Source organism: Penicillium soppii, assembly GCF_028829465.1.
Source record: "Penicillium soppii strain IBT 18220 chromosome Unknown utg000005l, whole genome shotgun sequence".
Lineage (NCBI taxonomy): Eukaryota > Fungi > Ascomycota > Eurotiomycetes > Eurotiales > Aspergillaceae > Penicillium > Penicillium soppii.
Genome location: NW_026643235.1, coordinates 3,179,133 through 4,051,552, shown reverse-complemented (window position 1 = coordinate 4,051,552; position 872,420 = coordinate 3,179,133). Strand labels below are relative to the sequence as shown.

The 872,420-nt window shown below is 48.2% G+C and overlaps 365 protein-coding genes across 365 annotated transcripts; 180 read left to right on the top strand and 185 right to left on the bottom strand.

Annotated features, from left to right (window-relative positions):
* Positions 1-820: 820 nt before the first annotated feature.
* N7529_007007 (ubiquinol--cytochrome-c reductase catalytic subunit CYT1) lies at positions 821-2,101 on the top strand (the record flags this gene model as incomplete). The annotated part of the gene is made up of 5 exons (XM_057242534.1): positions 821-889; positions 987-1,144; positions 1,260-1,322; positions 1,381-1,778; positions 1,833-2,101. 5 exons carry the CDS (start codon positions 821-823, stop codon positions 2,099-2,101), a joined length of 957 nt encoding a protein of 318 aa, XP_057097893.1.
* Positions 2,102-2,460: 359 nt separating this feature from the next.
* Positions 2,461-3,660, bottom strand: N7529_007006 (uncharacterized protein; the record flags this gene model as incomplete). Its single annotated transcript, XM_057242533.1, has 1 exon — positions 2,461-3,660. One exon carries the CDS (start codon positions 3,658-3,660, stop codon positions 2,461-2,463), a length of 1,200 nt encoding a protein of 399 aa, XP_057097892.1.
* Positions 3,661-4,440: 780 nt separating this feature from the next.
* On the top strand, positions 4,441-8,502 carry N7529_007005 (3-deoxy-7-phosphoheptulonate synthase; the record flags this gene model as incomplete). The annotated part of the gene is made up of 4 exons (XM_057242532.1): positions 4,441-6,633; positions 6,683-6,862; positions 7,276-8,296; positions 8,351-8,502. 4 exons carry the CDS (start codon positions 4,441-4,443, stop codon positions 8,500-8,502), a joined length of 3,546 nt encoding a protein of 1,181 aa, XP_057097891.1.
* Positions 8,503-8,911: 409 nt separating this feature from the next.
* N7529_007004 (uncharacterized protein) lies at positions 8,912-10,496 on the bottom strand (the record flags this gene model as incomplete). Its single annotated transcript, XM_057242531.1, has 2 exons — positions 8,912-9,823; positions 9,879-10,496. The coding sequence occupies 2 exons, from the start codon at positions 10,494-10,496 to the stop codon at positions 8,912-8,914; spliced, it is 1,530 nt and encodes a 509-aa protein (XP_057097890.1).
* Positions 10,497-11,421: 925 nt separating this feature from the next.
* Positions 11,422-13,164, bottom strand: N7529_007003 (uncharacterized protein; the record flags this gene model as incomplete). The annotated part of the gene is made up of 1 exon (XM_057242530.1): positions 11,422-13,164. One exon carries the CDS (start codon positions 13,162-13,164, stop codon positions 11,422-11,424), a length of 1,743 nt encoding a protein of 580 aa, XP_057097889.1.
* Positions 13,165-15,535: 2,371 nt separating this feature from the next.
* N7529_007002 (putative DUF221 domain protein) lies at positions 15,536-18,190 on the bottom strand (the record flags this gene model as incomplete). Its single annotated transcript, XM_057242529.1, has 4 exons — positions 15,536-16,521; positions 16,578-17,736; positions 17,801-17,965; positions 18,026-18,190. The coding sequence occupies 4 exons, from the start codon at positions 18,188-18,190 to the stop codon at positions 15,536-15,538; spliced, it is 2,475 nt and encodes an 824-aa protein (XP_057097888.1).
* A 726-nt stretch (positions 18,191-18,916) lies between these two features.
* N7529_007001 (Copper amine oxidase N2-terminal) lies at positions 18,917-19,532 on the top strand (the record flags this gene model as incomplete). The annotated part of the gene is made up of 2 exons (XM_057242528.1): positions 18,917-18,992; positions 19,093-19,532. The coding sequence occupies 2 exons, from the start codon at positions 18,917-18,919 to the stop codon at positions 19,530-19,532; spliced, it is 516 nt and encodes a 171-aa protein (XP_057097887.1).
* On the bottom strand, positions 19,519-20,403 carry N7529_007000 (uncharacterized protein; the record flags this gene model as incomplete). Its single annotated transcript, XM_057242527.1, has 1 exon — positions 19,519-20,403. The coding sequence occupies one exon, from the start codon at positions 20,401-20,403 to the stop codon at positions 19,519-19,521; it is 885 nt and encodes a 294-aa protein (XP_057097886.1).
* Positions 20,404-24,238: 3,835 nt separating this feature from the next.
* N7529_006999 (uncharacterized protein) lies at positions 24,239-24,727 on the bottom strand (the record flags this gene model as incomplete). Its single annotated transcript, XM_057242526.1, has 1 exon — positions 24,239-24,727. The coding sequence occupies one exon, from the start codon at positions 24,725-24,727 to the stop codon at positions 24,239-24,241; it is 489 nt and encodes a 162-aa protein (XP_057097885.1).
* Positions 24,728-24,749: 22 nt separating this feature from the next.
* N7529_006998 (uncharacterized protein) lies at positions 24,750-25,172 on the bottom strand (the record flags this gene model as incomplete). Its single annotated transcript, XM_057242525.1, has 1 exon — positions 24,750-25,172. One exon carries the CDS (start codon positions 25,170-25,172, stop codon positions 24,750-24,752), a length of 423 nt encoding a protein of 140 aa, XP_057097884.1.
* Positions 25,173-25,856: 684 nt separating this feature from the next.
* On the top strand, positions 25,857-29,711 carry N7529_006997 (tetratricopeptide repeat protein; the record flags this gene model as incomplete). The annotated part of the gene is made up of 3 exons (XM_057242524.1): positions 25,857-26,016; positions 26,075-26,225; positions 26,273-29,711. 3 exons carry the CDS (start codon positions 25,857-25,859, stop codon positions 29,709-29,711), a joined length of 3,750 nt encoding a protein of 1,249 aa, XP_057097883.1.
* A 909-nt stretch (positions 29,712-30,620) lies between these two features.
* Positions 30,621-35,336, bottom strand: N7529_006996 (putative glycogen debranching enzyme Gdb1; the record flags this gene model as incomplete). The annotated part of the gene is made up of 3 exons (XM_057242523.1): positions 30,621-30,689; positions 30,743-35,060; positions 35,119-35,336. The coding sequence occupies 3 exons, from the start codon at positions 35,334-35,336 to the stop codon at positions 30,621-30,623; spliced, it is 4,605 nt and encodes a 1,534-aa protein (XP_057097882.1).
* Positions 35,337-36,352: 1,016 nt separating this feature from the next.
* Positions 36,353-37,707, bottom strand: N7529_006995 (glycerol-3-phosphate dehydrogenase family protein; the record flags this gene model as incomplete). Its single annotated transcript, XM_057242522.1, has 3 exons — positions 36,353-36,408; positions 36,464-37,587; positions 37,646-37,707. 3 exons carry the CDS (start codon positions 37,705-37,707, stop codon positions 36,353-36,355), a joined length of 1,242 nt encoding a protein of 413 aa, XP_057097881.1.
* Positions 37,708-38,313: 606 nt separating this feature from the next.
* Positions 38,314-38,802, top strand: N7529_006994 (FAM207/SLX9 family protein; the record flags this gene model as incomplete). The annotated part of the gene is made up of 1 exon (XM_057242521.1): positions 38,314-38,802. One exon carries the CDS (start codon positions 38,314-38,316, stop codon positions 38,800-38,802), a length of 489 nt encoding a protein of 162 aa, XP_057097880.1.
* A 417-nt stretch (positions 38,803-39,219) lies between these two features.
* Positions 39,220-41,041, bottom strand: N7529_006993 (FAD-dependent oxidoreductase; the record flags this gene model as incomplete). The annotated part of the gene is made up of 2 exons (XM_057242520.1): positions 39,220-40,203; positions 40,259-41,041. The coding sequence occupies 2 exons, from the start codon at positions 41,039-41,041 to the stop codon at positions 39,220-39,222; spliced, it is 1,767 nt and encodes a 588-aa protein (XP_057097879.1).
* A 573-nt stretch (positions 41,042-41,614) lies between these two features.
* N7529_006992 (putative ATP-dependent Clp protease) lies at positions 41,615-43,484 on the top strand (the record flags this gene model as incomplete). The annotated part of the gene is made up of 2 exons (XM_057242519.1): positions 41,615-42,044; positions 42,106-43,484. 2 exons carry the CDS (start codon positions 41,615-41,617, stop codon positions 43,482-43,484), a joined length of 1,809 nt encoding a protein of 602 aa, XP_057097878.1.
* Positions 43,485-43,975: 491 nt separating this feature from the next.
* Positions 43,976-46,457, bottom strand: N7529_006991 (uncharacterized protein; the record flags this gene model as incomplete). Its single annotated transcript, XM_057242518.1, has 4 exons — positions 43,976-44,444; positions 44,500-44,858; positions 44,909-45,796; positions 45,849-46,457. 4 exons carry the CDS (start codon positions 46,455-46,457, stop codon positions 43,976-43,978), a joined length of 2,325 nt encoding a protein of 774 aa, XP_057097877.1.
* Positions 46,458-46,600: 143 nt separating this feature from the next.
* Positions 46,601-46,870, top strand: N7529_006990 (uncharacterized protein; the record flags this gene model as incomplete). Its single annotated transcript, XM_057242517.1, has 1 exon — positions 46,601-46,870. The coding sequence occupies one exon, from the start codon at positions 46,601-46,603 to the stop codon at positions 46,868-46,870; it is 270 nt and encodes an 89-aa protein (XP_057097876.1).
* Positions 46,871-48,778: 1,908 nt separating this feature from the next.
* Positions 48,779-49,692, top strand: N7529_006989 (Rab family GTPase; the record flags this gene model as incomplete). The annotated part of the gene is made up of 5 exons (XM_057242516.1): positions 48,779-48,799; positions 48,869-48,881; positions 48,990-49,379; positions 49,432-49,512; positions 49,562-49,692. 5 exons carry the CDS (start codon positions 48,779-48,781, stop codon positions 49,690-49,692), a joined length of 636 nt encoding a protein of 211 aa, XP_057097875.1.
* Positions 49,693-50,456: 764 nt separating this feature from the next.
* Positions 50,457-51,548, bottom strand: N7529_006988 (F-box protein; the record flags this gene model as incomplete). The annotated part of the gene is made up of 1 exon (XM_057242515.1): positions 50,457-51,548. One exon carries the CDS (start codon positions 51,546-51,548, stop codon positions 50,457-50,459), a length of 1,092 nt encoding a protein of 363 aa, XP_057097874.1.
* Positions 51,549-52,234: 686 nt separating this feature from the next.
* N7529_006987 (ribosome biogenesis protein BRX1) lies at positions 52,235-53,386 on the bottom strand (the record flags this gene model as incomplete). The annotated part of the gene is made up of 2 exons (XM_057242514.1): positions 52,235-53,084; positions 53,154-53,386. 2 exons carry the CDS (start codon positions 53,384-53,386, stop codon positions 52,235-52,237), a joined length of 1,083 nt encoding a protein of 360 aa, XP_057097873.1.
* A 279-nt stretch (positions 53,387-53,665) lies between these two features.
* Positions 53,666-54,947, bottom strand: N7529_006986 (ketohexokinase; the record flags this gene model as incomplete). The annotated part of the gene is made up of 6 exons (XM_057242513.1): positions 53,666-53,831; positions 53,884-53,988; positions 54,048-54,109; positions 54,168-54,326; positions 54,392-54,794; positions 54,835-54,947. Coding segments are annotated over 6 exons (1,008 nt in total), but the record flags the coding sequence as incomplete, so codon positions are not given.
* Positions 54,948-55,846: 899 nt separating this feature from the next.
* Positions 55,847-57,445, top strand: N7529_006985 (uncharacterized protein; the record flags this gene model as incomplete). Its single annotated transcript, XM_057242512.1, has 2 exons — positions 55,847-55,933; positions 55,988-57,445. 2 exons carry the CDS (start codon positions 55,847-55,849, stop codon positions 57,443-57,445), a joined length of 1,545 nt encoding a protein of 514 aa, XP_057097871.1.
* A 681-nt stretch (positions 57,446-58,126) lies between these two features.
* N7529_006984 (uncharacterized protein) lies at positions 58,127-59,039 on the bottom strand (the record flags this gene model as incomplete). Its single annotated transcript, XM_057242511.1, has 3 exons — positions 58,127-58,451; positions 58,511-58,691; positions 58,886-59,039. The coding sequence occupies 3 exons, from the start codon at positions 59,037-59,039 to the stop codon at positions 58,127-58,129; spliced, it is 660 nt and encodes a 219-aa protein (XP_057097870.1).
* Positions 59,040-59,862: 823 nt separating this feature from the next.
* On the bottom strand, positions 59,863-60,323 carry N7529_006983 (uncharacterized protein; the record flags this gene model as incomplete). The annotated part of the gene is made up of 2 exons (XM_057242510.1): positions 59,863-60,035; positions 60,239-60,323. 2 exons carry the CDS (start codon positions 60,321-60,323, stop codon positions 59,863-59,865), a joined length of 258 nt encoding a protein of 85 aa, XP_057097869.1.
* Positions 60,324-60,845: 522 nt separating this feature from the next.
* abp2 (putative ARS binding protein Abp2) lies at positions 60,846-63,205 on the bottom strand (the record flags this gene model as incomplete). Its single annotated transcript, XM_057242509.1, has 2 exons — positions 60,846-62,498; positions 62,549-63,205. The coding sequence occupies 2 exons, from the start codon at positions 63,203-63,205 to the stop codon at positions 60,846-60,848; spliced, it is 2,310 nt and encodes a 769-aa protein (XP_057097868.1).
* A 614-nt stretch (positions 63,206-63,819) lies between these two features.
* Positions 63,820-65,895, top strand: N7529_006981 (uncharacterized protein; the record flags this gene model as incomplete). The annotated part of the gene is made up of 1 exon (XM_057242508.1): positions 63,820-65,895. The coding sequence occupies one exon, from the start codon at positions 63,820-63,822 to the stop codon at positions 65,893-65,895; it is 2,076 nt and encodes a 691-aa protein (XP_057097867.1).
* A 470-nt stretch (positions 65,896-66,365) lies between these two features.
* N7529_006980 (WW domain-containing protein) lies at positions 66,366-67,895 on the top strand (the record flags this gene model as incomplete). The annotated part of the gene is made up of 4 exons (XM_057242507.1): positions 66,366-66,433; positions 66,482-66,716; positions 66,779-66,919; positions 66,978-67,895. The coding sequence occupies 4 exons, from the start codon at positions 66,366-66,368 to the stop codon at positions 67,893-67,895; spliced, it is 1,362 nt and encodes a 453-aa protein (XP_057097866.1).
* Positions 67,896-68,359: 464 nt separating this feature from the next.
* N7529_006979 (uncharacterized protein) lies at positions 68,360-68,870 on the bottom strand (the record flags this gene model as incomplete). The annotated part of the gene is made up of 3 exons (XM_057242506.1): positions 68,360-68,562; positions 68,620-68,683; positions 68,826-68,870. 3 exons carry the CDS (start codon positions 68,868-68,870, stop codon positions 68,360-68,362), a joined length of 312 nt encoding a protein of 103 aa, XP_057097865.1.
* Positions 68,871-69,397: 527 nt separating this feature from the next.
* On the bottom strand, positions 69,398-69,646 carry N7529_006978 (uncharacterized protein; the record flags this gene model as incomplete). The annotated part of the gene is made up of 1 exon (XM_057242505.1): positions 69,398-69,646. The coding sequence occupies one exon, from the start codon at positions 69,644-69,646 to the stop codon at positions 69,398-69,400; it is 249 nt and encodes an 82-aa protein (XP_057097864.1).
* A 410-nt stretch (positions 69,647-70,056) lies between these two features.
* On the top strand, positions 70,057-70,471 carry N7529_006977 (uncharacterized protein; the record flags this gene model as incomplete). Its single annotated transcript, XM_057242504.1, has 2 exons — positions 70,057-70,070; positions 70,219-70,471. 2 exons carry the CDS (start codon positions 70,057-70,059, stop codon positions 70,469-70,471), a joined length of 267 nt encoding a protein of 88 aa, XP_057097863.1.
* A 554-nt stretch (positions 70,472-71,025) lies between these two features.
* On the bottom strand, positions 71,026-71,967 carry N7529_006976 (uncharacterized protein; the record flags this gene model as incomplete). The annotated part of the gene is made up of 3 exons (XM_057242503.1): positions 71,026-71,501; positions 71,568-71,634; positions 71,929-71,967. 3 exons carry the CDS (start codon positions 71,965-71,967, stop codon positions 71,026-71,028), a joined length of 582 nt encoding a protein of 193 aa, XP_057097862.1.
* A 2,194-nt stretch (positions 71,968-74,161) lies between these two features.
* On the top strand, positions 74,162-75,857 carry N7529_006975 (uncharacterized protein; the record flags this gene model as incomplete). Its single annotated transcript, XM_057242502.1, has 2 exons — positions 74,162-74,221; positions 74,583-75,857. The coding sequence occupies 2 exons, from the start codon at positions 74,162-74,164 to the stop codon at positions 75,855-75,857; spliced, it is 1,335 nt and encodes a 444-aa protein (XP_057097861.1).
* Positions 75,858-76,460: 603 nt separating this feature from the next.
* Positions 76,461-77,480, bottom strand: N7529_006974 (uncharacterized protein; the record flags this gene model as incomplete). Its single annotated transcript, XM_057242501.1, has 1 exon — positions 76,461-77,480. The coding sequence occupies one exon, from the start codon at positions 77,478-77,480 to the stop codon at positions 76,461-76,463; it is 1,020 nt and encodes a 339-aa protein (XP_057097860.1).
* A 673-nt stretch (positions 77,481-78,153) lies between these two features.
* Positions 78,154-79,422, top strand: N7529_006973 (uncharacterized protein; the record flags this gene model as incomplete). Its single annotated transcript, XM_057242500.1, has 3 exons — positions 78,154-78,344; positions 78,415-78,714; positions 78,780-79,422. Coding segments are annotated over 3 exons (1,134 nt in total), but the record flags the coding sequence as incomplete, so codon positions are not given.
* A 1,320-nt stretch (positions 79,423-80,742) lies between these two features.
* Positions 80,743-82,991, bottom strand: N7529_006972 (uncharacterized protein; the record flags this gene model as incomplete). The annotated part of the gene is made up of 3 exons (XM_057242499.1): positions 80,743-82,284; positions 82,399-82,876; positions 82,987-82,991. The coding sequence occupies 3 exons, from the start codon at positions 82,989-82,991 to the stop codon at positions 80,743-80,745; spliced, it is 2,025 nt and encodes a 674-aa protein (XP_057097858.1).
* A 1,253-nt stretch (positions 82,992-84,244) lies between these two features.
* N7529_006971 (uncharacterized protein) lies at positions 84,245-85,977 on the top strand (the record flags this gene model as incomplete). Its single annotated transcript, XM_057242498.1, has 4 exons — positions 84,245-84,493; positions 84,573-85,067; positions 85,118-85,791; positions 85,845-85,977. The coding sequence occupies 4 exons, from the start codon at positions 84,245-84,247 to the stop codon at positions 85,975-85,977; spliced, it is 1,551 nt and encodes a 516-aa protein (XP_057097857.1).
* Positions 85,978-87,293: 1,316 nt separating this feature from the next.
* On the bottom strand, positions 87,294-88,408 carry N7529_006970 (fumarylacetoacetate hydrolase family protein; the record flags this gene model as incomplete). Its single annotated transcript, XM_057242497.1, has 5 exons — positions 87,294-87,498; positions 87,566-87,662; positions 87,721-88,036; positions 88,089-88,327; positions 88,381-88,408. The coding sequence occupies 5 exons, from the start codon at positions 88,406-88,408 to the stop codon at positions 87,294-87,296; spliced, it is 885 nt and encodes a 294-aa protein (XP_057097856.1).
* A 197-nt stretch (positions 88,409-88,605) lies between these two features.
* Positions 88,606-89,061, top strand: N7529_006969 (uncharacterized protein; the record flags this gene model as incomplete). Its single annotated transcript, XM_057242496.1, has 3 exons — positions 88,606-88,738; positions 88,786-88,835; positions 88,888-89,061. The coding sequence occupies 3 exons, from the start codon at positions 88,606-88,608 to the stop codon at positions 89,059-89,061; spliced, it is 357 nt and encodes a 118-aa protein (XP_057097855.1).
* Positions 89,062-89,155: 94 nt separating this feature from the next.
* N7529_006968 (ferric reductase family protein) lies at positions 89,156-91,159 on the bottom strand (the record flags this gene model as incomplete). Its single annotated transcript, XM_057242495.1, is given in 6 exon segments — positions 89,156-89,697; positions 89,747-90,331; positions 90,385-90,648; positions 90,659-90,677; positions 90,807-90,933; positions 90,984-91,159. 6 exon segments carry the CDS (start codon positions 91,157-91,159, stop codon positions 89,156-89,158), a joined length of 1,713 nt encoding a protein of 570 aa, XP_057097854.1.
* Positions 91,160-92,569: 1,410 nt separating this feature from the next.
* On the bottom strand, positions 92,570-93,947 carry N7529_006967 (epoxide hydrolase family protein; the record flags this gene model as incomplete). The annotated part of the gene is made up of 4 exons (XM_057242494.1): positions 92,570-93,270; positions 93,319-93,516; positions 93,569-93,625; positions 93,677-93,947. The coding sequence occupies 4 exons, from the start codon at positions 93,945-93,947 to the stop codon at positions 92,570-92,572; spliced, it is 1,227 nt and encodes a 408-aa protein (XP_057097853.1).
* Positions 93,948-94,262: 315 nt separating this feature from the next.
* N7529_006966 (MFS transporter) lies at positions 94,263-95,657 on the bottom strand (the record flags this gene model as incomplete). Its single annotated transcript, XM_057242493.1, has 1 exon — positions 94,263-95,657. The coding sequence occupies one exon, from the start codon at positions 95,655-95,657 to the stop codon at positions 94,263-94,265; it is 1,395 nt and encodes a 464-aa protein (XP_057097852.1).
* A 443-nt stretch (positions 95,658-96,100) lies between these two features.
* Positions 96,101-97,621, top strand: N7529_006965 (Zn(II)2Cys6 transcription factor; the record flags this gene model as incomplete). The annotated part of the gene is made up of 1 exon (XM_057242492.1): positions 96,101-97,621. One exon carries the CDS (start codon positions 96,101-96,103, stop codon positions 97,619-97,621), a length of 1,521 nt encoding a protein of 506 aa, XP_057097851.1.
* Positions 97,622-98,545: 924 nt separating this feature from the next.
* On the top strand, positions 98,546-99,739 carry N7529_006964 (uncharacterized protein; the record flags this gene model as incomplete). Its single annotated transcript, XM_057242491.1, has 6 exons — positions 98,546-98,733; positions 98,783-98,822; positions 98,877-99,001; positions 99,110-99,305; positions 99,355-99,658; positions 99,717-99,739. 6 exons carry the CDS (start codon positions 98,546-98,548, stop codon positions 99,737-99,739), a joined length of 876 nt encoding a protein of 291 aa, XP_057097850.1.
* A 301-nt stretch (positions 99,740-100,040) lies between these two features.
* Positions 100,041-103,577, bottom strand: N7529_006963 (uncharacterized protein; the record flags this gene model as incomplete). The annotated part of the gene is made up of 1 exon (XM_057242490.1): positions 100,041-103,577. The coding sequence occupies one exon, from the start codon at positions 103,575-103,577 to the stop codon at positions 100,041-100,043; it is 3,537 nt and encodes a 1,178-aa protein (XP_057097849.1).
* A 499-nt stretch (positions 103,578-104,076) lies between these two features.
* rvb2 (RuvB family ATP-dependent DNA helicase reptin) lies at positions 104,077-105,591 on the top strand (the record flags this gene model as incomplete). The annotated part of the gene is made up of 3 exons (XM_057242489.1): positions 104,077-104,085; positions 104,136-104,582; positions 104,638-105,591. 3 exons carry the CDS (start codon positions 104,077-104,079, stop codon positions 105,589-105,591), a joined length of 1,410 nt encoding a protein of 469 aa, XP_057097848.1.
* Positions 105,592-105,808: 217 nt separating this feature from the next.
* On the bottom strand, positions 105,809-107,140 carry N7529_006961 (GYF domain-containing protein; the record flags this gene model as incomplete). The annotated part of the gene is made up of 1 exon (XM_057242488.1): positions 105,809-107,140. One exon carries the CDS (start codon positions 107,138-107,140, stop codon positions 105,809-105,811), a length of 1,332 nt encoding a protein of 443 aa, XP_057097847.1.
* Positions 107,141-107,377: 237 nt separating this feature from the next.
* On the top strand, positions 107,378-108,688 carry N7529_006960 (polyubiquitin-binding protein UFD1; the record flags this gene model as incomplete). Its single annotated transcript, XM_057242487.1, has 3 exons — positions 107,378-107,380; positions 107,437-107,754; positions 107,819-108,688. 3 exons carry the CDS (start codon positions 107,378-107,380, stop codon positions 108,686-108,688), a joined length of 1,191 nt encoding a protein of 396 aa, XP_057097846.1.
* A 551-nt stretch (positions 108,689-109,239) lies between these two features.
* N7529_006959 (uncharacterized protein) lies at positions 109,240-109,767 on the bottom strand (the record flags this gene model as incomplete). Its single annotated transcript, XM_057242486.1, has 1 exon — positions 109,240-109,767. One exon carries the CDS (start codon positions 109,765-109,767, stop codon positions 109,240-109,242), a length of 528 nt encoding a protein of 175 aa, XP_057097845.1.
* A 552-nt stretch (positions 109,768-110,319) lies between these two features.
* On the top strand, positions 110,320-111,171 carry N7529_006958 (TMEM53 family protein; the record flags this gene model as incomplete). The annotated part of the gene is made up of 1 exon (XM_057242485.1): positions 110,320-111,171. One exon carries the CDS (start codon positions 110,320-110,322, stop codon positions 111,169-111,171), a length of 852 nt encoding a protein of 283 aa, XP_057097844.1.
* A 688-nt stretch (positions 111,172-111,859) lies between these two features.
* Positions 111,860-113,895, top strand: N7529_006957 (DUF4246 domain-containing protein; the record flags this gene model as incomplete). The annotated part of the gene is made up of 3 exons (XM_057242484.1): positions 111,860-112,050; positions 112,099-112,180; positions 112,234-113,895. The coding sequence occupies 3 exons, from the start codon at positions 111,860-111,862 to the stop codon at positions 113,893-113,895; spliced, it is 1,935 nt and encodes a 644-aa protein (XP_057097843.1).
* A 284-nt stretch (positions 113,896-114,179) lies between these two features.
* Positions 114,180-117,931, bottom strand: N7529_006956 (DNA-directed RNA polymerase III core subunit RET1; the record flags this gene model as incomplete). Its single annotated transcript, XM_057242483.1, has 3 exons — positions 114,180-116,988; positions 117,044-117,801; positions 117,875-117,931. The coding sequence occupies 3 exons, from the start codon at positions 117,929-117,931 to the stop codon at positions 114,180-114,182; spliced, it is 3,624 nt and encodes a 1,207-aa protein (XP_057097842.1).
* Positions 117,932-121,608: 3,677 nt separating this feature from the next.
* N7529_006955 (uncharacterized protein) lies at positions 121,609-125,743 on the top strand (the record flags this gene model as incomplete). The annotated part of the gene is made up of 5 exons (XM_057242482.1): positions 121,609-121,896; positions 122,780-123,210; positions 123,281-123,536; positions 123,589-124,552; positions 124,620-125,743. The coding sequence occupies 5 exons, from the start codon at positions 121,609-121,611 to the stop codon at positions 125,741-125,743; spliced, it is 3,063 nt and encodes a 1,020-aa protein (XP_057097841.1).
* Positions 125,744-126,737: 994 nt separating this feature from the next.
* On the top strand, positions 126,738-128,525 carry N7529_006954 (origin of replication complex subunit 5 family protein; the record flags this gene model as incomplete). Its single annotated transcript, XM_057242481.1, has 3 exons — positions 126,738-126,850; positions 126,967-127,327; positions 127,398-128,525. 3 exons carry the CDS (start codon positions 126,738-126,740, stop codon positions 128,523-128,525), a joined length of 1,602 nt encoding a protein of 533 aa, XP_057097840.1.
* On the bottom strand, positions 128,358-130,883 carry N7529_006953 (uncharacterized protein; the record flags this gene model as incomplete). Its single annotated transcript, XM_057242480.1, has 11 exons — positions 128,358-128,508; positions 128,852-129,065; positions 129,135-129,267; positions 129,331-129,719; positions 129,775-129,866; positions 129,915-129,952; positions 130,017-130,104; positions 130,153-130,183; positions 130,234-130,516; positions 130,567-130,670; positions 130,850-130,883. The coding sequence occupies 11 exons, from the start codon at positions 130,881-130,883 to the stop codon at positions 128,358-128,360; spliced, it is 1,557 nt and encodes a 518-aa protein (XP_057097839.1).
* A 1,292-nt stretch (positions 130,884-132,175) lies between these two features.
* Positions 132,176-135,654, top strand: N7529_006952 (plasma-membrane proton-efflux P-type ATPase; the record flags this gene model as incomplete). Its single annotated transcript, XM_057242479.1, has 4 exons — positions 132,176-133,072; positions 133,154-133,384; positions 133,445-135,548; positions 135,608-135,654. The coding sequence occupies 4 exons, from the start codon at positions 132,176-132,178 to the stop codon at positions 135,652-135,654; spliced, it is 3,279 nt and encodes a 1,092-aa protein (XP_057097838.1).
* A 1,161-nt stretch (positions 135,655-136,815) lies between these two features.
* N7529_006951 (T6SS phospholipase effector Tle1-like catalytic domain-containing protein) lies at positions 136,816-138,661 on the bottom strand (the record flags this gene model as incomplete). The annotated part of the gene is made up of 2 exons (XM_057242478.1): positions 136,816-137,900; positions 137,953-138,661. The coding sequence occupies 2 exons, from the start codon at positions 138,659-138,661 to the stop codon at positions 136,816-136,818; spliced, it is 1,794 nt and encodes a 597-aa protein (XP_057097837.1).
* Positions 138,662-139,224: 563 nt separating this feature from the next.
* N7529_006950 (uncharacterized protein) lies at positions 139,225-140,287 on the bottom strand (the record flags this gene model as incomplete). Its single annotated transcript, XM_057242477.1, has 2 exons — positions 139,225-139,679; positions 139,747-140,287. The coding sequence occupies 2 exons, from the start codon at positions 140,285-140,287 to the stop codon at positions 139,225-139,227; spliced, it is 996 nt and encodes a 331-aa protein (XP_057097836.1).
* A 3,052-nt stretch (positions 140,288-143,339) lies between these two features.
* On the bottom strand, positions 143,340-144,728 carry N7529_006949 (MCT family MFS transporter; the record flags this gene model as incomplete). The annotated part of the gene is made up of 3 exons (XM_057242476.1): positions 143,340-144,302; positions 144,354-144,495; positions 144,547-144,728. The coding sequence occupies 3 exons, from the start codon at positions 144,726-144,728 to the stop codon at positions 143,340-143,342; spliced, it is 1,287 nt and encodes a 428-aa protein (XP_057097835.1).
* Positions 144,729-146,702: 1,974 nt separating this feature from the next.
* Positions 146,703-146,989, top strand: N7529_006948 (uncharacterized protein; the record flags this gene model as incomplete). The annotated part of the gene is made up of 2 exons (XM_057242475.1): positions 146,703-146,768; positions 146,816-146,989. The coding sequence occupies 2 exons, from the start codon at positions 146,703-146,705 to the stop codon at positions 146,987-146,989; spliced, it is 240 nt and encodes a 79-aa protein (XP_057097834.1).
* A 61-nt stretch (positions 146,990-147,050) lies between these two features.
* N7529_006947 (Zn(II)2Cys6 transcription factor domain-containing protein) lies at positions 147,051-147,437 on the bottom strand (the record flags this gene model as incomplete). Its single annotated transcript, XM_057242474.1, has 1 exon — positions 147,051-147,437. One exon carries the CDS (start codon positions 147,435-147,437, stop codon positions 147,051-147,053), a length of 387 nt encoding a protein of 128 aa, XP_057097833.1.
* A 678-nt stretch (positions 147,438-148,115) lies between these two features.
* N7529_006946 (EF hand domain protein) lies at positions 148,116-152,344 on the bottom strand (the record flags this gene model as incomplete). Its single annotated transcript, XM_057242473.1, has 6 exons — positions 148,116-148,145; positions 148,195-151,514; positions 151,579-151,764; positions 151,822-151,945; positions 152,011-152,264; positions 152,332-152,344. 6 exons carry the CDS (start codon positions 152,342-152,344, stop codon positions 148,116-148,118), a joined length of 3,927 nt encoding a protein of 1,308 aa, XP_057097832.1.
* Positions 152,345-153,785: 1,441 nt separating this feature from the next.
* On the bottom strand, positions 153,786-155,584 carry N7529_006945 (tubulin alpha chain; the record flags this gene model as incomplete). The annotated part of the gene is made up of 6 exons (XM_057242472.1): positions 153,786-154,014; positions 154,087-155,041; positions 155,150-155,225; positions 155,333-155,359; positions 155,431-155,471; positions 155,560-155,584. The coding sequence occupies 6 exons, from the start codon at positions 155,582-155,584 to the stop codon at positions 153,786-153,788; spliced, it is 1,353 nt and encodes a 450-aa protein (XP_057097831.1).
* Positions 155,585-156,376: 792 nt separating this feature from the next.
* N7529_006944 (uncharacterized protein) lies at positions 156,377-157,227 on the top strand (the record flags this gene model as incomplete). Its single annotated transcript, XM_057242471.1, has 2 exons — positions 156,377-156,676; positions 156,760-157,227. The coding sequence occupies 2 exons, from the start codon at positions 156,377-156,379 to the stop codon at positions 157,225-157,227; spliced, it is 768 nt and encodes a 255-aa protein (XP_057097830.1).
* A 788-nt stretch (positions 157,228-158,015) lies between these two features.
* Positions 158,016-160,922, bottom strand: erdS (aspartyl-tRNA synthetase, cytoplasmic; the record flags this gene model as incomplete). Its single annotated transcript, XM_057242470.1, has 1 exon — positions 158,016-160,922. One exon carries the CDS (start codon positions 160,920-160,922, stop codon positions 158,016-158,018), a length of 2,907 nt encoding a protein of 968 aa, XP_057097829.1.
* Positions 160,923-161,549: 627 nt separating this feature from the next.
* N7529_006942 (alpha/beta hydrolase) lies at positions 161,550-162,563 on the top strand (the record flags this gene model as incomplete). Its single annotated transcript, XM_057242469.1, has 1 exon — positions 161,550-162,563. The coding sequence occupies one exon, from the start codon at positions 161,550-161,552 to the stop codon at positions 162,561-162,563; it is 1,014 nt and encodes a 337-aa protein (XP_057097828.1).
* Positions 162,564-165,443: 2,880 nt separating this feature from the next.
* On the top strand, positions 165,444-166,889 carry N7529_006941 (uncharacterized protein; the record flags this gene model as incomplete). Its single annotated transcript, XM_057242468.1, is given in 6 exon segments — positions 165,444-165,531; positions 165,545-165,609; positions 165,679-165,721; positions 165,751-166,134; positions 166,161-166,501; positions 166,548-166,889. 6 exon segments carry the CDS (start codon positions 165,444-165,446, stop codon positions 166,887-166,889), a joined length of 1,263 nt encoding a protein of 420 aa, XP_057097827.1.
* Positions 166,890-168,194: 1,305 nt separating this feature from the next.
* Positions 168,195-169,112, top strand: N7529_006940 (glycosyltransferase family 32 protein; the record flags this gene model as incomplete). The annotated part of the gene is made up of 1 exon (XM_057242467.1): positions 168,195-169,112. The coding sequence occupies one exon, from the start codon at positions 168,195-168,197 to the stop codon at positions 169,110-169,112; it is 918 nt and encodes a 305-aa protein (XP_057097826.1).
* Positions 169,113-169,445: 333 nt separating this feature from the next.
* N7529_006939 (rDNA-binding RNA polymerase I transcriptional factor) lies at positions 169,446-171,518 on the bottom strand (the record flags this gene model as incomplete). The annotated part of the gene is made up of 1 exon (XM_057242466.1): positions 169,446-171,518. One exon carries the CDS (start codon positions 171,516-171,518, stop codon positions 169,446-169,448), a length of 2,073 nt encoding a protein of 690 aa, XP_057097825.1.
* An 811-nt stretch (positions 171,519-172,329) lies between these two features.
* Positions 172,330-173,094, bottom strand: N7529_006938 (uncharacterized protein; the record flags this gene model as incomplete). Its single annotated transcript, XM_057242465.1, has 1 exon — positions 172,330-173,094. One exon carries the CDS (start codon positions 173,092-173,094, stop codon positions 172,330-172,332), a length of 765 nt encoding a protein of 254 aa, XP_057097824.1.
* A 1,608-nt stretch (positions 173,095-174,702) lies between these two features.
* Positions 174,703-175,343, bottom strand: N7529_006937 (uncharacterized protein; the record flags this gene model as incomplete). Its single annotated transcript, XM_057242464.1, has 2 exons — positions 174,703-175,234; positions 175,306-175,343. 2 exons carry the CDS (start codon positions 175,341-175,343, stop codon positions 174,703-174,705), a joined length of 570 nt encoding a protein of 189 aa, XP_057097823.1.
* A 657-nt stretch (positions 175,344-176,000) lies between these two features.
* Positions 176,001-177,004, bottom strand: N7529_006936 (uncharacterized protein; the record flags this gene model as incomplete). Its single annotated transcript, XM_057242463.1, has 4 exons — positions 176,001-176,293; positions 176,354-176,421; positions 176,469-176,671; positions 176,717-177,004. 4 exons carry the CDS (start codon positions 177,002-177,004, stop codon positions 176,001-176,003), a joined length of 852 nt encoding a protein of 283 aa, XP_057097822.1.
* A 4,046-nt stretch (positions 177,005-181,050) lies between these two features.
* On the top strand, positions 181,051-182,122 carry N7529_006935 (uncharacterized protein; the record flags this gene model as incomplete). Its single annotated transcript, XM_057242462.1, has 3 exons — positions 181,051-181,488; positions 181,544-181,946; positions 181,998-182,122. The coding sequence occupies 3 exons, from the start codon at positions 181,051-181,053 to the stop codon at positions 182,120-182,122; spliced, it is 966 nt and encodes a 321-aa protein (XP_057097821.1).
* Positions 182,123-182,363: 241 nt separating this feature from the next.
* N7529_006934 (CeGAL family transcription factor) lies at positions 182,364-184,499 on the top strand (the record flags this gene model as incomplete). Its single annotated transcript, XM_057242461.1, has 1 exon — positions 182,364-184,499. The coding sequence occupies one exon, from the start codon at positions 182,364-182,366 to the stop codon at positions 184,497-184,499; it is 2,136 nt and encodes a 711-aa protein (XP_057097820.1).
* A 66-nt stretch (positions 184,500-184,565) lies between these two features.
* On the bottom strand, positions 184,566-185,504 carry N7529_006933 (uncharacterized protein; the record flags this gene model as incomplete). The annotated part of the gene is made up of 1 exon (XM_057242460.1): positions 184,566-185,504. The coding sequence occupies one exon, from the start codon at positions 185,502-185,504 to the stop codon at positions 184,566-184,568; it is 939 nt and encodes a 312-aa protein (XP_057097819.1).
* A 459-nt stretch (positions 185,505-185,963) lies between these two features.
* N7529_006932 (putative tartrate dehydrogenase) lies at positions 185,964-187,154 on the top strand (the record flags this gene model as incomplete). Its single annotated transcript, XM_057242459.1, has 3 exons — positions 185,964-186,204; positions 186,254-186,744; positions 186,804-187,154. 3 exons carry the CDS (start codon positions 185,964-185,966, stop codon positions 187,152-187,154), a joined length of 1,083 nt encoding a protein of 360 aa, XP_057097818.1.
* A 728-nt stretch (positions 187,155-187,882) lies between these two features.
* N7529_006931 (sugar porter family MFS transporter) lies at positions 187,883-189,460 on the top strand (the record flags this gene model as incomplete). The annotated part of the gene is made up of 1 exon (XM_057242458.1): positions 187,883-189,460. The coding sequence occupies one exon, from the start codon at positions 187,883-187,885 to the stop codon at positions 189,458-189,460; it is 1,578 nt and encodes a 525-aa protein (XP_057097817.1).
* Positions 189,461-190,981: 1,521 nt separating this feature from the next.
* Positions 190,982-192,269, top strand: N7529_006930 (type I glyceraldehyde-3-phosphate dehydrogenase; the record flags this gene model as incomplete). The annotated part of the gene is made up of 5 exons (XM_057242457.1): positions 190,982-191,069; positions 191,127-191,696; positions 191,749-191,863; positions 191,914-192,121; positions 192,174-192,269. 5 exons carry the CDS (start codon positions 190,982-190,984, stop codon positions 192,267-192,269), a joined length of 1,077 nt encoding a protein of 358 aa, XP_057097816.1.
* A 603-nt stretch (positions 192,270-192,872) lies between these two features.
* N7529_006929 (rRNA-processing protein PWP1) lies at positions 192,873-194,534 on the bottom strand (the record flags this gene model as incomplete). Its single annotated transcript, XM_057242456.1, has 2 exons — positions 192,873-194,235; positions 194,287-194,534. 2 exons carry the CDS (start codon positions 194,532-194,534, stop codon positions 192,873-192,875), a joined length of 1,611 nt encoding a protein of 536 aa, XP_057097815.1.
* Positions 194,535-194,761: 227 nt separating this feature from the next.
* On the top strand, positions 194,762-195,125 carry N7529_006928 (COX assembly mitochondrial protein; the record flags this gene model as incomplete). The annotated part of the gene is made up of 2 exons (XM_057242455.1): positions 194,762-194,795; positions 194,857-195,125. 2 exons carry the CDS (start codon positions 194,762-194,764, stop codon positions 195,123-195,125), a joined length of 303 nt encoding a protein of 100 aa, XP_057097814.1.
* Positions 195,126-195,619: 494 nt separating this feature from the next.
* On the bottom strand, positions 195,620-196,667 carry N7529_006927 (rRNA-binding ribosome biosynthesis protein UTP23; the record flags this gene model as incomplete). Its single annotated transcript, XM_057242454.1, has 3 exons — positions 195,620-196,386; positions 196,439-196,528; positions 196,580-196,667. The coding sequence occupies 3 exons, from the start codon at positions 196,665-196,667 to the stop codon at positions 195,620-195,622; spliced, it is 945 nt and encodes a 314-aa protein (XP_057097813.1).
* An 811-nt stretch (positions 196,668-197,478) lies between these two features.
* Positions 197,479-198,720, bottom strand: N7529_006926 (uncharacterized protein; the record flags this gene model as incomplete). Its single annotated transcript, XM_057242453.1, has 2 exons — positions 197,479-198,193; positions 198,248-198,720. The coding sequence occupies 2 exons, from the start codon at positions 198,718-198,720 to the stop codon at positions 197,479-197,481; spliced, it is 1,188 nt and encodes a 395-aa protein (XP_057097812.1).
* Positions 198,721-199,656: 936 nt separating this feature from the next.
* Positions 199,657-200,722, bottom strand: N7529_006925 (uncharacterized protein; the record flags this gene model as incomplete). Its single annotated transcript, XM_057242452.1, has 3 exons — positions 199,657-199,686; positions 199,737-200,524; positions 200,581-200,722. The coding sequence occupies 3 exons, from the start codon at positions 200,720-200,722 to the stop codon at positions 199,657-199,659; spliced, it is 960 nt and encodes a 319-aa protein (XP_057097811.1).
* Positions 200,723-202,274: 1,552 nt separating this feature from the next.
* Positions 202,275-204,648, bottom strand: N7529_006924 (uncharacterized protein; the record flags this gene model as incomplete). The annotated part of the gene is made up of 3 exons (XM_057242451.1): positions 202,275-203,609; positions 203,673-203,897; positions 203,974-204,648. 3 exons carry the CDS (start codon positions 204,646-204,648, stop codon positions 202,275-202,277), a joined length of 2,235 nt encoding a protein of 744 aa, XP_057097810.1.
* Positions 204,649-205,611: 963 nt separating this feature from the next.
* On the bottom strand, positions 205,612-206,895 carry N7529_006923 (actin-related protein 2/3 complex subunit 2; the record flags this gene model as incomplete). The annotated part of the gene is made up of 6 exons (XM_057242450.1): positions 205,612-205,691; positions 205,745-205,793; positions 205,855-205,955; positions 206,011-206,149; positions 206,216-206,744; positions 206,834-206,895. 6 exons carry the CDS (start codon positions 206,893-206,895, stop codon positions 205,612-205,614), a joined length of 960 nt encoding a protein of 319 aa, XP_057097809.1.
* Positions 206,896-207,066: 171 nt separating this feature from the next.
* N7529_006922 (snoRNA-binding rRNA-processing protein DIP2) lies at positions 207,067-210,058 on the top strand (the record flags this gene model as incomplete). The annotated part of the gene is made up of 3 exons (XM_057242449.1): positions 207,067-207,083; positions 207,142-207,393; positions 207,457-210,058. 3 exons carry the CDS (start codon positions 207,067-207,069, stop codon positions 210,056-210,058), a joined length of 2,871 nt encoding a protein of 956 aa, XP_057097808.1.
* Positions 210,059-210,962: 904 nt separating this feature from the next.
* Positions 210,963-212,330, bottom strand: N7529_006921 (metalloendopeptidase WSS1; the record flags this gene model as incomplete). The annotated part of the gene is made up of 2 exons (XM_057242448.1): positions 210,963-211,998; positions 212,047-212,330. 2 exons carry the CDS (start codon positions 212,328-212,330, stop codon positions 210,963-210,965), a joined length of 1,320 nt encoding a protein of 439 aa, XP_057097807.1.
* A 762-nt stretch (positions 212,331-213,092) lies between these two features.
* N7529_006920 (DUF1776 domain-containing protein) lies at positions 213,093-214,631 on the top strand (the record flags this gene model as incomplete). Its single annotated transcript, XM_057242447.1, has 4 exons — positions 213,093-213,125; positions 213,183-213,519; positions 213,580-213,743; positions 213,795-214,631. 4 exons carry the CDS (start codon positions 213,093-213,095, stop codon positions 214,629-214,631), a joined length of 1,371 nt encoding a protein of 456 aa, XP_057097806.1.
* A 2,398-nt stretch (positions 214,632-217,029) lies between these two features.
* Positions 217,030-217,981, bottom strand: N7529_006919 (uncharacterized protein; the record flags this gene model as incomplete). The annotated part of the gene is made up of 2 exons (XM_057242446.1): positions 217,030-217,422; positions 217,544-217,981. 2 exons carry the CDS (start codon positions 217,979-217,981, stop codon positions 217,030-217,032), a joined length of 831 nt encoding a protein of 276 aa, XP_057097805.1.
* A 1,823-nt stretch (positions 217,982-219,804) lies between these two features.
* On the top strand, positions 219,805-222,106 carry N7529_006918 (tetratricopeptide repeat protein; the record flags this gene model as incomplete). Its single annotated transcript, XM_057242445.1, has 2 exons — positions 219,805-221,894; positions 221,947-222,106. 2 exons carry the CDS (start codon positions 219,805-219,807, stop codon positions 222,104-222,106), a joined length of 2,250 nt encoding a protein of 749 aa, XP_057097804.1.
* A 1,660-nt stretch (positions 222,107-223,766) lies between these two features.
* N7529_006917 (DUF3712 domain-containing protein) lies at positions 223,767-224,954 on the top strand (the record flags this gene model as incomplete). Its single annotated transcript, XM_057242444.1, has 4 exons — positions 223,767-223,924; positions 223,979-224,397; positions 224,450-224,571; positions 224,622-224,954. The coding sequence occupies 4 exons, from the start codon at positions 223,767-223,769 to the stop codon at positions 224,952-224,954; spliced, it is 1,032 nt and encodes a 343-aa protein (XP_057097803.1).
* Positions 224,955-227,140: 2,186 nt separating this feature from the next.
* On the bottom strand, positions 227,141-228,151 carry N7529_006916 (uncharacterized protein; the record flags this gene model as incomplete). Its single annotated transcript, XM_057242443.1, has 1 exon — positions 227,141-228,151. One exon carries the CDS (start codon positions 228,149-228,151, stop codon positions 227,141-227,143), a length of 1,011 nt encoding a protein of 336 aa, XP_057097802.1.
* Positions 228,152-229,343: 1,192 nt separating this feature from the next.
* On the bottom strand, positions 229,344-230,284 carry N7529_006915 (uncharacterized protein; the record flags this gene model as incomplete). The annotated part of the gene is made up of 2 exons (XM_057242442.1): positions 229,344-230,161; positions 230,218-230,284. 2 exons carry the CDS (start codon positions 230,282-230,284, stop codon positions 229,344-229,346), a joined length of 885 nt encoding a protein of 294 aa, XP_057097801.1.
* A 434-nt stretch (positions 230,285-230,718) lies between these two features.
* On the bottom strand, positions 230,719-231,415 carry N7529_006914 (sulfotransferase family protein; the record flags this gene model as incomplete). Its single annotated transcript, XM_057242441.1, has 2 exons — positions 230,719-231,016; positions 231,075-231,415. The coding sequence occupies 2 exons, from the start codon at positions 231,413-231,415 to the stop codon at positions 230,719-230,721; spliced, it is 639 nt and encodes a 212-aa protein (XP_057097800.1).
* Positions 231,416-232,679: 1,264 nt separating this feature from the next.
* N7529_006913 (uncharacterized protein) lies at positions 232,680-233,123 on the bottom strand (the record flags this gene model as incomplete). Its single annotated transcript, XM_057242440.1, has 1 exon — positions 232,680-233,123. The coding sequence occupies one exon, from the start codon at positions 233,121-233,123 to the stop codon at positions 232,680-232,682; it is 444 nt and encodes a 147-aa protein (XP_057097799.1).
* Positions 233,124-234,119: 996 nt separating this feature from the next.
* N7529_006912 (uncharacterized protein) lies at positions 234,120-235,136 on the bottom strand (the record flags this gene model as incomplete). The annotated part of the gene is made up of 1 exon (XM_057242439.1): positions 234,120-235,136. The coding sequence occupies one exon, from the start codon at positions 235,134-235,136 to the stop codon at positions 234,120-234,122; it is 1,017 nt and encodes a 338-aa protein (XP_057097798.1).
* A 421-nt stretch (positions 235,137-235,557) lies between these two features.
* On the top strand, positions 235,558-236,899 carry N7529_006911 (glycosyltransferase family 2 protein; the record flags this gene model as incomplete). Its single annotated transcript, XM_057242438.1, has 5 exons — positions 235,558-235,699; positions 235,753-236,000; positions 236,060-236,374; positions 236,463-236,657; positions 236,711-236,899. 5 exons carry the CDS (start codon positions 235,558-235,560, stop codon positions 236,897-236,899), a joined length of 1,089 nt encoding a protein of 362 aa, XP_057097797.1.
* Positions 236,900-236,917: 18 nt separating this feature from the next.
* Positions 236,918-237,106, bottom strand: N7529_006910 (uncharacterized protein; the record flags this gene model as incomplete). Its single annotated transcript, XM_057242437.1, has 1 exon — positions 236,918-237,106. One exon carries the CDS (start codon positions 237,104-237,106, stop codon positions 236,918-236,920), a length of 189 nt encoding a protein of 62 aa, XP_057097796.1.
* A 952-nt stretch (positions 237,107-238,058) lies between these two features.
* Positions 238,059-238,406, bottom strand: N7529_006909 (uncharacterized protein; the record flags this gene model as incomplete). The annotated part of the gene is made up of 1 exon (XM_057242436.1): positions 238,059-238,406. One exon carries the CDS (start codon positions 238,404-238,406, stop codon positions 238,059-238,061), a length of 348 nt encoding a protein of 115 aa, XP_057097795.1.
* A 1,559-nt stretch (positions 238,407-239,965) lies between these two features.
* Positions 239,966-241,336, bottom strand: N7529_006908 (uncharacterized protein; the record flags this gene model as incomplete). Its single annotated transcript, XM_057242435.1, has 1 exon — positions 239,966-241,336. The coding sequence occupies one exon, from the start codon at positions 241,334-241,336 to the stop codon at positions 239,966-239,968; it is 1,371 nt and encodes a 456-aa protein (XP_057097794.1).
* A 497-nt stretch (positions 241,337-241,833) lies between these two features.
* On the bottom strand, positions 241,834-243,312 carry N7529_006907 (uncharacterized protein; the record flags this gene model as incomplete). The annotated part of the gene is made up of 1 exon (XM_057242434.1): positions 241,834-243,312. The coding sequence occupies one exon, from the start codon at positions 243,310-243,312 to the stop codon at positions 241,834-241,836; it is 1,479 nt and encodes a 492-aa protein (XP_057097793.1).
* Positions 243,313-244,609: 1,297 nt separating this feature from the next.
* Positions 244,610-246,931, bottom strand: N7529_006906 (putative DNA helicase; the record flags this gene model as incomplete). The annotated part of the gene is made up of 4 exons (XM_057242433.1): positions 244,610-244,694; positions 244,755-244,815; positions 244,901-246,336; positions 246,387-246,931. The coding sequence occupies 4 exons, from the start codon at positions 246,929-246,931 to the stop codon at positions 244,610-244,612; spliced, it is 2,127 nt and encodes a 708-aa protein (XP_057097792.1).
* A 485-nt stretch (positions 246,932-247,416) lies between these two features.
* Positions 247,417-248,682, bottom strand: N7529_006905 (endonuclease III domain-containing protein; the record flags this gene model as incomplete). The annotated part of the gene is made up of 1 exon (XM_057242432.1): positions 247,417-248,682. The coding sequence occupies one exon, from the start codon at positions 248,680-248,682 to the stop codon at positions 247,417-247,419; it is 1,266 nt and encodes a 421-aa protein (XP_057097791.1).
* Positions 248,683-248,850: 168 nt separating this feature from the next.
* On the top strand, positions 248,851-249,452 carry pex4 (putative ubiquitin conjugating enzyme (UbcJ); the record flags this gene model as incomplete). Its single annotated transcript, XM_057242431.1, has 2 exons — positions 248,851-249,016; positions 249,112-249,452. 2 exons carry the CDS (start codon positions 248,851-248,853, stop codon positions 249,450-249,452), a joined length of 507 nt encoding a protein of 168 aa, XP_057097790.1.
* A 495-nt stretch (positions 249,453-249,947) lies between these two features.
* N7529_006903 (putative GPI anchored cell wall protein (Dan4)) lies at positions 249,948-250,865 on the bottom strand (the record flags this gene model as incomplete). Its single annotated transcript, XM_057242430.1, has 1 exon — positions 249,948-250,865. The coding sequence occupies one exon, from the start codon at positions 250,863-250,865 to the stop codon at positions 249,948-249,950; it is 918 nt and encodes a 305-aa protein (XP_057097789.1).
* Positions 250,866-251,666: 801 nt separating this feature from the next.
* N7529_006902 (tyrosinase family protein) lies at positions 251,667-252,932 on the bottom strand (the record flags this gene model as incomplete). The annotated part of the gene is made up of 4 exons (XM_057242429.1): positions 251,667-252,372; positions 252,419-252,541; positions 252,606-252,731; positions 252,787-252,932. The coding sequence occupies 4 exons, from the start codon at positions 252,930-252,932 to the stop codon at positions 251,667-251,669; spliced, it is 1,101 nt and encodes a 366-aa protein (XP_057097788.1).
* A 2,057-nt stretch (positions 252,933-254,989) lies between these two features.
* On the bottom strand, positions 254,990-255,577 carry N7529_006901 (YbhB/YbcL family Raf kinase inhibitor-like protein; the record flags this gene model as incomplete). The annotated part of the gene is made up of 1 exon (XM_057242428.1): positions 254,990-255,577. The coding sequence occupies one exon, from the start codon at positions 255,575-255,577 to the stop codon at positions 254,990-254,992; it is 588 nt and encodes a 195-aa protein (XP_057097787.1).
* A 683-nt stretch (positions 255,578-256,260) lies between these two features.
* N7529_006900 (sterol desaturase family protein) lies at positions 256,261-257,022 on the top strand (the record flags this gene model as incomplete). The annotated part of the gene is made up of 1 exon (XM_057242427.1): positions 256,261-257,022. The coding sequence occupies one exon, from the start codon at positions 256,261-256,263 to the stop codon at positions 257,020-257,022; it is 762 nt and encodes a 253-aa protein (XP_057097786.1).
* Positions 257,023-257,448: 426 nt separating this feature from the next.
* Positions 257,449-259,551, top strand: N7529_006899 (sodium:solute symporter family protein; the record flags this gene model as incomplete). The annotated part of the gene is made up of 1 exon (XM_057242426.1): positions 257,449-259,551. The coding sequence occupies one exon, from the start codon at positions 257,449-257,451 to the stop codon at positions 259,549-259,551; it is 2,103 nt and encodes a 700-aa protein (XP_057097785.1).
* A 1,074-nt stretch (positions 259,552-260,625) lies between these two features.
* gel1 (1,3-beta-glucanosyltransferase gel1) lies at positions 260,626-262,005 on the top strand (the record flags this gene model as incomplete). The annotated part of the gene is made up of 1 exon (XM_057242425.1): positions 260,626-262,005. The coding sequence occupies one exon, from the start codon at positions 260,626-260,628 to the stop codon at positions 262,003-262,005; it is 1,380 nt and encodes a 459-aa protein (XP_057097784.1).
* A 909-nt stretch (positions 262,006-262,914) lies between these two features.
* Positions 262,915-264,263, bottom strand: N7529_006897 (uncharacterized protein; the record flags this gene model as incomplete). The annotated part of the gene is made up of 2 exons (XM_057242424.1): positions 262,915-263,542; positions 263,596-264,263. The coding sequence occupies 2 exons, from the start codon at positions 264,261-264,263 to the stop codon at positions 262,915-262,917; spliced, it is 1,296 nt and encodes a 431-aa protein (XP_057097783.1).
* A 2,703-nt stretch (positions 264,264-266,966) lies between these two features.
* Positions 266,967-268,825, bottom strand: N7529_006896 (uncharacterized protein; the record flags this gene model as incomplete). The annotated part of the gene is made up of 8 exons (XM_057242423.1): positions 266,967-267,223; positions 267,276-267,305; positions 267,358-267,472; positions 267,536-267,623; positions 267,679-267,943; positions 267,991-268,345; positions 268,402-268,490; positions 268,567-268,825. The coding sequence occupies 8 exons, from the start codon at positions 268,823-268,825 to the stop codon at positions 266,967-266,969; spliced, it is 1,458 nt and encodes a 485-aa protein (XP_057097782.1).
* A 436-nt stretch (positions 268,826-269,261) lies between these two features.
* Positions 269,262-270,934, top strand: N7529_006895 (putative exo-polygalacturonase; the record flags this gene model as incomplete). The annotated part of the gene is made up of 6 exons (XM_057242422.1): positions 269,262-269,522; positions 269,566-269,870; positions 269,937-270,016; positions 270,072-270,313; positions 270,394-270,463; positions 270,573-270,934. The coding sequence occupies 6 exons, from the start codon at positions 269,262-269,264 to the stop codon at positions 270,932-270,934; spliced, it is 1,320 nt and encodes a 439-aa protein (XP_057097781.1).
* Positions 270,935-271,117: 183 nt separating this feature from the next.
* On the bottom strand, positions 271,118-272,083 carry N7529_006894 (GPR1/FUN34/yaaH; the record flags this gene model as incomplete). Its single annotated transcript, XM_057242421.1, has 5 exons — positions 271,118-271,409; positions 271,464-271,509; positions 271,567-271,677; positions 271,739-271,934; positions 272,000-272,083. The coding sequence occupies 5 exons, from the start codon at positions 272,081-272,083 to the stop codon at positions 271,118-271,120; spliced, it is 729 nt and encodes a 242-aa protein (XP_057097780.1).
* Positions 272,084-273,044: 961 nt separating this feature from the next.
* Positions 273,045-273,332, bottom strand: N7529_006893 (uncharacterized protein; the record flags this gene model as incomplete). Its single annotated transcript, XM_057242420.1, has 1 exon — positions 273,045-273,332. One exon carries the CDS (start codon positions 273,330-273,332, stop codon positions 273,045-273,047), a length of 288 nt encoding a protein of 95 aa, XP_057097779.1.
* A 953-nt stretch (positions 273,333-274,285) lies between these two features.
* On the top strand, positions 274,286-276,154 carry N7529_006892 (serine hydrolase domain-containing protein; the record flags this gene model as incomplete). The annotated part of the gene is made up of 4 exons (XM_057242419.1): positions 274,286-274,766; positions 274,817-274,951; positions 275,015-275,270; positions 275,332-276,154. The coding sequence occupies 4 exons, from the start codon at positions 274,286-274,288 to the stop codon at positions 276,152-276,154; spliced, it is 1,695 nt and encodes a 564-aa protein (XP_057097778.1).
* Positions 276,155-278,712: 2,558 nt separating this feature from the next.
* N7529_006891 (acyl carrier protein) lies at positions 278,713-279,492 on the bottom strand (the record flags this gene model as incomplete). Its single annotated transcript, XM_057242418.1, has 1 exon — positions 278,713-279,492. The coding sequence occupies one exon, from the start codon at positions 279,490-279,492 to the stop codon at positions 278,713-278,715; it is 780 nt and encodes a 259-aa protein (XP_057097777.1).
* A 116-nt stretch (positions 279,493-279,608) lies between these two features.
* On the bottom strand, positions 279,609-285,734 carry N7529_006890 (ketoacyl-synt-domain-containing protein; the record flags this gene model as incomplete). Its single annotated transcript, XM_057242417.1, has 2 exons — positions 279,609-285,518; positions 285,582-285,734. The coding sequence occupies 2 exons, from the start codon at positions 285,732-285,734 to the stop codon at positions 279,609-279,611; spliced, it is 6,063 nt and encodes a 2,020-aa protein (XP_057097776.1).
* A 1,811-nt stretch (positions 285,735-287,545) lies between these two features.
* Positions 287,546-288,643, bottom strand: N7529_006889 (uncharacterized protein; the record flags this gene model as incomplete). The annotated part of the gene is made up of 5 exons (XM_057242416.1): positions 287,546-287,791; positions 287,852-287,929; positions 287,989-288,406; positions 288,453-288,555; positions 288,604-288,643. 5 exons carry the CDS (start codon positions 288,641-288,643, stop codon positions 287,546-287,548), a joined length of 885 nt encoding a protein of 294 aa, XP_057097775.1.
* Positions 288,644-289,193: 550 nt separating this feature from the next.
* N7529_006888 (dTDP-D-glucose 4-6-dehydratase-like protein) lies at positions 289,194-289,781 on the top strand (the record flags this gene model as incomplete). Its single annotated transcript, XM_057242415.1, has 2 exons — positions 289,194-289,372; positions 289,424-289,781. 2 exons carry the CDS (start codon positions 289,194-289,196, stop codon positions 289,779-289,781), a joined length of 537 nt encoding a protein of 178 aa, XP_057097774.1.
* Positions 289,782-289,830: 49 nt separating this feature from the next.
* N7529_006887 (dTDP-D-glucose 4-6-dehydratase-like protein) lies at positions 289,831-290,578 on the top strand (the record flags this gene model as incomplete). The annotated part of the gene is made up of 2 exons (XM_057242414.1): positions 289,831-289,963; positions 290,025-290,578. The coding sequence occupies 2 exons, from the start codon at positions 289,831-289,833 to the stop codon at positions 290,576-290,578; spliced, it is 687 nt and encodes a 228-aa protein (XP_057097773.1).
* A 1,403-nt stretch (positions 290,579-291,981) lies between these two features.
* N7529_006886 (Major facilitator superfamily domain general substrate transporter) lies at positions 291,982-293,707 on the top strand (the record flags this gene model as incomplete). The annotated part of the gene is made up of 3 exons (XM_057242413.1): positions 291,982-292,387; positions 292,443-293,326; positions 293,381-293,707. 3 exons carry the CDS (start codon positions 291,982-291,984, stop codon positions 293,705-293,707), a joined length of 1,617 nt encoding a protein of 538 aa, XP_057097772.1.
* A 687-nt stretch (positions 293,708-294,394) lies between these two features.
* Positions 294,395-295,915, top strand: N7529_006885 (uncharacterized protein; the record flags this gene model as incomplete). The annotated part of the gene is made up of 1 exon (XM_057242412.1): positions 294,395-295,915. One exon carries the CDS (start codon positions 294,395-294,397, stop codon positions 295,913-295,915), a length of 1,521 nt encoding a protein of 506 aa, XP_057097771.1.
* A 1,952-nt stretch (positions 295,916-297,867) lies between these two features.
* Positions 297,868-298,191, top strand: N7529_006884 (SANT/Myb-like DNA-binding domain-containing protein; the record flags this gene model as incomplete). Its single annotated transcript, XM_057242411.1, has 1 exon — positions 297,868-298,191. One exon carries the CDS (start codon positions 297,868-297,870, stop codon positions 298,189-298,191), a length of 324 nt encoding a protein of 107 aa, XP_057097770.1.
* N7529_006883 (uncharacterized protein) lies at positions 298,171-298,599 on the bottom strand (the record flags this gene model as incomplete). Its single annotated transcript, XM_057242410.1, has 1 exon — positions 298,171-298,599. The coding sequence occupies one exon, from the start codon at positions 298,597-298,599 to the stop codon at positions 298,171-298,173; it is 429 nt and encodes a 142-aa protein (XP_057097769.1).
* A 1,703-nt stretch (positions 298,600-300,302) lies between these two features.
* N7529_006882 (uncharacterized protein) lies at positions 300,303-300,743 on the bottom strand (the record flags this gene model as incomplete). Its single annotated transcript, XM_057242409.1, has 1 exon — positions 300,303-300,743. One exon carries the CDS (start codon positions 300,741-300,743, stop codon positions 300,303-300,305), a length of 441 nt encoding a protein of 146 aa, XP_057097768.1.
* An 817-nt stretch (positions 300,744-301,560) lies between these two features.
* On the top strand, positions 301,561-302,664 carry N7529_006881 (isopenicillin N synthase family dioxygenase; the record flags this gene model as incomplete). Its single annotated transcript, XM_057242408.1, has 2 exons — positions 301,561-301,832; positions 301,893-302,664. 2 exons carry the CDS (start codon positions 301,561-301,563, stop codon positions 302,662-302,664), a joined length of 1,044 nt encoding a protein of 347 aa, XP_057097767.1.
* Positions 302,665-302,940: 276 nt separating this feature from the next.
* On the bottom strand, positions 302,941-304,563 carry N7529_006880 (ATP-grasp fold subdomain 1; the record flags this gene model as incomplete). The annotated part of the gene is made up of 1 exon (XM_057242407.1): positions 302,941-304,563. One exon carries the CDS (start codon positions 304,561-304,563, stop codon positions 302,941-302,943), a length of 1,623 nt encoding a protein of 540 aa, XP_057097766.1.
* Positions 304,564-304,964: 401 nt separating this feature from the next.
* On the bottom strand, positions 304,965-306,185 carry N7529_006879 (4-diphosphocytidyl-2C-methyl-D-erythritol synthase; the record flags this gene model as incomplete). Its single annotated transcript, XM_057242406.1, has 1 exon — positions 304,965-306,185. The coding sequence occupies one exon, from the start codon at positions 306,183-306,185 to the stop codon at positions 304,965-304,967; it is 1,221 nt and encodes a 406-aa protein (XP_057097765.1).
* Positions 306,186-306,415: 230 nt separating this feature from the next.
* On the top strand, positions 306,416-307,354 carry N7529_006878 (Ribosomal protein S5 domain 2-type fold subgroup; the record flags this gene model as incomplete). Its single annotated transcript, XM_057242405.1, has 1 exon — positions 306,416-307,354. The coding sequence occupies one exon, from the start codon at positions 306,416-306,418 to the stop codon at positions 307,352-307,354; it is 939 nt and encodes a 312-aa protein (XP_057097764.1).
* Positions 307,355-307,459: 105 nt separating this feature from the next.
* On the bottom strand, positions 307,460-308,291 carry N7529_006877 (putative EF-hand calcium-binding domain protein; the record flags this gene model as incomplete). Its single annotated transcript, XM_057242404.1, has 2 exons — positions 307,460-308,181; positions 308,231-308,291. The coding sequence occupies 2 exons, from the start codon at positions 308,289-308,291 to the stop codon at positions 307,460-307,462; spliced, it is 783 nt and encodes a 260-aa protein (XP_057097763.1).
* An 870-nt stretch (positions 308,292-309,161) lies between these two features.
* On the top strand, positions 309,162-310,199 carry N7529_006876 (zinc-binding alcohol dehydrogenase family protein; the record flags this gene model as incomplete). The annotated part of the gene is made up of 1 exon (XM_057242403.1): positions 309,162-310,199. One exon carries the CDS (start codon positions 309,162-309,164, stop codon positions 310,197-310,199), a length of 1,038 nt encoding a protein of 345 aa, XP_057097762.1.
* An 849-nt stretch (positions 310,200-311,048) lies between these two features.
* N7529_006875 (putative short-chain dehydrogenase/oxidoreductase) lies at positions 311,049-311,912 on the top strand (the record flags this gene model as incomplete). The annotated part of the gene is made up of 2 exons (XM_057242402.1): positions 311,049-311,246; positions 311,304-311,912. The coding sequence occupies 2 exons, from the start codon at positions 311,049-311,051 to the stop codon at positions 311,910-311,912; spliced, it is 807 nt and encodes a 268-aa protein (XP_057097761.1).
* Positions 311,913-312,019: 107 nt separating this feature from the next.
* Positions 312,020-313,069, bottom strand: N7529_006874 (Zn(II)2Cys6 transcription factor domain-containing protein; the record flags this gene model as incomplete). Its single annotated transcript, XM_057242401.1, has 1 exon — positions 312,020-313,069. The coding sequence occupies one exon, from the start codon at positions 313,067-313,069 to the stop codon at positions 312,020-312,022; it is 1,050 nt and encodes a 349-aa protein (XP_057097760.1).
* Positions 313,070-314,335: 1,266 nt separating this feature from the next.
* On the top strand, positions 314,336-315,570 carry N7529_006873 (uncharacterized protein; the record flags this gene model as incomplete). The annotated part of the gene is made up of 2 exons (XM_057242400.1): positions 314,336-314,706; positions 315,279-315,570. The coding sequence occupies 2 exons, from the start codon at positions 314,336-314,338 to the stop codon at positions 315,568-315,570; spliced, it is 663 nt and encodes a 220-aa protein (XP_057097759.1).
* Positions 315,571-315,638: 68 nt separating this feature from the next.
* On the bottom strand, positions 315,639-316,601 carry N7529_006872 (threonine ammonia-lyase; the record flags this gene model as incomplete). Its single annotated transcript, XM_057242399.1, has 1 exon — positions 315,639-316,601. One exon carries the CDS (start codon positions 316,599-316,601, stop codon positions 315,639-315,641), a length of 963 nt encoding a protein of 320 aa, XP_057097758.1.
* A 592-nt stretch (positions 316,602-317,193) lies between these two features.
* On the top strand, positions 317,194-319,127 carry N7529_006871 (gamma-glutamyltransferase family protein; the record flags this gene model as incomplete). The annotated part of the gene is made up of 4 exons (XM_057242398.1): positions 317,194-317,325; positions 317,395-317,413; positions 317,476-317,825; positions 317,889-319,127. 4 exons carry the CDS (start codon positions 317,194-317,196, stop codon positions 319,125-319,127), a joined length of 1,740 nt encoding a protein of 579 aa, XP_057097757.1.
* An 866-nt stretch (positions 319,128-319,993) lies between these two features.
* N7529_006870 (putative isopropanol dehydrogenase) lies at positions 319,994-321,118 on the top strand (the record flags this gene model as incomplete). Its single annotated transcript, XM_057242397.1, has 1 exon — positions 319,994-321,118. The coding sequence occupies one exon, from the start codon at positions 319,994-319,996 to the stop codon at positions 321,116-321,118; it is 1,125 nt and encodes a 374-aa protein (XP_057097756.1).
* Positions 321,119-321,890: 772 nt separating this feature from the next.
* N7529_006869 (zinc-binding alcohol dehydrogenase family protein) lies at positions 321,891-322,991 on the bottom strand (the record flags this gene model as incomplete). The annotated part of the gene is made up of 1 exon (XM_057242396.1): positions 321,891-322,991. One exon carries the CDS (start codon positions 322,989-322,991, stop codon positions 321,891-321,893), a length of 1,101 nt encoding a protein of 366 aa, XP_057097755.1.
* A 1,327-nt stretch (positions 322,992-324,318) lies between these two features.
* Positions 324,319-326,172, bottom strand: N7529_006868 (putative NAD+ kinase Utr1; the record flags this gene model as incomplete). The annotated part of the gene is made up of 1 exon (XM_057242395.1): positions 324,319-326,172. The coding sequence occupies one exon, from the start codon at positions 326,170-326,172 to the stop codon at positions 324,319-324,321; it is 1,854 nt and encodes a 617-aa protein (XP_057097754.1).
* Positions 326,173-327,222: 1,050 nt separating this feature from the next.
* N7529_006867 (putative exosome complex subunit Rrp46) lies at positions 327,223-328,029 on the bottom strand (the record flags this gene model as incomplete). The annotated part of the gene is made up of 2 exons (XM_057242394.1): positions 327,223-327,630; positions 327,694-328,029. The coding sequence occupies 2 exons, from the start codon at positions 328,027-328,029 to the stop codon at positions 327,223-327,225; spliced, it is 744 nt and encodes a 247-aa protein (XP_057097753.1).
* Positions 328,030-329,138: 1,109 nt separating this feature from the next.
* On the top strand, positions 329,139-332,552 carry N7529_006866 (putative potassium/sodium P-type ATPase; the record flags this gene model as incomplete). The annotated part of the gene is made up of 5 exons (XM_057242393.1): positions 329,139-329,389; positions 329,448-329,574; positions 329,625-329,719; positions 329,779-331,669; positions 331,722-332,552. 5 exons carry the CDS (start codon positions 329,139-329,141, stop codon positions 332,550-332,552), a joined length of 3,195 nt encoding a protein of 1,064 aa, XP_057097752.1.
* Positions 332,553-332,831: 279 nt separating this feature from the next.
* Positions 332,832-334,570, bottom strand: N7529_006865 (Kelch-type beta propeller; the record flags this gene model as incomplete). The annotated part of the gene is made up of 6 exons (XM_057242392.1): positions 332,832-333,299; positions 333,353-333,560; positions 333,614-333,801; positions 333,858-334,135; positions 334,194-334,460; positions 334,522-334,570. The coding sequence occupies 6 exons, from the start codon at positions 334,568-334,570 to the stop codon at positions 332,832-332,834; spliced, it is 1,458 nt and encodes a 485-aa protein (XP_057097751.1).
* Positions 334,571-335,480: 910 nt separating this feature from the next.
* N7529_006864 (uncharacterized protein) lies at positions 335,481-336,197 on the bottom strand (the record flags this gene model as incomplete). The annotated part of the gene is made up of 1 exon (XM_057242391.1): positions 335,481-336,197. The coding sequence occupies one exon, from the start codon at positions 336,195-336,197 to the stop codon at positions 335,481-335,483; it is 717 nt and encodes a 238-aa protein (XP_057097750.1).
* Positions 336,198-337,677: 1,480 nt separating this feature from the next.
* N7529_006863 (GAF domain-containing protein) lies at positions 337,678-338,452 on the bottom strand (the record flags this gene model as incomplete). The annotated part of the gene is made up of 4 exons (XM_057242390.1): positions 337,678-337,788; positions 337,837-338,233; positions 338,291-338,400; positions 338,450-338,452. 4 exons carry the CDS (start codon positions 338,450-338,452, stop codon positions 337,678-337,680), a joined length of 621 nt encoding a protein of 206 aa, XP_057097749.1.
* A 501-nt stretch (positions 338,453-338,953) lies between these two features.
* Positions 338,954-339,521, bottom strand: N7529_006862 (uncharacterized protein; the record flags this gene model as incomplete). The annotated part of the gene is made up of 2 exons (XM_057242389.1): positions 338,954-339,279; positions 339,326-339,521. 2 exons carry the CDS (start codon positions 339,519-339,521, stop codon positions 338,954-338,956), a joined length of 522 nt encoding a protein of 173 aa, XP_057097748.1.
* Positions 339,522-341,196: 1,675 nt separating this feature from the next.
* On the bottom strand, positions 341,197-343,042 carry N7529_006861 (uncharacterized protein; the record flags this gene model as incomplete). The annotated part of the gene is made up of 2 exons (XM_057242388.1): positions 341,197-342,817; positions 343,035-343,042. The coding sequence occupies 2 exons, from the start codon at positions 343,040-343,042 to the stop codon at positions 341,197-341,199; spliced, it is 1,629 nt and encodes a 542-aa protein (XP_057097747.1).
* A 955-nt stretch (positions 343,043-343,997) lies between these two features.
* Positions 343,998-346,077, bottom strand: N7529_006860 (uncharacterized protein; the record flags this gene model as incomplete). The annotated part of the gene is made up of 2 exons (XM_057242387.1): positions 343,998-345,712; positions 345,771-346,077. 2 exons carry the CDS (start codon positions 346,075-346,077, stop codon positions 343,998-344,000), a joined length of 2,022 nt encoding a protein of 673 aa, XP_057097746.1.
* A 1,440-nt stretch (positions 346,078-347,517) lies between these two features.
* N7529_006859 (uncharacterized protein) lies at positions 347,518-347,934 on the top strand (the record flags this gene model as incomplete). The annotated part of the gene is made up of 3 exons (XM_057242386.1): positions 347,518-347,574; positions 347,668-347,806; positions 347,840-347,934. The coding sequence occupies 3 exons, from the start codon at positions 347,518-347,520 to the stop codon at positions 347,932-347,934; spliced, it is 291 nt and encodes a 96-aa protein (XP_057097745.1).
* Positions 347,935-348,626: 692 nt separating this feature from the next.
* Positions 348,627-349,330, bottom strand: N7529_006858 (uncharacterized protein; the record flags this gene model as incomplete). Its single annotated transcript, XM_057242385.1, has 4 exons — positions 348,627-348,713; positions 348,803-348,911; positions 348,946-349,257; positions 349,293-349,330. The coding sequence occupies 4 exons, from the start codon at positions 349,328-349,330 to the stop codon at positions 348,627-348,629; spliced, it is 546 nt and encodes a 181-aa protein (XP_057097744.1).
* Positions 349,331-350,426: 1,096 nt separating this feature from the next.
* Positions 350,427-351,608, bottom strand: N7529_006857 (glycosyltransferase family 32 protein; the record flags this gene model as incomplete). Its single annotated transcript, XM_057242384.1, has 1 exon — positions 350,427-351,608. The coding sequence occupies one exon, from the start codon at positions 351,606-351,608 to the stop codon at positions 350,427-350,429; it is 1,182 nt and encodes a 393-aa protein (XP_057097743.1).
* A 715-nt stretch (positions 351,609-352,323) lies between these two features.
* On the top strand, positions 352,324-353,840 carry N7529_006856 (acyltransferase family protein; the record flags this gene model as incomplete). Its single annotated transcript, XM_057242383.1, has 2 exons — positions 352,324-352,765; positions 352,942-353,840. 2 exons carry the CDS (start codon positions 352,324-352,326, stop codon positions 353,838-353,840), a joined length of 1,341 nt encoding a protein of 446 aa, XP_057097742.1.
* A 503-nt stretch (positions 353,841-354,343) lies between these two features.
* Positions 354,344-355,690, top strand: N7529_006855 (uncharacterized protein; the record flags this gene model as incomplete). Its single annotated transcript, XM_057242382.1, has 1 exon — positions 354,344-355,690. One exon carries the CDS (start codon positions 354,344-354,346, stop codon positions 355,688-355,690), a length of 1,347 nt encoding a protein of 448 aa, XP_057097741.1.
* A 1,150-nt stretch (positions 355,691-356,840) lies between these two features.
* On the bottom strand, positions 356,841-357,506 carry N7529_006854 (CFEM domain-containing protein; the record flags this gene model as incomplete). The annotated part of the gene is made up of 3 exons (XM_057242381.1): positions 356,841-357,154; positions 357,208-357,346; positions 357,426-357,506. 3 exons carry the CDS (start codon positions 357,504-357,506, stop codon positions 356,841-356,843), a joined length of 534 nt encoding a protein of 177 aa, XP_057097740.1.
* Positions 357,507-359,956: 2,450 nt separating this feature from the next.
* N7529_006853 (uncharacterized protein) lies at positions 359,957-360,375 on the top strand (the record flags this gene model as incomplete). Its single annotated transcript, XM_057242380.1, has 3 exons — positions 359,957-360,001; positions 360,063-360,146; positions 360,259-360,375. 3 exons carry the CDS (start codon positions 359,957-359,959, stop codon positions 360,373-360,375), a joined length of 246 nt encoding a protein of 81 aa, XP_057097739.1.
* A 1,818-nt stretch (positions 360,376-362,193) lies between these two features.
* On the bottom strand, positions 362,194-363,987 carry N7529_006852 (putative GABA permease; the record flags this gene model as incomplete). The annotated part of the gene is made up of 5 exons (XM_057242379.1): positions 362,194-362,564; positions 362,615-363,457; positions 363,505-363,737; positions 363,786-363,846; positions 363,903-363,987. The coding sequence occupies 5 exons, from the start codon at positions 363,985-363,987 to the stop codon at positions 362,194-362,196; spliced, it is 1,593 nt and encodes a 530-aa protein (XP_057097738.1).
* Positions 363,988-365,803: 1,816 nt separating this feature from the next.
* On the top strand, positions 365,804-366,652 carry N7529_006851 (SDR family NAD(P)-dependent oxidoreductase; the record flags this gene model as incomplete). The annotated part of the gene is made up of 2 exons (XM_057242378.1): positions 365,804-366,269; positions 366,333-366,652. The coding sequence occupies 2 exons, from the start codon at positions 365,804-365,806 to the stop codon at positions 366,650-366,652; spliced, it is 786 nt and encodes a 261-aa protein (XP_057097737.1).
* Positions 366,653-366,777: 125 nt separating this feature from the next.
* On the bottom strand, positions 366,778-367,242 carry N7529_006850 (GFA family protein; the record flags this gene model as incomplete). The annotated part of the gene is made up of 1 exon (XM_057242377.1): positions 366,778-367,242. The coding sequence occupies one exon, from the start codon at positions 367,240-367,242 to the stop codon at positions 366,778-366,780; it is 465 nt and encodes a 154-aa protein (XP_057097736.1).
* Positions 367,243-368,020: 778 nt separating this feature from the next.
* N7529_006849 (uncharacterized protein) lies at positions 368,021-368,872 on the top strand (the record flags this gene model as incomplete). Its single annotated transcript, XM_057242376.1, has 3 exons — positions 368,021-368,192; positions 368,275-368,635; positions 368,689-368,872. The coding sequence occupies 3 exons, from the start codon at positions 368,021-368,023 to the stop codon at positions 368,870-368,872; spliced, it is 717 nt and encodes a 238-aa protein (XP_057097735.1).
* Positions 368,873-369,164: 292 nt separating this feature from the next.
* On the top strand, positions 369,165-370,860 carry N7529_006848 (uncharacterized protein; the record flags this gene model as incomplete). The annotated part of the gene is made up of 4 exons (XM_057242375.1): positions 369,165-369,428; positions 369,494-369,774; positions 369,824-370,442; positions 370,504-370,860. The coding sequence occupies 4 exons, from the start codon at positions 369,165-369,167 to the stop codon at positions 370,858-370,860; spliced, it is 1,521 nt and encodes a 506-aa protein (XP_057097734.1).
* Positions 370,861-372,376: 1,516 nt separating this feature from the next.
* Positions 372,377-374,260, top strand: N7529_006847 (uncharacterized protein; the record flags this gene model as incomplete). The annotated part of the gene is made up of 2 exons (XM_057242374.1): positions 372,377-372,407; positions 373,362-374,260. The coding sequence occupies 2 exons, from the start codon at positions 372,377-372,379 to the stop codon at positions 374,258-374,260; spliced, it is 930 nt and encodes a 309-aa protein (XP_057097733.1).
* Positions 374,261-375,175: 915 nt separating this feature from the next.
* N7529_006846 (uncharacterized protein) lies at positions 375,176-376,463 on the top strand (the record flags this gene model as incomplete). The annotated part of the gene is made up of 5 exons (XM_057242373.1): positions 375,176-375,326; positions 375,434-375,443; positions 375,495-375,650; positions 375,717-375,990; positions 376,044-376,463. 5 exons carry the CDS (start codon positions 375,176-375,178, stop codon positions 376,461-376,463), a joined length of 1,011 nt encoding a protein of 336 aa, XP_057097732.1.
* A 552-nt stretch (positions 376,464-377,015) lies between these two features.
* On the top strand, positions 377,016-378,210 carry N7529_006845 (mannosyltransferase complex subunit MNN9; the record flags this gene model as incomplete). The annotated part of the gene is made up of 2 exons (XM_057242372.1): positions 377,016-378,128; positions 378,190-378,210. The coding sequence occupies 2 exons, from the start codon at positions 377,016-377,018 to the stop codon at positions 378,208-378,210; spliced, it is 1,134 nt and encodes a 377-aa protein (XP_057097731.1).
* Positions 378,211-378,501: 291 nt separating this feature from the next.
* On the bottom strand, positions 378,502-380,071 carry N7529_006844 (Zn(2+) transporter YKE4; the record flags this gene model as incomplete). The annotated part of the gene is made up of 4 exons (XM_057242371.1): positions 378,502-378,589; positions 378,765-379,680; positions 379,735-379,885; positions 379,937-380,071. The coding sequence occupies 4 exons, from the start codon at positions 380,069-380,071 to the stop codon at positions 378,502-378,504; spliced, it is 1,290 nt and encodes a 429-aa protein (XP_057097730.1).
* Positions 380,072-380,298: 227 nt separating this feature from the next.
* Positions 380,299-380,911, top strand: N7529_006843 (nucleolar protein 16; the record flags this gene model as incomplete). The annotated part of the gene is made up of 2 exons (XM_057242370.1): positions 380,299-380,426; positions 380,476-380,911. 2 exons carry the CDS (start codon positions 380,299-380,301, stop codon positions 380,909-380,911), a joined length of 564 nt encoding a protein of 187 aa, XP_057097729.1.
* A 333-nt stretch (positions 380,912-381,244) lies between these two features.
* Positions 381,245-382,898, bottom strand: N7529_006842 (PEX28-32 family peroxisomal membrane protein; the record flags this gene model as incomplete). Its single annotated transcript, XM_057242369.1, has 3 exons — positions 381,245-382,526; positions 382,579-382,713; positions 382,765-382,898. The coding sequence occupies 3 exons, from the start codon at positions 382,896-382,898 to the stop codon at positions 381,245-381,247; spliced, it is 1,551 nt and encodes a 516-aa protein (XP_057097728.1).
* A 663-nt stretch (positions 382,899-383,561) lies between these two features.
* Positions 383,562-387,888, top strand: N7529_006841 (putative protein kinase; the record flags this gene model as incomplete). Its single annotated transcript, XM_057242368.1, has 4 exons — positions 383,562-383,658; positions 383,713-383,905; positions 383,962-384,779; positions 384,821-387,888. The coding sequence occupies 4 exons, from the start codon at positions 383,562-383,564 to the stop codon at positions 387,886-387,888; spliced, it is 4,176 nt and encodes a 1,391-aa protein (XP_057097727.1).
* A 726-nt stretch (positions 387,889-388,614) lies between these two features.
* N7529_006840 (endoplasmic reticulum-Golgi intermediate compartment family protein) lies at positions 388,615-389,949 on the top strand (the record flags this gene model as incomplete). The annotated part of the gene is made up of 3 exons (XM_057242367.1): positions 388,615-388,702; positions 388,777-389,364; positions 389,441-389,949. 3 exons carry the CDS (start codon positions 388,615-388,617, stop codon positions 389,947-389,949), a joined length of 1,185 nt encoding a protein of 394 aa, XP_057097726.1.
* Positions 389,950-390,121: 172 nt separating this feature from the next.
* N7529_006839 (uncharacterized protein) lies at positions 390,122-392,235 on the bottom strand (the record flags this gene model as incomplete). Its single annotated transcript, XM_057242366.1, has 3 exons — positions 390,122-391,333; positions 391,386-392,114; positions 392,179-392,235. The coding sequence occupies 3 exons, from the start codon at positions 392,233-392,235 to the stop codon at positions 390,122-390,124; spliced, it is 1,998 nt and encodes a 665-aa protein (XP_057097725.1).
* A 557-nt stretch (positions 392,236-392,792) lies between these two features.
* Positions 392,793-393,461, top strand: N7529_006838 (CinA family protein; the record flags this gene model as incomplete). Its single annotated transcript, XM_057242365.1, has 3 exons — positions 392,793-392,888; positions 392,985-393,250; positions 393,299-393,461. The coding sequence occupies 3 exons, from the start codon at positions 392,793-392,795 to the stop codon at positions 393,459-393,461; spliced, it is 525 nt and encodes a 174-aa protein (XP_057097724.1).
* Positions 393,462-396,375: 2,914 nt separating this feature from the next.
* On the top strand, positions 396,376-399,402 carry N7529_006837 (non-ribosomal peptide synthetase; the record flags this gene model as incomplete). The annotated part of the gene is made up of 1 exon (XM_057242364.1): positions 396,376-399,402. The coding sequence occupies one exon, from the start codon at positions 396,376-396,378 to the stop codon at positions 399,400-399,402; it is 3,027 nt and encodes a 1,008-aa protein (XP_057097723.1).
* Positions 399,403-400,514: 1,112 nt separating this feature from the next.
* Positions 400,515-401,581, bottom strand: N7529_006836 (RNA polymerase III-inhibiting protein MAF1; the record flags this gene model as incomplete). The annotated part of the gene is made up of 2 exons (XM_057242363.1): positions 400,515-401,495; positions 401,576-401,581. The coding sequence occupies 2 exons, from the start codon at positions 401,579-401,581 to the stop codon at positions 400,515-400,517; spliced, it is 987 nt and encodes a 328-aa protein (XP_057097722.1).
* A 452-nt stretch (positions 401,582-402,033) lies between these two features.
* N7529_006835 (AP-1 complex subunit sigma) lies at positions 402,034-403,022 on the bottom strand (the record flags this gene model as incomplete). Its single annotated transcript, XM_057242362.1, has 5 exons — positions 402,034-402,078; positions 402,388-402,662; positions 402,736-402,853; positions 402,920-402,953; positions 403,012-403,022. The coding sequence occupies 5 exons, from the start codon at positions 403,020-403,022 to the stop codon at positions 402,034-402,036; spliced, it is 483 nt and encodes a 160-aa protein (XP_057097721.1).
* Positions 403,023-403,935: 913 nt separating this feature from the next.
* N7529_006834 (MARVEL domain-containing protein) lies at positions 403,936-404,665 on the bottom strand (the record flags this gene model as incomplete). The annotated part of the gene is made up of 3 exons (XM_057242361.1): positions 403,936-404,157; positions 404,256-404,522; positions 404,624-404,665. The coding sequence occupies 3 exons, from the start codon at positions 404,663-404,665 to the stop codon at positions 403,936-403,938; spliced, it is 531 nt and encodes a 176-aa protein (XP_057097720.1).
* Positions 404,666-405,594: 929 nt separating this feature from the next.
* Positions 405,595-407,842, bottom strand: N7529_006833 (PPN1 endopolyphosphatase family protein; the record flags this gene model as incomplete). The annotated part of the gene is made up of 4 exons (XM_057242360.1): positions 405,595-405,646; positions 405,721-406,450; positions 406,501-407,672; positions 407,721-407,842. The coding sequence occupies 4 exons, from the start codon at positions 407,840-407,842 to the stop codon at positions 405,595-405,597; spliced, it is 2,076 nt and encodes a 691-aa protein (XP_057097719.1).
* A 4,973-nt stretch (positions 407,843-412,815) lies between these two features.
* Positions 412,816-414,192, bottom strand: N7529_006832 (FAD-dependent oxidoreductase; the record flags this gene model as incomplete). Its single annotated transcript, XM_057242359.1, has 1 exon — positions 412,816-414,192. The coding sequence occupies one exon, from the start codon at positions 414,190-414,192 to the stop codon at positions 412,816-412,818; it is 1,377 nt and encodes a 458-aa protein (XP_057097718.1).
* A 2,241-nt stretch (positions 414,193-416,433) lies between these two features.
* Positions 416,434-417,704, bottom strand: N7529_006831 (isopenicillin N synthase family dioxygenase; the record flags this gene model as incomplete). The annotated part of the gene is made up of 3 exons (XM_057242358.1): positions 416,434-417,207; positions 417,265-417,333; positions 417,399-417,704. 3 exons carry the CDS (start codon positions 417,702-417,704, stop codon positions 416,434-416,436), a joined length of 1,149 nt encoding a protein of 382 aa, XP_057097717.1.
* Positions 417,705-419,499: 1,795 nt separating this feature from the next.
* N7529_006830 (ankyrin repeat containing protein) lies at positions 419,500-419,964 on the bottom strand (the record flags this gene model as incomplete). The annotated part of the gene is made up of 1 exon (XM_057242357.1): positions 419,500-419,964. One exon carries the CDS (start codon positions 419,962-419,964, stop codon positions 419,500-419,502), a length of 465 nt encoding a protein of 154 aa, XP_057097716.1.
* A 2,054-nt stretch (positions 419,965-422,018) lies between these two features.
* On the bottom strand, positions 422,019-423,909 carry N7529_006829 (Major facilitator superfamily domain general substrate transporter; the record flags this gene model as incomplete). The annotated part of the gene is made up of 8 exons (XM_057242356.1): positions 422,019-422,418; positions 422,488-422,618; positions 422,667-423,042; positions 423,099-423,219; positions 423,285-423,382; positions 423,436-423,518; positions 423,572-423,708; positions 423,777-423,909. 8 exons carry the CDS (start codon positions 423,907-423,909, stop codon positions 422,019-422,021), a joined length of 1,479 nt encoding a protein of 492 aa, XP_057097715.1.
* A 1,040-nt stretch (positions 423,910-424,949) lies between these two features.
* Positions 424,950-425,543, top strand: N7529_006828 (uncharacterized protein; the record flags this gene model as incomplete). Its single annotated transcript, XM_057242355.1, has 1 exon — positions 424,950-425,543. The coding sequence occupies one exon, from the start codon at positions 424,950-424,952 to the stop codon at positions 425,541-425,543; it is 594 nt and encodes a 197-aa protein (XP_057097714.1).
* Positions 425,544-425,564: 21 nt separating this feature from the next.
* Positions 425,565-426,068, top strand: N7529_006827 (iron-containing redox enzyme family protein; the record flags this gene model as incomplete). Its single annotated transcript, XM_057242354.1, has 1 exon — positions 425,565-426,068. The coding sequence occupies one exon, from the start codon at positions 425,565-425,567 to the stop codon at positions 426,066-426,068; it is 504 nt and encodes a 167-aa protein (XP_057097713.1).
* Positions 426,069-426,098: 30 nt separating this feature from the next.
* On the top strand, positions 426,099-427,202 carry N7529_006826 (uncharacterized protein; the record flags this gene model as incomplete). The annotated part of the gene is made up of 1 exon (XM_057242353.1): positions 426,099-427,202. One exon carries the CDS (start codon positions 426,099-426,101, stop codon positions 427,200-427,202), a length of 1,104 nt encoding a protein of 367 aa, XP_057097712.1.
* Positions 427,203-431,115: 3,913 nt separating this feature from the next.
* N7529_006825 (Dyp-type peroxidase) lies at positions 431,116-433,196 on the top strand (the record flags this gene model as incomplete). Its single annotated transcript, XM_057242352.1, has 8 exons — positions 431,116-431,159; positions 431,214-431,679; positions 431,743-432,032; positions 432,084-432,182; positions 432,250-432,375; positions 432,432-432,511; positions 432,578-432,883; positions 432,940-433,196. The coding sequence occupies 8 exons, from the start codon at positions 431,116-431,118 to the stop codon at positions 433,194-433,196; spliced, it is 1,668 nt and encodes a 555-aa protein (XP_057097711.1).
* A 2,765-nt stretch (positions 433,197-435,961) lies between these two features.
* On the top strand, positions 435,962-437,992 carry N7529_006824 (uncharacterized protein; the record flags this gene model as incomplete). Its single annotated transcript, XM_057242351.1, has 1 exon — positions 435,962-437,992. One exon carries the CDS (start codon positions 435,962-435,964, stop codon positions 437,990-437,992), a length of 2,031 nt encoding a protein of 676 aa, XP_057097710.1.
* Positions 437,993-440,320: 2,328 nt separating this feature from the next.
* N7529_006823 (Phenolic acid decarboxylase bacterial) lies at positions 440,321-440,995 on the top strand (the record flags this gene model as incomplete). The annotated part of the gene is made up of 2 exons (XM_057242350.1): positions 440,321-440,330; positions 440,400-440,995. The coding sequence occupies 2 exons, from the start codon at positions 440,321-440,323 to the stop codon at positions 440,993-440,995; spliced, it is 606 nt and encodes a 201-aa protein (XP_057097709.1).
* A 372-nt stretch (positions 440,996-441,367) lies between these two features.
* N7529_006822 (uncharacterized protein) lies at positions 441,368-442,200 on the bottom strand (the record flags this gene model as incomplete). The annotated part of the gene is made up of 2 exons (XM_057242349.1): positions 441,368-441,618; positions 441,669-442,200. 2 exons carry the CDS (start codon positions 442,198-442,200, stop codon positions 441,368-441,370), a joined length of 783 nt encoding a protein of 260 aa, XP_057097708.1.
* Positions 442,201-443,807: 1,607 nt separating this feature from the next.
* N7529_006821 (uncharacterized protein) lies at positions 443,808-444,467 on the bottom strand (the record flags this gene model as incomplete). Its single annotated transcript, XM_057242348.1, has 1 exon — positions 443,808-444,467. One exon carries the CDS (start codon positions 444,465-444,467, stop codon positions 443,808-443,810), a length of 660 nt encoding a protein of 219 aa, XP_057097707.1.
* Positions 444,468-445,234: 767 nt separating this feature from the next.
* On the bottom strand, positions 445,235-446,020 carry N7529_006820 (MSF1 domain protein; the record flags this gene model as incomplete). Its single annotated transcript, XM_057242347.1, has 1 exon — positions 445,235-446,020. The coding sequence occupies one exon, from the start codon at positions 446,018-446,020 to the stop codon at positions 445,235-445,237; it is 786 nt and encodes a 261-aa protein (XP_057097706.1).
* A 714-nt stretch (positions 446,021-446,734) lies between these two features.
* Positions 446,735-447,766, top strand: N7529_006819 (zinc finger MYND domain-containing protein; the record flags this gene model as incomplete). The annotated part of the gene is made up of 1 exon (XM_057242346.1): positions 446,735-447,766. One exon carries the CDS (start codon positions 446,735-446,737, stop codon positions 447,764-447,766), a length of 1,032 nt encoding a protein of 343 aa, XP_057097705.1.
* Positions 447,767-448,000: 234 nt separating this feature from the next.
* On the top strand, positions 448,001-449,530 carry N7529_006818 (uncharacterized protein; the record flags this gene model as incomplete). The annotated part of the gene is made up of 3 exons (XM_057242345.1): positions 448,001-448,025; positions 448,098-448,365; positions 448,411-449,530. 3 exons carry the CDS (start codon positions 448,001-448,003, stop codon positions 449,528-449,530), a joined length of 1,413 nt encoding a protein of 470 aa, XP_057097704.1.
* Positions 449,531-451,977: 2,447 nt separating this feature from the next.
* Positions 451,978-453,507, top strand: N7529_006817 (sulfatase family protein; the record flags this gene model as incomplete). The annotated part of the gene is made up of 1 exon (XM_057242344.1): positions 451,978-453,507. One exon carries the CDS (start codon positions 451,978-451,980, stop codon positions 453,505-453,507), a length of 1,530 nt encoding a protein of 509 aa, XP_057097703.1.
* Positions 453,508-455,089: 1,582 nt separating this feature from the next.
* N7529_006816 (myo-inositol transporter) lies at positions 455,090-456,785 on the top strand (the record flags this gene model as incomplete). Its single annotated transcript, XM_057242343.1, has 2 exons — positions 455,090-455,458; positions 455,502-456,785. 2 exons carry the CDS (start codon positions 455,090-455,092, stop codon positions 456,783-456,785), a joined length of 1,653 nt encoding a protein of 550 aa, XP_057097702.1.
* A 525-nt stretch (positions 456,786-457,310) lies between these two features.
* Positions 457,311-458,197, bottom strand: N7529_006815 (Dimeric alpha-beta barrel; the record flags this gene model as incomplete). The annotated part of the gene is made up of 2 exons (XM_057242342.1): positions 457,311-457,857; positions 457,896-458,197. The coding sequence occupies 2 exons, from the start codon at positions 458,195-458,197 to the stop codon at positions 457,311-457,313; spliced, it is 849 nt and encodes a 282-aa protein (XP_057097701.1).
* Positions 458,198-459,686: 1,489 nt separating this feature from the next.
* Positions 459,687-460,151, bottom strand: N7529_006814 (uncharacterized protein; the record flags this gene model as incomplete). Its single annotated transcript, XM_057242341.1, has 1 exon — positions 459,687-460,151. One exon carries the CDS (start codon positions 460,149-460,151, stop codon positions 459,687-459,689), a length of 465 nt encoding a protein of 154 aa, XP_057097700.1.
* Positions 460,152-463,701: 3,550 nt separating this feature from the next.
* N7529_006813 (FHA domain protein) lies at positions 463,702-466,519 on the bottom strand (the record flags this gene model as incomplete). The annotated part of the gene is made up of 3 exons (XM_057242340.1): positions 463,702-466,191; positions 466,242-466,447; positions 466,504-466,519. The coding sequence occupies 3 exons, from the start codon at positions 466,517-466,519 to the stop codon at positions 463,702-463,704; spliced, it is 2,712 nt and encodes a 903-aa protein (XP_057097699.1).
* Positions 466,520-467,755: 1,236 nt separating this feature from the next.
* Positions 467,756-469,726, bottom strand: tom70 (putative mitochondrial outer membrane translocase receptor (TOM70); the record flags this gene model as incomplete). Its single annotated transcript, XM_057242339.1, has 3 exons — positions 467,756-469,252; positions 469,297-469,376; positions 469,429-469,726. 3 exons carry the CDS (start codon positions 469,724-469,726, stop codon positions 467,756-467,758), a joined length of 1,875 nt encoding a protein of 624 aa, XP_057097698.1.
* A 364-nt stretch (positions 469,727-470,090) lies between these two features.
* On the top strand, positions 470,091-470,864 carry N7529_006811 (Aminotransferase class IV; the record flags this gene model as incomplete). Its single annotated transcript, XM_057242338.1, has 1 exon — positions 470,091-470,864. The coding sequence occupies one exon, from the start codon at positions 470,091-470,093 to the stop codon at positions 470,862-470,864; it is 774 nt and encodes a 257-aa protein (XP_057097697.1).
* Positions 470,865-471,006: 142 nt separating this feature from the next.
* Positions 471,007-472,354, bottom strand: N7529_006810 (tryptophan--tRNA ligase WRS1; the record flags this gene model as incomplete). Its single annotated transcript, XM_057242337.1, has 2 exons — positions 471,007-471,922; positions 471,969-472,354. The coding sequence occupies 2 exons, from the start codon at positions 472,352-472,354 to the stop codon at positions 471,007-471,009; spliced, it is 1,302 nt and encodes a 433-aa protein (XP_057097696.1).
* Positions 472,355-472,952: 598 nt separating this feature from the next.
* Positions 472,953-473,714, bottom strand: N7529_006809 (ankyrin repeat domain-containing protein; the record flags this gene model as incomplete). Its single annotated transcript, XM_057242336.1, has 1 exon — positions 472,953-473,714. The coding sequence occupies one exon, from the start codon at positions 473,712-473,714 to the stop codon at positions 472,953-472,955; it is 762 nt and encodes a 253-aa protein (XP_057097695.1).
* Positions 473,715-474,716: 1,002 nt separating this feature from the next.
* On the top strand, positions 474,717-476,326 carry N7529_006808 (uncharacterized protein; the record flags this gene model as incomplete). Its single annotated transcript, XM_057242335.1, has 5 exons — positions 474,717-475,125; positions 475,188-475,370; positions 475,424-475,946; positions 476,018-476,276; positions 476,300-476,326. The coding sequence occupies 5 exons, from the start codon at positions 474,717-474,719 to the stop codon at positions 476,324-476,326; spliced, it is 1,401 nt and encodes a 466-aa protein (XP_057097694.1).
* A 15-nt stretch (positions 476,327-476,341) lies between these two features.
* Positions 476,342-476,721, top strand: N7529_006807 (uncharacterized protein; the record flags this gene model as incomplete). The annotated part of the gene is made up of 2 exons (XM_057242334.1): positions 476,342-476,477; positions 476,531-476,721. The coding sequence occupies 2 exons, from the start codon at positions 476,342-476,344 to the stop codon at positions 476,719-476,721; spliced, it is 327 nt and encodes a 108-aa protein (XP_057097693.1).
* Positions 476,722-477,052: 331 nt separating this feature from the next.
* Positions 477,053-477,830, top strand: N7529_006806 (uncharacterized protein; the record flags this gene model as incomplete). Its single annotated transcript, XM_057242333.1, has 2 exons — positions 477,053-477,211; positions 477,270-477,830. 2 exons carry the CDS (start codon positions 477,053-477,055, stop codon positions 477,828-477,830), a joined length of 720 nt encoding a protein of 239 aa, XP_057097692.1.
* A 459-nt stretch (positions 477,831-478,289) lies between these two features.
* On the bottom strand, positions 478,290-482,889 carry N7529_006805 (putative ABC multidrug transporter; the record flags this gene model as incomplete). The annotated part of the gene is made up of 4 exons (XM_057242332.1): positions 478,290-479,736; positions 479,791-482,123; positions 482,187-482,245; positions 482,295-482,889. The coding sequence occupies 4 exons, from the start codon at positions 482,887-482,889 to the stop codon at positions 478,290-478,292; spliced, it is 4,434 nt and encodes a 1,477-aa protein (XP_057097691.1).
* Positions 482,890-485,326: 2,437 nt separating this feature from the next.
* On the top strand, positions 485,327-486,646 carry N7529_006804 (putative sulfate/molybdate transporter; the record flags this gene model as incomplete). Its single annotated transcript, XM_057242331.1, has 1 exon — positions 485,327-486,646. The coding sequence occupies one exon, from the start codon at positions 485,327-485,329 to the stop codon at positions 486,644-486,646; it is 1,320 nt and encodes a 439-aa protein (XP_057097690.1).
* A 113-nt stretch (positions 486,647-486,759) lies between these two features.
* N7529_006803 (uncharacterized protein) lies at positions 486,760-487,395 on the bottom strand (the record flags this gene model as incomplete). Its single annotated transcript, XM_057242330.1, has 1 exon — positions 486,760-487,395. One exon carries the CDS (start codon positions 487,393-487,395, stop codon positions 486,760-486,762), a length of 636 nt encoding a protein of 211 aa, XP_057097689.1.
* Positions 487,396-487,907: 512 nt separating this feature from the next.
* N7529_006802 (phytanoyl-CoA dioxygenase family protein) lies at positions 487,908-488,837 on the top strand (the record flags this gene model as incomplete). The annotated part of the gene is made up of 1 exon (XM_057242329.1): positions 487,908-488,837. One exon carries the CDS (start codon positions 487,908-487,910, stop codon positions 488,835-488,837), a length of 930 nt encoding a protein of 309 aa, XP_057097688.1.
* A 154-nt stretch (positions 488,838-488,991) lies between these two features.
* Positions 488,992-490,620, bottom strand: N7529_006801 (snoRNA-binding rRNA-processing protein UTP15; the record flags this gene model as incomplete). The annotated part of the gene is made up of 1 exon (XM_057242328.1): positions 488,992-490,620. One exon carries the CDS (start codon positions 490,618-490,620, stop codon positions 488,992-488,994), a length of 1,629 nt encoding a protein of 542 aa, XP_057097687.1.
* A 1,606-nt stretch (positions 490,621-492,226) lies between these two features.
* N7529_006800 (uncharacterized protein) lies at positions 492,227-494,878 on the top strand (the record flags this gene model as incomplete). The annotated part of the gene is made up of 2 exons (XM_057242327.1): positions 492,227-492,444; positions 492,499-494,878. 2 exons carry the CDS (start codon positions 492,227-492,229, stop codon positions 494,876-494,878), a joined length of 2,598 nt encoding a protein of 865 aa, XP_057097686.1.
* A 1,813-nt stretch (positions 494,879-496,691) lies between these two features.
* On the top strand, positions 496,692-498,701 carry N7529_006799 (putative pathogenicity factor; the record flags this gene model as incomplete). Its single annotated transcript, XM_057242326.1, has 1 exon — positions 496,692-498,701. One exon carries the CDS (start codon positions 496,692-496,694, stop codon positions 498,699-498,701), a length of 2,010 nt encoding a protein of 669 aa, XP_057097685.1.
* A 585-nt stretch (positions 498,702-499,286) lies between these two features.
* On the bottom strand, positions 499,287-500,458 carry N7529_006798 (terpene synthase family protein; the record flags this gene model as incomplete). Its single annotated transcript, XM_057242325.1, has 4 exons — positions 499,287-499,686; positions 499,749-499,999; positions 500,050-500,078; positions 500,140-500,458. The coding sequence occupies 4 exons, from the start codon at positions 500,456-500,458 to the stop codon at positions 499,287-499,289; spliced, it is 999 nt and encodes a 332-aa protein (XP_057097684.1).
* Positions 500,459-502,171: 1,713 nt separating this feature from the next.
* Positions 502,172-504,713, bottom strand: N7529_006797 (serine/threonine-protein kinase; the record flags this gene model as incomplete). The annotated part of the gene is made up of 4 exons (XM_057242324.1): positions 502,172-502,737; positions 502,796-503,389; positions 503,442-504,274; positions 504,334-504,713. 4 exons carry the CDS (start codon positions 504,711-504,713, stop codon positions 502,172-502,174), a joined length of 2,373 nt encoding a protein of 790 aa, XP_057097683.1.
* A 2,757-nt stretch (positions 504,714-507,470) lies between these two features.
* On the bottom strand, positions 507,471-508,364 carry N7529_006796 (uncharacterized protein; the record flags this gene model as incomplete). Its single annotated transcript, XM_057242323.1, has 3 exons — positions 507,471-507,679; positions 507,731-508,187; positions 508,251-508,364. 3 exons carry the CDS (start codon positions 508,362-508,364, stop codon positions 507,471-507,473), a joined length of 780 nt encoding a protein of 259 aa, XP_057097682.1.
* A 1,105-nt stretch (positions 508,365-509,469) lies between these two features.
* On the top strand, positions 509,470-510,259 carry N7529_006795 (uncharacterized protein; the record flags this gene model as incomplete). Its single annotated transcript, XM_057242322.1, has 3 exons — positions 509,470-509,602; positions 509,806-509,948; positions 510,041-510,259. The coding sequence occupies 3 exons, from the start codon at positions 509,470-509,472 to the stop codon at positions 510,257-510,259; spliced, it is 495 nt and encodes a 164-aa protein (XP_057097681.1).
* Positions 510,260-512,221: 1,962 nt separating this feature from the next.
* On the top strand, positions 512,222-514,309 carry N7529_006794 (uncharacterized protein; the record flags this gene model as incomplete). Its single annotated transcript, XM_057242321.1, has 2 exons — positions 512,222-512,950; positions 512,999-514,309. 2 exons carry the CDS (start codon positions 512,222-512,224, stop codon positions 514,307-514,309), a joined length of 2,040 nt encoding a protein of 679 aa, XP_057097680.1.
* Positions 514,310-514,921: 612 nt separating this feature from the next.
* N7529_006793 (histidine phosphatase family protein) lies at positions 514,922-515,974 on the top strand (the record flags this gene model as incomplete). Its single annotated transcript, XM_057242320.1, has 4 exons — positions 514,922-515,011; positions 515,063-515,272; positions 515,321-515,563; positions 515,621-515,974. 4 exons carry the CDS (start codon positions 514,922-514,924, stop codon positions 515,972-515,974), a joined length of 897 nt encoding a protein of 298 aa, XP_057097679.1.
* A 341-nt stretch (positions 515,975-516,315) lies between these two features.
* On the bottom strand, positions 516,316-517,365 carry N7529_006792 (mitochondrial 54S ribosomal protein uL22m; the record flags this gene model as incomplete). Its single annotated transcript, XM_057242319.1, has 2 exons — positions 516,316-517,280; positions 517,332-517,365. 2 exons carry the CDS (start codon positions 517,363-517,365, stop codon positions 516,316-516,318), a joined length of 999 nt encoding a protein of 332 aa, XP_057097678.1.
* A 681-nt stretch (positions 517,366-518,046) lies between these two features.
* Positions 518,047-521,954, top strand: N7529_006791 (U6 snRNP complex subunit PRP24; the record flags this gene model as incomplete). The annotated part of the gene is made up of 3 exons (XM_057242318.1): positions 518,047-520,563; positions 520,618-520,845; positions 520,899-521,954. 3 exons carry the CDS (start codon positions 518,047-518,049, stop codon positions 521,952-521,954), a joined length of 3,801 nt encoding a protein of 1,266 aa, XP_057097677.1.
* A 735-nt stretch (positions 521,955-522,689) lies between these two features.
* On the top strand, positions 522,690-523,485 carry N7529_006790 (uncharacterized protein; the record flags this gene model as incomplete). The annotated part of the gene is made up of 4 exons (XM_057242317.1): positions 522,690-522,789; positions 522,840-522,901; positions 522,958-523,248; positions 523,297-523,485. 4 exons carry the CDS (start codon positions 522,690-522,692, stop codon positions 523,483-523,485), a joined length of 642 nt encoding a protein of 213 aa, XP_057097676.1.
* Positions 523,486-523,881: 396 nt separating this feature from the next.
* On the bottom strand, positions 523,882-525,215 carry N7529_006789 (DUF3500 domain-containing protein; the record flags this gene model as incomplete). Its single annotated transcript, XM_057242316.1, has 2 exons — positions 523,882-524,957; positions 525,008-525,215. The coding sequence occupies 2 exons, from the start codon at positions 525,213-525,215 to the stop codon at positions 523,882-523,884; spliced, it is 1,284 nt and encodes a 427-aa protein (XP_057097675.1).
* A 673-nt stretch (positions 525,216-525,888) lies between these two features.
* Positions 525,889-526,973, top strand: N7529_006788 (cupin domain-containing protein; the record flags this gene model as incomplete). Its single annotated transcript, XM_057242315.1, has 2 exons — positions 525,889-526,191; positions 526,239-526,973. 2 exons carry the CDS (start codon positions 525,889-525,891, stop codon positions 526,971-526,973), a joined length of 1,038 nt encoding a protein of 345 aa, XP_057097674.1.
* Positions 526,974-527,284: 311 nt separating this feature from the next.
* On the top strand, positions 527,285-529,733 carry N7529_006787 (Zn(II)2Cys6 transcription factor; the record flags this gene model as incomplete). The annotated part of the gene is made up of 10 exons (XM_057242314.1): positions 527,285-527,432; positions 527,485-527,548; positions 527,596-528,346; positions 528,392-528,425; positions 528,475-528,592; positions 528,647-528,667; positions 528,713-529,047; positions 529,093-529,267; positions 529,317-529,593; positions 529,638-529,733. The coding sequence occupies 10 exons, from the start codon at positions 527,285-527,287 to the stop codon at positions 529,731-529,733; spliced, it is 2,019 nt and encodes a 672-aa protein (XP_057097673.1).
* A 67-nt stretch (positions 529,734-529,800) lies between these two features.
* N7529_006786 (putative monooxygenase) lies at positions 529,801-531,305 on the bottom strand (the record flags this gene model as incomplete). The annotated part of the gene is made up of 5 exons (XM_057242313.1): positions 529,801-529,924; positions 529,971-530,074; positions 530,119-530,413; positions 530,461-531,251; positions 531,303-531,305. 5 exons carry the CDS (start codon positions 531,303-531,305, stop codon positions 529,801-529,803), a joined length of 1,317 nt encoding a protein of 438 aa, XP_057097672.1.
* A 973-nt stretch (positions 531,306-532,278) lies between these two features.
* N7529_006785 (putative MFS transporter) lies at positions 532,279-533,980 on the top strand (the record flags this gene model as incomplete). The annotated part of the gene is made up of 6 exons (XM_057242312.1): positions 532,279-532,296; positions 532,338-532,436; positions 532,484-532,736; positions 532,785-532,826; positions 532,874-533,345; positions 533,395-533,980. 6 exons carry the CDS (start codon positions 532,279-532,281, stop codon positions 533,978-533,980), a joined length of 1,470 nt encoding a protein of 489 aa, XP_057097671.1.
* Positions 533,981-534,488: 508 nt separating this feature from the next.
* Positions 534,489-535,658, top strand: N7529_006784 (Glycosyl transferase family 8; the record flags this gene model as incomplete). The annotated part of the gene is made up of 3 exons (XM_057242311.1): positions 534,489-534,572; positions 534,604-534,723; positions 534,921-535,658. 3 exons carry the CDS (start codon positions 534,489-534,491, stop codon positions 535,656-535,658), a joined length of 942 nt encoding a protein of 313 aa, XP_057097670.1.
* Positions 535,659-536,197: 539 nt separating this feature from the next.
* On the bottom strand, positions 536,198-537,015 carry N7529_006783 (uncharacterized protein; the record flags this gene model as incomplete). Its single annotated transcript, XM_057242310.1, has 2 exons — positions 536,198-536,364; positions 536,415-537,015. 2 exons carry the CDS (start codon positions 537,013-537,015, stop codon positions 536,198-536,200), a joined length of 768 nt encoding a protein of 255 aa, XP_057097669.1.
* A 1,610-nt stretch (positions 537,016-538,625) lies between these two features.
* chsA (chitin synthase I) lies at positions 538,626-541,470 on the bottom strand (the record flags this gene model as incomplete). The annotated part of the gene is made up of 3 exons (XM_057242309.1): positions 538,626-538,640; positions 538,695-539,210; positions 539,257-541,470. 3 exons carry the CDS (start codon positions 541,468-541,470, stop codon positions 538,626-538,628), a joined length of 2,745 nt encoding a protein of 914 aa, XP_057097668.1.
* Positions 541,471-542,799: 1,329 nt separating this feature from the next.
* Positions 542,800-543,459, top strand: ltpA (tyrosine protein phosphatase LTP1; the record flags this gene model as incomplete). The annotated part of the gene is made up of 2 exons (XM_057242308.1): positions 542,800-542,857; positions 542,906-543,459. The coding sequence occupies 2 exons, from the start codon at positions 542,800-542,802 to the stop codon at positions 543,457-543,459; spliced, it is 612 nt and encodes a 203-aa protein (XP_057097667.1).
* Positions 543,460-543,833: 374 nt separating this feature from the next.
* On the bottom strand, positions 543,834-544,559 carry N7529_006780 (demethoxyubiquinone hydroxylase family protein; the record flags this gene model as incomplete). Its single annotated transcript, XM_057242307.1, has 1 exon — positions 543,834-544,559. The coding sequence occupies one exon, from the start codon at positions 544,557-544,559 to the stop codon at positions 543,834-543,836; it is 726 nt and encodes a 241-aa protein (XP_057097666.1).
* Positions 544,560-544,967: 408 nt separating this feature from the next.
* Positions 544,968-546,876, top strand: N7529_006779 (RNA polymerase-associated protein; the record flags this gene model as incomplete). The annotated part of the gene is made up of 3 exons (XM_057242306.1): positions 544,968-545,176; positions 545,225-546,110; positions 546,157-546,876. The coding sequence occupies 3 exons, from the start codon at positions 544,968-544,970 to the stop codon at positions 546,874-546,876; spliced, it is 1,815 nt and encodes a 604-aa protein (XP_057097665.1).
* A 504-nt stretch (positions 546,877-547,380) lies between these two features.
* On the top strand, positions 547,381-551,271 carry N7529_006778 (uncharacterized protein; the record flags this gene model as incomplete). The annotated part of the gene is made up of 2 exons (XM_057242305.1): positions 547,381-550,178; positions 550,227-551,271. The coding sequence occupies 2 exons, from the start codon at positions 547,381-547,383 to the stop codon at positions 551,269-551,271; spliced, it is 3,843 nt and encodes a 1,280-aa protein (XP_057097664.1).
* An 894-nt stretch (positions 551,272-552,165) lies between these two features.
* On the bottom strand, positions 552,166-552,966 carry N7529_006777 (uncharacterized protein; the record flags this gene model as incomplete). The annotated part of the gene is made up of 4 exons (XM_057242304.1): positions 552,166-552,215; positions 552,259-552,567; positions 552,630-552,864; positions 552,919-552,966. Coding segments are annotated over 4 exons (642 nt in total), but the record flags the coding sequence as incomplete, so codon positions are not given.
* Positions 552,967-553,698: 732 nt separating this feature from the next.
* Positions 553,699-554,842, bottom strand: N7529_006776 (3-hydroxyacyl-CoA dehydrogenase family protein; the record flags this gene model as incomplete). Its single annotated transcript, XM_057242303.1, has 6 exons — positions 553,699-553,987; positions 554,043-554,169; positions 554,224-554,244; positions 554,297-554,462; positions 554,513-554,698; positions 554,765-554,842. The coding sequence occupies 6 exons, from the start codon at positions 554,840-554,842 to the stop codon at positions 553,699-553,701; spliced, it is 867 nt and encodes a 288-aa protein (XP_057097662.1).
* Positions 554,843-555,841: 999 nt separating this feature from the next.
* Positions 555,842-556,840, bottom strand: N7529_006775 (uncharacterized protein; the record flags this gene model as incomplete). The annotated part of the gene is made up of 1 exon (XM_057242302.1): positions 555,842-556,840. One exon carries the CDS (start codon positions 556,838-556,840, stop codon positions 555,842-555,844), a length of 999 nt encoding a protein of 332 aa, XP_057097661.1.
* A 903-nt stretch (positions 556,841-557,743) lies between these two features.
* N7529_006774 (uncharacterized protein) lies at positions 557,744-558,556 on the top strand (the record flags this gene model as incomplete). Its single annotated transcript, XM_057242301.1, has 1 exon — positions 557,744-558,556. One exon carries the CDS (start codon positions 557,744-557,746, stop codon positions 558,554-558,556), a length of 813 nt encoding a protein of 270 aa, XP_057097660.1.
* Positions 558,557-560,560: 2,004 nt separating this feature from the next.
* Positions 560,561-562,250, top strand: N7529_006773 (CAZyme family AA3; the record flags this gene model as incomplete). The annotated part of the gene is made up of 2 exons (XM_057242300.1): positions 560,561-562,090; positions 562,146-562,250. 2 exons carry the CDS (start codon positions 560,561-560,563, stop codon positions 562,248-562,250), a joined length of 1,635 nt encoding a protein of 544 aa, XP_057097659.1.
* Positions 562,251-563,463: 1,213 nt separating this feature from the next.
* N7529_006772 (uncharacterized protein) lies at positions 563,464-563,727 on the top strand (the record flags this gene model as incomplete). The annotated part of the gene is made up of 1 exon (XM_057242299.1): positions 563,464-563,727. The coding sequence occupies one exon, from the start codon at positions 563,464-563,466 to the stop codon at positions 563,725-563,727; it is 264 nt and encodes an 87-aa protein (XP_057097658.1).
* Positions 563,728-564,593: 866 nt separating this feature from the next.
* On the bottom strand, positions 564,594-566,892 carry N7529_006771 (uncharacterized protein; the record flags this gene model as incomplete). The annotated part of the gene is made up of 5 exons (XM_057242298.1): positions 564,594-565,005; positions 565,077-565,533; positions 565,603-566,392; positions 566,473-566,655; positions 566,740-566,892. The coding sequence occupies 5 exons, from the start codon at positions 566,890-566,892 to the stop codon at positions 564,594-564,596; spliced, it is 1,995 nt and encodes a 664-aa protein (XP_057097657.1).
* A 326-nt stretch (positions 566,893-567,218) lies between these two features.
* N7529_006770 (NRPS-like enzyme) lies at positions 567,219-570,100 on the top strand (the record flags this gene model as incomplete). The annotated part of the gene is made up of 2 exons (XM_057242297.1): positions 567,219-569,128; positions 569,188-570,100. 2 exons carry the CDS (start codon positions 567,219-567,221, stop codon positions 570,098-570,100), a joined length of 2,823 nt encoding a protein of 940 aa, XP_057097656.1.
* A 2,095-nt stretch (positions 570,101-572,195) lies between these two features.
* Positions 572,196-573,275, top strand: N7529_006769 (uncharacterized protein; the record flags this gene model as incomplete). The annotated part of the gene is made up of 1 exon (XM_057242296.1): positions 572,196-573,275. One exon carries the CDS (start codon positions 572,196-572,198, stop codon positions 573,273-573,275), a length of 1,080 nt encoding a protein of 359 aa, XP_057097655.1.
* A 298-nt stretch (positions 573,276-573,573) lies between these two features.
* On the bottom strand, positions 573,574-575,426 carry N7529_006768 (uncharacterized protein; the record flags this gene model as incomplete). The annotated part of the gene is made up of 2 exons (XM_057242295.1): positions 573,574-574,862; positions 574,937-575,426. The coding sequence occupies 2 exons, from the start codon at positions 575,424-575,426 to the stop codon at positions 573,574-573,576; spliced, it is 1,779 nt and encodes a 592-aa protein (XP_057097654.1).
* A 1,578-nt stretch (positions 575,427-577,004) lies between these two features.
* Positions 577,005-577,370, top strand: N7529_006767 (uncharacterized protein; the record flags this gene model as incomplete). The annotated part of the gene is made up of 1 exon (XM_057242294.1): positions 577,005-577,370. The coding sequence occupies one exon, from the start codon at positions 577,005-577,007 to the stop codon at positions 577,368-577,370; it is 366 nt and encodes a 121-aa protein (XP_057097653.1).
* Positions 577,371-578,553: 1,183 nt separating this feature from the next.
* N7529_006766 (putative monooxygenase) lies at positions 578,554-579,942 on the top strand (the record flags this gene model as incomplete). Its single annotated transcript, XM_057242293.1, has 2 exons — positions 578,554-578,800; positions 578,855-579,942. The coding sequence occupies 2 exons, from the start codon at positions 578,554-578,556 to the stop codon at positions 579,940-579,942; spliced, it is 1,335 nt and encodes a 444-aa protein (XP_057097652.1).
* A 355-nt stretch (positions 579,943-580,297) lies between these two features.
* N7529_006765 (GMC family oxidoreductase) lies at positions 580,298-582,157 on the bottom strand (the record flags this gene model as incomplete). Its single annotated transcript, XM_057242292.1, has 2 exons — positions 580,298-581,899; positions 581,951-582,157. The coding sequence occupies 2 exons, from the start codon at positions 582,155-582,157 to the stop codon at positions 580,298-580,300; spliced, it is 1,809 nt and encodes a 602-aa protein (XP_057097651.1).
* A 1,107-nt stretch (positions 582,158-583,264) lies between these two features.
* Positions 583,265-584,769, top strand: N7529_006764 (uncharacterized protein; the record flags this gene model as incomplete). Its single annotated transcript, XM_057242291.1, has 2 exons — positions 583,265-583,279; positions 583,333-584,769. The coding sequence occupies 2 exons, from the start codon at positions 583,265-583,267 to the stop codon at positions 584,767-584,769; spliced, it is 1,452 nt and encodes a 483-aa protein (XP_057097650.1).
* Positions 584,770-585,068: 299 nt separating this feature from the next.
* On the bottom strand, positions 585,069-587,776 carry N7529_006763 (MIF4G domain-containing protein; the record flags this gene model as incomplete). The annotated part of the gene is made up of 2 exons (XM_057242290.1): positions 585,069-586,249; positions 586,306-587,776. The coding sequence occupies 2 exons, from the start codon at positions 587,774-587,776 to the stop codon at positions 585,069-585,071; spliced, it is 2,652 nt and encodes an 883-aa protein (XP_057097649.1).
* Positions 587,777-588,023: 247 nt separating this feature from the next.
* On the top strand, positions 588,024-588,531 carry N7529_006762 (signal recognition particle 14 kDa protein; the record flags this gene model as incomplete). The annotated part of the gene is made up of 2 exons (XM_057242289.1): positions 588,024-588,050; positions 588,157-588,531. The coding sequence occupies 2 exons, from the start codon at positions 588,024-588,026 to the stop codon at positions 588,529-588,531; spliced, it is 402 nt and encodes a 133-aa protein (XP_057097648.1).
* Positions 588,532-589,235: 704 nt separating this feature from the next.
* On the bottom strand, positions 589,236-591,410 carry N7529_006761 (uncharacterized protein; the record flags this gene model as incomplete). The annotated part of the gene is made up of 1 exon (XM_057242288.1): positions 589,236-591,410. One exon carries the CDS (start codon positions 591,408-591,410, stop codon positions 589,236-589,238), a length of 2,175 nt encoding a protein of 724 aa, XP_057097647.1.
* A 321-nt stretch (positions 591,411-591,731) lies between these two features.
* On the top strand, positions 591,732-593,228 carry usgS (transmembrane protein UsgS; the record flags this gene model as incomplete). The annotated part of the gene is made up of 4 exons (XM_057242287.1): positions 591,732-591,789; positions 592,039-592,145; positions 592,199-592,822; positions 592,872-593,228. 4 exons carry the CDS (start codon positions 591,732-591,734, stop codon positions 593,226-593,228), a joined length of 1,146 nt encoding a protein of 381 aa, XP_057097646.1.
* Positions 593,229-593,657: 429 nt separating this feature from the next.
* N7529_006759 (acetamidase/formamidase family protein) lies at positions 593,658-595,101 on the top strand (the record flags this gene model as incomplete). Its single annotated transcript, XM_057242286.1, has 5 exons — positions 593,658-593,732; positions 593,783-593,801; positions 593,851-594,139; positions 594,195-594,471; positions 594,523-595,101. The coding sequence occupies 5 exons, from the start codon at positions 593,658-593,660 to the stop codon at positions 595,099-595,101; spliced, it is 1,239 nt and encodes a 412-aa protein (XP_057097645.1).
* Positions 595,102-595,183: 82 nt separating this feature from the next.
* Positions 595,184-596,574, bottom strand: N7529_006758 (NAD(P)/FAD-dependent oxidoreductase; the record flags this gene model as incomplete). The annotated part of the gene is made up of 2 exons (XM_057242285.1): positions 595,184-596,313; positions 596,382-596,574. The coding sequence occupies 2 exons, from the start codon at positions 596,572-596,574 to the stop codon at positions 595,184-595,186; spliced, it is 1,323 nt and encodes a 440-aa protein (XP_057097644.1).
* Positions 596,575-599,234: 2,660 nt separating this feature from the next.
* On the bottom strand, positions 599,235-600,608 carry N7529_006757 (peptidylprolyl isomerase; the record flags this gene model as incomplete). Its single annotated transcript, XM_057242284.1, has 5 exons — positions 599,235-600,175; positions 600,239-600,325; positions 600,375-600,384; positions 600,441-600,505; positions 600,596-600,608. 5 exons carry the CDS (start codon positions 600,606-600,608, stop codon positions 599,235-599,237), a joined length of 1,116 nt encoding a protein of 371 aa, XP_057097643.1.
* A 318-nt stretch (positions 600,609-600,926) lies between these two features.
* Positions 600,927-601,742, bottom strand: N7529_006756 (D-aminoacyl-tRNA deacylase; the record flags this gene model as incomplete). The annotated part of the gene is made up of 5 exons (XM_057242283.1): positions 600,927-601,055; positions 601,123-601,349; positions 601,414-601,456; positions 601,508-601,686; positions 601,736-601,742. The coding sequence occupies 5 exons, from the start codon at positions 601,740-601,742 to the stop codon at positions 600,927-600,929; spliced, it is 585 nt and encodes a 194-aa protein (XP_057097642.1).
* Positions 601,743-602,245: 503 nt separating this feature from the next.
* N7529_006755 (CNOT2/3/5 family protein) lies at positions 602,246-604,192 on the top strand (the record flags this gene model as incomplete). The annotated part of the gene is made up of 4 exons (XM_057242282.1): positions 602,246-602,500; positions 602,577-603,600; positions 603,631-604,063; positions 604,132-604,192. The coding sequence occupies 4 exons, from the start codon at positions 602,246-602,248 to the stop codon at positions 604,190-604,192; spliced, it is 1,773 nt and encodes a 590-aa protein (XP_057097641.1).
* Positions 604,193-606,133: 1,941 nt separating this feature from the next.
* N7529_006754 (uncharacterized protein) lies at positions 606,134-606,969 on the top strand (the record flags this gene model as incomplete). The annotated part of the gene is made up of 3 exons (XM_057242281.1): positions 606,134-606,154; positions 606,228-606,673; positions 606,729-606,969. The coding sequence occupies 3 exons, from the start codon at positions 606,134-606,136 to the stop codon at positions 606,967-606,969; spliced, it is 708 nt and encodes a 235-aa protein (XP_057097640.1).
* A 1,908-nt stretch (positions 606,970-608,877) lies between these two features.
* N7529_006753 (uncharacterized protein) lies at positions 608,878-609,318 on the bottom strand (the record flags this gene model as incomplete). Its single annotated transcript, XM_057242280.1, has 2 exons — positions 608,878-608,960; positions 609,003-609,318. The coding sequence occupies 2 exons, from the start codon at positions 609,316-609,318 to the stop codon at positions 608,878-608,880; spliced, it is 399 nt and encodes a 132-aa protein (XP_057097639.1).
* A 1,915-nt stretch (positions 609,319-611,233) lies between these two features.
* On the bottom strand, positions 611,234-614,098 carry N7529_006752 (LysM peptidoglycan-binding domain-containing protein; the record flags this gene model as incomplete). Its single annotated transcript, XM_057242279.1, has 10 exons — positions 611,234-611,311; positions 611,368-611,625; positions 611,674-611,943; positions 612,001-612,194; positions 612,256-612,387; positions 612,497-612,897; positions 612,949-613,008; positions 613,063-613,122; positions 613,227-613,517; positions 613,620-614,098. The coding sequence occupies 10 exons, from the start codon at positions 614,096-614,098 to the stop codon at positions 611,234-611,236; spliced, it is 2,223 nt and encodes a 740-aa protein (XP_057097638.1).
* Positions 614,099-614,842: 744 nt separating this feature from the next.
* On the top strand, positions 614,843-615,814 carry N7529_006751 (uncharacterized protein; the record flags this gene model as incomplete). The annotated part of the gene is made up of 3 exons (XM_057242278.1): positions 614,843-614,884; positions 614,940-615,032; positions 615,089-615,814. 3 exons carry the CDS (start codon positions 614,843-614,845, stop codon positions 615,812-615,814), a joined length of 861 nt encoding a protein of 286 aa, XP_057097637.1.
* Positions 615,815-617,326: 1,512 nt separating this feature from the next.
* N7529_006750 (uncharacterized protein) lies at positions 617,327-621,581 on the top strand (the record flags this gene model as incomplete). Its single annotated transcript, XM_057242277.1, has 2 exons — positions 617,327-621,071; positions 621,157-621,581. The coding sequence occupies 2 exons, from the start codon at positions 617,327-617,329 to the stop codon at positions 621,579-621,581; spliced, it is 4,170 nt and encodes a 1,389-aa protein (XP_057097636.1).
* A 1,530-nt stretch (positions 621,582-623,111) lies between these two features.
* On the top strand, positions 623,112-623,424 carry N7529_006749 (uncharacterized protein; the record flags this gene model as incomplete). The annotated part of the gene is made up of 3 exons (XM_057242276.1): positions 623,112-623,142; positions 623,184-623,280; positions 623,340-623,424. The coding sequence occupies 3 exons, from the start codon at positions 623,112-623,114 to the stop codon at positions 623,422-623,424; spliced, it is 213 nt and encodes a 70-aa protein (XP_057097635.1).
* Positions 623,425-623,849: 425 nt separating this feature from the next.
* On the bottom strand, positions 623,850-624,362 carry N7529_006748 (MGMT family protein; the record flags this gene model as incomplete). The annotated part of the gene is made up of 1 exon (XM_057242275.1): positions 623,850-624,362. The coding sequence occupies one exon, from the start codon at positions 624,360-624,362 to the stop codon at positions 623,850-623,852; it is 513 nt and encodes a 170-aa protein (XP_057097634.1).
* Positions 624,363-624,991: 629 nt separating this feature from the next.
* On the bottom strand, positions 624,992-626,921 carry N7529_006747 (uncharacterized protein; the record flags this gene model as incomplete). Its single annotated transcript, XM_057242274.1, has 5 exons — positions 624,992-625,348; positions 625,416-625,742; positions 625,796-626,270; positions 626,317-626,470; positions 626,525-626,921. 5 exons carry the CDS (start codon positions 626,919-626,921, stop codon positions 624,992-624,994), a joined length of 1,710 nt encoding a protein of 569 aa, XP_057097633.1.
* A 1,510-nt stretch (positions 626,922-628,431) lies between these two features.
* Positions 628,432-630,029, top strand: N7529_006746 (MFS transporter; the record flags this gene model as incomplete). Its single annotated transcript, XM_057242273.1, has 2 exons — positions 628,432-628,692; positions 628,749-630,029. 2 exons carry the CDS (start codon positions 628,432-628,434, stop codon positions 630,027-630,029), a joined length of 1,542 nt encoding a protein of 513 aa, XP_057097632.1.
* Positions 630,030-630,186: 157 nt separating this feature from the next.
* N7529_006745 (Nitroreductase-like protein) lies at positions 630,187-630,977 on the bottom strand (the record flags this gene model as incomplete). Its single annotated transcript, XM_057242272.1, has 4 exons — positions 630,187-630,389; positions 630,444-630,479; positions 630,533-630,611; positions 630,681-630,977. 4 exons carry the CDS (start codon positions 630,975-630,977, stop codon positions 630,187-630,189), a joined length of 615 nt encoding a protein of 204 aa, XP_057097631.1.
* Positions 630,978-632,347: 1,370 nt separating this feature from the next.
* N7529_006744 (dihydrolipoyl dehydrogenase) lies at positions 632,348-634,104 on the top strand (the record flags this gene model as incomplete). Its single annotated transcript, XM_057242271.1, has 4 exons — positions 632,348-632,471; positions 632,563-632,642; positions 632,727-633,209; positions 633,265-634,104. 4 exons carry the CDS (start codon positions 632,348-632,350, stop codon positions 634,102-634,104), a joined length of 1,527 nt encoding a protein of 508 aa, XP_057097630.1.
* Positions 634,105-634,475: 371 nt separating this feature from the next.
* On the bottom strand, positions 634,476-635,736 carry N7529_006743 (asparaginase ahrA; the record flags this gene model as incomplete). The annotated part of the gene is made up of 3 exons (XM_057242270.1): positions 634,476-634,748; positions 634,816-635,516; positions 635,571-635,736. The coding sequence occupies 3 exons, from the start codon at positions 635,734-635,736 to the stop codon at positions 634,476-634,478; spliced, it is 1,140 nt and encodes a 379-aa protein (XP_057097629.1).
* A 1,399-nt stretch (positions 635,737-637,135) lies between these two features.
* N7529_006742 (uncharacterized protein) lies at positions 637,136-637,448 on the bottom strand (the record flags this gene model as incomplete). The annotated part of the gene is made up of 2 exons (XM_057242269.1): positions 637,136-637,327; positions 637,407-637,448. The coding sequence occupies 2 exons, from the start codon at positions 637,446-637,448 to the stop codon at positions 637,136-637,138; spliced, it is 234 nt and encodes a 77-aa protein (XP_057097628.1).
* Positions 637,449-639,659: 2,211 nt separating this feature from the next.
* N7529_006741 (F-box domain protein) lies at positions 639,660-640,598 on the top strand (the record flags this gene model as incomplete). Its single annotated transcript, XM_057242268.1, has 1 exon — positions 639,660-640,598. One exon carries the CDS (start codon positions 639,660-639,662, stop codon positions 640,596-640,598), a length of 939 nt encoding a protein of 312 aa, XP_057097627.1.
* Positions 640,599-645,369: 4,771 nt separating this feature from the next.
* N7529_006740 (RTA1 domain-containing protein) lies at positions 645,370-646,255 on the bottom strand (the record flags this gene model as incomplete). Its single annotated transcript, XM_057242267.1, has 2 exons — positions 645,370-645,797; positions 645,853-646,255. The coding sequence occupies 2 exons, from the start codon at positions 646,253-646,255 to the stop codon at positions 645,370-645,372; spliced, it is 831 nt and encodes a 276-aa protein (XP_057097626.1).
* Positions 646,256-651,595: 5,340 nt separating this feature from the next.
* Positions 651,596-653,888, top strand: N7529_006739 (amino acid transporter; the record flags this gene model as incomplete). The annotated part of the gene is made up of 9 exons (XM_057242266.1): positions 651,596-651,848; positions 651,901-651,968; positions 652,027-652,198; positions 652,255-652,350; positions 652,401-652,663; positions 652,722-652,815; positions 652,878-653,189; positions 653,266-653,518; positions 653,591-653,888. 9 exons carry the CDS (start codon positions 651,596-651,598, stop codon positions 653,886-653,888), a joined length of 1,809 nt encoding a protein of 602 aa, XP_057097625.1.
* A 1,786-nt stretch (positions 653,889-655,674) lies between these two features.
* Positions 655,675-656,613, top strand: N7529_006738 (alpha/beta hydrolase; the record flags this gene model as incomplete). Its single annotated transcript, XM_057242265.1, has 1 exon — positions 655,675-656,613. One exon carries the CDS (start codon positions 655,675-655,677, stop codon positions 656,611-656,613), a length of 939 nt encoding a protein of 312 aa, XP_057097624.1.
* An 85-nt stretch (positions 656,614-656,698) lies between these two features.
* Positions 656,699-657,344, top strand: N7529_006737 (Magnesium transporter NIPA; the record flags this gene model as incomplete). Its single annotated transcript, XM_057242264.1, has 4 exons — positions 656,699-656,704; positions 656,754-656,867; positions 656,915-657,091; positions 657,195-657,344. 4 exons carry the CDS (start codon positions 656,699-656,701, stop codon positions 657,342-657,344), a joined length of 447 nt encoding a protein of 148 aa, XP_057097623.1.
* A 2,262-nt stretch (positions 657,345-659,606) lies between these two features.
* On the top strand, positions 659,607-660,416 carry N7529_006736 (uncharacterized protein; the record flags this gene model as incomplete). The annotated part of the gene is made up of 1 exon (XM_057242263.1): positions 659,607-660,416. The coding sequence occupies one exon, from the start codon at positions 659,607-659,609 to the stop codon at positions 660,414-660,416; it is 810 nt and encodes a 269-aa protein (XP_057097622.1).
* A 289-nt stretch (positions 660,417-660,705) lies between these two features.
* On the bottom strand, positions 660,706-662,973 carry N7529_006735 (phosphoribomutase PRM15; the record flags this gene model as incomplete). The annotated part of the gene is made up of 10 exons (XM_057242262.1): positions 660,706-660,866; positions 660,920-661,596; positions 661,649-661,938; positions 661,985-662,165; positions 662,222-662,231; positions 662,281-662,299; positions 662,358-662,677; positions 662,736-662,814; positions 662,865-662,909; positions 662,965-662,973. The coding sequence occupies 10 exons, from the start codon at positions 662,971-662,973 to the stop codon at positions 660,706-660,708; spliced, it is 1,791 nt and encodes a 596-aa protein (XP_057097621.1).
* Positions 662,974-663,264: 291 nt separating this feature from the next.
* Positions 663,265-665,014, top strand: N7529_006734 (fatty acid desaturase; the record flags this gene model as incomplete). The annotated part of the gene is made up of 2 exons (XM_057242261.1): positions 663,265-663,467; positions 663,532-665,014. 2 exons carry the CDS (start codon positions 663,265-663,267, stop codon positions 665,012-665,014), a joined length of 1,686 nt encoding a protein of 561 aa, XP_057097620.1.
* A 256-nt stretch (positions 665,015-665,270) lies between these two features.
* On the bottom strand, positions 665,271-667,388 carry N7529_006733 (ASCC2 family CUE domain-containing protein; the record flags this gene model as incomplete). The annotated part of the gene is made up of 1 exon (XM_057242260.1): positions 665,271-667,388. The coding sequence occupies one exon, from the start codon at positions 667,386-667,388 to the stop codon at positions 665,271-665,273; it is 2,118 nt and encodes a 705-aa protein (XP_057097619.1).
* Positions 667,389-667,790: 402 nt separating this feature from the next.
* S10a (40S ribosomal protein uS10) lies at positions 667,791-668,333 on the top strand (the record flags this gene model as incomplete). The annotated part of the gene is made up of 3 exons (XM_057242259.1): positions 667,791-667,832; positions 667,950-668,173; positions 668,249-668,333. The coding sequence occupies 3 exons, from the start codon at positions 667,791-667,793 to the stop codon at positions 668,331-668,333; spliced, it is 351 nt and encodes a 116-aa protein (XP_057097618.1).
* Positions 668,334-668,749: 416 nt separating this feature from the next.
* N7529_006731 (FG-nucleoporin nup42) lies at positions 668,750-670,773 on the bottom strand (the record flags this gene model as incomplete). The annotated part of the gene is made up of 3 exons (XM_057242258.1): positions 668,750-670,199; positions 670,576-670,672; positions 670,728-670,773. The coding sequence occupies 3 exons, from the start codon at positions 670,771-670,773 to the stop codon at positions 668,750-668,752; spliced, it is 1,593 nt and encodes a 530-aa protein (XP_057097617.1).
* A 623-nt stretch (positions 670,774-671,396) lies between these two features.
* On the bottom strand, positions 671,397-672,433 carry N7529_006730 (ELYS family protein; the record flags this gene model as incomplete). Its single annotated transcript, XM_057242257.1, has 3 exons — positions 671,397-671,936; positions 671,994-672,223; positions 672,283-672,433. 3 exons carry the CDS (start codon positions 672,431-672,433, stop codon positions 671,397-671,399), a joined length of 921 nt encoding a protein of 306 aa, XP_057097616.1.
* A 252-nt stretch (positions 672,434-672,685) lies between these two features.
* smc4 (condensin subunit SMC4) lies at positions 672,686-677,219 on the top strand (the record flags this gene model as incomplete). The annotated part of the gene is made up of 4 exons (XM_057242256.1): positions 672,686-676,132; positions 676,184-676,936; positions 676,994-677,071; positions 677,124-677,219. The coding sequence occupies 4 exons, from the start codon at positions 672,686-672,688 to the stop codon at positions 677,217-677,219; spliced, it is 4,374 nt and encodes a 1,457-aa protein (XP_057097615.1).
* An 850-nt stretch (positions 677,220-678,069) lies between these two features.
* Positions 678,070-680,342, top strand: N7529_006728 (uncharacterized protein; the record flags this gene model as incomplete). Its single annotated transcript, XM_057242255.1, has 7 exons — positions 678,070-678,471; positions 678,529-678,675; positions 678,733-678,841; positions 678,903-679,418; positions 679,468-679,558; positions 679,614-680,155; positions 680,224-680,342. The coding sequence occupies 7 exons, from the start codon at positions 678,070-678,072 to the stop codon at positions 680,340-680,342; spliced, it is 1,926 nt and encodes a 641-aa protein (XP_057097614.1).
* A 29-nt stretch (positions 680,343-680,371) lies between these two features.
* Positions 680,372-681,016, top strand: N7529_006727 (uncharacterized protein; the record flags this gene model as incomplete). The annotated part of the gene is made up of 3 exons (XM_057242254.1): positions 680,372-680,430; positions 680,485-680,577; positions 680,638-681,016. The coding sequence occupies 3 exons, from the start codon at positions 680,372-680,374 to the stop codon at positions 681,014-681,016; spliced, it is 531 nt and encodes a 176-aa protein (XP_057097613.1).
* A 790-nt stretch (positions 681,017-681,806) lies between these two features.
* N7529_006726 (uncharacterized protein) lies at positions 681,807-682,163 on the top strand (the record flags this gene model as incomplete). The annotated part of the gene is made up of 1 exon (XM_057242253.1): positions 681,807-682,163. One exon carries the CDS (start codon positions 681,807-681,809, stop codon positions 682,161-682,163), a length of 357 nt encoding a protein of 118 aa, XP_057097612.1.
* Positions 682,164-683,822: 1,659 nt separating this feature from the next.
* N7529_006725 (glycoside hydrolase family 16 protein) lies at positions 683,823-684,986 on the top strand (the record flags this gene model as incomplete). Its single annotated transcript, XM_057242252.1, has 2 exons — positions 683,823-684,622; positions 684,674-684,986. 2 exons carry the CDS (start codon positions 683,823-683,825, stop codon positions 684,984-684,986), a joined length of 1,113 nt encoding a protein of 370 aa, XP_057097611.1.
* A 1,309-nt stretch (positions 684,987-686,295) lies between these two features.
* Positions 686,296-689,845, top strand: N7529_006724 (bifunctional cytochrome P450/NADPH--P450 reductase; the record flags this gene model as incomplete). The annotated part of the gene is made up of 4 exons (XM_057242251.1): positions 686,296-686,416; positions 686,489-686,734; positions 686,804-687,244; positions 687,300-689,845. The coding sequence occupies 4 exons, from the start codon at positions 686,296-686,298 to the stop codon at positions 689,843-689,845; spliced, it is 3,354 nt and encodes a 1,117-aa protein (XP_057097610.1).
* Positions 689,846-690,519: 674 nt separating this feature from the next.
* Positions 690,520-692,116, top strand: N7529_006723 (uncharacterized protein; the record flags this gene model as incomplete). The annotated part of the gene is made up of 4 exons (XM_057242250.1): positions 690,520-690,653; positions 690,701-691,292; positions 691,346-691,717; positions 691,781-692,116. 4 exons carry the CDS (start codon positions 690,520-690,522, stop codon positions 692,114-692,116), a joined length of 1,434 nt encoding a protein of 477 aa, XP_057097609.1.
* A 534-nt stretch (positions 692,117-692,650) lies between these two features.
* N7529_006722 (uncharacterized protein) lies at positions 692,651-693,043 on the top strand (the record flags this gene model as incomplete). The annotated part of the gene is made up of 1 exon (XM_057242249.1): positions 692,651-693,043. One exon carries the CDS (start codon positions 692,651-692,653, stop codon positions 693,041-693,043), a length of 393 nt encoding a protein of 130 aa, XP_057097608.1.
* Positions 693,044-693,847: 804 nt separating this feature from the next.
* Positions 693,848-694,691, top strand: N7529_006721 (SDR family NAD(P)-dependent oxidoreductase; the record flags this gene model as incomplete). Its single annotated transcript, XM_057242248.1, has 2 exons — positions 693,848-694,431; positions 694,502-694,691. 2 exons carry the CDS (start codon positions 693,848-693,850, stop codon positions 694,689-694,691), a joined length of 774 nt encoding a protein of 257 aa, XP_057097607.1.
* A 215-nt stretch (positions 694,692-694,906) lies between these two features.
* N7529_006720 (uncharacterized protein) lies at positions 694,907-696,183 on the bottom strand (the record flags this gene model as incomplete). The annotated part of the gene is made up of 3 exons (XM_057242247.1): positions 694,907-694,932; positions 694,990-695,125; positions 695,179-696,183. The coding sequence occupies 3 exons, from the start codon at positions 696,181-696,183 to the stop codon at positions 694,907-694,909; spliced, it is 1,167 nt and encodes a 388-aa protein (XP_057097606.1).
* Positions 696,184-697,415: 1,232 nt separating this feature from the next.
* N7529_006719 (putative C6 transcription factor) lies at positions 697,416-700,080 on the bottom strand (the record flags this gene model as incomplete). The annotated part of the gene is made up of 4 exons (XM_057242246.1): positions 697,416-697,490; positions 697,552-697,967; positions 698,022-699,300; positions 699,370-700,080. The coding sequence occupies 4 exons, from the start codon at positions 700,078-700,080 to the stop codon at positions 697,416-697,418; spliced, it is 2,481 nt and encodes an 826-aa protein (XP_057097605.1).
* Positions 700,081-701,694: 1,614 nt separating this feature from the next.
* N7529_006718 (sucrase/ferredoxin-like domain-containing protein) lies at positions 701,695-702,624 on the top strand (the record flags this gene model as incomplete). Its single annotated transcript, XM_057242245.1, has 2 exons — positions 701,695-701,982; positions 702,031-702,624. 2 exons carry the CDS (start codon positions 701,695-701,697, stop codon positions 702,622-702,624), a joined length of 882 nt encoding a protein of 293 aa, XP_057097604.1.
* Positions 702,625-703,355: 731 nt separating this feature from the next.
* N7529_006717 (histidine phosphatase family protein) lies at positions 703,356-704,284 on the top strand (the record flags this gene model as incomplete). Its single annotated transcript, XM_057242244.1, has 4 exons — positions 703,356-703,391; positions 703,446-703,790; positions 703,848-704,007; positions 704,061-704,284. The coding sequence occupies 4 exons, from the start codon at positions 703,356-703,358 to the stop codon at positions 704,282-704,284; spliced, it is 765 nt and encodes a 254-aa protein (XP_057097603.1).
* A 103-nt stretch (positions 704,285-704,387) lies between these two features.
* Positions 704,388-705,991, bottom strand: N7529_006716 (Peptidase S12 Pab87-related C-terminal; the record flags this gene model as incomplete). The annotated part of the gene is made up of 2 exons (XM_057242243.1): positions 704,388-705,821; positions 705,869-705,991. The coding sequence occupies 2 exons, from the start codon at positions 705,989-705,991 to the stop codon at positions 704,388-704,390; spliced, it is 1,557 nt and encodes a 518-aa protein (XP_057097602.1).
* A 486-nt stretch (positions 705,992-706,477) lies between these two features.
* Positions 706,478-706,879, bottom strand: N7529_006715 (YjgF-like protein; the record flags this gene model as incomplete). Its single annotated transcript, XM_057242242.1, has 1 exon — positions 706,478-706,879. One exon carries the CDS (start codon positions 706,877-706,879, stop codon positions 706,478-706,480), a length of 402 nt encoding a protein of 133 aa, XP_057097601.1.
* A 2,220-nt stretch (positions 706,880-709,099) lies between these two features.
* N7529_006714 (NAD(P)/FAD-dependent oxidoreductase) lies at positions 709,100-710,638 on the bottom strand (the record flags this gene model as incomplete). Its single annotated transcript, XM_057242241.1, has 4 exons — positions 709,100-709,368; positions 709,436-710,006; positions 710,062-710,351; positions 710,389-710,638. 4 exons carry the CDS (start codon positions 710,636-710,638, stop codon positions 709,100-709,102), a joined length of 1,380 nt encoding a protein of 459 aa, XP_057097600.1.
* Positions 710,639-711,101: 463 nt separating this feature from the next.
* Positions 711,102-712,685, top strand: N7529_006713 (uncharacterized protein; the record flags this gene model as incomplete). Its single annotated transcript, XM_057242240.1, has 1 exon — positions 711,102-712,685. The coding sequence occupies one exon, from the start codon at positions 711,102-711,104 to the stop codon at positions 712,683-712,685; it is 1,584 nt and encodes a 527-aa protein (XP_057097599.1).
* Positions 712,686-712,954: 269 nt separating this feature from the next.
* Positions 712,955-714,681, top strand: sld2 (the record flags this gene model as incomplete). Its single annotated transcript, XM_057242239.1, has 2 exons — positions 712,955-713,099; positions 713,183-714,681. 2 exons carry the CDS (start codon positions 712,955-712,957, stop codon positions 714,679-714,681), a joined length of 1,644 nt encoding a protein of 547 aa, XP_057097598.1.
* A 206-nt stretch (positions 714,682-714,887) lies between these two features.
* N7529_006711 (RING finger domain protein) lies at positions 714,888-715,977 on the bottom strand (the record flags this gene model as incomplete). The annotated part of the gene is made up of 2 exons (XM_057242238.1): positions 714,888-715,720; positions 715,773-715,977. The coding sequence occupies 2 exons, from the start codon at positions 715,975-715,977 to the stop codon at positions 714,888-714,890; spliced, it is 1,038 nt and encodes a 345-aa protein (XP_057097597.1).
* Positions 715,978-716,154: 177 nt separating this feature from the next.
* On the top strand, positions 716,155-718,133 carry N7529_006710 (rRNA 2'-O-methyltransferase fibrillarin-like protein; the record flags this gene model as incomplete). Its single annotated transcript, XM_057242237.1, has 5 exons — positions 716,155-716,314; positions 716,374-716,421; positions 716,482-716,663; positions 716,719-716,987; positions 717,050-718,133. The coding sequence occupies 5 exons, from the start codon at positions 716,155-716,157 to the stop codon at positions 718,131-718,133; spliced, it is 1,743 nt and encodes a 580-aa protein (XP_057097596.1).
* A 1,598-nt stretch (positions 718,134-719,731) lies between these two features.
* Positions 719,732-720,706, bottom strand: N7529_006709 (Fig1 domain-containing protein; the record flags this gene model as incomplete). The annotated part of the gene is made up of 4 exons (XM_057242236.1): positions 719,732-720,110; positions 720,158-720,485; positions 720,541-720,609; positions 720,676-720,706. 4 exons carry the CDS (start codon positions 720,704-720,706, stop codon positions 719,732-719,734), a joined length of 807 nt encoding a protein of 268 aa, XP_057097595.1.
* A 924-nt stretch (positions 720,707-721,630) lies between these two features.
* N7529_006708 (putative exonuclease) lies at positions 721,631-723,938 on the bottom strand (the record flags this gene model as incomplete). The annotated part of the gene is made up of 3 exons (XM_057242235.1): positions 721,631-723,668; positions 723,728-723,875; positions 723,926-723,938. 3 exons carry the CDS (start codon positions 723,936-723,938, stop codon positions 721,631-721,633), a joined length of 2,199 nt encoding a protein of 732 aa, XP_057097594.1.
* Positions 723,939-724,235: 297 nt separating this feature from the next.
* N7529_006707 (translation machinery-associated protein 16) lies at positions 724,236-724,881 on the top strand (the record flags this gene model as incomplete). Its single annotated transcript, XM_057242234.1, has 3 exons — positions 724,236-724,410; positions 724,462-724,546; positions 724,599-724,881. The coding sequence occupies 3 exons, from the start codon at positions 724,236-724,238 to the stop codon at positions 724,879-724,881; spliced, it is 543 nt and encodes a 180-aa protein (XP_057097593.1).
* A 498-nt stretch (positions 724,882-725,379) lies between these two features.
* N7529_006706 (MAM33 family protein) lies at positions 725,380-726,488 on the top strand (the record flags this gene model as incomplete). Its single annotated transcript, XM_057242233.1, has 4 exons — positions 725,380-725,560; positions 725,662-725,842; positions 725,923-726,398; positions 726,463-726,488. 4 exons carry the CDS (start codon positions 725,380-725,382, stop codon positions 726,486-726,488), a joined length of 864 nt encoding a protein of 287 aa, XP_057097592.1.
* A 4,435-nt stretch (positions 726,489-730,923) lies between these two features.
* Positions 730,924-732,555, bottom strand: N7529_006705 (DNA primase subunit PRI1; the record flags this gene model as incomplete). Its single annotated transcript, XM_057242232.1, has 3 exons — positions 730,924-732,058; positions 732,118-732,312; positions 732,371-732,555. 3 exons carry the CDS (start codon positions 732,553-732,555, stop codon positions 730,924-730,926), a joined length of 1,515 nt encoding a protein of 504 aa, XP_057097591.1.
* A 1,459-nt stretch (positions 732,556-734,014) lies between these two features.
* On the top strand, positions 734,015-735,249 carry cspA (putative cell surface protein; the record flags this gene model as incomplete). The annotated part of the gene is made up of 2 exons (XM_057242231.1): positions 734,015-734,501; positions 734,558-735,249. 2 exons carry the CDS (start codon positions 734,015-734,017, stop codon positions 735,247-735,249), a joined length of 1,179 nt encoding a protein of 392 aa, XP_057097590.1.
* A 474-nt stretch (positions 735,250-735,723) lies between these two features.
* N7529_006703 (NAD(P)-dependent alcohol dehydrogenase) lies at positions 735,724-736,936 on the bottom strand (the record flags this gene model as incomplete). The annotated part of the gene is made up of 3 exons (XM_057242230.1): positions 735,724-736,017; positions 736,083-736,691; positions 736,763-736,936. The coding sequence occupies 3 exons, from the start codon at positions 736,934-736,936 to the stop codon at positions 735,724-735,726; spliced, it is 1,077 nt and encodes a 358-aa protein (XP_057097589.1).
* An 855-nt stretch (positions 736,937-737,791) lies between these two features.
* Positions 737,792-740,379, bottom strand: N7529_006702 (putative AP-1 adaptor complex subunit beta; the record flags this gene model as incomplete). The annotated part of the gene is made up of 7 exons (XM_057242229.1): positions 737,792-738,224; positions 738,273-738,634; positions 738,689-739,257; positions 739,308-739,945; positions 740,007-740,138; positions 740,211-740,231; positions 740,303-740,379. 7 exons carry the CDS (start codon positions 740,377-740,379, stop codon positions 737,792-737,794), a joined length of 2,232 nt encoding a protein of 743 aa, XP_057097588.1.
* A 783-nt stretch (positions 740,380-741,162) lies between these two features.
* N7529_006701 (putative transcriptional regulator) lies at positions 741,163-742,329 on the bottom strand (the record flags this gene model as incomplete). The annotated part of the gene is made up of 2 exons (XM_057242228.1): positions 741,163-742,005; positions 742,075-742,329. 2 exons carry the CDS (start codon positions 742,327-742,329, stop codon positions 741,163-741,165), a joined length of 1,098 nt encoding a protein of 365 aa, XP_057097587.1.
* A 1,015-nt stretch (positions 742,330-743,344) lies between these two features.
* Positions 743,345-744,100, top strand: N7529_006700 (flavin-linked sulfhydryl oxidase; the record flags this gene model as incomplete). The annotated part of the gene is made up of 2 exons (XM_057242227.1): positions 743,345-743,508; positions 743,584-744,100. The coding sequence occupies 2 exons, from the start codon at positions 743,345-743,347 to the stop codon at positions 744,098-744,100; spliced, it is 681 nt and encodes a 226-aa protein (XP_057097586.1).
* A 473-nt stretch (positions 744,101-744,573) lies between these two features.
* On the bottom strand, positions 744,574-748,462 carry N7529_006699 (coatomer subunit alpha; the record flags this gene model as incomplete). Its single annotated transcript, XM_057242226.1, has 5 exons — positions 744,574-744,828; positions 744,888-747,874; positions 747,932-748,251; positions 748,306-748,355; positions 748,433-748,462. 5 exons carry the CDS (start codon positions 748,460-748,462, stop codon positions 744,574-744,576), a joined length of 3,642 nt encoding a protein of 1,213 aa, XP_057097585.1.
* Positions 748,463-749,093: 631 nt separating this feature from the next.
* On the top strand, positions 749,094-749,768 carry N7529_006698 (uncharacterized protein; the record flags this gene model as incomplete). The annotated part of the gene is made up of 1 exon (XM_057242225.1): positions 749,094-749,768. One exon carries the CDS (start codon positions 749,094-749,096, stop codon positions 749,766-749,768), a length of 675 nt encoding a protein of 224 aa, XP_057097584.1.
* A 186-nt stretch (positions 749,769-749,954) lies between these two features.
* On the top strand, positions 749,955-751,263 carry N7529_006697 (uncharacterized protein; the record flags this gene model as incomplete). The annotated part of the gene is made up of 3 exons (XM_057242224.1): positions 749,955-750,859; positions 750,916-751,130; positions 751,187-751,263. The coding sequence occupies 3 exons, from the start codon at positions 749,955-749,957 to the stop codon at positions 751,261-751,263; spliced, it is 1,197 nt and encodes a 398-aa protein (XP_057097583.1).
* Positions 751,264-751,661: 398 nt separating this feature from the next.
* Positions 751,662-753,313, top strand: N7529_006696 (esterase-like/phytase family protein; the record flags this gene model as incomplete). The annotated part of the gene is made up of 4 exons (XM_057242223.1): positions 751,662-751,924; positions 751,975-752,177; positions 752,231-753,172; positions 753,225-753,313. 4 exons carry the CDS (start codon positions 751,662-751,664, stop codon positions 753,311-753,313), a joined length of 1,497 nt encoding a protein of 498 aa, XP_057097582.1.
* Positions 753,314-753,629: 316 nt separating this feature from the next.
* On the bottom strand, positions 753,630-754,997 carry N7529_006695 (putative tubulin-specific chaperone c; the record flags this gene model as incomplete). The annotated part of the gene is made up of 4 exons (XM_057242222.1): positions 753,630-753,836; positions 753,898-754,608; positions 754,661-754,821; positions 754,886-754,997. 4 exons carry the CDS (start codon positions 754,995-754,997, stop codon positions 753,630-753,632), a joined length of 1,191 nt encoding a protein of 396 aa, XP_057097581.1.
* Positions 754,998-756,283: 1,286 nt separating this feature from the next.
* On the top strand, positions 756,284-758,382 carry N7529_006694 (S53 family peptidase; the record flags this gene model as incomplete). Its single annotated transcript, XM_057242221.1, has 3 exons — positions 756,284-757,779; positions 757,830-757,981; positions 758,258-758,382. The coding sequence occupies 3 exons, from the start codon at positions 756,284-756,286 to the stop codon at positions 758,380-758,382; spliced, it is 1,773 nt and encodes a 590-aa protein (XP_057097580.1).
* A 50-nt stretch (positions 758,383-758,432) lies between these two features.
* Positions 758,433-759,335, top strand: rpnL (proteasome regulatory particle lid subunit rpnL; the record flags this gene model as incomplete). The annotated part of the gene is made up of 2 exons (XM_057242220.1): positions 758,433-758,999; positions 759,066-759,335. The coding sequence occupies 2 exons, from the start codon at positions 758,433-758,435 to the stop codon at positions 759,333-759,335; spliced, it is 837 nt and encodes a 278-aa protein (XP_057097579.1).
* A 260-nt stretch (positions 759,336-759,595) lies between these two features.
* Positions 759,596-760,888, bottom strand: N7529_006692 (uncharacterized protein; the record flags this gene model as incomplete). Its single annotated transcript, XM_057242219.1, has 2 exons — positions 759,596-760,631; positions 760,683-760,888. 2 exons carry the CDS (start codon positions 760,886-760,888, stop codon positions 759,596-759,598), a joined length of 1,242 nt encoding a protein of 413 aa, XP_057097578.1.
* Positions 760,889-762,106: 1,218 nt separating this feature from the next.
* On the top strand, positions 762,107-763,780 carry N7529_006691 (MFS transporter; the record flags this gene model as incomplete). The annotated part of the gene is made up of 5 exons (XM_057242218.1): positions 762,107-762,191; positions 762,250-762,495; positions 762,554-763,402; positions 763,467-763,640; positions 763,695-763,780. 5 exons carry the CDS (start codon positions 762,107-762,109, stop codon positions 763,778-763,780), a joined length of 1,440 nt encoding a protein of 479 aa, XP_057097577.1.
* A 177-nt stretch (positions 763,781-763,957) lies between these two features.
* N7529_006690 (isopenicillin N synthase family dioxygenase) lies at positions 763,958-765,449 on the top strand (the record flags this gene model as incomplete). Its single annotated transcript, XM_057242217.1, has 7 exons — positions 763,958-763,961; positions 764,109-764,269; positions 764,327-764,434; positions 764,495-764,914; positions 764,974-765,110; positions 765,161-765,332; positions 765,402-765,449. The coding sequence occupies 7 exons, from the start codon at positions 763,958-763,960 to the stop codon at positions 765,447-765,449; spliced, it is 1,050 nt and encodes a 349-aa protein (XP_057097576.1).
* Positions 765,450-765,974: 525 nt separating this feature from the next.
* Positions 765,975-766,933, top strand: N7529_006689 (DUF1917 domain-containing protein; the record flags this gene model as incomplete). Its single annotated transcript, XM_057242216.1, has 2 exons — positions 765,975-766,029; positions 766,083-766,933. 2 exons carry the CDS (start codon positions 765,975-765,977, stop codon positions 766,931-766,933), a joined length of 906 nt encoding a protein of 301 aa, XP_057097575.1.
* Positions 766,934-767,323: 390 nt separating this feature from the next.
* Positions 767,324-768,321, bottom strand: N7529_006688 (COG1/VPS51 family protein; the record flags this gene model as incomplete). Its single annotated transcript, XM_057242215.1, has 2 exons — positions 767,324-768,009; positions 768,072-768,321. 2 exons carry the CDS (start codon positions 768,319-768,321, stop codon positions 767,324-767,326), a joined length of 936 nt encoding a protein of 311 aa, XP_057097574.1.
* Positions 768,322-768,373: 52 nt separating this feature from the next.
* Positions 768,374-769,099, top strand: N7529_006687 (OB fold domain-containing protein; the record flags this gene model as incomplete). Its single annotated transcript, XM_057242214.1, has 1 exon — positions 768,374-769,099. One exon carries the CDS (start codon positions 768,374-768,376, stop codon positions 769,097-769,099), a length of 726 nt encoding a protein of 241 aa, XP_057097573.1.
* A 202-nt stretch (positions 769,100-769,301) lies between these two features.
* N7529_006686 (SKI complex subunit tetratricopeptide repeat protein SKI3) lies at positions 769,302-773,688 on the bottom strand (the record flags this gene model as incomplete). Its single annotated transcript, XM_057242213.1, has 3 exons — positions 769,302-773,262; positions 773,319-773,519; positions 773,573-773,688. 3 exons carry the CDS (start codon positions 773,686-773,688, stop codon positions 769,302-769,304), a joined length of 4,278 nt encoding a protein of 1,425 aa, XP_057097572.1.
* Positions 773,689-774,120: 432 nt separating this feature from the next.
* On the top strand, positions 774,121-776,400 carry N7529_006685 (sterylglucosidase 1; the record flags this gene model as incomplete). The annotated part of the gene is made up of 1 exon (XM_057242212.1): positions 774,121-776,400. One exon carries the CDS (start codon positions 774,121-774,123, stop codon positions 776,398-776,400), a length of 2,280 nt encoding a protein of 759 aa, XP_057097571.1.
* A 761-nt stretch (positions 776,401-777,161) lies between these two features.
* On the top strand, positions 777,162-781,325 carry N7529_006684 (karyopherin MSN5; the record flags this gene model as incomplete). Its single annotated transcript, XM_057242211.1, has 8 exons — positions 777,162-778,653; positions 778,712-778,836; positions 778,889-778,960; positions 779,016-779,240; positions 779,296-779,399; positions 779,459-779,717; positions 779,774-779,916; positions 779,972-781,325. 8 exons carry the CDS (start codon positions 777,162-777,164, stop codon positions 781,323-781,325), a joined length of 3,774 nt encoding a protein of 1,257 aa, XP_057097570.1.
* An 848-nt stretch (positions 781,326-782,173) lies between these two features.
* N7529_006683 (putative NADH-ubiquinone oxidoreductase subunit GRIM-19) lies at positions 782,174-782,836 on the bottom strand (the record flags this gene model as incomplete). The annotated part of the gene is made up of 4 exons (XM_057242210.1): positions 782,174-782,222; positions 782,295-782,447; positions 782,584-782,690; positions 782,786-782,836. 4 exons carry the CDS (start codon positions 782,834-782,836, stop codon positions 782,174-782,176), a joined length of 360 nt encoding a protein of 119 aa, XP_057097569.1.
* A 212-nt stretch (positions 782,837-783,048) lies between these two features.
* Positions 783,049-784,281, top strand: trm10 (tRNA (guanine(9)-N(1))-methyltransferase; the record flags this gene model as incomplete). The annotated part of the gene is made up of 1 exon (XM_057242209.1): positions 783,049-784,281. The coding sequence occupies one exon, from the start codon at positions 783,049-783,051 to the stop codon at positions 784,279-784,281; it is 1,233 nt and encodes a 410-aa protein (XP_057097568.1).
* A 1,197-nt stretch (positions 784,282-785,478) lies between these two features.
* On the top strand, positions 785,479-788,036 carry N7529_006681 (uncharacterized protein; the record flags this gene model as incomplete). The annotated part of the gene is made up of 3 exons (XM_057242208.1): positions 785,479-785,497; positions 785,589-787,159; positions 787,218-788,036. 3 exons carry the CDS (start codon positions 785,479-785,481, stop codon positions 788,034-788,036), a joined length of 2,409 nt encoding a protein of 802 aa, XP_057097567.1.
* A 1,105-nt stretch (positions 788,037-789,141) lies between these two features.
* Positions 789,142-789,957, bottom strand: N7529_006680 (SDR family NAD(P)-dependent oxidoreductase; the record flags this gene model as incomplete). Its single annotated transcript, XM_057242207.1, has 2 exons — positions 789,142-789,331; positions 789,386-789,957. 2 exons carry the CDS (start codon positions 789,955-789,957, stop codon positions 789,142-789,144), a joined length of 762 nt encoding a protein of 253 aa, XP_057097566.1.
* Positions 789,958-790,931: 974 nt separating this feature from the next.
* N7529_006679 (uncharacterized protein) lies at positions 790,932-791,549 on the bottom strand (the record flags this gene model as incomplete). Its single annotated transcript, XM_057242206.1, has 1 exon — positions 790,932-791,549. One exon carries the CDS (start codon positions 791,547-791,549, stop codon positions 790,932-790,934), a length of 618 nt encoding a protein of 205 aa, XP_057097565.1.
* Positions 791,550-792,479: 930 nt separating this feature from the next.
* Positions 792,480-795,897, bottom strand: N7529_006678 (uncharacterized protein; the record flags this gene model as incomplete). The annotated part of the gene is made up of 5 exons (XM_057242205.1): positions 792,480-794,326; positions 795,049-795,083; positions 795,139-795,185; positions 795,260-795,282; positions 795,339-795,897. The coding sequence occupies 5 exons, from the start codon at positions 795,895-795,897 to the stop codon at positions 792,480-792,482; spliced, it is 2,511 nt and encodes an 836-aa protein (XP_057097564.1).
* An 878-nt stretch (positions 795,898-796,775) lies between these two features.
* N7529_006677 (uncharacterized protein) lies at positions 796,776-800,102 on the bottom strand (the record flags this gene model as incomplete). Its single annotated transcript, XM_057242204.1, has 1 exon — positions 796,776-800,102. The coding sequence occupies one exon, from the start codon at positions 800,100-800,102 to the stop codon at positions 796,776-796,778; it is 3,327 nt and encodes a 1,108-aa protein (XP_057097563.1).
* A 1,365-nt stretch (positions 800,103-801,467) lies between these two features.
* On the bottom strand, positions 801,468-802,304 carry N7529_006676 (uncharacterized protein; the record flags this gene model as incomplete). The annotated part of the gene is made up of 1 exon (XM_057242203.1): positions 801,468-802,304. The coding sequence occupies one exon, from the start codon at positions 802,302-802,304 to the stop codon at positions 801,468-801,470; it is 837 nt and encodes a 278-aa protein (XP_057097562.1).
* Positions 802,305-803,438: 1,134 nt separating this feature from the next.
* Positions 803,439-805,760, bottom strand: N7529_006675 (uncharacterized protein; the record flags this gene model as incomplete). Its single annotated transcript, XM_057242202.1, has 3 exons — positions 803,439-805,098; positions 805,330-805,346; positions 805,404-805,760. The coding sequence occupies 3 exons, from the start codon at positions 805,758-805,760 to the stop codon at positions 803,439-803,441; spliced, it is 2,034 nt and encodes a 677-aa protein (XP_057097561.1).
* Positions 805,761-806,119: 359 nt separating this feature from the next.
* N7529_006674 (epoxide hydrolase family protein) lies at positions 806,120-807,519 on the top strand (the record flags this gene model as incomplete). Its single annotated transcript, XM_057242201.1, has 3 exons — positions 806,120-806,771; positions 806,837-807,023; positions 807,081-807,519. The coding sequence occupies 3 exons, from the start codon at positions 806,120-806,122 to the stop codon at positions 807,517-807,519; spliced, it is 1,278 nt and encodes a 425-aa protein (XP_057097560.1).
* Positions 807,520-808,515: 996 nt separating this feature from the next.
* Positions 808,516-809,695, bottom strand: N7529_006673 (putative oxidative stress response protein Oxr1; the record flags this gene model as incomplete). Its single annotated transcript, XM_057242200.1, has 2 exons — positions 808,516-808,660; positions 808,713-809,695. 2 exons carry the CDS (start codon positions 809,693-809,695, stop codon positions 808,516-808,518), a joined length of 1,128 nt encoding a protein of 375 aa, XP_057097559.1.
* Positions 809,696-810,219: 524 nt separating this feature from the next.
* Positions 810,220-811,898, bottom strand: N7529_006672 (putative endosome-associated ubiquitin isopeptidase (AmsH); the record flags this gene model as incomplete). The annotated part of the gene is made up of 2 exons (XM_057242199.1): positions 810,220-811,683; positions 811,755-811,898. 2 exons carry the CDS (start codon positions 811,896-811,898, stop codon positions 810,220-810,222), a joined length of 1,608 nt encoding a protein of 535 aa, XP_057097558.1.
* Positions 811,899-812,221: 323 nt separating this feature from the next.
* Positions 812,222-814,134, top strand: N7529_006671 (uncharacterized protein; the record flags this gene model as incomplete). The annotated part of the gene is made up of 2 exons (XM_057242198.1): positions 812,222-812,348; positions 812,408-814,134. The coding sequence occupies 2 exons, from the start codon at positions 812,222-812,224 to the stop codon at positions 814,132-814,134; spliced, it is 1,854 nt and encodes a 617-aa protein (XP_057097557.1).
* Positions 814,135-815,402: 1,268 nt separating this feature from the next.
* Positions 815,403-816,533, top strand: N7529_006670 (protein kinase domain-containing protein; the record flags this gene model as incomplete). The annotated part of the gene is made up of 1 exon (XM_057242197.1): positions 815,403-816,533. One exon carries the CDS (start codon positions 815,403-815,405, stop codon positions 816,531-816,533), a length of 1,131 nt encoding a protein of 376 aa, XP_057097556.1.
* Positions 816,534-816,814: 281 nt separating this feature from the next.
* N7529_006669 (SRPBCC domain-containing protein) lies at positions 816,815-817,477 on the bottom strand (the record flags this gene model as incomplete). Its single annotated transcript, XM_057242196.1, has 1 exon — positions 816,815-817,477. One exon carries the CDS (start codon positions 817,475-817,477, stop codon positions 816,815-816,817), a length of 663 nt encoding a protein of 220 aa, XP_057097555.1.
* Positions 817,478-818,070: 593 nt separating this feature from the next.
* N7529_006668 (uncharacterized protein) lies at positions 818,071-819,285 on the top strand (the record flags this gene model as incomplete). Its single annotated transcript, XM_057242195.1, has 1 exon — positions 818,071-819,285. The coding sequence occupies one exon, from the start codon at positions 818,071-818,073 to the stop codon at positions 819,283-819,285; it is 1,215 nt and encodes a 404-aa protein (XP_057097554.1).
* An 863-nt stretch (positions 819,286-820,148) lies between these two features.
* N7529_006667 (Zn(II)2Cys6 transcription factor) lies at positions 820,149-821,393 on the top strand (the record flags this gene model as incomplete). Its single annotated transcript, XM_057242194.1, has 1 exon — positions 820,149-821,393. The coding sequence occupies one exon, from the start codon at positions 820,149-820,151 to the stop codon at positions 821,391-821,393; it is 1,245 nt and encodes a 414-aa protein (XP_057097553.1).
* Positions 821,394-821,526: 133 nt separating this feature from the next.
* N7529_006666 (Amidase) lies at positions 821,527-822,729 on the top strand (the record flags this gene model as incomplete). The annotated part of the gene is made up of 3 exons (XM_057242193.1): positions 821,527-821,971; positions 822,048-822,384; positions 822,450-822,729. 3 exons carry the CDS (start codon positions 821,527-821,529, stop codon positions 822,727-822,729), a joined length of 1,062 nt encoding a protein of 353 aa, XP_057097552.1.
* A 2,683-nt stretch (positions 822,730-825,412) lies between these two features.
* N7529_006665 (basic helix-loop-helix domain-containing protein) lies at positions 825,413-826,809 on the top strand (the record flags this gene model as incomplete). The annotated part of the gene is made up of 3 exons (XM_057242192.1): positions 825,413-825,760; positions 825,874-826,339; positions 826,394-826,809. The coding sequence occupies 3 exons, from the start codon at positions 825,413-825,415 to the stop codon at positions 826,807-826,809; spliced, it is 1,230 nt and encodes a 409-aa protein (XP_057097551.1).
* A 308-nt stretch (positions 826,810-827,117) lies between these two features.
* Positions 827,118-828,692, bottom strand: N7529_006664 (uncharacterized protein; the record flags this gene model as incomplete). Its single annotated transcript, XM_057242191.1, has 6 exons — positions 827,118-827,680; positions 827,743-827,810; positions 827,864-828,246; positions 828,303-828,370; positions 828,429-828,465; positions 828,546-828,692. The coding sequence occupies 6 exons, from the start codon at positions 828,690-828,692 to the stop codon at positions 827,118-827,120; spliced, it is 1,266 nt and encodes a 421-aa protein (XP_057097550.1).
* Positions 828,693-829,908: 1,216 nt separating this feature from the next.
* Positions 829,909-831,865, bottom strand: N7529_006663 (NADP-dependent isocitrate dehydrogenase; the record flags this gene model as incomplete). The annotated part of the gene is made up of 6 exons (XM_057242190.1): positions 829,909-830,333; positions 830,389-830,885; positions 830,939-830,975; positions 831,025-831,208; positions 831,339-831,374; positions 831,590-831,865. The coding sequence occupies 6 exons, from the start codon at positions 831,863-831,865 to the stop codon at positions 829,909-829,911; spliced, it is 1,455 nt and encodes a 484-aa protein (XP_057097549.1).
* An 882-nt stretch (positions 831,866-832,747) lies between these two features.
* Positions 832,748-835,824, bottom strand: N7529_006662 (C-1-tetrahydrofolate synthase; the record flags this gene model as incomplete). The annotated part of the gene is made up of 4 exons (XM_057242189.1): positions 832,748-832,856; positions 832,933-835,460; positions 835,521-835,558; positions 835,701-835,824. 4 exons carry the CDS (start codon positions 835,822-835,824, stop codon positions 832,748-832,750), a joined length of 2,799 nt encoding a protein of 932 aa, XP_057097548.1.
* Positions 835,825-837,251: 1,427 nt separating this feature from the next.
* Positions 837,252-838,458, top strand: tif34 (translation initiation factor eIF3 subunit i; the record flags this gene model as incomplete). The annotated part of the gene is made up of 4 exons (XM_057242188.1): positions 837,252-837,278; positions 837,344-837,850; positions 837,922-838,038; positions 838,087-838,458. The coding sequence occupies 4 exons, from the start codon at positions 837,252-837,254 to the stop codon at positions 838,456-838,458; spliced, it is 1,023 nt and encodes a 340-aa protein (XP_057097547.1).
* A 791-nt stretch (positions 838,459-839,249) lies between these two features.
* mbf1 (multiprotein-bridging factor 1) lies at positions 839,250-839,785 on the bottom strand (the record flags this gene model as incomplete). The annotated part of the gene is made up of 2 exons (XM_057242187.1): positions 839,250-839,558; positions 839,627-839,785. 2 exons carry the CDS (start codon positions 839,783-839,785, stop codon positions 839,250-839,252), a joined length of 468 nt encoding a protein of 155 aa, XP_057097546.1.
* Positions 839,786-841,550: 1,765 nt separating this feature from the next.
* On the bottom strand, positions 841,551-841,951 carry N7529_006659 (uncharacterized protein; the record flags this gene model as incomplete). The annotated part of the gene is made up of 2 exons (XM_057242186.1): positions 841,551-841,661; positions 841,709-841,951. The coding sequence occupies 2 exons, from the start codon at positions 841,949-841,951 to the stop codon at positions 841,551-841,553; spliced, it is 354 nt and encodes a 117-aa protein (XP_057097545.1).
* A 2,186-nt stretch (positions 841,952-844,137) lies between these two features.
* On the top strand, positions 844,138-845,110 carry N7529_006658 (SH3 domain-containing protein; the record flags this gene model as incomplete). The annotated part of the gene is made up of 4 exons (XM_057242185.1): positions 844,138-844,200; positions 844,262-844,703; positions 844,757-844,996; positions 845,055-845,110. 4 exons carry the CDS (start codon positions 844,138-844,140, stop codon positions 845,108-845,110), a joined length of 801 nt encoding a protein of 266 aa, XP_057097544.1.
* Positions 845,111-846,311: 1,201 nt separating this feature from the next.
* N7529_006657 (uncharacterized protein) lies at positions 846,312-847,386 on the top strand (the record flags this gene model as incomplete). The annotated part of the gene is made up of 4 exons (XM_057242184.1): positions 846,312-846,407; positions 846,463-846,808; positions 846,836-846,979; positions 847,040-847,386. 4 exons carry the CDS (start codon positions 846,312-846,314, stop codon positions 847,384-847,386), a joined length of 933 nt encoding a protein of 310 aa, XP_057097543.1.
* A 27-nt stretch (positions 847,387-847,413) lies between these two features.
* On the top strand, positions 847,414-848,151 carry N7529_006656 (uncharacterized protein; the record flags this gene model as incomplete). The annotated part of the gene is made up of 1 exon (XM_057242183.1): positions 847,414-848,151. One exon carries the CDS (start codon positions 847,414-847,416, stop codon positions 848,149-848,151), a length of 738 nt encoding a protein of 245 aa, XP_057097542.1.
* A 24-nt stretch (positions 848,152-848,175) lies between these two features.
* Positions 848,176-848,694, top strand: N7529_006655 (uncharacterized protein; the record flags this gene model as incomplete). The annotated part of the gene is made up of 1 exon (XM_057242182.1): positions 848,176-848,694. One exon carries the CDS (start codon positions 848,176-848,178, stop codon positions 848,692-848,694), a length of 519 nt encoding a protein of 172 aa, XP_057097541.1.
* A 33-nt stretch (positions 848,695-848,727) lies between these two features.
* N7529_006654 (uncharacterized protein) lies at positions 848,728-849,405 on the top strand (the record flags this gene model as incomplete). The annotated part of the gene is made up of 1 exon (XM_057242181.1): positions 848,728-849,405. One exon carries the CDS (start codon positions 848,728-848,730, stop codon positions 849,403-849,405), a length of 678 nt encoding a protein of 225 aa, XP_057097540.1.
* Positions 849,406-850,402: 997 nt separating this feature from the next.
* Positions 850,403-851,774, top strand: N7529_006653 (AIM24 family protein; the record flags this gene model as incomplete). The annotated part of the gene is made up of 4 exons (XM_057242180.1): positions 850,403-850,409; positions 850,540-851,043; positions 851,129-851,499; positions 851,556-851,774. The coding sequence occupies 4 exons, from the start codon at positions 850,403-850,405 to the stop codon at positions 851,772-851,774; spliced, it is 1,101 nt and encodes a 366-aa protein (XP_057097539.1).
* A 369-nt stretch (positions 851,775-852,143) lies between these two features.
* N7529_006652 (eukaryotic translation initiation factor 2 subunit beta) lies at positions 852,144-852,402 on the bottom strand (the record flags this gene model as incomplete). The annotated part of the gene is made up of 2 exons (XM_057242179.1): positions 852,144-852,279; positions 852,350-852,402. 2 exons carry the CDS (start codon positions 852,400-852,402, stop codon positions 852,144-852,146), a joined length of 189 nt encoding a protein of 62 aa, XP_057097538.1.
* A 4-nt stretch (positions 852,403-852,406) lies between these two features.
* N7529_006651 (uncharacterized protein) lies at positions 852,407-852,921 on the bottom strand (the record flags this gene model as incomplete). The annotated part of the gene is made up of 3 exons (XM_057242178.1): positions 852,407-852,500; positions 852,528-852,711; positions 852,738-852,921. 3 exons carry the CDS (start codon positions 852,919-852,921, stop codon positions 852,407-852,409), a joined length of 462 nt encoding a protein of 153 aa, XP_057097537.1.
* Positions 852,922-853,169: 248 nt separating this feature from the next.
* On the top strand, positions 853,170-853,615 carry N7529_006650 (uncharacterized protein; the record flags this gene model as incomplete). The annotated part of the gene is made up of 2 exons (XM_057242177.1): positions 853,170-853,443; positions 853,512-853,615. 2 exons carry the CDS (start codon positions 853,170-853,172, stop codon positions 853,613-853,615), a joined length of 378 nt encoding a protein of 125 aa, XP_057097536.1.
* Positions 853,616-855,025: 1,410 nt separating this feature from the next.
* N7529_006649 (uncharacterized protein) lies at positions 855,026-857,283 on the bottom strand (the record flags this gene model as incomplete). Its single annotated transcript, XM_057242176.1, has 3 exons — positions 855,026-856,747; positions 856,795-857,150; positions 857,208-857,283. 3 exons carry the CDS (start codon positions 857,281-857,283, stop codon positions 855,026-855,028), a joined length of 2,154 nt encoding a protein of 717 aa, XP_057097535.1.
* A 1,497-nt stretch (positions 857,284-858,780) lies between these two features.
* On the top strand, positions 858,781-859,611 carry N7529_006648 (RNA recognition motif domain-containing protein; the record flags this gene model as incomplete). Its single annotated transcript, XM_057242175.1, has 5 exons — positions 858,781-858,918; positions 858,980-859,086; positions 859,157-859,401; positions 859,440-859,499; positions 859,556-859,611. 5 exons carry the CDS (start codon positions 858,781-858,783, stop codon positions 859,609-859,611), a joined length of 606 nt encoding a protein of 201 aa, XP_057097534.1.
* Positions 859,612-860,214: 603 nt separating this feature from the next.
* N7529_006647 (gamma-glutamylcyclotransferase) lies at positions 860,215-861,380 on the bottom strand (the record flags this gene model as incomplete). The annotated part of the gene is made up of 6 exons (XM_057242174.1): positions 860,215-860,754; positions 860,807-860,891; positions 860,955-860,959; positions 861,046-861,095; positions 861,187-861,218; positions 861,286-861,380. 6 exons carry the CDS (start codon positions 861,378-861,380, stop codon positions 860,215-860,217), a joined length of 807 nt encoding a protein of 268 aa, XP_057097533.1.
* Positions 861,381-862,729: 1,349 nt separating this feature from the next.
* Positions 862,730-863,797, top strand: N7529_006646 (putative short-chain dehydrogenase/reductase family protein; the record flags this gene model as incomplete). Its single annotated transcript, XM_057242173.1, has 3 exons — positions 862,730-862,736; positions 862,787-863,609; positions 863,662-863,797. The coding sequence occupies 3 exons, from the start codon at positions 862,730-862,732 to the stop codon at positions 863,795-863,797; spliced, it is 966 nt and encodes a 321-aa protein (XP_057097532.1).
* Positions 863,798-864,447: 650 nt separating this feature from the next.
* Positions 864,448-865,593, top strand: N7529_006645 (EF-hand domain-containing protein; the record flags this gene model as incomplete). The annotated part of the gene is made up of 2 exons (XM_057242172.1): positions 864,448-864,488; positions 864,690-865,593. 2 exons carry the CDS (start codon positions 864,448-864,450, stop codon positions 865,591-865,593), a joined length of 945 nt encoding a protein of 314 aa, XP_057097531.1.
* A 1,234-nt stretch (positions 865,594-866,827) lies between these two features.
* N7529_006644 (uncharacterized protein) lies at positions 866,828-867,436 on the bottom strand (the record flags this gene model as incomplete). The annotated part of the gene is made up of 3 exons (XM_057242171.1): positions 866,828-867,001; positions 867,051-867,255; positions 867,324-867,436. Coding segments are annotated over 3 exons (492 nt in total), but the record flags the coding sequence as incomplete, so codon positions are not given.
* A 924-nt stretch (positions 867,437-868,360) lies between these two features.
* N7529_006643 (MDR family MFS transporter) lies at positions 868,361-870,346 on the top strand (the record flags this gene model as incomplete). The annotated part of the gene is made up of 3 exons (XM_057242170.1): positions 868,361-868,609; positions 868,707-868,736; positions 868,808-870,346. The coding sequence occupies 3 exons, from the start codon at positions 868,361-868,363 to the stop codon at positions 870,344-870,346; spliced, it is 1,818 nt and encodes a 605-aa protein (XP_057097529.1).
* Between the last annotated feature and the right edge of the window lie 2,074 nt (positions 870,347-872,420).

The following is an 872,420-nucleotide window of genomic DNA, read 5'->3' as shown; positions in this document are numbered from 1 at the left end:
TCTTGATATTGGACATGTAAGCATGGAGGTTGCCAATATATATATACATCAGGAGCTAGGATCTATTTTGAATGAACAATTCAATTTCTCCATTCCTATCAAGCTTGAATTGTCGTGTAACGTATTCATAGGACCTTATATATGTAGGTGTGTCTAAATGTGACAGACTATAAGTATGCAATTGGGAAGTAAAACGCTGGTAACGGCTACTAACTATAGCAATAACTTTTGTCCTGAGCTATGAGCTACGAGCTGCCAAGTAGTAGCTGCCACCTACGTGGACCCAGGGGGTATCCCGAGACAGAATTCAAGTACAAACTGAGGAAGAGACTACATGTACAATAGTTTAAAGAATATTGTGATTTGGAGAGCCTCTTTGCACTAGAACAGTTCTGTTGTTCCGGTGATGCGTGGTCTTTTTTCGGTGAATCCCGGAAGCGAACAGCCGGTCAAGAAAAAACCAAGGAGAACCCACGATACTAAAACATGGAGGTAGATATCATATCAGATTGACCGATTAAAATCAGATATAAAGAATATAGAATATAGAACAGCAGTAGTTAAGCAGACATGAATACAAGAGTGAACTTGTTCCGAAAATCAGTTTTCTAGCGCAGTGCGGTGGCCGCCCAGGAGCCGCCCAGCCAATCAGAACGAAGGGGTAATCATCAACGAAGAAACTTGCAACTTCGACGTCCAACCTCCAAGAGCACCTCTCTCCTGTTCCATCCTCCCCTTCCCCACTCACCCCTCTCTCGCTTTGGCGATTCAGCACCCAATTCCCATCCATTCTCAATTGCTTGGAGGGTTATATTTCGTCATGCTGGGACGTTCGATTCTGCGCGCGTCCAACCGGACCTTTGCACGCCAATCCCTCGGGAAGTCCACGGTACGACAACTCCAATTGACCTTTAAGGAATAGGCCAATCGATTCAACTAGCATCACTTGCTTTATATCAAAGGGATTTGTTACTAATTATCAACAGCGTGCTTCTTCCACTGCCGCCGGTGCCGAGGCCGCCAGCTCCCCCTTCTACCTCACACTCACTGCCGGCCTCGCAACCGCTGCCGCCGCCGGTTCCACCGCATGGTACTACCACCTCTACGGCCAAGAGGCCTTCGCCATGACACCCGCTGAGGAGGGGTGAGTCAAACTGCCCATGGAAGATCGTCACAAACTCGCGGTTCCCGCGCACCGGGCCGAGCATTGTGCGACCAAATTGGAAAGGATTGAAGCTAACAGACGGGATTTTCTTCAGATTGCACGCCACTCAGTACCCCTGGGTTCACGAGCGATTCAACAAGACCTTTGACCACGCTGCGTGAGTGACCACCCCTAAAAGTCACATTTTTGCTCACGCCGTATTAACCCCATTCAAGCCTTCGCCGTGGTTTCCAGGTCTACCGTGAAGTTTGCGCTTCTTGCCACTCCCTTACCCGTGTCCCATGGCGCTCAATGGTCGGAACCATGCACACCGTCGATGAGATGAAGGCCATGGCCGAGGATAACGAGTACGACACCGAGCCCAACAGCGAGGGTATCATCGAGAAGCGCCCCGGAAAGCTCTCCGACTACATTCCCGCTCCCTACCCCAACGACGAGGCTGCCCGTGCTGCCAACGCCGGTGCCCTGCCCCCCGATCTGAGCCTGATCATCAAGGGCCGTCACGGTGGCTGCAACTACGTCTTCAACTTGCTCACTGGTTACCCCGATGAGGCCCCCGCTGGTGCCAACGTCGCCGAGGGCATGAACTTCAACCCCTACTTCCCCGGTACCGGTATGTGACGACAAATTTCCATATTGACATCCAGAATCTCTAACCGAGCAACAGGTATTGCTATGGGCCGTGTCCTGTTCGACGGTGTCGTCGAGTACGAGGACGGCACCCCCGCCACCACCTCACAGATGGCCAAGGATGTCGTCGAGTTCCTCAACTGGTCCGCCGAGCCCGAGATGGACGACCGCAAGAAGATGGGTGTCAAGGCTGTTGCCCTTCTGACCGGTCTCTTCGCCATCTCCGTCTGGGTCAAGCGCTACAAGTGGGCCCCTCTCAAGACCCGGAAGATCGTGTACAGCCCCCCCATCGGTCCCCGTCGTTAAAGTTGCAGCATGACCCTTTGTTTTTGAGTGGGAAAATATGAGAGGTCCACGGGGCCGCATGGCTGGGGAATATTCATACCACAACCCCGGCTAGGCCCCGAAAAGGCCTCTTTGTTTCCATCTGTGTCTATCTATTGGTCGCTGTCTCTGTGTTTTGTTAGAACGCTCCCCGAACACCTGTATCTGTATCCTAGATATATTCTTTTTTTCATTTCCTTTCGAAAACTGTGTGCTTCGAGGAGTCATCTGAATTTAATTTCCTTTGTGATTATGACGGAGACTTCTACATGTGTAAGGCTTTGTATGTGACTGCCGATATTTATGTACATGTACGCATCAGGGCATCAAATCTATGGACATCAGGCCGGGATATCATCCAGAGTTCGCTCACCATCCCCAAAGACCCCAACAAAGAAACAATCATAGCTAGTCCACATCCCCGAGAACAAAGCATTAGCCAGCGCCACCAGCCACGCAGGGCTCCGACCATCAGGCCCAGCAAAGATCTTCGACAGGGCCAAAGTCAACAGCACCCAAGGAACCCACAAAACCAAGAAAAGCACCTTCCCAACCTTCTGCCGCGTACTCGTAATATGGTAAGTTCTAATCTGCGCCAAATACTCCCGATAAGAAACCGGAAGATCATGCTCCTCAGCACCATCCTTAATTAACCCAAGATAGCGCGCCGAAGGCTGCGCATAGTCAGGATCAGGTCGGAAATGCAAGCAAACAGTATGCCACCACGACAGTTTCGGCTTGGTGATCTGCGCGCCAGTCTTTTGCGACTGAGAGCGAAGCCGGGCATCATCTGCAGCTGGCGAGAGCAGCGTGCGCGCTTTGAAGGCCGGCGTGGAGGGGTATTCGGGGACAGGGTCGGAGGAATTGTACGAGTCCGGGAAGGCGTGGCAGTCAATGACGCCATCGCGGTATCCGCGGCCGCCGCCTTCTGTAGCGATGATTTTGGCGTAGTCTGCGAGCGTGACTTCGTACACGACGCCGACGAGAGGCTTGCTCCATCGGCGCTTGTGATACCGCGGGATAGCGGATCCCATCAGATTTGCCTTCTCGGATAGCTCCTCGCTGTCGGAGTGGTGTGCTTCGTCGTGCGTCGGGGAAACATCTCTGTATTGTGTACCTGCGAAGCAGGGCTCTGCGTACGGGATCCCGGGAAGATCGAAGGTGAGTCTGAGTTCTGGGACGAAGACGCCGACTTGCGAGAGCGGTTTGATCCCGCGCATTCCGCGGAATGTCTTGGATGTCAGATTTGATCCATAGGCGAGGTACAGGACTGTTTTGTCTGTTTCCTTAACTGCATGGCCGTGTTCCTGCTGCGTAGAGATCTTCTCCGCAAGGTGTTCATCGCTATCGAGGGAAACAGCCAAGCTGGAGGCTCTGCGACGGCTAACGGGTGTTATTGGAACGGGGGTGGAATCGAATTCGACTTTTTGTTTCGCGAGAGGACCAGGGAGAAGATTTCGTAGTTTGCTTAGAGATTCAAATGCGCTGAATCGGCACCGAGAGACTGGAGCCGCCTCGTCGGGTATTGAGGGGTTTGCCATATTGAAGAAATATAACGCGATATTGAACGTATGAAAACTGGACTGGCGCATCCATCAAGGGGTTAGCCGCGAATACATACGCATGGCTTATAAAGCGGCTCTTCAGCCACGATTCGGACGAATTGATACATCGTCCTCCGTTGCAGCGAACCAGATGAATTGCTGGTGGCTTAGTAATCGCGGAACCGGTGTAATTGACGGGTCTCGGGGCTTGCGCGGGCCGAGCGGGTGAGACATGGTTTCTCAGGTTTGTGAAGATGAAGATGCAGGAGGGAGATAGAGGTGAAAGTTGATGAAGATAGAGAGAACATACAAAACGATCTGGATATGTACCTCACATGTGATCGGGGAAATCTGGGGTAACCTGTCAAATGTCAAGCAATAAAAATAGAAAATATCTCCACTTAAATCTTGTACAACAGTTCAATGTTCAACGTTGTACATGGGAGGAATGGGACATTGTTTTCACACTCGAACACTTGAGGCTATAGTTCCTTCTATGTAGAGATCTTTTGCTCACCTTTGACGAGATAGCCAAAATTGAATACCTACATGCGTCTAGCAAATTACCTGCAAATTAAATGACAGCCCCGAAATAATTTTCCAGCAAGTATATTCTATCCCAGCACTGTTGTTGACATCTACATGCCCAGGTGGTGATCGGGTATTAGTTGACGGTATCATGTGATGAGCCCTTTTCTTCAGAGCACTCCATCGCCGAAACCAACCTCTCTCGTTACACTCCATCCACAAGCTTCAATTATAATGTGAGATGACTGCATGATGACTGCAACGGTGAATTCGGGGTCATTTGCACCCGTCGATGTGGGCCAGGCCAGTGAAACTGCTAAAAGCCCCGGACACTCAGGTCATCGAAATCCTCAGGATCCTCCAGCGAAAACCTCTGACTCGAAGATTGTTCGACTGAAGCTTACCAAACCAAGACGACCAAGAAGCAACCCTCAGGAGGTAGATTGGGATGAAGATCTCCGGCCTACGCCAAATGAGATAGTCGAGGCCAATGCAAGCCGTGGAAGAACCTCTGTTGCGCATACAGGTCCCAAGAAATCGAAGACAATTGATATAAGAACAATCAACAAGCGGACAAAGCCATCGAAACCATCAACTGCCCCAGCCAAGCGCAGAAAGTCAAACCCGACAAAGAGCAACACAGCCAAGCAAGAGAAGGCCAAACCATCACAGCTGCCATTGATAACTCTTGCAGCAAGTGCCCTCGCCGCTACCATTGACAAAGATGAGCCACCGCTGCCAAATCAGTTGAATCATCCTGTCGTGAAGAACATCAAGGATCTACCCGGGGCCTCTCATCAGACATCTCCACCAAAGGATAACAACAAGAAAAAAGCAGAGACTAGCCCTCGCGTGAGTGTCGAGATTCGAAGCAGCAGATCAGTGACAAGTGACTCTTCTTCGGGTTTCGATTATGGCATCAAGTTTCCGTCTCAAAGCCAGAAGATCAGCATCCTGGAGCATAAGGCACAGCTCAACAAACAAAATAGCAATAGCCAGGTCGTTACTGCGCGAGCCGATACATCTTCCAGTTCCGACGGCAGTGCGAAAAAGCAAATTCAAGAGAATGCTTCCAAGATCACCATTCATGAGTCAAAAGCACAGAGGAAAAGTACGAAGACCAAGGTTGTCCGTGAGACGAGCGTTTCCAAGAAAAACGGCAGAGCTCAGAATGTGGGCAATAAACTCATGCTCGCGCTTCACGGGAATGAAGAGTCTCAGCATGAGCCTATCGTTAAGGATGATGCCCCTATCATCATCTCATCTGATCTAGTCGAGCCCGAAAAGTCTCCCCAGAAGAGACAGCCCGAGTCGCCGCCGGTCCAGGCTGCACTGAAGCCTGCAGAAATCGAGCGAGTACCGGAAGGAAGAGTTTCTGTTGGGAGTCGTCAGCATCAAGTCAAGTCTGAAACAATTAAACCACCGTCCCCAGTCATCACCAATAAAACCAAAGAAGCTGAAGAGATAGATGCGACAGGCGGAATGGCCACCTGGGGCTCCTTCTTGGAGTCCCTGGGACATAGCTCAAGATCTAGCACCGAAGACTGCTCTGATATTGAACTAGGCAGAGGTCTGATGGATGATGGCCCTTCGATTCTTGACTACCACATGGGCACAGAACATTTGTCCGGGTTTGAGGCCTTGCAACCCATACGATCTGGACCGACCACGTCTTCACAACTGACTAAACCCTGTGAAAGTCCGGCACCCACCTCGTCGGATACTTCAATCGCAGGAAAGACAATCGATCCCACAGCAGTATGCATCGAGAAACATAAATCCAGTCATACACCCGAGTCTCAGAAGCCTCTTTTGCCCAACGACACCCTGACGGAATTCAACTATGCATCTCCCCAGCACTCCAAGTCAATTTCAAAAGCAAGCATCGTCGACAGAAATGGCAGTCCCCGACTCGTGCCCCAGTCAACTAGGAGCACGGTTGCACTTCAACTTGATTTGGATGGCGAACCGATCTATGAAGAAGAGGCCAGAATCGCTGACATCAGCCCAAGTGAGTATGATCGAAGCCAAAGCGAACCTTCCACAGAGGGTAAATACGATAGCGTCATCTGGACCAAGTTCCAGAGAGATATGTTCAAGGCATACGGAATCGAAACAGATAGACTACCCAAATCTCACCCCTGGCCGCCGCAAACCAAGCACCAACAACCATCCTTCTCGCAGGAAGAGACAGTTGATGGTGCTAACCCACACAAGGGATCAGCGACTGGCCCAACTTCTTCCCAACAAACCATCGAAGAAAGGGGACTGGGCGTCCAAACTTCAGGAAAATTTGACCGATCATTCTGCAGCGAGATATCGGGATCAGCACAGCCAGATATGCAATCACACCGCTCCTCGGACGAAGACCCAATGGATTGGACATCGACCTTGCAAGCGGCACAGAAAGACGCATACAATCTGCTTCATCAGACTAATGCGGTAAGTTCAGCTTATTTATTGAATAGATTATGCGTTGATTATGTTCTAGAATCTCTCCATCCAGCTGGCTGCAGAGAAAGCCACCGTCACACGCGTACTCGAGATTTACCGTCAAGGTTGCGGTCGGATGCTAGATGATTTATTCCGGGCGCAAGAATCCCGTATGCAGCTATATCGGCAGCAAATGCAATACGTCAAAGAGCAGCACGCAGATATTTGTCAAGATCTGGTTCGTGGATTGCAGGAGCTGGATCGTCGGGTGCAAAAGGGGCCAATGTGAACGCGGGGAAGCAATTGCATAGCTAACCGATAGAAAGCACTGGAGTGGGCCATTTTTAAAGAACCCTAAGGGAAATTCACATGTTTTAAATCCACAGTTATAATGCCATCGCCGTGATTGGAACTGTTGCGCCGTTCACCGGATCACGTGGGAATGCGATCGGATCCCTATACTTCTATTGACTCATAGCATCGCTTTCTTAAAGTTTCTTTGACCTTGGCAATTTGACTTGATTTCGTCCTTTAATTATACTTCTCAATTCCTTTCAATTCCTTCAATTGACTTGCGACGTCCCTTTAAACCATGTCGGTAAGGTCCCACCCCTCACTAAACATCCCACTTCAACCCTCTGACGTCGCCAGTTCTTCATTGACAACCCTAATGTGGGCAACACCAACCACCTCGAAGATTCACGCAGTAAGTCTCAATTTCTCCCAAAACCTCTCCAAACCCCTCTCCAAACCCCTCTAACCTCTCCAGTTCTCGGCTACAACCCCCTCACCCCACCCAATCTCCTCCAACATGAAATCGCCTTAACCGAGAAATCTCGCCAAACGGTCCTCCAAGGGCGCTCCGAGGCCGTCGAGGTCGTACATGGCACAGACAAAAAACACCGCTTGATGGTAGTAATTGGACCATGCTCAATCCACGACCCTGAAATGGCACTGGAATACTGCGACCGCCTAATGAAGATGAAGGAGAAGTACGCAGACGACCTGCTGATCGTGATGCGCTCGTACCTCGAGAAGCCGCGCACAACAGTCGGCTGGAAGGGCCTCATCAACGACCCGGACATTGACAACTCGTTCAAGATCAACAAGGGTCTGCGCATGTCGCGCCAACTTTTCGTCGACCTCACGAATAAGGGCATGCCCATTGCCTCCGAAATGCTGGATACCATCTCGCCGCAGTTCCTGGCAGATTGTCTGTCTGTGGGTGCTGTCGGGGCTCGCACCACCGAGTCGCAGGTTCACCGGGAGTTGTCGTCTGGTCTTTCTTTCCCCGTTGGATTCAAGAATGGAACGGATGGGTCGCTGGATGTTGCTGTTGATGCCATTGGATCTGTTAAGCATCCCCATCACTTCCTTTCTGTTACGAAGCCCGGTGTTGTTTCTATTGTTGGAACCGTTGGAAACCCGGATTGTTTCGTGATTCTGCGGGGTGGAAAGAAGGGCCCGAACTACGATGCTGCTAGTATTGCGGATGCCAAGGATAAGCTTAATGCTAAGGGCATGCGGCCTCGCTTGATGGTTGACTGCAGCCATGGAAACTCGGAGAAGAACCACAAGAATCAGCCTAAGGTTGCTGCTGTTATTGCTGAGCAGCTTTCTGCCGGTGAGGAGGCTATCATGGGTGTTATGATTGAGAGTAACATCAACGAGGGTGAGTTTCGTTATGTTCGGATTTGGGATTGGAATTTATGCTGACTCGTTCTAGGCAACCAGAAGGTTCCCGCAGAGGGCAAGGCTGGTCTCAAGTACGGTGTCAGTATCACCGATGCCTGTATCCACTGGGAGGATACCGTAGATGTGTTGGAGACCCTTGCTCAGGGTGTTCGTGCTCGCCGCGAGAAATTGGCCGCAAAATAAGCTGTGTTGGGATTTTTCAGTTATACCACAAAAAGCCATTGATTAAGCGTGTGATAAAGAATCAAAAGTTAAATACTCTTATTTCGGTCCCTCATCGTTCTTGTTTTGATTTCTAGAAGTCAATGAGCCATTGGCCTCTGAGGTCTGGAGACACCTCGTATGAAGATATTCAACTACAACACACCATCAGATGATACTCAGCCACTATACTCCAAAGAATGATACGAAAGAGCGAAATAGACCAATGGAAAGGGATGAGGAAGAACCGTTAGAAAGAGGTATAGAAAGACGAAATTGAAAGGCAGATAGATTAAAAAGCTTCAATTCACTATGGTAAAGATGTAAAAGATTACTGACATCGGTCGAAATGGACTATCAAGTCGATATCAGCGTCCAAATCCTCAAAGCTTCAATGCACGCCTCTCATGAAAGGCGGAAATACCTCGGAGTAGAAGAAAGGCCAAACGTGCCGAATGGGTCCCACATCCGGGTCCAGAGTGGCCCCCTGCAGCCACTGTTCTCTCATAATCGCATTTCCAGGCAGGAAACAGGGAGGCAGGGCAGAAAGTGCAATTCCTCGCTGATGGCAAAGTTCAGACGCGTCTTGTCCAGCAAAGAGCATTCCAAAGGACGTACGTTCATAATCTTCCCAACCATAAACCAGATTAGGCGGTCCTTCGTAGGAAACCCTTTGCAGAGACCCTAGGTGTCGGTCATCTTGGGTCACCAACTCGATTAAAGCAGCGAGCACCTCAGTGCTGAAGAAGGGCATGTTTTCGTGGAGATAGAAATCAGGTCGGATGTGGATGGTTCTGATACCCTCTGGCAGGACATCCTGAAGCTTAGACTTGCCCGTTCCCCAACCGACGAGAAGGTAGAGTGGAATCTCGATCGTTTTGAGATTTGGCAACCTGTGGCGAACATCACGGAAAAGGTTGCAGCCCACATCCTCATAAAAAGGCAACATGTAATTCTCTGCGCATGCTGGCATGATTTCCACGCTTATAGATAGATGCTGCAGAGTCTTGCGTTTGGCTTCTAGGGCATCGAGGAGGTGTGGCGACTCCCGGAGAAAGTCGGTGGTTCTCATACATCGATATGTCAATCCCAGATGGACGCATTTTAGAGAAGGAATTTTAGATAGCAGAGTCCCGATTTCCTCGGTGGAAGTAGATGACCTGCTAATAATAAGATTGTGCAACGAGAAAAAATGGGGACAGTTCAACATGGCGACAGGATCGGTCAGCCAAGTAATCCCAGCCATGCTTGGGAGCCAGATCTCGAGAATCTTTAGAGAGGGAAGTTGGAACCAGGGTACGAACTGATTGTTCATGTCCAAAGTAGCCAGGCTTTTTTTCAAAAGATCTTAGAGGCACATTGCTTCCATAATCAACCATCTCCAACTTTGTGAACCGAGACAATAGGTCAGGGGGTGAATTGCCAAAGAGGGAATGGTGCAGCATCGTTCCAGGCATACCGCCATTTTTGACGACAAACAGAAAGTCCAATCGAAGGCTGCGGAGGTTATGCAATAGTGATAGCAAAATCGTTGCATAAGCGTGTTCGTCCCCATTAGAAAGGAACGTAACCCATTCCTGTTCCATCTTGGCTGGATATTTGGCGGCTCGAACAAGCATCCGGGCCCACCTCAAAGTAGGTCTGAATCGATGCTGTTTTGCAACCCAGTCGCCGTCTGAGCTGCCGATTTGAATGGTTTCCTCGGTCTGAAACGGAGCCCTCCAATTGTTCATGCTCACGTGCCAGATGTAGTTTGCAACATACGGGCGGTCTGAAAGGGTACGGAGAAGCATCAGCATGCGTTCCAAGAGTGGATGCTTCCAGTCCCAGTGGATCGAGCGATAGAGGAAGGGCTCAGCCGAGGCACGGAGGGCATGAGATGTCTTTGACAGGCTGAGCAGGGCTTGAAAAGGCAATATGTCTAAGATCAAGAGCCAACAGTCCGCAGGAAGCTTCGCATGAGGTGATGACGCCATGCTGAGTTGTCAGCAGCAATGCTGCAAGTACTAGTGTGTGGTCAGATATGATTAGCTCTACAAAACATTGTGTCAACATACAGGTGCAAAGGCACGCCAAGATCTAGAATAAGAGACCAAAAGCGTGGCGAAGACGGGGCAAGCTTTCTGCGATGATCAACGAATCCACAGTCCCTAAGGACCATGATCCCCTGTAGATCAGAAGCCTGTTAGGATGGACGATTGAGATTGAATATGATGGAGATGATTGACGGACGGGGATGTGAGAGATGAAGAAGGATGAAGAAGAAGGAAGATAGATGAAGTACGTGGAAGAATAAACAGTAGCGAGAAAGGAAAAGAGAGGCCTGGAAAGGAACGAGCTATGAACTTCCATTTTATAGGAAGGTGCGTGACCTATTGACTTACTATACATGACACATGTGTACCTAGTGCAGCTATTATGGATTGTTTCAAGCTTTGATATCTAGATCTACGAATCGGCATTCGTCTAGACACTGCTAATATTAAATGAACATATGAGTATAGTGAGCTATTACAGATGTATGCTCGAAAGGGGATTAAAAAGAGACTTCAGAGAATGTATAGAAAGACTGGGAACAAAATCTATTGAAAGACTATAAGAAAGACTACAAGAAAGCGAAAGCATACATGTATCGAAGATGACAAAGTTATTCTATTTACCGAGTTGAAAAAGGTATCTTCCATACTTTCAAGACCTAGGACTAGCCTGTTATATACAGACAATGGGTTGTCAAAATTATACAAAAAATCTTTAAGAAACAAGTATATAGATTTCGTGGGAGTATTTCACTTCAGTATAATCATTGTTGGTAATGAGATATATGCCAATAGATCAAGGTAAGCAAATAATATACAAAAGTGTGAAGTTATATACAATATCCAACAGTACACACGAAACACCTCAACTGCCCAAATCAGGAATCTTAAAATCAATAATACAGGCCGCAAAGGATGATCTCCTGACACCGGGATCTAGATGCCCATGCAAACCAGCCGAACAAGGCTTAACATCCAAATGACCTCTCCCATACCTCCCCCCGAAACCATCATCCTCGGCTGCTCTTTTCCTCTTCAATGAACACTTCAAAGAACTATTCTTCGATCCATCGACCTTCACCAAACCCCCTTCCCTAGCTTCAAACCTCCTACCCTCCAAATCTCCAGTATCAACATCAAAAATCTCCCCCTTGCCATCGCCCCCAAAGGCCCAAACCCGCACACCACCCTCACCACCCAGCACCGAAACCTCAACAGCATCCTCAACAGTCCCAATCACCTTCCCATACACCTTAAACGGCCACATCATCGCCGTAGCCCGGTAAGCAACACTCAAGAACTCCCTCCCATTATCAGGATCAACATTCCAGTCGCGCGCAAGGTCGCCATCCCCCATAGCACCGCTGAGCTGGCGCTGACGCTCACGACGGATAACATTAAAGACATCGAGCGGAACGGAGTAGAGGACGAGGCGGTTGCCATAAACGGCGACAATGCGCAGACCCCAGCGGAGATCCGAGGCCGCAGCAAAGGCCACCGGAATGGGAGGCATTGCGTCCGTGCCGAAGGGAGGTATGCAGACGAAAGCACGGGTCAGACTGGTTGGGCCGCCGATTGGTGCATCAGAGCCAATGCAGAGTAAGTTTGAGCGTGGGTCGATGAACATCATATGGAGACCGTCATTGATCGGCACGGCACGGTAATGGTGGCAGTGCGTTGCGCGAACGAAGCTGCGGGAGGGTGCGTGTGGGATGCGACGACGGGAGAAAGACTGGACATCTGCGAGGAAGTGGAAGCGGGGTTTGGGGGAAGGAGGGCATTTGCATTCGTGCAGGCCTGGGCCTGAGAGGGAGGAGATGAGGCGGAGCTCGGTGGGTGTTTCGGGGTTGCTGGGGAGGAAGTGGAGGATTTCAGAGGGCTGGGGGAGAGTGAAGTGTTTGCGGCTGTCGGTTCGTTTGGAGGTTGTGCTATGGATTTCTATCCCGGACGCGCAGCCGAAGGCGACGAGGGGTCTGCCCGGGCATAGGGCTATTGTGCGGGGTGGGTTGTCTTCTGTGCAGATGTTGTAGAAGAAGTGGTGGGATGATGGGTCGATTGGCGTGGGGGGTTGTGTGGACTGGCTCATGTCTAGATCGCAAATCATGCCAACGCGATTGTGTAGTAAGGCGGCGATGGTGAAGCGGGATTTGCTGGTGTCGATGGTGGCTGAGACCACGTCGAATGGGCATAAGATGCGTGAAATCGGTGTCATGTCTGCATCGCTCGAGTCTGGAGATATTGGCCGTGTCTTTCGACTAAGAAGGTGATAGACGTAGATCATACGCCCAGTTGTCACAAGAAGGTACTTGCTGCAATTGCTCACACTGAAAGCTGACGTTCCTGGTCCTTTGCTTTCGCTGATTTGCATAACCGGTTGGAGTCGATTGCCCCGAGCCTTCTTTGCAGTATCAGAAAGACCCGAAAAGTCAACCACAGCAGTTTTCAAGAACCCAGGCCTCTCAACATTTGACTTTCGTCCCGAAAGAAGACACTCTGTTGCAAAGCGTCGGCTCATTCTCCAGATATCGCTTTCATCTAATCGGGTTGATGTACGTGGCGTTTGTTGGTCTTGCAGCCATGCATCCCACCACCCTGCCTTTTTCAACATGGTTTCAAGGAGCCTGTGATTCAAACTGACACGCATCCACTGGGAGCAAGTATGCCGGGCGTTGTCAAAATCCCGTGGCGCCAGCATAGAGAAAATTTCCAGTAAGATCTCTGTTGGTGCAAGGTTTGCCGCAGACGGCGTCGATTTCCTTGTTGAAATAATTGGCTTTGTACCTCGCCTTTGCGGCATTTGTTTGGCCTCAATCCTCTTCGAATTAGGCGGCATTAGCCCTGAATTCCGCTTTCTGTGTGTGACAGAGTCCCTTCTAGACATATGACCAGCATAGTCTTGATTTGAGGACCTCAACGATCTCAAGGCAGGCATGTTGATATAGCCGGCGGTGGTAGCCATTCGTTGCAGACTACGATATCTCACTTTCTCTTTTGATCAAGTCAAAACATTGCCTGATAGATGGTAGAGAAAATGATAATCGTGCAGTTAACGCTACTTCAATCGAAATAGATGCAGTGTGGATTCCTTTAGTTGACAATACACAAAGGATATATAGTCAAGTCCCAGATAAATTAACCTGCGACAAGAATAATCCCCAAGACTGTGTTTATAGAACGATCAACAGCGTAATGATCGTCTAACAGTAAATCCACCGATCAGCGATCTCCCATCAAAGATTTCTACGAAAGATTTAAATCCGAAGGGAAGACCACTCACATAAAGCGCTCCCAAATCCCGTGGATTCAAACAAGTATTTGCCGAGTGCAAGGTTGTATGGTTGTATCGGCAACCTACTGAAAGCGGAGCGGGAATTTGATAGGACAAAATGGAACGGGAGATTCAAGGGCCAGGCAAGGGCTGACTTGTTTAATTAAATACTGCATCTCACTATTTCCAGAGGCGATACTAAGTTTACACAGTAAATTCAATTACGGTCCTAACGTCGAGACTTGACACCAAAAAGTAAGCACTTCACCTGGACGAAGTTGATACAGATGTGCGTACCACGCGGAAGTCCGAGGAGTGGAGCACGTCAAGAGACATCAAAAATGTCGGCTTATTGTACATAAGCAGGTTAGTTTCAATGCAGTATGCAGCTACCATCATTCCATTGCAGTGCAGGCAACTGTCAGGTAGACATTGAAGGACCCATGGGTCAACTACCGAGCTTAACTTTGTGCAATCGAGTGGTCCATGGTTCCAGGTCTCAACAACCCACTTACTGCGATACCGTAGTACTGGACTAGAAACCATGTATAGATCAGATCGTGAATCTGAACCCCATATGCAACACTGACATTCCAGAGGATCTCGGTAAAGAGTGAAGAATGCCGGATGCAGCATATGTCTTGGCATTTCGAACCTCACTGCGTACATGATGCAGATGAAAGTCATAACAATCAAAAATATAAGATTGAATAAACACAGTCTTGAAATTGAGTATTTAATCCAGCACATCCCACATTCCTGACCTCTCAAGGATCCTTTACAAGGTTGTTGTGTCTTGTTCGATTGTTTCAGCTCCTCACCGCAAGAGAGACAACCGAGCCCCCCACTGCTCAGGAATGCGCCCCGACCATGTGGACCCCAACGTACAACCTAGGGATTCCAGAAGTCTGTCCGTCCATGTTCGAGGTATGTCCGCACTGCTGGGACGTTCGGATTCAGGAGGGGTTATTGGATGGTGTGATTTCGCATCTACGGCCACTGTAATCCATTGATCGTATAGATCACAATCCGCCGTGAACCCCTAGCAGAATGGTGTCTGAGGCTATTCGTTCCAGACCAATCGTTAGAAGGATACTTCTGACTGGTAATATCTTACATTTCTATTTCACATGATCAGGCTCAGGCGTCCAATTTCTCGTGATACATTTCTAGGTTCTTGTGTGAACTGGGTTGAATTCACGCTCAGACATTGCCACGTTTGCCGCTTTTTGAAACGGAGGAATGCGGCAAAAGAGTAAAACCAAGCGAAGCCGACATCTTTACCGAAAAATCTGGCAAGATATGCTTCGATTGGGGGCTGTGTTACAATGTATCTAGTTAGATACTGTATGATTCAAGGCAACAGTCTATGCAATATGACTACATACATCACACGGATCTCAACGAGGTATTACATACAGATCAGTACCGTACAACCCTATACCCAATGGACAAGACACTGAAAATACAACAAACAATGTGCTTTAAAATAAAATTCAAATCAAATACTTGAGGGAAATAAAGAAGGACAGGCGGAACGAGCCCGACAAAACCCGACAAAAGTAAGCAAAGATGCCACGCAGGGATATCATAACCGAAAACATCAGAGAGTAGAATGCGAACGAGGTATCAAAGTCGTATATCATGATGGGTCAAAGACACATGCGAACGAAAGTATTGACAAACGGCGGAAGCAAAAAAGAGAAAGAAATCAAACGTTCGGGGTCTGACGAGCCTCGAACGCCGAGGCACCATTGCCTTGAGTGGCCCGACCAGGTAGCCAGGCAGCATGTAGCGGGACAATCAAGCTCGGATTAACGTACTTCTTTAGCCGGAGCTCGAGATCATGCCCGCCGATGCGGATCGGAAGACTATCGCGATCGAGGCCCGACGGCGGTGAGAGGGTTGAAGAGGGGGACGGTGAGATCTCGCCGCCGCCCGGCTGGTCTCGATTGATGCTTTTTAGAGCGATGAATTTCATCAGTGGCTCATATGTGCGACCAAACCAGTAGGAGAACCAGACGGTAAAGCCTAGGAGGGGGACGAGCAGGAGTGACCGGGTGATTGCCTGGCGGAGGGCTAGGACACCGATCATTGCGAGTTGATGCACTACTAGACCAACGAATACGCGATTGCAGATCATCGGCCATGCGCGACCAGTGGAATGTTGTTGGTGGTCCATGGCGTACAGGAGTTGGTACTTGTAGATGAATTTGCCGACTGTGAAGTAGATGAGGCCAAAGAGGCAGATCAGCCATGAGCTTGGGAATACACTGTATACCACGCAGATGACTAGGACCAGGATGGTTTGCGGGATAGAGAATCCGTAGCTAAACTTGGGGGGCGTTGCTAGTTCAGCGTATTCCCGTGGCGTGCGAGCGGATAGGAATTGGAAGGGATATAGTGCTACACTTCCGAATTCGAGTAGTCGGAATGGGAAGAGACCTAGTCCCTGAAGGATCAAGAGATTGATGTAAAAGGGGGCGAGACCTTCCAAAGATTTCGCCAAAGCGAAGGCAATCGTGGTGGAATCTTTGAATGCATCTCTGAGGTTTTCCCAAAAATTATAGAAGCCACTTGCTGTTCCGAACACAGTGAACAATAGGAACAAGTTGAAGAACGAGAAGAAAAAGTTCTTGGAGATGACGGATAGTTCAACATCGCCGCGCGAAACCATTCCCTGGTTGTTGGAGAGCCCTGAAAATATGATCAGCAACGTGTACAATTTGTGGCGGGATTGATGCAAAACTTACACTCGTAGACATAAGGAACAGCAACCGTCAAAAGCGAGAACGCAAGTGTGGGCAAACCAGTTTGAACCAAAGACTTCAGAATAGGATGCTCCGAGAGGAACTCCGCGAGCTGGGGCACAATCTTGCGCAGTGTCTCTAATTCGAGCAATGATGCAATAGGCAGCAAAAGCACGGACCAGAAAACGGTGAGGAACCCAATGACAATAGTGATGGACCACGACTGGGCCATTCGGCGCGCGCGAGGCAAGTAGGTATTCTTCCAAATAACATCCGCCGGCGCGGGAGCAAGTCGAGCAAACATCTGCATAGGATGGGGGTCAAGGATCGCCTGGACAAGCATTTGAGACGCGGCAATCGATTCCATAGTCACAAATGCGATCTCAGTGCTAGGGTATTCTTTCTCTCGAGCGCTTTGAATGCGTTCGTCGGTTTTCCGGAGCTTCTCCTCGAAGTAATCGATTGCGTCGATCATGCGGAACCGAAGCTTGAATGGACCGTACCAGATGCGGACTTTGGGTCTCTCGTTGGAATAGCCGGAGATATGACCGCGCTCGCTTCCAGATAAGAGTCCAGACCGTTCGTCATCTGAATCGTGAGGGGGTTGATTGGTGAGCGGCAATGTATTCCCATCGCTCTTTGGTCGCTTATATCCAATATGTTTTGTCCATGCCCTCTCAAGTTCTCGGATGACTTTCATTCTCTCGTCGAGCAATTCATCCAGTTCGCGCCACTTCCGGCACACGGTGATACTCTCCACCTTGCCAACGCGTAACCCTTCCACGAACTCTTTGATCTGTTCCTCCGTGCTCAGGTCGTGCGGGATCCCTGATAAGCGAATCGTGCGATCTGTCGTACTGGTCTGATTGCCAAGATATGTTTGGCGAACGCGGATGATGATATTCGTCTCCTGAAGAAGCATATAAATAGCCAATCCACTGAAGACGTATGCAAACAAAACATAAATCCAGATGTATCCAGGGTCAGTAATTGGCTTTTCTTTTTCTTTTTCTGCAATCATCGTGTCGTTGCCAGGCACGTTGTCCCATCCAGGAAGTCCGTATTGGCCGGTATATTTATAATGTATGGGGAGGATGATTGCGACAGCGAAAATAAAGACGGCGAGTAAGAATCGAATCGCAAACTTGAAAAAAGACAAGAACTAGCCCAACGCGCAAGTCAGTGACGGTCAATTGTACGGTATTTTCCCGAGGCCTTGAACATACTACATAAGCATCCAAGCCTGCGGATTGCAAGACTTCTTCATCAGTAATTCGATGAAGAACAGGAATCCAACCGAAAAGGGTATCCGGAAGCTCCGGTAGACGCGAAGCAGCATTTCGTTGTCGTCGTCGCGCAGCATACAATTCGGTCCATTTTGGTCGCAAGATCTACAACAAGCGAAGTTAGCAAGTGTGGCTTTCAAAGTCATCAGAATCCAGAAAACATACACAGAACGTCAAGAAGGCACTCAAGCCCAGCGCAGAGCTAATGACGAATTGCGTGTACAGATCGCGCTGCTCTTTCAACTGATCTTCCCACCGTCTCTCTCTGTCATTGGGCTTAACAGCAAAGGCCGTAAATACCGTCGCCGCCGCTGATGCTGTCAAAGACATGACTCTGGTTTAGCTAGTTGACTTCGACAAGCGGGGGCTGTCGGTGCTGGTGGTTTATGAAGGGCATGCAGCAGATTGTCGTTGCGACTGACGTCAGGTATGTGGGATGATAGAAGGAGAATATCCGGGTGGTACAACCACAGTAGCGCGTTTTCAAACCGATGTTGTTAGATAATTGGGATAAAAGGAACACTCGGTGAGCGTACTCCCTTTGTTTTTTCTTCTTTACGTCAACTTTCGATGACGACTCCCCTGGAAGATGAGTCATCACTTTATGTGCATAAGCCCAGAATAAGGCAAAGGGTGGCACTCAATCTATTCAAATGTTCCTGTCTATTTTGCTGTTTGATGCATTGATTAAAAATCTCAAGTCACGAAATGCCACCTTGGAATTGAAATTATTGAAATAATACTATCTACGTATGTTGATTGCAAAATTACCTGAAATGCCCCATAATTACTAATTCTCACTTAACTCAAGGCTCATCTATTGCGCATGAATAGAAATGAAGCAGATAGAACACTCTTCTTGAACATTGACTTGCCAAAGTGGGAAACTCGTAAAAAACGATCATTTAATAATACTAAAGCAATACCACCCCCGAGAAAACAATGATAGACCATCAAGACAATTAGAACAGCTTCAAACTCCCGTCGAACTCAACGTAGCTTCCCAAGAGCAAATCGCCCCGTAGCCATTCCTCAACCGCCTCTTCTTTTGCCTCAATGATTGAGCACGGAACCGACCGATACTGGGCCGAACAGAATTATCCTTGGCTTTTCTACGGTGTCCTCAAGACCTGTCAGTCACGAAATGCCACCTAAGAACTGAATTCATTGAAATAATACTAGATGGATATGTTTGCGGTCACGCTGGCTCAAATATTTAATTGATAACCAAGTACTGGGATGGGATCCACGGGCTAATGGGCGGTGGACGGAGCAGAGTTTCAAGGAAATTGAAGGTGCGTTCGACTATGCGGCACGAGAGGTGATTGTGAAGGACAAGGATATCGTCATTTGGCATACAATTGATATGACCCATACCGTGACTCTGGAGCATTTCCTCGTCAAGTCTGTCTCGGGTTTTCTGAAGCCGACTAAGCTCTTCGAATTCAAACCTGCGTCAGACGTCCCGCAGAGTACGCAAGCTATGGACAAGTGTGTTTCCAAGTTGAAGGGAAGCCATGTCAATGCCTTTAAGAACAATTCAGATCAGGAAATAGAACCGGGCATCTCTCGGACTTGTGATCAAGTTGGAGTGCGAATTTGGCTAGAGAAGTTTATCTTTGACATAGTTATCACTGCCTCAAACGCCGCGGGAGTCCTCACTGCCAGCTGAAATTGTTTGACTTGTTCATGTCTTGCACCCACGATACAATGTCAAAATTCGACATTGTGATTTCGTCAAACATAGCTGCGCTGTGAAAATGCTCAGGGTCAAATATTGGCATGGAGTTCTGTTCAGGCAAAGTCGAAGATCCCTGTGAATAATGATCAGAAAGACCTCCGAGTTGCGTATCTCTGTAGGGGAAGTTTGGAGATATTTGGCTGGGCAGCTGGACAGTGTGCTCGGACGTGTGAAGCTGGTGTGATAATGGTTGCATTTTGATGTAACAAGGCTTCAAGATCTGCAGAGCTGATGCTGCCAAGGAAAATCTTTCTCGAGCTAGTTCAAGACGATACATAGCCTTCTCAATCGCATAGAAAGTCCGCAGTATTTTGGCGGGGTCTGACGGTGGGTGTTCGACAGTTGTGACAGAGAGGAAAATAGCGGCATCGACGGTGTATACACAAAGGGCGTATATACTATAGTATTGCGTGGCCATTAGATCGAGCAGCCGTTCCTGTGCATCCAATATAGATAGTGCTGCTTCAATTGCAGCATCACGACTAGTCGCTCGTGTTTTGGCGTGGGGCTTGCGAAGAGCCATCAGAAATGAATACGCCGCAGTTGCTATTTGCTGACGCTGTTTCGGAAATTGAGGATGACCTGAATCCCAGGATATATCCGGGCTCACTGGCCTGTGTACCGGAGGCAGGCCGCTAATCAAGGACAAAACGCGGTCATGGAGGATAGTTATTAGCTCATAATCCTCGAGATGGCGCTTTTGAGCCCCGAGCGACATAGCTTCATGGATCTGTCGACAGATGACATACTGAAAGAGATGGGGAGTGAAAGATGAGGGACTTTCATGGGCGGATAGGGCCATTTGTACTGTTCTCGACGAATCTCCCAGTATATCACAGTCCAACGGCGGCACGACTGTACAGCCACTGCTATTAATTGCTCGAGGCCGGCCTAAACTGAATGCCATGTGACTAGTTTTATCAGTAAAAGTGGCAAATATGTCGCGTGTTTCAGAAGCGTCTAACCTGTCCCAGGAAAACAATTTGATCCATAGCCTTCGTTTATATTCGTCATACCACAGCTCACTTAAAGTTTCTTGTAGTGAGTAGTGTGCTTTCTGAACCACCTCAGACTGTTGATGGAGCCCAAGTTCTGTTCAAAATGAGTAACGTTCATGACGCGATGGTTGAGGACGCTCACCTGATAGCACTGTCCAATACGTGCCACGCCTCTCTCCCACGACTGGCGTTCTTCAGCCACAATGCCCTCATCAGGTCATTTTGCACGGTAGTTATTGCTGGTTCCTCCTTTCCCACAATATGTATGATTTCCATGCTCCTCGTAGAGAAATCACTGGAAAGGCGATCACGTCCAGTGAACCCAATCAACTGTAAAGCCTGCAGACATGGCATAATTGGGTGAATGAACTGTAAAGCAACGGCAAGGACCTGAAGCAACAATGCGGGAAAGTGAAGAAGGTCGTTTGACAGTCCTTCGAGTTGCCCAGTGGAATTCCGGTGTCATAGAAATTACACCAGGTACTGTAAAGCTTCTCAAATAAATATTTTTCCAGAAGGGCAAAATACCAATTGGCTTCCATGAAATAGATTTCGATGAGGTGTCGAGTAATAGACCGTGGAGGTATTTGCGCATAAAGATCGGAAAGATGCAGGCAATTCGGTAGTGAAAGAGGCGTGGTACGTGCAAGTACCAGGGCGCGACTTTCGGAATCGCCTCCCCCGAGCTGTTTCACCTGTTAGCTATACTTAGTTGAGGAAAAAGCGATTTCCAGACTAACTCCACACAATTCTGATACAGTGGTTTTTGAATGGCTTGATTGAGAATATCCAACCTGATTTTGCAACTGCTGGTTCGTTGGCAGTGTCGGAAATTGATTTTCATGTGGTGTTAATGGGCTCTGCGATGCCAATGGCTCTGTCTGGGGTGCCGATCTTTCATTAGGACTAGATATGAGAAATGTTAACTAACAGCATACATCGGCTATATGGGGCGAAATACGATGTCGATCTCTAGCACTCACCTTTCTAGATATCGAAATTTACATTCTTCTGGAACCCCTCTTCCAGTACATCTGTTACATGGTTTTTCACGACCGCACTGTGAGCAGGTTAGGAACCAAACGGCTCAAGAGTTGACCCAAAGTCCTAGGGTCGTTAAATTCCCCACCGGCGTTTCTTGGCTCCACAGCTGTGTCGAGTCGATCGACGTGTTGCCATTGGAGTACGTATGTGAAATCCAATCATTGTACGGTATATCTACCGACTATCATGAGAGCTGTCAGGAAACAATGTATTACATCTCGCAAGTGAATGAGAACTTATAGTGTAGATAGCGCGAAGATCACCGACATATTTCTCCATCGGATCTTTAGAAATTTCCTCCAACTCATAAAAACTTCTCAAAAATGTCCTTAGTTCAGATCATGCGTGCTGTACTATTTACTTGAGTAGCGGAATCCCATTTGAGATGTCCGTTGAAGACGTACCAGTTCTAACCATCGAAACCTCCACCGACGCCATTGTTCGCGTCACAGCTTCTGCCCTCAGCGGTAGTGATCTCCATATTTAACGCGGAACCAGAGTCCCCCTAGTCCCTCGGAGCCTATCTTTGTGGGCCACTAAGCAATAGGTGTGATTTCCGAAACCAGCTCTGGTGTCAACTTTTCAGCTCGTGATATCGGCGTCATACCAGACCGCATAGACGACAGCCACCTACTGCTTGAATCGGAAACCTACACTGCCCAACTTGGTTGCTGTCAAGGTACATTCAGCTTCATACCTCAGAAACCTAGTGGCTAATATATATATTCTGGATAGCTAAGTATGGGCGCGTGTCATTCGCCGATAACGATATGATTCTAGCTCTTAGTAGCTATACCTCTGATCCCATACTAGAATATTTTTCTTGTCTGATATCTTTCCAACTGCATGGCAGGCCTTCAACTACGCAGACTACGAGCCTAGTGACACTTTTGCTATTTTTGGGGCTGGTCCTGTTGAACTACTCTCTGCCTACTCTATCATGCTTCGTGGGACTTCCCGCGTGTGCTCGGTTGACAATGTTCCCGCGCAGCTTACCTTCGCGGCCTCCATTAGTGCTATACCGATCACCTTGAATGAAATAGACCCAGTGCAACAAATTATGTCCTCGGATTCTGGCCGAGTGAGACGCAGTGTGGAATGCGTCGGATACAAAACATTGAATGCATCCCTATCACCAAAGAGTGATATCGTTCTGCGTAACATGATTGAGGTTACGTCGCTCAGTGGTGGTTTAGGAGTTGCTGGTGTTTATCCTTTGGATGGAAAGCTGCTTATTAAGATGATTTTTAACTGCAGACCTCTTATTGAGATGTTTCAATGTGTTCGTATAATTATCTGTAATTAGGAAACTAGCTCACTAAATTTTCTTAGACATTGTTGATTCTGGGTCGTCGCGCTATATTTGGAATGCGACAAAGAGCGCTACATCCCATTATAACGCCCTAAATTTATCATGGCTTGTAGCTTTGGTACAGTTTACGAACCTTTATTTATTCCGAGGCGGATTTATATAGAAACGTCTTATCAATATGAATGATGCGGTAGGTTGCTTTGAGAGCCGACTAACTCTGCTCGTTTAAACATCGGCCAAGTGCGTTTTTTTAAGTTCAAAGCTAATTCCTCAGACTTTAATCGACCAAATTTTGTTTGTTTTAGTGAAGAAAATACAACTTGACCTTAAGAATCAAGATGATATTCCTGAGGGGATCCAGATGTAGTTGTATGCATAGGAGCAGTAACGACTTGAACGACGGCGGAGAAATTCTAAAGACCCAACGGCTGAATCTCCTTGGCCCCCAATCGATGTCCATCTTCTGCCTAATTAGTCTCCTCCGTCGTCCTGTAGTTTACACAGACAATTACCTCATGCCCCACCGCCAAGATAATGGTCAAACGGCCTAGATCAGATTAGGCTAGATTATAGATCAGCCTGCTCGTAGAATGGGATTGTAAACCTTTTGACAAGACAGATAGCCGTCTTACAATGACCGGGTAGCCCATTTGGGTAGTCCACTTGGGTAGCCCATTGGTCATGCATGGTAAGACGGCTACGCCCGAGGGCGTCCCGCTTGCTGTGGTCAATCTCCCAATCTCCCAACCGATCTCGTGTAATTGCAGCCAACCACATCGACTTTAACACCACCACGAACACCCACGCACAGAATGTCTCCAGAATTACCTTTTCTGATTTCTATGCTACAGCAATGTTTGAATTTGGCTTCCATAATTTACGTAGAGAGACTATTTCCAGTCTCACCGCCAAAAAATGGTTTAAATCGGCTAAATCCAGCTAGGCTGAAGCTGCTCCTTGCTTTGAACAGTTTTCGCGTATGTTACGGAACATCGGGCGCAATACAGATCCACAATTTACTCATTTATATTAAAGGAAATTTGATAGGCACTCATGCGGTACATACGGATTGTTTCTTCGAGCACTATTTGTTTGCATAAACCAGCTTGATGTAGCCATCGTATTACAGAAAGAGGGGGGGAAAGAGAGATCTCAGAGATACATGAATACACAAGCTGAGACTTGTGGCGTTTCTCCCTTCAATTCAGCGAATCCCGCCTCTTTGTTTCCTTCCAAGAATACTGGGATGAAGATAGTATGCTTTGAAGCCAAATGTACCGTATCTAGTCTTTGAAAAACGCATTGATATCGAATCCTTTGGCCACACCCACGATTCCCTTGCCACCAGTTGTGGCTTTAACATTGTGAATCCGCTGATAAACTTCTCCTTCGCTATCCTCGAAACCTATACGTCCAACGAGCACCTTCCCGTTTTCGCTCATTTCAACGTCAGTGATGTTTTGTGCTGAGCGAGCCTGCTGAGCCTGCCTCAGCAGATCTTCCATGAGTCCCTGAGAGGCATCCAGAGTCGCACGTTGATACTTGAGTTGCTCGAGCAGTAGAGTGCGCTCCTGGCTGTCTGAAAAGGATGCTTGTGCAGAGTCATATTGATCCCTCTGCACCGCCGCGCTTTGCTCCTTGATGCTGACTATTTGTTGGGCAATTTCAGTTTCTCTGACTTGGAAGTCTCTTCGCATCGCGTCAGTAGTGGAGCCCGGGGCTACATTTGACATCCTTTTCGAAGTTGTTAGCCTATCTTGCTCATCAATCATGTTTAGGCGTATATGAAAACACCTACAAAGTTGCGATGCCGACTGCTAAATTAACGTTTTGTTTAGAGCGTTCGAGCTGTTCACGCAAACTCTTAACGGAACTTCGACCGATCACGCCGTATCCTACACGATCTCGCCAGTGCAATGCAGCACCATCATCCGAATTCTTGGTCCAGCTCACCAGCTTGACCCGAAACTTATCGCAGGCATTTTGGCACAGCGTATTGGTTCTCTGCAACATATCCCTTGAAGTGGGAGGGAGGTGTTCATTTGCTTTCTCCAAAACCAACAGAACTTGCTCCGTGGCCATTAGCTCATCATTGAGATCAGCTATCTCGATCGGTGCATTTTTGATAGCATTGATAATCTGGATCAGGTGGTGGATACTGCGAGCGACCGTATCAGCAATGCCCACAGCACCAGCAACTGCATCAAGTGATGCCATTTGTACAGTATGTATAGCACTGCAAAGCCGCAAAACTTTTGGTATAAATAAGAACGCAAGGTTCGGGCGCTTGGTTTTTCGTATATGGAGTTCGGTTCTCGTCAGACGTTTCTGAACAGAAACTGGGTTGTTTCGTGAAAGAGAAGAAAACTGGCCAGATATTATACTGGATGCAGGGCACTAGCATCTAATGCTAACTAGATTTGAGTTCCGCTTGTGGCTGCTAGTAGCCGAAAAGCCCTGTCCTGTCAGCAACTTGATTTACAAATATGTGCAGTGGGCTTACTCGATCGACCTGATATTAATCCTACCTCACCCGGGCAAAGCACTCCTAATAGCATCAAACTAGCCCCCAATTTATTGACGTCCAATTGGAAGGCAACCCGTTCAAGCTAATGCAGCTAATGCAGCTAATGTGATAACGAAACACGACATGCACTAATTTGTAGAGCGCGCGTTACGCCGCGAAATATTTCTTGGCACAAGAGCTAATAATAGGACAGCTAATATAGATATATCGGCTTGAGCCGAGGCGAGGGAAGACGCAAGGCAGCGCTTGAGAATGTCGCTGAGGCTCCTGCATATTCACAATCCCTTGGTAAATAGCCACCTCAGCTACACATTCGTACCTTCGCTTTTTCTGGAAGAGTACAACTTGTTCATCTCAGCCTTTTTGGATTTACTATGTCTGGCTATCAGAATACGATATCCACGCCAGGAGTTACCATTATCCAAAATATTTCTGATGTAAGCGCAGAATCAGGTGGTAAATCGTTCGCAGGCTATGCGGATAACAGTATCCACCACGTACATCACGGTGATACTTACTACAACCAATATCCTGGTAGGTTGTTGGAAAGAAAATTGAAAATTAACCGTCGCATTAACCGTGGAAACCTTAGAGCTACCGGAAACTCCACCAGCCCCTCTATTGCACATCCCCTTCCCTCGCGATGCAGACTTCGTTGAGCGTGGAACGCTGCTCGATCGGATACATGAAAAAGCCTCTGCACCATGCGCTCGGATAGCGTTGGTTGGTATCGGTGGTGTCGGGTAAGTGGAGATGGCCAGTATATTGTTCTTTATTAATGACCAAAAAGGAAATCCCAACTTGCGATTGAATACTGTTACCGAATCCGAGACCAATCGCCGAAGACATGGGTCTTATGGATCCACGCAGGCAGTGCCGCACGTTTCTTGCAGAGTTGCGGGGAGATTGCCGACATAGTCAAAATCCCTGGGCGGAATCATCCCAAAGCAAATATTCTCCAACTCATTCACAACTGGCTTAAAGATGAGAAAACGGGGAAATGGGTAATCATTCTAGATAATGTGGATGATAGTCGTTTCCTACGGGATGTTCCGGCGGTTGGCCAGGGCTCAGGAGAGAGTGGTCAGAATGGCATGACGCCAGGGCGGCCACTCTTGACATACTTCCCGATAACCTGCAACGGATCAGTCGTTATTACATCCCGAACCAGAGACGCAGTTTGCAGAATCGTGAAACATGATAATACAATTGCGATAGAACCGATGGACCTGTCAGACGCAACGATGCTCCTCGAAAAGAAGCTAGGAGCGCAGGCAGAGGAGGAAATATTGCAACTTGTCAACGTACTCGAATCAATGCCACTTGCGATTGCACAAGCAGCGGCCTATATTAGGGAAAGGGGGCCACGCATGTCCGTGCTGCAGTATCTCAAAGAATTCCAGGAGAGCGACTACAAGAAAACAAATCTTCTGGAATATGACAAGGAATACCTGAACCGGGATTGGCAAGCGAAAAACGCCATTCTTGTAACTTGGCAAATTTCATTCGATCATATCCAGCGAACGAGGCCGTCAGCTGCTGACCTCATATCGCATATGAGCTTTTTTGACCGACAAGGCATTCCTGAATCTTTGCTACGATCTAGCACAGATCGTGGAGATGACCATGGAAATCCCACGACAGAAACCGTGAATGGCAAATTCAATAAAAAACGGGACAGCGCGATTGAACTTAGCGTGGACGATGATTTTGAAAACGATATATTGACACTTAGAAACTACTCGTTCATATCGGTCGGCGTGGATAACACGACCTTTGGAATGCATCGCCTGGTACAATTAGCGACGCGAAATTGGCTTGAAGCCCACGAGCAACTTGAGAAATGGAAAACGCATTTTATTGAAATACTTTCCAGCAAGTTCCCAACGGAAAAATACGAGAATTGGTCAGTGTGCGAATTGTACTTCTCCCATGTACAATCTGCTGTCATACACCGGCCGAAAAATGAAGATAGACCATTGCAGAAGTGGGCTGAGCTATTGCATAAAGCATCGCGGTATGCGCTCAAAAGGAACAACCTCGTCGAAAGCGAAAAGATGGCCACAATGGCTATGAAGACAAGAACGAAAATGTTTGGTTCAGAGGACCATGAGACGCTGGATAGTATTGAAACAGTAGCGTTGTCACATGGGCTTAGAGGCCAATGGATTGAGGCGGAAAGGCTCCACGCACAAGTCATGGAGACCCGGAAGCGAGTTCTAGGACGACTGAATCCCTCTACTATGGACAGCATTATCAACCTAGCTACAACATACTCAAACTGGGGACAATGGGATAAAACCGAAAATCTCAGGTCACAGTTAATGGAGATCATCACGCGGCTAGGACCAGAAAATCCTAACACTCTGGTTTGCAAGGCCATTGTAGCATCAACCTATCGGAATCAGGGACGATGGAAGGAAGCCGAAGAGCTCGAGGTGCAGGTGATGCAGATCCGCGAGCAAGTGCTAGGGCCAGAACATCTCGACACTCTGACCAGCATAAGCAACCTGGCATCCACCTACCAATATCAAGGGCGATGGAAGGAAGCCGACAATCTCTGGTCGCAGGTGATGCAGATCCGTGAGCAGATGCTAGGGCCAGAGCATCCTGACACTCTGACTAGCATAAGCAACCTGGCATCAGCCTACCGGCGCCAGGGACGATTGAAGGAAGCCGAAGAGCTCGAGATGCAGGTGATGCAGGTCCGCAAGCGGGTGCTAGGGTCAGAGCATCCTGACACTCTGACTAGTATAAGCAACCTAGCATCGACCTACTGGAGTCAGGGACGACTGAAAGAAGCCGAAGAGCTCGAGGTGCAGGTGATACAGATCCGTAAGCAGGTGCTGGGGCCAGAGAATCCTATCACTCTGACTAGTATAAGCCACCTAGCATCGACCTACTGGAAACAGGGACGATGGAAGGAAGCCGAAGATCTTGAGGTGCAGGTGGTACAGATCAGTAAGAAGGTGCTAGGTCCAGAGCATCCTGACACTCTGACCAGTATAGGCAACCTAGCATCGAGCTACCAGCGTCAGGGACGATGGAAGGAAGCCGAAGAGCTCGAGGTGCAGGTGGTGCAGATCAGCAAGAAGGTCTTAGGGCCAGAGCATCCTAACACTCTGGCCAGCATAGGCAACCTAGCATCGACCTACTGGAACCAGGGACGATGGAAGGAAGCCGAAGAGCTCGAGATGCAGGTGATGCAGATCCGCAAGCGGGTGCTAGGGTCAGAGCATCCTGACACTCTGACCAGCATAAGCAACCTAGCGACCTACCGGCGTCAGGGACAGGGACGATGGAAAGAGGCGGGAGAGCTCGAGATGCAGGTGATGCAGATCCGTGAGCAGGTGCTAGGGTCAGAGCATCCTGACACTCTGGCTAGCATAGGCAACCTAGCATCGACCTACTGGAATCAGGGACGATGGAAGGAAGCCGAAGATCTCGAGATACAGGTGGTGCATATCAGCAAGCAGGTGCTAGGGCCAGAGCATCCTGACACTTTGACCAGTATAAGCAACCTAGCATCGACCTACTGGAATCGGGGACGATGGAAGGAAGCCGAAGAGCTCGAGGCGCCGGTGATGCAGATCCGCAAGCGGGTACTAGGGCCAGAGCATCCTGACACTCTGACCAGCATAAGCCACCTAGCAACCTACCTGCGTCAGGGACAGGGACGATGGAAAGAAGCGGAAGAGCTCGAGGTGCAGGTGATGCAGATCCGCAAGCGGGTGCTAGGGTCAGAGCATCCCGACACTCTGACCAGCATGAGCAACCTAGCAATTACCTACAAATATCAGGGGCGATGGAAGGAAGCCGAAGAGCTCGAGGCGCAGGTGATGCAGATCCGCAAGCAGCGGCTAGGGCCAGAGCATCCCGACACTCTATCTTCCATGGAGAGGCTAGCAATGGTCCACTGGAAACAGGGACGATTGAAGGAAGCGGAAGAACTACAGGTGCAGGTGGCTAAGACCCGCAAGCAGGTGCTCGGACCAAAGAATCTCGACACTTTAATTGCCATGGGTAATCTTACCCTTATATGGATGTCATCTGGTAAATATCAAGATGCCTTGTTATTAATGGCGGAATTTGTCCGACCTTGTAACATGGATAAGGCCCTGGTCGCACATATTCCTTGGAGAAGCATCATGATCACACGTATCCTGTGGAGAAGCATTATATGGTGCCTTCTCTTCCTTCTGTTAGGGGTTTTCTTATACAAGGTATGAGAAGAGCATATCTCACTGGGTGTTACGAGCCGACGTGCGAACACTGACGCATGATCCGTGTAAAGCATCATCTGGTTTGAGTTTCGCTGGTGTTTTTGGCCCGCTCCTGTGCACCATATAATAGATCAAAGCCTCAAACCTTCGGATAACAGGAAAGGTCATGCTCGATCCCATTATCATTTGGCGGTTGAATTTGTAAAACCTATTTCTCAACAGAGAGGGGCAAAACAGCATTTCAGCAACTAGGTCGCATCATAATATCAATCTTTTCACAGAGTGTACGAAGGTATAAGTTGATTAGAAAATAGCTTAGACCTTAGACTGTGCATATTTTCTCCTCTTCTCCTTCCATCCCTCTTAATCATAAGGAATATACGTCGATCTCTATCGTGGAAGCATCGACTTAAATCATCCGCACAGCCACAACGTGGTCGCATATCTTAGGCATATAATGCTATTGAGTCTAGGTGGATAGTCTCTCGGCCAGGCACTTTGGGAAATGAATCAAGATTACTTAATGGCTAATGTGGAGGAGTCGCTCGCGGGGAAACATTGTCTAGGACCACGCCGAGAGGAAACTCCTGAGGTTGATCCATATTGAAACGTTTTCGATCGAGATTCAGATACACCTTGGAGAAGATGGAGAGTCTTTACTTCCTGGATCATATGATTGGGCAGAATAAGGGGGCAAATCTCATAGATCAATGGATTAAGCCGCCGCAGGACCCTAACAAACTTGGCTCATAAAGTAGGTACGTCCCTGCAGCACAAAGATGCTATGGAACCATGTCTCATGTGTAAACGCTTCAACGCTGAACAAAAATCTTAATGCATTATATCTATGTAGTTATCTCGTCTCTCATGCAATGTGTGAAAATAATTAATCATATCAAAATGTCCCAAAAGAATCTACGAATGCTTGGAAGCATCATAGTAAACGTCAAGCAGACAACCCGCAGACCAGCACTGAGTAGGCGACTATATATCATTAATATCAAGCAGAAAGGAAAAGAAAAACAAGAAAAACATACCGAGTCATTGCAATGCTCTCCGTTCTTGTTAGACAGCTCGGTCAAGCCCTTCCAAGGACTCTCCCTAAGAGCCTTCTTACAACCATCAAGACGTCTCGTAACCTGCTGGAAACATTCAGTGCGCTCTTCGGGCGTCTTACGACGCAGGAGATCGAAATGCAGCAGTGCACGGAGGAAGTAGCCGCGTTGCCAGACCCACTCCGGACCCTGGTGGTAGTTGCGGCCCTTGGCGGTTGCGAAGTCATCCGAGTCGTCCGAGTTGATATAGTAGGGACGGTAGTTAAGGTCGGATGGGTCGAGTGTTGCCATGCCGACGGGTCCCACGAGTGCAGAGTCGGCAATTGACAGAGCAACCAGAGCCTTGGCGGGGGTGAAGAGCTCTGGGGCGACGGTCATCGCGATGGGGAAATTGGAGCGCAACTGGTAGTCTTCATAAGGCTTGCCGGACTTGTACAAGTCCTTGTAGATGCCGCGGCGGTTGATGATCTTCGCGTCCACGTCGTACTGGCCATCTTCACTGGGGTCGAGTGGGATGAAGTAGCAACGCTCGAAGTTGTCTTTGATCTTGCCGGCCCACTCAGCGAAGGTAATCTTCTTGCCTTCGCCAATTTCCACGCCTTCATGGGGGTATGCCTTGGATTCGTGGAGACGAGCTACCCATTTTAAAGCGCTGTAAGCGAGACCGGTAATCTCGATAGCGGCACCGTCGCGCGGAGTTCCGGGAACACCCTTATTTCCAGCCTTGGCGCTCTCTCCCATCTTGTCTTGCCAGGTACCGCAGTTATCCTGGTTACCGCCGAAAATGAGACCGGTTTCCCAGTCGACCTTGACATCGATCTGGAAACCTCCGTCCTTCATTTGGCAATCAAGGTCAGGACCAGCGTTGTATTCTCTGAATGACAGGCCAGAAGCATGTCTTTGGAACACTTCCTGGACACATTCGAGGAGAGTAGGAGACTCGGAGTAGGCGCGAGGATCGTCGAAGGGGAACCAAGTATCGTCATAGGGCAAGAATCTTCTGGGGACCTTCTCTTGCAAAATTTCGATGCCGTTGGGCGCCATTTCAACAAAGTCCTGGATAGTTTGCATGAAGAACCAGACGGAGTCGCGAGAATTGTATCTTGGCAGCTTACCGCTGCTCAGCAAGTTCGGGATCATACCATGCTTCAGCACACTAGCAAAGGCAATAATATGTTCCTTGGCATCGTCGAAACGCTGTGTGCAAAGGAAAAGACCACGGATAGAGATAAAAACATCCCGACCCCAGCATCTGGACCAATCAACCGAGAAATGAGGCAGTCCAGCCCCAAGACTAGGAACCATCTTGGTAGGCCACAAAGAAGCAGACTTCACGTAGCCACACAATTGAACACTGACCATAGCCAGCTGGTGAATGAACTCCTGGCCGTGGCGCACATTATCTCCGAGCAGATGAATTCCTCTCTTCCAAGCAGCATTGTATGCGACCTGCACGATGATTGCGAAGTATCTCGGGAAAAGGAAGTTGGGCAGATTGCGAACGGCGTCGAACTTCTCTCGCAGCCATGCGGCAGGCTTTTTCAACTTCACGTAGCTTTCGTTAGCTGCCGCCTTCTCCATGCGCCCAATGATGTAGTCCAAAGCCCATTGTCCCTCACGCAGGTGATCGCAGAGGGGATGGCCGAGCTGATTGTACTTGATGACATCCTCAAGGACACTCCACCAGCCCTGAAGGCCAGCGTAGACCATGGGTCCCAGCTTGGGAATGGTGTAGATGCCATCCTGACCATCGCTGGCGTCTCTCTCCTCGGCTTCACAGCGGTAAAGCACAAAGTTGAGATCAACCAAGCTGAGCTCGGCAAAAGCCTCGTCCGCGCCATTGGCGAGGTTGTTCTCGAAGCCATTTGCGTGGTCGGCGCCGGGGATCCAGGTCTCAAAGAGAGCAATGGATCCAGGGACAAGAGTGTCAAGAACAGAAATGATGACTTCCTTATCGGTTTGCTCAACCTTGGTGCTATCAATATCGCGGGTGCGGCTGGGAAGACCTTTCAAGTACTTATCATCGCCCAGGATCTTGGCCTTTGTGTCATCGTCAGCCTCAACCTCGAGCTGCCAGGATCCAATGTGCTTGGCATTGGTACCCGCGATGTGGGTGGCATCCAAAATAGCACCGCTCTCGTTTCCTGGGAAAGCAGTGTGTGCGACCAAAAAGATACCCTTCCTGGTCTTGGGATGGACCCTGTGCACAGTGATGTATTCACCATCGTGATGAATATGAGTTTCATCGTATCCTTCAACTCCCATCATGGTGTGGAGCTGGTTGAGAAGCTTCTTAACACCACCGATGCCGCCTTCGCAAGACCCAACAGCCAGTGTTTCAGAGTCTGAGAACTGAGAAGCATATTGGCGGGTTTCGTGTACGAGATCGATGAGCTTGGGATATACCTCATCGTAACCCATCACACTACCCGTAGCTGATGCGCACATGGCCACAAGGGCAGCGTTAGGAAGGGTGTCTCGGGCATCGCGCTTCTGCGCAGGCACTTCATTATCGTGGGTACAGTCCATGAAGAGCGCAGGAACCGGGCATGGGCGAATATGAGTGATTTTCTCATCGCTCTTGCCAGATCTAGCAGATGCAATAGCATGGCTGCTACCAGCGGAAGGCAGGTCCATCTCAAAGCTACCGATTGGCTGGCCACCATGACGGTGAACAAGACGACTGAGCTCCTCCGTGCTCCACGCCTGCATGGCTTCGCGAATGAGGGCATTGATACCCAAGCGCTTGACGAAGATATAGTCGGCCTCCTCAGAGCCAGTAAACAGCTCGGCAAACACAGTCAGATCAGGTCTGACTTTTCGGGCTTCATCCAGCAAGTATTCTGCTACAACCAGGGGTGTTGAATGGCAATTGTCGATTCTGAATCCATTGAAGTACTTGGCCATGAGGCGAGTATAACGGGTCATGAAGTCCCAGAGGAAAGGACTGTCCTCGGGCGAAGATCCGTATCGCAGTTTGACACAGTCACCCCAAACGATCACTTCGCGGCGCAGGTAGGCCTTTGAATCGGGGCCGGCATTGTCACGCATAGCATCGGCGTTCCAGATCCAGCCATTATTAACCAAAGCCAAGGCCTTGGGGTCGTGCTTCTTTGTAATTTCGTTCAGAGGAAGGCGGGTGAAGTAAGTTTCGATCAAAGGGTTCTCCTTTGTAACAGCGCCCATTTTAGGACCGTGCTCTTCAATTCTGAGATACTTGATGCGGTTGAATAATTGATCCATGATTGCATTAACGTCAGCATTGTGTTCACTGTAGAAGGACAGATTGGCTTCATCAAGTAGCTTGGTCAAGAACTCCTCGGCCTCGGTTAGGTTGGTTTTGTCTTGGTTGTAAGCACCGAAGATGATATTCAAGGCAACAGCACCAAATTTGGGATCTACAGCTCGGCCAAAGCGTCCAAGGACTTGCTTGGCGGATGGAATACCAAGCTCATGAACAATGTTGGCCTGCTGGGCAAGTGACCATCCCTTGAACTGTTGCATATCATCCCGCCTAATGAGCTCGGGATCAACGTCTTCATTGATCCATGCGTCTAGGATCTTCTTGACGTCGCTCTTTACATCGAGGACGTAAAATTCCCAAAGACGAATTCCATCGATAACTTGCTTGCGTGCTGCGTTCATAACAGTCACCAAGTCGGCCTCGGTTTTGAACTCTGTTGGGAGACCTTGATCTTCAAGGCCTTCACCGAATTCCAAAAGCGCAGTGTCCAGCTCGAGAGCTGCTTCCAGCCAGGGAGCAGTCTCCACACTGTAACCAGACTCGGGGTGCTCTTCCAGCCACTTGCTGTTGTTAGCTGTGTGGTTCCAGACCACATCAGTCAAAGTGAGAAGGCCATATTCCTTCTCCATCCTCGCGACCAAAGAAGTGACATCATCCTCTCCATTGGGGAAGAAGGCGCTGTCGAATGCCAATTGATCATAAATACTGTATGGGGAGTTCGACGCGCCACGCTGCATCAGAGGGGTAAAGTGAACCATGTTGTAGTTCCGCTGACTGATGCCACGAAGGTGTTTATTCCAGTCTGTGGGGTATTGACCCATAAACTTAGAGATGACCGAGAAGACAGATAGCGCATTGAGCGGTAAGTCCTTTCCTTGCAGCGTGAGTCTCGGCGACACATCGATGTAGTGTACAGGTGTCTGGGTAGGCTCCGGGGTAGGCACATCCTCCACCGAGAACTCCGGCAGGGGAGAGAACGTTGTATAGAAAGCGAACGATCCCGCAAATAACACAGGGATGTCAATCTGAATGTTCTCGTTGAAATTGGGCCGCAACCTACATTTGCTTAGTATTCGCGCATCTCGTTACAGACACAAAGAGCTGGAGGACCTACTTGAATTCCCGGAATGCATGGCGCTCAAAAGGCTTGCCCTCTTCAGGGATATTCACCCAGAGGCTACCCTGGCGGCAGATGGAGCTCGTTCCCTCGATGATGAACCGGAGAACATATCCACCCTTGGGCGGAGGAGCGAGGTAAATGAAGCCCCCGGGAACATCAGGAGCTCCGTCATCCTTCAATGGAAGCAGGTAAACCTGGCGAGAGGAGCTCATTGCGACTGATCGACAATGATTCCCGGAAGGATCTAGATCAATGGTACGTGAGAGTACAGGAGAATCTGGAACGATTCACCTTACTTTCACAGCAATAGTGAATGGAATTGAAAGTTTTAGAAATTATTTGAAGAAGAGAAATGGAAAAAAAATCAGGGAAGAAAAGTTGGGCCAGAGAGGACCCAGCGTTCCCCTCATCTCGTTCCTGGAGAAAGCCCAGACCGCGGGACAAATGACATCATGCATATGCCTTGGTATTTTTGTTCCTTGTACTTTGTACCTAGATTAGGTTGATATGTAGGGTAAATATAGTAAACTTGTACAAATATACAGATTTAGAAGCTCAAGGATAGAAGGTATCGTTTAAATATGTGGGTAGACTTTGCTAAAAAAATCGGTTGATAAACAGCAGAGCTGTCATGAGAGATCTATATTTACCCACATCCAAGCCTAAATCGGAATTGTAGCAATGACCTAGGTTTTTCCACTCCGATTTTCACGGAGGATATTCTATTTATAACAAGATACTCATCAGTGGCAAACATAGAGAAGAAGACAGAATAAAATACAATATAGAGAAAAAGGGATGAAACCGAACCACGGTTTGAGAGGTCGATATGGTCACTTCCAAGGTTGTGTTCCCGCAAAAAGTCATGTTTGGTCCCCTGCTAATCATCTTTGTTTTTCTACGGAGCATATTTTGTTGTTCTGAATTGCTAGGACGAAGGTTTACACATGATGATATAGAAAATAAATAAATAAATAATCACAATATCAAATGTCTAAAAATGCAGTACATGCAATCCATAAATACAGGTAGGTCATGAAAGTCTATACAAGCCATGTCTGATACCATCCCAGCCCAAATCATAATCGTGCAGCAGTGAACCGAGCGCCGTCATTTCCAGAACTTTGAGATGCAGTAGGTGAAGTGCGGGCCTGAGGGGGGCTGTAAGGAGAAAAACAATTTGTCTAATAAGCAACACAAACAATGAATGAAAGGTTGCAGGGACTTTTTACCGCTCAATGTATTGAGGAATCTCCTCGACCTTCATAGTTCCCTCCAAGATACCTGTGCAACTTTAGTTTAGATTTGAAAAGAGAAAAGATGTAAAATAGAAACTTACGGTAAACAGCAGTGAACAGAGGGAACTCGTCCTCCATGCCCTGGTTCTTCAAGAAGCTGTTGACCTCGTAGGCAGTCAGGGTACCCTGCAGCTTCTGGCCGTTGAGCTCTTGCTTCTCAATCTCCTCGATGGGAAGGTTGCGCTCAACGCTGTGCATGGCACAGCGGAAGTTACGACCACCGCTGGAAGAGGTGATCAAGTCGGCAACACCGGCACTCTCGTCGGTGAAAGTGCGGGTATCGATGGTAGCACTGAAGAAGGTATCTCCGAACTTGACCATCTCCATAAGGCCAACACGCATAATGGCAGCCTTGGCATTGTCACCCCAGCCCATGCCGACGACCCAACCGGCAGCCAGAGCAACGACGTTCTTGAGCGCGCCACTAATGGAGACACCGGCAACATCGCTAACGACACGCACGTGGAAGTAGGGGCGGTGGAAGACGGACTTCAGCACAGCGTGGTCAACGGGAGGGTAGGAAGAGGGCAGGGCCTGGAGCTTGACCTCTGAGATTTGACCGGAAGTGTCCTTGTGCTGGAACTCGACCAGGTTGGTCTGGGAAGCAGAGGGTGAGCGCTGAGGAGTGGGCGCCTTGGAGTCCATGTGTGGAGGGTCGTAGGCGACGCTGGTCTCAGACCACTTCTCGAGAGCGACCTCGTTGGCGATGTTGGCACCGGAAAGAGCACCACAATAGATACCGAGGATTCGACCGATGGTCTCGGAGAAGAGGTGAATACCGTCGGCATTGACATCAACACCCTTGATGCAGGAGATACCGCGAGCGTAAGGAAGAATCTTGCCCTTGATTTGCTCGCAGGTCTTAATAATGAACTGGTGGGGAAGGTTGAAAATGAGAAGTGTGCTGTCCTTGACCGCATCCTCCAGGGACGGGTTGGCGTGTAGGTTGACCGGCAACTGAATTCCTGGGAGGTACTTGGTGTTCTCGTGGACAGTGTTAATCACCTCAGTCAATTTTCGAGGGCCAGCATTTGAAGCGTCGTAGTTCTTTGATGTCTTAGGAATCTCGACATTCTCCTCGAACACCCACATCTCTACCTGCTTCTCAAAGAGGTCGGAATTGGCTGCCGCATTTTCGGCAACGATCTTAGCAATGGCGCAGCCCCTGTTGAAACGCGGCCCGTTAGCGCGCACTCAAGTCAGTTGGAATAAATAGCCCTTACCAGTTACCGGAGCCGACCACAGTGATCTTGTGCTTTTGTTGATAAGGACCGAGAGAACCCATGATGTGTGAAGAGGCAAATGATCTGCGGGAAAGAGATCTGGGGGAGACGGGTTTAAGAGTAAAACGAGAAGCCGACGGAGGCAATCGGGGTGAGCTAATCAAATGGGATGTATGGAACCGGAACAGTGACCGAGGTTGGGGAGCCTTATAGAGGTGAGGAAAGCAAACCCGATGTAAGTTGAGAGGTTTATCCATAAAAGGTCTCGTGCTGGGAACCCAACTAATTTTCAGCCGGATTATTTGTTTCTGATGTCACGGCCCTTTCTTTCTTTTTGAAAATCGATTAAATCACGCAGCTCCGGGATAACGTCACAGTGTTTTCGTTCGTCTGGCCTTGAGACTAGTTGATTCTAGTTCAACATATTTCAACCAAACAGCGTTGAGTTCCTGGACAAAATGGTGGGGAGAAGTGGAACCGGGCGGTGAAAGCGGTGAAGGCGGTGAATGTTTTGAGAATTCGGGACTTTCGCTTTTCCCGAAGCAATTTCGTTCTCCGCTGTAGATCTCACATGTTATTATGGTATGCATTCTTTTTACTTATCTTGTTCCACTTTCAGCCGGTTAATTATCGTTCTTTGATACCAGGCGCCCATCCGAAAAAACACAATGGCGAAAACTGCCTCCGGGAGAGGCGCGATAGCCAAACCAAATGTTTTCGGTGACGATTTCCGTACGACCAAGAGGGACAAGCGTCAGATCAAGCATGCTGCCCTCGTGTCAAAAATTGAGAAAAACACCCAAAAGACACCCAAGCGTCGACGTGCGTCAAAGAAACTCGTCGCCAACCTCGAATCCCTAGCCGATGCTCTCCCCGAGGCCGCCGAAGAAAATGATGCCGCCAGTCAAGCGAACGTGATCAAGCAAAAGACACTGCGACACAAGCCTGGTGCGTTGAAGCGCCGGGAAAAGTTGGAGAAAATGGAACGGGACCGATTCAACAAAAATTTGACTGAAATGTCCAACATCACGGCTCCTGCTGCCACTAGTGGCGAGACAAATACCGAGTCGAATGCGACGGCTAGTCGGTGGTCTGCGCTTCGTAACTTCATCTCCCAAACGATGGAACAACAGCCTGTGTTCAAGGAAAACAAATGAATGTAACCATCTTCATAATCAAACGACACAACCTAACAATGACCGAGCCTGCGATATGGCCACAGCGATGACTTCCACACGGACGTAGCTCGCAAACCGATTACGGCCAACGATTTCGAAAAACTTGCATGAGAATCCCTGGCTTCAAAAGCCGGATATAAGCGCATGCCATTCAAGCGATTGCAATCTATGAAAACACAACTCACAAGCATCTCGAGTGGAAGATCACAAAATATATACCCGGCAAGGCTTTGACTGGATCAAGCCTCGGAAAACAAAAGCATCTTTTGACACATCAATAATCAAACACCCATTCAAACCGAAATAGTTAAAAGACCTGCAACTGCCTTATATTACAAACCGGTCCCATTGTAGGGTCATATACCGGTGGCTATTTATCCATAATTTTCCCACCACTCATTTCAAACACAACCCCGCATCATCCCAGTCCTCACTACCCACCGCTCTCCGAGCAATGAACAGTCCCTTGGGGTCCCACTTCTGCTTGATTTTATACAAACGAGGATAATTGTCTCCCCAGAACGACCGTTGAAAACCTGGCTCATATGGATGCGCCTCATTGCCATAGGCACCCATCTTATGCTCGCCCTCCACCGAGCGAATTAGTGGAATTTCGATATCCGTCGCGTTCCTGATAACGGCATGCTGGTGCTCAATGGTGGCATTGGCGGGCCAGCCTCTCGCAATCACCAAGTGCGTAACGGTCTTTCTCCATGCCGGGTTGACGGCGCTGTCGACTTTTTCTCCGTTGGCTGCGACAGCTCCTCCTGCCACTACATGGCCGCGGAATGAGTCACCGGATTTATAGTTGAGGGCACTCCATGCTTTGACTAGTCGACTCGGTCCGTCTTTAGATGTCAACAGCTCCTTGGAATAGAGACGGGACATGGGTATGCCGACGCTACCTGTCGAGTCGCCTCCTGATCCTCCCCATTTGTTTTGAAGAATTGAGCTTACGGATGGCATAGGCACCGAAGTGTACTCGAGCTTTACACCAGGGAGCTTCTGCAATTTTCTGTGCAAAGGTGCAAAGAGCTTGTCGATGGCGGTTGTGTTCGAGTGCTCTGGGAAGAAAAGAAGGGAGGTCATGGCGGAGACTTCTGCTGTAGCATTGACTGGCAGAATTGGGTATCCAAAATAATAGCCGGAGCCACCAGCGTCGTTCAGTCCCGGCAGCTCTCCATGGTATTCACTCACTGCATTCCAGAACTGGAAATCGCCGACAGCCGTCGTGATATTCATATTGACGACTACCACTGGGACCTCTGGGAGTGTTCGAACAGTCACATTGACCACAACACCGAAGGTTCCGCCGCCGCCGCCTCTTAAGGCCCAGAACAGGTCACTGTTCTGGTATCCATTAGCAACAACAAGTTTGCCCTGGATTGTCATTAAGTTAGCCGTGTGTCAGCCTTCGTTTGTGCAACTCACTTACATCTGCTGTCACAACCTGAAACTCAAGCGCATTATCAGACGCCAGCCCTCCCCGAGCACCGAAAGGCGAATGCCCCCCGGCTTGAATATACCCTCCCGCAGCACCAACAGTATGCGACGCACCTGCCTGTACAGTCCTTTTCTTCTCCCCAGCAGCCTTATAAAGTTCAGATAAGTGAACACCAGCGGCCATGGTAACTGCATGGCCCTCGCCCTTTCCGCCAGGCGCACCAGCCGGCACGAAATTATCAACGAATGTAATATCTTTCATCCCATTTGTAAAAATCTGCAAAGACTCCGGCGCCGTCGAGCGGCCCATGTAATCATGGCCAGAGTTCCGAATCGCAAGACGAAGGTCATATGTCCGAGCAAAATCCACAGCTTTCTGAATATGCGAAGCAGTCTGTACCTTCGCAGAATACAACGAGATCCGACCCTGTCCACATGTCGTGCTCTCGTCCGATTCGATATAACAGCTTTGATGATGCTCAGGCCAAGCCTCCCAGTTCTCCCATTGCACAGCGCCGGGCTGTGCAGCTCGCCAGTATGAATCGGTCCATCGCTCTTTGACGGTTTTGCAGGCTGCTTCGTCGAACTCGGCTTCGTGGCAGACTGAGGCGACGGGTCGTGTTGCTACTAGATTCCCTTGGATGGTGCTGTTGAGGCTAGACCATTGTTCATTGGTTGGCCAGCAGGCTTCGTGTGGTCGGCATCGGCAGTGGCTTTTCTCGGGTGCTGCGAGGGCAATGCTTGCGAATAGCGATATCAAAGATAGACCTACCATGCCGCGTAGGATTGCTGATAAAGGATTGAGAGCTACGATGTAATATTGGCCACGCAGAAAGGGATTACCCCTTGCTTTATGTTATGAAATTTGTTAATTTTATTTTCGCTTTGCGTGGAACATGGCTCAGGTGGGTGATTCAATAGTTTCCCATATTTGGGTAGGATTTCTTCTTAATGCGACTCCGTAGAGGTGCATATTATGGAGAACAATCACAATAGTTCGGGGATTGGACCAATTGGCTTATACTACGGGCTTTGAAAAGGGTCTGTGATCTGCAGAAATGCATTGCAACGTACGTAGACAGAGATAATCCCCATTCGATAAGCTTCGATTCATGGACACGATGCGGTGAAGGGCAATTGACCTGACTTATTCACCGACATCAGTTCATCAGTTCGCCAGTTGACCAGCATGTCGGCATTCGGCCCAATTACTCATCAGATAAGATCACCTGCGGGGAAAGCTATCCGGTATCTGATCATTACTCCTCTTTGGATTGCTACTTCTACTTCGTACTTCATATTTTGTTCTTAGCTACGTCTATCTGATATTTTTGCGATCTCTGGGGCAATGCTGTGGCGACCCTTACGTCGACTGCCGGCCGCAGTGGCCCATCATGGGGCTATCCGATGTCGGCTTCCCCAGTCGCCCAGGTTGACACGCCAACTGTCCAGCTCAACTACATTTCCGACATGGTCACAATTCAACCGGTCCGACTTTACCAGTCAGCCTTTTAGCGGCAGCTATGAGGCTGGACTCCCCACTGCCGGGCCACTGGCATCTACACCAGCCTTTGGAGCCCCGCGCATTACACCCAAGGTGCTAAAGCAGTACCTGGATCAATATGTCGTCGGCCAAGATCGCGCGAAGAAAGTGCTCAGCGTAGCTGTTTACAACCATTATCAGCGCGTGCAGGAGGTCGTGCGCCGCGAAGATGAGGTGACCGAAGCTAATATTAAGCGCCAGCGAAGGGAAGCACTCGAAACTCATTCCTTAGACGGTATGGTATTTGTGCATCCTGCGATGACGTCGGTCATTTGTTAATATGCTAAATGCGACAGATGACTTCCCAAGTCCCCAGAAGACTGCCGCTATACCGCAAACTCCCAAATTCCGCACAAATGCCTCGGGGCAACCAGAGCTCGCCGATACGTCACCGTTACAACTGGAAAAGTCCAATATTCTGTTGCTTGGTCCGTCTGGTGTAGGAAAAACGCTCATGGCAAAGACACTTGCTCGAGTCCTTTCAGTTCCTTTCAGTATCTCCGACTGCACTGTGTTTACACAGGCTGGTTATATTGGAGAAGACGCTGAGCAGTGTGTCCACCGACTTTTGGCAGCTGCAGACTACAACGTGGAACAAGCGGAGCGTGGAATTATTGTTCTTGACGAGGTGGACAAGCTCGCGGCTGCGAAAGTCAGCCATGGCAAGGATGTCGGCGGCGAAGGAGTGCAGCAGGCACTTCTCAAGATCATCGAAGGCACAACCGTGCAAGTCCAAGCCAAGCCAGAGAAAAACCCCCGCGCAACCAGCCCTCCGAACAGCTTTCCGTCAAACAGCCCACTAGGCAACGGGTCCTTCCAATCACACAACCCCAACCCAGCCGCAAAAGGCGAAGTGTACAACGTGCGCACAGACAACATCCTATTCGTCTTCTCCGGCGCCTTCGTCGGCCTGCACAAACAAATCATGGACCGCATATCTCGTGGATCTATAGGCTTCGGCCAACCCGTCCGCACACCCTCGACAACAAACGATTTTCCGGGATCACCAAATGCCACCCCCAACCAACCCGTTCCAATCCTCCCCGGATCCGAAGAAGAAGCTCTATACAAGAAACATCTTCCCTTCTTCAGTTCCGCATCGCCAGCTGGTTCTGGCGAACCAACCTATTTCAACGCTCTAGACCTCCTAACACCCTCCGACCTCCAAAGCTACGGCTTTATACCCGAGCTGATCGGCCGAATCCCCGTAACAGCGGCTCTCTCTACTCTCTCCCAGCCTCTCCTCATGCGCATCCTAACCGAGCCCCGCAACTCTCTCCTCGCGCAATACACAACCCTTTTCTCGCTCTCAGGCATTGAGCTGCGATTCACAACGCCGGCTTTGCACAAAGTCGCTGGTAATGCATTCACCATGGGGACCGGCGCAAGAGCACTGCGCACAGAAATGGAAACGATTCTCAGTGACGCGATGTTCGAATCACCGGGGTCGAGCGTGAAATTTGTTCTTGTTACCGAGGCTGTGGCAGAGCGGAAAGAGAAACCTATCTATCTCGCTCGTGGGCAGGGCGGTCGTTTCCATGCTATGATTTCTGCCGAGGAGAGTATTTGGGAGGAGAAGACCAAGAAGGAACATGATAAGAAGAAACCGCGGGATGAGGCGGATGGCTCTGATGCTTCAAGTTTTCAGGAGTATAGGAGTAAAGCGGTTGGCTAACTGTAAATGATATTTCATATCGCATGCGTTGGGGAAGATTGTCTTCTTGTTTAGTAACACTTCTGGGCTTGCCCTTTTTTTTACGTTCGTACGTTACTTTCATACTTCACCAATTACTTTGCCTTTGTTCTTATGGAAATTGGACGGAATGAATGGTTTCATATCAATGAATCATGATTCATTTCTGCTCATAAATTTCGTAGAATCAATAAAAAAGGGTATCGTATATTCGAAGCAAGAAGGCAAGTTGAAAATCGAGCATAAATCCCAGAATATCCCCGTTTTGTAAATGTGGTGTGTGATTTATCTCCTGGTCTCGAGTCTCGAGTTTGAAATTCCAGAGAGCTCAAGATGAGATGCAAGCACGCAGTCATAAAGTGTGTTAAAAAAGAACGAAACAATCACTCGTAGGGAGCAGGATACCTGCTAATCCATTGAGCATTCGGGTTTCCGTTGAAATTGAATTGAACTGACGTATTGGCAATGTGAGTCTAGTGGTTAGGCGTGCGAGGCGTAGTCGCAGCAACAGGCGTAGATGGCTGGCTGGTGCTCGATTTGGAATCAGTGTATAGTTGGCGCCAGAAATTGTCGATGTCCGATTTTTCCAATCTGAAGCGTTTCCACAGGTCACTGTAGCCACCACGGATGACATTCATGTGGGTCCATGAATTCCAGCGTGCCCCGGCGGGCTCGACGATGGAGGTGGCAACAAAGAAGTGTCGGAAGCGTTGCCTGTTCATAAGCGACCAGCCACCAAAGAATTCGATGAGGTGATCTGCGTCGCGTTCAACCTTGTCCGTTATTTTCGGTTCATCGTGCTCGGTGCGAGTACGATAGCCGTAGACATGGTGTGAGACCACGAGACTCGAGGAGTCGGGGTCGAGGCTAGATTCCTTGAACAATTCCGTGCGAATGTCGGAGACATTACATTGCATGATCAAAGCTTTAACGAGGCCAAGGCTGGAGTTTGTTCAGATTAGTATTTGATGTGGTTAAGACCCGGTATGTGACTTACAGCCCATGATCTTTGGAGCAACGCTCATCGTTAAGTCTCCTTTCTAACCATTCGATTATCCTGGGAGGGAGCATCAAGTGCCAAGGGGTCGACGCGTTCGAGCCAGAGTTGAATCGGTGTCGTATCCATTGAAGAGTGATGGCTGTTCCCTTCAGGTCTTTCAACATGTCTTCGGTGAGAAGTAGAAGGCCGCGCTTGGGAAATATACGTGTGCAGTGATCGTTGGGTGAACAATATCGATCGTCCATCAATTGGAGAGGGGTATTGAGACGCATCACCCAGAAATTGAACTTAGATTCGGAAAGCAACTTGGTGAGAGGAGGCTGCATATTGTCGTATCTGCTGAATGATTCGTGGAACTATGGGCGATTAGCTGAGGTTTCCTATGAACGGGCAGCCCAGAACATACTATGACCACACCCATTCTGCTATTTTGCACAAATTTGGCCAGTCCCTCTGGGTCAAGATTTGTGGAAACCGTCATTCCATGAAAACGCAAGTGTACGCTCAGTGCAGTCAGTTCATTTTGCACAAGTTCGTCATCCGAGGGAAAGTGTAGATAAAATAACTGGGCTTTGTAGATCTTGCCGTCACCATAGATTGTAGCTAGTTCTTCCACTTGTATGCCATGTTCGGTCATGTAACTTTCAAACAAGGCCTTTGCTTCGACATTCACGGTTGGATAATTTGATGTTGGTGGATCATACTGGGGTGCAGACTCGGATGAGTGAGAATAAGAGACACTCTGAGTCCGCACCAGCGAGTCGTTGGTCACAGGCTCAGTTGGAGAATAGAAGTCACCCTGAGTCTGCATCGACGAGTCCTGTGCCAGAATCGGCATCCATGTATCTTGTGTCTGGAAAGATTTACGCATAATTGTATCATTGTGGAAGCTCGACCGTCTCGATGGTTTATCAGTTTCCGCATTCTTGCTGACTTCAGAGATCCCGGTGCGGAGTGAAAGCGATCTATCCAAGGAAGGCTCCTGTGATTTTTCGTGGAAAGGGTACGGAATTCTGGGCCCTAAAACCTCGATCGGTCGAAGCATAGCGTGTGCAGCAACAAGCAAGGGAATTTCGACATCAAGTGGCAACTCCTTCGTCGACCTCGGAGGGAAGTTGAAGCTCGGAGACCCATGGGACCATGCAACCCATGCACACTTTACCGCGGAATGCGAATTAGCCGGGTAGAAAATAGCAATGAGGTCATCTTGTCGGAGATCTTCTGCCATGTGAAACAGCTTCACATTAGTCTCTCTGGAGCCTTCAACCCATCCGGTACTCTGTATGTTATCAGGCTGTGGTTCCGTTAGTCGTATGTAAGTGATAACGATCAGAATTGAGACTAACGTGGGGGTCACACAGCCGTTCAAATTCAGCAGCAGTGCACAGATGTCTGAACCACACCTCAACCCGTTTAGTATGCGTTGTTTTTCCAGCAAGAACCAAATCCTTCTTGATATGACGATATATGCCACATAGCCTGAGGGGGCCGATAAATTTTTTCTCAGGCCCAAAATAAACGTGTATAAGGGCCTCGTCTTGTGTGTTGTCCCACCAATAATCTTGACTAATCATCAAGCCTTTGATTCCAAGTGGAATTTTGGGCTTTTCGCGATCGGGCATCCGTGCCAATCGATCCTCCGCGGACAACTCTGTTACATTGGACCGGAAATACTCCGGAGATGGGCTAAAAGGGCCATGAGCGTATCCACGTGCCATCCGAGTCTCAACAGACGACTCGTGTTGAAGTGGAGTCCGATTTATGGGCTCCGTGGCAGCAGTAGTTAGATTGTTGGCCGATCCTTTGATTTTCATGTTGATAGAGGTCCATTGCCCAGAAACATCGGAGAGGGAATAATTTGGAGATGGGCTACGAGTGCCACGACCGGATACACGTTCCATTCGAGCCTCCTTTGATGGGTCGTGTTGGACTGAGCTCCCAGTCGCGGGCTTCATGCGAGCAATTTTTTGATCTTCGGCCGAACCTTTGATTCTCAAGTTAACAAAGTTCGAAGACCCAGACTCAATAGGCCGATAACGAGTTAGAGATGGGCTACGAGGCCTCCACGAATCACCGCCTCTAGGGAAAGACAAATTTGATGGTCTTCGAGGAGACAATCGCCGCGACAGGGATGGTCTTCGAGAAGGAGGTGGCCGTCTGGAGGGTGGTGACCACCGTGAAGGTGATGCTTGGCTGGAAGGTGACCATCTTGAGGGTGATGGGCGCCGGAGCGGGGATGCTCGGCGGGGAGGGGATCGTCTGGGAGGCGATGACCACCGAGAAGGAGATGACCGCCGTGGAAGAGGCGACCGTCGGGGGGGCGATGACGGCCGCGAGAGCTCAGATGGTCGATAAACATCATGTCTAGTAGGCTCTCGTCTGCCACGGCTATCCTTCAAGTCTCGAACCCTGGCGACATTCTCGGCATCGGTGAAACCGCGAGGTTGAGTGGGGGCATTTGGAGGAGCGGTTTCATTGAATTTTGAAGGCTGGGTGAAAGTAGAACCTGCACGGGGCCCTGTGGAGATCTTCGGCGAAGGGAGGAAAGCAGTGTCCGCACAAGGCCCCGTAGGAATGATCGGTGAAGAGGCTGAGTTGGTAGAATCAGTATTCAAGGAGCGCGGCGCGGGGCCAACCATGGATGAGATAGGCGTTTCGGCTGGTTGTCTGGTTGCTGGGGAGCCAGTGAAGCCGAAAGAGGGCTTTCGCGGACCGGCCATGCTGAATTGGTTCTCGTCGGCGATTTGGTCTTGAGGAGCACCGGATTTGGAACCTTGTGAAGCCATTGCCACAGCTGGAGTGATATCTCTCATCATTGTCCGCGGCCCGAATTCCTCAGGCTTCATCGGTTTCGTGATGTCCGATATGCCCGGTGCTCTTTCATGCCATTTATCTTTGATCCGAGAGGCACGCTGTGTTCCAGTGCCCACACCAAATACGGATAGGCTTGGTCTTGCCGATTCAGGACTTTTGGGATGAGCCGGTGGCTTAGCCGCAGGGGGTTTTGATTTGGCAGAGATGATATCTATAACCTGACAAGGTGTAGAGCTCAGGGGCTCCGGTATAAATGCCTGGGCAGCAGACGAAGTCGATGTTTCAGGTCTTTGCTGTGGCAGTGATGGAGGAGGCGTCGCCTTCTTCGACCGCGCAGGAGAGGTTTCTGCGGAGACAAACAAATTGGATGAAGCAACTGAATCGATAGAGAGACGCCTAAGAGCTCTTGGTGGAACTGAGGAGCTCACCTCAGGTTGGTCTGCAGGTACAATACTGGAACGGGCATCCCGTGATGTCTGGGGCTTGCTTTTCCGCTGGGCTCTCCGGGCCCGTTCCCGCCTTCTTTCTTTCTTTCTCCGTTCAGTCTTTCTCGCTATCATTTCACAATGATTCTCCCATTCCTTGACGTTGAATGCATCCTTTTTCCCCTCGGCAATCTGCCGTTTCCTTGCTTCCCAGTTGCGCAGTGTCTCCTCAGTATCAAATTGCTCCTTGGGCTCCCAACTACACCTGTTCATGGCATATCCAAGCCATTTAACGAGATAGTGAGTGACATAGCCTGCTTCCTCGTCTGAATCATCTGAATCCGGCTCCACCAATACCTCTCGTTCCGCGAGTATATGTTCAACGGCGTACTCGGACGCCGGTTCACTCTCTGCAGTGGATGCTAGAGAGGCAACATCACTAATTCCGTCTTGGGCATCCTCCATCGACATATTGGACGCCATCACCGTAGTCTGGAAGCCAAAGTTAGTAACTACTTCTTGTGTATAGCTTCAGTGATTTCCAGCATTAACATGTTCGTATAGCCAGAAAAGCTAAGGCTTGCAACATATCATTGGGTAGAGATGAAGAAAAGAACGCGAACTCACCGCATTACATAGTCATTGGGAAAGAAGCAAAACTACGGCAATGAAGTAAAGAAAGTAATGAAAGTAATGAAAGTATGTATTTAGAACGTAGAGCTACAATCCACCCAAAGAGATAACAATTACTGCCGATTAAAATAGATACCGCCTGCGCGTCAACCCGCACGTGATTGCCTAAATCACAATAGGCTCGGCACGATTAAGGAGACATTATTCGACTCGCGAGGCATCACTAATTATCCCCTGCTGATTTCCTGTTACATCCCGTTTGTACCCCCTGGTTTATTTATACGTACTGCAAATACAGGACTGACCAAGCTAACAACTGGCTCTTTCAAGTCTTCGCTTATCCACCACGTTTACCCGTACTTTGATACCACCGTTTGAGCTCGACCAGCTCGATCATATCCAAGATGGCCAACGACGAATATGATGTGAGTTGAAAATGGATATTGAAAGTAGTCATGTTTCAGATCGATGTGCTAATGGTTGTATCCCCGCAGTTTCTCTTCAAAGGTAACGTCGCCACCTTACGCTGATGCCCGCCCTCGCTATAAATCGTTTTGCCCCCTTGTACCCTCCAGAATCCCGAAACTGACTATGGAGCTACTGTGGAATAAATAGTGGTGCTCATCGGAGACTCTGGTGTTGGTAAATCCAACCTTTTGAGTCGTTTCACCCGCAATGAATTCAACCTGGACTCTAAGTCAACTATCGGTGTGGAGTTCGCGACCCGATCCATTCAAGTCGACACGAAAACTATCAAGGCACAGATCTGGGATACTGCTGGTCAGGAGCGCTACCGTGCGATTACCTCTGCCTACTACCGTGGCGCCGTCGGTGCCCTCCTTGTTTATGATATCAGCAAGCACCAGACCTACGAGAATGTCAACCGGTGGTTGAAGGAGCTGCGGGACCACGCCGATTCGAACATTGTTATCATGCTTGTCGGTAACAAGAGCGATTTACGCCACCTGCGTGCGGTGGCCACAGAAGTGGCCAAGGAGTTTGCCAGTCCGTTGCCTCGATTTATCAATGTGTGGTCTGTGTCGCTGACATTTAGCAGGCGATAACAACCTTTCATTTATCGAGACATCCGCCCTTGACGCTAGTAACGTTGAGCTAGCTTTCCAGAACATCCTCACAGGTTGTGGACCTTCTCTTGGAATTTACCTTTCAATGCTGACAATAAACAGAAATCTACCGCATTGTCTCCAGCAAGGCTCTCGACTCTGGGGAAGGTGGCCAACAGGTCCTCCCCGTCCCCGGCGGGCGTGTTATCGATCCAAGCGAGAGCGACCCGAATCAGAAGAAGGGCTGCTGTTAAATTACCTCTCGCGAGGACGATTCACCGACCGCCACGACTCTTTTTTTGCGATGTGATATTGAGATGGTCTTGATCTGTGTTGGAGTCTGGAATTCGATGTCTACAAAGATGATAGACAGGCAGGGTCTGTATTTGAAACCAGACGGGAATATGGCGATCTGCGAGAAATGATGTCGCCGGCTGTCAATGTCCCATTCTCCCGTCTTTTTCTTCTATCCCTTTCTCCTGTGGCCCTCAACGAAATTGATCCCTTTTTTACTGTTTTCCCAACTGGTATGTTCGATATGTTTCTGCCTGATGGACACAATTGCTGGTGCAATGAACTTGGTTGGGCGTCTAACATTGCGGTTGCGTTTTGTATGAAACTTTGCTGAAAATTAGTACATTTATCCGATGGCTTCTGCATAAAGGAGAGTAATTGTCAGTGCCGTCCTCCACGGGTATCAGTAGAGATAAGGGTCCACATACACTCCACAGGTAATTTATTTCTCCGGGCTAGCCTTTTGTAGCGCAGGATTATTAATTAGCGTCTGTAGATGTGGGACAACGCTCCTCCAAAGGTAGATCGTTATTTACGAACAAGACCGACGGATTTGGTCTTTGCCGAGGGCTTTAGGGGCACAAAATTAAATCCTAATCCGAGCAGTCAGCATCATGGTACTAATCAATAAATCTGCTGTATTAAAGCAAACAGAACTATGCAATTTTTGACGTGAACCCCTAAAACAGATATAGCAAACCAAGAAAGATCAACAAACATATATCTAGTCTATCACAATGCCCATATCACGATCAACCACGGCGGATCGTAGTTCTTTGACATCAAGGCCACGTTCATTCATGACATATTCCAGCGTATCCCCAAAGGTTTCCCCATTGTCACGGAACCATTCCCCCAAAGACCAAACATACTCTTCCACCTGCTCCTTTAACAGAGCATGGTCCCGCAACCATAATATTTGGCCAGGATCAAGCTTCATCATGTCCTGCATGATATAGTAATGCGGGATCTCATCACCCCAGCCTTCATACCCCGGGTCGTGGGAGAGATCATTGCGAAACCGTGATCTGTATTTAGCTGGGGACTCTGCGAAGTTTGTAGGGTGTGCAGTGTGGAAATATTGCTGGATAGAAGCACCCGAAGCCTGATCAAACAAGGACTGATCATGTGAGGACAAAGAGGCAGCTGATGTAAAAGGATAATTGAGGTGAATATTGAACGCAAGCTGTTGGTTGCTATCTGGGTAGCGCTTGCGGAACTTGCGTTGAATAGTCCCGTTGCTGGGACAAATATGATTTTGAACGATGTCACTCATAACGAGACGCAGGTCTTCAATCTCCGCCAGTGCTTCGGTTGACCAGTTATGAAGAAGCTGAGCGCGCTCCAAAACCACATGGCGAAGGCTGCGAGAATGCCGATCGTACGCACGAGAATGGAATGCATTGTGGTATAGCCACAATCGGTATACTGCACGGCGGACCCTTAATCGCTCTTCATTGGTGAGGGAGCGGCGATTTTCATAATCTACCTTCCATTTCTTGAAAGGGAAAATGGTTTCCCACTTGCGCGCCACCCTGCCTAAGTTGATAACTTGTTTCAGCAGGGGGTCAGACATAGGAGCATGGCGGATGTGATGAGCGGGCTGGCTCTCGTTTTGTGTCACGACTTGGATTATGTCGTCAAGTGGGCCGAACTCATTCTCCGCGGCAGTAGCTAAGATCTGGACTTTACTTGTCGAGTTGAAGATGCGGTGAAGCCGACGGCAGCTGGCAGATAAGTTCAGAACATCGGAGATTGAGTCGCAGGAGCGAAATACATGGAGCAGAAGCTCCGTTGCCAGATGATCGATTGGCATAGTGGAGATATTTTGTTGTTGATGACAAACAAACACCTGGGCAGCTCTATTAGAATGATATGACAGTAAGGCGTAGACTGAAGATGATTTACCCGTTAGAATGGGTTGATTTGGTAGGTAGTAACTGGAAAATATAAAAGATGAATTGTCTTCGAGGATCTATAAATCAAATTGGACAGTGTTGTCGCGAAATGAAGCATTCAACACTTGTCAAAGGTACAGTGGGCTTATTGGAGATGGACCCCGCCGTTGGAGCTGTAAGCAAATGACAAAGTAGATTGAAGAGAGAACATATCGATAGACCTGCATTGCAGCCACAACGGGCATTCTAACAAAAGTGATGCCATGATGGTGTTGAGAAGCAACAACGCCATGTGTCGCAATAGCGGCGCTTTATATGACGATTAGCTAATCGCCCCTTGCATCCCACCTGGGCAAGATCGTCCCCAGGGCTTCTAAAGTTGCAGTTCACGAGTGTCTTAGATTACTAGTAATGACCGTTTTTTGTACGGAGGAACAGCAATGAAAATAATCAACTTTTGAAATTAACCAGGATGAGACATTGCCCCGACGCCTTAACGGACCATGATAAAAGCGTCGCATCAAATATACACATGTAGTCGAAACATCATCCCGAGGGATATCAAGTCTAGAGAGAAATAACAGGAAACAAAAACGAAAACCCCCTATGCAAACAGCTTCCTTGTGTCCAATGCATCCACCTTACGAACAGAGTTGTCTGATAGTCCCAGGTTGGAGCGCTTGGCCACCCGATCGGTTTGGTCATCCCGGCGCTGGGAGTACCGACCAGCCTTGCCCTGGCGAATCTCGCTACGGACCTGGTTGGGGCTGACGTATTCCTTATTCTCGTAAATGACGGGGCCGCCAAAGCTACCCTCAAGGATGACAATGGGGGTCAGAACGAAGCGTGGGCCGATCTCGACCAGAGAAACCTCAGGTAGGCCATCCTTGCCCTTTGGTACTGGCTTGACAGTCTCATCTCCCTCCTTCTTCTTGTTCCCAGCTTCAGATTCGCGGATCTCGTAAACACGGATCCAGATCTTGCCATCCACTCCGAAGATACCGATGATGCGGTCGACGAATGGCTTCATGCCACGGACGCCGCGCTTAGGGACGCAGAACACTCCGCGCAACATCTCTCGGACAAGCGCCCGGTATTCACTGCCAGGCTTGCCCATATCCGGACCTTGTTCATCGAAGGACCGATCGAACACGACCAGACCGCGACCACCCTTCAGGCAATTTCCAGCGAATCCTGCGCCGAGCTCGCCCATTGTGTGCAAGTTGTTGAGATGGAACTTAATTGTGGGTCCGTTAGGAGGGCGTGACAGCCAAAGGTAAAGATCCTGGCCGTTCTTCTTGGCCTCGAGGAAGAAGATAACGTTGCATGAGTGCAGGTCGGCGAGAGAGTTGAGGAGGAGGTTGTAGCCAGCGGCCTTCTTTTTCGTATCGAGCTTAGTCTCTTTGTAGGTGTGGGGGAGGAGGCCACAGATATCAGACATCAGGTGTCGGTGGCTAGAAAAAAAGCAAATTGTTAGAGATCATCGAACATGTTTGGCATCTCTCCATGCGCATTGTGCATACCGGTATGAGGCACCTCTGGAGGTCAAGATGAGTACCCGAGTCTTGGGCATAAATCCAGAAGCAAGCTGCTTCTTTACAACCTCAATACTTTCATCGTCGGATTCTTCCTCTTCGCTATCAGTGGTGTCGTTCTCTCCATCGAGAAGCTCCTCCATCTGGATGTCCTCGTCGGAAGAATCCTCGACCGCTTGCTGAGCAGCCTTCTTTGAAACACTCTTGTAAACCGAAGCCATTGTGATTGGTATTTTGATCAAAATGGGTGAAATAGATCTTGCAAAACTAGCCCGAGATCGAAAAGTTGATGGCAGAATATTTTTTGTTTCCCACCGCCTGTGTCTCAGTCACGTGCCATGTGGATCGTTCATCTGCCAATGGTTACCGCCAATCACATCTCCATGTCCTAACATTCAACATCTTGTGCATTCTTCGACGCAGTATTTCTTCTACTTGCAGCTGTAACTGACATTTCAGTGTTATCATCACAAAATCGAAAGCGCAATGAGTCAATAAGATCAAAAGTCCATCGCTCTATGTAGGTTTCCGAAGCCCTCCTGTGTTACCTTCAGCCCAGCAATCAGATTTGCAAACTCCAATCTCTTTTGAAAGTCCCAACCCTTGCTTCGGTATATCAAACCATATAGCAGTCCAGCTATGAAGGTATCGCCAGCTCCAATAGTACTATAAATTGTTAGACTTTCACAGGCATCTCTACAGGGAAATCTCAGCTCACTCAATAACCTGCCCTTTGTCATGTGCCGGGACATGGGCGAAATTGCCGGTTCTTGGTTCAAGAGCCGCAGCACCATCATCGCCCCAAGTACAGCAGAGAAGCGATCTATAAGCCGACCAGGTTAGATTCATATTTCTGGGAAAGCCGGCATAATTCAACTGTACGCTTGATCAGTTTCTAGCTTTTGCTTTCTTATACAATCTTCAGCAGATGTATATCCATTTTTCTGCCCAGCTGTTAGAATCGATTCTGAAAACCAGATGATCAGTATCTTTCTTTCTCACCTGGGCCCAGCCTTTGGAGTAAATTACAACGTCTGCCGCCTTCGCAAGTTCCTGTAGACCTGGTCGACCTGGCTTTTCAATTTCAACGCTGATGGTGGCTCCCGGGAAATGTCCACGAATATGACTTATGCACTCAATTGTTACGTTCGGAGAACGGCCCTATATCAGAGTCAGCATTCGCTCTAGTCGTGAAGGACTACGAAGATGGTCCCCAATATACATACTTCGAAATGAAACCACGGTGTATCAGCCACAGTACGCAACGGCTTAACCGCAGTGATGAATTCAGCAAGACTCATATCAGGTAGCTCGTTGTAGTTGACACTTGTTCTACTACCAGTGGCCTGGCTCATAATGATGTAGCTGGATGCTGGTTCGCTGAATTGTTCTCGATAAATGCAATTCTCAAGGCAAACTAGTTCGCCTAGTCCTTTTTGTATCTGGTCAGATGCCACTGATGATAATGAAGGGAGAACGGAAACCAAATTTAAGGATGATCCGTCGCTCGAAGGGCCATGTTGCAACAATTGTCCAAGAACTTCAAGAGTGTTTGGACAGTTTCCGCCTCTGCGGTGACTGATCTTGGACGCACGCAGTTTCTCATCTTCACCCGGGTAATTGGGAACTCTGCCAAATAGTATGAGTGCCACATCTCTATCTGGTCAACTGCATTTTGATAATTGGAAGAACCCACGATAGAATCGTGTCCATGTAGCATGCCCCTATTGCTATTAACGTCATGATACCGTTTTCACATGTAGATGTTTGCAGAATAATTGGGCTATAGTTTGCGTAGAACAATTTGAGCCAATAATAGCGGCAATGATCGAGTCAAGAGTTTGCCTCGACCTCACCTTTCTCCTGGGCAGCTAAACATGGCTCCACCTGTCCGAACCTCCTGACCTCGGCCCGGTGGGATGTTAGTCAGCATTGAGATGCACCTGTGGACACTTGAGGAGGAGTATGTGGTCTTAGATCAAACAAGTATCAAGTATCACTTGTCAAAGAATCTATCCATGAGCGTCTGCCCTGTTCACTTTCCCATGGGCACTTTCCTCGGTATCTTAATTGCTGTAAGTTAGCACATAGTCCACAATGAACTGTTTCATATATAAGAGCTTTAAACTGACGATGCAAAGAAACATTTAGCTTTGGTCTATGTCTTGTTTTGTCGCTTGCTATTTTATTCAGAATAGAGAACCACATTTCTTTATATGGTGCTAGTATCAGTCAAACCAGGGCAACAGGTAGCATGTGACCTATATAGAGCGCAGGAATCCTTAGAATGGTCAAATCTAAAACGACATCTAGACAATATTGTAAGGAAAGCTGCCTCTTTATCCAACCATGAATGGAACAATGAGTATCAAATTTCATTGCCAAACATGATAGAAATGTATAAAGAAATAGGCGGCGCCACACATTATGCAATTGCTTCTCACCAAGACAAACTAACTTTGTCAACTCTTCCCAGCAGCAATGAAAACTTGATAGGCCTATCGTTGCTTTCTCTGTCAAATTACAAAGAAACCATCAATGTCCCCATCAGCTATCCGTACGTCTGATGAATGTGACAATCATTTAGTGAATATATATCCGATTGGAACTTTTCACGAGAACACACTTTTTCAAACTCCTTCTTGCTCTCCAATCACTGAAATTGATTCTTCATCTGAGCTATGGTCCAACGGCACAAGGTCCTAGAGACTGACAGTGCTACTGCAAAATTTCTCTACACGATAATCAAGCAATTAGAGATAAAATCAGTCAGTATACTGTGGTAATATACTGCCAATTGTCTAACAATCAAGCCAATTCAGATCGATTGGAACCGAGTTGCCTCCGATCTTGAGATATCCAACGGCCATGCCGCTCGCATGCGGTATTCCCGCTTCCGGCAACAAATGGATGGTACCACAGGGACACCCAGGGCAAAGCGGAAGCAAAAGAAACCCAAGGTAGTGGACCCCCCTTCTGGGAGTCAGCGCATGCTCCCAATGGCTCAATCTTCCACATTGTCCACCGTGGGATCAATGGATACATCCCTCCCGACAAATATCTTCATCAAATCCGAGCTCGGTACGCAAGGCAGCCCATGGATACAGAACTCTATGCACTATAATCCCCAGTCAATGTCGGAGAGCAACCTACAAGGGCAATATTACTTTCCCCAGGACTTCGCATCAATGCAGTTCAAGATTGCATCCGGTATGCAATCTGGACTTGCCCCGTCTTCCAGCCTTGCAACGTCCTCATCCTTTGTGAATCATTACCTATCTGATGGCATGTCACCTGGCCATGCTTCCTCATCCTCGGGCATTCAAGGGGGCTACGGCTTTCGAGATACTGAAATGCAGAATATCTTTCCCCATATCTCTTCAAACATCGACTGGGAACCACAGGCGTCTCTTTGTCTACGGCCTACAGCCATCAAGTCTGAGGAGTCGGAACAGAGCAATTCGTTGATCCCATGGGAGCCACTAGGCTCTCCTCAGGAGACTTCCATGACAACAATGACAGTTGACCAGCACCAGCCCATCCAAGCCATGGCATGGGAGAGACCGTCCTCTCCTCAGCGGAGTGATACGGCCACGACTATTGAGCCGTCTCAGCCCAACCTAGCCATGATAAGGGAACCACAAGACTCTTCTCAGCAGAACCTACAATTCAGAAGATATGAGCAGCATCAAGGAAATTTTGCCATTACACGGGAGCCATTGTCCTCCTCACCGCAGAACATCACACTTACAACATCTGCTGAGCAGCGTCATAATAACTCTTTTGTCAGCTGCGAGACACAGCCTTTTCCTCGCCAGGTCTCCCCACTTATCAAACCCGAGGAACAGCAAGAAGACAGTCAAATGATTACGTTGTTGGAGCTTGCACCTTCTCTTCCGCAAGATATGCTAGCCACAGAAGGTGAAGAGCAGCAACCCGATAATCAGGATATCACGTGGGATACATTGCCTCCCCCTGCAGAGGATTCCCCGCCTGCGGAGGCTGAGCAACAGCCGAGCAACGCCATGGTCCTCTGGCAGCCGATACCCCCTTTTCACCAATCTACATTGACTGCCCAATCTGAGGAACACCAAGACATCAACATGATCACACATTGGCACCCAGATTCTTCTACTCGCCAGAATATCCCGATTGTGAATCGTGATGAAGGAGGCCACGGCAAAGATGAGTTTTTGGCTACAGATGAGCAGCCGACCCACGAAGCTTCTGTTACGGTCAACACGATTTTGGGTCAAGGGGATGTGGTCATGATGGGGTAATTAGATTTATTTTGAGAAAGAATTTATAGTTCTCTCTCTTGATTTTCAAATTTGAATGCATTTTTCGAAGTGAGTTTGATGCGAGGCAAAGCAGTGTTAGTTAGACCGAATTCTGGTCTTTGGTTGAATAGCAGTGGCATGTCTAATTTAGAAGAACACCTACTGGAAGTCTTTCTCTTTCACCATGCTTAACAGCACTTGTATGTCTCCCGCCTTCGGAATAGCACAAGGCTTAGAGAAAACATGTTGTGAAGGTGGAGGCTACTCATAAAAAATGAGAGAAAAGTGCAGAAGGATAATCACAATACAGATACAAGTGCTATTGTAGATAGATGTAGATAGAGTAAGAGGCAATGAGAACTTTGTTCACTGACTAAAAGACGGCATGCTTTTCAGTTTCCTGACTGCCCCGACTACCTTGCCGCATTGGATGTGGATGATATCAGACCTTATCGGGAAAAAGAATTGGAGAGTCCGCTACAAAGGCTATGCTTCAGGACAACAGGCCAAACAGGTCTGTGAATTCCATCGAGGTGCTCCATTCTGGACCAAAAGGTTTGATTCTGATATTGATGCGGCAGCCCCTGTTGGCTTCGTCTGCAAAGATGTCTATAAGCTCATGCGAGGGCGTGCGACGCAGGTCGACCCAACCACGATACGGCTGGCTTTCTTGTTGAGAGGTCATCCGAAAAAGTCGGAGGGTGCTCCGAGATCCAAGAAACCAAGCACTCGCTGAAGGTAGTCGCGGACGTTTACTTTGGAGTCAAGCTCTGCTATGCTCCTTTCAATCCTGCACTTTTGCTCGTCCTCCGTGGCCTTAGGTGTTTCCTGTACCTTGCCTACCAGCTGGGAATCCCACATTTGTTTCCACGAGATCGATACTTGGACGCGTTTCGATAATTTGAAGTATAGGAGAGGCTCCCAGGCACAATACAACTTTTGTTGATGATACTCTCCTCTTTTTGTGTAGTGGTTGGAATTCCGTGAATTAACACGCAGGTCAGAGCTGCTGGGGAGTAGCAATGGTATCTCTTCCGTGGGGTTTCTGCGCTCGGATATACTCACAGACATATTTCCTCGGCGCAAAAGTCGTTGAAAACCTCAAATTGTTGTACCAGTTTGTAAAGAGTCCACGCAACCCGGTAGTTCGCGTTGTATGCACTTTGCTTCGAGGAGACTTGCGCGCCCTGCGAGGAATCATTTAGCGTAGGGGATTGCTTAAAAGGATCGTCTGTGTTGACGAACTCTTCACTGTCAGTGTCATTCAGCTCGCCATTCTTGGCCAGAGTATGAAAGACCTAATCCTTGCTCATATTTGTGAACCATTCTCTATATGTTTCGAAAGTTCAAGCGTAGGCCAAGAAATGGACATCTGCCACACCTCAGAGGTACTGAGAAACAAAGATTAAGCTGCCAAAAGCCTCTCTGAGCTGTAACTACCTCTCCTTTTGGGGCCACCATCACTGCTGACTGGCGCATGGTTGTTGAGCTTTCTTTCGGGGAGTGTCCAATCTTCTTTGACATCCAGGGCGTCCGAAATGAAGTCTCTGGCGGCGGGAGGGAGTCCATCTAGAGGCTTCACGGCGTCAGACATTTCTGACATGTACAACGGCAGCACTTTTGTGAGAACAGTCAGTGTATTGATCTCTTTACACACATCAAATCCAACTGGGTCACTTGACAAGCCTCGGATAAATAAAATTGTATGAATCTGGATTGATGGTTGTTTAATCACTAAAAGCTAGGTTTTGATATTTTGTAGCGCAGATAATTTTAAGTTAAAAACATCAGTTAGTAATGAGAAGTCAAAAATATTTTTTGCAAACAAAATATAAGACGAAAACAAAAAGAAACTCCCATGCGGGGATTCGAACCCCGGTCTGCACGGTACAACATAGGAATGAACCTATTTGAAAACGAGCGATGATAACCCCTACACCACATGGGATATTATTAAGCGTTTGGCGCCATTAAAGCTATACTACACAATTTGATGCAGAGGCAAAGGATATTTACACTTTATAGCTATACAGTAACTACGTTGGGTCGAAAAGGAGGAGATGTTTAGATCTTATTTTTGTTCTGGCCAGATGTATTTTATGTAAGAGGTATGGTGAGAGCCCTGGAGACAAAGATAAAATTTAAAGAGAACACCAAAATATATACTGTGCGGATATGTTGAAGCAAAGCCTATGCCATAGTACTATATCAAATGCAACAATATATATGTGTACATATATAATTGAATACCTATGTGCTTATGTCACCTTGAACACAGTTTGCAACCCCCCAAACAAATGATTCCATGCAAACAAAGGCAAAGCGCCAGATGAAGGGAGCAAGTGCCCTGCATCACAAACAGCTCATATCGTGGCTGCTCCCAAAGCCATACCCAACATCCTGAATGTGGGATCCGTCTAAACCCTTGAATCGCTGGGACTATCAACGACGACGCCGTCTTCCTCAGATTCAGCCGCGACCAACACCCAGGATGAGCCTGCAGCGAGTTCAGGGTATTCGTCCTCGGTCACGAACTTCCTCGCGCTCTTGGAGATGTGGTGGTAGTATCGTTTGCTGTTTGGGTCAGTATCTGCTCAAGACTGAAATAATCAACACGCGAAAATTTATGCGACTGAGTTGGTCATGTTGCCGCCGATTGTAGAGTTAACTTTCGACCAATTGATCTTGAATTTCTACCTATGTCAGTCAATGGGGACCATAAAGAGGGTTTGAGTCGCGGATGCTCTAGTAAGTTCTGTTAGAAGCGTCGATAATAGCTGGTAGGTAGTGTACGGCATACCGTGCCCTTTCGGGAGCTTCTCACGCACACCAGAAGGAAAGCGATAGCCTGCTCCTCGGATGAGTTGATAGAAGCCATGTAGATAGCGATGGCGATGGCGGGTAGTGAGGCTCAAATTTTTTGTTTGATAGAACGGAGGAAGCGTGATGCCAGGAACGTGAAGAAGGTGTTGAATGATGGCATCTCAATTATTTACTTTTCTTTGTCCCGTGTATCAAGCTTGTTCGCTTTGGATCGGCCTGGACGAGAAGGGTCCTCCCGATCCGTTCCAACCCAGATCAAAACAAGGGCTCATTGTTTACGTTTTTGGGAAGGGAATATGCCTAGGAGACGAATCCACCGCTAACGAGCAAAAAAGAAATGAATTTCTACCTGTATCGTGCAGAAAGCATCTGTAAAAATTCAGCAAGGGCTACATGTACAGCCCAAAAATCACAAGCTGTTTCCAGTATCATTGCAAGTAAACTATAGGATTGAATATATCAAAGGGGTATCCTGTCAAACAAACGCGAGAGAGCTCGCAAGGTAGGTATCACACAGTACGTAGGAAACAAGAAGCCACGGAGGAAATTCTAGTACTAATCAAGGAAGATTTTTGGGTCAGATATCGGCCATGACAGATTCCACAATATTTCGTTTATATTGCGACAGAGCCTGCTCCTTTTTCTGCATTTGAGCCCGAAGTCTAGCATAGCGATGTTTCCACGTTGCTTCAGTGGCAGGCTCACCGAACTCGTCATTGTCGATGTCGAGATCCACGGTTTTGCTATTGTGGATAGCATCATGAGTCGGAGCCTCGACCGCCCTTGCATGACCAGAGTGTTCCAATCCAACTATACCAGGGTTGATATTTGCAAGAGTGATTTGCATCGAGAATTGGTTTGAGGTCTTATACTCGTGAGAGATGGTATAATGAGAGCCGGTGGAATGCCCGTTCGAGATGGCACCGCGGCTCTCATCATTATTTGCGATCCGTTTCACATTTATAACCAACGACCCTGGATGGGTGCCCGAGAAACCAAAATGATGGCCTACCCCGAGGTGGAAGGCTAGCAGCAGGGAAGGAGTGCCGAGTTGGAATTGGGAATATATCGAGGATAGGTTGATCACCATTGCGGAAGCCAGGGCGGCGGCTTCGTCGGGATGAATAGAGTGCGGGTGCCCTACTAGTCTGGCGCGGAAAATTTCTGTAGAGAGTGCGCGGACGATATCGTCGATGGAAGGATTGGGAGGATTTCTGGGGTTGTTTTGCCCACCGGCAGATGTTGGAGGCACCATACTAGTATTTTGAATATCTGTTGTATTGTGTTGGTGACCGCCGTTCGGGCCTTCAGTGCCGGTGATGACAGCACCGTTGACACCGTTGACTACCACCCTTGGCGGCGTGGCAAGTCGTACCGGGGCCCCAGAATGCTGAGGGACCTGCAATTGAAGTTTATTGGGTCTGCCCTGCACAACAAGTGTTGGAGTTTGATTGTAGGATGGGGTTTGAAAATGATGCGGAGGATTTGTGTCAAGTAGGAGTGGAGTAGGCTGTGATTCAGAGTTGGGTGTTTGTGACGATTCCTGGTTGGTATTCACTTGAAAGGTAGAGAAGGAGCCCGATGATGATCCTTTGTTTGGTGGCCTACCTCGGCCTTTCCCCGAAGATACACCGTTACTATTTGGCCAAGCTGATGAAACCGCTGGACCATGTCGTCTCCTAGCGCGGCTCTTTTCGCCAGTTGAAGGAGTGATGGCTGACCGCGGTTCGGCAGACAATAAGGCATCCGATGGTAGATGGCTGCGCGGAATAATGGCAGATTGGGGATAATTTGCAGGAGAAGCGTCTCGGTCAGGTAGCCTCCATCGCAGATCTTGTCCGGCCCCGTTTGGAAATGAGGAGTTAGTCGTCATCCAACCGTCGTTGGATTCCATATCGTCTGGGAATGCACTGAACGGAATCGCACTCTGCGGGAATGCCACGGATTGTGAATGAAAGCTGCCTTGTCGTAGGGCGCCCACTGATGTATCTAACTGTGGTCGTTTAGTTGCCTTCTCTTCCTCGCCATCTCTGTCCTCGACCCTTTTCCGCCCGCGCTTTGGCTTCCATTGGGGTACAAGTGCTCCGAGAGCGAGATCCTCTTCCAATGCTACACCATCCCGCGGCTCACCTACAAAGTGATCGGATGGTGGGAGTTGCGTGTAGTAGGAGTGAGGAAGACCCAAGCAATACTCAAAGAAAGCATCAATATGCATAGCACGCATCCACCGCTGAGAGAAATTAGCAAAATGGAATATCATAGAACCGGGAGGAGGCATACTTTGAGCCTGACAGTATACTGCTGGACCTTTTGGGTGCTTTGCTTTTTTTCCATGTCGGGTGGTTCCACGCCCAGTTCAATTGCTAGTTGAATCCAAGTCTTCAACTCTTCATTCTGGAGGCGTCTTCGAATGAGTCCAAATAGGGCAAAAATATCGAAGCTTTTACCATCGCTGCGTGGTAGACAACGAAAGGTTTTCCGAAGCTCTGATGTATCGACAGATGATGGAACATTAGGATTGCAGTATAGAATGAATGCCACGTAGGCATCGTCAATATTCTCATCAGTGATCTCCCGCGATGGGAGAACACGAGACTCTGCTTGATCGGAAGAATCCTTCACTGGGTGATGACGATGAGGGTCAAATAATGGTGGAGACATAGATGTCCCTAAGCGACTGACCGATGATGGAGGTAGAACGGAGCGCATTCCTCTTGGCGAAGATTGCAAGCTTCTTGGCGTTTCTCTTCGCTGCAGAGTAGGTGACTTGTTGATATCTATTTGACTACGAGCACTTCCCAAAGAGGAAGCACTCTGCAGTGTTGATTCCAAGGTCGGAGGATACCGAGCATATTGTTGGATGACCATCTGCGGCCCGCCGAGGTCTCCACGGTTCGATCGATCGGAATCCATCATCACAGGAAATGAGGTTTCCATGGGCAAAAACGTGACCTGAATTGACTCGCCCTGAGGTTCAATTGCAATGTAGAACTGGACAATTTACGCGGGCAAACAAATATGAGAACCCCGGGTCGCATAGGTCGTCATTACTGTTCAACCAAAGAAGCATAGATGTCGGGCTATGCTCCACACAATACGTTGAAATAAAGACAAAAAAAAAGAAAAATCAAATTCTGGATAGCAATACTCCGACTGTGTACGGTTCCAGGAGGTTTCCCCTCGAGATGGCTGGAAGCGCCCATCTTTAAAGCTCAAGCTGAGAATCTATTTTGGGGTCTTCTAGTCTTCCCAAATTGGGAATGGCGTTGTTGCCTGAGGGCGGGGGTTGATGCCTGAACAAATCACGTGAGTGACATTCCTTATCACATTATCGATAAGCCCGAGTCTTGGCGTCCTCGACTTCATCCGTCGAAGAACCGGCTTCACCCGGGCTCTCAGCTTTAATTTGAACGGCAACATCTCTAGATTGGTCGCCTCCGAGCCAGGAGCATTTTACTGTTGCCCATATTGTTGCGCTCTTTCTGTCGGGCGGGCAATGTGGCTCGCGTTTCTATTACCCACTCTCTTATCCTAGCGCGACCTTATCCGTCATGGCGCCCTCGAATTCGCGACCCAGATCCACCCGTCCTATGCGGTCTAGCCGGACCAAGGTGAAGACATACAATGAGGAGACTTCTTCAGATGAGACAACCCGAATCTCACGATCTGAGCGTGCATCGGTATCCCTCCGGTCGCGCAGTACAACTCGAATGCCAAGATCCTATCGCGAAGAATCAACCGATGCTAGCTTCAATGAGCCTGTGGAAGACCAAAATTCCCAATCATTGGTAGCTGCACCAACGGAAGAGCAATATCTGGCCTCTGAATTTGTGCCTACCCCTCGGCCCCCCAGACGGTCGCAGCCTCGACGCACCCCAAACCCAAAGCCAAAGCAGACTAAACGACCATCCCGAACTAGGGGCCAGGTAGGAAGAACTTTGCACAAGCGCGCCAAGACCGACCACGATCACGGGATAATCTTGGGATCGGGCGTCATTCCTCCATGGCAAACGCTGCCATATCATGTCCTCATGGACATCTTCCTGCGCGCGTCCTACCCATTGCTCGATGAAGGTCGATCAGACCGCAATGATTCTGTCAAGTGGCTGGTGAATGTTGCTTTGCTTTGTCGAAGTTTCCAGGAACCTGCGCTCGCTGCACTTCTTCATTGTCCGCCGCTATTACCTGCTCACAAAACCCATGCCCTTCTTAGTCTCTTATCACAACCATTAGATTCTCTCTCTATGAACTACGCTAGCAAGATCAAGAAGCTCCATGTTGAAGTTGAACCTGTGCTCCTGCTTAAGAGTGGACCTACTCTTGGCTATTTTGACCTCGCGAAACTGATTGAGAAGACACCCCAAGTACACACAGTGCGTCTTTATCACAAAGATGATTACACTGTGGGAATCCCTCCGTGGCACATTACCCTGTCGAGGTGGATTTATCCAAATCCTCTTCTTGATGCTATCAACGATAGTGGTGTTATCCTTCGAAGTTGGGATTGGAATGGTCGTTTCTATGAAACTGATATACTTCTTGAATTGATGGCGCACTATCACCTGGGACCGGCCTTCCGTGGTCTGCGAGAGCTTAAACTACTTCACCTCAACGATGCTCAGCCAGACGAGTACTCTGGCGAGGGAGGAGGTTGTTTAGTAGATGGAATCAAACGTCTTCAAGAGATCGAGCGATTGGAATTCCTTGAATGTTCAATGGTCAGCGGTCAAGTGTTGACCAATCTACCGCATACGATTCGCTCTCTCACTCTGAGAAACTGTGACCGCATGTGGTCAACGGATCTCACGGCCTTCCTGACCTCACATGGCACAAATCTTCAAAAACTCAGTCTTAGTCACAATCGCCATCTCAGCATGTCTTTTATCCAAACTCTGGGGCAGACTTGCCCAAATCTGGAACTCTTCAAAATGGATCTTTCCATGCATGACGGGTCCAGTTACCACGATGTTGAGCCCCACTTCGACCAGCTACTTCTTCAAAGCGAGACCCCCACATGGCCTGTGAAGCTTCAAGAAATTGAACTCATCCAGTTACGCAAATGGGATGATGCCACTGCAGAGGTCTTTTTTACTTCGCTGGTAAATGCGGCGCCTGATCTCCGTGATCTACGAAAACTGGGCATCAGCGCCATCCTGAAGATTGGATGGCGTGACCGTGCGACATTTCGCGAAAAATGGATCAGCAAACTTGAAAAAGTCTTCCTTCGTCGAAGTCTGCCACCAAACCCAAATCTTCGTTCGCTTCGCAAGCGCCAACTGAACCCTGATAACCCGGCAGCTCTGGATGGTAGTGAAACCAACATCGATGAATCGCGCCCAGGAACCGATGATAGCGGACCGTCAACTTCTACCAAACGTCAGAGCACGCGCCTGGCGCAGCAAAGTTCGGTCGAAGCCGACGATGCCACCGCTAGTTCTTCACGGAGAACCTCTCCTTCCGAGTTTGGCAAGATCCAGGGGATGTGTGATATCGTCAACATTCGAATCGACAATCAGCGACCGACAGAGATGCAATATAACGAGAATGACTTTCTTGATGATGAGCTTAGTGGTGATGAAGACTGGGATGGTGCCGACTTCGAGCCTGCTCCAGGACATGCGTGGTAATATGGATATGCTCACGGCCTCCAAACTTATTTCTTTTTTTGCCATGGCTGCTTTTTGTCTTGAGGGGCTTGGCTGTGCACCTTAAAGGCGTGGAATTTGTTTGTTTTGCTCTTTGTTCTTGCAAGGTGTTGGGATAGGGCGGTATTCATTGTTTTTCTTTTCAAAAGGACCAAGATATGATGGGATATACCTAGTTTGTTTTCAGTTGTTTCTTTCGGAATAGCGATGAATGTGAATTACACAATAGTAAATTAACTAATACTAAGCCCTGGAGGAGTGTGTTCAGGACTTCGATCATTTTCACGTTCAATGGTCTGTGCACGATTCAAACCAAAAGCCCCACAAGATCGTCTTATCCGTGAGTTTCTCTGAACTTCATGTTTATCACATTTATCCCTTGTTCCTTTCCCTTCAAGTAATTTGAATGCCTCATCATATCTTTTTATCTTGACCTCGAAAAACAATAGGCCATGGCCCCCGAGGCCCCTGCAGATACCGCAGGCCCGTCCTCCCCACCACCACGACTTCCAGAAGGCTGGTAAGTCCCAAAATGACGTTTTCAATACTGTGAGCTAACAATAACCAGGCTTCCTCAGTGGGAAGGCGTACGAAGGCAATGGTATTACGTGCAGCGAACGACCGGCAAATCACAATGGGAGATCCCAACCGAACCGATCCATTTGACGCCGTCGACAACACCGTCGATCGAAGGAGGGCCCTCGCAAGCACCGGCACACCAAACAAATAATAGCACTCGAAGGATGGAGTCCGGGAATATTATGGCGGGCAACTATCCCGCGGCGGACAGTGCGAGAATTTCCGTAGGGAATCGCGCTCATTATGTCTGCGAAGCGTTCCAAGAATGGCACTGATGGTGGGATAGAACTCTCTTGACCCACAGATCTATGGGCAGTCGGAAATTCCACTGCATGCATCCGGGGCATCGAATTGGTACCCCAACCAGACTACTCAGAACCTGCCCAGTGAGTATGCGCAACAACCCGCAAATGCCGGATACGGGTCGGTAAGTTCGAGAACTTTGAGTCTCCTGGTAACTTATCAAATTGTTAATCAAGTATCAGAATGTATTTCAAGGTGCTGCAGGACAGATGAAAGGCGTCCAGCCGGCGTTTTATGCGAACCATGGCCATCCAAGTTATTCCCATAATTTGGGTCAAAGTCTCTCCCCCTCGGCATGGAGTAACAATGCAGGTGGATACCAGGGACAACCCGGCGCTTACAACATGGGCCATCATCCAGAATCCTTCCAGGGATTTTCTGCTGGGGCCGCCATGCATGGAGTTCAGCCGCCGGCATCGTGGACAGTAACCAGCAGCCAACATGGTGAAATGAACAGGGGGATGGTTGGAGCTGCACAGCCCCAGTGGCAAGCAGAACTGCAAACAGGTCACCAGCCAGGATTGTCACAACCACTCTTTGGTTCGTACTCGTCTCCGCATCATGCTGAACAGTCTTCGAGGGAATTCAATCGTCGAGCCTCGAACGCATCCCTCCACCAGGAAGGTCAACCCTACCAACAATTAGACAACTTCTCTGGCCACTCGTCGCAGTCGATGGTTGATCCGACCAGATTCCAGGGCTACACCGCGTCACGTTCTCTATCACAGCAAGCCGCCACGGACCCTGCTCTACAGGGATTCTCACCCCTGCAGCACGCGCAGAATCACTACCAGCAGCAACACATGATGAGGCCGCAATCAGGACCGGAGCTCCCGCACTGGTCCGGCGGCCAAGGCCAGGGAAGTCCTCAACACCACAACCCCCTGGTCCAAATCGGCTCCAATCAATACCTCCCCCAGCATCAACTCGGCCATGGGGGACCAGCTGGCTTCCCTGAAACAGCACATGTTCACCAAATGCCCTATGTTCAATCTGGTAATTACTCAGATCAATCCCCGCAGGAGATGGGGAGAGCGGCGGGGTCGCAGTCTGTCAGTGAGCCATGGAATCCCACGCCTCCTTCTTCGGGTCCGTTGTAGATATCGAATTGTTTTTGCTCCAATGCGAAGGACATGCATAGTGCATCATTTCATTTTTCAGCGTCTTTGTGGATATTTTGTTTGGTCTACGTTGTGATTAAGTATAGATTCCCAGCCGAGAATGTTATCCTAATTGAACTTATTTGTGCGTTGCTTGATAGCATATGTTTTTGCGTTTGAATACGTCCGCGATTGGGATGCCTCGCAAATATTATCAAAATTGTCTGTTTTGTGTATCAAATCTCCACGAGAGAGTTGAGTAAAGAAGAACCAGGATGTTCACACCCTAGAAATGGAAACCTTGAGTTCACCGACTCTTGAATCCCCCGAGCCACAGAACGTTCATGAAGCAAAAAAGAAAAAGAACCGAAAACGAAATCCGAAATAGGCCCAGAGAGCGCTAGAGGCCCCGTTCGTGCGCAAATACAGGGACTCGTCCCTTCTTCCACATCGAAAGAGGGAACCTACTCATTCTCGCTCTCTTCGGCAGAAGCCTCGTTGTCGGACTTTTCGACCTTGCTAGCCTTGGTCATGGTCTGCTTTGGAGCAGCCTTATTCGGAGCAGCCTTCTTGGAATTGGTTTTCTGCGGACTGGCTTCGTTCTCTTCATTTTCCAGCTCTTTGCGGACCCGTCCCAAGTGATTTCTCAACGCGCTGTATGAGCAGTCTGTGTTGTATTAGAATTTAATTGTATGAAAAAGTGAAATGGGATAGAGATACTCACCCATCTTCTTGCTAACGGCCGACCAATCCACGCCTGGCTTGGTATCGTCGATTGCGATTAGAAGCTGGAGTGAAGAAGTCCATGTTAGTTGATAAGGTCGTATGGAGCGGATGAAGATATGGCAGTGGGCGTGACTTTGGAATAAGCATCTTGACTAGTGAGGGCGCCGATGATGAAAAAGTGGGAATGCGATCCAGGTGACATACCTGCTTGTCCTTCTTATGGTCCCAGATCCCCTTTGATGCGGGCATTTTGATGAATGGATTAGATGTTGGTACCAGTGATGAATATCAATGGTGGAGTTGGTTGAGTTGGAAGGTCGAATAGGAGAAGTGTAGAAGAAAACTATTTTGAAATAAAGTGAGGAACTTTTGGATAGATCATTACCAGATACACCGTCGCATATATCAGATGACTTCTTCTTCACTTCATAGCTGCCGATGGGCGTTGAAAAGTCCCATACCGAGGACGCTTGTCTTTATTTTTTTCAACCTTTTGTTCGGGCCTTTAACACCAGTCATTCACTATCATTGCATTTTGATCGGTACGACTACTGCCCATGAACTATGGCAGCAGTTCTGTACTCATCAGCTTGAGAATTACCCCCCAAAAAAAACAAAGCATCTGCGGTGAAATGTGAGGTGAATTTGGCTTTCAGAGCAATGTCTACAACCTCATCTAAGCTGTAAACTAGGTATACAATGATGGCCATGCATTTGTTGATAGGTATAAGATTGTATTTGGCGCTTCTGACGATCTCGTGATTCATAAACCACTTTCATATCGAACCATTCTTTTCTATCCCGTATTGAGCATCGAAGTCGTCTGCTCTCTCTAGGTATTCGGAAATCTTCTCCCCTAGGCCTTGGTCCATGTTGTTGAACAGTTCTTCCATTCGAGTAGTTTGGGTCGCTCTGTCATCTACTGGTAGTGCGAAACGGCGCAGACAAACTTCACGGAGACCTGTCCAATCGCTTCGGATATCTGGATCCAATGGCTGGAACCAGGTGTCAGCTCTGCTAGCCATATTGTGACGGAAAACGAGTCCAGATTTATCGGATCTTCTTCCAATTCAAATGATAGTTGCTTCAACTGATAACAAGGTAGCTTTATGGCCTTGATTGGAAATTAAGAGAAAACTGAAATCTTAGCATCCAGGGCAGGGCAGGCAAAACCATATTTCTATAGCTATATAGCATTACGCACCCAGCCTCCAAACACTAAAGTGCCTGTTAAGATAGACAATTTACGGAAAGTAGCCCGTCGAGCATCTGGCCGTATGAATCTGTTTCGGGCTCAATATGTGATCTCGTGCTTACATATCACAACTGTTGCGGGGTCCTGCTCAAGCCCAGCTACGGTTATGTGGTTCAACCTCCTCTTTACTACCCCGTTCCGGCCCCCTCCAGGCTTACATGCATTTAGGGTCTTTGATCAATGCCAAAGTCTTTGTTTGTCAATTTGACTTTCCCTACGTTTCAGAAAGTTTGTCTACACATCGTTCTGTCTGCGTTTTTGTATATTCTTGTTGCTTTTGCTTTTGCTACTCACATTTTCTCTTTTGATTCATATATACTGACTGTACAATACAGATTGCAGCGAGAGCGCAATTCGAAGCAGGATTTCTCGAAGTCGGGACCCCGCCTACCCCGACGGCAACCCTGCTACTGAAAGCGCCTCACTAGCGACTTATAGCTTTAATCATAAGAGAGGAGTCGCCGAGATTATCAAAAATCTTGAAAGTGGCGACAAGGGGCTGCGGGCCGAGTCCGAGGCAGAGTTCATTGCTTCGATTCTGGACAGTGACAGCGACCAGCCCATCGAGTCTAAGAAGCACAAGAGTGCGAGATGAATAGAAGAAGTCAGATTTCGCCACGATATCAAATGGCGACAAATATCCAGAAAGCTAATCATGCCGAATAGGCCTTTCCGGGGCTAGTACAAAAGCAATCCCTTGAACCTGATACCCGCTGCACTCTCTGTTTCGCTTCGTTGAGTTATTCAAGTGGTCACTAAGCCTATTTTACAAGCTTTGTAACTCCTTCACAGTATAATATATAGAAGCAGAGTAGAGCCAGACGGTGATAGAGTAGATTCGGCTAAGTTATGAGGCTAGCAAACAATCCCCAGTCAACCTTCTTTTTTTGAAATTTCGAGATTTTCTTCCGTCTAGAAACATCCAGGCCACGCTGCATATCCAAACTCAATGATCTGTCCATAAAACAAGAAAAGACAGTTTTTGAATTCATGTGCGCCACAAGCAGAAACAAATGGAAAGTGCTTGCATAGTATCATGAGGACCTCGAGCGTGCATGCGGTTGTCAGTATGTGTAAATGATGTACAAGGAAACCGGACTGCCACAATTGTTGCACATAATGAGACTCAGAACCGTGCTCGACGCAATTTCACAGCCCGTAGTCTGCAGGGTCCTGGCTCAGGGTTAGATCGTCTGGGTGATTGCAGAGACCAGGATCCTTCTCGCCGGCGGTGTCATCAAAGGGCTCTTCCTTGGCAATGGGGGAATCAAAGAGGCCTTCATCTTCAGTATCGGTGCTCTCTTCTCTCGTCGCGGAAATAGGATAGTTGAAAAGCTCTTCATCTTCCTCCTCGGTGATCTCTCGTTTGATTTTGGGCACCGGATCCTCCTTGACAGGCCCAGCGGTAGTAGAAACAGTCTTCGCCTTGGTTAGAGTCTTGCGCTTCTTTGTCGGAGTGTCGTTGGCTGCACCATCAGCGGCTTTCTTTCGGGGAGTGACCTTCTTTGGAGTAACGGGGCTGTTCGTTCCAGCGGCGTCAGGCGCGCCCTTCTTGATGATGTCCTTGATTTTAGTGATGCGCTCCTTAATAGCACGAGGAGTTGGCTTTGAATCATCTGCACCGGCTATCAAAATGTTAGTATAGATTCCATTTCTTTGATTCAGCTGTGTTTGAGATTGGGGTTGCTCACGCCAGGCTGCAGCGACAGCGTGACTATCCACACTCAACTCATGGGTCTCGAGGATCTTCGCCAGAAGCTATTTTTGTTTTCAATGTTAGTTGCATTGGTCGAAATGCCGAATTCCATTCGGGTGTTGTGATACGAAAGAGATATTTGAGCAAGGCGTGGCGGTTCAGTAAATCAAATCATAGAAGGAAAATGTCAAAGGGGGAGACGCATAGCTCTCTCATGAGCTTCTGACATTTCCTTGGCGCTTGACCAAACATCGCCCAGCATGACGTGAGGTAGAAAGGAACGGCCAGGAATGGACCCAACACACGTTGGCTCATGCAATAACGGAAACATAACAAAGAGTTGAGTGAAAACATACAGTCTGATCAGCAGTGCTATCCCACTTGACTTTGCCCATCTTTGAAATGAGATGCAATTGACTGCGGCTCGGATTTAGACAGTAAAACGGCTTTCAGGTGGACTTGAAGTAAATTGTGTGTTGCTTAAGCTCCACGGAAAGATAGTGGAAAAGTTGGTGAGGAGGAGGAGGAGGAAGAAGAAGAAGAAGAAGAAGAAGAAGAAGAAGAAGAAGAAGAAGAAGAAGAAGAAGAAGAAGAAGAAGAAGAAGAAGAAGAAGAAGAAGAAGGAAAGAAAGAAGCTTGAGGCAAACGATCTATAGTTTTAGTCTGAACAACTTGATAGTATATAACACGTGATTGATGAGTCTCCCGTGTATAGCGTCATACGTAGTCTAGACTAACATCATATCTTGTTCAACCTCAGCACGCTGCCTAATTTGAAATTACGCAAGAAACGTTTAACTGAAGGAATTGTGATTGGGCCATCTATCGACTCTGCTCATTTATTTGCCTAGTGGTTTATGTTGTTTCATGTCATATACATATCCACTCAATGCGTAATCGAAGCGAAATGGACCCAACATACGTTGACTCATGCAATAACAAGAGCATGACAGAGAATTGAGGGAACAACATACAGTCTGATCAGCAGTGCTATACAACTTGAGTTTACCCATCTTTGCGATGCGATTCATATTTTATCATGGTTCGATCGTGGTTCGACTGCAGCTCGTTTTTGGACGGTAAAATAGCGTTCAGATGGATTTGAAGTAAATTTTGTGACGCAGATTACCTATGGTCTGGAATCTTATTGGATCACTCTTCTAGTAAGTCGAAAGAGAGCTAAAATTATTCCATAGTCTTGCACCAACGAAGCACATCTTTCGAGAGGTCTTTCTTGATATATTTTATACATTCGTTGGTGGCTTATTGCAATTCCAACCCAACCGTTTATATAAACTGATCTACTACGCTCCAGTATTGTTGTAGTGGAATGAATGCCTTCGACATTGGCAGTTGGCAGAGTTTTCAACCACAATGTATCTAGGTTGGAGTTTGTCAAGTCTTTTGATCCGTCGACTTGCTTTTGTTAGCACCAAAAAACATATCTATGGTCTGCTAGGAGCTTTTGTTTTGCCCAAAGAGGCCTGTGATGCTGGTGTTAACAGATTTAGTCGTAGCCCTAACGCTATACCCGATTAGGAAGTTTATTGTCCTTAATATCTGTGGTACAAATAACGAGCGTATGGCCACCTACTAGGTAGGTGGCACTAGATTATGTTAGCAAACAATCACCACAAAGCACAAACCGCATTGTTCACCAATTAAGGCTGACAGATGCAAAAATGAAAAAGATGGGGCCAGCACGGATCGAGCCGACTCTTTCGAATACCGCGACTACTGGCATGTCGAAAATCCCTAAGTATCAAAGAATAGCTTCCATCATATAGACAGAAGAACCATATCATCCTGTCGTCAAATGTCGGTATCGATACCAACAACCTTTCGGTTCCCTGATGAAAGCGCTGGGGGAAAATAAGAAGACAGAAGCTGAAGTCCAAATTGCTTCCCGAGTTCTTCTCGTGCAACCTGATAATGGTCGGTTTTCCGACGTGGGCCCAGTATAGGCATTTTGCATCGACCCCAAAGGTTTCATCTCGCCATCGACAGAACGTCTGCCTTGCAGCGGTTTGTGGGGGTGGTATCGTGAAGATTTCAGGGATGATCCATGCTTACCTAGTCATGTTGCTCTTATCAGAGGAAGTGACATAAAGAATCTACTCCTGTGAGTGATCGTGAAAATAGAGCACAACATAGGTGTGATAATGCCAACCCGCGAGTTGAAAGTAGCTAGATCAAGTATTTCAATATGAATATAATCATGAGATTCCACCCTATATACGACGGCAATATAACGGGAATGTGACGATCCAGCACGGTCTTCAGTTAGGCAGATGGGAACGATTCTGCTTAGATGTTGGACGAATCTTTCTTGTAGAAATCGTCCGAGTAACGTCCAAGTCAAGCGAGAGAACAGCAGAACAGTTTGCTCAGGGTAAGAACGTGCTCGCTTAACATCTGAAGGCAATTTGTATACCTCTCCAACTTTCACCGGCAAGTTTCTTTCTTTCCGAAATTTTCCATTAACTCGTTTCTTTTGCATCACAGCGTGCCTGCGTTGTACCTTTTGTTCTCATCGTTTCCAATATTCAAACTTCATCATACCACATCAAACAGCCTTGTAACGTCAAGATGTCGAATAACAGCGAACGACTGCTTGCAGCATTCATCGCGGCTCATCCCGAGATCATGGTACGTATCATCATCTTGTCCCTTCTTTCTTCTTATGAGATTTATGGTATTGGCTCAAACTTCCAGGCTTTATGCCTTAGATCATTGCTTCTGTCGGAGGGCAATACCTGGTGGTTCTCAATGATAAGCATCTGTGGTCCGAGTGGTTTTTTCAGGTTCAGATCCTCTCTAGACTTTGCAATCCCATGGGCTTCTGGTCGACATGATGGCTATCCATTGCCTCTCTTGTTAGCGAGACAGTGTGTCTTCTCTTAGACCAGGTGCTTCGATGGCAGCAGGACAAAATCTCCCCACCATCCTATAATCACGTTGCTTTTGCGTCCTTTTTGCATTGAAATGGTTGCTAATAGTTACAAAATAGCTTCGATATGATCGTATGGTCGTGTTTTATGATGGTGACCGCAGTATCAACTACATGGAGCGCCGATTCCGCCGCATCCGCCAGATGGCTGCAGACATGCAGGATGCCCACCCTGAGGTAGTTCAAGAGGCTCGGGCCGACATTCAAAGAAGGGCAGAGATTGTCAGGGAAGAGACCCTTCGGGATGCTGCTGCCAAACAGGCTGCCTCAACTCGTCGGGAGGCTCGTCGTGCTGCTGCAGATCGTGCTACAGGAAGCGCTGTTGAGCAAAATGCTTCATCGCCACGACAGACTGGTGGTAGAAACCATGAATTCGCTCTCTTTGACACTCTTCCCACCGCTATGAGACCTAATGCCGCTCCTGGGGCTGCTAGCACTCGTGCGCCGGTTCAGCGGAATGCCTCTCTAGTACGACAGACTGGTAGTAGCGACGCTGAAATTGTTGTCATTGACTCTCCTCCAATCATACAGAGATCTACCACTGCTCAGGATATCGCCGTTTCTCCCCCAAGTCGTACGCTTCAGCAGAATATTCGTAATGTTGCTGGGCATTCTGTAACTGGATCTTCTCCTGCTGTCGATCCCTACGCTCTTGTTACTCTGCGTGAGGTTATCATGCTTGATGAGGTGATCTATTCTCGTGCGCAAGAAATAGTTCGTCATGTGGGTCGTCCCATTTCGTTCATTCCGCAGGATGACGTTGGCACAAACCTTGTCCTTGAAGAACAGCAATTGTCCAATGATGAATCCGACCAATCTGAGCTCGGTATTGCCCGAGGCCCAGTCGGCTTTGACCGTCGTTCATTCGGTGCTGTCCGTGACCCAGTTTATACCGATATCCATCTACCTTCGTGCGGAAACTGGCCTCCACCTGATCTTCCACGGTTCTGGAGATGGAACAACGGCCTGAATGAGTGGTATGATCCAACTAACCCCCCTCCTCCCATAGCGAGCAACCAGACTCCCGCGGCAAACCAGCCCGCTAATCCCGCGAATTTCATCGATCTCAGCTCTGATTCCATCAACGAGAGTCGAACCAGCATCCAAATCTCTCAGCCGGATATCGCACCTGACTTATCCAGTCCTGCCCAGGGTATGGCTTCGGCCAAAATTCAAGTCCAAGGAGTGCAGGGCACAGGAATCTTGCATTGCGGTGCCCAGGATGATTACTCCATGCATACTGCACTACTGGATCCCACGCTGCAGGTGTCTCGGGACCTTGCTGAGACCCTTCGTGATGCTCGGGTTGCCGAGGAAGCCGTTGGAGAGATGTGAAATTTTTGGAGTTCTTGATGGAGGTGAAAGCGGGAATCAAAATGATCGAAAAGGAAGCTAAAGTGAAAGTGAAGATCGGAGAAGAAGAGATTGAAAGATTGGCGCGGGCCCGTAAAATAGCGAGGGGGGGGGGATGAATGACAGCAACTTGCATGTTCACAGCGCATTTCACTTTTATCCGTTTACTATCATAATCGTAATGTACTTTTCTCGGCTACTGTCGCCTTTGGCATGCTTGATTGCCTACATAGTTAGGTCTAAAAGCCCAAACGATACTTCCTTTCTTCTGGAGTTTTTCCTTTGTAATCAGTGGAGTGGGTTGTTTTCCAATCGTCATATATGGCTACCCAGGTACTATAAGGTCTTAGTATTCACATATCCTCAATTGGAATATAGTTGCACACTGGGAAAGTAAGCGTGCGAAAAATCAGTGTAATTAACGCCGGAGGGGTATCTAGAACATCAAACAAAACAATCAAAGGTACTAAATTACTGAGCATTATCTTTGTATGCAGACCCAATTCGCCTCCAGTTCCAGTTGCATCGCGCATTCAATTTTCATTCACGATGCCAGTTGATTCATAATGCCACATTCGGCCAAGATTATGGTTCATTCTTCGTGGTGACATGACACCTCCTCGATATCAGAGCTGGTGCTTGGGGCAACTCATCGGGCTCGGATAGATATGGAGAATCATCGAGACTCTTTCTGACTGGCTCCTGCTGCTGTTCGGGGGTTTTTGATTGCCTCCTGATTTCTTTTCCCGATAGATTCGAGTCACGATTGTTTGTCGGAAGATTGCCCTTCCTTGAGGCAGCTTTCATTTCACTGCGGGGTTGGAACACAAGGGTGGACGACGGTGCAGGGTTGGAACCAGACTTACGTCCGGCGGTTGAGATGGACCCTAAGTGGTGATGCAGTTTCCTTGATACAGCATGGGCCCGATTGTTGGACGTGGGTGATCGACACCGGTACACAGGGTGCGACTCAAGCTGAGGCGATCGTGATCGACGACGAGATTGAGAAAGTCGGGGTAATTTAGGGATGCTGTCAGGCTTTTGGCTGGACCTGGCTGCATTGGGAAACAAAGTCCTTCGCGTCCATTCGCCGACAACGGCAGGGCTTTCTTCAAGCTCAGAACACGCGGGGCTGTTGAGGAATGGTGGCCCCGTTGGCGTCTCGTCTCGTTTCTCTAGTGATTGCGACTTTCCACTCAAGTTTCGCCGTTGTGCAGGCGTATCAACAACAATCGGAGGGCAGGGTTCAATAATTGGAGACTCATTGCTGGCTACTTCGACGGGCGAGGTTGGTTGGCTAGACCTTTGTGGTTCATCTTTATTCGTGGACCCCAGGATATTTCGCTTCGCGGATTGCCAGGAATATTCCCGACCAGTATACCGACGAAAGAGGGTCACAAGATTGACCCAGAAGCTTTTCACGGGTACCTCTCCAGGTGGTACAGAGGGCAGTTGTTGCTCATAAAGCCGTTTCAGAACATTTAGTTGTAATAGAGTGAGCTTCTTGCCGCGTCCTGTGTTGGGACGATTTGTGACAACTATATCAGAAATCATGGCCCCGTGAACAGATGCAAGACCCATCGGGGGGACCGGGGGAACCGACATCAGGGTGTCGCGATTTTGCTTGATTGGCGTTCATTTAACTCGGTCAATTTGATTGATTTCCGACGTGGGATGCTACTTTTGAGGCTCCAACTAATAAGATATGCCCGCCGATAAATAGGGCGTATCCGGACCCACAGACTAAGTTTGGGGAACGTCAGTAGAGGGATGTCAGTGGTCAGCTTTAACAAAATCCAGATCGGACTGGAAGTGGATCGCGAAAGGATCGCGAACGCGGCGCGTCCAACACGCGTTCCAAGATTGCGGGGTCAACACGTGACGGTCTCCCTATTTCGATTATTGTACGGAGTAAAGGCCTAGATGATGACGGTAAATTTCACTGATGATAAGGATAACAGTGGTAAGGCTTCTGTGTCCGTTTTCCCAGATTTTTTAGCCTGTCAAAAAGGTTGGAGTTTGTTTCTTTTTGCCCATATATATATCTGTATATATTGACATTCAGAAACGAACAAGTCGTGCATATAGACAGGATAAAGTCTGGCAGGTGGGGCCTTTTCTATCTATGCTGCCGCCGCTTTTATAGGGGCAATGGCGGCTCGGTAGTGAATCATGTTAGTGGAATTTGGCGGATTACTTACATCCTGACCCCTGGCATACCGAGTGAGGATCTAATACTCATATTCATATTCCTCATTTACTTATCAGAGGGTTCGCCATGAGCGCTAAAGAATTCCTCGCTGGCGTCGAAGGCGGCGTGGTGCCGGTGGACTGCCATGAGAAAGTGCTACGGATAGCATTCATCTATATGGACGAGGGGCTGTGGCTCGACAGCGGCGTTTTTGATGTTGTCGAGAAGCTGCACGCGCGCGGATGGTCGTTCGGCGAGAGCGAGTTGAGGTTTAATCGGTAAGTTCCAAGGTTATTATGCCCTGGGCAATAGCACTAGACTACAGGTACAAAAACTGATAAATCACAGCACCCTGGATATATTCTACCTCGCCCAGCTCGCAGCGGCCATCTACCGCTCCACTGACCAACTTGAGGGTGACTTCCCTTCCCCTGATGATTTCCAGTCCTTCTACACCACACACCATGCACTCCTCCACTCCTCCGCATGGCGCTCTTATTACTCTACTGCATTCCTTACCCAGCGCACCACAGCGTGCTTCTACCGCCTGCCTGACCTCCAAGACCTACCTGACTCTGACTCTCCGCTGGGGCTGCCGCGCCAGCGACCCCCGCACACGCCACAAAACTCCCCCGCTGGGCCTACAGCGTCGCGCGCACGCGCCGCAGGCAGGCCTCTCTCCCGCTCGCGACTTTCACTGGATTAGCCCTCAGCACGCTCGAGACGACCATCACGCACCTGCGCACGGCCCACACCAGTGTGGCGCCCTACTCGGAGACGCAAGCGTGCTTCTGGCTTGAGTACATGGGGCTGGGTTCGCCTGGCCGATCTGGCTCAGCCAAGGCAGTTTCCCGGGAAGCGTGGGAGCCGAGCTTGTTCGGGAGACTGGTCGCGCAAGGAGCCTATGATATGTACGCGTGGGAATCAAAGTATTCGGCGCAGCTGTGGGAGACGAGTGCGGCGAGGAGGGAGGCTGCTGAGCCAGATGCGGATGGCGCGTGGAAGAGTGAGGTGGTGTGGTGTGGGTTGCCGGATGGTGGGGTGGGGCCGATGGCATGGTGGAGGGGGTGGGAGGGAGAAGTTGGGAGTGAGGAGGAGGTGGAGTTTTTGGCTGCTGTTGCAGTGAAGGAGACGGTGGGGGTGAAGGCGGAGGTAGGTGAGTTGGACTTTGCAGTGCGGTCGCATATGTTGCTGGGGGTGATGCGGGCTGCGGTTGAGGGGGGGCGGGAGAGGGATGTTTTTCTGGAGGACCTAGAGAGGGGGATGGTGGGGACAGGGAGGATTGAAGAGGGGAGGGCAGGGAGGTGGCTGAGGGAGGTCTTGGGGGCCGTGAAGCCATATGTGAGGATATGGGAGGGTGTGTGGCCTGCTACAGAGGCGGGGAGGGGGGAGGTGCTACGGCGGATCTTGGTGGAAAATGGGCAGCTATTTGCAAGGTGGAAGCTTTCGCCGGTTTTGAAGGAGTTCAGTTTTGCGCTGGGTCCGAGGGAGTAGTACTGAGGTAAGCTGCTGAGCTAGCTGCTCCCGCGCTTTGCTCAGGTCGTGCTCAGTGAGTATTATCAGGCTGCTCAGTGAGCAAAAAGCCACAAGAGGTGAGCACTAAAACGGAACGGGAAAGCCAAGACTTGTGACGCATTATCTTGTCTATATGCAAAGATAGAAGAAAGAAAAGCATGTGGACCACGTGGCGGCAGCCATAAATCAACTACATTTATATAATGTCGGCTTGGAGAGACAACATCATCCTTGTATCCTCAGGCTTCATTATGTTGCGGTGTGCTGTCAGCCGTCTCTTGCATTTGGATTTCACAACCAGTCAGATCTGCTCCCTTCACAGGTGGCTAATGTTGGATCTGTCTTAGAATTCTCAAAATATCCTCACCTCTACATGCCGCGCCACTTCCCTCGGCAGTTAAGAGTCGAACACATGCCCTTAGACTGAACCGAAGATGGTAAGAATACCCTTTCCCTGCATGTTTCCTGCATGAGGTACTTTAGCTGACACCCATGCAGATCGCCAAATGTAATGCAGAATTGTACTTAGAATCAAAGTATATGCTTATTACGGACCTGAAATGTGTTCTCAATGAGCTGGAGCGTGGTGGACCACCCAATCATTTCGTTATCGAAAAAGGAACCATCAAAAGCCCACCACAACATTCAGACCAATTTCCTAATGAAAAGTGAATTGACAGAGTATTTTGTATTATCTTTATTTAGTTTAATAGCTATATGCAATGCATCCATGGATGATCATCACAACGCGGGGCATATTCAATAAGCCATCATAACACATAGACAACTTAGTAAGTCATGAAATTGGCACCAGACATCTGCTGCCAGGCTTGCACAGTAAAGCCAGCCATCGTCCAGCGCCACATTCAATTTACGAAGAACTTGCGCCACCCAGGAGCCGCCGAGCGCTCCGCCGCGAGGGTAGTTGTAATCTCCTCCCACTCAGCAACAACGAGGCAGGCCATTAAAACGAATGTTGATTCATTTGGCTTGAGCTGTTTTCCAGCGCAACGTGGAAAGTGGACATCATTTTCAGAATATCCTATATTGCCGTTAAATATCATCAAATTCCCAACTCAGATCCCATCATACAAAAAGTAATCGCTTAATGAACCCCCCAACGAACGCCAAGTAGCCGCGTACCAAACCAATCGAACCCATCTAATGACACAACTGAATCCACTGCGCAATAATATCCTCCATATCATGCGCAATCCCCCACTGGGAAGACAAGCACTTAAAAAGCTTCTGCATAGAGTTCAACTCATAAAGCAGATTCCTGACTGCACCGCCCCGCAGGGGAAGCGCAGAATCCCCACTACATTGAACAAACCGTCTCGTCTCCGATCCAGACGAAGGTCTCATATCATCATGCCCAAGATTCATATCCGAATACGAGAGCAGCGCGTCTTGCCACACGATATTTCTCGGCAGACTAACTGTCGCAACACCTGCAAGCGAGAGAACCACGTAAATCGTCGCGGCTGCAAAGAGCGAACTGGGCATGTGCACGACATGTGCTCGGCCGCGCGGTAATTGCTCGACGATATCTTGGATTGCGACGGCGTGGAGGACGGCGCGGCGAGCATCTTCTGAGGTTGCCCATTTTGCTAGATCAAAGCCTGGACGGACGGTTCGACAGCCTCCCGAGACGTGTTGAGGGATATTATAGCGTAGACAGACGTATCGTGAGAGAACGGTCGAGTTGATCATCGTGTCTAGGCAGATCGTGTGCCAGCGGAGAAGAATTTCGAGTCTTTCAGCCGCTGTGAAGTGGATGCTCATCGTGATTGTTTCGTGGACTTGGGCTAGGGCCCGACGAACGTCTGATTGGCCCGGGACGCCAACGGCGAGTTCATTTTCGTCACAGTCTGAGATTAGGGATTGGAGGCCCTCTAGAACGACGCGGAGTGCGAAGGGTGAGAATTGGTAATCTAAAGGACGGAAACTGCCAACTGGTGGGAAGAGGGAGCGGAAGATGGCGCGGAAGGAGGACTGATCTTGCTTTTGGGGGTGGATGTGGGATAGCCATTCATCGGCTGTGTTGGCATAGAAGGCTTCTTCGCTGCTTGGGAGGTTTAGGGGGTTTGCTACGTGTCTGGCGGAAGCGGCATCGCCGGACATCTGGGCGACTAGACCGTCCAAGATGTAGTATGCTAGCAGGGCACGTTGTTGAATCTCCCGTGCCGACCAGATCCGCCATTGGTGTTCTTTTTCGGCAGCCGGAGCGTCCATTGATGGGAGATTGTCCATTGAGTATGGTGCGCTGTCGTACATGCCACAATGTCTGGCCCAGAAGAAGCCCAGTGGGCGGAAGACCTGGCTGGTGGTTCTGATTGCCCGATTCTTTGACAAAGCTCCGTATATTTGGCCAAGCAGAGCGGTCATCATTAATTGAACACCTTTGCAGGCATCGTATGGGCCGTTATGGGTGATCAGAGACTGCCATGACGTGGCCACTGCTGTGTGTGCGAGCCGCCAGAGCGCTTCACCTTTGGCGACCGAATCCTTGGGGCCCAAATACAAAGAGCCGATGGCAATTGCATTGAGTAGGAGAGCATGTGTGCATTCTTTAAACACAAATGTGGCACGATGCAAAATTGGAAATGTGGGAATGAAGCGAACAAAGAACATATGGAGGCATTCGTCGAGGAATACTGATGTTATGGATGTAGCTTTGACTGCAGCGGTGACGCTCGAGGACTACACGAGTGATAAGTTAGTCTCGAAGTATTCATGGTTTGACCGGGAGCTTGCCGATGACTTCTTCACCGGATCGGCTTCCCGAAACAACAAGATGCCTCAAGTGCAACTCACCGAGCTCGTCACCATCTCCGTAACATCTCGCACCGCTTGATGTCCCCCGCCAACTGGGATAGCACCAACAGAAGAGCTCCGATCATCGAAAGAAATTGGCGAACCGAAGCTCATAGCATTGACATCCTGCACCACCGGTGGAAAGGGCAAGGTCCCAAGAGGCATTTGCCACTGGTCCGTCGTATCGGAGGACATCAAGCTCTGAAAGAGACTCTCCGAATCAGGCCAGACCAACGCAAAGTCCAATTCCGAAGCGACATGCATGCCAGCACCGGAATGGGTCCCATCCCACGACTGACTCGTCGCCGATGTAGCCGGATCAGCCGTAGAAGCACTGCTCGTGTCCCATGAAGCAAGCGAGTCAACAGAAGGCCGTGGCATGTGAGTTTCTGAGCCAGGTTTTGCATTCATGGCACGAGCATGGAGCTTCTCATGGCGGGTAAGAGCATCTTGACGGGCGAATGGTCGTCGACACTCTCTGCAGACATAGGGTTTAGATCCCGTATCTAGATCTTCCGGTTAGCCGAATGGGACCTTTTGGATAAGCAAGGATCGAACAATATCGGCATTGATCTATCTAGAACATACGGCATCGTTCGTGTCTCTATAGGCTATTAGGCTCTTACATCACTTGGCGCCCCTCTTTCGTGGGGAATACGCATATCCACTCACCCTTAGATGTTCAGCTTTCGAGAAGGCTTTGTGACATACTCGACAGCTCAATTTCTTTGCTGGAGAAGGTGCCGTCACGATCTCCATTGACGACATTATTGTAGGAGGAGAAAGAGTAGAAGATGAGATTGTGGAGATCAAATTGTGGGGTGTGGCACTGCTTATGCTAGCACGGAATTATATTTTACAGCATCCATCGGATTGATGGAAACTTGCATACAATATTGTATGTGATACTTCGAATTGGACTATTGTTTGTATAATTATCAGGATAAGGAATTAAGCATTCTGTTGAAAGTCATGAAATTATGGGATCTACCTAGATATGACTGCACATGTACATGTAATTCATCTATGTACGCAGATTAGCGTGTCGTGGAAAAGCCGAGACACGGAAATGGGCGTGGCAATACAGCCGAGGCAGTGTGTCTACAATTCGCCTCCTTTCTCCCTTTGTGCTCAGACCAAGTCCCACAATGTCATTGCGCGGCTTGCAGATGCGTAGCAAATACCGTGATAAGGATTTCCAACTTCCCCAGAACTCACGGTGAGAGAAAATGACCGAAATATATGGAGAATCGAACCTGGGGAGATTGCGCCAAGATGTCATAATGGAGTGAGTTCGGTACTTGGCTCGGGTAGCGAGCCGTGATTCATAGTAGAAGAACTCGTCGGCTAGCCGTACTCAATTGCCTTGGCGGATACCTTCTGTTGACCAAATCCCATGACTTGCGGAGATGGCAACTCGGCTCTGATTTCCAATCAAACGTGGAGAGCCTCCGCATTTCTCTCCACGGAGGGTCCGCAACGGAGCCGAGTATCCCGGAGAATACCCCTTCTACCCCATGTCCCAAGTTCTGTCCGACGTGGGCTTAGCGGGACGTTATGCGCACTCACATTTGGGATTTTCCGCTCCCTCGTGGCTTTTGCATTGCCCAACAGAAGTTGAATTGTACAGTCACCAATTCAATTCCTGGATATCCCTGCCACTCCTTATCTCACTCTTGTTTCTCACCTCATCTATCCCTTTGGATTTTTTATACCTGTAATTCCCCTGGTCAGGACTCACCCATTCTGACGATCATCCTCGCCCCAGCCCTGCTCCATAAAGAGGATACTTGAAGTCTTCAATTGCTTGTCTCAATTTTTTTCTGTTCCGGGGGACGTGATTAGAATGACGTCTCTCGAGTTGCAAACGAGCCCATCTCGACGAGATGAAGTCGAGGAGGTGCCAGGCACCAAAGCCGACATTGATCTCATCGAGAGCGCAGGGCATGGACGAGCAGCCACCTACGAAGAATCTGTGGCTGCTCGTCTACCCAAAGCTCATAGAGACTATCTGTTGGAGCGACATGGGACATTGGCACTGGATCCCATTCCCGGAATGGGCCCAGCCGACCCCTACAACTGGCCTGAGTGGAAGGTGAGTTCCTAATTTCCCAGCTAAATGGTTAATCAGAACCCAAATTCGAGCATCGAAAGACTGACATATCGACGTGTAGAAAATGATGAACCTTATCCTTGTGGCGTTCCACGCTTGCATGGGCACATTCACCGCCGCCGCCATCATCCCTGCCTATTCAGACATCTCCAAAGAACTCGGCGTCAGCCTGCAAGACGCTAGTTATTTGACTTCTTTGCAAATTGCCATTCTTGGAGGTGCTCCTCTGTTTTGGAAGCCTCTGTCAAATCGATATGGCCGCCGACCAATTTTCCTCCTTTCCCTCATCTGCAGTCTTGTGTGTAATATCGGCTGTGCCAAGAGCACTGATTATGCTTCTCTCGCTGCCTGTCGTGCCCTGGTGGCTTTCTTCATCTCCCCTGCTTCAGCAATTGGTAGCGCAGTCGTGATGGAAACGACCTTTAAAAAGGACCGCGCCCGGTACATGGGTGTCTGGACCCTGATGATCACCCTTGGTGTTCCGATCGGACCTTTCATTTTCGGTTTTGTCACCTACCGCGCGGGCTATCACTGGATCTACTGGATCCTGGCAATGGCAAGTTTCCAGCCGCAACCAGATCGTTTCATCAGCTAACAAACCCCAAGATCAACGGCGGCCAGTTCATCCTGTATCTCTTCTTCGGCCCTGAAACCCGGTACCTGGGCAGCGGCGTAGACAGTCAATCCGCCACCAAGATCGAATACATGTCCCTGCGACGTATTGACCCAACCCCACTCTCATTGTACGAGTTCGTGCACCCACTAACCATGGCCCGCCACCCGTCGATCCTGATCCCAACCTGCGCATACGCAATGGTGTTCCTCTTCGGTAGTATTCTCGCCACCGTCGAAGTGCCACAACTCCTCCAAGAGAAGTTCGAGCTGAATGCCGAACAACTCGGCCTCCAGTTTCTAGGTGTAATTATCGGCTCCGTGATCGGCGAGCAGATGGGCGGCGTGCTTTCCGATTTCTGGATGAGTCGTCGAAGCAGACGTATTGACCGAAAAGCCGAGCCGGAGTTCCGTCTCTGGCTCAGCTATTTCGGCTTCGCGTTGACCATCATCGGTATGATTGTATTCTTGGTCTGCACGCAGACTTCGCCGAGCGGACACTGGAATGTGACGCCGATCATCGGCACTGCGATCGGTGCTGTTGGAAACCAGCTAGTCACTACTGTGATGGTCACTTATGCTGTTGATTGTTTCCCGCAGGAGGCTGGTAGCATTGGAGTCTTCGTCACGTTTGTGCGGCAGATCTGGGGTTTCCTCGGTCCATTCTGGTATGTGGTTCCATCATTCGTTGCGCTTGGAATTCTCGTTAACCTCGCCTTAGGTTCTCTGCGATGTTTGAGAATGTCGGTATTGCTCCTAGTGCGGGTATTGGATCGGCGCTGGTCGTCGCCGTCAGTGTCATTCCCACTATCTTGCTGCACTGGAAGGGTCGGGTCTGGCGTAAGGAGGAGTAAATGGCATCGAGAGTGGTAGAGGAATTGAATTCGAGTTAGGCAATTCGTGAAAGATTTTGTGAAAGACATTTGACGAATTTTTTGTTTCGGGGTCAGAGCATTGGTGGGTACGATAGATCGGGTTCGGGTTCGGCGTGGATAGGTAGACTCGGCATCGGGCACGGCAACGTGTCGGGATTGTACATAGATTGACGCATAAGCATTGCACGCTTTTTCACACATGACATCCAACGAAAGTATCATCTGTAGTAAAATTAAACAAACAAGGCGAATATACCAAACCGTGGAAAATTGATATCGGCATCTGGGTGAAAGTGTATAAAAGCATCAAACGTCCACAAATAGGGCTTGCGGCAAAGAAAAGAGAAAAGGCAAAGACGAAAAATTGAGCAGTCTCAACCCAGCAATAATATATACCAAGTGAAAAATCTCCAGATCAAAAAAATCAAAGAAAAGAGCCGCAGACCGTCTTTTAAGGAAACCTACTCCGAGCAGGAGACCGACCCGATAAAATCCCGGAGCGCTAAAATCGAGCCATCGCGGGTCGACAAGGTCCACGAGGAGCCTTGTCAGACGACCACGGGTCTGTAGATCGGCTTGCGCTCTGGCTAAATGTTTCCAGGCATCAAATTAGCTAGTCAATCCATGGATGTGTGGCTTATTTGCTATTATTGTTCTTCTACGCCGTACTTCATACGTAGAGCAAGCACCCTTAAGCTATGCACTTTATATCACCAACAATGTGAACATATCTAGTTAAAAATTCACAAACTAGTGATCAGCGAGTTTGGGAAGTCTACCTACGAAACCAACATCTCAGTTCCTTTGAAAGATTTTTTTTGCTCTACACCCATGCCATTTCATAGTTCCAAATGCCAAGAAATATCTCCAGCACATGGCGGAATAGACTTACTCCGCCCAGGGAAGAAGTTATATCCCGTTAAGCTCTATGATTGGTCAAAGCTCTTAAATCTTTCAATATCGCCCAACCGGTATTTTCGAAGTCACCCCTGGCCTACGGTTTTGGTGAGGATTGTAATTATCTATTCCGATGGCGGACATGGCCTTGACTTGATGTTGTGGTCGTTGTGGTGGGTATCTGTTGAGGGGGTGGAATTTTGTATGCATGCGCTGCCGCAGAGGTGATATGCATAGCTTACTTACATGACAGCTACAGTGTGCATAATAACGTCTAGAAATGTCCAGGGACCAACATATGGGCATGTTTGCTTCTATTTACTTGTCTATACTCAATGTGCATGTACAAATGGCAAACCCAGCAAAGATGAATCGTATTTATGATTTTATGAAATTATTTACTGGTGCTCGATCTTGTTGATGAGTGTGCCAACGTGAGGAAGTAACTCAACGGCAAACTCATCACCAGCCTTGATGAACTCCTTAGGGCTCTTGGCCGCACCGACACCGGGCGGGGTACCGGTCAAGATGATTGTGCCAGCGGGCAGTGTGGTGCCCTGGGAGAGGAAGCTGATCAGCTGGGGGACGCTGAAGATCAAGTCACTGCGGATGGAACCAATATTAGCTTTTCTGTCCGTAAATCCGAAGGTGAGATGTAGGTAGATCTTACGTGAGGGGGCAGTCTTGCATCACGCGGCCGCTCTTGAGGCCACGGATCTGGAGCTTGCTCGCATCAGGGATGAGGGCAGCGGAGACGAGAACGGGACCTGGGTGTTCAATCAGCATGGTGATATTCCGATATGATGCACAATCTGAATGACATACCAATAGGGCATGCGCCGTCGAAGCCCTTTGAGAAAGACCATTGGCTCTGGTTCATCTGGGAGGTGCGACTTGACACGTCGTTGGCGGCAGTGTAACCGAGGACGTAATCGAGAGCCTCGGACTCAGGCACGTCCTTAGCATCACGACCGATAACGATGACCATCTCGGACTCGTAATCACCGGTGTTATCCTGCTGGGTAATCTTAGGCAGGACAGTTGGCGCAGGCCAGGGATCTGCCAGAGAGCTGGATGGCTTCATGAATAGTGTTGGTACTTCTGGAATTGGGAGAGACATCTCCTTTGCGTGTGAGACATACTACAGCATGTTAGTAACCTTGTAGAGGGATCGATTCGCTTCCATAACTCACGTTTAATCCGACACAGCGAATAGTTCCAACTTCAGATTGCGCGAGAGGTGACAGAATGCGCGAAATAGTTTCCGTCGCGTCGGTGACATGACCAGGGCTCAGAACCGAAGTTCCAGAGAAAGGGCGCACATTAACCTCCTTGCCTTGGTAAAGGGCCAATCCAACATCTAACTTGGGATCGACCGGCTCCCCGATCAAAATCTTGGAGGGGTTAGACTTAGGAACGAAACGCACCAGGCCTATTTGTTGCCATTAGCGTTGTATATGAAGGCAATGCACTCAAGAGACTCACGCGAAAAGGTTGATGCAATCTTAGACATGATTATTGTGTTGATTGAGAGGAGAGAGTGCAGAACCCCAGATATTAAGAGGGACCGATAGCGGAGTATTTCTACCCCGAGGCTGGATAAGCCGGAGGGGCACCTCCCACAATGTGGGGACGTGGCGAGTGGCCGGATGCGAATAAATAAGTCAAACCCCCGCGAATTGCGCGATTCCATATTCAATTTTGGTCAAAATGTCTGCTCCTAAGGGTCCCTTCCACCTCGTTACTGTCAATACCGCGCCGGAGCGCGCCAAGCGCCTTATCGGTCGCCTGGTCGAGGCGTTGAAGGACCAGTACACCATCATCCACGTCGATAATTGCGAAAGTAAGTATATTGAATAAAGGCGCAATTCAATCAACTAACAAAAACAGAGATCGACGAGGTCGAAGGCAAGGTCAAGGAGCACAACCCCGAGGTTTTGGTAAGTTCGGGTTCGGAAATTCCGACCGTTGCCGAACTAACAAGTTGGATAGTTCAGTGCGTCAATGTGGTCCGCCGAAGAGGCCAAGCAGATTCACGATATTGCTCGCTCCGTTCGCCCTGATATTAAGCTGCATGCTATTCCTGAGGGTTTACAGGTTGAGCGTGGCCCCGATGCCATTGTGGAATATTTGTGTGAGAAGGTTCCTGGGCTGCTGGACAGCTAGATTGTATATGTGAGAAAAAAGATGTAAATATTCATGCCCTGAGATCATTGATAACTGGTCGTTTCTATTTTTATTTCTGCTTTGAAATTTTCTCTTAAACCCTTTCGGGTTGTTCATAAATCTCCATTTTTATGATTTTCCAGTTCTGTTCCCAGCTCCAATGCTCTTGAAACTTCACCATTCGAATTCCTAAGCGCGGCAAAGTGTTAGCTTCGACTTTGTAAATTTTCAACTCAGATTTGCTTACTTCAGTGTGGAAATCAATTGATGGACCATTGTCATATGTACTACGATATAGAGCTTTTCTCGTCATATCAAGCATGTTGACAGGTCCGCATGCGCCAACTCCAATACGCTCTTCGGGGCCACAAGAATTGACACAATCCGCGATGTGACTCGAAATATTCGGTCGTCCTCTGCGAAGATCCGAGGTTGAACGTGGTGCTGAGTTTTCCTTGCTAGTGAATCCTTTCTCGGGATCATGAACACTTGACTCAGATGACGATCCTTCTCCTGCATGGAGGCTTTCGACTTCCATAGACTTTTCAATATCGCCTTGTGTCACGTAAATGTGCAGATTGACTCTGTGACTGTCCCGCAGCTCTTGGAGTTCTTTGCCAAACCACTCCAGTGATTCTTCGTGAATGTTAGTTATTTTTCATCTACCGGGATTTGGCGAACCTACCTAGTCGCCTCACTGTCCAGACAAAATCAATTGACCTCCTAGTGTGAGCGGCAGCTTTCTTCTTGATAAGATCGAGAGCAATGGCAAATGTAAAGCTAGCCCCACTTCCACCAGCAACGAGAACCACCCTATCGAAGTCGGTAAAGCTAGGAACCTGGCCATATGCACCATCCAAAGAGCACCGCAGCAATCTTCCAGGCTGTTTCTGAGCAGCCTCATATAAGTCCGATGTGAATCCATCACAGGGACGAATCAAGAATTCTGCCGGCTCGTTGGATACCAAAGTAAACGGGTGCGTTTCAAATAGTCGAAGAGAGGGGATCCACAAAAAAGCATGAGACCCAGGTTTGCACTTCAGACTACGGTTGAGCTTGACTCTGACCGCACCATCCGGCACTGGATTGATGCTCGCATGGTTACCGTATAGGTTCCAACATATCTTCGCAAAGCGAAGCAATCGATCGAGGCCCCACAGGCATCCTGTGAACATGATGATGATCACTGATTGTTTAGCGATTATGGGACGGTGCAAACCGATCATGATAATGATGAGCAGGAAAAAAGCCAAGTGGATGATATAAAATGCTGTATGGACTAGGTCAGCTATTGAATTGGTTGATTTTATCGTTTCTGTATACCTTCATACGAGCGGCGAACAAACCAGCCAAAGGTGGAAACGCCAATGATAACCATCGATAGTCCGGCAATTCCTCCAGCGAGATAATCCAGCTCGCGGAATTTATACAAGGTGCCCGATTCTGATACGTCCGCCAAATATATGATACCGTGAAGTACACTGGTGGCAATGCAGGTGTAGCCAGCGGTTTTGTGTAGTGGACGGAGCTTCTCGTAAGACTGCCCAGATAATGGGGCGAGAGGGGTGTTTCGAAGAGCGAGAAACACTAGAAGAACGAAGTTTGCAATGGATAGCCTAGAGACAATGTTAGATAGGCTCGGCATGGGGTTTCGTTGTGAAGATACCATCCGAGACGTTTGGCAACCTTTATTCTTAGGTTAGTATGGTTACTATGAAAAGGGTAATGGGTATGAATGAACGCACGTATTTGACTGTGAACTCCACATCGGCTAAAGTCAGGATCAAGTTCATGACCCAGTATATGAGGTAAAGAGACCATCGCCCAATACAGACTCCAGCAACTGAGCCGGCGAAGTATCGTCTTGTCGCCCTTCGTACTGTTAGCGACACACTTCCATAAGGCTGTTTCTCAAAATATACCTATGGCTCTGAATAAGGCATCTTGTGATGTTGCTCTGCTTCCTAGGTCCATATTTCAAATAAATAACATTTGCCCAGTGGTATATGATGAACAGCGCCATAATTGATCCAGTGGCAATGGCGAAGTATTCTACACTCCAAGCATTATGAGCCTGACGAACAGTTTTAGTAAACATCGCTGAACGCACAATTGCAAACTCTCAGTTGTTCAAAGGAGCATGGGAGATTCTTTCAGTGGCATATGATTAGAGAGGAGACCGCACAGATTATCAGTCTCTTGGCTGATACCCCAGAACGCTTATTATCAGAGATTTCCTTGGTCGACCCATCGACGGTCTGGATCTCAAAGTCAAATTCAATTTCATCTGATCTCATTTTATTTCTTTCCTCCGAGACTAATGGACTAATCTCCACACACGTGGTAATGACATAGACAGGACCAAGAGAAAAACTGACGGCAGACCCTGAGCAGATAAGAGCTAGAGTTGATTAGTGTGAACTCTAACGCCAATATATTTCCTCCATGTTGAAGACCGTGCTAACCGACGGGAATAAGTTGCCTATTCTCGAAAAGACCTTTGGACTGCACTTCGTTTTGGCTTAGGTTGTGTTGTGATGCGTCTGGGTGTCTCGGATTAACTTCCACAGACCTCATTTCGTACCATTTTACAGTGACATCGGGAATTTTGACAAATACATCACGATGAATGGATTTGGTGGTAACGGATGTTAGTGGGGATGATGAAAATCTCTTCCAAGGACACTCAATCAAAGTTCTGGAATCTCAAATTGACTCGCGTGATCTCGAATGTTCCGTCCCTGCGGATACATGACCGTATCGAATAGGTCAGCAACTTCTTGAATACGAGTTGTGGGTATTGCGATCTCCTAAGCATTTGATTACAATGTAAGCTCGCGGCCAAGCATTCTAGCCCAATGCTTCTTTGCGTGTCACAGAGAACAAGAGGCTCCTGCTGATGTATCTCCTTTTAGTTTCCTAGTGAACACGTACAATGTACGTACGCAAGTATCTAAAATGTAGAATTGTGGGATTTGAGATCGGCTCTTTTGCCATTCCAAGGAAAGATCACCCATCAGATAAAACATCTGCACAGCCCTGATCCACTCTTCATTTTCCCACAACGAGTTAGCCGCGCAGCACCTGCCCCACTTAACAAACTCGGTCCCTTATCTGATGATCTCGTCCCAGAGTTTGGTTCCACGGTTGCATTTGGCACTTGTTCGATTTGAGAAGGTAGGAGTGTGTCATTTTTCGGTAATATAGTGTTTCGCCATACATATACCAAATTCGGTATGTGTACAGATGGCTTGGACTTCACTATGACAACTCTCAACCAAAAGTCAACTACTATACGAGAACGAACCGTGTAAGATTGTACCAATGCACTTTCAATTTAAGTTGCAGATTGCCACGAGTCCCCAAAACGAAATCCCCAGAATTCCCAGACCCAATAAAAACCCTGAATGTACGTTGCCAGCCCCGAATATCGCACCGCGATCATCCGAGATGCTGAGTCGAACACTTCGCGTATAGCCACGGTTGATCTTCATATACCTACTTGGGTTTAATAACCATCTCTTCCAGTAACAGCCCGGTAACATGGCCCATCCCTTCTAAACATAGCCTGCAAATCCTCAGCAATAACGTGCGGAACCTCCCAGGCAGCAAAATGTCCACCACTTGCGTGCTCACTTTCTCTCACCACATCCCCCAGCACAGCAGCCCAGGAACTAGGGACAATAGTAATCTCCCGAGGAAGGTGCGCAATTCCTAGCTTGACATGCGGAAGATAGCCGAGCATCTCTTCGAGTGACTTACCATTGATCGGGCACGCATGCATGGACTCATAGTAAATCCGAGCACTGGCCGACGGTCCCGCGGCGGAGAACCAGTAGATGGAGATCCAGGTTAGGATCTCATCATCTGTCCACGGGTACGAGTCTGTCCAATCATGCAGTTTTTCGTAAATCCACGATAACAAGGCGGCGGGACTATCTTCTAGTGCTGTGCCGATAGTTTGCGGCTTGGTGCTTTGCAATTTATTATATCCGAACCCTTCACGGGCGAACCATTCCGATCGTTCAATGCCTTGCTTTTCACGAGAGCTGTATGGTAGCAATGTATGCCGTAGTGCTAGCCAGGGATTACTGGCAAATTTTGGGGGCCGGGATAAAACCATGTTGATATGGGATGCGTGGCAATGCTGTGGGTATAACCATCCAATGACTCTGGTTATCCAGAATCCCCAGTCTCCACCTTGCGTGACTGGATATTGTTAGATTTGGCGCTCGGGGCGGGTTGGGATTTACTTACCGTATTGATCATAGCCTAGCTTGAGCATGAGTTTATTCAGGACTTCGGCGTATTGGGCAAGACCGAATCCCCGACGGGTGACTCCTGAGGAGAAGCCGAAGTTGGGGAGGGACGGTGCAACAATGTGGAATGCAGGGCTATTTTCGTCGCCTTTGAGCAATGGGAGAAGTTTTGTAACTTCGATGAACGATCCGGGCCCTTTGAGGTGGTAAGAAACTGGCAGAGTCAGGGATAGCAAGGATTTGCTTACATCCGTGGCTGAATAGAAGTGGAATTGCGTTCTTGTTCGTGTTGATTTGGTGCACATCTGCATTCAACAATGTGAGTATTTGACTTGCATCTGATGAGAGTCACTCACAGTGAATATTCAAGCTGCCAAACCCATCTACTTCAATTTGTGTCTGAAACTGAGGCAGTTCGTTCAATTTCGCTTCGGCCTTTCGCCAGTCAAACCCGTTCTTCCAATACTCTACAAGACGATGAACATCCTTGACTGGAGTTCCAAAATCCCACAGGTCCTGCTTATCCGACTCAAGCTGAGCTGGAAGCTTGGTCAATGCTAACCGTTGCTGGAGATCTTTGAGGGCATCCTCTGGAACAGAAATCTTGTATGGTTGAAGCTCGGTCATAATGAAGAATTTGTTTCAATCACTTGGAAAAGTTATAAGAAAGGGAAGTTTTCCCACTCAGACAGATCATTGATCTCCATTTAAATACGACTTAGAAAGTTCTTTGTGACATCTGCAGGTGTGATGAAGTCATTAATCTGTATAACGTTGGACGTTTTCCCCGCACTATCCCTTCAAGCACCCATTGTATTTGTAATCGTGATGTTCTCGATTCAAGGCACGGACATTCTTGGTTCATAAATTGTTATTATTAAAAGATATCTATAAGAATGTCGGTGAAGGCAAAAAGGATGAAAGTAAAAGATGACGACAGTGCTACACCGATGCCTCTCCAGAGGGCTCTTTCTGTTGCACCGCCTCTCTCCAAACAACAATCACCATACACAAAACCCCCAAAGAACACAAAATTGCTAGAATAGTCATCCACCATCCAAACCCAATGCTCGCTACTGCAACAGGCGAGATAACAGTACCAATAGCAGCTAGGATATTACGTACCAAATTCAAATCGGCCACAACAGAAGCACCGACTCCAGGCTTAACATCCACAAGGAAAGGCATAATTGTCGATGTGATAAGCATGAGTCCCAGTCCAAAGAGGAAAGCTCCCACCAAGGGCGCAAACCAGAAAACTTGTTTTTCGACCAACCAGCCGTAGAGTACCAAGCCAACCGGAACAAAACCAACACCATACCATACAGTCTTGAGTCTTTCAACGGGATTGATCTCTCCATCATGGGTAAGCTGGTATTTGCGCAACTTGGCATCGCTGAGTCGACCACCTGCAACGCTACCGATTGCATATCCGAGGCAGTTGCTGATGTAGCATAATCCAACTTCGATAGAAGAGAAGCTGTAAGGAGGCGCGGAGTATGCATATGGGAGTGTGGTATTGAAGCAATACAGACTTGCAAAGCAGATGCTGACATATGCCACGGAGAGGGCGATGGAGGGAACGAGCAGGAGTTTGAGCTTGGGCAAAGGGGCAGCAGCATCGCGTTGGAGTTTTTGAAGCCAAAATAGCGACGACTTGGTACTTCCTTCAGCGTTTACTTTCACCAGAGTTTCAGGCAACGCCAGCAAGATGAGTATCGCCATGGCAAAGGTAAAGATAGCCATAAAGTACAAGTTTGCCCGCCAGCCAAGCCATATCTGAAGAGCGCCTCCTAGAATCGGAGCAACGAGAGGCCCGATCAGAGTTCCAAGATAGAACCATCCTAGAGCAGATCCGCGCTCGACGGGGAGATAGATATCGCCGATGACGCCAGCACCGACGCTTTGAGCCGATGAGCAGCCGAGGGCCTCAATTAGTCGGAAGACTGTGATGAGCGGCAACGAATTTGACACAGCGCAGATAACGACAGCAATGGCCGAAATGAAGAAGCTGAAAACCAGCACTGGTCGACGCCCGTATTCCTGGCTCAATGAACTCCACCATAATGGTGCAATGGCTAGACCTATCAGAAAGACGGTTGTGGTCAGAGCTACTTTTGGCTCTGTGGTGTGGAAATGATCGACTAGGGTGGTGAAAGATGGGAACAGGATGCAGGAGGCGAAGGGTGCCGTGAATGCTGAAAGGGTGATTATCACGACAATGCTGTTCTTTTGCCATGCCGAATGGGATTTAGGATCATTTTGTCTTTGAGCAAGACAGAAGCGATCGAACCACGATGGGGTTGGAGGAAAGTCAGACTTAGATTCCGCCATCATGAGACGTTAGACTCGTTAGAATTTTTGGTGAAGTTCTTGTTGGGTGTTGAGCTTTTATAATCAAGGAATTGAATGGATTTGTTTCTAATTTTTAAATGCATCCCCTTCGTTTATATATGAATTTTAGAGGCAGTACGATGTAGAGAAATCGGGGTTTCGGAACTTCGGGGATTTAGGAAGACTATTCTGATCAGCCCTACAAGACTTCCAAAGCTTCCAGAAGATCCCGGTGACCCGATAAGAAGTAAGATGACGGCATTGTATAAAAGGACCAAGAGCCAATTTGCGTCCTGAAAAAGTGCCACAGTCAAGCATTGTTTGCTGACTATCGGAAAAAAACTGAATCAGTGGCTGGCTCGTATTCCCTTATCTTCCCCTTCTCCCGCTTCAAGGAAATTGCCGAAGTCCCGAAACCATCTGCGCGACTCAACCACTCGACAACGATGAACAAATGCTGCACTGCTTGCGCAGAAGCCAAGCTTCGCTGCGAAGTGCCAAGCAACGGCCAGCCTTGTACAAGATGCGTCCACAAAGGACAAATATGCACTCGGGCTGAACGGAAAAAACGCCCCAAAAGAGCCAGATCCACCACTCACACCGTGTCTTCGACGGCAAACGAGAAGCCAGAAGCGCCCATCCAGCATTTATACCCTATCGAGCTATCACTCATGGATATTTTTCCGAATGACGAACTCGACTTTTTGACGCAGTTAGCCGACATTGAAAGTTCGGTCGATGTGACATCCTGGATGTGGAGACCAGAAGATATTCCCTCAGTCTCTGATGAAAGTACCACAACAACGGCGACATATTCACCCATCTCATCGTATACCGCTCCCGATTACCTGTATCCTGACACTTTCCGGCTACCGAGCGAATACGTACTCAAACTGGAAAACGCTAACTCGATTCCTTTGGACCGACTGGAAAAGTACTCACGACTATTTTTCACTCACTTCCAAGCTCTATTGCCTATAATACATGTTCCTACATTCTCTCTCACGTCAGCTCCAGCAGTACTTGTCCGAGCCATATGTTTGATCGGAGCTAGGCTCGACGCTAGTTCTCTATCGTTTCCCGATGCCGCGGCATTCTACGGATCTCTCCCATCACTGTTCGCAAAAGGTTTTCTTCGTTCAGATAGAGCGGTGCCGAGTTTTGAAGAAACTCAAGCACTTGTACTGTTCCAATTCGCCAGTATGGCAAACGGGGGAAGTGCCGAAAGAGCCGCGGCGCGAATCTTACATCCACTTCTTATTGCAGCAGTCCGACAGGCGGGGCTGATGAAAGTCCACGGGGAGTGTACTAAAGCAGCACGGAGCGCAACTTCATGGCAAGCCTGGATCCAGAAGGAGTCCCAAAAGCGTGTTCTTTGGGGTGTTTACGCGGTAGATTGTTATCAGTCCATCCTTTGTGGAAGTCGACCGCTTCTCTCGCCAACTGAGACACGAGCTTCCTTTCCTTGCGATGACTTGAGCTGGAATGCTTATTCTGCTTCTTCTTGGGCTGCGTTACCTGCGCAGGACCCGTCTAGCTGTTTTCTGAGTTCGATCAAGAGTCTGTTGCTTGGGGATCCTCCGTCTTTGGCAAACATGACAAGCTTCGGTATGAATTTACTCATTCTAGCTGTCCATACATTGCTTCTTGAAGCTCAGACTTCGATCCTTCCTGTGGATCTTTCGGCTCTCGATCGAGCGCTTCGGGCGTGGCACGCTTTGTGGGAGGAGTCGAGGGGGCAGTTTCTCTGGAGTTCTGATGTTGGCCCGGAATTCTTTTTGATCACTAATAGTCTCTCGCTGTATCATCTTGCGACTCACTTTTTGCAAAGTGGACGCCCGATACTGAGCGAGAAGGCTTTTCTGGAAGAGTCCACGAATACGGGGAATCCATTGATTATCAAAGAGCAGATCTATCAAGATGAGATGATGAGATGTGTTCGAGGAATGCTTGAGAAACTTCAGTAGCTAATTTCTAGTAGAGAATCAGAACACCCGCTGAAGTGTCACAGATAGTCTTTCCAAGTATCCTAAGAATTCGAGGTACCAGGCAAACATGAACTTACAACTCAGCGCAAAGCAAATCGCGTCCATGGTGTCAAGGGTCGAACACATAAGGTGTACTATTAGTTAATGGATCTTGGGCCATGTGCGCATCGGTGGAATGGCTTCTAGTCGAAATTGTTGAAGTATGTAAAGAGTAGAAACGAATTCGTCGGTCTTGACTACATATGTATGTATGTATGTATGTAATGATTCAACCCGATCCTGACGTTGATATTCATCATAGACCAAATTGTAGGCTTAGGCAGAGGATAGTCATACATGCTATTAATTTGTTTTCGGTACGTGTGCGCCGTGGTTTTATTTTGAAAGTATAACAAAGAACATGATATCTTTCCTGTTTAATACATTGAAGCTATCGAAATGCATCACTTGACTTTGTTGTTAAGTCTGACATAAACAACAAATTGACCACCGTTATGCATCGTATTCTTTCCCGTCAGAAACAAAGCATAATTACGTCAATGTTGAGGTTCACGATTTCGAAAGGCGCGATCTCGGGAAAACAATATGCATCAAGAATTTCAAGTCCACGAGTAGTACTACACTTTAGTTCCCCAAGTACTCAAGCTAGAATAATTGATCCTATTCAGTCGCTGACTTACAAGCTAATAGCTTATTGAGTCAGGCTCAAATGGGATAGAATGAAATGGTTACGGGTGTATCAAAATGAACAATGGCCGATCATCCCCCATTTTTAACTGACGGCCGAGCCTGGAGCCTTGACTTGCCTGGGGTTGTGGGCCCGGGTCGGTGCTTAGTCAGTAGTTGGTTGTTTTCCCGACGTTTGAATATCCGACGTTGACCTTTGCCAATAGAGACTCATTGATGATGTTTTCCCTTCGGATAGCTACCCGTGGGATTTCAGGCGTACGCGCCTTCTCTACAGCCCGCGTACTGCAAACTGAGCTGGCATATCAAGTATTTGGCCCGGAGAACGGCGAAGTTGTCCGAAACCCCATTCTGATTTTGCACGGGCTGTTTGGATCGAAACAGAATAACAGAAGTATTGGAAAGTAAGTATGCCACTGAAGTATCTGTCTGTTACTATTCTAACATTCATAGGGCGTTGGCACGGGACTTGAAATGTCAGATTTTCGCTCTGGTCAGTTTCCCGGACTGCGCGGAATACATGTCAAATGCTGATCTTGTCTGACAGGACCTGCGCAATCATGGCCATTCTTTCCATGCTCCAGAGCACAACTACAGCGTCATGGCTGAGGACATCCAAGAGTTTATCACCCAGCAAAAGCTGGACAAATGCGTCTTAATCGGCCACTCCATGTACGTGATCTCATCACCTACCCAGCATCAAGAACAGCGAAGAACAGCACATGCATACAAACAGGCCTCAAATTGCTTAAATAATAATACGGACTAACCACCCAAAAGGGGCGCAAAAGCCGCAATGGCAGTAGCTCTGCGCTCCCCAGAGCGCGTATCAGCATTGATCCCCGTGGATAACGCGCCAGTAAACGCCGCTCTAAAGAGCGACTTTCCGAAATACGTCCGGGGCATGCAAAAAGTCGAAGCCGAGAAAGTGACCAAACAATCCGACGCGAACAAGATCCTCGAAGATTACGAAGAGGTACGACAACCTTCGTATTTACATGTCGTCAAAGCTAACAGGCACACAGTCCCTTCCGATCCGCCAATTTCTTCTTACGAACCTGGTCAGGTCGGAGGAAGACAAAACTCTCAAATTCCGGGTCCCGCTTTCGGTCATTGGTCGCTCGTTGGATAATATGGCTGATTTCCCTTTCAAGGAATCGGATAATCTGACTTATAACGGGCCGACTCTCTTTATCCGCGGTACCAAGTCCGGATATGTATCCGATGATACGGTGCCTGCTATCAAGAAGTTCTTCCCTAATGCCAAGATCGCGGATGTCGAGGCGGGCCATTGGCTTATTTCCGAGAACCCCGAAGCATTCCGACAAGGTAAGACACTTCTATCCCGGATACGCTTGGTACGAGTTTATGCTTACAATGGATATAGCGGTCGTAAAATTCTTGGAATAATTGGTGGAAACTAATTGGTTGTAACAACCGGTCACGTGACCTCGAAATTTATAGACATGTAGAAAGATTGAATGTACAAAATTTCCCAGTTTCCTCGGCAATAGTAGATATTGTGGAAGAGCATCACCACGAGCCTGGAGGCATTCCACGGTTGAATTCTGTAGATAATTTGCGCATTTCTCGTTGAGAGATCATGTCTGTCCTGGCAACTGGTCGATGAAATTCGAGTCGTAAATTCGTCGGGGCAGGGCAAAAGCCCAACCCTATGATAGCCGGTTTAATGATATCGAAAGGGTCGAAATTAATTCGTCTTCCGCTTCTTGGCTGCCTTTCTGGCTGCCTTATTCATTGCTTCTTTCTCTACCTTCTTCCTGGCCAATTTTCTCTCCTTTTTAGAAAGCGCTGCGCTGAGATCTCCGTTGTTAGATGCCGCAGAAGAGCTTGGAGCTGGCGAGCTGGGCAGCGAGAAGGATTCCGGTGTAGTTCTTGCGGACTCGGTCACATCGGACTCTCGACGGCGCTTTCCTTTCAGATTTTGAACTTGACGGGGTTTAGCGACGTCCCCGAACGATGGCTGGCTGCTCAATGGTGTTGCACTAGGCGTTTTCGATTTCCGTCCAGGTTCCTTCTTGATGGGAGGAGTTGGCTCTGTGATTATCGTCGGCAGGTGGTGAACTACCGTAGGACCATTCGAGGAGGGGTCCGAGTTGGAAGCTGGAGCAGTTCTCAGAGTCAGAGAGCTACCATTTTGCGAAGGTCGCGGGGTGTCCAGGTTGTCGACACGCTGATTAATCGCTTTGTCGGACACCAACCCTTTATTAGAATTCGTGCGTTTGTCAGTCGGTTTGTCGGAGATGGGGAAATTCTTAGGATCGTAGCCCCATGTCTTCAAGAAATCCTCTAATTTCCTCAGTCGATAGAGAAAGCCTTTCACTTTGTCGTCCCTTTCTTTTTCACGCTCGGTCGGTTCTTGCGCTGTGTCTGTCTTTGGATCAAGATCCTTATTGAGGCTGGCATTCAGCTGGCCGCCGGCTTCGTTCAATTCTTCCAATTCCTTCAATCGCGACCGGAGCTCCTTGATCACGCTGTCATTGAGGATGTCCTGCTGCGCTGCGGCTTGGTTCAACCCTTTGAGACTTTCCAACTGTGAGCGGAAGCTTCTGGAGTCGTTGGTTTGGGTTGAGTCCTGCTCTGCGGCAGTTTTCTTCCACTCTTCCAAAGCATCCAACCGGGAACGGAGGCCGCTAAAGCCGTCAGTTTCAGTGGTGTCCTGCTCTACTGCAGCGTTCTTCCAGCCTTCCAAAGCGTCCAAACGTGATTGGAGCGCGTTGAGATCAACGGTATCTCGCTGGATCGCGGCTTGATTTAGAAACGCGATCTGTCCGTGAAAATTATCGACTTGCGAAGTATAGTCATCGATCTTTTTGTTCAAGGGATCAAGCTTTTTTACTGATTCAGCAACTTCGTCATAACCTTCTTGCTGCCCATCAACCTTTTCGGAAAGCTCAACCAAGCTGTTAGTTTGAGACGCAAGTTGATTTTGCATCTCAATCATTTTCTCGAGTCTCGCTTGCAGTTCAGTGCCATGGGTTTTGGTGGTTGAGTTCAATGACTCAAACTGATCTTCGAGCGTCTTGACATTCTGCAGCAAGGTTGGAAGATCATACAAAGCCTTGAGCTGCTCAGGTGACAACTGCGTTTGTTGTGAATCATTTGTTTCCGGCTGAGACTTTTGAGCGGTTTCGTATGTTTTGAGGTCGGCCTGCACCTTCTGGACGAGTGTCTTGGCTTCCACGAGGTCTGCCTTGGCCTTGTTTATTTCTTCCTGGTCCTTTCTGTGGTCTGCCAGGAAGTTTTGCAACTCTTCTCTGCACAATGCGTTTGCATTCTCGAGGTTGGAGAAATTGGTATCCATCGCAGTTCGATGATCTAAGAACTGTTGAGCCAGCTTTCCAATATGGGGATACATTTCATGCATAGCTCGTGTCATTTCGGCGACCATAGGCTCCGAGGTCGTATTATTCCACCGATCCTCTAATGAACGAATAGCGGTTCCGTGACTGTCGAGCCATCTGTGGATGGTTGCGACAGTTTGGAGACGTTCATTTACCTCATCCCGGTACTCTTTAAGTTGCGTCTGAGTGACGGGTTGGAGGTTGTTGATCAGTTCATCCATTTTCCCTTGAACATCTTTCAGATGGCCTTTCAAAGTTGTGTCAATGGTACTCGACATCTCGCTGATTTCTTGCTTGGAGGGCAGGTCCTGGATTTTGAGGGCCAGACCATCCACCTTTTTCAAGGTCTCTCCATATCTGTCCGTACATGACTTTCTGTGAGACTCTTGCGTTTTGGTAAGTTTATCCATTTCCTTGAAATGGGCATCGTGGGCTTGAGCGTGAATGCGCTGGATGCCTTCCAATAGCAGGTCGTGCTTTTTTAGATTCTCCTCCAGACGGGCCATCCATGGATCTAACCCGCCCTGGGTAGTGGGGTTTTGGGCCCGGAATGAAATTAAGTCGCCATTGTCGAGGCTTTGCTTTCGAGCGCTTAGCAGGCTCAAACGATGTTCCATAGCAGCGATTTCTTCCGCATTCTGTCGCCTGCGGGCATCGAAGTCTGTGCTGATTTGTGCAAGAGTAGTCGACCTCTGATTGGTCAGCTCCTGTCGGTTGGATTTGAGATTTCCGAAATTGTTTTCAAGCTCGGACAGTCTTTTGCCAAGTTCTCCGTCAGAACTCTTCAGGTTTTTCTGCATGTCGAGAATCTGCCCATCAATCCCTTCATGTGCAGCTTTGAGGTTATCCTCAATTTCCTGTACCATCTGATCAAATAAAGACAACGTTTCTTGCGTTGTCTTGTCGTTTGCATTCATATCGGTTCGAAGCTTGGAGATTCGACTTGTCAATAAGCCCTCCCGCTTGAGTGAATAGTCTACCGAACTTGCGATTCGTGTGATCTGTGCCATGAACTGCTCCAGGACACCGGTTCCTTTGAGACAGCCTTGAAGTGAAACCTCTATTCCCTGAAGCTTCCGACGGAGCCCCTGTAGTTCTTCGTCCGAGGATTTTGCGGTCAGTCTGAAAGTTTCGATGTCCTTGAGTGCACTTCTGAAGGTTTCGCTTGGGTTGTTTGCTGCAGGACTGTCATGCGCCTTCCTGAGATCACTCAGCTCGGACTCCAACCTTTTGACGACCACAGGCAGTTGATCGAGTTCAGGATTGGGTTTTAGCCGCGAAAGTACCGTATTGAAATCATTCTGCGCCTGATCCGAATGTGCCTTATTTTTGCCCATTGCTTTCGTATGATTGGCCAAGTCATTTTTGACCCTCTCCAGCTGGGACTGGTATGAACGGGTAGCACCTGCAAAATGAGGAAATTGTTTCGCTCTTTGCAATGATTTGGTGAGAGAAGCCACTTCCTTCTGAAGCCTCACTTTCTCATCTTGCTCTTTGTGGCCTTTAATCAAAGAGTTGACCAAATCTGATATAGAGAACGAGTCTGAGCAGACGGGCGAGTTTTGAACTTCGATGGGGCTGGGGCCTGACACAGTAGATATTATAACAGGCGAAGGGAGTTGCGGTGACGATGTCAATGGTGCCACTGGGCCAGTGGCTTTTGGTTCTGGCTTTGGTAGTAGGGCGCTCGACTGGGTGTCAACAGAAGGCCCGGTAGTACCGGCACGTCGAGGATCTCGCCCCGTGTTGATGTTCGTAGCTGGAGGTGCGGGAGGAGTCGGAGCTAGTGTTGCACCTGTCTTTGTAGGAGGGAGCCCCGGGAAATGGCCTGAGAGAGGCTTGGGCGGATGCTGAGGTGAATCAACATCCATCTGGTTGGCCATCTTTCTTAATCCGTATTGAGTGTGAGATACTCATAGTATTCGCAATCTAACTGAAGTGGAATGTTTAGCTTGTCATACGCTCCCCTAGTATGGGGTAAATAATAGAAAAGCGAAGCTAACAAACTCACTCCCAGTGCAGGTGCCTAGGTTTGTAGTGTCAATAATTGAAGTAGCCAACGCGTGATGCACGTGAAGGAGTGACGAAATGAATTTAACTCCCGTGGTTGAAGGAGGAAGATTGAGAATCGAAGATTTGGGTATAAAGAAGTGAGGAGGTTATAAAATCCACGCGAAGCTCAAGATCACTTAAGAGGTTGATATTTGAAGTGCAAATCGACAAAGGAACCGAAGTAAACGAATCGTCTTTCAGTTATTCTGCCGGGCGGAAAGCCACCCTCCTGCGATCTGCTCTGTCTCTTCACTCTTTTGCTTCGAGCTCCAGCCAAATTTAACCAACTTAATATTCAAATCACAGTTATTGTTCTGAACAATTTCAAGAATGGCTGTAGTAAGTTCTACTATTACCTCAACATTTCCTTTGTTGCTAACACTAAACAGCCAATCTCCACCGTCGCAGAGAGCAAGGAGCTCCGGGGACTGAACCTCATCGCCGCCCATTCGCATATCAGAGGACTCGGTGTTGATGTAGACTCTCTGCAGCCGCGGACATCATCTCAGGGGCTTGTTGGCCAGGAAAAGGCTCGGAAGGCCGCGGCGGTGATTTTGCAGATGGTGAAGGAAGGCAAGATTGCCGGTCGCGCAGTTCTGATCGCGGGACCTCCTAGCACAGGAAAGACAGCAATCGCAATGGGAATGGCACAATCTCTCGGACCAGACGTGCCTTTCACAATGCTCGCGGCGTCAGAGATCTTCTCAATGGAGATGTCGAAGACAGAGGCTTTGACCCAGGCGTTCCGCAAGTCCATCGGTGTGCGCATTAAGGAAGAGAGTGAGATCATCGAGGGTGAAGTGGTGGAGATTCAGATTGACCGGAGTGTCACTGGCGTGAGTCCCAGTGGGCGTGAATGGATCAAACGCGTCGAATGCTGACTACCTGCAGGGCAATAAACAAGGAAAGCTCACAATCAAGACTACCGACATGGAAACGATTTACGACATGGGAACCAAGATGATCGACTCTATGACCAAGGAACGAGTAATGGCAGGCGATGTGATTTCGATTGACAAGTCCTCTGGAAAGATCACCAAGCTCGGCCGATCATACGCACGCTCTCGAGACTACGATGCCATGGGCGCCGATACCAAGTTCGTCCAATGTCCTGAAGGTGAACTCCAGGTTCGCAAGGAGATAGTCCACACCGTCAGCCTCCATGAGATCGATGTTATCAACTCGCGCTCACAAGGTTTCCTGGCCCTCTTCTCTGGCGACACGGGCGAGATCCGGAGTGAGGTTCGCGACCAAATCAATACCAAGGTGGCTGAATGGAAGGAAGAAGGCAAAGCAGAGATCATCCCCGGTGTTCTTTTCATCGACGAGGTCCACATGCTCGATATTGAGTGCTTCTCCTACATCAATCGTGCCCTCGAGGCCGAGCTCGCCCCCATTGTCATCATGGCCAGCAACCGCGGCCAGGCACGCATCCGTGGAACTACCTACACCTCTCCCCACGGTCTTCCTCTTGATTTCCTCGACCGTGTCGTTATCGTCAGCACACACTCGTACTCGGGCGATGAGATCCGTCAAATCCTCGCTATCCGAGCACAGGAAGAAGAAATCGATCTTTCGCCTGATGCGTTGGCCCTTCTCACCAAGATTGGTCAGGAGTCAAACCTGCGCTATGCAAGCAACATTATCACCACTTCTCATCTCTTGACTCAAAAACGCAAAGCGAAAGAAGTCAGTGTTGATGATGTTCAGCGCAGCTTCAGACTGTTCTACGACCCCGCTCGGAGTGTGAAGTTCATCAACCAATATGAACAGCGCTTTATTGGTGATCAGGGCAATGTCAGCTTCATTGCTGGTGCCAATGGAGATGCGATGGAGCTTTCTTAATAGATCATGTTGAGGAGTGCTTGCTGGGACAAAATTACACTGGATATTCTGATTTACTTTGCTTTTGTGTGACATCAAATGATGTACGATAGGATTGGCGCTTACTGAGGTTTCTTTTGGCCTTTGGAATTCAATTGTTGTCCTCACTTATCGAGGACTTGATATTAATATTTCATGATTTCTCTATGTAGCACAGTGTAGCCGATGTTTTGGGATATCACAAAAAGTCAACAGTACCGCTCCACGAGCCAGTATCGCCAACTTGGCGGAACTCGACACCTTCGCCGAAGTAGCCAGCGTTCTTCCATGAATCCATCATGGCACTGTCATATGGACCATGGGCATCCCCTCCATCTCGAGCGTCAGACCACCGATATTCCCACATCGCAGGTGCTTGCTCTCTCTCTCCATTTCCGGAAGGAGGATCAACCCATTCCTCGCCTGTTTCAGAGCGGTACTGCCGCGTGAGAACTTCGCGTTCTGTGTCGTAGATGTCCACTTGGCCCCGGCTCATCAAGATGTCGGCGGCTCCAGTAACAGAATTAATTGCCTCCTTCCGGGCCACTTCGTTGGGGTCCTCATCTGCCATCTCGGTGTCCTCTGAGACGTTCTTCTTGTTCTTCTTGTTCTGCCACTTTGGCTTACGGCGCAAGCCTTTGCCCAACCGAGCGAGCGCTTCGAGTATTGTTTCGCCGCGTTCGAGGTGAGTGATTATCGTCTTCAGCACTTCAGATGTCAGAACGCTGTCGTCCTTGCGATCTTTCTCTTTTCTCTCTGCGTCGCGCTGCTCAGCAGCTTCTTTGGCTTTCTTGATATCCTTCTTGGAAACACCGTCCAACCATGAGTCGTAAGCCGCATCTGGATCAATTGCTTTGCGAACATAGTTGCCTGTCTCGTCGAATTTGCCCTCCTCCTGCTCTGCTGACATGTTGAAGGCATCGAGAAGAGGTGCATGTTTCTTTTTCGCGCCTGCGCCAAGCTCTTCATCCACATCGTCGTCGACGCGGGCGCGCTCTTCCTCTCCAATCTCACTGTCACTCTCGTCTTCCTCTTCGTTAATCTGGTTTGCGCCCTTGCTCAGATCAACATGTAAAGAGGTGCCGCCTTTCGAAGAAGCGACCTGGCCCTCGATTTCGTCGTCTCGTAAGAAGCGAACGGATTTTTTGTTTTTGCGCAAAACTTCGTCGCCGTCCACTTCTTCTTCGCCGAAATCCTCCTGTAGCTCGGCGAACATGTCGTCGTCCTCCGCTTCTTGTTTCTTTTCTTTGCCCTTGGATTTGTCCGTGCGCGCATCGAATCCCTCATTATCGCTGTCCGACTCGTAACCATCGAGGTTGACGGCCTTGCGCCTTACTTGCCGGCCTCGGCGACCAATCTCATCGGCATCCAAAACTGCATCCTCCTCGGGGGCATCTGCAGCTAGAGCTGAGGGGTTGCGAAGATCGAAGCGCGGCTTCTTGTGTTCTGAAGAATCGTCCGGGTTCTCATCGTAGTGGGTGCGGGCGAAGTCTTCGCCGCCGCGCTTGGAGTGCGGGAGCGAGTTGGACATCACGCTGTGATATGATTTTAGGTCTCAATTCAAAAGAGAAAAATAAAGCTTAACTGTGAAGCTTGCATAAATTGGCGAGAGCTGACTCCATTGTCTGGGGTCGGAGCGGAAAATCATGGCGGAACGAACTGCGTCACCGACGGCGATCCAAAAGGCGGCATTGTACCTCAAACGAACCAGATTCATGCATTTAATTTTACTTTCCCATCCGCTTCTTTAGAGAATTTCAATTTCGATATGGTAAGTAGGCATTCTATTTCGCTCATCTCAATATCATAACTCACTCAGAACTTCAGTTTCGACCCGGTTATTGGTCCGACGACCCCATGGACGGAGTCCTAGGCGCTGGTATGGCTCGCCCCGGTGCCGCTGCTCGTCGCTTCGATGAATACTACCGCTGCTATCCTGTGGCGATGCTTCCCGGTCCCGAGAGAGAGAATGTCAATCATGGCGGCAAAGTCATCATGCCTCCCAGTGCATTGGACAAGCTTACCCGTCTCCACATTACCTATCCGATGATGTTCGAGCTTCACAACGGCGCAAAGGACAAAATGACACATGCTGGTGTTTTGGAATTCATTGCCGAGGAAGGAAAGATCTATTTGCCATTCTGGGTAAGCAAGTCAGAACAAAGTCAGAACCCTCGGTGTGTGGAAACTCTAATGCGACTCTCCACAGCTGATGCAAACATTACTGCTCGAACCCGGTGACCTCCTTCAGATTAAATCGACCGACCTGCCCCCTGGACAATCCATCAAGCTCCAAGCACAGTCAACTTCCTTCCTCGACATCAGCGACCCAAAAGCCGTCCTTGAAAACGCCTTTCGGAACTTTTCATGTCTTACCAAAGGCGACGTCTTCACCTTTGGATACAATGACCAAGTATACGAGATGGCCGTGCTGGAGACGAAACCATCCGGTTCCAAGAGTGCTGTGTCAGTTCTAGAGACTGATCTGGAGGTCGACTTCGCCGCTCCGGTTGGATATGAAGAACCACAGCGAACCAGTGGAACGAGTACGCCCGGCAGCGTCATCAAAGGTGGTAAACTACCCGCCGGAGGTCTATTGCACCCACACGGTAGTATGGCACAGTCGATCAATTACCCCGCCATAGCCCCCGAGGCCACCGACGCTGTAGCAGGTGCCCGTGCCGCATCTTCTAACTTCTTGACCGGAGGACAACGTTTGAACGCTAAGAAGGGCAGCAAAGCACCAACTCCCAACCCCTCTACTCCTACCCCCGGCGCCTCTGGTCCCCAACATCCTCCTCCAGCCCGGAGAACAAATGGTCCGCAGCCACTCCGACTTCCTCCCAATCAGCTCTTCTTCGGGTACACAATCAAGCCTGTTAAGCCTCGTGATGAGAACGGACAGGTCATTCCAGATGATGATCAGCCAAAATTCCAAGGAATTGGACAAACATTACGCGGAAAGAGAAAGGACCTGGCTGACTCTGCCACCGCCTCGGGCAGTGAGACTGAAAGTCAAAAGGGCAAGGACACCACAAAAAAGTCTGATGGTGGTGGCAGGACATTGGGGAAGCGCTAATGTCTATTTTGTTCAATTTAACCTCACTTTCACGACACCTCTGGACTTTTAGATAGGGGAATCTCTAGATTCAGTGGCGGAGATTTTCTTCGGGGACATAGCAAGGCTCGGCCTGGCGTTTCGGGGCGTTTGATCTTGCCTGAATATAAAATGGTCTTGCAAATTCCAAAATCTTCATCGTATTGTCAGTGGGAGTTCTCCAATCTAAATTCTTTTGACTTCTAGTCTCTGAGGAAACAGTAAAAACATTCATGAGTTTAGTAGCATTGATCTCTTTTACGGCCATTGCCACGTAGCGTCTAGGAGTTCTATGGTATGATATTGATAACAAGCATTATACAAACTATCTATACTACAATAGAACCGCTTCACATTTATACTGTATCCACGTTTGTAACCTCAACCGGGCCAGTAGCAAAAGGTTCAAATGTCCTCCAGATACAAGAGAGTTGGTCAGGCAGTTATGTATATACCGAATAGAGCTTCTTTTTTATTGCCATCTGGGCAAGTCTTACATGTATCGGGTGACATATTTCCAATTGTACAGGAATTCACTCATAGTAAGCCCCTTGATCAAGGGCAAGCGGTGTTTTCTCAGGCCACAATTTAAGGATGGCAGCTATTGCATCCCTGACTTGATTTTCGTCGATAATGATTTGAAGTTCATATAAAAGATCAATCTGATCAGTGATCCAGCATCTGCAGCCGACTCCATTCTCATCGAATTCATATTTATGACGACCATGTCGAGTGATTTGGTCCCAGATCCGCCCAAATGATAGCCCAAACGCAGTGTTAAGAATAAGTTTAGCTTGAGCGTCACTTTCGGCCTCGTAGGGCAGTTCCGAGATGATTAAGTCGGCTTTGGAGCCTCCCTGGAGTATGGAACTAGGGACGCTGTAGCTTGGTTGGCAATCCAAGCGGATTGAGGTTGTTGGCGAGGTCGAAAAATAGAGACACCAGTGATTTGTGCCTGCTTCTTGTTGATGCGGGACTGCGATGATATGTTTCACTTCCATCTCTAGTATCTGGGTCTGGCGCTTAGCGGGCACGAAATGAATACGCTGACTGTCAGACATGACTGCTTTGGTGAGAACTAGCAAAATATCAGCATTAATGGGGTAAAACACCAAGGATCGTATTTATACCTCTTGCTTGAAGGAGCAGTCAGTCCGGGGTTGATAGACTTAGAATAGATAAGTATTCAGTGTGGTTGATGAAAGAAGACTGGGAGTAGGCTGCATATCTCTAGACCACCGCGCCTGATAGACAAGGCATATGTACATACGACCAAAATTCTCCCAAGAATTATCTCATGGCCCGGGTAACTCACATGTTTATTCCGTTGAACATGATACATACTATTGAACAACTCGTTAACTTGGCACAGTCTGATGCATATCATGCTGTGGGTACTATTAATTGACCATCGCAGCGCTGGCGCAGAAGATCATGACACGATCACACAAAGGAAAGAATCTGGAGATATGGCACTGGCCCTAATGACCCCCTATTTAAATCTGACTCGTATAGATCTTTTAGTGTGAAACGGCTCTTGGCAATCGCGGGGATCGCCGTCCATTTTTGATTTCAAAAACAAAATTACTATCTTCTCTTTGATCATTCACATCATGACCACAAAAACCGAAACCCCCCTGGCATCATTCTCCAAGCTGACCGATTCAGTCTACCTCCAAGACCCCAGCGGCTCAAGCAACAAGACAAACCAACCAGTGATATTCATTGCATTTTGGATGAATGCCCCTCCACGTGCTCTGGCCAAGTATGTGGTCGAGTACAGGCGCATAGTCCCATCAGCACGAATCATTTTCGTCCGAAACTCATCAAACGATTTCCTTTTGCGCCTAAGCGCCCAAAGCCAGAGAGCCCGTGTTACTCCAGCCGTGGAAGCCATGCGCGGGCTAGTCACCCCCGAGAACCCAGTGTTTGTGCACCTCTTCTCAAACGGAGGCTTGTCAAGCACAACGCATTTATTGCAAGCCTGGAAGAGCGCGACAGGAAGCCCATTACCAGTTTTGGCAATGATTCTAGACAGTGCGCCAGGAAACCCGAGTTTGCGATCTGGACTCAAGGCTTTCTCGTTTGCGCTGCCGCAAATGTGGATCTTGCGGCTACTTGGCAAAAGCTTTATTTTTGTTTTCTTGGTTCTTTTTAAGTTGATCCATGCTTTAAAAATCTTTCCGGATCCTATCTCCCTTGCTAGGGAGGTTGTTAATGATTCTTCTTTAGTGCGGGCGGCTAACCCGGAAGGGAAGCTTGCTCGCTGCTATATTTATTCTGATGCCGATGATCTGGTGGATTGGCGCGATACTGAATCGCATGCATTGGAAGCAGAGGTGAAGGGTTGGGCGGTGCGTCGTGAAATATTTAAAGCGTCCCCTCATGTTGGACATATGAGGGCTGAGCCAGATCGTTATTGGGGCATTGTCAAAGAATACCTCGGGGCTCTAGCATCGACATGATTTTCGCATTTCCGTTTTGTGCTCGTGGTTTTGTCTCGGCTTCTGAAATGAGTGGCATTGGTAGACGTCATGCTGTGCAACCAAGCTATACTAAATGTGTAGATATAACTGCATTTGTGCATATAAATGCCCGTGCATGGATCCCCTTTTTTATGGCTAAATATAGGAAACACATGATTCCTCACTGGATAAAGTAAATATCGACTCTAAATATCTCGAATGTTTATAGCCATTGTTTCTTTGGGTGTTCTATATAACAACCAGTTTTACAACGATCCCACGGTACCGAGAATTGAATCATTATGACTGACTTTTAAACCCTATAGCTTCAGTTATCAATCATGGAACTGTGAAGGATCGGAGCAAATTTCCGCAGCTCTCGTTTAAGAGAAAAGTTGCAATATTCCTAGGTGGGCTGAAGACGACACATCTGCATCATTACGTTGTTCATGCCCATGTCGCCAAAATTATATCCTCGTGGGACAATTTCTTGTCTCAACCTCAAGAACGTCTTGAATTCTACTAGTATTCTCGTATGATCTGGTGCATGGGATTTCGAAAAAGATTAATTCCCAAGTATGTCCATCCTCTTCGTTCCCAAGTACCTATATTGGGTTCACCAGTTGTACCGGAGTTTTCCTAACGAAATGTGAAGAAATAGATATATTCTCCTTCTGTGAACGTGACGATGTTCCAACACAAGGCCAACGAGGCCCATTTCCTGAACAACAAGGCATGGAGAGACTGCCGCTTGACTCTCCCGGGATACGGTAGGCCGCTGGACTTTGCTCCCACAGAGAAAAACATCTATGGCGTTGAGTGTCGGAGCATGTTTCCCTCTGCGTTGGATGATAGGGACATTGAGGCAGGATATGTGAAGTGAGTGCATAGACCTCGAAAAATGCTCAATGCTGAGATGTCCTCTAGTTTACCTGTTCTCACCTTGCGTGAGATGGCAATGGTATGCTTCATGGAGGTCCTTACAGATATTCCCAACTGGTGGGACAAGGTTATTATCTCTCATGCTATTGATGTGGATTATCTTACTGAAAGTAGATTTAGATCTTTGAGCCCGCGGTCCAGGAGCAGTGGAAAAAGGATGCCATGAACAGTGGCGATGACATTACGGCCAACATGGCCCAATGGATTATTGATGAGCTCCAATTCAAAGCCATGATCTACAAAGACTCCCACGTCGTGGCCCTGTACAATGGGGATGTCACCAAGTCAGACACAAACTTGTCATCATCGTTAATCAACACTCTGAGAACTGAGATTAAGCGACTGGAATTCAACCAGGAGGATCTGAAGTTCTTCCACCCAGGACCTCTAGCTAAACAGCGAGACTTCATCTCCATGGCTCTGTACCCACTTGTTTATGGCAAAACTCGCATTCTCTCCGACAGGGTCATCAAGCTCGATGAAGCCCTTGATTATGCTGGCCAGGGCGAGGTCATCCCAATTCCAAGAGAGACCGGCATAACTAGAGAAGACATCGCCTGGCGAGTTCTGGCCCGTGCAGATATCAAGGTCCGACCTTATAGCCGAGAGTACCAGATCTTGCCTACCGACTGGGAACTACGTGAGGACGGCAAATGGCATATCGCCACATACATCAACAATCTGCACCCAGTCAAGCATCGGAACATCTACAAGCTCATCGAGGAGGCTTTCAACTGCATCATCCCACAGTGGAATATAACTCTCACCCCTCTCAAAGATATGCTTCATTCTCGAGCCCGGATCGAGTACCACAAAGCAGAGTATCATCCTCTTCCCGAGGAAGTTGCCGCCCAGGCGCCTCGAAGGAACCCCAAAGAAACGCAGAGCGAATACGACGAGCGCATGGAACAATGGAGAATGGAAAACTATCGCGCCGTCCAACCTGATGCAGGCACATTTTTACCATGGGCAGTTCCCACCTGGATGATGGACAAGCTACCGGGGGACCTGCCTGCTCCCGTACGGATTGAACGAGGCGTTGACCTCAACCGGGACTACAAAGAGCGAGGCCTGCAAGTCATCACCCGCATGGTAGGAGTTGATCTCACCCCCGAGGACCCATACTTTGAAGCCGACTGGCACGTCGAAGGCACAATGGTAAGACCCGAGCACTTCATACCCAATTCAAGCACAAATTCTAACAAGGAGCAGAACGAGCACATCTGCGCCTCGGCATTCCTGACGTACGACCACGATAACGTGGGCGATTCGTATATGGAGTTCCGCAACATGGCAGAAACGGACACTCTCACCGAAGTCGAACACGAGCAGAACGACTTCATCTGGCTGCGGCAAGTGTTCGGTCTCGAGAACGGCGAGCCAGCCATCCAATGCCCGGGCACGATCCGCGCTATGCCAGGCCGCTGCATCATGTATCCGAGCACGGTGCAGCACAGGTTCACGCGCTTCGAGCTGCAAGATAAATCGAAGCCTGGATTCGCGCGGGCGTTGGTATTTTTCCTCGTCGATCCGAATATACGGATCATCTCTACGGCTAATATTCCGCCTCAGCGGCTTGATTGGACGATTGGTATCCCTGAGACTGGGGATAACCTTAGAGAGGCTATGGCGAAGTTGGCGCTTGACAATCGAGATAAGAAGGGGAATATGCCAATGACTCTGGATGAGGCTTTGGATACACGGGTCAAGGTTTTGAATGAGATTATTGAGTTTACGCGCTATCAGCATGTTGCGTTTGAGTCGAATGTTTTGATGCTTTAGTGTGTGCTTGGGGCTTGGGGCTTTGTTTTAGTTTTGGTTCAGAATGTTTTTTTCTTCTTTTGAAAATGATATTTTCAATGGTGTGCTCCGATCTTGGTCCGTTCTTAAAAGTGTAGATTGATGATTAGGAACAACTTCGATCAACAAAAGCTTCATCTACAATTACAAAAAAGGGACAAAAGTAAAGAAAACATTGAAAATCGCCGCGCTATGCCATTCATTCGTAAGACCGAGTATGCACACATTACCCATTTTGAATATCCCGAAAACACCAATTGACAAGCCTAACGACCCTTCATCTCAGGGAATTCATCGTCAAGCTTCAGACGAGCTGTGACATTCATACTCATCAACTCTTGAATGAGAAGCTTGGCAGCGTAAGGAATGACCATCTTAACAACAGAGCGAGAAGACTTGCACCCAGGACACCAATTCAGATAGCCCATGAAACCGCACTGCTCGCAAACATCGACCTCGTGGCGATCGGACGAAATCATCAATCGCTCCAGGAGCAACTGACTGGTACCGTATGCAATCAGACAATCACGCTCCATCTCTCCGAGACGTAGACCACCGTTTCGGGAACGACCCTCCGTAGGCTGGCGCGTCAACGTAGCAGTCGGTCCCTTAGCACGAGAATGCATCTTATCTTGAACCATGTGCTTCAGTTTCTGGTAGTAGATGGGACCAGTGAAGACGTAGAAAGGAAGCGCCTCGCCGGTGATGCCAGAAGTAAGGTAATCTTTTCCGCCATAGCTGAAGCCCTTATCGATGAGAATCTGGGACATTTCCTCGACGGGACTACCGCCGAAACAGGTACCGTAGCCGTGTTGACCGGAGAGAACGCCCGCCTTTCCGGCGACAAGCTCCAACATCTTACCGACTGTCATTCGAGATGGGAAACCGTGGGGGTTCATGATGATGTCGGGGTTGATTCCTTGGTCTGAGAAGGGCATGTCGGCCTGGTCGGCAATAATACCTACGACACCCTTCTGTCCGTGACGGGAGGAGAACTTATCACCGACTTCTGGGCGACGTGTTTGTCGGGTCAGGACCTTGATGAGCTGTGTTTCGCCTTCTGTTGCTGAAACGAGGACTTTGTCTACGTAGGCTGGATCGGGGAGCTTGTAGTTCATGGATGCATCGATGACGCCGCCTCCATTGAAGTCGGATCCTGTGATGCCGGACGAGTTCTGCACCTTAGGTGAGACCTTTCGGATGTAGGTTTCGCCGGAGTTCATCTGTTCGCCGACTGCGGCAAGACCGTCGGACTCGAGGAGGGCGTGCTTGCGAATGGGAGCGCCATCCTCGTAGTCGGGTCCTTTCAGCTCGTCCTTCGCGCCACTGGGGTAACTCTTGAGAGTTGTGACATATTTGCGGAATACCTGGCAACGTCCGAAACCACGGTCTACAGAGCCCTTGTTCAGAACGAGGGCATCCTCGATATCGTAACCGGAGTAACTCATGACTGCGACGGTTGCGTTTTGACCGGCCGGCAGTTGGTCGTACTTTGTCAGCTCGATGGTTCGTGACTTGACCATTGGCTTTTGTGGGTAGACCATGAGGTAGAGGACTGAATCAATTCGCTGGAATTGATTGGAAGCAATTGCACCAATAGCTTGCTTACCCATAGCACATTGGTAGGTGTTACGGGGAGATTGGTTGTGGTGAGGATAAGGAATGAGACCCGCGACGGCACCAAGAACTGTGAAGGGCTCAATCTCAAGATGGGTGTGTGTATTCAAAATGTCCTTCTCGTAAATGGCGATGTAGGAGTCGTTCTCTTCGTTCACGTCGAGGTATTCCACAAGACCTTGGGCGAGGAAATCATCGAATTCCATTTTTCCATCGCGTAGCTTTTCAAGATGTTGGGCTGTGACAAGTGACTTGCCCTTCTCAACAATAATCAACGGTCTGCAAATTCGCCCGTCGTCGGTCGCGACGTGCACAGCTCGCTGATGGTGATTGATGTAGATACTAACGAACTCGGAAACACGACCCATGCGGCGAAGTCTTCGGAAGGCATTGAGGAAGGACTTGGGGCGTCTGGTCAACCCAGTCGGTGTACCGTTGATGGAGATCGTGTAGGCTCCCTTAGCATATAGTTGCTGACCGCCCACACTCGAAATTTCTTCAATGCCCAGCATGAACATCAAATTTCGCACGGGTCCTTCTTCGTCATTTGTGGTGATGTGTGTCATGAGGGCCAAGTTCTTGACCAGACCACAGGCCTCACCTTCAGGAGTATCGGCAGGGCAAAGCATGCCAAAGTTAGATGGCTGCAAAGCACGGGGACCAGAGACCTTTCGGGTCTTCTCGAACTGCGAGCTGATACGGGTCATCATACCAAGAGCCGCAATGTAACTCAAGCGGCTCAGAACGTGAGTAACACCCGCACGTTCCATACGGAAACGCTTCAAGCTCCAGTTTCCGGTGGAAATAGCTCGGTTCATACCCTGTGTGATGTGGTTTCCGTGCATGGTGACAATGGTCCAAGCATCGAATTGCTCGGCCCGGTTGCGTTTGTTCAAAACCTTGTCGATGTTCATCTTGATGTCGAAGCAGAATTTCTTGAACAAGTCTTCGAAAAGGAGGGCCAACATCTGACCTGCCAACTCCAAACGCTTGTTTCCGAGATAATCACGGTCATCAACCAGAGATGGGTCGTTCTTAGCCATAAGAACACGTCGGGCCATGTGGGCAACGTAGATGGCCTTGGGTCGGAAGTTCATGTCTTTGACCTCGATGTGGGAAATAATGACAGATGCAATAGCCTCAACTGCTTCTTGCACGTGAGTCTTACGGTAAGTGGCTTGCTTGCGGTTGATCTTGATGCGACAGCCGATCCAGTCGAGGGCTTGCTGTTGAGTGAATACGCCAACGTTGACAGCCTCTTCGAAGTTGATGGCAAAGTCATCCTGATACACCTTATCGTCACCTGTAACCATTTGCATCATTTCTTTGTCGGTGTGGATGCCCATAGCCTTGAGCAAAATGACGATAGGGATGTCTTCGTTAAGCACGTTGTGCTTGACATATAATCTCTCCTTCTTCAAAACAATGTAACTCTTAGATTTACGCTCGTTGGAGGAACTGTACATGTTAGTCACAGCCCGCTTTCTCTACAAAGGGACCGTCGAGTACATACCTGGTGACCGAGGCCTGAACAATTTCCTTCTTCGGGTCGGTTTCAACGATAATTCTGTTCTTGCTCAATTGTTCTTGCACGAGAATAACCTTCTCTGTTCCGTTGACAACAAAGTAACCACCAGGGTCAAGAGGGCATTCATTGAGAACGCTCATCTGAGCAGGTGTTTTATTCGACAGCACACACTTGGAACTCCGAAGCATGAGAGGGATCCGTCCGATAGGAACGCCACGTCTAATAACCCTTTGCCGCCCACGAACATACTCGAAGTCGACCAGAATAGGCGCGGCATATGTAGTGTCTCGCAGTCTGCACTCCTGCGGCGTGATCGTAGACTCGAAATCAAATCCACCATCGCCTTGCTCGTCAGCTCGTCGAGGCGAAGCAACGTACACGTCGGTAAATTTGATGTAAAAGTTGTGGTCGACATCACTGCGAATCATGGCGCTCGACTCGACAATCTTCTTCATTTGTACTTCCACGAAATAATTGTACGAGTCGATGTGCTGCTTCACCAGACCCTTGACTTTCAGGAACGCCGGCAACAAGTTCCATTTATCTTTCGCTGTGTTGATTGGGTCTGTGAGTCCCTTATTGTAGTAGAATGGCTCCAAAAGGGCATCAAACGGATCCCTCGGCTTGAATTTTGGAGCATTGGGATCATCCTGGGGCGCGGGATGGTGGTGAGGCTCAGGCACAGGGTTGGACTGCGAACCGCGCTTCTTCTTTGTAGGATCAGTCGTCGATTGGTTTCCGGCCTGGTAGCGTCGCAATGAGTCAGTACAATCGTCGACAACATGAAGCTTGCGACTTGGAAAAAAGTTTTGTTACCTCTGACGGACGTCGCTGGCTGGCCGCCGGGGGCTGTGGCCTTCTGCGCGGAGGCATTTTGGCTAGACAGTTGAGTTGCAGAGAAAATACTTCAAAAATACCTCTCAGACTACTCAAATATCCAATGGTGAGCTCGCGAGGTGAATGCGCATGGAGGGGAAAGATTTGAGTTAATTTGGAGATTGATTATTAAGCGCGTAGCTGATTGTGGCCTGAGGCATAAATATCTTTTCTACCGCGCGATGGTTTACTAACCGTCATTGCTCCTCGCGTTGATTTTGACATATGGGACTAGGTGGTAGCTCATTCCTCAATTCCATTCTTTCGGTGTGTTTTTTTGGAGTACTTGACATGGTTTTTGACCATCAACATTCATAAATATGGGAAATTTGTTGTATATATTTAGAGATGAACACGGCCCTTTTTTTGACCAATGAATACCACCAGTGTGCAGAAAAAGGAGCCATCAAGAGTAACGAAATCATCGACAATTATGTAGGCCGTAGCTATTTGCCAATTGATACTTAGATTTATCGCGAGGTCAGTCTAGCATGCTCAATTTCAATATATGCAAGATCGAAGGATCGGAGCAAATGGGTCTTAACTCCGATGGAGAAATGTCAACAAGATTATCCGAAGAAGCGGGCTGTCTACAAGCCATGACCGGACACGCATTTTATATTTACAGACCTCACAAGACAATATATATCTAAGTAGGTTGTAGTAAAGGAAGCTGAATATATTCTGTACTAGACCGTGGCCAAGGATGACATGCTACTTGAGTAGTGGGTCTTTGCGCATGCCAGCCCCGGACGTTTATCTCTGCACGGACGAATTATTGATCAGAATTGAGATGATTCGGCTTGATGAAAATGATGTATACATTCCTGTAGAGCATTGACGAAGCGGTCACGGATAATTTAAATAAATTTGTCCCATACCAGGGCGCAAGGGCCTCGATACATATGAATAACACATGGTCGCACTAACTACCTGTAGCACTATGATTGATGAAGAACCGGGAAGATCCGGTCATGTATCCGCGTTAAAGAGGGGATAACTGGGATGATTATGATGTTTGTGGCGAAAGGATAAGTTTGACCGCAACTTTGTAAATTGCCACCCTCAACTTTATGAACACAGATTGTTCTGCTAAAAGGCATTTTGGTTATTTGGCTACTTGGTTTGAGAGCGATAGTTCTATTTTTGACCGGAAGTATATTCCTATCGCCACTATGAGGGGTACAACAGGAGGTCGATCACTGAGAAGAATATTATGAATATGAAGGAATTCCAAAAGTATATCACGCCTACACGTGGTGTTTATCTACCATCCCATTATGCAGACTATGCTCCGAGGAAATCTTTCAAAGAAGAAGATTAATGATGTGAGATATTGACAGGGGTATAACTATCTAGCATCGAGTCTAGAAGGCCTATTACAGGGCTATTGCAGGGCTCGACTTCGCGGCCAGTTGTTTCAGATATTATTTGCTAGTACTTCTAGGAGGAGGATGATAGTCTCTCGTAAGTCGACTTCACTGCAATTCGTGATTCGTTCTAGAATTGAGGCAGCCAGTCAATCAAGGCGCAAGCCGTTGGGCATGAAAGAGATCGGGCAATTTAAGAAAGTAATATTTGGGCGTCCATAAGTGGGTTAGAGTCCACCCTGGTATTATTAATGTGATTATTGAGTGCCGCGGCGATGACTAGCTGGCACACTAGTTCGTCTGGCAGTTGGGGTTGGACGTATCACTTTGGAGATCATGGGGTTCGCATATTGCATACAACTATTATAGTCTCAGGTAAAATTGACCATACGGAGTACAAGCCACTTTGATGTCTATAATCAGCACGGATCATAAAGAGTACACTGCTCAGATTGCAAAGAGAACTAAAGCGTACAATTTACGTTGTGTTGTAGTCGAGGAGGGGAAAAAGTGGTCCATTGGCGACCCTAGATAAAATAATAAGGACGGGGTTAAGTGATCCCCACTGGTATGCTCGTCATTCGGTGGATCAGGGGCTCCAAGCGATTTGATCAGCGTTGGCTGGCACGGTACACCGCTTGTCCTGAGAGAGAGCCCTTATCGTGCATATTGTGGATTTTACTCCGTAATGAAGCCCTAATGATATAATAATGCAGTTGGAATTTGGAATATGGGGAGAGGGAAGAGAAAAGTGTGGAAATATTTAAAGTATAGACGGCAGAAGCACAGAAGTATAGAAGCATAAAAATGAAAGCAAAAGAAAAGGAGAGTAGCTAATTGACAACCGTGGAACTAGAACAAAGAAAAGCGAATCATCCATGGGAAGAGTTATACACGAACCATTAATTTGGATATAACAATTACATACGTGTACACATGTAGTTAGAGCTAGCCCCTATTATGCTATGTACTATCTTGTACTATAATAGTTAACTAAACTATGATCTACTACCTACTCCGAACGGGGAGTACACTGTCTGGATCTAGGTATTCCGTATAGGCGCCTAATCTAAGGATCCGCTGTCACATCTTCGGGCATCTTCAATCCCCACAGGTTAAGTGATTCTGCACCTGCCACGCTTTTAAACAACGCATTGGAGCCCCCTTGCGCATAGTGCACAGATGTCTTTAGTCCATCATGGAATTGACCATTCCTCGAGGTCTCACGTTTTGCGCCCACTCATTTACCCTAGGCTCTTCCTGGGACAAATGCCCCCAAGTCGTACAGACATCGGAGTCTCTCCAATCAATAGAACCCGATCAATTTCCGAATGACTTCATATATATTTAAGTTGACTATGTGTTGAATTGTTCACGAGTATTTAGAACCTGTATTGGTTACTGTTATATGTTCAATACATATATGTATCTATAAGAGGGATTGCATATTCCCAGGATTGTTTTGCTTCATGAAACAAAAACATTTAATTACTATAATTCACGATCAGATGGTCATTACCACTGGGATCTTTGGAGAAAATCTGTTAATATAAATACTATATATTGTATCTAAGTAAATGATCCAAAGAAATTAATAATAATAATCAATAGGGAAAAAAGAACCAAAAAAAACAACCAAAAAAAAAAAGACGAAGGCCACAGAGTCGATTTCCCAAAAAAGGATCTCCCCGCTCTGGCTCTGGACTCCCCAGCCATTTTCTTCCCCCCTCTTCCTCTTTCTCCCTCTGCAACTCCCCTTTGTACAACAGTTCTGTATCGTTCCTTTGGGTTATTGTTAGGTTGTGTTTCCATTCTGCGCGACACGCTCGTTTCGTCGCGCCTCGATTCCTCGTTCGCTAAGAGCGGTAAGAGAGCTCCATCCCACTCTGCAACCTCCCTGCTGATCTCCGCATCGTTCAGGTACACACGATATTTCCCCGACAAAGAAAATCCCATAGATGACTTGCACCGTCTGAAATCCACACAGCACCTCACTATCCGACTTGATTTGACACCTCTCGAGGCGTTCATTGTGTGAGTTGGGGTCCCTTTTATTCCCGCGCTAGATCGTCTCTCGCGGCCCCTCAGCCCCTCTCTCCGATCTCCCCTTACTTGAGACCGAACACACCGCCAGCCCATCATTCGGACATTTCCCCTAAAGGACGTGGCATCAACATTTCGGGGGCTGGTCGTAATTGCGTTTCCCCGGAGCTCTCTAAAACCCCCGTGTCGGCATCAACAAATCTCGTTTCGCTGACCGGTCGACTCTTTTTGGTGTAGTTGGACAATTTGGCTCTGCCCACCATGGCCTTCAAGCACGGGCTGAGTGAACGCCTCGACGAGCTGCGGTTCCCTTCCCCACGATCCCCACCTTCGGAGTCTGCTTTCCCTGGGTACACATCTCTTTCCCCGGGTCATTCGAACTTTGGATCGCGGTTCTCAACCCGGCCGACGGGTGATGTTCGAGCGAATCTGCAGCGCCGCTTTACCACCGATTCAAGCAAATTCTCTTCATGGGGATATTTGAATCAAGGCTCTGGTGCGAGTTCGAGCACGGGCTCGACCCAGGATCCGTTAGATCTGTTATCTTCGGTAAGATTGGAATTTCTATTAGCATCTTTATACCCGTGCATCGAAGAAACGTACCCGCTGCTGTTTTCCCATTATATTTGAGTTGCGATGAACGGAAGTCTGCTGTACCAAAAAGTTGCTTGGTCAATTTGGAGCAGTTGATATCCCGTGAGCTATGATGGAATGCCCGTCACACCATTCAAAAAAAAGAGCTCTTCAAAAGATTACCCCTCATCATTTTCATCTCATCATCGTTTTTCCTTTCTTCATTCATCCAACCCATTGTCCCTATTCATCAAACATCAATATCTTTTTATCAATACCAAACCAGAAGCTCGCAGGAATTGTTGCCCATTCAGGCCTCGGCTCCATTTTGAGGCTATTGAGGCATTCACTCCATTTGAGGTCTATTCAGGCTTCAAATCAAGTATTGTCTACCCTCGGCTGGTCTGGTCACTATAAAAAGTACCATCCACAGTTTACCACCTGACCTTTTTCTTCCTCTTTTCACCCTTATCATTCGACTTTGTTCCTTATTTACAGGCCAAGCCAAGCACTTCTGTCTGTGATCCTGCAACACTATCTGCCTTCCGCGTTCGGGTCACCATCTGCTTTCTTCTATGCTTGATATTCATACTGTGCGTTTGGTTTATCATTTCCCCTGCACGTACAGTTTGTCTGGCTCTCCTCTGGACTCTCTTTTTTGCTGTCTTTTGAAGCTGTTTTTGTGACGTTTTTTCTGTTATCTTTTGAGTGCCTTGCGGTAGAGTTGTCAGCTCTCACTATCATCGGACTCTACCTCAACTCATTCTAACTCACGACTGTTCCCCAAATTTTGTTCTCTACTTTGATCTGACATTTCGTTTCGTTGCATGGTTATATGAACTACAGCTAACTTGTTCAGCAATTTGAAAAGAAAAAACAACACCTCGAATACATGCGGGAACAGAAACGCCGTTTCGAGGAAGATATGAAGATTCTTGATCTACAACACGCACGCGAGAAGCTGGAAATGGATCAACTGGCTCGTGAAATGGCTCAGAATGGTCTTTCTGGCACAGACAGCGAGCCCACCACTCCTCCCGAGTACCGTGAAACCGCTGTGACCAGTGCTTTCAGCCGTCCCAGCCGTTTCTCTACTTCCAGCGTCACTTCTTCGCCAGGGTTTTTCAATGCCTTTGCTCCTTCGGTCATGACCTCGCCCCAGGCTGTCACGCACTCTAACCAGCATTCGGTCGACCGCTTTGCAGGGCACTCTGTTCCTGGTTCTCGTCGCAACTCTGAGAAGGATGCTTTTCTTTCTGATCCTTCCTCGCCCTTCCGACCAGCCCAGAAGTGAGTTGAACTACCCAGGACCTGTGTCCATATTGCAGTTTCAACTAACAATTTGCCTTTCTCTCCACAGTGGCCACCGATACTCGATGCCGTCTGGCAACCCCAATGGCAATAGCCGGAACAGCATCAGTGGATTGAACAATGCCGCTCCCACTTCCGGTATGGACAACTGGGGCACTAAGTATCTATTTCAAACTGCCGAGGAGAAGTCTCTTGGACACCTGAGAGAATTGGAGCGACTTTCTACCCCTGATATCAAGAGTTATATCAAGTTGACTGAACCCGATGACAAGTTCCCAACTCTGTTGCGCAGTGGTAACTCTATAGTAAGTCTCTCACCGGTTTCTTCACAAGCCCAAAGGCTAATTATCTTATCAGCTGTCGGCAAACCCTGATGCCCATGATCTTGCCAATCCTCGTGGACATGGAAATGATGCCTTCTCTCACCACAGTCGCAACCGATCTTCACACCAGAGCTTGCCCCACAACATCATCAACTATGGACAGTTACCCAACCACAACGATGATTACGGCAATGGCAATTCTGTTCATGCACGCCATGGTGCTCGTCATTCCTTCAGCAGCAACATTTCCTTCCATGATGATCGTCACGATGAGCTGGCTACTCCTGTTCCCTCGAGCCGCCCCACTGCTCTGCAGTCGTCATACTCGACCAACGATCTGCCTACTGTGAAGGGCAACGGTAATGGAAACGGACATGCTGTTACCCCAAGCAAGGTCTCCCATGAGCATGTGCACCAGCACAGTGCTAGCATGGGACGCATTTCTCAGGGTGTTGCGAACAACCGCCAGATCAAGACTGAGATGGAAGAACCTGAGCTGAATAGCAATCACCAAACTCAGACCACTCTGCAGGCGAGTGCTGCGCCTTTCGGACCGCAGCTGACATCCCCTACATCCAACAACTTTGTCCCTGGCGCATCTTCTCAGATGGGTTTACCATTCCAAGTTCCTGCTGTTCCTTCGTTCGGTTACGGAGTCCAGCCATACGTCAACCAAGTAACTCCTATCAACGGCCACGTGCAGAACTTCCCAGGTGCTGCAGCTTACAACAGCAGCTATCCTCAATATGCCCCTGGTTTCCGCTTCAATGAAGGTGCTGGCCGAGGCGGCATGGCCCAGCGCCGTCAGGAAACCGATGCAAGCCAGCTCACTCGTTTCGGCAACTACCCTCTCGAGCACTACAAGGGCGAATTGTACAGCCTATGCAAGGACCAGCATGGCTGCCGATACTTGCAGCGCAAGTTGGAGGAGCGCAATGAGGACCATGTGCAGCTAATTTTCAGTGAAGTTTACATGCATGTGATTGAACTGATGACGGGTATGACACTGTTCCTTTTTTGTCATTGACCACATTTTGGACACTAACATTCTTTGTCCTTGAATAGATCCTTTCGGAAATTATCTTTGCCAGAAGTTGCTTGAATATTCCAACGACGAACAGCGCACTGCTTTAATTGACAATGCCGCTTCGCAGTTGGTCAAGATTGCCTTGAACCAGCATGGAACGCGTGCCCTGCAGAAGATGATTGAGTTTATTTCGACTCCTCAGCAGACTCAGACTGTGATAAATGCTTTGCAGCACCATGTTGTTGATCTTGTGCAAGACTTGAATGGCAACCATGTCATTCAGAAATGTCTCAACCGCCTCACTCCTGAGGATGCTGAGTTCATTTATGACGCTGTTGGTGGTAACTGTGTGGTTGTTGGCACTCACCGTCATGGATGCTGCGTTCTTCAGCGTTGCATTGACCATGCTTCTGGTGACCAGAAGGCTCGCCTGATTGCTCAGATCACCTCGCACTCGTTTGCGCTAGTTCAGGATCCTTTCGGCAATTATGTTGTGCAGTACATTCTGGATCTGAATGAGCCCAGCTTCACTAACCCACTGTGCGCTACTTTTGGAGGCAACATCCCTCAGCTATCAAAGCAGAAGTTCAGCTCCAATGTCATTGAGAAATGTCTTCGCACCGCTGATAACTACATGAAGCGTGAGATGATTGACGAATTCCTTGCAGGCAATGAGCTTGAGAAGATGCTGCGTGATTCCTTTGCAAACTATGTTGTTCAAACTGCCATGGATTTCTGCGACCCCGACACCCGCAACCGAATTGTCGACGCTGTTCGCCCCATCCTGCCTTCCATTCGCCAGACTCCTCATGGCCGCCGTATCGCCGGCAAGATCATGGCCGCTGATGGCAACAGCCGCAGCAATGGCAGCAGCGCTGTTACCAGCGGCCAGGCAACCCCCAACGAGGTTAGCAACACCGCCCAGGTCCCAAAGGCCATGTTGGCTAAGCCATTCATGTACCAATCCGGTCCTCAGCCTTCTGGCGTTCAGTCTCCAACCTCCAGCGGATACAGCAGCAACACCTATGTGCCGCATTCCTCCCAAAGCTCGGTCTCGAACACCCCTTCTGGACAGAGTGACAGCTCGTCTGTTTACAATGTCCCTCCTCCTCAGCAAACCGCAAACCTTGGAGCGCCGAGTCAACTCTACACCTACTTCTGATTGGGTCCCAGTCACCCACATCAGTGGTTGCTTCCGCAGCCAGTGTACCCATAGTGAGACGATGCGACGATAACATTTTTCTTTTTTTTTTTTCACGATTTAACGGTTACTTTACACACTGTCATCAAACTGGGCCCGATTGCACATGCCATGATCATATCCCCGTGATTTACCACTTGCGTTTTCCTGCATAACCTTATGAAGCAATGTGCCATGATCATAGCTTTTGCATTTGGCAACTCTGCCCATGTTGCATACTGCATATCTTTCATGAAGCGAGCCATGCATGATGCAGATTTTTTTTCGAGATTTCGTTGGAACTCTGTTCCCCTGCCCTTGTTTCCCCCTGTACTTCACCTCCCCCCTTGTTTCCTCTGGTTTCCCCTCGGATTTGATTTTGATCGGACCCGAAGCTGGAATCGCTTGGCGATAGTTCTGGGTTGTTTCCTCAATCTGGTTATTTTGTCTTTGAGGATTGGTGCGCCCAACTTGGGATCATTTTTCAATTTTTTTCCTTTTCTATTTCAACTTTGTGATTTCTCAATATTATTATTATCAGCCGCTGTACTTTTTTTGCTTTTTCGAATTGCTTTCGTGTTGTGCTTGATGCGCTCCCATTGGTTCATTGTTGCTGTTTGCGGAGCTGAACATTGATGTTAAAGGTGTTTGAGCCTTTCACTTGGTCAATTATTTCAGTCTCTGCTTACTGCTCCTCGACATTGGAATGGTGGCCATGGTCTATGAATCTGGTTTTCGTTCGATGCATGTTCCATGCACACACTTTCGGCATGTATTTTAGCAATGGAAGGCGAATTCGGTTTCCACAATTTCTTTTACTTCTTCAGCAAACCTAGCTATCCAAATGAATCCAGTAGATCCAGTAATTCCACCATTTTCAATGTTTTGTTAGAATTTATGCAATTTCGTCGCCAAATCTGCAACGCGACGCGTGGTCACGTGCATAAGGAGTCCGTCCGCCCTTCGGAGCTTCAAGATGCCGCAACTTCTCTTTGATACAGATTTGGCCTACAAAGTCAGAAAGAAAAAGTCGAACTCCCATGCTACCAACGCAGGTAGCGAGCTCGCTGAGCGCCCAATGGCCCTGTCGTGAGGTCCAAACGCGGCAGTTAGCCAGCCTTCTCAGTGTTAGTTCAATAGTGATGGCGGAATCACCATAGAGATTAACTGATCCAATTTATTTCATAACAGCCTCACACCCCTAGTCCATCTGCACTAGTTATCAGCGGTATCTCAGCGACTTGCAAATCGACCATTCTCCGCGCTGTCCTGTCCACCCTCGAAGTACAACATGCATTTGTCCGCAGCTCGGAATGTATCACAGGGCGACATCTCCTGACGAAAATTTTGTGGAATACTCTTGAGGCAGTGGGTCAGAAGGAAGAATGGGAGAAAGCTGGGAAAGGACGATGTGAACATGTCAGTGGATTGGCTGTTCTCCTTGAGGAGTGTCTCGGTACATGGTCTTCAAATGCCCGCAAATTTGTCTTGGTATTGGACGAGATTGATAGACAGAGGGAGGCACCACCTACGCTGTTATCGGCACTGGCACGACTAGGCGAGATTGTGAGTTGGTTTTGGATTTCCCTGGCTTTGAATGGCTGATCAGAAATATTGCGACTAACATTATTTATAGATCCCGTCTATTTGTGTCGTTATGGTTCTCAGCTCGACACCTCGCCCATTGTTCCTCCAAAGTGCGGGTGTTCCGCATATTAACTTCCCTCCATATACGCGCAGAGAAGCGATTGAAATTATTCTCAATTCGAATGCGCCGGCTGTGGAGGGTTTGTCCGATGAAACTATCGCGAAAATATACCCGTACTTCGTTTCTACAGTTTACGACTCGCTGGTTGGACCAACAGCAGGGTCTATTCCGAGCTTCCGCTCAATAGTCGAGAGACTATGGCCGCGGTTTGTTGCGCCCGTTGTGAACGGCGAGGCAGCACCGAGCGAAACCAGCGAATGGGATTTCTCACGGTTGCTGGTTAAGAACAGGTCGATCTTCCGACACCAAGGCGAGTCTGCACTGGTGCACCGTATTGTCTCTGACGAGGCAACTGCCAGCACGCCAAGCGCCCCATTGGCGAAATCAAGCATGCCCTCTGCTCTCCCTTCTTTACCTTATTTCTCAACCTTGATTCTCACATCTGCATACCTGGCCTCGCACACGCCGCAACGGCTGGATACGATTTTCTTCTCGAAGTTCTCTTCGTCTTCTCTCTCAGCGCGTAACAAGCGAGCCCACCACCGTCGCCGTCTGAAGGTGCTTTCACAAGCTCAGGCCGAAGAACGACAAGCTGCGAATGATGGCCCTTCAACCTCCAGGCGAGGCAAGGGAAAGCGAACTAAAACTCGCATCACGAAGTCTACTCTTTCTTCCGCCTTTGCAACTTCCTCGGCTACCACTTCCGCTGTCGGAGGTGGCGCTGGAATCACTGGTCCTTCTACTATTCTCACAGCCCGCTCGTTCCCCTTGGAACGTCTTTTGGCTATCTACCATGCTATCGATCCAAATCCACCTGCAACTGCGGTGAGGGTTGCAGCTGTCGCAGATCGAATCTATGCTGAGTTAGCGACATTGCGCCGGTTGCGCCTAGTCGTTCCTGCTGCTAGCCATAATGGTATGGCGAGTAGCAGTGGGAATACCAGTGCTGACGCGGGAGATAAGTGGTGCGTTAACGTTTCTGGAGACTGGGTCGGTGAGCTGGCGAAGGGGATTGGAGTCGAGGTTGGCGAGTGGTTGGCTGGTGGTTTGGATTAAGGGTTTCATGTAAAATCTAGCTTTGCATTTGTACTCGGGCGTCATTTGGTCTTTCGCATTGCATCTTGGGTTTCTGATTAGGAGATCAATTATACCCAGGTTTACTATTTCACAATTACTCTATGTAGTGGGGGATGATTGACTTGGTCTTATTCATTGGAGGGCCCAAGAAATGGCGCCCTCATGTTATGCCAGTGAAATATATGAAAAATACCTGAGACGCTCACTTCCACAAATGACGGCTCTTAAAAAATCCCCCTCCCCCGGAGTCAGGGAACACACCCACCCCCGTTCCTTCGCGTGAGCATAAGCTCAGAGGGACCTACCAGGTCCACTCCTCAACCCGCAGATCCGCACCAAACAGCAGGCTGGGGGCACGGGGACCACGCCACTCCGGAAGGTCGCACCCCCTGTCGAAGGTGACCGATAGGGGCGAGCTGGAGTGGAAGTTCCGCCGTGGGAGTACTCCCCCAGCCCGCCGTCCGGTGCGGAGCGAGTATGTGTCCAGCACATCATCCTGCACCTGCTCGCTCTGGTTGACTAATCAAAGTGAATGTGAATTGATATTCAAGTAAAAGTGAAAATTGTTCATAGGCGGGTCGAACTTACGAGCTACCAGCAGACCGAGCTCGCTATTCAGGTCGAAGCGAGGGATGTCCATTCCGATGTATTGTGGGAAGGGCAGGTATGGCCGTGTGGCCTGCCCCTCGTCGGGCGCCCAGCGCAGGTCGTACATTTTCAACTATGATCGTGAGATAATATCCAAACTGAAACCAAACTAAATAATGGGAAAGAATGTACTTACCGAGTTTGGGCCAGCTGCAACTACGCGATAGTCATCGACCTTCTTCACCTCGAAGACAGGGCGGTCGTGTCGCAGCTTGAAGCTGCTGGTTTGGGTGCGAAGGTCGCAGACAACGACCGCCCTGCTTCGCATGCCGGCGACGATGGTGATTGGATTCAACCAGTCCACGGCGTTTGCCGAGGACCTGGTCTCTGTAGTGCTACCTGCTGGTGCGTTTCTATCGGAGAAAGCTACCTTCTCCATATGCCAAGTGTTTTGGGATGCGTCGATGATCTGGACGCCACGACTTGTACCGATGGCGAATCGAGCGTGGTTTGTTAGGGTGGGCTCAGCCGCTGAGGCCCAGAATGAGGTCCTTCGCTCATTTTTGCGGTAGGAGGGGTATGGGACTTTCCGTATTTGTTAGTTGGATCTTGGATGAATGGGTGAAAAGAGGAACCATACATCCTTGGAAGCTGCCATTTTCATCTGGGTCCATGAGCTTCGTGATAGATATGAAGGTATCGCCTAGTGGACTACCACTATTGAAGGTCGAGCTGAGTATGTTAGCATGTTTAATTTAAACGATTATGCATGGAACTCACAGAAGGTGGCGGGTGGGACTGAGAGTCAATGATGAGAGCTAATGGAGATGTTAGTTGTTTTCTTCCCTGATAGACAAGATGGGAGATGGGATGAAAGCTCACATCGTATGGTGCATCGATCAATTCTTTCTGGTCATGATGGCGATAAACCCATTTCCCGTCCGTCTCGGAGAAACGAGGGTAAGTGACTCTACTTGTTTTTAGCAATGTTGAGGTCAATGATGAAGAGCCTACTTACAATATGCTGGATTGTTGATTGTATGATAGGCCTGTCATCGATATTAGCCGTGTTGCAGAAGCGATATCCGAAATAACATACCAGCAACCAATATTCCAGTACGTGGGTCCCGCATGACTGATTTCACAGTGAAAGAATCATTTTCTGGTGCGCCCTGACCGATATGCGTGGAGTAGTCCATGTGCCAACTGTATTTCAGCATTCGGGCCTGGGTGAGGGCCTGAACATTGGACTGATAAGCTGCAGTAGAGTTGCGAGAATCTATCTCACGGTTGATTGTGATTGTGGGCATTTGCATTACGGAGGACCTCTTGATCAATTCAGTCTCGCAGCGTTTCTTCCACTTTTCCGCCTTGGTCAATTTCTGTGTTTGTTAGCGGATGGGAATTGGATATCGAAACGCATATAACTGACCTTCACTTTGGCGTTCTTTGCGTTAACGTGTTGCTGAGTGATGCTTGCACCTGGCAGTGCGTCATGGCCGGCCTCGATCTTGAAGTACTTCTTCTTGACCGGGTCTGGTATGGTCAGTGTCAGTCCTCGTAGACAAGGAGTGGGTAAATGCGTGAGTCGATGGCGATCGCTGCATGTATAGAGAAGTATACAGGAGTCTGTTCAGACATGATACTAGACAGCGCAGGCATACAAGAATCATCTAATGGGGTAATGTGGGATGGAATTGGAAGGTTAGACTCACCGTAGTAATATCCTGGAAGCTGGGGAGCAGACATGATTGCGGATGAAGGGTGAACGAAGAGGAAAATCGGACGAGAAGTATGGTGATGATGACGGCAATCTCACGATAAAAACGATGGTAAGGAAGAAGATTGATAAGGCCAAAAGAATGATGAAGATGGAGAGCACAATCGCACGGGAAATCTGAAAAAAGAGGATGAAGAAGATGAAGAAGATCAACAAGACTAAAAAGATGGAGAAATAGAGACTTGGGAATGGAGCGTTCAAGCTATTTGCGATAATTGAGAAATTTGTACTTGCAAGCTCCGCGTAAACGCAACGCCGCATAAAACAATAAAACAACACAACTCCCGAGAATTGATCAAAGTATCATGCAATGTAAATGCAGAATACCTCGATCTCCCCGAATCACTGCATGAATTGAATGCAAATATCAACGGATGGCCTTCCAGTGACGTGAGGATATTATGTAAGACATTTCTGCCTCAGGAATCAGGCGGAACATTTGATATCCGGCCCTAATTCGACCAGATCTATATCCTTGGATCTGATCTAATCTTGATTTGCGTATTCAATTAGCCCAGTTGCAATATTTTCATGCTCAGTTTTATGGATTGCATCTTTTGATTCAATCCAAAAGCGTGAAGCCCATTTATGTAGCCTGAACAATTATCTCATAGACCTGCAAGCTCCCAGTCAATGAAGGATTGGGCGAATGAGCCGCCCGAAGTATGAGCCGCACGAAACGTGAGTCGTAGCTATTTTTATGCGTGATTGGTCGCTTCTCCTGCGACTTATAGATTGGAGCCGCTTGACTGGCCGATCCAAATGCCCATTGAAAGCGAGTCGTAGTGACCAATCAGCCTATTCACGGTACAATGATCAATTGCAGAGGTGTATCTCGTGACCAGGAACAGAAGAAAGGACTGAACTGGCAGGAGCTTGTTGAGCACGTGCTTAGCGAGGTCTGGTTGAGGGTCGTTCCTTCGACTTGAATTGCCTCGCCTTTCCCAATTCTCCCCACAACAACAACAACCATCTGCGTGGCACTTTGTCATTGCTTTCATCTCATCTCATCTTTTGGTGCAACAAGACAAATAATTTTTATTAGGTGAGCCACTGCTTGTAGTCTGTATGCAAGTTTTGTTTGTCGGAATGCACAGTATCATTCATCCAAATGAGGGCTTCTGTGCACCTTTCTTCCAATTTGATTGCATGATCATATCAACTGCTGGAACAACTCATAGTTCATCTTTGAACTCGCCTTGAGTGTCATTTCTAGACAAATTGCTAATTCTCCCCCAGCGTTGACTGCAAGATTTCCATCATGCCGAGACCCGAGGTCGATGCGAATGACCCTCGCAACAGGCCCCTCGGAAGCAACTCTCCCGATGGGCCTCCTCTTCTGCATAGAATTGAGGAGTCTGCTAGGCCACGAGTATCCGATGGCGTCAAGTGGAGAGACATTAACTGGTCGTCTGACTTGCTTCGCAGCCACCCGTTTCGTTCCAGTATGCCTCCCAGTCCTCGCTCCAAGGAGGGCCAGGAAGACGAGCAGAACAAAAAAGCGGAGTCAGCTGGTGATCGTGTGAATACCGAAGAGCTTGCAAATTTTGAGAGCAATCTTTCGGCCCCCTCTCCTGACCAAGAGAGACGAGGCCATTTGCGCCCTTTAACGGAGAACTCATCCTCGGTCGATGCCTCTCACTTCGAGTCACCCAATCGGGAGAAGTATTGGGGCAAGCGATTTGCTAGACGAATCAAGGAGGCAAAAATTTCAAAGACCCCAGAGGACATGGGCCTTGGTATCGATGGGATTGAGGTAAAAGTCAGCTTCAGCCCGATGTTCCATAGTTCAGTATGCCCGGACAGCGAGAAACTTGCCACTGACCATTGTTTCAAGGACACCTCCGCTACTACTGAGCCTTTGCATCCAATAATCTCCCCCCAAGAAGAGACCAAGGAGTCATTGGACAACCTCATTAATGAGTTGGTCGCCGAGGATGGCAATAATCCCGATGTGCCGCTGCTGACATTGACCTCCGACAAAGGCGATAAATACGACCATACCCTTCTCCAAACCGCAATCAACCGGGGTCTGACTGATGAACAGGTGGCTGATCGCCGCAAGACTCATGGCTGGAACCGCTTTACCCAGGATAAGGTTAACCACTGGATCAAGTTTTTGATGTTCTTTATGGGCCCTATCCAATGGGTCATGGAGGTAAGAAGAACAAAAGAAGATTGCATCACTCTAGTGTGGGCAAAAAAGAACACATGCTAACATGATCCTTCAATATTCCAGTGTACAATCGTGCTTGCTGGGGGCCTCCAAGACTGGATTGACTTCGGCATCATTTGCGCTTTACTCCTGCTGAATGCCTTGGTTGGGTTTGGACAGGAGTACCATGCCGGTAACATTGTTGCGAGCCTCAAGAAGACACTTGCTCTCCGTGCTATTGTCGTTCGTAACGGTTCAATTGTGGAGATCAGTGCTGAAGAAGTTGTAATTGGTGATATAATTCATCTGGAAGACGTGAGTGGTTGCTTATTTGCTATTTGAATCATGAAACCTAATGTTGGCTTTACTTCTCAGGGCTCCATCATTCCGGCGGATGGCAAGATGGTATGCGACGATTTGGTCATCCAGGTTGATCAGTCTGGCATAACTGGAGAATCGCTTGCTGTTGATAAACACAAAGGGGATCCTTGCTTTGCCTCCTCGGCTGTCAAGCGTGGCTCCGGACTCATGGTCGCCACTGCTATTGGTGATAAAACTTTCGTTGGTACTGCTGCAGCCCTTGTCAACAAGGCTGAGCAATGCATTGGACATTTCACTCGAGTGCTGAACGGAATGGCTCGTGCACTTCTGTATTTGGTGATTTTCACACTTCTAGCTGTTTGGATTGCTAGCTACTATCGCTCTGATCCCATTGTCGAGATCCTGGAATTCACCCTGGCAATTACTATGATTGGAGTACCCGTTGGACTTCCTGTCGTTGTCACCACAACCATGGCTGTTGGTGCGGCCTATTTGGCGAAGCGAAAGGCCATTGTGCAAAAGCTTTCGGCGATCGAGTCCTTGGCAGGGGTAGAGATCCTTTGCTCGGACAAAACAGGAACACTGACGCGTAACGTTCTGACTCTGGGAGATCCATATCTTGTTCCTGGCATGACCGCGGATGATCTCGTATTAACTGCATGCCTCGCGGCCAACCGGAAGAAGGGCGGAATCGATGCCATTGACAAAGTATTCTTGAAGGCTCTGCGTTATTACCCGGACATCAAAGACCTGATTGCATCATACAAGACTGTTGATTTCAAGCCATTCGATCCGGTGTCAAAGAAAGTCACCGCACTTGTGGAGGCCGCCAATGGTGATCAGATGATTTGCATCAAAGGTGCTCCCAAGACCGTTCTCAAGACGGTTCAGGAAGAAGGCGACATCAGTGAATTCTTTGTGACTGAGTACAAGGCAAAGGTTACCGAATTTGCCAACCGAGGATTCAGATCCCTGGGAGTTGCCCGCAAGCGTGCTGGTCAAAATTGGGAAATCTTGGGAATCATTCCATGCTCGGACCCACCGCGTCATGACACTGCTCAGACAATCGCTGAAGCTAAAGAGCTGGGACTGTGTATCAAGATGCTCACTGGGGATGCAGTTGGTATTGCCCGAGAGACGGCTGCCAAGCTGTGCCTTGGAACCAACATCTATAATGCTGAACGTCTTGGTCTCACTGGTGCCGGTTCAATGTCTGGGTCGGAAGTTGCTGACTTTGTCGAGGCTGCGGACGGGTTTGCGGAGGTTTTCCCCGAGCACAAGTACTCTGTTGTCGAGATCTTACAGAACCGCGGTTATCTGGTTGCCATGACTGGTGACGGCGTCAATGATGCTGCTTCATTGAAGAAGGCTGATACTGGAATTGCAGTCGAGGGTGCATCGGATGCGGCTCGTTCTGCCGCTGATATTGTATTCCTAGAGCCCGGTTTGTCTGCCATCATTGATGCGATCAAGACGTCCCGTGAGATCTTCCACCGGATGTACTCGTACGTGGTCTATCGAATTGCCCTCTCAATCCACTTGGAGTTGTTTTTCGCGATTAAGATCTTCATTGAGAATGAGATCATGGATCTTCGCTTAGTTGTTCTGTTTGCCATCTTTGCCGACATTGCAACTTTGGCGATTGCCTATGACAATGCTTCTTATTCGCAGCTGCCCGTTAAATGGAATACTCCGCGTCTTTGGGGAGAATCAATCGTACTGGGATTTATTCTGGCCGTGGGAAGCTGGGTGACGTATGGTACGATGCTTCTTGATCGTGAAGGAGGTATCATTGAAGGTCGCGGCTCGCGTGATGAAGTGATGTTCTTGGAGATCGCACTGACTCAGAGCTGGTTGATCCTGGTCACTCGGGCGGCTGGTACTGGCTCACAGTCTCTGTGGAAGAGCCCGCCATCTCTGGCTCTGCTGGGCGCGATTGGATCTGTGGATTTGACTGCAACACTAATGGGTCACTTCGGTGTTTTCGGCGATGCGACATCCGGGCTGACTATTGTACGCGTCTGGGTTATGGCTCTGGGTGCCATCTGTGTCACTGCCATGGCATTCATTCTGATGCACAACTCAGCTGCCTTTGATAGCCTCACTCATTGCAGAATGCCTCGACGAAAGACTAAAGAGCGTTCAAAGGAAGACTTTGGTAAGTAGAAAGAACCTCAGGTTTCTCACTTGATGAAAGGGATGACTAATTGGCTGTAGGCCTCGACTTGCAGCGCACTGCCAATGATCACGAAGTGAACAGCTAAATTTCTGCAGTGTCTCTGAAGAAGCTGTCTTGAGTGAAGAAAGATAAGCTTTGAAATGGGAATATGGTGATATGCTTCTTATTGATGTATGTTAATGAGATGATTGCAGGGAGGATTTCGGATGGTGAGGAGACTGATGTTTGCTCTTAATCCTTTCAGGTGCTGATAATTAGCTTAAGGTCACGTTCTTTATTCTTACTCTGAGACCATTAATTTGTGTCAAACCAGAAGGTTATCTTCAAACACTTCTTCTCAGTATTATATTTCATTCGTTGCTTTTGATACCTTCCAGTTCTAATTACTCGATGTTACTCGATGTGCTGATTTCTTGAAGACTATTGATGTCTCTCAAAATTGAGAATTCGAGGCTGAATGTGTTTGTCATTGAGAGGTTGCCGTGACGATTCGACTTGCGATTTAAAGTGATGAGACAAACGTTGCGCGGACCCGCTTTATAGATCGACCAATGACGGTGGCCTCGGCCTCGGCGACTCACTCACTCATCACGAGTCATTGCTCAGGTGCGACTCATCAAAGGGCGACATAAGCTTTAAAAATCTCGAAAGGTTTTCAATTACAAAGACAGCAAGCCTCACGGGCAAAACAACTATTCAGGAAAGAACCCTTTTGAATGGCGGGTAAACACTAACCAAACCAGAAAGCCCTAACTTCAGGTTGTTACATAGATTTGATTTTTTGTTTCATGAGCAGTGAGAAGCACCCTCGCGGATCCTAAAATCATTGGGAAATTCATATAATACAGTTCACCATTTATAAACAGGCTTGCCTAGGTGTCACTTTGACAGATGTGCGTGCAGGGCAAGGAGGGGATCTATGGCAACTCAGGGGCAGAGCTTGCCAGCTGGCTCACACCTGGCAAGACCTGTTCAGGTAAGTTTTGATGGAAATTGAAGTCATATCAGAGATTGCTTAAATAACTGCCGGGTGCATATAAGAACAAGGTCTGTTGAATGAAACTATGTATGTGGTTTGCATGCTGGTGTTAGGGCTACCAAGCCGCAATATTTTATATTTGACTGTTATGCTTATAAGTCTTACACCGCGAGTCCGAAAGGCTGCCCAGGCGAGACAAAAAGATAGATAAAATGTGACTTCATTATAATATTTATGTAAATACATATCCTACCCTTGCTGCAAACCCTAGATCGTACTGGGCACAGCTCGTTCCCACCAACCCAGTCTAGACCGAGGCGTCTTGATATCCCTCCCCAAATCCGCATCCAAAGCATCTACATAATCATAAGCTCCATTTCCCTCAATAGCGAGCCTCTCATAAGAGTTGACATCAGCTGACATCTCCCATTCAGGCAGGACCTCATAGTCAGCCGCCCCGGGGTATCTAAAGCGATACTCATATCCCTGTCCCTTCTTTCGTCGCTCGTAGTTATCCCCAACCAACCAGATCGGGCGATACCTCTTGCTCTTTTCATGATCCTTTGTCTTCTCAACCCTATACCCAACAACAGGGTGAACCCGCTCACACGTCTCGCCCAACCTCTGACCATTCTCGAAAGCGTATCGGCCCGGCGTGCGCGGCCGAGATCCATTAGCCACATAAACAATCCCAAAGTTATCCGGTAGATCGCCCAGACCCCATGTATAGATGCGCTCGTCCATGTACGCGGGCTTATCGCCCGGAGTGAGAGGATGCAGGATCGAAGAGGTGATCCATTGACCGTTTCGCTGGAGCCATGCGCCCCACGATTCCTTCTTCTGTTGTTCGACGCGCTGGTTATACCAATGCAGGGCATTGTTTATCTTAGCGAATCTCGTCCGGCGCGCGAGCTGATCTTTCTGTAGGATGTCGTCGTTGAGAGAGACGAAACCCTTGATTTGATCCAACATCCAGGCGAAGACAATGTTGGACATTTCTTCCATGTTTCCCTTGTTTTCCATTGTCAGTGTTGAACCACCGCCGATGTTGATGTGCACGCCTGGAAACCAGACTTGGAGGAGCTTTGAGCGGTCTTTCTGGCTGTCTTCCATGTTGAGGAGGGTTCGCGCGGCCTGATTTTTGGCTTTGCTCACGCGCTGGAGATCCTCTAGGGATGGGCGCTTGGTAGCTAGAAGATCAAGCCAAGCTTGAAATGTGCTTCTTTGCAGATCTTGCTGCTTTGAGAGAGTCTCTTGTGAGACTTTTGTTACGGTAGGGACGTAGAAGAGAGTCGGAGTAAATGCTGCACGATGCTCATCGAGAGCTAGTGCCTGGAAAGCATTCTTGATATCTATGATCGGGTTAGTAAAGTGCCAAGAGATTGAAGAATTGTAAATCCATACTTGGAGAAAGTCCAACGTTATGCCACTCAGGTTTGTCAGTCCTAGTAAGCCATTTTGGAACCTCATACCCAAAGATTTCGGGAAATCCCAGCGCCCCAACAGTCTCAAAGACACCAACAACCTCAACCTGCCTCGACTCAGGTGTCCTAGCCCACGGCCCTCTCCCAACTCTCTCCCAAACAACGTTCTCCCCGCGCCTCTCCACAGGCTGCGGGTCAGCAGGCTTCCCATCACACCAGTCGAACCAAGCCTCACTCCCATAAAATCTCTCCCCAGTAAGCGCCGGATGACTTTCCTTATACAGTTTCCAAATCTCGGGAAAATCTTGGATATCAGCCTTCGAACAAATCCCCAGATCAGAGATCAGACCGGCGATCGCACGGGCAGTATAAGCGCCGCGAGAGAAGCCAAAGCACATAATCTGGTCACCGGGGTTCCAGTTCAAGACACAAAAATTGTAGGCTTCGATGACGTTGCCTTCTAGGTCTTTGCTGACGGGGACTTCGCCGTTAGAGTTTGTTCCGACGCCGGAATCGTACCAGACGATCTGCTGCCAGGTTGTTGAGGCGGTGGTGCCGACGCTGTTGATTGCGCGGCAAAGACGGGTTACATTTGAGGGGATGCTTGCTTCGCCTGACACGGCGGATTGCCCGCTTCCATCACAGCAGATTATTAGGCGTTTGCGGGATGGTGGGGGGTCGGTGCTCATTTTGATGGATTGGGGTGCAAGCGGTTCATTGTTGCAGGGGGATTGTGATTTTATTTATGTTGGGGTTTTTGAACAGGATTGCATGGCTCAGCTGAGTGCTATCTTGCTTGCCACTGGCATCGCTTGAAATGGCTGGTTTTGGTTTTTGGAGCGCTCGGGAATCGTAGCCCTTTTGGTCGACTTGGCGATTCATTTTTTGGGGATTCGATTCTAGCAGTTGTATTAGCGAAAGAGGCCATGGACTAACTGTGAGGCAAATCAGAACAATCGGAAATATTTTAAATAATATGCACATTGAAGCTTGCAAGAAGGATCGTGAACCGAACACACAGTAAATGCATAGCTCGGGGAACCCCGTGTGGCGTCGGGAACATAAGCCCAGAAATGCGACCTCTCTTTTCGCTAAATTTGAGAAAGGATTGGAGACTCGTAAAGATGAGCTCAGCTGAAATGGATTCTAAAAATAAATAAACAAAATAAGTGAAGAATAATTCTCGATGTACAACAAACTAACAATATGTTGTACATTATGCAAGGCTAAATCAAATGCATCAAATATACCATCACCGTGAAATGACCGAAATGATAGGAGCCCCTGAGTCAACAGTGAAAAGACTGGGGTTAATATCATCCCCATTATGCTGTTTTCTCCTCTCAGCCTCGTCCGCCAAATACTTGCTCATCTCGACACCTTCTTTGTCCTCCACATCGCCCTCTTCCTCTTTCATAAACTGCTGTTGACGGCGGTACATCCGCCAAAATACAAGGCTTCCGTGTATTTGCGCTGCAGAGAACGCAATGTGTAAAAGTGGAGTTACCACCTTGAACGCCAGGCGCCATCGGTCCCACAGACTGCCAAACAGCCACATTGTCACGATGGTCTCGCACAGGGTGCCCGTTGCAGTCGTGAAGCAAGATAGAAGAAAGACCCGACTGAGGAAGCGATGGCGGTCGGGAAAGACGCGGTAGAGGATGATAGCGACATGAGGAAAGAATTCAGAGATGATGTCGAAGGCGCCTAGCAAACTGGTCAGTTTTTCTGGTCTTCAATCAAGAACCAACAGCGATTTCCAGGGCAAACTTACCCCACACAGTACAGAGAATAAACTCAATGTAAGCGTCCGGCTCACGGACTTCTCTCAAACTGATCGCAATAGCCGACTGGCCAATGAGGATCGTCCCGATATGGTGCAAAACGGCAACAGGCGAAAGTTTCGAGCGATAGATGAGTTCAAAGATGTACATTCCAATCAACATCTGCGCAACAACGACAAGCATATCGCCCAGTGTGACTGATGAGCCCTGTACGAAAGGCGTCTGGAATCTTCCTCTCCCGAAAGTGACGCTGATGAACGGGTATGCGGCGACGATCAAGATGACAATTTTGGTGACACCGGCGATATGGTGATTGATGAACCCTCGACGATTCAGCTCGTTCATGTCTGTATATGTTGATCCATAGATGCGACGAATGAGGAAGCCCTCGAGGACATAGAAACGAATGAGAAAGAAGACAACGAGGGTGACGGAGATGATGAGGGCCGAAAAGGGTGCCAAGATTGAGATAGGGCCTAGTTCCTTTGAGCTGAGGGCTATTGAGTGCGTGTGTCGAGGAAGAATATTCATGATGGAGGATGAAAATGGAATCGAAATCAATAACCAGATGCAGGTGGGACAGAAAGGACAGAAAGGAAATGGAAGGACTGTGAGACCCCGGTATGTGGCATGAAAGCCTTTTGAATCTGTATTAACGAAAGTGAGAAGATGAGAGATTAGGAGATGTGAGCCGCAGCAAAGTTGGGGGTGGTGTAACTATTTGAGCTCCGAGTGCAGCATCGCCACGAGTTACAGTACCCCGGGTTACATTACTGTGCCGTATATAGGGGTCAAACGGGTCGAACAGGCATATTATCCCATTTGCCACTATATCACGGAACACGAGTTTTTTCAAGAAACAGTTCTGGGGTACTAAGCCCCACGTTAGGAAAGTACGCTAGAAACAAATTGCCTCGTATCATAAAGCCCACACAAAGTTACACTGGCATGACTAGGCTCCAGGGCTGTTCTTTTGTCTTACATTACTAGTCTCACCACGTAGGCAAAAAAGCACTAAACAGGTCACTAACCAAGCATCCTGAAAGAAGAAAACCAGTGCGTTAGAACAAGATAGGTAAAAGCGATCAGAGAAGAAAAATAGAAGAAAAATGGAAGAAAAAAAAGGAGAGGAGATTAACTCGGCCAAGCTTTGCTGCGCACGGGAACCGAAGCTTAACTAGTGGGGATCCCGCCAATTGATTGGTTGCCTTGTCTCAGGGACCCTGTCTCAGGCAACAGAATTGAAATATTGCGCTGCCTGAGCCCTACGTTGTATGTATACCGAATCAAGTATACTGTGCGTTACACATGGTAGATTGGTTCCATCCATAGGTGCAAATTATTAAGCCAAATAGAACTATTGAAACTAGGTTGCCTAGAACTGGACCCTGAACCTTGGACAAAGTCAATTACTATATTTATCGTCGGCTAAAATGACACATGCGAAAGTTTCCATAGCCCATGCGGCTTATTATACTGTCGTTCATTAGGCGTTCCTTGAGTGATACAATAGTGGTTTTTGGGGTCTTGGGTATATTGGATGTGCTCGTTCCGCACGGATGACCCTTGAATAGCTGTGGAAATATATTAGTTTTGTGTGACGAGACGACATAAACAAACACGTAGGTATACGGTCCATCTCCTGAATTCCACCATTAATACATATCTTCCGAGCGAGACGATGACACAATATCACACTCCAGTGTCGCTAGTTTTTTCTCAGCCAATCTCGACATAGCTTTGACAGACCACGGTATATACCTTTAGTTTGGCTCGTGCACTCATAGACAAGACACATTATCACAGCAAATGCCATGAGGCTTAAATTGACTGGCTATGTTTAAACCGAGGCATCAATAAAAATACGGAACGGATCTCGGTATTAGCCTCGTATAGTATTACGATTAACCCCCTTAGTGAAAAATAATTTCTTTTCTACTCCTACCAGATCATGTGGATGCTTATAGTTTTAAGGTGATAAAGCTAAAGCTTGGTATACTTTAAAAGGCATTTCTCTTAGACAAAATCTTCACCAACGTTGATGGCTCGATATCATGCTCCGTCGCATATTACCCAAGTTCACTTTGCGGCGCAGTTGAAACTACGAATCTTGTCATTCCAATCAAGAGGAACTGAATTCTCATAACTAGGGAAGTGAACTTGAAGCTCCTGTCCGTGGCAAGTTTCTGCCTATTTTCATCAACACGATTAGCAAGAGACCTGGCATTTCAGAAACAGCGATTGACTCAGGGGCACATACGAGTACAGAGTACACCAGTTTCTGCGCTCAGATCCTGCAGCAGAAGCGCTTCAGTCTCCAGATGGAAAGCGATCAGTGATGGTAGCTTCTATGATTTCAACATACAAGGAATGACCTGGATAGAGAAATGATTTCGTAAAAGATCGCTTACTAACAGAGGCGAAGCTCACAGGCTTTATATATCCATGACCTCTCCCAGACAATGTAGGAGTGGTGGTGTTCTCCGATCTGACCGTCAATGCCAAGAATCTAGAGGTGGCCGTCACTTCACGACGTAGTAGTATAATCATGTTTCTTATGCATATGATGCAGTGAGATCACTGCCACGTAGTGACTCCTATACGATATCTGATGAAATATCTTGATAGTTAAAGTATTATATGGTTGGCCTTAGCCGGAACTTAGCGTTTGACTGGCGCCAAGCCGGGCTTCTCTGACAGTGAAGGTTAAGAACAGCCTTCGTATTGATGATTGCCCACTGCAGGATGCATTGCATTGCCCCGCGTGTCGAAGCTAACAACACAAGGCTAAATTCTTGATCCAGTATGAAGAATTGAATCAAGTGCATGGCGGATGCGGTCATCCCACCCGATTTGAAAATATTCTTCGCTCGGCGCCGAAACTCAGCAGCTCTTGTCATAACCTTTCGTCATCAACATGTAACATTGCCAACTGAACTGTGATCAAGGGGACAACAACTCCTACGGCACGGAGCCGAGAGCAGGCGCCCGGATTGTTGTCTATGATATCATGTATCTAACTTTTCAAATCAGCTTATCTTCGAGCTACGTAATTGAAAATATCAAATATGAATCCTCGGAGGCAGCGACGTCTTGGAAATTCAGCCGCAACGGATAATGACAGTTGAAAGCAAATATAGAGTGGACTAGCGGGATGCGGTCTATCTTTGATGCATTCAAAAGCCCGAGTGACACGTGTGGAATTCTTCCCGTTGTGCAATCAATGGTTGGTTATTATACGAGCTCTGCAGCTGCAGCTTACAAATGGACAAGGTTCAAATGGGTCGATGTTGTTGTACCTATGAAGTAAGCACTTTTTACTTCATGTCTACAGGGGATCTGCAGGAGCTTCATACTATTAAATTAAATCGCGCTATGTAACTAGTCAAATTAAAAGGATTGTGATATTGATATATATTGATATTATCATGAAATCGAGATGCAACATGCATTCAGTCATGAGAGGCCTTTCCATACATCAAAATAACAAAATGCTATTAGATTTTATCCTCTATGTTCTATTGTCCCATGTAGTCTTTCTTTCCCACAATTAAAGCGCTCGTAGCTCTTTATGCACCTTGGTTTATGCGACGATCTTCCCACCCGCAAGGCAAACGCGGGCCCCAAGAACAATGGCCGCACCAAGTAGACACACCACTCCTGCGAAAAGTATGGCAGGGTGATACGAACCATAAGTGCTGATCATAGCGCCAGTGATTGGCGTTCCGGTCAGACCGGAGAAGCTCAACACTCCCAACGCCATTCCCATGTAAGAACCGATCTCATTGGGCTTGCCCGCCGTCATGGCAATCGTGGCAGGGAAAAGGCCAATAACAGTCCCAGAAAAGAATCCAAACAATAGAGAGAAAGCAATCATTCCTCCAAGAGATGTAATCCTCAACCAGCAAAAGATAAGGATCCCACAAACTACCGATGCCCCAGTCAAGGTATTGAATCGCCCGACACGGTTCGCCAACGCGCCACCGAGCAATCTCCCAAACAAAGACCCGGCGTTGAGAATTGCAATCAAGTAAAAGGACATGTCAACACTAATTCTCACAGACTCCGCATAACCAGGAATATAAAAGAAAGGAACAAACATTGCCCAAAAGACAAGGAACAGTCCCGCGATCTGCAGATAGTATGCCGGGTGTTTCCACGCAGCCAGGAGGAACGGAGCACTGCCCTTGCGCTTCGGTGCATTTGAAGAAATAACTGCGCAGGAAATGATACTAAGTGCCAGCATCAGGAACCCAAGGACACGAACAGACCACCCGAACCCCAGAGTCGATTTGTTGAGCATGCGGTTCAGAGCAATTGGAAAGATCACGCCGGCGAGAGACGAACCACTGGAGGCAATTCCCATTGCGAGGGGTCGCTTTTGGAAAAAGTATTGGTTGACTGATGTTAAGGCAGGGGTGTATGTTAAGCCGTTTGTGACGCCGCCGAGGACGCCTTGTGCGAGAATGAACTGGTAATATGTTGTGCAGAGGCTTGTGAGCATGACAGATGCAATGAATAGCAGGGAGCATGGGATGAGAATAACCTGTTATACATGTTAATGGTGCTTTTTCGAGTGCTGGTTTGATCTACATACCCTTGGTCCGTAGCGATCCATCATTGGACCTGAGATCAGTCCGGCGGAGAACATGAAGAATACCTGGATTGATCCAATCCAAGCGATATTTGATTCACTCTGGTCGTTGAGGAGTGTGGCTTTGTAGTATGACTCGTAAATTCTATTGGGGTTAGTCATGACGCTTTATATCAATTGACTTTGCTCGACTTACCCGAAAGCATTGATGTATCCGAATGTGTTGAACATGATGCACCAGCAAGCCAGTACTGCAAGCCATGCTTGTGTTCCCCCTTCAGGGAAAGATGGCTTGGGTGGCTGAACCTTGTCATCTGGTGCTTTTTCCATATCGATTATTGAGACTGGCCGAGAACCGTTGCTGGAATGTTTGGACATGTTTGAATAGTTGATGGACAGTGTCATGTATCTTTGGATACTTAGAATTCGACATGAATGAAAGATCAGGTAAAAGGGAGCTATATAGTGATTAAATATTCGGTCAATTTGTATAGATGTTCTTGGCGTCTTCCGGGTTGTTCCCAAAAGGGCAATATGCTCAAAGTGGTAACTCCGAGCATGCTCGGATATACTTTGGTCTTCGTCAACCCGACTCGCCTTCTTACCTTTGTTCGGACTTGCGTTACTGAGGATAGGCTTCGTTTCAATTGTGAAATAAACCATGCTGTGATCTCATCAACCGAAGGCACCCTAACATACAGCAAAGGCGCGAGTTGTTGGACACCCAAAGTATTCTGATCTCCCACAGACGCTTGAAAGCACACTTCCACGCCAAGGCAGACTGGAAGAACATTTCTTTGATTATGTCGTCGGACTGGAGGTGAAATAGCTCCCTGATCTGTTCATTGGTGAGGATGCTAGCGTTTTTACGCGCTCATACGCTTCCCTCGTGTCAAACATGACAACCAACGTCAATTCGAATGGACTCCGAGTTCTTCGAGCGAATGGCTTTGACAACGTCCCAGAAGTTGCAATTCTCAGACGGGAAGGTCTTAAAAGTCATTGGAAGCCGACTTTCTGATTCTGACTTTGTCCATGGTTCCCCGCCGTCGCAAGTTGATTCTAACACGGCATCCGCCGGATCGAAGCCCTGACATTGTTCGCACTGATAATGAGGTGCATTGAAAATGTTGCAATAGAGCTCGATCGTAGGAGCGACCATCTAGAATTATATCTGGGTTCGATTCCAAGGCCTTCAAATACCTCAACTCATTCCCGCCAAGGCTGAAAATCACTCACGGCTCAGCGCGCATCTGGCGTCGATAGCCCGGTCGACAAAATCGGACGTGGTTTTATCAATTAGTCCTCACAGCCCAACTTTGTTGTTTTTTTTGCGGTCTTCCAATAGACCACGGTCGAGACCAGCAGAGATGATAGCAACCTTTAGGAATAATCCCTTCTTTTAAATCAACTTGTGAATCATCTCCACGATCTCCTGTACATGCTTATCACTACTATTCCCACCGACAAAGCTGATCTACACTTCGATGCCATGATAGACACATGCTATTTTAAATCGTCTGTAGGCCCCATCGTTAGTCCAGCCGCTATCAAAAAATACGGCTCTGGACTGAAATGGCTTGACTCTGTACTAGAAGTCATCCAATGGGTGGCTATAACCCAGCATAACGTTCAGCCTGAAAATTTTGAAGTCTGACATTCCAAACGACTTTGTACTTGTAGCTTTGCACCTTGTAAAAGAAATAATTCACACTATTAGCGAAAACAATAAACCGTCGATCTTTTATGCATATATAGATTCATACTCGAAGTAGAAGGTGCAAAGAAAACGGCAAATCAAATATGCCACACAGTGGGGTTCGGTATGATGCCGACGACACACTGTCCCCTCAAACCACCAACCCAACCCGGAACTTGTCCGCTTCGGGAACATGCCATACTATTCAAGGAAATATCTATAATTAGGTACGAGCATCGAGGCCCCATCAGCGGTGCGCTCTGTGTTAAAAGCCCTTTATAAAGAAATGCATCCTGTCTCACTTCCAACTCATCTCTAACAATGACGATTAGAATGACTGCTGTGCATCGTGATCCCAACAATGGGTGTCATCCACATAAATGTGTTGCCGAGGGAAGTGGCTTTTCTAAACGTCCCCGTTTCGAGGATCTACCTTCAAAGTCTGGTCACTCGAAAGGGTCAGCGTGGGGTCTTTGGGGTGCTGATGATGAGCGCGAGACTTTGACTCTTCTGACGGAAGATGTAGTATTTGCTGTTGGATCGGAGGTTTCGCTTGGGAAAGTCATTAGTTTGAAGCAAGTGGTTTGCATGGTATATCATGGCCCTACTAATAGTAATTAATCAGCTTGCCGCTGGATGTTCTTCTCAACCCGATGAACCCACAGAGAAAGAAGTGTTCTCACACTATCGTTGCAAAAGGCCATGCAAACGACGACGAGGTAAGTATATTTGTTATCATCTTAGAACACAGCTAAACAACTATCAGATCGACTTCAACACCCAAAGCTCAAGCCACTGGGACGGCCTCCGCCACTTCCCATACACGGAAGCCAAACTCTTCTACAACGGCACAAGGCAAGACGAGATCTCCGGCCCTCAAGCCAGCACAAAAACAGGCATCCAAAGATTGTCACCCAATCCATGTAAACAACCAATTTAACGAATCCAGATATCGCGAGAAGACCCATAGTCTCACTCGGCGTATTACTGGACTGGTATAGCTACGCGCGGGACGAAAAGCTTACATTTGCGGAGTTTGTGAATGGGCTAAATGTGTCTAGCGAAATCCTCGTTATAATATCTAGCGAAGCATCAAGCCGGAGATTGCCGAGCTCGCGTACAATGCCTGCAAGTTTCCGATCCCGATCTTCGTGATCCACACTCGCCAAATCCCGCACTTGAGACTCCAGTCTCTCCGCACGCAGCTTGAAATGCTGCACCTGCTGGACTAAGTGGGCATTGTATGTGGGGCTTTCCTTGTAGTTGCAAAATTCTTTTGCTTTGAGGCAATTCGCGCAGTGAGATTTCTTGCCGTCGCAGCGGATTTTGCGACGTCGGCACATTAGGCAGGCGAAGCCATACCGGCGTGGTGCTCCTTTTGTGCTCATGCTGCCATTTCCATGTGATGTTGAAAGACAAACAAGACACAAGGTCAAGGGTGGCTTGCGGGGTCATAGCTTAATCCGGGGTAAGGATTAGTCAGGGTGATAGGCGAATACTCGAAGGATTGTACATTTCTATGGTGATTGTGTTTACAATTAGTATTGTACTATCTTAGTAGTATTTGAATACTAGTTCATAGGGAAACTCATAGTGTGACTGTTATTTGATTTCAGTTACTAGTGCACACCCATGGACGCCTCGAACCGCCGTCGATCATAACCATATCGGTTCGACCCGATTTTGATCTTTACTAGATTGGCTCGTTGTCCGTGGTTGTCACAGGCATGTGACGTGGTAAAGATTTCTAGAATGTTACATGTTGAAGATGGTGAACTCGATTATGGATTATCATAAACTACAGACAAACAAGTCCAAAATCCTTGGGTCCGGCCCATCAGCAATAGGCGAGATCCGAAGAACTATGGCGTCGCAAGTGAAAAAAAACCAATGGAGACGATATACACAGCGCTGGATAAACGGAGGGAACGATCGATGCAAAGGAACTTGCTTATGTGGCCAATCACCAGGTCGGGCAGAGGTCCACGAGTTCCATGGAGTGAAAGGCAGAGGTCAAATCAAAGTATGTGGGAGATATGTGCAATGAGAAAGAAAGAGGGTCATGATCAAGTCTTCGAAGTCAAGTGGTCCGCAGCCTAGTTATTGATCAGTAAATGTCATTGTAGAATGGAAAGTAGAACTCACCTTGTCGAGGTTGTAGTCGTACTTCTCCAGGGCATCCAAAGACTCATCCCGGGTGAAGCCCATACCGGTCAACCGCTGCAGGATCAGATCATCTTCACCAGAATCGTTGTTCAGAGCCCATCCAGGCTGCTTAGAACGTTCGTCTGTTGACTCCTTGCCGGTGGCAGACTGGGCGTTATCGAGAGGCGCGAAAAGTGCATCCCACTCGTGGGCAGCTGGCTTTGACCCACCCTCGGCAGGCGAGGCGACTGGCTGAGTGGGGGCCTGCACGTTTTTGTCGAAGGAGAAGAACTCAGATGAGTTTCCTTGGCCAGTATTGGTGGCCGAAAGGGGCTGCTGAGTTTGGGACGGGGAGTCGAAAGAGAAATCAAAGTCGTTCGTGTTCTTGATGTCTTGACTTCCAGGCTCGTCGTCATCCTCATCATCTGCCTCAGCAGCGGGTGCAAGATTCATTCCGGCGAAAGCCGCTTCGAAGTCAGGTCCGCCGACCTTCGCTCCCCCAGCTGGGAGACCTGTTTCTGAGATAGAGTCCCGTTGAGTCTCATTGCTCACGACCGGGGCTCCGGTAGCATGCTCCACTGAATGAGGCGCGTCAGGAGCCACAGTGGGGTCAGCACGCTCAGGCAGCAAGCCATCAAATTGGGGAGGAAGATGGGTGTTATCCTCCTTGGCAGTGTCATATGCAGGAGGACTCTGCTGAGCGTCGGGAGAGGGGGGTTTGGCGTTGTTTCCCGGGACAGGGAAAGCAGCTAGCTGGGCAGCATCAATGGAATCAGGTTTAACGTCCTTAAGAGCGTTAGGCGCGGCAGGCGTGAAGTCATCATCAAAACCCAAAACATGCTCATCGTCCGAGCTGTCGTCATCTTCGGTGTCGTGGTGGAGCTCCTGGATTGGAGGGAACTCAGATGCACCAGCTGAAGCCGCGCCATTTGTCCTCTCGGCTCCGGATGTTTGCTTCATAGAAGCAAATGCTTCCTCAAAGTCGTTTCCTTGCTGAGATTCGGAACGCTTGTGCGCCTTACTACCAAACAACTCGTCAAAGCTCAAGTCTTTGTTTTCACCCTGGCCTTCGAGGTGGGTGGGAGAAGTGGCAGACTGGGCCTCATTTGTGGCTACTGCAGGGACCTCGGGGAACTTGGTCGAAGCGTCCAGTCCCTCCTCCTCAAATGGGGATCGGGCGGGGGTACCTTCAACTGTTGAGGTTGGCGCACGGCTGTAATCACTGGACTCTGCGATGGAGGCGGCGCCACCATAGTCACTGACGTCCTGGGTTGGAGTACCGAATCCGGAAGTGTCAGGACCACCGAATCGACTAGCTGGAGGCGAAACCATCGTTGACGAGGTCACTGACTGGGTGTCATTGAATTGAAGAAAATTGGGAGTCAGTTGTTGCGACTGGCTTGGCGCTGGGGGCTCAGACAAGGTCCCGGAAGGGAATGCACCAGGCAAAGGGCCAGGGGGCGGAGAGACCGATGGAGTCGGCGCAGCGGTATGAGGAGAACTGACTGCAACTTGGGGCGACTCAGAACGGAATGAGGTGGGTGGTGGTCCTGCGGCGGAGCCTGCGAAGGATTGTCCGAAAAGGCTGTCAAACGCCTTCTGTTGGTCATTTGCGACACCGGGCGACCGTGCCTGTTCACTTGAACTACCAGCTCGGCGGAAGAATGGGTTCGTGTTTTGGCTCGCAGTGGAAGCTGCAGGGCTTGTAACTTCTGGCACACTACCACTCGGGGTCTGCGAACCATCCTCGGAGTACTGTGGGGTCTCAGTTGCAAAGCCATCGATTTCTCCTTGGATCTTATCACGTTCGCCTTCAACTGTAGCCAGTTGCTTCTTGTTGATGGCAACCAGGCCCTTTTGCTGGCGCGCACCAGAGCGAGCCTTCTCCAATGCTGGCTTAAGTTGAGCAACCTCTGCATTGGCTTGCCGAATCTTCTCCTTCAAGCTAGCATTTTCTTGCTCATCAGCGGCCAGCGCAGTCGCAACCTGTGTATATTGGTTTTGCAAATCCTGGCGACTGCCCTCAAGCAAGGCATACTGCTGAGACAACTTCTCGGTTTCGGCTTTGGATGACTTGAGACGCTCCTCAAGTGCCTTGAACTTGGCGACCTCTTGTTCATACATGGACCGCGCCTGTGCAAGACGGGTCTCAAAGTCACGTTTTTGCTGCGAAGTTTGTGTAATGTTCTGTTCCGCAGAAGTTCGCTTCTCTTGTACAGTGTGCATCTCCTTGGCCAAAGAACCGATTTGATTTGACAGGTTCGCTAGCTCAGTGGTTTCCTGTGTCAGCTTGTTTGATTCTTCGGGATCATTGTCACCAAGAAGATCATCCGAGGGAGGTGGAGGTGAGCGTGCTGCTACCGGGGTTCCCGCGGAGGCACCAGTCATCTGAGGCTGCAAGCTCTGGCCAAAGGTGGATGATGGAACGAAAGGCTTGAAGATATTGGAGGCGGTTTGAGGAGATCCTCTGGAGGGCGAGGCTGGAATTTGCCATGCACTATTGGAACCTCCAGTAGATTGCGGCATCTGAGGCTGCGCAAATGGCGGCGCAGGAGAGTCCAGGCCGAACAGATCATCGGCAGCAGTCCTCACTGATGGAGCTGGCGCTGGGGGAGGGGCAGGGGCAGCCATTGGCGCAGGTGCCTGGCGGCGCATGCTGGGAGGAATGAGTGCAGGAGGCACGACCTGTGGGAGCGGCTCTTTTCCGCCGCGTTGCAATCTCACAAGGTACATAGCCACAGCGAACTCGTCCCGGCTGAGTTGACCGTCCGCGTCAATATCGGCAAGATCCCAAATTTGAGCGAGCGTTTCTTCGGGTAGCTGGGCCTTCATAAAGAAGCTAACAGCTTGATCTCCGGTGATGAAACCCAGCTTAGCCGTGTCAACTGTCTCGAAGATGCTGTCAAACTGAACCTTCTCTGGAGGGGTGATCAGCCAGTCACCCCCAGTAACCTGCGCAGAGAGGGATCCTCCAAACTGCTGGCGACTGGCTGGGTTCAGGGGACTCGTGGTTCTGTGGGGTCCTGTGAACTGCTTCGGGATGGTAGGGACGGGAGGCACCTCGGGGCGCGACCCGAAAGACGCACGTGCGGGTGCGGGTGCGGACCCCCGCCGAGCTGCTGCATCATACAGGCCGGGGGGAAGTGTCGCTGGAATTCCGCGCAAAGCACCAGATTTATAAGAAGTCAACAGATGCATAGCAATCGTAAACTCAGTGGCATCCAAAGCGCCGCGTTGCTTGGTGTCGGACAAAAACCAAATACGACCCAGAACCTCATTCGGAAGTCGGGCGCGTTCGAATATCTGCTTCGCAATTTCGCCTATACATCAAACAGCAATGTCAGAGACCCAGCGACTTTGGAAATATTTTTGGGGAGCACATACCCGAAATCATCCCATTGTGAACGTCTGACTTCTCAAACAACGAAACAAATTTGTTGGCATCATCGGCCTGGAGGGGAGGGACTCTGATGGGTCCACCGGGGCCAGGAGGAGGGCTCGCAGTTCCTGATTCTGGGATGTTTGCCGTCGTATCTACTACAATTCCGTCGAAACGAGGAATAGGGCCACCTATGAAGCAGATGCGGGATTAGTATTAGCTCTTTGAAAGAGAATAGTACCACTCACTTTGGAGAGCCAGCTCATCAGAGGGTGCGCGACCAGCTTGGGCATGTCCAATCAACCGTAGGACGATTCCGAAGCCAGATGGGGTCAGCAAACCCCTGTTCTCTTTGTCCGCAATTTGCCATATCTGCACCAAATTCCATTAGCCAAGTCCCTTTGATTGCGGTTCAGTACTCTTCCGGCATCACATACCAGACCGAGGGTATCAGGGGGGAGATGGGTCTTCTCAAAGAATGGAACGGCGATTTCACCAGTGATGACGCCGAGGTTGGTAGTATCCGCAGCCTGGAAAAGCTGGTAAAAGACGCGCTTTTCCTCCGGCGTGAGATTGAGGTTTGGGTGTCGCTGTGCTAATAGAGGATCATCCGTCAACTCCGTTTTTTGCGCATGGTGGACGGCTGTATAGGAAGGGGAGGGGGTAATGACGGAGGCCTGCGGGTCATCTCCTGAACTGCGCCGAACCTCCTGTGCCGTTCGATTGGGGTCTGATTGGATTTTCTTGATATCACTTACCGGTGTCAGCCATTGCTGTGTCCTAGGAGGAGCTTGACTCCCCTCCTTCCAATAACTTCACAATCGTTGGGTTCTTGGGGTTTAAGTGGGAGACACGGATGCCGTCAGCTTAATCTGAAGGTCCGACGGGCATGGGCGAAGCGCGGATTTTCGGGGTATTGTAAGGCAAGAGAAATAGATAAATCTCAAGCTCCAAGGAGTAAAATAGTGTCTAAGAAGAATGGGAATATAGAGTGGCTGGAGTCAATGGCGTAAGGAACGGAGGTTACTGGGGGGCAGGGCGGTCAGTCGATTAGCGTCCATTCCATCCGCCAGGGTGTTCGTTGTTCACTTGAGAGCAGTTCAGTTTGAGAATGTATTATTTTTACTATTGTTTACGTTTAAAGCTTGGTAAATCCTAAAGGATACTGTGTCTAATTTTTTTCAATTGTTTCCTGAATGTTGCAGTTCGACACAGTAGTCTTTAACTTACACGATTCCATACATATGTTCTCCATAGCTACATATGTATGCCTTGTGTTTCAATGAATCGCATCAAAAAGTGCCACTTTATAGATTGCGCAAATATTTCCATCTCAAGTGAATAAGAGCGCCGACCTACAATTGTTCAAGGCCTATCGGGTTCCATAACGAGGATAGGCATTCCTCCATGATATAACTTCGTGGTGATCAACATCCGAGGACGTGAGCCATAGGTTCCGACTCGGGGCTGTAGTCTGGCCGTACCTAGGTTATTTCTCAATTCTAGTGGATACTTAGGGCAATAATTTTGGAAGACCAGTTTTCAGCGTTGATAGTGAGCCCACTGTTGAGCTTAGGTATCAAAGGTGATGGCGAAGTTACTACCTACATCTGTCTAACACGGATCACATCGCCTAAATACTTGCATATGTCTCTGGAGTCTCTTTGAACTTTTCAAATCCCCCTTTATGCCTTTCCGTACTTGGAACATGTACACTGCATCGAACACTTTTCGAAACATGCAAGAATTTATACTTCGTACAAACAGAGGTTGTTCCAAACCGGTCTTCTAGAATGCAACGAGGTCGTTGGCTAAATTGATTCAATGTAGGCGTCAAGCATATAAGCAGCAGCTAGCACAAAGCATGTGGCACCAACCTTGGGGAATAATTATATAAGTACAGACAAATACACGGCTACACAATACGATCTGGAAAGAGAGATTGACAGTAATTACAATAACATACGTATGTAGAATCCCGAAAGGTAGATGGAACGAGGGAAAATTTCATCGCTGCTTCAGGGATATTAAAGATATATCGAACAACAAAGCCAGAAAATCATCGGCAGCAAAACTTATGATCCCTTCTATTTGCAAGAAGCCCGATAAACGCATGAGGACCAAACCCCCCAGACTCAGCGATGGTCACCAACCCAACCTGTAGAAGTGAAACAACCAAGAGCCTCGAAGCCGGTCACAAAACATGGCTAATCTAGTACTCGGGCTCCAACTCCTCGTCACCCTCAATGGAGTCGGAGGCGACTTCCTCGTAATCACGCTCGAGAGCAGCGAGATCCTCGCGGGCCTCGGAGAACTCACCCTCCTCCATACCTTCACCAACGTACCAGTGAACGAAGGCACGCTTGGAGTACATGAGGTCGAACTTGTGGTCGAGAGCAGACCAGGCCTCGGCGATGGCAGTAGTGTTGGACAGCATGCAGCTATATCTTTGTTAGTAACGCGGGTTTTTTTCATCAAGGGAAAGAAATAAGAAAGTCCATGGTGAAACTTACACAGCACGGTTGAGGTCAGCGAGGTCGCCGTTGGGGACCTGCTGAGGAGGCTGGTAGCAGATACCGAGCTTGAATCCAGTAGGGCACCAGTCGACGAACTGGATAGTGCGCTTGGTCTTGAGGTTGGCGACAGCAGCGTGAGCGTCCTTGGGGACGACATCACCACGGTAGAGCAGACAGGTGGCCATGTACTTGCCGTTGCGGGGATCACACTTGACCATCTGGTTGTTGGGCTCGAAGCAGTTGGTAGTGATCTCAGTGACCGAGTGGGCCTCGTGAGCGGCCTTCGCGGCGGAGATGATGGGAGAGTAGGCAACCAGAGGGAAGTGGATACGGGGGTAAGGCACCAAGTTAGTCTGGAACTCGTTGAGGTCGACGTTGAGGGAGCCGTCGAAGCGCAGGGAAGCAGTGATGGAAGAAACAACCTGAGCGATCAGGCGGTTCAGGTTCTCGTAGCTGGGGCGCTCAATGCCGAGGTTGCGACGGCAGATGTCGTAGATAGCCTCGTTATCAACCATGAAGGAGCAGTCGGAGTGCTCCAGGGTGGTGTGGGTGGTCAGGATGGAGTTGTAGGGCTCAACAACAGCAGTGGCGTTCTGGGGAGCAGGGTAGACACAGAACTCAAGCTTGGACTTCTTGCCGTAGTCGACGGACAGACGCTCCATCAGGAGAGCACCGAAACCGGAACCGGTACCACCACCGAAGGAGTGGAAGACCAGGAAACCCTGGAGACCGGAGCAAGAGTCGGCAACACGACGAACACGGTCAAGGACCTCATCGATCATCTCCTTACCCACGGTGTAGTGACCACGGGCGTAGTTGTTGGAAGCATCCTCCTTACCAGTGATCATCTGCTCGGGGTGGAAGAGGGAACGGTAGGTACCAGTGCGGACCTCATCGACGACATTGGGCTCGAGATCGGCGTAGATGGTACGGGGAACGTATTTGCCCTGGCCTGTGAAGTGGGGGAGAAAGAATGTCAGTGACAGGCCGTGGAATTTTGCACATCAAAGCGGGGGTGAACATCAAATGAAGAAAAAAGAGAACAAGAAGATTTCCATACCAGTCTCAGAGAAGAAAGTGCTGAAACCGTGGTCGGGGTCGGCCTTCTTGCGCTCCTCAGTGAGGAATCCATCGGGCTATGAATGGTGTTAGTCGCGGATGTTTACCTCTCGACAAGAAAATAGGGGTCGGGTGCCCGAGTCAAGACAGGGTGCCACGAGTTCCATTGGAATTCCGAACATACCTGGATACCGTGCTCCAGACAGTACAGCTATTAAAAAGCACTGTTGTCAGTTTACTGGAAACTTGTTGATATTTTTTTCAATGGATGTGGGTATTTACCTCCCAGCAGGAGTTGGCGATCTGGCAACCGGCCTGGCCGACTGTAGAAAATCAAAGTCAGCGCGTCCATAAATTGGGAAAATTCAATTCAATTCTGATGAAGGAATTTGATAGATAGTGCTAACTTACCGTTCAAACTGATAATCTCTCTCATTGTGGTGGGTGTTTTCAGGCTAAAAAATCAGGAGAGGGGAATCAAAACCCAAACAACAAACGCGGCGGTCTGAGAGTCAGGGGGGTCAGTTTTCAATTTCCAGAGTTCAAGCACAACGGAAGGGGGCGGGGGAAAGTCAGTACCTGAAGAATGGGAGGAATGGACGAGAAGATGTCGAAAGGAAAACAAAGTCGACCAGAAATGTTGTGGAGGAGGAGCGTCTGTGCTGTTACAGGGGGGGAACTTCATTGTTGATCCGTTCGTTGGGTCGCGTTGGCGCCTCTGATTGGTCGATTCCCGGCGAGGAGCTACGGCTATTGACCGCCTCGTAGAGAGTCCCGTGATGCCACGTGATGTCTCCTAATTATGGTACTTTTAAAAGAATGATTATAGTTATAAGGTATGATTGAATTATTATTAAAGTGCGAATGCAATATCCATTGATCATTTCTGATAACTCGAATAGTTGTGGTGAAAAACAAAGTTGCGGCGTTGGAGCTCCCAGATGCCGTACAACGCGGTCAGCTCGGATCCATTCGCAAATCTACGCAACCATTTGGCCAGCATCATAGCTCAAGTATCAAAAAAGCAACAAGTACCTTAATAAAGTATGAACCTTCTGAAAAAGAATTACTATGATGACTACGTGAAGCTGATTGGGTCCTAGATTACTCAAAATACTTGAAAAAGGCCTCTTAAACCCGGCCATGAGCTGTGAATAATACAACATCATTGAAACATTACCTCACTCGAGTCTGCACATACAACAGAAAATTCGAGTGTCCAGTCAACATGCAAACGAAGCTACTTTCAACCCTTGGACTTCTCCTCCCATTTCTCTCAGGTGTGGTACAAGCAAATGTGGAAAAAACCATCTTCCTAGCACCAGCACCAGCAACCATTCCCTCTGAGCAGCCAGCTCTCGACGACCTCGGCCTCGAAAGACTATCACCAGAGAGCCCCGTCGTACGCACTTGGCTAAATGCCTCATTCCCAACGACCGCCGCACCGGAGGGCACAGAATCATGGTTTTTCCTGGAGAACCTGAATCCAGGCCAACGGTATGAAGTACGCGTCTGCTGGCTAGCAACGGTAAGTTCATCTATCTGCATTCTGTTACTGAAACATCTTTCATCTATCCTATTCTTAAGTCAACGTCTGACTAACACAAACAGCAACCAACCTCCTTCACCCTAACCACATATCCTCTCTCAAAAGCAATCGAAGATACATCCCTTTTTTCTTCGCTGAGTGTCTACACAGCCGCTCGTCTAGCAACACTAGACACTGAGCTTCAAGCAAATTCAGTATCCCGGCACGCCAGTTTAGGCAAATCCAAAGACCGGCTTGATCCCGCACCGGCCAGCGACTCGGTCTTGTTCCTGCGCGTCCATGCCGCGGCGGATTATTTCAGCACTGATCAGGCATTGATGCGAAATGTCCCGCCCGTTGCGGTGGATTTGATTTTAGACCCTTTCTTGTTTAATGTTTTCCCGCGGTCGTTGTTGCCGACTGCTGGGTATATCGTGGTGGTTGCTATTCTTGCGGTTTTCCTTGGGAGGTGGATTGTTGGTGAGGTAGGTAGGGTCATTGATGATGCTAGGCGGCAGCGGAGTTTGGAAGAGTTGATGAAGAAGAAGTAGTTTGGAGTTCGGTTCGAGGGTTCGATTTAGGGTTGAGCCGAAACCCAATGGGATAGATAATATTGTAGTCTAATCATTCTGTTTGAGGTTGTCAACAAAACAAGGATGCACTAATTTATAGACACCAGCCATAGGCCATGCTATAAACATAGACCTCACACCTAAAGGGACATTCCCAGCGAAGGAGTTCAAATTCAGGTAGAACACAAGCTCAAGTACAAAGTCGCCAACGGCAATGACTCCCGCATATCAGATTTCCAGCAAGATTCGAAAGATCGAGTATTATTATATTGTAATCAATTGCATTCCCCTCGGTGGTATCTCGGATCATTGGCTGTACTATATCGGACTTTGTCAAAGTAATGGAGCTACGTTTGCCGAGCCAATGTTATAAATGCAGGAAGGTAAATATTCAGATGAAATGCATTGATGTAATGTAATAAGCAAGATCTAGCATAAGAAAATAATTAAATGCCCAAGGCGCCATATCAACAAATCAGATACAGGAGGGGAGTGAATACATGATAGCGAGAAGGGGGAATAAAAATAAGAAAGGGTCAGCCGAGCAAAAGAGAACACAACACGTAATTAACAAACGCCAAACCCAACGAGGCTTTCTTGTTTGTTCTTCTTCATCTTTCATCTTTCTACTCTATGTGTTTTCCAAAACCCGGCAAGAAAGCCAGTCCAGGTCAAACCACACATTCCATGCGGTCGTGCGCAGTATCAAAACCAAAACCCGTCAAATCATAACGCATAAGCATGTCGAGATATAGCCCAGATAGGTATCAATCTTCGAAGAAATTCAAGACCGCCCGGATACCCTTGGAGCCCAATCCGTGCGACGGATAGGAGATATACAAGGGGTCCTCGACAGCACCGAGCTTAGCGCGGAATTCACTCTTGCGCACGAGGTGGAACTGCTTCGCCAAAGCCTCGTAAGTGTGCTCCAGCATCTTGACCTTAGTGCCATGCATGTTGTGGCCGGGGATGAGTTGCGCAGTGGCGCCAGCGCCGAAAGTAAGACCTTTGACACCGCTCCTGGCAGCGGTTTGGATAGCGTGCGTGACGATGTATTCAATGACGCCATTTGGCGCACCGGGGAAGTCAAGACTATATTTGACTTGCATACCGTGGGCGGGAGAGATTTGAGCGAGAGCGACAAACGCGCAGACAGTACCCTCCTTATCGAGGGCATAGAAGTACCAGCGGTGCTCGGAATCGCACCAGGGGCGGATCTCGGAGAGGTGGACCTGTGTTCCTTTTCTGTTGGAGAGCCATTCTGCGACGCGCTCGTCGATCTTCTTGCAGATGTCGTCTGGGGGCAATTCGCCTTGGTTCATGGAGACGAGCTTGATGCCTTCGTTTTCGGCGCGGCGCAGCTTGCGCGCGATTTCGCCGTCGGAGGCGGCTTGGTTGCGGCTTGGGTCGACGCGCTCTTCTGCGATGCAGGAGAGACTGCGCCAGCCGAGGCGTTCGCCGAGAATGGTCTCGACTTCGGGGGAGCATAGGATCCAGACGGGCTTGAACTTTGTCTCCCGGCGGAGCCATTGCAGGAACTGTGTGATGGTACGAGTGTATTGCTTGGGGTCACAGGCTGGGTTGCCGGGAATGATGGCGTAGTTGTTGGAGCTGGGTACGTAGGCGACTGCGGCGCCGGTGGCCATGTCACGCCAGATCTTGAAACGCTCATCGAACCAAGAGGTGGATGTGGCATCACCATAGTTGGCAACGATGTGCTCCAGTGGCTGGAGCTCGCTGGGGTCGGAAGCTACCTTGGCCTTGTGCTCGCGGAACCAAGTTGGTTCGAGAGTAGAGGATTCAGGGTGGCGAAGCTGCTCCGTGACTGGCTTCGCCGGTAGACTCTTGGGGTCGCGGTGGAAGAGCGATGTCAGTCGGATGTTGCCAAGCTTGAGAATAAGCATGACAATACGTTCTAAACCAACACCTGCACCAGCGTGGGGCGGGGCACCCCAGCGGAAGCCCTCGAGGTACTCCTCCATATCCTCGGGGTTGATGCCCACACGGCGCATATTTTCCTCCAGCATGTGAGGATCGTGGATACGCTGGCCACCTGAGACGATTTCTTGTCCGCGGATGAACATGTCGAATGAGTTGGTGTATCTGTCATCCTCCGCATCAGGCATCGTATAGAAGGGACGAGCATCCCGGGGGAATTTGTCAAGGACATAGTAATCTGTACCGTACTTCTCCTTGACGAGTTCACCAAGGCGGATCTCGTCACGAGTAGCCAAGTCCTCATCCAAGGGTAGCTGGTTGCCCTCCTCAGTGAGCCATCCAGAGTCATTCAACATCTTGATGCCATCGGTGAAACGAATGATCGGGGTCTCCTCCAACCACACGATATCCTCAGAGGGGAACTGGTGCTTGACAAGCTCGACCTCACGGCGATGCTTCGTATAAATGCCCTTGAGGATGTTCTTGATCACAGCATCAAGAGTCTCAAGCATCTCGTGGTAGTGCTCCTCGATAGCCATCTCAATATCCAATCCAGTGTACTCGGTCAGATGGCGATGGGTATTGGAGTTTTCAGCACGGAAGACAGCACCGATTTCATAGACGCGGCCGAAATCAGCAGCAATAGCCATTTGCTTGGCCAATTGAGGAGACTGAGCAAGGAATGCAGGGCGGCCGAAGTAGTTTACCTGGAAAACACTTGCTCCGGACTCAGTGGCAGCGCCCTGCAGCTTGGGAGTATGAATCTCAATAAAATCACGATCATCGAGGGCGCCACGGAAAAGATTGCAAGTGGCAGACTGAATACGGAAAATAGACTGTGAGGTTGCAGTACGCAGGTCGAGGATTCGATTGGCCAAACGAGTCCGATCAGGGATATGGTTGCGACGACCCTCAGCCTTCTCTTCCTCGTTGGTCCGAATCTCCGCCTCATAAACGCTGAAAGGAACAGGCTCCTCACGACGAACTTGGAGATGAACAGACTCAATAGCCAATTCGACATCGTGGATGGAGCAGCCCAGCACGGGAACTTCGGGCTTCCGCACAGTACCACGGACCTTAACAAATGACCCCACCCGAAGATGCTCGACCCACGAGATCATAGCAATGGAAGAGACCCCGGGCATCTCATGCAGCACACCCTGGAAGGTGCCCAGCTGCTGACGGAACACCAGAAAGACTAACTTGGCACTCATCCGACGAATAACATGCAATCTCGCCGTAAATGAGATCTGCTGCCCTTCCATAGCGAGGGTAATGTCATCGATGCGAGTCCGCAATTCCCGCGGCCGCACGGACGACTGCATCAAGGGCAACTCTCCATATCGAGCTTTCATATCGGCAGTTTCCTCTGCCGCAGCTTTGGCAATTTCTTCTTCTTTGCGGCGGTGGTCGGTTTCCGAGAACATCTCCTCACTGAGACGGCTCCGCTCACTTCGGCGGTGCTGGCGGACCAACCGCTTTTGTTGGTTTTTACTCAAAACACCGGACGAAGAGTCGTCAGATACATCATCAGAAGAAGAGACATAATCATTTCCTTTGTCACGAAGGAAATTGCCTAGAATGCTGCGACGAGGGGACGCAGTGGGGGAACCGGACCGGGATGTCGAGGTACGAACTTTGGGAGATAAGGCTGAACGAATGGCGAGGCCGGAGGAATCATCGTCATTTTCTTTCCCTCTGATTGCTTTAGAGAGTGCTCGCTTAATCGAAGACATATTGAAATAGGTCTGTGAGCATATGAAAGAGAGGGGAAGAAAGAAAGGAGTGAGATTTGTATATTTGAAAGTGGGGGGGGGGGGGAACCGGGAGCGGCGATCTTTTGGTTCAACGGGATCGTCAACTTTGTAAGCAAGGAACAGAGTCCCCAAGTACTACACGAGTTGAGATTGTCGGAGAAGAATTAAGAGGATCGATTAATGATAGAGGAGGGTGAATTGAGAAATAGAGGAAAAAATATTTAGAAAGAGAAAACAGAATAACAATAAATATGAAAAGAGCCCAAGACCTGAAAACAACTTGATGACATCACTCAAAACCAAGAAATTCGACCTCGGATCCCTGATTTCTTGGTATGGAGTTGCTGTTCTGACGCTTTGTCTTTGCTTCGGTCAATTCTTTGACCTTAATTTAACCTCTTACCTTCAAAATTATTCACGAGTATTCTACCTTTTATTGTACTCTTTTACAATATTTTGTACTTTTTGTACTGCTTGGAAATCCTATTTCGCCATAACTTCCCGTATCCATCTGTTATCCTCGGCTACCGGGTCATCCGGACTTCCGAAACGCATATGCCAACACCGAACAACCTTGACCATTGAACCACCACCAGCAGTTCCGACATGGCTACCTCACGTTGGTGGCTCTACGTGCAGGCCGTCTTCTGGCGGTTCCTAATGCGCATCGGGATGTTCCTGCATGATATCGGTCCACCCCGACCGCCAAGACCACTCTTTACCCGCACCGTGAACAGCGACAAACACCGCCACTCCCTCGTCCTCCATTTCTACGTCCCACCCAAATACCACGAGCAGCGAAGACTAGGCCGTCGTTATCCCGTATGTGTCAACTTCCACGGTGGCGGGTTCACCCTCGGAGCAGCGACGGATGATTCTCGCTGGGCGAAATCCGTCTTAGACAATGTCGAAGCCGTAGTGGTGAGTGTCAGCTACCGGCGGGCCCCGGAGCACCCATACCCGGCCGCCGTAGACGACGGGGTCGAGGCACTCTTGTATCTAGCGATGCATGCCGGCGAACTGGGACTGGATGTGAGCAGGGTGGCGCTGAGCGGGTTCTCGGCTGGAGGCAATTTAGCGGTTACTGTGCCGTTGCGATTACGGGGACGCTTGTCGACGGAAGTAAAAGAAAATCTGGGTCGAGCGGAATCGACACAGAACCTGCTGAATCAGGTGGCTGATTTGAATATCGTTGCTTTGTTCTGTTGGTACCCGATTTTGGATTTCCAGGAATCCCGTGACCACCGTCGTGCTATGAGTATCATGCCGGATAAAACTCTCCCGGCATTCTTCACCACGCTGTTTGATGAGGCTTATCTACCTGTTCTGGAGGAACGTACCGACCCGTATGCTTCTCCTATCCATGCGTCGGATCAACTTCTCTCTGAAGGTCTTCCACGTGATGTTTTCCTGTTCATCTGTGAGTGGGATATGTTGATGAAAGAAGGCCAGTCCTTCGTGCGCCGACTAGAAAGTCTTGGCAAGCGTCCTCGTGCCATGCTCATCGAGAAAGCCCGTCATGGCTGGGATAAGTCACCGAATCCATGGCGAGACCAGGACAGTGTGGATGTATTGTATCGCGACGCGTGTGCATCCATGAAGGGAATCTTTGATCGGTGATCCATCCGCTTCGATTTGTATTATTGCATTTTTTGTCTTCTTTAGCACTGCGGGGATTTGAAATTTGCGCTGGGACCCTTCGGCATTCACGGCGTCTGCTGTAAATAGAAAGCATTTCTTTAGGCTTATTGGATCATTGCGTTCAAGTCTGATGCAAGCGGAAATCTGTAAATGGTATATCACGTATCATGTGCATCTGAATTCTAGGCTGCACAGTTACTATGTATATACATTGGACAAAAAGCAGACAGCATCTATATGTATGCAAGCCTATATCAAAATACCTGCATGAGGACGCTCATTGGCGGTTCAGCGTGCCGAGAATAACACACTCGCCTCAAGATCTTCACGATCAGCAAATATCCCGGTCCCCAGCTATGATGTCATTGGAATCCTTGATATGGGGAAGAAATCAAGTCACCAGTGTTAATGTCTGATCATCAATATCTCTATGAGGATATCAAAGCTATTGTGTCATTTTGTAAGCCAGTCACAAATTTCACAACAGGGGTTCACAAAAATGAGTGTAAACTTGACTTCTGTGCCTTGTTTTGATTTCTTGGCGGCGGGTTAGTGGCATTTTTGACTTCATCAGGCGTTAGCTTGTTGATGCCATGGCTTTGATTTAGGCCTAGACACCAGTTCGTGGTATGTGCATGGCCCACTGTGGCACTCGCATACGGCCGTGTTTTCCGGGTTTGAGCGCTGTTTTTTTAAGATATTCCTTTTTCGACCTACAAATACGGGGATTTACTTACATAATACCCAACCTTATTATATTTTATGGTGTCTGTGTCCGATAATAGATTTTACTAATATTGTTATGCGGCAACCACATTGAGGCATATTTAGCCGCTGTATATTCACGATTGACATAGAGCCAGGAAGATAATCCTAAGAAAGTTCAAAAAGAGCCGAAAAATCACATCTTATCTTGTGGAAAAGTCTCACTTTCCTATCTATCTCTATAACTACCCTAACCAGTAGTACATATCACTGATACAGAGCCTTACAAGGTTCACGGCAAAGCTATAGCCTCAATCTCAACACCAGTGCTTTTAGGCAACGTCTTGACGGTAACACAGCTCCGGGCAGGCTCATGCTTGAACCACTTTTCGTCTTCTCCGTTCATCTCCTGAGACTTCGTATCTAGATCATCTCCTGACATGGTTGTGGTTGTTGTAGATGTAAGGAGTAGTTGTGGTGGATATAGAAACGTTGAGCAGGGGTGGGTTCTCATATGTAGATGGGCAGGTGCCACCTGGGAATCTAGCTCTGATGAGTCAGGGCCGCATTGCTTTAGGAGAAAGAAATGCGGTCATCCCGACTTGGAGACGACCTGCATCGTACATGTAAAATCCATGGATGAAATATTTACTTTTTGTACCAAGCGACGAATGTACTGAATCTCAAAGCTTAGTTTCAAAATCCAATCTAGTGAAATTACCGAAGAGTACCTTGAAAGAGTGTCCATTGAAATATTTCCCAATACATACTTCCATATTGGGAGCATAGGACTAAAACAGACAGCGAATAATGGCGCTCAAATAAATGTCCGGATGTTGGGGAAATCCCACTCTTCTCCGCGACAACTACACGAAATCTGGCGGGGAAGCGAATCTAGATCTCAAAGATCATAATCAAGGAGACCTTTTGTCAATCCACCTTGTTAAGCCTGACTTTGCGATGAATAGAGCAGGACTTCGAGAGGACCGAATGTGTCACACATGTGACCGCACATTCTCCAAAAAAGAATATCTCACCAGACATATCCGTGCCCACAAACAGGAAAGACCATTTGAATGTTCTATATGCGGGAAACTGTACCCGCGAAATTATGGACCCCAAGCTTATTTGGCGAACCAGCATAGTTACTAACAATGCCAGTGATGTTCTATGTCGGCATTAGCCAGGTCGAAGATTGCTCAATATTCGCTTGGTGCGGCATGACGATGGATGGCAGTGGGACATTCATGATGGTATGTGGATCAAACGGTGGTATATCGAAAGCAAGTTGACTGAATATCAAACTCATAGACCTACTGTCAATAGGCCGATTCGCATCTTGTGTCCCACGTCAACTGATCTGCTCGACGGATACGACATCTGTGCAAAGCCATTCAAGGCAGTCTCAGAGTCGACTGCGAAGCTCCCCGAGTCTTTCATTGAGTAGATCATCCTACACCCCAAGTTGCACCAGCCATTTGAGTGGGGTGATTCTCGGCGTGTGTGAAGCAGCAGGCGGAAATGTGCTTCTACGATGGCTCGGCCTTGGGTGATGCCTATGTCACCTACGGAGTAGATCCAGCCCCTTCGCTATTGTTAGATCCGATGGGTTTGTTGAGGTGGTTTCCTCTCTTGACGGTGTGCGTAGAGTAGATAGGTACCTGAAGGAACTCTTTCGAAGTGTTTCAAGTAATTGACACTGCTGAGACTGGTTTCTCATTCATATGATTCTAGGAAGTATGCAGTAATACATATACTACCATTTATGGAATCAGCCACTATCCATGTGCTACAATATTGGTTATAGGGAAGGTATCAAATGGCTTTTTTTCATAGGGTTTATGTCTGAAGGTGTCTCTTTTAGACTAGCAAGAAATTGAAATACATAAATCACTATAACGGATGCCACAATAAGCAAATTACCTAGTATTAGAAGTTCAAAAGCTAAAAGATATTTGAAATTACAGAAACAAGCATTCAATTGTGATCATAATGGTGCATTTTTTAACATACAAACCAGATATAGTTGATGCCTGGGTTTGCAATGTTTGCCAGGCATCAACATTACTGGATCGGGTAAAGGGGACGTTTGATTAGCCAAAGGGATATTTATTTAGTGATGGGGGATGGTTTGTTAACAATCTTCTATATCTAATGGTCATCTCATGGATAATATCGAGCCGTCTCATTCCTTTGAGGGGCATTTCACCGCTTTGCAGTGCCCCTAGGACCATGTCCACCAGTTCAAACATGAGTCAGATGGACCATCTCCCCTAAATTTCTACTGTTGACGCTGAGCCACTTCATCGCTATCGAAAAGGTGGTTACCACCCAGTCAGCTTAGAGGAATCCTTCAAAGCTGGAAGGTATAAGGTCCTGCATAAATTAGGATGGGGAGGCTACTCAACAGTTTGGGCGGCAAGGGATCAAAGGTTATACAAGCTAATATGACCCGCTTTAGTTCTAGCTAACTTACAACGGCGTGCGTATAGGGAAGGGGCATATGTTGCTCTCAAAATCTCTATTGCAGAAACTGGACATAATTGGAACACGCGAGAGTTCCAAACTATGAAAGAGTTAGCATCTCATCATCCTTGTCCGAAACATACGGTACAAATGCTTGATGACTTCGATCTAAATGGCCCAAATGGATCTCATAAATGCCTAGTTTATGAGCTTCTGGGGCCTAACGTTCTAGGCACAATTCATGCACACTTTCCAGATGGGAGGCTTCCTGGCAAGCTCGCCAAAGGCATTGCAAAGCAATGTTTAATCGGGCTCGATAGTTTGCACCAGCGAAAGATTGGACATGGAGGTAAATCACTTTCTTGGAAATACTTCCAAGGTTTGAATGGCGCTCACTTGATATAGATCTACATACCCGCAATTTGGCATTTACCATCCCTCTAATAGATGATTTGTCAGAAGAAAGGTTTACTGAGATGTTAGGAAAGCCAGAGATTGGTTATGTCCAAAATCGCGATGGGAAATTCCTGGAACCTGGCGTACCCGAATATATCGTGAGGCCTACCTCATATTCAACGTATTCCTGGAATATGGCTCAGACTGTCAAAATCATCGACTTCGGAGAGTCATTTCTGCGCACTACTGTTCCTGAAACACTGCATACACCTTTATCTCTTCGGGCACCGGAAGTTATATTTCAAGATCGCATTGATTATCGTGTTGACTTGTGGAGCATGGGTTGCATGGTGGGTGAACTAATCATAGAATGACTGGTGACTAACAGGTTGGCAGCTCTTTGAACTGTTCCTTGGCCAGCCCCCTTTCGACACCTTCTTGATAACGCCCGCAATTCTTGTGGGCCAAATGCGAGAGATGGTAACTGATGATTTACCTGAAAGATGGAAAGAGAAATGGGATACGATGAACGCAGGGAACGGCATCGCTATAGAAAGTACTGGGCCCAACTTGCAGAATTGGCTCGAAGAAGTATACTTTGATAGCCGGCTAAATCCCGATCTCACACGAGAGGATATAGTGAGGCTGGGACATATCATTGGAAGGTTATTGCACTTTGAGCCATCGGCAAGAGCGTCAGCGAGGCAAGTTCTCAATGACCCTTGGTTTAATGAGTGACCCCTTGACGAACAGCCAATTTGCCGTGAATGCGCGTGGCGGAAGCTGTCCTCATTTGATTCTTATGTACCTAGCGATTCTCTGAGACTTCTTCTATTTTCAAGCCTGCGTGCCGGAAATGGCCTTCAACACTTTCTTCCTTCGCATAGACCACATCAAAACCCCATCCATGGATCTAAGAAAGGCATCAGAAAATCTCTTCAGTGTGAAGAGAATTATCTAGGGATAGCCGACAGGAATTGGGCATCGAGTGAGGGGTATAGAACTGCGACTAGGCAGTTTGACGCCACGAGCGCCATCGTGTAAATCAATACATATGCACGAAACCCGGATTGGATAAATGCCAAATGCCCTCGGCAGTTGAGAACAATTGAGAATTATGGCGTAGAAATTATTGCATAGTTACTGGAATAGCATGAATACATCACAAAGCTCAATAAATTCAGCTGATATGTTTCTGGAGGTTGAGAAGCTACTTTGTCGAATATGCGCGGAATTTCTATAGATGAAGGAAGAGACGCCTCAGGCCAGAAGGAGCCTTTCTTTCCATGAATAATTCCATTTTGCTATGCATCATCTGTCGACCCTTCGTCCATCCAAAATATGAACACTGAAAGGCAAGTCCTACCATGGTATGTCTCAAGGTAATTAGACCACATGTCACTCACAGCCCTATTCCAGTCCTTCCTACCTATAGCATAGGAATTAACCCGTCCTACTTCGGTAGGCTTTGACAGGCAACATTAATGGCACGAAGAGTCTCGTGAACCATGCATTGTACTCCAACTTCTTGGAACCGAATTTTGAAACAAAAACAATAACAATGGCTGTCTTCTTTTGTCCACTGACGGGGAATGAGGGCGATCCAAGAAACTCAATGCTTCCCGGGGTGTCATTTATCTTATCTCAGAGATCGGAGGGAGAACAATAATATGTTCACACTTTGCACATAACATCGGTGGATGGGAATACTCAATATTTTTACCAATCAATGAATGTACTGAATCTCAAACATTAGTTTCAAAATCCAATAGTCCAGCAGTGGAGCCCACACCAAGTGAGATATGGCTTGAAATTGTCTCGATTCAGCTTAGCTCACCAATAACAGCTCACAATTCCAATTCCCAAGTTGTTTCTATCGCTTAAGTCCCATTCAGGGGTCCAAGGGTCTTACATGGACTTAAAAATAGGTTATCTGGAAGATAATACAAATACAAAATCTCAACATGGGCCGTACGTAGGCGTAGCCATTAAAAAACCTCTATACCCATTACATTCGCTCAAACACGGGCAAATGAGCCCACAATGGCAACATTCACCAAATTGTCCAGTACGACCATAATCCTCCTAACAATCCTTTTCCTAATCCTCTACAACCACCCTTCACGCACCGAAACACCACACCACTACGCAACCCCCTCCAAAGACGGAATCCGAATCCCCAAGAAAATCTGGTACAAAGTAGGCCCGAAAGGTCTATCCGCCGACTCGGCAACCTGGGTCGAAGAATGCATGCACAAGAACCCATCCTACAGCGTGCAGATGCTGACCGACGAAACGGGCGATGAATATGTGAGGGCGCGGTTCGGATTACGCCCAGATATCGTGCACACCTACCTAGCGCTACAAATCCCAATCCTGAAAGCCGACTTGCTGCGCTACCTGCTTCTGTACAGCGAGGGCGGGGTATGGTCTGATCTTGACGTGTCGTGCGAAGTGCCGATTGAGGAGTATGTGAGTGTGGAATATGCAGGGCGGGCTGGGCTGGTTGTTGGGTGGGAATTTGATGTTGGGTGGGGGGAGAATATTATGCGGCAGTTTGCTAGTTGGACGATTATGGCGGAGGCGGGGTGTGTGCATTTGGGGGTGGTTATTGATGATATTGTTGATGCTGTTCGGGAGAAGGCGGAGATGTTTGGAGTTGGGATTGGGGAGTTGAGTGTTGAGATGGCGGGGGATGTTATTGATCTTACGGGGCCGAGGAGGTTGACGAGGGGTGTGTTGAAGAGTTTGGGGAATGTGAGGGGTGAGAAGTTTGATGTGGAGAGCGTGTCGAGGTTAGGGAAGCCGGTGCTTGTTGAGGATGTGTTGATCTTGCCTGGGTTTGCGTTTGCAGCGAGCTCGAATAATTATGAGCCTGGAGAGTGGAACGTTACTGGGCCGGCGCTGGTGACGCATCATTATGCCGGGAGTTGGAAGAATCACCATGGGGGCGAGATGTGAAAGGTGCTGTTGGTGTTTCGTATATTATTCTGTGTAACTTTAGCTGCTTCGCGAGCCTATAGAATAGACTTGAAGTTTAATTGTTTCCCATTTCGAAGCTATGTTGCTCTATAGAGTACATGAGTAAATATGCCAGGGAATCCAGTTCAGCTCACGATGTCATCAGTCATTAGCATGTATGAGGAACTTTTGGCAAAAATCAAAATCAAAGATCACAATCACAATCACAAATATGAGTGGAAATCCGAACGCCACGCTGAAGTAACAAAAGATCAATCCCAGATCAACCATTGGATTGTTTAAAAAAAAGGCCTCCACAAAACCACACAAGGTTCACTCTTCATCAGTCTCAGTGACATCTTCGCCATCAGATTCGTCATCAGACCCCTCAGCTCCACTGTCCGAGTCATCAGCGTCGTCGAGTCCCGGAATGCCACGCCACTCGACATAGTCGCCTTCCAGCCAGCGTCGGCTGCGAGGAAGCTGGTAAGGATCGAAGGGGAAGTAAGCGTCGAGCTGGTAGCCGCCGTTGTCGCCAGCGTGAATTTCACGACCGACGTGGCTGAAGCGCGGGTCTGCGAGTGTGGAGATGCTTCTGAAGGCAGTGATGCGAATGCGCTTGTTTGTCTCGAGAAGCGGGTAGACGTAGAGGAATTGGAAGTGGTGGGTGATGCGGGCGAACTCGGCGACGATGGCCGGAGAACACACCTTGAGAGGGTTGAGTCGGGAGTAGATGCACTTGTGGAGGAATTCTTTCACGTTGGGCGGGAAGGCGATCTGGTTGGGTTCCAGCTCGTCTACTTGGTCGGGTGTGTCGCCCTCGGCGGCTGCGGTGGTCAGCTCGCGCCAGCGGAAGCAGAAGATGTACAAAATGGCCTGGGCCGTCGAGTAGAAGGGGCCGTAGCGGCGGAGGTCGGGGCCTCGGCAGGTCTTTTCGTAATCGACCCGCAAGCTGTCGAGATGTGTGAGTAGGAGATCGAAGACATCGCGGACGACCTCTGGCGCGATGTGGGCGCCGCGGGCGACAAAACTGGCTAGGTATGCCGCCGAGGATTGCCGAATGATGGCAGACTGCAGCTTGTTGAAGATGTGTTGGATGAATGTCGCAGCGAAGCGATCGACAAGTGCGGGTGACATTTGGGAGAAGTGGAAGAGAAGAAATTGGGAGTGACGGGATCGGTAGGTTGGGAGAATGATGCTCTTGAAGTTGCTGAGGAGAAGGTCCAACGCATTCTCCTTGTCAGTCAGGCTACCATTGGCGAAGGGAACGGAGAAGTATTCGAAGAGGAGATCGATCATGCCGTCGACCTTGCTAATGTTTTCCTTGATCTTCTTCGCTGCTTTGGTGTCGTCTTCCTCCGAATCTCCGCTGGCAACTGAGACATCATCGTCCTCATCGTCCTCCTCATTGGCTTCGTGCAGGAGATCATCGCCGACCTCGTCTTCGAAATCTTCCATATCGACCTGGATTTGAACATCGATCTTGACAAGCTTCTCCGTGATCAGACCGAAGATATCGGACTGAAGCTCTGGGGCGTAGGCGATCATTTGGATGAGGTTGCGGGTGTAGGTGATGTTGGCACTGGCAGGGTCCGCGTCGGAAGGAAATTGAGCAGACAGAATCGGAGACAGTGCTCCACTACCAGCTGGAATAAGTCGTAGAACGTGGCGTAAAGCCATGTGGACTCGGGTGTGAATTTCCGACGCCGACACGACAGCGTAACCAGGCAGTCGACCGACTCCTCGAGGGACAATGGTCATATTACTGACCAACATTTTTAGGACAGAGCCGAGATATGAGTTTTGAGCAGCAGCGAGGTTGCCCAAGAATCGGATGTAGAGCTTGACATATGATTCGTCCCGACCGACCCATTCGCTGCTAATGATGGCGTTGACGAGGCCGCTGCACGAGCGGTCCAAGGAGGCGACATGCGAGAGGAGACCGAGAAGGTGGTTCTTCAAACATGTGTGTGTTGGCATATCGTATGCTAGTAATGCGTCATCGCCCTGCTCCTTGGGATCGGCGGTGAAAATCCCCTTGATGCGGTCATAGCCCTCGCTCTCAGACATCGCGACATGGCGATGGATAGCGCCGCGGACCTCTTCCCGGACAACAGCCAAGCTTGTTTCCGACGAGGTATCCTCGTGCATTTTCACTTCCCGGTCGAACTGCACGCGTGCCTTCTTCTTGGTGGGTTGGGTATCTTCGACGTCATCCTCCTGGGATGAGGATGGAGAGAGTGTGAGGTCGGCATCACTCATTTTCCGCTTGGAGCCAACAGCGGGAGCAGGCTTTGAGGTTTTAAGAATCGGGACTGGGGAGGAAGCGGTACGCATTTTGGACAGAGGCAATGCAGGAGTGGCCTTAAGCGCCGGGGTTCGTGAAGTCGTGGCAAGGGATACCATGGCCGAGTGTGCGGGGATAGAAAGTAAAGAACTTGTAGATGAAAAACAGTGTCGACATTTGCTGAAGAGCAGTGTATTGAAGTGTTGAATCAATGACCAGTGCTTATCGAAGCCTGGTCCAAGCACACGACACCTGAGGTCGAGATCTTGACGCTTATGCTACAGAGTGGAATGGGAGAAAGAGGGAAACATCTGTCTGCATCCGTTTGGGGTTCTTCAGTCAATTGGATAATAGTAAAATCGGATGCAGACAGATTGGTCGAGATGTTGAGTCTGAAGTAAAGCAAAGATTGAAGTTTTTTTCTTCTTTCGCTGTGGAGCCTGCGGACCACCCGTGACCGTGTCGGTGAGCCCTACCGCCTTATTGGGTGAGAGAGCTTATGTCATCGTGCTGTCATACAAAATTCTACACACACACCGTTACATTATTGTACCTACAATATTCTTATCATCTCTTTGATTGTTTTTGTTTTTTATTGTCTGATTGAATACATGAGTCATTCAATACTTGAAATGTTCATATCACAATTTCAATAGCATTGTACGTCGCATGAAAAGGGTCTAGGAAACAATAGTAACTAAACAAACAAACACTGTCTACGGGAAAAGAGATAACGAATCGAAAACAACCGGAATAAAGTTCAAGGAATGAGCGCAGGAATAGAAAGTCCTCCCATGGTATCGTAAAAACGCGAGTCGTAAAAGAGAGAGAATAAGAGTTGGTCATCGCGGCGGGCAGCGTAAATCCAGTCTAGCAGTCCGCATGTCGTGAGTCCGGATCAACCGGCCAATAAGTTCAAAACCAAAAACCTCAAAACCAAGAAGTGTACAAAGACCCGCGAGTATCATCATCAAAAATGCTACTGTAGAGCTCCTCCACTTCCACAAGATAATCCTTAGCGGAGAACTTCAACAATCCCTTCTCGTGGAGAATGCGCTCTTCCTCATCGAGCATGTTCAGTCCACCGAATTCCTCCGCAACCTCATTTACCTGCGCCAGCTCCTTGCTGAAAGGATGCTCAGGCTGGACAAAAGGTTGCTCAGGCTGAAAGAATTGCTCCGAGGCGCGGATCGTCGGCGTGCTGCGCGGGGCGTGCAGAGGCGGCGGCGACATCCGCGAGACAGATCGGTTGCGGGCGAGTTCCTGGTGTGAGCGCTTGGTGTGCGACAGCGCGCGCTGGGGGATGACCGGTGCGTCAGTGGACGAGGTCGATGAGCGCGGGTGGCTGGTGACTGTCGCCGAGCGCTTGGGGAAGTACGAGGTCAGAGGGTTCGCCTCGACGGGTGAGCTCTCATAAGGAGAGACGTCCGGGGAAGACATTGAAGAGGCGTAGCTTTGCGGGGAGAAAGCGTCGTCTGAGCGGAGCGAGGAGGCTGACGAAGAGGCGGATCTTATATCGGGCGCGTTGTAGGCTAGCATGTTGGTTGTTGAGAGTAGCTGGAGCGGGCCTGATATATTGCTGCGCTTGATGGAGCCTGAATTCAGTCGAGTGTGGCCTTCCCCGCGGTATGGCATGGGAGCGGACACTTCCGGGCGCTTGTTGCGCCGGGTGAATGCTCGCGAGAGGTTGGACATGGTGAATTCGGATGAATGGGATGATTTCAACGGAGACAGCGTTGGTATGTGTTTTGCTCTGCTTTAATAGGCTGTTTGTATTTTGAATTTTTATCCGTTTGCGATCGCGGACTTGATCTCGCGTGGTAGACGATTGCGGGACGGAATGTCAGATATCAGACTATCCGTGAAATCAGACCAGATAGATCAGGATCAAAGATCGGAAATCAGATATTGGATAGATGTGTGCTTGAGATTTAATTCCAAGAAGCGTCTTGCACTTCAAAATGAATGAGTCCTCGAAATTTTGCACAGCAAAATGGGAGGGGAATTGGGCTCTTGAAGGAATGGAGCGCACAATCAGTAAGTGAAAAAGGAGTCCAGGATCTCAGATCACTGTATCGAGGACGAGAAGAAAATAAAGGAGAGAATGAAGGAACCCAAAAATATGCACAGAGGAGGTTGGAAAGAAGAATAGAATAGAGTAGGGGGGCGAGAAGGTCCCTTACACAGGGCTCCACGGGTTGGGGGCGTTTAGGCAGTTTTCGACCACTCCGAGTACAAACCTTTCCTTCCGTTCCAAAGGATCTAGATGTTATGGAGACCCAACAGGAAGTCCGAGCCAGTCTTTTTACACCATTGTCAGTCTAGAAGACCAACAGGGCCCAGTTGTTCATGTTGGATGGGAGTGAGTGGTTCATCCACACTTTGCAGTTTCGCCTCATTTTTTACTCCATACAGTCCTCGGACTACGCGCGCATTTGGTCTAAGGGGTCATGCGGTATGAGTTCCTATTATTGTTTGCCCCGAAAAGGGTTTTCTATAGTCCTGTAAGGTCCCGAACGCGTACCTAGGTATGGAGGGGGGTCGAATATACGATCGGGCCTGACCAAACGTGTCCTGCGCTGTCTCCAAAAGTCTGCAGACACGTCTTCCAAGTCCACGTGAACCTATCGAGTGATGCAATCCGAAGCAATTTCAATGAAACACTTGAATGCAGGTCCGGGCTCTTAGATCAACAGCACGGACGTTTCATTTGTTCCCGTCCAAAGTAGCACGGTGCTCCGTGTCCTGTAGGATGATCGCCAGTCAATGGCTGTTCAGGGACACCCGTGATAATATAGTACGACCAATCAGATATTCCAGGTGAGAAAATTCAGCTAATAGCCTAACTTCCTTTTTGCGCCCGGCGCTTAGGTTTGCGAGTGATCAGGTCTGATGTCCCCTACGTCTTTGCACGTCTTTGCGTTGGAAAAAATTAGGTGTGTTATCTCAGTGGGTTCTGTGTGGATCGTGTTCGAAGCCCTTCGCTCCACCGTGAAAATTGTTGTGGAGTGTGATCAGACCCCGCCCTATTTTGAAGTCTGTACAACGTTATTCCGAGGTTGTACGGAGGTGCATTCTGCAGAGCGTTGAGATTTGGCCCTGTTTTTTTCTCCGACACAAAAGAAACTGCTTACCTCTCTTTTCATCATCTACCTAGGTATGTAAATCATCAGTGACGAAGTCGACCTTCCATTCTGCCAACCATCCAAACCCTGAAACCTAAAATCTAAGACACCCATTTGGAATAATTTAGCCCGTTACAGATAAAACCCCAAACCCATCCACGTTTTGAATACAGACTTCTCAAAAATAAAGACTCGGATTCCTATGTGACAGCTCCTCAGCACGAGTGGATCTCTTCACGGCATCAACCGAAACCCCAACATCAGCGGCCTCACCAACCCGCATCACAGGCGAAGCAATGACCTCATCAACCGCAAAATAAGGCGACGCCATAGCTTGCACCTGTACCGGCTGACTCTCATACGGACTCCCGCTACCATCCCCGCGCCATGCACGGTGCGGCTCCTCAGGCGGGCGCGTTTCACACGGCGTGACCGGCATCGGAATTGCGTAACCCAAGCTCCCACTCTCCTCGGTAGCGAACTGGTCGGACATGGCGCTCGCCCAGTGCTCCATGTCTTTCCAGTTGCGGAGAGGGAGACCGGACCATTCTGCCATTCGGGCGGATTTATGTTTGGGTGGTTGGTCTGGTTTGGGGAGTGGAGATGTTGTTTGGCCTAGTGCGCGGAGAGTTGTTAGGGCTCCGTAGAGCGCGGACTCGGTTTCTTGCAGTCTTTGCTCGAGTTGATTAAGGTAGCCCAGTGGTAGGCCGCTGTTAGGTTGTTAGAGCTGGAGCTGGAGCTGGTAAATCCTTGCTGAGTTGTTGGGCTCACCGCTTGCCACTCTCTGGGTAGATGCATTTTGATGGCTCGCTGGCGCATTGCGAACAGAACGGTCTTCTGATGTTAGTACGACTGGCTGTTCAAATGGCCCGAATAGTTGGTCTTACAGTCTGCGGTCACACTATAATTGATAAGCTATCTGTGTTGATGTGGCGGAAAAGGTGGACATACATACTTTGCATTTCCGCTGTCTGCATATTTCGCAGGAAATAGTATTCAAGGTTTCTTCTTCTATAGAGTATATCATATCAGTCGATCTATGCTCCATGTGGGGTATTTCGGTCTCACCTGGCATGGTAGCAGATGCTTTAGTCCGCTTCGATCGCAATTGCCCCATCGGCTGCTTGGGAGATTTCATGTATTATGCAGTGAAACTCTTCGAGTTCAATGCGAGGTTTCAGCTTGCCAAGGGCTTTTAATTCAACCTGGTTGATATGCACATTGCATGTTGCGGCTTGACGGATGAAAGTTTCGGAGTAAGAAACCTCCGGGGCATGCACGTGATGCTTTTTATACTTGGCGGATTTGGAATGACAATATTGATTCTGTGACATACATAGTTATATGTATCTTGATATACTTTACATTCACCGCAATTTTGATTCTATTTCAATCAAAAATCCAGCGATGACATGGGTCGCGCCAAAGACCCCGGTTGTTGATTCAGACACGTTTGATATGAGACCTGTATACTCGTCACCTTAACGATCCTGTGAGTATCAGGATAATGGCTCTTGGCCCCATCATCTCCACATCATCATCCTGCCATGTGGCATTATTTGATTCGGTGAGATTATGTTCAAATTTGCTGGTGCGTCGCTTATGAAGCGACATAGATCGACTGTATGGAATTGCAGTTTGACTCTTGTGCGAAGCGGAAAGACGCGGAAAGTAGAATTGTAGAGGGTGCCTAAAGACCGGCAGACAGGTGCATATGATGCCGTTGTTTGCCTCAATTACGCTCCAAATGGTAGCTGGGATGGGACCGCCTACCGTTGTTAGATTAGCCATGGTCTGAGAGCGCACCGCGCATAGGCGTAGATACTTACTACTTAGTTCCGAATCATGAGCGGACTCGGCAAGGGTGGTCAAGCGCGCAACGGTTGTGACGCACACACTAGTTTTGTTAGCCATCGTTGAGAGGCCCGTGGGAATAATGCCTACAATGCGCCCCTCCCGAAAATGGCTAGGTGGCCGATCTTATTCACTCGCTGAAGCTGCAGCTGGTTTACAGGCTTGATTGGCAAAGCTATGATTGCTAGATCGAATATGAGGTTCATGATAGAATATGTTATCGAGAGACCCTCTTTGCCTAGGCAGCTCGGATTTTTGATGGACTTGTTCCAGAAGGAGGCAATAGGGTTGCACTGAAAGATAGTGAGAAAGACATAAGCTATACCTCAGAGACTCACGATTCCAAAGCCCAAGTAGCAGCAATCCCCGAAGAACGGCTGCAGAAACATTCGAGGATATAGGCATAGGAAGGAGATGTTGTTGACGGCGATGAGGATTTCGTAGACGATCTGAGCGCAGAAGAACCACTTCAGGACGGTGATTTGATGTTCACGGCTGATATCTTTCGAGCGTTTGCCATAGCCATAATGTACCGCTATAACCAAACCAATGACCCTACAACCGAAAAGTATCCATAACTGGTCAACTAACCGGAGCATTCCGTCAAGGTAAGAATGATTGAACATATTTGCCAACTATCTGTTAGTATTTGGCTCATGCTCTCTTCATATCTCAATCTTTCAAATACCCATCAGCGATGCGAAGATCATCCAATCGTCTGATCCCAGTTGACGGTGGCGGAATCGAATGGCCAATCTGGAGAGAACGAACAGCCCGACTACAATCACCATTATAACACTGCACATCCATAGTGTAAACCTTCGACTAGGCACATCCTGGGGGCTCAATCCGATTTCTTAAGTCATTGTAAGTCCATGAACACGGCTCAGTTTGTCTTAAAGGGTTCACGCATGGGCTATTTTATAGATTTGGTATTCTTTGCTGCCCTTGATAACATCATGGCAATACTTGGTTTTGGGGCGCTTGGTAGCTTGGGCCCCGGTTCTACAGGCAGATCTCGAGTTCATTGGGTTTCGAAGGATTCGAAGGATTAAGGTTATTGGAAAGTCTTATCTATATTTGTTCCTACGGTGCATATGGTGGACAAACACATTATTGAAACAAAATAGGAATATACACAAACATCGAAGTAAGCAAGACAAGTGAAATTAATGAGATCGCCTTTCATCTAGCATTCTGATCTTGCTGGTATAAAGCATGAGGGTTACACAATTATAAAGCTTGCAGGGACTGTATTGAGCGGTAAGTGCGAAGGTGTATAGTGGCCAGGAGTCAAATGCGTTTCTCTATATATAGTCATATAGGATCAATACCCGAAGATTCTTTCTAGACTTTCTATCATAGCATGTATTGGAAACATTCCCATCTATAACTAATTGTTACTGTTCTCTTTTTAGATCTCTTTTCATCTCTCTTTTTAGGGTATAAAGGTGCCATTCTTCGTGGAAATAGTGAAAGAGAAAACTATGTAGAGACTTTGTTTAATTGATATTTTCTATAACGTATTTAACCACCGAGCCGCCATAACCCCCGAGTCGCCACATAATCTAAAACATGTCCATGAATTAGCACTTAATTAATTCAACCATCCACTATGCCACCAATTCGCCCCCAAACCTCTCGAAATTCAGTAGAGCAGGAGGGTAGGATCTTATTAGCAATACAAGCTTTTAAGAAACAAGATATCGCTACTGTTTCTCTCGCTGCTCGCACTTTCAATGTACCACGTTCCACTTTACGCGATCGTATCTCCGGCCGCACCGAGCGAAGAATTGTACGCGCAAATTCACATAAACTCACAGAGATTGAAGAAGATTCCCTTCAAAATTGGATACTCTCTATGGATGCTCGCGGATCAGCCCCTCGGCCTTCTGCAGTTCGAGAAATGGCGAATCTTTTACTCGAATCACGCGGAATAACCCCGGCTCCTTCGGTCGGTGAGAATTGGGTTACAAAGTATGTGAAAAGGCATCCCGAATTATCGAGTAGATTCTCGAGGCGCTATAATTATGAGCGTGCAAAATGCGAAGATCCAAAAATCATCGGGGAGTGGTTTACTCTCGTCCAACAAACTATTATCCAATATGGGATCAACCCCGACGACGTTTATAACTTCGACGAGACTGGTTTCGCGATGGGATTAACGTCAACCGCGAGGGTTATTACAAGGAGTGAATACTATGGTCGGCGATCGCTTCTACAGCCTGGAAATCGCGAGTGGGTAACTACGATTGAGTGTATAAATGCTTCGGGATGGGTACTTCCTCCGACTGTGATTTTTAAAGGTAGAATCTATATTGAGGGATGGTTCGATAACCTTCCCGATGACTGGCGATTTGAGATTAGTCCGAATGGATGGACGTCTGATGAAATTGGACTTCGATGGCTTAAAAAGCTTTTCATTCCATCGACTTCTTTAAGGGTAAAGGGTCGATATCGACTTTTAATACTCGATGGCCACGGAAGTCATTTAACCCCGAACTTCGATAAGATCTGCGAAGAAAACGACATTATCCCAATCTGCATGCCTCCGCACTCATCCCACCTTTTACAGCCGCTCGATATTGGTTGTTTTGCGGTGCTAAAACGTTCGTACGGTCGGCTTGTTGAAACCAAAATGCGGAATGGGAGTAACCATATCGACAAACTTGATTTCCTCGAAGCCTACCCTTCCGCCCGCTCCGAGACATTCAAATCCGATACTATTATCAATAGCTTCGGAGCAGCTGGTCTAGTACCTTTTTCACCTGATCGAGTAATTACAAAGCTCAGTATTCGCCTTCGAACCCCGACCCCCCTCTCAAGTCAAGAGAGCGAGTGGGAACCAAAAACGCCTTCGAACTGTACACAATTACTAAAGCAGGCTACATCAATCAAAGCATTGCTTCATACGAGATCCCGGAGTCCTCCGAGCCCACTTAATAATGCGATAAACCATGTTCTAAAGGCCTGCCAAATTCAGATGCAATCGAGTGCTTTTCTGGAGAAAGAAGTACGCGGGTTACGAGCCGAAAACGAGAAAAAGAAGCAGAAGCGGACTAGTTCTCGAAGGTATATACCCTCGGCCGAGGGCCTCTCAGTTTTAGATACCTCAACATTAAATATGCAGGCAGAGGGAGTAATTGAACCACCTCCCCCTGGCCCTCACATAGCGGGGGAACCGGCTATTCGACCGCGGACGCGGCCCCCAGGGGGTGTGGAATATGCAGGTTGCCAGGGCATAGGAGAGAGACATGCCCAGATAGACCATTTCTTAGTTGAATAAAATTGATGGCGTTTTGGTTGAGATAAATGCATTTAAATTCAATGGGTTAGGCTGGGGTGGCGACTCGGGGGTTATGGCGGCTCGGTAGTTAAATACGTTAGTTAGTTAATGCTTGTTTTAGTTGTTGTAATTTGCGTAGTGCGCGGTCAGCAAATCTTGTATTTGATCCCTGGCCGCTATACACCTTTGCAGGTACCTACACGTAGGTAAGGTTGCTCTGCTTACGCCTTATCCAATTGGCGATATGACTCGCTAGTCACACACACTCTTGGCGATCTGGTACTAATGCATTTACGGTATAGGCAATAAAATCCTTAAATCAAAACTTGCTCTGCCAAGTCTACCAGAAGATCGGCACGTTGCATTTCCGCATCCTTCGGGGAGATATGTATCTCGCCCCCAATCCCCGGACCGAGGATTCCTTCTATCGGGGCATGATCAACAATATTGTGTTCACCGGAAGCCACCATCACGTAACAATCCAAAACGCCTATCTCTTCATTCTCCACCTGCTTATCCTGTTTCTAATACAAATATCGCAAGAAAATATAATTCGAGGATGAAGGAGTGTTGGAAGCCACTTGGATCTGCCCTATTGCTGGCATCCCTTCCTGCAGCTTGGAGCCAAAAATGCCTAGATCACCCAGAGAAACATGTTGGTGCTTCTGTACGAACTAGCAGTGGTATGATTGAAGGTCATTCTGCGCCTCGCAGGCCTGCAGTATCTGAGTACCTCGGCATCCCATATGCATCGCCACCGATTGGGGATTTACGCTTTGCGCCTCCAGTGACTTACCATTCCGATGAGATCGTGCATGCAGCTGCATATGTATGCATAACCCCTCTTTGACCATTGATACGTGATACTGACCGCCATTCACAGGGCCCGTATGTATATGTTCATAATAATGATCTACCTATCTGACAAGGAATAGTGATTGTCCCGCTAATACCGGGTCAGTCCCAGACTATCCCGGATTTACCCCTCAAGCTCCTCGAATTATCAAGTCGTTCACGCAGCAGCTGGGAACTTCACAGAGTGAGGACTGTCTGTACTTGAATGTGTGGAACCGGCCCACTGTCTCCAAATTGAAGCCGGTTTTGCTCTGGATTCATGGTGGGCGTACGTTTCATCTTGATTAATTCAACTTCTTAACAAAGCTAAAACTTCCAAAGGGTTCAATGGTGGTGGCGCGAACAATCCATACTACGATGGACAAGCCTTTGCGGATGAGCATGATGTGGTGGTAGTGACGATCAAGTTAATATTCCTAAAGTGAAGCAATTTCCGTGTTCTTGCTGATTAAAGCCAGCTACCGCTTGAATATATTCGGATTTTCAGGCGCACCGAATCTTCCCCAGAACGCTGGCCTGCTGGACCAACGCATGGCGGTTGAATGGACCTATCGCAATATCGCCGCATTTGGGGGAGACCCAGATCGTATCTCTATTTTCGGACAATCTGCCGGTGGCTCTTCAGTCGACTACTACTCACAAGCCTGGATCGACAATCCCCTTGTTGCAGGATTGATTTCGCACTCTGGCACATCGCTCAGTTTTGTCCCTAACACCGCCGAACAATCCAGCAACAACTTCTTCACGGCATCAAAAGTTCTTGGTTGTGGAGATGAGAATTCTGATCACGAGGAAGTTGTGAAATGCGTTCGCTCGAAGCCATATCGCGACGTGGTGAAGGCGAGTGCCAAGGTTCCTACAGCACCTTCACCTACGATTCCACAATCGGTATTCCACCCGACTGTGGATGGTGTTACTGTGTTCGATGACTATGCAAAAAGATCTGCTGCGGGAAAATTTGCGCCGATAGTAAGTACACAGCAGACTCAAACTGATTATTTACCAGCAGACTAATATAACACAGCCATATCTGATCACCAGCAACAATTATGAGCCCGGCTACTATCGCGTGAGTGCATACGCAGCAAACATCTCTCGCAGCAACAGCGTATGGGATAGATTCAACGACGCAGCCTTCACCTGCCCTAGCGGTGCATCCGCAAGATATCGAGTTGATAACAATGTTCCAGCCTGGCAGTCCCACTATTTCGGCGACTGGGACAACTTGCGTCTCTACGATGGCAGTGGAAGCTACCACGGAGCTGATCTCCCAATGCTGTTCGGAACCGCTGAACAAGTCAGTGGAATCCCGAATAGCGACCAAGAGAACGAATTTGCCCGTTACATGGCTTCCGCTTGGGTGGCTTTTGCGAGTGACCCACACCATGGCTTGACCAAGTTCGGGTGGCCTCGTTACAATCCTGATGGTAAGTAAAGTACCTACTCTTAACAGCAGGAGCTTTCTAACATTTGAACAGAGAAAACACTTGTTGGGCTGGCTTACAAATTTGGTACTAATAGCAAGCTTCTCCGGCCTTCGGATGTCGAGCAGGGTTGTGCTGCTTTGATGGGAGATAGTACCCCTGGAAAAGGTGCATTTTAAACAAGTCTTCCAATCTTTAGTTCTACCTTCAATAGGATAATCCTATAGACATGAATAAAGGATACGTATTTTATTAGTCCCCAATCTTTTGCGTCGATGTATATAGTTCCCCGATCGTGGCAGTAGAAAAGCTGACATAATACATGACTAAACTTCCCCGGACCTACAGGTTAAATCGAGGATTTGAAAACTTTCCTTCGAACATTTCAGAACCGAAAAATGTAATAAATTTGGAGCAGAAATGATGGCTTCACCTTCTTCTGCCAGCACACGGTTTGAAGAGAATGAATCAGAATGGCCCTACCCTTCCCGTCCAACCAAGAGACACAAACGCGCTTCAGTTGCAGCGACATCCGGACCCTCGCCTCGCGAACTTGGGTTCATGAGAGAGTCGCAAAATGAAGGATCTGCTACTTTCCTCGGAAGCTCAAGTGGAATTCATTTTATCCGCCATGTTTACAATGCTTTCGCACGCCGCTCGGCAGACTTGGATCAAACACGAGCCCGCGACAGAACATCAGTGCCAGGCGAAGACGACCGACTGAGGCGAAGTGCAGGAAGTGTTCACACTTCTGATGAACTCTGGGGGAGAGATGAATTAAACTTTGATCTGAGTGCCTCTTTTGCCTTCGACGATCTTGTGAAGTGGACGCGCAGCTACTTTGAAAATTGGCATCCAATCTTCCCGTGTCTTCACGCCCCCACAGTCTTGAAGACTATGGAGATTGTCAGCCAGAAAGGGGTGGAGTCAGTCAGCCGGCTAGAGTTGATGATTCTCCGCTCCATTGTATCAATATCTCTTGGCGATAACCGACAAACAGCATCCGAATCAAAACCCAGTCCCGTTCCATCGGTCTTGGTTTTTCGAAGCATTCAGCATGTCATGCAGGATGTGCAAAGTCTGCTTGAGGAACCTACCACCTTGGCACTGTTACAAGCGGCTTTTACTGCACAAGTTGCACTGACTTCCCTCCTGCGCTTGAATGCTGCCTCGCGTGTAGGTGGAGTCATAACCCGAACTGCGTTTCACCTCGGACTGCATCGCTGCCCACGGCGCTTCTCGTGCTTTAGCAGTGAAGAAGTGGATATAAGATGTCGATTATTTTGGTCAATCTACTCACTGGAGAGATATCTTTCTCAAGCTCTCGGCATTCCTCTTTCTATCCGAGATGATGATATTGACGTGTGCTACCCTGGCTTCGAGCGGCATTCTTCAGCTACCCCCAAAGCCTCCGATGATCGAAGATTACGCTTGGTGTGTCATCTAGCAAAATTCGCGCGGATTCGAGGTCTCATTGTTGAACTTCGAAACAAATCCATACTCCACAGCCACGCCAGTCAGGTTGAGGCAGCTCATGTCACGGGGGAACTATCGCAATGGTGGAATGAGGTCTATGACGACGTCAACCCCATTGATGAGCCTGCGGAAGTTGGCCTTGACCAAGATCCAATTCTACAACCATACCACCGGCTACTCTTGATGATTCTCCGGCACGAAGCTATCATTTCACTCAACCGGCCTCTTCTAGCTGCCGAAAAGCCAAGCGCAGATTATAAAAATGCCTTGCAAACTTGTATCGGGTCCTCGCGGTCTATACTCGCCGCATTGAGAAAGCACATGTCCTCTACATCGGAATCTCCATTGTCTTGGCCATGCTTCACATGGTCAACTTGGATGGCCTGTCTCATTATCATGTATGCTGCTTGGGAAGAAGAATTCGCTGCGCCGACCGCTCTCAAATATGCAAGGATGGGCATCGCAATCTTGGAAAATCTGTCATTACGCGGTAGCAGCTGGCCAGAGACTTGTATTGAGGCAATCAAAGGAATGGAATCCGCGTTCTTGACAGAAACATCCAATGGGCAGCAATTCAAAATTCCAGCAACAATGAACAATACCGATAAACCCACACAACAGCACGCTCACATGACGCCATCTATGGATCGAAGGAGATCTCAATTCCCGTCAGTTCAAGATGGAACCAATGAAGTCGGTGATCCAGGCCTTACACTAGTCAGACCCCAATCCTCGGTGACGAGCAGATCCCAAGAACGCCAGGCCTCCGCGGGGATCCATCCATTCCAATCGTCCGTACGATCCACTGCCCAAGCATCTCACCCTGCGGAGGCCTATGAGTCGGCTGGTTTTTCGCCCGATAATATAGGCAACTATGATGACATGCTGGACCCTGCTTGCAACCCCATCGCTGGACAGTCTTCAGCGGGGCTCATCTTTGGCAACATGGCAGACGGCAATGCTGCCTTCAACCCGAATTTTGCTGGTCAAGACTCTTTGCCTTTCTCGTCATCTATGCTAATGAACGATCTATGGAGTGTAGCTGATGGACCATGGATGATTCACAATAACTTCCTGTGAGGTTTATAATTATCTCAAGAGCGAGCATTTTGTATTGTATTTTGTACCACACATATATTTGCCTATTCACTCATACAAGACAGTATTCACAACCTTTCTATCTTGGTCTAGAACAACCCTCAACTGCCCCTTCTTCGCAACATCAGACGATTTCAGATTGAAAAATCCACATCGCAATTGATCCAAATACAATTCATAAGCAGGCATATAACTTTTCACAAACTGAACAACGTCCTCATCGGTCATGCTCTCACAGGCTCGCTGACGAAGAGCATGTTCTTGCTGAACGCGCCATTGATACACATTGGCCAGATCATCGGAATCCAGATGAACCAGGAAATCCAAGTGCCGCGGCCCCATGAAAAGATCACAATAGCCACGTAGTTTCGCATTGGCTTCCAGCAAATGCTCAACTGCATGTTCCTTCAAAGTTTCCGTCGGATATACCGATTTAGACTCCTTGTGCAATGCATTCTCCCACCGCTGTCGAAGATCTATTTCCTTCAATGGCTGGAATCCAACACACCATCCCTCAAACACAACGATATCAATGACCGCGTCGGATGGAATTCGCTCCCATATCTCTCTCGGTGCTCTTCCACCTTCTCCATTGAATTTACTCTTGTCGAATGACGGGATGTAGACCTCATGGCCATTGTTCAAGCTTTCGAAGAATGATCGTGCGAGTACCATGTCGTGGGTGCCTGGTTGGCCTCTCATTTGGACAAGCTTGTTGGATTGATTGGCTGTGCGGAGTTTGACAAGTTCATCATGGTCGAGATAAAGGTCGTCGAGGGAGAGGTTGATTGTTTTGTACTTGTGGCTTTCTCGTAGAGTCTTCACGAGCGCGTCGGTCCAGGTTGATTTTCCGCTGCCTTGGAGTCCTGTCAGGGCTAGAATGAAGGGTTGCTTGGTTGGAGATGATGTTTGTGATTTAATGTGTTGTTCAATATGAGGTAGAACTTGATCGAGGACAGTTTTGATTGCTTCGTGTGGTATCGGCATCTTGAATCGGCTCTTTACTTGGATATTTTAGACGGTGAATCAGAGAGAGACAATTCTTGAGGTTCAGATTGTGATTTCTCGCAACTGTTCAAAATAACTACTGAAATCAGATTTGATCTACAGTTTGGCTTGAACAGAACACAGTCTATCTCGATCGAGTATGTTCTGCAAGTTAGGGCTGTTCGCCACCGGACATGTCTTTGTCCGGGTGGATACCACGGGCATGAATTGGCCGCAGAACACACCCCGGATCTTTCAATCTCCGACCTGGACCCCGCGACAAAGATTATTGTTGGATGAGCTCGCGATGAGGGGTCATGCGATAGGTCTGTAGGCAAATTCCATGTGGAGACTCGATTCTCAGGTGTTGGAAACAAACTTCTTTAAAGATCCTCGCTCGCTCTGAGTTCGACCGTTTCTGCTGCACCTAACTTACTTTGGACCACTTCACCACACATCATGTCTAAGACATATAGCATTGCCTCAATCCCTGCTGATGGCATTGGCCCAGAGGTCATTGATGCTGGTATTGTTGCTCTCAATGCCTTGACTGATACCCTCAAGACTTTCAAGTTGGAGTTCAAGCACTATGATTGGAGCTCGGAGACTTACAAGAAGACCGGAAAGTACATCCCCGACGGTGGCCTTGAGGAGCTCAAGAAGCACGATGCCATTTTCTTCGGCGCTGTCGGCGCTCCTGGTAAGTGGAAATCAAACTTCGAAATTGAACATGGAACTTACGAGACAAGATGTCCCCGATCACATTTCCCTGTGGGGTCTCCGCCTGGCCATCTGCCAGCCTTTCCAACAATACGCTAACGTGCGCCCAACACGGGTGTTCCGTGGCACTGAGTCACCACTGCGCAAGTGCGGTCCCAATGACCTTGACTGGGTGATTATTCGCGAAAACAGCGAGGGCGAGTACGCCGGCCAGGGCGGTCGCTCCCACGCTGGCAAGCCGTGGGAGGTTGCCACTGAGGTTTCAATCTTCTCTCGCCACGGCGTTGAGAGAATCATGCGATTTGCTTTCGAGACTGCCCAGAAGCGTCCTCGCAAGCTTTTGACAGTTGTCACTAAGAGCAATGCCCAGCGTAACGGCATGGTTCTCTGGGACGAGGTTGCCAAGGCTGTTGCTGTGGACTTCCCCGATGTCACTGTTGACAAGATGCTTGTTGATGCCATGACTACTCGTATGGTCCTCAAGCCCGAGAGTCTGGATACCATTGTTGCCACTAACTTGGTGAGTTTAGGAAATGTGCGGGAATTCGACTCTTGGCTATGAACTGACGATCGAATTAGCACGCTGATATTCTGTCTGATCTTGCTGCTTCTCTCGCTGGATCCATTGGCATTGCTCCTACTTCCAACCTCGACCCCACCCGGGAGTACCCCAGTATGTTCGAGCCCATTCACGGCTCCGCGTTCGACATCACCGGAATGGGTATTTCCAACCCCGTGGCTACCTTCTGGACTGCCGCCGAGATGCTCGCATGGCTTGGCGAGGAGGAGGCCTCCAAGCAGCTGCTCGTTTGTGTCGAGAATGTTTGTGAGCAGGGTGTCCTTACCCGCGACTTGGGTGGTAATGCCACCACAAAGGAGGTCACTGAAGCCGTTGTGGCTGAGATCAAGAAGCTTGCAGCCAGCAACTAGGCTGTTTGAGGGGAGATGTGAACAAGAATAAGCAGTCACTGTATACAAACTAAACAAGAATCATTGACAATACTTTGAACCTGACATTTCCTCCAACGTAAATCACAATGGATTGACTTCAGCCTAAATAAACAGCCGTAAAGCTTTGGCCCAACTTTGAGCCATATTCTTGTTCAATGTGGAGCAGCGTGCCCAGGCGCATAGCCTCATGGCGATCTAGATAGGCTGCGTGGGATTCATATCCAACATAGATTCATTGGTGACTCGATCCTAGTAATTTGTACCGGCTAAAACTGGACGATTTTTAAGTGCACTGCACGTCCAAACAAGCATTGCACCTCGTGATGTAATGTCCGGGCTATATACAAAAGCACCACTCAGCCTTCGGAGAATGCAACCTCCGATATGCGTGGGCCAGTCCCCACGGGGGCAAGTCACCCCAGAAACTAGAGGCCAACTCTCATCAGGCGTCATTCGTTCCCCGGTTTAATGCATATCCACTGCATAACTGTCCCAGTTTGCGGGGATGTGAAAGTCCGCTTCCCCGGTTTCATGGGGACCCCAGACCAAGCATTAATGCTGACAGGAGAGCAGCTTGTCTTTTTTGGAATGGTATGATTTGCGAAAATGCATATATAGCGTGCATCGTACCTTATTTTCCGACTCCAGTGTACTTTTCTTTTTTTTTCGAATTGTGCATCACTATAAAACTGCACTCTCCTTCCATCATGTCTTCTTCACTATACATGGGCCTCACTGGGCGAGCATTGCGTCTTGCCCAAATGATGCTCATCGTAGCCCCGGCCTTTTTTGTTTTCGGATACAACCAAGCCGGTACTGGCCCCTTGGCAACCCTTCCCAGTTGGGTTGCGACATTCCCTCAAATCGATACCATCAACACTGAAGGTGCCATGAAAGCCCACAATTCCACCGGCAAAGGTGCCGTGATCGCCTCGTTCCAAATCGGTGCTCTGATTGGAGCCCTGTCTTGTACAGTTTTGTCTGACCGTCTGGGCCGCCGAAAGACCATCTTCCTGGGTGCGATCCTGACCGTCATCGGTCAGGTTTTACAGACCTCCGCGTATACCTTGATCCAATTCACCGTCGGTCGTATAATCCTAGGCATGGGAGTCGGCCAATTGAGTGTGGCAGTCCCTGTTTGGCAATCAGAGTGTTCTTCTGCGAAGAACAGAGGCCAGCATGTCGTAGCTGACGGCATCTTTATGTGTCTCGGCTACTCCCTTTGTAACTGGATTGACTTTGGATTCAGCGAGCTTCCCGGTACAAACACCGGTCAGTGGAGGGGACCGCTTGCTGTCTCTTTCTTCCCATCATTGGTGATTCTGGCATCTATTTTCTTTTTGCCTGAATCGCCCCGTTGGTTGGTTCGCGTCAATCGCACTGAAGAGGCTACCATCAATCTAGCTACGCTTAAAGGTACCCAGCCAGATGACACAGTAATTCAAACTGAGATTTCTGGCATTGAGATATCATTCGAAGTTACATCTCAGTCAAAGGGTGTTCTTCGGGAGATCTTCTCAAAGAATGACGATGAACGTCTTCTTTATCGCTTCTGTCTCTGCATCGTACTGCAATTTTTCCAGCAGATGTGCGGCGGAAATTTGATCTCAGTCTATGCGTCGACAATCTTCGAGGAGAATTTGAATTTAGGCTCGAAGTTATCGAAAATTCTGGCAGCTTGCGCCTTGACCTGGAAGTTCTTATGCTGCTTTATCGCTTTCTTCACAATCGACCGTCTAGGTCGTCGTGCCGTGTTCATGATCAGCGGAGCCGGAATGGCAGTTTGCATGGCCGCAATGGCCGTGACGACGAGCTTCGGCACAGACAACAAACATGCGTCTATTGCATCAGCATTTTTTATTTTTCTCTTCAATCTCTTCTACCCTATTGGCTTTCTTGGTGGCAATTTCTTGTACTGTACCGAAGTAGCACCGGTCCGCCTGCGAGTTGCAATGGCAGCTATTTCAACAGCTAACCACTGGCTGTGGAATTTCGTCGTGGTCATGGTGACTCCAGTTGCACTCGACACAATTGGATACCGGTACTATATCATGTACGCAATTCTGTCGGCTTGCATTCCTATTTTAGTGTACTTTTTCTATCCTGAGACGATGAACCGCAATCTTGAGATGTTGAACCATGTCTTCCGGGATGCATCGTCGCCCTGGCAGATTGTCTCTATGGCGCGTCATCTGCCTCAAGGTGAGGTCACACCCGCCGAACTTATTGCTAGGAACAAGGAGAAGGGTGATACGTGCTCAGTTGAGATGAAGGAGAATGTTTAAGCATTTGGTCTTTATATAGACTGTTGCTGAATTAGACAGTAAATATATATATTTGGTGTCCGATTGAACTTTCGAGACCCCACAACTAAGAGCTCGGGACTGAATGAAAAAAAAAGTATATTTTTACCTACTGCCTGAACCATAAAATTCCTATTCTTGGATCTTGAGCTATGGAGCCGGAGAAAGTTGCTCCCAAATGACGAAATATTCTAATTCCGAAGCTATACTTCCAAGGTTGCTCCAAGGTTTGACATTTTGAATCAACTTTGCTTGATCTCACTCTCCCGCGTTGAAAAGAAGGAAAGATAAATAGCCTGGTAAAAATTGACGTCTAACCTAGTGATGGCCTCTAGACCACCGGCGGATGGATGCGACAGATGCTATATAATCACCAATCTTCGGACTTATGAGCGTTCCGGTGTGATCATAGAGCCTCGAGGGAGGTCTATACTCGTGTTGTGTTTATAATGTTGGGGGGGGGGTGCTGCTTCCTGTTTTGTTACTAGATCTGGCCATGTTTACATGACTCTCGATGGATTCTTCTTTCTGTGATGTGGGCATTGGTAAGTCAATTCTGATCACTTTCATGTGTTCCATCTGCTCTAATCGTGCTCTTCATTCACCTCACGATACCAACAACGTTATATTTGTGCCAGTGGGTTTATAGTAGCAAAAATCTCTCTGCTTTGCTTTCAGTTCAGCCGTATAATTATCGCATAGAGATAAAAGCCTGTTCATTTGACCGCGAAATACCGGGATGTTGAAGATTTTGAGAGCCAAATCAAGGTATTTGTTGGTCATAGTTCGGCGAAATCGGAAAAAAACCAGCCCCATATCGGAATGCCGATGCGGAAGAAGAGAACGCCGGCGTTACCCACGAATCACAAATCAACAATCTCTCAGCAAGTATATCCACAGCTACCGCAATACTATTCTTATTGGAAAGCGGGAACAGACGTTAATAAATTGGCTCCATTTATTTTCGCCGCGGCAGTCAGCGCCAAACATAGTACGCACTAATTGATTCCTCCGTCTATCGGTACTTTACCCCAGAGTCGACCACCACACGGCACACGCCGTGAAGGCCTATGCGTCGCGGACTTGGCCTCCTCCGCTACTGTCGGGTCATGAGTGCGGGATTTTCGGCGCGAAACATTGCGTCAATTGGCTGTCCCCTGGCTCCATGGGTCCGGTTATCCGATTGACGGCAGAGTCGCCGGGTAGTTTGATTTGTTCTAGATGCCTTCTTTGTTCTGAGTTTCAAGAAATCACTCTCTATGATGCTTCCGGACTTGTTAGAAGCCGACACATTATCCGTGAGGCAGCGGGTGACTTCGGGTTTGTCGGCGTTGAGATTGGAGACACGGCAACGTGAGCCTTTTGTGGATTCGTTGGATCTATACTTATAGATATTGGTTCTCGTTAGATATGTTCTGTTTAGGGATTGCTTAAACCTCATTATTTGAACAAATACATACCATCTTGGTTCTAATATTCTCTATCTATAACCACAAACCTACAATGGCCCCTTCCATTGACGAGATTGCTCATGGCCAGGTGGAGGCCACCTCGTCATGCAAAGTTGGAATCAATGGCTTCGGTCGTATCGGTAATTGAATCTGCTTCCAATACTCCCAAGCAACAGCCATCGCTAATCCAAGCATAGGCCGCAACGTCCTCCGCGCAGCCCTAGTCCGATCTGACATTCAAGTCGTCGCCATCAACCACACCTGCATCTCAGTCGAAGACCTCATCTACCTCATCCGCTATGATTCATCAATGGGTGACCTCGACGACCGAACCCCCATTCACGTCCTTTCTGACACACTGATCACCATCAACGGCAAACAAATAGCCCTAACCTCCGAGCGCGACCTGAAGAAGCTCAACTGGTCCGCTTTGGGAGTAGACTATGTCCTCGAATGCACGGGAAAATTCACTAAGCGAGAGCTCGCCCTCGACCACGTCACCTACGGCCAGGCAAAGCGTGTTCTCATCTCCGCTCCTAGCTCGGACTCGCCTACCTTTGTGTACGGCGTCAACTCAGACGATTATACACCCACAGAAGACTGCCGCGTCGTCTCGAACGCAAGCTGCACTACTAACTGCGTGACGCCTGTTCTGAAGGTGCTTCAAGGTTCATTTGGTGTTACACAGGGATTCCTGACAACCATTCATGCGGCTACCAGATCGCAGCAGGTTTTGGATGGATATAGTAAGAAGAATAAGCGGCTGGGTAAGTGTTTTCCTCGTTGTATTCAAACACACATCTAACAACAACACAACAGGACGCGGTGTCTTCAACAACATCATCCCTACCACCACCGGCGCCGCAAAGGCCGTCGCCGCCGTTCTGCCCGAACTAAAGGGCAAGGTCACTGGTGTCTCGATTCGAGTGCCTACGTAAGTTACAACAAGACCGTCAATATCACCTCACTCTAACATTGCCACAGCCCCAACGTCTCAATGATCGACCTCACAATCTGCACCGAGAAGCCGACCTCGCTGGCCGAAGTCATCGCTGCCTTCCGACGATCTTCCAAGCTCGACATGGCCGGTGTCCTCAAAGTTGCCGATGAGGAGCTTGTGAGCAGTGACTATAATGGTAGTCCCTACAGCGCCATTATCGATGCTCCGTCGTGTATGGAGCTGAACCCTCAGGTAGGATGCTTTGTTCTGTTATCTGGACAGTGCGGTTGCTGATACTTTGCAGTTCTTCAAAATCATGGCTTGGTACGATAACGAATGGGGATACTCTAACAGATTGCTGGACTTGACGACTCATGTGCATGCCCAGGAGGCTATTTGAGGTTTTTTTTCTGTGCATGGGGCTTGGTGTTTTTGCTGCGATCTATAGATCTTAGATAATTTTCAAACAAACAATTTACGGTAACCGGATCAAAGCAATGAATTGGCATAGTCTAAAAAAGACGAGACGATACCTAGGTAAGAAGCAGACTAATTGAGGAGTAATCAGACAAGATGATAGGTAAAACTAAGAATGAAACTACAAATAATATGAGTGAAGGAGAGAAGACGAAGGTAAATGTACATATCAACGCAAGCATTTCCAGGCCACAGAGTATTAGCTCAAATTGCTCAACAGGAATGTAGAGCCGGTTCTCAGTCATTGCTAAATTCCAAAGTTTGGAATTCAACCAAGTTCCAATTGATTGGAGGAATTCTTCTTTGTTAGATTTGCTTGGGCCAGGCGGCACATACTTTACAGCAGACCAGTCTATTATGCCCTAATATCGTTGTAGCAGAATAGGTACTAAGTTGTAGACCTTTTAGACACGATGTACGATAAAGCTTTCACATTTTTAAACTCCATAAGCGAAAAACAGGTCATTACCATGCAAACAAATCTATTTTTTGACACAACAAATGATCCACGGGTATCAGTGTCCACCTAGTTTTCATCCATCGACTCCCAACCATCACCGCCACGAGGAGCGCCCTCCTCCTCGCCCTCACCCTCACCCTCATCATCCGAAGAGTCGTCATCATCAACAGTGATACCAACAGTGCGCTCCTGGACCTCACTAGCAAAGTCCGGAATGCGCGAGACGAAAGCCCGACGCACACCAGCATTCGTGGAAGCATCCCAGATCTGGACATTGCCCTTGCTACCAGCAACGGCGAGACGGAATCCGACCTCCTGGTCCGGCGCGAACTGAGTAGAGAAGACCTTGCCGACCTCCAACTTGCGGGTAACAACCAGGCTGGGCTTGTCGTCTTCGACGTTCCACAGCTTCACCGTCTTGTCTGTTGATCCGGTCACCAGGAAGCCGGGGATGGTGCGGTTGATGTCGAAGGAGGAAACGGAAGAGTCGTGCGCTTGGAGAGACCAGACGGGCTTGGACGCCGCAGGGGTGGTGGGCACGTTGCGCATGTCGAAGCGGTAGACCATACCGGCGTCAGTGGTGACGTAGAAGAAGTTGGGGTCGTGGGGGTCCCAGCGGACGGCCTCGACATCGGCATCAACGCCCCAGCGGGCTTGGGCATCTGGGGCGCGCATGTCCGCCGCTACCACTGTGCGGTCGTAGCTGCCGCTCAGGAGAATAGTGGACTCTGTGGGGTGCCAGTCTAGTGAGCAGACCTTGTCCTTGTGGTTGGAGTAGGACTTGGCGCAGGTGGCGGTGTTGAGGTCCCAGAGCTTGACGGTCTTGTCCGCGGAGCCGGAGGCGAGCAGATTGCGGTGCTGGCGGTTGGCGGCCAGCGCCAGGACTGCGTCGATGTGGTACTCGTCGTTGGCCTTGACCTTCTTCTTTTGCTTCTTCTTTGTCTTCTCGTCTTGGCCTCCCTGGCCGAGGATGGCATCGGGGTACATGGAGTCCACGACGTCGAGGTCCCAGATCTCGATATCGGGCTCCATAGTTCCGACGGCGACGAAGTTACCTGGGGTCCGACCTTCTGTGTTCTTGCCAACGGGGATATCGAGCCACTCTGTGCACAGCGGGATGCCGGGCAACATAATGTCGTGGTGCACGTAAAGGTTGTCCGCCTTGTCTTCGTAGACGTAGACCTCGAGATGCGCAACTTCATCCTCAACCTTTCCAGCGAGGAGGAGATTATCTTCGGGCATAATTTGAAGTTCCTCACGCTCGTCATCATCATCCTCGTCGTTCATGGTGAGGTAGGGATCCGCCTCGTTGGGCTGGTGGTAGGCCAGCGATTGGACATTGCCGAACATAGTGACCTTCTCGCCCTCTTCATCGACCTCCTCGTTATCGTAGTTATCCATGTCGAATTCCTTCAGGACATCATCGTCGCTGCACTGCAATTAGCACTAGTCGAATCATTCTACGCTCATGACTGCTCACCTTGCTGCATCTGTGCCATTCTTGACAGGCTTCTCTTCGCTGTCATCCTCCATAACATCATCATTCTCCTCTTCCTCATCCGCCTTTCCATCCTGAGCAGCACTCATATCCTCCTTGGCATCCTCAAGTTGCATGCGCGCAAGCTTAGATATGCGGCCCATCTCAGCCTCGTCGATGACATATTTGGTAGGGAACTGGGCAGCGACACCGCGCTTAACCCATGATGTAGTCGTAATCATAGAAGACATGTTGAACGTGTTGAGATAAAACCAAACACTTGCTCAACTTTTTTTTATCGGCGATTATTTTTTATCGGTGGGCGGGGCTTTTTTCCCGGCAGAACGAGGCCGATCCACCGCCCGGGCATTTTGCGGACAATGTCAGAACGCATCACTTCAATCATACGATTGAGCTTCGAGAGTTGTGTTTCGAGTTGTACTGTGTTTGATCCAGCTTTTACATTACCACCGCCATCATGCATTCCCACCTTCACACCCCCTACAACGTCAGTACGTCAGCCTTGCAAGCCGGAAGATCTCGCCAGCCAATAAATACTAATTGATGAACCAGACTGTGAAGAGATCATGACTGCTCTCGACGAATGCCACGCCAAAGGGTTCATGCACAAGGTCATCGGAAGCTGCAACGATATCAAGCGCGATGTGAACAAATGTCTCTCGGCGGAGCGGTACGACCGCGCAAAGCGAAACCGGGACGAAGCGCGCAGCAACCGGAGGCGTGTTGAGGAACTCTGGGCTAAGGAGCGCGAGCTTGATCAAGGGCCTTCAAAGGCTGCTGCAAATCCTGCCGCTGCAAGCACAGGTGCTGCGAAGCAATAGTTACCTGTGGTACTTATATGCTATCATGCCTGGGTCTGGAGTTCCGGATTGTTTTTTTTCCCACTCGCTGTGTCATGACGGGCCTCGAAACTTGATATGGGTCGTTGCTGCTTGGAAATTGCAGCAGTCGTTTGCATTTCTGGTCCCCTGGGACATTCAGTCTCATGTGGCTATTGTGAAGGTAGCAGCAGGTCCGTCGTTTAGCGTCTTTTTCTCTCCTCTCAAAGCATTCGGGGAGGAACCCTGTAACATAAAATATATTTGTATCTGTATATTTAACTAAAGAACCACCATTTCTCTCTATTTGTCTTACAATTTCGGTGTAACCTACAGTCTACTGAGATTTCGGATCGTGATTGAATCTTGAATGTACATTGTAATTCTGCACACCAGCTAAACTTTTAGATATAACCCATCCAATATAAACGCCGCCCTCAATGAAAAGTTGAATGCATGCAATGATAACCAGCATCAGTCGCCAGGCCGTATTATAATCAAGCGTCAACCTGCATAGGCTCTGACTCCTCGACGCCATTGAAATCATCAGGAATGCCCTTATTGTGGCGGCGCTTACGCTTAGGCTTAGCCGGGGCATCTTCACCGGCATCTGCAACCTCAACCTTTTTGGCCTTCTTGGGAGCCGGCGCATCAGGGCGCTTCTTGGCCTTCTTCACGCTGAGCGGATTAGGGCCCTTGACCTTCGGTCCGCGCTTCTTCTTCGGTTCCTCGGTCTCAGAGGCATCATCGCCCTCCTCGCCGTCTCTCTTGCGCTTGCCGAGCGCAGGGTCGAGGTCCAGGCCGGCGCGGAACTTGCCGCGCTCGTGGCCGTCTCGGACCATCTCGGAGGCGCTGCTCAGCGGCTCGAGGACCATTACTGAGCGCTTGACGTAGATGATGGGTACACCGGGAATGGAGCGGGCGGACGAACGCAAGAGCTTCGACCGGTTCATGGCTTCTTCTTCCTTCTTGTCTTCCTCAGTCTTCCACCTCCGCTTTGGTTCATTGGGGTTTGTCTTTCGCAGAAGGGGCTCCGCAGTGGCAAGGATGTAGTGCTCCTTATTCTTCTTTGTCTCTGTGCCGGGTGAAAGAAGCGAAAGTAGGCACTCGATCTCGTCAATTGGGGTGGAGTCTGCGTTGTGCGAGCAATGGCGCAGAGGAAGTTCTGTAGGTGGAGGAAGGAAGAGGGGACGGTATGGCTTTTCAGTTTTCGGGTTGATGGGTTGCGCGGCCATGATGGCAGCGAGAGAGCATTTTGTCAATACTGCGGGATGATTAGTATATGTCGTGCCGGATCGGAATTTTGTTGGACTCACGAGGCTTGACTTTGCCTTGGACGGTTCGTTCAAGAGCAGGAATCAACTCCATTTTGAATTGGTCAGTGGCGCGAAGGAAGTTCGAGTCGACTGTTCAAGCGCATTAGCATGGTGCATTTAAGCAAATCGTTGGAGACATACCCAAGACCTGGTAGGACTCTCGGAAACCGAAAGTAAGCTCATACTGGTGCATAAGCTTGCGGTACTTCTTTGAACGTTTGGCCCTCATTGTGAATGGTTGGGGTCAAGAAATCGAGGATTTGATGCAACTAAAAGTATGAGCTTCGATCTCAACCGAAACTTTTTTCATTCTGCCGGGCGGCAACACGGGCGGTGACATGGTCTGTGCTGAGGATGTACCCAGTACTGTGATCAAGTGGGGCAAATGCCTATAGTTTAGGTACTACAATCCATCTACGCAATCGACCTAGTAAGATTTGAATGTATATGGCTACACTGGATAATGGGAACTAGTATCACTAAAAAGCTTGTTTGGTATTCCATAGCATGAGATAATATTAGGGTATATGAGTGTGAGACAAAACAATTATCTCTTGTCCAGCTAAAAGTGCCTGATGGAAAGATATCATGTTTTCAGAGACGAAAGCGAGTGATTCTGCGTGGAAATGGTTCTGGCAACAGGTCACCGTAGTGCACTTGCTTTCGTCATTCTGATGACAGACCACGCGGGAGCTGGCGTATCATGGCACTTGTGCAAGCGGTGATGCGCAAGCATATGGCAGTGAAACGAATAGGCATGGCACAATTATGCTGGCTACTTGGTTTAACAACTTGGCCAATGTAAACGCCAGACAAGTTTCGCGATGCGGTGCGATTGAACATTATGGCCTGGTGCAATCCATTCTCCGCGGTAGCAAGGTGCTGATCGATGTATCGAGGCCCTACTGTCTGCAATCGAAGCCATGTAGGATGTAATGCTCGAGGACTTCGAGGTTCGATGTCTGTGGAATCTTGCACATGTGTAACGGCTGATTCCAGAGTCGGTAAAAGAAAGCCCGATCAATTCCAATATCCACACTTCACCCAGCGCGTTTCTTGCAAGATGCAACCACGACAGAGATGTCATCCATTTTGCCTCCTTCAATAGCCAGACCTTCATCAATAGCTTTCTCCATGAAGGGGCTTTCCGCGAAAGGATCCTGGGCGATTGCCAAAGCAGCATTCAACAGCTCCCGGGCAACAAAGACGTTGCGCTCCTCGGCCATCCTCGAATCCGGTAAATCCTCATGTGAAACACGTCCTTCCTCCCATTTATTGATGCTATCCAACACAGTTCTCAGAACCTCATGTTCCCAGAGGTTATCCATGACGCCGTCCGACAGCGCCAGGATAATATCATCTTCCTGCAGTGCGATCTTGGACAGCACTGCGTCCTTGCGCGGTGTGTCGATGCTGTTTGTTCCCAGCTGCATAGGGCAATCGAACCAGTGCCACTGCTCAGCAGTGCGGAAGATGACTTTCTCCTCTGCTGGCCGAATCACCAGAATCTTGCAATCGCCCAGATTCGTGACGTATAGCAATGGTTTCTGCGCACCGCCCTGTTCCTTGGTATAGTGTAGTATAGCAGTGGCCGAGGTCGTCGTTCCTAGCCACTCGGTCGGGGACGTAGTTGCGCGCAGCGTCTCCTCGTATGCAGACTGCAAATATCCGACCGGGTCGAGGGTAGTGGGGCCGTTGTCAGCATGGCGTTCGACCTCGAGGGCCCAAAAGTGTAGCAGGAGTCTGGACCAGAGTCTGATCGGCAAGAGTCAGTGATCGTTCGAATTTAGGTAATGGATTGGAACTCACGCAGCATGGCCACGGGGTTTGGTAGCCCAGGCGCCTACGCCATCGTCGACGCCGATAAAGTTCTCCGCGACAATAATGGCGTCGTCGCCGTTGTTCAAGCCACGGACTAGCTCGCCTTTGACGGATAATCTCTTATCCTGGCTTAGGCCGTGTGTCGTCAAGGGATCGGAGAAAGACGTCGACGGTGGAGAGAGGAAAGGTGGGGGAAATGGTCGCGAGGGCCTTTTGGCACATAGAGCGTAGCCAGTCTCGAGTCGGAAGGGTGATTTGGGGAGGTTCAGAGACTGGTCGGGGACCGGGGTGGTGATGCCGTAGGAGGGCCACACTGCCGCGTGATATGGCCGTGCCGTGCTCGGATGTCGGAGGTGGGCACTCTGGACCAGGGTCTGGTTTATGCTTATGTTCGCGATCCACTTGCTAATGGATGTCCATGATGATGATAAATGTGACACGGCCGCTGCCTTGGTCACCATCCCTAACTTGGCTTTCGGTGCACCAAGATGGGCTATAGGAGTTGGCTAAGACATGAGATGATGAAAAGGAGGGAAAAGTAATGAAAATCTAAATAGATCGGGCTTGAGCGCAGGGAGAAAACCCTGACACTTAACCCGGTGAGGGCCGAAGGAGTATCTCAAAATATCACTGGCCTGTCTCGCCGACTGTTCCTTGCACTACAGAGTACGTCTGAGAATACGAAAATGCACGACTTTCCATCTGACATTCTTTAACTATTCCCTTTTTATTCTATTGCTCATTATTGTCTATAGAACAAACTAGTAATTTTTCTATTTGCTTTTTTATCCTAGTTAATGCGCGTATTACAATTACTTTTTTTAGCCAATTTACCAAGGTACCAAGTTTATCGTCTTTTTAAATGGAGAGAACATGTACATGCAGGTACATATCTCTACAGTACTAAACTTATACTGGTTCACATTATAAACACATTTGCTATAGTGTATAAGGTGCAGTATATAAACCGCATACGGTAATCCACTTCTAACGGTGCTACTATTACAACGCTAATGTACAATAGCGAAAGAGAACCAGCGCCAAGAACCACCTCCGTTAGTTTAGATCTAAAATAACTACACTTATTATAGTTGAAATTATTAAAGGACGTTGTATAAACAATATGGTAAAATGCGTATAGTCTAAGTTTCCAATGGCGCCACTATTTTGAATTCTACATGTTTGTATCAATTAGACAATTAGTTACTCGGGGGCAACCGAATAATGAAAAAGATTTTCTGCTTGAAATTGACCGTAACATTGTGCTTATTGTGCTTTTTATGCTTTGGTTGTCTCTCATCAGTATATATTCATCGCTGTCATACCAATGCATACGAGTCCTATAATAACATTGGCTTGCATTTTCTCATCGATGTCCATGATAAATCAGGAAACGATCAATAATAGATAGGGAATTGGCCGAGGAACTTTCGAATATGTTAGCGCGTGTCACCTGCTCTCTACTAGCTATACATACCTGCATGGGATCATTGAACCGGAGTCCGACATCCAAAGAGCTGATCCTCTCTATCTCGCCCTCCTCCAGATCGAAGGCAGTGGATGTCAAATTTAAGCCCATCCGTTCGATGTTGGTGCTTCTCGGAATGACCACGATGCCGCGTTGGGTCGCCCACCGGAGAAGCACCTGAGATGGTGATTGGTGCACTCGTTCGGCAATCGAAACAACAACCGGATGTTCCAGAAGCGACAAAAACTTTCCAGATTCGGTGTTTTCAGCCTGAGGGTATGACAGGCCTCCAAAGGAAGAAAAGGCCATGACTACCATGCCGTTCTCCTGCGCAAATTTTACCAGGTGCTTCTGGGCTAGGTAAGGATGGTGCTCAATTTGCAAAGCTGCGGGCTGAATCCGTGCATAGCGTAGAAGATCCATTAACAAGGAGCCCGAGAAATTGGATACTCCAATGCTTTTGACGGAACCCTGATCCACCAACTTTTCCATTGCCTGCCAGGTCTCCTGGATGCTAGCCGTGCCGGGCTCCACGCGATTGTCCTCATAGAACCATCCAGGAGGATAACGGGTAGCTGGCTCGACATATTTCAAGGCAATGGGGAAATGCATCAAATATAGATCGAAATAGTCCACCTGCCAGTCCGCCAGTTGCTTTGAGACTATTTCTTCCACTCGGTGTGCTTCATGATAGGTATTCCAAAGTTTTGAAACAATGAACAGATCCTCTCGTTTCACTAATCCATCTTTGATTGCACGGGTGATGCCGTCACCGGCTCCGGCTTCATTCCCGTAGTCTGTTTTCACCTGTCAGCAAAGCGTACGAGGGCCATTATGGAATAGATTACAATACCGCAAGCACCATCGAAAAGCCTATATCCAGCTTTGATGGCATTATAGACAGCGTCGGCGCAGGAGTCATTGTCGATTCTCCATAGGCCAAATCCAACAAGAGGCAGCTTTTTCCCACCGCGACCAATCAAAATAGATTTCATTTTAGCTGCACAAATGTAGTTCAGCTTCTGCAAACTATTATTGAATTCAATTTCAATTCGTGCAAGGACAAAATTCGTAACGAACCTTGTACAAAGAGCAAGTGCTACTCTTATAAAGTAGGTATAGATTAGAAATGAAGACAACCAGTGGAGATCATACCTTTCCGAATGTGGTGCCCGCGCATTCAAAATTTTGCGTTTGATCCTAATTTCGCTTGGACCTTCTGCGAATTATCATGATGTCACTTTGCGGTGGTCTGCACAATATAATCATCCGATCTCCATCACTTCATATTCTTCATAGCAATTGCCTACATGCTTAGATCGATTGATCAAATCTTATAATTAGTTGATGTTTATTTCCAAGTATCAGTTGAGTGATTGTTGACTTGCTACCTGAGTATTGATGGATTTTGAACGGATACAGTAGCAGAAATTCCTTTTTCGCATTCACTATAAAAGCACCACCTGCTGGCAAGAAGCGCCTTTGCATACTTTGGCACCTGCCACTATTGATCCAAGCTTTCGTTTTCTTCACATCTGCTTAATTGGTGGATGATTCCAAATTCTATACTTTATCCGGGGAAGAGAGACCTAGAACAGCTGGGGATCGCGACTGCTATGAGGGGTCTTCCAATATCCTCTAGGCAACAAGCTTCCGCCCATGGGGAAGGTTGTTCCCGAGTTCGGCAAACCGGCCTCATTCAGTTGCACTTTGTTAGCTGATGGGGCAGGATCCACAACTGCAAAAGCGATGCCCCCAGTAAAAGTCAGCGCTTTTCCGAATCAAATACATGCTCAAATGCGGCAGCCTTTACGTTATAGTATAAGTGTTTGGTTTCTAATATAGAGGAGAAGCAGCTCCTTATGTTCCTATGTCAACGTGCAAAGACATGATCAGTTTTGCCGTTTCATAAAGCTAAGCATTTAAGCGCACAAATAAAAGGTTACGATGTGGCATAGTGCTCAAAATCTCGGGTCTGTCCCTTCTGTCCTTGGTGCAGACACATCCATATCGTTTCAACCTTGATCATGGCTATCCCTATATCCTTCCGTAATAGGCATGTTTCTGGGCTTTATTTCGTCAGAATTGCTTGGTTTCCTTTTTTCTTTCTCTTATTTACAACGTACTTGTTCTTTAATCAAGACGTTGGGTCAGCAGATATGAGATTCAAGGGTTTGTACGAGGCATCCGAGAAGATATAGGGCAAAAAATCATTGTCATTAAGAAAGCCGTCGCTGCTAAATCACAGGAATGATTGGCGTGGGATCAGTCTCCGAATCTATCTGCATTTGCCCAATGGCATTTGGCAACTAAGCTTGCAGTCAATGCAGTTTGAATTGAGGGCGTAGAATCCGATAATCTCCATTTTTCGTTAAAAGAACCTATCCGTGGTTCCCGGTCTTCATATGAACTCCATTTAAAATATCACATGACTCCCGTGAAGCCTTTCTTTACCTTTTTGTGCTGATTTCTTGTCCGGATTTGACTGGTTTTGAGTTCTGTTTGTGCTGGGGCCATGCTTTGAAACCCATCCTCTGAGAGTGCAGCTCATTGTCTTCTCTGGGCAACGCTTCTGGGGGTACCAGTCTTGCAAGGACTATTCTTCGGAGTACCGTTCTGCGAAATGCTCTTCTTTGGGGTACTTCTCTCAAGAGTTTTCTGTGGAGTTCGCTGCGGAGTTTTCTGCGGGGCATTGTATTCAGAAATACTCATTTTCAGTGAACTCTTCTGGGAAGTAGATCTGTTCGGAGTACTATATTCAGAGCGACCCATATTAGGGATACTATTCTCAGAGAAATATCTCTTTGGAGGACTGTTCTCATAAAGGCTCTTCTTCGGGGCACTCTTCTCGGAATCGCTCCTCTTGGGGACGATCTTGTCGCGCTCAATACTGATCAAATGGGCCATCGACTCGAAAGCCCGCTGAAGCTCTTGCGCAATGAAACGCTGAGTGACACCGCGCTTCAGAGAAGCCAAACCATGGAAATACATACGAGTCAAGGTGCCAGCAGTAGTAACAAAGTCGGTATCCGGCATTCTGTAATGAATACCATCCTTGACTATCATAATGCGCACATGTCGTTCCGCACAAGGACAGCTATGCAGCACGTCGCCGGTGCAATCCTTGGAGCAACGGCAGACACTTTGGCACACGCACTTGCGTTGCTTGGCAAGATAGAAGATTCGAGATTTGGGGTCCTTCTGGCGCTCTTCTCCAATGCTCGTACCCTCCAGCTTGGCAAGGCTCGCCATTCGGTGATCTTTGATGGTTTCAGCTGCATGAATATCGTACCCTATCTGTGAAGGATCGATGAAAGGGAGCTGGTCGAAGGGGATGTCGTCGGGAATCACCCTCACGGGAGCCACGGTGAGATACTTCTCAGACCACATTACCAGAAGCTTCTCTGGGAGGATGTTGAAAAATGGAATGAGTTCCTGCCATTTGGTGTAGTAGGATCCATTTCGCTTGGTGGCAATGCTTGCAGCATGAAGGCGATAACCGAGAGGGTCATGAATCGGATAGTCCGCGTCTTTCGTTTTATCCAGGGCTTCGGTGATGTACGAGTTCTGGAATTTCTGTAGAATATCCTTCCGAAGAATTGCACAGATGCACGGTGAGTCCAGCACGTCTTTGAATGTGAGAACAATACGATAGAGGTGATCGGGCTCGGGGAGGAGGAATGGACGATGAGTTCGAAGGGAGCGAAGGTCGATTCGAAAGGTACCGCAAAGTTCTATGTTGGCCAACTCGATCACAACCCGCGCGTAGATAGCATAGAAGAGGTTTTCCACTATCTCAACCAGTGTGCGCATATTCTGGCTCCTCACGTACTCTTCGCTGCACTCGATCCAGTATGACAACCCGGTCCTGGATCTATCGAGCTAAGTTTGAAACTATGTCAGTAACTGCAACCAAATAGTTAGCAAGACAAAAGTAGAACATACCTCCACGCCGTAACTCATCAGGATAGTCTGCATGATCTTGGCCATGGTATACAGCTTGCTGAATATACCCATAATCACACCAAGATGGATGGATTCATCGACAGGGGTCAAATTTTCCGGAAGTTTGATCGGAGGGGAGGTGGAAGATGGAGGTAACTTCGGGCCCACGATCCAGTCCTCACTACTGACAGTGTAGAGACGGAGGCGGCGTCTACTAGATGCCAACTATCAGAAACACGTCAATAGAGCTCAAAGTCGCGAAAATCAAACAAAGCAGACAAACAGTTGCACTAGCACTTACCAGGTGATCATCGGGGGAACCTTCAGGCATGGTGAACGATGACTGCGTGTTGGGGTCCGAAAAGGGTGTAATTGGCGTCTTTGGGTCAGATTTAAAAGTAGGAGAAGCGCTACCATTCGACGAACCAATCAAGGTCTTGATTGAGACTTTGCTCGAGGTGGCAGAGGGGTGAGTTAAGATGGTGGAGAGCTTGAAAGAATGGTTTCCTTCCTGGAGAGCGCTAGACTCTGCTTCCTTTACAATCGCCTGACAATAGTTTTGAAGGCCTTCCTTCAAGGCATCAATCTCGGTCTTCCAGTCAAAGTCTTCTCCAGCTTTGATACGCTCCACAACATCATCCATCATCGCCCTGGTGGCCTGGGCATGGGCATCGATACATAGCTTCCCGAACTCGAGGAACTTGTCACCTTCACTCTCTGACAACAATACAAGAGCATCAAGACGAGCTCGCGAGATGGTTGAGGCCATCGCCACAAGATCAAAGTTTGAGTCCATCACAAGTTTCGAGAAGAGTGTTGCAGAAAAACTCTCCTCCGAGTAAACGCTCGAGGTATTAGACTCTGGGAAACGAAACAGCGGGTATAATACCTCAGTTTCCTCTTTCGGAGCGGCAGCTGGCTCGCTCCTGCTCGGTTTCTTGAGCAATACCCGAAGGCCCGTCACCTTTGGGCTCATCTTTGCGGTGACATTCAGATGAAAAGAGAAATTCAGCACAGGGCTTTTACTTCTTTGCTCTGAATGTTCTATATAATAATCCTCTTTGGGCTGTGTACCGAACTATAGGTATGCGGCTCAACCAAGCTGGCCAATCAGATAATGACTTAGATTGTGTAACTATGATGTTGATCCTATATATAGCTGAAGTATTTAGTTGATATATCAGCCTAGATATGTAGCTTGGATTGGGTCATTATATTTAACGTGCATATCAGTAACACATCCCCTAAATACCAAGGAATCTAGGGTAGATACATACATCACCTACAACCCGTAATAAGCGCCGTATCAGACTCCGTATTGAATATTAATCGTGAGTATAAGTATGAGTTGTGAGTATGAGTCGCACGGGTTTTGCCTTATGATTGGCCGGCTGAAACGCATATGTGCGTCTCTAGAAGATACTGATTGGCTGAATCGGAAATCTGCAGCGTAACAAAGAACACAGAGCAAAGAAAAGCATTCCCAGCGGCGCGGGACGCGGCTGGAAGAGCTTCTGATTGGCTAGGCCAAAGTATGAGTTGCGGCCTCATTGTAGATTCTACAATATGTACATAAAAATGAACTTTAACGTCGCATACTCTGATATACATTTTCACAGTTCTTGTTCTTCAATACTGTAAAATAACTGAGATGCTGTCTGAAATCCTCCTATACTCATATACCTATAAGCACCGCTAATTGTAATGGGTATCTGGGTATGGCTCTCTCAGGAACAATGATGTGAGGCCCAAGTACTGAAGGCTACATGTACATGTAGGGAATGACAAAGGCCAAAACTCGCATTAATGTTACACACGAACAGTCTACCACCTAGGTAGGAAGCATGCATCTGGGCATCGGAAAGCACTGCAAAAAATATCAAATTGGCTCATGGAAAAGCAATTCTTGGGAACAATATGGACAAAGAAAAACAAATGTCTAACCCTGCACTCGGAACGTACGACCACTAGCGGTCTTGCGCTCACGCTCCTCATTCTCGGGCCGGGCTCGGTTAAGCACTTTCGCAGGTCAGCATTTAAGAGGTTTATCTGTTTGAGAACGGTATACACACCTTGAAGGAAATCTGCTGTCCTCTTTCTCATTCGAGTGTGAATATAGGCCTGCAGCGGATTTTGAATTAGCACACCCCCAAAGCACGAAGTGCCTAGGAAAAGAACTTACCTTAGAGGCTTTAATATGGTAGTGGAAGTAGTCACGGAAGGTCTGGATGTGGGAAATGTTGTCATAGCGACGCTGGGGGGTCAAATGCCGTGGGAACAGAACTGCATGTCGAGTCAATACTTAGAACAGGACAAACAGAGCAGATTGCATTCATACCGAAAGTGACATAGCTGACATCTCCTTCCTTAGTGCTCAAACCAGGCACACCTGCCAGCTCAAGAGGAGCATCATTGCGGAAAAGGACCTGGGGAGCATTCTGTAGTGTCTGGACACGGCGGCGGGCGTCGACAAATTCCTAGAGGAGGTTATTTAGCGCAGCGCCGGAAAAAAAAAGACGAGAAACATGTAGGCGATAACGAACCTGCAAGAACACCTTTCCGAAGATCCGGTCAGTCTCCTCCCGGAACACGGTGCTGAAGATGACAGTAACGCGATCCCAGTTGGCCTTGATGTAAATTGCCTCCTCCTCACGGTAATGGATCGCCATGACTTGACCACCCTCCTTGATGCCTTGAGGAGCAGACTCTGATGTGTATTGAGAGGCCTCCTCGGCGAGTTTGTTGAATTCATCGAACGCTCGCTCGAATGGAGCGGCCATTGCGTTCCGCTTCAGGAGGGCAAGCTTCATAATCAAATCATTACGGGCCTCCTGCTCAGCAGGCAGGTTCTCGAGGTCGATTTGTACTGAGAAATCATAGCCAGGCTCGGGGGACACGATATAGGGACCATATTCTCTCTCCAACACCTCCTGGGCGCCGTACTGAACCAGCTCCTTAAAGCATTTCACGTGGATCGAGATAAGGATCTTGGTCTTGGATTCGGGGGTAGAGAGGTGGAATGTCACTCCATCAAAGTCGGAAACGACCTGATCAATGGAGACGGGGGGTGCTCTGGAGCTTGTTAGCCGGATGCCTGATTCCGGGTGGTGTGTATACAATGCGCGGGTTCACAGAGCGGGGGAGTGGGGGGTAAGGCATACCCAGAAAAGCGATCCGTTAGGAGAGACTCAATTAAGACGTTTTGATAATCCAAGAGAAGCATGACGGGCAATACAATGGCTTATGTGTAGTGTAAAGGTGGCTCTTGTGAGGTTGCCCGTGATCGTCATGGGCGGTGGGGGAGCCGGAGAGGTCGCTGTCGCCGCCCGTATTAATTTTATCCTATCGATAGCAATAATCGGAGATTCTAAAATTTTCCCATCCACTCCCAACGATGGTGAAATCATACTTGTACGTTCGATTTTTGGTCATTTCTAATCCTCGGATCAAGGCGCTGATATCTATACAGTAAATTCGAGCACTCGAATACGTTCGGGCTCGTCGCCTCGGCGTCCTCCAATGCGATCTGGGCCAAAGATGAACAGACCGGTGTCGCACGCCAGACGGGCGCCGGACGAGCCATTGTGGGTGCCAGTGAGGAAGTTTTGTGCTGGGATATCAAGAAGGGAGAACTTCTAGGAAGATGGCGCGATTCTGGCTGCAGAGCCCAAGTCAGTGTCGTCTCGCAGAGCCAAACGGACGAAGATATCTTCGCAGTTGGGTAAGTGGTCCACAATTTAGTATATGATCTGCCGACTCTCTCTGACCCTGGATGCCCCTTTAGATACGAGGATGGAAGTATTCGTCTCTGGGATTCACGGACCGGCACCGTTATTATCTCTTTCAACGGCCACAAATCCGCCGTCACCAAGTTGGCCTTCGACAGCGCCGGCGTGCGCCTCGCAAGTGGCTCAAGGGACACCGACATCATCGTTTGGGATCTGATTACTGAAGTCGGTCTTTTCAAACTTCGTGGGCATACCGATCAGATCACATCGCTGCACTTCCTTTTCCCTTCTCAAGAACTGCTCACTGCGTCTGGATTGAGTGAGCACGCAGGATTCCTTTTGACCACCGGAAAGGATGCGTTGATCAAGGTTTGGGACCTCGCGTCGCAGCACTGCATTGAAACACATGTGGCACAATCAAACGGCGAGTGCTGGGGCTTGGGCCTTTCGCCCGACCAGGGTGGATGTATCACAGCCGGCAATGATGGCGAACTCAGAGTGTGGTCGATTGACGAGGCCGCTATGATGGTTATCTCCAGAGAGAAGGTCAGCGCGGACGGTCGCAGAATCTTAACCGACCGAGGAACCTTCTATCGTCATGGCAAGGACCGCACAATTGGCATCCGATTCCACCCCCGTTCAGACTATGTTGGATTCCACGGCTCCGACAAGTCGGTTGAGGTCTGGCGTATTCGCTCGCAGTCCGAGGTACAAAAGAGCATGGCACGGAAGAACAAGAGAAGAAAGGAGAAGGCTGCGCAGAAGGCTGAGGATGACGCGCCAAAGGAGGACGAGAAGCCCGAAGATGCTGCCGCCGCCCCCGTATCGGAAGTCTTTGTTCAGCATGTCATCGTTCGAACTGGCGGAAAGGTCCGTTCTTTTGATTGGATGACCAACAAATCAAGTGGCTTGAACCTCCTGGCCGCAACCACAAACAACCAGCTTGAGGCCTACACAGTTGTGCCGGCGAACAAAAAGAACACTGACAGTGAGGACTCCGATTATACCCGCAGCCTGGCAGTAGATATCCCTGGTCACCGAACAGATATTCGGTCGATTGCGTTGAGCTCTGACGACCGAATGCTTGCCTCTGCCTCAAACGGTACTCTTAAGATTTGGAACGTACTCACAGAAAGCTGTCTTCGAACACTCGAGTGTGGCTATTCTCTGTGTTCCGCGTTCCTTCCTGGTGACAAGATTGTGGTGGTCGGTAATAAGAACGGAGAACTCGAGGTGTTTGATATTGCGTCCTCCACATTGTTGGATACCATCAAAGCCCACGACGGCCCTGTGTGGTCATTGCACGTCCACCCCGACGGAAAATCCATGGTCAGTGGAAGCGCAGACAAGACTGCCAAGTTCTGGAACTTCCAGGTCGTTCAGGAAGAGATTCCTGGAACTAAGCGCACCACCCCTCGTCTCAAGCTGGCCCACACAAGGACCCTCAAGGTCAACGACGATATTCTCAACCTTCGTTTCTCTCCAGATGCACGACTTTTGGCAGTTTCCCTCCTTGATAACACTGTCAAGGTCTTCTTCGTTGACTCGCTGAAGCTGTTCCTCAACCTCTACGGACACAAGCTTCCAGTCCTGAGCATGGATATCTCCCACGACAGCAAACTCATTGTTACTTGCTCTGCCGACAAGACGGTTCGTCTCTGGGGTCTGGACTTTGGTGATTGCCACAAGGCATTCTTGGCGCATGAGGACAGCATCATGGCAGTAGCATTCGTTCCCCACAACAAGGATGGAAACGGTCACAACTTCTTCAGTGCCAGCAAGGACCGCATTATCAAGTACTGGGATGGTGATAAGTTCGAGCAAATCCAGCGTCTGGTCGGCCATCACGGCGAGATCTGGGCGCTTGCCATGAGTCGCTCCGGCGATTTCATTGTCAGTGCCAGCCACGACAAAAGCATTCGCATCTGGCAGCAAACAGACGAGCCGCTCTTCCTCGAGGAAGAACGTGAGAAGGAACAGGAAGAGGCATACGACAGCACACTCACTGCATCCCTGGAGCAGGAGGAAGACGGTGAAGACGGCGAGAAGGCCGAGGCCGTCGACGCTGGAAAGCAGACGACTGGCACTCTCATGGCGGGAGAAAAGATCATTGAAGCGCTTGAGCTCGGTCTCGAGGACCTCGAAGTCGTGCGCGACTGGCGCAAGGTCAAGGCCGCCAATCCCAACGCCGCCGCCCCCGATCGCAACCCTGTCTATCTGGCTCTCAACAACGTCTCCGCCGAACAACACGTTCTGAACACCGTCCAGAAAATCCCCGCAGCTGCCCTCCAGGATGCACTCCTTGTCTTGCCATTCTCTAAGCTCTCGGCCCTCTTCACATTCCTCAACATCTGGGCCGATCGCGAATGGAACGTGCCGCTGACCTGCCGCATTTTGTTCTTCATTCTGAAGACTCACCACCGCCAGATCGTGGCCAGTAAGATGATGCGCCCCATGCTCGACAGTATCCGGGTATCGCTGCGTCGCGTCCTCGCTCGCCAAAAGGATGAGATGGGCTTCAACTTGTCTGCTTTGCAGTTCATTGGTGACCAGATCCGGGAGCACGGCACTACGGATTACGTTGATGAGGAGACCTGGGAGGAACAGCAGACGTCCAAGGGTACGGGCAAGAAGCGCCAGTTCGTCAGCGTCGCCTGAGTAGGATAATGGTTGTGTACAAGCATGTCGATTGGCGTTTGTGATCTTTTTGGACCTTGTCGGGTCTTCTCTTCTGGTTTCTATACAAAAGTTCTATATCCTTGGGAGTTCAAGATAATATCAAGGGATGTAACATAGATTTATTTCTAGTAAAATAGATTTGTCTCTCTGAAAATTAGTTCTACTCGAGGATTATGGAAGGTGAATTATAGAAAATCGACTAGATGGTGTGAAATTGATGGTATGAGATTATGTTCAATTGCTTCATTGTGTGATATTATTTCCCTTGTCATGATCAAGTTATTCGACATCCAAACAAAGTACCTATTGCGAGAAATAATTAGCAATTGCTCATGCACGATATTTCCTCACCCCAACGAAGAGAAAAGCAAGCTTCTTAGGACACATATCAGAGGAACCATTATAAGCATCGACAACAGGGATTTTTCATCTAAGGAACAATCCTCTGCCATCCTCATACGGCTCTTCCTAATTAATTTGGTTCTATGCGGTTCTCATCATGTTGAGTCCGTTCGACGCGGTGCTTTTCTCTTGCAGGTGCTGTAGTGAGGACCATTGAACATACCTATCAGTGATTGATCCAGCATGAGCGAGAACCAAAAGCATTATTGTTCTCAATCCATGCTGGAAATTGGTGCGATTGAAGCTTGAGAAAGGAAGAGAGTTTGGTTCGGAGTTTTGTGAGAAAAAAATGTTGGCCCGGTGCTAGCTTAGTCATGTTGTCACGTGGGAGCTTTATATGGGGCGGTTACGTAGCGAGTGTTTGTATAGTCGAAATGCATGGAGCTTTTCCGACTCGAAATTTTTAATCAATGCGCATTTATTCTTGGTATCTAGTTCGTAATGTCGTAGTACTTCATCCGAGGAACGCGATAGGGGGTCATTAGGAGGACGGCTTCATCGTCCCACAGCAGGAGCATGTCCACCAATGAGTCTCCATAAAGCTGCCGCACGATTTGCAAAGCCATCCAAGTGGCTTTTTTTCGGTTCCACGATCTAGAGCTCTGATGGTTTCCAGTGCGCGGGTTCGGTTTTTGAAAGCAAATGTGTCCTTAGGATTGGCTTCCCTTTCTTCCTTTTCATCGACAACTAAGGGCCGTTTCTTTGGATTGAGAGATTTTGATTGTAGTGGTTGTGTGGAAGTGCTCCTAGATGTGGACTTTGGGGTGGTTTTTGTATTGGTTGGAGGTGGTCGTTCTGCTGCACAGACATCACAGCAAAGGAAGGTAGATTTATTCTGGAGAGTGCACGTTGGACAGGTCCAAGGTGTGTCGTATGAGCTGTTATCAGCAGTGAAATCCACAGCGTGTTCTTTTTCTAAATCGTTGACGGCTTGTGGAAGCACAGATGGAGGTTTGAACGTAGCAGGCGCGGTGTCTGAAGGAGCAGGTGGTGGTGATGATCTTGTTCTCGGTCCCGCGGGATTTTCTTGACTTGGCGGAACATATGATGAATCATACTTCTCCCGTTCTTCTTCTTGGATCAGCTCAATGAATGCCTCCATGATAGCCCGTTCATTCGCGTCGTCTTCTTCGGCCTTCGTTCTAAACCCATTCCGAGAGACCTCGTCCGCAAGCTCAGTGCTGCGATCTGTGCCAGAAGCGCAACCCTGGGTGACTTCAATGCGCCGCTGAGCAGCATCAGCCCGAAGCTTGCGTATGTCAGTTCCACGAAGGTGGCGGGTACCACCGAGCTTCTTCCCTGAATTCTTGGTGAGGATCCTTCGCTGTTCGGCAGCTGCACGAGCCTGACGCCGAGCTTCGTCAAGTGGAATCCTTTGACCACCGAGACGCTTGCCTTGTGATAAGAAGCCCTCGCCAGTGTAACCTTTTAGGGCTAGTTCCTCATGCTCGTCACGGAGTTGATTCCACAGTGCATGGAATTGCTGGTTGTGAGGACCAATCACATTGTGGCATAGTCTGCGTTTGATCAGCTTGTGCAATTTGACATAGAGCAGTAATACTCACTCGTGTAACATAGTATCTACGACCTGCTCTATAGGGAGAAATTGCCGCTCGTCGGAGGGATACCGTAATCTCAGGCACACCTTCTGACCGGAGTTCACATTCAGGCCCAAAAGATTCCGTTGCTGTGGATAGAACTCGCATAGTGCACCGACTCTCCAAGCCCGCTGTCGCATGATGGGTTTGACAAGGGACGCGACTTTGCGCAGAATCAAGAGTGCTTCATCCTCTCGGGGACGCTTCTTTTCATGGCGGTACTCAGAAATCAGAGGGTCTAGTTCCCGCATCTTTTCTGGTATTGACTGACGATTAAACGTGTTGAAAGACCTAGTATGTCACTAACATGCAACACAGAGAAGTTCTACCCTCGTTGGGATGGCATTCTCCAGTCGAGGGTCTGGAAGAAAAGGTTTCACATCAGAACGTAATGGCAGAAGAGCACCATGTCTTGGGGAAAAGAAATTGATCAAAAGGAGGTAAGCAGAGGTGGAAGTTACCAGAGTATTCCCACTCCAGTAAATGTTGAGAAATTGATAATCGAGCAAGGCACAAACTCGACGCCTAATACTTCAGGCTTCTATGTGTCACGTGTCAGATATCTATACAGGTTCACTAACTATACTCAACTTCTTTTCTTTTAAATGGGTGGGTACCTAGGTATATAAGAGGAATTCTCATTTTCTGTTGATATGTTTGATCAATGCATCAATCAAAAAGCTCTCGATTCTATGGTTCTTGACTGGTCTTTAAGTTTTGGACTGCAGGCTCAGATGGAAAATGTCCGTATATATTTAATAACCAGGAACAACCTTGGAATTCAATATTGACAAAAGCAACATTTTTTTTTCGCTGCTCTAATCCGCAGAAAAGCAACAGACCGCAGAGAGCAGTAAAATATGTCCAAAGTAGCCTCCATTCTATACAAAATTTCCTCGGCCATCTCTTATACAGAGGGCTCATGTGACCCCGATAGTGGCTTTATCAGTGCAGTGTCGAATCTTATCGAACTTTGAACTTTGCGCTTTATTTTCTCTCGCAAAATAAACAAGATGACGAGTGATGATCAGTTCTTTTTCGACTACGTGAGTATTCCGACAAAATGATGATATCCCCCATTCAGCGCTGATACTTCTGTTCAGCTTGCGTCGATACCCCATGACGTAAGGCGGTATTCCCTGGAGGTCGCTGACTCGATCGACCGCTCAGTCGACCACGCCGCGAGCGCGATCAAGGACACACTGGCGCAGCAGTCATGGCTACCTTCTACTATTCGTCCGGCTCGTCTCAGCACGAGAGGTCGGCCGCAAGGCCTGACGAATCGATTGCAAAACTGGATTGCTAGGAATCGAGCATGGACGGCGGCAATGCTTGCATTTGTCGGAACAGGCGTTGTCTTGTACTATGGAAGCAAGAAGCTGCATGGAAAGCGCAGAAAAGCTAGAAGGGCGAGCAACGGTGGAAGAAAAGAGATTGTGGGTATGTGTCATTGCACCCAGTTAGGTTGCGCCTTGATCTGAGGACTAATACTGCGCATAGTTGTTGCCGGATCACCCCACGAGCCGATGACCAGAGCTATTGCGACGGATTTGGAACGCCGAGGATACATTGTATATGTGACTGTGTCTTGCGCCGATGAAGAGCATATCGTCAAGTCCGAAAACCGGGTCGACATCAAGGCTCTTTGGTTGGACCTCACAACTGTAAGTCTCCATCCGCGTCCGATAAGCCACCAAACTGACTTGCTGGACTAGACTGCCTCTTCACCCTCCGACATTCACCCCTCATTGCAAGAAATTCGCTCCCTCATCACCCAACCACAGTCTCCTGTCGCCGGCGTGGCCCCGCACACCTGTCAACTGAGCGGCGTGATCGTGGTCCCATCACCAAACTACAGCGCAGGCCCAGTCGCAACAATCCCACCATCCTCATGGGCTGACACAGTCAACACCCGCATACTCTCACCTATCCTCACAGCACAAGTCTTTCTTCCCCTCCTAACTCTCCGCAACAACAGCAGCACCCTCGTCTTCGCCTACCCCTCAATCTCATCATCCCTCTCCGCGCCCTTCGCCGGACCAGAAGTAGCCACCACGCGGGCAATTTCAGGCTTCGCAGATTCTCTCCGACAAGAGCTCCGTCTCCTCGAGCACGGCAACGTGAACGTGGTCGAGCTGCGCCTCGGCAACATCGACTTGGGCGCTACATACCGCACCGGCCAGAGTCAAATTGCAGGTACAGAGGTTCTCGCCTGGAGCACTCAGCAGCGAGCCCTATACGCCTCCCAGTATCTCAACAGCGTTGAGCAGCGTCCCGTTGCCTCTGCGGGTCCCGGCACAGTGCGCGGCTCGCCGGCGCGCAAGCTCCACTATGCTATTTTGGATGCGCTGGAGCCTAATTCGCGGGACATGTTCGGCCGGAAGACCTCGAAGAAGTCTGTCATGTACGTGGGCCGAGGTGCTCGCTCGTACAGCTTGATTGGTGCTTGGGTACCTAGTGGACTCGTGGCACTGATGATGGGTTACCGCAGTGGGAACGGGAATGCTTCTGACACTCTGAGTGGCAGTGGTAGTGGCAGTGAAACTAACTGAGAGAGAGAGTTTAGGGTGTGCTATATTTGGCGCCCCCTTTTTACACCTTTCTCTAGAAAAAGTTCTCGCTTTGCCTACTTTCCTGTATATAATTATTTTTTAGAAATACTCTTCGCTCTTAATGTCATTTAGCCTTTTTGGTTTGATGATTATTACTTTGCTTCAAAACAAAATGATCTTTGTACTAGTTACAACTAGTTATCCAAAATTTACTAAAAAAGCCACTTCAGCTGACTCATTCTACCACGAACAACAACCGAAGCTATTTTGCTCGACTACAACACCGTACTCGGCAGAAATAAAGAAGGCTACATAAATATTCAATACAACAACAATACACAACATGAAAACGAAAGCGACACCCAGAACCAATCGGACGATAGGCTAAACGTCCAACCAGAAGGACACAACTCACCCTTAGATCCACGATCAGCTAGCTGAAGCAGCAAGACAATGAAAAACCGAACCAAAATCCGATGACGAGTCAAACGGCGAAGGTGTGTTTTGACAAGACTGCAGGATCAAGCTAATCGATTCTTCATACTATGCTATATCGAACTATATCCCCTCTATAAAGTCTGGCGACGTGTCATAGCTTATAAGAATTGTCGAAGGCCCCCCTAAACGCCGTTAGTAAATCAGCCAATAAAACTCGAGATTTTGAACATACTCCGTACTTCTCGTTAACACTTTACTGGTATGCCGTTTTTATCTCGGACATAGACTTCGATAAGACCGCCCACCAGGTTTCGTTACTATACCTCTGTCTCCATCGATGCGGAGAAAAACGAAATCTCGACCATTTGTCGACACCCTATAGACTATGGTACTTCTACCATAGCAGGAGGCCTTGTGCTGTTGGTAAATACATGACAGATCCAAAAGCCACAGATTAATCAATAGTAGTCGTTAGAAGGGAGCTCGCATCCCAAATAATCGATACGTATCTCCCAATTGTCAGGTTTCTGGCTTGTTTTTTGGAGTCCGACTTGTCCATGTGAAATACACTCATCGATAATCTGACTATGCTTATGGTTAGCTATGAATTCTCAAGGTTAGCGCAGATTTGATAGACTTACCCATGTACCCTAAGGCTTGGATAGTCACTGTGCCCGTGCCTCCTTGTTCTTTTGGGTTCAATGACCACAAGGTCTTGTTCGAAGGTTGAGGTTCCACTTCAGAATGGTGACAGCGCGAACGTCTCCAATTCAAATGGTTCATCTCGACCATCAAAACATTCCAAAATTCGCTCCATCTAGACCCTATAATGAAAGACGGAGGCCGGTCGTAACCGCTGCAGAGAAAGAGATCTGGCTCCTTATTTGAAGCATAAAATGGGTCTATCGAACCCTTGGCCGGTATTGAAGACCACCGATGTATTGCGGGACTGTAGAATCTTGAAAGAGGAAACAAATGCCACGAACTGAGATCAAATAAGAGCAACTCGAAGATGAGCTGGTCGTATGCGAATTCACCGGCAGAAATCCGGAATGCTTCTTTATTGTGAGCAAAATGGGATGTGAGTTCCCTATATTGTGAGAGGAAGAGCGATTGATTGAGTTGTGCGGGGGAAGCTCCTCTCAATCCACCAGCGCCAGGATAGAAGCGAATATCAGATTGCCGAGACGGGGTCACAGTTCTTGACCTTTTTACATCTTGTAAAGCGGAGCTCAACCTCGAACAGGACTAGGAACTTCAAGTTGTCTTAAGAGCCATTGTAGAGACAAGACCGAATTGCGACGCTATCTTTGGATGTTGGTAAGATTCTGCCTTTTTTTTTCTTGCACAACCTTTTGTACAGATGATAAGTTTCGCTTCCTCTCCAATCTCAATCGCATATATCAGCTGTTTTTGGGCAGAGTGAGTTAGACGTAGGATGCATAGCTAGTCGATTTATTTACGGGAGAGTAAGACCTGCGAAGGTACGCAGCGGCCAGGGGTCGGGTTGAATTACTTAAGATACTTCAAATTGCACAAAAGAGACTATAGTAAAGACGACGTAAAAGGTAAACAAAAGGTAAGAAAGTAAGAGGTAAATGAAAAGAACAAGAGGTAAACAAGAGGTAAACAGCAATCGTAAAAATAATCAGATCCGACCCTCGGCTGCTATGCACCTTCGTACTGAACTTTGCTTACAACTCTAATGAATACGACTTACGTACATTATCGGCCTGTCAGATGCTTGACACGAACAGCCGCTCACAAAGGATGCTACATATCACATTCAACCTCACTACACTATTCAGAAAAAGAGTTCTGCAGGATCAGGGTAATCAATTATTCGTATTACTGTCACATATCGACGTGTTCTCGTAAACAATTAGCATCAGGTTAGTGAGATCACAAATGATCCATATGGCGCATAACCCATATCTCGATTGAACAAATCAATGAATTATCAAACCGAGACACCCTTTATTTCACCCGATTCTCCGCCCAAAACACCAGTCTCATTCACGCGCAGCGGATCCCGTCTCGCTCTCTTAACTTTATCACCCGTCAGCCAATAGCGCAGTCGAATCACCGCCCATGAAATGAGGAAAATGACCAGGATGGCGGCCAGAACGCCGAAACAGTAGCCAGTGACTTTGGCGCTATTCTGCCCGTGGTCGCCGACATCCAGGAATGAGTAGGGGTAAAATCCTTCCGTGTGGTAGGTTATGTATGCGACGCAGAGGTAGAACAGTAGTCCGAGAATTAGGAATGGAAGGGCGATCCAGGGGTGGGGTTTTGTGGCTGGAAAGATAATTTCGAGCAGGGCGTACAGGGAATTGAGACCGTGTTGGGAGATCTGTTTTTAGATTAGAGTTGTGTTTGGAACGGTTCTATGCAAACAAAGTGGTGGAGTTGATGGATCACAGATGTGCGTTTCAGATTGATCGGCGCGGGAGTATAAAGAAACCAACACGTACATTTTGCCAACCAGTAAATGTAACCGAGTACCAAGGGGGACGGAAAAGAATGCCCCAGAATACAATTGTCACGAGAAATGGGTAGGTCGTAATGCTGGAGTACAGCAAGCTGTGCAGCCCACGCAATGCCCGTGGCCACCGGTCAAGTAGTGAGCGACCCGTTCGCGCATAGTAAGCGGTATGGATAGCAGCGAATAACATGTAAAAGCCCAGCCCCCAGTATGTCAGCCAAGTGAAGAAGCTGAACGACTGCCCGATAGCAGCTGTGTCGTCATGTGTGCCATACCAGCCCCAGAAGAAAAATATCGTAGTGAAAATGTAAGTTGCGATCAGGCCGCGCAGAGCAGCAAGAATGGCGGGAGGTAAGAGCCAGGAAGTCACGAATGGGAGCGTGTTAGTGTCGACTCCGAACAGCGTGGTTAGTGGGATGCAACGCATCGCGTGTCTGGGCTGCAGCGCTGCAGGAGGAGCAAAAAGAAAGGAAATTCAGCCCTATATGTAGCACAGCTTTTGGTTCTGGATGGAACTTGCATTTTTAGTCGCTGGGTCTTGTCTGACTTTTCTTACCGACGGTATACCATTTGGGCACGCAAGCTTTGCCTCGTTGTAAGGCTCGGTTACGTTGTAGAGCGTCGTAGTGCATAATCTTTCGCTTTTAGTTCCGTTTTTAGACACGAGGTCTCCACAAGCGCCGGCTTTAGGCACCGGAAACGGTTGTTGGGTTTGGATTTAAGCTGTGAATCAGAGGCCTGTTGTTTTTCGGACTCAATTGACGAACTTTGACTCCGAGATCGAAATCTATAGCCTAGTTTACAAGGTAATCTGAGATTGGACTGCGGTGATCGACGTTTGGACCAAGACATTTGACGGGAGACGGCTTACGTCTTTGAAGATCGAGGGTAGTCCGGATAGGGACGTGGAAACCAAGGAATTCGATTTTGTCAAAGCTTGTGTTTATTCAGGATTAGGGATACAGTAGAGTCATACAGTATTTATATTATACAATGATAAAGTAGTCTGAAACATCATAATGCCCATTCATGGAGATGGATTCTGCAATTCCAAATTCAGAAATTGATATTCGGTGATCCACTCGACTGCATACAATTGGTGATCCAAGTCTGCGACGCACATGGAACAACCTTTTTAACCGTGGTACACTTCCCGAAAGCGGTGTGCTATGTTTTTGTTTGTCTTCGATTTCGGATTTTCGACTAACGACGGTTAGTGTCGATGAAGTTTTGCCAGAGGGCTAGAACGTTATTGCCCATAGAAGTGTTCTCCTTTGAAGGCTCCACTTCGAAATGTATTTTGAGTGTGTTAGCGGAATTGAAAACCGTGGCAACAGGAGTAAAGACGAGGGAGTCATAATAATTGTTACGATATTTAAATCAAAGGTCGCTTAGTATAGTCAACTAGTAAATGGTAACTATCAATTGTAAGACATTCGTTCAGTTGTAAGCCCTAGAATAGAATATGGTCAGAAGAAGCGATATTTACTATTAGTGGCCATTCTAACACGGTTATATACTTCACTTCACTTTTTTTTATGAGATACGATCAGTTCCCCATAGTGTTAAGCCATTTCATAGTATAATTCCAATTTTTAGTAAAGCAATGTAGTAGTAATGCACTATTGCAAGTATTGCAGCAAGGAATCATATATGAAACCGTGTGGGGAGAGCAGTGTCAGAATACAATTCTAGAAGATTGCGGGTCAAAACAAAACACTCCGATACGTGAGAAAGTGAGAGTCCAAAGACAATAGTCGACAAATATTTAAGTCATGGTTGGACTATAAACCAATTATAACGTCCAAGTATCTTTTATGGCGTCAATGGATGCTGTGTTATTCTTGGCGACCCCCTGAAGCTGGAGTACCTCCTCTTCTTCTCCCCCCTGAGACGATCTAAACGTCTCTCAGTGGAGTCCGAGTTCTTTTTTAGTGCACGGGGCTACGTTGTCATGTCTGTTGCATTGTGATCGTCAGGGCCTCCCGTTTTTCTCTCTCTCTCTCCTTTCTCCCTCTTTTTATGTTGACGTCTTGAATCTCTCGTCCCTTGCCTCACATCGGTAGGGCTGTCATTCCTTTGGCAACAATATTTTGCTCCCCGCCCGAATCTTTTGTCTTGTCTCAGAACAACTACACAGTTTACTCCGATGCTTCCTGCGCAATTCTCCAAAGATTCCACCGACTCTGGATGAGCAATACCAAACTTCAAACGGGGAACAGACATAGTCTGTGATTGCATATTATCACCATGCACATGAGAGGGAAACTGGAAGACTGTCGCTCTGTGTCTCATGACACCTTCCGGAGCGGCATGCCATCACCGCGGGTCGCGCATTTCGACGGTGAAGTTCCTCCCGCACTTTCACCCCTCGACGCATTCGCCGCCCAAGGCCGATTCCTCGCCCGCCAACTCGATGAGTCTCGACGCGGAGACCGCCGCATGAGTCGGCTGCCGCCCTCGAGTGTCGCTCGATCGCTGTCACAAGGCCGCCCAAACTTCTACCGATCCAAGTCCTCTGCCGATTCCGAATCCCGCCCTCAATTCTCCCACCAACCTACAGAGCTCACCCGCCAGCCTACACAGAAAGGGCTCCCCGAGCTCGAAGAACCCAAATACCGCCCTGTGTCCGAACACCCTCGATTTAGTTCCGTCTCCACGGCTAGCACCGAGGCTAGTTTCTACGATGATGATGATGATGATAATACCACACCCCGGACGACCATGGTTGGAGATAGCCGGGAGTCGTATGGGATCCCCCGCTCCCAGTCTCCCGAGGATGCGGTGTCGCTCTCTAGTGGAGCACAACCTCCTGTGGGAGTCGCGCTGACTGAGCCACGAGGTTCATCGACCGACTCGTCGACTTCACGACTTCACATCCCACGGACTTTGGCACCCCCTGTGTCGCCCCGTTCGCGCCCATCCAGCAGTGCAAAGACCACAAACGCCGAGAGTTCCGACGACGACTACAGTAGCTCAAATGGCGGTTCCACGTTCTCCAAACCCCGGAAACTGTCTTCCGGAAGCGCAGTGTCGCTGCCATATTCTCCCATGTCGAACTTCCCCGCACGACCACACCCCCGATCACCATCTATGAGCTCGGAGACCTCGGCCACGGGAGCGCATCATCTACCCCGTCCTTCATTTAACTTCTCTCGGCCATTGAGTCGCTCGAGCACGAGTTTATCCGCACCTGGAGCTTCGACACCCACAGAATCATCCATGACTCCTCTCTCGAACCAGATGCAGCGCCGAAGCAAGCCGACTCCACTCATACTTCCACTTTCAACCGAAGAAGCTGCCGCCTGTCAGCCCAATGAAGGCGATCCGTCCTCCGCCGTGTCGTCTTACACCTACGCCAGTTATGCGCTTCCCCGTGGGCGCTTCTTGTCAAGAGACTCTATTGTCTTTGCCGGCTTGCAAACGCCCCATTTTGAGTGGGCAGAGCCACTGTTTGAAAAGACGCCTCCCCGGCATTCAGAGGAACCGCAAAGAACGGCGCGAACACCGTCTCCTACTCCGCGTCGTGGGGTGCAACATTCACCTAAGCCTCACTCGATGCACGAAGTGCCAGCCTCACACCCTGCACCCACACCCCAGTCTCCTCCACCAACCCAACTTCCTCAACCCCAAACCCCCAAATCGGAAAAAGCACTCAAACCCCCACCCATCCCATCCACGCCAACACCGTCAGATCCGGCCCTACGACGCTCAGCGGAAAGTGCCCGACAAGAGAAAGACGAAACGGTCTCATCAGCCGACTCCGCCAGCACCGTGCGACCTCAAACCGCCACCGCACCAGTAACAGCCTCCGGCCTCACAGCCGACGACCACGTTGCGAAGGGCATTGAATGCCACGAACGAGGATCCCTCAGCGAATCAACCTACCACCTGCGCGTAGCCGCAAAACAAGACCACCCAACCGGCATGTTACTGTATGCGCTGGCCTGCCGACACGGCTGGGGCATGCGATCCAATGAGAAAGAAGGTGTCAGGTGGTTACGCAAGGCTGTGGACTCAGTCGGGTTGGAAATGTTGGCAAATCCTGATGCACCTGGTGCTTCCAAGGCGAAGGAGTTGCAGAAGGCTTACAGGGCGCAGTTCGCACTCAGTATCTACGAGCTCGGCGTGAGTTATCTCAATGGCTGGGGTATCGAGCAGGATAAATCGCTTGCGTTGCGCTGTTTCGAGATTGCTGGGCAGTGGGGCGATGTTGATGCCATGGCTGAGGCGGGCTTCTGTTATGCTGAGGGTGTTGGCTGTAAGAAGGATATGAAGAAGGCTGCTCGCTTCTATCGACAGGCCGAGTCCAAGGGTATGAGTATGGTTGGGAATAGCTGGTATGTTTCTTTTTGCTGCTTTGTTGGGGCTTTTTACTGACGGTTAGGCTAGGATCTACAAGGATAAATATATGGCTGAGGCTGAGGCTAAGGAGTCTCGCCCTCGTGGCCGAAATGCCAGCGGAGAGAAAGAGAAGGATAAGAAGCCCAGGAGTAAATCTCGCACTCGGAGCATCTTCCAACGCAAGAAATCCATCGTCCACGAGGCATAGATTGCCTTTCATTTTTGTTTTCGTGTTTTCTTTCTTCTGCTTCAAACCATTTTGTGCATTGTGCAATGTGTTTGGAGCGTTCTGAGCCAACATTGTTCGATTTTTGTTTTGCTATGGCCCTTGTCATTTGCATTCTTACACTCACTCCTTTCCATTTCCCATGTCTGATTTATTTCTTTTCACTTCTTTTCTCGTCCTTATTTTTTGTTTCCAATTTTCCAAAGCCGCCGGGCAGCTGTTTTCGAGCACTGGTCACAGTGTTTCGCAGGCTTAATACTTCAATTCTTCGTGGATACCCTTTATTTCTCCCATCAATTTTGCCACATTTTTGCCTTTTTTTTTTTCTTTCTGGCAGTCTTCTTTCATTTCTCTTCTTGGTCATACTTGGACTTCATTCCTCTTTCCCGGACAATCCTGGAATTCTACTTAGCTTATTTCCGCACGCATATTGCGATGAATATCATGACAGAATCAAGACAGCGTTGATCTGTAGTTTGCCCTTTGACTAGCCCTTGCGGACATGCGGATCTTCGCTTAAATTGCGTACACTAATCGTATATCAAAAACCTTTTTAGAAAACCTAATACTAGATCAAAAGAACACCTGACCCGCATACTCCCGCATACCCCGGCTTTTGGCCCCTCATTGCCAATTGCCAACGCGGAGGATTGACCTAAACTTGTCTAGATCGCCAATCCGGGCTTGACATTTTACCTAAAAGATAATGGTGTTCTTTGGTTTAGATTAACGCCACACTCTGGATTCACCTGATAGCCATTCCCCATTTCTAACCCTCTTAATACGGGACTCACCCTTGCATTTAGGGTTCTTGGCAAAACGCCATACAGTGCTAGTTTCACAGTTGTCCAATCATGTATCGGTTCATGCAGCGAGGGCTCAATGTAACCATACAATCATGGTCGACTTGCCCTAAAGTAAATGAGATTTCGCCCCAAATCTCTGGCGTTGCACAGATAATACTAGAAGAGACGCCCTATGCTCAATCTCATTTCAATTGGAAATTGGCGCTGATTATTACCTTGTAAACACCTCGGTCCATTCTCTTTCATATGGTCGTACTTAACCTCGTTGAGTATGGAATAATTGCCATCATGAAACATTGACAAATCGCGATCCTTTGAACCCCAGATCTTGTCTTCTCCGCAATGTAAATCCGGAGTTCCCCAGACGCTAAACAGTGTCCATGCTCTGTCTTGTCTTGTCTGTTGTATACCTAGTGCCTAGTAGAGTAGTGTACTATATTGCTTACATATTGAATCAGGGACCAACTATACTAGTTCAAACCTTGGAAATCATGGGACTGTCTTCCGCCATAAGCCACAAAGGCGTATTGGCCTACATTTCCTGCATATTCATTGCCCCTTTTTGCTTTTTTCTTAACATTTTGACATGTGTTAAAACATTAGCTTATTCCCGGCTTGCTTTTGAACCAATTTTGACTTGATACTTCGGACATGCAGCCCGATTTATTATAAAGGTACTACCCACACCTCATTTTCTGAGGCGGTGCGTTGTACCAGTCTCACTCTTTTATTGTGTTTATTTTCTTCGATCTTCTTCACTGTGGTCCGATACTTGGTATGTGTAGAATACCAATCCCAATCCTTCTCCCCACTAACAATTATCCCAGTCTGATAAGATGTCCACTACGAAGACCTCAGTCGTGGAAGAAGAGACCATCATCCCCACGCCGGAGAAGCAGAGCTTCGGCGCAAGAGTAGCTGCCCACTTCAAGAAATGGTGGTGGGTGCACTTGATCATCTTCGTGCTTTCCGTCTTGATCATTTCGCTACCAGTGTGAGTACCTCCAACCCGCCAACTGCGCACAAAACCAACAACTGACCCTTCCAGCGTTTACGTCGCCTATCCCAACATCGCGCAAGATGCCGTTAACGACTCAACCCTCGACATCAAGCAGATGGTCATCAGCGATCCAACGGCCGACTCCTTCCAGCTCAACCAAACACAAGTGCTCGGCTCGAAGAGCTCGTATCACCCGCAGATCTACGCATTTGAGGCTGCGGTCTCGCTGGCCGGCGCGGCCGCTCCTTTCACCACCGTTACTGTCCCGGGCGTGATATCTAATGATGGTGCGGAGATTCACGTCATGCAGAAGGTCGCTCTTAGCGATTCTGATGCGTTTGCTGACTATACCACGGCTGTTATGATGAACGAGGAAGTTTCGTTGAATATTTATGGAAGGCCTGGGTTGAAGGAGGGGGCGTTGCCGCAGACTACGGTAACCTATAACAAGACAGTTGTTATGAAGGGTATGTGTTGGATGTGATCATTGTGGATGTATGAGACGCTGACCAAGAACAGGACTGAATAAATTGGAGGGTTTCGCTGTACCCGAATTCCACATTATGATCCCCCCAGTGAACGGATACGACATGAACGGCACAGTCATGATCCCCAACCCTTCTGTCATGACAATCACCATGGTATTTCCAACCGCCCATCCATGCTAGAACTACCATACTAATAAAAACAGGGAAACCTGTCTATGGCCCTCTCGGTCGATGGAAAAGCCATGGGTACAACCTACCTCAACAACCTAGTCTTAAAGCCAGGCAAAAATACCATCCCCATGCTCGCAAAGGTTGACCAATCCGCCATCATCGGTCTCCTCTCATCAAGCAACAGTCCATATAAAGATGGAATCATACCATTTGACATCACCGGAAACTCGAGCACCTACAATGGCCAAGACCTGCCGTATTTCACTAAGGCTTTGTCGGCGAACAAGTTGACAGTCAAGTTGGATGTTGCTGCTGCGTTAAAGGAGATTGGCCTAAACATTATTAAGTCTGCTCTTACTTCTTAGATTATGATTTTATGCCGAATTCTCTGGGGAAAGTGGTTCTATGGTGAGTTTCTATGTGAGCTCTGTTGGGAATTTTCAATATTTTGTATATTTAATACCCTTTGTCATGCACAAGAGGAATTTGAAGACTCCTTTTTCCTTTTAAGTCTTAAACAGGTTCTTTTCTTATCTTAGATTCTGGTGTTGTACAGAATTTGACTGTGGTGTCTAAGTAAATGAAGACGTTTGCTAGCCAATGAGAATCGTTTAGTGTTTGTAGATTGTACTTTGGGGAATTCCAAATCATTAATAAAGTCAAGCGACCCAATCTAAAACGCAAATTCTATGCCGAATACCAATTATATAACTATGAAAAACCTGACAGTTTGTTTACCTATCAATCTCTGTCCCCAGATAACAAAAGTATGCAGTCTTTGTATTCTGGGCAACAACTTGCAAAACGTATCATAAGCGGCCGATTTTAGATTTAGAGTCTCCAAGCACTCCAATCACCAAGGATGGTTTTAGCACTGCAAGAGGGAATGGATCTTCGTCGCTCCAATTCTCTGCTTGGCTTGGTGGATTCAAGAGCTTTGCAGAGCAGATCTAGGAGATCGAGTGTATGCCACTGTCTTTTCAGTGACTGGAACATGATGCACTTCTCGAAAGGCCAACTCGGTTAAAATCACGCCCGTTAGCTCGGCATGGTCATAATGAGCCCACGTAACGTATGCACGATGCACGATGCATACTGAAAATCCCAAGCCAGTTGCGCCGATAATTTGCCAACAGGGTTTTGAGCTACATGGTGACAGTATTGTACAATAGCTGAAAGGGGCCTACCTTATAGACCCCTCTACCACGGCATTATGGCCTATAAGTGTAAATTGTGGCTACCCTACCGACCCTCCTTGCTAAGCATCATCCTTGGAATATTGAAAGACGCTAGATAGCTATTCAAATAGTTCTAACGAGGGAGATGGTTTGATCTAAAGCCTAAATTACCTAGGTCACAAAGACGAACATTAGGACTAAGGCTCCCTGCTTACCCCCTTCTTCCTTCCTCGATCTGACTGTTCCCATCAACTTATGCAGTGCGACATTCTCCTATCTCTAGGAGTTCATGCGCGAGCTCGGCGAGACCACAATTGCTTCAGTTTAAGGGAATATATGTCCATGATGTGTTCCTCGAAGCCATTATAGCACTTCCTTTTTGTCCTGCGCAAAAAAAGTCGTGTATAGTGGCCATTGTAAAAGCAAGTTTGCTGCAAAATGTTTTGAGTCCCGAGCGGTGATCCCTTTCACATGATATCTTGCTTCGCGACCTGGCGGAGTGTATCTGGTTAAATTCATACGATCTGGCTGTAAGAAGTATCTTACTTTTCGAATCAACGCTTCCAGAAAGATACCTCCAGCACTTCACTACTCTCAATGGGCGGGGGAGATATCAGCGGAACCTGATTTCTCGCAACAGGTGACTAAGATCTGGGACTTGTGCGCCGGGACCAACATGACCGAGAGAATAGAGCCTGAAACGTGGTGTCTAATTGGAAGACTTCATGGCAAGCACAGCTGAGCGAGATTATGGTCATTCGTGTTCTGAAACTGTGAGGCACAACCTCTAAAGTTGATGCCACTCGTCAGGGGTAGTGGTTTATTGAGACAGTAAACCGATATAGGTGATATACTGTCGGTGAGTTCGGTGTGAGCAAGTGTTGAATTGTAAGAGGCCTCCGGAGTTTGTCATCAAAAGTTTTAATATATATGTATATCAAACAACAATCACTAATCGACGACCCAAAAAGAATATATGCCGAAGGATAGAGGTATGTGGCATCCTCTAGCTGGCCAGGTGAAAGAAGGCGTTGCATTTATGATACCCCAAACAAAGGAACATTTAACAAACAATGCATTATCCCCTCTGAATGAGAAATACGAAGTCTTACGTCTTCAGTTATTCACTGTCACACTGATATAGTTCTCTTGACATCTTTCAATGACACTTTCAGGCAACCTCAATCATGCATATCAACTTGACCATCATCTATGCGTCGGACAAAGCGTCAAGGATTGATACTGTCGATTGATATAAAATCCCAATGAGTGACAAGATAACACAACATGATACGCACGCTCTTCGAGATATATAATGAACCCCATAATAGCCGGACTGCAAAAGCACACGAACAAGACTGGAGTCTCTGAGACTACAGTTTATGATATGCTCGGGGAACATTGTCATAGTACGGCACCACCACTGAATGAGGATCGTCGGTCAAACCAACCATAATCGTGGTGATAGGATGCACCGGCTTTCGATCAACAACCAGGTTGATACAACTCGGTCCAGGCTCAGCCTGAAGCTTATTGACTATAGTTTTGATCTCGGAAATGCGCGTGATCTTGGCGGCTGCGTTCTGCAATCCCCGAGCCACCACGTCGTACTCGGTTGCAGGGTTGAGCGAACTGGCAAGTCGAGCCGGATTCTTCGATCCATACACAATGTCCTGACCGTTGGAACTCATGCCCCAGCTGGAGTTGTTGACAATAACCGTCATGATGTTCAGTTTAAACCTCTTGTAAGTATCTAGCTCCATCAAATGGAAGCCGGATGAGCCATCTCCTTGTATATTGACAACTTTGCGCTCAGGATCCGCAATAGCACACCCCAACGAATATCCGAATCCATTACCCAAGAAGCCAAGATATCCCGTAGATGTGAGCACAACACTCGGATGCGAGTGGGCAGCAAGGTCGGCTGCCCAGGCAGATGCTTCGCCACCGTCAAGGACTATGATGCTTCCAGGCTCGATGGCGGACATGACCTGCTTCAACGCATGGTATGGATGAAGAGCCCCAGAGGATGTTTGCTCAGGTTCCTTCTCGAATGCGGATTCTAAAAATGCGAGACCAAGAACAGATTGCACCCAGGACTTGTCGACCCTCTTTTGAAAGACAGTTGTGACTTTCGAGTTCATCGCAGTAACGAAGGAATCTATATCGGATATTATGCCCAGGTCAACAGGCAAAGTGCGGCCAATTTCACTTCCATCACAGTCCACCTGCAGCAATTTGCATCCTTCACTTGGAATAATGGCTCCACTCCGGCCGCCAAGGAACATTCCAGTACGCGCTCCCAGAAGAATGATCAGGTCTGGCCTTTGTAATTGCAGCAACGGAAGCTTTGCTAAGGCTCCGGCTGTTCCCTGCGACAGCATTGGCGACTTTGGCGTGAAGGATGCATACTTGGATGTGTTGAAAATGGGGATACCGCAAGTTTCGGCAAATTGGTTGATGGCGTTGCGTGTCTAAAAGATGATCAGCAGCTTACTCAAATCTTGAAACTATTCTTACATTGGGATGCTTTGCGCCTGTGCCGGTTATGATCACAGGTCGCTTTGAAGATGCCAAAAGTTCCGCAGCTGCTTTGACGGCGCCTTCATGGGGACCTGGGCGGAACAAAAACGGCGAAGCGATGGATCCCCACGCGATCAGCTTGGGCTGGATTGGCGAGAACAGTACATCGATGGGAAAGTCCAACAGAACGGGTCCTTGATTAACCCAGATCAGCGTTTAGTTTGTCAATGTGCATGTTTCATTTTACCTGGAGCTCCCGACACTGCGACTCGGATCGCATGTGATATAATTCTCGGACATTCCTCAGGTGCCACGACCCTGTGAGCGAATTTCGTGACAGGGCGAGCTGCCACAACTTGATCGATTGAGCCTTGGAGCGAATTATTTTCTGTGTCTCGGAGTGGCGGCGATGATGTGATGCACAAAATTGGACTTCGATCGGCGTATGCCGTTGCCAAACCAGGAAACCCGTTGGAAAACCTAGTCCTCGTTCAGCTGCGTTGAATGGCTTACTGTATCTAGTACCTATTCACTAACCCACTGTTTGCGGTGACGAAGCAAACACCCAGTTTCATGCTAATTCGCGAATATCCCTCCGCGGCTTGCACGGCGACTGTCTCATGTCTAGTGTCGATGAGACGAATGCCGACCGTGTCACAGCCCATCAGGAATGCGTCCAGATGTCCGCCATGAAGGCCAAATGCGACTTCAACACCTGCATACTTTAAGCATTGTGCCAGCAGATCCCCGCCAGTCAATTCACGATTGGAAGGGTACTGCAAGGGAAAGCCTGTCATAATGAATGGGGGTGGTAAATTTCCTGACGCCGTGTACTGAGATAGATCTGGTTAAGGAGCAGGATTGAATTGCCACTGGAGGTGATTACCGAGGTCTTCTGCTAAATCGGCTAACATGAATCATGTACTACAGCCAAGATGTGGAGAAGGCGGGGAAAGCTTAGGTATCGAGGACATGTGGAGAGGGTTGTGGCGTCGGGTGCAAAACTGAGTCCATATCAATGATCATAGTGCATGAGGTCAGCTAATTTTACAACTAGATACGAATCTGTCCGAGTGCTGCCGCCTCCAAGAGCTTCACCATCACACGATCTTCATTGGCAGCATTTACAAGAATTTTATCAGCGCCCTGGAGCAGCCCCCCATCAGCTTTGTTAACCTCCAGATATTTCCCCTCCCAACTGTAAATGACTTCATTGTGGCGCTTTTGATCGCCAAACAAAAGAGCAACACTCAGAGCCACAGCCTTCGGCGGCTGAACGGCAGCACCAAGTGACTCGATGAAGTCTTTGGGAACCATTCCAGTATCAGTCCACGATGGTGAAACAGCATTCAATCGAACCTTGCCTTCCAGTTGAGATTGAAGGCCACGAACAAGCCCCAGCACGCCATGTTTGGTGATTGTATAATCGCCAGCAGTGAAGTTCTGGAATGACGCCGTAGACGCCGTAACCACGATACTCCCCAATTCACCAGCCGATCTGTGACTCGCGTGCTTTTGGATGTAGTGCGACGCCAAACGAACCGTTGAAATGACACCCAAAAGATTGACATTAATGGTTCGTAGATTGGGAGGTGCTAGTAGGCCATTCTCATCAAGGGTGTCATCCAAGAAATCTGTCGTCGGGCCAACGCCTGCGTTGGCAAATACATGGTCGATATGACCAAACCATGCTTCGATCTGAATGAAGGCATCGCGGAGGCTATCCCAGCTACAAACATCAACCTGGACGAATTTGAGCCTCTCCGACGACTGGAGATCAGCTGGCAAGGAGTTCAGGTCGCCAATGACTACGTTCGCTCCCCTTTGGAGACAGAGCTCAGCAGTCGCTCTTCCGATGCCAGATGCGCCGCCTGTGCTTTTAGTACATATATTAATTGGCTATCAGATGCAAGTATAAAGACCATACCAGTGATGAAAACAACTTGGTCGTTGATATCCCCGATGATATCTTCAGTAATGTTGATCTCCGCCATGGCTGTAGGTAATGTTAATGTTTGGATGTTGTTTTCAGAGTACGAAACTGGACTGTAAAATAGGCTTTATGTAGCTCCCTCCATGATTCTTGTACGGAAAAAGCCGAGGCAGATTGTTGGGGACTTCTATGGAGGGGCCAATTATTCGTCGTTGATCCTCCGGCTTATGTCCGAATGGGGATTCCTAGCGACTTGACTCCGCACCTTGGCTGGTTGGTGGGGCCTATGATAACGACTGGTGAAGCCACTTGCAGTTCCTAAGCAGACAAAGTGTCGGACGAAATGTCTTAACTTAGGTGCCTGCATAATGCCACGCAACATCCGTTTCAAAGTGTTCAACATTCATATCGCCTCTTCTAGAACTTGTCCCACAGTTTAAAAGACGCACTAAGTACCGGTATTATTGTTCCAGAACCCCCCGCTCGTTGCAACCATCACCAAAACCTTCTCAACACTCCCAGAGCTGAGGGCCCATATTTGACGGCAACCCATGCAAGAACGCCGACTGTTGGGACAGCGACAGCGCTTAGTCTCAACGCAGCCGCCTTTATCCTTGGCTCGAGGAATTCTTCGACGATCTTCTGGAACTTTTCAGGCTCGTTGCGACCGGGATAAGCTTCTTCTGGAACTGGAAGATTTAGGAATGGGCAAATTTCCTCCCAGCCGAGCCCATCTTCAAGTTGAATAAGGCATAGCCGATCAGCCGGGATAATTTGTTTCGCCGTTCTGATGCTGATATAATTTTCAGTATGAGCATTCTGGAATCAACACAGCGAAAATTGATACATACTAGTCGGTGTAATATTTGCGAACAATTTCCGCATTGTCCGGGTCCCCGGGTTTAGTAAATCCAGAGACAGCACCGTAAACAAGGGTGTTCAAGGTCAGAAATCGGTACAATGTGGCATCGAAGTACTTCAAGACAGAAAGAGGGAATTTATACGGCATATCTACCATAGCTCCTGCCGTTTTATTGACTGAAGTGACCCATTTGTCTGGGTCTCGCTCGGTGAGGATGAATTTGACATCAGGATCGCCCACATAGGATTCAAGCAGGCCCGCCTTCATTAGGCCTGGGACTTCGACGAGACACTGCGTGATTGCGATAACGCAACTGAGCTGCGATCCCATTTCATCATGAAGTTCAACTTACGTTGTAGTCTCCTAACCATCTATCATAATCGGCCCTGTTGAACTTCTTCAACCCAGAAAGATCGTTGTGCTGGGCAGTAATCGCTTCCGCGAAAACGTTCATGTGAGGTACGCCATGGACGAGCATGCATTCATAAAGATGATATGTTTTGTAACCCAAAATTCGCATTGCCTGGTAGAGTCCTAATGTTCCCGAACTGATACATTCGCCGTTAGTGTTGAAGTCCACCTGTTTGCTCGATGTTCCCCGTACCGGCTAGGACTCGCAACAATAACTTTCATTCGCCTAACCTCTGCCGGCATCGGCATTTTGTCAACTTTTCGTGACATCTTGACTGATTGACTCGGTAGAGGAAAAGTAACGAGTATAATCGAACAGATATTACGGTTTTGTCAGCGGAAGGAGGCTCTTTTATGGGCGCTAGAGGCGGAGGCTGATGCTGAAATAGCCTTTGGGCTGCATTTCCCAAATCGAAATGGCCCCCAACTATTAACAACCTTGAATAGGCTAGACTTGCGAAGGGACATAGCGGGAATGAGTCAGATCCATGGATGAGATGCCTCCTTCGCACTCTATTCCAAGGTTTCAACATAAGAAGACATTATACCATAATTGGGAGAAGGCGAAAGCCAATCGGGGGCATGAACTCATCTTCAATTGTGTTCGAGTTGACAGTACAGGTGTGGGCATAGAATTCGGTCTATGATTTGACAGAGCGATTAGCTGTAGTTTAGCGTCCGAAGTAAAGGTCCGAGAACAGTCTAATTAAATGACGCGTTTTCTCGTCGCTGATCCACTCGCTTGTGAATTGAGTTAGAGGGAGTAAGAGGAAAACTCATATAATTCTTGAGAGGAGCTTATTGTTTTGCGAGGCTGTAAATTACTGGATTGGAAACGAGGATAGTCAAATATCAATGCTGCACATGTGCATATCCAGAAGATGCAAGTCTGCGAAAGATCTCAAAATAAGTGCTTGGAACAAACGCCCACTAATCAAAATACGAAGTGAACGAAAAGGGGGTGAAGAGAAAATCTTTTTCAGGCAAAACCTGTAGATCAGTTTTGAAGAAAGATGAACAAAATAGAGTATAGGTGTACATCAAGTGACTTGGATCCCATGTTCCGGTTACTGGGACTAATTTACTCCTCTTGAGGTCAGTCTGATAGAAAAATTTCCGATTTTGTACAGTAAACGAGTATAAGACGAGTATTTTATTCAATCCATTGTACGTAAGTTCTATTTTAATAATTGGGCGCCTTACCCTTTCTGCCGGCTTCCTTCAAGTCAACATCACGGAATCTAGAGGCATGATTGTAGTCCTGCTCCTCATCACTCTTGTAGACACAATGGTGCTTGACTTCGTTATCAACATGAAGAATAAACATATCGGTCCTTGAACATTGCCCAAGAGGGTCAACGATGTTTTTCGCATAATCCATCTCGTTGAATTCCAGGTCAGCATAGATGAGACCCTCGAAGGTAGGGTCAACGGGCCCCGTTAGGGATCGACCTTCGGGGGCGATAATCTGGCTGAAGCTACATCCGATAGCGGATACATGGGAAGTGCTATCCGTCGGCTCCGACTCCATACTCAGACCATTAGACTTCAGCCTCTTCTCTCCCTTCGTATGAGAGACGAAGAGAACAAAGGAACCACCCTCGATTGCGTATACGTGGGCAGCCATCTTGCATGCATCAACGGTGTCAAACAAGGGCCCTTTTCAAACCGATGGGAACAGTATCGGCCATGAGGCGACGTGAATCTGCTCGCCCTGAAAGTATGTGGGGTACTTTAGAAGGGGCTGCAAGTGCTCAAAGCACTACAATCCACTGACTCGTCCAATAGGAGTCCGAACGGTGTTGGTGGTGCAGTCCACGGACTGCGGATAGGAATTTTAATTCACTGTTCAAGCTTTCCAACGTCAAAAGAAGAGCTTGTAGCATGAGGTTGAGTGGATACTCACAGCATCGCCAAAGACCACCCTTTCCAAGCTTGTGGGCTTGAACTTTCTCCTGTGGAGCAGAACATTTCCGTCCGGACCAATGAATGTCTTGACCGTAATATTATCCGTCCGTTCGATTTCTTTAATTATGTTGATACACATCGGCGTTTCAACTCCATATAGAAAGAACCATTCCGCCTTTGTTAAAGCGGTAACGTCATTTTAGATTATAGACGGCGATAGAAGTCCGTTATCAGAACCCATACTTGAATGAAAATGATCTTAGTTAGTCCAAACACTATTTGGTCAGCCTTCTAACACCGTTTCTTACCGATCAATTTGATAAACATCGCTCGATGATGAACGATAAGCGAGTGACAACCTATCACATGAATGTTCACCCTCTCGACAGATGAAATCGATAACGAAGACGACGAAGATAACCGGAAAGGTTGCGATCAATGTGTTTGCTCAGGAATACTATAGATATAAGATACATCAGCTGCGCTGTCTTATTTTCCCATTAACTGTAATTATTGATTATAATTACGATTGCTACCTCGAGAAGCTAAAGTGCCGGCAGCTATCATGAGTCATCTTAAAGAGTCTTCGGTTTTGTCGACTTTTGAGCGGTCTTCTCGTCCATCTCAGGCGTCTCAATTCATTTCTAATCCATAAGCACCAGAGACCAAGCAAGGATTGAAAAGACAACAAGGCAATCCAGGCTAGCTTATTTTCTTATCCGTCGTGTGCTTCATCGACCGAATCATGATAGCCGACCATCCGCCAATACCAGGACATTAAATAGTCCCTCGAAGTTCCATGTGTTGGAGCCCACCATTTTTCATGGAGAACAGCATAGCCAGCCTTGATATCATCCGGCCATGGCCATTGAATATTCCAGGAAAAGTCCACAGCAGTCCACGGAGTAGGACCCCACCGTGAAAGGGCGACATTCAAAACACTCTGGTCGCCTATGCTGGCGTCAAAACTGTTCTCGTCTGCCACCAAAGCTTCGAAGTAACGAAACATGGTGAGCGATGGTTGCAAGATCATGAAACCAGAATTGAGAGTATTCCAATCCCAAAAGTCTTCCGGGACACGAGATGGCTGGGACGAATGATTTTGTCTGAGTTGGGGCAATCCCGCTGCAATGTATGTCTCCGGTAGTGGTATCTCCACCCCGTTATGGGTGAAGGTTGAAGATGTAGATTTTTGAGGCCAAGTGTCTGGGTCGGTAAGTAGATCATCAATACATCTTGTCATCACAGAGTCGCCATCCAAAAAGACGATCAAATCGTACTGAACCATCTCCCACAGGCGTAATTTAGTCACCACATCCGCCCATCGGTGATCCTTGGGTCGTATCCAGTCGACTCGGAAATCGGGCCACTCTATCACCTGTGCACCATCTGACTTCAGCCCTTCTCTCTTCGCCTGATCGACATTTTCATGAACGAAAACCACAAATGGGATGTTCAGCTTGGTGCGAGTCTCGGGTGCGTGGAGAATCTGGTATGTGAGAATTCGAGCACCGTCGAAATACGGATCACTCGAGTTGGCGAATGCCGAGATGATCTGAGCCTTGGGTTTTGTTGGCGCACTTAGGTAGGTGGCATATATCACACGTTTGTTTTTGATTGACTCAAGTCGAGCTGTTGTTTGAATGGGCAGGCGGCTTCTCGATACCCACCACAGAGCGAGAGCGAGTACTAGGCCACCTAGCATTCCCATGAAGTTTATCTGGCGGTTCATCATCATAAAATTGTTTGAAGGGGCCTCATGTGGTCATGCGTAGCCGTTGTCACGAGAAATTCGCTGTATATATATTCAGCTGTACGCACTTCCGTATCAACTTTTTGATTTGACCCCGAATAGCACAATAAGCAAATACTAAATATAGCTACTTGTCCCGACCTTTTTGCGATTTGACCAAAGTTAACTATTAGTCCCATGGTTTATCCAAGAGGCACGTGGAACTCTGTCATTTCAACCAATGTATCATATATCAATATCAACCAATATCCATGGTCGCGATCGAAAGGAACCGGATGTGATTGAAGCCCTGGAGAGCAGGGATTATCTTAACCTATCTAGGTATACAAATGAGTACAAAGTCCTTACTTTTGTGCAAAACACCCCATTTTCTCCCATCTGATAAATATCAAGTTTAGCAATGGATAGCCATATCGAGAAAAATGCTAACTACATTAGTTATGAAGAGCGTATTTCTTCCGAGAAGTACACAAAGCGCTTTTACGAGCGTCTTAGCTACAATTGGGCCATCTTTCCTTTGACCGTGGCAATCTCATTCGTAGGTACGTCATCTCATACAGCCGCATTGAAGACGAACATTTCTCAAAATATATAGCTTTATACCGCGTAAGTACATGGACCGGTCTATATGACATGGTCGTCCAACAAGGGGTTTTGTGGACCACAGATTGTACTGTTATAGCGATTGTTCATGCGCCGTTTCTGTTGTCGCAACTACCCCCTTACTCCATTTTATGGGGTCTCTGTCTGCCCATGCGGCCTTTTGCCCAAGCAGACTCAACCAAAAAGCGAGTATTCCGCGAGCTCAAAGTGTGTTTGGTTACCAAAGGAACGAATGTGCAGGTAAGTAATGACAAAAGAAGGATGTATAAATGCGCATTCAGCTTATCCAAGTACCATAGACAGTTCTGAACTCCGTCAAGCCGTGGCGATTCTGCAAACAGTCATCCAGTGTTAGCTTCCACGTTATATTGGACTCCTGCGAAGACAGATTCAAAGCAAAACTTCCCAGATTCGTCAATATAGTTAAGGTCCCAGCCTCGTTCCAACCCGATCACGCAAAGTATAAAGGACGGGCATTGGAATGGTGTCGACAACTCTGGAAATTATCAGATCAAGACTGGGTCCTTCATCTGGACGAAGAGACCGAGATTGATGAATATCTTGTCAATGCCTGCCTGAATTTCATCGAGCGAGGAACGGAACAAGTTGGCATGGTATGTGCCCAATTGAGAAATTAAGCACGCTCGAAGCTGATCTTGCCACCAGGGAACTATATATTACACATCGCACAATTATTGGAAGAGCGGATTCCTCACGACCGCTGAGGTCTTTCGAGTAGCAGAAGACTTCGGCCGTTTCCAGCTTCCCCTTCGCCTGTTCAAACGCCCTTTGCTTGGATGGATGCACGGCTCCTTTATATTGATCAACGGCGCTGTGGAGAACACGGTCACTTGGGATACAGATTGCCTAGCTGAGGACTTTTGGTTTGCATTCCAGGTAAGTCACAAACAAATATTTTCCGGGTCGGCTGCTGATATGATAACTCCAAGGCCGCCCGCCGCGGATTCAAATTCGGTTGGATTCACGCCATCGCGCGAGAACAACCTCCAATCAGTGTACATGACCTGATTCAGCAGCGTAGGAGATGGTACACAGGTATCATGTCAATAGACAGCTGGCTGGTCAAATCGGCACTTGTCATTCCCATGATGGGGCCTCTCGTTTATGCCTGCTTGTAAGTTATGATTAGTAGAACATCACCACTCATGCTGAGATTGTGCAGAAATCTGTATGGCGTTGCAACCGGTTGGAATATTACGGTGTCGCACTGGTTCTATCTGTGGAATTTGTGGAACATCGCCGTTGACATGCATGGTCTCGCTGTGGGTAGTGTGCTTCAGGATTTGCACCTGCGCACCATCTCTCCAACCAAGATGGTCATGCATGTAGTTTTGACGTTGCTATGGGCCCCGATCGTTCAGCTTGCTCATTCGATTATCTTCATATCCGCGTTGATTCGTCCAGCAAGCAATTTCGTCGTGATAAAAAAGGTATAATCCTGCCTGATTGGGGCTTGGGTCAAATATTTGACTCTGGAGACGGGGGAATATAGGCAGAAGCGAAAGCGATCACGAAACGTCGCCATTGTCATGGAGTCCAAATGAATTTTGGCTCCTTTAATAGTGAAGGTCTGAATTTCAAGATACAACTCCTTTCCGTCCAGTAATGAGGATGAGCTCTGTCGCCGACGTCAGCCTTGTTGTGGACAGCTGTTGGAATAGCGGGATGCGAGAAGAACAATGAAGCATAAATTCTGCGGTTCACCGAGTCCAGATATCTCAATCTATCCTTAGAATCCAACCATAGCATTAAACCTCTTTTCATTTGCATGGTAGTTCACTTCATCGCATCTGGGTTATAGTGGTGACCTTACTCTTTCACATACCTTAACATATCATTTTCTGGCTTTAATCAGCCATTACTGGATCCTTAATTACAATTGAGTACTCAGTCTCGAGATATTAATATTTCAATCAGCTGGAAGAGGGAGATCCAGTGTAGATTACATTGGTGTTAAAAGTTACTATTGGTAGATTCGGAGTTGCGCTGGGCTAGGTTGAGATATGAAGAAGGGACGAAGAAAGGAGAAGGAGAAGAGAAGACAATACCAAAGATAAACGATGAAGGTGGGATATGGGAAGACTTTCAAACTCCTCTTAACTCTTTCTGGTTGACTATGGGCTTGAAGAATTAATAACCCCATAATTTCATATTAGACCTCAGACGTCTATCAATTCAACAATCTCGTCATCGCCGCGAATTTGTAATTGCTACTTGCCATATTACATTACGTCAATTGTGCATTGTACTTGTCACTTTTCGTCGTACTCACGGCTGCTAATGAGCCTCTTCGGCATCGTCTTGCTCGAGACGATTGAGTATGTCCTCAAAATGCCGGATGGTTGCCCGTTCCGCGGCAATTGCGTTGTTAGTCTCGGCGAGATGAGCCCTCAGAATTGCCCGGTCGGCCGCCATTGCGTCGCTATTATCTGCTAGATAGGTCCAAAGAATCCTCGTCACGACCTGGGCGAAATGAATGTCGATGCTGCAGCTGATACTTTCGTCCTCATGCTCAGCGAGAGAAGTGCGCAGGCGCTGGAGCTCTACCCGGAGACGGAGCCTCAATCGTGCTCTTGCAACTCCATCACCATCATTGGTAGTTTGATCCCGGTTGCTACTATCCATGCTAAGAAGGATCAGTGTTTCCATCTGCCAAACGAGAGAGACTCGGCTGCTTACTTTATTACTTGCAAGTGATTATTGTTTTAGAGAGTGCGCGGTTGCAACTCGAGAATTGGGTTGAGGACGAAAGGAGCATAGAAGAAAGAGAAGAGAAGAAAGGGTAAGAGCAAGCCGAAAAGGTGATTGATGTCTAAAATTCATCTGAAGTCGAAGTAAGAGTAGATTGAGCTCCCAGGCATATTACCAATCTACCTCGAGCCACACGTCAAATCAGTTCGATATCTCTGTCAAAGCATGGCGATTCTGAAACCCAGCAACAAGCCATGGGAATAAATGGCTTCTTAGATATGTCTGTACGTCAAAGCTGAAGCTAATTGCGCGCAGCAGACCAGGCAATCTAAAACGCAGCGCTAGGTAGATTCCCACATCGAGGCTTTGACCAAGTCCCTTCAATAGAGGTTCCACAACGCTCCTACGACTGACTGTACCTGATTGTCTTGCATTTTGCACCTTTGATACATACATTCCTTGGAAGAGCAACTGATACGGCGTCCAGGGCAATCCGTTCGTCAAGCATCCTTAATACATTACGATACATGAACTTCTTGGCCCAACGACCAGGCCAGGATTGATGAGGGATGCATGCTGGGTGACACTCTCAGATTCCGAAACAATACTTCTTCACAATCTCATGACCCCACTACGAGAGCATCGAGACCTATGTCCGCATAGACATACAAGGGACAATTTCGCTGGATTTGGACTAAATAAGTCGTCATATCAATGCAATTACATCGTGAATTGACGTTAGAAAAGGATCTACAACGCTGCGTGCCAATCCTTCATGCCAGGAGAGATGATGTCTGTCCGTGGATTCAAGATCAAAGTATAGACTTCTTTTCATACTCAAGACCCGCCCTCTTTGGCTAATATCACGGCAGACCAAACTCACACGACCACCAGACAGAATTATATTTGTCCATCACAGCATACAACCCTAACAAGCGGCAAGCTTATCAGTCGATATGGCACATCGCCAGAGACCCAACGGTATAGCTTTATACCATTTAGAAAACCCAGAAGACACTGATCAGCAAATCAAGTATGTCCTTGTGTTCACCCTCGGCTATTGCGACGGCAAGAGGTCATACCATATACCTACAACGCCGCAAGCTGAGGTCTTAGCGCACTTGTGCTACGCCAGTGTCAAAGCAGACCTGGATGATGGACTCGGGCAAAAGTGACACTATATGCACTGGCTAGATGTGCCTGGTGACAGTGTGATAACACAACATCCACACCAGCCAAGAGGACCAGCGGATTTCTTCGTTACCCATGCACATCTGAATCTGGGAATGGACGCACAACAGAAGATAATGCGGCATGTTACACGTAAAGCTATATCTGCAAAAACCTAGCACAGACCTGCCGTGCTCGTTCGCCGGCAATCATTGAGTGCTCACAAAAGGCTGCCAGGTATGTACATTTATGTCACGGGCTTATGTCTAATTTGGTCTGAGCCTGATTCGTTTGAGATTTGGCCAACGTTGACTATCGTGACTTCAATGTTCTGGCACGGGCTTAGAATGCATCTCAGACTCATACAACAAATTTTCAGCGTCCAAGTATTCAAACATCCTCTCCTTAGCCCGCTCAACCTGTTCCTCAACATCCAAATCCCAAAGCCAGCGCAGGCGTTCATTGAAAGTTTTTTTCAGTCTATCCGCATCATCGCCAACGCCTTCGAAAGATAAACAAAGCAAATCCGCATTTTCTTTGCTGGTGGTAACAACTCGTTGGCACCGTGGGCGCCTAATATCGTCGAACGCTTTCAAGGCAGAGACCACATCATGGGCAGACTTCACTCGATCATTACTCAAGAGCTCAGCAAGAACATGCGCATCTTCAATTGCCTGCCCAGCACCAGCACCCTGATGCGGCGTAGAAGCATGCGCAGCATCCCCCATGATCGCCACGCGAGACCGTGCATACGTTGGAATATGCGGATGTTCGAAAATCGCCCATTGCGACGGATCAGGCATATGCTGCGACGGTAAGCTAAGTACTGTGACATTCAAAGCCTTAAGAATTGCACAAACCTCAACAAGCGCTTGAACATATCGCCCCATCCCCTCCGTATCCCTCAGCATGTCCTCCCTCTTCGCCGGCCTCACCCAACGCTTATCCTCCCACTTCTCACTCAGCACATAAATCCCCACATTCACCATTTGCGCCCTCATAATCGGATAAGAAATCGCATAGCACCCCTTCCCCATATACAACGTCGACACCCTCGCCCTCTTCTCCCCAACAGCATCAACCATCTCCTCCATCCCCAACACAGCCCGATACCCATACATACCACTATACCTCGGCCCAACTACCAACCCAGGCACCACAAACTCCTTAACCCGCGACTTAATCCCATCACACCCAACAACAACATCCGCAAGCACAACCTCCCCATCCGCAAAACTACACTCCACCCCACCATCACCATCCCCAACCTCCCTAATCCCAACACACCTCTTCCCAAAGTGTACAATATCGGGCGGCACAAGCGCAACAAGCGCATTCAAAAAGTCCGCCCTCCGCACCGCCGTTTGCCCAGACGGCAAAGCCTTCAAATCCATAAGCACCTCGCCCTCGCACTCCCCACAAGCCCACACAAGCTCGAACCACGTCTGCGCATACTCCTCGAAACCAGGACTGTCTGCGTGCGTGGTAACTAGCGAGTCGTATATGCTTGCGATGCGCGGATCCAGGCGGGGCATGGCGCGGTACGCTGCTGGGCCGAGAGACAGGCCCAGACCTATTTCCGTGAATGCGGGCGCGGCCTCGTAGATTTGCACTGGGATGCGGCGCCTGAGTAGCCCAATTGCCAGTGCTAGGCCGCCTATCCCGCCGCCTATTATTGTTATTTTAGGGGGCATTGCGTATTGTGTGTTGCTGGAATTGGGATGGGGGTTTAAGTTTATGTTGAAGGTGGAGGCTCCCTGCAGCGGTTTGTGGGTTTTATTTATCTCTTACAGTCTTAGTGTATTTCTATCTTAGTCTTTGGATGGGTCTAAGTGTTCTAGCTTGGACAGAGGCATGACTGTACGGAGATGACTGTACGGAGCACCAGGTAGTCAGCGAAACGATTGGTTCGGGGAATGGACGTGTGGGGATTGGATGGAAAAGAGGACAGAGCGCCGATCTACATTTTAGCGTGCGGTGGTGCGACATGATCGGACACTACAGAGTACCACTCGGAGAAAAGGGTATATTCAATTGAATGAAATATGAATTGATTATATAGAAGAAGGGATATAGGAACGCTAACTGGAAGGCACACAAGAAATGAAAGCAGACAAGCGGCGCGATCCTGCCGCGCCGGGCTCTATTGAGGCCCAAGCAAATGCGAGTCTAAACATTACACAGCCACACTCTAGATCATGGGCGCAGTGACGATGCGCTGGCGCTCCCACTTCGGCGCAAAGGGGTCATCCCGGGAGTAGACGTCGCGGTCATCGTGTTCTGTCGAATCATCAGCGAGCGCGCGCCGGAAATGCAGGAACTCGGCGGATTCCACGCCGTGGGCGGGGTTCATTGCGCCACTCTGGATGGACTCCATTGCTGCGCGCTGCAGGAGCCGGACATCGTCTCTCAGGGAACCGAATTGGCCTTCGAGGTTTCGGCGGGCGGTCTGCTCGCGCCGGAGGAGGGTTACTAGGGCGCTGTATTGCTCTATTGAGACGCCTTGGTAGTCTGAGAGGGAGGAAGCGGAGGGGGTTGGGCGGAGGGAGCGCTCTGGGCGGATTGTGGAGGTGCTTGATGGTCTTTGGTGGATTGTTGGGAGGGGGGTTGGGTCGTCGTCTGTGTAAGAGGGGTGTTTTTGGCGGAGGGAATCTTTGCGCGGTCTGGGTTTTTCGGTGGTGGGGATGCTGGCTTGCATTCTTGCGATTGCAAATTCGAGATCGATCATTTTTACCTCGAGGGTTGTTAGGCGCTGCTCGAGGGTAACGCTGTCGTCGTGTTGCATGTTGTGGACTAGGGTTGCTAGGTTTGATGGAAGGGTTGGGATTGTTTCTTGTTGCTCGGATTCATGCAGGGAAGGGGCGGCTGATGCGCGCGTTACACTTGTTACTGTTGTACCGGTTGAGGGGCGCGCGGATTGGCCGCTGTTGGAGCTTTCTTCGAATGGTGGAGATCGGGAATCTGAGGCGGAGGCTGGGCCTGTAGCGGGCATTGTGCGCGCAGGCCAGATGTCTAGATGTTGCTCTGTCATTGCTTCCAATGCAACTGTGCTCCTTGACAATCTATGAGAGAGCAAACTGTGTCTTCGGTCTTGGATATGGGCTCTCTCTTCTTGGGGTTCGGATATTGCCGTCGAAGCCACGGCATATCGAGATTCATCATCAGAAAATATGACGCTAGGCAGCGTTGCACGTCTTCGGCGCGGCAAACCCGGTGAGCCGGGCATCGATGCTGGCGATAAGGGAGAAAGCGGGGACAGGTGTGTTTCTGCGAGTTGGAGATTTTCCGCAGAAAGCGGACTACTTCGATTGGAAGTAAGCTTCAACGGTGGCGGAACGGCCAGGAACGGTCTTCCTCGGACTGGGCCTGAACTCCGCGGCGGGGTCATCAACGTAGATTCAAACTGGGTTTCCTCCAGTTCATCGGCCTGACTTTGTCTTTTCCGATTGAAGATCTTGCGCATGACTGTTTTTAAAGTGCTTCCGGTCCTGCGATGTGCGAGCGCCGGCTGGGAGCGAAAGTCCATTGAGGGGAGCGCTGTATCATAACCGTCTCCGATGTAGGGGACCGGGTTCGAGGACGGACGCTCTGCCCGGGGGGCTGATCGCTGGCGAAGGCTTCCTGCAGACTCGCTGCCGGCGCTGGCGATTGATGGCGGGCTTCTCGACATTGCGCTCAGAATGGACGGATATATGAATTGATGCGATGTTGGTTTCGATGCTCATTACAAAGGATCTCCGTCGCGGGACACGGGGTATATACGGGGTGAAAAAAAGGAAATATGGAAAAAGCGCGTTGAGCGAGTGGTCGAAAAATAAAGTCGAGAAACACAGTCGAGGGGTATCAGGGTATTAGATGCAAAAGGCCGCTCAGCGGAAGTCGGTAGATTGAAATAAAGGCCAGGGGAGCTTAGTTTACTATTAATCAAACGCGGGTTAGTTGAAGAACTGAATGGGGGTACAAACAGGCGTACAAAGAATATGGACATAATGACAAATGGTATAGTTCCGAGTCGTTTGTCAGTCTCGGAGTGCAGTTCAAGAATGAAATATAAGAAATTTCAATGTAGTAGAGGGACAAGGATAGAGAGAGAGAAAGAGAGAGAGAGAAAGGGGGTAGCTAATCCCCACGGGAGTTCAAGCCACAGCCGAACAGGTTCTGGAAAATGAATTTGAACTTGAGAAGTGGATGTAGTGGATGAAGTGGAGAAACATCACAGTTAGGGGGGGGGGGGGGGAAAGACCGACGTTAAAGGTTTCGCACTTGTCTTTGATGCAGAGCAAAGATAAGTGGACTATACTCCGTAGAACGTGAGGCGCTATAGTAGATAGGGTAATTTCTTTTTCTCTTCCAATCAAAGTGCCAAGCTACAACACTACAAAGGGCTGAAGTCCAATCTCTCTGTTTATTTTTTTTTTTTTTGTTGCGTTGGCCCCAATAGTGGAGTGGAATTGAGAAATGGAGGATCTTCAATTCAAGCTTCTGCTTCCAATTGCATCCTCCAGACCATATGTAACAGAATTGGGCACATTGGAGTCCAGTCCGAAACACCGCAATTCCCCAGCACAGACCGCGAAAGCCCAAAGAAGGGCCCGTGTTGTGTTGTGCCCGGGAGTCGCCCGAGATGTCAGAACCGCATCTGGGCCCCGTTATTTGGCTTGATCAACAGTAGTTTGTGCTGCTTCAGGAAATCGACCTCCGAAGAATTAAAAACAATAAACGTTTCGGAATCTTTGATGCTTTCCGTGCCGTTTCAGAGCCGAATTAACTCCCCCAATATTGTCGGTCAAGAGAATGTCTAGGGCTTCCACGCCTTACATAGAGTGTCGGCCGTGCGCACCAAAATTAATCTATCTACACAATCCGAGATCAAGTGGAGACCGACATCGTTCTGGACGGGTTATGGAACAAATCGAATCGGAATCGGATCTAAGTCGAATCTTCGACGCTTGGAATCTTGGAATGTTCTATAATAAATCTCCAGCATCGGGGTATCGCAAGTCGGCGTTTTCTTCAAGAAAATCCATCCAGTGCTTGAGGAAATTACTTCCGCTAAGAAATCCGATTGTCGATCAGTATCAAACTCCAGAACTCAAACGTACCCTCACTTACCGACTAATCGTCTCCGAGTCCCCGCAAATACAAAGGTGTCGTTTCGGGCGTGTCATGGCCACTGCCGAGGGTAGTTAGTGGTCATTCGCTACACTCCCTATGCACTTCGTTTGAATCGGGCGTATCGGCGTAAACATAAAACATACCATTCAGCCGACGTTTCTCGGCCAAAAACCCAACTTCGTGTTCCGCATTGCTGCGCACAAGACTAACCACCACTGCCTCTTTCTCTCGCCCCTGGAACCCATCAACACTACCCAATTCGATACCGGGATATTTCTCTCTCAGCATGCGAGACAACAAAGCCAATTGTCCATTATAAGGCGTAATCACGGCAATGTGCTCAGGCCGGAGTCCTGCGTCGACAAGATTATTCACGTGTCTCGCAACGACCAACGCTTCCATCTCGTTGCTTTTGCTGTCGCCAAGTAAGGCACCGCCCTTGATCTCCTCCTCTGCTTTTTCGGGAAAATCCCCGCCTTGCGTGTCCCAGAAAACTAGTGGTTCTTGCGTATCGTCTGTGCTTTGCACTTCGTAGGGCAGATCAACGAGTAGACGGGCTTTGACTGCTTCACCGGCTATGAGTCTTCCTTCGTAGAGTTCGTCGGAAGGGAAACGCATAATAGTTTCATGCATGCGGTACTGCGTCGTGAGCATGCGTTTAATTCCAGACCCATGCAGCGCAAGTAGCCGATCAAACAAAGTTCGCTCGAGAGAAACGCCTTTCAGCAACTCCTCGCTCTCGGCGTCAGAGCTCTTCTTCTCACTCTTCTGCCCGCTCGACTTAACAGTCGGCGGCAATTGCAAATGATCACCCGCAAGAACGACCTTCTCAGCATGAAGCAGCGAAATCCAACACTGAGCCTCAAGTGCCTGACTCGCCTCATCAATAATGACGACATCAAACTTCTGCTGATGTTTCAATTGATGCCCACCGGCACCATGCAACGTCGCAAGCACAACGCTACTCTCTCGCACAAGATTATCAACACACCTCGACTCGCGCTCGCGAAACTCCTTCCGTAGAATCTTCAACTCATCATATATCCCCCTCCTCTCGCGCCCGCTCCGCGTCTTCCGAATACTAGCCTGCTTCTCATCCATCTCCCGCCGAATATCCTTCACAATGCCGCCCGCATCAGAAGTCTGTGTAAGAACTTCCAGCGAATGCTCCAGCACAGAAGGCAGCAAGCGCGCCGGATGTCCGATCCGCACGACGGGCACTTTCGTCGGCGCAAGTCGCTCAACGATGTTATCCACCGACACGTTCGACGGCCCGCAGACGAGAACCCGCTTGTTGCGCCGCACAAGCTGCACAATTAGCTCGATCAGTGTATGTGTCTTGCCGGTCCCTGGCGGCCCGTGGATGAGCGCGATGTCGCGCGACCCCAGCGCAAACCGGATAGCGTCTTTCTGCGAGTCGTTCAGGGTCGGATCGATGAATTCCACCTCCGCATCCGCATCTGGTGCCGCATCTCCAGCACCAGGCTGCAGAGGTGTGGTGTAGCCGAAGGCGACGCGCATGAAATGCGAGTACTCGGATTCCGGCATTTTGGCCATTTTCTCCATCGTCTGTTTCATACTGTGTGAGATCAGCACCGCACCGCATTACCAAGCAAAGACACCCCATACCGTCTGTGCGTAACATCGTTAGCAAGCTTAATAGCCCAAAGCTTCTTCCCCCACAGCGCATCAACAGCCTCATCGTCCTCCTTCCGCACAGCGCCCGACTTCCCAAACGCAATCCAGATCGCTTTCTCGCTTGTGCGCGTAACGACGCCCTCTGGCCCCGCCCCGCTCTCACCATCCTTATCCTTATCTTTCCCGCTGGCTGCCTTCTTCCCCGCGACGTCGTTCACGCGCACGACGTCGCCGACGCGAATGCCATGCGCCGAAAGACGCGGGGACCCGTCTGCGGCGCGGGTCTCATCTGAGGCGATTGCTGGGTCGGGCGCAAACTCGCCGACTAGACGGCCGCCTAGTCCCGTGCGGCATTGGGAGAGGAGGAGGCCTGTGAGGGCTTGGCCGGTTGCTTGGAGAGTGCGGCGGGTTGTGGGGGAGACAGATGCTGCTGTGCTGGCTAGTTTTGAGGTTGAGACTTCGGCAGCGTGTTCGAGGTCGAGGAGGTGGAGTTGGGTTGTTGCGAACAGGGGGATTGGGGTTGGTGAGGGGGGCATTTTGGGTGGGTGGGTGGTGGTGAGGGGGTCAATCATGAGAGAGAGCTTGGAGGGGTCGGGGATAATGAGGCTCCAACTCGCTTATATCCGATGAGATCATCGGTCCACTTTATTTTGGGGTTGGGTGTTTTAATGTTTATTTTTTTTTGGATTGAGTAGTTTCATCTCATTTGATTTGATTTGACTTTGGTTATTGTGGTGTATTAGAGATGTGGCTCAAACAAATCGAATCAATGCCCCACGACTTCGGGATATACAGTAGCGGAGTATGCACTTATACTTGCCAGGGAGGGTTCCGTCCTAAGCCATGTTGACTGGGCGCTTGATACTATACGCCCAGACTTCATCTGTCCAGCTTCCACGCCGTGCCAGCAGAAAGCCCCAGCCTATTAATTCCCGACGAAAAGCTACAGTTCAAGGTCCTCCAAATCATCGCAACAAGCTCAACAAAGCAGGACACACCCTGCATTGCAGCCCCGACCCCATCAAACGACCTCAATCTTGACCTTCGGCCCATTCTCCCCCTTAACCACCGACCTCTCCATCCCCCGAATCTCACTCATACAAAGCCCCGTCCCAGCAAGATAACAGTCCCCACAGCGCCGTTTAACAGGCAAACAAACCGTCTGCCCCAGTCCAACAAGCAACTTATTAATCTCATGCCACTTCTCATGCGGTAGCCAAGCCTGCAGGGCAATCCTCGTCTCCTCGGGCGTCTTGGTCTTATTCCAGCCCCAGAGATTCGTAATGCGATGAACGTGCACATCGACGCCAATACCAAGGTGTTTGCCCCACGCCGCGCTCAGACACAGGTACGCCATTTTGGGACCTACGCCAGGCAGTGCCATTAAGCCTTCTGGCGTGGAGGGAATGTCGCCGTCGTATTCGTCGCGTAGGATTAGGGCTGTTGCCTTGATGTATTTTGTTTTGTTGTTGTGAAAGCCCACTGTGCGGATTAGGGAGTTTAGGGTTGTTGGGTCGACGGCGAGGATGTTGTGGAGGTTGAGGGTGCTGTCTTTGGCGGAGGATTGGTTTTCGAGTTTGATTTTGGAGTCTTCATCCTCGAGTTTGATTCCGGGGTCCTGGTCTTCAGACTTGATGGGCGATCCTTGGCCCAGCTCAGTGTGCAATCTTTGCATTGCAACGGCTGTCACCGTATCTTTCGTTTGCGAGGAGAGCATCAACGCGATGAGCGTTTGGAAACGACGGTCCTTTGGCTCTGAGACGCGCCAGTAGAGCTCCGCGCAGCCCATTGTGTCAACCGGTGCGGTCGGGTTATCTTCGCGCATCTTTTTGACCGTGTCGTACATGATCTCCCAGTTGGACGGGGGCTCGACTTTCACTACGCCGGACGCATCGCGGATTTTGCGCGCTGGCAGGCGGCGTTTTCGTTCTGGCTTGGGTTTCTCATCTGGGTCCTTCTTGATGATGGATTTCTCCTTGATTGTCTTCCGTGGGTGTTTGACTGGTAACGCAGTCGTTCGCTTCTGGCGTTTGGAAGGGGGCTCGAGCAAGTCTTCGATATCGGCTGTATCTGCCTCAGACAGGGATGAATCATCGTCGGTTGGTACGGACAAGCTGGGTGTAGAAGTCAATTCAGGCTCCGTCTTGACGGTCGCATTTGCATTGCCATCGGGATTGGCATTGTAGGCGAAAGCTCTCAACGCGCTAACACGCGTGCGAGTCTCACGAGGGGCAGATAGCGCCTGTAGCACTTTCGCTGTTTCTTTAGAAGTACGGGAAGTGCGCATGGTTGTAGATTATTGTTGTAGGAAAAGGGTCCGATTTCACATGGAGATGACACGGTCCACACGGGGGTAAAGTTCCCCAGCCTCGGCGATCACAGCTCCGACTTTCAACGTCCGCGCTCAACTCTACCACAACTAATTAACGAGCCCACGCCCAGTATACCTTCCACGATGTCGCAAGCACCATCTGGAAACACGACGCAGCGGCTAATCCGCGAGCTGAAAGAATACCACAAGACGCCAAACGAGTCCCTGCTGCACCTCGGCCCCGTCGACGAAGAGAACCTACTAGACTGGGAAGCCGTATTGAAAGGCGTAGATGGAACGCCGTACGAGGGTAAGCCAGAACCAGAAACAACCGACAACCCCGATCAGACACTACGCCAATGCATACACCCCGATTAAACCCCAAACGCTAATTAACACGCGCAGGCGGCCTCTGGCACCTCCGAATCGCAATCCCACCAAACTACCCCCTATCACCGCCGACAATCCACTTCACGACGAAGATCTCGCACCCCAATATCTCTTTCAGCGATGGCGCCATATGTCTTACTCTGCTGACGACCGAGCACTGGAGTCCTGTGTATACGCTGTCGACGACGCTGACTGCGATTCAGCAGCTGTTGACGGATCCGCAGCCGGATTCGCCGCTCAATGTTGATGTTGCTGCTTTGTTGCGCGATGGGGATTTGGCTGGCTGGGAAAGTGTTGTGCGGTATTGGACTGGGGAGGAAAGGTGGAAGGGGGCTGGGAGTGGGAGTGGGCGGTGATGGACTGGGAATTGGATTGAGGGGGATGAGATATAGAATTAGGGGATTATTTGAGTGGGCTGCGATGATGGAGATTTTTTTTTCTTTTGTTGGTTGATTTGACATGCCATACCATACCCCTTTGCACATTCCGATCTACACGTTCTACTACACATCTATACATAACATAAGACAGACAATTGAACACAAATTTTGCATTTTCTCCAAAGTGAAGAAGAGCATGGACTAGAATTAATCACATGAAATATTGGCGTGTGCTAGAGCTGTAAATGTCCACACCGCTGATGAAAACAAAGCCCAATGAGGCAATAACAAATGCTGGCCAGTAACGCCAAAAGGAGAGACATGAGTAGGTCGTAACGGGTCGTGCGGAAGGATAGTACAATGACGAACGTCATGAGAATGCAGAGCCGAAGCGATATGCTGGAAAACGCCGTTGAAAATGATAAAAGAGGCTAGCAGGCGGGACAAAAAGACGCAAAGTTCTATCAAAAATCACAGGGCCATGGCGACCATGACGGCACCTCCGATCATGGCGACGACCTCGCGAGCCACGCCCGCGGTGGGGGCAGCGGCATTGCCGGTCTGCAGACCAGGACGAGCGGTGTTGGTGCTGGAGCCACCGTTGGTGGCGGCGGCTGGGGTGATCACAGTCACGGAAGTGAGGGTTATCAAGCTTCCATCGGGCAGGGTGCTGGTGCTCTTGAAGGTGGAGGTAGTCAGGCTCGTCTGCGAGGTGTGCTCCGAGGTCTGAGAAGAGGTCGACTCGCTGGAAGTCGATGAGGTGGATGAAGTGCTCTTGGCAGTTGTCAATGTCGAGGGCACACTGGTGGTAGTGGCCGGGAGAATGGTTGTCTGAGTGGTAGATGTAACCGAGGCAGTGGTCTCGGAAGTGGTGCTGCGCGAGCTGGTAGTGCTGGCGGCGGTAGTTGGGACGGCGGTAGTCTTCTCAGTAGTTTTTTCGGTGGTGGTTTGCTGAGAAGTGGTGCTAGCAGGTGCAGTAGTTGACTCAGCAGAAGTGGTCTTAGTGGTGGGCACCGAGGTAGTCTCAGTGGACGACGTAGAGACCGGCAGAGTAGTGGTGGGATCAGCAGAAGTCACAGCAGGAACAGATGTAGGTTCCGGGCTGGCAGTGGCATTGCCCTCACGCTTGGCAAGCCTGATCAAGCTGGCAATGGTTGGTTCTTCATCTTGAAGAGCCTCAGCGGCATGCAGGTCAGTCGGGAAGATTCCATGGCGGAATTTGGCGGAGAGGGCATGCAGGGCATCGTGAAACGAGGCTGCCTTAATGTCGTCAAGCGCTTCCTGGAGAGACTCACTCTGAGATACATCAGGTTTGACTGCATCTGCATAGACGGCAGATATGGCGAGCAAGGTCACGAAGAGTAATTGGAGAAAGTTGATACGAAGCATTGTGGAGATTGGAGATCCGCTGATAAGGCCCACGGGTGATGAGGTATTGGAGTTGGCAGAGGAGAGGAAACGAAGAAGCAAGAAGATGAGGAAGTTGAGGAAGTTAAATTTCAAACTTGGAGAAGAAGCTTATCAAGAGGAAGCTGCAAGAAATCAGAAACAAGAAAGAGAAATCAATACCGAGTGGCAATAAAAATCTCAGGAACTACTCCGTACTTGCTTTTCTTTTCGTTCCAATCCTTGATTTTTAACGCTAGTAAATGGAGATAACCGATAGTCGACTTCAGCGGGTTTTTCGGCTGATTTTTCACGGCTTTTTTACGGCGTAATTTCTGAGTTAAATGTCTCGGATCGGCTTCTTGTTTGACACATTCCGATCTCGATTTCATCTATTTTAATCTTCAATTACTAACTAGATACTATTTAACAATTTATACTTATTCTTCTCTTCACATTTTCCCAGTGTCACCTAGACCTGTAACACAAACAGCTCCAAAGACAAATCAGCAACCGGAAATCCGCAACTGGACACGACTCCACCGGCCCTATTGGCCCGGTCTCAGCGCTAACAATAGCACGGTACAATAATAGAGTCGTGTTGTCATGCACTATTTCTTTTTTACTCCATTCGTCTTTCTCAACAATAAAAAAAGGGGCTGCGATTATGTACCTGAACTATGTACCACGGGCTGACTACGTATGTGCACTAGAATTAGATAATGTATACAAATCTTGCCAAAAGAAATACCGAGAAAAGTCGAGCAGTCATCACCCCACAACGGAGAATAATATCGTCCCGACTCAGGTGTAAGAATAACAATATCCATCCTTGGTAGGATCCATAGCCTCGCCGATTGTTCGGGGCCGATCAAGAACACCAAACTCCATCTCCATATCGAGCGTGACGAGCTTCCCGGTCGGCGGGTTGAGAATCGCGTTGGTTCCATTGATTGCGTTTCGATTCTTTGCGTCCTTGTTTTGCCAGATACTCCACAGCCGATCAATCATCGCATGGTGCAGCATGAAGGCCGGGTCCTGCGGCGAGGCAAACAGGTCTTGGAGTGTTGCGCCGAGACTGAAGTGGCCGCCGCCATGGGGACCTAGTACCCCGTCTGGGCGTGGTGGCCAGTGGTCCATGACCGTTTGGAAATCAATGATGTCGGTCGAGGACAGCAGGCGGTCGACGATCGTCTCGTTGTTATAGTTGCTGCTGACGAAGTTGTTAAGACTGCGGTTGAAGCATCGAGGGTTATAGTCGAAGCCTGGGGCTGGGATTTCCGTTGTCGATGCAAGGTTTCGAGAGAAGGGTCCTAGGTGCAGCTCCATATCTTTGAATGGTCCGCATCGCACGCAGCCGCCGCCTGTGCCTGGTGGGAGAGTCTGGGATCCGCCTTGAATGCTTTGTTCTCCCGGGTTGTATTCGCCGTCGCCGGAGAGAGAACTCTCGCTACAGTCGAAGAGTGGGCTGGCGGCTAGATCATTGTCCCATTTGGGCCAATCCCAGTATCTGCGCTTATTAGTCGTTGAGGTGATGGTGGGCTTGGTTTGCTCACGGGAGATGTCCTGTGTATCCACACTCGTCTCGTAGGGCTGTCTCCCAGAGCCAGAGGAAGTGGCGGTGCCATGGGAGGAAGAGACCGCTGTAATGTACGTGAAGAGTGTAGTTGATGTGGGTTCTAAGCAATGTCAATTAGTTCACATCTCATGTTTGTATAATTATCATGAACGGCAAGAACATACGCCACAAAATCATCAAATCGATTCCGTACTCCCGGGAACTCTTCTCTTGGCAGGTGTTGAGGCTGCTTCTGCATACAAAGAACAGCGTCAGTATAGTCGATCCGCTGCGACGGCGTCAATTCTCCCCTGCGATATGTCAGAACACACAGGCTTGAGTATGGAGTACTAGTCCAACACGAACCATTCTTTCCGGCTAGCTTCATTGCGTTGTGGGCAACATCCATTGTCAGTCGACAAGTCCAAGTCCAAATCGATATCAATCAGAGAGGAGTGGGCCACCGAGAATAACCCCAGCGCAACAAGCACAGACTTATAAAATTGAACCATTTTATTCTTCGGCTCTGACCAACCACTAGTACTAAAAACAATGAACCGCGCAGACGAAGATCATCATAATGTCCTCCGGTCCCAGACCCGGTTTATAAACCCCAACGCTGGAACTCACAAAACCTGATAACATCCCTTGTATGATATGCAAGTAGATGGAGTCATTTATTGTTTCACTAAACTCTAGACTGGCAGAGAATCAGGAACATCCACTGCCCTTGACATGCTCTGACCTGTCAAAGTGTGAGCTATCACGCGGCAGGGACTTAAAGGCATGAACTATAACTGTCCGGCGGTCTCAAGCGACAGGGGTATGTTGTGGCGTGGCATAAAGTATGGAAATCAAGTGCTCCAGCCAACAATTGCATGCGCCGATCGCTTTTTTTCGAGCCACTGTTCCTAGTGTCGCGGTCTAGTCCGAACGTCTCGTTCCACAATTTTCTCTTCCCCTGCATTAGGACCCATATCTAACTACATATGTACATATTGACCCCATAGTAGAACAGGGTATTTGCCTTGGTTTCCGTAGCCTTAATATTCGATCGAGACTGCGAAAGTCAATGTCGCAGCCTACGATTAGAGCTGCCATAATGCTGCACTGGGAGGCGTGAAATCTCGTATTCCCGCGCACAGTCAGCAACGTCGATCTGCAAATTCACAGCCAATCGGCAGGTCTGGTACTGCTGTTGACCATTCTAAGATTGATTTCGGGCAAACCAACCGACTTGAGCACAAAATTTTAGGCGACTAGCTATTATTTGCGGGGGCAGCCGTTTCGTACTACAACACAACGTGGGCGATTTAGGTGATTGTGGAGTGGGATGATGAATACGAAGATCATCCCTGACACCTGAAACATGCATGGCTCTACTGTAGGAGTGGCGTGGCGGGAAGACATCTCTGAAAGCTGTCACACAGCTGCAGCTATGGGGCCGAAATATGCTTGCGCACATACCAAGCGCTATTTGAGGGTTTGCGATAACGCTTGGGCTATTGGAAAGCTTCAATCGATTTACGGAATGCATGGCCTACAAGGATGCTAAGAAAAAGCAAAAGTATCTACACCTGTGGTGGGTCTCTGGATTTCCCTGCGTGTGATAGATAAAGAAAAAGACAGAAAATTCCGAGCACAATCCCTGCATATACAGAAGTACCAGTTCTCAAATTCGACAAATTTACTATTTTGTCTCATGACCCCACTTAGCAGTTCCTACCTTGTGTCTAAAAAGTCTGGAGAAAAAGGCCACATTGAACGATTTCAGCTACGATAATATATGGGGGTGTTAACCCGCTATATATTTACGATCCAACCGGCATTGGAAAGAACTTTGGAGAGTATCCATAAACCCTGAAGAAACACGGATAGTGAGACGGATAAAAGACACAAACAACGAGTACAATAAATTGGTCTTTCACAGTGTTATCAGACTTTCTAGACAAGATATAGAAACGATCTGTCATGTACATACAAGCGACTCAGCAGATGAATCGGGCTGACATACCTTTCCCAAGTTTTTGCATTTCTCTTTCGATCCACGAATCCCCAAACACCTGGGCTATAGCTGTCTGATTGGTCCTTAAGGCCGCTTTCACGGCCCTCATTAAAGATCCCTCGGAAACCATTTGCAAGCACTGAACTTTCTCCAGCATGGTACAATTTCTTGCTGCACGATACCATGTTTTAATGATGAGCTACTTTGAGATCTCAGATCGATGGTTACATGAGCGAGATATTTGATCCATAACAGAGTAGTGCGTCGGAAGTAAAGTTGTTGGCGATCAATTTCGGTATTCTAGGTTTCGTGTATTCATTTGCTATAAGACATCCGAAAACTACCTATGTTCACACTTAAAGGCTGCTCAGTGGCTTCGTCGAACCATATATATTTGTCTATCTCCAAGAATATCACACTCGTTTCTCTAAACCGAAATCTAAAACCCTCCAGTGACAAATCGCGGGATCCAACTCTCAGATCATAGCCCTCTTTAAAGGTGCATTTCAATCTCCAAAGGCTATCCCAGTAGGCATAGAAGAGCCTACAACAATCAAACACAAGTCACTCCCATTTCCTCTTATAAACACCAACCCATTCACCCCACCCAACAACCTTCCCCTCAATCTCAGCTAACACCTCCTTGATCGTAGGCCGACCCTGAAACGCAGCCCCTTCAATCGGCTTAGACAACGCAACAAGAGTAAAAAAATACCGATGAGGCCCGTGGCCAAGCAATGGCCTGGGAGGAATATACACATTTCCCCTGCGGTTCTGGCCGTATGAAAATCCACCCTTCAATCCATCTCCGTCGCTCTCGAAATCCTCAGCAGTGACACCCGTCATGGTAGCCGGGATACCATAGTATATCCCGTGGATGACTGGGTTGGGCAGAGGTGCGTCTGGGTCTTCACTGATGAGCAGGTACTCCTTGATCGTGGGTGATATTGGCCAAGTGAGTGTTGGGAATCGACCCACACCATCCGCAGAATGGTCTACGTCTAGGCGCGTACCCGACGGTCCGAGCTGACATTCCAGATTGATAGTTGGGGAGGGAAATTGTGAAAATGAGGATGCTTTTGTGAAGAGTTTGGCATCGCGGCCTTTGAAGTTGAAGAAGAGTCGACTGAGGGTGTATTCGATGTGATTCATCTTTGAACTTAGACCATATAGTTTAGTTCCAAATTGTTTGGGTATATTGCACTGAGAATTTTTGGTAGGTCTCAATGGTTCCTGGAAAATGATTCTTTTGTCGCCATGTATATTCGCGCATTCCTTACCCGGGCCGCTTCCGGCCCGTTAGCGGATTCACCATGGCTTCGAATTGTGGTGGACCATCTGTATGCCTCGAAGCTTAGAAAGTGTTTTATGGGGTGATGATTCGAAGGAGCTAGGTTCAATAGCTCAGTGACACCATTGGCGACAATTTTCTAAATTTCCGAAGGGTACACAGAACTCTTGGAACAAACATAGAATGAGCCGCTGGCTTCTAGGTTACTAGGTAAACTGAAGTATCCATGTCAGATATAGAAATCTATATATCTGTGAACCTTTCAAATTCCTCCAACGCGCTACCTAGGCATAGCAAGGTTCAATGGGCGATCGTGAATTGCTAACCTTGAAATCTCTCCCCATAATCTTCGAAGCCTTTTCACATGGATCGAATATCTACCCGAGCCGCGATCATTGGTGGCACCCACTGCGGGGACTGAAGATTCCGGGGAACAGACCGAGGCACAGAAGACCCTCATAGGTAATACCCTCCCAGCTTGGCAGTGCCCAAGATCTGTCCAGGTGTCAGATTTCAATTCTGAGTATCGTCCATCCAATCTACCATGGAGACATTGCAAAGCTCTCTGGCTCAAGCCACAGCCTTCTGGACAAATATTGTGACGAACAACTCGCCCCAGAAAATCGAATTTGTCGGAACACTCGTGATTCAAATCCTTTTCTTCTGGATCCCATCAATCATCTACCTATCCCTCGATGTAATCGCACCCTCATTCTCCCAACGCCACAAAATCCAACCAGCACCCAAACAGCCAACCCGCGCAGAAATATTCCGCTGTTTCATAGTCGTCGCGCAAAATCAGCTTCTCTCATCAATTCTGCACATAGCATTACTGTGCTTAGCCAGCCGCTCATCATACCGAATCGAAGTCTCACTGCCCAATTTCCCTGAGATCGTCCGCGATTTCCTCCTCAGCCTGTTAATGCGAGAAGCTCTCTTCTACTACAGCCACAGACTGTTGCATATACCATATCTGTATGTGCGCATCCATAAAAAGCATCATCGTTTCACAGCGCCGATTGCGCTAGCTGCACAGTTCGCACATCCCATTGAGCAGATCTTCGCAAATGCGTTGCCTATCTCGCTTCCGCCCCAGTTGCTGCACAGTCATGTGTTGACTTTTTGGATTTTCCTCGCCTGGGAGTTGTTCAACACGGTCACTGTGCACAGTGGGTATGACTTCTTCCGTAATAAGGCCAAGATGCATGATTTGCATCACGAGAAGTTCAATTTGAACTATGGGTCCGTGGGGCTGTTGGATTGGGTGCATGGAACTGATAAGTTGGAGAAGAAACGGAAGGAGTAAGAGCTGTCTAATCAGCGATATCGTTGTATACTTGGGTATTTGTGATGTCTGCAATGTGTCCAGCTGCACCGTTTACCCGGAAAGCACGACTGTGCCTGGAGCGAGACCGCTGATCTGCGGGGATGTCACCGCTAACATTTGGAGCACTCTTGTTTTCTATCAACTTTGTCTTTCTCTTATCTCCAATGGCATAAATGCATCCATTCAACTGTTGTTGCTCTTATCATCACCCTCAATTTACCCCAACCTGATAAGTCTATCAATTGGGGTAGGATGCTATCATGACGATCATGTCCAGAACAGACCAATCCAACACCCAATCTATAACATTGTGCAGGGTACAGTGCATACAACCACCCCGCTCGGTAGAAACTATATGAACACGGCGTACGAGCATCTCACCATGAAACTATCAAATCCTCCAAAATGAGCAACAGCCTCCAAGTCCTCCCCGCGTCCGCGGGCTACGGCATAGTAATCGGAATCGGCACAATCTTCGCCCTATTCATGCTCAGCCTAACCGCGCTCCAAAACCGCTATACAAGCTTTTCGACGCACTTCGCCGAAGAATTCAACACCGCCTCCCGAACCGTAAAGCCCGGCCTAATCAGCGCTGGCATCGTCTCCTCTTGGACATGGTCCGCCACGCTCCTCACCAGCTCGACCTTCGCCTACAGCTACGGCGTTAGCGGACCAATGTGGTACGCCGCGACGGGAACGCTCCAGATCCTGCTCTTTGGGCTCATCGCAATAAAAATTAAAGCGAGTGCCGCTGGCGCCCATACGATGCCGGAGATTGTGCGCTCACGACATGGCAAGCTGGCTCATCTCACGTATCTGTATTATGGACTTGCGACGAATATGCTTGTTGGCGCTTGTTTGGTTCTTGGTGGTGCGCAGGTTGTCGGGGCGATTACCGGGATGAATGTTTATGCTGCGTCGTTTTTGATCCCGCTTGTTGTGGCGGTTTATGTTATTGCGGGTGGACTGCGGGCGACATTTATTGCGGACTATGTGCATACTGTTATTTTGTTTATTGCGATTCTTGTCTTTGGGTTCTTGGTTGTGGCGAGGAGTGAGGTGATTGGTAGTCCTGCGAAGCTGTATGAGCTGTTGCTTGTTGCTTCGGAGAAGATGCCGATTGATAGGAATGCGGGAGGGAGCTATCTTACCTTTCGGTCCGTTGGTGGGCTGATTTTTGCCTGTGATTTGTTTGTTGCTGGGTTTACGACTGTGTGGTTGGATCAGGCTTACTGGCAGCGGGCTATTGCTTCTAAGCCTGAAACTTCGGTGATAGCTTATATTTTTGGAGGAATTGCTTGGTATGGTATGTTGATACCCTTGCTATTGAACTTGGGTATACAGGCTAACGAGTCAGGAATTCCCTTCGGTTTCGCAACTATCATGGGTCTAGGATGTGCAGCGTTAACCGGGGACCCGAGTTTCCCGACATATCCAAACGCACTCACAACGGCACAAGTTGAATCCGGCCTTTCAGCACCAGCTACCGCGATTGCCCTCATGGGTAAAGGTGGCGCAGTCCTAATCCTGATCTTGCTCTTTATGGCTGTAACAAGTTCCACATCCGCAGAGCTCATTGCCGTCTCCTCATTACTCACTTTCGACGTCTACAAAACCTACTACCGCCCTAACACGGATTCACAAACCCTCGTAAGGGTCAGCCACTGGGGTATCGCGCTCTACGCAATCGTACTCGCAGTGTTCTGCTGCATTCTCAATGCAGCAGGCATAAGCCTAACATGGGTTCTGACTGTGCTGGGTGTGATAGTTGGTGGAGCGGCCCTTCCCGTCGGCATGATACTTCTATGGGAGCCCATGTCAACCGTCGCAGCAATTGGCGCACCATGGATCGGATTCTGTTGCGGAATCACAGTGTGGTTCGTTACGGCTTACAAGCGATCGGGAACTATCAACGTCGCTAGCACCGGCGACACGACAAATGCATTGGCCGGGAACTTGGCTTCATTTGGAGTTGGATTCATCATGGCTGTTGTGTTGAGTTATGTGTTTCCGAAGAAATGCGCTGACCCAAATGCAAGTGCCATTGCCGGAGTGGCGGTTGTGCAGGATGAACGGGACCAGATTCCGCGCGATAAGGGCGATGAGACAAAAGTGTCTGAAAAGACGGATTCGCCGCTGGCTGAGAGTTCAGGCTTCAGGAATGAATTGGTTGATTTTCTTGAGTCGCATGATGTCGAGCCGATGGACCCGGTCCTTGTCAAGAAGGGTGAGCGAATCGCTTGGGTTGCTAACGGGGTATTTTTCTTTGGCGCTGTAGTCTTAGTACCGTTTACCTTGTTTGGGAGTGGGTATATTTATAGTCGGTCATTTTTCACCGGGTGGGTTGTGGTGTCTTTCATTTGGATCTGGGTCAGTGTCTTGATTTGTGTGGTGTGGCCAGTGGTTGAGAGCCTGGGAGCGTTGCGGGGGATATCTGCAGGGCTATGGATGGATTTGCGATCATTGTTTGGATATGCGAAGGAAAGAAGAAGAAGTGAGACAGTCTGATCTACCTATGAGGCGATGTATAGGGGATCTATCGCCATGACGATCTTGAAGTTTGTATAACGTCCTATGGTATGTACCCGAGGGTTAATTTTACTTTTCTCTGCGTTGTAGTTTGTATACGGAGTATTCAAAGTGCATATGTCAACCATATTTGAAACATTCAAAGTCAGAAACATGCTAATGGTCAAATAATATTGATGTCTCAGGGCTAAGTATAGAATCAAATTGAATGGTTGACAAATTCGCAACCACCAATGTCAAGAGCAAGTGGACTGCAGTGGCGCCGAGACAATGCAAATTGACCAATCATTATCATCAAATGTGAATTCTAGAATTTGGGTGGCCTTTTTCTCCTCCGGGACCACACAGCACTAAGTATGTAACTCAAGACCCCTAATCCTCCAAAAGACCCTCAAAAGCCCTTAGTCCAGCTACGATCGGCCCTGATGGCGCGTCATCACCAAAGGGGTCCACTTGAATTTTGCGAGGCAGCAGAATAGATGTTTTATTCAAACATTATGTGGTAAGAAAATAGTACTGTGTGAGATACAATTATAGATTCAATTGCAGTACCATGGATTCTGAAATCCATTGTTCCTGATCCGAATGAAAATAAATCATCAGCCCATAATAAATACCAAAGTACGGAGTAATACAAATAGGGGCCCTTGAAGGGACTTCGGCGGCAATTCAGGGTCATCCCCATATTGATCCCCACTAAAATCCTCCTAATACCCACTCACAACTTATTCACACCCACTCATGTTGCCTGTATTGACCCTTGCTGTCTGATCGACCACTCGGCACAGACAGAGAGCCAATGTACTTGGCATAGCACAGCCCGCTTGGCTCCCCAATCGCAACTTAGGCCTTGCCGTCCCAAATTGGACATGTATTTCATCCCTTCCAGCCTTTCCAGCCTTTCTTTTCTCCTTCTTCATTCTTTCTGACCTAACTTTCGTCTCTTTGACTGTCACTCTTTTAATATATCAGCGCATCTATCGACTTTCGTTTAACTCAACAGATTTCCGCCTTTCGTTTTTTCCCCCGACTTTCCCACATCTCTCCCACATTATGAAGACCTCCGTCGCCTCCATGGCTACGGCCATGACTCTCGGCGCGTCCAGTGTTCTCGGTGCCGCTGCCAACCTCAAGGCCCGTGATAGCAGCATCACTCCTATCACTGTCAAGGGTAACGCCTTCTTCAAGGGCGATGACCGCTTCTACATCCGTGGTGTGGACTACCAGCCCGGTGGTTCCTCCAAGCTCGCCGATCCCATCGCCGATGCTGAGGGCTGCAAGCGTGACATCAAGAACTTCCAGGATCTCGGCCTGAACACTATCCGTGTCTACTCCGTCGACAACTCCGCCGACCACGACGAGTGCATGAACGCTCTCGCTGACGCTGGCATCTACCTCGTCCTCGACGTCAACACCCCCAAGTACTCTCTTAACCGTGCGGACCCCGAGACCTCCTACAACGATGTCTACCTCCAGTACATCTTCGCCACCATGGAGAAGTTCGCCAAGTACGACAACACCCTTGCCTTCTTCTCCGGAAACGAGGTTATCAACGACGGCCCCTCCTCCAAGGCCGCTCCCTACGTCAAGGCCGTCACCCGTGACATGCGCACTTTCCTGAGCGGCAACAAGCTTCGCCAGGTTCCTGTCGGCTACTCCGCCGCCGATGTCGACACCAACCGTCTCGAGATGGCCGAGTACATGAACTGCGGCAGCGACGACGAGCGCTCTGACTTCTTCGCCTTCAACGACTACTCCTGGTGCGACCCCTCTTCCTTCACCACCTCTGGCTGGGACCAGAAGGTCAAGAACTTCACCGGCTACGGCATCCCCCTCTTCCTCTCCGAGTACGGCTGCAACACCAACACCCGTAAGTGGGAGGAAGTCACCTCTCTGTACTCCACCCAGATGACCGGCGTCTACTCCGGCGGTCTGGCCTACGAGTACTCCGAAGGCGGCAACAAGTACGGTCTCGTCAAAATCGACGGCGACGATGTCTCCACCCTCAAGGACTACGATGCTCTCAAGGCCGCCTTCAGCAAGACCAAGAACCCCAGCGGTGACGGCAAATACAACTCCACCGGCGGTGCCTCCGGCTGCCCCGTCCAGTCCAAGCCCAACTGGGATGTCTCCACCGATGCTCTCCCTGCCATCCCCGTCCCCGCCAAGAAATACCTGACCAACGGCGCCGGCAAGGGCGATGGCTTCAGCGGAAAGGGCTCCCAGAACGCTGGCACCAAGTCCACCACCACTGCCACCCAGGGCTCCGGTGATGTCGCCGCTGCTACCAGCGGTGGCTCTGCTGCTTCTAGCACTAGCTCCCAGGGTGCTGCCGCTGGCCTCAAGCCCTTCCAGTTCAGCTTCGCCCCTGCCACTGTCGGCCTTGTGTCGATCATGTCGGCTGTGTTCGGCGCCAGCTTTGTTCTTCTGTAATGCTTTAACCTGATATAGGGTTGTTTCTGTTTTCAATTCTTTTGGTGGACATGTATCTTTATTCTGGAATTTTCGTCGCTTGGCACTTTGGGTTGGGCGGGATGCTTTGATGGTGTACAGCAGGCCTTGATGTCTACGCCTAGTGTTCAATGGAACATAAAACTGCTCATAATCTGATCATACATTTTCAAACCACGTAACCTAACTGAGAGTGAGAATTGTAAACGGAATCCCAATGTTTACGAACATTTTCTCTGCGCTTTGGGCATTGTGTTAAAGTACGGGAGCAACTCACCAAGCGAGAAAGCCCGAGTGCCTTGCCATTTGCCTTCATAAACTCCCATGGTAATAATAAGATATGATGCGTGAGATACAACGTGTACCTCTAGGACGAGCACCCAAAACAAGAGCAGCCACTGCCTTACCAATCTTCGTACCAAGCAGGGCTTGATAGATCTCAGTACCATAATTTTAACACCGAGTAGAGCTATCAAGAGTGGATTGATGTTCATTGAAATACCCGACTGATTGTCAACAAACAGACTGAGCCGTGCTTGGGCATGATGTACAATGTCAGATATCCAAGCATATCTCAGCGTGTCCATATTGTACATAGAAGTATAGTGAACTATAGCAACTTCAGACCTATGGGGTCTACGGTACCTCCATATCAAGGGGGCAATTACAACATCCTCGCCGGTATGGATTAGCAATGACCATAAATCCGTATGAGGATAGTGATACTGAGCCACATGAGATTAGTGTCTTTTGGAAATTTCGACTAGAATCAATCACTAGAACCAAGCAGTTAAAGCCAAACTAATTTGGAGCTACGTATGCAGATGGCCTAGACGCCCATTGAGAAATAATGACCTGTGAACCTCAATAGGAAACATGATCCAAAAACGATCAAGAGTTAGCACCCCATCCCACAGACATCCTCCAATCCTGCCTCACCTCTCCAATCCCCCTAACCAGCCCAACAACATTATCAAAAAACCCACCCTCCCCACTATGAACCCGCTCTCGCCTCTCCCTCTCGGCATCCGAATCACCGCTCCGAACGCCAAGTAACTGCTGAGTACTATACCCCTGCAAGCGATCGGCATCCATACGCGTCAAAACCTCACAACCGCCCTGCCTGCGACTCCAAGCAGCTTGCTTCACAGCAGGAGCCCAGTATTCCGCCAAAGCAGACTCGTTGCGGCCCCGAGCATAGCATCGAGCCAGCGCAGAGTCAGTCTCTGGGATGAGTGATGAAAACCAGCGCACGTTTGCAATTTCATAGCGCTTTTCCATGAAGAAGATTATCGGCCAGCTGATTATCCACAGTTGCAAGATGACCACCGCCCACCATACGAAGCGGTTTGCGCGTAGCCGGTTGATCCAGTGCGGAGAGTAGACTGTTACTGAGCGGTGGGCGATTGTTAGATCGTAATTTATTGTGCCGCGGTAGTTGAGTTCGCGGATGTGTGAGGAGAGGACGTTGCGCATGGTGTTTGGGTCGAAGCCTGCCAGTTCGCGATGGAGGGTGAATCTGTATATTGCGTTAGTTGGATGTCTGATGAGAAGTAGGGAGGAAGGTCGTACGATTTAACAGGTGCTGGATCGTTGCAGAACCGCTCGCACCATAACCGGAGGCTTTTTCCTGCGATGGATCGATCTTCTTGGTCGCCTCCGCTCTCTCCTGCCAGAAGAGCCTCGTTGTCCTCGTTCAGACGGACTGCGCCCTGCGTGGGGGATTTGTACGCCCGCGAGCGAATGATTCCACCACGATATACAGACTTCTGGTCATCATCGTGGATGATCTCAACTCTCATCCAGTTGAACTCTGCGCGTCCATCCTCCCATCCAGTAAGCAAGGTCTCGGCAAGATCGAGGCTGAAATCGAAGTCCGTGACCGTGTTGCTGTTCTTTTCCTTCTTGTTATTGTTCGATTCTGTATGCGTGCCCTTAATGTAGAGCAGGGGCCGCGGGGGCAGCTTTATTTGTTTGCTGATGGCATCGTAGAGCTGGTTGCAGTCACTGGATAGCTCCGGCGCGAGTGTCAAAGCGACCTTGTCGTGTGGTCTGATGTCTGTCCCACCCGTGAGAACGTAGGCAGAATCGATTAAACGGAGGGGTTGAATTCCGGTGGGAGGTTGGGAGATTTCGGGGTCGAGAAAGGGCTCGGGATCATCGCTGTACGGGGGCGGCGCGTCGTCGATGGAATGGAGGGAGTGCGATGATGACGCGCGATCTGGCTGGGGACGACCCATAGTGATTTTGCTACAAATCAAAGAGGAAATGTGCAGCCAAAGTTGTAAAGGATTGAATTTAGGAGTTAGATGAACTTGACAACCCCTCCCGGATTGTTGATTGGGGGCCGCAGGGTTTTTTGAGGCTTAGACCTCGTATCATCACTTTTAGGCTGCACTCGACAACTGGTCAATCTTAATTACATCGAAAACTCCCATCAAAAGGAAATGATTTCATTGATTACATCGAGTATCCAAAGAAGTATCCCAAACGCCTGTTCTTTCAAACTTACATCTATCCAACATAACACTGCATTGACTTGAATGGCCAAGGGTCCGCGTCCTTGCGATTTTGGCAGTCACCTGGCCCCCGAGAGCCATACGTCTGGGCAATATAGTTGTAATTATCACATACTTCATTCTCAACAACGGTACATAAACCATTGGACATGATCCACGAGCTTGGGACCTGCATGCGGCTATTGGAACAGGGTCCCCACGCGAATCCATCGCCATCATCAGCCCACCATCGACAAGATACAGAAGTGTCATTGATAATGGTGCCAAGGTCACTACCAATGACCATACATGCGCTGTCATCAAGCCTTTTGTTGTGGCCTTGTATTGTCATATAATTGCCCTTGCAATATCGGCCGGTGTACATCGACAAAGACCACCCCGAGTGGACTGTTTCGATAGTACTGGTTTTTGGAGCAAGGCCTGTAGTTTGTGTGGCTGAGCTGGTAGAGTCGGATATTTTTGTAATCTCTTCTTTGGGGTGGTAGAATGTCAGTGGAATGTCAATGAGTGCAATTTCGCTCGTTGTGGAAGTCGTTGAAGTCGGAAGAACAGATACTGTGAGTTGTGTGGCTGTGTCTGAACTCATTGTCTTTGGTGATTCAGACTTCTCCTCAATAGCAGCCATCTGAACAATGGTAATCGTAGCTTGATCACTTGCTGTTGACGATGAACCGCAGAAGTCTGCTCCGGTGCCGCATTGACCTTTCCCAGAGCACTACAATTTTAATCAGGGATGGCCATGAGATAGTACATAAGGAAAACTTACACATTGACCAGATGGGCATGGGTTGAGAGACGGAACTTGGCTCCATGTTTTCGGACGTGTAGTACCAGGCACCTGAGGACCACAGACGGCATTTCCAATGGTCACTGGCATTGGAGGGTCACCAGAGCTAAGGCATATATAGTCCCCTTCGTTCAAACTGCCACAGCTGCTCCAAGCCCATGTCTCTTTGTTGTAGGTCTCGATATCGGCAGTGGTCATATAATAACCCTTAGCGATCTGGTCGCAAGTATCACCACCTCGGAGGGTGTAGCTGTAACATCTGGAGCCAACACTCGGCGGCGGAAGCGACAAGTTACCATCGGAACAGCAAACCGGCTTTCCTTTAAGTAGAGTAGAGCAAGTAATCGCTGGGTTAAAGAGAGCCAGATCTTCTGCTGAAACGCCGCATTTGGCAGACAGGGTGTCGCATGTATCACCGTCGTTGATGAGGATGGACGAGCATCTCTCGCCTTGTGCCTCACGTCTCTGAATCGGCCGATACTGCCTTTAGTTAGCAACGGTCCTTAGGAAATGTGTTCAAGCCTTCGGGCACAAACCTGATGTTGTTGACCCGTAGCTAAAGCGGCTGTTGAATGAATCAGAAGAAGGCCACACAGAGCGCGGGAGATGCCAGTTGGAGAGCACATGTTGCACAGACTGGATGAGAGTACAGCATTCTTTCGAGAGTGACGCGTACTCTTTATACAAGTGTATAAAGGTCGATGAATAATAATAAAACCGTCGGAGACACACCCTGGAAGGGAAGTCATTGATGCACCACAAGGGTTGATATGAAACATGTATTACGTTTCTGGTATCGCGAAGAGTCCAAGTTCAAGAGACCCCAGGAAACCATTCATTCTAAAACTGATTATTTTGCAGAAGATAGATAAAAACACTCCATACAAAACTTGCGCGCCACCAACATCAAAGGACGTTATTGTAGCGCATGGACAGCCGCCAGCGTGACCTCGAAAACCCTTTGTTCAGCGTCTCCTTCTCCTTAGGAGTTTGTGAAAGTTTCTTTCAAGTCTCGAAGCAAAAATATTTCCTGTAAACAGTCTTAGCTGTCAGAGTACTGAACGTCCATAGAAATCCACTGCTACGTGAATTTTGCTCTTCAAGTATCGACTGAATATGTTATAGAGGCAAAGACAGCCGACGGATAGAAAGACAAATATTAAAACCATGCACTGCCGAAGAGCGGAAATTAAATTAATATTTGACACCTAGGCACAAATCAACGACTAGAGGGAACGAGTGACACTGAGAATTTTGTATTGTCCGACTCTATGAACAAATCCCAAACCCACTGCTCAAACCACGCATTGATACTTGAAACAAAGATCTAGAATAAGTTCCTATTTGGGGCAATTCACTTGTTTGACATGCATCGTTTTGATGCACATTGGAAATCACCGGGGATGCCTGGATGAAAGAGTAAATTTAGCACGAGCTGGGCTATTGCATCTTGAAACCAGCACACTGCGGCCAATCCGACGAGACAGTTGAAGTAATACTATTCATAACATAGACGGACGTTGTTAGATATCCATGCGGGCATTTGCCCAAATTGACTGGTCTGAGCCACATGTGATTGTATATGTTGATGCAGAAATTTATGACTGCATCATGGCGCCTTTAAACCATCTAGACACTTACACTTCGGAAGGGTAAACAACTATCCGATCCAAGTCCGCACCCTTATGGTCAACTCCATTATATAGGCCTCCAATCGTTATAGTGTTTTTCTTTCCCTTCTTCAAAGTCAGCTGCAGTGGAGTGGACAGGATAATTCCCTTGTGTGTATCTCTTTGGTACAAAGTTTGTATGGTCGACGCGTCTCCGTTGACTACCACACTGCTAATCCGGCGAAGCTGCCACGAGCCACCAATTCTGTCCGGAGAACCTCCAGCTATTCGATCTCAGTACCAAATTTGAATCGGGATAGATAAGTGTTTACTTACGTTGATCTCCGAATCCCATATCATCGGTATCTATCAGAATTCTAAGCTCCTTGTGTTTAAAGTCTGTGCATTGTCAACTCACTTTGATAGTAAAAGGATACCCATTGTGGTTTTCCCGATCCTTCGATATGCTCAAATGTGACGGTGCTGTCGTTGCCATATATTCCTGTAAGAATTACACCGTCCGTGGCGAAATTCTGTCGAGTACATTAGTCAAATAGTCATGTAGCACATATTTGTCAAATTTTGAGAATGCTCACGGCCTCTTGCTTATATGCATCACCATTGGTCTTGGCATTCTTCACGGTGTAAGTTGTCCCCTTTACAGCTTTCCATTCTCCGGTTTTCCTATTGTGAGCTCAGCATTGAGAGTCAATGATGATATCGAGATCAGCATACGCACACGTCCAGGTCATAAACATCATGCCACTCTAATTCCAACGTCTTGGCCTTTTCATCTGTCTGAATCGGCAACCATATATAACGACTGTCCCACACAGAGTTTGAATCCCATTGGTCCCCGATATAGAGGTAAGTTGTTTTCTTACTTCCCTCAATCCGTAGAGTGAACCCAGACTGCGAGTTGAAAGTCCGTGTGTTCAAAGGCGAGATGATGAATGGCTGGGACCAAGGCCCACTCAGTGAGTCAGCACGGAATGCCACCACATCTGCTTGATTAGAATAATTATCGTATGCATTGAAATGAAGTGCTTACTATTCGGTCTGTATCCGGTCTTGTGACTCATCAGTGCCCAATAGCTTTTTTCCGTCTGCATGATGGTAGGCGCCTCGAGATCGAATTTTGGGAATCGATACACGACCTCTTCGAGAGATGTGAGATTCTCGTTCATGCTCGAAATGTACACATCCCTGCCATCTACGCTGTCTCCATTTGAGTAGAGGGCATAGGACCGGCGATCTTTGTAGTCAGTGAATAGGCCAAAATCTTGAGACCAATTTCCAAGGGGTGCAGTCGCATCAACAAAATTGTATGGCCCGTTTATTTTCGATGATACAGCGTGACCTTGCAGGAGAAGCCCATATGTGGAATTGTCGGCATGCCACCACATCTGTCCCATTAGTATTTGCCTAGATGAACCTGAGGAACGGGTAAAGCAACCCATACATGATAGTCATCAGTTTCAGCACTGTAGGCCACTTTAGGTCGCTGAATAATGTTACTGGACGAGATATATGGGTGCCCCTCAACCGGAGCTGTAGATCTGGTCAGCTAATCGGCGTCCCTCCAGTATGGTAGAACTAGATTGAAGATAGAAGGGAGTAGAAATACCCAATGCCAGCCCACCAGCAGTCCATACGCTCAAATCTTCTGAGCTATACACCGATACACCGCCACCTTCTGGATGCTCCTCGGTTTTGTATTCACCAAACCACCAAAATTTGCCTGATCTGGAGTCGAACGTAATTCCAGCTCCGTGGGCATTAATAAATGATCCATTCGTGTCCTGCCATCTTCCTCCAGGAACAATGTATTTGCTCCTTGCTGGCATTGCAAGAAGGCTGGCCACAAGAGCCAGAAAGATACGCATCTTGATTGAGTAATTTGTCCCGAGTTAATAGTCTAATCCGGTTTTGGTGTATCAACAAGCGGCTTTGCCATCCGAGGTTGATTTATAGTCGTCATCACTGAATATCGGCCTATATTATACCGATAATGCGGGGTAGAAAAGAACACAATCGTTTGTTTGTCTTGGCATGAGATCTGGTAAATTGGCTTTGCAACTTCATCTCGCTTGGAGGGGATTAGTCCCTCCACCAATGGCGGTTCATGAGTGCAACATCAATCTTTCAAAAACGGAAATATATCCACGCCAAGCCACTTCGCACGGGTAGTTAAAGTGATACCCTGGTCGAGGTCGGCGTATGATAAACCGAAGAGACATAGAAACTCGATTATAAGCTTCAAGTGAGAGGCCAAGACAGGCCAAGCTTGACGCGATTTTCTTCCCTCGATTGAACCTCGCAATGTACCTTTCGATCCTGATATTTTTGACCGTACTAGGGGCTTCATTTAATCCAGTAGCCGCCAAGGATCATCAAAAGTCTTGTACAGTTCGAAGTGGCGGAAGCAATACCACTGATGATGCTCCAGCAATCTTGAAGGCATTCCAAAAGTGTGGCCAAGACGGAAGAGTTATCTTTGAACCCACGACATACTATGTCAACTCCGTGATGAATGTGTCTTGGCTAAAGAATGTGGATATAGATATCCACGGAACCCTTTTGGTATATTCAGTCCTTGAAAGCATCACGCAGATGTATCATTTAGATGTTTTCTGGCCGAGTCGCTGACGCCTCATCATTGCAGTGGAGCACTGATATTACCTACTGGCTGAACAATTCAATGGACGTTGGATATCAAAACCAATCAACAGCCTTGATAATTGGAGGTGATGAAGTTCGAATTAATGGGTTCGGAAAGGGCACATTCGACGGAAATGGTGACTACTGGTATCAATGGATTAGAAAGCAACCAAATACGTCCAACTACCCGGGCCGACCGCACGCTGTGACCTTCGATAAATTAACTAACTCGGTAGTTCGTGGTCTCAGCTTCTTGCGCAGCCAGATGTGGTACGTAGAACGCTGACTTCAATCCTGAATATATCGCTACTGTTTCTGACAACCGTGACTACGAAGGACCATGTCGATCATCAATTCCCACAATGTGTTACTTGATAGTATCTTCGTCAATAACACTGGAAATTGGGCTCAAAGCTGTGAGTAGCTGCTTGAATTGACTTCCATCAAGGAATCAGTGCTGATTTCATATAGCCAACACCGACGGAGCCGACACCATCCGATCATCCCACATTACGTTCAACAATTGGACTGTTTACAATGGCGATGACAGCCTGTCTATGAAGGCAAACAGTACTGATATTGCAATTACCAACAGCAAGTTTTACAATGGCTTGGGCATTGCGATGGGAAGTATCGGCCAGTACAAGGACCAGTTCGAAACGATAGAGAGAATTACTGTCAAAAACGTTGAGTATGAGAATACGCTACACGCTGTGAGTAGTCACCCGTTTGGGTCAAGCAATCTGATAGTTATATGCGATGCACGCGGTAAGCTAACTTCAGTTATTTCTAGTTCTATGTGAAAACCTGGACTGCCGACCAAAACGGATACCCACCTAATGGAGGAGGCGGCGGACTAGGATGTAAGTTTTCAGATGTTTCCATAATTCTTTGCTTCCTGAATGCGTTTGAAATAAGTTCTCTTGTCGAAATATGTGCAATATTTAAGAGTTTACTAACAGAATCCACAAGTTGCGTCCGACATGCAACTTACAAACCTCACAGCTAAAGGACTTCGGGGTGCGGCCTTTGCAATCTCACAGTGCACTCGGTTTTCAGGAGCCCCTGGCCAAGGCAATTGCACGAACTCTGAATTCCAGATCAAGAACGTGGTGATTGACGGTCTTTCCGGGACCAGCGAGTCAACACGAGTAGCGAGCTTGCAGTGCAGTGCAGTTGAACCTTGCACCAATATCACCATAATTGATACCAGTTTGCAACTTGATAATGGGACTCTCGCAAATGGGTATCTCTGTGGAAATGTCGTGAATCCGGTAGGATTTGAATGTACTGGGGCCCCATGTGTGGGTGGGAGTGCAACTGGGGAGTGCTAGCACATCAGGAACAATGTATCGAGCGATCTGAAATTATTTGAGGATCGAGCATATTTAATGCTGTTCAATTCCATAACAACACGCTACATGCAAGATATAAAGTAGCTTGATGAATAAAAACAGGAACTTTTAGGCTTGTACTAGAGATAATTCACGTGGACTTTTGACAGATGCAAAGGGCTTTTATGCCATGTCTTCTTCGCTCTTCATATCTGGGCGAGGTGTCTTCTTACACCATCGCTTCCAAGCCCTGGAAGTGTCACCCATGGGAACTCGGAAAGGTAGAGACTCTTCGCAAAGATAGTGCAGGACGCAATAGTATCCGCATAAGCTGGAAACAAAACCGAAGGCACCGGCAGCGGTGATCAGGTTTGCACTTTGTTCAACCAGGCCGTCGGCCAACGCAAAGCTGGACGCAGCATCAAAAATGAGGCAGAGCTCAAGCATGAGAAACAAAAGAATATAGACAATGTTCCTGTTTGGGTGAGATTAGCTTGCGTATTTAGAGCCTAGAAGAGGAGGAACTCACACAGCGCAGCTGGCTAGAAGGAAGAATAGATTAAAGACCGCCCATACTAGGAGGAAAAATGTCAGAAGAATAGCCCATAGCACAACCTAGATATGCAGCTCACATAAGACAAAGAATCCCAGCGCGTTGTGGTATTCCGGGGTATAACCGCCATACGCATCAGCGATACCCAACGCGGGAATCAAGATTACTCCGTAACCGCCATAAAACAAAGCTGAACAAGGCAATACCAGTATTAGCCAAAGTAATGCAAATGAATGTTTCTTATGACGAACCGTATGCAGAAAGAACTGTGTACGAGAATGTATTTCCGCGGACCATTTCCCATTGAGCGGAAATAAGTAGGCCAATTCCAGCAACGAAACAAAGATCACCCATGAAGATTGTTTGAGTGAAGACGCCACGGAAATTCATCATGGCCAATGACAAAGACAGAAAAGTGGTAGCAAAACCACCCATTGCCAAGGGCGCCTATGGATAGTATGTCAGTTGGTTCTACCTTTCAGGCAAAATTCAATATCGCTTGAGGCTCTTACTGGGTTTGCAAGATGAGCCCCAGGCTTGATTGCCTGTGGAGCCTGTCTCGAGACCATTGTCTCGTTTTCCTTCACAATGGACATTTCGTCGGATAACATCGATAAATTGGCAATGAGGTAGGTCTCAGCAAATCTACCACAAATCGTAAAATTTTTTGAAAGCTTTTGGTCGAAACTCATTATATAGACATTCTTTCAAGGTCGAGGGACCCGGACAGACCCGACCCAAATGAATTTTCCGGGGTTTCTGTGACTATTCGCAGCAAAAACCTGCAGTTCTATGACAAATTTGAACCATCAAAAATGTAATAGCCGTGGAGATCAGCAAGGGCTTCCACCAGATATGTGGGTCTCACCCCGCCTTTCGGGGCGGCCATTGGGGAAGAATCGCCGCCAGAACCCTCGGCCGATTTTAGTGTCCAATTCTTAATTTTCATTACGCTACTCTTTCTACCCCAATCTGACAACTTCCGGGCATTAGGTCCCATGGACTGGGTACTAGAATAATCATTGTGTATTCCATCTAGAAACTTGTCTTCCAAATCTCACCGATCTGCGGCAAGTTGATCGTCGTCGAGGCTTTGTGAAAACAAATGAGACCGCATGCCCTTCAGGGTCTATCAAGGTTCCCTCCTGAAACAAATTTCCCGCTTCATCGATCAATTCGAGACTCACGTCGCTCTTCGCAACCCCAGAGCACTCAATAACAAATTCTCCAGCTTCTCTGCATTGACCGTCACCCCTATCTCTTTCCACTCATCTTAGAGAAGCCTTCTCCCTTCTCAACAAACCATTCTCTCAGCTGAAACCGATCAATGAAAGATGTACTCGGAACAAAATGAAGCCCGCTCATACTCGAATTCCCTACGCTCGGCTTCGCGATCACCACCACCCCTGAAACCATGTGCACCCTGCACTGGGGCCACTCAGCCTTCAACAACGCCTGCACTTCTGTCTGCTTCAGGCCGGCCTTGACATAATAATCCTTCAGCTGGACGGTCAATGTCTCGATCTCTTCTATTGCAGCGAGGAGACTTTGGGACTCCTATACCTCAACCTTCCACTCTCCGCCGACGAGTGATACCGCCTTGGAGAATAACTTACCAAACAGGGACGCCATCGCGTTGTCGTGTTGTCCCAGTGATGAGTACATATTGACTTCAGGAATAATATCATAGGCGTCCATGGAGAGCGGTGGGATAGTGCTAGTGGTAAATCCTGGTTCATTGACTGAGGAATACACTAGTTGGTCGAGATGGATGGCCGCTGGATTGTCGCCGTGGGCTGCGGGGTACAACCAAAAGTCGGGCGCGAGGAAATATGTTTTGCCCATGGTTGTCGAGTTTGGAATTTCGATTTCAAGACCTGTATAGGCGGGGTTACGAGTATTAGTAGTTTGCAAGTAAGCAAGCTACTGTGATTACCGTGTTTCTGTTAAGTAAGTCGTCACTTGGACAATTAGGTTGCTTGGCTTTTGATGGCCGATCAGTTAGTGCCGGCCCCGCAACTGATTGGTGACTAGTGTGTCTAGGCAGCCTTGTTAGCGACAGCTACAATCACTAACAAAAGGTGACGAATTCAGGCCTATTTCTGTCCACGAATTTAATTGGGAATAATATCTAAGGGGAGTTTATAATATAAGTTTAGCATCAGATTAACAAGGTATTCCAAGGTTGCTTTCCGAATAATCTAATATGTGTGGCTGTTGAGTGGTAATTGATTGAAATTTTAGCGTCAAGGTGAGCTCCTTTATATATTGCGGCTCTCTCTATGGTCAATCCTTGAAAATGCACGACTCCTGACATAGTTTGTATATATCTTAGCCTAGAATCAACGTAACAATTAATAAAAAAGTAATTAACCAATATGTTTCTACATAAATTGGTGGAGGAAAAAGGGCCTGAAACCGGCACTTTTGCTGGTGGGTAAAGACTTATTGTCAGCGTCTGTAGTTCAACCAGATTCAAACAAACCACGCCATGCCCAAAAGAGTATACTCATCATTAGCCTTTGCAGGGATCGAACACCGGAACATTCATGCGAGTTTTCTACCACTTATGTTGATCTAACCTGCGCAACATAGCCTCTTCGTCATTAAAATAGTATTTTTAGAGCCCAGGCTGCAATATGACCAGCCCACTCAATGTACTGACCAAGTCACCTAGCTAGGAAGTATAGATTACGAAGGTGCCCAAATTTCAACATATAAGTACATGGAGGCCACCAGCTTAGTGCTAGAAGAATTCCACTCAACCAGCAATTACGACCTAAAGATTCAAACTCATGATGCTCTCCATGTTGAAGGCTTTCGCTTTTGTTCTAGCATTCGCTGGACTTGAACAGGTTTATGCAGCCTGTGAACCGGAAATATCCTTCCCTGTCCCGAAGTATGGCAGTAGCACGCTGCGCAATACTTTCGAGACTATCGATCGAAATCTTGAGCAAGCCATCGCCGCTGGTAAGTTTGACGGATCATCTTTCTCGTTGGAGATCTCCTCCTCGGAGAAGACCCTCCACACCAACTACCACTTCAACAAGTCTCTAGGTGGATCACCAATCAATGGATCTTCGGTATACCGAATTGCTAGTAATACAAAGGTCTTTACTGCGTTGGCAATTATCCGCCTCGAGGCGGTGGGGCAGCTCAGCCTCGAAGACGAAATCACTGATTATATCCCCGGGTTGCTGCACAACAAGAGCAAAATTTCCTGGGACGGGATAACTATCCGCTCGCTCTTGTCGCATGCTAGTGGTCTGCCAGACAACTGTGAGTTGAATGGAGAAGTTGAAAGCTATATGATGCTAACTTCTTTCTAGTTGGTGGGGAAGACTTACTTCTTGCACTTGCCGACCCTTCCATTGTTGGACTGCCACCAATTGGTGAATCGCAAACCAAAAGTCTTCCCAAATGTGGAGCATATACGAACTACAAGGTACCTTGCACCGTTGAGGGTACGTACCTATCTAATGCAATTAATCTGGGAGGATACCATGAGACTGACTATGAAATGTCAGATTTGAATGAAAGTCTTCGCCAATCGATGCCAGTGTTCGCACCCCAGAAAGAAACATCCTACAGCAACGTGGGGTTTGATCTTCTTGGCCAAGTTATCTCGAATGTCACCGGTACCAGCTACGAGGACCACATTACCAAGACCATTTTGAATCCCCTCCAGCTTGAACAAAGCTCTTTCGCGGTACCAGATGCCTTAGTCGCAGCGAGTGCTGGACCGGGTTCCGATTGGGGTCATGACTCGGGCTCAGACAACCCGTAAGCTGAATTTCTACCCTCCATTCCACATAACAGTCATTCTAACAAATTAAAAAATCAGTTCAGGCGGCCTCTACAGTTCCTCATCGGACATGATCAAATTCTTGCGCTGGGTCATCAACAATTCCCAGAAAATATCTCCAACGCTCAATTGGCTTCAACCCGCCGCATGGAGTTCCGGTTCACACTCTTCACTCGGTTATCCGTGGGAAATTTTCCGGACCACGGACATCCTGCCAAACACGAAACGACTGGTTACTTTCTACACCAAGAGTGGCGGCTTAAACAGCTACTACAGTTACAGCATCATCATTCCGCAATACGATATTGTGCTGTTCATGGCAGTTGCTGGAGATCTCACTGCATTGAATACAATTTTCACTGAAATTCTCAATCCCCTTGTGATTGCAGCAGAGGCGGAAGCACTATCCCAACTGAAGGCTTCTTATGCGGGAGTCTACACTTCAACCGAGAAGACTTTGAACTCGTCAATTACATTGACCCAGACCGACCCCCGAGCGCTTTATGTTACATCATGGATCTCCAACTCGACCGATGTTCTCGCGGCCCTGATCCCTCTCGTTGCTGCTAAAGCTGGCACGAGCGGGGAAATTTATTTTCAACTTCAGCCAACATTCGAGACAAGACGGAGAGGCAGTGAGACAGGCGAGATCTGGCGCTTCATCAATGTAATCGATGATTACGATTCCCCCACGAATGCTACCACCATTTGGAATGACTATTGTGTGTCCAACGTGGACCCGCTGTCATATGGAACAGTTCCTTTGAATGAGGTTGTCTTTTGGAGAAATTCTAGCAGTCCTACGTCAAAGGTGTCAGAGCTCACACTTTCTGCTTTCGGGGCGAACTTGCGACGGGAGTGAGGTTCCTGAATATAAGATGGACTGCTTTTTGATTGTGATAGATTGTATTTATACTTGGTGGCGGGTGCGAAGGGATATAGAGGCCTTGTTGGAAATGTTTAATTCTGACCGAATTACCTAAATCACTTTCACAGAGTTTGTGTTAAGTAAAAAATGGAAATAGCTTCAATTGCAAGAAAGGGATACAGTACACCATATAGAGCGGTGCAAAAAGGGCACTGGAAAGAGACCTAATTAGGAGATTGATACCTTTAAAAATGGGTTCCGACCCTGGACGCAGTATCCCTCGTAGGTGTGACTATTAGCATAGGAATGTTACATGCATCCTGGGTGGAGAGGGGAACGTTAGCTCTGGCAAGTTGGGACATTGTTCGGTTGGTTTTAGACCACATGTTCTCTTACCAATTATTTGCGGTAATGCCCATATCTGGTTTTTTCTGTTGCATGTTTTGCATTCCAGCCATGATAGACAAAATACGTAGCTGCTCCTTAATGTAACTCTGCAATTCTTTCGAGCCATGGGGCGATTGCTTGCACATGCTTAACGGCCACAAAAGGGAACGCGCCCAAGCGGAATATTGTATTCGGGTATTTGGATCGTATGACCAGTTGCCAGGGCGCAGATCATTTGGCACACTAGCGCATATATCTATCGCGACCATGTTTGCGATCCCCGACGCAACTCGCCTCGATTCCCCCAGGTCTTCTGCGAGTTCTTCTGTAACATCCGCATGGAATGACAAGTATGAATTGATGGCCGATGTCAGCAATGTTGCGGTAAGCAAACACATCAATCTTAGCGTATTCCAGGCTTGAGCAATCCGAAAGCTTTGAAAAGTGTGACTTGGGATTTGAAGATATTCCACCGGCCCTGAGACCGATGTGTAGTTTGGTCTGATATCGCGGAATGTAAATGAATCAGGATAGGTTTGGGGCATTGAGACAAGTAGGGATTGAATATCGGTTTGCAGAGTTTGGAGCTGTGCCAGGTACGAAAAAGTGATTGAACCTTCCTTAGACTCCGCGTTGAGAGTAGCAAGGCGATCCAGTATTAACCACATATCCACTTGGGGGCCGTTTTTGTACCATGAAACAGAGTAAAGAGCTTGAAGCTGGTCGGGCAACCGTACGCAACGATATATGCAATCAAGCTGTACGGCAGAAATTATATGATGGAGAACACCTTGACCAACCGGTGTTTGGAACGATTCGGATGTAGACCACTGTGCAATTACTGCTAAAGCTCCTCGAACATGGGTTGACCAAATATCCTGTACCTGATGATATGATGTTGGCGAGATGGCTTCAAAGAGTGCCAGCAATAAAATAGATGCGATGGTTTCTGTTGTTGGTGGCGCTTTTGGTTCTTGGAGGGCTACCTTTATTTGCGACAAAGCATCGCCGTAATTTCGGTGGGCAAGTTCCCGCAGGTCTTCTCGTTGTTGTTCGTTCGCCATATGGCCCAAGGCCACTGCCTCAAAGCTCTTTTCTAATGAAGCAGGGCGAGTTTGTCGCATGTACATGACTGGTAGATATTCGAGATATACTCCATGTGCATAAGCAGAGGCGAATAAGCCGATAGCTTGGAAAGATGGAGGATGCGCCAGTTGTTGTAGTGGTGCTGAAGTCGGCGGTCTGACAGCGATTTGATTTCGCACCGGGCTTGATCCTTCGACCTTTAACTTCCGCTTAGAGGTATGCGATCCTGCCTTTCGGATCACTGTGTCGGTTTCATGTTGAAACATGAGATCAAGCTCAGTACGATAGCCATCGCATATAGCTTGGACATTCCGGCATTGTGTGCAACCTGGATGTTGACGGTCGCACTGGACAATTTCGGTTACTCAACTTCTCCTTAATTCCAGTTCTTCAGCTTACTTTTATGCGGCGTTCGCGGCACAGCCTGCAGGCTGTTGATCTTCTTCCTCTGGTCGCCATTGTGGACCAATTTGGACGATTCTATCCCTCGACATCAAAGATCAATGAAAATTCGACATACACAAAGGTATTGCCAGAGACGATCGCTTCGTGTGATGGAAGCCTAGATTATGAAGGTGGCTGAAGCCAATGTGGGGGCGGTTCTCAGGCACGTCGTTTTGCTAGTGATCTCAAGAATTTGGAACTCGGATCTTGGACCTGCCAGACATATCTACCTTAGATGTTGCAGCTAAAAGGAAACCTCAGTGGAGAAAGCGCCAGTGTTAAGATCCAGTTGATTTTTTAGCATTCTAACAATTCCAGGGATTATGCACCAACTCATGCGCCACAATGCTTTGCGAAGGCGTATACTTAGTTAACTAGTCTCCCCCTACCTCTCCCTACTCCATACTTGGTTTTCCATGAATGTATCTTACTCTGTATTCCCAAATGAAGTCGTGGGCTCCACCTAGCGTCCAGATTCTACTGGTCGACTTTGAAAACCCGGCCAGATCAAGATTCTAACCATAAATACCGTCCCAAGGTTGACCTATACCCGGACCCCTATATCTCCATTACGACGACCTACTCAAACGGCATCTTGATGTCCTCGGTTAAAATCATTGATTCTGTTGTTATAATTAAGCAAGAGCATTGACCAGGCTTGATCGAGCGGCAACTTTCTCCGCAAGTGCACGCGGAGTTTGGTTCACCAGCACATCAGCCGACTGTAACGTCGCCTCGAACCGTTTCAAGATCCAGTTCCGCAACTCAACAGCAACCAGGGAGTCCAAGCCCAGAGCAAGGATTTCATCGACCGTGCCCACATCGACCGAAAGTAACTGAGAAATTTTCCTCGTGATCGCCCGCAGGATGAAGTCGGCCACAGCCCCCTCGCTACCATCGGCGATGACTTGCTCGAATGATTGCTCTTCTTCGTCATCACCACCCCCAACAGGGGCTTCATTGATGCCGCGCCGTGCCTCACGGAACAAGGCGGAGTGAATGGGTCCATTGGGTGCGGTTGCACCAGCTAAAGACTCGGCGTCGAAACCAATGACAGCCTGGGAAATTCCGGCCCCATTTGGCTCAACAGCAGCACCGAGGATGTAATCGAGGAACCGGGTAAGATGTTCTGCTTGAATAGGCTTGAGACCCACCCGCCGGTTTTCATTCTCAAGAGCACCATCATCGTTCACTGACAAAGTGTCCTCTCTCCAATCGAGGTTCACTGTCATGAAATTGGTCTGAGATGATGATTTCAACTGCTCCTGATGCGCCAGGGAGTCTTGCCAGGCGTCGACACCAGTATTACTGGCATCGATGTTATTTCCAAGGAGATGCTTGGCCGATAATAGCGAAAGGAAGAATGTCAAACTGGGAGAGGCAAAGACACGGTAAAGGGCAGGAACTCCATTCATCTCGTCTCCGTGATATTCCTGTGGTAAATTGTGAGCATAGATTCCAAAGTTCACCGAAAATGTATCGAAATCGCAGAGCAAGAAAAAAATGTCTGAAAATATGGGAAACGATTGGGTCAACTTACAATTTCGGCAGCGGCGGTCTGAATAATTCCATGAACAGTGGGCGCGCCACGACTGGCGAGTGTAGAAGAAATCTCTCGGAGGGCAGACTCGGAAGATATATCTCCTTGGGCGATATATAGACAAGCTCCAGTCTGAATGGCCTGCAATTTCGCTTGGAGGGTCTTTGTGTCATTGGGATCTACAAGTTCCCTTGACACCAGAACAACATGTCTCGCGCCGCGACGCACCATCTGCATCATGAGGTTCTGCTCCAGGTTTCCTAATTTGCCTGCAATGAGATATGTGGCGTTCTGATTGGACCAGGGATCATTTTCTGAAGAGGGAAGAACTGGAACACTTGACTCGGAGCTGACTTGAAGAACAACCTTGGAGGCAGTGCCATTTTTCAGCGTCTTCAGTGCATCTGCAACTTCCGACACATCCCGGACAGCTAGATTGAAGCCCCCCATTGGTATATGCTGGAACGCAGCTGTCGCTTGGGAGATCAGGGTGGTAGTTAGATTGGGACGGGCTTGAACAAGGCTGTCAATGTCGACAAAATGAAGAGCCACGTTGGGCGGAAGCTTGCTCGATATCGATGACGAGGACTGTCCAATGACTACCACGCTGCCGAATGGCTTGATGTGGGCAAGTGCTTCTTCTGCTGGCGCCGAATTGCCCGCTGCATGAATCACGGCGTCGAGTCCATCGGGGAAGATATCTCGGGGTAAGCGTCGATGGAATGAAGCACGGGTTACCAATACATCCGAGGGATCAATGCCCAAGTGCTCTTTGAGTAATCGAGCTTCGGCAGAGTTCGCAGCAGTTGCAACGAGGCGAATGCCAATTGATCTGGCAATTCCGATGGCCGCCCGACCAACCGCAGTGCCGGCTCCGTGGATTAGTACAGTGCCCCGGCCCGAAAGCATACCACCTACCTCGCGGATAGCATATGAAGCTGCCATGGCTTCCAAAAGCATTGCCGCAGCGTCGGAAGATGGCAACTTCATGGGCAGGCGGCCAGCGAGGGTTCCTGGTATGCGCAGTCGAGTCGCACCCACGACTGGGGCCAGGGCAATTACATGATCACCTGGAGCCAGTGAAATAACGTCGGAACCAACGTTGGTGACGAAACCTGCGTACGCACCCATCTTCGGGCGAGAAATGGGATCCCCCATGGCAAGATTCTGGGACTCAATCTCAATTGAGTCTGGACCTATGGGCGTCGCAAAGGTTTCTCGGTCCTCTAGGAACAGGTCGGCACCATCCGAAGAAAGCACCAGAGGTCGTTCACAGCTAGCAATTTCTTGAAACTGAGGCTCAGCGCTTGAATTTCCAGAATTGTAGATGACCCAGTTGAGCCTTTCGCTGCGGTGTAGACGTGGAACCATGACGGCACCATTGTTGCGAACTCGATATTCACGTTCCGTATGGGGCATGCTGAGGTTTGACACCTGATTAATTGTTCCAACCACAATGTCAAGCAGGCGTGCTTGGTTGAGGTCGCTTGCGAGGAACAGTGAGGATACATGGACGGTAGTAAGACGGAGATCATCTTTTTCCACATGCGCAGTACGAGCAAGGCTCTCGTTCTGATGGAAAGACGGAGGTACATCAGGGCTGAGCCAAACGAGACGCGAAGAATTTGCCAAGAGCGTGGTAATTGCAGCTGTAGCGACTGGGTCTGCCAAAATGGGTTGCTCTGGCTGGTCATCAATGATTAGGGCGGCGTCGTTGCATGTGTCGCCTAGTGCACCAGTGCGTTGAAGATCCTCCACGGCACTTCGAGTCAATTGATTGATTGTAACATTCTCGTTGACGGCCTGCAATGCTCGAACCAGTGCAACGGACCAAACCGGAGCATACTGGGGCACGCAATGTGTGAGAATATGCATGACCGGCATATTCTGAACTCTGGGAGGTCGTGTCAGAAAAACAAGTCTACCGCGGGCGTCATCTTTGTAGACAACTTGCTCCGTCAGTGAAGTCGAGGTGGTGTTCTGTGATGTATATTCCTTGGACTCGCGTTGATTGAGCCGAAGAAGTACAATGCCGTTGGGTTTGACCAGCATTTCAGCCTGACTCAACCATTTGGTCGAAGTAGCCAGAACCAGATCATAACATCCGAGTTGAAGTCCACGCATCTTGGGGTCGCTGGTGGGGAACATGGTCCGGAATTGTATCAAGGGGTTCTCAAGACGCGTAGCGGCTTCGTCGAAAAGACCTGGTGTGGTGTCGATAAAATCGAAAGACGTGATTTTATTGTTCGGAGACTCGAAAGCAGCAGTGAAGTCTTCCGATAGATCGACCCCAGCGCCAAGCCCGATCAAGGATAATTGGTCTTGTTTTGAGGCAAGCAGCCCGACAATATCCGCAAATGAAGGGTTTTGGGGCATGTCTTCAGTTCGCAAATGATCGAGGTCGGGTTGCAAGCGTAACTCGTAGCAGATCTTTGCAGAAATATCGCCATCTTCATCCCGTTTCATGTTGGTTGAGGGTTTCGTTAGGCTTTGGAGCTTTAGACCAGAGATTGAAATCACCTGGTTGTCGCCGCATGCAGATGAGATACTCCAACTTGCTGGGTCAGATTCGATGGTGTCCAGAAGTGTGGAGATTTCGAAAGTTGAGCCCGGAGCTTGCAAAAGGGACGATGTCGCGACCAGCAGCTCACTGATGTGGCTTGGCATGATAGGACCAGGGCCGACGCGAAGGGATTGTAGCGGAAAGACTGTTTGGAACATGCTTTCAAGTGTCGACGGGTGGATTATGAGCGGATTCTGGTGCCCATCAGACACCATGGCCACAGCATCTGGCACTATCAAGGATGAAGAGGATTGCGATCCATCGGGCGCAACCTTAATGGAGCTGATGCCCGCAAAGGCAGGACCATATGTATTGCCCACAGAGTCCAGGTCCCTATATAGGTTTTGGTGGGGGATGATGTGGCTAGTGTTTGGCATTGGGGGGAATCCTGTACCCTTTGTGGATGCTGCTGTGGCGTTGTCCTGCTCGGCGAACTCTGCCTCGATGATACCGGTGGCATGAGTATGCCAGTGACCAGTACTGTCGGAAAGAGCAGCAATCGAGAAGTCAAAAGAAACATCCGCGCCAGGGTGTTGCTGAAGACTCAATTGAAGTTCAACGCGCTGTGCATCATCTGGCATAAACAGTTTTCGTTTGAATTCGACGTCACGAAGCACCAATGTTCCAAGCGAGGAAACTGGGAAGCGCCGGCGTGAAACCTGCGTCACGGCCTCGATGGCCATGGAGATGTACCCTGCGCTGGGGAACATGGTAACGCCATCAATGGCATGGTCGGCAAGCCACGGCAGCGATGTCCGGCTAATGGAATGCCTCCAGCGAGGTTGAGAATCAGTTGCATCAAGAACTGGCACACCGAGTAGCTCATGATACGGCTCATTACGCAAACGATAAGCTTGAGTCAGGCGAAATTCCTGGCTGTGCTGGGTGGAATGGTCCCACGAGTATGCCGGAAGATCATACAGCACGGCTGCTGAGTCTGCGCCATGAGCCATTGCGGACACGGCATTCCATTCCACATTGACGCCGCGTTCAAATAACTTACCCGTCAGAGTCAATGCGCTGGTTATAGAGTCTAGCTTGCGCTGCAACACCGGATGGTAGTCAAATGAAACCTTAGGCAGATCTGGGTGGCTGAGACTTTGTCGAACTGGACTAGCCAAGCCCGGGTGGGGACCAATTTCCACGAAGAATACGTGTGATTCTGGGTGAAGTGTCTCTTTGGCAAGCGTTTGAATAGCATCGCTGAAACGGACCGGTGAGACGATGTTCGAGATCCAATACTCTGCGTCGAATCCAGATGACTTCACTTGTCCGGTGACAGATGACACAAATACCACCTTTCCATCAGGAGCAGTTAAGCTCTCTGTGCTCATTGTATCAAGGCGGAACCGATAGTAGTCGGCCACGGCACTCATGTGGTGCGAATGGTACGCTGTCTCAACAACCACTTTGCGATGGAAGGTTCCATCGTCAGCTTGGGCGATGCGCTTATCAATCTCATCAATGGCGCTCATATCACCCGAAATAGTCACGCTGTTGGAACTGTTGACACAGCCGACCACGGCTTCTCCTGTTGGCAAATTCTCGAGATATTGTGCAACTTCATCCTCACTGAGACCAACGGACAACATGGCACCTTGTTCTAACCCCTTCAGTTTTGTAGCGGCAGCTAAAAAGCCACAGTGGAAGGCGACTGTCATCGCTCTCTCCTGCGAAATGTGACCTGCCAAAAATGCGGCGGCTATTTCACCACTTGAATGGCCTATGACGGCGCGGAATTTCAACCCGTAGGCCCGGAGGAGAGCAACAAGAGCAATTTGAATGGCCGTAGTGGCAGGCTGGGATAGCTCAGCTTCGTTGATTCTGGACACTGCTTTGTCGCAAAGAAGTTCCTCCTCGAGATCCCACCTGGCACCCAATTTGCAAAGGATGTCTCGGGAGAGGCGCAAGGAATCCCGAAAGACAGTAGAGGCTGTGGTCTCATGCAACAGTAGCTCTCGGCCCATGCCAGCCCATTGTGATCCTTGGCCACTGAACACAGCGACAATATCAGGCTCTGAAGCTAGTGATTTTGTGATGGGGACTGAGTGTGATTGGTTGAGAATTTGCAACAGAGATTCTTGATCGTCTGCTACTGCGCTGAAACGATAAGACATGTCACAGCGTCGGTGCAATAGGTTGTAGGAGAGATCCGCCAGCGGAGTATCCTCAGTGTGACGGCTGATCCAGCTCTCGTATGCGGCAACTTTGGCTTTCAATGAAACCAAGCTGTTGGCCGAAAATTTGAAAAGACGAGGGCAAGGTGCGCCAGACGTGGATATTGTGTGGGTGTTCAGTGATCCTCGCTCAAGAATAACGTGAGCGTTCGCACCATCAGAACCAATGCTGTTAACCGAGACACGAGGGGTAATTCCAGGGTGGGTAGGCCAAGGTACTGCCTTCGTTGGAATAGTAATCCTATCCAGCGGGAGACCTTGTTGAGGATTTGAGAACCCGGCGACTGCGGGAATCACTTCCCTGTCTAGAATGACGGCTGCCTTGATCAAGCTCGACAAACCAGCTGCACTCCCGCCGTGACCTATGGATCCCTTAGAGGAGCCAACGTAAAGAGGAACTGAGCGATCCTGGGATCCTCCAAAGGCCTCTGCGATGGCAGTTAGCTCCTCATGGTCGCCTGCCTTGGTGCCCGACCCATGTGCCTCAACATAGGCAACTTCCTCTGGCATCAACCCAGCACGGCTGTATGTCATTTGAGCCAGCCTGGTTTGATCCTGGCCGATGCCGCTGTTACGGATGATGGTGCGCACTGGGTTTCCATCTCGGACGGCGGCATCTAATCGTTTCAGAACCAGGGCAACTGCGGCCTCGCCGCGACCGTATCCATCACCACGCTCGTCGAACGGATAGCTCTGCCCAGTGCTTGTAAGAAGATGCAAGTTGGATGCAGCGACCAGAGCCATTTCCGAATCGCCATTGCGCAGGCTTTGGCATGCTAAGTGGAGCGCAACGAGACCTTCAGAGTCTTTCGAATCTAATGTCAAAGAGGGGCCATGTAGGCGCAAGAATTGCGATATGCAATTTGAGGGCTTGACACCACTTGTATGGGCGACTGGGAACTCCACAATGTCCTTGTTCAAGTGCCGATCATATTCTGTGGTGGAGACTGCTGTGTACACTGACGTTGCGGTTCCCAGGATGTTCTCGCCTGAAACACCGCCACTCTCGAGGGCTTCATATGCTAATTGTAGCAGAAGGCGTAGCTGTGGATCGACTGCAGCGACTTCAGACTTTGAAAGACCAAAAAAGTCATGGTCGAAGTTGTAAACGTCACCAGAGAGGAAGTGCCCACCCCGGTGATTGCCAGGATGCTCAGAGATCTACGATCGATCGTCAGATTCCATGCCTTCCTTTTTTCTTTTTTGCTGGGTATGATCACTTACATCTTCGTCACATCGCTCTTTAGGAATGTCGATCCATGCGCGTTCTCCACTTTCGAGAAGCTCCCAGAGGTCCTGCACGTCGTGAATCCCGCCAGGTAGACGAAATGACAGGCCCACTACCGCAATGGGCTCAATCGAAGTGGGTGCAACCATGACTGTGATTCAATGGCTTTCAAAAACTGATATACTGATTGGGTCACCTCGATAGGCCCTTTTAAAAGCCCCACATAGACTTGTTTGCAATGAGAAAGAAATTACCCTGTATGTTGATGCATCGATTGCCTGCTGAAGCCGTGGTTAAAGGCATTGGCACCTGGTGCATTGCTCCCGCAGAGTCAATGACTCCGTAATTCGGCGACAAGCTTGCCCGTGCAAGAGTCATTCTTACTGACAAGCCCAATCGCTCTCGAACACAGATTTGGGGGCCGAGCAGAGTGGCCTAGAAACATTGTCACGGAGATTTGACTGTGGTCTCGTATCCATCAACTCTATACGGTGGGGTACTTGAACCCGCTTGTGACTCCGTGGATGGACGGAGTAGACGAAGACAACCCGGGACTGGTGAAGCTCCTTGAGAGTACATGGAGACATTGATTGGATGAATGGAAAGTAAGAAATTAGTCTAGCCAGTAATAATTGTTCAGGACAAGGCAAGTCAAGGGCATAAAGACGCGTTGAAACAAACATATGTGGTATTAATACAATGGTATTGATCCACGGGTACCGAAAATTACTTAGCGCTAGAGGTGGGCTGACAATCCGTCAACTGGTGACTTAGCGCCAAGAATTCCAAGGTTGTGAATAGCTGGGATATACTACATTCTGAGGGCAATCAATTATGGGCATCTCGGGATGATAATGGCTTGGATGTGATATTTGAGACGAGACTACCAGAAAAAGAAAATTCGTTTTGATGGCATTGTCCTGCATACTACCTAGAAGGCCCTTCCATGCAGACTAGAATGCCGAGTTTGATCCCCCACATATCAATATCATATTATCATTGTCATTCTGAATATGGATAAATTGTACAACCAGTGTAAACAGATATTACGTATTGGGTTTTCATATTATCAACATTCCGAAATATATTTTAGTGACTAGAGAGTCATGAGGCCAAAACTATATAACTGAAATTGATCTTGACGTTTCGGTTTCAAAGAATCGTTAATTAGCAGCCACACGTGTTGAATCTCTCAAAACATTGACAATACAAGTAGATCCTCAAGAATATCTAAGTGAGCAAATAATCCAAAATTTTCCTCGAAAGAAAGGAAAAAGAACATGCTTCACATCTGCATATGTATGATCACTAGTATCTACATGGATTTACTTCGAAGATGGCCAGTAGATGCACGGTACTAGAATATCTTTGGATAAATTCCTAAAGAGTTGTTTTCCTGATTGTATCAAGCAAAGCACTGGTTAGAATAGATCTCTCAACGTGCGTGGCAGCTGTTATCCTACAAATTAATTGCAAGAGTTGAAGTTTTAAGATAGCATGACTAGGATCAAGAACAAATAGCCAGTGTGGTCGCTAACATCATCATGCTTTCCCGAAAAAAGACATAAGAGAAGGTGTGGAAAGAGGTCACGAAGAAGGACCTTCGCGTGGAATTCACGACCGGCGGAATTACAGCCGGTGATGTGACTGTAGCATAGTATATTGCAGCTTCCGATCTTGCCGGATATCCAAGTTCTACTGTATTCGTGGCAGTAATTGAATCATTTCGTGGTCAAGGCTTGTGATAGCGTCCAGGTGCATCTATCTCCGGTGATTGATCCTTTTTTTGAAATCAGATAATGGTGAATGATTTACAAGATAGACTATCCAAGGCGAGACAGGTCGCAGATTTTGGAACTTTTAAAGTGTGAGACCAAAAAGCGGATGTGTTCATTTATATCGGACTAGATTTTGCGACACTTGCAGATAATCAAAAACTCCGTATCAAGATTACCCAAGCCTACAGTCCCCTCTTCGCCATGATCTCGAAGATCTCTTGGAGTGCCTCGCGGCGCTCCTTGACCTCGTAGCCATATTCTCGCAGCTTATTCTGCAGCTTGCTTGCATCCAAAATGCAAATCGCACGGGGTGCTTTCAAAGTTGCCAGCATGTCCTTCAGTTCGAATGTTTCCCATTTAAGGTCGGGCCGGATGTATTGCTTGGCCATTTCCATGACCTCAACGTTACTGAGTTCGCCGGGTGTGACCTGAAAGAGGGTATCAATACAACCGAAGAGACAAGATGAGCCAAGAGAAGAATAACTTACAAAGTTGTAGATTCCGGTTTCGGAGTTCTCTGAGAGAATTACAGCACCCGGAAGCAAGTTGGGGAGACAGGTGCCAGACTTATTGAAATGAAGTTAGTCAATAAATTCTATCGCAAAAAACGAAAAAGAATACTCACGCCAGTCAGATCCAAGATCTTATCATACTTCAACAGCCTCGCGACATGGTTATTTTGGTGGAGGTCTGCAGCTAGCGGGATCCGCATTCGGAGGAGCAAAAGGTTAGGATAGTGGCCAATGGTCTGCTCACTGAGCAAGCGACTCCGATGGTACCAAGCGCCTTTGAAGAAGGGCTCCTCGGTCTCTGAAAAAGGTGCGCGGCTTCGGACCTGGTCCTCCGGTAGGTTATAGATGCATGCCGATCCAAATTGCGTGACGTGGATGCCTAGCTGGTAGCAACTGTCGACCACGTTGAGCGCACCCAGCACATTTGAGCGGAAGGTTTCAATCTTGTGGTCTTCACACCAATCGGCGTTAGGCGTTCCTCGTACGCCAGCGGTATTGATGACGCGCGTGGGCTTGTGTGTGGTGAGCTCGCTGCGTGGGTCAGTGGGATTTTCTGGAGATAAGAGTCTAAACATACCTCATCACCTGCTCACGGTTTTCAATTCGAGCATTTGATACGAAGACTGCTTTCCCTTGTGCCTGGAGGATTTCTTTGAATTGACTGGCAATCCAGCCATTTCCTAGATATGGGGTCAGTCTTGAACATCCGAATCGCCAAGTCCACTCACCAAAAATCAGGAAACGTTCAGATGGAGCGATTGATCCCATCTTGAGAATTGTAAGGTTTCCACTGTATCAGTGTCTTTTAATTGATTGCTGCTGAAAGAAAAGGCTGCTCCCCCTCGATCATCTTATAGTATCCAGAATGGATGATTCTCATTTTCTTCTAAGTCAGAACATTCAAATGTGACTCTGACTCTGAATCTGCTTTTTTCTTCCATGACTCTGGATGCAAAGGGTGATTGGACACAGAGATGGTGAGATTAGTGCCTACGCGACAATCTTACCAGTCGCGCCGAACGGAGTCATTCCGGGTCGCGGGCCGCGACCATCGGAAAACGAAGTCACCCCCAACCATCAACTTGGAGCGACCGACGAGAGACAACCACATCCAATCTATCCAGATGCCTGACAGAGGATGTCTCTTGGAGTCACCACAGCCTCATTGTTATCGTAATGTATTCGGACGTTGAACTATTTCAAGGGCCTGCGCGCCGCAGAAAAATCCAACAGCCAGACACCAGCAGCAGCTTCTTCGCCTTCATCGCAAGATTTCAAGAATCACTCAATTCATACAATCGTTAGATTTCTAGACAAAATGCCTGCTCTTCGTGCCCTTACTCCCCCTGCGTCCCCTCCTCTCAAGAAGGGTCTTTCGCTCGCTCCTGCCAGAGCTAGTGCGAATGACATTGAGGGCCGACGTCTCATCGGAACCACCCGATTCGAGCCTCGGAGCGACATCAAGAGCATTTTGATCACTGGTGGTGCAGGATTTATGTGAGCAGATTCTTCATTACCCCAATTGTACATCACTGACATGGCTTTCAGTGGAGGTTGGGTAACCCGCCACATGGCGGTGCAGTATCCTGAATACAACATCGTCTGCTTTGACAAGCTTGATGTTGTCGCTTCTCTGTCCAATGTCAACTGCTTGGACTCTCTGTCCAATTTCACTTTTGTGCAAGGCGACCTTACGGATCAGGCGGCCCTCGCCAAGGTTCTTCTGGACCACAACATTGACTGTGTGATGCACTTCGCTGCGTGCTCGCACGTCCAGAACTCATTCAACGATCCCCTCAGCTTCACTGTCAACAATGTTGTCGGTACTCAACAGCTCCTTGAAGCTATTCGTCACCACAAGGGCCCCCAAAAGGGTGAACCGCTTTCTCCATGTCAGCACCGATGAGGTGTATGGAGATGTTGTGGAGTCGGCATGTGATGAGACCAAGCAATTTATGCCCACCAACCCATACTCAGCCTCCAAAGCTGCCGCCGAGATGTATGTGTGGGCATACGCAAAGTCCTTCGATATCCCAGCTCTCGTTGTGAGAAGCAACAACGTGTTCGGGCCTGGTCAATACCCCGAGAGTAAGTATTACACACCTCGGACACTTTCAGGGGACGGAAACATGCTGACACATGAGATTAGAAATCGTCCCCCGCTTCTGCACCCTGCTGATGCAGCAGCAGCCGCTAACAATCCAAGGCACCGGCTTGAACATTCGCCGTTACCTCTACGGAGCTGATGCTGCCGACGGCTTTGACACCCTGCTTCACAAGGGTGTGATCGGCGAGGCATACAACATCCAATCATCCCACGGTATCACCAACCTTGAAGTCGCCGTTCGCACACTCGAATTGTTCGGCTTCAGTCCGCGAGACTTCACACGCTCACTCACTTGGATCCCCGACCGTCCCTTCAACGACACTGACTACTGGGTCGACGGCAGCAAGCTGGCCGCATTGGGATGGCGCCAGCGTGTGCCCTTCTCCGAGGGACTCAAGGCCTCGGTCAACTGGTATCGCAAGAACTTAGAGACTTGGTGGCCCGAGGTCTCCAAGACCATCAATGTCGCTTCGACCGCAACCACAGAGAGCTACATTCCTCCCCAATTCAGTGTGAATGCGGTCGAGGATGTCTATGATGATGAGGTGGTGGAGGAATCATCGGGCTTGAGCACGCCTGTGATGGTGTCGGTGTGAGCTCAATCATGCAGCTTTCACTCCGTACATGATTTAGAGCTATTTTGGTGCAACAAGGGCAAGGACAACTCCGGTTTGGGTTATATAAAGAATGTTTTGAGTTTTATTGTTTGAAATTGTGTTTATGCGTTTCTTATCTATCGAGTTTGGTTTAAATGGATGCTATTTTGTTCTATTTTTTGGATCACACGCTGCAACTGCAATAAGTCTCTGTCTTTGGTTGAACCCCTTGTAGCATGCCTCCACATAGGTCCTACCAACGCAGCAAGTGCAAGGAATTGGGGGTTTTGTTTCACCTATCTCTTATTACCTTGAGACAAACTAAGAATATTAGGGCAACTATATTATTGTAGTCAGTCTATCCGATTTCTCGGAGAGATACATAGGGAGGTATGAATCCACCAACTGGATAAGCACCTTAATGGGAACATCGATCGCGAACTGCTTATTCAAATTACTATGCATGTATAAATTTTTTACTGGTTGGTCACCTTTACACCACGCTAGCTAGACTAGATTCGAAATGATCGAATCAGAGTGTTCACTCGTTCTAAATGAATTAGCAATCCGATTGTCGGATTATCCGTTGTTACATCTAGCATGCGTCCGACCCTTACATTCATATGTCTCCGGATCATAAATTTGCGCTTTCCAATCACGCAAACTAGTTGAGATTAGCAAGAAATAAGAAATCAGCCCGAATGCGCCCCTGCATGTAAAGGAACCTGACTCCGTTTAAGTGGGGACCTGACTCCGGAGCCCCGCTGAGACCAATAGCAAACAAGAGATTGTAAGTTAGCCTTAATCATTTCCGTCGCAACAAAAGTGGTGAACATCAAAAACATGCGACCAGAAATGCAGCGTCACATTAACAACATTTCAACAAAGAAAAGTGGAAAAGTTGAAAATTCAAGTTCGCGTAGGGGCCAAATACATCGCGTTTACCAGATCCATTCCGGAGTCAATTGCCAGCTCTAGTCATCCAAGTCGATGCACGACTCCGGCTAGTCCCCCACTGATGCGCACTAAAAGTGCGGGTCCCGCGGGCTCTCAGCCAATGAATGCGCCATCACCAACCCCTGTCGTCGGCGCGATAACACGCCGCACCCTGGGCCTTAGCGGTTTAATGTGTCCGAAAGGCGAGTTGGCCCGTGAGAAAAATGTGTCCGATCACGCTGACCAACTTCCAGATTCAACGGCCAGGGTTATCGTGACTTTGTCATGGGGACTCAGTATATGTATCCCCTCCTGCCGTGGGAATTGAGTTCACAGATCCCACATTGAACGATACTAGCCTGAGGTTGTGCCTGGATAATCCGGCATCTGCGACTATTTGTTTTTTCGCTTTCAATTCATTGCCCACAACGGTTCAGTTTAAGGTTTTTTGAAGGAAAAATATCGATATGGAGTCCTGGTTCCAATACCGCCGTCTTCGCCGGGAAGCAGAGGAAGACTTGGCCAACAGTCAAGCCAAGTCGGTGCGCACTAGTACCTCGTCGCCGTCTCTGGGATCAGACCCAGAGGCAGGAGTAGCAGAGAAGCCGGCGGTCTTCGAAGATGTCCCCCTTGTACCCGGTGTGGAGGTATCTCGGTCAGGAGACAACGGCGAGGTTGTCTTCGTGGTTGGGTGGAGGGAAAACGACCCAAGTAACCCGCTCAATTGGTCTCTGCTTCGTAAATGGATGGTCATGTTGACCTGCTGTCTGGTTGCCATCGCCATGACAGTCCCCTCCTCGGTGGAGGGTGCGACTCAAGACGCCTTCGATGCGCGCTTCGGTGTTAACGCCATGGCTGGATCCATGACGACCGGTACGTTTATTCTGTCCCTCTTTTGGGAATCCTGCATTCTAACATTCATCAAAAGGTATCTTCCTTATTGGAATCGGCGTTGGCTCTCTATTCGCTGGTCCATTCTCCGAGACCTTCGGCCGCAATGTGGTCTACTTCACCGCACTAATGCTCGTAATCCTGTTCGTCATGGCAAAAGCCCTGGCACCAAACTATGGCGCAGCCCTCGCCTTCCGCTTCTTGTGTGCTCTATTCGCCGCTGCCCCAATGACAGTAGCTGGCGGAACCGTCGGCGACATCTGGCAACCATTGCAGATCCCCTTCGGCCTGCCCCTCGTCACCATCGCTGCCTACTCGGGCCCGATCTTGGGCCCCGTGATCGGCGCCTACACGCCGGAGATCGGCTACGTGTGGGCCGATTGGATCTCGATGATCATTGCCGGCGTCGCTCTGGTCGTCGTTATGCTCGCCCAGCCTGAGACCTTCAGCCCTGTTCTTTTGGAATGGCGCGCGAAGCACCTCCGCGAACTGACTGGTGATAACCGGTACCGCGCTGCCCATGCGTCTACCTCTGCAAACTCATTAGGGCCGCGTCTGCTCACCAACGTCTCCCGGCCCTTCGTCATGATCTGGACTGAGCCTATCATTCTTATCTTCAGTTTCTACCTGGTCCTTCTCTACTTCGTGCTGTTTACATTCCTCAACGGCTACCCCTTCATCTTTGCCAATGTGTACGGTATCAGCACCAGCTTGACCTTCGTGATCTTCGTCGCCATGATTCCCGGTGTCGTTGTTGCTCTGGCTATGGTTCCTCTTCTGTACAGCATGACCAAGAAGGCCGCAAGACAGGCTGAGGCTGCGGGTCAGCCTTTGCAGCCCGAGGTATCGCTCTACTGGGCCATGGCAGGCGCATCTATTATGATGCCGGTTTCTCTCTTCTGGATGGCCTGGACCTGCTACGTAAGTTCTTTTAATGCACCATCTCCCATAATATTTACTAACATTACCTTCCAGGCCGACATCAGTATCTGGTCCCCGATCGTGGCCTCCGGCGTCTTCGGCTGGGCCCTTGTTTGCATTTTCACAACGACATACATGTACATCATCTTCGTGTACCTGCAGTATGCTGCTTCGGCACTTGGATTCATGACCTTTGCGCGGTACGTCGTCGCTGGTGCTCTCAGCCCTGCTTCTGTCAAGATGTACGAGAACATTGGTCCCCATTGGTCGGTGACTATTGTTGCTGTTCTGGCTACTCTCATGGCGCCTGTTCCCTATGTGCTTTACAAGTATGGCCACAAGGTTCGTGCCATGAGCAAGAATGCCGTCAACAAGGCGTAGATACCCAGGTTTTTCTTTGAGGCTTGTATTTACTTGTGAAGATGCGGATGGGACGTATGTGGATGAGAGGTGGTTTTGGGTTGCATAGGGCTAGATGGCCTGATTTATATATTGCATTTTCTTTGGGATAGAACAATTAGTAATGAACACGATTTTACGTACTATATCTCGTGGTTGTGTCCAAAATAGGAAGTACAAAAAAGGCATAATTTCCTCATTTGACCTCATGCATCATTTTTGAGCTTCTATCGCATTGCTGGCTCAACAGTCAAAAGAGTATTCCCAAAATTCGAAGAATGTCTCGATAATATCCTTCTTGCAATTCTTGATGATGACCTTCGGATTGAATTTAATTCAAATTTAGTCTGATACAACTTGATGGCATTTTTGCTTGTAAATATCCAGATCTAGGCTTTGAGCATAATGAGTGCAAAGCACAATTGGGATACAAGCCATAAATGACTCTGGTTGACTCCGATCCCGTGCACGACGATTCGACATTTTGATGTGAATACGGAGTCATGTAAGCACCCACCTCGTACCTAGGTAACTCTGGAAGCTCGAACATCGAGACCATCGTAGAAACCAACCTCCTCGTAGTCAGGAGAGACCGTTCGATGCCAGAGTATAAAGCGAAGCGTAGTCTGTTCTCAAATAAAACCATTAAATCAGAAACAACTCCTCTAAATGGCCATCGAGAATGAGATCCGACAAACGGTGAGTCCGTTAGACTTCGTTCCACCTCTCAACTACGTCCGCCTTGTATTCCCCCTTCCCCTCAATCCCGACGCCGACGATAAGCTCGTCTTCACCGATCTCCACCAGGCACTCCACAAGACCTTTGTCCAAGAACCATGGGCAAGCGGAAAAGCCTACCGCCAATCACCCAGCACACCAGGATGGCGACCAGGGCAAATCGAAATGCGCCATCGACAGTACTCACTAAGCGGCCCACTCCCGTACCAGCTGCGGTATCTAAAACTTGAAACAGACTGGTCATACGATGACTTCAAAGCCGCCGGGTTTCCGAGTGATGTCTTCCCCGAAGAACTTCTCCTACTGGATGCGCCATATCTAGGCGACGTCGACGTCGCAGGTGCCGATATCTTCTTAGCACAGGCGAACTTCCTCACCGGGGGCGTTCTGCTCGCTTTGACGGTATCGCACTCGACAATGGATGCTGGCGCTATGATCGGGTTGATGAAGCTGTGGGCTGAGAATTTCCGCGAGCTGCGCGGTCGCGACGAAGGAGGACAAGTCGCGGCCTCGCCGTACACGTCCATCGACCGTGATCACACCCAGCCTGACCGGATCTGGGAAAAGGAAACTGCCCAGCGGATCATGAAAAATAGTCCCGACGACCCGTGGCTACGGGCATTGGTCTGTTTGGACCTAGGCCAAGACGGCATCCCCGGCAAAACCCAGAAAGTAGTTGAAAAAGTACACACGGACGAGCGCAAGATGTTAAACCGGGTCGTCTTTCTCTCCGGTCCGGATCTCGCCGCCCTGCAGAAAGAATGCGCCGCAGAGTCCTCGCTCCCCGGCACGCCTCCACTCTCCATCAGCGACGCCATCCAAGCGCTCCTCTGGCGGGTCCTGATGAAAGCCCGGGTATCAGCAGCCGAAGCACGATCGGCCCCACTCCGTGACGATATCTCCGTGTTTGAGACCCCGGTGGATGTGCGCAGCACGTTTGGACAAGGTTTCCCACCCGCATACCTCGGCAATTGCTTCCTGATGAACACGGCCCGCATGCCGCTAGCTGAGCTTCTGGCTCCGTCGACTTCACTCGGTCGCATTGCGCAGGCTATTCGACAGGGTGCGGCCCGGTTGGATGAAGAGGCTGTTCAGGATGCGTATGGTTTGTTACGAGAGACTGGCGATCTCTCGCGCGTGCAGGGTCGCTTTGTGGAGAGGCCGGACTCTTCTGATGTTTTGGTTTCAAATATCATTTTCTTGCCGTTGGAGGAGATCAGTTTCGGGGATCAGTATTTCAGTAATGGCGGTATGCCGCAGGCGCTTCGTGTTCTGCATGGACAATATGCTGCGCGTGTGAGACTGGCACATGTGCTTCCGAGGAATAAGAAGCACGGTGGCATTGAAGTGAGTGTGAACCTGTTTGATGATGAGTTTGAGTATCTTGATAGGGATGCGCAGTTCAATCGGTACCTGGTTTCGATAGCGCCGTGCAAGCGGGAGGCGGACTAGGGTTTTAGAATAGCATTCAACGGCGACGATTCCATAGTTCTACCGCGATCAATCCAAATTTTTTGTGCCCAATCACGACATTCTAGTGGTAACTTCTATTCAATTATGAAGCTTACGTGGCGTACCCAAACCTAGGCATCGTGAAACAAAAGTACCCTTAGTGGGTCTACATTACAGCGCATTATTTCACGATACTACTCCGTACATATTCGCAATCTACATGACTGGAATAAGAGATGCAATTAAAATTGAGGGGAAATAGTTGCGGGAATTTCCGATGCATTCTCCCTTTTTTGCTTGCTAGACTTGTACCCGAATGTCTAGAGTTGTTAAGGTCCTAAGGAGGCAAGTGCTTACTCTGTAAGATAAATACAACGCGCTAATGCATGGCTTGCACCTAATCAATTAAGATCTTCGACTACACTGTTTGCCAAACAGGGTACACGTCCGATCATACTACTCTAACTGACAGATTAAATTTGCAGCATACATATTGTCAAGCTGCAATTCCCTATTCAGGGAATCGCTTGCGGCTCTACCAGACATCACAGCTGTATTGCCTCCCATCTCGCTTATCTTACTCGGTGCTAGATAGCTCGGAATTACGCCGGTGACCTTCCCACATGCTGATGTGCATGATTCGGATACTCCTGAAGCCACTCGGCCCACTTCATACGAGCTGACACCTCCACTCTATGTCCTTTTTTAAAGATAAATGAAGTCTGGACTGCGGAATACGGAGTAGGGGTTGTGTTGGAGTACGGAGTAGATGCTGTGATTTTGTTGAGAATCGTGGATCCCAAGACTTATCCGTGGATGAGTGTGTTGATTGTCCAATAATCGGTGAAAATCGCTGTCCCACTTCCACCAATGGATTGTACTCACGTGTTAGATACCCCTGAACTACATGAATTTTGGTGGGCTATGCACTGACAAGCGTGTTACAGGAATGTACCATAAAAAAAATAAAAGTACAAGGCTGTACCTAGGTATATTCTGGGCCTCGTGCTCCCATCTGGTTCTCCCGATCGATAGATACACATTTCCTCAGATAACTTCAACAAAAGTGTACAAAAAGGGCATGGCTTATACCCATGGTGTGCTTCAAGACTCTATTCATTTGATTTGATTCACCACTTCGAATTAGAAGATAGGTCGATTCAAGGTCATTCTTCGTGCTCAAAGCACGGAGTAACAAGAAGCACGATATATTTGTCGTAAATTTGAAATCTTAAGCCTCAATACATGAACACACCTGATCAAAATGCGCGACCGGCATAATTATACATGTATTTACATAACAGTTTAATGTATGAAGACTGTCGGAGCTTTGAGATGTCCGATATCTCGGTAAAATATGATTGAACGTTACATTTACCTTTTTCTTTGTATAGGCCCACTTTTCCACTCCCGTACGCGAGGCTGCATTCTCTCTGGTATACCTTTGTCTTAATAGGGATGCAGGGGTTCTTCAAGTAGGACAGTGCCAAATTTGATGTGATTGGTCGAAATCTCGAGTCTTTGAGTCGCCACTTGTCTGGGATTCAAATGCTTGTGTAGTAGACAAAGAAACAAGCCCTGGAGCAGATTACAGAACCTCCTTATTGTATTCCGCGGGATTGAATCAATGAACCAGTGCCGAGCCGATTTCGATCACAAACGTACAAATGGCACAGACCCACCCGGAGGTCCACCGGGAGATCCACGCGGGAGGGATCAAAGCGGGCCGGGAACCACCTCAGTGTCAGAATATTCATTTCAGGGAAACTAATTCTTCGGCGCCTGCGATAGATACGAGTGGCGAAACAACTCGACCGGAGTCAAGAACTATCACTAGTAACACGGACCACATGCAAGGGTGATTAGGCAATTTGAAAGATTTCCGATCCTTTATATATAGATCACAGGGGTTCTCACCTAACGGCGAGGGGTTGGGCGAACCACAATTCGCCATGGATACCTCGGATCTCTCCCTCACACCTGGATCATCCACCCAGCTTTCTCCTCAGAAACCCTTGAAAAAAGGCAACTGGATACCAGCAGAAGATCAGCGGCTCCGCAATGGGGTCGCCAAACATGGTACTCGCTGGGTCCTGGTTGCAGGCGAAGTCGTCACTCGTAATGGAGATCAATGTGCGAAGCGATGGAAGGAAAAACTGAACCCGGAGCTGGATCATAGTCCGTGGACATCAGCAGAGGTACCGAGCCTACCAGTCACCACAAATCTAGGACACGCTGATCCCTGCACAGGAAACTCATTTGCTGGAATTGGTTGATCGGTACGGTCGCAATTGGAAATTCATGGCCGACTTCTTTCTTGAAGCGCGCGCTCCGTTGGCGCTCAAAAATCGGTACGCGTTGCTGATGCGCCGACTTAAACGACAGGGCTCGGGATCCACTGACGCCGGTATCGCCGAGGTCCCCGCCCATGCAGCCCTGATCTTGCCAATCCCCGCCACTTGTGTCTCGCCAACAATCCACGACATCGTTGATACTGCGAATGCGTTGATAGAGAACGAAACCTCTATTGAATCAGTCTTGGGCACTTCGCCTAAAACTTCGGCTTCTTCGTCGACGATCTCTTTCCCGAACGGGATCAGTTCTTCTGTAGAAAAGGTCACCGCGGAATTTCCTCCAATAGATACCCTCGGGCCTACACAGGCAACATGCAAAAGTGCTGCCATTGCCTGGGACGGCGAAGGTGTTGACTGGCAGCAGGTCATCCTGGACAGCATGATGGACCTGGATGGAGTCGAGCCTGTTATGAGCAATCCCTGGGACGGAAATAGTCCTTCCCATATGGCGGTGGTCTCGACAGGGTCAGCACGGCCCTCATATTACAGCGACTCAAGTGAGAGCAGCTCTGCCCGGAGGAGTCAAGAGGACAGGTCCTCTGACAGCGACGGCAGTAGTATGACTTCTAGTTCCAAGGTCAAGTTCTCTGTCACATGCCAGCGAGGCAAGCTAAAGTCGGTTGTGAAGCACATGGTCGACGCGGCTATGGCTGAGAGTGGTGAAATGGCGACAGAAGAAGATCAGGTTACGTTGACTTTACAGTTGAAAGGTTGAGACTACCCAGGGTGTAGTCGAGATCCCTGACGGTCTTTTCATGAACTTCACGCCGATAGATTGCATTATGAGTGTTTTATGTTATATATCAAATCTCGATAGAGAGAATGGCGGGTAGCCCGCATTCTCGTTCAATTCAAAGAAGCGGGCTCTGGATAAGCCCCGCCGTGTTAATACCATCACCCTGCCATTGTATACAACGAGTCTGGTGATTTGCTCGATTTCTAACGGTATATAATATCTCGCGCAGTACTGGGGCATTGGTATTGACGATATATCTAGGCATGGCATGATTTCTTACTTAGTGTAAGGCCTCAGTACTTCTGCATCGTGAATTAGGAGCGGGGTCGAAATGGGGGCGAGAAAAAGCCACTTTGACGTTTCAAAGGACTAACCGTGAATTGCGCCCCAAAGACGAGGTTATTGACTCCGTAAAAGTCTCGGCGACGGTCCGTTTTTTTAAAAAAAGCGAACTATGATAAAGATCCAAAGATGCTACCCTGCCACATAAACTATAAATAATTAGTGTTTCGGCTCTAACCAAATGCACAACATGGAAGTAGCAGCTAGGTGTGAATACGGGGGGCGGTTTATTTGGATAAATCGACTCTAAGCACAAACTTATTCACATTTTCTGTGACAGCAGTGTCTAAATTGAGAGATTTGAATCTTTACATTTGAGACAGCTGCTATAGATTGATATATACAGTACTGTCGCCAACGTGGGGGCAATCATGATTCAAGTGGTTGTGACTCCGGCGGAGGTCCCTTGTCAGCATTGTCAGTCCGGGTGTGGGCCTTTTGTCCGCTGCATTCGCATCCCCGGAAGCCTGGGTCCTTGTAGTAACTGCCACTGGAACAGTCATCGCGCTCGTTGCTGTTTCGATCGAACACCAAATAACGCTGCAACAACTTATATCCCCAGGGAGTTCCGTCAACACCATACCACCGTTCGAGATCTGAGGGAACAGAAGGGCCAACTGACGGGCATACGCGCGGAAGCCAGCGATGTCTCCACGAGCAACCCACAAATCTAGCTAATGACCCACAAATTTAGCTAATGCGACTACTCTTAGCGCAAGCCCTGTCCTCATCGAAGACGTTCAACGTCAAATCACCGTTGCACAAGATGCCTCTTTTTTTTTTATAGATTTCTGCCAGTTGAGGAGGGGATTACTAACGTTGACAATCTCCTGGACGAAATGGTTGATGACTTGATTCCTAATGGACTGGATTTTGGGCCGGTGAAGGGGGGATTACAGACTTATTTAGTGCTTACTTTATTATTACCACCTCTACGAGAAATTAAATTATATTACTACCTAACGTCCTTATCGCTAAATACACCCTGATGATGATTGCGTTGCCTCTTGCTAAGATGGGAAAGCTTCTCAATCGACCTCACTATGTTGGGGAAGCTCTGCGCCAAATGCTCACCCTCGTTTAATACCTCTTCGACAACTGGAAGGGCTTCTTCTTCCACGGCTGGATATTTGACACTTTTGCGGATCTTTGTGCGAGTCAAAACCTCGCGAATACGCGCTGGACCAAAGGCAATAGCTGGCCGACCATCGTGACCCGCGGAATGCTGGAGGTTCTTGAAAAGATGACAACAGTCCAGCACTCGGTGCACTGCGCGCTGATTTGACCAACACTTTGACAGCACAATGCAGGGCCTTATCTCGCTTGCAAGAACCCTCCGGGTTGCCGAGGACGTTGCTTCACTGTCCCGCTTCTGAAGGGTTGTACCCGGAGGCATCGGCCACTGCGGGCTTTGCTCACGGTATTGTGAAGGCAAGAATGAAGAGAATTCTTCCCGCGTAGGTCGGTGTTACCTCTGTGACAGGCACATGTGACGAATCGCCCTCTCTGCTGTGAACGCTGTTTTGGATAACTCGTTTCTGGATGGCGAGCTACTTCAAGTTAGCTTTGGCACGGGGATGGAAGATACCCTACAGTTTACAAGCATATTCCCAAAGCAGCAATGCCGTAGTGTCAAGCGAAGGCAATTATGGCGTTGGCAGAAATGGCTCGTCAACTTTATTCAATCAACATAATTTGAAGAGTCTCGCGAAGATCGCTGCGAATAAAATTTCGGGATTAACTGGATTCGCAGTCAACTCCATTATTTCTCTGAATTGTTTCCTTTTTGGTACATGCCAGTGGAGATCGAACGGTTTTATACACAAATAACAGCCCACGGATATCTGGTGACCCATACAGTGGATCAAGCATCGGATATTGCCGCTCTGGCGCCCTTGCCGGCAAGTCAACCCCGCGAATCACCCCTTGCTGGCGGTTGGGGTCATGGAAGTTCACAACGAACAAAAACATAGGCTGCCATAATATGCAGTTCGGTACTACCGTGGGGAAGCCGATACCAGGTGGTCAGTTCCTCATAGTGTAAAGCTTCAACGGGCCAAACTTTTCGTTGATCGTTGTCCCATGGAATATGTTTGGACCACACGACCACATACCCCGTTGGGATGAGGTGGGTCTCGGCAGTGAGTATAAAGCCGCAATGACCCCTACAATGGCCCTAGAACCCGAGTCCTTTCAAACATTCTCATTTGAAAATGACAACCACATTCTCCTCCCTACCCGTTGTAGACGTTGGGGCGCTGGGCTTGCCGACGGGTGCTTCACCCGCGGAACGGGCAGCCCTAAGCAAACGTCTCTACGAAGTCTTCGCAACAACAGGATTCGCATACCTCACGAACGTGCCTCTGAGTTTCAAACACGAAGATGTCTTCGACCTTTCCCTTCAATTCTTCGCCCTCCCAGAGAGTGAAAAAATGAAACTTGCGAAACGCTCCTTTCGCCGGACCAATACAAACACATATCGCGGGTCAATACACATTCTTTGGCTGTCTCTCGCTCCCTAGTACTGACAATGATGACTTGTAAGGTATTTCCCGACGCAGCCGGAGTTAGCATCGGACAATTTGAAAGAAGGTTTCGAAATGGGTCCCGCGAAGTCTATTCGAACAAAGTCATCCGTCACTTCCGGCTCCAAGTTCAACCTCGCTGAGCCAAATGTGTGGCCCGATCAAAACAATTTTGCGGCTCGCCCAAGCTTAGAAAGGCTGTATTCTGAGCTGCAATCCCTTTCTTCAGAGCTGCTTTCTCTGCTGGCCGTCTCACTCGGTAAGCCGGCCGATTTCTTCGCGTCGTATCTGGACGACTCACTCAGCACCCTCCGGCTCTTGCACTATCCACCTGTCGCATCTTCAGCGTCAGGGTCCAGATCTGCGGGCTCAGATGTGAAGTTAAGCTGCACGCCGCACACCGATAGTGGGATTTTGACGCTGCTCCATCAAGATTCGACTGGCGGTCTGGAAGTGCAGAACTCTTCCGGAGAATGGGTGGCTGCGCCATATGTTCCTGAGTCGCTGGTAGTCAACATTGGCGATTTGATGGCGAGGGTATCTGGTGGAAGATTTGTCGCGACGATGCATCGTGTTCGTGCGCCCGCGGTGGGTGCGTCTGCCGCTGCTGTTAGTGGGCAGCATAGATCGCCGCAGACTGGTCGGATCAGTGTACCTTTCTTCTTTGAGCCTGGTGAGAATTGCTTGGTGCGGTCTGTTGATGGTGATGAGGGATTTGTTGTGTACGGTGAGCATGTACGGATGAAAATGAAGACGTGGGTAGAGTTCCAGGATGATGGGGACAGCAACTAACACCCTGGTATCCCGGATCTGTCTTTGGAGGAGCTCCAGTTTTGGACAGTTTTGTGATTTCTTTTTGCTGCCCTTGCGCCTCTCCTGTCTTGCTTTTTCAAAGCGGCAAACCCACGCGACTTTGGAGACCCACTGCGACATGTCCTTGCGCAACTACCTCTGCGACCAAGTTTGGATTATGAATGCCAATGAACGTTTCTCTTTGAATTTCTGGCATGATTTTGGTTACACTCTAGTATATATATAGGCATAGAGAGTCTGAATACTATCCATAACCTAATGCGCAGTTCGCTGGAAACCAAAATACAAATGCTGGCTATCGTGACAGGAATTTGGCAAGACAGACCAATCATGTGGAAGCTTAAAAGTTCTAACAACCTCAGAATGATCCTTGGCCAAAGCATTGACCTCGTTGGTCAGTCCAGAAGGGCTAGAGGCAACCCTTTCAATTGCATCAACCACCAAAGTAATTGACTGCTTGGCAAGTTGGAAACACCGAGCGAGCACAAAGTCAAGCTCCTCAATGGAGAGGTACTGTAACGCCGAGACACAAAATATGTGGTCGACCATTTCCGCCCTTTGTGCAAGGTATACTTCCATTCGTTCGTGAATCAATTCGCTATAGATATCGTGTGGGTGGCAGATATTCAAAATCTTCTTGGAAATATCCACTCCCACCATGTGCGTAATTTGGTTTTGTGAATCTATCTTCAGATGCTGACCGACAGTTCCAGCTCCACATCCAAGGTCTAATGCGGTGCCTTGATAAGATCTTGTCGTAATGTGGCTGGCAGTATCGACCAATGTATCGGAGTGTTGAGCCGAAGAGTCGTAAAAGTTGGCTACCTCAGCAAAATGCTCCTCGCGCAACCCAGGGTTCTTGAGGAAATAGTTGGTAATATAAGTGTTGACAACAGCTCTATAACTCCCAGGGAATCCTCGCTGCACATCTGTATCCTCAAGCTGGGATCCAATGGGATAAAAGAACACAGGAAGCGGGTCAACCTCGATAACATAAGCCCTCCCATCACGGCCAATGCGCATGTCAACATCGCAGCCCATGTAGTTCGTATACATCTTATTCGTCGTGAAAGTCTCGACAGCGGTAGCCTGCAAGTGTGTCCATAGCTCTGGATCATCAGCCTCATTGAGCAGCTCATAGCCCGACTCTTCATCGAACTTCAAATCCAGTGTCAGGAACCGCTCATCTCCGGAGGTTTTCTTGTATTTCGCACGCTGCGGAATGAGAGGGTACGGACTCTCGCCCATGGCAATCACCACACAGGAGAATTCCTCTCCATCAATGAATTCCTGCACGACCAGATCCGAGCTCTCCCTGCCTTCCGCCTCCCGCGCATTCGCATATTGCTCTGGATCTGTGTATCCAATGGCGTTCGCACGCAAAATTCGAACAGGCCGCATCAAATTGTTCAATCTTTGGATACATTTCTCCAACTCATCTTCGTCCCGACACAAAGAATGTTCATCAATGAACATACTGCCATAGCTTGAAGACGGCTTAACGAATAACGGGAAGTTTGAGGTTCCTGGAATGAGGGGACTTCCTACGCGCTTCGCCTCTGCAAAAAAATCCCATTTAGACTGCTCGCGCTCAGAGCTTTGAATACCTGCGCTGGGCAGGTTCAGCGACTCGAAGTATCGAATCGCGTCGATACCAGCCAGTGAATCGTCGTGTGTTCCCCACATGAAATTCAAATAAAAATCATGGCCTTCGGCGACAGCCTCATCAATTTGAGCTTTGGCTGTTGTCTTGTGGATTGTTTTGTGGGATATTACGTGCTGGGTGATGTGTTGGCCAGGGTTCATCCATAGCTTTTGTGATTCGCCGACTGAGGCTTGCAGTTCTTCGAAGCTTGATTGAAACACGCAAATCTTCATATTGAGGGAGATGCCAGATATCTGGCTTTTGGAATATTTTCGTGTGAGGCTTTAACTGAGTGATCGCGTGCCGATGCCCCGCCTATATCGACCCCTCGTTCGTGGCTGCACGATCGGCGATACGTAATCGGGCGAGATCTTGAAAGGACCCATTGTTTCTGTCTTCTTCTCCACTGGTGGCGGTTCATGGATCGCTAGTTAATCCAAGATAGAAGTGCTCGGAAGATAGTGTACCGTGCCATCGGTATGCAGGTCTCAGCTACGCCGGGATTCTTCAGCTGCTCGGGTATTTTGCCGCTCTCTGGCCCATCAAAATTCAAATTCCTTTTTTAGGCCAATTTGTATGTCTAGATCCAAAATCTAAATAGTTCGAAATGCCAAAATGCTCAAAGAATGCATCACTACAGCACAACACCTGGAAACACCACCGTAGCCGTAGCAAAAGCCACGATCCCCTCTTCGCGCCCCACAAACCCATTGCGTTCATTTGTCCCCGCCTTAACCGAGATACGACTACTATCCAATCCCACAATACCAGCAACCGAGTCCCGCATAGCCTCACGGTGCTCGCTAATCCGCGGCTTCTCACACACAAAGCTCACATCGCAATGTGTAATAACACCACCAGCCTCCCTAACAAGTAGGACCGCATGTTTTAGGAACTGATCAGATGAAGCACCCCTCCATCGTTCATCCTTCGGCGAGAAATGGCTTCCTATGTCCGCAGCGGAAATCGCGCCGAGAAACGCATTCGTCAGAGCATGAAGACCCACATCTGCATCCGAATGCCCAAGGAGTGTTGCGGTGTGTGGGATTTTGACGCCGCACAGTGTAATCTCCTTACCTGGGACGAGAGAGTGCGTGTCATACCCGTGTCCGACGCGGACGTCAGGTACCGATACGGGTATCTGGCTATTGGCTCGGAGCAGTCGTTCACCTTCTTCGAAATCAGAAGAATATGTCAATTTCAGGTTTTGGGAATCGCCGGGTACAATGCGGACTGGTAGTCCTGCTTCCTCGAAGAGCGAGGCGTCATCCGTGTAGGAAGAATTAGAAGTAGTTGCCGTTTCGTGGAGTTGTAAGATTGTTTCCAGTGCAAATGCCTGGGGTGTCTGGGCGCGGAAAAGCTCATCGCGTGGAACTGTAGCCGTTATCAACCCGTTCGAGTCGGTTCTTTTCAGTGTATCGGAAACCGCAATGGCAGGTATCACACCAGTTGAGGGATCGTTGATCAATGATTCCAAAACATCATTGAGGAGACGATGAGATGCAAATGGACGCGCCGCATCATGAATGAAAACGTGGGTCGGGCTGTGCGGGAGGGAGGAGAGGAAGCGCAAGCCCTGTAGCACAGATAACTGTCGCTCGACGCCTCCCGTCGTAGAATATATATTGAAATCACGATCTATGGAAGCTTCCAGCAAAGATGTATCAGCCTCATGATGCACGATGATAATCGGACAATTCGCGTCCCATGACCGGAAAAGCTTGATAACGCGATTGAGAACTGTATCTCCCCCGATTCGACGATATGCCTTCTGGCAGCCGTGACCTGCTCTTGTGCCGCGCCCAGCAGCTGGAATAACAACACCGATCGTGGGGGTTTCCGTCGTAATAGCCATGTTAGGAAATCTGGAATGGCGCGTTCACAGGTAGGTGCAGGAAGAGCTCTCTCCATGCCCCTCCATGATCTGCACTTGCACCTGCGTCACTCTCCACATCGCTCGAGATCTGATTGATCATTGCAGTTGAGATATCGCGTGGCCAACTTCTCTTTATGACTTTCTCCAATTACATTTACTGGTCATTTACACACATCAATATCGAAAAAAAAAAAAAACAAAACCACGCAATGGCGATCCCCCTAAGCTCGATTTCTCTTCAAGTCCCCGCAAAGCTGAACCCACAGCTCCGGGTCGGGCCTCTTCGGGAAGATAGATATCACGATATCACACTCGTCTATCAGGCCATATCGCTCTATGATAGTTTAACCATCTCTTCTGATTGCAAAGGCCCTACAATCACCATCACAGGCGTCGAAAGTGATCAGATCCCAACAGACGACCGGAATCTAGTCCTCAGAGCGGCCAAAGCTCTGGGAGACCATTTAGGCATTGAACCGCGCGTTCATTTTGATCTGATTAAGGCGATACCCACACAAGCCGGGTTGGGTGGTGGGAGTGCCGATGCAGCAGCTGCGCTTGTCGGATGCAATAAGCTTTGGCAATCAGAGGTATCCGACGATGATCTCATGGAACTAGGCGCGAAGCTGGGGGAAGATGTACCGTTTTTCATCAAAGGCATGATGGCCCTTGGACTGGGACACAAGAAGCCGCTGGTTAGCGTGGAGACGAGTTCAATTACGTGGAACTGGGTGCTAGGTGTGCCTGCTGCGGGTCTTTCGACGAAAGCGGTGTTCGACAGATACGATACCATACTGGCTCGGTGCCCGTCTGCCGAGGACGTCTATTTAAAAAATCGGCAGGATTGCCTTGAAGTTCCTTGGGGTACATGTCCTCCGGAAGACCTGGTATCCGCGCTTGCGAACGATCTTGAAGGTCCGTCTACGCAGATGTTGCCAGAGATTGAAATTGCGCTGGGGGCTGGAAAGACTGCTGGTGCCGTTGCTAGCCTCATGAGTGGCTCGGGGTCAACATGCGCGTTTCTAGCGAGAGATGAAGCCCATGCGAGGGACCTACAAGTTCAATTGCAAAAAGAGAGTGTGTTCAAGGAAGTCCTGATAGCCTCGGGACCAGTGGAGGGAGTGCGGGTGCTGTCAGAAATGAGGTGATTTTCGCACTTGCGCAATCTAAACGATGTATCTATCTATCCCGCTTCAAGTTTATGAGTACGCAAATGAAACTAGAAATCCAAAAATCGACACCCCTTCTCATCCTCATTGCAACGCAGACTGCGCAGCGGCCCACTCGAAAAGTCCCGCGATGGTGTTGCTGACAGCAGCATTCCGAGGAATCTCATGACCACCGCCATGATCAAAAGTCCGCCGCTTGTCGGGATCACAGATGCCCGACAAATGCACACCAGCCGCATACCTCGGATCCTTGGATCCGTAAATATGTACCGTAGGCACCTTAATCCGGTAGGGACTGGTGATCTCGGCGCGCAGCTGATCCTCCGAAAGCCCACTATCAAGCGACCTAAGACCAGTCCAGCGATCAGCACCCTGAGCCAACAGGGCAGCCGAGCCAGCCTGCAACGCCAGTGCCGTCCGCGACGCGGCATCGCGTTCGCGCGCTTCAGCCGAAACGTGGAAGCCCATTTCCTCGAGGACGAGCATCGACGGACCGCCGCAGATGAAAATGGCTGCTTTGAACGGCGGCGGGAGGTGGGGGTTTTCTTCTTGGTGGAAGAGGAGAGCGCTCGAGCCGAGAACGCATCCTTGCGAGAACATCATGGCGAGGTCGTAGGGCCCATTCTTGGCGACATGCTCGTTCAGCCAGTCGTGGGCACTGCGGATGTCCTCTATGCTCTCATTTTTCCACCAGGAGTAGTATGGAGGCTCGTAGAAAAGGTCTATTCCTGCTGCTGGGTCGCTTTTGAATGGGCCGTCGACGAAATCGAATTGGACTTCGGCGGGGAGTTTGCTGCGGAATGAGGCTGCGGTGTGTGAGATTGGGATTGGTGATTTTGGGGTCGGGGTGCTCACCGATTTGGGAGCGGAATATTGCACCGCTGGTTCCTTTTCCGTGCAGACAGAGGACCTTCATTTTTTTGAAGGGAAGTAATTGTTTCGTGAGGATTGGCGTTGCGCCGCAGATCATGGAGGGGTCACGATAAGCACTAACCCCGCAGCAAGGTTGTTGACGCCGCGGCGCTTATTTCGATTACTGCGTTTTGTCTGTTCAAGCAGTTTTCGGATCTCTCCGTGTCATGTTGAACAAAGAGCTTGCTCCTTTTTTTCCCCAAGGAGACATCAGATTATGCAAGTTTGCTCGGCATCCCTTGCGTCAAGCGGCGAAATTGCTTACTCCACTAGTTCCATGATGATTTATCGCCGTAGCCCTTTCTGGTTGAGTTTGATGATATAGAGAAAGGGAATGATTTATCCTGATAATCATGTGAGTAGCAAGGTGCTGTAGTTGCGGACAAAGAACCTCTTTCTGATCAGATCATTTTTGGAGGTATATCAGCGGTGTGGCTCGAAATGTACACAAATATTGTACACACCAATGAGACGCCGGCAACCCATGGGCCATGATAGCGGATCTTCAAAGGTTATACTTGACCAATTGTATCACAAATCTTCATTCCCAACCTCAGACGCTGTGATCACTTTAATCCTCGCTAGGTAAGAACGAAAGGAAACGTCCGGGATGCAGATTCCGATCCACTGTATGTGGTTGTGTTCAACATCATGACCCCCTCTGACGACAACCGAATATTCCAAGAATCAAGTGGAGAAAGAGCCGGAGAGTTAGAGACGGAGTCGGTGCAATATTTGGGACGATCCGCCCAGAGTGGAACTCAACTCGGCCTCGGCTCTCACAATTTCGTCATACTCAATTTTCAACGGTCAACTATTTAATCCTGCCGTGGAACTTCCTCGATTTCCAAAACCACACACTATAATGACCACCATGAAAGCAGTTATCATCACCCAGCCAAAGACCGAAGGCCTTGTCGCCGACAGACCCCTCCCCAAGCTCCGCGATGACTACATGCTCGTCAAGACCGTCAGTGTCGGCCTGAACCCCACGGACTGGAAGCACGTTGCTTACCTCTCGCCCCCGGGTGTCCTCGTCGGATGCGACTACTCCGGTATTGTCGAGGCTGTCGGCAAGGACGTTAAGAAGCAATTTGCGAAGGGTGATCGTGTGTGTGGATTCGCGCACGGCGCAAACGCAGTGCAGCCAGAAGATGGCACTTTCGCCGAATACATCGTTGTCAAGGGTGACGTGCAATGGAAGATCCCTGAGAGCATGAGCTTCCAGGAAGCCGCCACTCTCGGAGTTGGCATCAGCACCGTCGGACAGGGTCTGTACCAGAGTCTGAAGCTTGCGCTTCCCACCGAGCCAATTAAGGATGCAACTCCAATTTTGATTTACGGTGGCTCCACCGCGACTGGTACATTGGCTATTCAGTTTGCCAAGTTGTCTGGCTACAAGGTTGTGACGACTTGTTCGCCTCGGAACTTCGAGTTGGTCCGCAGCCTTGGCGCTGACGAGGTATTCGACTACAATGACCCCGAGGCTCCGGCCAAGATTCGCAAGACTACCGACAACAAATTGAAGTACGTCTTTGATTGTATTTCGCTTGAGTCTAGTGCTGCCTTCTGCGACAACGCTCTTTCCACCGAGGGCGGCGAGTACAGCGCCCTCCTGAGCGTTAAGATCCAGCGTGCCAATGTCAACGATCGTTTCACCCTTGCTTACACCACTATTGGAGAGGCGTTCTCTTTCGGTGACATTCCCTTCCCCGCCAAGCCTGAAGACAAGGCTTTCACTGAGAAGTGGGTCCCCATTGCAGAGGGCTTGCTTGCTGAAGGAAAGATTAAGGTTCACCCGCCCAAGGTTGGCCAGAATGGTCTGGCGGGTGTTATTGACGGCCTCAAGCTACTGAAGGAGGACAAGGTCAGCGGCGAGAAGCTTGTCTACAATGTGTCTGAGACCCCATGAACGATGCACTACTTTCTGTCAGCCAGATAAATAGATCCAAAATAGTCCTTTGACTACCCTTTCAATGATTTCATGTACACTCTACGATAACACAGACCCATCTAAGTGAATATATATCTTTATTTAAAGTAATATGGATCTGAAGCTCCCCCGAAAACATAATTTTGCAGATCAGTTACGTATTCTTTATCAACGCTTCGATTGAAAATCGAGCCATGTTGTCGAAGTCAGGCTCGCTTGCTCGAATCAATGACACTGAAACGGCGTGGAACGCGTGTACGAAGGTGCACAGCGCCCAGGGGTCGGATTGAATTATTTCTTGAATTGCTGCCTGAAGATGCCTAGCTTAAGTCTGGCAGAAAATGAAAAATTTACATTACTGTAACAGAGATTATGGAAAAAGAGCTGTGGAAAATTGTAAAAAGAGGTGCAAAAAGAGGAACCTTCTCAGTTGGGCTCGCAAATCTGGCCTGATTTCAAATCAATCGGGACAATTAATAACCCGACCTCTATTCCAGACGATATGGTAGAAATAGATCGAGTTTGAAAAATCTGAAAGATGAATAAACGTGAAATCTCCAAAGCGGTCATTACCGCATTTGGTTTAACCTCCACCGTGGCGCGGAAGCCTCGGCGTTGAACAAGCTTACCTTGTCGACCAATCAGGTCGAGTCCGCCCTAGCCATATTGGGTTTAGTCTCCGCAAAGCTTCAATGACCTAATTATCAGAATATTGAATTCGATGGCGAGAGATGTTTGGGGGCTATAAATGAGTGTATTTAGACCTGGGAAGTATTGCACAAGCATTCCTTTCTCTCTGCAGTATTCACGCACAAAAACCTCAACCGAATGGCGTTTGGCTACAAAAAAGTCCTCATCATCGGGGCCACCTCCGGGATTGGCAAAACGCTCGCCGACAAAGTCGTCCAAAATGGATCGAAGCTCATTGTAGCTGGTCGGAGAAAGGACAATCTCAATGAGATCGTCCAGAAACACGGCAGCGAGCAGGTCTCTGCAAAGACATTTGATGTCACGCAGCTCGAGCAGGTAAGATTACCCATGCAAACAAGTTGAATCCCGAACTAACATGAAGCGGACACATAGATCCCTCAATTTGCCTCAGAGATCATCTCCGATCACCCCGACCTGGACTGCATCTTTGTAAACTCCGGCATCCAACGACCCTTCGATTTCTCGAAGCCGGAAACCGTCGATCTCGACATCTTCGATCAGGAACTCATCACGAACTATACATCCGCGGTCCGCATAACCAAGGCATTCCTCCCGCACCTGCAGAGCCAGAAGAGTCAAACAACAATCGCATTCACGACGTCCCAAATGGCCCTCGTGCCTATGATGCGATGCCCGAATTACGGCGCTTCAAAGGCTGCTCTGCACCATTTCATTCTTGCTCTGCGGACTCAGCTGCAGGATGGCCCTGGCAATGTCAAGATTTTGGAGATCTACCCTCCTGCTGTGCAGACTGAGCTTCATGATGCCAAGCACCAGCCCGATCTGAAGGATGGACATTTGATTGGCATGCCGCTGCAGGAATTTGTTGATGAGGTCTGGCGCCGGATTGTGGAGGGCGAGGATCAGATCCCTATTGGGTCTGCGAAGGACATTTTCAATGCTTTTGAGAATAAGAGGCAGGAGCTGTACCACGATATGACGGAGCTGCTTTCTGGATTGTTGAAGCAATTTATGAGGTAGGGGACTGTCAAATATTAGATGCATAACGAAGTTCAAATATATAGACATTGAGCTCACGTTATCATTGGTGTATTTCCATGATACGTCGCTTCGTTAGGTATGCGTTATCAACGGTCCATATGATAGTCCACAGGGGGAGTCGGGATCATAAAAACGGCTCGACCTTTACAAGCCGCAAGGATCAAGGCACTAAAAGAAGAAACATCATAAACACGGCCCGCTGCCAGTCCATCAGACCACTCATGTAATGAAACCATAGAATCACGGGAGTCAGAGAGCGCATCTTGCCACGCTATGTCCGAATCATTGTCCCACAAGTTGGTCCGTAGATCAAAGGGCAATGAATCCACAAACGGCGTCCGAACTGAATATTTCCTGGTGTTCAAAGAGTACGCACTGCGTAACATGAAACATACGATGATCGTTCGCCGAACGCTCTCAGCAAAAAGCCAAGCACGTCTAGGACTGAGGGCGTGCGGAAGTTGAATGGGTGCTTGTTGAAATAGTTTGCCGGCGACTCCTGCGAGCATGGCACTGATCACTTCCGAATATGGACGTTTGGTGCCGTCTTCGTTGAAAAGCAAGATGCATTGGATTAATACGAATGCTTGGCTATATCCTAGTAGCTCTTCGAATGATGCAGCTTGATTCAGTCGCCGATATATCTTCGCCGAGTGCTGTCGGAGCATTGATGAAAGGATGAAGGTCACTCGACTGGATTCTCCAGTTTGTATGTTAAGTTTGCAAATACTGTGGATCTCCCGGACAGGGATCGGCAGAACGTTCGTATACAGATCGGGGTGGATGAAAATATTCTTGTTGTTTTGTGCAAATTTGACCGGCAAATCGCGCAGCCCGGCCACGAGAAGTTGAATGATATTCGGATCAGGTTCTTTCATCATTTCTAGTTGTAGTGGTGCGAGAATTTGTGGCGTGAAAGTCGCATTTGCGATTGAGTAGTCAACGCCCATATATTGCCAGGCGGGTGATATTCCAGTAGATGTTACTGTAAAAGGTGCATTGACATATTCACAGTTGATGTCCTTGCCCAAGCATCTGCCGCATCTGGGCCACCCCTGATCACAACGTCGCTTGCTTTTGACGCAGGCTTGGCATGATCTGCGCAACGTGAGCCGTTTTGAACGGTCAGCGGGCATTTTCGTTTTGTCCACTGCAGGCAGACGGAGGTTCAGGATGCCCGTAGACAAGTTCGCTCATCTGTAATCAATTCAGAGGGTGGAAGAGGCGATTCGAGCTCTGATTGGGCCACCAGATTACATCCGCCGAGCTTAGTAATATCGGCACGTCGCTTCCATCACGTACTCTGTACAAGCACAAAGACGCGGGATCATTTCGGCCCGCACGTCGCGGCGGTGGTCAGGGTCGGCTTTTTAACTGGATTATCTATGGATATACGCCCCAACTGCTATATATGACAAGGCGTGATTCCCTTGTTTCAACCCGTGTCAAACTTACGCCTTTGCCGCGGGATGTCGCCGCTACAAAGCTTAGCTATGCATTCAGGGTCCTTGCCTTTGGACACAAAATATTGTGACAGCGCAATTCATCAATGGCAAAATCTTCTGGTGTTTTGAAAAAAAGGATCAAACTATGTGTACATTCAACTAGATTGCTTAGACATTTCCGGAGGGGATCGAGGCGCTGAATGCGGCATACACGGTTGGTTACTAGTTGAATTCGACTGTGACTTGCCCTCCGTGAGAGACCTAAAGGCCTTCAATATATCATGCTTCATTGGCCTGCCCAGAGGTACAGGGCGCTTTTTCAACGTGCTCGGTAACACGTCGACATACACGTATTCGGACGAATACTCCCAGTCGACTCCCTCTTTATACTTCCCGTCAAAGATTATCTGGCAACCTTTCGATTATAGCTTATATCTGGGATCACATCTCCCTAAATATACGCTCAACGGCGTGACGAATCCTCTTTGGACAATTGCTTATACACAATTTGAGCTTGATGCAGACCGGGTCTCAGAGCACAAATCTATCACTGATGCGATTCAAATCAAAAACGCGACGGCATGCGTCTTTTCGACTTGCCTCAGAGACTACCACGTCTCTGTGAATGACGGTATTCCCTCGGTCCGATCTGAGAACTTCGATCTTGGCACTACATACGATGATATCTCCCCCAATGCCTATGCGGCGTCAGCGTGCTGGAAGCCCGGAGACGCTGCTGGAGGGGACAAGAGCAAATTTGCCTTTTGCGACGAGACGATGTCGAGCTTTGAAACTGATTCTCTGGGGTTTATACCCGATGCTCAAAATTTAGAATGAACCTTCGATCACAATCTTGATACATGGTCCTTATTGGACACTTATTCAGATGAAGTCCCGAAATCAAATCCAATTCTGCAGCAATATGTCCGTGTCGGCTTTGAAAAATTCATTACCAGAATGGCGGACTCCTTAACTAAGTTGGGCCTGGAGACGACAAATCACAGTGTTATTGGCACAGCACAAGTCCCCACGGCCTTTGTGAGCGTGAGATGGCTCTGGATTATTCTCCCTGGAGTTCTTCTTGTTACTGGGGCTTTCTTCCTAGTGGTAAATATACTCACCAGTAAGAAAAGCCATGCGCCGCTTTGGAAATCCTCTGCTCTGGCACCATTTTATCATGGGTTTCAAGAGGATGATGAGGATGATGACGAGCTTCTTGCTGCTAGCGCTATGGAGATAAAGTCAGAGGGGGACGCTGTTAGATTACAGCGCTCTGAGAATAATGGGAGATTGGTGCTGCGGAAGCAGGGGATATTGAACACCTCCGGGTAAATTATTCAATCGAGATGATCAACTCGGGATTGTTTACCGGTATTGACGTTGATCAAAGAGTGATTCGATTATGGCTCCTTCAACTTATCCTACCCATCAAGTTCAAAAAATAACTTTGACTTATTGAAGATGTTAAGCAGAAAGTGACACTATTATAACCACTAGTCAGCAGTAGCCTTCGGCGTCTTTGCAGAGCTCAACGAACTCATTCCTGCATTGGGAAAGCAATTCCCAACTTGATGAAGATTTTGTTTCGGTACACTTCCAAGCAGTTACACCCATGTAGCGCAGTTACAGAACCAATGACGTCTTGAAACTTAGCTTTCCGATTGACAATTGGTAATTTGTCAACAAAGGGTGATTCACACTCAGACCTCGCCCGTATGAAGGGACCAAACCAGTGTCAAAGGACTTTTATCACAAAAGCCTTCACTATATCAACTCTAAAGAAAGTATCAAGACGCTAAAACAGTGCCGCTCGACCTCGTTAACTCATTGATGATGGTAAATGCGATTTCTAGAGTCAATTAAGTCTTGAAACGAGCAAAAGCTCCCTATGTACAACTAGCCCTGGAGCGCCATGGATCGCTTATCAGGCAATCGATGCTCCTTCGCGCTGCACTCCCCGCTACTGTCACACGACAGGGCACCCGAAGTACCGTATCGAACCGCCATACCCCCAATACGAGCAAAACATCCAGCAGCTTCGTGAGCTGGACCTCTTGCTTCGCGGTATCTACGACTTCGCAACTCACGAAGGTAACGCCGCCCTCCGGGCCAAAATTATCGTTATGTACCGCCGTTTCCAAGCCCTGCTTGGCGAATATGCCAACGAAGGACTTGATGAAGACGAGTGGTAGTGAGTGGGATACATTATGGCGGAGAGGGAATACCTTTACGCAGCTGCATTGCTTGATATTCTACTCCTCTAAATATCATAAATGACACTCCTGATAACATTTTGGTCAACGTTGGCACCACACAAGACAATGACACTGGTTTGGCCGATCAACTGCTGGGCAACCTTGTTGAAACCGGCAAGCGCAAGAGCAGCAGACCCCTCAACAATAACATTTTCCTCGAAGGCAAGCGTCTTCAAAGCTTCCAAAATCTCTGCTTCAGTACATTCGAGCGTATGATCTACCACCGAGGTGGCTAGAGCAAGTGTTATTGTGTCCTGATCGATTCCACCAGCCACAGCCTCGGCGAGAGTGGGAAAATGTTCCGTCTCAACGACAGAACCGGCAGCCATTGACATGGCTAGCGACTTTGAATTGGTGGCCGCAACACCAAAAATCTTCGTGTGAGGACTGACTCTTCTGAAGACAGATCCGATGCCGCTGATCAGTCCACCACCACCCATTGAAATGAAGATGTTATCAACCGATTTGCACTGCTCGACGATTTCAAGCCCAATTGTCCCTTGTCCAGCAATTATATCCGGGTCGTTATATGGTGAAATATAGGTGTAAGCTCCTGATGCGGCAAGCTGTTGTGCATGCTGCTCACTCAGACCTGTTTCCGTGCCATGCAGGATGACTTCAACCCCGTAAGACCTGATCTTTTCCAACTTTGCCGGTACCACAGTTTCTGGTAGAACAACTGTGACATCTCTGGATAGCACTTGTGCCGCAAAGGCAGTACCAATACCATGGTTGCCAGATGACGCTGTGATCAGTCGACCAGGGTTTGACTGGGCTGACAATTTGGCCAAAGCGCCTCTCAGTTTGAAAGATCCAGTGAGTTGGAAATTCTCTGCCTTGAAGAGTACCGTTGCGCCTTGATCGCGACCTACTTGTTTTGCTGGTATAAGGGGAGTTTGATAAATGTGGTCACTGATTCGACACCGGGCTTCGACGCTGCTAGCCGCGATTTCGAGTGTTGACTTCATTGTGGAATCTTTATACGATTTTGATCAAGGCTAGGGGCCAGAAAGAATGTATTGACTCGACGCTCCCTCTTTCGAATCCTGTGGAAACTTTGCAACCTTGAAAATGATGAAAGAGCGAATGAAATGTGTGAGATTAATCAAGCGCCAGTATTCCACGATCTAAGTGCAACTTGACGACGAAAGAAGAGGGGACACGGCCCGGGGGCAATAGAGGAGCAAAGTAAGCAAGTGGATGAATGGCCTCCGGGTCAGATCTATACCCCTCACTCCTTTGATGACTCAAAGCGGAACACACCTTGCAAGGTAGCAATGGCAATAATGAACTCATGTGGCGACCACATGGAATACGATAGTAGTAACACCCCACACAGCTTTCAATTCATTAACGGTTCATTGATTGGAAAGATTGTCAGGGTAAGGGCCCGATCGACTCCCGCGGCTGATTCCCGGAATTCGACCATTTCTCCCCGAGAACAAATGGACTTGAAGAAGGGACAATGAGAGTGATATAAAAGAAAGGGTTTGTCCCCTATCTTTTGAAGCCCACAGAAATTGGACATTTCAATTTTGCATCTTGCTTTCTTGTCCCAAAATGTTGCCTGCATTTGCTCCCTTTGTCAGTCGACGCAGCGCCGTTCATAGCCTCCATGGAATGGTAGCATGTTCTCAGCCTCTGGCTGCTGTTGCCGGTCAAAATATTCTACGACAAGGAGGTAACGCTGCGGTAAGTTGCACCTTCTTCCATCCACCATCTAACTATTACAACGCTCGCTAAAAACAAATCATCCACCAGGATGCTGCTATTGCTGTAGGTATGTTATCTCATCCGACGAAAAGCTTGAATATGGCACAATTGCTAAATGCATGCCGCTAGCCTCTTGTCTGAATGTCACTGAGCCCTGGTCTACTGGAATTGGAGGTGACATGTTCTGTCTTTACTATGACGCGAAAACGAAAGCTGTTCATGGCTTAAATGGGTCTGGACGAGCTCCAGGCAACATTTCACTTGAGGAAGTACGAAACAAACTACGAGTACCAGATTATCAAGCTGGGAACATTCCCCTTACCAGTGTGTATGCAGTAACCACCCCAGGTGCTGCTGCAGGTTGGGTAGACACCGTCGAAATCTTTGGCAGTGGGAAGCTTTCTTTGATGCAAATCCTTCAGCCAGCTGTAAATTTAGCCCAAAGTGGTTTCCCCGTCTCTGAGATATCAGCACACTACGTGAGTAATACTCCAGCTCATTGTACTACAGAATTGGACATTTATCTCTGATGCCATCGCTAGTGGAAAGCCAATGAGCCCTCCCTTCGCAAGGCTTCTGCAAACTTCAAAGAAATGTTGAAAGAGGACCCTGCTGCCAAAGATGGTGTGCGGGCACCGCGGGTAGGAGAGATCATGAAGATACCTCGTCTCGCAGAGACATTTATTCAGCTGGGCACGCATGGCAAGGCCGGATTCTACTCTGGTCGCGTGGCTGAGGCAATTGATCAGGTCATGAAAGATCTCGGTGGGTATTTGACCAAAGATGATCTGGAATATCATGCGAGCAAGGGTAGTAAGGCCGTCGATCCCATGTCCTTACGTTTCACCCCTAAGAATGACACTGATCAAAGCGTTGATGTTTGGGAACATCCACCCAATGGTCAAGGGATCATTGCGCTCATGGCCCTTGGCATCATTCAGGAACTGGAGGGCTCGGGAAAGATATCCCGAATTCCCCAGCATAACTCGGCAGAGTACCTACACTTGATAATCGAGACCCTCCGTATTGCGTTCGCGGACGGCGCATGGTGGATCTCGGACCCAGAACACAACGCGATGCCAGACTTACTCTCACGGTCGTACCTAGCGGATCGTGCCACGCTTTTCAACCCAGATAGCGCATCGGATATCCTGAATCATGGCAGCCCGGCACTCAGATCCAGCGACACAGTTTACTTCGCCGTGACTGACTCAAGTGGGAACGCTATTTCGGTGGTCAACAGCAATTACCACGGTTTTGGCACCGGGGTCATCCCACGGAATTGTGGATTCACTCTACAAAGCCGGGGAGCGAACTTTTCGCTCGTGTCTGGTCATCCAAATGCACTCGCTCCACGCAAGCGACCCTATCATACCATCATTCCGGCGATGGCAACGAATGCAGCAGACGGATCACTTCATTCCGTGTTTGGCGTGATGGGTGGATTTATGCAGCCACAGGGTCATGTGCAAGTTTTGCTTAACATGCTCGTTTTTGGGATGAGTCCACAAGAGGCTTTGGATGCGCCGCGCGTTTGTATTGGAGGTGGTATTCCCGAGGACGATGGCACCGTGGATCTGACTGTACACCTGGAAGAAGGAATATCTGCGGATGTGGTGGAGCAGTTGGAGAAGAAAGGACACCGAGTCCAATTGCGGACAGGCTGGCAGCGTGATATGTTTGGCAGAGGGCAGATTATCCTTTCCGTTGTTAATGAGGGCCAAAGAATCTATTCGGCTGGTAGTGATCCGAGGGGTGATGGCATGGCTCTCCCTCTCTAGGAATTTCAGATGGAACGTTTCTTACCTGCCCAGCTGCTGTCTTACGGGGGCCACTGATTATACGATCCAAGTAGTCGAATTCGCATCTTGGGTTACGGGCTCATTGGTGGAATAATGTGATTTATTGGGATGCTAAAAAATATAGTCTGCGTATTCAATCAGGCCATCCAGTATTCGCATGAATTGGGCCGAATTGGAAATAAATACCGATTCGAGAGCAAGGAGGCTTAGATGAACTATTTGAGATGTAAATGCGATTTATTCTCCCGTGATGCACTCGTATGTACTCCGTTGTACGGGCCCCTAACGGTGCTCCCAGCCAATGATAAAACAGGTGAGCCGCTTGCCTCGCAAATAGTTGCCAGTAAGCCCCCCAATTATCAGCAGCCACTCATACTAAAAGAGATGAATAGGAACAATGGAAGCTACTTTATTTTGATTCTGAGGTAGATTATAGCTTATCTTTAAAAAGGTCTAGTCCATAACCATCTCAATATGACACAAATGAAGACGAACATACGATGTATAGAATGAAATCAGCCGGTGTACCTTATCCCGCCACATGCCAAGGTTCCAAGGTTGGAATCGGGGATTATGAACGCCAGGCTGGAGATAACGACTCAATCACTGGTAAAGAAAGTTTGAAAAAACCCGAGGAACTTGATTTCATGAATAGTTTGAATTCAATGGGGTTGGTTAATGTTGAGGGACGCGGCTGCCAGATGGAACTCGGTGTTTGCGGAGTTAACCATTTGCGTTTCCGACGTAGTCGAAGGGAAGTTATTTCCGAGTTCAGTATACAAACATCTCAATTATTGTTCTCGGGTCTCTTTTGAGGCAGACACCTTCAAACTTCATCGGCGAACATGGCTACCCATCAGGCTCTCGTGCTCCATTCACGCGACAAGCAACTTGCCCTCGAAACTGTGCCCCGTCCGGTAGCTAAGGCAGGCGAAGCAGTGGTGCAAATCTTAGCTGCTGACATCGTTCCTTATATGGCAGAAGTATTGAACGGCTCTCGTCCTTATCCACTATGCCTACCTATGACGCCCGGAAATACCGCCATTGGGAGAGTTTTTGAGGTTGGCCCGGACGCTGTTCGTCTCACTGTAGGTCAACTTGTGTTCTGTGACATCAAAATTCGCGGCCGCGATGACCCATCAGTCACCATACTATATGGGATTCATGGAGGAGGATATCCGGCCGCGCAGAAACTCATGGAGGGCGAGTGGCGGAACGCAACATATGCGGAATATACGCGTTTTCCCCTTGAAAACCTGTATCCACTGAATGAGAACCTTCTTTTTGGGCAAATGGGATACACTATCTCTGATTTGTGTCTCTTCCCCGCTCTGCTAGTCCCATTCGGTGGTTTATCCGAGGTTGACGTGAAATCCGGCGAAGTCGTGATTGTAGCACCGGCAACTGGTCGATATGGCGGTGCTGCTGTTGCCGTGGCACTTTCAATGGGAGCTACAGTTATTGCCGCTGGCCGTAACTCCGTCGCCCTTGAAAATCTCGAAGCCATACACGCTGCTACAGGTAGACTTCGGACTGTGGTTCTCACAGAGGACCCCGCACGAAATACAGAGATGTTTAAAGCTGCAGTAGGAAGGCCAACAGGTGCAGATGTATACCTTGACTTTTCACCACCCGCTATGCAAAGTGGCTCGCTGCTGTGTGCTGGCATTGGAGCCTTGCGTTCTTTCGGCAGGTGCATCATCATGGGAGGTAATTCGGGGAAAATTGAGGTGCCATATCTAGATATCATGTTCAAGAGCATCCGGCTACAGGGCCGGTTCATGTATTCAAGACACCACATACTGCAACTCATACAAATGGTGGAATCTGGTCTAGTTCTCTTAGGGGCGAAGGGCGGAGTCCACTGCAAACAGGAATTCGGTCTAGAATCAATTGATGATGCGTTTGAAGCGGCAGGGAGATTAACTGGTTGGGGGGCACATGTTGTCTTGAGGCCATGCTCAAGGTAAAGAATACCTCCATTTGGACATACCAACATCTTTTCGACCAGATTGACAACCATTATGTATCGCCTTTCTGAAAAATTTGATAATTACTCCCTCTGATACTAGCCTATGAGCTTACTACTAGCGGGAGGTCAGGGAAGAAAACATCAAGGAGAATTTGCATAAGAATGAAAAATTCCATGATGCGTGCACTGGACAACACCCATCCCGGCAGAAGAAATTTGATGCATTCCAATCCACTACTTATTAGTCGTGTTTCTATTCCTATAAATTACCAGAGCCAGAGATAATAAATTTTCGCACATATTTATTGGTCAGGCCAGAGTAGCTCTGACAATTTACGTTAACTAGTCTCATGAATCACAACAACGGTTCAGCCATTTTCGCTTGAAATATTGCTGTGAAGCCGGATGGTCTGACTAGGTATGTTCTCCAGGACTTGTTTGTTTGCTTCCTCTGTCTTCGTCTTCTCTCTTCTTTTTGTAATCAATTTGATATCAGCTTATGGCGCGTGGAAATTCGCCCCGATCTCTGTAATGTTCTTCAAGTCAAGCAGAGCCATTCGCCAAGCGAGGAGACTTCGCAGCGTCAAAAATATCAACGAACATTATATTTCTACAATTTTAAACTAAATCATTAAGGAATATATATCTAGGACGCAACATTCATGAAGCCCAGATGGGCTGTTCCATCAACCCTTCGCTCCTAGCTCAAGCAACATTACACATGACACAAATTAACCACTTAGCCGTCTAGCACCCAAAAGAAAATCATCTCAATCAAGAGAAGCAACCAATTTAGTACCAGATACCTTCCCTTGTCGCAGCAAGTCAAGACCTGTGCCTAAATTTGCCAATCCGCCATCAACTTCTTTTAGGGGAGGTGGTACAAGGTATTGAGAAACCTCAGGCAACGCAGCATAGAATTGGCGCAGCGCTTCTTTGTCCGCAGGTATCCCGGCAAATCTAGGCCCGAAAGGGGGCAGCCACTGGAACTCCTTGTTAAAGGCGGTATAGGCGAGCAAGAAGTCGATTTTCACGCCGTCTATGTCCGTCTTCCCTGAGTCCAAAAGTGTGACCACCCATCCTCGGCTGTTGTGAACAACCCTGGCACAGAAGTCGGTCGAACCGCCCTCCGAGAAACAGTCCATGGCTCTATCGATGTTGGGGTAGGCTCGGATAATCTCTTCAACGGCGGTAGGTGATCGGTAGTCGAATACATCGTCCGCACCATATTCTTTTACCAAGTCATGAGAGCGTGGCGATGCAGTCGTGATAACTGTCAAGCCTGCAAGCTTTGCAAGCTGGATGGCGTATAGCCCCGCAGACGTTGATCCGGAGTATATGAGAATGGGGGTACCAGGTTGTTTTGGCGCTGAGCCAATATCAACCCAAGGGACGCCGAGACGAGCGTTCAAAGCCAACATAGCGGTGATAGCAGAGACTCCAAATGTTGTTGCTTGCTGGTCACTCACAGAGGACGGGACCTTCCAAGCCAGGTCGGCTGGAATTTTGAGATACTCAGCAAAAGAACCTCGATCGGTATATAGTCCGCCATGAGTCGACCCGGCTATTCTGTCACCGATCGCCCAGGTCCCCAGTACCTTCGAGCCAACCTTTGCGACGGTACCCGAATAGTCACAGCCAATGATGGCTCCTCTGGGGGAGAGTATGTCGATATGTTTGAAGTCCGTTGGGTTGAGGGCGACGCATCGTACTCGGACGAGGATTTCATCATCTTGTATGTCGGGCACGGGGACGGTTGCAACTTTCACGCCATCTCCAGAGGGATTGTTGCAAATATAATTCGAGATTCGAGCATAGATCGAGCGGTCGCCCACCAGGGCCCGCATGGATTTTGGGATCTCGGTTTTCATGGCGGCAGGTTGTTGTCAGAGTTTGGACAACAGTAATAGGCGCAATTGTTATAGAGTCCCAGAGATGAACACTCAGGTAGCATGTGAATGTTTGCCGGTGGGGCCTAGATCCTTTAGTAGTAATTTGACCCATCAACACACGGCATTCCGATGATCACATTTATCCCGACCTCGGCACGAGTCAAACTCGGGATGGCATGAGTTTGCCCGGCGGATGGCGATTTGCCCGACGTTCAGCTCAGTGGTACAATGTATATGCATGTGTCAGACACGGCTGGAACAGCTAATTCTGCAAAAGTTCAATCACTTACGTATGTTCGACCAGTTGATGCGCAAGGTTGTTTCAACTTGACCCACTAAATACGCTTTTGTCTTGCTCTATAGATCTGCATCGCAGATTGCCAGCGATTGCCAGTATTTGACAGTGTTCGACGATCAAAAATTGCACGAGAATAGCCTTACTTCTTGCCTTTCTTTAGAATTGGCATCGCGGAACAGTTTTGAATGCAAACCTGTTGTATCTACAGAGATGGTGAGACGAGAGATCGACGACGCAATATATCCACTGCGTGCTCAAGCAGTTAGCAGAGCTGCTTCACCGGACAATAAAAAATAACTTACGTTGGGGCCTCTGTAATTTAGTCCAATCTTGATTTCAAGCTAAGGAAGTTCACAGGCTGCATGCAAAGTCCCACCGACGAGTTCTGTTCGTGGTGATTTGCCCATAAAGACCCAATTGGTCGATGTTACATTGAATGTGAATCGAGCAGGTATACGGACCATGCAGGCTCAACTAAAAAACTTCGATCTTCAATCGTATCGACTGGCTTGTTCAGGAGTAAAAAAGCGGAAGGTCGGCGGTATCTGAACTGGAGATAGAATGTTTCGAAATTTTGTCGGATTACTGCCCTGCAAGAGTAAGAACGAATGGATAGGCCTAACAGCCACCGAATAAGAAAGGAAAACAAATAGATACTATAAAATATGAGTATCCGGAAAATCCGGGAGTCCAAGGAGCAATTGCGTTGCCTCCTAAGAGCGGTTATGAGGCCGAAGAGCAGATACAAATAACTGAATCAATGTCCAAATCCAAGATCGTAATCGACCATCAAGGTCATTCTATTCAAGCCGTCGAGGCATATGTCAACATCTATTGACAGACCAGTTCTGTCCAACGAAAAGCGCAGGTAATCTGCCCGAAATATGAGGAAAAAGCTCCAAGGGAACAAAACGCCAACGCCGAAACGTGCCACGCTGACATACAGAGCAAGACGCCAATAAAGGTATAGAGCACCAAAGAGAATCACAAATCGCTAATGAAAACACATCACATATTGAGCAAGCTCATCTGTCTCCGCATGGGATTGGGAGAGATAGCATCTCCATCCTCGCTCGGGCCAATCCCACTATCTGTCCCCGCCAGCCCGGCATCTGTATCGATATCCCACTGTTCATCTTCGTTTTCAGCGTACTCGCCGTCCGCGTCGCCGCCATCCCAGCCCTTCTGGATCGCGCCCCGGGTATTCCAGCGCAGAGCGCGCTGCACGCTTGTGAACCACTCGCTGTTGTTGGAGACCACTGTTGGGAAGGGGTACTGGCTTGCCTCGACGGTGACGTAGTCTCCCTGTCGGAGCTCGACGCGGCCCTTGCCGTCGAAGGAGCAGTATGCCGTTGAGCGGGAGGTGTTGGGGACGGCGATTCGGAGGAGATGGGAGTCCGAGAGGACCATGGGTCGGAAAGAGAGGGTGTGAGGGCAGATGGGGGTGAGGAGAATGCCTGGAATAGAGGGGTGCATGAGGGAGCCGCCGGCAGAGAGGGAGTATGCGGTTGAGCCGGTTGGGGTGGAGAAAATGCAGCCGTCTGCTTGGACGACGGTTAGGAGCTCGTTGTCGGCGTAGAGCTCGAGGTTTGAAACGTATGGGGATGGGCCGCGGTCGATGACTAGCTCGTTCAGGACTTCGAATTGCTCGCCCTCCTCGACGGCGCCGTCTTCTGCGCCTTTGCTGCGGTCGCGCCGGAAGACTGTGCATGTGAAACGCATGCGGAGGTTCACGCGCATCCCGACTTCGCCCATGACGGCGTTGAGTTGGGATTTATAGTCGGCGAATTCGAAGTTTGTCAGGAAGCCTAGGCTACCGAGCGAGAAGCAGAGTACTGGTGGCACTACGCGCTGGAAGAGCCATGATGTGTAGAGGACAGTGCCATCACCGCCTAGTGTGAGCACCAAGTCGAATTTATCCGGTGATGTCCAACACAGATCTGGTGTCCAGAAATGTAGCATTTGGGAAAACATCGGGTCTTGTTGCAATAGCCCTGGAGCATCGAATCTTTTCGAGTTCCGTAACTTGGCGTCAACATAGACATTGACACCGAGCTTATTGCCGTATCGCGGGGTGGAAAGAAGCCACTCGGCAACTTGCCGAGTCAGGTGCACCAGACTGTTATCCCGAGCCTTAGTAACGATCATAACATTTCGCACCGCGCGTTTAATGGGGCGGCGCTGTAATTGCTTTGAAACTTCGCGCACACCAGTTGCAGTCTGAACAAGACGTGAGTGCGAAAGCCACTCATCGTCGGCGATTTCCTCTAACACCTTTTTTATATTCACGGCGTCGTCAAAGCGCTGGTGGAAATAACATGGGGATTGCAGAACCAGTCGTGCTGTAGCGGGGGATCGGTCGAGAAACCCACTCAGCTGGAGATTGGAAAGTGCCGTAGAGAGATTTTGGGAGGCATTGCTCCCCCGCCGCCGGTCATCGGAAGGCGGGGAAGACTGGGTGGATTTGTTCGCCAGCATATTCGACAAAGAACTCGCCGACATCGTATTATTGGTATTGTTGAGAATGGATGGTCTGGAAGCTAGCGCTTTCAAAATCGTCTGTCGCGGGATGCAGTCGGTTGACAATGCTTTCTTTGATCTCGGCCGATTGGGCGATTTTTGATGAATGGACCGTAGAGTCGACGAAGATAAGGTCCAACCTGCGATCTCTTCTTGTGCTATTTCAGAGCTCACGGTAGCCAACACGCTGGTATTTGCTTGATCTCGGCGGTTCTCGGTGGGTGCTATGTTCAGGGCATAATCGCGGAGGAGCGCCGCGGTGGTTGGGGCTTTTGAGGAGGGAGAAGCCGTAGATATTTTCGAAGGAATGTCAGACCGTAGCTGATCACGGCTGGACGCCATCGGCTTGGGCGGCAGGTAAAATATGACGGAGGGTAATCAGAGGTGTCGGATGTAACGGGGATTGGCGGATCCGAGTGTTGAGATCGCAGCGCTGTGTCCCCGTGGGTCGCCCGATACTAACGATTCTAGTGTCTTCCACAGTAAGAAATGACAGGGATACGACTGCATAAATTAAGAAGAAGTTGGGGAAGGAAAGAAGTACGGAGTAATAAACTAAAAATAAAAAGTGACTATCGATTTTCTCTTTCAAAGTGCGGAGGTTCAATCTCACAGACCGCGACGATCCGTCCAAAACTCAAGGGATAAATACCACGGATAAGCTATGCTGTGCTACCAGACAATATATTACGGTGTATAAATGACTGCGGGGGATTCATGGCTATGAGTGAATTGGATCGATCCAATTCCCCCAATACCAGAAAAATGCATTGGTTCGCCCAATCCGTCGACGGACATGGACAGAGTACGCTCGGTTCTTATGACGTCTACAATCAATCAAAACCTCTTACACCTGGGCAGTTCTGTTGGTATTCTATTTTGGCATTTGATAGGGTAATTCTTCATCGAAGCGAGGGTATATCGTTAACAGAATGTCGGTAAACACATCCCTTCTAAACTCAAAGTGGACCATCTTTCCAAGGCTATTATGTATGGTGCGGATCTATATCTGAAATTTCACCGCCTGATCAATCAGACGGTGTGACGCACTTATGAACTTGCTGCCAGGACCCATAAACCAACATTTGGGGTAGCTCGAAATAAGCCTCTTTTGCAGTAGGGCTGTCGGTTGTGGCAGCTCAACCTGGTGTGTTGTACATGCAGCAAGAGTCAGGTGATGGTACCTTAGCCGGGTGTACTACTCAAGATGTCCTGTGGCACATGTCCCTCTCCAGTCGAGGGGGACGTGTCGCGGTTCCCCGGGGAAGTCGTGTTATAAAGAGGGGACCGGGGTGAAGGGTACGACCAGGTATATCGACCGAAGTCAGCCGGATAGACCCGGCACAGCTGATCACGTCTCACTATCTTTCCGCAAAGTGTATCGATCCCACCTCAGATAGAGTCAAGCTTGTGTGCGTAGTCGCTGTAGATCTGGTCCTCCACATTCTCGCGGATGAATGCGTTCACGCTGGCTGTGTTCGCACCTTCGCTCATGGCAACATCGCCATCGGCGCTTGCTTCACCCTGGCAAATGGAGAGGGCACGTTCCCGGACGAGCTCCCAAGTATCGAAGTCAAATCGGCCCTCGCTCTCGTTGAACAGCAGGTGATTCTTCGACGAGATTGCCAGAGCGTGAAGGGACACAGCAGTCTTGGCGACGCTCGGGGAGGGATCCCGCAAAATTTCACCAGACTTGGTCACACCGAGAAGGACAGCAGAGAAGGTCATGGCCAGAGGAATGGAGGCGGAAATCATGGCGAGCAGGGATGCATGCAGGAGAGCTGGGAGGATGGTAAGGTACTACATAGGTTAGTTCTGACAGCTCCGCGTAGTGCAAATTAACACGAAGGTAGTTGTACTCACCGAATCACCACGTTGAACCTTCTCTCCCCCAACAATGTTCAAAGTGAGGACCACACCGCGGCGAGCAAAGCCCTTCTCCCGTCCTAGTACGATCTGTCCGAGCACAGACCGCAATATAGATTCGACATATTTTTCTCCCACGCCAGCGGTGGTTGTACCAGGCTTAACAAAGACCTCCACGGTTGCTTCTTCGGGTTTCAATTCGGCGCGACGCGCTGGGAGCTCGATAGGGCCGTTGACTGCGCCCAGGATGTTGTAGCCCGTGGCTGGGCATTTGTATGTTGCTGAACCATCGGCACGGTTTAGTGTTGAAAGAGAGACTGTCGGGCCAACCATATTGAATCACGGCAATAGAAACAGAGCGAGGATTGAAAGCGAAGCTGTTGTTTGAAGAGCAAAAAGTGTCTCCCGCTGCGATTTTTTATCGATGTGCGGGCCGCCTCTTGATTGGTCGCTTAGCTGGCTTGTACTGGGTACCTTGTTTGTCTACGTTCGATCCCATCCCTCTATGGTATCATCTACCTAAATTGATTTGTTTGACGTTTTATGGAAAGAATCTTCTAATCGAGGTCTTATTTTTATTCAACATTGCGCAATTATCTAATTTGTCCGAAATTGCTCCATCAGCCACACAGTACAGTTCAAACAGAAGCCGACCATACCTGACTTCGACTCCCGAAATGCCAGTGATTCCTATAGGCTGCCCCCCGCAGAGTGGACGTGTCAGCAGTACCAAGATGCCCAGCTCTTGTAAAAATGGTGTCCAGTAAGCAGAAGGATTGGCAACGCGGCTGTGCCAAAACAATAAATGCAGATGCAGTCATGGGTTGTCACGGAACCTGAAGCATACGACCATTCAGTCAGCTTGTCTTTGTCTGTTCGTGAACCTAAAACAACAGCCAAACCAAAGTCCACGGTCGAAAGTACCCGGGACTGCGATATGATGAGCCGTCAGCTTTCATGTTGGCTTGTTCAGAACTCCAGGAATACCACGCGACGACTGCCGAGAAGTACGTGGATTGTGGCTTCAAGCCCGGACTGCGATGCCATCCAATCTCAATACAGGGATGTTTTGGCCTTAAATCATGACTGGAATAAGTCCTAAAAATGCTGTAACTTATCGCCGGTAATCAAAGCAGCCAAGAATTCCTCTCTTGGTCGCCCCAATGACATCGTGGCTTCACGATGTGATTAAAGCTGCCCCCTCACTGCTTGCTTGGTCAATCCCCTCTCCCGGAGGAAGCAAGCGAGCATGTGCCAATGTTTGAATTAGGCTATGTTTTCCATACATATTCCCTTTCTACTGGATTCCATTCTTCATTTTGTTACTACTCTCCCAGTCCAGACGGTCTCCTTTCCCACCGGGTTCACAGTTATCATTCACAGAATCAGTAGCGTAGCTTATTTCAAGCCTACCACCACGCCTTACTATTACTTTCTATTGAATGGGCGTAGAGACAATTCTTGATGTCGACGAGTCGACAGAACCTCCTATATGTGGTTATAAGGATCCAAGCTCCCAGCCCAATGTGACAAACCACATAGATTCTCAGCCCTGCGCAACTGAGGAAAAGTCTATCTCGTATACGAACGAACACCCCGCGCCCTTGCACCAACCAAACAAAGAAACGATTGATGAAAACGCTCATCTCATTAAGCCCCCTGAGATTGTATCTCTCCTACAGACAGATCTTAGGTTCGTGCAAATCCAAAATATATAACCACCCTTGCCACGTTTTTGACAGAATATGTAGCGATGGATTGTCAGGCACAGAAGCGGCGACCCGCCTCCAGCGCGATGGTCCGAATACCGTGCGTGAAATGGAGGGTTTCTCCGTCTGGGGGATACTGCTAAGGCAGGTGTCCAACAGCTTGACACTAGTATGTTCGCTAACCCTTAAGCATATGTATACCTACTCACTGATATGTAGGTCCTTCTGATAACAATGGCCCTCTCTTTTGGAATCGATGATTACATCGAGGGCGGCGTCATCACTGCAGTGATTGTTTTGAACATCGTGGTAGGGTGAGTCTAACATCCCGCTGCCAAACGATATTTCCTGCTAGACCTAACCTTCCCTCTAGCTTCGTGCAAGACTACCGCGCTGAGAAGACAATTCTGTCACTGCATCATCTTTCTGCTCCAATATGCAAAGTCATTCGAGATGGCCGAATCACCTCCGTCAAGGCGGAATCGCTGGTCGTCGGCGACATAGTCCAACTAGCAGTTGGAGATATTGTTCCTGCTGATCTGCGCTTGTTCGATGGCATGAATGCCTCGATGGATGAGGCTCTTCTCACGGGCGAATCCCTGCCGATCCTCAAGACGCCGCATGTCACGTTCACATTACCCGATATCCCTATTGGCGATCGAACCAATATGGCATACTCAGGCTGCAGCACCACCCAGGGTCGCGCAATGGGAATTGTCATCGCGAGCGGCATGAAAACGGAAGTCGGCAAAATCGCACAGCTCCTTCAGGCCCAGCCTACTATTGGAGACTCTAGTCGTTTTGTTCGAGTGACGAAGCGAGTGAAGAAATTCTTCATGAATATTTTAGGTCTCGTCGGTACGCCCTTGCAAGTCAAGTTGAGCAAGTTTGCCCTCCTGCTGTTTGCACTAGCGATTCTGTTGGCGGTCATTGTGTTCTCAGTCAATAAATGGGATGTTCAAGGCGAGGTTCTCATCTACGGCATCTGTGTTGCAGTAGCCATTATCCCGGAATCACTCATTGCGGTCCTCACCATCACAATAGCAGTGGGGACCAAGGCCATGGCCAGAGGAAATGTCATTGTGCGCAAGCTTCAGTGTCTCGAGGCTGTGGGTGGTGTCACGAATATCTGCTCTGACAAGACTGGGACATTAACCCAGGGAAAAATGATTGCTCGCTCAGCCTGGATCCCTAGTGCTGGGACGTTGACCGTTAGCCATACGACAGATCCATTTGACCCTACCAGTGGACTGGTCCAGCTAGACGAGATAGATTGGAGCTCGAACAAATCCATTGAAGAAAGCTCTGCATTGAATATATTTTTGCGAGCGATCTCTCTCTGCAACCTTTCCACTATCTATCATGAGAACCAAACATGGAGTGCAGTTGGCGAGCCAACGGAAATAGCTCTTCATGTCCTAGCCCTGCGATTCGGATTTGGGAAGTCTTCTGTGATGCAGACACGGCAACTTCAGCTGCATACTGAGTACCCGTTCGACTCTGCCATCAAGAAGATGACCGTCGTCTACAACAATAAGAAAGGCGGTACCAAAGAGTCATACACGAAGGGAGCCCCAGAGACAATCATCCCCCAGCTCGACGTCCTCGAGTCGGAAAGGCAGACGATCCGAGATACAGCCGATCGAATGGCTGGCGAAGGACTTCGAGTCCTTTGCATTGCGCACAAGACGACCCCAGCAAATGATGAGTCGCAAGTCTCTCCGCGGAGCGCTGCTGAGTCAAGACTCAGATTCGGCGGTCTTGTTGGCCTTTACGATCCGCCTCGAGTTGAAACAGCAGCTGCAGTGCGCAGATGCCAGATGGCAGGAATAACGGTGCACATGCTCACTGGCGACCACATCAAGACGGCAACAGCGATTGCGTCAGAAGTCGGCATCCTCGATCGTGTTACAAGAATGGTCAAATCTGGACGCCTTGTTATGGCGGCGGATGAATTCGATAAATTGAACGATGAGGAGATTGATGCTATTGAAGAGCTCCCTCTTGTCATCGCGCGATGCAGTCCTGCTACCAAGGTTCGGATGGTGGATGCTATGCATCGTCGCCAGGCATTTTGCGTTATGACGGGAGATGGCGTCAATGATTCTCCTGCTCTTAAGCGCGCTGATGTCGGCATTGCCATGGGTAAAAATGGCAGTGATGTTGCTAAGGAGGCTGCGGATATGGTCTTGACAGATGATAATTTCTCATCTATTGTGAAGGCTGTTGAGGAGGGAAGACGCCTTTTCGACAATATTCAGAAGGTAAGGCTTGCACAAATTCAATCTGAAATACGTATGCTGATCTCGCATTTAGTTTCTTATGCACCTTCTCATTTCCAACATCGCACAAGTCATTTTGCTTTTGATTGCTCTTGCATTCAAGGATGAGGGAGGTGATTCTGTGTTCCCCTTATCTCCATTGGAGATTTTGTGGGCAAATCTGGTGACATCTTCATTCTTGGCCGTGGGTCTAGGTCTCGAAGAAGCCCAAGCAGACATTATGTTCAGACCTCCGCATGATCTTCGTATTGGCGTTTTTACCCGTGAGCTCATTGTCGATAAAATGATATACGGCACATTTATGGGCACCTTGTGTCTTGTCTCATTCGTCTGTGTAATTTATGCAGCAGGATCTGGAATGTCGTCTCTCGGCGATGGATGCAACGAGGGATATAATCCAACCTGTGACGCAGTCTTCCGTGCTCGCGCCACTACATATGCCACTCTTACTTTTCTCCTACTGGTTACTGCTTGGGAAGTGAAGCATTTCTCTCGCTCACTTTTCAATATGGACCCAATTCGGTATCCCAAAACGCTATCGGTATTTCCCACCGTATGGAATAACCGATTCCTGTTCTGGGCTGTCATGGCTGGTTTTGTCATTGCCTTCCCGGTGATATATCTCCCGGTCATCAACAAGCTGGTCTTCAAACACCAAGCTATTGGCTGGGAGTGGGGTGTTGTCTTTGGATGTACGATTGTTTATCTGGTCCTTGTTGAGAGCTGGAAGGCAGCCAAGCGGGCATTTGGCATTGGAAGTGGGAAGAATGCGACCATCACCCTTGAAGATGCTAAGATCCGGGCGGGTCTGGCTACTCTAACTCCACTCTCCCTCAGCGAGAATGCGAGCGTGGAGCTGAAATAAACGCCATTCAATGTTTGGCTCATTCAACTAGGCATTCATCAATTGTTGACCAGAGTATTCAACATGCTCTATGGCTTTTTCTTTTACAGTCTGACTCATTCAACAAGTCATTTTTGAATAGCTGAATAGGGTATTCAACATGCTTTGCACCCTCTTTTTCTTTTTTTATAGCTTTAGACTAGTGTGTCAAAGCAATTCAAGCGGCGAGTTGACGTGTGATGCCAACCGCGTCTAGATTATAGTATATTAACGTTATGATAAGGGTACATGCTCCAATTACTACCGACTCCTCTCACTGTCGAGTTCGGATATTTCCTGCCTATGAACCGCAGGCAGTTCTGCATACATATACGTCTCTGATCCCAACTCGGAGCGACCATCTCGGGACCCTGCTGGGAGCTCTGGCATCGGCTGAGGCTTCTGCGCTACAACCTCAGCTTCAGACGTTTTGGCCATTTGCTTCTTGTGTCTCGCAATGAAAAACCATGCCAGGCCTATGATAAGGGCCAGGCCTGCCACGCCACCGACAACCCCACCAGCGATGGCACCTTTGATTGCTGGGTCGGATGTGTTGACCCCTTGTGATGCGGGGGTAGAAGAGGTCTCGCTGCCGGTTGCAGTACTGTTTGTAGACTTGCTCTCTTCAAAAAGGGCTTTTAGGGCCGAATCCGCCCATGTCGAGGGGGATGGGGAGGCCTGGATATCTTTGGACGTGGAAGAGGATAAGGAGAATGATGAAAGAGCGGGCTGTTGAACTGTTAGTATGAGGGACTCAGATTTGGATCGATCAGAATACTGACATCAAACGAGGATCGCGATGCCTCCGATTGAGCGTCGTATATAAAGGCCGGTGCGTCATAACAGCCTGCTTGACCGTCCTCTGCCCACGCAAGTCTTCCCCCAATACCAAAAATCTGACGTCCGTATGTCACGCATGTGAGCGTCATGCGAGCCTTGTCGAGAGGGGCAGCAGTATACCATTTGAATGAGGGGATTGATAAGTAGTTTCTAACAGTGTTAGACAGCTGCATAGTGATGACGAAAGAAAAGATACAACATACACATCCAAGATCGTATCTTTGGATTTCAGATCTGCGCCTCCGAGGATATAAATCTGGTACGAAGAGGATGATTCATCGTGTTGCACAGAGGCGCAAAATTGTGTTCGGGACGTTATAGTCCCGGTCGTGGACTGGTTATACCACTTCGCCCCAGCAATGTCATAGACTTGGACGTAGTTCCATGAGTTCTGGCCCATATATCAGTATCTCCATGTTCTTTCATTGATTGATTTCCCATACTAACCGAGCTCATAGTAGCGTTGATCCCATCCGCAATCGACGGAACGTCACCACCGATGTACACCAAAATGCCCTTATCGCCAACTGGCACGTATGAAAGCGAACCCTCCTCAACCGCGTTGTAAGGTCCGTCGAGAGATGTGTAATCCCCAGTCGTTGTATTCAATTGAATCAGCCCCTTGGCGTATTCCTTCGTTGCATCTGTGATTGATGCAGTTGTGCCACTAGCCCGATAGCCACCGATCCAATAGCCGGCGTGGATAGCAGGCGCATTTGTATAGACTTGTGAGAGACCGGGTATTAGAACGAAATCTCGCAAGGCTGTTGACTTCCAACTCACCACCGTATTCTAGTCGCGAAGGCTGAATGGTGCCATCTTGTTTGTTCCATGATTTCTTTTTCGTCGCATAGGTCCAGATTGTGTTTTCTGAGGTGATGTTCTCTAAAAACCTTCCTCCGTACTGGTACAAAGTCGTGTTCGCCGCGTTAGACCAGAGCGCCATGTCTTTGATCTTGGGAACTCCGGTGTTGATCTTGGTCATCTTATAATTCTTACCCTCGGATGTTTCGAAGGAAGACGTGAGATCGAGCGTTACGAGATAATTGTCTATTCGCGGCGATTCGTAAGTATCATAGCTTGAGTTGGAGAGCTTGCTTACTTCACTCACTCGTGGCGTCACCATCATCAGGGACAAGCCCCCCATCCAGACCAACCATGTACAAAACATTGTTGGCGATGTCCGCTATGCGATCGATCGATAAGCATTTGTTTTTGAAATCAAAATTTCCTACATACCTCCAAATCTGTAGCTGCGACAAAATCCCCCCGATAAATCAGACAAGATAGTTCTCTTAGCATGATCTATGACCCGGGAATTTGCGACACAGGGGCCCAATACCCAAAGTAGCATAAAACACCAACCCACCATCGTGGCTGATTCGTCTTCGCAAACAGCGAAGTAATCAGGGAGTGGGAATTTTCAGGGTTTAAATGGCACGGGCTGGGGAGCCCCGTTAATAACTGGCCCGATTTTAATCTTATTATAAAGGACAACGCGATACCAAAATTAGCCTCAGTAAGCGCTCCGGTCCAAAGGGTCCGTTTGCTAAACACTGCATGGCGTTGGTTAGCGTGGACATTATGCTAGCTCGATTGGCCAGAGGTTCCGATCTGCATGGAGGCCCTCACGTAGGCTTTGCGTCAAGGCTCGAAGAGGGAATTTAAGAAATAAATCATTTCACACAGCCCATGAATTTATTTTTCATGTTATAAGTGGCTGATGCTTAGATATCCAACTTGCGCAATAGTCCATTTTGGACCCCCAACACATCGAGATCACATCGAGGTGAAATTTTCAGAGGAGAATGCTTCACGGCATTTGTTGGCGAGTACTCGCAAGGTTTGGAATGATCTGTGGTAAATTATACGAAACTCATGGGGTCTGCGGGAGGGTTCATATTATTGTTTTGATCGAATGAATACAACAAATGGCTCTTCGAGTATAGCGCTTCATTTTTCCAGTCAAATTTCACGATTTATTGGTACAAAAAGACTGCGCCCAAAACACTGTTCAATCTGAACAGATAGTGAAGGAGAAGTGGTGCAAAAATTCCGGTCCTCATTCACTCAAAACCCAACAGAAGCCTCGACTCCTCCGAGAGTATAATGAGTCTCAAACCTAGCCTTTCCAACGCAATCGCCATATTCATAAGCCTTCTGCAAGCCACCAGCATGACCCCTAGAAACAGGCTTCCCAAAGGTAACACTCGTCTTTGGTAAATCACCACACTGATGACTATCCATCCCATTCCACGGATAATATTCAACAAAGCCCATCTGTGAGCCTTGAATACCACCCGATCCACCAGGAAGGGTATACGAGCCAATGCGAGTCTCGCTCCCACTGACAGAGTCAATCAAAGTGCCCACCCAAGTTGTTCCAATGGTGTTATTGATATGCAGCAAGTAAGTGTGTGCGTATGAGCCCTCGATATCAACAGCACAGCTCACACCGGCGCCGCCATCGGCGCCATCACTGCAGTTCTCGTCCGTGGATTTTGTGCCAGCAATGAAGCTGGAAAACGCGGCGTGAATGACGGGCTTGGAGTTTTTATCGGCGCGTGGCTGCAGCCCTGTGTAGCCTACGTCGGACTGGCCGGCGAAGTTGAATTGCTGTGCGAAGTAGAAGCCGGCCTCATGGGTTGCGTTGCGGATGTTCATTGGGAAGGTGATTTCGCTCACGCCGGATTTCGTGACGTTGGAAAGACTCCACGAAATTCCTACCAGAGCGGTGGCTGGTTGGAGGAGGGGGAGAGCAAAAAGGAGGGTATGGGAGAGCTTCATTTTGGGTGTTTTGCTGAAGAGATGATTAAGAAGTAAGGTTTGTTGCGTTGCTTTATACAGCTTCTTGCGCTTGCGTCTACTTTGAGACCTGTGATGGTTTGTCAAGGCGAAACACCGAGGCGTTTCAGTATAGATAGTGATCTGCGAACTTAATTCTCAAACCGATAGGACCCTGGTTTCATGCATATTTCCCTGCATTCGATACATGACCCTTCAGATTAGTGTGGAGTATCGGATTTTGAATGTCATCCGACATCAATCATCCTCTAGATGCGCATACCGTGATGTTGTCATAGGCAGCTTAAGGAATGCTACCGCATATGTGGCTCTTGAGACCTGGAAACGTTCTCAGCCTTCTTCTCCTACTTGAGGATATATGCATGAATCTAGGCAAGATCTCTCTCGTTTCTATCAGTCGAATTATCCAGAGAATTGGCAGCACTCACAATGAACTATTGCTGGAGCAAAAGATCGAGAAGTCAGAACTAGAGCAGATCCAGTCCGAAAGTTGGGAAATACTACTATCCATAAGGAGTTTCTTAGTTTAAGTCAATCCGCTATAGTGTGGGGTACAGAGAGAAGTGGCTTGATATCTAGCGCACTTGTCCAGATGAAAGGTGATGGATGGCATTCTTGTCCTACACTGGAACTGGTGTCAGATCATCCTAGCAAGGCGGCTAAAGCCTTAAGTAAAGGATTCACAAGGCTCTGTCTAAGACAACTAGAAGAGTCCAACTCCATATATGGATATCCTAGGGCCTGAAAAATCAAATTTCTATCGTGATTCTGCAACGCAAAGACTTGAAATTACCCTGGTCGGTAGATCAACGTGTCAGTCCGCGGGGTTGCTGCTATATACGAGCGATCGTCGAAAGGCGGGCTATGATACTTTCCCGTCAGAAAGCGCATCTAAGCAGACGGAAAACAATAAATTCCAAAATCTCACTGTTTCAATTCGCAGCAAGCGAGCACTCTAGCGCGCCGTCATTTGGCAGGAGACCCATCCGTGGTCTCCGCAATCAATCGCCGATCCTGCGTTTCATAGTTTGTGTAGGCGACTCTGGTGTCATATAGATTAAAAAAATCGCGTTTGAGACGTATAGTCAGAAAATGCTCGCTTGGACTATGAACATAAGGCAGGGGTTTGGATCTGGGTCTGGATGAAAGGTAGGGTAGATGTGCACTCGGTGAGACGATTGAGCAAATTGAGTGCGAAGCGAGGCCAACTGCGACCAATACGATCTTCATATCTTGCAGAATGATGCTTGATTTACTCCTTGAAGGGACAAAAAAACCGTATATGTATAAGTTAAACACACAAGAGCCTGTGGCAGTAGCAGACTTTTATTATGCGCAGAAAGAAAAGCCTAAACCTTCCGTCGAAAACACCAACATCAACCACCAAAACAGGCAAGCCTCTATCCAAATTCCGTTCATCAGACCGTGTCTTTCATAACCATTATTAATTTGTAATTTTCTTCTACCAGTCGCAGTTATCAGCCAGGAAGTTTGCCAATTTCTCGAGGTATGTCTTGTCTTCGTCATCGAAACCGTTGGGCTCGGTGCAGTCAATGTCAATAATAGCGACGGTCTATCAAGACGTTAGTTGTGCTTGGGATTGTGGATGGAATGTACTGACCTCTCCGTTCACTAGAATCGGCACAACGATCTCACTGCGGCTCTCCGCGTCGCATGCAATGTGTCCTGGGAATTCCTCGACGTCGGGCACAACAACAGTCTCCTGCTTAGCAGCAGCGGTACCGCAAACGCCCTTGCCGAAGCGAATCTCCTGGCAAGCGGGCTTGCCGTGGAATGGTCCTAGGAGGAGAAGTTGGTTTTCCGAAGTGGTGTATGTGGTGGAAATAGTGACGTTGCGGGTGCCGGCTGCACCAGACAATGGGGGCGAGGAGATAGGCGAAGCGAGAGTGGGAAATTTATCGTCACGGATGTAGAAACCGGCCCAGTTTACGGATGAAGAGGGGGCGGGGAGGGAGGCGTAGGCGTGCCAGAGGAGAGATGCGACATTGGAGAGGTTGCTAATCCTTGTTAGCGAGATGGTTTCCAGGGCTGGAAGACAATTTGTCGTGACTCACCTAACCCAATTGCGCTGGCCGTCGAGGAGACCTTGTGTTTGCAATAGAAGCATTTCATATACGTCGGCTTTTGACGAGCCTGGCGCAAAGTAGGAAGAGTCGGCGTGAGGCTGGGTTGGGTCAGCTAGGGATTGTGGGAATTGCAATCAAGAAACATACCATGATGACAGATGATCACAAATTCGCACAAAGAATCAAGTTGTCAATTGACAGATGCGCAATGTGTTAAAAGGTGAAGGGACACGATGAAAGAGCAGAATCGGAGAAGCGGGCCGTCAAGAAAACATTCCGACCGCCTAATAGCGACTTGTTCTGGCCAAATTCTCCTCTTCTTCCTCGAAGATGGTTTTTCCAAATTTCGGGATTCAATCCAGTTGCCGAGTCCTGTTTCGCTGATCTTGCCGACTCAAGAAGCCACTATGTCATTTAAACATCTTCAATATCCGGAGATATGTTTCCTCTCCCTCTAAACACGGTACCACACTCCTTAGCATGGAACCATGTGGGAGTCCAAACTCTCATATCCGATTCATTCTCGTCAACGCGGGGAATCCAGTGACGTCCAAACCCCAAACTTTCAACCGGATTCGGTGCTTGGTCGTTGACTCCAACTCAGAAACCCAAAATTCAGGAGATATGAGAGGTCCCATTTGACGTCGGAGTTCAAGAAAGCTTAAACCCTTCGTGTTCCAGATCACTGTCTCCAATCTGAACTTTAGGCTCACGGGGAAATTTCGGCCGCAATTTTGTGCTAACCACTACTCGGGGCACATGGTGCTTCTCGACTAGACCACTGATGATCCGGTTGATCTCCACTCGGAGCATTGAGCTTACGCGCGATATCGATCTTCGCTGGATCTGGAAATTCTGCACTCCGCGCCCTGGTTGAGACTCTATTGCCCCGGTTCCTTTAACCCAACTGTCGACATGCAATTGGGTGACGGGGTCTAATACGTGAACCTCGTCGGGCGTGATGCGAACCACCGAGCCTGTCGTTGTGAGAGGCCATAATGTATCGGGGGAAATCGTACTTACCATATTGTCGATGCATTAAATCAATCTCATGCTCAAAACTCCCTGGTCCCCAGGCGGAGAAATATATCTCATACAAACCAGTTGCAGCGGCCAGACGAGGCCCAGGGAATTTATTCAATGGGTGGAAATAGAGTCGATAGATAACCATAACCACATTATAGGCCAGGGCACTTCCTAATAAGAAACAGCCGAACATGATTGCTGGAATCGATGAACAAAAAGTTGCAAAAAAGGAGTAGAAACCAGTCTACTTTCTGGTAGTCCAATCTAGCCCGGGACTTTTCTCTGAATATAACTAGACAGACACTAAGGATACTCAAGCTAAGACTGTCTCCCCACACCTTGTCCCAGCCCCAAACCAACAACCCAATTGGCCAAGCCCATACCGCATATTGCACTGCATAAACTATTTCGCACGAACTCCATTAGTTCTCCCAAAGTCACAGATTGCATTCATTACACTGTCCTCAAGTTACGGAACAGAGCGACCCGGTATTGAAATTGTGTTTCGTAGTGTGCCAGCGAAAAAACGCATGAATTATGGACAAGACAACTCCAGTCTCATTGGGTAGCTCACACATCGTCCACCAATCCAGATAAACTGTACACCGATAAGTGAGATCTTGTATCGATTTAGTGTGGTAGGGGTTCGTGCCCATGGCTGATTTGATGTGGTGGGGGCACCGATGGTAGATCCAGACCGCTAGTTAGCCTTGCGTGGCCCTGCCACTGTCCTACCGCTGGATGATCTGTCACTTTCTGCTTCATATTGGGTTCTGAATTGTCGGATGACATCATGGCGCATTGGTCCTGTGTTCTGTGCTCCGCTGTGGCCGTTTCTTTTAACCGGCCGCATTTTGATGTTATCAGGGTCGCGTTCTATTTGACGAAGGGATGTATGGCTTGGTACATCTATTGGAGAGTGGTTGAACAAGTGACGATTGTAACTAACTAGGATAAGGTTGTGTCTTGTACAATGTGTATTGGCCCCAGTAGTTTATGGGTTACACCATATGCAGGATGAAGTGGAACGTATTCCAATAAAAGTAGATCATTGTCTGCAATGCCATCTCTTTATGTAGATTTGGTGCCAAAGACGCCATCCTGATGTCGATATAGTTATTTGAGTAAGTGTTCTACAGCTGCAGATGTGGACAGATCCCTTTCGGGCTGACAAGATCATCCTCGATGAATGGTAGGTTTGACCGTAACACAGACTTTCAGTGTTACTTTTACTTGGATGATTGAATTGCAGCATATAATCTATTGTCTGTGAGGGCGCCGGCTCGCCAGATGACCAACTACATAGTCCATAAATCCGGCGATGTGTTGAACACCAACAACAGTGTGCTGTTTCATCAGACAAGTCATGCGATTGATGAGGGCTTATTGGGGTATTTGGAGGCTGGCTATGATGATCGTGATACAATAGTTTTGAATCTTTAAGGTTAGATATGATAGTTGGTAAGACCTTTTGGTTCGTGGATCTATCTACTTTGGTGCATTACAAGGGTCAGGTGTAAACATGAACTAGGATTATAGTTAATATTGAGCATCACTCACTTCTCATTTACATCTCTTTGTTTTATCTCCCTAGGTACCAGCGATAATAGGTGATCCCATTGGGACATGGGTATTGAAATTGATATTTTCTTACCGTTCGTTGTAAAGCCAAGATACTCACAAAGTACTTACTAACATCATCATCTTCATTTCAGTTGCTTCATATCTCAAGATCTGTATTGACATTCTGGAGGTCGAACTTCCTGCGCATTTGCCATTCGGCTATACCCTTCCTGTATATTGACCCAGCAAAGGGTTTCCAGAATGCATCTGAATGATCCATGCGATTGAGTTATTGGGCAGACGATTCACTCAGTATACGGCACAGTCTGCCAGAATCGACAGCGTGAGTTGTCAGTCGGATCGTGGATAATCTTGAAATTGTTCTGTTGAATGTCCATGAGCCGTGCATGCGGACCATGTTGGGGGAATTCAGGTGCCAAATCAGACTCAGGCTCACCCTGCTGAGCAAAGCTGGTGAACCAATCCTGCATCGCCAACGCCACGGTGACATTAGATACAGGAATTCCAAAGAGAATGCTTGTGAGGGTCGATCCTTGCTCGTAGAAAGTGTATGGAACATCCTGACCATGGAGGCCAGGTGGGATGCTGAACATATACGCGTAGGTCTTGTCGTGATATGCTCGGCGTAGATAGTCATCGTTGCAGACCAGTGCCCACTCCTGAACGAAAAGAGCAACCCGCTGAACTGGCTCTGTATACCCGTACGAGCCATCATAGATCGGCGGATAGACAAAATTTGCGATATATTCGGCAATTTCCACCGGGATACTTGGAGATGCAGCGAGCACGAAATCTTCGAAGGCACTGCTATTACGGCTGTCCGGCGAGGTAAAGAGTAGCCCTTCATGCGAATTATAACCAATCATAATTTTGACGTCATGATCGAACTTGTTTTCCAACAGAAGTCTCCACGGAAAGGTAGGAACGAAGCTATGATCCACAACAGGGCCGTAGGTGAACTGTCCCCAAAAAGAGTAATACACCTGGTATGCATTGGCCGCGATCAACTTATCAGCTGATAGTTTCCGGGCATCTTGGATGGTGGTAACTCCAAGAAGAGACAGAAATTGGTTCAATGTGTCATCTTGCTGCTTTTCGGTGATGACAGGAACCCAGCCTGCACTCTGTAGGATGGCTCGCTGGAACGGCGCAGGACCTTTGGCACCGCCGTAGGCTGTGATCTGGTGTATTATTGAACTGCCTCCAGCCGACTCGCCTATCACCGTTACTTGGGCTCTGTCGCCGCCGAACAAATGGATGTTATCAGACACCCATTTCAAAGCAAAACGTTGATCGTAAAGCCCTGCATTGGCGATACCATCAGATTTGACATCACCAGCAAGCCAGCCAAATGCTCCTAACTTAAGTAAAGTTAGATTCGTTTGAGGGGCCTCATATTCCATGGGTATCTTGATACTCACCCGGTAGTTCAACTCCACGAAAATAATTCCATCTCCCTCATCCATGCTTCGTTTGATCAGACCAGAGGCATCTAGTTGGGCCTTTTCACCCGATATCTGACCTCCGCCATGGATCGACACCATCACTGGCGCCAGTTTTTTGAATTTCGGGGTCTTGTTCTTTGTGCGATCAAAGATCTTCTTTGGGACGAGAACATCAAGAAATAGGCAGTCTTCAGTAGTGCGTCCATCCTGCGGGGGTGGAGTATACGGATACGAGGAGACGTTGGAAGAGACTGTGACAGTCGTGTTGTGAGTGTAGCTGTCGAGCCACGACACTGTGAGCTCGGCCCACAAAGGCAATCCGCCGGGGCACACCTTGCCTACAGAACCATTCTGAACCTGATCTCGATTGCTTTCAGGGGCCACAGGTTTCTGCCATCGTAGATCGCCAACCGGAGGAGCTGCATACCGAATATTGCTGAAGTTATATAAGCCGTAGGTGCTCTATAGATACGGTTAGATCCGGAAGGGAACGGCGAGTAAGCATGTAATGAGATTGCTTGGTGCAGTTCATAGCCCAAATCAACCACAGGCAGATCAATCTTGGGCACGCTGGAAGCGTAACAAGCCGAAACCAGCACTGCGATTGACAAGATAGCATAGCTTTCATCTCAATTCTGAGAAAAATTAGGAAAGTTATAAGATCGTTAGTAGCCCACCTCGCCATGCTAGAGCTTTTATAGTTTTGACAATCTCACCAGGCTTAATCTCAGGCACTTGGGGACCGTTATTGAACCTATGCGACTTCGCTAACTCGTAATCAACCATATATACCCCTGCATACGTACTTGGGATAAACACGATCGCCTGACAGATCCCATCGGGGAGACATCTATTTCAATATTGGGTCGAGCTAGTGAAAGCGACGTTTGTTCTTATGCATGTAGAGCTAATGTGTGTGGTTGCGTTAAAAAGGTAGAGATCCGAAATCATCCGGGCTTATTCTATTGGAGGGCGTGGTGGTAATGGATCCAAAGTCGAGGTACTTTCTCGTAATAATATTGAGCACCACGCTGAGGTGGAAATCGATAAATCGCTAGGAGAAGTTGTTGTTGCAGTCACTTGCGATTTACATTTGGATTATGCAACTAATATAAGCCACATGATGGTTAGAATGACAAACATGGGAAGCAGAATCATTAAACAGGCCAGACTAGGCTATTTACTCAAATTTCAATCATTGCATAAGGGGCTCACTTGAGACGAGTTCATGGCTCTGTTCCCCGGATTCTGCCTGTTTGTAGACTCAAAGATGGTCAGAACACTCCTCTCTTGTAGTCTTTTATCTCAAGGTATAATTGGCCACGCCCCTGAACACTCTGGTCCACTCACTGATCACTATCTGAGAGATTTGATTTGCTCACAAGGTACAATCAGAGTGGCGGATTGAAAGAACTAAGTAAGCTACATCAATAGAATGCGACATGTTTTTCAAACATTGTCTGGAGGTCCGTACAGTCAGAACATTTTTCTAATACACACTCCTAACACACACTTCCAATACACACTTCCAATACACACTTCCAATACACACTTCCAATACACACTTCCAATACACACTTCCAATACACACTTCCAATACACACTCTAATACACACTTCTTATGCATCATACGATCGCCTCTACTGGGATTTACAAGATCTCATCACCTCAGCCTCTTTCTCATGGAACCGATCATGAGCCCCGCGGTGTCCATGGTGTCCACTGTGTCCACTGTGTTTGTGTCCATGTCCTCTACCAATTCCGCTAGGAGTTCCGCTCGCGACTGCACCGAATTTTTCACTCGGAATATCGAAAGCACCGCTGGGAATGACGCTCCACGCGTCACTTGGGAATACACTTGTGCCGACGACAACACTTGGAGCACTGGGGATTTCAGTGGGAGTAGCAAAGGGGATCTCGCTCTCAGATCCATTCGTGACAGCAATCGCGACCGCACTCGGAGTGGAAATGGCAGTGGCAACGGGGACGGTGCTCACGGTCTCGCTCGCAACCTCAATCATGGCACTGCTATCGACAGCGCTAACACTGCCAGCTGTAGCTTGGGCTGTGGCTTCGATGGTCACGCTTACAACTTCAGCGGTTGTCTGAACAGACGCTGCTTTGGTGACGGCGTTAGCAGTCTCGCTGACAGCAACCGCGGCGGTGGTGCTGGTGGCAGCGCTGGCAACAGTGGTTTCGGAGGACTCAGTGGTTCCATCGAGGCTCATACAAGCAATGCTTATCTTCTTTCCAGTGACCGAGGAAGTGGAGTCATCGATAGGCTGGGACAGGTCCCAGGTCATGCTGACATACGGCCAGCAAATGCGGCCATCCGACATCGTGACCATATCACCAGCGATGTAGACGTCGTCGCTGCTAAAAGACGCGCCAATTTTCGAGCCGGTCGAGTCGACTTCCTGGAAGTAAGTTCCTGCGAAGGTACCACCGCATCCCATGGCGATGAAATCGCAGGTCGGGTTTGAAATCTCTTCCCAAGTAATCAAGGCGTTGCTGCTTCCGAAAGTGGCAGCATGGGCATTTGAGCAGTCGTTTGATCCGGAAGTTACCCAGGTGATCTGGCTATCTCCATCTTCGGCACCAACCACGGACGTAGCCTCGGCTCCAACCTTCGTGTACTTGTCTGAGAACAGTGAGATAGCAACGTTGCGGCCGTTGGTACGGTTCTGCACGTTTGTATAGCCGGTTCCCATCCACTCGTTCTCAGTCACGTCCATCGCACCCCGGGAAACCCATGCGAAGATGTACTTGGTTGTCTCAGCAAACCGAGCCAGTGAACTGTAGCTACCAGACATACCACCCATAGGTTCACCAGATGCGCCGTTGGTGGTGTTTTCGTTCGAGATCTTGACGCCATCATTGTTCATTCCCTGGGTTTTGGTGTTCAACCAGATAGCCCCCTGATCTTCCGCACAAATACCAGCGAAGGGAGCGTCGTCGGCTGCCTCAAATGCAATACCGGTGTTGTGGCTGCATCCCCACGAACTAGAAGCACCGCTGATTGTTTCGAGGGTTCCGTTGGTTGATACGTACTCGACGCTGTCGCCGAAGTGACCCGATGCATCGCCGGAGTAGTCAGTCACAACGAAGTATGCGCCGTATAGCTCTGCACTCTCAGAGTAGACCAGATCACCATTCATGTCGGGGGCGGCAGACAGACCGTCAGATTCGTGGACACCAGGTCCACCCAGCCAGGTCTTCCATGTCTGCTTGCCTGACGTATAGCGGTACAGCACAGGAACGGGGGTGTCGCCTGGTGGAGCATTGGTGGTACCGGAAGGCATGGCCTCGTTGGTCAGAAGGGCGAATCCATCATTGTGAGCAACCAGACCTCCAGCTACATTGTGTATTATTTAATAATCTTTGACTAACTTATGAGAGAAAGGTCAACGCACCTTCCTTTCCACCAGAGACAGTCACAGTGGTACCGGTAGCAGCAAAGGTCGTAGGATCCAACTGCTGCACATGAACATCGGTCGCACTAGAGTCCAGGTAGGCAATGTATGCCGACTTTCCATCCGGCGACACTGCAAAAGGAGTACGGCGATGGTGAGGATACCCAGTCCAGTAGGCGGCCTTTACGGGGTTGAAAGAATAGTCGAGTGCCAGCACATCGACATAAGTCTTGAGGTTCGACTCAGAAACGGCGGCGCTAACGCCCAGCGCTGTAGAAAGCAAAGAAAGAACGAATGTCCCACGCATGTTGGGATGGTCGGTTGCTGTCCGATTCGCGACGCCTCAAACAATGGGATCAACGCCCTTAAATACCACGATAAAACTATGGTCATACTTCTGTGAAATTTCGGCGAAATTCATACTGTGTTAATATTCGCGTTGAATTTATGCTATGGGCAGTTTGAAGTGGATGACTTAGCGCCTACCCCTGTCTGGTTTATAGTAGATCCTGACGAAATGGGGTCTTCATCCGTGAGACAGCGTTTCAGCTTTGTTCTTCGGATCCTTCCGTGGCTCCACATCTCAAATTTGTTTAAACTCGTTATCAGTCGGGTGATCCCACGAGGGTCAAAACGAACTACATAGACTACTCAATCAAACCCGTGAAGGTCAACAAAATCCACCAATTAAGCCGACGCTCTAGTAGGCTTTTTACAAGGCTCTCTGAACCTAGAAGTGATAAATCCCAGTCCCATCCAGCCAGATATTTAAGCATAACAGATTAGAGCATGGATAAGGATAAAGATAAGGACAATGTAAGGAAACGAAAATTGAAGCCTTTTGCATCAGCAGAGCTTGATATATATATGGGAAATCAGTTCGCCGTGGTCTGATGGGTGATATCCATAGACAGCCGAGCATTACTCGGCTGACGAAAGGCAAGTCTAAACGCATACAGTGTCCATGGACCCCTGGAGCATAGCGGTTTCTCTCGTCTTTCTCGGATCCCTTCCCAATTATAGTGTTAATCACTTTTTGATCGTGGATGAATATCATATACCGTCTAACTCCGCCCTCGTATGGTTAATGCGATATTTTCTACCAACACCCGTGGACCACCTCTCCATAACCAGCATCAGATCGATCATATATTCAACCTAGTTTAATCTAGCCAAAGATACAGCGTGCGGACCACTATACTCGGTCTATTTTCTTCCACCCATCTCTCTGTTTATCATGATTACTATGATCTTATTCCAAGGTTGGAGATCCTTTTTGTATGAAGCTCACATACAAAAGGTACTTGAGTAAAGAACAAATGGCTAACAGCTACGGAGGTATAAACGGCTTAGGCTTTCTTTGTAGCGAATTTTCACTATCGATTAGAAACGCAAAACGTCCTACGAAAGGGCCTAGGAGTGTGCCTTTAGACCGAAAATCCCACTCTTACCCGGAATCCTTACCCGGCTACATTTATCCTACTCTAGAGTCTTCGTCACAGTTATCGTTTTCCATGGCTCATACGTTTACAGTAAAGTGCATCCCTAGTTACTACAACAGGTCTAAATGTGAGCCCCTTAAAATCATGTTCTTCGCTTACTCCCGTTAGTTAGGTCTAATACTCAGAACGTTGTTCACTAGGGTCAGAACGCTGCTAGTGCTATTAAGAATAATGACTTAACCACCTACTACAAGTAACTTTAGGCATAGATATCATTGTACTCGCCTTCTTAAACTAGTATCGAAATGGTCAGACCATTCCATCCAGCTCAATTTGCCAGTCATACTCTATATCAACGTCTAGTGAGCCTCGGTAATGCGATACCCTAGCCGCGGCTATCCAGCAATATCAGTCAAATAGGATTGAGGTGATATTGTCCTTAGGTAGTGTAATAGGTGCCTCATCGCTCTTATCCTAATAGGAAGCCGAGATCATCGGACAGAATCTATAGGAAGCGTATAGCAATACGGACGGGAGCGATATCCCCCGACCCTTCGGTAGCACCTTCGTCAACGGCTAGATTCGATCTTAAACGTAATAGTGGCAACCAATACTGCTAGTATCTAGTTAGCGAATTACGCTCTGATTTCGCATCTAACTCCTCTAGTGCTAACTACATCACTACTACACCGCAGTGTCCTATCCTAGAACCTAAAATATAAGAGGTCGTCACTAAGGCCCAATTTGACTACTTATAGGTTCAATTTTATAATACTCCTAGCTGCTCGTAAACAATACAATCAATTACAATCAATAGGTGTCCAATATCGTGAACAATCCCTCACTCAATACCAAGATCTTTATTAGCGTACCAGCATCTCCACTTAGAGCCACAGGCACCTAGAGCGGCTCGCAATACTACCTCGCACCGAGCGATCTCGCCTCCCTTATCAGTCAGCACAAGGGCGATACTGCCTTCAGCGAATTCATGATATAGTCTACTAGCTTCTCAAATACAAACGTTAGTAATAGATGCACCTACGCCTAGATAGCTAAGCACATCCGAGGCACTAGCTTACCTTGTTTAAAAAAGCTAATTGTTATTATGCGAAGCTAGTATAGTCCAAGAACCAAGCCACATCATTGGAAATATTTCTTTAGCAATCTCTACGAAGAACTCAATTCAGATATACATTATTTTGGTATTCATCATTCATAAGTTCCTATCAAACACTTTCTCTTACCCGCTTTCGTTTGACCACTTTGTACCGCGACCCACGTTAAGAAGTGCTATTACGCAGAAGGGAAGGAAGTGAAGAGCTGCCGCTTATCTCCCGAGTCGAAGAAAGGAATCATGATATTAGGCACCCCCAACTTTATGGGATCCATAGTAGTATAGCCGCCGAACGAGAGATTAGTAGTTTTTAGTATTAAACCTTAGGAGCAAATAGGCAGGGAACGTGCTTTCTTGGGCAATAGAAACAGATTGCCTATCTTCCGACTAGCGTAATACTTCGCCATTCTTTAGATTATCAAGTACACTTTACATATTAATCGATAAGGTAATATCCTAGTTATTGCTTCACTTACTCGCTCAGGCTTTAGGTAAAGTCGGATGATTGTAATCTGCATCCTAGTCTTACGTCGGTTCCTAGGTTGAAACCATCTCGTTGAGAATTGTTCCTCACAATAGTAACAACTAGTAGAGCTGGTTCATTCAGCTCTATATTGACTGGCTGAGCCAATCCATCATCTTAGCGTAGCAGATAGTCGTAAGGGCAGATGGTGAATTTCGGCAACCCGAACTTTCATATTCTATCGAGGCATTCGGGTCAGAAACACCTTGATTTATAACAGAGGAATGAGTACCATCAAAAGGCAGGTCAATCGCCTTAGGGATGGTGTGATGCTGATTCTCAGAAAGCTGAGAGACTAAATCGTGATGATTTCGGGGACATTGCTCAACAAGCGAGATTTGATCCAAGACTATATCCATCAACTTACGGAACAAAACGCTTTGAAGCAGGAACCCCGCGTTGATCACGCTATAGTCTCAGCTTTTTATTAATAGCCACCACACCTTGCACCCAATAAGGCTTTGTTGATGCCGTGCTTCATCGAAGTATCACGATCCACTGAAGAACAATACCCTTTGCTTTCCCCTTAGTATACTGGTTATCCCCCACGATAGATAGAAAGACATCGCCAGAAAGGTTGCTTTAGTATGGCTCATGACCGATGAAAGCGACCCCCCGGGTCCCCTATCGAATCACGGCTTAATGCAACCAACAATTTGACTGGGGTTTTAGAATCGGATTCACCACCAATCAGTTCGTCCATGGTCAACTTTACGGTGGCTGCAAGGCGTATCAATCTCTACAGGAAAACTTCCTTCACTGGCTTGAAGCTCTGAATTTGCTAGGAAAGTGTTCAGAGGCTATTCAGGCTATTCATTTATTGAAAGATTTAGTAGAGGCAAGTCACTGGCTACTGTTCCTGTATCCTTTGGCTAATCTAACCAAGCCTGAGACGGAAGCAGAAGTCCACGCCTTTATCCATGATGCGGAAAGATTCCTCCTGAATAGTCGATCAATCATTGAGGAGGCACCATTGCAGATATATGCTTCTGCTCTTGTGTTTGCACCTCAGAAGAGTATTATCCGCAATCCCTTCATCAAAGAGACTCCGGACTAGTTACAGAGATTATCACACCTGCCAACAGAGTGGAGTGCATTATTGCAAATCCTAGGAGGCCATTCAGGCCCTGTCTTGGCGGTCGCTGGATCAACTTCTGGCAAATTAGTGGCCTCTGCGTCACTAAGATCGCGATATGCGATCGATCGTTAATCGATCCGGGCGCGATGGCCGAGAAAGCATTATAGATATATATAACCAAGATAGTAAAGATGTTCCTCAGAAGATTAGAGACGGCAAGCGAGAGATTGCTGCCGGGCTCATAGCCTGTTGTATGTCAAAGGAAGATTGATTGTTCTTATAACAGAGGAAATAACCGAGGCTATATGTACAATGAGAAGATCAAGTTGGTTGAAATTCAACTTGGTTCTTTGTGTAGACAATGCAGGAATTAATTCAGCTGGGGCGGCTTGATTCCTGATCTGGACCAGCCTCATATTACAACAGACTCTAGTGAGGGTTCTGCGAGAGCGTACCGCTTATATCTAGAACATATAATCACATTGTCAGAAAAGAATAATCAAAATATTCCCTGCTCAGGGGGTGGTTCCATATTTTTTAGTGCTTCCCCTATTGCCTGGAATGTGGCAATCTGCCGTTCCTGCTCTTCCTGAGGCAGAGCAGCAAAAGCACTTGCTTCTTCGTCCCACTTCCTCACACAGTCCATATTCCAATTGCACCTCTCGACCTCTCCAAAGATCGGATGATAGAATCGTGGGTGACGGTTTGGCCACGCAGATGCATGGTAATGGTGCTTGACCAACGCCGCGCGCGAATTATGGGTGCCCGAGTCCGAATGGCCTTGCCCAGCGGCGAACGCTTCAACTGTGAGAACCAGAAACCCCCCGACAACTTTGGACTCTGATATATCATGGAACATACTCCATGTGACATCCTTGCCCGTTGCACGGCTCATTTCAGATAGTATTGCGCCTGTAAAGGCAGAAGGCCCGGTTCCTGTGATCACATCATCGAAGTCCAGCTGAAGCTCTGAGATTGGCCTCCCTTGCTTGATGGAGAGCTGGTTGAGCCAGTGGAGGATATTCTCTACTAGTCGCATCATCACGGGCTGTCGGGGCTTGCACATGAATGTCCATTGACAGAAGGATTGAGATTTTTGACCTAGTATAGGATGATCGCTGAAGTGTGGCTCATCGATTTCGACGCCAATGACCATGTCGATCTCGCTCTCATCGTGGCCGCTTGGGATGAATCGCTCAACTGGCCTCAATGCCTCCACGTCTATATCAGCATAGACACCTCCCTCCATGTACAAAACAAGATACCGAAGTAGGTCGGCCTTGATTATTGGAGCCGTTAAAGACCGGTATGTTTCAACGATATCTGGTCGATTCAGCCCAAGGGGTCCGAAGTTTGTTTCGACATAGCCGAGGTCATTCTGGTCGGTCAAAACCTCGTACCTATAGTCCGGATTTTTAGATATCCAGCTGCGCGCTACCCCGATATCACGCTCGTCGAATTCCAATGGATTCACTTTCCAGATCTGCCAGATTTTCCTGGGAAATTGTTCGCCAATATTGCTCGTCAGCTGAGTAGAGTACGATTTATTCTCGCCAGATTCGTGCGACGTTCTGGTGACACAAAAGTAGATGAACAGACACAAAGCCACTAGGCCCCCATGTGTGAATCTGCGTGCCTTCTTCGGAAAGAGACTGGGCGACACGAAATTCTTCTCCAGCATGACTGGGGCCTGTGATGGAATTTAATTCAGTGGCCTCCTGTCTGGGACAAGCATCGAAGTCGAGAAAGGAGAAAGATTGTTGGTACAGGAAGACAGGGCCTTATTTCACTGATAAGTATATTACATACAGTACATGGCATCGTAATTAACATGTGGTATTCATTAAGTCTTGGTCAAGGGTTGAAGCTTAACTGATTGGATCATTCCTAGAGCAGTAAAACACCTCCAGGCATTCGGGCGGCGGAGCCAACAGTAGAGACCTTGTGGGGGCCGTCATTTATGGATTTAGTTCAAAACGCCATTGAGGCTTCCGTAGGTTTTATCCGGATTGAATGGTGCGCACTCACATGCGACCTCAAGCCTTGTTACATTGCAGGGGTGAGATCGTGGCTGCATGGCGTTAGTCACTATCGGGTCATACCCCCGAATCTGCATACAGGCCCTGACCGGTGGGGGAAGGGAAGAGGGCCGCGGGGATCCGGCGTTAATTAATATGGAACCCAATCTAGCAGTAGGTCTTTATGGGCCTCGGCACGACTGGGCACTGGGGCTCACCCGCTAAAAAGGACTAACCGGGCCTTACTGTACGCACTGGATTCACGTGTTACAGAGTTGTACTGAGAGCTGCGTAATTCTTCAGTGGTGAAATTTTGGTTTCTATTGATCTTTTCTTCAAATTTCCAAAGAACTCTCTTAACATTAATCCACTCGCCCGATGCCTATGCTACACCCCTCAATCGAGAACTCTTCACCTCAGTCGTTAAAGTCAAGCCCAGAGCGAGCCCTCGAGGATGGGCAGTGGAAACCACAGTTTGCCCATATGACACGCTCTCGGCATGGGATGTCACTCTCCTCTTGCATGGTTCCCTTCCTACCCATACTCCTTACTGGGCGGACAAATAGCGACAACAACGCGAATGAAAAGCAAAGGTCACTTAGCAGGCCTACCGCATACCTAGATGGATTGCGAGGCTTTGCGGCTCTACTAGTCTACTGGCAACATCATCAAATTTGGGCCCACGATGGCGGAGGGGTGGGAAATGCCTTCGAGCTGGCCTACGGTTACGACAGCAAGTATTATTTCGCATGCCTTCCTGGTATTCGAACATTGTTTTCGGGGGGGGGTTTGCCGTCAGCGTATTTTTCGTGCTCTCTGGGTACGTTCTTTCAATGAGGCCACTGGTTAGCATCCAGGATGGCGATTACGTTGGACTAGGTAAATGCCTTTCCTCAGCCATATTTCGCCGATGGTTTCGTCTATATATTCCTGTCATTTGCACAACATTATGCTACATTACAATTTTGCACTTGTTTAAGATCACCGCTGTCCTAGAGCTTCAAGGAAGCTACCGCGCGGAGCTATGGAATTGGTACGCTGAGTTCAAGAATTTCAGTTTCCCTCTCCGAACGGGCGGCGAGCCCTGGTTCACATACAATTTCCATGCTTGGTCTATACCCGTCGAACATCGAGGCTCTTTGGCTGTCTACACCGCCGTTCTCGCTTTTTCAAGATTTCGCCGCGATGCCCGGCTCCTAGGCGAAGTCGCGTTGGTTGTGTACTTTCTCTACATTGCGGATGGATCACACTATGCTATGTTTATTGCCGGCATGCTTCTAAGAGATCTCGACCTCTTGGCCATGCGAAATGATTTGCCCCGCTTCTTTCTCAGACTGGGTCCCTTTAAGACAGCCATCATGACTTTTCTCTTCTATGCGAGCCTTTATCTTGGAGGGGTCCCCTCACATACGGACAATTTGCAACAATTACGTGAATCACCAGGGTGGTACCTCTTATCCTTCCTAAAACCACAGGCAGTGTTCGATTACAAGTGGTTTTACCTGTTCTGGGCGGCTGTCTTTCTCGTCGCATGCACATCTCACCTTCAGTGGCTCAAGACATTTTTTAATGCTCCATTCAACCAGTACTTGGGCCGTATTTCGTTTGCATTCTATCTGGTTCACGGACCTGTTCTGTGGATTTTGGGTGACAGGATCTATGCTGCAGTGGGTTTCGTACGCGATTCACACTCTGAGAATTGTCCCTGGTGGATTAATCGCCTCCCCTTGCCTAACGTTGGTCCTCTTGGGCTTGAATTCAACTTTCTCGTCGCGAATCTGGTTTTGTTGCCCTTGACTATCTGGCTGGCAGAGGTCACGACTAGACTAGTTGATGAGCCGGCGGTGAAGTTCTCTCAGTGGATGTACCAAAGGGCGCTGATTGACAAAACCTGACAACCCTCCGCATGTGTCCATGATCTGCCTGGTTTGTTTTTGAGTATCTAATGCAAAGCGTTTCTCTGAATGATAAATTGCTGTATAATAAGAGTCTTGCCGCCGGAAACGAAAGTCACTGCTAGCCCGGAGCCCGGAGCTCAGGATACCAGTGGATTATAAAATTCTTGTAATGGCATCGCGAGATTCATCTTAGATTTGGCAGTACTATTTGCAATATTAAAAATTCTCTGCTGGAAGCAGTGTTCCTATAGTTTGCAAAGATACCCGGGTCACTAAGCCATGTTTCGAGACCATAGTGGTCAAAATTGTCAAGAGTAGTGGATGATCGCCCTAATCGCCATAGTGCAAACAAAGTATAACCCCTCAATTCAGCCACTGCCTGTGTCAGTTAAAGCCCCCTTTTTTAGTCAGTGTCAACGACCAATCTCGGCAAGGCTTTCTCTGAAATAAGACTTAGAAACTCTTACTGTTACATCCCGTCTACACTCGTCAAATTGAACATGGCCAAAAAACTAGCCACGCACCTGATACTTATTGCAGGGCTATTGTCCGCGGTGATTCTCGTCGCCAAATTTCAATCCAGCCATGTCGGCTTGCAATCGGGATTTCTATTTACGGACTATTCCTCGGGTGGTCCATATGGACAATTACACGATGATGCCGGACAATCCGACAAAGATATGTTTCGGACACACCATGTAATATACTCGGTATCGAATCCCGACCGAAAGTATTTTAGGATCGACTTTGGAAGAAGATTCGTCTTGAACCCCAGTATAATCCCCCACCCCGAGCTGCTTGACACCTGGATCATCACTGCACAACTTTACAAGCCTCCGTCTGCTCGAACTGCCTCAGTCTGGTTCGCTGAACTCGTCTGCAATGCCGCATTTTCAGACGACAAGAGAGTCTTGAGCTGTCTGGAGCCACCACTGCAATTGCCCATCCCAGCGACCTTTGGTGACTCCAGCAAGTGTCACGGTGACATTGCGTACTTTAGTCTCAACGTTGGGCCTCATGATGCGAGGGTGTTCTACGGGCCCGAGATCCCGTACACCATTTATGGCTCCAATTCGTTCTTTACATGCTTCGGACAATGGATATCTGACTTTCGAATCCTGGTGGATTGGGGGATAGACACCATAAATGAGCACGAGTTCCGGCAGTATCGTGAGCTTCAACGTCCAATGCCATGGAATGCTGTTGAGAAGAATTGGTTTCTCTTCTGGGATGATTCGGGACAAATGTTCCTACACCATGAAATTGCACCGGCACGTGTGTTTTCCAAACTCGAGCTAGATGGCTCTGTTGGACCAAACTTGGCGGTGACGACTTCTGCTTCTGACCAAGAATGTCTCAAGAGATTTTTGCCTGAGACGGGAAAGATTCATCAAGCGACAAACTCGCTAGCTATCACTCTATGTGCACGGTCTGACCGATTTTGCCAACCTGATGCGACCAACACCTTTGTGCTCTTCATCATTCAACAAAAGACTTTACACGGTCTTCACCCCGTATATGAGCCTTATGTGGTGCTGATGCGGCGTTCGATGCCATTTGAGATCTATGCGGTCTCGTCAAAACCAATCTGGATCTTTGGTCGCAGCATTAGAGCAGAGAAGTCAGATGAAGATTCTTCCACAGGATTACTGGAAGATACCTCCGAGATGCTCTACATGACTAGCATCAGTTGGAAAAGCCATGGCCAAAAGGACCATGGGTTCATTGATGATACACTGTTCTTAGCTTTTGGCAGGGAGGATTCAGACGCTGGCGGTATCGACGTCACGGCGAGAGACCTTCTAGCAGAGCTGGGTACATGCGCAGGATTTGATTTAATTCCCTAATACTGTAACATTTATGCGGGCTTGCACGTTTTGTTCTCAATGGGATTAAAGGTAACTGCGACACCACTTCTAAGATGCTTAGTACGCAGGCGCGTTCGGGCAGGGAATAATTTAATTTATGGTACTGTACATACTAAAAATTACAGAACGAAGAAAACAAAGACAAGGAACCCTTTCAAGGTCCGTACTGTTCCAAAAATCTTCTCCAACCCCTCTTTCTCGTCCTGTCTTCCTAGCTTTCTCTTGCGTAAATCATTGGTCGATGGGCTAGGTGGCTATGGTGGCGCTGTCTAGCGCATTTTGTCGCATAATTAATTTCTCGCCGTGGAAAGAGTTGGCATGCTAAAAAATTGTTGTTCATTTTTTCACGTGTTTTGCTACCAAATTCTCCAAGAAATTCGTCGACCGAGGTTTTCCAAGGTCTCAAACCCCCCGTACCTGCGCGTATCCCATAAGTTCTTAGCCTATGTCTCAAAGTCTAATTGATTAGGGCTTACGGGGTATGGGATGGGCCAATTGAGGTTTTTAAATCCTATTGCCAGAACGCCCCTCTGGCCGTTCAATCTTATTCCGACTAGAAATCTGTCGGAAGGAGCTGATTTCGTCGCATTTAGCCAGCTTAGACCTTTCGGAGAAATGAGCTGTCATCAGGAACAGAATCGCAATGAAGTTAAATGCCATGAGTGGTTTCTCCACGCACCACACTAATCTAGTGGCTTCGGACGAAGGATTTATTTCCCCTTTCCTTCCTTTTTTCTCTCCATTTTTTCTAGTTCGCTGTTGCCGACGTTGCATCCAATTTCCCCACACTCGGTTGTAGGAGGCCGGCATAGTGGGATGCTTGTATGATGGTGTATTGATATCTGGGACAGTCCTACCTGTTTGGTATTTTCTACATAGTCACCCAAAACCTGGAGACGAGAGTCTCACCTGAGACTATGAATATTTCTAGTGAAGAAATGCGCCTTGGAATTCAAACTCCCGCCATTCGATGTTCGAAAACTCTATTCTAGAATAGTAAAGGTATTAAAATGAGTGTAGCTTGAGATGGCTTGGTAGAGGCAATGAACATGGAAGGAGGTACCAGCGCGAAATTAAGTTTAGCAGACAGCAGACAAAGTACCATTCTGTTGTTTCTCCACACAACTCTTCAAACAAAAAAGATCATGCTGGCTAACAGGATAGCACTACCGACCATCTGAACAGCCCCGGGTGCAATACTGGAGGCACTGTTGAACTGGGAGGTGCTCTGAGGCGAAGCTGTGTTGATCGTGGACGAAGTTTTGATCGTGGACGAAGTCTTGGAGCTCCATCCGAGACCACTGACTGTGGTAGAATTGGAGCTCCTCGCTGTGGTTGGGATAGCTCCTATGGCAGTCGTTGTGGGAATCGATGTGTCCACCGCGGGGATAGAGACCGGATGGCCAACACCGGAACACAAAGATTCAACGACGCTGGATACGACTATAGGGCCTAGTTAGACCGGGTCATACGAAAGGGAATGTGGCTTCTCATACCTTTTCGGTCCGTGATATCACAGGCTTTATTGATGCATGGCACAATCTCCGCTGCGAGGCCAGGCTTTTGGCAATGGCACGCGAAATCCGTAAGCTCAGAGCAGCCGTCCCCGCCAAGGGTCGAAGTAAAGCAGGTAAGCTGGAAGAGAAAGAAGAAACAAGCACGGGTTAGTTAGGAACGAGACACTGAGCAGAGATTTTGAGCGGATAGAGCATACAGAGCATTGGGGGATATTAGATAGTTGAGCTCTAGTGATGGCACCGGCGGCGAGCACAACAATAGCAGCAGTAAGGCGCATTTTGACTATGGTGTAGAACCGAATAGATGAATAGCCTGGAGCCGGTCTGTCGTGGAGGACACTTAACGCGACCAGAACAACGAAGTCTGAAGGTATGCACGAGACTAGTTTTATATGACTCAGTTCCAATCCAGGCTCTGTCTCAGACTAGCGGGATATACCGGTTATTAGAACATCATTCATGTCACATTACTGGTCAGATAAGAATCATTTTGATTTCTCACCCAAAAGTACAGTCGGCTCGGTCCCCTTACTACTATTTCGACTATTGCAAGCCCTGTTCCTAGTCCGGCAACAATACGAACGAATGAAATTCAATCATCGAACAGGGTCGCAAAGCTTACACAAAGATGGTTTAGTGTGGATCTATAGGACGCAAAGTCATTGAGTTTTTGTTGCCCCGGACTTAATGACGTTACCCGCACATGTCTTTAATTAAACATGGTGGATGGTGGACCGAGGCGGGGGTGCGGGATAGCCAAGGGACCATTCACTACTCTAAGTTTAGTAAGCATCAGATTAGGTTGCGTTGTTCACGGAAGATGTACAGTAGAAAGCTTAGAGGTCAGTAACCCAGCCAATTCTTATTAAAAAAAAATTGAAGAAAAACGAAGAAAAAAGAAAAGCACAGGCTTACCTCATTTTCAATAAAAATGGAAAAAAGACGACTACTGAAGCTCAATTAAATGGAAAGAAGGCTGTTCTGAGGTCCTGTTCGATATAAGGGAAGCCGAGAGGTTATCAACTTCATTGTGAATATGTACCACGTATGCGTAGACCGCAGAATGTGAGAGAAGAGCTGCGTATTTGAAATCCTTTAAGACCATCAACTTCTGTTCATATTCAACGCCTCTGGTAGTACATCTGGAAGAGCTCCGTAAGTTATTTGAATCTATCTGCTTTGGCCTTATCATATCTTGAAGGTTTCTACACATTATATGCAGGAGGGTCAGCATTATCAAGGAAGAATGCTAACAGTCTCATGTTTCCCGCGAGCTAGCCCGGTGCGTGCCGCTAAATCTTCCTCGGGGGCTTTTTAGAGACGGAAGTGCTGCAGTGATGGGCTGGCTTAGCCTAGTAGACTATGAATGTGAAGCCAAGAGGTTTCGAATAAGTATTTATGTAAGAAACCACGTTGCTCGCCACACACCATTCTAGGGTATACGGTATGTGAGTGGATGTCATTTACCCCAACCCTTCACAATGGAGCGATCAGGATACAGCAACTATATCTACCCGTGTACGTACGTGGAAAGCGCTCCACTTCCCGAAAACGAACTTAGAGCCTCGCCAAGGCATACCGTGACCTACTTATCGTTTGTACTGTTAGGCTACCCCTATCGCACGCGATTTGAAAACCGCCGTGACGCTTAGCGAAGTCTAGCACATCCTCAACCGTCCTAGCACGCGACACGCTGTCTGGTTTACCCTTCTCACCTTCTCTTGAGCCTCCCAGCAGACTCGAAATGCTACTAAATGCATTCTCAACATTTCTCCTTGGGTCTTCCCGCAAATCTTTGAGTCTCGGACAATCAGCCAAAACGTGATTGACCGTTTCCTGGGCCCCGCATGCGCAGCGGTCGTCGTCGCGGAATCCTCAGGTCTTGGCATATGTAAACAGCCAGTTGTAGCCCGTGCGTAATTGTGTCAACAGATGCGCACGATTCCTCGGCAGAGAACTGTAAAGTCTTCTCGTGTACTTGGCTGGCAAGTTCTTGTCGATTTTCGCAGGTAGTCAGTTTGACAGTAAAAGACTTGGCTGTAGCTCCCGTGGACTACCGGGTAAAGACATTGAAACCAGCCGTTGAAGAAATGTTGGCAACGCCTAAGATGGTGTAATCTAGGGGGATATCATCCAGAGCCCGCACTAAAATACCATATGAATGGCAACACAAGGGTCATGAAATGCCAGGTTTGTCATTATTGATGGAAACAGACAACGAGGTGATTTATTTTTCGGTTTACGATAGTGGAATCTGTACCACGTGGTCATTGAACCGGCGACATTAACATTGCAGCACTTATGTGATACTCATTTGATTAATGAAAGCACCTAGTATGAAGGTATCCCTTGTGAACGTGACATCAGCATTGTCGGCGTGCGTACTGCTTTCAAAATGATTTGAGAATCACTATTAATGCCCAGGATCATGTGTCACAGGGCGGACGAGAGTGTTGTGTTTGAATAGTTACTTTATTTATCCAGATACCTGCCTGCAAAAGCTCCGATACTAGGTACCTTCAGATGGCTTCGCGCGTGAGGAAACCACCGCACGCAAATACCGGGAAACACCATTATAGACCTATATTTTGTTTCTCTCTTCTGCATCCGAGCTTTGAAGATCAACACAAGTAGGGCTCGTCGGTGCATAACCCAAACTCCTGATCGGCTGTATACTGAGACAAGGAATCAAGCATTAAGTACTTGCGCTTCTTCAGTGATCCCTCATATGACCTCGGTTGCCATTCGATCCAATCTGATCCACTGTGAAAAGGTAAGCCAGGCCGGCACCATCAACTTTCGCCACTTGTTAAACTAGACCTGTAAACCTCTAGACGGTCCTCTGCGGCAACCCTGTTCTCAGTAGCTGTCTCAAGCCACTGAAAACCCTCTCCGCGCATACCAGAATAGCCTTCACCGTAGGTTTTCCATCTGGTTGAAGACGTCATTTTGTAGGACGCGTGTGGTACATGTACCACAGGATGAACTCATTGATCATGGTAATATTGGAACAGAAGATCCCTTCTCCAGCTTATAGCCAACTGGAACAATCCCGCTGTCAAGAAGGAACCTGAGGAGCCAGTAAACAAGGAAACTGAGAAGCTTATTGTGGCTACTCACCCAATCCAAAGCTCAACGTACCTCTGATGAATCGGTTTGTCACTGACAGCACGCAGAACTTGTCTCTTGCTTGCTGAATAGAATGTCCGTAGGTGAATTCCCATATTTCAAGATAGGAATTGGACGCAGGATTTATTTGAGTACTCAAAGCAAAAAGAGTAAAGGAAATTGCCAGTTTGGTATAATTCCGAAATTCAATAGGAATTTGGTACTTCTCCATCCATGGGGATTCAACCGGTTTTTATAGCTCATATTTGGAACTTGGAATTGGCTTACAGTAACCAGTGGTTTTGAGGCAATAAGGTGACGCATATCCTTGTTCACCAGGCCCAAGGCGCACATAATAAAACATGATTGCGATGGATAAGTAAGCAAGATGAGCTGATGGAGAGAACTCGAGCGAACGCCCGACCGAGTGTGCAACTCATGCAGTAAATCGAGCAACAGAATCGAGATATACGCTCGGGGAGTCAATATTAGCATAAAGATGCCAGAAATAAGGACTTCTTTCGTCTATTCTGTTCTACTCATCGGCCTACTTCATCTGAATACGACTTGAACAGTAACGTAATTCAAGTACAACCGTATATCAACTTACTTAATCCAAAGATTAACAGCTTCATAGTACATCCTCTTCGTCTTAGGCACCCTTTTATCTTTCTCTCGGATAGCATCTTCATCTACATGGGCGCTAAAAACATAGCCGTTCTTTTGCAGTTGAATGTGGCGCTTTTCTTTAGCGATCTTATCTTGTTGAGCAAAGAAATATTTTCTACCTATGGCCAGTTTAATTTCCTAGGCAATGCAAGAAAAAGACTGAGAATCTGAAAGGATGAGGTAGAAAATAGAGAAAGCTATTTTAGAGGAATGAAGTAAGAAAATAGCTCCAATTTATGATTCAGTAATTTGATATGACCTAAGACTCTTCTCCGGCACCTCGCCGTGATAGATAGACTCTGTGCCTTCCAGTTTTGCGTCATGATGGCTGAGTGTGCTATTTTTGAGAGCGGAATGGGACTGGAAGATCATGCACCCCTAGAAATAGGAGGAGCATGGTGAAAATTGAGGGCCATAAAAAAGTAGTCGCAGAGTAAATAGTATTGTGGGGCAATGTGCTTCTTTGGGTATGGTCTGAGTGTAGACTAGTTGCTCAATAGACGACTCTGAGCGGTCTTTGAGTAACCAGTGAGTCTGAGCCCGGACTGGAATCTACTCAGTGAGCTTGACTCTGAGCGCCCTCATAAAAGCGGCGGCAGCTAAGATAGGAAAGCCCCACCCGGTAGAGGAAATCAAGTACGTATAGCTACCTAGGTACAGCTTACTTTTCGTGAAGGACGTAGAAGATATATTTGACGAGGAACTCAGCGGAACAAAGGTAGATTATTGTCTAAAAAGCTAGGGAACAGGAGGAATGAGTCAATCAAACCTATCTTCCACAATATGGGGTCACCATCTATGGATCCATGGATGGTGTGTGCCTGTCAGCTTCGCATTCGAAAAGCCCGGAGCGATTTTCCAATTAAAACTACATATATGGATGTACATAGCCACCGGGCACATCGGAGTTCCGCGCCTTCCCTTTTCAAACGGTCCTTCCAAGGTTAACAATTTACTAAATGGTTAAGAGTGACTTGTCTTTATTATAGATTTTTATAGTAGATAAGATCATCGTATATAGAACTAGAGAACGGTGCTGCCCTCGTACCTGAAAAACCTGAAAACCCTGAAAAACCTTGCATAGTTGCTAGAGCTCGTAGTTATTTTTCTCCATAGGGCTTTTTTGCAAAGACATGCGAAATCTAAATACACTAAAATGTTGATTACTATATTTCATAAAATTATGAATTATGCCTTCTTCTCATCCACACGTTGAGCATCCATTCCGCCCACATGCTGCGTTACAGTATTCTGACCACTCAAAAAGCTCACTGCGCCAGGGCCCGAGAACTGCTTACGACCCGTTGTGATCCAAGTGACCAAACTGATCAGAGCAACTACACCAATAGCAGCGCTGGTATAGTTCATTGATTGGTGAGTAACCGGATATTCACTAGGGAAGTTGAAGGTGATAGCAGCGAAGAGAAGGAAGACCAGACCGATGACATTGAGAGCGATCGATACTGGTACTGAGAATGAGTATGGTCCGTCGAGCTTAGTTACGTGGCCGGTATAGTAGCCAGCCAGGCGGCTGAACAGTGCCATTGCGTACGAAAGGTCTGAGTAGTTATTAGTAGGGGCATCCTTGATTGCAGTGTATTAAACTTACAAAAGCCTTCAGTTGAGATGGCAATGACGGTCTGGAAGCCAGTGGTGGTACCGAATTCGATGGCATCGAGCGCAAGTTGGACCACTAAGGTGAGAAGCACGGCGTTGACAGGAACGTGGGTCTTGCTTTCAACCTTGCTGAAGAACTTTGAAAAGGGCAAGCCGTTGTCTCTAGCAAAGGCGTAGACGGATCGCGAGCCCTCGGCAAGAATGTTGTTCCCCGCGACAATCACAATTACCGAGATCAAAGTCGATAAGATGCAAGTCGCTACCACACTTCCAGTAGAATCATAAATGATCTGAATCACAGGGACGCCGGTGCTTGTGTTAGCAGTCGTTTCGATGTCACCAATGCAGAAGCAAAGGGTGACAAGGAAAGCAAATCCGGTCACAGCACCAAGAACAACAGCGAGAATGATAGCCTTGGGTGCTTCTTTAGAAGCAGACTTCATTTCTTCGGTCATGTGTGACGGGGCATCGTAACAGCACATGCCAAAGCAAGCTTGGAGAACACCGATAATAGCAGCCATTCCAGTGCCAAAGCCGGTGCCATTCTGGAAATCCTGGAACACGAAAGAAGCGGGCTGCTTGTGATCATTCATAGCGAGAATTGTGGCAGTAACGATAACGAACGAGGCGACATTCCAGATGAGAATTGCTTTCGAGATTTTATGCAAAAAGTGGGAGCCCCAGAGGTTGACAGCAGCAGAGAGGAATGCGACAAGGTAGGCGACCAGCACTGTTTGCCATCTTTGAATTCCGAATTCGGGGAAAACGAGGTTTGCCATTCCCAAGACAAAGTTGGAAGCGATTGAGTTGTTCGTGGCACCCATAGCCAAGAGACCTAGTTCGGGTTAGTATAGGTTTGTGGCGCACTTGGAAAAGGCTTACCAATTAGCATGAACCATCCTGTCACGTATGAAAGACCTCGAGCGATTTTTGGTGGAGCGAGTGCCGCGACCCAGGAATATTGACCACCTGCCACCGGATACATAGAGCACATTTCTGCCATGGGAATTGCGACAGCTAGAGTCAACAGACTAACACCGATGAAACTAAACACCATAACTGGAGGACCGCCGGAAGATACTCCGACAATGAAGACTCCACTTAGTGCAGTCCATCTAGAAAGCGGTTAGTGAGAAGTTCTGGATGTTGAAAAAAGAACTCACGATGTCACAACACTGAAACTGAAACCTATCATTCCCATCAACCCGAAAGATCGTTTCAGCTCTGCGTCGGTCAGCATTAATGCAAGGATATATTCAGTTTTGATGGAATGAACCTACCCTGCTCATATCCCAGATTTTCTAAACGGACATCTTCACTCGGTGTGCCCTGAAAAACTTTCAGATTCTCTTCTTCAGCTGACATGGTTGCGAGTAGCAAAAGCAATTAACTAGCCGAGATGTTGCCTGGCACGGGGGTGACACGGCTTATAAGCGACAACCGATAGATATAAAGAGCACTCCGATCACACCCCATACTTTTTGTCATCACCCCAGAGTCACCATATTGACAGCATGATAAGATAGATGTTCTATCTTGATTTCCTAATTGAGAAGGTCTGCGCGATGACTGTGGAGCCCGGCTGCCAACCGGGTCGGAGAACCACACTTAACTCGGCTTCTTTGCGGGGAGAAGCGTCTAGGGTTCGATAAGCCTTGGAGGCAATTGGGCAATTGGAAGAGAAATAATTTTCCATGTGGCTTTTGTTATTCTATTTATTCTAAACCTCATCTGTAAATTTATAACCATCCTGTTCTTCACGTCTGTCGTCGGCCCGGTCAACCTTGCAGGGCCGGTGCTTGGGCCCTTGCCGCTATGTTCTCAAAAAAGTTTGCCTTGGGTGTATCTCAAATGCAACGTTTTCAAGGTTGTTTTCATATGGATTATGGATTTTAACGAAAGTCCATTCCATGTTGCACGCTGAATGTGTCTGATAGTGATCTATTGATCTATTACTAACTCTTACACCCTTATCTTTCGCTTTCTCATCTAGGCGTAGTATGTTGTCTCCATTCTCAGCAGCCCCGTTTAGACCCATTCTTTGGAATATGTCAGTACCTAGCGCGAGATCCTTCTTTGTGGTAAAAATCCACCGAAAATTATAGAGATCAGGCGCACGCTACGTCCAATTGGATTTATAGGTGCAGAGCCCTATTTTGAAATATTTATCAGCGCTAAGTGCGTCGGTACATATAATTCCGGATTCAAAGTATCTTTGGCAAATCACGCGAAGCCCTCTCAGTGCTCTATCATATTTCACGAAAGCTGACTTCGCGACTATCTATGCTGACGGCTCAGCAGCTCAGGTCTTATACCCTCCTGGTAGTAACGCAAGAAACAGGACCAATTATGCGTGGGCGTATAGTCAAAAGTGCGAGTGCCTTACAACTGCTGTGCTCGTCATCCTCGCATTGCCTGTGGTGGCTGCGTGGGAGAACTGAAATATTTACAAGAAGCAAGTGAAGGGTACCGTCATCCAAACACCTAGAGTGATAGAGGCAGATTAGCGTGGGAGATTGAGTAGCAGTCTATATACAAAATCTCAATTTGATACCTGGATTATGCTCTATCTTCTTACTAACAACATCATTAAAGGTGGAATATGTGGTTGAAGTTACAAAAGATCTGATACAAGACCATTATAATCCGAATAGGCATCAGGGCTTAGGGCTCTCGGATGGGCCAGCTTCCGGGAAGGCACGTGACGAGCATAGAATACCCCGGAACACGGATGTGTATTGGCTGTCAGTTTATAGGTCAATAGATCCATGCAGTGCGAGCTTGACTACATCTCTGCTTGCTTGTTTGGTCTTCAAGTTCATACTTTGATTTTAACCCTTTGATTTGCCAGGAAATGCGATAATTACTACGCTATATTCACCTAACATAGTAGGCATACACAGGGAGCCGCGTAATTGCAGGTATCTAATTTACCTACCGGCAAGGCCAAGTCCCTTTGGTGGTCCGATTTCTTCGAGGCTGGCCGTTCCCCAGAAAAACGCGGCACCCGAACCGACTTGACCAAGCCCAAAGTAGATGCCAACGTGGCCAACAAGGACGGAAAGCGGGTAGAGACATCCGTCGCCAAAAAAAAGAAGAAAATATTTAAATACTAATCGAATTGAATTTTGCCATTTTCACAACACTCCTTTCACAATAGCCATCACAACGATCCACAAAAATGTCCGAGCAAATCCTCACAGGAAAGACATGCCTCGTCACCGGCGGCGGCGGCGGTCTAGGCAAAGCAATCGCGACCCAGTTCCTGGAAGCCGGTGCGAACGTTGTCATCTGTGATGTTAACGACGAGCGCCTGCAGGCGACCTCGGCCGAATTGTCGTCTAAGGGTCCCCTGAAAGCTATCAAGACCGATGTCACCAAGACCAACGAGGTCGAGAGCCTGTTTGAGACTTTAATTGGCGAATTCGGCAAGATCGATGTCCTCGTCAACAACGCCGGCATCATGGATCACTTCGACCCGATCGGCGATGTGGACATGGAGCTTTGGGATCGTGTGATCGCTATCAACCTCACTGCGCCTGCGCTGTTGAGTAAATTAGCTGTGCGCAATATGCTGGCGCAAGCGAAGCCCGATGGCCGAATTATTAACATCGTTTCTGTTGCTGGCAAGGCTGGGTGGGCTAGTGGTATGTTTCTTGCCTTTTTCTGAGGGCCATGAAGTTCATGTTAATTGACTCTCGCCCTTTCAGGTGCTGCATACACATCTAGCAAACATGGTCTGGTCGGCTTGACTAAGAACACTGCTGCCTACTATGGTAATATGGGAATCAAGTGCAATGCATTGATGATGGGTGGTATGGAGACCAATATCACTGATGCTTTACGATCTGGCGTGAATGTCCACGGTATGAAGAAGGTGATGACTGTTCTGGAGGCTATCCAGGCACCGCACGTTGATGTGAATGAGGTTGCTGGTTTCTGTGTGAACTTGACTTATGGAAGGGGCGCTAGCCAGATCAACGGCGCAACCATCGCTATTGATAACGGTTGGACTTCGGTCGTCGGATAAGCCTGGTTATGATTAAACCCAACTCTACTGTGGCATCACTTCTTTTTTTCATTCAGCGAGTCATTTGTTCAAGAGATAACTCTATTTCTCCAAAAAAACCCGATTCAATCCTTCTATCCAAACACTCAAGTAACCAATGGATTCGGCTGAGGCGGCGCTTGATCCCATTTCTCCACGCCTTCGGGAATATCAATGATCGCCTCTTGACACCAAATATGAACCGCCGACCGCAGCAGTTCTTTAGTCAGACCTTCCAAGCAACCGCCTTTCACATTAGTGATTGCCGAAAAATGCGGCTGCTCACCAGGTGTCGGTACAGCATCTCTGAACCGATGAAAAAGTCTAGCGCCACAATTCTTGCAAAAAATGCACTCCAATTCACGGCCTTTGATGGTGACACGGGTGTAGCTGCTTGCTAGATTGGAGAGTTCCTCGGGGAGTTCGAAGTACGGAAACGTTGCAGAGATGCCGAAGGCGGACGAGCTTTGGTGTTGGCATTCTGTGCAGTGGCAGATCCAAACTTTCAGTGGTTTTTCTGTCGGTGTTGTGAATTGAATTTTGCCACATTGGCAGCGTGCTTTCATTCCCATTTTGTTTGGGTGCTTGGGAGGATGTTGATTCTAGGTTGGTGAGGGGTAGGTTGATAATGATGTAATATCACAACGCAGAGCCGCAACGGAATAGTTAGGGTATACTAAATTCCTGACATTCCCTGCGGCGCCAAGCACAGTGGCTCATTTTCCCGCTCGATTGGTTCTCGAGGATTTTGGGTACTAACTGGGCGCTTGGATCTAATTTACTTAAGTAGAAGCTTAGGGCCTTTCTATGATCTCTTTCTTTGCCTCCTTAACACTGGCTATCTGGTAAGTAGGCTTTTGATGTTCGAGTAAGATATCCTAATTTGGTCGCCCTTGTCCTGTCAAGGTCCTTTTCTATACCGCCTGACGTCGAGGGCCAAGGAACATGGCACACCGGGCTAGCCTGCCCAGAAGAGGAACTGCCAAGCCCCCGTGGTTGGCGAGCTCTATAGGCAAGGAATGTTGAGATAGCAACGTCCTTTATACACCCTGAATCCGGTCCAATTGTGCTGAAGGATATTTCCAATAAGAAAGGGGCTCTTCCAAGTCCTTACCATCAGAGTTTAGCTTGAGTTGGCCGCTATATGTTTCTAATGTTTCCTAGGTGTCTGCGAGAGAGCGACACAGTACATTGTTCTTTGCCTACAACACCGAAATGGCTCCTATGCCATCCAGATACCATGGCTTAGATCACGGCCACACCGACTTATCGGTCGACGCCTAGAGAACCGAGGTGGAACCTTCCGTTATACATCTGGGAGAGAGAGATATGAGCAGCCCGTTATCAAGAATGAAGCTTTTGAAAGCGATGCAGCGCCTGTTGGCGCAAACCACAGGACTGATCAATCTAGTCCAAGAAATGACCATGGGAAGATTTTACGTGACTTATTTCATTTCATTCAGTATTGCATTTAGCATAAATATCATTTTGAACAATGTTGCGTATATGTACCTAAGCTTGCGTTTATCCAAATGTTCAAAGTTGATTCATCGCTCTCTTTGGCTATGAGATTCACGAATATTGGTTCCAATCTCACCTTTTAGTCACTTGGACCAGTCATCGTCCTGCTCTCCAGGTGCACTGCTGGTATTTACAGACCCACCCCCTCGTTGCTTTTCACCGTGTGTACAATTTGCCTCGGCATCTTGATTTCCTGCTATGGGGAAGTCTGCCTGCGTGGGTTAGGTGTTTTGATACAGTGTGGGGCACTTTTATTCGAAGCCATTCGCCTGCTTATGATGGAGCAACAGTTGTCCAACCAGAAACTTCGGTTTACACCTTTGCTTTTTCTGAACTATCTATCGCCAATATGCGCCGCCTTCTGCTGGGCTATTGCACTTATAACAGAACCAAATGTCTTGACAAATGTACATATTCGAGAAGCCAATGGCTGAATGCTACTCAGTAACGGGATAGTTGCGTCTTCATTGAACATCGCTTTAATCTTTTTTTATTAGTAAGAGCTCCTCCTTGAGCCTTGCTCTGTGTTGTGGTCCGAAGGCAATGATGACCATTACCGCGTCTGTTTGGCATTGGCAAGAGGCAATTACTTCACTACAGACTGGAGGATTTCTTCTTGCACTACTAGGGTTATTTTTCTACGACACTGTTCAAATAATAAAAGTGTTAGATTTAACCTGAGTAACGCAGCAGGGTCGGGGATGATGGGATTGACTGCTACAGCATGGAGTCAAAGCCATAAATCATAGTAAAACGAATCAAATAATCTATTTCCCCAAAGTACGGAGTACTCAACGGAGAATAACCAGCGTAGTCACATACCAGACCCGCCGGTCCCCTCAACAGCATTCCCTCCCTCCAACCAAGCACCAGGCAATTTTTCTAAGGTCACCCCTTGTTGAAATACCACGACATACCCATTAGCTCAACAGACACGCAGGACCCTGGGACACAGCTACGTCAAATTGCCAGCATGAGTGCAAGAACAACTCCATGTTCGACCGAAACAGCAAAAGGGTACCAAGATGTGGACACAGCCTCAGAGTCCCAGCAAGGGACTAGCACTCCTTTCTCGAGCTTTAAATCCGTCTCTAAATATCTAATTACGATCATGGCCTCAATGGCCAGCCTGATCTCGCCCATGTCGTCTAATATATATCTCACAGCCCTAACACCCATCGCTGAGGATCTACATGTTAGCGATTCGATGGTAAATTATACGATTACGACTTATATGGTTTGTTGGCTTTCGCATCCCTTTACTTCACCTACATTTACATGGCTCTTGCTAATATAGACTAGATTTTTCAGGCGATTTCGCCTGTTCTCATTGCCACCTGCTCTGATGTTGTGGGTCGGAGACCGGCTTTTTTGCTCTGCTTTACTCTCTACATCGCGGCCAATATTGGGTTAGCTCTGCAAACTGAGTATGCTAGTCTACTTGGTTTGCGATGTCTTCAGAGTGCAGGATCTTCACCGACCATTGCCCTTGCAAGTGCGGTGGCTGCTGATATCGCCGCTTCAAAGCAAAGAGGGTCCTTTCTGGGGGTTGTTTTGGCATTGCAAATTATTGGTCCTACCATGTAAGTTTTGAATGTTCTATCAAGTATCTTGTTACTCACGAATGTTCAGTGCTCCCGTTGCGGGGGGTCTATTGAGCAATCACCTGGGCTGGCACAGTATTTTCTGGTTCCTCTGCGCGGCGGCCGTTATACTCCTTATCCCAATGTTTTTCTTTTTTCCCGAGACATCACGCAATGTTGTAAATGACGGCTCAACACCTCCACCGTGGTGGAACAGGAGTGTAAAGCAGATGGTGTGCCGAAACCGGCACTGGAAAACACCAGAACAACATCCAACAACCCCCACCTCTCCCAAAGGACCCCGACTCACCAACCCCCTGCCCACTTTGTGGGTGATCCTCACCGACACACAGTCCCTCATAATCCTCCTAATCATAGGCCAAAGCTACTGCGGAATCTACGCCCTCATGACAAGTATCCCAAGCCTAATGCACAGCACATACGGCTACAACAGCGAGCAAACAGGCTACCTTTTTCTCGCCTGGAGCGCCGGAACCATCCTCTCAGCCTTCTCAACAGGCGCCTACCTGGACTGGCAGTACCGCCGCGAAGCGCGAAGACTAAACGTCGACCCAAACACAGACCTCCAAGAAATCCCACATTTCCCTATCGAAAAAGTCCGCCTAAACCTCTGCATCCCCATCCTACTCGTAACAGGAACAACAATAGTACGCCGCTTTCAAAATCCCAATCCCGCCCTTAACCTAGATCTAAATCTAACGTACCAAGATAATCTACGGCTGGCTCCTCGAATACGCATACCCAGTCGCCTTCGTCTACGCCTTTGAACTCATCTTCGGCTTCTGGGCTTCATCAATCTGCCAAATGGGCACAACACTCATAATGGACATCCACCCCGCCTCCCCCGCCGCAGCAGGCGCAACAGTCAACCTCGTCCGTTGCCTGCTCGGCGCTGCAGTAACAGCTGCCACCCTCCCGCTCATGCACACCATCGGCAAAGGCTGGTTTCACAACCTCGTCGGTGTATTCTGCGTGTACGCTGGCGTGCCGATGGTGCTGTGGGTTATGCGCAACGGCGCGCGGATGAGGGAGAGCCGCGCGAAGACGAAGACGGCTTCATGTTGACATTTTGCGCTTGCAGATTTCGTACTGTCAAATGTGCCCGCATACATATCATATTACATGTAGCTGCAACGTGGTAGTTGGTTAGTTTAGTCAATGTCAATCTTACTTGACGGCCGGAGACCCGATTCCCGCCCGGGTATCACCTCGCCCCTCCATTCGAAACATGCACCGTCCCGCAGGAGCTTGGGCACTGCGGATCCGATGTGATGGCTGTTGTTTGTGTTCGCGGCGGAGTTCCGTGTAGGAGGTGGACGTGGACGTGCGTGTGTACAATATGCAATACGTATACGGGGCTGATAGCGGGTAGGCGGGAGGGAGGTGGGGCTCGAGATGTCAAGCTCTTAACTTCTTCGGGTGAGGTGCAGGGCGGGGCGATGCGTGATATCGCATGTTGGCGGTGAATCTGGTCTGGATGCGAAGATGAAGAGGTAGGTTTATTCAGCACAGTTGCGGAGGAGATTGGGTAATTGACATGTATCTGCGTATGCAGGATTCGAGATTCGCTGGTGCTAGAGGTTTGGGCTAGATTTTCAGGGCATATACTCCGAAGGCTCGTACGAGATGATAATTTCTGGGGGAAAGTCGATTTTCGATTTCGTTACACGAATTTATATCTGGCCTGTACACTCCCTAGAATTTGCGCTATGTGTAGCACGGCGGAAAGCTCCGAGGTGCAGCGCTGGATGCAGGGGCACAGGGTGAACCCGAAACTTACTGCAGCCTGTTGGGTCCAGTACCATAGGCAGTGATATGGCATTGGTAGTAATGTGAACGTCTTGGCACTTGCAACCCCTCGCTTAATCAAATGGGTTTAGTGGATGGATGGCTAATGAAGAAGATCGGCTCTAGGCATGCGGAAGAGTCCGAAATAATGAAACTAGAGCTAGCCCATTCTGCAGCTAGTCCAATGAATGATAAGCACTGGATGGGTGGCTCTAAATTGCTTTTTTGGTGTGTGCAAAACGGTTAGCTGTCCGTGACTACGGCGTCCACCTAGGTCATTATATGGTTCAGATGTCACTCTGCACGGGGGATGGCGTTTTAAACCTCCAGACAGACAGAATGTCTCTTTGCAGACCATCGAATCTTAAGAATTCTAAAGATATCCAATTCTGCAGCTTTGCCACCACAAGCAGCGTGCTAGCTCGTGGGAAGGGATGGGAGCTTGGACGGTAATCCGAGACATGTATGTATGCAGCCCACCAGGAGGGTGTATAGAACAGAACCCAGATTCAGGACAGTCCAACCAATCAGAGAGAATGGCTGGTTCCCTCCACGCGTGGTGATAGGTGTCGGGTGATGGAAGTGGATGGGTGAAGGGTGAAGGTGGCCAGATTGGGTTTGACTCTCGAACACAAATGACAGAGCGTCACTGCTGTGATTAAAGACGCGTGCGAATCAGAAATGACCTCTCGCTCAACCCATGACACATCCCCGGTCGATCAACCGCGATTGCAACTGGGATCTTCGCCGTTTCTGGTAAGGTGATGGTACTAGGCAACACTGGCAACACTAGATGTTGTTCTCAAATGGTCTTGCTCAATTTAGTGTGATATGAGTAACTAGTCAGTATGTCTGTTTCTTTTGGTTTTTTATTTTTGGTTTTGTTTAAGGGCTGTGCCTTGGAAATGTGTGGTCACCAGGCGGTTGCGCGTGGAGATAACCTTATGGAGTGGAAGATGGTTTCACAGGTGCCTTGTACCTGGAAATATCGGAGCTTTTAAATGAAGTTGATCTCCCTCGATTTCAATCCTAAACCGTTGATTTTTTCTTCTTCGGATATTGAAGGGGAAATCCTCAGATTTTCGGATGAGAAAAGCCTTCATCTAGAAAGCGCAGACCCACTACAGCGGCACATCCGTCATTGCTGTAATTTGCACAAGGTACGTGGACGTTGATGCAATCCCTTTTTTGGGTTGTTTTTTTCTATGTGTGAGGAGACATTCTGTGAGATATTGGAAACCCTTGATATAATATTTCTCAACTCTGAATATGCGACTAGTTCTTTTTTCTGTCCTTCCTTTTTTCCCTTCTACCCTTTTCAAAGTGATTCCGCAATACCTGGTGGAGTCCCCCCGCAAGTTGCTTAATGCACACTAACGGGTGAAAAAAAACCACAGATGAGAAAACAGACCGATTCCCCTTTTTCATTTTCATTTTCTTCTTCGTCTTCTTCATCTTCCTCTTCACTCTATCCCTCATCACGCAGCAGTTCTTTTTCTCCAAGTAAGTAGCTAAATTCCTCGTTATCTGTGGTTTGTGTACAATTTTCCAAAATTATGAAGATTTTATGTGTCGGATGCCTTTCCCCCTCTTTCATCATTGGCCTAGTTCCCTCATTGGCCCTTGAACTATACAATTTGGCTAGTGACATACAGTGACATAATTAATGTCGGCTATCGCGATTGTCCTTTCATTCTCGAAACACGTGTGACATTCTGATTCCTATGCTGATCAAATTGTAGGCCCATCACCGGCTCGTGCAACATTCCAACCAAGAGACCATTTGGAGAGTCTGATCACCAAGCACGGCTACCCCACACCTGTCTCGCTATCGTCCCTGCGAGATCTGACAGCCACCTCGTCTACTTATACTCCTCCATCGCCTCGTCGGCGTCACTCGGATATACCGATCGACGCCTTTGACTCGCTTACATTATCATCATCCACTCGACCCATTCCAATTCCCAAAAGGCCCATTTACGAAGAAGACCTGCCAGTCACACCGCTGACCGGTCGGTTTGATCACCACACCTACTTCGACGATTGGGAACGCGCGTCTCAATCCGCCCAATCCCGCCTCCATCCAAGGCCATCCCACCGCCGGTACCAACCCCGATATCAATCCCGGTACTCAACAATGCGCTCCGATACATCACCCTACTGCTCCCCAGTCTCATCACCCATCATGTCTCCCCGCCGCTCCAACTCCCCACAGCCCTCCCGCCGCAGCACCCAACCCCAAGCAAAGTCCAAGCCCACCCAAAGCTTCCACCTAGGCAGCCTGCCCAGATTCCACCCCGCCGTCTACGGCTCAAACAACACCTCCCACTCAGCCGCTCAGCCCCCCTCCCCCCGTCAATCACGACAGCCCACCTACCGCGCCGCGGCCGGCTCACGCGACATGATGTGGCAATACCGCGAGCTGGTCGAGGGAACCCACGCCAGCCCCTCGGCGCCCCGGCTAGACCCTCTCGTCAGCCCTGGCGGCCCGGTCACGCCCCTCGCACTCGAGGCAGGTGATTACCTCGCGCATGGCTCGGTCAGCAATGCGTCCGAGCGCACGCCGCGGGATGTCTCCAAGCAGCACGCCGGCCCGTCGCCGGAATTGGTTGAGAAACTTATTGCGTATGAGGAAAAGGCCAGGCAAATAGCGCGCAAGTCTACCAAGGGCCGGTGATGCTTCTGTATTGCATTGTTTCTTTGCTGTTGCTCTATAGAGAAGTCGAATTATTTTGCACTTCTTTGTCATTGTCATTGTTTGCTTTTTGGTGTTTTGGGCATACAACAAGCTCGCCCTACGGAAGACTGCTGATGCATGGGCCGTTTATTCTTGTTTTCATCTTGCATCCACCTCCCCCCTTGATCAAACGTTCCTCGGCTTCGTCGACTATTGCGTTTGATCTTGCATCACGACATCATGTACCTACATTATATTATATACCCCACTCAATCCAGGTGTTCCTGCCACTTGGCATATTCGATGAAATCAAACTCAATGTACAGCTTGATCGATGCATATTCGTCTATACCATTGTAGACTGTGTGCAGCAATTTGTGACACCAGTTTTCTCAGGCTTTGATCTTTTTGTTAACTAAACATGCAATCTCAGCAAGATCCTGCACGGACACCAACCACGAAAGCATATCTGAATCCACCTCATCTGGCAAACCCCGCGTCGATCCTTACAAGGATCGGATCGAAAACAAATGACATGCAGAAAAGAAGCCTCCCTGGATCCATTACCCCAGTCCCAAAAAAGACCTAGTGGAAAGCCGTCTTCCCGCCTAAGGCACCAACTCCGGAGGAACACCAGCCCTCCCCGAGAAATCAGCGGGGCCAGGCCGATCATTAAAAACGAACTTCCCTCTCCAAACAATACCTCTTCAACCTCAATTCTTCAATTTTAACCTCCTAACTCCTCTCCAAACCCCCAATATCAAATCCCCCACGCAAACACACCACAAAGCACCTCCAAACCCTCCGCCATCCTTATCGTATCGGCTCCCGTCGCCACATCTGCGCACGACCCTTCCGCGCGTGACAGCCACCGCAAGGATAAGGGATTACGAACGCGGTCGCGTTAAGACGAGTATGTCATCGGCGCAGGCGCCCGTGTCGGTTAATATGACGAAGCAGGCGCAGCCGGAGATTGCGGAGAGCGCGCTTGCGCAGTCTGGGTCGTCCAAGTCGAACTATAAGGGTTTTGTGGCGGGTGTGTTTTCGGGTATTGCGAAGCTGAGTGGTGAGTTTAGTTTGCGGGTTGCTTTTTGCTTTTACTTTTGCTCTTGACATCTTGATTGTCGCTTGTTATTACCGTTTTGTGCTTGGGCCGTGCTAATACCCATCCAGTTGGACATCCGTATGTGGCATGCTCTGTTATGTTCCTTTCGCAGCCAGGCTAACGGCGCAGATTCGATACTATCAAAGTCCGCCTACAGACGAGTAAGGATGTGCAGTTCCGCGGGCCTATCGATTGTACGCTGCAGACATTACGGAATGAGGGATTACGCGGGTTCTATAAGGGTGCGACGCCACCGCTGGTCGGATGGATGGTGATGGATTCTGTGTGAGTGGGCCGGTCTGGTTCCTAGATATTGTGCATGCTTGGACTGAGCTGACTGGCGCTACGCAGCATGTTGGGATCTTTGACGCTGTACCGCCGACTTCTGCTCGAGAATGTTTTCTCGAAACCTAATATCCGTCCTTACATCCCCTTCTCGCGATACCAGCCTGATATCACGACTCTCCCGAGCGTTGGACACGGTATTGCGGGTATTATGGCCGGCACGACGGTTAGCTTTATTGCTGCTCCGGTTGAACATATCAAGGCTCGCCTGCAGGTCCAGTATGCGGCTGATAAAACGAAGCGCATGTACAGCGGGCCGATTGACTGCTTGCGCAAGATGGTAAGCAAGGGCGACATCCTGTAGACTGGCGTAACGGTTGCTAACTGGGACAGCTCCGCACCCACGGCATCAGCGGCGTATACCGCGGCCTCTGGGCTACGGTTTTCTTCCGGTCCTTTTTCTTCTTCTGGTGGAGCTCCTACGACGTTCTGACTCGCGTTTTTAAAGAGAAGACAACGATGTCAGCCCCAGCTATTAATTTCTGGGCTGGAGGTATCTCCGCTCAATGCTTCTGGCTTACTTCCTACCCATCAGACGTTGTTAAGCAGCGTCTTATGACGGACCCCATGGGCGGGGCTTTGAATGATGGCCAGAGACAGTTCCGCGGGTGGAAAGACGCTGCGGTCGCTGTTTGGCGCGAGCGTGGGTGGAGAGGGTACTGGCGGGGCTTTGTGCCCTGCTTCTTGAGAGCGTTCCCGGCGAATGCTATGGCTTTGGTTGTGTTCGAGGGTGTAATGCGCACTCTGCCTTAGCTTAATGTATATAAATGACTACATACACTGGATACTTCCAAGTTCTGCTGCAGCTATTCTGTGGCTCTAAAATTCAGTGAACGAATATACCAATTGTATTGTGAAAAGTCGGGTTCACACCAGTCCAGAGTCCAGGAATGTTCGCGGGTGGCTGCATTCGGCGATGCACACTCGGCCCACTTTAGGTATCCCGATAACACGGAGGAGCTTGTCACCTCCGATTGAACACTGATTGTAATTGGATGGTGCGATTGGGATGTCGAATCTCGACTTGAGAGGATCCACGATAGTGAAGTGACATGAATTTCTCTTTCCGGACAATGCAAAGATTAAAACCACTCAACTTCTTAACTCCCATCAACCACACTCACCATCCCTACCTCGACCTCTAGTGTGTTATAGGGGAGGAATATCGCGGCAAGGACCAATTCCTGTTCCTGTTCCGAATTCTTGGATGTACCTAGCTGCCTGAGGCATTCCCGCAATCCAACTGGGCATCAACCCTGTCTTACAATATAGCAACACGTCTCATCAACCAAACACCAACCGGCCATGGCCGTTGCACGCTCAATGCGCCGCACAAGCCCAATCAGCCTCTTGCTAGCGGCCCTACTAGCATTCGGCTTCATATGCTTCCTGCTATCACCGTCCACACCGTCCACACCCACCGCCATATCCTCCCAACAGCGCCAGGACAATGCCGCCGAACACCCTCTCTCCCCGCCCACAAAACCCTTCTTCAAATCCCAAGCCGTCCGCGCTGATGGCCACAAAGCTGCGCCCCCGGTCGTCCACTACAACCTCAACAGCCTATCTAGCACCGCCGACTCAATCGCAAACCGCGAGCGCGTCCTCATTCTTACCCCGCTAGCTCGCTTCTACACAGGCTACTGGGAGAACCTGGAGAAACTATCCTATCCCCACGAACTGATCTCTTTGGGCTTCATAGCGCCAAAAACAAGCGAGGGCAACGCCGCCGTCGCCGCACTCGAAAAAGCCATCTCGAAAACGCAGTCCGGCCCAATCGACAACCGCTTCGCAAGCATCAGCATCCTCAGGCAAGACTTCCTGCCGCCGCTCGCCTCCCAAGACGAAAAAGTGCGGCACAAGCTATCCGCCCAGAAAGAGCGCCGGGAGTCCATGAGCCGCGCGCGCAACAGCCTCGTCTTCACAACTCTAGGGCCAGGAACGTCATGGGTTCTCTGGCTGGACGGGGACATAATTGAGACGCCTTCGTCGCTAATCCAGGACCTGACGGCGTTCGATAAGCCAGTCGTGGTGCCGAACTGTTTCCAGCGGTTCTGGGACTCCAAGAAGCGGAAGTGGGACGTGAGGCCGTACGACTTTAACTCGTGGATCGATAGCAAGACGGCGCGCGATATGGCCGATGCTATGGGGCCTGAGGAGATTCTGCTCGAGGGGTATGCGGAGATGCCGACGTATCGGACGCTTATGGCTTATTTGCCGGATTTGAAGAACCTTGATCCGACGAAGATGGTTGCGCTTGATGGTGTTGGTGGGACGGCGCTGATGGTTAAGGCGGATGTGCATCGCGATGGGGCTATGTTTCCTGCTTTTCCATTTTTCCATTTGGTTGAGACCGAGGGCTTTGCGAAGATGGTGCGCAGGCTGGGGTATGAGGTTTTTGGAATCCCAGATTACTTCGTATGTATTGTATTGTCCATACTGGAAAGGCTGGAGATTGGATCTTGCTAACGTGCATCAGGTATACCACTATAACGAGTAGTAGTCTTGCCCTTTGATCTGCGTTCTCCTTTGCATTCTGCATCGACCTTTGCCATTCCGGAAGCTTTATTACCAACATATATCTTGGCGTCTTGTGTTCTTGTGGGGTTTATGTCATACGTTTGCACTATTTTTCCAAGTGTCAGAATTTGCCATTGCATTATTTTGTTATTACCAAGAACATGACTAGGTATTCATTGCAGGAGGCTAACTTGGGGGCGTTGCTGGATTGGTGATTCTTGTGCATTTATTTTGGTTTCTAATATGGCCGACGGCCATCTCGAATAAACTACTATTTATCCGTTCCAGCCCTGGAGATCAGAACTGAATCTTGGTAGATGCGGGGTTGTTCCAGGCGCAATTGTCTGTCGTCCGCATGGCTGGTCTGTTTTAATGAACTGAGACAAACGAGGTCTGTGCTTGCGTCGAGATCTATATATAAACAGCCAGTACAAGTCACTGGACTGTATCAGCTTATATAGTTTCGAAATTAGTGCCAAGAAATGCTGTAGATTGTTAGTTTGTTTCAATTATCAGAAAAGAGGCAATACTCACGCAAGCATAATTCCTGCGCCAAGAGCAACAGCCAAAAACTGCGTAATGGTCTTACGGATCTCAACACCCTTATCCTTGCCAGTCTCCAGCAACTCAGGAATAACTGCCACAGTACCAACATACAAGAAAGTGCCTGCTGTGAATGGCAGAAGCATATCGCCCCAAGTGAGGCTCGTTCCCATGATTCCGGCGGGCTCGGTGTCATCCAACATAGTTCCATTACCACCGAGCTCCTGAACCGCAATACCAATAAGAGTACCCAGGAACGCTCCAATGGCAGTAACAAACTGCGCACCCATGGCCTTGCGCTTCGAGAAGCCAGACTGAATAAGCAGAGCGAAGTCACCGACCTCATGGGGGATTTCATGGAAGAAGACCGCCACAGTAGTTGTCGCACCGATGGTAGGCGAGGCATAGAACGAAGAAGAAAGCGCAAGTCCATCGGTAATGTTATGCGTAAAGTCCGCAATGAGATTAAGGTAGCCGCCGAGCTTGACGCTGGGGTTAATTTCTTTCTCCGGGACAACAACAGACACAGACTCCTTGGCATCGGACTTGCGCTGCTTGAGCTCGCCAGATTTCTTGGTCTCGGCGCCGGAAGTGACGGCGGAAATTGACTCTGTGTGCGCATGGCCGTGGGAGTGGTCATGGCCGCCCTCGCCGCCTGTGGCGATGCGCAGGATCTTGTCCATTGCGACAAATGTGAAGAATCCGACCATGATGCCGAGGCCGAGGAGGAGGTTCTTGTTCGGCTCGACCATTACGAAGCTCACGCTGTCTGGGGAGTCTTCGCCGACGAAGATCTCCGGGAGGAGGTGGAAGAGGGTGTCACCTAGCAAGCCGCCGACGGCGAAGGCGACCATTACTGAGAGCGAGGATGGGTCGATGTTGGGTGGGCATAATGCGAGTAGGAAGTCTATAATCTGTAAGTGGGGTGGTTTTAAATGTAGACATTGAAATTGTGGCTTACTTGGAGGACCGGAAATGTACAATGTTGCCAGAAGAGCATTGATGGCGGGACTGCTGGGGAAGAGGACGGCGAAGATCTTCGCAGTAAAGCTGGTGGTTTCTGGCTGAGTGGCGCGCTTGTGCTCATTGAGAGACTCGACCAGGGGACAGCTCTGTGACATGTCAGTTTCCGTATACAATAGGTTTGTCGTATCGCATTATACCTGCAACTGTTCCTCGATCTGGCTCACGGAGAGCTGCCCGGGGCCAACATTAGCCGCAGCCAAAGCAGAGAAGAACAAGCATCCTGCAGCGAGTGCTAGACCTGTTCTACGCGAAGGAAAGAAGCGAGAAGCCATTGCTTATGAATTGGCCGAGGGAGATGTGTCAAATGACAGGGGATATATAGCCCCAGATGTACAAGCCGCTTTATCGCGGTCAGACCACTTGTTTATCGCGGGACCCTGAACAAACATGCCAAGACATGCAAACTCAGAAAAAAAGTTTCGATAACGCTTTGATTTTATTATCGCCGACAACAGAGACAAGCACTTTTTGACCTCTACACTCACTCCACATATACACAATGGGTAAAGTCCTGCAGAAGAAGAAGGCCCGTTCCGGTCGCTCCAAGGCTCGCGCTAAGGACAACCGCCTCAAGAGCGGCCACAAGAAGATCAATGTGCTGGGCAATCAAATCATCGCCGACAACTGGTATGCGCTTTTCCTCTCATGTAATAGACCAACGAACTAATAATCCTAGGGATCGCAACCTGACCTTGACTCAAAACTACCAGCGTCTGGGTTTAATGCACAAGCTGAATGCACCATCCGGCGGCCGCGAACGTCTCCCCGTTCATGATGAACAATACCCCGAGAACAAGAACTCCCTGCACATCCGCGGCAGCGCCAAAGCCGACGCAGCCAAGCTCGACCTCGGCACGACCCGCGTCGAGCGTGACCCGGAGACGGGCGCCATTTTGCGCGTCATCCACGAAAACGAAGACAACATCGAAGTTGCCGGCCGTCAACGCTCCCGCAAAAACCCCCTCAACGACCCTCTGAATGACATTGAAGGTGGCAACGGCGACAGCAATCTCCTCGCGGACTCAGTGATTGTGCAGCAGCTTGAGCGCCAGGCTGACCAGGAGGGAAAAGACCGTTCGGGCGAAGAAGCCCCGGTTCCAGAGCACGCGTGAGGCCGAGTGGGCGCAGCGCTTGATTGAAAAGCATGGCGATGATTTCACTGCCATGGCTCGTGATCGTAAGCTGAACCCTATGCAGCAGAGTGTGGGTGATCTGCGGAGGAGAATTAACAAGTGGAAGAAAAGCCAGGAGTAGGGCCTTGTTCATTTTCTTCTGAGCATTTGGTTGGGCGAGTCTGGCGTTTTTTTTTTTTTGCTTTCGAGGTTTTTCAAAAGTACTTATCTACGTGTGTGCTTATGCATATGACCCAAGTAGTAAATATTATATGGATGGCAAACAGCTGTCCGGAAGTCGTTATCTCATCTTTTTTTGTTCCTTTAGCCCTATTATGTTCGGCTGCTGAGTGTTGAGTAGGAAACGACTCCCGCCGGCGGAAGGCTGACTCGTTGCACTACTCGCACCCATCGTCGCCGTCTCCATTCTCCTACTCCGTGAGATGCGTTGCCTTCCTCCCAATCTCGGAGCTTAGGCGCTTCTTTCTCTTTCTTCTTCTTCCCCTTGGGAGTGGGTGACTCCGGCGGCAGGTCTCCGTAAGCCAATGGCATTTCATCATCTGAATCCTGCGAGCGATTCGAGGGTAAATCCCAAACCCAGCCGCCAACCTCCCCGACAATAGCGTTGCCTTCGGCGGTCACACCGGGGACCTCAAATCCAACGCTGGTGATCATGCGCTCCACCACCCATTCCCGGCAATCCAGGTCAAGTTCCCATTTCTTGCTCTTCCAGGTCCAGCCAGGCGGCGCTCGCACGTCCTCGAAGAATCGGCATCCACGAGGCCGGTCCCCCGCGATACGAGATGGTGAAAGTGGGTCGTACGGTGCGTGGCTGAAGAGGAAACTCTCCCAACCGGACTCAGAAGTTCCTGCAGCGCGATGCTGCACTTCAAAGATTTCGACTTCTCGCTCTTCTGGATATGTATCCAATGAGATATCTGCGAGCTTTTCCATCGCGGACATTGCTGCAGATGGGTCTGAAGGGACAGATGCAGCAAATCCGTGCACTTTTTCGTCATCTGAGTCCAAGTCCAGGGAATCCCCGGCCATGTCTTGCATCATAGCCGTAACGAATTGCCTCACAGTGGGGTGAATTGCTAAAATCGCTGCATTTCCTCCCAGAAGGAGGACAAGCCTTAAGGGTAGGAGATGTGCGCTGACGAACAGCACCACGATAGCTATAGTACAGACTAGAAACAGTGTTGACGAGAGCTTTTCGTTGGAGAAATTGGTCATTGGCGCAATGACGGAAATGGCGGCGTCGTGAGCGTCCGAAAAATCAGCCATAACGTTTTGCAGATCTCGCATGTTCCGAAGAAAGTCCTTGGAGGTCTCTGGTGCAGGCTTGATAGTCGTGGCCGGCGCCAGCGCTGGTCCATCATAAGAATAGTAAGGAGTAGTGCTAGAAGTGGAACTGTTGGGTGGTGGAGGGTGGCGGGTTACAAAGGCCGGCACCATGATAAAGAGCAAAAGTACCACCAAAGGGAGAACCAAAAGAAGATGAGGTTGCAAACAGATAAAAGAATAGACAAAAAGAAGGGAGATGGTGTGAGTTGGGGTGTCCCAGGTAAGTAGTCGCTCCACGCGGTCTTGGAATAGGAACACCACACCGATTCTATAGCAATTTTAGTTTCGGTTGATATGAGTTAGAGATGTTTCAGACACACCTTGCATTGAAGCGACGAAAGTTGTTTGCCATTACAGGTAAACTGAAAGCCGGTTTTATTGGAGAGGCAATAGCCTTGTCTCCAGATGAATCAGTTTCATCCTCATTGTCTGTTGGGATAACTTGTTGGAGTAGTCTATTTGGTCAGCAGATAGCCTCTTGATAAACGGAATCATGCAAAGCATACTTTGTGAATAGGCGGTCTTGTAGGGAGTTCTTGGACATAGAGGATGATCTCGAATGCGAACTATCAGGCGAACCAGGTCTGTTCTTTTTGGGAATCCTTGGCTCTTCGCCTAAGGCCTCTGTGAATCCATCCATGATGAATATTGAGGCATGCCACAATCTACAGGAGAGAAGAGGAAGAAGATGAAGAAGAGGAAGAACCAACGTCGGCTATATCCCACGAGACCACAAGCACATGCGATGCCGATCAGAGAAGCAAGAAGCTGACCTAATCTGTAATTTATATAGTGGTAATATTACCATACCATACATAATCCCATACATACAACTGTTTGCATATCAGGGGAAACGAGAGAAAAGATTTGATAGTTCCAACTGAGCATCTCTTTCTCTTGTTTTATTATTTATTTTGATTATCTTTCTTGTTGATGTTCAAGCTTCAATCTCATTTGAGATCTTTGTTTCTCTTGTGTTTATAAGCCCCCCTCCTCCAATTGCCCTCTTTTTTTATTAGTTACCGCCTTACACTTGCCCCAGCAACCCTCGCAGCTCCAAAATTATTATCAAAGAGACCCTGGCCTGCTCTTTCTCAACTCACTCACAATGGCCCGATAGTGCTTTCAAGAGTCGCGCGACGGTGCTCCAGTGTCTCTCATATTTTGTTCATTGAGACCTCGCACATCTCCTGAATGTAATTGAGATCGGTTATCTGGCACGGTCCAGTCCTCTCCTTTTTCCTCGACGAGTTTACGACGTTTTTGTTTCTCTCTCGCTAGGGGACTTTGGAAATCATAAACAATGCCGACAATACCACCGCAAACCCCAGGGAAGGGTCAAGTGCGGATTGAACACTCCAGAGCGTCCAATCTTTCTAACGACGATTCGGGATCGGGAGGTAAGTTGACATGCCCGGAAAGGTGCAGCAGCATATGCTAACTGTCTCCAACAGCAGAAGGTCCAGTCCGCCGGCGTCTACAAAAGTCTGCCTCGACCAACTTCCCCCCGAATACTAATACCAATTATGAATCACTCTCGAATGGGGTGGCCGGACCGCGCGCAGGTGGGATGAATAGGAGAAGACTTTCAATTCGGGATCAAAGGGTGCCCCAAGGCCCGCGACCGCAAGAGACGTCGCGATGGAAGTAAGTCTGAGACTGAATCTGCTTTATGTATCTATCGGGGCTAACTTTTTGTCCAGCAAACCCGGCCCGTACCTCCATTCTGGGAATTCATCCATTGATTCTATAATCGACTCATCGAAAAGCTTCAACCTCCGGTCTACGAGCATGGGAAACTTGGCTAAAGCCGATTCTAATCAGTCATCAGAGAACGTGGACTTTCTCGCGCCGATCAATTTTGACGACTTTCATAATAGCATCATGGCGGAACCCAGCTTGAACCACTTCCCTATGCCTGGGAATGGCGGCGAGAATCGCGAGACCGGCTTGAACAACCCTTGGGAAAAACACACTAATGATAAAAATGCGTCGGAACGTACGCGGGGTCCTCCTTCTGCTCGCCGAAAAAGTGAGGTGCAACGACCTAATGGCCAACCTCCTAACGCAGGGCTTACGGCGTCAACTGCCAACACCCGTGCGCGTCGCCAGAGTCTCGCCCAGCCATCTGCTGGAAATACTGCTTCAAGAGGTTCACGCAAGTCTGTTAGCTCTGGAGCATTTGCGCCTACGAATGCTTCGGCTCGACGCGCCAGTCTGAGTGTTCGTAAATTCAGCACCGACACCACACAGCCAGCCAACAATTCCCTCCGTCCCAGGACTCAGGATTCGGATGTGAAGGTTCCGTCCGCTATTCGAAATCTCAAGGCGAAATCGTTCCAGCCCAGCCCACGAGATCCTCCAGGTCCATTCTTGACTGCAGCGGGTGCTGTTGACCATACGCGATCATCCTCCACTAATGCTGTGCGAACCCCAGTGAAGAACCCTGCGGGTGCGGTTGCAACTCCCTCCTCTTCCTCGAAGCGGGCTTCTGTTATGCCACATCATGCGACTGGATTAGGTGCTCGAACTATAAGTCCCACTGATGCACGACGAATGAAGCGAATGTCAATTGCGCCCCCCGCGCCTCCGATGCCACACACCCCCCAACCCAGACAGAACCACTCCCCATCCGTCCTCTGTCCTCAACGCAATCTCCCTCTCAAATTCCGAGGAAAAGTGTCACACCCTCCTCAAATCGAACCACGCCTGACCCGAATCGCAAGTCGTACAGTTCAGGCTTATCTGTTTCATCGAGTACCAGCTACAATTCGGCACGTAATTCTGGAAGCTCTCTGCAAAACCGTCTTTCTCATAACTTTTCTTCGTCACGTCTTCCAACGCCCAAACCGCGCACAGAGCAAACGAACTCTAACGGAGAAGAGGTGCCGCCGGTCCCAGCGATTCCCAAAGCTTACGAGTCGCCCAAGGGTGAATTAGATGCGCCTGTTTTCCCTGCGCCCAGAAAATCGAGCATTCCTGTGGACATCGGCCTATTAAATATAAAAGAGTCCAGCTCCGACGCGCATACACCCACCTCCGGTACTGTCAACAGTCATGACCCTACAGAGTCCATTAATACACCCGAGGCACGAACGCGAACTTCCACTGTACTCGGTGGGCGAAAGGGTCTGCAGCCTTTGAAACTGCCCCCATTGAACTTGCTGCCTTTAGGCACTCCCATGGCGGCCAAGATCGATGCCCTCAAGGACAGAGACCAGGATCGCAACACTCACACCCCCTCCAACCAAGTCCTTTCAAAGACTCCCAGTACTCCTATGACAGCATCCAAAGCAAACTTCTGGTACCGCGATGATGATGACGAGAAAGTTCCCCTTACCCAAGCTCGAAGCAGCACTTCTCATTTTGCCGTCAGTACATCAACGGCCGCATTGCGGACTTCGAGCAGTACGAGTGCATTTGAGTCTTTCGAGACGCCAAACTCGACTCGCAACATTTCTCCTTATGCCTCATACACGCTGCCCAAGAATGGTGCCGAGTTGAATCATCTCCGCCACCAGGTCAGCGCTGACTATTCCAACCGAACACAGGCGCACAAGTTGAATGGACCTCGGCCACAAACACAAAGTGCCATTTTTACACCGGCCCCAGAACGTCTTAGTCAAATCTCGACACCGTCAGAGCCTGAGAGTGTTACCACATCAGGGTCTTCACTTCGTGACCGGCTCAAGGTGGCACGGCTGCGCAGTAACTCGAAGACACAAAAGGCTGAAACTGATACTGACCCAGCCAAATACAACAACATGCCACCGCCTAAACTCCCAGCGTCAGCCACATGGAATAATCTATCTTCGGTCAACTCCACCAGCCCCAGTCTCAAGCCGTCTTATCTCAACCCTCGCCGGCAATCGTCTGTCTCAAGCGCAACGAATCCGACAGCTCGCAAGCCAAGTGTCAGTAGCGAGAGAAGTCTGACGTTGGAGCAAACTCGATCTAATGATTCGGGTGAGAGTGACCGTTCTAAGCGTGCACACAGCTCGTACATCTCTCCTGTTCAGAAGATGATCAATAATGCTAGATCTAGCACCGCGGCTGGGGCTACTCCGCGGTCCGCCGATAACACTGTTGATCAAGATGTCGTTATTGCAGACGAAGAGATGAAACGACTTGGGTCTAAACGGAAAGACTTCCAGAAGGCAGCCAGCGTACTAGATGACTTGCGCCGCAAGGCTGGACCCAAGGACCGTGTCAGTCCCGCCCAGGCCCTGAAGATGGCAACTCTGAATATCTTTGAACGTGGCGAGATTATCGATTATCGTGACATTTTCTTCTGCGGTACGCAAACTGCTAAGAAACATGTTGGCGATCTCCACTCTGGTGCGGCGAACTTCGGATACGATGATGACCGTGGTGATTACAACATTGTCATGGGTGATCATCTGGCCTACCGATATGAAGTTGTTGATGTTTTGGGCAAGGGCAGTTTCGGACAGGTCGTTAGATGCGTCGATCACAAAACGGGCGCTTTGGTTGCTATCAAAATCATTCGCAACAAAAAAAGATTCCACCAACAAGCTTTGATTGAAGTCAATCTTCTCCAAAAGCTGAAGGAATGGGATCCCCACGGAAAGCACAGCGTGGTCAATTTCACCCAGAGTTTCTACTTCCGAGGCCATCTTTGTATTTCGACCGAGCTGCTTGGCATGAACCTTTATGAGTTCATTAAGGCTCATGAGTTCCGAGGCTTCTCATTAAAGCTGATTCGTGTTTTCACAAAGCAGATGCTGAGCAGTTTGGTGTTGCTTCATGCAAAGAAAGTCATTCACTGCGACTTGAAGCCTGAAAATATTCTTCTTGTTCATCCATTGAACTCTGAAATCCGTGTCATCGACTTCGGTTCAAGTTGCTTTGAGAATGAAAAGGTATACACCTACATCCAGAGTCGCTTCTACCGCTCGCCGGAGGTCATTCTCGGAATGTCATATGGGATGCCGATCGACATGTGGAGTTTAGGATGCATTCTGGCTGAGCTGTTTACTGGATACCCCATCTTCCCTGGTGAAAATGAGCAAGAACAGCTTGCCTGCATCATGGAAGTATTCGGTCCTCCGGAAAAGCACCTGATCGAGAAAAGCTCACGCAAGAAGTTATTCTTCGATTCCCTTGGCAAACCACGCTTGACTGTTTCGTCCAAGGGTCGCCGTCGCCGCCCAAGCTCCAAAGAACTCCGACAAGCTTTGAAGTGTGACGATGAAGCTTTCTTGGATTTCATCTCTCGCTGCCTTCGCTGGGATCCAGCTCGTCGAATTTCGCCTCACGATGCGTTGAAACACGAGTTCCTTACTGGCATCAAGGCCCCTCGGCCCAGGATATACTCATCTAATTCGCCATCCAAGCGCGGTGCCACGTCTACATCTCGTCCTCTTCCGGATCCTCCGGGCACAACGCTCAAGAGCGGGTTCTCCCGCACTCGCGATGTCTCTGGCACTTCCCCCGTCAAAGGTGGGAAGCGCCACTCGACCGTCAATGGTCCCCCGTCCAGCCCCGGCAAGCGAGGGTCAAGCAATATCACCGCCCACGGGTCCGCACTTCCTCGCGTTTCCGCTCGGAGCATCAGCGGAAAGCCAGACCTCGCAACTGCGGCGGCTGCGACAAGCCTGGTGAGTTAGGCCGGCCAAATCAGGGTCACAGAACCAGATGCTGACCAGCTGACAGAGGAAATGATTTTTTTCCATGTCTTCCCAATGCCCTGTAATATTAACTCTGTTGTATTTCCTGGTTTTCCTTTTTTTTTCAACTTTTGCTCGCTTCCTAAACTTGCATCGGGTCGGTTTTCATGTCAGCATTTTGTACCTTGAGATGCATGATTCATGTTATACCCCCCTTCTTTGTGATTACATTTGCATTGTACGACTTCGTGAAAGTCCCATCGCTTATACCTTATCTTTGCTGATGCATTTCCCTTCGCTTTTTTCTTATACTTGATGACTCCCCATACAGGGCTATTCCCCTGTGATTGTACATTGTTATCTCTATGCATTTCTACCAAGAGTTCACGATGTATCGCCAGCGCTTATGTGTAGAGTGATTTGACGTGTCTTGTGGCTTCCATACTGAATTAATGACTATCCAATGAATTTGCAAATAAGATGTGAAAACAAGAATATTTATCTACAAAACAAAAAATAGTAACAGAGAAGTAGATACAGGTAATTATATGCAGTTATACAATTTTGTAGTCGAGTAAAAGGATTACAACACATGGACTCGACGCGAGGCATGCGCATTCGGGCTACTTGGCCTCATCGTCTTATCTTTATTTACTTACTACTCCACTCTTCTCCAACAACCACTTGTTCTGCAATTGGCCCTACATTTATGGGTAATTGATCGCAATGAATGGCTTTGAAAAGAAGAGCCTGGACGAAGATGCCTTCGGCGACAATAAAGCTCTAGCGGGCCTGAAGACCTTCGATGCTTTCCGTGAGTACACATAAAATTGATCACCTCCAAAGCCACCATCGCTCGCTCACAAGCTAACAAAAGATCCTCCACAGCGAAAACAAAAGCCTCCTACACAACTCCAACCCGCAGCGGAGGTCAATGGACCGTCCTCATCCTCCTAATCTGCACCGTCTTCAGCTGGTCCGAACTAAAAACATGGTGGCGCGGCACAGAGAACTACCACTTCAGCGTTGAAAAGGGTGTCTCGCACGAGCTACAGCTAAACCTCGACATAGTAGTCGACATGCCCTGCGAAGCCCTCCGCATCAACATCCAAGATGCAGCCGGCGACCGCATCCTCGCCGGCGAGCTGCTAACCCGCGAAGACACAAGCTGGATGCTCTGGATGCAGAAGCGCAACTACGACACCTACGCCGGCCACGAATACCAGACCCTGTCCCACGAAGAAGCAGACCGACTCTCGGAGCAGGAGGCCGACTCGCACGTCAGCCATGTCCTGGGGGAAGTGCGCCATAATCCGCGCCGCAAGTTCCCCAAGGGCCCGCGCATGCGCCGCGGCGATGTCCCAGACGCATGTCGCATTTACGGCAGTCTCGAGGGTAACAAGGTCCAGGGTGATTTCCACATCACCGCGCGTGGCCATGGGTACCGTGAGAACTCGCCGCATCTCGATCACGGCTGTATGCTTCCCCCCCTCTTTCTCTTTTGATCTTCCTCTTGGCGTTTTGATATTCCAGTGCTAATCACCGAATCCAGCCTTCAACTTCTCGCACATGATCACAGAACTTTCATTCGGCCCTCACTACCCCAATCTCTTGAACCCGCTCGATAAGACCATCGCCGAGAGTGACGCCCACTACTACAAGTTCCAGTACTTCCTCTCCGTCGTGCCGACCCTGTACAGTCGCGGCAAGGGTGCGCTGGAAGCGTACACGCGCTCGCCTGAGAAGGCCGCACGGTACGGGCGCAACACTGTGTTCACGAACCAGTATGCGGCGACAAGCCAGTCCGGGCCGATTCCCGAGTCGCCGATGCTTGTGCCGGGGATCTTCTTCAAGTATAACATTGAGCCGATCCTGTTGCTGGTCAGCGAGGAGAGAGCGGGCTTTTTGTCGCTGTTGATTCGTGTGATCAATACCGTTTCCGGTGTGCTTGTCACTGGTGGTTGGCTTTATCAGATTACGTCTTGGGCTGGGGACGTCTGGGGCCGGAGGAAGAACCGTTCGTCTGAAGGATATTTGACCGGAAAGGCTTCTTCGGATTAAATTAGCATTCGATTGTTTTGGTTTTACTTTGCATTCACATTTAGTCTGGTTTATGTTGGATATCCTACAATTGCATTGGGAGTTTGCATAAGTTGATTTGGTCCGTTTCAGACCTGGTATATAATAAACGTGTATGTCGCTCGTATGGGAATGTACCTCATAAAGAGACAAACTAGACTTCGAAAATCTCGCCCATGCCAACGCCAGCACCCTCCGCGCCAGCACGACTATCCACCAGGTCCAGGCGCCAGCCGTTCCAGTCGCGAAGCTTGCTCTTGATATCACGCATCCAGGCAACACGCTTTCGACCCTCCTCTTCGGCCTGCGCTAGTGCGAACGCGCTCTCATCAAATTCGTCATCAAGATTCTCCTCAGAAACGAGCTCAAGACTTCCCCTAGTACCAGGCGGATGGGGCGGGTTAGACGACGAAGCACGAGCACGGTTCCCACCAGCCCCCGTAAAGGCAGCGAAGCCACTAGACAGAACCGTCGAGAAAGACGAGTGCTGCTGCTGTTGGCCCATGCTGCGACGGCGGGCATGTTCAGGCCGTCCGCCAACAAGATCGACGTCATCGAATGCGTTGGCTGCATCGCCGGAGGCAGGGCTTGGCCCATCATCTGGATAGTATTCCATTTCCTGGCGCTTTTCTTGCCAGACGCCACGGCGCAAATCGAAGACCTCGCCTTCCAGCTCGCGGATGCGGCGCTCGAGACGCTGGCGTTCCTCGTCTTCAAGTTCATCTAAGGCGTCATCGTCGGCGCCGCCACCTGCTTGGCGGGTGCGGATGCGATCGCTTTCTTCGCGTAGGCGGAGGTTCTCGTTTTCTATGCTGGCGATCTTTTTGCGCATGACGGCGATGTCTTTCTCGGATTTCTCGCTCTCGCGGAGTCGTGTCTGGTGTCGGGCTTCGGTTTCTTTGTGGAGCTTGCCTATGGCTTGTAGCTTGTTTTCCAGTACCTCGATCTTCTTCTCTGACTCGACCTTTTCGTTCTTGTGGTCCTCGATCTCGCGCTGAAGAGACCTTATCAAGGTTTCTGTGGATGTCTTGTCGACACCTTCCTTGACTGCTTTCTCGGATGCCCGTGTCAATGCCTGCTTTGTGTCTGCCAGTTCGCGTTGTGACCGTTCTAGTTCCGACTGGCTCTTCGAGGCTTTCTCTTCCAGTGCTGCGACCTGTGCTTCGTGCGCAACGTTAGAGGACGTCTGAGAAGTGACCTGAGCGCGCAGGTTCGAGATCTCTAGTTCCATTGATTCAATAGTGGCCGATTTAGACTCGAGCTGGCGGACCAGGTCGACTGGTGGTGACTCTGTAGCACTTGTGTTCCGATGTGAGCGCGTTTGCAGTTGTGAGTTTTGTCGCTGGAGAGAAGCAATTTCGTCCTTCTTTTATATCAGTTAGCAAACTTACATGCCCTCAGAAACCAAAGATACATACCAATGACTCAATACTTGCGACCTGCTCTTCGGCCTTCTTCAACTGCTCCTTCAGCTCCGCACCGTCAACACTCGCCTCGCGCAAATCTTCCACCTGCTCCTCCGTCTTGCGCCAGCGCGTCGTCGCATCCGACAAATCCTTCTCCAAGCGCTTGTTTTCTTTTTCTAGTTCTTCAATCTTCGCGGACTGTTTGCGGAACACTTCGTGAACTGAGTCTCCATCCCCAGTCAGGGGCGGTAATGATTGTGCGGGGGACTTGAGCGTAGAGGATGGAGAGGGGGAGACACTGCCTTGCGAAACTGATGTTTTGCGAAAGGAGGATGAGCGCATCTTAGATTGGATCGATAGAGATGGCTGTCGGCCATGGTTGGCGCGGGGTGTATCGAGCTTCGGTAATGGCTCAGCGTCCGGGCCAGGAGATGTGGGCGCTGGGGGCATCGGTTCGAGCGGAGACTCGACCAGTGTATCGTTAGTCTGCTCCATTTGCGGCTCCTCTGCTCCCTTGGGCTGCTCGGTTCCTGCGGGCTCGGATTCAACGACTAGTTCATCCTGCTTGTCTGCCTCCGCGGGGGCGTCTGCCGGTGGTGTTTCTGGGGCGGGAGCATCTTCGGTGGGTTCAGCCTCTGTGGATGGCTCTACTGATGACTCTGTTGGTTCGGGCTCCTTGGGTGCGTCTGTTTCAGTGGTGGAGGCCTTCTTGGCCTTCTTCTTTTTCTGGAGCTGAGCCACCTGCAAAAACAATGGGCGTTAGAACCAAAGGATGACCAAACAACGCAATCACTTAGATATATACCCTTTTCTTGGCTGCTGCCAGCTTCTCAGCTTTAACGCGCTCCTCTTCTTCGGTCATAATGAGTTGTCTTAAATATGAAATGAACAAGATGAAGCGGAAGGGAGAGAATGGACAGCTTTCCCCAATGCACGGACCACGTGTCCGATCTATACGTCAGTGAGGACATGTATACAGCGACAAATTAGATATACATATGCAGTCAATATGCTATATTATTGCTTGAATATAGGTGAGTATAGGCTAAGTTGGTGCTGATATTTTGAGAAAACATTGGTATACTCCCGATTGGTTATAAATTCATTCTCTCCATGAAGCTGGATTCATTCTATGTCATAGTAAACATTGATACTAAAATAGTATATCAAGTCTATTTAGGTATCAGGAAAAATAATTCAATATCATATTCAAAGAAGTGAAGGACGAGTAATATAGCACGTACATGTACCTAGGTAGTTACCAGTATGTACATTCATGCAATGCATCATATGTGGGTGTAATTATGCGCTCACCGAGTTATCTCACTTGAAATATATTCCGACACAATCTTGCCTCAACATCAACCACCTCGAACCACAGATTTATATCGCCATCAACACTTAGTGACATACGAGACAATGGCAGAATTTCCCCCACCCAGTCTCCAGCCCCTCCTTCAGGAGATCTCTGACCTTCTCAAAGCTCGGAATGAAACCGTTTCTGTTGCCGAGACGGTATGTACAAAATTCCATCTATATTCCATCTATGATCATCTATGATCATCTACCTAGTCAAACCAAGACAAAAATATTTTAACATCTTGCTATTAGGCTGCAGGTGGCCTCATCTCCGCCTCTCTCCTATCTACCCCGGGTGCATCATCCATATACAAAGGCGGACTCACTGTCTACACCCTAGAATCCCGCCTCGCATTTGCGGGCTGGACACAGGAAAACATTAAAGACTACAAAGGTCCCACAACAGAGATCGTCGCCAATATGGCTGAGCATACCCGGCTCACCCTAGGCTCGACCTATGCGGTCAGTGAGAGCGGCACCGCTGGGCCGACAGGCGGGACGACGAGAAATCGGATACCGTAAGTAAAACCTCTCAGTGAAATTTCCATATATCTAAACTCCTGCAGTGGTTACGTAGCTATGGCTGTATCGACTGCGCAGGGACAGGTCAAGCGCGAGTTTGACACGGAAAGTAATAATCGGGCTGAGAATATGGTTGCCTTCGCAAGGGAATCGTTGAAGCTGCTGATAGATGTTATACTATCCCGCGCTGAGAGCCCATCTCTTTGAGCTCGAATTAGGTCTTTTTGCTTGAGCGTCCGTCCAAAGATTTTGTCCGGCTCGTTGGCGGTCCCAGCAGAATCATCAGCTCCTTTCACTGGGCCTTCTGACTCTACGATAATTTCAGGGGATGTACTGCAATACAAGACTCAACTCCAGTGCCTTATTTATTTTTAGCCTAGTAGCCAACTATCCCGGCTAATTGAGTACTGATATCTCGATAATTCTGTGGCGAAGACAGATCATTGGCCACTAGACATAGATTTCCCTACCAAAGCCAGGTTAGTTACAATGATAATCTCATGCTTCACATTAGAACATAGTCTTTCCAGATATGTCTAGCTAGCAATCTATCTCAAGGTGACCTGCGACGTGGGCAGTCTGAGCAGATCCATTCACCACAGCTAGGGCAAGATTGGTAGTGATTTATGTAGAACCACCCCGAGTAGCAGATGCACTAGAGACATAAGCACAGAATAGTGGAACAAGCATCAAGATTTCTTCATGTACGCATTGCCAGAATAGATTCACAGGCACTGGGAGCTGGTTTGTGGAGAGGACCATATTGTTCGAGTCCTCAAAACAACTCTCCAGGGCTCCTTGCGTGAGGCTCACTTCATTTGTACCTTTTTGGCTTATCCTTACAGTCCCTGAACCATGATCTTGCAATGATGCACTTCACTGTGTCATAATAATCCCGTGTGCTTGGCACAACTCTCCGAATGGAACCAATGCCGAAGGATATTCACGACGTGGGGCTCAGAAATCTCAGGAAACCAACCAAGCCGGTTTATGGTGGGCTGATGAGTTGAATGCCTAGCTACAGTTGTAATGCCCTTATAGCTTTGGTCGTTCATACCTAATTTGGGACTCACTTCCCATACGACATTTGTGCCCCCTGTACTGCTGAAGCATTTGTGTATTCTGAGCCCCTCACCAACAAGGTGTTTTGCCCTGTAGGGTTCAAGGGATGTACAGCCCCACCGACTTACATACATTGTAGTTGGATCTGAGATGCTCAAACCTTCTATATCGTGATGTGTACAGAGCCCTGACTCAATTCGATTCCCGTCAATCATCTTGGAATATAAAGACCACCTATTCCCTCCGCTTGAAAATGAATCTCACCACAGATATTGAACTCTGCCACTACCCAGGGTTCCTCTGCCAGGTGGGATACTACCACCGAAACATTACTTCAGTCCAAGGCCATACACCATCAGGGCCCCGCCCTCTGAATATACTTCCCAATTTCCAACATCCTAAAAGAGCAGTGACATGCAACTCACTCAAGAAAAACCAGCCTGCCACCTTGGAGTAAAAGACTAAGAATAAGCCATCTATCATCGAATTAAAGACTAGCATTGACGGCTTATTTTTCATTCTAGGGACTGCCACAGCTCTTTTCAATGCCATTAGACGACTGCAAGTACCGCGGAATGTTCTCCGCTACGAATTCGTTGATGCGCCATGTCAAAACGCAGCATGTTACTCTACGCCCCTTCAACTGCCCTAGGTGTGATAAGCCCTTCAATCAAATAGTTAAAATGAGAAGCATGTGGGAAGGATTCATCGAGAGCGCATCTAAGTGTCAGTCTAGAGGTGTTGAACTTCGAATTCTCAACCTAGTTGTCGAGCGTTATTCAATACAAAATGGATTGTCTTCTACATTTGAATAAAGCGCTGCTTCTAGATCTGAGCGAAACTTGAATCAAATCCGCCACCAATTTTGATATCTCACAGACTCATGATAAATATCAAAATAGACAGATCAGCAAGAATTTTCAAAGACCCTAATGAATAAGTTCATAGTCAGAAATCAAGTTCTTTTGTCTCATATTTTTTTTAAAACATATTCCGACATCTAAAATTATATCCTGGATCTATAAGCTGGGCATGAATCATCACATTTCATGATTACAGGGTTTATTGACTACTCGTCACAAACAAGTCCTACTCACCGCGAAGAAGGTTGTTCTTTGCATAAGATCTACCTTCTTCATACCGTTCCAGGTGATAGGAGCATATTCTAGACTTTATATTGATAACCTATTGGCCTGTTTGTAAGATGACGGTTTGACATTCTGTCACACCTCTATCTTTGCAGGTTTTATAGTTCTGTGTAACGTGGGAGAATTCATTCTGCTATCCAACCTCAAAGTCTAAAATGTTTTCCATCTCGATCCACGTTCTTGACAAGTCGTTAGAGCAAACATAGCCCGAGCAATGGGGTAATTAAATTGTTCAATGTAAGGAAGTACATTATAGTACTCAATTTAGGTACTGATATCTTGCTCTAGATGCTGCAATAGGAACAAGTCGCTGGAATAAGCTCTGATCTTCGCATTTAGCCGCACCACGGTTTCGCGAGAAAAAAAACCTATGAGACGTAGAATATATGCTTACAATTTTTGCAGTTGGTGGAATTAACGACCGTGAACAACAGCGGCGTATGCTGATCGTCAAACTCGTGGCAAAGATAAAGTTTGAATATCTCTAAGGCAACCGCTGACATAGAAGCCTGGAACCTTGGAATTTCCCGGAAAGGCTATATACATACGATTGAATACAGTCTGGAGCTGCAAGTTGCTTTAAGAAGGGTTATATGGAATCATGAGTTCTTCAAACTTGGATAGACTTTGAGACAATCAACAAAGCCATGAAGATCATTTCCGATACATGGTGCAATTCAGTCATATCTCAAGAACAGACCTCGATAATTTCCCATATTATCGAGGTTTAACTACGTCACATTTAGAAATCGAAGGAAGATCTTAGATCTCTATACTATATAAGGACCTCCTTGACCGCGCTAAATTCCACCAACAAACAGAATCCAACAGACTAGCTCTTTATCTTGAGAGCTGACTGACACCCTTTCATATTTCCGAACGATACATGAGACATTGATCACCCAACGAAGATGGAACAGCTACTTTGCAATCGAGCCAATGAATTCGGCGACCATCTGGCTATTATCGATGGAGAGCATAGTTTCACTTATCATGAACTTCTGGTCAAAGCGAGCATTTTGGCTTTGAACCTCCTCGACAAAGATTTGAACATCGAAGAGCCCGTCGGTATTATCGCTGGCCCAGGCTGGCACCAAGTCGTTGCCCAAATCGCGGTGCTGAGAGCAGGTGGAACTTCTACACCTATTGATCCATCTGTCCCTGATGCTCAACTACATTCTATGCTCTCAGAGCTGGGCGTTCGATATGTCATGACTACAAACAACACATCGGCAAAAGTGTCCCAATTTGAGGTTGTTTCTATCGATGCAGTCCTGGATACCAAAGATCTAGACGATGAAGACGGCGAGATACAGCCACTTTCTGGACAGCCAGAAGGCCACAGAAGTCATATTCTCCATACCTCAGGATCAACTGGAAAGCCCAAGGCTGTTCAAATCTCTTCGAAGGCGGTGCTCCACCTCACCGACTCCCTCCCGATGAAATTTGGTCCAGGAGATAGAATTGGAGAGCTCAACAACCCAGGTTTTGATCTTTCTTTCTTTGAAATTTGGGTCGCCTTGCTCTCGGGCTCTACGGTGGTCCACATTCCAAATTCGACCATCAAAGATCCAGTTTCCTTTGCAGAGTTTTTGAAAGACAAGAGCATCACTGCAGTCATACTGCCCTATGCCCTCCTTAATGTGGTTTCCACAAACACCCCTTCCGCTTTCCAACATCTTCGGCATGTTATAAGTGCTGGCGAGTCACCTAGTTTTCAGACAATGCAAAGTATCCTCAGCAGTGATGGCCCTCCTGAAAATCTGTGGAATGGCTATGGTCCGACAGAAACCACGTGTCTTTCAACATTGCAGAGAGTAACTCTTCAAGAGGCGGAATCCGAATCTATCAGTGCCGGACTCCCAATTGGAGATACCGTGGTGCACCTCTTGGATAAAGATCAGAAGCTTGTTGTCGAAAATGAAGCTCCTGGTGAGATATGTATTGGAGGACCAGGGTTATCCGCCGGATACCTGAATCGCCCAGAGGCAAATGAAGAGAAATTTATCGAGGTCAAACTTGCAAATCCCGAGGATAACAGTCAAACGAAAACTGTACGACTTTATCGGACTGGTGATATCGCGATGTGGAAAGGCGAACCAAAAAGCTTGCACTACATTGGACGTGAAGATCTCCAGATCAAACGGCAGGGTTTCCGTGTTGAGCTAGAAGAAGTTGAGCGGACGATTACATCAAATGAGGCCGTTGAAGCAGCGGCCTGCGTATATGAGAAAGCCGATGATACTCTTGCGTCAGACCGTCTTACGGCTTTTGTTGTTCTCGCAAATGACGCTTCGGCGGACCCCGATTCAATCACCAAATGGACGCAAAGCCACCATCCTCATTACATGGTCCCTGATCAAATCAAAATTGTCTCTGAGATTCCGTTGAATTCCCGGGGCAAATTCGATCGTGGCGCGTTGAAAGAGATGGTCAAATCCTCGGACTCTTCTGGGTCTCATGTGACTGAGGACAACGATAACCCACTCAGTATGGTTACGAGCTTGTTGGAAGAAATCCTATCAAACTCTGAAATCCGGCCCGATGACAACATCCTTGCTCTCGGTCTGTCGTCTTTGCAGCTTGCACGATTTCTAGGTTCGATTAAGCAAAAATTCGGAACTTCACTGTCGATGAAAGATCTATATAGCAAGCCAACAGTGGAGGCTGTTGCTGAACGCCTTCATCAAACCAATGAGATAAGTTATGGACCGTCTGAGATCTTACAACTTGAAGCCGACAGCCATCTGGCCGATGACATTCAATTGATTCCCGAATGGCCGTCTGAGGGCCGTCTATTCCTCACAGGGGCTACCGGTTTCGTCGGAGTCAATCTTCTTTATCGATTCCTCGCCATGCCATCCATGAAAGAAATAGCATGCCTCACTCGAGGTACTGAAGAAGTTTCGCCCTTAGACCGGATTAAGAACACGTTCAAAAAATACGACATGTGGAACGAAGACGTTTCCAAGAACTTGGACAAGATAATAATTCTGGACGGGGATATGACGAAGGATCGCCTCGGTCTTTCAGAAAGCGACTACCAATGGCTCATTGGCTGGGCACCCGCCGTCTTCCATTCAGCTGCGAAGATAAACTGGTGCGATACATATAGCGGACACTACGCGCAGAACATTATAGGCACCAGGAACATTCTACGGGTTGCAGCAGAAGGGCGCAGAAAGACGCTCCACTACATCTCCACCATCGATGTCTGGGCAGTCACTGGTCTGATCCTCGGAACAGATGTTGTGACCGAAGACGGTCCTCTCAAGACCCATCTTGCCTCCCTGCCATTCGATACCGGCTATGCGCAAAGCCAGTGGGTGGCCGATGAAATGGTGCAGAGGGTACGGGACAAAGGTCTCCCGGTTGTGATCTACCGTCCTGGATTTGTCGTCGGGGACAGCAAAACAGGCGCTGGAAATCCGGACGACTTCTTCAGCCGGATGATCATAGGATGCATCCAATTCGGGTATTATCCGCAGCTGGAGTTCCAGAATCAGGGATATGTCACTGTGGAGTACGTGTGCGATGCCATTGTGCACATCGCTTCGAGTAACTACAATATTGGACGTGCCTTTACGCTGAGTGTACCGGATAAAGATCTGATTACCACTATGGAAGATTTGTGCGTGATGATCAACCAAGCTGGATTCCCAGTTGAGCAAATCGCGTACCAAGATTGGTTGGATAAATTGCAAGCTTGGAACTCGCTCGAATCAAGCCCTTTGCTTTCTCTGATGCCCTTGCTTGCGGAACCTGTTCTACGAGGCGCTACGCGTCTTCAGACAAGCAAATATACACCAGTTTATGACTGCACGAATACTTTGAAGGCGATTTCTGGTCGTGGCGATATTTCTCATGTCCCGCTCTCACCTGAGCTCATCAGAAAGTTCATCGATTTCTGGATAGGCAAAGGTATGCACAGTCTTTGATTCGACTTGAGAATGAAGAGGTTAATACTTCTCACGTTGCTGCTTTTTTTCGGGGTTTTTTGCGCAGTCTTTGCGACACTCACTCGCTTAGCATCTATGTCTTTTCTATGATAAATCTTTGTTATGAAATCCAATGAATGAGTAAACTATATCACTCTTCTTGACCAAACTGCGTAATCATTCTCTTCAGTTAAAAGCTCAGTGAGGTTCATGGGGGATATATGATATGGACAAACTGGAAATTTGTAGATAGATAGGGAATGCTCGATAATATAGAAAAGACAAATTCGCACGGCAAAAATAGCTTCTTAAATAGTTGCCCAAAACTATTCTAATCGATGAAAGTGATTATATGAAACTCTCTATGAACATCGTCGTAAATTTCTCTTAACGCGAGGACCACTTGATTCAAAACACGTACTGTGTCATACAACACCGCTCCCCAACACAGCCTCAAATCTGTATAACAAACTGCGACATTGAATAGCTTTGCCTAACGAGCCGCCTGGAATGGCCTTGGGAGATGAGAAGCCAGGTACGCTCGCGATGGGCAATATGAAAACCATAAGATACCATAGACCCGGGGGATATACTTGGCAGAGGTAGTCAATCTAATCTATTATTTCGAAGAAGACGTTTTGCCTAAAGGGGTCTAGTAGGTGCATACATGGCGTAGGTCCGGAGTACAGACTGAAAGAGCCCCTGTAGGGCTGAAGCCGAGAAGTACTGTTCTCGAATGCTTGATCAATAAAATTCTTGCAGGCCACTTTGTTATCGTATGAGCAAACTGTAACATATGAAGAGCATCTTACTGCGCTCTACTCCATAGTATGTAAGACGCAAGGTTCTTCCAAAATTATGTTGGCATAGCAATCCAAATAGACATTGATGATATTAGGCAGTAATAGACACAATCGAAGTAAAGAAGCGACAAGGGGCATTATATCAATCCTGACTATTCAATAGCGCCCCCTGCAGAACGAGAACATGCATGTTGATTGCGCCAGAAATACCAAACCAACACCTCGGCTAGAAAATAAAAAAATCCTTCAAACCCGATCAACGGGGCAAAATAATGATCAAGAAACGAAAGGCAAAAGAGAAAGCCATTCTTAGACCTCCATCGAGTCAGCGATTTCCTCGCTCATAGCACGCACTCCACGTCGAGGGACGTGATCCTCTTCATCACTGACGATGTACGTATCGTATCCACCCACGGAAGGTCGGTTCCTAGAAGGACGATCCATTTCGTCATCGCTATCGCTAGCGATAAGAGTGGATCTAGCGCGTTCGCCAAACCAGAACTTGGCCCGCTTGCTGGAACTCAGGTCCGGTGTGAGATATCCATCATCGTAGGTCCGCTTGGCATTAGGCGTAGCGACCATGTCGTCGGGAGTGTGGCTGAGGATGGGGATCGCGCGCAGATAGATGTAGCAGACGCGCTTGCGGAGTGGGTTGAAGAAGAAATAGTGGAGACTCCAGATGGCCCCATCGTCGGCATCGGAAGGGTCTTCTTCCGGCAGATAGGAGTAGATTGAACACTCCTTCAGCGACATGTGTTCATCGATTGTTTTCCAAATACGTGGACCCCGTGAGGAAGATGATCCTCCGGTGTAAGATCCGGAAAGTGTGGTGGGTGATGCGGGAGACAAGTTGATATTCTCGCGCGGTCGCAGATTCAAGAGCGTTGAGTCAACTGAATTCATGACCCGCTTAAGATTCCGCTCGCGTCGGAAATCCGTCGGGCGCAGAACTTGTGAGAAGTCGTAGTCCGGGTGGCTGGCGTTGAGAGTAGCAATCAGATAAGCGAAAGTCCGTCGACTCGAGTGGTCGCTCAGGGGGCCGAACGGACTAGACCGCGATAGATTGAGGGTCTCGGCGGCTTCGTGAGCATTTGGAGGTGAAAGTGACGCGGAAAATCGAAGAACTGATTCATATTGAGCTTCAAGGGATTGCTCGATGTGATTGTAGAGCTTCCGATCCGAGCGGGCGGCCTTCGTAGTGTAAATGTCGCATCCACCGACGATGTGACAGTCGGTTGTATCGAAATTGAGAGAACTGGTCACGTCCTCGAATTCTGGCAATGGAAGAAACTAGATTCAAATTATGGTTTAGTACGGAATGACACGTTGGAAGTTCAGTCTGCAGCACTGCCTGCGACCGCTAGACTCACCTTCATCGTGAGTAAAATGGGGCAGTGGAGCAACCCCGAGATAAGCCGATAAGCACTGAGATGACGTTTCACGGTTTTCGATCCTGGTCAACGGACTTTAAGAGCGATTTGAAGACGAAGAGAGACGAGGGCGCAATGTGATAACACGGGTGGTTGCGCCGAAGGTGGAGACGTGATGATGTCGATCGGCGATAACCGCAAACAGGGACTCTGGGGGTAAGGGGAGACACACAACTTAAACCGTTCAACGTAATTTGTAGCAAATTGATATCAACAGGAACAAGATCAAGAAAAGACAGGGAATCAGATGAATATAATGCAAGAAGATGGGATCCTTGGGATGGGGGGATGACCGGAAAGGGTCACGTGTGGAAGGAGTGGCCAGTGAGAGCCCGCACTGACCTCACGGGCGACTTCTGATTCCACGGTTTATCATGTAATCACTTATCATATGCATATCACAGTCCGACTTCTTCCAGATTGCGACTGATATCTTCCGATTCCTGAAACAATTTTGTATTCATTAGTATTGTAAACCTATGTACTCCGGGCAAGCCTGCTTGCTTGGTGTTACATGATCTTGGTGACCACATCTTCCTCAACCTGAAATAATTAGCCCGGCTGAACTTGGCCATGGCTGACGCATAGAATAATGGGGATGTAATGGGGTAAAGGGGGTGAGGGGGTAAGGGTGTAGGCAGATAATGAACAGTATCCAAGTATAGCCATAAAGCTCTGTGAGACAAATGGCAAAGAACAACCCCGAGTGCAAGATGAAATTGACACGATGAAAGAGAACTGGCCAAACTCACCTCCATATCTTCCAAACTGTCCTGCTGGCTGATACAACGAAGAACATTCTTCTTGCTCGTCTCCTGCATTTCTCCCGCTATCAATAACTCATCGAGAATAAAGTATGCCTTCTGGAAGTTGAAGATGATGTCCAACTCGCAGACATTGCCATAGTACTTGTCCATCTGCTCCACATATCGGTGCACCACCTCCAGTGTGATCAATTCGTTATCGGTCGAGGCACAGCCAGCGATGAAGAAAAGGGAAGCGTAGCGACGGTAGACGACTTTCGAGTCTGTAATCATAATGTCAGTCAGTGTCCTGCAGTGTCCTGCGAGAAAAGGGGTCGTGCGGGGGTAAAAAGCCACCTTTGTATTCCAGGAAATTGCACATCCGCGTCCGGCGGGACAGCACTAGCTGGGTGACATCTTTGATGATCTTGGCCTTCTCCTTGGGGGAGAGGGTTGTGAACCACTTTGCGAGGCGCTAGAAAGGAGTTGTGATTAGTTCGGGCTTGAGTCGGCTGGTAGTTGGGTGGGCGACGAGGCATACCACTTTGCCCTGTCGGGACAGTAGAATTAGGTAGCTTGGTGGAAGTCAGTCACTGGTTTCAAATTGCATGGGGGAAAGCTAGGGAATCTCACTGGACGGGCATATTGATGGTGATGTGAAGTGAAGGGATGGGGAAAGGTGTCAGAGCGGAAGCTCTGGAGAAATTCTTTGGGTGGAGCGGAGGGGAGTTTTGCCCCGCTGAGCCCTAGCTTGAGATTAATAAACGTGGAGATTGAAGATACAAAGTACTTGATAGCTAGAGCAGAAGATGGTCTTTGAAGCTTTCGAATTCCAAGTTGTGTTCCTTGCGCACGGGGCCTCCATGAGTCAACCTTTGCCCCCATGACGAAGGTACACAGCTTTAGATTGTTAGGATACATGAGCACAGTAATGCACCTGGGCGTCTAGAACTTTTAAATTCAATACTCTCAGAGCCTCAACTTTTATGTTATCGACATGATCATACCACATTGTTCTTTTTGATTTCAAGTTTCTTGTCCATCAATGTAATATGCAACGTTCACCTAGGTATACCTCCATAAGATGTATCGAAAAACCAGGCGCCAATAACAACCACCCTATATTTCACAATGTTCCGCCTGGGTGGGCATCTACAAATACATATTCAATCTCGAGTAGAGCCCCAAACTAGCAGTCAGTCATCCCAAGCAAAATAATAATCAACCGAAACAAATATTATTAATGAATAAGTAGTAGCACATGAATTATCAAAACGCCTCCCAAGGGAGACTAATAGAATAGAGGCGATTCACATCAAGTCGTGTCATGGATATCGTGACCAAAACCAGAGAGAACCAAAACCCATCCTACAAGCACCTATACTCTCAACGCCCTTCCTGTTCCCATAACCACAACCAGAACCAATACCTATAATTTCAGAGTATTCCAGTATCCATATTACCAAGCATCCATAAACGAAGTAAGGAGTACACCGTGCAGACGCGAGCCTATCAAACCGCTCAACATACGCCCGGATTAAGCTCTTCTTTTTCACTCTAGACCTGGGCCATGCTTGGCGCACCGCCACCACGACGAGCACTACCAGTCCGGCCGCGCAGGTTCACTGTCGAAGCGCGAGACATGAAGACCGAGACAACGACGGAAGCCATGTACCCGGCCCATGCGAACCAGAGGAACGCAACGGAAGCCTGGGCCTCGCGACAGCGCTTGGTCATGTTGTTTGAGCCGTTGGTGATCTCGTTGTTCTTGAGGTACTCCTAGAATGACATTAGCATTGGTATGTCCAGATATTTATATATATATATATATATATGAATATATATAAAGTGCGAGCAGGACACAGGCATTAACATACTGTGTTGTTGCAGGAGTGACACTCGAGCTTAGCAGCGAGCGCGATAGCCGCGCAGAAGAAGAACACGCAGTTTAGCGAGTCCAGGACGATCATGATAATGGGGTGACCGGCCCAGTCGATGTTGAAGGATGCCGGGATCGTGTAGAAGAGCGTGAGCATCGAGAATACAGAGCAGAAGATCGAGTAGTTGACCGTCGCAGGGTTTCCGGCGAACGCTTCGGCGATCATGTTACCGAGGAGGGCCATGAGGAGGAGCGACCAGATGAACTGTGTTTAAGTTAGCACAAGCACAAGCTCGAACGCGATTGCGATCGCGATCACAGTAAAGTAGCTAAGCTATCTATGTATCTATAGCCAGCTGCACGTACCTCCCAGGCCCTCAGACCCAACTGCACGACTTTCAAACCCATTTCGATGTGCGGTTGATTGGTTTGCGAAAATGGCGGTAATGCGATAATTAGTGTACGTATACCTCTGAGTTGAAAAATGGGAAAGATGGAGGTTATAAATCGGAAGCTCCGGAGATCTGGTGATGACGGCAAAGGCAGAGCTTTGAAAAGCTAGATCTCGATGCTACGTCATGCATTCGGGAGCAGGCGGAGTATAGAATGTTGGAGATGAAATCATTCAAGTGGTCAATGACAAAATGAGTTTGTCTTTGGATGTTAAGGTTGTATCTACCTTAAAAAATCTTTCTGTTCCTGTGTAGGGAGATTCCTGTTGAATGCCCGTGGATCTATCTGCCCACCTGGGCAGGCGCCCAAGTAATATAGTAATATCCAGTGTGTACCTAATTAATTAGTTGGCCTTATTTTGTTCAAAGAATGTACATTCCATTGCTGTGTCTATCATTTCCTTTTTGTATGTTTCCCCTCATTGACTGACAGTTCCACTAGTTTTGACCAGGAACAGTGTCATACACCGTCGTTATGTAGTACTTGGTTGCACAGGCTCAATCGATATTTTCGAACATCCGTTATAACTCCCATCACTCATTCTATATGCCTGTTTTGATCTTCGAAAAGAAGAAACCGTAAATTCCCAAGCAAATGAGGAATGTAGTCAGAAACATTAGAAAAAAGACTTCGAGACTTTGCCCCAAAGCTGTTACAAGATTACGTAATCAATTTAGTACCGCGGGGCCACTCGTCTTGTTGAAGCAATTCGGCTTAGGCATCAGATAAGCCAGAAGCACTAATCCGAGAATGAAATCGATAGTCCAGATGCATTGTCAAGTGGCCTAGTTTCAGTTCGGATACGAATACCATTTTCCGCACTTGCTAAAGATACTGAGGTAGTCAAGTTCGACTAGGGAGTCAGTCTCGACAAATTCAACTCCCTACTGATGCTTATGCTTCTTTCGGTGGAAAGCACTCTGTACCGAACCAAACCTAAACCAAAGTTAGTAGATGTACATATATATCTCTCTTTTTCATCTGTTTCGTCAACATAGCAACAAACTCACCCTTGAAGACACTGGCTACCCAACGCAACACTGCCACTCCGCATATAGCAGATTTTCGCTTTCTGACACTCGGCAGTGACACAGGCAGGAGTTTTCACGCTCCTTTTCCCCTGGAACTCATTATGCAGAGTAACAAGCCCGAGGTCCGTCTCCATGGCCTCAGTAACGCGATGCCAGAAAGTCGCATTGAGCGGATCATCAACATCCCAGCCAGCGGCAGGCCCATACGTCTCCCGAGTCGAGTATTCGAACTTGAACGTCGGGCCTGTTTCCACCAGGGCCGGGTACTCAGACACGTTGCTGTAAAATGTATGAGCGTTGTAGATATTGAAGTCGCCCGTGTCTACCTCGTAGAGGCGGAAAGCGCTATTCAGATTTGTGAGGGGTGTAATGCTCGGCACGATCCAGCCGGTTGCTAGGGCGGTTTCGACACTCTGCATGGTCCCGTTGTTTGCGTAGTACACCATGAATTGGTCTTCGTGGGTGTGCCCGAAGAAGATGTTTGCTATAACGTGGGGCGAATAGCGGTCGACGATTTGGTAGAAAAGGTTTGTTGGGTTGGGGAGTGGGTTTGTGCCATCCCAGCCACTGAGGACGTGCCCGATTATCCAGACTCGTTCGTTGGCATCTTCGGCTTTTTGGAGCTCCGAGATCATCCAGGAGAATATGCCGGAGTTGTCGGGGTCGGTGGTGTTGACGAAAGCTAGGAAGTTGTGCCTGTACCATAAATCTAAGTGGGTTGGTTAGTGAATCGGATTATGTTGGTAGGTGAGAGCGTACCAGTGTTGAATGCGATGATGCGCAGTCCATAGTGTGTCTTGATGGAATAGCCACCATAGTGAGTTCGCGCTTCATCAGCCGTTTCACGACTGATCCATCCCTCGTGTTGCCAGAGTCGAGCCAAATGATCATAGTTCCAACTTTGCTGTTCTCCCAGACGCCCAAGGAGATTATGAGGAGAGTCGATATTCGCTGGGCTGGTGTCGTGATTTCCAAGAGCCGCAAATACAGGACCCGATAGATAATGTTCAAACATGCCATAGATGCTAGTCTCCGTATACTGAGTCAAGGCCTTTGAACTCTGCGGAGCTGGATCATGGGACACCAGATCGCCAGTGTAGAGCGTCCACGCAAAATGGTCATCATTCTTCCCTTTACCAGTTCCAGTCAGAGGACCGATAGCCTGCAACGCAGCTAGACCGAGGTCGTATGGGGTATCACACAGGAAAGAGCCATAGGCGGAAGCAGAAATCAATGTCTCGTCCTCGGAGAGGTCATTATAGTTATCACTCCGACAACACAAATTGGAAGAGCAATTCGCTTCGGAATTGACCGCGTAGCGAGCATCGAGATGGAAGTCCGAGAGATGTAGCACCTTGACTCGCTCGCCACTCGCTTTGGGCGCCTGAGCATTCGCAGGCTTGGGCTTGGGGAAAAGATTGCTTGTGTCGAGGGAGCTAGTTGTCGGCGCATCGCACCACTTCTCGTGGAGAGAATGGCAGATATACTGACCATCCAAACCCTCAACATCGGCATATGCCAGTACTTGTGTCCAGACCGGACCGAAGGCGTTGGAAGCGAAGTCTTGCTCGCAGGTCTCGTTGGCGTGGAACCCAAATGCCTTGCAGAGGTTGACCATGGTATTTGGGACAAGAACTGGCGCATGAAGTGCTGCGGGCTTGGCTGCAGCCAGTGCATGCTTGCACTTGGTGCACTTGTTCGTTGAGTTGGAATTGAGGATGCGGGTCACATTTTTCACGGCTTGTTGGACCAGTTTATATCTCTCTCTGACGGGCATGTGAACTGGCGGAACGGGAAAATAAACCTCATCTTGGTTATCCGGGATATTGTCGGGGTCGGTCAGCTCGTAAGGGAATATCAGATCTAGGACAGGGTCATAGAGGATGGGCTGGGGCTCCTTGGTTGGATGGGCTGGAGAAACGTAGTAATATCTGTCGTTTATTAGTTCATGACTTTGAGACAGTCAAAAGTGATCGTACGAGAACACAGATGTCGGAAATCCTGCTGCAGCCACGTAGGATGAGTTCCCCGGGAGAGAAGACGCAGATGTGAGATGCAAGAATATGATTGTATTCCGTAAGAGGGTCATGATGGGCTGCATTTTGAATGGATGCAGATATCCTGTTTTAAACGAGTGGGACATCAGAATGAAGAGAAAAGACAGGAGCAGCAGGTGAAACTTTCCAGAACTAATTCGCGTTCGGAGGTTTTGATGCGTAAAGAGCAAGGTGCAGATGTTGATTTCTAGCAAGTACGAGGCGCACGTGTCCCAGACTGCATGTCTGAGTGGAAGGAGAGGCTCACACTTTGTAATCCAGTGCTTGATGTTAGTCTCATGAATCGGAATAGTCAAATCGCGTGGATAAGTATTAGTTCCATTGCCTTGGTTTCACATTTACGTTTTACTTTATAGGCTAGCTATTATAGGCTAGCTAGTGGCTGGGACGAACTATATCTAGAGCAACAAGAAGCAAGGATGGGCACAACAGCAAGGGGAGCTATGCAAATTTTAGCGTACATGCATTCAAATCAGCTCATCTTTGTTTACTACCTAGGTAGCTGTACGTAACATATTTCTTCTGCCGGGTAGGGCTTTCCTATCTTAACTGCCGCCGCTTTTGTGAGGGCGCTCAGAGTCAGGCTCACTAGACGGACGGTACCCTCTTCTCCCTCTTTCTTTCGTGATAAGCTGCAACTTTCTGCACCACGGCTCCCTGCTTACCGTTATTGGTCCAGGCAATATGGCTCCAGGACTCTCGCCTGCAAAGCTTGTTTTTATCCGTGATATGATAGAGAGCGAATCTTTCACCACGTCTAGAATGGCCGAATAGGCTAAATGCAGTAAGCAGATCATCATTAGTATCCGTAATAACTTGCGACAATTTAGAAGCTTATACGCACTATAAAGCTGAGTAGGACGAAAACGAACTGTGACGCCGTTGATGATCGTTCCTTTTGTTGGGGCGAAGTTCTCCGTCATTACCTATATGAAACCCGGCCTCTACCTCAAAGAGATGGTGATATTCCTATAGGATGATTTTCAGTTTTTAGTTATAACCTCTAGCATCAGAAGAGCCCTGTCGTAAAAGCTTGGTCTAGAAAGACTGCACGGAGACGTGCTAGAGAACAAAATGCCGATTTGCGAGACTATTATGTATATAATCTTTTAGATTTTAAATCGTACTACTTAGTCTATGTTCATAAATCTAGATGTGATAAATGTGTTAAGTTTAGACGGACAGGCTGGGTCCTACGTGACACCTCCCCTTTATAAGTAGTATAGTTCTGTCGTAATCAGAGATGCTAGATATTGCCCGCGTATATGAAGGATAGGATCGTTCTGTCGCGTGTCTTTCGTGGTTCTGAGGATACTACCGTAATTGAAAGCTTTACAACTTTACTGCTCTAATATTACGGACGATAGCTAGAGCCTTAATCTGTCCTGATCATATATAACGTATTATTTTACCCGTTAGAAGGACTTGAATAATAATATCAGTCTATATTGAGCAGGTATGAGACACCCAAACACACACCCTGGTGAAAAAGTGGGCTAACAACCTGCATGCTGATATTTCCCGAAGGACACAAAAAGACCATGCAGATGCTCCTCTGATGAATACGCAAATTCTTCATTCATACCTCTACATTCCCAGAATAGAAGATACGCAGAGCCTGACGGAGGTACGGTGTCCGATCTGTATCAATGACTCCCTCAGAGGCCATGATATGCTTGTATTCAATTCAAACCTCCAAGTATCACCAACAAAAGGTCTGCCTAGTTTCTTGAATGAGTTGATATACACACGTTGCAATTTGCTTCTCGGGAGCCCCTTTTTTATTAAGTCAATAAACCATTGGACACGTCCTTTCTGATGAATGAAGTTCTGGTGAGCCGAAGGGAGGTCAATTGTCGTTCAGGAATCAACGTCACCCTTGGTGCCACTTGCTTATGAATCCGCCGTCAATATTCTCATGCAATTCAATTGCATTGAATGGTGAACCACGAAGGTCGATCTCCAAAGATTAAACATTCAATGAATAAAGCCTCCTTTGGGTGTTTTATACATAGTGATCGTCGAATCGACGTTTGAGAGTCTCTTCGCAGCTCTTGTTAATCGAAATGACGGGAGCGACAACTACCATGTCAACCAGATCTGCCACTATCAAACGATTCTCAGCTTCCGTTGGGAAGTTGAATTTTCTTGTCATGTTGCTATTTGCGGTATTAAGGAGTAATTTCGTTGTATCGCAGGTGTCGATGCAAAACACCATGACAACCAGGCGCATTGCACGCAAATCATGAGGAATGTGAGGTATTGGGTTAAGGAAATCAAATTGCTCAGCTCAACTCGAGCTACAGCAAAATCATTCTACCTGTTTCTAGCTCCTTTATCTGCTTTTGCAACTGACGACGCTTCCTCCGGACAGATACTTCCTCCCCGGCAATGTGCTCTAATCGTTCATGTGAAAGATTGTAGACCTAGGACGGGGAAGACAGTTTCATCGGTGCTGCAGGCCCGGTGACCAAATAGAAATCTGCCGCCTGCATATACACATTGTCTGCGAACCTCTTTCGAGCGACTTTGTAATACGATTTCAGGATATCGTGGATGTCTTGCATAATCTGCTGCAAATTACTTATATGGTGAATTTGCGTAAGATCAGAAACTAGAACACATTCTTCCTTTGAGCCCTTAAAATTGACCGAAAATGTTGACTTCTTAGCTACAGTGGCGATTCATTCCTAGCGGCTGTAATAAGATTTAGCCATATATAACTAATAACTGGCATTTGACTCTGACTATTTTTGTAAATTGCTATTTAAGTAATGATTTAGCGTTATTAGCGTCCCTTCCCTTTTAATTTGGAGGAGAAAATCCGTTATCGAAAGTGCTTACTGATACTTCTCGATTAGATCGTCTATTAGGAATGAAAGGATATTTCGACTTAGTCTCTAATCACAATAGGATATATTTAGTGCCTTACTCTTAAAAATGTAAACTATAGGTATAATATTATAAATATAGCCCTTAGCTAGAGACGGCTATTTCGCGGATTACTTCTTTAGTATACTTCTTATTTAATGACTTAATGTCGAATATGCTCTAACTAGCATTGGTGTTTTCATCGATATGTGCTGCTGAAATGATGGAGCCAGCGATTCTCCGTGATTTCGGACTGGCGTCTCTGCGAAATATTATTTGGGTGGTAAATCGAGTACACAGACCACTTTTCCCGGGAATTTCAGTTTTGTCAGGCCCTCTAAGACAGAGTTTTTCTGCTGGATTGATCTCCGACAACGACCAATTGTGGTAAATTGATGTATTCCCCCACACTGCAAGCGAATAATCTGTTAATTTTTTCAAGCAGACCAATGTGCGTGTGGACTAGCGAGAGAGACCGTGGAAGAGTAGATTAGCGATAGTTGCCCTTTCGGCTTAGCCGCCGGGCGTTAATAAATTGTGTGTGTGTGTGTGTGTGTGTATCAGTACAGAAAGAGCTTGGAGAATCAAAGGTGAATAACTTATCATGGGTCTGCTGCACGACAGCATCTACCGGCTTCTGGTGCGAGGGAAATCAATCCAATGCGACAAGGCAGACGTGTATTTCGACAGAGGACCGGGGGAAGAGGCCGTATTTATAGGTTTTTGGCTTGTCTTTTTACCGCCTGCTTCATATTGCCGTGGTGTAGTCTCTTCTGTCTGTCGCTTTTTGAGGGCATTGAAGATGCCTGTGTAAAGTGGGGCCTGTTGACCCTTCCTTTATTGAGGTGATGGTTTGGGCAAGAATCAACTGCAGGCCTGTCCGCTGAAAGGAATTCTGAAGAGCCATAGCGTGGCATCAGTTTTTTGTGCTGAAATGTTTTGAAGCAGCGTTGATCAAGCTTCAACCTTGTGTCAACGATCATGATTTCAACACTTGAAAACGATGTGCAGCGGATCACCGATTTAGTGCGACGAGGTGCTTTGCTATCACTATCGTTTCATTTTTAGCACTTTCATTTTCAGCACTGGCTGTAGGTTTGAAACTGAGGCTGATGAGCGAGTTGTGTTTTGAGTACGGTCGTGCAGGGTCTTAGCCACAGCCCACAGAAAACGTTTTCATTGAATGCAGCCATGCCATATTGGCTGTAGATCTTGTATAAATTAAGCACTGCGTCCTTGATTTGCTCAATATCCAGAAAGCGTCATCTATCGAACACGACGGGGTTGTGTGGCCAGAACCGAGACTCTACGTGACAATGCTGTAGAGATATGTCTAGTGCATGTAGATGAGCCGGAGACCTTACAAACACTAGCAGGAAGAGATATGCCGGCAAAATCAGATCTGTTCTTCACTACAGTACTACTGTAGAGATCATTGAATTTACCTTGTGGAAACTCATATACCTTGACAGAAACTTCGAAACGATTTTTGATTGAGTGATGCTTTCTGTTGTAGTTCAGAGGTATGAATTGTTGTTATTTATTTAATGGAAAACGCGAGGCTATATATACCACGAGAAGATCAAGTTGATGTCCAATCAACTTGATTTTTCATACACATACTTCGGGATTAATATCGATGGTTCTGCTTGGTTCCTGATCTGCACCAGCCACATATCAGAACACATATGTATAATGTGTTTGGTAAGGTGAACGAACATCCAGTTGAAGTTATGGCGGATTGGAGTGCTGTCACAGATGGTGTTTTGAGTTTCTCGGGTCTGTGAGAGTTGCGAGGACTTTTAGCTTCTTGGGTTTTAGTTCATTTTAATTTTGTTCCCCACTTAAACCCCTCTGATGGAAGCGCCGCTGTCATGGGATTTCGAAATGCATACTATATTTTGGATCATGTGTGGCAACCGCTTTAGAATTGAGCACATAGCGAAACGATTTATATCGAACACCGACCGTAACATGGATAATAAATTGGGTCTTGGTTATGGCGAACTATAGATGTAGCTGATTCACCATAAAGCCGCTCGCTGTCGATGAATTTCATAATGAGGTCAAATAAGATATGACCTCGTATTTGTATTTTGCTTAACTATCATATGGCCCAAATGTCATGACATGCAGCAAGCCTTCATTACAGTCCCAGATGTTCGCGACAGTACTTTTTACTTTCCTCACTTACATCAAATCCATAGGTCCACATTCTACCACCAGGCTCAAACGTGCTCTTACAAGCTGGATCAGGCGCGGGTCTCTCCCGGATCATCTTCTCTCTCACCTTCTCAAGTCCAAGCTCAGCCAGCTGTGCCTGTTGCTTGTCGCGAATAGCATTCCATTTTTCATCTCGTACAATCTGACATTCTCCATCCGGAAGTGTCATATCACTGGCATTGCCACGGCTGATATTGCGTAGATGATCCACGCGAGCCTGTCTAAACTGGCTCCAAGCACTCATCACCTTCGCCAGATCCTCTGTCGACCTCAGATGTCCCACAAACTCCGCCAGACTCGCCGAATCCTCTATCGCCATTCCGGCCCCCTGTGCAGCGTGAGGAAGAAGAGCATGCGCTGCGTCCCCAATCAGCGCTACTCTTCCAGATGTACTAACATAGCTGGGAATAGGAGGCACCTCGCCCAAGGTCCACGAAACGCAGTCCTCTTGAACAAGAGAAGCCAGCGCTCGCACTTCCTCACACCACCCAGATACAAGCCCGCGCATCGTCTCAATGTTGGCAGGGTGATTCCAAGACCCAACGGGCACTCCTTCGCTCGGCCGTGGGACACCAATAACAAGATTATACAACTCCTCTGAGGCAACTGTATACCCCAATACAAACACGCCGGACCCCACCCATAATTTCGCCTCTGGGGAAGCTATAAAAGGCGCAGTAATGGTATTGGAGAGCATTCGCGACCGTGGAATCACAGCACGGTAGTTATGTTCCCGATAAGCCGTTGGGGACACATCCTTTGACGCCGGCAAGCATCGCCTGGATCGAGACCAGATCCCATCTGCTGCGACGGTAAGATCTGCCTCGAAAATCTCCCCGTCTACCGTATAGACAGTGCCGGTCTCATAGTCCACGGTGTTAACGGATTTCGCAAATAAAATCGACACGTTGGGCAGCTGTTTCACTCGTTCGAAGAGCACTTTCTGCAGGTCTGGTCGGTAGATCTGCCATTGGGGCCAGCCGTAGAGCAATGTGCTGGAAGGATTGTTCATGTTGACGGACAGCTCTGTGTTATCTTCCCAACGGCGAATTGACAAGTGAGAGGACTGGAAGGCAACTTTTTCCAGGGCCGGTGTTAGGCCCCATTTGTGAAGGACGCGAGTGCTGTTTGCGAAGAGTTGCAGTCCGGCGCCAATTTCGCTGAGAGAGGCGTTTGATTCCAGGATTGTAATCTGGTGGTCAGGATTTATGTCTGAGAGCGCTATTGCTGATGAGAGACCGGCCATTCCAGCGCCGATGACTGTGATTTTCAAGGAGATAACTGGTTGATTGAAAGACATCTTGATCTGCGAAAAACCGTCAGAATGATTTTCGATTCAGGTGCTGCTGTCCTGGGTTGTTGATGGAGGGTCGTTATACTTCAGGTCCCCCTTACGAGTATCAGCTATCGGCATCAGGCAAATAGGGAGGACCAATCTTCAAAAAAATCTGCAAGCTTTCTGACCTGTATGACAAATTGCGGCTGGAAGGTAGCAAACACATCGACATCATCAAGTATGTACTGAAGAGGGAAACACTTGATGGCTGCCCGCTCTGACAACGTGTGGATCGATCCAAAAAGCAAACCACCACCCACATTGGTGTAATTGCGTGAAGAATAGAGTGAGGTACCTGTAAGGGCCAAATGAGAGAGGACTAAGAGTGTGCATTCTATAATTACCACTATCTTGTACTAATATGGCCTCCTTTCTTACCGGACGGGACGTTACCTGTAATGGTATGGTAATCTGTAATAGGGACCGGGTCTCCCACCACAGTACATAGATCTTGGGCGACCCGTGGTGTTCCTCTGTGTCCCCTTTCAATTATTGCATAGTTATCATTTCATACTGCTGAGAAATTTAATTTTTCTTTTCCGATTCTGCATGTGATTTGGAAGTGGCCTTATATATGGTTCTGCCGGAACATGGTTGACTCTTGATGGCGCACAATTTGCGAACGGATATGTGAGTCTGTAAAAAAATGCATATTACCGTGATTTATCCCCAACAGCGGTGACGACTTTATGCGACGGTTACACAACCGGCAGAGATTGATCGAGCTCCACCACTAACTCGTGCGAATCGGCATGCATATTCAATCGCGGCGTTTACCGCTTTTCATTCAAAATACATGATTGCGACCTTCTGGCAATGCAAAGTCCCATAATTTGTACAATGTCAGGGAGCCGTATGGGTAGCGCCGAGGGTAGGTTGAAGATTACGAAAACTAAGCCGCGAAGAACCTTCTCCGTATTTACAAGTAGCAGCTCCAAGATCCATTCCTGGTCGACTAGCAAGGCCTCTTCCCTTCCGGAGCAGAAATCTCGACTTCTGCTTTCGTTCTTCTTTGCCCCCAATTTTTTCTTCTTTTCTTTTCGCTTCCCTGATTGGTTTCTTACCATCAAGACGGAACGTGTATCCCGGCATCCTGGAAAGGGGTCACCTGCGTCTGCGTTGGGATGCGGTTGCTGTGAGTACATATGTAGGGAGATTGGTCTGGCGGGCTCAGCTGAATCTTGCTCCCATATTGGTGCATATCCGGCCTAGCTGGTTGATAGAGTTCTTTTCACAGGTAAACTTCATGTCGTAAATTTATTTTAGTTCGATTATTCGAGTTCATTTGCGAGGAAGCCACTCATAATGATTCAAATATCATGTTGACTGCAGACCCTAACAGTTTGGATCTTGTGCTTATTTTGCCAATTTTCCAATCTTGATTTCTGCCAGCACAAAGGACACCGGGGGGGGGGGTGGGGTTGAGCCAAAAAGCTCAACTGTGACGTATAGATGTTACACAACAGATCAGGGATTAATCAATATATTGCAAAGTGTATGCAGACTGCTCGATGCATTGAAGTAAGCCATGCCGGAAATTTGGCAAAATCAAATACTGTACTTTCATGGTATTGATCACATCGCCATGCATGTAAAGTGCTGGGTGTCCTATATTTCAAATTCGTCCTCATTTGTATCTCAAACGGCTTGGTTTCAATCAGCTAGTCTGTACCTTGAAAAAGCCCAGCAAAGAACTATTACCTTGGTATTGATGGTATCATCCGAGAGACTGTATGATATATGATAGATCCAGCTTACGACGCGATTGATTGCGTATGCAGCGCAGAAGACACGACGGCGTATTTGAAGATCAAACATACTTGTATTGTCTCCACTCTCCGAACCATTCACAAGAAGGTGCAGATTGAAAAATTTCCTACAGAATATTTACTCTCTATAATGTGAGGCATCAAAGCATCTGCACTAAGCGTCATCTAGTCGGTTTTGTCTGTATAGGTTCACAGCATAACAACCCTAATCAAAGGAACCAGAGAAAAAAAAACTTAAAGGGTGGGTGAGAAAGAGTCGATCTTTATAGGAGAGAGGATCCTATTAACCCTCCCCACCCCCGTTGGAGGTGCGCAAAACCAAATAAGAATACCCATTCCCAAAGGTGTCAAATAATCACAAAGTCCAAAGTTCCTCAATAGAAGACAAATGTTGAAACAGCAACCGAAAATATACCATTGCATTCCAACCATACATTCAAACCGTCTGAGACTTTCCAGGAAGTTTGGCATCATCTAAAATTTTTGCTTTATGCTGCTGCTCAAGCATTTTAGCCAACATTTCAGGGTACCATCGCCTCCCCAATTCAGGATAGCTCGTGATGCAGTTAGTTAGAAGAGCCTCACCAGCAGGGCCTTCGAAAAGATCATTGAAAAATGTTTCAGCGTCGGACTTCACATCATTCTCACGAAAAGCCAAAATATGGGGGGGTAACTCCACTCTCATATCCTCTTGAGTCACATCGAGAGCCACGTGTTGGAAGAATGCGAAACTCAACCGCTTTCCAAGAGGAATATTATCCGCCCCAAGGTATTGAGCTGGTTTCAAGTTGACTCGGTGAGTAGTGGCAACGCAAACTCCTTGTGTAAGAGCTTCTAGTGACCGGCCGATGTTCACAACAAGCGTGTTCGGGATAGGGGGAGCCGAGATCCATGTTCCTGACTTGTTCTGCACCTCTAGACTTGAATGACCCGTTCCTTGAAGCAGGTAGGTCAAGAAGCTTCCATCTTTGTGAGGCCCAACGCCCTGGATATCTGCCGCATCAGGCTTTGAAGGATCCATTTGAGGATAGGCACCGACTCTGAGAAGACTGTAGGGATATTCTCTCTGGAGTACCTTCGTAAAGGCATCAGGGTGTAGTTCCAATGCTTCAGCAATCAAAATAATAAATGTGTCTGCTAATTTTTGGGTCTGCTCAATGTATGCTTCGACTGCTTTACGGAGGCCTGGGGTAGTTTCTTCAGGAAGCCACTTTGGAGTTATAGTCAGAAATGGATATTTTGGGCTGCTCTGACTCTTTTGTCATACCTGATTAGGCCCCTCGAGACCGTAGTAGATGGGCGAGTCCGAACCATGGACAGGTGCGTCGATACCAACCTTTCAATGATGTTATTATGGATAAAGTCCGCCCAAAACCTTTTAAATCGTGTCATCAAACATACAGTAAAAGTTTCCCGCTGATCGCTTATTGTGGCTGTTTTTTCGGCACCCGCGCAAGCGTATCCCCGGAAGTGCTTACTCTGGGTCACGTCCAGCTCTAGCTTCTTTTTTGTTGGGAGGTCGAAAAATGCACCCGTTGTCCTCACAAGTGCCTCCTGTAGTTCGACCTCGATCGGGGGATTCTGAAGGTAGAAGAAACCTACATCGATGAGTGCACTCCTAAGCGCGCAGAGGAAGCGTGGCTTTGTGTCAGGGGAAAGTGAATCGTGGTAGTCGACCAAAGGGATGGAGGTGAAATTAACTGCCATTCTGTTTCTTGAAATCTGTAACGCTCAAATTTTGACAAATGGTTCTCAGGTCGCAGTTTTAATCGAAAATTACGAGAAGTGTGAACCCGAAATCGGGGCATGCATGTTACATAATAGGCTCAGTAAACATGCTGCACTAGTCACCACTACTTCAGAATCGTGGTCAACACGATGTTTCTTCTCCTAGCTAATTACGCATAGTGCATCAAAATATGTGCTTCATGACTTCATATTACTTACTTGCCATGCATTACACGACTGCTCGCATTATCCAAAGTTCAATACACAACTTGAATAGATGAAGTATGCAGGGTGGTTCTCATTCAGATGCGAATTGACACTATCAGTAAGGCTAGTATATAGTGCTGAGACTACTCTCCAACAGTTTTTAATGTAAAATAGATTTTATAAAGGGAGTATGGGATTGAATTGACTAACGGAAATGTGAAGGTTAGCTATTCGACGTGGAATGCACGATGGTGATCCACTCTTATGCATTCATACAATAAATAATGCAGGCCCAGGGGGCGGCTGGCGGTCTATACGTGGTTACACCGCAGTACTAGTTGTACTACATATACTAGTCCCGAATTTATATACGGTATTGAGAGATATCATAAGTGCTGCACACCTGGGCATGTGAGTGTGACAGTACATTTGCAACCTGTTGCTAGATTGTGAGATTACAGGTTCGGTATTTATACCACAATACCAAGGTGGTAAAAGTATAGGGTCCTGATCGTGCGTACCTGGCTCAAGCACATGCTTGGCGACCGACTTTCTTTACTTTATAAACTATCGCACTTATGGATAGCACCGATCTCTGAATAATGTAATTGTCGAACAGGTTACGCATATATAGCAAATATAATAATTTAGTATATAAGAAAAGGTATCTTAAACCTAGATTCATGAAACCCTGCGCCCATTCTGTGAGCGTCATCAGTGATATACCTGAGAATTCTGCGAGTCACCACCCCGAATTGGCCTAACGGATCAGTCAGAAAAATAAATGGAGACAGTAAAACACCGCTTTTCGTAACGCTTATCATATTCGCCTCGTAATCGGGATCAACCGAATCTCGGCTTCCCCGCCCGCGGATTTCCGCGACTAGACCTCACCAGTAAGCCCCTTACGCAGTATCGAAAAATAAATTCCGCCTCTACTAGCAATGCTTAGTACACAAGCTATCATGAGGCTTGACATTGAAGGGAACTCTCCCGATGAACACATCATGTGCATATCAACGGTCGGCCTGGCCCCTATGCGTCATTTTGCGTTCGGTCACATTCACTTCCCTTGGGAACATGCTTTCATTCATTTTTATTAGACCCTAATCGCATATTCTCTTTTGCAAAATTTTTGAAACAACGTGATAGGTTATAGCCCATCGGACGGTAAGAACTTTTCTGTATTCGAAAAGAGCCATGGCGCCGCGGGCGGAACGGGCCGAGGATACGAGTCGGTCCCACCGTGCCTGGCCAAACAGATGTCAGCCTGTGGCTCTGGAAGGCGTCAATCACTTTCCAGAAACCCCACGTGGCGCAAGACCCGCTGTAGATGTAACAGCCCGGGACCACGAGCCATGGTAATTTCTCTTGGTAAATGATCGACCAGAAATTCTAGGCATGAGGCGGATGAAGGGCCGGACTTACGAGTTGCTCTGGGTATATACATTGAACCTAATGGCCAACTCGGTGATGTATACTGACTGAATAATATGCATACATAACAAATAATAATTGTCCGGTTCCCAGTGCGTCATGGTTAGCGTTGCCTAACGGCCTCTATATCTCATAGCTGCCCTTCGCAGATGCTTGGAGCAGAGATATTGCTTGCAGCGTGGCTAGCTGGCTTCAGGGATTGAACTTTTGACGATTTCAAACTGCCTTCTGGCCCTTGCTCGAGCCAGTGGAGTGATTCCATCGCTGTCCGGTGTTCTTGGTCCGAAGCGAGGGAGCTGAGACACTGGATTAGGTCGGTATTGGACGTATTCACGGCATGTGAGAGGACGGATTGACCTCTTTGTTCTCGCTGATCTACCATGGCCTTGGACCGCGAGAGCAGACACTTGAAAATTTTGACATTGTTGGGCTGATCGCCGGCATGTAGCTTCGCAGCCAACATGAGGGGCGTCTCCCCCAGATGTTCGGGACAATCGACATCAACAAGCTCCTCTCTCGCAAGCCTTGCAACCGCGATAAGGTCATCGTAGATCACAGCCAGATGCAGGATTGTTCGGCCGAAGTTGTCCTTCATTTTAATATTGGCCCGAGAATCCCACAAAAGTATTTCAAAAATCTCATGTTGTCGGGATTCTAGAGCCACCAAAAGGGGTTGCTGGACTTTTGGGTCTTGGCTGTAGAACTCAACATCTCCCCGGCAGCGCAACGTTCGATTTCCTGGAGCGTACAAGGTGCATATAGCATATCAAGCTGCTGTATCTATCGGACTAAAGCAGCTTCTTGGACCGGATTGAGAGCTTTATTGACCGGTTTGTTCGATTTACAGGGTTTACGACCGTGAAATCGACCCCAAATTGTATCATAGCTGATATCTAAATCACGCGCAATAGCGCGTAATAAAGTTTTTTTGGCCTGATATGGTAGCAAGGGCCTCGGTTAACCCCTTCTCGAGATCACATGGCATATTGAATGTTGTTGTATTAAATTGTGGTAGAATTGGTCAAAAAAATGAATGTCGGTGTGGAATTGAATGTCGGCGTGCTGACCAAAACGGTTCAATTCCCTTCCGTCTTGGTGACGTTTCACTTTGACGAATCACAGTGGGCGTCACTGTGATATCTCGCGACGATGTGATATCTGCGATAGTGATAGTGTGATAGTGTGATAGTGACAGTGATGGTGTGATATCTGTGATTCTCTAGCGGAGAAAAGTCCATCCACTTCATCTCATCCAGAGGGTTTGAACTCTTGATTTCGATACTCTTTCACCAAGTCACTGTGTCAATGTGGTTAGATCTTTGATTTGATGACGTTATTACTTGATGGGGAAGCTAAGCTGTAGGTGATAGCAGAAAGGTGACTGTTTGAATTTCTGTCGCCGAGTTGCAGGCCTAAGGGTTGCGCCACCTCGGCTCATAACCTGCTGAGATAAGTGATTGTCTGAGTGATTCTAGTTGATTTATTTACAGAAGAGGGGTAGCCCGTCTTTATAAACCCGACCCTAATCCACTCCATAAGCTTAGACGCCGTGATATTCAACAGGCTTATTCATTTTCATATTATTCAATTTATACTGTTTGTTGAGTATCGCGGTAATCAAAGCTTATATGGCGAGACTAGCAATGGACATATAACTTGACAGGGTTCCTTTCCACTTTCGATAGTAACCTTAGCAAGATTATTACAACTACCTATCTCAACACTATTCATATTTGCAGATATTCATGAATATTCACGAATAATCGTTTTCCTTTCGGAGCCCTAAAAAAGAACCCGACTGGACTTCATCGTTTATCCGATTAGTTGCATGTGTCTGGCAGAATCCTAGTGTACGACATTTTGCTACCACAATTTTATAAGACACGTCTAATATACTGAGTAATGGCCTCATTGGTTCATTCTAGGACCAGTGCATACTGCCTCTGTCGGAACCGATATTAAAGGATAGTCAGATTCTGCCCCCTCCCATCCTCTCACTAACACCAAAATACATCAACTTCGAGTATAAATTACCTACACTACAGAGGGATTAGAGAAAATATAAGAATAGATTAATGCTCCTGAGAGGGAGGGTTTTTTGGGTGATGTTAGTCATGAGAGGATTCGCCCTGATTTGGTAGGCTCGACAAAGTCGACAGTTGGCTAACAGACAAGAAATTACAAAAACCATGACAATCTACACATTACCACCATTGGAATTGTTGCTTTATATCTGCTTCAAATTTTGGGAAATCTGGGTTGTTCTGATGTTCGGCTACCATGAAGGCTCTCATTTTCTAACATTATTAGCGGAGAACATGTCCGTAGATAGGTAGCTATATCCATGCTTCCTCTCCGTTGTCATTTATATGAGTTTATGGAAATGTACAAATTTGACCGTTCTAACAGGTGTCCAATCAGTCCAGAGAGAGCTGTGGGATGCACCAAAGAGCTGGAATAATAAGCAACGTGCATGCGGCGCAGAGCCCTACTGCTAAGTCAGAAGCAGATAATAGGACATGGAGAAATATAAGGCTTAACTACCTGGCGTAGTAAGAAATGCTTGCCTGTAACTATCGGCGACGACCACTTGAAGTCTATCAGACAAGTGGGTAAATGCAAACCGACTGTCTCGTAATATGTTTTCAATCATCTGTTTATCATTAGTCTCCCGAGACAGCGATACCCATTCCAATCAAAACCAGAGACGCCTACCTCAATTGCATTAGGCTCCATGGCGCACTTTTCGAGGAGATCATTTCTGAACACTTTGCGTGTAATTACTGCCGTGGCCGTTACTCCCACCACCATTCCTACCTGCTGTGCCAAATAATAGGAAGTGATTGCCCCGGATCCGGCATTCTTGGGAACTGACACTGATATGGCAACAAATAGGGTGGTAATGATCCCCGTATGGCCGACAGCATGAATAGAGAGGTATCCAAGTTCCCAGAGCTTGGGTTCCTGCGACCATCGAAGCATAAGCAGACCAATACCCACAAGGCTAGTAACGCAAGACGTAAATGCCAATGCCTTGTATTTGCCGGTGCTGTCGAGGCGTTAGCCAATTGTCTGGGCTTTATGTGTAGTATTAGTTTATAGCATCCGCTCTACCTACCGTCGTATCAGAAATCCGAAAATAGGAGATCCAACAACACAGCCAACCGTTACAGAAATGAAGGTGGATCCACTGAAAGAAGCCGTAGCATTTGTGGTGCGCGTGAAAAACTCGCTGATATTGGAAAGAAGCTTTTTGATACTTAGTTGGGAGGTTTGAACATGTTGGGGTTGACTTACACCAAAGGTGGCAAAGGAAGCAAGGAACTGCGTCAGATAGATTGCCCAGATCCGGTTATGCTTGATAACATTCAAAGACACCAACGGAGCTTCGGTCCAGAATCTTTCATTCCATCCATACGCGACGGCAGATAATATACCTGTCGCGGAAATAACAGCCATTGTAGTACCATCTCCTCCTTCGAGGGAATGGCACAGTAACGTCAATGCGGCGACAGAGATACCCAACGAGAATACACCGAACAGATTTAGTTCACGGTTCACAGTATAGTCGGGTCCATCTTGCGATGCGTTTGATTTATGATTTGGTTCTGGTAGCCTCCACATGGCAATGAAAAAGCAGAGTAGGCCGAATGGGATTTGAACGAGGAAGGACCTGAATAATGCACATTAAAAACAGCCAAAATATAATAAACAGGAGCATCAACCTACCATCTCCAGCCAACGACGTCCACAAGAATTCCACCAAGAGAGGCTCCACAGCTGACCCCGAAAGGGAATGTCATGCCAAAATAACTGCGCAACATTACAACTTGCCTCGGCGGGGCCAAATCTGCATTTGTTTGGTTAACGGTGTTTTTTAGGCAAGAAAATACACCAAAGAGTACAAAGATTTACCGTTGATGATCAAGCTCACGAGATCTGTCATGCCAGAAGCCCCAACGCCAGCTATAAATCTACCTCCAATGACAAGCCAAATTGAGGGTGCAACGCCCCTTGGGGAAAATTAGTCACGTCATATGAATGACAAGGTTTGTATGGAACGTACGTGATGGCACACCCAAGCGAGAACATCAAATAGGCTATCATTAGTACCAACTTGTACCCATATGCATCACTGAGCTTTCCGTACTGATATTGTCAGATATGTAATCGGGTATAATCTTCGCACGGCGCTTACACACCAACGGAAGCGTAGTAATGAATCCAAGGTTATAGGCTGAAATAAGCCAGGGCCCTAATGGAACCTGCTTGAAGTCGGTGGCAATTTCGCCGTGGGTAGCTAAGACAAAAGAATCATCTGCAGACGCGAGAAATATTCCTATCGGTGGCTTGTAGTTAGCGAGAGTATTCTAGGGAGCATTTCAAGGCAAGGGTGGACCTGGGTACCTAGCAAAGCAATTGAAATAAAGACGCGATCGATAGGGGGTGCTTCTTCTCTTGATTCTGTATCCTGTTCAGCCGTGGCACTGTATTCCGAGAATAACTGAGGCCCAGCCAGTGGCGTATTTTCATCGATCATTTCAAGATGGCGTGGAGGAGGATGGATTGGAGGAAGACTTTGTCAATGAACGTCGGAGATATGCAGATTCAACGAGGCAGGAATTGAATCGCAGCAGTTTCGTGTAAAGACTAGATTGCCAAAGCACTAAAAAGCAAATTCAGCCGCAGTGCAATGACATAGCCGATCCCATACATGAAATACCAATTATCAAGAACCGCCACCACAACCAACTATGCCCGGGTCCATAATAAATGGTAATTTATACAACAGGCCGATTACGGGCCCTTTGTTACGGCCTTAGCATTCCATTCAGTACGGGCCGTTCCGTTACCGTCTTAGCATTCCACTCAGTACCGACAAACTTTGTTCGTCGTCCGTAATATTGAGATTCCCTAGTCATTCAAGGGCTACTCTTTTTTCACTCAGTTCGACTAATAATACTACAGAGAATGTCTTTTACATATGCATGTGCAGTCGTTCTTGAAATGAGCTTAGCCAGTACCCGCCAGGAAACTCTCTCTGGTTACCACTGCTAAGGCCTTAGCAGCGATTCTAAATACAGTGGGCCTCGAACAAGAGAGCTGACGTAGCATTTCCTGCATGGTGTGCAATTACCATCGATATATATTCCACTGCATTCAACGAAGATGATGTCTCAATTAATGATCAGCGTTCATGTCTTGGCGGTGGATCCAGCAAAGGTTTGCGCAGCGTGTACTGGTCAAGCCGATGTCAAGAATCACTGTATTTGCTACCTGTAGATCGATAGTTCCCATTCCTACAGGCCAAGCACGGAATTCGGTTCCAAAAAAAAAGAAAAAAAGAAAAGTGGCGGCGTGCGTAGGTAGCTACACAAGCTGAGCGTGCGGGACTTGGTGTAACCTCAAGGCCCATGAAAATGGAGACGTACATGCAACCGGTACCTTGCTTAGGTAAATCATCGCAAGGGTCACTGTCGGACCCAATGCGATCTGAAAAGAGGGATTCGTATTGAAATAAGTGAATGCCTTCTAGCTCTCCCCTTCTCCACTGTATACAGCCTTCGGATTCACCCTAAAATGACGATGGATTTCAACTATGAAATACTGCTTGCTTCCTTCCTACCTTCACCAATCTTGAAGATAACCGCCATCCTCTTACTCGCTACCGCCGCATCTTGTCTTTACCGAATTTGGAAATCTCAGGAACGTCAACCACCTCGGCGAACACCCCTTCACTTCTTAAGGAAGTTGACCTTTATCCCCTCAGCCGTCAAACCGATTGCCAAGGAATCAGGATTCCAAGAGCTGGAATTTTATAAGAATCTCCTTTTCAAACTGCAGAATGAGGAGTACAATCCGGAGGTTTCAGCACTTGGACGACAAGCAATCTTGTTCCTACTGTCCGAAGCATTGAGCAACTATACAAAAAGAGAGTCTCATCCCAGTATCCTATCATTGGAGACTTTCAACAAAGAAGAACTTTCCCAGTTTCTCCAAGATCATCAGAAGGATGTCACGGATCGATACGCACAATATATCGCGCAAAGAGACTTGGGTGGCCCTCGGCAATTGGTTCGCAACCGACAGGATGCAGAGTTATGGTTGAGGAAGATTGCACCGTTGAAGCTGGTCGATGGGGCTTGGCTGGGTCACTTGAACAAAATCACTTGACCATTTGCCTTGCGTCCAATCATGAAGAAAATTTGGCAGGTGTTCACTGAGGAGCTAGGTGATGGGAATCTTCATCAGCACCATGTTTACATCTATGAGGACCTTTTAAGGACCTTCGAGCCGGAATTAGCCTCCCCAACGACAAAGGAAATTCTTCATCCTAGATGGAATTTCAGCAGCATCAAGTATTGGAGAGCGGCTGCAGCTCAATTGATGATCGCCCGGTTTTCGGAAGACTTTTTCCCGGAAATACTGGGGTTTACCATGCACTTCGAAATGCTTCAGCTGGATACAATGCAGGCAACAAAGGAGCTATCAGAAGTTGGACTCGATCCATACTACTTCATGCTTCATGTGTCCATTGACAACAGCCATTCTGGTCATGCTGTTATGTCGCTGGAATGCGTGGTTGATTACATACGAAAAATATCGGAAATGGATGGTAAAGAAGCCGCTCATACTGCGTGGCGGCGGATTCAGGCAGGATACGTCTTGAGTGAATGGCTGGGTTCTGAAGAGACTTAGACGGCAGACATCCCTCCAAAACTTGATTCTATGCCCTGTGGCCAGCTTGAATCCAGGGTGGGCAAGATATTTTACGCCAAAGCTCAGGCTGCGCAAGGAATACACGCCGGATGCAAAGCAAAGATTGACAATCGCTCTCTAGATGACTGGATGAGCCCAAGTAGCTTGCTAGACGAGAAATGGCAAGTGAATTTTCTCCAAGCTCTAACCACTTCAAAGCCATGGATTCATCCGGGTGACAGCAACAAGAGCAGGTTGGTGAAAGAACTCCGTTGGGGAGGTATAATGTTTGGCACCTTTACAAGGGAAGAGCTCACTACTCTGCAACAATGGATCGATTCTCTAAGACCACACCGCATTCCGTTTTATTTTGAGTTTGTTGGTCTTTCAGAGGCCGCCAATTGCCGGGGCTGCAGAAACTCGAGTACGCCTCAGGCATTATCTGGATCATCGGATTCCACAGACCTGACAGATGAGATTGCACCTTTGCTCCACCACCCGCAATTATCAGCCCAGTGGGAATTCAGTGCGGGTGATCTTAGTTTACTACTGTTGCTGCCTATTTGGTTCTCTCAGTGCAGTCTCCTGGAGTCCTTTGTATACTCTCCGGGGAGGACCGCAGACCCAATGGGTTGCGCAGTGGTGCGCTTGTTACGAGCTCAACTTGAGTTTGAGATGGAGCATACGATGGTCACAGGGATATATGAGTCACACACCGAAGAAGACAATGGTATTGTTGGAATCGGCCTGGAGATGATTAAACGAGCCTCTTTGCCTGTTCCCCCTGATCTGGCGATGCTCCTCGCTCGTTGGCCCTCTAGATTCGCAGACAAGATGCTTCAGCTGTCTTCAAAACCACTCCAAATTTTGGGTATTCTACTTGGTATCTCCGCGGCTCTGGTTGAGCTCCAGGGGGTCATCGCAGAAGCCCCTGGCGCTGGACTGGTTTCGCCGGAAAGTTGCGTCCATTTGCAGGCTCTTTTCTGTCGACAGTACCACTATTTGCAAGAGTGCCGGCAACACATATCCACATTGTGGGAATTTGCTCCTGGATTATTCGCGTGGGTATGCTATGGCAAAATCAGAGATTGGCGATTGTGTCAAGGTCAATATGCAGAAATCGAGGAGAAATAATTAGGAAGCGGCCTTGCCTTGTGGTCCTGGTTGCATTATTTATAGAGAATATATTCGGTTTCTTTCAGGTCAAACAAACCTTTCGTGTTCTGCTGGAGCGTAACCGTAGCCTGACTGAGTGGCGCCTGCAGTCATTGCACAGCATAGATTCGAATTGTAGATGGTGGCACAAGGTGACAATCTTCAATCTATCACTTGAGATAGCATAAATTCACCAACCCGATATGGAAATGAATTCCGTAAAGCTAAATACAAGATTTCCTTGCATGATATCTCCGAGAGACTTCCACAACTCTAAGCCAAGATACGCCATTTCCAATCTGGGGAGGCTATTGAATCTGGAATTTTCTCGTCCTGCAGCAACAGATAGCAAATAGCTCATCTTTGAAACCTAGTGAAAACCGAATTTAGTTGGAAGGCTACGGAGGGACATAGTATAGCTGCATAACAAGAGTCCGTGATCATGATATCAATGTGACACGTAGAAGTTGCTTCGTCCTCCGGGATGATATTTGCCCCCTTTCGGAGCGTCTTTCATTACGTAACCTTGCGATCTACTTCCTTGTTACCAATTTCTTTATGTTTGCGCGGGTTTTTTTTTTGAAGGCGAGTACAATGGTATCCCGTGGTGCAAGTTGAACTTCCCGCACTTGGGCAACTAAGTCTAAGGTAGCGTACTCCCGAGGTCCGAAAGACAAGCAAGGCCTGAAGCAACTTGACAACGCTCATGCCAGTGAAGTGAACTTAAAAAGGAAAAAAAACCAGCGATAGGTTTAGCGATCCGTATTGTCCAGGAATGCCTGGGCAGTAGACCAGGAACTTGAGCCGGTAAATATGATGAGCGGTGTGGATCATAAGCGCTTCAGGCCTGAGCTTCGTATATGCACACGTATGGTGTTGTCTAGTAGAATGAAGAGATCCAGTCTGCATTTATTCTGCATGTATCTACATACAATGTGTGGCCTCTGTGTGGGTTCTACGTTGTGCTGTGGGGAAGATCCGAGTAGCGAAATGAAGATTGCCGTGTGGTGACTCGGCCGTCCCGCATTGGCCTTTTGGAGGCAGGCTGAATTCTCACGGGTGGCGGAACAATGCCCAAACTGGCGGAAGTTATTTTCCCGTCTCTTCCTTGTCAATAAAAACCGTGAATCGACAGATAAAACCAACTCAACTAACTCCCAATTTGCTTATGTGGCTTAGCTACAGCCAGAAGTTGGTGTTTGTGTCGGTGCCAGAACAGGTGAGTGTCACCCTTGAGCGTGCGGCCACCACACGGGCCTTTTCAGCTTTTTTCCAGGCATGCCATGATGTGTTAGCCTTGATTGGCCCGAAACTGCAGTTCCTTGGCACCTGTATAACGTAATCGGACACCGAGTGGTGCACCCACCCAATTTACCTACTACTAATTTTCATTTTGTTCAACCACAACGCCAATTCAATTAAAATGAAGTTATTCAGACCTCTCTGGGCATCTATCTCTCTTGTATCCAGGCGTTTTACAACGACTGCATCGCGGTGCGCGCCTCTTATTGGTCGGATTCGGCATCGGCGATGCCCCGCCGGCTTGATCAGATCTCGCTTCTTCGACCTCTCTCTCAGCAACAAAACGCGATATAGCTTACTCAACTAATGGACTCCTTCATATGCTATTTGAGCTGTCGTCTGCGCTTTTTTGCGCGTGACCTTTGCATTAGCGGCAAGCAACTCCTGACTTTGCTGGTGCTCAATTGTATAGTTATGAAGAGCCAAATTGAATCCTCTTTCCAATTGATCAATAGCATCATCTAGATGCTGAGACTGTTCTTTTGCGAGTTCTCGAATAGGTGCTGCCTGTCTGCTTATATCCCTTATAGTATGAGATGTTCTCGGAGTGAAGTCTTTGCTCGAATTGCTTTTATAGCTTCCCTAGCTAGTCGGACGTAGAGGTGTAGTAAGACGTATATTAAGCTTCGATAGAACGCGTTCAGGATCAAATGGAACGAGGCCAGTACTAGCGAAGCTATTCACAATAGTTCCTGGCTTGAATGCTTTATTCCTCGCCGCCTGATATGCCTTCAAAAAATCGATTTTATCGACACGGACCCGATGGAGTTTCGCCTGCGCCTCGATCACCTTACTATATGCCCGCTTGATTACCCTAAAACAGCCTATATCGAGAGGCTGTAAAAAATGAGATAAATGCTCTGGCATACAGATCGGAATGATGGCATTTTCAACGTAAATTTGATCGAAATGCGGCGTAAGATAGCTGCTATGTCCGTTTAGAATTAGAAGGCGATACCTTCCCTTTCTTCGGCTAGAAGTTGATAGAGAGTCTTGGTCGACTCCTGCATTATGGCAAAGGCCAGAACATCCAACACGTGAGCAGACGCTCGGTGTCCGGTTACGTTATATCATGAGATTTAACACAGAGTTAGCCAAATCTGAATTTCACATGCATGCGTCAACTTCTACATGGAGTGGTTTAGGGTCTTCAATGGTACACATGTGGTCTTGAGACAATGGGACCTTCAAGCTTTGAAACGCTCAGCCTCCTGCCCAGGTGGTATATACATAGTTTTAACTAGTAAGAATGTTAAATCTCCGATCTCTGAAGTGTCATCTTCAGAAGTCAAAAATTGTTTATTGACACAGTTTACAATTAACAAAGCGTCAAGTAAGTGGTGAAAATAGTTTACTGTTCAGATATTATCACTGCATGTGATGTATGGTTGCATATGTGACTATTGTAGGTACTTTGACCCTCTCCTTGCTGCTCGGCATATCTCGCACGGTCCGGCTGTTGGGTCGCAAGGTTTTATGCAGGGACGCGAATAGGACCTATGTAGAAATGCTGTGTCACCCCATGGGGGCTACTACGTCCACCAATATATCTCTCAATGCAGCATTCTGAGGGGAAACGATGTTCATTTGATGAAGGATCCATCTTTAGAGGCAGGCCGCGGAGATGTTCGGCTCAAGTTCCATCTTTGCGGTGTAGCTGCAGAGAAATTCTATCAGCTGGTCGAATCTTCTAAACAGCTTTCAAGTTCCAAAAGACATGCTAATGAACGTGATATTCGTGTATGCAGCTGGTCGGCGATAATCGGTTTAGCTGTAAGTCCGTGGTACTTGATCTGGCCGTATAAGGCACTCTTTAATGGAAGTACCCAACTACTGAAGAAGTGGACCTAAGGATACTAACCTCAAGAACTCCCACGCTTGAATATTGCTCTTCCAAGAGCATCGGTTATGTACACCAGGTCAAATATACAGGTAGTTTTCTAAGTGGATTGTCGCCTGTTAAGTGGCTGAAGGCGCCTAACCTTGTTGATCCAATAAACCCGACACAGTAGCATCATATTACAACGCGCTCCTGGGACCCGTCAGACTTAGCTCGCAATCATGCCTAGGTAGGTCGGATGCAATGCATGGAGTCTAAGTCGTCATCAAACGATAGCGGTGTGTCGGTAGCTTCATCTGCAGTAGTCGAAGTAATAGACTATCCACGTCATGACATTGTAGATCCAGCTACACCGCAACCACACTGCTTATTATGTACTTTTCTTTTGGTCATTAGCATAGGCAGGTCGAGTCTGGGCACATTTTGTACGACAATTCACTGAGGTTGATTGACTTATTCTGCATGCGGAAGTAAGCGTAGCTACTAGTACTGGAGATAGAGGCTGTGATTGGGCCTCCAATGTTGCATCTTCCTAACGATACAATGAATTCAACAATACACGATTCATTACTTACCTTGTAAGGCCTATGGCTCGCTGGAGTTCTCACGCATAGAGAGTGATTTATTAGCACCGCTGGGTAAGTTATAAATTGTCCATCCTGGCACGTTCAAATCATGTCTTCTTCATCCTCGTTGCACTTCTCTTCTATCATCTATCAAGCTCAAAGGTCCCGATAAAGAATCATCAAGATGGTTGCCAAAGAGGATTACGACAATATCCAAGGAGATATATGGTCAGTTTTCGAGTCTGGAAACTAACAAGGACATGAGTGCTGACTTGAACCTAGGCCAGGTTTGTCGAAAAAGTACCAAGTGTTTTACTTCTTCAGCATCGAGAATCCTGCGCTCTTCAAACCCGTCCTGAAAAAGCTTGCGGATGAACAGATCACTAGTTCCACCCATGCCATGGCTCATCGCTATACCATCCAGAAGCTCAAGGCGGCAGAAGCCGAGAATAAAGCCGAAGAACAAACGAAGAAGAAAACTCGGAGCACCGGAGGGGGTGGTTTCTTCGGCATCTTGGGCGATGTAGTGGAAAGCGGGGCCTCAATGGCAAACTCCGGGATTGATATCGTGGGCAGTTTGGCGAATACTGCGCTGGATGTCACCATTGGCGTGGCGAAGTTCCCATTTGAGGTCTTCGGACATCTTGTCCCGAAAGATGCAAAGGATATCCCGAGATCTAAAGGATCCAAGAGCCATATGGGCCTAGCCCAGGTTAACATCTCTTTCACCCACGTGGGTGTGAACAAGGTAAATGGGATCATTGACCTTCCTGCATCTAGCGTCAAAGTCTAATCATTTCAATCTCGTTAGCTGTGGAATGAAGATTTCATGGACGACCTGTACATTAAAGGCATGCAACAGGACATGATGAGCGAAGGTAGAGATACAGAGAAAAATTGGCGGAAAGAATTCTTGAAGGATGTCGAGAACTCAACTCCTAGCAAGGTCGATGGGTTGGTCATCGTTTGTGGTACCAAAGAAGAAGTGCAGGACAAAGTGGCCTATCTGAGCCACAACTACCTAGGCGACAAGCAAGGATGCCGTCACGTCGCGACCCTGGATGGCCAAGAAAGGTCAGGTGATCAAAGGGGCCATGAGCAGTAAATTCAAGATTCTGAAACTGAGAGAACTTTAAGCTAATCGCAACTTAGCTTTGGCTATTTGGATGGAATTTCGCAGCCACTCCTAACAGGCTTCGATGATGAAGACCTCAAGGCAAAAGGGGCTCGCAAAATCCCCACTCGTCCCGGGTAAGTTGAAATTCATAGTCATCCAAGGTCATTCACCTGGGCAGATCAAAATATTTATATTTTCTAGTGTCATCATTTTTGGACACGACGGGGAGATGGATAATGAACCAGGGATGCAGCACCCCGAGTGGGCCAGAAACGGAAGTATCCAGGTTGTTCGAAGAATCAAACAGCTCGTGCCAGAGTGGAACGAGTAAGTGGTCCTTTTCTGTCTCGTGTTTGAAGCCCCTTTAACGCTATAATTTCTAGTTACATCGTGGAACAGGCCGAAAAACTCCACTTCACTCCGGAGCAGTTCGGCGCTCGGTTGATGGGACGCTGGAAAAGCGGTAAGATGCAAGCCGAGACAATATTGAACTTCTGTACAATGTGCTAAGATATATTTCCAATGCCAGGAGCACCTGTTGAGCTGTATCCCGATAGCGACGAGCTCTTTCCTAAGGAGGGCGCGGCAAAGTTCAACGACTTTGACTTTGATCCAAAGAGCCAGCTCAAGTGCCCATTTGCATCACACATTCGCAAGACCAAGCCTCGAATCGATGTGGGCAACGTGGACAAGTTCGACATCATGCGTCGCGGTCTTCCCTATGGACCGGATCATGATCCTAAAACTGAGCCTCATAAGACGACACAAGATCGTGGCCTTATGTTCGTTTGCTACCAAACCAGCCTTAACAATGGCTTCTCATTCATCAAAAACAGTAAGCCATGCCTTGTCTTCGAAAGTTTCTATCAGGCCGCTGACTCCATATTCAAGAGTGGTGCAACCCGGATAACTTTCCGAATAAGAAAGAAAAGTACACCGGAGGCATTCTTCCGGGACAGGATCCTGTTATTGGCCAGACACTTCCATCTACTAAGCAAGAAGATGACACGAAGTTGACCTTCAGCATCACCGATGGTAAGGGAGAGCACAACCAGATTGTGTTCCCGTCTTTCGTCGAGGCACAGGGCGGAGATTACTTTTTCACACCATCTCTGTCGCTTCTTCGCATGATGTCCGGGGCTAATTAGTTCAAATACCAATCACCTTGACACCTACTGTCACCATGTTGCCACCTGATGGTAAGATAGTGTGATGTGGTTTGCTGAGAGTCCTGGGGAAGGAGCAGAAGCAGCTTAGGTGTGTCCGGGGAGCGCTGCATCCATCTGACAGTTTGAATTTGCTCCTATTTTACCAACGAATGCCATTTACGAAGGTTATTACGCCGACTAAAAAGAAAATGTATAGAAGATATTATCTCCATGAATGCCCATGTGATTTGTTTCGATTTCGGGGGTTGAGTCAGAAAATTAAATAAAATATCATGACATTGATCTTTCGCTGTGTCCAAATTGCTCAAATTTCCACGCTCAATGCTTGGGGTATCAATATGTAAACATGAACCAGCACTTGAGTAGTCGAAACTTGAACGTTTCGGAAGCCCTGGCGAGTTGTCATGAACTCCCGAGACGTACTGTATCTACCGTACTTTGCTGCAACGAATTATGTAGCACCCAACCAAAACTTTCCTGATGTGTAGTCGTCATTATTGACGGTTTACAGTGAGGTGAGAATGAGTCCTTACGCCGGAAACATGTACGCCTAATCTCATGGGCAGCCTTGATACCCGAGTTTGAGTTGTGCGCGGCTGTTTCCCCACTACAGAACAAAAAGAAATAGGTAAAACCTTGGAAGACTACATTAACAGAGAGGCCAATAGTATGTCGTATGTTTCAAATGATGTTGTGTATTTCTACATAATGGTATAAAGCATTGGCCCATCCATTGGATATTAACATGGAATTTACACCGTTCAAGTGTTGTATCCAAGCCCATCCCCCTTTCCAATCTTCCCAGTCCCGGGGACAACTCAAGGAAAGAAGAACTAACACACAAATCAAAAGAAAATGAATAAAGAAACATAACTTGACGGCAGTACGTCAGATTGAGAGAGTATTGGCAGTGATGACTTCGAAGGTAGTGTAACCATTATGTGGATTGATCCACTCTACATTCCACATGTGCATGAGTTGTGGAATTTACACTCCCAGCCTTCATGTTACAACGGGGCCAGCCTTCGCCTCGCCTCGTCCACTAAAACGAGGGCCTAGATCATTCCCCAGCCTATGGCATACGGGAAGGAGATAGGAGCAAAAGTTTTGAAGACCTAACAACGGATCTCACCAACTCTTTACATTCTAGTATATTGCAGGTAAAATTCATAGTGGGGTAAGGAGTCGGATTACTAGGCCAAGTGACATTTACGCCGGTACATTTTGAATTCTCGCTCGGGCCCCCAAGCCTCGTCTGCCGTGCGGGCCGTACCTTTTTGCCCTAGCCTCCGATGTTTTGGATACTACTTTAATCTGATTCGTCAATTCTCTTGGTGGGGACAACTGAGGCAAGGTAGGATGCACGCAATTAGATCAACAGAACTATCTACCGGTTTGGTAAAATAAAGCAGCGGTGTGGAAGACCGATAATCTTGTTTGGTTATTAATTTGGGTTTCGTGACCTTGGGTCTCCCAGCACTGAATACAAAGTCAAATGCTACCATTCTGTAAGAACTAAGAATCATTTTGGAAATCCATGTTACCCCTGGCTTGGAGGGGCCTTTACTGTTCATCAACCAAGGAAAAAGCATTAATTTGCGATGAAGTAGACGCAGTGCTTAGCTGTTCCTCGATTTTACTGACCAAATGCGGGCCATTGAAAAAAAAAAAAAGAATAAGTGTACGCTGACAGAGTGAAACTCAACAATGAGGCAATAATTTCGCCTCGGAAGGACATCGAAACACTTGCCACAGTACTGGCCACCATCGCCACGTCGTCGAGGTGCTTACCCCTTGCTGGGGCAATCTGCATTGTAGATATTGGGTATTGATCATTGTCGAGATACATATGCAGGGGTAGCTTCCTGGGCACCAGCAATCATTGGTCGCATTGGAATCCATGTTCCCATAAAAATTGGATGTAATTCTTGGCTCAGCTAAGATCTTCCCCAGGTGGCGTTGTAACCGTCGAGTACGGAAACTCGGGGGCATTTCAACAGCACCCTCATCAAACCTTAGCTTGGGATCACCATCAATCTTCCTTTCACGTTCATTCCATTTGATGCATGCTTTTCTAGAAAATAAGAATAACATTTAGCTTGATTTTATAGACATTAACTAGTAAAGTGTTCAACGACATACCTGATGTGCCTGCTCGATGCTCCGCATGCAGCGTCCAGTCTTCATTTTTTACGATAAGAATTGTTATTCAGAAGTGTCATCACACAGCCTTAATATAGCAATTGAAGCCACTTCAAGGGGTTGACCTGGAAAAAGCAGCTGTTCATCTTATATTACATGATCTACATCCAATTCGTATCTTTCTGAGCATACATGAAATAAGCATTCTTTCTCAGGTTGACAAAGCCATACACCACATAATTAATGAAAAAAAAGGACAATAGTTCCTGAATCATTCTCTGCATGTGTCACTTTCTCCAGCTAAAGTGGTCATTGATCAACATCGAAATCATACGCCTATGAAGGGGCTCGATAGGAATGCGATGCAAGAGAGAGCTGTATCCCAGCAACCGTTGTCGTCGGACGAACACCGTCCACGGATGGTTCTTAAGGAAGAACCTGCCCATTGATCAGATATGACCAGATCAATCAATCAGTCATTCGTTCCTTCATTTCCTCGAGCACCATTCGACTGCCATTCATTATAGCTCCCATTCGTCCTAGCTCTCATTCTTTGAGCTTCATTCTACTTTTCTTGTGGTTGCAGACAAGAGAATCTCAAGATGAAGCTCGAGTGGCATGTCTGGATATTTTTGCTGGGTGCCGTGAAGGGCCTAGACATGGATCGGCTTGAGAGATCGTACATAGAAGGAAAAACTCCCGATACTACGAACATTCATGGAACCAATGTTGCCACACTCTCGCAGACTCCACCAGAAGGTCAACAGATCTCGACCGATGGCTGGACTGCGAACTGTACTTCTGTCGCGAGCGGCCACGACTGCAACCAAGCGTTTGATGCCGACAACAGCACCTACTGGCAGAGCGCTAGCGGCACAACCATCCAGTCTATCACCATTCACCTCGGAGATGCGGAAATGGCTATCAGTGGGATCGTTGTGGTACCACTCCAAGGTCAAAATGATACCCATTTGATTGAGCAGCATGAAGTCTTCCTGAGTAACGACGGTGACAACTGGGAGCGTGTTGCATATGGAACCTGGTGGCCTGATGAGAGTCTCAAGGTGGCAGCCTTTCAACCGCGCAAAGCAAAACACGTACGATTATCAGCCCCTGCTCCCACCGGAATTGCCATCTCGGATATCAGCATCTACCAGGATCGTTACATTACCCCCGACCCCAGTCTCGGAGCCTGGGGCCCAACGATTGACTTCCCGCTTGTCCCGGTGTCCGCTGCCGTCGATGCACACTCTGGTGAGCTCGTTGCCTGGTCCGCCTGGGGTTACGACCAGTTCACTAGCGGCAAAGCAGCGAAGACCCAAACTGCGACCTGGAGTCCCACTAAACAATCCGTCACTCGCCGCACCATCACCGACACTCACCATGACATGTTCTGCTCGGGCATTTCGTTGGATGAGAACTCAAAGATTATCGTGACCGGCGGAGCTGATGGAGGAGAGACGAGCATCTACAACACTACCGATCGCGATTGGTTTGTCGGGGAAGGTATGAATAAGGACCGCGGTTACCAAGCAACGACCCTCTTGTCCGACGGACGTATGTTCGTCATTGGAGGATCCTGGAGTGGAGGTGTCGGCGGCAAGAATGGCGAAGTATATGATGTTAAGACCAACACATGGGACGAGCTCCCCAACGCGAAGGTATCGGCGATGTACACAAAGGACCGACGCACATACAGACGCGACAATCACGGCTGGCTGTTTGGTTGGACTGACGGCTACACTTTCCAGGCCGGCCCATCTGAACAGATGAACTGGTACGGCTCTGCCGACAGTGGTAGCACCAATGGAGCAGGCAATCGTACAGGTGATCAGGACGCCATGTGTGGCAACGCGGTCATGTATGACAATGGCAAGATTCTCACATTTGGTGGCTCCCCATGGTACGAGGACAAAAACGCCACCACAAATGCCAACATCATCTCCCTCGACAAACCCTCCCAAGATCCTTCTGTCATTGCGAACGCAGGCGGTGGCATGAACTATGCGCGAACCTTCCACTCATCCGTTGTGCTCCCTGATGGGACCGTTTTTGTCAATGGTGGCCAGTCCTACGGAGTTCCTTTCGGCCAGAACGATGTTCAGATGACACCGGAACTTTTCATTCCTGATTCATCAAGCGAAAACGGAGGGACCTGGAAGACCCTTCAAACCAACACTATCATCCGTGTGTACCACAGTCTTTCGTTGTTGCTCCAAGATGGCACTGTCTTCACTGGTGGTGGTGGTCTCTGCGGATCATGCGAATCGAACCATTTTGATGGTCAAATTTACACCCCGCCTTATCTGCTGAAGGCTGATGGATCCCTTCGTGATCGTCCTGAGATCCAAAGCGTGACTCCCAGCACCGCCAAGCCTGGCACCACTGTCGAAGTCACTACGGCTGGCCCGGTCGATACTCAGGCCGCCATCATTCGCTATGGTTCCACTACCCACACCGTCAACACAGACCAGCGTCGGATCGGTGTTGAGCTGAAGTCGACTGGGGACAACAAGTACACCTTCGACATCCCCTCTGAGGCAGGCCGGGCTATTCCTGGGTACTACATGCTCTTTGTTATGAAGGATGGAACACCCAGCCACTCCGTCAACATTCAAGTCACTTCTGACTAAATCGAAACGAACCTCAAGTCCGCTTGTGCTAGCTTCACTGTGTTTTCATTTTTCGTGATTCAGGTATGAGGTGAATTTTCACTTCTTGGTACTTTTCAATGCTCTGTTCCAAAGAGCTAGTGTCGAAGCCAGGGCTTTTTGCGCCTAAGCGAACTTCCTGATTATGTACTATCATTCTTTAGCAACCTAATTTTATTTCTAATTAGCCCATCCTAGGGGTTCTGTTACAGGTTACTAGATTGCTGCGGCAGTAAGCATTTTTACTAGGTATAGGCAGAATTTAGCATATACGTATGCCACCCCCTCAAATGAACCCTATCTCGTTTCACCGCGTCGGCGCGACTATAGACGTGATACGAGACGAGTTTGATGGCCATTAATCTTATTGGGATAACATTTATGTTGTCTTAGGACCTAACACAAGCATCCTCTCTGATCATGATGATGTCGAGATCTATTACTAGGCTTGCTAGGCTCTGATTGTTCCCATGGTGGTGACAACTCCTCTAGAGCAGTATCAGCGGGTAACAATCGACGGCATAGCCCTGTCAAATTGGAAGCGCCAATTAATTTTCTCCGACTTAGGGGCTACCCGAGGGAAGAGACACTCGGCTGCGTGGCTTGGGTAGTGGGGGCTGTGATACTGACCGGTTCGGCCTTGGGCAAAGGGCAGGGACAATCTGGAGTACGAACAATTGGTGCGGACTAAAGATGTTAAAGAGCAATCGAAGGTTGAGCTCATGGTGGGATGTTCAAGACAGTTTTTCTCTGCTCGAGTACGGACGGTAGAAGGGTGAAGAAGCCCTTACTGCGGGAGGAGTAATTGAATATATATATAACCCTTTTGCGGTGACATCACTTCAAGCAAAAATGAGAGAAAGGTAGGGCTGGTGTTCCTTGGAGCTCGCTCGCCTTATGTCTTACCGTAAATAATTGGCTGGAAAAAGTAGCCTGTAAGTCTCAGCTCTAGTAGTCTAGTAGGTTCCTGGGAGCGCGAGGCGGGCCACCAACCCCATTCAACAATGGCGAAAAAGTCTTGATGTTATATGTTCAGAAAAGCCTACGAATATGTGCGCTCATTGGAAAGAAAATTAACGATCTAATACATCTTCGTTGCTCCGTTTCAGTTTGACTCGTTGTAGGGCAAGATTGTAGACCTCCAAGTAAATTCGCCCACTCGCGATCGCCCTACCAGAGGTTCAAAGCTCGAGTGGGCATTGTGGGGCAAATTAACGAAATAATCCTGGGAGCAAAGCTAAAGTGGGAGACCGATAGGTCTAGAGCGAACGGTCGCATTGACGATGCCCTTTTTATTTGATGGGACGATGGGGGCAATCTAGAAAATGATTGCACGTGGTGGAACTAGTGTGTTGCATTTTATTGATGTGGCTTACTTAGGCCGCTCATGCACTGTACGCTCAGCTCATGCCTAGTGCGCGAATTAGGGCACTCAGATGATGATCAGTGAGTGGATCGGTGTGATTATGTAATGCTCAGTGAGCGGATCAGGGCGTGCTGGGATTTACTCAGTAAGCAAAAAGCGGCAAGGCCTGAGCACTAATATGGAAAGGGAGCGCCAAGAAGTGGCAGAGGAAGTCAAGTACGTAGGTACAATATGTATGTCTGATTTCTCCAAGGTTCTACCAAAATAAGCTTTCGGATCTGATAATCTTTGTACATTTCTCGCCTGTGAAGTCTACCTAGATCACAAAGTTATCTAAAAAGCTTCAATTTCCCATTGCGAAGAAGTAAATAGATAACGAAGTGAAATGGGCTCTCAACACTTCTCTGAGTTGACATTTATAACGATGTTCCTGTGAGTTGTGTATAAGAAGACAAGAAAGATACTTTGGCAATCTAGCATTGTCCCAAATCTAGTATACATAGTACAGAGACACGCTCATGCTGCATACGTTGAGCTAGAGCCCGTGTCCTAAATGAATACATACGTACATATGTAGCTGGTAGCGAGTTCAAGTATGTTTACATAAAGCCTGTATTTCCAAGTTTTAGCAGGTGGTACCAGGGTTCATCATCAGCCATATACGCATGTACATGAAGACTAACGCGAAGTCAAACTTGATATTGGAATACTCCGCATGAGAAAGCGGTGGGAACACTGGGGCCTCTGAGCAGGTGTCCGAAGTGGGTCATTTTAAACTAGTGATGTTGCTTTCGGAGCGTTGGGAAGTCGTGATGTCACGCCGATATACCTAGAATTATGATGAACAAAGATGAGCCAATAATTTGAGCACTGAAGACAAGTGTTCAGAGTAAAATGCTGCATTGTTGTATGAAGAGGCTAAATGCAAGTAAATATGGTAACCAATGAGGTTGGGTAGTAGAGAGAACATATAGAGAGCAAGATGGCGAATTGAGTTTGAATCCAGCTATATAAAGCAAACAGGGCGATTCCATCGAGTGCAACATACACCTGAATCCGAACCCAAATCCCAAGGTCCAACACCGCAATCCGCAATCCAAAATGCCCGTCCACCCCCCTCCGCCGAATCAACCTTCCAAACCGACCTCCACGACCGCCACCTAATCTACGACTACGACGCAAGCGATGCTTCCGGCGCACCGCAGAAATGGCGATATGAGATGTGGTTTGAGAACAGCGCGCGAATCAACTACGCCATTCACGGCGGCCCAATGGCCGGCCGGGTCAATTTCCAAACAGCAGACTACCAGTGCATCCGTCCTGGCGAGATCTGGCAGTGCAACTGGCTCGAGGAGACGGGGACGATCGTTTCCCTTGTTTATGATATCCCGCGGAAGAAGATCACCACCCTGCTGGCGTTTAGCAAGGGGCATTGGGAGAATGCCGACAGTGCGCACGGTGATAAGCGAAATGCAGAGGATTTGGAGAGGTGGAGGGGGCTGGCGAAGATCGGGGTTCAAACTGATAGGTTTCTTCTGAGTGAACAGGCGGATATCTTGGAGGATTTCCGCGGAAAGGGGAGTTTGGTGCCCGTTGATATGAGTTTGCCGACGCTTTAATCGGTGCGATGATGTAGGCTCAGGAATTAAATGTATTGCTGAACTCAACACGGCGTGATTTCGATTGGATTTACTTGATGCGGAGTCCCAGTACCCAAGCAATGCTGATGACGCGAGGGATACGGTGGAAGATGACCAGTTGTGGGTGGTCTTTTCAACTCATTGTGGATGCACTTGTGCCAAAAAGAGTTTATAACTCGCTGTCGTGCCCTAGGTCATATCTGAGGCGATCGGTGGAGTCGCAACGATCTGCAAACATTTTCGGTGAAATGCTTGAGGCGAGCGCCCGTAGGGTCGGAGGTGTCCCCATAAAATATCACCAGAGTAAGAAAAAGTCCAGGATGACCTTAAAGACCATCCATGCTATCTGGATTAATTTTGAGCGCCCTGGGATGATCCACTGGAAGGTGCCTGGAGACAGACAAGATCGACCATGATATCATCCGGGCTGCGCGGCGGGGCACTGTTGTACGAAGGTGCACGGCTGATGATACCAACAGCAACCTGAGAGGCCTGCTTGCGAGCGTTCATACCGTCCAAATACCAGACCTGCCACGGCCAAGCGCCCGACCCGGGTGGCATGATAGTAACGTTCTGATCGGGAACACGCTCTCTGGCAAAATCTTGAAGGCGTTAGATAAGAAGGCGGAGCGAGCAAACAAGCCTGACTTACCTTGCACTGGAATAGAGGCCACGTCGAGAATGGGTGGTGGACATGAAGGGAGGGGTGGTGGCTTTATCAACATCTGGTTGAGAGCCACCTCAAGGGGCTTGGAATAGTATTCACCCGAGGTAGCAAGACGGAACATGCTGTGTTGCAGGGAACTCTTGAAATCCCGAGAACAATCACTTCCCCAAATCCCATCGCATCCATTATTAGATCCGGAAGGGGTACCGGTCATATTGCCGATCCTGAGGCCGATTTCCGACGTGCGATTCGAGTCGACGGCATTTTTGTTGATATTATGGTTTGGATATCCTAACCAGAACGCCGTCTTGGTCATGGGCCCTTCGCCCTTCCCCGAGGGACTAGCATCGAAGCTGTAGTAGAGTGTAACGGGATCGGGGAAGAGAGGGTTGAGGTCGAAACGGACGGCCGTTTGAGCGAGCGAGTCAATGCAGCCAGTATTCCAAAAGGAGCAGTATTGAGCCGAGACGAGTTGTAGCAATAGGATGAATAGCAGTAGTGAGTTGAAAGAAGCCATCGTGGATTTTCCGAGAGAGCGACCGCGGAGGCCCTCAAAGGCTGTATGATCAACGACAGACGTGTTGCAGGTTCATGGTCTTTCGGACGGATTTATTAAAAACCTGGATTCTTGGGCTGGGTTAATATCGGAAGGGAAATGGGTCCCCGCAATACATACTAGGGTCTTTTAGGGGACGAGAAATGAGGCTAGTCTCGGTGAAAGCCACCAGGGTCCTGTGGAGAGTTGAAGCGAAACCAGGGAAATGGCTTTTGGAGCCAAGTGAAAAAAAAGAGAAACACAGAAAGGAAATACCAAACGATGGGAAGAATTAAAAAACAGTGTTAGAAGAAGTATTGGAAGTATGCCGGAATTGAGAGTAAGACCCAAAAGAGAGAGCGTGAGTGAGAAAGAAGATCAATTGGAGAACGATTTGTTTCTCCGAGCATTCCTAGTGAAACCGGGCGCGTATTGAATTCAAGGGTACCTGCTGGGTACCTGATGCAGAGCAGCGGGGCGCAGCCAGAAGACAAGTTCCCCTGAAGTAACTACTTATTTATTTATCGGAATCTCCCATTTCCTTGGCTGATGAAAGAGCACTAGACAAGTCCCCGCAATACCAAACCTGAATGAGTAATTATTGACGGAGATCACAGTCAGGGTTGCTAGGATCAAGCAGGGTCCAGCCACTTAGATGTGTCGATTGGTGCATATTTCGGATTTTGAGGGTTCTTGGACCACTTATATCCTCTTGGAAAAAGTACCATTATTACAGAATAAATATTGTAATTCAATGGTAAGTATCAGTTTTGTACATTGTATATTGTATTTTATAGATGATAGAGCTGTTCAGATCCTTTCTTTTTTCAGAACCCGTTAAGATCCTACGATCTCTGATCTTCCTCAGATATTGAGATTGACATGACCTCACTACAACTTTGTATTTAGTGTATCGTTAGACATACAAGGATATCTCAAGTAGAACATTTTTCTTATATCAATATTAGTGTAGTACATTCTAGTGACCTATAATATGGTAAAATAAGTAAAATAACTCGGCACGTCGGAGATATTTGTGTGTAATGATACATACATCACTCAGACCTTGTCTGACAACTCTCAAGTCTCTTAGCACAAACTGCAACTGACGTATGGAGGACGGAGTAACAGAGGCCAAATCGGTACATTCCGACCCTCGTCATACCTGAGACAATTAATGTGTTCGCTTTTCGGATGCCAAGGGTCTTGGGCTGATTCGGCTACCGACTAGCGTGCAATTATGTGTATCGCGCCTTGTGAACCCACCTATCTACTGGTATCTATTGGAACCCCGAATCAATTAGTAGACCCTGATCTTCTTGGCGGCTTCGGCTCCTACTTTCGAACGTATTGTATACATTCAAGAAACTCCCTAATCGGGGTTTTAATGTTGGTACATGCAAGTCACAAAAATGAAACTATTTGAATTCTCGGTATGTGCATCATTTCCCAAACACGAAACTACGCTAGTTTCAACGCATGTGAATTACTGCCCGCTTGAACGAAACCAATAATAAACGCATACCAAAACCGCTGCATCCCCGACTATTCAAAGTCGGATGCAAGAAAAAACAAAGATGAAACCCCCTTTAGATATCACCATCGTCATCCTTGATGAGGTCCGCAATTCGGTTTTTCAGCACCGTTTGCGACTTATGAATCGAATAGGTCACCGTGTTGACCCTGGATTTGTCACGCTTGATGCAGTTACCGGCAGCGACGTTGATCGACCGCAGAATTTCGGCTTCGGCAATTTGCTGCTGATCCAGGCCCTTGTATCGGTCATTGAGGGCGAGACAGTCCCGGGCGCGAATCATCTTGATGACAGCTTTGACGAGCGGAATCACGCTTTGCATATGAGCCGATAACCAAACCGCATTGCCGGCGGTAGCTCCGTTGTGCTTCCAGATGACGTCCATGGCAGCGGCGCGGGCCCTGAATGACTGGCGACCCTCGTCGGGAACGGGCTCGGTGCAGGACCAGTTGAAGGTTGGGATGGGAACGCTCTGCCGTTGCCATGCCTCGAATGCATTCAGTTCGGGGATGCTCATGGCTCTTTTAGCCTGGGCGATCGCACCCAGCCACATTTCGACTTCCAGACGGCCCCCGCTGGAGATGATGTCAGCGATGGCTTCCATCTTCTTGGCTGTTGCTTGGAGATCATCATTGGCGGTCGGGAGAGGGATCAGGAAGGGTAGATCCTTGAAGATCACGCGGGCCATGTTTTCGGGCGGCATGGGGTTGGCCATGTTTTATTTGGTCTGTGGCTCCGGCGGGGAACTATCTGATTCAATCAAGATGTTAGATGGACTTATTCATGCGATTGGTTCCAGAAATGCACTAGGTTCTGGCGCATCACAGTTGGAGTTCGCTGGACAAAGGGGGGTAAGTATGTACCTGGACATGGAGATGGGTAGGCTATGGAAGTTTGATGGTGCACCGAGTTGTGATGATTCAACTAGATGGACACAAAGATAACGGCGTGCGAAACCAGAGACGTGTCACCCACGATTATGTCGTCAATGGACGAACAAATTCAGCGGAAAGCTGCGGAAACTTCTGGGGCACCATGTCAAGAATCAAACCCGTCAACCCCGTCAAAACTTCCCAGCAGGACCCCGACGACCTGACTTGACTATATAGATATAGCTAATTTCAGACAAATAGAACTATGTTTATGGATCAATTAAGCATGCAGACGGATAGAATAGATGAAGAAAACAATTCAATAGTTTTAATCTAGCCTCATGAAGACAAAGATAATGAATTGATGCATATTGTACAACCTTCGAGTGAGTGTTAACCATAATCCCTAATATACATTCAAACATACACACCAGCGGCAATTTCCCATGCAGAAATGGACCATATACAAACTGAAAAATAAGAGAGTGTGGGAGAGTGTCCATATCTCCGCGCCAAAACGCCACGCTTGAAGCAGAATGCAACGATGGGACGAAAGTCCATGAAAGGAAGAAAAGAAAAGAAAAAGGGCGATAAGAAGGCATACGTCAAATCACTTGTCGTTTTCGATGGACCGGTCCTTGCCCTGCAGCCAAACACGCTTCCATGGTCCCTCAGGCCCAAAAGCTGCCTCGCGGTCTTCGCGCATACCCTCCAGAACACCAACAACACCACCACTGCGCAAGCGCTCAAGCACAATGTTCATGCCCTGCTTGCTCTTCAACACGGCTTCCTTGGTGCGGCTCACGCCGATCAACTCAATGGTCCGCTGAATGCCAGCCGTAGACAGAGAGGAAAAGAATCCTTTGCGGGGTTCTTCTTCTTCATTGTCATTCGTATCCTGCTTCTTTCTTCCAAGAAGCTTGCCCTGCCCGAGACGAGAGCGGAAAGTAACGGTTGTTTTGACTGTAGTCTGCTCGGAGATCTTATCGACAGCAAGACCGTCGAGGGCCAAACGATCTTCTTCAGATGGGAGGCGCTGGTATCTTTGCTTCTCAACCACACTCAAGATACCGGTCCACTCCATGTTGCGAGACTCGGTTTCCATCCAGCCCTCTTTGGCATCAACAATGGTCTTCTCGAGGATGTAGCTCTGGCCGGAACTGTCGGAGCCTCCTATGCCCTTTGGTAGGAGCTTGAGGATTCCAGATGGCACCTTTGATTTCTTCAGGTGGAGACGGATGGTGTGCAGACGTTCGGTCTTCGGATCGACGTACCGATCAATGACATCTGTTGTGAGGACATGACGAGAATAGGGGTTTGGATAGCGGAGGAAGTAGGCGAGGGAGACAGCGGGGAATGAATAGTCGTAGGTGAATATGTTTTCGAAGAACTTCATGATGGCAAGTGATTCATGAATGGATTCATGAGGGATCAGAACAGGCAAGTAGTCGTCTGATCCAGCGGTTTTTGCGAAGGCGAGTGAAGCTAAAAGTGGGGATGGATGAATGGTTATTCCGGATGATCTAAATCATATGTTAGTCACGTGGTATGGAAATTTGGCCTATCATCGGCCCGCAATAGCTAATTGTGAAGCGAAATGTTTCCACCGATGACAGTCTACCCAAGGCCGGGATGAGATGGGCTTTTGAAGAGTGTAGCACAAATTATGAGATCTCAGCAATCTTCTGATGTAGATATTGACCCCTCTTCGAAAAATAGGAAAGTCACTTTAAATATACAATATTTGTAAAACTGCCTTTCACGCCAATTACAGTTATCAGAATTTGGTATTTTTGAAAAGGAAAAGTAGTAATATCGTTCATATCAAAACTTTCTTTCTGGGAGCTTTATAGGTCATGTTAAGTGTTAGCCTCATTTATGAGGCCGCCAGAGCGTCATCATTTCCTATATAGGCAATTATACTTTCAAAATGGCTAAAACGCGCACTATCAACGTGTTTTCTCGTTGTACAGAACAAGCGATCCGGTCACACACATCGAAGTTGAAAATCGTGTTTCATCAAACTCATCACACCATACCTCTCACTCATCATTTTCTCCTTGTCAAAACCCTCATCCAAATACCTCACGGTCGCCTCTACTGATTTCAAATGTCTTCTCAGCAAAAAGTCGATCTTCCCTCTGGATGTGGCATCTGCGGCAAGAATGACGGGGTCCGCCTCTGCTCTGCCTGCAAAGTAGTGCCATACTGCTCTGTTGAGCATCAAACTACCCATCGCTCCGCTCACAAATCCGATTGCAACAGAATCAAAAAGTGCCTCGTCAATATGCAACGAGAGGAAAAGGCCTTGCGCGAAGACCCTGCAGATGAACTCACAAACAGTGTCGGTCATTTCTGGAAGATTCGTTCCACACGCCCATACATGCACACTCGTTTGGACTACCGGGCCGCCCTGACTTTCGTCAGGAACGTCGAATCGGTTCGGGCGCAGCTCGATCACCTCCAGGAAAACCTGAGACTGTGTCGCAGTGACAATCTTGGATCCCGCGATCTCATTCCCAGCCTGATGGTCCGGTTGAACCAGGACCAGGAATGCTACGATTTCATGAAGTGGTGGGCGACGTCCGCCAATGACAATCATTACGATTGGAGCAATATGTCTGTGCCATACCTGGACATCAAACACGCCAATCCACTTGAGCAAGTGGACTGTTTCGTCAAGGGATCCATCGATATTGCACACCTTGTTACGTTGACTCTCGTTAAAATCAAGCTGTACTTCATCCTGTACGCCTCTTACGGAGCGCAAGCAAAACTAGGAATGTCGGACAAGCAGCGAGCTATAGTTGACGAGATGATGCAACTCAGGAATTCGAGCATCGCCAGACATCCGAATGTTGCCAACCTGACCTCCCTAGAAATTGCGACTCAACTTGACAACCTCAAGGCTCAGATTCGTACATTATATGATGCTGTTAATTCAATGAACCCGTTCGTTTGGCCAGAGTTCATTGACCCCGACGAGTCCTTAAATTCTGCGCCTTCGATGTACAGCCCTGGAAGTAAAGAGGAGATGCAAGCAGTCACTATGTGGACCTGGCAGTCGTGGAATGAGACCTTCGGCGCGCTTGAATTCATTTACTCGGTTGTCAAAGGCCAGCCGGTTGCATTTGGACTGTAAGCTAGTCAAGGTAGGTACCTGGAAGTGGCTATGAATGCGGAGTTGATGAACAGAAGTGGTCATTTAGATCTTAGAAAAGAATAGAATAGATGATGCGATTGAGCGCTGAATCGCGTTAGTGGAGCCGGAGTTTTCCCGCAATCCCCCTTTCCACCACTCTTCTATGATGTATTTTGTACAATCCAACCCTCTTTTGACTTTGATATTATACATGGGACGTTCACGGTGCCCACCATGTTTCCAATGTCGATGTCGCAAGGTAAGATAAGATGACAAGAGTTTGCACACCAATTGGGCTGACCAAATCAGGTCCGCTGTGATCGCCAACCAGGAACTTGTGAGAACTGCGCTCGACTAGAATTCAAGTGCTCTTTTTCAGATGTAGCGCCCAGAACAGATTTTTCGTCTGTTCAGCGCCGACCGGAGCGACGACGTGGCACCCAGGCCTGCATAGAATGTCGCCATCAAAAGTCACGCTGCTCCGGGGAAGTGCCTAAGTGCGCAACTTGTATTTTGCATCAGCGACAATGTCGATACCCCAAAGAAGTTCGAGTTTCCAGTGAAAAGCGGAAGGTCACACGGGTTGAAAATGAGAGCATGTAAGTAGTCCCTTCCGGCTTGTTGTTCGCGCTTCTGATCAATAGACTTTCTCTCATTTCTCGGGAGGATCTCTTGCAAAGAATAGATGATTATTTTGAGCATCTTTACCCGATCCCTTCATACGCATTTCTGCATGAGCCGACAATTTGCCAACAAAGCTTGAATGGTACTCTGGAGCCGTCGCTTGCATTGTCCATCGCTGCAGTGTCAAAGCTACTGGTATCCAGCAAAGAAGAGAGTGCGTTAACAACAAAGGCAGAATCGATTATCTGGGAACATATGGAAAACCCTTCCATCATTCAGCTGCAGTCTTTAGTGCTCGTCATTCATCATTATATTCAGACAGGCCGCTTTTCACGAGCGTATATGCTTGCAGGGTTAGCAGCAAGAGCAGCAACAGCCTTGCGTCTTAACTATGAACGACCAGAGCTGAGCATTGTTGCTCAAGAGACTCGCCGACGCGTTCTGTGGGCTTTAACCTTCATCGATGGCCATTTCTCTGTCGGACTTCCAGAATATGAGACTCTACCACACACAATCATCTATCAGCAACTACCTAGCTCAGAATATCTATTCACTGGGACTTCCCAACAAGCAGAAGGCCAGCACAGCTTGTTGGGTGCTTGCGTTCGTCTTTCCAAAGTCCAAAAAGACATCATGCGCTTAACTCGACAGTTGGCATTGTCGGAGCAACCTCTTGCACAACTAAATGGCCTAGTTCAAGAAATCCAAAAGGATCTATGGCGTCTAAAAGCTGATGTCGAGCGACCATGTGGATATCATATCAACCGTCCGATGGATATGAACCAATCCCGGTGGTTTCCACGTTTTCTCCAGATCTCCATCTCATGGCATCAAGCACACTGTGACCTATATCGCCTGTTTCTCCCCGGATATCCAGAGGCAGCACCTCTGGTCATTCTGAATGCTATAGAAATCGACGTGAAAGAGCATGCAGTTCGCCAATGCGACAAACACGTCACGCGAATCAACCAACTGCTTTCTGACCTATTGGCCAGTCCACATTCGGTCTTACCGCACTATGTCGCCATTTGCGCCTACCAAGCAACACGGCTGACTCTCTTCTTATCCTGCTCACCGGATGTCAGAATAGAGTTGGGTATGGCTGATGCTATCCAGAAAGCTCACACTGCGGTAACGTGATTCCCGGCCGAGCGGCCATCCCTGCCGAGCGGCCACCCCACTCCAAATTTCGCATCCCCCGAGCAACCTATGTTTATAATCATCCACGATGCCCCCAAAACGCACTGAAAAAGCCCAGAAATTCATCGAACAAGAGGGCAGGATCCTATTAGCTATTAAAGCTATTCAAAATGGCCAAATTCCTACGGTCGCAGCTGCTGCACGCTCTTTCGACGTCCCTCGTTCTACCCTACGGGCCCGTCTGACCGGACGTACGAATCGGTCTGATACTCGACCAAACGGCCATAAATTTACTCAAACTGAGGAGGAATCGATTCAGGATTGGTTAATCTCTATGGATTCGAGAGGTGCAGCTCTTACGGTCGAAATGTTACGAGATATGGCCAATTTATTACTTCAGCACCGGGGTGATGATACCCCCTAGACCGTTAGTAAAAATTGGCCAACCCAATATCTTAAACGACATCCTGGGCTTACGTCCCGATTCTCTCGCAAATATGACTATCAGAGGGCCTTAATGGAAGATCCAAAGGTCATTATGGAGTGGTTTAATCTCTTTCAAAAAACAGTCATTAAGTATGGGGTATTATCAGATGATATCTACAACTTTGATGAATCAGGCTTCGCGATAGGGATTAGTGCGACGACTAAAGTGATTACTCAATCATTTTATACCGGTCGGAGAGGGGTTTTACAAGCTGGGAATCGTGAATGGGTGACAGTGATCGAGGCTATTGGTGTATCTGGATTTGCACTGCCGCCGTATATCATTTTTAAGGGGAAAAACTTCATGGAAAGATGGTTCGACGACCTCCCTTATCAATAGGCTATAAACCATAGCCCTAATGGATGGACGAGTGATCAGATTGGTGTTGATTAGCTACAAAAACACTTTATACCGCATACTATAAGCCGTACGAAGGGAAAATATCGTCTTTTGGTTCTAGACGGTCATAACAGTCACCTGACGGCTTAATTCGATAAGATTTGCGAGGAAAACTATATTATACCAATCTGTATGCCTGCCTATGCATCCCATCTTTTACAGCCCCTTGATGTAGGCTGTTTCGCGGTTTTAAAGAGATCTTATAGAAGCCGGGTTGCGGGATATACCCGATTAGGCATCAATTCTATCGAGAAAGATGACTTTATCGATATATTCCCTATGGCCCGTACGGATGCTTTTAAAGATACTATTATTTATAGTGCTTTTACGGCTACCGGTTTAGTTCCATTTGAACCTGATCGGGTGCTATCTAAGCTCAATATTCGCCTTCAATCCCCACCTCTACCAGATCGACCTGGTTCGCAAGGCTCGACATTAGATAGCAATATCTCGACTGGTATACCTCAGAACACTAAGCAACTAGCAAAACGCAAAGCTAGGATCAATGCTGTACTGAGTGATGGGTTAAATAAGCTGTCCAGCCCTACTAAACGTGATCTAGAGCAGTATCATAATATGACCCTCAAGATCATACATAAGCTCGTTTTTCAAGATGATGAAATCAAGCGATTACGGGCTGCAAATGCAAAACAGATGAAAAAGAGGGCTAAATCTACAAAGCAGATATCCTACCAGGGTAGTCTGACAAATTGTACGGCCGCTGAGATGGGTGATAATAGTGGTGGTGAGATATATATATCTAATACACCATCTATCCCAACCCTCCCGGCAGAGCCCGAATTGCCTATTTTACCCCCTACACGTCGTCAAATTACTTGTTCTGGGTGTCGCCAGAAAGGGCATCAGATTAATAGATGCCCTAGAGCTTGATTTAGTGAATTTAATGGCGTTTTGGTTGATTAATCAATGTATGAAAATTCAGAATACTGATGGGGTGGCCGCTCGGCAGGGATGGCCGCTCGGCCGGGAATCACGTTAGTTGTCACCCAGACCTACTTCTCCTCGCCGAGTACCAAAGAGCTTGTGCTAGATCTTCAACGATTAGTGCAAGTAGCAGATAATGATCCTCCTTCGATATACAAAGAGTTATGTCCATCGCCCCCGTTGGATGAAGGCGTTCACAGACATAACCATCTAGCTATTCATAGTTTGGTCCGACAGGCCAATTTTGTCGATGATAGCTATGAACAATTCAATTGATTATAAATTTCCATATAATCTTAATTGTAACAGCTCAAAAAATGCCCCAGTAAGAATTCGCCATATCATTGCCAATATGGGGTATGTCCAATGTGGTGCGTCAAAACCCGACTGCCGCCGACTGCCGTTACCAAGTGGACCTGCGATCTGTATACTCCAACCACTTTATTCCCATTCGACAGCCATGAACAAAAGCCTCTCATGAGAGGGGTAGTAGAAAGACCAAAGATTATTTAAGCACGCAACTCCCTGCAGCGTGGTTTTTTTTTTTGATCTTGTGCCGATTCTCAAGTTACCCAGCGAACCTCAAATTAAACTGGATATCACTTCACCATTCAAGATGGCCTCTCCAACTCGCCCCAACATCCTCTTCATCATGGCTGATGACCATGCCTCGAAATCTATCTCGTGCTATGGAGCAGGAATCAACAACACGCCAAATCTCGATAGGCTAGCCACCGAGGGCATGAAATTCAACCACTGCTATGTCACCAACAGCATCTGTACTCCCTCACGAGCCGCCATTCTGACCGGAACACACAATCACGTCAACGGTGTTATGACCCTCGACTCGAAAATCAACAAGCATAACCCAAATGTCGCCAAGGCCCTGCGAACCGGCGGCTATCAGACAGCCATGATTGGAAAATGGCATTTGGGCGAGGGAAAAGAACATGAGCCTACGGGATTCGACTATTGGAGCGTTGTACCCGGTCAGGGCGAGTACCATGATCCTGAGTTCATTGGACCGGAAGGGACCAAAAGAGAGCGCGGGTACGCTACCGATATCATCACAGACAAGAGTCTGGACTGGATCAAGGAGCGAGATCCAGAAAAGCCTTTTTTCATCATGTGCCACCACAAAGCGCCTCACCGCAGCTGGGAATGCCACCCCAAGCACAAAGACCTGTACAAAGATCCCATTCGGCTTCCCGATACCTTCACAGACGACTACAAGAACCGTGCAAAAGCAGCGAAGGTCGCCAAGTTCCGTGTGGCGGAGGATCTCACATACTTCGATCTGGGACTCGTACAACCTGATGGCGGCAGTGACATTGGCGAAAAGATGATTGACAAATGGTGGTTTCAAGACCGAAAGATCGCCGCCCCAGAAGACGTGACGAAACTATGCCTTATCGACAAAGAAGACGGCACGGTCTTCACCTTCAAAACAAAACAAGAGCTATCAGAGTTCAAGTTCCAGCGCTACATGCAGCGCTACCTACGCACAATCCAAAGTATCGACGACAACGTAGGCCGCATGCTCGACTTCCTCGAGCAAGAAGGATTATCCGAGAACACAATCGTGATCTACACCTCCGATCAGGGCTTTTTTCTTGGCGAACACGGCTGGTTCGACAAGCGCTTCATGTACGAGGAGAGTTTCCAAATGCCGTTTCTGATTCGATACCCTCGGGAGATCCCGGCGGGTAGTGTCTGCGACGATATTATCTGCAATGTGGATTTCGCGCCTACATTCTTGGACTTTGCGGGTCTCCGCATGCCGACGTATATGCAGGGGGTGAGTTTTCGGTCGCTGCTGCGGCGGGAGACGCCCCATGATTGGCAGCAAGTTGCTTATCATCGCTATTGGATGCATCGCGATATTATCCATGAGGCGTATGCGCATTATGGTGTGCGTGATCGCCAGTATAAGTTGATTTATTGGTATAATGAGGATTTCGGGATTGAGGGGACGAGGCCCGGTGGCGAGGAGAAGGAGTGGGAGTTGTTTGATTGTGAGGAGGATCCTTTGGAACTTTTCAATTGTTACCACGAGACAAAGTATGGGGATGTTGTTAAGCGCATGACGAAGATTCTGGAGGATAAAATGGAGGAAATCGGTGATGAGCCTGTCCATCCTCGTTGAAGGAGGTGTTATCCAATGTACTCATACAGTGAATATCAAGCAGACTACAGGTTGGACCCTGTCGTCCCGCCAAGCAATGGCTATTACCCCTAGGCTTTTTAGCACTCGCACTAGCCATCGTGCAGTATCAATTCGCAGGTAACGATAAAATGAGACATTGACGCCAAGGACTGAAAAAAGAATCACGAATCATGATACCATTGATGCTCTAGCGTTTTCCGTATCTCCATCTATCAACACTCCTTCTCTGACGCATCGTTCAGAAGAACTGGTTTACAATGTGCAGCAAAGAGCATGATGCTAATTGCTCACCTGTGCATTTGCCCAGACCGAAAAGGTCGGCGAGAGTCCGCACCGGCAAATCTTGGCGCTACTCTGAGACTTGAATAGCCGTTCTAAGCCACCTCATTTCTCGGCGTTAGAAATGGTCGGAGGGCTATCAACTTGTCCCGAAATTGATACTCGCGGGGATGCCGACGGCCAATGATGTCACACTCATATCAGACGCTTTTCGAAATTTCGGTGAGTGCTTGCGGCGGGGCTTTCACAGGAAGCTTCCCGGTCCCCACTGAGTCGAGTATGTCGGGTTTTGCTGGAGACAATTTTTTTATACAATAATCAGGATTATTCGAGACCTAGCATTTTAAGATAAGGGTACGATTAACCTACCACCGCCACACACCTAACGTAAGCAAAAGCTTGTTGAAAATTGGGAATATTGACTATTGCTGAATGGAATCGTTCCGGTTGTTGAGCCGCCTAGGGGCTAGCCCGCATGTCAAGCTGCATATTCTCTTCAAATTCCGGGCTTTGACCTGCCGATAAATTCCTCTCCATACGTACGGCCCCCACATCGAGTTCGGGAGAAAAAGGAAGATAGAGACCTCGATTAGAGTGAATGCTACATTGAAGCGACTTGTTCACGAACTCAATAGCCGTTCATTGCGCGATGAGTCTGCCGAGTTTCATTTTTACATTATTTACTTCAGATCGTCCCTTCTGCCAGCCAGTAAAGAATAATTTTTATGTATCTGGAGTTGGCGCATGCATCATCCGCCAAGTTACAGAGGACGGCCTGTCGCAGACCAAGAGACCGTCGGCGAGTCGGGCCAAACCTCATCCCCCTTAAACAGATGTTCGGGACTAGATTCGGCCAAGGTAAGTTAGAGCGACAGGAATGTAAAAGATATGATTGGTGGCGATTCCAGGTAAATAAATAGACGGCCTTGGAACGAGGAAGCCATTTTCCCTTGTAGCCAGAAAGAGAAAATACTATCACCGACGGAACACACTAAGATTTGAATTTGGGAAAGTGGCGGCGAGGATTGTTTGAAGAGGTGAGATCGGCCGCACTTAAAGTTTGCGGGAAATTCCCCAGATCTTTGCCTTGGCAGTGCGGGGATTCTGGGGTTGACATTATTGACGTATGCGTTTTTACTGACTATATAAAGCTAGCTGGGCTTATTTGTTATTCTGGGCAGCAAGATCGGTTCTTACCCATCACTCATAGATTCAATTGAATCTTTATCACGCAAATTACGACTTTTGTTCAATCATCTCGACTTCTCTACTTCCCCGCATCATGTGGCCACTCAATAAATCCTCAGATGAGGATAGAAAGAACACCACGATAGATAGTTTTGGATCCGATGACATGAAAGAGGATCTGGAAAGTGCGCACGTTGAAAAGATCGACGCCAGTGTCGACAACATCGCCACCAGCATTGACAATCTCCCCGTCAGTTGGTTCGTCTGGCTCGCAGCACTAACAGCCTCAATGGCTGGTTTGCTATTCGGATATGACACTGGTATTATCTCCGGAGTATTGGTATACTTGGGAGATTCCCTTGACGGAAAACCGGCTACGAGCAGTGAGAAGGAGATGATTACCGCTCTATGTTCGGGAGGTGCCTTCGTGGGGGCCATTTTTGCCGGAAACACCGCAGACAGAGTAAGATAACCCCTTTTCTAAACCTATGAGTGCTAAGTTTTAGTTCGGTCGCAAAATGGCCATCTACCTCGGTTGCTTCCTCTTCGTCGCTGGTGCCGTCATCCAGGCAGCCGCCTATACTATCGTCCAGATGGCGATCGGTCGACTGGTTATCGGATTCGGTGTAGGCTGCGGCGCTATGGTTTTGCCCCTCTATGTCGCAGAGATTGCGCCGGCCAAGGCCCGCGGAAAACTCATCGGATTGAACAACATGTCCATCACCGGAGGCCAGGTTATTTCCTATGCCATCGGTGCGGCCTTCGCAAGCGTTGATAATGGATGGCGGTACATGGTTGGGCTCGGAGCTGTTCCTGCTATCGTCCTTGGTGTGCTCATGCCTTTCTGTCCCGAATCACCTCGCCACTTGGCCTATAATGGCCGCAGTGCAGAGGCTAGAGTGGTTCTCCGCAAAATATATGCCAAGGCCACCGAAGACCAAATCGATGCCGTGCTGCTCTCCATCTGTACTGCGTGCGACCAGGCGCGCGAAATCAACGAGAGCGGGTCTCGGTTCTCGAAGATCAAGAAGTTGCACACTGTTCCGAGCAATCTTCGTGCGCTGATCAGTGCCTGCGGTCTGATGGTCATCTCTCAGCTGTCTGGTTTCAATGCTCTGATGTACTACTCTTCTACGCTGTTCGCCCTGGTCGGATTTGACAACCCCACTGCTGTCGGACTCGTGGTAGCAGGTACCAACTTTATTATGACATTTGTCAACATGATGATGGTTGATGGGGTGGGCCGCAGAAAACTACTCCTTTCGACAGTATGGGGAATGTCCGTTGGAATGATTGCCGTTGCGGTCGCCTTCCGATGGATTCCTATTAACATGGAGACGATGGAAGTGGCGACTACTGGTATCCCTCCAGCAGCAATTGCAGTTCTAGTCTTTATTATCTGGTTTGTGGTATTCTACGGAGTCTCCGTTGGAAACACTGCCTGGATGAGCACCGACTTCTTCCCTCTCGAGGTGCGTGCCATCGGAACAATGTGGCTAACTTGCTCCAACTGGGGAAGCAACGTTATCATTTCTAGCACATTCCTTTCAATGATGAAAGCATGGACCCCCTCTGGTGCCTTTGGATTCTTCGCTGCTATCTGCGGGCTCGGCTATATCTGGCTTTACTTCTTCTACCCCGAGGTTTCTGGCCTTGTTCTGGAAGAGGTGAAGGAGGTATTCGAGCATGGCTTTGGGGTTAAGTATGCCAGAGAACTTCGGAAAGAGCGAAAGGACATTATCGAGGAGAGAATGAAGACCCAAGAAAAGCCCATCGCTGTTGGGCACTAGGCTTCTTCGCGTAAGGGTTTGGTCGCCTGTACCATAGAATGAATACAAATATCAGTATCACATAGCTATAGCGATTATCGCAAAGTGATTAGTACCAAAACCATGATTAATGTAAATATTCGTTAATTCATTGTCAGTCCAGTGAGTCTTGGCTGTAGTTCTGCAACGGGGAATGATTCCCCGTACGGATGTGTTCCCCGCAAAACATCCCCGCGTTTGAAAAGGAGGAAATATTCGCCGTGATTACCTCTGGGAATCTATTGGACATTGAACCGTGTTTAAAATACTATACCTCCTGAATCAAAATATACTTAGTCCGGCTAAGCGTTTTGGCGCAACAACCTATAACGTCACGGCCGACTTCCTCCATGGCCTCTCGCGATTCCGAACCCTTGACGACACAGAAACTAAATCTTAACCTCAATTTGACAGTAAATATGGGTTTGTTTGGGAAACACCCACTCCAACAACAACAGAAATCTCGAGTATATATGGGCCTGTCCTTCCTGCACGAAAACTAATTGGTCACGGGAACTCCATCGTAACGCCAGTAATTGGCTTGAAATCAATGAACTCGTCCTTCCATTCAATAGATCCCACTTTCTCCAAATTATCACCGAGCTTCTCTAGTAGTGTTCTGCCCCCGACTATAGGGTACCCACGCGTGCTATATTTCCCTACGTGCCTGTACTCAGCCGCCTCTGCATCCCGCCAGAAATGTGGCCATAGCATCAACTGAGCTTCTTGGCCATGCACGTATTCTATACCGGTGGCCCATAGCTTTAAAGGATAATGGAGTTGACGTTTTTCGTCGCGAAAGTCTTGGCAGCTAATCGAGTGGGCCGGTTCACGACTGCCTTTGAGCTTCAAAATTTGGGCCTCCTGAGCTTTGGTTATAGGTGTCGGAAAGTAGACCCAGACCAATTGAACATATGATTTTAGGAAGGTGTTGATCCAGTAAAATTTAGAGCGTGTCTCGCGAGAATAAATGTGTATTATTCCTCCACTCTTAAGATTCTCCCGATAGAGCTGTGCGGAAGGCGAGGCTGTGATATCCCTTATGCTCGAGGTTCTCTCCTATGCTTTGCGATCGGACATTAGTGAGCGGACTTTGGGGCCGAGTCGAAGCATGAATTACCTGTTAACAAAATAATTGTGTCCGGGCGCTCCTGAACTCTTCCACACCCCGACCCCTCGTGTCCGGGGGCCCCGAGGAGTAGCTGGAAATAGGGATCTAGTTCCAAATCTTTGGGGACCTGGAGCTCGGTCCATATAAGAATCTCTTTATCGCTTTGGTCATCCATCGGTGAGTTATCTATGGAACGATCCGTGGCCCTCAAATGATGGTTGAAGTTCGGACTCAATGGCGCAGTGAACACTATCAAACATGCCGGCTGATTGGTCAATGCCATCGTGACTCGCGTTGTGGTTGGTAAGTTTCGACGCTCGGACCCGTGCGCCACGTGACTGCCCAAAATAAAGGATGTCACCTAACATCTCCGATTTGGGGGGATTTTCTCTATGTTTGTTCACACCATATCAACTAGTTTGACGATCTACATATACTATTGGTACTAGCTACAAGCCACAAGTTAATACCCTATGTAGATAGGCTATGGCAAATTTGAGTTATTGATTTTTCGTAAGAAAAAAAACCTTGGGCTATAGTACATTGAATGATTTTGTAAAGCAGGGTTATTGAGCCATGTACATCCAGATGCCTCAAGATCTACATAGCAAACTTAATGAGAGCATTTATGAATGTTGAAGTATTGAAACGGTTCATTGAACTAGCACAGAAGTGTCTAGTGAGTGCCGGAAGCCATGGAATCGAAAAGGGTGCATCTCGTATGTAGCATGTAAAGCCAAAGAGGAATAAAAAACCCTGGAAGCATATACAAAATGGTAAAATCCAGTGCACCCAAAGAAAGTATTAGGAAAAGGCCGAAAGTACCTAGGTACCAATCCACAGCCAGGCTATAGTCATATCACGCATGATAAGGGACCTTATAGATACAATAGTGAATGTTAAAGATATTACGTAAATAGCTTAATGTGTAGTTTGAATTAGTCCCTAGTCAGTCACCGTTAGTTATAATAAATCGGGAGAAAGGGATCGACCCGCGTCGATTAAGCGCGGTTACACTATAATTTCGTATATTGCTACCCTCGAAGAAGTCTAATTCGAGACTACCTACCGACCGGGTTGTATCTTCTAATAAGATAACGCGCGAATATATATAACGAAATTTACATGAGTGGTTCGAAACATACGGTGTATACGTCGAGGAGTGAGCTGCGCACTCGCCGAGTTTAAACCCGAGTAAACCCGCTTAGCGGTGGTTAAAACTCAAAATTTTCGAGTTGTTTTCCGAGCTCATATATATATATATATATAAGCCTGAGGACCTCGGGAGGATTAGAAGGTGTTTGAAAGGTGCGTAAAGGTTGCTTAGATGGCTATTCCGTAGGAGCGAATTGACGAAGCATAAGCAAACGCTGTGAGGCGGCGCGGAAAGCTACAGGTTATTACACCAAGATATTAAAATTGGATTTCAACCAAGGGTGGCCTAGGGCAAACATAAATTATAAAAAATGAACAGAATATGTGGTGGTGCAGTAATATATAGTTTTGTAGATATAAATATTTGATAATGATGGGGTAAAAAGCCAGTAGGTAAAGGCTTTTTGACAGGTTGTATACCAATCCACAACCAGACGGTAGACCATGTCCATGTATCGTCCTAAACTCCTATCCATTCCCGAAACTCCTTCACATAGTCAGATTTATTCCTTGATAACCCAAGCAAGTCAAAGTACTGAGTCCAGATTGGTCTTGCCAGGGACTTGTAATGCCTGTCTCAACCGTATCCATACGATATCGATATTCCGTACATCAGATCACGGGTTACGTGAACGATTTACATTAGTATCAATCTGGCCACAGCTTCCATCGCTACCATCACTATATCTCCCATAAGACCGAGCAGCTTGGGGATCGGGATGTGAGGGATAAGAAGTGGAGGAGCTGCGGCCCAGGGAGCCCGGGGATGAGGGCGTCGAGGAGCCTGGTGTTGTTGCGGTTGCAGAAGTGGGGTTTGCCAGGGCTCTCGCTGCGGCAGCTGCAGCTGCGGGGTTGCAGTGTGCGCAAACAAAGATGTTAAAGCCGCGACCGTTGCAGGTAGCGCAGATCGAGCCTCTAGTCAATGCGTTAGCCTTAGCATTTGTAGAGGGATCGAAGTCCGATGTATGTATGTACCTTGGGGCATTCCCTGCGCAACTTTTGCATGTGACTACGGTTCGGCCCCCGATGCATGATACATGCTCTGGGTCGAGGGTGAATAAGGCGTTGGTGGAGCTAGACATTGTATTGGAGGGAGAGGGATGGAGGAATAGAATATTCAGCGCAGGAACGGAAGGTCTGATAAGACGACGATGCGTTTGATAAAGGTACGGTAGCTTTGTAGTATTGATTCCGTTGGTTCTTTGTTTGTCTTAGCGGGACAAAGTCGATAAAGAGTAATCGACTTTCTATTGTGCCCAGGTGGTCCCCGAAAGAGTAATCGGGAACAAAGGAAGACAATAGTGTAGTCGGGCTCGGCGATCAGATGTAAGTAGAATCCCGTCTAGGCCAGAGTATAACGGAGCCGGGAACAAAAATTGCAGAGCAACTGGAATTCTTATACGACAGAGGGGAAAAAAAGTAATCGTGGCACGAGTTCACGAAATTCCCGAGGTTTTTAAGTGTTACATCTGCATTATATGCACCGCAACGGACCGTGGAATTTGATGACGGGAATCGAGGTCGAGTCCACTATCCGGATGATCAGCAGGACGGCCTCTGAAAGTCAGCCCTGGAGAACACGGTGATAGGACAAGTGATTGACTTACGTGTGTATATTTGATTTTTCTTTTCAATTTACATATTTGCATAAATGGGGGCGAATTTCACTTTGAATCCTTCGGTCATTTTCCGGACAGACTACATATCTCCAAGATTGAAAAGAACCAATAGAAGAAATGAAATGTAGATCTGGCATAGAGGGGAACGGCACAGAAACCTTTTTTGGGCTTAGCTGGAGTTGAATCCCACTATAGATGCGTGCCTGTCTAAGTACCTGTCTAAGGTACCTAGCGGAAATGCAGGGTTTATGAAACAGGAGCTGGTGGGGAGAGTATTCTAGTGTATTTCCACCGATCCACTCGAATGGGTACATGTTGTTAAACCTTACGTTCGGAAAAGGGCCATCTTCGCTGATCCCATGTTCACTTATGGCCCAATGAAGTACATGGGAAAAATGGCATTTGTGGAACAAGAACTTTTTTGATCACGTCGAATCAGAGATTGCCTGGCGTGGAGCATACATTCATTTGTTTCGCTGGAAATATATCCCAGACGTATATGGCTACTGCGACCCAGTGACACGAACCACTCAAATCTACACCGTCACAGTCGTTGTAGACAATCAGTACTATCACCAATATCGTGCCCCTGCGAGTACGAAACGTGGAATGTCAACCACGGACACCACGGATATCTGCATTGGGCCATGCGACCATGATCTGATATCCTAGATGTAGTAGATAACACAAGCCATGCTTGCTGGATGGATTTTCGATGGATCTCTGACTCGTAGTGGAGCTCGTAAGCTGTCGTCGTATTCTTTCTGCCTTCTGAGGTAAGATAGTCTTTCCATCCCAACCAAAAAGAGAAAAGCACCATGCATCAAATTTGATGACCTGGGATCAAATGGTCACCTGCGCTTTGCATAAGAAACACCAGATCAGGCACGGTAGCTTGCTTAGCGGCTTGATTTTGCTTTTTCGAGTCTTCACAAGTGCACGGGTGTGCCGGCATTCAATAGTGCATTCAGCGCCCAGCATTGACGATATATTGCGTTGATCCCCATAACCCGTCAAATACCACATTGATAATACTTAATACTGCATGGTAAGCGCAATCTCCGATGAGCAGAGCCGGAGTCAAGCGGATACGCGGACCTGACAAGCCGCTTGTGGACCCGAGAGTGAGGAGCCACAAAAAGCGAAAAAGAAAGTGAAAAAAATGCAGTCTTGATATGAGGTGAAAAGAAAGCTGTGTGAGAGGGATGAGTGCCCAATCAACAATGATCTAAAATTCAAACTCGCATCCAATCGCACACGGGACTTAATACTCAGCCGAGGCCCCGAAGCGCCGTGGATGTGACATAGCCTCAAGCAGGTAACCGTCGAAGGCTGCGTGGTCGAGGGGGAAGCGGCAAGGACCAGGGAAATTTACCATTTGGCATTTCAATGCCCAAAGACAGGGATTCCCGGCAGCCGTTTAGTGTTGCTTTGAATTCATTGTATGATCTGACGTGAAGCGTTCCGTGCCAAAATGTTTTGCTTTCGTTCTGCAGACGAGTCACATGCAGACTGAATCCTTCATTGATGCACATTGAAAACACACTTTTAATTCCGCCATCAATTTTGAAGCTGACGTGTTTTTCTTTCACTTCTCTTAGACAGACTGTAAAATTAGTGAAGTTTGCCTGCTGACATCGGACCGGTTAATAGACGAAACGGGTATGTGCGTCATTGCGCGGGGCTGTGGATTCGATACTAAGTATATCAGCCTCTAGGCGAAGCGCAGCTCAGCTCCAAAATAGGTGGGCTCGTTAACGCGTTCGCTGAGGTCTGCAGCCAGCCACTTCCATCACGCGCTAGGCCGGGATTTCGAGTCGGGCTGGGATCAAGGCTTCGTATTGGCGGTAAACTGGGTCAATCATGGCAGATAATGTTCCATTGATGTCTCAAAAAGGCCATCTGAGACTTCTGAGGGTTGTCCCGGAACCAGAACGTTTGTCTTTCTTGCCATTGGTGTTACTGTTGAACCCCGAGGGGGCAGAAAAGAAGAAAAAAGATCCTCACGTTGCACATGGGGGAAAAATGAGCGAGGTTGCAGGTCAGCTGACATGAACTTGTGGGATACCTGCAGCCCAATTCTCATTGTGCAAGAGGTGAGTCTGAGTTTTGATTACTTGTTTCTTTGTTGATGGGTTGGAGTTAGTTCTGGTATATCTGCCACGAAAAGAAACATCCTATCGCTAGATTTCATTGGTATATCTTGAATGAAGTAAAGAATATGCCATTCGAAGAAAAAAAAAAAGGCAAAGAAAAGAAGACAAAAAAAGGGACAGGATGTTCAAACCAACCACGTTATTCTCCGACAACCGGCAGCTAGAATACTTCAAAGCGTGAAAGAAATGAAATTCGAGTTCACATGTAATTTGCTCAAGCCAAGCTTGGCAGCGAGATTGAATGATATCACGGTGCATTTTTAAATGAGACTACCAAAAGTCAGTACCTGGCAGGGTGACACCGTCAAGACATGCGCCAAGCAAGTAGACCACGAGTACGAAAAGAGTTTAACAATACACAGGGTAACGATAGAATCAGTTTCTTCTTTTGTTAGAAAAACAAAAGCATTGGCATTCTTGCTCATTACAGCCTGCATAGCTATCACATTGAGGGGGAAATTATCGAGCGGTTAACGATGCATGGCGTTGATCCACGTCAGAGTTTCTGCAATCTGACCCAACTCATGATGTATGTCTGCGGCTTTGACAAAAAAGGAAAACAGTAGAGCAGAGTGAAAAAGCAGACGTTAACCAGCCAATCAATCCAAACGCCTAGTTGCGCCCAGCAATAAGTGAACACGGTGTGCTGAGGCTAAGGGGAAAACACAGCAAGGAAAGAGTAAAGCAAAAATAAAGAGTCCCCCCCATCCATTCTCCCACCTAGTCAAACCCGAACGCCTGAGTAATTTGTAAATCATAAAATCGTAGGAAACACGCCGAAAGTCGAAGGGGATAAATCATGAAAAATGAAGACGAAGAGAAAGAAAAGACAACCAAACACCCGATTACAGCTTCAATCACTGGAAATATTCATTGGGCAATGCTGCAAGCATAGCAATAGTTCCTAGGCCACCTAGAAGCGCACCGACAACGGCAGTGGTCGCGTGACTTGCCAAACTCTTCGAGGACGAACGATTGGGCTTGACCCGCTTTGCAGGACGATCATTCTCAGCAGCAGCAGAATCATTCTCAGCAAGAGCAGAGGCAATGATATCTTGGACTCCGGTTGAGATTGGCTCAAGATCTGGCTGGCTGGCTGTCTCGTGTGGGACCCGCTGAGCATTTTGAGAAAATCCAGACTCTGGAAGCACAGAGGATTCCATATCTGATGCGCACCGCTTGAGCGATGTTTTGACCGCTGTCGCAGGTTCTAATGGAGTACAAACATCTTGGCTGGAACAGATGGTGTTAATTGCGAACGGCCCATCCTGATAAGCGCGGTTTGTAACAACAATGGAGGGCTGAGGATGAGAAACCGGTTTCTGACAGGAACTTGGCAATTTATCCGAAACAGTGTGTGTCGGGAATTGAGCACTTGGGTTGGTCATAAGGGGAGACATTACACCCCCGAGCGGCAGCACTCGGGATGTGTGTGACTCGAAGATCTCACTTGGTTGTAGCCATTCCTCGTTCAACGTCGTAAATAGTTCATCGCGCAGCTTGGTATTTTCGCTCTTGAAATCGTTGGGGAACGAAGAAGGACCAGCCTCCGCCATGTCGTTGCCGGGAAGGCCAATGTCATCGGCGGCGAACACGCGTTGCTTGACCGAAATTGGGCTCTGTTCAGGCAAAGCCATAGATCTATCCTTTGGTGGTTTGGTGAATTCCATCACAAGGTCATCCGAGCACTCAGAGTTGTCATCGGATTCATCATATACAGACTGGTCGGAATCTTCTTCATTCGTGAGGTCTGAAACACATTCCGAATTCACCGAGTAGTCATCGACTTCCGAACCTTCCTCTGAGTTGGAGTAGCCCTCTGCGTCGCATCCATAGGTTTCTTCATTGAACTTGAAAAACGGATGATAATCCTCGAAGTCTGAAGCGGCTGACTCCTCCGAATGGTCCTCATCAAGCTCAGAGTCCTCCGCTTCGTACGAGTTGATGGAGTCGTCATCGGAGGGTAATTCCTTGTCGAAACTTGAGTCCCAGTAAGGAGGCGACTCGCACCACGTGCTACCAATCATTTGGGGTTCCCAGGCTCTGATAAACCAACATTTGTGGCAGTCATCAATTTCAGTTTCAGTCGCAAGTTGCTCCTTGATCTCTTCACTAAGAATGTCCCATGGCTTCTCGACGATCCACCACAAGTTGCCCATATCCAAGCCGTTTTCGTCTTCATAAATGATCCAGTATCTGCGCTTGTCGATAGCCCAGTACTTGAGAGAGTTTCCGGGCATGCGGTGGAATGTGGTGTCCGATGCCTTGGAGTCTGGTGTCCACATAACCTCGGTGCCAGCCCATGGTTGAAAGCCGGGGGAGTCATCAACCCAGTAGGATTCTCTAGATAGGGAGCAACGTCGTGCAGCATGGATGATGCGTTTCTCGTGGTCGACATCGGGAATCTGGTCAGATTCACCCCAAGCCATGTCAGCAAGACGCATGAACATAGGTTTCATCATTGTCCAATTGCTATAACAATCCTCGGGGACCTTTTGATAGCAGGTTTTGGGAAATCTATCTGTTTGGCAAGATGATGACAGCTTGGCATCGGAAGGCAACGACTCAGCATCAACTTCCTGGAACTTAGCTTCCAATGAGGCAGTGGTAGGTATCGGCAGTGGCTCGATATCAGGTGACATTGTATTCGTGGGCTCGGACGCCAGTTTCTTCACGGGATCCGGGACGTTTGCTCCCGAAAGGCTCAGAACCCCGAAGGCAACCTCCTCAGTAGAAGAAATATGCTCAACGGGAGCGGGGTATTGTTTAAACTCAAGCTGCGGCTCAAGCTCAAGCTTAGGTGCAAGCTCGGGCTTTGGCTCTGGTTTCTCATTCTGGTCCACACTCGAAACAGATGAGGTCTCGCCAGGGTGAAGAGTGTCAAACTCCAAGGATCGGGCAACAGATGCTTTAGAGTCATCACTGGGGTGGTCAGCATGCTGGTCATCGATTTCGTCCTCAAACTCCATTTCGCCCTCGTAGTCTTCTTCTTCTTCCTTGTAGTCATAGGCGCTCTCGTCGTCGTCATCGTCATCATCGGGGACAGTGAAGGTATTGGTGGAAAGACTGATGTTTACTTTGGAGGCGGGGGTATCGTCTGAAATGACTATGACCTCTGGTTTGGCCCACGCTACCTCGAACCGAACCTGAATAGCCTCAAATATTTCTGCCACAAAGTCAGCCAGCCCGACATATGAGCTTGACATCAACATACCCTGACCACGATCGACATTAACACCGAAACGAATGGTGTCTCCATGGAATAGAGGAGTATCGACGCTTTGTTCCAACCGGACATCGTTCACATAGGTTCCGTGGGTAGAGCCACCATCAGAGATCAAGCAAGTCTGTCATAGTGTTAGTATAATGATACAAACAGAATGAGCGGCAGACTGACCCGTTTGTCCATGTTGATGTTCAGCATGCAATGATCCCGAGACATGACTCGAGAATCGAACCATGCATTCTCTGGGTCGGGCACTCTCTTTCGAAGCTCACGTTTAGAGCTTCGACCGATGGGAATGTTCTGGTGGGCGTCGACGGAGGAGAGAGTGATAGTGCGCAGAGGATCTGCGCCGGAGAGCGGGACCAACGTCACGGTGACTATATATTCGAGTGTCAGCTTCGAGTGAAGCAAAATTCAAGGTTCAAGGACTTGCCGTTCTGGTCCGACATGGTGAAACGTCGACAATTGTATCTTATGGCAGTTGCGTAGTAGATGTGTCAAGGTATTGGTTCTAAATGATGATCAGACCAAGGACAAATATTTCATATCGCTCAAAGCGAGAACATGAACTGAAAGACGAGGTCTGAGGGGATAGGCAACGGGAAGAGGGGTGCTTAAAGAGTTGGAGACAAAGATAGCTTACCCGGGTGTTTCCTGCTAGCACGATCACATGGGTCAGTCTCGTGAATAAGGCAGCCCAAAGGTGTTCGCAAACCTTTTAAAAGAGAAGTATTTGCAAGCAGAACAACAGGAAGATTAAACACGAGTAGTTGTTAGATGATAGAAAGTGTGGTAGAGGAAAGTAAGGAAGAGGGGTAGTCGATGAATCAGGTTGAAGTTAGGTTCACCGCTGGCAGACAACAAGGCAACAAGGGACCGGAGATCCTGGCAAATTGAGCTTCTGTTTCAAGTCCAACAGACAACTCTAGAAATAAAATTATTAGCACTCTTAGTGAAATGATAAAAAGGGAAAAAGATGCCGGAAACTTAGGAACAATGAGCGATGTATGAGAAGTGATAAGGCAAGATAAGGAAATGTGACGCCGTTTAAGGGCTTTCTGCAACAAGTTGCATATAACTCTGGTCTGCTGGACAATCCCGAATAGACCCTAAATCAAGAAAGGTAGTATATATATCACTTACTGATGTCTCTAATAGTGAGAAATGAGATTGTATTGAAGTTCAACAGTGAACTACAAACAGAGTCCGGAGATCCCGATAAGGAGTGGGTCAGCTGATGCTCAGGTGTGGGGTGTAGTCACGTCATGGTCATCCGTACACAGTTAACCTTGTTAGTATATAGTGTATAGTAGTATAAGGTATATGTGTATGTTGAAGAGTAGAGTGTATTCTAGTAATGTAGTCTAGCGGAGTATAAAATAGTTTTGGAATACTCTCATTCTCTATAGTACACAAATTACAACATGGTCATCCAAAACCCCTAATGTAACTTGTAGTCTGCCCCCATCCCCAAGTCTTAAGAGCCCCAAAAAGAAAAGAATAAGAAAAGACGGCCGGGGAATATGTCAACCGATAGTAAATACACGCAGAGAGAAAGAATATAGGCCTGGGATCTAAGATCCCAAACCGGGGAAGAGAAAGGCCAATTAGACAAACCCCAATTCAGGGTGAAGACAGAAGCGAAGAAACGAGGAGGGAAGATTCAAGGTTGCAAAATCTCGCTTTTACATGGGAGGGGCACCACCACCGCCCATGGCACCCATGGTGTTAAGACGAGCAGCCAACTGAGGGTACTTTTCCTGGACCTCCAACTGAGTACGGGTAGCCTCGGCGTACGAGATAGCGTTGACGATCTCAGCCTCCGTGCGAGCCAGCTCGGCAGCACGCTCGAAGTACTTCAGAGCCTCGGAGACCTTGCCCTGCTGGAGAAGGAGCTGGGCCATGGTGCCGACAGCAATGTCGCACTCGGGGTCAATAATTAGAGCCTTCTGGCAGAGGTCCTCGGCCTCCTGGAAGTCGTGCTTCCACTGGAACAGGGCGAGAGCCTTGTTGATCAGGGGCAGAACGTTGATGCCCATGGGCTTGCTCTGCTTCTCCATCTCAACAGCCTTGTCGAACTTCTCGATTGCCTCGGAGTAGTTTTGCTGATCGAGCAGGAGCTCACCGTAGTAATTGTATACGTCAGGGACATCCTCGAAGTTCTTAACCGTCCGGCGGAAAGTGGCCATTGCTGAGGCAACGGAGCCCATCTTGTACTGTGTCACACCAAGCTGAATGTGGGAGTAGATGAAATTGCGGTCGAGATCAATCGACTTCTGGTAGTCCTTGGCGGCCTCGGCGAGCTCAGTCAAGATGAAGTGAAGCTGGGCGCGGTGGTAGTAGATATCAGGATCATCCTTGTTGTGAGTGATAGCAAGCTCGAAATCGTCAGCGGCAGCATCCTTGTTACCGAGCTCCAGGTGCAAGCTGGCGCGCTTGATGTAGCTCTGTACCAGAGAAGGTGAAAGCTCAACACTCTTGTTAAGGTCAGTAAGAGCACCGGTAGCGTTGCCGCCAAGGTAAGTAAAGGTAGCGCGCATGTTCAGGGCCAAGCCTTCGAATTCACCGAGGTCGCCGATCTCGAGGGCCTTCTCGAATGCGGCGGCAGCCTCCTCGTAACCATCGGCGGTCTTCTTGCCCATGGCAATGAGACCCTTGCGGAGCTGGCCCTTGCCGGACTCGTCGGCCAACTCGACGGATTCTTCCAAGCCTTCAGGCAGGACCTGGGGACGGAAGCTCTGGAGGTAGTTGGACACAAAAGTGGCGCTGGGCAGCTTCTTGGTGCGTGCCTCCAGGATGGCCTGGCTCTTCTTCTCGGCAACCTTCTTCAGCAGGCGTTCCAGGGAGTTGCGGCTGACATCGTTGGAGAAGGCATCGATGATACAGCTGGCGGTGAAGTCGAGAAGAGCTTCACTGTACTTCTCGAGGTGCTCGTATGCAATGGCTCTCCGGTTGAGGGCCTTGACGTATTCACTGTCCATGGCGAGGGCGGCACTGGTGTCCTCAACGACCTTCTCCCAGTTGGACTGGACGTTGTAGCAGGCGGCGCGGTTGGAGTAGAAAACGGGGTCGGGCTTGCAAATGATAGCCTTGCCGTACAGCTCAATGGCGTTAGGGTAGTCCTTGGCTCCGTAGGCCTTGTTACCGGCAGCCTTGAGCTTGGCGGCATAGGCGTTGCGGGTCTTTTCAGTTAGCGAAAGCCCTAGAGAAATCGAACTCAACATACCTCTTCGGACAATCCTCCAACGGTCGCCTCATCAACCTCAGGAAGCTCCTCGGCGGCCTCCTCGGCCTTTTTGGGGGTTTCTGGGCCGATGTCAGTCATACGACCACTGTGTTCGGATGAAGAGTCACCTACCCTCCTTTACTGACTCGGCCTTCTTAGCATCTTCGGCCTTCTTCTTCTCTGTTCGGCGCTGCTTCTTGCTCTTCTTGGGCACAGAAGGAGTGGCCTTGCTGTTGTCATTGAGGTAGTAGACGACACCCGCGCCGGTCACGACGACGGCGACACCAGCAATGGTATAAACGACAGCCTTATTTTCAGAGACCCAGCCAGTGATGCGATCCCAAACAGATGCCGATGATTGCTCAGTCAGCTTAGATGTATCGAGCACCACATTCTGGGCGGGCGAAGGTAACGGCAACTCGTTCGACATGATGTGAAGGGATCCCAAAGGATGACGCTAAATCTAAAATTTGCGTGAGATTAGTATGGATGGTCTCAGTGATCTTGAGATGGAAGATAATACCTCGACAAAAGAAGTTAGAGAGATAAGGGAGGAATGATGAAGCTGGAGGAAAAGTCAAGAGTTCCGCAAGCCGGGCCGGCCAATCATGCGCGCTGCGACGGCAACGCTCGAGTTCTCCACAACACATTTTCCGAATTGAACCGTGAAATCGATGTCATCGTTTCTTGTTTTTGTTTCTATCTATCCATTTTTTTACCATACTGTTTCAACCACAAAATATTCTATGTTTAACTAACTGGTAAATGCAGCAAACTATTGTGGCATTGCAAAAATGACGGAGTCCTTCGAAATCTTCTCTTCCCTGCGCTTCGATCCGAATCTCCCAGAAGCAGCCTCTCGTCATGCACAGAGCTACCCCAATCCTCACAAATCTCCCTACTATCTATTTCGCTATCACCAAGACCGGCTGATAGCAGCTGCCCGTGACTTTCAATGGACAGAAGCATTGGAATGGCTGGAGCAAGATCTCCAAAGCTTCGAGCACTTTTTCGACGCGTCCATCCCAGACCGAAGCAAAGCATGGAGGCTTCGAATTGTAGTGGATAAATATGGAAAAGTGAATATTGAGGCAAATCCGACGGCAGAAAATGATATAATCAGCTTGTTCATTCCAACTCTACACACAACCCCGAGCTTGCCTGTGTGGAGTGTCTACGTTGACACCCAGTCCACCACCCCTTCCAAATTCACCACACACAAAACCACTGCACGAAATGAATACACCTCTGCCCGACTCAGGGCGAATATCAATTCCCCGACAGAGACGTCGGAAGTGCTGGTGGTGAACCCGGATGGCGAGATTATGGAAGGTAGCATCACTACACCATACTTCTTCCGGAGTCCCATGTGGGTTACACCTCCGTTGAGCAGTGGCGGCAATGCAGGTACAACACGGCGATATGCATTGTCCCAGGGCTTCTGCATAGAACAAAATATTACTCGGGATGACCTTGTGGATGGCGAGTCGTGTTGGTTAAGCAACGGCGTAAGGGGGGTTCTTGCGAGGCCAAGTTATTTTGTCGTAGATCAAAGTCTTTACTGCTAGTAATAGCAATTGGTTGTTGCAGTGGGCCGATACAACAGAGCTGTGCCATGATCAATATTGAATGGTATTGGTAAATTGCTGAAAAGGCTATGGAATCATATGAATTTTTGCACTTGCTCCGGACAAATTATTTGTCAAAGGTTTATTTCTTGGCCTTCTCAACCACGACTGGGTTGGGATTTCCCTTCCACTCCAAAGGACGGGGACGCATGTACTCGGCCATGATCTCATCCGTAACCTGGGCCCTACGCTCCTGGAACCCTTGGACATAAGTCTGAAGCTCAGCGATACACTTCTGCTTGATCTCGCCGGTCATCATCTTTCCACTTTCGTAGTCGGCACGAATTTGCTCCAACTCCGCGTCATCCTCGAGGAAGAATGTCAAGTATTGGAAGGGGATGTCGTTCTTGGTGTTGCCGCCAAGCTCACGCTGCAACTCGGCGGTGTCCTGGCCACCAGAGAAAGCGTGCTTGTTGATTTTGTTCTTGATCTTGTTCGGAGTGTCGCTCATGAAAATGGCGGAGCTGTCCACACTAGCAGACATTTTAGATCCAGGGCCCTGGAGGGCAGGAAGGAAGATGGAGTGGATGAGAGAGGGCTTCTTGTACTTCATCTTCTCGGCGTGCTCACGGCATTGGCGGAAGTAGGGGTCCTGGTCGATGGCGCAGGGAATCAAGCAGGGAATTGAGGCGACCTTCTTGGTCTCAGTGCCGAAGATGTGAGGGAAACTCGTCGCGAAAGCGGATGCTGACTGAGTGGCACAGAAGTGGAACTCGCCGATGTTGTTGCTGTCATTGAAGCCGAATGTGCCCTTGACTTGGTTGATGGTAATTCGCTTGGCCATACGGCACATGTTCTCGTAGAAAGCACCACCAATGAACTCGAAATCACTGAAAATGAAGGTCTTCTTCATGTCGAATCCAACAGCAATGATATCCTTTGCGTTTGCCTTTGTGTATCTCTTAGAGTCCTCAATCTCGATCTTCTGGGAGTGCATGAATTTTTCGTCGTCGGTCATCATGATCACGAGCGGCACATCGAAAACATCCTGGAGCCATCTATCATAGTTAGCACGGCACTATGGAATCGACAAGTTAAACACACTTTGTGAACTCAAAAGGCACGGTGTGTCCGACGTGCATGCTGTCACTGCTCGGTCCTCGGCCAGTGTAGAGGAAGAAAGGCTCGCCCTTCTCGTGCTTGTCCAAAATCTTGGAGAGATCCCGGTGGCTGAACACGATACTCCGGCGCATGAAACGGTGAGGCCGGTGGCCGGTCACCTTTTCAAAACGCTCCAATAGAGCGGCATTGATAGGTGTGGCGCCAAATTCCCTAGTGAGCTTTTCATAATCGACGGGCAATAGCTTGCCGGACTCGTCAACTCCACCGGAGACATCAAAGGGTGTCACGATCTGCCCAACGGCCTTGGTGTCGGTTTTCTCGTTGATGCTCAAGTCGTTGAGCGCCGGGGGTTGGGCTTCGTTCGCCATGGTGTGTGGTTCTAAAGGGCTGATTTTTTCAATTCTATGTCCCAATTGCGGTAATCCAGGGCTTTTTCTCACTTTTATTTTATGGTCGAGAAAGTCCTGAATTTCTTCTGCCCCTCTCCAATAGTCGGGATGAGTCAGAATTCCCGCTATCAGTGGACGCTGTGATTGGTCAGATAGACACCCTCTCAGGTGACCTGCCTTAACCCCGCGTATCGTCCGGTTTTCTTTATTTCTTCTTCGATTCCACTTGAAATCGATTATTCGGAAGATATTCCAGCCTAAGCTTATGTGTACCTTAAGAGATATCAGAAATACGTTGGAGTAATCGATCGGTTGAGCTACTAAGACCACTAACAATGTTTCCCCGAACTATATATATTTTGCCGACGTATGCAGATAATGGCAAGACTGAACCTCCATTGAACATTGTGAAAATAGAATCAGATGATTCCTTTTAGCTATCAAAGAGCGGCATATATACCTAAATACTTAATCAAACTATCTAGGTATATTCTTAATTACCTAGATAGTCCATTGAAACTAGAAGTAGGTACCCTTGGTATCCCTGATAACTGACATTTGTATGTTGTTCAAGAATTCAGACGACCAAAGTAGTGTTTACATGTGGAATTTCAGCCTCGAGCAAAACTCTTTCGACAGCTTTGTAACCATTTACTGCGGGCCAGTAGAGTAACGACCGACCCTGATAGTCTTTCGAATCCACACTCGCCCTCCCCTGCTGAACTAACAACCTCACTACCTTTTCATGCCCCCTTGCTGCAGCCATATATAGTGGTGTTCGTCCCTCTGTGTCCTTGCAGTCGACGTCCACCCGCCCCGTTTCAATTATCATTTTCACAACAGCCTCATGCCCATTTGCCGCGGGCCAAAATAGCACCGTCCACCCAACAGTATCTATTGAGCTCATATCCACTGAACCTCTTTCAATCAAAAGTTGCACCACAGCTGCGTGTCCATTTGCCGCAGCCCAAAACAGTATCGTCCGACCCTCGGCATCCTTTGATTCCACGTCCACCTCGCCCGTCTCAAGCAAAAGCTTCACCAAATCCACATGTCCATTTTGGGCAGCCCAAGTCAGCGGTGTCCAGCCAATGTCGTCTGTTATGCGAACGTCACCCCCTTCGCGGATAGATAACTGAGCGGTTGCCTTGCTACCGTTCTTGGCAGCCCACAAAAGTGAAGAGCTTGCACAGTATCGGGAATTATATCGGTACAGCCAGGGGTTCAAGAGAAGGTGCAGTCGAGAACAGGCTCGAGATAACGAACTGATATCCCTTTCTGCATTTAGGAATACTGGGAGCAATAAAAGCAGCTCTGCTGGTAGCTCAAGGAGACCCATATGATGGTTCGTGGGAAGTAATAAGTTTGGACAAAAGGCTGGGCCAGAGAAGGCAAGGGAAGAAGGAGAAGGGTTGACATTCCTGTGTGAACCTTAGTTGTTGACATACCATACTGACCGTCTCCTCAAATCCTAGATTATGCAACTATCTTTAGTTATCGATGCAGTCCAAAGTGAAAAATAATGGTGATTGTCCCAGTGATCAATGTGGCGCGCTGAGTCTACTGTGGCGCTGCTGCTTGATATTCTTGGCGAAGAGATGCAAACTGTTTCAGCCACTCGTGGTGCCATCTCCGTCGATGTATCTTGACTATAAAATTGTGAGGCCAATCTGAATTAGGGTAACGTCATCTTCAAGTAGATTACATGGTCATCAAGTATACCTCCTTATGGGATAATGGGCCACTGTATACTCACGGCCACAAATGGGCTGTAAAGAGACACCAAAGTATATTGAGAAAGTCCTGAAAAGGGCATGCAGTAGAAGAGACACATAATAGTGAAAAGAACACGATAAAAACCGCATTCATCAGTGTTGCCAGACGTTCTAGACGGATTGTACAATCATGATCAGTGATCAAGATCAAAAGCCCCCTAATATAAAACCGAGCCCAAACATGATTGCCATTACAAATGATCGGGATTGAGTTCTCCATATTCAATGGATTCATGAGCTAGTCAATAAAATGTGCTCGGTAGCTCCTGGCTAGGCACAGTAAGAACCACGATTGCTTGCAGCTCATATGTGTGTTGAAAAATTTCAACCTGTCGACCCCTCACTGGCTTGCCTTTTTCATCAAAATGCCCTGGACCCACTGCCATGCATGCATGATCAGCTGACTGCTATTTTCTAGTCACATCTTTGACTCCCATAGTAACTGCAGCGATAAATCTGCACCTCCAGCCGTCACAGAGGGGGATTCTCGAATTTTTTCGGCCAAACACTAAGTTTAGCATTGGCGGCAACTAGAAATCAGAGACCGCTTCTAATATCCTCTCAACATGGCATACCTTCGAGATGCCAGCTGCATCTTGGCGCTAACTAGTGGGGTATCCTTGCACATCTTCATATATCGGCATGGCGATTGGGATACGAAGTCGCCAGCTATTGCCTTGGCTTACCTTCTGCTTCTGCTGTCTGGAACAGTTGTAACGCATTCTTTCCCATCTTGGGACAACTCACGCAGAGGTTCATCCTCGGATCTATTGAGCTTGTTTGCATGTCATCTGACTGGGGTTTACGGCAGCATGCTCATTTACCGAGCGTTCTTCCATAGACTATTCCAGTTTCCAGGTCCATTTCTTGCTCGTTTGTCCAACTTTTATGTGACAGCATTGGCAGCAAAGAACCTCCAGCTCCATGAAGAGTTACAAGGTTTGCATGCTAAATATGGGGATTATGTTCGATTAGGTAGGTCACAGATTCTCTTTAGGACCTTCATTGCAGCAAATTAAAGTTTTATTTGCGATCAGGTCCCAGGGAGCTATCTATTACAGATCCGGCAGCTGTTGCCGCAATATATGGGAGCCAGTCCGAGGCGACAAAGGGTCCTTGGTATACGCTGTTGGACCCACGAACACCCATGTCTTTCACAAGAGACAAGAGTGAGCACGCACGACGCCGGAAGGTCTGGGATCAATCTTTCAATACCAAAGGTAGGCTGCCTATGATCCCTTATCCGTTTTTATTTTGCTCACAATTGAAACAGCTTTGAATGCATATGAGCCCTTAGTCACCAAATGCACACAGCAGCTAATCGAAATAATCGATCAAAAGCTTGACACGCCTATTGACATGTCCATCTGGGCCACGTACTATGCTTTCGAGGTTATGGCCAATCTCGCTTTCGGAAAGCCATTCAACATGCTCACTGAACAGACCGAGTCCTACTTTCTGAAAGTCATGCGTCAGGATATGAAGCTAGTCGGTTACTTACGACATCTACCTTGGCTTACGGCCCTTTTGATGAGAACACCAGGTATCAATTGGAACAATCAGCAATTTTGGAGGTGGCTTGAAGGCCAAATTTCAGAGAGAATCGAAGTAAGTGTTCCTCGCCCAGCCATACCCTGGGTATTGCTAATGGTCCTTCTTTGCTGCTTCATCCAGAAAGGACCTCAGCATCCGGACATCTTTTCGTCTGTGCTCAAAGCATATATGCAAGGCCCAAGATCAAAGTCTGATACACTGAGGTTGCATGGGGACGGTTATCTCATTGTAATTGCTGGCAGGTATGATATGATATTCCCGTTCTAGTATTCATATATTTGCTTTAAGAAGCATGTCGTTGACATCCTATTAGTGACACTACATCTTCAACTATCACTCATCTACTATTTCACCTCGCGCGTGACCGGGCACTTTCTACCAAACTCCGAAGCGAGTTGGAGAAGCTTCCCGAGTTTAACGACAAAAGCTTGATGAGCGTTGAACTTCTCGACGCTGTTATCAATGAGACCCTTCGATTGCACCCCGCTACGCCAGCTGGCCTCCAGCGCACAACTTCGGACAATGGGTTAACGATAAACGAAACTTACATTCCTCAAAATGTCGTCGTTACAGTACCTCTCTACACACTTTTTAGGGGTTTGTTGACACCTTTCCCACTTAAGGTCGCATTATCATCATGATCTCCAAACTTACGTCTTTTGAAACCATAGATGAGCGCTCATTCGAGCGCCCAGATGAATTCATTCCGGAGCGATGGACTGAATGTCCCGAGCTTGTCAAAGATCGATCTGTCTTCATCCCCTTTCTCATCGGTGAGACACTCTATGTGATGTACCTGGGGATCTTTAAGCTAATCAAAATCCAGGCCCAAATGCTTGTGTGGGCAAACGACTCGCTATGATGGAGATCAGACATGTGGTTGCAGAAATACTCCGACGATATGACGTCTCGTTAGCGCCTGATCAGACCGAAGAAAGCTTTATCAACGGAAAAGTAGACACATTCACACTGTCTGCTGCACCTCTATTTTTGCAATTAACAAAGAGAAATGAATAAATACAAAATGAATTATCTTTTCTTGCATAGTTCTGGTAAACAGTTATAACTAGTCGGAATTAAGTATACAATTCTAGCTTAGAATTTCGGCTTAGCGCTGATCTTTATCTGGTATAGACTCGGCCGGAGATATTGAAACTATTCCCGGTTACGTGATTCGCATCGCGACGAAAGCCGAAAAGCCGAGCTCGCTCAAAGGCTAATCTCACAAAGCCGAACTCAGACCGAGCGCTGATCAACAAGACTTTAAATTCACTTCATGCCCACACTCGCAACGACATCCCACTCAATTCAAATAATACCATACACGAACCCAAAAGCTTCCCACACAATGGCACCACCCTCCCACCCCAAGCTAGCAGGCCTCGACCTCATCCAAACAACTTATAAAACGGTCGCCTCCCACTCAATCCGCACAGACATCCTTATCCCACAGAACCAGCACACCGGCAAAAGACCCATAATAATCCGCTTCCACGGCGGCGGCCTGGTACGCATACCCGTCCCGTCCCGCCCCAAACCCAAACCCTAACTAACCAACACCGCAGGTAACCGCCGACTCCCTATACATGGATTTCTGGCCACAGTGGCTCACCGACCTCGCTATCGAGACAAACGCCATAATCCTAAGCCCAAATTACCGTCTCCTCCCCAGCGCAACAAGCACCCAGATCTACGAGGACGTCGAAGACTTCTGGGCCTGGGTGCACTCGCCAGCATTGGCAGATCTGCTGGCTGCGCACGGCGCGGAAGCGGACTTGGCACGGATCTTGTCAGCCGGCGAGTCAGCCGGCGGATTGCTGAGTATTGCTCTTGCGCTGGCGCACCCTGAGATCCGCGCTTGTACGGCGGCGTATCCGTGTGTGGATCTTGCCGCTGAGGCGTTTAATGCGCCGCGCGAGGTTTTGCCGTTTGGGATTAGTCAGGACAAGGGCTTGATTGAGAAGACTATTGAGGATGTGCTCAAGGCTGGGGTAGTGGAGTCTTCTATTGAGGAGCATGAGAGGTTGGTGTTTATGCTTGCTCTTGTACAGCATGGGGCTCTTGGGGGGCTTTATGAGCGTGGGACTGGTGGGGAGGGGGAGGGAGGTGCGATATCCTGCTGTTAGAATTGAGGGGGTGGGTGCGAGGATTCCGGTTGGGGGGATTGCGATTATTCATGGGAGGGGAGATAGTGTTGTTCCTGTTGGGGAGTCGGAGAGGTTTGTTGGGCGGGCGAAGGAGATTTTTAAGGGCGTTCCTGGGGGCGATAGGATTGTTCTTACTATTAGGGATGGGGAGCATGGGTTTGATGCTGGTGTGCGGTATGAGGAGGATTGGTTAAAGGATACTTTCAAGGGGGCGGTTGATGCTTGGTTAGAGTAGATTAGATGGATATCTTTCAAGTATATAGTTCATTAGAGAATATGTGATCTATGTCCAGTTTATCAGGGAATCAAAATATAACAAATCAACCGGCGAAATGGCAAATAGTGCCCCAAAACGCCTCTAAAAGAAAGTGTGCAAGTCTAAAAAGATAAGAAAAGAATATAAACAAAGAATGACAAATCAAGCCAAAGGCGGGTAACTTATTTACCACCCTTGGACTTGCCACCAGGGATCAGCTTCTTGAAGCTATCCTTCATGCTGGCGGAGTTCCAGCGCTTCACACGAAACAGGTAATACATAGCAACAGCCATGAAGATGTTGAAAGCAATGAAAGCCCACATGATTCCAAAGTTGCGCCATCTCTGCGAGTAGGAAATTCCGTAGCCAGCCATAGCCTGATCAGCCACAGTCAGAGGACAGTAGCTGCAATCGCTGGTCGCCTCGGGATTGAGGATTTGACCACCGGCGGCGGTGGCATACTTCTGCAGATATTCCATGCAAGTCTGGCCGGAGGGTGGATTGAAGATGGACAGCTCGGAAGTCGAACATACGACCTGGCGGTTGTGGACCTGGGTTCCAGCCATACCGCCAACCCAGTATGTGAATGGCGAGACACGGTACATGAAGATCCAGAAACCAGGGAGGGCGGACGGGGCCTGCATGACACCGCAGAAGGTAAGGGACATGGCGAAGAGGAGGACGACGATTGCGCTTGCGGTTTGTTCGTCGGGCAGGCCGGCGATGACCATGTGCGTGAAGGTGCTGGCATAGATGAAGAAGACGATACAGAAAAGGAGGACTGTGCCTTGGGTTGTGGAATCGGGGACCCCGACGACAGCGTAGAAGTAGCAGGCGTATGTCAGGACTCCCATGACGATCATGTAGGGGATTTCAACGATGATGTTGGCGACTAGGAAGGCTTTCCAGGAGTAGGATTTGCTAGGGCGTTCGCGTCCTTCGTAGAGGGAGCGCTGGGTGACGAAGACGGGCATGATTTGCTGAGCCAAGGAGGAGAAGATGGTACAGATCATGAACAGGGAGTAGATGATCGTCTGCATTCCCTGGAGAGACGTCTTCGCGCTGTAGAAGGAGAAACCGATGAAAAGGCCAGAAGCAATTCCCAGTCCCCATTTCGCCAGAACGTAAGAGGGCATGCGCCAGTATTGCTGGAAGACACGTTTGGTGACCTGGGTGAGCTGGAACCAAAGGGGCATAGCGAACTCGGAGTGGCTCTGAGAGGCGTCGACGTCTGTAGCAGATGCTTCTTTCTCTTTTTCGGCATGGATGCGGTTGAGCTCGGTCTGAACCTGCTTGCATTCTTCGCTCTGCTTCCAGACATCGAACCAATCCTGGCCCTTGTTGTTTTGGCCGGCGTTGACAATACCCAGCATGTACTCCGCTGGGTTCTCGGCATCATCACATTTGCGGGCACCGTTCGATTCGAAGTACTCGAGCATTGTGCTGGAGTTGTCTCCCACCGGGCCGAAGTAAACAGTCTTACCACCACGCGCGAGGAAAAGCAGCTGATCGAATTGTTGGAAAAGCATAGCACTAGGCTGGTGAATTGTGCAAAGAACCGCTTGGCCGTGCTCGGCAAGCTTGCGAAGGAACGAACAGATAGCCCAAGAGGACTGGGAGTCAAGACCACTAGAAGATGATTAAAACCGGAACGGGAAAAAAAACGATGATGATGGCACTTACCTAGTAGGCTCATCCAAGAAAAGCAGCAGCTTGGGCTTAGCAGCAAGTTCGACACCGATAGTCAAAAGCTTACGCTGTTCGACATTCAGACCCTCACCGGGGACACCAACGATGGCCTCGGCGAACTCCTCCATCTTCAACATTTTAATGACATCCTCAACATAGTCATACTTCTCTTGGGTAGAGACAGAAGCAGGCTGGCGCAACATAGCACTGAACCGCAGGGACTCACGCACCGTAGCAGTATCGAGGTGAAGATCCTGCTGCTGAACATAACCAGTCTTGCGCTGGAAACTGGCATCCAACTCGCGACCGTTGACAAACATGTCACCAGTGATAACACCCATCGATGTACGGTGCGCCAGAACATCCAGCAAAGTCGTCTTACCGGCTCCACTGACACCCATCAGAGCAGTAAGTGTTCCAGGCTTAACCCACCCGGAAACATTATCCAAGAGACGACGGGGCTCTCCCTTGATCTCGATATCGTATGAGACGTCGCGCCAGGTAAATGTATCAGTTTGGGCCTGGATGGCGCCCATTCCCTTATCCTCAGTCTCAGTCGAAGCCTGGACCTTGGATGGCTCGGCGGATTCGACATCAGAGCCAGACTTATAATTCGGGCGCATGGAGGCAGGCTCATGACCACGGCGGAAGACAAGGGCCTCGGCGGTGCTTGTGGTGGAGGAGTTGAGTTCGCAGGCAACGAAGTAGATGACCATGAAAGCGATGAGGAATGCAATGAGGATGCCGAAATTGCGCCAGACATGGCTGTAGCTGTAGGAGTAGTTCAGCTGGATGTAGCGGTCGCCGTTGACAGTCAATGAGCCGGCCACGGAGCCGGCGGTGGAGCAACTGAAAGCATCACCCGAGAGGTCGGCGTAGGATGGGACGAAAGATGAGCAGGGGAACTCGCGGCCGTGGAATTCGTTGGCGATGAGAATCTCGAAGGCGTAATAGATTGGGTTGAGGTAGTGGATCCATTCGAACCAGGGGTGCATGGACGGGACAGGAAGCACGAAACCGGTGTATACGACCAGAGCTAAGATCATGACTCCTGCCAGACCCATTGCTTGGGAGACGGTCTTGGTGACAGCAGCCAGAGTGCGGAAGACAGCACTCATCACAAATGTGATTATAAATGTGATCAGGAAGTAGAGGAAGAAGTGGGATGCTGAGCGCTTCAGGCCGGCCAGGAAGTATAGGATAATGTTGAAGACAACGGCTAAAGCAAACTTCACTGGAATATCACTGAGCACACCAGCGATTGCTTCGGTGGCTGGATGGTAAAAGGCGAAGGATGCATGTTTTTCGACGATTGGGCGTTGTGAATAGAGACTGTTAATTTCGTTCATTGCAGTGAGGGCATTCAGAAGAACTGCGAAGAACAGAGTTGCACCTTTAGACGTGAAGCCTGCAGTGGTATCCGTCGTGCCGTAGAAAACCGATCCAATAATAAGAGCCATGATGATATTAGTGATCACAGTGGCCATCGTAGAAGCAGCATCATTCCACAGACGTTGGTATGCGCGAACAGTGTTGAGCTTGATCTGCATGGGAACGCTGATGATGTATGGAGACTTGGGACGGGTGTGCTTGGCCTGAGCACCACGCTTGCGCGCCTGGAAATCAGTGACGGCCTGCACATCATGTCCGACGGGGTTTTGCTGCTCATATGCAGCAATATCATTCTGGAGCTGCTTGTACTCAGGGGACTCGAGCCATGCGGCTTCGAAATCTTCAGGGGTGCGAGGAACACGGTTTTCCATTCCAGGCTTGGCCTGGCGTTCCTGGGGGTTGGAGATGGAGGTGAGGAAATCACCAGTGGTCTGTCTAGCAGGGCACTCCCAGCCCTGCGCCTCGAAGTACGACTTGGCTCCAGCGGCAGTTCCAAAGTAAATTTGGCGACCCTCGTAAAGCAGAATTACTTTGTCGAAAATATCGTAGATGCTCTGACTTGCCTGGTAGGCAGCGACAGCGTGGCATGATCCGGTGATATCTGAAGACAGACGCAATGCTTCAACAAACTTCAGTGCTGTGGCAGAGTCCAGTCCTCGGGTAGAGTTATCCCAGGCAGCGATAGGGGCATGCGCCAAAGCCATCTCTGCAATACTGACACGCTTTCGCTCTCCGCCGGAGACACCACGAATGAAATCATCGCCAACTCGTGTGTTGTAAGTGTGGCTCAGGCCAAATACCGCCATGATGATCTGGGTCATGTACTTGGCATGCTCTGATCGCGACATGTCTTGGAAACGATGGGCTGGTGTTCGAGTGGCGGCGGCAAACTCAAGAGTCTGGCCGACAGTCAAGTGAGGGAAATGTCTATCGACCTATATGGATTCGGTCAACGATAAGCATTATTGTTAAAAGAAGGGGCGAATGGGAGACTGTACCTCTTGGTTGTATACAAGTTCACCCCTGAACTCCTTCACCATGCGGGATTGAGGAATTCCTGTCAATTCCGTTAGCTCTTGTTCGGAAAAGGCTAAATCAAAGCTTACCATTATAATGGATTGTGCTTTCCTTGTCCAAGTTCAATCCATGTAATTCTCCAGTCATGGATTTCAAGAGTGTACTGCAACCGGCACCAGGGCGACCAAGGACAAGCAGAAGCTCGCCGCTCTTCAGAAGACCATTGAAGTCCTTGAGGATCCGCCTCTGAGGAGACTTTGATTCTCGAAGGACTTGAGGCCATCTAAAAGGAGCAGATAACGTAGATGAGACTGTGTCCTGATATTGTAGTGCAGCGCCCGATCCGTATACATTAAGCTGCTTGAAAAGAACGTCAGAGGTATGTCCGGTGTGGCCATCACGGCTCATATCGTTGAAAGCCGCCTTGAGCCATTTTTGCAAGTCGAATTTGCCAGATTGAGGGTCGAGTGATGGATCTTGTTGAGCGAGAACGGCTAGGTTATCTGTAGCTCCGAATGTCGATTGACGGCGTGACCGTTGAGTGGCAATTTTAGTAAGAGTGTCTAGATCTTCTTGATCGATGAGGGCCATGGGGGAGTCATCAAGAGTTGATGTATCTCCAGAACGGGATGGGGCGTGCTCATCCTTTTCCCGAAGGTCGATAGAGCTGGTTTCTGATGCCATCGTGCCGATATGAAAAGGCAACTAGCACAAGAAATATGCAAAGATGATGGGTCAAAAATAAATTAGGATATACTGAATCAACCCTATTTTCATGAAGGGGAATAGTCAGATATTTAAAGTCTCTGATTTATTTGAGCCCGGATACGACCTAAGATCTTTCCGTACCGTTCTTGGACGTCATTTTTCTCCCTATTGAGAATGTGGGTCAACTCGGAATCGGAAGAATTGAAAATAAATAGTGTAAGTGGAGTAAGTATTGGTAGAGTTTCGTATAATCGTGGGCCGATGATTCGGTGGAGGCAAGGAAATGGTCTGGGCAAGGACACAAGGCAGGGTCTAGTCCGTCCATTTGGGCTCGCAAGCTGCCTGAAAATTGTGCAAAATGTGCGAACTGCCCTATGCTCAGCCGCAAAACTTAATCTAAACCTGCCAAATCCATGGTTTCGGGTGCCGTGACTCAGCGGAAACCTGAGTCAGCGGAATCTCCAGCCCGGGGATCTCGGGACGTTGGAGATCCCGGCTCCCGAGCGCTGTATGAAGTGATCAACTCCCGTAATTATGTCTATCATAAGTTATGTACGGAGTATAACTGCAATCTACATCCCGGGCCTCCCAACCCCGAGAAAAATTGAACCCGAACTTTGCTCGAAATTATATCGCCCTTACTTCCAAATATTAGTGTGTACATAGTACTCCGTAGTTAGAAACAAATATACATATTTACTCATGGTTCATTTTTGGCTCTTATTTTTGCTTACAGTTATCGAATCAAAAATGTCGGTTTCGGAGGAAACTTCGGTCGAAATATCGTGTTTTCGGCTCGGCATAGCACTAGAACTATGAAACCTTCTAGTGTACAGTAGTCAACGGGGCCTAACAACCTCCGACATTAGATAGGGTCCACTTCTTATCTCCTTTCTCCGTTGCCGTACAAAATTCTAATATTATCTTCAATCTGCCGGACGATTTGGTCCGAAAACTAGGCGCCTACCACACATGCACGTTGATGTGCCGGATCTTCATACCAGATTTTCATTCACTGACACTTCTTGATCCGAGCGCCGGTTTTAACATAAAACTAACCCGTAAATTGTGCCGGTCGGCATCGCGCCATGACCCCTTTCTTTTACCCCTTGATAACGAGCTAGTGTTTATGGTCGATCTGATTATCGATCTCATCTTTCAGGCCTACCTCGGTATATAAATAGGGGGCCTAACAGCCAAGTATCTTAGGCTCCATCTTGATGAAAGTGCCACCTAGGCCACCTTGGCAGTGACCAATTTTCAGATGATAGTATTTTAAATAAATCCCCTCCCAAAATTTATTAAAATTAATACCTCGGTTTCCAAAACTATTCCTGGGGATTTACGTGGATCGCTTTGGATATTTACTACTCAGGGCCGCAGCTGACCTCCCCAAAGAAAAAGAAAGACTTATAGTTCGAGAATCTAGCGTTGCCGCTCATGCTACAAGCTACAATGGTTGTATTGTGAAATAGCCTTGCGCGGGATCCTTATATCCAGATATCAAGGCGTTGACATCACTAATGGAATGTAAAGCTGACGGTGGTTCTCTGCACATCTACAAGGCATAAAGCATCCTTTCATAGGGTCATTATGCATTATTCGGAGGATTTTTCCCTTTTACTTTTCATGGTTTATATTGACCAAACTAGTAAGTGATCATTTCTGACTGGTGGCATGGATAGAAACAATCACACAATACTGAAATGAGCTGGCATCTCTGGTAAGAGAGCTACCGTTCTTTCAAGCAGGGGCAGTTGTTTTGAAAGAGCTGAGCGATCCAAAATCTATACATCGAGTAACATCTGATTCGTCTCTATTGATATCATAATCTATGCCCAAGTGGCTAATTGTGCCTTTCGTGAACAGCGCTATTAAAATTTTGCATCATTTAATGTGCGAATTTATTTGATCATTTGATCGCGATACCCGCGGATAACTGAAAGTTCTCAAGGGATGACTCCTCGCAACTTGATACCTGTCTCAAGGTTCTTTATAGCCTCTTGAGGACCGAGGTATTGAAATAAATTTCTTTTACCTCTTCAATTTTAATTCTAAAAATATATCTTTCAATTTCAATGACAATTTGCTCATCTGATTAATTGTCAAGTCCACTACTCCGCAATGTGACAAGATATACGGAGTATGCATTCACCCAATCAGAACTTAACCACAACACAAGATCATGCAGGCGACCGTCACAGGAAGTTGCACCCGACCCAAATACCAGATATAAGCTTCACGATTGAGTGAAGAAGGTGACACGACAGCCCTAGTCCAAATTAAAACAGGATTCCCCCAAATTCCACTGATGGACGACATCAGCGGCTGCGGGGCTGATCGGCGGGCTCCGCTGGATAAAACTAGCTCCGCTCCCCCAACACCATCTTCACCTCTGCAAAACTAGATCACCATGGCGATCCAGTCCCTGCGCGAGATAAACGCCTACAATCTACGCACCTTCAAACGCCACTATGTCTCCGAGATCTCAGGCAGCCTCGGCGACCTAGGCACATTCCTGCCCATCGCCATCGCTCTGGCCCTCAATGGCACCGTCTCCCTCGCTAGCACCCTGATCTTCTCTGGCATTTTCAATATTCTAACCGGTGTATTCTTTGGAATCCCGCTGCCGGTCCAGCCCATGAAGGCCATCGCCGCAGTCGCTATCGCGCGTAGTTTCTCCAACGGTACGATCGCCGCCGCGGGCATCTTCGTCGGCGCTTGTATCCTCGTCTTCAGCTTGACGGGTATCCTGCGCTGGTTCTCCAGCGTCATTCCCATCCCCGTCGTCAAGGGCATTCAAGTTGGAGCGGGCCTGTCTCTGATTATCGCGGCCTGCAGTAGTGTGCTCCAACCCCTGGGTTGGGTTAGCCCCTCATGGGCTGATAATCGGATCTGGGGAATCGCCGCTTTTGCAGCGCTTCTCATTAGCAACATTTACCGCCGGGTACCATATGCGCTCGCCGTTTTGGCTCTGGGACTGGTGTTTGCCGTTATCCGTACCGCTCTTGCGGGACACCTGCCTGGCTTTGCGGTGTGGCGTCCATTCGCTGTTATTCCCTTACCTCATGAATGGAGAGTCGGTGCTATTGATGCTGGCATTGGGCAGATTCCTCTGACAACGCTGAACTCAATCGTTGCCGTTGTTCATCTGTCGAATGATCTGCTGCCGAACGTGCACAGTCCGTCTATCACCCAGATCGGATTTAGTGTCGCTGGTATGAACCTGCTTTGCTGCTGGTTCGGCGCAATGCCTGTCTGCCACGGGTCTGGAGGTTTAGCAGCGCAGTACCGCTTCGGTGCTCGCTCGGGGGCAAGCATCATATTTCTCGGTGTGTTGAAACTCATCATCGGGCTTCTGTTTGGGGAAACTTTGGTTGATCTGCTGTACCGATTCCCGGCTGCGTTCCTCGGCGTTATGGTCATTGCGGCTGGCGTGGAGCTTCTGAGCGTTGGCGAGAGCCTCAATACTACTGGTGCGCGGGATCTCAATCATGCTGGTGTCGGCCTTTTGGCGAATGCGGAACAGCATCTTGGTCCTATTCTTACTGACGAAGAACGCAAACGCCGCTGGACTGTCATGATGGTTACCGTAGGGCTGCTGGTAGGGTTTAAAAATGACGCAGTCGGTTTCATTGCCGGCATGCTTTGCCACTGGGCTTATGAGATTCCAGGGTGGTGGGAGAAGGGACGAAGCCGCTGGTCGGAAGGACGTCTACGTCTGCGTGACTGAATACCGCAGTGTCTTACGATTGTTCATATGATGATACATAATCAGAAATGCTTTCATTTTATATACAGCAAGAAGCGAATATATACTTACCGTCTTCTATACTCACCATCCCGCTAAAACACATTGTTAACATCGATATCCGACTCTCTCCTCAGTCTAGTCCCGGTACTAGGATTCTCGAAAATCCGATTTTCCCTCGCAGAAGAAGACAAGCCATCCCCTTCATAATCCACATCCCTCCGCCACCTTCTCCCACTAGCATCCCTCACCTCACGATGATGTCTTGCAGTCCCATCAATGCCATAGTCGCTATGCTCATCATAAGCTCCCGTCATAGGGTCATAAACCCTAGACCACAGCGGCGCAGAAGCAAAATCAAACGAAGCGTCCTCCCCATCCCCATCCAAGAGTTGAGCCGCCGGACCGCCGACACCAGCCAGGTCACGCGCCGCGGCAGCGCTATCATCGGAGTCGCTGTCGTCTTCTAGCTCGGTGATCCTGCGCACACCCCCCGCAGAGCTCGCGCCCGGCTCCGGCAGTGCAAGCTGCTCTTGGCCAGTGCTGTCGTAGCGGCGCTCTTCAACGATTGCCGGTTGGCCTAGTTCTTGTTGAGCAGTGCGTACGATGGTCGTGCCGTCTCCTTGTGTGTGCGATGTTGTTGAGTAGCGGTGTCCGGTTGTACTCTTGCCGTCGTTACCGTTGGTTGTGGAACTGTAGTAGTATGAGGCGCTTGTGAAGGAGTCGGACATCGTGGTGGACGCTGGCACTTGGTGGGATGTGCGAGATGAAGATGTTGATCTGGTCCACTTCGGGTAGGGATATTTACTTGTTGAGCAATGCTTTCGTTCTTTTCGTTGGTTTACTTGCGATCACTTTTCTAATATTATCATAGACTTTGTGGGTGTTTTTTCTTCTTGTTTTGATGTTCAATTCACCATTTTTATATACAGTTATCATATCGACCTGTGGCAAGCCCTAGTTTGCCGCTTGCCTCATCCCCTTTCTGCGGCAACAGCCTTCTATGGAAGAGGCGATGACCCATCGGTGTCACCGAGGGGTCTGGAAACACCTGAAAGAACGGAATGTGGGGAAAGCAACGTATATCAACGATCCAGGGCCAAGTCCATAGTTGCCAAGTGCACGGTCCGTATTCGAAGATAAGCCAATGGCGGGCGTATCAAAATCGCTTATCACCCCTCCCCGCTTTTCGCAAAACACCCAACCGACCACCTTCTCCGGATGATCAATCACCACTCCAACCATGTCCGGACTTACCGAAGACCAGGTCGCCTCCTTCAGGGAAAACGGGTACCTTGTGCTCCCGGAGTACCTCACCCAAACTGAACTCACCTCCCTCCTCAACGAAACAAACAAACTCCTCGACGAGTTCCCTCTGGAATCCCACCCCCTCACCCAATTCACAACAGAAGAAGACGCAGCCGACCATGTAGGCGACGACTACTTTCTAAACTCAGGCGACAAGATCCGGTTCTTCTTCGAGCCCGACGCGTTCAGCACAGAGCCCGATCCTTTAACCGGCCGCGCAGCCCTCACGAAGCCCAAGAACCGCGCCGTCAACAAAATCGGTCACTCGCTGCACACCCTGTCGCCGCCCTTCCGGGCTGTGTCGCTGAACGCGCGCAACGCTGCCGTTGCACGGTCCCTCGGCTTTGCAGACCCCCGCGTTTTGCAGAGTATGGTTATTTGCAAGCAGCCTTCCATTGGTGGCGCCGTGCCCTCCCACCGGGACTCGGAGTTCTTGTATACCGATCCGCCTTCGGCGGTCGGGTGGTGGTATGCGCTGCAGGATGCCGGGCCTAAGAATGGTACACTGGGTATGTACAAGGGATCGCACACGGGGAAGAAGGGTGGACATATTGCTAGGCGGTTTGTGAGGAAGGAGGGTGGGGGTACGGAGTTTATTGAGAATGAGGGTCCCTCCTTGCCTAAGGGGATGGAGGAGGAGAAGAGCTCTGAACCTTCGGATGAGGATTTGGAGATTCTTGATATTAAGGCTGGGTCGCTGGTGCTTATCCATGGGAATGTCTTGCACAAGAGCGAGAAGAACACCAGCCCTAATAGCCGGTATGCCTATACCTTCCATGTAATTGAAGGCGCTGAAGGGTGGGAGTACGATGCGCGCAACTGGTTGCAGCCTCCTGCTGAAGGGTTCTCCAAATTAGAGACGTAGTACATACAGAAATGAATATGTTGCGGCCAGTAAATTGGTAATAGTTCGACTTTTATTCTATGCAAATCCTGTACAAAAGTTTGAATGGCCCGCCATGTACACCGAGTGTGCGAATCGAATCCCAGACACCACGAACTCCAGTTGATCCGAAACATCAGGTTGCCTTCAACATATCCAGCATTCCCTTCGTCTGCCATGCCTGCTGGGCCATCTCCACCTCATTGCGTACGCGCGTATGCAGACGCTCAACGATCTTGTCAATCTGTGTGGACTGGCCGAGATTGCCAGAGTAGATATCGAGGAGGTTCATGGCGACCTCGACGCTGAGATCGACCAGACGGGGTTCGCGGATGTGGCTGTGGACCCACTGGAGGACGGGCTGGAGAGTGACCTCATCGCGGTCCTTCAGGGACTCGCGCAGGGCAGAGCGGTGGCGGAGGGCTGTGAGACATGTGAGGGTGGAGGTCTTGTCGCCCGAGGCGAGGACCTGGTCCAGAGCAACAGCGTAGCGAGCCTTGCGGAGATCGGCCTCCCATGACTGTTCTCTCTTGCGCTTCTTGCTGTCCTGGCCTTCGATGACGATTTCAACACCTTCTCCGATGAAATCACGTCCGCGCAGACGCTTGTCCCATCCAGAACCGCGGGTCTTCTTCTTCTTGGCCATTTCCTTGTCATGCTCTTCCAACTTGCCCTCCAACAGAGCGGCCATTTCCTTCCGGCGTTCCTTCTCCTTGATCTTTTGTTGGCCGGACAGGCGGGTCTTGATAGACAGCAGACCAGACTGCATACCGACAGCAATGTGCTTGTCTTCATATTCGGTTCCAGAAGTGATCGCACGCAGCGACAGAATAGGCGATGGGTACTTAGATCCAGAAACGGGGTTCCATCCTGTAGTCTCGAAGACCTTCATGTGTCCATCCAACGCACCAGAGAGCAAACGCTCACCATTTGAAGCCAGCGCAAGAGCAGTGACGGTCTTCTGGTGGCTCTGAATCATGTGCAAAGGCTTACCAGCAACAATGTCCAACACGGCAATCTTGTTATCGGCGGCCGCCAGAACCGTAGTGCCAGCAGGCATGGGCAGGACACTCTCGATCGGCGCGCCCATCTTGAAAGTCATAGCAGCACGGTTCGCCACACGGGGATCCCACAGACGAACAGTACGATCATAGGAACCAGAAACCACCAGACCGGAAGAAGCCATAGAACCAGGCATGTAAGCACCAGTACGGACGTAATCGGTGTGACCGACAAAGGTGCGCGAGCTAGTCTGAGAAGCCAAGTCCCACATGCGCACGGTGCGGTCGTCACTAGCCGTGAGCACTGATGTGGGATCGCTGGGCGAAAACTTGCTCACCCACACGGGCTGCTTGTGTTCTTTCCATGTCTTCAGGATGGCGCGCGACTTGACGTCGAAGACCTGCACAGCGCCGGTATCGTCACCTGCAACCAGAACACGGCCGTCGGGACGGACATCGGTGCCGCGCACGGTATCTTCAAATCGTGTGAGGGTTCGCAGAAGTTTCCGCGTACGGATGGAGTAGATCTGGACTCGTGCGCCTGTTGTGACGGTGAAGACATCAGGCGGTTGTGTGAGAGAAGGGAATGCTGCAGCGGAGGAGGGGATGGATGGCTGAGTGATGAGGTTTACCGGTCCATTGGCCGGGGAGGGAATCAGAAGAGGATTTTTGAAGGTCCGCCAGTATTGCTGCTCGGGTGTTAATTGCGTTGAGGGCAACGAGGCGAGCTTAACCTGCTGCAGAGGCAGGACGGGCGCCGCCATGGTTGCAGTGGTTTGAGAGTAGTTTATCGGGGTCGGAGGTATTGAATAGGTATGCGACCGGGAGTGAGCAATGGCGTGGTAAAGTCGAGGCCGACTACAGTGCTATCGTTGAAGTTCAAGACCATCTTTTTTTCTGCCGATCAAAAAAGTTCAATTGGGAATGGTGGCGGTAGCTTCTCTAGCCTGAGGCACATATCTATATGCCTCAGGCCACACGGCAGAAATCTGACAATGACCGGCGATACCATCGCTCATTCCTGTGAACAAGCCGAGTATTTTCCTTATGCTATGGTAATTGCATCCTCCCATAGCTCTGAAAAGCGCCTAGGAATGGATTTTGCAATGCTCACGCCTAAATAATGCGAATTTCTTCTTCTCTAGAATACCTTCCACCTCTTGGAGTCAGTCTACCACACTTTCATGTTACTTTTCTACCTCGCTTTCCGCATGCCTCAACCCCCATCACTTAACCTTGTTGTACATGCTTTACAGTCGCTGTATGACATTCAACCCTGAAGTATTCCATGGTTGGCAGCTGACAGATTCCATTCTCCGATCATGTAACCTAATCAGTGAAATCGGTCGTTGATCCAGACCGCCGATTCGATCACAAAGAATGGACATGATCTATCAATTGGCCTAAGGCAGTTATTGAATTTGGGCATAGGCTTCCACATTTTGACGACTTTAATAATAGAAACTTTCAGGTTGAATCATAATCCGCGATTGCCCGTTGAACCCACTGGGCAGTGAGGCAGGCAACATTGATAAAAAAAGATAACTGAATTCGGCAGGGGATGATTTATTTTCAAACAAGACAGTCTCACTAATATTGTCAATGTATGAGATCCTTTATAATTGAAGGTGCATACTCCGTACACTATTGTAGAAACGTATGTGGTCTCTGGTACAGGAGTTGGTCGCCATGGCAATTCAGTGGGGAGAGGATCCATCGTGGTGCAGCTCATACCCTAAAGGTGGGGGAGCCTCGACAGCTTGACAGCTTGTTATTGAAGCCCCAATGCAGCTGAAACCTGATTCAAAAACAAGAAATAGAGGGGATGACGATCTCGTCTAGGCCGGTCGCCAATCATTGCATTGGTCGGTAGTCTTTGCTTCGTTCCATGTCTAGAATGCGCAAATCTCTGAATCTCCGGTGGCTGGGGATCCGATCGAGCTGACGCCGTCGATCCACTTTATTTAAAATGCCTAACAGGGGTTGGGCAAGCAATCAAACAGTAGACATCATGCAATATATTCGTTAATATCCAAGGTAGTCTAGTCATATTGTAAAAGATGAACGCGTTTGTTCCTTCTGATGCTATAAAAACGTGTAGTGGTTCATTGTTTACTTCTGTATCAACGCAAGGTTTTGGTTTTGATACGGTAAATCATCTGAGTCTGGACACTGCCGCCAGGGGTCATAGCCAATCACATTTCACGGTCTGATACACCCCAGCCACCGCCAATACCGGTTCGGGCATTCCACGCAGTGAGCCTCTTATCAACCTTTTCTTCTCTTTTTCTCCCCCTCTTCTTCCTCTTAAAACTTGAGACACTGCCAATGGTTTTCTTTGCCTGAACCTATATGCGCTAAGAATACACCATGTCGAAAATATCCAAGGTCAACCATGCGGCGGGTATCTTCGCTGATATCTCCGTCGATGGTCCTATCATTGGAACTCTGGTCGTTATTATCGACCGCGCCAAAAACCTGCCCAACCGTAAGACTATGGGCAAGCAGAACCCGTATGCTGCAGCAAGATTGGGCAAAGAAGCAAAGAAGACACAGACAGATTTGAGAGGAGGACAGACTCCCAGATGGTAAGCCTGGATACACGATAAGATGTATGGATAGTGGATACTGACTTGCCCCAGGGACTCCGAACTCCGTTTCACCGTACACGAATCCCCTGATTACTACAAACTGAAGGTTTCCGTGTTTAATGACGACAAGAAGACTGACATTATCGGAGAGACCTGGATCGATTTGCAGAACCTGATCATTCCCGGTGGAAGTCAGAACGATCACTGGCACCCATTGCAGTGCCGTGGAAAATATGCTGGAGAAATCCGAATGGAGATGACGTACTACGACACCCGACAACAAGATGAGGCTCTGATTGAGCGCCGACAAGAAGCAGCAGATAGAGTCCAGGGCAAAATCCCACCCACTCCCAGCAGTACGGGTTTGTCCGGTCCCCGACAATTGAAGGATGTTAAGCGACGACCATTGCCAAGCGGCCCTCCGGGTGCCCCAGTGAGGCTAGCCGTGCTTGAAAAAGTTCACTCGGCTCCGCCGCTTCAGCATCCGGCTCCGTCCAGGCCGGTTATCCCCGAGCATCTGAATTCCGTATCGACTTTACCAGAGCCTTTGCCCCAGCCCAAGAGACATTCAGAGCCTGTATATGATGCAGCGGCTTATCGCGCACCTTCCCCTGTTCCCCCTCCTTCTCGGGGTGGATATGATGGTGTCGATAGTTACCCCCAAGAATGGGAAAACTCAGCTGTTGTTGCCCCCCTCCGCAGGCAAACCACTCACGAACTTCCATATGCTTCCCAGGAGGTTGTTGAAACTCCATATGATCCCCCATATGACCCGCGCCCACAACAACAAAGGAGCCAATCTGATTATGAACAACCACCTTCCCGGGACTATCAACTGGACATGGAGCATTCATATGAATTAGATGCCCGTGGGGCGCCATACCATCCCGCACAACAAGATCCATACGCTCAAATCGAGCAGCCCAGATATAACCCAGATCCCATTTCTTATGGAGCACCACAAGTACATGAACTGCCAACTTCTGATTACATGATGAACTCTCACTCGGGTCCAATGGATGACCCAAGATACCACCAACAAGCTGTTCGACCCCTGCAGATCACAGCTCGTCCTCACGATTGGCATCCAGAGTATGCTGGGATGCAGCCACGAGTAGAGGATGAGGATGATGGTCAAGCACCTCCCCCACCAGTACATCGATCACGAACACACTCACAATTGCCGACACCCAAAACCTCACCCAATCCCTACCAACCCTACATGCCTCAATCATCCAGGCAATCAGCTTCTCATATCCCATCAAGCATGTCCACGCCGTCCCACCGTGGTCGCTACCAAGAGCGCGCCTCAACGGGAAATTCGCCAGCCATGCCTGCTAGCCTTGTCGCAGGGTATGAAACAGAAGACTCGTCAGAGAGAGCAGCATTTGAAAGATCGGTCCGCAGACGCAGCCCACATCCCCACTGGGATGATGAAATGATGCTCTCCGAGCCGCCTGCACCTGCCCCTGTGCCAGCACCCGTTCACTACGATGCTCCTGTCTACCCTTTGCGAACATCCCCACACCCTATTGAGCAAAGACCGGTGTCTAGTAGAGGTGTGAGTCCCGATACACGAGCCGTAACTCGCAAATCAGTCAGCCCACGGCCATCTTCCTCGGATGGTCGTGGCGGTTCCTCAATTCCCTTCTCTCCCGACTCCTATATTTCTCTGAACCCGAATGCATCTCGCCCCTCCAGCCGGGACCCCTCGCCAATGTATGACTCGCCCTCGCAGGCCAAAGATGCCATGGTACGCGCCAAGATTGAGGCCCGACGAGACGCAGATCAACCGATTATCGGAGACGACGGTCGTGAGATCGATCCCTCAGATCACCTTCCCACCGATACCTGGGCCCCCGAGCCTGAGAGAAAGAACCGCAAGCCAGAAGTAATCATTCGGTTCAAGCACTCCCCCCGACCAACATCAAGAGGCAACGACTCTCCCTCGGCCCGTCCCACGCCTCCCCGCGTGGGATTTAGATCCGAAACCACAACATACCCCGCAGACCGCCAGATCAAGTATACCCCCACCCACGGGCACGCAAACCCCGGCGCCGTCGTTCGCACACCACCTCGACAAGACTACACCCGTGAGCGCTCCGACAGCTACGCCCAAAGTCGAGGATATAACACACCAACCTCCGTCGACCGGCCGCGCTCTTCGCGAGGCTCTGTTTCGCCCTCTCCCAGCTCCCGCTCCCCACTGTACGACTACAACTCCGGCCCCCCAATCCCAAACAAAGTGCCCATCTCCGGAGGAAGCCCCAGCTACCCCGTCATGTCTGGTAACCCCAGTGGCGGCCGCATGGATGCTTTGAGTCGCGAGCTGAGCACCATCGACATCGGCTCTCCTGGATGCAGTCCTGGTCGTGGAGCTATGCGGAAGTACGTTCCCAGGGCATCTGCGTCAATGGGCTACGCCAGTTAAGATGACCTGCATTTGATAAATGATTTATGTACCATGCATGTTTGCCTGGGCTTTGAAAATTCTTTTCTTTTCTTCGTCGCTTTTTTCCTTCAAATTGCATTTCAACTGATATCCGGGACATGGAGTTTTGGTTTGGTTTATTCACGGGGTCTATACATTTTTGATCATGTAAACATAACAAGAATAACGGATGATGATACCTGGAAATGTTACTTTGATTCTTTTTGGATTATTATCTTTAGTTTGAGACAGGGCTTGATTTGTTGCCTGCTATTTTCCCAGTAATCTGAATGTCTCTTCATGTCTCCTATATATATAGGGTTTCTGATAATCCACTGCATTGAAATTGCTACCTTGATGTTTCTACTATCAAATCAATCGTCAGATTCCGTCTATCATGGTCATAACTTTATCGTGATGAAAGCCACAATGGAAGCACATCAACATGTAGGTGCGTACGCAGAAATTTTCCACATGATGTGTCTCTTTAGTCGTTGTACTTGAGCCCTGACTATGTATCGATTCACACCAACACAACAAATTATCATTTAGAAACCTTCGTCCTTCTTTTTCATAGCTCAAGCAGCGTTTGATAGTCCTCGATTCCTTCGAGTATCGGGTTCCTGAAACACCACTGCCTACTCGATCTCCTAGACCGAGTAACTAGAAATTATTCCCATACTGGAATTTGACACTCGATCATCTCAATTTGATCCCCAATCCCCACCGTAGTATGATTACTCAAGATGTTTGATATCGGTCGTCATTGGCGTCAATATTGAGATGGCGATATCCTCCAAAAAGTCATCTCAACTCAGTCAAGCACAAATCAGGCAATCTCCTACAAACTTATAAAGGCCATATTGATTCTTCGATTTGCTCTTCTTCCTCTATCCTATTCCCCCCACCTTGCATTCATTGTTCCCGTCACCCATCATCCTCACATTGCCATCAGTTATCCCATTGGATACACACTCGGCCATCAAAGCTCTGTGTATCTTCTCTGATAAACCCCATCTCGAAGTCTGGGTATCTCAACAACTCGTTTCCGTCTTCGACGGCCTCACCATCCCTTCACTGCCATAGTGATGGAGCCAGAGGACTTGAGAGAACGGGATTCTCTGGAGAGAAAGTCTCAAACTCCGATACAAAGCCCACAAAGGTATATCCAAACACATCTTAACTTCCTGTTACAATGTGCCCTATTGCCATATTTGTCTAGCATCGCACTTCATTCACAAGCATCCAATATGACATTGAGGACTCAATAACTTCTCCTTTATATGCATATATTCTGACTACCCTTTCCCCTTGCCGATTTACTATGTTGAGATGGCACAACTGACTGTAAGACAAATCAGAGTATCTGGTGACAGGACGCCTTCAATGTATGTCCACGAAGCAGTTTATACCATGCCACTCTTTTCAATCTCCCACACTTCGGCCAATATGACGTCCGATATTCTGGATTTCACTTTATCTTCACTTTCTCTTTGCTTCACATTCAGTTTACTTTCACTCCCTCTGTGGCTTGTCTATCAATTTGTAACCCCATTTTGGATCACATCGGCATCAATCTTAAGAATTCTACTAATTTATACATAATGCTTCTAGTGCTGCTGCTGATGATGCCGAAGCCGTCTTCCACAATGCCTCACCGGTGCCATTCAACCAGATCTTATCCCCCCATGCAACCCTCCCGTCTCCCAACACAACCTATTTTCGCCCTTTTCCCTACGGCTTCTATGGATACAACCTTCAACAGCCTCATATTTCTCATCACGGCTTAGTCCCCTCTGTGGTGGACCGCAACATGCGAGCCCAGCAACTTATCGATGAGGCCAATGAAGCAAATCCATACTGCCCTTTGCCACAGTCTCCTGATCCTATCTCCGTTGGCATGGAACGCAACAGGCGAGCCCGGCAGCTTATGTATGAGGCGAACGAAGCCAATCCGTATCGCAATTTACAACAACCACATGGACCTCCCAGTCTAGCAGCCACTGGGATTGACCGCCAAAGGCGAGCTCAGCAGCTCATGGATGAGGCGAGTTCAGCCGATCCATATCACAATTTGCCATCACCACCTGGGGCTCTTTGCCTGTCTTCACTCGGAGTTGACTACCAGAGGCGAGCTCAGCAGCTCATGGATCAGGCAAGCGAAGCCAATTCATATAGCGAATTTCGATTACCAGCTGGGGCTCCTTGCCTGACTCCGGCCAGTGTTGACCGCCAGAGGCGGGCTCAGCAACTCATCGATGAGTTGGACGAAGCCAATCTATACAGCACCGCATACCACCCCACATACCGGCTCAGGCGAGATGAGCCGAGGGCCCGGAGCCGGAGCCCTTGCCCAATGAATCAGAGTAAATTGGGATATCAAAACTCATACGGAGGTATGCAGATACCTGGAACTACCTCTCCATCCCAACTCCATCCCCTGTCACCACATAATCGCCATGTAATCCTTTCCGCCAGCCCTGGGATGGGAACAAGCGCTTCTGTTCAAAATCGTGGCCGGGGCCCCCGCCGCAAGAAGGATGCTGCCTCAAGTTCAGATGAACTTCTCCAAGACGCTAGCCCGGCTATCTATAGCCAGGATCCTGTTCTCCGGGAACTCTGCCAACAGTTGAGCAGCCCTGATGATGCAATTGATGGCAACGCGTCAGGCGGAGATTCAGATTGTGTGGTGTGCGAGTTCGCAGCACCTTGCCGCTTGAACGGATCTCCAGACGGCTTCCATTTCCGCAAGGTCGTCTCACATGTCTTTGGCCGCAACAAAGCAGTGACCAAAATCTTCCCTCAAGAGGTTTGGGTTCACTATTGTCGCAAACACTACCAACGTGCCCGATACAGGGCCAGACAGTGGCCCTTCACTCAGTGCGACCTACTTGTGGAGTCTCTTCGGCGAATGGAGGAATGGAATGGAGTTGGATCATGGGACCTTGAGCTTCGCCGCCGCGAAAAGGATCGTGTGAGCGCAGAAAAGGGAGAACCGGAGAAGAAGCCTTCTAAGAAAGACGGGTCTCAAAAGAACAAAGACACCAAAGACCGGACTCCTGGTAAAAATCCCCGTAAGCATCCAACGGCGATTACTTCGCCTACTCCAAGTTGGCTTCAGGCTTGCGTTGGCGAGAAGATGTCGTTCGATGAAATCCGTACCATCATTGAACGTATCCGGGGCTGGATGGCAGAGCTTCGTCGGAGAGAGAGAGAGGAGTATGAGGCTGCCCATCCAGACGAGAAATTCCCAGAAGACAAAGACGAGGACGAGGACGACAAAAATGATCTTTTGCCACAAGCTAAGACCAAGCGCGCTTCAAAGCAAAAGCTCTCCAGCATCCGTCCCAACAGCAGGGTGCATTTCCCCGACATTGAGATTCTGCCAAACTTCAAGCCATGGGTTCGAGAAGCAGCTCTGCGCCAGCGGTCTGCAACTGCCCATCCTCTGGCCGAAGATAGTTCCAAGCGCTATGTTCCAAAGCAAAACGTTGACACGGGGCGCGCTACCGTGACGCGTCAAGAGACTCGCCGGGAGACTTGCCGGGAGCCTCCTCGCCGCCAAATCCGACCTCTACACAACACTCTTCCTTTCCGGCCTTCTCTAGGTCCCGAGATCAATCATCGCCAACCACCTGCACCCACTGCTTGTGATATCACCGCCCCCAACAGGACACTTGAGGGTACCATCGGACGAGCTGGCAGCAACCGTGGAGTCTCGGCTAGCCAGCAGCGCCGCAGCGAGCGAGTCTACCAGCAAGCCTTGGATCGTGTTAGCCCTCGAGGAAGCGTGAAGAAGCCCAAAGAGCCTGATGAAAAGTAAATCGACACCACAATATTGTACCAGCATTTCCACGAACGAGAATGAGATAATCTGAAAAGCCAAAAACATCGGGGACGACTACTTCAACCACGCCTTTGTTGCGTTTTCCTGGAGGAATGAGATACTTCGAAAACCCAAAAAGGGGGATGATAAATTTCAAAAATCAAAAAAAAAAATCGAGGATGACACTCACAAAGACTTGTGCCATTCTGACGCCAGCAGTGTGCAAAGATTGACATCAAAGCGTTTGTCCCACAGGATAACACGAGATAAGGTTTTATGTCTAATATATTTTGCATGATTACAAGTTGCTTTCTGTTGTAGACCTTAGAGGTGGGATTCCAATATACGGGCTGGACATAGAAGGAATTATGTCTCATATGCTCTAAGATCTCGTGTTCTGGGCTTCTTGTTCAGTCTGAAATATTTTGGACGGCTGCAGAACATACAGCCTGGTGCATATACTGTGGGGTATTGGGCGGGAGGATTCGCAGGCTCGCTTCCACGAGGACCATCTCAACAATAGTTGAATCAATGTATTCCGTTATATATACATCAATTCGCAGTTCCGCCGAGCTTCTCTATCTACGTCCACTCAAAGACTTGATACCGATGCGCGGTTGAGTGCCAGTAGCAGCTTCCACCAACATAAAGTTCAATAGCCTCGAAATATTGCAGGATCTTCTTCGAAGCCGGTCTCTTCAACCTTTCTTCTTTTAGCTTTGCGGCCCTAGACTCGAATTCAAAGATGATCCCAAGAAGCATCGTCTTTGCCGCATCTGCAGTGATATTATGCTCCTTCATCAGAACCATCACTCCATTTCTCATCCGGTCTGTCTCCTGATCCTTTTCGACATTCCAACTAAAGTAATCATTAGTCAGACCGAGAACATTTCCCATTGCAATATCATATTGTTCTATACTCGCGTAGTCCTTGTCACTGAGGGCCATACCCATCCCCCAACGGATGAAGTACGAGGACATCCTAAGTATTGATGACTGTCAGACTCTTGTCCCGAGAATCCTTTTGAAGGGAAGAAGACCTACCAGTAACCGCAATTAGAGATACGGTGTGGCATGTACTCCTCCATTCGGGTGAAGTCACCACCGATGTTGTCAAACGTAGCCAAATAGATTTTCAACATTTCGATCATAGCAGGAGCCTGCTCGGGATCTATATCAATTGCTTTTCGAAGCACAACTGCCAGCGCTTTTTGTCGCAAATTTTCTGACCCGACGCTTGATGGATCAATGTCAAGTCGGAGGACTTTAGCCAATTCATCATGCTCTCTGCATGCCTATAGACTGGTCAGACCCTCATTTCTAGACAAAGAGCTGGGGCTCTTACGGCGCTGTGATCCATCTCCTCCGTCACGTCTGTAGATAATTATATGTTGAATGAGCATGTACATTGTTTTCAAGAACGTTGGTGTCCTACCATCATGTATCCACATCACCTCAATCAAACAAGCCAGCAGAATCAGCCTTTCCGGAAAGGCTGAGCAGTGGCAAATGGTAAATGGATCTCCATATGGGTTGGTGTGTCTGATCAGTGCTCGACGCCTTTCCCTTGAGCCTTCCTCAGAAGCTTCCTCGTCAATGCTTCTGAGAGCCTCTTCAACTTCCCGGGGTGCATTACTGATTCCAACAGGGTAACGCGAAAAGAAGACAGGAACTCTGTAGCCTTCCACAGTCTGAAATACTTGAGGAATAGAGGACACAGGTGGAGCAACCGAAGAAGAAAGTTTTACCCTCATTTTGAGTCGCAAGGTGTAGGTCGTTGGGAGACCGTTTCAACGGATTTGTTGAAAATACTCTCGCGGTTGGAGAATAGGGCCTTTTAATCTTCGATAGAAACAGTTGATTGGTTGCTAATATCTGCATGGCAAATTGTGATCAGACCCATGGGGAATTGGATATGAGCGTTCGAAAGGGTCTAGTCTCATTGGGTGCTACTACATAACTGCATGCCATCGAATTTTGCAGGGTGACAATCTCACCCACGGGCTGATAGGGGACAAATCACTCTAAACCTATAACAAATACTAGTGTATCCTAACTATTACTTACTTTACTAACCCTCCTCGAATGTTTTTTTAAACCTACGAGCCTGCGAACTAAAAAGTCGGTCAATAATTCCAAGGTAACCTACCAGTAAGGTGACAGTAAATCGGTCTTACCTACTAGAAAAACCAGTAAAATTAACCCTGCGGGCATGTCATTGGCAGGGGTCACTTGACTTTTGAAAACCTTACTAATGTGACCTATATTTCATATAAGGCCTAGTTCCTTCAGGACCTCTTGCTCGAGCTTGGTTTGGTCATTCTTCGAAGCTTGGGAGGGTTCGCACCAGCTTTGCGAACCTAACCTTGACCGGGGTCTGGAGATTCCTCTACCTGTTTCCTTTGCAACCACCTTCCCTGAACCAGTGTGCTGAAATTTCCTTTCCTAGATTTCTTCGTTAAGTGGTCGATAATCCGGAGCGCCTTGATAAGTTTTGATTGACACTCCCCTCGGGGCAACAGATGGGACGACTGGTTTTTGAGCATAGTAAAGGGACAGGTTCGAATTACCTAGGACTGTATCCTTGTGGCAACATCCGTAGGCGAATAGGGAGAAGCCCACCATACCCCAGTCAATAATGCCGGCTAGCTCGTGTTTCCTGGGTGATCCCTTTCTAACGAGAATGTTGCGGGGCTCGAGGTCGCTTAGCATAAGACGGCATGCTTCTAAAGCCCATCGAGCTCGGAGTGGGACAAGTCGATCTGGCCTATATCTTCATGTGCAGACTGAATTATAAGTCCGTTATCCATCTCCAACTGCTTCCAATCAGATGATTTGGGACAAATAGGACAGAGTGCGAGAACTGCAGGGTTTGAAGGTGGATCGCCGGATGGTTGAGGCAAACGGACTTATACCACTGAAAAGGCGACGTCGCGCCCAAAAGATTGTGCGCTGATGCACGTGCAGATACGAAGCTGCCCGAGGAGTAATACATCTATATGAAGTATGCTGAGTTGACTGGTCGAACGGGATTTATAACGTTGTTATTGTGTTGAATTTTCGACTACATATGTAGACAAAAGCCTAATTAGTTAACGTAAAGGTGTCTGTCTACATGTGTAAGGATCTTTCTTTATTTTCTCAACATATTGGTCATTGTCAGTCTTGCTGTCCTTCATCCTAACGAAAAACGAGGAAGGTCAAATGAAATTCATGTACAAATTTTCAGTATCACCAAAATTGAAGCTTCAACAAATATATTCAAGAAGGGAAATCAGACTCAGATACTCCATACAATGTATAATCCTCACCAAACAACGCTTGCTGAAAGACAAAATGCAGCAGAAACCAAAAGCTCCGATGCAACCACTCTCCCAAGCAGTATTAATAACATTAATGTAAGATATCAATTATAAACAAAAGCACTCTTTCATATCACAGAGCTCAGAGCAGAGATCATTACCGATCTAGCTTGCCACAGCCAGCTGGGCGACGAGATCAGACGCCACATCGAGGAAGGGGTAAGGGCTGGTAACCTCCTTCTCCTTGTTCTTGAGACGCTTGCTGATCGGATGCCATTCAGTGTCTCCGTCGGCGCGGATGACGTTTTGGTAGCCGTCGCATTTGAAATCGACCATGTAGTTGTTTTCTTCGAGTTGGTAGAGTTGGATGTCGAGGAAGACCCAGACGCCGTAGGTGATGTGAGGGAGCCCGCTTGGGCCGTTGGCGGAGGAGGCTCCGGATGCTAGGCCGCTTTCTGGGGCTGAGAATTGGTGCTCGCGGCTTCGGTCGTCGCTTGGGGCGGAGATGCCGGAGATGTTGAAGCGGCGTCGGAGCTCTTCCAAGTCGCTGCGGCTGTTGTAGACACTGGTGTTGTTGGCGCCGGGGGCTTTAATGCCTTCTTTCAAGAGACGGGCGCGGATGAACCATGGGTCCTTGGGGATGTAATAGTCGGATGGGAGGTCGGGGTATTTGCTCTGTAGGGGCTTTGGCTGATCGGGGGAGGGGGTCGCATCGGGACCGATGTTGGTTCCTATGGAATATGAGCATATGGACTTGGGGATTGAGTAGATATAGACAGAATGGCTTACCTGATTCTGCGGGTTGGATGTCCCATAGACCACCCTGGGCGGCAATTGCCCGGTACAAGTATAGCATAGCCTCGTATGGCTGGTTTCGAGAGCGAATACCAAACTGCCATTTGCGGCTTCTCTTTGGCTGTTTTTCGATAGGTTGGCCAATTGGTGGCTCAAAGCGCAGCTTGTCCAGGTCAACAACACTGCGGGAGTGAGGCTTCAATGCCCGAGCAGTGGCAGCCTGCTCTTCGGGGGACATGTCTCGGTAGGCAGCTGCCTGGCCCTCGCGATTAAGGTGGCCAGCTTCTTGGAGTCGCTGCTCGAGAATTTCATTGCGGGCTCTCTGTTCCCGCTCACGTTGCTCCATGAGCTGCTCGTGCACATATGGCAAGCTGGTGGGAAGAATTCGAACATGGCTGATGCGAGCTTCTTCCCCTATGTCCGGTTGAGGGGGCTCTTCTGAGGCTCTGCGGCGTGATACGCTGGTGGCTCTTTGTCTAGCTGCTGCGGATTGTGGTGGAGCCAGTGGAGCGGAAGTTCTATCCGCGGATGAGGGTGCGGCTCCTCTTTGTTGGACATTTGGGGCCAACATATTATCTTCTGTGGGTGCTGTTGGAGTTAGCAATGATCAAGACCATAAAAGTCCGACGGTTACACTCACAATTGGTCTGCATCATCTCATTCTCAACGACAATGGAGAAAGCATCCTTGATCGCGCTGGGTTCGGGGTGTCTCAGTGCCTCTTCGATATCCTCTTTGCCATATCCCATGCTTCGTTCAAGCTTCGAGACTGCAATTGTGTGGATCTTATGCTGAGCCGGTGCGGGCTTCGCCGGGTCAAGCTTTCCATTATCGACTTTCTTCGGATCCACGCCTGGAGCAATGAACTCTTCCGGTGGCGGTTGCAAGTATGCCGGGAGACCGTTGGTAAACCATGGGTCCAATCTAATCTCGGGGATGGTGATTCGGTGAACGGGGTGGACTTGAAGCATTGATCGAATCAAACGAGCTGCCCCGGATGAGATATATCCAGGGATGTGGAAAGTACCCGCTGCGATCTTCTTGAAGAGGGCGGGAATGTAATCATCGTCAAAGGGCAATCTGCCTACCAACAAAACGTACAAAATCACACCACAGCTCCACACATCCACCTCCGGGCCGGCGTAGAGCTTTCCAGAGATAACTTCGGGTGCGGCATAGTTCGGACTACCACAACTGGTCTTGAGGAAATTGCCATCCGTCATAATATTGCTCAACCCGAAATCCGCAATCTTGACGTTCTTCTGGTTGTCGATGAGTAGGTTCTCGGGTTTCAGATCACGGTGTACAATCTTGTGTCGATGGCAGTATTCCACCGCGCAAATAATTTGCTGGAAAAATTTGCGGGCCTCGTCGTCGCCACATCTGCCCTTTCTAACAAGATAATCGAACAACTCTCGCTCCGCGTACTCCAGAACCATCACAATATCGGACTTGGTCGCAATCACCGTATACCTAGAAGAGCCAATTGATCAGTCAACGGAAACCGACACTTAAAATCCCGGGGACCGTACAGTTTAATGATATGGGGGTGCCGTAACAATTGCAAGTACTGGATTTCTCGCTCAACCCGACCAACCATGTCTCGGGACAGCAGCTTGCGTCGCGAGATGATCTTCATGGCTACCTGGCGCCCACTTGGCTGATGAATGGCAAGCTTGACCTTGCCAAAAGATCCCTCGCCTAATACTCTCACGGTCTGGTATTGATCGAGGCGTTGCATGTCTCGTGTGGTCGAGGGGGACTGCAACAGGTCCTCGGGTTTGCCGGTCGGCTTCGGAGGTGGCATTGCCATGGCGGAAGGGTTCTGAGGGGTAGAGGCCCTTTTCTCACGACGATCACGATCGGAAGGGAGGGGAATGGCGAGGTCTTCCTCGTCAAAAGCGGCGGCCATAGTGTGAACGTGACGTGATTGATTCTCTGGTTTATCGGTCCGGAGCTGCTGACTGTGCAGACCGTGGTTCTCGTTCTATTTTTTTCTTCTTCAAAACATAGGGATCCAATCAGTTGACCAAGTCTCGAGCCCTCCCCACAACAGAACCGAGGGTGGAGTTAGAAAGCTGGCAAGTTGACAAGTTGACAGTTTTGTGAGGTGGGGGAGGGGTAATTGACACGATGTGGTGTTTTTAATTTTTATCCAGGGAGTAATTGAAAATGTTTGATGGATGGGGATGGAAAGGGTTCAATGAATGTTGAAAGGAGATACAAGTTGAGCGAGTCTGGGGAGTCTAGGAAGTTCTCCAGGGCTGGGGTGTCTGGACCTTACTAAGCTAGTTTTATCTAACGTGGGCAGCCCGTGAACCTCACGATAGTGTACTTTGCATGTCACACAGGTGTTTTACCACCACCCCTTTATATCTTGGCCTTCAGTCTATGAAATATCCTCTACATAGATACTGATTATCTGATTATCTTCAATTTGAATATTCTATCTACAAATATTCTAATTTTTCAATTTTGCTGCTTTTTTTGCTACGTTTTTGCTGCTTTTCTGGACGGCCCACAGATATATATATAGCCAAGGCTTGTCGGTCAACACAAAATACATAGTTCTAATGCACATGCACCTTGAAATCTAAAGTTGGTCTGTGTATCTCACTAGCCAGAGCTAACTCAATATTGTATAGGAAAAAAGAGCTATAGATTTCTTTTTTAGTGAAAGGATTTTCCTTGCCAAGGCTCTGAGTCAAAGCCGTTTGTCATACACAGCCCTGGAGTGGGTCAAGACCCTGAAAGACCTGTGGCTTAAAGCTAATTGATCAAAATACAGCGTCGACAAATTGGTTAAATGCCCAATTTATCTCCTTTTTGTTCCTCTTTACCACATGTGTAGGTATCCTTATAGACTTGAAGATATCCTGAGATCACCTTCCCGAGCCATGTCAGCCCTAGTGCCAATTCAGTCGGGCTATGCAACATAGCCTCAGCCCTGAGCCATGCTATGTTTTACAAAATCAAAATTTGATTTATAGTTCGTCGTGCCATGGAGTTATTCTGCGATGAATCGTGAAAATCATATGTACATCATCTATATAACTGCCAAGGCATGAACTTTTTCAGAGAGCCAAAGTAGACTTAAACCTTGGAAAGATACCTGAAGATGCATACTGAGAGTGTATGATGGGGGAAGCACCGCCTATCAGCCAAAGAGGGTGAGCAATGTGTTCAAATAAACACCTAAATTATAAGGCGTCCGCCTTCTCCCGCGTCGGTACCTTGCCTCAGGCCAAAGAATATCTGATGAAAGTACACATGTACCTGGAATGCATAATAAAAAAGCATGATGGGGGAGATAAGTAGCTATAATCTGTAGATTAAGCAGCGTTGCGCGTGCACACGTGCACCTCCGTAACCATCCCACGGTCGAGTCTCGTCTTTGACACTCCATTCTCTCTACCACCCTACTGTCACAATATTTTGGCGAGGCTACGGCGGCGAAGATGCCAGCCCGCCATTCGGAGATCGTGAGCTCTCTCGCCAACGCATTGCCTATTGATTCTTTACGTCAAGAAGCAGTAAGTGATTAGTGCTTCTAGAAGTCGTCTTCTAAGTATACTAACACCACTCAACGTAGCATCCTGTGGAGGCTTCGCTGCTTAATTCCTCCCCCCAGTCATTGTGAATGACTCCCGCGTCATTCTACCGGGAGAATTTGCTCTCCCGCCTGGAATACATATTCCGGGTCCCATACATTTTGACACAGAGGAATTCGTTTCTGAGCAGGATCTAGGACATGCAGAAGTCAGTGCGTTTGTTGACGGAATCATTATCGAAGATTATTGGGCCCCCTTTCATGACCTACGACGCTGGATTGTACGTTGCGTTATCCATGAGATAAATCGACGAATCCTCTCCTGGATGGAAACAGCCGACTATGGCGCTCAAATCGACCGTGATCCTGATATCCTCGCACTTTCCAAGTCTTTGGCACATTAGGACGACCAGGCACTCCGCCAACAGTCGAGTGGGATTCCTCAAGCTACAAAGGATGGGTTAGCGTTGCACGGGAGGCTATCCAATACCTGGATGAATCAGATATCTCTACCGATTCCTACAGTTCATAAATCAACGCTTATCACACACAGAATGATGATAGGTGGTGGCGGGATAGTCCAGCTGGAAATGAGTACACCTACCCAAAGTTGTATTCTATGGCCGTGAGATATCACCAAAGTGCATATTATAGCTACATAGTTTACCTGTGATCTCGAGCTTGCAATTTACAATTAATTTAAAATTACACCACAACATGGTAACGGTAATTTCGGCGCCGGCAACAGCTACTCTTTAAGCTATTTCAAGCGTCATTTTTACCAGAATCATAGTCATCGACCTCACACGGGATCTGTTTCGGCCCACTATTCCGTATGCTCCCTGAGCACTTATAGTTGCTTATGGATCTGCTCACCCTTCACTCAGGGCACTCAGGGTAGACAACCAGGGATGTCGTCATGTCTCGTCTTTTGTCTTATCCGATTATATCCGCCAATTCCAAAACAGGAAAGGTCCTTCTATTAGTCGCTAGACCATACTCAAGTCAGCTTTTTCAATACTTAAAGAGATCCTTAGTCTACAAGTGATCATAAGATGATCGTTTCCTAGAAAGCGATTAATTGGATAGCAACATCTAGCTTTTTTGGTAGGACTTAAACTACTCTTCAGTCACAGACGACTCGTTCTCACAAAAAAAAGTGCTGCTCATCTTCTCGGCCTCTTCATATCTCTCCTCCAGCAGCATAGCGACAAGATCCTCGCGTTTCTTCCCTATCGCCTCGGTAGGGAGGCTTGTCCGAGCGTTCTTGAACAGGATAGAAGCTACGCTATCTAAGGCCTGCAGAGATCCATAGCATTTCTGTTGGTCTAGAACATATTAGCGATTGAAAGAGCATCAAGGGAATTTATAGACAATACCGAGATCATTCACATTGTCCGGGGTGAGGCCATATAGCGTACGGAAAGATTGCCATTCGGTGCTGCTTTTCTTGTAGCGCTCAGTGACTACCATGGCATCGGATCGCACATCACCGCCGTGGATAACATCCTTATTCAGTCTGCGGATGTCCTCCTTCCGGCCTTCTGTGTCTTTGTTTAGCGCATCTCGCACCCATGTGGAAATGGCCCTTTGACGGATATCTAGATGGCTCTGGCGATGAGATTCGAGCTTCTGGAACTTATCGTTCATTCTTGCCATCTCTGCTCGAATGCCACGCATTTCCGCAAGAAAACCGAAGCCGCCCTCGTTAGCAGCTATTCTCTGCTCAGCATCGTAATGCAGAAACGGCGCCTCCTTGACCATTTTTTCCACACAGGCGTCAAAAGGGGTTTCCTTATCCCCAACTGAACTATGGTAGGCGATCTGGGTGTGAGTCTAGTAAAAGTGAATTAGTTGAAGCTTTCATGCGAAGGGAAGGAGATGTGAAATGGACTCTACCATTCCTTGCGGGTTGGGGTTCGGATTAGTCATGGGCTTTTTCTGAACCCCGCCGGCCTCCTCAAGGGCCGGTCTTTTCTTGCCCTCGGTCGAATCCACATTCCTGGTTGACATGGCGAGAGTGTATGTTGGCAGCCGCCCCTACTGGTTATGGCTGAGATAAGGATCGCGAGGATGGAAGCGAGAAAGACACTAGATGCGGCAAGCTTACAGGAGGGAGGATGAGAGAGGATTATGGTGTTTGGTGGGAGGTCTCTGATCCGAAATAGGGCCGTAAAAAAGACGAGGGATTTTGTTAGATCAGACATAGCATCTGCCCCGGCCTCGGACCACTTGAGAACTGACTAGCGTGAAGAGGGACAATATGTAGAGGGAATGATGTTCAAATGTGTTCTAGGGAATTTCAGTTCTGAGGCAATCACGGCAGAAGTGAATGGATAAGAACTGACCGTAGTGAGAATTGGGTGAACTTTGAGTGAGCGTTGAGTGAGAGTTGAGTGAGCGTTGAGTGAGCGTTGAGTGAGAGTTGAGTGAGAGTTGAGTGAGAGTTGAGTGAGAGTTGAGTGAGAGTTGAGTGAGAGTTGAGTGAGTGAATGAGTGAGTGACTGTTCTGGGATATGGACTAGGGAATGTTAGTTCTGAGGCTGGAAAACGTAGACAAGAGGTGAGCTGACGGAACAGTGTAGAGTAAGACTGTATTCCTATTGAGAGTGAATGTCATTTCTGATGCTGGCAAAGCATAGACAGGAGGAGAACTGACTGGAATGATGTAGAAGAAGAGTTGTCGTGTTATTCAGGGCGGATGTCAGTTTGAGTTTGCCCTATGGATAGTCATCATGGGATAGGTAGGAGATAGGTAAGATAAAACGAGAGAATATAAGAGAAGACAATAGTTGAGCTTTGTTGCTGTAGCATGATTAGTTCTGTGTGTTAAGGTTTGATATTGATCCACACCCACCTTCTCCTCCTGAGCAGCTTCCTCTTTTGTTTCTCCTCTTGAACATTCCTCAAGGAGAATGTTCTTTTAGGCCTTCTGTTCTTGTTTGCTCCCCTTGAGCATCCTCTTAAGGAGAATGTCCACTTGAGCCTCTCGAGGTCCTCTTAGGCCTGCCTACCTTGAATTCCCCTCAAGACCCCAACAAGAACATTCCAATGGAATTTCCCAGATCGTCCTGTCTTATGCAGACTCACCACCCAAGGCCTCACGGAGGGAACCAACATGGACTATCCAATCAGCGCTCGGGTTATAGGGGACAACCTGCGGAGGATGGCCGTCGAAGCAGGCGTTCTTGGACGCGTCACCCTCCATGACCTTCGGAGAGGTCGGCCTTTGAGATCAGCCGCTTACCGGGGTTATCTCAACACGAGGGTACAGTCGCTAGCGCCCTCGGCCACAGCAAGGCTAGTCTGATCAGTGGAGTTACCAATGATTACATCGGAGATGCTGAAAACGTTTTATGGAACCTTCGGCGAGAATCACCATCGTCAAGCCGAAGCGATCCATTAATCGCCAGCCAACCCTTCCAACCATGACACTCTTCTAACAACATCACAGAGTACGGCGCTTTAACTGCGATCGGATCGCTCAGTAGGGAGACCATCCGCCAAAGACTAATTCTCGATACTCGAAAATCCTGGGAGAAATCGCTTACAAGTCCTCCTCAAGACGAGGACTTGACTCTTCCGCCTCTGCCAGCAGTAACCCGGGGGGCCACAGCTCTATACAGGCAAGTTGTTCCAAAACTCACATTCAAAGCATACATTGAAACTAATTTGAATACTTTTTATAGCAATACGATGAGGACGGAGTTACGCAGCTAGAGAACCTCATCTTTGAGGACCATTCCCAGAGCAATGTCTCTGAGGACCCTTCGAATATGTCCATTACACTTGGCCCCCGTGAAATGCCTCTGCAATTCTCGGATCTGGCATACGTTCAATACTTCGTCGACATCAAGAGGGAATGTGTTCCTCCAGCTCCAGCTCCACCCCTGCAGCTCCATCACTAGAGGCCTGGCCACGATTCAAGTGCACAAATGGATCCTGCCGCTTTGTGTCCTTAAGGCCATCAGACCTACATGAGCACAGCACCACTTGCGCCGGAGTACATACGAGCTGCCCAATCTCTGGATGCGGATCAAATGCCAAAGATGTACGGACTCATCTCCTCGAAATCCATAAACTCCCGAATCTACGCATTGCAGAACTTATCTCCTACGAGTCTGATCAGGACCAAAACCTCTGTTATATCCCTACATGCCCGCTGCGGGGCCTGCGATTTGACTCTTCTATGATGCTTTACTGTCATCTGAAGGATACGCACCAATGGTCCGAGGCCGAGGCAGAGGCTATGTCTGATCTAACAAAATTCCTCGTCTTCTTTGTGGCCCCAGTTTGGATCAGAGATATAGTATAATTTCGCCATGACTGCTCTCTATTGCGTTATACTATAGCGATTCTCACTTATGATGATACCTTGTATACTATACTATTACTTATAAGATTAATTGATAGGTCCAGAAATATGCATCTGGAGCAGTGACGAGCCTTAAAGTCGATCAACCAGTAGACATCGAATTATTTTCTTAATATCAGGCGGCTACGGCGACACCATCTATAACTCTGGGAATCTATATGGGGAGCCCTGAATGCTTGTTTTGGGGTCAATGATAGCAATTTTAAATTAATTTTGAAATTGCGAACTCGAGATCACAGGTAAACTATGTGGCTATAATATGCACTTTGGTGATGTTTCACAGCCATAGAATACAGGTTTGGGTAGGTGTACTGATTGTCAGGTAAATTCGCAGAGAGTATACACTATTTATTTGTAGTTTCTAAGTCATGTCAAATCCCTATAGATTGCCAGATTCAAGGATAATAAAACCCGGAGTCTTTCGCACATTCTTATTGGCCAGGGCACAGGTTGACCAAGAAACAATTGTCGGTCCCATCCACCGCCTTTCCTCTTTTATTACATACCGCCTTTCTACCTTACTATACGTGACAATGGTTATTGGAAGATATGTACATATGGAAGGGCACAATGCAGTATTAAAATATCTCAATACAATGATAATTCATATAATACTGGCAAAATAAACTGTGGAGATTTAGATTTCCTTTTTAATGAAAGAACTTTTCTTGCCGAGGCTATGAGTCAAAGCCTTTGTCATAGTGGGTCAAGACCCTTAAAGACCTGTGGCTCATAGTTATTAATTGATCGAGACAGAGTCGATAAATTGTTTAAACACACAAGTTCTCTACTTTTTGTTTCTCCTTACCGCATACGTTGGTTAGCTTATACAATATCATAGACTTGGAGATATCCCGATGTCACGTTCCCGAGCAATGTCAGCATTAGTGTCAATTCAGTCGGGCTATGCAACATAGCCTCAGCCCTGAGCCATGCTGTTTTTACAAAATTTTACTTTACTGTATAGTTCGTCATACCATGGGATTATTCTGTAACGAGTGGTGAAAATCATATCTACATCATCTATATAATTGCCAAGGCATGATATTTTTCAGAGAACAAAGTAGACTTAAAAGATACCTGAAGATACATACTGAAAGTGTATGATGGGGTAAGTACCTCCTAGGTATCAGCCGTTGAGTCACACCGCGGCGGGGTCCAAAAGAGGTTTAGCATCAACGCTAGCGTAAGTCGGGGTCCCCATAGAGAATGGTGGGTTTTGCATCCCTACCATACATGAATCGACTGCTGCCTCAGGTCAGATCGTTCTTCACCTTCTCCGGAAGCCAATATTATTCTCAACCTGGTTACTAGGCCACTCTTCTTTACGACCTCCTTCAATTTCCTCATTGTCCTACTGCCTCAGGACTCTTGGCCTGACCAACACGGCTCCTACAAAATCCTAACGTCTTTCTTTGACTCTTTATTCCTCCTACTTTTTAAAAGATACCAGTGATACCCATTCCATTCTATACGTTATTTTTTTTTCCGAGCTATGGCTTTCCTTGCGGATCAGTTCATCCCTCAGATGGAATCCCCCAATGAGTGGGTTGACTTCGATCAATTCCTCGATCTCCCAACAGGCTACGACGACCAGTCGACCGCTACCACCATCTCGCCTCAGGACTTGGCTCTGCCCTACGAAAGCGATGAGATGTTCACCTCTCCAGCCGAGCTCATGCAGCCCTCCTTCGACATGGCTAACTATGATATCCCACAAGAGGACTTCATGGGCCTCGGAGGGTTCATGCAAGACCCGGCAGCTCCTTTGTTCGACGATGCTTCATTCGTCGGATACAACCCATACGATAGCTGCAACGCATTCCGAACCATGGTTGAGACACAGGCCGCTGCCGACCCGCGTGTTGCGACCGTCAAGGAGAAGCGCCGCGAGGCAGCAATTGCGCTGCACTTGCAGCGCCTCTGCGATGCCACTGCTCTTGACCTTGACATGTCCATGTCCTCAGACTCTAACACTAGCTTCTCTTCCCCCAGCTGGTCTGACTACGTTCGCGCAAGCACTTCGCCCCGCCCTAGCCCAGAGAACACCTCTACCTCTGAGGCACCCCCGCCGGGAGGCATAGAGATGGTTCTCGACTTGAACATGAACGCCACTTCCAACGTGCCCAAGAAGCAAAAGCCCCGTTCTCAAGCCCAAAAAGAGAACTACATCAAGGCTAGGAAGTACGGCGCTTGCGAGAAGCACAAGAAGCAACACAAGCGAGTAAGTCTTCGTTCCGTTCTTGACACCTGAGCAGGCTAACGTTACTAGTGCAACTGCCTGGAAAAGGCCGCGGCACGCGCTGGTGTCAGCGACCTACCCACAACTGCCGCTTTCCAAGAACGGCCGACGCGGTCGATGCTTCAAGTGCCGATTCTTCCAGAGGCACGCTACGCGGGCTCGCCTGGTCACGACCCAACATCTCAAATCCCTCAAGCGCTCCCGTCTCTGAAGATGATTCGGAAGCCGACAAGCAATTCGTCTGGTCACGACGTATTAACCAGACTGCCCGTTGTCCCACAGGATATCGCCAGAACGAAATCTCAAACGAGTACTTCGCCTGGACTCGACACTGTTCCACCTGGTGTTCCAGGTTTCAAGAACGTGTCTGGTCACGGCGTGGTCTCATCACCAGGCAAGCTGACCATGAAAAACTCAACCCCAGCACACATCAAGACTGCTCCACCCGGAAGGAACACCGCGAACAACTCATCCGCGACTCACGATACTGTTTGTTCTGGCCGCAACGTTGTCGTCGCTGGCAAGAACGCTGGCATCAACTCTTCATCGGGACACGACATAGTAACCCCATCTGGCCGCAACACTGTTGTCTCTCACAAGAGCGTTGTCCGCAACGCATATGCGGGACACGACACATTAATCGTCGGCAAGAAGGTCTCAAACACCGCCGGAATAGACCAAGGTCACGACGCACGCAATTACACCACGCCACAAAACGTCCGGACAACTTCGAGCGAATCATCGAGGCTTCGCTGGCGCGTCTCCACGTCCGCGTCAGTTGGAGTTGTTTCTTCAGCAAGAGCAGACACCACGTCGACATCGACGAATCTCCCCACCACTGGTGTTTATTGCACCCCAAGCTCGGATGCTCGCCGATCAAGGACTGTCCGGTCTTCAGGCGCGGGCTCGAAAAGATTTGCTCCTGGCAGTATCGCTGCAGGCCTTGGGATTCGCGATTGCGCATCCCCAGCGTGCAACCTTGGAAGCGAGGTCGTGCGACCAGAACGCAACAGAGACTCGCGTGGCCTTGCGAGTCTCGCAGTCCGCTCGGGTGTACAATCTGGACCGAAGGATCAAGTGGCCTTGCCCTATGGGCTTGGCTCACCAGATGCCTTTGGCAACTGCTCACCTGACAACTTTGGACCCGTCGTTCTTCAATCGCTTGCCCGGCCTATTCGTGGCATGCTTACCAGAACTGTTATGGCGGTTGCTTGTGCTTGGCACTCATCGCTGTCGTTCACTTCTCAGGCTGAGAGTGTGACACTCAAATGCCTGTCTTTGTCTGGCCGGTACCTCATGTCTGCTAAAAAGGGACTGCATCTGCTCGGATTGCGGACATAGTCGAGAAAATCGACTCTCTTGCCGATCACTAGTTCGGTCAGTGGCTGGCTTTTCATTATGAATGATATAGTTGCTTTGAGATAGCGATTTGGATATGACCCCGTATATCCACGGTGGTTCAGATAATAAAATCAAGAATTCATTGGTATTCAATTTCTGGCTTTTGGTAGTGACGTGGATTATAAATTTCACATTCTTGACAAAGACAAAGCCCTGTATATGTCGGCAACCGCACGCTAGAAATTCCAAGGTTGCGGATGGCTATTTTGTCACTTCCAAATAAAGTAGAATCTCACTTGGAACTCAAGTCACAATGTTCTAGCCTAGGAAGTATCGTCAAAGGCGACACGCCTTTGCGGGAAACAAGTGTATATATGGATAGACATTAGGGATACCAAAGAGATTGAGAGTTGTTCAGTTATATTATGACTTCTGATTTCATGTAGCCAATTGGACTTGTGTTCATGAATTCCCCAGATTGCTTGCCAACATAGTATGTTGAGATGTAGACCTAGACCCCACCAGCCCTACACCCGCCAAACAACCCCAACCTCTCTTGCTGTTTACACCTCAATAAAACCCAACTGCTTCACTAGCTATCTGCGTATCATAATGTCCACGACAATAGAACGTGAAATATCTTCAGTGAAGGGGTATTTCTTACAAGACGACCCCGCTACAGACCCAGAGACCTTTGACTACGTGAGTGACCTACCCCTAACTTAAACCCTTACTATCTAACAACTAAAATAGGTCCATTCAAGCTTCGGCCTCATTAATCAGCCGTATAGCACAGAATCCACGGCTAGCCAAGAAGTCACCCAGTGGAAGCGCTTTAAACAGCACATCGATCTATTGAACAGCCAGAGCGACACAAAAAGATTCAAAGTCCTTTTTCTTGGACGACACGGACAAGGCGTCCACAATGTCGCAGAGAGTCACTACGGCACAGAGTGCTGGGATGTAAGTTAGTGTTATTCCGAATCTGATGCTGTGATACTGAATTTTTAGGCTTATTGGTCTCTCCAGAACGGAGATGCCGAGAATACATGGGTGGACGCCCGACTCACGCAGGAAGGCATCGATCAAGCAAGAGTCGCGCACGAGGCTTGGAAAAAGCAAATACAGGACGGAATCCCATCACCCCAGTCTTACTACGTTAGTCCTTTGAACCGGTGCCTGGCAACCGCCCGAGTGACTTTTGAAGGACTTCCAATTCCACGTGTCGACCCTTTCCAGCCGATGATCAAAGAGGTGAGTTTTTCAGCAACCCGGAAAGAAATTACCGAATTAAGCTATTCTTCATTCTAGTTGCTCCGCGAGACTATGGGCCAGCACACCTGTGACCGTCGCTCCACTGCCACGGAAATTGCGGAAGAATACCCATCGTACCACTTCGAGGATGGCTTTACTGATGAGGACTTGTTGTGGGATCCGAAGGTCCGCGAGAGTAACGAAGATCGTAATAAGCGGCTTCGCTCCCTGCTTGACGACATCTTTGCTACTGATGAAAGTACTTACATTTCGCTGACTGCGCATTCCGGCGCTATTACCAGCGTTTTGGAGGTTCTGGGTCATCGAAAGTTTGCACTAGCTACTGGCGCGATGATTCCTGTGGTTGTTATGGTAGAGAGACAACCGGGCTTCTTGAAGCGGAAAATGTAAGCTCATCGACAATTGAGTCCTGAGAGGAGAGCCATGTGGGAGAGATGCTATGATTCAATATCCCATTGCGGAAACAAGCATATATGTACAGCCACAGTGATACCTAGGTACTGCTAGGAATGGGACGTTTGAGTGGGGAGCGAACTAATGTAGGCCTTTCGATACATACAGACCAGACTTGAAGATAAAGAACTGAGATCCAAAATTTATTCAGTATTGTACATAGGTCGCTCAAGGGCGACTTTTCCACAAATGCAAGTCTCGCCTCAAAATTGGGTAATGAAAAACCACTGTCCAGTGCGAGCCATCTAATATAAATAATACAAACGCCAAGAAATCAATCACCAGCTGTAGTACTGGTTCTGCGTGGGGATCTTGCGATCTGGCAATTGAGTCCAGAGCTGTGTCCGGCGTTCGCGCTGAGCCTTGGCCTCCCGCTGCTCCCACTCACGGATGCGAGTCTTCTCTTCCTTCAACAGGACAGACAAACTTGTGACAGGGGGACGCATGTTGTTGATTTGACCACGGGCACGGTGATCCATTTCGGATCCGTAGGGGCCGCGGTTAACCCAGGCCTCCTGAATGTAGATGGCAGAGGGGTCGGCGATCTTCTTGCGCTCGCCGTTCTTGAGTGTGACGGTGATGGGTTTCTGAGTCTCGGAGCCTGACAGGCCCATGCCGGCACGGACCACGGCGACGTTCTTTGCATGTTCTAGGTGCTCCAACACATCCTTGGCAGCCTTCTTGTTGCTGAAGCGCATCTGGAGGATAGCCTCGTCGATGTTCTTACCAGCGATCTGTCGGGCCAGGGGACCCAGCTTTTTCAGCGAGGTCTTGATCCACTGGGACTTGGCGAGTTGTTCGCGCTCGGTGCGCTTGATCTGGACCTTCGCGGGTAGGCGACCTCGTTTCCGGATCTCGCGGACGGCCATCTTCCTCTCCCATCGCAGCTGTGCCTTGGGGTCCGGGTGCAGTGCTGCTTGAAGACGGAGAGCATCACGGTCCTCCAATCTTGCGGAAGCGGGACCTTCTTCTGCTTTGCCTTCCTTGCCCCGGGATGGCATAGGGCCCGATGATGGTGCGGTCAAGTCTGTTCCGAAGATAGAACTCGCACCAAGACCACCTTCCTCCTTTTTAGGGGCCGAGGGTCGATGAGCGACCTTGGCTTTCTTACTTGAATCACTCAGAAACAGGTTCTTCATAGAGGCGAACAATCCGGTGGATTTCTTTTCGTCATTGTTCGCAGCGTAACGGACGGTCGTAGAGGCTAATGTTCGACGAGGGACGAATGATGCGGTCCGGGCGGCTATTAAAAGGTGAGATATAGTAAGTAAAGTCAGATTTGATCAAAACATACCAGACCGGACCAATTGCCCTGAGCGATAAACCATTGTGTGCTGTTGATGTTGTGGTCAAGGAAGTTGACGCGGAAAAAAGGTGGAAAGATTCCCTGCACTTGTGGTCTGTGCAGAACACCGAAGCCTGAGGCATCCGAAGTTGATGGATCAGAATAGCCTCAATGAAAGATGCGACAGAAGAGGAGAATAGATCTACATAAAGCTCCTAGTGTTTCTTCTTTTTCTATTCTATTCGCTTTGTGATTCAGAAAAATATTTGCGCATTCTCATTCTCGCGCATGTTCTCTTCTCGAAATTCATCTCCACAGTATCCACTAGCCCTCATCTTTCCCTCTTTCAGTTCTTCTCTCTCTTTTTTGTCACCTTCCTTCATCCGTCTTTTTCCTTTCCTAGGCCCTTTGCCTGAGGTTTCCATCCTTTTCAACCCGAGAACTCCTTTTCTGGACAGCTTCCATTTCTTGACTCGCCAAGAGCTCCCGTTCCTTTATCTGCAGGTTCTACCAGCTTGCGCAACCTGTCTGAAACCATACAATTTGCGACGAGCAAGAGCACAAACCAAAGGGGGGATACTAGAAGAATCTGCGGTTGATGCGGGAATGGACGTGTTGAGGTAGCTAAAGGAACTTGTCGTATGATCTGGATCTCTGCTTGAAGAGCACTATCCGTGGTTACGACATATCACCCCGATCGCGCTTTCTCACAAGTGTCGTCAACATGGACATCAATTCACTTCTTTCGCCGGACTCGAATCCGAAATCTGGTAATTCGACGCCTGTGCCTGGTCCTACGTCAAACGCACCGGCCACCTCGGGGCCATCCCCCCACAAAGTTATTCAAAGAGCTCGCTCAGGCTCAAGAAGGAAAGGAAAGACTTCTTCGCCTCTTGCACAACAAATATATGCTCCAACCGGTGAGCCTTCCCCAGGACCAAGTGGAGGCAACGGAACTTCTCCAACGGAAGCACCGTCGAGACAGGCGTCCACCCCCGGGATGGACACTTTGGCGGATCTAGCTTCGATGCAGCACCACCAGCCGCAACGTCCGACCCAGACCAGCATGCTTCGAGGAACCGAATCCTATGAACATCAACTATCTCCCTCTACCATCCACCCTCATGTCAACTCCATTAACCACAACACCCCTACCTCTCGTATCTCCTTCGATATCGCCATGTCGGACGGGCGCGATCCAGCGCAACGAACCTATGCCGCGACGTCGCTTGAACCGGAAGCGCAACAGATGGCGACCGAACTTTTTCGTCAAATCTCGTTGAACCCCCACACACATGACGCGCACGTGCAGTTTATCGGACTGCTCCATGCAGGATTTGTCAACCATGTCTACCCACCGAATAACCCAGATGTTCACGGCGATCCACGATGCTATGATCTGCTCAACGATTTGAAGACCGCCCGTGAGGAAATGGATAAGCTGTTCGCCATGGGCGAAGATCTATGGGCCGAGTGGATCCAGGACGAGAGCATGCTTGCACAAGATGTCGATGGGCGCATTGCCGTCCTGGAGCTCTGTCAACGATCTGTGGAGGAAGAATTTGGTAGCACGAAGCTGTGGAACATCTACGGTGAATGGGTGCTCTATCTCTACAACTCCGCCCACGGCGAAACTGGTATTCAGTGGACCGAGGAGGATCGCATGGTTGGACGTGAAGTATTCACCTGGGAATCGGTGTTGGAGGTGTGGCAGCGCGGCGCCGATGCCACACAGTGGAGAATCAACAATAGCCACCTGGTCTGGGACCGTCTCCTCGATCTATATACCCAGGACATTGCGCGCGCGCCTTCCCAAGACAAGATAAACCACCTCCGCGGACTCTATGACGTTCGCCTACAAACCCCTCATGCTACCTGGGATGAGACTTTCCAAAAGTTCTCAGGGTTTATCTCTACTTATTGCAACAACGAGTATGAGGACATCATGGCTTCGACTGTTGCCCGCGCTGCCGAACCAAAAGCCTTGTACAGTGCCCGAGAAGAATTTGAACACCGTCTAGCCAAGGCTCTAGAATCCGGCGATCGTGCTTTGGAGTATACTGTGTACTCTGAGTACATTGACTGGGAATTGACTCGCAATCGCCGCAAACGAGGTGATTTCAGCTTCGATCTTGTCAATGCCATCTATCAACGCGCTGTTCTCCAATTCCCAACTGACGCTTCGCTCTGGGAGGATTATATCATGTTCCTCATCGGCGAATCTCTCCATCGCCGCGCCTCTACTACGACCATCTCTACTCTGGACCGTGCCACTCGCCATTGTCCGTGGGCTGGAAATCTGTGGTCCCAATATTTGCTGAGCTCGGAGCGAGAACACCAGTCGTTCAACAAGATCTCCAACATCAAGCACAAGGCGACTAGCACTGGCCTGCTCGATGCTGGTGGACTGGAAGAAGTCCTCAAAGTGCATGTGACCTGGTGCAGCTACCTTCGCCGACGTGCCTTCCTGCCCGACTCGACTGACGAGGATATCGATGTTGCTGAAGTTGGAATTCGATCAGCGATTGAGAGCGTGCAGGAATTGGGCGAAAAGAAGTACGGTCCGGCCTATCAAGGCGATCCTCTCTTCCGCCTGGAGCGGATCTATATTCGCTTCCTCAGTGAAAGCGGCAGTTGGGACAGTGCGCGAGAGACCTTCAAAGGACTGGTGGCCCGCCGTGGTAGCAGCTATGAATTCTGGCTCACCTACTACGGATGGGAGTTGATCTGCTGGAGCAAGTTTGTACAGGGGGAGGCAACGGTGGATGCGGCGCGCCGGACGCCGAACCCCAGCTATGCCACTGCCGTGTTGAAGCAGGCGATCAAGCGGACAGACTTGGACTGGCCTGATAAAATTGTCCAGACCTACATCACTCATTGTGAAGACTACGAGGACTCGGACGAGCTCCAGCTGGCTGTAATCGAGACCCGCAAGGCGATGAGAGCTGTCACCGCACGCAGGGAAAGGGAGGCGCAAGAGGCCGCAGCCGCTCAGCAGCAACAGCAGCAACAGCAGCAGTGGGAAGCTACCATGGAAGCCGCTGCTGCGCCCGAAAAGAGAAAGCGCGAGGATGAAAAGGAAGCGATGCCAGAACCCAAAAAGGCACGCAATGACGAAGAGCCACTCGCCGAAACCACCGCGCCCGCCGTTCCCGCGCGGGATCGGGAAAACGCAACTGTTATAGTCAAGGATTTGCCAAAGGGTACCACCGAACATTCTGTTCGTCAATTTTTCCGTCATGTGAGTCCACCCAGTTTTATGTTATATCTTGATTGTTGCTGACCCACAACGCAGAGTGGTACTATCAACAGTGTCAAAATGCTGCGAAGAGGTGGGAAAGAGACCGAGGTTGCGATCATTGAGTTCGAAACCAAGGATGAAGCGCTTGCTGCTTTGACCCGCGATCAGAAACAGTTTGAGGACAGCGTTATCAATGTGTCCATTGGGGCAGAAACGACCTTGTGGCTCAGCAATCTGCCGCTGACGGCAGATGAGGAATACTTCCGCAACCTATTTAGCAAAGTAAGTCCTTCCTTCCTTTTTTCTTGTTCAGAATTCGTGCTGATCTTGAATAGTATGGTGAGGTTCTCGAGGTCCGAATGCCTTCCCTCAAATATGACACCGATAGACGTTTCTGTTACGTGCAGTTCTCCACCCCTGGTGCAGCTCTTCATGCGACGGAGCTAAATGGAATGCGCTACGACGAAAACGACAAAAACAAGAAGCTTTCCGTCAAGATCTCTAATCCCGCTGAGAAGACTGCTCGTAGTGGGCCCAGATATGAAGGACGAGAACTTTACGTAGTGAACATCGACTGGGAAGTGGATGAAAATGAACTGCGAGAAATATTTTCTCGATTCGGAGAAGTTGAAAAGGTCATGCTTGGCCGAAAAGTCGACCTCGGTAGTAAAGGATTTGGTCATGTTACTTTCACCACCAAGGAGGCGGCCGAAAAAGCTCTTGCAATGCATAACGAACCGATCAGATCGCGCCGTGTTCGCGTCGAGATTGCCAGCACCGAAGGCCACAAGCGAGCGACTCATACTACCATATCCCGGGTTGCCGGGTTCGGTTCGCACGCAGAAGCTAACGGCGCTGCTGACTTGGAAGTGCCTGTCGGCGAGCGAAGCGAGCGCACGATTGCCTTGATGAATATTCCCGATACTGTCAACGAAGCGCGCATTCGTGTCCTTGTCGAGCCATTTGGACGCTTGGTCAAGATTTCTTTGCGTCCTGATCATCAAGGTGCCATTGTGGAATATGTCGATGTCCACGATGCGGGCAAGGCCTTGCTGGCTCTTGAAGGAAAAGAAATCACTCCTGGACGCCCTCTTCATCTTGGCACGGTCAATGAGATGAAGACGCAGCGCGCGGAGTGGAAAAACGACCGGGTTACTTCCGTGAAACGGGAAGATCAAACGAAAAAGACGAACCTACAGCCCGCAGCCCCGATCAAACGACCCCAACAACCTGGAGGTCGAAAGGGTGGTCTCGGACAGAAACGATATACCACCACTCATGCGCAAAAACCTGCGGTGAATGACCAAATGGACACTGCAGCCGACGGCGACAGCAAACCGAGAAAGAGCAACGATGATTTCCGCGCTATGCTCCAAAAGGGACCGGAATGAAGTGCAAGTGCAATGACAGTAACTGTTCCTGGCGCTTTATTTTCCAATATTTGATTTCAATGGCATGTATTCGGCTGGAGTTTTGTTTTGTTTTCTGGTGGTTATCTCGATGCACTGTTAGATCCGCATGTATTCATTCGGGTCTTTTGCGTCATGACCTCTTAATGGCACATGCCGTCGTGTATATTATGACTGTATCTTGCTCTTAGTTCTAATGATGATGTCTATTCCGAAGGGCTGTCTTTTCGACATTGCCCTGATGATTGCAATATTAGAAGGAGTAAACGGAGTTCTTAAATACTATATAGTTACTCAAAATCCTTTAGTACATCTATGTAAATTGTAATGGGACTGAAGATGAAGCAATGCATAGATTACATGCGACATTTGATTGGCCGAATTGCAAGGATAGTCTACCGCATTGACATCTATCTGCCTTGATTTGCTCTGCGGGGAAAACGTAGTCTTTCTATTGATTGTGGTAGCACAGAGCGATTTATTGCTACCGATCGTTTTTAAGCAAATCAAAGTTATACTTTCCTACCTTGAAAGTCCTCGTGATCTTTTGCTATCGGGTTCCCGCCGATCAACCTCAGGGTTTCTACATATCCCTTCCTTCAGTCCACATCATTCCGGATTTATTCCACCCTTCCCCGTACTACAGCACTGTTCTGTGCAATCCGATGCGCAGAGCTGTCCAGGCCAAGCTATACAGACTTACATCGCCAAGCCGCGATGGACTTCCGCCTAGTGCCTCGCGGCACTGACCGCAACTACACAGGCTTCCTAACAAAGACAATAGTCTACACAGGGACGCTGGTGATATTTCTAGCCTGTGAGCAGACATCAACCACCCAAAGAATAGATCTATATTAACGATCCCAGCTCTCGGTTTAACAGTAGCTTCCATCGTCATCCCAAAATGGGTCAGCTACCACAGTGAAAAGGTACGGGCTTCTTAGCAACATAATAGCTTCAGACTACTCACTGATTTTATTTACAGCCGAACTACCACTATTCCTACGGCCTCCATCGCCGCTGCTCCTCCCTCACAGACACATGCGAGAGCTTCCCACAACGCGAAGACTGTCACGGCGAAGACCGCTACTTCTGCTCCATGTGGCGGTCCGTCGGATTCCTCATGTCCTTTGCCATCGTGCTGCAGGGCATAAGCGTGGTCACATACCTGGTTATTCTCTCTGGCGGAAAGCGGCTGCGCGAGAATGGATGGGGCGTCCTCAGTCTGATGGTTGGTCTGTCGGCGATTGTTCAGGCTGCTGGCATGTCGATCGTAGTAAGTTTTTTGCTGTGTGACTGGGAGGAATATGCTAATAATCTACAGGCATACCTATTCGACAACGAGGACCGGTTCTTCGTCGGCTGGAAACTTGATCAGTCGTGGGTCTTCTGCACTGTTAGTTGGTGTATTAGTCTCTTCTGCGCGGGCGCGGTTGTGGTGGCCGCCAAGATCTTGCCTTCTGAGGGGGGATACGAGTTGATTCCTGATCATGATGAGCTCAGGATCACTTGATACGATTTGATACACAAAAAACGAATCACACGCGAGTCACGGATTTCTTGTGTCTCTGTCTAGTCACGATAATGGTTATTACTCTTACTTTACTCATGATTCAGTCTTTAGGGTTGCAGATTGCGTTGTTTTTATACATCTATTTTATGCGCTTTGGTGTTAGGGCTGTATATTTCTTTTGCGAGTTATGAGACATATTAAATTTATTTGAGAGTGTTTATCTACAACCTCATCATCCCTTTCAAAGCTATCTATATTTTTGTAGATCGTCTTTGTGACCTTTAAACAGACCAAAATCAGTTATTGTCGAAACCCAAGATACGCAAATAAAAGTAGACGTGCTTCATGAAATTCATTTCATACAATACACCATATCCTCCGATAGGTTGGTTCGACCTACCAAATAATTTCCTTGCCATTCAATCCCTCAACAGCCGGAATCTGCGGGCGCAGCGCCTGACCATAATCACCCCCATTCGGTGTCCGAAGAAGAGTATGAATGTGGAATTTCTTCGGCTCCTCATTATTCAAAAACACCCCGGAATGGTGATCAAACTCAACAAGAATCACCGGACTCTGAATCCGATAATAGAACGGATCTTCATCCCCATACCCCCCGATCCAACAGAAGTATGTCTCATTCTCATAAGCGCGCACCTGATCGATCTTCATCGCCCGCGACTTAGCAGGCAGGTAAAGAAGGTACTGCTCGAGAATACCATACATCAGCTCCTTCTGCGCGGCATTAAACGTCGACGCAAGGATCCCCTCATACGGCACTTCCCGGTTATCCCGGTACGCGCCGCACAGATGACGCTGGTCATCTTTATTCCAGCGACCGGGCGGCATGGCGGGGTCCTTCATCTGGGCAAAGACACGCGCGGAAGCCTGCAGCTCCGCAGAAAGCGACTGCATGAGATCCAGCCCGAGCTTTTCTTCCAGTTGCATGATGCGCGTGCCAGCGTGAGGACCCGCGTCGATCTCGTTTGGCTCGGCACCGGTGAACCACGGCGAGGCGACGATCTGGCCCTTGTACAGGAAGATGTTTAGGCAGAGGTGGTGCCCGTAGAAAGACCAGCCCCAGGGTCTGGTGGTAGAGGGGCGGCCGAAGAGAACGAAGTTGTAGGAGAATTCGTTCATCACGGCGGGTGACTTGACTAGTTCGCCGAGGAAGTGGTTGATGCGCATTGCGCTGACGGCTTTGTCGTAGCCTTCTGGGGAGAGGGTGGTCTTGAGAACGTTCATGACTGCGTCGCGGATTTGCGAGGTCACTTCGTCGAGACGGATGCCCTTGTGCGCAAGTAGGAACTCTGGGTTTGACCATGTGCGCCATTGCGGGGAGTCGATATGGTAGTTTATTGCTTCTTTTTGCTTGTCGTCTAGCAGAGCTGTTACTGCTTCTGTTGCGTCGACAATCTGCTGGATTGGGACGTCTTCTTCTTGTAATGTGAATAGACCCGGGCGGACATTTCCTAGATCAATGTCAGAGGTGGTTATAAGGTGTGATGGGGGTCGAACGCACCATCGGTCGTCACGCCCTTGAATGGCTCTTGTAACAGCTCTAACCAATGCATATACAGCGCATGAAGCCATGGCGGCTGGTGTCCAGTCTTGAATGCATGCGCGTACTCATGCGCATCCTGCTGGCACATCACCTGGAAGCGCTCCAGGTTGAGGTCGGGCAGGTATTGGCGGTACTCGCCAGTAGGCTCTTCTAATGTGTTCGCCATGATAAGTTCTATAGATTGAATGAAAGAAAATCAATTGAAGAGGAGAAGAAGCGCCCCTCAAAAAGGTATTATAGCAAGCTCCAACCCCACATCGCTGAGCGGCGAGGCTTCCCCACGCTCGTGGGGATTGTGGGAAATATCTTACCCGTCGGTTTTGGCGTGGCAAGATGAATTTCTGGCCAATCCGGATGCGCCGGAAAGGCATTTATCAGTCTGAACCTCGTCAGATAATCATGGAGAAGCTGGGGATGGATTGAATTGGACAAAACGCAAAGTTTGGGGTAGTCGTCGTGCCATCAGCTCGGCTTTTGGGCGCGTCCTAGGTACCGTTTGGATCAATCTACAGCTATTCCTTGATAGGGATAGAATTAATGTATTGCAAGCTGTGGCTCGTTAAGATTTCATAAAGATCATCAACCATTAGTCTGTGGTGAGATGAACTGCGCCTCAACTACTGCGTACTCCATAAATCACCGTGTGACTGTACGCCACCTTAATATTGATAGCTTCGCATCCGAAGCTTCACCTAATTTCGAGACTCGGATCTTCCGACGGGTTCTCCGCTCGGAGGCTGCTCCCCCGCATGCCGATATCCCTCCCGTGGGACTTTAAAACTGCTGGCATCGCGGGGATCTTCTGGAAAAAACACCAACTTTTGCCATAACTACTCACAATGTCATTGACCTTCACCAACCAACCACCTGCATCGCGGGTTCCATATGCCATTCCTCAGTTGGAGGGTGAGCGCATCACAATCCCCGGTAGCAAAGGTGTCTTCCGCATCCTTACCTCTGCGAAGCAAACCGGGGGTTTGATGGCTGTTTTCACAAGCGGTGCTGTCCTTTCCGATGCTCCCGGATTCCACTACCATAACCACGCCCATGATGTTTTCCTCGTCACAAAGGGTTTCCTGAAGTTATGGAATGGAGACCAATGTCGGATTTTGGGACCTGGCGACTTTGCCTATGTTCCTCCGGTATGTAATTCACCAGAAGAAAGGAAATTCAGGACTGACTCCCGCAGAAAGCTATTCACAATCCCGAAATGATCGGCCCGCATACAGAACTCCAAGGCTTGATCACCCCCGGTGATTGGGTGGACTTCTTCCGTTATGTGTCAGAGCCTTTCGATGGCGTGGTAGTCCCCGAAGGCGATGATCGTGACCTAAAGTCCATTCTTATCCCCAAGGTTATGGCCGCTAAGGAAAAGTTCGATGTTGTATTCCAGCCGCACTACGTGGCCCCGGAGGTTACCGAGTGGACTAAGGAAGACGAAAAATTGCCTGAAGGTCCGGCTGGATACTTTTTGCGTGCCAATACCGGCCCCAAATGGATGCTTGGGGGTGTGATGTCCCGCCCATTCGTCACTACCACCCAGAGCAGTGGTGTGTGTGCGATTTCCAGCATCGAGTCGTCCAAGGATTATGGCGAGACGGCGTTCTCCAAATATATGACTTTCCCCACTGTCGACCACTGCTTCTGTGTTATGGAGGGTGCGCTGCGGGTGAACTTGCAAGGTGCAGATGATGCTATCTTCCGTGAGGGCGAGACTATTGTTATTCCTGCTGGGCAAGCTTTCTCCCTTGGCTTTGAGAGCAAATATGTCAAGTTCCACTCTTTCACCGACGGAAATGGCATTGAGTCATTGATCCACGCTGCTGGCAAGCCATTCCAAGGGGCAGTGCTTCCCGATAAGGCTCCAGAATATGAGCAGTCGGAGGTGGAGTCGGCTGCCACGCGTTTGAATATTGCAATTTAAGCCGATCACCTGTATATAATTAGAACATAACGAGATATTCTTGCCACCACAACATCGTATGGAGACATGGCTTAAGTGGTTGAAAATGCCTCACTCTCCGCAATCTCATTTCCAAACAAAAATCGAATATTGACCCCGCATGATCGATTGGTCCCCGGATTTAGTCCTACGTAGTCTGCGGCCGCCCGTCACGTGGAGTCAAGGGTGTTCGGAATTTCCGGCCTCACTCAATCATCATCTGTACTCCACTGTAGGCGCAACGCTCAACATCGATATATATTACCCGGAAACCATTGGAGAATGTCTGCATGATGCAGAACCTCCGGTCTCCTGTTAATTCTGCAGCCGACGAGCCATCGGCCAAACGCCCGAAACGCCCGCGCGCCGCACAAGCTTGCGACCGATGTCGGCTGAAGAAGTATAAGTGCGACGAGCAATACCCATGCCTGCATTGTAAAAGTGAGTATGCAGAATTACCTGAAAAGATACTTATTTTCTGACTATTATATAGAAAATGATTTGGCTTGCGTGTATCAGGGAAATTATCGAGAACGTGAAAGCAGCCGGTCTGCAAAGTAAGTCAACCACTCGGGCCGATCACGGTGCACGCTAACATCCATAGCTATGTCACCGACCTCGAGAGAAAGGTCGAAGAATTGACCTCCAGGCTTCGCGCTTCGGAATCAGTAACAGGCACATCTCCACATGTTGTTCCAGCAGCAGCAGCTGAAACAACACCATGCTCTATGCCCAATGCTTCCACACCAAAGGAGATTATCAAGCTGTCTGAGACACGTGCCGAATCAGCAGAAAGCGCCGAGAACGAGATTAATGAGTTCAATCATCACACAAATGGTGTTGAATTCCATGGAAGTACTTCATCTGCTGCACTTATCGGCCATTTGAAAAAAGCCCGCGAACCCAAAGGCCAGGAAGAGCTCCAGGCTCGTCCAGCAGATTACTCACTTATCTCTACACTCCATAATCCGAGCTTTTCGCCGTCATATACCGCCGGACCGGGTCAGATGCTTTCAATCGAACAGCAAAACTATTACTTCGACCAAGCGCATATCTTCATGAACGGATATTTCGAGAATATCCATTTCATCCATCCGTTCATTGACAAAGAGGATTTCCTGGTGCGCGCCAACGACCTCTGGTTTAACCGGTCACGCACACCAGAGCCAAGTTTCGTCGCGCTGTATCTGAGTATCTTGTCCGTTGGATCTTTGGTACGCGTGTGGGACGAAGGAACATTGGCTGGGCTAGGTCGCTTTGAATGGAGCCGAAAGCTTTTTGCTGAAGCGCAGGTTTATCTAAACCATTTGAAGTTTTCCAATGACCTTGAAACAGTGCAATGTCTCTATGTCATGGTGTGTATAGATTTTCCGAGGTGTGACCACTGCTAACTGTACTAGGCCAAAGTTTGTCAAAATGAACTTAACCCTAATTGTGCGTTGGTCCTTCAGAGTTAACTTTGATCACAAATCTAACAGAATAGTGTCCTATATGTACCTTGGCTTAGCAGTGCGCACGTGCCTTTCTGCTGGCTTTAACCGAGAGGTTCCCTCCCCGGGGGAGAATGGGCAGCGCGCGGGCTGGATTTCAAAGACCTGGTGGTAAGTCTCATAGTCCTCGCAATGCTGTGCATCTCTAATGTGGTTATGGTACAGGGGTTTGTTCTCCTTGGAAATGTAAGCGTTTTGATTCGAATTTTTGAGCCTGTACTGACAAATCAGTGAGATGAGTTTCTCGGTTGGACGGCCAGATACTCTCGGAATGGATGAATACCATAACAGGAGGATTCCACCACGCGACGATTCCGAATTTGCCATCATCCCGTGGATGATTGACTTTGCTCAGATCATCCGACGAGTATCCGTCCAGATTTATCATTCTCGCATCTCATTACAGGAAAAGTTGCAGCTTGCTTTGCAGATCGAGATGGAGATGGACCGTTGGTTAGCCAGGTTGCCAGAGAAAATCAAGCCTGACATCGGTGGCTACAGGCTGTCCCGCAGTGCCTTGCGTGATCCAAAATGGGCGAGGAGACAACGGCTTGTATTAGGAATTCGTGAGTTCCCTTTTGAAGTTTCAAGATATTATCCTGACCTATCAGGATACTATAATGTCAAGATGCTGCTCTTCCGGCCTTTCTTGAGCCACTTTACACGCAAGCTGCGACACCCTCCAACTGAATTGGATGAGACCATCGACAAGTGTTTGGACTCGGCTATGAAGACTCTTCAAGTCGTGCATGATATCTACCGGGTTCACACTTTCTTCCGCTGCTGGTATGTTACCAATCAGGCATAGAATTGGTGATTATTGCTGATCTTGTAGGTGGTACAACACAACATACGTAATGTTCGCTACATCCACGCTCCTTCTTCCAATGTCTAAGCTAGGCATGTGTCCTGAAACAATGCCCCTACTACGGTCAGTAGAGATGGGCGTGGAAATCCTGGAAGCCATGGATGAGTCCGTGGTAGCCCGAAAATCAGTTGAAATCATCCGGCAGTACCTCAGGGATTTCCGCGCCACTGGCGCTCAGCAGACGCGTGGGGAAGAAGAAACACCAACTGTAGAGACAGCACCCGGACAAGGATTCGAAGTACCGGTATGTAATCTCTACCATTCTACGAACCTGACTGACATAAATAGGAATGGGCCTACGGCTTTGGCTTCCCAGATTACTCTTTCGACGGAATTGCTCGACTCTTCGACGATGTTGGTGGGCTTCCAATGTTGGATGAGTAGTCTATGCATCTAGATTGATGTTTTGTATATATGTATTGATATCACACTATTTAATTGGATATAAGAATTACAAAATCTGACAGCCCCATGATTCGGACTTCGAAAACAGCTCTGGGTTTTGCGTAACCGCAGTCTCGACTTCCTTGATTGCATCGTATCCATACAGCCAAGGCTGTACCTCGGGACATGTCCTATTGATGTTAGTTGCTTCATACAGATTTAAATAGATCAACTCACCATCGACTGGGGAACGCGCCCTTGATCTCTTTTCCGAGTTGAGAGAGGAAGACCTGGTCACGTTTCTCTTGCTCTTCGCCGTTATGCATGTGGAAGTCGTGCCGCTATATTGTTAACGAAGTCTCTCAGCAATAAGATAAAAACATACCTGCTTGAAGGTCTCCCGAACAATTGCTTCTCCTCTGGACTTGCGCATACTCTCATACAATCGGAGAATGCGAGGTAGCTGTGTTTTGTCGGTCATATGCCCCAGGAGCAGCCCCAACACGGCGCCATCCTCGAGAGACGAGTTGGCACCTTGAGCCAGGTATGGAAGCATTGGGTGGCAAGCGTCTCCAATGAATACAAGATTCGAAGTATCGTTGACCCAGCGCTCCATTTCACCATGATGCATCAACTTCCACTTGTCTACGGTGGTCACATAGTTTAGAAACCGGTTCAAGCTGACCAGTTAGCAAATTTCCAAACCACTCAAAGCCGAGACACTCACATCGGATCCCACCCAACAAAGAGCTCACGCATCTCCTCAACAGACCCAGCCTGCCTTGAAACTCCTGCGGGCAGATTATCTGGCACCAAGAGAACGATATTGAACATCTTTCCACCGCGAAGCGAATAAGCAACCGCATGAGCACCAGGACCTGCCCAGAAATGCACCTCGGGATTCTCGACCAGCGCCCTGAGATCAGGATCGGAGATTTGATCTGTGCTCAGCACAATACGATAGGCCAAGTCACCAGTAGGAATGGGCTCATCCTTCTTCCCCACAAAAGCCTCTCGACACCGAGACCACAACCCATCAGCGGCGATGATCAGATCACCCGTGTACTTTTTTCCAGCAAGAGTGTGCACGGTGGTGGCATCAAAATCAACGCGATCGACCTTCTGGCTCATATGGAATGTCACGCCGAGGTCTTGAGCCCGAGCAAAAAGCGCCTGCTGGAGATCTACGCGGTGCAAATCAACAAAGGGCGCATTGTACTTGGCGCGAATATTCTTGTCGAAGTTTTCCTCGTGTGCCAGAACTTCGCCCGAGTACCGGTGCACCGTGAGCTTGGTCGGCTCTGCAGCTGCGTCCCACAGTGACTGAGGAAGTTTCCAGTACTTGAGTAGCAGGGATGCGTTTGGGGTGATTTGAAGACCAGCGCCGACCTCGGCAAGCTCCTTCGCCTGCTCGATGACTTCAACGGAGTGTCCTGATAGCGCGGCGGAGACGGCAGTAGCTATGCCACTGAGGCCAGCGCCGACAATCACAATGCGGAGACGAGCTTGTTCGGGAACCTACGGTTGTTAGTTGGGTGTACAGCGGGGGCTGGTGCTGGTGCTGCATACCATATTCACAAGTGCAATTTCTTTCGTTTTATTATCGACCAGCACTTTCTAAAGAAGTCTTAATAAACGGACTCTGCGAAATGGCCAATTTAATCCCCGCAGACGCGCTACTCGCGCCCCGGGAAGACCGAGGAAGAGAATATCCCCACGACTCGGGAAACCCGGTCCCACCGGGTTTTCCATGAAACCGATGGCTAAAATCACCAATAGCTAACAATCACCAAAGCGCAATGTGGAGCCTGGGAATTCCCACGTGAACATGGTGGATCTCGTTTTTTATGATTTTCTGGGGTGCACATCGCGGGGATATATCCCGGATTTGTATCTGGGGAAGCGGGACACTATGCATTTGGTTAAGATCAACTGAGAGCACCCTAGCCTCAATATATTGAGGGTTTCCCGCCCTGTCGATGTACTCAATAATTCATTTGCACATAACATGGACGCATCAGTCCTATGGACCATTGGCTTGGTTGTGGTTTACGGCGATGACAAACGACACGGATTTCAAAAGCATGAAAGACAAATGACATTGCCACTTTCAAGTGCCGAAGATAATTAATCACAGAGGAAAAAACAAAGGTTCACCCAATCATGCGCCCCTTATATCGCTTAAGAAGAACATTATCAATGTGGTCCCGACCCGCATCCGAGCGACCTCCACCTTCCACGGACTACCCGAGAAGCCTAGGGCGTTGATCCAGACACGCCAAAACCACGCTACCGAAGTACCGACGACCCAAGACAGAAAGGGCGTTAATCTTAGCCTATCTGCGTGCGTATGTACTTCAATCCTGCGGGGAACCCCCGTGTTGGAATTCCCATGATGACTCGCTCATTGTCAAAGCTCTCAATTCCCGGCCGGGGGAAAGAGTGCTATATGTACCTCCCTTTTCCCTCTTGATCTCCTGATGTTTTAGCGCCAGCAATACTTTACCCGTCGGCCCCACACTATCTTCCCATACTAGCTGCAAGGATGTCGATAGATCCTAGGGTACGTGTGCATGCCCATTCATACAATTGTGGTACCATGAGGCAACCCGGCTAACAATTCGGCAGCTCTTCCCTAAGCGGGTGACCTATAGTGCTCTGCTTACTGTCAATCTATATGTTTTCATGGGCAACATGTACTCGGTGAGTAGGCCTTACCCCTGATACCGTGACGTTGCTAATATGTTTAGTCTGGCCTTGCCGTCGGCTTCGAGGCATTGGCTGCTGACTTGCACATGCCTTTTGCTACCCTGGCAGAGTTGGTTAGTTACTCCGTGTTAGCAATGGGGTTATCCAACTTGATTTGGATGCCCCTAGCTCTGACCTTTGGAAAGCGCCCCATTGTGGTGATTTCCATGGCGATGTTTTTGGGCGGAATAATCTGGAGCGCAGTTGCGAAGGATTACAACAGCCTACTTGCATCACGAGTGTTTGCTAGTTTTGGTGTGTTGCCTTCTCATAATGGCTGGTAATTTGCTAACAAGTTCACAGGATACGGCGCAATCGAGTCTCTTGGGCCAAGCATTCTTGCCGGTATGTATACATGCCCTAATTCAATACACCCAAACTAATTGATTTAGACCTATTCTACGAGCGCAACTACTCTAGCGCAATGGCAGTCTACGCCGCCTTCCTCTCTGGCGGTTCTCAAATCGGCCCTGTCATTGCAGGCTATTTGATCCAAGCCAAAGGATGGAGATGGTTTTTCATCCTCTGCGCCATCATTGCCGCTGTGAACCTTGTCACCACAATCTTCCTCCTTCCCGAAACCCTATATGAAGTCGAGCCTGAACTCGAAATCGTCAACGACATCGAGAAAGATGTCGCCAGCCACGTTGAGACCGTCACACGTAGCGAGACTCGCACCGAGGCGCGTGCCAAGATGGATTATGCGACCTACTGGAAGGATCTTTGGTCATTCAAAATTTCCAAGGAAGCGCAGGAAAAGGGGATCTTCAGGCACTTTGCCTATCAATTTGTTCTCCCATTCCCGCTTCTCTTGGTTCCTGGGGTCCTGATTGCCTCTGCTATGTATGGCGTTATTCTTGGAGCGTGAGTACTCTATATTCTCCTAACCTGAGATTCAAAGCTAATAGCACAGTGTTGTTATTATCTCCACCATCGCACCCGACGTGTTTGCTCCGCCTCCCTACCTCTTCTCATCTGCCGACCTCGGCCTCTTCACATTCAGCAGCTTCATCGGCATTGTGGTCGCTTGGCCAATTGCCGGTCCATTGACCGATCGCTTATCCCGCTGGCTGCGTATACGCAATGATGGTGTTCACAAACCCGAGCACCGTCTTCCCGCCCTCGTCCTCCCATTCCTGATTTGCCCCGTGGGTCTGATTGTTTTCGGATACACCGTGGCCAGGCAACAGCATTACGTTCGTCCTGCCGTTGGCGCAGCAATTTGCGCCGCGGGACTCACACTCGTGCCTTCTGTCATGCTGTCCTACGTTGTGGATGCATACCCGCGCACGAGTGGTGAGGCACTGGTGCTGGTCAACGCATCCAAGAATGTGGTTGCCTTTGGTCTTGCCAAGGGGGCTTATGCCTGGATGACAATGGAAGGCATTGACAAGATGTTCTACGAGTTTGCAGGTATTGAGTGGGCTGTTTTGTTCCTAGCTCTGCCGCTGTACATATTCGGGCCCTGGATTCGGCGCCGGACTGAGAGGTGGTTCTAAATTATTCATATATGATCGTAAATTTATATATTTTGTGATGTTGCCGACTTTTTGTAACAAGAGAACAACATAACTATAGCTAAAATTCTAACATTTAGCTTTTCTTTCGTAATAATGTTCTTCCCTAATAATAAGGCCATAAAACATCCTTATCTGACCGTGGTTGATGTTAGCTATTACCTATTAGATTTATAGGAGTAGTTAGGGCGCTCCGGAGGCCCTGGACTTTTCATCATACTGTAGACCCACAAGTAAAACATAAATCTGGATTCGATGGCAGTCCACTCTTTAGAATTTCAAATCTTAGCTCACATCGCAGTTAGTGAGACAGCCAAGAAAACTTAGACAGATATGGAAATAATGATCAAGTATTGATTCATGCTGTCTCGCTTTTTGCCGTGTTGGTGGATTCTGCCTCTCTTCGACATATTTCTTCCCGTCTCTTCAAATCCCTGCAGAGGTCTATCCATGCATTGTTCTATCCTAGACCCGCATGATCTTTCCGGCAATGCGGAAAACCATAGCGACATGCACGGTAGCCTCATATGTTCTGCTGCTCGGTCTCAACCAGCTAATGAGCCAGTACACTGCAGTCAGGTTGGCACATCCAATCATTACTACAGTGGGAAACCTATCGCAAGAAGCATTTGGCGGGGCTGAAGGCTTATTGGACAACCGAAGGGCGTGAGCCTCGGTTTGCCTACGTTCAATATGCGACCGATTTCGACTATTTGTGTAATGCGGTAGGCATCTCGACACAGAATCTAGATTCCCAGCTAAGAATCGCTAGATGATGAACTTTGCGCGCCTCGACCGTTTTGCAACACATTTCGACCAAGGGTTGATCTACCCAAAAGACTGGGCAGAGATTAGTCCTAATAGGGCTTTTAGCACGGCACATATACCATTTATGCTTAAGAGCTAATGAAAGACAATACAGGCCGGCACAAGCCGCGAGAAGCTCGCCCTCACCAACGTTCGGAAGCAATATCCGCACCTTAAGCTGCGAGCGGTGGAGGTGATATCGACTTCAACGGGCGACCCGACATGGCACAAAAGTCTGACCAAGTTCCAAGCGTTCGCCCTTACCGAATACACGCGCGTGCTGATATTTGACTCTGATTCTATGGTGCTTAATAACATGGACCACTATTTTCTCTCACCTCCCGCCCCTGTGGCGGTTCCACGGGCCTATTGGCTTAACGGCAAGGATGAGAACATCAAAGACCATATTCTCGGATCGCATGTCATGCTCATCGAGCCGAACGAGGGAAACTACCATCGTATCATAAATGAGGCGAAATTGTCAGGGGACTTCGACATGGAGGTGTTAAATAATCTGTTTCGCGACTCGGCGATGGTCCTGCCTCATCGCCGGATTGCGTTGTTGACAGGCGAACTTCGTGGCCAGAATCACGATCGATACATGTCAGAGGATAATGACGAGGAGTGGAATGCTATGGCGGAGGTTTCGCGGGCGTTTCTTGTCCATTTCAGTGACTGGCCTCTGCCGAAGCCGTGGTTACCGCACTCAAAAGTGCAGTGGGAAGCTGCACTACCAGCTTGTCGCGATGATGATGTGAAGATGATTAATAGGCCAAGATGTGCGAATAGGGTTATGTGGGCCAGTTCTATAAGGATTATTATCATGATCAAAAGGAGATATGCCTCCCGCTGACGGAGGCCTGAGTCACCATCACGATGAACCTTGGAACATCATGTGTGCAGAGGCTCTCAGGCATCATGAACATTGCTATATACCACAGCGTCTCTCCATACATTATGTGACCCTGTTACAGATAAGCCCTATAGCGCTACAAGCTGCGTTCGATTAAGGGGTTTGCCTAGCTGGGTATAATTACCGGTACGGTGTATTTAATCTATCAATCATAGGTCTTTGTGATCTGGATCGACAATACGTAGGCCTTTATCATGCTTTTCTGTTATTGACTGTTTATGCTCTATACTCCCTATTGCAATGCTATATAGAAAGATCATTCAAGGATACTTCCTACAAATAGATAATGCAGCTAGAATAATGAGGCTATTGTCTGTATTTACATAATACAAAGGGCCTGTCAGCCTTGGGCAGATGAATCTTTTCATACCATATCAATTTATGTTTCATTGAAGTACAAGCGACTATGAATTTATGAAGAGATGTGTACAGCAGATTGCTCCTCCCCGATTCTCGAATTCATCCAAAACATAGCAGTATCAGGAAGCCTGGTTCTTGGAATGCACACAGACTGCAATTCCCCCAAGGACCAGCCCCATACCCAACCACGTCTGCTTCGCAATCACTTTGCGCTCAACATACCACTCGCCAAGAACGGTGAAGAGGAAGGCACTCGAGTTGATGAGCGGAACAGTCAGAGAAAGTTCTAAAAAGACATTAACACCAGACAAGTACACAAACTCCGAAAGAACTCACCGTGTTTCCCAACGAGCAAAAAGAACCAGATGCTACCGGTCAGGTTGATCACCAACGGAATCGCATACGCTGGCGTGCGAAGCAAATTGACAACCGTCCAAAAGATCGAGATGACCTTAGCACGCAACCAGGACTGCTTTGCCGCAGATCCCCGTCTCCAAGCCGGAGCTGGCAGATTGTCCTCGTCACCATCATCCCTCTCGATCGAAGAATCGTGGCTCCCACTCTGTGCAGCATCTCCATTGTCCAGCTCCGAGTCCCTACCCCCGGTCTTCGGTTTGCGATTCAGATCACTTCGACTTGTGCTCCGGTCACGCACGCCATCCTCGTACCCACCTTCACTATCCTGTCCCTCTTGGGAGAGCAATTCCTGCTCCTCGCCGGCATCCGTGAAGCGGGTTTGGGGCGAGCTTTGTGATCGTGATCTTCCGCGTTCTGTCGGTTTGTTGGCTTGCTTCTCTTGCCGTGCGTTGAAGTCTGCCGCCGCGCGTCGGATAAAAGGGGTTGTAAACCCCCATGCTACGCCGACAAGGAGGAATGAGAGCACATAGCTGAATACTGATGGCTCTGGCTCGGTAGGAATGCTCGCATCTGGGTCCATTTTGACGTTCAATGGGCCTTTGTAGCTATTGAATAATGCCGCTGTTTCGTTGCGGCTTTGCACTGACGTTGCCGGCAGTTGGCCCGTGCGATCGATAAGAGATAAGGTTTCCGTCCGCGGATCTATACAGCGGAGACCCGTGGACTATAACATCTTTATTTTGTTGATAACTCAATAATACGCGGAAAGGAGAACATTGTATACTGTATTCTGTTTGAATGATGTACTCAATAAGACACCAAATTCAATTTGAAATCCCTTCCAACACCCGCGGATAGACACATTGCCCTCAGTAGTCAAATGCGAGCCTCCGATCAAGCTTGCCCGGCCCTCCCAGAGGGTGTCGCCAAGTCCAATGGATGCATAACATCATCAAGACTGAATCATCACAGAGCAAAAGAGAGCCCGCCACCCACCAACTTCCCCAGAGCCCACCACCAGAGTCCACATCACCAGAAGAACAGACCCCTTTGTCCGTAGCTTAAGCAAACGCCGAGGCTTGAGAAGACGTTGCCCACTGTGTCCGAGAAAAGAGTTCTGGCTGTGCTTCTTCCTCTGGCGCGCCCAAAGCAAGCTTCTTAGGCCTGTTGCGGCGTACCCCCTCGCTCTCTCACCAGCACCATTCCTCCTCTTGTATCCCCTATCTTGTACCGTGGCGACCCTGTGGCCGCTGCCAAATTCCGTTCGTCATCCTCCATCGGTCCAGGTGAGTCTGGTGTCGTCTCCATAAAAGTGTTCTCCAATCGAGCTCGGCGTGAAGAGTGGAAGGGAGGGAAAGAAACGAAGATAAGAGGACTGGTGTTCTATCTTGAGGTCTGGGTTCCTATCTAGGAAGGCACTTGATGTTCATGTAGCTATCTCATTACTACCTCAATATTCCCATCTTCGCAAAGTTCCACCTCTACATTTTCCAACAGTCTTTTGCTATCTACGTAATGAATGCTGTCAATCAAATTATCCATCATATCATGCCTGACCAAAGTTGCGCCCTCCTACGTCTGAAATATATTCCTCCAATCATGATTTTCCGCGTTAACTAGATATATATGTTTTCCACCAGTTTTCGATCCATAATCATGATCACGGAATCGCAGTACGTCTATATGCTTGAAATTATGTTATGACACCATGCAGTATACTTTATATGAAATGTCTACCTAGGTAGACTGGAAGGATCACTAAGATGAACCGAAGTTTTGCAACACATGATTCATTCATTTATAGACCAACACCTATCCCAGTAAAACAACGCCATTCAGGACGGAATAATCAGACACACCGTATCTACAGATAAAGTACAAGATTCCTCGCCAAGATAAGAAAAACCCAAAAACCCAAGTAGACACATGCAAATGCAATGCAAGCACCTGCAACGGCAAGTCCAGGATAGAGGGATACCAAAAAGCGACAAAAGCAAATAAATCACGATATCATCATTTCGCATGTCACGAAGGACGAAAATCATATGGCGGAAGTCGTCACGCATATTACATTGACCCATTTCATTTTCTTTCCAATATACCAGACCGGGCCCGCCGTGGTAGTCATGACGTATATGAAAATATCGCATTGCATTGGAAGCACAATCATCAGTTGGAAAGATCGCTAAATCAAACGCCGCGAAACTAAGACATATTTAGTGGATGAATAAAATCAAGATTGAAGAGGAAAGAACTTACCATCCGAACAACCAAGTACCACATCGCACCGATGAACTTGAAGCCAGATAGACCAGCAACACTCCAAAGAACGACCTTCATGTAGATCAAGGAGCGCTTGCTCTGCGTGGAGTCTTCGCTATCGCTGGTCGAGGTTGTGTCGTCGAAAGTTTCGAGACCGGCAGCGCTCAGGACCACGGCACCCAGAGCGAAGTTACAGAAGACCCAGGCGAGCACGACAGCACTACGGAATCCCTTGTAGTAGTCTGCTTGCTTTTCTTCCTCGGAGATAATCTGGACCTCCTTCGGGGGCTTCATGGAGAACTTGGCGAGCTCGGCTTCGTACTGGGCATTAAGGTCACCATCGTCTTGGGGGATGTTAACGTCGACCTTGCCACCGGGCTTGAGGTGGGCAGAGGGTAGTTTCTCGGGCTTGTCATCTCCTTTGGTACCCCAGGTGATATCGTGGGTGTTACAGAAGGCGTAGATATTGAGGACGTTGATGTAGGTTGGCGTGAGTAGGATATATTGGATGAACTAGATATGTTAGTAAAGGTAAAAAGAAATGGTAGAGTTCACATACACAGGTGAACATGTGCCATGGGTCAAGGAAAATGAATGAGGCTATGAACCACATCACATAAGTCGAGCCAAGAGACACGATGATCGAGAAAAATGTATCGTTCGTGAACAAATCGCTTGCCGTGAAGCCGCTCGTCTGCACCTCCGTTTGAATCGACTTCACCGTGACAAAGATGGCAGCGAAGGCAAGGTATATCATGATAACAATCCAGAAGTAGACCATGGTCATATAGAACTTGTTAGATCCACCAGGTCGATTACCCAGCGCCAACACGAAGCACGTAACGAGGGTCGCCAGATAGAGCCATTCGAAGACAATACCTAAAGCCTTACCAGCTGTACCGAGGAGATCATCCGATCCCAGGTATGTTGTCAAGATGTGGAAGACCAAGAAGAAGTTACCAATACCAAACCAGGCAAAGATCATGGCGACTGTCTGGTAAATGAACTCAATCATCAACATGAACTTGCGAAGGGAGCTGTGGTCACTGCGGAAAATTTGATAGAAGTGGGCAATGGCGTAAACAGCAGCGAAGAAACTACCGTTCAACCAACGACGACGCTGGAGGATGAACTCGGCCATGCGATCAGGCACATCAGTCTCACCAGTAGACGACTTAACATACTGAAGGAGCCATCTGCAATTTCTCTTTGAAACAATCTCAAAGCACAGAATGCGATCCTCGGCAAGGTACATGTTAGCCGTGAAGATACCGGCAGTGGCACCGTGCATCTTCTCACCCATGAAGTATCGTTCCAACGGGCCTTGGCCATTCTTGTCGTTTTGCAGTGCCACAAACCGGTACGCGGAGAACGCACCAGGCAACACAGTGATAAAACCGAAAGATGACTCAAGCGGCTTATCGAGAATGTTACTGAGCTTGTACTCAAAGTTTTGGCCGGCGACCAGCGGGTTCAGCAATTTTCTGCCATTCGACAACATGACCTTGATCTCACCACACGCACCACCGCACATGGGCTCGACATCGAAGGCCTTCCAGAGGTGGTAGATTGAGTCCTTGCCGGGCTTGGTACCAGCGTCAAGAAGAACACAGATATTGGGGTCTAATACACGACCGAAAGCCTGGAAGAACCATCTATGGGAGTTGATCTTTTTTTGGTTCTTTTCCTTCAGACAAAAGATCATCTGCACAGGAGGTCCAGATCTAGGCTTAAGGTGTACCTGCGTTCCCTTTACTTCCAATCCCACCTGAGTGGTGTACTCGTAAATGTGGGCGGTGACGTCCTTTCCGTTGACCTGTTGCTTGGCGATTCCATCCTGGTACACACCTAGAGCAGCCAACACAGCGCGTGTGCGAGGGTTGATCTTGGCACGACCGTCACTGATGACACAGACAACAATCTTCTTCCACGCATCCTTGCCCCAGGTTTTGCTGCTCGTGCGAGAGCACATGTGATCGATGTTCTTGAACACACCGGACATGGTTCGGGCGAAAAGGAAATCATCCTCGTTGTACATGGTCACAACGATGAACAACTCGGTATGGCGAGGCTTTGCGAAAAGCTTTTGGCGCAGGGTAAAGCGCTCCTCGAAGAAATCAGCCGGATCGCAAGTCGCGGCGGAGTAACGCATATGGGTGAATTCATCACGGCCTGGCGCTTCTGCATGCGGAATTTGGCTAAGAAGTCTCGGGGCAATAGGGCAATCAAGTACCAAATTGCCGTTGAAGAGCTGAACTTCTTTCACAGTCTTCCACCGGCGAAGAGGTTGCGGACTAGGCGTTGGACGCATATCCTCATCAATGTCGTTGTTATATGGGTCCGGTCCAAAGGGGTTATCCCCCGGCTGCAGCATGGGCTCTTCAACTTGTTCGAATGGAGTGTGTCCACCTTCTGGATACTGTCCCAGATCATAATCGTCATGTGGTGTGTGTGTTGGTTGGTAGGGCTGGGTGTAGTAGGCATCATGGTGGGCCTCTGGATCAACTGCGTATTCGTGACCAGGGTAGGGATGGTGGGCATCGTATGTATCATGGTAACCGTAGGAGTTCGAGACGTTTTCCACTGAGTAAGTAGGTTGTTCCGCCAGACGATCACTTGATGGCATGGGCAGGTGCGATTGAGGTCCGTAAGGGTTGTCTGAAAGCTGGTAGCCCCCTGGAGAAGGAGTTCGAGCACTATATCCAGAGAGCTGAGAGGGATTCAACATGGGCGCGCCATGCTCGTCCGCGAACGGGTCTGGTCGTCGTGACATTGTTAGTCTTGTTATATCCTCACTGACAGCTGGGTTTGTAGAAAATTGAATGCGCAACTTGCACGGCAATCATTGAAGTCTAGGAGGGCACTGATTTGTGAACTTTCAATGTTTCAAGCAAATGGGGAATGCGCCCGACAATGTGGAGGGAAAGAAAGACTAAGAAGACAAGAGCACTAACCGTTACCGACACGATTATAGGCCATAGCGAGCCTCGGATTGAGTTAGATTATCCCACCCAAAGTTCCTAGTAGAGGTTTTTGGAGATTGCGCCAGGAGCGCCGGGTGGAATGTTAAGCGTCCAGCGGGGAGGAATCACTAGTCCAATGGGGACCCGAACTCTCGGCGTCGTTTCAGGTATGAAAAAGGGTCGCAAGCGTAATTTGATATGCGGAGAAGGTATCGGGTTGTCACAGGATTTCGAAAGTGAGAAAGTGCAGCAATCAAAAACTGCGAAATAAATGCAGCTGCGCCGTGTGTTTGGTGTTTACGAGGCCTTCAGTCGATCCCGGCAACGATGACGGTGGAGATGGGGCGAATCAGAAGTGTCTGTGCTAGGCCCCGCAGTGCCTTGTGGATATGTCCTCACGCAATGATTTGACCAGTTGTATAGAAATGAAAGGTACAACCATTCAAAAAATTGCTCTGAAAAGGGCAGAATCTTCTTCGGAATAAAAGAGTCCAATGATAATGCAGTGTTTAGAACCAAAAATGCCTGAAACATTTGAGCCACGGGTTGATGAGAAGAGGGAGGTTCCACCGGTTGCTCTGTTACTGGGCCAACTGACTGGAACTCAGCCACTTCTCTTGGCAATTGTGGCTCATCCGTACATAGGTACAAATACCACACACCGTTCCAAGGTTAAACATCTACGCAGTTAGTTACTAGTACGTCCACAGGCTAACAATAGGCTGCACCATTATTTAATCTTACATACAAATGTTCTTTTTTTAGACTCTGAGATCACACTGTGGCTAGTTGTATATTATATATATTTCGTGCCTCTAGTAAAAGCCGTTGCCTATTCCACGAATAGATTGTAGATCTTTACCTTCAATAGCTTCCATAGCGACATATGTAGGTATAATCTTGGCGTTTGACCTGTGTATTCCTATATCACATATGCAGTCTACTGATGTTCCTGACATGTATAACATCCGTAGCATTTACGACGTAATGCAAGGGCATCTGCGGTGGGGTCTTAGGGCCTATCGATAACCCCACCCTTTCAAACTTCAAATGTTACAACCTTGGAAGTCAAACTACTGTCTTACACTACTTCCATTTTCTACATATCACCAATTAAAGGATTTCCTGATTGTGTGACAATGGCTTCTACTTCAAATGGAGGGACAAGCGTCCTATTTGTCTGCCTAGGAAACATCTGTTCGTCATATACCCTCCCTTCAATGACGTTGTAGCTAACCCCTCTAGGTCGTTCCCCGATGGCCGAAGGTGTTTTCCGTGACTTGACCTCAAACAACCCCTCCATCGGTGAGATCGACTCCGCCGGCACAGCCGCCTACCACAGCCTCGAACCGCCCGACTCCCGCACCATGTCCACTCTGCGCCGCCACAATATTACCGAATACGATCATGCCGCTCGCAAAGTGAAGCTGGAGGACTTCCTGATCTTTGACTACGTTCTGGCCATGGACAAGTCCAACCTCAGTGAACTCCTCTACTTACGCGAGTCCGTCATCGCGAATCTGCAGAGGAAGACCGATAACAAGCCAAGCTCGAAGGCTACCCGATCGCATGTGGATGCTTCAATTGGTACATACACTCCCGATACCAAGGTTGCCGACGTCCGCTTGTTTGGTGATTTCGGCAAGGACGGCAAGTTGAATGCTCGTGTTGGTGGCGGTGAGGTGGTGAAGGACCCTTACTACGGCGGTGCCAATGGGTTTGAAGAGGTATACCAGCAAGCTGTGAGATTCTCTAAGAACTTTGTGGACTACCTCAACCAAAACCCGTCTTCTGAGTAGTCAGACAAACAGCATGGCGATAAATTCGGCGGAATTTCTCTTTGATACCCCGGGAACAGGAAATATACATACAGAGTCCAGACATAGAACATAGAACATATTTTGGAACCAGTGTGTATTACAGGTAATCAGTCTACTACGGTGGTACGCAGGGATATCTAGTCCCTACCTGTTTATAAATGAAAGGGAGCTATGAATAGACCCCAGCAAAGGATTCGAAAGGCCCGAACGCTAACTGATAGAAACGCTGACATATAGAAAGAGTATACGAAGATGATCATATTCATATTCCTAACTTTTTTTAAACGGAGTGTAGTCAATAATTTACAAAGGCTTAATCGAACAAATATAGAACAGCAACGGGGTCCAATGCATCAGATCTTCTCACTGATCTTGATAGCAGTCCGGCAACCAAATCGAATTACATCAACGAGTGGATCGTAGGGCTTCGCTTCCTTAGAATCATTGGCCACGGCGTGGTCGAGATGTTCTAGTTCCTCATCGCGAATCCTCCGGAATGTGGCCAGCATCTCCTTAAGTTCATCATCCAGCTCCTCCCCCCGTCTTGCAGCATCTGCCTCCCAGGACAGAATCTCTCTTACTTGGTCATTGTAGTGGGATCCGATTTCAGTCTCGACAGCTTCGGTGCAAGCCATTGCCGCCTCGCGACCCAATGCTGCAGTGGACCAGCCCAAGAAAGTGGCTGCCACTTCCCACGCTGGGTACATTGCCGTCGGTCGAATTTGATGTTTCGCGATCAAGTGATTGAATGTTTTAAGGTGTCCTGCTTCTTGGTCGTACATGTGCTTCATCAAGGGCCGGAGGTGCGGGTAAGATCGGACGATTTGGGGTGTTTGAGCAGTATAAATCAACGTCGCAGCAAGCTCACCGGCTTGGTTGACGCGGAGAGCGCTGTCCATGAACTCTCGCTGTTCTTTACTGAGAACATATCGAGGTTTGGGCTCACCGGAGGTGGCGGTTGAAGCGTTCCGACATTGGCTGTGTTTCAATTTTGACGGGACAAGAAAGTCGAGGATAACAGGAGACGGTGTCTTGCGACAGGATGCAAGCGCACTTCGGCGCATAATAGGTAAAGCCATCGTGCACGAGTTGGTTAATGAAGCCTGGTTTGAGGAAGCTTCCGAGGTCGCTTAGGCGGTCTGGCGGCTGCCGCGCGCTTGTAGGCTTGGCATTTGAACGTCATGAATTAACGGCAAAGGCCAAGTTGCGACGACCACTTACGCGCTTTTTTACGATACAGGACCTACGCTCTCACCTGATCTTTTTGTGCAGCTCCGGTTGCTTCCAGACTAACCACTCACTTGAACGACACATTTTTGGTAACTTTTGATCGCCTCGCCCACTTCTTATATTTTCAAGACAACTCCTTGTCAGAAGGGGATAGATCAACAGAAAGCGGAATAATTATAGGGTTCTGAGGCATTTGGGACTCCTATTGATCTATAGGCTATTGTTACAGGGTATATTCTATTGTGAACATTATCATAATGGCAGACGATTTGGATGCTGAGTTGCTCGCTTTGGCGGGTGACTCTGAGGAGGAAACTTCACCAGCACCAAACTCACTGCCACACTCTCCTTCTTCCCATACCCAAGATCGGGATCACTCGCCAGAAGCTATGGGTCGCAAAGGAACCGCTAAACCGATTCCCGCTCGCCGGGCCCGCAAGCCGAAGGAGGAGTCTGAGGGTGAAATGTGAGAACCCCGCCACGCTAATGACCAAGCCTCAGGCTGACCATATAGCTCCGACGATGGCTCCCACCACTCGCTCCAGTCTGCTCCTATGTCTGAGTCTGAATCAGACTCCGAGAACTCCGAGAACGATGAGGACCGCCCCATTTTCCCATACGATAAGCTGTACTACTCAGCCCAGGACAAGAAGGAGATCATGGCCATGCCTGAGATCCAGCGTGAGGAAACCTTGTCTGAGCGTGCCCAGCAAGTCGACCGCCATAACCAGGATTTGGCTCTCCGTCGTCTGCTAGCCTCTCGTTCTCGCGAAGAAGCCCGAGCAGCCAAGAAGGCGAAGAGAAAGGCTGGATCTGCCGGCTTGGATGAAAATCAGCGCAAGAGTTCCCGCCAGAAGACAACACTTGGTGGTCGCAAGGTCGGAGAGACCTCCGCGGCTATCGATGCTTACAAGCGTCAGCGTGAGCAGAAGGGCAAGCGAGATGAGCTCCGCCGCCGAGACCCCGCACAGTCGCGCCGCCGTTCCCGCTCCTTGGGATCAAATGTGTCTGATGAAGATGCCGAAGCCGAGAGCGATCTGGAACTGGATGACCGTGTTGGCCGTTCTCCATCCATTCCTAAGGACGACCCACCAGCCGAGCTGCGGGACATCCAGCGTGCTCGTGTTGGTCGTAGCAACTTTGCCCAAGTTTGCTTCTACCCCGGCTTTGAGGATGCTATGATCAACTGCTACGCTCGTGTCAACGTTGGACCCCACCACGAAACCGGTCAACTGGAGTACCGCATGTGCCTTATCACTGGCATTGTCACAGGCAAGCCGTATGCTATGGATGCTGCCAATGGTCGCCCATTTGTCACAGATCAATATGTCAAGCTTGCCCATGGAAAAGCTATCAAAGAGTTCCCATTTATTGCTTGTTCGGACTCCCCTTTTACTGAGGTTGGTTTGTCCCATTGGGAAATTGTGATCATGCTAACGAAAGCAGGCTGAATACAGTCGCTACCGCAAGACGCTGGCCGTTGAAGATTTGAAGATGGCAACGCAGGGAAAGCTTGCCTCTAAGGTCACTGATATCAACAATCTTATTAACCATCAATTCACCCGCGAGGAGCTGAACGAAAAGCTGCGTCGCCAAGGTGCTTTCGACCAGAAGAAGAACGTTCTCAAGCGATTCGATGTTGAAAGAGATCTTGCCTTCGCCAAAGCCAACGGAAACGATGAAGAAGCAGAAAGGCTCAGGAAGGAGCTACATGAAATTCTTAACCCTAACCTCTCTTGGGGAACAAGCCTGGTCAAGAAAGAATCCGACAACAAGGGTCTCTCTGAGGCCGAGCGTGTTCATCAAATCAACATCCGTAACCAGAAGCTCAACTACGAGAATGTCCGCCGTGCTCAGATCGATGAACGAAAGGCCGCCCGCAAGGCCGCTGCCGCAGTTGCCCGCGGCGAGGCCATTCCAAACCCATTCATGCGTGTGCGAACAGTAGCTAAGACTCATCATGATGTCAATGGAACACCTCAAACCGACGGCTCCGCTGGTACTCCTGCGGAGACTCCTAAGGATACCCCCAAGCCCAATGGCAGCCAGGCAACTACCGTCAAGACAACCCCGAAGAAGCCTAAGAACGGTTTCATGATCAGCTACCGTAACACTGATGACGAGAACATTGCCGCGCTTGATATGGACATTGACATTGAAATCTAATCGCTTGGTCTGCGATTGGAAGTCCTTTGATCCCGTCAACGAATTCCCACGGATCTACCTTAGAGCGGTAGTGGGGTATAAGGTCATGACCCCACTGTGATTTTACTTCTTTTCCCTTTTACATTTTGCGTTACTTTGAGGAGTCAACGGGTGGGCATCTGTTTAAAAAATAGCATTAAGCTTTTGTATTATGATATTTGGGCAGCATGAGAAAGTTCCTAGGAGAGCAGACTGAAAATAACAAAAATTAATACCGTTTGCTACACCTCGGCCTTTAGGGCTATTTTATGCATTAATATAGAATTGGAACGCGATAAGATAAGAATCACGTGTGGGGCCCAGCAACGCGAGGAACGCGCATCGCGTTCAGAGCATGCGCCCTCAAACCTGGCGTCGACTTCACTTGATCTGGACTTTGAAATCGCTTTTGTCCGTTTTATGTCCAATTGAATCCATTATGATCATTACCAACCAACTATCACATTAATACACGCAGTACCCATCATGTCTTCGCCATCTACACCACGCTCGACGCGTTCCGTGTCGCCTGCGGGCGACTCGCCGAACATTGTTACACCGGGCCAAAAGATCAAGGCCTTGATGGCTGAATTTGACAGTGATTCAGAAGATGATATTCGAATTGCGAAATCCACAACCGCAGTGTCGAAGCTTAATCTACGTGATTCGCGGTCTTCTCAGACAGGTGAAAATGGTTCACCCCACGAATCAAATTCGGAGAGCGAAGACGACGTTATCCGGCCAAAGGGCCGGATGGCGGCTCGAATGCAGGGTAAAACATCCAAATCACCCGATTCCAAGGATGACTCCGCAATTGCTCGCGTGTCAAAGGCCCTGCGGTCAGAGAAAGAAGAGGCCCGGAAGCCGAAACAGACCGAACCGGAATCCACATTAGACGAATCTAGCGACGATGATCTTCCTACGGCGGGCCCGAGGAGAAAGACTAAAGCCGCTTCCGACTCACCAGAATCCGAAACAAACCGAATCCCTCCCCGAGCCGAATCTCCTTTATTCGTCTCCTCCCCCGGCGAGCCTGCTGCCCAAAGTGAGGACGATAACGATACCACCGAGAAGCCCAAAGGAAATTCTCGCTTCCTCGCTCTTGTCGCGCAAAAGCGCAAGGAACGCGAAGAGCGAGAGCAGGTCGAAGCTGAAAAGAAGGCTGCCAGGAGGTCCCAGATGGAGCAGTTTAGCTCCGAAGTGCTCTCAGGCGAGGAGAGCGGTGCCGATGACCCCAGTTCTGCACACAAACTGTCGCAGAAGGCCCGTCAGCCCCGAAAAGCCAGCAAGAAGGCTTTGGATGAGATGAGACAGGAGACTCAACGAATGAGCCGTAACATGCAACTGGCTCACCAGGCTAAGACAAAGAAGAAGATCACCAAGGAGAGCCTCTTTGCTCGGTTCAACTTCATGCAACCTGATCCTCCAGCCGACCAACCCGCGGCAAATTTATCCTCCACAAACCACTCACAAAATTCCGAAGGAGAAGTACCTACTCAAAACAAAGATACCCCGCAGACTTCTCCAGTCAGTTCGTCAGATCCGAGAAAATCGGTCGTTGAAGCCGAGAACACTCAACCCGACATAGATATGGATGCAGATGACGAAGAGCTGGTTGACCCTAATGACATATTGACTGGACAATACCGCCCTGAACCACCAAAGCCACCTCCAGCCAAAGATGCACCCATGTCTCAAACAGTCCCTGTCAGACCGAAGCCAGCCTCTCGCCCGGACACTGGACGTCCTTTCCGCGTTAGGATTTCCAGACAAAAAATTGCCGAGCGCCAGAAGAAACACGATTCAGAGGATGATTCAGAGGATGAGCTCGAGATTGTTACGTCTCCTGGAAAATGCCGTCGACTTGCAGCATTTGAGAACCTCCCAACCAGAAAAATGCAAGAAGACCCCGCAATGACCAAGCTGAAGGCTTTGGCACACTTGACATCTCCTTCAAGAAAAGGGGCTTCCATGAACGCTGCAGAGCTTTCTGCCAGTCTTCTACGCCGTGCCCGGCAGCAAGCTGCCAAGGAGCGTAAAGACCGCATTGAAGAGCTCAAAGCCAAGGGCGTGGTCATTGAAACTGCCGAGGAGCGTGCAGCTATGGAGGACGACATGGAAAATCTTGTCGAAAAAGCACGAAAAGAGGCGGATGAGATTGCCCGTCTAGAAAGGGCTGCTAAAAAGAAGAATGGCAATGCCCACGACGATGACGACGAGGACCATGACTACAACCTCTCCGGCTCTGACGAAGAAGGCTACGGGGAAGGCGATGACGATGACGAAGACGAAGAAGAGAGTGACAGTATCAACGGCGGGGAACTCGTCGAACGGGAGGCGGATGATGATGATGATGATGATGAAGCCGACGACGACAGTGAGGGTGTGCCTTCGGATGCAGAGGAGGTGCCTTCCGCCAGGCGGAAGCGCCGAACTCGAGTGATTAGTGATGATGAGGATGAAGACCAACCACAACCGCCATCGACGCCGATGAGAGCTCCTAGTCATATTCCACAATCAGCCGAGCGTCCCAAATTCCCTGGTATGGCAACACCCGGTGACATGTCACTAGGTCTAACTCAAGCGTTTGCTTCTACGTTGGATGGAAACGGCGTTAATCAATCACCATCTTCCACAATGATGTTCTCCCTTCCGGATCCTGGTCAACCTGTGCCACAGCTCCGCAAAGAGGAATCTGAAATCCTCGTCCCCGACAGTCAGCCGCAACCCCAAGAAAAAGACTTCGCGCATGGCTACACACAGAGTGTCTCTCGTGTATCGGAGTCACCAGCTCCCTACGCCTTCTCGGAGTTCTCCCAGTCTCAGCTACCCGATCCAACCCAGGATGAAGGCTTTGTCTTTTCCCCCTTCGACCCTGCCAAAAGATTCAGAGGCACTCCGCCCGTATCTACCGTTGATACCGTACTTGTGGGTCAAACCCAGTCGCCCATCGCTGACCGCAAAGGCAAAATGTTGCGTCGGGGACGCGCAACCGAATTGCTCCGGGTAGATGAGAATGAAGGCGAGTTTGAAATCGACGCCAACGCTTTCAATGTCATGAAGAAGGCCAAGGCTACGAAGAAACAGGCCGTGGAATATGATAAGAAAAATAGCAAGGCCAAAGACATTGTTGATGAAGCTGCAGAGGAATCCGAGGATGAATATGCAGGCCTCGGCGGTCACAGCGACGAGAGTGATGGCGAAGAGAATGCCATTGATCGCCAGATGATCAACGACGACAGTGGCGAGGTGGTTGATGAAAAGCAACTTGCCGCACTCAACGCGTATGTATTCCCGCTCAGCTGAAAACTAGCAATACCTAACATTTACAGTGTCCATGATCGTAATCGTGACGAGAAAGATGTAGCAAAGCTGATGCGAGACATTACTACTGGAGCTCTGCGTCGTCGCAAAAACGCAAATGACGATCTTGACCTCGACGACTCCGATGATGAGCATCTGGCTCGTCGTCGCGAAAAGCAGCGGGAATTTGCCAAGATGCGTCGAGCTCTGCTTGCAGATGAAAAGATCGGCGAGATTGCCGAGAACCCCAAGAAAGCGGCGTTCTTCAAGGCTGTCGAAGACCGTGAAGTTGATGATGATTTCAATATTGACTTCCTCGAGGAAGAAGAGGGTGGCTCCCAAGAACAATCCCAGGATGTTGGCTCAGATGGACAGTCAAAGGACGCAGCCGACAAGCGCAAGCGTCCTCTCGAGCCATCTGCTGAAGATGCGACCAACCGACCGCCGCCTAACCTTCGTCGCACTCCTGCCAGCGCAATTTCAAAGAAACCGGCTACCTTGGCCGAGATCCGCCAAACGTTGTCTTTCCTCACAGAAACCCCTGAATATGACTCCTTCCGCGAAGACGCATCTCTCGATGAGGAAGAACACGAGGAAGATGAAGATGAATCCGACGAAGTCCAGGCTGAAGAAGAGCAAGACGACAACACCTCTGCCAAACCCAGTCACCCACGCCGCACCCGTGGCGTCGTGGTTGATCGATTGGCCCTCCTCCGCCAGGCATCGTCCAACTCCGCAACGACGAAGTCCGGCTCTGGCAATTCCAAGTTTGCATTCCACAATGGTGGTAACGGTGATGGTCCAATTGGATTCCGCCCGCCCCAACTTCTACGCCGGGTTACAACTGGTTCCTCATCATCCAGTGGATCTAGCACATCCAATCGTGTTTCCAAACCCACAGCTTCTGGCCCGAAGAAGGGTGGCGCTGTCAATTCATACACAGCGGCGCGTGAGCGTGAGCGCGAGAAGGAACTTCGCATTAAAGAGCGCAGTGGCGGATCGAACATTGCTAAGTTGCTGGGTAAGCACACTGGTGGTGGCCTAGGTGCGCTGGGCAAGGGCCAGTGGGACTGAGCTGATATATTGTGGGCGCTATGATTTCGTTTTCATTGGAACGGCGTTTTGTTTTGTTTTGTGCAATGATATGATGGAACCTTTTGGCGTTGGTTGAATAAATATTTCAGGAAGCAGGCGTATCGTTAACCATCACGATCTACATATTCAATCAAGCATTCAGTTTGCACATTTATCACACGATTTCCAAAATAATTCTTGGGGGTGTATGTGTATCTCTATTATTGGCACTTCTCACTTCGACGACTGCGCCTCACAAACATGGCCTTGATTAAATTTCCATTGAACCAAAGGAGCCAAATCGAGATCGTGGTAAGTGTCAATCCGATTGTGATCAGCCAATATACCCAGAAGTCCTTCGATATACTCATTCTTCTTTTTCCATTTGACCCATCGAAGTCGAAGAAGTTCATGCCAAATATGCCCTTTACCTAAATATAAGCGATTGGACCCTTGAGTCTGGAATCCGAACTCACCGATACAAAGGTCCCTGGAAGATAGACCAGACTGACAATGGCCACCGTTTTCATCATCGTGTTATCCATCAGCGAGTGTTTCGCCATTTGAATTGACACTTCGTTGTCTCTTTGAGCGACAATGTTGAACGCCTATAAACGTGAGCCATACATCTTTGAGTACAAGAGGCAGACAAAACCCACCAGATTAATCTCATTCTGTAGTCGCTCGCTGAGTGAATTACACCGGAGCTTAGTTGCACGGAGGCTTTTCGTCGCAAAGTACAGTTGGCGCTCGATATCCCGTGAATGCCATTGCGTTCTCGAAGTCGGAGAAGGATGATGTTCATCTAGCAGGACGTATTGGTGCATTATACTGTCCACTGTCTCCAAAGCAACATCGAGAATCTCTTTTGAGTGACTGATGTGTCTTGCAAGATCATGTAGCAAGATGAATTGTGGCTGAAAGGCTTCCAGGTCCTTTTGATACTGCAAGACATTAACAACTCTGTCATCAATCTTCCATGCATACATAATTGATCACATACAGCTTCAACCTCCCACACCACGCCGCGAAGATCCCATATGGCCTGATCATATATCTTTCTCATCTCGCTGACAAACAGAGCATGCCATGCATATGGGTCGCTTTTGTGAATCTTGGGTAATAATATATGGAGCTGGTCAATCAGATATCTTGGACAGTCCAGGAACAGAACAAGTTGTTTCGAAGTTATCCAGTCCTGTCGCACAAAGATGGAAAGTTGCAACCACTCATCGTATACTTTAAAGGAATTGGGGTTCTTCCAAATGCGCTTTAATTTGAAAACGCTCCATGAATCTTTTAACCATCAGAAACACATATTCATCCTATCTAGTAGGTGTGGAAGGGGCCTGACCTACCGCATGCGACAACCTTGCCATCCCTATCTCGATAATATTCACAGCCGAATGAGCCATTCAAATTTCTCAACATAATGAGCCTGAGTTCCGCAGGGAAAAAATCTTCATGTCCCTTGGATACCCAGGTGTTGATTGCGTCGGTAGAGGTAAACCTAGATTTGGTTATTAAATTAGTGCTCTTTTTGAAGCATAAAATATATTGATACATTATAGCTTCAGGGAAGCGGATATCATCCTAAAATGCAATATCAATATCACAACCCATCAAAACAGGGCGCTGGTCACGTACGTGAAGTTCTTCGTCTAGCGTTGATAGTCGCTCATAGTGTTCGTCATAACCTGTACATATATCAGCTCCCAGCCTCCCAAACTGCTTTTGATGCACACTGCATACGTCCAGAATGTTCCAAAATGTGCACGCTATCTTTTGGCAGGCATGTCTCATTCGGACTTGAACCTTGATAGAATGTTTGCGATGTGACGCCCTTACAAGGCGACATTGTGAGACTGAATGAAATATAAAGAAAGCAGCAGATAAACGCGCAGGTAAATATTTAAATCTTCACCGTTACAAGTGGGGAAGTGTCAAAAACATGTTGGCGTTTACCCATTTATGATTAACGCTCCTTGACTTTAAAATTATGATTGGATATAAATTTCCAGAAAAAAGCTGGTTTGCATATTGGGCGCGGAGCTAGCACAGTCTTTAGTCCTAATGCGTATGCACTAGCAGCGTGGTACTCTTGCAGGCGCATGAATGTCACAATGTCAAAAATTACAAGTGTGGGTTGGTGAGCCTTCCTCCCCTTGATCCATGAATGCCCAGTGTCGCAAAATTACAAAGCTGGAAATTGAAACGAGCCTTTGCAATGGAGAAAATGTCTTCATTCCGAATAAGTAAGCACTAGCAACAAGCGCGCCATTGTTACATACAAGACACGCTGGCTATCCACTCAATCTATCGGGGGCGTCATTGGTGGAAGTTCGTCTATCTAGAGCACTCTATAACTAGCACGCAGCCATGCGGCTTAAACAGGAAATGTGTCATACCCCAGCCAACGCTTCGAAGTTACCTTTCTTGATCGTAGTCATAAAACCCTTGGCCATTTTTCACACCAAGATGTCCCCCTTGAATCATATTTTGAAGATAATCTCTCGGCTCTGTGGGAATTCCATTTCGCGATTCCGCATAGTGATTCTCAATGTCCAGAACAACATCCAGACCCACCACATCCATCTGCTCACATGGGCCCTTGGGTGTTTTCAAAACGTCCTTGAAGATTGCATCAATTTCTTTGGGTGTCGCAACGCCCTCGGATAGGGTTAAAAGGGTTTCGCGCTTGATAGCGGCCCAAATCCTATACATAACGAATGAGCCTAAGGATTGCTTACTAAGGAAGACAGATGGGATACCTGTTGTATATGTAGCCGATAGAGGGTTGCCTGACATGGAAAGGCGAGAATCCATGTTCTTTGCATTGTTCTAGGACAAGGTCAATGAGTTTCGGATCGCTATCCTTGTGACCCATGATTTCGATGGCTGTGCATGTCAGTGATTGAAAGATGTTTAACAGAATGGGTTCATTGGAACTACCTGAAGTTTCTGGTGGCCAATCTGAGACATCGTGTCAGCGATTAGTCGATATTCCATGGCAATAGGTACCCACAGCAGTGTGCGCTCATAACCCTCTTGTTGTTCTTCAAGTTTAATCCCTCGAGGATTTCAAATATTCCATAACTACTAGAGTTTGACGCAATGATGGTTCTTTCAGGAGCCAGGTCATCAAGCTGAGTGATAACCTTTTGCTTCAACTTCAAATTCTCAGGCACACACTGTTTAGACCATGTTAATTGAGTATCTTCTAGTCAAGTAAGGGTCCTACCTCGACAACAAGCCACGCGTCTTTCAGCGTAGATTCCAATGCAGCAGGTTGTGATACTTCAACTGCTCCCCAATCTCCATCATGGTCTTTTGCTTCCTCCCGCAATTGTTGCACGTATTGCAATCCGTCTCGGAGCTGTTGCTCCTGAAGATCGACTAGAGCGACAGTGCCACCTTTGCTTGACCACTTCATGAACTCAGTGGTTAGTGTTGGAAGAGAAAGAACTTGACATGACTTTGAGGTTTATCATACCATGTAGGCCAGTCTTCTTCCCTGTGTACCAGCTCCGATAATGACCACAGACCCCTGAGGCTTTCGAACGACTTGCATTGTTGATGAACTCGTATGGTGCTTTGTTAATTTTGGAGTACACAATGATAATATTCAAGTAAGCAATTTCAATGCTTGAATGCGTCAAGATGAATGTTGTTAGAAGGGTTGAGTATTACGTTCGGTGCGTAGTCCGTTCCACGCGAAAGTTCCTTGGATTATGCGGGGTGCGAAGCTGATGATTGGCTCATATATACATCCGACGCAAAAGTTGGGGACGATATTCGCTTGGAGCAAAAGATCGGCGCATTGTAAAACAATTTGGCTTGCAAAATGCCTCGAACTGGTCCAGTGCAATAGGTTACAGAAAAGATTACCAAGAAAGGAACAGTTAGGAGTCAAATCAATTATAGAAAGCAAAGCTGTCCCGATTGCTTTGACAGGATGTGTCAAACCCCTTCTTGCCACAAAGAAAATTTCCATCTGCCTTCTGTACAAGCTTTATTTAGGTTCTATCTATTACCAGTGTAGGTGTTCCTCCGATTGAGTTAGCTTACTGTGTGTTTCATGATGTATCTTGGTGCTTAAAGCAACACCAAGATATGTACAACAGATCAAGCAATGCTATAACAATTATAGCATCGAGACTGACCCCGACACAAATTCGTTTTGTCGCCCGAGACTCCTGCCTGTTCAGACAAGAAAAAGTAGTGGATGATGATGAGGATGTGCTCAGAACTGCATGGCTTCTAGCTTGCGCACAGAATGCATGAACATGACGAACAGTACAGCTGGAAACATCCACGAGTTTTAGTAGATACCAATGGAGTTCTGGTTGTACCTGGCAGAGGAAATGTAGGGTCTATAAGTTGGGTGGATCCAAGTAGCTTGAAACACGGAGACTGAAGTAGTAACTGACTCCCAATGCCATTGTGCAACTTCGGGGCATGTGATCATCTGTCCTCGATGGTAACAAGGTGGTAGAGCGGTAGTTTGATCCGTACCATTGAGTGTTGGGTTCTGTCGAGCGCGTTCACTTGTTGTTTGAAGGCAGGAGTTTCATGGCGCAAGCTCAAGCTTGTCCATCAGATCGAGGAGACCACCTATTTCCTTCACGTCGTCCTCGTAATACACGAACTGATCTCGAGGCATAAAATAAGTCTGCCAGCCAGCAGCTCTTGCGGCACGACAATCCTTTTGGAGATCATCTCCAACATGTATAGCGGAGAATTTGGTCGATCTAGTTATCCAGGGACGGGAAACTAGTAAAGCCTGTCGCTTGGCCACGTCAAACATCAAGCGATGAGGTTTCTCTTCGCCAGCTTCATAGCTCGTAATTACCATATCAATATCAATGTTGAGATTTTGATCCGAAAGCTCCACGAAGCTTTTCTCGTGGGCCTTGTCTGTGCCTGCGCGATGCTCGAAACCGGGGAGCTCCATACTCGATCGATCCTGGTCCGCGCGCACATCACCGACCTCCAGTCCCAATGATCTCAGCACCGCCGGAACACGATCATCAGAGTTGGAGACAACACCAACAATAATACGATCATATGACCACTTTCCAGCGGCTTTGAGCTTTCGCATTCGCTGGAAGAAAGGCACCACATCGTCATAAAACGCATATCCATCCGAGTTCGCAAACCGGTCGAGTAAAGCTTCCACCACACCAGCCGGGAGGTCAATATTATTGTGCATTTGTCCTTCGTACTGCTGCGGTTCTCCAAGCGGCGTTGGGTTATCTGCAGCTAAAACACGGGTGAAACTACCCCGGATGACTTCCTCCCACCACTGCCTCGGACCCCCATATTGCCCCCGAAGAACGTCTGCGCGGCCGTAATTTGGATATCGACGCGATTGCTCGCGAAATGTGTCCTTGAACGCAGTTTTGAGTTTGTTCGGGGTGATGGCGGTGGGTGATAGTCCGAATTGGTGGGCGGTCGCGGCATACTGTTCAGGGACGGGGAGGCGCGGATGGAAGAGCGTACCGAACGCGTCTAAAGTAAGAAGAAGTGTCCGTGAAGACGCTGGCACCAAGCGGGATGTGGTCGACATTGTACAATATCGTGGTTGGATGTTGGAGGCTGGGAGGTTGGAATCTCCGCACAACGGGTGCAGCCCCACTATGCTTGTTTCCCTTGCGACCAATGCACATCATACTTCCTGTTCTATACTTGGTAGCTAACGACAACTATCAAGTTGCTTGAAGATAAGTTGCCAGAGTACAGAAGATTTAAGGTCAATCCAATTAACCTCTTTTGGAAGATAATGTGTACTGTAATCCTCCATATTGCTTTATGTTCAAGCTTATCTCAAGTAAGAAACATACAGCACAGCACATAGGACCTAGGACCCTGACTAGGGATGGTCTCTCGATACCTGCAACTGACTCCTGTGTCTTGCATCTATTAAATTCTGTCCGTGATATCTGCCATTTCTGCTTACTAAAGGCAACCACATGTCACACAATTGATGATGTTTGCATGTGCTTCGAAGGAACGAATAAGCAAAAATCTATAGAGCGAAATGCAAGCCTTGGAACGACTTTTGTCTTCGATTTGCGATCCATTAACTCTGACGCAAAGGTCCAATTACTCGATCCAACTTATTTGAAATTGAATAGCTTTAGCGCCTTACATATATGTAAATTTCTTAACCCGCAACACCCGAAGCCCTTGTTGAGGTTTTGCAATTGCCAATCACATGCGACCATAAGCAAGCAAATCCCGAGGTTGAGGTGAAGGGTCGACGTTCAAAAAGACCTAATCTCACCCTGATAGCATCATTTCAACGGTTACACCAGTTCCCGACAGTAAGTCATCTGTTTTTCCTCTAAGTCCTCTTTTGGGGCCATGGTGTTGCTATCACTAACGAGGAATTTGGTACACTTTCAGGTATATTCTACAGTTTACACAAAAAACTCACTCTTTGGTATCTCCCAAAGAAACATCAACAAACATGTCACAGGATGGTTTCCCTTCAATCATATTTTTCGATGTTTTGGGAACAATTGTGGAATGGAGACATTGCATCGCCAAGGAACTGAATGCCAAAGCACAACAAGCTCTGCAAAATCAAGCTCGAGATCTGAGTACCGATATGCGAGCACGTATCTCTGATATGTCCCTTTCGAGCTGGCAAGAAATTTCTGAGGAGTGGCATGGCTCCTATATGAACTTCGGAAACAACTACGATACATCTAAGCCCTTCGTCTCAGTGGATGAGCACAACCGCATTTCGTTGGAAAGTATTCTCACCAAACGGCTTCTCCGAGGTTTATTCAACGAGGACGATCTCAACAATTTGACACTCGCTTGGCATCGACTGGACTCATACTCTGACAGCGTGCCAGGTCTTTCTTTGTTAAACACTAAATTTTTGACCTCTACATTATCCAATGGAAATGTAACGCTTCTTGAAGACCTAAAAGAGCACAATTCTTTACCCTTTAAGCACATCACCAGCGCAGAGCATCTCGGTGCTTACAAGCCGTCACCAGAGGCCTATAATGGTGCTGCGGGCAGATTTGGTCTCATGAATTCCCAATGTTGTTTTGTTGCAGCCCATCTTGAGGACTTGTATGCCGCCAAAAAATGTGGATTTCAGACAATCTATCTCGAGAGAGACTTGGAAGAAGCTTGGGATAGTAAAGATGTTGCACGAGCCAGAGAAGAGGGGTTTGTCGATCATTGGGTCGGAGTTGGAGGCTCAGGTCTGATTGAAGTTGCTCGATATCTTGGTATAGAAAGCCATGGAAAGTATTTCGAATGAATGATCGCCCAGTCAAACCCTCAATCAATAGATTCAATTCCTCCATCTGCCCTTGAGCGGATGGAAGTTCATTGTGTCACAACAATGATCTCGTTTTTCCTTTGATTTTTGAGACGCAATTGGATAATTTTAGAATTTGGTTGAAAGTTAGTAGGTATATTGACATCATTTAGCTGGTAAGATCATTAAATTCTCATGTAGCAACGTTGCGTTTATCCAGCAGTTTAGCCAGCCCGTATCTTGTCTCGGCAAATATGTGCTGCCATCCTATAATCCCAATGCATCCTCTACCTACACCTAGCGCATTAACTTTCGAAGAAGGTTTCTCCCACATATCTAGGAAAACTGCAGCGTCTTGATCCTGGGGATGCTGGTCTACCAGGGATTGGAATATTTCCTTCTCTGTTTTGAGACCCTCCAGAGGGAGAGAATATGTCTTGTGGGCAGCGAAAAACGCCATGGATAAGTGATCATGATCTGCAGATAGCAGCTCAGATAGGTGGCTGGAGTTTTCTGCACAGAATCTATCTCCGTGATTCCGAGGCGGCAGACCAGTGAACTCTAAGCCTGTTGAGGGTGGGGGCTTTCTCGTGCCTGCTAACACGGATGTGACGACGGATTTCAAATGTACCAACATCCATTCGCCGATCTGGTCTCTATCCATCGATGGCGGGCGCAAAGTTGAGGGATACGACTTTTAACCCAACCGGTATGCCAGAGTCTCAAAGACTGACTGTCGATACAGCCTCGTGGGATATGGCGCGGGTGTACGGATATGGCTTGGTCAACACTTCGCGAGCCTGCCCATGAAAACTGTTCTCTTTGAGGTCGTGTCTAAGTATCGCATCTCGACAGAAGTCCGGCCATGGGACATGGGCTTCCAAAGAGACAATTTCGTCGTGACGCCCGAGAGTCATGAGCTAGTGTTTGAGCCACTTTAAAACCCCAAGCGGGTCATCGTATGCTGCTCATGTTAGACTTTTAGCATGTGGGTCAAATGTCACACAGCGGAATAATCCCGACCAGTGCAGAAGCGGAATTCATCGCTTTTGAAAGTAAAGAATGATCCTCAATTTGAGGCTGAAAGGATTTGTAACACTCTGATGATTGCCGAGGATGCCGAGCACCCTTACTGTGCACTCACTCGCTTTTCTGCTTCCAGAGATCTGAAATGACAATGCGATTATGCATGATTACCTGAGGTGGATCCTCGGGTGTCGTTCTGCTTATTTCATGCTTGGTAATAAGTGTTTGATATCCACCCTGGGCAAATATTTCCAAGGTTTCAGTTCACTGCCCAGGAGCAGAATATGGATTGTGGCTGAGCGAGACAGAGAATCTGATACGATCCTGGGCGCCTCATCCGTGAGATAGATGAAATTCTAGAAACGTGGTAAGGTTTAGGTTGATTGGCGCTACGTCAGTGGCATCAGGGACTGTGGGAAAGCGCTTTGCCGGAGAATAAGGTGAGACTAAAGCCGTTCTGGTCGAGACTTTCGGACCATTGCCCCGATTTTTCAGGTGGAGGCATATTTGGTTGGGTACGCCGAGACCTTCAAAACATTGGCAATTTATCCGTTTTGCGTTCAGTACTAACCTGCCCGTAGTAGTTTCAAAAGCTGTTTTTGTATGACAGTAAATGTATAGAATATTATTATGAACAATTCAAATGGATGAAAGAATAGATGGAGTGACCTGAGATGCAGAAATGTCTACCGCAACTGTTGATCAATTGAGACTAGTCAGGAACAGGAAAAACTCTGCTCTTCTTATCTGATGGCGCTATACCTAATCGGTTGTAATTTGACGAAATGAATTCCCTGCCGAACCACGTTATGCCATGCATGTCCCGTGCCGAGTGTGGAACAATTGGCAGATGAGTTTCCACTCGACGGATGTACGGCCTAGACGTCATGAAACAGTTAAAAAGGTCGGGTGACCCCTTTCCTGAAGAGATTTGTTGATCGGCATCCTACATTAAGATCTCATACCTTTATCACCATCATGAGAATCTTCCAGGCAGGTCCTTTAGCAGCTGCGCTGTCCGTTTTTAGCGGACTTGCTTCGGCTTCTGTTTTCCAGAACAACACTTATGACTACATCGTCGTCGGTGGTGGTCCCGCCGGTATCATCAGCGCTGAGAAATTCGCTGAGGCAGGAAAGAGAGTTCTGCTCCTCGAGCGAGGTGTCGGCCCTACCGTTGCCACCGGCGCCAATGAGACTCTTGAGTGGAACCACTCTTTGACTCCCATCGATCTCCCCGGACTATCCGCCGACATTGGTAACCTCGATGTGTGGAACCAGTACATTTGCTCCGACACCGAGGGATATGCTGCCTGTGTCCTCGGCGGTGGTGTGACCGTTAACTACATGGTCTTCGTCCACCCACCTGCCCGCGACTTCAACGACAAGTGGCCCAAGGGTTGGAAGTGGAAAAATGTCGAGCCTGCTGCTGACAGACTCTACAAGCGCAACCCCGGAACCATTCAGCCTTCCGCCGATGGCAAGCGCTACGACCAGGCTCTCTACAACGTGCTATCTAGGTTCCTTGGCGGTCTTGGCTGGAAGTCCGTTGATATGATCGCCCAGCCCAACGAGAAGCACCATGTCTACAGCCACCCTGCTTGGAACCTCAAGGACCAGATGCGCGCCGGTCCCGTCCGCACCTACCTCCCCGACGCTGTCAAGCGCCACAACTTCCAGCTCGCGCTTGGCACAAAGGTCATCCGCCTGATCCGGTCCGGTAGCGAGGTCACCGGCGTCGAGATTCAAAACGCCGCTGGCAACTCCGAGATCATTACCCTTGCTAACCAGGGTCGCGTGGTGCTGGCCGCCGGTGCCCTTTCTACTCCCCGTGTCCTGTGGAACTCTGGCATCGGCCACAAGGCTCAGATTGAAATCGCTAAGAAGAGCGGTGTTACTGTTCCTCCCCAGGCTGACTGGATCGATCTTCCCGTCGGCGTCGGCCTCAAGGACCACCCCATTTTCTCCATCGTCTTCAACACCAACACCTCGTTCGGTCTGGTCGACTACGACGGTGTTCTCGACGGAACAGACACCGCTGACATCTCTCTGTACCGCAAGCACAGCGGTGTCCTGACCCAGGGTAAGCACCGCATGATCTTCTTCGATTCCCAGGAAGTCGACGGCCACACCCAGTACTTCCAGGGTTCCTGTGCACCCACCGCTGAGGGCGTCGTCACCATCAGCACCTACCTGACACACGGTCTTACCTCGTCCGGTGTCCTTGGCCTCGACTCCACTGGAAAGACTATCATTGAGCAGTCGCCCTACCTCCAGACCGCTTCTGACCGCAAGGTTGCCCGCTCTTTCATCCAGAGGATGGTCAGCCAGATCACTGCTCCATCTACTGGGTTCGAGCTTGAGACCTACCCTAATGTCTCGGCTATCCTCAAGTCTCAGAGCCCTGGTATGCACTACACCAGCACTGCCAAAATGGGTACCGATGATGGCCGCGACAACGGTACTTCCGTTGTTGACACCAACACCAAGGTTTACGGAGTGGACAACCTGGTAAGTCTTTCCGAACATGCTGTTCGAAAGTAAATACTAATTACAAATCTTCTAGTTCATTGTTGATGGCAGTATCCACCCTGACCTCCCCACTGGTAACATCCAGGCTACCATCATGGTGGTTGCCGAGGCTGCAGCAGCCAAGATTCTTCGCTGCTAAGAAATAGGCACACTGAAATGATGCTCACTACTCAATAAGCCGCCAATGCAAATGCTCCCTGCGAACCTTTTCATCACTGGACTTTCCCCAATTTATGAAATTGCAGAAACATGAGTGAACCAGGGCTATCCTGAACCATATCATGCGATGTATTATAGATCCTTGTAGAACTGTACAGAGAATGAATTCATCTTACTTGGAATATTCATCTCGCGTGTCGATGCCTAATCCATTTAATGTCTGTGACTATTGAAAGTTTGAATAAGCTTCGCGCGGCTTTTATCCGATGCAACGTCGGACATAATCAGCCCCACTGCCATTTCTGCGGTGAGGGGGTATCTAGTTTAATAAATTTTTATTTAACTATCGAGTATAAAGGTCTAACGAGAGAGTTCCGTATAGGCCTTTAGACAACATGTTTATTTAAAGCCCGAACAATCTAAGGTCCTACCGTAGTCGAGGAGGATGACATCTAGCGATTAGGATCTTTAGCTCTTGATAGAAGAGAGACGAGTTATAAAATATTGAGTATATATTACTTACTAACTGCTATTAATTAGATTAAAAATATCGTAGCAGTTACATACGCTCTCGCTATGGCAGATATAGCATAGTTTAACTATATATATATAGAATTAGTAGAGGAATCTAACTAAAAGTTTTCCAAGGAGTTTAGTAGGTAAGGCACTATTAACGGAATGTATGTCTAACGGCACAGACTACAAACCTTAGCAGGCCATTCCAGTGTCTAGATTCTTAGCGGCCCCAAGCCTATATAGCGATAAATTCGGTTAGTACAAGACAGTCTTAGGTATCAGAATTGTATTACAGTCTGTAATACTTTTAAATGGTCATAGTATTCAAACCAACCCCATGCCGTTGAGATTTCGAGATCTTGCTAAAGCCTTCTAGGAGGATTTATTCAATCGGTAAATATAGTCCTATCCTTCTTTCATACTACTTACTGAGATCAATATCAATATAGGGTTATACCAAAGCGGAAGCATCTTTCTCGCAAGAGGACTGGAACGATCAACTCCTACAATTCATTACTATCAACCGACTCCCATTCCGACTTGTCGAAACCCAATCCTTTCGTCTCTTGATTTCGCAATCACAATTAGCCCCAAGCCCTTCGGATATACCATACACTACTACAATTCAACGTCGGCTATCTCTTCGTGTCAAAGAGCGGCAAAATAATATACTCAAAATGCTACCGGAGCATGCAAGGATCTCAATTGGATTGGATTGTTGGACATCTCCATTTGGGCAGGCATTAATGGCCATTACTGGCTATTTTATTGATGCTGACTGGGTCTACCGCGAGGTGCTACTCGTTTTCAAACCCCTTCGTGGAACACACTTCGGTGTGAATCTGAGTACAACTGTCATACAGACGGTTACTCAGCATGAAATTGAGAACCGGATATTTGGATTGACCACTAATGTTGCGTCGAATAACAAGACTGGTTGATACACTACAGCAATCTTTGTTACAACAATCTTTATCTCATGCACGGGATATCAACATCATCCGCATCCCCTGTCTTGCGCATGTGAACTAATTGAGTTTGAACCAGCTACTTGACCGTCTCAAAGCAGTCTCTCAGAATGAGACCATAGAGACCAAATGAACTGAGCAACAAGTCACTCTCGCAAGGGCGAATACAAAAAACCGGGATATCTCGCATACTTTGAAAAGAATATGAGCACTTGCTGTATACATCCGCGCCAGTCCTCAGCGCCGAGATTCATTTATCAGACTTCAACCTTCAGGGAAGGGGATTATGCTTCTCCAGGATGTAGAAACTCGGTGGAATTCAACATATCTTATATCCTGCGAATTAGATTTCAAGCTTATAAGAAGATGGTTCATGTACAGCTTCACGTACAGCTTAGACGCTAATTTGAATACCCCAAAAATCCGGAGAAAAATGTATTACTTATGCAGCTGCGATAAGTAGGCATGTTTGTATTGTTTGGTGCATAATGAGGGCCCACTGCTCAGCATGTTGGCCCCCTAACTCAACTTCCCCAGGACCTTGTTACCCATAAAGTGCTTCCTAGTAAGGGAATGCTGTCCAGGGACTAATTCTAGGTTTCCTACGACTGAGAACGAGCCAAAAGTAAAAAGACGGAAGCTATCCAACGAGCCAGATTCCACGACAGCTTCTCTATAACGACGGCCTTCATTAGAAAGTTTTGCCAATGGCATGCTCATGTCAACGAGCGTATAGAGCAAAGCACGGGACTTTACTGCAGTCATTGATAGGCCCATGAAATGTCAAACTTGCCACTGTTCTTGCTCTGCTCATCTGAACCCTCTGAACAAACCCACGCCTACCTTTTCACAAACCGCGCCAGGTAGGACTCTACTCTCGCCACATCCCCCAATTCTGCCACGATCCCAACATACCCATCAGGTCGCACCACCGCCATAGCCCCCCTGTCCGGAGCGACACCGAAGCGAGTGTATGCATCTTCACCCTGAGCCAGATCCGAGCCGGAGCCGTCGAATAATCGCATCTCTGAGTACACCTTCACAGTTCTCGGGAGATCTTCCCAGCGGAAATGTCGGCAGACGCAGAGGCCGGGATAGAGGATGACCTGTTCTATAAGTGAAGGCGGAAAAGAGGGAATAAGTGTCCCTCCGATTGTATTCAGGGTGCTGGATGAAATGCCGAGGGGGGCCAGGAAGTCGGTCGAGGTTAGAACTAAGATACGGAAGCGACCGGTGCTGGGGAAGCCTGTGCTGGAAGTGTTAGCTTCAATGTGTCGTTGACTTTATCTGGATGAAGGTGTGGGTATGGGAATGGGCTTGACCGACTATCTTGTAGATCCCGCGGCGCCCCATCGACGTATCTCTTCAGCTTCACGTTTGCAACTCTGGTTCCTGGGTGGAGAATGCCGCACAGAGGATCAGTATCGGTACCATGAATAGCAGGGAGCTCGACGAGCGCATTTTCCGGGTACTGAATGCCACATCCGCTGATGAATCCCGCTAGAGCGCTGAGTATCCCATCCAGTTGCTTGGAAAGCGACCCTTGAACATCGCCAGATTCCTGTGTGCTTGCAATTGGCTGCGAAATCGCCGTGCTGAAAACCTTATCAGCGTCGAGAAGCTGCCGCGCAACTGCCCGCCGCTCGGTTTCGTACGTCTCTAAGAGAGGCGTCGGTGTTAAACCGTGGATGGAGTATGCGAGCTTCCAGGCCAGGTTGTACGAGTCCATCATAGAGACGTTCATGCCCTGTCCGGCCTTGGGGCTGTGCGTATGACAAGCTATGTATCCTGTCAGCTTTCGCCCTTTTCTCTCTTTATTTGCAGAAAATGGACATTAGGGATGCTCACCATCTCCCACCAGAAAAACGCGAGGGAGACCAGTTGAATCCCTAACGATAAAATCCTTGGTCATCCTCTGCCCGATGTGATAAATAGCCCACCACTCTACCGCGGTGCCCTGTTTCTGCTTTATACTAAACGGCCTGAAGACCCGGCCAGCAGTCTCAAGCAAGCTTTCCAACGTGATCTCACTGCGCTTCGCTCTGGCTTCCTCCACGCTCATATCTAAGGCCACCTCCCCAGGGATCTGGATGTAAAGTCGGCTCAGATACTCCCCTGTTGCAGGTATCTGCTCCCGCGGTATAACAAGAACCGAACCCCCCGCCGAGCGCACTGAAGAGAATCTCCGGATATCAGGGAAATCCGTGTCCAAGACAAGGTCGACAACACCCCACATATACCCTAGCGAGTCCCCGACTAGATCGAGCTGCATACATCGCCGCACGGTGGAGTGGGCCCCATCCGCACCGACGACGTGTTTGCACCGCACAGTACGGGTCTGAGTTCCGCCCTGCTCATCGTCTGCCGTCTCAATCACACATTTAACCGGAAATTCCTTATCACCGTGCTCGTCAATGCCCACATCGATCAGTTTTGTCTCCCTCTGAACCCCGTGTTTTGAATACCGCAGCAAGTCCGCCTCAAGCATTTGCTCCGTCCTTCCCTGGTGCATCAACAACACAAACGGGTACCGGTACCCAGCGGTGGAATCCAATACCGGTTTAACATAGCCCTGTTCGATCTTTTCCTCGTTCCCGGGCGAGGGATCCCACGCACTGCGTTCCCAGCACTGAAACCCCTGTTTTCCCGTTAGTTTGACAATACCATACCACACCATACCATAATCTACGGTTAGCTTAGAGTTTTAAGCCAACTCACCTCATTGATAATCGCATCCGCCAGACCCATCGACTTCAATACCTCCAATGTCCGCGGCTGCAGCGCATCCGCGTGTCCCGACCCAAGGGTCCCGCTCTTCAGGTCGATGCATAGCAATGAATTCTCGTCCCTTAGTCCGTACCGGGCTAGGAGACAGGTGAGTAGGATGCCTGCAGGGCCAGCCTGGTTAGATTAAAATAGAGTCAGTCAGTCAGCTAGCTACGCCAGCAACAGGGGTAGGCCTCGATATGTGTGTGCTGTACGTACTCCAACAACGACGACCTCATATCTCTCTTGCTGAATCGTTTCTTCGCGTCTTGATGTGATCAAGTCCGGCGTATAGCGGGGTAATGGGGGTAGGCGTGAGCGGGCAGCTTGTGGTGCTGATGAGACCAGTAAATGTTCTTTGTCCACGGGCATTGGACTGGGCAGAAGGGAATACCGGTCTTCGGGTATGCTTCACGATACCTAGCGGCTTAGGATTCGGTTGGAGAGGGTAGGAAAGATGTAACTCAAAGTAAAAGATACGAAGGAGGGTAGGTGAAACCTCACCGAAAAATCGTTGGCTCAAGGAGGTTGGGGACGCGAGGCAGCTGCAGCTGGTGAACACAGCATGTGAACTATGACCAATCTATTAATAAAGTCGTTCAGTCCCAAATTTTGTTGCCCAAAATTAGGCATCCTTCCTGTTGCATACTTAACCCAGTCCACACAATCCTCGTGCCTTGAACTACAACAGCTCAGCCATGACATGCACTGGTCAAAACGACACGGTCCTTGCCGTCAAGAATATCAGCCAGCTTCTTGAGAATGCATCCCGCTGCCAAAGTGGCCTGACATTCTACGAAACGTCTTCTTCGCAACCCATGTACACCTTGTACGCTGATTTCCAGCAAGACACGACGGAGAAAGCTCACCTCCTCCGTGATTTCTCGGCCTCAGCCTCAGCCTCAGCCTCGGGCTCGTCCATTGTGCTCCTGCACTTTGACACCCAGTGTGAAGCCGTCCTATGGTTCTGGGCTGTGACCCTGGCCGGTCTCATCCCATGCATGTCCACCCCGTTCGTCTACGACGAAGGCAAGCGCAAGAAACACATCCTGCATCTCCAGGCTTTGCTGGACAAGCCCATAATTCTAACCAGCGAGCGACTGCTGTCGGAGTTCCGCGATGTGGAAGGGCTTGATCTACACTCTGTTGAGTCGCTGGGTGACAGAAGGACAACAAACCCTGCCATGAACTTGCCCGGCCCGCTCAAGAACCCCGAGCAGACGGCCTTGTTGATGCTGACATCCGGTAGCACGGGGAACGTAAAGGCAGTCCCGCTCCGCCATGGGCAGATTCTGGCCGCGCTGCGGGGGAAGGCGTCTCATTATGGGAGTCGACCGGGCGATGTGTTTCTGAATTGGGTTGGTTTGGACCATGTCGCAAGCATGACGGAGGTGCACTTGCTTGCGGTCAGCCTGGGGAGCGAACAGGTGCATGTCCCTGCAAGCAAACTATCACATAATCCCCTCCTGTTCATTGAGCTGCTCGAGACTCACCTCGTCACATCGACATTCGCGCCTAACTTCTTCCTCGCCAAGTTACGTGATGCTCTTGCAGCAAATCCCAAGGTAACGGCGGATTTGTCTGCGCTGAGAAGAATCAATTCTGGCGGGGAAGCCAATGTTGTCGCGACGTGCGAGGCCCTAACTCGCCAGCTCCAGCAGAGATGCCGTATCCCCAGCAATCTGGAGGTCATCAGCCCTGGATTCGGCATGACGGAGACATGTGCAGGGGTGATCCACTACACTGGTGGATTCCCATCTGCAGACGTCAAGCGGGGCCTGGAGTTTGCGAGGCTGGGGACTTGCATCCCCGGTGCGCAGATGCGGGTGATAGGCAAGAACAATCAGCATGCGGCGTGCGGAGAGAGCGGCGAGCTACAGCTCAAGGGCCCCGTCGTCTTCACCGGATACTACAATGACCCGGTCGCGACTGCACAGGCCTTCACGGAGGATGGATGGTTCATTACAGGGGATCTGGCCTGGCTAGACGAATCGGGCAGCCTCAACCTCGCCGGTCGGATCAAGGACATCATCATTATCAATGGGGTCAACTGGAGCGCGGCCGAGATCGAGACGGCCATTGAAGAGGAGGGAATCCCCGGCGTGACGCCCTCGTGCACTGTCGTCTTTCCGTATCGCTACCCTGGTTCCCCGACAGAGGGTGTAGCTGTTGTATATGTCCCCACGTTCGGCGAGGACGAGGCCGCCGTGCGGTTCGAGACCGACGCCGCAGTCGCCAAGGTCGTTGCGCTTGTCACGGCGCAAAAGCCAGGCCATATTATCCCGCTGCCGGCAGAGATGCTGGAGAAGTCGTTGCTGGGCAAGGTCTCGCGCACGAAAGTCCGCACTGCGTTTGTCAGTGGCGTCTACGCCGCCATAGAAGAGCGCCAGTTGGCTGCGCTCAACGAGTATCGGCAGTCAACCTGGAAGCAGTGCTCTACAGAGACAGAGCGTAAGATTCAGGCCGTCTTGAGCGAGATACTACAGATCCCTATGGAGAATATCAGTGCCGACTCGTCAGTCTTCGAGCTGGGTATCTCCTCATTTGACCTGATATCACTCAAGACCAGGATTGCCGTGGACATTCCCATGTCCGTCCTCATGACACAGTAACCTTATCTACTCTTTCCACATTAGTATGAGTGTTTGTATACTAACCAACCACCAGACCAACAGTGGGTGAAATCGCCTCTGCAGTCGACAACCTCTACGCTCTACCCCCAGTCTATAACCCCATCGTTCCCCTTCAAGTCCACGGCACGCAAACCCCCCTTTTCCTCATCCACCCCGGCAGTGGCGACATCCTTGTCTTCATCGCTCTAGCCGCCCAATTCCCCAACCGCCCAGTCTACGCCATCCGCACCCGCGGATACAACGCCAACGAGCCGCTCTTTCCCACCATGCAATCCACAGTCGAAACATACAGCTCGCACATCCGCAAGGTCCAGCCCCACGGGCCCTACGCCATAGCAGGGTACTCGCTCGGCTCAACACTCGCCTTCGAAGTTGGTAAGCTGCTCGAGTCCCAGGGGCAGGAGGTCCGCTTCCTCGCATCCATCGACTACCCACCACATATCCGGAAATACGTGTCCGGCCAGAACTGGCAGGACGTTGTCCTGCACATCTCGTTCTTCCTAGAACTCATCGGCGACGAGCTCATGGACTCTGCGAAAGCTTATTTTCTTTCCCGTGAGAAAGAGGGGAAGCCTCTATCCCGAGATGAAACCCTCAGCTATGTCCTGGCTATTGGGAACCAGGACCGTGCGCATGCACTGGCGCTCTCGACCGAGATCCTAGGCAAGATCAGCGATATTGGTGAGAACTTCCGAATGCATGGCGAGAACTATGAGCCAGTGGGGAGCGTGGACCATCTCGATGTGTTCATTGCGGATCCGCCGGGGTATGCGGCCCTGGATCGCCGCGACTGGGTGGAGAATAAGTTGGGCGCGTGGAGGGAATTTGGCAGGACTGATGTTGAGTTCCATGAGTGTCCGGGGATTCATGCGCGTATGTTGAATCCAGAACATATTCCGGAGTTTGTGAAGAGCTTTAAGGCAGCGATGAAGAGGAGGGGGGTTTGACCTATCACATGGGAGGGAGACAGTTGAGCCTGTGTTGGGTTGACGATACATTAATTACGGGTATTCAGCAGAAATGGTTTTTCTAACAAAAGAGGGCTGTACACCTTCGTAGACTAATCTCTGTTAACTTTTCAGATAACGTATTTCACAAGCGAGTGGGACACCCCAAAACACCATGGTGAATGCGATATTTTACAACCTTAGTTTCTTCATTTCCATATTATGATACGTTAGCCCCGGTACTAGGAGTAAAGAGGGAAAGTGCTGATAGTCCCGCCGGAGTTCGAGAAAAAGTTACACTATATAAAACGCTTCGCACCTAAGTGAATTAGTTACGCATAGCTAACTGGTCACATCTATTTTAGATAGAATCGGAACATACTTCTCTGATTTCCTGTAGACTCCTAATATTAACGATCTGTCTCTCAACCGTACCGTTGCCTAATAGGCGTTACTACGGGATTGAGGCCTTTCGAGGGTATCGAGGAACGATGCTAGGTAGTGCGCCAAATAGATCTAGACCGAAGTATTAGTCTATGTAACGGAGTGAATCCTGAACCTTCAGAGTCCTGTCATTGAGTCAGATTATTGCCAGCGTATCACTGTCGATCATACAGCGTAAATTGACCGCCACTCTGTCCCGCTCCTGTTCATGTTAAATAGCCCACTTTGGGGAACCTGGGAGTTCCCCAAGAATCAGTCTCTGTACTATTCATACCATTCATCTGTTCCTGAGACATCTTCATCTTACCTAGTTGACAGGCCCTATTCTGTAAAACCTAGAACCCCCTATATTTTACAAGTTTAGAGGAAGCCATATATAGGCGTAAGTGCTATAAAGGAGGCCAGATATAAAGACTAAGGTAGAAAATTTATATTATAAGAAACGATAACGCTAAGGTCAGCTTAAGGCGTAGGTAACGAGGATAAGAGAATAGGAGGTATAAGGACACCGGAAGGAGGGAAGGCGAAGCATCTTATAGGCGCTTGAATGGACTAGGCGAAAAGGGAGGGGAGTTAGATTTAGCTAAAGGGGAGCCATTTTTGGCGTCGTTTTGGTCGCCAGTAGAAACGAGGGGAACAACTATGTAAGTCGAGCGTCAACATCAGGACCGGAGGATGACTAAAAGTGCTAGGCGGGTGCAGAATAGTTAGTGGTGTTACAGGACAGTGGGCGGTCAAGGGGCGGCTGGACGTCCAAAGTTACGAGTGGAAAGGCAGCCGTTTCTGGCCTCACAAGCGGTCATTTTCGGCGTCAATCCCACAGGTCCTCATATTCTAGTTGTAAATGCGCAAAACCGAATGTCAGAAATTGCAATCGACAGTGTCTGTTTTTGCGGTGTGGAGTTCAGTTGGAAACCGTCATTTCGGGCCAATGAGTTGTAAATTTTGAGCGGTCTCAGCTCAGGAGACTCGTGCTCATTGGCACTTTAAAGGGGTAAGGTTGTTTCCCGTCGTGTCGATCCCTCACCTTTGTTGCCTACGGGAAGTATGAAGCCCCTAAGATCTTGGAATCAAGCCCCTGGAAGCTATATCGCAACTTTGAATACTGGGAACCATGTGGTAAAACACTTTCTCTGTATGACGCCTGGCGTTCTAACAAGCGAAATTCTCCATTCTGTGGGCTGGTGCATTGCAGTCAACGTCGTTGTCTTGGCTTGGACCGTTATCTCGGCTTGGGGAGTGGAAATTGAACCCCGGCTTTTGACTGATCTGCGGAATGGCTGATGAGGATTGGCTTCTCACGAAGCTTAAAGCGGAGCTAAAACTTCTTTGCCGGACCCAATTGCAATGTGGCGGCGGCATGGTCAGCCACTCAGGAAGAAGCTTATTTCTTTCGGAGGCTAGTCGAAGCAGGGCCCTGCTGGACTAATTTGTGATATCTCCTGCTAGTTTGGGCTCAGGAGACTGAGGTCTAGGTACGGGTCCAGGCTGATCCCTCGACAACGGTTGTATTTATAGGAGACGCCCGTCCGTGATATGTGATCTTCAAGATACTTCTTCTTGTCATTCCTTACCAAGTCATTCCTTACTTTCGGTGAATACCGTCCATTCATTATTACCAGTTTTTAACTGAAGTCACTCCTTAGACAAGATGAAGTCATTCGCCTTTTCCGCCGCCCTCCTGGCCTCGACTGCTGTGGCCCTGCCCACTAACGTCTTGTCCGGAGTAACTGGCTCGCTGCCCTCTGGCATCCCCGCCTGCCTGCCCTCCGGCACCATCCCTTCAGGCTTTCCCCTGCCTATTGCCTCCCTGATCCCCACCTGCTCTGGGGCTGCAGCTTCTTCCTCTTCCTCTGTCGGGGCAATCCCCACCAGTGCTGTCACCAGCATGACCAAGAGCTTCGGCGCTGGCCAAGTCCTGAACGTGCTCAACCAGGCCGGAACCTCCAACGTCAAGATGGTGGCTGAGTCCGAGCTCCAGAGCCTCGTCAGCAAGCTGCCTCTCAGCGTTCTCGAGCAGCCCATTGGCCAGGTCATTCAGACTGCTCAGTCTGTGGACCAGTTGGACAGCAGCAATGGCTCCGGTCTCACCCAGGTCACCGCAATTCTAGAGAATGGTAACGCTGCCCTGATCGAGCTGACCCAGAGCGTTGTCGATCTCCTCGACAGCCTTGGTCTCGGCGAGGTTGGCAGCCTTCTTGGCTCTATTGTTGGCGGCCTTGAGTCCGTGACTGGAAACATCAAGCGCCAGGACATTGTCTCTTCCGCTCTCGGCTCAGTTGAGTCTCTCACTGGCAACATCAAGCGCGAGGATCCTCTCTCCTCTGCCCTGAGCTCCGTGGAGTCTCTTGCCGGCAACATCAAGCGTGATGGCCCTCTCTCCAACGTCCTCACCATCACTGACTTGAACGGCCTCGCTGGCGGTAAGAACATGATTGTCCAGCTCGAGCCTACTCTCCTCGGTCTTGTTGGCGGTCTCGACCTCTCCACCGTCGAGGGTCCTATCGGCAACGTCGTTGCAATGGCCCCCTCCGTCTCCGGCCTCCAGTCCCAGATGCCCCAGATCCCCGGCGCTAGCTTCATTGCCGTCCAGGCCGAGAACCAGGCCTCCGTCCTGCTTATCAAGGTCGACTCCGCTTTCCAGAGCCTCCTCTCTACTTTTGGTCTCGGCAGCCTCGGCATGGCCGTGGGCACCGTCGTCAGCACCGTTGACGCCGCTCTCTCCCAGTAACCTTGATAGGATCCAACTTTTTCTTCTACCATCCACCATTGCCCATTCCCTTTTGGCCGAGGGACCATGACCTCGTTTTTGTTTATAATATCGCATGCATATCGACGAACACAATGGTCTCCCTTGTACAATTCTCGAGAATATGATTCTCTGCTGTATACTGTATATACCCTCCACCTTTGATAAATGCTCGATAAGTGTTAAATAAAATCGATTATTATGTCCAAACAAAACCCCTTCCCGGCAAAAAGAAGAACTAATAAAATCAAAGCATCAATCTTGTAACCTGATGACCCACTTAAGGGTGCATACCACCCCAGTAGCTCTCCCCACCCTGTGGGTAAGGATCAGAAGCATCCCTACACTTCGGGTTCTCATAATCCTCGACAGTTCCCATAGGCCAAATAGGTACCACACAAATCTCATTCGCCTCACAGCCCTTGCACTGCTTCCACGTAGTCCAATCAAGGTAAACCACAAGATCGCGAATAACCTGCACCGCAGATTTCAAACCGCCCAGACCCTGAGCCTCAACCAAGCTCGAGCAAATCTTCTGCGCAACCCCGTAAACAGCGCCAGCGGCAAGCGTGCCACCCTCCAAAGCCTGCGCCGGCAAGAACTGCGTCGTGCAGCGCTCAATCTCAACATCAGAATCGCGGTTGCCGAAATCAATGAACGGAGACATCAAACGCTCGATCTCGTCTTGCAGGCGCTCCATTGACTCAACCTTGCCGGAAGCAAGATACGACAGCTCATTGCTGTACCGGGTAATGATCATATCGGAAATCGCTTGCCAATCCTCGCAGACTTCGGCTGGGTGGTAGAACTTGATCATGTCAGTCACTTCATCGCGAATAGCGGCGAGCTGCTCGTCAGAAAGGTTCGCTAGGCGAGGGTGACGTGTGCCATCTTGGAAGAGGTCACCGTCGTGCGAGAAGGCTGTCACGAAGTGATCGAAGTTGAGAGATACTCTGTTGCCACCGATGCCGTTGTAGCGAGCAGTCACAGCCCGCATCCATCTTGATGAGTCAGGTCCATGTCCCGGTCCGCCTGGGCCACCTGGGCCACCAGGGCCGTGCGGTTTGCCATCATCTTGGCTGTGTGGACCATGGCCATCACGGTACTCGCCATTGATACCCAGGCGAGGGTGGCGAGCGTCGTAACGCATTTTATCATTGCGGGACCTAAGAAGCTCTTCAAGGGCAGTCTCACGCGGACCTTGACTTTCGCGGTGCTTCTTGTCGTCCTCATGAGGACCACGGCCATCATGGTGTTTTCCCCCATCCTGCTTGCGGGAATCACCATGCTCGCCATGCTTGCGGTTATCTTTAGGTCCAGATCCACCCTTCCTACCATGCTTACGGTCATCCTTGGGTCCAGGTCCATCATGAGGTCCACCCCGCATGGTATCCTGTTTAACTTGCGTGATCCGAACAGGAGTCAGATCGCGCTCGAACTGACAGAGAATGATTTCGAAGCCAGCCTCCATGCGGAGCACACCATCAATGCGACCTTCCCATTCATTCTCGGCGAGCTCACAAGCAAATCTAGCCCGCTCAGTCTCTTGGCGACCGCCACGGGGGGATCCTCAATGGACCCGTTGAACAAAACAATATCCTGCGAATCAAGTGTACCCTTTGCTGTCTTCGCAGCAGACATACCATCAAGATACAGAAGACGAAGATCCTTAGCAGCAGCATAAGTGTGTAAGTACCCAGTAGCATCCTCCGAGGCCTCCGTCGGCGGACCGTGTGGTGGGCCGGGAAATTTCTCGTTCTCGCCATGCTCGCGCTTGCGCAGCTCCCCATGGCCGTGTTCCTCGGTATCATCATCGTGCGGGGGTGGAGGTCCACGGTGTGGACGTGCGAAGACCATAGCATGTTCAGGCTCGAAAGCCAACCATTGGGTGCCGTTTATTGGGTTGGCCTCGGAAGTTCCGTGGTAGAACTCGGTGCCAGCGGGAACGCGGGCGAGGAAGAATGACACACCGTTGTGGTGGAGGGAAGAGCCCCATTGGCGCATGGAGTCTTGGATGGCATTGAAAATGTGGTTTGCATTTTTGATCGGCGCTGTACTGTTGATCGGGAGTGGAGCAGTGACGAGGGCGCTCGATAGGCTCAGGAACGCCGGGAGGAGCGACACAGGTCGCATTTTGGACGAGTTCCTGTACCAGGAGTGAAGTTTTGAAGGATATGCGGCTTGGAGAAAATTTATCAGATCGCAAATTTGACTGCAGGTTGCAAGGTTCATATGCCACGCATTTAGGGCTGCAGCGACGACAAAGCCGCGTCATAGCGCTTCGCATTATCCACTATTCTTTTTTTGGTAGTTGGCTCCGGCGTTAGGTGATAAGCTATGTATAGTGGCTATTAGGACTTGTTTACTGAGTTCAAAACTCGAATAAACGGATAAACACCGTAAGTGACCCGCTGTTCAAAAGTCAATCGCTGTAATGCAGGAGGTCTCTAGTAAAGACAAACTGGCTTTCAGATGAGAACGTGTTTCTTACTATCAATTACAATCTGGATCAAATTACGACTCTCCCTTCATTCTCTGCACCATCTTCTTTATCAATATATTGGGGTACAGATCCTTTTCAAGGATTTCTCGTGGGATCCTTCGTCTAATCTTCATCGAAATATGGTATTGACGTAGATTCATGCTGTCACACGCTTATCGCGATATCACATTGTATAAGCTGATATTGAGCAAAGAAGCCTCATCGTTTAACTTGAAGGTTATGCTTAGATTGGGTTTACGAAAAAGCCAGAGGAAGGAAAGAAAGTCGGTGTGGTCTTGCGGAAAGAATCCCCGTATATGAAGGCTTTGTCCTACCAATGGCTTGCAAAAGATCGCTGGGTCATGTACTTAAAACGATGATCAAACTATATATATCCATGTTAAAGAGCAGCGACTAGCCGGGGCTTGTTCACACACAATAATGAAGGTAGGCTCACGGAACTCACATAAAGCGCGACAGTCATGTTTGTGCAGGATGTTGCTTTTATATTTATGCTATTGTGCTATGTAGATACAAAGAGCAAAGTCATCAAGGACAGAATTTCTTTTGGTTCTAGTCCTGTCATAAGTCTGCGGCATTCCAGAAAAAGCACATTGTCCTATTTTAGGGCATCACTGCCAGTTTGTAACAACTCTAGTTGATCATATTATTATCATAGTACACCCTTGCCTTTATCGATGAGGTTCAAAGCATAGTTCTTGGAATTTCTTGGTGGCATCGGGGTTTTCTTTTCTTTTGCTTCCCATTCACTGAAACAGAGAGGCTAAAGCAGCGAATGTACCGGCACGGAACTCAAGATAAATATTTCCATTTAATCGCCTTGCTGAGAGAAGATCTTTGCATGAAATCGGCCACTTAGGTGATCTTTGGCTCATTGCACTGAGATTGATTCAAGTCATGAGCTATTAATCCTTTGTTAGGTGTCGTCAATTTGACTTTCGAGGCGTTGAGCCCCAAAGACTCAAAGAATTCATTGTAACCATGCATCAATGAGATATCCTTATGATATATACAACGCTTTATTTGAAAGACCCATGACTTGATCTGACAGGCTAGTACTTAATCAGCCTGGAAGCCAAAATCCTATGCATCCACTCAATAGCATAGAAGTCACAGTCCTACATCACAACTCTAGCAATATCACAGGAAACTTGAATTTTCTTCCTTGAACATCCAAGCTGAGAGCCTAGCGCAATATAAATACTGAAATGGTTTTCTACAAGTCTCGGGCTTCCACCCGAACCATATTCATGGAGAACGGCGTTCCCATTTTTGAGGACCATAGCTCTGTCAAAGACCTGCAATGGATGTCAGTCAGAATTCGCAACAATGACCAGCATAACACAGATAAGGAATTGATGGATCTTATTATTGAACGCATACAATCGGGAACTTTCACAATCACGCCACATGCCATGCACCATCAAACTCGATTCCATGTATCTTTTCCCATTGTGGAAAAAAGCGGCTCCTTGACTGCCTATGTTATCAGTCTCGTCAAAGTTTGGAGACAGGATATCGTGGCGAAGCTTGTTTCCGTTGATCGAGATTACCTCTTTGAGCCTCGCCATTGATTTACGCGTGGCTCATAGAGAAAGATAGAGTGAAAAGGCGAACTCTGGCTTTTTGAAGAGAGAGAGGGGGGGAGATTATCAGATATTTTCAGGCAAATTATTAGTTAGATTTCCTTATGGCATTAATTTGGGGGGTGGGCAACCCCAGGGTGATTGTATTGCGATGATGGATTTTCAGTGATTGCAGTACTGGGCAATATGATCGATAAAGACACTCAATGGTTCTCTAATGTAACTAAACGCATAAATTTAGATGGTCTCCTGATTGGTTGGATCATGTAGTGCAGTTGATCTTCGTGAGTGAAATTGCGATATGAACAATGTAAGACATTCAGGACTATGGGTTAAAATTTTTTGAACAGAAGTAGGAAACCGTAAAGTTTTAGCTCCTCGGATATCGACGGATATCGAATCATCAATGATCTATCCTCTTCTCAATATTCGCTATTGGCCTCTCTTGGTATATAAAGAATATCTTCCTTTCCCAAGTCCTACCTGAATAGCTACTATAGCGAAAGCGATGTTAGGCCCGACGAAGTAGTTTTCAACCTTCTACATAGGTTCCTCCGTAGGTCCGTGTTTCACTGGGGCAAATCCGGAGTTGGAACTGTGGGGAAGCTGGAGATTGGCGGGGTGACGGACGCGCCTTGCCACTCAAATCCAAATTGATAGTCGCATCAATAATTGTTCGTAGTTCATATGGAGTCTATAATCCATATTTAAGTGTATGTAAGAGAGAGAGAGAGAGTCGCGGCAAATGTCAAGAACTAAGGAAGCCGGATTCAATCCCGTGATGCTGATTGGCCAAAATGTGCTAGACAATGCGATATGCAGTACAATGTACTCCATAGAGAAGCTTGAGATGATTTCAGCCGCTCTACTGATTACCGAGATGTTATTTGCGAGCGGATAAAGTCCAAGCAGAAAATGATGAAGTCTCCAACCTGGCCGAGCTCCTCCAAGCCGCTTAAGACCGACGTGTGGGGAGAATGTGGGAGAAGCGGGAAAGATTTACTCCGCCGTGACCATAGAGGTCCAGCAGTTTACGACACCAAATCTGGTCGGCAACATCCCTCGGGCAATGGTTGATTATAATAAAGGTCTGTGGCCGAGCTCCTTTTGATTTTCTTTTTCTTTGACATTTTGAACTTCCCCTATATCTACTCCGCACAACTTCGACACAATGACGAAAGCACCCCAAGATTTGCAAATCGCCATTCTGGGCGCTGGTATGGGCGGTTTGACTTCCGCCCTTGCTCTGGCCCAGCAGGGATTTAAGAATATTGATGTTTATGAAAATGCCAGCGATCTTGGCTTTGTCGGTGCTGGTATTCAACTCGCGCCCAACATGGCTCGTGTTCTCGATGGACTTGGTGTCTGGAAAGGCATTGAAGCCGAGGCCGTTAACATTGAAGATACATCAGTGAGAGGTGGGTTACGCTCAAAGATATGATGATTCATGGTTGTCTAATCGCAGTTTTCAGATGGCGCAACGGACTCTGAGCATGCGTACGTTGATCTGCGTTACATTGAAGCAACATACGGATATAAGCACATGGTTGGCCACCGTGCATCCCTTGCCAACGGCTTGTATGAAGGCTGCAAGAAGCACTCCTCAATTAAATTCCACTTCGGAATCAATGCCGACAACGTGGACTCCTTTGGCCCCCGGCCATCCTTCACAGCTAACCCCCGAGCCGAGGGATCTGCGCCTTACAAGGTGGAGTGTGATGTACTTCTTGCAGCCGATGGCATTAAGAGTGTGACCCGTGTAGAGATGCTGAAGCGTCTGGGCGTCGACGTTGGCGTCAAGGACACACAGCAAGCAGCCTACCGTATCATGATTCACAAGGATCAGATCAAGGACGACCCTGAGCTCCTTGCGCTTATCAACAGCAACCGCGTCACTCGCTGGATTGGCGCAAAGCGTCACATTATCGCGTATGCCGTTTCCAATAACACCATCTACAACCTCTCCACCACCCAGCCCGACACCAACTTCGCAGCCGCCACCAACGCCACCTACACCACGAAAGGCTCGAAGCCCGCGATGATGGGCGTTTTCTCCGATTTCTGCCCCATGGTCCAGCGTATGCTGAACTACGTCCCCGAAGGCGAGGTCTGCGAGTGGAAGCTGCGTGTACACGAACCTCTTCCAACTTGGGTTCACGATTCCGTCGCCCTTGTTGGCGATGCATGCCACCCGACCCTGCCTCATCTAGCCCAGGGTGCTGCCCAGGCTATTGAGGACGGTGCTGTTCTAGGCGTTGTTCTCTCCAAGCTCCCCGACACAACTCCCGAGTCTATCAACAAGGCTCTTCGTGTCTACGAGAAGGTCCGCAAGAGCCGCGCTGAGGCTTTGGTGGAGATGGCTACCGCTTCTGGTCGCGCTCTGCATTTGGGCGAGGGTGCTGCCAAGGAAGAGCGTGACAAGCAATTTGCTGCCCTCCGCGCTGGCAAGGGCCCTGTCCCTGATAAGTGGGCTGATGCCGATGTCCAGCGGGAGATCTACGGCTTCGATTGTACCAAGGTTGCGGCGGATAACTTCGATGAATACTTCTCACAAATGTAAGCGTTGTTTCTTTTCTTTATAGATACTTTGCGCCATTCTTCCTCTTAAAGTTTGGGATACATACTTTTTGTACATTTACGGCCATATGATGATCGGTCAAAACAATATGATTACCATGACCCCTGAAGCATTTCATCCCCTTATTTGAAGCTTGAAACTAAATTTATCGCTCGCGTAGGGATGCCACTCCCCGCAGCTCTAAGCTCGCATAAAAGCTACATGGTTGTGTGAGTTAAATCAAAATATAAAAGAATAATCTAAAAGTAGTCTTGGAGCTATGACTTATTCTTATGAATATATTGCCACTTCCGGTTAAAAGCGTATCAACAACCCATGAGCTAAAAGTTAATTGTAGCTAATTTCCACCTCTGATCATATCAGCCGCTCGTTCTGCAACTGCATAAACAGCAGCCTGAATATTTCCACTCGGTTCAAGAGGGAAAATACTAGCATCTACCACCCTCAAATTTCTCGTGCCGTAAACCTTTAGCTTAGAGTCAACTACTCCGCCGATATTCTTCGGCAACATGGCGCACGATCCCGCGGGGTGGAAGCAAGTATAGAGCCTGTCTTTCACAATGTCCTTTGTGTGATTTAGGTCACTGAGACCTGTTGCATGCTCAGGCATGCGTTTCCCTGGCTTTAGGAGCGTCGAAAATGGCCCTGTCTCAACAATTCGTTCTGCGAACTGCATCTGCCTGGCCATGATCTCTAGATCAAGCGGGTGCGACAGGAAATTGGGGTCGTAGGTTGGTTTATCCTCACTCTTTCCGGAGAAGATATGGACGGAGCCCCGTGAGAAGGGGTGGTTGTGCAACATCATGATCGAGATATAGTTTTCTGGGAGTGTTTTGGCCAAAACATCGGTGAGTGTTGTCTTGCCTGGATGCATATGGAGCTGTGCGGGGAGGAAAAGGAAGTGCGCAGAGGCGTCTTCAGGCTGGAGGAGCATGTTGCGGAGCTGGGTATATTGCACTTGTAGGTTGGCTGGAATGTCCTCGTTGTCGAGGTATGTGGTCAGAAGCCTTTCAATCTCTTCCCTGGGTACGGTGCCATTGCCATCTACGAAGGGGAGATAGGCCATGCTGATAGGCATGCCTGCCAGTGGCCCACCGTTTGTCTCCTCGTAGATTTTCATGACCGCTTGCACAACGTTGGGATCGCGCAAGATATCACCCGAGATCTGACCATCAGCAACCTCGAAGTTGATAGTGGTGAGGGCGTGATCTTGCAGGTTCTCGCCCACTGCTGGGTTATCAATAAGAACTGGGATGCCGTGGCTGTGCAGAAGATCTGCGCCTCCAATGCCAGAAAGTTCAAGCAGCTGGGGAGAGTTCAAACTGCCCGCACAAAGGATCACCTCTTTCTTTGCGATGATTTGGTATGAACTGTCCTGGGTCTTGACTTGGACGCCTTTTGCGACCAACTCTCCCTCCTCTTGAGTGAGATCAATCTTCTCAACCATTGTCTCTGTGAGTAGCCGCAGATTGGGCCGGGCTGCAACTTCGGGGGTATAGTATGCCGCCGCATACCCTCTTTTTCCCGTGTTTGCATCCACGGTCAATGGAGAAGTGAAAGCTCCTAGTTTTTGCCCCTCAATGGGGTCGGCGTCTGTTTCCCAGCCTAGTTGCGCAAATGTCTCGTTCCACGCTTTATTAAACGGGCCATACACATCCGGAAGAGACAATGGAACAGGGCCGTCACAGCCCTGCTTTTCAACACTCATGTACCGAGTCGTATCAAGGAGTTCTGCGGTAGCTTCGCTTGGTGGAGAGTAGGAGTGGAATTTCCGAAGGTAAGGGGCCATATCCTTCGCGCCCCAACCTTCATTACCTAGCTCTTTCCAAGAGTCAAAATTCGAAGTGGTGGGATAGACGGCCACTGCAAAGTTCATGGCGGAGCAGCCACCGACGACACGGCCACGGGGCTGGCCAATTTGGCGGTTCTTCGCATTTACCTATACTTAATTAGGATAGATAAATTGCAAACGCCGTGGGTTGCAAAGTACCTGAGGAACACTCATGTAATCCCAGTCAAAGTCCGGATTGCCATAGAGCGTGCCTAAAAGGCCAGGAGTGTCAATGCGAGGATCGCCCATGCGATTGGCACCTGCTTCAATGAGCAGGACGTTCACGGATTCATCTTCACTGAGTCTATTTGCCAAGACAAGACCACTGATGCCTGCACCGATGATGATGTAGTCGTATTCATCCATGTTTTCGCGCCGTAACCTTTAACGGAGATTGCAGTGGCAGAAATATTGGGCCCAAACGCCAGATTGTACTTAATGACAGAAGACAATCATTTTAGGAGTCAAAGTCGGATTTAACAATGCTATTAAATGCTGACAGCTTCGGCAAATGTCCGAAGACTAACCGTTGACGGCCTTCAATGAGTTTAGTGTCTAGGGCTAGCGAGGTGGGGTATGCCATTGGCATCGCATGGTGGTGAAGTTGGTCTAAGTTAGCTCCAGACAGTCTCCAATGAGAATCTACTGGTGCAGCCATCGGCCGCTGAAACAGTGCTTCGGCCCGCTTTGAACGGCCCGCTACGATGGGTCTATAACAATCAACTTCTGCCGATCTGTCTTCTGGCCAATATTGTTCGACAATTCGAAACACAATTGCGCAACATTTTACTTATACCTAGACATGACTGATGAGCTTAATCTATAAGCTCTTGATGAACACTTCGTCCAAGCGGATGGATGTGATGGACGAGCATAGTGAGCTGGGTCAACAATACAGAGTCGAACGGTCTCTGACTGGACCAATTATAATTTATGTCGGTACTCTTACTTAATATATTTAAGCACTTAGAAGCATTGGCAGCCTTGACCTTGCACATCGAATCCCAAGGAGCATTGTTTGGTCGCACCAAGCATTGCCCTCGACTCTTTGACTGCTATAATCGCCAATGATATCGAAATCAAGCCTTTTCTCATTTTCCAAATCATGCAAAGCTGGGATTTACTTGAAACAATCGCTTGAAATCCAAACGCAGTTCCTCCAAAGAACCAGATGAAAATTGTATACTTATGGGATGATATAGACCATGTCGATGTACGGATACGCATTCCCAACTCTTGGAATTTGACTAAGATATTCATTTTGATGATGTCAATAATCCTTGAAATGGAGTATATTAATTATCATTTTGATCATTGTCATCTTTTTGTTTTGGCTGAGTAGATTCCGTCAACGTAGTTAGTTGAGGCTCAACCTCATTTGCTCGATTCTGCCCGATCCCCGACCTGAGAAGACCTTGCAGATCCAACATCTCATTCATCGCTATGTTCTCGGCTTCTGATCGGTTCAGATAAATGCCTTTTCCAGCGGTACAGTTCGATTCTGTACGATTGATCTCTTAATCTAATAATTCGGGTCACAGACACCATCACCATTCCGTCTCTCCCGCCGCAACCCATCCACGCGCCGCAATGCCGGCCCTCAATTCGCCCCCACACCTCGATTTCTATTGTCCCAAAGCGCAACACAGAGCGCAAATGATGACAACGACGTGATTGATGATGATGAACCGTCTGCGACGCGTCAGGTTGCATATACCCCACCTGCATCTCAAGTGGCCGCTCGCTCGCGCTATCGACGCGACGTAATCGATGATTCCGATGATGTGGAGGTGATAAGAAATAGGGGTGTCGGTGCCAGAGGCATGAATGAAATACGAGATGATGCTATCGACAGCACTCCTCCGGACGAGACCGAGACCGAGACCCCGGGAGTCCTTGACGCTGACTTCGACGCCCTCTTTGCTCCTAGCAGAAATGGGAATAAACGGCGTCGCACGGAGAGAAGCACACCCTCGGCTTCGACGAAGCTAACACAAGCCGATGCAATATCATCATCGCCACCTCCAACGGCGAATCCACTGGCTAATTCCATCGAGTCGCCTGACTTGGACAGACAAAATACCACAGCCTGGGAAATGGCCACACAGAGAACACCAGCACCAATTGCACGTCCATTTGCACCACTTGTGTTGACACCAGGCGAGATGAAAACACCGTTCCGCAGTCGTCCTCGGTTCATGCTTTCATCAACAATGAAACCCCCCAGCATTCAGTCTGCGCCTAAATTCAAACCAAACACACAAACTATATCACCACCAGAGAGGCGCAAGCCAGTATTTGTTTTGCCGCGCTCGCCCTCGCCCAACCCAGATACAGAGAATATACCGGCACCATTTTCTCCCTCGTCGCGCACACTCAGTCGTCGTGGTCGAAACTCTGCCGGTGTATCCAATTACATGCCCGGTGGAATGGCCACCGAGGTGCGCAGCTGGGTTTTGGAAATGGGAACAAAACGTGAGCAATTTTTGAACCCTTCACTGGCCCGGCCTGTGGGCTCACAGACAATACACGCATCTGAAGAGTTGGGAAAATATATGGTGGCTGCGCGTGTCATCCGTGTCAGTCACTCCGGTCTACGTAGCTGTGGCCCATTAGCCTTCCTCCAAGCCGAGCATGTTGCTGGACAACAGGCGCAAGAGAAAACACCTATGGACACTCTCAACATTATGATTATGGGACCTCCGCGTTCAAAGCCCGACATATACCCGAGTTCCTCCCATGCCGAAACAGCCCAGGCATTCCCTTTACAAGAAGGATATCTTATTGGGATTCTCCCAGGGCTTACCTGGAATTTAGAACTTGGAGATTACTGGAAACAAATCAGCGCACAAAATCAGAGCCCCAATGCCTCTTTGTCCAGCGCTTCGTTAGAAATCGATGGATCCACGGAGACAACAAAAGAGCGTTGGCTTGTGGCTATGGAATGGGATTTGATCAAAACACATGCCGACTCATGATATGATTTTTGCATGAATGCATGAATGCATGAATGATTGAAGCTCTAATGACTGCCCTTTTGCTGTATACTACTAACCATGCATGGATATTCGAAGCATAAATCATGATACCCTTTCTTTCAAATACAACACTGATGGCTCGGCTCCCGGTAGCCTTCGTTCATGTAACATTAAGATCGTCCATCATCTGTATTGCGAATTTATGCGAGACCTCGTGAGGTTAGAATTGATGAAACCTCAAACCAATGAGTAGCATAACAACTTGGGTATATTCTATATGCATTACTAGATAAACATTGCTAGTCCGCCACAGCCTTGAGGGCATCCACCGCCACATTGCATCCCCACCGAACGAGTTTTTGGTCCTCGTCAGCAACAATATCACTCTTTGCGACGACCTTTCGCACAAAGTAGATGAGACCCTTGCCGATCTGGGGTGTCTCCTTGACACGCAAAAAGATTTGCATCAACGCCTCTTCGTTCCTCTCGGGCTCCGCAGTCTTGGAACTTTTAGATTTCTTCTTCTTCTTGGACTTTTGTGACTGTTGGATGATGGTGATTATCAGAACCTCCACGAATGTCTTGGTCTTTGGCTGCAGGTATGCGAAGTTGAGGTTCTTCAGAATGCTCAGTGTCAGGCTGCCGTCCGCAATCAGATAGCTGTACATCTTGGCCAGGTTAACCACAGCCTTCATGCTGACTCCATTCTCCAGATCATCAGGATCGAAGCTATCGTCCTCATCGTCATCCATATCTCCTCGCTCGCCCATCTTCTTGAAGACGTTCCAGAGAGCAAACATGAACGACATCTTGATGCGTCGTCCCATATCACCGCAAATGCGGCGAGCAATGAGCGTGTAGTATGGGTTGTGGGCCTGCTCCTCCATAGCACAGTGCAGGAGAACACGAGGAATCTCGAATTCCTGGGCACGCTTCAGGCGCAACTTCATCAGTCTGACATGCGCATCCTGGAAGTCATTGGCAGACATGATGGCAACGAAGATCGACCGACGGATATCTGTGTTCATGCGGTGGGCCTTGGCCAGTTCGCCGAAGTCAGGTTCGCCGTCGCTTTCATCATCTTGGACTTGGTTTGTCGGCGCATCTTCCATTTCCCGCTGGGCGGCTACTAGAGGATCTTCCTTCCAGCTTGCGCCGACCAACCACCACTTGCCCTTCTTTGTAGAGTTGTGGATATCGTCGCGAGAGATGTTGATGGGCTCGGATGCACGAATGACTCGAGAATTGTTCAGAGAACCAAGGATTTTACGCATCTTGGTAATATGTTCAGTGGTGATACCCGCTCCAGCTGCGGCCGCAGACTTGGAGCGGTTGTTCTTCAAGTCTGTGATCAAATCGATCATGAACTTGGTTCGAACGGAGAGGGAGTCCTCCCCGACCTTTGCCACGGAGGGCTGAATGAGTAATACAATATCCTTCAACGCTGACGGGTCATCCATTCGAAGTTGTGGGCCAGAGTCTGTACGTATGTTAGAACAATTCTGTGTGTTTGGTATCGTGACCTATATGACTTACTTCGGATGACCTTAAGAAGCAATTCTGTGTTCGCTTCTGTGATGTTCTGTACGAACAGGCGGACATAATCAAACATCAATGTCGAACCAATAACATGGAAGTTGTAAAGTTGGGAGAGAAGAGAGACCAGGTTCAGAGTCTCCTTTCCTTGAAATTTGCCACGTTCGTCTCCTTCGGCATCCAAAGTTTCGACTACTGTTTGCACAATCTCCGCACCGAAATCCATTCCCAGGAGCTTGTACAATGCTGAGATGAAACCGGCGTGCAAGATGAGAAATGTGTCGTTCAGAGCGGCTCTCTCGCAAATAAGGGCCATTAACAAGTTAATCAGAGTAGATGTAACGTGTTGACGTGGATAGTCACGGTACAGCTTTTCGAACTCCGCAACAATTGAGAGCATATTCGCTTCAGACAGTTTGTTCAGCTGACCCTGGGCCTGGCGCTTGAGTCGAGTGAGATTTTCACTGTCAGGATCAGAGCGCGCTCTTAATGAAGGTGGAATATATTTTTGGGCTGTGGGTTCAGGTTTCGTAACAGGGGCAATGTAAGGATTTTCCTTTTGCTTTGGTCCCTTGTTTGCTTCCTCATCGAACCCTTCGAAGTCACTTCCGTCGGCGGCCTCGTCCTCATCATCGCTCCCAAAAATCTCTTTGTCAAAATCACCATCCTCCTCGCTATCCAATTCACTGTCCTCTTGTTGAGATGTTTGTGCTTGGCGCGTTTTAGCCTTGAGTCTCTTGGCTTGAAGCCAGTCGTCAGCTTCACGCTTTCTTTTCCGGCTTTCGTCTTCTGAGCCATCGTCACCACCACCCAGGTCACCCAACAGGTCATCCAGACCATCATCTTCGAAGGCTTTGGGTAGTTTGCTTCCCTTTTTGAGGCCAAGCTTCTTCTCCAACGCGGCGATTTCGGCGTCATCTTGCGCCAGTTTAGATTTAACCGATCCTGAGACCAGATTCTCAGAGGGCTTATATTCTTCAGATTCATCTTCGTAGATATCTTCATCTGATTCGTCGTCATCTTCCTCTTCCTCGTCCTCGTCCTCGTCCTCACTCTCATTCAGGTCTATGTCGGACTCAGGCTCGGACTCGGACTCAGACTCTTGAGGAGCTGGTGCCTTTTTCAAAATGGATTTTGGCTTTTCGGCAGTCTCCTTTGTAGATTTCGACTTCTTCCGTGGAGGGCTAGGCATTTCATCCACATCCATATCGTCCGAGTCTAGGTCGACATTGCCGTCCCCGAGCCCCTCATTGCTGTCAGCCCGAGCCTGATGGTGAGGCCTCTGGAAGACTTTCTTATTCGGCGGGGCTGCATGTCGTGATTTCTTCTGCGTTCGTTCATTTTGGCGGCGTTCTTTGCGCGAAGCAGGTCCGTTGAGGCGTCGCTTCTTTTCACCGTACGTATCGCGGATTCCGAGCTCAGATCGGAGATTCCGAGGCAAAGCAGTTGTATTGTGCCGTGGGCGCGGCATATTGCTTGTTTTGAATATATTCTCTGCTCTCAAAGAGTTCAGATGTTCGTCTTCGATATCAGGAACCCCGGGCGGTATGGAACTTTTTTCACTTTTCTGCCACACCAAAACAAAGGCGGACAAGCGCCCACAGCGGAGTTTCTCCCCCACCGAGAGCAGTTGTCCCCAGCTGTCAATTGCATATTGATCACTGCTCCAGCTTCCAAGTCGGTCAATTGTCGCGCGCCTTACACAAGCGATTTCAAATATGGCGCCCCATTTGGGACAAGATGAGGTAAATATTGATTCCTGTCCACGGGTGTTTCCTGACCGCTATGCCTCCGCACATGCGACCAGATCACCGAATCCTAAGCTATATCACTAACATCGGCCACCTTTAGTTCTTCTCATCTCTCACCGATCTACTCTCCAAGACCTCTCAAAAAGCCCGTGGCTCAGTAATTCTCACCCAAAAGCCTCTGATCGATGTTCCCGGTGCCACATCCACAAACTCACAACCATCTATCCTTATTCGGGCCACGGATGGAAACACCAATGCACCGAACCCCAAGTCCGCAAGCAAGGACGGCAAAATTACAAAGGACAAGTCCACCAAGATCAAGCTCTCGACGGTCGTTAATCCGGACGAGCTTGAGGCCTTTTATATTCGCTATGCGGAGGTCTGCAAGGCAGGAATGACCGGATTGAAGAAGCGAGATCGCCGAGGCCGCAAAGCGAAGACCAAGGGCGGAGCTGCTAAGGCGACAAAGGCTTAGAGGTGCTCTCTAACCTGTTTACCACATGATTTTATCGACTTTTGCTCACGTTGCTCGGACCTAACATGTGATGTGTTGATGGCTTCGTTTCCTTATGCATTAGCTGGCGTTCGAGGGTGGTTCTGTTTTATTTGTGCTCTCAATTTCCAATGTGAGCTTTTGTCAAGTGTACATATTCCCTTGCACTTGTTCTACACAAGCACTGTTCTTGTCCATATGTCTTGTCTCATGGAAAAGAAATTAACAAATCTAGCTGCAAGTGGATGTTCTTTTCGTAAGATATATACCTTCGTCATGTTTGAGAATGGCACAACAACATACGCAAAACTGTGTTGAATCTCACAAAGACAAGAGTGTTGATGGAGATGAAGCATGTTTGTATCATTAATTAGCTATTCAGTTCTGATATGACCCCTGTTCCCTCCAATGACACATGTCACGCTAGAATTCAAAAGAGGGATCCCGTAAAATACAAACCGTGCCAGTATGTCTGGGCACCCATGAGTCGTGCAAATCGGTGCTAAATATTCATGACAAGAAAAAAAACATTAAGATGATGTGTGTGTGTGTGAGGGTGTATGTGAACAAAAGAACACCAAGGGTAAGAGAAGGATTAAATAGGGTGTATGAGAAGAAAATTGACAAGAAGAAGAAGAAGAAGAAGAAGGGAAAACCGAGAGAATAACGGGGGAAAAAGTTCACGTTTAGTCCAGATCCCAAGGGTCAAGCTTCTTGAAGATTTCGGCATCCTCGTACTCTGAGGAGGTTTGAGGCTCCAGGGGAAAGCTGAAATCGTCCTCGGTTGCAGGACCCTCGCTGATTTGCTTGGGATTGGAGTTCGAAGCCTTTGGCGTCGAGCGAATACTCGATTGGGTAGTGGGGGGATTGATGACGACGCGCGCTGCAATGTGAAGGAGAACGACGAAAAGATAGGCCGGCGGAATTAAAACTAGCATGATGGCCTTGGAAATGAATGATTTGGCATCGTCGTTGGGGGAGGGCTGATACAATGCCGAAGAATGAGGCATGGGAGAGACTTCACGTTCCCTTGTGGCTTTAGCCCGGCGCCGGAACTCGGTGCTCATGTGGTTGAAATCAGTGTTTAATGCTGAAGCCTTGACAGCAGGTCGAGTAACCATTTTAATTTCTTGGAATGCATCCGTATTCGGACTGGATTGGCATGCCTGGCTGGTAAGAGCCATTGACAGGGAATCGTTCGAAAGCGTGTCTGGAAATCGCCTGGGCAGAGCATCTGGGCTGAGATGGCTAGCTGATCTATCAGCAGGCACCACGATATTGGTTGAAACATCGGCAGTTTGAGCGCTACTGTCAGAAATTGGGAGCTGCGGGCTGTTGCACCAGCTGTTTGGGGTTGATTCCATTCCAGAAATTAATTCTTTTGCGCTCGGAAGGTTGAACATATCTGTTGGCTCTGGTAAATCATGACCTCCCACAGAAGTAGGATAGGTTGAGACTGAGTCAGGAGACTGAGGCTCAACAGAGTGGAATGACTCGGGACTGGACGAAAAAGAGGCATCATCATCGACTTCAAAATTTTGTTCGGTGGCGAAATGAATATGGTCATCACTGCCAACCTTCGCTTCACGGGCTTCCTGGGATTCAATTGTAATGCTGGGCTCGGCATCGTCTAAGCCTTCAACTTCCAACGCTCTTTCAGCCTGGACTGGAATTGCACTCTCGACTTGCAAATCGGCCTCACTTGTGGGCCCGGCTGATGATGCAACTCCGAGCTCAAGCTTATTCTCAATCTTTGGATCCAATTCAGCTGTAGATTCAGCTTTTACTGTGATTTCCAATTCAAGAAGGGTTTGTGTTTCACCCTCGGATTGCGGCTCAGGCATGTCGTTCTTTACGACAGATTTTGCCTTAAGATCTACCGGGGGCACAGATTCCATTCGGGTGATATCCTCTGGCCTGTGCTCAAGCCCAGAGTGGCAATCGTCTTCCGGAGCCAGTGTAGCCTGAAACTTTGCAAGCAGACTGCTAACAGGCTGTGGTGTTTCGCTTACCAAGCGGCTAGGGAAACCATGAGATGAGGAGGGTCTCGGAAGTTCGGCAGAGGTTGATTCACGGTTATTAGGGCTTGTTTCCAAAATGTTGCCGTTGGTTTTGTGCGACGTGAAACAACTATCATCGGTCAAGTTTCCGTCAGTGTCATCACCGGTGCTTGCAGAGTCGATACATTCCGATCTAGTTGAAAAGAGTGAAGAGCTTTCCAACGGAGACTCCAGAACTACCGGAATACTTTCTCGTCGATCTTTGGGCTGCCAGGCCTTTTTGCGTCGCGGAGCCATCGCGTCCGACGGGAGCTCGACGCTAAAAGCGCGTTTAAAAGGACATGGCGTGACTTCATAGCGAAGTACGGTTGGCAACGCGATCTTGAAATCTTGTACCAAGCCCCGATCGTCTTCTGATTCATGTGGTATTTCGATGCGATAATATGTGAGAGGTCGGATGCGCAAAACAAACTTTGAAACCCCGTCAACACACCAACACTGGGAGTTCTTCAAGATCGCATGAACGACATTTCCACATTTGAGGAAGGCCGTTGAGCCTTGGACCTTCTCCAGCCGTAGTGGTGCTGTTGCGACCGTTCGTTCAGTAGCGGAGCGCCAGGGGAGTGTTTCGATGGTGTCGACGGGATAGTCGAAGTCAGACGGCGCAGAACTAGATGGAATAGGGGCGAGAGCTCTCGGGGCAAAATGGACAATTTTGGCAGACGGATGATAGAAAATCACATGCTCTGGCGTGTTCGGGACACTCGAGCGACGTTGCGCGAGCGGATTTAACTTGGTGGGAAGAGTGACAGAGCGACGGATGGACTGTATCTGACCCAGCTCACTTGGAGACTCGGGCATGGTTCATAAATGCGATCAATATGTGATAAAGGAGAGTATGGATATTAAAGTGACATGTTTGTACAAGTATAATGCAACTAGGCTGTGCGATGCAGGAGGCGGCTTATCTGCCGCTGTGTTTGGGCGGGGACATGCACTAAGGCCTCAGGCCTTACAGCAATCAGGTGACCATGACGCAGCTCTGAATGGGCCAGGCATCCACAGTTATTTCTGTTTCACCTTCAAGAATGCATTGTTGCTAGACCCTCAGCTTCACCTCTCTTTCTTAGCAAGTGTGGAATCTACAAGCCGTATCTTATACGGTCCTGGAGGATATCCACGATGTCGAACTTTGAGCCAAACGCCGTGATCCGCGGCTTCCAGCTCACAGTGGTAGGAAGTATGTCTCCCCGCACATTCATTGGTGCTTTGCAGCCATCCAAGGATTCCTGAAATGGGCTGAATTCCTGCCTACAAAACCAGTCAAGCGTCTGTACAATGTACAACGTACGGTATATAGCTGCCAAGACTTTGATCAAGGAGCTGCTTGTACATATTGGATCTCCAAGCCACCCTCTGCAACTGACTTTGGAATGAATCCTTGAGGGGTCTAGACTTTTATACATTTGCTAACTAAAACTTTCCACAGCTGTTCGCGCATTGACCAACCCGGAACTCTTCAAGTATGATCATTTCCGCCAAGCAGCTCTTGCTATAGCCGTCGGCATCGTTATCCAGTTGATCATTCAGATTCCGGTAATTCACATACTGTTCTTGCTTGTTGGGTTCCCTTCTAACATTGATTTAAGATCATCAGCGTTAAGTTCTCCATCTGGCTAATGTCATGGGTGGTCAATCTGGAAAACGCCGTCTGGGACGACAAACTTCTCAGTGGCTTGGAATTTATGTCCAAGTCGGTCCTTCAAGTGCCATTTTTGCTTATGACATTGATGAGATACGTTACTCCCACTTTGGATGAAATGTTCGATTCTCTCTCTGCTCCGACTTTACTTACGGCTCACGCTGACCATATTACTAGCTTCATGCAATCCATTCAATGGGTAGATACCACATACATCCAAAAGCACAAATCTGAGAACCCCGATAATTTACGGGCGATGTACTATCCTCAGCTTACCCTGTACTCAGACAAAGGGGGTTCTAGTGTTTCTCGCCCAATTCCCGAAGCACTCATGGCATTCTTCCATCGCTACGCAAAAAAGATTGGAATGATGCTTGGACTCTACCTCCTTTCCATGGTTGTGATTGTTGGTCGATTTGTTATGCCTGCGGCAAGTTTCTACACCTTCCGAAACCACGTCGGCTCTGTTCCCGCCGCTGCCATTTTTGGCGCAGGGCTGGTTCTTCCGAAGACGTACATCGTGACCTTCCTTCACACCTACTTTTCTTCACGAAGTTTGATGCGCGAACTTGTAAGTTTTACTTTTCTCCAATCAATGAGACATCTCTAATTTCTTTCAGCTTGAACCGTACTTCTCGCGTGTGAAATTCACACCCGAGCAAAAGCGTCGATGGTTCCGAGACAGAGAAGGTGTTCTCTTTGGTTTTGCCTTCGCCTTCACGGCTGTCCTGCGGATTCCCTATATTGGTGTGCTGATGTATGGTGTTGCGCAAGCATCCACAGCATACCTTGTCACTAAGATCACTGACCCGCCTCCCACTCCCGCTGAAAGCGAAAACTTTGCGGAAAGCCAGGTGACTTGGAAGAACAAGCATGACTTCCTAAAATTGTCTCTTGATAACCTCGACAAGCTCAATGTAGATGCCGATGAGCCTCACGCTCGCGACTCTGGCTCCCCTGGGAAGAAGTTCAGTTGAGCCTACGTCGCATTGATATCCGTGAGGCAAAAGCTACATCACGCTTTGCCCTAGTCTAGATTTCAGAAATATGGTGCATCTTAGGGCGTTGGAGTACCTGGAATGCAAGTTTTACATACCAATGTATTTTGGGGTAACATTACACAAATGAGCTGTTTATGTTTTAGCAATCGGGAAAATTGGAGCTTATCACCGGCAATATGCGAGATAAAGCGATGATAAGCCAGATCTTTATGTAACTGTCAATGATGCCGGCACCTCAATGGACCCCGTCTGCGGGGTAGGGCGTTATCGTGAGGGGGTCCAAGATATAGATAGGTACATCAAGGGCGCCCATGTTCTAGCTTTGATATTCTTACCAACTATCTTGAATACTAGTCGTGTCAACCACCGCAGTTACCTCAATCAATTAGCCCAACCAACATAAATATGGGTCTCAAGGGGATTCGCACTGCTCTAAAGGTCGACCTTAATAAACCTGCCCGCGAACAGCCCGGCTTACATGTATGTCTCTATCTTCCCTTCGTCGTCGCTCATTGCTCATTTTTGGATAGAATAGATGGCATCCGGAAGGCATGTCATGTTATAATAATGTGTACGACCGCATACTGACAATTTCCAGTCCCGGCCATCGGCAAGATCGCGAACAATGAAGTCGTTAAGATCGAGTGCCTTGATTGGACAGGAGGACAGATTGGGAACAATGACTCAGCCGACGATATCAAAAATGTAGATTTAACCCAGATCCATTATCTCTCCGGTCCATTCGACATTGAGACTGCAGAGCCCGGCGATGTCTTGGTCGTCGAGATACAGGATGTTCAGCCATTCGAGGAGCAGCCGTGGGGATTCACTGGTATTTTCCACAAGGAAAATGGAGGCGGCTTTCTAGATCAGCTTTATCCCGAAGCGTATGTGCTCTGTGGTACTATCCATATCCCCCACACGTACTAATCGACTCCAAAGAGCCAAGGCAATTTGGGACTTCGAGGGAATCTTCTGCTCATCCCGACACATCCCACATGTTCGCTTTGCTGGACTGATCCATCCTGGCATTCTCGGGTGTGCTCCATCCGCGGAGGTTCTGGCTGAATGGAACCGTCGTGAGGGTGAGCTCATCGCCACTAATACCGTTGCTGATCGAATTGTCGCTCAGCCGCCGAATCCTAAGAATTCTCATGGCGGAACTGCTACGGAGGATGTACAAATCAAGATCGCCAATGAGGGCGCCCGAACTATTCCAGTAAGAAGTCATGACGTTCCACAGCAAGCCCCATATTGATCTATTCATTAGGGTCGCCCCGAGCACGGTGGTAATTGCGATATCAAGAACCTTTCACGGGGATCAAAGGTCTACCTCCCTGTTCATGTCCCTGGAGCCAAATTCTCCGTCGGAGACCTGCACTTCTCACAGGGAGACGGCGAAATCTCTTTCTGTGGGGCGATCGAAATGGCTGGCGTGATCACACTCAAGTTCTCAGTCATCAAGAATGGCATGGCGAAGCTGGACATGAAGTCCCCGATCTTCCATGCAGGACCCGTAGAGCCACAGTTTGGTCCCGGACGATACCTGACGTTCGAAGGGTTCTCAGTCGATGAGAATGGCAAGCAACATTTCCTGGATGCCACTGTTGCTTATAGACAGACGTGTCTCCGGGTCATTGAGTATCTACGGCGCTATGGATACAGCGATTATCAGATCTATCTACTTCTCAGCTGTGCGCCGGTACAAGGACATATTGCAGGCATTGTGGATATCCCAAATGCCTGTACGACTCTTTCGGTGCCGATGGACATTTTCGATTTTGATATTCGGCCCGAGGCTGACGTTGTCATGAAAGAGATGGGTTCCTGTGCTTTTGTGAGCAAGTAAGCTCAAAATTTCTACCGGGCGTTAGTTTGTTTGCCCTGAGTATTTAACGATATGAATTTCTTTCATGAATGCCATCCCTTCCCTATGCAATATGAGTCCATTCATTATCCTTCACATCTTGAAAATCCATCAATATGTTAGGTCCCCCAAACCGATTCTGCGTAGACCACCAGTCTCGGTCGACTGCAATCTCAGGTCGCCATCTGACGACCTCCTTCAGCTCTTTCTGTAACCTTCCCTCCAGTGTATCTGCGATAAACGCGCCGATCGCAGGCATTTGCATAGCCCCGTTACCTGATCCCCCAACGGCAACAACTAGAGAAGCATGTTCGGGGTGTCGGTCAATTAGGAACGCGCGATCCACCGTATCTGCATCCCAGCAGATACGAGCAAACGAGAAAGGTCGATCAGCGAGATGCGGCATAGTGTCGCGCAAGAAATCTCGGGCTCGTTTTTCGGCCTCGAGGGGAATTTGTTTCTTGGCAAATGGAACACTTCTCTTCTCGCACTGATGAGCAGGATCTGCAATGAAATTGCAGTATCCCGGATGCTCATCGCAGATCTTAAGCTCGTTCTTCTCCTCGTCCGGCTCCATAAAGAAGCCTTTCGCGATATTGAACAAAACGGGGAGATTTCGATACATTTGGGCCTCCTCGGGAGTCAACTGGATATGGCTCAACGTCCAGGCAGTTGGACGCAACTGCTTTTTAAAATCCAGCAAGCGATCACTGCCAGCACCTGCAGCGAGAATGGTATGATGGGCATAATGAGTTAGGCCGTCTTCGGTCCGAGCACCAACAACGTCGCCATCTCTATACACCAAGCTTTCAACATTTCCCTGCGACGAACCTGTCACAAAGACCACACCGAGGCGCTGCGCTTCTTTGTAAGCAGAAACCATGGCCTTGCGAGCGTGAATCCATCCAGCCCCGGATCGGCTGATCCAGCCTTTCCAGCCTGGAAAATCACCGGTCAAGACACCCGGTGGCATTGTTTGACGGAAATCCTCGGATGTTTCCAAAGCTTCAAAATCGCCTTCGTAGTGGTCAATTTCGTCCGTTTTGATATGTTCTATAAGCTCAGGAGTATGTCCTGCGACTACGAAGCCAGTTTCATGGAAGTAGGGCTGGAAAATTGCATCGGTGGTCCAGCCTTTCAATGCGGCTCTAGTGCATGTAGCAAAAGCGATGCTTTGAGCATCGTGATTTGATGCTGATCTGGGTTAGCTTTTTTCACCTTCACATAGCAAACGATCATTACGTAAGGATATCAATTCTTACGTTTCAATTCCTTGTGCTCCATGATCTTATTGATATCATTCCCCGCAGCAATAGGCGACGGGACTGGATATGGATCTAGCACCTTGACATTGGTGTATCCCCGGCGGGCTAAGTGAAGGGCTGTTGAGCATCCCCATGTACCAGCGCCGATGATTAGGATTGCTAATTCCAAGTTGGGTTTGGGAGTCGCCATAGTGGTGTTGTTCAAATTGCAGGTGGGGTGTAGAAAAGGGAGTCGGATTCAGTCTAAGTAGATCCTGGAATAACATTTGTAAACCTTGGAAGTTCTCCAGGCAAACTAGTACAAAATCAGCAACTATGAGGTAGTACATCTTCATCCCATCCTACAAAACAATACATGCTGTCTGAAAAGACCGGAGCCAGGTTGTATTAAAGATTTCCTTTATGAAACGGTATTATAGCATATATATCCAGTTAGCCGCAACCTAGTAATCGGGTCGTCGAACTGCGGCCACCGCCTTCGCGGTGTCCGGGTTCCCTGGCCTAATTACAACCCGGGCCTAATTACAAATTTTTCATTTCCAACCATGAATTCATTGAATTTAAATAGCATCGCCTTCTGTATCAACACAATAAAGATCATCTATCCAATCCTGGGCCTTTTCTGCACTAGTACCATCCTCAATTTCTCCTGAATTTTCAATGTCGCCGTCCTCAATTGCTTTTAAAATAGCTGCATCCCGCCATGATTTCTTAGATCGGTTGAACATCTGCAGCCTTTCTCGGTCGGCGCGGTCAGATATGTGTTTTTTACAGTCCTTAACTAGGCGGGGGCCTAGTTAAGGAAGTCTGCGCTTTGTTTTAGCAGTATTAGACTGTTTTTTTCGTCGTAAAATGCGAACATTGTCCTCCGCAAATTGAGCACCAACTTCGGCAAGAGCGAGTCCACCTGCTAAAATGCGAGCAAGACTATCCCGCACCTTCGGGGAAATTGTAGCATCATTCTGTATATGCTTCACAACCTTATTGCTGGCTTTTCGTAGCTTTTGGACAGTTGTAGGTGGTGAATTTGGTAGTGAACTTGATAGTGGTGGGGGTGTAGTTCCGGCAATATCATGAACTATAAACCCGGGCATTTCAGGGAGATCATTATCTACCAACTTCAATTTTTCAAGGCCTTTGTCTGAATTGACAGGCCAAATTCCAGTTTCTCGGAACCCGTGTCGAATTGTCCGCTCGGTTAATGATCGTGTGCGCACATCATGAATACCCGCGAAGAAATTGGCTTTGTGTTTCGCATCACCACCCCAAAAGGCAGTCTCGTTGTTGTATTGTTTATAGTAATGCTTTAAGACCGAGAAAGGTGTATCATCGAGAGGTTGGCAACCATGTGTTGTATGTGGAATAAAGCAGTAAGGAATAATGCGTTTGGTCCAACAAAATTCAATGAAATCATAGGTCAAATGTGAACTATGATTATCCATTAAAAGAAGACGATATTCCCCCTTTTTGATACGCAATGATGTAAATTCATCGAACACCTGGAGCCATGCAAAACTAATGATTTCATCAGTCCAGCCATTTGGGGTTGGACAAATTGTGTAGTTGTCTGGTAAATTGGTGTCGATAAACCAACTTTCCATATGGAATTGTCCCTTCACTAAAAACCATGGCGGCATAACCCAACCCGTAGCTGAGACACATTCAATACCGGTAAGCGATTCGGCTTGACCACCGGTACTATTATATGAATTGCCCCGGGCTGAAACAACCTTTTGAGCCTTCCCTTCGCCAATTCGAAACCCGGTTTCGTCGAAATTGTATAGGTTTCTCGGGCTAATGTTGTAGTTTTTAAGCGTAATATTTAGACGATCGTACCAAGTGACAACATAGCCAGGATCTGCGGCCTGAAACCGTGCTTTCTCTATTGGTTTTTGGGTAAGATACTCAAAGCGTGGTGGTAGACGAGCAATAAAATCGTAAGCCCAGTTTTTTCCGAGCGTGCGGGCGGGGTCGTGACGTCTAATAATTTGTAGTGCAGCACACTGAATCTGGGCTGTAGATGGTGGAGAATAGGCCTGATCTAAGGTATCGATCCATAGAACTAAGGCCTTTTCTTGCTCTGTGTGTAGTGCTTTATTGGGCGCGGTGCGCTTGTTTCGAGGCTGGCGACCGTTAATGCGGCCTCTTAAGACGCCGTGCGAAATGTTGAATTGCTTAGCGATGGCTGAAACGTTTTTTTTGCTACTAGCATGGTATGCTAATAAGGCATTGGTAATGCGATCTTCTGAATCTGAATCCATAATATAAAGAATTGGAGGTGTAGTGAATTGTTGAAGAATGTGGAAATGAAAAATTTGTAATTAGGCCCGGGTTGTAATTAGGCCAGGGAACCCGGACACCGCGAAGGCGGTGGCCGCAGTTCGACGACCCGGTTATATCCATCTGATGGAACGGGCTGATGATGGAGCCCACCTATCGTAGCTATTGCAGCTGTAGGTTCATTATATACTATCCGGTTTAACACTTCCAAGGTTCAATGTGATATCTGGTTCTATATATCATGTATGGCTCCACCCTGAAATGCCGTTTCTAAACTCTAGGGACAATTCATACACATTTTTATGGATACTTCCAAAATTGTGTCCAGGAAGACTTTTTTCCAGCCTCCATAGACCTTGCATTATAAAATTTCGAGTCTTTCTATGTTAGGTAACTTCATAGCACACTACATGTAGAATATACTAATTCATAACAAGCTAAATAACGGGAGAGCAAAGCAAAGCAATGTGATTTGATGTTATATGATACATCATAGGTCTTTGGTGACAGGGAAACCACGTCGTGAAATCATGAGGAACAGAAGAAAAGAACAAATCATTGTTGAGAAGTTCAAGAGAAGAACTTCTGAGCAGCCAACTTGTCCTTGGCCTCACGCTGCTTGACGATCTTCTTGATCTTCTCAATCTCGTTTTCAATACCAGCATCACCAGGGGCGAGCTTCTTAGCCTCCACCAGATCCTTCAGCGCAGCATCCTCCTCCTTCAGACCTTCGTGGGCAAGGGCACGGCGGTAGTGTGCTTTGGCCTTGTCTGCATCCTTGGCCTTGGCAGCGTCAGCAACCTGAAGCGCATATGTGGCCCAGTTCTGAGCCTGGAGGTATTTCTGAAGCTTGTTGGCAAGCAAAGAGGAGTTGGAGTGCAAGGTAAAGCGGAGAGCCTTCATCTGCTCGCCGAGCCCCTTAGGATCGTTCTCGCCGGGCTCAGAGTGTTCGTTAAGGTACCGGAGACCCTTCTGGTACTTATCGAGACCGAGGTTAAGATCGCCGCTCTTGAAAGCAGCGTTACCGTAGCCCTTCAGCTCGGAAGCGATCTTGAAGCAAAGAGGAGCGGTGAGTTCCTCGCCCTGGTGGTCCTCAGTGTACTCCTCATATGGGTCGCCTGTCGCATCCGGGATGCGCTTGGTAGCGTTCTCGTAGTCGTCGCCGAAGAGCTCGCCGCAATCCACCACGGTCACATCTTCGACAGGCTTGTCGTTGGAAGTCTTCATGTTCTCGATGTTGCGAATGATGTTCTTTCCGTTGATCACTTCACCGAAAACCACGTGCTTGCCGTCGAGGTGAGGAGTAGGAACGGTGGTAACGAAGAACTGGCTGCCATTGGTGCCGGGGCCGGAGTTGGCCATGGAGAGCAGGAAGGGGCGATCATGCTTGAGGTCGAAGTTCTCGTCGGGGAACTTTTCACCGTAAATGGACTCGCCGCCAGTACCGTTGAACGCAGTGAAGTCACCACCCTGGATCATGAACTGCTTGATCACGCGGTGGAAGATTGAACCTGAAGCGGACCAGCACGGTTAGTGATGGTCAAGGTTATGGGAGCGGGGTATGCTAAGCATGCCTTTGTAAGTCAATTCCTTGCCCTGGGTGCCAATGCCCTTCTCTCCAGTACACAGAGCCCGGAAGTTGTCGGCAGTCTTGGGAACAACTGGTGTTCATGTCAGTCGTGGTCAAAAATCGAGAAAACCAGGTCATACCATCATTGAACTGTTACGGCCAAATGTTAGAAGCTAGGACCAAGCCATGAAAATTAAGAGACTTACCAATTCGAATGCGACCCGACCAGCATTGTTTTCGCCGATTTTGATGTCAAAGAATACACGGGAGCCTAACAATGATTAGCGACTCGGAATGTCTTCGACGTCAATGCAATTCCTGCAACCCGCGGGCAGATCGGTGGACCCCGCATTGGACTTACGAGTTGTCGCCATGGCTGCGGAGTCAGAAAAGACAGAAAAGCTAAATGTGGAGAAGAAAAGAGATACGAAAGATTTGAAGATAAAGAGAGAGAGAGAGGAAGAGAAAGAAGAAGTACGGCGCGTTGTGGGGGAAGAACCAGCGCGAAGTGGTTCAGGAAGCTTCCATAGCCGCCCCGACCTACAGTTGTGACAATTCTATACATAGGTCCAATTAGCATTGCTTTTGGGGGTATCTGCTGTCTATTATGTACAAAACATTATTCTATATTTATTTTGTCTTCCTTTTGTCTTCCTTTTGTCTCCTTTTGTCTTGTTCGCTTTTCTTTTTGTTCATTGCAGTAACTCCGCCGGTATTTGGAATTCATATGATCCTTTCAATTCATGTTCATTTGGGTTTCTGTCCGCGTTGTTCTCCTTGGGTTCCTTTTTGGGAAGATTGGTGCTGATTTCAATGGTAACCTGTGATTCAATCAGTCAGTAAAGATTCATGTGCGGCGAGGAATGGGAACAGGAAGGCAAAATGTACCGCCGCGTCTTCGCTGCAGTAGTCTACACCCACCGGCCCATCATTTTTTAGTTCAACTTCCATCATTGCTTGGAAGACACCATTCTTGACCCGATCCGGTTCATAGCCATCGCTCATCTTTGTAAAGAAATGGTCATATACCTTGCGCGCTGTCTCGGGGCTGGCTGCTTCGTGAAAGCTTGGTTTATTGCCTTTGTTCATCTTTCCGTAGAGGGTGAATTGAGAAACTAGACAAATTTCTGCAATCAGCATTGTTCAACCACATAGATGGAATGAGATTTGATATCATACCACATAGGATTTCTCCCTCAATCTCCTTCACGTTCTTTTTCCACTGCGACAAGGGTTAATCGTTGCTGCCACGCACATGAGGCGCTTGTCTTACTTGTACTCCGTTCTCATCAGGCCAGAACTTCGCCTTTAGTACTTTGTTGACAAGAGTCTCCGCCTCCTTTTCATTATCGTCTTTACCAACACCGGCAAACACAAGTAATCCTTTGCCAATGGACGAGATCAATTCCGAATCGACGCTGACGGAAGCCGATTTAACTCTCTGTATGACGACTGGGTGACATTAGCAATGTTTGATATATGTTACGCCGATATTTCTGACCTTTCATATTGATATGCGAAACTGTGGCAAGTTTAAGTGTCGTAGAGGCAGTAACTTCAGTAAAGCAGAGAACGCACTGGCCGTTTCTGGTGTATACAAAGCTTAGATTGATCGATGCTCTCAAATCTCTTCAAATTTGTGGCTGACATGTATTGTGAATGAATTTGGCAAATTCCACTAGCAATAACAAATTGATTTGGGGTGTTTAATAGATCGAAAACAAATCGAAGACTAGAAATCCGCCCCTCCGGTCATCATAGTGGACTCCGCCCGCAACCACCGCCTACCTATTAGAGCATCCAGAGCTTTCCACTCAACGCGGAGAGGCAATCCACGGGCTTCCGAGTCTCTCTATCCTTGTGTCAAACCAAGCATTCTCCACAATTCTCTCAACCTCACCTCCTTCGATTGTGTATTTCTGACCATTTAGGTCGAAAGCGCATCAAAACTCCACGACCGCATCCATACCGAACGCCAGTGGACGGCTCAGTCCATGTCGACGGATTCAGAATGGCAGCAAGGAAAACACAACAAGAGATCGATAAAACCTTCAAAAAGGTAGCTGAAGGGATTCAGGCCTTCGAGGGCATCTATGAGAAGATCCGCCAAGCCACAAATCCCACGCAACGGGATAAGCTCGAAGACCATCTCAAGCGCGAGATCAAGAAGCTCCAAAGGTTCCGCGATCAGATCAAATCATGGGCTGCTGGAAATGAGGTTAAGGACAAAGCCCCGCTTATTGAGCAGCGAAAAGCCATTGAAGTGGTGGGTTTGCGACTACGACACTGGGCCTTTTGGTCGATGAGTCGTGCAAAGGACAGCAAGCTAACCGCCTCGGCAGTGCATGGAACAATTCAAGGCTGTTGAAAAGGAGATGAAGACGAAAGCCTACTCAAAAGAAGGTCTATCGGCAGCTTCGCGACTCGATCCCAAGGAGAAGGAAAGAGTGGAGTGCTCCGAGTTCCTGTCCAATATGGTTGATGAGCTTCAATTGAAGATCGAGGCCTTGGAGGCGGAAGAGGAAACACTTCACGCACAAATGAAGAAGGGGAAAAAGGATACGAAGAAGGCGGATCGAATGGGCGATATCTCCCACACTACGGAACGACATAAGTGGCACGTGAACAAGCTGGAGTTTCTCAATCGTTCGTTACAAAACGGCAATCTCGATGTGACCGCTGTTCAAGATCTGAAGGAAAGTATCAAGTACTACGTCGAGGAAGGGGGCACCCCCGACTACTCCGGTGAAGATGAGACGCTCTATGACGATTTGAATATCGGAGAGGAGGTTGAGGCGGTATTCGGCATGGGCGGTGAGGGTGATCGTGTATCGTCGCAAGATGCCCAATCCGTGCAAGATGAAGAGCCAGAACCTAAACCAAAGGCCAAACCGGAGGCGCCTGCTCCTCGAAGACCATCCACACAGATGAAATCACCGCTTCCTGTTCTTGCTACCCTCCACCCTGCAGCCTCCTCCAGTGCCACCCCGGGCATGAAGCCCGCTCCACTACCAACCCGTCCCCCCGGGGAGACTCTCAAGTATGCCTCCGCCGCGGCTGCAGCTGCAGCAAGCGACAAGAGTGGTGTTGGCATTCTTCCTCTTCCCCCACCACCCGGGCTCAGCCCGGCTCTCTCCGTGGCGATGCCCACCACCAAGTCTTCCACTGCTTCGCCTAGCGTAGCGCCAGCACAGCCCGTCCCTAAGTCAATAATACCACCCACTGCGACCGCCTTTTCAGAAGATCTCAGTGGAATTGGGCGATCCAAGATCCCTGGTGGTGCAAGCTCATCCCCAGCACCAGCACCAGCATCAGCGAAGGTGGAGGCATCAACAAATGGCAAAACAGAGACGGAAAGTATTGAAGGTGATGAGTCTGTATATCACCTGCCCCCAGGTCTGCAAGATCTGCTCCAATCATTCGAGGTGACGAAGACGCGTGCTTCGGCGAACCCATCGCCGTCTGTTCAGCGTCTTCTCGCTACATCGTTGACAACATGCCCGGAAGCCAGTGATGCTGAAAAGCCGCGTCACTACAAGCCGCAGAACCCCTACAGCACCCCGCTCTACTACCCACAGGAACCCCTTTCAATATTTGATGACCCTCGGTTGTACGATACCGGCAGAATTGACACGGACACCCTCTTTTACCTCTTCTACTACCGTCAAGGAACCTACCAGCAGTACCTCGCAGCCAAAGCACTCCGGAACCAAAGCTGGCGCTTCCACAAGCAGTACCAAACCTGGTTCCAGCGTCACGAGGAGCCCAAGAACATCACCGAGGAGTTCGAACAAGGCACCTATCGCTTCTTTGACTACGAGAGCACATGGTCAGTTTTCAGTTTCCGGCCAGCCCAGCGTCAGATTGACGAACTCACCGCTTACGAACTATGAACAGGATGAATCGGCGAAAGGCTGATTTCAAGTTCGTGTACAAATACCTTGAGGACGAATTATAATCCGTCCCTTTTCCATGAGGAACCCATACGGTGTCTCCAAGCACAGTTAACTTTCTGTTTTTTTTTACCCTGGTCCTTTGTTTGGAATATTTGTGGCCCGACGCTATGACTCGATAGACTGGGCTGGATGTTTGAGGCTATGCGGGAGGGAACTTTGAAAACTGTCATGGGGTCCCGGTGGGCTTGTTTATCTTCATTTGCTGTTTTTGCAAGGGCTTCGGGCAATGAGTGCAATGAATGGGCCTCGGTGACACGGGAGTTTTATGTTGTTGTTTTTTCCACGCACGGTTGTTTTCGATTAAACAATACAATGATGCATGTCGAGTTTGACTATGGTTTTCAAGTAATACGAGCTCCAGTGGCCAAGTCAACCAAGTAAAGTAAATCGCACGCTTATGCGTCCTTCTGCCTTGCAGGTACCTGGGCTAAGCCCTGGAAGTAAGTACTTTACCCGGGTACAGATTGAATCCGGGGTTGTCGATCTATACATCTAGCCACGTATCATGTATATAGGATGTACCACGCATGGGTAGTACCTATGTCTTCATTGGGACGCATGCAAGTGGGAACGAAGAGAAAACCCATTTTTTTTATTTTAATTATATTTTAATTATGCACTTAGAGACGGCACGGCTGCAAGCGATTCACATCCGAAATACTAATTCTAAGTATCATGTGTAAGGTTGCCCAGCAGCGCGGAAGCAAGTCCCCGCGGAAATGAAGCATACCAAGTATTCAAGTTAATATAATAGAACACAAAAAGAGGAACCTACAGCGATTCAGGACAAGGCATGTGACGAATCGCCTCACTTGTGTGGACAACGTCACAGCAAATTCAGTACCAAGAGCAAGTACGACGCACTACGAACTAGGTACAGAAACGAAGTCTCTTTCAGCCGCTTGGCAAACACTAATATGCAGTAGAAGCACTAAGTGTGCGGGATTTTTCCATTCTAGAAGGACTGGGATAAATGACACTAGTACTATAGTAAGGGGCTGTGCGCGACCGGGCTATACATCATCGGTCGATCTACGACCCCAGACTGGAAAGATTTCAGATTTTCAGGTTCGCAAGGCTGATTAGTCTCTGACTCGGCATGATTGTGCCGATTTGGGATACGTCAACGTGGGTTTTTGTTGGGTTTGTTAGAAAGTCTGGGCATTACATACATGTAGTTATTATACATTTGTGCAACTATACAAGCGAGTAGGTGTACTCGGACTCGAAGTCAAATTGGACTTCGACCTCGACCTCACCTCGATGTCACCTGGAATCATTCATATCACATTTCGTTTCATATCTGTGTTTTATGTTTGTCCTAAGCAAACTATGACGAAAGCAAACAAATCTTGGAAAAGATTCCGTCACAAGGTCCTTGGCAGAAGCACTGGAAAGACTAGAACGACGCTAGAAAACACACAGAAAACACTAGTCACCAATCAGGAGGAGATCGTCTGAGGGGAACTCTGTTTGTACAAAGATTGTACGTATTTTGACCGCTTGTGCTTATCGAGAGCAAGTATTGGCTCCTCTGAGGTTATCATCAGAATCCACCTCCAATCATAATCCTCCAAATAAACCAGGATACACAAAAAAAAGACGCTAGAAGGGCCGTGGAATCTTCCCCGTAAGCACTACTCGAGGATCCGCTTGCATACAAATTCCCGCAAATGCGAGGAGGCGGGGAGGCTGTGTGTTTTGGACCACTCTCCTTCGAGAAGGCTTCTAGAAATGCAGCTCACAGCCATTCACAAGGGCCCGCAATAGATGGGTTGTCCCGTGTCGGCCAACACCTTTGTCGGGCTTCCGGTCATGCTTGAGTTTCACGGTGAGAAACATAAAAGGCACCCCAGGGTACGTTTTTAGAATTTATTTACACTTAATGAATCCTGTTGATCATTATTCGGCCCCCAATCCGAACTTAAGATTTCAATAATTACATGAAGGATTCTCTCACGATGGTACGTAACATTAACATTGCATTAGTCCCGCTCTAGAATAAACAACTAACTTGGTCTCTTTCTCTTGTATAAGACTGCGATTCCAATTCCTACAGGGACATCCCACCGTTCCCTCTCATCTACCTCGATCGATATGCAGTCTCAATTCGGCTATTCAGACTGCTATTCGTCCTACTCTTCCTCACCAGGAGGAATGGATTTTTTCTTCTACGGTAGCCAGCCTGTCTACGACTCTCTGTACGACCTAGAAACAACCAGTCCATTCCCCATGCCAGAGGCCAACCCAGAGGTATACGGCCTCACCAGCTCTCCATACACCTACACCTCGCCGCAGGAATACCCAATCTTCCCCCAGCGCATGATTCCACCAAGCGCACCACCTAGCAGCTGCGGAAGCAGCTACAGCAGTAGCTACAATAGCAATTTCAACTTCCCCGCCGAGGAGATCTCCCTGCCCCCATACCCCACCAGCGCATACGACTCAGGATCCGACTCGCCAGCGCCTACATCTTCATTAAAGTAAGTATCACCAGCAAACACAAATACCAATGAACTAAGCTAACAAGTCCTTCAGGCCTAAGCCCTTCGGGTGCGATAACTGCGGAAAGTCATTCACTCGTTTTGCCGACTTGAAACGCCACCAGTCTAGCGTCCACTACCCCGTTTTCCGGAACTGCCCTGTTGAGCACTGCTCACGCAAGGGGAAGAATGGCTTCCCGCGACAGGATCACCTTGTCGAGCACCTGCGCTCATACCACCACATGGATGTGCCCAAGCGGGGCTCTTGCAAGCGATCCGCGAAGCACATCTCATGATTGTCTTGCGGCATATTTTGCCGACAGTAACTCCTTGACGATATTACGACTTCACATTATTTGCTTCTTATCTTTGTTTCTCATATTTTTTGTTGTTTTCTTTTTGGTGGTTTAGACCGCAGTCCGGTAATGGATCGGTCCTGTATAGAAGTTCACTTCCTCGCTTTATCCTTGCTTCGGCTTTTGGGCTTTTGATTTCATGTTCTAGATTCTAGATAGGCGCCTTTGACTACATGGATTCAATGTGGAATGCGGTGGATGTACGGTCAAGATTACGATATCTCAATATAAACCATACTTAGTGTGTTCGGGATGATTTTTCCATTTTCTTCGTCTTCCATGTATTTCACTGACTCGACCACTTTTTTGCCTTTTCCTCTTTTATGACTGTTGATCCGCCAAGCTCTCCCTAGACGCTTAGCTGCACAAGCTAGGACAACTACATGACTCGTGTCTGAATGAGTAAATGTAGGTTCTGTACTAACGTATTCGGATTAACAGGCTGGTCACCCCTGACCTAGTAATCTTCTTACACTAAATCACAACGAAGTATACGAAACCGGGTGTCGAGAGGCCCGGTAACAGTCGACAAACATACTACACTGATAAAATGGTCAGTAAATAACATAACACGAAATGAAACGGAGGCAAGGGGAGGAGGGGGATGGCGATGTGAGGGAGTGATAGAGGATGGAAGATAGACGGTGCACCCTATGACGATCATTTTAGGATTCCATACATATTAGGATAGGATTTGTTCTATAGGCTGGTAGGAAGGAAATGGACTGATTTCCGCACTCTTTTCAAATCAGCATGTGTTTCCTCTTTGGAAAATACCCTAGCTCTGGCGTTTGGCTACGAGTTCTTGCCTCCGCTGGAGGAAGCGCCTGCATAGTCATACGCGACTAGTTAGACTGCAACAGGTTAATTGAACTTTGATTGATTGATTGATTCATTGATTGATTGGTACGCATTTGTCAAAAGCTAATATGCTCGCTAGTAAGCGATCTCAACATAACATTTGCTCAATTATTGGCCTGAAAACCGAATATTAACACAGGATGTTCAAATTTGGCATCCTGGAGAGGCTGGTTTCTTTAAGCCAGGTAAGGGAGTCTGCCCAAATTCGGCGTGCTCTTGATATCTCAGTACTGATTTGAACGCAGCTCGCCTACCGGTACAGCTATTTTGAGCGAGGGCTCCAGTGCAACCACTGCTGTAGCAGTGCCTATTGATGCCCAATCTCTATCCAACACTAATTGTGCGGAATGGCATGAGGTGTGTGATGACAGTCAGCCTGGACTACTTTCAATTGCCCTAATACTTCGCTAGGTTCTATCTGGAGAGGACTGTTCGACGGTCTCACTCAAGTATGCCATTTCTTTGAGTGACTTCTATTTCCTCAATCCACAGGTAGATTCAAACTGCACAAACCTATGGCTGGACACGTCATACTGTGTTGAAGCAGTAGGAAATATCGCTAGTTATACGGATATGTCACCTCCACTGCAGCATACACTTTCACGAAGCCTGCCTCGACAACATACACCCCGACCCCTGCTGCCACGGCTACTCTCGAGCCCACTGCACCTGGTACTATCGGAGAGTGCGAGATTTATAACAACGCTTTCAGTTCGACTACCGCGAATGCGACAACCCTAAATCAATGCGATATCTTGGCCAGCATCGCAAAGGTCACCGTCGATGATCTTCTTGACTGGAATCCCAGCTTATCGGCCAGTGACTGTACCTTCACGCCTGGGTATAGTTACTGCAGTGTTTCTGGGGAAACAACTAGCAAGTCTTACCCCTAGTCCTGCTGTCGCTTCAAACAGCGCTAACGCCTTCCTAGCTTCCCAAGATCTGCCATACGACTATTGCTTTGCCGCAAATAGCAGTCTAATTCCATCAACCAGTGTTCAGCCATCTGATTGCAATTGCTATATCCAGCTCCGCGCTGCCGATAAGAGTAGGTTTCCAGACGACATATACTGTCAAAAAAAAAGAAAATCAGATCAAGGTTGCTGGCTTACTCGCCCTAGGTGCTTTCAACTGCACGATATTTTCATCTCTTTTCAATGTCTCTGTCACAACCGTCACCTCGCTTAATCCTTGGATAGGTAGTGATTGTGATACAGGTGTCTGGAACGCACTCTCCAGCGATGGATTCAAACAAATATGTGTTGAAAGGAACTCCACCGCAGTTCCGACTTCCACAACCTCGACAACATCAACGTCTACCTCCACCATCAGCACAATCGCCACTCCGCCAGCAGAGGTCATGCCGAATGAGGCTTCTAACTGCAACAAATGGCATACTGTGGTGTCTGGCGATGGTTGCCAAGCCATTGCCGATCAATATGACATCATACTGAGCGACTTCTACACATTGAATCCGAGCGTTGGAACCAGTTGCGCATCACTGTGTCTTGGATATGCTGCCTGCGTGGGAGTTTCATTTTAACTAGTGTATCCTTCCTCGTTTCATTGTCTCGCTTCCTAGTGACTGGACTACAGCGTGGGGAGGCGTGGAACTCCAGATATAGCTCATGTTTTGATAATCGTTCTCTCAGAGGTGTTCCCTTCTTGAGCTCGCTCTATTACATAGTAACTGTGCCTTCCTACTTTTGATTTGGCTCCTAGAAGCGAGTAAGAGCATGCCTAGGAGCCATGCCATGGGTCCGGGGGTCGAAAATGATCCTAAGGTCTACTGACTGCCAGGCACGCTTTCGATTGCTCCCAGAAGTAAGTAGTAACTAAAGCTCCTATGGTACCTGTTATTACGAGCCAACTCTTAATGATGAAAAGAGTGCATTTGAACGAGAATTCTAAACATAGGGAAGGAAGAAGGAGTAGACCTTACCAACTCCCATGGGACTAAAATTATTCTGGTCCCATATCCTAGTCTCATCTACTCCTAAGTACCTCTACCTCGCAGTCTCATATAGACTGCGAGACATGTATAATTAGACCTTCTTAGTACTAGGGTCCTAATAATTAGTTCGGCTAATATGGTGATTCGGTTCGGGTTCGGGTTCGGGTTCGATCGTAATTAGTAGTTAACTAGTGCTAAGAATGCGGTACGGATATACGCGTTTATATAGCTAATAGTTAAGAAAGTAAGTGAAGAATACTCTTTAGTATTATATAATACGGTAAGTTAAATCAAAAAGATATAGTCCTATTTAACGAAATACTAAAGATAGGGAAAGTAAGGAAAGAGAGAGGAGAAGAGCTCCCTAGATTGATACAAGTAACTATACTGTTCACTAACTTGAATGGCACGACACCAACTTCAACCTCTTTGGGATTGGCCCGAAACAGCCTCTCTCGGCTATGAAAGACACCTTCAACTCGGAGCAAGTCCACTACTCTGAGGGACCGAAATGCCTGGGGAAACACCGCCGGGCTAGATCTATATGATAAAATCGAGCGGCTCGAAAATGTGACTAGCGAAACCACTTCACAACACCGTTATCCAAAGGTGACCACTGAAGGCGCTCTACAACTCTGCACCACAGTGCTAGACATCTTCCCAAAAAGTAAAAAAACATACAACAGTGAGGATTCGCTGGTGGTCACCCACCCAACTACTAACTCACCGGCGTGTGGCTTAAACGCGGTCAATAGTTCGGTGGGTGTCGCCCGGGTGAGAAATAGGCGAGCGCCGCTTTACGGTCGCGCGACCGGGGGTGACAAGGGTGAGTGCGCTATAGACAGGGTGAGAATCTGGGTGAGAAATCACCCAAGTCGCGCGACCACTGCACTGACCTCTCTAAGTTTTACAACGGCAGGAATATCATTGGATAGCACTGTTCTCCTTGAAACACTCGGAATCTTGGCATATGCACTTGACTACAACTAGAAGCATCCAAAGCACTGTCCCTACGACCCCTGCATTCAAGAATTTCACAAACTGATTGAACTCTGGCTTATCTGATACCTTCGAAGCGAAGAAGATACCCAGGGGTATTGAAATAGATGTAGAGAAAGACTTCGCAAGTGGGATGCATGAATATTGCAAAGCTAGAGAGGGGAGCGAATAAAATAGCCCTGGTCCATCGCTCTGTTTTTGACCGTAATTGATTGTTCGGTGGGACTGTTCGGACTACGGAAAAGTTTAAGACTCAAAGTTTCAAGGTTGTCGACAACGCAATCACAATATGTAGGAAATCTAAGGATATTAAGCGGACAACCAGAGATGCCAAAAATCACGAATATCAACTCCCGAGGTCCTAATGACACGGGCGGTAGTAATACCCTTTTAAACGCCCACGCAAACATAATAGTTGAGCCAAAGACCCGCACAGTCGCTTCCAACATAGGGATTCCACGTGTTAAACTTACGCAGTCAGTTCTCATACCTTTTTTCAAAGGATGAAAAGTAAAGAAACTCACCTGAGCCGCAGTGATGCTATACTCGGATTCAATGGACTCACAGTCCTCGTCAGCAACCACGTAGTGGAACTTGGCACAATCTGCGTCGGTGCTCGGGATGAGAGGGGAGGGCGTGGTGCTTGAAGCAGTATGGGTCGTAGTCGTGACCGAGGCCGTGGTTGCACTGCTCTGATCCGGAGCATCGACACACACATAAGTATCTAGCCAGAGATTCTGGCAGTCGGTGCCATCCGCAACATAGGGATTCCAAGTGGAGAACTTTTTGGGTCAGCTTTCCTGTAACTCCGCTTCCTCGTGGTAACGTACCTGAGCAGCTGTAATATCGTTGGCTCCTTCGATAGATTCACAGGTGTCGTCCGTGACAACGTAATGATACTTGGTGCAGTCGGCGACTGTGCTCGGCATGACAGGTGAGGGAATGGTGCTGGTACTTGTCACAGTCTGGGTCGCAGTGTTTGCGATGGAGGTTGTTGCTGTACTGCTGCTCGAATCTGGAGCATCAACACAGACGTAGGTATCCAGCCAGAGATGTTGGCAGTCGGTCCCATTTGACACGTAAGGATTCCATTTAGAGAACTATTACCTTGTCAGCTGACGGTGTCCTATTATTGGGCTTATTTTTAGCCAAAGTACCTCGGCGGCTGTGATATCGTGGGCTGTCTCGATGGATTCACAGCTGTCGTTTTCAACAACGTAATAATATTTGGTGCAGTCGGCAGCGGTGCTAGGCATAACAGGTGAGGGTTTGGTGCTGGTTGCGGTGCTGGTCGCGCCGCTTGATGTTGGCGTAGCACTTGTACTTGGAACTCCGACACAGACGGCATCCCCTATGCGAGTGTAAATGAGGGGTCCTTTCTAGGAAGATGACATTGAAGAACTTTCACTTACCAGCATCGAGGTATTTGCAGGATGTACCGACGGCTGGATTCCAGGTGTAAAACTGGGTCAAGGTAAAGTTCCCGTAAACCTTCACAATGCTTGCGCAGGTATCATTTGTTTTGACCACATACAGGGCATCACCTGGAAGAAAATTCAGCATTTTATTTGGGAGAGAACTGAAGGGAAAGAGGGAAAAGAGAAGAATAAAAGTCCAGTTATACAAGGGGCAAGTGAAAGCCATGGAACTCACAATTATTTGCAATACCAGACTGAGTAGGTGGAGAGGATTTAGTCGAAGTGGCTGTTGTGCTGGAAGCAGTCGCCTGGTAGTAAGCGGGTGAGCATGTATTAGGGAACTTGGTACTAGCGGGCATTGTCGCATTTAATGAGGGCTCGCAGTATTTCAAAAGGCCGGCGTAGCAATCGTCTGGCAAAGAGGTTATATCCCAACCTGACATGGCATCATTGAAGGAGATTGGACAGTATGTTGTAAGATCATTGTAGGAGCTGACAACAGATGAAGATAAGGCAGTAGCTGTCTGGGTGTAGTTTGAGATCGTGCTGGTGGTCACAAACCAACTTGTGGTATAGTTTGGGGCTCCGGTCTGGGCAGGGAGGGTTGTGAAAGCGGTTGTTGGGAGAACAAACGTACTACCAGGCTATCAGATACAGTCTAAAAATGGAGCAGATAGTTTGACTTACACGTTCCAAACGGTGGTGAAATTAGTTGTGGTAACGTTCCAGTCTTCTTCACCAGGAGGTCTATGAGGGTCAGCTGACCACGTCCTTTCCCATTCAGTGCTCCTATTGACTTACCCAACGCAGATTTGATCTCCCACCATAGTATCGAGATTGTCGCAGTTGGTATGAATCGTTCTGTAAAAGTGTTTAGTATGTTAAGTAAGCACACGAAATGAGAGACTTGAAACGCAGTAACGTTCAAATTTAACCCAATTTGAAGCGTGCGGGGCTATACTTACGGGTTCCAAGATAAAAGCTGATTCATGTAGAAGGTATAGTTGGCAAGAATGGAGCTGCAGGTATCGCCCGGCTGGACTTGGTATAATGAACAGCTTGTCCCGATGCAGACATCGTCTCCCACGCTCATAGCGGTACAATTTGCATCGAAATGATTCTCCGTGATGAATTTTCCCGTAGCAACGTCATGAGCTGCCGCGATGGTGTCACAGCTGTCACCCTGTTTCACAGTATAAGTGGTCCCAGTGCAAGTTGTGGTAGGCGAGCTGGTAGCAGATAAAGATGTTGGACTACTGGTGCTTGTTAGTGTAGAGTAGGGATAGCTCGAGGGTGGCACACTGCAGGAAGAAAGAAGAGAAGAGAAAGATGCTGGATCAACACGTTGCCTGCCATACGCGGAGCCTAGCATGGCAGCCTCGTATTGTAGGAAGCAATCAGAGCAAGGCTCAATGCTGGTATTGCGGTTGGTGATGTCTGAATAACAGTATTCATCGCCATTTGTGAGACAGGAAACATTGAAAGCCCAAGTGAGGGGATCCAAAAAGTTTTGTACAGTTTGGTTGACGCCGGCAAAATCATATACTTCGGTTCCACAGGCACTCTCCACCTGGTCGTGGTAGTCATAGAGTGAGTCTCTACAATTTGATACACAAATCGCTTCAAGCGTTTTGCTCCCAATGAACTGTTGGTTCGAGACAGCGGAGACTGAATAGAGCTGATCGCACGTGATGTTTGTCACCAAGGCATCACCGCAAGCTGAGGGAATGCCGGATGGAGTCGCGTTGAACAACTGGAGCGCAGTAGTGTCGACGGCCAGAAGTAAAGCAACCGCCACCGATCCCAGAGCCGAGATCGATCTGGCATGGACAGCCATCTTCCCGAGCAGAATCAAATGGATGGAATTAGGGTTGATCGGACAATGGTCGCGTTGAAAATAAATACAGACAAGCAAGGCAAGACATTAATAGCTGGCTTTTTTGTAATCTTTCCTACTGCAAAGTTCCTTGGGTTGAACGAGCGTCGGAGTACGAGTATAATACGAAATAGTCCATGAAATCAATCTTAGTCCGTACTGTAACACGCTAGAAATGCTGCGGTCACAAGTGTAGGGGTCCACGCCACTAGCGCGAGACAGACCTTTATTTGCACAAGTACTCGGAGCTAGCGGCTCATTCTTCAGCGATATGCTGAAGGATTACATTGATCAGATAATCGATACTTCGATCTGTACTTTGAAAGTTGTATTGAAGGGTTGAGAAAAGTACATGTAAGGAGAAGAGCAAGCTACAAGAGGGGTACCTGCAGGAATGCATGCAAAACATGCAAAAACTGATCCCTGAAACTAAGTCGTGATTGGACACTCCCTTTCTTGTCCTCAATTTTTTCTTCTCTCGGCTGTTTTCCCGGTGGTCCATTGGAGTCTCCTACTTTTGAGCTGGATCTCCTCGGTTGCAGATGCCCCACGGGTAAGCGGGTGCTCTGAGACATTCTCCACCCGGCATCGCTTGGCCCCCGACTCAAGCCTCTGCCAAGAAATTATCCGATCTTAAGTACCGAAAATCTCTCGTTTCACTCGCATTCTGTCCCACTATCATCCGTGGTGAGGCTATTTTGCAATATGTCTGCGTTCCGAGCCTGGCAGGCTGATTTGTTCCTCCTGGTAAATCCATATGGTCAGCGCTCTAAGGTATAGGCATCCTCTAACAACATCCAAGGAGCAATGGCAGGAAGACTCGTCGCTATCTATCGATGCCCAACGTGAAGAAATTCTCGCTAAATACGTGACACTCGGAGTCCGTGGCCGTCAGGTATTTTGATTTTGGCCCGCTGTGACTCCATTGGGAAAGCTAACCCATCGGAATAGCCATATCGGGAGCAGCAGCGAAGACTAAAGGGTAGGTCTGTACAGGGACTTCCATCCCACAGTCAAGAGCTATTGAACCGCGTTCGCCAACCGAGCTTTGAGCGCCAGTTGGTGGACGGAACGTATTGGCTCCGAACCTGCTATGAGCCTTTCTCCGAGGACTCTTGGGCTGAGGTTCAACGTCACATTGAAGGCAAGTTCGGTCGGCCTGCAATTTGCAACGATTCATCCTTGTATAACTTCAATTCCAACTGGGAGAAGATTTTTCTTCGTCTGCCACAGCTGCTCGACTGTACTTGCCCTACCGAAGAATACGAAGAGTATGTCCAAGAGGCCCTACTAGATGGAATCGAGGCCGCAAGCCTTGACCCTCAGGCTGCGGAAGAAAGCGGCTACGATCCGGAGGAGGATGAAAATCCGTGGTCGGAATTTTATTCAGACTACCACATGCGACTAGTCGCAGGACGCATCCATATCGTTGATGCTACGACCCTTGCTTCCGAAGGCTCCGACGCAGGAACTGTTCTTGTGCTGTGGTTCGACCAGTGTGGACGGGCAATCCGTTACTCTCGCGAGCCGCTAGAGGATGCATCGGACATTGCCAATGTTTCCGATGCCATGCTGAACGAATTTTCGTGTTGGGCCAATGCTCACATTGGCCAATCCTATGAATGGGGTGCGCCCCTGGGTCCCCCCTACGAGAATAATGGAGAAAGTTCCGGGTAGCGACTTTTGCCTCGGTGGAGTACCATAGCCTCAAATACAACTAGTTTAGCTCAGTGTATGCGTTTGCACTAAGGAATGTGTGTAAAATCCACTCATATATCAACTCCTTATCTTGAATATCGAATCTGGCCCCTGATTTTCTGTTGTCATACCTAGGTACTGAACTAAATCTTTGAAACACGCTAGAATGTTCTCCGAGTTCCTTTTATAGGTAGTGATTTTTATAAGACCAAGTGGAAGCTAGTCACTAGCGCTCGTACAGTGCCCAAACTAGGTACCAGACTAAATCTTTGAAACACGCTAGGATGTTCTCCGAGTTCCTGTTATAGGTAGTGGTTGTTATAAGATCAATTGGAAGCTAGTCACTAGCGCTCGTACCGTGCCCCAACTGCAACCGAGGATGCACCGGACTCGAGTTGCGAAAGCGCAAAGCTAGATAAAAGAAATCCGTTCGTGTGACATAAATCGTCTTCATAGTCCTTTGGTCCACGAAGGTGATGTGTCGATCCTCTCATCAATTCTACAAGTAGCTGAGATATCGAACTTCGCCGAGTCCTACAGCTCTCACGAGACGGATTTTGGCATGATGAGGTTCCTCAGGTCACACACTCTTTTGTTATTGATTTCCTCAATCATTCTTTTTGCGAAAGCGCAGCAAGGTGCCACTTGTTCGGAACTAAACCCCTGCTTGGAAGGATGCTGCAGTCAATTTGGAAGGTAAGATAATACACCTACACCCAGCTTTCAATCACATAATGGCCAACCATACTGATATTATTTCATAGCTGCGGCTTTGACGATGACCATTGCGGCGATGGCTGTCTAAACAACTGTAATGCAAAGGCCGAGTGTGGCAAATACGGAAATGTCACCAGTTGCCCTCTTGGTGTTTGCTGTAGCGAATTTGGCTTCTGTGGCTCAACAAGTGACTTCTGCGGTGCTGGTTGCCAGAACGGCTGCGAATTGGTGGAGTGAGTTGTCTGTTCAAATATTTCAAAAATATATTCATGGATATATGTCCAATGCCGTTAACAAAATCAGTTACTAATTCGCTTCCTTCTACCATATTAGTGAGCCATCATGTACGAGCTCTAGCAATAGCAGCTCACTTGAAAGAGTGGTTGCCTATTACGAGCTGTTTCAATTTAGCCGACCATGTGGCACTCTACAACCGGAGAGTATCCCTGCCGGTGCTCTTACTCACATCAACTTGGCATTTGTCCAATTTGGAGACGATTGGAAAATGATTGATGAGTACGGTGACATTGTGACCCGAGTGACTCGGCTCAAAACAACTTATGCTGGGTTGAGAGTCAACGTCGCCATTGGGGGCTGGAATTTTAACGATCCACCTTCGTCAACTTATTTCTCAACAATGGCAAGTTCATATGTGAATCGGCAAACTTTCATTAGCTCTCTCATGTCGTACTTGCAAAAGTATGGTCTGGACGGTGTTGAAATAGGTGAGCTTCCCACTGCAATTGCCTTTTTCTCTGTGTTCAGTGTTCTTACATGGGGGACTCCACAGACTGGGAATATCCAGCAGCAACAGATCGCGGTGGCACTGCTGACGATACGGACAACTTCGTTGTATTGCTCGCTGAAATGAGAGAGGCTTTCGATGCTGTGAATCCCGGCTGGGAGATCACCTGCACTCTTCCATCCAGCTACTGGTACATGCAAAATTTCAGCCTCGCATCGATGCAAAAGTACATCTCGTTCTTCAACATGATGAGTTACGATCTGCACGGCATGTGGGACCAGGATAACAAGTATACAGGGTCCTATCTGCGAGGCCATACCAACCTCACGGAGATCGATGTAGGGATGGACTTGTTGTGGCGTAACAACATTGATCCAAAGAAAGTGGTTATGGGAATGGGATTCTACGGTCGAAGCTTTACGATGGTCGACAAAGACTGCCATACAGCGGACTGCAAATTTTCTGAAGTTGGAGGTGCTGGACCATGCTCACAAGCTGCTGGCATTCTGTATTATTCAGGTGAATTTACCCATCTGCTTCGTCTCTTTTGTTCACAATACTTACGAAAGGCTTCAGAGATTGAGTCCAGCAACAGCTCCAGTGACGTCCAAACTTACTATGACCCAGTTTCAACGGTCAAGTATAATGTTTACAACGGCAATCAATGGATATCCTACGATGATGCGCAGTCGTGGCAGGACAAACTGAGATACCTGACAGGAAAGTGCATCTCTGGTGTCATGATATGGGCTCTCGATCAGGATGATGGAATGCACAGGGCTCTGGGAGCGCTCCTGGGCGAGGATGCGCTGTCTGGCTCACTTATGGAGGGAGGTGATCTCTCGACCAGCCAAAAGAAGGAGTTGACGAGTCAAATAGCTGCATACACCGGGCAAAATTGCTATGTCACTCAATTCTGTACCGATGGTTCAGGCTCCCATAAGAACGATCCGGATTATGTGTGTCCCACTGGTTTCTCCTCCGTTGCCACTGCACACGCCCCTCAACAAAAGCTCGGATACTACATTACCGACACTTGTGATAGCGGATTCTACCGTCATATTTGCTGTCCCACAGATGCCATGCCGAAGAATTGCGAATGGACCGGCGCCCCGGTACGCAGTGAAGTTGGCTGCAGTGGCAAGTGCGGAAGCGATCAGTTCCAGCTTAACGTCGATTCATACGTTGACGCCTCGGGTGAGGAACCATGTTACCAAGGAGACCGCGCCTTGTGCTGCGATGGCGCCGAGTCAATCAATCAATGCAAGTGGACTTCATGCCAGAAGCTTGCATCCACTCAGGACAAGCCGAGTTGCCCCAGTGGTAGCACCTATATGACCACCCGTTTTGACGATGGAGATGGCAGTTTATGCTCCTCGGACGATGATGACGATCTAGAGATTCTCTACGCTCAGGCATACTGTTGTCCAAGTGATGATGTGCCGTCTAATTGCTCTTGGCCATTCGAGACGCTACCTCATACATCGGAATATCTCTGCTATCCCTCTGCCTGTGACTCCACCAAAGTGCAGTATACCACCGCGCTTGATCCTAGCGAGCCATATTACGGCGGTGGCTTGCAATCGGATGATGATTGTACTGCTTACACCCCTCCTGCTGGGGAAAATCCCAATTGGCCATACTGCTGCGACCCACCGCAGGCAAACAGTGAGAAATGGCCGGTTGACCCCAAGTATCTCTGGGATAACTACTACGAAGACACTGGGGACGACGTGGAATGGGCTTACGTCGACAACTACGGCAACAACAACAAACAGAGCTCTCCCGGCGACGATGATGGGGATGATCCATATGGATTTGTGATGCTAGATGGCCCTGCAGGCTCGATTGACAGTTCATTTGCCTCGACATATGAATTCGCTCGTCGGAGCGAGGAAGTTCCCAAAACCAAACGCTCCTTGTTCACCACGAACCGCACCCGCTTGGATACCAATTTCGATCATGTCGAGGAAACGCATCATATCTTTTGCAAACTGCCCACTGGCTCGTTGAAATGCGACAATTTATTCTTCGACGGTGCTGAAGACACGATAATCCATCTGCCAGAACACGTTGGCGAAGGCCCATTTGCTCGTCTCGTTTCAATACAGCGAGCCCATAGCTCATACGACCTTCCTCGGCATCATTTGGTCAAGCGGATTGCGGAAGAGAATGAGAATCCTGTCTACAAGATCAAAATTGACTACAATTTTCAAGCAATCAAACGTGACTCAGGTGCTATCAACATGCGTGTGGATTACACCAACCTGCTTGATTATTGGGAAGACGTTACAGATACTCCTGCCACTCGCCGGAAGAAGCGCTCTACTACTTCGGTCCGCGACGAGCACATATCCTACCGTGAGTGGCGCGGTAAGGTTAATTGGGCCAAAACCTCGCATGAGGCTCTTCGCAAGCGACAAGCGGACATCATGACCTCCAATACTACATTTGAGCGCGCCGGTGACCGAGAACCTCACAAGCTCCAAAAAAGGTGGTTTGGTAGCTTCAAGAACTGGCTAAACAAGATGAACACCGTTGAGAGCAGCAGCGTTGGGTATCTGTCCCAATTTTGGAAGAGCAGTCTTCTCCTCTTCAGCGCCTCCACGGGATGCCCAAAGGCGAACGCCCAATTGAACGTCTACCTGGATTCTGAAATCGGTATGGACAGCACATACGCCTACTACCTCTCCGGTACTCTGGTCCCTCCGTCTCTGGATGGCACATATGCATACTTTGGCATGCAGCCGAGTGTGTATATGGGCTTAACAGTTGAAGGCACCGCTCGTATGGACTATAAGTCCGAGCGAAAGCAGCTCATTCCAACCCTTTCCTACCCTGGCCTGGCAATCAAGGGTATAGCAGCCGTTGGGCCCACCCTTGACATCTATGGACAAATCAGTGGTGTTGTACAACTGAGCGGCAAGATGTCCGTTGGTGCCAAGTATACCTTTGAGAAGTCAGAAGTTTATTGGCCTGAAGGCGATGACAGCACTGATTACAGCAAGATCAACGATCTCGTTGGTGACCCTGAGCCCGTGGCATCTGGACTTGAGCCGTCATTCCAGGCGTCAGTTCAGGCTAGCGCCGATTTAGATGTCATGGTTACACCCGAGGCTAACATTGGCATCACCATTGGTGGCTCATCTCTCATCGGAGGCGTTACCCTGGTCGATGCCCAAATGGTTGGCTTTGTGAATACTACACTGAGATTCCACGCTGATTCGGGGGCATCCGTCTCGGGCGACTCCTCCACCGTGAGTGCTACTTATACATACAACTATGGCGTGTATCTCCTGTATAATCTTGGATATGGTGGTCATGCCACAATTCCATTCTATGAATGGTATATGACAGCCCGGACACTGTTCAGAAGTCCAAAGTTAATCACTCTTTACTCGAATGGGGATGTTGGTTCATCTTCAACAAGTATATCGACCAAAAGAAGTCTATCCTTGCATGAATCTCCTATATTCGAAGGAGTCGATGTGGTGACCGAGCCATCTAGAATCCAGGGCGTGGGTCGCAAGATAGGATTCGACACCAATCGCGACTTGCTTTGGGGATCCGCACCCCAATTCGTGAATGGAACAGGCAAATCTCTCCGCAAACGCGATGATGACAGTGATGTCGACATGATGGATGTTGACGATGATGACCCCAACTTCAGCTCATCAAGCGCTCTCACTTGTCCCGCGAATGACTGTGCCACCCCAGGGAGTAGCAACCCAAAAAATTTGCCAGCATGTTCTTGGATCCTGCCTGAGTTGCGCTGTAAGTCACGTATCCCATGAAGCAAGCCTCGATTGAGCAAACAAACGACAACCAGGACCCGTTAACACTCGAATCTTCTATCTAGACAACTGCCTGTTCTTCCCCGATCGACAAGTCAATGACGGCTATGGGAACTCGAGGATCGTTCCCGGAATCTGTACCAACGTTAATGGCTTCTTCCAAAATCGTGGTACAAGTGCCAGCACAGGAATCACACTCACATGGGATCCCGACACATCACGACAAACTAGCCGTCGTAATGTTGCATGCCCCGCATTGAAGAACGCGCAAGGAAACGGCGGATACTGCAGCACTGAGAACCAAGTGATTGCTGGTGCTCTCAACTTGCCATCCACAACAAAGATCGTGAGCTGTGATGAATTTCCAATTGCCTCTTCGGAAGAAGGGGGGAACTTCTTCCCAAAGTTACCGGTAAATCCAACGTCGCAGGGTGTGAAGTGCGTGCCAGTATACCAACAAACGCTCCAAGGGAACTGCCATAGTGAGTAATTTCGAGCTTTACCCGTTTGAAATTCCGATTCGCTAATTAGATCATCAAAACCAGAACTTCTGTCTGGTATAAATGCTAATGTCAACGCAACCGGGGATGCCAATTGGCAACTTTGGGGGAGTGGAGGGGTGGGCTCCAATGCCGAGTGGCTGGATTTGACCGCTGACTGGCAAGGCCTGGCACATTACGATTCATATATACCTCAAGCCTATGGCATCTCAAAGGCCGTGAGTTCTTTCCAAAGCCTGAATCTCGAATTAACGAACTCTTTGCTCTCTCCCCTACTTCTTGCTCTTCTAACGCTTCAATCAGGATTATGAAAGCGGCCATGGGGGCTACCTTCATAAACGCAACTTCACTCTTTCCCTCGCAGATCCCTCTGGTCCCACAGATGGTGCAGCCTGGGGCTTACAATCATTGTCTTCATACTCCGATGGAGCAAATGTCAAAGGCACCGATGCTACCCAGGTCGCGTGTGCAGTCAATACCTTTAATCAGGATACCCGGTACAGGATTGATGGACGTAACGGGATCTGCTTGTCCGACTACAAGCAAAATGCCGGTAAGCCCAACAACGTGCTCGAGATCTCAAACGATATCGGCTAACAGTTTGATCAGTGTATGGTAATATTGCAGTCTGGGTCGAATGTAACGTTCAGTTTACTGGATCCACGTCAGGTCAGACCAACTCCAAGCGAGACAATGGGGGTCATGTCGAAGAGGATGATGAGGTTATCGGCGAATTTGATGGATGGAAGATCAAAGGTATATTGAAGCTGATTTTTTTGAGTTGAAACCTTTTAAATACTGACAGAACGCAGGCATTGAGATCGAGAGGGACGCCAAAGTTATCGCCACGGAGCCAGACTTGGTACCGCAAGGTCAATGGCTGCCAGTGGTATATAAAGACTAGGTAGAAGCAAGAAGACAGCCCTAGAGATATAGAATTTTGAATTTGAACGAGAGTGCGTTGATTTCTGGGATAGCCAAGAAATCTGTCAGGCTAGATGAAGCATTTCTTGAGTCAAATCCATGTGACCATCGAGTATAAGAATTTAATATGAGACTTCCGTAGGGGTCTCTAGACTCCCTTTTTATCCAAAGCCCGAACGATGCAAGGACCCGCTATGGCTGAGGAGGACACTGCCTCACCTCAATCGCCACAGGAGAATCCATTCAAAACTCTACGAAAAGTTTCAAAAGTTAGGGAGTTAGGAAAGGCGAGTTAGGAAAATTCGAATCTATAGACTCGTTACGGGAAAGCCTCTATCTGCTACTAATCAGAGATTAAGATCGGTAAAATACGAGTTAACCTTACAGAGCCTAATGGCCAACTGCATAGCCGTATTTGCCGAGCGTAGTAGGCGCTAGCTCACGGTAGCAGATAGTGTTATCCTCTTCTTCCTTCTCGTTTTGATATTTACGTGTGAATCCACGTGATACGGCACGTGCGATACGCTCCTAGAGTGCTTTCTAGAGATTCTTTTCGGAGAACATAGTTTAAATGGCAACGAAATGTAAATAAGATCATGGCAGAGCAAGAGAACGGCCTCGCGGCTTGTATTTATGTCTTTGACGGGCATAGATTCAGAGTGAATCAGCCCCTGTCACCCTAAGGGTGAGAATTGTCACCCCGCTCTCACCTCTCTCACCCCAGTCTCGAGACTTCTCACCCATATCACCCACACTCACCCTAGAGTGCCGCTTAAGCACTAAGGGCGCATTGACTATTGACTGCGTTGAATATGTGGCTTAAGTACGGCTGAGCGGACGGGAAGCCCTGTTTTCCACACCCTATGGTCGTATGTACTGAAATTTCGCGAACAAGGACTTATGATCTAATATATTCAATAGGAGCCGAACTGCTATAGGAGCATGTAAGGTATTCTACGATAAGCCTATGTCAGGGCTTCCCCTTGAGTTACGCATAATGTCGAATTATATTCATCACTCAAACTTGATGACTTTCCGGGTATAAATGTGGTGTTGAAGGTGGCTTGTCTGCTCGATCGTCGTCGAGGTTTTCTATGGGCATTCAGCTAGAAATCTCCCGAGGTCTCATTGTCACACTTGAGTCACACTCGATGCCCAATTGCCATGATATATTTCACACATCACAAAGGTGTCCGTGCAAATTTACATTGACCAAACATTCAAAGTACATAAGTTTCCAAGATCCATTCATAATTGCATGATTCATCCTATCGAAACCTTGGAATACACAGCAAACACCCAGAATAAATCAACATAAATCATTGAAGCACAAATCACTTCACCCCAAAATCCACAAACTCCTTAAAACAAATACCCCTAACCTTTCCATCAAGAAAAGTAACACCTTCCTCCTCAAGCCTCAACATCTTCTCCTCGCAGAACCCTCCACCAGCCTTATGTCCATCAACCTTCCACTCCCCCTTATACCCACCCAGGGACCCATCCGCTGCAAGCACCCGATGACATGGCACCTCCGGCGCAAATGGATTGCTGCGCATCGCATTGCCAACCGCTCGCGCACTGGAGCCCAGATACGCCGCCATAGCCGAATACGTAGTCCAGCGGCCTGGCGGGACGGATAACAAGGTGCGATAAACGCGCCGGCGGTAGGGTGTTAGTGTAGGGTGCAGAGATATGCGGTGGAGATATTTTTTAATTTGGATGGTGGGCTGGAGAGACTTGTCTTCTCCTTCATTTATGGTTAAGGGTTTCAGGGCTTTTTCTGGGGTTGGGCTTGTTGATGCTGCGGGTGGGCCCGTGGCCATCGGCTTTGTAGTGAGCGCCATGCTTCCACTTGTGCAAATTTGTCGGGGTTGCTTTGTTTTGCCCTTGGACTTGGGGATGTAAGGTCCCGCTTAGATTTTGGAGTATGGGGTTGTCCTTGGCTGCTGTTGGCTGTGTTCTTGATTAGTTGAGATCATCTGGATGGGTGCGACGTGATGCGACGCGTCTTAGGAGACCTGGGCTTACGGCGTGATTGTATCTTTGGTTTGAAATATGCTTGTTTGTGTTGCATGAAATGTTTATGAAAAGATAGAGAGAGTCCAAGTTGAAAAGATAAAGGGTCCTGCGGAAGTTCGGTGCTGACAACGGTCGATGGTTGTTGCTCTCAAAGTGACCAATCAGAACATCTCCCGAGTATGAACTTGATCGTCTACAACATCCAACGGAACACATGACAAGATATGGTGCATGAGATATACTCAGTGGTTGTGACAATTCTAAGCACTTCTTGATGCTCTCACAGTATTAAAAGTTTTAACGACAAATTCGGTCTTGATGTTGTTGTGAAGTCCTATGGCCCCGCCCCTCCTGCACGAAACATAGAAACCGAAGATGTTTGGTTGTACGGATATTAACACATAAATCGTCCATAATTCACATAATCGACTCTAGCAAGTCTAAGAGTGATCGTCTAAGCATGATCAACATGCTCCGCGCCTGTAGCATCGTCGCCAGCCTTAGAGGCCGCAACAGCCGCAGCAGCACCAATAGAAAGGTGCTTTCCAGTCTCTGGATCCACCACGCTGCCCTTGCGACCAAGGGCCTGGACCATACCCGGGTTCTCGGCCTTCAGGCGCGCAAATGTCTTTTCAGCGTCCCAAACCCATGGTGTCTTTGCCGCGAAGAGCAAATCCATGTCTTCAAGCGTACGCTGGTTGCTCTCTGGGTATAGCGCCCACACCATGGGGATAGTGATTACATTGCTAGCGGCGAACACGTAAAGGGTTTTTTCGTTGATGGCACTAAACATGACGGGGCACAGAAGGGTCTATAAAGCGGTATATTAGTACAATTCTGGTATAATATTCTGGTAAAATATTATGGTATTCACTTACCAGCCATCCGTTTCCGATACTCCATCCAACAACACCGAAGGCGTTTCCGCGGGCACGAACGGCCAACGGGAAAATCTCGGCTGGGTATACCCATGGGACTGTCAACCACGTGGCTCCAAAAGTTGAGGTGAAAATGAAGATCATTGAAGCAGCCGCAGCACCATAGGATGATGCCTTGCCCATGTTGTCGGCAGCCTTGGCATCAATGGCCAGTCGGGAGAATCCACCCGCCAGGAACATGGCAATTCCCTGGACGACCGAGCCCCAGTATAGAGTCCATCGTCGACCGAGGCGGTCTATGGTAAAGACACACACTAGTGTGGCAAACTAAAGACGTAGATTAGCCCTGTTCCTGCTTTTTGTGAGAAGCGGAAACATACCATATAGAAGACATTATTGAGTCCACTGATCCACTGACTCTTCGTCGAGTCAAAGCCAGCAATACTGAAGATAGTCGGGGCGTAAACCGTAACACCTGCGATACCAACCCATTCTTGCATGATTTGTAGCCAGATCACTAGCTGCACACGGCGGCCAATATGGAGATCTCCAGATTTGTAACCAATAAGCATTGACCAGTAGGAATCCGCGTGATCGACCGTCTTTTCCAACTCGGCGATGCTCAGAATATCTTGGAACTCAGCCTCGGCGCGGATGAGGTCTTCTCCGCTAGATCCACGCAGACGTTGCAGGATATACCGAGCCTCGTCCTCGCGACCAACCTTGACGAGCCATCGAGGAGATTCGGGGAAGAACCAGACAGCCGCAAAAAGGGCGAGCAAGAAGACAATTTGAAATGCGATAGGGAATCTCCAGCGGAAGGCAGACTCTCCGTTGTCAATGAAAGACAGGCCACTGTCGAGTGTTAGATGTTATCGCATAGTGAGAGAATGGTACGTACAACTCGAGCCAATAGGCCAAGACAACACCGAAGATGTTCAGGGTGAACTCGATTGCAATGAACTGACCGCGCGAAGTGTGCTCCGCTGTTTCGGTGGCCCAGACGGGAACGATGGCGTTCAAAATGCCGGTTCCAACACCATTAACCATACGCGCTGCACATGTCAGTGATGCTCATTGTACAAAGCCATCAGCCATCATCCCCTTACCGCAGATCATCCAATTATGGTTCATGGCCGAGCATTGCAAAGCCGCACCCACGATAGCCCAAGCAGCTCCGACACCAATAGTCTTGATTCTTCCCATGCGATCTCCTAGCCATCCACCAAATAAACCACCGACCAGGGTTCCGAGGTAATATACCGACACGATTCCACCTTGTAGTAGTGAATTCGTAACCACTGGTGTCGCTTCGCCGTCCACCATTTTAGTATATCCAAATCCCATAAGATCGATATAGTCCTTTGCGTTATTGACACCGGACATCATTCCTTGATCGTAACCGAAGAACAAGATGGAAAGCGCAGCGACGCAGTTGATCCCGACGAGAAGCGAGCGCTTCTCCAGCTTGTGGACGACATTCCACGACGGAATTTTGTCGCTCATCTTGAGTGTGTTTGAAGGTACGGGTCAATAAATATTGTGGACTTGTCGCATGAGAGATTCGGTTGAAAAGAAAAAGGTCACCGTCTACTACAGTGAGAAGAAAAGCAAAAGGAGATCAACAGATCCAAGCCGACCTGCGGGGTATCGTTAAAGAAGACAGAAATAAAACGCAAAGTCGCGCCGACTTCATATCAGCGACCCAAGCCTTTTATACCGCCTCGGCGAGAGTCCGAGTCAGTCTAAACCGTATGATACGGTAAATTCCCCACGAGGATCGGCCGAGAAGCACACCAGGAAAAGCAAGGAGCGACAGATCTAATGCGGTTACATTCCGCGGGACATAAGACTGGTTCGCGTGGTCACCAGTGTCGAAAATTACCCCACCAGCGCGACAAAGCAGGGCCAGAATCCGACACGGCCAGTTATGGTAGTACTGGGGAGTATGTCACGGCGGGGCCAGGTTTGGGGGCTTTTACCCGGACGCTGAACTCGGCAATCCGAAGGGGTCGAGGTTGCGGCACGATTTTCTGGAGTCGTGGGGATAGGAATGTTTATTGGCTATTTCTCTGCTTTGTTACGGGTTTGACTCGGCCCACACGGGGAACCATGATGATTGTCGGCAATGCCATCAGTGGCTGGTTTTGGCTTGCACCTCCCTAGGCGGGTTAGTGGGAAAGTGAACGTTCAAGGGGCACTCGGGTAAAAGGGATTTGTGGAGAACGGGGAGAAAACACGGAGAAGTTGAAATCCCCAGATTCCAGACTTTTGACATTTGATAAGCTATATAACTCTACGTCTACGGTGTACAATTACATTCGATATCTGATTTATTCAATTATGCTCTCTCGTTCTCTTCTAAGCTTCCTGGGTCTGGACTCTGCTCAAGTGACCGAGAACCTGAAGATCGGAGTTTAGCCGACGCGGGGAATTATTCTCCACAATTGGCCAGGGTATGATGTCGTCTCTGGGCCATTTTGAGGTTCTTGGATATATCATACAAAAGGAATAGTCTAGCATTTTCCAAGGGTCATAAGACTTCAAATCACTGATGTTATACCAAGACACAAATGCATAGACTGAAATTGTCGGACTTGAAAGGAATGGTCTCTTCCTTCGCTTGTGTCTCTTGTTATATCCTATGTCTATACCATCTACCTGATGTATCCAAAGAAAGTAAAAGATCATACATATGTACACATCTAATTACCCATTTAGAGTGTGATCGTCCCTACTGACTAATGATCGGTCACATGGGCACTCTGTACCTTGAATGTTAGCTGAAATTTGCAATATGCATACATACTTATGCATGAATATGAGAAGCGAAAGAAGCTGAAGCTTTGAAGAGTGCCGCTGCCGGGATTGGTGTCGGGGCATCTGTGAACTCTGATTGGTTTACATCCCGGAAGCGGGATCCGAACTATTCAGGAACAAAACGACCGTTTTACTTCACCTGCTTTTCAAAGATTTTACCATATGGGTTGAAAATCTCCGAATGCCATATCCAGCCATGGCAACAAACAAAGGCAACATGGCAACAACCGAGGCTGATCAAACCAAATCCCCAGACTCACCAAGCCAGCATGCAGATCAACAGGAGGCATATTCTCAGTTCTCAGTGAATACCAAACGGTATATCGTGGCGATGGGATCTTTGGCCAGTTTCTTCTCACCCTTATCGTCGAGTATCTACCTTCCAGTCTTGACCACCATCGCGGATGAGCTGCACATCTCCACCTCTCAGGTCAACTTGACCGTCACAACATACCTAGTAAGTCTTGCAACTATTCACACGAAAACCAACCGCTGACCATTCTTTCCGTCTAGATCATGCAGGGTGTCGCACCCATGCTCATAGCAGGCTTCTCCGATACCGCAGGTCGCAGACCCGCCTATATTATTTGCTTCACAATTTACCTCGCAGCCAACCTAGGGCTAGCTCTCCAAAACAGTTTTGCAGCCCTACTCGTTCTCCGTTGTGTCCAAAGCGCCGGCAGCAGTGGAACAGTTGCGCTTGCAAATGGTCTAGTGGCAGATATGATCACGTCAGCCGAGAGAGGCTCGTACATCGCTTTCGCGTCGATCGGAAGCATGCTTGGTCCTTCGCTATCCCCAATAATCGGTGGTCTCCTCAGTCAGTATACCAACTGGCACTGGATCTTCTGGTTTCTCCTAATCTTCGGCGGTGTGTTCTTTCTCATTCTCGCGCTTTTCCTACCAGAAACCTGCCGCAAAGTTGTAGGTGATGGCTCGATCCCACCACCTCCATTGAATAACTCTGTTGCGGATAAGATTCGGCACCGCATACGCAAAAAGAAGGGTCTTGCGTCTGATCCGGATAAAGAAGCAGAGGTGCGGAAGAATTACTCACTCAGGTTCCCCTCGCCCGTCCCGACTATGAAGGTTGTCTTGGATTTCGAGACGTCGGTTATTCTGATTCCCACAGGTTTGCTGTTCGCTGGTTTCTATGCTGTCATGACTGGGGCGTCGACTTCTTTCCACAAGATTTACAAATTCAATGATATCCAAGGCGCGCTGATGTATCTCCCCATCGGCGCTGGCGGCGTTCTATCAGCCTTCACGACTGGCAGAATCGTCGACTGGAACTATCGTCGGCATGCGAACCGTGCAGGTCTTGCTGTTGTGAAACATGCTCGTGCAGATATACGAAACTTCAATATCGAACGTGCCAGACTGGAAGTTGGCTTGCCACTTTACTACATCAGTACCTTGGCGATGCTGATATACGGCTGGGTACTGGGGCGGGAGGTCCATCTATCTGCACCTGTAATCCTTCTATTTGTGATTGGATGGTCTATCATTGGTACCTCGCAGGTGCTGAATGTCTTACTGGTTGATCTTTGGCCAGGTAAATCGGCGTCAGCGACGGCAGCCAACAATTTGTTTCGTTGTGAGCTCGGTGCAGCGGCATCCGCAGCAATCAGCCCTATGGCCTTGGCTATGGGAGAAGGCTGGGCCTATACCACGCTTGCATTGATTTCAATTGCTGCTTCTCCTTGCCTGTTGGCTGTTGCAACTAAAGGTATTGAGTGGCGAAAGAAAAGGAATCAAAAAGAGGAGGAAAAGCTATCTTGCGTACAGAACTAGCATCTGCGAAGTCCAGATTTAGAGGATACATTCGGGATATGGCTTTCAACTTCTTGTCAAAATTTTAGCTTACACGTCGGGAAAAATGCACTAGCTTCCTTCTACCTAGGCCCATTCGGCTTTTATGTCTAGTTCTATGCTCCACAAGCCCGTATTCCTACTTTCCGTGAATGAAGACCCTTTGTTCCAGAGGCTCAAATGTCTTCTCCATAGGTGGGCCAGCGGGCTTCCCGAAGACTAGCTGAGCTTGTAATCTCCATTCTTGAGGAATGCCCCACTGCTCGGAGACAGGCGAGTCTATCAGCGGATTGTAGTGTTGTAGACTGCACCCAAGACCCTCAGCTTCAAGCAATGTCCATACTGTAATCAATGTAAGCCCAAATGCTACAACTGCGCTTCACCTGGTACACTTACACGCAAATTGATGCATTCCACTCGAGTGTTGCGACCCTGTTTGGTGTTAATATTCATAGATGTACTTCTAACGTCAAAATGAGACATACATTCAGGGAACTTCTGGGTAAGCATTGGCCATTTTTCTTCTAACGCTTTGAACGGGACAGGATCCTCATAGAACAACACCTTGTGGATAGTCAGTAAGTTTGCCCAGGTCTCAGTCTTGAATTCTAAAACAAAAAAGGAACTGCTCACTGTCCCATAGCCTGCTCTGAATGCAGCGATACGAGGCTTGTACATCTTTTCAAATACGCCCTGGGGCACGCTCGCACTTGCGGCCTCATAGGCAATATCCCAGAGTCTCTGGTGTTCTTCTTTCAGGAGCACGACAAGTCGGCCGGATTGAACATTGAATGGACTCGGTGTATGCAAAGTCACATCTGAAACAAGTTCTTCGATGCGAGCATCGGATATTTTAGTTTCGTTTGTTAGGGCACGGATGGATCGCCGGGCTCGAAATCCTTCGCTGATCGTGGATGCGAGGGTGGTCATTTTGATAGTTTGGGATTTGGGCAGTGATACCTGATGATTTGTTGGAAATATTCGTTCTGTTTATTTCTTCTATCGAGGACTATACGGAATTTATACTTGACTTCCAGGCAGCGAGTCAGTAAGACGGCGAACGGAGCCCGACACGGGACTCCACAAGCCAGGCTGAGCACGGTGATGGTTTATCTTGCTATCACTTAGCGTCAGACTTAAGAAGGGTCGCATTGTATATCGGTCCTTTATAACCGTGCATATATCGGTCAATAAATGTCCGACATGCCGACTATATTGTTCAGCGCAAGCAAAGCACTGTGATGTCAACGTTGGTGGGCCCGGCCAAGACTTCTGCCCCAACGCCCAACCAGAACTGCACAAGGTTTAAGACGAGTCCCTAAACCGTCAAACTGCCACGAGGGGGACTGTTTACACAGACGGGTTATATTTCAAGCGAGGATACACCACTTATTTGAGTCTAGACCTGGATGCGACAGTGTCCGCTTGTAACCGCCGCGGAGCCCCCCGAGAACACTTCCCGATCCAAGGCCCGCGGGTATGCAGATTATGGGGGAATCGCCGCTAACTCTTTGTAAGAGCACTTGGGTCTCCCCGGAATAGTCCTGTGCGAACGGGAAAGGATATGTTGTGTTATAGAGAAATTTATTCGAGATTTCCGTGGCTGTTGGTTCATTTGAAAAAGTGCAATGTTCTAGTACTCTATGTTCCACAACTTGTTGACATCTTTTGCTATGCGTGACTTTTAGCTTTTGTTTGTGACGAATGGTTTCAGAAATTCAGATATTGAGGCCAAAGCCCTTGGGCGGCATCGTTCCCGGTAAAGTGGCTGATGGCGTAGGGTGAGCCATAGCGGCCATAGAGGCTTAAGTCTCACGGACTCGTTGGGGTAAGCAGAAAATTAGCCAATATCAATGTTGTCCTCTTGATGTTGAACCTGAGCCAGTGGAACTTAACAAGGCTGTAGTATCGCGAAACCTCCAATAACATACATCTATGGATGAAGTCCAGATATGAATAAGTAACGCTGTCTATGTAACAAGTTGGTTCATAATACGCTGCTCCGTACAGAGTACACCCCAAGCATACTCGAAGGCGTTGAATCCCGGTGGCCAACCAGACAAATTTCCCGATGGCCGCTAGACCTCTCTGCCTGAGAACTCCGTACCAACCGGTCAACCGACTCAACCCGAGTCGCTTACTAAGGATTTGACGGGCAAAGCTCAAAATACTGCAAAAGGTCAGTTCCTTCTTATACTCGAATCCACGTCTCTACCCACCACACCTCCAATATAGTTGGAATTGGAGGATTTTGTCTGACCGCCTTTTTTTAATTATCGTTGCTTCTTCTCTTTTTCACAATGTTCCGCTCTGTCTTGCCCCGGGCTACACCGCGGGCTGCTCTCCGTCATGCTGCCCCCAGGGCCAACTTCGCTCCCTCAATGATCTTCATTGGCTCAAAGCGTGGCTACGCCTCTGAATCAGGTGAGTTCTTGTCTCTCCGGCTGTTGCGGCATGCCCGGAGAGATTTTCCATGCTTCCCGAATGCGATTGCTAATCTCCGCCTTCCCGACAGGTGACCATGACCTTGTTATCATCGGTGGCGGTGTCGCCGGTTACGTTGCTGCCATCAAGGCTGGCCAGGAAGGTCTCAAGGTGCGAAAACTTCAACCCTGGGCTTTCCGATCTCCAATTGGGTCCGTCCCGCCATCGCGATATGCTAACTGAATACCTTGCCAGACCGCATGTATCGAGAAGCGCGGAACCCTCGGTGGTACCTGCCTGAACGTCGGCTGCATTCCCTCCAAGTCCCTCCTCAACAACTCCCACCTTTACCACCAGATCCTGCACGACACCAAGAAGCGCGGTATCGAGGTCGGCGATGTCAAGCTCAACCTGACCCAAATGTTGAAGGCCAAGGACACGTCCGTTGAGGGCCTGACCAAGGGTGTTGAGTTCCTTCTTAAGAAGAACGGCGTTGACTACGTCAAGGGTGCCGGTTCTTTCGTCGATGCCAACACCATTAAGGTCGCTCTCAACGACGGTGGTGAGCAGACCCTGCGCGCTAAGAACATCATTATCGCCACTGGCTCCGAAGCCACTCACTTCCCCGGTCTCACCGTTGATGAGAAGCGCATCATCACCAGCACCGGCGCCCTTGCACTCGAGGAGGTCCCCAAGAAGATGGTTGTCATTGGTGGTGGTATCATTGGTCTCGAGATGGTACGTTTCTTGTGCCCTCTTTCCAACCCATGGGGATGTTCTAACATTTTAGTAGGCTTCCGTCTGGTCCCGTCTCGGTGCTGAGGTCACTGTCGTTGAGTACCTTGGCCAGATCGGTGGCCCCGGCATGGATGCCGAGATCGCCAAGCAGGCCCAGAAGATCCTGGGTAAGCAGGGCATTAAGTTCAAGACCGGCACCAAGGTTGTTTCAGGTGATGTCAGCGGTGCTACCGTCGGCCTGAACATTGAGTCCGCCAAGGGTGGTAAGGAGGAGACCATCGATGCCGATGTTGTCCTTGTCGCCATTGGCCGCAAGCCCTACACCGAGGGCTTGAACCTCGAGAGCGTCGGAATCGAAAAGGACGACCGTGGTCGTCTCGTTATCGATCAGGAGTACCGCACCAAGGTTCCCCACGTCCGTGTCATCGGTGACTGCACTTTCGGTCCCATGCTGGCCCACAAGGCCGAGGAGGAGGCCGTCGCCGCCATTGAGTACATTAAGACTGGTTACGGCCACGTCAACTACGCCGCCATCCCCAGCGTTATGTACACCCACCCTGAGGTTGCTTGGGTTGGCCAGAATGAGGCCGAGGTCAAGGCCTCCGGCGTCAAGTACAACGTCGGCTCTTTCCCCTTCAGCGCCAACTCCCGTGCCAAGACCAACCTTGACACTGAGGGTGTTGTCAAGTTCATTGCCGATGCTGAGACCGACCGCATTCTCGGTGTCCACATCATCGGACCCGGTGCCGGTGAGATGATCGCTGAGGCCACCCTTGCCATTGAGTACGGTGCCTCCAGCGAGGATGTTGCCCGTACCTGCCACGCTCACCCCACTCTCTCCGAGGCTTTCAAGGAGGCCGCCATGGCCACCTACTCCAAGCCTATCCACTTCTAGACTTGATCTGTTTGATTCGATATCCTCTTTAACCCTCCCATGTACTACTTTTACCAGTTCTGAGCTAGCTCGTCTAGCAATCTACATGTAGCATTCCATGCATGTACTCATCTTCCTATGTTAAATCAACATGCTGCTACAGTCATGATTCTTGTAATCTACGAATAATAGAATCGCTCTTCGCTTTAAACACGCAGGTGCTTCCTCACGCTTTTCCGCTGAGTGCATGAACGCTTGAAAGGTCGAGAAATAGATTTTGTCTTCGCGACAGTGTACTGATATTTCTCAGCTGAACATAGGCAATATATTAATGGTCTACATCTCTATATCTCTATGCCCATGTTTCCTTGATCTCCTAACACAATGGCAATCTAAGCAACAGTAGCCTTCAAGAACACCTCGCGGATCTCCTTTAGGCCCTTCTCCTCTGCCAACAGCAAACCAAGCAGAATGCGCGACTGCTGCGGGTTATACATGCCACTCGCAATCTGGGTTTCGGAGTTCTTGCCAGTGATATCAGCGGTAGGCACTTCGCCGTTGACAGTGCGGTGCGACAGAACAACGGGAATGTTGTGCTTCTCAACAATATCGTTGATAGCGTCTGCGAAGTCGGTGGAGATGCCACCAGCACCTTCACCAGCGACCTATATCCGCATTAGCACTGCGCCACTCACAACTGAATCACTTATCAAATATAGATTAGAAACTTACAACAATACCCTTGGCACCGTTCTCAACAGCGCTGTAAAGCGAATCGGTCTGCATATCCTCATACGCGTACAGGATATCCACGCGAGGAACAGCATCGATGCCGGACACGTCAACAGTGTGCTTAGCATTAGCCTGCACGGCAGGGTAATAGAAGTACGGCTTGTTCGATACAATGAAGCCCAGACTTCCCTGCTCATAAGCCTTGAAAGTATCCATGGTGTTGGCATTGGTCTTTGTAGCGAAGAAAGCAGAGACAATGCGGTCGTTCAGCACAACTAGTGCACCACGGTCCTTGGAGTCCTCGTCTGTGGCCACTGTCACTCCCTGAAGGAGGTTCATGGGGCCGTCGGCCGAGATGGCGGTTGAAGGACGCATGGAGCCAACGAAGACGATGGGCTTGCCGCAGTTTACAGTTGCGTCGATGAAGAAGGCGGATTCTTCGAGGGTGTCGGTGCCGTGGGTTATTACTGCGCCGGACATTGTGGGGTCGTCGCAGACTTTGGTTTGCAGTGTGTGGGTGAGGTTGAGGAGGAGGGTGGAAGAGACATCTCCGCTGTTCACGTTGCCCTCTTGGACGGCGGCGATGTTGGCGACGTTGAAGATGTCTGGAATCCCGGCCAGAAGCTTCTTAATTCCCAATGCGCCGGACTCATAGCCTGCGGTTGCGGTCTTGTCATCGCTGGTGCCGGCGATAGTTCCACCTGGTTTCATTTCGTTAGGCTGTATTCAGGGTTTCTTTTGGAATTGGCACGCACCTGTGGCGAGAAGGGTGACATTGGGGAGAGATCCGTTGATATGGTCAAATTTCAAGCCATTGGGATTGGTATAGGATGTGTTGGTTGCCCGGGAGTGGATCAAAGGAGAGGCATAGGTGGTAGCAGCCAAGGCTGAGATAGCGAGGGTCTGAAGAGTGAAGCCCATCTTGCTTGCTATTGTGTTCTCTGAAAAAGAGAGAGTATTATATAGTATGGCAAGTTAGGGTTACAAGAATTGCACTCGGCGTGATAGAGCGGGTTTATATAGATCAGCCAAGTCTACTGTGTATAATGTATGATACGCATCTTCGGTTCTAGGGTTCCGAAGCCGGATTTCAGGCACCTTGGTAAAAACAATTAGGGTCATTTGGCAGGCCTTGTCGCCACTAGTGTGTTTTAGTGAAGATGCGAATATATCGTAGAGCTATCTGTATCGGCGGTGGAAGAAGTGGATGAAGAGTTGGAGAAGGGATAATTGGGGTAATACCGGGGATCGTCATTCCTCACTGAATTGAACAACACGATTGAGTTCCAATTGTATTGTTCCAGCATAGTTCCAGAATGACCCAGGTGGCAATAAAGTTATAGGAGGGATGTATATAAGATCATTGTCGTACATGAGGTCTATTTTGACCTTTGAGAGTAGATTCTACATGATGCTCTTGATACTAAAACCCCAGTTTCTCACAGCCATCCTTCTACGCCATCGACATCATTCTCCATAATTGGCCAGCCTAAAAAAGCCTCATGAAATGAAAAAGCCTCAATCAATGACTAAAATTAATAACTTGAAGCTTGGCAAAGACTCAATACCGGCCAATGCTTTCAAGCCCAAGACTAGCCAAGCCACATGTGTTGGGAATCATCGGCCCATGCTCGGAAGAATGAAGCACGGTAGTCAAGCCGAGCCTTCGATTCGTTGTTTTAACCGGGTTGGCGATCGTACTCCAAATATGATCGGAATATAATATAAGGTAACGTAATTCACCACCGAGAAAACCCGCTCAACCTATTTCGTACTCCACCTCCCGTGGAAATCCCGGGAAGCCCAAATTTAGGTCACCATGCCAAGATTCATCAACCTTTTCAATCCTTCTATAACTTTATTAGAGCTTATGTGTAAACTCTTGCCTAGTGAATAGTGAGAATATAGTAGAACACAAATCATTGGTATGCTCCTGCGGGGTAGAATCCATTGAATACGATAGAGTACTCGAGATATACCTCGCAAATATCAAAGAGATATGGTTGTAAGATGAGAGGTAGGAACAATCAAGGGTAGAGGAATGAAGAAGAAGGTGTTGAAGGATGTGAACGAAAGATAAAAAATGTTGTTGTGCTTTGTAAAGGTCTACATCAGATGGTGGTTGCAATTGAGGAAGGCACTACTTGTTATATATGTATTTTTATGTCTACACCACTTTTTATTGCAACCTTGAAACAAGCGCTTGAACTTACAAAAAACCGACCGGATCGTAGGTATCGAGGTGGGACACGAAACCCGCGTTAGAGATCAGATAATTCAGTCTCCCGCCTGTGATACTTGCAGTCTCAGCCACCGCGGTCTATATGATTGCGTCAATAGACTGTTCCTGTGCATCTTTGAGGTTTCTCACCTTTCGAGCAGCAAAATCAGTGATATCGGCCTCCATGATGTCAATGTTGGTACGTTCCGGCAATTCCTCCTTTACTTTCTCCTCGGTTACTGACTTGCTACGAACAAGCCTGATGACAGTATTATTCAAATTGATAAATATCTGGCGAAGAAACTTCCTTTGTTGTGGGTGAATGATGTTGTTAGTCTTCATGCGGTCGGTCTTTAGGAACGAGACTCACTCCAAGTCCTCTAGAGGCTCCAAGTGTAACTTCGGACGGCATTCTGGGCATAATATGCAGCTACAGTTGAACCGGAGAGTATTGTTACTTTTGCTTCCAGGTATAGGAAGAATTTGAAAATGGCAAATGAGGATGGGGAAGATGGATTTATACGATCTGGTCGATCTAGATGTAAATCCATAGACGAACTGATTAAGCTGACCCGCCGATGACTTCAAATCCTGGTCGATAGCCACGATGATTCATTGTTTCTCTCTTCGTGAAACTTGACACTTCTTTCAATGGCCGCGCGGATCTGCACACCAGACCATATATTGTAATATACACACTAGTTTGACTCCTCTCAGGCACATTTATGTATTTTATCAGACGAGAATAGTAAAAAGATATGTTTTCATAAGGTCAACATATTTTGCTTCCGATATTTAATTTTTAAATTTAAATATAAGGTAAGATGCCTAGGTATATTCAATTTATATCCAAAAATATATTAGTATAAACTTGCTCTACCATCAGTGAATTATAGCACCATGATATATATAACCGAGATTTTCTGGAAATTATATTTACTTAATCAGTTACCAACGAACAGCTATATGAACCACCTGGGCAGATCATTCGAAAAGAGACAATATGTTAATCTGGCATAGAAATATTATGAAAGTCAATCTAAAGAATTAGTACTATAAGAATCCATGGAGAAAATCAGGCCTAAAATCGGCACTTTTAGCAGGTGATTATAGGAGTGGGTAAGGACTTATTGACAGGGGGTGTAATCAGAAAATACAATTGCTCAAATGTCAATTTAGCCCATTCAGATGGAAACCCATAGCTTTTCCCATTCTTCAAGAAACCGTTCCAGAAGTTGTGCGCCCCGACCTGCTCATCCAGGAGCCCCCATGTAGCAATCCCTTCGACTCTTTCGTGAAACTGATCACGTGAATACATGATCAGGTGTCCCAAGGCACGTGACCGAAATCCATCGCCAAAAAAAGATTTCCACACAATACTCCATATTGCTCCACCCATTCACACTTCCTAGATTATGCAAAAAAGGAACTCCGATAGGGGGAATCGAACCCCCGGCTGTCGTGTGAGAGACGACGATGTTAGCCACTACACCATATCGGATAGTTGTTGTATGGAAGCCAGAACACGGTCTCATAGGCCATAAGTAGAATATTAAAATATGTGGATGAAAAGGTATCTACTTCTTATCTCTGTATTCGTTTTGCTACGCTTCTATACATCTACATCTCCATTCTAGCGAGCCAATATTCCTATTGATCCGGAGCAGATAGGCCGAGAATCCCGCCACCCTTTCCCCCAGTGTGACTCTTTTGCATCTCTGTTCTCCCATGAGTGTGAGGACTGCCTTCATTCAATGGATCCGTAGGAATTTATAGTAGCTTGGGGCAAAATGTGAAATATCTATTATATCAAAAGCCGTAAGTCAGAAGCCATTGTACGAGACCGGCTACGTCCAACAAGGCAATGGTTATACATTCTTGTTCATGTGACTTTGACAGGCAACCTGGGAAGAATTGGAATGCTCATCAAGGTTTGTATAGATGTATGATCCAATTTCAATGATGCAATCATGATCGACACACTATAACACAGCTCACTGGCAGAAGCTTTGGACGTTCCCTACACTTTACATTCTGTATCGCCCCCAGTAAGCACAATTTGAAGCGAGCAAAATTAATTCATCTTAATCATGAGGAAAAAACGTGTGTATTGTTATTACGAGCGTGATCCTCCATGTGCGTCTTGTGGAACTGCTATTGAGCCTGAAGACGAACGAGACAGTAAGTTCTACCCAGTTGCAGCCTGACGATTATATCGTAATAGATCACTAAAGATCAACTCAACGCCAGTTCGAGACCTCATCGAAGAATATTGTGATGATAAAGAAAAACACGAATGGCTCAGAGATTGGAATGGCAGCGTTTCCAATTTTTGCGTGTTTCATGAAGGCTGCTGGAAATTGTTGATACAGCATTTCAACAGCGGAATTGTGCCTCTCGATAAACTGGCAAATGTAGTCGAAGAAGCACCTTGGCCACGGTATCTTGCCTGTAAGTCAATATTTCACTCCTCTTGTCAGACTTCCGCACCCACGAACAATTAGAGACTAATCAATGGGATTCTTTAGATTATGTAATCCGACCAATTGGGATTCCTAGCTCGAGATGCTTTCGATATATCGGGTTCCGGGCTGAGGCAAGGACCTTCCCAAAGGCAGCAAACATGGAGTTTGAACATAACCTGAAGGATGAGACCCAAGTAAATGACTGTTTCAGTCTTCTTCCACTCGAAATTCGCTTCGAAATTGCCTATCTTCTTTCAACGCCTGAATACCTCAGCTTGAGACTTGCGTCGAAGTCTATGGTTCACATATTTGAATATCAGGAATTTTGGAAAACACGTTTTCTGATTCATCGAGAACGAGGATATCTCAACTATCTTTTGGAAGAAGGTCGTCAAGATTGGAGATTAATGTACCGCTGCACTAGCAAAGTGAAGCGTCTCACCAAGATACTACGTTTCCGAAGGCTACAGTGGCTTCATAATGAATGGATTAAAGATAGGTGTATGATGGTTGGAGCTCCAATATCGACATCGCCTGAGAACAATACTCGATTTGATGGCCTAATCTGGGACAGAGCAGCTGGAAAAATCCAATGCGATAGACCTTACGGCGAGGAAGACCCTACTTCATCTTCATTTGGCAGTGACATCTGCAAGTGGTGTCGTGGAGTGCATAATCTATCACCACCTCAGATGATCACCATCTCTAGTGAGATTGTGGAAATTGCTGTCTCCGTTCTTGCTGAAGATGAACATACATTTATCACCGGTTTCAAACCTGTCTACGGGGGAAGTTCACCAAGCATTGAACTTGGCTATCAAATCCCTCAAAAGCAGATCAAGATTGATCTTCGCGGCCAGCCGTTGACAGGCTTCGAAGTCTTTGCTGGAGAAGGGGGCATCCAGGCCATACGTCCAATTTTTGACCCAAAATATGGAATATGCCATAGCGTGATTGGTAAGCCGAATACAACTTGCGAATTAGTACTACTTAACCCAGATGGAGAGATACAAGCCTTTGCTGGTGAGTTTGATGTAAGTAAAATATTGATGTGTGCTGTTCCAATTCACAAGCGCAATTTACTGACTCAATTGTAGCATTGCAGGATGGTAAGGTTTGGGGTAGGTTCCTCGCGTTCAGGACCATAATATTTATCTCAATTAGAGAATGATCTCACCTCTGTTATCAATTATTATTGCTTTCGCTCTCTTCGCTTTTGATCTCTATTAGTTTTGCTTCTAGGACTTCCTAGAATCACTACCCCAAATCGCGAATTTTATTCTTATTCTCGCAGGGAAAATTCCCAATGCAATCCTGGTACGGAGCACTTCTGCCACCACACCCATTATTATTCTTTTATGGTTTCTATAGGCTTGAGCTCGGTTGTCTCTATATCAATGATCCTATTCCCCTCCTACTCATCCTCATACCCTTATCTATACTAACTATCTTCTCTAATTAATCACCAGATGAAAAGAAAAATAAGGGTTTTACACAATGCAGTCAGCGAGTAATAAGATAGCTGTGAAGTAGAAGTATCAGATACCAACAAAAACATTCAACAACCTTTCTACGGAATCAATAGTGGGAATTTACAGAGTAAATACAGCAAGTTCCTTCGTATTCGGTGCGACTTTCCAGTCTTCCATAATAAGAAGTTTTTGATTTCCCTACTCTACTATTCAGACTTATATTTTCGGCAATTTATGTTCCTGTCCCCTAGCCTTCTATCATCTATTCCGCCTATACCAAGATTAGGTTTATAAAGTTTTTCTCTTTTCCTTACACTTCTTTTAGAGATTCAGAGATATACAAGTTGTTCTTAACCAACTAATTGGTATCCCGTTGAGCTACTGACACTAGAATATATATACTATAGAAATCTTCATAACATCAACATAGATTTTGTCTTTCCTAGCTTCAGAGAGTAGATTTAACATATTCTTTCTACTTCAATTACTGAATAAATCAACCAAAGTTCAATTAATTTGGTGCAATGTAACTAGTTATGTACGTCTTTGTAGATGCTATATCTAAGTAAAGCAGGAACTGAACCCGAATTTTTTAAAGAATACAGCTTCCTAGCGTACATCCTCTATCCTCCATATTCCACATTTAACTTCGCTCTACTCTTTCATCCATGTATCTACGCCATCTTCGTCTTCCTTGCCACACTTTCAATTGGTATTATGGTTTCCCTAGCCACTGATATCGGCCTGTTTGTCGACCATAGCTAGGTTTCTCACGATCTAGCTTCGTTGTTCATGGCTCATACCCCTATCATTTTATCGTCTTCCTCCAACTTAACACAAGTGAATTGTTAAAGCAGACCTATTTGTTGCATGAATATAGCCATATCGCATTTCGCTCACGGTTGCTATCCGTTCTACTTATTAACATCTTAATCCAGAGATCTCTAACACGTTATTTATGCTACTAAGCATCTCCTCTCCTTGTGGACGCTCTGATTGTTCGGGGAGCTTATACCCATATTTTTTGTCTCTCTCTGTACATTATTTCCCTTCTTTCATGCCACTAAATCACAAACATCTCTTATTATCCTGCATCTACGTACATCCGTACACCAATTCTAAGATCTCTGACACTTTATTTACCCTACTAAGCATCTCCTCTCCTTATGGAAGTTCAAATTGTTCGTGGAGCTTTAAATCCATAGCTCTTATCTCTCTCTGCATAAAATTCCACTTCATTCATGTCACCAAGTGATAAATATTCTTTACCTTCCTACATCTAAATACCCTCATACACCAATCCCGGGACATACAACACTTGATCAAGCCAACGACTGCCAACTACTCGGTATCCATTTCTCTACGGCCTCTCAATCCCTAAACACACACATACATACACATACGCACCCACACTACTCAGCAGCAGCAATTGGCGAAATGGCTGTAAGTCTATAAGAGCTTTAACGTGCGAGTTCATGACACTGATATAAGAGCGCAGCACCAGCAAAAGCCGATAATAGCTTCCTACATAGCGAAAATTGTACCTGGAAGTTTAGAGGCTGATGTCGATCATCTCTGGACGAACCTCCTCGCATATTATTTCCCAAGCTCAGAAAACTACGGAATTGAACGGGAAGCTTATATCAAATCCCAATCAAAGACTAAGGCATCTGTGTGAGCACCCTAGGTCGTCGTCCAATGTTTAAGGCGATCATGGTCGAGAACAAAAGGCCCTCGGAGTCAGCAACTGGTCATCCTCCACCTAGTTCCTGGGCTCATGCAAAAGGTCAGCTCTTGAATTATATGCTATCTCAACGCGAGGATCGTTCGCGAATCTTTGCGACTACATCTGGAATAGTGGGCATTGGTAAGTATGTGAGGTTCTATCAACTTCGACGAGAAAACGAAGAGCTTAATGACTATCAAGATGGTTTGATCTACCACTTAGATACTGATAGCGCGGCCATTGAGCGAAAGCTTTTAGCGATGAAAAGCTATATCGCTAGATATCGTTGACTTGATATAGTTTACAGTTTTGTTTCTCGTTTTTTTCTTCTTTGTTTTTTATGCTCTTTTATCTTTATTTGTCATTCTCTCTGTTTTCGTTCGTTCACTTTTACTTCTTTTCTCTTCTTTCTTCAGTCTATGCAGTGTCTTTTTAAATAGGATTTCTATGGAGCTTATATGAGATTCAACAAATCCTGTCGATCAATTCCAATATTAAGGTCATCCATGGCAATAAAGCAGCCGTCAAGTACTTCACGTGGGGTACTAACCAGTGGATCGCGTACGACGATAAGCACACTTTCAAGCAAAAGATTGATTGTGCGAAAAGTATTGGCTTCTCTGGCTCTCTTACTTGGGCCTCGGACATAGGTATATAAACATTTGCCAAAAATGGGCTTTTTAAAAGCTGTGCACTAACGTATATTAGATGATTACAACTGGGCTGCCCACAAAGCACTCACAAGAAAGGATAATTTAGGTAGGTCGGTCAGCTTGGTTCAAACAGATGAGCAACAACCATTGGTCGAAGCTATAGAGACTTACCTTGGTGTTGGGTGTTACAAGTTCGATGAAAGTGTTGATCTAGACAACCCTCAGGCAGCCAGTTGCTCCCCGCCGACCATGCTTGGCTATGACAAGGCAGGCTGTAAAGGAAAAGATGTAAGTGAGTGCGAGATTGGTCTCCGAGATATATTTCAACACCAAGCAGGGCACTTGTGGGAAGCCTGTTTGTTGCCCCAAGGCTAGCGGCCTAAATAATTGACAATGGTGGAATGGTCTAGCCCACGGTGACTGTAATAGGCAATGTCATGCCGGTGAAGTCCAAGTGTCGTCTTCCAGCTGGGGTGGTATCCCAGGCGAGTCTGGGACCGGGAAGTGTGGCCGAGAAGGAAAAGCTTTCTGTTGTGAGATGGTCTCATATGATATCCTGTTAGGAAGTTGTTACTGGTCTAAGGGCCTGTGAGTCTCTTCCCGGATCGTTTTCAGCCTCTCCGTTTCAATGGGCGGGTTCCACCACTTTGATGTAATCAGCTCAACGATTGATCCACGCTTAGGACTTGGCGGTGGGGCCAGAAAAGAGTGACTGAGTGTGTTCGGATGAAGCCGATTTTGAGAATGACAGTGCCCCTCCCTAACTTCTATCTATAACATCATTTTTCTTAGGAGATCGAGGCTTAATTGACATATGAGGATGTTCTGACCGCCCCTTTTAATGATAACTTTCCTGTTACGCGGCTGGATGAAGAGTTGCTCCATGACACTAAGCGACCTTAGGATAGTGCTGATATTGAAAGAAGAAAGGAATTTTAGGCTGGAACTGAATGAAGAAAGAGAAAGAGATGGAATAGGGATGGGAGAGTCCGACAATACAAAGATCGATGTTTGACCCGACTTGCACAACGCGATGAGTTGGTTTCCTTCATCAGCCGTATCAACTTTCCATGAACGAACGGTACTTTGGACGATATTTTGCAGGCAACCAGAGAGCCCTCTGTCTTTCAGAGGCAACCCACAATCTATAAAGGTCAATGGGACAGTGATGTCTGAGGCCAGGACCAAGCAGTTTTGATACCTTTCACAACGCTGTACTCTCTGCTTTCGACCCGTTGGAGGCATTCGCGACTGCTAGTATCCCAAACAATGAAGTCGCATTTGTCGAGCGATATTTGCCGTTTGCCATCGCAGGAGAAGATCAGTCCGTCAAGAGGCAAAGGATGGTGGGAATAAACGAGTCTCAGTAGGACGCTATCTGTCTGTCATAGTTAGATAATGCCGCCATAACAGCCCGCCAATGCATTCATGCCGCAGAATGACATGAAAAATAGGTAGACTGCACGATCATGAGCCCTGAAGCTAGTAAGGCAGAGATCATTCGTTGATTATCAGATCTGAATCTCTCCATTCGACAAGCCTGACGCGATGATTATTTCGTCGGGAGAGAGAACAACGGATTTTACTTTATCATGAGCTTCCAGTTTTTGGAGATACTCGTCACCTTTCGAACCCTAGATGCTGATTGTCTCTTCATCTGGGCCAGACACAAGGGCTCCATCAAGAAAGAATGAGAGTGAGTTGCACCGCAATGCCTCCTTGCCATATCTAAGGACTCTGAAGCAGCGTCCATCATTGGACTTCCAGATCTCCACGGTCCCGTCGTCATGTCCAGATGCAACCCTCCATGTCAAATATACAAAGTTCCAAGACACAGATTGTGCACTCTCAAGGTACTTGCGATGAGTGGGTATAAAATTTCAAAGTCTGACGGTGTGGAATTTACCCTCACACGCGGCAAATTTGCCCATTTAGGTCGAGCGTCAAATAGAAGATATTGATATCAATGCGAAATCTCAAGCTTTATAGAACACAAATTTAAAAGTATCTCACCTGCTTACACAGGCCTGTAAATTAGTTCCGTGTCATCCAACCTCTTGAGCCCCGTTGCTAAAATTTTGCTGGGGTGCATGACCAAAAATATCAACATAACCAGAAACATGAGTGTTGTATCGAATATATAGGCGTAGTACTCGTGGCTTTGCAGAACGCCAGCTGAGCCTTGGATATACTCAATCACTCGATAAAGACAACGAATCATGATCAAGACGCTGGCAAAGTATAGGACACACATATATTGTTGCCAGTTGACCCCACAACGCATAGATGCCGAGGTAGGACGATCCCTCATTCTCGTATGAAATATAATCGAGACGATGACGAAGAAACCGAAGAAGATGATTTGAACGATTAAGCCGACAATAATGACATCCTCGCCGAGCTTCAGGCTACTAGCGGATTTAGCGCTAGACATGAGGCCACCACCTAGGAACAATTTTTAGTATATGAAGAGAGCTAAGGCGCTGAAATAATTTCTTACCGCCACTTTGGATAAGGAAGGATATCACATCGCCACAAACAAATATCTTTGTTAATCGTGATGCGCGGATTAGAGAATTTGAGTCGCCTTCAACTAAACGGATGATACGACCAAGAATCATATATATAGATGCCGCAAACAGTGATGGTCCCAGGAGAATGAAAAGGCTCTGCAGGGCGTACGGTATCGTCGAATAACTTGGTGCTTGGTTTGCGTTCACTGCTCGTGCGACGTAGCCAACGACCTCGAAGAAACCACCAACGATGAATGCAATCAAGAATTTGAGATTGTGTCGAAAGGCGAGAAAGGCATGGCCAAAGGTCGCAATAAGAAATAGGACAACGAAGACAACTGCAGCCGCTAATGACGGAGTGTAATTGTAAAGAATGAAGTCGGAAGACATTTTCGATATCGAGAAAGCACTGTCTCCGGAATGTGGATATAGAACCAGAATTCAATTGAAAGAGATTGAAGAAGAAATGAAGAAATGAATGAATGAAGATATGCGAGCTTTAAGTGTTATTTGCAATTTTAGCTAAAGCGCAACGAAATGTTAAGACTAAACAAAGCATTCAATAATACTAGAGATTCTTGGGCGAAATTTCATCCAGCTATGGCTGCTAGTGCCAAAATAGATTCTTCTTTATACGCAAGATAGCGGAGGCTCTCGTTTAGCTCTTTTTAGCTCGCTGAACATAAGCCGAATACGAGGAATGCGAGACTAATCCGAAAGACCCACAACATTCAAATCGAAGGCTTAGTTCGAGACCACAGTTTAGACTAGGATAGGCACACGTATACATCGGGAGCTAGCATCATTCGTCCACTCACAGTACAGTATGGGATAATTATAGCAACTTGGATTTCCTAACTGGATATAGTTACTATCGCTAGAATTTTGCATGATCGGTTACTATGATACGCACACAGATTGCCATTAGGCGATCTTAGCTCCGCTGACAAAACTCTGTACTAACTATGCAGTTATAAAGTGGGGCTTTAGATATCTTGTTCATCAATGATTGCTGCCTATGCAGTTCTTTGACGTTCTTCTTAAACTGTTGGAAATTCCTTCCAGTAACCGAAATCCTCTGCTTTCACACACCCTTGATTGAAAATTGATGTGTGATGGGTCTGAGCAACTCTGCCATCATTGTTATCGTGCTTGTGTGCTCTCTTGCATCAGTATCACTTGCAGCGGCTCTATTCGGCGCCTTTGTCGCCCCTCAGGCGAATTATCTATGGTCTCCGACCTCAGAACAACACATATATATGCAAAAGGTTAGATCCAGGTATTTAAGAGCGATCATGGAAGAAAATGGGAACAGATATCCAGTGATTGGCTCCCGGTAAGCATGCCATTTCCAGCAAAGCTTCCATTTAATTTGGAATTCGTGCTAAACTTTTTGTGAAAGAGATCGACCTGTGGGCATAGAAATGGATTCTCCGAGCGAGAGTGCCATGACATATGAGAATTATACAACACAAGAGACGAAGTAGGACCATGTGAAGGAGCAACGTGTTGTACCCATCAAAGAAGGACTTCTGTTGATACAAAGCTGTGTATAACCCATTATAAAGTTTCACGAGCAACAAGATCGAATGAATGAATATCTATTTGTTGCCCATAAATCACCTAATGAGCCACCATGTTTTTTGGGGGCAGCCACTGAGAATGATGGGTAACCCTGGTTCACACTGAACTTTAGTCAGTCTTTAAATTTCGAGGCCCAGTTCGCGGAATAGGTAACAGCAATTGCACAGGAGCTAGAGTCAGGATCAAAACGAGTCACCTTCATATTACAGCGGGATTGCCTTGCTACGAGAGGTCAAGAGCAATGTGCTATGAGCTCTTCTCGCTTGGCGAGAGTGAGGGACAAATGAACTATCCTCCATATCTTCTCAGTATCTCTCCGAAAAGCTTGAGAAATGCGTGCTAGGAATTGAGGGGTATGTTGAGTCATGAGCCTACCAAACAAGGAGCGAACTTCGGCTGAGCCTCAACCTCCACCCCCGGCCTCAGCCCCCAACCTTAGCCATTTATGTGGACCTTAGCAGAGGCACACCCAATTGGAACATGTCGTTTCTCACCTTTCTCATTCTAGGCACACGCTAGCCCTGGTACTAGGACTGAAGAGGAGAGTTGCCAACAGTCGTACGGGATTTTGAGATGTGACTTAACTACACAGAGGTAAGGGGATGAGGCAGAAACAGAACAGCTGCGCAGCCTATGCGCATTACTATTCAGTCCTAGCGACTAAGCCTAATGACTGTGACTTAACAATTAACATCGTTGGAAGAAAAGAACTCCCAAGTAGATAGGTTAGCATTCCTCCTTTGAGTCCGACGGATAGTTTTGAGAGCATTAGGATCAAGACTGAGTCGGGTACTGATCTGGCTTCAATCAAAAATCAAAAATTGCTCATGAGCTTTGTTTTTCTACGCGCTCCTTCTAGGAAGCAAATACTACTTATTTGCTTTCCAGGGTTCATCTTGCAGTCTGCATCATTCAGGAAGAGGCTAAATAAGAAAGCGCCATATAAGTTCCAAGAGAGATCCTTAATTTAGGAATTCATTGTATTTCTAACATTCTGTTTTCCTCTCTGTGCAAGCGCCTGGAGATAAGCAGGGGGTGTCATAACTTAATGGAAACCCAGGAAAAAAGATGCAGACTGAGGATGCGCACTGGCTCGCTGATAGTGAAAAGAAAGGAAGACAAACAGTCTCGATAGGGTTTAAGCAGTCTTGTCAAACTGAGTCACCTGATACGTGATCTCATCACATCCCAAGCTAATCCTTACCACAAAATCCAGCAGGGGAAAAGGACTTCATTTGTCGAATTAAGCATTTACATATTAGAGACAACAATAAGAAAGACGGTATCAGGCAGCAATGATATATTTCTAAAACTTCTGGCGTAATGAAGCGAGTCGTTCTTCTTCCACGTTCACTATGCTGCACCCGTCAAACATCATAGGTGGCCGTAAATAGAACGCCTCCTAGTTCGAGGATTGTTCTGCCAGAATATCGTACTACCACACGTAAGAATCCATAAGGGTGTACATCCATCCGATCATTTCGAGTTCGTCGTCTGTCTCACCATCATGCCACTCCGGATGTATCTTGCATTTCCTTTCCTTGGGGGTCAAATTGCCCCACGGCTTGGACAAAATCTTCACAATAAGACCCCTAGGGGAGTTCTCAAAATGCTCAAGCGAGTCTAGACAGAAATCATCCACAAAGAGGCAAATGTTATACCGTGGGCCGAGAAAGAACTGTGGACCCAGCGCATAACTATCGTTTGCATGAAGGTTTTCGAGTACTTCAAGGCTAGCGACGATCTGAGGTAGTTGGTCTGTAACTCGCTAGATCTAGCTTTGCGGCTTTCATCAGATTCCCGTTTGGCAAAATCCCCGTCAAAGTCGTTACCAGGAACTTCGGGATTATATTCAGCTGGATCGTCTGGTCAGCCAATGCTTCAAAACAAGGAGCATGCGACAGAGTAGTGGTGCTCATCTCCATCATATGCTCCGCGTGAGAGCCCTTTGTTAAAAGATCGGCATACTTGGGGAATTGAACAGCAGTGGATGAACAAACATCTTACAACATGCTATGAAGTCTGGTCAGCTGGTTCGACCCCATTTCGGAATGTAAGAGAGTTGATGCACTTGAATCCTCCAGCGAGACCCAAATTGGACGATCTATCCTCTTTAGATACCTTGAGTCCTGGTTGGTACGGTCTAGAAAACGCGTCTTTCCCGGCCTTGAATAGCCTCCAGCCCGCGATCGCATCAATCGCTATCTAACATTCCCTCGCGTTGCCGGATAATTTAGCGCTCTTGACTCAATGACATAAGGCGATTCCATAGCTCCACATTCATTTCCCATTGGAGAGTTCATAGGAGCGCTTGTTAAGCAGGGTATAATACCCATAACCTTCACCTACAAAGCCATCTTCCTCGTCGCAACCCTCGTCAGATTTACTGCACAGATCGGCATCGCAATTCAAGGTTTCCAGGGCTGTTAGATTAGGAGAGCAGCAAATTGTCTTCTTTCGAACCCCTATAAAATTGATGAGTTCAGGGTCACCCCTCGGTGCCTAAGATTAGAATGTGAGCTTACAGCTACATCCACAGTATGTGCCTCCAATTTTATCCGTAGCTAGAGTGATCTCTTCTGAATTGCAAGTGTTATCGGCACTTTGCCAACCCAGTGGCAATTTGTAACGGTAAAGGGCTCGCTTTTAGGGCAGCAGTAATGACCTCCTAACAAAACGTTGTGCCCCATTTAGTGTGAGCCCATTGGTAGGCGACGCTTTCCTCGTCGTCTTTGCACTTGCTGTTTCTGTTTTTAGGGTTTATAGTGCTAGGAACGCGCCCATAGAAATGGAGAGACTGGAAACGATCCGGGAAGAGATTCACAGGCCCTTAGACCAGTAACAACTTCCTTACAGGAGATCATATGAGCCTATCTCACAACAGTGACCGTGGGCTGGGCCACCCTGCCATTGGCAATTTTCGGATAATTTTATAAGATGATCCAATCACTCCACACAAAATGATAATCGAATAACCCAACCTCAATACCTCGGAATATTATACAAGAATGGACTAGAAGGCTTAATTGGCGCAAAAAGGTCTTTACTGGCTTAACTAAAGGTCTGAGGGTCCTGCATCTAAACTCAATAATTCGCAGACCCAGAGATCTTGAATCATGGATTAAGATCATTATCACTGCTTCATTCGAACATTCGGAATTTCCGATATGCGTTATTCCTCTTGAGTGCTATGTGAATCTGATAGCGAGAACATTGAACTGGCAGGTTCGGCCTGGAAGCATTGATATATTTATGGCAGAATACCTTCAGGGCTGAGGCATATGACCATCGTTAGCTTACTCGGCAACTGTGTTATAATGCACCATCCCATGTTTTTGTTTTAGTGAAGTGCCTCCAGATAGATATAGCAGTCTTTGTTGAGATCTCACTAATTCGGGTCCGGTATGGCGTGATAATGAATAGCAGAATGGACACGCGCAATTACCAACAACACACCATCGTTCATCGAAATGACATAGTCACATCCCTGTCAGTTTGGCGAATCTACGGTATTTCAAGTAACTCCCGCTAAGCTTCATTTATGTTTTCCGCCATTCAAGGAGCTATTGCGTGCCAAATCCACTTTCACCAGGGCCATAACCTAGGCTGCACTGCTTCGGGCATTTGTGAGGTGAATTCGTCTCACCATGCAAACCATTAAACCGGCAGACCTTGCATTGAGAAGGGCCACCACATAATTTCACTGAGTACTATTGCTTTGAATGTATAGCCACCGGGTGTAATGGAAAATGAATTTTTCTCAAGTACCTAGGTATCAATAATTTTAGCCCTCACCCATGATTGCGCAGTCTTGTCCCCACTTGTAGTAGACTAGAATTTGTTGACTTCCTGCTTCGATGATATCATCCGCCTCTCCAATGTTGACATTTCTTTACTCCACTTAGTTGCAACCGATTTGTTTTTGACACACCAGCTGGAATGATGGGGGTTAGAATGGATAAAACATCCGACATGAGGGGAACAATCGAGGTGGTTTCATGATATATAGATTGCTCGTCCTGCGCAAATTCCGTCTCTTCTCTTAGCATGTGAAGTATTATACCGGTCTGCAAGGCGCAACTTTGCACTGTTCTGCGAAACACTTTCGCATTTATCAATCTTTCAAAACCTTAGCAGTTGATCAAGATGGTATGGCGGCGACCTTTTAGTGATCGCCCTGCTGTATCCAGCACTGTGGTCGAAGGCCATACGGTCTATTCGTCAACTTCTCGCGGACAGTATATCAGCGAAAAAGGAGGAAACGATGCGCCGCCCACATACCAAGATGCCTCTGGCGCTCCCATCGAGAGCGATTCGCCCTTGGGATACTCTGTCGGCCCCGCTACGATTACATTACTGAACATCACAATGATGATCGGCGCTGGAATCTACTCCACACGTAAGCAAGCTACAGTGTGTCTCTAAAAGGATTGACAACTAAATGAGCAAAGCATCATCTATTCTCTCCGGTACTGGATCGGTTGGCGTCAGCCTCATTTATTGGACCCTGGGTTACCTTGTATGTCTTTCCCATGATTGGAGGGTAGCATTGACTGATATTCTCTGCTTCATTCCAGATTTGTCTCACTTCGGGGGCCGTGTATCTTGAATATACTGCATATTTTCCCAGTCGATCAGGCTCGGAAGTGGTTTTCCTCGAACAAGCTTTTCCCAGTCCGAAGTGGCTGTTCCCAACCACATTTGCGGTCCAGAGTGTTATTCTCTCGTTTGGAAGTGCCAATGCTACCGGTTAGTGAATTCCGCATGTGATATGGTTCCAAGCATTAATAAAGAATTTATGTCAGTCATGGCCAAATATCTCATCGCCATATCGGGACACACGGGAACCAACTGGCAAATCAAAGGCACTGCTCTAGCTTGTTACAGTCTTGCTACCTTGAGTACGTCCTCTTCATATATCGATTTGAAATTGGAAACTGACAAGATCCAGCTTTGGTTTTCAACACAAAATATGCTTACTGGTTCTCCAATGCTGTTGGTCTTGTAAAAATTGGGACACTTCTATTCGTTATAGTGACTGGCTTTGTTGTTTTGGGCGGCAATACCAAGGTTGAGAATCCCAAGGCCAATTTCCAAGATGTGTGGTCAGGCAGCTCCACAGCTTCCGCATACGGCTTCACCACTGCGTTGTACCGTATCATATTTTCCTATGGTGGTTATAATAATGCCTTCAACGTGGCCAATGAGGTCAAGGTATGATAAACTGAGCATCATGCTGGACTATGGCTGATACCGACATTGGTGTCCATAGAATCCCGTCAGGTCATTGAAGATCTACGCCACCACCGCTCTTACGACAGTTTATGTTTTATACATGTTCGCAAATGTTGCTTTCTTTGCTGCCAGTAAGTTTTTAATAGTGCTGCCCGTACTAGAATCACCACGCTAATCGCCTTTGGCTTTTTAGTTCCGAAGGACGAGATAGAAAGCTCTGACCTCACGACCGCTGGTCTATTTTTCGAGAAAGTCTTCGGTGACAACGGTGCAGTTCGCGGTCTCAACTTTCTCATTGCGTTGGCTTCGTTCGGTAACATGATAGCCGTGATCATCGGTCTTTCCCGGCGAATCAGAGAATGTGGCCGACAGGGAGTTCTGCCTTGGACGCCTTTCTGGGTCTCTACCAAGCCCTTCGGCACACCTTTGGGTCCCTACGCCGTCATTTGGTCTTTAACGGCGCTGATGATCTTAGCGATTCCATCCGGAGACGCGTTCACTTTTGGTGGGTTTCCTTCCTTATCTTCTCTCCGCTATATGGAGGCCGACCTGGAATACTTCAAAGGCTAATATCCAAATAGTTAATGACTTGAACATCATCCCTACTGCTGCATTCAACCTTGCAATGGCTCTGGGTATTTATATTGTTCGCTGGCGCCGAAAGGAGGCGAATCTCCCGGAGCCCGAATTTAAGGCCTGGAATGTCGTGATTCTATTCAACATTTTGATCCAGCTATACCTACTTGTCATGCCCTGGTATCCACCCAAAGGTGGCCAGTACGCTGGTGATGTCAGCTTTTGGTATGCAACATCCGCAGTGACGGGAATCGCAATGTGAGTCAACCCAATTCATTGTTCGCTTCTAAGGTGCTACCATTCTTTTGGTACTGAACTGAACTTTATTAGTCTGCTTGCATGTGGCACCTATTACTGGTTTTGGGCCTTCCTGATCCCCAAGTGGAGGGGCTATAAGCTGCGACAGGAACTTCTCAACTTGGATGGCGGTGTTCAGAGCAACCAACTTAGGAAAATTCCTAATTCTGAATTGGCCCAATGGGACGCGACGCACGATGCGGCTGGCTGTCTCATTGAGTCAGTATTTGAGGAGATTCAAGTACAAGGGAAAGCTAGCGAGACTCCCTCGAACCACAGCAGTACATATGTGTACGGGTCAAAGAAGTCCAATGGCGCTCCGGACGTTTAGATCTAGGCTTTTGGTATGAGTTGAAGCAAAATATATAGATATGAAAGCAGATACTATACAAATTTGATCTTTCGACCAATTTTGGAACCAAATGAACACTTTTGTTACCGCCAGGGGACGAGATGTGCAGCCTCGCTATCATTCTTGGCTTTCGGGGTCGCCAGCCTTGCCAAGACTCGTAAACAAAACCAGCCTCTGGACCAGGGGTTGAAAGCAATTCTCACAGAATATCACCCCTCGCTTTTTGCAGGACGAGATACGTCCTCGGTGTACAGGGATTACTTTCAAACCTTCCATTTTGCAGGCAGTAAGCTCAAGAACTGGGAAACTTGCAATCAACGACCATGGCATTCCCACATTGGCTTAGCATGTACACAATCCCCAATGGCCAGTAGTAGCCACTCGTCTAATCAACTATTTTTTTAGCATCCTTTCTATTGCGACGATCTTATCCTTCTATCCCCAGCTTCAATGTCTTCGGTTGAAGAAGGATAGCTCCGGCATCTCGGTCTACTACGTGCTGTTCAATTTGATAGCCGCTGCGGAACAGTTCACGATAGTGTTCCTCTTGGTAATGAACAATACTGACAGTGATTTTTTGTTCATGACCCTGTAAACGCTAGTGACTGGCGCAATTTGATTCAAATGACCATCTCTTTTGTCCTATATCTAGTCATGTACGAACGACTTCATCCGTCCGCCGCAATCGCTGGGGTGCTAATTAACTTTTGCAGATTCGTCTTTGCATTTAAATATCTTCCTGCTAGCAGCGTCGTTCATAAATGCATCGCCCAGGCAATATTTACCGCTTTCCTGTTTATTTCTGTTATTCCAGAGTTATTTGCTGCCATCAATAGTGGCCCTGAAGACAATGGTCCTTACGAAAATGGCCTATCGCCATTTTCGGCGGCCTCCACCTTCTTTTAATCAACCCAATCGTGACCATTTTTCTCGTTGTTTCATTTACTTTTCAAGTCCGCGAGACATTGAACAAATCTTCTCACTGTATGAGTATCCGTTTCTTGCAGTTCAATCTTTTGCTTTCGCTTCGCTAGGTATATCGTGGCTCCTACGCATTCGGTGGCCGAAGTCGAGTATACCTTCATACTACACCTCACCCATCATGAAAATTTACGAGTTGGTGGCATGGGCAGCCGTGGATCATCTCATTTTCGCTCTTGAGCAGGCGCTTCTTTGTTTTATCGCCTGGAAACGGGGCTTTAATGCAGCTCGGGATGTGGAGAGAGAAACAGCACCCTTGTTGGATGATATTTAGAACAAGGAATTAGATTATGGGTATTATTTTAGCTATTTTGCTAATAGCTGATGGATGTGGTATTCAATGTTATCACCCCTGGGCAGATGCCAATTACTGGCCGCCTGCAGGCACCAAGGTAAACTCAATAAAAATTGAGGAGTATGATTCATAATGCTATACAATTATTTTCATAAGGCAATCTTTGTTCCAAAATGATGTGCGTATATATTCTATGAGTTAACTTTCTCTCTCTGAACCTACAGTGCGCAATGACATTATATCATCCCTATCTTGAAAATGACCTATATATGCGATATTTCCGACATGAAAGAATTAGATGGTGCTAATTATAGCTCTATACAATACCCAATCTTTTTGCCCGAAATCCATCGGGTTATCCGTTGCCCTTCGGCTTTGGTGTCTTGACGTCATCTTCTTTACCGCGCTGCAAAATGTATATAAAGCCCGCGGCCACTCGCATTGTCGAAACGTTTCAAAAGAAAGAAAAAAACAAAAGAAATTCTCATAATGTCTACAATCAAAACTGTCAACATCCCAAACATTGCATGGGAAACTGCCGCCAATATACTGTTTCCACCCAACTTCGACGCTGACAAAAAGTATCCTGCCGTCGTGTCTGCTCACCCTATCGGTTCCTGCAAAGAGCAGACTTCAGGCAACATCTACGGAAAAGCTATTGCCGAGGCAGGCTTTGTGGTTGTTACATTTGATGCGTCATTCCAAGGAGCCTCAGGCGGCCAGCCGCGCTTCATGGAGAACCCCGAATTCCGCGTTTCTGATTTCCGTTTCGTCGTCGACTATATACAGACACTCTCCTATGTTGATGCCGATCACATTGGTGTGCTCGGTATTTGCGGCGGTGGTGGCTATGCGATAAATGCGGCTATGACTGATTACCGCTTCAAGTGTTGCGTCGGCATCACGCCGGTGAATTTCGGCCGCCTCTCCCGCGAAGCTTTCGGTAACTTCGATCCCGTCGATTCACTGGAGAAAATGGCAAAGCAACGTACCCTCGAGGCCCAGGGTGGTGATCGTCTTGTTGTCAATCTCCTCCCGTCAAGTGTCGAGGAGGCCAAGAAATCAACTACGGATATCGACGTCCTTGAGGCCACTGAATACTACAAGACGCAGCGCGGTCAGCAGCCCAACGGATGTACTAGTGGCCTCTACTCCTTCAATAGTGCTGCTCTCGCGTGGGACGCCTTCAATCACGCGGAGGTACTCATGACTAGACCTCTCATGGTTGTCGTTGGTGACAAACCAGGGGGCTTTGGCGCCTACCGCGATGCCCAGGAGATTCATGGCCGGGCAGGCACTAAGGAGAAGCATATCATAGTTGTACCTGGAGTTTCACACTATATGCTCTACGATAAGCCCGAGGCGGTTAAACCTGCCCTCGACCAAGTTCTTCCTTTCTTGAAGAAGCACCTTGGCAATTCCAGCTAGATTCAAAAATTACTTGAAAGCGAAATTTGATAATAAAATTGTTCGAACAAAATTTTTGGCCGTTGGCCGCCAAGCTTATCAGCTTATGCTGGTGTGAAGCGATCCTGCGTATGGCTATCGGACTCGACGGAGATCGCTAGAGGCTGACAGATCGCAGTTGTAGTGGTCTCTGGGGACTTGATAAACACTGCTGCCTACGTATTCGCTTCAGCCGTGCTGGTCACCTCATTTGGAGGTTTGAGTATACTCATTGGGTGAGTCGGACGAACTAATGATACTCTGCCACGCTGAACAACAGTAGCGCCTCAATGGGCTCATTGTTTCTCAAGGAAAAGGTAATTTTCCTTGGGAAACTCGGATGCGCTGCTTGTATCTTGGCTCAGTATTGCTAGTGCTCCATGTGCCGGGCGACAAGGATATCAAGACCATTGATGAGATCCTGCAACTGGCGATGAACCTTGTTCGCAATCCTTCCGCTGTCATATTCATGACTTTCTGACATATCTCTAATTTTTCTTCTCTATTGTCTTTGTGTTACAATACTTGCCAATTATATCGTCTGGAAAGTCGCACATGTACAGGAGCGAGCCAACCCATTGGTATATATTTCGATATGCTCTTCAGTCGGATCCGTGCCTGTGATGTCGTTCACAGCGTTTGAGATCGCAGTAAAGCTCACTACTGGTGGTCACAACCAGTTCCCTCATGCCAGACCTATGTCTTCGTATTAATTTTGATAATCACCACATTGACGCAGGTGAAGTACCGGAATGAAGCAATATTCTAATTTCCTACATCACTGTGAGTCTTCCGTCCAACTTTACTCTACACGGTTTTTGTACTTAGCTTTCTACAGAGTAACCGCGATGTATTATGTTGATCTTACAACGTGTACCCTCTCCGCCTCTATCGTCTACTACCAAGGGCTGAACACTAGCAACTGGACAAGTATCCTCTCAATGATCTGTAGATTTCTGCTCAATTTTACGGGCATCTCCCTTTTGAAATTGTCCAAAACGGCGTCTTCTTCGGGGAAGCGCAAGGGTCCACTGCGAGGCACAAGCATGAGGTCACTCAGCCTCTCCCACGGAAGATACAACCACGTGGTAACAAGCAGTGTAGAGATCGAACACAGCCCCGGAAGGCGATCTTCTGGTGCCCAATTAGAAGAGGAATTGTAACAGTGACTCGCAATCATGGAATCGGTTCTCTCTATATTCTTTCTAGTCACTTTGGCCGGACACTCGATATTAGCTGGACTAGTCAAAGGTGTCTCTCCTTAGATGAGACACAAATATCATTATTTCTTCATTAAAGATTGGCTTTACGACAAAGTCTTATGAAATTAAGGCCAGCCGCTTGAACATGAATCAAACCCACCTTGTTGCACTCGACTAACCCTTGAAAACCAATTGCTGTAAGATCTTCATGATGATATGTCTCATGGTAGGAAAGGACGAGCCCGATGCCATACGAGTAGACCGGCAGCGAAGAGAAACTCGATTTAGGCCCGGACCATGGACCCGTTGACTAATGGCTCGGCCCGACTCGAGCGGCGCAAGTGATCAATTAGGATATCAGAAAAGGTTTAAGCAAAAATCAACACCCGGAAGCCACGCTAGAACAATACCTACAGTCAGCTGAGATGGACTTCTCACTTGAGGTATACTAATCAGCTGGATTCCGTTTAACTATAGCTATTTTTCACACCAGCATAGTCCAAACATGACACTTCATTTTCTTTACAATGTGTTCCCAAATGTTCTAGACGGCAATTTCTTGAAAGTGGCTGTCTTCGACTCAATTCCCTGCAGAACCCATCCTCCCCCTCGAGGTGGCAGTGGGGGACCCCACTCCCACTTATAAGTCCTCGAACCCCGAGCGGTACTTGGCAAGACGTTTCCATAAACGCCATGAGGTCGACCATCAGAGTGTTGATTGTTATGTACAGGGCAGTGCGGGTCATGCGTGGTGGGATAATGAATAGAGTCGTTTTCCTCACTAAATCTCACGGATTTGATGTGGCCCTTGTGCCTGCTTGTGTGTGGTTTGTGCATCGTAGCATGAACAAAAGAACTAGGTTCTGCTGATACAGTACGTTGGCGAGGATGGTATTTGTGAGATTGTTGGCAATACATAGTGTATTCCTCGGGGACCGATTGATTATTGATATGGTAATGGTTGGAATGGTCGACATAAGTATCACCTTCACTCCAGTTACTGAATTCTGGTTCGAACTGAGCATAGATACATGGAGTCTTGAGTCGAAAACAAGGGCAATTCTCATAATGATGAACACATTCTGGGGTCCTCTTCTTGGTTTTGTTCCTAAGGTGTGTATTTAGTCTCAACAATGTCTTTGCAACACTGGTCGCTATTCTCTCACATTCGGGGACCAGTGTCTAGACTGCAAAAGTGAGTACCAAAGGGACAATGAGATTGCTCTTTCTGCATTAAAGACTGCCGATTCCCATGTGTATAAGGCTGGAGATCCTCTCTCTCGCTTTCGTCTGTTGGATTTGGGTTGTGGCTTGAGGATGGCGTGGCTTGATGGACGTGACACGGACGATGATGGGAGTGACAGTGACTCCTCTGGCACACTTCATCCTGATAATGTAGCTGAGCGCGAGTCTTGCATTTCTTTTGGGTTGGGTGACGTTCGTATCGACGATACATCTTGAGCTTGTAGAGTTTTTGTGGACAATGAGAGACCGGCATTGTGGCCTAGGAAGGGTGATATACTCAACATTTTTGGGAAACGGGGTCCCGATCTGGATGTCCTGCTGACTCTTGGGGTCATCCTTGATTTGCCTCGCACAAGTCCTGGCTGACGAGGTGCAAACAACCCGTGAAAACGATACTTTCAATCACGACTAGGTGGGAACCCGCTTTATCTCGTGATCATTGCAGCTCTTAGCAGTTGGCTATGAAAGCTGGGTTTGCCATTTCTGCTGACCATCTTCTTAGACTGACGCATATTTTTCACATCGGAAATGTACATTCTCGAATACTCCGAGGATTTTGGAGGTCCCGAAGATGACTTCGCATTCGAGAAGACCACCATAGTCTACGAAATGGCTGGCTCTATCTATCGGGCATTTTCACGAAAGCGATATCTCTCAAAGGAAGAAATCCAGTTCGGCGATATGTTCAGTACCAATAAGATCCAAGGCGCCCTCGTCTTCCCTGAATTCAAAGACACATTCACAAAGGCAGAAGGTCTGCCGGAGCATTTGTCGACGCTGTATCTAAAGAAGCCAAGCCTATCCCCTTACAGTCCCAATTATCCAGATCTCATCCGGGAGACCTGGATAGCAGAAGTGAAGACCTGTGAGATTTTAAAGAAGAACCCTCACCCGAATATTGCCCAATACCACGGTTGTGCCGTTGTCAACGACGGCTCGATTAGAGGCATCTACTTCACCAAGTACGACCAAACACTCATGGACAAAGTAAACCCTGCTCGACGCAACAAGTTAGAATTCGCCTACCAGAGAACTCAGGCCGATCTAAGCAAGGTCGATGGTTGGTTGAAGGGGATTGAACTGGGATTGAAACATCTTCATGGCTTGGGAATCATACATAATGACATAAATCCCTGCAATATCATGTTTCAGGGCGATAGTCCCGTCATCATCGATTTTGACTCCTCTCGGGCTCAGGGTCATGATCTGAGCCTAGTTAAGCGGACTCATGGCTGGCATGATGAGAAAATTGAAGTTTCTTTGCCGAGCAATGACACCGATGCACTTCGGGAAATGAGAATGTGGCTTTTGGGAGAAGTGCAGCAATTCCAATTTTGAATCTTGTCACCCGTCTCTATGCAATGCAGTTTGATGATTCAGAGTGGGTCCTGCCTAATTGGGAATTCGAAGGCATTCAAAACCAGTAAATGTCTCGTCTTTCTCGAATGCTTACAATTCGCTATCATGCATGATCTTTTGTTTGCTTTATGCCTCTTTCCATAATTCCGAAAAGACACATTGTCTCTTTTTTTTCAATTGGAAAGCTCAGAGGTGAGTAAACCAGCTACTTGAAACAAAACCAGACATCTCGCAGGCTTCCTTTCCTACCAAATCAAATGCCCTGCTATCATTCCACATTCAGAACATGACCAGACGATGTAGGGAGCTGTTTGCTATATGTCATCGAAGGCGTGAATCTCTGGACCCATTCTTCCCGAATAGTCAGGAACGTATCACAAACAGCCTTGACGGCATCGTCGCGAGAATTTCCACAACTCTCGATATAGACTATTTGAGCTGTCAGTAAACGTTTCACTGCAATAACATAGTGGAAAACATACACTTGACCTTGGGCTCTGTCCCCGAACCTCGGAATGTAAACCGAACTCCGCCGTCAAGCCACAGCGTAAGCATCTGGCTCGTCGGATCTTCAGGCAAGTCCGGCTTATTATCAGATGTGCTGGAGTCGTAACCCTCTGTTAAATCCCTCCATCTCAAAATCTTGAATGGGCCAAACTTCATTTTTGTGAGGCACGAGCTGCCTCTGATGCCCTGGAACAATTTCGAGGTAAGTTTAGGATCAGGAGATCGGAAGTAATTGTTCAGTGTCTCGTGGTGTCCAAATTCAGCAAAGAGGTTTTGGAGTTTAGCATATGCAGTTAGCCCCTGGGCTCTCCACTTTGCCTCCGCCGCGAGAAACACTGTAGCTGCTGTAATTCCATCTTTGTCATAACACACAGATGGAAACATGTAGCCTAGTGCCTCCTCGTAAGAGAAGACGACGGTCTTTCCTGCTTTCTCCAAATCCCGAGCAACATTAGCCATCCACTTGAATCCCGTTAGGGTCTCAGAGAAATTTATTCCCTTTGCAGCTGCCATCTTTGCAAGCATGCCGCTCGATACAGTTGTAGTCAGCACCGCGATATGAGACCAGTCTTTGCTTGTGTCAAAGGAATCCAAAATATGGGACGCCAAAAGAACGCCCACATGGTTTCCAGTCAAGGTATACCAAGTGCCACTGTAGAAAAAATTAGCCGCTGCAAAGCTGCGAAAGGCATAAGATTGCATACTCCACTTTCTCTGCTACTGCAAAGCGGTCGGCATCAGGATCATTTGCAATAATCAGAGTACTTCCTTGTTGATCGGCGGTCTGAATAGCAAGATCCAATGCTCCGCTTTCCTCTGGGTTTGGAAACTTCACGGTTGGGAAATCAGGATCCGGCTTCTCCTGAGCGGTGACAGATACAAAGTTATTGATTCCGAGTGAGTGACAGAGAGTCGGGAGCACCAAGCCTCCCACGCCGTGTAGTGGGGTGTAAACAAATGATCTCGGGGGCTGCCAGTCTGACACGGTAGTTTTCTTATGTTCGTTAGATTGGCCCCTCAATTGCACTTAAAGGGCGTACCATGAATTCTTCGACTTGCTTGCTATAATGAGGGAGAAGCTTCCGGTATGAATCAGCGCACAAGTATTCGCTCGGTTTGAGTTCTGCCCATGCGGCAGGCCAAGGTTCAAGGTTCTCTTTAATGGATTGTGCGATCTCCCCGTCCTCAGGTCGGTTTATCTGAGCGCCGTTGCTCGAGTAACTGTCAAACAATATTGTGTCAGTAATTTTCGTACGTAGCGCTTCTAGCCTTCTTACACTTTGTAACCTGCGAAACGATCAGCGAGAATTCGTGTTCCTCGGGTTGAACTACATACCGTTATCCTGAGGTGGATTCTTGGGACTCCTTGGTTAGTATATCTAGCTACGGGGCTAACCTTTGGAATGAACTTACATGGCTTGCTGTCACCATAATACCTGCCGCGGCTTGGAAGTGGTTCACACCAAATGGCACCATTGGTGTTGGTCCTTCCTCTTCAAAGAACCAGACAGGAATACGTTGCGCAATGAAGGCATTGGCAGCAAGTGCGGCGAATCTCGCGGAATTATGGCGCGCATCGTGTCCAATGACAACACCGCTCGAGGCAATCTCAGAACGCTTGTCTCGAATAAACTTGGCAAGCCCCTGGGATGCCTGTATGACAGTCAAAGAGTTCATGCAAGAGAAACCTGCTGCCATGCGGCCTCGAAGACCGGCTGTTCCGAACTCGATGCCTACGGGTATGTAAAGATCAGACGGGGACGGACCAAAGCGTGGGGAAAGACCACCAACGGTTACGCAGTCGGCTTTCCAGCTCATCCGTGGCATTAAAGTCCCTCAACTGCTCTATTTCCGCCCTAGTAGTAGGGTCCTATATCCGAGTCAGTGGAATCAGGCCACCAGATTATGGAATTCACTGACTTGGTCCCACTGCAGCCATGTTTGAGTTAAGGAAGAAATTGATTCCTAAAAATAGTTAGAACAATATAATCTCGGATATATAATCAATCATAAGACTCACAGCCATCATGCCATAAGATATGAAACTCCAGTAATGTGAAAGGTGACATGCACAAAGTAAAAAGTAGTGAATGTGATTGACCGCGGCCGATCGGTCCCCGCTGTTATCCACCTCCGCCCCTTGCACGTTTCTGTTTCTGCCTTGCTTCCGGTGGAATTTAGATTCTATCTTGTTTCTTGCTTCTTGTTTCTATTCTTTTTTCGATCCGCATTCTGTCTCTTGGAATCGCTTGACTCGGCAATGTCTCTGTGAATTGTCACTCTCGTTCCTCAATCTGACACACTTTCACCACACCTTACGATGGAGAAACCCGCATACCGACCATCCCGGAAGGACACGCTCTTGTCTCGACGATATATTGAAGGACTCATTGCAGAAGGGAAACATGTCATGATCTATGAGGATCGTGTCCTGAAGGTGGACGCCTGGATCAAGTACCATCCCGGAGGGGACAAGCCTATCAAACACATGGTGGGCAGGGATGCGACAGATGAGATCAACGCGTATGTTTTGAAATTGCAAGCAGCACAGCCTTGTATCAATCTAATGAGAATTCACTTCGTCCAGATTACATTCTCAAGAAGCTCGCGAGCGCATGCCTGCGTACCAGATCGGACGAATTGAAGGAACATGGACCAACTTCCTCCCCCCGATACAAGGCGGCAAATTCCGGCTCTATACAGAAGACACGTGCTTGAGCGATGAGGATTCCACGGCTCAAGAAAGCTCCGATGGTTCGAGTCAGGAGGGATCAATCCCACCCTCGCCGACATTTGATCCCGTCGACTCAAAACGTACTGTTCGGCAAAGGAGACCAATCAACTCCAACCATCCTATTATGACCAAGGACTCTCACTCTCAACTCAAGCCTGCCTTCTTAGATGCCAGGACTCAAGAGGAGATTGATTTTGATATTGCCAAATACCCTTCTTTGGATACCGCGAAGCAGGAGGAGATCAAACAAAAATACCGTGAACTACACAACCGTATCAAGGCCGAGGGTCTTTTCGACTGCAACTACTTTTGTTATTTTATTGAATGCTGTCGATACACGCTTTTTGCAGGCCTGTCCTACATGTTCCTCTGCATGGGGTGGTGGGCGACTTCTGCATTTTTCCTCGGTTGTGTCTGGCATCAGCTTGTTTTCACCGCCCATGATGCTGGCCACATGGGAATTACACACAACTTCCACGTGGACAGTGTTATTGGAATCGTCATCGCGGACTTTATTGGTGGCTTGAGTCTTGGCTGGTGGAAGCGAAGCCACAATGTGCATCACATCGTCACCAATGAGCCTGAACATGATCCTGATATTGAGCATATCCCATTCTTCGCTATCTCTCATCGTTTCCTTACGAGCCTCAAAAGCACCTACTACGACAGAATCATGGCTTACGACGCCCCGGCTCGATTCTTCCTAAAATTTCAGAACTATTCTTACTATCCTATTATGATGCTCGCGCGCTTCAACCTTACCGCCCTAAGCTGGGAGTATCTACTCAAGGGCCAAGCTCCTCGAAGAGGTCCTGCTTGGTGGCATCTCTACTTAGAGCTTGTCGGACAGGTCTTCTTTTGGACATGGTATGGCTACGGTATACTGTACAAGACGCTTCCCGATGCTAGCAGCCGGATTGTGTTCCTCCTCATCTCAAACATTGTCCCTTCGCCTCTCCATGTTCAAATCACTTTGTCCCACTTCGCTATGTCAACGGCCAACCTGGGTGTTGGCGAATCTTTCCCTCAGAAAATGCTTCGAACTACCATGGATGTCGACTGCCCAACGTGGCTTGATTTCTTCCACGGCGGCTTGCAGTTCCAGGCCATCCACCATCTCTACCCCCGCATACCGCGCCACAACCTACGTCGTACGCAGAAATTTGTTCTGGAATTCTGCCGCGAAACTGGTATTCCCTATGCGATCTTCACTTTCTACGATGGAAACAAAGAAGTCATTAGCCGACTGGGTGAAGTGGCGAAGCAGGTCCGCCTCATGGAGGAGTGTCGCAAGTCCATTGTTGAAGAAGGTGTCTTTTCCGATCATCACCACTGATATGTGAAGTGTCTGTTCCTTGCTGGCCATGTGAGCGAGAACGAAACGAGTGACCCAATAGAACGTTATGAACACCTATGCCGCATTCCATCCTCGAGCGTATTAATGAATCAACTGAATGCTTCTTATTCCAGTGCTTAATCGCTCTTTACATGAAACTCTAACAAGTATCTTTTATTTACATTACATTCGTGGCAATGCACCAGATTGGCAAATATGACTTAGGCCCATGTACCATGTAGATCTCTTCGCGGTCTTAACCAGGCAATCCACCGCGCGCCATCTTCTTCGCATGTTGCTGCCGACGATTATGATTTGCGCGACTCCCCTTGTTCTCCTCCTTTCTCTGTCGCGAAGCAGCACTATCCGCCTGTCCCTGACCTCCAGATGCAGACTGAGGGCCGGCACCGCCGCCACCACCACCACGACCGCGTCCACGGCCTCGTCCACCCCCGCGTCCCCCTCCTGCACCACGTCCACCGCCCCCTCTGCCACCCCTTGAGCCAGGATGGCCAGATGATTCACCCTCGTCAGAGCCCTCGTCGCCATCCTCACGAGGCTGCGGTCTCCTGTAAGAAGTAGAGCGCAATTCAGGCTGGTTCAATGCTCCACCGCCAGGCCCACCGGCGTCCATAGCCAGCTGGCCTTCAAGTTTAGCAAGGCGCTTTGAGTCACGCGCAAGCATAACAGCCCATCCCTCAATAGCCTCGTCGGTCATCTCAGTCTCGCGCTTCAATGACTGGCGAGGCTGCGAGCGGCGGGTCGCCGAGTCACGGGCGAAGAGACCAGGGTTAGACTTGTATGTTCGGAAGAGCGTTGCGTCGATGTCGACTGCGCGGCGGTTGCGCTGGTCTGCATCGGCTTCGCCGTCTGCACCTGTGGGTCCGTCAATGGCGCCGCCCACGTCGGTTGCATCGTAGGTGTCGTCCCGCTCATCATCGTCGGAATCGAATGTTGCCAAGGCAGAGAGGATTGCTGCTTTGTTTGCGGCGTGTTGACTGCGGTCTGACAGAACTGTGTCGGCTGTTTGGTCTGCATCGACACGGCCAAAGTGCAATTTTCCTTGGGCATCGCCTGAGCGGCTGAGTTCGGCTATGTCTACGTCATTGTCAAAGACGTTCTTTCGGGTCGGAAGGTATTCGGGTTGGGGTGATGGCATTGCGGGTGGTGTTGGTTGAGGTGACATATGGACACGATGAGGTCCTGCCTGGGGAGGCAGTTGCTCTGTTCGATCTAGAGACTGAAGCTCCAGAGGGAGCGAATCATCAAGCAGTTGGGCGACAATAGTTTCAGGGTTTTCGTTGTAGAAGTCCAGAAGCCGTACAATGAATCCCGACCCAAGATCAGGGAACAGGTCCTGCACCTGTGTGACGAGTGACATCTTATGTGCATGGACTTCTCCAGAGATGACAGGATCTGAAGAAACATCTTTACCCTTGTCTACTCTCTTGCGCCTCTGATATCGATGGTGTAGCGACTTCGATTCCACTTGGTAGGCACGCAAGCTGGCGAGAAGATCTTGCCCCCGTTTCTGGGGGTGACTGAAGAGATACTTCTCCAATCGAATAAGCAGGTCTGAGCTACAGACTAGATCAGAGAGCAATGTTGGTTCTTTCTTGATCTTCGGTGCCCCAACTCGGGCGGCGGCTTTGAGACTGAACAATTGGTCCAACAATGAGGACAAATTGACTGGCTCCTTCAATAAGGAAATCAACCCAACGTAAGCATTAGCAACGAGGATCTTGCGAAACTCCTCCCTAACACCCTTTGACTGATAAGCTTCTGCTATCGTGTCCAAGAAATCGGAGCCCGCCATGAGCTCTTGGCCACATGCTGGCAGGACAGAAGCTAGGATGGTCAAACGACGAATGTCAGAAATGATCTCGGGGTTTGAGGAAGCATTCGCCGAAGAGAGATTCTTTATCACGCTAGCTTTCGCTTTGCCGATACTGGAAGTGATTTTGGCATGGTGCAGCTCCCAGGCCTTTAATAATGACGTCTTCAAAACCGCACTGGACGGATGGCAGCAACATAAATTGCCGAGAAGTCTCCATTCTAGAACATCATCTGGTGGATTGGATAAATCAAGCAAAAATCGCCTTGTGACCAAAAAGCAGAGCTTCCGAAGCTGTCGAGCTTTAGGTCCGCTTTGCAGACTAGAGTCCCCTGCGGCCGTATATTGATAGTATGACCCCAAGAATAGGGGAATCGATATGTCTTCAGTGGCGGCAACTTTAAACTGCTGATCAGATGCATTCAGCCGGATTCCCAGTAGAGTCATCCATGCATCTAAACAATTCTCCCAGTCATTTGATGGGATTGTCCTCCGCACTGCGGGGGATGGCACTGGAGCAAGTGGCGGGAACTCCGCCATTTGAGCAGATGACACTGGAAATGACTGTGATTGATGTAACAGGATACAAGAAGATGGGGGCAATAAAACAAAAGAAAGAACACGCTAACATTTGTCACCTCATTATCATCTTTGAATGTCATAACTTGGCAGGCTCATGGCCCAAAAGAAGGTGCTTACTAAGCATACTTTAGAAGGGCACCAAAAGTGGTTTAGCGCACGATAACCGAAGCGCCAAGACTTTCGCACTGAACTTTTTGGATATCCAATTCTCGATCCACAATAACTTCGACCAGCCATCATCACTTTACCGAGCCTAGTAGTTCAGGTCTTGACGGCATTAGCCTTTTAAATTGTGCGCTCTCCCTCTTTGGTCTTTGAAATCCTCCCTCACTAACCCGACCCAGTTCATATCAATTCAAGATGTCTTTCCAGAAGCCCGAGAAGGATTTCGGCGAGGGCCCTGTACGTTGTCCCTGACTCCAATGGTCACTGTCGCACACTGCCGTCGCTGCAGCTCAGAGTGTACATAGACCTCGTCGACCCCAATGGAGTACTAATCACCTCTTTTCCGCTATACAGAAGGTCCACAAGATCCGCATCACCCTCACCTCCCGCAAGGTTGCCTCCCTCGAGAAGGTCTGCCAGGAGCTGATCGACCGTGCTCGCTCCAAGTCCCTCCAGGTCAAGGGTCCCGTCCGTCTGCCCACCAAGACCCTCCAGATCTCCACCCGTAAGACCCCCAACGGTGAGGGTTCCAAGACCTGGGACAAGTTCGAGATGCGCATCCACAAGCGTCTCATTGAGTGAGTTTTTCCCGCATTCGAAAAATGCGGCATTGTCGCCGTTGAAGGTACAACGACTAACAGTCTACCTTTCAGCCTCCTCGCCCCCACCGAGACCGTCAAGCAGATCATCATCAACATCGAGGCCGGTGTTGAGGTTGAGGTCACCATTGCCGCATAAATGCGCTAGGTCGGGCTTGACTCAGGGAGGGATCATCGGTTGGTGGATTTGCAGTACAATCTGCTACTTTGGAGCTAGCCCTGACCCACTGGACTTGTATGAGGCTGTGGGAGATCCCGTTTTACCTGAAAACAAAATAAAAAATGGAAACATCTTGAAACAAAAGAACTTCGTAGATGCTAAGTTGGCTTCAATCGTAATTTGATTCGAAGTAGACTAATTGCTTGCGACACAAACTCGAACATGTTTTAACTTCCATCCATGAATATACCGTGCGTGTTTTGCAGTCGCTGCGCGATTTGCCTTTCGTGGCTGTGATGAAAACAATATGCACCATCTTGTCGAATCATGAGGCACAGGTCATTGGAGGTAGGAGACGAACAGATATGCTTTTTTCTGCGATATCAATTGATGTGTTAAAAGTCAAAACTGATCCACTCTCGCTGGGGAGGTACTGCGGGTATTTTGCCATCCTTAAAGTGGCCATTCTGGAGGAAGAATTGATACGCTTCGACCACTTCCGGGGTGTATTCCTCCAGCTTGCCCTGAGAGTCTCTGAGGCTGGCTGGTTCAGGAGGGCCATTGGGGAAATTGATTCTGACAAAGGTTTTGTTGTCTTGTGGGTGGAGATAGCATGGGTGTTCATTGATATAGTTGACGGGGCGACCTTTCCAAGTTGTCAGTCTCTTGGTTTGAGGATCATGACGGGTTTCGCCCTGTAGTTGCGGGAGTGGGTTGAGCTCGTTGGGAACATCGGTCTTCATGAATGCATTTGGTCCAGCGTTGGCAGTTTGTACCAGTACGCCTTGAGTCACAGGAGGCTGAGGCTGTCCAAATGGTGAGGGAGCGGTTGATTGCTGTGAAGGGGCCCCGAAAGGAGATGGAGCTGGAGGCTGTTGAGTAGGGGCCCCGAATGGATTGCTGTTGGCGGGTTGGAATGGTGAGGGCTGAGGGGGTTGGACTTGTGATGGCTGTCCGAACCCACCAGGAGCGGATGGCGTGCCGAATGCTGGTTGTTGCGCGGGGTTCTTTCCAAATGGTGAGGGGGCAGTCTGTGCAGGATTCTGACCAAACGGCGATGGTCCGGTTGGTGCAGGTTGGTTCTGGGAAATTTGGGCGAAAGGAGAGGCAGCAGATGGCGCACCGAATGGAGAAGCTCCTCCTAGTCCTGAAGGCTTACCGAATGGGTTCGCACTCGCAGCTGACTGGCCAAATGGTGCGTTGTTAAGGGAATTTTGCGCGCCTAGGGTGGAGGGTTGACCAAAGCCGGTGCCACCCAAGGAGGATGGTTGCCCAAATCCAGATGGTTGGCCAAACGCAGTTGCTTGTGCTGGTGCTGAAGCCTTGCCAAATCCAGAAGGTTGGCCAATTGCTGTGGTCTGGCCAAATGTTGAGGAAGGAGCGCCGAAACCTCCAGGTGCAGGGCCCGCATTGGATGCAGCGTTCATGTTTGGCTGGCCAAATGGAGAAGGCTGAGCAGGTGCAGATGGTTGACCGAAGGGCGTTGGGCCTTGGTTAGAAATAGCATCCGTTCTGCCCTCAATAATGTCGAATATATTGGGATGCTCGTTTTGACCGTCGATGACATATTTGGCAGCGGCATGCGGGTCATTGTAGGCGGCATCTGTCTGCTTCACACACTCCTCCCAGAGCATCGAAGCTTCTTGCACCGCCTCGTTGAGATTACCGGCGGCAGCCAATTCATAGTGGCGCAGTCGCATTTCTTCTGCGCTTCGTTCGCGGTGCGGACCACCGAACAGGAGACGCGGGACTTCCTTTGAGGGTGCGTATGCAGAGAAGATCCATTGCGGACGATTTTTTGCCACAATCAGGTCATCTCTGATGTTTTCTGCAGTCACTCCAAAGCTGTGTTCAGGTTAGTTCGTGGTTGGCTTGAAGCCGGGGATATGTCTTACTTGGCTGGTCGTTGACTTTGGTTGCTTGAGGTTTGATTTGCACCTGTTGTTGACCATCTGTCAGACTTTGCAAGAGGACTGGGGATAAACGGTTTGAAAGGCTGAGGAACTCCAATGATTTCAGACAATCCTGGAAGATATCACATCTTGAGACTCAAAGCAGTATGGGATTGAAGAAAACAGATAGAGGTAGAAGATTGAATATGGAAAAGAGACAAGACAATTGAAGAGACAAGCGTGGATATTGAAGAACAAAGGAACAATAAGTGAAGAAAAGGGAGGAAGAACAGCAAATGTGCACTGAGTGTTTCTGTTCTTTTCATAACAAAGTTGAAGACTCACCTCCAAACCCTCCGGCTAAAGCACCGAATCGATTCCCCGATGCACCTGTTCCTCGACCAGGATGTTCAAACTTGCAACCCGCTAGAAATGTTTTAGTGATTCCCTTTTTTTTTTTTGTCCTAAAACAAGTTCATACCTCCGAATTTACAGCGACCTTGCTGGAAGAAGGTGCATACCACCATCTTTGCGATTTAGTTGTCTGGAGGCAAAAGACCGAACCGATGACTAGGGCCCCGGCACTGCAAACGCGACAAACACGTTCAATCACAATTATGTGCCCTTTCAAGAATGACTCTAGGGTATATATATGAGTTTACAACAAGAAAGCTCGTTGTCGTTATGCGGGAAAAGGGATGTGGTCAGCGCTGTTGGGACATTTTCGCGGCAATCAGACCGTATCTTATCGTCACGGCCGCTTTACTATTCCGACTATTATTTACATAGTTAATTAACTGCCCTTTCATTAAATGTGAAAGAAGGAAGAGTTTTTGGCGTAAGTCTGATCAAAGCGATCATTTTACCTATTTCTCACTTTGTGCTTAGCATTGTCAAACTATATATAATGTTGCTTCAAATAAATTGCCCTACAGGCTGTAACTTCATGATATATATCCCCACACGAAGCGGCGATCTTAGTCTGCAACACTGCCTAGGTACTTAAGCATATATAGCATCCATGCCATGGATATTGGGATAGGAGTATTTGATAGAGTTTTTCATAAGAGCAACCATGAACCTCCATTTCCATTGCAATTTTTAAACTAATCAATCATACCAGTGTTGTATTGCTGGTTGGGTATATCATCTAGTTGTGTCGTATGCTCGCCCGGAGGTCATCCCAGTTCAAACCGTCAACCTTCTTGCCACCCAGTGATTCGAGCTCTGGTGTAATTTCCCCAAGTCGGCCAGTTGCTAGGCGTCGCATCATCACGGTATCTTTGGATCCAGGCAGGGTACTGGCATTGCCGTGTAGCAAAACAGACTCAAACCACTGTTCTTCGTCTTCATCAAGTGGAAGACCAACAAGCTCCATTGCGCGCCTACTTCTGTTTTGGCCAGGGCTAGCCTTGTGCACAAACTCCACCAATTGCTCGAAAAAGTCCCGACGAAGATCTTCGTCATACTTGCGCGTAAAGTAGAATGCTTCGGTGACGTTGGCGCGGGTGAGAGTTTCAAAGAAAGCCCTGCGAACCTTGACAGTTGCAAGAGGAGGTGCCGCGGTGAGATAGTATGCGATTGCAAGACTATCATCGTGCTTTGGGAGTTTGGTGAGGGTTAAGACATGGAGGATCTCGTCCGGGAATGTAGGAATAAGAGAGGGATCTGCTAAAAATTCGACTGCGCGCTGGATTTTCACATACTTGTTAGCAGATGGTTGCCATCAGAGCCCTCGACAACTCACCCTGAAATCAAGTCGATCCAGATTCCAAAGTCCATCAATGAAAAGACGGTACTTTTCCGGAAGATAACATTGTTGCGCAAATTGAGCTGAAGCTTCTGGAGCAGTGCGACAGTCCTTGAGGATGTAATAGATCAAGGATTGTTTGTGATGGATATCAAGTTCAGATGGGACAATGTGGTTGAAAAGTGCTCGGAGGTCTGCATTCGTCTTTGGAGGATAGACCTTGGTCACTGCAGAAAACCGTTGATTTAGCATGCAGTTACAATCCCTCATATATGGTTCACTGTACCTCCTTGGATGCCAAAGAGCTCTAACAGTCGATCGGCGAAGAGCTTATCGAGTGAGCGCCGATTGGCGAGAATCTGGTCAAAGACCTTTGGTTCATATGCGTATTTCTTATTGAAAGAGAAGACTTGGTCAAAATTCTCCCAAGGAGCCATGGTGGTCAGAAATGAAGCTGATGGTGTCTACAATAGAGTAATTTTGATGAACTGCACTTGAAGCTCCGCGGAGGAGTAATTACCGTACGGTAACTTACAGTGGTACAGGGCGGTGAACTGATTGTTATGGCAGAACGGCGGCCACCTTACTTGTTTGGGCACGAGGTAAACAACCCACTTTCAATTGGCAAAACAATCCATTTATCCCCCATCGCCCCTCCATGCTGCAGACACCTAACTGATCTGCACATCATGGCTTCTGTCGCAAAGGGCCGGCCATCGCGCCGGTCTGCTCCCCGCCGGAGCTATGTCGTTGAAGATACATCTGAATCGGAGGACCTCGGAAATGTCACACCAACACAAGATGCACACGACGATGACGACGACGAGGAGGAGCAAGAGGATTACACACCAGTTCCCAAGAAAGCAAAAAGAGCCTCGGGCAAGAGAATGACTCTGGAGCCCGTGACACCGTCTACTGTCCGCGCAACCGGCAAACCCCAAGAAGCATCAACGGATGATTCCGATGCGATGGATACAGATGCCGATGCCAACACCGATGCAATGGACGCGGATGAGATGGATGTCGACGAAAATGACGAGGATGATGAGAATGACGAAGGACTTAGTATTGCTTCAATGGAGGCCGATCCTGAATCGCCTTCTAGCAAAGCGGCTTTGAAAAGAAAAAGTATGGCTCACCCCCGCAAGAGTCGTGGCTCAATCACACCCAAACCAACAAACGGCTCACTTCCAACTCCAGAGCCTTCCCAATCACCAGAGCCTCATGTGCGCACACAACGAGCCAGCGTGCCGCCTTTGTCTGATATCACCGAATCCGCCGTCAACCAGAGCCAGTCTCCGTCGAAGCAACTGGAAGAACCCAAATCCCAGATTTCTATCATCAACCCGAACTCAACAGTCCTTGAGAGACCCATGGATATTGTGGCGAAGTCCAGAACCCAGGCCCCCCAAGCACCCGAAGAGCCCGAGGGCCCCAAGCCCCGAATGATCATTGAGAACCTTATTCTGACAAACTTCAAAAGTTACGCGGGACAGCAGATTGTTGGTCCATTCCACGCCTCATTTTCATCTGTTGTCGGACCCAACGGCTCCGGAAAGTCCAACGTCATTGACTCGCTCTTGTTTGTGTTTGGCTTCCGTGCCAGCAAGATGCGACAGGGAAAAATTTCCGCACTGATTCACAATTCCGCCCAGTATCCCAATCTTGCATTTTGTGAAGTGGAGGTGCATTTTTCTCAGGTTATTGATTTGCCTGAAGGTGGCCATGAAGTGGTCCCAGATTCCCAACTGATTGTTTCCCGACGAGCGTTCAAGAACAACACCAGCAAGTATTACATGAACAAGAAGGAAACCAACTTTACCGCCGTGACAACTTTTCTTCGGGACCGAGGAATCGACCTCGATCACAAGCGTTTCCTGATCTTGCAGGGTGAAGTTGAGTCGATCGCTCAAATGAAGCCCAAGGCCGCCAACGAACACGACGAAGGCCTACTTGAATATTTGGAAGACATTATCGGAACCTCGAAGTACAAGACCCCCATCGATGAAGCAGCCACCGAGCTCGAAACCCTGAATGACGTATGCGTGGAGAAGAACAACCGTGTCCAGCACGTGGAGAAGGAGAAGTCCGCCTTGGTAGATAAAAAGGACAAGGCTCTCGCCTATATTCGCGAGGAAAACGAATTGGCCCAGAAACAGTCCGCACTCTATCAAATCTACATCGACGAGTGTGCCGACAATGTCCGCGTCACGGAAGAGGCGATTCTCCAAATGCAAGAGCTTCTGAACATGGAACTCGAGAAACACGAAGGAAATGAATCTGGCATCAAAGAGCTCGAGAAGGCCTACAAAAAGGGCGTCCGTCATTACGAGTCTATGGAGAAGGACACCCAGACTCTGCTCAAGGAAATGGCGAAATATGACAAAGAGTCTGTTAAGTTCGAGGAGAAGAAGAAGTTTTTACTGGGCAAACGGAAAAAGCTGGAGAAAGCCATGCAGACCAGCCGTCTCGCTGCTTCAGAATGTCAGAGCCTGGTTGAGAAGTTCACTTCTGACATCGAGAAGAAGACTGACGAGACTACTCAGCTTGAGAATGAGATGGTAACAGAAGAAAAGGAACTGAACTCGATCCGTGAGGGCCTCAAAGGAAAAACCCAGGGACTTTCAGATCAGATTGCTACTAAGCAAAAGTCTCTTGAGCCCTGGAACGCAAAGATCAACGAAAAACAGTCTGCTGTTGCCGTTGCCCAGAGTGAACTCGATATTTTACGTGAGCGTGGAAACGCTGGCGCTGTTCTTCTCGAGGAGGCACAAGGAAAAATCGTCACGATCGAAGAGAGTTTACAGTCAAAGCAACAAGACCTTGAAGAGCGACAAGCCCAGAAGGAGAAATTGGAATTTGAGGTGGAAAAGCTCAAACATGACCTCAAGAAGTATGTTGGCCGTGAGCCCGAAGTTCGCTCGCATGTCTCAAGTGCCCGGCAAAAGGCAGACGAAGCTAGAGTTAGCTTGGCCAGCACCCAGAATCGTGGAAGTGTTTTGACTGGCCTGATGCGGCTCAAAGAGTCGGGCCGTATTGACGGTTTCCATGGCCGACTTGGTAACCTCGGTACGATTGATGAGGAGTACGATGTCGCAATTTCTACAGCCTGTCCTGCTCTCGATAATATGGTTGTCGAAACCGTGGAGGTTGGTCAGCAGTGTATCGACTATCTGCGCAAGAACAATCTTGGCCGAGCCAACTTCATTCTTCTTGATCGCCTTCCTCGCCGCGATATGTCTACCATCTATACCCCTGAGAGCGTTCCTCGTCTGTTCGATCTCGTCAAGCCGAAGGATCCTAAGTTTGCACCGGCTTTCTACAGTGTGATGCAAAACACATTGGTTGCAAAGGACCTGGAGCAAGCCAACCGTATCGCCTACGGTGCCCGGCGTTGGCGAGTGGTCACCCAAGACGGTCAGTTGATTGACGTCTCAGGAACCATGAGTGGTGGTGGTACTCGTGTTGCTCGAGGCGGTATGTCGTCAAAGCAAGTCGCAGATACCACAAAGGAACAAGTATCTCGCTTGGAATCAGACCTTGAGGATCTGGAAAGAAAATTCCAGGCGTTTCAAGAGAAGCAGCGCAATGTGGAGGCTCAGATGAAGGAAAGATCAGAGGAAATCCCTCGCGTCGAGACTAAGATCCAGAAAATCTTGATCGAAATTGACAGCACCAAACGCAGTCTTGTTGATGCGCAGCGTCGTGTCAAGGAACTGAGCGCACAGCACAAACCATCAGACTCCGACGAAGGTCAAATTGCTGCCCTCGAGAAGCAAATCAACAAGGCCCAAAGAGAAATTGAGAAGCTCAACGATGAGAAGAGCGGCATCGAGGAAGAGATTCAAGCACTGCAGAGCAAGATCATGGAAGTTGGTGGTGTTCGACTCCGTGGTCAAAAGGCCAAGGTTGATGGCTTGAAGGAGCAGATTGGCATGCTTGCCGAGGAGATATCCAACGCCGAGGGCCAGCAGGCCAAGAATGAAAAGCTCATCAAGAAGCACACCAAAGCACGCGATGTCTCGGAGCAAGAGATTGGCCAAATCAATGATGAGTTGGAGAAGCTCGAGGAGGATGTTTCCAACCAGGCCAACGAATCCTCCGACTGGAGACAGAAGGCCGAGGAAGCCCAAGAGGTATGTGATTTTATGTTTGACGAGGCTCTCGCAGTGACTGACTATCCATAGGCATTGGAGACTCAAAAGGATGAGCTCACAACTCTGAAGGGCGAGCTTGACGCAAAGGTGACCGAGCTTAACGAAACTCGAGCCACCGAGATCGAGATGCGTAACAAGCTGGAAGAGAACCAAAAGGCATTGGCCGAAAACCAGAAGCGCAGTCGCTACTGGGAGGAGAAGCTCTCCAAGTTGACAGTTCAGAACATCAGTGACATTGGTGAAGAGCAAGAGCCTGCTGAACTCCAGATGTATACCAAGGACGAGCTGGAGGCCATGAATAAGGAGTCTCTGAAAGCCGTCATTGTTACCCTGGAAGAGAAGGTCCAGAATGCTTCAGTCGATCTATCGGTCATTGAAGAATATCGTCGCCGAGCCGCCGAGCATGAATCCCGCTCAGCAGATTTGACCACCGCGTTGACGTCACGGGATGGAGCTAAGGCTCGCTTGGATGGACTTCGATCTTCTCGTTTAAATGGATTCATGGAAGGATTTGGAATCATCTCTTTGCGCCTCAAGGAGATGTATCAGATGATCACCATGGGTGGTAACGCTGAGTTAGAGTTGGTCGATTCTTTGGATCCCTTCTCCGAAGGTATTTTGTTCTCAGTCATGCCTCCCAAGAAGAGCTGGAAGAACATTGGCAACTTGTCTGGTGGAGAGAAGACTTTGTCCAGTTTGGCGCTCGTCTTTGCTCTGCACCACTACAAGCCCACTCCGCTCTATGTCATGGACGAGATTGATGCCGCCCTGGACTTCCGAAATGTGAGTTCTTCTTTCGCAATTGCCATAATTCTGTGTGCTAACTACTTATTCCTGAAGGTTTCTATTGTCGCCTCATACATCAAGGAACGGACGAAGAATGCTCAATTCATTGTCATTTCGTTGCGAAACAACATGGTGCGTGCATATGTTTGCTGTTCTTAATTAGCATTACTAACATCTCCTCTAGTTCGAGCTTGCTGCCCGACTTGTCGGTGTTTATAAAGTTAACCACATGACCAAGAGTGTAACGATCGAGAACCGGGATTATATTACCGGTCGTTAATGATCTGTTGTACGCTTTGCTGTTGTTTCTCATGTTCAACCTTTCGTCTGGTTGGATATGGCTGTTTGTTTGCCGTTTACGATGATATCATGGGTTGGGAGTCTGGGAATTTTTGGATATTGTTTCCTTTACATCATATGATGCTTGTGCACTTTAGAAACGAGACCTTGAATGGTATCTTTCCATTGAACATAAGATCAAGTAGCGTTGAATGAGCTATATAAATAAGTGTTATAGACGGAGGAATGACGAACCCCAATGCTGGGACTGTTGCAGGAATGATTGCTAATTTATGTTGAAGATGTTTGTATAATATATGCGATGGCATTGAAGATTAAAGGCCATTAAATCTAGAAACGCGCATTTCTAATAGGAAGACATCTCAGGTCCCTGCGATGTCGGTATACCCCGCATCGATGTGCCGAATAGGTATATGATTTCCTTTGCTACAGGGTCGATGCGCGCAATGACATATTTGATCGGCAAGAGATTGGAGAAACGCTACATTGCACGGCATATGCGTGGCTATAAAGAGTCTATTCGGCTATTAAAGACCCGAGAACTGTGGCGCTAGTTTTATAAGTGGAAGGTTGGAAGCCGATCAGTCCATCATGTAACAAATCAATTCTTCTTGTATTTCGATTGTTCAAAGCAAGGGCACTGCATGGGGTCTCTTTGGACCGTGGTCGACTTGACGCTGCAATCAAGGCCCAAGCGAGGGTTACACTGGTCAACCATCTACAGGAATGTATAAAAGCAAAGGAGGTGTATCATCCCACTCTTGTGCTTATCATCACGACACAGTATACTCTTACTTTGATGCTTTCAACTTTACACTGCGCCCACTCACATGATGCTGTTACCACCTATACGTCTGGCTATCTGGGGCCCCTTACTTCTATACATCGGCCCCTCCATCGCCACCCAGGTAGACCTCTCCCAGTATGTGAATCCATTTATAGGTTCCGAAGGCCCCGAGGCAGGCACTGCCTTCGGCGGAGGTGATATTTTTGTTGGTGGTGCGCTACCATTCGGCGTAGCCAAAGTTGGACTTGACACGACTGCCGCAAACTGGACCACCGCCACTCTCAATGGTGGGTGGACGCCCGATGGAAATGTCACTGGTATCAGTATGATGCATGAGAGTGGCACTGGAGGGTCGCCCAAGTATGGGATTGTCTCTCAAATGCCATTGACCTCTGTTGAGTTGCCTGTCAACGTACTTGATAATTTGACTTATAGTCAACCAAGGGTATTTAAACCATGAATGGGGTGTATGATTCGATTTGGCTTTTTGACGTTTTTATAGGTTGGCAACGATACTGCCAGAGTTGGCTATTTCAAAACTCATTTGGAGAACGGAATTACCGTGGAATTGTCAGCATCGCGCCATGCAGGGATTATGGAGTATTCATTCCCCGAGGGGGAGAAGCATGTGCTGATCGATGTGTCTCACGTAAGTAGATTTGGAGAAACGGTTTACTTCAAAAAGCGGACTGACCATAAGCAATAGTATCTACCTGGCTCTCCCGGGGATTCTAATTGCCAGTCATTTGCCGGAGGCGAGATACAGATCGAGGCCAATGGCAAAGCCTACAGTGGATACGGAACGTATGCTGGTGGTTGGAATAATGGCAAGTCCTTGATACCTTCATTGACAGCAGAATCTAACCTTAAAACAAGGAGCACCTTTCACGATTTACTTTTATGGAGAATTCGCCAATTCCCCTGATCATTCACAGACGTTTTCCGGGGTGAATACAGACCCGATGCCACGGTCCCAAGGTCTAGCCAATGGCGGGATGAGTGAGCCAATGTTCACAAATACTTCTAGCAAAGTGACCTCAGGCTTAATGAACAACCGAGTCGGGTTGCTATTTAGTTGGAATGATGGACCTGCTTCACACGTTACCTCGCGCGTCGGTATTTCCACTATCTCCGTTGACCGGGCACGCTCCTATGTTCAAAAAGAGATTCCATCATGGAAGCTTAATGATGCAGTAGCCGCTGCAGTGAAAGAATGGAATGAAGATGTATTCAACAAGGTCAAAGTCCCATTGGGTAGTTCAGCCAACATGACGCATGTCAGACTGTTGTACAGCTCATTGTACTTTATCCATCTCATGCCTTCGGATCGAACGGGCGAGAACCCACTCTGGGACTCGGGGGAGCCTTATTGGGATGACTTTTATACCATGTGTGAGTGATTTGACATCCGAAGTGAGGTCGGGTACTGACATGGCAACAGGGGACATCTTCCGCTGCACAGTCAGCTTTTACCATATCTTCCAGCCCGAGTATTATGAGTCTATGATTCGAGGTCTGATCGACATCTGGAAGTAAGTAAACAAACAAACCGCCAGATTGACTCAGACTAATGATGGAATCTCGCAGGCACTCAGGGTATATGCCCGATGGGCGTTCCGGAAACTGGAACGGATTAGTTCAAGGTGGTTCCGATGCAGACAATGTACTGGCAGATGCGTACGTCAAAGGTCTGCGAGGCGGAATCAATTGGACAGAAGGCTATGCAGCGATGAAAAGAGACGCAGAAGTTACACCATACAACACCTTTGACCCAACCGACTTTTCAGCAAGCACGAAGGAAGGCCGTGGTGCGCTAGACGACTGGAAAGAGCTTGGATTCGTATCGCAAGATCGGAATACTCGCTGTATCTCGCGCACAGTCGAATACAGCCTCAATGATTTTGCAGTCAGCCAGGTTGCTGCTGGAGAGATGCCCAGTGATCAGGAAAAGTATCTCAACCGGTCTGCGGGGTGGCAGAATATCTGGAATACGGATGTGAAGAGTTTGGGCTTTGATGGATTCCTGGCACCTCGCTTTTCGAATGGTTCATTCAATAACAGTGGCTATGACCCGCTCTATTGTTATGGGTGTGAGTGGAAAGATTACACTTATGAGGGCACTCCATGGGGTTAGTATAATTCTTGATCAGCTATGAGAAGGAGCTGAAAGAGGTGGTGCTGATGTTGACGTTACTAGAATACTCCTTTGTTATCCCCCATGATGTGAAGACTCTGATTGAGTTCATGGGGGGCGCGAAAAAATTCGAGTCTCGACTTGACGTGATGGTAAGCCGCACTTCCAACATTGTAAGCTAGTTACTAACAGCATCTAGTTCAAAGCCAACATGTCCGTTCAAGATCTCGGCGCAAACGGCGCAGGTATCACCACGTTGATGAATATCGGGTTTGTACCTATGATGTCCTCAACGTTACAAAACTCTAATTGCCTGTAACCTAGTAATGAGCCCGATTTCGCAACGCCATATCTATACAATTACATCAACAAGCAAGCTAAGAGCGTGGATCAATCACGGAGATTAGCCACTCAGTAGTAAGTCTACCTGCTTACTTGTATTCGGGATAATTGCTAAACGCCCCATTCTCCAAACAGCTTCAAGGATGCAGCCTACGGAATTCCTGGAAACAGCGATGCCGGTGCCATGAATTCTTGGCTGTTGTGGCAGATGCTCGGTATTTACCCGATCGTCACGCAGCCCGTGTATCTTCTCTCATCTCCGTGGTTCCCGGATCTCAACATGACAATCAATGGAAACAAAACACTCCGGATCACTGCAAATGGTCTAGAAGACGGATATTACGTACAAAGCGTGAAGATTAATGGTAAAAAGTGGGAGAAGAATTGGGTTGAGCATGACGATGTGATGACGAAGGGCGGCACAATCCATTTTGAGCTAGGGGCTGATGCGAAGGCGTGGGAAACTGGAGAGGTTCCGCCTTCCCCGGGACATGTGCAGTTGAACAAGGATTGAAACATCTGATGTGTTCTGACGGAGCACGCTAGATTCTCTGGATGAGACTGAGTAACAGACAATTGTTGCGCAAGTAGCATTTGAATACCCTACAATAGTGAATGATTTAACCCTGAGCCCGTCTTTCGGCAACTCCGTAGCATAAGACCTGAGAGAACCCTTGCACTTTCACATGCCAGATGAATGCCAAATGAAACAAGACTTTTCATGGCTAGGCACTTATAGCTCAGGACCGCAAACACAATTGTGAGAAGCTGACCAACAAATCTGAGGACCAACATCAAAGAGCGGCCAATTGTAGCCTCCGGCAAGTGTTGGTTGCCAAAATTTCGAGTTTGCGCAGTGAAAAACAAAGGAAGATCACTCCTCTTCTAGGCCGCTAAGCGCCCGCGATGTCCGACTTACATCAGAAGCGGGGATGTGACGAAGTTCGGGTCAGTTTCTTGTTCTCTACATATATGATGTGAGGCTCTCGGGATGTTTTTTTTTTTTTTAATTTTTCCCTTTCCCACCTGTTTATGTTTTCGTCCTACTCATCTACACGCATACGCACGTTTGTCATGCATTAGTTAGAGTCGGAATTTAAACAGCCCCGCCGTTCTCTATGCCATTGCCAACCATTGAGCATTGAAATTCTCCGAGAAATCAATAACACAGACCAATTGTAAAGACTGCTATGGTACGTGCTAATCCACAATATTGCATGATGATATGCGAGTTCCATTCCGTGGCTCATCTCACGGGCCGAACTAAAGAACCATGGACCGAGAATCTTCCAATGCTAACGATAATGATTACTCAGGCCCCAACAAATTATATACTACCCCGGCAGTCGAGTGGAGGCGACAGTTGTCCAAGCACAATTGACGGTGGTACCATTGCAGGTATCGTCATCGGCTCGATCGCAGGAACCCTTTTTCTGCAATTGCTATGGTGGTTCTTCAAGCTACCCGGAGCGTGGGTGTGTTGCGGTGGCAGCGAGTCCGACGACTACAATCCTCCTATTGTGCGCGAGCGCGAGCGCTCTACACACCATCGCAAACGTCGCCGTAGCCATCCTACTACTACCACTCATATGAGCTACGGTACCAGTAGGATGTCCAGTGTGCGCTCACCACCAAAGGTCTACGAAGTAGCACCACGATGACATAAATGGGAACATGAGTTTATGAACCTTGCACTCCGTACTCCGTACGGAGTAATTGACTATTGGGTGAATACCATCGATTTGGCGCAGGTGTTTGCTATTTTTATCTCTGAGCTCGGGGGATAAAGGTGGGCCGGATGGACCGAGCCAGGATTATTGATGAGATGTGACATACAATATTGTACGACCGTGATATTTTACGATTCGATAAAACTATATCAAATGAATTTCCTTGGATTTTGCTTTTTTGTGGCACTTTGTTTGGAAGATAATATTCTGCGGACGCGATTGACCCCTGAGTTGGGATCTCAATCTGTAGGTAAGAACAACTCAACTGAGTTATTATTTGCACCGCTGCAAGGTACATGTGGCTATCGACAGATAACAAGTCCCACATACGTAGGTTACTGACGGGTACCTGAGAACGGCCAGGTGGTTATGGAGTACCTCGTACTTCGATCTAGTCTAGTTAGACTTGGCTATGGACTTGGCTGTGTGTCACCGCCAACGAGTGGCGTTTGATCGATCAGAACAGCCAAAATTTCCTTGATTGGTCTCAGCCTCGATAGAGCGAAATTTATCGGTAGGAACGCCGCAGCCGTCATTTGACTCGTATCGGCGAATGGGAGGTAAGCTCGAAGGATTTAGCATCATTCGCATGATACTAAAAAAATTGATGGACACAGAGACAGGGGAAAGGCCCACACCGAAAATGCAAGAAACAGAAATTCCTAGGCTAGACAACTCCACTCGTGGACCTGGGAGGTAGGCTTGGCCTTTGAATATGGTTTTGTTATTGGCTGTATTATGCGGAGCATTCGTAAATTTCAGATTGTGAGAAACAGGAGGAACGAGAGGAACGAGAACTGAAAATAGATTGATTTTATTGTTCAAGGGATATGCAAATGTACATGAGCACAACTCACCCGTGGCGATATCAATTTGGGGTTTGATCTTCATTGCAAAACCATTTCCCACGAATGGTCCAGAACGAAGCTAAGCCACTAAGTTTGATGCTGCCAAGTCATTGTAAAATACAACTTATATATATAGACAAAGTACTCCGTAGAAGGGCTAGAGTTGAGTCAGAGCACGATATTCATACAAGCATATACACCTAGGGGGACAGGCAACCTTCCAAAGTACATAATTCGTTATCTGAGGAAAAGGGACCAATCAGGGTCTTCAAGGTAACTTTGTTATTTTTCAATTATACCCAAAGTAGCTTAGTATCAGGCACGAGACCCCTGAAACTCCCACTTACGGTTAGCGGGATGCACGGAAGCGGATATTGGTGGATATGTTCCAACCCAGACTGGTTAGTTGTTTAACTCGACCATAATTTCTGCAAGTTTCCCCTTACACTAACTGCCTCCTTTGCTTTCTGTGGCTAAAGGTACCACAACAAAAAAAATCAGCTTGACCCAAAACACTACTAGCCTAACATGTCACGAACCCACCTGGGCCTAAATTGGGTGTTTCCCCCCGTTTCCCTTTCTCATCTTCAGATCTCACTGCTGGCAGACCCTTCCACTCATTAGTGCATTTGCACATACATTCTTTACTGAATCTCGAGTAGCCTCGAGTCCACTCCTTTTAATAACTTGGGACTGTCCAGTAGTAGAGCCCCCGAATTGAGAAATCAATCGTTTATAGATCATGTTTTTCTCTCGCGTCGCCCTGTTCGCGGGTTTGGCTAGCTATGCCTATGCCCAGACGTCAACAACGTGTGACCCATTGAACACTACATGTCCCGCGGATCCCGCCCTCGGCACCGAGCACACCTGGAACTTCAACACGACCTTGGACGAGACGATTTGGAACATGACCACCGGAACCTACAAGTACGATGATACCGGAGCCCAATTTTCCCTCACTGGAGAAGGCCAGTCCACCCTCCTGAGTTCCAACTTCTATATCTTCTTCGGTGTCGTGGAATCTCACGTAAAGATGGCCAAGGGAGGTGGTTTGGTGAGCAGTGTCGTCTTGGAATCCGACGACCTCGATGAGGTCGATTGGGAGTGGGTCGGATACAACACTAGCGAAGTACAGTCCAACTTCTTTGGCAAGGGCAATGATACCACCTTCGACCGTGGCGGCACCCACTACGTGCCAAACGCAGATACCGAGTTTCACAACTACACCACCTACTGGGACCAGGAGAGACTTCAGTGGTGGATTGATGGTAATATGGTCCGCGAACTCTTGTATGACGACAAGGGTACACTGGGCGGAAAGAACTACCCACAAACCCCCTGCCGTGTCAAGTTCAGTCTCTGGCCCGCTGGTCAGAAGAGTGCCGCTCAAGGTACCATTGAGTGGGCAGGTGGTTTGGTCGACTGGGATAAAGCCCCCTTCACGATGACACTTGGAGCGCTCCGTGTCAAGGATTTCCACTCTGGCAAGGAGTATACCTACTCGGATCACACGGGTTCCTTTGACAGCATCAAAGTGGCGGAGTAAGTGAGACCGAACCGCCTCGCAAGATCGTAGCTAACAAAACTTCACAGCGGAAACTCGACCGTACTGACCGAACTGAACAAAGCTCCAGCCAAGTCTCTCTCAGAGAAGTGGGACGACCTTGGCCAGGGAGCCCACATCGGTGTGTACTGTGGTGCGGCCGGAGCCGGCGTGCTCGGAATCGCAGCCTTCCTGATCTTCTGCCTGCGCCAGCGTCGCAAGGGCCGTCTCGAAAACGCACTGGACAACAACCAGTACGCCGAGAACCGCACCGAGATGCAGAACTCCCAGAACGACTGGAAGCAGAGTGAATGGAAGGGAAGCGAGTTCAGGAACGGTGGCTACCGACAAGTCAGCAACTAGCATGGTTGTCAAAACATTCACCAATCCATCTTGCCTCTAATCAAGAAGGAACAACTTCAATTTCCCTTTTCGCGTAGAGCCGGGGTTTCAGATTGTCGCCATGATCACTCCAAGTCGGAATAATGAACCTTTTCCTTTCGCCCCGGCTTCTTATCTGTTCATCTCTGTTTCTTTGTCTCTCGATTTCTCGAATCCTCGCACACAGAGCCACTTTTTCCGCCCTCTTTCTGTTGATATCCCACTTTTGGTTTTTTTGGATCAAAATTTCCCTTCGTTGGCTTTCAAGTCCCCTGTTGATGAGTTGCGCTCTACTCAATCATATATACATGTACATATCTTGCCATATAAAACGGGGTTTTCATTCCAATTGCCTTTTTGTGGAAAATTATTCGATTAGCTTGGCATTGTCATGTCAAAGGTAAACACCCACCTTTCGAATAGCAAGCCATCACAACTTATGACGCCAAGTTCTGCAGGTCGCATACTTTTTTCATTGACCTGGCGAATTGTACAATATTGTATCTTGTACGGAGTACAATGATATTCATTCAAGACCGGCAAATACTTTGCAAGACGCGCGCATAACAGTCGGAGGTCGGGTCCACTCCTGCCCCGCTCCTTCCCCGATGAGGATATTCCCGCGAGACGGTGTCAAACGGAATTCCTGATCCCCCACATACGTAGGCAGCTTGTGCATTCATTTGTGCAGAAACTCCGTTTTATAGGGAGATCATAGCGTCGGTCGGAATCCAGTTGTCAATCCCGTTAAGGCGGCAGGAAAAAAAAACTTAGGGAGAGTCTCGGCGTGACCACCGATTTATACACAGCTATCATGATTGGATTTCAAGGGATGCCGAGCCCGTAGTGGAACTTGTATTCCAGAGAAATGTTGAAACAGTTCAGGCTGTGCATATTAAATGAAGACCTTAATTGTTTATATAACTGATTGAATATACCGAGGTTCAATAAGTCGGTGAGATTACGATTACACTTTTTTTCTTTTTATAAGAAAATACGTAGGGACATAGGGATATTCCCATCCACATCTCAAAACCTCAAATTTCCCCCGACATCCTCACTCGACGATCAACTATACAGACTAACATCTCCGATCTCCGATCTTACTTCGAACCCCCGCTGCGACGTCAACCGGATTTGGTAGTACGAGTTTCAACCCCGCTGAAAACCTCTGAATTTCTATTTTTCTACTTGACTTGAGTTCTTCTGTGATCTTGGTTGATTTACACCTTAATATCCAAACCTGATCCGGAATCATATCCATTTAATTGAAAGACCACAATTACTCGTCATGACCTCATCCAACCAGGTCCCCATTCCGGGCCCCAGAGGCGTCCCGTTCCTGGGAAACATCTACGACATTGAGCCCGAGGTTCCAGTAAACAGCTTTGAGCTACTAGCCGATAACTACGGTACAGATGAACACCTCAAGCAAAGGATGTGATTGGGTTGGATTGATGAGCTGACTACTTTGATCTGTTTAGGCCCTATTTTCCGATTGACCACATTCGGCAGACCCCGAGTAATCATCAGCTCACACGAGTTGGTGGACGAAGTCTGCAATGAGGAGCGATTCAGTAAAATGGTTTCGGCCGGTCTGAATGAGATTCGGAACGGCGTACACGACGGTCTCTTTACAGCGAACTATCCCGGCGAAGAGAACTGGGCTATTGCGCACCGCGTCCTTGTTCCTGCGTTTGGTCCGTTGATGATTCGCGGCATGTTTGACGGTAGGTGACTTGCTCTTCCTTGCAGAGGAGGGGAACAGATGGAAAATGGCCATAGCTGACAACAGCCAGAAATGTATGATATCGCTACTCAGCTTGTCATGAAGTGGGCGCGTCAGGGCCCTACTACCCCTATCACGGTGACAGACGACTTCACTCGCTTGACACTGGATACTATCGCGCTCTGTGCGATGGGAACCCGTTTCAACTCATTCTACCATGATGAGATGCACCCATTTGTTGAGAGTATGGTTGGATTATTGGCTGGATCTGGCAGCCGTGCTTTGAAGCCTGCTTTGCTCAACAGTCTGCCTACAACAGAGAATTCAAAGTATTGGAGTGATATCGAGTATCTTCGCAACCTGGCGCGCGAATTGGTCGATTCGCGGAAAGAAAACCCCGTTGAAAAGAAGGATCTTCTCAATGCCCTGATCCTGGGTCGCGACCCTCAGACCGGCAAGGGCATGACAGATGACTCAATTGTGGACAACATGATCACATTCTTGATTGCTGGTAAGTAACCATCGCGAAGACCTGCTAGCTGCAGAGCTAACCTGAGATTTGACAGGGCACGAGACGACTTCCGGCATGTTGTCATTCCTGTTTTACTATCTGCTCAAGAGCCCGAACGCGTATAAGAAGGCCCAAGAGGAAGTAGACCGCGTGATCGGCAAGCGCAAGATTGTCGTCGAGGATATGTCGAAGCTTCCGTACATCACCGCTGTGATGCGCGAGACTTTGCGTCTGAAGCCAACAGCTCCAATGATCGCTCTGCACCCCCACCCCGAGAAGAACAAGGAGGAACCGGTGACACTGGGAGGTGGCAAATATGTCCTCCACAAGGATGAAACTGTTGCAATTTTGCTCACCAAGATGCACCGCGACCCCAAGGTCTACGGCCCCGATGCCGACGAGTTCAAGCCCGAGCGGATGCTTGATGAAAACTTCGAGAAGCTGCCCAAAAACGCTTGGAAGCCCTTCGGAAATGGAATGCGAGGCTGTATTGGACGGCCCTTTGCTTGGCAAGAGGCTCTTCTCGTGGTTGCGATTCTGCTGCAGAACTTCAACTTCCAGATGGATAACCCTACCTACGACCTGCGCATTAAGCAGACCCTTACCATTAAACCTAAGGACTTCCACATGAAGGCGTCACTCAGAGATGGCCTCGACCCTACTCAGCTCAGCACTTCTCTCAGTGGCTCCGCTGGTACGCCTAAAGAGACTGGCGCCGGCAGCCGGGACCGGAAGCCCAAGGTGGCACCTCCCGCGGATGGAAAGCTGAAGCCAATGCACGTGTTCTATGGCAGCAATACTGGAACTTGTGAGGCCTTCGCTCGCAGACTAGCTGATGATGCCACTGGATACGGTTACGCAGCTGAGATTGGGTCCTTGGATTCAACAATGCAGAATCTGCCGAAGCACGGCCCTGTGGTATTTATTTCGGCTTCGTACGAAGGCCAGCCCCCCGATAACGCCGCCCACTTCTTCGAGTGGCTCAGTGAGTTGAAGGGTGGCGAGCTGGAAGGTGTCAACTATGCCACCTTCGGCTGTGGTCACCATGATTGGTCGTCCACCTTTTACCGTGTCCCCAAAGCCATCGATGATCTGGCCGAGAAGAATGGAGCAAAGAAGCTTTGCGATATTGGCCTTGCTGATGCAGCAAACTCTGACATGTTCACTGATTTCGATGGCTGGGGCGAGACCTCATTCTGGCCGGCTGTGATGGCCCAATTTGGCGGGGCTGGTCCCGAGCAGGCCGCCAAGTCAAAGTCATCATTGCAAGTTGAAGTCAGTTCTGGCATGCGTGCATCCACCCTAGGCCTCCAGCTGGAAGAAGGATTCGTCATCGAGAACCAGCTCTTGACACCGCCGGGCGCCCCGGCCAAGCGAGTGGTCAAATTCAAGCTGCCATCAGACATGACCTACCAGTGTGGTGACTACCTCGCCGTACTACCTGTAAACCCAAGCTCAGTCGTCCGTCGCGCCATCCGCCGATTTGACCTCCCTTGGGACGCCGTGCTCCGTGTCCAGAAGCCACCAGGCTCAACCTCCTCGCCCTCCATCCCCATCGACACCCCCATCTCCGCCTTTGAGCTGCTATCCACCTACATTGAGCTCTCCCAGCCAGCATCAAAGCGCGATCTGAACGTTCTAGCCGATGCAGCCATCAACGATGCCGAAGTCCAGGCCGAACTGCGCTACCTCGCCTCCAGCCCGAGCCGCTTCACCGAAGAAATCGTCAAGAAGCGCGTCAGCCCGCTCGACCTCCTCACCCGCTACCCGGCCATCAAGCTTGCCATCGGCGACTTCCTCGCCATGCTCCCCCCAATGCGCGTGCGCCAGTACTCTATCTCCTCATCGCCTCTAGTCGACCCATCCGAATGCTCCATCACCTTCAGCGTGCTCAGTGCGCCGGCCCTGGCCCACGCAGACGACGACGCCGAAATCGAGCAGTACCTCGGCGTGGCATCGAACTACCTCTCCGAACTGCAAGCCGGCGAACGCGCGCATATCACCGTCCGCCCCTCCCACTCAGGCTTCAAGCCGCCCATGGACCTGGAAACGCCCATGATCATGGCCTGCGCAGGCAGTGGTCTCGCGCCCTTCCGTGGCTTCGTGATGGATCGTGCGGAGAAGATCCGCGGCCGTCGCAGCTCCCCCGATTCCGACGAGTTGCAATCCCAAGAGGTCGTCAAGCCAGCCAAGGCAATTCTATACATCGGATGCCGGACCAAGGGCCAGGATGATATCCACGCTGCCGAGCTGGCGGAGTGGGCGGCGCTCGGTGCCGTCGATGTTCGCTGGGCGTATAGCCGTCCCGGCGAAGGCAAGGGCCAGCATGTGCAGGACGCTATGCTTGAGGACCGCGAAGAGCTGGTGAAGCTGTTTGAAGAGGGTGCCAATATCTATGTTTGCGGAAGTACGGGTGTTGGCGCTGGTATTCGCCACGCTTGTAAAGAGATGTACCTTGAGAAGCGCCGTGCCAAACATCGTGAGCTTAAGGAGAAGGGCGAGACGCCGGCTGGGGCTGAACTTGATGAGGATCAGGCTGCTGAGCAGTTCTTTGATAACTTGCGCACCAAGGAACGCTATGCTACTGATGTGTTTACTTAGGTTAATTAGTTTGGTGCGTCTTGGTCTATTTTGGTCTTGATTGCTTGTATAATCATTTGTTACGTACAATTTGCATCTATCTTATTTCGATTATTCGGAACTCGAAATCGACACACCACAGTTTGTTTACAATCTCGCAATGAAACAATTTGCAAAACAACTATGAGTCTCACCGTTTATTGCAGCCAATTTTCACTCATATTCTGAATTTCAGACCTCTGATAATGCAGATATGCAATCTTCATAGCAGTACAAAATATTTTCGTACTAGAAATGAGGCACGTGACAGTAAAATTTGACTGCCGAGAGCCAATCAAATCAACGGCAGGCACGCCGAGTGGTCGGGATAAAAATGGAAAGTTTCGCTGAAGCTTCGGCATTTAGAATTTGGCTTTAGTTTACTCCGTAGAGTAAAAACGGTTATCTTCAATGAGCTTTTTTTGTTATACTGTGAGTTCAACCTCGGCTGTTTCATCGCATATATGAGATGTTACAGAAGCAAAACGTACATGCAATTTGGCGCTTCCTAAATTTGCGACAAAAGCAAGCCCGATGGCGTGACAGAAACCTAACTTTACCCAGATAACATCCCATTTTTGAGTCGGCCGAGACAGTGAGGTTAAAGCGTGACTCTATACCCAGTCTTGAACACCACATTTTCTTATCATTATACCATGTCGCATATTAAGAGCGTTGCTGTTATCGGGGCTGGCCCTGGAGGCGCCATTACAGTTGATGCGCTAGCACAGGAGAAATCATTTGATGTTATTCGTGTCTTTGACAGACAAGAGCATGCTGGCGGGTGTTGGTATGTTACATTTCAATGAGATCCTTGATCAATCTAACAATCAACAGGGTATCAAGAGAGGATGAGCCACCTCGGGAATTTGATTTCGATGCGCTATCCGCACGAACAGCAGATGCACCCCTTCAAATTCCCGAGCATCTGCCCTGCCGAACACCCGTAGGCTCTCAGGACCGGTTCATGGATTCACCCGTGTATCCGGCCCTAGAGACGAACGTGGACGCAGGCGCCATGTCGTTTTCTCAAGAGGCTATCCCTCCAGTGCGATCGCAATGGTCGATTGAGCGCCATGGCGAGGATACACCTTTCCGCCACCACACGGTGATCCGGAAGTATGTCGAAGATCTGTTTAACCGCAACGGTTACCAGGATCTTGTTCAGTACAATACTACTGTGGAGCGCGCTATTAAAGACCCCAGTAGCCAGAAATGGGTGCTTACATTGAGACGGACGGAAGTTGCCGATGGTGTCAAGTCTGATTATTGGTGGTCTGAGGAGTTCGATGCGGTTGTCGTCGCTACGGGTCATTACGCAGTGCCGTGGATTCCTGCGATTCCGGGATTGAAAGAATTTGCGGACAGGTATCCTGGTAGTGTGCAGCACACAAAGCACTACCGGGGGCCAGAGAAGTATCGAGGAAAGGTGATTGCTCCCTTTAATTATTTCCTTCACAACGGACCGCTGACAAACTGTAGAAAGTCATCACTGTTGGCGCGTCTGTCTCTGCGGCAGATACTGCGGTGAACTTGGTCGACAGCGCCCAAACACCAGTGATTGCTGTTGTGCGTGGTCGTTACAATGCATACTTTGGCGATTTGGCATTCCAGCACCCAAAAATCCAGCGTCGCACGCCTATCTCGCACATCACGAGTAGTGACCAAGGCGAGAGGACAGTGCATTTTGAAGATGGCACTTTTGAATCCGGCGTTGATCATCTGATTTTTGGAACTGGCTTCAGTTGGACATTGCCTTTCTTGCCCCAAGTTGCTACGCGGAACAATCGCGTGCCAGATCTGTACCAGCATGTTTTCTACCGACATGATCCCACACTGACCTTCGTGGGCGCTGTAAGTTTATACTACGCAATCGCATGGTTTTTGAATGTCAATGGGCTGACAATTTTTTCACAGGTTGGCGCTGGCCTGACATTCAAGGTCTTCGAATGGCAAGCGGTTGCCGCTGCCCGCGTTTTGGCTGGCAGAGCGACCTTGCCTTCTGTTGCAGAGCAAGAAAAGTGGGAAACCAATCGAATTGCAGAAAAGACCGACGGGCCCGCATTCACCGTGCTCAACCCTGAATTTGAAGCCTACTTTGAAGGGCTCCGTCTTCTGGCCGGGGAACCTCGCGACGGCACCCCAGGACGACGCCTACCTCGGTTTGAGCAAAAGTGGCTTGAGCATTTCAATGATGGCCATGAACGCCGAAAGAAAATGTGGCGAAAAGCCAATGAAGCAGCCCGGCTGTAAATACATTCAAGGGTTGCAAAGGATATGAAACACATATTGCATAGATCACATTAAATAGAGAAGTAAGGAGAATGCGGCATTATAAGCAATTGCCCTTTTCTGTCTCACCCTAACACCAATGACCTCAATTCAAACCACTAATTCGCCAAAAACATTGATTAACGAATGGATTCATCGTATTCGGGATCCTGAAGCCCCATCAGCTGCAGAATTGGGTACAATATTGTATTTGGACTCCACTTGGTTACCAATATCCCCAACATAGCGCCTTGGCACTTCCCCCACAGATGATCATTCAGGAGTGAGTTAAAAGGCGTTCCTGAGCCGCGCGGGACCACTTTACGATTTTGTTGAAACAAAATCTTGACAATCCCTTCCCTGCTCGACACCCAAAGCACATAATACCCGAACTTGCAATATCGCACTCTCCATCCCCCGCGATTGACTATCCGTCCCCAGCCAAACGATCGCTAAAAATCGCGTCGCATCTCGGATCGATCCGGAAAGTGCCAATCGCATAGAAAACCTCCCACAATGGCAAACTCCAATGGAACGAGTTTCTCCCAGCCCGTACACTGCTACCACTCGCGCGACACGATGTCTTCCTTGCCTGCGAATATCAACTATTACAACCAAGTACCGCTGTACCAGGAGAAGAACCCAGATCGTGATATGGAGGCTGTTTTGCAGTCCTGTTGTTCGAATGGCGTGTGGATTTATGAGGACCCAGATCCTTGTACTGCGGTCTGTCGCTCGTCTTCTTCGGCGGAGACGAAGAGGGTCATGTACTGCCTGAATGCTGCGGGCGTTATGCATGGGAGCAGTACGGAGTATAAATCTGGGGCGGTGCGGAAGGGGCCGTCGATGGGATGCTCGTTGGTTTCCTTGGTGGTTGGGGGTTTGCTTTTGTCGGGAATGTTTGTCTGAGCGGTGCATAGCGTGACTGTTCTTGTTTTTGTTGCATTTTGAGATACCCATTTGTGATTACAGAGTTGATGTGTCGGAGGATGGTGTGGATATATTGTTAAGTGGATAGGTGACTGAATTGCTTAATTAAGGCCAAGAGCCTTGGATACATATTCAGTCATTCTAGAATATGCCAAGCCGAACATTCCTAATATTATTTGGTCGCCGTCCTGCATTTCTTAAAGACGGCCCGAACCTCGAGAAGAAAGCATTGCAGATCCACCTTAAGATGACTGGTCTCAACACGTGGTTGACCATAGATTTTGATAAATTTGTTTACGCTCACAGAAGTAGAGCGGCTGTTGTCTTGAAAAATCTAGCATCTTGACTCCCTTCGAGCTTGTATTTCCTGGAGAAAAGCCTTGCACCACCACTCGAGCTGCAAGGAACGAAATGAACTAGGAATAGGTATATTGCAAGCTTTGCATGATTCCGGACTGAACCCTGAATAACCCCCTGCCCTCAATATGATATCGTTCATAGTGCTGGGTATAACTTTTCCCATTATCAATGAGTGGAGTCTCGCGGGGTAAATATCAGCTTTCTTATTGACAGCGAGACGGAAATTACAATTTAGCCGATTATACAATGCAACACCAATATAGCCGGCCTATAGATTGGACACGGAGGAGCTCCGACCCCACGTTCTTCCACCACTTTGGGGTATTGACACCCCACATGTACTTGAAAGCGACAACTTGCGCCGAGTTTTCTTTCTCTCTCAACTGTCTCTAAAAAATCCAAAAACCTCCCCAAGTTGCGCAAATGGATTCCGTCAAAGGCAAAGTCTACGCTGTAACCGGCCTAGGCGGCATCGGCCTAGCCGTCGCCCGCCAACTCCACGCCCAGGGCGCCCTGCTCTCACTCGCCGATTTGAGCCAAGCAGTCCTCGACACAGCGCGCCAGACAATCGAGGCTGATTCCCGCTCCTCCACAGCCTCAACAATCATCACAACCGCTCTAGACATTAGTAACGTGTCCGCTGTAAAAGAATGGATCGCCTCGACGGTGTCGCACTTTGGCCGACTCGATGGCGCCGCAAATATGGCCGGCACAATCGGCAAGCAACACGGAATAGGCAAATTTGTTGATCAGGATGATGCCGAGTGGGACATGCTGATGCGGGTCAATGTGACTGGATTGATGTATTGCCTGCGCGCGCAATTAAAGGCTATCTCGGAGACGGCCCCGGGAGGTAAAGGAAGTATTGTCAATGCGTCGAGTATTCAGGGCATTAGAGGGTTTGCCCTGCATGCTGCTTATTCCACAACCAAGCATGCTGTTGTTGGCCTGACGAAGTCGGTTGCGAAAGAAGTTGGACCCGATATTAGGGTTAATGCGGTTGCACCGTGAGTATATTTATCTTACCGGTTGGAGGATATCGCATTGATGAATGATTCACTGATCGCATCTTCTTAGTGGGTCCATTCAAACGCCCCTGCTTGACATGGCCAAGGAGATCCAGGGTCAGATTAGTGCTCCACCCACTGCTATCCCGCGCATCGGCAGGGCCGAGGAGGTTGCGCAGACGGTTGTGTTCCTGCTCAGTGATGCTGCATCATATACGACGGGTCAGATTGTCAGTGTTGACGGTGGATGGGATCCATGAAAGATGTGATTTCAAGGTTATACTGCGAGAATTATAAATTCGGTAGCTGATCTAATAGTTTGAGGGCCAAGAACGATGTTCCATGATCGCTAAATGACATTTGTAATACCCAAAGACCAGCAAAACGCCACCACCATGATATCTATGTACAGTCATTGAGGAATATGGATAAAAGAAGTAAAGAAACCGGCGTCGAATGCGGAGTGCGGCCGTCGTTATGACCAGATGTACAACCATAAACCTGTCGAATCAATTAGTGCATGACAATGAAAGGACATTGAGATAATTCTGAACTTACCAAGGACAATTGTCAGGGAGCTCCATCTAGGAAGAGCATTGGTAGGAGCGGCGCTGGCAGCGGCAGCATCTTCGCCTTCGAGGGGTACTGGCCACCCATCCTTATATTCCAGGTAGTTCCAGCCCAGTTGAGCTTGCTGTAAACCCAATCAGTTGAGTCACAAAAGAGACCCTCAGGAGATGGACTTACTGTATCCAGGAACCCAATCGAAGTGTTCAAATAATGATAATAAAGAATATCAGGCGTTGAATCATTCCCAGGCAAAACTCCGATTCCACCAGGAGCATAAACAGCCCCATGATTAGACGCATAAACTATCGTCCCCCCACCATCAAGCAACAAATCACCCTTTTTATCCGCAAAAGGACCACGAACATCCTTCGATCTCCCAACACGAATACTATACTCCGCACCACGCTTCGGGAACCCGCTCTCAAATTTGCAACATTTCCCATGACTAAACCAAGCATAGTAATAGTCATCATGATAACTCATCCAAGACCCCTCCTCCGGACGGACCGTCTCATGCGGCACAAAAGTCAACTGCACAGCATCCGGCTTCGCTGCATCCTTCACAGAAAGCAAATCATCAGAAAGCGGCACCTGCCAGATATTATGCCAGAAACTGCCGTAATTCAGATACGCCTGTCCGGAGCCCTGGTCAAAGATAAACGACGCATCAATGGCGTTGGTAATAGTGTAAGGATACACATCGGAGCCAGGCCCGCTCCCCGTATTAATGAGGAGGCCGTGGTCCGTCCACGTGCTGCCCAGCGCCGTTGTTGTTGCGACACCGATTGCACTGTTGCGAGATCCGGGCCGGCTCAGCGTGTAGTAGCAGTAGAAGGTACCGTTTTTTTCAATGATCGTTGGGGCCCACGGGCGGGACCGATTGCCTTTGTCAATGATGCTGTCGCCGTCTAGGACAGTGCCGATCTTTTCCCAGGGCCCGGACATGTTGGTGGATTTGAAGATTGGGATGTTAATCCCGCCTTTGAAGAGGTAGTAGTGGTCATTGGAGAGGATGATGTTGGGGTCGTGGACTTGTAGATGGCCTTCGTTGGGGAGAGGTACTCGGTTGGTGGTATCATATACTTGCGTTACTGTGTGGCCCCATGATTGTGCTGGAACTGCCCCTGCCAATGGCGCTGTGGTTGCGAATAGCAATGATAGTAGATGTATGAGGTGCATCATGAGACGAGTTTATAGTAATACAGGTTTTTGTATCCGCTCCGAAGTTTGACGATTGATGCTCAGATGAATTTGGAAGTCGGCTTAGTTTGCCGGGGAAATGGTGATTGTTATTGAACTGAATTGCACATATCTATGCTCTTTTGCATTGAAAATGGCCAGTCAATGTAGCAAATAGGGGAAATATAGTATGTGGAGAGGAAGCGGAGAATTTAGTCTGAGAGAGAAGAATGAAAGACAATTCAAGTGAGGGAGGCGCACGTGGTAATCATACAATCTCAGCAAGGGAAAAGGAAAAAAATTGAACTAAAGACGCAGCCTAGGAGCCTCTTGAAGTCGAGGGTCCATGAATACTAAAATCAAAGCCAAGCGTTTTAGGGGACTTCTAGGCTGCGATATTTTGTTAGACTGGTACTTATAGGTACCTAGATCCTTAACGTTATTTACCTGGCTATCAGGTACTTCCAGGTACAAGACCCGCACCAAGGTCTGGCACAGGCACGATCCACTAGTTAGACATTGTGATTGGTAGATTTCATCGGGTGAGTTGTCTGGACTGCAATTTGATTAAATTGCTTATCTTTGCTTGTTATTTCTGTCATTACTTTGTGGGGTTAAATCAAAGTACTTTTGTAGTTATAATGTAGCCCAAGGAAAATCAGCCAACAACCTATTCAACATCAATTCTCAACTTGGACCTCGGAGCCTTCAAGCAATATCCGAGTTTAGTCATTCATTAGAATTGGCCCCCACAACGGCTAGCATGATCGACGGTTAACACAACATGACTCCGCGCTAATATCCAGGTGCAAGCCGACAAGGCTTAAAATAATGTATGCATAGCCCGAACTAGAGAACATAGTGAACCAAAACTATCATATGTCATAATGCTCGGCAATTATGAGTAAGGGTGCAAATAAGGCTCTGCGCTAAGATGTCGCCTTGTTTTTCCCCCTTGCATCACGTCAATCCTGATATCTCCGATCATGATCTCATGGTGAACCCAAGCAACTGTGATCAACAACAATCACACTTACGCAACGGAATATGACATCGCCATGTCGAATGTTGACAGAATAAACTAGAACAACTAGAAGATTATATATATTGTAGACATAAGATGAATAAAGATAATGGGCATTGATGACCCCGGATGATCGTTGATGGTATGATGGTATAATGTTGATAGTGAAAAGAAGAAATCCTGCATGTATTGTACATAGCGGGACGAAGTCTCAACAGGGGAGTGTCATGCCTGTCAGATCCTCCCAATCGAATATCTCCAAGAAAGGGTCAAATTCGCCAGGCGGCTTCAAGACAATGGATGGTCAATACAGAGATCAAAGAAACAGGGGCCAGAAAGGGACTCACAGTGACGCCTAGGTGCGGCGGCGGTAACATTCCATTGGGATCAAACTCTGTCGGCATAACAGGTACCATCGTTGGGGTTGCTGTGAATGCAGCCACCTGATTGTTTTTGAAGTTGCCCATCCCGTGCGGACCAAGATGCTCGCAGCCAGTGTGCCGGGAGAACAGAGCCTGTGCAAATGCTAGGATCCGTTCGACCACCTGCTGCTTGTATACGATTGCTTGCGCTGGCCAAATTCGGGCTTTGACTAGAGCAACAATTGTTGAAAGGAAGAAGTAGTCCTTTGCTCCCTTTGTCACTAACAAGGATCGTTCTTCAAGTGAGATCAGGGCCGTTTCTACAAGCGAGAGGAGAGATTCTGGGAAACCGGGTAGATTATGGACAAGGGAGGTTGATGACGTGGGATAAAATGGGGCACCTAATAAGAGATCAGTTTGTATTCTTGGATCAAGCTGGGACACAGAAGATGTACTGTTGTCAGATTGTGTCGAGTGCAGCAACTGGCAAATGGAGATATAAGCATGTATAGTCCATTCCCCAAGCGTGCACAGCGAGAGGGACCGTGAGGTTTCGTGCATCCGTCGCTGGGTTGACAATATCCGGATTGCAGCGTCCATGCGAGATCGCGCCGAAGGGGCAAAGAGGGCTTCTCGTCGTGCTTCGATGGCAAAAGGGGTGTGAATTGATAGCAGGGACTGTGCGAGTTTGCTTTCAATCAAGGACTTCCACAGAATGACTTTATGCTGGGTTACAATGTTGTGAGGTTCTGTGGTCACCCAAGAAGGAATCCGAGCAAGGTATCGGTTGAGTTCCCAGTCCAGGCGCTGTATATCCTCGTATCGACAATTAATCCGCGGAGAGTGCATTAGGGAGCAAGCTTGAAGACGAAGCGGTAGTGATTGGCTCAAGATGGATTGGAAAGAGGTGTCTGTGACTTCGCCCGGTGGCCGACTTTCGGGAACTTCGGTAGTATTTTCGTTGAGCTCATCATCATGGATGTTCAACGCTGGAGATGCATCAAAATCAAAACTCTGCACCGAGGGTGGCATACCCCGATCGAGGGCAATCTGGAGGTCCAATTCAACTATTGTGTTCCAAATTCGCCGCCTCATCTCTTTGTTGAATATAGAGATCCGCGAATATCTGCTCGGGTCACGGTGATATCCTGCCATCATCGCCTGCTTCACAAGAGTACCCGTTGCGAACCAGGCTTGACTACGTTTCATTCCGTGACTGTTCCGTGCCAATATCAAGAGAATGGAGAGTCTCATCGAGTTGATCTCCGGACGCTTGTTGTGCAAATTCTCAATCCATCTCTCGGCGTGGAGCACCCATTCAATCGCCGTGTAACACTTGAGCTCGGAAACATTCTTTGACTGGAGACTAGTAAAGTCCGCAAGATTCCATGCGCAGGCAAGAACCAACAGCAATTGAACTGCGAAGCCCGCAGAGAGAGAGCCGGGACTATCTAACATAGCCCAGAACTCGTCAACCTCACGTAAGAAAGATGGAACATGGAGAATTCGGTGGGTTGACTCGATGTAAGTTAGATACAAGCTGATTAGCTCATCTACTACCCCGCGTGAAGGTAGCATCTCAACCAGTGACGCTGTCGTTGGATCAGGGAAGGGTGTATTGAGCGGCTTGCGTTTCCAGAGGCCACGCTTCACCTTTTCGAGATCAGGTCGAAGCTGCGATATAATCGGATTTGACATCTTGATCTCTTCCGCAAAAGATTTAATATCCGGGAACTTTTCGAGTCAGTCATTATTTAAATAATGTCAATTGTCGACAATCAGAAGAGCAGAGTGTAGACAGACCTGCGCTAGGAGGTTCGCGAAGATTCCCGACCCGCTGAAACGAGTCTTCGTTTCACGGCCTCTCATCATCATACAAGGAGAGAGATCAAGCTGATGCGACGGCGATAAGAATTCTTCTTCCTCATAGAGGTGATCCTCATCGACCCGCGATGAGGATTGCATGTCGGACTCCGGCGCAGGGCGCTTCAGGCGCTGCAGCAAGCCCGAGTTCACATAAGGTTCCTGATTGACGGCCGCCTTGGGAGCACCGAGAACAGTCTCCAAAAAGCAGTCGCGTCGCTCTTTACCAGGTGGGCGACCTCTGAAAGGTGGCGCAAGAGCATGACCCGAAAGACCGTGGTGACTGTGATGCATGGGGTGACTCGGAGTAGGTCCACTGGTTGGGAATAGCTCCGACCGAGTTGATACCGTTGCCATCCCCGAATCCGGGGGAGTTTCAACGGGGGTGCGATCAGCTTGCACAGGTGCAGTGGGCCCTCGGTCGGACGCAAATGCAGTCGTGGCCACAGTAGTGGGTTGTTGCCATAAGAAGCCATCCTCATATGTGCATTTGCTCGGAGTTCTGCTTTTCAGACAGCGACTGCATGTGGGATATTCGCGATCACATCTCAATTTGCGATTACGACATTGTGTGCACGCCATTGTGCGGCGGCGACGCTTGCGTACCCGGTCAGGTTGGGTATTAGCATCCATATTTATCTCTAGCGACATGCTCGGGATGAGTTATACTTGAGATCTTACGTCCGAGATGAGGGAGGTTTTGGGGGGAAAATGGGTTTAGCGTTCGGCTTACGTGGTCCCGCTCTGCATTGCCCAATCCGGAAAGTCTGACCGATGTATTTCTTCTTCTTTGTTTCTTGCTGATCAAGTTCCCATTCAAAGAGGATGTTTTTTGTATCATAGACCATCAGTGTGTTGCTTTGATTTTACATTTACTCTTGTCTTTTAAAGAGTCAGATTGAAATCTTCATGGTTTCAGGGGCAGTCCCGAAGCTTCCGTTAGGCCCATTTCGAGAGCCCCGCTTAAGGGTTCAAGTAGACTCCACTGGAAATATGCATCGCGTCCTCTATTCTTGTATAAATTCCATTAACAAAAATCTAGGTTTGAGAGACGATATTCAAGCCTCCGGAATGGATAATTGCATTACTTGGCATTGTGGGCATTCTAGCCATCTCGGACAAAGTTGGTTTCCGAATTATGAGATGTTCGCCAAGATCCACAATAAAACCGCCCCCTATGCCGTGTTTCAATTCTCTTACTCAATTATCCATGCTGGCCAAACCCAGGTGCAAATGGCGGTCTCTTTGATGAGCGGTGCTGTAATTTCTAAAGATTATGGGTATATGGTCAGTTATTGAGCCAGATCTGAAGCATCAATGTTGCCAGCCTTTTGGTCTTCTAACTAGTTAAGTAGCTCTCTTCAACTTCGTTTACCTATCATTCTCTTCGTTGTTCTTAACATAGAGAATGAGTATATATGATGTTTTCTATTGTACCTTTAGAATAGCTGACTTCCAATCGCAAATGTACATGGAGCCTAAACTTCTGGAAACAGCTTTAATGAAAGCAAGTCAGGCTATAGTTAGTAAGTATATGGTCACGATTGAAACCTTGGAGGGAAACTAACAATATCCTTCAGAGACAATTTGAAAATTAGGACCTGTAGAAAGTGTACAGAAATCTCATAGTAATGTTATATTCAAGAGTATCGCCAAACTTCTATGAATTAAATGCACCGAGATTTCGCCTGCTTTTAGATGACTTTAGATGACTTGTCTTCTCGATCAAACTACAATCGCCATATGCTTCACTGCAGCGGCACACCGAATGCAGATTTCTGTACATGCTGAATGCTCATGGACGTGGCCGTAAAACCCCATCGGAGGTGTATCTCAATGCCAACTTGTACCGGACGAGCACGAATTAGTATTGCCGATCGAGGTAAAACACTCACACTTCGTTCCAAGGATTGTTTGCATGAAAGTCCGATGATGTCTCTCAAGGATTAAGTCGACCACTCTGGGGTTTTCTTTAGCACTAGGTCACTGACTGACCATTTTGTAGGCAACTGCGATAAAAGTGTTGAGCCGCCACAGAACTCAAAAGCCTTTCAGATCAAATTAAAATAAGCTAGATACCCAAAAATAAAATAGGGTCCAAATGCCCACTGAGAATCTCCGAGAATCTGGAGATAAAGCTGTCAGATCGGAGCTCGGGGTTTTCATTCCCCGAGTTAGTGCCCATCTCGGAGTTAATTTGGACTATATCAGTCAGGCAACACCCGACTGAATTAGCTTGCAAGAACTTTCATTCTTTCATCAACCATGCTGCGCTCTTTACTTTCCTTGGGCCGCACAGGCGTCAATGAGTACTTCATACCCAAGGTGAACCCTAAAGAAGATGGCCCCGACTGCTCAAACGATTGCGCCGACTGCACAATACAATTTCCGTCAAAGGTCAAAGTCGAAAATCTAAGGCCCTTGTATGGCCATATTAAGGAATTTCACTCCCATGTTCTCGTGGCAACGGGACAATCAGATTGGAAGGAAAAGGTCGAAAAAGAGTCAGGAAGTTTGATGGAAGCATTTGATTCAGCGAAATCAGAGCTCGGTGTATGTTTCCTCAAATCCAAGTTTTGATCACTACTGACCTTGCTACAGCGCATCATGGTCTCAGCATCAAACATCAACCCTCCCGGCGATTCAATCGCAGAGAAAGGCCTCACTAAAGCAACCACGGTGCTCATTCTACCATCCTTCACGTATATTGACTCCGTTACGCAAAAAGACGTACCAAACCTAATCACCCAACACATCGACCACCCCACCAACCAGCAAAGCGAAAACGTCACCGTCTCTTCCGAAGGGTCGATGAGCGCTCGACCTTGCGAACTGGACTACGTGATTTTGTTGTGCTCACACCGAAGGCGAGACGCGCGCTGCGGTATCACGGCCCCACTGATCAAACGCGAACTTGAACGACATCTTCGCCCGCTGGGGCTGGACCGAGACTCAGATGACTCGCGACCTGGCGGAGTGGGCATCTTCTTCGTGTCGCATGTCGGCGGGCACAAATTCTCCGCGAACGTATTGATATATCGCAAGAAAGACCAGCAGATGATCTGGCTGGCGCGTGTCAGGCCGGAGCATTGTGAGGGAATTGTCAAGTATACTGTTCTGCAGGGGAAGGTTGTACATCCCGAGTCGCAGTTGAGGGGTGGGTTTGATCGAGCACGGGGGCTGACCAGTTGGTGATCGGCGTTGGAGCAACTTGCTTAAATTGATACGGCCCTCCTAAATAGTTTTCCAGCGTGGAAGATCCGAATTTAATAAAACTATATCTTTTAGCGTAAATTTTCTATTTTGATACACTCTTCAGTCTCTTCTCTTTGAATAAATATATGATCGGGTCAGCTTCCAATGAAGGATGTCCTCATCGGATTTATCGTCACAATCAAAATCGCGAATTTGACCTAAGACAAAGGATATCAGCGCAGTTTGAGGAGTCAACTCACGCAATCATTTAGACAATCTGAAGATGGTTATTTGCAATTGTCAACTCGATTGATACATGTGTGTATATTGTATTTTTCAAAGGTTTGATCTTGGCCAAAAGAGGAAGCCAAGACGGGGAGATTTAGCGTGGGGTTCGTAGTTTTTGGATCAAAACTTGATGTCATGATCTGCATAAATCTATAAAACCATCAATAAATCTAAGAATGAAATGCAATTGAGGATTCTCGAGGCTCAAAAGGTCAACTGCCTCGTACATACTGAATCAACACCGTCACAACGCTGGGAAAATATTATCACGACTTTTCGAGAGCAATCGATATTTATGCGCTTGGGTGGAGTCATAACTAAAGGCCTGATCCACAACAAGCAGGTTCCAGAAGTCGGCTCTAGAGCCGAATAGAACACATAAAGCCGCGTGGTATTCTCTCCCATTCGTCATTTCTTCAATCCTCACATCCCCAAGTCTTAAAATGCCACCCAAGATTCATCTCGTTCGGCACGTCGAGGTACGCTTACGAATTGATCTTGAAGCTTTCCGACACACTGCTCACCCCATCTAGGGTGTCCATAATTTGGGACGAGAAAACTGGAATATCACCGACCCTCAAATTACCGAAAAAGGAAAGACGCAATGTAAAACTCTACGCGAGGATTTCCCTTACCATTCTACAGTTGAATTGGTCGTTGCATCACCACTGCGGCGAACAATTCGAACAGCCTTGGAGGGATTCGCTCCTGTATTTGAGAAAAAAAAGGACCTGAAGTTGATTTTGAACGCGGATCTTCAAGAAACCAGCGACTTCCCATGTGACATTGGCAGCAACGTTGCAAGCCTGCGCAAAGAATTTGAACATAGCAGTGTATCACTAGATTTCGACCTTGTCCCCGACAATTGGAACCGAAAGGCAAGGAGACGGCCTTCAATAATAACCAATCGACTCGACTAACTGACACATTAATAGACTGGTCGATACGATCCCGGAAGAGAGGCAGTCTCGGCTCGAGCTCGCGCAGCAAGGCTTTGGTTGAAAGCAAGGCCCGAGAAAGAAATTGTGGTTGTCGCGCATGGGGGGCTCATGCATTTTTTGACCGAAGATTGGGAGAACTGTTGTCAATATGAAGGTATATATGGCACTTGAAGACGTAATTTCGGTCGACTGACTTCAATATTATAGCAACCGGCTGGCGCAATGCGGAATACCGCACCTACGAATTCGATGCCGCCAAAATTGATGAGGACCTGCCTCTACTGGAGACGTCGGAGTCACGTTTGCGACGTGGTAAGACCGGCGCTCAGCCAAGCCACGAAGACCAAATATCACTTCGCTTGGCAGGCTTGCAGGGCTGGGCCAACCAAGGATATGCGGTGCCTGAAAGAACAATAGACGGAAATTACTGACATTTGCAAGGCTGATCGTTTATCATTAAAGGTGTACGCTTACGTGTTATATGCAATTTCTCAGAATAGATAGCATCAAATAGAGATGTTCCACTTCGTAGAGCTAGGATTCGCAGCGCTCAAACCAGATCTTTTCCCCTTTCATCTCAGGCTCCAAATCGAGACCAATCTTTGTCACGCCCGCACAGTCCAAGTGGAATTCAACCAGGAAAGGTGGCGTCAAGTTGTGTCCTTCACTATGAAATCTGCCAACAAAGTATTCCCCACTTATATGGTCGAGACAAAGTTCACATGGAATGATTCGATCGCGCAAATCAGCAGTCAAAGACTCCGAGTCAATGATGAGAGTCAGTTTCGTTTGCGTCGGATGTTTGTATATTCCAGCATACTTCGACAGGGGTAGGGAGTGCGGAAGTGGTGGATCAGACAACTGAGGGAACAAGCGTTGTTTTGATATATTCGGGTTTTCATTTTCGAGCCGTTCATGCCACTCCCTGGCGTGCCTCGGCGAACAAGCTGCAATCTGCTCTTGATAAGCGGGATCAACGGGTAGATCAAGATGTTTATCAAGCAGATATGTGACCAATTTGAATGCAGCATATCGCGCCGAAGAAGAATTTCCCATGACAACACATCCAAAGCTTTTGCTAGGAACAAACGCCACCCAGGATGCGTACCCGGGCCAACCACCGCCGTGGCTATAAAGGTACTGGCCTCGGTAGCTGTCCACCATCCACCCCAACGCGTATAAATGAAACGGGGCAGGAAAGCTAAGATCGTCATTTTCAAAGGAGATTGTTCGCGGATCTATCACAGTTTCGTGTCCTTTTAAAGGGCCTTCCCTCTCGATGAGCTCCCTCACCCATCGAGCGTAATCGAGAACGTTACTTATTATAGTCCCGGCCCCGCTGTTGGCTGGCCAGTCCTGATATGGCCTTGGAATGAAACTTCCGCCCTCCTTTCCTGGATACCAGTCATATCCCGGAACAAGTTTTGCCTTACTTGATGGATCTTTCCTAGCCTCGGCTATTCCGAAGTATGTCTCAGTCATATCGAGAGGCTCCCAGATGCGCTTCTTCATGAAGGTTCCCAGTGAGCCCCCAGTATGCTGCTCCAGTGCGTGTGAAACGGCAATGTACATATGATTGCTGTAATGATATTTGGTGCGCAGTGGTGTTGCCAGAGGCATATGTCGCATGGCGCGAACCATCGAGCCCGGTGTGTGGTCCTTCTTTGAGAAAAGTGCCAAGGTCCAATTGTGTTCTGGCATTCCGGTGCGATGCGAAAGAGCATCTTCTAGAGTTATATTCTTGGTGGCATAGCCGTCATCAAGAACAAAATCTTCTGGCATCAGTGAGGCCAACGGTGTGCTCCAGTGAATGGGGGACTCGGTAGATTGGCTATCCTGAATCGCTATTGAGGTTGCAGCACTTGTAAACGCCTTGGTTGTGCTGCATGTTGCGAACAAGGCGTCGGTTGTCATCTCTCGTGCTGGGTGATCTCTGGTGTTGTTCGGCAATTCTGCCATTCCATATGCCTATCTTGAGTAAGTATTAAACTATCAAGTTCAAGTTTAGGGTCGACCTTAGCGTAAATGTGTGAGCTTTGAATGATTGAGATGCTCAAACCCGGAATCTTCCATTTTTCCAATTCCTCTTTGACAAGTGCGTCAAACTCGCCGTCAAAAAATGAACCCCCGTATGACATGGTGAAAAAATTTATAGTTCCAGTGGAACAACTTGAAACTAAGCTGTCAATCTACAATTGAAACAAAAAAAAAAGGAGAACCATCATAAATAACCCCGCACTTGTATTTAAGGGGTAAGCAGCGAGTAAGCTTACGAGTCTACAATATGTCAGCTTGATAGGCAGCTCTAGGCGGAGGATCTTTCAATTTCAATTGGGAAGTCCATAAATCCGGTGTAGCCGAGCCTCGCTAGTACTTTGAACAAGTATATTTTCACGCTGTTAAAGTCGATCAAGGTTTGAAGCGTTGAGTTGTACCTTTATACAAACCGCAATGGAAGTTTGAGTACATTCCGTCTAGAAAATCTGACGATACTTTTGAGTCTCGCATTTATGCCTTGTTTCTATATGCTCTCTATATTTACGATTTTTTACCGGCTTCTGTTCAAGTGTGTCTCTTCTTGTCTCCTACTCTAAAACATAGTTGATATGTAAGAGGCAGATTTCCTAGAACGGATAGAATGCCTCGACCTCGATTTCAATAACCATGCCTTCAATCCCCAGTTTCGCAATCTCTACACAAGTCCAAATAGGCCGGTGATTAGGGAGGGTGTGCTTGAAGTTCGAGGTCACGATATCAAATGTTTCGGTGACATTGGTATGGTAACTGCGGACGGCGTACACATTTTGCCATGACAATCGACTGTCGACTGACTTTAGAGCATTTTCGACGTTTTGAAAGGCAGTTGAAACTTGCGCATGAATGTCGGGGGTGATTTTTCCGTGAATATCCCAGCCACCTTGGCCGGAGGTTTTGATGGTGTTACCGATTTTGACAGCTTGGGAATAATGGAAGTCCTTTGAATTGGCTTCAGTGCCAGGGTAGTTGGTGTATCGCAGGTCTGACATGGTGGAGGTGAGGGGTGGTAGGTGCCGTTGGAGATGTTTTTGGGCTAAGGTATATGATCACTCTGTACTTTGAAAGAAAATAAAATTATTGAAAAGCTGCTGTATATAGACCTTCACGGCTGGGGGTGTGGTATTTACATATAATTATCGCACGCCTCCGAGAAGGTGATTCGCAGCTATATGGAATGTATCTTTACTCGAATAAATGGAATAAAACTTGCTATGCCTATACTAATTTAGTAAATGAGGGGTCGGCGTGTATGGTCTTGGAAATTTCCAAATGAGGATAATATCGAGGCCAAACAGAACGGCACCCGGAGATGAGAGATTCTGGTTTACTGGAAAGAATCTAGCTCATGTCAATGTTCAGACTGGCCATTTACTTGCCAAAGTGAGAATAGACCAGCATTGTTGAGCAGGCTTGCAGGTCATGCTAAACCAAAGTGAGTGAACCTGAACCTAACGGCAGCTGTACAGGCTTATCCACCTCAATGACCATTTGGATTTTGAATGTGGATAAATAAGCACTAGATCACTAGTACATCCTCGCCCAAAGATTTGAACATATCCCACCAATCTCCATTATGTCGAGGTGAGGTCCAAAGATCTTCTAACGCTATACGGACCAAGAGTACAGAATTGAAGCGCAGACATCGGTGTATGAGACAAAGTCGCTCCAAGACAAACTCTTGTTGCTCTTTCAGAAAAGTATGGGCGCCCATGACATACAAAGGAAATACTATACAGTTATGTGCTTTTGAGATGGGCGATATACTCTTAATGCATTCCATGCATGATTGAACATGCTGTTGCACCAGGCAATGCCGCGGTGGAAGACCACCAATCGCTCGGTAGAGGTAGATTAGAGCACTATGTTGGAAGGCGCGCGTGAATGAATCGGATTGCATTCTCAACTCGAGCATGGATCCATGTGTTGTGTAATTATCCGGAAAGTTGACGTGGTTAAAATTGAGAAGCAAGAATGACGGTTGTAGAGATTGTTCAAAATCTTGTATCACTTCGATCGATGCGGGTCCAAGACCATCTTCTTTGACTTGATGGCGATAGAAAGCCATCTCCGCAATTATTTTGAACACCGATGCTAGTGTAGTGCCATTATAGGTTTCTTGTTCCCACCACACTGTCCCATGCTCTATCTGCGTCCAAATTTCAGCTGGAAAGCAAGGAGGTCTGTCGTCTAATAGTGCCCTTGTCAAGTCTGTTGATGCAAATTCCGACAAAAGCATATTGATATCCTTCTGGCCCATTTTTATCAGCGTCATGAAACCACCGAGATGATTGACTATTGCTCGAATTCCAACGTGGTGACTGGCCGTTGAGGCGGATTGATGTCCGCATTCAATGAAGCCGTCTAAAAAATAAAGGAGAAACACGGCGACCAAGAGAGGAGAAAGAGAACTCTGATCAAAATTGTTGCGCGAAAGCTCTTCTCTGACAGATGCCAAGCAGCTCATGCGTTTGACGAACTGCACATTTTCCTTGACACCCCAAATTCCGTCTTGGGGTATGCGGTGCGCGTCAGCTAGCTCACACAATGCCAGAAGCAGCGGTTGGCATTTCATGGCTGAAGAAATTGGGGGTGGGCAAGGATTAACGGCCGTGGTGAAAAGAGGCCATAAAGCAACTTTAAAATACTCGATGGCCTTCACATCACCAGCCCCCAGAGTTGTGTCTTTGAGGTACGTATTGAGGCTTAAATCTGGTGACTGATGTATAATTGTGGTTTCCTTATTAGGTCGGGGCTTTTTCCATCTTATCAGAAGCTTGTCATAAGAACACTTTGCCCCGGACGAGAGACATCTTTGGCATACGGGCTTCTCGAGATCACACTTCACACGGCGGTGTTTGCATGGCCAACATGAGCCGTGGACAGTTCGCTCACGTTTGTTGGGCATATCTTGAAAATTTTCATCGCGTCATAGTTCAATCAGGATTAAAAGTGAAAAGCCGTTGAATTTGAATACCGTGTCCAGGAATAACCGAGGAGCCGGCAGGAAACTATAATTGCGGGGGATCTTCCCCTCGGTCTTATCACCGGTGAGGCCTTGGAAAATGCCGTATTAGGCTAATCATGTCCTAATTGATAAACTGGGTCCTCAAGATAATCTACTATTGCACTCTAAACAGGGTGTGGTTGAAGATAAGCACAAATTTATTTTTCCTTAGCTAACACAATGACCAAACTGAGAGCCGCGATAACTACAACCGTGCAACTGGCTTGCTGATCTCCCCCATGATATCGAAGATATCGTTTCTGTTACTCTCAAGACGAGCTTGGGTGGTCTCAAAGATTCTTGGGATCCCAGATTGTGCGAACGGAATTCCTTCCGAGACCATCGCAGCTATACCCTTACCGGAAAGCCATGCCTGCGGCATTCCGTGTCCGGTGAACCCGGCCATTATGAACTGACCTTGCTTGCCTGGTACCTGTCCAATATGAGGCAGAGAATCGGTTGAATAGCCCATGACTGGTCGGATTTCAAGTCAGCATCATGCTTTTAAAAATTAGATAAGTAAAAGGTGGTGTTGACTCACTTCCAGTCCAGATTTGATCTACATATGCGCCGCTATTCTCCCAGCCATGAAAGTTCCGTTGCATGTAGCCGTCAAAGTACTCTCTGGTAGATTCGATTATTCCATTGTCGTTGACATTGTTATACCAATCGTTTGTGTTCTGGTGGTATTTACTCCAAGCACCGCCGACAATAATGCTGCCATCTTCACGGGGAATAAGATAGTCAAACTCGCTCCATGACCACCTGAGAGTGTATGTTTCAAGAAGCCTTTTGACTGGGCGGGTTGGAACAATTCTGCAGCAAACACCTCGCACCGGAACAATCTTGTTCGTGTACATAGGAAGGACTCCGGAGGTGTATGCATTGGTGGCAAAGATGACATGTTTCGTTGTGATAGCACCCCGAGTTGTATCAACAGTCCATCGGCCTGAAGCGTCCTTTTCCGATGAGACAGATTGCACAGCGGTGTTAGTGTATAATTTGATGCCTTGTTCCACACAACGACCCAAAATGTGTAACACTAATTTGTACGGCCACATATGGCCTGCCACATAGCTAAAGCAGCCTTGTGCGCCTTTGACATGAGATCGCTGGAAGCCCGAATCAGTTATTTGTATCAAAAACATAAGAGTATTGAAGGCCTACCTTTTCTGCTTCGCCTTTATCGGTGAAGCTCACGGTTTCAGCGGACTTTATCCCAAGACCAGGCAACGAATCAAATCTTGTCTTGACCTTTTTGCATTCTTTGGCGTTTAGTTGAACATCGATGGCTTTTGTCACCACAAAGTCACAGTCAATTTTCTCACTTTTTACCAGATTGGTAATTTCATCAACATGGGAGCGCTCAAACTTCGCAACCTCTTCCGCAGCTTCCGGGCCATACTCTGCAGCAAGCTCACTAGTGAAGCTGTACGGATCTGGTTTCAGGTGACCACCTAGAATGTTTTGTTAGAATCGATAGTTCTGAAAAACGCGATAATGACTTGCCATTTCGACCCGTTGCACCAGAGCATGCTTGACGAGCCTCAAGTATGGTAATTTTCGAGGGGTCTTGATGCTGTTTGAGGAGGTGATGAGCAACTGATGCGCCAGATATTCCGGCTCCAACAATGACAACGTCGGACTCTGTTGGCACAAGCTCGGATGAAATGTAGTCATCAAGTTGGTGCAATTGAGTTCGCCACCAGGAGGTCAAGCTGTGTTTAGGTGGTATGGCGGTCATTCTCAAACCCGAGTTGGTGGTTGATAGAAAATATGTTGGATTTCAAGAGAGATAACATGCATCAAATTTATAGTCGCAGAAGTGAAGTTCTTTTCGGTTATTTATGGTCCATTTAGTTGCCCAATTTGACTTAGTGCCTCCGCGTGGGTGATAAGATTCGAGCCACCAAAGTTTCCTTTGCGCTCAACCCTTTTTGGTCGAACTTTTGGCCAAATCAGGCAATTTTGTTGTCCAAAATAACGTAATATGAAATTATCTCCCGATCACAACCATATTCATGGTTATCCCAGGTTCCACATTTCTATCTAGCTAGGCGAGGACTCGAGATATCGACTTTTGAGCCATGCAAAATCCAGAGTAGCTCAATCTACAAATACTCCCCCAAAGTCAACGAAATGGGTCATCCTTAAATTCTGATTTGGTCTGTTTACTTCCAACCACTTTTTATATCTACACCTTCGCAATGGATGAACCCAAGTCTCCAAGTATGGAAAAGGGTGGTTCAAGCGATATGGTTACCCAGGACGCTGAAGGCCTCGGAACAATTGGCCATGTCCAAAGTCTTTCCCGAAAGTTCAGTCCATGGAGCATGCTTGCGCTCTCATTTAGTGTCCTCGGAACATGGGCTACTTTTGCAGTCGATCTCTCCAATGGGCTGACGAACGGAGGACCTATCACCATCCTCTACGGCCTTCTACTTGTCACCCTCTGCAATCTTTGTGTCGCTCTTTCCCTGGGAGAGCTATGCAGTAGCATGCCAACAGCATTGGGACAGGCCTACTGGGTTTCCCGTCTCTGGAAATCCTCACTTGGTCGATTCGTTTCATACTCCTGTGCCTGGATCAACGTCTTCGGCTGGTGGACACTCTCCGCATCCCAAAATGCTTTCATGACGGAGATCATCTTGGGGGTGAGGACAGTCTCGCAAGAGAGCTGGACTGAAACCAGCCCAGGGTGGTTAAAATTCGTTATTTATCTCGCCATCACCATCTTAATGACTTTTTCAAACGTCATTGCATGTCGCAAAGATTGGATTCTTCGGTGGTTCAACAATTTTGTTGGTGCTTGGTTTGGAGGAGAGTTCGTTCTTTTCTCTCTCGCCATCCTTATCGCTGTAGGTGTGAAGGCCGATCTATTCTTTCAACCACCCTCTTTTGTTTTCGGGCATTGGATCAACGACACTGCATGGAGTGATGGTGTCGTTTGGTTTATAGGCCTTGTGCAATCTGCCTATGGCCTGACTGCTTTTGATGCGGTGATTCACTTGATCGAAGAGTTACCATCGCCACAGAGAAATGGCCCGCGAGTTCTTTGGATGTCAATCATCTCCGGTGCAGTCTCCGGTGGTTTGTTTATGGTGGTTTGTCTTTTTTGTATTCAAAACTTGAAGATGGTGTTGAACCCCGCGTCTGGACTTCCTTTCTTAGAACTTGTCAGACAAACTGTCGGGCCCCAAGGGACGGTTGCGCTTTTTAGCATTTTCATATTCAACGGACTAGGTCAAGGTGTCAGCATTACAACAACTGCGTCTCGGTTGACATGGGGATTTGCACGTGATGGAGGCCTTCCGTTCAGCCACTATTTGACGCATGTTGATGCCTACTGGAAAGTTCCCGCTCGGGCTCTTTGGGCCCAAGGTGCTATAATTTCCTTGGTGGGTGTTTTATACTTCTTTACAGAGGCGGCTGTTGAAGCTGTGGTCAGTGTCTCCACGATTGCCTTGACTATATCATATGCACTGCCGATATTTGCAGTTGTGATTTTTGGAATGTCTGATGTTCCAAGGGGGACATTTTCTCTTGGGAGATTGCGCCCCGTTATCAACTGGGTCGGATTGATTTACTGCTGTGTTACAACAGTCTTTTTTCTCTTTCCTGGGTCACCATCTCCAACTGTTGCGACAATGAATTGGGCTATCGCAGTATTTGGGGCGATGTTGCTGATTGCAATTGCCTTTTGGTTTACCAAAGGAACATACATGAGGACTGATCGTGCCTTAGGTGAGGTATTTCGCGCTGCCCAACTGGAAGGGGAAGGGGGGTCTTGAATATTTGCCCAGGTGCTTTGGATATTATTAGCAACTGAATTTTCTTTGCATACTTCTTACTCTGCTCGCATTTCGAGTTCGAAGGTAGATAGAACATTATAAGAAACCTCAGACTTCATTTGAATATGAATATCTAGTTATTCCGTAGACGGGTTACGGGGAACATCTAGGGCTACCCATCGTCCAATCATATGACGCGTGACGTCGCGTTAATTAAGTCGCGTCGCGCGGATCAAATTTCCACACGCTTCTCCCATGAACATGCGATAATGGATGCTCTCGCCTCTAGTGTGGAGGTTGCTGCTCAGGCTGTTAATGTTCGCGCCGAGTTGAAAGTTTGGGAGAAAGCGTTCGCTTCATCTAATGGTGGCAAGAAGGCTGGACGTGATGATATCAAACAAAACGCGGAAATCGGTAGGTCGAGTCCTGGAATTACGGGACGGTGCTCATTTACAAGTCACAAAAACTAACTGGTACTCTCACTGGAAACAATTTAGCCGCGAAATACAAAGAATATGGTCGCCTTAAGGCTCTCGAGTCATCTCTGAGCCGACGTGAAAACCGCGCACATGAGACATCCGACAGTCACACCAAAAAGCGGAAGCATGCATCACCCCCAGGTCAAGACGCATATCAACAATCCACACCGCGCAAATCTTCTAAGGGCCTTTTTGCGACTCCTTCCAACAATCGCACTAGGAACCATCCCGCACAAGTCGATCCGTACGACTCGCCATCAACCCTTCGCAGGCTCTTCAGCCCTACTACGCACAAACAAGCACAACCTGCACCATCGCCTTTGAAGGCTGCGATTGGACCAACTCCGCAGCGCGATGGGAAGACTTTAGGATTGTTCGACATGCTTTCTGAATCCGGGGGAAGTCGCGACACACCTGCTGCGAAGAGACAAACCAACAACCTAGCTGCGGCGTTCCGAACTCCCTCCAAGAGGAGGCCTGTGGAATCCATTCCCGAGATCCCAGAAGAAGAGCCAGGACAGGAAACCCCTAGGCTTGCACGAACGCCCGCATCCGAGACGAAGCAGTTCTATCTTGCAAATCTATTCGCGACACCTACAACAATGCGATATGCGGCCATGGTTGAAGCAGAAGATAACGAGGAGGCACAAAAGCACGAGACCCAGGGTGGGCCTCAGATCTCCCCGCCGATGGCTCAGTCGGGGACGCCATCTTTTCTACGTCGCTCCAATTCCGGTCGTTACCCTCCACCCAGTGCAAGGCCTGGTGGCTCCGGACTCAGTCCCATGGTTTCACGCAAACCGCAACAATTCGCTAGCAAAGGATTATCACATTTGGTTCAAGGCCTGCGGGATATGGAAGAGGATCGTATGGATGACGACTGGGATGTGATGCGTGAGATGGAGGAAGAGGCGGAAGCAGAAGAAGCCTCCAAAATCCAAGTCGAGGATAGTCAAAACCCAGATGTGAACCGCAAGTACAAGAAGAAGGGCCAAAAGCGGACGACTCGAAAAGTGATTATGAGGCCGGTTTTCCATCAACCTAAGCCAAAAGCAACCACACCCGATGTGGAAGACTCGGGAAGCGATGATGAGCTCGCTGCAGTTCCAGAGACGCAACACGCACCAGCTGCCGATGATGGATGGGACGATGTTCCGAGTGATATTGAGCGTGCGGAAGACGCCCACACCATGTCGGATCCCGAACTTGATACCGAGGCAGAATTCGATGGGGACTCGGATGATGATCCTGAGTTCGGGGGCAATTCTAAGCCTGCTGCCAAACCGAAAAGCTTCTCGGAGAGGATCAAGGAAGCCGTTTCATTGTCTGCTGCGTCTGCTGCAAAACCAAAGGAGCAAGCACCTCTGGGTAAACCCCCCAAGACTGCAGAGGCTACAGAGAAGAAGCCTCCTGCTCGGAAGGTAAACCCTCTGACCCATGCGAATTATCGGTCATTGAGTATCAACAGGGGAGGTGGTTCTTCTCGGGGCAGAGGGGGACGCTTTCGTCGGAGATAAGTACGAGGCAACCCTTTTTGTCTTTTACGATGTCATGACTGCATTGGATTTTAGCATAAGGAGCAAGCATTTATTGGGGGATTATTCATAGCGTGTCAGAATTCTAAAGAATCTAATTGTGTTGTTTGTCGATCTATCTCTATCTGATATTTACCTAGGAGTCACTGATGGGGGATATATAGCAAGTGGTCAAAAAGTATGTGGCTTCAATATGGATGATATCGTTGCTGAGCCTGCTGCAGCCGCTGAGAGCGACCCTCTGGATCATCAGATCGGGGCCTATAAGAAGGTCGTCGGGATGCCTGCCCCCTGCCGCGGTTTTGTGTAGGGTTCGGTCTACGATCCGAACGATGTGCATCTCTAGGTTCTCTATCGGATGTGCTCTGCAGACCATTCGGGTACTGAACATGACGATCCCAGTCTACCAAAGAATTGTATGGACTTCTCAGCCATGCCTGTAACTCGTGGAGGAAAAGACAGGCATTCTCTCGTCCGATGAAATCGCGCAAGAGCTCCTCCGCTTGTCCTGCACTGCCTTTGAGATCCACTGTCCGCAAGATAGCAATCACATATTCAAGAAGGAACTCGGCATTATTTGCCCTGCGGTTCTCCAGCCGTTGGGTCCCAGGTCGGGAGACCTGCTGGGGTATGCGCTGCTCTTCCTCCATCTCTGGATTCAAGAAAGCAAAGACTCGTAGTTCACGGCGAATCCACTTCCGAGCACGCGAGACAAGCTCCTCATCGCGATTGAAAAGCTCTGGTGTCAGTTCTCGATATTGAGACAGGCGATTGGATCCGACTCTCATAGAGTATGTTTGGTTGCGATAGACGTCGCGCCGGCGCTGGAGTGGATCGTCTGGCGGTGGTTGCGGCGGGCCTGGCGGACGTCTTGCTCCTCGTGGGCCATTTCGAGAGCCTCTCTGTGACCGAATTACAGATGGAACTGCGGGAGGTGTTGCGCTCGGGGGTAGGAGCTTGTATAGCTTTGGACCTTGCGGGGCTTTGAGTTCGTATTGAACGGCTGTCAGGTCGACTTTGCCTGTTGTGCCGTCAGTAAAACGAAAGTCTTCAAAATGTGCAGTCAGTCTCACATAGAGGGCATTTCTGCTGTTGCTCTAGCCAGCTAACAAGGCAGAGGAAGTCGAAGTTGGCATGATGACATGGCTGTGCCACACATGGCTCGGTGATAGTGTCAAGGCAAATAACACAAGGATTAGCGACTGCTTGTTTTTCCTCATCAGCTACCTCCTGAAGGGTACGCTGGAGGATTTTCTGTCGCAAATCGACATCATCCATACAGGCATACAAAATACCACAGAAGAAGGGGGGTTGATTCCAGAGTCACGTTCTAGGCGGGCGGCAAAACTTCCCCGAGCGCATCTTTTTCTGCGGCCAACGTCACCGCGCTTTCTTCTTTTGCGCTTCTTCCCTTCTAATATGTGCTAAGTGGTGTTTTCAAATTGTACTGATAGCATGCGATCTGCCAAAGCTGTCATTTCAGAAAAACTCGCGCGCTTAGGATCTGGTTCCAATATGTCTTACAACACAGGAAGCGGTATGCACGCCTCTAATCGGCCGCCGCGCACCATCACTTCTCTGCGTCGCTGGTCTATCATAAACAAGGAGCTCCCTGGTGAGACCTGAGTTGCCCCATATAATCACTCGAACTCTTCTGACAATTGCAAATCTTAGCTATTCCCCACATTCGCGCAATTCACGTCTACGATTTCGACAACACCTGTGAGAATCTACAGGTTTCGAATGACTCTAATTTTTGAGACTAACACTGGCGCTTTTCAGTATTTCTTAGCCCCTTGCCAAACCCACAAATATGGCATGGATCCTCAGTCGGCTTCCTTCAAACGAATGAAAGCTTCGCAACTGGAGGGTGGTGGCACGACCCCAATATTCTCCGTTCGACAGGAAAGGGTCTGGAGGTAGAAGAGCCTCTTGCGTGGGAAGGCTGGTGGAATGAACAAATTGTGGGGCCTCAGATATATCTTGCACCTTGAAGTTAATCAACTGACTCTCTCAAAGCTTCGTTTGGTTAGGATGAGCATGGAGCAGAAAGATGCCCTGACGGTTCTTTTGACTGGTCGCAGTGAAGCTGCCTTTTCGGACATCATCAAGCGTATGATCGCAAGCCAAAAGCTTGAATTTGACCTCATTGGTCTCAAACCAGAAGTTGGGCCGAATGGCCAACGATTCGCAACTACAATGAACTTTAAGCAAAGCTTCCTTGAAGATTTGGTTCTCACTTACGAACAGGCCGAAGAAATTCGCGTGTACGAGGACCGTGTGAAGCAGTGAGTCTCATGAGGAAAGAATTCACATATGTCCGGGTTATTGGGTACTAAACTACTACCAGTGTGAAAGGCTTCCGGGACTTCTTCGAGGATCTCAACAGAAAGCTTCAGATGGGAACTGCTCCTACCACACGGCCGCCTCTTCTTGCAGAAGTCATTCAGGTAAATGAGGGCTCCACATACCTTGACCCCGTAACGGAGACTGCTGAGGTTCAGCGCATGGTGAATGCCCATAATCTTGCATTGCGTAACCCTGCCCTGAATGCGAGCAAGAGTCGAAATGGGCGGTTGCAAATCAAGCGTATCGTCTTCTACACAGGTTACTTGGTTACCCAGGAGGTGTCGAACAGCATGACACAGAATTTACTGGGACCACTTCTGCCCCCCGGGCTTGCTGAATCAAATGATCTGAAGTACATGGCTAACAGTATTCTCATCACTCCACGCCCAGCTTCCCGCTCTATTCTGGACAAGATTGGAGGTATGGGCAAGAAGCTAACCTGGAAGGTTACTGGAACTGGAAACCTGGACAACAAGATTTGGGCGGCCCGCGTGGCGCCTATCCCAGCAACCGAGCCATTCCACACGGAGAACCCGCTGCCCATTGTAGTATTGGCCGTCCGCAAAGGTGCTCGTCTGATTGATGCAGGAAAGATTCAGAACTGGCATCCTATTCCGGCTGACAAGGCCCTTACCTTTGAAACGGTGATCGGGGAAAAGGTTGTGCTGCGTGTTGAAGACACAGGAGATTTGCGCGCTGGAGAACGCACTTTGAACAGGGGACAGAAGAGACGATTGCAACATGATCAAGATGACAATGTCAACTGGGCGCCCAACCAAACCACTGGGTATGAAAGTTCACATCATGACCGTGGCAACCACCACACTTCCTATCGGGGAGGAGGTGAGAGCCGCTTCCAGCCGTATGATGATAACCAACGAGGAAGAGGAGCTCACCGTGCCCGTGGCCGAGGTGCTGGCCGTGGACGGGGCAACAACTCTCGCGGTCGTGGCAGAGGAGGCCGAGGCCGAGGTGACTACTACCAGTACAAGTCACTGGATGATCACGGCAATTCATATGATGGGCCACACGACAGCCACGGTGGTGGAGGTGCGGCAAGAGGGGGCTACTCGATGGAATATTGATCTGCAAGCTGCGTTTAACGTTCCAAACCCGCAAATACCCCCAAAAGGTTGTTCCACGGACTGGTGGGCAATGCTGCTGTATTTTTTCGAGTTTTTTTTTCTATCCCGGGGTTCGGCTTGCATCAAGATTTGGCGCATGGAGCTTTTTCATTCTTATATGCGGTTCACGAGCAGAATACCGCAGAGGGATGATCTATTTTTAACTGTATCATTGATATTGGCCCATTGTACGCATATTTACATTGTGTTTATATTCACTGGTCAGCATCGGTAGCCGACTCCGATCAGATTATGCATTCAGTTTCAGTGCTTCCAATAGGTACACATGGGCGCATGTAATCGTTCGTGGAAACTAAGTCAAGTCAATCATTCCCAGCAATATATCTAGTTATCTTTTGTCTCTGCTTCCATTTGTGAGGCGTGCTCCTTTCATTATTATGATTTTTATGGAGCTACAGTATAGTCAGTAATATGCGTATGGATGAAGGAATTAATAGAGATGAAGGAATCAATGGAAATGATGGAATGATCTGAGAAAAACGAAGCATATAGATAGGGCTTACTGCGCTGATTCCAAGGTTGTAGTGCGAAATTCCGTTCTGGGCTGCGAAACGCATGGGTCGTCGGTTGGGCTGCGCGTATGGCTGGCGAGGGGATCTGTGTTTCATGAACTACATATGGTGTCTACTTTGTCCACTGGTTACATTTGGTGATCTGAAGAAGACAGGTCTCAGAGTTGAGAATACTGGAGATATTGAAGATTATGATCAGCACAAGTTCAATTAATGTTATCGAAAAGAGATATGTCACTACATTTATAAAGACTACTATAATTATCTAGACATTAGTATAGACCAATTTCAATAGATTGCAATCCAGATCGTCATTTTATGTACTGCAAAACAATGGATCAATCTAGGAGCAACTCAGCTACGAATGTACAGTTTCTCATTTTCTGCCATTTTTTCTATAAACTAGTTACGGTTTGCAAGTGTGCATGAAAAAGAGGAGGGTGAATACAACTTAGTAAAATCCAATGAACCATAAACCATGGTGACTTTATACAAGGCAGGAGAAGCAAACGCCGGATATTGGAACATAAAACATAAAGCCACTCAAAAAAACAAAACCAACACCAGTGTAGAAAGTCTGTACACAATGGGACATAGTATCATTGTGTTTTATGTCAAAAAAAGAAGAATAGCTTATACCAACAGAGCAGCAAAATAGCCAGACATGATGTTTCCCAAGAGATGTAATGAGAGCATATGCATCAAATCCCAAGGAAGAAAGCAAGCGAGGATCGTTGGCCTCTAATATGTTCGTGAATTATCCCAAATTGACCAAATCCCAAAATTCCCTCAAGGAATCATATGTTCCAAGTTCGCGTGTTCCGTTTCCATCCATTCCGTGAGTTGCGAGCTTGTGTCGTGTGCTCGTAGATATTATTCATTTCCCATTTGTGTCGTCCCGTTATAAGGGTGGTGTATGTCGCAGGTAAAGAGGTAGGTGCAGGTCGTTAAAAAACAAAGAAAAGGAAAGAGCAAGTTGTTTTTTTCTTGCTTTGGCGTTGAAATGAAACGGTTGAAAATGTTCGATTATTCGTCATCAGTGAGTTTGCGGATCAAACTGATACTCAAAATCATGACCAGCAGTCCAACAGTCACAATGACTAGTAGAACAAAGCCGAACCAACCAAGCACCATGGCGGAAGAACCCACGCCACTCTTGACACTTCCATTGCCCATGTCTTGGGCTATCGTACTGGCGGCGACAGATGCCGTGTGCTGCCATAATACAGATACAAGAACGAAAACAGACGAAACAAAGATGAGGGCCAATGCAGCTTGGGAGACAGGACGCGAGGGGAAAGGCTTGACTTCACGCTCGGAGCCTGTGTCATCCATCTCCTCGTGCCAGCCGGGAAACGTTGCCAGAAGAATGAAACAGAAGAATGCGAGAATGACGGCAACAATACTGTACATATGTTAGTGGGTTTCAATTATCAAGAGACATATACTCACAGGAGATACGGAAACACCACAGCGTCTTTAAACGTCGATGCAACCCAAATCAGGTTGAGAGGATCTTGATCCACAGTGACAATCTCAGCCAATGCCGTCGCGTTTGCATTGCAGATAAAGGAACCACGGTCAGGTTGAACACAGATACCGAAGTATCCTACGCGGACTTCCAGCTCTGCGCCACCAACGATATTTGAAAGGGCAGTGACAACGCCTGGGTCGACTTGTGCGAGATCCTTGATGGGATTGTACTTTTCGTAGTATAGAGAGATAAGGAAGATGTTAGGCATTTGTGGGGATGACGATGAACATCCAGCCAACAGGAGTGCTTGTATTTGTTAGTGGCATTCCAAGAAAGATCAATGAACAGGATAGACACTCACATAATAGGATGATAGCGACGGCAATAATAATCATCAACACATGGTGGTACCCGATCATCGGAATGAACCCTTCAATGAAAGTTAGCTATTTGAAATTCCTTGTTTTGCTTGTCTATCAGCAACATCGTCACTTACGGGCCCATTTTTGCGCAAAGGGAGAAGCCATTTTGTTGGATGTTGACTTCCTTCACTCGCTTGTTGACTCGCTTCTCGTTCTCCGAGAAGGAGTGACTGCGATCAAATGCAATCTCAGAGCAATTGTACGCCCAGTGGCGCACTCGTTGTCTTGTCGTGAGATCGAATTGACAAGCAATCGGTATCAGATGGTGGGAATGTGGTGAAGAATGCGGGTGACGAGATGAGAGGTTGAATTAAATCGTTCAGGATATTATTCGATGCTGAGAGTTGTTTGAAGAATGCCCAAACTGATTGAGATTCTAGAATCCGGCTCGCACCTAGAGTGGATTTTGGGTCAGAGATATGACTTGACGCCCGTAGTAGGTGGGAAGTATATGAAAGAGAGGAATGTGTAGAAAGAATGGAAGGGGGGAAAGGAGGGATCGTAGCTAGCACAAAATTCCACTTCAAATTGACAATCTGCTTTCTGGAGGCTGGGGTGTGAGGCAAGAGTATAGGAATCTAGGAGGCTGGGCTCTTGTTTACTATTCCGCTTCCCCGGTAACCACATTTGACCGCCTACCGTTGCAGGTAATTCTGCTAGGCACGGGACAAATCCAGACTGATCTAATCCCGATATGTACTAGTGCAGATCTTGATAAAGTTAGGCCCACTTTTAGGCGCCACGCGATTCAACCAGCCACTTGATATTGGGCCGTCCGTTGCTACGTATTTGGGCACAATACGGAATACGGAGTACGGAGTATAGGGTAGGAAATTTCAGGGGTTCAGGCTTTCCAAGCTGAAGTTTCAAAAACTACCCAACGCTATTTTAAACAATAGTAATCCCAAGAAGAAAAAAAATATTACAGGTTGCACGCCAAAGTGGAACCAACAGTGGTCCAATGCTTTACCCCAGATCCCATACCCCAGTTTTCCTGTCCCAATGCTCCATAACCAATAGATATGCATCTTAGTTTGCTGTGAACGAGAACCGTTTGAGGTCCAATGGAGTCGCTGACACGCCGGTGTCAGGCTCCTCTTCCTCGTCGCTGTCTGGAACCATCAGATCTTCGCTGCCTTGGGTTCCTGCGAGAGAGGACCCTCTTGTCATGGGGGAACGCTCTGCAGGCTGAGTTTCTGCAGGCTGAGTGACCCTGAGTTTGGCCGGAAAATTAAGACTGCGGGACCGGCTGAGAGCAGTGTGTCCCATACGCTGGAGCGGCGTCAGGCGTCGCTGAATAGCGCTGCTCCGAGCGATGGCCGCTGGGCTCTTTGGCGTGGAAGGAGTTGCAAGTCTCCGAGGCTGAACCACAGGAATCTGGACTATCGATGGAGCACTAGCTAACTCGGCCTTTGGTTCTGACCGAAAAGTGAATTTAGAAAGAACCTCTGAGTTTTGTCGGTCAACATGATATTCCAAAGCCCGATCAAAGCCCGGAGAGTTTGTTGAAGCAGCCTCAGTGATATCCCGGGGTGTCTCGACGTTGTCTTCGGTCGGACTTTCCTTGTTGTTAGATTTGGAGAGAGTTCCAACTTCGCCAGACTTGTCTGCCACCTCCAGATTGCTTTCAGGTCTAGACTCAGTAGGCCCAGGTATGAGACTAGGATCAGGAATACTGGACATGATATCTTCTGCATCTTCGTCAGAGAAGACGCCGATCACTGATTGTCGGGAACGTTTAGACCTGAACAGTTTCTGTCCGCTGGGGCTAGCTTGATTGGAAGTGAGGGCAAAAAATCGGCTGCGAGCAGGGGAACAAGCAGGTAGAGAATCCCCTTCGGTCTCGGAGCAGAGCCTTTGCCTCTTTGTTGGCTGCAAAGTTGATGGCCTTGTACTTTGGGTCAGGAAGGATGAGCGCTCTACACTTCTGATCATAGGGCTGAGACCTTGGTCAGAAAATGCCCGAAGAGGCGTCGATCGAACTGAGTTGGAACGGAATGGTGCGGCATTGGCTTGCCAAGAGTTGTTCGCATTGCGCTCAAGGAGTCGCTGCTGACTCGGAGATGGAGTCAAACTGTTGGGGTCCAGTTCGGCCAACGGGGTTCTCTTCGGGGTGAAAAATGAGCTGATAGGTTTGCGCGGTTTCAGCTCAGACGATGAGCCCAATGTCTGGCGGCGGTTGATACCATGAGACCATTTGCTAGCAGCCAATGGTTTCAATACGATGGGTTCCTTGGTGGAAGGATCCAGATCGCCCCGAGAAACACCAGCAGCAATCTCTGGCTCGTAATCGCCACCAATAAAGGGCAACTCCTCGAGGTCCACACCTTCTTCCGGTGGTGTTAAGGTCACCAGCTTTTGGGCTTTGGCGCAGAAGACCCGCTGGTAAAGGAATGTCAACTCTGCTTGCTTGAAGTTGGCAAGGTAGTCGGCCGGAACACGAAAGTTGCCTTCAAATTGAAGCATACGCAGAGCTTTTTCCACGCTCCTGTGCTTGCGAACGACCCGGTAAGCAGTCTTCAAGCCCAGTTTAGGAATATTCGCCAAGTAATCACAACCGCTCAAAATGCACATAGTCCTGAAGTCTGGATCACTCCAACCGACCAAGCTAACCTCGCGGCAGGCACTGAATTCGGCCCGATTAATCTCAATGCATTCCCCATGTTGGTCCAATTTCGAAAGCAGCCGCTTTGCTCCAAACACAAGTAAATCAGAATCCTCTGATATGATTCCATCGATGTCACCTTCCTGTTCTAGGTACACAAGTTGTGCATCTGCTTCATATGGCGCAACCACATATTGTACATTCATTTGCTTCAGTTCCTCAATCAACTGCCGGGCCATGTAGGGTGTAACGTCGACGGCTTTTTGGAATTCCTGGTATGCTTCTGGCATTCGTCCCTTTCGTTGTAATTCAAGACCAAGTGCCTTGCTTTCTTGGCGTCGGCGGTAGCGATCCTGCTCGGTGCCTGACTTGCTGGGAAGATTGTCGCCATCAAAGACAAGGTAGGGTTTTACTCCAAAGAACAAAAGCATCCGGACTCGATTGAGGACGAACTCGATATGTCTGTGATTGAATAAGGGGGTGAGTGATCATTTCATGGGAGGATACCTGTGCAAACATACTTCCTTGTTGGATTGTCCAGTACCAGATCCACGGAACAAGCGACTGTACCGCGGTGCAGCCATCCATATGCGTCCACACCGAGGGTTTGTCCACTGAACTTCTTAATATGACATGGTTTCTGTATGGACTTGAGAAGCCCGTGAAGTCCTATTTTGACATGTCAACAGAGTAATTTGTCTCCCCCTAGCGAAACGTACCTTTAATGCCCATGGTGGACACCCTTCGAGGCACAGGCGGGTCCTCGTATTCAGGCAATAAGCAATAACATAAATTGATATTTGCACAACCAAAAGGCCGAAGAATAAAGAGTCCAATGTAAGTCCAATTTTAAGGCCAATTCAACATTCGAGGGAGTAAATAACCCCGGAATGTCCCCTTCTCGACGCGCAGACGCGCTTTCCTCAAGTGGGGAAGGCGGTGATTTCGGGGTCACCGCCTAATTTTGCCGTTGCATCCAAGAAAATTATCACCGAGATTATTTTGTGAGAATATCAATATCACGCAGCCATGCCTAAAGTCTCTCTTGGAAAGGTGTCTAAGCACATCTCCAAAAAACGCGGAGATGGTCTTAATATTATGCACGAAAACAGCCGTGATGCTCACCGACTGCGCAAGGCTGGCGCCCGCGACGATCGATTGTCCCGCCACAACCACACTGTGAACCGGGCAAGACAACCATACAGTGAGACACATGTCGCATTTTGACCGAAGACAAGCGAACTGACTTGAGTAGTGGATCGAATTGAATACATATATGAAGCTATCCAAGAACATACGGAAGCCCTCTCAACTGAACAAATGACCGAGTTTGTCGCTCAGTACGTTCCACCAGCCCACCAACTCATCCAATCCAACACTTACATTCGTTAGGTACATTGACCGTGACACCGAGGAAATCAAACAGCTCCAGTCCGAGCGACGCAAGGGACGTCCCCCAAGCAAACGGGAAGAGGCTCTCAAAGAGCGGGTGCAGACCGAAGACCGAGAATTCACAACCGGACTTTGGATGCCAGACCTAAGCGATCAATTTGCATTGACCGGAATGAAGACCTGGAATGGACATTGGTCTGGTCTCAGCTCCATCAAGTTCATTCGTTTCACAAAGGCTGGAGAGAAACTCACATCTACCTTCCCTCCCAAGAGCTTGTCATGATCACGATTATTTTATCTTTTTTTTATCCTTTTATTTTGTCTGGTGTCCAAAAAAGACTGGGTTGGCGCACTGTGGGTACATCGATTCTTTTTTAGATTCTGTACAGCCGAATATCTTCCAATATACCATTTCATCAATACTATTTCTTGTGCTTTAGGTAGTAGTCTGGTTTTACGGAGTAGTTCCGCCCCAATAGGTATATGGCAGACCTTATTAGGCCACCAATTGTCACCGCAAGCTGATATATTCTTAGATACTCTTTTATGTCATTATTTATATGTACTTAGAACTCATTCAATAACTAAATTAAAGCAATGAGTATCTACATATACATAAATACATATGTATGTAATAATGTCGAAGTAAATCTTGCGGCCGGAGAATCGGCCAAAAACAAAAAAAAAGTCTTGGCACCGGTAACATCATCAAGTTAGCTCATTGATACTTTTTCGCAAGCTTCCATCTTCAATCCTCCAATTTGAATCATCTACCATCATAATGTTGTCTCTTCGCACTATCTCCCGCTCGATCCCGCGCACTTTCTCGCGCTCCATTGTCACATCGGCTCTGCGCCCAGCGTTCCCCAAGCCTGCTGTCTGCCAACCCTGGAAGCAGGCCATTAAGCCATCCTACGCTGCTTTCTCAACCTCTAGCATCCTCAAGGCTCCCGCAGCTGAAGGTGAGATAAATCTATTGAATTCCAAATGCTCCGCGATATTCCAATGCATGGGATTGCGGACGGTGCATGTGGTCTTATTGCTGAACTTCTTTTTTTAACAGGCGACATCGACCTTCTCGCCAAGCTCGAGGATGAGCTGAAGCACGAGAAGACATCAGATATTCCCGAGTTCAATGAGCAACAGGAAATTATCGACGAGATCATTAAGCATGGCGAGTGGCAGGTGAAGGATGTTCAGGGTGACCAGGAGGTCATCCTCTCCAAGAAGTTTGGCAACGAGACGTAAGGCCCATCTCACACCTGAATTCCCATCCTTTTCCGTTCATTTTCGATGATTGAGGCTAACACGTTTGATCTTCTAGCATCCGTGTCAGTTTTACCGTCGCCGACATCCAGAACATCAGTGAGCAGGAGGAGTTCGATGACTCCAGCCTGACTGATGACCTGGACTACCAGAATGATAACCAGCGCAGCCAGGAGAATGGCGCTGAGGAATTCGAGCAGCCCGAGCCCAGCTTCCCTGCCCGCGTGAACGTCACTGTTGAGAAGCCCAACAACGGTGCTCTTCTCATCCAGACCGTCGTTCAGGACGGTGTCTTCCAGATCGAAGAGGTCTCCCACTTCGCCAAGGCCGAGCTTGCTCAGGCCCAGACTGCCGAGAAGGACTGGGCTCGCCAGAGCCTCTACGCTGGTCCTCCCTTCGAGAACCTCGACGAGGACCTCCAGGGCCTCTGGGACCGCTACCTCGAGGACCGCGGCCTTAATGCCGAGTTCGCTAACATGGTTCCTGACTACATCTCCGTCAAGGAGCAGAAGGAGTACCTTCATTGGTTGGAAAGTATGTTCCCCATGCTATACCATGTTCCTGCAACTTGATCGCTAACGACTTTCTTCTATTGTAGCTGTCAAGAACTTCATCGGTGCTTAAATAATTTACAACTCAGATATGGTTTCCCTTCCTATTTAATCTCACTGGGATTACCTTTTGATAATGAGAAGCATGGCCTAGCTTGGAATTCGTCTCCGTCTTCCTTGTCCGTGGCCTGCTTTGTTGCGCCTACCTTTTCGAGTTCTACATACTATTCATTTTACAGGTCTAATGAGCTTCAAACTATTTCACAGGAATACATGCAAAATGAACTTGTATACATAGATATTTACCTATAGTATAGACATAAACTGTCACTTATTAGATCCTCTCTTCCCTTCCCTCTCTTCATCTACCTCCGCACTCATCTTGTACGAACAGTCAATACTATGTATATATGCATGTTTGGAACTAAGGCTTTCGAGGCTAAGATCATTTCAACACACGTTTCCATGCATTTCCACATACTTGGCCTGTCGAACCTCGCAAACTAAATTGTAAAAGGGTTTTTTGCTTGTATTGTGTGTATGTTTGCTCATAGAGTGAGTGAGTTTAATAAAAAAATCCAAAGAAAAAGAGAGGTCGTGCCCGGGATCGAACCGGGATTGCCAGAATCAGAATCTGGAGTGATGACCATTACACTACACAACCTGCGGTGTTGAGGGCAAAACAAAGTGCATTTTGACTCAAAATCTAGCGAAAAGTGGAGTATTCAACACCATACATACATACGCCTCTTTACATCCTTAACTAGCACTCCAGTTTCTAAGAATGAACACCACTTCTACTATATGTAGCTTCTACTGTAGTAGTCTGGCAGTATCTATAGATGTCATTTTTTCCTCTCAACGGCTTCTATTGGTTACTGAGCGCCTTTCTTCTGATTCCAACTGTCAACGTCGACGTTAATTATGCATAGTGTTAGAGAGTGTTGATGACTTGTTATTGCTCCACGCCCTATGACTAGACGGGCTCATATGAAAGAAAACGGCTGCGACAGACAGCTACGTTTCTTTCTCTTAAAACCCTTCTGCCGATGGCGATCTTATTCTCGGATGACCTTGACTGGGTCCACGGGTGGTTCCCGGACGGATAAATGTGTTCATTTAAAGACAACGACGTACATAGACAGTGGTATTCATTATGTTTCATTCTTGTAATGGTTTTCAACTACCGATGACATTATCTCATTCTATAACAACCTGTCCCTTTGTCCTTAACTAGCCTCCTGCTTCTAAACCTAAATATTACTTCTTACGTTCCGGATCTTATAACAAAAACTAGCTCGTTATTGTTATGAATACAATAGGGTTACTGCTTAACGACTATAGCTATCAATTATAAGGAGCACACTAAAGGACTTGCAAAAAGTCGCAAAAAAAAGAGAGGTCGTGCCCGGGATCGAACCGGGATTGCCAGAATCAGAATCTGGAGTGATGACCATTACACTACACAACCTGAGGATGTGAGTGGGCCCGAATTAAGTGTGTTATGAATCAAGCGTCAATATAATGTAGGAGCAAGTTGACTCAACTAGGCATATATATCTATATAACTCTAGGTTATGAAAACACTTAAAAGACTCTCGAGTATCTAAGAATGACTTCAAAGTAGTATTTTTCAAAGGAGGAGTAGTTATAGACCACTGTTATTGAGATATCAAGCTATAATTTATCGATTTTACTATGTGTTCTGGGCTATGCAGCTCGCTTACCGAATAGATTACTATACACTGTGGCGACCCAATCCACTCAAAGGGGTCGGGTCGCATGGACCGGGTATGTCTAAATTACCGATATAGAATACGATCCATGGATGTGTGATAATCTTACCTAAGAGCCAAAAAAAAAAGGTCTTACCCGGGTTCGAACCGGGGCTAATGGTAATTTTAGAAGGGTATCCTCAAAAACCACTGTCCTAACCACTAGACTATAAGACCAATTGATGGAGATTTAGGTTTTAAAGCTCATCATATTATTATCATCAATAACCTCAAAACATTAGGATTACTCCATACACGATTGTAGAAAAATACCAAGTCTCTATATAACACGATTACAAGTATACTTACAAGCCACAAAATCTTTCATACTTTAAAAGGGCTTATTCTTATACTTAGAAGATATATCTATGTATTATAAACCCATAGTATTCCTAGATATATTAACACCCTAAGTCACTAAGCCTCCCTGATCCCTAAACTGACCCTGATATAACTAAAGGGAATAAAGAAAAGCCTTATAGTTACTAGGTAGTGCTTATATCGCGTTATACAGATTGCATTCTTCTTATTGTATGTGTAGTAACACCCTGGTAACTTGACGTTATTGATAAGTCATGACTTATTTCATATACAGGCTACGCATGTGAACGAGCTACATGATCTGTAACACATAGTGATTGCGATAGATTACATCTTACCTCAGTAGTGTGTCAAGAGAAGTAGTTCATATAACCTTGCTTTCACATACGGGTGCCTTTTATATGATATCAAGCCACTTAGGGAGGGATGATTAGGTTAGGTAAAATAGTGACTGAGATATATATGTACATAAATGTACATTTTTCGGTTTTACCTACATAAGTTTCGGTATCATGATGATACAAGTTTTTATTGAAATCAAAACCAGCATATACTACTACCAAAGATGCCTATATGTTTCCATCGATAAAGAAATGAAATGAACCAAGAGCATGGTTGTCAAGATATAACTATTGAATATCTCACATTTACCATGTGCCTCAGACTATATAGCCCGCGTATGAACTAGATTAATAATATGAACCTCAGAACTTTAGAAATTTCTATTGTGTATGTTATAACACCTCATATTTGAGGTAAATTATAATTGCGAACGTAGTGAGCTAATATGCAAAATCTAGGCCATCCGGGCCAAAACGTAATGGATAATGAATAATCCATACAAGGGAATATCTTGGATACCGGGCCAGTGGAGGCTCTAGGCAGTATATAGTGGAAACCCTGGTGTGATAACCGTTATCACAAGTCGAACAGGTTATCATAAGTGGTCTTTTTAGTACATGCGCCATAAAGAATATGCCCTTTGTGGAAATTAAGTCCAGAGCCCTAATTCCATTACACGAAGGGATCGCCTACTATAGCTAGTGATCTCTATGCCATAGGTTATATATGTATGTATATACCGGATCGAGATTCTAGATTCCTGAGCTTTTTTTTTCTAGAATTTCTACATATGTGGTTTCGTCTAACAAGCTAAGTGTTCCCTGGCATGACCTCGTTCCTTTTTCTCCCTATGTATTGATTTATATTTATTAATTACCTTTGATAAAGCAGGCAACCTATTATTGATAACTACATACATATAGCATATAGAACCTATAAATATGTATATATCTATAATAATAAGCTACCTTAGGGACTTATCTCTTCAAAACCCACAAATTTAATTTACTAAAATTGAGTTTAGGTTCATATAACATTTTATTTTCCCAAAATCAACACCTCGGGTTGTGTAGTGTAATGGTCATCACTCCAGATTCTGATTCTGGCAATCCCGGTTCGATCCCGGGCACGACCTCTTTTTTTATCTTGCTTTTTTTTTGCAAGTCCTTCAGCTGGAACGTAACTAGGTAGCCGTCTTACCATAATTTGATTCGTGGTCCAGGAACTAGTATGGTAAGACGGCTATTAATTATTTATGCGAGCAAATGAAACCAGAGTTGAACTCTAGCGAACGAAATGAAGTAAAAGATTTGTTTTAGAATACCATGGAGTGATTCTCTTTTGTAATCTCTTACTGCAAGTATATTTGAACTATCTTAGAAAGTCTAGTCTCTCAGTTCGAATATAAATTGGACATCACCCTCGCTATACAACTAAACTCAAATTACTAAAAACAATCAGGAAAATAGAGAGAGGAATGTTACAGCATAATAACGATGGGTGCCGATTCTCTGGACGTGCACGCACCGAAGGATAGGGTTGATAATATCCCCCTGTTTCCACAGAGGTGCTCAATGGGATAAACGCTTTATTCGTCATGGCCAGAAAAAGACCAAAGAGGCCCCACGATCAAACAAGTCGCCAGCAAAAGCCTCAGCCGCACCCGGAGCCGGTTCAAAAGACTGCAAAAAAGAATGACCCAATATATACCTCTATCTCGCGGTATACATATATATGTTCATCAGTACCTAGTCCCCAGCCTGCTCCATGCTTCGAGACACAAACTTGCATATGCACCTATATACGTAAGTTCATCTCATATGTGGCTAACAGCAGTAGGTACATTCAATGTTCAGTTGGTCGATGGGTTGCAGTGGAAAAAGGTAATAAATGCATCAACGTCAAGCTAATTACGAACAATTAATTCAGTTCAATACACAATAAACGCCAAACACCATGAAGACTGTATAATCACGGTTGTAAGTCTCGAGTGAGATAAATAGAGGTAACCAACAGAGCATAAAGTCATAATCCCATGAGGCACTGCATTGCAACATGAACATGTGACAGCTAGAATTCCATGGGATCCGCCTTGACAGCTGGCCCACTCTCATCCCGCTCACGCTTGCCCGCACGTTCCTCCTTCATGAGGCCTGCGATGAAGGAGCGGAAGAAGTCGATGTAGGGCTTCAGGCTAGTCTTTTCATAATCTTGCAACTTGCGACTACCCTTAACATCAGAGCCGTTTGCTGCACTGCCTTCCACATCCGGGACATCAGCCTCCGCTGTGCCAGCAGGGTGCTTCGCATCGTATTCGTCAATCTCCGTAAGCAGCTGCATCGCTGTCGGGACGGATAGAGGGTCGAAGTTTTCGGCATTGCGAGGATCAATAGGAACACAAATACGGCCAGTTCCTGGGTGAATAACGAAGGGACTCTTCAACAAGTGAATCATCTTTTTGCTGACCTCGGCATCCAGGCGAGGGTATGTGTATTCCAAAACAATATCCTGCTTCGCATCCCGAAGAGTAGATGTCTTCAGAGTAGTGCTTTTACCGCTCTTGGCGAGTGAGTCGATGTCAGCCCATTTGCTGGTGCTGGCGCGACCTGGAGAAGAGTCCCACTTTCTTCGCAGGGAATCATTCAGACCCTTATCGGGCAGTAAAGAAAGCAAGCGTTCCGCCTGCTCATCGCTTTCAAATGTGTCTTGATCGCCAAGAGTCGTTCTAGCGAAATCGTTCTTCAGGATCTCGAGACTGCGGACAATGTGGGGGTGCAGTGGTCGTTTTATATTGACTTTCTTGCCACTCTGTGACCCTCCTCGAATGAGTTCGAGATAGCCGGCAAGGGCTTTTCGTCGATCATCCGGCATAATACGTGCCCGCGGATCACACACCCAAGCGTGAACACCACGTCGGCCGGAGTAAACCCAGAGAATGTGCTCAAACCCAAAGTCTTCCCGTAGAGCGGTATCAATGACCTTGATAGCCATTGTCGCAAACGACCAACACTTAGGGCAGATATTCGCCTTGACACAGCAAGTACGGATGTCGTCATAATCAGTCAAATCGATATCGAACACCAGTTCCTTGGAGACAGGCTTCATTTGACCACCTCGGAGCGTTTTGCGATCGCGCGGGTTGGTGCTGTAGACGGGTCCAATTTCGAAACGAGAGGGGTTCATTCTCAGAATATCCTTCCGGAACCTATCCATATTTGCGTCAGCTTAATCAGGGCCAGCAATCCAAGAGTTGAGTAGTCTCACATGTCTGCGGTGGGGTATGATTGGTATCTGAGATAGGCGTCATTTTGTAGCGTAAGGGCAAATTCGCGGTTTCCGAAGTCTTTCGTCGGCACAATTCCATGATTCAGCCACTGGAATAGGTATCGAAAGGGAAAAAGTCGTTGATAAAAGGCAAGCATGACTTCGTCGTCAACCCCAGATGGTGTAGGGACAGGCCTGTTGCAAGATTTAAGTCAGTGTTGTGGTTATTCATCCTCTAGATTTTGGTGCTCACTCTTCTGGCTTTACGGCTGGAGAATCCATCTTCACATCCCCGGAAGTAGGGAATTCCTCATCGTCCTCATCGTCGTTGAACATGTCCTCCAGCTTAACATTGTTCTCAGTCGAGGTTTCGACTGATGGCGCATCCGGCATCTCATCATCATTTTGCGCAAGATCAGGCGATAAAGAGTGCGGCATCTTGGGCGAATTTGGTGTTGGCAAACAATCGCTCTTAATTGAACCTAAACGGGAAGGCGCGACGCGCGACGCGTGAGACCCGTGCACGTGCTTACCCTAAGCCCTAACTACCCAAATTGGAAATATACATCTATCGACGGAAACGGATAACTTGACTCAATATTGTTCCTCACCAAACAAGTGCAAAAGGGCAGTAGAACTTTTCCCTCCTTCTTGCCGCTTGCAGCCAAGTTACCTGCAATCCTGATGTGGTACCTCTCAGCTGCCAGGATCCGTGGATGACATCTAGACCTCTTGTGCTATTGGACACATACGAAGTGTACAGCGACGGTACAACCCCAAGTATTTCAGCATATTTCCTCTGATTGGCGAGGGTACAACTCTGAATCCGGATATCTAAGCAGAATTTTCAATTGAACCCCATTGTTATTTTGCGGCTCCATCTTAGGAGGGACTCTACCAAACTGGAGCAATCTCCGAAATGTCCCCGTCATTGATAACAGCTAACGGTGATATATTGGGTGACATTTGGCCAACAGCTTCAGATCGCGAGAGTTTCGGGAAAATCCCGTTGAGACGACGCTTCGAGTTCCCCCGTACATTCTTTGGCCTGTCGATGGAACGCGCCCATGCTCTGCCTGTGCCATGCTCACATTCCACAGGACACAAGGAACTCTCTTATTCGCTCCCGAGGCTTTTGGCTGCCTGTAATTGATGCGTTTGGCATTCGCAATATGCGGGAAATCATCTCCAGGTTTTCTATCTCCAATCACAGAAGTCTATTCAAAATAATGCTCGCTCGGGCCACTCGAAACCCAGCTATGCTCTCGTCCAAATCCAAGTCTGGACTTTCTTTAGTTGGCTGTCATAGTTATTATGTTGCCCTAATCATTTCACGCATGTGTCCCTTCGCTGCAAAACAAGATCAAAATGCACGGAGCTCTCATCAACAGCTGGTGATGCCCTCGATCGAATTGGAAAGCACTTCCGATCAAATCCACATTGACTTAACTCTGTACAGATCCGTACATGAATGAAAAAGCACCAATAACCCTCAAGATCCTCCTTATAGTTCCGGATTAGGTTACTCCTGTGGAGATCGTGTGCACTGCTTTACTGCAATGATACTATAAGCTGTCACGTTTGCATCAAAGTCGATCGGATGGATGTATCATTGCTCAAAATTTTCATCCAATGGCCTTGCTCATGTACCTTTGTCATCTCTGCTTGAGCTATCATGGTTCCTGCATTCAGCCTTAGATGGTGACATTGTGGATCAGGTCTGACTTTTTTGTCCTGGACACGACCGTGGCACCCATGTCTGTTCTCACTTGGGAACTGTACTGTCGAAAAGAGCATATAAGATCGTTCATCTCTGCCCGATTTCAAACTTTCTTTTCATCATCTCTTCACTCGTTATCTTTCCAAGTACATTAAGAAAAGACTTTTATCTCTCGAAATGATCAACTCCGTTGCTCTTTTGGCTCTTGCCGCCAGCCCGGCCTTCGCCGGTGTTATGCAGGCTCGTGGTGAGGACTTCGTCCGGCCCGCCGCTCAGAGCTCTGCTGCCGTTGCTCCCCACCAGGCCGAGGGTTGGGGTGAGAGCTGGTCCAAGCCCGCCGGTCACGTCTCGACCCACGAGTCCTGGACCCGTCCTACCGACTCCTGGACCAAGCCCGCCGAGTCCTGGACTACCCCCTGCACCACCTCTACCACCCCGGTGCAGACTCACTCCACCCCGACTCACACCCACACCACCCCGGAGCACACCCACACCAAGCCGGAGTCCACCCACACCAAGCCGGAGTCCACCCACACCAAGCCGGAGTCTACCCACACCAAGCCTCACTCCACCACCCCGTGCACCACCTCCACCAAGCCGGAGCACACCCCCACCCACCCGGGAACCACCAAGACCCTTACCATTGTGACCACCACCTGCCCTGGTAAGTTCCATTGAACCATGCAATCACCAAGCCGCACCTACTAACAAAGCTTCCAGTCACCTCGTCTACTGTCACCTCTGGCTCTAAGACCTACACCATCCCTGTCACCAACACCAACACCATCACCATCACCAAGACCACCGTCTGCACTCACTGCGAAAACGAGAAGCCTGTGACCTTCCACAACGCTACTCAGCCCGCAACCAGCGCCCCCGCCCAGGCCACCGGCACTGTCGTGATCCCTCCCCAGAAGCCTGCCTCCTCCAAGCCCGTTGTGCCTGCCCAGCCTTCTGCCACTCAGCCCGCTGTGCCTGCCCAGTCTGAGCCCGCTGCCTCCAAGCCTGCTGCTTCCCAGCCCGCTGCTTCCCAGCCCGCTGCTTCCCAGCCCGCTGCCTCCCAGCCCGCTGCTGTCCAGCCTGCTGTCTCCCAGCCTGCTGTCGCCCAACCCGCTGTCTCCCAGCCCGCTGTCGCCCAGCCCGCTGCTTCCCAGCCCGCTGCCTCCCAACCCGCTGCTGTCCAGCCCGCTGCCTCCCAGCCCGCTGCTACCAAGCCTGCCGAGACTCAGCCCGCTACCCCTCAGGAGACCCAGCCTGCCCAGCCTTCCACTCCCGAGGAGTCTTCCACCCCCGCTACCCCTGAGCAGCCCGGTTCCTCCTCCACCCCCGGTACCTTCACCGGTGGTGCCTCCAACGTCCAACCCGCCTTCGGCTTCCTCGCCGGTGTTGTTGGCCTCATGGCTCTCTTCTAAATTAGTTGAGCAGCTTTGAGCTGATCCACCCCCAGGTGTTGATCGCTTCTCAGATCCTGACCTCTTCTGATCTTTGTGGTGTGGATCAGAGAGACCCTCACGGTATCTTGAGCTTTTGTGTGAAAGTTGACCCATGCCCCGCTTGGTTTTTCCTCTTCTGTTCTTTGACAGGGCCGGAAGTTGAATAAGAGCGGCTGCTTGGTCACTTCGAGATTTCTTTTGTCTTTTCTATAATTTGTTGGATCTATCCTATCTATATTCGCTAATAGTAATACATAGAGTCTATTATTGCTTGGATTTTATCTGACTTTTGACAGTTGCATTAATAAAAGTTGTTTTCAAAAGCATTCATTCCAAGAATCAGGCTTTCCTTGTAATACATTGTCTTTCAGTAATCTTAAAACATTTCGTTTGCACATTCCGCATCGAATCTTCCATTGACTTCGTAACTCATCTCTATTTTAAATCTATCCTCTATTCCTCGTTGACCAGCACGTAGCGGTAGCGCGCCTTGCCATCCTCCATATCGACGATTGCCTTGTTGGCGTCCTTCATCGGGATTTCCTCAATCCAGGGGTGGATGCCCTTCTCAGCAACCAGCTGGAACATCTCCCGGATTTCGTCAGGGCTGCCAACAAGAGAGCTCTGGAGACTGATTTGGCGCATCAAGCTGCGGACAGGAGCAAACAGACCGCCGTCCTCGGGAAGACCGACCTGAACGAAAGAACCACCGGTCTTCAGCAGACCCAAGTAATCATTGAAGGGCATCTATAAAACGTAGTTAGTCCTCGGAACGTCTTACTTTAAAGCCCCAACCAGCTTTTGGAACTCACCTTGGTAGAAGAGACTGTGGAGACAATCAGATCCAAAGACCTCGCATTATCGGAGGCCCAGTTCGGCTCATCGTCAGTGGCAATGTAAAGATCCGCACCCATCTTCAGCGAATCCTCCTTCTTGCCGAGCTTGCGCGAGATAGCAACGACCTTATCAGCACCCATTGCCTTAGCGAATAGGAGACCAAAGTGTCCAAGTCCACCAACACCAATGATACCAACCCGCTTGCCGGGACCACAGTTGTTGTGCTTGAGGGGGCTATAGAGAGTAGCACCACCACACAGCATAGGCGCAGCATCCGCAGAGGGGATAGCATCAGGGATCTTGATAGCAAAGTGACCGGGCACACGGTTATACTTCGCGTATCCGCCATAGGAGTTGCCACCATCATAGTGGACGCTGTTATAGGTGCCGATAACTTTCTTGCAGCAGTAGTTCTCCTTCCCGGCAGCGCACTCCTGGCAGTCGCCGAAGCGGTTACGGCAGGAATCACTCTGGGCACCGACACCGACACGATCGCCGATTTTGATGTCGGGGACTTGGGAGCCCACACGCACGGCTGTGCCTACAATTTCGTGGCCAACACAGCAAGGGTAAGTGGTTGGGCGCTGTGGCGAATGTTAGTAATTGCTTCCATGTATCCCATCCTTTGATTTTCGGGGGTATTGAAGGAACTCACCCAGCCGCTGCGCAGAGTGTGCAGATCCGAGCCACAGATACCGCAGTGCGAGATCTTGATATCGACATCGGTCTCTTCCCAGTTCTTGGGCTGGAATTCTTGCCAGACCATGTTACCCTCACCAGAGCTAGGGTCAAGACCCATCCATCCTTCGAACTTGTAGTCGGTAGCCATATTGTGTTTTGTCAGGAAGTTTTCAGTGTAGTTGAACCCTTATCTTTGGGGGACGTCTGCCCCATTTATATCCGTTCCAGGCGGGACTAGCCTACAGTCCCACTTGGGTTTTCACTGGAAACTTCGGTGTCCTGTTGAATTGGTAAGCACCCCCACGGGATCCATTTACATGTCGGAGATATGGACTTAAATGGGTCGTCGACCTGTGTTATCAATGATTGGGGGAACCCGGACACTACCAGGCGGGTTGGACACCTTGATTAGGGGAACTTAGGGCTTTTTAAGGTGTATAGATTAGGACATATATACTACCTACACACTCTACCTAGGTAATGCCTAGGTATGTACCTATGGCAATTGAGGCTTGTTTCATTCGTTGACTAGTATGATAGAAATTAAATTGTACACTATTGTACATATCGGCACGATTTCCGAAGTTCGTTGAATTTTTCTTTCTTAGTGGAGCCGGTGGCTTGCATTGGGCGAAAATTAAGGCAACTCTAATTGATCACCTCATTTTACGTGATTGTGTGGTTTTTTAGACCGACTTCAACAGTACGGAGTATACAGTAGATTCATGTTGGATTTTATGTTGAGATTGAGTATAGTTCTGGGCCAGCAAGGTCCCCAGATAGCCAAGCTTTGAACTAAGGCCTTTAGTGTTCGAAGCCTAAAGCAAGAAAATTGATATTTGAGGAAAATATACAAGCCTTTTGAAGTGCGATTAGGGAGAGATGCAGTCAGAATTAAACACATAATAGAAATCTATCTCGCTCTGTTCGAATTCTCGGCTTGCGAAACACCTGCATATAACACCAATAGAATCGGCTAGACAACACTATACCATCAATGGCTCTAGAAGAGCGACATGATGTCATCGTTAGATTTCTTGGCCTGATTATCTCGCGCAGGTGCATTCCCTGAGAGATCAAGACCAGAGAAACCGTTCATGATATCGGCGCCACCGTTGCTGGCACCGCTCGACGAGGGCTGCGCGGATGCAGAATCTCCAAACACGCCCAACAGGTCATCCAGGTTGTTGTTGGCTTGACCGGATGGAGTGCCAACCGCAGGCGATGCGACCCGGACAGGGGTACCGGCCAATCCCTCAAGGCCCGACATGCCGCTAGCCGGCTCGTTTTGTGCCGAGGCAGGCGCACCACCGTCGAAATCGATGTCCAGCAAGTTCTCGACGTTGTTTTGCGCCTGCGCCGGCGGTGCGGAGCCACCGGCGGCTGCGGCGGCTCCGGCAGCTAATGGGTTCTCGAGCGCATTTTGAAGTTGTTCCCTGTGAATGATTAGCAAACTGTGTGGTGAATACAAGGTGAATACATACTCGATGGCAGCACGTTGGACGGCATCGGCGCCGAATCGGCCGTGGCCAACAAACTGCTCTGGGGGTTTGTGGTAGACAGAAGAGAGAGTAGACAATTCAGTGAGGAGTTGATCGAGGAGCGCCGGAGGTAGTGAGTGGATGGTGGTAACGATAGGAGGCTTATCGGAGAGCACAATGCTCTTTGTCGCATTTGAATCACTGGTGTTGGACAAAAGACGCCAGTAGATATACGCTCGGTCACGAACATCAGGGTTGTCGTTCTCGGCTGTCGCGGCCTGGAGGACCCGTTGTACAAGGCCCTGGGCCTTTTCAGGACGCTTGAGGAAGAGCTTGACCACAGAAGTGAGGATTTGCAATTGCGTCTGGAAATAAATGTTAGCCATGGACGATGCACCCATCAGAAGATAAAAACGAACCGAGGAGAATTCTTCGTTAAATCCATCCACGAATCCACCCAGGATATCACCCGCATTGCTGATCTTCTCGGCATACTCTCCAACAATCCAGATGAGTGCCGCCCGAGCATTAGGCTCATCTAACTCATCAATGCACTGGCACAAAGTCGGGATAATACCCTCGTATCCAGGGTACTTTCGGAAAATGTCCTTGATGACCACGATTGCTTCCTGAACGACGTAGTTTACCTTGGTGTTGATCAGATCCAACAATGTGTTGACGCACCGTTCACTTGCGCTCTCAATCTTGATAGCAACCTGGCCGATGGCCTTGACGGCGCGCCGGACAAAGTCCATATCGACTTCAAGGGCGTATTCTTTCAATTCAGCCAGGAGCTGGTCCACATTACGATCGTTCGCAATCCGTACCATGATCTCAAGCTTCTGGAACTTGACATATGGCGGATCGTTGTATTTGCAAAAGAAAACACGAAGTTCCTTCTGGAGAATGTCGGGCTGCTTCTGCAGCAGGAGGTCGATATTTCTCAATGCCACATATTGCACCTCGGGAGCCGACGAAACCAATGTGACTAACTAAAATTAGCGAAAGATGCGCAGTAAGAGCAACCGGGAGGCATACCCAATGGCGGGGCCATTTTCTTCAAGTAAGTCTTTGCCAATTCAGAGTTGACGTTCTTCATATGTAAGAATACAGCCTTGACCGCTGCAAGAACAACACCCGAGTTAACATGTTGAAATTGAGGCGCAACTCGTTCGCAGATATGTTCCGATTCCTTCACGTCGGTCGTTTTGTATTCGGCCAAAGTTGAGAGAATAGTAACGCGGCCCCACTCTGTGCACTCGTTCAGTGCCATCAGCATCTTCCGTAGGGTGTTGTTATTAATTTTCAGCGCGTGTGTCTCCGGTGCAGTGTGGTTAATCTCCGAAAGTGCGGTCACTGCATTCGCGACCACCATCGGGTTGGGATCACCGATCATCTCCTGGAGCGTCTCTAAGAATCCATTCTCGAGGGCCATCGCGGGATTCAGATCGAACAGCTTGGCGACACAAATCGCAGCTGTCTTGCGAACATATGGTGATTCGTCCCGAAGAGTCTTGCGTAGCGGTTCTTCCATGTAGTCCACCATCTTCTCCACCCGAATACAGCCCATTGTTCGGATTGCGAGCGCACGGATCAGCGGGTTGGGGTCTTCCGAGTCTTGTACGAATGTGTTCACGGCGAGAATACATAGATCAGGGTGCGATTTGGCGTAGTTCCTAAATGTGAGATTCCACATATTAGCGTACGTAGCCACGCTGAAACAACCGCGATACCCACATGAGATAAAGGTAAACCAATTTCTTTTGCTCAAGATCGGCTGTAGCAATGTTCTTGAGCACATCGGGGAAAAGGGCCGAGACATCCTTCCCCAGGGTCATGGCCATAATTGTCTTTTGGATGGATTCCTTCCTGTTACATGGTTAGCCACCACGTCCTCCTCCTTCGGTCGGCCGAGATTCATCGCTTTGCTGCTGTACATACCGTTCATAGGCATACTGGGAACTGCGGAAATTGTTAGCATCATACCTCATTTGTAACGATGTGGCAATCGCATTGTGGAGAGGGCCGCGTACACAAGTCCAGCTCGCAATTCGAATGTCTCTCCTTTCCTAGGCACCGCAAAGGCGCCGCGGATTTTGTTCATCGCCATGGCGAGTATGTATAAGCTTCAGCAACGACTAAGTCGTGCCTCCGCCTAGAGATTCGGGGATGGGAGGGGGATTAATCGAGTAACGTTGGACTGCGGGGAATTTCAAGCTCCTCGGTCGTCGGAATGGAATATGTGTCAAGATTGTTCAGTCTGTCCGCAGTTACCGACAAAGAGATGGAACAACCGAGTGGTGGGGGGATTTCAAGGAGAAGAATGGGGGTAGGTGAAGGGTGGACGATCAAAAGTTGTCCACAAATGGCGGCTTCTGGACTCTCCCGCCTCTACGGAGTACTGTCATCTCACCTTCTCTCCTTTTCAAGGTTATTTTGGCAATCTCTCCGATTTACCCCAGATTTAACATTGAGAATATTTTACTATGGTGAGAGGCTTTTTACTCGGATTGCAAACATGGCCACTAACAAGTCTGCAGGCAAACCTCCCTAATTTGCGACGTCTCTTTGTCGAGGCTAGAACAGAGGCCGAGGAGAACGAGTACTCAAGGAAAGCTGTAGGTTACCGTTCGAGTATATGAGCATTTGTATCTCGCTAACAGTCTCAAGTTCTATAATCTCGTTCTTTTCATCTCTTCCGTCGCCATTTTCAGTTTAACTGCTCAGCGCATGAGCGGACCCAAAGCTGCACGATAATGGGGTGTATTATTGATCATATATCTCGACCTTACGATGTATGAAATACAAATGATTCAAAGCGATCTAACTCGGCTTCCGGCCCTCAAACAGCCCAGCTGCCCGGCCGAAGCTGATTCTTTACAAACGTGCGGTCTTAATCGGTTTCCTCACCATCGTCGCTGTCCAGGAATGCAAGCGACTGGTGCCCCCGATTAACTCTACGCCGAGGCTTCTCGTCATCACCACCCTCCTCGTCGCTCTGCACACCCCAGTTTTTCTCTCCCTCTTTGATCTGCTCCAGGTCGGCTTTTAACTCCCGTTCTTCGCGAATTTGGTTAGCCCTTTCTTGAGATGGCCTGCCCTTCATTCCAGCATCTTCAAGCATTCCCTTCAGATGCTTAATCTTTGCTTTAGGGGTGTCATATGGAGCAAGCTCTTTACCCCATAGCTTGCGGATCCCGCACTTGATGAGCCATCCTTGCAGCCTTTTAATTTCAGCCTGGTCCGGGCTGATATCTTCACCCTTGGCCTTCGGTGCTTTCTTCGTTTTGGAAGCAGGACCATCTGTACTCTTCTGTCGCTTGCGCGGGGCTTTGGGCTTTGGCTCTTCGTCGAGTACCACTGACATCTCGCTTTCGGAATCGTCTTTTGTGGTCGCCTTGGGGACATCCAAGGTGTTTGCAGCAACATCAGAAGTTTCCGATTCGTCCGATTCGTCTTTTTTGGTGGATTTTGGGGCAGTATACTTGGACTTCTGTACGAATGCCTTCTTCACGGGTACTTTTGATCGTTTCTTGGGTTCTGCCACCTCATCACTCTCATCACCGGACGCGACTGAGGGATCGTCTTCACCTTCGTCTGATACTGGTGTCTTCGTCTTCTGGCGTTTCCTAGGCTTAGGTGCGCCTTCGGGCTTTGGTCGTTTAGCTAGGGTAGCCGGCTTCGGCTGCGGTGCAGGTTCGGGCTCTGGTTCATGCGCTGCCTTATCTTGTGTTTCCTGCATCATGATCACAATCAGTGCCTCTCACCAAGTGAACCCCTGTTGGCAACGTAGAACAATACTTACAACCTCGTCTTTGATGATCTCCTCACTCCGCACTTTCCAATCACCTGTAGACTTGAAGTACCCCGCTGTGAGACCTAGTTTGTTTTCCACCGCAAGTCGCACGCGTTTCACAGTCAATTCCTCCATATTGCCCGACTTGAAGATTGCAGCAACTCCGTCGCGGAGACCCTTTTCGAGAGTCTGGTCAGAGGGACCACTGGCAGTTTCTCTGTCGGCGTCTGAGTCGGAGTCGGACATTCTATACTTCGGCGGCATGTTTATGCTGCTCTAGGTCGCTTGTAGATAGAATTGAAGGTGAGTCAAATCGTATATGTAGCTCAGTATATAAAACGAGACAGCGCGAATTATTATTAGAGGTAAAAGGAGGGAGATTGAGAGAAAATGAAAAGAAATGTGAATGTCAATTAGAGCTAGATGCGAAGTTGCGCGTGTTTGGGCGAAGCCGCGAGCTTGAAAACGGATGACAAAGCGGGATCGAGATCCACGGGTGAATTGTTTGGCGCTATAGCATTTCACTTATACACAATATTTGCTTCTTATAAGTGTATACATGCTGTTATAAGGCTGCATATAGGTATGTAGAGACATGGAGCCTATAACTTATATTTTAAGGACGTTGTTATCTTAATTTCGTTATATATATGCCGGCAAAATATGCATCTAGTGCCTCCTGGGTATAACTAGCTTAGGAGTACCACTTATGGAGCAGTTGACCTCTTCCTATTATAATTCGCATATACCCAATGTCCTTTCGTTCACCAAGGGGCTAGTGACAATTAGGCTACCTAGGGTATTTTAGGTACAAAGTCTATTCTACTCCGTATATATATAAAAGTGAGCGTGCAATTAAAGGTAAGGTGGCTAAAAAGTTAGTCAAAGACAGTTTTAGTATTACCTATGACCTTAGTTTTTCCTGCACTTCGTAACTAATACGCCATTTAATTGATTAGATCGCAAAAACGCATCATTCTTTGAATGTAGAGATAGTCAAAGGTTTAAAAAAAAATGAAGGTCTTACCCGGGTTCGAACCGGGGCTAATGGTAATTTAGAATAGAAGGATACCCTCAAAAACCACTGTCCTAACCACTAGACTATAAGACCTTTTGATGCAAAAAAGGAGACTCCAAGGTACTTTGATCTGAACACCTGGCACTTCGCCTTGCCATGACTCCGCTGTTCTCCGCAATCTATTAGAAATCAAATGCGAGGCACTTTTAAGACCGCCAAATATTAGTTCCACGCCTTTTGCAAACGTACATTATTGTCGCAATGGCCGAGGCCCCACACGAGCCGATTGATAGCCAATATAAAGGCACTGGGAACATCTTCAACCAGAAGTCTACAGCCTCGGCCGGCTCCTCCAAGCAACCCCGAGACGATGACCGGAAGGCCCCATTGCCCAAAGGAGTAGTTTTAGACAAGGATGGAAAGCCGTAAGTGCCAAACAATTCCTTTGAATTTCTGTTTTTGGCATAAAGATCAAACTAACATGTCGTATCCACTTCCAGCTGCCGCACCTGTACCTCCGTCGCGTCATGGAAGGCATTGACAAAACAAGCGGACCTCAAAAACTCAGGTTCCGCCTCAACCCCCAGCACAAGTAACATGACAACGTCGACAGCAGCACTCGCCGCTGCCGCCGCCACAACACCCCCACCAAACGAAACGCCCTCCGACTGCCCGCCAGATGTCGAAGAACTTGGCCGCTCAACATGGACACTGCTCCACTCAATGGCAGCCACATACCCCGAAAAAGCAAGCACAGAACACCAATCCAATATGCAAGGGTTCTTGAAATTCTTCGGGAAGCTCTATCCGTGCTGGGTGTGTGCGGATGATTTCCAGACTTGGATGGCGCATCCCAGTGGACGCAATCAGCCGAAGCTGGGGAGTCGGAAGGAGTTTGGATGGTGGATGTGCGAAGCGCATAATGAGGTTAATCGCAAATTAGGCAAGAAGGAGTTCGACTGTCGGTTTTGGGAGGAGAGGTGGCGGATTGGGTGGAAGGATGGCCGGTGTGATTGAGTTGGACTTCGAATATTGTGATTTAGATTTGTTGGAGCGTTCTCCTCTCTGCTCTTCTGGGTTGAAAATCTCCCTTGTACATTAGATATGCATAGTCTGGCGAATCAATAATAGACTTCAATTTAATTACCATCGACCCTGTGGCTCTGGGGAAGCTGAGCATGAATCGTTCAAGCATTCGTCTATAGGAATATATATTATCAGGTAGAACCTACATTGAAACCTACATTGGAATCTTTTGGACAAACATGTTCGCATACAAACTAGATCGCTAAGCAATTATAATCTTGGATACAAAAAGACATCTAGACAGGCATGTGCAGGAAGTTTTGTCTTTCTCCCGGCCGAAAAAATGAAAAGCGCCGCCAAAACACAACTTCACCCTGTGCAGATGAAAATGAACCCATTTTGTAACTTCATATCAGGAAGAATAGAAAAAAGGTAGAAGACCGTTGAGATTCGTCATACTGCAATTAAAATTGACTGGGGACGAACAGACGCAGACCACTGGCCGGCGCACCAATCTCAGTGACATCCGATATCCGGTCGACACTACCCTTGTACTGGGGGTGGTACTTGGCACCGGTGAAGGGATCTAACACACTGGGGGAACCGTTGTAGATCGGGGTGTGGGAAGCAGCACAGATGTCGAACTCGGCGAAGGGGTCGAAGTCAATGTCGATCTGGTCTTGCGGGTTACGTTCGCACTGAGCTTTAATCTTCTTGGCCTATTGTTCATAGTTAGTATTGAGATAAGAATGATAAGTGGGCATTGAGTTATTCCTACCTGCTCCAGAAGCTTGGCTGAGCCTCCGTTGGCCAGCATCCGGTTGGCAAAGCTCAGGGCAGAGCCGTAGTTCTTGTTGGCAAAGGCGAACTTCATGGCAGCCATCAATGCAAGTTGACGATGAGCGACCTCGAGCTTGGGAATGGTGAAGTAGGCAGACAGTTCAAGGCTGCGCTTGAGGTTTTCGGGAGTGTCAGTGGGAAGAGTACGGCGCGCAAGCTCCATCGACATGGCGAGAATGTATTCCCGAGCAGTGGAGATGATCTTCTTTGCCTGCTCCACATCTGCCTCGGATGAGACAGTGTTGACGAGAATAGTGTGCAAAATTCGCTTGAAAGTCTCCACGCCTTCCTCCAACTTATTGGAGCGCATAGCGCTGTAACCTTCCTGCAAGTCGACGCTGGCAATAGTCTCTAGGTCCCGGGGAATGATGGGGAGCATCTTCCGAGAGTCGGTCTCGTCGACAGTTCTGCGCACATAGTTGACCAAGGGCGGTAGGCCAGCGCTCGCGGGGAGATATGTCTTGGATGCCTTGTAGACTTCCAAGAATCGAGGCTTCAGAGGGGCGAAGTGAACGGCGCCCACTTGACGGTTCAGCAGCTGCATGGCAGTGTCGAAAGAGCCAGCGGCAACGTGATCCGCAGCCAACGGGGAGTTGCGAGCCCACAGGTCGGCCTCGGCACTGCTCGCGCCAGCTTCAACGCTTTCCACATTGACAAAGTCAACATCTTCCTCGACATTGACGTCGTCTCCCATGTCCCATCCAGATACTTCCTCTTCATCATCATCCAAGGTCTCTCGAGCGAGAGTAGCTTCTTGCTCCTCTTCCTCGATATCAAACCCATCAGCACCGGCATCTTCATCTGCGGCACCAACCTCTCCAAGGAGAGCCTTCTCGAAAGATGAATGACCAGCAGCCTTGACCGGCCAGTTAGACTTGAAAGTGGGCACAATTGGATGAGGAACCTTCAGGGGTTGCTCGAGTGCGGGCAAGCCAATCTGATCTTCAGTGAGACCGCAGGCCTCCAGAATGGACTCGGCCTCTTCAACCAAGCCATGTGACTTGGCAGTGAGATAAGCAAGAGGGTACAAGTCGACTTCCTTGAACATTTGGATGCGGTCCTCTACATCGCCGCGGTAGATAGCGTTCTGGAAACGAGAGGTGAAATCACCACGGTGCTCGGCAATCTTAGCCATACGTGAAAGCTTCTCCTGGTCACCAGTAGCGAGGTAAAGGAAAGAGAGCTTGTCGAAGTTGCGCTGCTTTTGGTAGGTCATTTCGACGGTCTGGTGGTTACCATGAGCCAACGCCTCGGTTCCAAGTCTGCTCCAGAAGTTGGGACGGTCCAAATCCCGTGCCATTTCGTTGGCGACCTCAAGGTTACCACACTCAAGGGCAAGGTCGAAGCGAGTCTGGGGGTCTTGGACGAATTGCAGAGCAATCTCGGGGTAGCCCTTCTTCTGTAGATACGAGATAATGCTCTGGCCAACCAAGCTAGAGGTCTTGATGATCTGAAGCATCTCATCATAGTTCCGCTTGACCAAAGCAAGCTTGAAGCGGTACTCGGTGGGGTCAATCTCCAAGACACGGGGCTGAGCATTGCGGTCAAGAGCGTAAACACTACGTCCCTTGACGCGCACCAGATATACAGTCTGGTCAAGAGTGCGGATGATACCGTTGTCTCCGTTGAGAAGAGAATACTTGACGTGATTGAGGGTAGAATAGAGCAACACACCGGCGTCATCCCAGGTAGCACTCTTGATGCGAATGGTCTCGTGCAGGGTGCTGACTTGCTCGAGAGACTTGGTGACAATCGTTACATTGTGCTTGCTCAGCAAAGCGCAATAAAGTCCATCGTTAGACCAAACCACGTACTTCACTCCACTGACGGCGAGGTCTGCAAGCTGCTTCTTTTGTTGGATATCGAAGAGAGCGACGTGTGTAGGGGTGATAAAGAGCAAGCATCCGGTGCCACCAAAGTAGATATCGGTGGTGCCAGCTGGGGGCTTGATGGTCTTGGTGGTGGAGTTGCTTAGATCCTTGATATCGACCTGCTGGCTGGAGGGGTTGAACACAGCAAAGCGGTTGCGGGCAACAAACACGGCCGATGTAGCTTGACCACGCTTGACGTCCGTGGGCTCGATAGCTCCAGTGGCATCTCTGGGGAGGTGAATCAATTCGTAAGTTCCGTTATCGGCGGGTGTGGTGACCAAAATAGCACGCTCGGCGGGGTTGTAGGAGAGGGTACGGGGAGGGACCCATGGAGATCCGAGTTTGCGCAGTGAAAGCATCGGCGGCGACTCGACATTCTTTGCGAAGTCGTATGACTTTACGTGCTTCTCCTTTGTGATGTAGAACAGCTGGTTTTGGTAGATGGCGGAAGCAGGGCGCTCACGCTCAAGCTTGAAGACCATAACACCAGTGTCATGGCCCGCGGCAAACAGGTTCATCTCAGGGTGGGCAGCGATGACCCAGAATCGATCGAGGTCGCGCTTGAAGGACTGCACGGAGGTCCGCTTGTTTAGATCCCACGCGCGAATCGTCTTATCTTCACCAACGGAGAGGATGAGGTCCTGGTGCGGGTGGAACAAAGCCGCAGAGGCATTCTGGAAATGACCGCGACAGGTGTCGACCTCCCACGCCTTGGTATCACTCATTCGCCAAAGCTTGACCAGTCGATCGTCACCGGCCGAAACGAGCAAAGGCAGTGTGGGGTGGAACGACACCCAGTTGACCCCACGGTCATGTCCCTCCAGCACAAACTTGACAACTGCGTCGGTGTTACCAAACATATCGGCTTGGTTCTGGTTGGCTCGTGCCATTTGGTCTTCGAACGAAATCGAGGTCGGGGCCGAGTGCTTCTTTCGCAAGCCGGAGATGTCCCAAATGCGAACCGACTGATCCAACGAGGCTGAAGCGATGAGGTCCTCGGTGGGATGGAACTGGGCGCACATAACATAATGGTTGTGACCGGTCATGGTGCAGACTAAAGGGAACCGAATTGTTAGTCAATTTTATTCCAAAAGGCTTCAATGGCACTTACTTAGTGACCGGTTTTGCCAGTTCCAGATTCTAATGGTCTGGTCATCAGACGCAGACAGGATCCAAGGTAGCTCCGGGTGGAAGAAAACCGTCCGGACATAGTCCAAATGGCCGTTCAATGTGAATAGACATCTCCGTGTCTGGTAGTTCCAAACCTTGATCTTGTAATCGTCGCCTCCGGACACAAACAGGGGCTGGGTTGGGTGGAAATCAACACCACGGACCGGTCCATCGTGTTCTTCGAATCGATCAATAAGGGTTCCCATGCGGTAGTCCCACAACTGGATAGTAGAGGAGTGGAGGGAGACAAGAATCCATGGCCTATTGGGAGGTCAGTTCGGGTGCTTTGGCTATGTGTCCCCTCAGGTAACTGACCGTTTTGGATGGAATGCGATTCCTTTGGCTCTGGATGATTTGGACTCAAACTAATCAAGAAATGACCATTAGGATCTCCAATTGGATTGTGAAACATTGACGGGCGCGCCATTGACGAGGGGCGTACCTTGGTGAGCATGTTTGGGGAAGACTGCATCTTGAAGATTTGGCCGGAGCCGCACTGTAAAGCAGCAAGCTCCGCACACTAGAGATCAAAAGAAGGCAGAGGCGACCACCGCATCCACTGCCAGAAAAGAAAGAGTACAGTAATAAGTCGAGGTAAACACTGGATGGCTTGGTGAAGGTAAACTAAACGTGGACTCTATTGTGCAAGCGAATGACGGCCAATCATGCTTCCGGGCGGTGAGCCATCAGGGGGGAGTAGAGCTTCTCGACCTTTGCGACCTTTTTTATATTTAGATCAGGGTCTATTTCTTAAAATATTTCTATCTCAATGATAATGATTATATTGCTTCTATTCATTCTCCTTATAATTTAGATGGGTGGAGAGCAACAGTGTTCTCCATATAACTCACCACTACTCCCCGCGTTAGAAGCATCTGGAAATGATAAATGATGCTATGACCAAACCCTTCTTACAACTTCTATAACTATACAACTTTTTCTCTTCACTGTTGCAATATATCCACCCTCCCAATTTTGCACTTTCATTGCTATCCTTTATATCTTTTCTTTGAAAATTGCTTTAGCCTGGTCTATTCCAGCTATATAAATTGCGACTTGATCTACTGAATTTGTTGATCACTGTCAAGACATGATATACCAAAATGGAAGACCTTCCAATGACCGATACACATCCCTTTATCCATAAAAGCAATCCAAGTGTCTCATCTGGAAACTTTGGCGGATTTGCCCCGTTTGGTGCTACCGCACGATCCCCAACAGAGGAAAGCGAGCAGAGCGTGAATGATTCTGGACCTTCAACACCTATACACGACCTTGAATCGCGTGATAACAACGATGAGAAACGTATCATCAAGCCATATGCCGTTGAGGAGCCCGAAGACGAACCCGAGTCCTACACGCCAAGTCTGGATGTATTACGCCTTCCAGATCGATTCGAACGATGGCAGCGCGATTTGTCGGACTATATAAAAGACCTGAAGTACCAAGCGGATGGGCAAAAACTTGACTCAGTTTCTATAGTACGAAAGAAAGGACTAAAGAGAAAGTCGGCTGATACCGCAGCTCTTGGACAACATTGCTCCCCGCCCTTTGAACGAAACGTATTCTCAGAGAGGCATCAAGCTTGTTCTCAGTCCACTAAAAGGAGAAGATGCAACATACCGTCACAGGAGCAATCCTACTCTGGAGAGTTGTTTGATACCTTTCGCGAAGCCAAGGGGAACGAAAGTTCAAGTTCTGAGACACAATCGACGGATTTTAGCGGCGTCAATACCCTTGATAACTCGCCTATGGCCGATGAAATGGATATTGACTAAAATATTCCGAAATTGAACCTCTGGGTCCTACATGGATTTTCTGGATCCGAACCCCCCGATGGGCTCTACGCATGACGTCACATGTATATCACTGCAGGCGCAGAAGCTCCAAAGCTCGAACACACTCCCCAACCATTCAACTATCTGGATCTCTACCATCTACGTTATAACATCCTTTGATTCAAAATGGCGACACGAATGTCCTCACGCAATGCCGCCCAAAAGGCCAAGGAAGCTATCTCAAGTACTGCCGAACCGAGTGGGAAGCCTGGCACAGGCACAAAGCGAAAAGTCCCGCCTAAAGAGGCCCCACAGCCTAAAAAGGAGAAAAAAGAAGATGTCAAACCACAGGATATAAAGCCAGAGGCACCGAAAGCGGAACCGATAAGTACTTCGGTAGACGGCCCTTCAACGCCGAAGCCTGAAGAACATATCAAAGCTGAAGAGCCGCTTGAAGAGCATGCACCAAGCGACCAACCCCCAAAGCAAGCGCCAAGTATTGAAGCAGGTCTTCGCAAGTCTGAAGAGAGGGAGAACGTGGTATCTTCCAACATTCTTGAGAAAGGCTTCATCTACTTTTTTTTCCGCCCACGGGTCAACGTGGAGGATCCTCACAGCATTGCGGACGTAGCTCGAAGCTTTTTTGTTCTCAGTCCTACGGCCCTCGGGGCTGAATTTAATCATGGCCAAGGCCCTGTTGATAAAGGCACTCAATGTCGTTTGATGATGCTGCCGAAGAAGAAATTCCCAACCTCAGGCAGAGAGCGAGATATGGGGTTCGTGGAAAAGGCCGGGCAATCCATGCAATCTTTACAGGAAAATTTCATTGCTGGTAAAACATACCAGACTGTCACAAAGGGTGAACGTCACACCGAAGAGGCCCGGCCATACGCGGAAGGTGTCTACGCAATCACCCACACGCCGCGGAACGCTCTTCTTGCCTACATCCTGACCATCCCTGCCGAATTGGGGACTATTCAAGAAGACTTTGGTCTTCGAGAACGCGGGAGCTGGATTGTCCAATCCAAGAATCCCAAATTTCTTGGTCCCCCGAGTGGTCGATTACCAAAGAACCCTGAGTACCCTGCATCGTAAGTGAACTTGAATCAAGAATGTATGGGGCATAGAGCTGACCTTATCTTGTCAGAGTACTCGAGAAGTTCGGAGACCTCCGATGGGTGCCCCTGCAACCCGAATTTTTGGACTATCCGAATGCCCAATTCCTCATGATCGGCGAGGGGCAGAATGACCTTGGCAAAGCTGCGACTGCCCAGGGAGAGAAATTGCCTCACGAGGAAGAGCCTGGCCAGGAGTTGGAGAAACTGGAAGATGAAAATGAGCATCGAATCGATGCTCTACAAGGTATGTATTCATGCTGATAATTTCTGTTGATTTTAATTAACCTGAAACTTATGCAGGGGACGCGACGGTCTATCAAGACCTGGGTTACCACGCGAAGAACTACCCGAAACTGCCCACGACTTGGAATGTCTAAGTAAAAGAATAGGCGGAACTGATCTATCAGATAGAGAGTAATAGGACTGATTTAATTCGGACATTCAAGCGAGTACAAAGCTTAGCCACGCGCGGTAAGCGAGCCTCCGCACTTCCAGATCAGATAGCATCTAGGCTCTGCATACCGATCGCGGTAATGATAATCGTGGCTTGACATCAAAGCAATGGACGACTGCCGAGCATTTGATGTTGATCCCTGTTCATCCGCCAGCAAATGACGAACGGCATCGCCCGCACGCTTGCTGCATACCGTACCTCAAACTCTACATGCCTGAGGGGTTCCAAGATCGGGCCACGACCTATGAAGCATCCAAATATAAAAAGACACTACCAACCATTCAATATGCCTGTTCAACAATTTCAGTCACCTTTGCTACCATGAAGCTGACTTTTGCCATCGCTGTTTTGACCGTAACAGCAAATGCTGCCGAGCACGTCGTCAACCAGACGACTTGCGGCGGTAAAACCTACAAGTACACCGGTCTCGCTGGGTACGGTTTCGTTCCCTCGAATGCCACCGACAAATATGGCGACACGATTGGAGGAATAGGCAGCTCAATCGCCTTTGACCAATCCGCCTGGCGCAAGACCAGTCAGTATAGTTACTCGGGAACTGTCTACGCGACCCCGGATCGAGGCTGGTAAAATTAACCCCAGATGTGCACGACTAGGCCCTCCCTAACGTACCCAGGAATACAAACGGCACTCTCAATTTCCAGTCCCGCATCCACAAGTTCGCCATAAACTTGAAGCTAGCACCGAACGCAACACCCAAGAACCCCTCCAACCCAAATGTGAACCTTAAATACCTCGACACAATCCTGCTCACCGGCCCAGACGGCCACCCACTAACAGCCCTGGACGCCGACGTCTCCGGCCACGCCTCCTATCCCGGCTTCCCCCACTCCCTCTGGCAACCTATCCGGGCAATGGATACGGCGGACCAGGGCCGGGCGGCAAGCGGGTCTCTGTGGACTCCGAAGGCCTGGCGCTAGACACGCGCGATGGCGGCTTCTGGGTTTCCGATGAGTACGGGCCGTATATTTACAAGTTTAATGCCGAGGGCCGCATGGTGCATGCCATCCAGCCGCCGGAGGCATACCTGCCGCGGCGTAACGGGACACTGAGCTTTAACTCCAACTCGCCGCCGCTGTATAACCCGCAAGCTAAGCCGGTTCCAATCTACACTGAGTCTGGGCGGAATAATAACCAGGGTTTTGAGGGTGTGACTGTCTCGGCGGATGGGAAGATGCTGTATGTGCTTGTGCAGAGCTCGTTGAATCAGGAGGGTGGACCGGAGAAAGTTTCTCGGTCGCCGGTGAGGTTGCTTGCTTATGATATCTCGGTTGCGGAAAAGCCGGTGTTGGTTCATGAGTATGTTGTCATGTTGCCCAAGTATTGGGATTACACGGAGAAAGATGCGAAGAAGGCGCATGGGGTTGCTAGTCAGTCGGAGATTCACCAGTTACCCTCTGGGGATTTTTTGGTTCTTGCTCGTGACTCTGGGTTTGGTCGTGGACAGAAGAACACGAGGTCTGTGTATCGGCATGCAGATGTCTTCTCTTTGAAGGGTAAAATTCCCGCTACTGATTTGAAGGGGAAGAAAAATTACGATGACGCTCATGGAGCTATTGCTTCCTCTGAGGGCGTATTGTTCCCCGGTATCGTTCCAGCGGAGTACTGTTCGTTCGTGGATTACAATGTCAACTCAGAGCTGGGTAAGTTCCGCCTTCACAATGGTGGTCCATCGGATGAGTTCCTTTTGAACGAGAAGTGGGAGAGTCTTGCTGTTGTTCCTGCGAATCCTTCTTCTGGCGGCGCTCATCGAGGAGCTGACGGGGAGTACTTCTTGTTCAGTTTCAGTGATAACGACTTCATGACCCAGGATGGTAAGAAAAAATTATTTTCTTAATAGGGAGTGCAAAGTTAACGATCCTCTAGGGCACCTGGATTTTGGCAAATTGGACTACAAGGATGCGTCTGGCTACAACCTTGACACTCAGGTGTTGGTATTCAAGTTGAAATTCTGAGCTTCAAGGATTGTGGATATAGAGTCGGCGAAGACGTCCCATATACTAGTGATGAAATTTTGATATTGTTTAATGTCCTTTTGATTAAAATTTCTTTTTCCGTAGCTGTACATAGCCGACGTAGTGCATACCAATCCCCCAAATCAACCTCTTGACCATATCCCTAAGCAGTACAAGTCCCTAATGTCAACGCAAACGCTGGCAACCGCATGGCGGTCACAAGAATTATAAAACTCAATTGCAGATGCAATGGCTATGTGACCACTGGAGAAATTCCAAGTGAATCCAAGGACCTCGATCTGCTGAGCTGGGGAATTTAATCTTTCACCACCTTAATGGCACGTAAAATGTCCTCAAGAGACCATCCCGGCCCGCCAGGAACAATCTCTGCCCAAACCTCTTCTGGGACCGCATCGTTAGGATCAAGTAGACTCCAATTTGGACTTGGCTCAGGCTTAATCCATTTGAAGTCTTCAACCTGACTCCAACGGTCTTCATGGTCAGGTCGATCGTGGTTCAATGCCTATGAACAAGAAGTGAGTATGGGTTAAATAAAGTGGCTCGATGACAAGAGAGGTACTGACGTAGGCCTTGGGGATCCGACCGAAGCGAACGTTGGAACAGTCCTCAATGATGGGGTTGCTGGAACAACTGAGATAGACATCAACGTCTTTGCAGTTGTGCATGCGGAACTGACGACACGAGACCACCATGACGCTTTGTTCAACGTCAGTAACGTGTGCAGGGCCATTGACCTGACCGCAGACCAATAAGCTCTCTTTTATTCCCTTGGCAGTCAGACTAGCATACGGCTTTCCGTTGGCGGTAGGGATGGACATGTCAACAATGCAGTGATCCAGAGAGGTGATCGACGCTGGGACTGTAGAGGTTGAGCCAGAAGCCGGAAGCATTATGTGCAAGGCATAGTGGTCGTCGACAGAGACAGACGATATGCCAGTAGCCGCGAACTTATTCGAGTGGGGATGTGTGGCAAAGTCAGCAGTTGAGACGCCAGGACATGAAGTCGGCGTAAGCTCCGGTCTCTCTTGCTGCTGCTTGTCTGGCTCATTCAGTGGCGTGGAAGGGTAATTGGGCGTGTGGTTCGCGGACGAATCAACGGACGAGGAACCCGGAGAGCGATACCCAGAAACATTGAGCCGGCCCTTTACGGCCAATGACGCAGCATCAGACAGGGAGATAGCTGATGCGTTCTTCTTGTTCTTGAAGCTGAATTTTGATCTGGGTTCGAATGCTGTACGGATTTCACTCAATCGATCCTGCAAAGCTTTGATTGCCTGAACAACTGTCAGTCTCGGTCAACAAATGCAAGCTTTGAGCACTGTGTACCTCTGCATAGACCCTCTGATCATATGTGGGAATATAGCTCGCCGCATCCTTGACTTCATTTGATAACCGCACGATGCCGGCAAGGCAGTGATCTGTTGCATCGGCCCGTTCACCTCCCACGAGAGATGTATCTGCAAGGTGGTCCATTCTTTCTTGCAAAGCTAAATTCGGATGACTTTAGCACAACGCCCTTCACGTACCCTGATAGTCACTATTGAAACGTACAGGTGATCTCATGCTGGAAGTAACGAAAAAATCGTTCATTCAAGGGTATCTCCGCTTTGGAGACAACCTGATTATTCGCCGACATTCGACGTGGTGATTGAGTCTCGGCCATGGTGTGATTGGGATGTGAGGCGAAGGTTTGGGGGGGGGGGGGGGGGGGGAAGGGCGTCCAGTCCCGATATATATCTAGCAATGACGTATGTAACCCCGCAACTTTAGGATTTCAATTTATTCGGATTCCCCGGGTTTTTTGGTTGCAACAAATTCTTGTTACTGAGTTACTGAGATGTTTGATCAAACAAAAAGAGAAGAAAAAAAGAGGGTCGAGAAAAAGTTGAGCTTTCCCCACATTCGAGATTCCAATTAAAACTGCACAGTATCCCATTAGGTAGTTGGATAAGCAACTAAGGAACGAGATATGACAAATTCCTCGGACTAAATATTCCACAATATTTAAAGTGAATTCCAAATGATCGAAAAGTGATCTCAAATGATCCTCCATTCATCGTGACGTCGATCATCCCGCATTTCGCGGGTTCTCAATTGATCCGTGTGGATCCGAATTCAATATTTTGGTATTGACATTCTATAAATACTATAGACTATAAAGTCTGGCTACTCTGTAAATATCATTCCAAAGTCTTTCTTTTCCGTCCATTTATAATATTATAGTCAATAGCAGTTTTGAGATTCAAAAGTGGGAGAGAATTGTTCTGTTACCAGTAAAGCCTTATTATAAGTGGCCACTCCAGCTACATACGAAATCCACTTTGAACCAAATACTTTTGCTGGTCATTATTAGGGGCAGAAAGACACCTTTCCAGGTACACAAGGGATAAAATTAGTTAACTAGTACTTGGTAGCACAACCTAGCCTTTCAGGCATTACAGGCCGATCATGAGACATTGCTAGAATCGAGACAGGAAACCGATGTTTAGTGGTACAAGTCGAGTAAGGTGGCAATAGTTTACTCCCATAAGATCATTTATATCAGAAATTATATTGTGTAAGAGGTGAATGCAGCCTCGGCTTCTATTTCTACAAAGAAGAGTTTAAAACACTTGCCTTCACAGCAACTATGAAGTAATAATACCTATTGGTTGGTTGTAGTTGCGCCTGTTGGACTCACCAGCAACAATTGAAATATTGAAGTACTTGAGCTTGCACAGGTTGAGCAGCAAAGCTCGGTAAACGGCAGGTATCGGTGACTATTGCTTTGGTGTGCAACGTTGTATTAGGGACATGGGCTTCCCTTCATCAAGCTAAATCGGATAAGTTCGTTCGCCCCAAAACGAGATGCGCTAACGTTCACATGGTATTTGGGAAGAAACATACAGCCATTCAAAGCTCCATTTTGATTTCAACCTTTCATCTTCACTTTGATTGTCGAGTAACAAGATGAAACTCCAATCTCTACTTATCCAGGCTTTGGGCCTTGTGATATGTTATGCTCAGATCGGATCATGTATTGATTCAAGTCATCAACGTGTTGAGCAGCTGGAAAATGTGCCAGATGGCTGGACGAGAGGAAGTAGACCACAGCCTGCGAAGCTCATGAAATTTCGTCTAGCAATTACGCAGAACAATGCCGCAGACTTTGAGCAGAAGGTTATAGAGCTTTCCACTCCAGGTCATCCCAACTACGGCCAACACATGAAGCGGGATGAAGTGAACGAGTTACTGCGCCCGTCCCCTGCTGTTTCCAACAAGATTATCGCATGGTTGAGATCTGCCAAAGTCCCAGCCAATGCTATCAAATCAGATGGCAATTGGATCTCATTCATGATGCCAATTTCTCAGGCCGAGGAGCTTCTGAAAACGAAGTTTTTCTATTTTCATTATCGCTACCAGCAAAGCACCGCTGTCAGGACCCTTGAGTATTCTGTGCCCAAAGACTTGCATCCATACATTCAATTGATCCAGCCTACAACTCGATTCGGCAATTTCGGTCTGCAGAAAAGTATGATCACGCAAGCCACGCCAGCTAACCCCGAGCAACTGGCCGTTGAATGTGATCGAGCTACTACACCACGTTGCCTCAGAGAATTGTATGGAATTGACAACACATCAACCAGACCGGAATGGCGCAATCGATTGGGCATATCTGGGTTTTTGGATCAATATGCTCATTACGAAGACTTCGAGGAATTCCTGCAAAGCTATGCACCAAATAATACGAACTCCAATTTCAGCGTTGTCTCAATCAATGGCGGTCAGAATAAGCAAAATTCTTTCTTTGACAGCATTGAAGCCAATTTGGACGTACAGTACTCTATCTCGCTGGCAGATGAAGTGCTAGCAACATTCTATACCACTGGCGGACGCGGTCCTGCGGTTGCTGAGATAGACCATCCAGACCCCTCGAGCTCGTCGAATGAGCCCTACCTTGAACAGCTCCATTACCTTTTGAATCTGCCCGATGATGAGCTGCCGGCAGTGCTATCGAACTCATATGGCGAGGATGAACAAAGTCTTCCGGCATCTTATGTGAACGCAACCTGCAGCTTATTCGCCCAACTTGGCGCGCGAGGTGTATCTATACTTTTCAGTAGTGGGGATTCTGGCACAGGAGGTTCTTGCTTGATGAACGACGGAACCAATCGAACCAGGTTCCTCCCCACCTACCCTTCTTCATGTCCATTTGTTACCTCTGTGGGAGGCACGCACAATATCAATCCTGAAACAGCGGTTTATTTTTCCGGGGGAGGATTTTCAGAGATCTTCCCTCGTCCCTCATACCAAGAGCAAGCGGTGAAAAATTATCTCGAGCGTCTAGGTAGTCAATGGACAGGACTTTACAATCCCAATGGAAGGGGATCCCCCGACGTATCAGCCCAAGCGACCAACTTCATTATCCGAGACCATGGCATGTGGATCTCGGTGGCCGGCACAAGGTTTGTCTTTCACAATCACACCGAGAGAGTAGCAGACTGACAGTGAGTAGTGCTTCAGCTCCGGTTTTCGCGGCGGTTGTTTCACGGCTGAACGCTGCTCGCCTTGCCCAGGGTAAGCCGCGGATGGGATTCCTCAACCCATGGCTTTATAATAGCGGGCAATCAGGGCTCACAGATATTGTCCATGGTGGTTCAACCGGCTGTAAGGGGTCTTCTGGGGGGTTTCCACTGCTCTAGTCCCGAATGCTAGCTGGAATGCCACTGAAGGTTGGGACCCTGTAACAGGGCTAGGTACGCCTTTATTTCGTACACTTGTCAAGCTGGCCTTGTCAAAAAACCAAGCGTAGTTTTATTTTTATAGCAAAATTGAATTGAACCTTCGGAGATTGACAACTGCACCGCGTAGTTACTTGTAGTGATGGGCAATATCAGACCGCCCAGCTTATAAACCGCCAAAAAACATACACACGTGACGTAGCTCTGACCGCCCACGACAGCTCCGCCGTCATGGGCATCGGCATAGCGCCAACAACCATCAAGCAAAACCCGCACTTCTTATCTCCCTCGCCGTTCAAGTCATTGCTCCCGTTAAGCTACGGCTAGGCTTTCTTAATCTTTCTCCAGTATTGTTCTGAATCCACAACATAAACGCCATGTCCGATCTACAGTCCCTTGTGTCAGAGCTCCACGGTGCTCTTGAGCGCAAGCAACTGGACGCCGCCAATGACCTCCTCAGCCGTGCCAAGCGAGCCCTTCTTATGCAGAATGCATTGATTCCCACCCCATCCACATCTCCCCAGCTTGTCGTCCTCGCCCGTCAAGTCCTTGAGCTCGGAGCCCTCGCCTCAATTCGCCAGACCGACGCGCAGTTGTTCACACGATACTATCAGCAACTGCAGCCATTCTACGACCTTGAAAGACATGCCGGTTTGCCAGGACAGAGTTCGTCAGAAGTTGACTTCAGCACAAGCCAACGCAGCAAGATCACAGGGTTGTACTTGCTTCTGCTTTTGAGCATGGGCGACAGTGCCAACTTCCACACAGTGCTAGAGGGACTGGTGGAAGAGGCAAGCTTGAAGGGTGGTCGTGTTGAGGACGATGCATACATCAAGTACCCCGTTGAGCTGGAGCGCAACTTGATGGAAGGAAGCTACGACAAGGTGTGGAGAGAGACAAAGTCCGAGCGTGTGCCATCCGAAGACTTTGGTCTGTTCTCAAACGTAAGTTGCATTAGTCGCAGTCTGGTGGAATGATTTGGAGAAAAGTGTACTGATTTATGATTGTAGGTTCTCATCGGTACCATCCGTAGCGAAATCGCAGACTGCTCGGAGAAAGCATACCCGTCTCTTCCCATTTCCAACGCCAAGAATCTTCTTTTCCTCGAGTCCGAGGGCGCAGTTATTGAGTTTGCTAAACAGCGCGGCTGGATCCTCCGTGATGGCCGGATATTCTTCCCCGAGCCCGAGTCGGGGTCCGAGAAGGATATCTTGATGGCCAGCGGTACTGTTATTGAGAATGCATTGGGATACGCCCGCGAGCTGGAGACCATTGTTTAAATTATGCGCTCAATGGAAACGACACACCTTCGGATATGAACCATCTTTTTCTTTCGGGCGCGGATGTACTTGTATACCTGTCGCTTATGCATGTTATTTGTCTAGCGTGTTCATGACCACAATCATGTCAAGAGTTTAATATCGGCGTTCACTCCTGGTACTGATGTAGAAAATGTAGAGAGCCTAGACCCTGACTTCTATGATGTTGAAAACTAGATTTTGAAGGTGTGGGAGCTGCAGTGCAATGGTGCTTCTTTTGACTATACAGTTGCGATCCAAACACAAAGCCTTCGATCATAGAAACTACTTGAGACGACCAAGAGCTCGGACGACTGATCCGCTTTTTCGCTCGCCTTTGCACCATTCCAAACACCACTGGCATAGTTCATGCTCTCATGCTCCGTAAACTTCGCCAGAACCTCGATCTCCCATTCAGAAGATCCATCCTGTTGCTTGCATTTAACACGAACAACTCTTGTCCCCGCATGCATACAGCTAGCCAGAACCAAGAAGCAGTCCTCAGAATCTGTGATCTTTGTCGTATCCAACAGCTGCAATCGCCACACACCACCTTCCAAACTCTCTTCAGCGAGGACTTCACCCCTGCGCGAAGCATGATACACGCGCAGACCCTCGTCATAGCTCCCTGTCAGTAGAATAGGAGCATCGTCCACCAAGGGAACAGGAAGTGGCAAGATAGCGGTCACGCCAGCAGTATGATGGCGCGCACGATCATCATGCTCAAGAAGCATCGGCGAGATGCTCTCATCTGGATCATCCAGCTCAGCAGTATTGTCGAATCGGCGGGTGTGCAGCGAGCCAAAATCATTACCGGTGAACATGAATGGGGACTCAATGGGCTTTTGACCGGCAGCTGGGCTTGAGCCTGCCATTGAGGCCAAAGCAACAAACCAGACTTCAATCATCTGTTTGGCTTCATAGGTACCCCATTCTACTACGCTCTCTTCTTTGCGGAGATCGCCTTGTGTCCCGAAGACAGCAGTTCGGCTATCAGAGAACGTGACTGCAAAGCCGTCTGCCGGGGACCGTGGGAACCAATTCTGTGGTGCCCAGGCGAGGAAGAGGGCTGGAATTGATGAGTCTTCGTGGACTTGTTTTGTCCATAGCTCGGTCATGTTTGGGTCTGTAGTTGATGCATCTCCGGTGGAGTCAATAGATAATTGGAAGAGGGCGACTGATCCCACGCTGCTCGCAATTGCAAATATGTTCTTTTGTGTTGGGTGAAAATGCAAATCAAATACTGCGTATGGTACAGCAATCTTTTGTATTTGGGATCTAAACGTTGTTAATATGTGAACAGGCCACGATAAAAATTTATCAACTTACAGTGCTTTGCTGACCGGGTCTAGTTTCCATAATTGCAGACTGCCGGTTTTACGTTGCTGGATTTCCCCATCCTCGGCTTTGATTTCTGATAGAAGGTAGGTTCCCACAATGAAGTAATCTGGAGCCTCCGGACAAAATTCGAGGCAGCTCGGTGGCTGGTCTAGATAGACTGTGGTTGCCGATTGAGGATTTTGAATGCTTGCCATTTTGATCAAGTTCAGGTTCAAAGATTCTACCTCCCCAGATACAATTGTAGTCTTGCAACCCTCGATCTCAAAGCCGAAAAATCATAGAGTGGGGCGGTGAGAATCCAGTGAAGTATGGGAAAAAAAAATGAATACATACAAGTGATACATACAAGTTCATCTGAACGAACATTTTGGTGGTTTACTTTTACATAAAAGTGGCTATGAACCGTGAGAATTCACCAAATGCTGCAGCTCATTGAGCAGTATACATGCATTGGAACTGGCACTGGCACTGGCTCTGCTAATCCCACGCCAAGGAGTCACAGCTTATTTCAACTATTGAGTTGTCTGAAACCACGATGAATAATATTGTCTGAAGGAGTATTGGGTTACATCCATGGATTGCATGCAAGCCAGTAGTAATCACATGCAACAAAATCCTCATTCCTCTTACAATGAGCCGCTTGTGCATCCTGGATCATGATTGGGACTATACAACTCGATTGGCTTATCACTCGAACTACTGTTTCACTGCATTTGCATTGCATAACTCCACTTGGATGTTTTTTCTATCTGTGAGTCAAGATAGAATCATGTAACTATGGCAATGCCATTGTTATAGCGCGAATACGGGTCTAGTTTTATACCTCAGTCATACTAATTAGAGATCCGACGGTCGCCGGCGGGCTATATCTATGGTCACGAAAGTTACGAAAATATTCAAGACATTTATTTGCCTCGCAGGTTTGCGGGCAGCCCGAATTTTCTCTTTCTAGTCACTGCATATGGAAAGTAAAGAAGTTCGTATCCTGAACACCGTAAGACTGCACTTTTCAGGATTTGCACCTCGCAGGGCCCGCTTGTCGGGAATGGTTTGAACTCAAAATGTGACACATAGGCTGTTTTTTTTGTCTTCTCCCTTGCAAATGAGCACATTGGTGTGCATTGGGGTGCATTGGGGCGTCGATCACGCCGGCTTAGACCCGAGGGCGATCTACATTGGGTGTTTGCCTGCCCCCGGCACTAGAATCAAAGCTAAGCTTGTCGGCCAAAGAAATACGAAAAAGAAAATAAACAAAACGATTTATCTTAGGGATCTAATTCTCTCACTTACATTTAGGTAGCTTTGTAGATTGTATTGATGATGTGATCCTGCCGGTGAGAATCTAGAATACTTATCTTGTCTTTACCCCCCACTTTTCTCTCTTCTTCTTGACACTTTGTCACAACTTAGCAATGGAGTTCAAAAAGCCCTGGGGCTATTCCTGGCGGTCATCCCGGTTTCTGATCGTTTCCTCGATCACAGTTGCTTTATTCGCAGGTGCGTGTGGCCTTGTTTCACTATAGGGTATTGGGATCTAATAGACTTATCGATTTAGAGACATTTCTCTATGGGTTTCTCACCCCCATTTTGAGTTATATGCTTGAAGAACGACTGCATATCGACCCATCGCAAACACAGAGATATACCACGGCATTGCTCACGATTCATGGATTCGTTGGTCTGATTGCAGCTCCAGCCATCGGCTACCTTGCCGAGAAGACCACAAGCCAGAAGAAGCCGCTATTGATCTCTCTGGCAGGATGCTTGGTGGGAACGTTGATGATCGCTCTCGCCTCTTCTGGTATGATCCACTTTTCTCTTACTGGACGAGTCTCACTCAAGCTAACCATAACTTCCAGTCTGGGTTCTATTTCTTGGTCGCGTTCTGCAAGGCGCCGCAGGTGCTGGCACTTGGGTAGTCGGATTTGCTTTGTTGGCTAATAACGTGGACAAAGAAAACTTAGGAGCATCGATGGGAATGGCAATGTCATTCGTCACTGCAGGAATCCTCGGAGGACCAACAGTCAGCGGTACATTGCTGGAACTTTTTGGTTATTGGACCGCGTGGTCGCTGCCCTTGGTTGTACTGGCTCTGGATATCATCGCTCGTGTGATCATGATCGAACCTCGGTCTGAGTCCTCGATGCATGCCTCGGACAATGGGATAAAATCCTCTAGCACTCCGATTCCCAACAACGAAGCAGCACCCGGGGAGTCCACTACTCTGCTATCTGACGCACCGTCCACCATCAAGCAAAAGGACTATGAAGCAGAGAACAAGGGCGACCAAAAGATGAAGTTTTACAAGGTCATGCTTTCTGAGCCTCGAGTGTTGATTGCTTTGGCAAATGTGGTAGTGGTCGCTGCTCTTGGGTCGGGCATCAATAACACCCTTCCTGTCCACCTGCGTGATACGTTTGGCTGGAAAAGCTTTTTTATCAGCATGATGTTTTTCTGCCTACAGGTTCCCAATATCTTTTTCAGTGGACCAGCTGGATGGCTTCGTGATCGACTCGGCCTACGGGGCCCGGCCACCTTAGGTTGGATTGGACTTACCCCTCTGGTCCTACTTATGGGGATACCAGGAGATTCGCATTTCCCGTGGGCAGGAGGTGACGCAGCTGGAAAGGTTATATTTACTTGCACTCTGATTGCTTTGGGGAGTGTTTATTCTCTGGTGCGCGGTGTTGGAGCAGTGCAGATGGCCTGTGAGTTTGTGTTGACTTTGGTTCATTTAAATCTCTTGCTAATGTCGCTTTCTCTTCCCCTTAGATGTGGTTAAGGACATGGAAGCCAAAGACCCGATTCTGTTTGACGCCAACATAAGCAATTTGCGAGTATTTTCCATTACGGAAGTGGGGTTCAGCATCGGAATGATGTTTGGACCCTTGTTGACCGGCTCGCTGTTTGAAACCATCGGCTTTTTCTATATGACTGTGGCATTAGGTAAGTCATTCGACGAGTCTGCGATATATCGTTCAATTTACTGATGCGGGATAGCTGCTGTCTGCCTTGTTCAAGCCATTGCTTCATGGCGTTGGCTGGATACCAAGCATCCAACCGAGGAAACCGAATCTCCTGCTTAGACTTTCATGGCATCTATGAATATTTCTTTCACTTCCCAGAAATTGACGGCTATGTTTTCAGTGGGTGGAGAAAGTTACAAAAAGCATGCACGTACGAGCATTCCTAAATTTAGCGGCACATAGAATGTATGAAGAGCCTTTTCCAAGAGATGTTCGAGATTTGCGCATTGTATCAATATGTGTATTGTAGCAACACAGAGTGGTTCCTGCAGCAATCATCGTGTCATGGTTGGTGGATGATAACGGCGGATTTACCCCGCGAAGTATGAAACGGCTTCTAGACATCCCTTTTAATTATTTCTACCTTCTACCTGGAACATCATCGAAGCCATCATGACTCAACAGGCCGAGGGCTCACAGCTCGCAGAGTGTGACCATATCCCAATTATCGACCTCTCCAATTTGAACAGTCCTCATTTTGAAGATCGACAGAAACTTGCTCAGTCGATCCGTGACGTCTGCACCCATGTTGGTTTCTTCTACATCAAAGTAAAATGCCGTTGTCATACTCCAGAGTGTTTCTGTTAATACTTATATATTATTTAGAACCATGGGATTGCAGAGGATGTGATTAAAGACATCCACAGCGCAGCAGAGCGGTTTTTCGCCCTCCCCGAAGAGCAAAAGATGAGACTCTATATTGGTCACTCACCGGTAAGTATATAATAAAAGGCATTCCCGAATTTTCAAAGTAATTGACTAATACATTACTAGAAATTCCGTGGCTACAGTCCTCTAGGTGGGGAGAGATCCACAGGGACGGACGATGACCCTATATCGCAGGAAGATGCCGCCAGTGCTCTCTCTGAGGCATTCGATATTGGATATGAGACCGCAATGGATCTTCAGAAATCGAAGGATGACCCACTTCCCCTTGATCCATATGAACTATACGGAGGTAATCAATGGCCTGATCAAGATACACTTCCAAATTTCGTCGATACCTATATTCGATATTGCACAATGATACTAGAGCTATGTCGAAAAATGATGAGACTTATTGCCCTAGCTTTGGATATGCCAGAGAAGCATTTTGACTCTATGGTTTGTGATCCAGGAGTCACGTCAAGAATGATGCATTATCCACCACAGCCGGTTAAAGAGGAGATACGTGAGGGACTCGGGGCCCATACGGTAGGCTCTCGGGGAAACAAGAATAGAGTTCCAATACTGACATCTGGATGAATACCTAGGATTTTGAATGCTTTACCATTCTCTCCCAAGGCAACGTGCCGGGTTTGCAAGTTTTAAACCATAGCGGCGAGTGGATACTTGCGCCGCCATTGCCAGGGACTTTAGTTGTCAATATCGCAGATTGTCTATCAATATGGTAAGAGCAATACATTTGCTAGCAGAAATACTATGTATTAACTTTTTTAGGACGAATAAGACATTCAAGTCGACCATTCATCGCGTCACAAACTTGACAGGCCAGGAGCGCTACTCCATTCCCTTCTTCTTCGGGATTGACTACAATGCAACGGTTTCTGTTCTGCCAAATTTCATTACGGTTGACAAACCAGCATGTAAACAGCCTTTCAAAGCAGGTGAGGTGAGTAACTGAATACAAACCTTTTTACCTAAGTAGCTAGGCCCTATTGGACAGCTAACAAAGAAGCAGTGGGTTCGTCAGAAGCTATCAAACGCGTATGTTGGATTTGAGGGTTAGTTGTCGTAAGCATCAATGCCTGCATATATCTTTTTTGGACCCTACCAACCTGGTACGATGCTTTCTTGATGATGATCTAAAGAGCACATATATAACCAGGATGCTCCGCCGCCATTGCTGGCCTGTAACGATCTTCACTGGTATATCGAGAAGCCATTTGCCATTTATCTTTTTTTCTCCATGGAGCCTGCTCGGTTGTGCTCCTGGATTGAAACAACCGGAAACCTGGTGCCTGGGGGACAGCATCCATACATATGTAGCTATTTTATCGGTCTTGAGGTACTCTCGCAGTTGAATGCTAGCACTGATGAACAAAATTGAAGTAAAAATACTACAGGTTATTTTTTTAATTGACCCATTTGTACAATATTGTAGACTCTTTTTATAGAATAAAAAGACATCAAGAAAAGGAAGACTAGAGGTGGCCAAAATAGAACGCGGATTGTTTATTAGGCAACACGCTGACTTTCTTTCTTTCTATCCTCAGTTACTCAAACCCCGCCAAATTTCCCCAATTCTAGAGCAATGGCACCAACTGTAATGGCCGATGAAATTCTCTCTGACGAATCAAGTTTCTACGGTAAACCTCCACTATCAATCAGCGAGCATGAACATCAGCTGACATCCGCCTAGGCGATGAAGATGAAACACACAGACTGGAGGCACAGGCGGCAGCATATGATCCGGAGCCATTCTGGGGAGAGTGCCATCACAATCTTCTATCAACAAAACAACACAATCTACGGGCTCCGCCTGCTAGAAAATCATCGTCTGATGTGTCCATGAGAGATGCATCCGCTTCACCAACAACCCTGCCCCACGACCGTCGCGGTGAGAAAGAGCCTGTGGCTCAATTTCTCTCTCGTCTGCCACCATCAACTACACAACTTACGTTTACAAGGCCTTGGATATGGATGCACAATCCCAAGGTCCCGTCTACCGAAGATGGAGATATCCCCACCTTACTAAGAAAGGGCCGAGAGCTCCTTCAGGAATATGAGAACGAAAGTACCGTGCTGCGCGAGGCACACGATAAATCAGGCGCGAAGACTACATCTGCTCTAACCCGCAAACTCAATCCACTTCGACGAGAACTCGAGAAGAACATCCTTGCCTTGGCACGCGAGACGGGTGTCACGCATGGTAAGTGGATGTTGTTCCCGACACCTGACCAGGTTGATGCGTACTGGGATGCGGTCGTCAAAGCGATGGAGAGGGGTGAGCTTGGAGATGTAGCCAAAGTCGCCCCGGATGATGGCTCCGGAAAAGCGCGTTTGATCTGCGTTTACACGGCTGATTTTGAGGATACTGAGGATGTTAAGCGTGTGGTGAAGAAACTGGTTGATATTGGGCTTGTGGAGAAGGGTACTCGACCTATTTACTATAAGTGCGATGCATACACTTATCTTGAAATTTCCTCGAAGAATGATTATGGTTTGAAGGCGAGCATGTTTTCGAGTCGGGATGTGCTTGAGGGGAAGTGAATTAGATGATCAGTTGGGCTGTTTTGTGAATTACGAGCACGAGTTTCATGATTTGTATTTTTGCTGGAATGGGTATCTCTGAACAGGGCGATTATCTATGGCATTTGATAAACATTGGAGCTCTGAGCAGCAGCCACCGGTAGCAGTGAGCTCTGACATGCGAGAACAGGCCGGTGGCTTGGTGCGTTCCCGGGATCCGAGAGGGCGCCAGCTTCAATGAAGCCAGCTGGGGGCAAGCGTGGGGTGACCATGTCTTGGAAAGGCAAGGGACCGTTTAGGTTTCTTGAATGAGTTGGCTCATCCAATGACCTTGGTAGCTGGTCCTGTCAAGAGGCCAAGTAGAGGAGCCGTAGCCGTATATTTTGTGACCGAGGGCAGATGCAGAGCTATTCAATCATTGTGACCCGCGCGATTCATGATTTTTCCGCAGGCATCACGAATATCAGTAACTCCCTTGACGTCAACCCAAGCGTCAAGCAGCTTCTGGATTTCGCTCCAGTCCTTCTCCGCATCCTCTCTTTTTCCATCCGCCACAAGCTTCTCAAGTCTCTGCGGCGCAGCAAGAACCCACCGAACAGTGTCTTTCTCGTTGTTCTGGGTCGAAGCCCCGGCATTCCTTTTTGCCTCTTTCATGCGCTGCCGTTGCTCCTCGCCTTCTTTAATGAGTCCACCAGCGGTCTCAGCAACAAAAGCAATCGCCGGGCCCAGTGTTTTCGTCATGGTCAATGGAGCACCACGCTCATCCATGCTGCGTCGCATTTTGCCAATTGTTTCCACGGCACGGATCAGCTTAGAGTAGTTATCGTAGACAAGCGCTTTCCTTTCTCCGTCAAGAGTGCGAATATCTCCGACCAACGTATTTTCCGCCTTGAGCACAGTAGATAAAGATGATGTTGAAAGAAGATGCTCGACATAGCGGTGCGGGTCGAAGTCTGCACTGTCGAGCTCTGTCCCTGATGCTAAAGCAGATGGATTGGAGATCTCTCCTGCATCTGTGTTCCGTGGCACGCTGCGGGAGCGCGAAGCATCTCTGGGGGAAGACTGGTCCGCCCCGGGGGGCTTAAGGTTGTAGTAGTCTCGAAGGGCGCTGCGATTTCGTCGTAGTGGTAATGAGGGGGAAAGCGCTCGTGCGGTGGACGGGGTAGATGCGGCGCTGAGCCCCCGCTGACGTTAGTGTTCAAAGCATCGAGTGATGGGCGGGATGAAGCTGGAGTCGGGGAGTGAGCTCGAGATGAAGCAATGGAGGGGCGTGGAGAAGATAAAGTCGACATTGCGGAGTGCTCTAGGGGATGTGTCAGAGGTGTCGGAGGTGAGAGACTCGGGGCCAAATCAACGGCTATAAGCGGTGGTCTGTGCTCTTGCTTTCGCGTTGACGGTTTCCCCGACATTTTGCTTTGCTTTGATCTTCAACAATGTGAGCTTGCGAGCAAGTCAAACAAGATGACTAGCCCTGATCAAATTGCAGCTCAAATCTTGAGCACCAAATCTCTTTCGGTAGCTCCAACCTGGCTCAACAATTTCCTATCATCCTCCGGCACAGCACAGCGCAACATTCCTCCCTCCGCTCTTGCAAAGACAGCAATTTTCCGTCTCCTCGCCTCCGATATCAAAGAATCGCTTTCCAAACACAGATCATGCGTTCTACCGGTCGATACATACGACCCAAACGTCCAAGAACGCCGATTACAAGGCTCAATCCCAGTCCAAGTGCTAGACATTGAAGATATCGGAACAAGTCTGTGGAGCCAAATCGAAGCTATTGAACGCGTTGAGCGCGGCGAAGCTATTCGAGGACGTGAAATTGTTCGCACAATCGCTGTTGGCGAGGATTCCGAAGCCACAGAGAATGGTCATGCGAACAGCGGCCCTGCTGCGAATGCTTCTGGGAGCAGTGGATATGGGCCACATCGTTTGATTCTTCAAGATGCAGCAGGTACTGTTACCGTGGGCGTTGAGTTGCAACGTATTGAGGGAATCAATCTGGAAAAACTTGCGATTGGCGCGAAGCTTTTGCTTTGCAATCCCACTGTTGCGAGGGGTATGGTGCTTCTTTCACCTAGTAGTGTTACAGTGCTTGGGGGAAAGATAGAAGCTTGGGATACACCATGGCGGCAAGGTAGAAAGGCTCGTTTGCTGGAGAAAACCGCAAGTCTGGACGGGGAGTAATAGGGTACGAGTGAAGCCAAACAAACGTGATGGAAAGCGTGGCTTTCTTAATGTGCAATTTTAAAAAGAAGGTATGGAAGTTGCTTTTTACTCTACATTGTCTTGTCTCATGAACATTTGCTGGAACTAACTGTGCAGCCAAGTTCCTAAAAGAAATTACCTGAATTCAAGCATTGATGGGCGGAGGGCTTCGATGACGCTTTTATGCAGACAGGGTAGACAAATGATGATCTAGTTCCTCCCAGCCATAGCATTGCCCGGGCGCGATCATGATAGCCCGAAGAGAATCACTGATCTTACCGCTGTGCGCATATGCCTGACTGAGACCTGCAGCCTCGAGGTTACCGTGGGGTGGCACGCCCTCACACGCGCGCTTCACGGTCATTTCTGCTGCGGAGGAATTTTGTGATGCCGTGGACAGCTCTATCCACCCCGCGGGCAGTCCAGGCGAGATCATAATCGCAGCAGAGGCTTCACCAATCCGTCTGGTATCCTCGGGAACATTCGCGTGGGCGTTGAAGCCCAAGGCTGAAATGGTCGTCTGAAGTTTGATCAGTTTGGCTCGCTCGTTGTTATCAATATCGTCGCGTATGATCATGCTGTTGAGATCTGCCTCCACGGCCTCAATTGCACCCCGATCCCCATCCAAGATCGCGATGGCACCCAGGAGGGTAGTAGCCCCAACGTGATATGGGTCCTTCTCGAGACAACTGAAGAGTTGCTCGCGAGCGACTGACCGGTCTTCCTCGCCACCCTTGGCCCACAAGACCTGGGCAAGGAGACAGACTACATCTGGGTCATGATTTGCTTCTTCTAGGGCATCGCGGAACATATCAATAGCTTGGTCCCATGACTTTGTATAATAGAATGCGAGACCAGCGGTCAGGTGTGCTGATAGACGAAGCTTCCGACAAGCCTCAGGATCGAACTTCTCCGCATCTTCCTCTCCAGAGAGTGTGAGCGCAAGCTCAGCCTTCTCTGCAGCTTCTTCATATACATGGCGAGCGAGCAAAACTCGAGCCATATCGGCATTTGCCTGTGCATATTTCGAAAGGGATGCAGGTGACTCCGTTTCTTCGAACTCGGTTTCCATTCCTGCGCAGACAGCCTGCAGGCTCAATTCAGCATCTGCGCTCTCGCCCATTCTTTCTGCCAATAGGGCGGAGATATGAACAAACGGTAGGTCTGATGGGTCTTGGATGCAGAGTTGGTGGAGGGCAAAGAACGGTTGAATGAGTTTGGACACTTCATTTGACGCCAAAGGCTCGGTGAGAAGATGATCAAAGAGGGTGAGTGCGTACTGGCGCTTAGGGATAATCTCAGAAGAGTTTGAAATGTCGAAAGCGTGCTCAAAGATGCCTCTGGCCTCCTTTGTTTCTCCAACAAGAAGTGCAAGTAAACCTTGGCCTACCCAAGCCTGTGCAAAGTCTGGATCAATTGACTGTGCTCGTGTGAAGGAGTCATTGGCGAGCTGAATATCGTTGTGAATGAGGTAGAGCGCTCCAAGGTTGGTCCAGACGGACGCGTTGCGATCATTCAAATGTAAACTTCTCACGAACGCATGTTGCGCGACCTTAGGACTCATGCTAGTAGTGACCACACCCAATGAGTTCCAGAAATCAGCATTGCCGGCTTCCAGTTCAATTGCTCGCTTGAAGCACTGCATGGCTGCCTTCAGGAATTTGCGGGACTTCTTGCCCTTCTTGGTGGACTCTGAGTGCAAGTCACGATATGCGAGGTACTCAGCCCAACCAAGGTTGTACCAGGCAACCGCCTGGGCGTGGGAATCTTGGACCGAGACGTGAAGTGCACGTTTGTATGCGAGAATGGCTGTATAAATGTGCAATTCAGAAGGGGCGGACTGTTCATCGTTGCTGGTCTCGAGCCACTCCTTTCCAACACCATCGATCTCGGTCATCAAATCAAAAGCCATAGGATCAAGATCAACCGCCAAGAGAGTCTTGCAGTCGGAAGCAGATAGTTTTACTAGTTTACTTTTCATGTGTGAAAAGTAAGAACAGGCGTCGCCCACAGCCTTCCACAGATTGAAAATGTCACTCTGGATCTGGGCCAACGATTTCGCCAACACTAAAGCTCGGCATGCCAATTCGGCGGCATCATTGAAAAGACCTAAGCCGAGACTCTTCGCCGAGCTCTCGGTCAAGGTCTGAAGGAGCGCGATTGACACGCCTATGTCGTCGGGCCGGGAGCTCAAAACATTGTCGTAGCTGGCGATTGCATCATCATATTCGCCAAGCTCTCGCCTGACGTTTGCCAGCATGTATCGTGAGAACCACACATTTTCCTTCTCCCTCTCCGATAGTCCAGACTCTAGTGTTTTGGCATGCTCAAATGCCTTGGTGGCAGCGATGTAACGACCAGAGTGATGATAGCTTTCAGCGAGGCCAACCCAAGAATGGTAGTCATTTGGTGAGAGTCGGAGCGCTGCTTGGAATGAAACAATACTTTTGCTGTATTGTTGCTTGTTGATTTGGACAGTTCCTAATGCAGCAAATGGCCAGCTAAAACCTCGGCGCTTTGATCCAGGGGAAGGTTTGGCTTTGCCGGATTCAACGACTCGCTGCGCAACTGCTTCGACGAGGTCCCACTCTTTGGAGTCAGCAAAGCCCCTGGCGAGACGCTCAGCGGCCTCAATCTCTGAAGTAGAAAGTTCGAATGCCTTGTGGAAGCATCGGCGGGCTCGCGTCTTGTCCTTTTTATAATCAGCGAAGTAGATACCAAGGATAGTGTATGCAGGCGCGAAATTCATGTTCGCCTGGATGGACGCAAATAGGCTGCTATATGCACGGGTGCGGTCTTTTCGTGCAGCTGGGGACGGATCAAGCTCCCATTGGCTGTAACCGATGCGATATAGAATCTCGGATTGAAACTGTCTGTTGTCTGGCTGAACTTCTTTCAGGTCTTTAAGTACGCCTTGAAGACCGTCCAATCCAATTTGGAGGTCGCCCTTCAATGCCTCACACCAGGCAAGCTCACCGCGAATGACAAGATTGGAAGTATCACGTTCGAGGGCACGACGCAGGAAGTCAACGGCTTGAGCATAGTCCTGATCTTCTTTCAAAATCAGGCCGATGCCGAGTAAGCAGCTGCACGACGTTGGATGCCTTTCCAGGATGTTTTCAAAAATCTCCTTTGCTTCTGGGTGATGCCGGGGTGATTGGTGGTGAATCAAGGCATTGGCAAGCGCAATATTCATAGCATCAGCCGTGTTTTGAATTCTGACTCCACAGATTTTAGCCAAATCCTTGACATTCGATAGTCCTTTGCGTGTAACATTGACCACACTCTCATACTCTTCTAACTGAAGGTAAAGATCTGCCATGATACGGTGGGCAATTATTGAGTTTCCGGCAGATTCCAGTCCTTCAACCATGAGTATGAGACGTTCCTGAGCGGCTGTTTGCTTGTCAAGCTTCGTGATGTTATCTCCGGACTCATTTTCAGAATGAGAGATCACGCCTTCTTTGCCCTCTTGGTCGTCTGAGTCTTCGTCTTCACTGGGGAAAGGTGACAATTCACTAGATAGGTAGCCTTTCAGAACCTTTGAGACTCCTGACTCTGGGAAAAACTCGATATATTCGCGCAGGTGTCCCACGTCATATTCAACGAAATTTTGAACATCTTGCCACGTCAAAAAGACCTTCCATGCAGGCTCAAACGGATGTTTAATGATCACCATATCCTGGGCTGCTTTGAAGACGACGTCTTTCTTTTTTGCCTTTTGGTCTGCTGGAGAAACACACAGGTCTTCATATGCGCGTTGGAAAAGCTTCTCTTCGTATTGACGTCGTACCGCATCGTCGTTGGTCCAATCGATTATTCCTCGATAAAGCAGATCCAGCCCGCTCCTTTCAGAGGCTTCACGTTTGACCTCCTGAGTGACATTCTCAATGCGCGCACCGAGACGTGTTCTCCGCTCCCCAATCTCACGATTGATAAACTCTTTTTCGTCGCTCTCGGCCAATTCAATCAACCGCAAGTATGTGTGCGACGGATGAGGCAGTCGCCCTTCAAGGAAATCGTACAACGGTGAGCTCGGCAATTGCAGCATCAACGAAGATTTGCGTTGGAGTTTGGATCCATGACTCTTTGCCAGTTTCGCATATTTGTTGACCAGATCCTGACAGCGCTCTTTCTCGTCACTAGAAGCCGTCAGCACTATGTCTCGAACACGCAGGCATTCTGGATAATGGCCTACCTTTTGGCAAATATTTTTCCAAGCTGAATAACCACATTGTGATAGGAATCAAGTTTCCTGCCACCTTGTTTATCATATAATGAGATCAATCCCTGCCAAGCAGCTCTATCGTCGGCCTTGATGTGAGTCGCGGCCAGATATGCAGTCTCTGAGTCATCATCTTTGTTCAATTTATCGCTTGCAAGACCTAAAAAGACGTGGCTAAAAGAAAAAAACAGTTAGCATGTCCATGGGAGAATGAACACGAAACTCACGCGTGGTAGTTCCGGGGGTCTTGTTTGATAAGCGCCTTGGCTTTTTCGGTCACATCTTGGTAATCTTTCGATTCCAATGCTGCGCGTACAGCTTTCAAGGCCGCTTTGCTCGACATGACTGTGATTGCAGAAGTAGCGGGGAGAAACTGGTTGGTTGTGGAGCAGAGCGGTCGGCTATCCGATACGTCACAGCTTATCGTTATTGCTATCGATAGTCCGGTTGGAAGGTTCCTTCTTCCAACGTTCTAAGCTCCTCTGTGGCTACATGATTGTCTTGTCTCAAACTATTACAACCTCGGAACAGACGGTATCTACATCAAAGGGCATTTGAATAAATCTGCAGGGCAAGGTGATACTTGTTATCCAAGGAATCACGTGCATTGGTCATCTGAACGGAGTTAAGCCCCCAGCCGTTCTCTCCGCAGTTGTGACCTTCAAGACATCCGGAGCTATTTCATTACGTCCAGTATTCGAGAAGCCGTGTCGACGCCTGACCGAACTGGCTGATATCACGGCTGCATTTGAATACTGCTATCCCTCAGGCAAAGATGGCCCCTTTGCGCCTTCGTGTCGAGGGCCAGACTTTCCGAGACCCCAATAACAGAGAGATTACACTAAGGGGGATCAATGTTGCCGCTGATGCGAAATATCCAAAAACACCTGACACGCCCTCATACATTGCCGAAAAGTTCTTCGATGCGGATAATGTCTCATTTGTTGGGCGGCCTTTTCCCTTGGAAGATGCTCACATTCACTTCAGACGACTCCGGAAATGGGGTTACAATACCATCAGGTACATATTTACCTGGGAAGCCATCGAGCATGCCGGACCTGGAATCTACGACGAGGAGTGGATTGCATTCACTATAGAAGTCCTCCGAATTGCCAAACAATATAACTTCTACATTTTCATGGATCCGCATCAAGATGTGTGGTCACGTTTCTCGGGAGGCTCTGGAGCACCTATGTGGACACTCTATGCAGCGGGACTCAACCCTAAGAAGTTCAAAGCTACGGAGGGCGCCTTGGTGCAAAACACCTATGATATCCCTGCAGAATTTCCCAAGATGATTTGGAGCACGAATTACACTAGATTAGTCTGCCAAACTATGTTCACCCTGTTCTGGGCTGGACGAGACTTTGCCCCCAAAGCTGTGATCGATGGGGTGAACATTCAAAATTATCTGCAAAATCACTTCATTGGTGCATGTGCCCATTTGGCGCAAAAAATCCACGATGCAGGTGATCTTGAGGGTGAGGTGATAATTGGGTGGGAAAGCATGAATGAACCTCATCGGGGAATTATTGGTGTGCAAGATATATCTGTTGTTCCGCCAGAGCAACAGCTCCAACTTGGAACTTCTCCTACAGCGTTCCAGGCCATGCTCACTGGTTCAGGGAGGGCATGCGAACAGACAACATGGGCATTTGGCAACTTTGGACCTTACAAAACCGGCACCGATCTTGTGGACCCTGCAGGTGACATAGCTTGGCTGCCAGCTGGATATGACGACAGCAAGTATGGCTGGCAACGAGACCCTGGTTGGAAGCTCGGGGAATGCATTTGGGCCCAACATGGGGTCTGGGACCCTTCTACAGACACCCTCCTACAAAAAGACTACTTCTCAAAGAATCCTCAGACTGGCGAGCCATTGGACTATGAAAAATTCACCAATTCCTATTTCTTGGATCATTATCGGACATATAAGAATGCCATTCGAGGCATTTGGCCAGATGCAATAATGTTTTGTCAGCCGCCTGTTATGGAAATACCACCGGACGTCAAAGGTACTGCTGATGATGATCCAAACATGGTCCACGCAGTTCATTTCTATGACGGACTTACCCTCCTCACGAAGCATTGGAATAGACTCTACAATGTAGATGTCATCGGTGTGCTCCGGGGCAAATACCTCACCCCAGCATTTGCTCTAAAAATTGGCGAGTCGGCCATTCGAAACTGTCTGCGTGACCAGCTTAAATTCCTCCGCGAAGAAAGCCGGAGTTATATGGGCTCTCATCCTGTGGTTTTCACGGAGATTGGAATTCCCTATGACATGGATGACAAGTACGCATACAAGACCGGTGACTATACTAGCCAAACTAGTGCTATGGACGCAAATCATTTCGCGCTAGAAGGCAGCACGTCTAATGGCTATACTCTCTGGGTATACGTCACTCAGAATGACCACGAATGGGGCGACCAGTGGAATGGAGAGGATTTGTCTATATACTCCCGCGACGATCTGGAATTGCCTGCTGGAAATACTGCTCGGTCTCGGTCCGCCAATCCCCATTCTCCGGCCTACTCTGAAAGTCAAAGTAGCGGAGAAGAGCCAGATATTGGGCCTTGCAATCTCAAGGGTGCTTTAACAACTCCATCTATCTCCAGTGACCGTTCTCATCTATCTTCATCTGTGCGACAAAAGCAGGGTTATCGCGCCGCAGAAGCATATCTTCGTCCTAGCCCAACTTACGTGAGCGGCAAATTGGATAGTCATCTTTTTGATCTCAAAAATTGCACGTTCACACTCTCGTTGACGTCTAAAGGACCTACTATGGCGACTGCCCCCACCGAGATATACCTCCCAGACTTCCATTTCCCCGAGTCCAACCTTGTTGTCACAGTCAGTGGCGGCAAATGGGACATTGATAACCAAGACATTCAAGGGGTGAAATTGCAACATCTACGATGGTGGCATGGAGAAGGAGAACAGGATATCAAGATTGAGGGACTGAAGCGCAAACCCGGGGAGATTGCTAATCCAGCTGGTGAAGATGTGTCTTATTTGGAACAATGCCAAAAAGGTCAATGTCTCATGATGTGATGTTTTGACAAGATTTGACCTATTTTTTTATCTTTCTCATCGTTTTTCGTCTTTTCCATATTTCCATATTTTCTTAATAATCACTTGGAAGTCAAATTGCTATGTACTTGTGACAGGTCAATCCCAAGTAGTTGACTATCGTAACTATACCCAGATCCTTCCCCGGGGCCAGGGCTAAGCTGCGAGATAAGATAAACAATGGTGAGGGGCATATTATAGGCAGCTATGATGACACCAAGACATATAACGAAACAAAGAACAAAAGAAAATGATAATAATATTGCGATTGTAATTCTCTTTAAGTCAGTATACTAAGAGCTTCATTGTGAATTCTTCCAAAGGTCCGAAGAATAAAAATCGCGTGGAGCATCAAGCATCAAGTTGAGCGGTGTGTGTGCCCTTGTTGATCTCTCTCTCTCTCTCTCCGGGGAAAAATCTCAGCCCGACAAGTCTCCAATTGTTTCTGCAGACCTTCTTTTCCGCTTCACCTCAACCTCACTGCCATATCACAAGTACTAAGTCACAGCTTCAGTTCCGAATCGGAATCTCGGGCCTCCTGTCCCTTCTCCCGGAAAGAGCGACTGGCGCGTGCAGATGGCCGTTGCGGTGTCCGACTGCTAAGCCAAGAAACGGAACAGGTCCAACGGCCATCGATCATTACCTGATTATGAGTAACGATCTCGTACTCTGACACTCATTCGAACGCAACCCCGTGGACACACCTATCGCTTACATATTCCTACAGCAAGTACATTACCAAAATGGCCGCGGAGGATTTGTCGGAAGGCGGAATGGCCGATATCATCCACGCCCTGCAGGTCATTCATAACCCTGCATCATCAAACGAGATTCGACAAAATGCCTCTCGGTTTGTCGAAGAGCTGAAGGAAACCGAAGGCGCTGCACGAAATGGCTTTCTACTCGCTTCTCGTACAGAGCATGAGCCTGTGGTGCGATACTTCGGCCTGACTCTACTGGATCACGTCCTACGAAAATTGACATTCTCTACCCCCGAAGACGCCACAAACATTCGATCGATGGTTTTACAACTCGCCGAAAATGTTCGACCCGAAGATCCGTCATATTACCGCAACAAAATCCCTCAACTGTGGGCCGAGGCCGCGAAAAAGAGCTGGGGATTAGATTGGATGGACATGGACGCTACACTAGTTCGATTCTGGGGTGCATCCCTTGTGCACAAAGAACTGGTACTTGCTGTTCTTGAGACCCTCTCCGAAGATATTTTCTTCCGCGAAGATGTTATCTCGTCTTTGCGGGGAGGCGAGCTCAATCGGTCGCTCATTGAGATCTTTACTCCTGCGACCATCCTTGAACAAATCACCTCTTCGGAGAAAAATACAACTGCCGCTTTGCGCTGCGGGCAGGAGGGCTGGCTGGTTCGAATCTGCGCGTTTCTCGAAGACTGCGTTCAGAACGTCTCTAGCTCTGAGCAGGCTCGAGATGCAGCCGTAAAAGCCCTGGCAACATTAAGATCCGCCCTGTCTTGGTCTGTCTACCCGGCAGTCATTGCTTCCCAGGTTGTTTCCAGTATTTTCAGAGCTCTGCCTTGTCAAGATGACCAGGTTCTTCTTGCTGCAATTGAAGCGCTTCATGCGCTCTATGGCAGAAACACTATCGGCTGCGAAGAATCCCACGGTCTCGTTTGTCTGATCTTCGATCCCGAATTTCTCCTCGTCTTACAGAGGCTTTACGAGTGGTCAATCGTGGGCCCAGACGACATTGATGATCCCAGATATTTGGTCTCTAGAAAGGTTTCCGAAATGGTATCATATATTGCTGGATGCCTGGACGATGAGAGGTTCTTGCGTGATACTATGAATCGTCTGAACCTGCCCCCATTTTTCCAGTTCATGGTCAATATCATGCAGCACCGAAGTCTGACTGTCTCCATACCCTGCCTGCATTTATGGTCCAAGTTGCTACAAATCTCGAGAATCAACAGGATGGACTTTGTGATCGAGCAAACGCCACAGTTCCTTAATATTTGCATCGAGCGACTTCTGCGCTGGGAATCTCTCCCAACCAATTCCGATGATCCCACGGTGCAGTTCTTGATCGAGGATATCGATACAGCCCCTGAACGACACGCCTTTGTCGGTAATTACCGCAGATATTGCTCTTCAATTATTGAAACCATTACATTGAAGCGACCTCAGGAGGCAGTCCGCGAGATTCTTGCCCGGGTGGACAGCAATCTTGATAATTTGTATAGCGGCGGTCCACGATTCAGCAGTGAGTATTATATCGTTCTTTCAATAATTTGTACACAAACTAAAGCTTCTCCTTGCAGTGGCAACGTTCAACAAATCCTCCATTCCTCTCATGCGAGCAGATTCTCAATTTGCAGTTGTAGAAGCCGTCATCAAGGGCTACAATAAATGGGTGTCCGCACATGGAAAAGCACCTCAGCATGATGTAAGAACATGCACCTGCCACCTAGTGACGCAGTCACTAACTTATGACGCAGGAGTCGAATCGAATTGAATTAGAGGAAGCCATTGAGAACTGGGGCTCAAAGTTAATGACAAGAACTTATGAGGTATGACATGATGCCACATATCTGCAAAGTCTCATCACTCACTTCTTCGTAATAGGACCCGGTTCTGAAGCAGAGAATCATCAAATTGGCCGTCGACATTTCCTCAAAGGCTTTGGACAACCACCCTGGATTCGCACTCAAAGTCCTGGAGCACATTCTTATGACGCGACTGCCAGATCATCCCGAATATCCAATGTACTCTGAGGCAGTTAAAGAACTTCATGGTCTCGCAAGCCATGAGCTTCGTCGCTTGGCTATGCGTTATGCAGACTATTTCTTTGTATGTCTGCACTGTCTATATCGTCTGATAAATTCTAACAACCAATTTTTGACAGACTTTCTATGACCTCCTTGAGCCGAAAATCAAAGAAATTACCATGGCGAACCGCGTGGATGACAAGCTGCAGATGGAGTTGACTTCCATATTGCTCATCATCATGTAAACTGCCTTCGCTTCCTGTTGTTCGAAAATCGATTCTCTATACTGACTTAATATAGGCAACGCGCAAACAAGGTCGATCCATATTTACGACAAAACCGACTCGCATCGTTCCTTGAACCTATTAGAGCTGCGTGGAATGATGAACAATTCCGTCATACCAGCTCTTCTTTCGCGGGATTCTGTAACATGCTTGGTTTGGAAAACGTCGGCCCGTACATGCAGGCCAAACAAGCACAGAAGTTACCAGACTGGTCGGTCATCGAGTTGGATAACGAAGGAAAGCTTGTCCAAGAAGAGATGACCAGAAAATTCCAGGTACGAAATTTTATTTTGAGACCTTGCTGGTACTAGTCTAACACGTAGTAATGTAGCTGTTGCCTTTGCGTGGCACCAAGACCATGTTGGCTGTTTCCACTGATCGACTCAAAAAGAACTCCCCGGCCTATTTAATTTCTTGTGAGATGTGGCATGAGCTTATCCCTTTGATTCTTCCAACTTTGCTCCAGCTTGTCAGGTAATTGTCGATACTAATATGGATTCACACAATTAAGCTAATGGTCCACTTTTAGCCACGCCCATGCCTTCCATAACCCCGTCAATTGGAATATGGTTGACGGCATGCAACCAGTGGTCGAACGAATTTTGACAGATCGGTTTTGGCAGGCCGGTATCTCAACCGGCAGCCGTGACGAGTTCTATGCCAGAATCACATCTTCAAAGTCCACACTCGAAGGGTTTGCATCATCTGTTCGAGGAAAAGTCAGGGCTGTCCGCGAAGCATGCTATTCAATGTTATTTAGCATGAGCCGGATGCGAGAGCACTTCTATGGGTTTGCGGAACTTCCGGGGCCCCTGTCCGAAGCATTGTTCGTTGACTCAGCCCATCTCTCATCTCATCAGTTTTCAGTTCTCCTCAACATCTCCCGCTGTTTGATCGACGACTGCCCCGTACAATTCCGCGCTCAATTTTTGCCACCTATGCTTTCCACTCTGTTCACCAACATTGACCGCAAGATCACCACGGAATGGGAATTCATTGAACAACGTAGGGATGGAAGTTCGGACGGAGATCTCACTACTGAGATGAAGTCTGAAAGTGTCCTTCGGCAGTTGACTTATACTGCTGTGATCATGGTAGCCAGTCTATTCGATCCGCAGAGAGGCGGTAAAGATTCCCGAATTCATCAACCACCCCAGCCTTGGAGACACCCGACACTAACGAAGACCCAATTGGAAGACCCAGATGGAAACGAATCAGACCCCAGTGCAGCCCAACCGGTCCCGGAGCTCTCCGACTCTATCCGCCATTTCGTCTTATCTTCCCCGGCGATCTTTGAACCCGTCATGCTCTTCTGTACGCATGCTCTTCGCATGCGTGATACGCGTTGTTGCAGCATTATTACACGAGTCATCCGGTCAATCCTGCAGGACTTCGCACCTAGTTCTACCGTTGAAGACACCCCCACCATTAGCACTATCCGCGAATTCATCTGCTCCGATGTCCTCAAAGCATGCATTACATCTGTGCATGAATCATACTTTGTCGATATGCAAAAAGACTTCGCTCAGCTAATTGCATCAATATGGATTCTCTACGGCACCTGTAGCCATACGCCCCGCAGTATCTTCTTGAGTTTGCCAGGAATCACTGAAGAGAAAGTCGCTCAAACAGAAAACTCTCTCCATCGATCGACTTCCCCACGACAGCACCGGGCATTGGTTCTTGAGCTTCTGGAATCATTACGGGGCATCAGCATTGCTGAACAAGGAAAAATTCTGGGATCTCGAGAGGACCGCCGCAAAGCGCGCTCGGCATTGCAGGAGAGGTATATGACCAATGAGATGGACTCTCAACAGCAAAGCCGCGGCGTTGACATCAACGATGGTCCCGATCTTGGCGGAGTTGCTGATTTATTCGGTTAAGCTGGAAAGCTTTCTTATCTTTAGATTGGTTGGGAACTCACTCATGTCACTGTTGGGTTTCCTTCACCACATGCCGAAATCTCAATTCCTTTATACCATTGGGCTTCATCGCCAATGGCAGTCAGTCCACTGGTCCATTGCATCTTTTCTCCCTTTTTTTTTTTGCCGTTTGTACCTTCATTGCAGATTAACAACTACCCCATCGTTAGCGAGCGGTGGCGCTTTGTGAGATAATGTTATAGAAAAAAAGAAATATATCCTTCTTCACATCTTCATCGATCCGTACTGGTTCTACCTTCCATCCAGAAAGTCTGGCGACATACTTCAGTAACACTTTATCATTTGGTATATTTTGTTGTTACTGGCATTTATTATAAATCTTTTTTTTCTCAAAACTTCATTCTTAGAATCTCTTCCTGGTCACTTTTTGATCGTGGATACAAGACGGCTAACCTTGCCCTAACATTTTAATAGATGAGTACCTAGAATATAACTTTTTTTTCCAGAATTTTGTACACAAAATAGTCTAGTTTACTGGAAAATTGTAAATTCTGATGAATAAAGAAACAGACATGTTGTAAAAGACTGAACTAAACCTTTCACTGGGCAAGTAATATCTACAGTTAGTTTTACTCGAATTGTCTTCGAGACGGTTCGCCCTCAACAGCCACCACAATGCTTCCAGCTCTCCTCATAACGATCAGAAAGGCCCAGTTCAGTCCATCTACCATTGAGGCAAGGGGTCACAATCAGGCATCCCAAAACACCAGCATCATACAAAATTCAAAAGAGAAAGCGGGAAGAGAGGCACAAGATTGCTCGATATCATAGTGACATTGTCAAGATGTTTATTGAGTGGCGTTGGAGGGGGTATAGGCGAAAGTAGGGCGGACGAAGCTGAGATTGGAACAATAAGTATAAATACTGCAAAGGATATAACATCCACCAGCAGCGATGAGCCAGACATACCGGTCGGAATTGTAGACCTTGATATCGGTGCCGAGAAGCTCCTTCTCGCGCGCCTTGTCGGCATAATGCCGACGGACCTGATCACGGTCCTCCTCAGCCTGTAGGAGAGGAGTGAGGTGGTGACGGGACCACATCTTCTCACGGGCGAGCTCACTATTGAACCAAATTAGTCACTGATGTTCGTTCAGTTCCTTTCTATTCGTGTTCGACTTTGCATTCGTCCACGTTCCAATTGCAGTCCTCTCGGGATACTCGGAGCGAAGAAAGGAGCCGGCTGGGCGAGACGTACCGCTGCTCACGGGCACCGTGGAAGTACTTGTAGAAACCGTATGCCATGATGACGTGCATGCCAATCATGTAGTAGGCGGGCTTGAAGCCACGGGCAGGGAGGTTCCGCTATAACGAGTGAGAAGCGAATCCATTAGCCTAGGTACTTGTGTGCTGGGCGCGCTGGACCATTGAGATCCCAGGATGAGAGATGGACCACATACCTTGTACTGGACTTGAGCGTAGCCCCCCGTTGGGGGCATATCCTGAGGCATTGTGGCGGGTTGAGCGGGTGAGGGCTTGGAGGGATAGCGAGGAGTCGCTGTGACGATTGGAGAAGTTGGATATGGACGGGTCACGTGAAATCGCACAGTAATGAGGGCTGAGGCAGATATGATTGGTTGGTGGGTTTCCGCTTTTTCAATCTCCGATCTACAGTTAATTGACAGCCCACCTTCCTTTTTTTGGCCAATTCTACTATAACGCCATGGATGAGCAAGAAAGGCCTCGGAAATTACCTAAACTGGGCCACGACGACCAGAACCTCCATGAAACCCTCGGTCCCGCCATGACAGGAGCTGGTGATGTAGCCGGCAACGAAACGGAGTCTACGAGCGCTCAGTTTGCGAACGAACCTCAAGATCTCTCGGAATTCACGGTTCATGAAGAAAAAATAACCAATAATGAATCTATACCTCCTGTCGATGGAGAGGAAGCTCCGCCAGTGATGTCCAAAAACCAATTGAAGAAAATCCGCAAGGCAGAACGGTTTCAGGAAAAACGCGCGTTCATGAAATCCCAGAAGAAGGAGAAGCTCGCTGAGAAGAAAGAGCGTCGCAGGAAAATGTTCGAGGAAGCAAGAGAAACTGGTGGCAAGGAGGCTGTCGACAAGCTACGGGAGACAATGCGATCAACAAAAGTCAAGCACCGCCGAACCACACTTATACCCTTGACACTTGTGATGGACTGCAGCTACGATGAATTGATGGAAGAAAGAGAGCGGATCTCTTTGGCCGGTCAACTTACTCGAGCATACTCGGACAACAGCCGTTCACCCTACCACGGACACATCACGTTCTCGTCATTCGACAAGAAGTTGAAAGAGCGATTTGACAATGTTCTATGGCACCACAAGAACTGGAAACATATTCGCATTATGCAAGAAGACTTCGTGCATGCCTCTGGCGTGGCCAAGGAAGACATGTCAGGTCCGAAGGGCGGCAAGCTAGTCGGGCCGTTCGCTGATCAACCCGATGCGAAGCCCGAGGATGGCGAAATTGTATATCTCAGCAGTGATAGTGAGAATACTTTGACCGAGTTGAAGCCCTACAGCACGTATATTGTTGGAGCTCTGGTGGATAAGAACCGACACAAAGCAGTTTGCTACAAGAATGCGGTTTCAAAGGGCATCAAAACTGCGAAACTTCCCATCGGTCAGTACATTGAAATGGCACATCGACCGGTACTGGCCACCAATCATGTTGTTGAAATTATGCTTCGATGGTTGGAGGTTCGGGACTGGGGTAAGGCTTTCATGCAGGTTATCCCACCCCGGAAGGGCGGTGCATTAAAAGGGAAGAAGTCTGAAGGCGGGGAGAGCATTGAGGAGGTTGCTCAAGATGAAGATGAAGATGCCAATGATGAGCAGATTGAAGCAGAACAGTTGAAACAACTCGAAGAGATCAACGCCGCAGAGGAAGAAGAGGAAGGAAGGGATTAAGTCTCCAGGGCTATCCAAAGCTACCGAGATAATTGTACATATATTCATACATAATTTATGTCTTATCGATACCAAGTGAATCGCTCACATCGTTCAACCTAAAAGCAGGGGTGAAGGAAAAATATTGGAAAGATGATCTTGGAAAGGCGAGGGGGGGGTTATAGATGTGAAGTCACTTACTTGCCTTCCCAAACGAAAACGATTTGATGGACTGTAATTCAATTGCGGAAACAGCAATTGAGCGTAATCAATCCCCTCTAAATTTATTGGAATGTGGTTTTAAGGCTTTACTGAAGTACCATAGCGTTCATGTTTGATGTTCCTATCCATGTCCTGTAAATATATATCCAATTCGAGTCAAGATACCCGAAAAATGGTACCTATATACGTGTATTGTCCAAAACATATAGAACAGCCCTAACGTTCCCATATGTCATATTGGCGATTGATTAAATAAAGTCACATCCCAATTGAATGAGGTTATACCCACATATAACTGTATATTTAGGCGTCTGACCAGCGTATCTCATACTTCATAACATCAGACCTTCCTTAGATATTGATCTGTTTGTTTAAATCCACATTCTTTCACAATGAGGCAATTCACTATGTCAGAGACAAGAACAATTATGAAATCCAAGGTAGCTCAATTAACCGAGTCCACATCTATAACTAATTGCCCCTCGGGTCTTCGAGTCTAGTACTGCTAGCCGTTCAAGATGCCACAAATCACCTGATTTTCCATCAAATAGTTTCGTGGTCTAGCGGTTATGATTTTCCGTTAACAATTGCTTCAAAAGCGAGTGTTCCGGAAAGGTTCTGGGTTCGATTCCCAGCGAAACTAATTTTTTGCCTTTTAAAGGCTTAGTGGGTGGATAGTGAAGGTTTTTTTCTTCTGTGGAGTTGGTATAGAACCATATTGCCTATTTAGGGCAAGCGTCAGCAGAGATAAAGCTTACATAACAATTCCGCCACAAGCTGCAGCCACAATCTATGACGGAGGCGAATTTCACGGTAATTGCAATCTTGTGTTTGGTATCTGGCTTTTCTTCTCTCATACAACGTAGGCAGAAGATATTGCCTACGTCTTACGTGGTCTTACAGTCTTTTGCTCTTCTTTAGAGTAACTTCCTAATTCTCCCTATTGCTTTCCTCTCCTTTCACATTTTTTTGTTTTGGCAGCTGCCCCTCGCAACCATGTTTATGCTCCGCAACGGTAAGTAACGCGCTTTCATGCCCCGCCAAACCCCTCCATAATTTTGGGATAATTTTGAAGGCAGTCAACTGACTTATCATCATTTTTACAGTGAGCAAATTCTTGTTCGGTGACGCTTCGAAAGAATCCATCATCGAAATCCCCCAAGGCGAGCTGTATCTGGTCAGACCGCAGTCGCCCAAGGGTTACTCAGAGCTTATTTTCAAGGACGCTGCTGCGACTATTCGACGCACCGGCCAGGACTTTCAGTACCAGCTTGTGATCCAAAGAGCTTACGAAGAAGGCGAGGAAGAACTTGGAGACGACGACGGTGAACAAGGCAATGGTGATAGCCTAGACAAAGACGAAAAGGTCTTCCTCCTAGATCAAACCCTTCACTTCCGTTCTGAGCTTCGCGACGGAGGAGCCAAGATCTTAGCTTGGGATGATTTGAGCGGTGACCCTGGTGACTTATATGAATTCATTTGCGACCCTTCGGTCCCTTCAGACAAAGTCGCCACTTTCGAACTTGCCGCCCTCCAGTGTCAGTACGAACGCAAGCACCGCCGGAGTGCCCAGAAAGCTACCGAGGCAGAATTGGAAGAATTCTCCTACAACCAAGAAAAGCCCATCCCATCTGCAAGCCCACTCTCATCCCCAACTACCAAACCACGTGGGAATTCCGTGTCTGCAGAAGAATCCGCCGCTGCCATGGCACGAGACGTGGAATATGCCCAACACAAAGGGCAAATCCGGACTGGGACCGCTGAGGATGCACCAACCCAGGCCCCCCCATCTGCAGCCCACCCCGAGGCCAAGGAGGTCCTCGCGAAGGAGCGTGCAGAGTTGCACCTCTTTGACTTCACTACTGGAACCTTTGTGCAGCAGGATTCTGATGTCATTGCAACTGTGTCAGAAGTTGGCACTTGGCAGTATTGGCTCCAGATTTCTGGGGAGGATAAGGAGTGGTTAGGACAGGCTGTGGTGGCTGATATCAACCCAGTTTTCAATTTTGAATACCTGTCCTTCATCTTTAACGCTTATGGAGAAGATGGGACGGCCTACTCATGGCTTCTGCGCTTCAGGGATCAACCCACGGAAGAACGATTCCAGGAGGGTCTGATGCAGGCGCTTTGGGAACAACTGAATGAAATGAAGTGGACCAAGGTCAAAGAGAATGAGCGAGACTACGTGCTCGATGCCTTCCAGGATCTCACAATGGAAGATGCCGATGATCAGCCAGAGGAAGAAGCTGAAGAGGAAGATGTCGAAGAGGAATACGACGGCGACCAGGATGACGCACAGCGGAGTGAACACTATGATAGCGACGAAGAGGAGGAAGATGTCGTGACTCGTGATGCTGATGGAAACGTCAACTCCCAACTCGCAGTTGGCTATAAGCACGATCGATCCTTCGTTGTTCGCGGCTCCAAGATTGGTGTTTTCAAGCATACTGCTAACAACAATCTGGAGTTCTCCACAACTATTTCAAAGGTTCAGACTCCCAAGGGCACCCTCTTTAGTCCCAAGAAGGTTATGCTCCATGCGGAGGACCAGAACATGATTCTTCAAAATGGCGATGATCCCAACTCTTTGTTCAAGATGGATCTGGAGTACGGCAAGATTGTCGATGAGTGGAAGGTTCATGACGATATTGGCGTGGAGACATTTGCTCCTGAAAACGTGAGTTGTCCAGCAGTTCTTGTTTCTTTCTATCATAGTAAACTAACCGATCTCTTAGAAATTCGCCCAAATGACCTCTGCACAGCCGTTCGTGGGTGTATCCAAGAATGCCCTCTACCGCATCGATCCTCGTCTTTCGGGTAACAAGCTCGTCGATTCCGATCTGAAGCAGTATGCCAGCAAAAATGACTTTTCCGCTGTGGCCACCACTGAGAAGGGTTATATCGCTGTCGCCTCAAACAAGGGTGACATCCGCATGTTCGACCGTCTGGGCATCAATGCCAAGACCCATATTCCTGCCCTAGGTGAACAGATCATCGGTCTTGATGTGTCTGCTGATGGACGCTGGGTATTGGCAACCTGCCGTACCTATTTGCTGCTTATCGACTCCCTGCAGAAGGAGGGCAAGAATGAAGGAAAGCTTGGGTTCGAGCGTGCTTTCGCGAAGGATTCGAAGCCTCAACCTCGCCGCCTTGGTCTCCAGCCCGCCCACGTCGCACAGTTCCAGCACGAGACCAAGCAGCCTATCTCATTCACCCAAGCTCGATTCAACACCGGTGTTGACTCAACCGAGACTAGCATCGTCACCGCCACCGGGCCCTTCATCATCACCTGGAGCATGAAGAAGGTTATCGCGAACCGCAGAGATCCTTACACCATCAAGCGTTATGGTGAGAACGTCATGGCTGACAACTTCCGCTTTGGGTCCGATAAGAATGTCATTGTTGCCTTGCCCAACGAGGTCAACATGGTTGCCAAGCGTACCTTCCAGAAGCCCACCCGTGAAAGCATCGCGGGCCCCGCTACGCCAAACCGTGCTAGAAGCGGATGGAGCAGCCGTCTTGCCAGGGATGATGTTGTCAACTCGCCTTACTAGTCTTCTGGCTTTGGTCTCCTTACTGTTACGTACTTCCCTCACCGACCCCATGATCCCTATACTTTTTTTGTACCATTACCCATACCCCCTGATGTTTTGTGCTTTTCCAATAATTCGTTGTGATATTTTCGGGGCTTGCTCTTCTGATGCCGCTGGAACTTGGTGATATTTTGGGGTGATAGAAGCTTCGTTTCCCCCCAAACTCACGAATGTGTTCTTCAGTCTATTCAAGTCTGCCTTTCTTTGGTGTCAATGTCTTACTGAAGATTGGCAATTTGATTGAACCTTGAGATTTCGTTTCGCTAAGCTAGCCAGGTAGTTTAGATAAATCACAAATGAATATTCCAAAACCAAATTCCAGTTTCTTATAGAAGGCTGATATGACCACCCCCCTTGATAGCGTCTATGTTCAGCGCAATGAGTGGAGTTAGACCTGAAGAGCATATCCGATGGATATCTCGGTGTCATTCTTGAAGTATTTGGGAGATATGCACATGAATCAAAGAGCTTGTTGTCAATGACACCAAAAAGGTTCGGTGCACTTCTGTCACATGAAGCAAAAAGGAAAGTATTGACTAGCTCATCGCTGCCAGTTCCCCATTCCTCCTTAGGTGCAGTGTGAACGTCCGCAGCATATGGCCCCTTGGGACCATTCTCACGGTGATAGCAGACATCTTGGCCTTCTATCAGCGTTTTGAAGCCGTGCTGCTATAGTGTAACGATTTTTAGTATGTAGACAACAGAATTCTTCCCGAGTATCCGGGTCATAACTTGATTGGCGAAAAATGGACCAAATATAATTCCCATCGTCATCCGGCGTGATAAACCCATAAAATAATTCGTCTATCGATCGGCATTAATGAATTACTTGACAGTTTTATATGTCTCTTCTACTGCCAATGCCAATGTCGACTAGGGATAAATGACGATGCAGCCGAGTGTGGAGGGAGTTTTGTGTTGATAGGAAATGGACTCAACAATGTGTTGTATAATGTATTTTATCGAGTAAAGCGAAACTCACTGGTCCAGAGTAAAACTTCTTGACTCAGTTCGATCGACAGTAAATAAGTCTGGAGAAGTACCCATCGTAAACACACAACGACTTTCAAGCATTCGCTCCTCCATCGACGGACCAAGTCGCCCCCGTGACAAATCCAGCCTCGTTGCTCAAAAGAAACGCGACGACATTTGCAACCTCGCATGGCTCGCCCAGTCGCTCTAGCGGCACCGCTGGAGCTGTGCCTTCGGCACCACTTTCCTCATTTGCGCGAAGCATGGGAGTATCAATGGGGCCACTAGTCAAACCAAATCAGTTTCACTTGTGCAGATTCACATCATTTAGAACTTACGGCATCACAATATTGACTCGGATCCCCCGTTTTCCAGCTTCGATCGCAGCACTCTTGACCATGCCAACCCCCGCATGTTTGCTGGTACTATAAACCGAGCCCTTTGGGAAACCCCTCTCGGAGAACATGCTGGCTGCGTGGACGATGCTTCCTGGCTCTTGCAAAAACCCTGGTTTGAGTGCCTCGCTGAGGAGGTTGAAAACACCTTTCACATTAACGTCCATGATGAAGTCGTACTCCTTCTCATCAATCTCCCAAATCTCTTGATGTCCCAGTTTGTGACCGGCGGTCCCAGCAAAATTCGCAAGTCCATCAACCTTGCCAAATTTCCCTTTCGTTAACTGCAGAAATGATGCAACAGCTGAACGATTCGTGATATCGACTACATGCGGAATCACCCTGCCCTGTTGTTCCTCATCAAGCTCATGGACGAGCTTCGACAGACCATCCTGGTTCATATCACACAGTCCCAAGAATGCGCCATGGGATAGCAATGTAGTTGCTGTGGCCAAGCCCATTCCGGAAGCACTCCCAGTGATAACGAAAACTTTGCCAGCAAGGGACAAAGCCATGTTTGCATTACAGAGTCAATGTAAATCACTCGATCGGTAGAAAAATCCTTCCTTTTTGGCCGCTACGTATTCGGAGCTGCCAACTGACATATTCGTACCGTCCTCCTTAAAGGAGCTTTTATAATTAGCTTTCCTCAGTGCTGCCAAATTAGCACATTATCACTGATTTCAAATGAAATGTTCATCAAGTGGAGAAAGTGTGTAATCGTGCAACCTGCTTATCATGCGTCATCGCCTCTATTTGTGTTTCTGTCAAAGACCGCTGATACGTACGATGACAGTGGGTCTCCCAAGCTATGCCAACCGAGCACCCAGTTGGCTAGGTTTAGCCTTAAGTCCAGACCTCCCGCTATCTATTGGCCGAAGAACCCAGTTTGGTTGACACTAATGCCAGTTGCTGACCGTCGCTGGCCTGTATCGTATTAGTGCCCGACTCTACTGGCCGAAATCCACCTATTTCTATTAAGATTCTTTAGACCGAACTCATATACTCTTTATAGTCACAGATCTACAGAGTAGAGAACCAATCATAGTTCCATCTCTCTTTTTTGCTTATTGAACCCACTCCCTTTCTACTTCGTATGGTCTCAGAACACTTGAACAAGATGTACTAGGTATCTATTGGTAGGGGACACTGCCTGTCTGTGGGGCTAATGCAACCGGCTTATGTCTTGTGGATACACAGAGAAACCGACACCTCTTTCATCTTCCTCACATTATCCTGACCTATTTGTCCCAGACTTTTGATGGCGCTTCCCACCCAAAGATCCGCCTTGTCCCCTACCAGCTCCCAAACGTCCCTAGAGTCAGAGGATTTCTGTTCCAAAAGATTCCCAGCAAGACATGTAGCCAGGATCTTCACGATGTTAGGTCGGTTCCAGAGAGTATCGAACGTTCCATAAATCTCCTTGAATCATGCATCCAGCTTAGCAAAGATACTGTCTGCGTCCAGTGATAGTGCCTGGAGAAGACGTTCACCCAAGTTCCAGAGTCCATTTAAAAATTCGAAGACTGATGAGGACCAACGTCCAATGCTCCTCGACATAGTGTTCGCTGGGCGAGGAGGTTGGCAGGGCCCTCGAACTCAATCCACTGAAGCGGCTGGAGGTGGATGAGGATGCTGACTCTGAATTCGCACTCGAGCTCCCGAACTTGCTGGAACCAGATGGGACCGCTGGCCCTGTCTTGGCACTTTGGCCGCCGAATAGACTGCCACCAGCCGAGGGAGCTGGCACTGTATTCGCACATGGCCGATCGAGTAGGACGGAGCTGGATGATTGCTTTGGTGGTGGCACCGAACCAATTACGCCGAGACCACCAGCACTGGGCGCGCACGCGGGCCTCGCCGTCTCACTCGAGCTACCGAATAAGCCGCAACTGGCTAGGGATGCGGATCCTGAGTTAGTACTTGAGCTGCCGAACATGGCCGAGCTAGGTGTTTGTGTTGCCAGTGGCATTGAAACAATTGCGCCTAGTCCCCTGGTACCCGGGCTGCCAAATGTAGACGCACCCGGTAAATCAAACGCAGGGGTACTTGGTGGGCCAAACGCAGCAAATGTAGAGACAGGCGGTTGACTAAATAGGCTGCCCATGGGTGCTAGGAAGAGCGTTGCCTGCCAAAAGGATTAGCTCCATTGTTCTGACCTGGCATTGATACAAAACTATGTTCGACAGAAGGAGCCTTTGCGCTTGTCTCCAAAGGGTTGGTCTCATCAACAGCCACAAATGAGCAGATATTTCAGGGGAAGCGGGTTCCTCGTCGCTCACATCCTTGTTGTACCGGCTCATTAAGTCGGCTATCGTGCTTGTTTTTGATGAGGTTGCCCTGAATGTCTTTGGCCTCTCTGGTCCAACCTCTGCCACGTTCTATCTCGAAGGTGGCCCTTATGACGGCCAGCTGGTGGGTTGTTTTTCTTCGGCCAATATCTTGAATTTGATTCTAGTTCGAGAAGAGCTTGCTTACTGGTGACTTGGAGGGTGGTCTTCTCTAGCAAAGGGCCTGAGCTCGGGACAAAGTTACATCATGCCAATTTGGCACCTTCAGGGTGGAAAAGTCCGATCCAAATCCAGTGAAGCAGCCCAGTTAGATGATTGGCCAGCTTTGATGTCTGAAGCTTTGATGTCTGAAGCTTTGATGTCTGAAGGAGGCTCAACATCACTTACTCTATACGAATCTCTCAGCCACTCTGAGGCACTTTGTCTGGGAGTTTCTTAGATAGGTAGCTTAAAAATACACATCGTAGGGAGCTACCCAGTTCAATATTGGACTCAAGTTTCAGGCACACAATGACAAACACTGTTGAAGTTTGTATCAAATACACTTGTATTCTAGTTTATGGATTATCTCACGTGGGGAAAGGGTCTTCAGGTCTAGTACATTAAAAAAGGTAACTGTAAAGGTATTAAGCGGGCAGAGCGGATGGTGGAACGCACTGCCCACCCACATTCTAAGTGCTCCACACTAACATAATTAAATCTGTGCCAACAATATCAACTTAAGGTGCATTACCGTAGAGTCCGCCCTAGGCGTCTACATTGGCACTTTGATTTAGCAGCATTTGGACCACCTGGTTGTGGCCCCCACTTGATGCTGCCCCACTTGATGCTGCTTGAAGTGCATTGCCACATAACCCATATTGTGCGTTCACATCGGCACCTCGATCCAGCAGCATTTGGACTACCTGGCTGTAGCCCCCAATAGATGCTGCGTGAAGTGCGTTGCCATAGTTTCCACCTTGGGCGTTCACGTCGGCACCTTGATCTAGCAGCATTTGGACTACCTGGTTGTGGCCCCCACTTGATGCTGCTTGAAGTGCATTGCCAAAGAGTCCACCTTGGGCGTTCAAAACGGCACCTTCATCCAGCAGCATTTGGACCACCTGGCTGTCACCCCTAGATGATGCTGCTTGAAGTGCATTGCCAAAGAGTCCACCTTGGGCGTTCACATCGGCACCTCGATCCAGCAGCATTTGGACTACCTGGCTGTAGCCCCCAATAGATGCTGCGTGAAGTGCGTTGCCATAGTTTCCACCTTGGGCGTTCACGTCGGCACCTTGATCTAGCAGCATTTGGACTACCTGGCTGTGACCCCTAGATGATGCTGCTTGAAGTGCATTGCCAAAGAGTCCACCTTGGGCGTTCAAAACGGCGCCTTGATCTAGCAGCATCTGGACCACCTGGCTGTTGCCCTTAAATGATGATGCTTGAAGTGCATTGCCACACTTTCCACCCTGGGCGTTCAAATCGGCGCCTTGATCTAGCAATATTTGGACCACCTGGCAGTCGCCCTTAAATGATGCTGCTTGAAGTGCATTGCCAAAGAGTCCACCTTGGGCGTTCGCGTCGGCACCTTCATCCAGCAGTATTTGGACTACCTGGCTGTGACCCCTAGATGATGCTGCTTGAAGTGCATTGCCAAAGAGTCCACCTTGGGCGTTCACATCGGCGCCTCGATCTAGTAGCATTTGGACCACCTGGCTGTCGACCTTTAATGATGCTGCTTGAAGTGCATTGCCATACTCTCCACCCTGGGCGTTCACATCGGCGCCTCGATCTAGTAGCATTTGGACCACCTGGCTGTCGCCCTTAGATGATGCTGCTTGAAGTGCATTGCCAAAGAGTCCACCTTGGGCGTTCACGTCGGCACCTTCATCCAGCAGTATTTGGACTACCTGGCTGTGACCTCCATATGATGCTGCTTGAAGTGGATTGCCATAGTATCCACCCTGGGAATTAACTATGTCTGATAAACCAGTAGACTCCCCATAAATCCCGAGAATACCCCTCAAGGTGATCTCTAGTCCCAAAAAGGATGCGTAATATACAGGCGATGCTATGTTGTCCACGCTTCTTTCAACATTGAGATCCATGTTCCATGAATATGGATGGTCAATCTCATGTAACCTGACCCAGGTCACGAAGGAATTGTTCTCGTTCTGAAAAATCCTTGATACCATTTTTTCAGCTTTCAACCTTTCTTCTGATACTTGATAATAGTGATACCAATGTAGAGCAGCGAAATGAGCTAGTGGGAAGTGTCGAAGTTTTACATCATCCAGAACGCCATCTGATAGCGTCGGGTTCAAAAGATATACGAGGCAGATTTGGGCCATTTCTGCATTTGCAGCTCCACTATCAATGGCGAATATTTTCGCTTTCTGCTGGCGGATACGGTCTGATTGAAGATACTCTTGGATGGAAAAATGAGCGATGCGAACTGTCGAGGTTATTATTCCATGGTCATTGTCATCGTCAGTTTCCACGATCTCGATGAGTCCAAGACATATATCAACAAGATCATCTTGCTCATAGCATCGGCCCTCACGATCGAAATACGGTGATTCGCCGAGTTCTACCGCGTGAGCGTCGACTAACTCATCAACAGTCAAGGGTCGGATAGAAAGACAAAGTACATTTAATATACGTCGTACGTCCTCAATATATGATTCGTCGATGTCACAAAGCATGCGCTCATAGGTTTCATCTAAATCACGAGGCAAGGTGTGTAAATATTTGTCAAGTTGGTTTCGGTTTCGTGCTCGTCGAAAAGAGTTAAGCTGACATTCCACATATCTGAACCTTTAGATAATTGCTATTAGAAACATTAAATAAGATAACTATAACACAATACTCACATTCCCTGCACGTCCTGCGTTAACTTCTTTTGGATCTCGCTATGTCGCTCTTTCCACCTCTGGAGCTTAGTGTCATTTTTCAGCTGATAAGAGACGAAATCAAAAATATCTTGGTCAGTTCCCGAGTTTTTCATTGATAGATCACAGTCATAGGGAGGGTTTAGTGATCGTCGAATGTCAAGTTGGTCCCGACTGGTTACTAAGAGATGAACACTAGGCAAGCACCAGTCCCGTATCACTTGTATCACTCTTAAAACATCTTCTCTGCCATCATCTCGGGGGCACTCGTCTAATGCATCGAGGATAATATAACTGTCTTGAAATCTTCTTAGAGATCTTTGAAGAGTTTGAAGCAGTACTTCCTTAGAAGGTGTAGCTGACTGGGACAGTATGCGGAGTTGCTCTAGTTCTCTTTCGCCGTCTTGTAACTGCATCGATAATTGTAGCAATAACGCACGTAACATCCCGTGAGCATCTCGCTTTGATTCATCACTAAAAGCGAAGTAGCAAAATGCGATTCCAACTTCGCTCCTGTGCCTCGTCTCACGAAATGTATGTTGTATTATAGCTGAACAGAGGACCGACTTGCGCAACCTGCGAACCCGTTAAGCCAGAGAAATGAACTTCGCTCTACTTGCCAGTTTGCGAATTGATGACTGTTGATAAACCATTGTCCAGTTCTTGGGTGGTGCTTTGCATACATAGCGTTGTGATTACTTGATGCATCGGGTGCCTGAAGCCACGTACGAATAACGAAAGAAATTTGGCTTGAATTAGTCCGCTCGAGAAGAGATCGAACTGCCAATACATCATCTTCAATCTGATTGTGACTTTTGAATTGTAGTACGCTGAGTGCGAATAGCAAGTTTTCGCGTATCGCGCCAACATCTTCTTCGATTTTCTGTATTGTGCTTTTTCGGAACGGATAAGTGACGCGGCGTCCGCGGCGTCCAGCAGCTTGAAAACGGACCTTTAAGCTCGTACTCGATTCGGTTTGGAGTTTCTGGTCGGTTTGGAGTTTCTGGCACTCAGACTGGAGCTCTCGAATGATCTCGTGGCATCTCTGTGTAGCCTTATCGACTTCTTGAAGTAGCTCTTCTGCGTTAGTCTGAGATTGACGTTGGTGGATCGCAGTCTCTAGGGATCGAAAGATGCTTTGAAGGTTCTCCATATTTTGAGTAATTTTTGCAATATCAGTGTCTTGGCTTCTGTAGACCGAATAGAAATCCACTAAGGTTTGCGTCACCTGGATCCCAAGCGAGAGGAATCCAGCGATGCCAGCTGCGATCGAGAGGGGGTCACTCATGACGAAAGGTAGTGGCCACTCAATTTAGAAGACAGTATATATTCAGCGGTGCGTGGAATATCTGGCGAGACAGAGGAAGGGCAATAGGAAAACGCCAATTCAACCTCACTGCGAGGAGCTGACCAGATGGATGGCCGGCCCCCTAAGAAGACCACGCGAGGCTGAGTATGAACAAGTTTGGTAATGCTGGTTTTTCAAACAATACAATACTTCGTGTAATGACAGGGGTTCTTCGTATGTTTCTCAGAGCAGACTAGCGTATCTTAATTGAATAGTGTAGGGTGGTGGCACCGATTTCTAGTTCTACTGTATGCAAATCCAAGCAGAGATATTTAGATAACACCCGAGGAGCAGTGTGTTACTATTTCCCTTTTAGCCTCACTTAGTAGTTCAAGTTCCGCCTACACGAGCTTGTTCTTTCGGATATTAGGCTTTCGGCTGCCTAGTTATTACTGTGGGGCGGTTTTCTCGTACAGCTTGGCGCTTGGCTTAGACCTCGTATACCTAGCATGTCAACTCGGCCCCTAAAATGAAATGAGTCATGTAGATGATTCCTACGTTGTAATTTTTCGTAGAATGAAGTTGTGGAACTTGCACATCGCCAGCACTAAATAAGTCAGGGCAAGGTGACTTCAGTAGACACCGTTAAACCATAGTTATGCATAGAGGACATTGCAGAGCCCCTGGTAAGCAAATTGTCAGCCTATAGTGAGAGATAGATGTTGAAGAACAAGCCTTGAATGAAAAATAACGGAATCTGTACCACAGAATTCAGATGCGTAGAAGAAATAACTTTGTATAGCAAGATAGATCAGGCCCGACCGAAAAGATTATATCCATCCTCTTCGTAAGTGAACCTCGAAAAATGCAAAAAACGATCAGTCATCTTCTTCCATCTGATCGTCCTCATCATCAAACTCCTCAATTTCACCACCAAACATCCCACCATGGACTTCGTTCATATGCCCGTAAATTCGATCATCATCAAACGCACCCCCACAGAAATAGCACCAATCAACACCACAGCGTACCACAGAGCACTTCATATGGCCACAGCCAAAGGTCTTCATAGTCATGGTTCCACACTTGGGACATGGTTTGATGCTCTTGAATTTGCGCTGCTCACCTTCCAACTCTGCAAGCGCCCGCCTCCGCACCGCCTCCTCTAACCCCACTCCAGCCATCCTGGCATCTTCTAGCTCTTGCTCCGCTAGCACCCTCAAAATTTCAAGCCTCCGCATCTCCTGGGCCTCCTGCTCCTCAACACACCCATCACAGACCCAATCTTTCAGATCTGGAGGCGCTCCACGCGCACAGCTCCGCTCCATCAATACCTTAGCAGTATGACATTCTCGACACCATGCATAGATCAACATGCCCTTATCACGGACAGCATGAGCTAGATCCTTAACTGCATGGATCCCCAATCCATATTTCGCCAGCGTACGAGAGGCTGGGTACCGACGACAGAAGGGACATCCTAGTGCAGCAGTGTTGATTACACTACCCGCCGAATTGAGTCCATACCATCCTGACAAGCACGAAGTGCAGATGCGCTGGAGACAGCCATGGCGGCCGCAGGCCTCAGCTAATGTACCGTGCGGGAATGACGAGAAGCAAAGCGAGCAGTCTGTCTTGCTGGTCTGGCGATTTGCGACTATTCTTCGAAGTCTTGAGATCAGATCGGTTGTGTTATGGATAGATTTTCCTTTCAGAACCAATTCAGCTTCGGCAACTGGGAAGAGCGTGATTTTGGAAACGAAGTGTTCAACGCCGATGTTAGAAATGGCTTGGTAGACAGATTTGTTCTGGAACAGCATTTCGTGGGAGCTGCTCGCATCCTGGACCAGCCAGGAAAAAGTGTTCTCCCCCGCAAGTGCGTTTGCTGTCACTTCAACTTCTGTGGTTGGACCACATCCTGATGTGCAGGGTGGACAAACAAACTCTGACTCGAGAACTGACAAGTCTCTGTATTCTTGAGGCCAAATCATGCGATTCAAGCACCTATTGCACTTGACGGTAGGTGCAGGACCTTCGTCTCCACTTCGACAGAAATGACATTTTGGAGGAACGTTCAGTGCAGTAACGTTGTAAACGATATATTGGGCCCTACAAGTTCGAGAGGAACACTCAACCCAAGTGGCTTTGGAGGCGGCAGAGACGTCTTTCGAAACCCCTGTAGTCAGTCGGACTTCCTTGACGTTTTCATTGACATACGTTGGAACAAGACAGAGACCACAATTTCCATCCTTTCCCATTATGGTGACTGATCGAGGATATTGACAGCTTCGACAGGTCACCAATGGGCCGACTGATGCGCTTGATTTTTGCGGAGTCCATGCAACGTGGGCTGCTAGCGGAGTGTTGAGATTTAGCTCAAGGAGCTTGAAGGAAACAAGGCGCTCAAACAATGTTCTATCAGAAGAGCTCAACAGCCTGAATTGTTCTCCACTTTGCTTCCGAGTTTGTTGCTTCCAGTGCGCTTCATCGGCGTCAATGAGAAGTGTCAAACATCCCATGCTCCATGTCTCGGGCGTTGACAAATCGTTCCACTTATCTTTAAAACCAATCATTTCTTGCTCGGCTGCTTCTGAAAGTGGTTTTACTCCCATACGAAGACTGAGAGCAGCAACCAAAGCGGCGGGTCGCGCAGATAGCTTCGTTCCAGGCTTGATTAGGTGGAAGAGGACCTTCCAGAATTGCCTTTTGTATTTTTCTGATGCCAATGCTAAAGGGATTTTGGCCAAATCCTTTGTGGTGGTATGAGAGATATGCTTGGGCATATCGCTCTCCCTCTCTACGATGGTGAGTTGCGTTAGAATGCTTCCCAGGCGCTTTAGAGTAGCTGGGTTGCAGCTTCGACCAATCTCCAAAAGGTCAGCTCGGGTCAGCTCGGAAACAAAATGATCCTTTCCACATTCTGTGCCAGATTCTGCATGAGAGAAGCTCAGAGTTGGGTCTAGAAAGACGCAAGGGTACCTTTCTGCGTCAGAGACACTGTCAATAATGGAAGCAATCTCTCCGGCAAAGTCGTAAGATTCCTCGAGCCACGATTTCATCTTTTCACGCTCGTTTGCTTTATCCATGTTGTCCAAGCTGTGGTTGAAGGCGAGGACGATCTCATCGCGGCGAGCATATTCTCTATCGCTGCAAATGGCTCGCCACATAGTTCCAAACACAGGATTGAGGGTCATTGCTTCGACGTGGTCTTCAATTATCTTCATCAAATGCTTGAAAACAAGCTCCTTGTACTGATCATCTGTCTTCCAGCGCCCTGCAAAATCCTTGACAGGAGTAGTCTTCTTGGGAACATGCTCCTTTATTACCTCCGCCGTCAGCTTGCACTTTGTGATATTCTCCTCGCAGGGCGCCTTTGTTGATAGAGTGTATGAGAAAAATAACTCTGCGTTGGGGTCTTTTTCATTTTTGATGTTGTCGATGCCATCGATTGAGATGTAGCGGGTCAATTCCGCAGGAAGATCAACAGAATCCTCTTTAGTAGTGGCAGCAAGAGGCTTTTCTACTTCCATCCATGCCAAAAGTAGATCAACGGTCACTTTGGATATAATGTCTGAATGAAAGCTCTTAATGTGAACGCAGGTTCCGCCAGTCCGGGTTGCCAGATAGCCGTACCAGGCAGCATCACCCGGTATCATATTGCGATCGAGAATAGCGAATACCTGTGCCTTTTTCGGCCCATTTCGGAAGTTATTGGTTGCTGAAATCCAATCAATACAAGAGAAGCCGTATCTGGAGTAAGAGCCCCGTTCAAACAGCGCAGCTTTTTCCCTCGAGGCGTTATCTGTACCGAAGAGGTTACCGGAATTTGGATGAGGGGGCGCATCGGTATATAAAAAGATCAATGTCTCTGCATCTTCGCGCATGATCTGGCAGGCCTTTGCGAGAGCTGTCTTCACAGCTTCGGGGTAGTCGCCTCCTCCGTCGGCTTGAAGTCTTTTAGCAAAGCAGACCAGATCTGGCTGTTTCTCTTGCACAGCCGCTTGTTGATTTTGCTCCAACCAGCCCGACCATTCAAGAAGAATTTCGCCACCGTAGTCACGATATGCCAGGACTCCGATTCGAGAAAAACATCCTGTAAGGGCAGAAATGGAGATGATTTCCGGGAGGGATGTGGCCAGCGAGCGTAGATAGCAGCTCATAGACCCTGTTGCATCGGCGATGAAAAGTAAGTCATGTTTCTCCATGATGAAAAGAAGTTGTAGAGAAAACTAATTCAAGAGAGAATGTTGCAAGTGGTAGATTGAAGGCTATATATGTGTAAACCATACATAATATTTTCTTGACTCACACTAGTCAAGTTCGCTTGCCTAAAAGGGTGTCCGACGAACTTGACTGGTCCTGGAGAGGGCTACGTGTGTAGATGACTCACTACAGAATATGTAATTCGGATATCCAAGTATTCCTTTAACTCTAGCAGGTAACTTCGGAAAAATGGCCATGATTCCAGTTCTGGCAAATTGTCAACCTCTGGAGTCACATGCTTGGAGCTGGAGTCAAAGGCTGCTGAACGTGGGGATCAACTAGGCATGATTACTCTCTTTTTGCCTCAACAAAGGGAGTGAGGAATGCCCCAACATTATCACAGTAGATAATTCATTTTATTTGCAGGTTTCGTTCTGTGCTGACTTGACACGAAAATAGTCAGAGAATTTGAGAGGCTTACATGAAGCAAGCATGAAAAGAACGGACCACGGTCTCTCTTTAGAAACATGACCGTCGTCATGTTTAATGCCTCAGATATAATTCACATGTCTACTTTGAGTCTAGGAAAGTACCACAAATGAAATAGCACAATAAGCTTGCGAAGCTATGATATCAATATTGATATATGGAAACAGTACATAGATAACTCGACTTGGGTGAGCCATTGGATCTACGAGCGGCTAGCACTGAAGTCAAAGGGATTCAGAGATTGACCTGATGCGGTTCGCTGATTCATCCTTTTCGAAGCATGAATTAGAAGAAATGACTGGACAAAGAGTTTTAGGGAAGAGTGATCACGGAGCCAACTAGAACGTGCATTATCCATCCAGAGATCAACAAGCAGCCTTAAAAGTAGAGCTGAGTGTACAGTGTTTTGAAAAGTATATGTCACCGCTGTGCTACCTAAGACCGTAAGAGTTAGAAGTCCGTAAGACGGTGAGAGAAGTATCTCCCGACTCTATCTAACATAACTGTGACCAGTTAACTGCGCGTCATAGGGGGTTCGCATAAAGGTCACGATAGCAGGTATAGACTCTGTGAGACCGGTACCTAGTGGGTCTCAATACTAAAGGTAGACTCGAAATAGAGGGTACAGTATGTAGCACGATGATGTAGTGATACTAATCGTTGACCTTCCATGCGAAGGTCAGGCCCTTATTAGATACATGTGAACTAAACGACATCTGTCTAGTTCACATGCCAGCGCACAGTAAAATGGTCCTGACACATCATCCCATCGTTCATCTGAGCCCAGCGGATTGTATCATTCACCCCCAATATGCCCCTCCAGCTTCCCTTCTAAATCGTAACAGCGCAGAGTTTGATAATCAAGGCCAGCGGAATAGCTACTCCGCAGGAAAATCAGTTGGTTTATAGATCAGTTGCTTAACCTGGTCGCTCATGACAATATCTAAGCTGCAGTTCAACGGTGGTACTGAGTTCTGAAACCACTTCGCATAGATTTTGTTAATCTCGCCAGAAGCAAATGCGTCTGTGATGGCTCGGTCGACCAATTTCTTGAAGACCGCATCTGCTTTACGCAGCATGAAACCGTACATTTCGCTCGATTGCGGCGTGCCAACTATATGCAAGTCTTTTTGACGCGGTGAACTAGCTTTGAGGCCTTCCAACAGTATGTCATCTAACATCAAGGCGACGGCGCGGTCTGTTCGGAGCAGCTGATAGGCCTGACCGTGGTCATGTTCCAACAGAATATTCATATTCATTCTTTTTTCGGTATTCATGGCCTTAAGCAGCCGCTCGGAAGTAGTACCGGCTGTTGTCACTACAGCCTTGTCTTGAAGATCACTAAAGTCATTGATACCACTACCGCGTCGGACCAATAAGCGCGTTTGGGCTTTGAAGAAGGCCACAGAGAAATCGGCTAGACGCTGATGATCCATGTTGTTTGTAGTCGAGCCGCATTCCACATCGATCGTGCTGTTGTTCAGCCACGGAAAGCGATTCTTAGGGCAAACCGTGACGTAACGAACTCGCAGATCGGGTACGGCGAGCTCCTTTTTCAATGTTTCGACTACCTTGAGTTGCAGGTCATTAGAGTAGCCTATCACCCCTTGATTTTCATCATAGTAGGAAAAAGGGCAAGATGATTCGCGGTGGCCAATTGTGATAACGCCTGTATCTTTAATCTTCTTTAGGGTACCGGTGAGTTGGGTAGACATTTGGCGTATCATGACGTCCGATAATGTTGAAGGTGAATCTTGGAACTCAGTAGAAGACTGTTATCTTTATGTCTTTTATAGACGATTGCTTTCAAATCAAATATGAAGAACGTATCCACCATAGCAGGCTTGTGGAACGTGAGGGCGGGGTTATCTATGCAGCCGTTTGTTATTACTTTATACACAAACAGGGCGTGAAATCGTCTATACGCTGATTACACTCAAACCTGCACGAAATATACAGCATGACGCACTTGTATTGGCCTTGCACGAGAGTTTCTCGCAGGGAGATCCTAACCTGGAGTGGCCCCGAGCCTTTCTCAATCGATACATTCTACTCAATAATATATTGTCTTGCATCGTGATCAACCCTTCACGATTTGCGTCCACACGTCTTCCCGCAAAACTGCTGGTCTAAACGCACGAAACATCTATGATCGACCACCTTGTGGACAGATCTCAGCGATCAGGAGGGACCGGGGTCATTGTGGCCACTGAAACCCAAGCGCAGCAAAGGCAGCAGAGGCCCAAAGTGTTTCAACTCGAGAAGACCATCTAAAGTGGGACCGAGCCATTGGCAGAAGCGGTAGATCTCCTGGAGAGTGACGACAACAAGATCATCATCAATTTTCAAGGAGATGAACCCTTAGTTGAGCCTCCGAGCTCATCGCTCGGGTCGTATGGCTCAGGTCGTATGGCTCAGGTCGTATGGCTCAGATCGCGCACGAGCTCTCGATGCATACCACGGACATGGTCACGCTCGCGGTGCCGATCAACAATCCCAGGGATGCTGCAAATTCAAATATTGTGAAGGTTGTGCTCGACACTGAGGGAGACACATTTGTACTTTTCGCGGGCTGTGGTTCCATGGCAAAGTGCCACTGGTAAATTCAGGAATAGTAGCCTTGGACTTCAACAGATCAGCTTCAACATATCGGCCTTTACGGTTATCGGGCAGGCTGTTTGCGGACATCTCCTGCTTTGAAGGTACTGCTGTTGAGGAGATCGAGAGACTGGAACAACTTTGAGATTTGTACCATGGAGGAAAATTCATATGTTCGGTATCGAGTTTGGGCGTGGAAACGGAACAGGATCCGGAGAGTGTTCAAAGAATGAGCCGAGAATGTTACTCAGCTACTCATTGCTATCATCGCCACTCCATCTCATCAAGTTATCAAAGAAAGCCATGTCCACCCCTTGGAATGCCCAGTCATCAGTTCCGACAGCAAAAAGGGGATCTTCATATCCCCCCAAGAGAGGTTCATCCATAGCACTGGAGCACTGTGATACAGCGGGCGCTGCAACGTGACGATTAACATCAGCAGCGGATCCAACTGAGGGCCCCACATGGAAAGTATCTCCTGACGCGTTTTTGCCATGAGAAGTTCTATGAGAATCGTTGAATTTAGAACCTTGCTCTCGTGCGACATCGGAAGTAGATCCAAGAGCCGCTTGAACTCTGCTTTGGTTCGGATTTCCTATACTTGTCTGAGAATTGGGTAACTTAGAAATGCTCCCATTGTGTGTGATTTGAATAGTTCCCAAATATGGTATTTGGAGATGAACAGCATGGCCTTTATTCTCGTCAATTCCTGAAGAAATATGGGGATATGTCTTTGCGGGTAGCGCCAAACTTTTAGCTGCTGCCTCAGCCTCAATATTCATCAACTGCCGCAGCAAGTCCGCAATATTTGTACTCAATTTGTCTGTCTCCGTTCGACTGGCGTACTCGAAGCTTTCCTGAATTTGCTCCACTAGCGCACGGTCGCCGGGCCGTTGATGCGCAAGCAAGCTTTCTGATGTTGTCATGTGTTGTCCCGGGGGATCGGTGCTGGTAGCTATAACACGTCGATGGCCGTCGATGTGCGCTAGCAATAGTGTCATCGCCCCCATCAGGCAAAAGAAGTCGAACGTACGACAGGAGAAAGCAAATATGTTGAAGTTACGGAACGCGAGAAAACGCGAAAGAATTTCTCGAGCTGCGTTCACGCAGGTTATGCGTGAGTAATCGTAATTTTGACCAGTCGGCGAGCAAATCATGTATGGTAAGTGAATTTGAATCAGCAAATTGTAATGATAAAGCTGATGAAACAGTCGTCGCATCTCCCAAAACATTGCCTCTGGTTGGTCTTTGACCGAAACCAAGTCCGCAGTGAGCCACCATTTGCACGGTAACTCCGTCGCTGCTTTCTGCAAATCTCCATCGATCTCCCTAGTCAATGAGTAATCGTGTGGGATGAGGGCCGAGTGGTTGCGTTCGAGAATACGGAATGAGATAACACAATGTATTCGCTCAAGGTATCCCATCGGTGTTTCCGTTTTTAGAGCCGCTTCTGAAGCCATGCTATCGCCAAGAGTTCCGTGTGGCAGTCCTAGCATCAAGCAAAGGTGGCGTTCGAGGGATAGGCATCGGAACCATAGAAACTGTGGATGAGCTTCCGTATGCGGGTCAAGAAGCTTGCACTGAATGTGGCTCTCAGCACGATGGAGTCCCATTAATTGTGCAACTGTCATAGCTCTGCGGACAGCAATCAAAGCTTTTCTCAAATTGCCGCCATTAACCTGGTACCAGCTCTGTATAATCATACACTCCAATCCTTCGATACAAGCGACGAGATCATCGTTGGAGATAACGAGGGCGATAGCACTGTCGGCTAGCCGATCCATTATCTCGTGAGGTGGTTCCGAAAGCTCTGGGATTCCTTGGTGAGGGGATCCTGGAATGTGCTGCAAGAAGGTCGCGACATAAAGCATGTATCTCGCTATCAAGACAGGATGGGTAGTCGGCCCAGGCCTATGAAAGAAAAGTCTTGTAGACATAGGCTTTCCACGGCTGAGTCCATCGTATGGAACAGTGAGCATCCGGAAGAAAGAGGTGGACATGTTGCCACATATTTGGAGTATTCTCGCCGTGTCATCCGGAGAAGGTAATAAATGATAGAGAGCCTGAGACAGTTTCTCGAATCTGCCTGAATTAAACGATGGATCATTTATACTATGTGACCCACTGCGAAGAATTCCAAACCCGATTGTCTCTTTTCCCTGGTTGAGGAGTGAGCAGTGTATCCAAGCCACATTTGTTCAAAATGAACCACTTACTGCGGAAGGACTAGATGTAGACAGGATACGCGAAGGTTCAAGAGACATTGAAGTTGGAGTCAAAAGACCTGGGACATTTTCACTCTCTTCTCTGTCCGGTATAACTGGACCAAGTGGATCTAAGTCATTGGCACGTCTTTTCCACGTCTGCTCGACGAGAGGCTCAACCTCCGGAAACTCTTGACCAACACACTTTACGCCACGACGCTGACAGCGAATGCAGATTGCATCGGTGGATGACTGGAATGTACACTTTTCTTTCCGCCGCCTGCACTCCCAGCAACTGCGGGTTCCCTTTCGCACTTTTCTGCGTTTTGACTCCGGCTCATCTGGAGAATCACTGAATCTGATGTCCATTTTTTTCAAGAACAGTAGTTGGGGACATTGGATGTTGTGAAGTGGATATGTTTTCGACCGGAATTTCGGAGAAGATGAATCTGGGGATCGGACGAAGAGCTGCCGATCGGTGGGGGCCCAATTTATGTGGGTCTGGATGCTCCAATCACACCCACCCGCCGTACTTCGATTCCCGGGGCTATAGATCCGATTATTTAAACTCCCGAGGGCTGTCGGACGAAGAGTATCTGATCAATAAATTACGGCTTAGGTAGTTCACTTGAAATGTCTATATAAACCTAGCATTTCTTCAGCTAACTACAGCACACAGTGTACAGAAACCCCTGTTTTGTTTCCTACATCTTTGATCGACCGCCACAATGTCCAGTCCTTTCGGCATCCCTCCTAGAAAGATCGCAGGCAAACTAAAGCCTTTCAAACTGCACGTCTCTGAGAGCGAGCTGTTCAAATTCCGAGAGCTGCTCAGTCTCTCTGAGATTGGACCAGAAACATGGTGGAATACACAGAATGATCCGCAATTCGGAGTATCCCACAAGTGGCTGACCGAGGCGAAAGAAACTTGGCTTCATAGTTTCAACTGGCGGGAGCACGAGGATTATCTCAACAAGTTTCCTAGCTTCAAGGTTGCCGTGGATGACGTGGAAGCTGGGCTGGTCACTATCCACTTCGCTGCCCTCTTTTCCACCAAGGAGGATGCCATTCCTGTGGTTTTTCTACATGGCTTTCCGGCATCTTTCATGGAATTTCTGCCGATGATGCAGCTACTTGCCGAGAAGTATACACCTGAGACTCTACCATATCATATCATTGTACCCTCTTTGCCGGACTATGGACTATCTGGTGGATCCACTCGGAACATTGAGATGACAATAGCACAATCAGCACGCATCATCAATCAGTTGATGATTGAGCTTGGATTTGGAAAAGGATACGTTGCTCAAGGAGGCGATCTTGGTAGCATGCTTGCCCGAGTCATGTCCGTCGATTACAAGGAATGCAAAGCATTTCACGGTATGATGAATCCCTGTTTGCGATAGTTAAAACGGGTTCTGATGGCTGATTAATTAAACATGTAGTCAATATGCTTGCACTAAACCCGGGCGAAAAGCCACCTTCTTCCAAGTTGACTCCTGGAGAGTTGGGAATATTTGAACGAACCGAGGCGTGGAGACAAACGGGTCTAGCATACGCACTTGTGCATGGCACGCGCCAATCCACAGTCGGATTGGCCATATCATCTAGTCCGCTTGCATTGTTGGCATGGTAATTTATCCAGATCTCTGACTGAACCATTCTGAGCCTTAGCTAATTGTCAGCCAGGATAGGTGAGAAGCTCCTTGAATGGGTAGACCAGCGAGAACCATTGCCACTCGATACTGTTCTAGCTATGGTCAGCTTCTATTGGTTTACGGGTACATTCCCCCGCAGCCTGTATCATGCAGAGCTTGTCAAAAGCTATCTTCGAGGTAAAGCGCATCCGATATCAAAAGAGAAGCCACTTGGGTATTCTTTATTTGCTCATGACCTTGCTGTGTTACCGAAAACCTGGGCCGAGGAGATGTATCCAAATCTCATATTCTTCAAGGCCCATTCAGCTGTGAGTAGTAATATCGCCAACGCAACTTCTCCAAACCTTATCACTAATGCATACTCGCAGGGTGGACACTTTGCCAGCTTGGAGCGGCCAAAGGAATTCTTAGAGGATATCGAGGACTTTTTGAAAAGTGCCCATGATTTGTTTCAAGTCGAACGAAGTTGATAAGAACCAGACTATATGCACCAGTTGTACGTATAGTAGGGGAAGGCAGCTGTTTAGTCGTGCTTCAAAAGTCTCAAAATCGAATATATACGATGTATGAAGAAGGTGATATAAGAGATTCAACCGAACCTTTGTTTTCGCCTACTTGAGAAAATGATAATTGTCAAAGCTTTGGCAAATGTCTTTTGAAGTATGTTTAGAAGATCATCTGTCAGACCGCGGGATATTTTTACATGTTCTTTGTGGTCTGAGGTTACTTTCTTGTTTTCTACATGATCTACCTCGCTATCTCCTTTCACGTCTTCCTTTATCTCTGCCATTTAACCTCTTGCCTCTGCACATTTCCTTTCCTCTTAAGGCAAGAAAAAGGACTGGTCTATTGGAGTAGCAGGTCAATTGACTTTTCGAGAAAAGGACCGAAGGATTGACGTTTGGGGGATAGTGAAACGAGGAAATTTTGTCAAAATATTAACAAATTCGGAGCGGGTTATCATCCATCACCTGCCAATGGAACAGAAGGCATCCCGTTTTGGAAAGTCGAGCACCATTCAAGTTCGTGTAGGACCTTTGGTGGTATCAAATAGCTACATATGTAGGCATCGTTATCATCTTTTGCTTGATGAGAACGTTGAGCCTGCCAATGATTATCAAACACACCCTGCAAATGTTATCATTGTGATTATTCAAGTGTAGATGTACGAAAAGTTCATCCCTAGTACGATCCATGCAAACAGATGATTTACGAGAAAACCCGTGAGCCCAGCTCATCTTGAACTTTGGGAGAAAAACTTGTTGAGGGCAAGTCAAAGACGTGAATGGCGGCATTCGAACACGCTATGCAACGAACTTTGCCCCTCAACGCCTCATTTATAGTTCACAGTCTGATTATTTGATTATTTAGGAGCAAATTTCTCCCCTTTCAATGGTTATATACGCCCTGATGCAGACCCTTTATACATCCAGTGTAATGTGTCAGGCTGCACACATGCGTCTGTTTCACGAACCGACATACCACACCTCGACCCCAAGAATATCGAACTTGATGCCTTCATCAGAGAGAGGCTCATTGCCAAATGTTTGGCAAGATGCACTGACTCCCTTTTCGAGGCCATTATCAACCCACAATCCGTAATGACCGTCACTATCAAAACATTAGCTTACAACATCATTTCGCAAGACACAGAAGTACTCACCCGCCTCCTAAACTCAAAAACCCAGTTTCACAGAACATCATGTAATCATTAACACCGCTATATGGGAAAGCCTTGAAACGAATTCGTTCAGGCGTGCTCGCACCACTCCGCGAAGGGGTGTGAATGGATGACGGAGACGGCGGGGACAGAACACCACCACTAGCAGCCGCAAGATTGGTTTTGATATTCATATTGAGGTTGTGAGAGGGTGATTCGACACTGGGTTTCGATTTTGCCGTATCATTGCGCAAGGTGCTCCAGCGAGCAGCGGTGGTTGTATCGGCAGAAGGCGGAGGCGGGAGACCGGCGCGTTCAAGAGCTTCTTCGGACTGGGGCCCGTCGCCTGGTAGCGCAAAGGGAAAGCTTGCGGGAGGCGGGAGCACGCTTGATCGCCAGAGGAAGCACTCGCCCGTCCCGAAGAATTGGGAATCGGGGTGCGGGGCATCGGTCATGTAGGCACCAAATACAGACCTTGAGGGGGAAGCGTCGTGAATAACGAGGACGTAGCCCGCCCGCGGGCTACGATGGGAAAATTGGGCGCAATTCTCGTAAAGTGTTGACAGGGAGGCGCCGTCGCGGTCGAGACTGTATGCTAAACGCCATGTTTCAGCGAGTTGGAGACGGGGTGGGACGAGGAGGCGGATTTCCTCGGCCAAAGCACGGGTGAGGAGTTGTTGTTGAAGGAGGTCTGCGCCTCTTGGAATTTCGAGAGTGAGGGGTGTAAGTGGTGGTGGTTGGAAGGGGGATGCTGTTCGGCGGGGCGTGAAGACTTCAGTCGAAGAGGAGGATCTCGACCATGGCATGACGGAGGGCATATCTTTTGTTATGTCCGGGTCTGTTATACGTCTGTAGAGGCCCGAGACGACGTGGCTGACTGGGTAGGAAAAGTAGGAGGCGGCGGATTGGTAGGATGTATTTTGGGTGGGCGTGGAGGATGAGGTGTCGGGGGGATTGGGAGAATTTCTTTGTGACGCGGACGACATGCAGATAATACGAATCAATTCTGAGCAAAGGAAGTTGGGCCAAAGCCTGAATTGTAGAGAAGAAAGAGAGAAGACTTGCGGAGTTGAGGTTGAGAACCGCTATCGCATCGCTTATCATGTGGGGAAATGTTGAAGCGCCAATCCAAGTCATACATAGTAGTCTGTACAGTATTGCATGATGCCAATCCTGTGTAATTCTTTTTTTTGTGTATAAAATGGTCCACATTTGAATTTAAATACGTAGATAGATGAGATGATCCATGATTTTAAACATTTTATTAGCATAGAGCTCAAGTCTAAATGTGCTAGGTATATTTAAACGTAATCTGCCAAGTTGCCTGTGGACGTCCATGGATGTTTACAAGATGTTTCACCGATGGGTTGATTGAGATTTGGAGTCATATTGTAAAGTTGATGCAATTGTTAATGTACCTGGGTAACTCCATGGCCTTCTATTAATAGATCGAATAAATGCAGACATGGTATCGTAATCAGCTTCGAATCGAGATCCACACATCAAGGTATTAATGCCTCGCGGCATCTGGCCGTAGGTCTACTGTCTCAAACTCTAGATCACTGTGTTCGTAAACATGTCCTGGCCGCAAGGCCCCCGTGTAGATATTTTCTTCGGCATGGGGATGGAATAAACCGGTTTGATTGCAGTTCAAGACAGACTTGAGCCCCGGGGGATCCGTCAATCGGAACACACCCCAGTCCGGAGTTTTGCTCGGTGCGCATACAATGGCGATGCTTTCAGGGAGCATGACTTGGTATCCGCAGTGTGTATGCAGATCACGCGAACTCATGAAACAGGTCTGCGATGGGTGCGTGTGAATCCAGCCAAGGGTCATCAGATCCTCGGAGTCGCAGTAGTCGAACAGAGCGGACTCGTTTACTGTTTCGCAAGTATCAGAGGTTGATGTCTGCTCTGGGATAACGAGTTTGGAGATAAAAAGTGCGTTAGAAACGAGAGTACCGCAAAGAATACCACAGGTCTCTAGGTTGGCACGGGTGTTGGAAGCTGCCAAGGACAAGAAACGAGATCGGAGATCCCCAGGTAGAAACACAGAACGCAGAGGAGTGCCGTTTTCGAGGTACGCGGAAGGCCTGAAGGTATAGCTCGAAGGATCAAGAATTGATTTGCTGGGAACAATTTCGTCGGATGGGCGTACTTTGTTGGGGAGCGCTGGGCTTGGTGACACTTTTGCCGGTCGTAGAGGTGCAATATCGCCGATGATCGATGCTCTGCTAGGTTCCATGCGCTCCTTTGGAGGTAATATCGGCGGTGCATGGCGTTCCGCATTCTTGTCAAGAATGGCAATTTGAGCACGAGACACGTTGGGCTCCAGAGAACTTTGACGAGGCACGCTTGGGTACTTGTATACCGCCGTAGGACCCTCGGAATTCTTAGCACGGTGGCCATACGGGTTGTCGATATTTGACCTGATATTCTGAATGCGTTGACTCAAATCTTGGTCGCCTGGTCGAGTATCCGATTTCAACTGGGTATCCCAGTCACCCCATACACCGGCCGCACGACGACTTTCCAGCTCGTCAACCGAAGACCCAGAATCGACCTTGGAACTTCGCGCAGTTGCTCGCCGACTGAACTCCGATTGAGCTAGTCGCACGGCGAGATCTCGATTCTCCGCCGCTTCCAAAGGCTCTGCTACGCCCGCAAGAGCGGGATCGGGGATTCGATCTCGTGGTTCGGCAACAATTTTGGCTGGTACAGGTTGTTTGCGGGTATCGCGCTCTCGCATGAGTTGGGTGTAGCGCTCGAATCGCTTGTTGATCCTCGGCTTCAAAACCTCCAGCTTGCTAAGGTTTTTTTCAACCTCCTTCTCGGCTGCTACCAAGGCCTTGCGATCTTGTTCGTTCCGTTTGATATCAGGATGCTTGGAAAGATTCACGAGGACCAACTGAGCGTGCCGAAACAAGAGGAAGTAAGCTTGTTCGTCATGTCCTTCTCGTTCGTAGATGTGGGCCTAAAATGGTAAAACAAAAGTCAGCGGTTCTGAGATGGTCATGATTCAGGTACAGGCAGCAGGGTACCAACCTCCCGTAGAAGAGTTGCGGCGGTCCTCATCCAATAGCGCAATGGGACTGAAGAGCTGTATTCATAATTTTGTGCTATCCGTGTGATACTTTCGACGCTCTGAGGAGCAGTGCCTCCCGTCGGGAGTATCGTGTTGGAAGCCATAGCAAAGTGAAGTTAACTGAAGATCATCAAGCATCAAATAGCATAACGCCTGAGAGAAGATCAAGATCCCCAAACCCGGACACGAAGACCAGGGGTAATTGTCTAAGGGAGAGACGCATTTAGGCGACGTTGAAGTTGATGAGGGGAATAACAAGTGGGATGGTGGGAACCGGAAGCTCTGTCTCTCTCCGCTCTGGGGCGGCGGCTAAAAAAAATAAGAATGTCCGAGCAACATAACAGCCTATTATGATTTAACATGTTATATTCTTATTTTACTACATGAATAACACGACTGATTCTCTGGTGTGAGTCAAACTTAGACCATGCCACTCCGATCGGTGCGGTCAAGTTCACAGCGCTTCCCAATAACGAAGCAATTAAAAGAAGTCTTCAACACTCGACGCGGCAAGTCTGGTCCTCGAGCGGACCTTGTCAACGAAGAGTTATGGGGTAAGTCAAGGCCTTTCTCTTCAAAACATACAATACTGATACTCTTTTGAATCTTGTAGACCACATTCTCCAGCGCGTTGCACCTTACATTCGCCGAAATCCCCCGTTAGACATCCTCGACCTTTGGCCTACCTCAGGCATATGGTCTTCAAAAATCAATGAATTTCTTCAACCTCGTCGTCATGTTCTTGTTGAACCAGAAATCACCTATCATCGCTTTCTCAAACCGCTCGTCCAAAGCAAGCCTTGTTACAAACTCCTCAAGGAACCTATATATGGGAAGGCTGATTGGGCAGAATTCATTCCAACCCATTTTCCAGAGCAAAGTCCCATCGTACCGAACAAGCCAGGTGTTCTTCCAAAAAACAACACATTGCTCATCCTAGCCAATCCACCTGCGGCCTTTTCCCCCAAGGACCATTACACCCCAAGCCGTTGGTGGCTTAAGTTTCTAGAAGACTGCTTGCACCAAAATGGATTGAACATGTATGGGAGCGTCCGAGTCCTTGCCTTGGCCCCCTTCAAAGATATTACGGGTGTGCTGCCAAGGACCACTGCGGACCGCAGACGAATTGGCTCGCTCACGGAAACCTTGGCCTTGCACGCCATCGAAATTGCAAGCTCGAACGAATTTGAACATTGGCATGCCTCGCGTGGGTGGGATGCTCTTTTGGATAACAGAAAACGGGTGGCTGAAAGAGCTGCCGCACAGAAAATTATCACTCCGCCCAATCGAGAGCCTCCACCTCTGGAATGCATTCCAGATATCAAGGCCCGGGGTAGAAAAGAATCCCCATATACGGCCCGAATGCTTTTGCCTTTGCACAAAGAACTGCTCAGTACCATTGAGGCTGGAGATGCAACAGGATTCAAGAGCCGGACTGGGGTCACAGACCCCAAATTAAGAGATCTTCTGCGACAAAAAAGTCTCGCTGTCACCAAACTTGCAAGAAATAACACAATGGCGTATTCGCGCCAAAAGCTGACCGACATGAGATTGAATATTGACGAAGAGACTCGCAAGCTTGCACGGGCGGCTGCGGATCCCAACGAGACTCCCGAGAACCTGAAAATACTGGATGATCAAATTGGCACTCTTCAGTCCCAATATGCTGCCGAGGTGTCTAAAACACATTTCTCAGAATCCAGATTCTATGAATCGACCATTGACGACAGCCGCATAGCTTTCATATCCAACAACTTCGATGATTCCCAGCTGGTTTGGGACCGCCGACCATTTGAACCGCTAGTCATCCATCCTGACGAAATCTGGCCAGCCGACCGACCGATGGGGCTCATATACTTCGAAGCACAAGAAGCACCTCTCGCGCTGCAAAAGATCTTTCAACAGCCGAAATCAACACACCGCGAAGCGCTCGATCGATTCCTGGCTTTGATTAACACCACCAATGGTCGAACTCTGATGACAGTCAGTGAGATCGCAGAATTCGCTTTCTCGAAACTATCCACAAATGAGCTTGTCCGAGCCATTCCCAGTCTGGCTACTTTCGCCAACAAACGGATCAAGCCTGGTAGCGGACCGATGCCGTTGGGCGATCCCGCGTTAGACCCAGTGACCAGTTACCAGGACAATCTAGATTATGACCTGAGCGAGGTTCGACTACGCATCCTTTCTATGGCAACCATCGGGGAGATGGTTGTTGAATACGAAAAAGTTGGGTCCAAGCTCTCTGCTCAGGCATTCAATCGACTCTTAGGCGGGGCACTGACTACGGCCCAACTCGGAGTGGAAGTAGAACCGCACCTACTGCGGAGAAAGTTTTGAAGTCATTCACTGTACAGGTGAGATAAATGACTGAGATAATAATGATTAATCACAATAGATGGGTCAAGTACATATATTTGATCTGGTTATGGATCTTTAACCCTTTTGCGGTAGCGTTGGGATACCCTTTTTGCACATACCTCTTTGTACTATATTATAGCTTACTATCATAACCCGACAGCTTTGACCGTCTTTTTTTTCCTTCAAGTATGTAGTCTCAGAGACGAGTTCATTAGAGTGCCAATAGATTCGACTTTCTATCACACTCTGAGGGAGATGCAGTAACAAATTCTTTGGCATCGAGTTCCAAGGTTATAGCCGTGGTTAATTACACCTGGTCATACGTAAGTACTTAGATATATCTATAATAAGCATGGTCCCAAGTACATATGTACCAATCAAAAAGATTAGAATTACTCATGCAACCGGGTTCGAGCACGAGGTTGAAGGATTGGACATTGTTCAATACAAAATTATATATGAGGTAATTATCTCTTCAAACTTGACTTGTGTATTTTTAATATGTGTAGGTATAATTATAGATGTTATACATGTACATACTATCCTATCACTTATACCCTAGGTAAATATGATAACAAACAAATCAATAACCGTTGAGATGCATGCGGCCCCCGGATCGGGATAGCTGCATAGCCGCCGGGTAATCAATTGTTAATCTATACCTGTAACTATGTACGGAGTAGTTCTTACTTACATATTTAACTAGTTAGATAGTAGTTTACAACTGTATCTAAATAAATATTTAGTTGCCTAGTAAGTAATTATTATGATTACTATGATTACTCTCTCTCATACCAAATCATAGGTCTCCAGAGTTATTGTAAACTCGAAATTAAACGGTTCGTGGAGAGAAATCAGCGCGAACCGAAGTCAATTTCCGCTTTAATTTCATTGACACCGTAGTATTTGATTGTCACTGTCGATCTTATGTTGGTCCGGCCTCATTTCCCTTTTGTTCAAGACCGGTTGTTTTCCTTTTCTTTGCTTTTTTCTTTTCCTTTTTTTTAAAAAAGAATCTGAGGTGTTGCGTTATTTGTCTTTTTCTTCCTCGCTCTCAAATGCGTGGGCAAATTTCGATTGCCACCTATTGAACCGTGGGTTAATTTCAGCTATCTTTTGGTGGCGTTGATATCACATCTATTTCACTGGACCCTTGTCTGGGCCGTTCTGCCGACTGCGCTCGTCACAAATTTCCTTCTCTGCAATTTCAGCTACTACTGCTCTTTAGCTATTGCAGCTATTGCACCATGGCCAATCTTCAATTGTCGCTTCAAACGGATGGCAAAACTACTTTTCCGCCGAGTCTTACACCACCTGTGACTCCAATCGCCAAGAAAAGTGGACCAGTTAGTCTATTACAAAACACAAACACAGACCAAAGACCCTCCAAAGAAAATCCCTGTATACTATCATTTACCGACGACCTCGAAATCTGTCGCGACAGCAATGACCGATCCGTCGAGTTCGGCCGTGGTGTCTGGAGCATAGTATACAAAGCACGCTCAGCACCCGCCAAAACCGCCCTGGGAACACCCCCAAGCTCGCCAGTCACGGTCGCGCAGGTATTCGCTGTGAAAGCACCATTGCGCCGCGATGCGCGCCCAGTACTCAAAGCCGAAGCCATCACTCTCACCCGCCTCACCTACACCCCAGGCCACGAGCACCACATTGTCCCCTACCACGGCTTCCACGCCGAGCTCTGCGCCCTGGTACTAACAGCAATCCCTCTCTCATTGTCAACCTACATCGAGGAGCAATCGGATATCGCGCGCAACCGCAAACCCGCAACACCAACAATGTTCGACCCCGTCCAAGGCCCAGTATCCTACCAAGCTCTCGCGCGCAAGCTGATCAGCGGCTTGGACTGGCTGCACAACACCGCCGGTGTTGTCCACGGCGATATCAAGCCACAGAACATCCTTCTCCGCGCAACCGAGGACGACGGCGAATTCCCGTACGAGCCGCTGTTCGTGGATTTCTCCGCGACGGTCGAAATCCCGCAAGACGAGAACGAGCCGCTCGATACAACGCGCGCGTCCATGTCCTCGTTTACCCCGCCGTTCACGGCGCCGGAGATGCTGGCTTCGCTTACCTGTACTGAGATGGCGCCGACGCCTGCGTCGGACGTGTTTTCGCTTGCGGCGACGCTGCTTGCTGCTGCCACGGGGGATTTGCTGCTGTATTCGAATATGAATCATCGGTTGAGGCTTGAGATGGCGAGGGCTGGGCATCAGATTATTGATTTCACGCGCTCTGGGATGAATGGGAGTCGGGTGCCGAGGAATGGGTTTGTTGAGCGCATCGTCAAGCCTGCTGTTGTAAAGGACCCAGCTATGCGGATTCCGGCGGCAGATTGGGTGACGCTTGCATCGGTTTGATATTAGACTTTTGGTCTTTTGGGTCTTTTTGGTTGTTTTGCATTTTCGCTTTGCATTGTTGATATACCCTGTTTAGATGGAGTTTGGGGTTTGTATGATATGAAGATATAGTAAGCTGGAGGAATAATCATAGATTCACATAATATCAAAGAATTCCTAATGTTGAATCGATCGGTCATTATTCAGAGTAGGCGCGTGTTCGGGTTGCGAGTGACGAGTACAGCAAATCAAACACCGGATACAACTTACATATACATCAAGTTAACGTTCGAGCAAATTACTCAAGAACTACCTGCACCTGCCTCAACAAATTGCTTCAAACCGTTTACCCATAGCTCAAAGTTTGCCTGCAGCCGCACCCCATACATCCACTTGACCACATAAACAAGCCACCCAGCCTGCGCCTCCCAATTCCGCACCTCCGTGCCGCCCTCCACATCCGTAACTTCATGAACCCTCTCCGCAGTCAACAGAGACGGTGACATTGTTCCTGGTGCATCATAGTCCGCTGTCCAAACGATGCGACCGACGGCGCCTGTTTCAGGGCTGGGAGCGCTGTACTCGGTTACAATGATATTGACATCCGTTGAAGCTTGAGGTTTCGGGGATGTGGAGGTTGGGTCCATGCGGACATGGAAGATCAATCTCGTTCCCTTTTGCAAGAGCGGGGATAGGGATTGCGTGCTTTGGGTTGCATTAGACTGGGATGCTGGTTCTGGTGCTGGAGGTGAAGTTTGTGTAGGCTGCGTTGGCTGGGAGCGGATGGTTACGTGAGGGACGAAGGGATTCCAGCTTGGCCAGGTTGAAGTGTCGGTTAGGGCGGCCCAGACTTTAGGGGAAGGGGCTGTTATGAAGGTTGAGCTGCCGATGTGAAGAGAGGCCTTTTCGAAAGGGATGTTTGGGGTTGCGCGCGTGGCATTGGTTGGGTCAGTGAGGGATGTCATGATGACTTTGTTTCTGATTGATTTGAATTTTTAGTATTCAGGTGAGAGTGTGGTTGGGAGAGGAGTGCAATCCATCCAGTTACGTAGGTAGACTCGGAAGTTATTTGAATCCGAGCCGCTCCACGTTCATGGACGATAAACTGCGATAAGGACCCGATAAGGACCCGATAAGGACCCGATAAGGTAGTGTAGTATAAGATCAATCTTCATCATTAAAGCCATCCAAAGTTGAAAACTTTTCATGTGTGTGAGATATATAGCAAGGATTTATAGAAAGCTCACGTAGCAATACGCATTATCTGATCTTTTCCTTTTAATATCCAAACTTAGCATCCATGGACCGTTGTTCTTCGACTGTGTATGCATCAGGTCCGCATGCTCCTTCCGCATACTCCTTCCGCATACTGTTCCTGCCTCAGAACTACACCTTTCATGAACAAGATGCCCCAATCCTCATCTTGTCTTTCTTCCATCCCCATCCATTCTTTCATCTGACAATCAGTCCTTTCAACACGGTCTTTTAGATATTGACTACTTCAGCTTACGCTCAACCTTCTTTTTCCACACTCATTTCTATATTGAGCACCTTCAACATGCAGTTTGCTTCCCAGTACCCGACCATGGTATCGGCCCCTCCAGGCCTCCCCAAACCACCACCAAGATTTTGTATCCTTTGGCCCGGTGGAATGTGGACGCCACTTATCCCACTTGACGAGTTGCCCGGCTGGTTGGAATTTGGCAACTGGGGTCCGGGTTTCTCACTGGGACAGTATCCAGTCTCAATGACTTATATTCCGCGAAACAAAGAGTACGAATTTGTCTGTCGAAACTGTTCTCACAGCGTTGATTCCTTAGACCAAAGCATGCCAGAGCGTGAAGCCTCAGTGGCTGGTAATGCCAAACCTTGTCCTGCACCACCCGGCTCACCACCACCTGAGCAGTCATCTCATGCTTCTCTCCCTGAATTAATTGCGTCAATTGCCATAGGCTATCCATTTTCCATGTTGGGACACCCACCATTCAATGCAGTCCTTCAAGCGCCTTTCGTGGGTATGTGTCTGGTTGACATGCAAACAATGCAATCCAACTCTACAGGATCCAAATCTGCAGGCGATTCGTCTTCTCCAGGTCGACAAATGAGTATGGAGAATGCTTCGCCGCCCCATGTCTTCGGTCCGGAGAGAATGGATGCACAACCCGTTGCAGCTGATCTTGCTGGTGCAGCCAGAGACTTGGGCACTTTCGGTGCTGGTAGCCCAGGTCTCTCCTTGTCTCCCTCAGAAAACATTCACAGATGGAATACCTCGCATGCTCACGGTGTGGAATCGCCTGAAAAGCCCCAGCGTGTTAGCTCATTACGAAGCGAGAGCGTTGCCTCCACTCGATCTCTTACAGCCGCGGTGGCCATCCTCCGGATGAACAGAATTCAAGCACGACGGCTCACTCGTGGAAGCAGTTTGTGTGCAACAATCAGTGTCACAAGTACAGCAAGTTGTCGCTCCATTGTCTCGATCTCAAAAGTCTCCAAAGATATCAAGGGCCCTTCAATCTCTGTGCTTTCAAAGCACAGACGCAAGGTCCAGCTGCGTCGCCGGCGTGCACAACTGAACAAGACATCCAAATCTCCACGATCCACACTCTCATTGTTGATGCCCAAGCCAAAGCCAGAACAGCCAAATTCAGCGACCAAGAGACGCGATCGCCGTGAGCGTATGAAGCGGGGAAGAAAGCAATCCGATCGTGGCAAACAACCATATTACAACAAGATGCGAAACCCAAATTGGAAACCGGGCATGTCCAAGCACTGAGTTGAAAGTGGAAGTGGGAGACTCCGCACATGAGAATATTGGCCCGTAGCACAATGTTTCTTGTACCCGTGCTTTTGTTTGTTTTGTTTTCACTGGTACATGGATATCTTTGCTTTCATGTTTATTCCGCTTCTCTCTTTCTTCCAGCAGTGTGTTCTTGCTATCCCCAAGCCCCCTCAGATTTTGGATTTTGCTTTCCATTGTCAATCCTTTTCTATGGAGTTCCGTTTTTCTTTTCATTCTTCTGTTGCTGGTTTTGTGATTGTCCGGATACCGCGTGTTCCCAAAATAGGTAGCTTTTATGTTGTGGCTTTTGCTTTCTCATTTCGCTTCTTCGTCTTCCCTTTTCATGTCTCTCTACACCACAGTGTTTATTGGGCCCCGGTTCATTGATGAGCCTATCTCTCATTTGCCCTTTCTCACGATAAAACTGGCTGGCTTGATATGTGCTTCCTCCTTTTGTTTCCTCGAAGCCACAGAATTGAACTCGTTAGTTTCTCGTCACTGTTCCAGTATTACCACCTAAGTTTTAAGTACGGGACGACATTTTCCCACAACTGACTTTCTATGGTATTCCAGGCATCAGGGGTAGTCATTTGTGGAATATTCCTTGTCTGTCCTCCCCATGGCAACATCCAAAATCCAAGTCAGCACACGTCATCCCTATCGGTAGACACACCCACCACTTGCGTTTTTATCGTTTTTTCTGCTTTATAAACAGATCTGTCCCGTAAGATTGACTCTCAGACCTGCCGTGTAGCCGAATTGCCAGCCCGTCGGCAACCCCCGCACGGCTTATCTCCGGTATAGTTGATAGCCCTCCCAGCCAAGTAAGCAGCTTCATGCTTCAGAATTTGACCATTATGACACGAATCAAAAAGCCTCGTGGCATTCGTCATGATCGAGACTGCCACCGCTGCAAAGTCCGAGGTATCAAGTGCGATCTGAACCGCCCCCGGTGTCAATCCTGCCTTCAGGGAGGAGAAGCATGCCAATATCCACAAAGGGTCGTATGGGTCAAAGACAAGAAGGCAAAGGCATTAAACCCATCACCAGAGCCAAGGGAAAACTCATCACAAACAAGCAATGTACAAATACCGACCACCGAGATCGTAACCAAACCAGCATCCATCAATCTATATGGCTTCATTGACCTCCTAGGCGCTTTCTACCAACAAATCACTTCCAGCAGCCGAGACATACCCGAAGAAGGAGTCCAGCTAATATCACGCACTCTCAGCTTTGCACGTTCACGCATAGAAGATGCAGGGAACAAAGAATCTATCCAGTCGCATCTCATCGCCCTAACGAATCTCAGCCAAGTCATTGAGTCCGCGCACCCGATTGCGCTTTTTGGGATAGCCACGTTCGCCATGTTCGAAGTGTGTTGCGGGTCGTTTGGGAACTGGCATTGTCATCTACAAGGTGCGCGTTCGCTGCTGGACCTCCACTGCCAGCATAAGGGTGCGCTCGATGATCTCTGCGGCGAGATCTCCGGTCTGGCAAATGTCCTTGCTTACCTTGTTTGGTTCGATGTGACCGGTGCTCTGGTTAGAGAGAGCTCGTTAATATTTGATGATTGGCATCGGGAAACACTGGACGCTGAATTCTTTGACTCTGTCGGGTGCCCGGCTGATACATTTGAGTTTTTGGTGTATCTTGCGAAGCACCGCAATCACGACGGTATCCATACTTTAAATCTTAGCTCACAGGCTATGGCTCAAATATTGCAGCTCAATGCGGGAGACTTGAGTGAGCGCAACCTCGCTGCTACGGTTTATAGAGGTGCCGGGGCTATCATGGCATTTAGTCGCGCGGGTGGGCTGGAGGATCTCGATTCTTCAACGTCGATGTATCATTCAATCGTTATCTCTTCGATGGTGGATCGGGTCTGCGAGGCTATAGCGAAGATCCCTGCTACATCCAGATTCTATGTGCATCTAGCTACCCCCGCATATCTATCAGGAATGCAAGCCTCGACAACAAAGCAATGTGAGATTATCCGAGGGTATTGGAGGAACTGCCGGTCGTGTGAGTTCCCTCGTTATCCGGATGCAGAGGCGCAGTGTGAGAAAAGGTGGAGGAGATCGTATAGAAGCGGGGGTTAGCGTCAATAAGATAGCCTTCCTATTCGGGTAAGGGATCACCCTTGTTATCTATACTACGATTGTATATAAGATATTGCGTATTTCTCGAGAATAACCAGATAACCCAGATAATAGTTGATGCACAGAAAACACCATGACTACTACTTCAGCAGACACCACGTACCTAGACCGTTGTGCCCAAAAAAGGGCCGACCAGCACTCCCTTATCCCGTTCGAATGGCGCTTAGATCCGATCCCGTCAATTGAATCCGAGCCAAACGCGCTGCCAATTCTGCGCAAACTCCTCAGTCAACGAGAACTTGCTCTTACAGAAGAGACAGACATCCGAGTTCTGCTTCAGAAACTTTCCTCCGGAGCTCTTTCATCACTAGAGCTAACGCGGGCTTTTGCCAAACGCGCCGCACTTGCCCACCAACTAACAACATGCTGCACGGAGGTTTTCTTCGAAGAAGCCTTTGCTGTCGCCCAGGAACTAGATAAATATTTCGCAACAACAGGAAAAACAATCGGCCCTTTGCATGGACTACCCGTTTCCATCAAAGATCTATTTTCCGTGAAAGGAGTAGACACTTCGATCGGTACATTCACCCCACTCCCACATCGACACTGAGATTATAAGCGATCCTTTAGATATCCAACTAACACCCATCGTAGGCTGGGTCGGCCTCACAAACAAACCTGCAACAGCAGACAAATCCGTGGCTCGAACGCTGCGCCGGCTCGGCGCTGTACTCTATGTGAAGACCAATCTACCGCAATCGATGATGATGTCAGACTCATACAACCACGTCTTCGGACAGTGCGTAAATCCGTTTAATCGCGGGCTGATTTCTGGGGGTAGTTCCGGCGGCGAAGGGTCGCTTGTTGCTGCCCGTGGAAGTATTCTTGGAATAGGGACGGATCTTGGTGGATCGATCCGTATCCCGGCGTCACTCTGCGGGCTTTATGGGTTGTCGCCTAGCCCTGGAAGGCATCCTTATGAGCGTGGGAAGTGAGTACAACAATCTTATACTGAGTTCTTATTTGAGATGAGATGTTGACGTTTATTTTGGTTAGTCCTGGGCAGGATATCGTTCGCTCTGTTGCTGGACCAATGGCTTGTAGCCTTGAGACGATTGAGAGATACATGGAGGTTTTGCCGGATGCACGGCCGTGGGAGATCGATCAGCACGTTGCTCCTGTACCGTGGAGGACGAATTTGGCCTCTCCTGGAGCCAAGTGTCTAAGGATCGGCTTTGTGATTGATGACGGTGTTGTGAAGGTGCAGCCTCCGATCGCTAGAGCTATGAGGGAAGTCATTGAAGCGTTGAAAGAATCGGGACACGAGGGTACGTGATTATCTTTAAGTTTACTATTTGGCGAGTTGTTAATTGCAATCTTCAGTGTTTGAATGGGATGCCTCTTCTCATAGTTACGCATACGACCTCTGGGCAAAGGCTATCTTCTCCGATGGGGGTGAGGGTTGTCGCAAGAAGACAGAAATGACAGGCGAACCACTGATTGAAGGTATGCTGGTTGGAAAGCCGGAGGATACTTTGACGACTAGTGAAACGCATCAGGTAAGAGACTGATAAAACCTAAAAGCGGTGCCCATCTAACATGCCATGCAGCTCAATGCAGACAAATACACATTTGAATCTGCATATCTTGACAAATGGCTGTCCTCAAAGATCGACGCTCTGATCATGCCCAGTACTCCCTGGGTAGGATACAAGCCGTGGACATGGGTAAAATCCAGTGCTTATGTGGGTTACACTAGTATTTGGAATTTCCTGGGTTACGCTGCTCTAGCAATTCCTATTACCACAGCTTCAAGAGAGAAAGATGTCCCTGATCAGGAGTGGCTGAGCCATGTTCCGCGGAATGATGGTGATAGATTCAACAAGGAGCAGTGCAAGTACATATATTCCTATGTTGGGAAAATACTAATAAGGGAATAGATAACATCGAACTGGTAGAGGGCATGCCAGTTGGAATACAGGTTGTCGGAGGAAGATTCGGTGAAGAGAACTGTGTCGCTGTGGCCAAGGCAATTGAGCAGGCTATGCAGAAGAAGACTTTGCCGATGGCAAATCTTTAATTCAATAGCCTAAATTGAATAGAAAGTGGCGTTAGGACACACAGCCGACAGATCATAGAACTTTCGACTCATTTTCGTCGCTGTGGAGCCGTAACAGAACCACCTTCCTATTATTTACAAGAGGGTTAACAAAAGGATTCAAAACACTGACGATTGGAGCACAGAAGGCCTTTTGATTTAGGTATTGGATCTTGGGAGTACAGTGGTGAAGGGTCGAACTCAAGGTTAGCTTTCACATTCTTCAAGATACGATGCTTCCAAAAACCCTTGAGTTATACAGGTTAAGTCTGACTCACTTGACCGTACTCGAATTGAAGGACCTGATACAACATGAGTCAAATCACATTGTAGCATAAATAGGTGGTTCCCAAGATATGTGGATACCCGTATACGTGTTTCATATAGTGTATTTGGGTTGTATCTTGCTAACTGCATCAGGTTAAAAGCCGGAGACAACACGGGTTATTTCACGTCGGACTAGCTAATATATAATGACAAACGGGGATTTATGGCTTTGCTAGGTAATCGGGAAGCCGAGAAAACTCTAAAAGATTCTGCGAAAATCGGCGGTAAAATGTCTATTTACCTACGCTTTGTGTTCGTTCTTTTTTGAGTCAAATATATTACTCAGTCATAGCTTAGTTACCGGAGAACCCGCGGAGGCGCGTTGGCCACTCTCCTCGGTTAGGTATTTTGGGTCATTTCCACCCAAATCGGCACGGCTCGAGGCTTTCTCACCCGTACCCACACCATCGGGTGTCATAACTAACTACCGTTGTACGGAGTACACTGTGGACAACCCCATTGGCAGTTTGGCAATGCGGGGACAGAGATTCTAGGTACTGTCTCAATAATTTTGGTTGTGCAAGCGTTTGGCTCACCCCCTTTCTTAGTTTAAAAGGGAACATAGAAACATTACATGGTTTAACCATTTGCAACAGTACACATTTTCTCGTGGTGAGGTTTTGTTCGGGAATCCCGAATGCAGAAGATCGTGCATTTGAATCTCCCAACGAAGCTCACGCGACCACTATGCATGCCCACATTGGAAGAGGTTACATTTATTTTCATGCCTAGCTTGATTGGCCATTAGCTTCATCTAACCCAGCTCGTGATTGTTGCACTTAAAGTACTGATCCACAATTAAAAAGTTTACCAGGCACTAAAACAAAAGAACTCACTATGGGGGCCGAGACGGGGAACTGGCTCCTAAAGGCTTAACATATGGGGCGATTCTTTTTACTTTTTCTGCCAATGAGCATTGTTAGTGTGCTGAAGCGAAATAAATTAGCATTAGGACCCGACGGGAAAACTGCGGCACGTTCAGACACTACACAGGCGCATTCGATCGACGACTAAGGCTCTAGAAGCTGGGTTTGCATATTCCCGGCGTTTATCGAAAGTTTGATTGCCGGCTTGTCACTATTACCTGATGCTGCGATTCGCTTATTTTTGTTAAGGTTATTTTGTGCGCTGCAGACAATTTTGAGCCTAAATTGATCAATTCAGAATGCTTCGAGAAGATGGTGCTTCTAAATCCTGAGATACAATGACCTGCACTATTTGAAGACAAAGCATGTGAGCGTGAAATTACTTCTCAAGGTGTGGGTCAGGTACGTTTAACACATCCATGTACATATGTATGTCTCTCAATACAATTTACGTCTGCGGGGTGCCGCCGAGACCTAGACTCCGATGAGGGCTACGGAGAGAGATCCATAGCATTTAAAAGACTGTATCTGCCAGTCGCATCGTTTCAATGAAAAACTTTGGTTCACCTCCTTCTCTCTGCCTTTCCAGTCAACTGCAGATATCAATATTCTCAACCCCATCTAATTCTTGCGCCAATATTTAATGTTCAAGACTCTCTAATGCACCCTCATACTTCGATCGAACACTCTGAGCTCCTTTGATTGGGTCAACATCTCAGCCTTGAAAAATGCCAAATCAGTTGCTTTGTATGTCGGACTCCAGTGGGGATGATCGGCATACCGTGGGGCTAGTGTTGCCTATTGACGATAACGAATTTGCCGACTTGCTGCAATCCGTGCAATCCTCGCAGACTTCGGCAATATCAGAGACCCAAGGGCAACATGGACCATTACTTGCACCTGTAGCCCCGATTCTCCCGAATGTGCTAGCGGCTAGCGCGAATCATGTCACTGGCCTACCTACGAGCCCTTCTACAAACCAGGAGAAGCAACAAGGAAAGGATTGGATGGACTTTGAGTGGATGGACGGGGACTATGAATACATTAAGTCGTGGAATTCTATGAACGATTTCAAGGTATATTAGAAAACACTAGATCCACTTCTTGACTTTGTTCACCGCATCATTAACACTGGAATGCCCAGGATCGTTCTCACACCGTGTTGGCTAATATACAATTTGACGTAAAGGATGACCATTTATCCAATTTCGGTGGCCCTGTTAATTCTTGGTTTCATCAAATCCCAATAACGCCCACGCCCAGTTTGCCATCAACTGAGGCACATAGTCCTATCTCGCAATATGGCAACCAAGAAGAACTGGAGTGGGCCGAGTACATTTCTATGCCACAAGAAGATCCGACTACTTCACGAAATATCGGCCCCGTCGAGTTCAACAACGACGGAGCTGCCAATGCAGGAGCGGCAACAAGCCCACCTGTTTCTTTTCCGAGCAGCCCTTCGTTTCCCACAGCACCAATTCTCCAACTACCAGTAAAGCCAAATACTGTGTCGCCCCCAATCACATCCACTGCAGCTACGGCGACTGGCCGCAAAACCTCCTCAATCCAGAAGCGACAAAGACTAAAAAGTATAAGCACATCCCATTTGCGACCAAAGTTCAATTCTATTTTGCCAAGTACCAGCAATTGCAATGGTGAGTCGACAACTAACAACTTCTGACAGAAAGAAGGCTCTAACACTCTTTCAGATACACCTCCCCTACCTGGGTATAATCCTAGCTCGGGACCAGGTTCCAAGCATAAACAAGACACAGCAGGCCGGGCTAGACGCTCGAGTAAATCTGACGAGGAAAGTCTGCGCAAAAGACGCACTTATCAAAGGCTTGCCGAGCAAAATCGCAGACAGCGGCTCAACTCTGCGCTCAAAGATCTGGAGGCTCTTCTCCCTTCAAATTTTACCCAAGAGAAGAACAAAATAACATCTGCAGTGCCCAAGACCATTCCTAGCAGGGAGAAAAGGGAGAAGGCACCTTCTGCGGACCAGACAAAAGTTTGCGTGATGGAACGTGCTATTGAGTACATCAAAATGTTGCGTACGACCTTGAATGAAAAAAATGTGCGAATGAAGGAGCTGGGTGCTGTTAGCCCAGGCATCCTGATGTAAATATTAATGGTACCAGATACAAGGCATGTTGGACTCGGGTGGTGTTTTGAATGGCTTTTGGTGCTCTAGTTGATTGTACAGTGAATAAAAGTTCTTGCCCAATTCTTCACAATAAGAGGTCGGCTGTCACGATGGCCCTAAAAACTGCCTGTGGTTTAGTAGCCACAAACAACCAAAGGCAAAGAGCCAGCACAAAACGGGAAGGAAGACAGGTCTTGGTAAAATGCTTGTTCTCGTTGTTCTCGTTATGGCAGCTAATTACATGTTATGATCATAATTTTCAATATATACAAGCGAGATCTCTTGTCTCAAATAGGAGCATTCATCCTCTCCTTATAATCCGGAAACTGGAAATCGCCCAAATCCCACTCAATACTCGGGTTCGAGCGAGTGTTCCCATTACCAGCAATACTGTTCGAGGAACCCTCACCTTTCTCCAGATCATAATCGCGAGCATGGGGAGAAGGGTCCCGAAGCGCCGGAGTAGGGCAAACAGAATCAGACTGCATCCTCAACTCCCTCACGACCCGGATACCGTCTTCATTACTGCAGGTGAGGTCTTCCTCATTTGTGTTCACTTTGGCAATGCTAGCAGAGTAACTAGCTGGCCCAGGTGTGAAGAGCTCATTGTACCAAACACCCCCGTCGGGGCTATGATTGCTGCCGTAGTGGTCATAGATGGAGGGTTTGCGCTCCGTTAATTGCGTTGTGTTGGTATGGAGCCTTGAGGCTGGTGAGGAGTGGAGAGGTTGAGGGAGGAAACACAATGAGAAGACACGAGAGAGGAGTGGGTGGAGTGGTGGTAGGCAGACGCAGATTATGGAGATGTTCGCTTCAAGTGAAGACCAGACGCCGGCTTTGGAGTTGGTTTCTGGTGGATATTAGGGTTGGTTCGGATGTGTAAAGAAAGACCGAAGTGAGGACTAGACTTACTAGTAAAGTCACGCGCGGTGATCATAATGCTCAATTGATATAACCGGACAGAGCTGGTAGCAATCACACTAAAAAAGCATTAGTTCTGCTCAAAGTATCACGGTAGATGACCTCTACTCACAAGATGCCAAGGCTAAAGACAAGCATAATCCCCCACTTTTGTCTCCTGGGCATCTGCAGCTTCCACAAAAGCGGCATGGGCAAAACCAAGATTATCAGGTCTGTAGCAATCTGGATCCCTGCATTGGTGAACCAGACAGGACCTTCAGGTAGGCAATGCCGACTGCGAGTCTCTTCCAATACGTTCCAGAAGTCATGAACGGGAACACAGAAGATGAAACCACTCAAAGTCATCCATAATCCTGCAATGACGAGGAGTCCCATCGAGATGTAGCAGGTGAGTAAGAAAGGACGCGGGCGGAAGAGGCGAACGAAGAGGGTTAGGGCGGAGAGTTTGGCGAAAATGAGAGCGAGGTTGTAGAATGGAACTGAAAGCCAGAGGTACTATGGAGATTATATGTTAGGGCTTGTCTCCGTTGGTGAGTGGTTATATATCTTACATGTAGTTGACCCTCGATGGTCTCTGGGGCCAATTGGGATCTGGGAACACCGAGGCCATAATTCCGTTCTATAGGTAAGAGCATTAGGCCGAGATGTACATTTAAATTGTTGGATTGGTCACTTACCAACGAGCACGAAGGCGTAGAATATGAGGTCAGAAAGCTAGAATAACCGTTAGCATTAGGCACTTGGTTCATGGTGATAACTTCAGATGACTGCTATCCCATTGGACATTCCAGTACAGTATTCCTAACACATACCAATGCTATCACTATGAGCAAATCATCCACACCGGGAGACTTGATCAGGTGAAATCGAGTGTATAGTCGGAGGGCAACTATCAAAGTCGACAGACCCGTGAAAATCGTCGTGATAATCAAAACATACATTCGATCGAGCAACAGAACAAATCCCAAAGATAAAAAAAATGGTACAAAAGAAGTAGAAGATGGACTTGTGTCAATGCATCGGGTAGAATGCGGTGATGCCCAACACTATCAGCATGACTCTGTGAACAATGAATCAAGTCAAAGTTTGAAGTCGATATATTGAATATCAGAGAGGAAAAGTATATATATATGAATCGAGTAACAATTGTAGAGGGTGACCATAAGATGCGACCTGAGATGGATCTCAAATTCTGCAGAAGTCTAGTGTGCAAGAATTTCCACAAGTTAAAATCACAGTTTCAAAATCCAAAGTCTATGAAAAGATGATTGTTGGTGCCACCAAATAGAGGCCGGAATAGGCAATTAGCGATGACCGATTGCGTCAAAGACATTTGGAGGAGATCGGGGAGTGGCCGGCCGAAGCAGGTTCGTTTCATATGATTGGCTGCTCAAATAGAGTTATGGGAATTCCGAGCCAAATCAATAGGTTCGCTCTTTCTCGTACGAAATTCCTTGGGTACGGATCTTCTCCCCGTTGGATGACTTAGCAGGAGAAATCACCCGCCAAATCATTTGGGATGAATTAAACTCCATCCAAATCGAGAATTCTTCACAACTCTACTTTTGGTTCGATTGGTATGGGGCTTGTTTGGATGCTTCTGGGCTTAGGGTTTCGGACTGACCGATAGCCCTGACTCCGAGGAAACGATATCATTATCTGATTAGAGTCTGCCTGAGTCAGGAGAGTTCGATTTCTTGATTTTGCGCCAGTTGTGGCGACGGTCACGCTTCCAGACTGCTGACTGTTGTTCGGATTCACGCCGTCTGAGTGGCTGCATCCCCTGTTATCAGTCAGGGAAGAGTAAATACCCACTGCGATTGCGCATGGCAGAGAGGTACCGTGGGTGAAGAGGTTTGTTGTCCTAATACAATCTGAATAACGTGAGGTGACTGATGCATGTTCGGATTTTCCGAGCGCCTTGAAGGGGTTACCGTGACACCCCGGGAAACATGCAAAGAAACCTTAAAAAGGTTAAAAGGACATGTGTGGTGTCCTTTGCTTACAGGTATACTACTAGTAGGAGAAGGTTGTACAGAATAGCAAATCAATTGCAGGCAACTATACATATAACCAATCAAAGCTAGACCAATGGCTTTCCCATAGGGAGTTTAAAGCGGGAATATCTCATGAAATTTTGCGTCAAATGGAAACAATCTACAGGCGTGCCTTAAGGTTGGCCTTCAGCCTCCGCTCAACGGCAGCCATGTACTCTCCGGTAGTAACCCAAGCCTCGCGCTCCTTGCGGCCACAGGCGAGAGCAAGATCCTTAGTCATGATAGCCTCCTCGTTGACGACGTCAATACAGGCGCGCTCGAGCTCCTCGGCGAAGGAAACAACCTCGGGGGTGTTGTCGAGCTTGCCGCGCTGAATGAGACCACGGGTCCAGGCGAAGATGGAGGCAATGGGGTTGGTGGAAGTCTCGTTGCCCTTCTGGTGCTCACGGTAGTGACGGGTCACGGTGCCGTGGGCGGCCTCGGACTCGAATGCCTCACCGGTAGGGGTGGCCAGGGTGGAGGTCATCAAACCGAGGGAACCGAAGCCCTGGGCGACGATGTCGGACTGAACGTCACCGTCGTAGTCTAGGGTTGATGTTAGATATAGAATAAAGTGGGATAGAATATGATTAGCACTCACTCTTCAGGGCCATGACGAAGCCACCCTCGGATTTGATCATCTGGGCGACCATGTCGTCAATGAGACGGTGCTCGTACCAGATCTTCTTGGCATCGAAGTCCTTCTTGTAGTGCTTCTGGAAGATCTCCTCGAAGATGTCCTTGAAGCGGCCATCGTACTTCTTGAGGATAGTGTTCTTGGTGCTCATGTACAAGGGGAGACCCTTCATGAGGGCCATCTGGAAGGAGGAGTGGGCGAAGCCAGCAATAGACTCATCGGTGTTGTACTGGCACTGGGTGACACCGCCACCCTGGAAGTCGTAAACCTGGATGCGCTCGGGCTCACCACCGGCAGGGGTGTAGACCAGCTCGAGCTTACCGGGGCCGGGGATGACGCGGTCCTGAGCACGGTACTGGTCACCGAAAGCGTGACGGCCAATAACGATGGGCTTGGTCCAGCCAGGGACCAGGCGGGGAATGCGGGGAATGACAATGGGCTCACGGAACACGGTGCCGCCACTGGATAGGTCGTTAGCATTGAACGCTAGGTATATCAGATCAAGTAGACTCACAGGATGTTACGGATAGTGCCGTTGGGAGAGAGCCACACTAGGGTTGGGTTAGCATGTTACACAAAACGGACTTCCGCCGAGCTTACTCTTCTTCAGCTTGAACTCCTCAACACGGGCCTCATCGGGGGTGATGGTGGCACACTTGACACCAACACCATACTTCTTGATAGCCTCGGCGGCATCAACGGTGACCTGGTCATCGGTCTGGTCACGGTACTCAATGCCGAGATCGTAGTACTTCAAGTCGATGTCGAGATAAGGCAGAATCAACTGTAAGCGGGCAGATTAGTATCGAGACTAGAATTGCACCGGCAGATATGATACGTCAACTGCATGCAGGTTGCTGCAACAGCGATGATCATGCAGGTCTGGCCTCAGCCGAGGTGGGATATTAGCTTACCTTTTCCCTGATTTCTTGCCAGATAATACGGGTCATCTAGATGCGCGGAAGACGATTCGGGTCAGCACATGTTCAAGATGAGTCAAACAAGCGTTCCACGTCGTCATTATCGGGTTGACACATGAATTTCATAGTGTATTCCCCGTGTTTCCCCGCGTTTTCGTGACGATAATGCGCCAGCCGAACACAAGGAAATGCTAGCTTGTGAAACCGCCCGATTGAAAGTTTGAACTATAAAAGGAGACCCATACCTCATCACCATCCAGTTCCACCAAAGGGCTCTTGACCTTGATCTTAGTTTCGGACGCCATGGTGCGGATTTGAGAGGAGTACAACGAAGGAATCGATCCGGACCAGCGGGAAGATGCAGCAACTCGATTAGTGCTCTGAGAGAGGGAGGCAGAAGAGATAGATCTGGTAGAGGAAGAGGTGAAAGAGGAAGAAAGAAGACGAGTAGAAGAGAGAGGGGCGGGAGGGGTCGCGAGAGACCGACGAGCGAATGCGGAACCTGATCGGAGGGCGTTCATCGTGGGATCCTTTTCAGAGGGAAGTCAGCACCAGTTTCGCCCTTTCTGTTTGGCTGAGCGCAAGTCGGCCACTCAATCGCCGCGGGTTACAACCGAGGGAATGAAGTTCGGCAGAAAGGATAGTGTGGAGTCGGAAGTCTGGTCCCGGAGAAACGAAGAGCAGTGCGATTTCCGGGATTTCGTGGATATCGTGGGGGTAAAGGGACCGGGGCACCGGGGCAAAACGGGTAGTTAAGGGAAGGCAAATAGGGATAGGATAATTACCGGCTTGCAGCTTTGGAAAAGAGTAAGAGAGAAGGAAAAAGCCTTGTCCGGTGCAATGGAGAGAGACCTTATGGAGGTTCCTTGATTAACCGTTGCTCCGCAAAAAGAAGCGCCGAAGCCGGAAGAACGTGATATTGGGGATTTCCCAAGTGGTTTTGTTGTTTTGAAGAGCTTTCCAAAGTCTTTCAGGAACGAATTCTGGAATTGGTTTTTTCTTTATATCAGTTTGATCAGGTCTCCTGACTCATCGATCTAATCCTATCTCAGGTTCAAATTTCAGAAAGCTCCATCGGCGGGTCTATACTTTGTGGTAGAACAGTCTCCGGAGCTCGGAGCAGAACTCCGCGGCCTTCACCGACCCTCCTTATTTGACCCCGGGAAAGCTCCTACCGAATTGTACGATAGTGTATGCGAATTTATGTTTCTGATGATAATCGAATGTGTCAAAATGAAAGAAATTAATCTCCAATTGACCCCCGGATTGTGCGCTTCTGGTGTTGAAAATCCCCGTCTAAAGACCCGCTCCGATTAGACGCCATTAACTATGTGTTGAAGAATGATCTAGTAAAATCATTCATATTTACAAGTCCCAAAGAAATAAATCTCCCTAATCATACTTTAGAATAATCCATCAATATCGCCAGTCTCAGTGTCAATGTCGACATTGAGGTAGCCAGGGGCAGTAGGCAATCCGGGGATGGTCTGGATGTCGGCAGCGAGGGCGTAGCTATAGTTTTTTTTTTGTTAGCGTGACCATTGAAAAAAATTTAATAAGCTAATACAGGGTGAAAAGAAGAACTTACAGATATCCAGCACCAACCGCCAGTCTGACGTCCCGAATTGGCACAGTAAATCCAGTGGGGGCACCCTTAAGGGCGGCGTCATGACTGAGCGAGTACTGAGTCTTGGCGATACAGATCGGCAGGTTCGAGAACCCTTGCTTGGTGTAGGTGTCGACCTTCTTCTGCGCCAATTCGCTAAACTCGACCTTCTCGGCACCGTACATGGCTTGGCCAATGCGCTCGATGCGCTCCTGGATAGTTCCATCCAGGTTGTAAAGAAGCTTGAAATCTTTATCCTTGGAGCTAGAGGTCATGACGGCCTTGGCCAGATCAACGGCACCGGCTCCACCCTCAGCCCAGTGGTTGGCAGGAACGGCATCCTCAGCACCAGCAGCGATAGCCTCCTCCTTGATGACAGCGATTTCGGCCTCGGTGTCAGTCTCGAACCTGTTGATCGCGACAACCACTGGAACGCCGTACTGCTTAGCGTTGGAAATGTGCTTGCGAAGGTTGACACAACCCTTGCGCAGGACATCCACGTTCTCGGTACGGTAAACCTCGGGAAGAGGAGCACCAGGGCTGATCTCGGGGCCGCCTCCGTGAACCTTGAGTGCACGGACAGTAGCCACAATAACAACGGTGTCCGGGACTAGACCCGAGGAGCGGCACTTAATGTTGAAGAAGCGCTCACCGCCCATGGTGAAATCAAAGCCAGCTTCGGTAACCACAAATCCAGTCTTGGCTTCGTGGTCCTCATCGGGCTCGGTACCGGCAAGCTTCAGAGCAAGCTTGTCAGCGATGGCAGAGCTGGCGCCAATACTGATGTTGGCGAAGGGACCAGCGTGCACCATGACAGGAGTACCCTCCAAGCTCTGCATCAAGTTGGGCTTGATGGCATCCTTCATCAAGGCAGCAAGAGCACCACCAGCACCAATGTCGTCGCAAGTAACGGGGTCGCCGCTTCTGGAAGTAGCGACCACCATGCGGCCCAGTCGCTCACGCATATCGTCCAAGTTGTTGCTCAGGGCAAGGATGGCCATACACTCACTGGCAACAGAAATGTCGAAGCCAGTCTCACGGGACAGACCCTTCTCGGTGGGTGCTAGGCCGACCGTGATACCGCGTAGGTGACGGTCGTTGACATCGAGAACGCGACGCCAGGTGATGGTCTCCGGGTCGATGTCAAGACGAGCGAATCGAGCAATTTCTTCCTCGGTAAGATCGTCGGGGTTGGTCTTCTCAATGCCAAGCTTCTTCAAGCGACGGAACATGATAGGCTTGAACTCGCGCTTGCCCTTGTTAGCGGGGACGAGACGCTTGTAGAGAGGACCATTCTTTTGGGTAGACTCGTGGAACATGCGAGTCTCGATGGCGGCAGCAAGAAGGTTGTTCGCGGCAGTGATGGCGTGAATGTCACCTGTCAAGTGCAGGTTGAACTCATCCATAGGAATGACCTGACTATAGCCTCCACCAGCGGCGCCACCCTTAATGCCGAACGTAGGGCCTTGGCTGGGCTGGCGGACGTTGGCGAAAGAGATGCGGTTGAGGTGGGCACCGAGGGCTTGGGTAAGACCCAGTGTAGTAGTAGACTTGCCCTCTCCAAGGGGAGTAGGAGTGATACCGCAAACCAAAATGTATCTTCCGTTGCGACGATGAGCAAGTCTGTCCAATACGCTCAGGCTGATCTTGGCCTTGGTGTGACCATAGGGCTCCAACTCGTGGGGAGCGATGCCTACCTCGGAGGCAACTTGAGTAATGGGCTTGGGGTACTGAGCTCGCGAAATGGCAATGTCGGAAGGCACGGGATTTTGGAGACGAATGGGCAGAGGGGTGACATGGCGGTCCCTCTGCTTCTCAAAGTAGCCCTTGGCGGCGTGAACCACGTTCTTCAGCAACATGGCCACCGTCATAGGGCCAACACCACCGGGGACGGGGGTGATCTGCGAGGCGATCTGGGAAGCAGACTCAAAGTCCACGTCACCAACCAGGCGCTCACCAGACTTCTTAGTCGCATCAGGCTTGTAGTTGATACCAACATCAATAACCACAGCACCGGGCTTCAGCCACTCACCCTTCACCATCTCGGTCTGGCCAATGGCTGCCACGACAATGTCAGCGCTCTTCACGAGACGGGCGATATCAGGTGTCTTGGAGTGGCAGACGGTGACAGTAGCATCAGCATTCTTCAGCAAATAGCTGACCGGGCTGCCGACAATGTCGCTGCGTCCCAGGACCACAGCCTCCTTGCCTGCGGGGTTCACGCCGCTTGCCTGAAGCAGCTCCATGACGGCCAGGGGAGTGCAAGGAGTAAACAATGGGCGGCCGCCGCGCTTGGCCAGCTCGCCGATGTTGATTGCGCCAAATCCATCAACATCCTTCTCGTCTGCAACGGTTGATGTAACAGCATGCTCGGACATGTGGCTCGGAAGAGGCAATTGGACGAGGATACCGTGGATCGCGGGGTCATTGTTGGCTCTGGTGATCTCTTGGATGAGCTCCAGCTCGGTGCTGGATTCAGGCACATTGATCAAAGTGCAGATAATGTTGGCCTGGTATATTTTGTCAGAGACTGGCTTACGCAAGAAAAAAAAATCACACCGAGATCATACCTCCTGAGCAGCCTTCAACTTCATGCGAACATAGGTACCTAGGCAACATTAGTTCGAACGACCTTTCAAACTTGGTTGTAGATAGACCAACTGGAATCCGATCGGCTGCCGACTAGATGAAGTGATAAAATCAGTTTGCTGTCCTCCTAAACTCATTGTCCCAGGAGGGGTAATGCTTACCTTGGAAGATAACCAAGTTTGGCTTGAATCTGGGGTTTGTCACTTGGATCTGCTCGATCTCGGTCTTCAACCCCTGGCGAATGCTCTTCGCGATGGCAGTGCCATCAATCTTGGCGGCAGCCATTGCTGACACAGAGAACGCTCGAGATGAGGTGGCGGGGCTGTAAGGAAAATTGACTGGCTCAATTGACCGTGAATGATGCCCTCTGAATCTTGGAGTGAAGGAATAATTATAGGAAAGGAAACGTGAGAAAGAAATAAGTCGGAGAGAAGGGCCCGCATGCACTTGGAGATAAAAAGCACAGCGGGGTAGGGCAGCGGGGACGAGTGGCATGAATTATTGCTTGTTCGGGAGGGCGAACCCTCGGAGACTGTTATCGCCGCTGAAGTTTTCTCAATTAGGCTGCAATTTCACATGCACTCCTGCTTCAAGAGAATTAACGGAATGGATTGAAAAGCCAACTACCACTTCCGATTATTCCCCTCACATTCACCTATTCCTTTGTCTTGTAATTAAGCCTTGTGCGGAGAGCCGGGGAGTTTTCGGAGCCCCTTGTTTCCAATATTTCTGCCTAAGGCTTTCAATATTTTGATCATGTAATCGTATAGGGTTGAACAGTCAGCATAGGAGCCTGAGGCGAGATTGGTGCCCCATAGTGTCTAGAAAGCCTGGAGAACAGCATTGAAGGTATTATTACACTAGACCAATAGTAGGGAGTACTCACTTGCTATCTTCCCAACAGTGCCATGAAAGATCTGAAACAATACCGGTAGAAAAAGGTATAGAAGTGTATGTTGTACGGAAAGCGCATAGAAAGAAATGGGTAATATAACGGTATCTAACAGTCTCACAAGAATCCTAGACAGAGTGTAGTGCAACTAATGCATAGTGTCCCATGAAGCTCTGGGCTTTCTGTGCTCTTCTCTTATATACCTAAGTATTTGTTGTGTCATATATAGATGTCATGTCTGTTGACTTCTCAGTCAACTACAGGCCATTGTAGTGTATTTATAGATGTCCCTTTTTATTGAGAAGTGGAAATATATTACTTGATTCAACCCAGGCTACATTCACAATTATCTAGAGAGGTTTGCAATAGGCGGAGAGCCTATGAGTTTTGTGATGCTGAGCCCGGGCCCCTCTTATAGACTAGACGGTTGAGGTTTTACTGAGGTTCCAGTTGGTTGCGTTAGGCCAAAATTATTTCAGAACAAGGATTAAATGAATACAGTATGGAGCATGAAAGTGCAATATATTAGAATGTAATTTTGTATGAGGACAATGGATGCCTCCAAAATTTGACCAAAAATAGATTAGCGCTTAGGGCAGCCAGTCACGTGAAGATATCGAAAGGTACATGTCGGAGAAACCAAGTCTCCGATATGGTCTTGGCATTGAGGGCCGAGTGTGCGATGAAATTCACTAGTCAAAGAAAGTGAGGTTGACGAGGTTGACCCCCCCAATAGCCACTCCGCCTTACCCCCTCTGAGCCGAGCCTCTCAGAATTTTCCCCTCTCTATTACGGCTTCCCTGTCGCATCATAATTCAATATGCGTCCTATTTTGCTTTCCGGCCATGTGCGTTGATCCCCTCAAATTCTTGCCGGATCCACAGAGACTGACCGCGGGCATCTATATAACAGGAGCGGTCTTTGACCCAGATCAAGTTCAACAGCGATGGCGATCTCCTTTTCTCCACCTCCAAGGATAAGATTGTGTGCGCGTGGTGGTCCGCCAACGGCGAGCGTCTCGGAACATACAGCGGCCACCAGGGTGCTGTCTGGACAGTCGATGTCAGCCCCAACACCGTTCTCCTTGCCACCGGTTCTGCCGACAACACCGTGCGCCTATGGAACGTCAAGACCGGCGAGTGTGTGAAGGTGTGGGATTTCCCCACAGCTGTTAAGCGCGTGGCATTCTCCCCCGATGGAAGCAGACTTTTGGCAGTTACGGAAAAGCGTATGGGTTTCCTCGGCACAATCGCGGTCCTCGATATCAACTACGGCGAAAACCTCAACGAGCAGGCCGCCGAGCCTACCCTCACCATTACCTGTGAAGATAGCAAGGCAACCGTTGCCCAATGGAGTTACCTCGCCAAGTACATCCTTGCTGGACACGAAGACGGCAGTGTCACCCAGTACGATCCTAAGGTACGGTTTTTTTTGCAGCTATTCCGGCTGTTTTATCCGGATTACGGCCCAAATACTAACATCGATCTTAGACCGGAGAAATCGTCGAGAACATCCAGATCCACGAATTCGACTCCGCAATTACCGATCTTCAAATGTCCCCTGATAGACTCAGCTTTATCACTGCTTCCAAGGACAAGTCCGCCAAGGTAAGCACTATACCCTAACAATTCCCCGCACCCGCTAATAATATATAGCTCGTCTCCTCCCGCAACCTCGCCATCCTCAAAACCTACGTCACCGATACTCCCCTCAACACCGCAAGCATCACACCAAAGAAGAACTTCGTGATCCTCGGTGGTGGTCAGGCCGCCATGGATGTCACCACAACCTCCGCTCGCCAAGGAAAGTTCGAGGCTCGTTTCTGGCACTCCATTGTCGGCGAAGAAGTCGGCAGAGTGAAGGGTCACTTCGGTCCTCTGAACACCATCGACGTCCACCCTGCAGGCACCGCATACGCCTCAGGTGGTGAGGACGGATATGTCCGTGTTCACCACTTCGACAAGTCATACTTCGATTTCTTGTACGAGGTTGAGCGGGAGCACCTGCGTGAGCAGGCGCGCAAGTAAGGAGACGATTTGGTGAATGTTTTTACGAGGCGAAAAGACTCGGGAAGGATTTCCGAGTCCCGCATACGGAGTGTTCCGTTGCACGATTTTCTCATTTCATTGATTCCATGATCAATCGGAGTTGGTACCTTGTGTTATTGTCTTTGTTTAATAAAAAGATGACATGGTTCAGATTTTGAGCTCTTATGTCTGTCCTATTTGCTGGGCCGGTGGCCTTCAGCAGGAGAGATTAAAATCAGGTAAATAGACAAATTCAAAGCTTTGCAAATCTTCAATTACACTGGAAGGTCTGGATTGTACCTTAAATCCGACATCTGTATCATACCTGCAAAGGCCACTACTTGCTTTTATATTATGCGCTTTGCAAAGGATGTGGCTTCGGTCTGTATATGTAATTAGGGCAGAGAGTTTCTGCCCAGGTGGCGTCCGGGTTCACTAAGCGCATGAGTGCGAGATTCGGAAAATGCTCTATGATCAACTTAACACTCGACCTTCAACTACAAGAACCGAGTAGTGGAGAATCTATGTCCATCATGATGAAAATGGGAGGTAGTTCATTCATACAAGTTTTTTTTCGTATTATTTTTCTCTAAATCCGTTTCATGCAAGGCCAGCGCTAATCCGACCAGCAGAAAAGAAACTCGTATAAAAAATCGAAAAAAGTGACGCCTCATGAAAATGAGGATGAAACATGACAGTCATAGAGCGCAAAAAAAACAAAGATGCAGAAAACTTGAGATATGCCGCGGCCTCGTTCCCAATAGAGGGGCCAGCGGCTCACCCACGTTCGCTTATTTCTTCTTAGGGAACCTCTCAGCACCAATGTCTGATCCACGGAGCTTGATGTTGAGTGCACGCTCCATGAATCCAAGAACCTTCTGGTCGGGGGCGGCGGTACCGCGCTCGAAGTCCTGGATAACGGTCACGGTGGTGTTGCACTTGGTGGCGAGATCCTTCTGGGTCATCTTGTAGCCCTCCTCGGTGCGGCGCCTCTTGATAGCGTCAGCGACGGCCATGCCGACGGTCTTAGGCTTGACGATGTCATCGCTGCGGTCGACCTTGGTCAAGTGCTGGCCTTCGGGGGCTCCTGCCTTGGCGCCCTGTGTGGGTAGTTAGTATGGGTCCTAATATGGTTCTACTTTGTTTGACTCTGCGGATTTGGACTCACAATGTTACCAGTGGTGTACTTCTTCTCAGTGATGACACCACCAGAACGCTGGGCAGCGTTCAGGGCACTCTTGCCCTTGACAACAGTCTCGCGGGGGGTGGCGCCGGCTCCGCGGTACTTGCTGCCAATCTTGGTGGTGCTTTCCCAATCATCAGACATTTTGAAAGGTTGGTTTTTGGTTGGTTTGAAGGGTTGAGGTATGGAAGAAGTGCGATTGTAGGGGAAGAAGATGTCGTTGATCGTGTGAGGATAAAAGAGAGAGACGCAATTTAGTTTTATGACTGACACAGAAGCTTCGCGAGGGAGGGGAGCCCGCACTAGTCCCCTTTGGGATTAGTGCCTTTACAAATCAAAGGACAACATTCCCGTTTGTGGCTCATTTCTTCTTTGCATGTTCGATTTGAGTGACAATTAATTCGCAAAGTTCGTGTGACTCTTCATTGCTGACTTTCAGTTTTCGCGGCAATGCTCAATGGCCCAAATTTAGAATGTGAGTGCTTCGCTATGCTCATCGGCAAGTCCCCCCACCATATCGATTGCTACAGCCTCGGCCACCTCCAACTACGCTCTTCCATTTATATGGCTCTACAGAACGAATGAAAAACATATCAGATATTTTATAGCTATCTCAATACCATCTACACTCAACTTCCTCTTTCATCGATCATAAATGCAGGCCAAAAATTGAGATTGTCAAGACAATGATGTTGTTCGACCCACAAGTTGATGTCATACGGCCTTGCGTGCACATTTCCAGCCCCAATTAATCACTGATATCATAGGCATGTAATAAATGAAATGTCCGAAACAAGCAATAGGGGTCAGTCAATGATTTTTTGCGATACTCTCCTGACAATTGAGTCACATTGAGTCTATATAACTACACCAGCCCCACGATGGTGAGGCTGAGTGCATGATCGGGGACCAGGATAGGCTTAGTCTGCCCATTGCCGTGCTCTTTTCGTTCACAAAATTATATTTTCTGGTTAGACATAGACATCGCACTCGTGTTGAACTAGGCTTAGTTTTCTCGTCCATTTAGACCTATACATAAAGTCCGATGTGCTCTTTTGGCTAATGTTTTCACCATCATCTTAATCAAAGCACTGTGCTTATTAGGCCTTCATTAAATCTGACAGCGATGTTGATCAATCGTTTCTTGCTTTTGACCATAATATATTAACTGGGGCACTATATATACACAGATACATATAAAGGTTAAAATTTATTGCACAGTTTAGACTATCTTCGAGGACTTCATTGATCAGCTTCTTCGGCATAGTGGAAGATACCTTGGGCCGAATTCTGTTCTAGTGATGGACAACGCCTCTTTCCATCATTCCGATCGTATCGAGGAAATATGTGCTGGAGCAGGAGTAAAGCTAGTGCATCTAACATCTTACTCGCCCGACTTTAATCCTATCGAGGAGTGCTTCTCAGGATTGAAAGCATTCATTACACGGGATTGGATGTGGTATGAACAAGACCCCAAACACGGCTTTTAGAGTTTCCTTGATTGGTGTATTGAGGATATTGGGCCTCGAAAACAGAGTGCTTTCTGTCACCTCCGACATGCTGTAGTGGTCATTGGGACTCACGACTAATCGGTAGGGTTGAAGTGTGAGCCGCTTGGTCTTGTATTACACATCAATAGTTACTAAAAGCAGGGCAAGGTACATTAAGTCACACCAAAACCCAGGAGTGCATTCAACCGAGGAAACTAAACACGAAGAAAAAAGAAGAGAAGAGGAAGGACCGGGGGAGATGGTTGATATAGATTGCCAGTTCTCATTTCCAAACCCAATCGACCAATCACATAGATGGAGAATAGACCAAATGCAACCAAGGCAGAAAACCATCAAACTATCACTTAAAGTGACGCATTTCGTCGTATTTGGTTCCCGCGCAATCCCCTGGTAGATTTTCAAGGCCAACGAGCACGCGATAAGCAATTCTCTTGGACAAAGGACCCATATTCGTGGAAGTCGCTGGTAGAGAACGCCCAGACGTTACCAGAGCCTAGTTTAGAGGACGCCTAATTTGGTCAGCTCAATATCCAGACGCAAATCTTTCGCCTCTTACCTCATCAAAAGACTCATCGGCCTCATAAATACTGAATTCGCGGGACCAAGTGTCGATAAGCCCTCGATACCTCCCCCATCGAAGATCCTTTCGAATAGTAAATTCCCGAGGATTTCCATCATCACCATAGCACCAATATAATAAATTGTCATTCAAACAAAGAATCGCCCACTTTCCCATGCCATCGCCAACGAATGCATCTTGGCCCCAATTGGCCCTTTCTGGGTCTCGGCGATATTTCATATTGTCAGGGTGTACTTCAGCACAACTTTCAACGTGGGTTGCTTTCGCAGATGGCAACCGCCAAGACGTGGATTAGGCAGGGTGAGATGAAAGATATTTTTGTTCCACGATAATGTCTTCTGACTGAAGTTATATATGATTTGCGAGCTATGACGTACCTAAATTCTTATCCTTAGCGCCGATGGTCCGCAGAAGTTTCAGCTCGCTACCGTGACGCTTGTGGAAGAGAGATCGACATTTTCTGCATCTTGCGCGAAATTCAAATCCCAAAAGAAAAAAAAAGCTCCTTTAAATATATTAGTAGATACTGAAGGGTGCACTTCAAGCACGCCTGTAAGGTATTTAAATCTATACCTAGGTATCTTTTATAAAGCAGTTTTGCCTGCTATAGCTTATAACCTCTATTCTCTCAGTAATGGCGTTCACTCTCGGAAATTAAGCGAAAATCCTGTAATCCGCTTATTTTCCAGCTACAGCGTATGTAGGAAAGTACCATCTCTACGTAGATGCGGAGCTATCCACAATGGAGAACGCGAGTACAAAGCTAGCCTTCTAACGAATCGCCCGTCGGCCTCTACAAATACCGTACTCCGCCACGGAGAAGAACGTGCTATTGAATTGCGGTGGATAGAAGATATACATCCTAAAAAGGAAAGATCTACAATAGGTTCGTGATCGAACCCTTTCTTTCTTCTTTAGGACTTTCAGCTCAGCATCACAGTTCACAAGTTCAACTCTGTGGGAAGACTTAAAAGGTTGTCTAATTTTATTAAGTGATACATTTATATAACAGTGATATCATCGGTCGAGGTCAAGGCTGCCGGCTGACCTATATTATACCGGATTTGTAACAAAGTGATTTTTGGACTCTATTCTAGTGGAGAAAGTGTTGTCAGATGGCCGCATCCACCAATTTTCTCGCTAAGAACGAAGTTATCCGTCTATACTAGAGAATGTACAGTAGAAACGATGGATAACAAAGCGAATTATACGCTAATCTATTCACATTCTTATACGATACGCTACTTGCTGTGCCGCTAGTTAAGTAAAATGGCTTGAAATTGCACAAGGTATAGTGGAATTCGAAAACACATCACCTGCGGACACACTGGCCTTCTTTTCCAGTGCCCCAGTCATATGAATTCGGCCAGAAAAGTCACTGCTTTATTTACAGCTGACGAAGCTACTGAGACTAGACTTCCGCAAACCCTTCGACCCAGAGCCCAACCCGGACCCAGTACTGGGGCCCCAGTAAAAGAACTAGCTTACGCATTATCATGTTGTTTTAGCCCAATGGACAACGAACTACATACGTACTTAGGTATATCTAGATTTTGTCTTTATCTATAATTTAATACCAGGTTTTGAAGGAACGGGTATACACCATTGATATCTACTCTAGCGTGTTAGATAATCGTTATAAATAATTTGAAGGATATTTCCACCAACTGGATAAATGTATATAGTTCAATGTACGAGAACTTGTGGTGACCATACAATGTTTGTATAGTGAGATGATCTTTGGTTACTATGAGCTTAGATGACTTACTATTCGACATAGGAACAAAGCTTGACCAATAATCAATACTTCGAAGGTTGTTTCATAATGATTTGGTGTTCAGCAAACAATATCAGTTATAGGGTACCTAGTTAGATAGCGCTAATCTACCTGATCGCTTTAATAATCATACGTAAATCCCCCTTCTGGTAAAAGGATCTTAGACAAGATGTAGTTTTTTAATAAATCCATTGAATTGAAGCCTTTTTAACCTGTAAAGCTCAGGGATACGACATTGCCATCTAAATAAGTGAAGATGTTGAGGTGTTTTGAATTGCTACTGGGGTAATTCTCCATAGGCCTTGGCGAGTCCCCAGATATCCATGTCCCCAACGCAACAAGGAAACAAACAAAGGTCGAGTGCAAAAAGAGGTTTCATTCAACTGATCTAAGTAGGGGGATAATTTTTGTTTTCCAATTGGTATATCCCTTCTAGATGTTATAGTAAAACTCGGTTGGCGTAATCTAACATCTTGGCCTTAGGCTACATAGTTAATAAGACCTGACTTGGCAAAGTCCTATCTCCGCCCTCTCCTTACTCCACTTTTACACCTTGTCCTCTGGTGAAAACAACCAGATTTCTTTCAATCCACACCACCAGTTGCATCAATCTCTTGCCTCATTTACCATGGCGGCCCCCAGCAACTTAGAGCTCGCCATGAGAACTCGGTCGCTCCGAGCGATCCAGACGGTATATCTCCTTGGATCCCGGTTCCTAAAATGCACGTCAGGTACTAACGAAATACCACCAGGAACTGGAATTCCTCGACTCGGTCGGTTTGATTACTCCCGCTCAGATGGATACCATCCTACGGCCGCTCAAAGCCATCGCCGACACACATGCTTCTGAAGCGCACCGACAGCTGCCACAGCCTGAGCCTGTCTACCAAGCTCCAGTACAAGCACAGCATCCCCCGGGACCATATGCAGTACAAGCACGGCATCCTCCCGGCCCATATGCTCCAGTGAATACGCCCCCTGCATATCAAATGTCCCATATGTCGGTGAACGAGAAAGCCGCGCAACACAACCAATACGCAACAAGCCCGACCCCACCAGCCCCGCCGGCTTATCCCCAAGTCATTGGAATGGCAAGGGCTTTGTGGGACTACAAACCGAGGGAAGAGGAAGACGACGGCCTTTCTTTCCAGGAGAACCAACAAATTCAAATCATCAAGAAAGAAAGAAAAGAGTGTATGATCCCCCCTCCATCTAGGAGAGAAAACCAGTTGACCAAAGATAATCAGGGTGGTATGGTCGCAACATGACAACCGGAATGGAGGGTCTGTTCCCATCAAACTATGTCGAGGAGGTTCCTTCGCAATCGCCCCCAGTTCCAAGTTATGGACAACCGCCTTCGGCTAAAAACTATGGAAACATGCCTCTCGATGTCAGCCAGAGTGGACAACCTGCGAACCCGGCAGAGCCGAAGCAAAACAAATTTGAAGAGGGAGGCAAGAAGTTTGGAAAGAAACTTGGCAATGCCGGTATGTTGGACTTCTGTTTCCAGCGCTCCCATGTTACTTGCATTCTAACTGATAATAGCAATCTTCGGCGCCGGTGCCACTGTGGGTTCCAATATTGTGAACAGCATCTTTTAATCTCATAGCATCTCCATTCGCTCGCAAATTTGTTGTTTCGTATTCGCACTCATTGATACGGCGTTGGGGCTTTGTCGTTTGCTTCAAATTGATTGATCTAGCTCCATCAGCAGCAATTATTGGCACCAAATGTCCAATTGCTAGTATTGCTTTGGTGTCATTATTTTGACACGGGGTCTATGTACATACTTATCTCGGCCCCGTGTCCAATTTGAAGACCCGTTCCTATAGAAAAATAGACTACGCGTCAAGATCGACCATAGGAGATCAACTATCAAGGACATATACCGACCAGAATTCCCGATGGTGCTCCTCTTGCTTTGAGCAGAAAAGCCGTTGATCAGGCTTCGACATTCGGTGTAAGCCTTGAAACATCCGGGCTGCCAGGCCTATTTGCGCCAACTCGGCCGCCCGGCCAAGCGCGACCAGCTGGAGATTTGACAATATTAGCCAAACGTTAGGACAGTGGATTCTTATTTTTACCCGTATAATCAACAACTGCAAGCAAGTTCACCGCGCTAAAGTGGTCCGCCAGAACTGACAGCCACAATTCTCGCGTTTCTGACCTGCGTAGAATTCCTGATTTGAAAATCGAATATCAGAGAAAAGAACTGATAGTTCAAAACACCGGGGTAAAGTTGCTTTCTATTTTTTGCGTAAAAGTTGCGATCTCCGTGGGTTTGAAACCCACGTAGTTATCGCACGACAGCACATCACATGGTAATTTTCAACATGTTTGTCTCTTGACTACCTGAACTGGACGGTGCAACTAAATATTGGTTGACAAGAAGACGACATCCATCCAATCCACAGCAAGGATATGGTTACGCGCTGATGCTAAGAAGAAGTCCCTTCTAGAACTGTGGTATAGCGTGATGCGGGCCGCAACTAGCGTAGTGACAATACTCTAATTAAGGGCAGCCCCTATATACATGCACCTACCGTTTGAGTGGTTTTCAAAAAATTTTTGACCCATGCTTAAGATATTCTTAGCTCTTATGCTATCTTTGCCATGCAGGGGTTTAACGAGTGTGAGAAACTCTGTCCATATCGAGTTGGGATCGGCTATGATGGCGGATGACGGGCTTGGAGGAGTGTTTTCCTTAAGAGGGTGCAATTTGGACGTTCATTTGAGAGAATTTGGTATTGGGTTGCTAATTTACTACCTACGTATGAATGTTTAATGACCTATTGATCTATGATGCTTTCTAGCTTTGTTTTGATCTTTTTGTTTGTTTCCTTTGTGAATGCTGCTGATAACTGGGATGACTTCACAAACAATCTTGCTACCGACCTGGTATATTATATATGCAGCTCAATGATCAGTAATATATGCTACTTCCAGAGCTAAGGCACCATTGATTACCTTGTTTGGTGAAAGACTTACGAAGCAATTTCTCTCTGAGTCGATCAGCTCGCTCGATAATCTCATATTCGCACTTTCACCATTGGGAGTAATGACTGCAGTTGTATCAATGATCAGGATCTGCGGTAGCTCATATCTAGGGGCATTCAATGGACGAGCCCAAGAGGCCCCGGCCGAGGCTGAAAGTGAACTCCTTCCGTGCGTCTCGGCTTTCACCGCTGAGCTTTTCAACGATGGTGGGATTACATGGGTTTCTGGAAGGCCTAGGATCATAAAGCTGGTATTTTGGGAGCAGCAAGACGAGAAAACTGGAGAGAAGGCAACAAAGATGGGTACTTTAAAGTAGGCTCTCGCTGAAGGGGCTTGGACCTGCAGCAGCAAGGTTTCCCCCTCTGAATTACCTGAGCTTGACATTCCAAATTTGTCTTTGAATAAAGGTATCAAGAGGAGGGGTCAATTCTGGTTCTACTGTGCTGCAATAATTGGGTGCATGCTTCAAGGAGGTGAGCCGCTTTTATGGCCCTGTATTTGAGGTTGAAGATCCACTGACAGCTTCGGCATAGGTACTGTTGTGTATGCCTCATTGACAGTGTTCGTCTACCCCAGCCATTTCAAGAAAAACAGTAAATGTGTGCCCTCATATGCTTTTCCTTTATACATTGTTGGGACAACACTTCGTCTCATTGGAATGTTCTCTTGTGCTTTCATCATGGAGCGGTCATCGAAGGAGTATTATCTGCACCCAACGAAGCCAAGCAAGATATATTGGTTACAGCCTGGCAAGCAGAATATAGATGATCAGGTTTACAAGGCATTCTTAATTCCCAAGGAAGGCCGTGACTCATCTATGACCACCGATATCTCTTATATAAAGTCAGTCAGAGACCATAGGTTGGACAAGAAATACTAAGTGATCTATTGCACCTTAGCATCAACAATGACAGATTTTATTTTTCAATTCGTTGGAATAAGAGGGCTTCATGCTTCTGTGATCCTGGCTCAGATGGGATCAACCCTTTTGATGGCTGTGATCAGAACATGCCTTCGAGCCGAGCGGATGGCACCAAACGAAAACGAATTCCTGGAAGAACAGAAGCTTTTGTCATCGACCAACCAAGAGCTGGACTGCTTTGCATTTCGTCTCGAAAATATCGATTCATTGACCATGGTCCAACCAATAGCCATGTGTTTATACACAGCCATATACGATCCGAGCTCAAAATTAGGAGAAAGATTCATTCATACGCGAGCGCGACTAGCAGAAGTCACATCAAATCGAAATCGGGACTTGATGGTCTCTTGGGACGATATGCCTATTCGACGAGCGGCTCAGAACCTTGCAAAGGCCATTGAAACGACAATGGGTCTGACATCTACCGAATGGTTTCTTCATTTCGATGTGGAATTCACTTTTCAGATCTTTATTGCTTCCAAAACATCCTCTGCAATAGACGACAATTACAAAATCGTGCAATACCCCATGACGATACGTCGAAGCGAGAATACGTTGAAATGGAAGATAAATGCCAACACACTTGAAGCGATTCTAGGGCTGTGGGTTTGGTCTATGAACAAAGCCCGTGGTGAAACGACAGTTACTCCGTTTTATCGTCTAGTTGGACTTAATACAGAAGATGCAGGCACGGAGACAATGGATCTATTATTCCACAAGTGAATTTTTCGCCTGAGGAAGGCAACCATGATATCCTCCGACCTGATGAATTTTTCATCTGACCTGTTCGGGACCTGTTCCCAGAATAATACCAAGGAAGGGGATATACTTGCAGTCAAGCTGGAGGGTGGTCTGACAGAAATGGCCGCTCAAGATATCTATATCCATTTTCTTCAACAAATCTCTACCAAGTGGCGAGGCATCCTCTCCAAAGGGCTCGGCGGCAAGGTCGATCTCGTCAAGGAAAGCTGCAACGATTGGATTGCCAAAAACAGTCGTATTGAGCAGTTGGTAGATTGCTTTGAGCGAAGCAATTTAGGTTGGCGCGAGGATGCATTACTATGCATTGTCCCAACCTTACATTACCAAGGGCTTTTACCAGAACTTGCGGCAGATACCGAAGACATAACAAAACACTTCTCGAATTGTCACGACCGATCAGCCGAGCTTCCAGAACCGTTCAGTATCCTACGTTGGCTTTGTGCAAGGACAGATTCAGCTGAATTCCAGCGATCCGTATATGCCTTTGGACATCTTTGCCTTTGAACCATCCTGCACGGAATCACGAGAAATCGCCCAATGGCACTTGGCGAAATAAATTGGTTGATTTCCTCTAACCCAAGGGTCAGATTAGTCCACAAATCATCGGGAGTTCAACGCCCCGATGGTTGGATGGCCTCGGTTTTGCGTGCGAAATGGTGGCCCTCATTTACTGGAGAGCTTGGATGGGCGTTGCGTCATATTTCTAAATTTGAAGACCTTGAAGCCTTTGAACGGGAAGACATGATGAAAATGACATCGGAGCATCACAACATTCTGCCTCAACCAATTGTGGTTGGTCAGCATGAGGGCGACACCCAAAAAGGAATCGACACTCTACTGTACTGGCTAACAGACCTCCACACAGGGTCCAACCTCTGCTCAGTGATGTCCAGATATGGAGAAGGTCTGGCTTTGGAATGGGCTTTCCGGAGCAATAACTACGGACTTCTTTTTCTTCTCCTGGCTACATGGGCAGAACTAGGCAAGCAGGAGCCTGTCCTTGTGTACATGGCATATTTATTAGCCGTCAAATACCGGTCCGACGTCGCAGTCCGGATTCTTTCGCGGGCTGGCGCTTTTATAAATGCTAAGGATTTGCAAGGCTACTCGGCTTTGACTAGATCACACGAATCCAACGACAGGATAGCAGTGAAGATGCTAGAGGCTCATGGAGCTTCCTTTGGTAAGGTACCACCAATCCGTGGGGTCACTTGATACTGTTAGTTGTACCTGGATACCTGCAAATATTTATAAATTGTACTTTAATATTCCAGTGAACTCTCTTTTGCCCTGTATACTATGGCTACATCGAAGCCACAATTCTACATTCAGACAGTTAACAATGATTTCAGGTGGTGCCATATGATGACCATCAATGTTTACAATGACCATTGTTTACCACCAAAAAAAAAAAGAGACCAGAAATTACCGCACCTTAACTACCATAGTTCGGTAGTCGAATCGTAGTGCTATAGTATCGCCAAGTCTGAGCTCAAATTGTTAACCTCCCGCAATAACATCTCCAGGGCTAATTTAAGGGTTTCGGTGGTCGTGGGTCTATCCTGAGTCATATATTATTTCAACTCATTGGAGAGAACTTGTAAAGTTAAGTTCTGTGTTTATTCTTGGCCTCTTCATAGCACGTACTCATTAATCAAATAGCCAATAGACATCGCTAACTCAATGTGGTGGTCTGTGGGGTCAACCTATCAGATCGCGCAGGGGAACATCCTAAGCGCCCAGCTGGGATGAGCATGCAGTAGTCATGTGTGACTGGCGAGTAGTGCCACTCTACGTGCTTTGCGAGGTCTTTTCACATGAGTGATCACTTCCTATGGCTTATTAGTCTAATTTTAGTTTTGGAGCTCCTGGTGCGGAGTTGAAGCTGTGCTTTTAAAAAGAATGGTCCGCCACAGGATGCCCCCTCCCCTGGACAGCTTTTCTTAATGTGTTAATTGTTTACTAAAATTCTCTCAATACAGCAATTGGCTTGCTAAATTTGAGAACCCAGAAGTTTTTTATTGATTTCGCATTACAACCCACCTCTCTTTTTGTTTCTCCGCATCCTTCGCAAAGGCCTGGCCTGTAAGCCTGACAGACGACGACAGCTAGAAAGCCAATTTAGAGATCCAACAGCTCTACACTGGAAAAAGAAATCTTCGAGTGTGAATCAATCTCGATCATGTCACAACAACAAAATTGGTCTTCTCCAATGTCTGGTAAGATCCATCCCATTGCTATACGGGGAAGCCCAGCCCACTGACCAATTGAGATAGCCCCAGCACATGCAACATGTAAATCTCTCAGAAGTATACCCAAATCTACTGCTAATACTAATACCATCGCCAGCATTTCCCCTTCAGACATTCTCCCGAGAATCTTCAGGTGGCGGAGCTCCGAACTTTGGCTACCCACCACCTCCCAGACAGACGCCTCCTTCGGATGGTGGCTATTCACCACCACAACCTTCAGTGAATCCATTTGCAGAGAATCCGCGACGAAACCAACCTGTTTATTCGGGTGGGCAATTTGCGCCCCCACACTCAACGCCTACTCCACCTATTGACCAGAAAGCTGTCCAGCAGCACAGTATTGGTGCGTACAACCATAATGCGGCACTTGGACAGCCTTCTGCCTCATCACCAACCCCTCCCTCCCCTCCCTCGGAGTCGGCAAGAATGACCAGAATTCCCGGGGGTGCGCCGGCGTATGGCGAATTCGTTGGAGCCCAATCAATAACCCGGGATGACGTTGGGACTTTCAATGGAGGCAGTTACAGACTCAGCCACCGGGACACAAACTCACTTCTGACTCTTCAATTGGCAATGGGATGTCCAATGACCGTGAGACCAGGTCAGCTCTCTTCCCATCCCACCATGTCCTACAAAAGAGATGGTTACTCCCTGCTATCAGGATGGTTCTAAATCTATTCCCGCAGGTGCAATGGTCTCAATGTCCCCAACCATCACCCTGATGGGAAAATTTAAGTTCTCCTTCAAGAAGCTGATTTTTAGTCATCTAAGAAGCATGACTATGTCGACTTTCACCGGCCCGGGCGAGGTGTTGCTTGCACCCCCTATGCTAGGAGATATCATTGTCCTCCGTATCCAAGAGGAAGACAACGGCAAAGCCAAAAGATGGCAAGTCGGCAGAGATTCCTTCTTAGCCCACACAAGCGGTGTACACCACGAATACAAGTCTCAAGGACTCATGAACGCTTTCTTTTCCGGAGAAGGTCTCTTCGTTTACGAAATCACCGGCGTTGGACTGCTTTGGATGCAGAGTTTCGGCGCAATCATCAGGAAAGAAGTGAGATTACCTTCTGCTCGACTCTATACTTGCACTTGACTGATATTCTCATTTAGCTTGCCGTAGATGAAGTATACATCGTTGACAACGGCCATCTTGTGGCATGGAACTGCACGTATACAATTATGCGTGTTGCCTCTGGTGGTATCATATCTGCATTCGGTTCCGGCGAAGGTGTCGCTTGCCGGTTTAAAGGTCCGGGAGTAATCTACTTCCAGACAAGGAACCTCAATGCTTTTGCTGCACAAATGAAGATGAGCACGGCCAGTGGCTGATTGTGATATACTGGTTCGTCCCGGAACCGTCGAAGTTCAGTCATTGTATAGGTTTTGGCACCTACTCTCCTACCGAGCAAGGTTTTTTTGTTGTATATCTATGCGATGCATTAGGGCAGATGCCAAAAGCGCCCCGATGTTATACCAATTTGTGAATTATGAAGGAAATTTCCAGTCAGTAATCAAATCAGCCCATTTGAAATGACGTTACTTTTCATCCTTCGTATCGGTTCTCGTCTCGAATCACTTGCAGTGGAAAAGAATGCAAGAGGGGTGTTTTGATTGCGGAAACAGACCTAGTAAGTGACACGCCATGAAGAAGGGATGAGAAGAACATCCTCCGCAAACTGCCAGAAGAGTTCTACCAATCTAACTCACAACTTTTCTGCGGCCGATCTGGGAGCGGAAGCTGGTCTTGGTGGCGGCTACAAAACGACGAGATTTACATACATTGCAAGTGATGAAGTAGAGACGATTTCCTCCCTTGTCGAGGAGGGTGTGGCAGCTTTTGCAAGTCTATATTGCGATCTGCGTCAGCGATATCAATTTCAAAAAGGAATCTGGGGATTTTTTACTTTGCATTGAATGTATTCCGCAATATATCTCCTGAGAATGTTCTCGATACCATTCTGCTAGAGTCGACCCTTGATTATCAGCCGACGTGAGCCGTCGACACTACCACTATTATCCAACTCAGCGAACGAGAAGGACCTGCAGTGCTCTTCGCTAATGAAAATATTAGTTAGCGATCACATAGCGGTAAGCTGGGTGACGGAAACAAATCTCCGATTCATGTGTGTGCAGATTTCGGCAATGTTGGCGAAAATGGCTCTACGAATACCCTCACGCAAGCACTGGGGAGCTGGAATCTTGTAAGACTTGCCGCTGCCAGGAATCATGTCGGGATTGTTTTTCTGAATGAGAGAGAAGTGATGATCTGAGTGGCGCTGTGAGCCCAGATACCAGCACCGGGCCCGGGGTCGCCCTCTGGCACTTCCTCGTGGCTTTCCTTGCCATCCTCCTCGGCAACACCGGCCTCAGCAAGCTTGGCTTTGAAGTGCTTGGAGTTTTCCTTGGGCTTGCTGCTCTTCTTCTTCTTCTTTTTCTTGAGGATGGAGGCATCACATGGAGATGATTTTAGCTGCATGAATAGTAGAAATTGAGTAAAGTTGTCTGAACCTGATATGTATATACGGAGTAGTAGATGTAGATTTGGAGATTATATCATGAATTGATTGGCTGTTACGGCATGACCCACGTGACCCATTACATGATCATTTGTTGATCGGTGGCTGCCGGGCGGCACCTGGGCAGTGAACTTCTTGATTAACTACAGCACCAGGCAGGCCATTGCTACTTCCTATCGAGCTCTACACATTTTGATCTATTTTCACCATGTCTGTCCCATCACCAGACAGTTCGAATCCTTCCTTCTCGATGTCCGCGTACATGGTTCCCTCCAGGCAGAACTCATACTCCGAGTCCGACGACGAGATCGCCTCCCTTCCTTCTGAGTCTACAACTGATTCCGACCTGGACACATTATCCGAATACTCCTCTGATGCTGAGGCAGAATGGCGGGAGAGCATTCAACAGCTGGAGCTCCTGCTCAGTATGGTCCTGGTTCCCTTCATCGGGAAACTCTTAGGACGACGATGCGCGTATTGGAGTAGGTAGAGTCGACCGGCAACGCAACTTGCCGTATGTGCTATCGTTTTCTAATTGCTGGATTTCTAGGTTGGACGCGATTCATGCAGTGGAAGTACCCGGTCGAGGTGGTGATACGGAACCCGGCCGCATTCAAGGCAGCGGGTGTCATTGAGGCAGCAGCAACTCTATGATCGCTCCATACTGCGAATATACTCCATGCACCTAGATCCCATACACACCGTTGTCTCCCAACTGCTGGGCCGGTCATATCATCGTTTCCCGCACAACCTCCGGCTCACTGTTCAACTCCCTCTTCAACCCCGACCTGGCTTGTTTTTGCGGCATTAGCAATACCGCTGAAACGTTCGAACAATATCGCGAGCCAAATCAAAAGCGTTCACAGTCTTTGGGGACCTCGTCTGGCGCAGAATAAAGATACATATCTTTTGATCCATTCTGTTCCATGGCGACTTGTATAGGCGGACAGGTTCATATCTTGAACAGACAAGCATTGGACTTGGCCTATCAGAAAATGCGTTTGATCTCCCTTTCATTTTAGACTGTTTTATACCCAATGAATTAATCGATCCTCACCAATCTCGGTGCACACTACATCCAATTTCTAAATGGCGATGGCTCAAATGGCTACATGATCCCAAAAGAACCTAATAGCTATGCCTGAAGTTCATCTGCCACAACGATCTGAATACATTGCTAGCTACTGTTCAATCACGATTGAAAACACGATGAGGGACAGACTAGATAACACCAAGAAAGATATCCAAAGACTGTATCAGAGTTTTGCCATACTTTCCAGGCAGCATGTATCTGCAAGTCCCCTGCCAGTACTCTCAGATCACGACAACATCACTCCAGCACAATACACCCAAAGATCCATCTTCCAATTTATATAGAATATCATGATCGATGCGGCGCCAACGGAAGGAAAAGATGGACAGATCGGCTGGCGGGAATGAAAAATGTGGACGTGTCGGAGCGACGACGCCGTCCCACTTTCCCTTAATGAAGACCTTGGGGGCCAAGCCTTCACTGAGTCTGTGCCTGGAATGCCTCCATACTAATGCATGACTAGAACATCCTCTTTACCCTGTGCAACCAATCTGTTAAGATATTGATTGCGAACGTGGGCAGCGTTGTCGGACACGGTTGTTGAAGTTGGGCCCCCAGCAGAGAAGTTTTACTGTCTTGACGGGAAAGCTTTGTTTTGTAGGATGTCTGCCACAGGATCTCAGATAGTTATGATACTCTTGTTTGCCTTAAGGTACGTCCGCTGGAGCTTTTTTATTATAAATATTATCACCCCCAAGCTTTTGTACGAGACTGATGGCTTCACGTTATTATCGGGGGCTAAAATAGGCTATTAACCAAGTCTCAATTATTAGTCTTGCTGGTGAATATGAACCTACCGGATCATAGGAGTCACTCAAGGTTACACGGTTGGGACCCCATGGCTATATATCCATCGATAGAAATACGCCTCTACATAGCTATGAATGTTCATCCATGCCTGTGCTTTTCTTTGAAATATGGTATTGCATTTGGATCCCATCATGCCGTATGTAAATCTTCCGCTGTTCAAATCAATAAAGCTTGTTCTGCCGCCAAAAGCCAGATATCTGCCCGATTTGGTTTGTCATCGAGCTGTGCGATTGAGGCTCGTTGGCAGCTAACCAAGGTAAATGTGTACTCGGGCCGTAGAAACTTTCATCGTCATGACACGTGAATACTTCGTGAGTATTGGAAGGCTCAGGTGGTACCGTTTCAGACGCCAACTTTTGGTTGATGTGTTCCGGGACCGGTACCGACAAAGTTGGTTCGCGTGTCCCTTTTTCCGGAAGGCTTTTTTGAGGGCTTGCAAATGGAGTTGAATGGGGCAGCCCTTGTAGGCGAAATGGGTTGTTATGGTCAGGGGATGTCAGTAGCTCCTGCAGGTTTGATGCAACCTCTGCAGCAACTTCAGAGCGCACTATAGCGTGGTAGACAGCATCCAGTGTTTCATAGAACATATCATCATCCTCAACTCGACTAAGTCCATGTAGATCGATGTCATCCAGGGATGAACGCGAGAATTCCGATGCAAAGGCAGTAAGTAATTGCTCGTCTGCGCATTTCCTAGTGACAGTCAAGTGCTGTTGGTCATCCTGACGGCATGTTGATTCATTATTCCCGCCGTATGTCTCGAGGACTTTTTCTGATAGCATCAGCGATTCATCCTTTTCCAGACCTTGGTGTGTAAATCCTTTGCTATTGCGCGGAACTGAATCTTGGACTGATACACTGTTGTACGTGTTGTAGCCTGTTTCAACTGCGATCTCCGGTTGTTCGCTCTGGTTGGCAACCTCATCATGAATATCATCAACATCGAAAAGAGCAGAGGAATTTTGCGCAATGATATGAGACGTGGTTTGTTTGCCCAGTGCAGCTTGTTGCCCGCTGGCCTCGTTCGACCATACCACCTTTCTTTCTTCCAGAAGTGTCCACAACTCTGAAAGATTCCAATACTTTCCGGTGAAAACAAAATGAGAAATCTCGTTGGATATGCCTTCAGGGGCCATCCCAACATGCATCGAAGCGAGCAGGTGTCGTTCGAGAGCATGTTCTCTTTCTGTGTTGTCATCCTCGGTTTCAGTCCAAGTGTATGGAATGATGGATGGAGAGTCTTCCGAGACCTTTCTCTTCTTCTGAGGAAGATGAAGGGAGGAGGACCGATCACGCCTCGAAGGTAACGGCGAGTGAGAAATCTCCTGTTGTATGGTGTTGATCAACATGCCGACTCTTGGTGAGTTACGTAGAGAATGTTCGGGATCTTTCAACAGAGGGTGTGATGAGTAAGGCTCCTCGGGCTGCCTTTTATCCAGAGGCTTGTTTAAGTTGAAGACATCGACCTTTGATGTGTGTTGGGAAGGAAGTTCGAGATCATGAAGTGAACGTGGTGGCAGGTGAAAGGCTTCTCGTTGTCCCGCTGCAAGAGGTATGTTGACATGAGGCACTTCAGCCTTTGAAAGATTAGGTAAATAGTGTTCGAGAGGTGGGCATGTTTCATTACGATCTTTTCCTTGAGCCTCAAACAAAGTATTCCCGGTAGGCGAAAATATGAAATCCGGCCCGATGTTCTTTTTTCCTAACGAGACGTTTGACGTGAACATCATCTCGGAGAAAGGCAGATCAGTACTCAGCTTCTGCTTATGGGGCTTCTTGCTTGGCCCAGCGTTCGTACGAGAGATTGGCGGACTGGCTCGGGGGTGGGTTGTTGAAGAGGTCTTGCCCTTGCTGAAGATACCCAAATTCGTGTTGTTGCGCAACTAATTTAAGATGAGCACAATCAAGCCGGAATTGGGAGTTGACTTACCGTTAATCTGTTTTTAGTGACATCAATGGCATGGAAATCATCATTCACGGTGTGCCTTCTTCGGGACTTCTTAGCCTTGGTTTTGGCAACCTGCGATTGAGATCCAACCACCGACGAGGGACCCTTGTACTCGTAGTGATCTTCCCGAGTCTTGTGTCTGCATCTCAACTCATAGTTTTTTCGGGGTCTCTTTTGTAGAACTTCTTCAGGAGTTGATGTGTTGGTTTTGTCAACCTGATCCGCATTCCTTTTTCTGAAGGATGGATGTCCTAGCCCTTTCAAATTCGATCCTTCTAATTGCATGTGCGAAAAATTTTGCGCGATTCCTCCGTTTGTATGTTGGTTCTGCTTCTCATCTGAGCCCTAGTTAGTAGGAAATTATTCACTTAGGCATAGTTGCTAAAGTGACATACCTCTATCGTGGTAACTTTGTGGGGGGCCCTCCAAGCATGCCAACCATCGATGGATTGAACCGTTGCTTTCATCCATATTGAGAAGAATTTATGTGCAATCGATAGTGAACATACAGAGAGAGAGTTGTTGTGATTGAATGTGAAGTAAAGGATAAGGTCGAGGTTAATTATCGGATTGATGGTCACCGCCAGAGAAAGCGCAACCAACTCATTTTATTCTTTGGATAACTCATCAATTCACAGTATACATACATAATGGATCTCTGATTCTAAATCATTATTTTCTACACATTGCCTGTCATTGGTATCTTCCTCTTCCAATAAATATAGCACCAAAATGACCAATGAACCCAGCACAGACTTGGAAAAGAACAAGTTTGATATTCAGTTATTCTCAGAGAGTGTTCCTGGAGATCATCTCTATCCATATTATATCTTACTTCAAACTAACTCTTTAGTCGACACATGTTGGCATTTTATACCGACTCATGTGCCGATCGTCGCTATCTCCCGGTATTCCTCCAGTACACGGCCCAGGCCGCATGTGGGCCTACGCGGCACTGCCCCTCTACCCACATGCATCCACACATACAGTAAAGCCACTCGGATTGAGATTAACAGCCAAAGCTGACAGGGCGGCTAGACCAATACAATTGCATATCTGGAGTCTGCATAAATGAATGGCCAGACCTTCAGCCGCCTTTGGCCATCATTTCCCGGCTGAATAGGGAAAGTATCAACATGCATAAGCACACATAACGACCAATAATGGACAGAACTGCGAGGTACGGGGGAAAATAATTAATCTACCAAATTCTCTTAGTCCACACGCATGGAGATCCCGCTCAGCCCACGATGGCTCCCTGTGTCAAATCACAGTTTATGGACTTTGTCGGCCATAAATGTCGAAAAGAAATTTGCACCGTGCAGCAGAATTCAACCAAAGATCAAGGGTGTTAATTTAGCCTGATGAAAACCCAGTGCAACATGGCCAAAGTTCGAGCCACAGCATGAGGGGCAGACGAAGTGTACATCAGCCGTTCTCCTTAGTGCTGCCAATTCTTCATTGTAACGAAAGCTCGGACACATTCTGGCTCATTGCAACTGAATTTTAGCCCAATGCGACCCGCACATCAATCAATTCAAGGTTTAGACTCATGTGCTTTGGCAGGTTTGTCTCTTTGCAGCTTTACCCCCACTTTGTACCCTTTGGGCGTAGTCCGCGCTCTTTGTGACTTTAGCTTAGTTTCTAGACAAAGACACAGTAAGCATTATATTGCGCCTTGTGGGCATGTTGTTGGTATCTGACCAGTGGAAAATTCCCAGTGATGTGGAAGCCCTAACGCAGTGTGATTGTTACACGGGACTGAATGCTGACTCGCCTCTTAACCACTAGGATCTCCTGGTCATTTCACAACCCGGACGGATTCTGATTTTATCCTTCCCTCCTTTCATAAATCATCTCCCTCTTTCATCCCCCCCCTTGCTTTTATTGAGCTAAGGTGGTTCGAACATTACGTGTTTCTTATCTTTCATCAGAACCGCCACACAATGTCCAAGCTATTTGTCCAGTATGTACTTCCCTTCTAGGGAGCGATTTATATTTAACAAAGCCCGACTGACGGCAATGTTAATTAGCGGTCTTTCTTGGCACACCTCGGATGATGCCCTGCGTCAGGGGTTTGAACAATTTGGTGAGATCCAGGAAGCCGTCAGTTTGAATTTACCCAGCGATCGAATGCGTTGAACTTCCATTAACCTCATCATTATAGATTGTGGTGAAGGACCGCGCGACTTTGCGCAGCCGTGGCTTTGGCTTTGTTCGATTTGCTACAGATGCTGAAGCGGATGCTGCCATGAATGCCATGAACAATCAAGAGTAAGGATTTGGGTTTAGTGTTATATGCGCTTAAACTTGAACACTGTGGTCTCATGCATGCATGTTTTAGATTCGACGGACGTGTCATTCGTGTTGACAAGGCGTTTGACCGCCCCCAACGTCCCGAGGGAGGCTTCCAGGGCCGAGGTGGATACAATTCACAACCCACAAGCGGATACGCGGGTGGTGGTTATGCTGCAGGTGGCTACAATAATGGTGGCGGATATGGCGGTGGATACAACCGGGGCGGTTACGGCAACGGCCCCGGTGGTCCCGCCAGCTACAGCGGGACGGGTGGTTATGGGGGTGGCTATGGTGAGTTTATTTATTTTTTTGCACGTTCTGGCACTCAGTCAATTATACTAATGCTCACATAGGCGGTGGCGCTAACACCGGATACGGTGGTGGCGGAGGTAAGTTTTGAAGTCTTAATTTCCCCACTGGCAGGCATATTTATTGATATTCGAAGGCTGGCGTGGCCAGAACAGCGAACAGGCTCCTCAAGATGGACATCACACCCATTAGATGATAAAACATCTGCATAATGCCTTCCTGTGTGCTTTATTTTCCTTTCGAAATTCTCCTCAAAGAAGTGATGACAGATAACGGGGTGGGATACGGTCAACGGTGCCTGGGAACAACGGGTGCTAGCTTTCAAGCAGCAGAGTTCTTCTTTCATTTCATCTATATTCAACAAGTTACGAAGGGAATATGGATTTTGTTGACTCGTGTTTGGTAATGGGATGCAAATTTTGGGCATTTCTATGGTTGCATTCGGCCCTGTCCACAAAGTTCTTTTGCAGTTCTTCTTTTCTTGTTTCACAGAATGATCCATGTCTGGTTCATATTGTTCGCAGCCCCAAAATTGTGTTTAACGACGAATCTCTACCTACAGCAGAACACAGAGCAAGAGCGGACTTCTCTACGAGATTGAACATAATCTGGATTGATATAGAGAAGGCTTTGATGCTAAACGCCTTCCACTATGAGATTAACGAGGCTGAAATCGTCTGTCACATGCCTAGTATCGCATTTTCAGTGTTTCTGATCTAGCCGAGGGAATACAATGGCCTGCAGAGGTCAACAAGATGACAGCACGGCCGTCAACAGAGTCCGACATATCTTTTCTCATTCGATCGTTGTTCGACCATTCACGTGAGCAGGATCCTCGGCCGCATCCTCCAGAGATTTGGTAACATGCAGCTCGGCCTCCTTCTCCTCGGCCTCTCCAAGACCCACAGCCTCAATAGCCTTAACCCTCTTCACCAAATCAGTAACATGAACATCCGCAGTCCCAAGTCCGATTCCCTCAAGCGCCTTCTCGAGCATGAACAAATATTCAGTGTTCTTTCCGCTAGCACCCTGACTGGAACTGATGACCTGCGCGACTTCCTGCGGATCGCGAGATGATGCCTCCCGCAAAAACTGCGAGTTAGACGGCTGGCCAATGTAGACCATGCAAATTATCGGCGATGATTCTTGGTTTTCGCCCGCTTTGGTATCCCCAAAATTGATGGTCGGGTGGAACGGCGTGTAATGTGCAGTGTAACCGTTAATTTCCCGTTCGTCCAGATAGTCGTGAACTTCTTCGGCATGTGAGGCTGGGATGTGATATGCCGCGCCCCAGACTTTGCCAGTAGACGCTGATTCAGATTCTAACTCGGCGGTCTGTTAAGAAGATTAGTATGGAAGCACGTGAAGAGGGAACAGCGTGAATTACTGGGTCATTCAATGTCTCCCAAAAGCTTCTTTCAATGACGGTCACTACGCGTCCGGGTTGGTCGCGGGTCCCGCGGTGGTCGGAACTTTTTCAGACGTCAGCAAATTGCTGTTTTCGCAAATTTTACCCATTTCAGCCGCATACGTACCTAGCCTATGCGAATCGAATATGTTAGTCAGTCTTGTCATTCTGATGGTGGACGTATCGGATTCTCCCCGAAGGAACAGAGGAAGACATACCTGCCAGAACCGTCGTACATAGCCATTGATATAGCCTGGGATACGTTGGTCTACACGACCAAGTCAGTCATTGTTTTCATTATAGGCCAGTACAAGATTCGTTCTAGAGCTGACACCAAATATCTTCGCCGATTCACGTACCAAAGTGTGGCGGCGGCTTCCAAATTAAACTCCTGTGAGAACATTAGCATGCGATATTCTAGCGACTTTGATATGACAGCAAACAATGAGTTGACTCACCCATAACCGAATACCCAGAGATCACCTTCGGGAAAGTGAGTCTTCCACGTCCGGCCTTCCGGATGGACTAGATGTCCTTGTTCAGCGGCTGTCATTTCTTGTATGACTATGTCGATTCCTTAACGAAATTATCCGCCGCAAGTTTGCCAAGGTCAGGCCGAATTCCTGAAAAGTTGTGGATTAATAATTGCCCCGCGAAGGCCAGATGCTGTTCGGTCTGCGAAACCGCAATGTCAATGTCGGAGAACCAAATGTCAAGTGTAGATCGTTTTCTAGTGATTGGATCTTTCTCTATATAATGGTAAATCGCAATTGTATACATTCGTTGAAGTGATAGACAAGAAATGAACATAGCGGTCGCGGCTGTTTGCAGTGTTTGCTCTATGCTATCCCGCCATTGCCTGCATCGATGAGACATATTGCGAAAATTGATTAAATACAAGGCTTGAACAAATCTTCCATTAAACTACATGTCTCTTACGGACAAATCACAGACTGTGTTACAAATGGCCTAAGTAGCGGCTATGCGAACTCTTCCCGGTTCTTTCGGCCCTTTTTAGCCGCAGTATTGACTTCGTTTCACACACACCACACAAATTTGGTGAATACTTCGTGTTTGTACTATATCCATGATCTGTGATGTTGAATTAGATCATCTTGGTCGCAATTCTACATGTCTCTCTCTTATCTAGGTCTTGGAGCTTCATTTTCAGGCTGACTACGAAAGTACTCGCCTATCCTGCATTGTGTAGCACTCTACAAGGGCGCCTAGATACCAATTACAATGGGTTCTTCAAGCAATATAACCACTGAGGACAGATAAATGATATTAACAATCTAATCCCAACCAGGCAGTTTAGTTCTGCTAATAAAAGTGATGTAATGGCTCAGCAAAATACTCAGACAATATACGTTTTCTTTTTCTTCCAAAATGAATGATAAAACAACACGATTTGACTTTTGGAATCGTGGAGGTTGAATCAGGATACCAAAAGGTAAATAGGGCGGAAAAGTGCTTTATATTAGATATACTCCTCGACAGAGTAGATATACAAACAAACAGGCCGGCGTTCTTTTCCAATGTGTTCAGGGTGCAATGCCATTCAGTTACCTATAATAGAGTCCTCTCTGTCAATCCTCTGCACCAAATATATTCTTTGGCCAAATCTCGCTGCAACTACATGGATACTTTCTACCTCCTAAATCAGTGACGTGGGTTGTTTTCATACAAATGATGTTGGGACTATTACTGACTGCCCAGGTGCTGCGATGCCCCTCTTCAATCCTTATCGATTGTCACTCACTCATCGGTCTTATCGCTTATCGCTTATCGCTTATCCGTCTCGCGTTATCACTGCTCCAAACATCCAAGTCCTTGGACGCGTTCTTCATACTTACACTTCTCAAGTTATTTTCGATTTGTGGCTCAAACGATTCCATCATTATGGCTGGTCTGTTTAGGCTGCTCAAGATGCAGTACACCCCCCTACTGACCCACAAGGCGTTTCCTTCGCGGGCAAGATTGTCCTCCTGACAGGTGCTACCTCGGGTCTCGGATTCGAAGCTGCCGTCAAAATTCTCAACCTTGGAGCCGAATCTCTCATCATCGGATCTCGCAGCATTGAGCGAGGCAACAAAGCTAAGCTTGAGCTTGAGAAAGCTACCAACCGACGCAATGTCATCAAAGTGTGGCAGCTTGAAATGGACAGCTTCAGTAGTGTCAAGCTCTTCGCTGATCGCATCTACAAGGAGGTTGACCGACTTGACGTCGCTCTTCTCAACGCTGGTATATGGAACCGTGCATATAATCAATCATCCGAGGGCTGGGAAGAGACCTTACAGGTCAACACGCTGTCCACCTCGATGCTGGCTTTACTGTTGCTTCCCAAGTTGAGAAAAAGCGCCTCCGCCGCTAACCCCGTCCACTTGAGCGTTGTCTCAAGTCAGCAATTCGTGCGAGTCAAGGCCGAGAGCCTACAAACTGACGACCTTCTATTGCCACACCTGAATGACCCCGTCAACTTCAAGGGCCCCAAGCAGTATGGCATCTCGAAGCTGCTACTTGAATTTGTGATGAAGAGGATCGCCAACGTGTCGCGCAACGAAGACGGTACCCACCCCCTTATTGTTAACACCATAAGTCCTGGTCTCTGCGCTTCGGGTTTGGGCCGTCAGTACAACAGCTGGTATGAGAAGTGTATCGTGTGGATCATGTACAAGCTTTTTGCCCGAACTGCCGAACAGGGAAGCCGTTCTCTTGTCAGCGCAACCTTCCAGGGTATCGAATCTCAGGGCAAGTGCTGGCGCAGTGATGGGTACTTGGAGTAAGACAACCTTCCGCTGTGTTTTATCGTGCCTTTGCTAATCATTTTGCAGTGAGTCCACCGCTTTGACTACTGGCCCAGATGCAGAAGAGCTCCAGGAGAAGGCTTGGACGGAGATCATTGCTGTGCTCGAGGACGAGGCACCTGAGGTCTCTCTCATCGCCCGTGGTGTTTACCAGGGTGTTTAAACAAAAGTGATTTTCTTGCGCTGGATGCATGCTCGTGAAAAAAAGCGTTGTTGTCTCGTTGAGATACCCTTCTTGTTATGGATGCATTATTATTCAAAAATACTTTTGTGCTTTTCAATCCTTCTCAGCTTTAATCACTCGCAATTTATTTTCTTGTCAATATGTTAAGAGACTGGCAAATGTTGGGCTCAAGAGAATTAGACATACGAATACGAGAAGCGGGGTCTGACATAACGCTTGAATGGTTCCAAGTCAAAATTGGCCCCAATTTATTTTTAGGGCCTGACGCCTGCAAGATATATGGAAGGTAGGGCTGAAGTGTCAACATGGGCGCCAAAGTCATATCAACAAGGATTAGGGACTTTTGCTTGAATATTTCGAATGTTCAAATGAATAAGAATGCAAATAGAATAGGTTACACCATTTTCAGAATTTAGACATTGACATTCCCCTCGATAATCTCACTTGGCGCGCTAAAGTGCCTTTGTAAACCGCCCCACGGCTCCGCTTTAAGCAATCTGCAATTCTCACCTCCTTTTTCTTCTCGACATTCCCGTTATATTCGGATTGTTTGAACATTTCACTTTGTCTTTGCCTGGAGGCTGACGTGTTTCTCTCGCCCCTTCCCCTCTACTGGGTCACCTCCGACAATGGCTTACAACAAATCCTACAACCCCGATGCGCTGCCGGCGTAAGTCCCTAACCGGTCGCAAGTTACATGGAAGCCTACAGCTGCTAACACGAGAATACGACAGTCATGCCGAGCCCGAACAAGTACTTTAATCGTCGCGTCCCATTCCATCTTCCCCTTGCTAACGGCCTAGTAGGTTGCGCAAATGATAGGCTCGATGAGTGTATCAGGTGTATCAAGTGGTTTCCAGAGCCAGTCTAGCCATTCCTCAGGGCACAGCCAAAGCATGTCCCAAAAACCACTTCCTTCCCGCCCACCACCGCAGGCAGGCCACAGTGGTGTTCCTCCTCGCGTGCCTGTATCCAGCGCTCCCCCGCAGGGCGCATACGCTACCCCGCCGCCGCGCTTCGACCAAACACACTCATACAGCGGACGTCCGTCATCGAACCCGCCTCTCCCAAGCCAAAGCCACCCCCAAAGCTATAACCAGACTCAACCGCGCCCCCATTCTCTACACCCTTCACCGCCGCCTCAAAATTACGGCTTCGGCCCACCACCCGTCCAGCGCAATCGGCCTGCGCCCTCTTCGCGCCCTCCCCAATCACCCGTTCCACCCCTCACAGCGCCCAGCAATGATCCGCAACAACTGTTTCCCCTGTTCCGCGCCGCGAACTCCTCCCACTCCGGCGCCCTCACGGAGATGGAGCTCGGATCCGCCCTTGTAAACGGCGACTTTACCTCCTTCCACCCACGAACCGTCAGATTGATGATCCGAATGTTCGACCGCGACGGAACCGGGACCATCAACTTCGACGAGTTTTGTTCGTTGTGGCGGTATCTCGCTGCGTGGAGAGAGCTGTTCGACCGCTTTGACGAGGATCGCAGCGGGCGGATTAACATGGCCGAGTTTGAGAAATCGCTTGTTGCGTTCGGGTATAGGCTCAGTCCGAAGTTCATTGGGGTTATATATGGTGTCTTTGAGGGCAAGGCGAGGCAGATGGCTGCGGCGGCTAAAGATCCTGGTCGCGGGGGTATGAGCTTCGATTTATACGTTCAGGCTTGTATTAGTCTGAAGCGTATGACGGATGTTTTCAAGCGGTATGACGAAGACCGGGATGGTTATATTACCCTCAGCTTTGAGGAGGCCTTGACGGGTAAGTTTTGATGCGAACGAGTGTTGATACTGGATTATTGGCTGACATCACTTTGGCTGCAGAAATACTTCTGCTACAGGAATAGTATGTTCCCGGATTTTTGCCTGCTTTTTTTTTGCCTGCATGTTTATGCTTCATTGTGTTCTTTCATGGGACTAGTCTCCATATTATACCCTATCTCCCTTCTGCTTTTGTCATAGAATTGCCAGGGGAAAAGAAATTCTCGTTGCATATTGGTAGAGGTGTTATCAAGCCATGACTCCACTTGGCAGTTTAACGTTCGAATCTATCTGGGTCTTACCCAGTTTAAGCCATCTCCAGAACAGTATTGAGAAGACTCTTCGGGACTGGAATTTGTTGTTTCAACCTAGACAAACACGAGAGCGAGTATGGAATTATGCAAACAAGGACGAAGGAAATATTTGAAGTGTTTTTCCCGTTCTTTCTTCATCTTTCAAACATGCATACTTAAACTGGTCATAGTCCACGGTTTGTGTTCATTGGATTGGCATCCACGGATTGTTTCCGACAACCTTTATGACATCGTATCTAGGCAATGAAAAAGATAATCCTGAAATTTGATACCTAGGATACCTAGGATACCTAGTTAGCATGTTTGAGTTTCAATAGAAGGTCCTATTTCCAAGTAAATAATAGTTTGGTTTGAAACAGGTGGTTCTACACATTGCCATTTTGAGATGACATAGATAGACTAACTTAAGTAGCTTTCACCAGTTACGAATGCAAGGATTCTATATAACAGGTTGTTACACCTCCATCAATTAAGAATCACTTGGCTAGGTAACGCTAATCCCCAGTCAATGCTATGCTGTGGCATCTGCCGGCCTGAGAGACGCCTGGTTACTTAGTCTTACATACTAGGTCGCGGGATCAGTATCAATGCTATAGATTGTCGGATAGAAACAACGCCTGTTTCGTGACCGCTTGGCCAAAAAGGTACACACCTTCTTAGCTAAGCTAAGTACGGTGTATCTATGCGTATTCTTTCTTTGACATAAAACATATAGAATCTGTGGGCACCACCAAGCAACATATTATATCCAACACTGTATATGATGACAGTCATTGTCAAAGTTGACGTTTAACCACATCGATTATACGGTGAAATTGCCTCTGGCTCTGCCTCAATAAGCCTAGACCCATGCTCTCAGGCGTCAGGCCACTGAGCTGCGATCATCTCTACTTGAGGTGTAGCAGCGTTTGATTGAACCCTGCAACCGTCATTCATGAGTTCCCGTTGACAAAAACCGTTGGAGCGTAGCGTCGGAGGGCAATTTCAATAATGGCTTCCAACAGCTCTGCGTACGAGATACCATTGCTCTCGGCGCTACCCGGCAGTGGCGAATGGACCGGAAGCAAGCCGGAAATCGGGTTCACCTGCGCAACGAAGATATGAGCCTAGTGCAAAAAGAATGAACACGAAAAGGAAAGGTGTCATGATACTCACCTCCAAAATGTTTGGAACAGCGTCCGATTCGTTCGAGTCAAAGCGAATGTCAACACGACCGGCATCCCGACAGCCGAAGAGCTTCCACGCATCTAGAGACACGATACAGGCGGCTTGGATTTGCGGATGGGTCAAATCGTGATCTTGACAGACGAGCAGGTTTGCTTTACTGGATTTGCTCCGTCTGCTGGCATATTCCAACTCGCTGTAGTGGTCATCTCCGTTGGTGGAGTCAGTTGATTTCTTCCAGATCGATTCTCGAACCCCAATTACCGGCTATCTTCACCCGTTCCTAGAATGCTCACGGTTAGTTCACGGCCCGGCAGGAACGTTTCCACTAAGATATCCTGGCCCGGAAATTTGTTTCTCAGCTCTTGCACGGCTGACTAACTCAAATAAAGCGCAGAGTCATGCAGCGCCGATTAATGATTAGACATCCTTGTAGCCCTTGATAAGAGCATACGTGCGCCTTCTGAATGATTACACATCATCAATAGCATTTTAGTATATGCACAGATTAGTGCAGAAAACGCATTATACGAATTCATCCAACAAACGAGAGTCAGATGGATAAATAAAATTATACTAAGAGACATGAGGTATCTATAGGCATATTTGTTAGACGAAATTTTGACCTAGCTAATAAGGATGTGCAGAACATCTTCGCTTTCTAATTCTCCCTATTCTAGCAATCTATAGCGATCCAAACGTGGCTAATTAAAATTATGATAAAATGATTCAGATATATGGACCTAATTCTAGATTTCACCTAACTAGCATGTGGAGTAGCTTCCTTAAGCTACCACTCCGCTAAGGCTCTTCGCCCTCATAACTTTGTGTCTTGTCTCTCTTTTAAGTTCAAGACTAAGTGCTTTACATGTGACCTAGCAGATAAATATGAGCTATACACAACGATAATAAAAACAACGGACTCTCAAGTTCGGTCTAGATTATACTCGACCTACTACTTCGAAGTGAGTCATACGAGGTCTTATATACAAACTTCGGAGTCGGCGCTTCGTAACGACCGACACCGAGGATCCACCAGATCATCTCTAATTTTACTCGGCAAACATCGACGTTCCGATACTTCTCAAATTCCGAAAATACGTTGTCCGGTTTTCTTGCTTCTATAAGCATCCTCACTATGCGAAATTAATATTTCTCATCCCAAAACTCTTTTGTTTCTTTTGAAAATTACGAATAGATCGCACATTGACACAACGCTAAGCGGGGACGACGGAGCGGATCTTAACCCCGATTTTTTTCTTCTACACTTTTTCTCCCTTTCTTTCAACCCCCTTTGCACAATGGCGAACGACCGCCAGCATCAAGATGCTTCAAGCGCCGATACTGTTTTTGACCAGACCAATGCGGAAAAACCCACTGTCGATGCGCCCTCGGAAGAACCAACCCAAGCCCCGGTGGCCACTCAACCCGACAACGATGCGGACAGTGTAGAGGAAAAGACTTCCGGAGGTGCGCCTCTAGATCGGACACCGTCGCAAGCAGCAAAAATGGGAAAAAAGAAGATTATAGCTGTCATGGCGGCTTTATGTGTAAGAAATCTCCGAAAAGGCCTCCTATTGGGCAAAGCGCGCGGGGAAATGCAAAAAAATGAGGTGCAGAAGCTAATTTGGTGATGTCTGATTTTAGTTGGCGTTATTCTTGGCTGCTCTGGACATGGTATGTTTACTTTTCTTTGCCCCTTTCTTCGGCACACACTTTTGTTCTCTTTTCTAACGTCGATCTTGCAGACTATTATCTCCACTGCTCTCCCCACCATCGCGGCTCAATTCGGTGCATCCGAGAGTGGTTTTTCATGGATCGCCTCGTCGTATCTTCTGGCAAACGCCGCCTGTATTCCGTTATGGGGAAAGATTAGCGACATCTGGGGCCGAAAGCGCATTATCGTGCTCGCCAATGTTGCTTTCCTGGTTGGCAGTTTGATTTGCGCCCTCGCGAAGAACATGGCCATGATTCTGGCAGGCCGAGCGATTCAAGGTGTTGGTGGTGGTGGCATTATCATTCTGGCCAACATCAGTGTCTCCGATCTGTTCAGCATGAGAGATCGTCCAATGTACTACGGTCTTTTCGGTGCAACCTGGGCCATCGCGGGAGCTCTTGGCCCTATTGTTGGTGGTGCCTTCACTACAAACGTGACTTGGCGCTGGTGCTTCTACCTCAACCTTCCTATTGGAGGTGTCTCGCTTGTTATTCTTATCTTGTTCCTGCACATTGAGTCACCAAAGACTCCATTGCTGGCCGGTCTGCGCAGCATTGACTGGGCAGGAACATTTTTGATTATCGGTGGAACTCTGATGTTCCTCTTTGGTCTGGAGTTCGGAGGTGTAAACTACCCGTGGGCTTCGGCCACTGTGATTTGTCTAATTGTTTTCGGCGTGCTCACCTGGACCTTGGCGATGGTCTATGAATGGAGGTTTGCTAAATTCCCCATAATTCCCTCGCGGCTGTTCAATGAGTGGTACAACATCCTCATTCTCATGGTGTGCTTCTGTCATGGCTTTGTTTTCATCGCTGGTACCTACTACCTGCCGCTTTACTTCCAAACAGTCCTGCAAGCGAACCCGATTCTGAGTGGTGTTTACGTCTTGCCTATGGTATTGTCTCTTTCAATTGCTTCTGTTTTCACTGGCATCACCATGAAAAAGACCGGTCGCTTCCGCGAGTTGATCATCGGTGGTATGTTCTTCATCCTCCTAGGATTTGGTCTTTTCATCGATCTCAAGGCCTACGCTTCATGGCCCCGCATCATCATCTATCAGCTCATCGCCGGTATCGGTATTGGCCCCAACTTCCAGGCGCCTCTTGTCGCATTCCAGGCCAACATCCGTCCCGCCGACATGGCCACCGCAACAGCTACATTCGGCTTCGTTCGTCAACTTTCCACTTCGATGTCTGTCGTTCTCGGAACTGTCATCTTCCAAAACATCATGGGCCAACAGTCCGACAAACTCATTGCCTCCGTTGGCGCTGAAACAGCCGCCACCATTTCCGCATCATTCGCCGGTTCCTCCAAGTCTCTCATCAACAGTCTCAACGCCTCTCAGCGCGAAGTTGTCCTGGGTGCCTACACGCATGCTCTCAACCGCATGTGGATTTTCTACACTGCCGTCGCAGGCGTCGGCCTTATTCTCTCTTTGTTTATCCGCCGCCGCGAGCTTACAACCCACCACACTGTCCAAAAGACAGGCCTTGCTGAGCAAGAGCGTGCCCGCCAAGAACGGATTGACGCTGAGCGCAAGACTGAGTCAAAGCCCGAGGTTGAGGTTTAACATTCTTATAAATATTCCTCTTCGCGTTGAGTCGCACATACCTTGTTTACAAGTTAATGTATATTGTACCTAATGGAGTGACCTCTCTACTCTTCAACCTCAAATACCCCAGCTCGGGCTTATCCCGGGTCTCTACGATTTCGCTCTCATACGAATGACGATACACATTGAGACTTTTTTTTGGCATTTGTCACCCTTTCAGCTTATTTCTTAGACTTGCCTGAAATTTCATAAATGGGTTGATGTTTGAAAGCCTACCAAATCTATGGATCAACTTGTACATAAATAACCAACAAGTCCCTTCCAGATTAATGATTGGTTTTTTTCATATACTTCTACGAGCCACAGATCTGCAGCCTTGTTAGATTAGCAAGAGTCTATCGAGGCCCAAGGTTGTTCCAAAGGGACGGGACCATGCTTAACTATATCAGACGGCAAAGCGACTACCTAGGTACTAGTCTTCCAGTGACCGATTTACTTAGTTGCCTACAGAGCCATGGAAAGCTTACATATATTTGTAGATCCATTGATGGATGGATGGACGTACAACTGACCTGCATATAAGCATGAATCAGGACGCGGGATCGTTCCAAGGTCAGAAATGGTTAGGTTTCCTCCAGGGCTGTTCCATGTCACCGAACGCCGCCCTACATCGGGATTATCCCGTTGTGGGACCTTGTTCTCTAACATCAACAGCGACCTGTCCAAAAACCCTCTACACGCATTGAATCGAAATTGTCATGCTGCCACCAGGCCATCGTGTGCGGTTCCTTGATTCTCATGGTGATCTGTTGACTCGGATATGTGTGCTTTAAGATCTGTGGCTTTTACATGATACTCTTTCCGCATTATTCTTGAAACTTTGGTATGTTTATTGGATGGATAGTACATGTTTACTTTTGATTGATTGTGAGCAGGATGTTTCTTCGACCTTTTCGACATATTTGTCATTTCCAAGTTTGTTCCGGCTTCTTTAGCCTTCTCTATAACAGAGTTGAATGCTTGAACAAGTACTGTCTGCGCCAATACTTTAATTATCGGCAGTTACCCCGGATTCCATCATGGGAAACAAGTAACTGGGGTTCCTATATAGTTTTCTATATACTTCTGCTGACCCTTCCCGTGGATTAACAAAAGTATATATCCAGAGCAGTCCCTAGGTTCTGTACGAGACTAACAAAGCCGTGCCCATTTTAGGTGGCGGCTTCAGAGCCTTGGGACATTAGCTTGGAGATCATGTCCCTCGATCAATTTCTGACTCACTTTACTCTCCTCCTATCTACCCCATCTCCTTATAGTACTTACATTCAACAATATATCTCCGACCAAATTTCTACTTGAACAGTCACCAGTTCGTGCTCAGTCCTCACAAGACTCACTAGAAGCACAAGACCGCCTACTGACCTCTGAACAGATCTAAATGAACCACAAGATGTCTAAACAAGCTACTGAGGTAGTTATTCCCCTGATACACCTATCCTCTTCTCAATAAAAAGATTCTCACGTTCACATCACTAGTTTGCTCCGATTCTTCGCCTGTTGTATAGACTACGCACCGCTCAACACACCATTGCAACTGCACCATATGAGATTGACTCTATGGACTGTACTGAGCTAATCAACGAATCCGATCGCAGACTTTGTGACGAACTTGAAAAGGATCTTGAGCGCGCTCGTAAGGAAGGCCCGGGCCTTTTGAACAAGATTTGTAGGGATATTGTCATGCTACCAGGATGTCAACGCCAACAATTTTCCGACATGCATGGTGACGAATTGATAGAGATTGGAATTGTTTGAACTACACATATTTGCTTTAATTTGTTTTGGACTTTACAATGCGCAAGCGATCGCGGATACCGGATTCTGTTTTGATGTTGAATGTTTGTTTTGGTTAATTTCTATTGCTATATTGACTTTGCCGCTGTGTTCAGTGTGTTTGTTGAACATGAATTTCATCCCTGTTTCTAGCTACCAATCATACATCGTAACCTGAACAAGAGCTTTCAACATACCGATGAGTAACCCTCTCGGACAACTCTGCGATCTGCAAATCGCTATCTCGGCCGAGGATCCA